At 41.4% G+C, this 1,004,214-nt stretch overlaps 78 protein-coding genes, 4 long non-coding RNA genes and 1 other non-coding gene across 178 annotated transcripts; 34 read left to right on the top strand and 49 right to left on the bottom strand.

The window, feature by feature from the left end:
* Nucleotides 1–4,630: 4,630 nt before the first annotated feature.
* On the top strand, nucleotides 4,631–51,419 carry fam222aa (family with sequence similarity 222 member Aa). Of its 2 annotated transcripts, none has more exons than XM_085910879.1 (3): nucleotides 4,631–5,487; nucleotides 33,346–33,488; nucleotides 47,262–51,419. In XM_085910879.1, coding segments are annotated over exons 1-3 (1,605 nt in total). In that variant the 5' UTR covers nucleotides 4,631–5,485; the 3' UTR covers nucleotides 48,722–51,419. The 2 variants fall into 2 exon arrangements, with proteins under 2 accessions (XP_085767005.1, XP_085767006.1); XM_085910880.1 differs by lacking the exon at nucleotides 4,631–5,487 and adding an exon at nucleotides 8,984–9,808.
* Nucleotides 51,420–57,384: 5,965 nt separating this feature from the next.
* trpv4 (transient receptor potential cation channel, subfamily V, member 4) lies at nucleotides 57,385–68,238 on the bottom strand. 2 transcript variants are annotated; one of them, XM_085909809.1, is made up of 18 exons: nucleotides 68,098–68,238; nucleotides 67,040–67,120; nucleotides 66,517–66,793; nucleotides 66,348–66,441; nucleotides 65,585–65,760; nucleotides 64,920–65,072; nucleotides 64,346–64,486; nucleotides 62,501–62,799; nucleotides 61,305–61,484; nucleotides 61,028–61,186; nucleotides 60,747–60,839; nucleotides 60,574–60,647; nucleotides 60,134–60,299; nucleotides 59,967–60,033; nucleotides 59,481–59,785; nucleotides 58,976–59,103; nucleotides 58,751–58,872; nucleotides 57,385–58,534 (listed from the first exon to the last, which is right to left on the bottom strand). In XM_085909809.1, exons 2-18 carry the CDS (start codon nucleotides 67,046–67,048, stop codon nucleotides 58,434–58,436), a joined length of 2,544 nt encoding a protein of 847 aa, XP_085765935.1. In that variant the 5' UTR covers nucleotides 67,049–67,120; nucleotides 68,098–68,238; the 3' UTR covers nucleotides 57,385–58,433. The 2 variants fall into 2 exon arrangements, with proteins under 2 accessions (XP_085765935.1, XP_085765934.1); XM_085909808.1 differs by having other exon boundaries at nucleotides 66,348–66,793.
* Nucleotides 68,239–68,777: 539 nt separating this feature from the next.
* gltpa (glycolipid transfer protein a) lies at nucleotides 68,778–72,359 on the bottom strand. Of its 4 annotated transcripts, none has more exons than XM_085909774.1 (6): nucleotides 71,817–72,359; nucleotides 71,585–71,730; nucleotides 70,295–70,353; nucleotides 69,847–69,980; nucleotides 69,617–69,767; nucleotides 68,778–69,329 (listed from the first exon to the last, which is right to left on the bottom strand). In XM_085909774.1, the coding sequence occupies exons 2-6, from the start codon at nucleotides 71,685–71,687 to the stop codon at nucleotides 69,147–69,149; spliced, it is 630 nt and encodes a 209-aa protein (XP_085765900.1). In that variant the 5' UTR covers nucleotides 71,688–71,730; nucleotides 71,817–72,359; the 3' UTR covers nucleotides 68,778–69,146. The 4 variants fall into 4 exon arrangements, with proteins under 4 accessions (XP_085765900.1, XP_085765903.1, XP_085765902.1 ...); XM_085909777.1 differs by having other exon boundaries at nucleotides 68,778–69,303; XM_085909776.1 differs by lacking the exon at nucleotides 71,585–71,730.
* Nucleotides 71,806–75,280, top strand: tchp (trichoplein, keratin filament binding). Of its 2 annotated transcripts, none has more exons than XM_085909772.1 (13): nucleotides 71,806–71,906; nucleotides 72,140–72,334; nucleotides 72,544–72,745; nucleotides 72,825–72,881; nucleotides 73,271–73,339; nucleotides 73,452–73,622; nucleotides 73,701–73,813; nucleotides 73,888–73,954; nucleotides 74,083–74,255; nucleotides 74,404–74,485; nucleotides 74,580–74,744; nucleotides 74,862–74,996; nucleotides 75,090–75,280. In XM_085909772.1, exons 2-13 carry the CDS (start codon nucleotides 72,144–72,146, stop codon nucleotides 75,120–75,122), a joined length of 1,458 nt encoding a protein of 485 aa, XP_085765898.1. In that variant the 5' UTR covers nucleotides 71,806–71,906; nucleotides 72,140–72,143; the 3' UTR covers nucleotides 75,123–75,280. The 2 variants fall into 2 exon arrangements, with proteins under 2 accessions (XP_085765898.1, XP_085765899.1); XM_085909773.1 differs by having other exon boundaries at nucleotides 71,843–71,906; nucleotides 72,173–72,334.
* A 3-nt stretch (nucleotides 75,281–75,283) lies between these two features.
* On the bottom strand, nucleotides 75,284–87,059 carry git2a (G protein-coupled receptor kinase interacting ArfGAP 2a). 5 transcript variants are annotated; one of them, XM_085909770.1, is made up of 21 exons: nucleotides 86,644–87,059; nucleotides 84,529–84,662; nucleotides 84,270–84,382; nucleotides 84,072–84,177; nucleotides 83,888–83,974; nucleotides 83,619–83,749; nucleotides 83,452–83,546; nucleotides 83,104–83,149; nucleotides 82,701–82,752; nucleotides 82,554–82,626; nucleotides 82,368–82,465; nucleotides 82,161–82,269; nucleotides 81,620–81,762; nucleotides 81,379–81,528; nucleotides 80,109–80,357; nucleotides 79,392–79,481; nucleotides 77,951–78,033; nucleotides 77,674–77,865; nucleotides 77,376–77,510; nucleotides 76,434–76,497; nucleotides 75,284–76,293 (listed from the first exon to the last, which is right to left on the bottom strand). In XM_085909770.1, the coding sequence occupies exons 1-21, from the start codon at nucleotides 86,693–86,695 to the stop codon at nucleotides 76,081–76,083; spliced, it is 2,415 nt and encodes an 804-aa protein (XP_085765896.1). In that variant the 5' UTR covers nucleotides 86,696–87,059; the 3' UTR covers nucleotides 75,284–76,080. The 5 variants fall into 5 exon arrangements, with proteins under 5 accessions (XP_085765896.1, XP_085765893.1, XP_085765892.1 ...); XM_085909767.1 differs by lacking the exon at nucleotides 77,376–77,510 and having other exon boundaries at nucleotides 82,701–82,749; nucleotides 86,644–87,058; XM_085909766.1 differs by lacking the exon at nucleotides 77,376–77,510 and having other exon boundaries at nucleotides 86,644–87,057.
* Nucleotides 87,060–87,726: 667 nt separating this feature from the next.
* Nucleotides 87,727–94,202, top strand: ankrd13a (ankyrin repeat domain 13A). Its single transcript, XM_085910550.1, has 15 exons — nucleotides 87,727–88,213; nucleotides 88,657–88,792; nucleotides 88,905–89,029; nucleotides 89,122–89,167; nucleotides 89,411–89,554; nucleotides 89,630–89,819; nucleotides 90,119–90,185; nucleotides 90,278–90,359; nucleotides 90,935–90,996; nucleotides 91,487–91,617; nucleotides 91,692–91,849; nucleotides 91,933–92,064; nucleotides 92,136–92,299; nucleotides 92,379–92,443; nucleotides 92,729–94,202. Exons 1-15 carry the CDS (start codon nucleotides 88,106–88,108, stop codon nucleotides 92,925–92,927), a joined length of 1,809 nt encoding a protein of 602 aa, XP_085766676.1. The 5' UTR covers nucleotides 87,727–88,105; the 3' UTR covers nucleotides 92,928–94,202.
* Nucleotides 94,203–97,937: 3,735 nt separating this feature from the next.
* On the bottom strand, nucleotides 97,938–102,241 carry slc6a4b (solute carrier family 6 member 4b). The gene is made up of 13 exons (XM_085909663.1): nucleotides 102,043–102,241; nucleotides 101,197–101,331; nucleotides 100,810–101,029; nucleotides 100,576–100,714; nucleotides 100,373–100,507; nucleotides 99,615–99,718; nucleotides 99,398–99,525; nucleotides 99,217–99,329; nucleotides 98,861–98,992; nucleotides 98,691–98,790; nucleotides 98,498–98,598; nucleotides 98,121–98,288; nucleotides 97,938–98,018 (listed from the first exon to the last, which is right to left on the bottom strand). Exons 1-13 carry the CDS (start codon nucleotides 102,239–102,241, stop codon nucleotides 97,938–97,940), a joined length of 1,755 nt encoding a protein of 584 aa, XP_085765789.1.
* A 2,986-nt stretch (nucleotides 102,242–105,227) lies between these two features.
* Nucleotides 105,228–128,863, top strand: sgsm1a (small G protein signaling modulator 1a). 2 transcript variants are annotated; one of them, XM_085910567.1, is made up of 25 exons: nucleotides 105,228–105,338; nucleotides 105,452–105,495; nucleotides 112,198–112,273; nucleotides 116,519–116,681; nucleotides 116,759–116,911; nucleotides 117,012–117,079; nucleotides 117,929–118,074; nucleotides 118,290–118,427; nucleotides 118,565–118,689; nucleotides 119,047–119,114; nucleotides 119,206–119,369; nucleotides 120,005–120,140; nucleotides 120,939–121,068; nucleotides 121,417–121,481; nucleotides 122,636–122,781; nucleotides 123,218–123,346; nucleotides 123,413–123,595; nucleotides 124,265–124,336; nucleotides 124,516–125,484; nucleotides 125,582–125,706; nucleotides 126,389–126,471; nucleotides 126,563–126,672; nucleotides 126,833–126,929; nucleotides 127,152–127,319; nucleotides 127,519–128,863. In XM_085910567.1, the coding sequence occupies exons 1-25, from the start codon at nucleotides 105,284–105,286 to the stop codon at nucleotides 127,605–127,607; spliced, it is 3,702 nt and encodes a 1,233-aa protein (XP_085766693.1). In that variant the 5' UTR covers nucleotides 105,228–105,283; the 3' UTR covers nucleotides 127,608–128,863. The 2 variants fall into 2 exon arrangements, with proteins under 2 accessions (XP_085766693.1, XP_085766692.1); XM_085910566.1 differs by having other exon boundaries at nucleotides 124,453–125,484.
* A 267-nt stretch (nucleotides 128,864–129,130) lies between these two features.
* trnak-uuu (transfer RNA lysine (anticodon UUU)) lies at nucleotides 129,131–129,203 on the bottom strand. Its single transcript has one exon. It is a non-coding gene; the product is annotated as a tRNA-Lys (tRNA).
* A 381-nt stretch (nucleotides 129,204–129,584) lies between these two features.
* On the top strand, nucleotides 129,585–131,706 carry gatc (glutamyl-tRNA amidotransferase subunit C). The gene is made up of 5 exons (XM_085909046.1): nucleotides 129,585–129,957; nucleotides 130,042–130,092; nucleotides 130,255–130,424; nucleotides 130,504–130,607; nucleotides 130,686–131,706. The coding sequence occupies exons 1-5, from the start codon at nucleotides 129,769–129,771 to the stop codon at nucleotides 130,745–130,747; spliced, it is 576 nt and encodes a 191-aa protein (XP_085765172.1). The 5' UTR covers nucleotides 129,585–129,768; the 3' UTR covers nucleotides 130,748–131,706.
* On the bottom strand, nucleotides 131,698–136,568 carry pxmp2 (peroxisomal membrane protein 2). Its single transcript, XM_085909047.1, is given in 10 exon segments — nucleotides 131,698–131,901; nucleotides 131,979–132,098; nucleotides 132,364–132,526; nucleotides 133,005–133,127; nucleotides 134,508–134,653; nucleotides 134,655–134,686; nucleotides 134,751–134,839; nucleotides 134,945–135,042; nucleotides 135,537–135,632; nucleotides 136,090–136,568. Coding segments are annotated over 10 exon segments (1,239 nt in total). The 5' UTR covers nucleotides 136,393–136,568; the 3' UTR covers nucleotides 131,698–131,832.
* On the top strand, nucleotides 131,802–140,461 carry alkbh2 (alkB homolog 2, alpha-ketoglutarate dependent dioxygenase). 4 transcript variants are annotated; one of them, XM_085909041.1, is made up of 5 exons: nucleotides 131,802–134,688; nucleotides 134,765–136,328; nucleotides 137,108–137,383; nucleotides 137,452–137,650; nucleotides 137,721–140,457. In XM_085909041.1, exons 2-5 carry the CDS (start codon nucleotides 136,295–136,297, stop codon nucleotides 138,028–138,030), a joined length of 819 nt encoding a protein of 272 aa, XP_085765167.1. In that variant the 5' UTR covers nucleotides 131,802–134,688; nucleotides 134,765–136,294; the 3' UTR covers nucleotides 138,031–140,457. The 4 variants fall into 4 exon arrangements, with proteins under 4 accessions (XP_085765167.1, XP_085765168.1, XP_085765170.1 ...); XM_085909042.1 differs by having other exon boundaries at nucleotides 131,802–134,693; XM_085909044.1 differs by lacking the exon at nucleotides 131,802–134,688 and having other exon boundaries at nucleotides 136,264–136,328; nucleotides 137,721–140,461.
* On the bottom strand, nucleotides 136,684–142,492 carry usp30 (ubiquitin specific peptidase 30). Of its 2 annotated transcripts, none has more exons than XM_085909038.1 (13): nucleotides 142,038–142,492; nucleotides 141,087–141,196; nucleotides 140,850–141,023; nucleotides 140,651–140,754; nucleotides 140,482–140,580; nucleotides 140,010–140,055; nucleotides 139,837–139,931; nucleotides 139,647–139,706; nucleotides 139,491–139,577; nucleotides 139,337–139,417; nucleotides 138,964–139,186; nucleotides 138,775–138,883; nucleotides 136,684–138,447 (listed from the first exon to the last, which is right to left on the bottom strand). In XM_085909038.1, exons 1-13 carry the CDS (start codon nucleotides 142,106–142,108, stop codon nucleotides 138,195–138,197), a joined length of 1,512 nt encoding a protein of 503 aa, XP_085765164.1. In that variant the 5' UTR covers nucleotides 142,109–142,492; the 3' UTR covers nucleotides 136,684–138,194. The 2 variants fall into 2 exon arrangements, with proteins under 2 accessions (XP_085765164.1, XP_085765165.1); XM_085909039.1 differs by lacking the exon at nucleotides 142,038–142,492 and adding an exon at nucleotides 141,778–142,015.
* svopa (SV2 related protein a) lies at nucleotides 142,443–149,052 on the top strand. Its single transcript, XM_085909037.1, has 16 exons — nucleotides 142,443–142,597; nucleotides 143,874–144,037; nucleotides 144,139–144,224; nucleotides 144,321–144,419; nucleotides 144,607–144,678; nucleotides 145,160–145,284; nucleotides 145,367–145,430; nucleotides 145,531–145,656; nucleotides 145,855–145,983; nucleotides 146,084–146,157; nucleotides 146,245–146,321; nucleotides 146,451–146,555; nucleotides 146,705–146,816; nucleotides 146,909–146,990; nucleotides 147,103–147,192; nucleotides 147,320–149,052. Exons 1-16 carry the CDS (start codon nucleotides 142,563–142,565, stop codon nucleotides 147,533–147,535), a joined length of 1,656 nt encoding a protein of 551 aa, XP_085765163.1. The 5' UTR covers nucleotides 142,443–142,562; the 3' UTR covers nucleotides 147,536–149,052.
* A 131-nt stretch (nucleotides 149,053–149,183) lies between these two features.
* On the bottom strand, nucleotides 149,184–153,040 carry LOC147058024 (D-amino-acid oxidase-like). The gene is made up of 11 exons (XM_085909040.1): nucleotides 152,977–153,040; nucleotides 152,290–152,486; nucleotides 152,106–152,220; nucleotides 151,784–151,860; nucleotides 151,583–151,648; nucleotides 150,945–150,999; nucleotides 150,598–150,702; nucleotides 150,448–150,524; nucleotides 149,972–150,089; nucleotides 149,590–149,688; nucleotides 149,184–149,513 (listed from the first exon to the last, which is right to left on the bottom strand). The coding sequence occupies exons 2-11, from the start codon at nucleotides 152,481–152,483 to the stop codon at nucleotides 149,388–149,390; spliced, it is 1,032 nt and encodes a 343-aa protein (XP_085765166.1). The 5' UTR covers nucleotides 152,484–152,486; nucleotides 152,977–153,040; the 3' UTR covers nucleotides 149,184–149,387.
* A 745-nt stretch (nucleotides 153,041–153,785) lies between these two features.
* Nucleotides 153,786–166,630, top strand: ssh1a (slingshot protein phosphatase 1a). 4 transcript variants are annotated; one of them, XR_015065913.1, is made up of 16 exons: nucleotides 153,786–153,978; nucleotides 155,950–155,987; nucleotides 159,699–159,799; nucleotides 160,404–160,468; nucleotides 161,164–161,285; nucleotides 161,420–161,488; nucleotides 161,590–161,655; nucleotides 161,911–162,105; nucleotides 162,238–162,331; nucleotides 162,513–162,641; nucleotides 162,732–162,778; nucleotides 162,935–163,081; nucleotides 163,274–163,474; nucleotides 163,544–164,249; nucleotides 164,333–165,683; nucleotides 166,233–166,630. XR_015065913.1 is itself a non-coding variant. In XM_085910531.1 (15 exons), exons 1-15 carry the CDS (start codon nucleotides 153,898–153,900, stop codon nucleotides 165,395–165,397), a joined length of 3,126 nt encoding a protein of 1,041 aa, XP_085766657.1. In that variant the 5' UTR covers nucleotides 153,786–153,897; the 3' UTR covers nucleotides 165,398–166,629. The 4 variants fall into 4 exon arrangements, 3 of the variants coding, with proteins under 3 accessions (XP_085766657.1, XP_085766658.1, XP_085766659.1); XM_085910531.1 differs by having other exon boundaries at nucleotides 164,333–166,629; XM_085910532.1 differs by lacking the exons at nucleotides 153,786–153,978; nucleotides 155,950–155,987 and adding an exon at nucleotides 157,072–157,981 and having other exon boundaries at nucleotides 164,333–166,629.
* A 3,444-nt stretch (nucleotides 166,631–170,074) lies between these two features.
* coro1ca (coronin, actin binding protein, 1Ca) lies at nucleotides 170,075–186,491 on the top strand. 2 transcript variants are annotated; one of them, XM_085909562.1, is made up of 11 exons: nucleotides 170,075–171,512; nucleotides 176,289–176,485; nucleotides 181,006–181,128; nucleotides 182,356–182,485; nucleotides 182,648–182,829; nucleotides 182,913–183,032; nucleotides 183,400–183,504; nucleotides 183,579–183,724; nucleotides 183,852–183,909; nucleotides 183,989–184,216; nucleotides 184,535–186,491. In XM_085909562.1, exons 1-11 carry the CDS (start codon nucleotides 170,090–170,092, stop codon nucleotides 184,652–184,654), a joined length of 2,832 nt encoding a protein of 943 aa, XP_085765688.1. In that variant the 5' UTR covers nucleotides 170,075–170,089; the 3' UTR covers nucleotides 184,655–186,491. The 2 variants fall into 2 exon arrangements, with proteins under 2 accessions (XP_085765688.1, XP_085765689.1); XM_085909563.1 differs by lacking the exon at nucleotides 170,075–171,512 and adding an exon at nucleotides 172,202–172,329.
* Nucleotides 186,492–186,647: 156 nt separating this feature from the next.
* On the top strand, nucleotides 186,648–191,798 carry tmem119a (transmembrane protein 119a). Its single transcript, XM_085909564.1, has one exon. The coding sequence runs from the start codon at nucleotides 189,325–189,327 to the stop codon at nucleotides 190,180–190,182; it is 858 nt and encodes a 285-aa protein (XP_085765690.1). The 5' UTR covers nucleotides 186,648–189,324; the 3' UTR covers nucleotides 190,183–191,798.
* A 2,050-nt stretch (nucleotides 191,799–193,848) lies between these two features.
* Nucleotides 193,849–196,195, bottom strand: iscua (iron-sulfur cluster assembly enzyme a). The gene is made up of 5 exons (XM_085909951.1): nucleotides 195,535–196,195; nucleotides 194,793–194,906; nucleotides 194,603–194,713; nucleotides 194,441–194,519; nucleotides 193,849–194,229 (listed from the first exon to the last, which is right to left on the bottom strand). Exons 1-5 carry the CDS (start codon nucleotides 195,628–195,630, stop codon nucleotides 194,141–194,143), a joined length of 489 nt encoding a protein of 162 aa, XP_085766077.1. The 5' UTR covers nucleotides 195,631–196,195; the 3' UTR covers nucleotides 193,849–194,140.
* sart3 (spliceosome associated factor 3, U4/U6 recycling protein) lies at nucleotides 195,721–202,511 on the top strand. The gene is made up of 19 exons (XM_085909949.1): nucleotides 195,721–196,007; nucleotides 196,896–197,022; nucleotides 197,108–197,212; nucleotides 197,292–197,476; nucleotides 197,666–197,771; nucleotides 198,041–198,165; nucleotides 198,262–198,417; nucleotides 198,572–198,710; nucleotides 198,794–198,901; nucleotides 198,996–199,073; nucleotides 199,150–199,208; nucleotides 199,358–199,467; nucleotides 199,542–199,654; nucleotides 199,728–199,804; nucleotides 199,895–200,057; nucleotides 200,288–200,742; nucleotides 200,921–201,073; nucleotides 201,159–201,343; nucleotides 201,415–202,511. Exons 1-19 carry the CDS (start codon nucleotides 195,810–195,812, stop codon nucleotides 201,575–201,577), a joined length of 2,805 nt encoding a protein of 934 aa, XP_085766075.1. The 5' UTR covers nucleotides 195,721–195,809; the 3' UTR covers nucleotides 201,578–202,511.
* ficd (FIC domain protein adenylyltransferase) lies at nucleotides 201,788–204,486 on the bottom strand. Its single transcript, XM_085909950.1, has 2 exons — nucleotides 203,929–204,486; nucleotides 201,788–203,717 (listed from the first exon to the last, which is right to left on the bottom strand). Exons 1-2 carry the CDS (start codon nucleotides 204,206–204,208, stop codon nucleotides 202,636–202,638), a joined length of 1,362 nt encoding a protein of 453 aa, XP_085766076.1. The 5' UTR covers nucleotides 204,209–204,486; the 3' UTR covers nucleotides 201,788–202,635.
* Nucleotides 204,487–227,262: 22,776 nt separating this feature from the next.
* Nucleotides 227,263–230,038, top strand: cmklr1 (chemokine-like receptor 1). 2 transcript variants are annotated; one of them, XM_085910898.1, is made up of 2 exons: nucleotides 227,263–227,361; nucleotides 227,450–230,038. In XM_085910898.1, the coding sequence occupies exon 2, from the start codon at nucleotides 227,477–227,479 to the stop codon at nucleotides 228,509–228,511; it is 1,035 nt and encodes a 344-aa protein (XP_085767024.1). In that variant the 5' UTR covers nucleotides 227,263–227,361; nucleotides 227,450–227,476; the 3' UTR covers nucleotides 228,512–230,038. The 2 variants fall into 2 exon arrangements, with proteins under 2 accessions (XP_085767024.1, XP_085767023.1); XM_085910897.1 differs by having other exon boundaries at nucleotides 227,349–227,371.
* Nucleotides 230,039–231,397: 1,359 nt separating this feature from the next.
* Nucleotides 231,398–275,039, bottom strand: wscd2 (WSC domain sialate O sulfotransferase 2). The gene is made up of 9 exons (XM_085910561.1): nucleotides 274,570–275,039; nucleotides 249,598–250,404; nucleotides 246,103–246,217; nucleotides 244,296–244,480; nucleotides 241,904–242,025; nucleotides 241,666–241,840; nucleotides 240,299–240,463; nucleotides 240,004–240,204; nucleotides 231,398–234,486 (listed from the first exon to the last, which is right to left on the bottom strand). Exons 2-9 carry the CDS (start codon nucleotides 249,977–249,979, stop codon nucleotides 234,134–234,136), a joined length of 1,698 nt encoding a protein of 565 aa, XP_085766687.1. The 5' UTR covers nucleotides 249,980–250,404; nucleotides 274,570–275,039; the 3' UTR covers nucleotides 231,398–234,133.
* Nucleotides 275,040–287,908: 12,869 nt separating this feature from the next.
* Nucleotides 287,909–302,101, bottom strand: LOC147058015 (sodium- and chloride-dependent GABA transporter ine). Of its 3 annotated transcripts, XM_085910313.1 has the most exons (14): nucleotides 299,887–300,019; nucleotides 297,472–297,587; nucleotides 297,316–297,387; nucleotides 295,610–295,820; nucleotides 293,777–293,909; nucleotides 293,435–293,569; nucleotides 292,835–292,938; nucleotides 292,495–292,619; nucleotides 291,617–291,729; nucleotides 291,274–291,414; nucleotides 291,082–291,181; nucleotides 290,866–290,966; nucleotides 290,618–290,785; nucleotides 287,909–289,890 (listed from the first exon to the last, which is right to left on the bottom strand). In XM_085910313.1, exons 3-14 carry the CDS (start codon nucleotides 297,383–297,385, stop codon nucleotides 289,768–289,770), a joined length of 1,524 nt encoding a protein of 507 aa, XP_085766439.1. In that variant the 5' UTR covers nucleotides 297,386–297,387; nucleotides 297,472–297,587; nucleotides 299,887–300,019; the 3' UTR covers nucleotides 287,909–289,767. The 3 variants fall into 3 exon arrangements, with proteins under 3 accessions (XP_085766439.1, XP_085766438.1, XP_085766440.1); XM_085910312.1 differs by lacking the exons at nucleotides 297,316–297,387; nucleotides 297,472–297,587 and adding an exon at nucleotides 301,721–302,101 and having other exon boundaries at nucleotides 299,887–300,021; XM_085910314.1 differs by having other exon boundaries at nucleotides 295,610–297,587.
* A 1,254-nt stretch (nucleotides 302,102–303,355) lies between these two features.
* LOC147058014 (uncharacterized) lies at nucleotides 303,356–304,445 on the bottom strand. The gene is made up of 3 exons (XR_015065964.1): nucleotides 304,067–304,445; nucleotides 303,552–303,616; nucleotides 303,356–303,453 (listed from the first exon to the last, which is right to left on the bottom strand). It is a non-coding gene; the product is annotated as an uncharacterized LOC147058014 (long non-coding RNA).
* Nucleotides 304,446–304,713: 268 nt separating this feature from the next.
* On the top strand, nucleotides 304,714–316,904 carry limk2 (LIM domain kinase 2). Its single transcript, XM_085910326.1, has 16 exons — nucleotides 304,714–304,896; nucleotides 305,053–305,149; nucleotides 309,176–309,311; nucleotides 311,261–311,370; nucleotides 311,994–312,179; nucleotides 312,304–312,409; nucleotides 312,973–313,184; nucleotides 313,246–313,432; nucleotides 313,525–313,611; nucleotides 313,889–314,020; nucleotides 314,529–314,585; nucleotides 314,742–314,807; nucleotides 314,892–315,066; nucleotides 315,149–315,204; nucleotides 315,304–315,461; nucleotides 315,554–316,904. The coding sequence occupies exons 1-16, from the start codon at nucleotides 304,881–304,883 to the stop codon at nucleotides 315,768–315,770; spliced, it is 1,998 nt and encodes a 665-aa protein (XP_085766452.1). The 5' UTR covers nucleotides 304,714–304,880; the 3' UTR covers nucleotides 315,771–316,904.
* A 1,376-nt stretch (nucleotides 316,905–318,280) lies between these two features.
* pik3ip1 (phosphoinositide-3-kinase interacting protein 1) lies at nucleotides 318,281–323,704 on the bottom strand. Its single transcript, XM_085910280.1, has 6 exons — nucleotides 323,433–323,704; nucleotides 323,183–323,290; nucleotides 322,347–322,463; nucleotides 321,056–321,217; nucleotides 320,898–320,976; nucleotides 318,281–319,666 (listed from the first exon to the last, which is right to left on the bottom strand). Exons 1-6 carry the CDS (start codon nucleotides 323,533–323,535, stop codon nucleotides 319,450–319,452), a joined length of 786 nt encoding a protein of 261 aa, XP_085766406.1. The 5' UTR covers nucleotides 323,536–323,704; the 3' UTR covers nucleotides 318,281–319,449.
* A 2,606-nt stretch (nucleotides 323,705–326,310) lies between these two features.
* Nucleotides 326,311–336,044, bottom strand: LOC147058011 (tRNA (32-2'-O)-methyltransferase regulator THADA). 2 transcript variants are annotated; one of them, XM_085910278.1, is made up of 31 exons: nucleotides 335,805–336,044; nucleotides 335,556–335,727; nucleotides 335,392–335,478; nucleotides 335,284–335,311; nucleotides 335,016–335,179; nucleotides 334,825–334,947; nucleotides 334,583–334,703; nucleotides 334,343–334,482; nucleotides 334,174–334,258; nucleotides 333,957–334,093; nucleotides 333,628–333,825; nucleotides 332,852–333,557; nucleotides 332,203–332,355; nucleotides 331,992–332,101; nucleotides 331,758–331,918; nucleotides 331,437–331,603; nucleotides 331,192–331,347; nucleotides 330,958–331,109; nucleotides 330,744–330,881; nucleotides 330,333–330,437; nucleotides 330,035–330,235; nucleotides 329,779–329,929; nucleotides 329,461–329,707; nucleotides 328,993–329,229; nucleotides 328,716–328,920; nucleotides 328,365–328,553; nucleotides 327,929–328,161; nucleotides 327,685–327,843; nucleotides 327,339–327,602; nucleotides 327,063–327,265; nucleotides 326,311–326,931 (listed from the first exon to the last, which is right to left on the bottom strand). In XM_085910278.1, exons 1-31 carry the CDS (start codon nucleotides 335,924–335,926, stop codon nucleotides 326,663–326,665), a joined length of 5,583 nt encoding a protein of 1,860 aa, XP_085766404.1. In that variant the 5' UTR covers nucleotides 335,927–336,044; the 3' UTR covers nucleotides 326,311–326,662. The 2 variants fall into 2 exon arrangements, with proteins under 2 accessions (XP_085766404.1, XP_085766405.1); XM_085910279.1 differs by having other exon boundaries at nucleotides 335,031–335,179.
* Nucleotides 336,045–336,310: 266 nt separating this feature from the next.
* Nucleotides 336,311–357,270, bottom strand: LOC147058010 (dynein axonemal heavy chain 10-like). Of its 2 annotated transcripts, none has more exons than XM_085909866.1 (77): nucleotides 357,045–357,270; nucleotides 356,886–356,974; nucleotides 356,694–356,796; nucleotides 356,509–356,624; nucleotides 356,192–356,405; nucleotides 355,641–356,029; nucleotides 355,318–355,508; nucleotides 355,050–355,248; nucleotides 354,782–354,976; nucleotides 354,526–354,696; nucleotides 354,171–354,347; nucleotides 353,908–354,066; nucleotides 353,656–353,825; nucleotides 353,423–353,574; nucleotides 353,180–353,344; nucleotides 352,884–353,091; nucleotides 352,648–352,804; nucleotides 352,092–352,568; nucleotides 351,869–352,027; nucleotides 351,660–351,776; nucleotides 351,386–351,488; nucleotides 351,119–351,297; nucleotides 350,812–351,023; nucleotides 350,424–350,580; nucleotides 350,106–350,339; nucleotides 349,906–350,028; nucleotides 349,601–349,834; nucleotides 349,293–349,516; nucleotides 348,945–349,214; nucleotides 348,686–348,869; nucleotides 348,488–348,622; nucleotides 348,245–348,397; nucleotides 347,980–348,168; nucleotides 347,729–347,875; nucleotides 347,377–347,568; nucleotides 347,157–347,275; nucleotides 346,907–347,065; nucleotides 346,693–346,828; nucleotides 346,503–346,625; nucleotides 346,295–346,426; nucleotides 345,963–346,179; nucleotides 345,760–345,879; nucleotides 345,531–345,676; nucleotides 345,307–345,459; nucleotides 344,963–345,223; nucleotides 344,722–344,894; nucleotides 344,538–344,631; nucleotides 344,289–344,456; nucleotides 344,017–344,205; nucleotides 343,761–343,932; nucleotides 343,481–343,684; nucleotides 343,332–343,412; nucleotides 342,833–343,030; nucleotides 342,597–342,758; nucleotides 342,314–342,488; nucleotides 342,020–342,201; nucleotides 341,765–341,901; nucleotides 341,480–341,697; nucleotides 341,173–341,394; nucleotides 340,949–341,096; nucleotides 340,557–340,836; nucleotides 340,252–340,481; nucleotides 339,906–340,179; nucleotides 339,723–339,827; nucleotides 339,492–339,646; nucleotides 339,245–339,399; nucleotides 338,981–339,161; nucleotides 338,543–338,743; nucleotides 338,243–338,452; nucleotides 338,071–338,166; nucleotides 337,831–338,002; nucleotides 337,616–337,747; nucleotides 337,318–337,529; nucleotides 337,072–337,239; nucleotides 336,815–336,995; nucleotides 336,601–336,746; nucleotides 336,311–336,528 (listed from the first exon to the last, which is right to left on the bottom strand). In XM_085909866.1, the coding sequence occupies exons 1-77, from the start codon at nucleotides 357,268–357,270 to the stop codon at nucleotides 336,382–336,384; spliced, it is 13,704 nt and encodes a 4,567-aa protein (XP_085765992.1). In that variant the 3' UTR covers nucleotides 336,311–336,381. The 2 variants fall into 2 exon arrangements, with proteins under 2 accessions (XP_085765992.1, XP_085765993.1); XM_085909867.1 differs by having other exon boundaries at nucleotides 353,656–353,789.
* Nucleotides 357,271–358,216: 946 nt separating this feature from the next.
* Nucleotides 358,217–366,007, bottom strand: atp6v0a2b (ATPase H+ transporting V0 subunit a2b). 3 transcript variants are annotated; one of them, XM_085910295.1, is made up of 21 exons: nucleotides 365,861–366,007; nucleotides 365,436–365,701; nucleotides 365,255–365,333; nucleotides 364,732–364,829; nucleotides 364,517–364,654; nucleotides 364,259–364,356; nucleotides 363,919–364,045; nucleotides 363,599–363,681; nucleotides 363,430–363,523; nucleotides 362,400–362,612; nucleotides 362,088–362,238; nucleotides 361,815–361,954; nucleotides 361,572–361,729; nucleotides 361,397–361,487; nucleotides 361,084–361,202; nucleotides 360,780–360,990; nucleotides 360,533–360,652; nucleotides 360,331–360,450; nucleotides 360,126–360,243; nucleotides 359,705–359,876; nucleotides 358,217–359,614 (listed from the first exon to the last, which is right to left on the bottom strand). In XM_085910295.1, the coding sequence occupies exons 2-21, from the start codon at nucleotides 365,679–365,681 to the stop codon at nucleotides 359,512–359,514; spliced, it is 2,679 nt and encodes an 892-aa protein (XP_085766421.1). In that variant the 5' UTR covers nucleotides 365,682–365,701; nucleotides 365,861–366,007; the 3' UTR covers nucleotides 358,217–359,511. The 3 variants fall into 3 exon arrangements, with proteins under 3 accessions (XP_085766421.1, XP_085766423.1, XP_085766422.1); XM_085910297.1 differs by having other exon boundaries at nucleotides 365,436–365,608; nucleotides 365,728–365,987; XM_085910296.1 differs by having other exon boundaries at nucleotides 360,126–360,245; nucleotides 360,336–360,450; nucleotides 365,436–365,987.
* A 345-nt stretch (nucleotides 366,008–366,352) lies between these two features.
* On the top strand, nucleotides 366,353–370,966 carry tctn2 (tectonic family member 2). The gene is made up of 18 exons (XM_085910027.1): nucleotides 366,353–366,792; nucleotides 366,901–367,014; nucleotides 367,094–367,164; nucleotides 367,261–367,456; nucleotides 367,538–367,638; nucleotides 367,720–367,916; nucleotides 368,002–368,119; nucleotides 368,211–368,364; nucleotides 368,443–368,520; nucleotides 368,593–368,715; nucleotides 368,989–369,063; nucleotides 369,138–369,233; nucleotides 369,348–369,465; nucleotides 369,544–369,647; nucleotides 369,751–369,892; nucleotides 369,976–370,119; nucleotides 370,642–370,730; nucleotides 370,819–370,966. Exons 1-18 carry the CDS (start codon nucleotides 366,729–366,731, stop codon nucleotides 370,956–370,958), a joined length of 2,124 nt encoding a protein of 707 aa, XP_085766153.1. The 5' UTR covers nucleotides 366,353–366,728; the 3' UTR covers nucleotides 370,959–370,966.
* Nucleotides 370,967–372,115: 1,149 nt separating this feature from the next.
* Nucleotides 372,116–395,148, top strand: LOC147058007 (dynein axonemal heavy chain 10-like). 2 transcript variants are annotated; one of them, XM_085910574.1, is made up of 75 exons: nucleotides 372,116–372,485; nucleotides 372,606–372,807; nucleotides 372,965–373,353; nucleotides 373,469–373,659; nucleotides 373,735–373,933; nucleotides 374,036–374,230; nucleotides 374,321–374,491; nucleotides 374,581–374,757; nucleotides 375,154–375,306; nucleotides 375,404–375,573; nucleotides 375,649–375,800; nucleotides 375,882–376,046; nucleotides 376,120–376,327; nucleotides 376,465–376,621; nucleotides 376,724–377,200; nucleotides 377,291–377,449; nucleotides 377,536–377,652; nucleotides 377,737–377,839; nucleotides 377,922–378,100; nucleotides 378,180–378,391; nucleotides 378,558–378,714; nucleotides 378,791–379,021; nucleotides 379,099–379,221; nucleotides 379,297–379,530; nucleotides 379,615–379,838; nucleotides 379,917–380,186; nucleotides 380,260–380,443; nucleotides 380,507–380,641; nucleotides 380,732–380,884; nucleotides 380,961–381,149; nucleotides 381,254–381,400; nucleotides 381,561–381,752; nucleotides 381,854–381,972; nucleotides 382,064–382,222; nucleotides 382,301–382,436; nucleotides 382,504–382,626; nucleotides 382,705–382,836; nucleotides 382,952–383,168; nucleotides 383,358–383,471; nucleotides 383,812–383,957; nucleotides 384,034–384,186; nucleotides 384,259–384,519; nucleotides 384,588–384,760; nucleotides 384,871–384,964; nucleotides 385,086–385,253; nucleotides 385,327–385,515; nucleotides 385,600–385,771; nucleotides 385,848–386,051; nucleotides 386,125–386,205; nucleotides 386,422–386,619; nucleotides 386,694–386,855; nucleotides 386,964–387,138; nucleotides 387,251–387,432; nucleotides 387,551–387,687; nucleotides 387,755–387,972; nucleotides 388,058–388,279; nucleotides 388,356–388,503; nucleotides 388,616–388,895; nucleotides 388,971–389,200; nucleotides 389,273–389,546; nucleotides 389,625–389,729; nucleotides 389,806–389,960; nucleotides 390,053–390,207; nucleotides 390,291–390,471; nucleotides 390,708–390,908; nucleotides 390,999–391,208; nucleotides 391,285–391,380; nucleotides 391,448–391,619; nucleotides 391,703–391,834; nucleotides 391,921–392,132; nucleotides 392,211–392,378; nucleotides 392,455–392,635; nucleotides 393,270–393,415; nucleotides 393,492–393,653; nucleotides 393,758–395,148. In XM_085910574.1, exons 1-74 carry the CDS (start codon nucleotides 372,267–372,269, stop codon nucleotides 393,636–393,638), a joined length of 13,362 nt encoding a protein of 4,453 aa, XP_085766700.1. In that variant the 5' UTR covers nucleotides 372,116–372,266; the 3' UTR covers nucleotides 393,639–393,653; nucleotides 393,758–395,148. The 2 variants fall into 2 exon arrangements, 1 of the variants encoding a protein (XP_085766700.1); XR_015065917.1 differs by lacking the exons at nucleotides 390,999–391,208; nucleotides 391,285–391,380; nucleotides 391,448–391,619; ... (5 more) ...; nucleotides 393,492–393,653; nucleotides 393,758–395,148 and having other exon boundaries at nucleotides 390,337–390,471; nucleotides 390,708–390,855.
* A 620-nt stretch (nucleotides 395,149–395,768) lies between these two features.
* Nucleotides 395,769–436,430, top strand: emid1 (EMI domain containing 1). Of its 5 annotated transcripts, none has more exons than XR_015065920.1 (16): nucleotides 395,769–396,290; nucleotides 401,920–402,033; nucleotides 402,884–402,987; nucleotides 427,002–427,091; nucleotides 427,170–427,231; nucleotides 427,309–427,441; nucleotides 428,176–428,409; nucleotides 430,140–430,244; nucleotides 431,744–431,821; nucleotides 432,199–432,251; nucleotides 432,325–432,387; nucleotides 432,478–432,522; nucleotides 432,640–432,684; nucleotides 434,078–434,162; nucleotides 434,343–434,433; nucleotides 435,372–435,415. XR_015065920.1 is itself a non-coding variant. In XM_085910602.1 (16 exons), exons 1-16 carry the CDS (start codon nucleotides 396,124–396,126, stop codon nucleotides 435,503–435,505), a joined length of 1,428 nt encoding a protein of 475 aa, XP_085766728.1. In that variant the 5' UTR covers nucleotides 395,769–396,123; the 3' UTR covers nucleotides 435,506–436,430. The 5 variants fall into 5 exon arrangements, 4 of the variants coding, with proteins under 4 accessions (XP_085766728.1, XP_085766724.1, XP_085766726.1 ...); XM_085910602.1 differs by lacking the exon at nucleotides 434,078–434,162 and having other exon boundaries at nucleotides 428,176–428,220; nucleotides 428,311–428,409; nucleotides 435,372–436,430; XM_085910598.1 differs by lacking the exon at nucleotides 434,078–434,162 and having other exon boundaries at nucleotides 435,372–436,430.
* A 132-nt stretch (nucleotides 436,431–436,562) lies between these two features.
* On the bottom strand, nucleotides 436,563–438,686 carry rhbdd3 (rhomboid domain containing 3). Its single transcript, XM_085910603.1, has 5 exons — nucleotides 438,235–438,686; nucleotides 437,764–438,147; nucleotides 437,341–437,467; nucleotides 437,015–437,251; nucleotides 436,563–436,915 (listed from the first exon to the last, which is right to left on the bottom strand). Exons 1-5 carry the CDS (start codon nucleotides 438,389–438,391, stop codon nucleotides 436,747–436,749), a joined length of 1,074 nt encoding a protein of 357 aa, XP_085766729.1. The 5' UTR covers nucleotides 438,392–438,686; the 3' UTR covers nucleotides 436,563–436,746.
* Nucleotides 438,687–439,465: 779 nt separating this feature from the next.
* On the top strand, nucleotides 439,466–446,732 carry ewsr1b (EWS RNA-binding protein 1b). 5 transcript variants are annotated; one of them, XM_085908748.1, is made up of 15 exons: nucleotides 439,466–439,598; nucleotides 440,046–440,082; nucleotides 440,456–440,507; nucleotides 440,688–440,766; nucleotides 440,884–441,091; nucleotides 441,178–441,431; nucleotides 441,504–441,642; nucleotides 444,287–444,324; nucleotides 444,878–444,907; nucleotides 444,981–445,096; nucleotides 445,167–445,296; nucleotides 445,372–445,461; nucleotides 445,553–445,679; nucleotides 445,763–446,116; nucleotides 446,223–446,732. In XM_085908748.1, the coding sequence occupies exons 1-15, from the start codon at nucleotides 439,487–439,489 to the stop codon at nucleotides 446,257–446,259; spliced, it is 1,803 nt and encodes a 600-aa protein (XP_085764874.1). In that variant the 5' UTR covers nucleotides 439,466–439,486; the 3' UTR covers nucleotides 446,260–446,732. The 5 variants fall into 5 exon arrangements, with proteins under 5 accessions (XP_085764874.1, XP_085764871.1, XP_085764873.1 ...); XM_085908745.1 differs by having other exon boundaries at nucleotides 440,619–440,766; XM_085908747.1 differs by having other exon boundaries at nucleotides 440,616–440,766; nucleotides 441,184–441,431.
* A 147-nt stretch (nucleotides 446,733–446,879) lies between these two features.
* Nucleotides 446,880–465,639, top strand: gas2l1 (growth arrest-specific 2 like 1). Of its 2 annotated transcripts, none has more exons than XM_085908738.1 (6): nucleotides 446,880–447,634; nucleotides 448,678–449,871; nucleotides 457,068–457,175; nucleotides 460,813–460,909; nucleotides 461,409–461,709; nucleotides 463,087–465,639. In XM_085908738.1, exons 2-6 carry the CDS (start codon nucleotides 449,170–449,172, stop codon nucleotides 464,975–464,977), a joined length of 3,099 nt encoding a protein of 1,032 aa, XP_085764864.1. In that variant the 5' UTR covers nucleotides 446,880–447,634; nucleotides 448,678–449,169; the 3' UTR covers nucleotides 464,978–465,639. The 2 variants fall into 2 exon arrangements, with proteins under 2 accessions (XP_085764864.1, XP_085764863.1); XM_085908737.1 differs by lacking the exon at nucleotides 446,880–447,634 and adding an exon at nucleotides 448,469–448,543.
* Nucleotides 465,640–467,374: 1,735 nt separating this feature from the next.
* Nucleotides 467,375–479,707, top strand: ap1b1 (adaptor related protein complex 1 subunit beta 1). 4 transcript variants are annotated; one of them, XM_085908742.1, is made up of 24 exons: nucleotides 467,593–467,803; nucleotides 468,878–468,938; nucleotides 469,263–469,368; nucleotides 469,453–469,588; nucleotides 469,708–469,953; nucleotides 470,028–470,218; nucleotides 470,312–470,533; nucleotides 470,669–470,789; nucleotides 470,898–470,993; nucleotides 471,356–471,471; nucleotides 472,441–472,606; nucleotides 472,927–473,025; nucleotides 473,120–473,379; nucleotides 473,495–473,696; nucleotides 473,849–473,869; nucleotides 474,042–474,128; nucleotides 474,423–474,452; nucleotides 474,529–474,666; nucleotides 474,749–474,894; nucleotides 474,974–475,103; nucleotides 476,740–476,824; nucleotides 477,091–477,177; nucleotides 477,549–477,703; nucleotides 478,898–479,707. In XM_085908742.1, the coding sequence occupies exons 1-24, from the start codon at nucleotides 467,777–467,779 to the stop codon at nucleotides 478,970–478,972; spliced, it is 3,003 nt and encodes a 1,000-aa protein (XP_085764868.1). In that variant the 5' UTR covers nucleotides 467,593–467,776; the 3' UTR covers nucleotides 478,973–479,707. The 4 variants fall into 4 exon arrangements, with proteins under 4 accessions (XP_085764867.1, XP_085764866.1, XP_085764868.1 ...); XM_085908741.1 differs by lacking the exons at nucleotides 467,593–467,803; nucleotides 473,849–473,869; nucleotides 474,042–474,128 and adding an exon at nucleotides 467,375–467,516; XM_085908740.1 differs by lacking the exons at nucleotides 467,593–467,803; nucleotides 473,849–473,869; nucleotides 474,042–474,128 and adding an exon at nucleotides 467,477–467,551.
* LOC147058001 (uncharacterized) lies at nucleotides 476,553–491,059 on the bottom strand. 2 transcript variants are annotated; one of them, XR_015065785.1, is made up of 4 exons: nucleotides 490,982–491,059; nucleotides 489,091–489,263; nucleotides 487,580–487,686; nucleotides 476,553–478,390 (listed from the first exon to the last, which is right to left on the bottom strand). It is a non-coding gene; the product is annotated as an uncharacterized LOC147058001 (long non-coding RNA). The 2 variants fall into 2 exon arrangements; XR_015065784.1 differs by lacking the exon at nucleotides 476,553–478,390 and having other exon boundaries at nucleotides 487,017–487,686.
* Nucleotides 481,768–492,323, top strand: rasl10a (RAS-like, family 10, member A). Of its 2 annotated transcripts, XM_085908749.1 has the most exons (4): nucleotides 481,768–481,928; nucleotides 482,309–482,675; nucleotides 490,140–490,264; nucleotides 492,053–492,323. In XM_085908749.1, the coding sequence occupies exons 2-4, from the start codon at nucleotides 482,460–482,462 to the stop codon at nucleotides 492,321–492,323; spliced, it is 612 nt and encodes a 203-aa protein (XP_085764875.1). In that variant the 5' UTR covers nucleotides 481,768–481,928; nucleotides 482,309–482,459. The 2 variants fall into 2 exon arrangements, with proteins under 2 accessions (XP_085764875.1, XP_085764876.1); XM_085908750.1 differs by lacking the exon at nucleotides 481,768–481,928 and having other exon boundaries at nucleotides 482,281–482,675.
* Nucleotides 492,324–494,038: 1,715 nt separating this feature from the next.
* On the top strand, nucleotides 494,039–522,237 carry osbp2b (oxysterol binding protein 2b). Of its 2 annotated transcripts, XM_085910470.1 has the most exons (15): nucleotides 494,039–494,167; nucleotides 494,448–494,839; nucleotides 498,214–498,422; nucleotides 509,401–509,651; nucleotides 513,311–513,509; nucleotides 513,927–514,050; nucleotides 514,168–514,234; nucleotides 515,066–515,218; nucleotides 515,300–515,545; nucleotides 515,640–515,760; nucleotides 516,263–516,366; nucleotides 516,617–516,712; nucleotides 517,161–517,345; nucleotides 517,451–517,671; nucleotides 519,246–522,237. In XM_085910470.1, the coding sequence occupies exons 2-15, from the start codon at nucleotides 494,622–494,624 to the stop codon at nucleotides 519,386–519,388; spliced, it is 2,337 nt and encodes a 778-aa protein (XP_085766596.1). In that variant the 5' UTR covers nucleotides 494,039–494,167; nucleotides 494,448–494,621; the 3' UTR covers nucleotides 519,389–522,237. The 2 variants fall into 2 exon arrangements, with proteins under 2 accessions (XP_085766596.1, XP_085766595.1); XM_085910469.1 differs by lacking the exon at nucleotides 494,039–494,167 and having other exon boundaries at nucleotides 494,314–494,839.
* LOC147057999 (uncharacterized) lies at nucleotides 494,060–494,896 on the bottom strand. Its single transcript, XR_015065906.1, has 2 exons — nucleotides 494,751–494,896; nucleotides 494,060–494,610 (listed from the first exon to the last, which is right to left on the bottom strand). It is a non-coding gene; the product is annotated as an uncharacterized LOC147057999 (long non-coding RNA).
* Nucleotides 522,238–522,563: 326 nt separating the features above from the next.
* Nucleotides 522,564–529,524, top strand: LOC147057997 (uncharacterized). Of its 7 annotated transcripts, none has more exons than XM_085910266.1 (27): nucleotides 522,564–522,820; nucleotides 522,905–523,011; nucleotides 523,090–523,123; nucleotides 523,191–523,319; nucleotides 523,699–524,148; nucleotides 524,246–524,323; nucleotides 524,457–524,552; nucleotides 524,823–524,886; nucleotides 524,953–525,088; nucleotides 525,162–525,254; nucleotides 525,331–525,443; nucleotides 525,527–525,638; nucleotides 525,721–525,825; nucleotides 525,893–526,006; nucleotides 526,100–526,330; nucleotides 526,395–526,457; nucleotides 526,792–526,869; nucleotides 526,934–527,116; nucleotides 527,198–527,329; nucleotides 527,395–527,627; nucleotides 527,735–527,861; nucleotides 527,930–528,013; nucleotides 528,120–528,316; nucleotides 528,524–528,550; nucleotides 528,733–528,772; nucleotides 528,954–529,019; nucleotides 529,130–529,524. In XM_085910266.1, the coding sequence occupies exons 1-27, from the start codon at nucleotides 522,703–522,705 to the stop codon at nucleotides 529,142–529,144; spliced, it is 3,225 nt and encodes a 1,074-aa protein (XP_085766392.1). In that variant the 5' UTR covers nucleotides 522,564–522,702; the 3' UTR covers nucleotides 529,145–529,524. The 7 variants fall into 7 exon arrangements, with proteins under 7 accessions (XP_085766392.1, XP_085766389.1, XP_085766391.1 ...); XM_085910263.1 differs by having other exon boundaries at nucleotides 528,846–529,019; XM_085910265.1 differs by lacking the exon at nucleotides 526,792–526,869 and having other exon boundaries at nucleotides 528,846–529,019.
* ccdc117 (coiled-coil domain containing 117) lies at nucleotides 529,330–532,405 on the bottom strand. Of its 3 annotated transcripts, none has more exons than XM_085910273.1 (6): nucleotides 532,011–532,405; nucleotides 531,454–531,612; nucleotides 531,325–531,372; nucleotides 530,980–531,243; nucleotides 530,453–530,593; nucleotides 529,330–530,352 (listed from the first exon to the last, which is right to left on the bottom strand). In XM_085910273.1, exons 2-6 carry the CDS (start codon nucleotides 531,594–531,596, stop codon nucleotides 530,127–530,129), a joined length of 822 nt encoding a protein of 273 aa, XP_085766399.1. In that variant the 5' UTR covers nucleotides 531,597–531,612; nucleotides 532,011–532,405; the 3' UTR covers nucleotides 529,330–530,126. The 3 variants fall into 3 exon arrangements, with proteins under 3 accessions (XP_085766399.1, XP_085766397.1, XP_085766398.1); XM_085910271.1 differs by having other exon boundaries at nucleotides 531,325–531,375; nucleotides 532,011–532,399; XM_085910272.1 differs by lacking the exon at nucleotides 532,011–532,405 and adding an exon at nucleotides 531,835–531,961 and having other exon boundaries at nucleotides 531,325–531,375.
* Nucleotides 532,292–535,796, top strand: tcn2 (transcobalamin II). The gene is made up of 10 exons (XM_085910270.1): nucleotides 532,292–532,419; nucleotides 532,716–532,782; nucleotides 533,694–533,883; nucleotides 533,971–534,140; nucleotides 534,275–534,427; nucleotides 534,571–534,743; nucleotides 534,858–535,032; nucleotides 535,125–535,305; nucleotides 535,370–535,488; nucleotides 535,588–535,796. Exons 2-10 carry the CDS (start codon nucleotides 532,725–532,727, stop codon nucleotides 535,647–535,649), a joined length of 1,281 nt encoding a protein of 426 aa, XP_085766396.1. The 5' UTR covers nucleotides 532,292–532,419; nucleotides 532,716–532,724; the 3' UTR covers nucleotides 535,650–535,796.
* Nucleotides 535,797–536,180: 384 nt separating this feature from the next.
* On the top strand, nucleotides 536,181–538,626 carry dguok (deoxyguanosine kinase). 2 transcript variants are annotated; one of them, XM_085909850.1, is made up of 8 exons: nucleotides 536,181–536,239; nucleotides 536,420–536,625; nucleotides 536,703–536,812; nucleotides 537,100–537,281; nucleotides 537,449–537,596; nucleotides 537,679–537,794; nucleotides 537,928–538,027; nucleotides 538,150–538,626. In XM_085909850.1, exons 1-8 carry the CDS (start codon nucleotides 536,187–536,189, stop codon nucleotides 538,174–538,176), a joined length of 942 nt encoding a protein of 313 aa, XP_085765976.1. In that variant the 5' UTR covers nucleotides 536,181–536,186; the 3' UTR covers nucleotides 538,177–538,626. The 2 variants fall into 2 exon arrangements, with proteins under 2 accessions (XP_085765976.1, XP_085765978.1); XM_085909852.1 differs by having other exon boundaries at nucleotides 536,181–536,625.
* A 391-nt stretch (nucleotides 538,627–539,017) lies between these two features.
* spaw (southpaw) lies at nucleotides 539,018–541,423 on the top strand. The gene is made up of 3 exons (XM_085910315.1): nucleotides 539,018–539,282; nucleotides 540,327–541,111; nucleotides 541,187–541,423. Exons 1-3 carry the CDS (start codon nucleotides 539,033–539,035, stop codon nucleotides 541,337–541,339), a joined length of 1,188 nt encoding a protein of 395 aa, XP_085766441.1. The 5' UTR covers nucleotides 539,018–539,032; the 3' UTR covers nucleotides 541,340–541,423.
* A 1,738-nt stretch (nucleotides 541,424–543,161) lies between these two features.
* Nucleotides 543,162–545,241, bottom strand: eif4ebp1 (eukaryotic translation initiation factor 4E binding protein 1). The gene is made up of 3 exons (XM_085909880.1): nucleotides 544,786–545,241; nucleotides 543,918–544,103; nucleotides 543,162–543,579 (listed from the first exon to the last, which is right to left on the bottom strand). Exons 1-3 carry the CDS (start codon nucleotides 544,919–544,921, stop codon nucleotides 543,548–543,550), a joined length of 354 nt encoding a protein of 117 aa, XP_085766006.1. The 5' UTR covers nucleotides 544,922–545,241; the 3' UTR covers nucleotides 543,162–543,547.
* Nucleotides 545,242–545,675: 434 nt separating this feature from the next.
* On the bottom strand, nucleotides 545,676–604,697 carry ank1a (ankyrin 1, erythrocytic a). Its single transcript, XM_085909649.1, has 44 exons — nucleotides 604,406–604,697; nucleotides 573,822–573,923; nucleotides 572,100–572,198; nucleotides 571,359–571,457; nucleotides 571,022–571,120; nucleotides 570,663–570,848; nucleotides 570,506–570,604; nucleotides 570,296–570,394; nucleotides 570,123–570,221; nucleotides 569,801–569,998; nucleotides 569,630–569,728; nucleotides 569,419–569,517; nucleotides 569,195–569,293; nucleotides 568,877–569,074; nucleotides 568,705–568,803; nucleotides 568,507–568,605; nucleotides 568,244–568,441; nucleotides 568,060–568,158; nucleotides 567,370–567,468; nucleotides 566,694–566,792; nucleotides 566,532–566,624; nucleotides 566,376–566,448; nucleotides 566,239–566,259; nucleotides 564,916–565,036; nucleotides 564,675–564,753; nucleotides 564,434–564,546; nucleotides 564,133–564,357; nucleotides 563,710–563,864; nucleotides 563,420–563,631; nucleotides 561,159–561,363; nucleotides 560,972–561,068; nucleotides 560,529–560,757; nucleotides 560,333–560,461; nucleotides 560,138–560,257; nucleotides 559,968–560,052; nucleotides 559,692–559,766; nucleotides 559,453–559,584; nucleotides 559,210–559,362; nucleotides 554,441–555,122; nucleotides 553,723–554,068; nucleotides 551,720–551,803; nucleotides 551,369–551,515; nucleotides 550,023–550,124; nucleotides 545,676–548,491 (listed from the first exon to the last, which is right to left on the bottom strand). Exons 1-43 carry the CDS (start codon nucleotides 604,529–604,531, stop codon nucleotides 550,050–550,052), a joined length of 6,045 nt encoding a protein of 2,014 aa, XP_085765775.1. The 5' UTR covers nucleotides 604,532–604,697; the 3' UTR covers nucleotides 545,676–548,491; nucleotides 550,023–550,049.
* Nucleotides 604,698–608,193: 3,496 nt separating this feature from the next.
* LOC147057990 (uncharacterized) lies at nucleotides 608,194–612,039 on the bottom strand. Of its 2 annotated transcripts, none has more exons than XR_015065883.1 (3): nucleotides 611,637–612,039; nucleotides 611,277–611,409; nucleotides 608,194–610,666 (listed from the first exon to the last, which is right to left on the bottom strand). It is a non-coding gene; the product is annotated as an uncharacterized LOC147057990 (long non-coding RNA). The 2 variants fall into 2 exon arrangements; XR_015065882.1 differs by having other exon boundaries at nucleotides 611,719–612,039.
* A 5,712-nt stretch (nucleotides 612,040–617,751) lies between these two features.
* ebf2 (EBF transcription factor 2) lies at nucleotides 617,752–645,402 on the bottom strand. 4 transcript variants are annotated; one of them, XM_085910452.1, is made up of 16 exons: nucleotides 645,076–645,402; nucleotides 643,627–643,783; nucleotides 642,244–642,307; nucleotides 639,690–639,745; nucleotides 639,509–639,582; nucleotides 637,738–637,806; nucleotides 622,789–622,870; nucleotides 621,296–621,437; nucleotides 620,493–620,623; nucleotides 620,263–620,389; nucleotides 620,062–620,150; nucleotides 619,878–619,943; nucleotides 619,495–619,669; nucleotides 619,249–619,431; nucleotides 619,002–619,172; nucleotides 617,752–618,828 (listed from the first exon to the last, which is right to left on the bottom strand). In XM_085910452.1, the coding sequence occupies exons 1-16, from the start codon at nucleotides 645,207–645,209 to the stop codon at nucleotides 618,797–618,799; spliced, it is 1,752 nt and encodes a 583-aa protein (XP_085766578.1). In that variant the 5' UTR covers nucleotides 645,210–645,402; the 3' UTR covers nucleotides 617,752–618,796. The 4 variants fall into 4 exon arrangements, with proteins under 4 accessions (XP_085766578.1, XP_085766579.1, XP_085766576.1 ...); XM_085910453.1 differs by having other exon boundaries at nucleotides 642,244–642,301; XM_085910450.1 differs by having other exon boundaries at nucleotides 617,752–619,172.
* A 2,951-nt stretch (nucleotides 645,403–648,353) lies between these two features.
* LOC147057988 (eosinophil peroxidase-like) lies at nucleotides 648,354–654,452 on the bottom strand. The gene is made up of 16 exons (XM_085910180.1): nucleotides 654,360–654,452; nucleotides 654,184–654,240; nucleotides 654,016–654,100; nucleotides 652,081–652,256; nucleotides 651,729–651,861; nucleotides 651,514–651,640; nucleotides 651,226–651,432; nucleotides 650,776–651,130; nucleotides 650,530–650,690; nucleotides 650,192–650,450; nucleotides 649,943–650,113; nucleotides 649,623–649,860; nucleotides 649,348–649,547; nucleotides 649,211–649,258; nucleotides 649,003–649,086; nucleotides 648,354–648,846 (listed from the first exon to the last, which is right to left on the bottom strand). Exons 1-16 carry the CDS (start codon nucleotides 654,409–654,411, stop codon nucleotides 648,434–648,436), a joined length of 2,766 nt encoding a protein of 921 aa, XP_085766306.1. The 5' UTR covers nucleotides 654,412–654,452; the 3' UTR covers nucleotides 648,354–648,433.
* A 10,424-nt stretch (nucleotides 654,453–664,876) lies between these two features.
* On the top strand, nucleotides 664,877–668,594 carry sftpbb (surfactant protein Bb). Of its 2 annotated transcripts, none has more exons than XM_085910402.1 (11): nucleotides 664,877–665,009; nucleotides 665,227–665,279; nucleotides 665,479–665,547; nucleotides 665,682–665,804; nucleotides 665,890–666,006; nucleotides 666,334–666,414; nucleotides 666,488–666,671; nucleotides 666,742–666,884; nucleotides 667,099–667,179; nucleotides 667,302–667,409; nucleotides 667,634–668,594. In XM_085910402.1, the coding sequence occupies exons 1-11, from the start codon at nucleotides 664,958–664,960 to the stop codon at nucleotides 667,670–667,672; spliced, it is 1,050 nt and encodes a 349-aa protein (XP_085766528.1). In that variant the 5' UTR covers nucleotides 664,877–664,957; the 3' UTR covers nucleotides 667,673–668,594. The 2 variants fall into 2 exon arrangements, with proteins under 2 accessions (XP_085766528.1, XP_085766527.1); XM_085910401.1 differs by having other exon boundaries at nucleotides 665,476–665,547.
* usp39 (ubiquitin specific peptidase 39) lies at nucleotides 667,893–672,502 on the bottom strand. The gene is made up of 13 exons (XM_085910400.1): nucleotides 672,174–672,502; nucleotides 671,816–671,894; nucleotides 671,640–671,734; nucleotides 671,425–671,561; nucleotides 670,949–671,101; nucleotides 670,642–670,867; nucleotides 670,472–670,546; nucleotides 670,310–670,377; nucleotides 669,580–669,768; nucleotides 669,194–669,336; nucleotides 668,943–669,078; nucleotides 668,659–668,745; nucleotides 667,893–668,088 (listed from the first exon to the last, which is right to left on the bottom strand). Exons 1-13 carry the CDS (start codon nucleotides 672,241–672,243, stop codon nucleotides 668,035–668,037), a joined length of 1,512 nt encoding a protein of 503 aa, XP_085766526.1. The 5' UTR covers nucleotides 672,244–672,502; the 3' UTR covers nucleotides 667,893–668,034.
* Nucleotides 672,004–674,411, top strand: c4h2orf68 (chromosome 4 C2orf68 homolog). Its single transcript, XM_085910404.1, has 4 exons — nucleotides 672,004–672,870; nucleotides 673,315–673,430; nucleotides 673,513–673,658; nucleotides 673,732–674,411. Exons 1-4 carry the CDS (start codon nucleotides 672,749–672,751, stop codon nucleotides 673,852–673,854), a joined length of 507 nt encoding a protein of 168 aa, XP_085766530.1. The 5' UTR covers nucleotides 672,004–672,748; the 3' UTR covers nucleotides 673,855–674,411.
* Nucleotides 674,412–677,218: 2,807 nt separating this feature from the next.
* mat2ab (methionine adenosyltransferase 2Ab) lies at nucleotides 677,219–682,151 on the bottom strand. The gene is made up of 9 exons (XM_085910311.1): nucleotides 681,894–682,151; nucleotides 681,029–681,106; nucleotides 680,818–680,940; nucleotides 680,600–680,712; nucleotides 680,383–680,526; nucleotides 679,714–679,932; nucleotides 679,462–679,644; nucleotides 679,223–679,356; nucleotides 677,219–678,873 (listed from the first exon to the last, which is right to left on the bottom strand). Exons 1-9 carry the CDS (start codon nucleotides 681,985–681,987, stop codon nucleotides 678,771–678,773), a joined length of 1,191 nt encoding a protein of 396 aa, XP_085766437.1. The 5' UTR covers nucleotides 681,988–682,151; the 3' UTR covers nucleotides 677,219–678,770.
* A 3,472-nt stretch (nucleotides 682,152–685,623) lies between these two features.
* inpp5jb (inositol polyphosphate-5-phosphatase Jb) lies at nucleotides 685,624–700,398 on the bottom strand. Of its 3 annotated transcripts, none has more exons than XM_085908985.1 (13): nucleotides 700,259–700,398; nucleotides 694,680–695,185; nucleotides 693,624–693,731; nucleotides 693,349–693,457; nucleotides 690,939–691,055; nucleotides 689,796–689,971; nucleotides 689,613–689,724; nucleotides 688,994–689,103; nucleotides 688,677–688,875; nucleotides 688,314–688,451; nucleotides 688,160–688,243; nucleotides 687,970–688,074; nucleotides 685,624–687,883 (listed from the first exon to the last, which is right to left on the bottom strand). In XM_085908985.1, the coding sequence occupies exons 1-13, from the start codon at nucleotides 700,373–700,375 to the stop codon at nucleotides 687,584–687,586; spliced, it is 2,181 nt and encodes a 726-aa protein (XP_085765111.1). In that variant the 5' UTR covers nucleotides 700,376–700,398; the 3' UTR covers nucleotides 685,624–687,583. The 3 variants fall into 3 exon arrangements, with proteins under 3 accessions (XP_085765111.1, XP_085765113.1, XP_085765112.1); XM_085908987.1 differs by lacking the exon at nucleotides 700,259–700,398 and adding an exon at nucleotides 699,493–699,915; XM_085908986.1 differs by lacking the exon at nucleotides 687,970–688,074 and having other exon boundaries at nucleotides 685,624–687,919.
* Nucleotides 700,399–701,001: 603 nt separating this feature from the next.
* selenom (selenoprotein M) lies at nucleotides 701,002–704,163 on the top strand. Its single transcript, XM_085908988.1, has 5 exons — nucleotides 701,002–701,225; nucleotides 702,941–702,976; nucleotides 703,069–703,103; nucleotides 703,280–703,358; nucleotides 703,443–704,163. Exons 1-5 carry the CDS (start codon nucleotides 701,145–701,147, stop codon nucleotides 703,674–703,676), a joined length of 465 nt encoding a protein of 154 aa, XP_085765114.1. The 5' UTR covers nucleotides 701,002–701,144; the 3' UTR covers nucleotides 703,677–704,163.
* Nucleotides 704,164–704,276: 113 nt separating this feature from the next.
* smtnb (smoothelin b) lies at nucleotides 704,277–739,407 on the bottom strand. 3 transcript variants are annotated; one of them, XM_085908983.1, is made up of 20 exons: nucleotides 739,081–739,407; nucleotides 728,207–728,364; nucleotides 726,897–726,975; nucleotides 726,396–726,474; nucleotides 725,840–725,919; nucleotides 721,318–721,414; nucleotides 718,484–719,160; nucleotides 717,656–717,698; nucleotides 716,273–716,863; nucleotides 715,484–715,560; nucleotides 709,984–710,163; nucleotides 709,751–709,826; nucleotides 709,585–709,617; nucleotides 708,949–709,128; nucleotides 708,780–708,842; nucleotides 708,621–708,693; nucleotides 708,250–708,420; nucleotides 708,054–708,180; nucleotides 707,772–707,923; nucleotides 704,277–705,469 (listed from the first exon to the last, which is right to left on the bottom strand). In XM_085908983.1, exons 1-20 carry the CDS (start codon nucleotides 739,138–739,140, stop codon nucleotides 705,316–705,318), a joined length of 3,150 nt encoding a protein of 1,049 aa, XP_085765109.1. In that variant the 5' UTR covers nucleotides 739,141–739,407; the 3' UTR covers nucleotides 704,277–705,315. The 3 variants fall into 3 exon arrangements, with proteins under 3 accessions (XP_085765109.1, XP_085765107.1, XP_085765108.1); XM_085908982.1 differs by lacking the exon at nucleotides 709,585–709,617 and adding an exon at nucleotides 706,335–706,513 and having other exon boundaries at nucleotides 705,320–705,469; XM_085908981.1 differs by lacking the exon at nucleotides 709,585–709,617.
* Nucleotides 739,408–739,995: 588 nt separating this feature from the next.
* Nucleotides 739,996–745,912, bottom strand: trafd1 (TRAF-type zinc finger domain containing 1). 2 transcript variants are annotated; one of them, XM_085910832.1, is made up of 12 exons: nucleotides 745,424–745,912; nucleotides 745,151–745,254; nucleotides 744,931–745,066; nucleotides 744,725–744,778; nucleotides 743,287–743,710; nucleotides 742,655–742,918; nucleotides 742,503–742,567; nucleotides 741,813–742,064; nucleotides 741,553–741,685; nucleotides 741,147–741,363; nucleotides 740,975–741,032; nucleotides 739,996–740,734 (listed from the first exon to the last, which is right to left on the bottom strand). In XM_085910832.1, exons 2-12 carry the CDS (start codon nucleotides 745,183–745,185, stop codon nucleotides 740,696–740,698), a joined length of 1,677 nt encoding a protein of 558 aa, XP_085766958.1. In that variant the 5' UTR covers nucleotides 745,186–745,254; nucleotides 745,424–745,912; the 3' UTR covers nucleotides 739,996–740,695. The 2 variants fall into 2 exon arrangements, with proteins under 2 accessions (XP_085766958.1, XP_085766956.1); XM_085910830.1 differs by having other exon boundaries at nucleotides 745,151–745,199.
* A 383-nt stretch (nucleotides 745,913–746,295) lies between these two features.
* Nucleotides 746,296–750,850, bottom strand: LOC147057979 (MOB kinase activator 1A). 2 transcript variants are annotated; one of them, XM_085910556.1, is made up of 6 exons: nucleotides 750,632–750,850; nucleotides 749,697–749,863; nucleotides 749,287–749,380; nucleotides 748,666–748,799; nucleotides 748,064–748,227; nucleotides 746,296–747,818 (listed from the first exon to the last, which is right to left on the bottom strand). In XM_085910556.1, exons 1-6 carry the CDS (start codon nucleotides 750,643–750,645, stop codon nucleotides 747,741–747,743), a joined length of 651 nt encoding a protein of 216 aa, XP_085766682.1. In that variant the 5' UTR covers nucleotides 750,646–750,850; the 3' UTR covers nucleotides 746,296–747,740. The 2 variants fall into 2 exon arrangements, with proteins under 2 accessions (XP_085766682.1, XP_085766683.1); XM_085910557.1 differs by having other exon boundaries at nucleotides 749,697–749,860; nucleotides 750,632–750,848.
* Nucleotides 750,851–751,733: 883 nt separating this feature from the next.
* Nucleotides 751,734–768,359, top strand: antxr1a (ANTXR cell adhesion molecule 1a). The gene is made up of 18 exons (XM_085910615.1): nucleotides 751,734–752,125; nucleotides 753,588–753,659; nucleotides 753,740–753,811; nucleotides 754,149–754,230; nucleotides 754,342–754,375; nucleotides 754,812–754,891; nucleotides 755,291–755,359; nucleotides 755,917–755,997; nucleotides 756,625–756,685; nucleotides 756,803–756,901; nucleotides 758,171–758,240; nucleotides 758,324–758,402; nucleotides 758,598–758,693; nucleotides 760,492–760,533; nucleotides 761,338–761,433; nucleotides 761,508–761,675; nucleotides 761,845–761,925; nucleotides 765,843–768,359. Exons 1-18 carry the CDS (start codon nucleotides 751,971–751,973, stop codon nucleotides 766,230–766,232), a joined length of 1,827 nt encoding a protein of 608 aa, XP_085766741.1. The 5' UTR covers nucleotides 751,734–751,970; the 3' UTR covers nucleotides 766,233–768,359.
* A 1,173-nt stretch (nucleotides 768,360–769,532) lies between these two features.
* LOC147057977 (glutamine--fructose-6-phosphate aminotransferase [isomerizing] 1) lies at nucleotides 769,533–781,397 on the bottom strand. Of its 2 annotated transcripts, none has more exons than XM_085909057.1 (19): nucleotides 781,231–781,397; nucleotides 778,670–778,777; nucleotides 778,002–778,109; nucleotides 777,784–777,909; nucleotides 777,537–777,595; nucleotides 777,314–777,448; nucleotides 777,174–777,235; nucleotides 776,939–777,018; nucleotides 776,746–776,854; nucleotides 776,470–776,633; nucleotides 775,637–775,732; nucleotides 775,066–775,163; nucleotides 774,781–774,961; nucleotides 774,449–774,606; nucleotides 772,739–772,853; nucleotides 772,037–772,164; nucleotides 771,617–771,784; nucleotides 771,008–771,169; nucleotides 769,533–770,894 (listed from the first exon to the last, which is right to left on the bottom strand). In XM_085909057.1, the coding sequence occupies exons 1-19, from the start codon at nucleotides 781,235–781,237 to the stop codon at nucleotides 770,850–770,852; spliced, it is 2,109 nt and encodes a 702-aa protein (XP_085765183.1). In that variant the 5' UTR covers nucleotides 781,238–781,397; the 3' UTR covers nucleotides 769,533–770,849. The 2 variants fall into 2 exon arrangements, with proteins under 2 accessions (XP_085765183.1, XP_085765184.1); XM_085909058.1 differs by having other exon boundaries at nucleotides 774,841–774,961; nucleotides 781,231–781,392.
* A 316-nt stretch (nucleotides 781,398–781,713) lies between these two features.
* On the bottom strand, nucleotides 781,714–784,723 carry nfu1 (NFU1 iron-sulfur cluster scaffold homolog (S. cerevisiae)). Of its 2 annotated transcripts, none has more exons than XM_085909060.1 (9): nucleotides 784,597–784,723; nucleotides 784,124–784,162; nucleotides 783,585–783,667; nucleotides 783,364–783,499; nucleotides 782,935–783,001; nucleotides 782,748–782,865; nucleotides 782,610–782,673; nucleotides 782,346–782,520; nucleotides 781,714–782,038 (listed from the first exon to the last, which is right to left on the bottom strand). In XM_085909060.1, the coding sequence occupies exons 1-9, from the start codon at nucleotides 784,653–784,655 to the stop codon at nucleotides 782,006–782,008; spliced, it is 774 nt and encodes a 257-aa protein (XP_085765186.1). In that variant the 5' UTR covers nucleotides 784,656–784,723; the 3' UTR covers nucleotides 781,714–782,005. The 2 variants fall into 2 exon arrangements, with proteins under 2 accessions (XP_085765186.1, XP_085765187.1); XM_085909061.1 differs by having other exon boundaries at nucleotides 784,124–784,159.
* c4h9orf78 (chromosome 4 C9orf78 homolog) lies at nucleotides 784,529–786,988 on the top strand. Its single transcript, XM_085909059.1, has 9 exons — nucleotides 784,529–784,876; nucleotides 785,032–785,091; nucleotides 785,176–785,227; nucleotides 785,353–785,423; nucleotides 785,511–785,588; nucleotides 785,822–786,019; nucleotides 786,093–786,229; nucleotides 786,305–786,412; nucleotides 786,489–786,988. The coding sequence occupies exons 1-9, from the start codon at nucleotides 784,800–784,802 to the stop codon at nucleotides 786,584–786,586; spliced, it is 879 nt and encodes a 292-aa protein (XP_085765185.1). The 5' UTR covers nucleotides 784,529–784,799; the 3' UTR covers nucleotides 786,587–786,988.
* A 116-nt stretch (nucleotides 786,989–787,104) lies between these two features.
* med22 (mediator complex subunit 22) lies at nucleotides 787,105–790,279 on the bottom strand. Of its 2 annotated transcripts, XM_085909063.1 has the most exons (5): nucleotides 789,809–790,279; nucleotides 789,146–789,226; nucleotides 788,753–788,961; nucleotides 787,288–787,521; nucleotides 787,105–787,168 (listed from the first exon to the last, which is right to left on the bottom strand). In XM_085909063.1, the coding sequence occupies exons 1-4, from the start codon at nucleotides 789,929–789,931 to the stop codon at nucleotides 787,326–787,328; spliced, it is 609 nt and encodes a 202-aa protein (XP_085765189.1). In that variant the 5' UTR covers nucleotides 789,932–790,279; the 3' UTR covers nucleotides 787,105–787,168; nucleotides 787,288–787,325. The 2 variants fall into 2 exon arrangements, with proteins under 2 accessions (XP_085765189.1, XP_085765188.1); XM_085909062.1 differs by having other exon boundaries at nucleotides 787,105–787,521.
* A 1,487-nt stretch (nucleotides 790,280–791,766) lies between these two features.
* aak1a (AP2 associated kinase 1a) lies at nucleotides 791,767–804,696 on the bottom strand. 8 transcript variants are annotated; one of them, XM_085910241.1, is made up of 21 exons: nucleotides 804,287–804,696; nucleotides 803,882–804,071; nucleotides 801,626–801,744; nucleotides 801,427–801,535; nucleotides 801,089–801,231; nucleotides 800,882–801,003; nucleotides 800,719–800,800; nucleotides 800,500–800,632; nucleotides 800,137–800,240; nucleotides 799,806–799,885; nucleotides 799,562–799,725; nucleotides 799,280–799,473; nucleotides 798,841–798,927; nucleotides 798,344–798,528; nucleotides 797,930–798,123; nucleotides 797,403–797,462; nucleotides 795,989–796,081; nucleotides 795,801–795,902; nucleotides 795,080–795,235; nucleotides 794,780–794,875; nucleotides 791,767–792,626 (listed from the first exon to the last, which is right to left on the bottom strand). In XM_085910241.1, exons 2-21 carry the CDS (start codon nucleotides 804,039–804,041, stop codon nucleotides 791,893–791,895), a joined length of 3,117 nt encoding a protein of 1,038 aa, XP_085766367.1. In that variant the 5' UTR covers nucleotides 804,042–804,071; nucleotides 804,287–804,696; the 3' UTR covers nucleotides 791,767–791,892. The 8 variants fall into 8 exon arrangements, with proteins under 8 accessions (XP_085766367.1, XP_085766370.1, XP_085766368.1 ...); XM_085910244.1 differs by having other exon boundaries at nucleotides 794,780–794,845; XM_085910242.1 differs by having other exon boundaries at nucleotides 798,841–798,924.
* A 17,365-nt stretch (nucleotides 804,697–822,061) lies between these two features.
* adrb3a (adrenoceptor beta 3a) lies at nucleotides 822,062–827,943 on the top strand. 3 transcript variants are annotated; one of them, XM_085910784.1, is made up of 3 exons: nucleotides 822,062–822,351; nucleotides 822,428–823,732; nucleotides 826,938–827,943. In XM_085910784.1, exons 2-3 carry the CDS (start codon nucleotides 822,446–822,448, stop codon nucleotides 827,019–827,021), a joined length of 1,371 nt encoding a protein of 456 aa, XP_085766910.1. In that variant the 5' UTR covers nucleotides 822,062–822,351; nucleotides 822,428–822,445; the 3' UTR covers nucleotides 827,022–827,943. The 3 variants fall into 3 exon arrangements, with proteins under 3 accessions (XP_085766910.1, XP_085766912.1, XP_085766911.1); XM_085910786.1 differs by having other exon boundaries at nucleotides 822,062–822,851; nucleotides 822,930–823,732; XM_085910785.1 differs by having other exon boundaries at nucleotides 822,062–823,740.
* Nucleotides 827,944–835,326: 7,383 nt separating this feature from the next.
* On the top strand, nucleotides 835,327–837,476 carry prlhr2a (prolactin releasing hormone receptor 2a). Its single transcript, XM_085910335.1, has 2 exons — nucleotides 835,327–835,766; nucleotides 836,840–837,476. The coding sequence occupies exons 1-2, from the start codon at nucleotides 835,327–835,329 to the stop codon at nucleotides 837,474–837,476; spliced, it is 1,077 nt and encodes a 358-aa protein (XP_085766461.1).
* Nucleotides 837,477–838,103: 627 nt separating this feature from the next.
* rab11fip1a (RAB11 family interacting protein 1 (class I) a) lies at nucleotides 838,104–852,359 on the bottom strand. Its single transcript, XM_085910150.1, has 6 exons — nucleotides 851,626–852,359; nucleotides 845,529–845,953; nucleotides 844,413–845,250; nucleotides 840,410–842,563; nucleotides 839,447–839,546; nucleotides 838,104–839,296 (listed from the first exon to the last, which is right to left on the bottom strand). The coding sequence occupies exons 1-6, from the start codon at nucleotides 851,973–851,975 to the stop codon at nucleotides 839,090–839,092; spliced, it is 4,074 nt and encodes a 1,357-aa protein (XP_085766276.1). The 5' UTR covers nucleotides 851,976–852,359; the 3' UTR covers nucleotides 838,104–839,089.
* A 535-nt stretch (nucleotides 852,360–852,894) lies between these two features.
* On the bottom strand, nucleotides 852,895–887,693 carry adgra2 (adhesion G protein-coupled receptor A2). 2 transcript variants are annotated; one of them, XM_085910375.1, is made up of 19 exons: nucleotides 886,839–887,693; nucleotides 869,942–870,013; nucleotides 861,272–861,343; nucleotides 860,040–860,111; nucleotides 859,878–859,949; nucleotides 859,396–859,559; nucleotides 859,110–859,323; nucleotides 858,861–859,025; nucleotides 858,585–858,783; nucleotides 858,348–858,497; nucleotides 857,960–858,121; nucleotides 857,655–857,855; nucleotides 857,350–857,539; nucleotides 856,811–857,004; nucleotides 856,614–856,741; nucleotides 856,393–856,516; nucleotides 856,161–856,309; nucleotides 855,472–855,561; nucleotides 852,895–855,316 (listed from the first exon to the last, which is right to left on the bottom strand). In XM_085910375.1, exons 1-19 carry the CDS (start codon nucleotides 887,084–887,086, stop codon nucleotides 853,927–853,929), a joined length of 4,056 nt encoding a protein of 1,351 aa, XP_085766501.1. In that variant the 5' UTR covers nucleotides 887,087–887,693; the 3' UTR covers nucleotides 852,895–853,926. The 2 variants fall into 2 exon arrangements, with proteins under 2 accessions (XP_085766501.1, XP_085766503.1); XM_085910377.1 differs by lacking the exon at nucleotides 886,839–887,693 and adding an exon at nucleotides 870,514–870,662.
* Nucleotides 887,694–890,518: 2,825 nt separating this feature from the next.
* Nucleotides 890,519–913,319, bottom strand: pdlim2 (PDZ and LIM domain 2 (mystique)). The gene is made up of 10 exons (XM_085910631.1): nucleotides 913,077–913,319; nucleotides 909,176–909,297; nucleotides 907,602–907,753; nucleotides 904,611–904,680; nucleotides 904,252–904,403; nucleotides 903,543–903,606; nucleotides 895,913–896,031; nucleotides 892,829–892,977; nucleotides 892,130–892,241; nucleotides 890,519–891,801 (listed from the first exon to the last, which is right to left on the bottom strand). Exons 2-10 carry the CDS (start codon nucleotides 909,266–909,268, stop codon nucleotides 891,609–891,611), a joined length of 1,104 nt encoding a protein of 367 aa, XP_085766757.1. The 5' UTR covers nucleotides 909,269–909,297; nucleotides 913,077–913,319; the 3' UTR covers nucleotides 890,519–891,608.
* Nucleotides 913,320–914,640: 1,321 nt separating this feature from the next.
* Nucleotides 914,641–932,706, bottom strand: sorbs3 (sorbin and SH3 domain containing 3). Of its 11 annotated transcripts, none has more exons than XM_085910482.1 (21): nucleotides 932,503–932,706; nucleotides 924,340–924,397; nucleotides 923,272–923,448; nucleotides 923,053–923,119; nucleotides 922,708–922,817; nucleotides 922,504–922,567; nucleotides 922,252–922,290; nucleotides 921,803–921,878; nucleotides 921,227–921,332; nucleotides 920,312–920,359; nucleotides 920,117–920,230; nucleotides 919,517–919,572; nucleotides 918,250–918,320; nucleotides 917,645–917,706; nucleotides 917,502–917,548; nucleotides 917,209–917,323; nucleotides 917,004–917,129; nucleotides 916,231–916,716; nucleotides 916,058–916,137; nucleotides 915,874–915,983; nucleotides 914,641–915,710 (listed from the first exon to the last, which is right to left on the bottom strand). In XM_085910482.1, exons 2-21 carry the CDS (start codon nucleotides 924,349–924,351, stop codon nucleotides 915,649–915,651), a joined length of 2,028 nt encoding a protein of 675 aa, XP_085766608.1. In that variant the 5' UTR covers nucleotides 924,352–924,397; nucleotides 932,503–932,706; the 3' UTR covers nucleotides 914,641–915,648. The 11 variants fall into 11 exon arrangements, with proteins under 11 accessions (XP_085766608.1, XP_085766609.1, XP_085766604.1 ...); XM_085910483.1 differs by having other exon boundaries at nucleotides 915,874–915,980; nucleotides 917,645–917,703; nucleotides 923,272–923,445; XM_085910478.1 differs by having other exon boundaries at nucleotides 914,641–915,245; nucleotides 932,503–932,650.
* A 2,140-nt stretch (nucleotides 932,707–934,846) lies between these two features.
* LOC147057966 (E3 ubiquitin-protein ligase NEURL3) lies at nucleotides 934,847–938,278 on the bottom strand. Of its 5 annotated transcripts, none has more exons than XM_085909389.1 (5): nucleotides 937,328–938,278; nucleotides 936,903–937,010; nucleotides 935,925–936,437; nucleotides 935,551–935,676; nucleotides 934,847–935,465 (listed from the first exon to the last, which is right to left on the bottom strand). In XM_085909389.1, exons 2-5 carry the CDS (start codon nucleotides 936,922–936,924, stop codon nucleotides 935,275–935,277), a joined length of 852 nt encoding a protein of 283 aa, XP_085765515.1. In that variant the 5' UTR covers nucleotides 936,925–937,010; nucleotides 937,328–938,278; the 3' UTR covers nucleotides 934,847–935,274. The 5 variants fall into 5 exon arrangements, with proteins under 5 accessions (XP_085765515.1, XP_085765514.1, XP_085765517.1 ...); XM_085909388.1 differs by having other exon boundaries at nucleotides 936,903–937,007; XM_085909391.1 differs by having other exon boundaries at nucleotides 936,903–937,007; nucleotides 937,955–938,278.
* nkx6-3 (NK6 homeobox 3) lies at nucleotides 938,066–941,322 on the top strand. The gene is made up of 4 exons (XM_085909386.1): nucleotides 938,066–938,245; nucleotides 938,338–938,812; nucleotides 939,867–940,033; nucleotides 940,270–941,322. The coding sequence occupies exons 1-4, from the start codon at nucleotides 938,138–938,140 to the stop codon at nucleotides 940,486–940,488; spliced, it is 969 nt and encodes a 322-aa protein (XP_085765512.1). The 5' UTR covers nucleotides 938,066–938,137; the 3' UTR covers nucleotides 940,489–941,322.
* A 1,188-nt stretch (nucleotides 941,323–942,510) lies between these two features.
* Nucleotides 942,511–952,982, bottom strand: inpp5l (inositol polyphosphate-5-phosphatase L). 2 transcript variants are annotated; one of them, XM_085909385.1, is made up of 16 exons: nucleotides 952,508–952,982; nucleotides 951,180–951,221; nucleotides 950,800–950,900; nucleotides 950,408–950,495; nucleotides 947,222–947,285; nucleotides 946,718–946,821; nucleotides 946,468–946,520; nucleotides 946,220–946,339; nucleotides 945,891–945,975; nucleotides 945,728–945,820; nucleotides 945,575–945,649; nucleotides 945,272–945,345; nucleotides 945,064–945,175; nucleotides 944,738–944,806; nucleotides 944,581–944,648; nucleotides 942,511–943,692 (listed from the first exon to the last, which is right to left on the bottom strand). In XM_085909385.1, exons 1-15 carry the CDS (start codon nucleotides 952,565–952,567, stop codon nucleotides 944,607–944,609), a joined length of 1,182 nt encoding a protein of 393 aa, XP_085765511.1. In that variant the 5' UTR covers nucleotides 952,568–952,982; the 3' UTR covers nucleotides 942,511–943,692; nucleotides 944,581–944,606. The 2 variants fall into 2 exon arrangements, with proteins under 2 accessions (XP_085765511.1, XP_085765509.1); XM_085909383.1 differs by having other exon boundaries at nucleotides 942,511–943,676.
* An 837-nt stretch (nucleotides 952,983–953,819) lies between these two features.
* Nucleotides 953,820–962,846, bottom strand: gpat4 (glycerol-3-phosphate acyltransferase 4). Its single transcript, XM_085909382.1, has 13 exons — nucleotides 962,636–962,846; nucleotides 961,487–962,000; nucleotides 960,126–960,195; nucleotides 959,746–960,046; nucleotides 958,525–958,599; nucleotides 958,217–958,306; nucleotides 956,363–956,456; nucleotides 956,155–956,270; nucleotides 955,995–956,050; nucleotides 955,497–955,582; nucleotides 955,286–955,414; nucleotides 955,125–955,204; nucleotides 953,820–954,935 (listed from the first exon to the last, which is right to left on the bottom strand). Exons 2-13 carry the CDS (start codon nucleotides 961,652–961,654, stop codon nucleotides 954,827–954,829), a joined length of 1,374 nt encoding a protein of 457 aa, XP_085765508.1. The 5' UTR covers nucleotides 961,655–962,000; nucleotides 962,636–962,846; the 3' UTR covers nucleotides 953,820–954,826.
* Nucleotides 962,847–963,712: 866 nt separating this feature from the next.
* polr3d (polymerase (RNA) III (DNA directed) polypeptide D) lies at nucleotides 963,713–966,504 on the bottom strand. Its single transcript, XM_085910881.1, has 9 exons — nucleotides 966,360–966,504; nucleotides 965,745–965,907; nucleotides 965,612–965,655; nucleotides 965,384–965,538; nucleotides 965,177–965,298; nucleotides 964,948–965,104; nucleotides 964,438–964,685; nucleotides 964,209–964,361; nucleotides 963,713–964,110 (listed from the first exon to the last, which is right to left on the bottom strand). The coding sequence occupies exons 2-9, from the start codon at nucleotides 965,904–965,906 to the stop codon at nucleotides 963,997–963,999; spliced, it is 1,155 nt and encodes a 384-aa protein (XP_085767007.1). The 5' UTR covers nucleotide 965,907; nucleotides 966,360–966,504; the 3' UTR covers nucleotides 963,713–963,996.
* Nucleotides 966,505–966,812: 308 nt separating this feature from the next.
* On the bottom strand, nucleotides 966,813–978,981 carry gins4 (GINS complex subunit 4 (Sld5 homolog)). 2 transcript variants are annotated; one of them, XR_015065884.1, is made up of 11 exons: nucleotides 978,735–978,981; nucleotides 978,591–978,677; nucleotides 977,965–978,078; nucleotides 977,783–977,880; nucleotides 976,858–976,946; nucleotides 976,667–976,757; nucleotides 976,463–976,567; nucleotides 976,045–976,192; nucleotides 968,326–968,416; nucleotides 967,230–967,350; nucleotides 966,813–967,052 (listed from the first exon to the last, which is right to left on the bottom strand). XR_015065884.1 is itself a non-coding variant. In XM_085910199.1 (8 exons), the coding sequence occupies exons 1-7, from the start codon at nucleotides 978,825–978,827 to the stop codon at nucleotides 976,471–976,473; spliced, it is 669 nt and encodes a 222-aa protein (XP_085766325.1). In that variant the 5' UTR covers nucleotides 978,828–978,981; the 3' UTR covers nucleotides 975,541–976,192; nucleotides 976,463–976,470. The 2 variants fall into 2 exon arrangements, 1 of the variants encoding a protein (XP_085766325.1); XM_085910199.1 differs by lacking the exons at nucleotides 966,813–967,052; nucleotides 967,230–967,350; nucleotides 968,326–968,416 and having other exon boundaries at nucleotides 975,541–976,192.
* phyhip (phytanoyl-CoA 2-hydroxylase interacting protein) lies at nucleotides 969,753–973,358 on the top strand. The gene is made up of 4 exons (XM_085910196.1): nucleotides 969,753–970,023; nucleotides 970,968–971,142; nucleotides 971,316–971,433; nucleotides 971,531–973,358. The coding sequence occupies exons 1-4, from the start codon at nucleotides 969,856–969,858 to the stop codon at nucleotides 972,075–972,077; spliced, it is 1,008 nt and encodes a 335-aa protein (XP_085766322.1). The 5' UTR covers nucleotides 969,753–969,855; the 3' UTR covers nucleotides 972,078–973,358.
* Nucleotides 973,283–975,350, bottom strand: ppp1r3c2b (protein phosphatase 1 regulatory subunit 3C2, duplicate b). 2 transcript variants are annotated; one of them, XM_085910197.1, is made up of 2 exons: nucleotides 974,503–975,350; nucleotides 973,283–974,365 (listed from the first exon to the last, which is right to left on the bottom strand). In XM_085910197.1, the coding sequence occupies exons 1-2, from the start codon at nucleotides 974,520–974,522 to the stop codon at nucleotides 973,528–973,530; spliced, it is 858 nt and encodes a 285-aa protein (XP_085766323.1). In that variant the 5' UTR covers nucleotides 974,523–975,350; the 3' UTR covers nucleotides 973,283–973,527. The 2 variants fall into 2 exon arrangements, with proteins under 2 accessions (XP_085766323.1, XP_085766324.1); XM_085910198.1 differs by having other exon boundaries at nucleotides 973,283–974,546; nucleotides 974,605–975,350.
* Nucleotides 978,982–979,234: 253 nt separating the features above from the next.
* On the bottom strand, nucleotides 979,235–985,908 carry arid5a (AT-rich interactive domain 5A). Of its 2 annotated transcripts, XM_085910193.1 has the most exons (8): nucleotides 985,764–985,772; nucleotides 985,442–985,563; nucleotides 984,758–984,819; nucleotides 982,065–982,224; nucleotides 981,925–981,977; nucleotides 981,193–981,290; nucleotides 980,965–981,121; nucleotides 979,235–980,883 (listed from the first exon to the last, which is right to left on the bottom strand). In XM_085910193.1, exons 2-8 carry the CDS (start codon nucleotides 985,533–985,535, stop codon nucleotides 979,825–979,827), a joined length of 1,683 nt encoding a protein of 560 aa, XP_085766319.1. In that variant the 5' UTR covers nucleotides 985,536–985,563; nucleotides 985,764–985,772; the 3' UTR covers nucleotides 979,235–979,824. The 2 variants fall into 2 exon arrangements, with proteins under 2 accessions (XP_085766319.1, XP_085766320.1); XM_085910194.1 differs by lacking the exon at nucleotides 985,442–985,563 and having other exon boundaries at nucleotides 985,764–985,908.
* A 2,297-nt stretch (nucleotides 985,909–988,205) lies between these two features.
* dbnlb (drebrin-like b) lies at nucleotides 988,206–994,839 on the bottom strand. Of its 2 annotated transcripts, XM_085910624.1 has the most exons (15): nucleotides 994,641–994,839; nucleotides 993,451–993,506; nucleotides 993,108–993,220; nucleotides 992,954–993,028; nucleotides 992,513–992,662; nucleotides 992,224–992,301; nucleotides 991,896–992,047; nucleotides 991,778–991,832; nucleotides 991,507–991,575; nucleotides 991,224–991,347; nucleotides 990,885–990,995; nucleotides 989,950–990,024; nucleotides 989,723–989,781; nucleotides 989,567–989,651; nucleotides 988,206–989,092 (listed from the first exon to the last, which is right to left on the bottom strand). In XM_085910624.1, the coding sequence occupies exons 1-15, from the start codon at nucleotides 994,721–994,723 to the stop codon at nucleotides 988,956–988,958; spliced, it is 1,422 nt and encodes a 473-aa protein (XP_085766750.1). In that variant the 5' UTR covers nucleotides 994,724–994,839; the 3' UTR covers nucleotides 988,206–988,955. The 2 variants fall into 2 exon arrangements, with proteins under 2 accessions (XP_085766750.1, XP_085766751.1); XM_085910625.1 differs by lacking the exon at nucleotides 990,885–990,995.
* Nucleotides 994,840–995,512: 673 nt separating this feature from the next.
* Nucleotides 995,513–1,002,640, bottom strand: ube2d4 (ubiquitin conjugating enzyme E2 D4). Of its 2 annotated transcripts, XM_085910039.1 has the most exons (8): nucleotides 1,002,336–1,002,640; nucleotides 1,000,648–1,000,711; nucleotides 999,537–999,731; nucleotides 999,021–999,052; nucleotides 998,867–998,944; nucleotides 998,649–998,754; nucleotides 997,734–997,827; nucleotides 995,513–997,665 (listed from the first exon to the last, which is right to left on the bottom strand). In XM_085910039.1, coding segments are annotated over exons 3-8 (357 nt in total). In that variant the 5' UTR covers nucleotides 999,538–999,731; nucleotides 1,000,648–1,000,711; nucleotides 1,002,336–1,002,640; the 3' UTR covers nucleotides 995,513–997,619. The 2 variants fall into 2 exon arrangements, with proteins under 2 accessions (XP_085766165.1, XP_085766164.1); XM_085910038.1 differs by lacking the exon at nucleotides 999,537–999,731.
* Between the last annotated feature and the right edge of the window lie 1,574 nt (nucleotides 1,002,641–1,004,214).

The raw sequence follows: 1,004,214 nt of genomic DNA, 5'->3' as shown, positions 1-1,004,214 counted from the left end.
ATTTTAACAAAAAAGTGGAAGAACATTTGGATTCATATAATATCTCCATCAGGATTTAACTCAGCAAAGGTTGGCCCCAAAACAAAAAAAATCATGTAGCATTGTATTTTTGTTTATCTGTACATATGTTAGATAACAGAACAAATGTCAGACGTAGATGGACTGGACGCACCCGTTTGCATGCTGGGGTGGGGGGTGGGGTTTGTGTTTTTGACTCGATTGGTCCAGTTCACTATTCCACATCTGCTTCTAAAGCTTGAAGTCCACTACTAGAGTTTATCCCGTGGTTTTTGTTGTTGTTGTTGTTGTTGACTTGCTGGTTTGCTGCTGCTACCAGACTATAATGCAAATTATAATAACATATTTTATATACTGTACATTCATCCATCCACGTTTTTTTGGCGGATCATTTTTGTGTAAATAAATAAAAGAAGTATTGGATGACAAATTGCATGAAAGACTGAAGCTTCCACTGCTGTTCAGTTGGGAGGTGCAAATTTTATAGTGATTAGTTTACACTAGCTTATTTTTTGTTGGTGGGGTTGTGATGGAAACAATGTCTCCTCCCCCCAAAAATTCCACTCGAAGACTCCTTGTTTGAACATTCCATTTTACTGTAAATCTCTAAAAGGTTGATACAGGAAGGACACAACCTATTTTCATTTAAAAAAAAAAAAAACATGTTGTGCAAAAGTCCTCCGAAACAGCTGAAATAGTTACTTGAATGATTAGTTTGGTCTTTGCTGCCCATAAAACCCATTTTAGATTTGTTAATTATTTCATTCAGTGTTTGCCCTTAGCCGATGTTTTCTGCTGGGATTGTTAATTCGCTTCCAACTGAGACTTTTAGCATCTTGGAAACATTTATTTTCTTCGTGCCGTGTCTTTAGAGTCTCGAGACTGAACCTTGCCGAGCGACAAAGCTATTTGAGATCGTAAACAACAAAGGCAGGGGTCACCACTCACCAACCTTTTTGAAACTGAGTAACTACTTGAGAACTGATTCATGGTACCACTACTTCTAAAATAATCAACTGTCTCAAATTTGGAACAGAATTTTATACTTCAGAATGAACATCATAATAGTCACGTAAAAAAAAAAAAAACTTTGATCATCATGTACTATGTTTCTTTTCCATTCGACCACACTGTGGTGAGCATCAATGTCTGCAAAAATGTATGTGTGCTCTGGTAAGGTATCTCGAACCACAGTTGCATACCCTGAGCACTTTGTTGTGAAATCAAAATAGTCAGCATAGTTTTCAAATTGCAAAAGCATCAGATTCACAGCCATTTGTCCAGTTAGCAACCCTGGCACGGCAGATTGTTTGTTTCTCAAATCCATCTGGTAATGAATCAACAGAAACTATTTGGAAAGGTAGACACTTAGAAAAATGAACGACTATTAGTTGAGTAGACATTGTTCCTGGCATTGTAAATCCAAATCATATATTACTGTCTGTTTCATCATCTGTTTTATAATTGCTAAAGTCTCTCGACCAAAGGTATTTCTGCTCAAAGTTCACTTACATCAAAGGTAATTTGTAGACACAAACCAAGAACTCAATGAGACCGCCTCTTCATGGTGATTGCCTCCGGGAGAGGACGATGCTTGAGTTGTGAAGAGGTTGCTGCTAATGTGATTAGCTGTCTGTTTCCAATTAAACACAAGGCAATAATGAAACCGGGGACAAAGTATCCCATTGTCCTAAGCATCTTGACAGATATCCTCAAACCTGTTCTTTACTATGCTTTGACAGCTTTTGTTCCGCCTTTCATCCCTGTGCTTCGCGCGATTTAAAGAAAGACAGCAGAGGAGTGTGCGCGTCCATGTGTGTGTGTGTGTGTGTGTGTGCCTGTGAGTGTGTGTTTTGGGGGTGAAAGGAGGGAGTTCTCAAATCCCAATAGGCTCTAGGGAACTGTCAGAACTGATAGAGCTCTATCACTTGCAAGCGGAAGCGCAAAATTGGGCCGAGCTGAGCACTCGAGGATGATGGTCTCTCTGTCCACTGGAGTCCGAGATGCTGTGGCAGCTCGAGATAGTTTGTGGCCTTGCAGATGGTTCTGTTTTTTTTTTTTTAAGGGGGGGGAGGTTACCCTGGCAACCTGTGGACAAGTGCATTACTGTCTCCGCTTTGTACAACCTTTTAACCTGTCCCCCAGCTAAAACGTATACTCGGGCAAAATAGATTTTTGTTATTTGAAAGAGTAATAATAATACAAAAATGAGTTGAGAGAGCAGATCCATCCTTAAAGATACTTTGTCTCATCAATTGTCTCCAGATGTGTTTTTCTTGTTTATTAAACTTGTAGTTTTGTAAATATTCACAATTCGGAGTGAGAGTGAATTTGAAAATTCTGATTGAAATGCAGCTGCCACCCTTTAAAACCGCCTATGAAGAGATATGGAAAAAATGAAAGCGATTGCTCTACAGTTTTAATTAATATGCTTGAGAAATTAAAAGAATGTCTACCTTTTCTGCAGCTTGTTCCAGCCTGTTAAAGTGTTAGTTGTAACAATTAAAATGTCAGGTATGGAATTTTTTGTTTTTATAATCTGAATGTCAATGCAGTTAACCACATTGCCATATTATTTTGCAATAAAAGTATTTTGAAGGTGATGCTTAAAAGCAAAGATTAATGCACATTGTGACATTGGACAGCCACCAACATCGCTTTAAGAATCTAACTAAATCAGACGTGCTCCCAGAGTGGTAATTATTTCAATGAAAGCTTTCAATAAAAATCGACCTTGGGTGTACTTTTTCAAACTTCTTTTTTGAAATGAAAATGTTTTATTAACTGGACGTAACCACTCATGAATAAGTACTAAGCTTTTCACAAGCTCCTTTTCCTGTGTTGTTTCAACACTAACACAGAGTTGCTCCTCCAAATGGTTTGTTTTGTAACACATTTCATCAAGCCAATTGTGTCCTTAAACCGCCTACGCATGTTGAAATCATTGTGTTACATACTCCAAGCTTATAGTGACTCTGCTCACCAATGGCAACATAAGCTACAAATTCACAATGTAGTACAATCCCCCAAAAAAAGTGTCAAAAGAGTGCTTTTACAAAGATAAACACATTTTCTTTGAGGTATTCATATAAAAATATTCATACGTAAGTAAATTAAAGCAACTGCCGTCCAGGAAACGGCTGGCTGGTCAATTTTGGATTCTGCTGACATTATCTGTAGACATGCTGCTCTGTCTGCAATGCTGTGTTCACACTAAAACCGCCGGACTACATTTTCCACTCTGCATTTATTCCGATTCATTACCGACAACGGCTACTCCACCTATCCAACTTCAATCATTGCCAATCAAAGCTGTGCCTTTCATTTCCTTTAAATGTGGTGCTTGTCTCAACATGGCGGAAGTACATCTGCACGGTGAAGTGGGCTCTTGGAGACCAGATTTCTGGACCGGAGTTAGTTGGTGTGAGCGGTCGTAAGGTTTAGATCATCTCCCGCTAAATTGTCAATCTGCCAGGCACACCTCCAGCTGAGCCAGTCTACCTGGCTCGACGTAGACCAGTCTGCCAAAGTGGCAAGCCTTGCGTTGATATGAAAATCAGGAGCCGTAGGCATTAGTGCCGCAGATTCGAAGAAAATCAGAGCCCCTTGTTTTTGATGTATTCAATAGAATAAGGTGTTCTCTGAGTGAATTCAGAGGACCTTCACCTGTCACACACACCAGTTCCGAGATGACTTGCCATCATGTAAAGCTCTCAAACAACAGGAGCAGGGATTGTGTTCTTGGCAGACCTGCCTCAACCAGCTGCTGTGTGTGTGTGCGTCTGTGTGTGTGTGTGAGAGTGTGTTTTCTCGAGAGTATAGTGTCATTTGGGTCTTTTCAGCTGAGGTGATTGCTAGATACCAAAACCCAAATTTAAACCTCCTTTCAGGTTCTAAAATATAACTTCCCCCTTTGCGTGTAAAAAAAAAAAAAAAAAAAAAAATTCACATCTCCTCAATGTCAAAGATTGTTTTTTTTTTTTGTTTTTTTCCAAGGAGCTGGAGCACCAATGAGATTTAACAGTCCCAGGTGTGAGTACTGTGACACTGTGTATGACCTTCCCACACTCTGGCACGAATGTGCTTCCTTGTAATAGAGACATATGACCTGACAAGGTGAGATAAACCACATTTCATCTCCGGTCAGCTGTAGGCTTTGTCTGCGGTATCTGCTTTTCATTAAAATCTTGCAAATAATCTTGTAAAGGTTCACCTACCATTCATCCACCGTGTTATATTGTCGTATTTTTAAATTGTATTCAAACATTTGTGGGATTATCCTGCAAAAAATGGCTCCTCCAAATTGAAATTGGTCTTGAAATGAAGTCATTGATTGGCAAAATTACTTTCTCCCAAAAAGTGTTTTATATATATTATATGTGTGTGTGTGTGTGTGGTTAATACTAAATGCTTTTGCTTTTACTAAATTTATATAGTATCTTGTGAGCAGCACTCGTAGCAACTTCCTTTACGAACACCCTCCAAATACAAAGGCCAACACACACACACACACACACACACACACACACACACACACACACACACACACACACACACACACACACACACACACACACACACACACACACACACACACACACACACACACACACGGGAGCAACTGTGAGAGTTGAGTGCATGCAGGTTTGCTCACGGCTTCCTGCGAGAGGTTGTTGAGGCTGTAGGCAGTGAGTGTATCATGAAGACATCTCATCTCTGACTGGTCATACAGGAAACCAGATGCTTTTGATGATTAAACACAATCTAAAAAAAATCAATTCAGACAGACGACCATTGTGGAATGGATGAAAACAAGGTTGCAAAGCAATCAACACAATTTGCCGGATTATCCAAAGAGGATAAAGTCGGTCCAGCCTTTCATTTATTTAAAACAATACAATAAAAAAAAAAAAAAAGAAATGTAGTTTTAAGAGCTTGTAGGCACAAGACTCTAAAATCCTGCCTTATACAAATCAATACCCCAAAGATAAAATATAACTTTTTTATGTCAATACGGAGCAATAACGTATGAATCAGTGGGGGGTGGCATACAGTCAATCACTGTGACTTTTGGCAGCTCTCATTATTTGGAGCTGCAAGTATGAATCACTAGTCTCCCTTTTTAACCCAAATATGCAGTTGTCTGAAACTGCTATTCACGTTTCAACTTTTTTTTCTTCGAAATACCACAGAACCTGAAGCCACTATTTCTTATTATTCTGACAATGGCAAGGATGGCTATGATGTTTCCCAGAAGTGATGTTTTTTCAAACCCTGCCAGGAAACGTTACTTTCGCTAGCAATCATTTATGCTGGTGTGGCAATACTATTTGGCAACCAACTGATCTGTGTTTAAGGGAAGAGGATGTCTTGGAGCAAAGCAGTATTGCGGCACTAGTGTCGGCGAAGATGTGATTTCTAACAGGCACACACAAAAGGTCGAAGGATGTCGTAAAGACTTCAGTTTATGTAAGTGAAGGAATATTTCTTCAAACAGGCTTGCATGGCCGCTCTGGCCCCTGATCTCTGTTCTGGCTTCCCCTCCTATCAACATCTGGCTGTCAGTAGGAAGTCTCCGGACCGGAGATGCATCTACTATTAGCCAAGCCAGACATAAAATATTGCAAAATGTACGTGTGTTGTCAAGCTCGCAGCGGAAGGATTTTATGCACGCTTACCATTCTTTTAGCCAATCACCTCTCGCGCCAAACTGAATGAATGCAAATTATATAGCACCGTGAACATGGCTTGGTTTTAAAAGTATTTAATTTATTAACCATTTGGCCGTCAAAAAACATTTTAACTATGTGATGTCAATATCTAGCTACCATCCATCCATCCGTCTGTCCGTCCGTCCGTCCGTCCGTCCGTCTGTGGTCGCCTCCTCCCTTGCTCTCCTCTTTTTGGGATCCCCCAGGGTTCCACTTAAGGTCCCTGCTTACTCATTATCTAAATGCTTCCCCGAGGAGTGATTTCTTAAATTCTGTTATTGACGGCTATGCAGATGAAAGCAAACGCTACGCTTTACTGAAGCAGTACAATCTCGATACCACCCACATATTAACTTGTCGATCCCAAACACGGAATGGATGTCATTAAACTTCTTCTCAGCGACTCTCAACAATGAAACTTCAATCATTGTTATCTTTGCGGCAGTTTGTAACCTCGTTTGAAAAGTAAAATGAAGTCAGGAGCCTGGCTGTGTGATTTTCTTTCTGTGTCAAAAAAAACCTCTACTTTCTTCAGCGACATTTTAAAGTGAGCCCGTAAAGATTGAACCCAGAGGTGATGTCACCCCTGCGCATATTCGGTCTTATCGAGCCTTATTCTGCTTGATCCCCTTTGCCCTCGCTCCCGCTCCAAATGACTCTTCTTCTCCTGCCACTTGTGTGTGCCCTGCGCTCGCTCAGCCTCCAAACTGTGTGTCCTCTAACCACTTGACACCTTTACAGATTCATCCTCATCCCTTGGCAGACGGCACGCAGTTCGCCCACGGGGGCACAATGCAGCGATCCTCGACAATCAATGGCAGATAAATCAATGCTATCTCTTTTTTCCATGCCTCTGTTGTCATTGATTTTTTTTTTCTTTTTCCTGCCCATTACTTTGCCGCGTGTGGAAAGTTTTTGCTCATTTAAAGTGAGTTCACTTTCAGGAACACATTTTAACAACACAAGGCTGTCAGCTTTGAGCCACACACTAATGTTAGCACTGGATGGGGCGTAAAAGGGCTTTATTTATGAGATGCACTGTTCAAACAGAGGCTAGAGTGGATTTATTGAATGGATTCATTGTGAGCTCTCTTTTTAATAGAGGCATGCCCAATCCTGCCTTTATTGGAAGCGCTTTTATTTTGATACCTTAACAGTGACAAAGCAGCGATGCTTTGATCGCAAGAGAGAAGGAGGCCCAATTAGTCTTGGGATTACTCTCATGTTGCTGTTTTAGAGGAAAGCTCATTGCTATCAAATAGAATTTCTCATCCAATCTGCAGGCTCTGCATCGTGTCACCAGCAATGATATCTGGGAAATGCGTGCGCTCAGATATATTATTTTGAAAGCTCCATTTAATATAGCCCACAGTAAATTATCTACTGTGATGTTTCGCTCGTCTCCCCCATAAATAATTCATTGTTTTTATGTGCCCTCATGCCGCCTTGGGGGATTGGAACAGCTGAGTGTTTTCACAACGTATTTGTGTCCAATCTTCTGTGTATTGGGCGTACACTAATCAAACCACAGTACACATGCCATGAATGTTTGTTGAGTCATCTGCTTATCAGCTAATCAAATGACTTGTTTGCCTTCATGCCTGGCTCGCAGTGGCGCCCGTCCTTGATTGGCTCGTTCTCTATTGATTGTTCATGTGTTTGATTTACGGTAAAGCTGCGCGCTGTATGCAATAGGTCTGAAATCTGCAGGCTTTGTTATATGATCAGCCGCAATGGGGAAGGAGACAAGGTTGAAGCTAATATCGGACGGACTCGGGAGTTCGATTGTCTGTTGTACTTTTCTCATAAAATGGCCATGTGCAACATGTGTAGTAGCCATTGGCATGAAGGTGCAATTCATAAAGTAAATTTCAAAGGCCAGGGAGTCCAGCGTGGTGACATGCATCTATAGCCAGCTTTGGGGAGCAATCAGATAGGGCAGAATTGATGACCTGGCTCACAATGGATTTCTTGGAGCAGCCTGCCAGACTGAGGTAATACTTTCAGGCTCTTATCAGCGCTGGAATAAGCTGAGTGCTGCATCACCCACTTCCCAGCGTCAGCTTATTATGAATCTATGATGTGTGATTGCTTGTCCTTCCCTTTTGGGTGTCTGTGGCAACGTGCAGTGTTGGCACTTGGCAAGAGGAAGATGATGAAGATGAGAAACACTGAAGGCCACTTGTGACGTTTTTTCTTTACAAAAAACGTCTTTTGCTGACTCAGGGAACGTGGACGAAAGTTCTGCGATTTTGTAAATGTAAGTGCAGTTGTTGCATCTTTTTGGAAGAAATGTGCAAAGTAGGATGGAAGTTGGCAATTTATTGCTTTGGACCACCGTTGCACCTTTGTATCAAACAATTTTACATTCTTTTGACTCTGGAAACTGTTAACTGGTTAAATTATCAGAGTAATTTTAATGCAACATACTTTTTAATTTTTACTTTCGAATTTTTTTCAACAAGAAGCACCACTTGTATTTCTTTCTTTCTTTCTTTCTTTAGAAGTGGCTAATAGTGGAAAAGAAAATAGATCGATGGACTGTCGGAAAGATACAACCATGTCATGCGCTGAGGTGACATACACACAAAAATGGGCATTTACATCTGCAACAGCACGCATGAAAAGAGAATTATAGTGGTAAAGGTCAAATGTTCAGCTCTTATATTGGCTCTCATATTGAAACATGATTATTTAAAAAGAAATCATACCCTTAATCCTCTGTGTGCAAACACATTCTGCCCCTCTGATAAATATAATGAGTAGCCCCTGTTCTATGGCATTGATCTGTACAATTGTAGTCGCATTGCAGTTCTTTATTTCTCAATATTGGGTCAGACTTGGGTTCTCCCCAATAAGGGATGTCACGGTTAACCTTTAAGTATGCTGCCGAAAGATGGATGAAGTGGTGCAGAGGTGATTAAAGAGTAAATGGTGATTAAATATCCCAATCTGTATTCTGCCACGTCAATTAATATTGCACTTTTTTTTTTAAATGTTGCATTAGCTTTTTTTTTTCTTTTTTTAACGCCAGTAAACAACGTGGTTTCAGACGCTCAGACGCCATGCATTTCTATGGTAACAGTCGTCAATTATTGTTGATTGGCCGAGTCGTGGGAATGTTTGTGTTGGCCGGCCTCGCTGATTGGTCGGTGGGCGGTCTGTACAGCCTGACGGGTTGCAGCGTTCCGGGTTATTGTCAGTCTCAGCAGCTCGGCACCAGGGCAGGAACGACGCATCCCGGAGCTCCCATCCCTTTCATCCAAATTCAACCTTTTTTTGCTTTCCCCCCCGCCCCTTTTATTGCTTCATGCACCAAGGAGAGCATCACGGGGTGAGATCAGTGCACAAGAGCAGCCGGAGATCCACATTGTGGATGTGGAGGCAAGAACATCTTCGAGAGGAGAAAGTGACGGACCGAGCGGAGCCGGATCACCGGGATTTCTTTTTCCTTTCCCCGCCAGCCCTTGAAGATTCCCCTTTTTCGGTCTAAGTTTTTATTCTTGTCAGTGCGCCATTCTTACAGGATTGCCTCGATTGTATTCACACATCTGAATCATCTTTTTTAGACCACTTTAAATCGATGCGTAACGGCTGGGATATTTTTGCTCTCTCTCTCTTTCTCTCTCTCTCTCTCTCTCTTGGAATTGTGGAATACTGCGTAGCGCATAAGCTAAGCACCCCAGTCTTTCCACTAACTGCCTCGTCGCTTGGAGATAACATCTTGTGAAATTAAAAGCAACCCAGGACCTTTCACCTCGCTCCGGAGGCGAAACGTTGACAGCTTGAAGCGCACTTTGCTGTGCGCAATTGTTCCTCCGAGGACCTGTTTCTGCATCGTTTGCCCTCCGTTAAAAAAAAAATTGGCAGGTGATCCGAGAAAAATTCAAAAAGCTTTTCAAGTGTGGGATTTAAATCGCTACGGGTGGAGGAAGAAGAGGATAAACTTCATCTCCGTTTGACATCAGCTCTGCTGGATTGGAGCAAAATGAAGCATTTCTAATTGGGAGCGCGCTGCTTGCTCGGTCAATGTTATACATCTGCATGGAGCTCTAGTCTGCACTACGGAACAATTTATGGTAAATATATTTATATATTATCCGAAAGACGTGTCTTAAGGGTTCACCCGTTCAAAATTGGACGCACTGTCAGAATCTTCCTGTGTGTCTTTGGGATGCTAACGAGATAGTGAATGTATAGTAAAAGCTGTTGACTCGACTTAATGATGTCCCGCATGGAAGCCCATTGTTGGCGTGTGTGTGAGCGACAATAAAAAGACGTGTCGTAAAATGGACATGATCGAATGGCTCCAGGAGCCACTTTGAAGTGTGACTGAAGGGCTCCGAGGATGGTTGGCCTGTACAGCTCCTCCTGCGGGCACTGATCCAAACGTGCGAACTTCTCACTGCGAATGTCTTGTGCAATTAGTGCTTCTTCACCCCGGAGTGTTAATGACATCCACTGTGCTTTTATAGTCTTCCTGCTTATTATGGCAGGATTTTTTACTGCAGAGCTCGTAAACTTCAGCCGAGATGTGAGCGTCCAACTGTAAAACTTTTCACTCCCAAGGATGATGGGGAGGGAGCTTGTGTGTGTGCCCTCTGCAGGATGACGGACGGGCAAGCGGACCAACATGCAGCCTTTACCGCAAACTGGCTGGTTATCTATGTATTTTTTTTTTTTCTTTTAATGGGAGACCAGTACTTTATTCTCTTTCAGCTCCAGTGAACTTTGGGCTTCCTATACCCCACACGCACACACACTTTATTGTACAAGTATGCTCACGGCACTCTTATGAAATCTTATATGTTTATACGTTTGTTTTATGGGGTGTTTTTTTTAACTGCACAGCAGATGTGTTGCTCATAATTTAGTTGGGTGCAGTCGTGAAAAAGTACAGTTACCTCGGAGTCAAATTAACTGCCAATGCATTCCGTACTTGCACGTTTATAGTTTAGCAGTACTAGTCATTTGGAAAAAAAACCCACAAGAAACTCCTGTATGTGCCTTTTGTCAATGTAGCTGTCATAGTATAAGACTGAAAAGAGACCATAGCATTATTAGTTTGTGCAAGTGTGCCTAATAGAATGTCCAATGCATAAATAAATGCTCGATATGATTTCCGCTGACTGTGCAGCGAAAAAGCTGCACATATATATACATTCATTCATTCATCTATCTTCCGAAGCGCTTATCCTCACGAGGGTCGGGGGGCGCGCTGGAGCCTATCACAGCAGTCGCTGGGCACACATTATCCTTGCAATATAGCCTACTGTGTCTCCCCGACTGGAGCCAGTCTGTCTCTCTCCCGTCGACAAGCAGGTTGCTGAATGTAATATGCCCAATTCCCCCACCCCCGCCCCCTGCCCCGCACCTCAGCCAGGGCACCTGCCATGGAGCCTTCCTGGCTGTATTGAATAAAACATCCAGTGATGTATGAGGCAGGGGGCTGCACCCGAGGGGGCACAACTGCCTCATTTACTTCCTCCACTCTGCGCCTCTGACCCGCTGAGCAAATTGTGCTCATATTAGCTCTGCGGCTGCTCCTCACCTAAACAAATAGTCTTGCCAGCATAATGCTTGTCTTAACTCAACGTGATGGTTGGACGAGGCACCGGCAAACAGCGTGACAGAGAAGCTTTAATATCTAGGTCACTGAATTACCTTTGCGGAGTTTCTTGTTTCTTTTTGCCACTTTATTCCCCGACTTGCTTTTGAAAGCTTTTGTTATTTTCGTCTCACTTTAGACCTTCTTCAAATGTTGTACTGGAGGCTTTTGCTTCAACTCGCGTCTCAATTTGCCTGTCTCGCTTCCTGTTGTTGAATCTTGAGAAATTTAGTGGAGCCCCTGAGGTTAAACAATCCATTCCAGGAATACTGGTCGACTTATGAGATTTGTTCTGATTGAAAATCGATATATCTCCTTGGAAAATAATGGAAATGTAATTGATCTGCTTCGGGGGTCTCTCACAGGTAACAAGTAACATTGTTAAACATGATTTAATTTCAAAAGAAATTAACTGTGGTACAATAATACCTGTATCATTTAGAGAATGCATGCATCGCCATTTCTCTAATCATCACACGAGCATGAAAACCCGTTAACTAGATTATAGTAACGTCGTTTACTTGTTTAAAAAAGTTTGGAGACAAAAAACTGAAACTTTGTAAGACAGGTCTGATTAATGTGACATTGAAAATGACACAATCTATGACTGTTGTTCAATTTAGGGTGTGGTTCACATTTTCCAGAACTACGATGACATACATCTATCCTCTAAAATATTCTACTGTAGTATTTGTTAAAAATATGCATTTGTATTGGTTTACTCAAGTCACCAATGCGAGGAGTGGCACAGTCCAGGTGATCTCATGATCTCATATATGAATCGTACCCTCAACACATCATATCTGTTGCTCCACACCTTAACAGCACTCCAATGACAACAGCTCAAAACTGAAAGTCACTTCTGCTGCTCGTTAAGACTGTTCGAAGCCACTGAGAATATTTGAGCAACACAATTAATGCGCTCAAAAGAAAAAGGCCTTTTCTTAAATTACACATCAGTTTGATTGATTGATAGCTTGGTGGCCTTAACATATTCGGTGCTTATTAATACAGCTGCCTGCAGTGAAACGAGAGAAGCAGTCTTGAATATCGTTTAAGTTGCTGAAGTTTAATTTCCTGCTCTGTGTATTAATCTCTTCTTTAATCCTTGCAGGGTTTGATTGTCTCAAAACCTACCCGCAGGCAGCCAATCTCATTTTAGCAATTAAGATGACTAAAATAGTCTCAGCATGAGTGTGTGTGCGCGTCAGTGTGTGTGTGTGCACTTTTTGCGCTGATTAATAATATTTAGGCACAAATCTGTTGTCCATATATACACTATAGATGTCATGGAAAAAAAACTACTATGCCTTTGAACCAGACAGCCATGACTATATCTTTTAAGTAGCAAACATCAGCAGACACTTGAAGCCACATTTCCACTCTAAGCTCCTCATTAGACACTTGATCAAAGTGTTTAATTTCCTGAAAAGTTTCACGGGGATGCAAACAAAAGAGACACATCGTGTCTTTCTTCTGCTTTACGGTGCTACATGATTTAATATAACCTCCGCTGTCCTAATTTTTGCACCATTCGCGATACATAAGAGACATGAAAGCATTGCACACCAATCATCGCTGCGGTGGGACGAACACACCCTTCAAGCCTTCCGTCATTGTGAACGAGAAAACAGGCTGTGACATTACATGGATGTGCGGTTGTGGGTGAAGGTCTTCTCTGCTCAGCTGCAGGAGCAGAGGCATCCTGACATGACACGGTTGCCTTGTTGTATAGTTAGTAGCAATACCTCCACAACGATATCTATTTTAGCTTCGGATGCTTGACCCCGTCGCGCTCTCACTGCGGCTGCACCCGGCGTGTCAGACGAGTGTCTCATATTTTTTCCCCATCTGTTGGTGTTCCTGCGATGTCAGGGTCAAATGGTGGTTCACGGCTGCTCCTGGTGATTTTTATTTTTTGCTTACAGATGTGTACAGTTGGTGTTAATTTATTTTTGGTCCAATCAGATTTAAGCTTCTATGATGTGTACAGTTTGATGTTGAATTTTGCCAGGTAAATGTAATCTTCTTAGGGCCTTCACAATTCAGATTGTTGGGAACAGCGTTGAAATGGTTGTTTCCAATCAGAGACTCTGCCAACATGTTCCCGTCCTCTGATTGGATTCAGCTAAATAGTCTTGCTAAATTTACCCCTCTGATTGGCTTAGCTAATTAGGCGGGCTAAAGATTGACTTACAGTAAAGGACAATGTCCGATATTATTAAGAATTCACTTTCAAGGCCCACTTAAAAAATAATTCAGAGGAAAGCACCAAGCACCTGACCTCTCCCCACCCCGCTCACCTCCACCCCCGTCCTCTGGTTCCGTCAGGCTGAATGGAAGTCACGTCCCATCAGACGTCTCGGTTAATGTGTAGCCTTTAATATGGAAAGGTTGAGGTGAGCTGATGCATTTTTATTGTTTAAAACAGCTCATGTGCTTTTCATATGCGGTTAATGAGTACAACGCGAAGCCATCCGTGTCCTTCATGGTACAATCGACCCCATAGGGCTAATTATTAGACTCCCGAGTAAGTGCTCCTTTTCCGTGCCAAAAACAGTCTAGTGTGTGTACCTTTGAGGCTAGCACCTCATTGACTCCTAAAGGAGCAATAATATCCTCTCCTGCATGCCTGATAGCTAGCTGTGCATCTTACTTGGCTCTCCATCCCAGTGAGAGAGGCAAGGGCAGGCGTGCTCCTTCCAAAGTGTTCCTGGCTGAAGGATAAAAACAAATCTGACACGCTCCCCAACTGTGAATTTGCTCCCTTTAAAAACAATGCCTCTCCTGCCTTCCTCATGCTCACATTGATTTGTTCTGGGTGACAGTGCAAGCTGCTGTGAAATCACCCCGGCGTCATTGATCTCAGCGAGAGGAGGCGAGGCTCAAGGAGTCTGGCGACAGTGAGCAACATGGGAAAATCCTTCCCTTGCCCTCTTCAACCCCGACCACTACACCGCAATGACGGTCTTGGCCGCTATCAGATGGGCCCCCGCTGTTGCTCTCCAGCTACCGTATCTCAGTCCAGGCTACACTTTGATGTGTTTTGTGGAGGCCCGTACACACTGTTTGATTCACCATTGTGCCTTGCTGTGTTTCACATTATCTGGCAAACTCTTTATTGCCACTGTTTTCCATGCCAGAAGCAAGGCTAGGTTTTTTTTTTTCTCTTGCAGGCCTCTGATTAATCCCCCCCACCCACCTCTATGCTGGTGTACTTTAATCTTGAATGGGAGATATCTGATTCTCCTCGGCTATTGAGGAAGATCAAACTTTAATGGAACAAGGAACCGCACATCATCCTAATCTCCATCTCCCTACATTTTGGCCTGCTGCTCCCCCCCCCCCCCCCCCCAGGCTTTCTGCAGAAGCAGGAAATACATCAGACAGATAAGATATTTTCTCTTCATGCTTTCGTAATGTATTCCCTGTTGACAAAAGCCACCAATTTACATCCATGCAGTTTGATTACCTGATTAGGGGAACAGAGAGAGAAGTGTGCGGAGTTGGCTGACATGAAACAAATGGCCGCCATGTCCTGTGTTTCTATATACACATTCAAACTTTTCCAGATGCTTTAATTGTGGGTTGTCCCCTCCCTCTGTGTATTGACATACAGAAGATGAGGCAATGTGTGACCTACGTCCTCTGTCTATAATTGCCTGGAGGGAGATACATCAGCTGCATGGATGCATTAAGGTTCAATGCCTTTGATTATACAGCAGTCAGTCCAGGAATTAGCTATTGACTTGTATTTTCTCCCGTCACTTGCTCCGTATCGCCAAATAACACCGTCGCCAGCTGCTTGCATATTACATTGTTTCAAAATGCGTAACACTTATTCGCCGTCACACCTCCCACAAACCGTTTGTGTCCGTGACAAAAAGAGGCCATTACCCGCTGTAAAGTAATGACATTTTCACCGACTGCAGAAAACAATGTTGTCTGGTCTGGAGCGTAATTGCGCGAGCCAACTCACAATTTTCTGCACAAAGTTGAGTGTGAACGTTGGACGATTTAATAAAACACTGGAGATTTTTAGCATTTGTCGGCGGCGGGGACAGTAAGCCGAGGCTTGCGCGGATAAAACCCATATTCAGTCAACATGGAGAATTCAGAGCGAGCGGGATGCAGACTCAAAGATGCAGCAGTTGACCCGAGGGGCACATTTACATATCTGAATAGGGCTGGTGCAAGTCAGCTATATTGTTGCTATTAAGCTCCAGTTTCTTTCATCTAAATGTTGGAGAAACTGGAATTCCCATCTCTTTCTCCCACCATGTTATTTGTGTCGAGGAAAGGTTGGAAATCCAGACGATATTGAACCCCGAGGCCAAAGATCTTGGGTGCCTGCTTCCACTCTCATACAAAAACATAGGAACATTGACACGAGGACATGTATTGCAGACACACACACACACACACTCCTAGCCCTGTTTTATTACCTCCTGCCTGCCGCTGGAATTGCTTTCCTCCCTCGAGTGAGCCAGGCAAAGCCGGCTTTATTGTGTTAACCTATTTGTGTGTCAAGAGCGATTGCGGCGTTCTTTATCTCTGTTTGTATTCGGACGGGGAGACAGCAGAGAGGGCGAGCGAGTAGGGAAGGCGGAGAGCGAGCAGTGGGGATGTGGTTGCATCGGGTGGGTGGGGGGGGGCACACCGGAGCTAGACGAGCCAGTGGAGTTAGACGGATGGCCGGTCACCTCGCTCCACTCTGGAGGATAATGACTGGTTGCTTAGCAATAAAGCAGCCCATATGCACTTCCTGACTTGCTTCCAGAGCAATCACTTTTTTTTCCCCCTTCCCAAATAACACGATTATATTTTTATGATAATTAGGCAACTGGCGTCCATTAAAAAGTGCACTCTTTACATGCAACGTATTTAGCCGTGGTCTAATCTGGTCGCTTGGCTTTCATCTTCGCTTTGCATAAATATATATGTTTGTCGGCAAGTGTTTGTATCCACACGCGTGTGAGCAGTTGGTGGAGTTTGATCCCGATAACCGCCGGCCGGGAATAGCGCTATAGTATATCCCTCCAGGTCACGTCTGTTTTCCAACCTTTGATCCAGACAATATCCATGTTCACGTACTCGCAGTTTGATAGGCGACCAAAGGCTACGAGAGCGTCCCTCTTGTGAGCCTTTAGTTTTATTCACATTTTTATTGACTTGAACGAATTGCTGACCTTTAGTGGCATAATGAATGGCCCAGCCTGCTTAGGAAACTGAGCGTTGCGGCAGAACCAACTGGCGTCATTCCAAGCTGTTTAGTTCATGATCTGAACTGTTTGAGCACCGAGTTATTGCTTTTTTCTTTTAAATTGGAGAACTGTAGGTGGTGAAGTGTATATAGTTTATGTTTATTCTCAATTTAGGCTGCCTTTCGCACAGGAAGTCACTGTGTGTTTTAAGACTTAGCCAATTATCCTCTCCTTCAAACACACTCTTTTTTTCTGTGAAGTTCATATTAAAGTTGGTTATGATGATAAATAGTCACAAGATTTCAAATAGACATCATAGAGTGAATGAAACGTTTCAGCTGACGCCAAGTGGCCAGTGTAGTGTTCATTTTGGGATTGACAAATGACAAGTCGCTTAAAAAAGAAATCTTTTCCTGTTTTGGGATCCTCTTTAAATAGTGTTAGTGGAGTCTGCCATGCACCCATCTGTATGCTTTTACTCTCCTTATTTCCCCATTCGTGCTCACGCACCGTTGGTAAAAGTGACAGCTTTAAACACATGAACCAAATATACGCCATTATCCCCCCCCCCCCCACTTTCATATTTCCGCACCATGCTTCTGTGCCTACGTCTATAGGAACAGCTGTCCAGCTGTCACAGCAGCCAGCCAGCCAGTCAGCCTCTCTCCACGGCAACATCTGTAGAGCGGGAATGCACAAGGGCGGCCTGTCGCTCTCAGCTCGTCCCCAAAGACCGCGGAAGTGTGTCATGCCTTTTGGCTGCACGTCGCCACTGGCCACATCAAGCATTCGACTGCCTCTGCTTTTTACATTATCAACTCATTTTAGCCACTTAAACAAGCTGTCTGAGATTTTTGCCACCACTTTACAGTCACGGGGAAATCCTAAATGAGACATTCCATGCTTTTAAGCATGGGCGCATAAGGCAGAAAGAAAAAAAAAAAAAAAACACGGTACATTATCTTAGCCATTAATAGTCGTTTGCTTGTGCATGGATGTGTGTGTGTGTGCACACCTGCTTGTGCGTCTTTACAAAAATCCCAACGAGCAAAGTGCAATGGCCTGGAACTGACGGGAACCCACTGGGAGAGTCTCTCCTTGATGTAGCCCACCCCCACCCCCCTCCTCGCCAACGTTTCCTCCTGGAAGCGGAGCGGCGGCGAGGCAGTAGGAGGAGGGTTGCCATGCGAGATGAACAGAGCTCAGGTCCCCTCTGTCAGACACAAACTAGGATCAGGGAGCTCGCATGGGACTCTCGTGGGATGAGCGGAGGGAAAAAGGGAGACAGCAGCTGTTTTTCCTCTTACGCCTTCACCAGAAAGCTTCTTTTTTTTTCTTAATATATTCCGCTTTGTCTCTTGTGGGGCTGTCATTAGCGGCTGTCATGCTGTTTTGTGGCGATAAACATGGATGAGCTGAACATTTTGCACTTTTGAGAGTGTCGCAATCATCCTTGAGCCTCGGAGTTTTTTTAGACGGTGCTAAGGGATGTGATTTCTTAATCAGACACAAAGGGCCAATCAAGCAGTTTGCGACTCGTAAGGGTAAAGTCAGTTGAAGAGAAAGTCTGGTTGTCTTAAGTACTATATTGTGTCAATTGACGGTTTTCACCTTTACTTTTCTGGCTGTTAGAAATAAGCGGACAGTCGGAGTCTATTTCTGTTCTGTAAAATGTTCACTTCAAAGAGCTAATTATTGCTGACTCGGGTTTAGCAAATGTATCTTATTAGCACATAGTACAGTAAATAGATGACTCGTTAAAATAGATGCTACAAAAAAAAGCATAGTAAGAACTTTTTTTGTTGTAAACAACCTAGAGGAATCCATTTGTGACAACACATTGTGTCATGATTGAGAGCCAACTAAAAATATCCATATGGATGCCATAAAGTCGCTCCGCCCGTGGTGGGCCACAAGCAAACAGCTGATGACGGGGAAATCGCCTGCTCATGACTTATGTTTTATCATTCAAATTCCCTCTTTTTGCTTGGGTTTGCCGTGATTGACAGCTGGGCATAAAAGCAGCGGCGAGCCGACGGTAACTGTGACAATGGTGTCTCCTCTTTTCCTTGTTTTCACACTTTTTCTGCTGTCACCGACAGCTTCGCTGATTGCCTCTCTGCCAAGACTGCATACTATTAATCTTTTAAACAAGGGGCCAAGCCCAGCTGTATTATTTGTGGAAAAACAAGAGGACCTCATGAGACTGTCGAAAAGGAAAAAGGGACAACTGGGGCTAAATTGGTTTCATTGTGCCGAGGCTCTTTTAAAAAAAAAAAAAAAAGAACAATATTAGAAGCCTTAATAGCTGCTGGGATCGATAAGCTGAGGTCGGAATGCAGCCCTCACCTGATAGCTCTGTCCGTTCTCTTGTGGCATGCAGGTGCAGTCCAGGCTTTTATCTATGGTGTGAAAAAAGACTCTCTTCTATGGATATTTTCCGTGACGGCACTTCTAGAGATCCCCTTCAGCGGGCTCGGGGAGGTTTTTTTTTTTTCTTCTTCTCTGTTTTCAAATGGGAGCTTAAACAGCAGTTTGTTCCAAAATGGCAAAGCATTGATGTATTATGAAAGGGAGGGAAAAGGAAACAGCTCCATTTGGCCCTCTGTGCTTAACAACAATTTGAAGTGTTTTAACGACTTGCAAAACCTTTCTAGACTTGAACTTTAATAGCTTTCTGTGCTCCAATTTCATGGACTGGGCTTTTGTGTTTAATTAGGTGTGATTTGTGAACATTTCCCAAGTGGTAGGAAGTCTTTCTTTTTTTTTTTGGGTTAGGGGTGGCGGGGATGGGGGTTCTGCACTTCCTTGACAATTACTACAATGTTGCTGACACCTTGGGCTCTAATGGATGTCTTCCTGTGCAAAATAACCTCATAAAGCAATCTTTAAAGAATGTGTGGTAGCAATATTTCGTTTCTGATCCGAGTGCCCTTGCCGCTTGAAATTGTGGGATCACTGCGCACCTTCTTTGTTGCTTTTTGTGTTCTCTGTCCATGGAAAGCCAGCGAGGCAGTGCAACCTTGATGACTATTTGACTCCCAGGTCAAAGCCACATGATAGCAGCACTGCTGGTCAATGGAAAAGGATATACTTTCCTTTCCAGAAAGCTCCGACCGCTTTTGTGATTGTGTGTGTTATCATGCGCATTATGTGCTATTCATAGCATCTTCCGTGACACCCATTTCCATTTTGAAAACACAGGCACTGGAGGTGTTAATAAGGACTTCAGGACAATATAACACCCCCTAATTTATACCATCATGACAGTTTTTTTCTGTTTTATACTATGATGCTGATAGTTTGAGCCACAAGGAATCATTGAAGTATTTTATTTTTTAGGGACGGACAGTAACGTGAAAATGCCGTAAAGAAATGGATGCATCGCCGCAGTGTCTCTTTCAATGGAGGTTACAAAAGAGGGTGGCTCGGGGGTCTGATTTGGGTTTTTAAAAACTCGTATATGGCCATATTTGTGTTTTTGCGTATGGTTACATGGCCTTTCAAAGCCCGACTATTGCCACTATTTGGATTTTGAAAGGGTTATTGACCGCATGTAAACATAGACATGGTTGAGACCATGAACAGTGGTACTGAACATTTTGTTGAATAAGCGCTTCATTGATGAACTACCTGGTTCTACTTTCTCACAGATAAGTCAGCAGGGTCCATTTGGAACATCCGGCCCATTTGCCAAATAAGGTTCCTTGGCCCTGAGGGACTTTTATGTGTCTCTTCTACACATGTATGTGTACAGGGGTTTCTGTTTGTAGGTTAAATACAAACATGGCTGTCCCACTTTCTCACACAATCTCTCCTGTTGGAGAGCCCGCCCCCCCCCCTCCGCGGTATGATCAGGCAAGCAGTCAGAGAGCTGCGCATACTGCCACCAGCCTCTCCCCTTTCCCCACCATCCATGAAAGATTGTCAGCGTCCCCGTAGGCTCGTATAGCTTCTCTGTGTGGAAGCGTAACTGTGACCCCTGACCTCCTCCTCTTGGAGAAAGCACTCTTGACCTGCTGCCCCATTGTTTCCATCGGGGATGGATGAGGAGGCGCCGCCTCTGCCGGCACAATCCTTCACTCAATAGCCGCTCCATCTGTTGACTGCGTGACTCTGGGTTACAAGCGGGGATTTTGCACCGTCTGTGCGAGGATATGAAAGGGGCTATGTCAAGGGGGGCTTCCTGAAAGGGGTTTTAACACTGCATTTGCGGGGTGTCACCATGCGCTCGACCCCCGTCATCCCTCTGAACACAACCGGCTGGGTGTGTGCGGGATGAGAGGCCTTCATTGTGCCTGTTCACAGGCCCCTAGGCAACAGGGTCACCTTGTCCCTAAACAAATGTTGCCCTCAGTGCGATTGTTGCCAATGTGTGTCTGTTTTTATAAACGTGGATGTGAAAGGGGGCGGTCGGCGTTTTGAGTGTAAGAATGCGTCATCGGCAAGAGGGCAAAGGCCTTGACTGTGAAGACATTTATCTAACCATCTCTACCTTTCACATCAAGACCTATTCAGCGCGCTCCGTCCGCATCAGGTTGTCCAAGGGCATCGCGGGCGACTGCTCCAGGTCAAAGTGCTCCGAGAGCATTTAGAGCAACAAAGCAAGTCGTGTTCTTTGCTAGTTGTCTGCTACTGCAAGTTGAGCAGTGGAGGAGAACTGTGTAGCATTTCCCAGGCTTGTCTGTTCCATGACATGTCGACTTTTAAACACTTTGAATAAAAACAAAATATGTGGCTGCTGTGACAGCTGGTCCACCTTCTGTAATTAATGTTGAAGCCGCAGTCTGCCAGACAGTTGTGCTGAGGTCCACTGTCTGACTGTGTGTGGGAGTTTTTATTTGGCGGCACTGGGAAGCTTTACTTTGTACTAAATCAAATTTCCAGCAGCCAAAAGACAACCCCGTGTGTGGGAAGTATTTTAGACTACAATTTGAGCCAATCATTCCAACAAATTAATGCATGCATCCATCTTTTGGAGGCTTTCACAAGCTCTTCTCTCAAGCTCTTGACAGTGCAAATACATCACTCGGGTTCTTTGTTTAGTTTGCATCTAACGGGGTGGTCCTCCTGCTTTTTTTTCTACTGCGCGGAAGCACAACTAAATACCCTCATCTTCGCTTTCCTGTTTTTTTTTCTTTTTCTTTATCACGGAGCCGCAGTCATCCACCGTGTCGCCACAGGCTCGCCGAATCCCTCTGGCTGTCACAGCATGTGCTCGCCACACCTTTCCTCCACTTAAGATGATTAAAGCACTCCGCTTACATCTTTTTGCACATACATTTCAGCTCCACCTTTCTTCCTCAGGCAAAGTAAAAGACAAAGTGAGCTGCGGTATCAGCTGGAGATAAGTGTTCGGTTCAGGTGTGGAGCGCCTCGCTCGGCGAGACGGTGCTGAAGGAATGGAGTAGGTGCGAGGACGGGGCCGGGGGTGGGGGGTGGCTTGTTTGAGGAGCGGAATGAGTGGAGGCAGAAAACTGCAGTGACAGCAGAATGAATAAATTGAAAACTTCTCTCATTGTAAATTGTCTATCGCCGGTGACAAACGATCTGATAGGCGAGCGGCCCTGCTTTCCGATGCATCCGTCCCAATAGAGCTGTGAATAACGGGTCTATCTCCACACTGCTTAGCACTGGCCCCGCACTTAATAATTCATGCAGTGTGAAATATTTTCCCCGCTACAGATATGCCAAAGCGCTGCCGCCAGCAGGCGGGGGCGGTGTGGAGGGTTGTCCCTGCGGTGCTAATTTGGGGGAGGGTGACGTGCGTCGATTTCTAAGGACGTCGGAGTTTAGAGGCGATGCCACATTTGCCCTCATGTATGCGCTGTCTGTTAGTGGAAAGCCCAATGAAAGATGACATTTAACTCACGGCTAATCTGCCTCGAGCTGGGTGCAGAGACGAGAAATATATTTCCATTAAATTTGCTAACTTCTCAGTGCTAAGACTGCCACGACACTTTCTTTCTGTCTCCTGCATCTGGAGCAAGCTGTCCTCACCTTTCTGTTGCTTTCATGCACAGTGCTGAGCACCTCATCACCTTGCTCTCCAAGAAAGTCAGCCCACCTTTCACACACACACACTGTCTCTGCTTTTCCTGTACAAACTGGCTATTTTCTGGCTCACATTTACACCCTGATAGCAATTATGCAAACGATTAAAAATTTAAACAGGATGGTCTTTTATAATTTAATCCTAAAGTAATAGATTCTATTAAAAATGCATGCGAAGAGCTTTATAGATGGAGAAGGAATTTGTGTCTATCAGAGAAATCTCCAGTCAAGGATGCAGGCAGAATGAGCAAGTGGGATTGGTGGCATTTCCTCATTATTCTAATAGGATGTGATTAGCATAAAGCGGCTAACTGGCTGTTGTGATCACGAGCACGGGACAGCTCATGTATCAGTGCTCCTCGGAGGCAGTAGATGAAACTGCTTTCAGACTGTATTTTATTCCCCTTTTTAACGTTCACAGATGAAATTCAATGTGCAACGTGTCTGAGTTGAGATCCTCTCCGTTGTTTTCATTGCTTGCTTTTGTTGCTCTTCCCAAAAGCATGTCAAAGTGTTGAAGCATGAAAAGTAGAAGTCGGCAAAGAGTGCAACAGAGCTTTTTACTCTTGTGCTTGAGCCCATGGTGCACTTCCTGGACACTGAAAAAGCAATGTGAGCTAACCTCATAACCTTTGCTATGCCTGGAAGTGTGCGGTATCATTTTATTCAGAATCGGTTGCTTTGTTTCTTAGTAAGCAGGATGGCAAAACAAAAATCTGATTTCCATGACGCCACTTGACAGCTTTGTTCTTGCCTGAGTCCACACTGCAGAAATTGCCCCTCTCCTTAATAAGGTCAAACAAACAAATCCAAATGCTCTCTTCACATTGAACGATTAATCCTTGACAGACTTATGTGCTTTTGTCATTGTCTTTTATTTCAGGTTTTCCGACATTTTCTGGCAGCAGTGCTTGCTAAACAGTTTTCCTCGCATCGCAGCTTCAAAGGATGACAGATTGCAAAAAAAAAGAAAAGAAAACGCCTCTCTGTTGCCGTTGTCATTTGCTTCAGTAATTAAAGAGCTGCAGTCATTCAGATAACAAACAGCCTCTGAAAAAAAAAGTGCTTATTAATGCTCTGTGAGAAGTGGATTGCCAAAACCGATCCCCCCCCAAAAAATGGAACCCTCGCGAAGCTTATATGGATTTTAGGTCTGCCTCTGAGGTAAATTCCTTGCCTTTTTGATGTGATGGCTGCCTGTTGATGGAATAAATCCAACGGGCTTAATCGATCATCTCCGTGGAAAGGTCAAGAGGAGAGGCTCTGGTGTTTGAAGCGCTTATCCTGTGGAAGAGTGCCAGAAATGTGACACCCCCCTTATGAGAGCGGGTGGCGGCGGGCAGATTAGCGACCGACAGGGTGGCCCGGGGGGAATGATTTAGGGAGATGCGGCGCTAAATACTGTACTCTGAAAGACGGGAGGGGGAACATTCTCAACTGATTTCAGCATTCCGGAAATTGGCTTTCAACCAGCCTCCAAAATTAGAATCCAGGTTTATTGCTTTTAACCTCTTGTCCGCGCTTTATCTGTAGTGTTGCTCAAAGGTACCGTTGGGTTTTGTCCCAATGCAGTCTAATCTAATCTGGAGTGGGTGACTGTGGGCAGCATCTGTGCTCCCAGTTTGAAATCGGGGCTTTCTCTTGACCTAATCCTCTATCCAGGGATCACTCAGTAGAGTAAAGACAATTACCAGCCTGCTTTCTCATGCTAATGGAATCTCTAACTAGATCTTACAGAACGGAAGGGGGGGGGGGGGGTGGATGGAGAAGCAAAGGGACAATGATGAAAAAAGATGATGCAACTAAAATAGGTTTTTAGATTAACGGTTAATTATTGATAAGGACCCAGTTGAAAAGCCTAAAGTCAGGATTTTGTAAGCATCTCCTGGAATGGGGTTTGACATGATCAAGTTACTTGGTATTTGGGAGGAAGTGGTGTTTGGTCAGGAAGTTGCTGAGACAGAGCTCATGTTGTATCAGCAGCTGTGTGCCAAATAGTCTGCCCCCCCTCATCTCTTTTTTTTATCACCTGCCTCCAGCAAGGTGTCTGGAGTGGTTTTAAATTCCATTAATATGCAGGAATTTATAGATTGGCTCCCTTGGCATTTTTGCAGGGAGCCCTAGCAAGTATCCCAGTCCCCATCTGCACTAATTACTGGGTCTTGGCAGGCTTACCTGTCTCTTGTGAAGGACAAACTCAGGCACTGATGTAGGAGCATGCAAACCTGAAGGAGCTCATCCACTTGGAAGCATGCAAAGAGGGATGTCTCTGAGGCATTTAAAAAAAAAAAAAAATTCCTGATACGTTTGATGTGTTTGGAAGCTTGACTACCATGAAAAATCTCGTCTGGAAACATCAATAAACTAAATGACTTTGACCAAGTTCCTTCATGTGGAGCTCAGAGAAACGCTAACAGGCTTTGCACCTGATCTCGGTGACAGTTGCACGCTCATTCCGACTCAAATATATCAGGGTTTATCTGCTGCGTATCCTGCTGGAAACTTCAAATGAGTGTCTCTGGCAATGTCTGATCATTTTAAGTCACGGCAGCACAAGAGTAATACTCGATGCCAGCTGCTTTCTCCTTGAAGTAGAACCCAAAACAGAAGGTGAGTCCAAATATATGACAACAAACGGATCAAGAATCCTTGAGTGGGCGGCCAGGCGGATTCCTGCGCTGGTGTCTCACTGGTGACCTTTTCTTCTGCCCGTGGCTGGTCAAACTGTCCGATAATCCGCAAGCCTTATCAGATTGCCTTTGTCAAGCGAATCTGACATGATTTGAGATCATTATAACCTGACCACTCCAGTGGTATCAAGACCTTGCCTGGAAAAACAAGGGATCAATGTTTTATCTCATCACACATGAGATGAAAGACTTTTATTAGATCCTATAGCCACGCTTCTATAGTTTCATATTTCACTTTTGGAACGATAAAAACTCTGATCTCGAGTTGTGTGTCTAAGGCAGAAATAATTTCCCGCAGTTTCCATTTCAGTTTAGTATGTAGGCAAAAGTGGAACTAGATTCTGGGAGCTTTTGAGGATATCGTTGATACATACATCATGTTCAATTCATTTTCAGGTTTTGTAATCTCTCTTTGATGTCACATTATTTTTATAATTGACGTAGCTTTGGAAAATGCGCCAGTGTACACGATTGAAACGTAAGCCTGATTAGGATTTGCCGAGCTTTAGCGAGTGAATGATACTGCTTTGTGGAAATGTATCTATTATAAGACCACAATGAAGAAGAAGCGAAAAACTGGAAGACATCCAGCTTTTCGTGCTCTTGACATGTCCTCCCCAATAAATATAGGATTGTTAGTCAGAACCCAAATTGGAAGGTCCGGTTTTATTTATTATTGATGGAAACAAGTCTGACGTTGGAAGACTATGGAAATGATGGCGGTGCCATCTGTGCCTTGATCCAGCAGGTGATTTCCAGCTGCATCCTCTCACTCCATCCAAGTAGATCCTATCTTGTCTACTCTAGTCTGATCCATCTTAGACAGGGAGAAGACAACAGCTGGACGGCTCCCACTTGAAAGGGAAAGGCTGCCGAATGAAATCTTTGCTTCCTTCCTGGCATTCTGGAGGAAGCTGTGAGCAGTTGTGTCATCTTGCCTTGTGTACTACTCCTTTAATATCCCGCAGAGCAAAAAACGCCTTTGTCACACTTCAAATATATCAACTGGGATCAGTGTCAACATTTTGCCGGTGTTCTATTTGATTGCCCGGCGGGCTTGGCGGCGCACTAATGTTATGCATGACTGAGTATTGGATCTGTGACACCCTCCAGTGAAAGGACCATGGGAATTGGGGTCACCTTAGGCACGACACAGAGCAATGTGTGGAGTCAGCCCGCTTGTAACTGAGGGAAGAAATCACACTGCTTGAATTTAATTATATGTCATTGATTTATTGAACAGCCATTAATAAGCTTGCATTCTGAGGCAGGGCCATTCTGGGAGAAGCTTTTCCTTTTCTTTTTTTTTTTTTTTTTTTTATTCATTCCTCTCACCCTCTATTTCATCATAAACTGACATAAGCCTTTCTTTGAAGTTCACGAGCCAAACAGAGAAATGACAGCACAACAAACAATGAACAAAACACAGAAAGACAATGGAAACTGTTTGAATATTCAAGCAAGTCGTAGGATGATGGGTGAGGGTGGTGGGGGGGGGGGAGAGGAAAAAAAAAAGATCCCTTGTTTTATTGTTGCTGTGTTAAGCTATGAATGGGCCTGTCTGGGACAATAAAAGATTGTGCCACATTGGAATGACACATTTTTGCTCAATCAACAATGCTTCACAAATGGTGTGTAATTCAGGCTTATGGGTAAAATATAAATCCCAACGCGAGAGGCAGGAAAATACGGCTCATTTTTCACATTTTGGAAGAGCAGGTACGTCTTGACGTTATATGCAGATATTCAACATTCGGCACGCCGGCACGGCTGTTCTGACGCAGACTCCACCTGTGATCAACAGTTTAGCGTGAGCGGAGCCTTTGCTCAACTTTCATAAGATATGTGCGGTTAGATGACAGGCAATGCCGCTGCAAAACAATACCACCAAGTCAACGCCGGCAGAAGACTTTCCCCTGCGGTTTTTATTTGACAACTTTAAGCCACACTCGCATTGCTCAAAGGCTCTGGCTGCTACCAGCAGGAGTGCAAGAAGCTCTGTCATGTTCTAAAAGCACTTTTGCTTGCACTATGCAGAGGCGGGGACTCTCCCATCAGGGGACCACCGGGACATGCAGTCATTACTACAATGAATACATCTCGAAGGTTGACATTAGATTTTTCTTTCTTTCTTTCTTTCTTTCAAAGTGGGGTTTAAAACTAGGGTTAAGGTTGCAAAGTAGGGCTTAAAATGAAGGTGAAGCAATTTGGGTTAGCGTTACAAAATAGAGTTTGGCACTAAGGTTAGGTTGCAAGGCTAGGGTTTGAAATGAGGGTTTCAAAGTAGGGTTTGAGGTGGCTCGGGCATCTGATTAGGATGCGTCCTGGACACCTCCCTAGTGAGGTGTTTCGGGCATGTTCCAGAAGATGGAGTCCCCGGGGATGAGCCAGGACACACTAGAGAGACCATGTCTCTCGACTGGCTTGGGATTCCCCAGGGTTGGACAAAGTGGTTGGGGAGAGGGAAATGTTGACTCCCCTGCTCGACCCGACTGGAAAAATGGCGGAAAATGGATAGATGGGTTTCAAATTCAAAGTAAAGTTTGGAACTTGGGTTGAAGTTTTGAAGTTGGGCTTAAAATTAGGTTACACTTTTCAAAGAAGGGTTTGAAATGAAGGTTGTGGTTTCAAAGTTGGGTTTGAAACTACGGTTAGGGTTTCAAAGTACGGTTAACAAGTTCTTGAATCCTCATTTTTCTCCTAAATCGCTGTTAGTGTCATTGGCATTAGAATTCTATATCAAAGGTATTACACAGAATTCAAAATGTGCGTGTTTCACATCACAAAAAAAGAGTATGTTTGGCTTGATTTTGCATTTATTGAATGCAAAACTAACCACAAACAAATTATGGAATGTTTAGCACAATACCTACTGTTCTTCATGATTTAGAAATACAATGACGCTATTGCCCAATTTTGACTTATCGCACAGAGCCTTCAAAGTTTTTGTTCATGTTGCAAGAACTTTGTCTACTAATTGTCAGACCATCATTTCAAATTGTTGTTTGCAGTGCTAGCCTAGCTTCTATGCATTGATACTCCTTTTCAAATACGTAAATGTGTCAAGATATGTCAGATTGTGAAAATGTGAGTCTTCTCGATGCTTCTGTGCACATCAAGATTCATTTGTCGTATGAAGCTTCAGTCTCATCACGACATCTTCATTGTGAATGTGCTTGCCACATGGATGCCTTTTGCGCCTCCCATTTAGCATGAATGAAATCAAGCCCGGCTCAAAGACGCAGCAGTTGGCTGCGCAGTCAATTAGTCTTCATTGCGATTACGGGCTTGACATTAGTCTAGACAGGCGTATTTTGATCAGAGATGACAGGCGGCCCGCTGCAATTGGACTGCCAGACATTCCTCACCCTTCATCCCGCGGATGAAGCTATCGAAGCTGACTGGTATATGGAGCCCTCGCAGCTGAGCGTCTGTGCCAAGATGCCCTTCATCCGCTCTTATAAATATGTCGGCGTGGTATACAAGGCGCTATAAGCCTCAATAACAGCAACACATGGCCTCGTACACGCAGACTCGGCTGTCAGTATGTTATTTCAACACTGTATATCACGGCAATGATGCCTAAACTGTGGGCTTTTACACACAATGGCCTTTTGTTGTGCAGGTTATTTATTGTGCCGCTGTGAAGCTGTGCAGAGAGCTGGTGGGTGAGTGCATCCAAGGGCTTGTATTGTTCGGGAATCAGTGGCTTGTGTTTGTGGAGCTGGGAGGGTTTGCTAACAATGCCCTTTTTTATGTCCCAGAGTGCGTGCCTGTCGGCAAATGTCCCCTCACAAATTTGGTCTGTGTGTTGTTTTGTTGTTTGTGTGCGTGGAACGGGGTCAGCAAGCACAACCCCCGTTCATTGAATGCAAAGTCCAAATGGACGGCCACTCGTGTGTGCATACTGAATATACAACATATTCTATTTGTGTGTGGAAAGTGGCGAGCTTTAGCTAGTGTAACCTGTCTCTCTCTCTCTTTCACTGTCTGTCTCTCTCTCTCTCTGCATTCATGTGACAGTTTCGGTGACGGACAAGAGGGGCCGGGTGAGGGATTACAGGGGTAGTGCAGTGCCTTGTTAAAGAAAAGGAAAGGGTTAGAGTGTGTCGATTGGATTAACTTGTTTGGGCTTATTAAGAGAAGAGACACAGCAGCTTGTTAAAAGCACTGCATGGGGTGTCCCACAGTGAGACGGCAGGGTCACCATTCAATTAGGCTCAAGCCGCACCCACCCCGGAGGACCTCTCGTAGGCTCCTGGTTCACAAGTGGTCCCACTCTGGGGATTTGGAGTAATCTAGGAAAGATGCGGACCATCCCATAGGGAGCGGCAAGGAATATAGGAGCTGAAACTTGGACGTGTCGAGTATAAATAATGGTGTCATGTTTTTAAAAAGCTCTACCCTATAATAATAATAATATAAAAGTAACTCCTTGCTAATATTTTTGTATCATGCGTTATAACATGCAGACACTTGATCAATTCTGCCGTATGAGCTTAATAAATATTTTAAAACATTTCAAATAAAATACATTTTCCTCATTGTCAATTTTGCTAAATATCCTCATATACAAATACCAGTAGTTTGTAATTGCCAGAGTTTTTATTTTATATTCTTCTTTGTAGATTTAATGTCATTGTTGAATCTTTAAATCAATACTTTGCTTGATCTTGTTCATTGATTGTACAAGGGGCTGGTGTTTTTATTCTGAGGGTCCTCTTTTGCATTACTTGTCAGTAGAACGATGGCGGGCGGATTCCTTCTCTATATTTATTTCTGGCTCATGATTAGCGACATTTAGATTTGCCTATAAAATAAGGTAGGAATTAGACGCCTGTAAAATTACAATCAACACACTGGCCCAGCTTTTCACCTGAGCAAGTCCGTCTTAAAACGTACACACCTAAAAATAAACACTCCGTTGTTTCACCCAGTTACATCCTCCACTTTGCTGGATACTTATCTGGACAGACAGCTTTGGGTGCGTGGAGACATCTCCTCTGATCTCCTCTGCCGTTTAAGAACCTTTTAACGAAGAAATAGCCCTTCGCCGAGCCCACCGGCTCTTGATTCCGGCTTATTCCCTCATCTCCTGGGACTGATCCTTCCCGCCCCCACTGCAAAGCCAGCAGCGGCGTTATCAGAACGATAGACATCCTGGCTTTGGAGATACGGCCGTGCTGGTGTAATGGGAGAGTTGTGAGTGGATTTGATGAGCGAGTGAAGTGCAGGTGGTTTGAATGCGCCTACTCGCTCGCATTCTTCAGCATATTCAAGGGGATTGATCCAAGCGTGACGGGCTATTTTAGAGCAGCTGTTATGATGGGTCAGAGTGTTTTTCTGGAACATCATTTCCTGCCACTGATCGACATCTGCTCAACTGCACAATAGCTAAAAGGAAGAGATGAGGAAAAAGAGACGGACGGGGGCATGACAAACAAGGCAAAGACTTGCTTCTTCTGCTTCGCTCTTAAAGGCAATAATGGGAGAAAATTGGTTCTTGAAATTGAATTGAAAAAAAAGTGGGTCTTTTTCGCCAAAGCATAATGCCTCAAAATACATTTGCTGAGCAGCAAATGGAGAAAAATGGAGCGCAGTTATGCGATTGTCTTTCATTTCAGACAGGCAAAACTGTGGAAGTACCGCCACCACAGCCAGCGAGTAGCTTTTAGTCTCAATCTACACCACAGCATCCTCTCCAGCAAGCTGTCTTTTAACAAATGTTCTGTGAGGATGGGCCGCTGGTGACATTAGTGAGCACGTAGCGAGGGCCCACAGAAAAGGATTATGTGAACAGCCAGTAATGAACTCAAAGTGCCAGTGTGTTTGGGCCAGGCCCGTCCCGGGTGCCAGAGGAAATGACACTGAGCACGACCCTTTTCTTTTTTTTTTTTTTTGCACAAGCACCTGGCCAGCAATAAAGTGGCCCCTCTCTTCCATCAGCAGTGTGCGCGTGCACGTGCAAGTGCGTGCGTGCATGAGTGTGTGTGTGTGTGTGTGCGTGTGTGTGTGTGTGTGTGTGTGTGTGTGTGTGTGTGTGTGTGTGTGTGTGTGTGTGTGTGTGTGTGTGTGTGTGTGTGTGTGTGTGAGCGAGATAGCGGGTGGAAACAGATTCTTTACTCAGAGTATAATTTTACACAGTGTGTTCGCTTTGTGCTTAAAATGATCATTTGAGTTGCAATTTATTGAATCGTTTTGTAAATCAAATGGAAAAATGGTAGCTTATTTCGAAATTAGGAAAAAAAACATTATTTTTGCTTCTTGTTCATATACAATGCAAATTTATTTTCAAGCATGTCGCTGCTGTTTTTATCTATCAGCAGCCCATTTTTTTCAGTAATTCATGATAATGAGAGAACGGGAGCATGTGTTTTGTGGGTGGTCTTTAATTTATGAGGTAATCATTGTAATTGCTTTCTTTCTTTGTAAAAATCATTATCTATAAAACTCAAGTAATAGGCGGCTCAATGTTACTTTGCTGATTCGCTGGCAAAATAAATAACGGAACACAAGCTTCAGAGAGGTGCATGAGAAATCATTTTTCAATAATACGCCTGACGCTGCCACTGACAGCCAAGATGAAATATTTGCTCCTGTTCTTTGTTTTAATATGAAAGGATCGAGAAGATAGTGATTCATAGCGATGTGTTTTGGACGCGAGACTCTGACAGAGTTAATATGAAGGCCACAATTCTTTTTACAGCCATAGTATGCTTGCTAGCTGTGAGTGGACTTTGCCAGTGTTGGACCATCTGAGTACTTGTTCCCTGGAAACCAAACGAAATTCCACTGAGTGAGGGAATATCAATCCTTATCGTATAAGAACTCTTTGCAAACCTTGGTGGTTTTACTTTAACTGTCCTCGTCTGACAACTTGTAATCAGTCACTATTGTGGCTGATGAATGATGCTCTCGATGTTGCTCGTTTATTGACGTTTGGAGTGGCCAGTTTGTTTATGCGATATATAAACAGCAGAATCGGGTCAGTCTTGATTAATTAATCAACCTGTGGCCGGGTTAGACCTTTTCAATTTTACTGAATCTTAATTTTTCATTTTGGATAATTATTTGCTTCTGACTTAGAAGTACCGTTTTGCTATCCTGGTACAGAAAGCAAAGTCCATAAATGAACACTTGGATGAGTTTGGTGTGAGGAAAAAAAAAGACCTCAAATACCTTTGAGTGGGATGGAGTAGACTGTAAACCAGACCTCACAAATGAATTTAAACAAATCCCCCAAAGACACACTCCAAAAGTCTTCCCAGAAGGGTGGAAAATCGCAAAGGGGGACTTCCTGTGGAACGTCAAACTTTCGATCTCCTAAAACATGTCGTAAATATATATGTGTCCCGTTATGGGCTTTTTCATTGGAAATTAGCAGCCACTGCCTCACTTTTCCTGAGTGAAGGTGGTTGTAGGGGAAAAGAGAGAGCAGAGCTACAGATTTATGGCCTGGTGGGAGATTGATTAGCGCCGTCACCGGCCGTGATGTACGGTTGGCAGTCTCTCCCCCCCCCCCTCGCCCTCGCCCTCATTGCATTTGCTCATAAACACACAAAACCGCACGGGCCGGAACACTCGGGCTCGGCATCCGTGCAGAAACCAGTCGGCCCCCGAGGCCCTCCGTGACAGCCCCCCAGGGCTGCTGCATGCTAAGCTTAGCAGTCAGGCTCCTGTTTTCTTTTTTTTTTTTCCCCTCCGCCTGTCCATAGATAACACCATCAATCACCACATGCACAGCGCACTGAGAGGAATGTGCTAAAGTGCTGCTACTTGTGTGTTTGTTGTGAGCAAGGTTTCATAGGCAGGAGATATGCTTGACTAGCTGTGTGGAGCTACGCTGTGCACTGAGCCAGGGTCGGCCCGTGTGTGTTTATCAGTCAACACATGCAGCACAGAAGCCTCTAAATGTAGGCAAGCGTTCCCAAATGCACCCTGTGTGAGAAACAGCCTCATTTAGCCACTTAGCCACGTCCCACCGGGATAGCGGACGCAAGCTTTGACCTCAAATGCTTTCTCCCGATTTCACTCAATTTTGTATTTTTTTTGCGCCGCAGGTTGGCCGCAGAACTCCCCCGGCTGTCGTACCGTGCCCACCTCGCCATGCTGGCCTGTCTGCAGAGGAGGCAGAACCCTCCACCCCAGCACCCGGCGTGTGCCAGCAAGAGCCTGGAGCCACCGCAAGCCCTGGGACGCAAATGTGAGTTCACAAAATGTTTGGAGGCTCGTTGAATTCGGAGGCTCCGGCCGTGTCCACGTAGTTAATCAGTCAGGGCCGAGCGACAATGGAAACAGAGCACTAACCCTGACTGTAAATAAGTGAGCGTAAAATAGACTTTCCGCTTTCTGCTGTTTGTGTCACCATGATCCCGTGCTTCTCTGAGGAATTCCAAACAGTTGAACGGGCAAATGTGCACTTTACAGGCCAGATTGTCGTGTTGTTTGGCCCATCACTGTGCGGCTGTTTAACTGTGCTGATTGTGCGGTCGTGTCAACAGGGCTGAACAGACACTGTTTTAACGTGCCTCCTGGCCCTGCGTGACCCTGAGGGGTCTGTAAACATTTACAGTGTCTGGTCGGGGCCGCCCTGTAAACCATGACAGCTGCTGCGTTGGCTCGCCCAGCGCCACCCTTGTGTCCACTCACAAAATGGTGCAAAAGGGACAAAGATGAGCAGTTACAGAGTCGCTCAACTAGTCGCGGCCAGTTTGCAGCTGCAGTCGTCAGACATCGAGACAATCGATTGGAGCTCGATGAGTTGACGCTTTTGATATGGGTTTTAACCGTGGTCATTTGTGGTAGCATAAACAAGACTCCATCATGACAATTTCAAAGTTGCTTTGCCATACAAGCCGGTCCAAATTGAGTCATAGAGAAACAATTTGGGTGAATATTTGAGAAACAACAGCTTGCGTGTCTCTTCAACAGTGGCATAGCTTTAAAGAGCATTTGAGTGAAATTATGGTTCTTTTGTAATATTTGGGCCCCTACACCGATTGGCTTTGCATTGAAGGAAATGATTAAAAAATAATGACATTTGGACAAAGTGCTTTAATATGCTTGAATGAATTTTTTTAACCCGCAAGAAATATTTTTTCCAACAAAGGTGTGATAAAATGGGATAAAAGTCATTCAGCCATTCATCTATCCATCTTGCATTTATTCATAGTCTGGTTGAAGGGGAGATAGCCCAAAGCGAGCGGTTTGGAATTCCTCTGTGCTGTTTGATTACCTGGCAATGAAGCAGAGGTGCAATGTGTCATTTGCTTCTTCTGTCCTTTGATTGAAAAGTGTGCGTGTTTGGTTTTTGCGAGGGCTGAAGGTGAGGAGGTTTTTTTTACAAAAAGACCCTGCATGCAGATGCCGAGCGACCGCACAGTTCATTGATGCGACTCCCATTAAAAATCCCTCATAGCCTCAATAAAAAAGGACTTAACTGGCTCTGCCATCAGCTGGAAGCGTTCAGATCAGCTTGCCAGACAATCAATTTCCCCCAAGCGCGCAGAGCTTAGCAGGAGAAACGGGAGGCGGAGAGTAGGATGTTTCCATTATCACAGCCCGGGCTGGAGGGGGGCTGGGGGTGAGGCGCCGTGGAGCGGCGTGCAGGGCGGAGACAGCAGGCAGCGGCGAGAAGCCGGCTTTTCAGAAAGCCATTGACCGCCTGCCCTTAAAAATATCATATTGGATTAGCTTCATAGGGGCGGGCGGCCTTTTGATATTTTTTCTTCCTTTGGCCATAGAATTAAAAGGCAGTGCGGGGCATTACTTGAATTATAAATCATAGGCACTTGCTTTCACTGCGTCCAAATTCCACGCGTATGTGGCTGCACTCTCCTGCGCCAGCCGCTGTCATTTTTAATTAAATCCTCCTTATGGGTGACATTTGTAGCCCTCGTCCTCGCCTCCGCGTCTCTCCACCGCTGGCCTAGATGGAGACATGAAAGGCAGAGACGGCCGTGGAGCCAGTGCCTCTCATCATGTCGTGCCCCAGAGGGAGGGTGCCCAGACGAGAGAAAGAAAGCCAGAGAGAGAGAGAAAGAGAGAGGCCAGGCAGAGGGAGAGAGGTGAATAGAAGCACCTGACCCCGGACACCCTCCACCGGAGGCAACCCTCCCCATCGTTACGTCTCTGTTATCACGCCCCTCCGCTGTGGCTCTGAAGCTGCCACGGGAGTGAAGGGAAGGGAGGTCTCCCCACTCCAGTGAGGAGTAACACTGACAGAGCTGCCCCCCCAAATCCACCACCTGCCCTCTCTCTGGCCCAGACAGCAATTACTCCGCCACGTGTCAGCTCCGAAAAAACAACTACTTTGCAATCTTACATGGCAGTTTGACGGCGATGTGGCTATTTCCTAAAATCGTGTGGGTTTTCCATTTGCTTGTTTAATTATGTTGTGATTTGTGGCCAAACCCAGATGTCACTCCAGATTTGGGGGAGAGGGCTATTATTTTAAATATCTGAAACATTTGTGGCTCAGCCAGTTATCTAACCTTTATTCGGATAGCGTCTATTTCAACTGTGTGTGTGTAGTGGAATCAAATTGGAAAGAACAGTTTAATCCTCGTTAAATCCATTTAATCAACCGCTACAAAAATCCAGATTTGTTTTTCCAAATGTGCCCTTGCGAGCGCACACACACACACACACACACTGTGCAGAGAGGAGACGGAGTGCACATGCAGCAGTAACCTCCTGCGACACCAGCCGCGAGGCCTGGCGTGCCAATCAACCAGGTGTAGATGAGACGTTCCCAGAAGGCCTGATATCCGCGGTTCATGCCATGTCAAGCCAGGTTGAAACCTCCTCCAGATTGATGGACAGAGACAATCACACGGCCTCGGGACACAGCGTGGAGGTTCACCTGGGGATCCTCCTAATAGCCCTCTTCCTCTGCAAGCAGGGAAGCCGGAGATGTTAGACGATTGCTTTGCTTTTAGCTAAGCGGGGGGGAATTAATGGACACAGTGACCTTTTGTGACCTGCACGGATCTAATTTGCTGTAGACGGCTCTACGGGGAAGTTGGAAAGCTCATAAAACTGCAATATGTTGTGTGGAGTGCTATGATGTCAGCCTTTCCAGTTGAATATTAATAGGTGGTTACAATGGCTGCAGAAATAACAACTCTGAGCCTGACAGGCTCCTCGGCTCAAGGCGGCTCGACTCGCCGTTCGCACGATTCCATTGGCAAAAGCTAATTCTAAATGACCAAAATAAACCTGCGTGCTAACCTCTCGTCTTCATCTACAGTATTATACCGCTAGTCTTTATTTCATTCTATACACCTAATGCAGAATTCAAGGAAAGGGGGTGGGATCTGCATCTACTTGACCTTTTTCCCACAGACTGTCCTCTTTTTACATCCCATTTGGAATTCTACAGCATGCCCACATTGACATTCTGATTATTCCAGCAGGTCAAGAAGTATTCTTCATCGTGAAAGGTGATTGACAGCTATCCATGGACCGGCTTCTTTTCTAGATGCCTGCTTATGCAATCTCATTGTAGGGGATCTCAGCGTTTGCTCTCGCATTTGAAAGGTGTCCACACAGTCAAATTGAGAAATGGTGAGAATTAAAAGGAGGAGCCTCGTGAGCGGCCGCAGCCTTCCCACATGCTTTTGCGTAACCTCTTGCCATCTCACTGCTGGCACACAGAGGATCATTTCCGGCTGGTAGTGACCCGCCGAGCTTTGCCTTCGCTCTGCCCTCTTACCTTCTGCTGTGAGCACAGGGGGTGAAACAATCTTACTGCCATGGAAGGTGAGCTGGAGGAAGAGTGGCTCTGCTGTAGCTGTGTTCACAGCAGGAATTGGATTGAAAAAGAGCTTCCTAGTTCCAAAGCGAGCTGGCATTTGGGCGGCTCTGCAGGTGCAGGCATCAACACCCTCTGTCTTTGCCTGCCATAGGGGAGGGAGGGGGGGGGGGGGGTAGGCTGCTGGCGATTGAGGGGACAGAGTGTCTCCAGTCCTTTGCTTTCACACAGGAAATGATGCACTAAGGGCCGGATTTACCAAGGCTTTGCACGTACAAAAACAAATTGGATTTCACACCCAAGACTGTATTGGTCAAACACGTTAAACTGGCGCCCAATTTTACTTATTCTCCAGGAGTATATTCAAAGCATTGGTTCAGTGTGCGTGTTGTATTTGATCAAACCTGATTTGAATTTGGGTGGCTAGTAAGAGATGAACAACACGATGCATGTTCGTACCCGGACTGTGCTTTCTTCTGCTTTATATGCTGTTTAACATTAAAACTTAAAATATGGGTTCTTTTAAGGCGGACACGTGTGATACAAGTGTCTTTTTAATTAAGGACACGCAACAGCGGTTTTATTTTACTGTTCAAGCTGCACATCTTTATTTCCACTTCAGTAAATAACTCCATGCATTTAACCTCTTGGCCTTGATTGAAACGCACAGATGGTAAATATTGATCGCTATGTTGTTGCAAGAGGTCTCGCTGTAAAGAGAGCCATTATGGAGGAAGAGCAGCCCAGACATTACCGTATGTGTGAGCAACATCGGAGGGCACTTTTGTACCGCTTTGCACGCTTTTATTTCGTATTGCTTGACATTACAAGCATAATTATTAATAATATGTAAATATCTTTATGTATGTTGTTGTGTATGGTCAGAAGAGCACAGTTTTGTAGAATTACGTATAGAAGGAATACCTTGATTCAAACTTTGTTATTGGATGCACATTATTTGCTACTGTTTAATATTAGAACCATTAAAATAGCATGATCAAGATTCCTACTGTAATTAATGTTATTAATATTATTAGGAACAACTCAGTCTGATAAAATACAGTTCGGTATAATCGCATAGTACCGTAATACTAGAATGATAAACATTTTGTTCATAATTTAAAAGTATGATAACATTTATAATTATTATACAGTATAAATCTGTACACTATTAACACAACAAAATATTATAACTCGATCAATATCGAGCACCATAGTAGAAAAAATATGACTACAATATGATACAGTAATATTCCACAAATGTCTTGTCACTAGACTCTGCTGCCTTCATTTGAACTGGCTCTGAATGAGGTTGCAATTGTACAGTTTGTATTCTGCATCAAACGCAGAACATGTCATCTTCTCTTCTCCTGACCACTTTGAACTGAAATCCAAAGTGGAACCAATGAAGTGGCTGTTAAAGGTCAAAAACTCGCTCCTCTCCTCCCCTCTCCTCCTCCCGGCATGTGTACTGCAGTGGAGTGCCTTGTTGTCTGTGCAGCGTTAAATATTAATTGGGAATCAGTGAACGACTTGTCTCTTAAATGATAGAACAGAAGGGCCCGGGCTTGCCTCAGGCAGCCTGCAGGCGCCTTTCTTCTTCCATTTACCTGCAGGCCTGTGCAGCAGCACTTTCTGGGCTTTGACAGGCCGGCCCAGCCGCCTCCAGCCTCTCCCTCTTCTATTTTCCTACCCGCCAGCATACTCTCGGCCCCTTGCCTTTTTCCCTCAGATCTGCTTCCTTTCTTATTTTTCTATGTGCTTACAATGGCTATCTCTCGGGTCTTTTATTCCAGACCTTTTTGTGTGCGTGTTGTGGATGCTTCTGCTCTTGGCAGTACATGGAGCCCTTTGAAAGAACAGTTTCAGGTGCAAGTCTTAAAGAAAGGACAAATAGAAGCTAACATCAAAAACTTGTCCTATTTTAGTGCCTGAGCCTTGCTCATAAAGTTCAATATCACCTCATTCTTTCCTGACAAGTAGCTTCGGTTTGTCTTCGCCTCCCTTTGTTCACCCACCATCCGCAGAGGTGACGAATTAACCTTCAGGGGCTAGCTTCCACTTTGCCTGACCCTTTTTGGATGAAAAGCTCCACAGAATTATTGTTAAAAATGGCATCACTCTGACCTGTTGCCGACTCTTAATCAGTTTTGCACAGCTCCTCACGGGATTTCCAGAGGTTATATGGAGAAGCGGCGGGGTTGGATGCTAAATGTAAACCGAGGAGCGGCGGATAGAAATGTGGGGGGGAAAAAAAGGGGGCGGGAGAGCGGACGGGCTTGACTCTGATGCCACAGCAATGAGTTCACAGGCTCATGAGCATAGCCCTAATCGCTCATGACAATATCGGCTGGTGCGCCAGTCGCAACGCATAACCACCCTGCTGCTGGTGCTGACGCGGGGTATTTGCTGATAAAGCCTCTTCTTTCTAGACCGTGCAGCGTGCACAATGAAGGTGGCCCAGGCAGGCCGGAGGGCAAACCACATTCAAAGCCAGACCTAATTATTAAACAGAGCACTTTTCAGTGGATAACATTTTTTCCTCATCCATTAACTTTTCTGTTATGCATTCAAGCCCATGAACCATAGCGAATGGAAAAATGTTCTCTCAACTTATTCAATCATGCATCGTATATATTATTGTCATTAAGGTCAGGATTCAGATGTCACCATTAATCAGACAAATATTGTTAGTTTTACTGTTGCAATTGAATAACTGTTGAAAGTATCTTGAGCCTACCCCAGTTGAGGCTCAACCTTGGACTTGTCGCCAGCCAATCACAGCACACATAGACAGGAGTCAGATATTGTTTTCAATGTATTCATCCTCCCTCCCCAAAACAAAGTTCTGAGTGTATTTTGAGCTAAACACTTTACATGTTCTAGTCCATTTGTGTATTTGGTACACGGGTGCCCCACAACAGGTGCGACACGTGAATACTGCATTTCACAACAACTTGTGTTTTTAATGGACACTTGGCTTGATCATCACTAATTACCCCCCTTGCAGCATGAACCCGAGGGCCTGCTTTGTTTCGCCCTCTTTCCCACCTACTGTGAGCTCATGAATTAAAACAAAGATCACAAGATGGCAAACTAACCTCCTCTATTTGCCATCTTGCAAGCTATCCTGCTCGTTGTCAGCTTAGCGGTGATTTTCTGTTATCGTTTTTTGAATTCCCAAGAAAGAGGCAGCAGGTCGGCCGCGCCGGTGTCAATGGGGCAGGAATGCAGGACGAGTGCTTTCCCACGCTGTTAGCTTTCTTCTGCTGGAGACACAAGGCCCTGGGCCGGCCGGCCGGCCGGCCAGGCTCCGCTAATGCAGCCAGAGTGTGGACAAATGGAAAGTGACACTTGTGTGTGTAGAATGGTATTTGTGGTGACGCTTTGACTACAGATAATAAAGTGTTCACCCTGGGGTGATTTCGCCCCGGCAAGCACCCCAGATGAAACTCACTTACTCAGAGAGCGAGATGGAAAAGACAGAGGAGGAGAGGGGAGGGAGGCCTGAAGAGACAAGGGGGGTGAAGCTGAGAAGAGCTAGATAGAGGGAGGCAGGAGGGATGAAAACAGAAAGAGAGGACTGAGACGATCAAGAGACGGGAAGGAAGAATTTCCACTGTTTGTAATTGCAAAGCTTTAGGGGTCAGAGAGGGCAGCCGCACTGTGATGCCAGCTGAGATTTGTCCCTCTTTGGATCCACCTGTTTTTCTCCTCTAATCCACTGGACTTATAGCTTGAAAGAAGCTATAGTGTATTTAGTTTTTGAAGGTTATCAGTGATTCCCAAACAAGGGGGACGTGTGAGCCGGAGGAGTCATTTCCCAGTAATTTCCCTCACAGCCCATAAAAGCCAGGTCAGCCTGCAAAGTGCACGAGGTTGCCACATCAACCCAGCTAATTAATTTTCATGGCTGATCCAGCGACATCTGGCTTTAGAGATAAATTTTAGAGCGAAAATGTAAACACGACGGCGACCTATTGGTTTCGCGTGTCCTCAAAGGGAGCCTTGGTAAGTTAATGAGCTCCTGTGATGCCTTGTCCTTGATAAATAGGGAAGACTGTCAACAAGATGTCGGGAGTGTGTTTGGGGTCAGGGCTGAGTCAAATGCTCCCACACCAAATTTATCAAATCACGAGCACAGCACAGGAGCGGAAAAAGGGCCTTCCTCAAACTTGCGGAGATGAGAGTGACTTCAATTTAATGGAAAATTATCTTTGGCCCCAAGATGGAAACAAACACCCAAAATGTATTTTAATGATTTCATACATTTTGGACATTCTTGTGTGGGATCAGTGCGCAAGTGATTTCAGCTTTGCTCTTTGCACTTTGTAACGTTGTGGGCTTGTTTGGAATGAGTACATGTGGTTACGTGACGCCCTCCCCCCCAACCTCTGAAAATAAACTCCAAGTTCATTCACATTGAGATGCATCAACATGTTTTATATTCCACTTATTACGCGTGCGCCTGAAACATTCCATCGATAATTCAGCTTCCTCAATAATAAAAATCCCCAAGTGGAGCGCAGGCTGTATGGAGTTAGGTGCAGACAATGCATTTGTTTGAAGATTATGATGACACAAGCAGCTGTGAATTCAGACAGCTCTATCCACAGAGAAATCATTTCAGTTTGATTTTTATCTTTGCAATTATAGATAACAGAGGGCTGACAAATAATTGCCTTGATATTTTTTTTTTTCTTCCTGCATTGCCCAGAAAATCAACCTTGAGCTGAACATAGGGAGAGATGAGTGCTCCCTAAAATGACTTTCCTGATATGTAGCAAGCAGCAGGGTTTCCTCACATGCACTTGAATTGATTAGTAGTTTGACTGAAGGCATATTCAACTTGCCCCTCCTCCATGGAGGGCGCTCATGCACAGCCTCAAACATGTGCTTCCTCTGCTCTCTCTCACTCATCAGGAAGCTCCTGTGGGGCACGGAAACTTTGATTGACTGGCGGCCGAATCCACGGGACGCCTCTATTATTATCATTTCCTTGCGGGAGAGGGGTGGGGGCTGCGTCCAGGGGGTCTGGCCCCACAGTCTTTGCTTTGTATACGCAATAGTCAATTAGAGGCAGTGCACCGCCAGAGACGAGTGGGATGTGGGGTTAATTGTAGAGGACCAAACAGCTGGCTTTATCAAGGCCTATTGTGTTTGCGGCAGTTGTCACGGCAATTGAGGCCTCGCTGTAATCGCTGACTAATCAGGCCTGGGCCAGATGACACCTCCATTAGCACAAGGCAGGTATTGTTCAGCTTCCCACCCCACCCCAGCAGCAAATGAGGCGGGGCCAGAGCATCATACATACCGCGATCCTATCAGCTAAATGAGTAACAATAGCTCGAGGTGGAGGGTTACTTCAGCCAAACACCACTTCCTCGGTTGCAGTCAACTTTTGGCTCGAGTTTCAAGAGTTTGGGATGCGCTTTAAAAAAAAAGCCATATGTCATTGTCGTGACACTCAGGTGTCGTTTTGTCATGGAATGCAATGAATACATTTGACCTATCCACATTTAGTCTTAGCAGTCGTTGAAATGAGCAATTCTCCGTTGGTCAGAAGCCAGTTTATTACAAGGTACGTGATGTACCTGGATTTCATTTCTGCTGTACGATATAGCGGCGGAAGGCAGAAAATATTAGCTAGGGGACAGGAAGTGTAACTGTCATGCACGCTCGCCGCTTATTTACTCTGCGAACAAATATAGTGCAGCATAGACTTGCCTATCAAGTGTCAGAACTCACATAAAATTTAGCGTTGGGTTGAAACCGCGTCTTGAAAATGTGACTCTGCAGCACAAAAGAAAGATTACACGACATCCAAGGGCATTTACGCGGCCTCTCGCCAACTCATCAAATGAAGCCAAAGGCCATTGGTGTTTTTACAGATTGATCATTTCGACCCCACCTGACAACCACAAACAATTTTATACTCACATTTACAGCCCACATGGAAGTAAATGTAAACAGCAACATGTTTCAAAATAGCAAAACATTCAAATATACACACACAACATACAGTGATGCCAGTGACAACATGGTCAGATGATAAGTATTCATAATAACATCAATGTTTTTATTCATTACTTTGTTGTAAAAGAGTGCCTAGGAAAAAGAAAATGTTTTTTAAATTTAGTATAATATAGCTCGCCATGATGCAAAATAATTGGAAGGTGCAACTATTTGCCTGTTATTTCTCTCTATTTGTAGAAAATGACAGAGCTTGCTTCCCGCCTTCCGCAATTAGTCCAAAAATCAAATGCGCACAATCAGCAAAATTCTCGATTATTCTCACGGGTCATTTCTGCCAGTGGAGTGTTGTTTGCCATTCCCTTAACTTTTCTGTCTTAATTGCAAGTCAAGCAAACAACTTTTTCTCCCTTCATCTAAGCAAGCAATTTTTCTCCCCCCTGCTGACCTGACTACATGGTCCACTGGGATCAAAGTGTGCGGAGATATCGCCTCTGCAGAAGTGAAGAAGGAAATGCTGAGAGCTTTTTGATGTCGTGCTATTTCTTTACACTAATAAGAAGAAACTTTTCCATAATTGTAGAACACTCAGAACTTCAATCATTTGGAGCCAGGGTATTTTAGGTAGACTTTTTCCCTTTGCTTGTTCATTTCAGGCTCTTAATTAAAATGCAAAGCATTCTCCCGAACCTCTGGATTTGATGCTGCGCTCCTTCACATCGTTCCTACCTGCCTCCCCCTCTCTCACACACTCCCCCATCTGCTTTTTGCCTCGGTGTGATCAACACAATTTGACCCCTCACTCGAAAGGAGTGCTCGGAATTTAATGGATTTTTTTTTTTACAGTCTAATCTAACCAGTTCCCTCTTTATTGCTGTTTTGTACCCAATGGACCTCGTCTTTAGCAGGCCTCCCCCCTGCGCACACACACATATAGCTCGAAAATTAGTTCATCAGAATTCAAAATGTACCGCTGGCTAATTAAAGGAGTGTTAATTGAGTGTTAAGAATCGAGCACCCCCTTTTCCCAAACACACACACACACACACACACATACAAGCAATCAGAGTGACAGCACCGGGTACACCAAGGACGTTGCGCTTGGGGAGCTTCATGTCAATCAAAAATGGAGAGAAATGAGAGTGGCCATCCTCCCAGTGGAATGGCTTTTCCAGATCACATCACCGCCCGACGTTACCCCGCGCCCGCTCTCCGTGGCTGTCTGACCGCCGCAGAGTCGAACGGCGCGCAGATAGCCTCGCTCACCGCGTGCATGCCGCTAATGAGCGGTGGCATTTCGAGATATGCTGCCCTGACACGCGGGCATTGTGTGCAAGGCCCTGGATTATTAAGGACCAAGGTCAGCCCGTTAATTGCCATCTCAGCTCCCCGGCATGTGATTGCCCCTAATAAATGCACGTCCGCTGGCACTTTTAGCTCATCTCCACTGCAGCTCAATCATATTCTTTATTTGTTTACATTTAAAGTTTCATTCTCCTTGTTCAGGCTCGTAAGCTTTTTCACGCGCTTGTGAATGCACATCGTCTCAGAAAAAGGAAATAGCGTATTTTTGCATCCTCGGGGGAAATAATTAATCCTTACAAGGCTGTCGCATGTCGAAATGAAGCGAGTGTGAAGCATTTAGCCCAGGAGGCATTGCAGGCTGTCGCCGGCGCAGGCACCTGTTGTTGTCCCTGCCCTACATTTCATGAGAGAGGATAACAACATGCTTCACTGATGTCAAACGAGACACACAAGTGCAGTTGCGGGTTTGCGGGTGAGTGTGTGTTGTTTGCGTGCCTTGTTTTTCGGCTTTCACGCGTGCTATTTGCATGCACAGGCGCGCCGAAGCGTACGCACAGGTGCAGGGGAGCCCCTACCTCACGAGGAGGTGAGGGTGCACACAAAGGCGGTGCAAGCTGCCTCGGAGGCTGTTTTTTTTTTTTTTTTTTATCAGCGAGCACCATCTGTGCTCGATGCTGCCGCTCCTTGCGCAGATCTGCTGCAAACTAGAGCAATAAGTCACACGGTGGCAATAGAAGAGCAGACTTCCTGTTTCTGAAGGGTGGGGGACGTCAAAGTGTGGGTAGGCCAATGCTAGTTGTAATCAAGTTTGCTCTAAAATTTTTGCCACACACTGGAATCAAAAGCATCCAGATGTTCAATTGCCACCTCCTGGCCCCTTTTTTCTGCCTGTGATTTCTAATAACCGGAAGCTTTTGTGTGGCCGAGATGGGTTTTGTAGGCCTGAAAGGCCTTCTAATCCCCGTGGCTCGCGAAGTGTGAAGCCCTTTGATGCCAGTTTGGCGTGCCAAAGTCTCTGCCTATTGACAAACAAGGGCCAAGCTGGTAAAGACGGAGGGAAAGAGCTTTAGGCTCACTTTTTGAGGAAACGCGAGCTCGGCTGTGGAAAATATGGACCCAGTCGGTGAGAAGGAAAAGAATTAGCCCGCCTTTAATGAATTTCTGGCTTTTTTAATATAATTTTTCCTCTCATATGTCAGTAATTAGGTGGAATGATGGGCATAATGCAGCTGGGGGCTTGTCAGGGCAGCAGGACACAAGGCCCTTGATATGCCTGAAAGCCAAGAATCCTTCCTCATTTGGCCCATATGGTGATCAAAGATGTTTATTTTTTTTCCTCATGTAAAAGATCAGAAAAAAAAAAAAAAGCTGCCTTTTCCATTTGCATGTGGACCGGCGATGGGCTTTGAAATGAGCGTGTTTTTCCTCTTCAGAGCAAAGCAAACAAGTCTTGTCAGTTTTCCACTGTGAGTGAGAGCATCAAAGAGCCCGGCAGCGACGTCGCCAGGGAAGCCGAGCGGTGCCTCATCAAGGTTGGCGAGGTCGGAGCTGGGCTGGCCCGGCGTGCTGGGCTCCGCCCCTTCGGATGGCACTCTCTTTGAGTTTCATACTCACTTCTCCATTGATATCGACGGTTAAAAAAATAAAGAAATCCAAATCTTGGGATTCTGATTCGAGACAGAAATGGCACCGGAATAGGTCATGCACTAAATTCAGCTCAGGATATTCACAGCCATTCCCCTCTGTCATTAAAATTCCAAATTTATTTCTTTGATGATATGGATCTTGTAGATGTAATCATTTTCACAGTTGGGAACCCATTGGGTTGTTGAAATTAACTCCCCGTGCTATCTGTAATGGAAGCCCAGGAATGAGGATTGAGGCTATTTGGCTGTGGAGTCTTTTTTAAATGATTTTTGCAATTGGAAAGGAAATGGAGTGAGTCGTAGTCACAGTCTGCGACCTGCACACACTCTTTAGGTTGCTGACAGCAGAGTCATGGCACTTGCTATGTGTGTGTGTGTGTCTTTTGCATAAAAAAAAGTGAAGGGGTCGCAAGTCATTTGAGGCAGCTGATGTATCGCTTGTAAATTGAGCTCTCCCCCCCCCGCCCCCACACACACACTTTTTGTTGCACTGAGCTAAGTAGCCATGAAATTGCCTGAATAATGTTGTTTAAATCCAATCTCAATGTGGCCCCTCACCTCCATGACCAGCCCCCAAACAATGACATGAGTTTTTTTTTTTTTCTCTCAAAATTGCCATTTTCCTGTTTGCCACCTTGAGCTTTGCCTCATTGAACGAGGGCCATTGCTATTCACAGTCGCCGCCGTCGCTGCTGAATTGAATTTAGGGGATTGGAGAGTTTCACATTGCCAACACCACAAAGCGTTTACTCTAAAATGCTATTTTCCTGTACATATTATAGTTTTTTGCTCATACATGTCTCGTTATCTTTTCATTTGTTTATATCTAATCGAAGCAATTTTTGTTAGATGTTAGAACTGGGGCTGTTCATATACTGGGCACTTTGAATTCTCAAATGTGCCATTCCAATTAAACAAGCTTTGATCCACATTGTGCCCTCCTTGCTTAGTATCCAAGGCTAACCTAATTCATTGCTAAAGAGAGTTTGAATTAATTTCACAATGCACAGATTTAACACCGCCTAAGGTTCCAGGCTTTTGACAGAATGAGTTTTTAAAAAAGATCCACTTGGCTAGGGAGTTAAAATAGGAATGGAAAGAAAAATCTCTCATGGATTGAGCCGTTGCGATAAAACATCAACTGCAATCATGATAAGAATATGCAAATGATTTTTTTTTGGGGGGGGGGGGGGGGGGGAGACGTCTTTGTTTTTGTTCCCCTGGATATTTACAGTTGATTACAAAGTGAACATGGAGTCAAATCTCACTCATTCTTTCCTCTCTGTTTGACCCGCAGGTGAACTGGTGGTGCCTACACATTCCCCTCGCTACCCCACTGCGGCAGAACTTGATGCCTATGCTCAGAAGACAGCCAACAACCCTCTGTCCATCAAGATCTTCCCGACCAACATCAGGGTTCCCCAGCACAAGCACCTTAACCGGACTGTAAACGGATATGACACCACTGGCCAGCGCTACAGCCCCTATCCACACTTCCACACCGGGGGCTACCATGGCCTGCTTGCCATCGTCAAGTCCTCTTCCTCTCCTTCATTGTCATCCAACTCCACCTTTATGTCATCAAAAGGAGTTCTCAAGAACTCCGACGGCAGACGGACTAAGCTCTCCCCTGCCCACATTGCCGTTGCCCCGTACCCACCAAGTAGTAGCACTTTAGCCAACGGCCCCAGCCAGATGGGCTATCAAGCCGGGCCCACGAAGCCTCCAGAGGGCCCCGGGTTGTCGGTGCCCCCCAACGTCACCGTAGCTGGCTCGGTGATTCCGGTAACAGGGGGGCGCGGCCTGGCCCTCCCCGCACAGTCCAACCTCCCCTCCATCCAGAGCATCATTTACCAGATCAACCAGCATTGCCAAGCACAGGCTCTGCAGCAGGTGTGTCAAGGGGCGCCACCCTCCAATTCCAGTCCCTCCAAGCAGGGCACAACTGTCATGGGGGTCTCCTCCAGCTCCTCAGGTGGCGGTTACGTGGTGGGAATCGGCCCACAGGCCAACATGGTGTACACGGGTGCGGGGCTGCCGGCTCAAAACACAGAGGCGCTCAAGAGCGGGGTTTACGCGGACAGTATGGACTACATCCTCTGGCAGAAGCAGCAGCAGCAGCAACAACAACAGCAGCAGCAGCAGCAGCAACAGGCGGTGCTACGAATGTACAGCGGGGGCAGCGGAGGGGGAGCGGCCGTCAGCAAGTCCCCCGAAAGCTGCATCCCTGTCGGCGGGATCATGGCGGGCCAAGTGTCCTCGTCCTCGTCCAGACCTTACCACCTGACGGCGAGCGGCGGAGGCGGGCTGGACAAAGTCAGCTCCTCCCCGTTGAACTGCATGGGCATGCACGGGAATTTCTCAGTGGGTCAATACTTTGCCCCCCCTTGGAACAGTGTCCTGGTGACACCGGACAGTGACTGCTACAACCCACAGGAGCTCCTGGGCTCCTCCACGGGCGGGTCGGCCACGGGCCACAGAGAACTGGGCTACCCGCACCATCCCTATCATCACCACCACCATCATCATCACCCCGCCATCGACAGCGGAGGCCGTCTGTGTTGCAGCCTGCCCAGCAAGAGTTTGTGCAACACGTCGGTGTTGAGCAACAGCTTGCAGTCTCTGGAATACCTGATCAACGACATCCACCCGCCATGCATAAAGGAGCAGATGCTGGGCAAAGGCTACGAGACTGTGTCGGTGCCACGTCTGCTGGACCACCAGCACGCACACATCCGCCTCCCCGTTTACAGATAGAGGCGCGACAGAATCACAAGAATCGAGTTGTGAATTTGTAAAGAAAATCTTAAGGCAAAGGACGGATCCGGTTTTGCGGTGGGAGGGTGGATTTGCTTTAATGAGTGCGCGAGCTTAGCCACGAGAGCTCTTGTCGTGTTGTGTGACCCAATCTATGGTGGTTTCAAGCCAGGCTTTGAGAATTCCAAATAAGAAATGGCAGTAGCGATTACAAGTGGGGGAGAAAAGGGATTTTAAAATCCTCCTGATGATCCGTTGTGCCGTTTGCCAATAGGAATTTTGCATTGATTTATTTGTCTTTCTGTTTCCGCTTTTGTTGCCCAAGTTTTACTTGCCTGAACTATTCTAATCTTTGCTCTCTTTTCTTTTTCTTTCTTTTTTTTTCTGATGGAATCATAGCTTGACATGAAGTGCATACGCCACTTGTACCCCCCCCCACTTCAAATTCCGAGACTGAAGCTACTGTGTAGGTTGTCACTGAAATAAATGGTCTCCAGAGGACCAAAGTTTAGGGCTGCTCTCAACATCCAAAAACTACACGCAGATGGATGAGGACAGACTCAGTGAAATTATAGCCAGGCCTCTTGTGTTCTGCACAAGAATCATCAAGTCTGATTAGGACAGGATAGTACATTATTAATGGTTATTGCTGTTATAATTGATACATAAATTGCACTGCTTGAATCTTGTTAACTTTGAAGTTTGGAATCTGGGTAGTTTGGATATGATATATTTAAGAAACTTGAAAAACTTGAACCTATTTTATGTTGTTTTATATATTTGTAGGTATATTTTATGCATTGGCTGCTATGGGGGAAAGCGTCTCTGATGCTTTGTTCTTTCCACTTGGTTTTTATGATTTAAATATTCCTGTTCAAGCAAATGTGCAGTTTCTTATGTTCTGTTTCGAGGCATCGTCACTGCTGTGGTTCTGTAAGAACCTGCAATGTGAGAGCTTGTTTTCATAACCAACACTGGAATACACGGGGTGGGTGAAAAGTAACTTGGCATTAAAAATTAGGAATACAATCAATATTCCAATTACAGGTTTTTAGGCTAGGGATATGTTTTTTTCTTTATTATTATTATTACATGGCAAAATGAAAGTCAACCTTCACATTTGAACATGAAGTCATCATAGGTGGCTTCCAAAACAACAGACACAGTAAGTGGCCATCTGGGAAAAAAATAAAGGAGACAATGGGGAAACAACACATCATATAAAATCCCCATGAGTGTTGTCTGTTTCCAAAATGTTTTCAAAACAACTTTAGCGAAACAAAAAAAATTCTAAAAGCTATTCATAATGCCTACTTTTCACCCACGCTGTGAAATTAACAATGGAGTATTAGGCCCACACAGAAAAGAAAATTATACTTTGAGAAAGAAGTGATAATGTTGTGAGAATAAAGTCATGTCGTGAAAACAGACATAATCAACTTTTTGTTTTTAATGGTAAACCAAGTTAACAAATATTTTTCATATCCTTTCTTTAAAAAATTACATTTATTATTTTAAATATATATATATATAATTGTAATAATTTCTATAAAGTTTGGAATTATTTTGTTGAGAAAATTGACATGTATCTTTATTTCTCATAATTTTCCTTTTTCCTTTCAGTGTCTTCCTAATACTCCTTCACAACAATAAATCTTGAAACGCTTATTTAAAAAGAACATAATACACAGAAAAAGTGAAAAATGTGAAGGTTATCGACATAACGATACATGTACGTGTGCTTAACACGAGTATGTGTGCGCGCGTGTGTTTTGGCATGCGCATTTTAGCTCTTCAAAGCCTCTTCCCATGTCTCATTTGAACATTTCCACCACAGTCCCCATAAAATCACACCTGAGTAATGTACAGGAATTCCTTTACCAATCTCGCTTCCTTTTTAACGGAGGACTTAGCGTCTCCAATATTTGTAACCGTCACATCTGCCTTCTCTGTCAGGTGTCGTCATAGCGATGGAGGAAGCAGGGATAGAAGGGAGGTACGGTTCACTCCTCTTGCAAATGAAAAAAAAAAAATAAAAAAAATGAAAACAATCATCTCTGACATCAGATGAAAAGAGACAAGGGTCATTGCTTTTCCTTGTTCATTTTAGCCCCTGGTTGGGTTGTATTTAGCCCAAGCCAGTCTTAACTAGATGATTCAGAGCGGTGAAATATTTATTATGACTGTGGGATTCCCTTGAATGTACTGCACTTAAATTACTGCGATGTGTTATTGCCTTGTGGGATTCAAGTGAAAGAGAAAAATTGGATCAGTGCAGCAGACCTGTGGTCTTGATTAGCATTTCTTTTGTCAGTGGAATTTCAATGCTAAATTCAATTTATTAAATAGAGCCGGAGCTTTGTTGTGGGGAAATACTGGCATCAGTCTAGATTTATGAAGTGCAATTATTATGACTGTATGAACATTTTTTTTTCTCTGAGCTTACACCAAAAAAAATGTAAACTACAGTTGTCAATACATTCCCAATGTACCACGTCCCTAATCCCTATCCTTTTTTTTTTTGTTTTGTTTTGAGGTGTAAAATAAATTTCTTTAAGACTATATCCAGAGGCCACGTCTCGGCTTTGACGTCTGTCGTTATTTTCTAAACCTAGATGTCCTTTAGATGTCAGCGGGAAGTTGGACCCTGTGGGACATCAAGCAGAGGCTTGGACAAGTGATGGTGAACTTTTGCTGGCAATGAGGAAAAAAACAACCTTTGAAGTTGTTTTATTTAACCCGTAAGGGATCCGAAATGGGTTCTTAATAATATAACAAGCTTAAAAAAAAGTATTCAATCTTGATACGGTGGCTCCCTCTCAGCACAAATTCTAAAAGAAAATATGTCCTAATTTGAACTTTGACAGCTGACCTAAATCTTTGACTATGAGCCTTAAGATGGGTGCATAGACCCCTGCACTGAGGTCCTGATGGCCTAAAGAATACCAAGCCCTCTGCCATATAATTTGCACAGTAAGCCCCCTTAACATTACAATAAAAAAATTTAAATGAAAAAAAAAAACATGTTGTCTCAACAGCTTAACGCCCGAACCGCGGTCTGACGCATAATGCCATATTTTCTGTCTTGTAGAAATATTTTGACATATTTACAGATACATCCCGTCCCTAAATCCCCTCCATTTGGCTTCTGCATCCAAGCATTAAACCCTGTCACATGACGTTGAAGTCAAGAGCCAACACTTGAGGCAGTGGAGATTCTGGTGTCTGGCCTTTCCCACCAACGCAGGTCCGGGGCAGCCGTCCTCTCAGCTAATGGGAGTATTGGGTGACAGTATCAGAGGAGAGTATTCAATGGCACAGAGGGTTGAAATCAAACCCCTTTCAAATAGGAATGGATTTCCTGTAAGGTACAGAGAGGAGTACGGTAATTAGAGAGGAAAGACTTTGTCAATTCACATTTATTTCCATTAAAACAAAGTATGTCCTTCTTTTGCTTTGTTTTGTGGCAATTTGCGCCGGACCCCCAGGTCTTTTTAATGAGCCGCAGCTTGGCTACGCTGTAACCCAGCTTCCCAATTTAGACAACGCATGCACGCTTAGGACATATTAGGATAATAGAATTAAATTTCAAATTGATTTGCGTCTGAGCTGATCCATGCACGGCTCACTCAGCTGCAGAGGCAGAGTGGCATATGGCATGTCATTATCCTCCCCCCACCCCCCCTCCAACCCACCCGTCCAAGGCCAACGGGGTTCAGCAGTACTTAAAACAAACTGAAGGTTACGACTGGCCGCCATTGAAGGGGAGGACAGCGGGGTCGGTGTGAGGGGGGGGAGATGTGTGTGTGTGTGTGGGGGGGCTAAAGCCCAGTCTCCGCTGCGTCTCAGAGGGCCTCAGCGGCGCACCGCGGCGCCCGGGTTCATCGGCCCGCTTTGAAAGCCGGCTGTGTTTGATCGAGGCGGGGGGATTTGTTTTCTGTTGGATTATACATGGTTACGCCCCGCTTGGCTGAAGGGGCCCTGCGCAATGTGACAGATCTCAAAGCGGAGCGAGATACAGGGAGGGATTTTGAGGTCAGAAAAGCCTCGAAGCATCAGTAATCAGGATAATTGCCATGTTCCTGCATGGTGCCGCTATCAGATGCCTCTCTTTGGCTCAGCTCGGCGGCCTCATATTCAAATTTAAACTCCATTGAAATCATCCTGAAAGACATATTGTGCCTCCATGTATCACACATTGGAGTAAATCAATTAAGTTTTAAACGCTGGAAGCCAATTACGCCGCTCAGGAAAGGACAGATGTGAGCGCCATGCGAATGAGGACATTTAGATCTATAAAACTTATCGACTGCTAACCTGTTTTCAAGGGCAGCGAGACGCTCACCGGGATGGCCTGGGGGCGGCAACGTGGAGAGAAATTGACTTACCCTGCTTGTAAAGATCCTTTAGTAAATCCCATGAAGACCTTTAGCTGGTGCAAAGGTCCTGCTGCATTTTATGCACCTGAGAGGGAAACCAGGCCAGTTAAAAACAAGCGGGGCCATAAGGGACGTGACGTTGAAGAAAACAATGGCAGCTGCTCACTCTGTAGAGTCTTGGCGTTGCTTCTCCAGCCTACACATGGTGTTTGTGTGTGTGAGTGGGGGGGGGGGACTTGGGCCTCCAGGGCGCCTTCCCTAACACCCCCTTCTTAATGTCTATTACTGGCAGACAAAGATAATGTCATAGGCTCCGACCAAGCATGAAAATACTTTAATCAATAATTGCTTGTTTGGCAAATTATACGTCTTTTTTTTCCAAATACTGTAAAATGTACAACGATAGACGAGCACATAGTCGCTTCAAAAGCCAATCCAGCAGGAGCTCGGGACGTTCTATGTATTTTGAGCATCGACACTATATAGGTTCAGCTGAAGAAGCTTATTGCCTTCAAATATTCGTATGTAGACGTCTATATCCAATTCAAATATAAAAGTCTGGGGGGGTTTTCTTTTTCCTCCTGTTTCATTTATTGGTTGTGTGCAATGTTCCTATGGGCAAACAAGGCTGTTTTCTTTCCTGGATGATCTCGAATGCACCAACTATGTCCAAGTCTGAGGGTACTGCAACCTTGAGAAAATAATATATATGGAAATAGGAAATATATAAAGCATCTCTCTCTCATTGTTCTCCCTGCAGTGATGTATTTATATGTTTGTGTCTGCTCAGGATGAAAACATTTTTTGGAAGTGCTGTTTCTTGGGCAAAATAAAAGGTGTTAATGTGAAACAAATCTGTTTTTGAAAAAAAAAAAAATAAAATGTCGCAGGGCAGTTTCAACTTTTCAATGTGCCTATAGAGCCAAACATCCCTATGATTGCTTACTTTCTTTCCTTAGGCAGTTGTGCAATTTCCTCCTAATCTCCCCCCAAACGTCATCTTGGATTTGCTCAAAGTGCCACGCAATTCGCCCTCCATCTCTGAGATGTGCTCTGCCCTCCTTGCCTTTTGTCAATCTCAGGACTGAAATGTCGAAGTTTTCTATTCATTGGACCTTTCCTCCTCTTTTATGTATGATTGCGTGACATATGTGAATAAAGCAAATGACTTGTACGCGGGCCGCTTCTGTCGATCTGCTTAGTCGACGCCTCACTCTTTCTTTTGCTGTTTGTACTGTAAGGAAGGTAAGCATATTAGTCTTAGGGCACACATCTCCACCATATGTTGGCCTCCACAATCCTGTGACCCTTTTCACCTTTAGGTGTTGTTGATGGTATGCTGGAAGGTTTAACACCATATGGACATGCTTTTTATGTTTAGCCCATATTAAATGATCAGTATAAGACCGCAGGCATAATCATACTCTTTGCACGAGGATTTGATGACCGTGTTGTAAGCACCGAGGCCAAGAAAAGCTAAGTCTCTTTGCATGCATCTGGCCTAAGTGGTCGAGCTAAAGTCTCTTCGAAGGAAGATTATTGCAATTCCTAAAATCTCATCTCTTACAAAGCATAAAAAAAATCCATCTGTATGAAACAGGACCAAACCAGATTTCTCCTAATGCAATTTGTTTTTGGAAAAAGGTACACCTAACCCAATAAGTATTTAGTCAGTGGTGTAAGACGTTATCATAGAGATATTAATACCAATATTTGGCATTAAAAGTAACTTGGTAATGAGCATAATTCAGATTTCTGATCAGGATATCTTGGCCTTATTAATATTATTATGTATTTAGTTTTACTGTCATGTAATTTAAATATTATTATTATTATTATCATCCTTGAAAAATATTCTCAGTAGGGTGAATAATTCAAAACAGCTCCCTTCATCATGCAGCACATTTCTACACTCCTCCCAAACTACAACCACAATAATTAACAGTGGCAAATTTGTACCTTTGTAACGGTGTCAATCAAAGTCAAGGTTAGGGTTAGGGGTTAGGGGTTAGGGTTTCGGGGTTAGTGATTAGGAGTTAGGGTTTGTGGTTAAGGATTAGGGGTTAGGGTTTGGGGGTTAGGGTTAGGATTTAGGGGTTGGGGTTAGTTAGGGTTGGGGGGTTAGGGTATTAGGGTTAGGATTTGGAGTTATGGGTCAGGGTTTAGGGGTTACAATTAGGGTTAGAATTAGGATTAGGGTTTGAGTGTTAGGGTTTAGGGGTTAGGACAAACAAGACCCACAAAATACAATAATTAAGATGCATTTACTTAAGAAACATTTGGATATTTGTTTGGTATTCATGGTGACAATATTTGTTGTCATAACACTTCCTGTTGAAACTACACGGCTAACTTCAAGAACTATCGATATTAACGTATTTCCCTCTTAGTTTTGTCGCCTCATTCGCAAGCTCTCCACCCACCTAAAAACATCAGATAAGCTGGAGACTGATGAGGCCGCCTCCTCCGCCAGAGCGTGCGTTACTGGGAGACTGCACACTGATTTCGTACACGCTCACTCAAACAGAAAAAAGAGCTCCGTGGAGCAGAAATGCGTCTCTTATTAGCAAAACTCATTCACCTGCACGCCACATTGACTCCCTGGCAATTTAGCAATAAATCATGAGAAATACCCACGGAGGCCCGGCAGCAGACTGACGCCGTGACGCCACCGTGCCCTGGCCTGTCGTTTTAGGCACCCTGAATCATTTTGGGTTCAGTGACCTCGTTTCATCTCTGATGAACTGAAAGGTCATCTCACAGGCTACGCAAAGCAATATGTCTGCGGCTCATCGTCTCCCAGTGCTCCCAGTGATTGCTCATTCAATTTAGAAATACCGCACCTTGGTGTAATATTTCACTGGGGATCATGGAAAGTATTTCACGCAATTATTTCAGCAAAGAGAAAATGAAACCTCGGGCTACCCTGGGGGTTGCCCCCTTCTTGAGTTTAGCGCTGCTCAGACAGTGGAAATTGCACTGCACGAGCAAGTCGGTCAGCAACATCGTGCCGTGCATAAACGAGTTGGCTCAATCCCAGCAAAGAATCTGTGTGCTACTTATCAGCCTAAACACCTTAAAGCTTAACTAGCTGGACAATGGCTGAACATTTTGTGCTTCCAGTTGCTGAGCTTACATCAGCTTTCGCTCATTTGCAGTTTGAGTAGTCTACCACAGAGCGAGCATGATTCTAACCTATTGGTCGACACACATTTGTGTCGCGGCGAGCACACATATTTTGTTAACCACACGCATTTTCTTTGCAAGCGTGCATCTCCAGAGTTGCTGACAGTGATACTTGCAGGACTGAGGCCTGGCCTACTTAAGGGGCTGCGGAGAAGAGGGCAGGCCAACTTGTCAGCAGCACTAGGTGCTTGCTGCTTAGATAAACCTGCAGGATTAGTGGCCCAGTTAAAGTTGGGGCAAAGAGGATTAGCCTCTTCTCTTCTGAGGTGGCAAGAGATTCCCTGCATGTCCTTCAGCACTGCTGGCCTTAGAGAGAGATGAGAGCAAGTGCGAGGGAGGGTTGAGTGCTCCGGCTTGGGCCCTTATTTATCTGAGTGACAATCATCTTTGTAGCATGTTTAAAAAAGGAAGAAAGAGAACAAAAAATGGGGAGGAAAGGTGAGGAATAATAAATAAAGGTGGAAAGCACTGAAGCGCTGCATAAATGCTTCCGAGCGTGTTTTCATTATGAAGGCAAAAGCCGTAATTACCGGCCGGGTGTTACAGTGAGGTCAGCCGTGGTTTGGCAGAAATGTATTCAAGTGTTTTCGAAATTATTTGTCATCATGGTAATGAGAGTATGTACTTGAATATCATATTTACATCTGGAATTCGAAAGGAGCCTTCAACATCCTGTTTGTGTTACTGTAATTTCAATGGCTAAGTATGTTAAGTGCAGCATTTCAGACCTTTACTGCCACCAGCAGGCAATGAGCAAGAACAGCACAAACCCTCCAAAAAAAATTAATAATAATAGAAAAGGGAAGCTTACCCTTAATTTTGACCTTTTTTTAGGGAGAATTCTGTATTTTATTAAAAGAAATGATCCTTAAATGTAAATGACTCATGATCATTATTCAGCCCTCTATTTCCAGAGCCAAGATTCAAAAATTGAACTTCAAAACTGTGAAGCAGACATGTTAATGACAAGTCATCTTCTTTACTTTTAGGGAGAAATTATTGTACAGCATTTCACTAACAAAACATACTTCAATTCAAGCAGTGTGTTAATAACTTGTTGGATACAAATCTGCATTTGATCAACTTTTCTCTGTTTATTGTTCTCTGCAACTATCAACTGTACAAAAAAATAATTATGACAGGAATGTAAACATCGTGAAATTTGACCTGTAAAGCATCGATGAAAATGACCTCCAATGATACCTCTTGGACTGCTCAAATAACTCCAATATGGCCATACAGTACATACATGCAGCATATAGATAAATAGGAAGCACAAAAACGAGATGTTGTACAGGGCAAGGAGCTAAATGCATAAAATATACTCTACTAAATAGAGGCAAGGCCTCCTCCTCGATGATGCAAATATCTCAGAGCTGCGAGGAACATAATAACTCCGGAAATTCAAAGACAACGCACAGCACGTCATGCTATTGTCTACTACTTGCTTGACAACAGTAACTTTGCTCATCTGGCCCAATTTTGCAGAACAATGTCTGCCTTTTGCAACAATAATGTATTGGGGATGAGCACAGTGCATTGTTTAACTCCAAAATAAGCTGCCTGCCCCAGCTGGCAACCCAGGCTTGAGACGAGTTTTAAAATATAGAATGAATTCCATATAAAAACATACTACAACTAATATCATATTTAACAGTAGCAACACTAAGAATCCTAAAATAGATCAATATTTATTGCCGCGTTTCTTACTGCTGCGATTGTCCATTTATAGATTTTCAAAAATGCCAGCACTGTAAGAGATGTGATACAGTAATTGTGTTTCTGTAGGACTCAATTATAGGAATGCAGTACTGTGAATGTGTCAAGTCCCTGAGTCAAATGCAATTACATGGAATATTTTCATGATGTTTTATGACATATATTACAGCTATACTGCTTCATTAACATTCTTGATTTCAGGGTTTTCTCTATAAGGAGCAGGTTATTTGACATGTTGCACATCCATTGCCCAGTTTATGAGGGCACCTCCCAATCCCACTGGCTTTCAATAAATATTTACAATGGGGAGTGCCATGAATAAAAGGCGTGCAAATGAGCGCACTTTAACGGGTGCCAGCAGAGTGATCTCCTTTCACACACATCTCGGCTGTCTTGGAACTAGAATCACAATTAGCCCACTGTGGCTTTCAATGCTTGGACGTGAGGGGCTCCATCTCTATCACCAGATCGCGAGGTCGTGGCCCCCGACTTAACTCCACCACCCGTGGGACCACGGTGGACCAGCGGTCTGGAGGGGGGGGGGGGGGGGGGCACACACAGAGAATGGACTTGTTTTTCTCTAATAAATCACAGTCTGGTGTGGAATGTTCATACACATACATAGTACATATATATACGTATATATACACACACACACATACATTCATATATATGTATACATATATATATTTATGCATTCAGGCTTTTGTGCATTCATAGTCATGAAGAGCAGCGAGAATCTCACCCCTCCTTAAGGCTCTAACACTTTGTTGAAGGCCATTGGCCTGACAGGTCTCATTCTTGCCCGGGTCCTCATTGATTATTGCCAGGTTTTGATTCCAATGGCACCAGTTCACCTCATCCACTCTGTTAAAATATGTGTAAATTTTGTAAGCTTTACTTTTGAAACTTCCTGTTTACAGTTTCCATTCAACATTTTGGGGAAAAAAGACTACGAAATGTCAAGTACCTAAAGCACAATCGTCGGTCAGGTGTTCCATCCCAGTTCTTGCCTACGGTAACCATCTCGCCAACTCGAAATGACTTGCGAATACAACCTGGGAATGAGCGTTCGATGTCCAAGATGGTTGTTGCCCACTGCAAACAGACAGGATTTTTTTTTTTCTCATTGAAATACCTGGAAGTTAAAATTGTTACAGTACTTCACAACACTTATTTTGTTCAGTACAATAGTTCTGATAACATCATGTTACAATAGGTTCAATATATTTATTTTCATCATTATCTTAATAAATGAAAATTTGCTGACAATATTATATTCTTTTGAGGCATGTGCTGTCCATTTCAACTCACGTGTATGACACAAAATATGTTTCCATAGCTAGAAAAGGGCTACCTTAAAAAAGTCTATTTGAAGCTCATAGATGGAAAAAAAAATCAACAACAAAAATAATTGAAAAAGTTACATATGTGTGACTGCAACTCTTTCACTTCTATTGTAAGAATCAACTGACCTGCAGCTTCCAGATTTTTTTGCTCTCCTTGGACACCTGGCCCACCGTCTCCCCCATCAAGGCAATCAACATGTTGAGCAGTAACACAAAGGTGAGGATGATGTAGGTCACTAAGAGAATGAGGAAAACTGCAGGATACTGAGCATTGTGGATCATGTCCAATTCTCCCATCCCGATGGTCAACTTAAAGAGGTCAAGTAAGAAGGTACTGAAGGTGTCGGGGTCCCTGCACTTGGGGTACGTCGGGCAGTCTCCGTCGCAATCCGTGCCCGGGGGAGGGCACACGCTGAGGAGGGATACAAGAGCTGTGTAGGGTTAGAACACACGTTTATTTATTTACAATTTGTTTTCATTTGCTATGAACGATACTCAATAGTGTATGATATTTAAGATCAATACGAGAAACATATTAAAAAAATGAATGACTTCATTATGGTAGAAAATATGCTAAAACTCAAATAGCTTTCAGGCTCATGTTGGTCTCACCTGATGCATAGCCAATCATGAAGAGAACGTACACCAGTAGAAACCTGAACAGGTCTTTGAAAAGAATCTGGGAATCAATCACAAACACGTCATAATTGTATTACAGTCGTATTTGAGGTTTGATAAGTATTTCATTTTCTCTGCATGGTTCATGAATATCAATGCACCTTTTGTATCATGATGCTGTAGGTACCCGTGAGCTTGAGGCCTCTGGTGAAGTAAAGTGTGTTCATCCAGCCCAGGACGAGAGCAAAGACCATCACAGACACGTAAGCCTCAATGCCAGACAAGTAGAGAGCAGCTGTGACTATGATGAGTATGGAGTAGATGAAACTGAAAGGACACAGAAGAAAAAAAATGAAAAGAGTGTCAAGGAGAGCGCTAAACTCTGACACATTACTGCTATGCCAAGGAATGTACAAAGGTGTTCAACATTCAGTGCCCTCTGTTTTAATCCCGGCTTTAATTAAAGATGTAAACTTGAAAACATGGCAGGGAGGAGGTAAACTAGACGATTCAATTAAGAGGAAGCAGAATTTGCCGCGGGTAAAAATTCACAAGATGTGAGGAAGAGTGCTTGCTGTGTGGGAGGTAGTGCGAGACTTACTACAGCAGTTGAAAGGATCCATCAATAAATAACGACTTCACCCCAGGGCACTTCTTCAAGAAGAGGTCCTTAATCTGCAATGAGTTGAAGACACATTTCCATAAATGCAACAACAAACACTCATTAAAGACGCAAGTGAGCAACCAGCCATCAAATATTTGACTTGAACTCACGTTGGTTAGGAGGAAGAAGATTCCCGATGCTAATGTGATGACCTCTCCTGCCACCCGCAAGTAGTCACTGGATGTTGTATAAGGATACGGGGGCTACAACATAAACGCCATGATCAGAAGGATATTTAGAAGCATCCAAGGAGATAAAATCGGAATATAGCATAGTCAGACGTCACATTAGGATTTAGGCGGATTAAAAAAATGTGCCCCGCTTCCATTATTTCTTATCCATTTCTGATATAGTTTGTGAGTGCATCTGATGTTGACTCACTGGCACCCACCGTTCCCTGTGTCGGGTGGTAATAAGCCACCAGAGTGAAGATGATCATGGTGAAGAGGTAGGAAACCACATTGATGTAAAAGGTCACAGCTGCAAACTTCTGCCACTTGGCCCTCAGCAGTTCATTGATGGGCTCCACTGCTAGCATCTCATGACGGATCTGACAAAAGGACATTGTCATCTGACTTTTTAAGACGGTGGTCTTGAAAGAGAATATTTTTATTCATAGATTAAGGCCTGTCTTTTTTTGTGTGTGTGTGTTTGTTTTGTTTTGTTACCTCACTACGACTGTTGTAAACAAGGATCTCAAGCACAGATGGTTCCCCTCCACAGGTGTCCAAAGAAGACAGATCATAAAGGGACGAGTACACCGGTCCATAAGCCCAGTCCTTAAACTTGCGTGACAGATGCCGGACGTCATCATCTTTGATCTCGCGTCGGATGATGTGTTGAAAAACCTGTGAAAGATCATTCATAGGATTTTATGTAAGATTTCATGTTGTCATTGCATGTTACAAGTCTTCACAAAAACACTTGATAACAAAAACATTTGATATTCAAATGAGTGGGCAAATATAAAAAAAAAATCTCATGTGGTGATAATGAGGAGTGCCATTTGGAATACGGTAGGTAAAAAAAAAAAAGTGCAACTGCTTCACACTCAAGCCACATGCACGTGTAAACAAGCGCAGTGCAGCTCGGTTTTTGACTCATCCACATCACGGCTAGCGAAATGCTTTTGGCAGAACATTTCACGTGGTAAATCCTTTGTAACGGCATGGGGAAAAAAAAGAGCAATAACAAGGCGACATTAAGTGGCACTTAAGCAGCCTCACATTGGCACATCTGATGGCACAAAACAATAAGAAAAATAATCTTTTCATAGCATATCGTAATCATTCTTACTATTTCAACTTTTAGTGTTGCACCTGTCTGCATTTTATATTTCTGAAAACAGACGACCAATTATTAACGTTCCACTTTCCAAAAAAGAACGATTAAATACCATATGTTGTCGCTTTGCTTTAAATGTCATTAAATGTGTTTCTTTTCACACAAGTATTTAACAGTTTGTTTTGCATTTAATCCCCTTACTGTAAAGAATTCGACGTGAGCTACATCCTGAACCGGGATTTCAACACTGCTATCGATTATACATTTCTGTATTTTTTACTGTTCCACCATTACAACCGGCCTCCTGAGTGCAACCATAAATAAAATATGGCCCGTAGCTTGACCAAATCCAATCTCAAATTATAACTACATGGAGGAGTGATTCGGTTGTTGTTTTCACTGGATTGTACTAATGCTAAAAATAAGTACTGTAAAGTTATGCGAGTAGGAAAAGTGCAATTATGGAATTTACAAATAGTCAACGGCTTATTGCGTGCAATGAGCGTTCTATTGTTGGGGGGTGGGGAGCTCCTATTTTGTAAAATGGTTGTTCTTGGGGGCTATTTTCCATCCATCTTACCCCAATCTTGCCCAGTTTGGCCGCCATCATAAGAGGAGACATGCCATCATTATTGAGCACCTTCTCCAGGCTGCAGTCTGGGTACAGTTTGGCGCTCTTGATCAGAAGCAGGTCATACATCTTGGTGAGGAAGCGAGTGTTGTCCTTGGTGTTGTCCGCAATGTGCACCAGGGCGTGCAGGACCGTGTTGCCACGGGAATCTTGGCGCCGCAGGTCGGCCTTCTTGTGGGGATTCTCGGTCAGGTAGTGCACAATGTTAGGCTGGTTGGTGCATGCGGCCAGTGAGAGAGGAAGCTCACCTGTGGGAGCCAGAGGGGAAAATTGTCTATTCACTAGGGAGGACAGCAATTTGCTTGATAAAGCAGCTAATGAATGCAAGAGTTAATTAGGAACTGTTGCTGGCTTCTTTCGGGATATGTTTGCCAAGCATACTAAACATGGATCAAAGATTGGACTCTAATCCCTGCTATGAAAACAGCACAATTAGCAGTTGTTGGAGGAAAGGTTGCAATGGGGCCAGAGTGCAAAAAGCAGCTGCAGAAAATGAGCCGTTGCCATGGGTGACAGATTACTTTGTCACCTCAGATGGAAACGCTCCTCTTCATGGATTTGCACGGATGCACGCTGAGTGTTAGCGTGAGTCGAAATCCCATTAGCCATCAGCCCTGCCAGGTTCCTGTTCACCTCGCCGCAAAGCTCCGCAGCAAATTACTCACACTGTGCACGGACACGCTGGGATTTGGGGATGACAACCGTGCTACGTGCAAATAGAAATCATCTCCTCTGTGATGGCTGACGAGTAAAATGTGCATTTACAATCAAATGTGAACATGCCTTTAGATTGAGTAGACAGGATCAAAATCAAGGAAGCCACAAATTACATTCATTTCAGTGCTACATGGAAATATTTCATCCATCCTGGGGTTTTTTAAAATAACAAGGAGAAAGAGATGTTGTAAATATTTCATCTGCTGTAGTTTCTTCATGAGGTGCTTTTTTTTTATTTGATTTTGTTTCATTGTCAAATAAAAAATAGTGACTTAACAGAGATATATATTTGATCAAATCCTATTCAAATTCTGAGAAAATACTTTATACATCTAATTTTGAAATATCAAATGAACAAAATGCTGGAGATGGATTAACTGAGGCTATAGGGTTGGCCATAGCACTACCCCTTTCCCAAAACGTTTATTATATATAATTGACAAATAAATAAATAAATAAATAAATAAATAGGTGCATTTCAGACGCTGCACTTTTTCACTTTTAGCTGAGTTCATGAATTGAATCAGTACTTTTGCCACTTCTGCTTGTAAGTGAGCCACATCTACCAGCAGAGTGTAGTGTTGCGTGTTGCTCTAAGTGAAATCGTGCCTTTCAACAGATGTTTGTTTTCCACGACAGAACACATACACCTTTCTTCTGATGCAACTTGAACACGTGCCATGCTATACACACACACACACACACACGTGTTTGTAGAGCATTGCAGGACTGCCTTCAAGAAACCCTGAAAGGTGGAGACTCAGTCGAAGACACTAGCACTTTCTGAATTGGCCAGTTTAAAAGGGGGAGTAGTAAAAAGGTGTCATTTTTTCTCTCTGCCAAGAACATGTAACAAGGTACTTTTCCATCTTGGCAGCTGTTTGAAATGCATTCAGAGTGGGAAAAAAAGTGACTGGTAAAGCTGCAGACACGGCGCATCATTACCTCTGCGTCATTTTCCTCAACACTGCTCCTTGTCTACTGTCTTTCATGACTTAAAGAAGAATCTGAGGTTTAATAGAGTGCAGTTAGAGACAAAGAGGCACAGTAGTTTAAAGTAGGCACTTAGGTTATTACCAAAGTAGAAGTAGCCCCCCTCGTCCCTGGGCTGGAAGAAGCGTCCTCTGGCCTGTGCGTGAACATCGGCTCCTTTCTCCACAAGTAATTCCACATATTGCTTACACCGGCGCTCGATGGCAATGTGGAGTGCCGTCTGGCCTGACCAAAACAAATTTATAAGGAATTATTCAAATAAAGTGTTTGTGAAAATGACTTTCAAGCTGTGTCAGCAAACTCTTTCAATCATGCAAAGGCAAGACCTTTAGGGCAGATGTCAAACAAAGCTGAACGAGAGCTGCAAAGTATTTCTATGGAAACAAGCGTTTGGGTGTTGTCACATAAACTGAACAGTTTTTCTGAACTAGACACAAATAAAAAGTTTAATTAACCTCCCAGATGACTTTTAGTCTGTGCAGAGGATGGAAAAAGTCAGGTACTCAAAAGAGCAAAATGTCTACAACAGTCACCAAGCACATTTGCACTGTAAATACCTTTTCTCACAATAGGACCTCACCCTCCACTCTAAACATTGGTAGCTTTGACACAAGGAAGGGGAACTCAACTTAGATCGAGAAATGAGCCATAGTCATACCTCTGTAGTAGACATCCCTGAAAGGTGTGTTGACAAACTCTCTCAGGCTTCCCGTCTTCTCCGCTATGTCCAACAGCACCGGGATGGTGTCGTTCTGCCCGCTGTAGAGGTTCAACAGAGCTTTAGGAAGACACGTCTTGCCAGTGGATGGCTCTAATGGGGAAATGACACCAAAAAAACAACAACAAAGAATGTAGGAGGGTTATTGTAACAAATAAATGAACACATTTGTGGACTGGAAAAGTAGAACTCCCCTCAAATGACTAGTTTACAATGGCCCCCACATTGTCTCCCTTATTTTTACAGTCAACAGGTTAAATTGAAGAGAAGTAATCTAGTCAGGTCTTCTCTATTTTTAGCATCGTTCTAGTCCTCCAGTAGACCACAGTTTGCTGTGATTTTTCCCTGCTCCCTGTTATAAGGCCTGAGCATACACAGGAAGCTTTTCTTGCGACTCCCCATGCTAGGACAAAGTCTATGACATCAGCGCCCTTTCCCGGTCAAATCTATCTGGGTCAAAGAACAGCAAAGACCCAGAGGATCAACGGGAAACAGAAAGTCAACAAGGTGGAGATTACAATGGGTTCTGCTTGGACAGCTAAATGCCCAACCTTTGCTAGCTCTGTTTAAACACATCCTGAGAATGCAGACACTCCCAGTCCTACCTTTGAACTCCTCGTCTGTCAGCCTCTTGTCGTTTTTTTGCAAGTACTCCAACAGGCCCTCCAAGGCTTCGGGATCCCCACGTGACACGCATTCAAAGAGAACGGAGCGGTTGAATACTTTCATAACCTTTGGGGGGTCCTCACTCGGACCGTCCACGTTGGATGTCTCGGTTTTACTATGAAGGTACGCAAAGTACAATTGTCATGTATCATCTGCAAGATGCTTCAATTTGACATCCACAAACATGAGCACAGAGGAATCTGAGAATCGTGACCACAATCCCGTCAAGCAAAACACAAATTGGGAATCGGGTCTTCTCGCAAGTCCACCATGTTTGAACTTTCACAAATATTTCATCTTGAAGAATATACAATTCCTGCAGAAAGGAACCAACTCCACAGGTTCTTCCATTTTCACTTCAGGTCTATGTTCTATGTGTTCTAATGCTTTTGCCCATGTAGTGTAGACCTCTGTGCATGAGCAAGGAAAGTGCAGGGTGGAGGTCGTTATCCAAATATTACCTCAACGGCAACGGAAGGCACCAAAAACACGCGCTCTGTTAGATTACTGAAAGAGGCCCACAGTGTATGTGTGTGAGCTCACACTTTATGTGGCACACCGCTGTCCACAGCACTTGGAATATTTTTAGATTACATTTTTCCAACCCAATGTGTCCCTATGAAAGAAAATGTATTTGGTCTGTTGCTGTCATTTAAAATGAATGGTGTCTAAAAGGTGTCATTTAGCAAAGTGCCTGCTCACCCTCTGGGCAGCTTCTTCCTGCGTCGTTTCTGGTTGCTCGTGTTCCTGTAGGTGCCATAGTCAAAAAGGGAGTCCATGGGTGCTTTCTTTGGGCCTGGAACCACATTTGATTCATATATGGTGGATTCCAGGAGATCCATAGGGTTGGAAATGCCTTTCTTGAAAGCACCTTGGAACTTCATCCGCAGGTTTTGTCTCCCATCCACAGGCTGTCCGGACTGAACCAGTTCCTGGGCTGAATTCTGGCTGGCGTCCTGAGTAGATGGGGATCCATCCGCACTCTCAAACAATTCTGAGAACTCGGACAAAAACTGCCCTTCGGTCTCAGCCTGAGCGAGATCGCCATCGCCAGGATCGATGGAGAGGGCTATGCTGGCTGAGGCGGTGGTGTCGGTCTTGGACAAGGCGAGGTGGAACCTTCTCAGGAGGGTCGTTGCAGAGCGATCCTGGAATTACAATAGTTACACTTCAACAATAGCTGAGACAAACAGAAAAGGATGGTGCCAAAAAATGTAAACATTGCTCATTTTTAAAACACTAATCTCAAGTAAAGAATGATTTTATACACAATGGGAAGTAAGAAATTATTACCACTGAGGTATATATAGATATTTTTTTTACAAATTACTTCAGGTTTGGTTGTGACGCTTTTTTTTTTTTATTACAGTGCATTGCATTCATGGCTCGTGTACCTCATTCATCCCTTTTATCACAACAGTGTGGTAAATTCCTCGTCAAGGGGAGTGGAAATGATGCTGAAGCATGGGTTCAACCTAAAAAATACCAACGGAATTACTGCAGGACACTGTAACATTTATGCATACTTAGAAAAAAAAAAAAACATCTGACCACCACGAAATAAAAAGTGGTTGGTGTCTGCCATTTGGAAATTTGGAAAACAGATGCCAAAGGCAATAAGGTGACTCTTGTATTTGCTCTGTGACTGGTCAGGCAGAATCACGCCACCTTCACTTTCAAAATGCATGACAGGTTTGCATTAAACAGTAAATAACCTTCCATTTCCAAGTCACTGTGGGAACATCAACGTACACGTCGCTGATACCAACGTTTATACAACATGTCAACCCTTAAAGGATCCTCTTGAAACCTGCGTTGGCTCATGTCAATGCAATCTTATCTAAACTCTGAAAGGGAACAAGACAAACACAAGAGGAGTGTTGGGGGGGGCGGTTCTGGCTCTGAGGGACAGCTATGACTCACACACTGGCTTATCATTCCGTTACACTTCATTTCACATTGGAGAGTGAACACACACTCAAAAAAAGATGATGACCTTAATATAGTTTCACAAAAGTTAGAAGACGATTAATGGAGGTGTCTGGGGGCACTTCTGTACGGACCAGCTGTCTGATTTGATGGATCAGATGCTCTGAAATATCTAGTCACATAAAAGTAATAAAGATTCTAAAGCCCCGTGACTCACAGTGGCCTAAAAAGCAGTATTTTCAATCTGGAGTATTGAAGTGGTGGGGTACAATGCTTTTTTTTTTTTTTTTTCACAGGCCCCCAAATCCATGATAACAGTGGATATTCTCTTGGGACAATTTTGTCATAAACAGAATAACATGCGCCACTTCAATTTAAAATCACAGTTTCTTAATTTAAAGAAAATAGCAAACAGAATAAAATAACTAAATGTATTTCCTTTGCTCCTCTATGCTAAAGTTTCTTTTAAAAAAAAGATGCATATAATAAGAGGCCCTAGTATTAAAAAGCATGAAATCCTTACCTTAATCTGCAAGGCTGATTTTATTTCTTTGCCTTCTCAGTCCTTCTTCATCAATTCCAGTTTTTCTTCACCAGTTGAATTTTAGTCTCTCTTCAACTTTTGACTTTCAGATGACATAAAGCGCTTCAAGAGAGATGGCCGAACCCGCCGGTAAAATGCAGCACAACGACGCACGGTTCATGCTGGGATTTAGGGTGGAGTTGACATTTACTAACTTGGCACCAAAGTTGGAACTGACGCGGCAGTAAAACATGCAGTACCATAGATTACCACAAGAGGGAGACTCTTGCTCGTGAATAGAGAATGAGAGGAGGCGATACAAATTTTACAAATAATAAAAGTACAAACTTGGAAAGGATAAAATGAATTTCGTATTTAAAAAAATAAAATAAAATGTGTAAACTGATTGAAACTGTATTTCTTCATAGGGTTTTGCAGATTAGTCTGACTCTCTTCTATTATGATTCCCAGGAATGTTGTCAAAGCGATAATTTGAAAATGTAAATATTTGGATAAAATGTTACGTTATTTTTTATATTACCTACTGCGTTAAATGATTGTCAATTAATGTGATGAAATCGATGCTAAATAATCACCACAAAAGTGAAATGCATACAGAAAAACAAATAAAATGTTGCATGTTTTGTTTATTGTACATATGGTGGGATGCTTGTTATCAAACATATGACATACTTTTGCACAACCATATTTTAACTTAAATACAGCAGCAATTTGAGACTTTGATAATTTACTCAAACAATTAACACCCATGTTGAGCATATTTATTATAGATAAGGAGGAAAATGAAAATGAAATAAAACATCTCTAGGGGACATACTTTCTAAGCGATAAACAAAACAAAACGGCTCATTGTAAATTCAGGTAATCAAAGTCTTGTGGCTAACAATAGCTTGGACAGCTTGCCATCATGTCAACTGTCTACATTAAAAGTACAAATACACAAAAGTGTACAGACACCTGTGGTATATTTGTAACAACTAAAACTGCTAACAAAACACATCAGAGAAGGACTTTGGATTATTTCACACTCAAACTCTGTAGTCAACATCAGCATTCATTTTATTGTACAGCTCATAAACTGCATCGACCGTGGAAGAGAAGTTGATCAGGAATTTTTTGACTTTCTCCAAACATTCTTCTTCCTTTACTTCCCGGCCTTTGGAGAGGGCCTTCAGGAAGTCCGATCTGTATGGGGCAGCGAACAAAGCTGCCTAGATGCAAACACAAATGTCAGATGTATAAAACACAACTCAGGCCTCCTGTGTGGACTCTCTCTCGTGCTTGCACGGGTTCACTCCGGATTCTTCGGCAATGTTCCAAAAGCATGCATATTAAGTGAGCTCTCTAAATTATCAATAGGCACATGTGATAGTCAGCGAGATTGTGGTCCAGCTCATTGCTTCTGCACAAGAGCTTTCGAAAAGTGATGTCTGAGAACATCTGCATGCACAAAGATGAAAACAAGGGGTTTCCCCTTTTACAGCATGCCAGAACTCACCTTGAAAAGCTGCTGAAGCCACCAGCTATGGTATCGCTTCAACGCCAGTTCGTATGCTTTGGTCACATTAACTCGAATGAGGTTCGGGTTGTTTTCATCCTTTTCCCCATCAAGAAGACTTTGAAGGAACACTTGGATAAAGCGTAGACCCCTTGAGATACGGAAGGAAATTATGATCACACACTACAGTACACAGAAATATGTTACACGTGTAATTTGGACTTACAAACCTTTTCAGCCACATGAGTGCTAGTGTGGCTCCAACTTTGGGCCATTGGGATCCATACATTTCTTTTTCGACTTCCAAAATCTGTTGAAGGGTTCTAAAGCGTCCTGGGTTGGTGTCATACACTGCCTTGATTTTCTAAACATTTGATCACAAATATCTTATTTTGTTATGATGTGACAAATATATTGTTGATGTCGAGTGGATATTGCTCACTAAATAACAGACCCATGTGGGGATTGACTAATATTACCGATTTGTGATGAAACGGAACAATTATGAACACTTGACAATGATGATATTGTTTATATAGGATACAAAATAATACGTAGATAAAAAGAAAGCCAATATTTTTATGGTCGACTAACTTTGCTGCTTTAGATTTCATATTTGTGATTCACTCACGAGGGTGTCACACATTTGCTTACATTTAATAAATCACATGTACTTACTGTAATATTTGTAAATATGTCAGACTTGATGGGTGCAAAGATAGTCGGGCCAAGGCAGTCTGGGGACACATAGGATGCAAAACTTTAGAGAAGTGAACTTACACTTTGCATTCATTCTAAAAGTATCCCAAAAGAATGACCGTATTCTATAAAATGATGTGTTATTTCTGCACACTTCATTGAACAACCAAGATCAAGTTTTTTAAAATTTAGCTTGTCCATTTCAAAAATATAATGTTCCAATAAGTTATCAATAATCAACAGATTCAAATAACGTATATAGTATGGTAACAAGGATAGTCCTCAGAATGGAGCCACTGTAGTGTCTCTTTTCATGGACCTATTAGTACAGTATTATCATGAGTTGTTTGTTAATTAGCCTACTAGACGGGTGGAGTATTTGGTGTCAGGAAAGTGAACAATGAGATCTGTAGACCCACGTGGTGCTTTCTCAACTCACAGGCAGCTGTCAACAATTCTTTCCGTTTTGTTCACGAAGGCACAGCTTGTTTGGGAATTGCAGCAGAATTTGACTTAATTTTTCCAATAAGTCAGCAAGCTTCAGAGCAATTTCGCAAATGTGCTGCTTTGTTTGTTAAAAAAAAAAAAAAGGCAAAGGAATGAATGAAAAAGCTGAATTTGGCCCAAATGCCTTAAACCTTTATCAGAGAACCCAAATTTGTGGTATAATTTCTCAAAACAAAGGAGAAATTTGTACCAGACTCTGCCAGTCACATCCTCATTTCATGGCTGAGTGGGCCTGTAATGGGTCATGGCCAAAACATTTCTGGGTCATTAAAAAGAATGAGTGTTCAATATTGACATCCGATTTGGTTCCTCCAAAAGGTCTCACATAACAATTTCTAAAGAGAACCTTTGACATATTAATACAGAATGAAGTGGCACAAAGATGCCCTGCACAGATGAATGGGCAAGCGGAACATAACACCATACTAATCATTTTCACAACTTCAAATCCAGGGCAGGGAATTAAATTATGCATGATAAAACAAATAGTGACAGCTTGATGAAGAGAAATCCGATCCAAAGAATTTTTGGGGAAAAAAAAACAAACCAGTTTAATTGCAACTATTGAACAAATCAACCAATTAGATCATTTGATTAATTCCAAACAGTTTGAAGCCTTTAAAAGCAAAATTACTTTTTATCATCACACTGTCAATTAACATCATCCACTCCAGTATCTAAAGTTCATAAACAGAATAAATGATATTTTTCTAATTTGGGCACAGACTCAACAACATTGCCTGATATCAAAAGCATATTTACCAAAGAATGGTGGAAGGTAAGTCGCAGCCTCAAGAAAAGGTCTGGTTTCCACTTGTCTGTCAGCAGGCAGTGGTCTGAACTGGTGCTCCAGTAGCAGAGCCATGGTGTCTTGTCTGCACTTGTCCACTCAGAGGTGATGTATCAGACTGACAGAGTTTCAGTGACCTCCATGAGACTGGGTGACACACGCACACGCACGCGCACAAAATTTGAATTAGGTTAATTCACTTACCTTTGGTCTGTCTGGGTTTCCGTAGTAGCGTGGGGGCGAGTAACCAGGAAGTGGAGGTAGAATCAAACGGCGAAAACCCGGATGACATAGGTAAAGTCTTTTTGGTTGTTCTTGTGTTTTACTACAAACCCGTGACCAAAGTGAATTTATTAGAAAATGCCTACCCCTATGCGTTTTAGATTTAAATGTTTTTATTAAAATATACTTTCTGTGTGTTTTCTCAATTATGCTAACGGTTGTCTGTTGAATTCAAGCGAAACCGAAGCTACGTGACGTAGATGGAGAGAGGAAGCATTTGTGGTTGAATCAGTGTGTCTTTGCAGGTCCATGGCTCAGCCGGTCTTCTCCACATATAGGTCTCATCGCTATCGGAACCTTGGCATACAGCTGGCCTGGAAGAGGGAGCAACAATGCCGGAGGCGGGAGCAGTGCGCCCTCAATGCTAAGTACTTCAGGGACCTGAGTGTCATCAACCATTTCCACTCCGAGTGGACCTCCCGGCAGTACTTTGAGCAAAGGTAAACAGCACACAACAAATGATCTTTGCTTGCATCGATTTTTTTTTTTTTAAATGTATATGAACGAACCAAATTAGCTGGTGATCAGTAATGTAAAAAAAATGTAACATCGAAACGTGTTATTATTTCAATGCAGAGTATGTTATATAAGTGTACCATTTGCAAACGTGGAATCCTGGGGGAAATAACTCGTGTCTGTACTTTGCCAGCATGGCAGCATATTCTAAACAGAAGATGGAGGAAGAGAAAATAAAGAATCTGCAACAGCGCAGGATGCGACTCAAGCACATGCTTGAAGAGGAGCAAAAACAATTGGAAGCAGAGCTGGATCTTGTGGTACCTCACAGATGTGCAATGATGAGAAGAAAAGCAAATGCTATACACTCGATGAAAGAAGAGAGGAGAAAAAAGGTAGATTGAATCAATTATGAGAAGCATATTTCCTTTCGGCATGCGTGTTATGCTTATTGTTATTGTCTTTTACTCCTAGCTAGCACAGGAGCTTCTGAAGGAGCACCGTAAGAGAAGCAACCCTGAATTGCAACAGGTAGACAATTAGATTTAAAAAAAAATAAATAATAATTGACATGAGTCAGACAATGCTTGTTACACTGGCTTTGATAAATAATGCTATATCTCTTTTTTTTTTGGGTTCTTTTATCACAAACAATTTTAATTTTAGGTTATATTACCAGACATGTTTCGCCATGTACTTCCGCCTTCATCAGCACACTCTGATGAAGGCGGAAGTACATGTTTGTGATAAAAGAACCCAAAAAAAAGTGATTGACAAGGGAAACAAAATGAACTTAGTACAACTAATGCTATATCTGTTTTGTGAATGACAAACATGTTGGCAAGTTTTGTCATTCCCATGTTTAAAGATGTATTCTATCCAGGGGCTGAAGTTCCTTTCTGCATTTAATATGCTCACAGGTTGAGACGGCCTCAGAGCAACATCAGATTGTCAATCCGTTGCAAAAGCCATTGACTGAAATGAAACAGGTAGGAAACCCAGCCATAATATCAGTTTTCTTGTCAATTATGAGCTCAGTTTCAAATCTGAAATATTCTCACCTTCATGCTCCTGTTATAAATTGTTGTTGACAACGTGCAGCAAGACGTGAAGGTGCAGGAGATGTGTCGTTTTCCAAAAGAATGTGAGAGAACCCAAAGAAAAGAAATCGAGGAGATCGAACAGGCAGAGGAAATCAGAAAACTTGAAGAGAGTGAGAGGTCACGGGAGATTCACCAAAAAATGGAACGACTGAAGTTGATGGAAGAAGAGGTACTCAGGAATCTACAAAAGCAGATGTTGAGGGTAAATGGTATGATTAAAGTGCAAATCGTTTTTTTCCTGGCCAAGGCAACTCATCTTAAGAAGGAAGAAGAAACTTTACAGGTCAAGCTATGGCAGTTGGAAAATATGGAAGTTGAGAGGAGAACAAATGAGGAAAGGCGCAAGAAAGCGGAAATGCGGTAAGGAAAACTCTTTAGGTGTAGAGATATTCAAGTGGTGGCAAACTAAGATCTCTGAATATTTTTCCAATTAGCAATTTCCTGATCCGACAATATAGAGCCCAGCTTAGGAGGCGAGCGCAGCAGGTGCAGGAAGAGCTGGTGAGTTGCCAACAAAGTTTTATTCCTGAAGCCTTGTAAAACCAAATCATTTGCACTTGAATCAATTTAAAAAAAAAAAATGGTTGTACTCAAAACTGTTGGCGTTTGTATGCCTTCTTACCCTCCAGGAGTCTGACCATAAGATCCTGGCAGCCTTGCTGAAGGGAGAGCAAGAGCAGGTTAGAAGGTCAGGGGCACGAAGAGAAAGGGTCTTTGCTGATGCTTCCTGGATGAATCGTATGATTGAAGAGCAGCTTGAGCTGGAAAGAGAGCGGGAGGCCGAGTTTGACCTCCTCCATAGGTGAGCGAGCGCCAGCGTTAAGCCTGCTCTCCAAAAGTTGATCCTAAATATAACCGAGTGAGTCGGCCATTTTGCAATGCTGTTTGAACGTTTACCGAGTGCACAGTAATAAACAAGAAATATGCAAACTCACCCTTCTTCCATTCAGAGAGGAAGCTCAACGTGTGTGGGAGCAACGAGAAGCAATATGGGAACGGGAGAGAAAAGCCAGAGAATTACTCATGCATGAGGTGCTCTTGTCTCTTAATAAGCAATTTTAAAAATACTAAATATTTGTCACTGTCAAAAGGCTAACTGAGCATTCTTGTTTTTGCTTTGTAAAAGGTGCTTGTGGGAAGACGGCAGTCTTTGGAGCTGAAAAAGCAAAAAAATCGTGAGGCTCAATTAGCGTCCCTGAGGAAACGAGAAGAACTGATCCAGGAGTTGGAGCTGAACGCCAGCAGAGGGAAGAACAGCGGTGCCAAAGAAAAGCAAACGTGCAAGAGAACGGTGCTCAGATTTTGGATTGCTGCATTCAAATTGTTATGACTGATGAGGAAATGGAATGAAAGGACTGTGTATACATATATTCAGCTATGTAATGCAGTTTGCATGTGTGTCCTGAAGGAGGAGCAGCAGCTACAAAAGCAGTGGGAGGAGCAGTGCAGGATAGAGGACTTGCAGGAGGAGGAGGAGGATGCTCACTTCATCCACGAGGAGGCGCTAAAGCAGAAGATAATTCATAACGCACACCAGCCAAAGGTAAAAATCACAATTCAGTGAACAAGGTCTGGCAGGAAACTCAGTTAAATGTAAATGACTGACCAAACTTTTGCCCCCCCCCCCCAATTTTAGGGAGACAGTAAGCCTCGAGTAGCGTGGACATGAGCAACATCAAAACAATTGTTTTTTTATTTTAATCAGTTATATGAAAAAGTTTGTGTCAGTCTTTGATGTAAATGTGTTCAAGAAAAAAACATTTTGTACCTTCAAGTTGTAGAACTAATTTTTAATAAATACATTGTTAGCATTGTATATGAAATAAACACTTTCTAATGTTCATTTTAAATAAATTAAATTTATTTAGAAAATTATTTTTTTTTTTTCCAAATTGCAGCTTAAACAGCTGCGTCATATACAGTACAGTACATCCCTGCACTCCATTCAGATACATTAAGTTGTGCTGCGCAATCAGGAAAACCAGACCTATCTGATAATGTTGCACAACACAAAACAGATCAGAGCACAAAACACGTGGACGGACGAAGGTACACATTGTTTTTAGCTCCAACTATTTGTAACAATGCCAACTATGCTGTGGCACACGGACTGCATCATAGTGCAGAGTAGAAACATTTTCTTGTCAGTTTGCTAATGGTGGACCACACAAGCGACAGATAGCGACAAAAATGTATTCATCATCACAACAACACCCTTACGTTGCACAATTGGGAGCATATCCTCCCATTGGCGATGAAGTTATTTTACATGTCGGGCTTGCGCAATTTCAAGGTGCGGCGATTCTCCCGTCCAGACTTTTGACACACCCACCGTGCGTATTCTGGAAATTCACGCGCCGTGTGAAATGAATCGGCTACTGTGCTTGATCGTATTAGCTTTTAGAAGAAGACTTGTGGAACATTAATAAACCTTGATTTAAATTGTGCAATTAACAGTATTTGTTGTAAAGCTCAGAGTTGGTAAAAGTCCCATCAAAATAATAATAAAAATAAAAAAATGAAGGCATGCATATTATTACCACAAAGATGAAAACAAAACCAGTTCTAAAAAAAAAATAAAAAATTTAGAGCTCAAGGACCAAGATGCACGTGACGCTGCAGCCCTGTCAGTGGGTGTTCTCCTTAGTGGTGATGGTGACAAGCTGCTTGGCTGCCTTGGCAATATCATAAGCACATTGAATGACCTGCTGGGTGACAAGCTGCATGTCCGGTCCCGGGCAGCCTTCCGGAGGCAACGCCTTCCTGCATTCGCTCTGAAGCCTGCACGCACTGGAAGTCAACAAGCGCAGAGAGCTTCTCACAGTCTCGGAGCGCGGTCGCTACGGAGACAAGTGAAATATGTACCAAGAAGTTGAATATGTGCAGAAGGCTGAATATTGTATTGTTGTCTATCCATTTCACATTCGATATCTTGAATAGCCACTTCTAAATGAACAGAAACTGACACCAGGTTTCTTACCTTTGGAAAGAGTGCAGCCATTTCTGTTACAGCCACGTGTATTCTTTCTGAGCAGGGTATAAAGCTGTGGGAGAGCAAAACTATGTATTACCAAGATTGGTTCATTTGAATAAGTGTAGTATGCATAAATCAACAACACAAGGGTAAATTCAATTATTGTAAATCCATGCTCAATAGCACACATTTTAGATATGCACCATTTCCAACACATTCTGCAATACAAAATGACAGATAACATTTGTCATTAGAGCGTTCCAATACCGTAATTAAAGATGCTAAGAGAAACGATAAATGAAACAATATACAAGAAACTCAACCGAGCTTTGACTTATAAGTGGATCTCAACAAATATCGTAGGAAATATATTTCAGTTCAATTCAAACAGTAGAGAGCATCGATTCATGTCATTCACTCATGTACATAAGTGAAATATTTCATGATTTTATTGTTTTACTATTAAAGCTACTAAAGCCCAAATTTATCATCTACAAAAATTTGATTTCAAAACATACATCAACAAAAGATTTGTTGAACTAATCTGTACGAGTTTCCCTTTTTGAATCACCGACAGCAGATGGACAAAAACTGTAACCAATTGCTGCTGGTCGGTAACATGCAGCCTGACTATCATTGAGGTGCCCTTTCATTTCAATTCGAGAACTCTGAAAGTATCGGACCCAGAAAAAAAAAAAATTTACCATTTCATCTTAGAGTTGAATGAGGTTTTAGTATGACAAAAGTGTAAAAGACCAAGCTGTTGTGTTAGGCATAGTCATTCAAACAAACTGACAAACCCATGCTGATGAAAGCCAAACCATGAATAAATCAGGACCACGTCATGGTAAGAAACATTCGTGGCTAATGATTCACAATTTAAGAGAAAGGGCGGAGGAAGAGGACGAGCAAACGGTGCCTGGGAGGCAGGGAGAGAAGCCAGAGTACCAGGAGGAGGCATCAGGGGAGCGCAGGTTGAGCGGATGAAGAGGGGTGGAGGGCTTCTCAGCCCAGGGCATCAGAGTGCTGAAACATCCCAAACTGTGCCTGAGGCGGCGCACGCCTTCGCGCTCACACGGCCTGCTGACAGGCATGAGGCCCGAGGACAAGGGGCGAGAGGAGACGAGTGAAGATGCCAGAAGACTCAACAAAAAAACTCAACAAACTGAACAAAATAACGGGAGATGCGAGAAGTGTTGAAATGAAATAGAGAGGAACTCGAATAAACCCGTCAGATCTTCCTGACCTCTCGTGTTTGTTATCCTGAGCCGCTCGCAGGAGCTCCTGAATATTTTTAGTAATCTGCTCCGTTTTGCGGATGACGTCCTCGGTGCTGGGAAGCGCCGGGTCCGACTCTACCTCCGCGTCATCCAACTCGGGGATGGAACTGCCCTCACCCAGCCGGCCACTGCTCCTCAACCTTCCTCTCCTGCACAGACTACAGAGGGAATACAACTTTACCACTTGGCAGTCAACTACTTATTAATGGCGACAGGGCAGTTTGATGTGGTCCCAATTCTTACCCTGAATCGTCCACTTCAGAGTCATTGAATGTATTGTCATAGTCGCTTTCAGGCATGCTGCTCTGCTTCTCTAACTTGGAGGCCTGCAGAGGAAGCGATGGATGCGGCGCGTCATTGGAAATAGAAAACAGAAACATCTGTGCTGAAAACATAAGTTGAGTTTTGCATCACACTCACCCTTCTAAAAAAAAAAAAAAAAAAGCAACTGTAATTTGCAGTTGGTTGGTTTTGGTTGCTAACAAGAGTGTGTCCAAATCACAACTGTCATAAAAGCTATTGCAGAAAACATCTGAAAAGGTCTAATGAGGACGTGAAGCAAGAGTGCACAATGTTGAAGTCATTTCGACGATAATTAGTACGGTTAGATTGTTTAGTCTGCAGAAAGTAAGTACAGTCGCTGACAGCAATGGAAAATGATTTTTTTTTTTAAACACAATATTGGGGGGGGGACTACTATGCTGCATCTTTAACCAATTAAGTTTGCACTTTGCCAGAATAAATATAACTGAAACGCTCATCGAGAGACAGCAAGAATGAGAAAAAAATAATGACATTATGACCGTGAAACAAAGGCTTGTTCTTCTAGAGGGGACTGTGAAGAAAGCTCATGATGAGGATGACAAAGTCCAGATGGCTTCATAAAATAACCACCAAAACAAAACAAGCTCACAGACAGACACCTTCACTGTCTTTGTAAAGTCATGTGCTGCACAAAAGCTGATCATGACAGAATATGAAATTATAGCAGATATGTTTAGACACAAGCCATAAACTCCTGAATCATCACTTCATTACCAGATTGGAAGGGGTCGGGCTGCTTTACTGTGCAAAAAGGTTTTCTTGAATGCCGAAGCTAGGAAAACGACTATTTAATCTTATATTTATTTATATATCTTATATTTTTCAGACACAATGGATAATGTCATACAATGTAAAAAAGTCTTGTGGGGCTGATAAAGAAATTTAAGTTGAAAACAACTTAATAAACGGATACATTTATGGCGACAATGTTAGCACAATAAAGCAAGCAAGTTGTTAGCTTTAAACAATTTGCCAAGTTATTATTTTTTGAGCAAAACTTAAAATGTTTTGTTAAATTGCCCAACTTAAAATTTCACTCATTTATTTTTTTACCATGTAAACCATATTTAGTGTTGTCATTTGCCGTGTAAAATTAATAACAACAGACTTTTGTCACTATAGTGACACTGTTTTCTTAATTCCAACACTACTCAAAATGACAATACGATTTGTTTTGTTTAGCCATCCAGTGAGCGTGACGCTGATTAAGGCGGGTGTTTGATGAGGAGATGGCTCATGCAGATTGGCAGGCAGGAAGCAGAGATCAATAACGAGTGAGGCGAGGGGAAAAAGGTGATGAAAGCACCCAGTGGACTCGCTGCGTCCCGCAAGGTGAGCCCCGCATGAGGAAGTACTTAACCTTTAGATTATTTTCATCCTTGGACCAGGACAGGGTGGACGGAAATGAGGGGAGGGATGAAGAGGTGGTCACAAAAGCGCCCTTTTCCTTCTAAACAAGTGGTCCAAATCACATTTTAGGGAGACAAAGATCTTGTTAAATTGTTATAACTAAAAATTGATGAATTATTTCTAATTAAAGCACTTTGGGAAAAAAATCTAAGAAAAACAATTGTTAAATCCTAATCTAAAAAAGTAAATAAGAATAAAACCGCTGAGCTTTTCCATGTTACCGAACACATGCTCCCTCAAAGTTTTGCAATCAACTGAGAGAAATCACCTTCATTCGAACCAAACAGAAAGAAAAGCAGATGAGATTATGAGTTTGTCATGCAGTACAAAAACACAGTCTTTGTATGGTTGTTTTAATGCTTCATCAACATAAAAGAGAAGACAGTACAAAACTGATATCAAATCACGATAACACCATCTGCAAGCCAGTGTACAACTAATTAATGTCTATAAAAAAAAAAAAAAAACAAGATGCACACCAGTAAACAACAGATGTAATGGCCTGGCCTTGCAACTGAACAAGATGAGGTGTGAGAGGATGAGATTGTGAATTTTAGAGATGCTCACAGTAAGGGGGGGAGGAAATGGAGGACGCTGAGAGGTGAAATGGGGCCAGTGGGGAGGAAAAGGCGAAGGCGAAGGAATGCAGGTAACAGGTCTTACTTACATGAGGTGGGAAGGGATGCAGGTTGGGAATAGCCCCCTCTGGGTAAGGACTTTCCCCTTTAGGGAGATAAGGCTTCAGGCCCGAGCCGGTCTCGTACATAGACATGGGCCGACTGGCCCGAGCGGATTGCCGGCGTTTCAGGGCTGAAGGACTGGCGGGGTCGGGATAGTCTGACGTGCTGGGGATCTGATAGATATTGGCTGTGACCTGCCGCCTAAGAGAGCTGTTCTCACTTTGCAGACATTGCAGCTGGAAGAGACGGTCAGCAACACACTAAGAGGCGCTCGCAGCAAAGCAAGCTTTCAAGTCACAGGAGTGTTTACGCTCGCATCGGAAAAAGGCCAGTGGTAAGCAAGAAAAGGACGGATTGCGCAGCCAGCCAGCCACATGGAGTGGAATCAGAGGTGCCGTTTACAGATCAAGCGTTGGCAGCAATGGAGATTTGGGAATTGACTCAAGAAAGAGCTTTTTGTTGTCACTGATGTTCTTGATTATACTGTAGTGCGTCACTACCATCGCACTGCACTGGAAATGTATTGACGTTGAACACTGGGAAGAAAAATCGACTTCTGAGGACCACAAAACTATCGCGTGTTTGCCAGATTGAAATATTCCTTTTGCTGAGGAGACTAAAATAATAGACTACTGTAATATTTACAGTACAAATACGAATGGCTTCTATCACATTTATGGAAGTAAATTGCCTTTTCTGTCCAAGCGGTAAAAAGGTAAATCACTTTTTTTTTTCCACAGATTCTAGGGCCCTAAATCAATCAATTACAAAATACCCCTACAAAAATAAACAAACATTGTCTGTATTTTCTATGAACCATAAACATGACTGAGAGCACACAATAATGTGATGAAGCAAGGCACACTCATACAAATGAAGTTAGTCATTATCACCTATCTAATGAATTCAAACAAACAAACAAACATGCATTTTAAAACATTCTTGTTAGTATTTGGACAACATTCTTAAATTTAAAAAAAAAAGAAAATGAAAAAAAATCAACTGTGAAATGAACCGGAGTGATTTCCTCGTCCGATGACTACGAGTGAGTGAGCATGCTGGCCGACGACAGAGGGAGGGTGGAGCAGGAGGGTGTTACGGCGGCCTTCCCGTTCACGTGGTCACGCGCGGGTGGCCTAATTACAAGGCACGGGCTGAGCCGCTGTGGCCCCCCCCCACCGACACCGATCCCCCACCCTGACTCAGTCCTGGCCCTCGGTGATGTTAGTGATCTTATTGTTGGAGCCCGGCGGATACCTTTTTCTGCATCAGTCGCAGCTCATCGCTCAGGTTGTTGTTGGCTTTCAGGAGATGCTGGATTTTGGCCTCGGAGGCCGAAAGAGCGTTTTTCACCTCCAGGTACTCCTGCATGGTGATGGGGCTGTCGGAAAGGTCCGAATCCAGGCTCTGCGGGGGTCAGAAAATACGCCCGTGGTGTACAACATTATCTGATGGTGAAGCTCGTGGTTTCACGGCAAGAAAGGTCGAAGCACCACACCTTTGTCCGATCGCCTTTACTTGAAGGGAGCTCTTGGTCTGTATCTTCATCGGACGCTACGCTATCATAATCGGGCTGGTCGTTGTCCTGGCTGTCACTGCACGGCCGGCCGGACATGCTCTTCAGTATGAGTTCCACATCGTCTGCGATTAAAAAGGGACAAATTAGAATTCTATACCAAACGTTTTGCGTCATACTTCAAAAAAGCTCAGCTCAGCATGGTTTGGAATTGTAAAATGGGGATAAGTTGTAGATCATTTATTAGTGTGACATCACAGCAGCATGACTCAGTGTGATGCTGCAATGGACTTAGCAAAGAAAAAATGGGACAGTCAAGAATGTACAAAAAGACAAGACTTGTTTTGAGAACATTCTTGTCTTCCTGATCCTTACATGTCAGTGATGATTTTCTATCAACATATGGAATGGAATTCAGTTCTGCGGCTGGTGGTACTACAGTACTCCAGACCCATTCACAATTTTTGCTCTATAACAAGGTAAAAGTGTGGAGTTTGGCCGAAAGAAGGTTTTAATTCCTCACCTTGGCTGGCTGTTGAATTCCCTTGTTGTCTCCGCTTTGCATCGCTGAGTATGTCAATCACAAGCGTTGCAAATTCATGTGCATTGAATCGAGCAAGTTTCTGGCGTCCCTAAAAGAAAAAAAAGGAGAAAAAAAAACAACAACAGCTCATTCTTATGTGGTCAGTATGGGAAGAGGGAAAGAATGCATTTTGGGACGCGAACTTGCCTGGTTTCTTGTGGATGAATACTCTGGATTGACGGGAAGGAAAGGCACCACAGTCGTCTCAGTCACAAGGGCGCTGTGATTCTGCGTTGCTAACCACACTTGGAGAGAGTGTGACAAATCAAATCAATTCAGTGTGCTTTTCATTACAAAGATCAGTGTGAAAACAGGCTCTGGAGAAACCTTTACCTGCGTCAGTTTCTCGCCTGTCTACCTCATCGTACACATCCATGGCCAGCTCCTCAAATAAATGATTACTTAGCTGCAAAAGAGTCACAAAGTTGGGAGGAACGAGACAAAGCGGAAATAAAATAGTCGGCGGACGCCATCACTTACTGACTGCAGCTTCTTCTTTGCCGCCTTGGCCAGTTCGGAGAGATCTAAACTGCTACAGTGAGATATCATTTTATCAACATGCTGCTGAAGCCTAAGGTCAAACATTGATTTGCATGACATGCCACTTGATCACACTTACATGTTCCTAATCCACCGACAGAATGCATAACAAAAGATCAAACAACAACATTTAAATGTTTGCGGGAGAAAAAAAAAAAAAGGGCTAAAAGGGTTAAGTGTGACATATTTTAGAGGTACTCCACTTCCTCTGACAATGTTTCAGCGAGTCCCAACAAGCCACTTGAGAGCAAAGACAACTTTTGGCTGTTGCAACCGCCTTACTTTGCAGTTTCAAGTTAAGTTAAAGTCGCTCAGTGAGGAAACATTAGGTTAACTCGCTTACCTGTCGGCCATTTGAGGAACGATGAAGTGCGGCCCGTTTTTATGATCTTAAAGGAACAAGAAGAATGTTTGTGGACATACAGCTCAAATTCAAAAGTAGGAAAAGTCACGTACTGTTTGACAGACTAACTAAAGTAAGCTGGAATTCCTGCTTCAATATGACTTCTGAGAGGACTAATTTATCAACTGCCTTGACTCAGTCTAATCTAAAATCATTCTTGTCTCGAATTTTCATGACCTTCAATCACCTTGCTGACAATAATACCTGAATGATGAACAGTTTTTCTACTTTTTACTGTATGTGCATCATGATTTGAACCTTCTCCAATCACTGAAAGGTGCAGCATACCTGGTTTCCTCCCACACAGGTAGAACGCCAACCGATCCGTCAGCTCGTACTGAATCTCCACCAGTCTATCTGCCAAGTCGTGGTGGCCCGCCTCCCTAAGGTGACACGCATTACAACCCTTGCGGAACCAACAAGACTTGTGTGAGCGTAATAACCAGGTGACCAACCTTGCATAGTCAATGGGAGTTTTCCCGTTGCTATCAGGGGCTCCGGGATCGGCGCCGTAAACAGTTAACAATTCAGCTTGAGAGACTTGCCCTGCCTTTGCTGCCACATGCAAGGGAGTGTTGCCCTTTTCCTTGAAGAAAAAGAATGTGGGAGACCAAAACTCAGACAGATGAGTGGTAGTCTAGATTTAAATTCAATAATACTTGGATAAAAGGCGATTTAGGATTAAAAATGAATGAGGTTAGTTATAAATTGGCGGGAATCTTACCGGGTGAAAGAAGTTTGCTTGAGCGCCCAGAGAGAGCAACCTCAAGCAGGTCTCAAGATTTCCAGTGCGAACACTTGAATGAAGTTGCTGGAATCAAAAAAAATAAAAAATAAGAAAACAACCTACATTGCCAATGAACTGATGTTATGCTTTCCGTGTGAGGAGCGGCAGTATTTCTCCTCACCTTACTCAGATCCTTGGCTGTTGAGCTGTCATCCTCCCGACAAGGCATCCGGTGGACAAATGCCAGCATTTGATATTTGGCTTTGATAAATTCAGACTTGTTGGGGCTATCGGGGGAACATGAGGAGATACAACAGTTCATAGAGAGACAAGTAAGGAGGAGGGAAATGTTCATCACTTTAAAATAAGAACAACTCACTGCAACTTGTCTTGGGGGTTGGCCTTGCGTTTTCCACTCATCACAGATGCTGGGTCCAGAAGGGAATGCTCCCAAATGGAATTAGCGCCATTGCTGTACAACATCTGAACCATCTAGGTGAAATTTAAAACATCGTTTTTTTCCCCCGAAAGCCATTCAGAAGAATGCAGTAACCATTTTTAATTCAGCCAAAAATTGATGCACTTGTATGCACACTACCAGTCAAAGGTTGGGACACACAAGTAAGAGTAAGAATTACTTGTAGCTGTGTAGGAGGCCACGGCGTGTGCGTCAGGTGACGGACTTGAGAGCTGTGTCTGCCCAGACTTCGATGAACACTGCAGCACTCATCGCAAATCAACACCCCCCTGTTCACTGAGGCCCAGCGGGGTTCTGCGAGGCGGGGGAACAGAACACTTACTCGCTGTTAACTCCGTTTCTATGCGTGATGCAAAATAAAGACCTCCATTACAAACGAGTGCAAAGCCTTTTTTTTTTTTCTATTTTAAAGAGTGCTCCTTGGGCAAATCACACAATATACAAAAGCAATAAGCAGCTACAGCCTTGCCTCTTTTGAACGTGATAACTAATTATTTACAACAGTAATCTGATTTAAAAAAAAAAAAAAAAGCCTCTTAAAATGTTATTGTCATAAGGAACAGAGTAGAGGCAAATTTGGCCAGAGCTCATATATTTGTCACCCGGAAACATCATTAAGTGAATAGCTACAATCTTTGGCAGTATTTCCCAACTTTTACTGAGCCAAGGCACCCATTTTATATTGGACAAATCTCTCGTCACATCACCAAACAAAAAAAAAGGTGCAAAATTATGAATAGAAACTCATCTCAATTTACTCCTACTAAAATCAGTCTGAAATCTGGACCTGTTCAATTGTACGTACAAAGTTGAAAGGCAAGAATCCATGACTTGTTCAGTTACACAATTGGCAACGGGTAGATACAAAGTTTTCTTCTGAAATGTTAGAGCATTTAATTGTTCTACCGGTCACTATAAATCACTGGATACCAACGCATGTGATATTATGTGTGTATGATGAATTTACCTTAGCACACTACACCTCATTGGAAATGACTAATTTCCATCCAGATCTATTTATTAACATTGACAGGGTTTGAAATGTAGACTCACTAGCACTCTGACCTGCACACCACACTTTCTCTAATTCCATGCGCATGTTTCTCAACACAGTAAGTTTATACTGCCCTCCACTACAGCCAATAAATTGTAATCCATGCGATTGGCGGATGCTGAGATAGGAGAGCAGCTGAAGTGTAGTGGGAGCAGCTGCAGGGGGTACGACTCACATTATGGCGCCTGGTTGTACTTTGAAGCGTCCAACCCAAACTACTGGCCTTCAAGACCTCTCTGCTGGTGGGCCTTTACGCTTTCCTCAAACAAGTGCTTCTAAATTTGATAGCAGATCTTGAAAATCTAAAAATATTCACAGCCAACAACTGGTCACAGTTGCAAGGGAGGGGTAAGTGAGGCCAGCTGCTTTGGAAACTTAACACAATAAAATGGCAAGATGAGCAGCAAAGCGGGGTAGCATCACCTAAGAAATGACATCCATTTTCACTTTGGATCAATTATGCTCCCGTCTATGGTTGAATGTATAATTTTAACAGGATATCCCTCCCCTCAGAAAAAGACTTCCGTATTGGAAACACTTGTCAATTCAGTAAGCATCCTGTTTGGCTTCCTGTGCTTGCTGAAAAACATCACGTCACAACTATAGAAAGGGGATTTCACACACTAGAATGAACGTATTAACAATCAGGAATGGTTTTCAACTACAGTAGCTCTTTGCTACATTTTTTTTTTTCACAATGAATTTAGGAAAATGCTAAGATCGGATGGTATTCAGCTCCAGTTGAGTCATACTATCCAATCTGTGCAACCAAACAAGTCACATTAAAATGGGATCATTGTGTCTCGCATTACAAACAAAAAAAAGAGGCAATGGTTTCATTGAAGAAATGAATGAACAAAAATGTTCCATGGTATATAGTCTGATCAAACCCAGCCACAGACCGTTCGTTTTTTTTGTTTTTTTTTTAGTATTGATCAAATGAACAGTCCGATTGCTCAAATCAAACAAGAACTGACCGGAAGCGACCGCTTGAGGTCAAATAGCATCCTCCTCTGGGAGCTCAGATGTCAAATACATAAAACTCGTCACATTGTATTTAAGAGTTAAGTAGACAGGATCGTGCATGGGTGGACAGAGTACCAATAATCCGATTAGAATCAGAATCATGGGGTGTGATACTTGTGGACAGACTGTCAAGAATCCACACGTCACTTAATGTGTCGGGTTAATGTTGAGCGTTCGACTACAATGTTCACTTACCTGGGACGCAACAGTCTGCACACACCTCCGTGTTCCTCGTGCGTTTAGACATCCTAAACCACGATGGAAATGATTGCAGGAATTAGCTCAATTTCTTGCCAGTATGCACGCTGATCATTGATGACTCCCTGGAGATGCCTTCCGCGTTAGCTAAAAGCTAGCCAATTAAAGGCAACACCAAACACCAAGACGCTAAGTCCGATTTTGAAAACCATTATAATGCCATTTCCCCTGCAGCGCTGAATGCCAATATTCTTAAAGTTTGCCGAGTTAGCAGCTGGCGACTCGACAACACTACGCCCGTTTAATGAGACGCGCTGCGGTTACTGGTAGACAGACAGCCGCAACACGACAGCGAGCTTCAGTGTCTGCTGTAGAATTTTACAGTAAACCCCCAGCTAGGTCTTACAGGAAAACTTTGTCATCATGTGAACAAAAACGTCTTAAATATAGTCCTTAATTTATTGTTTTGTCATGATTTATAGCATTTTCTTCCACAAACTGAGGTATTTATTCTGTGTTAGTGAACTTATTTGGAGTAAATTTCCTGGCATACATAGTTGAGGAAAAAACTGGTTTGACCCATTAATCGCGCATATGAAGATTTTAGTGGCGATGCTTCAGTTCCAACAATCACATCATGAGTTTAAACTAGGATCACGTCCATATGCTTGAATGAGGTCAGACTTGAGAGGCATTCGTGTGCCATTGTTTAGTTGACATTTTGTTCGTAAAGTGACAAACCATCTGAAATGAATTACATCATGTGGTGTTTATTACACGTCTTGGTGCATCACTGGGATATACAATTTTGATTATCCCACTAAATGCAACAGGCGATCCTATTTAATGCATGGTTAACTTGCGCTGTATTTCTCATTCATTTTAACAAATATATATTATAAATACACACAGTTGATATTAATACGCTTTTTATTTCGTGATTGGAACGTATGACCATACTGTCACAACTGCAGTGACGTTTTATCGATTCGTAAACATACCTTTGTAAAACATTTCGACACCCCCATGCTATTACGTTGAATGGACGTGTCCTGCTGGAACTGACTATTTATAGGTTTGTGGGCAAACGGATTAAATCTATTTCATCTTTATCGCAATGACAATTTAGCGCCATGAAACGAACACAAGTGTTTAATCTAGAATATATTCGTAGGCGTTTAAATAGCATACATTTTGGTGAAATACTATTTAGTTTTTAAATGGGCTACCCCTGCCTTTGTTGTGGACTGTTCCTGCCACTTCCTTGTTCGAACTTTTGTTTTGGGGAAAGCCTAGCACAAGTTTAGAGAGGTAGTGACGACTCTGATTTATTTTGGTTAATAATGTCAACGCCATGATCGATAACAATCGTAGAAGTGTGCTGGTAGAAGCCATCGCTATCACCGTGGTCGTGTTTAGAAAAAGATCGCTAACGTTGCTTTAGGTTCCACATCCAGAGATGTCTTTAGCTAATGTTAGCGAAAACATTCGAATGGAGTTCCCACTGCACTCCTCAGTTTGGGAGAATAATTACAGGAAGTTGGAGCAGCAAATTGTACTACTACAGGTTAGTAAAACAATTGTGTAGTTATAAATGTAAAGCACTAACCATTGTTAGCTCAACGAAGCTAGGAAATTGCTACGAGGAAATAGGCCGCCTTGTTTGACAGATCTGCTCATTGCCACACGTTTGATATACTAAATGCACGATTTTTCACTGGTGCTATTGTAAATTAGTCATTTACATATTACGAAACACTTACAATCACCGACTACACTATGAGGTACACCGGTTTTGATTGACACTCCCAAATAGTATTACACTTCACAATTTACGCCATATTTATCAACGTGTTTTGTCAAAATGTCATATTTGTATGACTGTATAATGATGATCCCCCCACCCCCATGTTATGTCTGCTACGTTTTAACTTATAGAAGAACCAACCTCATTTGTTGTGCTCCATTTCTGTAACATTTTTTCTTTTTTTTAAATGTGGAATTTCCTAGGATGGAATTGAGTGTGTGGATCCGAGAGGTCGGACACCTTTGCATCTGGCTGTGTCACTCGGGCACATGGAGTCGGTGAGAGTCCTCCTGAGACATGGAGCTCAAGTTACAAAAGAAAATGCCAATAATTGGACAGGTTTGCATTTAACTGTTAACTGTTTTGTCTGACTGATGGAAATGATTTTTGCTGTCTGTGCACGTTTCAACTGTTTTTATCAAAACATTTGTCCTTGCATTTATCTATCTAGTGCTGCAGGAAGCCGTCAGCACGGGAGATCCAGAGATGGTTCAGTTAGTTCTGCAACGGAGAGACTACTTCAAAGCATCCACTGCTTTGGAAGGAGTACCCGGGCTTTTGTCCAAGATCCGAGAGGTTTAACATAAAACATGTTTTCCTTTATCTGCAGCAACGTTTACTGTGATTTATGAAACACTAATTACTTTATTTCTGTTTTTCGTCCACAGTCACCAGACTTCTATATGGAAATGAAGTGGGAATTCACCAGCTGGAGTAAGTTCGATGTGAAAATAGAGCAGTTTTTTTTTTGTTTCTCTTTGCACATTGACTGTCAGGAATGGACTGAATAAATATTGTTTTGCTACACTTAAAAATATACCCATTGACGCAAACATGGCCTTTCCGAGTCCTACTGTCCCAACCACATAAGTAACCTCCTTTATTAAAATGACTCTTAATGTTTTTGTCTCACTTTTTTTTTTTAATTAATTTTCCTCATACACTGTTGCTTCACAGTCCCTCTTGTGTCCCGGGTTTGCCCAAGTGACGTGTGCCGCATTTGGAAAAGTGGAGCAAACCTTCGTGTAGATGCCACTCTTCTAGGCTTCGAAAACATGACTTGGATCAGGGGGAGAAGGAGCTACCTTTTCAGAGGAGATGGTGTGTGTGCGTTCATAACAACATGAAGAGAATGACGTTATCTGATCAGATGGAACTGAACAAGCTTCTTGGCAGATTCGTGTGCAGAGTTGATGGAGGTGAACCATGATGATCAGATTGTGGACACGGAGCGTTTCATAATATCACAAGAAATGGAAGATGTCACTCTGGAGTCAATGCAACCAGCAGAACAAGAAGTGGCCAAAAGGTTGACCACGCCAATTGTCAACACCTACTTGGACACCAAGGACATTGCTTTTGAGAGGCAAGGCTTCTTCACAGGTTGCCGTGTGCGCTTGCTTCCAACTCCACTTTGATTCCTTCCCATTTTACTGCTTTTACAGATTGAGTGTGAACATGGTTGGCAATGAATCCCACCCAATATACTGGTTTACGTAGCCGTACGGTCATAAAAGTACGAAAGACATAACACATTATTGACAGCTTTAAAATACGACAAATTCCGATCATGAGCTTTAAGAGCTTGCTCGATGACACTATCCAATCTCACTGATATTGTTGCACTTCCCCCTTTAATACTTTTCTTTTTTTGTCTTCTGACAGGAACATGTCTGGAATTTGGGGCTGGAGAACAGACAAAACCGAAGTAGTCAATGGGTTTGAAACAAAGGTTCAAATAATTCTTTTGCCAGTGAGAAACAACTCAAATGTATGAAATGTCACATTTGTGTGAATTACCGTCTTCTGCCATCCCTTTCTTAGGTTTTCAGTGTAAACAATGTGAATGTCGTCATCAGGACAAGGACTGAACATCTTACAGATGAGGAGAAAGCCAGGATAAAAAGTAGGTGGAAGAAAATTGTATTTCTCCCTTAAAGGGGACAGTTTTACTTGGATTAAAAAATGACATCATCTAGGAAGCCGCTCTGTGTTTTAAAAAGTTGCAACAACTTTATGGTGCAATCAAGGAAGTGTTGTTTGTAAGAAAATGGTGGGTGTGGAATTTCATCACCAAGACGCACTTAGTCACTTAAAGTAGCAGTGTGATGCATAACGTTGCCAAACACGCGTACTTCTTTTTGTTTTTCACGCGGTAGGGCTTCATTTGTCGACAAAGTTGTTCACACTCTGGCACTTCAGCCAGTCTAGCTAGCAACTCATTGGCGGAAAAACTTGCAAGAAAGTGTTATGTTAATTATGAGTGCAGCGGAAAGGCTTGCTCACATACACATTATTAAAACTGTCCAGACAACTAAACATTGATTTAGTTGTTTAATTTCCCAGTTGATGGGCGACCAGGCACTTTAGAGAATCAATTGTACGCAAACATTCAAAATTCAAATGTTCGTTTTGTGAGTTTGTGCGCATGTGTAAAGCTTTGTTGTTGGAGAAAAGTGAATGTGGAATTTCTCTTAAAAGGTGAAAGGAACATCCTGGAGTCTCTGCTTGGCACAGTTGAACAGCATATAAGTGCACAAGGGGTAATACGCACATCTTGTGATCAAACACATTAACGACATCCACAACCACAATCTATTGAGATCAAATCCGAGAGCGCTCTTAGCAAAAGAACATGAGAATGGCACTCGTAACAAGGAGCAACAACAGCAAAGTCCATTTGTCGTTTAGCCACCTTCTTCCTGCGTCCAAGAGCATAACATAAAACATCACAAATGGATTCTAAGTGACGTTTTGATGTTGTTTAGTAGCTGAACCAGGGGAAAAAAAGCGCCAAGAAATTTGGCAATGTGAACCTTTTTCCAGGTCATAACTTAAAGCCTTCTTTGTCATGACATCATTTTTCAATAGTTTCGTGGGGATTGGTTAATGGCTTTCATACAATACTACACACTAACAGATAGATTTATTGCTTGAACAATACACCGTGTCTATTTTTTGTAAATTTGTCTGTATGTGAATTTAAGTGTTTTTCTTCGCACAAGCTGATGAGTTGCGTGTTCACTCTTACAGGACCTGACACTTGAATATGCAACAGCCACAAACCCCACAGCCATCACTCCAGCGGAATATTTTAATCCCAATTTCGATTTGGGGAACAGAGACATCGGCCGACCGATTGAGCTGAGCGTGCGAACGCAGAAGTGAGACAACGATCCTTAAGATAGTTCAAAAAAACGTTTTCCGCATGTTCAAGCGGTGTGACCTTCTCACACAGGTTCAAGGGGACATTGTGGATGAGTGAAGAACATCCTCTGTCCCTGGTGGAGCAGGTGACCCCCATCATTGACCTGATGGCTCGGACCAGCTCACATTTTGCACGGCTACGAGACTTTGTCACGCTCAAATTCCCTCCTGGATTTCCTATCAAAATCGGTGATTGTCGTCGCTGGGAGAATCCCACTTTTTTTTTGTGTGTGAAACATCTAAATGATGTGGCGATTTCTTCTATTTTGCAGAGATTCCTCTATTTCATGTGCTGAATGCCAGGATTACTTTTGGTAACGTGAATAAATGCAGTACTGAAGAGGAAGCCAACAAAACACCAGCAACCACACCGTCGTCCTCGGGAGACGACGACGAGGCTCGAGGTAGACTCATTCAATAACCGAATGCATTCAACTCACTTTGCTTCTCAACCTCCACTTACGTGCGTGTCCAGTCGCGCCAACATTCCAGGTATGTCCGTCTGTGTTTGCGATACCCAACCACTACCACCGCCGAGGGGGCAGCCGACAACACGTCACCACGCCCGCTAATGACGAGGAGTTCTTGCAATACGCAATCCATCAAAGTCTCTTGGATTCCCACATGAATCGAGAGCAGGTGAGGCCTCGGCGGGCTTCTATTTGTGCTCCTCTCTCATCTATTTTATTGGGAATGCTTGTCACCTTTCTGTCACTAGGAGAGAATAGGAGATGAGCCACACAGCGAATATAATGACGTCATAGTCAACAGCCAGAGTGACAGGTAGATTTTTTTTTTTTGATGTTGATAAAATGACTGAACCTATTGTAGCAAGCACACAATTAATATTGTGACCGTAAGTTAAAAATGATTATGCTTTTTGGTCCAAGCAGATTGGAAAAATCCATTTAGGTGGTATGTCTATGGCAGTGTTTGCAACCATTAACCGTGCACATATTTCATCTCTCATCACCATTGCCACAACAAAAATGGCACAAAGTGGAACAGTCATACATTTCTGATGTCCATCAGACTATCCGTCTCACAAGCTTGCCTCTGTGATTCCAGGAGTATCCCAGAGGGGGTGCTAGTGGATTATGGCGACACCTCCAGCCCCACGAGCACCTTCTCCACCTCAAGCCACGAGTCAGAGCTCCACTTGGCCATGGAGCTCTCTGCGCGGGCGCAAGAGCGAGAGGAGCAGCTGAGGAAGCAGGAGGAAGAGGACCTGGAGCGGATTTTGCAGCTCTCTCTCACTGAGAAGTAGAAGGACAAAGAGGGAATTGGAAAGGGCCCCAAAGAGGCCGCCTCACCTCATTGACACTTTCCTGTCTTCTGTCGACCCGACCCCTTCTGGGTTTGTTTATTTTGGGGGGCGCGCCTTAGCTGGAGGCAAAAAGATCCAGCTAACAGCGTAACTTGGGCCGTAAAGCGGTCCATGCAAATTAGAACCGCAGATTTTCCCTTTAACAGCCTAGCCTTAACAGGCAAAACTTTCCTTCTCGTTAACTTTTTCAAGGGTCTTTTGGGCTAAGAGGTTACACGTTACTTCGTATCTACTTCCTGAGGCGTTGTGGGCTTTTAGTAGTTTCAACGGCAGCCCCATCATATCTTAAATCTTACGGCAGCTGCCAAGAATGTTATCAAAAATGACTACTTCAGGCGATGCAACCTAAGTTGCTACTCCCACTTAAGAATTAAGTGCCAGAGCACAGTTTATATTCTTGGTGTGGTTTTAATCTTACATTTCTGATATGATTGAGTTTGGGGAATAAACTAATACTTTGCTACAAGCCATTTCCATTGGATAACAGAAATCTCAGGGTCAAGTTGTAACAGTTCTTTCTTTGGAAGTTTTAAACTACTGGTTATTATTATCACATATCTCTCTGCCATACTACTAACTAAAAGTACATGCAGGTTTCTTGTACTTTTCAGAAGGCCAAGAAGAAATTGCTGCAGCAGTTGTATATATTGTTGGGTTTGTTTTGTTTTAAGTGGAATTTGTAGGGATTTTTTTGCTGCCTGAGCAAATACCAGCAATAATGCCTCTGTTCAAAAATACAACAGCAGCCTGTGCAGGGTGCAGTCCTGTGCAAGCAGCCTCGATATTTCCTGAAGACAGTCGGACTTGATTGTTCCTCCTGTAGCCACAAACAACTTGAAACCTCTTGAGTGCGTGCAGGCCACATCAGGATCCGATTCATTCATTTGTTTTCTTTCAGCATGTGCCAACAGACACTTTGTCTGTTACTTGATGGAAAGTTTGTTTTGCCACCCAAAACCTTTTGATTTATTTCCTTATCCGATACGAATCAAGTTGTACCCATCGTGATGTCAAATAACCACTGTCATGTAGTTATTTTTCATATATGACCAACCACTAACCTGAGTGCTTTCAGCTAATCTTATCCTCTGTGGTACATGATGAAAAATGAGCCGATATCATTTTGCCAACCTTTTAATATAGAACAACTATTGGTTCAGTCGGCTGAGATCTTTGAGCTACAGATGTTCCTAAAATAAAAGCACTTTACTTACATATATTTTGTCTGTGACTTCATGCACTTTGTGAGAATGCAGACATGCATACCTTTGTTAAACCTTCATACTATTAACGAAAAAAAAAAATCACTCGTATTGGGTCATATTAAATTTGAAATTTAATGAGCAACACACGACTCAGGTAGCATTGTAAACAACCCAAAAATGTATTTACATTGTGAGGTCAACGAGACGCATTTCATCGCATATAGTCTTGACTCTAAATAAATAACAGATCAACTCATACAAAACTCATTTTCAACAAGCATAATTTGAAAACAATATTGCATATTGCCTGAGGTGGGATCAAGGTAACCCCTAATAAATGGGCAAGTGGCAGAGCCACTCCAGCCATTGTGAAGCCCACTTTTCTCTGGTGGGTGGATTTGATGACAATTGAGTGGCCCCTCAGGTTTTTTATTTTGGAGTCCTTTGTCTCCATGACTGAGGAGCGAGGACACGCTCAACGCCTGGGTAGAGGCTTGTAGACGCACACGGCCATGATGATCATCAGCAGCAGGAGGACACCGAGGACGCTCCCCAGCGTGACTGTGCACAAAAACCCGCATCAGTTTATTCAATCCTAACAATTTATTTGACGCGTTTCTGATTTAAGCAGCAAATGGACGTAACAGGAAAAAGGCGCGATCTGCACCACTTGGAGCCAATCATTCATGTTTATTTCTTACCTAAATTTTGCTTTAGTAAGACCACGTAAGGTCTCTCGGCTCCTGTAAATTCCTCGCCTTGGCCACCCACCAATACTATGAGTGACATTATGAATAAAGCCTGTGGGAAGGCAGCTAGCATCACAGCAGTGGAAGCGGAAGAAACGATGGTGATGAGAATGATGCTGATGGGAGCGAGCGCTTCCGCTATGGGATCGGGGTCCTACAACCGTCGAATTTTCTGACTCAGCAAAAAAAAAAAAAGATCATTCAAAATAAATGATGTGATTTGTAGCTGTTACATGAACGAAATAAAATAGCTAATGCTCAAATCATTTTCAAAGAATATGTCGCTCGCTAAGAAAGATTCAATTGTAGCTATTTTACTCCCCTTCTAATAAATGTTAAATGGCTGAGAATTAAGTTTATCATATCATCCAAAGTCATGGTTTCAGGAAAAAAGAAATCACGACATATCATATCATGTGTGCCATTGCGATTAATAGGTGTGATTTGAATGAATGGGTCATCAATCGCAGTATTGATCACTCAGTGGTTATTTATGAGGGGGGAAAAAAAGTTTTAAGATTGAATCAACCACAAAAGCTGACTTTTAGATCATAATTATCATGTCAATGTGATGAAACTACTGTAAGAAAAGTTGAAGCAGTTCCCTCTACTACAATGCTAAAACTTTTGTGGTTGAGCCATAATATAAAATCAAAGATGGATCATCACGCAGCAGGCACGTTCCTACACTACAAATGTTATAAAACCTTATGTCTTATTGGAAACCATCATGCAAGTGTCAGGCCTCCATCACATTTCACATGGCTGAAATGTCAAAGAGCAATCAAGAATTGATGTAAAGGTCAAGTTCCTTGGGGTTATATCCTTATATAATTACTTTGCATGAATGATGTTTATGGCCTTTAGCTTCATCCCTAAAGAACCATTTCATAACACATATTGCCCCTGATTTGCAGCAAACCTTTTGAAACATTCACACTAATACATTTGTCTCATGTGATGTCTACGATGTGTATGTTTTGTCATACACTCCCTGGAAGAAGTTTAAAATCCTACCCCTCAATCCCAATATTTATTTATGTTGACTCCATAATTAAAAGTAACTACAATTTATATATTTTGGGGGTTCCCATTGATAGTAAAAGACATAGTTTGCCTAATCATGTATATGTGTTACTGCATTGGTAACGTATAAAAAAAATTTTTTACCATCTGTTGAATTGAACATTACTGCAGTAATGTTAAAACAATTTATTACACTACTATTTCAAACCAAATTTGGATCCGTGGATACATGAACAATCCTTGAATGACATATTTATATTTATTCATTTCCTTTAAAAGTTGCTGCATCAAATCCATTTGATTTATTGGTCGGTTTGTCTCTACCGATCGTCGCTCATGTTATTTAGGAGCTGCTAGCAGCCTATTAAGAAACATCTCTTTTATGTGTTTCCTGTTGTATACTTCAATGGTCACTGACACAAAGAAGCTTTGATCAACATCGGCGAGATGCTCAATGGTGGATCGTACTGTATGTTACAAACTACTTTATACTCTTGTGTATGTTCCTACTTGTAGTCTTTGTAGTGATGGGGCTTGGTTTCTTTACCACAACCAAAATGACATCTAAAACAGACCTTTAATGGACCATAATGTGTTTGCACGTGTGCATGTGTTTGTTGTATAGCTACTTCAATCCTCACTATTGCATATCTTGTACAAACTTGTCTGGCATCGGAGACAAAAAGTAAGTGTGCTTTTTAGTTTTTCAGTTCAGGGGATATTTTATATGGTTTTCATATTAGCATGCTAATCAAATTTGATATGAAATGATGTAACAGAACAATAAATTGGAATTAAGTTTATCTTGTCATAAACATGAAACCATGATTGCAATTTATTGTTTTTTTCTGGGTACCACATATTGGTAAACCTCCCTCCTCCTGTTAGATCACTGGAAAACCAGCCCACTCAAATGATTTATAGAATAATAGACACTAAAATGAAATCAAACATTTACTAAAATAATGTAATTCATACAGCAATCATCACTTTTCTCATCACATTACTCACTGGTTAAAAAGAAAAAGTTAAAGCGCTTGTATATGAGATTTGACCAATGTTGAAAATAAATAGATAGGCATCTTCAATTATCAAGTCAAAACACTATTTGGAGAGGCACAATGTCAAAACAACCAATACCCATGATGTACATCCACTGGCATATTTAGGAAGATTAAGGCCAAAGAGTCTATTTGAAGATAAGTGAAGAATCAGACACAAGTTGGAAACAATCTCGTTGCACAACCATCTTATCACTATGTTTCCACTAAATTGCCCTGCTCTTTTGATTATTGACAGACTCAACGTTGGGGGGGTTGGGGGGGCCCTTCAGTCAAGCCTCAGTGTCTCATTTGTTTTCATTTTCATTCATCAAGGTTTGGCAGCTGGTATAGAAGCCTACACATCATGTGAAGATGATGTATTTCAAATAATTACACGGAGTAAAAGTCACAATCAAAAATAATAATAATAACAACCCACAATGTGTCTTGAAACTGCTGCCAGGAATACATCATTTGTTAATGATATAAAATCACACATTATTCACTTAAAAAAATTTGCTGAACACACTTATATCATAGTTTGTAAACAACGATTGACATGAGGAAATACCCCATGCAAAGCAATGCATGCTGTTTTTTTTCCTTCCTTCTTTATCAGTCAGTGTGAAAACAATACTAGGTACAGACTCTTAGAGACTATAACGCTATGAAACACCGACTTGCAAAAAACTTTACATTGTCCCATTGATCCAGACATATCTTTGAGCATACACAAGTATTTATTTTTAATATTATCAAAATGTACCTTGTAATTCCTTATTAACTTGATAAGTTACCCACACAAAAAAATAACCTCACCACATAAGCTGTAAACAGTCATTATGTCACAGATAAAAAAAATAATTAAAAAAAACTTCCGATACAAGACAGACAAAGGTATTTTTTTCATCTGTAGTATCTTCTTTTCTATGGAACGATGGCCATGTTTAGGCTGTCGGTGTGAATGTCAGGTAAGGTCCTCTCCGGTCTCAGACACACTGCTAGCCTCTGTCATTTGGAAAGTCATTTCATTAAGGACAAGTGATTAGTTTTCTACCCAGGTCATTTTTGATTTATTTTTTTCTAAATTGACATTGCGGATTCACAGACCTGTTTGAGCGATCCTGGTGTCCACACCATTTTGTAAATCATGTAAATGGGGATCCATATTAGGGATGAAAAGCCAATGATGTATCCAACTGTGATGCTCCAGTCTGGGTACTGATAGTCAAACAATGTGAGTAGTGGGGCTTTCAGTAGCGAACTCACCATGATATACTGAAAATAGAGGAGAGACATGGCATGACCATATAGATGACATTCAATTCATACCAATATTAAGTTTTGAACGCTAACTTTTAACACACTTCTAGTGTTAGCCCTTTGTGGGCCCCTACTCGATCATGTGTGGGAAAATAATATTAATAGAGACAACAACATCATTGTTTTTATTCAAAATAGTCCTAAAATAAAGAGAGACTTCTTACCGCCAGAAAGGCTGGACTGATAGCAACCCAGCACACCTTCCAAAACATTCCCGGAGCTTTGCCCAGCATGGCTTCAACATCATTGCTGAATCTGTTGATACCTGAAAGCAAGAGATGGATATATCTTGGCAATGATGCTCTTTATTGCTGTCACAGGAAAAACAATTACGCAATCAGCCACTCTTGTGTTTACCATAGAACCAGGCAACTGCAATGGCTTCAAGGAATCCTACAGCAATGATAGAACAGCCAACCCCAAACTCCTCCAGCAGCTTCACAACATAGGCACCGCCCTGCCAATCAGCCAATGTTAAGTCACGTTAAGACAAATGATAAAAAAAAATGTAAAAAAACCAACCATACATTTGTAAGAGTACTCAACGAGCCCAGAAAGCAGACCACCACCAAACAAAGAACAAAGAGTTCACGTCTTTGAGAGAACTGATCGGGGTATTCGTCCAACACGGCTGTGATGATCGCCTCCAGCCCACCAAACTGAAACAAATAGAGAGTAATTGACCTTACAGTGTCACATTATTTGCTCTATCTATCAAAGCATGTACGTTTTAAAACTGCAATTTAATATCATATCTGTGGGATATAAAGTTAATTTGCCATTAGACCCGATGATGACATGAAACATGAGGGGAGCGTTCGCTTCCATATGTTGTTATGTTATTGAACTCGATTGTGTAGTGAATGCAGGTGTCAGGATGTACCGTACTGTCCAGCCCCAGAGTTATCATCATTACAAAAAATATGATGGCGAAGAAAGTGGAGCCCATCATGTTGGCGATGGCCTCGGGGTACGTGATGAAGAGTAAACTGGGTCCTGTGATCAAGCCAACATTTTATGAGGTCACTATGAATTTGGATCCTTTTTAATGTCTTGGGGGTCACCTTTATCTCTGGCCACATCCTCAACTTTCACTTTCCTCATCTCCGCCATGTAACCCAGCACGGTAAAAATGACGAACCCTGACACGAAACTGGTCACACAGTTCACCAAACTGGTCACGATGGCATCACTAAAGAAGCGCGACAGAAAACATAAAATTCAATATGAAGCTTATTTGGATTGGATGATATGAATAGTCCAACCCGAGTCCGTTCTTACCGATAGCAATTGTTAGTGAAAGGGTTATAGCTGGAGAGTGCCAGTAGCACTCCAAAGCCTGGACCGAGGGAAAAGAAGATCTGAGCAGCAGCATCAACCCACACCTTTAAAAAAAAAAAAGAGTCAGAGGAAACCATGAGTCTGCAAATGCAATTCTAACTGTGACAAAACCATTATATTCAAGGCGAAATCCCAAATGATGTGGACGCCAAGTGGTGTTGTGCAATTAAAGCATATATTGTAGCTGCCTTGTTGCCACCCAGCTGTTCGCAGGGAGATCTGAAGAGCAGCGTGTTAAAAAGAAGAGGGCAGCGTTGTGAGTGAGAAAAAGGAGGCCTTTGTTAATGGGCAGAAAATCTAAACCAATTATGCATCTTATTATGCCTCTCTGTAGCTTATTTATGCATCTCATTTCGTCTCATCCATATTCGCTTCCAACCAAAGCGCACACAGGTTTTTAGCATAACGCCTCGGTCAGCCACAGAAAACCTTTTATCGTCAGTATCTCAAGGGATCACACATTACATTTCTATACAATTATTTTCTATCTCGGCAAAATTGTTCCTTGTTCAAAAGGGTTCCGATGCTTTCTCAATACAGGCAGAGTCAATGTTCTAAATTTGTAGTTATTAGAATGCTGTGTAATATCAAGAGTCTTGATCAGTGTAACGAAATAATGCAAAGTGATAAAAAAAAATGATTCGGATTGTCTAAATTGTTTTGGATATGTTTACTTTTCAGGGAAGAGGACCACTCACACTGGTCTCCAGCAGTTTCTCCCAATTGGGTTTGAGGTAAAATTCCACTCCTCTCCAAGCACCTGGCAAAGTTGCACCGCGGATCAACAGGATGAAAAGGACAATGTAGGGCAGAGTGGCGGTCACCCATACAACCTGGATGCGAAAGGAGACCAGTGAGAAAAGGAAGGGGGTGGGGGGGAATAGCGGTGACAAGGTGTTACCTTGCCAGAAGTCTTCACCCCCTTCCACAGACTAAAGTAAACAATGGTGAAAATGAGAAAAAGGCAGAGCATCAGCTGCCAGCGAACACCTCCCACATTTCCCAGACCTGCCGACTTGTGGATCTCAAGGACATTCCTCCTGGTAGGGGTGAACACATTCTGCCATCAGCACCCCTTCAACAACTTGAAATCCTGACATGCCTTTTCTTAATAGTCAAACTTACATGCACTTACGTGTAAAATTCCTCTGCCGGAGATCGTGAAGAATTCGTCCAGGTGACGTTATCCATCCCAAAATAATTGGTGCAGTTGTCAGTGTTCCACACGTTGTCACAGTTTGTCCATGGCAAGATGGTGGAGAAGGAGGAGTAGAAGTAGAAGAGGGCCCAGGCGATGATGGTGTTGTAGTAGAAGGAAACATACAGAGCGATAACGCAAATGGCATATCCTATACCTAAAACACATGGAAAAAAAGTAGACCAATGATATTAAAGTCAACTATTTGTCATTTTTCAAATTGTATTTTGCTCATCTTAATTTTTTTTTGAGACAGCATTTTTTTTTTTTATTGTTGTCAAAGTGTAGATAATATTATAGATTTCCTGACTGCATTTAGCTTACCTTTGAAGATGGGACAAATGTGTTTCCATATGGATATGGCTCCAGTTCTGTGGAACTGTCCCAGAGCCAGCTCCATATAAAAGAGCGGCACCCCGCCAAAGATGGCCATCAGAATATAAGGGATAAGGAAAGCTCCTGCACTCTCACATGCGTACGCACACACACAAACATACATAGACGAAGGTACACCAGCTAAAATGAGGATAAACAGGTCCACAAAGTATTGTATTCAGGATAACTATTTATATTTATAGAGTATCGAGATGTTTAAGAGGCTTCAATTAAAAGGGTTTAGGCTTAAATTAAAATGTTTCATTGTGATTTACCTGGATTGCATTTTTCAGCAATCAATTTCATTAACATTTATGGCATACACCACACTTGCTAATGAAATTGCTAATAAACTTTATGCTCTCTATGGGATTTATTATAATTAAATTTGAATTCAATCATAATCTAATCACAAGTCTAGTTAAAAACGGACAGCTCCTAACTGCTTAACAAATATCACCCTAATTGTGATAACACATTTAGAAATTGCATTTTATTTGTTTAGAAATTTAAGTTTATTATTTGTTGTTTTGACGTGATGGTGGAGATGAAGTGTCATTGGCTTCTTAAAATGTGTTAAATCTGAATGTGATTTTTTTTAAAAAAACGATTTTCTGGTCTTATGGAAAATACGTTCATTTTTCGAGAAATAAGCTACTTTCAGTACCATGGACAGAGTCCGTGCACTTGGAGCGCGTTTGGTGATTATTCTTTAAATTACATGGAAATGGCTTACTTAACATAAATGAACGATGGTAAAAGTAAAAACAAAAACGAAAAAAAATAGAATCTTACCGCCACCGTTCTGGTAACATATGTAAGGAAACCTCCAAACATTTCCCAAGTCCACAGCAAAGCCTACGACAGACAAGAGAAAGTCCATCTTTTTGCTCCATTTGTCCCTTGAGTCAGTTTGCGTGATGATTGGCATCTGGACCGCGTTGGATGCGTATCCGGGTTTTGGGGACCCGTGGTGGATCAGACTACCGGCCATGACCGCTGAGATCTGTTGGGCCAACGGACTGCGAAAAGTCAGCCACAGGAGCAGCTCCATGAGGGGTGGGCTCTGTGGGCGGGGCCTTGATATACGCCTAGATTCCCCAGAGAGGATCTTTGGCAATGCAAGGAAGATTTTGTCATAACCTTGTATATGTGATGAAGTTCTGATTTTTAGATTTAGGAGTATGAGAGCATTGGGAATGATATTTGCACATTATAACCACGCCAAAACAAGTGCTGCATCATACTGGCCTACACAACATCTATTTACCAAATCAGTTTTGAAAATGTCACACTTGATGCAAATGAAGGCCAACAAGAAGGCCACATTTACTGTATAAAGTTTCATCCAGAAAGCTCTTGATAGGCAAGTGTGCTGCTTGCTCAAGATGGTTTTGAATAGAATCACAGAGGCTAAAATGCTCTTATTAACAAAACCTGATGAATGATAAATCAAATCCATCGCTTTTAGCAGCAAGCGTATTAAAAAGATTGCACACCGGAAGAGATCTCACATTGGTTCTGTGAGAGCAGAGTGCATCAAATGAAGTTAGTCTGGTAAATTGAGACACCATCATTAAGGTGTCACCTTTAAAGCTAATAGCTACAGAGCCTGTAAGAAACTAAAGGGCCATTGCAGCGTGAGGAAATATGTTTTCTGTTTCCATTTTTTGCAAAATATAACAGCAGCCACTCTTCTGGGACAAGTTTTATTTCTTTTTAGATGCTGAAATGTATCTGGGGAATTTTGTCCATTCATCCAGAAGAAGATTTTCAATATCAGAGATAATTGAGTTGGTGTGAGGTGGCCCGGCTCACAATTTTAAGTCTGGATTCGATATGCTCGGTCGGCTCATGTTCTTCCACTGCAAAATGCCTTCATGGATAGCAATCAGCTGAGGGCGGAGGGGTGCAAGCTGTGGCTGCTCAGCCGAGGTGTGCGCTTCCCGAGGGCCTACAAGCAAAAAGACAACAGCTCACATAGCTTTGGCCTTCTCTAGCATACCATTCTGTCAATCTACATTGGCACACGGCAGTAGAAGAACATCAGACTGACAGGAGCCTCCATCGCTTGTACGAGCACGTCGACTCCAATCACACGTGGACATGTGCATGTCAGCCATGCCCGCGGATGCTGCCAGTAGACGAACACACACAAATATGGCACGCCACTGATGTTTCTCAAACTTACAGATCCAATGAAGCAATGGATTGTTCCCACTGATCCTTCACCAAAATGGCATCCTGGTGACTCTTTTCACTCTCCTCTCAGTGATGATACTGAACCTATTGGTGTGATGATAAAACCAAACACATGATGAAGTTTGGGGAGAGCTCTGCTGTGCTGTTTACTCGAGCGGAAGCCCTGCTTTGACATTTCACAATGTGCTATTACCTCAACCTCATGTCACTGTCAGGTGTGAGTCACTCCTGAAATGGAATCCGAAGACAAACATGGAAAGGAGAGAAAAAAATGCAAGTAAAAAGAGAGAGAAAAGAAAAGCGTTACAAGATGCTGGCCTTTCCTTTCCTCTGCGTATTTCTCTATTGATCTCATTTTTGTGGGTCTTTGACAGGTGCTAATTTTGATGCATTTTATATTGTAGTTCATTTTTATATCATTTTGACTTTTTTTAAAACTCACTTAATTTTAATTAGTTTCAAAAGCAAATTTGCATATTTATTATGTCTTTTTAATTATTAATTTTTGCATTAGTTTTAGTTTTTTGACATACATGGGGGAAAAGAAAAAAGTGGAGCACTAAGTTTTGTGTAATAAAGCAAAGTAAACTACAATCCTCAAACTACTGTTTACCTTTCTTCTTCTGGACAGATCCAGTACAGCAATACTGAAATACAGTAAATACTTTATTATTATTGTTATTGTTATTATTATTAAACTTTTTGTATTGTTTTTGCTAGTTTTTGTGACCTTGCTTGGATTGGAAGTGATCTGTAAGACTAAAGGATTGCAGTTCAGTATTTGGATGTGGACACTGTTTGGGCTGCCAAGAGTCCATCTTGACATTCACATTCTCAGTTGGATTTTGTTTGTTCTGATGCTGAGACCATGAAAGCATCTTTGGGGGGCATCCACCTCCTCAGTCTGTCATGCTGCATAATCACTACATTCTTTCGCCAAGTGATCCACCTGACAGCTCTGTGCCTCCAAGGCAGAGTGGGACTCATGGCCTTGAGACTCCACCATCTGGAATAATGATGTCTATACACCCACTGAATGCTGGTAGTTTTACTCCTTTGGAGAAATAGAATCAATCCCTGATTTCTCATCTGCATGTGGTGGGAAATTACTATAAATTGCCACAGTCTCTGCTTTGTAAAGTTTTGCTGTACACAATGAGGATAAATCGGAATGTGGAATTTTCTTGTTATCCCCATGCTTTTGCATAGCTAAAGTGTTTGACTTTTATGTAGAAAATATAAGGAAAACATAGCTATGGATATGCATATTGTTTGTACAATATGATAAGAAGTTACATTTGCTTGTTGTATTTTTCACCAACCAGTAAGAACAATCATGGAGCCATTACAGGTTTGTATTTAATTTGTGTATGTAGTTTGCCACATGCACCACAAGATGGGCCCATAACAAAACATTTTACATTCATTTTGGATCTTGTCACACACTAAAACAGCAATTAAACGCTGATACTGATGATAATGAACTGAGCTGAACTAGTTTTTGTAAACTACTTTTATTTTCACTGTTTTGCTTTTAGGTATTATTAACTGTTGTCTGTGCTTGTAGGTTTTGTATCTTGGCTTGTGAGAAGCACATTGGCTTCTGTGTGAAATGTGATGGATAATTAAAACGGCCTTGCCTCATATATAAAATAAAGGATCTTAATAAAGTGTCGCCCTGGAGTTCAAATGTTTGTCCACCCTTTAATCAAACAGACAATTGCAAAAATGTCTTGGGCAAATGGAAACGCCAGCCTGTGCCTTTAAGAGGCGGGGCCTCACGGGGTGGAGGCGGAGTTGCAAGGCACTTCTCGGAGTCGCACGTCTCTGTTTGATGGGAGGTGCTGCGCGTGCAGGAACACCAGGACCCATGGCAACAATCATGGCAGGTGGGAATTGCGAATAAGTCCAGCATCCATATATTGACATGTCACTATTTTCAGCTTATAAAGCTTGAGCCGAGTTAGCTTTAAAATGGCATGTGTTTCTTTTGTGTCGTTAGAAGCTGAGACGCGCCAGAAGCTGCTGCGCACTGTCAAGAAAGAGGTGGGTGGTTTCTGCTAGCTACAAAAGCAAACACTTTAATTTTTCTTTCTTTCTTTTTTTTTCTTTTTTTTTTTTTTTCTTTTTTTAGAGGGCTGGGTTGCAGGTGAAATAGAATCCATTTAAATTCCTAACCATAAAAACACGTTGGTACTCTTGATTGGCTTTAATCGTTTTCATAACACCTGTCGTGTTGGATGCTTCTTCAAATTTGTTTAAGTACAGTAGTGTCCACCCCTCCTCCTCTTCCGGAGAACTATATTATATTGTGGGCGGGCGCGGCGAACGGGTGCGTGCGTGCGTGTGTGCGCGCGCGTGTGTTTGTTAGTGCGTGAGGAGAAGTAGTATGCATGAGACAGATTGTGTTGCAGGTGTTAGTGGTGTCAATAGCAGAGGGAACGACAGATTTTTGTCAACCAATCTATTTGCTTGCAATATTGGCACATAAATTTGTGCGTGCGTGCGTGCGTGCGCGTGCGTATGCGTGTGTGTGACTTGCAGTATAACAAATATGGAAGCTACTCTTGGTTTGTTCAATCTCTCAAATATATGCGTATCATGTCACGTTACTGTGGTAACAGAAACTTTGCCTTTGCTCAGAATCACTCCCCATCTACTGTATAGGTTTCAAACTCAAGTTGCGGGGGCCAATTGCGGCCTGCCATATCATTTGGTATGGCCCACAAAAAGCAAATGATGGGTCTCAATGTCCATGATGCTAAAATCTCTATCAAAATATATATATTTTAAATTTGACTTCTGATGTCCAAACTAGTAATCCATCAATGTGTTGTTTATATATATGTACTAATATCATGAGACGATTGATTGTTTCTTTGAACATATTGTATATAAACAAGTGACACTACATGACACATGCCAAAATGTGTTTTCTGTTTTGATTTATAAAACACCTTCATCTTGAAATAATCTAATGTTATTATAATGCAGCTATTTGTTCAGGATTTCATTGCAGAACGTGAACTAGGCTTACCTGGATCTGTTACGCTGTAATTATGCCACAGCAATGATGTAATTACGGCATGCCCGAGTACTGTTTGAAAACTAGTTTTCATTCGACTAGTGACTAAACTAGCCCACTAGGACTGCAACTAACAGTTATTTCAATAATCACTTAATACGTGATTTTACGTGTTGAATAATTTTTGAAAAAACAAGTTTTACTTTGGAATTGCCAAAAAACGTTCATAATTGTTTTCCAAACAAAAAATGGATGTCAGTAACTGTTTAATTTTGATTCACCAGAAGATAGTAAGTCTATCAGTCTCATACACAAATTAGAGAATATATACGCGGTTGAGAGGCTAAAATTCAAAGGATTTGAATAATAATTAGTTGTCGATTAATGGCCATACCTCTCATATATATCAAAATGAAGTAAATCTTGAGCTATTTCTGAAAATATTCACATTAACATAATAACCACCATTGCACCAAGTTCCTCGGCCATAACGAGTCAAACGGGAGTTAGTCAGTTACGCTCACTGAACTAAAGTCTCATGTGACATCTCCGATGGTGATGGTTTTTATGTGACATTTTACGCATGAAGAATCCAAGCGTGGAGTTGTTTGTCTCTGGAAGTGTGCTGTTTGTTTCATTACTCTGGGTCCACACATCCAAAACGGCAATTACATGTAATCAATGCAAAAGTTCCTCTTAAAACCAAATGGAAATCATTAGCGATTTGATTAAAAAAAAATGTTAGCGCTAAAGCAACATAATGGACACAAAAGCAATGCAGAACAGTGTAAAATGAGCTCTGACAAATTCTGCTTTAGGATGCCAAGAGATGCATTAAATTGCTCAGACAGCTCTTTGGAATTGGAGAGGAGGATGTAAATTCATGTTTTTCTCCTGAAGGCCAAGATAGACCAATCCGACGCCGGAAAAATGTCTGTGCGTGTGTGTTTAATTTTCACTTAAATCCAAATGACTAGGGACCAATTATCAAAACTAGGCAGCAAAAATGGGAACGTCACATTTGAGCACAGTTGTATGAATTATCCAGTTGCATTTAGACAAGACGAGCCAAAATGAATCACTGATGGATGCAAATGTTCAAGGTACAACTAGATCGTCATCAAACAATTATGATTCATTGAATTGGAAATAGATGATAAACACAAAGGCTAAGTGCCTGACGGTCTGCAGCGGACCATGTTGTTCTGGTTTTAGTTGAGGTCGGAGCTTCCCTCTGTTTGTTCTGCTTAGGAGCTTCTCTCTTAACCCACCTTGTTACTATGGAGATTCCCAACACACCGAGGGCCTCACCTTAGAAAGAAAAAAATCAACGGGAACAATTTGTTATGTTTTGTTGTACAATCACAGTGAACTTGAGTGTCTTTTGCTATTTTAGACTTCACTTGGCTGTAATCTTTTGTCATTATTTGCGTATGGCCAAAAAAGGAAGGTGCTTTATTTCCGGTTTGCATTTTGAGATTAAATCAAGGAAGTTGTGAAAAGAGGAATGTTGGAAATGTAGTCTGATTAATTTTCAAGTGAGTTTCCTTATCAGTGGTAACCAGACCCTTTCCACAATGAACTCTGCACTCACTATACAAATGAATGACCCCAGAAAGAGCAAGCATAATACTCCGATGCATAAACTCTATTTTTTTGCACTCTATTCATTCTGTATATTTTTATAAAGACGAAAAACTGTGGTATTACATTTTTCTTGTTAAAAGCACATAAAAATGTGGTTGGAATGGATGAATGGAATTTCCATTAATTTCACCGCTGACTCTCTTCTCCTTTCGTGACGTCAGTGAGGCAGTGTGAGAAACTGCAATCACAATACTGCAATATAAATGCGTGTTTTTTTTTTTTTTAATTATCGAATTAGTCTCTGTCAATTAAAGCTGAGAGTGATTATCTTTTTAAAGACTGACTGTTCCATACACTTTCTTGTATTTTTACTTATCTGTACACCTATAGACGACACTATCTGCATGTGATCCTTTTTCCACTCGGTTATTTGCAATCAGTCCACTCAAACGCACTGTCAAATAACATGGGCCATTATCGAGAGAGAGCACAGGATGTCTGAGGCAGCAGAATCCACTTCTGGCACAAAATCGCTTTGAATGAGACCTCTTATTTGCCGCAGCTTTCATATAAATATATATATAACCTTTTTGTGTCACCGGGTGTTTGTGTTCTGTTATGTGTGTGTCTACACGAGGTGTTCATTGCCAAAGGAAAGAAGAACAGATGGAAGATTTTATGTAGAAGCTACTGAAGGGAAATAATCCAACATTATTGTCGATACTGGACATTGGGACAATTAAATATATTCATAGGATTGAATGCATCTGAACGTGATCTGATCTGGCTGTACTGGGAGAATACTGTAGAGAAGATGGTGTTTTAGAGAGAACAGGCTTCAATGAGTTTGGACATTCCTTAAAATCAAACTCAAGCACAAGCGGCTGCTGGTGCGACATTCAAGGATTAAAGATGCACTGTGTGAATGATGGCAGCTTCTCTTTTCAATTAAACTGGGTAGCAGCCTCATATATATTCTGTAAAATAATGTCAGGTCAAGACTGATGTTTGGCAAAGATTGCATTGTCAGCTCCTCTCAGGCTGTGATATGGTTGCATGAACGTGGAAAGTGGAATTCTATCCATTGGCTTTCATATTATTTTGCAGTGGTGTCTGCATTTAGGAAAGACATTTGACTACAATTCACTGATCAACAAAGAACGAGCATTTCTTTATTATTTTTTTATTTGAATTGGACATTTTTCTGACTGTTCGGAACTAATGTGTATATAGAATAATGCACATTCCGTCGTTGCCGTCGTGTTCTTCAGACCGCAAATGAGTTAAGAGTGTATCGACGGCGTGTCTTCTTGTGGCAGCCAAGTAATGCATGCCAATTTGCTTCGATTTTTTTCGAAGACAAGATAAATCGACACTCGATTCCACCGAACTGACGCGATTCGTAACCATTGAGGATTATTGTGCCCATCTTCAGTTTTCACGGATGAACAATAGGAATGTATCCTCTTATTCAACAGTGCCAGTGAGACGATTAATAATGAAGATTGGTAGATAAATCCTCCACTTTCTTGGCTCTGCTATTGCAGAAGTGAATTGGAATAGTCCGTAAATCCTTTATCACTCTGAATGACGCCTTCTGGGTGCAGTGCATCGAGGAGCCTCATTTTAGCAGGCTGCATTGATCAAACTGTCACAGCCGCGGCTACGTTTACACCGTGTTCCCCACGGCCAAGTCGTGCGGGCGTGGGATTTGGGCCATCTTTGTTTTGTCGCTCTTTTGGTATCTGTGATGGTCAGTGGTTGGACTGGCCTTCTGAATCCCAGTGGCTGAAAGGTTTACCACAGACGCCGCTACGGTCACAATCTGATGGGAAACAAATCCACTAAGGTGACATTTTAGTTGTAGTAATAACATCGACAAATCGTCTAGATTGATTCTCTGCGATTCTAAATGAGCACAGAATTTTCACAAGGCTTAGCTCCGGTGAGGTTAATATTTGAGGGACTGCTTTCATTTAGTTACTCCCAGAGATAAATGAATATTATTGACGTATGGTCTTTGGGAGAACTCTACTGTGCAACACGTGTCGTTTCCATAGCAACCTGCAGGCTGTCTGCTTGGACACCGTTGCCTAAGGAATACATCTGAGACCTGATCACTAACCCAAATAAGAGATGTGAACTAAAGATTACTGCTGCCAAAAGTCAAGGAATCTAATCAGGCTGGTGAATTAATCATGAACATGTTATTTGTTAAGAAAGAAAGGCTTTCAAATGTTTTTCTGGTTCCCTTTTGTTTTCTATTTTTTTAAAATAAATGATTCAAAACTCAAGGAGTAGTAAAACAGACCCACTAGACTGTTCATTTTACAAAACATTATTACACCGCTTTATCTTGGAAAGAGCCAATGAAAGCGATGGAGAAAAGAGCAGGCACTTAAAATTGGAAACTTGCTCGGACAAATGTTCCTGTCACATCCATTATGGGCTAATATGATCAACAAATATTGCAACTAGCTAGCTTGGTGTCTTGGAGAAGAGTGGAAACACAGTTTCCATGAAGAAATGCCCCCAGTGCTATACTTTATAATGTCATCAGATTCCGCTTAGTGCTGGACATTTTGAGAAAATATTTTATGCCTGATGGTGACTTGATGACTTTGCTGATACGGGCTGAATGAAATGAACTTTCTTGACAGCTCGCTGGTAACAAGGCAACTGTTTGATAGAACTTTGAGCTTCTAAAGTCTCAGTTCGAGAAATGCTTGTGAACCATTGTGTGCCTCTTTGACACAAAAAAGCAGCAAATCTATCAATGGTTAGCTTGAAAGGGTTTGTTTTTGCAAAGGCTGTAGATCCATTTGAAGATGGCCTCAAACCGGCCTTCACATCTGTCAGGATGGTTCATACTCACAGCTCCTTTCCGTAGTTCAAACAATGTTTGCCCTTGATAAAATGCATAATGATCAGATACACTAGCCCGCATAGCTAATGTCAGTTTTCATTAGTGTATAAATGCCTGGAGAATCTCCAAGTACCAGAAGTAGCAGAATATTTTTGCCTGGAGAATGTGCCAAACAGAGGTCCGCCAGGATGAAGACCTTAGCCCAGCCACATTTCGCTACTCTCTGAAGCTTTACATGAATAAAATATTGGAATGAAATCATCAAATTGAAATTATATTTACATTCAATGACTTTCTTGTCTCATTGGGGAAATAGCTTAAGGTCCATAAAATCAAAAATATTGAATTTCTGAGATTTATGTGGACACTGGCAGTGATGTGCACATGAATGTCTGTGGCGATTGACATAGTTTTGTTACTCATGTAGGCCACGCGCACACACACACACACACACACACACACACACACACACACACACACACACACACACACACACACACACACAGCAATTGATTTATTCTATTTTCTTAACTAGTGTTCCTTAGCTGTTGTCAGGGGAGGACTCGATCTAGATCCCCATGACGACCAATTACGAGTGTTACCTTGAGACCAGGGCGGCTCTGTGGAGCACTGGTTAGCACATTTAGGAGGATGCGGGTTCGATTCCACCTCTGACCCTCCCTGTGTGGAGTTTGCATGTTCTCCTGTGCCCGCATGGATTTTCTCTGGCCACTCTGGTTTTCTCCCACATCCCCAAAAACATGCTCGATAGGCCAATTGAGCACACCAAATTGTCGTGATTGCGAGCGCGAATGGTTGTCTGTCTCTGTGTGCCCTGCGATCGGCTGGCAACCGGTTCAGGGTGTCCCAGCACACCCTCGACCACTTTGTTATCATGAAAAGAACTCCTAACAATATGCATCATCAATTGCTCCCACCCAAGGTGGAAAAGGAGACTGACGTAGAAATGAAATCTCCTTTTTACTTGGAAATGTCACACTTTTCCTTGGAAAGATCCTCTGGGTGAGAGATGGTGACTCATTCAGCAACTGAACTTAGCACTCATCCCACTCCATTTTTATTCTCTTTAACTTGTCGATAATTCCCCTAAAGTGCCTCATTTGTCTACATTATGTTTTTTTCCACAGCATCCATCGGATTATTTCCAAGTATATTTATCACTCATTTAACAATCCCTTCGGAGACCGTGTGTGTGCATCTGTGGCATATTAATGAGTGAGTCATCCCGCATCTCCCGTGTCATTGACAGGTGAAGCAGATTATGGAGGAAGCAGTCACCAGGAAATTTGTTCATGAAGACAGCAGCCATATTGTTTCCCTTTGTGGTGAGTAAGCAAACATACTGTAGCTGGAACACTGTTGAACAATCCTGCGAGAGAAAAAAAAAAAAGCCATTTCATGTGTCTCCTGACTTTATTGCTCACAAAATTCCATTTAATTGAAACGTATTGTTATGTTCCGTTCATAACGCCTGAAAAGGCGGAGACTTTGCTTCTTGTTAAAGGTACATTAAGTCAAAAGATAACGGAAAGAGGCAACCCATTATTGTAATTGTGCGCTAACTTAATTACCATGAACTGTAAGGCAGCCCATTTATTAATTTAGTGGAAGTCACGCACAATTTGTTCCGGTATGCCAGTCGATGTCAGTTTTTCTTCCAAGGGAATCGTGATCATAGAAATAATGAGTCTACCCAAAAGCACCCAATATAACTAATTAATAGAAAGTTTCAGGAATGTCATGTATAGTACACTAGATGCAATGATGTAATTGTATCTAGTTCTATCTGATGGCCATGGCTCGGACGTGTAGTAGTAGACTGATCAACCTTTATCATCATTAAAATGTTGGGCTCTATTCTTCCAAGGCACAATAAATGCTGCCAAGCCTTCTCTATCCAAAATGGAACAGGCCGTTGATTAACATTATTAATTGCTCCTAAGATTATTCTGCACACTTATGTTGAAGTGCTTCCTATGAAAAGTACTTGGCTAGTAATGACTATCGACAAATCGACTGCACTCATCTATGTTGCTGAAACAGCAAAATAGTTTTAGTTTTTCGTAGACACCGACATTTGTTTTTGCTTTAGATTACCTCGGCTGTCAACACGACATTTTAGCAATTCTATTGGTGTTTAACCAGTGGCATTTAAAGTTCTTTTTTTTTCACCAAATGCTGGCAGTGAAGTATGATATTATTATAGTGTGTGAAAAATACACTGCCCACGTGCAAGCCACACTTGTCATCTGCGTGGCTCAGACCAAACAAGATTTATTTGTGGCACTCACTTTATCACTTTGTACATACTGATATTTGTATGGCGATGAAAGAGTTCAACATGAGTGAAAAAAATAAAAGTTTACCACTGTTAAGAAAATAGAACTGAAACAAGCAACCTACATGATCTATATTTACAAAATATTAAACGATTACAACAAAGGCTATCAATGAAAACTAATTTTTACCACACAAAAGTCAGAATCGAACCAAAAAGCTATAGTTCACTAAAAGCATTTCTGACATCTTACCTCATGGCATGATAATGAAAAAAGTGAATTTGTCTGATTTCCCAACAGATGTCAGAACAGTTACAACTGTTTGAAGCTGCGGTCACCGTGACATTTAATTCAATTTAATCCTTAATCCACATCAATGAACACGTTAGCGCCTGGGGGAAATGCACTAGAGGACCGAGAGGAAATGAAATCAAATTGCTTGAAAGACACAAGATTTTACTACAAATTTCCCATTTCAAATATTCTTTTGTGGTGCGTGCTATTAGAATTCTTTCATTTGACATTCTACGAGGAAATGAACACCGGTCGAGTTTAAATTCTACAGTTTCGTGAAAGCCAATGAAAATATGGTGTCAGGTACTGAACACATTTTATTCAAATATGATTGAACGTCTCTTTTTACACAACACTTTAGTGTGTTTAATATTTAATGTGGTAGGTTTTGTGTTTAATAGTGCCGACATGGAAGAGTCATCAAGTTCCTTTGCTGTCACTATAAACATTACGCTATGAATCTTTTAAAAGCCCGACTGGTCACTCGGAGGAGAGCGTTTCTTTTATGGTGATTTATCTTAATGGGCACGAAGCAGTTCACCAAATCCCCTCTCCATGTTCTGTCTTGTTGTCTGCCATCTTCCTCCTCATCATCATCCTCCTCCTCTCGCCATGTCACCGTGGCTCTTGTTACCATCCTCTTTGGGTTGTGGTCCGTGTAGACTAGAATTGAGCGAATGGAGGATGGGAGAAAAGCTCAGCCGGCTCTCCAGGGAGCAATTATCCTTCAACATAGTGGCTACTTTGATGAGCTGCCCGCCGAAAGTCTTGAGACACAATGAGAGAGTCTGTGGCGTGAAAATAAATGATATGACAGGTGTTAAATGTTGAAATGATGTCGAGCCATTGTGTTACGGATGGATGTCGACTTCTATCGGGACATACTGTGATTATAAAAAGTCTACACACCCCGACACATTGGCAGCATCCTGCTTTGGAGCAGTTTTTCTTCAGCTGGGGTTTTAGTCAAGGTTAAGGGAATTATTAACAGTTCCAAATAGCAAGCGGTGTTGGAACAAAACATTCATGCTTATTCTAGAATAGCAAAGTAATAAAATGTCAGGAAAAGCTCATTTTAAATGTTTTTTGGCGGTGTTATTCATAGGCACTATAATTGAAGGCAGGTCTGCGCTGATTCCCATTTAACATGGATTTGAATTTGGCTAATTTTGAACACATACTTATTGCAGATATGCACACTCATGCACACTGTTGCACCCACAGCATTTTCTGTTACTATTTCTTGAAATCTAGTTTTTCAAATTGCGTATAGGTCACATTAACTCATTCACTGCCCGCCCAATTAAAATGGATCTTTGACGTCTATTGCCGTCAATGGCAATGAATGAGTTGATTGCGGAAATAGTTCTGAGATAGTTTACCTTTGTCACATTCTTAATCTGGTGTGTGTAGACCTTTTATAGCCGCTGTATACTTGGCTATATTTATTCTTTTATGTTTTGGTTGTTTCTCCAAGGACAATTGGTATCATTGATGATAAATGACATTTTTGCAAAAGATTTCACTTTGTGAGATGACTGCAATAATGGTTAAAGCAGCAAAAGGAAGACATTGAAGAAAACAAATCAAGGACAGGAGAATGTCATAATCCACAAAGATACAGACTTGTTCCTGTGGTACAGTTTTGTTGCAAACTGACAGTTTTATTGGCAACACTGAAGTTGAAGCCATTGTGAATGCGGTTTCAGCGGTGACAGCCATCACATTTGCAGAGCGGCAGGAAGCAGGAGATGAGACGCTGTGTTTGAAGGAGTCAGGATGATGAAAACACAGATTGTGATGCTGATGAGTCTCGGCTGCCCCTCCCTCGGCGAGCTCTTCCGAAGCTTTATCTCAGTATCAACAGGGGTTGCCACAGCAACCGTGGTCTTCCATGTGCCCCCGTGTGAACAGAAGCATAGGATTAGCCCTGAAGAGGACTCAAATGTCAACACAGCTTCAGGTGCTGCCATGTAGGCCATCAAGCAGAGGGCAGTCTGCGTTTTTGCTCCTTCTAAATTCTTCAAGTGTGTTATCCTGTTATGGAACATATCATGCGGAAGAGGGAAGAAACTGCAAAGATGATGATGTGGATGTGGTTAACAGCAGTTCTCAGGCTACTGTTCTTGGTTAAGAGGCAACATTATTTTTTTTTTACTTGAGTAAAGTCACATTAATGGTGGAATATTTTTTGGCACTATTCTACTTGGGGCTGAATTTACCTCCAATTCATTTTATTTTATAATGATTTGTACTGTGAGATTATGTTTATTATTTTTTCAGTATAAAGTGATTTTTTTGGCATTTAAATTTGCCGATTCATGTTTTAGTTATTTTTCTTTTTTATGTTCATGCGCTGATTTAAAAAAAAAAAAGAAGTTAAGTCACCAATTAGTACTAGTTTTTTCACTGGGTACTTTTTACTACACTCAAATAATTATGTGGAGGGCCACTTTTTAAATTTACATATTATTCTAATGTACGATAGCACACACACTTGCTCTATCCATCTCTAATAATAGCATACATAATATATTCCTATAATACAAGCACTTTTTTTTTACATTTACACAACTAATTATTATACTACATTATAAATTTGCATAAACATTCATATAAAGTTGTTCTTATTACTTTAAGATTATTATACATCATTTTGCTTATCACATTATACCACCCACTCATTGTAATCTAAAAAACAAATTTTAGCTACATTTAGATTTAATTTATCGCAGTAAACAAAACATTTGCACTGTAGTCATCATAATTTTCACAAATCAAGACATTTGCATTAATCTGCAAATTTCATGCACATGCATTTATGGCACTGAATATGGTAATTCATCAATTACGTTAATAAAAATCTCATCTATCCATATTCTGAAGAAAAGACCATCAATGGGAGGCCTGTAGCACAAAATCTACTGGCAAAAAGCACGTTGTTATTTACTCCATCGTAATAAAAAAAAAAAATTCCAACCTTGTGTGCTGAAACAGGTGCGGTGGAGGCATGTGTTTTGCACGGGCTGAAACGTCGAGCGGCAGGCTTTCTCCGAAGCAACAAAATCGCCGCCCTGTTCATGAAGGTGGGCAAGAGCTTTCCCCCCGCTGAGGAACTGTGCAAGAAGGCCCAAGAGCTGGAGCAGATTATCGGGACTAAGTGAGCGAGCAACGCAGAGCAGACAGCAGACAAGGATTCCGTGTCACTTCTCTCCAATTTCTCATGTCTACTTGCAGAAGAAGCCAAAGTTTGCAAAGCCAAGACAGCCTGCGCAGAATGCCTCGGCTTCCCAGCCTCACTCCAAAGGCCATTAAGAACCTATGGATTCGGACGGCTCTTTTCGAGAAGGTCCTGGACAAGATTGTCCTCTTCCTGGTGGAAAACAGCAGGTGCATTACAAAGTGTAAAATGTCATGTGTACGTGCAAGTTACTGGAACATTCTGTCCTCCCCACCTACCTGATTCTATTCCTATTTATCTGTCTTCCAGTAAATATTATGAGAAAGAGGCTGTTCTAATGGACCCTGTAGATGGACCTATCCTCGCTTCTTTGCTGGGTAATTTGTGACTTTATTAGCAAGCTTTTACTGGAGTTTTCTAACAAACATGTTTTTTGTCTCATTCATACATGTATCATAGCTTCTAAATTCAGACTAAAAGCTTTTCTTGCGTACCCTTTCTTGTGGCGTTAATTGTACCTCTACTGAAGCCTAAAAGCGTTTGTGTGAATTGTAGGACCTTCATTTCAGATTTAATCAGATTTATGTGTTGTACCCAGGGATCTTGATATAGAATGTTATGTAATCGAATACAAGAGCTGTATTAAAAAAAAAAAAAAAAAGACTTTCATCATAATTATGGTAATAATGATCTGTTTTCATTGGGACTGTCAGAGAGGTTTTCATTTAATACTGCAGTAGGCTTATTATTGTGATGTGCTGTATGGCATCACACAGCTGGTACGTCACAAAAGTTCCAGGACTGATTCTACAAAAGATTTCTTTCAAAGGGTCTCCAAGTTTTCTTCCCAGAGTCAAACTTGCTTTTCCAGCCTACTCTTCTACAGCTTCAAGCACTTCTTCTACTTCTTTTATACTATGATGTTTTTACTCCACCGTGATTTACAGCTGCATAAATACCTTCTTTTTATATGAAAACATTTCCGACTGTGTCAAACTGACCATTTACACCATGTTACAAATTATGATGAAAAAGATTGTTGTCTCTTATTTTCCTAAATAGTCGATGCAAATGGTTGAGTAAATGATGCAGAGGTATTCCTTGCAGGAGGAAATTGGCTTCCATGTCCCCCAAAAAGCTACATTGTCAGCGAGGAGGTGTTTGTAATGTGTTAAGGTTATGGTTAGCTGATTTCCTGATTTAATTGTGTACCTCCCCTGTGACAGTGGGACCTTGCGCTTTGGAGTATACAAAAATGAAGACTGCCGACCACTTCTGGACCGACCCCTCGGCTGACGAGTTGGTGCAAAGGCATCGCATCCACAGCGGTCACTGCAGGCAGGACTCGCCCACCAAGAGGCCTGCGTTGTGTGTATGTAAAGAGTTGGGCGCACCTTTATGTCTTTGTCACTTCTTGACAAATTGCTTTTATTCTTCTTTGGGTGCGTCAAGTTCAAATGAATCGTTTAAAGTCGCTCAGTGTGTGTCAAGACCAAACATTCCATGAAACATTTAGACTTGACACAGCGAGTAAATGGAATATTCTGTACCTGAGTACTGTGTGATTTTTATGACTGCTCTTTTCAGATCCAAAAGCGTCATTCCAGCAACAGCATGGACGAGCGCCCCTCTCCGTCGCCATCGGCACGCGACTACGTGGAGTCACTGCATCAAAACAACCGGGCCACGCTGCTGTTTGGCAAAAACAATGTGCTCGTTCAGCCTGTAAGCATTTGACCAAAAAGAAATACATCTTTGATATAATTATGATTGTTGTATTGAATACCATTTGAAGTCAAAAGAGTAACTCATTCATTCTCAAGTCAAACGAAACATTTTACATTGAATGATTGCCGTTGCAGAGGGACGACATGGAGGCTATCCCGGGTTACCTTTCCCTTCACCAGACGGCTGACCTCATGACACTGAAGTGGACCCCCAATCAACTTATGAACGGCTCCGTCGGTGACTTAGACTATGAACGAAGGTGATGATGTATTGTTGCGTGTCTGCGTTGACGTCCCATATTTGTGTGTGTGTGTGTGTGTGTGTGTGCGCGTACGAGTGTCCCAGAGACTGTGTATGCAGAGTAAACACAGCTCATCTAATTAGGCTTCTTTTCAGCAGACAGCCAGCCTGCAGGTGCTTTATTGACCGAGACACAGTCAGACCAACCAGCAATGTAATAATCCTCTGTCGGTGGTTGTGTGTGTGTGTGACTGTGTGCTTTCTCTTAGTAAGGTTTGATTATTGCCCTTTGGTTATCTCTTTGCACAAGTTTATATCATTTGAAGGAGATAATAAAAGAACTGAATTGTTTTTGTTTTCACTGGATGAATGGCAGTGTGTACTGGGACTACGCCATGACAATCCCTCTTGAAGAGATTGTGTACTTGCACTGCCATCAACAAGGTAGGCTGGCAGGCGATGGAAATTTTTCCACTCTAGTTCTTTTTATTCAACCTGGTATTGAAGTTTGATGTTGAAAACGTTTCTCTTGCAGTTGACAGCGGGGGCACGGTGGTGCTGGTTAGTCAGGATGGCATCCAAAGACCTCCCCTTCGCTTCCCTAAAGGAGGTCACCTGCTTCAGTTTCTCTCCTGCCTGGAAAATGGTCTGCTTCCGCACGGTCAGCTGGATCCTCCTCTCTGGTCTCAGAGGGGAAAGGTCAGCACGTGAGGTCATCCCATCTCTCCCGATGCCCTCAAACAATTAGCCATTGTTACGGAGGAACAATGCCCGTGCTAAATCATTTTTTATCTGATCAATAAACCGATAACAGATGAAGTGCAGAGCTGATGACTCTTTGGCTTTATGTTCTCACTACATGCACCGGCACACATGATGAGGTCCCCTTTGTTTTATTGTGTGCAGTGCAAGCAAACGGAAAAATAGAAAACACCCACGCTTGACTATTAATAATGGCGGGCATGCAGACGCTCGTCATCCTAAATCCGCATGAAGGAATTGGTTCTTCTGCTTTTTATAAACTTTGCCAAAAAGATTAGCTTTTTTATTTGCGGGGGTTTGTCCATAGTTGTGTTTGTTTTGGCAAAGGTTCAGTATAACATAATTCGGCAAAGCAATTTAAAAGTAAAAGTACATTTTGTACTGAAATTTTACATGTTTTAAGTTTAAGTTACGTTTCTGTGCCCATCTCAGCTCTTATTCGTTTTTTGAATCAAAAGGAAGTTCTAAAAAGCGCCCCCCTTGATAGCCTTTATTGTTTTTTGGTGACAAATGCTTAAGCTGTGGTTTGTTCTCTCAGATGACTCTAAATTCTTCTTCTTTTATTGATGTAGGGGAAGGTATTCCCGAAGCTGAAGAAGAGAGTTCCTCAGGGATCTGGATCAACAGACTCTGTCTCAGATAAGGAGGAGGAAGAGGCAACAGACTATGTCTTCCGCATCCTCTTTCCAAATAGCCTGTCAGACTTTGGTGAGACACTTGTCGTTTACAAACCATTTCTTTTTCTTGGCTGTTATACATGATCTCCTCACTTATGTGTTTTTTTTTTATCTTGATCATTTTGTGGGAAAAATCAACTTCACTATCAGTTTATGTGATTCTTGTTGTACGTGCACATCTGTTTTTTTCTTCCAGCAGTCTACAAATATGTGTCGATTTTTGTTTTTGATTCCATTGATTACAATTGGAGGTTTGGGAAAAATGTTGGATGAGTGTTCTGCCACGTTTGATATAATTATATTTTGCTATATTATATTCTCATTCAGCTCTAATGCTGTCACAGCTGCTATTGTCTGTCCGTCTTCACTGTGATCTGCTTTCATTCCCAACGTCTAATATCCTGTTGACCCATCTTGTGCCTCTGGTCAAGCTTATTCAAGTGCCCCAATAATAAAACTCCACTAACTCCATCCTATTGCCTTGTCACACCTTCTTTCATGCATTGTGACAACGCAGCTTTCAATTAACTGGAGGATTGACAAGTGATGGATTAATTATAGGCGCTCTGCCCAGAAAGACTTTTGCTTGCTTTATCTCCTTTGCTCTTCTTTTAAATAATTTCTTTTTTCTTGCTAGATGTCGTCATTTTAGATGTACTTTATTTGTGATCCAACGGTGCAAATAATTTTGTCTTTTTAAGATTTGTGTGCATTGAATAGCATAATTAAGATGACATTAGTCACTCATCTAACTGCTAATGTGCACAGGAAGCAATTATATCTTGACAGTGACAGTAATGATGTGTGTGTGTGTGTGCGCCTTTTGTAGTGACTCCACCAGATTTGATGGACCAGAGCTCTGCAATGTGGCATCCCAGTCTCAGGAAGTCTTCATGCTCATCCTGCTCCCAGGGCAGCTTCTCTGATGGGTCCACGCCCAAAGGGTGCAACCAAGAGAGGTGAGAAATAATCACATTAAGGCTTCAGATAAGCTATGGCTTTGCTTCAATCAATTAAGGTTTGCTGAGGCACAGTCACAGGCTGGCCACATCTGTGCATGCGGAGACAACAGCAGGATGTTGCAATAGGCTTGGAAAATGTTTTCCCCACTGACATGAGAATGCGTGGGGAAAATGAGAAGGGGCGAAGCAAATAAAATGGTAATTGGAACTTTGTCAGGGGCATCGAGTTAGATAAAGTGCTTCATTAACCTCCGCCGGAGACATTGATCTGCCGTCACGACAATATAACATGAATGTTTATGTTAAGATGAGCAGAGATGTCAATTTGTTCTTGTTTGTCTTCAGGACTCCTCTGAAGCTGCTTTGTGACAACATGAAGTATCAGATCATCTCTAGGGCATTTTATGGCTGTATGTGAACTTTTCATTTCACACTATTCACCTTTCCAGTGGAATTGTGCACCTCAAAAGCGTATGTTGATACCAGCAAAAGGTAGACAGTTTCTACATATCATTATACAATGGAAGAAGGTCATGTGGTTTGGGCGAGGGGGGGGGGGCTGACATAAAGCAAGGAACAATGAGGCAATGGAAAAAGGTTATGTGCTCTAATCAGTACCAATTGTTCCAGAATGTTGGGCACATCAGGGAAAGACGAAAGAAAGATAAGGTGATGCAGCCATCATGTCTAGAGATTTCCGGGGAACGTCTTCTGATCTGGTTTTCATTTCATCCAAGTCTAGGTTCAGAAATGTGTTTTGACCAAAAATGTTATTAGTGGCCCTTGTGAATGGATTGAATTTGTTTTTACTTCAAAATGTTTTCCTTACCTGATGGGATGGACATGGAGTAATGCCCTGACATTCTAGAATGACATTGCTGGAGATCAAATAGTGAAATGAGAGAATTGTCACAATTCCACCACAGACTCTTTCTCACCTTAACCCATCGCAAAATGTTGGGATGTACTGGGGAGGGCATCAAATAGATCCAACTCTCCCATCCTCAGTACAATTTTGGCATATACGGTGTGTAAATATTGTAAAGGTCATTTAAAAATAATTCTTTCTGCATTTTTATCCTTTGAGGAAAAATATATACTAAGACAATATTGATTTTACATTCTGGATGCAGTTTCTGATGATATATTGAAATAAATTCTAATATAAAGAGAGAAAAATTCTCTTGAAAATGTATTCGCAATAGGAAATACTAATACATTTTGGTCATGCAGTCAATCATCAATATGAAATCATACATTTTGGGCATGTAATAAATCATCTGAATGAAGCTGGACAAAACTAATCTGTGGGGGTTTTTTATTATTTGAGGCACAGGATGTTTTAAAACTAATATTGTCGCTGTAACACTTTGTGCGTCATCCATGCTGAGAAAAATCTAAAACGGAATATTTCCTTATATGGGAAATGTGAATGGAATAATTGAATAGCCTACAACAATGTTTTCGTACACACAATATCCCCTGACTTTAAAGGAGTGATATCTTAATTCTAATCCACAGCCTCTGTAAAAGCATGGAATATATCCCCTATCTCGTCAAACAGGGTTGGCGTATTGCCGTCACCTGTCCACCGTGCGCACTCACCTCTCGGCTCTCGTCAATCACACCATTGTGTCGCCCGACGTGCCGTGCGACGCATACCAAGGACTCACTGCAGATGTGTGGCAGATGTTCCTGCAAGACTGTAATGTAAGCATTGCCATAAATTTCCATTGACGCACTTCCTCATATAGGCACACAAAGGCACATCCCCCCACTCTCTCTGGGCTTGCCACTCAGCCATCTCACCCAAGCTCATTCTCTGCTAATTATGTTGCTCACATCATTAGTCTGGCAGCAGTGTGCGTGAAGCGTCGCTAATGGCTCTGTCAGTATAACTGTCCACATTTGGGATTCTACATCGGCTCGTTAAATCTTCCGAGCATGTTCCCGGCTCGTGAAATTAACATGCTATCGATAATGTTTTATTTTTTTTTCCCCATTTTGAGCAAATTACATTGATCTCCAATCAAGTGAAAAACACTACAGACTCTCACATCCATCATTTGCTGACAAGTGCAATAAAAACAGATTAGGTTTTGTACATAAAAGTGAGAATGTATACACTTTTTTTTTTTTTATTCAGACCTACAAGGAGCAAGAGCTGCTTCGTTTGGTCTATTTCGGCGGTGTTGACCCATCTTTACGTAAGCAAGTGTGGCCGTTTCTCTTGGGGCATTACCGATTTGGAATGTCTGAAACAGAAAGGAAGGAGGTGAGACATAATTCACAATGAAAGTTTTTTTTCTTGTAGAAACCGACACTTGATTTCTATCTGCAGGTGGATGAGCAGGTGCGCTTGCGCTACCAGCAGACCATGCGCGAATGGCTCGGCTGCGAGGAGATCGTTCGGCAGCGGGAGAAGGAACAGCACGCTGCAGCTTTAGCCAAGTGCTATTCAGGGGCGAGCATGGACAGCACCAGTTCAAAGATGGTTCATCATGACTCAACCGTCAGTAATGAGGTGACGCACAGCTACAAGCGAGGAAACATATTTGAACGCTTATTTATATTCTAGTTTGGTAGGGCCAGAATAATCTTATTCAAACACAAAAATAAGCTACCAAGTATTGTCTTGCAATGCCATTTACTGCTTGAATGGGGATCACATATTTTTCAATCATGGTGTTCCTTCACGTGTACATGAAACAAGACGAACAAATTAGAGATCCAGAAAAGCCTAGACTAAGACACAGCAAACAACTATACACAATAGAAGGCATCACCAAGTGAAACTAGTGCTTACATTTTAAAGTGAAGCATTCTGGGACTTCACAATTTAACATATTACATGTCACATAACAATAGTGTTTTAATTTACATGCCATGACAATATTATTATTATTTTTTTTTATAAAACCAAGTAACCTGCTTATGTTGAATGAAATCCATAGTCAAAAAAGGTTTGTTTGAATCAAAAATGAAACTTAAGTGTTAAAAATGCCCTTCCAAGTTATATTTAACTATTGATGAAACCGGTCGTCAGTTTTATGTTACTCATGTATGTATGTATTGATGGAACTAATACGTAGTGGAACTTGTAGTCTAACTTGGTTACTTTTCAAATCAAATAATCAGGAAAGTGACAATTGTTGCTAGTTGACTTGTCGGCCTGATTGTCTTTACCTCCCAGTCGCGGTCCTCCCAGAGTTCAGACCGACAAAGTCTGGCTCGTCTGCAGAGTGACTCCAGCAGCAGCACACAGGTATCGCACTCGCAAGCAACATCATTTCACATTTACTTGGAATCACCTTTAAGCAAGATCAAACTGTAAAGTTGCATGATGTTTTAAACAGCATCCCTTCACTCTCTTCCTGCTAGTTCTTCACATCATCCCATCCCTTCCCCTGGAGTAGTCGGCTTCCCTTTGGCTTGTTGTTGCAGGTCTTTGAGTCTGTAGAAGAGGTGGAGCAGATCGAGACAGAATCCAAGAGCGAAGAAGCCAAGCAGGTGCCAAAGATGACCAGTGGGACAGCTCAGAATGGCCCAAGTTCTCCTGACTCTGGGCATCCCTCTTCCCGCAACTTTTCGGTTACATCAGGCCTGTCGGACGGCTCGCTCAGCACAGAGGACAGCGCCGCACCCGAAGCTGCACCGAGAGCTTTAGCTAAACCTCCTCAGGATGCAGGTCGAACAGAGCGAGACAAATGTGAGAAAGCCAATGTGACTGAAGTGCAAGATGACCCGGAAGAGTCCATCAAGTCAGTAGATCCCAAAGTAGAGGAGGCTCAGCATGGAGGCGGTTCCTCAGTAGAGACTGAAGGAAGCAAAGTGCCTGTCAAAGATAGTATGTTGACACCAGGAACATGTACAGAATCCCAAGATCACGCTGAACAAAGACTGAAAAACAAAGACGCAACAAAAACTCCAGGAGAGCCTCAGACTGAATGGATCAAAGTGGAAGAGAAATCCAGCCAAGGTGAGACATCCCAAGAAGCGAGAGGAGATGCTGCCGTCCCAAATCCCAGAACACTTGACAAGAAACTATCATTATCAGCAGACACTCGGGTGTCAAGAGCGAGAGAAGCCTACTGTGCCTCTCAGAAGGCCGAAGCGCAGGTCCTGACTGAGTCTGACGAGTCTCCCTCAGCCATAGAGATGGAGGAGATTCCCAAAGCCAATGTCTCCATGGCGCCCTGGAGCAGGAAGGCTCACTGTGAGCCTTTGTCGTCCTCCGAGGACTCCGATCCGAGACCTGAGGGTGGACAGGAAAAGCCCAGTCCCGAAGGCACTGAGTCCATATTGTCTGAGGAGCCAGAGATGGAGAGCCTCTACCCTCACTTTGAGTCTCTGGATGGCTGTGCAGACAGCGCAGAAGCCAGCTCGCAAGCATCTGCAGGAGGCGCCTTCTCCGTATGTACCGCTCCTTCCTAAGAATCTTTTCATATTTATCGTCTACGCATTAAGCAGTGAGCTCATACGTAGGTTTTTTTTCTTCTGCTGCTTTCAGCAAGAGCTTTTAGACTTGTACACGTTGAATTTGCACCGCATTGAAAAGGATGTACAGCGCTGTGACAGGAACTACTGGTACTTCACTCCTGCAAACCTGGAAAAGCTCCGTAACATCATGTGCAGGTACAACACTGACAGACTTGATTTACTCATGAGTATGATGTGACATATATGTTTAGAGTCCAGCATAATAAGATTAAGAATTTATTCTTCTAATAATACTTTATTGTCTGCTCTCTTCTAAGATTACAATTTTTTTTTTTTCTCAAGAATATAAATAATAGAATTAAACATTTTAATCATAAAGTGATGTTACGTTTTCTCCGGAAAGTCTTTTCCTTCCCATAATAATTGTACTTTATTCCTTAATTGTAAAATTCCTATTCTGGGCTCACTCCACTGGCTGCCTGTGCACACGAGAGTACATTTAAAGAAATTGCGATTTCTATTCAAATATCTCAATGCTCTTGAATCATTTTGATGCCCCTGCCTGGTGCCTCGGTTTGAGGGATAGTCTTTTCTGTTCCCAAACTATGGAACAATCAACTGGCACACGTTTTCACCATCCATTTTTAAAACTGCCACAGTTTTATCTCTTGGAGTATGTCCTGGTGCACACTCTGCACAACAAATAAGAAAACAAAATGGCACACTATGTTGAAAAATAAAGAATTCAAACTTTGGTCAAGCAAGTGCCAAGTTTTCATATTGGCAGCTCACACACTTAAGTACAAGCACTGAAGAGTCAGTGTGGCGGATAAAAGTAGCGGAAGGACGTTTTGATCTCTCTTTTGCGTTTTTGCAGCTATATCTGGAGGCACCTCGACATCGGATACGTTCAGGGTATGTGTGATCTTCTGGCTCCGCTTCTCGTCATTCTGGATGATGGTGAGTCACCACCACCACCTTCCTTCACCTCTTCTATATCTTGGTCTGCCTTCCTGGCTCGCGGCATCTTTTTCTTCTCTCGCTATCTCAGAGGCTTTGGCCTTTAGCTGTTTCACGGAGCTCATGAAGAGGATGAATCAAAACTTTCCACATGGAGGGGCGATGGATACGCACTTTGCCAACATGCGCTCTCTGATCCAAGTAAGGCGGTATCAGCCACGTTCTCATACAAGCCGGTTGCTAGTTGTCCAAGTGCAAATGAAGTTCATCAATTCGACATCACACACGAAACTAACCGTTTCTCCCGCAACTACTCTGATTATTTTTTTCCTTGAAAATCTCTTGATCCCCTTTCATGCAGATTCTGGATTCAGAGCTATTTGAGCTGATGCACCAAAACGGAGACTACACTCACTTCTACTTCTGCTACCGCTGGTTCCTCTTAGACTTCAAACGAGGTAAACACAACAGAGTTTGTGCCAATTAGAGGAGCGAGAGATCTCCGTAAGCCATGTTTGGGTTTTAACATGTCAAACAAACTGGTCTTGTTAGCCTAATGTGCTTGAAGGGATTTTCTTTAGAAATATCTTGCTGAGGAAATGCAACTCCCTGTGGAAATAAAAAAAAAGAATATACATATTTGGCCCAATCCCAAACCCGTTGTTTGCTTTTTCTTGCAGAGCTGGTCTACGACGATGTGTTTGCAGTCTGGGAAACCATCTGGGCGGCCAAATTTGCCTCCTCTAGTCATTTTGTCCTCTTCATCGCCTTGGCGCTGGTGGAGATCTACAGGGACATCATTCTAGAAAACAATATGGACTTCACTGAAATTATTAAATTCTTTAACGGTAAAACTCAAGGCTTTATTGCTGCTCGCGAGATTGTTGTCAAAAAACACATTTGGATTGTGATATTTCATGAATAAATGTGTCAACCATGAGAGATCAAACTATTGATCAAATATAATTTGGCTTTTTTACATTAAACCTTTTAGCGTCTGGCTTTTTTCCATTCTCATGATATTAATACGCAGGTTTTGTCTTTCAGAGATGGCCGAACATCACGATATCAAGCAGATTTTGACCTTGGCAAGAGATCTGGTTTACAAGGTGCAGATGCTGATCGAGAACAAGTGATAGTCACGTGTGTCTTCTTTTTCCTTCCAATCAAGTGTAATCATTTGTAGCAGCATTACATGCACGCACACAAACACAAACACACACACACACACTATACTGTACTACAAAATGCCTTTCCAATCATTGGTTGCAGCCTTGATCGAGCCTCAATGAGTGTTAATTGTGTAGTCAACAGGTCTATGATATTACACTTTATAGAGTACCTGTCAGTATCTGCAAATACATCTTTGTGTTTTACGTCAAACCCTTAAGTGTCAATGTTAGTCAGAACGAACTGTAAGTTAGATTAGTTGCGCATTTGAAAACAAAACAAAACAAAGAGATAAATTCCAACTATTTTGAATGACTACTTATTGATGAGAAAGTACTGTATGTTGCTTAAACTTGTTAAATAGCCAATGTTTACAAGATTAGATTACAAATATATATACTTCCCCAACTTTTCCTCTCATGTGAAGGAAGGAAAGAATGTTAGTTTTACAGACACACTTCAAAACTATTTAGAGTTGAGTTACCACATCAGTGATTTTATATTCACAGTGTTTCCAATGTTCTCAAGCTGCTTTCCTGCCAAACGGGATGTCCTTGTTGTGTGGGAATTGTTACTCGTGAGATAAGTAAATATCAAAATATTTAACAACGCACGTTCCACATATACTAGTCTGTCATTCACATTCTTTTAGTGTTGTTTTTGTTCTGGGAAGAGTTTTGTATTTTGTCCATCATACCACTTGAATTTTTGTGTCGTTTTCTTTTGTTGCAGCAATTTATAGAGAACACTGATGATTTTCGTTTTTTACATGATCCAATGAGGTACAAGAGAAACATGTCCATGCTTGTGACTTATTTTCACGTTGTTTGCAAAAAGATATGATGAAGAGCAGCTATTTTAATGTTTTGGCATATTTAATCATTGATGATGATAAATATTATGTGCTTTTAGCCATTCATTTATTACTCATAATAATTTCCCAAATTTCAAGCATCCTATTTATTGCCTCTGTTTATGAATGTGGTAAAATGAATTGCATTGATGTTTCTTTGTGAATGCAAACTGATGTCAGTAAGCCTACTTTAGTTGTCTCATTTATTTGCTTTTTTTTTTCATGTTTTTATGGAACGTTGCTATTTTGGTAAAACTTGTAATTTGATTTTTGCCGAGTTCTAACTGTATTGTAAGACAAATGATTATAAAATTATATTATTCTAAGAGCTCATATATAATATATATTAAATGGTATACGTTATTGTAACATCAAAAGAATTTCTCTTTTTTCACACAAAACAGACACAAAAAATATATATATTTTGTCTGCAACCGTTTGCATTTCAAGGAGATAGTAATATTGCTGACCATTTTATGATACCAAAGTAATTATATAAAAATGTCGTATTTCTCTCTGCAAGGGGCAAAACGCTAGGAACATACACGCTAAAATTCGTCATCAGTAAAGATGGTGACATGTTGCAATAATTCCGACACGGCCCATATCAAAAGATACGTAAGGGTAAAATAATTTCGCCCGAACAGGGACTTGAACCCTGGACCCTCAGATTAAAAGTCTGATGCTCTACCGACTGAGCTATCCGGGCTCTGCGACTGAGCAGCCAAGGTCTCTTTATATACAATATATATTGAGTATGAGCAAAGGTGAGTACATACAGTAACTCACGTACATTGAGTATGAGATTTCAATGGCAAGTACATTTGGTAAATAACGTAGGCTTGAATCAATTTCTTCAAGAAACGTTTTGCATTTTGCATATGTGACGTCGTATACCGGCCTCAAATAATCACTCAAAATAAAATCCAAAACGTGTTATACTGTACTGAGTAGAAAGATAAGTGTACATCATTTTTTCTAGGTTTTTCTTGTAATCTTGATTTAATGCATTTGTCGAATAAGTAACATTCTCGCTTCGTTTTTTTATCTGTGTCGTGCATTGCGCATGCGCAGAGTAGTACCGCGTAGGTGTCCACAGGACCAAAACAATTGTAGTTAATCGGATTATTTTCATATTTATCTCAATATCTGTGACTTGCTAGCCCATATTGAAGAAAGAAGGTCTGTTGTTTGTATGATGCTCTCAACGCCAAAGTCCTGGCGTAATTGAAAATCACCTTACAAACCTTAAATTCAGTTTTGCACAGCTAACAATGCTAAACACGGCTACGTTTTGCGTCGCTTTCGGGCGAATGTGCCGCAGGGTGTCACAGAAAGTCCCTTCTGCTAAGTCTTCACACAGTGGCAACTCGTTGTCAAATTTCTTCTGTGCAAGATGTTCTCGCTGCTGTCACGTCGCTAATGGGACACGTGAGTTGAGTTCTCTACCACACAACTCGAAGGTAAATTGACTGGATCAACGTGAAGCCCTCACCCAACACATAGCGGAACAGATTACACGTCGCTTTCCTGCTTTGTGTTTGAAGGTGCCCGCTGCTGCAACTTGGGAGACGATACCGAGGGACCAGCTACCACCGGTATGACCTTGATACCTAGATCAATAATAATATACATGAGTGGTCCTCGTTTTACAGATTGTGACGTTCTGTGACAAAGAGAAGTCATCATTTGCAGTGAATATTTGCATGAAAGATGCACAAAGAGCACAAATCAAATTGTCTTGTTTTATTTTTTTTCAGCCAACTCAAGTGGCAGCTGACCTGGTGGACAAACTTGAGCGTCTGGCTTTGGTGGACTTCCGCACCAAAGAGGGACTGGCCTGTTTGGAGAAGGCCATCAGATTTGCAGATGAGCTTCATGTTGTAGACACCTCAGGAGTGGAGCCGATGGATTCGGTTCTGGAGGACAGGTGAGTTGCTCGTTGTGTCATAACATAGTTGGCTGGCAGCCCCAGGAAGCATGTTTGTTTGTCTTCGATGCACATCCAGGGATTTATACTTGAGGGAGGATGCAGTAATAGAAGGCAACCATGCAGAAGAACTTCTGCAGCTCTCAAAAAACACAGTGGAGGAATATTATGTGGCACCACCAGGTAAGACATTTGCACCAACAAAGTTTTGCTTTCTTTAAAGATAGTGCTGCTGCAATAGATGAATTTCTTTTACCATAGGAAATATTCCTTTACCAAAGAGGGAAGAGCGGACTGCCATGTTGAAACACTCTGAATTCTGACATCAAGGAAGTTTTTTTTCATCATCATAATAATTGCATCATTAGCTTCGATGCATTTAATCAGGACATTGATATTTTCAGTTGGTCGCAACTAATAGGACAATATGTCATGCATGTAGTTAGGTTTCCGAGCCAGCAGAGGCTCATTCATCAAGGCTGCGAACTGGTGAGGGGGCAAACTGGAGGACTATCATGTCCGAGTTTTGAGCTTCATCCACATGAACTGTAAGGATGCTGATGAGTAGGCCAGATTGACTGCATCCACTTCTTTTAACATCAACATAGCTGGTGTGTATATTCTTAAGAGTCCACAAATGACTTGAATGATTTTCTTTTAATTATTTTAGATGTAAGCAGTGAGCTTCACATAAATCAGACATCTCAGTCTACTTTCATTCACATTTGGCAAACATTTGTCACATTTTTTTATCATATCATCAGAGGCAAAAAGAAGCACTTGTTTTTTTTTTTGTTACACATTCACAAAACTTTAGGGATATTAGGGTTTAGGCTAAAAGTGCACCAAAGATGAACTATAACCTTTACATTCTTTAAATTTTGGTATGCTCGTTAACAGCAAGATGTTGACCTTAGAAAATGTCTTATTATTGCACATGAGGCTTTTTGACCTACTTTTATTTTTTGTTTTCAAGTTTGAACCATAAGAGTTAACGCAATTTACCATACATTGTAATTTATAACTATGAAATTTCCAGAAAAGAAATCCACCGGTGGCTGAGCATAGCCCTTCACAAATATTACTAAATTCGATGATTATATTTTGAAACCCTTTAAAAAAAAAAATTGTTGACCAATGTTATTATAGTCATTATTTATGGTATTTTAAGTACTAAAGCTATTATGCTGTGATGGTGATTATCACATGAAGTAGAAACTCTTATTGTGATTTCTTGCAAAATCAATCGAGTACGCAAAATTAAATCACAGTGTTAAAGTTACTGTAAAGTGTTAATTATTGTCCACATCAGTTAACTGCTGGACAGCTGGCAGTAGAATCTCCGTTTTCTGGCACGCACAATCATGTCGGGATGATCAATTTCCTCAGTTGAAACCTTTGGGAGGTTTCATTTTCTCACCGTTGTAAGGTAAGCGTACCAAAATAAGGCAATCATGTTGGCAAATAGCACTCGGAACTGAAAGAGAAAACACGCCAGAGGTTGCTGTTAGGGTGTGACTGCAGCCAGAATGCCAGTTGACATACTGTACATACCTCGACAGGCACAAAATTGATGTTAATGAACTGGAAAGGTGTCCAAACTTTCCAGTTCATCTTCAGAGCAGTCCAGTAACTTTCTCGAATCTTTTTTTCAAAGTCATCTGCCCCTTTTGCCTGAAAAGAGATCAAGAGGTCATTTATACCTTTCGAATGAATTCAATCAAGGTGAGCGTTTACTGTGGTACTGGTCCTTGAAATTTTCCAAAATTCACACTTGCAATTGTGGACTCCTTAAACTTATTTAATGTTTATAAAACAAACAAACAAAAATAGCCTCATTTTAGCAACCATAACTAATTGTAAGGTGTTTAAGTACACTTTCATTCTTGGATAAACATTTCGATTTTCATAATTGTCTTGCGTGATCATCGGTACCAACCTCCAGGATGTTCATCACCAAGTAGAAAATCATCAGGAATCCAGGGGCAAAAACAAAGCGATCCAATAGGAGACGTTTGATGACACAATATTGATCAGTTGTTGGCATCCACATCTCCATCAGCTGGTAAAAGTAATGACTGACTGGTCCAGTAATGAACAAACTGGGATAGCAAACCAGAGAATGACTGTCACCAAATGGCTTCTAATTTGTGAATATCAAAGTTTTAAAAGGCTCAAGTAATGGCTGGTCACAGTTTGTCCATCGATTTATCCATTTTGTAGATTCATTATACAAAAACGTGAACAACTATACACAAACTATATAGTCTTCAATAACCTAACATGCATGTTTTGGGGGAAGTGGGAAGATGCTGGTATTAGGATAATTCTGAACACATCTTCATCCCCAATTTAAGGGTGTGCACACTTGTGCAACCACATTATTTCAGTTGTTTACCCCTTTCAAAAGAAAATCGTTTTGTTTACTCATTATGATTATAAATAGTTTATCGGTCTAATATTTTTATATCATAGAAAATGCTGTGTAAACTTTCTCCAGATATCCACTGTAGCTTAACTATGAAAAAAAAATCAAAGTAAGTCAAAAAGTAAGTTAAAATAAAAGCAAAAATATCTCACCCATAAATGGCAAACCGTGCAGCTCCAGCTGCGTCAATCTCTTTGGCTGAAGCATTACTTTTGGACTTTTTTCTTGCCTCCAAAATCTGAGAAAGAAGATTTCCTAAGGCTGAGAGGATGCCACTGAAAGAATCAACAACAACAAAAATAAATAATAATACACAGCAAAATAAGAGTGTCAAAATGTACATGCATACATATAGTCATTGGTGTGCACGTCTACAGTACTTCTACACCATTTATAGAATTGGCTGAAGACAAACTGCAACAATTTCAAATTGATAAGTGAAGGAAATTTAGATAACTTGGGTGATTGTCAACTGAGGACACTGAGAACTGGCTGCAGAGCATCAGCAAAGCAAACATGTCAAAGTCCACTCACTACGAACCTTGTCACAGATTTGGTCAGAATGGGATATTTCTTCAGAAGAAATAAATACTGATGAAGTAAACGATACTGAATGGACGCATCCCGAAGCGGTACACTTTGCACAGGCATTGTCACGTTTTCTGCCACGTGAATATTAAATTCATTCAACAATAAACATATCCCGAACTTTGCGAGGGCGGAGCTTCTTTAAACGCTTCCGGATAAAGTTGCTCGTCACAACTGGCTTTATACGTCATCACACACTGCCGGAACTATTTTGCCTCATTGGCAAACCTGCCACGGTAGAATATTGAAGGTGGGCGCTGTTATTTGTTTTTCTAGAGTAGGACTGTGATATTGTTTTGCAAGTTGTAGATTCTTGTCTAATCATTTCACTTTCTCTACTGTTTGAAGCTCTCCAAATTATTTTCTTGCTACCATGCACAGAAGGTCTCTTGTGGGTTGACTAGTGATTTATAAAACAAAAACCAATGCTCAACATCAGTTGACATTCATCAGGCCTTCGCTTGTTTCATATTCTTAATCATTTTCCCAAGTGCTTCAATGGCGAAATACCATGAGCTGATTAATCAGTAGATATGTGCTATTCAAACTATTCAATTTAGCAGTGCTCTTTGAGTAACATCACCAGTTTTTCAAGAATACAAGTGAGCTAGACAAGTTACCAAACGTTAGCAGCAGTAACATTTTTAATGTAAAAAAAACCAAAACTGTACAAACATTATGCAACACTAAAACTCCAAATATGTATCGCAACAAAAGGTGATAAAGTAACTTCCCACAAAACATAACAGCCTTTTTCATGTAAAGATAACATCTACAGATAACTTTGAAAATGCAGACAAGCTAACAAGGGGAATCTTTGTAGTGGGGGGGCAAAGAAGTGCAACAGTTTAAAGTGCCTTCCAGTCAACAGGGGACTTTCCAGATTTTATCAGCAGCTCGTTGGCTTTGGAAAAATGTTTGCAGCCAAAGAATCCCCGATGAGCAGACAGGGGAGAAGGATGCACCGCCTTCAGGATGTGGTGACGTTTCTATGAAGACAAGGAATATCATTATTTTTGTATTCCACGCACTGAATTATTCCAAGCAAAAAAAAAAAATGCACTCACCCTGTCAATTGTGGCCCCTTTCTTCTGAGCATAGGCCCCCCAAAGAATGAATACGAGGCCCTCCAGGTTATTGCTGAGCCATTGCACAACTGCGTCGGTGAACGTCTCCCAACCCTTGTCTTTGTGCGAGTTGGCCTGGTGTGCACGCACGGTCAACACGGCATTGAGCAACAAGACACCTGTAAGGTAGTAGGAGACTAGTCAACATTGTTCAGCCAACTACATATATGACTCAAAACGAACCTTGTTTTGCCCAGCCACTGAGATCTCCATGCTTCGGGTGCTGGAAGCCTTCAATGTCACTCCCTAGCTCTTTGTACATGTTCTCCAAACTGAAAGCAGATGGAAAACAATGGCACCATGTTCTAGAAATATACACAGCACAAAATAAAAAGGATACGAACGACGTCAACAGAATACTTTTAAATTTAGAGGACCTGGGAGGAGGAGGCACTGGTCTTTTGACACTGAAACATAATCCATGGGCTTGGTTTGGACCATGGTACGGGTCCTGACCGAGGATCACCACTTTAACCTGAAGGTAGAAAAAAAAAAAGAGCAAAGGCTACAGTGATTCTTTACCAAATCTCCCCTTCAGCAGTTCTTTTTACTTGGTATATGTATCTAGTTAATCTGATAATCCCATCTAGGTGACAAGGCACTCATGTACCATAAGAGATCATTTATATTAATTTAAATTTCATGAATCAATCATAAATATATGAATGATTATTAAACAGGCTCAGATTCCTCCTGAGTAAAGTCAATTTGTAAGTAATTTGCAGATCAATATAGTCTCTATGAACAAATTTAGATCAAATTCTAGTTTGCAATATTGGATTTTATTTTTCTTTGGCCTGTTTTTTTTAGGGGAGGTTTAAAAGGGACATTTACAAATAGTTGTTTTCATGTTTACAGTGGTTAACTTCATTTGACATTTAGTGTAATTAAGAAATGGAAAAGTAGTGATTATTGTGATCATGGACATATGTGATTAGTTGAAGATAATTTGTGCAAGTGGAAACTCACATCACGAACTTCACACATCTGGGTCCAGGTGAAGACGTGCTCAGCTGGTGGGTACACAGTGTGATGTTTCCTCTCATTGTTGACAAACTGCAGTAACTGAGGAGATGAAAGGGGTGCAAATCTCAAACTTTTTGGTTTCAAGGAGAAATGTTGATTTGTATCATTTTTCTCAAAAACTTGACAAGTTTATTTTGTCTAACAATGGTAAATCTTGTTGCTGTGCCTCACCTCACAATTTAGCTGCTATTTGAATTTAATAAAACAACACAGAAATATCCAATACACTATCATAATTCAGAAAAGTCCATGACATATTAAAGTATCTAAAAACACAGTCGTGCAACATGAGGGAAGCTCGTCTTCTTCCTGCCAGACTTCTTATTTTGCACATTTAAGCGAAAATAGGTTGGTTTTTTTTAAAATAATATTTTACAATATCAAAGCAAATGTTGAAAGGTGGTTTTAACCGGAACTACACAGATTGCTGACGGCGCTGCAGCACCCCCTAGCGTTGTGGCGCCATCCCTGACAGAATCAGAGGTGGCCCACTCACTTGTTTGAAGTAAGGTTTCCTAAACTCAGCAGCGAGCTCCTTTTGCCAACTCTCTCCAAACCCGTGAGGGGTCTGAGAAGAATAGAGCTTCTCCAACGCCGCCTTCTTATTACGGGCGATCATGTCCATCTGATCTTGAGACAGGGAAGCCGACGATGGGTTGGAGGACTCCGGATCAACCGCCGAGAACTTGCGCTTCTTCTGCATGGTTGGAGTAAAGTGTGCAAAACACAAAGCAGGTGAGAAGTAGTGAAAAGGGAAGCAACCGACCCGACAAACCGGTCGGCAGCGCGGTGCAAACATGTTCACGTCACTTATGAACGATGCGATACGGAGTGGTGCTTTTGAATGTAGCGTAGTTGAATGTCGCTGCTGCTTGAAGAAATCAGCAGTTCGTTCAAACACGAGGGCCGATGGAGCTATTTGCACATGTGCGTTTTAAAAAAATAAAAGTCACCCGTAATGACTACCAAAGCGTGCGTACATAACATAACGCTCACCGAGTCTTTAGCATTCCGCTCCGGTTCAATTGAATCTATGCAAGACATCTTTTTGGAGGTCGGCTTGAAAAATGAATTAATAGTTTTCTGCCCAATCATGTTGTTGCTTCGGTGATAAGTTTCCTACCTACGACTATATGATTGAAATATGCAATTTAAGTAAAATAAAGCAAAGTGGAAATGATGCGGAGGCGTCAACTTCCGGAATGAAAATTTCGCGCCACGGAAGTGGCGAAACACGCTGTGGGGCGTTCACAACCAGCTTATGTTTTGCAACACGATCATGCTAAAATTAATAGTGTTTGGGGGCTTTTTACAATATGCATGGCAGGGGGTCTCAAATTTGTTGTCATGGCTGGCCACTTCGTATGATTGCCCTCCGCTAACTGTAACGGCTTTTCGGTACGTAGCTTGGTTTGGTACGGAAACAAAAATGTCAAACAAACGGATAGTCTGATCTAAATAGACAATGCAGACAAGTGCCACAAAGACAATCACACATCTTGTTATATGTACAGATCCTGTAAGTCTTCAAATAAATGAAATGGAGAAGTTTATGCGGAAACAACCACGCCCTGATGACACCGAGATAAATCCACCCAAGAAACTCAAACGAGAGCGAATTGAAGTGAAGGAACAAGCAGTGGATGCTGAGGAAGATGATTTCTCACATCCTGTTCCCTGGCAAAAAGTAGAATCAGAAGGTCTGGATTGTGACTATGCTTTGCTTTTCACCAAGCAGGAAGCTGACCACCTTTTCCAAAAACTAGAGGAGGAGGTGGTCTACTCAACAGGTGAGAGTAATCGTATTATTCTAAAGGTAAGGAGTGGCTGAGTGACACGTTCTGACTTTATATTCCAGGGGAAGAAGCAAAGGTGCAAGTGTTTGGAAAGGTGTACGATATACCCAGGAAACAGGCGACATATGGAGATATAGGATTGATGTACACTTATTCTGGAGTGGCACGTTTAGCCTGCCCATGGACTCCCACCCTGGAATATATTCGGGATTCTGTCACCAAAATAACAGGACATACATTCAATTTTGTCCTGATCAACAGGTAGGAAATAAAACAAGTATCGGCTACAATGGATTTGATACTCGACTGAACTAACTGTTGTCTTCACCAGGTACAAAGATGGCCAGGATCACATGGGTGAGCATCGGGATGACGAGAAGGAGCTAGATCCTCAGTCTCCCATTGCCTCGGTCTCGCTCGGCGCTGCACGAGATTTCATTTTCCGCCACAAGGATGCTCGAGGTAAACAAAGCAGTCGGCACATCGAGCCTGTCAAGCTGGTACTGGCCCACGGAAGCCTGCTCCTCATGAACTCGCCTACCAACACTTTCTGGTATCACAGTCTTCCCATTCGAAGGAAAGTCCTCCTACCTCGCATTAATCTCACGTTTAGACGTATTGTGTCCACCAGGAAGTACTAGACACTATCACCACATCCCTGACTTCTACGTTACTACATACTTGACTAATTTCAGCTCTGGACGATAGAGAAAATTGTTGATGCCAAAATAGTCAAATGATGACTATTGGAAACTTTCACCAACTATGAAAGGCAGCAGAATGAATTTAGCCTCTGAGCCAGCGCTTACTCCTGCGAATGCGACGGGGCGCTCTGCTTCTGGAGTCTCTCGTAGAAGAGCATGTAGGCGTTGGAGGAGAGCGCCTCGTGCAGGCTGGCTTTGCGAACCGAGTCGTCCGACACCCAGAGCCACTGAGAGGTATACGGCGAGGAACTGCAAGGCGGGGAGGGGCTGCGTCGGTATGTTACAAAATGCCCTGAGTGCATGTCACCATGGTGAACCAGCACAGCCGTGAGTTGGAAAAGGTACTCGTTGGAGCTGGCGGAAAGGAGACAAAGATTGTGTTTAAGTTCGCTGAAAGATGGGGAGATTTACAGAACTCAAGCTTCCATATGGATTGAGAAAGAGAAAGCTCAGACCTTCACATTTTATTTTGGATTCAATGATTACTACCGAGGCCGGAAACATACGTACACTCTGCAGTTTAACAATATGAACTACTTCCATTTAGCACACAATCTGCGCAAAGACATGATGATGGTCAACTTTGATTTCTAATGATATGATCAAATTCCAAACAAGTGGATTTCGGTTCCACTGGATATTCCCTTGTAATAGTTAGATGTAGTAGTCAAGGCAGCTTACCGGTAGTCATATGTAAGGCCGAGCTGAGTGGTCCCGCAAGTAGAATGTATACAGACAGATGAACAGTTTCCATTTGCAAAGGGTTTGTTGTTGTTATGATGCTCTGCATCTGCAGAGCACATCATAATTCTAAACTATGAATGCACGTGACAATAGAAACGGGCTTGATGATGACCGACCAACCCATACCTGTGCCATTCACAGTAGGCCTTTCCGCATTCTTGCTGGAATTTTCTCCCTTTTGGTGCTTCCTTGCACATTTGGTGCGCAGACTGGTGTGTATGGAGGCGTTGTGTTTGTAGCGGTCCATACATAGATACTCCGTGAACTGAACGTGCTCTTGTCGTTTAATTGGGGTTCCTTCGCTGGACCATGTGAGTCTTTGCAGATGGATGCAAAGGCACTGGGGCAGCTGATAAACAAAGGAACACATTGGATGGGAATAAATGATTGCAAGAATAATCAATAGAGCTCTTACTTTGTGGATGGAAAATGTTGCCAGGCAATTTGGGTTTTGCCCAAAGTCAACCATTCTTCAAAATTCTGCAAAAAATGCAATTACCTTTCCCAATTTAAGTTGCTTTACAAATGTTGTCCGCTGACTTTCCAGAAGCTGTCCATTAATTCTGGTCCCACGTTGAAGCTAAAAAAGGAAAAGAAAAAGATAAGCCTTTTAGTTCCATGCATTATCCAAGGAAATTCATTCGAGTAGTCACCTGGGTGCAATTTTCACACTCCACTTCCTTGATAGTCTCGGAGGAGATGAAATGCTGTAGACACTGATCCAGAGAGACCGGTCGACCCTAAACACAAATACTGTAGTCATCACATTAAAGCAACATTTACATTTTGGTAGGTTCGATACTGCTTACCCATTGAGGCAAAGGGATTGATAATGAAAGACTTTCAAAGGAATCATATCGCACCGGACTCTGAAAAAGAAAACATTCTGCATGAGGATGATGCAAGGCGTATTGAGTTCCAACAACGGACATAAGTTAGCTCTTCACCACCATCCAAAAACAGCTCCCACCTTCGTGTTTTCATGTAAAATAAACTTACCTGATGCTCACAGCGCTTGCACAACATGTTACTCGTTAAACGGCCATGGAAAGGATGCTGGAACTTCCAAGGGTTTGGAATTGGGTGCAGAGGTGCTGCAAAAAGGAAGAGAGAAAATGATTTTCATGATGTATGCGCTCTGATCTAAGACTAGGTCAAAGTTCCTTTTTTACCTCGACTTCTGCAAGTCTTTGTTCTCTCATCTTGAATGGGAAGACTCTGAGCAAAAAAGATTCATTCATTCATTCAAACTTAAGGTGGTACACCTTTTTAATGTACCAAATACGCTGTATTTCATTAAAAAAAAAAAAAGATTGTGTTTAAAGTAAAACGTTTTTAATGACACAAATATATATTTTTCAACACATTAATGCTGTACTTCTAGTACCATGATGCCACAATATTTTTGGTCACAGTCACACTGTCAAAAACTATTTGCGCCTCAAGCCCGTGCATGTTATTCTACATCGTCTTTTGTGTCCATGTGTCACATCACGCACACATTCCGCTCACTAGAAAAGTCACATTTATTTTTGTAATGTAAACAACTATGCAAAAATGTGTTCACAAATCCTAGATGCAATAGCGCACAGGTGATGTGTTTCAAAATCTTCTAACATTTAAAGTTGGAAAATGATTGCTTACCTCAAGAGACTGCATATCAAACAAGGGTGTTACTTTCGGCTGGTGGTCCCTCTCCTCTTCGAGAGATGATGTTAGAACATGAAAGAGTTCATGGGCATCCTAATAAGGAAGTAATAACAATAAAACAAAACAACTTCCACAAATTGGAAAAAACAAAACAAAGACCAACCTGCTCTTCAAATGAACTGATGTGCCACCGGTACAGTCTGAGAACATCCAGCAAGGATCCTGCATCCAGCACATCTTCATCTCCAGGCTCATTATTGGACAGAGCTGTCAAGATAGAAACAACACTCCCGTCTACATTTGGAACTGTAACGCCATGTCAAGGAGGCTTTGCTTTTACACCTCCCACATTGCTTTATAACCTTTGAGAAGCTGGAGAAGTGTTGTGGACAATTTGTTTTCTTTGTGCGACTGGATGGCAGGTGAGTTGGAAAACCTTTCCAGCCACCGGATGAACGACGGGCATGCTGCCAGACCTTGAAGCAAAGAGTTCAGGAAGCAAGTGTTGCCCAAGTTCAACAGACCAGGAACCATGCCTGGAAGAAAACACGGCTCACTGTTAAAATACTACACGGTGGGCATTGCGCATCAATTCTCACCTCGCTTTCTCTTTTTTCGCTCTGTGATTGGGCCCCACAAAACGTAGACACCAGCTGCAATGGCTGCTGCAACACCACCTATGACACCCCAGTTTTTGAGCATCTTGTTTCTAATGAAGACAGGATATAATGAATGTAGTTCAATTCTTTCTCCAAGCACGGCAATTACAGGCAATACAGCACAATTTATTTGAACTGGTCAGAATTATTCAGACACATGGAGAGCACGCTCTTATGGCTGCAAAGAGAGGAAAGACTGGTTGGAATACTGCGCAGAACTGGTATAATTTATTTCATAAAGTGTGTTTATGTGTTAAATTCTATTCTTATATTCAGTGTATAGTTTTAAAAAGGTCCGTTCGCACGCCCTTTAAAGGTGAATGTTTTTTAATTGCGTCGTGTAGAAACCATTTCCTTAATGTCTTTCCTGCCTCAAGGCAAGTAGAGACAAAACAGTGCAATCACTGACTTTACCTTTGCAACCATGTTGAAAAATAAAAACAGACTTGGCTGGCAAAAGCGACGCGTGTAAATGTCCAAATGTATAATGATCGTTCATCGACAAAGTCCGCATGTTGCTTCGTGCCTTAACCAAACCACTGGCTGAAATTTCATAAATGCAGCATGCGTTTTCAGGAAGAAGAGGGAAGACTGTGTAATTATGCTAGCATTAGCATGTGTGCTAACTTACCAGTAACACCGAGTTTATCTTCCCGTGATGTGCAGTCTTAAATTCGCAGAAGTCCAATATTAACACATTTCTGGTACATTGCACTGGTAGGTATTCGCTAAGGATTAGTAACAAGGGCATTAAACCGGTCGCTTGTTTGTCTGTCTTGTTTGCCAGCTGAGTGCGACGCATGGCGGTGTCGTGACCCGCTTCTATTTTGACCAGGTGAACCATTAACGATAAGGAGCTTAATGTGGTGTCTTTCAAGGAGAATACTTTACCTGGCGCTTGGTCCGGTGCCCAGGTACTGTCTGACAAGCTTATCGGAGCTCTCTGGTCCGCACCACAACATGCTGTTGTTGTTGCGGAACTATTGTCTTTAATGGCATTGTTTGAGGGGAGCCATAAAAGTGCGTACCAATGTGTTCACTGTAAAAAAGTTCCGACCCATAAATTCACGTTATATTTGACTACCTTCATTATCGAGTCTTCTCATTAAAGTATTACATTGTAATTTACGATATATTTTAAAATGAGCTGTGTTTGCCTCCCATTATTTTATCCTACATTTTCTAGTGATCAAGTGCTATTAAATAAAAGATATAAACTACCTGAAATATAAACAATGAGGGATTTATTATAATCTACTTCGTTGTCATTTAAACTCGTCCAGTGTTTGCCCTGTCTGTGTATCGTGGCTTCTCATTGGCCATCAGTGGGTCGCTCTCCTCAGTGCTGAAATCGCAGCTCGTCGTGATCATGTATGGCGATGAGGGCAAACGGAGCGTCAGAATATAAACACCAAAATGGACGATGATCTATTCCAGCTGAGACAATTGCCGTGAGTTGCGATTTGTCATTTTTCTTTAGCATCTCATTTATCAGTGTGTCACTTGTTTGTACGGCCAGCTCGCGACACAACACAGTTAGCTCACATCGTATTAAAGCGCCAGCGTCATGTGATGCAAACCGATGTCAACACATTCAGACTACCAAGAGATAGTGCTGGGGGGAAATCGTCAAAATCATGGAGCATTCTGAAGCTGCGTCGTCGTTTTGGCGTGTCGTTTGTGTGTCGGAGGCCGGTATGCTCTGATTTAGACAATGATGACTTATCTACTTGAACACTCAATTGATTCCTTAATGACAGCCTTTTCGCCAGTGTTACTTGAAAGTATTACTGGGTTGTAATTAGTCATAGGTATGTTAACTACACTGATCTTACAAAGCGTATACTATCTCTTTTCTGTGTCATATACTCAAATAATAATCGCTTAAATCCACAATAAGGAGTTATGAGTGAGAAAAATACATGGTGCTGATGCCAATGGTATTCTTGCATGACTAATGATGGCAGATCAAATGAAGTGCATGCTATTGTTACCACTCTTCAATTTTAATTCTATTTTTTTGTTGTTGTCTCTACTTGGTTTGTGTGTGTGTGTGTGTGTGGGGGGGGGGGGGGGGCACCTGGGTTTTATTTTATTTTGAGATTGTTTTTATTTTGGGGGGGGCGTGTTTTTTTTATTTATTTTTTTGCTGTTTTAGTGTACATTTTCTGTGCTGTATGATAATCATGTAATGTCAAATACATAAAGGCAAACATAATTTTCAAAAGTTAATCACAAAAAGCAATGATTGCAATGGACGAATGAATATTAAGATGCAACGCCTTGTAAATCTCTATATGTTTACATTTTGAAATGAACTTATATATTGGGGAGCATGTTGGTGCCCCCTGCCATTATATACTTTATAAGTGATTATGTACGATCAAAAGATTAGAATATTTTGTCAAAAATTGACACCAATAATTAGGTTATGCAAAATGTCAAAATGCAGTTGTGTGGAACTGCCACATAACTGTTATATACAGTTTTGTTTTTGTTGTTTTCACAATGGTCTCTAGCTCATTCCTGCTAACTTTGGCTGGGTACATCCTGGACTGGGTCACCAGTAAATCAAATGACACTCATTTTGAAGAGATCCCAATGCGTAGAATCCCAGGACATGCCGGAGAGACATTGTCTCCCAGCTGGCCTGGACCCAATCAGGGCTTCCCCTCGTCTGGGCTTCCCCGTTTAGGCTGATTTACAGAATTCATATTTCATTTATAGTGTCATTCGCTTCCGTCACACGGGTGAGAGCACGCGCTCGGAGGAAGATGGTGAAAGTCGAGAGCCTTTTGCAGCAGTGCGAGTGGCAGAGCCAAAAGAGGTGGAGCCTGCGGCCCTCGCAGATGGAACTCTTGTCCCTCGGGAGTTTGCTAACCCAACTGATGGTAGGCAGTATGATGGGACGTCATTGGATTTTAACTCTGGAATTTTATAAGATGTGTTGTGTTCCCACTTTATATTTACAAGCTCTTTAACTTACTTTTAGACACATTCATGGTTGAGGATGCTGTGGAGGCAATTGGCTTTGGAACCTTCCAGTGGAAGCTTTCCATCCTCACTGGTCTGTCCTGGGTGAGGACTTCCCTACAACACCTCTGAATTATGTATTTATGGACAGTGTTATATTTGATATATTGAACTCATTGAACTCCTGATTATTGTGTTTAGATGGCAGACGCAATGGAGATGATGATTCTAAGCATCTTAGCTCCACAGCTTCACTGTGAATGGAGACTTCCAAGCCTGGAGGTGGCACTTCTTACATCGGTAAATATTATATATTTATTTATTTATTTATTTATTGTGATATAATTTCTTGAAATGTTGAATTTGATGCGTCAAAGTAAATCTGTGTAGTGAGTATACAGTTCATAATATCTGAGTTTTCCTTTTTGAATTTCACGACTGAAATAAATGAAGTTTTCGACCCATACGTTTTTTTCAATTACCACAGGCGGTGTTTATTGGAATGATGATCAGCTCCTCTCTTTGGGGAAACATATCTGACAAATACGGAAGGAAGACGGTAAATACGTTTTCTGTGTCATGAATCACATATTCACGAGTGAAAATGACGATGATGAATATCGTTTGTGTTGACGGGTTGCTGATAGCTTGATAGCTTCATTCTAAGCCTTTTTGACTGGCTTGTTTTCTTGAGAAGCTCCGTGTTTACGGTTGTTTTCTTTTGTTGAAGCGGATTAAATACATTTTCCGACCAAAATGGGGGTGGTAGTAGCTCATCTGTAAGGGCTTATTCTTTGTAATAGTGGGGGTTTCATTCAAGTCAGGTCTGTGGATGAAAATAATTCAACAATTTAATTTATTTAATTTCAAATTTATTTAATGAAATACTTTCACTGTTTGCTGGTGGGATACTAAACAGGTTCATGACAACTGTTGAGGTGCCCCTGAGAATTTTCCACAGTACTGTGAATGCAAACATCAAGCTTTTGCCAAAATGCTGATATACGTACTTTTCTCTTATTTTTGCGTTTTACACACAGGGTCTGACAATGAGTGTGTTGTGGACAATGTTCTATGGTATTATGAGTGCTTTTGCACCCATCTATGCTTGGATCCTCTTCCTCCGTGCTCTGGTTGGCTTTGGCATCGGTGGAGCCCCGCAGTCGTGCGTATCCCTCGTCCATCCGTTTTGTACATCCTACAGAGCAAGATTGCAAATTAGCAGTGCGTGTTTTCTCTTTTTTTAGGGTCACACTCTATGCTGAATTTCTTCCCATGAAGTCCAGAGCAACTTGTATATTGCTTATTGAGGTTTGTACTGTCTAGCACATGTCTCTTTAAGTTAACCAAGTGTGTACAGATCATTTGCAGCTGGATGTTTTATTCCGTGGTGATTATTTTATCCCAACAGATATTCTGGGCTCTGGGCACGGTCTTTGAGGTCCTTCTTGCAATTCTTGTGATGCCTTCTCTGGGCTGGCGCTGGCTTCTCGGCCTCTCTACCATCCCTCTTTTCATCTTTGCTATCTTTTGTTTTGTGAGTATAAAGTCAGGAGTAGGCACAGAGACTTCCAAAATTATGTTACACTACCTGCACCACAACTTAGACCTAGTTTTACCTGGTCTAAAATCTACTCAAATTTCTGTTACCAAATTGTCAGCTGCGTCTCATTTAAATGGTACATGCTCATTAAGAAGCTTTGTTAATTGATGAATCTCTTCACTTGGGCGGCAGTGGCTACCCGAGAGTGCTCGATACGATGTGTTGACGGGGAATCAAGAAAAAGCTCTGGCGACTTTGAAACGGATTGCCATGGAGAATGGAGTACCCATGCCGCTGGGAAAACTCATTGCAGCCAAACAAGTATATCACTTTCTGCAGCACTCCAAATCTAATTCCACTTTTTTTTTGCACTATGACTTGAGATTGTTGACAGTCTCTTGATTTCTGTTTTTTTAATCAGGAGGATCGTGGGAAGTTTCGGGACTTGTTCTCATCACAATTCCGCTGGACAACAGTCCTTCTGTGGTTTATTTGGTAAATGGAGGAAATAAAAATGTCATTCTATTCACTCTATTATACGTATTTAGCATCATATTCAGTTGTTGTGTCTCTTGTCTTCAGGTTTGCAAACGCTTTCTCATATTACGGCCTTGTATTGCTCACCACAGAACTCTTTCAGGAGGGAGGGGCATGCGGAAGTGAGTTACCGCTCTATATAGGATTGTGCTTTTTGGTTATTTTGGGTTCTTGGGGAGTTAACATAAAACCACAGACACTTGAACTGATCCAAACTGGAATTCTAACCTGTGTTGTGTGTTTCCCCCTAGAACGCAAAGGTAATAAAATGGAGAGCCAATGCAACTTGGAGTGTAAATATTTGAACAGCGATGACTACAAAGACCTTTTGTGGACAACCTTATCGGAATTCCCGGGTAAAATTGAAATAGACTGAAAGTGTACATATTTTTCCCGACTATTTTTTTTAATTCTTTTATTAGATCACATATTGAAAGATATTATAGACCACCTACAATGTATCTCTGGTTTTTGTATCTTGACCTGACGGGTTCCTGTTCCACAGGACTGTTGGTGACTTTGTGGGCGATCGATCGCTTAGGAAGAAGGAAGACCATGGCCTTGTGTTTTTTTGTCTTCTCTATGTGCATCATTCCACTCTATGGTTGTGTGGGGAGGTAAAAGGAGAACATTGTTCTCGATATTGTCCTGTTTTAAATCAAGTTATGTCATTGTCATAAAGCCGATGTGGCTTCTCGTTTTGTTGCAGAGTTTCCATGACAGTGCTGATTTTTATTGCCAGAGCTTTCATTGCTGGAGGATTTCAGGTTGCTTATGTGTATACTCCAGAGGTTAGTATTCACAGAGACTCTGCGGTGAATAGATGTATTTTGAATCAAATCAAGACAGCAGTCATGGAGAAAGAGAATTAGTAGGACCTTCACAGTCTTTTATGTTCGACAGGTGTATCCAACTGCAACCAGGGCTTTGGGTTTGGGAACAAGCAGTGGGATGGCTAGAGTTGGTGCCCTCATTACACCTTTTGTTGCACAGGTAAATTTGGTACTTAACTAACAAAGTGGAATGCAAAGTGACTCTCCTGTTTTTTTGTTGCACAGGTACATCTGGTACTTTACTAACTAAGTGGAATGCAAAGTGACTCTCCTGGTTTTTCTTGCAGGTGCTGTTGGAGTCATCTGTGTATTTAGCTCTCTCGGTGTACTGCTGCTGCTGTCTGCTCGCCGCCATCGCATCTTGCGCACTGCCAATTGAGACAACGGGACGAGGCCTGCAGGAATCCAGCCACCGCCAGTGGGGCCAGGAAATGATGGGTCGAGCCTCTTCCTCACAAAACTCAGGGCCAATCCCTCATTCCAGCTCGGGCTCTCAGGGCTGAGCAATGTTTGAGATGATAACAGCGAAGCGCAAAGGACAAAAAAAAGCTGCAGCAGCTTTTTGTGTGAATCTCAAGTCCCATCTACATTCTAGGCACAAACATGAGTTCAGAGAGGAAGATGGCACAAAATGTCATGTCACTGCACTTAACTCTTCATCCACCATTGCCATCCGTTTTGCCACTGTATGCTTCCAACAGAATGGTTGAAATCCATGCCATTCACGTTGACCAGTGAATGAGTGCAATCAAGAAGAAGTTGGGGTTGTCTGAATCTTGTGTGATGCAAATGAAAAGATGAAACACGCTACAGTCATAGGTCAGTGTAGGCCAGGGGTAGGTGAACCCATAGGAGTACGGGAGTAGGTACATGGGAGCATTTCATGATTTCCTGGGCCAAAATTACAACGGCCACGTGTCAACTCGAGTGACTCATTGAAGCTTTGATGACTGATGAGAAGAAAGTAAAACTGCGACAGTGGGTCTGAATATTATTCTTTAAAGGGGAACTGTTCAATGATCATCATTTTTTTGTGGTAAATGAGTTATATTTAAATGCAGTAATCGATGTAAAATGTATTTTAACTTATTTTCAAGGCAATATATTTGTTTTTCTGTTTAATTGGAGTTAACAAAGAAATAAGATGTTAAAAAAAGGTTTTTTTCATTTAATAATAGTTTGTGTTACATTTTGGAGTATCGTCAACATGAGTGAGGGGAAACTCATGGTATGACAAAAAGGTTTAGGGGTACGCAAGTAAAAAGATTGGGACTCACTGATCTAAGACTTGGGAAAATATGAACATTGGAAAACTTACTTCAAATATTCCAACAACAAAAAAAAGCCTTATAAAATACACATTACCTGGAAAACATCTACTTGAATTGTACTAGGTCTCTGTACAATTATTTTTTTTCATTCAGTGCAACATAGAGAAAATAGCCAACTAATTAGTATGTGTGTCATAATGGTGGTACCCGAGCGCAAACACCAATTAAAAAAAAAAAAGCAGAAGACAATTCCAGTAGAGATATTAATTTACGCCATGATCACTTTTGACATTGGTGAAATATGTTGACAGTACATTCATCAAAATATTTAGTATGTGCCGTGTGTGTGTCATCTGCAATATTTTTGAAATATGACTCAATTGCATTTGCCTAAAAAGACATGATTGGATTCAAGTACCAAAGTATTTTATGTATTTTCCATCAGATCCTACAATGCTTAATCAGTTTGATGAAAAATATGAAAATTGGTTCTCATTGAATTCTAAACATTACACTGCATCTATTATAATGTTTAAGTCAGACTAAACATTAAACTTAATGTATACCTCTGTAAATAATTCATCAGCTCTTGTTCCGTTTCTTTGGAAAAAGGTGATATGAAGTATGATAAGTTCAAATAATAGATGGATGTATTTTTGCACTTTATTTGAAATTTTATTGAATTGAATCAGTATTAAAATTTAATGTACACTAATTCTTGTCAACACACAAAAAAAGATAAATGTACCACATCATGATAGTAAATCATCTTTGTAAAACATACAATTTGATGTCATTATTTGTTACAGGGATTTTGCAAGCTATATTTAAAGCATATTTATATTTGAGTGAAAGTAAATTTGTTAATCTTAATTTTCAGTATATATAGATATATAAGTGTGTGTGTGTGTGTGTGTGTGTGTGTGTGTGTGTGTGTGTGTGTGTGTGTGTGTGTGTGTGTGTGTGTGTGTGTGTGTGTGTGTGTGTGTGTGTGTGTGAATAACAATTGTCCCTTATTATAATGATAATAGCATTATTAGGTTTGGATTTAATTACAATTAAGTCCCAAATGCTAAAAAGTAATTCACAAGTGAGCTTTTGGTCCCGCTCCCTTTTGTTCCAAAATCTGACCGAAAAGCCTGGCTGCTTCCTGTGCACAACCTCTGCAGATGGTTAATCCAAAACCTCCATGGCCATAGTTGTGAATCACCTACAGGAAAATCACAGTAACTCAGACGCTCAGTGTTTATATCTGGAATTCTAATCAGATGTTTTGAATGCATCACCTCGACCGCAGTGGTACCACACAGTATGGTCTCTCTCTCCAGTCTAACTTTACTTCGAGCTGGCCTGAGCCCGGTCCAGTCATCCACTATCTTGGCATGCTGTTGCCAGAAAACAACAACACAGAATATGCAAGGTCACAGTGCAAGTTTTTTTTTTTTTATCTGCCTTAGCAGAAAGTAGGTTAATGTATACCCCCCCACCACCATTTTTTTTCATCTAAGACCTTTTGTGTGCTTCCAATTTTGTGGAAACAATTTTGGGAAGGCGCTTTTCTGTTCCAGGGTAACTGTGTGTTAGTCGTGTTTGCAACAACGTCTGAGGTTTCCTAGTTTTACTTCCTCTAGGTGCACATTGTACATGTAAAGAATTGTAATATGTCACCTTTAGACTTGGCTCAAGCTGGCAAGCCTTTTCCCACATGTTCTTATGGTCGGCAGTACCATTGCTTTCATTCCAGTTTCCTAACTGGAACACCCCGCCAACTACCACAAACCGACTCCTGCAGATATGTACTTATGAAAAGAGAGAACAGAAAGCAGCACTCTGGCAACAAGACAGCAGAATGATTAACACTAAGACAACGTTGCAACCACTTTTAGCGTGTATAAAAGATAGAGTACGTGTAAAATAAAAAAACTTTGTGTTCAAAGTTCATTGTAGTTGCTGCGGTCTCCCATCTAATCGATTCTGTCTGGTGCAAATGCACACATCTCCAGCAAAGAAAAAAAAACATTTGTGGTGGGGGTCCTGTCATAAAGGGACATTCGAACAAATCCCAGCTCCACCATTACCAGGAATACAGTGAAAAGTGGCTTTGGAGTGCTGAGAAATTGTCAGCGTCAGGTCACTTGTGTTACCCTGGTATGATATATGGTGAGTTATAAATCCCCTCAGTGTGGGTCAAAATCCAATGCTTCAACCATGGGGCTTCCACCTAGAAAATAGGAATATGAAGAAGTAACTTTTTTTTTTTTCACTCCACCCCAAAGACTGAACCTCCACCTAACCTTTATGATCTGTCCCCGGGCTGGCTGGAGCTCAGAGTCAGGTTGGAGGTCTCCGGATCTCACCCCAGTACAGTTTATTATCACATCTGCACCATGTTTTTGCAGCTAGAAATGGGGAAGAAGAATTATTTGATGAAAAAACACACACACAAAACAAAACAAAATGCTGAACATTTTCACATTCAACTAAATGTCTAAATGTTCAGTTGAAAGTGACATCTAGTAATGAAATGATGATGCCGGTTCACAGTATTATTAGCAACCCTGATTTTATTTTTACAATCTTGAATAATTTCAACAAATGCTGGGCTTTAATTGTGAGCGCAGCTAGTGTTTAAAAAGCTAACCTCTGTAAATGAGCCTATTTTCCTCTGGTAAAACTTCACACCCCGTTTTGCCAACCTGAGGAGAACACCAAATTTAATATTAGGACAGAACATGTGCTCATTATGATGTTTTCGGTTCTGCTACGCTACTGATTTACTATAGTGTGGTTTGACATGTAGACTATACCTGGACTATATAAATTGCTTTCGCTGAGTTCACTAGCAGACAGCTTGTTGGGCTGAATCATAAAGGGAAAGAAATATGCAACGGGTCTATTTTGAATTAACCTTAACTGCTTTCTCGCCCCAGCTTGCACAGATGATACTATTGTCAAAAGTGGTCACTGGTTAACAATAGAATTATTTGAGTCCCTTATCTACTTGGCTTTGTTCTGATGATTTTGTTCTACATACAAGGGACAAAGTAATAGAATATGGAATACACGTTCTCCATTCGTGGTTTAATGGTTTACAAAATAGTCTTAAAATGACCTTTGCCTGGTTCAATTCAGGTTACAACAACCAGGTAATATTTTATATATGTTTTTTTAAAAAAAAAACTGTGCAGATCAAACTGGCTCATGGATTAAGACACTAAACTAAGTAGTATGAAGTGAAATATTGAGACCGTATTTGTGTGCATTTGTGCAATAACTCACCAGTCCATTAGCCAAGGTAGGTATGTTTTACCTTCCAACATGAGAGCAGTGTTGAACCAGCCATGACTTAAAAAAATAAATTAAAAAAAAACGGGTATCGGGCAATTTAAAGGAATCAGGTGTGTTACAAATTAACTCAGTTGTGCAGTAAAACAGGTTTCACGATTTCCATGAGATCAGCATAATTATAAATAATTCTACCTGTAGCCAGGAAACATCTTCAGCTCTCGCTCTGTGAGTTTTCTGAAGCCCAGGACTATGTCTTTAAATGTTGGTTCCTGCTCATAAAAACTTTGTGAATGACCTTACTGCTTGCGGTTTTAAATGCCTTCATAAAATCTCAGTTATTATTTTATGACCGTTGCTGACAATATTCATCATGGATCAAAGATATATGGACTATCAGACAAGCATGTGACTAGATATTCTATTTGTAACTTTCGCTTAAAAGTATAAATCAAAATAACGCCCACATTTTAGTTTGACTCATTTTTTTTTAGGTGAAATGCAAAGCTTTACTCACTGGTTTTGGTTCTGTGCAGAGGTTGTAACCAGACTGGAGGAAAATACCCATTTTTACACACTCTGGTGAACGGAGACAGCTCACCAAGTAGTCAAAGGTCTGTTTACACCATTCCCTAAAGGTAAGAAGAATGTGGCATCGAAACTAGAACATTTCCAAGAGGAGTCAAAAAGAAAAGAAGTACCTCTCCTGAAGATTGCCCTTGTCATTGAGATAAGGCTGCCAAAGGCCAGCCGCTCCATCACTGGTGGTCAATGGGGTGAAGCGGTCTGCATACACCTCAATGATCAGCGGATTGACGATGGAATGATACTGCTCATAAATGCTCTGAGCTGTGGACAGACCGATGACTCCAGCACCTATGACAGCCACACGCATGTTCTGGAACAACAGAACACCAAATGGACAATCCACACATCTATTTCCCGTACAGTGGAATATCCAAGTGTAAGTCAAATTGTACAGTTTGTAGTCAACCACAATAGCATGTGTCCCTGCAACACTCGTTGCTCCCATTTAAATAACTATTGGGGTCAAAGGACACGAATGGATTGTTTGCAACTTTGCATAGATTTCATTGTATAGTAAGTATTGTGCTGACTTCTAACAATCACAGTATACTATTAGATTTGGGCACATCGTCTTTGCTCTGCAACTGTTTAGATCTATTATTTTTACAGTTCAAGTTCGCCACTAGAATTAACCGGCCGTGTCGGATTTATGATAGTACATTCCCAAGGGCTAAACTTCGCATTTCTGCAAACTTCGCTCTTCACCAGGTATGACCTTTTGACTCAGCTTACAGAAATACACACGTGATCGCGAAACGCGTTGAATCAGTGAGTGATAGTGTCGAAGAAAGTTACTGTACCGTCAATGTAGAATGCTGGTCAACACACACGATGTGAGTGAAAAAACAAATAAGTGCAACAGATGTCGCCTGTGCGAGGGGCGGAGTCTATCACTGACGTTGGTATTCGGTTATGATAAATGGAATGGGATGGATGGATTTCAGTTTCGTTTTCTGATCAGAAATTGTTTTGTTTGTTTCCTAAGCGGGTAAAGACATCAAAATGAACATAATACACATTCTACTTAAAATTGGTTTTATAGTCGATGTGAAGAATTCATTTTGTACACTTTTTCGTAAAAATAAAAAAAATAAAAATAAACAGAAAATAGCTGTAATATAGAGAACGGATCGGCTTTGGTATTAAATTTAGTACACAAGTTTATATTCATGTTCTTTCGAGTTACGAAACCATTTTACTTTTTTTCAATCCAAACATGACAATCTACGAGGGGAAATAAATAATTTGGTTATGTTCCTAATGTTTATAATAAAAAAATATATATACGATTGCAACAATGTATTCAATTTGTGGTTTTTAACTTGGGATGTTCGATGCCACTTTTTTTCCAGACAGATACCAGTACTAACTTGAGTATTCAAGTCACGTGAGTACAGTACAAAGTGTGCGTGTATTCTGAACACAATTCATTTTGATCCTCTTTTCCCTTCACGTCTTCTAAATATTGCACCAGCTAAACATTTGAATCATCCGCGCAAACTATGACAGCAAGTAGTGTACGCTGTACGACACTACTGTACCAATCAATGGAAAGTGTCATGACGCGAGGTCGGTGGAGCCACTCTCTACCGCCCCTCCGTCTTCCGTCCATCTGTTCATTCAGTTTGCGCCAGGCGGATCGTTAGCCGGGCAGCTAGCTAGCACAAGCAGGCTGCTTCACCAGGCCACAACGGCCGCCGGTGCATCTTCCGCTTCCAGCCATGGCGTTAGTTACTCTGCAGCGGTCCCCGACCCCAAGCGCCGCGTCCACCGCCAGCACAGCGACCACCACTGCGGGCGAGGTCTGTTCTCTCCGGGGGGTAGTGTTGTGGATGTATAATCATAAAAATAATCATAATAATAATGATGGAAATGGTAATAATAAGCATACTACTCATCATAATAGTAATACTAATATTAAGATTGTTATTAAAAATAAACAAATGTTCTGGGGTGTTGTGGTGTTTATGGGAAGATGCTAACGAGGGGAAATGGTGCCGGAGGAAAGGCCTTTTGCCGGAAGACTTAACGAGCGGCCGTTCGTTGGTTTTTACTCCATTGAAGTGGCAAACAAACCAGTGCTTCCATTACATTTGCTTACGTGGTCAGGGATATCACGATAACAAAGATGAGCTTGCGCTAGGTTCCTAAGCAATGCAGCTAACGGTAGCTTGATCGCTACGTGCTTGGCTAGCAGTGAAAATGACGTTTTAATTTAATTTGATTAAACACTCTGCCCACTCTAAGAACGTCCGTGCGCTTCTATTGAAGTTGTCCTTCATTATCTGTTTGATATTTAGTCTTAGAGCTTGTGAGCGATCTTGTTTTATTTGATGGCTTGGCTTGTCATATTCCAGCTTAGATTTCAGAAACAGATCGTTGGACGGCTCAATTGGGACTTGTCGACTAAAAGACTTTCAGCTCTCATAGCAGTGTTATTTTGTCGTTTTGGGGGGGGAGGCGGTTCACTTGGAATGAATGTTTGCTTCAGCAACTTCCCATTTCAGATTTAACAACAGATTTGTTACCTTCGTCTTTACTATCTGATGGGGGCGCTAACTACCAAGTTTAGCAACCATCCGAACTAAAAAGGTCTAAATGCACTGCCTCTATTGAGCTATTTTTTAAAATTTGAGCACTTAACTAATGAAAGACAACACGGACCAAAATCTCTCACTAGTATTGTGCACCCCTGCTACAATCAAAATGACAAAATTGTTGAAGTAGGCCTTTCATTTCTCATGCTTTGTGTTGTATCACACTCATTTATCATTCTAAGTATGTACTTACTCGATAGCTTGAAACAATCAGCATTTTGATTAAAAATGACATTTCTTTTTTTGGCCACAGCTTTCTTAAATCCACACAAAGTGGTGTTGAAATAACCTTGGCCAAATAGCACAGTGTAAGCATGCATGACTTTCTTACTACACAGTAGCTGTTTACATTTCCTACTTTTATATTTCGTTTTGCTAATTGAAAAAGGCATCCGTATTTGTTGTCGCAGCCTGCTGTTGTCCGGTGACATGGAACAGTAAAAACTGCTGCAGCAGCTATGATGTCATCGGCTCGATGAGGGGTGGGTGCAGTGGTGGAGTACTACTGCAGGAAAAGAAAGCATGAACAGAAATATAACAGATGCTAATGTTCAGTCGCTTGGATTTTAAGATTAGTTCACCCGATTTACATTTCAAGAGCATCGGACGGGAAATGAAATGTGATAACTGCGCAATGATTGATCAGAAATAAACATCCCCTTCCTATCTGCATATACCACCCACATCGGCCACTCAAACTGGTACACTTGCACAGTATCACGTTAACCACGTTGTTATCGGTGATTACATTAATTGATAAATATTTTGAGAATGAAATCATTCAGAGACGCTTGATTTAAATTTGCACAAATCTTTTGCATTTCAGTTTCTCAAAAATAAATATTTTCAGGTTTTTGGCATTCTCCATGAAAGTAAACTGTTTGTGTTTTTGTTTTCTTTCAACATAAGACATTTGCAAATATTTGTGTTTATTTTTGAAAACGATCAACATTTACTCACAGTATCATCTAATAATAAAGCAATTTAACCGGTAGTAGTTTAGCATCATGCCACAATACAGGAGCCCCGATAGCATCGAATTGCAATCCCTTGGCTCCAAAATAAGAATTAATTGTCTAATATGTTTTTGGTATGCTGTATCTTACAGCTTGTCTGCATTATCTACGTTTTAAAATTGCACTGTGTAATCAAGATATTCTCCTTGCTCTATTTCAGGAATTTGGAAGTGAAGATGAGCGGCGTATGAATCAAAGGTAAGATGTGTCTCAAGTCACTTGCACATCACCATGAAATACATGTACGTATTTGTCCGCCTGTGCATTTTACACAGAACCAGACGAAGGCAGGATATTTCTGCAACGCTGTGTTCTCGTACACAGTGACCCGCGGTCAGAGAGTTAATAGCCTGGTGAAACTGGTTGGTACTTAGTGAAATCTTACAATGGCAACTTGAGAGTTGGCATCAGCCAACAAGAAATTAGGATCAAAATGAAGACATTTCTTAATGGTCATTTTGGCAAAGGTTTGAAAAGCTTAACCTTTCACAAATCATATTATTCTGTAAAATGTAAACATATGCCCTAACCCTTTAAAATTAAGGCAATAGAAAATGTGGACATTATGGCAAAAGAGTTTTCGACATGGAATGGCCACGATATCTTGGGAGTTTGGAGGACTGTTGTGGAAACAGACCTGTTTCTATTTTTATCACCCCAATAAACCTGTTTCAGAAATGTGGTTTTTTTTTGTGACTCATAGAAGTCGATCTCTTCCTGTAACTTCTGCAGTTCGGAGTCACCACAGCACGCCATCCTTTTACATCTGAGCCATATAACCGCTCTTATGTCTTCCTGCATGTTCTCAAAGTTTGCATTGGCTTGTATAATGTTGATAAGTACAAAATATATCTACTGAGAAAGTTGTATTTATTTTTTTATTTTGCAAATAAAACTAGTATCGGTTCGTAACTAATGGAGAATTGTCTTATAAAATTACTCCGGGCCTCAAAATGTTTTGCAACATCTCTGCACCGACCCTAACTGTGCATAGTGATCTATCTCTGCATGAGACAAGTCATGTCTAGCTTCAAGATTGTACACATTTCTGACATACCGTTGTGTTTAAACGTGTGGAAATCATCAGTGAATGTAGCTTCTATTGGATGATTCCATATTAAATGGACTTCCATTCTACAGGCGTACGGTAAAGTCATACATTGACACATAATTGTGACTAAGCTCGTAAACTCCTTTTATCTGTGTATTCAAGTTGTTTTCTCCCATTGAAATAAGTCAAAGTGGCCAGTTACTGCTGGTAATTGTTTCAGCAAAACAAACTATATAGTGTGCTAGAATTATTCAATCTTAGTGTATTTTTGATCATTGACATATTATTACACCCAAGAATTGTTCTGAATTGTGAAAAAAAATTTTGGGTTTTTTTTTCTTCTTCATTTTTTAAAATATGGTTTGTTTTTAGTGCATGTAAGTTTGTGGCAAACATTGGTAAACACTTGAGAGAAACAAGATAGCAACATATGAGATTTGAGAGTTTTTGCTGCCTCTCACAAGTTGCCAGTTCTCGCTTCTTTTATGGCCCAAGAAAGTTCCCCAGATAGCACTATGACAGGTTCTTCTTCGTCAAACTTTACAAACGTCAGAACAAGATCCTGTAGGTGGACTTTTTTTTTTTTTTTGTACTGGCAAAACAAGTTGAAATCAAATGCGTACCATTTACAGTGCCAATTATAATGACAGACGAAACCACTTATTTTCAGCTTACGGATAGAAAAAAATACATCTGGTAACAGCAGGACTGCTTTCTGCAGCAAGAAAATATCATGATTTGCTTTTGCCACACTTGTGAGCCAGCGTAGACAGACTACATAAGCACAGTTGTGTTTGTATCAGTTGGCAGGTGGAGACTGCAGCATGTTCATCTAGTCTGCGAGCCACACAGACAGACACTCAGGGAAGGGAGGGAGCTCCAGAAGGAGTGGAATCTTAAACAGCACCGAGCAGAGTGGATGAGTCGAGGCTGTCTTGTCAGTCTGTCACTGAAATGAGCGAGTCAAGACTCGGAACCGGCACCGCCTCATGGCTCTTTTTTTCTGAAGGCTGGCGAGGGAGGAAGTGGCTTTTGGATCCAACAGGATGCTTCTGTTTATAGAAGCCTTTCACGAGGCTGTGATGAAGCGGCCTTATTTTGTGGAGAATGCCATGTCGACCCATAGTGAGGTGCGGCACCTGTGAGTGAAGTTAAGGCTCTTAAACTTGGGAACTAACATTTTCTATTTCTAACAACAACAAAAATCCTCAGAACACGCTGTTGTTACATTCACTTAAATCTCATTCCCTCCTTTCAAATTTAATTCATTCGTCAATATTGTTCAAATAATGTCATTCTGTCCAGACCTGTAAATTTAATAATTCTGTCACTGTATAGCAGATCAGTTTTGGATTACGCCGTTGGAAAGGGATGAGTGCTGTGGAATCCTGTGAAGCATTTTCCCATAGTCCGCTGTTTTCCTTGCTACTCGATACACAGTTATTTTAATGAAAGTTTGTGAATGAGCTGAAGCTATCCCTATCTAAGTCCTGTGACCTTTGCTGTAGAAATGAGCAGCTGGAATTTGTCCACCATACTGAGCAGCAAGCATTTGCCTCTTTTCTCTTTCTGCTCCGGCTGTTCAGGCTCATATTATTATTATTACAGCCCGAGACCCTCTCTGACATGTGTAAATCTCATATCCAACAAATTAAAACTAAATGCACCACAGTGTAACAAAAGCGGTCATTTGAAAAGGCTACCCCACGTGCTTTGTTTCTGTGGAACCTTTTTTTTTTTTCCATGGTGCTTAGGGCGGAGGGAATGTATTGTGAGGCTAACAAAAGGAAGTTCATTGTTCCTGTCAAATAGGTCTGTTTGCTGCCAGCTTGCTCTTCTGGATTTTTTAGACACTACACTACTGTACAGATTTCTAGTTGTTTTGACAGAGAGATTGAGAGAAAGTCAATGTCTTTGTGTTCTTAGTGTAAAGACATAAATGTGTATTAGGCTCGAAATAGTATTAATATTTCTAGTAACTGGTAGAGATTTTCACAGATTAAAAAAAAAAAATTCGACACCTGTTCACTGGGACATAGGGGCCGATACTTTCTGTTATGTCAAATTAGCAGGTACACTATTATAAATTTTTTGTAAAACAAATTTTGTATTGTACCATTTTAAAGCGCCAATGGAGCAGCAGGGATTTGTTTGAATCTGATCGCGTCATCCAGTTACGAGCCCGCTCAAGCCTCTTGGTGGCTTTTCATAGAAAGCGGTCACCACACTAAGTTTGTTTTAGTAACGGTCTTTTTCTGAAATGAATGACTCCTATTCAGCAGTATATAAGCAATGCATTTTTATTTTCATAGTCTTTTGCAATTGCGTGAATTACAGTGTGTACCTGTCATTCAACAGTTTTGAAATTTCCTAATGATGTCATAGTTTACGTGCAAGAAGGCAGGCGCCCGCCATCTGCCAAGTTTAAGGATGAATGTGCTCACATTGATTTTCAAAGAAATGGAACGACTGAAGTCAGCCTGGAGGAATCGCTTCACTTTTTTGTTGTCAGATTTTATAGGCATGTGTAAGCATTTAATTGGTTATAATGAAGCTTGGAAATTGTAATTGTCATTTGAGGTTGGACTACATTGAGGTCAAAGCAAAGAGAGAACAGGGTTGTTGTATTTGCCAGCTGTCTTCACTGAGTTAAGATTTTATTTCACCACCAGCAGAGAACCATGAGTTATGCTCAAAATGTTTTTTACGTGCCATTAAGTGAACGGAACCCTTTTTATAAGTGACTCATCTCCTAATTCTAAGTCTCACTGGGCCTTTTCTTTAAAAGGCAGAAAAAATAGAATCCATTTTCATTTGTCGCATCTACTGATGTCACCTGTCTCTTTTGTGTTTTGCAGCCTGAGTGAGAGCTTCTTTATGGTGAAGGGTGCTGCGCTCTTCCTGCAGCAAGGGAGCTCTCAGCAGGGCCAAAGAGTTCATCCTCACCACAAGCATGCAGGTGAGAACTACAACAAACACCTGACGGTAGTACTGCATTTTTTTTTTTTTTTTTGCTTTCCAAAGAGTCTTTTTGCCAGACTTACCAAGCTGATCAACCTTGGACTCATTTAACTTGTCTGAAACTTAGTTTGAAACAAATTGGAAATAATACATCATCAGTGGAATTATCTACTTTACAGCCTGACACACATTTTGATCAGGCTTTTGTTATTAATGCCTGAGGCAAGAAATGACGTCAAGCTGCAGTGTACGTGACCAAACAGTCTTGTACGTGCTGTTTTATGCCAAAGGTTGTAATTAACACCTGTCTTGCTGAAAGACTTGGTCTGTTAACATATTCAAACGACACTGGCTTCCTATCAACAGTTGTCTGTCATCGCAGTTGGTCCCGCACACTCAGTTTCACAATCCAGTTCAACTGATATCTCTTGTTATTTCTTGTTCATGTTAAAACGGGAAACCAATTCAAGAATCAAAACATCTGTAGAAAATAATAGGGTGTTGTTTGGAAGTATGGGACCATTTACACCCCTTGGAATTCTTTGAGCTTGAAATTGAATCACTCACTTTCTGAGACAATTGTTGTCAATGCTCTGTAACAGGGGACTTACCACAACACCTCCAAGTGATGATAAACATTCTTCGCTCAGAGGACCGGATCAAACTGGTGAGAAACAACATCTAAGGCATCCTCAAAATATTCACAGCACTTCCCTTTTTACACAGGTTGTTATGTTACAGCCTTTTTTTTCCAAAATTGAATGACAAATAGTTTTCTTCAAAATTCTACACATAGCACCCCTTAATGAGTGTGTTAGTGTTAAAAAGTTGTGTTGTATAGTGTAGAAAAATAGTGTAGTGTTGAAATAATTAACATTTATTTGAAAACAAATAATAAATAAAAAACAAAAAACTGGGAGACTTGTGAAATACTTTGTTGATGCATGTTGTAGCATAACAAAATGTGGAAAAAGTGAAGCATTTTGCCACCCCAGATACACTGTAAGTGTAGTCACACTACTAACCAAAAACATACGCACACATCCAGTCAGTGTCTTACCTGGCACAGTCAAATGGATGTCATTTATTGTGTACTAAATAGACAGACGTTCTTTGTAATTATCAGTTGTGAGAGCAGGTTTGAGCAGCATGGTTTGGAGAGTGTGACCAAATGTTTCCATGCCGTGAGTTAGTTAGAAGGAATCTTGGAAGTATGAAACAGACACATACTGGTTAGACTGCCCATTGGATGTCATTTGGTGTGGCAGCTCTACATAGTTGTGGTAGTAATTAGCATGAATACAACTGTAACATGTTTTTTAATTTTCTTTCAACAAATGTACATTGTGTGTCCCTGAGTAGGCCGTGCGGCTGGAGAGTGCATGGTTAGATCGTGTGCGATACATGGTGGTTGTATACACCAGTGGACGGCAGGACACGGAGGAGAACATCCTACTGGGAATTGACTTTACTAACAAAGACTGGTGAGAAAACAGCTGTAGAATGTGCTAGTAATAAATAACACTCGCATTGTCATATGTGCGTATGTGGGGAGGATGCTTTCTGTTTTCTTTTGCTCATTTGACAACACACACTCGTGTTTTCATATTCCTGCCAGCAAAAGCTGTTCGATTGGCATGGTGCTACCTCTGTGGAGTGACAGTAAAATCCATCTGGATGGAGATGGGTGAGTGCCACAGTTCACATTGGCCTTCATATCAACACGGCAAACAACAGTTTATGGCATTCCAGCTGGTAGAGTGACCATCTGTTTTGTTTTCACCGCAGGGGCTTTACTGTGACTACGGCGGGGCGGACTCATGTCTTTAAACCGGTGTCAGTGCAGGCTATGTGGTGAGTAATCCTCCGGAGTGTCTCGTATTGTGCGGTCTTCTTTCATGACACACACACAGCACAACAAATCTCCCGATGGCATGTGCTAAACACACAGCCAAATCTGGACCACAAAGGTTTTTTTGTTTTACTGTACGTAGCAGTACGCCACCTGCTGGAAATGACAGCGTTGTGCACATTACTCGAATGTAAAAGGCCCGTTTGTGTGACTGTTTAGCTGGTTTGGATGAAAAAATCCTTTCCCTGCTTTCATAGGTCAGCTCTCCAGGTGCTCCACAAGGCCTGCGAGGTGTCCCGGAGGTACAATTATTTCCCTGGGGGCATGGCTCTCACTTGGATGGGCTACTATGAAAGCTGCATTGCTTCAGAGCAGAGTTGTATCAACGAATGGAACACCATGAAGGACTTGGAATCCACACGCCCAGACTCGCCTACTATGTTTGTCGACAAGTCAGTCATCATAAATTACATAAAAATCTGAACGTTATGTAAGAGGATTCCTTTCAACCTTAGTTGTGTATGATTTTTGCAATTGTGTTATCTCTTACGTGTCAGATTATAAACAAACTTTTTCCTTGATAGGCCTTCAGAGAGAGAAAGAACAGAGTGCCTTATCAGAGCAAAACTCCGGAGCATCATGACGTGCCAGGATCTTGAGAACGTCACGTGCAAACAGGTTACTATGACTGACATGGGGCACCTGATTCCGTTTGTTGTTTACGTTCATATTTATGCTTCCTTATGACTAGGTTTATGTGCATATTTATGATTTTGACACTGAGTGTGTTCTTATTTCATTTGTTACTGCAGCGATATATGCACACTGTCATGTTTCTGTGTACGTCATTTTTTGTCAGATCCGCACTGAGTTGGAGCAGCACATGAGCTGCAACCTGAAGGAATTCAAAGAGTTCATCGACAATGAGATGCTGTTGATTTTGGGCCAGATGGACAAAGCCACACTCATCTTTGACCATGTCTACCTGGTAGAGCTGCTTATCTTGAATGAACAAACTGTCTGGAAGGATAGTGAGAATATACTTCACCTCACCTATGTATTTATTCTGTCTTTGAAGGGCTCTGAATGGAATGCGTCAAATTTGGAAGAACTGCAAGAGACAGGGTGATTTATTTCATATTGTACAATAGCTGTGATGATCACACACACACACACACACACACACACACACACACACACACACACACACACACACACACACACACACATGCAAAATTGTAATCTGAGCAAGAAGGAATGACCTTTATCTCTCTTCCTCAGGGTGGGCTATATCCTCAATGTTACCCGAGAGATAGACAACTTTTTTCCAGGCACGTTCCATTATCACAATATACGTGTGTATGACCAAGAGGCCACCGACCTGCTGGCTCACTGGAATGATACGTACAACTTCATCGTGAAAGCAAAGTGAGTCCCGACGGAGCACAAAAACCTTTTTACCCATTTATATAATCAGCTCGTCAGTCAGTCGCTATTCACTGACATGATTCATCTTACGTTGCCTAACCCTAACCCGACTATTCCAAACTTTTCCGTGAGTCGTGTCTAATGTGCATTCCCAAAATGTTAACTGATGACTTTTGACCTTCTCCTCGCCAGGAAGAACTACTCCAAGTGTCTCGTTCACTGTAAGATGGGCGTCAGCCGATCTGCCTCCACAGTCATTGCGTACGCCATGAAAGAGTACGGCTGGTCGCTAGAGAAGGCGTACAACTTTGTCAAGGAAAAGAGAAGCATCACCCGACCGAATCCAAGTTTCATGAGACAGCTGGCAGAGTATGAGGGCATCCTTGATGCGAGGTATGTGCATATTGTTGTATAAACATCCTCGGTGCAGACTGACTTGTTCTTTGGTTCTCCTCCGTTCAGCAAACAGCGTCACAACAAGCTGTGGCAACCGGACGCAGACTGCGAGATGACCGAGGGCCAGCAGGTCTCGGCCCAGTGCTCTGGTGAGGATGAGGGAGACCACCTGACCCCAGAGCCAGCAATGTCTCCCTGCTGTGAAGACGCGCTGCCCGATAGAGGCGCAGCATGCCCCTCCCCCTGCCGAAAAGTGGCCCTGGAGATCGACCCCGCCTACAACAACTATTACTTCCGGAGGCTGTCTGACTCTGCGCTGGATAGTGAGCCCTCAACCCCCGTGCGTGGCCCCCCTCTTCTCGGCATGGAGAAAGTCTTCATAGAGATTGAAGATGTTGAGCGAGACGCTCTGCTGGATGATGAGGCATTCGATGGCCGGGAGGGTCTGGGTCTTCCACCTTTTGGCTCGACAGCGGAGGGCACCGCGGCCCAGACCTCCAACCGTGGCCCGGAGCCCCTGGAGGAGCTGCGTCTGCGACTGGAGTTTAGCACAGTGGAGGAAGAGGATGAGGAAGATGTGCAAAAGGAGGAGGCGGACATGGAGGTCCTGATGCAGCCAGATGACGGAGGGGGTGGGGACGGAGGCGGAGGAGCGGAGGAAACGCAGGACGTAGAGGTGGAAGCGGAAGCCGACAGCAATGGCATGGACCTGGCAAATCTGAACGATAATTCCAACAATAACAACCGTTTTACCTCTTACCAGAACATCAATGTGAGTTTGTATTTGGAAACATGAAAATGAGGCTTTGAAATGTCACACACACACACTTTTTTTTTTTTTTTCTTTCTTTTTAGGGAACAGCTGCCACTCTTGCAGCCGATGTGTCTTTATTTTCACGGAGGGATTTGAATTCCAAGCGGAAGCACATTTCTCAAACCTCGGTTTCAGATCCTTGCCTTAAACTCCAGCCTCTCGACGTCTCAAACGCTCCATTCCCGCTATCTTCTGACGACCTCCAGTGTTCCACCCCGTCTCTGTCCGACCGTGCCAACAGCGCTTCCTTTGTTTCTGCAGCGCTCGTCGATGTACCGCCGCAGCCGGCTGACTCCCTTCATGTTGTCGGGGTGCAGGACTGTGGCGACGTGTTGCATGTCAACATAGAGCTTGAGAGTAGGCCATCTGTAGACTCTTCGGAGGTTCTCCCTGAGCCGGTGGCCACGGAGTTGCACAAAGATACACCTGCCGTGGCTTGCCACCCGACTCAGCAGACGGAGACCTTTGTGACGTTGCAGAGGTCAGGTGTGGTGCGCCGCCACGCAGAGAGACTGGAGAGACTTTCGGGTTTGACCCAAGAGAGCCTGCATTCTCTTAAACCTTTGCACATGTCCAAGAACTTTCAGCACAAGGAGGAAGAGGAAGACTTTGCTGTCTTTCCAAGAGACTTGATGAAATCATCTACATCGTGCCAAGTAAGGTTGGAGCCTCTGGTTGTCCCCCTCACCAATGAAGCCTTGTTGGGGGTGGTGGGGTCAGGTATGCTCACCCCCACCTCCTCGCCTCACGGCGCCACACTGACCCGCAGCTCCAGCAGTGACAGTCTGCGCAGCGTGAGAGGAAAGCCCGGCCTGGTCCGTCAGCGGGCGCAGGAGATCGAGACACGGATGCGTCTGGCGGGCCTCACTGTGTCGTCCAGGCTCAAACGCTCCAACTCGCTGGCCAAGTTGGACAGCCTGGATATCTCCTCCGAGGACCTGTGCTCCGCTTGCTCTTCAGATGCAGGAACACTACTGCTTCTCTCACTGTCTCCGGAGCCAGATCACAGCATGGAATGGGAGTCTCCCGCCGCCCATGTTCAATCCCGACCCTGCCGGGATTTGCACACCGCGGAGAAAGTTCGAGCAGGGGAGCCCATAAGCTGACACGCACTCTGGTACTCTGGCCTCCCCTCATTTATCGCCACGTAGCGCCGTGGAGGGTTGTACAGATTGTGGACACAAAAAAAAGATATATAAAGCATTCACTTATTTGCCACATTGTTTGTCAAACTACTTTGACAGTGAAAGTCATATTGCTGTATCTGACAAGAGAAGCCATCATATCACCTCTGATTTGGTTGGGAGAAACAAGTGCCTTATGTTTGAGACCAGAGAGGCACACGGTTTTAGGGAGAAGGCAGATAAGAGGATGAGAGCAACCTCCAAAGTGGTATGTACTGAAAAATGGTATTGTATCCATCTGCAGTTTTTTTTTGTTGTTTTTGTTTTAAATCCGTTACAAAGTTTATTGACAACCTGTTTGATTCCCGCCAGAAAGCGTTGTTCTGTAAGTGTTAATAATTGTAGTTGTTTACTACACAGTTTATTTGTTTTAGATGCCACAGGCTTTCATGTGAATTCACGAAAGCTGTTTCTCCCTGAAGTTGAGATAAGATGATTAAAAAGATGCGTGAGGAATTGTGAGCTTGAATGAGTGATTGAAATGAAAAGTGGTGAGAGCTTGGATTTTCACAATCTTCAGCCAACATCAGAATCATTTTCTGAGTGTGTTGTTCCTTTGAGCTGCTTATTATTTTTTACAAACAAAAAAATGATCTACTGGTACATAACAAGCTATCTTCCAAAATAACATTGAGATGTTAACCACCTCATTATTCCCTTCATTGATCTTTGGGAAAGTAGTGAGCAATCATGCTGTCTGTCTAACGTAACACAAATTCAGGATTTCATATCAGAAATTCTTTTTCTTTTGCCATAGTTCTCTGAACATCTTTGACAAGCTGTGAGTACAAAAAGAAGTCAACCTTGAGGATTGCCAACATTCAATTCATCATTTTTAAATGTGAAAAACCAAAGCTCTGTGGCTGTCTCATTAAATTAAAGCTGTACAATGTAACCATCATGTCAATCATATATTTAAATGCTGTCACACCATTTTGCACATTTGGGAGAAATGCGGAAAAAACTTGAGGGACTTGTTGGGCTTATTGCTGTTAGGCTTTTATGCTCATATCCACTTTTTTTTTTTTTTTTTTTAACTATGATCACGATAGGTTACATCTTTTTTTTTGTAACTTTTTTTTTAAGTATGCAGTAACTTTTGTACTGTACATTGCTGTAGTTTGAATGCATATTGCACTTTTTATGTTAATTGTACTGTATGTGTCAATTATGAAAATAAACAATTTTTCATTAAATGTAATTAGATGTGTCCATTATTATTATTACGAATAATACTGTATTTAATGGGGCTGTTTTGATTATGAAAAATGCGCAGCCTGAAGGCGAAGTCAAACAGGTAAGAAAGCAACCCAAAAATAGGAGGATTATTTTACAAGCTCCTGCACACGCATGTTGCAGCTTTGGGGTCTTTTCAAACGGGAAAACTGCCCCGAACGTTCATATTTGCCCAATGACTTAACTTTGATGGTTGTGTGTGCGTTTCATCATGACGTCATCGTGCTGTCATTTATGTGCTTTGGCTGGAGAGCGTTATTCCTAACAGCCAGGTTATATAACATTTTTTTGCATGACATCAATGAATGACTTAAGTTACACGCTCTTGTTACTCTGCTGCCCCGAACGGAATGACCGCGCGTGCCTTCCAAAGGAATAATAGGTCTGTGTACAATAACGTGATGAGACGCTGTCATGTGGTGGCTGGCGTCTGTACGTGACAGGCGCATAAATCTATTTTCATGTCTCAGCATTGGATGAGATTGTTTCCAAGTTGAGCTTCTCTCTAAAAACAAAGGTTTTAGAATTTATTTATTTATTTATTTATTTATTTATTTATTTATTTATTTATTTAGCCCAGATTTTATGTGAGCAAGTAATAACCCTTTGTAAGATGCATTATTATTATTATTATTATTATTTTTATCTACAATGTGTTGATTTAAAGCTGCTTCTGAATGTGAGACATGCATGCATGCAAACTACCTCAGTCTACAGTCAGTCACCAGGTGTGGGTCTCCAACCCACTATTTTTCTTTTATTATTCAAGTATGTGGCCTGTTTGTACGTTACTATAGTTACCATGAGAAAATGATTACAATTTCCAATACACCCCTATTTTAAACCTACCAAGACCTTTCCCCAACTTCTTGTAAGCGGCAAACAACAATTATGAGAATAGAATACAGCATATTTTTAGGGGTCATTCACACTTTTAATGACTGTTTACCTTTAGACTCCAATTGGTGTATCAACTGAAGAACATACAAATCACACGTTCTTTTATTCCCTAAAAAATAAATCCCAAGTGTTTTCTTGTTTCATCGTACTATCCAGGGTCTACAAACACAAATGCAAGCCTGAGAATATTTTTAAGCAGAAAAAAATTAGCAACAAAAAAAAAAGGTAGTTGAGTGGAGTTGTCCTCAGAAAACTACAGGAATCATAGTAGCCTTATAAAAAATGAGAAGAAAATGTGAGCCCAATGTTAATGTTGAAGTTTCACCTCATCCATCTATCCATTCTCAACACCGCTTATCCTTGGTCCTAACCAAACGAGCTGTGACATCACATGACTATAATATAAGGCACCCATTGCTTGCGTGTTTCAGGGAGGACACATCATCTTCGAACAAGCAACAAAGAACACACTGTCGCTCCTGCCAGTGAGATTGAGCAAGGCAAAGATACACAGATTCACTCGGCATCCTCCAACTGGTAAGTGTAAGCCTTCACTGACCTGTACGTGATAGGAGATTCTTATTTGAGCCTTTATTTTAGATTGAGGGTCATAGAATTGCACTCATAATATTGATGTACAAAAAAAAAGGTGATGGAAAAGTTTTGGGGGGTTTACTTCCTGTATATGTGTGAGTATGTTGATCACATGGCGATCAAGTGGGAAGCCTTAGGCATTAAAGGGAGGATCGGACAGAATAACAGGCTGCTTGTGAACAGTGCTGGAGTCTTTCAAGGGATGGGATTCACCATGTTGAGGGATGGGTGCCTTTATCCTGATGAGGTCACATGGATAAGAAAACAAAAAGTGTTAACTGTGGCTTTCACCTCTTCTGGTTGTTTTACCTCTCCACACAAGATCTTTTGGTATTGCACTTTAGGCTTCTGCTATCAAGTGCAGCTTTAGAGGGTCTGATTGCGTTTATTTCCGAGGCCATGTGTTTGGCCAATATGCAGACATGTCAGATGATAGAGCTCCAGCAGTCATATGGAGAGGAGCAAAAAGAAGACTCGCGGCAGATTGTTATTGTGTGACCACATTTTCTCCATTTGCACACACACACACACACACACACACACACACACACACACACACACACACACACACACACACACACACACACACACACACACACACACACACACACACACACACACACACACACACACAGCCAACCAGTTTCTACACTACTTGTCCTCTGTAGGGTGAGTTAAGGCTATCACATTTGAAGGCCCAATTCTGACCGTTCCACAAATTTGACAGCTTTCATTTGACGCTATTGGTAAACAAGCAGAATGTGCCCATCAGGCCTGACTTCGCTGAAAAAAATCTTGTGACTGTAATTTGTTTTAAAAATGTGCATGCAGAGCAAGTGGTGAAATTGCAAGTGCAGAAGCAATACAACAGCAGTTATTGTAATAAGACGCTGTGATTCACAGCGACCACAAAAATGACCACCGTGTGACGATGAATTGTTTGCAATGTGATTCTGTTCTCACACTTAGACAATTTCAATGATGAACACAGTGACTTTATATTTTTTTTACTTCAGCTTTCACCTTTTCGAATACTATCTCTCTGCCATTAAGGATGTATGAGGATTAAAACAACACACATTATTTTGACCAAGATTGTCAGAGTTGTCAGTTCCATGTAAGGGGTGAGTGCAGTCACAGGCCCTTTTCAAAAAAATCTACCTACATTCTGTAAGAACATAAACCCTTTCATTTTATGTTTATAGTAATGATTTGAGATATTGTTTGATGTTTGATCTCCCAGAGGTGGTGTTTTTTTGGGGAAACAATGTGTCGTGCACCTTATTGAATATGAGATAACAAACAAACAAACAAACAAACAAACAAACTAACTAACTAACTAACTAACTAACTAACTAACTAACTAACTAAAACTAGCTACAGCCTCACAACAGACAATTTTGCTAAAAATCCACTGACAAAAGTCCAAAACTGACCAAGCATACTACAGGTGTAGAAATGGAAGCTGGGTCACAACATGGTGTGCATAACTTTGTATTAACTAACATCAGCAGCGGGTTCATTTCAAAGAAAGTCCAGCGTTCCTTTGTTTGGCTTTGAAGGCTTCCATTTTACATCGTAAAAACATTATGGTGCAACACCAAGCAAAAATGTCACAAAAAGTAAGAATACTTTAATGATGTATTCGAATGGTGTCATATGTTTTTGATGATGTGTCCATGTTCCACATATACAACGAATGTCAGTTTATATATGAAGTTCTAGATTTGTGGGGTATATTGACAAAAATATGTCACAGAATTTTTTGAAGACACATAGTGGGAACTATATTAAAAAATATTTTTTAATTTTGTTCTGTTTTTTGGGCTGGTGTCTTCAGTCTTGTTGTGAGGTTAATGCCAATCTTTTTCTCCGTAGACCAGTATGGGACAGACCCAGGACAAATTAGAAGGCGGAGAATCGACATTTGTTGACGGATTGGAGGACGCGCACCTTTACTGTGGAGATCATTCAGATGATGTCATGAAGGCAGGAAGTGTCTGTGAAGAGGAGACTGGCAACTCAAAGGAAAAAAAATATTCAGAGGAGCCAGACACGGAAGATTTGAATGGGAGCAACAGTCGGGAGCCGATAACACCTTCCAATGAGAAGCATATTAATTTGTGGGAGAGACAGTTTTCTGCAGGAGGGGTGAAACTAAGAGGAGTGTCAGGAAGTTGTAAAGGAGAAGGAGGAGGTAGGGCCACTCCATTGGATACACCAGCCAAAAGCCACAAAGGTAGCGTAACAATCGAGGAAAGAGCTTCGACATACAAGTTGTTCAACAAGACTGAAGAAAAGAGTGCTGAGAATCCCATTGAAGTCTCCTCGAAGATCAAAATGGAGGACCAAGGTGAGGGAAACCAAAACAAATGTGAGTTGTTACACATGACACCTTCTATCATGCTACAAATGGAAGCAAACAGAGCTCAGGACCCTGATCCGGCCACAGACACCGAACCCGGTTCTATTTTGGAGAAGCTACTGAAGAAAAACCGAAAGGAGACATGTCCAGCTCTAGACAAAATACAGGAGATGGAAACTGGTAAATTAGTAGTGGAGTTAGACATGACCACGCCTGCCACTGCAGCAAATGCTTTCACTGAGGAAAGGAACGCAGTCACCCGCAGCATATTATCATCTTCACCAATCAAAACAACACAAGGTGACTTTGAAGTGGAAGATCCAGCTGACCGTTTATCCAAAAAATCTTTTATTGCCCAAAATGATGTGGTGAAGAAATTAAAGGCTCCAGACATCAAGGTGAGCATACCAAATAAAGGCGCTTTAAACTCGGCACAAACAGCTTTGCATGAAAAAAGGTCAAGTGAGGTTAAGTCTTTGACCACCAAGGAGGTCGCGCCATCCTTTGGGTCCTCTCCGATAGAGAATGATGACCAAACGGCAAACTCGGAACATGTTCTCCAAAGAACAAATAAGGATGTCAGCTCGGATTCCATTCCATCCAAGACAAAACAAAGCCACCCGAAGCAAGATTTTCCCACGACCAACAAAGAAACTGAAACAACAGAGGAGCCTGATAAAAAATCGGCCAGAGAAAGTGATGATAGCGTTTTAATGAGAGAAAAGTCCCCCGACATTGCCAGGACCAGGCCTGTCTCTGATCTCATAAAAGAAAACATACAGCTGCATGAGAAACTTCGCCACCAGGATTGGGCCAAGCCCACCGAGGTCAAATCTGATGAGCATAATCAATCTGTGAAGGTAGCACAGATGAAGGCCACATTTGACTCACCTCACAAATCTCCAGAAAAACTCATCGAGAGGAAGCCGTCTGTCAGAAAAGGTAAGGCCTTTGCAAACTGGACGTGTGTGGGACATTACAGCATAACAGGAATTCGAGGGGCTTGATAATGCAATTTACCATCTGCTTTTCTGCTCTTTGAAATTTTAAGAGTTTTAGCAGCCACTTTTTACCACAAACACAGTAGTATGACTGAGGTCAAGTACAGAAAAATGTGTAATAAATGAAATAATGCTTGCATTCTGCACAGAAGTTGTGTCCTTAGATGAATGTAGGTATACAGTTGTATCACATCAGTGAAATAAGTGACAAAATATGAGTATATTTTTTATTTTATTGTTTCTCTAATTAGATGGCACCACCTCTATATAAAACTAAGGGCCATAAACTCACTCAAATAAGCACAATATTAAAATTGTGTAAAAAAACAAACAAACAAAAAACTGAACAAGTTACCCTGATACCAACCTTTAAACGTAATACGTCACTATTATTTATATCCATTTTCCACCCTGTTCCTATTGTTCTTGGGAGCCCCCTAGTGGTCGCAGGGTGCTAAACAGGTGCTTAGTTCGCTTCTGCCAATGGGCTCTGTGAATGGAAGAAATGAAAAGCTCCCAAAAAAGTCGCGTTATCACAGAACCTACTCTGATTGATTCATAGAGATGTCAATCAAACCCTCTTCACTACTCAACGGCGGCCAGGCCTTGCCGGGAGGCGGGTCTATCTGCTGAGCAGGAAAAACGCTCAGAGAGAAAAGCAACTTGGATCAACCTCTCAGTCATTGGTTGCAATCATTTGGGAAACGCCGTTTTATCTCTCTTTTTCCTCGGAAATACTTTTACCCCCTTCTCAGAAGGTAGGTTTTGATTCATTTATTTGAATTTTCAATTAGTGTCTGTTTGCCTACCGCGATCATCCAAAAAGTATACAAGCGATTTGGAATCTGGGTGGTTTTAAGCTAACCTTAGCCCGGCGACAGCACTTAACCGAGCTGTCAGTTAGACGGACACAATAGTCCCCATCCATATGCGAAGTGATAAGAGGTTTCGGTTTGAAGAAATCGGCAGATGTAGGACATAGTCCGGAGCGGTTAACCAAAGTGCGCCAGTAAAAACTTAACTGCGATTAAGGAGGTGGAGGTAGAGGAGGAAGCGCAGCCCCTGGCTGGCAAGCCGCACCCGCTTTGCACCTTCACAGACGAGAGGAATAATAATGCGGTTTTTATGACATGCTCGCTAGACCCGATACTACAATTTGATCCCAATGTCTTGAAACGTTGCGACCTCTCGACACGGCGGCTTGGTGGGAAATGATCCCCACTTAAGTCACATTTTGCAAGATGAGCGTTTTTTTCCCTGGTTTTATTCAAGTTACCGCGTTTCCTTTTTTAGGGCCATTTTTTCAACCCCCTCAGACAGGCATTACTGCCAGGCCGATCAGTCCAGTTTAAAGTATTTTCAGATCACAAACTAGGCAAAATTTGCGGGTAATTGCAATGTTTCTCAAACTTTTTGAACCAGGGCATTTACCACTAAAGGAGAAATTAATCTCACCGCTCTTAACCAGACAAAAGTATTACACAAAGTGGAAATACAGGTTTATTATGTACCTTCAGTCGTATAGCGGAAGAGCATTCAATTGTTATAATAGTTAAATAAAGATACATTATTTGTAATGGATAAAATAATTTCCATGCCAATTATGTGAAAATGGTTCATTTCCTGTGGTACACTGGTTCAGAATCACCAAAGTACAATTTATTGGTTTGCTTTTGTCATGACTCAAAATATGACCGTATTCTTCTGGCCTTGCCCTTTTTTTGATGCCTCTTAACTAATAGTGTCATCAGTGATGTTTCAACAACAAGCCTATAAACTCTACTTAGGTCAGATCTCTTCTGCATGCCAAATAGAATGGCAAATGAAGACAGTGGTTGCCAGCTGGAAATGTTTCAGGAAGACTTGATCATTTGTGTATTTTGAACCACACTCAGAATTGTAACTCTAACGTGATGTTTTGAGTTATTTTTTTTTTTTCCAGAGTCCTACTTTAGGATGAATGTCACTGACTCACTGTCCCAAAGGCTTGGCAGTCTCCAGCTGTGTTTAGGCTCATGAACCTTTCCAGACACTGACTTTTAGTGCTATTGCTGTAGAGCAAAGTCTTTAGAAGTGCATTGACTGCTTAATCAAATTTATCTACACAGTCCAAGATGCTATTGTGCACACTTTACCTCTTCAATTCAATTGCGTTAGATTTATTTTATTTTTTTCCTCTTGGTTACTCAGCACAGAGATAAACCTTGAGCCTGTTTTGGTCTTGTTTGCAAATTTCATTTCCTCTACAAAGTATAAAAGTATACAATAGCATTTAGTACTTGAAACACTGTTGTGTGTGATGCATTGTGTTCCACATATATTTTGAATGCACTTGAAGGCTGAGGAGACTATCGGAGGTGAAAAAAAAAACAGCACCTTATCTCTTTGATGCACAAAGCACTGGAATGTAGTGGGGAATCTGATCACACTGGTGGTCTTTGGCCTCGGATACAGAAAGGGGATTTAGGTGGCGTTCCATGCAACCTTGCTGACAAAAGACTTGCGTGTGAAAGTTATTGTAATGACTAATGTCCCTCTCTACTAAAAACTATCAAAACATAGTGTGTTACATACATACCTTGATTTTAGTGGGCATTATTTTTTCTCTTGTACAGTAATTTTATTCAATTAAAATTATTCAGTACTAGAAGAACAAGGGCTGTTTGATACCACACAGAGCAGCACAGTACACAACTCTTGAGTAGTCATTGATACCGATACTAAGCACCGATACCACTTTTAGTTTTTATACATAAAATTTCTCCTGAACAATGACTGATAATTCTAAAGAGCGTATAGCATTTTTTTTCCTTAAAGTTACATGAAATTAATGGCAAATTTCTAGACATGCTTATAGAAATTGCATCTGTCAAAAAAACATGCTTTTGCTTCCTGATCATAAAATGATCCCAAGTAACTGGCCAATCAGCTGCTGTTGCAAGTATGAAGTGTTTGGCCACCCCTGTTCTAATATATGATGACGGAATGGGGCAGTCGTTATTTTAATTGGAGTTTGACAGTGTGACTCAACATGGACTGGATAGTCCGTATTAAAGGATGTGTATCATTTGTGTGCTGTGGAAATTTGGAAGATATTTAATGAGGACTCTTGAACTTCCCACAGCTCCATGAGCCAGTGTTCCCATTTCTGAAGTCCTGCAGAATGTGTGTCTGTCAGGACCGGTTTTAGTTTTACCTGCTTCCTCGTTCCTCATTCAGATCTCTGTGATTGGCTGCTTTATATTTCACGTCACAGAATTTATATTCTACAATCTGGAGTCTTAAACTTTCCCCACACAGAACAGATTTTTGGTCGTAAACATTAAACGTGATTAATGCTTAGGATCGGGACTAATCTACTCTAAGCACACCTTAGACCACAGGATTGTCACATAGAATAATTGGGAAGGGGCAAAATCCAGTCAAAAAGAGACGATTGGCTTTATGTGTGTAGCAGGCTTAAGGCAGGTAATTGTGAGACGTCTGCTGAAATGGTGTCATGGTGCTTTCCATTTGGTCATGTCCTGGGGCTCTGGGGTCCTCTTTCTGTCCCACCACATCAGGGTCAACTCTTTGCTGGTTCAGGAGGCAATATTGTATTGTGTGTGGCAACGACAGATTTAGACATTTCTTGACTTTAGTATGGGCATGTCACTGGAAAGCCAAGGTGTGTCCGACAGAATATATATCACGGGCTGTCACACTGGTGCTTACTAATGCTGGCATAAACAATCCTTTGCTGACATGTTTTCAATATATAACTGTGTGTACATTGGCAATTGTTGTGTACAATTTCAAACTGTTTCCTGATGTCTTATTAATATGTCGCATGCTTTTGTCAAAATATCCCACGAATCAAGAAAGTGACATAGGGTTTGCGTAAACTAATGTTCTTTACTACTGAATCGCTTTCGGCGACATTTCCTGCGCTTAACTCTCGCTTTTACCAGCCCATTTTATCCCATGAATCTTACGACATACAAATGATGAAATCGAATCAGCAACATGAATTTGTACTTTTTGACTACCTGTAATTGTCTTTCACCTGCACTCGCAGCTCTTCTCGTCACCAAAAGTCTTGCTTTAGGAAAAAATAAGTCTAAACTCTTTTCTTCCTTTGTGAACTTCAAGCTGGCTGGCTCTTTATCATTTTGTTAACATTTCAAAGCAGACCTTGGTCAGATTTGGGCTGTTAGGATATTCTCGTATCCTTTCAGGAAGAGCTTCCTGCTCGTGTTATGATCCTTGTCCTATAAAACCATATGTGCTTTTCCCCACTACGTCCCTCACTTAAAAAACAAAACAAACAAAAAACATTCGAGTGAACAAGTCTCACATCTTGTTCTTTGGTTAGTGCTGTGACAAAAAGAAATGCGTCAACCAAAACCACAACCGCTTTAGTGATTTGTCTCTTGATGTTGGCTGTTAGAAGAGAGCTGGGTTGGTTTCGGTCGAGCTTTGCTTTGTGTTGGTAAAAGGCTCCGGTGAGATTAAGTAGTGCAATTTGTAGCATTGTTTTATAACCACAAGAAGTTTTTTAAACCGGTAACAAATTAAACAAATCCAAGTTTGTTGCATTTTTGTCAAAATATGCTTTTTATAAACTAGTTTTGGCATTTCCATCCAAGACATTCCTTATATGGTGTGTGCAATTTTTCAATTTCAAACAGTGAATGGTTCAACAACTAACCCTGTCTTGTCTTTGTCTCTCCTACAGATATGAAAAGAGTTGTACGGAATAGCAAATTCCGTCACGTCTTTGGCCAGGCGGCGAAAAATGATCAGTGTTACGACGATATCCGGGTGTCAAGAGTCACATGGGATAGCACGTTCTGTGCAGTTAACACCAAGTTTGTTGCCATAATTATTGAAGCCAGCGGTGGTGGAGCTTTCCTGGTTCTCCCTCTTCACAAGGTAAAACTTTGCAATATAAAACTTGCAAGTTGATAAGTGTATTTGCTCTGAGTGGTTTATTGTTTACCGAGGATGCTTTTCCCTAGTATGACTGAGTGGAGTGACTCAGCAAAGCCATGCATATCGTTTCCTCCTTTTGGAACACACCATTCCTTCCCCTCATGCCTTCAATCTCATCCTTTGTCTTCTTTAGCAGGATGTCTGCTAATTTATTCCCTGATTTCCATACGAAGGAAGCTGTGGGAGGGAAACGAGTGAAACATTCCCCATTCTGTGCACATTTTGGCTCGGTTTCCTATCCACCTAAATCCCTAGGGCTCTGATGTAGATTCATTTATGGGTGCGACTTCCTGTAAATCACTGGAAGTAGCCGGGAGCCTTTTTTTTTTTTTTTTTACAGCGGCTTTTGTTTGCAGAAGCGGTTTATTTGAACATTTTTTTTGTTTGCTCCTTTTTTTCTAAACAGTCAACAGGCAAGACACAACTGTTTAATATTGGTCAAGCGACGAGTAGTTTTGCTTTTTTTTTTTTTTTTTTTAAACAGTAAATATGCCTTGTGCTTTGAAATCATCAAAGACAAAAGCCAGCATCTGCTGATGTCCACGGGGTCGAGACTGTAGGCTGTTCGTGCTTGCAAAGGATTTGAAACAAAAAAAGGGATCTGATTTATGATTACTAGCTTTGGGCCCTTAATAAAAAGGAACATAAAATGTGTTGTCATTCCTACACCCTTGACTTAATTTAGATGTATTAAAAAAAAAAACTGAGGCTGCACTCTCGACACATCTCGAGTGTTTAATTTCAAATCCATTGTGACGTGTTGTACAGAAATTGTCCAAATATTTATGGACCTGATTGTATTTTCAAATGTGCACTTTTATACATGTAAACCTGGAAACACAGTGCCTTTTCTCTCTCATCAGCTGATTGCTTTATTGCTCAGTGGGTTGTTTCTGCCTTTGCCGCCTCTGCCGCTCAGTCCTGCTGAGTGCAGAATTTACCATATATGGTCAAATCTGCTCCCTGCCTGACAGCCTTCCAAGAGCATTTCCTCTTTGCCTGCTATTGGCTGCTCCATGCAGTGTCAGTCGACATGTGAAAGTGGAGCGGCTCTGATGAGAAAACTGCTAAAATCACATGTTCCCATTAAATGTTTATTTTTATTTTTTTCTGTAACAATTTTGATACAAATTGGTTGCTGCGGTAAAAATGTTCTCGATAACAACGCACGGAATCTCAAACCTAATCATGCTCGTCTGTTTTTAAATTAAAAAAATGTCTTGCATGCTTATACATGCTTGCGTTCTGTTTTTATAGTGTCTGTAAGGGCACAATATGAATTTTTGAGGCCGATACCGATCTTTGAAAGAAAAAGAAAACTATTTCCGATTAATTAGCCAATTCATTCTAAACATACATACTGAGTATATTAATATTAATATTTTCAAAAACATGAATCACAGATATAACATTTAACTGTTTTACCTTACTTTGTTTGCCTTTTAGTATTTCTTTGATTTTAAACAGAGAGATTTAGGCACAGAAACATGCAGAAAAAGTAAATAAAAGCATTAAACCTTTAGGAAATTATTTAACTGAAATAAAAATGAATCAATTCATAAATGAGTTTGGAAATACCACTGGTCTTGTACTTATTGCTGCAAATTAGAGGTTTAAAACTTTAGCAATGCAACCTAAACAAAAAGGTGGAAAAACAAAGCATGTCAGGCACACATGAGACAAGCGAGTTAAAATGGGAGACATGTTGAGTCACTGTTCATTTCACAAATTTACCTGTTTGCTCTGTTCAGCCCGCTATTGTAAAAAAAAAAAAAAATCTACGGAGAAGCCTTGAGTGTTAAATGAAGTCACAGATCCATTTAATGAACAAAGAGTGCAAGGACACCATTGTTCACCGTTCAGCATGTATGCACAGTTTTATGAGGCTCATAGAATAATCAGCCAAATTTGGGCCATTGTTGATCATTTTGAAACGAGCTATAATCGAGCCAACAATGATCTTTTTGTAATTTCATCACTTTGTGGCGCTCTTGTCATATTTTCTGCCGATCATTAAGAGGATTGCAAATCTTTCCAGTTTTTGATATTCCTTCTCCTTCCACACCCTGCTTGTGTCCAGCACACGCTTAGAGAGAACTTGTAGAGGGGGAATTTTCCATTGGCGTCTACTGGACAGCATCTTCATTGAAGAAATGTGTGAATCATACCTTGGGCTACAAGGGGAGGAAGAGTGCAGGCTTCTTGTGTCAATGAAAAGAATGTCCTGTCCTGCCCAATGGAATGCTGTTCCTCAAATGTTTTTTGTTATTCGCTCAAGTGCTGCTTTGTGCTTGTGCATGTGCATACATGTGTGAGTGTGGGTGAATCACCTTTCTTTGCTGCTTTCCTACTGGTTGCTGTGCAACTGGTGCTTCAGTAGGTTTTGGAAACTTTTGGTGTGTAAATAATTATGGAATTGGATGCATGTGGGTGAACCATTTGACACAAATATATTTTTCCTAGATTCATAATTGTTTTGCTTGCAAAAAGCTTTTTTTGCTTGAATTTTGCAAATTTGTGAGAAATTTCAAATTGAATTTCCAGTTTTTGGGTAGAACACACATCTGCAGTGTAAAAGTGCACTTGTGACGGCTGTCGCTGACAAAGAATGGATGGCTCGCCTTTGTCAACACATACGAACTACAGGACTGTAATGCGACCCTCCGATACTATAGGTGTCTTCAGACCGGTTGATCTGGTACGCACCGGTTAGTTTGCTGTGAACACACTTGTCCCAATTTAACCAACGCAAAGAGGGAAATTCATTGAATTCAAGGGTGCTACTTTGCAAACAGTCTTGAGTGGTTATTTTGAGTTGAACTGTCAAGCAGCAGCCAAGTGAGAAAAAAGTAGTGATCTTACTCATCTCGTACTTTTCCCGGAATGTTACGGAATTATCTAGTTGGCAAGATCAAGCACTCAGTGTGTTGGATTTGACACACTAGCTGTCCCTCTTCTCTCACTAGTCAGAACCAGGGCTGGCTAATTCCCAAGTTTGGAATTTGAAAAATGCTTGTGTCTAGCCAAAGTCTGCCCCTCTGCCCAGGTTGAGCCTCCTGTAGCGTAACGAGGCCAGTTTTAGACAAACTACATACTCAGAAACTATCATGATAAACCATAGTATTGTTTATATATCGTTTTCTAGAAAGAAATGTTGCCATGGCGACTACTACTTCTGTTTATTTATTTTTTGGCCAATTGGCAAATACTTTAGTTGCATTACCATCAATTTCTTTAGCATCAACAAGGAAGGTGACGGAGAACAATTTGAAAGAAAAACAATTCTATTGTTAGATTATGATTGAACCTAAAATTGGCATGCTAATTACAAAATTGCAACTGTGTCAGTCAGATGGCTGCATGGTTGCCGAGGCAGTCGTCATTTCCAGTCATAATGGGGCAGTATGAAACGAGATGCTTGTCAATACTCCAGCACTTACCTCAGCTGCTCCCATGCACTTATCTAGAAATTACCCAGAGGAGCAGTGTGTGTTGCAGTTATGGATACCCTAATCAGTTGCACAGGACATTAAGCAGACTTCACCCTCCCCTGTACAAAGTCCACATGCAGTTGGCCTTGAGTAAATAGAAGAGTTTGTTGTTTGCATAATTTATGACACACTAAGGATAGAACAAAACTCCTGACTTGTATTGTATTTTCCCATCATGCCCACAGTGATTGTCGCTTATTCATCAGTCAGCTGCTCGATAAGAACTTTAATAGGCTGAGCAGAAGAAGTTAAGAATAATAAAAGGGAAAAAATGTCTCGTTGCCGCCAAGCTTACCGTTAGCGTGGAACGTCATGTCTCCTATTGTACATTTTGATAGTTCATGAAACAAGTGTGGTGGTTGGATGAGCTGCCAAATGTCAGGATACACACAGGCAACCCTCTCCCCCCCCCAAATCAGTGAGTTGGTTATATAAAGACATTTAGGATTTTGTTATTTTGAGAAGACAGATGTGGCGATATCAGGACTATAGGCCTTGACTGTATAATCAGGTCACTAATAATGTTCCCAAAATACTGTGTGTGGTTCAACAGTGCTGTAACTCTAATCTTTGTGCCTCTGTGTAGCTCTAGGAAAGCCTTCTAATCCTTTTTGGGTTCAAATACATGCACTTTTTGGGGCAGCTGGGACAGGTCATGGAAATGATCTTCAAGTTGCTGCTGCCAGCCTTCGCTCCTCTTGTCTGTTTTAGTCATTTAACTATATGTTTTATTTTTTTGCAATGTGCAATTAGTAATGACAATTGTCGTGCTGCACAGCTTTTCATTTTTCTTTGCAGGAGAGAAGGCTGCCGTTTTTTTCTTTTCTTTTGTTCAGCTCTACTCCCTAATCAGAGAAGCTCTTGAGCGCTCTTTCTTTATTCGTACTTTCTTCTCCTCTTTCAAAACACTTTCATCCAGCAAAGGTGAGCAATAGGTGAGAGTGACATTATCACCCCTTGTCTTTACAGACGGGACGCATCGACAAAGCCTACCCAACAGTGTGCGGTCACACGGGTCCAGTGTTAGACATCGACTGGTGCCCCCACAATGATCAGGTCATCGCCAGCAGCTCCGAGGACTGCTCGATCATGGTAAGATCTGCTGCACATAGATCTCTCACACACACACACGTAAGATCTGCTGCACATTTAGCACACGCGTTTTGCCAACAACCCACAAGAAACTCCATGCTTGTATTGCGAAAGACAAGCCTGTTGTAACTCATGCGAGGGTGTGGAGCTCACCCTTCAGATTAGATTAGACTTTCAAATATTTTAAGGAAATCATAGCGGGGAGATTGTTCAGCTCTTTTGCATCTGAGGTCATTAGCTTTTTTTAAGAAGCTATTGTGCTTTATTCCATGTCTCCTTATTTGGGCCATTCTCTCAGAAAAAGGGGTACTGAAGGAGTCTATTTTGGTACTCCAAGGTTTTGTGATGTACGGGTTCACAATTGAAACCTTATAGAAGAGTTCCACATGGTACCTTTTGTTTGCATGTGAAGCTACAAAGTTTTAGCGGTACCCCGTGATACATATTTGCCTACAAACTGCACAAAGGGTATGCAACCTGTTTAAAACGTGTATCCTCGAGGGGACTGCTCAGTGACAAACCATCGGATCCTCCACACTACAAATTCAGCACCTCTTTTTCTGACAGGGTAGAGGACAGAAATCAGTATGTTAAAATAAGTCACTAGTTATTCCTTTCCAGGATGGTGAAGGCGCTTCCTGGTCTATTGCACTATGCTACAGTTCTTTGTCTTTGTGCAGTAGGCTAGTGCCCAGCATAACTTTGCTTTCCTAAAACTCGGGACATCAGAATCTGTTTGCATTTTTTTACCATTTGCCATTAACTGCTAGATATCTATCTCACTTATATGAAGTTGTTGTGTAATATTCTGCCCTTCATACTATACCTTGGTTGCTGCTGCCCCCTTGAGGTGGTTTTTATTTTAGAAAATTACCAACATTGTTTTTATCTAGTAGTTTATAAAAGCAATAGCAAATTTATGAATCCATTAGGGATGTCACGATTATTAGTTTTTTGGATGATTGGAAATTTTTTAAATCAGATTAATGAATCAACTACTTGTCATGAACTAGTTATCCGCACTATAGCTGCAAATAATGTTATTATCAGATCAAGATGACTGTAGCTTTCGCCACAATTTGATGATAGGCAAAAATGTTTCTCAATTCTCAAAAGGTTTTATTCATCAGTTAATTGTGAGACCCATGAATTTATAGAATCAAAACTATCGTCTGAGATTAGTCTGCTGAAGTTGCTCTTGGTTGAAGTTTTCAGTTTTTTTTACAGGTGTGGCAAATTCCAGAGAATGGCCTGGTGGCACCTATATCCGAGCCTGCTGTGGAACTAAAGGCTCACTCCAAGCGAGTTGGAATCATCACATGGCACCCCACAGCTCGCAATGTTCTTCTCAGTGCAGGTGAGTGCTCGCCTTGTTTCTTTCTTTCTACAAGTCGGTCGCTGCTAAAAAAAAAAAAGAAAACATTTCGATAAAGTCTACAATACTGATAATAACGTTGTGGTATGAGCTCTAACATATTGGAAAACCATTGCTTACATTCTTGTTTTTTTACCTTGTCAGGTTGTGACAACGTGATCATCATCTGGAATGTGGGCACAGGCGAGGCCATGATCACTTTGGATGACATGCATCCTGATATGATTTACAGTGTTTGCTGGAATCGCAATGGCAGTCTCATCTGCAGTGCCTGCAAGGACAAGTCCATCCGTATTATCGACCCCCGCAAGGAGGAAATTGTTGCTGTAAGAGAAAAAAAAGAGCGATGGGAGCCACATTTTTTCAAATAAGAACATTTTCATTGACATGACATGAACTATCCTTCCAGGAGAAAGAAAAGGCCCACGACGGCGCTCGTCCCATGAGAGCTATTTTCCTGAAAGACGGCAAAGTCCTCACCACAGGTTTCAATCGAAGGAGTGAGAGGTTGATCGCCCTGTGGGACCCGGTATGATATTTCTTTTAGGCTGGTACATTTATTTGCTCATTTTCTATTTTTTTCTATTGACTCATCGAGACTTTACCTACACTCGTATAGTGGAGAATAAGAACCACTATCACATTTAATGCACAGCATGCTTATTTTTGGGTGTTTGCAATATCCTACTTGTGAAACAGTTTAGAGACCTTTGCAAACGATACCAAAGTTTCATCGTAGCATATCATTAGCGTGCTAAGCTATACGTACCTCGTTAAAATCAATCCCCGTCGTCGCGCAGGTCAGTAAAGTCTTATCTGATTTTTATCAGTCAAATGTGATCCATTCATCATCTTTTGTGCCTTTCATACCAAACGTCATTTATGTGCAATTCCAGCAAAACTTGGAGGAGCCCATGACTATGCATTGTTTGGATGCTAGCAATGGAGTGCTCTTGCCCTTCTATGACCCAGACACCAACTTGGTTTACTGTTGTGGAAAGGTACGTCAAATTCATCAAATGAAGTCGTCTTCGAAATTACAACTGCATCCAAAAACTGTTTTGTGTCTTGACAGGGTGACAGTAGCATCCGCTACTTTGAAGTCACAGATGAAGATCCCTATGTTCACTTCCTTAACAGCTATATCTCAAAGGAATCTCAGAGGGGCATGGGCTGCATGCCAAAGAGAGGCCTCGATGTCAACAAGTGCGAAATCGCAAGGTAAAAGGCCTTAACCGCTGTCAAATGATACATTCTTACCCTCACCACTAGAGGGCAGAATATGCTCACAAAACAGTCCAAACGGCAGCAACTTAGCTCTTGGTAATCATTTGTTCATCACCACCAGGTACTATAAACTGCACGAAAGGAAATGTGAGCCTATCGTGATGACCGTACCACGAAAGGTGAGTGTTCATCCCGAATGGACACTTGGCACTCAGCCAGACGAACCAACAAACTGACTCCCCTTTTCTCGGTTGTCAGTCTGACCTGTTTCAGGATGACTTGTACCCTGACACAGCTGGGCCTGATTCGGCCCTGGACGCCGAGGAGTGGTTTGAGGGCAAGAACGGTGACCCCATCCTAATCTCCCTCAAGAATGGCTACGTTCCAACCAAGACCCGTGAGTTTGTTGTGAAAAGGAACATTTTAGACGCCAAGGTGACTAAGAGCACAGAGAACGCTTCCTCAGCTTCCCAGAATTCATCATTCGTGAGTATTGCTGCATTATAATTACACACAAGACATACTGTACCTCTTTTATAGTCACTTATTTCATTTAGAATGGTAATGCATTGAAAAAGTAGGTAATAGTTGTGCTTTGCATTCCAATGTTGGCTCTGGCCTTCTTGTGTATTTCATGACACCCCAAAAACATTGGGACGAATGTGACTGAGTGGTTGTCGATTATATCACTATCCATCAATTTTACCTACAGATATTAGTAGCAAGCTATACAGACTAACATTTATGTTAATGCTGCCTTGTCTGGACACTTTGTTCAATATATTGATGTTACTGTGCCAACAGACATCAGACAACAAGCTGGAAGAGATTTTGAAAGAAATGAAATCTCTCAAAGACCTGGTCAGCAGTCAGGAGAAGCGACTTATCGCACTTGAAGAGAAAATGTCCAAAATTGATATTTAGGGACTCTTTGCCCGACCTGCTGCAATCTACTACCTTCCATTGGCTGGGAGGACAACGCGACCAATCACTGCCTCTCTTTTTGGCAGTATTTCGTATGAGGCCCGCCTTAGCAACAATCCCTAGCAACATTCCAGATGAACTTATACTCGGCAAACCCAAACCCTCTGCATAACACAGTTGGAATAAGGACATGTGGGAGCTTCTGCAGGAAGTGTTCTTTTTCCCCTCCCAGCAAAGAACTTTCTCTTTCTTTCTGTGGCGGGGTTTTTTTCTTGTATAATTTCACGACTTACACTACTATCATGTCTTACCAAATAATTTCCAATATGAGCATTCCCATTTATGTTTTTTTTCCTTTTAGCCGTTCTGTTGCCATATTACAAAATTGTCGAACTATTTTTTTTACATCGTCTTCACTCTGATGACTTTTTCTTCACGGTTGTGACGGCACCCATCGACATCTACCTTCCTATCTTCTTACATCCCCATATTCTTCTTACACTTACATGCATTCCAATTTCTAATTTGTACTGTATGCTTGGTGCAGTAAATGAAACAAAACTTTTTCCCGTTTTGAAATAACCAATTCATTGGTCACTAGAACTCTCCTTTGATTATGGGAGAGGTTCAGGCACATTCCACATAGAACTATAGTCAGGTGTAATAAAATCATTGGTTGCCTTTCATAGACTCTTTCCAACAATCATGTAAAAGAGGACATGACATTACATAATTGGTAATCAAATTGAAGATTGCCACAGAAAATTGCTGGTTACAAAAAAATTTGATTGTGTGAGCTGCCCAATGTCTTTGAGGCCAACTGTCTGAAATATCTGGTCAGTATGGACATTCCGTCTTTGCGTACAAGGGGGTGGGTTATTTGAATAATTTGGTTTTTGCTTCACTATTTTTAGCCTCTTTCTCATTCCAGCTTTGCTTATGTCCCCCTTTGAACCTCCACTTTTTTTTTTTTGCCAATTCTTGACTCTTGTTAATAACAAGAACCTTGATTGTCTTGTGAGTTCATAAAAAAAAATTAATTTGTATTATTCTCCATCTGAAGAAGAGACGGGTAAAAGTGTTTTGTCATTTGCTTTGTTGCCACTGTAAAGCCCTGAAAGTGCCATGGAGGTTTTGTAGAGGACCCTTGTGTATTAGTGTGTGTAGTTCAAGTAACGTCATAAAAGAAAGATATAAAAACCACTTAAGGGTGCCAAAACGTGCAAGTTCATCAGGCTTGATTCCTCAAGAAGTCTCATTCCTGAATGACATTTAGAGTCTAGTCTGAAACATCTCATAATTACAACAAGCAACATTAATGTTCCCCATTTGGACTCTTTACAAGCCATTAAAAACAAGTACTACCAAGTCAATATTGGTGAATGGAGTATAGTGGTGCTCTGCTTTCTGTTGGCACCTGAGCTAGGTTTAGAAAAGTAGTGCAAGACAACTAATCCAAAGGGACACTGTAGGTTGGAAATTGTTCAGTTGAAAGATGCGTGTTTGTATTAAAGTCTAGAAAATGGGTGAAAGCTGTGTAAATGACGTTTTTTTTTATAATTGACATTTTCTTTGCTTTGTGGCTGTGCCGAAGAGGGTCATTTTAGGTTGGGTGGCTTTTAAAAGTTTCTCCTTGTTTTGTGTTCCCTGCACCTTGCCATAATGCAACAGCTGAAACCTCTGTTCTTCTCAAGGGCGTGTATGGAAATCAAAGAAAAATCAAGTGAAAATCAACCAGGTTGAAGCCTCATGCCGAGGTGTGCTCAGCTTTTTTTTTTTTTTTTCCTTGCTTTCAAGTATCAAACGTTGATTACAAAATAAAGACGTTTTAAAACGGGCTGGTATTCGAATGGGTGATTTGATCAAATGCAATTGGTAACTTCTTTTATGCAGTTCAGTTAGTAAACCATCTAAACAATATTTCACTGTATCACAAGATTCACAAAAATGCATATGTGCGATATTTGCACAAGTTTTCTTCCAGTTCTTGACATCTCAACATAAACCAAACCTGGTTATTTATTGGAGGATGACTAGTGAGATAACCTTTTTGTCGACAACAATTTCAAGTTATCTTTTTTTGTAATAACCTAATATGAAGACATCAACAGCAGTTTAAAAGATAACTGGAATAAAATCTTCATGTTTTTCCAAGTCAACTTTGATTCAACCGTTTAGCTTCCCTAGTTTGTACATCCACTGGAATTAGCCTTTATTTTTAAAATTCAAAATAGTATTGATGCTACTATTCAAACCTAACACAAATACTGACACAATCTTGTGCTAGCTGCACGTTGAAGTGGAAAGTTTGACTAAATGACCACCCTGTTCACCTTGAAATGTCCCCATATGTCGCGATGAGTACTTTTGGAAGAGACTTTCAATTTATATGCTGGCTCTGTACACGTGTTTTGGGATGAGAGGCTTGCTTTCTCCCTGTACTGGTCATGTACGCTTTGCAGGGACAGGCTGTAATCAAGGGCCCGACCCGTAATTAGAGAGGCACTCCAGATCTGGGAGTCGCCTCACTGTGAACAGAAATACCCTGAAACGCGGGCCGGCCTCATGTACCAAATGCAACGTGGTCAATGTAAGATGGAAGTAGAATCGGCGTATATTTGTTGATTTCATGAGTTTAATGTACATAAAGCAGCTGGTGGCTTTTATTAATTGCACATCAGCACGAGTTCTACTTGAAATTCATCTTGTGCATGGGCAGAAATACTTTTTCTGCATACTTTGTCTCGATCATACCAAAAAAAAAAAAAAAAAAAAAAGAGTAAAAGGTTTCAACGGGTCTTTTGCCAGGGGGCTCGGGCCCTGAAGAATATCATTTATGACTAGACAACCTCAATCTAGGGCTCCTTAAAGTTATGGCCCTTAGAATCATTGCCACTTTCTCATTCTTACGGCCCCCTTCGTCCCAACCGTGTCATGGAAGTCGAGCAGGAATGAACGAGGGTGGAGAAACTGAAAAAAAGAGGGATGGACGTGACTTTCTTGGGAGCGGTTAAGAAAAGCTTCAGTATAACAGGGACGGCAATGCTCGGAAACTCTCCACCTCCTGTCTACATTTGTGTTGCCCTCTTTCCCCCCCGCTCTGTCCTCAGCTCACTCTGGTCCTGCTCACAACATCAACCGGGACAATTTGTAAGTATGGATTTATATTTGGATTATTTTCTAATTTGACCTTGATGGGAAGCATGTGCACAGTAATTTTAAGTTTTTTTTTGAACATGTTCCCTTGATTACTATGAACAGTTTTAATGCTGCTGATGCAATTAGCCTATAAATACATTTACCTGCAATTTAGTTGCTATCAAATATTGCATTGTGTAGCCACCAGTATGATATGCTAATATTTCTGTATTGAGTATTAAAAGTATTGATCTTTAGTATTCAAACATGAGTGTTTCAAAGGGATCGTTGACAAAACAAGCACTAAATACTGGTTTCCGGCAACTTTGTTGATTTTGGCCTCTTGTGTACGTCTATTTTTAAATCTGCTATTACCAACAAAGTGGTCTGAAGTGACACCCAATTCTGTAAATCTATATACCAATAATATAAATGATTTGCTTCATTTTGCATGATTCTAGTCTATTTAATGAGTAGTGTGAACCCATCAGCATAGTCATGTGGTAAATGGAATTATGGCCCTAATTATGGGGAGTTCTATAGCTGAGGAGCCAACCATCTGGTTGTCTATACGACCACACAGGGAGGCCAATTTCCACTTCCCTGTGTCCATACAAGAATTGGATCTTTATTTGAACTCAAAAGCTGCCATTGCTCACTGTTCACATTCAATATTCACATTTTCAGGATGACAGCATAAACGCCAGGTAGAAAAGTCTATTTGGCAAATCATAGTTTGGAGTTTTTTCAGCAAGTCAACATATTTCTCTGTGTGCACCAGCCCACAGCAGCTGGGTGCCCAGTGTAAATATAGAGGCCGCCAGCCACTGGTGTCCCACGCCTGAGCACAATCTGGACTCCAACTTCCTTCTGGCTTTAGTGTGGTGGATGGGTGGCGTCTCCCTCCTCTACAAATTATAAGGCCTGCAGCACCAAACTGACTGTCTCCACCCCAAATAAGTAAAGGCTCGGCTGCCTGCTAAAATAGATCTGCTGCAAGATGATGAGCGAGAGGAGAAAACCTGAATCAAGGTGGAAATTGTAGTTAAGGTTACAGATGGAGCCTGGCTTGGGCTTTTTTTAGGTCGAGGACCCACCAAGGCGTCACAAAATACGTATGATGATTGCTCTTAGATAAAACATTGTGTTTGTGAAGGTTCATTCTGACCTCGGAAGCAACCCAAGGACCAAAAATGTTTCTCTTTGAGGCTGTGTGCAGGCGAGAATGCACAGATTTGTGCTTGCTCTTTCCTCCTACCCATTTTGTTCACTATTTTTATATCTACACCAAGGTGTAGGAACATTTTGCTTCGGAGCCACATTGTAATTGTAAAACAGACAAATGGAGCAGATCAGAACCAGGTGGTGAGCAACTCAGTGGCTTTCCTTTGTAGAGTTTGCATGTTCTCCTTGTACGTGATTGGCTGGGAACCAGTCCTAGGTGCTACTAGGACCGACTCCAGAATTTTTGTTTCCAACAGGGTGGCTAGAAAGACACATAACCTAATTGTTTTGATGATCCTGCAGGAAAGATGACATCCCACTTGGTTCTCCATATGGCCTGCCTGACCTTGCTGTCACTGTGCTGCGCCGTGACACAGGGCGCTCCGATGTTCTACAACGTGTCCATGGATGGTAGCGGTGATGAAGGGCTGGAGTTTCTCTTTCCAAAGTACTTCTCCACCCGTCAACCCGCTCAAGTCAGCGCCGCTACCCATCCACCTGATGCTTCCGACAGCCCCACGTTCACTAACACCATCACCACTACCATCATCCGTCTAAAGGACTTTGTACTGACCAGAGTGGTGGATTTCCTGGAGGATAATCTTCTCATCATCATTGTCGTGACCTCTGTTCTCATCGTCTTGGTCTTTATTATCTGCTGCGCTTCTGCCATGAGTCAGAAGCGCAAGCTGGAGGCCTACAAGGTCCCTCCTCAAGCTTCCAAGAAGTACCCTGTGGAAAAAAACATCATACACAGAGGTACCAGCGAACCCCTGGAGAGACCTTACGCTGTGGACCACGTCAAGAGGGTCCACATGCAGAGCAGCGCCTCGCCCAAGAACCTGCGCATGCCCTCCAAGGCTCTGGTAGGAGACAGGGGCCAGGATGTCAGGCTGTCCCCACGTACGGAGGTGAGGAAGGTTAGGGAGGTGGAGGAAGTGGAGAAACGGAGAGAGGAAGTGGAGAAGCGCAGAGAGGAGCCACGACACAGAGAGGAGCCAAGACACAGAGAGGAGCCAAGACACAGAGAGGAGCCAAGACACAGAGAGGAGCCAAGACACAGAGAGGAGCCAAGACACAGAGAGCCTACTAAACGCTGGGAGGAAGTGCAGCACACCTCCAGTCAACCTGTTTGCACCTGCCATCTGAAGAAGGCCCATTACTAGAGCGTGCTCAGCTCACCCCTGCTGCCCGCATTGCATTGACATTGCAAGCGGGAAGTTGTAGAAAGATGTTTGCGTATTTATAAAATCCTACTAGTTAACATCTAGTGCTTGAACTAGCTTGCAGGTGTCATCGCGTTGATAATTTGGCCTCACACATAACATTCAGTTGTTTGACTAATGTCAGACATCATTATGCCATTCAGTGTATTAGTGTACGCTAGTTGTTCTACTTGTGTTCCTTTTACTTGTGAGAGTGAAGAACACGTCAATACATCGACCTTAAGATGGAATAGCTTTTTATAGGAAGGTTATAGAAAAAAGGACGTTACTGATATGACAGTTGTTCTATTTGTACAGCCGAATATCTCTCTCGTAACTACATGGTCCTTGAAAGACCCTATAAAGTCAATTTGAGACTTGGTGCTATATATATATATATATGTTGGAAGATAATTGTTGAAAACGTGAAAAGGCTGAGAATTGTTATCCAAATTGGAAAGCCTTATGAATATATTTGACAGGGTTGTTAGCGACATTTCTCTGTGGCATTCCAAATGTATGATACATATATTATTTTGGCTTTACGGGGATTTAAAATATGACTTTTAATGTTACCCATAACTAGTTGTATAAAATTTCCAACAGCTACCTTATTTTCGAAATACATTTGGCATTGGAATCATGCCTCTGTCTCGGTTAGTGTAAATCAAATCGGACAAACTGACAATTATTATGCTTGTAAATGCGGAATTTTAAAAACAGCTTTTGGACTAGATTTCCACAGTAGAGATGTACTTAATGTTGCGGATGGTGAATTTACAGTATTTAACTAATATACATATGTAAAAAAAGAATACTAAAAAAAAAACAACACAATGCTATAATTAGCACTGTCCATGTCCTGTATCAACCAAAGTGGAGTAAAAATAATGAAGAACAAAAAAATAATATATAGACTTTGCAGCCCAAGTGGTTATTGTAATATGTTTGCCTCATATAAATACTAAGATAGTGTTTAAGTGTAAACACATGCCTGCCAAGACAGAGGAAGCTCCTCATAATGTCCTGCTGTATATGCAATCAAGATAATTCCGCTTGAGAATTAACTTCTTGGTGCTACGAGTTGCCATAAAACTTGTCTTGATTACATTCCAAATATTTCTTTATAGACACTTTCATCACATGTTCATGATTTATTTACTTGTTTTGAATGTTTTTGGCATTTATCTTATCTCCCCACAACCTTTTATGCATGTACAAATACATGTGACATTAACACTTTGTGCATGTTCATTGTCACCATCAAAAAATACATTTTTGTTGTGTGTAAACATTTTTTTCTTGTTACCTTCCTTATGTAAAAGGGTAATTATCTAATTATGACTATTATATATTACTTTTTTGCGGTCAAAGTATCACCAGTATTGATTAACGGACCATGGTTTTGTTTCAACAGTGCCAATATATGAGTGGTGATCTTAAGTTAAAGTATTTATCTAATCTGATACAATATGTGTCCGGCTATTGAAGCATAACTAAAAATATTTCATCCAAATGTGAACCTACCAGTTTATGCAATTATTATGACAAAATTTTTGACAGTTTGTATTTGTCACTATAAGGCCGTGTGTTTTAGTTTTCTCTTGCTCCTTGATTTTCTTCTGTTGAATAAAACTGTGGATAAAGGCGTTTGTGTCATAATTATTTACTGCGTTCTGAAAGGTTAAATGCTGAATAGTTTTGCAGTAAACAATTAAATTTGACTGAACTGTACTTAGGCTATGATTTTTTTACGTACCAATAGTGCAAGATTCTACACCACTAATGGTACTACTATAGCACCATACTTTGAGAATCACTGGTCTCCAGAAATATTCTATATTTTATATGTTATATGTTGGTATAGAAGATATTTGTATGCTGGATCAATGACACAATCACATGCCATGCAACAAATCAAATAGGATGAGGAGAGGAAAAAAAGCATGAGGTGAAGTGGAATCTGAAAGTTGAAATGTGACTCAGTTACTGCCTAGGCTTACATTCCCGACCTCTTTTGTCAACCAGGTTCTAAATAATTCGAGGAAAAAGGAACTGCCCCGGCAGCAGCAGATGGTGGGAGATCAACCAGCTTCTTGAGCAGAGCTGGCAATTTGTACAACTCTCTCTAACATGGAGACAAGGACCTTGTTGTTGTATTGCAGAGAACAGCAGAAGGAGCTCTCAAATGTATTAAGAATCCCCAAGAGGTAACACAGCACCTCAAAGAGGAGCCTTTAAACTTTGATGAGTATCTACCTGGGATTTTACATAAAGAGAGGAGCTTTAAAAGAGACACAAGACCGTTCATCTCCACTGTGAAGACATACTGGAGAATCGAAGAAAGGTAAGATAGACAAAATGGCTCCCTGTATTGTTTATTTTGGATTCTTATCTTAGTGTTATTCTTCTTCTGCAGCAATTCATTATGCTGTCCAGATATGGCACTCTTGTGATCTTCTGCATCTGTTCACTAGTCTGTGGCGCAACATCTTTGTGTCCCATCGGCTGCTGCTGTTTTCGTCCAGGAGTTTTGGTTCTGTGTGAGTCCTTGGGCCTTAAGTCACTTCCTCGTTCAGTCCCTCTCAACACCGCCATCCTGTCCATGGCGAAAAACCAGCTCTGTAATGTGGACCGTCTACTCCGTCCCTTCACCAACCTGCAGGAGCTCAACCTCAGTCACAACTTACTGGCCCGCTTCCCCCGAGGCCTCCCTCCCAGCTTGGAGGCGCTTTTTCTACAGCAGAACCGAATCACTTACATCACCTTAGGTGCTTTGACGCAACTGAGGAACCTCACTCGGTTGGATCTGAAAGATAATCGCATCCGTGCCATCCAGCCAGGGGCGCTTGAAAGCCTGAAGAAGTTGCAGATCCTCTTGCTGAAGGGCAACAAATTGACCAGCCTTTCTCTAAACCTCCCGGCTTCTTTAACCCACTTAGACCTCTCTGCTAACTGCATTTTGGCGATAGACCTGCCCTCTCTGTGTGACATTTTGTATATGCACAGCAAGTCAAGGAAGACCAGCTCAGACTTGGTATGCACTGAGCCAATCCATCTTGCTTACCATTTGCTTCGAAACCTCTCAATGGCCGCAATCTGTCCCGGTGTCCTCAAATCAAACGACAAGACACTTCAGCTGAATGCTTTGACTGCGTCACCTTGGGTCCAAAGTTCACCGAAGGAGAAAAAATTGAATGGCTGGTCAGCACGGCAAATAGCAGAAGACCCCTATGCAGGCCATCCTCCTGAAAATAAAGCCAATGTGGAAACAGTCCCACTGCCTTGGATTTTAGAAGAACACTTGTTTTGGAACACTTTCACTTATGAGTGTTTTTACTTGAATAAGGGCCAAACCGTGAGCCTGTCCCATTCAACTCCAAGTCCTTATGAGGAAAAAAAGCACATCGACACCATCACCCCCCACCGTTCTCAGATGATTACAACCCATGTAGCAATGTCACAGGCTTCGTTTTTCACAAAGAACGACACTACCTCGTCTACCCCCAACTTCCTTCACTCAGTGCTCATTTGGCTGCTAGCTGTTTCCTCCTCATGCTGCTAAACGTTTCTGCCTCTTGTCTGTTATCAAGACATAAAAACTAGCATAAAAGAAACACATCAGAATTATTGTATTATTGACCTTTAATTTCCAGTTTCAAAATCTCCATGACAAATGTGAGTAAAATCAAACGACACAGATATAGTTTTTGGTATGCGATTGATGCTAAAGAAATATTTTTATTGCAGCATCATAAATGCAAATGTTATTGAACAATAGGCTTGTTATATTATTAGCCGAGAAAAGAGAAGGGATGAGCTATAATTTCAAAGGAAGTCCTCATAACAACATGCTTGTACGTAAATGACACAACCCTGAGGTACACCGACCCATTATGGAAAATTAATGATTGCGAAATTAACCGCTGGCTTTGACACCTTGCTCCTCCTTGTTCTGTTTTAATCTGTAGTTTGACAGGGCTGCTCTTATGGCATCTTCTGCAAGCACTGAAACAAAAGAAGAAAAGAGTGAGCAGGTATCTGAGGTGATACCTGAAGTCATACCTCTATAAAAAGAGGGTAGTGTCCCTTGGCTAATATCTCCTCCCAAGTATTGGTTAAACCTGCACTGAGGTATGCTTTTTGCTATAAGGTACATAGACATCTGTTCTACCAATTTCTGCTTTTAAATATCGTTTCATATTGTGTCATTGCTTACTGGAACAATGAAGCTTGACAGGTGGGAGTGAGAGTTCTTTTGCAATGTCTGTGTTCTTGATTCTCAAAGCCTCATCGATCTGCAAGAAAAAGGATGAGAGAAACCTCAATCATTGCAATAATTTTTTCCCCCCCAGAAATGTTTGATTCTTTGCAGACTCACCGACTTGCCTTTCACCCACTCAGTCGCCAGAGAGCTGGAAGCAATGGCCGATCCGCAACCAAAAGTCTTGAATTTGGCATCCACGATCTTACCATTTTCATCCACTTCAACCTAGAGATAAAATAAATCACTTGATCTGCTTGACGCACACCAGCAGTTATGTCAATTTTCTTTTTACCACTTCACTTACTTGGAGTTTCATGACGTCGCCGCAGGCTGGTGCGCCGACTAAACCGGTCCCCACATTCTTGGCATTTTTATCCAAAGAGCCCACATTTCTTGGGTTTTCATAGTGGTCCACAACCTTCAGAAGTATACAAGACCTGTTTATCACTCATAGTTGAGAAACATTATATAACGCAACAGGACTGTCGTTTGTTTAACAAATATATCAATATCCACCTTGATATACTCGTGCTCTCTGTTCTAACTTGATGGACAATCGCACTAGTGGGAACCATTATCTTGTCAAGTATTTTAGTTACACCACTTGTGCTAATTTTGGCCTTCAAGTAAGCAATTAAACCTCACTAGAAAACAACTGGGCTGCACTAGTATCACTACTAGGACTAACTAGTAAGCATGTGGGCCACTAGGACCCCTCTAGACTCTTAGTGGAATCAAAAGGCCCACTTGTAACATGTTCTGCTAGTATGACACCATTTGTCCTGGTGTACAGAAATGTCATACATACACAGTAATGGGAGACAGTGGTGGTGAAGTAAAACGATAAAAATACGCATTCATTCTACACTGAATCGACTTACTAGTAAGGACAAAGACAAACTAGGACGTTGACTTTAATCAGGTTATTGATTAAACGCTAGAACTGTTGGCCCAATAAGGCAGCACGCACGAGCAAAGAACGCAGCAAATGCTACAGATTCGTTGCAAAAAGTAAGGCAAGGTGTGATGACAATCCATTTGATTACCTTCTTGTGATATGAGCTGGTGATTTGTAGCTCCGGACACAGCAATCTTGTGTTCAACAACAACAACGACGAAGACTTTCGTAAGGCCATCGCCATGTTCAAAAACCGACAAGTTCCGGAAATAAACGAGTAAACGCGACTCTTGATGAGTTTGTTGATAAACACCGTGTTCGGGGAACGAAGGGTCGGAGCGCCCTCTAGCGGCTTGGGTTTGTTATTACAACACGGAATAGGGGCTGTTTCGGCTTGTTACTAGGCAAGACAGCCTTTCCAACATGGCAGCGACGAGCAACGCAGATCCTACGCATTTGCAGGATATGGACGAGGACGACGAGGAGATGGACGATCGGGAAATGGACTCGGAGGGCGACGGCGGGGAGAGCATGGGAGTCGACAATTCTGACGATGAAGAGGACGACACGTCCGAAGATGAGAAAGAAAATGAAGCGGAAATCCAACGGCTAGAAGAGCAGGTAACTCTTAATTTTGTGGCGTTAGCCGAGAAGCTAAACGCGAATGAATGAGTGGGAAGCAGTCGACCACAACTTCACCAGCGACCGCTTGCTACGCTATTTGCCCTCACGCAGGATTAGAAGAAACAATTGTCGTCTTCAGTTGTCACAATGGCTCTCGTTGGCGACGTTAGTGGCGTGGACATGATGCTAGCAGTACACGCGCCGCGCGTTTTGCTTTGTGACGTCACAACCCCAGGACGTAACAAGTTATCAGAGTGCAAAAACGTGTTTTTGAATCTTAAGTTTTTTGTTGCTTTTTCGAATTTTTGCTTTTGTCTATTTTATATGTTCATTCTACAAAAGAAAACTTGAATGCTTCTGCTAAATAAAGTTTGCAAAAAAGTGTGCAAATAAAGTACACATCTAACGTATGAATGGTCACCTGTTATTATTAAATGCATGTTTCTTCGTATTTGGCTCAATGTCCTATCAGTTGAAATAATCTCCCTCAACAGCAACACAGGAAATAAACAACAAACCACATTTATTCAATAAATGTATGTATGCATATAAGAAAACCAACTAAACACCACACTTGGTGATGGCGCTGTGGGAAAAACTGAACAAAACCCAGATCATAAAAGTATTTTTGAAAAACATGATATATAGCAGTAATTGAGTGGTCCTCATGCCGTTGCACACATTTTCCTTGTGAAACGTTTGTAATCTTTGAGGTGAAACATTGTCAGACTTACTACCATTGTAAACAGAGGACTCCTGTGGATTAGTAAAAAGACATGAAAGAAAGATGTCTCACTGTATTATTTGTAAACACAATTTTTACCATTCGCTTGTCAAAAAGACACCAATCTCACATGTTGAACTACACCGTTTTGTGTTTTCCAGCTATCAATCAACGCCTTCGACTACAACTGCCATGTTGACCTCATCAAACTACTCAAACATGAGGGTGAACTTCTGCGCTTGCGAAAGGCGAGGCAGAAGATGAGTGAACTTTTTCCTCTCACAGAAGGTTGGTGGATGTAGGTCCAGACGCAGACAAACATGTTGATCTGTTTTAATTGCATATTGCTGACCTCTTGTGTGTAACCCCATAGAGATCTGGCTCGACTGGCTCAAGGATGAGATCCGCCTGACTGAAGAAGAACCAAACCGAGAAAAAGTGAACGAGCTTTTTGAGAAGGCTATAAAAGACTACATTTGTGAGTGCATACGGGCAAACCTAAAGACTTGACACGTAGCTTTGTTTGCTGAGATTTGGCATCTTATTGTTACACTCAGGCCCAGATATCTGGCTGGAATATGCCCAGTATTCTATCGGCGGCATGGGCTCGCCGGGTGGCATCGAGAGAGTGAGATCCGTTTTTGAGAGAGCCATCACAGCTGTTGGGCTTCACATGACCAAGGGGCAAACGGTGTGGGAGGCCTACAGAGAATTTGAGAATGCCATTCTGGCCACAGTGCAGGTCAGTGTCGTCTTCATGAGCAACATTTTCACCAATGTCCGATGTAGCCGTTCCCCAGTCGAGGTTCAAATTGTCTCCCTTGGCCTCCACAACAGCGACATTTCTCTGTGTTAATGCCTCCGGATTGGCTCATTTTCCTTGTAGTCATTTTGTTGTGTTGTTCATCTTTTCTATTGTCTTTGCTTTCAGCCTCCTCCTGGCAAGATTCCCAGCCACGACGAGCAAGAGCTGCTGAACAAGCAGCTTCAGCGCATCCATACGCTGTTTCGCCGCCAGCTGACCATTCCATTAATGGGTAAGGATGTCCTCCTCTTGCTCCAGATGGGGTGCTCGAAAATGAGCAACTGTGTGGGCCGGCCTAGCCTGAAGAAATGTACATCAATCATGGTGGTGGGGGGAGACAATGTTGTTGAACAATGATTGTCAGAGTCAATCTTGAAGACTATGTAAAAGCAATCAACCTTTTGTCACTTCATTCATTTTTTTTATACATGTTGTGATTTTAATTATTGTTTACGTATGTGATTTGTTTCATCAGTTAAAAATGTTTGTTTGGTTCTTTAGACATGGAGGCAACATATGCAGAGTATGAAGAATGGTCTGACCAAGGGGCACCGGAGGAAATCTTGCATCAGTACAAAACTGCTTTGCAGCAGAGGGAGAAGTACAAGCCCTTTGAAGAGTCACTGGTAAGCAACCACCAATGAGGAATCAGACTTGATTTTCCTGCTGGGTCACATGACTCTGCAAGCTGTCTCTTGATTTATTCGGTTGTCCTCTCGCAGCTAGTAGCGGAGACGCCCAAACTGGCCGAGTACCAGGCCTATATCGACTTTGAAATGAAGCAAGGGGACCCGGCCCGCATCCAGATGACGTTTGAGCGGGCTTTGGTTGAGAATTGCCTGGTACCGGACATGTGGACCAAATACACTATATATCTCGTGAGTACACCTCAGATTACTTTTATTTCAGTCAAATAGTTTTGTAATATTGTGGAGATTTATGTTGGCGAACAGTAAGCAATTGGCCGTAACAATATTAAATCCAAAGACGATGGCATATCACAGTTGGTTTTGTTTTCTTTGGCCTGTCTAGGACCGTCAACTGAAAATCAAAGATCTGGTTCTCTCCACTCATGATCGCGCTGTCCGAAACTGTCCGTGGACTATGAGTCTGTGGAAGAGCTACTTGCAAGCTGTCGAGAGGCACGGAGGCACTCATCAAACAGTTCCAGGCAAATACGAATTGGACTAATCTGCACACAGTTTACGCGTCTGTGATAAGGAAAACTGAAGGTGATCTTGGTGTTTTCCACAGATTTGTTTGAAAAAGCTCTGAATGCAGGCTTCATTCAAGCTACGGATTATGTGGAGATCTGGCAGGTTTATCTCGACTACCAGAGGAGACGTGTGGATTTCAGCCAAGGTGAGAGCAGCATTACGCAAAGTCCGCACTTGTCTGTTTGTTTGGAAACATTGGTGCATTGTCCCTCTGCTGTTGGCCTTCCCCCGTGTCGCAGAATCAAGTCAAGAATTGAAGGAGCTCCGAGGATCCTTCACTCGCTGTCTGGACTACATGAAACAAGATGTTGAAGAAAGTAGGTGAACTCTCATTCAGAATGTTCTGTTGGAGTTGAAAGTTTTCCACTCTGACTCGTTGTGTCTTGACATTAGGATTTGGAGAAAGTGGAGACCCTTCCTGCAACATAATGCAGATCTGGGCAAGGATAGAGGTAGGTTGTTGTTACTATGGCAATGGTTTTGAATGGATGGGCCCTCCTTTGTATTTGCCCTCGTTTCAGTCTGTATCAAATTTGCCAACAACTATGAGACTCCTTTGTGCATAAGGGCTTTACAAATACTTGACTTGACCTCTTCACAGGCCCGGCATTGTAAAAACATGCAAAAAGCCCGGGAACTGTGGGACAGCATTATGACAAAAGGGAATGCAAAATATGCCAACATGTGGCTGGAATACTACAACCTCGAAAGGTCGGTCATGTGCAAAGTGAGATATCAAACAAACCTGACAGCATGCTGACTTGTATTTCGCTTTTCCTCGCCAGAGCCTATGGAGATTCTGTCCACTGTCGGAAAGCGCTTCACCGAGCGGTCCAGTGCACCTCTGACTACCCGGAACACGTGTGTGAGGTCCTGCTCACCTTTGAGAGAGTGGAAGGTGAGCTCCCCCCCACATATGACATGCTGATGCAAGAGTTGGAGAGGTTTTCATGATACATCTACGCACCCAGGCTCTTTGGAGGACTGGGACGTGGCGGTCCAAAAAACCGAGACTCGTCTGAACAGAGTTAATGAGCAACGGGCAAAGGTCTGAAGCAGACATTTGCGTTTGTTTGAGCATGTGTGTCTTTTAGAAGACTCTTTTTTGACTCACAAAAACCTTTGGGCTGTTTGTTAGATGGCAGAGAAAGAAGCCATCCAGGCTTTACAAGAGGAGGAACAACTGGAGCAGAGGCGGAAGGGCAAGGCAGACAAAAGGAATCAGAAGAAATTTCAGAAAGGGACGGGTCGCTTTGGGGAGAAGAGGAAAGCAGAGCAGGATGAGTGGACTGACCATGCAGGTAAATTGGAGACGTAGACTAACATACCAAACACTCTTGTTCAAATAATTTGAGTTTCCCACCCCAAAATGACAATTGTATACAATTGCCATTTCTTTTCCGCCAAACACAGCTTTTTATCAGACATCAGAAGGTTTTAGGCTGTAGCAGATTTATCAATGTGAATGATTTATTGTGGTCTCAACCATTATGTTAAAGCAGACATATTTGTTCCCGTCTGTCGTTGACAGAACAAGCTCCAAAGCGACATAGAGGAAATGGTGAGCAAAGCAAAGAGGAGTACTTACAGAGTCCCGAGCTTCAAACGAGTGAGAAGAAAGCTCCACCTGGCTACAAAGGTTCAACAAGGCCTGGATTCAACAAAGCCCAGCAGGACGGTGCCCAGAATCAAAGTGACGATAAAATGGAGCTTCGCAACGATGACAACAGCGTATTCATCAGCAACCTGTCGTATACCCTGGAATCACCCGAGGACACACTGAGGACACTCTTTGAGACCTGTGGAACCGTCAAACAGATTCGCCTGGTCTCCTCCAACAAGGGGACTTTCAAGGGTTACGGCTACGTGCAGTTTGAAAACGCAGAGTCCGTCTCAGAAGCCCTCAAACTCGACAGACGGGAAGTGGAGGGCAGGCCTATGTTTGTGTCACCATGTGTAGACAAGAACAAGAACCCAGACTTCAAGGTAATTATGAAACACAGTGAAGATCCGTTTGTTGTGGCAATACATTTCAAGCCAACACCATAGAGAGCAGAGAATGTGGGAAAAAAAAAACAATTAGATTATTGATTTGAGTAATTATATCGTTTCTTGCTGTTTTTTTTTTTTTTTTTAAATACAAATTACTAATTCACACCCATAGGTCTTCAAGTACAACACGAATATGGAAAAACAAAAAATCTTCATCTCCGGGCTGCCATTTTCCTGCACCAAGGAGCAACTGGAAGAAATAAGCAAGAGTCACGGCACAGTCAAGGAAGTTCGTCTCGTTACATTCCGTTCGGGAAAGCCCAAGGTGAGACCCCGAGGGCCGTGCAAGACGGTGAGCGTGACAATGATGAGGACACGGGCTGACCTTTTAGTATTGTTGGCTTGTGCAGGGTTTGGCATATGTTGAGTTTGCAGAAGAAGCTCAGGCATCTCAGGCAGTCTTGAAAATGGACGGCACGGACGTGGAGGGGAACAAAATCTCTGTTGCTATAAGCAACCCTCCTCGCCGAAACTCGAGCAAGCCCGGTGCCAACCAGCCCGCCACAAATCTGACGCCCCACCAGGCCTACGGCGCGTAAGTGTACCGTAGGCCTCTTCGGTCCTCTTAATGAGCGCTAACGGCTTTGTCTAATTTTGCCCTCCCAGGAGAGGGAGAGGACGCACACAGGTGTCATTGCTCCCTCGTTCTCTGAATCGCCAAAGTGGGCCATCAAGCAAAGTGGAGAACGGGAGCGCGTCTGAGGAAGGTAGCGGAGATGCCAAGCCTTTGTCCAATGCAGACTTTGCTAAGATGCTCCTGAAGAAGTGAAAGGATGCTGCCTGGGTTCACATGGAAAGCAATCATGCCATCCCTTCCAAAATACTAAGTGTTTGGAAGCCACTTTCTGCAAATGTCAGCCTTCTCGTCCTTGTTGCCGCGAGATTGCCTTAACTGCAGAGCTGCTGCCCTCCACCAGCCCCAAGACTACTTTGGACCCTTGCCATTTTTACTTTTCCTTCCTGGTTGTGTTTAAATGTTGCTGTCAGGTTTTATGAAACAAGTGTTTGTAAATATGTTTGAAAAAAAATGGTAGACACCATTTTCCCAACTTCAACATTTTCTTATTCGAATCGGACGTTGGATCGAACAGTGTTAAGCAATGTGTAGATGAGTGTGTGTACATACAATAAGAAGACATACCTATCAGTTGTCAACAGAATTGTGCAAAATTATTTTTGTTAGATTTTGTGAGTTGAAAGACAACCATGTGAAACAGTTAAATGATTAAAACTGGTCCAACACTCTCTTTTGACATAAACTTAAACGTGATCCCTTGAAATTTCTGTTTGACTTAAAATGTCATATTTTAAAAGGCATAATAAATTAACTGGCTGGAGTTGAATTGCTTCAGGCCCTCACATTTAATTTCAAAAGTATGCACTTTTGCCAGTGTTCATCAAATAGATCAACTTAAGAAAAAATAAATAAAAAGTACAAATAAGTGGATGACAATTATGATTTGGAATACAAGCTATGTAAAGTGCTCACCACAGTGGCCTACTGTAATATTCAATACACATTGTTTATCATGTAGTGTGTGTGGCTGCTTTATAGACAGTGAATACAAAATTAATTTTTAAGTTCATTGAAATGTTTAATGGCTAGTTAATGGTTGTTAATCCATATATTACCTTTGATTTGAAAGCTGAAAGTTAATATCGCTTTATTTGCATAAAATAAATAAATGATGAAAGTGCTATCACATTCTTCCCAAAAGAATCAAAGTCATAACGGTCGTCGCATGGACTCGATCGCCTCTTCCGCCAATTTTCAGCAGTTTCAACACATGAACTGATGTTTATGACCTCTTAATGCTAGTCCCCAAATCAGTTGTGAACTGGGATGGTGTGTTTGCAATCAGGACAAGCTTGACCCTGCTGGGCTCCCGGGAGTCCCACCGGATGCTCAGTGGTGGAGATCAACAAAGTGTCGAGTGTAATCTCGGTGCATTTGGCAATGAAACGAATGAAAGGACGCACGTCGCCCTCGTTGGCCGTGTCTAGAGCTGCGTAGTACTCTGCCCTTTGTTCTTTGCGAATGGTGATGGGCGGGTATCGGGCTTGCATGAGCACGAGGTTCATCAAGAGCCGCGACGTGCGCCCGTTGCCGTCCACGAACGGGTGCACGTACACCAGTTTGTAGTGAGCAAGGGCGGCGTACTCGACCGGGTGCAGTTGCAAGGCTTCGTCCGAGTTGAGCCACTGGACCAGCTCCTGCATGTGCCGCTGCAGGTCCTGCGGGTGCGGCGGGATGTGATGGCCTACGAACACTTGGTTAGTGCGCAGGCGCCCTCCCTCCACAGGGTCCACGTAACCCAGTACTCTTTTGTGGATCTCCAGGATGTCACTAACTCTGATTGTTCCCGTTCTGGACAACAGTGTGGTGTTGATGTATTTCATGGCTGCATCTACGCCAATGGCCTCGTTCTGCTCCTGCAGGCTCCTGCCGGGGACGGCGTAGCGCGTCTCGATGATGTGACGGATCTCGGATAACGTGAGAGTGCTGCCCTCTATGGCCACTGTGTGGTAGATGTGGTGGTAGTAAGTCTCCTCCATCACCCGGCGTAGCGCAGAGTTGCTTTTAGGGATGGACATGAGCCTACGCACCTTACTGTCAATGATGCCAAAGTGACGCTGGTCAATCTCCTCCACCAACGGTAAGGTGCGGTCTCGGCTCACCAGTGCTCTCTTGTTACAAGGCGAGATAGCCAACGCCTTCGTGTACAGGTGGTCTGCTTGCACGACGTCCTTTTCCTCCTCCAAAATAGTCCCGAGCTCGGTCAGGGCGTCCACATAGTCTGGATTCAGACTGAGTGCGTGTACCAGCAGCTTGTGAGCTTTCTCCTTCTTGCCCTGTTTCCTCATCTCCTGGGCCAGCTGCAGAGCCGCTCTGGCCTCAAAAACCATCTCTAGATCACAAAAGGAGGGAGAAGTCAGCTCAAGAAAAAAAAAACACACAAGAGCTATAGAGACTACATACATGCAAACAACACGTGTACATTAGCTACTTTCAGTGATGTTTTTGTTTCGTGGTGGGCTAGCCTGACTTGAACCCAACTGAATTGTCAAGACAAGGGGAAGATGTGGGAACAGAAACCCTTTTAGGCATTGTGTGTGTACCTTTGCTAGGCTTGGATCTGAGCGGAAGCAGGTCGAGGCCCGTGAGAGGGAGAGTGAGGCCGGTGGTTTGCACAGTTTGCGGCTGCAGTGAGACCCCCCACAGCCGGCATCGAAACTGTGCGATGGCATTCAAGGAACCATTGCACTCCTCTACTCCAACCAATGGTGTTAGCAGGGCCACCAGAGATCCCAGGAAGACACACAGAAGTGGGCCCCATCCTCCGAGGAGACGGTCGCTAGTGTATCGCCACGCCGTCATAACCGCCATGACAATTCTCATTTGAATCCTCCATTCTCTACACCACGCCACACTTTCTATTTGGACCCCAGCTGGGGAAGCTGAAGATCGGATGGCTGAGATTGGAAACAAATGGAACACCAGCCACTCGTCAATGAACAAAACATTTTCCAGTTACTACATTAAGGAGATTTTTCTGCGGAGCTTTTCAATACGCTGATCGACGAGAAATATCCCAAAAAAATAGCAAAACTGGTCCAACAACTCTTGAAAACATACAGTCGGCGTTTTTCGTCCGGACTTGTAAACATACAGCGAAATCATTGGTCAGACGCATGTAGAAGAACGACGGTGATTGGTTAAAAACCTGCAATACAGAGAAAGTTCGTAGTCCTCTCTGATTGGAAGACTGGGTTCATCTAATATGCCCTACATTTGATCTGTCAGGCGCCACTAGTGATGTGCATTCCAGTTATTTTAAGTGAACTGAATCTTTAGAATCAGTTCAACGAATCGTCTCCCCCCCACACACACTGATCCAGGTTTTTTTATTTTTTGTTTTTTACTTCAATAACACACACAACTAAGCAATACACCAGACAAAAAAAAACAATCAAGTAAACGCACGGTAATGTCGACAATGGCAAAGCACACATTTTTCTCTATATTAAAACATCCCGTGGGAAAAACATCACCCCTCCAACAAAAATATTATATATAATAATAATAATAATAATAATAATAATAATAATAATAATAATTGTCTCGGGTAATTCACACATTTCTTTCTATAATACAACACATACACAGTGTTTAAGCTTTGACCATGATTTTTCCCTAATGAAGTGGCCTGTTATTAGGAACACCTGAAAATGGCGGTGTACCTAATGGAGTGTTCGAGTGACGTCACGGATCAACCAGCCAATCAGAAAGTGGGGGTGAGGGCGGGTGTGGCACTTTTCACGTTCCGTGAAGCTTTGACCATGATTTTTCCCTAATGAAGTGGCCTGTGATTAGGTACACCTGAAAATGGCGGTGTACCTAATAGAGTGTCGAAATGACGTCACAGATCAAACAGCCAATCAGAAAGTGGGGGTGAGGGCGGGTGTGGCACTTTTCACTTTCATTTAAGCTTTGACCATGATTTTTCCCTAATGAAGTGGCCTGTGATTAGGTACACCTAAAAATGGCGGTGTACCTAATGGAGTGTCCGTGTGACGTCACAGATCAAACAGCCAATCAGAAAGTGGGGGGTTGTTTGGGTGTGGCACTTTTCACTTTCATTTAAATTTTGACCATGATTTTTCCCTAATGAAGTGGCCTGTGATTAGGTACACCTGAAAATGGCGGTGTACCTAATGGAGTGTCTGTGTGACGTCACAGATCAAACAGCCAATCAGAAAGTGGGGGGTTGTTTGGGTGTGGCACTTTTCATTTTCATTTAAATTTTGACCATGATTTTTCCCTAATGAAGTGGCCTGTGATTAGGTACACCTGAAAATGGCGGTGTACCTAATGGAGTGTCCGTGTGACGTCACAGATCAACCAGCCAATCAGAAAGTGGGGGGTTGTTTGGGTGTGGCACTTTTCACTTTCATTTAAATTTTGACCATGATTTTTCCCTAATGAAGTGGCCTGTGATTAGGTACACCTGAAAATGGCGGTGTACCTAATGGAGTGTCCGTGTGACGTCACAGATCAACCAGCCAATCAGAAAGTGGGGGGTTGTTTGGGTGTGGCACTTTTCACTTTCATTTAAATTTTGACCATGATTTTTCCCTAATGAAGTGGCCTGTGATTAGGTACACCTGAAAATGGCGGCGTACCTAATGGAGTGTCCTTGTGACGTCACAGATCAAACAGCCAATCAGAAAGTGGGGGGTTGTTTGGGTGTGGCACTTTTCACTTTCATTTAAATTTTGACCATGATTTTTCCCTAATGAAGTGGCCTGTGATTAGGTACACCTGAAAATGGCGGTGTACCTAATGGAGTGTCCGTGTGACGTCACAGATCAACCAGCCAATCAGAAAGTGGGGGGTTGTTTGGGTGTGGCACTTTTCACTTTCATTTAAATTTTGACCATGATTTTTCCCTAATGAAGTGGCCTGTGATTAGGTACACCTGAAAATGGCGGCGTACCTAATGGAGTGTCCTTGTGACGTCACAGATCAAACAGCCAATCAGAAAGTGGGGGGTTGTTTGGGTGTGGCACTTTTCACTTTCATTTAAATTTTGACCATGATTTTTCCCTAATGAAGTGGCCTGTGATTAGGTACACCTGAAAATGGCGGTGTACCTAATGGAGTGTCCGTGTGACGTCACAGATCAACCAGCCAATCAGAAAGTGGGGGGTTGTTTGGGTGTGGCACTTTTCACTTTCATTTAAATTTTGACCATGATTTTTCCCTAATGAAGTGGCCTGTGATTAGGTACACCTGAAAATGGCGGCGTACCTAATGGAGTGTCCTTGTGACGTCACAGATCAAACAGCCAATCAGAAAGTGGGGGGTTGTTTGGGTGTGGCACTTTTCACTTTCATTTAAATTTTGACCATGATTTTTCCCTAATGAAGTGGCCTGTGATTAGGTACACCTGAAAATGGCGGTGTACCTAATGGAGTGTCCGTGTGACGTCACAGATCAACCAGCCAATCAGAAAGTGGGGGGTTGTTTGGGTGTGGCACTTTTCACTTTCATTTAAATTTTGACCATGATTTTTCCCTAATGAAGTGGCCTGTGATTAGGTACACCTGAAAATGGCGGCGTACCTAATGGAGTGTCCTTGTGACGTCACAGATCAAACAGCCAATCAGAAAGTGGGGGGTTGTTTGGGTGTGGCACTTTTCACTTTCATTTAAATTTTGACCATGATTTTTCCCTAATGAAGTGGCCTGTGATTAGGTACACCTGAAAATGGCGGTGTACCTAATGGAGTGTCCGTGTGACGTCACAGATCAACCAGCCAATCAGAAAGTGGGGGGTTGTTTGGGTGTGGCACTTTTCACTTTCATTTAAATTTTGACCATGATTTTTCCCTAATGAAGTGGCCTGTGATTAGGTACACCTGAAAATGGCGGCGTACCTAATGGAGTGTCCTTGTGACGTCACAGATCAAACAGCCAATCAGAAAGTGGGGGGTTGTTTGGGTGTGGCACTTTTCACTTTCATTTAAATTTTGACCATGATTTTTCCCTAATGAAGTGGCCTGTGATTAGGTACACCTGAAAATGGCGGTGTACCTAATGGAGTGTCCGTGTGACGTCACAGATCAACCAGCCAATCAGAAAGTGGGGGGTTGTTTGGGTGTGGCACTTTTCACTTTCATTTAAATTTTGACCATGATTTTTCCCTAATGAAGTGGCCTGTGATTAGGTACACCTGAAAATGGCGGCGTACCTAATGGAGTGTCCTTGTGACGTCACAGATCAAACAGCCAATCAGAAAGTGGGGGGTTGTTTGGGTGTGGCACTTTTCACTTTCATTTAAATTTTGACCATGATTTTTCCCTAATGAAGTGGCCTGTGATTAGGTACACCTGAAAATGGCGGTGTACCTAATGGAGTGTCCGTGTGACGTCACAGATCAACCAGCCAATCAGAAAGTGGGGGGTTGTTTGGGTGTGGCACTTTTCACTTTCATTTAAATTTTGACCATGATTTTTCCCTAATGAAGTGGCCTGTGATTAGGTACACCTGAAAATGGCGGCGTACCTAATGGAGTGTCCTTGTGACGTCACAGATCAAACAGCCAATCAGAAAGTGGGGGGTTGTTTGGGTGTGGCACTTTTCACTTTCATTTAAATTTTGACCATGATTTTTCCCTAATGAAGTGGCCTGTGATTAGGTACACCTGAAAATGGCGGTGTACCTAATGGAGTGTCCGTGTGACGTCACAGATCAACCAGCCAATCAGAAAGTGGGGGGTTGTTTGGGTGTGGCACTTTTCACTTTCATTTAAATTTTGACCATGATTTTTCCCTAATGAAGTGGCCTGTGATTAGGTACACCTGAAAATGGCGGCGTACCTAATGGAGTGTCCTTGTGACGTCACAGATCAAACAGCCAATCAGAAAGTGGGGGGTTGTTTGGGTGTGGCACTTTTCACTTTCATTTAAATTTTGACCATGATTTTTCCCTAATGAAGTGGCCTGTGATTAGGTACACCTGAAAATGGCGGTGTACCTAATGGAGTGTCCGTGTGACGTCACAGATCAACCAGCCAATCAGAAAGTGGGGGGTTGTTTGGGTGTGGCACTTTTCACTTTCATTTAAATTTTGACCATGATTTTTCCCTAATGAAGTGGCCTGTGATTAGGTACACCTGAAAATGGCGGCGTACCTAATGGAGTGTCCTTGTGACGTCACAGATCAAACAGCCAATCAGAAAGTGGGGGGTTGTTTGGGTGTGGCACTTTTCACTTTCATTTAAATTTTGACCATGATTTTTCCCTAATGAAGTGGCCTGTGATTAGGTACACCTGAAAATGGCGGTGTACCTAATGGAGTGTCCGTGTGACGTCACAGATCAACCAGCCAATCAGAAAGTGGGGGGTTGTTTGGGTGTGGCACTTTTCACTTTCATTTAAATTTTGACCATGATTTTTCCCTAATGAAGTGGCCTGTGATTAGGTACACCTGAAAATGGCGGTGTACCTAATAGAGTGTCCAAATGACGTCACAGATCAAACAGCCAATCAGAAAGTGGGGGTGAGGGCGGGTGTGGCACTTTTCACTTTCACTTAAGCTTTTTCCCTAATGAAGTGGCCTGTGGTTAGGTACACCTGAAAATAGCGGTGTACCTAATCTGAATGACGTCACAGATCCAACAACCAATAAGGAGGTGGGTGTGAGGGCGGGTGTAGCACTTTTCACATTCACTTAAGCCTTTTACCTAATGAAGTGGCCTGTGATTAGGTACACCTCATGGACACTTCAATAGGTACACTACACGAGGAAAAAAATAAATAAATGAATGAATAAATAAGAAAGTGTAGCCAATTATTTAGCAATGTTTGCATATGCGTACGCATACAAAGCGAGGTTCCATTACTAAAAGTACACTTGGATTCTGCGCACATGAGGATTCGAACCTGATCCTTTCCGAGCAAGAGCCCGTGTCACTAACCAGTCGGTTATATCGGCCTGACAGACCTTGTCTGTCTACATTGTTTTGTACAAGTGATGTGCATTCCAGTTCTCAATCTTGAACCGTTTCACTCAAAAGATTTGTTCAATTTGTTCGATTGTTCACCGAATCGTTCGCTGCACTTTCTTATTTATTTATTTTACTTTGTGTGGTGTACCCCTTGAAGTGTCCATGAGGTGTACCTGATCACAGGCCACTTCATTAGGGAAAAAGCTTAAGTGAAAGTGAAAAGTGCCATCGTAATTGTAAATCCACATTCTGGCTTACATAGTTCACGCCAGGAGACGCAACACGTTCACTGACTGATCCGTTGATGCACGGGAAGCCAGTTCACCCATGAATTAACTCGTTCGCGAACAGGAAAGTCAGGATTCGTTCCCTCACTGATCCGTTCTCGCAATGAACTGGAAATGCAAATCACTCACTCACTGACTCGTTCACTCACAGATCCGTTCAGTTCCTGAACGGGAAATGCAATTCACGACTGTTCGTGAACGAGAAGTTACGTCATTTTCTTCTTCGTTTTGTTTTACGGCGAGGTGGCACCCGCTTCATGCGCATTACTGACACCTACCGGTTGAGGTCATATGAACGGAAAAAAATCACTTTAGGAAGTGATTCGTTCACTATCGTTCACTGAAAAAAATCGTTCTTTTGAACGAATTGTTCACTCACGAGCCAACACTGGGGGTCCAAGTCTAATGTATATTACATCATCAAATCACTTCAATGGTCAATATTTTTCAACATAAATTTTCTTAAATAATTCCATGAATTTACCATCCGTACTGCAGACCTTGATCTTTCGCTATAATATATCTAGCTCCCAAGTGCAACTTTACTGATAACACAAAGAGGGCAGCAGTGTATAATTTCTCAAACACACTGTGCAATACTATAAGCAGGAGTCTCCAGACCGTTTTCCAATCATAGTGAGCCAAGCTGTGTTTGTTTTTTATTTACATTAGGAAAATCTTTTTGAACACCATAGAAAATCGTAACAAAAAGTTTGTAAAGATTGAAATAATGATGGATCTCGTCTATAATTATACAGAATTCACTTAGTCTCACGTCATCGTCATTGCTTATTCTGTTTAAAGAGTGGCAACAGGTGGCTTAAGGTTCAGTGTATACGCACGCACACACGCACGCACGCACGCACGCACGCACGCACGCACGCACGCACGCACGCACGCACGCACGCACGCACGCACGCACGCACGCACGCACATATATTAAGGATGGGATAAAACACAAATCCCACGAGATGAGGTCCATGAGGACCAGATGAGATTTTTTGAAAATTTCATATAATATTTCACATAAAATTATATAGAATTTCAATAAAAAAAATCAACTTTTATCATTGTTGCCACATTTGCTCGCCCGTATTGCACTCCTAGGTCTTATTGCTTTGTCATCATGTCATCATACAATAAACAAATTAGTACAAAATAATATTCATCTTTCCTGCTGGATAATGTTAAATTCAATTAGTTAGTCAGGCCGCAACAATTGGTACATTAGCACCATTAAATTTTGTTGAATTGATAGAATTACTGAACAGTACTTGAAATTGTATTTTGTTGTTGTTGCACATCTAATTAATGACTTGAATTCTCATGTTTTGAGAGATATCGCATACGCTTACATTTCTATGATATTCTGGGAGAATTTAATAATTAAAGCTGTATTACTTACACAAACACTCAGTATTGATGACAATAGTAACATCGAAGTTGTCACCAATAAATTGTATTTTTATTATAAAAGGGCTTATTGATTATTGAGGACAGTGAGTGGATATATGCAGCTGCTGTGATCCAATTTCAAGATAGTCTGCTAATTCTATTTCAAGCCGTCCTTCATATCCTCTTCACACTTTTATGAGATTTTATGACTTTTATTAAGGGATTTGATACTTTAATATGTGATGTATAAATAAAGATAAATAGCCTTACTTGCATTGGCCTGCAGCTGTAAACCGCCGGCGGTAATGTAGTGTCGATTGATTCCTGGCTGAATGCCAGAGCTGACATATCTTCAGCAGATGGCCATCGTGTGTTATCAGCTCTAAATAGCTGATACTATCACACGCCCAGCTTGACGCTTTGCAGGAGCAAACTGTGGCCCCCAAAGTGCAGGCAACATATGAATGTTGATGCCGTCATCTGTCTCTCAAAGCGGAGAGTCCCGCTGCGTCTCTGCAGAGGTATCACCCTGGAGAATAACCTGTTGGAGTGTGTTTGATCTGCATTATTTTCTTTCGTTATTAATGTGTGCGCTGCAAAGTTGAAAAGGCAGACTGAAGAATTTGGAGTTGTTTACTGGGGTTAATATTCCCCTTCTGCAAAATCATCAACACATGCGATGATTAGCAGTGATGAGTAAAGGGATTGATTCTATGTGCTGTTTTGTTGTATACCAAATGGACATGAAACCAAGCAAAACATTTAAAATCCTATCAAAAAGTGAAATAAAAGCCGCTGTACAATCTGAGGCAAGTAACTGATCACACATGCACACACAGCGAAAATGGAATGTAGGGGGAGTTGATATCTTTCCAGACTTTCCACAAGATGTTGGAGTGAGTCTGTGGGAATTTTTATTCATCCAGATGAGATCTGATGTCAGAGCATACTCATGGATCTGAAAGAGGATTAGGCTGAACCTTTCTGTTCTGGTTCACTGCAAAGCAATTGATGGGGTTGAGGTCAAAATTCTGCGCAACCACAGATACATTTCTGGACTTGTATTATGCACCGGGGCACAGCCATGGTGGAACATCAAAAAGCTTTATTGCAATCGTAAAATGAAGAGTCGATTAAGACGTGCTTCTGCATATTTTTGTTGTTGTAAAAGGACTATATAAATAATGTATTGTATTGTCTATACTATATCATGTAGTATGTATTAAAAATACATATAAAACATTTGATTATGTAGCTTTGTTGCTGCTTTAAGGCAGCACGGTGAACTAATGATTGGCTTGTCTACTTCACGGTTCTGCGGTTCGGGGCTCGACTCTTGTGGCCGACCTTCCTGCGTGGGGTCTAAATTGTCTACGGTTGTGAATATGAGTGTGAAAGGTTGTTGGTTTAAATGTGCCTTGTGATTACTTGGCCACCGGTCCAATGAAGAATGGAGGCCTCAGCTCACCTGTGACCCGACTGAGCTGTATAGACAATCAAGTAGAAATATTATTAGAAAAAAAACCCACAACATTTCTGAAAGATGTGCCAAGAGACACATTTTACGCTTGAACACAATGAAACACTCGTTGCTGACGTATGAAGCCATCAGCCACATCAAACTCACAAAAAAGGATCTAGGTCTGGTATCCAGGGAATCCATGTAGGCATCTTGCTCCATTTTGATGAAGTGCTGCTCCCTTAGATCACACTAAGATTATGCAGAGAAGGTACACCTGCTCCCGTACTGGCCAAAAATATCTGCTCCAACCAACTAAATGTAAAAGTTGGCTACAGACATAAAGGCAGCGAGTACTTCGACCAAAAATAGAAGCTTTGCAGGAGATTGTGACGCACGTATTTGCCTTTCCAAAGCTGCGAGTGAGAGTCGGCTGCATCATTGTGTCTTGGCTCTTGGTACAAGGCGTCCTCCTCGCATGGCAGAGATGCATAAACGCCAATCTGCTGTGGCTCAGGAAGTGTCGCCGTTCTAGCGAAGACTGACTTTCATCATGACTTAAGGTTTGTCGCAACAGTTAACCAGTTACTCTCTCTGCTGATGTCCACTTGCCAATTCTTAGACGCTTGATCCTTTGAAAATTAAATTGGCTTCCCCCTCATGGTTTTGTGATCTGTATGATGTGGATTCTACTGACTTCAAAGTGATCCTTTTATGTGTTTGTTCCTGCTGCTGCTTCTTTTCCAAAACAGCAGCGAGGAGGAAATTAATGAAGATAATGAATGTTTCCTTGAAGTGATGTTTAATATAATAAGTGGAGGCTAAAGATAGCAAATCTGCTCAGCTCTTTGGGTTCTGCCATTTGGCTCGGGTCCCGCCGTAGTTCCCGTCATTTTAGGTCTTTCGCGTTTCGGAAATGTGGAAGAATGGGCCAAAGACAAAGAAGAAACGTTGGCATGCAAACAACAGCCCTTGGGTCATGTTTTTGACTTGTTACTTGCCCAGCTGGCACAAACCCTCAGCTGTGGCAACAAATAAAAAGTTCATGTGCCTGCATTTGAAATCACTGATGAGTGCTAATGCCGTTTTCTTGCCGTGTTGATGCAATTAAACGGCTCATATCACTCAGGGATCATTGTTATCCGAATAGCAAAAGCTACAAAGCTACTTTTATCCTTCAATGCTTCCTCCGCTCCACTTGTATCTGCAGCATCAGGGTTGATACATGACGCCCATGCATGCATCGTACACTTACTTCATCTTCTCTCGTTTTTTTTTTTCTTTTCTTTTTAATAGATGAACAGGCTTCAGTATGAACTTCACACAAGCTGACATGTTAACTTGAAGCCCGCCCCAGAGATGACCTGTCACCGACTATTAATACAACACCTCGTGTCGCTGCTACATTGCTTTGAGAGGAAGAAAATCCATCAGCTCACCTGGGGAAAAAAAAAAAGCGACCTGTCAGGACAGGGAATAAATCCCTCTGGCTCAAACCCCTTTGCCTTGTCCAACCATCTCGTTCTGCTCTCTCCTCCCAGCCTCTGTGGAGCATCCGTTTGCCTGGCTCTCTGTCAAAAAAGGGGGAAGTCGGGGCGGGAGCTTTGTTCTGGGTGACAGAGCAGCGTGTCAGAGATAGAGGATCTAGTTAGGCAGTCAGAGAGAGAGGCGAGGGATGGAGGCTCTCTTTGCACCCTGGTGTGGACGGACGGCTCCAATGAGGAGCTTGTAATGACAGTGAGTGAAGGAGCTCTCCTATGGGAGCAACAAATGTCCCTGACTGTCAGCAGCCTAAATATCTATCTTAAAACGAGATGCTGCCCCTAAATGTCAAGATCCACACTCGTTGGCAGACTGACAACAGCTGTTACGAGCCGATTTGGGAGGTCAAGGCATCTTTTTTCTCCGGTGGAACGAGCGCAGGCGAGGGTGTGATTTACCCCCTGCCTGTTCAGGGATGCTGCCGTGTACACGAGAACACCTAGATTAGAAACCATTTTATAGGCCCCACACTTGTTTCACGCTTATCTTTGACTTCCTTTTTTTTTTTCTCGCAACCAACCGCTGTCTAGAAAAAGTAAAAGAAGAGATCGATCTATCCATCTATCCATCCATCCATCCATCCATCCATCCATCCATCCATCCATCCATCCATCCATCCATCCATCCATCCATCCATCCATCCATCCATCCATCCATCCATCCATCCATCCATCCATCCATCCATCCATCCATCCATCCATCCATCCATCCATCCATCCCTCCCTCCCTCCAAACCACCCTAATTCACACTTATAATAACAATAAACATATGTACTGCAGTTTGGGCAAAAAGTCTCCACTCCAAAAGCCAAGTCGTTAATGGAGGAGTCCACCCTCTGGGCAGCAACAATGGGTAAGTGAAGGGATGTGGAGGCCTCAGGTGTTAACCAAGTGATTACTGGAACTGGTACTCGCCCCAAAGGCTTTGCTACACTAAGACACGACACAGTGCGATGGTAACGCTGCTTCTCTTGGGAAATGCCTGCATGAGACAAATGATACCTTTAAGGACTCATCTGTTCATGGCTTATTTTAATTTCCTCCATCTGCCACCCTCAACGCAGTGGTATTGTGGTTAGCACGCCTGTCACACAGTTGAGAGGTTCTGCATTCGAATCTTGAGCGTTGGATATTCTGGCTTGCTCCTACATCAAAAGAACTAAACAAACTGCCTTGTCAAGGGAAAATGTAACTCTTTAGTAGACAAGACAGGCCAAGCACTTAGAAAATAATAAGAGATAGTATTTGATAAAAAACTCGTACGCGAGGAGACAGTTCAATACAACCTGATGGCTGTTCTAAGAAGTGTCTGTCTATTTCTCTTCAGGCGAGGTCATAGACTGTATATACACACAAACAACGGCAGTTATCATCTGCCTCATGCAACTGCCACACACACACACAACTTGCTGTCTCACACAAAAGCGATAAAACAATATCAGAGGGGGGAGAGAGAAACACAGACGCTTTCCTTTTCCTTACTCTAAAGCAAAATATTATACAACTAGATTGAATCCATTTGATAACCGCAAAGGCACACGTTTTTCAAACACGCTTGTTAGGTTAATTGAAGACACAATATTTTCCATTTTCTAGTCAAGGGTATCTAATCTACCCTACCTTTTCTCTCAAGTCAGCTGGCAAAGGCTCAACAAAGACTCTCTATCTGATATCGAATACGATACTGTTAAACGTTAACAATTCAAAGTCAATATCAATCATGTTTACTAAACAACAATTCCTATGAATTTCTTCAGAGGTACAAGCCGATCCACACTGGATTCTGCAAGTGACTATCAAATGAATGAATAAAGTTCTTCATTTATTCCCTTGTTCAGACTTCAGAGGATCTGGATCCCTCATTGTAAATGCCTCTCTCAGAATCTTAAGCAACAATGTTTCTCAGGAGTAGAAAATGATATGCCCATCCATGGCGGAACAAATACAGTAAATATCAAGCTCTCCAAAGTTTTGCCGCAAACACTTCCTCATGTGACTTGCTATCAAGGAGCTTTGTTGGTGTTGAGAGACCTTAGCTGTCTCCCTCAATGTACAGCTCCCTCCGAGCCAATAAAAGGCAGCAATACAAAAACGAAGAGGATTAGGTATAATTATTTTACTGGAAGGTTGTGCTATGATTGAGATGCCGTACTTCTGTTTTTTTTTCTCTCTCCTTGTGACTTCTCGTCTACGGCCCGGAGAAACTGCACATGATTAATTCACTTTATGCTGCTTTCTGTCCTCCGCCTCGCTCTCATCATCGCAGGACCCCCAAAGGGAGACGTTTCACCAATTCTGAATGTTTGAACAAAGAAGAGGATTTGTGTGTGTGTGTGTGTGGGTCTCTGGGAAATATTTAATTTGTGGCGCTACACAAGAGAGACAGAAGTTGTCATGTTCAGGCTGCGTTGATGTTTTCTTCATGTGTTGACGCTTGCTTGTTTTTCTGCTGCAGCATGAGTCACATTAAAGGCAAATTCCCCCGGGGCCGGTTTCAAGTTTTCCGTCAGGCGTCACTGACTGGTTACCTGCCCGAGGGCCCAAGCAGGGCCAACAGGTGAGCAAATAATGTGGAGAAAAAGGCTAGACAGAGATAATTAGGTCTCCACAGAGGGGGCATACTATTCGCAGGATCCTCCCTCAGACCCTTCTTGCTGTTTCACTTATTATCGCACTGCCTTCCAGTGGAGTGGGCGTGCAAGCCGCCAGCTCTGTCAAATGAACCGATTCCAGCTCAATGCGATGATTCAGCAACACTAGGTGCCTCGTTATTTTCCTCACCTAGGAAAGAGGACTCTTTGGACCATTTGTTTGGTGTCTTTGGTAACGTGCAGAATAGTTACAAAAATCAAAGCTCAACTCTGTGACAGGAGGAAAAAAAAGAACACAAAGCTGAGCAGTAGTTTGGTTTAATCCGCAGTCACCGTGGGTAAACGTCTGCGTGAAAGTGGCTCGTGTTCCTGCTTTGCTCTCCTTTCCAGATTTTCCATTTTTGCACCACACACAGCATCCACGCATGGCTTAATTTGGCAACCCACCTCGCGCTCCATCCCGATTCCTGTCAGCAACAGATGCTCAAGCCGAGTCGGTAGTCTAATCATAGAGTCACAGTTCACAGGCTACGATGTGCGGCCCGGACACGCTTACATGGCTGCCGCTTACTGGTTTGCGCTTCGGAAGCATCAAACGCCAGCAACATCTGATCAAATATTGTGAGCCCATACGGTAATTATCCAAAGATCCCATCTGGAGGCTGCACTTCAACCTATAAAACAAAAACAAATAGCCTGTGGCAGCTTTCCTTCCCCTCGGGGTTGCATTAGCAAGTTGTGCTGTGCCGTGCCATGACAAATTGTAGGTGCCAGAGCTTCATTAATGTCTCTCACACAAAGAACTGCATGCATTCACAGAAGCACACAACAGACCAAACTCTTCTAATATCAATGTACATTACGCAACAGGAGCCGGGTGTCCAAGTCCAACAAAGAACTACCTCTTCAAAGCAAAGAACTAATTTCGTCCAACAAAAGGAACATAAGTTTGACTGCACAAGTCAAGAAAACCCCAGTAAACTACACCTTAGAGAGACGGAAAGAATCTCGTCCAACAAAAGGAACATAAGTTTGACTGCACAAGTCAAGAAAACCCCAGTAAACTACACCTTAGAGAGACGGAAAGAATCTCAGAACAGATTTCAATCTTCTGTGTCCTATAGGATTTAAATCAGTGGATTGACTAAGACAGTCTAAGACCTTCTGCTTCTTGAAATCCTTCATTTGCTGCACGATGCACGAGCTTCGATTTGTTTGCAACTTTTTTCAAAAACTGATTGACAAATTGTAGACTGCACCATCAATGAAGATTAGTGAGGCCACGCCGAGACATCATCTCCACTGAGATTGCCGGATAACATTTTAGGTCTGAGATTATGAGCAGGTCCTATCGTTGTCGAAGCTTTTGCCTTTTCATCACTTTGATAAAGGTTAATCTGTATTTTATCAGTCCATAAATTTTTTTTCCCCTTTGTCGTCTTGGCATCTTTTGGCAAATTCCAACTTGACCTTCAGTTTCTTTTTGCAAATGAGTGGATTGAATCATGGCGTGTATGCCTCTGCACTTTGGGTCATGAAGTCTTCTGCTACTTCTGATGGTGATACCTTAACTCTCCCGAGATTGCTGTCACTGACAGTTGTTTAAGGCTATTCTTTGTCATCAGTTGGTCTTTTTATCCTCACCTACATTTTCGACATCTGCCACACAGAAAGTGGTTTCTTTCATTTGGTGTATTTGCTTTAATCAACGTTTGTACAATAGCTCTGATTGGCTTCATAATTGCTTGTTTATCGCCCGTAGACAGCTCTCTGGTTTTCATGTTGAACACTAAATAGTATCAATGAAGTCTTCACAGGCAAAACCCAAATCGGAAACGGATTTTTTGTTTGATTACTCAATGATTAAGAGTTGTTTTTGCTTAAGTGAAAAATAATTAATTCAAAAAGGATTCATCCACCCAGTGGTTTTTGGGAAAAGTAGAGTAAGTAACAAATTAAAGTTCATTCTGTACTTGTTTCTTAATGCAAACATACATAGTGAGCACGGAATTTGGGTTTGAATCCAAGTTGTCGTTAATTTGATAAATATTCAATATTTGTATACTAATATTTTGCATCTAAAGCTCTCTATAAAGATTTTTCATCAGCAACAGCCACATTTGTATTTTTCAATTCCCAATGCCACATTTTAAAAATGAAAAGCAGCACAATTTTCAAAGGAATTTTTAACGAGAATGGGAAACACTACAGTGTGTTTGTTATTCTGCAGCTCTTTTTTCTTTTGTTTCTTTCTTCTTCTTTTTTATTTATCACTGGGGGAGTCCATAAGTATAGTGGGCCCCAAGCGGCCCGAGTGCTGCTTTGGACTTGGATTTTCCCTTAAAAGAGGTCAGCAGGGGCAGCTCAGTGAAAGTAACAGGCTGCCTTGAAAGCTCTAAATTTGAATTCAATGTCTTTTTTGTCTTTTTTTTCCCATGATCCCCTTCTGCAGTATGGTTCATGTCCTACTGACAGCCATGTGGGCCTTCAAGTTCATAAATACCTCATTCCTCACTATACAGTCTTCATCCAGCTCTCAAATTTCTTGGTTGAGATCCAAAGTTGTGGACTCCTCAAGCAACTGCTCCATGATTATGCAGTAGCTCTGTCATTCTATGTTTGGATGAATCAGAATGTTTATGTAAATAAGAAAATGAATGAAGTCATGCAGTTCCATCATTGTATATTAATGCTGGCAGGTAGCCAGCACTTATTCTGTTAGATAATAGATTGTGTGCGTTTTTTTGCCACTGTATGACATGGACATAAAAGTACAAATTATTATTTGATAAATATATTTTTTGCTGACTATATTTATTGCAGTGAATGACCTTGGACAGCTGACTTTGATCCAAAATGCTCAAATTTTGCCAGTTTGCAGTATCTGTCTAAATATCAGGAAAAAATTGCAACATTAGTTGCTCCTCGAGTTTTGATTGCTAAATCCGTCTGTGTTTGCTAAATGTAAATTGGCAACGGGCCTAATGTCTTGTATTTTCTTCACTGGAGATCAATAAAGGATTATTTGCTCATATCTTGCTTTTGACATGTCTCCTTGAACCACTGTTCCAAATATAAAACATGAATTAAAATAAAACTCTTCAAAATCTTGAAAGCAGAAGCTGTTTCTTTTAGTAACATTTCCCCAGTCTTGCGGATGCAATAAAAATCAAGAAAATCATCTCCTCAATTGCGTTACAGACACGGAAGCAACAGTTTGAGGCCAATAATTATTGGCTGGCTAATATTTCCACGGCAAATTAGCAGGATTTCACTCACGTCACACTCAGAGGAAATCAATATTTGCGCAGTCAGAGGGGATCAGGCATCGACTTTTCTACTTGCTTGTTGATGAAAGACTCTAATTAGACAGTCAGACATGAGTGCCACGACGTGAGCATGCAAATACATTTTGACATTTGTCTGGTCTTTCAAACGCCAGATAATTGTTAGCTTGGCTGTCAATCATCAAGGCGACTTTTCAAAACAATAGCCTGCAGTTAGTTAGTCAGATTGAGGTCACATCGTGTTCCATTCTGATAGCTGCTGCTGCTGCTACCACGTTCTGCCGTTCAACACATCAAACGCATCGCATCCATTCCCACGACTGTGATTTTAAAACCTGGCTCCATTTTAATCAGGATGGTAGAGGTGGAGTTTAGGTAAGAAGATTATTGCTTTGACTGGCACATCCCTGCAAGTCTGTAATCTATAAAATGGGTTTCAAGCAGATGACACAGTGTAAACGCAGTCATGGCGCTCATGTTGCTTGAAATTCAATTTCAACGGCGCGCTGGCTAGTCAAGAGCGGAACCCAATACGGCCGAGGACCTCCACGGCCTCCTGATTGCAGCCGCTTTACTAGCCAGCCGCCAGTTGATGGCCGCTTTAAAAGCCTGAAAAACACACTCGCTGATTGGCCTGTAGATGTTTTTTGCTCTGGGGAAGTTTTCCGAAATGAGGACACGTTTCGAAATCAGTAATGCAGTTATTCTGCGCTCTGACTGGAAGCTCGAGGAGACGTCGTTTGAAGTGTGAATTTGTGAGCGGTGAACACCCAATGGAGCTGAGTAACTGGATTAGTAAAATGATGACTGGAAAGCCAGAGCCACGAAACTAGTATTCGGATACAGTCATCAAGTCAGGGGAATATAAAAAAAAAAAGAACAAGAATACTTTCATTTCCTGAAATTGTCTGACGCTGCCAATCAGCGCCAGACTCTGGAAAGGGAACGGGATAGCTGCTCTTGGAGGACAAAGTTTTACTGCTACATCACTCTCAGATGCCCATATAATCGACATGGGCAGTTTAACTGTGTCACAGCCTGTAAATGAGCACAACGTGTGAAGGATTGGTGGGTCACTTGCATGGGAGCCAGTCGGGTGAGCAGTTTTCAGGGTGGCCGGCCAGCGAGAGAAAACATTGTCAATTTGCTTCCCCATCAAATGTTCCGTTTTAAGAGTCAGTGAACAAGAGAGTCATTGTTCAGTTTTATTGGCTTAATGCCTCGAAAGGAGAATAGACAGCAACCTAAGTGGAATTAACAAACCGTATTAAATGTAACTGAGCTTCAGTTTAGATTCAACGCACTTGTTATGGAACCCAAAATGTTTTTCATGTTTTACTCGATTTGCTCAATTTTCAAATTATGTTGAGAAAACTGGGAGACATTCCACTCTGGGGAATATTTTGAGCGCAAAGCAACTTGATGAAAGAAATACTTCAGATAAAGGACCAAAGTCTTTACAGATAAAACATTTTCCAGCTGAAAACTAATGGTGCGTTCAGTAGTTGCATTTTGATGGTGACAAAATTAATCTAGCTCTACAGATTGTTTTCGGTGCCACGGGAAAATGAATTCAACTTCAAACAACTTCATGCATGATCCAGTCAAAGCCCACTTTAGTCAGCAGAACCAACAAAAAGAACATTTGATATGTAAAGGTTCCTTACAAATCCTATGGTTGGACTTCAAACCGCTGCTCAGTGCAGATCTGCTTTCTGTAGGGCACTTGAGCGGGACTCAGAATTTGTCTGTTGGGAAAAAGACGGTTGTTTCCAAAGCATTCAATCGGCCTGAGGCTCCCCGGACTTAAGGCTCTTCATGAATGTCAAGGAAGAATTGATCAAGTATCAATGCGAATCTCAATTTCACTGCTGAGGACAGCAAAAGCAGCCAAACATTGATGACTCCATAGACGCAGACACAAATGTATGCCTTTGCCATTTAAGCATTGGTGTTTTCAAGAAAAACAGGAAGGAAGCAAAGCAAAGCAAAGCAAAGCATTCTTTTTTTTTTTTTTTACTGCACCGATGAGCATCTTCTCAAACATAACAAAGGAATCGACATTTCCTCAGAGGGACTGCGGAGCATTTCCCAGAGAAAGGCCTGGTTATGTTGGTTATTTATAACCTCAATCTTCATTAGCAAATCTAATCTGCAGGGCACCGGCAGGTCTCTGCAGTGAAAGTGATTTAGTTGAAATTTATCTAAGTGGGTCAAGTAGGCCCGTCGAATACAAGTAAATATTTCCCAATTTACCACAGAGCTGCACATACTGTAGCTCGCCATTTACATGCATGATATGCTATCCTGAAATTGCCTCTTCATCATACCAATCGAGGCACGAGGGAGATATATTTCTTGTTGACGCAACACGGGCAAAGCTTTGAGCTTCGAGAGTTTCACATTTTCGCTTTCTGTGATGAAAACTTTCCCAAAGAATTGATTGAGTACAAAACTGGAAACGTAGAGGCGGTACACTGCTGGTTTTGTCTCAGCTACCTGGTACATTACGATAAACAAAATAATAAAAAAAAACCTGGAAAAGTGTCGCACCTTTTTTGTGAGGAGGGTCCAATTTGTTTTTTTTTTTGCTGGTGTTGGTGCATAATGCAAAAACAAAGGGACAACTGTCATTTTGAAGCCATCTGAGCTTCTGGAGACGTTCATCCAGATGTGCCTTCCCCACTTCTCACATTATAAATTAATTCCGGTAATAGAATCTTTGGTGGCAGTTTCAGCTTTCAGGGTCAGCAGCAGTGCTCATATCCGTCGCACGTCTGTGTTCACTCGCAAAAGTGATGGCTCAAAAGTATCCTACTCTACGTGCAAGGTCAGGCTTCAAAAGAAGAGTACAAATGTGACATACCATTCCAAGTGTACAGCGCTGTAATGGATATTTTGTTCTCATGACATCCCTAGAGACGTGCTTTTATATTTACATGACTTTGTTATTGCACATTGATCTGCGGTGCGGGCAAGTCAGCCGCACGTCCTGGCCGCAGCAAAACCACTCAACCTGATGCTGCGAGCAAATAAACACTTTGACTGCATTTTGCATGCCAAAAAAATGCATTAAGCAGTAATGTGTTTGTTTGCCCCACGCCACGCTGACATTCGGCAGCAATTATTTTTGCTTTTTTCATTACATTTCATTTACTACCTTCTTCTTTCCCTCATTTAAACAAGTGGCTTGTGTTGTCCCTGCAATGTGTTCATTTATTTATCTTTTTTAAAAATCTGAGCCTGGTGAACCTCATCCATTACAGAATTCTGAACGGAGCTTCTTCAAACTTAATGAATATAGATTTGGAAATCTTCATTTTGAATGATCCCCATAGGGCATCATTTGAATTAAAATAATCTGTTCCAAAGAAAATGTCACTGTCATAAATCATTTATTAATTGTACAGACAACTCTTCTAAATCCAGTATCATAGCCAGGCAATGGAAATAAATAAATTGAGAATTAACAAGATACAAATACTCCATTACTGTGCTTAAATGTATTTTTCAGGTATTTTCTAATGACCGTGTACTTTTTACTTCCTACATTTGAAAACAGATATCTGCGCTTATTCCCAGTTACTTTCACAAACTTTTATCTGTATTTCATTTAAAACTCATTCCTTCCTTCCTGGGTCAGTCCGATTTTTAACCCATATTGGGTCATTTTTAAGGGTATTTTAGAAGTGGTGACTAGTAATTGATGAGGCACGCGAGGGAAAGGATAGACTGAATTCTCGAGTCGCCGAAGAAACTGTACGAGCTGTGAAAATACCTTTTCTATGCAAACGAAAGTCTTCATAAAAGGTTTAGCACATTTGGACTAAGGATAAATTATGAATATGCAAGCGCACACACAGCAAAACACACGTGCAAATACACACCAATAAAAGTACACTTTGTGGAGAGTATGAATGTCAACATTAAGATAAATAGTATCTATTAGAATAGCTTTTTGCTCATTTGTCTATATTAGATCTGGTGTTTTCAGGCTGGCAATTTAAATTATTAAGCAGATGAGAGCTCAGGGTTTATGTTCATGACTAAATGTATGTGGAAATGTTGTTTCCCCATTTATCTTGTTATCTTAAAATGAAAATCTCTTGATGTTAATCCATCTCTTTTATTCATTGTTGGGAGGGGGGCTGGAAAAGCGGGAGGAATCGGGAACCGACTGTCAGTACACATCGCTGTCCTCTTTACTCATCATAACCTTTTAGAAATGGCAGAACTTTGTCATCTGTGCTTCTTCTTGAAGCAGATGTCCTTGCTGCCACATCCTCGTGTTCAGGAGAGGCCGCAAACATTGTGGCTGGCTGGATCTGTCTGAACAATTACGACTCAGTACAAGCACGGACCCTCTGTGATTCAAGCAGAAATAAAGTAACCACCAAGCCTGCAGAGAAACAGGCTCCTAAAGAGCGCCTTGCAAGAACAACTACACTCGCTAACGGTGATTCTGTCAATTTCTTTTAAGAAAAAGGTTGCACAGAAAGTTACCCGAATTCAAATGCTGTCAACATCAATTCCATTAGATGTTTCATCAATTTCCTAGGAGAGCAGGATTCTAATTTGGTGCCAGCCACAAATGACTGGAATGCATTGTGACACTGTGACACCGCTCTTGCCACCAAATCATCTCATTATGATCAAATCGAAGGTCATTCTTCCCCCCCCAAGGAGCCTTTGTGGAGAGGATTTGTTCATTACTGAAATGTGGTGAACCAGCGAGAGCAAGGATGAGTGGCAGGTGAAGAAAGAGGTAAAGAAAGAGATGCTTCATTAGTGGAAGTTCAAGCATAAGTCGGAAATAGAACGTATACGCTATCGCGGGAATGCAATCGCAATTATTTGGATATTTGCATCAACGGGTTATAAAATGTGGACAGATTGTCATCAAAATCACAGAAAATAAACAAACAAAGGGAAAATTCTTCAACTAATTGCATGAAAATATTTGTTTCCATGTTTTTCTTGAACACAACATGTAAAGGTCACAGACAGTGCAGGGTGGAAAATGTGTGTGAATCTTTGGATTTAATAACCGGCTGAGCCACCGAGGGCAGCAATAATCGCAAACAAACATTTCCTGCAGTTGCAAATCAGACCTGCATGATGTTTAGAAGGAATTTGGACACAACAGTTCAACAATATGAGGCCACTCCGGATGCTTATGAATGAGAAGGCCTTTAAAGATACTTTTGTGACTCTTTTCATTTTCATGCAAATGAGACATTTGTACATTTACAGAGAAGTACATGTAAAACGTTATGCTCTTGCAAGCCGAAGAAAGAACGTTTTTGAAAAAATCCAAAATGACACATTTGATGTCTTTAGAAATGAATAATGGTGTTACGTATGTGTAAAAAAAAAAAAAAAAGTGTGAGAAAAAAGCTTTCTCACTAAAATTACTAGTGTTATGTTGCTGCTTATATTACAAGGGGGAAAAAAATTGCAAAATTGCGAGTTGAAGAGAAAGCTTTAAGAACCATTGAGGCAATTTCCCTTAAAATAACAACCTCTGAATCATTGGGACGAGAGGTTATAATAATGAGAAGAGTTTCTCAGTTATTACCATGGAAACCATACACGCCATCTTTAGTGGCCTGTGCTTTTAGTGAACTGGACCACCAGATCGGCATGGATTTATTGAGGGGGAAAATAGTGTGCTATATTCATTATGTTGTGCCATGTGTATTGTTCATTTGCTTCATGTTGGTTCCATGTTGCCTCCAGGAACAAAGACATAAGACACATTAAAAGCAGCTTGCCTATTAACAACAAGGCCTCCCAATATTCACAATGATACAATTCTTATGATATCCTCAGTTGAAAAAGTTAAACCCAGCGTGGTCACTGAAAAAATCTCCAAACTGCAAAATGTAACCAGACAAATAAAGGTGTATGCATCAAAGTGATTTTACAACACCGAACTTAATATCACAACATTTTTCAGGCAATCAATATAGTAAAAAAAAAATAAAAAAAAATGGTTGTAACTTACACAGAATTGTCGACAGTTTTTATTTGCCATCCAGGTTGAAGGGTTCTTCTCCAGACTGCATATTTCTGCTCCTTCAGCGTCGGCGACATCTTAACTTGTCTGTAGTGAGTCGACATGATAGTAAGCTATCAACAGCTATTAACAAACTTAAAATTGACGAGGAATAGCGTTTTGACTTTACCTTTATGAATTTGTATTGGAAATGTTGCACTCCACCTTGTCCTATCTATTGCACTGAAGAACTACTGTGCATCAAACTTTTAACAACAGCCAATGAGTAAAAATCTGTGCGCAGCGGACTGAAAAGGCATCGTTAATCAGACAGCACGCACCATTAAGTATTTATTATTTACTTTGCTCATCTAAAGATAGATATATGAACAGTATATTATAAGTGAACTTTTCTTTGGTTTGGTGAGTGTAGTCTCTTTGTTTCTCTCTATTCATTTGTGTGTTTTATCTTATGCGCACAGAGCCAAGTGGGCCTGTGGTCTAAAAACACGTTTCTCAAAGTGGACGCTGAATTTTGGCACAAAATGTTTGGCCAAATTTAAAAGCGGTCTCAGTTTACTTGGCATCGCCTTCAGATACTTCATGTGTGCCGAACATTGATGGATGTATCACAAACATGCATTAGCAGCACAGATTTTTTTTCCTCGTTCTTATTTTAGCTCACTCTTAGCGACTTAAAAAGATTTATACATTGAATATAACATTTGGCAGGAAGGAAACAGAAGTGGCAGGGAGCACTGAATGGTTTGCGGGGAGCTTGCATGTCAGTGCCCCATGACGCCGACTCGCTGGCTGGCAACCAATCCAGGATGTCAAGTCAGCTGGGGGATAGGCTTCAGCACACCCGCCACGAGGATAAGAATAGAAATTGGATGGATGGATGAAACGCAAGACGACAACAGCTTTGTCCACGTGTGTAAATGTGTTTAAAAGCTAAGTTTTAATTTTTTTTTTTTTTACCATGATGGTTTTCTGAGCACTGTGCTCCCAAGTGCATGCAGTCTTCTTCTGTCAGCTTTGAACAAACACATGTGGCTGACAAGAGGCCTCTGGCACACAACACAGAAGCATCCAATTCCCTAAACATCAGAGCCATCTCCCAAAACTCTGACAACAGCATGGCTGAATATTTGATACATTTCATGTTGGCAAGAGAGAAAAAGAACACGATTACCGAACACATTTTGGTTGACGGTAGAGCTTCTCGTTTCTGTAATATGTGTAATTGACTTTTGAACTGCTTGCTGTGTATATAAATATCTGGGCTTCTCCTTTGAAAGACTTCTGCATTCTGTGCATCTTTTGAAATCTTTCCCTCAAATAGCAGTACTGAAAGTGTTGAAGCACCAATGACGGTGGTGTTGAGAAACCATCCGGTCAGCTGATTGCTAATCTCTCTATAACACGAAGGAACCGACACATCTCTGCTGACACTCGTCTCTGGGCAGCGTCGAGTCAACGGTGACGACAGGTTTGTAGCGAGACGCTAACGTACCCTGCTGTCGGATTAGATTTCCTCATGAGCGTTTTTTTTCCTCTTTTCCCGCAGTAATCTCGTTTCTTCTGTCGAGAGAAAATGGATGAGTTTATTTATGAATACAATGGCAACTACACTTATGAAGAGGGTGTCATGCCACACGAGGAGTCGGTGTTTCAGCATAAATCCACTTGTACGAGGGATGCCCTTTGCGTTTCCCTGCTGGTGATCACCGCAGCCATTTTTGTGCTGGGTTTCTGCGGCAATGCCTTGGTCATCTGGATCTCTGGCTTCAAGATGAAGAAGACGGTCAACACCACATGGTACCTGAGCCTGGCCATCTCGGACTTTGTCTTCTGCGTCTTTCTTCCCTTCATCATCACCAACATGGCCATGGAGAAGTGGCTCTTCGGACTCTTCTTGTGCAAGTTTACCTCGGCCGTGTTGTTCCTCAACATGTTCAGCAGCATCTTCCTCTTGGTCATCATTAGCGTTGACCGCTGCGTGTCCGTCGTCTTTCCCGTCTGGGCCCAGAACCACCGCACGGTCCGAAAGGCATCGGTTATTGTTATCCTGGCCTGGGTTCTCGCCATCGGGCTCAGCCTCCCTTCCGTGATCTTCCGTGACGTCCAGCATCACTTGGGAAGGAGCATTTGCTACAACAACTACACGTCTCACCAACATAGTCACGAAATCATCGCAATCAGCCGCTTTGTGGCTGGCTTTGCAGTGCCTTTCATCATCATCAGCATTTGCTACTCGATCATCATCCTCAAACTTCGTTCCAACAGGATGACCAAATCGTCCAAACCCTTCAAAGTCATGACGGCACTCATCGCTAGCTTCTTCATCTGTTGGCTGCCCTACCACGTTTTCATCCTGCTTGAGCTAAACCACCAAAACTACAACCATTATCTCCTAACTGTCGGACAGCAGATCGGAACGAGCCTGGCGGCGGCAAACAGTTTCCTCAACCCGGTGCTCTACGTCTTCATGGGTAATGACTTCCAGCAAAGGTTCAAGAGTTCCTTGCTGTCAAAGATGGAGAATGCCATGGGAGACGATGGTCGCACCACCAGCCGCTATCTGTCCCGCTCCAGCTCCGTAGACGGCAAGGTGTCCACACACATTTAAAATCTTCCAACGTGTTTACAGTCTTTTGCACGACAACAACTCTATAGGGAAAGAGCTGTGAGCAGTTTGAGCATCCATTGTGAGCTTGTGTGCACTACAACAGGCAATCAGCAATCCCGACGTTAACTTCACGCTGCATTTCATTGCGGGATGACCTCAGCACAGGCCCCCACTCTTCAAGCGTGTGACAAATAAATAATGGAAATGCAAATGACTTGGATTTTTCCACATCCAAACAATTCACACTGCCGGTGATGGCATTCATGAGCATCTGAGCACATACTCTGCAGAGTTGCGCAAGCCTATGAAAAATTAATCATTACTGAAAAAGTGGAAGAAAGAGAATATGTCACGTTCATGTTCCGTTTGAATCAGTGTCAAAAACAACAGCGAGGGGGGGGGGGATGTGTTGACGTGCGTGTTAATCACTAAAGAGAAGAAAAAAAGGTCAAGTGCAAAAGTGCAGCACTGAGAAGAACATGATGTAAATACATGGACTAGAAATTAATGTAATATAGTTTATGATTGAAAAGATGTATCCAATGTCCTTTCTTGTGAAACAGAACAAAATGGTGGTCATTAAGAAAGAAAAAATGCAGAGGGCTTTCCGGATGGTGGACTGTTTGTGCAAATTTATTATTCGTCCGAATATTTGTTCATTTTTTTTCATCAAGTTTTGAACCAGAGGGTGCAACTTTACCACCAAAGCAAAAAATTAAACATACAAGCAGTGTGCAATTTCAGGATAACAAAATTGTTTTGTCATTTCCGTGCTGAGGAAAAAAAACTCGACTGATCCTTCACTGCCCCAAAATAGATCTGTAATTGTGTTTGTGTGACAGTGTCTATTTGCTGTAGTTGATACATGTAACGAATAAATGAGTGGATGTTATTTTTATTTTTTTTTGAAACCCGATGCAGTTAGTTCTCACATGAAGGCTTTTCCTAATGACACTGGGAAATGAACATCTTCATTCACTCCACTGCCCTGCACGCTATAATTGCTTTTGGACAGGAGATTATTAGATGATGAATAGATATCTCTGAACAATAACGTTCATCAATCAAGTTACAGTTCAAATATAACACGTCCAGCTGTTCTCGCCAGTCAGCAAGCAGCCTGTTGAACGGCCCGCCGCTTTTTGTCATTTTAACGAATGAGACTTTAACAATGTTCTGCTTACATGTGTGAATGAGTGTTTTTTTTATATTCAGTTTTTATTGATGAAAATAAAGATTGCAATAGTGCAATTAATTACCTCTTGGGTGCTCTTATCTGCAAAATATGATTCCATCAACACAATGACCAATATAGATTCAATCATTAATCTTATCATTAGTTATTCACTGAGTTGAATTAAAAAGTAGTGATGACATTGAGGAAATGTATAATTTATGATTTCAGCTCAAGTACACTGTCACCTCAGCTCATACTGTTGTTGAATTAAAAACTACTGTGATTGAAATCATGATTAATGATGGTGGATTATTTTTTTATACGGTGCTGCATGATAATAAGAATAAATTCTCTGTGCACTACAATAAGATGAATGTGTCTGATTTGCACTGTTGACCTTGGAAATGAGTTTCGCAGTCACTTATTTCCTACAGCAGAAACCATTCTATCACAAGAGCTAAAAAACCTGCTCCTTTTGATGTCCTAATAGAGAAAAGCTACCCTGTGTGGTTACATCACTGAACCACTATAGAGGCGACAATAATCTTTTTCAATATCCTGACAAGCAGAGCATGGGTAGTGTGAAGTGAATCCGTAACAAACCCACAGAAACTGATACCCTGATCATTTCATTTCCAGTCCAAAAGCTTTTTTTTTTCCTTTTCCAACCGCTTCTATCTTGTCTTTTTTTATGTGCGAATGGATGAGCCAAGAACTGTTCTCAATTGCACGTTAGAAATTCTAAAGTCGGCCATGGTGGTCTGCTTTTCATGAACAAGCTCATTTTATGTTGGGTTTTTTTTCAGGAAATGATATCATTTCCAATTTGATCAATTTGGTTTGGAGAACTCAATATAAGTCCAACACCTCAAACGGCCCATCTTAATGAGGAATATGGCCCGCCCCTTTCCCTCCTTTCAAATCTTGGTGGGATTCACGAGAGGAACCAGAGACTATTTGTTCATTCAACATTATTGTTAATACATCGGCAATATTGTCCAAATAACAGGGAAAAATGTATGTGGGCATCTCTACTTAGGCCCACCTTAACCTTTAAAAACAAAATGATAAGGAATTTAGCATGGCTGACTTGAAACAGTAAAAAATGAGCTGCCTACATGCAGCTGAGGTGCAGTTTTTGTCATGTCTGTCTGTTTTCTTCCATCAATCACCAAAATATGCACTGTGCTCCATACACGTCATCCACTACGACAGGGGTCTTCAATCCTGTTCCTCGGGTCTGCATGTTTTAAATGCCTCCCTACTCCAACCGACCTGATTGAAATGATGAGGGCTTCTGCAGATCTTGCTGATTATCTGCTCATTTGAATGACGTGGATTGCAGCAGGGCAACATAAAACATGCAGGAAGGACAGGAGACCCCGAGAACCAGGATTGAACATCCCCGCACTTCGGTATCCAACAGCAGACCAAGTGTCCTTGTGTTCAAGCGCCCTTCCGACCTCAACCATATGTCGATTTTATGTCTTTCCCACTTCCTATTCCTTGGTTTGACTTTGTGGGTCAAGGTCATCTGAACATAATACCCCCCCACACCCGCCCACCACCACAATTCTCTCACCTATTTCTATCATTTTAACCTTGCTGCTTCAGGCGCAGAATGTGTTTAGTATGTGAGCAGCTGGTAAATGTCACAGTTTCCAAAATCAACTCTGAACATTTCCAGATAAATGCTGACTTTACAGTTTGGTAGGTCATACTTTATAGCGCTGACATCTGATAACGACCCAAGGGGCATCCATATGTATGCTGCAGAAGAACCTGTCTGTCACCTCCAAAAGTAAAGCCATTTATATCGATAGTAGAAAATGAGTGTGATGGAACCGCACAATGGTGGGCGTTTGAGATCGTTAGAATGGATTTTTACTCAGTACAATTGCTGTTGTGTATATTTTCATCACAGTGAATGAATCGCAATCTATTTATAACATCAAGTCTATAGTGTGTGTGTGTGTGTGTGTGTGTGTGTGTGTGTGTGTGTGTGTGTGTGTGTGTGTGTGTGTGTGTGTGTAAAGTGCTGTTAAGTGTTCATATTGTAGTCATATCCGTGTTTCCCTGTTGACGTAAAGCAGAACTGAATACAATCCAGTTCTTACTTGACCCATTTGTACACAAACTGTAGACCTTTTCTGTCTACGACATCTAAAGCTGAGTGAGTCTCATTTAAATGCAAATGACTCACATTTGAATTACCTGCAACTCAGACATGCCCTCCATGCAATGAACATACAAGGAGGTGAGAGAAAATTTTGCTTTGACAAGCTGAGAGGGATTTTAATAAACACTGGTGGATGAAAATGTGTTTCGTGTTACTTCTGTCAGACCTCTAAAAGTATTCAATAAAAAAAAAAGATACTTTCAACCCAACGTAGTAGCCTACATCTGTTTAAAATATGTCTTCAAAATTTAATCCAATGCCATTTAACAAAAAATGAAAGCACACAAGTAAAAAAAAAAAGAAAATTGCAACATTGGGTCTGACTTTGACAGCAAAATAGTAATTCATCATCATGTGTCTGACAACAACTCATTTTCTATCGCTTAGCCCGTTCAAGGTTACGGGTGAGCTATTTGTCTATCCATATGACCTTGTGGGAGAGAAGCAGGCTACCACCTGGACTAGTTTCATTGACAAGCACAGAAGCAAACAAGCAAACAATTCATGCTCCACTTTTGACAGTTAGGTGAATGCGCTAACCGCGCGCTGCCCCTTTAAAGCATCGTATGGGCATCGTGCCCTCCGTTACAATTGAAATTTTAGCAACCTATTTTACTTGCCACTGAAAATGTATTTCTTTTGCCTTTCAGACAACTGAAATGAGCTTAGGTTTAAAAAAAAAAATCCTCAAAAAGTTCATTGTTATAAACCCCCACAGAAATTGGCTGGCAATTGCTGCCTGATTTCCACAATCCATCTGAGCATTAAACTGTTAGTTTGTTATCATTGACTGCAGGTAAAAACAAAAGGAGCGTTTGATGTATGAATAACAGTCGAATGAAATATTCAAGGGCGTCGTGATGTGTCTAAAATCAAGACGAGACAATGAAAGAAAACAGCAGGAAGCCTACTTTTAATCACGTTGTGGTAAACAGGCCGTCAACTCGGTGATAGCGAAGCTTCTTTTTCAGGTTCAAACGACGACACGTAAAAGAAAAGCATTGCAATGAGCTCATCATATCGGTGACGTATGACAAACAGCATGTATTATCCAATTTACGTATTTATTGGGCTTCATCACAGTACATTCGTTCCATGGCGATACATTCAAATACAACACCGTGGTTCAAGTGCCTGCTTGTCAATGACGGCAAGAGCCAATCATGTTTAAAGCGTGTTAAAAATAGACACAATTTCTATAATTTGTTTGCTGTCGTACAAATATTTGGATGTGTCAGCACACATTACAAAAATATAGGTATACAGTATAACAGCATCCTGAAAATGGAAGTCAGTTATTGTTGTCTGCCTCCTAGCATTTTATTTATTTTGCTTCATATTCGTTTAATGTACATGCTTGCTTTGTTCCAAGCATGTGGCATAGCACTTATGAGACATACTAATATCAAGAGTGGAGTTTTTGCAGTCTGTGGAGATTTCTTTTGAATTTTCGAGTTGAACTTTTTAATTGCCCTCATCACAAAAAGGCAATTTGAAGAAAAAAAAATAAAAGTTGAATATACTGCCATCAACTGTCATAAAACAAGCCCAAAAGAACTGAACGAATCTGACCTACAGCATACATACAGATGTGAATCTTCAGATATCTTTGGGGCCAGTGTTGCACTATCAAGTGCTTTTTGGGTTTCGGCTTTGAATCCAGTGTCAAGAGAACGTATTCACAAGCAGACGTGTGTGCACTGCACACCAGAGATAAATAAATGCTGTCGGGATGAATCCTCATCTCTCTTCGACTCAGTGCCTTCTTTAATACGTGGAACTGAGAACTTTATCATCAACAACAGAATTCCTCTTGCAAAAAAGGTAAGTTCACAAGCTTAGAAAAAAAAAATGAAATCACACAGTATCATTGTCAGGTAGGTATAGCCTGCATATTGCATTTATCCCTCAGAAAAGGAGTCCCCCGCCCCCCCCCCATAACTTCATCAAAAATTATTTGTAACTAAAGGAGCAGCAGGAAATCTTTAATCTTGTTTTTACAAAATAAGCTTAACATACCAAAGAGTATTAAATTGTTTTGGATGAAACACGACGTGTGCGCGCTCATATCGCTCGATCGTAGCCTCTTTGTCTTAAGGCGAGTGCACATGCCAACGCAGCACGTGCACAGAAGAGGACAACGAGTGCTTTTCACAACTCAATTCCTTTCAGTTTGTATTATCTGGTTACACACACAGGATCAGATGGGGAAAATGTATCTGTCTGTGTGAAAGCAAAAGACTTTTCAAAAAAAGAGTATTGAGTATTATCTTGGCATGTATTCATCTGGAACACCAGACATGTTCCTTTTCTTTAAGGCAGCGTCGACTTTTCTGATCAGTTCACTAATGTTTGCCCGCATTTCAGGAGTGTAGGGGTCATACTTGAGTTTGCGAAGCCCCGATCGTTTGAAGTTGCCATCCTTCTGGCCTTCCATGCAGAGCAGACGCTCCTCGGAAACCTTCAGGCCCAAAAACTCAACCATTCCCTTGAGATGGGAGAACAAGTCTCTCTTCAGAGCCTCATAGTGGACCACGTGGACGTTCTTCCCATATTGGAGCCAGTCCATGACGTGGGACCTCCACCAAGGAGCGTGGCTCTTCACAAACTCGGGCCACTCTGCAGAGAGAGAAATTGGAGACATGAAAAGCCCGGGCCGCCAACAAGGACCAAGAGCCAAACTTATAAAAGATCATTTTCATATGCCAAGTGTTTAGTTCTCCAAATACCGTCTTTGTTTGTTATTCATTATTTTTAGGTGAGAATTATTTAATATGAAACAGGAAAGCAGCATACTTTAGGGAAATCACAACTCAGGCTAAAATTCTGTATGAAAATTGAATGCAAATAAAATGCTGTATTCTTAATTAGTTCTCTCATTAAGGGAGGGGAAAAACTCATTTCGAGCAAAAATTGCTCTGGACCACTTTTAAGACTCTTGTGTGATCCATTAAATTCAAGGAAGAGTCTAAATCCAATAACATTTTCATTTTAACTTTAGAGAAGGATTTTCAAAAAAGCATATCAATCAATAAACCTGACCTCTAGAATTGTATTGTGCAACCAGCAAATTGTCAAAGAAGTCACGCTCAAGAGTCATGGTGGCTAGACGCCGATGTTGCAAAACAGTCAAGTGTAGTAACTTCAGATATGTTTGTTCTGTCGCTTGGCATTGACAAATCCTTTTCAAGGCGATCGTTCCCAAAGTGTTGTGGGCTGTGGCTGTGGGCCACTGGTGCTGCCTGAGAGACATCAAGCTGTCTGGTCGTGTCACATTATTTGGATGTGCAATATTACACACAAAGATAGTCTTTACTTCTTGTTTCAAAATATTTCAAAGGTACAGTAGAGGTAACGTCAACATATAAAAGCCGTATTGTCTAAGCGGGAGACATTTAGTGATTGGACATACATTTGGGACAGAATTCAGCTGGATGTCTTTTTCCAAACAAATATTTCCTCAAGAAATACAAGACATCTCACTCGAGAAAGTTAACTTTATAGAGTGTGCTTGTAAAAGCTCGGAATGTTTTCCTTGAGGGTGTCATGGGTAGTTATATGGGTAGTTATAGACCTCCCCCCAAAAAATCTTCATCCAACATCCAATCTATGTCCATTAAGGGGACAGGGGGAAATTTTAATCAGATTTTAATATTTATCAATTGATAGTAAAGTGTGTGTGTTGGGTCAGTAGTGCAGGCAATTTTAAATATCAAATTGGGAACTGGAATGAATTAATAGCATTATTCCACCCAGAAGGCAAAAAAAAAAAAAAATCAACAACAATAATGTCATCTGTAAAGCTCAATCTGTTTTCTCTGAATGAAAATCTATTTTATTGTCCTTTGTCCGTAAAAGGTTTCAGAAACATGGGTTGGTGTCATTTTTGGTGCATCTTAGATATTTGGCAAAGCTTGGGAGTCTTGTGTTGTTTTCTCATAAATAACAGGGCTGCCACTGTTAATATTACAGTGGACCTTATCGTAGCATCTATCTACCCATACGACAAAAAGGTAGCATCATACTAAATGAAAGACATTTTGTTTTGTTCACTTGTGATGGATTGTCTGTGGTGCTTCTTTTCCGAGCTGACGTTGGACCGCCGATGCCATGTGAATGTGCAAAGCATAAAAAGCCGAAAGAAGACGTCGATGCTTTATGAAGTCACAGTTCTTTCAAATAAATTCCACTTTACCCAAGCGGACATGAAGGGTCCCAACGGAAGGCATCCGTGTCAGGAGCATCAGATGCAGAGGTGAGTGCGTCAAATGATACAGTACATGCGGCTCCCCGAACGCGCTGTCATACTAACTCTCAAGCTCGCAGCTTCCCCCTCGTATGTGAAGTGGCAGCTGTCAAAAGGTCTTTTGCTTACTGATGCCATCGCATCATTTCCCCCACCAACACAAAAGGGGAACGTTCATTGGAAATGGCAGACCAAATGTGCTGATGTTTTCACAAAGAGATATAACTGCTGGGTCGGCAACTCACCAGCCTCTGGAAAATCGATTTTTCCACAGAGAAGATACGTGGAACAGACAAAACTAGTTGCCATAGTTACAAAGACATACCGTACCTAAATTGATATACTGGGGGAAAGGGAATATGCATGAAATTTAAAAAAGGCCTACAAGGGGCACATAATCTGGCCGCGTGGGAGAGCCAAGTCCTGAAATTTCCTTTTTTTTGCATTATACGAAGAAAAATTCAATTCTTATCCAAGCCCATTTAGTCTTCAAGTTAACACAATTGGAAAGAGATTCAATTAAAAAGTTTCGCGGCTAACTAATGAATGCAAAACAAAATACTCATTAACTTGACATGGAGGGAGATATTCCAATTTCAACCCAATTAGGAAGATCACAGAACAAGTCAACACATTTTCTGATTATTTTATGAATGTCTTACAGAGAGAAAGCTACAATTGGAGAGATGTGTGCAGACGTTACTCCTTAATTGCACGGTAACATTTAATCAATTGATTACCTTCAACTGTAATTTGTGTTTTTTGGCACGACCATTCCATTATGAGAGTCAACAGTATGACCCCCCAAAAAAACACCACATAATTAAGAGTGGGTGCTTCATGCCAGCGATTCCCACCCACTATGCTGGCTCAACAACGATGCTTTGATACGAATAAAAAAAAAGTATCCTCGTGCAAAGAAATGAACATGAAATGTGTCACGTTTCACTGCACTTTAGTCAAGATATCCGAGACAGGCGACCCTTTATTTCGAAGTCAGCATCAGAAGAAAGCAGCACTAATAAATAATACCCAATGTGTGGCATATTTTACATGACTTGTCCTTGCCACTTTAGTGGCAGCATTGTTTCAAATGCTATTTCTAAGGAAAGTGTAATTCCTAGTCTGTCAGTACACTTTGACATGAAGCAAAACAACAACAACAACATAACACCTCCCAGCAGCTTACAAATATGTCTAATTATCATGAATGTGTGCCCAAGTATAGACAGATACACACGCAGTCTCTAATTAAGTTTGGCACGGGTGCCTGAGGAACGAGCTGGTTGTGCACGATGACATGACTCATCATGCCATCAAACAGCGTGACTAAGACCTTGTTTCATTTCTCATTTCTCTAAACAGACGCCATCACCGCAGCCTAATAATTTGCCTTGATATTTGAAAACATTGCCACATTGGGGTAAGAAAGGTCATAACCATGTCAACCCTCAGCTCTGTGGTCATTCCCTCCAATTCCTGTTTGTTCCACATCATTAAACATTTCCTCAAAAAAAGAAAAACTGGAACATTATAATAGAATAGAATTGAAGTACCTCAACAAAATGTTAACCTATTGGGAGCAGAGGATGTTTTGTCGGAGTGGTTGCATTGCGCAACATTTATTGCATCATCTTAATCGAAATACACGGAGACACACACGCACGCACGCATAAGAAGCACTTCAGTTCAGTTTCTCGCTCTAGCCAATTGCTCACATTGTTTAATTCTACCTTACTCTGCTTTTCTCACCAGCAGCATGTGAAAGTATTTGCACGGTGGCTGGAATTGAACAGCACAATGGCACTTCATAAAAAGCAATGAAAAACAGACAGAACAACCACAGTCTATAAAAAAGAGTGACCTCAATCCACTGAATATACTTCTAAAGGAGACCTCGCTTGCTATTGCTGCTTACTGGATGGAGCAATGATCTGTCACTTAAAAAGCGGGCCAAGTTTACGCAAGTCTTCTCATAAATTACTAGAATCTTAATTGTTTCAATTTTAGGAACATTGTGGAAATCATAGCCCCTGATGAGAGAGAATGTAACTGGAAAATGATTGGATGTGCACATTTTCATCGCTCGCATTACAGTAAGTACAGGCCATTTGGTTATGAAGCAAATAGTGCTCGCCTGACAAGAAGCCAGTGCCTTGCTGAAGGCAATTAGATGTGAAAAAACATCTTCCTTATTGTACACATTCAACTTCTTGTTTTTAAGTTAGTATATACATTTTCTAATAAAAAATGTTGTCGAAAAAAAATGCACAAAATCCTATCAGCAAAAATGGCACATCATGATTTTTGTGCAGGTACATGCGCCCTTTAATATATTTGAGAATTGTGCAAGCTGCACAGCACCATACTGCTCACTCAGGCGGACCGAAGGCTTTTTCTTTTACACTCCCCCAAAGCACCTGACAATGTGGTGTCTGAAAGTAGACTAACCTTTAAACCAGCTGCAAGCGGGTCTAAGTTGTAGCACACGTGGCATAAAATGATTTCGGTGCAACACAAATTCGGAACTCTGTGAACTTGTGTGAGGATGGATCATGTTTCATTCATGCATCAAACCCTCAGAATTATCGTGACAATCAATTAATTGATAATTATTATCATCTTTAATGTTATTTTAAAACCAGGCAGAACGCGTGCCTCTTTTGCGCTCAATTTAGAGAAAACGAGATGATCCACTTCCGTTGGCCGTGAAATAAGTCGGCTCTGTTTGCTCCCGCAACGGCGCAACCACCCGTTTCAAACTGCACATGTATGGAAAGGATGAAAAGAGAACACTCTTTGTACTAGCTTGGGCAAGAATAGAGCCCAACCTCATGAATTCTAACAGTTTTTAATAGGTGCAACTTTAATCAGTTTCACCATAATTTCCAAAAAGAAAATGTATTCTCTCTTTTCTGGTGAACTTTTGAAATGTCAAACATTTGAATTCCCCTAATTTGGGAGCATTTAAAATGTTACAATGATTGAAGTATTTGGCAATTAACAAATGCAACCCATTAAAATGTCAGTACAAGCATTTTATATGAAAGTAAATGTCTTTGTAGTGAGTTGAGTCTTAAATTCAAGTCCCCGTTTTACATTTGTCACGTTTGATTCAAATGTGACTCTGCTGGTTGAGTTGATATGTGGTGCATAGCAAACAAGCAGAGCGGGAAGAGGTAGTCTGTGTCCGTCTGTTTGCAAGTGAACTGCGCTGAGACTCGCTTCACTAGAGCTCAAAGCTCAATTGCAAATGACAGATCAAAAAAAGCATAGAGGAATCACAGATATTTGACAGTGAACACCAGTAAATGTGTTGGAAGCCTTCTTTCTGTCTCCATTTGTTTTTGTTTATGTCTGTGTGTGTTGTGTAAGCGGCGAGGATTTTACTTTCTTTTTTTTTTTTTTAAAGGCCTTTCCGTGACATTCTCGCTGGTAAACTCTGAAATAACTGACTTATGTAAAGTACTTTGGATTTGAAAATTTGCATTCTATCTCAAACAAGATGCATTCAAGTCATGCCCTTGTCGGAGGTGGGTAGTAACACACCGCATTAACTCTACGCTCAAGTAACTTTTTGCATAAATTGTTTTGGTCATAACAGTTTTAATGCAACAAACGTTTTACTTTTAATCAAGTAAGAGTACATTCACTCCTGTTATATTCAACAGTCCAGTATACGCCAATTTGTGTCCTTTTATTAACAACAGATTTTCTCTCATCAAGAGGAATTTTCCTTTTGTGCTTTCTTTCATGCAATTGTAAGTTGTTCTATTTGAGGTTGCCTGTTCCAGTCACTCACCTGAAAGTATTTCGACTTTCTTGAATATTTCAGCAAGGAGGCAGCTCATAACATGTGAAATACATTAGCTCCATCTTGTGAGACTCACCTTTCCCTTTCCAGTTGGCCTGGGAGGCGAATCCAATGTGCCCGCCGTATAAGCGGTTAAATTCCGCCATGAGAGCCTTGTAGGGGTTTCGGATGATGAGAATGCTGGAATCAAAGGCTTCAATGTCCTTTTTACCGCTCTCATGCGTCTTTATGCAGATGGTCCTTCCGCTCCGCCAGTGGTCTCGCTCACCTTTAAATCCTGTGAAAGGATGGGAGCACGTACCAAATGCAGTTCTCCCTTGAAGGCATTGAGGTGAGTGTAGATTGACTTATAAAAGCAAGAGTGCTTTTACCTTTATTGTAGAGTGAGGCATCAAAATAATAGCTGCCGCTATAGAAGCCAGTGGCGAGCTCGATGAGGTGGCGACACCAGGTATTACCCGATCCGGGGAAACTGGCAAGGGCGACCAGCTGACTAGCACGAGTGGAAAGGAAGTGTCTGTCCATGCAGCGGTTGTCTGGATGCAAGATAAGACAGGATATCATTATTTTCTTGTTTACTATTATTATAGGCATTGAATGATATAATGGCAGGCTCATATTATGTGACTGTGCCTCAACTACACTGACAAGCCGCAACATTAAGTATAGCCCAAAAATCCAATAGCCTATCTCAAAACAAGAGATTCATTAAAACAGCCGAAAGATATACAAGAATGTTTTAATAACATAAATCTGACTGTAATTTATTAGCAATCTGGACAATATAGTCTTGCTAGTTGAAAATAAATAAGGTAGAGAATGATGGCTGGATGCTTATTTTCCATTTTGCTCATCAGCTGAAGATTTTTGGAAATGACACAATGTTGGAATAATGCGGGAGACTCTTCAAGTGATTAGAGGAAGTGAGGTCTTCCCGAGAGAAGGTCAACGCACGCATGTTTTGCGTTGTTATAGTGGGCGACTTGAAAGCTTCTTCTTTCATCAACGTCAGTGGAAAATTTGAACATTTCAAAGACAAGATAGATACCGCAGTTCACAAAATATTCTCATCAAGTTCTTCTCACACTGCCGCTTGATTGTGTGCGCGTGTTCTTTTTTTCCAGGCCGTTTATTTTTGCCGAGCCAAGCCACTGCTGTCTTTTGCCCTGAGGAAACATCGCCCACAACGGCGCATACATGCTGACACTTGAGGCCAACTGCTATGTTGGAAGAACACAAAATGAATCGCCTGCGTATTTAGATATGAAAACATAACAAACGAAGAAGAATACAGACCTCCATCAGGGCAGAACATCCTAATTAGGATCTACAGGATCATCTACGCTCACTTCCTACATTTGTTGAAATCTTGTCATTAGGATTCATCGATTATTCCGTGAAAACGGAAAGATCATACCGTCATCCAAAACAATCCACTTTTTTGGGCCAAGTTTTGGGAAGTCTGAGAAGTAGGTTTTGCGCAACGTACAGCAACAGACATTTTTCTTTTTAAATAGCCACTCGCCAGTTTCTCGTACATGAAGGTGCATGCATTAAATAGAGTGGTGCACTCAGCATTTTGACTTGTTCCCCTTTAATGCACCACTGCGCCCTAGCTTGTCTGTTATTTAGTGAAAACACAAGAAGTGACTGTCACACTTTCTGCTTGTAGCACCTCACCTCACCTCACCGCACCACACCTCACCTCACCTCACGCCAACTTGACGACATACGTTACCTTGAACCTGCGTCTGGTACACGACAAAGTACTCGTCGTTCCCGCAACTCTCAAACTCCTCGCCGGGGCAACGGTGGAGACACATGCCCTCGTCCTCCGGCTCATGAAGGGAGAAGAGGGAGGTCGGGAAGCCGCAGTGGCATCGATCTCCGGCCAGGACGGCGAGTGATTTCTCCTGAAATACAACGGCCATTAAACACTGAGGGCAGCCTGTCATGCACATCGGCAACCACCTCACCTTCTCCGTGCACGTGTCGACACACTTGTCAACAGACATGTTTTGGATAGAAATTCGGAACGGGAGAGCCAGGGAGACATTGTCTGGCCTGTGGAAGCACCCCTTGAAAATGGCGCTGCCATCTGAAAAGTCAAAAAGAGCAGAACGTTGCTTACCGACAGGAAGAAAACAATATATCCTTGGCTTTTACGGTTCCCGAGCGCAGCCTCCACTCGTGACCTCCATCCGCTGACCCCCGATGAAGAACACCCACTGGGATCTCGCCTCCAGTCTATTGAGGCCCTGACCTGCTTTTTTCTATTACTACTCCCATTTTCACAGTGTGTTGATGACCTTTAACCCCTCAACCTCATTCTGGTCTAATGGTTGGGCCTGACAAGAGCAGACCAGAGATTTTTGTTTCACTGTGAATATAATCTCATTTGCTCCTTCACTTACTTTCAAATACTGCAAAATGTCCTGCGGTGCCTCTATAGCACAGGTGTCAAACTCAAGGCCCGGGGGGGGCAGATCCGGCCCAACACGTCAGTTTATGTGGCCCGTGAAAGCCAATCGTGGCCCTCGCTAAACTCTGTGCCACAATGTTTGTCACGTGTAATAGATAACACTGAGATTTTGCAAGATTCGTGACCATTTTTGCAGTCTTTTGAACAATAATTGAACAAAGCGCTGTACTTGACATCTGATTTCAAAGCTAGTAATCTATCATTTATTTATCATTTATAATATGTGATCGTATAATGAGACGATTAAACATTGATTTAGTTTTACTGTCATAACGGTCCTCTGAGAGAAGCCATATCTACAAAAGGGGGCCAAGACAAAAACACATTTGATACCACTGCTCTATAGTGCATAAGAAAAGGGGTGAAAAAGCGGAAGGGAGAAAATGAAAATGCTCATTTGCTGACATGCAGGCTGTTTACATACCAGTGAAAGAGACTTCAACGACAATATTCAAGCATGAAGGGCTGAGAGTGTTTCTTTCTAACACCGATGTGCCGGCACAAGTGAAGCATAAACTATATTGTCTTTGTATACATCATATAAAGCTTTAAAATAGCATATTTTTTTAGCTCTAGTCATGTGACTCAATCTAATGTTTTATTAATCTTTAACCTTTTTATCTCACCAAGGGTACATTTTTAATGTCATGTCCATGTTTCTGCGTTTTCCCCTTATATTATATTTTTCTCTATCACCAATCTTTGTCCTTCGATGCATTCCTACCGACATGGATTTTTCGTGCACTGTTGCCTTGAGCACATGTGCACCATGCAAAAACGTCACATAAACACAATCTCGAAGGATGAATAATAGGCCAATAATGCAAATATTGCGAAGGCCCTCCGACGCTGCCTCTAAAACAAAACGAAGGAAGTCGAAGAAAATTTATGCTGCACCTTCTCTACGAAAGGAAGACAATGTATCAACTTTTACCGAGCAAATACATAAAAAAAATCTTGTTAGCGCAACGGCTCTGCTAAGCAACCGCCCCAACACATTAGTATTTCCTCTTGACTTAATTTGTTTTTTTCCACTGCGGTTCACATGACCGAGAAGGGTCAGAGGTGACAACGTGTCGCGCTGACGAAGCAACAGGGAAAAGCAGAAATGAAAACAGTAAACAAACAGCTTTTCATGTGGAAGGAAAGTATGCAAAGACGAGGTCTGTATTACATGATGTCTTGTAATCTTAAACAAAATGGGAACTGTGTGAAGAAGCGCTCTCTGCTGCTGGAATTTGAAGGAATCTTCAACAAAGCGAGCACTCCAGACACAGCCCACACTCTGCAACAAGAAACAAGGTTCCATCCCTATTTCCGATAATCAGCCTTTACTGCCATCACCTCGCTTGTAAAACAGCAGGCAGCGAGTGTTTAGGATGCAGACCACGGCATGCTGGGGGAGGCAGGTTGCACATCTCTCCCAGGCAAGAAGTAAACACGACAGGGCGGCCAGCTCCCAAATGTGGCATTAGCATCCAATAAAACAAATATTTCCCCTTAAAAAAAGGCCATCGTGTTACATTTCGGGAGCCAAATTACATCTCGGTGGTCACTGTGAATTATTGTTAGGTCTTTCTTGGGGCACGCTCAATTTCGTTCAGTTGTTTTGGGTAAAATTGTGGGAATGATCGGATTTCTTATGGGCAGCTTTTTATTGCCTCCTTCTGGTGCTTGGGTAGGAGAGACAAGAGAGAGAGAGAGAGAGAGAGAGAGAGAGAGAAGAGAGAGAGAGAGAGAGAGAGAGAGACAGATCATAATAATGAAGAAAGTTGTTAAAATCATGGCTCTCATCTCCAAAATCCCATTCCTCCCTTGATAGTCGATAGCCCTGCGAGTATATAGACCGGCATGTGGTTCCAATGAAGCAAAGGGGATTTTCTCACGGCGCCGTGCCGACTCCTGGCTCAGCTCCAGCCTGTAGATGGATAGCCGGTTGGCTCCTCCGCACATGTTGCTCTTTTCTCCTTTACACTCCATGTTGCATTCAGTCTCCGAAGTATTGGCCGTCTGAATCTTGTGACCGCAGTAGCACTCGGCTCCAAACTCCAAACCGGCGTACATGTAACCCCTGCACGCAGAGAAGGAAGAAGGATTACCATCATTAGCGAAGTCGAAGAGGCGAGCGCTAATGACCTGAGCGTTCATTAAGCCTTAATCCTTCCCTGGTTAATGTCGATTCATATTGAGAGCAACTGTAGTCAATAAAAGCAAAGAAATGATGCACAGAGGATGTTGAAGTGCACATCAGAACAGGTCCAGACGTCACTCTCTCGATCTCTCTCGCTCGACGAACGCCTTTATACATGCTAAGAGGTTTAGAGGCACGGCCAATTATAAATGATTGCAGTACTTTTTAAAAGGCTTTCCTCCTGTGGCCCCCCCTCCACCCCCTCTCTGTTGAGTTGACACCCAAGAGGCCTTTCGGATGCAATTAGAAACCCTTCACACAGGATAGCCAACACACCCCGCAGCCGTGCCAATCAAACCCAAACCTCTGTTCGGCATTATATGCCGCTGCTTCTCATTTGTTTGTCTTCTTTTATTAAACCCTGCTCTGGAAATAGCAGGTGGGCTGGCCGGCTGCAGAAAGCCAGCGTGAGGAGAAAGCATCTGAAAACAAGCGGCTCGCTCCACCTATTTTGCACTCGGCGAATCAGTGATGGGTGTAATTCAGTGCATTCGATAGAGCCGTCCCCGCTATTCCTCGGGGAGGAAAAGAGGCGAGAGAAAGACGGCGGAGGAGAAAAGAAGACAGGAAGGGAGCAGGGAAAAGAGAGGAGAGGAGCAGAGCTCAGAGGCAAACAATGAGCACTGATTAAACTGATTGGAGTGACTGCAAGGAAAAGGCAGCGCGGCTCCAACAGTGGACGTTTGTGCAGATTGTGAAGGCAAAACGTCGCAGTAACTCCAGTACGGATACTTGGCTGGAATGAGTAACTCGAGTGCATTTTAGCAAAAATGAATTTGGCCAACAGAATGGGCAATGTCTACGAAAACTGGCTGCAGGTATTTTTCCAGTTGAGAGAGACGCGTTAAGCCCACCGACTAAATCATCACAAAGGTGATGGAGGGTGAGGTTCGGGCCCGGCTAGTCAATTTCATCTCCACCAAAAGTCAGAAAAACCTTTCTTCATGGAGCTTTGTGCACACACACTCTCAGGCCTCTCATAAACAAAAAGCCTTTCTGCCAACAGGCACACAAACACAAGTACGAGAGTGAAGCTTTGAAAGCAGGTGCTTAACAATATATATGCTCAAGGGTCATTTCATTAGGTACAGCTGCACTCCCTTTTCAGTCGGAGAAATGCGCAACCCTAATCTCAGAGGCCTCGTCAATCGATAGTACATATAAAGTAAGCTAATTATTAATAATCCACAGCAATAAATTTAGCTAACGGCTCTGGATCTGAAGCTCATTAGATTGCAGGAGGGCGTCTAACGTCTTACATTATTTGATAGCTTGCTGCATGAACCTCAGAAGTACAGTTTGGTCCTCAGACACCTGGGCATGCTGTTTACAAGCGTACACGTATCCAGCACCTCTAATGAGGGAGAGCCTTTTAATCAACCTGTGTGAATTTACATCACATCATCTGGACAAGCCATTTTAATTTGTATCTCAGTCTGACAAGAAAGCTAGGGAGAAGCAACAAAAGTGTCTTTTTTTTTTCTTGTTGTTGTATTTCATACCTTTCGGCACAGTTGTCCTGGCAACGGAATACAGTCATTTTTTTGTAATCAAAAAATGAAACTCCTTTTAGCGCCCGCTTTTGTGTTGAGTCAACGTAGCAGCCAAGATACTTTGCTGTAGATCATATAAAAGAAAACAAACAAGATAGAAGGTTAAATTAGTTAACAAAAGACACTTTGAATGAACGTATGGACTAATGCACTATGTACCTTGCACGTTATTTCTGGCAGAATAATTGACTCTAGCTTTGAAAAACAGACCATTTTCTTTGACTTCACGTGTGCAGTATTTAGTGAGCAGGAAAGGAGTTCAAACTGGGGCACAATCTTTATTTATTTATAAAGGCACACATCCCCTTCTAGTGGCCAGCAACTGTAGTGGCTCATCTCTGCATTTGTAGAAAGTGTGTGTGTGTGTCTTTGTGTGTCTGTGCGTGTGTGTTTAAGCAAGGAATGAGGGCGGTGGGGAATCGAGCTGCATTGAACTTCTGGCTTCTTCTCCAGCCACCAGACCAGCGAGCGGAGCTCAGCTGAATCTTCAGCAAACAATCCCTTTGCCATCTGTGATGTGCCATTACCGCTTTGAGCCGCTACTAATAGCTAAATGGCCCACCATTGTCTTGCTCCCTGCATTACTTTAATTGTTGTGGTTTTAAGCTCCGTATTTAAGCCGCATGCAATGCGACCAGCCTGTAATCTTCCTACTGAATACTGTTCAGATTAAAAAAAAATTAAATACGGCGGATTATAGGATAGAAAAATCTGTTGTTAACCAAATAGTCAAATTGCATCAGGATGCAACCTGATATTATACTTGGTGCCGTTTCTCCACTATGGCCTCGCTCTACCGACACCTTCCTTCAAATGTCAACGTCATTCAGCTATATTCAGTTCTTGCCTTCCGCCTCTCCCCACGCACGTCACCCTACTCCTGTTTGCGCGTTACATCCTGTGCCGTGCAAATGTGTTCGTGTGTGCCGGGGCGATAGCCCGAGCTGCAATATTCCCTTCCAAATGAGATTCCGAGCCAGTGAAAATGGGTGCAGTCAGAGTGAGAGGAGGCTAAAAGTCTCTTAACTCCGGCATAACAGGATTTTGAAGATGGTTACAGAGTAATGAGAGGGTCTGGATGTAAAACGATGAGAGCAAGCCAATGCATTCAAGCCGCTAAGTACTCCATCATCACGTTCGGCTGCAGCCCTAGGAGATTTGAAATTTGCGGGGAAAAGGACAAGGGCGGCGGATCCAAAAGACCTTGGTTCCATCAGATAACCCGAAGCTTCGGTGTATAGCGTAAATATGTTGGTTTCCGAGGCCTTCCTTCCTGTGGCGAAAAACACCTTCCTTCCCTGTTGGCATATTAAATAATGATATATAGTCTGAGTGGTGGCTTACAAAATTGAGCAAAGCTTTTGTAGTGGAATAACATTTTTATGTCCTCCAGCAGCCTGATCCTCCCTCCCCCGCCTGACAAAGGTCTCACGCGAGTCTCACCTCAACAAAGCAGGCGCCGCATTTAGACTGCCATCGTTTGTCTATTTGAATCCTGCCATGTTATTCAATCATAATAATGTTCTGTCGGCCTGTGCCGTTAACGGGGGCAAACGTGAAAGCCACACATCACAATGGCGCACGGGGGGGAAATACACGCTCCTTGATATCTATTTTAAAGATGCTACGAATGAATAAATAGAAATACACAAAAAGAGAGCGTGATATCTTCCGCTCAGTGGAGTGACTTAAAGTGATAAAATGAGCGTGCACTTTATACAATTCAAAATACAGCCATTTTCTCATTGTCCTACAGAAAATGACTTTCAGCTGGAGAGGTTAGTCATGTTGCTGAATGCTAATGGCGCCACCGCAGTGCTTTGGTGGCTCGACACGCTTTTAACAGCAGTGATGGAAGGGGACCGCGGTGCTTTATTAACAATTTTGTCAGCAATCTTACAATATTGGCCATTATGGAATGAGAATATAGATAAACTCAGATTGTGCCACCGAGCGCTGTGTTTATTGTCTGTTTTGTCACACAAGTCATGCAGATTTTTTAATCTCGTCGAGTCGGCTTTGAAACTTCCATCCCGCTGCAATTCAGAGATGAATATGCTGCAATTTGCTTTGCAATTGTTATTGGAAAATATGATGCCTATTACCCTTTTAAGACATATTTTCTAATTAGCCATGATGTGAGTGTGTATACAGCACATTTTGTGCTAATAATAATAATAATAGTAATAATAATATCAATCCATCCTTCCATCCTGCATAACACGCCAAGTGATTCCCACCCGCTGTGCAGTGAAACATTAATGGGCCCTTTTTCAAAATGATCCAACCTCACTGAATTTCATTGCTAAATGTTTCTTTCAGCAGCATCTCGTGGCAGGCAGAACAATGAAATGCTCTTCCACGATACAAAAGATGCTGCAATTAACCTGCGTATGACAGTTTTGATTGCTATTGTGCTGCAAGATATTTCTAATTAAAAATATGCGCCTTGGTTAAATAAAGGTTGGAAAACGGCAGCACCCGGAAGCACTACATTACGAAAAGGCCCATTAATAATATTTACTCAATCTATACCACAGCATACGCTCTTTAGTTTTGGCAGACATGAGTGAGATGATGGGATCGCCTAAAGTGAATAAATACATTCAGCTAAGTTACCCTCCAGTTACGTTAAATGACACACTAACGGGCGTTTCCAGGATATTGATGTTATTAAATGGGGATTATTGAGGCAGAAAGGACGCTTGGCTCCTAAAATAAACCTTTTAAAGACTTTGAATGCCATACAATACTACGGGTTTTTACAAGTGCCGTAGCGAGGGAAATTTGTAGTCACCAAGTTTATAAAGACGCTGTGAACCTTGCTATTAAGTTATTTAGATGTTGTGATTCTTCAGCTGTCTGCGTGGCAGCACACAGCGCAGCTGAAGGAAGCACGGCGGAGGAGAACTCTCAAGAGGTTTTCCCAAATGAGGACTTAATCATCCTCATGATGCCGGCCGACATACCGCCGGCATGGCAGCAAATGTTGAATCATTATCATTTTTGAAATCAGAGATTACTTTGGATCAATGTTGCATTAGCATACAGTATCATGTTGGATGGAGGCTGCCAGTGTGTTTGCAACTGGATATGTATAATACATAAGAATATTAAAAATGCTGAGTCGTTTCATAATTAGTCAGAAAATGTAATTAGTAACTTCACAACACAAACACGAGATGGAATTATTATTGAAATGGTTACAATAATTTCCATGCAATAATTAGCGCATTGTGATGATTTGCCTTTTTCAAATTGGGCTCGTGAGTGAGTAAATGTGATTTACGGCCTCTGTTGTGAAAAGCGCTGTATTAGTTTGATTTCTGTTAATTAATTCCGCCTGCCAGAAAGGATACACGCCACGTGAAATCTGAAACACGGCAAGACTGGAGATCTATCGCGTGTACATGTGACTGTAATATATGTTTGCGTACAACCCACCTCGTGCGTCATCTGCCTCTTTTGCACTGCGGCCTTTCACCGCATGGCTCCGCTTGTTGGTGTAGTCCCCAGCTTTGCCCTCGTTTATCTGCCCTGTCTTTTTTTTCCACATGGGGACGTAACCTCGTCCGGGCCTATGAGCCTCCTTAAATACCCGCATGATGCCCAGCCCTCCGCCGTCCGAAGATGTGATCTGGCCTCCCGTCTCCGAGGCCACCACAGTGTATATAGGCATGCCTCGCTTCCCGCAACAGCTGTCGCCACCGATGCCGGCGTGCAGGAAGACGAGGCTTCCGGCGGTCAGGTAGAGCAAACTAAGGGTGAAGAAGCGGATCGGTTTCCTGCGGAAATAACGCTGAATCTTCAGCAGAGGTTTGGCCATGCTGGCTCACCCTGCCACTGGAGCACGTCGGCCCAGCGATGAACACTCATAAAGCTAAAAGAACTCCCGTTGACGAACAAGTCCAAATGAAAATCGTTTTGATGTGTTAATCTGGTACGAAAGTCATCCACACGACGGCATGAATAAGTCCGTCCGTGCGTCTTCAGACACCTTACACCTGCCAGGCATGTGTGTTCAAGCGAGTAAGAATGTCTTCTGGTTCCTGTTGACAGCAAAGCCCAGAGTGCTCGCTCCGTCCATCCAGAATGAAAAGAGTGAAAGATGATCACTCGCCACGGCTTCTGCGACGGTTATCGGTCCACAGAAAGAAGAGGGTTTTATTTAGTGGTCAGGTTGAAATCCTTTCACCTTTGAGTGGATGGTTCTTCACGGGGATCCAAGGGAGTCATGCCGTGACTAACCACCTGCAGAAAGGACACAAAAATGGAGAAATAAGTGGAGCGGAGTGGGCTTTTTTCGCATGAGCGACACCAAATGACTCCCGTCAGCCTCTGAAATAGCGCAGAAAACACAATAGAAAAAGTAAGCAATTAAAAAACGGTGAAACTGTGTTATGATTCAAAAAGGCAGAAAGCTTCACTTCAAGGAGTTGTACAAGTACTTTGTCTTGCATAAACTGGGTTAAGCCGGAAGGGAAAAAAACAAAAACAAAACTCTACCCTTTGGCACTTACACTAATGTCTTTTGGGAGTGGGACTGCACAAAAATGAAAAACATTCTCAGTCAAGATGGCGAGGTGACGATCGTGTTCAGAGGCTGGAGAAGCATTGACAACATTTGAGTCACAAAGACTCCGCAGTGTTGTGAAACTCTGCAAATTTCAAATCAAAGAACAATGTGTATGATTCAACTCCATCTATTAGAACATCTTTTGACAACAAGCAAAGCTACTAATTAAGCAAGTGTAACATCTCTGTAGTGGTGGAGGGGGAGTTGCGAGCGGAAAAAAAAATAAAAAAGGGAGATTTGCTCTGAGATGTTGGATCACTTGAACTTTTGTTGACTCTTCGGAGACATTAAAAGGGAAAAATGATTTAATTGATGCAGCCGGGGCAGCGAGGCTAAGGCTGCCGATCCCCTCCAGTCTTTTTTAAGTAGCCTTGAGTAGGAGACCGAACTCAAATTTGACTGTGATCAGCGAGTGAACGACTTGCTTATTTTATTTCCGTGGCAGAACACTCCAGACAACTTTGTTAAAGCACCTTCAAGGTTGAACAACACAATTCACAGTTATGTCCAGACGTAGTGACACTGAGTTTTTATGATTTTGTCCAGAGACATTTTACACAGCACAATGGATTTCAAATGAAACAATCAACAAAGCAAGGTCACATTTGAAAAAAATAATATCAATTTATGAGAGGCTGTATGCTAGAATTTGAAATGCTCCGGTCATTTCCGCTGTCTGTGATTGACTGGAAACAATCTGATTGCCCCAGGTCAGATGGGATAGGCTCCCACTCCCCACAACCCTCAACAGGATAAAGGATAGAGAAAATGGATGGATGCATACTCGTTATGATCCCTTCAGGGGGAAATTCGTCTGGCTGTGTATATTTTTGTTGCACAGCACATTGAGAACCGGAACACACAGGCGCATGCGAGGAGAGATGTGAGAGTGATGGGGCGCACGGAAGGTGACTGCATCCCCGAGCTGAGCTCAAGGACACCTCGTCAGAAGTCAGAATGCAGACCAGCATTTCTTGAAAGTGCAAAGCTCAAGTCCCTTAAGGATAGGCTACTGCCACAACCACATTTTGAATGTTATTCCCCATTAGACTAATAAAGGTTATCTTACAACTATTATAGACAGATTTGGGTATAAATCCCGCAGTCTCCCTCAAAGAAGTCCTCTGTTCTGAGAAGACTCCGGGAGGCGATAATTGGTAGGTGTAACACAACGCTCCGCTGAGAATTTTCCAGCGTATTCAAGGGGACACACAACTTAGTGACTCTCGTCTGCCACCAGGACAAAACTGCAGAGTGCTTGTCACCCGAGACCTCGCTGGCATTGGCCCGTCGTCACCCCCACCCGCACAGCCATTTTACCCTCTGCTAGGCAGCGCTCTGCAAAGACACCCCTCACCCTGTTTGACTGCTAAGTGACTAAACTTTACTTGCGCGTCCTTACGGATGACTTTCATACACCGACAAGGAGTTTGATTACAAATGTCTGCCTTTTAATTGGGCTCACTCTGACCAAATATCTTCTCCCGGGTCAAATTAATTTCCAAAATGCCAAACACTAAATGTTGAACTTAAAAATGATGAGAGTCGCAGGTCACTGCATCACTGAATCACTTAAATGGGGTCAGGGCAGTAGGATATAAAATGTCCATTAGAGACTCATTTGTTCGTAAGAAAGGGAGGGAAATGGCAAAGAAATGCACCGCTTCGGTTGAGGCTCTAAGGCACAAACTGGACAGGGCCCGTCTATATGCTAACCTTTGGGGTTAATTGGGAATTTGCCCCAAATTTCCCTGCAGTCCTTACTTTCGGGTAGCCTACAAATTACAGGACCCCCATAGTGTCTATAATTAAAAATAATAATAATAATAATAATAATAACAATGTGAAAAAGTTAAACATTTTCGTCAATTATTATTACGTGACCATGTTAGATCATGCTGAGTGAAATATCACAAGCTTTTATTTTTGCAACGATGATAATGCTTTAGCGATAATGATCAACAAAAATTGTGTCTAAAAAAAAAAAAAAGGGATGCTCGAAGCCCAAATGTCAGGTTTCTGAGAAGTATGTTCATTTCTTTGCACTTGGTCTGGATGATATTTCGCATCAATGCGCTGTGGCATGAGGCGATCAGCATGTGGCACTGCGTAGGTGTAATAGGAGCCCAGGTTGCTTTGATAGCTGCCTTTAGGTCATCTGCAATGTTGGGTCTTTCATTTTTTTTCTTGACAGTCTACCCTATACATTCTGCATGGCCTTTACTTTAGCTCAGCCACTCGAGCACACTAACAACCCTAGTCATTGGACCTTCGGAGAGGTGTTCACATTCCTGCAGGAAAATAAAATCATCATCTCCATATAGGTTGTAAACAGAGGCATGAATTGCTGCAGAATTTCCTGGAAGAGAGCTGCATCGACTCTGGACTTTAGAAAACATAATTGACTAACACCAAAGATCTTCTCTTACTGGCTGTTGAGTGGTACTGCACGCAGCGTTCAACCTATGAGGATGGTGGCAGAGCGTGTTTGAGTCTGTAGGTGGTTGGATCATTTGGGACCACCTCCGTTGATCAAAGTTGTAGACAGAGATGTCTTGTTAGCTTTATAGCTCGCATACGGGCATAAACACATCTGTGATGTAGCGACAATGACGTGCAGGCCCGCGTGGGACCACCACCGTCATTAAAAGCTGTAAACATAGATGGTGGCTTTACAGGAGAAAGAAAAAAAAAAAACATCTGTTACAAGTGCGCCTACATTTTTCTCAAAATAATGACATACTTCTATGACTAAAACTAGCTTCAGCCAGTTTCTATCCAAAGCGGCTTGAGGCAAAGCCTGCTAACAAACAGTGTGAAAGTGATGTCCCCCACCTCTCATTAATCATTGTGTTGTATGTTTAATCCTTGTAAGAACTAAGGGGGGAAAAAAAATAAAAACACATTAGTGTCGCTGGTGCAAACTTTGTCTTGCAGCCGGCTTCAGATATATTCAACAGACATGCAAAGTATTGATCTTATCTTGCCCTCTTCCATGAAATGAATAAAACCAGTATATCATCCTTCAAATTATTGTCATCTGAAAGGTTTATGTACCGGTTTCACGTGAAGAACCTTTGAGGCAGTGAATGGCCAACAATGCAATGAATTTACATATAGAATACAGCTGTAGAAACAGTTTGCAAACAAACTCCTACACACTTTCTGTAGTCATGGCAGTTTTTCAACCCTGTGTCAGTACTTTGCCCACGGAGTACAAATGATTCATATTTCAAGATGATTCATATTGCAAGACTAACTAGCTCAACGGTAAGCCATTGTTGCAAATCTTATAATTTGTTTGTCTTGGAGAAACTGAATCACAGCTCAGTGTGGGGGCCTTGGCTTCGAAGGCGTGAATGAAATATGCAAGCAAATGTTGCGGCTCATCAGTATTTGGACATTTATAGCAGCCTGATGGTCAAGATTTTTGCTTTACGTTTCAGGTTGCTTTCGTGAGAAATTGCTCAACAAGGATAAAGAGCTTGAGTTAAAAAATACATGTCTGGTAAAAAAAAATAAAAAATGGATGGATGGACAGAGGACTGCTATTCACTTTGCCTCTCACCCTGTGCAACAAGGCCACACACAGTTACATTACTGCTCAGATTTCATAATCCCACACTTTGAAAAATAAAATTAAATTTGACTTCAGATGAGGCCGCTGCTGCGTCTCAATTGAGCCTCCGCTTCCTCCGGCCAGTTTGAACGCAAAAGTGCATTTACAGTGACAGCGCCATGTGTTATCACCATCTTGGCTATATGGTAGCGAGTAGGAAAATGTTATCACAAGGAGTAGCACTTTTGGATACAATAAATCATCTTCCCTTCATCCTTTTGCAACTTGGGATTTTTGTATCCCCATGCATACCTTGCAGCCTCAACCATCGTGTCCCTCAGGGTTGTGTAATGGAGTTAATGCTGGTTCCTCGATGGACTGAAATCCCTCAACCGTGTGATTGCCATTGGTTATGATTTCTATGCTCAACATTAACTCCCCTTCACTCCCAATTAAAGATGAAACGGTATGAAAATTCCACCTCATAATTATAATGACCAGAAATAGTACGGTTATCAGGAGCACCTAAAACATTGCAACAAGTGTGACTTTAAATACAAAATTAGACCGTCAGCAAGCAACCAAACGTTATAAGTTGAAACTGTTCACAGCAGCAAGCAAGCTATATTATCAATCAAGCAAGACCACAAAAGTGTTGAGGATTTATTAAAAACAATGCAAGATAGCTTTATGTAGAACTTTGGTGTTTGAAGAATTTGGATTTGATGTATTGCACTGACAGTGCTTGGAAAAAAAACATTCTCGGCACAAAGGGTAAACTGCTTGTATTCAAATGTCCAATTTGATCACGTTGCTGTGTTTGTGCCTGCTTGTGGTTGTATTTGTCCAGTTTCCGCGGTGAGCGTCGGTGGGCAAAGTCTTGGGCATTGAACCTGCTTCTGATTACTCTCCGCTGGCTATTTACGTGCAGCTGAAGCCGCAGAAAGGCGCCGGATCAATTTCATTGTCTAGCGCTACCCTCCCAATGTTTTTCTCTGTATGTCCTAGGCTCGATTTAGTTCCATTAGTTTTCTAATTCTGCACATTGTGTGAAAAGTCTTGTGTAAAAATACTACTCTGATTTTCTTGATCTTTAATGTTATCAACTGTGGCTCCTTTTCCTCTTAGATTTTTGTTCTCTTTGTTCTTTATTAGCATTGAGCTTTTGTCATGTTTTAATTGAATACATTTTTTTTAGTTACTGACTTTTTGCATGCGCCCTTATTTTAATACATTTTGTTGAATGAATCTTGGGAACAAACCGCCTTTACCGTGCATATCTGTGACGTCAGTATTTGCTTTGCTTGTCTTCCCGAAATCTGCCATCTCTCTCAGTTTATTATCATATATGGAAAAATGTACAACTGGCCTCAATATTACTGCAAATGACATCGTCCGAAAAGAAGCAGGTACATTTTATGATGAAGGTTAAACATCACAACACTGCCACTGCTGGAAAAAGTCAGCGTCCCCTCGAAGTAAGATGACAGTGTCCTCCGGGAATACTGTGGCACACTTTAATGTATTCAAATACTTTCTGGGCTTTGTCAATGGCGGGGAAAGTGGGGAACCGTCAAGGACATGATCAATCATAAAATTATCTGCCTGTGCTTCTTTGTCATTTTTTTTAAAGCCCCACATATTTCTACTAGATGCATATACTCTATGAACCCGTCACATATTAATTCCATTCAATTAGTCCAGAAAAGTGGCAACTAAAAATAAGTCATGACTTTTGACGACAACAACGCCGGAAGAGCGAGAGGGAGGAAATGAAAAAGACGAGGTGCCATGGAGGTCTTTTTGTCAAATCATGGCAATTACTGCGGCGGAACGGACATGAACTCACTGCGTGACCATTTATTCGCATTCATATTAAATGAGCCAGCAAATATTTAATCATAGAGGATTTAGGGGAGCTCACGTCAAAGTTCATCTTTGGTGAGCGGGCTGACAGCCAACTCAGCTCAGCTCACGCTGCAGGCAAATGGTTCCACGAGTCAAGCCATAAACATTATTCGTATCCGTCTCGGGACTCATTGTTGAATAGAGAGTTGAGTTGAGCAAGACAGCTCAACAGATCAACACCTCATCTGGTGTTCGCAGGAACACAATATCACTTGCCTGAGTGACAGCATCTCGATGAAAATGTGATCAAAATGTACATTTGTGTCTCGCAAGTTTGACAACTGAGCATTTAACACAGACACACTAGAGATTAACAGGGGGAAAATAATATAGAATATATGAAATAAAAGAATTATATATATATATATTATTGAATGAAAATATTGTACAATGAATACGTGATATGTAAGACAATAGCCTCAGATAAACATTTTCATTTGCCCTGGAAAATTCTTTTCATTTTAAAACAAAGATCTCTTGCTGACTATAACTAGCCAGCTGGATAAGTATCTACAGATGTTGTCAATTCCCTACTATTTTTTTTTGTTTGTTTTCTTGCCAAAAGGGAATTCTTCCCTCAAACCCCCCTGAGCAAACATCACGCCAGCTGATTTTCCCTATTTTAAAATATTTTAGATTTGGTTGAAGTTGAGAGTATCTACACTCCCCTTCTTCATTTTATTTACAGTGAGGACAATTCCATAAATCTTGCTGTTGACTAAGAAACTTTGAGGTTAATATAAAAAGATGAGAGTGCCACAGGAGATTCTTTTGATTTTTATTGCCCTGGTATAGCTACATATCTGTATCAGATGATGTACAATTAAAGCACCTCATTTTATGTAAGCACAAGTATTGGAACAGATCGTCTGGCTTATTTTCACTCTCTGGAGGTTGTTTGTGAGGCTTGCTTTAGGGGTCTTATTTAGAGCAAAATGTTTACGTCGTCAGCTATTGTTTCCTGTTTGACATCTGTACATCAGTGTTTTCTTTCTTCTTCAGCGGAGCAAATTTTTGGCCTATGGCTTGAACTGATAGTCTTCCTTTCCTCATCTTCTCAATTGCTTTAGGTTATATGATATTGAAGTAACTGTAATGAGCAGTTTCCATACTGAGTTAGTATATTCTTCTTTTCAAGTCATCAGCGGGTTCACACGCAGTTACGCTGCTATGATGAGAATCTTTTGAGGTGAGAGATATCAGCTAGACAGGCGGCAACACATAGGCGGGTGATGAATGACTGTGGCATATAGTGTGTCTTCAGCACTCCAGCAGTAGAAGAGTTAAAAGTGCAGCTTCCACAGTCCTGACCCTTTTCCTCACCCTGGGGACTGTCTTTCCATTCTGAGCCAATGTTTGGCCAGTCAATGCACATAAGCAGGTTTTATCGAATCAAATAACAATGAAGATCACATTCCTACTTCAAAGACAAGTGTGGCGTTTAGGTTCACATTCAAATGCAGAAAATGGATTCATCATCAAAAGCACCACACAATGATTTCAATGAGCTCATTTTGTGTTATTTGCGAGTTCAGTGAGCTTGTAGCACTAACTTGGCATCGCAGCCAAGCAATCTAAATCGAAACTGTGGTTCCAGTAAGACAAAACACTTTGCGCTCCAAACACGAGACAGCCGTTGGAAATGTCAAAACAAAACGTGAGCAAACAGCTGGATGCCAAGCGTGTGCTCAAGTGGCTCACTGAGTGCAGATGGTTGCTCGACGGAGTGCCTGACCCCTGAAACGGGAAGTGGGAACATGGCTGCTTCCCACAATAACCAGATCGCAATGCCAATGTGTCTTTGTGGGAAACATCACCAAGGTACACTTTTTGAGCTCCACTTTTGGCTCCCCTCGTTCGTGCAAGTCACTTTAATTAAACAAATGGTTGATCTCGGTGTGTGCCTCCATTAGTGTTTGGCGTGATGCCTGATATGCTTAATTACTGGTGGCTACTCAAAAGAAAACACATCAGTCAATGATTTTGCAAGAATTTCTATATGGTGACACATCGTAAAAAGCTTTTTTTTAAAGCTTTGATGTGCTTTTGCCCTTATTCATTAAATCTGACTCGCAAACCGAAGATTAAGGAAACATTTGCTGCATGCACCTCCACTCCAAAGTCTGTCATGGTAATTGTTATTCAACAGTAGAATATCCCTTTCATCTTCTCTACCAAACACATAAATAGTTCCGTTTGTCACATTACCGCCAACTGAATGACTTGATTGCTGAGAGCTAAATGGGGCAATATTTGAAGTGTGCCGTTTTGCATTTTTGATTTATTTCAGATTAAAGATCCACCATGCTCCAAGTGTGCGTTCGTGCGTGCGCGCGTTCAATGTACACAATTGTGCAAGTACGATAAAAATCCCATCGAGGGTTGTGATTGTAACACATTATTTGAACTGTCTGATTCTGACAGTTGTGCTCCCGAAAGCAAAGAAAAGGAAATAGCCCAATCTGTGAGTAAAACATCACATATTTACATGTTTTCACAAAGGACTCAACAATTGAGCTGAATGCCAACATCACAAACCACAGAGATGTTTCGTCCCAGGAGTTTCCGCTCCAAAACCTGAGATCAAAACTCCTAAAAATATTCTCATAACTTCTTCAGCAACTGTAGAGCCAATCCTGTAGAGGCTGCTTAAAATGGGCGTGCTCACACTGAGCCCGTGTACTGACAAAATAAACAAGCACAATGAAACATTTTTTGCCGTCTTGTGTCGACACACTCGACACCACGGTGCTAAAGTAAAAAGTGGCTCAACTGTTGTTTTATAGTAAGAGCCTGCAAGCAAAGTTGAGTCCTAAACATATGGAGGAAAAACAAAAGGCTTTTCTGTCCTGCTCTTTGACACTGTTGCCAGTGTGTCTGGCACTTTGCTCGTACGGTAATAATGCAACAGATGAACAGTTCTCCTAACTGTTTTCTTTTGCAACCTTTTGGAAACCACACACAAAAATTCTTGGAGAAACTCTCTCGTGGTCCTACAATGATTCCAGTGTTGAATCCACAAAGCCTTAGGGTAGTAATTCAAATATTTGTACATTTTTGCATTGCAGAGGATGAACAGAAAGACAATTTAAACTCAGTCTAGCAAGCTCAGAAATTAAACCCGGTACGGCACGAAGAAGAGCTCATTGTAATCCTGATAATACTCAATGGTCCATTAAGATCGGTGGTGACCTTTTACACTGAAAGAGGTACTAAGTTAAAGGCTCTAAAAATAATCTAATCCCCCTCTTTGACCGCTGCACAGAAGCATTAAGCTACCGCTTTGTAATAGAGTGATTGACGGTCAGGATGCCTCTCCATTAAACAGTAATTTGTAACCGACATGGACAATATAATAGCTTCTTTGTGCCTGCAGGCGCAAAGTTCAATCGGGCCACAGGAAAAAAAAAAAAAAAAAAAGGCAAGGCAAGGCAAAAAAAATAGAAGTGACCAGTTCCCAAAAAATAGCATCAGCAGGAGAACCTATCCTTGCTAATGACACACAAAGCAGCAAGAGAAAGTTCAAAAAGGCTCTTCCAGGGTTTCATGCCCCTTGAGTGACTGCCACACCTCCCTGCCCTCGATCCACATCGATGCCCATTTGACAAACAATCACTTGAATCGAGCCTCTTAAACGGCTTTATAAAAGAAGCAATTATTCTGCAGCCGAGGCACCATCAGTGGGAGATCAAATGATGTCTTCCGCTATTCACCATGAACAAAGCTCCTCATTCATGGCCGAACAGAATATGAGCAGTTTTATCCAAAGAGACCTTTTGCCCCCTCTCCTCTCCCACCTGAACTAAGCGCACTGGATCTGGGCATTAATTAAAAGCGAATTCTCCCAGCTCAGTTATGCTGCAAATGGCAGGCCTCTCTGCTCGAGTGGATTTAAGAGGGGATTGCAGAGGGTCTCAGCAAATGTTTGTTTGGTCAGGCAGACAAGGAAAGAGTTGGAAATGCCTTTGCATGGAACTTTCTGGAAGTACCTTTCAACTGTGTATTGTGAGGTTAAAACGTTCATTACAGACAAAGTCGACCAGCAAATAGATCATGTACGATACGTTCCATGTTGTGGTAGAGATTTTCAGACAACATTGTCTCAGTATGGGTAATTTATGCAATGTCTTTCAAACAGTAAGCTCTGCTGTGTATTGTTGGGAAAAAAAAAAAAAAAAGAGGCCACCTTACTGAAACAGATGTGAAAACAACAAGAAGGCTTGGGAAGAGTTGTTGAAACATTCCTTGGCAAAAAATAGACAATTACGAACTTTTCAACTTCTCTGCTCATCTTTGAATGCAGCTCGAGCTCCGGATCTGTTTGAACAAACGTCCCACTCACTGACAAACAAGAACAAATTTTGATCTCTTTGTGTGTCTTAACATATGAAGAAATTGACAATAAAGCAGACTTTGACTTCACTTTTGACTCTGAACTGTTGCAAGTTCATTGGCGCACAAAGCCAAGCCTTGTAGACCAGCTTATGTCATCATTTGCACAAGAACTTTTTTTTTTTAAAACCATAAGCGGACATTCTGGAAGATTTAAAAGCCTTTTGGAAGCTCAACTTTTGTCTGAGCGAGGGAGCGAGCGAGAGAGAGAGCGAAAAAACACTTTTGCAAATGTCACCATGTATTATGTGCTCATCTTAGCACCAACAAGGACAGGTGTAGCAATGTGCAAAGATTTCTTAGAATCCTTCCGTACACTTGAGGACAGGTCAACAAACGTTCCTGGTAAGAATCATAACTGAAAGGATCTTTACTAAGAACAGAAACAGCTTACTATAATCGAGTAGCCTCAGTGCTGCAGCAGAAAGAATTCTCAGAGGGAGATGTATCACATGACCACCACCCCCCTCTTCTCAGTTTGACCAATGCGAGAAGGAAAAAAAACAGCCCCATGCTCCTTGGTGCAAGCGGACAGAAAGAAGGCCCTCTACTGTAAAACAGCTCCAGCTCCTAGGTGATCGAGCACCCACTCGGCTTGAGAGTCTTTAAGGAGGCGGCCGAATCCTCGAGTCTCGTTGATGTGCGACTCAGCCCTTTACTTTTATTTTGACTGTCCATACTTGGAAAGGAATGAAAGGAGGATTGCGCATACGTCTTAAAAAGCTCCCACCATTTGGGGTAGATGAGCGGGAGGTAAAGTGCCGCGCAAGCACTGGAGACAGCCGCGGTGAAATGAAAAGGTGCCAAGATGAGGCTGGTTGCATTAGAAGTGATCAGTATTGACTAAACCTCACTTGCCGCTTGCAAGGGACATTTCTGTTTCATAACCACCGCTGCGAGTGCAGAACCTCCTCTTAAACAGCTGAATCAATTTCCAACGAGATAAAAAAAAAAAAAAAAAGGAGTCATTTGCAAATGGTCTTTTTGCTTTGCTGGGCTAGTGCGGTTTGATAACCATTTATTTGTTGAGGGTTTTGACCAGCGGGCATCATTTGCGAATCAGATAAGCCCAGATCAATAAAGACGAGGATTCAAGTCGTTAATAAAGACGATGTCTCGGGTAAAGGGGGGGGGAATCCTAATCCTAAACACTACATGCTAGGATCACTTCAGACAATACAGGATCATTAAACAGCAAGCTGCTGTCTCTGCATGGAACACACTTAACAGTTGGCTTTAATTAAACAGTCGAGTAGTCTTTATTTTCTAGGAAATAACAATTTTGTCGAGGACCTGTTGCATGTTGCACTCTTCGCTGACTCTTTGTTTACAGTCCTTGTCTGTGATTATCTAAAATGAATGGTGTGAGCGAGGCGGAGGAAAAAAAAAGCCTGAAAACAGAATAATGAAAATTTAAACACTTTTAACACTTGCGTAATTGCATTAGCCTGCAGTGCTTCTTGTTGTTTGTTTTAGTAACATTTGCAGATTACAGCAAAACAGCGCTTTAAACAGGGGTGTCCCTAACCCTGCCGCAATTTGGTTTTCGCCAAAGGTGCTACGAATCGACTGGTAGGTAAACGAGCCGTGGTGCTAATTAGAAGTACCCGTGGCTAAATCTAAACTGTGGCAGAATTTTTCATTTCTGGACCAGGATTTGACACCTCTAGTATTTAAACTGCAGCCAAAACAAAAACATTCTGGACAGAAGTAAAAGTTGAAGCAGTATAATAAAACCAATAGCAAAGTCGATGATATTATTTCATTTTAATAAGCAGAAAGAAAGCCTGGCGTGAAAGCTGCCAGCTCGTCTGTCACTCAGCGCCGTGCTCAAACCAGCGCGCTGTTTGGGATGCTCGCTGTGCTCGATGACGCAGGGAACGGTGCAGTGGTCTGGATGCATTTGTTTGAGGAACGTCTGTGTGTGTGTGTGTGTGTGTGTGTGTGTGTGTGTGTGTGTGTGTGTGTGTGTGTGTGTGTGTGTGTGTGTGTGTGTGTGTGTGTGTGCGTGTGAGTGCATGTGCATGCGTTGTTCATATGGCGCGCAAAATGTGTACCGAAGCATGCGGCCTCATCAGCCTCACGCAAATCTGCTCGTGAAGGTCGAGCAGCACCAGAGGCCAGTTGTCAACATATCTTTTCCAATTAAAAATGATCATCATTAGAAGCCCCCGCTGCATGTTTATCCTATTTTTAGTCAACTGTTGATGTGCTTCAGAAGTTGCCGTTGTCATTCACTGCAGCACCATCATCGAGATAGGAAATGACCAAAATCAGCGGCACCGCTCGACTCGAGGCGGAACAGAAATGTATTCAAGGTGGACTTGTGCCTCGGCATATTTTTGAAGACATTCGTTCATTTCCTGCCTCTTTTCTTTCTCTAAAAATTTGAGAATGGAAGACCTTTTTGGGTGCAGTTGGATGTAGAATGTGACCTGAAAGTGTAAAAAAGTTACCACATGTAGCTGAAGAGTGAAGGGAAATTGAGAAAGGGTCACTTCTGCAATGATGGGAACCGCTCGGTGACAGAGGTGCATGCCATGAAATGTGCCTTTGTGTGATGTCGAGGTAAAATGGGCAAAGCATCTGGGGATTTGGGCTCTCTGACAGCTGCCTACTTTGAGCTGGCAGGAAGAAGGAGCAAGCCTCGGTGCCGCAGCCCCTGCTATGATGAATAAAATATGACGAGCACACGCGGTGGCGGCTCACCGTTGCTCTGATGCAACACGGAACAACATCTCAAAAGCAAACAAAAAAAAAGACGCGTGAGTGCGTTTGCGAGATAGGGAAGCTGTTAAAGATTGATCGTAAGGATGAAGATGATGGTGACAACAGCGTGAAAACTTGACTTTTTAAAGGAAGACATCCAAGAAAACGCTTCTCTGTTGATTTTTCCCACTGTGCTATTTTGTTAGAGGAATGGGCGATAGTTGAATTTTTTAAATACTGTTTTTTTTCAAAATCATTTATAAAGGAGAAGATAAAAGCTCTGAAAATAGAAAGTGACTTGCTCCTGCCAATTCTCCAATCCTCAAGACATGAAGGTGTTCTTTCTTTCAAGCCAGTAAGACCTGGCGATTTATAAGCTAGCAGAAGCTTGCTGCTGGAAAACACATCTAAATGTAAAAAACATCAGAAAGCAGTGACACAGTGACCATGACCCTGAGTAACTCATAAAAAACTATTGCAATACATGACAGAAGAAAATGAAATGGTCTATATCACTGGTGTCAAACTCAAGGCCCGGGGGCCAGATACGGCCCGCCATATCATTTTATGTGGCCCGCGAAGACAAATTGTGCATCAAATTTGTGTGTCATAACTAGTATTGCAAATTGTCTTCACTTTTAATAATACTTTTTACTCGTCTGATTTGAAAACGAGTTATATATGAGGTGCTCATATATTTATTTGGGTTGACAGTCATAATGGTCCTCCGAAAGAAGCTATGACTACAATGCAGCCCGCGAAAAAAATGAGTTTGACACCCCTGGTCTATACCAATTCATCATGTAGATACTTCCAAGGTAACCAAGACATTGTCATCTTCTGACAATAAGGAAAATTAAACTAGAATACGCAAAAAAAAAAAAAAAAAATTCATTTTAGGAACTAAATATACACAATGAAACTTAACTGCTCAGAACATTAGTTACATGTTCACACCCAATACAAAACTGAAGAATTCTGACTAGGAGTAGCAGGGGGAAAAAAAAAATCCAGAACCATCACTTATATAAAAGATTTGACGTATAACCGTTTTAAAAGTGGTCATTGTAGTAAGCGCTGTCACACAGTAAGAAATTGCAAGCTGCACTGACATGCTTTGATCTTGGTCACAAATCGATTCGTAGCCCTCTGAATCCGCAAAGGTTCAATCCAGGCTGCTCGACTGCTCCTGTTTGTTGAAGACATTTCACCTTTTCATCGAAACACTTCTGTACTTTTGTACAGAAATTTTTAGGGGGAGGAGTTTTCTCAGTGGGTGTGTCCCCAGGGCGAGGTCAACAATAGTGCATTCTTGTTGTTGTTGCTGCAGTCTGTAAGAATCAAGAAGCAGGAATCCGGTTGCCTTAAATCAACCTTGGGGGATTACTATGACCTGGATGTTTGAGAATCTGCACAGGCAGCCCTCTGAATCGTAATCGAATCCAATTATGAGGCGGCTACCGATTGCCAACACTGGTTGTGAGTGACGCTGTCATGGAGGTATTTACTTATCAGTATGCACCTTCCTGTCTGTGCCTGGATTTTTTATGATGTGGAGGCTTTCATGCAAGGATTTTTCCAATGAAATGACTGGTGAGATATTCAAATAATGAGGAAAACTTTTGTTGTTTGACGTATTTGTACAAAATGTGTGTATGCCTGGTTAATGCTGTCACGATTACGCCGGTTTAATCCAGATGCTGAATTTGTGTCACTCCACATGAAAAATCCCTTTTTACATTTTATATCACTCTCAAACGTCAACATGCCAAGCTGTAATTTGTTACGCTTGTGACATCTTATTGGAAGAGCCGAAAGAAAACAACACGCTGGAACTTATTCGTCCCCAACCTGAAAATTATTCTACGGCCAAAGCACTTCATATAGTGTATCGATTTTGTGGGTGACTCGCGTTTAAGCTATGGTTGAGGTCTTTGTTCTTGAGCGCCCTTGTTATCTCTGAAAGGCAGACTGGATTTTTCAGCCGGTGAGTTTACTAGATAAAAATAACATCTAACATACAGAAACAAAAAGCAGGCAGAAAATAAAGAAGTTTCACTAATCGAGAAATGACATTTGAACGAAAAGAAAAAAAAAGAAACCAGCAGAATTCCATGATGGTGTTAATGGGTCGGGAGAAGAAGCGCAACGCCCACCTACCCAAGCGTTACATTAAGGTCCGCAAAGCCACATGAGACAAGGCAAACAGCAGTGAGCATTTTAGCCTCGGTGTAAACCGTGCAGCTCCGGCGGCTGACTGAGAAGAGGGTTGACTCGGGGGTCAGCGAAGTGATGAGCGCCGAGCTTGAGCTCAGCCATCGCCGCCAGCAACCTGGGGAAGACATCTGCTCGCTCACCCAGACAGCGGAGGCGATGAGAGCTGACAATGTGGCAATGTGCTCTTGGCTGACCAGGTGTGCTTCATTTACTGCATGTTCCAAACATCAGCACCAGCCCGAGTAGTTTAACTGACAGATGGAGAATGTTAAGGCGGCGGAGGAGCTCATGCGTGTGCTGTGCTTACAAGCAGATCCACAAAAGTAGCTGATAAAGGGATCGACTTTAGGCGCTCATCCTGCTTGATGCTGCCAGCGTAGGAAATTATCAGAGCAACATGTATTGCTCTACCTAAAAGTAACAAGCTCTTACTTTAAGCGCAGAAGAATAGAGAAGCCTCTATTTCTGTTGCAAATCTTTGCAAATTAAATCCTAGGGGGATTCAATAACTGGGCCTGGAGTCATCAACAGACAACATTTTACTTTTCATAACCACAATGCCGATGGGAACTAGGAACTGTGGTCTCGCCCAATATGGATTACTACGTGTCATATTGGGAAATTCCAAATTATGGCTTTTTACCATATTGCTAACAAAAATAAACGCCATGATCTTTGAAACTACTACGGGAATTGGTGCCTTGCTCACCTACGCGGTACTCAAGTAGTAAACCAGTCTCTCTTCCCTATTGTGTATCCCCATATGGATTGTGAACCTGCCACCCTCTATTCCTCAAGCAACACACAAACTGAGCCACTGCCACCCATTACAATGATTTAGAACAAGCATTATAAAGCCTAAGCACTTGAATAGTTTGAGCAGAACTGACACTTTTAAGTCAGCACGCAATCCAGTCACCACTCGCCAAAAATATGGAAATGTGATCAATGGACAAAAGCAGCAGGATTAACAACAGATAAACACACAGTGTTTGCAAATGTGCAAAATCCTCCACGGGAGATCATCAATTGTTGTTGTTTTTTTCCAAGGTGCCTTGTGTGCAAAGTCCTGCCTCCAGTCCGTCCATCCGCGTCGTCATTTCTGTTGCACGAGTTACCTCGGTTAATTGTTATCACTGTACAGTGTCGCTTTTTTCCATGCTTCATATAGTTAATGTCTGACTGTTCAGCAGAGGCCACTGAGATCAGACTGGGGTGTCCAGAGCTCCCAAGTATTTCAGTACCAGAGCCAGTACTGACGGGGATGAGTGAGCATTGTGAAGATTGGGAGTCTGAAAAGACTGTCAAGTCCACGTGGGGAGATTGCAAACAATAGCATATTCATATTACGGTGAAGTGGTTGCCTTCATTTTTATTCTTCAGGTCTCCTTGAGCCAATTTAAGACAATGCTCGGATAGGCTTTATGAGGACACTTAAGAGATTATTTCTATTTGTATTATTTCTCATGGGGAAAAAAAAGATTGCATTACAAATTGTGGTCAACAATGCGCTTTGACACACATTTGACTTTTGTTATCTTTTGATTTGAATTACTTTGGATTTGATGAAACAGCCAAAGCAGACTTGTTCTTATTATCAGTACTGATTTGATAAGAGAAATTGTGTGCATCTCAAAGTAAAGCATCCAGGGTTCATTGTGACCCACCTTCAGTTACCAAACATGGTTCCTTAAAGGGCAAAAATGAGCGAGGACAACGCTAATCTCATTTTCTACTTTGAGCGTGTGGGGAGGTTACAGATACACATCTTGATTTAGCCAACTTGTCCATTTCACAGCAACCTGACAAATTTCTCCAGCTAGTGTGACAGCCCAATTAGGGCCCAGAAGACTGAAAGGAGATCTGAAGCTACAACTGACAGACGCAGAGGTGGGTGGATAGTGGCGGACCATTGGGTGGGTAGGGGGGGGGGGCTGATTTGCGCCGTCTGATTCTTTGTCACACTGGGGCTCCTTCTGCTGTACTGTTAAGACAGGCCCTGTCAACATTTCCTGCCATCCTCTTTAGAGCAAAAAACATGTCTTTTTTTTTCTCACGCTGCTGTCCAAATACGGATGGATGTGTTTTTATAGATCAACGGATGGCGCCCGGAGCAAGCGGTGGTCTCGAAGCGGAGGCTTGGCTCCTCCTCGATACGGACGCTCTCGTATCCACTCTAAAATTCTCTGGAAATCAGTTTGGATTTCATTGGCCTGACATTTGGTTGAGTGGATGCCCAGAGATCAGAATTTGCATCTTATGTGCATCAAAAAAAAAAAAAAAAAAAGCATATTTATCCTTTAATGTATCTGCATTATTTACTTGCTTAGCAGCAGCAGCACTATTTCTCACCGGATTAATCTAAGAACTGAATGTGCACCTCATTCGAAACAGGTTAGGTATATAAACCCTAATACTTATCTGTTCCAAATCTGTGCACTTTTTCTTCAATCACATAAGAAGAGAAAAGCGACAGTGGTGATATCACAACATCATCTCATAAGGAGTAAGTAATAAGCTCTACTGTTAGCCATGTGCTGCTCACAGCCCTCAAGGGGCATATTTACATGATGTCAAGGGAGCGCTAGCAAATGTGATGTATTATATATGCGTCTTAATTCACCTCCCTCTTTTTCTTTTCTTCAGCATGTCAACTTTGTAACAGCGGGGAGCTGTAATTTCTTGTTTTACACGTTTGGCCAATATTTTTGATGAAAGAAAGCCCATTAGTCAAAGACAAATGAGTCTTGAACGAACTGGAAAGATTTGATGGCCCCAGTTCCTAACAGGGGAGTCACTTAACCAAATCTTTATTGGAGGAATTTGCCATTGCCAGGATGGAGCAGCAGGTACACAGGAGAGAGCCCAGCTGTTTCACACCAACAAAGGCCTTATTTTTTTTGAGGCAGGGATCCTATTGAAGAAAGGACAAGGGGGGGGGGGGGTGCTTCTCGAGGTGAGCAATTACAGTGTGATGTGCTAATCTGAGCAACTGGCATCGTCTCAAGGTCATCTGCTCAACACAGCGGCTGTGTCACTTTACATGCACTGGTTGCCCACTTTTCTTTGGCACCTTTTTCCATTTGCTCAATTACTATCACACCTCCTCCTGTCACCTTGTTCTTGCACAAATAAACAAATTCAGTTCTACTGGACCGCCGCCTACTTGAATGAGAATGAAAATATGCCAGCGTTGATGACACATCTGAGACTTGCAGCGGCCTTTTGATGAACTTGGGATAGCCATTTGAGTGTTTTTCCCCATTGAATACTTTAGCTTTTTTTTTTTACACACAAAAGTGATCAAATAGCTACACTAGCAAAAACTTACAAAAATGACAATGCTGTTTTAAATGTAGTCCATATTTATTTAGTGATTCGGTTTAAGCAGATCAAGTATCACATTAGGGTATCTACTGATATCGTCTGTTTGCATATTTGTTAATGCGTCTTATCACAGTTGTTTGGCTGAGAGACTGGTCAACATTTCGACATGGCGATTCATTTACCAAGGTGCTTATTATTGCGGCTGTAGATTGCAACGCTCGCTAACATACGACTCAGAGGAGTCCTTATAGTATTTCGCTTCTCTCATTAAGCCCCGTACGGTAACTAAAATAAGATAATGAGAAAAACAGTTGTAAGTATGATGCAATGTATGCTAGTTCTACACCTCCACAGTAAGGAGCGTTGTTAAAATGACTCATTTCCATGAAAGTAACTGTGAATAAAACACGGAAGACAAGGTCAATGAATTCACTTTTTTTGGCATCTGATAGACAAAAGGCTATTATGTTGCACCCTTGGTGCAAAATTTGTTTCCCTGCAAGTCTTGAAAAGGCTGTGTGCCAGACGATGAGCAGGATGTTGCTTCAGTCCCACGCACACACACACACACACACACACACACACACACACACACACACACACACACGTGCACACACACACTCACACAGAGTCCTCCGCATTATCCTCTCTTCATATCAGACCTGACAGAATAAGACAACATCTGTGCCCTCGGCAGGATGCAATTCTATGCCTGAAAGCTTCAGCTGCAGTATCTATTTAGCCATTCAGTCATTATTGGTAACAAAATGTAAACTCTAACTACATAGAAAACAAAACCCGGACAGTTGAATGAAATTTGATCCCTTTTTTTTTTTTGCTTCATCTAAAAGAATAGTGTTCAGGTAGTTTCAAGATGAATCAACTTTACATGAGACATCTTGTAAACAAATACAAATTTATTGCTGGGAAATAGTACTAATGAGTAACAATTTAAAGTCAATTATACTTCACAATTGTAGGGGAAGGCCAGAGGCAAAATCTATACTTCTATTTAAATAAAAAAACACCATTGGCCAGTGGGACGGACGTTTGCCCGAGGGCTTGTTTACACGAGAACAATGCAGTAAAAACAAGAGTTTTGATTTTTTGCTCCCGTAAAGACAACAACATTTCTAAAACAATTCCCATTCACAAGGACATCGAGAAAACAGCCGGAGACTGTAATTTGAATACTGTGCTCATACCACATGCACACACACCAACTGCTTGTCCTTTCGTTCTCATCCAAGTGTATTTTTAATACTCTCCTTGGCATATATTTTTCATCTGAGCAAAAGAAGTAACAAGTGGCTATATTATAATTTTTTTGCAAAGCAATCTTCTGCAAACAGCCCCAATGAAAGATTTCATTCTTTGTTTTCACCATATTGTTTTTACAATGGAATGTGGGAATATTTCTGAATGTTTTCAGCTCCTCTTTTACTAGCAGTGTCATATTGAGCAAAATAGTGCTGTCTGAAGATGTTGTAATGGACGCCAAAGTGGCTGAAGCTCAAGTTCCCAAATACGTATGATACCGACACCAAGCACTGATACCACTAGTAATTTTGATTCATAAAATTTCCTGGAAATTTTTTTTCAAATAGTTTACAATCCAGTATAGCTATTTTCCTTTGAATTGCATGAAATGAATGGCAATCTAATTTCAAGTTTCTGATCATAAAAAAATATCCACAATAGACTACGGATACCGTCAAATAAGGCTAGTAATGGAACCAGTACCGAAACCAAGTGTTCAACAAAGATTCATTTGACATGCTTGACACATACATGCCAGGAGTTATCTTGCCACAAAACACTTGGCATTTCCCTACCACCTGTGAAGGCAGTGATTATCTGGAGGTGTTTTCTGTAGGAAAAAATAAATAAAAAAAATGAAGAAAGGGGGGGGGGGAAGACAAAGAAGAAGAAAAGGTCTAGTGTTGTGAATAATCCTTCTATAAGCTGAAAATCTGTCTGAGATGTGCATGCAGCAAGGTTGACCCTCTCCTTGGATCTGTGAAGCGATAACTGTGTTTGAAAGATTATCCTCTTTTCAGAAAGAGCCAGTGCTTTTTTTTTTTAGGAAAACAAGCTACAGTGGAATGCTTAATTCAGCTGACTAATGTGTTATTTTGTTTTTTTTTTTTGCACGTCTGACATTATCAAGCGTCTGAGAGGTTCCATGCGTCACCGACTGTTAAAGCAGAGTATTTAATGCCAGGCTATTTCTGTACTGGCTCTAATGAGGATCTTGACATCCTTTTTCCTGATGCTGATATACAGGATCAGGAGCGAGCGTACTATCCGGCAGACACGCAACTCGAATGACACCTTTGTCATGTCACTTTAATGGCAAGCACTAGAAAGCAAAGTCTAATTCTTGTCAGCTCCTCCGGCCATCTTCAAAGCCCGCGGCCATTGGATATGATCCACAGCACGTCCCCAAGAGGTCGCCGAGAGGATGAAAAGATAAGCTCTGGAGGAATTCAAAGCCTTCACACTCTGCTGCCAGCCACCCCGTCACTACGTGAGACTTCAGGTCTGTGAGGAGTGTGTCTCGGCTTGTCCTCTGCGGCACAAGCCAAGCTCGAACCCCCCTCGAATTCAACACCAAATGTGCCGTATAATTGTTGAGGTCGAAGCTCTTATTTCGCCGTGATAGCAAAGAGGGGGAGCTCCTGGTGGCGCAAAATGCTGTGACTTTGACCATGATTATTCACAGCAGCAGTGGGAACAGCACGCTCTCATTCTTCAGCGCACAAATATGAATTGCTTGGAGTTGGCATATTTCTCTGACGCTTGTTCACCTCTGCCTCGGGGAGGACGGAGCCAGCAGGGTGACACAGACCCTTGCCAGCAGTGCAATTCATGTGATTCTTTCTTCTTTTTTTTTTTTTCCTCCTCAAATGAGTGTCCGCACATTTGTGCACCTTAATAAGGCTATAATGGGATTCAAAGTTCCATTAGCGGGGTGTTACAGCACTGAGCAACAAGGAGGGGAGCTATAATTTCTACGAAACAGTGACACTCCCGCTATTGATCAATTCGGCTCGGCCTGGACGTTGAAGTGATGAACTGAGCGCTGTGTCGCCACCGGTATAACTAGGGCTCTGTCGAGCTCTATGCTTCTTATTTACTGGCATCCCCGATGCTGAAAGAGCAGCAGCATGACCAATTAGTTACCATTCATCAGCCCATTTCTTCGCTCCTGCAATCTTTCTTAAAGTTCCCCCGTAAAGCTCGTTCCTTGCGTTTTGCACAAAGCGCTGAGTGCAGAGTTCGATATGGTGATCTACAGTATAGCGAGGCCATTTGAAACAATGAACAAACGGGGTGGGGTGGGGTGGGGGGGGGGGTTGCCTACTGCTGAGTGTGCAGACATTCACTCATTAAAATCATTAACATGATTGTGTGTGGTGTTGCCGTGCGCCAAGGTGATTTTGAAGTCATGTCAATATGTCACTGTCAACATTGTGAAGTATACAAATATTCAGATGATGACATAATGGATGGTCAATAAAGCACAAAATATTCATTCTGGAAAAGTTGGCATCAGGATGGGTTAAATAAAACGAATCAAGCATCCACTCCCTTTTCACTTTTAAGAGCCCATTCAAGGTGTGTATTGTGTATTATTTTGGATGAATTTTTTTTTTGTCCAAGCCCAAGCTTGTTTGAAACCCAGGAAAGTGCGGTCTGATAAATCCGCATTTCAAATTGATGTCATGTCCTCTGCCAAAAAAAGGACCATCTGGATTGTTATCAGCGAGCGCAAAGTTCAAAAGCCAGCATCTGTGATGATATGGGGGTGTGTTAGTTCTCATGGCATGGCATATCTGTGAATCATGCAGAAAATTTTTGGAGCAACATATGCTGCCATCCAAGGGAAGTACTGCTTATTTCAGCGAAACAATCCCAAACAACATTCGGCAAATGTTACAACAGCGTTGCTTTGTAGTAAAAAGAGGGCGAGTACTAGACTGGCCTGCCAGCATTCTCCCACTGTCACCCACTAAAAATTATGCGTGGCATCATGAAATGCAAGAATACGACAACAGAAACCCAAGAGTGAAATACTAGAGCTGTACAGCAAGCAGGAATCATAAAACAGGGGAAAAGTTTGACCTTTAAATATATTGTCTTTATAGTGAATTGAATACATCATTGTACACCCTTTTTATTTATGTAGTACATTCCTATTTATATCATCAATATATCCAAACTTTATACTGAAGACTTTATATTATACTGAACATGAGCCTTTAAGGAGAAACTTAACAACATAGGGATCACAGAAACGCAGCCATGCAAGGAGAGACTCCGAGTCATGGAAAAACACCAAACAGTGCTCCACCACCACTGTGAGGGGGAGAAGATGGTGCCTTGCTCAAGGGCACCTCAACAGTAGCCAGCAAAATGACTGGCATCTCTCCAACACCCAGTTGCCGTTTGTCACATTTTTGTCTGCAGTGGGACACAAACAAATTCAACGATACTGCTACTCAGTTTTTACTGATATTAGCTGAGATTTATGACATAAACATTTTTCTTCATACCCCTGCTTGCAGTTTACTGCAGTTGAGAATTGCAATGCATCCTATTCACAAGGATTTGATAGTTCATCATATTAACAGTGTGATAACTGGAGCGGAGCATAAGGAACACCTCCTGATACAGAGTTGTTATAAATATATGGTCGCAGTCAAAATAATACATCAATTCTTAAATTAGTATCTTACTGATAGTCTCAATCAAAATAGTTTTTGATGGCTCTTGCAATGTTTCTCATTTGAATATCTCATGTTGGAGTCAATGAGCTGACCAAGTGGACACATACAGTACAAAGGAGGTTGATGTTCTATGTGACTAATCTTCTAAACTACAAAAATAAAAGAAAGGCGGAAATGTAGGTTTAGTTTAGGGTTGTGTTCTGCATGATGATTGCCACTGGTTAAAAATTAGCAGGGAGGTTGAAATGGAATCCAGATCCTTCACACTTGGAAGTAAATGATTACTGTCCACTCTCCTGTGTGCATCTTAACCCAATATTTCCCAACCTTTATGGAGGCAAGACACCCATTTAATGATCTTGTTTTGATTTATTTCGATATTTTCATACTCTGCGTATGAATGACAACAGGTGGATACATGGTTTTGTTGTCTTTCAGACATCTAATGGAGGAGAATTGAATTTTTCTGAAATTTCCTGCTTGTCGCTGGAATAGATAGATGACAAAAATATATGTGTAATTGATCAATAATGCATATAGGATCAATTAACAGAAGTTGTCACATTTTCCGTGGCATTGATGATCATGTCACAGCACACCGGTTGGCAATCACAGGATTAAGCTACCGGTGACATATGCGCCTTGTAAAACGATTCCCATAAACATCTGTCATCCAATGCACTCAAGTCAGTGGGAAATTCAACAGGAATAAAATGCTCAAATAAATTAAAAGGTGCATGTGTGTGGAACAAGAAGACATCGTGCTTTTCTTTGACAAGTTGCAACGCACGCGCGCGTGCGTGCGCACACACGCACGCACAAAAAAAAAAACCATCCAAAGTAAAATTACCCTTTCTGTCTGAGTATTATGCTCTGTTTACCAGCAATGATTTGAAGCATTTGCACACTTCTGTCACATCGTTAAAAGTGCGCACCAAAGTCAGTTACACTACGATTTAGATTAAAAAAAAAAAAAAAAGATCGGAAAATGTTACCTGAGTCGGGAACAGGCTTCAGAAGACTGGTTTGTTGTGGCAAGATGTTTTCATCTCCACGTCAACTGGGGGAACTCAACATGCCCTGTGAAAAGCAGGCAGCTCGCAACGTCTGTAGTATCTCTGCCCAATCCCATCAGGTCCAACACCGTCAGAGTGCTCTTCAATAATCTACAGCACCGCAGATGTGCCGCGACACGCTGCTTCCAGCACCCGGAAAGGGCGACACTAACTAATCTGGCCCCCACAGGCTCACCTGTCCGCTCCAGGCAGCCCAGCCACCCTCCGTTTCCCCAACCCCTGTCATCTGTTCCGGCCGCGGCGTAGTTTGCGACCCGGGCTGCGGGGATGAGCTTTTAAGCTTCAGTCGGCCGCCCGTGTGCTGAAGGACGGCGCTCGAACGCTGCGGAGAGGCAGCGCCGCACGGAGCGCTCCAAACGCGGACCAACAGCACTGCCTGGTGCACTTAAAGAGACACAACAGAACTGAGGGGCGCTAGTGCGCTCTTGGGCTCTTTTGGGACGGTCTTTCTGGGACATGTTTGACGACGGCGCACGCTCATTTGGTGCTGACTGTCCATGCGCAGATGACATCAATAAGGACATAGTGGGGTAGTGCTTTTCACCAGTGTTCCTCTTTTTGCTGGAGTCTCCTAATACACGCCAGATATGACCCAAAAAAATGCAGTTTTATAGCAGTGATTGAAAAAGTTTTTCCATCAAGGACCACCTCAAAAAGTGCTTGGCTCTGTCATCATATCGGCTTAATGATCAACATTAAAATGCAGTCGTGTAGCAGGCCCAAGTGTTCATCCAAGTGGCAGAGGTTATATTCTTAAATATTATTGAAAGCAACTTTGTCGTTTTAAAACCAAGATTTTACTTTGCACAAGTTTGACCAAGGTCATGACACTCACTGGCATGCGCAAACACTATTCTCAAACATGGCTACTCATGTTGGAGGGAGGGATGGTTGGGACGGACAGACGAACGGACGGATGGACAGAGGGCTGGATGGACAGACGGATGGATGGATGGATGGATGGATGGATGGATGGATGGATGGATGGATGGATGGATGGATGGATGGATGGATGGATGGATGGATGGATGGATGGAAACTAAACGATTCAACGTAAATAGATTATTGTACTTGATTAAAACAAATTAGGATGCTAACATTTAGCATATTTTTGTTTTTTAAACCACGCAAATACTGGTGTGTAAGATGTATGGCTTTTAAATGTTTAGTCAAACAGCTTGGCAGATCCACTTTACAAAAAAGAAATAATAATGCAAGTTAGGTTAATTGAAGTCTGTAAAATATTGTGGCTCATCTCACCAGTAATGACCCTCACCATCACTGTTGCAAATAAATTCACAGTGATGTAAAGTTAGCCTTTTCTTTACACCTATCTTGGAAAATAAACACACACGCTTAAAGTGACAAAAAAGTTCAAGTCGATTTATCACACTAGTAGTCTGCTGGTGTAGATGTGCACTTTTTTATTTTCAGCACACACCGCATTTGAAGGTTCGCAGCGGCTTATCTGTTACAAAAATATGTTGTACACTTTCATGTTCAAGGTTATAGAGCACCACAGCATTTGGTAAAATATTCAAAGATACACTGACAGATCAGTCTGGAAAGAATGACTGGGTTTTGGCATCAAAGGTAACACGGGATCAAGACCAGCAAATGGAGTGATTGCTGGAGAAATCAGTTTGCTTTGCAAATCGTACCAATGTGCCACAGCGCAAGGCAGAACCTCATTCTTAAAATTTATTGCAATTATCTTACGCATGCGCTTATGTAGAATTCAAATGCACTTGACTTACATACATAATATACATAAAAAAGACCACTTTAAGTACATATTTTTTTAATATTATAAGTATTCCTTTTTTTTTTTGCAAGGTCTGCAAGATTGGAAATACAGTGAATGTGAGCTGAAGTGAGTTTTGCACGTGTGCTTGAGAATAATCAGTTGCCGTTTATAGAGCGTTTTCATGCACAACTCACCCAAAAGAGCTCACCTATTTGAAAAGGAAATTATAGAGCGATAAGAAATAGCTCTCCTGCCTACGCAGTTAATGTCTGTTGGTCTGTTGGGAACTGGTGACTGCCTCACTGTAAAAATGGAACACGGCAATGGAAAAGATAACATCAGACCCGATGACATTGAGCATTACAGTTTTTTTTTTTTTTTTTTATACTGCTGAAATAAAAAGAAAAAGAAAAAGTGGGAGGTTTGTTTGACAGAGCAAGTGTTTTATTTCCAGCAATCACTAAAGTTATATTGTATAACACTTTCTTGGGGACATTTGGACAGCCTAATGAAATCCAATACAACTATATTGGTTGCCATTGTTCTTTACTGCACTGCATTATAAAGGGAAGTATGATCAATATTTTGTCCATATCGAACAAGCTTGTTTAAAAAAAACTGTATTCGAAATTTAAAAAAAAAAAGTGAAATTATTTATATTATGGGGAGGTTTTAATTCCGCCTGCTGTGAATTTGGATTTTAATCCTGACATCTGCATCTGCTTCACCTCACTCAAACCCACTTCCAGATGTTCAGCTGCTGTGTGGCTGCTGCCGCACGCAGGATTTCTAGAGTGGGTCTGATCATCCTTTCTGTTCCAGTACAAATCTCCTTGTGTGTAAACTGTGCCTCTTCAATCAGCCCCCTTCACTCTCATCCCTGACAGTCTCTGCAATTAAATCAATGTCTTAAAGCAACTGTACTGGGCCGATCTTTAAAGAGCATTTACACGTAGAGTCGATTCCCCACGCAGCCAGCGCAAGATATGCGCGCGGAGATATTCAAGAGGACACCAGCATACTCGTCGATCAATTTTACGCAAAGAAGAGTTAATAAAAAAATGTCGCCCTACCCGCGAGGTTAGCGGATGTCCCATGGATCATCAGCAGATTGAGTAGGCTATTAAACGTTGGCCTGTCCTTAAGGGATCTCGTGCTGACACAACAGAGATGACTGTGCATATTCCAGCAGCATTAATTCATGCTTTGCTTGTTGTCTGTGCTGTCGCCCGTAGTGCTGTCACCTACAATTACTCTTCTCTGCATGGTGACTCAGAGATGGTCTCCAACTTAGAGAGGCACTTTAAAAATCGCCAGCGCGCAAGTGGCGATATTACTCACGCTGAATAAAGCAGACAGGACGGGAGCACGGCCAAACAACGGCATCCTAAAATGTATATGTTTATGGCGGAGCAAAAGGATTTGTTGGTTTATTCGCACAGACAGCGCATGGAAAGGCCTCGCATCCCTGCGTTTGCAAATAGATGCAAAGCATCCTCGGTGTTATTCCGCCCAGCTCGGAGACAAATGTATGCATTATTGAGGTCAAAAGCGGAGGTTCAATCAAGCAAGGGATACAATTGGGGCCCAGACAACACGGTGGCATACTCTCATATATCTCTATCACAAGTTAGCGTCATTTTGTCTTGGCCTGTGTGATATCGTTACTGCTTTATCCCCCCACTTAGATACAAAGACAAGTAAATAGATGATAATGGGCTCATTGTGCAAAATCTCATCTCTCAGGGGAACACGTTGGCGGAGGTATGAAGCTGGTGGGGGTGGGGGGGGGGATGAGGCGTCTCTTTGAGAATGTGACCACCAGTGAAAATATTCCTCTGATGTCTCCGATTAATGTCGACAAACGCTTCTTATGCACACTTTCCAAAAATTAACCTCTTTATCTCTCATCTGCTGCATCAACTCTGTTGAGCACATGCATGAGGCCAATCTATTTGTGGGACTTGTATGCTCAATCCCATACATCACCTGTTTGTATTCTTGAAGGACTTTCCACCCAAGGGATTAACGCTGCTCCTGTGTTGCCAATGGAGCCTCATGAGGAAATCCAGCGGGAGACGACGTGTGGGGAGACTGCAGCATGAAAAACAAGGCTGTCACATGTTTTTGCAATGTCACATGGGGCTAACATAGAATATGATATAATAAGGTCACAAAGAAATGGATATTTTCTTTTGAGGTCACCATTGTAATGTCATGAGAGCATGTCGTCACTGCCTGTCGTTTGGTTTCACGTTTCTCACGCGTGGAATCAAAACACCCACAGCCTTTGTAAAAATATGACGGACATCTTTTGTGTCATGTTTTGAAGTGGTATGTCACTCTTAATTGTCACATGAGATTAGAAAAGGACCAAATCTACCAAGAATGAACTGCTGCTATTCATAAAGGATATTTTGCGCATGACATACCAGCACAAACACAGCCACAAAGTTTGAAAGCAGATTTCCACCCACATGTCAAAAGCAGAATGGGGGCAGTTTTGAAGAGGCTCTTTCACTCAATTCAAACCACCACTCAAAACACACTTCTTTAAAACTTCCTGCCATTTTGATTTGCCCCTTTCTATTTTTATTTCATTTTAATTTATTTAAAAAAAAAAAAGATGGAGGCCACCAACTGTTGCAAATCTTACAATGACAAATCCAATTTTAATATTGGCTTTACAATGCTACTCCATTGCCATGCAGATCAGCACTTTGTGGACGTACATCAATACGACTGGCTTGTTTTCAAGACCAACTGTCTTCATTGATTTGACATTCATTTTCTCATTTACGTCTGAGATATTGCTAACAAGTTACTTTCTGGTGTCAAACTGTTGATAATTATGTGTCATGTTCATTGACCTCTGTATTGATTCATTATCTCCCTCGAAGCTGACGCCCCCATCGGCACCCGCCCTAAGGGGGCCCGATCACCAATGTCTGAAAGGATGCAAAGTGAAATCAAGCCAATAAAAAATCACTTCTCTCTCCAGTCTCCTGTGATGATTATTCTCACTGATGGTAAGAGATGAATTTTGGATGGAATTGCAATGGGCACATAAAACGCGTGATCAATAATAATAATTGTTGGACAGAAAGCAGACCTCTAAATCTTAAAGAACAACAGCAACAACAAGGCTTGAACATTTCTCTTGAGTGCAACTCAAGGACATTCATGACCATTTGTGATTGCCAACTCAAGACATTTTCTACAAATTGAAAGTATACAGTATGCACTTTGACACAGTGTTACTTTGCAACACTTGATAGCCTTACAATAGGATTCAGTGGCCTACTTGGTTTTCTTTTTTTTGACAGAAAAGGGAAATGTATTGCTGCAGTTTTTGTGTTCTCCCCTGAGTACTAAGAAACACACAAAGAGCTATAAAATGCCCTCCAACTATTCCATGTTTATTTCATGAAAAAAGATGGAATAGTGACAAGCGATTTCAGATCAAGGTGAAAAGGGAAGAAAACGATTGAATACGGTCGAAAAAAACGCGAGTTTAGACGTGTATTTATCTCGTATAAACTCAGGTTTTCACACATTCATACCAGCTGGTTATTTGGGGGGAAAAAAAAAAAATATATATATATACACACACACAACCTTGGCTTCTAGTCCCACTGAAGCAACACGGATGATTGCATCACTTGATTGTTAATCAATAACCCTGCGGAGACACATTAATAGCTTGGTCTTAGTGTTGCGTTTGCACTATGCACCGGTTTGTTTTGTGCTCTTCATCGAAATAGTCCTCATCAGTCTTTCGTCATATTATGAGAATGCATCCCAGTTTCTCAGAACCTCAAATGAATGAATATTCTCTTGAGCCTTTGAAAGCAACAGTCATCTTGCGAGGATTGCAATTGCATCGTCATCATCCATCATTATCATTGGAAGAGACAGAGTCACCGGATATTTCTCACGTCCATGTAAAGAAAGATGCCGTCGCAAAAATAGTACTAGGAGCTGATTTATTGACTTTATAATTCACTGATGCGTCATTCTTATTTTAGAGGTGATAAGGAGCGTCTGGATAAATGGAAAAGCTGCGAGTTAAAAGGTGTTGTACATCAAGATCCGGTGACAGCCAGTGACCCTGACTTATTTTCAGTATGACCTTCCAAGTACCGGACTGATAAGCGTCCCTCGGCTCCAATAATACACGTTCCAAATGTTTTGCGTTCAATCGGAATCATTGCGTCATAATTATACGAGATTGCTTTGTCCCCCATCTGAAATGTGAAAGTCCTCTCTTTTCACCCTTGGCCTTCACTGTGAAACCTGATTAGGCCTCTTTCAGGCAGCACATGGCAGCAGCGTGACATATGGGCTTCTAGTGTAACAAACAGTGATGAAATGTGCTCAGATAATCTTACGTTGGTGGTCAAGGGAGTGGAAAAAAAAAACAAAAAAAAACAGGTCTGCTTCTAATAAAGGCCAAACGACAGCGTGAGGAAAGAGCAGGTGGAAGAGAATTGAAAAAAGGTAGCAGCAGTCCTCATCTAAGAAACCCAGTCATGGCTGCAGGTATTAATAATTCAACAGTCTCTTTGAAAACTACCACAAAATAGATCCTCAATAATTTAACGGGCGCAATGCGTTAATTCGAAATATCTATAATTAATGAGATTATACTAAGCATTTGACTTAGATCCCGGCCAGTTGCGCACTAGTAATCAATGGACAAACATATTCTGTTGTAGATTTCATACGCTGGCTAACTGGGATGGCGGCGAAATTCAACCTTCACTGTAATTGTTATTCCGGAAGTGTCTCAGTGTCACTGCCGCTGCCGGGGCTAGTATTACCGGAGACCTACATCTTTCGGTCACTATGAAAAAATAATGATTCGTTCACAGCGTTTCATTTGATCCCTTTGACACCGCTGACTGTTGTTTCTCATTAGACTGATCCGACAGAGTTTGGAAAGCTTCGCTCCGCACTCTTCTTTCATTGAGTTGTAGGCGTCGGTGGGACAAGTGGGAAATTTGGGCTGCTTTGGACGCAATCCATATTCCTCCTGCAGTCCGGTCGTAGCCTCTTTTGTCCAGCGCAGCACAATGAAGCTGTCCTCGCTGTGAAGGCCAGAAGCATTAAAAATGGCTAAAAGAATTACAGACATGAGACACATTCTTTCAAGTGGCTTTATTCCAATCCCTCATAGCTGCCAAACTGTCTGAGCGCTCCTCCTCTTCTCTTCTGCCTGCTTTTGTATTATTAATGCCCGCAGTGTGAATGATGACTGACAACAGAGACAAAGCGAGATGTGGTGTTTGTGTGTGTGTGTGTGTGTGTGTGTGTGGCTTTTTGTAAACCAGGAGGGGGTTTGCTATAAAAACACCACTCAAACTGCCCACGAAAGCAATATGTGGTGGATTCCCATAATTTAGGAAAACGTAGGCTATACAGAAGACGCGACATGACGCTGTATTGTCCGTTCTTCGTGTTCTTTCCAAATTGTCTTTGTCACATCTACGGGGGACAAAAATGTCACACAGAGATTTCCAAGGCTCCATTTTTTTTTTCATCACATGCTCCCACTAGCTCAGATTAAGGAAAACAACAAAATATGCTACATTAATTATGCAGATGACAGACACATTTGCATAGCCATCTCTAAAGACGACTATAATCCCATTCAACTGCTGAGCAACTGCAGAAAATGAAACGACGATTAAATGTGCCAGATTTACAGAAGGAAAAAAAGAACGAAAAAAAAGTGATTATAAATCATTGCTATGTATTTTTGTGCTAATGTGTTTCAAAAAATGGACCACAACCCAAGCCAGAAATCTGGTTTTAGAGTTCAATTTAAAACAGCGGCAGGCAACATTATTATCATTTGAAGATTAGGATTTGCCTCTCAATAGGTTTAACAAAGGCTTGTCCATGTACTGTATTTTTAATCAGCAGGCTCAAGTACAGTACTTAAAGCGCTTGACAAATCTCAACCAGAAGATTGCAGCTGCTCCAATAAAAATCCAATCAATTCAGTTTCGAGGTCTTTTTTTTTTTTCTTTTTTTTTTTTTGCAACTGGATATAAAAACAGAACTATTTCCATGACAATATTTTCATATGTTAATACTATGAACCATGATTGCGTTAGCTTTGTGCAGACTTTGGCTTCTGTCAATATAATAATAATTATATGCATGTCGTAAAAAACTTTGTTTTAGAAAAACGAATTGTTTTGATACTTTTTCTTTAAACCCATAACAAATACATTGAATCCATTTGCTATTCCCATGCGCGGTACAACAAATGAATTATTTTGTGTGCTCACTGAAGTGTTTATTTATTATTGAGCAAGCAGGAAAAAAAAAAAACCTCAATCTGGTAATTGGAGTTTGTGTCATCAGGAAATTGCAGTGTATCAAATTGTTTTTAAAGCACCAGCCCTGCGGTGCTAATAATACATCAATGAAAGCCGTTCGCACCCACGTGCAAACTAGAACCCTACAACAAAAGAGGAAACTTGAGGTGAATAATTGTTAACATTTTATTTGCCAACATCATTTTCAAGATGTTCAACTGGTACATGTCGAGACAACATGTGAAACTGGAGCCTAAGGGGGCAAAAGCTCCCATCACGTCAGGCCCCAGTTTCCAAGCCTGGCTTTTTTGGTTAATTGTATTTTTCTAACAGAATGAAATAATATAGACTTCAACGCAGCTGTCAAACGGCACCTCAGTTGTGACACTGTTCTCATTGAGCATGCCCAGGAGAGTTGACCCACTTTCTGATGCAATTTGTCTCAGTGACATACTCCTTCACGTCTGTTTTATCCTGCCAGTCACCATAAATTACTTCAGCTGACCTTGAACGGAAGCAATCGTCAACTTTAGTGTCTCATCAATGTTGATTCCGTTCAAATACAATTACATTCAGTGTGGATCAACAGGATTCATCTTAACGTTTGTGTTTGGCGCAGGTTATTTAGTCTTGCCCACTGACTCCAGACTTTGAAATCCCAAAGGTCTCTTCTAAGATTGAAATAAATATTCAAATAAAAGACCAAAGAAACACAAAAGAATGATAAATGAAACCGAAGGCCTCAGCCTCAGTATAAATTTGAGAGACCAATTTCAAAAGCCTCATCTATATTGCTATTTTGTATTGATGTTCCTTTCCTTATATATTGTGTACAGTCCTACAGTGTACAAAAAGGTTCCCACAAATATAACAACTAATAAATGCCTTTTTTTCCTGACATCAAAGTTGTGTAATTGTCATGCATATGCAGTGAGCTACAATGATATAGAATTTCCACTTTGAATCATGAATGTATTTCTGTAACAAAATGTATTGGTAACCTGACATTTGGAATCAACTCTTATTTGAACACAATTTGGGGGATCTCAGGCCACAGCAGCGACAGGAAGTTCCATTTTAAGAGTAAAACTTCATTTGTTGAGGTCAGGGTTATGTGCAAATTGTTCCACAATCAACTTGTCCAATCATGCCACAGTTATGCCGGAACAGAAATAACTGGAATACTGTGGAATAACTGTCCATGGCAGATTAACATTCAGTGAAACAGAAACAAATCCCAGACTGATTCATTAAAAGGTGGCTCCCAAGACTTTTGCTCATGTTATCTGAGCTAAAATGATAATCATAATAATAAAAACAATCATTTTTTATTTTATTTTAATGAATAGTACTGAGATGGGGATGAGTAGTTACCACCCTCACTTTGAGGTTGGTGCTTGTTTGGTTTCTCCAAGTTCTCTCTGCGTTCCTCCCACATTCCCTAATCACACATGCCCTAATCATATATTAAAATTGTTATCCTTAGGTGTGACACTGAATGTGAGTGCCAATCCATCCATCCATTTTCAACACCACATATCCTGTTCAGGGTCGCAGGGTGCCAATGGTTGTTTTTCTATATCTGCTCTGCGATTGGCTAGTGATCCATCTAGGGGTGTACCCCGCCTCTTGCCCTAAATCAGCCGAGACAGGCTCCAGCTACCCTGAAAAAAAAATAATTGGTGTAGAAAATGATGAATGGATGACTGATTGTTCAAGCAATTTCATTATAAAGTCCTTTTCATGCACACTTGTTGTTTTTGTTTTGAAGGTACCATCATGGTCTAACCTTGATATAATGAAACGTACAAATACATGCTTGTAATTGCTCTAGTCGTGTGATTGATGTGAAATGTGTTTTCAATTTTTTTGGTACTGAAAGAAGGGGGGAAAAAAAAAACTGTCAATTGAGTGTGCTACAAACTGTACATGTGAGTGTGTTTGTGTGACGTGTTTCTTCAAAAGAAATAAAAAGCTGTTTAGTCAACATGAGCACATGTTCATTTGAGGAGAATAACACTGCTGCCCCATGTCCACATCAACATGACTTTACTTCAAATTGGATTTGGGCACTGATGGAAGAATCCTTACGGCAAATAAAGGTGTAAATGTGTGGAGAGGGACAAAACGATGCATAAGATTCATCATCCTTGGGTCAAATTCAATTTCCTACAATCCTTATGAGAGCAGACATGACATATTACTATTTCTGTGCAACCTCATTTAGTCTGCAAGCAGAATCAGCTCACTCCCAAATCCAGAGATTTATGCTACGCAGAGAACATATCAGACGTTCTACGCCTGCACACCTACACCTACATAAATTCCAAGCTAATCCAGGATGCAATATGATTCTTCATAGGCGGTTTCATCGAGTAAAGACTGCCAAAACTGCCTTTTCCTTCTTATTGCTTTTTCTCATTTTCCGGGAATTCAGATTGAAAGACGTTCCACACAATACAGAGGTCATTTTTTGGAAAGCTTTTTGTTACCCGCAGGGTTCATGCAAATGTGGTTCTGCTTGGATATCACCACATGACTCCAAAATCTCATATTCAGCCTTCAGCTCTACTCAGTTATGGCAGCTTTCACACTCCTTCTGCATCTGCAGCATCTGTATGTACATAAATAAGGCACCTCCCGACACACACACGAGCACACACGTGCACACACACACGCTAAAATACTGGTTGCAGTTGCAAAGGATAAAATACAATTTCAGTCTGAAGATTGCTCCCACTTCAATCAAGCCATAATGAACTTCCATTCAGGTTGCAAGACTCCAAGGAAACCTTTGTACTGTCAGATTAACCGGCCATATGAGCACTGACTCACCTTTCGCATATTACTACATTTGGGAGAAAGCCTAAGTGATGCTTAGAGGTGAAGTCTCATTACCAGAAGGACGTGTTAGAGACCGGCAACCTTAACGTAAGCTCCAAAGAATCCTTATTAAACAAAGGCAAGCGTGCAGCGAGAGCACACTGTAGCATCCCGGCATCAAAAGCGCTCATCTGCATATGAATTGTTAGCAAGACATCCTCATTAGCATTCCACTGAAGTGAAAAGCACAACTAAATAGATGTGTTTACCCAGACATTCCAGATAAATCCTGTACGGAGTCAATATAAAGACAATCGTGTTAACTGTTTTCATCGGTGCACAATGATTTACTGGCTTTCACACTGCCCTTTGAAAATACAAACATCTGATCCTGTTTAACATGTTTACCTGGCCATGGGTTCGTGCTGGGTAATGTATCAATTCCGCCCCCGAGACTGATTCATAAGATAACGCACAGATAAAGACAGAAAGTCTATGAGGAACATTGCACATGCATTTAAGAACAACAGATTCATCTTACAGATAGATTGTCTGCACAATGAACACTTGCTTCAAGCAAGTCAGCAACCCCGGGGGAAACCAGATTATGCATTTATCACACAAGTGACATTATATAGCTAGGACTGGGCAAAACAAAAACAGACAAATGGCTTTGAGTGAATGATCCAGTATCAACTGTGATTACTAATATGTTAATGTGTCACAAATCTGTGTCGTTCTCATAAATAAATAAAAAAGGGTTATCTTATCATTTCTTACTGACTCAAACTACACGGACACCTCATAACAGAGGCTCGGCACTGTGGCCCCATAAAAATGTATTTTATGGTAATCTAAAAGTGTACTATGCTATTATTTATTTCTCCATTTTGTCACACAGGTTAAGCGCTTCTTTCACAACACTGATCATTTCTCTTTCCCAATTACCATCACTGTAATTTTGGAAAATCGACAACATTACAGCTCGAGTCGAGCTTTGAATATCCCAAAAATTGTGCAATTTAAACCGCCATCACACGTCACTTAGGATCTCAGCAGATTTTATGAAAGCTCTGCAACATTGATATTAAGAGAGACTAGTCTCAAAAGCGCTTCAAATAAAGCGAAGGAATCTCATAACAAAACACAATTAAACATTGTATTTAAACCAACCATCCAAATATTCAACCAAACCTTATAATTCCATTTGACAAAACGTCCCATAGCTTAATGCTAACATATAACGCAAAATGCCATTGACAGGGTAAGTAAAATTACGATAGACATTTTACTGTTATCATAAACCTTGAAATAACAGCTAATTTGACACACACAGAACAAAACACACATATACAACAACAATACTTGCAGGTGTATATTCTCTCTTCTTTGTTGAAACAGCGAATGTTAAAACGGGCAATAAGTGGAAACTGTAAAGCTTTATGTTCCCCAGTTGATGAAGGCCTGCAGTGGAGTCATCATGATGGAGTTGTCAAACAAAGGGGCTTGATAATATTTGCAGCACCAATGCTGTGTCTTCACAAACACACACTCACACACACACACACACACACACACACACACACACACACACACACACACGCACAAACACCTGTGCTAATTAAATGTGATTACATTCGCTTTATCTCTTTCACAGAACGCCCAAAGAAAAAAATAGACAAAGTGAACATTTTCACACCATAACAGGAGCGAGTCAGTGACCCATACAACCATATAAGGCCTTCAATTGCCAATTGAAACTCACAATCACTTTCCCTCTGCCATGCATAACCACTTATTTACTGCCTCCTGGCCTGCGCTGTCTATGACTATTGATCTGACAGTGCTCCATGCTCTGATTTAGAGGCCATGATACGTTTTGCCATGAGCCAAACAGGAAGGGACTATTGATTAACATGCTGCTCTGCTAAGGCCGCTGCACTCCTCTATGACAATTCACCTAATTCACTTTCAAACCTCATGAGCATCGCATTCACATTTGTCCTGACTCTGCTCTCCTTCGTGCCCCAGCTGGGTCATCCACTCTGACAATAGAGCCAATGTAGTGAAATCATCCACCCACATCCATACGATGCATACCAATTGATTCTCAATAGCATGTGCCAGTGGTGTTTTCCCTCAAACCCAAATTGAGTTATGCTATTGAATGGGAGTGCTCATGTGTGGTTGCCCTGCACAGTATATATCAGATAAGTGTATCTCAAAACAGAGGCCGGCTTCTACAAAAAAAATATTTGTTGAGAGTTCTATTCTGCTACTATACTGCCACCAAGTGATGGCTACTGGGAAAGGAAACAAATGAAAAAAGAGCAACAATTTTTTTTTTTTATTGACCAAGATGACAGCACACATCGAATGTTCATTTGATAAGAACAGTGATACCAACTATACAATACAAAAAAATTATTTAATATATGAGGTTGAATAAAAGTGAATTTGCATTTTGATGTCAAGAATGAAAAGTGTTGGTAAATCGCATAGTTTCATACGGGCATGTATTTGTTACACGTGATAATAAATATTGCATCAACGATTGTAAATCCAATCAAATTGTAAAACAAAATCAACAATTGCATAAATAATGGAAATACAACTCTAACATGAAGCATATCAAGATAATCTAATTCTGGAACTGACGGGGACTATTTTCCCAGCATGTGATTACAGGGTGTGAAGGCCAAAAAAAAAAAAAAAAAATCCCTACAGCCAACACGGTAGTATCAGTTAATTGGGATATCACTTTTGTCTTTGGTGGGGTCAACAAAGTGCAATTTGCCACAGGTTTCAAGCGATTTGTTGACCAATACTTAGAAGTATGCTAATAAGTTAACATTTATTTACCCTTTAATGGGATTTAAATTAAACTATAAGGCATTTCAAAATAGCAAAATCACTTAACTACGAAAATAAGGCAGTGGTCCCAGTCAGCATTTTCTTAATTGGCATTATTTTTGAAATTCCACTTGGGTATATGTAAACTTATAATAAGCACAGCGATATAATGTATCAGACACATTACACACATACAGTACATATAAAAAGTCAACACACCACCGCGGGGATGGCAGGTTTTTGTGATGTAAAAAATCAAATAAGAAATAGAACAAGATAAACCATTGTACAACTTAATGAGGAAAAACACATTCAGAGAAGTGAAGTTAACATCTGAGATAATGTTGATTATCTCAGAAAATCAACAGATGTTCTCGTAATTTTTTCCTGACATGTTTGTGCTTTCCAGCAGATGTCTGAAGTTTATGTGCTAACAGTAATGTTGTTCTGACCAGCAGTGTTGTTTGTGGAAATTGTGCCAAAGAAACCTTTTGGAATTTTGGACGAGACGTTTCAGACTGCAACACATTTCACCACGTGGTGTAACTACAAAAATGTCGGGAAAAGCCTACTAGAACTTCATTTGTGGTTAATGGGAGGCACTTTAAATGGTGACAGCAGTGCTGGCTCACATTAATGTGAGTTTGAACATAACTGCTTCTTTCTGGAATCAGCCACATCCCAAGTCACACAAGTTAGTTAAGAGGCTGTGTACATTTATGTAATCACAACATCTTAGTTGTTTGTTTTTATTTCCCATCTATAAAATAGTGGTGTGTGGACTTTCTTTTTCTTTTGCATACATACTTTATTTATGACAAAAAGAAGTGCAATCTAAAAAATGCAAAACACTATGAAATCAAACAATACCTATATTTATAATAGTTGTAAACCAATAATATGATATAAATCAGAATTTTGTTCATCTGTTTAAAGCTTTAGAGCAAGTAGAGTACATTCGTCCAGTTTCAGTTTGTGTTAAAATCTTAAAGTTATAAAAGTATGTGCATGTGTCATTTTAGATGACTTGATTGTGTACATAGCAAGTCGTGTAATTTCCCTACCCAAAACACAAATTTGGGTCGAATCAACACACACAATTTGGCTTTCATGTTCATTTATAATTCACATGGCCGCAGCCAGCCTACTGCATATATTTTGAACACCTCCTGTGTTTGATACACTACAAGCATATTGAGGTTATTTGATTATTCAGTTTTTGTATTGCATTATACATTTCATGGAGTTAAAAAGTTGATCCGTAATGATTTCTTGGATAATGATTGCAATAAAACAATGTATTTTATGCACAGTTCTAATAAAATGGTGGATCAGTTACATTTTTATTCTATAAAACCTACTATCTCAAAGTGTTGTGTTGAGAAGGTCTACTGATGTTTCAGCCACTGGGTTGCCAAGGTTTTGTTTTTCAGGCAGAGAGTCCTCAACAACCAGCTCGACTGTGCTAGTTAGAGCTGTTTTCAGTCTCTAAAAAGAAGAAAGGGAAAGATAGAATAAAAAAAAGAAATATCTATAACTGAGCTGGAGCCTATCCAAGCTGACTTTGGGGATGGGTTGGGGATTACCCTGAAAGGATTGCCGGCAATATGCAAGTTCAACTCAAAAGTAAAAGTACAGCCAAGAAAAACGTTTTAAGGCTGTTCCAATTTAGCTCTGTAGGAGGCAGTGTTTCATATTAAAAGGTTTGTGACATGAAAGCTGTACTGTAGTACAGCTTCGGTCAAAGGCAACAAATTGTAGAAATAACAACTGAAATCTTATTCTATATGTACAGGATGTGTCACATACAGTTCATAAAATAGACTAAATAGTATTTGGCCTTGTGGCTCTTATAGTTGGAGCATCAATATATGACTGAAGCTAATATTGTGGCAGAAGTAGGGAACACGTCTTTATTCATGACTGCCTAAGGTCCGCCACAATATAAACAAGTGAATAAATACTTGAAGTAACAATTCCCATTCAACTAAATATGTAGACAATGAGGATATATATAGAAGAGAAACAACTGAACATGAAACATGAAAATGAACAAGTTAATGTGAAGCAGCCGCTGAAAAGATATTCATCAGTAAAAGAGTTACAGCACTAGTTTAGAGGGTGACGTGCAACCAAAAAGAGCTAACTGTCAGAACAACAGCCCAATGGAGGTGTGGTGCACAACTATTTTGCACAGTCATGATGCCCTACTCACCGAGAGAAAGGAGCCTTTGTTGTTACAGATCTCGTGAATGGCTCCAATGGGAATCCATATCAGAGAGAGCAGTGAGACACACCAACCCACCCAGTCAGCCCACAATGGGTAACGGTACGTCCCATATTGAACAGGAACGTACTGGATGATACTGGAGACCAGTATGCACTACAAATGGGAAAACATCAGGTTAGGTGTGCCAGTACAGGTGGCCATTTAAGGCTTCTCTTGTCGTTAGAGAACCTCACCAGCACCAGCAGAGGACAGATAAACATCCAGCAGATGCGAAAGTAGATGTTCACAGACTTTCCGAGCATCTTCTCCATCATATATGAGATGCGGCGGACCCCTAATGGAATATGACAATTTCGAATTCGATAAATCACAAGCCATCAATTTAATGTGTCTCCCTGAACAGTCCTGCAATTTTACATTCACAGTACAACACAAAGTGATGATCTTACCAAAAAAACAGCAGACTGCTATCACCTCAAAGAAAGCCAAGAACATGAGGGACACCACAGCAGTGTAGTGGTCCATCAGTTGAAATACATAAATACCTCCCTGAGAAAAGAAAAAGTCACCAGCATGGCATTTATAGCATGGCAGTTGAAGAGGTAAGAAATTGGACAAAGGGCACGGCTCGACGACAGTACCTTAGTAACGTGTGGAAGTCCAAGAAGAAAACTGACAACACAGACGACCAGGGCTAGCAGCTCTTCCCTCTTGAAAACGTGCAGAATTTGGGCTCTAAATTCATCTTTGATGAATGTCAAAGCCACCTCCACTGTGGCAAACTGTAGCAGAAAGGAAACATTGTCTTGTGTTGCACAATCATCTTGCAAACTGACTTTTGATGAGTGACTGAGTCATGTACAGGCCTTTGGAAGTCATGCCAAATCATAAGTATAAAATTCCTCAAACTAAAAACTGTGCTATTATGTGCTGCTATTCATAAATCACAATGCAAGTGGTAAGTGAGCAATTATCAAGTCAGACCTGACTGTCCACACCAAGACAGAGCAGCATGAAGAAGAAGAGAGGAGCCCACAGCTGAAAGGCGGGCATAGTGGAGAGGGCTTCAGGGTAAACAACAAACACTAGACCAGGACCTAAAAAAGGAAAGTCAGACTAAGTGTTTTTGGTCTCAAAAATACAAACACAAGACATTTAATCATTGAAAATTTACACCATCAGTTTTTTTTTCCAATTTTGTTGTTATTTTCTTTCTATAGGTATTCATCTGTGATGTTCTATGGGGTATACATACAATTTAACATCATTCTAATTGCAATAATAATATAGATAGGGTCATTTCCGGACTATTGCAGAGCAGGCTTTTCCTAATCTAGTCAAAAGACTTGATGGATTAAAGCACCTCTATGGTCACTAGTCAACCAACTGAGTATGTCTTTATCTTCTGCCAGTCAAATTTATGCATCATTTATTTCCTAACTAGTGTGCGAAAAGCAATAATTCATTCAATAACTTTGTAATCGTGGGTTGGATTTTACAATATTACGCAGGCACTGTCCATGAAGTGTAACAGGAGAAAAAAACAAAAACGTACTTGGCTAATATCCACAATAATGTCTTTATGTTTGCACTATTCATGGGGAAATACCAAAGATAGAAATTTGATACAACTTGTGCCTAATAATTTCACATACACGTTGGAGCCAATTCCAACTGGCTTCAGGCAATAGGCGGGTTGAACCACTTGATAGCTAGTCTCATGGCTCACATTCACACCCAAGGACAATTTTGAGTCATCAATCAAACCATCAGAACTATGAGGTAGATGTGTCAACTGGATTGAAATAAGTTTTTCAAGACACAAAAGGTGACTTGTTCAGTCGTGTATCTTCGTGTCCTACCATCTGTTGATATGTTGTCCACAGGGAGATTATGTATGTGTGCCATGTAGCCAATAGCTGAGAAGATCACAAAGCCAGCCAGAATGCTTGTGAATGAGTTGATGAATGATACAATCAATGCATCTCTGGAAGAGAAAAAGGGAAATAAATGCACAATTAAACATGTAAATAAATAAATGTAAGACCATTTCTTTTGGCTAAACAAAGTTTTACAAAAGATTAAAATAGAAAAAAGACATAATATTGAATAGACCATTTACCAATACGATATTTGGGGAAACAAAATAAAAAAAAGAAAAAAAAATTAAGAAAAAACATAATAGCAAACGGTTTGCCTTGCCTGACAATGTTGTTGTTGAACTTGTTGTAACTTGCCATTGAAATCATGGAACCAAAACCAATTCCCAGTGAATTGAATACTTGGGCTGCTGCGTTAACCCAAACCTGTATGTGAGGCCATGGAAAACAAAGAAAACAGACAAATAAACAAAACCATAAAAACTCTTACTTAATTTGCCTGGATAAACGTAAGATTTCAACTGTCCTGATTTCTTCACGAGTGTATGACGAATGAATTCATAAAAAACTTTTGTATCCAATGTGTCATTATTTTAGCAACCAACTGTCCAGAAATGTGTCATGATGGTGATATTGAACTTTGAATCTTGCCAGCTCTACATCCCCCACCTTTTTTCCCTTTCTAAACACTATTTGTACAAACAATGTTATTATTTCCAAAGATTATTGATGTATTTGCCTCTACGTGGATGGTTGGTTTTACAGCCAGAGATTATCTTAATTGTTTAATCCCCCCGAAATATTTGCTCAAGTACACCTCCCACACACAGCCAGGTTACGGAGAGAATGTCATCTACAAAAATATAAAATAAATACAAATAAACACTGTAAAACAGTCAAATTCGTTTACGAAATATTTTACCTTCACTTCAAAAAGTTCTCTCCAGACAGGAGTCACAAAGTAGTGGACACCATCCTTGGCACCAGGTAGCTGCATATTGTTAATGAGCAGGGCGAACAAGATGAAGTACGGAAACGTAGCTGTGAAATAAACAACCTGTGGGACGGAATCAATAGGAGATGCATCAAAAAAAACATGTCCATGTTAAGATTTTAAAGGTTTGGAATTTAGAATTTATTTTTACTGGTTACAAGAACACATTTTTTAATAAAACACTTTAAATTAGGCAAATTAAGTTGTCATTGAACACTTTCCAGCAAGCATAATCATGCAGACCAACAAACATATCTTGCATGTCCTGACCTTGCCAGTTGACTTGACTCCTTTAAAAATGCATAAATAGACAATGATCCAGGCAAGTAGGAGATACCCGAAGAGTTCCCACTGAAGACCACCAACATTTTCAATGCCGCTGGTTTTCTCCAGAAGCCGATGACTGGTAAAAATACAAATGATTAAAAATTTTATTGATGTACAATAGCAATAAGAGCCCATTGTTGTCCCTCTATGAACCATGGTTAAAAACTATCCCAGGGGGCTAATCAGTCCACACCATAGAGGCCAAAAAAAAATCAGTTTACAACCCAAGTGGAATTTACATAATGTACATTTTGGGTTGTATAAATATGAGGGGCTTAGCAGAATTCATAGTGCCTCATATTTTCTGGATTTTGTTGTTAAAGCGTTCGTCCACAATGGTCTGAGCTTTCCTCAAATTTGCTACATAACATAATTTGTCAATGTGCACACCTGTCTATCAGGTTTACAGCTATTAGTGCACGTCATTGTCAGAAGGTAAATTTCTGTGGTAGGGTGTGAAAGAAATTATGCTACTTTGAGTGTTCTAATGAGCAAAAGAACGTCTTCATCAGCTGTCATTGAAAGACCTTTAGTACCGATTGTGTAAACTGGGAATGAAATCTTTGGCAGGGTGTGACCCTTGCACCACTTATCAGCTGGCAAATAACATCACAACAATAAAGCATGGGAGTGTTTTCAAGTGGCAGAGACTGAGAGGGTTTGTGTGGGGAAGGAAAAAAAAAAAAAGGATCGCGGGAAAGGTAGATGCAAAAATATTCACTGATATTTTGGGTCAAAAGCTACTTTGGCGCACTCTTAATTTCAAACTGGAACAAAGGTTTATCTTCCTGCGGGACATCGAACCTAAGTAAGGTGGAAAAGTATACAGCTTGGATAAAAAAATAAAAAAGGGCTAGAGGCCAACTCTGTGAATTTCCTTGAGTGGCCCCAACCAATCAGAGCCAAGACTTGAATGTGATTCAATGTGTCTGGACAGACCTGGAAAATGGCTGTACGCCGACGCACCCCATCCGAACTGGCTGTGCTTTGAGCATGAATGAAAGTTACATGTCCCAACTGCACGTTCCGATTGTGTGTGATGTGAGTCACCCCGCTCATACTTAATTTGATCGTCTGCCCTCTGGGAACAGGTACAGAAGCGCCACCAGACTCACCACCAGCTTCATACCCCGGGCTGTTAGGATCCTGAACTCTCTCCCCCCTCCACCCTTGGCTGCATCACGTCCTGGCCTTTTGGGCCATGTTGGCTGACTTGCACTACTCCTCCTGTACTTTTGCGCTATATTCTGACTGTCTGCTGTATGCAAAAAGGTTTACTTGCTCCATTTTTGCTCCTCTTATTTATTCATTATTTATTCATTGCTCTTATATATTCATTGTATGTGCCTTCTCGTTTTTTACTTTTATATAATATATATATAATATGTATTATGTCTCGTCACCGTGGGATAGTAGGAAACGAAATTTTGATCTCTCTGTGTCTTGACATGTGAAGAATTTGACAATAAAGCAGGCTTTGGCTTTGAATGTGATTCCATAAGACTTACCTAAGGCTGTAATTACTCACAAAGGTGAAAAGGGTGTAGATGTTTATGAACATGAGATTTTGATGTGCGTTTTCAATTTCTAATGGATTAGCACAATGAAATAATATTCCCCAAAATGTCTTTGATGCCTATATTACAGAATGTTGCTATTTGTAGAGTCTAAAGAATACAATATTTTCCTTTCCATTTTGGAGTACGGCTGTGACATAAAACGTGAAGTACTGTTGGTAAAAATCAAAAGAAAAGAAAATGAACACTTCTCACTCACTCAAAGAACTGTTGGCTCGCTGACTGCAGATCAGTGGCATTGCCGGGAAACCCACTGGAACAGTTCTCAAAGACATTCCAGCTGTTGTTGCAAGTCCTCCAGGGAGGTGGTGCTCCAAAGGAGTGGAACAAATAGAAAAGGGCCCAGCTCATGAGCACATTGTAGTAGGTGCAGAAGATGTAGGATATAACCACTGTGGCAAGGCCAACACCTGCGGTAAAAAAAGATGTCGTCATACATCACGGGGGAGAGACATACGCCTGTTTCAGTCTCCAATGTACCACAGTGGATGTAAAAAGTCTACACACCCTTTTTTTTGCAAAGGTTAGGTTTTTGTTGTTCCATTGATAAGATGAGACCAGGTCAAATGTTTTCAAAGCTTTTCCTGACATTAATGTGACTTTACAGCTCGACTGAAAAAAATGAAACCATCTTGAAAGGTGATGTGAAAACAAATGAGGTAATGTGGTTGGCAGTGTGCAAACCTTTTAACTGGCCGTGTGACTGTGTTTGAAATGAATGAAATTCAAACTCGTGTCAATTGGGAAATCGCCACACACACCGGTTGAAAGCTAGTCAGTAGACTGATCCAAAACGTATACCAAGAAACAAAAAGTGTAATAAGTTGCTATCAAGTGGAGAAAATAAGGTACAACAGTGGCATAACTATGAATTTATCACCCACCCCCAAAAAACAGAGGAAAAGACGAGAAGAACACTGGACAGGGAAACTGCTAACTGCAGGCGACAGCAGCATTGCAAGAAGAAGATATGCAAGAAGTACTGGCCGTTTAGTACGTATGACAACAATCTCAGGTCAACTTCATTCAATATGTCTGAGATAAGGCTGGCGTGGCAGGACGGAAGTGTTATCTTACAAAGAAAAACATCCATGCCCTGCTATCTTTTTCAAAAACGCAGTTGAAAGGTGTAAATGGAGGAAAGTGGTCTTACCCTTACTTGTGTAACTACTTCTCAGAGAGGTTTTAATGCAACCTACCTCTTACTCTTACATAAATGTTGAGCAATATTCTGCTGTTATGACATATAAACGTTATATGTTTTTGCTTGCGCAAGCTATTTGTTGTAGTAGTAAGTCAGAAAAACTTGCGCCTCGGGCGATGTTACATGACTCAGCAATGCAACCTAACCGCTATTTTACTCCAATGAATCAAACCAGGCCAAGAATGTTACATGAAGGCTTGGCCCTCGAGAAAAATATTTTTTTATGCGGAAGGTGAAAAAACAAATCTGCCATTCGGAGTCATCAATGTCTGCCTAAAAATGTCAAATTTCAGTACGCAAGAGAACAATTTTCTACGTCATTACTTTACTATACCATTTCTTGTGGCTGAATTTGTCTTGATTTATGTTATAAAAAGATTGAATGCATTATCATTTTTAATTTAAGGAAAATGATTGGGCAAAATCTGTTGTAGGTCACATTAAAGGATGGAAAAGCATTTGAATTTTTTTTCTCCTGGGCTCATATATACACATACAGAAACAAATAGGTACTAGTGCTCAGATATGAAGCGACATTAGCCAAAAATAGTGTTTTCCATGATTCCTTTTTTGCCTATAAGAAAACCAGCATGCAGTGTACATACCGGAATCTCCCACCAGTGCATCAAACCAAAGGTACATGGAAAAACCTTCAGCAATTGCTGCTTTACTTGTCTTTTTTTTTTTTCTCATTTTATTACCCTGGCAGGAGACACATCGTTCAAGTGGCACTGACATGCCACGTGTGGGTACTGATTCAAGAATTTCCATTGCTTCAGTAATTGGGGAGGGAACAAGATGGCAAATTTCACAGTTTCATGTGGAAATCATTCAAGAGTGTACAGAAAAAAAACTACCTGTTGTCTGGCCCTTGTTTATCACAGAGCATTAACGTGGGAGAAAGGAGTGAGAAAACAAGTGAGGGGGGGCCCCTGATTTGACCGGGTAGATAATCTCTGTCTTTAAAGAGAAACTATGGAGAGAAACCAGTTAGAACAGGAAAGACAGTACAATTTAAATGCAAGGAATTTGGGCAGCTTGTTGATGGCTGAGCTCTTGTGTGTTGCGCTATTTGACAAGACTGTTTCACAAGTCAGTGTATGCTACCATAAATTTACGATAGGTTGGAACTTAGAAAGTGCAGTACTATCTTATCATTCATCTGGAAAATGATTTCATACTGTACATTATTTTCAGTTTTTAAATCAAATTAAGGTCAATAAACTGCGTGAAATTAACCTTGGCCAGGCAAGTTCTCATCCATCAACGTGATAGAACAATTTATTATATAAATATAAGGACTTCATTCAAGAAAACTAGAAATCGATGTATTTTCACACTTGTCGGCTCAGCGGGCACTCCAGGAACCAAAAAAATAAATAAAAATTTACTCATAGAATGTCCCATTTAAATTGTATGTCTTGAGATAGCCTTATTTTCTTCATTGCTAACCGCTGAATGTTAAATCCAAATTAAGTGTCGTGAATGGGTCGTCACTACCACTGAGCCATGCAGTAACTGAAACATATGGAAGTTTTCCATGGGCATGGTTGGATATGTCAAGTCTGATGGTTATGCTCCATAAAAATTTGTTTAACAGCACTAACAGTAAGTAAACTGTGAGCAAAAGATACACATTATTGCCAATCTGCAGCACCTTGTGAATATGGATTTCCCTGTCCATGAAACTCTTTCAAAATGCAAATACCAGCAATAGAACTCTGTAAAACAAATTTGCATTTTTCCATAAGGGAAACAAAGGCCCTGTCCAAATTCTCGCACGACACTAAAGTGTACAAATATTAGAAGTGCACAAAGTGTTTGACGGCATAGGGAACAAGCGTGAGAAAACTGCAGAATTTGGACACTGCAAGTTATGGAAGTAAAAGTAAATGACACTATTCATAGACAGAAAGTCACAAAGTGCTCAAACAAATTTCTTTGGAGGTGGATAATTTGAGTCTGAAAGAAAAATATATGACAAGACTTTACATGTAGTATCGAGTAAATCAGGAAGATTGGGCTGGTGGATGTGGGGAAGTGCGGAAACGTGACAAAACCAGGCTAACCAGCAGCTCAAAAACAGGCACACGCATCCGCAGCACAAATTTTGATGCAGGGGAAATGAGTCAAACAAAATTAAGATAAGAGCGTTGTGTATGCACGTGTATATCATGCAAGTTGGGTGAGCGTCCACAGCTGCTTCGCCATTCTTATCGTCTGGTTGTTGCGGAGACGTCCTTGGCATAGCAGTCTCGGACCCTTGGAAGGACGGGTAAGGACAGATATGGATGCCAGCATCCAGACCACACTCTGCATCCAGGGGAAAGGGCACACTAACGGATGTTTGGGGAGCAGGCTGACAAGAATTTGGTCAGCCTTGAAGGTCTGTGGCCTGTGACTCTCTGGCGTCAATCAATTTACTAAATCATCAGCCGAGAAACCAACTTTGGTCGTTTAGAATTTGCGAAGGAATTCAAAAATTTCATCCACTTCAGACTGAGCTCAACCGTCGCCGCATGAGTGAGTGTTGATTATTTGCTCCACAACATCCAGAAGGACTTGTTCCCTTTCAACGAATCTGCTCAGAATTGTTACCAGTTTCTCGCTATTTTATTCATATCTGTAATGAATTGTGGTTAATGTACTTCCGCTGAGGGGCCTTTGGTGCAATCTCAGCCCAAGTGTGGAACGAGGGTGCGGAAGGGGCGGGGCAACGGCGCATTTCAGAGAATTTGGACACCGTAACTATTACTACGATTGTGGGTCACAAGAGTGGAAGTGCGAGTATTTGGACAGGGTTAGACTCATTTAAAACAGGAAAATTGATTTAAAAAATGGAGTTGTACAGATAATAAAGGTATTAGAATGTGGGGGCTTTGTCTCTAGAAAGGACTTTTTTTTCCCACAAATGTTGACATTTACACTGGAGGATGACCCGAACTAACACGCTGACTCAAAGTCAATGAGCAAACTAAATTCAACACAACAACGGCACATGCCTTCAAAGAAGGGCTGAAATAAATGACTTGCAGCTCTTAAGCATTGGTCAGCAACTGAACATGATACTTCATGAGTGCAACCCAACCCCAATGTCACCTCCCAACAACATTGTCATTGTGTGGCGACAGCAAAGGATTTGTGTCACATTATAAGCGGTGTAGTAAATGTTTAGATGGATCTTAACATTGAGAAAAACGTTCACATTGTCAGAAGGCCAATGGAAAAAAACTTGAATGTAGGACTGAAAGCCAATCAAATAAATGACTCACCTTTTAACAGAGGACAGATTTTGGCTAGGGCGTGCACTGGCCCGAGATGAGTGAACTGGCCAATAACAAACTCCATGAGAAGCAGAGGGACGCCACACAAGAATAACATGATGAAATAGGGGATCAAAAAAGCTCCTGAATCAAAGGGAAAGAAGAGGGGGGAAAATTATGGCTGATACTTCAGACGGTGTGAATTATCTAACTTAATGCCTACCGAGGCTTTTTTCATTTTGTCATTCCTTTTTGTTCCTTTTTATTCATACATTGGAAACAAAGTAAAAAAATAAATTTTGTATCTATGTGTCTGACGGTTTTTGACCTGGGAAATATGGGACTCAGGGCAGCATTTTTGGGGGGAGACCCAAAAAATATTGCGCCGCAAAGCAGTTTCATCACTGTGTTTATCAATGTGTGGGGAATACGCAAATTAGCGCCCCCTTCAGCTGCAGGCCGGGAGGACGAGCCTGAGGCATGTGAGGAGTTTTAGGTTAACATAAGTCATTCAGGCTAAGGCAGAGTTATGGTAGCCACACGTTAGTTTTCTGCTTTTCTTTCTGCTACAACTTATAATTGGGTTTTAACTGGACAAACATCATATCATTTTAAGATGACAGGATTGTGCTTTACAACAAGACTGCCGCAAGTCCAGTTTTTAGGCCTACTTTTTTTCCTTGGGTTAATGTTAGCCCGCAATTAGCTAGCGGAATGTTCATAGCTGAAGCTAGTTTCATATACAAACATTTGCCATTTGATATTGCAATTATCGTCTTTATTTGCAAGATCTGTTTTACAGCAGTCATTACACAATGCACTTCAGCAGATGAAACAACAAGGTCAGACTCCAGTTTTACATTGTCTGCAAACAGGAACACGGAAGAGAAGAAATGGGAGGGGGAAAAGAAGGAAAAACATATCCTCATAAGGCAGGCATTTTTTCTGTTATAACCTGAATGTCTTGTTATCTACTGAAAGTTTTGTATGTGTCATAATTTTAATGAGCTGTGCCTTATGTGTAATGGAAAACTTACCAAGCTGTGTGTGCCGTGTCTGTGCTCTGATGGAGCAACTATGTTTGTATAAATTAATAAGAGTATTTACATATTGCTGTTGCTCCTTCTTCAATAGAATTTGGGGCAGTTACCAAGGAGCTAATCGTTCTTCTTCACTTGAAAGACAGATTGTCATTTCATACATTTATTACATTAATAATTATTAATTTTGTTTAATTATTCCTTACATTATTAGGATATTTACATAAATATTTTGGCGCATATACTGTTATAAAAAAATAAATTAAAAAAATCGGGGGAGGGTGGGCACTCGGGAGTAGTCCCGCCCAGAGAGTAATTCAGTCAAGAACCGCCACTGACAATGGCAAAACATTGAAGTCTATTCTACAGGTGACTTTAGATTTAAAAAGTATTCATATGTATTGAGCAAGTGACGGAAAGATTACAAAACAAAACTATAATATTTAACTCAACTCAGCCAAAACAAAACTTTTCTGTGATGCATGTTTTTACTCAACTGTAGTGTAATATTGTCTTTAAATAAACAAAAAATTAAAACGGATCCTCTATTTTTAGTATGGATTTGGTCGACTGAAAGTACATCTCGAACAGCTAAAATGGGTTTTGATCCCTGAGGAAGTACACAATATTACAAAACACATCTTTGTTGTGGCTCTGTCGCGTACAAATACATTAAAGTCTATCATGCAGGTGAACAAATACAACTTAACAACAACGAATAACACGTTTCTTCCATCAGTTATGAAAAACTTTTCAATGTATGGAAAAATTACACAACCATGATATCATCAGACATGCTGTACCTCCGCCGCTGCTGTAGCACAGGTAGGGGAACCTCCAGACATTGCCAAGGCCGACCGCGTAACCCACTGTGGCCAGAATGAACTCCAATCGTCCGCCCCATGTAGGCCTCGCTACATCTGTCTCTCCGGAGGTCACTTGAACATTTGAGGTTAACAAAGCTCTCGTTTTCTCGTCACTCATGGTCGACTCACCGGCGACTTCTATCGCTGCTCAGAGCTGCTCTGACGTTATAATTTACTATACGGTACTGAATTGTAATATTCACGACCTGAGGAAAAAAACCTGGCTGTTTGGTTTTATGCTAAAGGTAAAACTTTTTTTTTTTTTAATATATATATATAGGATGCGACCGTTACCAGCCGGTGGAAACGATAACTCGTGCATTTGGTAATGATCACATCTTGTCAAGCAGAGGTTGTGGTCAAATTGTGTTTCAAAATAAAAGACTATAATGCGGAACTTACACCTTGAAATTGGCAGCACTTTTCACCCTGTGCTTTTGTTTTGAAAACATCCATTTTGTTTCAGGAAGTTCTCCTTTCTGAGCTAACTATTAGTCGAAGCTTGTGAACGTAGTGCAGAGCAGTAGAGAAACTAATACGTAAATGTATGCTCTGGGTACTGCAACATACATCGACTTCGTTGCCACATTGAATGTGGAAACGTGCAGCAATTTTTAAAGATGCAATTCTTTTGTAACAACACTGCAAAAATATGAGTTGTTCAACTGGTATGTCGTTTTCTAAAAATAAAGAGCTCAAAAAGCAATTGGAGAAGCTGTGAAAAGGGAAGCCTTTTCAAACCAATAATTGCTTGGAGCTAACATCTATGGTAACCAATCTCTTTTACAAATACAACCGTGTGTGAGAAGGGGGGTTACAAGTGAGACAAGAATGAGACACATGGACAGATGTGCCACATCCAAGGGCGGATGAAATGCCCTACAGTAGCATATGGTTTTGTGGTATGTATATTCATGCTCAAGGTGGTTTACACAAGTTATGGCTTCTTGCAACTGATGCAACAACAAAGCAAACAAATACAGAACTTGCAGATTGTGCAAAACCATTACATGTTACTAGACTTTATTGATCTATTTATTTATGTATTATTATTATTATTATTTATTTATTTAAAATAATTATTCTTTCTGTTTGTTGGTTTATTTTTTGTTTGTCTGTTGTATGGACTTATATATGGCACTTCAAAGTGTTATCTGTTTTGCTTAATTTTCTTTTTGTTTTGGATGTTCAAAATAAAGATATTAATCAATCAATCAATGTAGGAAATTTGTGTAAACTTATTTCTCTAACTCTTTATCTCTCTCTCTCACACACATATATATGGTGCAGTTTTCCGATACAGTTACTTGGTTCATGGCATAAATGTCGATTGTAAGGTAATCCAATTCATGTCACAATAAAGAAACGGAATTTGATTACTTCCAATTACTTTTAGATTACAACAAAATGAGCTAACAAACCAAACATATATAATAAAATATCTGCAATATGTATATGTCTGATCTTTTCTCTCTTACAAATATTTCACGTTTTTGGAATAGGGGAGGATGTAAGACTCAAACCCAGAATCTCAGAACTGTGAGACTGATATGAAAACCATCTGACACACATTTATTAAAGGCTCATCTCTGCAGTGTATCAGTGCCTCTGTTGTTGGTGCCTGCCTCTCATCGGGGACATGGAGAGAGTGGCTCCAAAGGGAAACCCACCTAGCAATTTGTAGATTTGGCACAGAGAGGAAAGCACGATACGAAACGTCATGGAGGTTTTGCAATACCAACATGATGGCCAAGAAACCGCTTTTTACCTTGAGGCTTATTTTTGCCAGATGTCCTTCAGCACGCTGCTCCACCTCCTTCTTGGAGGCACACACTGTGCATATTTGACTCAAAACAGGTTCTACTTTTTCAACAATTTGCCAAGTGTTTGTCATATAGGCAGATACCCTACAAACTTCTAAAGCTAAGCTAATACTACTCTTAAACCGACAAGTTCGTATGTAAAAAAATGTAACGATTCAACTCTGTTTGATTCGGTAGAATTATGATATTTAACATGGCAGAGTTTCTCATGTTTATTAATATGCAACATTTAATAGCTTTCCAAAGACCAAACAGTCCAAGTTGATTAAATTCAAAGAAACAATAAATCATCAGAAATGTGAATCCCTGAAAGAATGATTCTGTCTGAATCTCTTGATTCACAGGACAATGAAGCAATCATTTAAAAATGTAATGTTTTGATTTGGTAAGGGATTTACCGATTCAAATTGTTTTCTGTTACACTCCTAGTTAGGACATTAGAACATAGAAGATTGATTACCTCTCTGCTGCCTTCTTTCAGATTTACAATAACAAAGGTCCTTGTGAGTATGTAGGACAAACATTGATCATCAACTGAAAATTGGTCATGCGCGGCAAAGGAACATTTAACTATGAAATCTGGATGGATGTAGAACAATCTTTAACTCAGAAATAACAACCTTACTCAGACACTGGAAAAACAAGATTAAACGGGTCTTTGATCATCGAGGGTCTAAGGTGCATGTGCCGAGGCCAACTAACAAAAAAATAAAGGTATTTCTCATAACCTTTTGCAAATCTTTGGCTGCCGTTGAGAATAAACTTGTGGAAATAGCAGAATAGAAAATGGACGAACAGATGGAAAGATGGATGGATGGATGGATGGATGGATGGATGGATGGATGGATGGATGGATGGATGGATGGATGGATGGATGGATGGATGGATGGATGGACGGACGCTGCCTGCAACCCGAAGTCAGCTGGAATAGGCGCCCGAGACCATCGTGAAGGATAAGCGCTTCAAAAGACGGACGGAAGGATGGATTCAGACGCGATCAGATTTTACGTTTGTGTACTTTATACGTTTTTCCAGCAGGGGGCACTACTGTTGTTTTGTTGGATTGCTGGCATTCTCCTGTTTTCAGGTACTGTTCCTGAGCACTTCCGGTTTCAGGCGCAGGAATTTGTAGCCAGCATGACGTCAGTCATCCTGCATATCAGTCTTATTTTTCACAGGGAGCTACGAGTCGAGGAGCGTAATTCTACACGGAGATCGCTTTTTTGCATTATGCAACGGGTGTAAAAAGATACCAACGACGCTCGCCTGAGCAGATGGAAGACACTGAAGGTGAGGAGTTAGTTCAGGTTCAAGATGCCGAGAAATGATTTAGATTTGCTACACGAGCGCGAAGCTGCAATGTTTTTCACACAGGATTGCTTGACTTGATTGACTCAAGTGTTACGTCGCAGCAGTCTTCTTGAAAACGAGATTTCTTTGTTGTAGGTACAGACGAATGCTACTGTGCGGGATGTGGAACGAGAGTCCACGAGCCGTTCCGCATGAAGGTTTTGCAGGACATTTGGCACGGCGCCTGCTTCCAGTAAGTCTCTCAGGTCCGCCAGGACCTCATACACGTCTTGCAAGGCACATGTGGGGAGATACCCCAATGGCATGAAATGAACGTATTGTTTTGTGGTGACATTGACACAATACACATCCTTGGTCAACAAGTCACTGTTTTGGTTTAGTCGCAAATGGCCTTGAGGATAATCCAAGAAGCTTCTGTGTCATAGACTAAACACAAATTGACTTTGTCATGATGGGTGATGACAATCTGTACTTGCGCACCAGACTTGAGTCCAGACTGTTCAGCAATGCAGGCTATGTGCTTATTTAAATGATTGACAAAGTGGAGTTGAACGTGGGACTTGCGGTATTTACAGGTCGCGGTTCCATGACAGATACGACATTGAGCATTGCCTAACAAGCACTTTGCACACAGTAACTGATTACCCCTGAGATCTAATCAGAAAATTCTAAGACCTGCCTGACAAACTGTAGTACGAGAATAACTCTGTGAAACTTTCACAATTAAAAACAACAGCAACAACTCTGTTAACTCTAGGCTACAGTCAATTTAAAGTACAAAAGTTTAAAATACAATTTTAGCGATCTTCACAATGTACATTATACTTTCATAAAATCCTTACTTTATAATCTTGTGGACAACTCGTTTGGTCTCAGGGAGACTTTCCAATCGACCCATCCACTCATTTTCTGAACCTATTGAGTTCAGTGTTCCAAATTAAAAAGGTGTGCTATCTCAAAACACTGAAATGACTGCACACTGTCCTTACGCAACCTCCGATTTCAGTCCTGCCAAATTTCTATTCTAGAGCATACGTCCACAGAGCCTGTCCTTGTTTCAGAGGCCGAGTTCCTCTCACCATTGATACTCTCCTGCTGCTGCTTCATTACTGACATCCTAATCCATGATGTCATGCTGTCTGTAACTTCTCCACTTTTGCTATTTTACACTAATGCCAGATCAGATGTGTGTGGTGGATACAGTATTTTTTTTCTAAATGTGCAGGGTTGTTAGAATGGCACCACTGCGACAGTAATGACACACTTGGTCAGAAATTTGTAACCTCATTAGATGGACATAACAAAGTGAGCTAAGCATGCTTTGCGTGATGGCTATTGTCCACACTCTGCCAACGGACCACCTCTACCTTGTATAACATTCTTACACACTGATGTCACTTTTGTTCCAGTCAACCTGGCAGTATTGAGGTCTATACGTAGCAGCACCCTCCCGCACTATGTCTGCATTCCTCAGCTACGATTCAGCGATGGGAGTCTGCTGTCTCAGACGGCGGCCGTGTGAAACCTTTTGTTTGTTTGCTGCAAAGGAAGCTTGCCTGTTCTTTTGGTTTTCATTGGAAAAATAGGTGGAATAGTTTTTGTTGTCGTTTTCATAGCTGCCGCTTTCTTTGGTTATTTGTGTCTAACTTTCTGTTTTCGTGTTTGGATTTAGCACGATATAGGATATTTTTTCTCTTGAGCAAACATATGGGAGGTAGCCTTCATAACAGTCATGCCCTAGATTAACCTGCCTAAAAAAGGAATGTTGTTCCAATTCTGTGTTGTATCGAACTGATTGGTCATTGGGCAGGTCAAGAAAAATGCAATTCACTTTTTGGTTACCAGCCGTTTCGACTCGTTTGCGATCTAAGGAAGAGCCACATGAGATGAGCTGTGGGAAATTGCGCAATACACCAGACTTCCACGATAGCACAAACCCACTCAACAGTAATATTGTGGTCAATACAACACCGGTATGGAATCATAAGTGTAGGACTGTCAGAGTGTTCACATTACTTAAAAAAAAAAAAAAAAAAAATGTTGTCTGGGTCCAGAATCTCTACTCGGACAAATCTTCAAAGCTCAGGTTTGGGCTTTTCTGAGATGTTCTTCTTATGTTTGTGTCTCTCATAGCTCTCCGGTTTCCTTTCATTGACTGTTTTAGTTACACCAATGATGTCAAATCTAAAGCCGAGGGTCAGACTTGGCCCACCACATCATTTTATATAACCCCCAAAAGGAAATCATGTTTCTCATCCGCTTTGTGCATCTTTCCAAAGTCTACCAAAGTTCCAACGTGATTTCAATTTAAATAATGTAGTGATGTTGTAAACATTTTCCTTTACCAAATCATTTTTAAATGAGTTGAACAAGGCTGATATTTTGTTTGACTTTTGATTTCAAAACTAGGAAAACATAACCACAATGTGGCCTGTGACAAAATACTTTTTGACACCCCTGATTATTCAACTAGACACATCCATTGTGACTATTTACATTCATCGAACACATAAAAGTCAACAATTACAGTATTTACTTTTTAAATTTCAGGTATCTTGCCAAGTTTATATTGTGCTCCGTGCACCCTTTAAACGGGGCGAGCGAGCGAGCTACAGACCGTGTGACACAGACTGCAAATAAATCGTGCTTGCGCAAAGCCGGCCGCCACTGGCTGATTTTTACCGCTGGCTCATCCTAAGTGTAGCCATATGTGTGCACGTAAACATGAAAGAATGTGGATCTACAGAGAGAACCACAACCTGAGTTTGTGTCCACTTATTTTTGGCAGTGGATGGAAAATGGGGAGTTAGCCCCCAAAGTCCAGGTCTTTCTAACTTGGACCCTCAGGCAGCAGACAGACATTGGTCAGGAACCTCGAGCAGGAACAGCTAACACCAGATTAAAGTGCTTGAGTTGACATCTTTAAAAGCTTCAATCTTGCCAACTTCATTTTATCGTTAGAGACTCGACTTTATAGTGGAATGACGTAGTTAGATATTATAGTCATAAATTGAAATGAAAGGTCACTGCACCCAACGGGATTACAAACAAGCATTTTCTGTCGTATGAATAGAAACATAATTTTATCACTCATCACGTACTGGAGAAAAATTGCAACAATCCCACACCCTGAGATAACGATCCCATGAAAGGTGAAACGCTCCCCTCAAAGAACGTCACAACTAAAGGTCGTGCAACCTACCACGCCATGCTCCAAACAAAAGAATATACTCGGGCAGGCAGGAATGCAGCTTCAAGGAAATCGGGAATGTTTACTTTGCTGTGTTTTTATAGGCTGGGGTTGTTACATTGTTCGTAGGAGAACCACCTGAGTTTGTTCTGAACACCTTCCTGTTATCAGTACGGATTGAAGGACCTTTCAATGGGCTTTAAGTGGCATAAAGGATAATAATTAATGTTATATCATACCAGTTGGTCGTAAGTTTTCTTTTTTTTCTAAAATTGTTCTCATACACGTTGAATGGATTCATAGCCGTTGTCTCAATTTTAAGAGTAGAACAAGTTTCGTCATAGTATTGCAAAACTGGATATCCTGACGCTGACATAAATGCAAATAGATTAGTTTGAGGATGTGCAATGTGTAAACCAATTTCAATAAGCAGCCCTTCAGTAACCTTATCAGAGTCGATTGTCCTCCGGCATTCAAAGCCGCTGCCCGGTTTTGCTCAACCAGTAAATCTCGTTTATTGAATGTTCACAACCTGCAGCTGCTTCCCTGTTTGCGCTGGTGTGCTTTTTGAATATTTTGCCCTAAACGTATGGGTTCAAAATGTCCTCTTCCTCCAGCCGACACCCTTCCTGGTGACATTATGTGTACAATCGGATGGCGAATTAGCCGTAATTTGCAACTTCCACACCTCTCTTGTAATGCAGCATTAATTGCTTTATTTGAAACCTGGCTTGTGATACTGCAGTACTCCGTGACTGAGGTTGCAGTTATCCTGGATTACAAAAGATTCACACCTCAGACCAAAAGGTTCATGTGGTAACCCAGATAAGAGGTACTCTATAAACAACCCGTTGGTTTCACTGACCTAGCTGACCTGACAACCGGTGACCCCCTTATCAATTTAACACACTATAAAACTTTGGTATGTCAGGCATCAAAGTTTGAAGGCCGCAGATTGCAGCAGCTCTTTCCATCGTCACACTCTTTGCATTTCATTCACTAATTGGTCTTTTAAGGAAATTTCAGACAAAACCAAAAGGCTTACGCAACCTGTTTCTGTCCTCCCAGGTGCTCTGTGTGCTGTGACCACCTGACTAACTGGTATTATGAGAAGGATGGCAAGTTGTACTGTCGCAAACACTACTGGGAGAGGTTTGGAGAACTTTGTCACGGATGCGCTCTGCTCATGACCGGACCCGCAATGGTAAACCTGATACAATTTGTGTACTGCCTTACTACATCCACGTGATTTGATGAATTTATAGTACATCTAATATCGGATATAATGCCTGTAATATTAGCATATATATACAAACTGCCGTCATGTTGTTGTCACTTAATTACCGCTTGATGCTCGCATGTTTTGATTGGAAAAACATCTTAATTTTAACATAAAATAATGTTGAATGTTTTTTGTTTTGTTGCAAACAAGTGGTTGGAAAAGTAACAAAAATTTGGCGCCTAATTTAAGTTGCAATATGAGAAATGTATATTCGATTGATTTGGAAACATTTTCATTAAAATTCACAAGACATTTGTAAGACCTCGTGTTCAGTCTTCTGTACTGAAGCAGCAGCACGGTAGAGTCAACAAAAACGCATTTGGAGCTCTTTATTTTTGTTTGGCGACTTGCTGGGTATCCAAGTGGAATTTAGCTGACGGCCTTGTTTGTGATAGTTAAGTATACTGGTGTTTCTTTCTCTATTTATATTGGCTAGGGTTGTTTTATTCAATAGTGGGTAGAACATAATAGCTACGATAGGCTCCAGCACCATGCATTAAAATGAGTAATGACAAATAAGAAAAAAAACAAGGACATTTCTTGCAGTACACAGAATCAGATCTTAAGGTAATGTTGGTTCCAACCACTGAAACAGCTGTGCTAATATAGTTTATTATTTAGTCAAATCTAAATTAGACTTTTTTTTAAATCAAAGCCTCCGTACAACCCTGAGGCAGATTGTGAGTGCAGCCTCATTTTCTTGGCAAGTGAGTCACAAACAAATAAGTGAAATGTCATACTTGTCATGCTGACATCATCGTCTTGACACTGACTCACAACTGCACTCTCAACTGTTTGTATTTTAAATCTATTTTAATAAGCAGTGGTAAAAATGGATGAGAAAAAAAAAGAAACTTCTTATAAGGCTGGAGGAAACTTGATTGCCCCCACAAACAGATGGAATGGAAGCTGGGCACACCCAGTCAGTCTTGTGTGTGCCAAGTGTGCAAAATTGTCCAGCAGTTTATTTTACACAGTCTGGGAGGATTATACGTAAATAGATTAGTGTTTCATCTGCAACGTGATTAATCAAACTCCAGACATATTGCCATGGATGTTTTTGCATGTTGAAATAGCGCGTCTGAAAGTCGGGTGCAAACTGCAGTGATATGCATCGATAATCAATGTTGAGAAGGTGCAAGCAAAAAGGAGCAATGACAAAGGAGGAAAGCTCTTCTTTACTCAAGTAAATCATTTTGAAACACCAGAAACAAAAATGATCTTAGCGCTAACTTGGAGCCTGTCATGCCATAAATTATTTTCATCGCCTTCAACCTCATTTGCGCCTGCAGTGATCTCTCTAATGTTCCCCAGTTAAAAGACAAATCCATAAAATGCAAAACTCTCTTTTTTTCAATACGGTGCTCTTCATCACTTTCATCTCACTGTGAACAGCGCACGCAAGTGAACATGTGATTTAGTGCCAGAGCCTTTGGGATCTTAGTCGGTCAGGCCCAGAGTATATTTTAGTAGGTGCTACCTGCCGCTGGTTGGGAAAAACTCAGGATGAAATGACAGCTACTTTCTGCCTCGCTCAAGTCTCAACATTACCTTTTAGCGACCATATTTCCTACTGAGACATGAGCTCATCTTGCATGAGCGCAAAGAGCAACAAGGGGCGGCAGCATCTTCCAGAAAGATAAAAGCGTCAACAAGATTCTGCATGCGAGCCATCGCTTTCAGGTGTTGAAAAACGAGACGGAGCGTCTCAGTTGTTCACGTGTCGGTGAGATCATAGCAGATTCCAGACTGGCTGAAACAGAAGCAGGTGTTGTGCCTTGTGTCGGCACTGACGGCAAGAAGTGCTAAGACCATTCTTTTATTGGGAAGGGAAAAACAAAAAATTCAACCACTTGTGTTTGTTATTCCAGGTGGCTGGAGAACACAAGTATCACCCTGAGTGCTTTGTGTGTCTCAGCTGCAAGGTGGTGATTGAGGACCGGGATACCTACGCCTTAGTGGAGCGCTCTAAACTCTACTGGTAAGTCTCGTTTCTAATATTTAATATTCAAAAGGGCCACAATCTATAATATATAAAAAAAAAACTCAATATATAACTTTTTGTTTTTACCTGACCTTACAACTGCATTGGAATATAAACCCACTTGTTTTTTTTTAATTTTCAGTCTTTTTAATTTGACAGTTCCCCTTTGCTGTGTTGGTGTTTTTTTAATACCATAGTGAATTTCTCTTGTTGGTTGAATAAAGTTTCTTTGAACAAAACCTAGAGTAGCAATGATAAAGGTATTGGTAAATTATTAGTAGTTTAAATGAATATGGCATTTTCAGTGGTAAAATATGCATGACATCAAAGTAAAGGTTCTGTAAAAGCACCATTGAATTTTTCATCCATCCACTTAAACAAGGTCAGGTCACGGAGGAAGCAGCCCAACCCTTAACCCGTCATTTCTATTGTACGACAATATTTCGTCATCTCTTAGTGGTTTCCTAAGAATGGATTCGATTCAAAGTCGTCTTCTTCAATCGTAGTTATTTTCCATTACTCCATTAGCGCCGCTCCCTTGAGTGCTGCAATTTGAAACGGCAGCCTGTCGGCGCATGTCATCTCACCCCCCCCCCCCCCCCCCCTGCTTTTGCACGCAGTGGGAAGTGCTACAAGCAGGTGATCCTCACGCCCATGTTGGAAAAGCGCACGTATGATTCCGTCCTGGACTCCCACCCCCATACGGTGACGCTCATCTCAATGCCCTCCGCGGCCAACGGCAAGAGAGGCTTCTCCGTGTCTGTGCTGCGGGACGTCAACGGTTTGGCGAGCGTCCAAGTCAAAGAGTGAGTGGCACTCGAGTTGGTTGCGCACACCTTCTGCACATTACTTATTTATTGATTTCCATCATAGCCTTACGCTATATGTATCCCAGATGTGCTTATACGTGACATTTTTTATTCCCACCAGGGTCAGAGGGATGCTCATTAGTCCCGAGGTACGGAATGCCATCCACGTCGGAGACAGGATCCTTGAGATTAATGGTGTTCCGGTGGGGGCACTGCTGGAGGAAGAGGTGACTTTGCACATTTGCCCATCCTAAAAAGATTCACTGAGGCTTGACATACATTCTTATGATTGTTATGGTTTCATCTCACCTCCCGCAGAAATTCCTTTTGCCCTTTTAGTGTATCAACTGCACGTGGCAGTTTTTGCCATTCCAATCATTCTGCCATGGTTGGTGCATTCTTCAGCAGGGAGAGGGTGCTATGAGAAAGAGCTGCAGTACTTTGAGACGTTGTGTTCTCACAGCCTTACTGTCACACCATTATCACATACAAACATTTCTCTCACTGGTGTTTGATTCTCAGTTTGAATTGACAACGCCGGTGACGTATCGTTTAACAAGTACAGTGGTCCTCTGTTTATGTGCAATGAACTCGACGAGAAGACATTTTTAGCTACAGACATATTTAGCGTTTGTGCCCCCCCCCATCCAGTAGTATGATTGCGATTCAATATGAGATTATTTTTTTCAAGGTCCTCTTATCATGTTTTTTTTTTTAATTTTGAAATACAAGCATCAAATACATCTTAATGATCAAATCTAAATGTTGAGGCACCTGTTGTTTTGTTTAGGTGGATGACCTCATTCATCGCACCAGTCAAACATTACAGCTGCTTCTCGAGTATGACCCGGTGAGGCAACGTTTGGATCGGCTCCGATTGGAATCGTCCAGGAACGACCTGGGAGTCCCGGCGACCTCCCGCATGCGCCTGTCCTCGCCATCAAACGCGGTCCTGGAAAGGACTGACTTGGACCACAGCACACTGAAGAGGAGATCATTGAGGTTGGTCTTGGGAAAACTACAACCGTATGGTTGATGTAAGTGACCGTGTTGTCTGTTTCAGACGGAGTAACAGCATATGCAAGTCCCCCGGGCCGAATTCCCCCAATGAGCATCTTTTCATTACCCGAGATCTCGGACGCTCTGAGTCTTTGAGGTCGTCCAGTAGCTGCTCTCATCGCATCTTCAGGCCGTGCGACCTCATTCACGGCGAGGTTTTGGGAAAGGGCTTCTTTGGACAGGCCATCAAGGTTCCACCTCAGTCTCTTCTCTCCTAATGACCGATTTCTCCTTGGACTATCAAGAAGTTGCAAGCACTTGTTTTCTTTTGCTGGGCTGGCAGGTGACTCATAAAGCCACAGGAGAAGTGATGGTGATGAAGGAGCTGCTTCGCTGTGATGAGGAGACCCAGAAAACTTTCCTCAAGGAGGTAATGAGTTGCAGGAGACCTGCTCTTCCTCACAAACAAGACAGTCCATTGTGCCAACCTGTAGTTTTTTTCCCTCGTCTTCTACAAAAAGAGCGCCACATGTTCCAACAATGATGTCTTTGTTTTCTGCTGCATGCAAAACATTATTTCCGCTCTTGTTATAAAGACGTTATTTGGATATTTAATGTTTGTTTTCTCCTGGGTCAAAGTTCACTATTAGCTGACTGAGATCATCTTCACCTTTTTTTTTGTTGTTTTTTTCCTTACCAATCTTTAGGTGAAAGTCATGCGGAGTTTGGACCATCCTCATGTCCTCAAGTTCATCGGCGTACTGTACAAGGACAAGAGACTCAATTTGATTACGGAGTTCATCGAAGGAGGGACCCTCAAGGACTTCATCAGAGACACTGTGAGTTTAGACTAGTGATGTGTTTGCATTGTTTAAATAAACATGAAAAATTGAAGTGATAAAGCCACAGTTTAGTTTGCATTATTATTGCAGTCTGACTTTTTTTTTTAATGTTTTTGCCACACTAGAAGAATTTTGCGAATGCATAAAAGACTGCAAGTCTTAAGTAAGTTAACAACAAATTAGACGAACTGCATTTCACATTACTTCATTCATTTGCCTTAATTTTAGCATAAGCTTAACATAAAATACCAAAAGATCCATGTACAGTAAATCAGATTTTGTTTTTTGTAATACATTGCTTGAGTTTGTCCAAATTACATGGGAAGTGGACCTTCAAAAACTATATATGTTTTAAATTGCAAAAAGAAAAAACTAATCAGCGTCGGAGGCTGGAGACGACAGCAAGTTTTATGTCATGATGAAAATGTCCTTTTTATGCTCAAGCTTTTCTTTGCCAAGCCCTTGCAATTATATTTCCATTCATATTTGTCTTTTTTCTTAACAGGATCCGTTTCCATGGGAGCAAAGGGTGAGCTTCGCAAAGAGCATCGCGTCTGGCATGGTGAGTCGGCCGTGTGCATTTTGCAGGCACTCATTGTAATGTTGGTCTGGTGCAATATTTTCACGTGGGTTTACTTTCAAAGACAAATCCTTGTGTATTTTTGTGGAAGTTGTTTTCAGTCTTCATTCCCCCCCCCCCAAATATCTTTTGTTTCAGTCCTACCTTCATTCTATGAGCATCATCCACCGAGACCTCAACTCTCACAACTGCCTGGTTAAACTGGTAGGTGACAAAATATTGGAAGCACATTCCACTCACAAATTCCCAAGTTCAACGGCATTGGACTCCAAATGAATCTGTCAACAGGACAACACTGTGGTCGTCGCTGACTTCGGACTCTCCCGACTCATCATAGAAGAGAAAGTGAAGCCGTCATCTGAAAAGAACTCCACCAAGAAGAGGCTGTTCCGTCGTAGTGACCGGAAAAAAAGGTATACCGTGGTTGGAAATCCCTACTGGATGGCCCCGGAGATGCTCAATGGTGAGTTCTGTAACAAACCACTACTTTGGTGTCTGTAAAGGGTGAGCGAGGTTGCTCAATCCCACAATTGCTTTGGTTTCAGGTAAACGCTATGATGAGAAGGTGGACATTTTCTCCTATGGAATTGTTCTTTGTGAGGTGAGGACTGACAGAATGAAATGAACCTTTTTGGCCCTGGTTTGAGTTAAATATTCACTTGTCAATTATGGACCCTCACCCGCCTATCCTGTCAACCAGATCATCGGAAAGGTCTACGCAGATCCAGAATGTCTCCCCAGAACTCTGGACTTTGGTCTCAACGTGGGAAAGTTTGTGGAGAAGTTCCTCCCCGAAGACTGTCCACCAGCGTTTTTCCCGCTGGCTGTGGCGTGCTGCGACCTCACACCAGACAACCGGTGAGACACCGTCTGAAATAATCACCCCCCCCCATAAGTGATATCGAAGTACCCCTGGTATAGCAGCACTAACATTATCCTCTCCTTTCTAGTCCTCCTTTCCAGAAGTTGGAGGACTGCTTCAAAGCTCTGTCCCTCAACCAGGAGTTGGGCATCCCTCTCCCATCCGAATTAGACGAACTCCATCAGAGTCTGAGTCGACTCCACTGGCCCAAAGACAGTTCCTCCCCGGCGCCCAGCCCAGATGAGCCCCAATCCCCCAAAGCGGCCCCCTCGGACTGCTCCGGGACGTCAGACAACGGTACTTAGGACTTGGCCCTTCTTCTCGAGCCACGTCTGACCTGCTGCACCAATAACACGGAACAGCGAGAGGGAAAAACATCCCGCCGGGGCGCTCTCATTTCAGCGTGTGAGTGAGTGTAGGATGCATTTCAGGACAACAGTCGTTACACATGCATTTAATGCGTGCAGTTCTTTTTCTAATGTTTACGGCGCAGAAATGCAATAAGCAGCTCGATCGCGGTCTGGTTCCAAACACAAACTCCACCGCAATTTGATGAGTCAGGTTTTTACAACACTTGGCGTTTCTGCCATTGTTGATGAAATTCAGTGATCAGTTTGCCCAGCAGAGGGAGCCCTTCTTCCATCACTTATGCAGGCAAGGGGGATGGACCGCTCATTCAATTCCATGCAAGGTTGTTGCTAGATGTTTGCACTTTTGACATTTTTTTGTAGCAGTTTCTTACATATTGTTTGCCAGACCCAAGTCCTGTTTTCCGTATACTGTACAGTACCTGCTGCTTTTAGTTTTCAAAAAGGGCTTGTTGAGACACTATGACCTTCAAAACTGTTTTGTACAGAACTGGAATGTTATTTTTGCATCCATTTTAGTGTGGATATTGTACATATGGCTCAATATGAGGTCTCTTTTTTTTCTTTAACGGAAACTTAGATTTTAGACATTTCAGTTGACTGTAGGTGTTGATTGATTAGCTGGTTTAGTAGCCTCAAGGTACTGACAGCTGTTACCCACTGATATAATAGTTCTTTAGAGAATTTGTATTTTTTAGGGACAAAATATAACTTTCTACCCAGACAATACAATACGTCAATTTATATGGCTCCTCAAAAGAGTGACATTAACAAATGTTCACATACAATTTCAGACTTGTAGAATTTATTTAGACAGCACACATTGTGTTACTATTTCGATAGTTTACCTTCTGGATTACTGTGATGGTGTTACTTTGTGACAGTCTTTTACACTTGTTGGAGTAAACAAAAATGATGAAGCATCACTGTTTAATGGTGTTGGTCATTAGTTATAGTGTTAAATGTGATTCTTTGTTGACCACTGACTTGTTTCTGTTTTTAAAGTTGTGTACTTACAAACTAGATTCGGTTGAAGTTGGGAAACTGTATAAAATGAAAATAAAAACAAAATGCAATGATTTGAAAATTCTTTTCAACCTATATTCAATTGAATATTATACAAAGACAACATATTTAATGTTCAAACTGATAAACGTAATTGTTTTTTGCCAATTAATTATTAATTTAGAATTTCATGGCTGCAACACGTGCAGAAGTTGGGAAAGGGCATGTTTGGAAAGGTGCATTTTGTTACATCACCTTTTCTTTTAATAACACTCAGACATTTTGGAAGAGAGGAGACTAATTCTCTTCGCTTCTCATGTGGAATTCTTTCCCATTCTTGCTTGATAAACCGCTTCAGTTAATCGACAGAGGTCTTCCTTGTCGTATTTTACGCTTCATAATGCTCCACACATTTTCAATGGGAGACAGGTCTTGACTGCTAGCTGGCCAGGAAAGAACCTAGACTCTTTTACTTTGAAGCCACGCTGTTGTAACACGTGCAGAATGTGGCTTGGCATTATTTTGCTGAAAGCAGCGGCGTCCATGAAAAAGACGCCGCTTGAATGGCAGTATATGTCGCTCCAAAATCTGTATGTACTTTTCAGCATTTATGATGCCTTCACAGAAATATAAGTCACCCATGCCATGGGAACGAATGCACTCACGAAATTGCCATACCACATCACGGATACTGGCTTTTGAACTTTGCGTTGACAACAGTCCGGATGGTTCGCCTCCTCTTTGGTCCAAAGAACACGATGTCCAGTGTTTCCTAAAACAATTTGAAAAGTGAACTCATCAGACCACAAAACACTTTTCCATTGTGCATCAGTCCATTTTACATGAGCTCGAGCCCAGAGAACCCGGTGGCGTTTCTGGCTGTTATTCATAAACGGCTTTTACTTTGCATGGTAGAGTTTTAACCCGCAGTGGGATCGAAGGTCACGGTCATTCCCATCTTGGTTTCCGGCTGTGGCGCTTACGTGCAGTGATCTCAGCAGATTCTCTGAACCTTTTGATATGATGGACCGTAAATGTTTAAATCCCTAAATTCCTTGCAATTTAGCTTTGAGAAATGTTATTCTAAAACTGTTCGACTATTTTCACACGCAACGTGGCGACCCTCACGCCATCCTTGCTTGTGAATGACTGAGCATGTTTTATACCCAATTATGGTACCCAACTGTTCCCAATTAGCCTGATCACATATGGAATGTTCCAAATAAGTGGTTTGATGAGCTTTTCTCAGCTTTCTCAGTATTTTCTGCCACCTTTCCCAACTTCTACTGGACGTGTTGCAGCCATGAAATTCTAAGTTAATTATTAATTGGCAAAAAACAATTACATTAATCAGTTTGAACATTAAATGTGTTGTATTTGTAGTGTATTCAGTTGAATATAGGCTGAGAAGAATTTTCAAATCGTATTTTGTTTTTATTGACATTTTACACAATTTCCCAACTTCAACCGAATCCGGTTTTTCTGATGATCAATGATGATAAATATGTTACAAAAGGAGCCTGCACTCTTCCAAGGCGCCTCAAATACGTAGTTGCATAGAATTCCCAGCAGAGAGAGCTCAAGTTTTCCTCGTTGAGGGATTTGCTCCGTCTCTATGAATTTCGATGAACACAATTAAACATTCCAGTTTCCCACGTTTGTCTGTTTTTATTTCAGTCTCACTGAAAATCAAACACTAGCACTCCATTTCAATGCAACTGTTATATGAAGACAATTCAACACACAAAACAATTAAACAGCAGTAATCAAAAAACTCCAGTGATGCAGCAGACTTGGTGTGTCGGTTAAAAACATTTAGGGTGCAAACACTGTAGTGTACATGCATCTGGAAAAGTACGTTAGCGGACTGGGTTTATGTCAGCATGTGGGTAACATGCCAACAGGCTTCTACAGCAAGCGTGCGTTTACAAAGGCAGGACTTCCTGTTCTGCCGATGCCTGCTGTATTCACTGCGGGCAGTGTTATGTCATCCTTTACTGCCTTTCATGCTTCCTGAGAGAAACATAATTTCTGTCACTCCTTAACCTGTGGAACTAAAACACATCTCTCAAAGTACGTACATTCCCAAGTACCATACTAAGGCATTTATGGATGGGGAAGTCTTTTTGTTTTCTGCGGCCTCCCCCCCCCCCCCCATCTAATCCTGCCTTTGAGGAGGATGCCCACCCCTTTATATACAATATATTTATATACATGGTTCTGCTTGGCACAGCCAGCGGATCAAAGCACAAAGCAATTCATCACATATTCATAAGGGAGTCCACTCTCTCCGTGTACAAAAGAAAAAGTTACAAATGACGCCCATGCTTCTAATCAATGGCCTCATGTCACATTGTTATAACACTGAACTCTCCTAATAAAGAGGGCAGACAGGCAGGCAGCTTATTTTTTGGCTATCAAATATATGAAAATACATATTGAACGGCTCCCCCCTCCTTTGCATATATGTCCTTATTTGTCTCATGTTGGCAAAAAGAAAAGGAAACCGGACACGGCATCAGTCTTCAGGTCAAACTGCTTCTTGACTCCAAATAGGCAGCGGGGTCATTTTGGTCCACTAGATTAGAAGAACATATTCCGAAATCCTGCCTCACGCTCCGGGTGTGACCGCTTCCTGGCCCATGAGCGGGTCGGCACCCTCCACCTCCTCCTGGACCGGGGTGATCTCAGGCTCGGCCGTCACCACGATGGTGTTCTCGTCCACCAGCTCGCACGTGGGGTTGGAGAAGGCCGAGAGGGGGAGGGTGATCCTCTGCATCTCGCGCTCGTACACTCGCTGCTCGTGCTGCTTCTTCAGGTCTCGGGCCCTGCACAAGCACACGCATTATATTGATTTGCGCAGGGACAGCAATTTCACTTCAAGACATTTGCTTTTGTGTGTGGTCCCCCCCCCCCCCGAATACAATTGTGCCTTAAATAAGAGTGCAATATGATGGTAGTAAACTCAAATATATCCCGGGTGACTCAGGGCAAAGTTTTTTTTGTACATTAATAAAAACAAAATCAGTGCTGAATAGATTGATTTAAATATTGTACAGCCCACGGCCAGAATTGTGTTCATTGCCGTGATGCGCCTCGAGCGGAAACAGGGCCAGATGGTGAACAGAACATGCTGGCATGACTCATCTATTTTGAGGCTGAGCCATATTTGCACTGAGGAGGATTCAAACAAGACAAATACAGTTGTACTCTAGATGTGTATTTTCCATCTAGCCTCGGTAGAAGATTGAGAGGACAGCCACACTTAATAAGCCAATCACAGGGCACATATAAAGAGCCATTCACACCCACAACTATGGAGTGCGGACGATTCAGTACACTGTATCGGAAATTGAACCCAGAATCTTTGATTGTGAGGCAGATGTGCAAACCACATGTTTATTTCATAAGTTATTTGTACAGTGTCCGTGTGATCCGAAAGACAAAGGTCAAGCTGTTCTTGTACATAAAAACAAATGATGTAACATTCTCCTCCTTCTAATTAATCAGCCTCTAAAAATAGACAACAAATAGCCTACGCAGCTTATTTGGTAACGCATAAGCGACTCGTGTCCTTTTTTGTGATTCGGACTTCAAAATTGAATGACTCATCCACATGATCCTATTTCCCAAGAACCTGAAATGAAAAAGCTTTACTTTCATTTCCTGCCTTTCCCCTTAACATTATGTACAAAAGCACAAACAATGTGTGTGGAATGTCCAATAAGACCTGATGCCCCTCAACACACACCGCCATTAAAGTTAGCGTGCAATATAACGAACGCTGACCAACGCAGAGCTCAAAGCTGGAATAAAAACCATTATGCTTCTGTAATTTGAAATGTTGCCTCTAGCAGTCAAACACCCACACAAACACACACGTGACCACACGCACAAAAGAAAGACTAGACTCTCTTCTCGCACCAGGCGGAAAAAAACATTTTTTTTTTTTTACTTTTACTCCCTGTCTTTTGAAAACAACCATATGTACTTTCTACTGCTCATCAAAATAAATTGGTTACTTTTTTCTGTACTTCTACTACTTTTTCAGACACTGACCTTTTGTAGAAGTAGCCAAAGGTGATGCCGGCACCAAGAAGGATTATAACCGCCATCATGACCATACCGAGGGCATAACCTGAAAAGGACATTGGGCAAACGGCAAGTTAGAATCTATAAACATCATGGTGTATGTTTTCAGAAGATTGTATACATACCGAGCGTGCCCAGATCCTTTTTCTTTTTGGGTCCGCTACGCGCCCGCTGGCTGATGCCCATCACCGGCTGCACAGCGGCGGCATCTGAGCGCGTCTTTGACGGGACATCGGGAGTGGCTGCTCTTGGCTCGGCCGACTCCGGTGCCTCGGTGGAAGTCGGTTCTGGTGGAACGCAACAAGGCAGCATTGCTGTTAATAACTTTTAAAACTTGGAGCTCTGCCAATGTAACATCAGCCAAAGGAATGAGTCAATAAGCATTGCTTTCTTTCTTTCTGTATTTGTGTCCATTATCACAAGGCACGTCGAATCAATCAATGTATAAATGACATATTGGATATGCGGTGTGTTAAATTTACTATCAAGCAACTATGGCGGAACCTCAGCTGTCCATCAGTTTATTAATTTTCCATAACTTGGAGAGCAAGTTGAAGCCCAACCCATATGACTGCATGTAGCTAAAACAGACTTGCAATATTAAATCTATATTTCCTATACTTCTTGTGCTTTATTTGAATCAATATAATTTCAAATTGGTGTTTTTATTCAAAGAAACTGTCTATTGATTTTGTTGTATACTATGTAGAGAGAAACAAAGTACGTCTTGCCAAAATCATAATGTGTGGTTTCTGTTTGCGGTTGCTCCAGTAATGAGACCACTAATGCTAGAGATGGAAGGGTTTTGCAATCGTGCTTTTGTTGAGCGGTATCCACTGCAAAACATTTGGAAAAGAATCTTTTGGAAGACAGCAGTGCTCCTAAAAAAGGCCCTGCATGCTCCTAAGTAAAAGGAAGTTTGGTTTTCACATCTGTGCATTAACATCACCCGTTTCCTCTGGAAGAACAAGTTGGCTGTTTACAAAGTAAAATAAGTGACATCATCGAGCCGGTTCTGTCTCTGAGGTGGGAAGGCTAACGTCTGCCAATGGAAAGTGGTGTGAGGTGGCAAAAAAAAAAAAAAGTCTGGCAACTGAACTTGGAGACACATAACTGTGGTGCCTGTGTTATTGTTTGTTTGAGGAAGGAAGGAAGGAAGGAAACGGAAACAAAATTCAACTTTAGCTTTAACAAAGCCCTACTGACCTACTAGTTGGGGAGGGATCTTGTTTTAATTGCACCTTGATTGTTTGGGATGAAAACCAGCAATCCATCAAAGTTTTAAACGAGGATGCCGTCCTGACAATGTTTTGGAAGCTACGCAAAAATGTCATCTTGTTTCTCCAGAACATAAGTCAATTTTAAGCATGTTTGCAAATCAGGCAAGCTTCACGAGGAAAGGAGGTTAAAAATCACCTTGACATGTGTCAATGGAACAGAACTGCTTCTGGACCGTTCCGTCGGGGCCCGATATGTAGCACCAAGGCCGCTTAGAGGAATCTGGGTTTCGGCAGTAATTGTGATCTCCAACACCTAGATCAGGAAGGAGCAAAACACACACACACACATCTCTTACTGATACCTCCATTCAAACACGCACACACAAACACACGCACTTGTCCTCCTGTGGCTACCAAGCGCTGGATTCATTAATCATTCACACAACTTCATCACACAACAATGAGCAAGCCGCCATGGGGACAAAGACAAGAAGAAGCAGCTGCTGTGCAAAGGGAAGCCATTCAACACCGTAAACACGAGCAGGGCTATTCACACTGTTATGGAAAGTGATTTGACCATTTATTCCTTACCTTTCTTCAAGTACATCTATTTTTAGATGCAAAGTATCACTACTAACATTTAGTAACACAGATTTGCCCCATCACTCCTGTACTAGTAACTTAAGTTGATCTACAAGGCTGCTAAAGTTGTTCTACAAGTGTGCAGAAATGTCATACAGTCATGTGGGGGGGGGGGGGGGCATATAACTACATGGTGAGAATATAAATAGTAATAGTTACACATTTTTTTCCAAGTTGTGCTCCAAGAGCAATTTTTTTTATCTTATTGGTGAGGATAAAGCTCAAGATGGCTATCAAGAACATCAAATAAATACTCAGACGTTTTTCAATGCACTTTGCATCGCATAAGGGTGCTTTCATTCTTGGTAATAATGTGCATGGAAAAAATAGGATGCATTTGTTTCATCATTTATAAATCTGAGATGTGTTTACTTTTTTTTTTTTTTTTACCTGTGTGAGGATTATACTGCGTGGACGTGTTCCAATTAAGACAAGTCAGACCTGAGGAGGAAGTGTGCTCGTTTCCTCTGTATCCCACTCCATTCGACTCAATGCATTCTGCAGAATAACAACATAGCTCCAATCAAAACAGGATTGAGGTGTTTGCGGAGTGATTGAATTCTAGATTGATTTAAAAAAACAAAAAACAAAACGATGTCAGTATTGCATGGGAGAGAGAAAAACAATATCGGATATTTACCTTTCTGGTGTGCATTTAAATCATTGCTGTCCACAAAGGCTGCGCTCAGGAAAACAACGTGCAAAGACAGAAACATCCTGCACGGATGACGGAATGAATTCATTTCTCAAGGTAGTTGAGTTTGTTAGTTTTTTTAAATGAAAAGAGAGCCTGCGCTGAGGGCGACAGACACACTGCTCCCTTCGAAGAAAGTCTCAACCCTTGTTTTTGCCAAAAAGATCTCTCCTTTCCTGGTAAACAGCCTTGGGCTGGAGGAGGAGCTGCGTGAGGAGCAAGCAGCAACAGCAACAGAAGGAAAAACACACCTCCAGGTCCTAAAGCCTGCGATGCTCCGTACATACGCGCTTTCGACGTTACAAATGGTAACGTCATGTAACACGAGACACGCTCAGTTACCGCCAGTCACAATATATCATCAACAGGTGTTAAAAGTACGTTACTTACTATATTTAGTATTTTAGATAGATAGATAGATAGATAGATAGATAGATAGATAGATAGATAGATAGATAGATAGATAGATAGATAGATAGATAGATAGATAGATAGATAGACAGACAGACAGACAGACAGACAGACAGACAGACAGACAGACAGACAGACAGACAGACAGACAGACAGACAGATAGATAGATAGATAGATAGATAGATAGATAGATAGATAGATAGATAGATAGATAGATAGATAGATAGATAGATAGATAGATAATTTTATGGAAATTGTAATGCAGGTTTTGTATTTATTGCCATTTCATAGAACATTTACAGTAATTATTCACGTGGCGTTGTTTTTTTTCTTTTTAAATGATTATTTGATACTGTGATTTACAATATTTACCTTATGGATCACCTTATAATTTGTTACAGTAGATTAGAGAAAGACTATGCTGCCCCAGGGGGCCCATACATATGCACACATGAAACAAACATATATATATATATATAGTCCCATTCAAATACTACATGTGTTTACAATTGCAACATTATAACTGTAGAATTACTTTTCATGTCTATACATAGTTTCTCATCTGACCTACATTGACTCATTGCTTTCCATTTATAATCCAAGTCAAGTCTTATCTGGCACGAAGTAAGCGCTCATGTGTCTGTGATCTTCCCCTCCAACTCACGAGGCCTGTTTTTCCACTCAGCTAGAAAGTTGAAGACTCCACAGAGGCAGAGAAATGGCAGCTCTCGTACTTATTTTCTCTCATCGTCAGTCTGCATTGTTGGCCGTGCGGATGCAGCCAACTCGTGACACACTCAGCGCTCATCAGGCAACTCTCAGAAGCCAGGCATAGTTCCTTGCAAAGGCTTGTGAAAACACAGCAGTATCTGCACTCTGCACTGTATGTGTGCACGTGCAGAGGGAAAACATTCCATCAACACAAACTCAAACTGTGGAAATAAAACACACAATATCGTGTATTTGTTATTGTTTCTATAGGACATCAGAGGTCTTATTATGTTCGACCTCAGACCTTGTTTTGGATACCTAAACTGTCAACAAAGTTACATTGGAATTGGAGGAATAGCACCTAAACATGAACATTTTAAGTTCCTCAGAAATTCCAAAACAAATTGTATTGTATGGTAATTCCACATGGACTCTTTAAGATACAGGATAAACCGATGGATGACACAATGGAAAAACACTCGCGCGTTCCCAGTCCAGATGGTAAACATGTGCTTCAATGTGTGCACACAAACCCAATAAAATAACTTGGCATTGTTCCACGTTGCCATAGTTGGTCTCTTAATTAAACGGGAAGCAGGCCGGCTGCAGAGGGGCCAGAGAATTACATTCACAGGTGACATTTTAGAATCACAACTTTCCACTCTTTCAAGTGTTAAATGGATAAACAACAAATGATGAATACACTATTTGTTTTTCACGTCTTTGAGAAACAAGCCCTCACAGTGTTCTTCTTCTTGCATAATTGTGTCGCAAAGTTTCAAGCTATCATTTCCGCTCATCCTTTGAGGGAAACTTTAATCATAGAAGCAAAAATAAGACATCCTAAATGTAATGACGCACTTTTACAGAACTTGTTCTGATTCATCATGATGCGTCATTGTCAAAAATATCATTTTCTTTGGCTAAAAACAAAGCAAAAAACACGTCCTGCTAGTGTCTGTGAGTGAGTCATTTATCACGCCCACCTCAAGAAGAAGCCGAAAGCAATGTGATGATGTAAGACTCTACTAGTGTGTGGGCTGTCAACAAGCGAGCCCGCACTTGGTCAACTCAGAGCCAGTCCGTCAAATTGCACTCTCATGTGGTTAGAGAAATGGACACTTATGCAGGCCTCTAATGGAGCACATGAAAAACACGGTATTCCCCCAGCTTGGCACTAAGCAGCCAGCCTCTCCTGATGCGCTGTCTGCAGATACCGAGGATGCTCTGACATTGCAGACAAATACAGATATGTACACAAATATTATGGCACACAGTAAAGCGAGCAGACCCGCCAATGCTCAGCACCAAGTTGAAGATTTCATATATACTAAATTCATAATTCATTGCAGTGGGCAATTAACATCGGAATCAATAACATCAAAAATGCCTTTTGTACCCTTATTAGAATCCCTCAGACAACTTGTAGCCAATAATGAAAACTTTTGAGGTCCTGTTTAGAAGTGGCAAAAAGTTGCACACAAATTAGGACACCAATGAGCATGAAAATGTGCTTCCTTCATTTCATCGTCTTTTTTTTTTATAGACATGAATTGTCCCACACTGCTCTAATTACATTGTGAGTAAATTGCAAGTTCCCAGTAATGATATACATTTTAAATGGTTTTATGTCTTCATATGTGGAGAAGGAACCAAGTTTAGCCTGGGTTGTTAGTGGAAAATGTTATAAGAGTCCGATCGCAACATCTCCTCCTCCTGGCACTTTATTAAAAATCAAATCTGACAAGTTGTAAGGTTGGTTTGCAGCATTGGGCTAATCGTTTACAGTATAAATATAATTTAAAACTAATTGTGCATTCAATTGTAGTTGTCTCTTGACTTCCTGTGTGGCTTTCCTTCTCCCAGTGCACACGTGGGTTTCTCCTAGCAACTCCGGCTTTCTTTTTTGACAAAACAACAGCATATCTAAGAGGGCTTGCATGGAACAAAGTCCAGTTGACTGGAAAGATTACATAGTTCTATGAGGTCATCATCATTTACGATGTCTAATAACCGTAGTCCAATCACACTCAAACATCCACAGGAAATGTCCTCAGCTATCTTTGCGTATTATTGTGAGTCCGTGGTGTGAAGATGTGACGTCTCCAGCTATAGCAGATGCTAGACAAGATCTCAAGTGGACACCTTGCTCACTTAGACGACTGCAAACATCCTTTAAAGTCATCTCCAGGGCTGAAGGATTACAAAGACGTTGCACAAGTTCAGAAGTTTTGGAAAGGTGTAGAAGGAAGGTGGCTCTTGTTAGCAAGCCGCAAAGGGTGCTGTGAAACCGGGCATCTGTGAGGAGCGTCAGCGTCTCAGCTAGGAAGAACAACATTGGAACTCAGAGCTAATTACAGACAACAATACTAGTTTTTGTTCGATTTCGATTTGTTATAATACAGATATAAAATCGATTTGTCATTTTACACCATTTCTATGTCGACACCTACCCGGCTGGAGGCCTTGACACAATGCAAGATTGTCCAGCAGCAGAACAGCGTTCTCCTCCGCCCACGTGCTGAGGCGCTGTGCCGTCGCTAAAGAGTCCGAAGACTTTCCAGCCATGCGCAGCAGGTAAGGCAACACATGTGCACACATCACTGAGGGCTCAGCAAACACGTTGGCCTCATCCTGCTCATAAAGACTCCCGTACCTGAAGATGACGCCACATAATGGTTAACCTCTAGTCAAGTCTATTTTGATGTTGAATCAGTGAAGCGACCCACCCGCTGTCTGCAACTTCACTTAGCACAGATCTCAAGTCGGAGTGGGGCACATGGCACAGAAGCACCTCCAGTGTGTTCGGCGTGTCCCAGCACTCCTCCAGCAACAAATCTAGCAGAATCGGTATAGCCAGGTTGACCTGCATGAGATAGACGCTCCTCTGGGATCCTCCTCTGGCATGATGCAGCTTAGAGATGAAGCTAGCTGCTTTCGTTCTAACCACCTGACTTTGGTCCTGCAGCAAGTACAGGCCAGTGTTCAGCAATCTGCATGAGAGATATTTTTGATAGTATTTGCTTTACAGCTGCATTTAAGTGGAAAAACTGTGTGGATATAATCTAAAAGTACTTGATCATGACAGTTGGAGGAATGAGATTGTGGCTCATTAGGGGAAGGCCAGCCACACAGAGAGCTTCAGCACAAGATCTCCTCAGAACTTCAGCAGCATCGGGGGACCGCTGAGTCTCCAAGACACCACACCAGCGTTGGATTACAGAACTCTGAGAACTTTTTTTTTAAAGAGAAGAAATCAGAGCTAAAAAATAAAAAACAGAACTAAGCTGGAATGAAATGTATAAACTTGAATTCTGACCATTGGGAAAGCAGGAGGCTTGCGCCATGCAAAGCCAGGGACAAAAACTCAGAGCCGCTTCTCTGATCCTCCAGGTCTGTCAATAACAAATCTACACACTCGAGAAGAACAGACTCCTCAAGTGGGACTGGTGGAGAAAGAGAATTCTTCGTGGCCATCACTGCTACGAAGGCTGCAAGATGGGCCCTGCGGTATTCCTCAACGGGGCTCAACAGCGCCTCCTTCAGACTGGACTGCAAGTAAAGAGCACTGAAATAAACATCGCTTCATCTTGCCATACATGCTACAAAATAAGCAATGTTTGTGTGTACACAACTCTTTGCGTGTTGCATATATTTAGAATTCTATCATTTTTTCCCCAATTGCTTTTCAAAAATGATGTATTCATTCATGTTGAGCACTGCCTTATAAAAGTCCTCAAAAGTCTGCGACTCACCCGAAGCACACTCTGGATCAAGTCTTTCAAGCGGGTGTTCAATGAAGCATGGTCCTCCAACACCCATGTGACCAAGGGCAGCCTCAGATCACAGTTAGCAGATCTAAAAGTTTCCCAGAGGTCACGTGCTCGCTCGGGATTGGTACAGAGCAACTGTATAGCTTGTTGATGGAAGGACGACAAGCCAACCTGAAATTGAGGAAATAGCTGTTATTGTCTTGATAGCATTGTTGGAGAATAGACACTATTTATGTGGACTGTATTATTTTCTATATTGGATTTTTTTCTTTTGCAGTTCCAATGCAATGCATCAGAATGTGTATAAAAACAAAGCGCTGCAGTATCACACACCTGAAGCCCCCGCCGGGGTGTACGGAGTTCGTATATGAGAACGTCAAAGAGTTTTAGGAGAAAGGTCTCGCCGCAAAATGTTCTCAGTGACCCCACAACGGCACCATATGCAGCTCTCACCAGCGGACAGCGTTGAGCATCTGTGGCAAGCCACGCTGATGCCTCCACACTGCTCACCACTGCATGAAGCTCTGCTGCAGACACGCTGCGCAGACACACGAGAAAAGAAGTCAAAGCCTGACGGCTCCGGTGACTAAGTCTGATTTGAACCACTCACCGGTCTTTGCCGAGAGTTTTATCCAGGACAGCTTTTATGTGCAGCAGTTGCCCGTGGAGCCAGTTGTGACAGCAGCGCTCCGGTGTGCGGGGCAACAGGGCTGTCAGATTGATGAGGATGTTCATGTACTCTGAAGGGGGAGTCGTGGCGACAAGCGCCTTGGAGGCCATCACTCTCACACTGTAAATAGGACTGGCAGAGAGCTGGAGTAGAGGAGGTAGGAAGTCCGTTGAGGTTCTAAAATGAGAGAAAATATTAAGCTGTCTCACAAAAATAATTGAAGATTTATGATTACCTATTGGTGCCAAATTGAGGGCTGTTTGGGTGCCTTATTACGTTGCATAATTTCAAACAGCTCTCAGAATGATGTAGCGCATGATAGGTGGAAATTATCCACTTTTTTAAAAATGTATACATTTATACTGCCATATACTTTTGATGTTGTGATATTGACTAGTATAACCTTACTCTGTTGAGCCTTGAACGCCAGGCTGCAGTTGGGATAAAAGGGTAAGAATCGGGAAGAGCGATGGCTGTAGGCGGAGCCTGGCTTCCCCGGGTGGACACGGTAGGTCACGAGCTGCCTCTTGCAATTTCTCAAGGAGGAAAGGTTGGAGCGTGGGGTAGTGGTGCGAGAAGGCGTGGGGGGACATGCCATTCTTAGTCCCACCCTCACTGCTGGGCCTCTGACCGAGCATCCGTGAGCAAAGAGAACCTGGTGAACAAATATTACATGAGAGCACTCATGAAACCATCCAGGTGAAGCGTAATGCGCTGGTGTCTTACTGTAAAGTTGCAGAGCTGCATTCCTCATGGCCCAGCAAGGAGAACTAAGCAGAGTGAGCGCTAAAATAGCGACATTTGGCGCAAACTGAAGAATGGCGACACTCAAGCAAGATCCACGTACCAGAGCCTGCAGCGTGTGAACTGCGCACACCTGTGATGGACAAATGGAGCGTTAAAAACATTTGAGAACGTTACGATCTCATATGAGTTGCCTTTGTGATCAGAAAACAGTATTGCTGTACATTTGCTTATGCACCTGTGGGAGGTCCAACGTCTGGTCCCAGTTCTCAGGAAGTGGGACTCTAGCTGTGTCCAGTAAGGTTTGCATGACATGTGTTAAGAGTGGTCGTGCTTTACTGGCCTCCTCTACTGACACAACACACAGGATGAGCATAGGCAGCCCTGCAGCCCGCCGTGTTACGGAGGTACAACTAGAAGATTGCACAACTTGTAATGCCTAAGGGATATGAGAGTGTGACAGATCCTGAGTGTAAGCAAGGAAGCATTTATATTTATTCAGGCAGCGTCAATATGGGAATGTGAAAGCAATTTACTTGTTGGAGCATGTGAGATGGTATATCCCTGAGCTCAAGTTCACTCCTGTTGAGTAGAGCTGAACAAAATCTGGTGAAACCCACACAGCATCCCTCTACTGCCCCCTAGTGACGAAAAGCAGATTTGTTATTTTCATTCTAATTTTATTGTCTTTGCATGCAGTATGTTTCAAATTATAAAATGCATTGCAGGTCATTGAAATGTAGTCATTACTGCCTTGGAGTCAGAAACTGTTAAAAAAAAATTGCGGTTTGACAGTTTTAAATGATGTTTGTGTTAAAGTAGTTTTGCAAATAACTCCCTTCCGTTAAAAGATATATTTACAATGGGGGAGTGATAGAATTTTCACTGCAACTTTGTCAGTAAACATGATGTACCGCGAAAAGCATGTGACAGACACTTAAACCTACCCAGTGACGGCATTTGAGAAGAATATTTCTAAAAATATCTGATGCCATTTCTAAATGTTGTTTTGTTAGAAAGCATGCGTCAGGCTTGGCTTCAGAGAGAATTCTTTCCACAAGAGATCCTAAAAGGATCCCCGTTTCCTAATAAAAAAGACAGAAATACAAATGAGCAATAGGAGTATTCAAAGGTCAGATTGCCACAAGATTGCACTGGTACCTTAAGTGACACCCAGCAGTAGGTGAGAACAAGGCTGTGTTCCTCAGACAACAAGACACATTCCTCTTCTCCATCTTCTTGGTTTTCTCCAGATGAGTGAGCTATCAGAGAGCTGATGGCGTTCCCCATATCGCAGAAAGAAGGGGGGGCATCTAAAGGAGAATTTATTTCAGATAGTGTAGTTGGCTTATTCCTTTACATTCAAATCTAAACAGCATTTTTATGTAAGATTACCATTTTTAGTATCCTGCTGTCCGTGCAGTACGCCGAGCAGGAGCAACGAAATGTTCTTTAGTAGGTTTAGCAGATCAGTGGTTAGTGTTGGACCAAGTGAATCACAGATGCCGCATGTGCCCTCCAATAAGCATTTCTGTAGGGCGCTCAGAACACCTGAAACCAAAGTCACGACTGATTAAATAACAACTAAACTAAAAAAAAAAAGTAAAGGAATGGTGTCCAACTTTTATATTGAGACTCACCATGCATAGGCTTAGTTCTAGCAGAAAGCATTACATCTCCCTTTGCTGTGAGGTAGTGATCTTCAAGTTCCTTCACAAGGAATTTAATCAAACTGGAAGCCTTGATGTCATGGAGATCACTGACATCAATGTCTCTGTTCACTTTGCCATCAGGAAGGCCTTGCCATCTTAAAAAAAAGATCAAATATCTAAAGTACTTTAAGTTCTGAGGGAGGCACAAGACTAGAGCTGCGAGTACTTCAAGCATACACACTCAAAGGTCAAAGCATTAGGTACAGCAGCATCTTCTAACACAAGAGATTTATCAATTATGTGACTTACTTGTGATGGAGGACCTTCATCATCAGCGCCCCCATCTGAGCCTGCTGGACACGAGGACTGCACACAAGTTGCTTGGTACGAACGAACAGAGCAGCGGTGACATCAGCAGGTAGAACGGAAGGGAAGAATTTCACCAGTAATCCCGCGGAAATTTCGCGAATCTGAAACAGCAAACATTTAGTTACTTATCTTAAACAGAGGAAGAGAATAAAAATGAGGCTTGAGCAGCTCTACTTCATTTGTGGAATCTTCCAAACAGCTGATGAGAACCAGAAGTCTTTTTCTGGAGAAGAAGTCCCACTGTCCTCTCGACCTAGCACAGCTAATGAGAGATCCCATGTTCACTGAAAAAAAACAAATCAAGGGGCCAGAATTATAAAATACTGGAAAGGAGATATCATTAATCCCGTGAGGGAAATAATATTTGACAAGTGTCCATACTGACCGGGCGGTTGTCCCTTCTTCTTGTCGGGGCTCCAGGTGTCAGTGCAAGTCTCTAGTAGTGCAGACAATAACAGTAAGACCGTTTTCTTCCTCTGATAACTGTGATCTGGTGTCAAATTGCAGAATACCAGTTGGCTCAACCAGTCCACGAAACCTATAACAAATAGAAACAAAACTATTACCACGAGGGATACATGACTTTTTAAATACGTTGATTTTACTTTTTGTGTTGTTGTTTTGGATGTCTTGTCACCGTGGGTAACACAATTTCGATCTCTTTGAGTGTCTTGGCATGTGAAGTGATTGACAATAAAGCTGACTTTGACTTATAAGCACACACAGATCACTCACGGGTAATTATGCAGACCTGCATAATCCAATGCTTGAGTTGCATCAAAATGCTTTTAATATTGTGGGAAATTAATTTCAATTTGCAAAGACTTGCAGGAATTTTACTGACATGAAAATATATTACTATTGTATATGTATTATTATTTTCCTATTACTATCATCAATAAAAACAAATTTTGGACAAATTGGAAAACAAATTGGATTTTTCTTGTTATTTAAAAAGAAAAATCCAACTTTTAACAAAAATGGAAAGATGCAAAATGGTTTAAATCAAAACTTCATAATGTTATCTTATTCACCTATTGCCAGGCCAAGTATTTCCGTCTGGCTGGTATCCTGCTTGGCCTTTTGTAGTTTGATGTTTGCCAAGCAGCCATCTCGGATCCGAACCAAAAATTTCCTCACCGCTGCTTGAAAATGTTGTCGAAAAAGCGAGGACTCCGAGTTTAAGTTCTGAGGAATAAAGGCTCTCATGATAGCAAGTTCTACTTGTGTTGGAATCTCTTTGGTCTTGGGGCTGCAACACAGTAAATTGAGAGCAGCGAGTCGAACTTTGTCATCTGCAGAGCCCAGGGCGAGCTGGAGGATTTTGAGGGTAGAGCTCCCCTGCAGAACCCAGGGAGAGCTCCCAGTCACAGCCCTGTAGCTACTCATAATGAATGCCCAGGCACAGAGGTGGCCTGGTGAGCACGGATCCAGAGAGGCCAGCAGAGGCTCCACAGCGGAAGGGAATACTTGGAAGGTGCAGGGGAGTAAATACGTGCAGCTGTTACTTTGAAGAATAACTACATGTGAGGTCAGTGCCTCAAGAAGGACAGGTAGCCAGCGTTCCGCCCACTTATTGCCCAACTGCGACTCTGAAACAGATTGTGGAGCGTCAGCGCAAAGCTCCCTTCTCTGCTGCTGGATCAGACACTTGTAGAGTTCCGACCCGCATGGAGACAAATGATCGTTTGACAAGCACTTCAGGAGATGATTTGGTATTTCAGCATAGTGATCCAGCACCTGCTTGATGAAATGGTTGTGTATTAAACAACAGAGCAAAGATCAACACGACAAAAGCATTCTTGCTCACCGTCTCGGTCCCTAAATATGGAAGTAGAGCACAGAGGCGATGATACTTGGCTTTGGATTCCCAAGGGAGTTGAAGAATTCGATTTAGTAGAGTCAAATAAAGAGGCTTCTTAATGTCACCAAACCGCCCACAATCCATGTCATAGAGCTCCAACAGCAAGCTAAAGGTAACACGGGCACAGTCGGACACACCTTCCACCTAACAGTGCATATGAAGACAATTTAAAAATAGGTTTAGAAAAGAAATAATGATCTCATCACTTAAACTAAATATACAAATTTAACATTACAAATAATGCAAAGTTATTCCAATTAAGCAGTTGAACTCACCGGACTTTCAGCACTGGTCCAAATGATCGAAACGAGCTGTTTCTGCAGGTTGCTACCATCAGCCAGAAAACGGCCACCTGTCATCTTCCAGATATGAGGCGCACATTCTTTAACCTTCTTCAGCCATAGTAAGAACACTGCAATCATGTGTCATATATGAATAGGTGATTCTTGCGTAGAAGAGCATGAATTCAAATCACATCTAGATCCGACTCACCCTCAAAGGCGAGGTAGTGACCATTCAGCTTCTCCTTGCACAAATTATAAAGCAGAGGAAACAAAGCATCCAGCAGTAAGCTGCCCTGTGAAGACAATTGTGCGTCATTTGGTCAATAAAGTCAACATGTCGGTCATCTTATGTCAATTATGCAGGCCAACATATTTACCTCTGCGCCCGCAACACAGGAACTGAGCAAAAAGTGAGGTTGACAGCCCGTCAGGAGGCCCCTGCTCATTGCCAGCTGACCCATTCCATCCACCGAGAGGGGGCAACACTGCACCCGAAGGGCCCCCACAGTCAGCAACTCTTGAGGACCAAAAACTTTGTTAGAAGCCTCCGACCAGTCGTATGCATATGTAGGATTAAAAAATGTATACTGAAGAGATGGTAGCGAATTTTACAACACCTGAATGAGAGGTTTGTAGAAGAGCCCAGGCAGCGGCTGTACCTGCGCTGCTCTCTGATGCCGTGTTGATGAGCATGGCCACGGCGGTCCCCGCCAAAAGACGAGTGTCTCTGTTCCTGCTCTGAAAGACAAAAAAAGGATGAAAGAAAAATGTTGTGAAAGGTTTGAGGATGACTGGGAAAAAAAAGACACTGACAAAAATGTGGTTTAAAATAATAAACACACAACAAATAATAACAAACCTGCCCAAAGATTATTTCTGTGAGCGCCTGCAAGATTTCCTTCATGACTGGGCTCCTCTCTGTTTTGTCCCATATTGCAAATGAAACCTCTTTAGACAACAGCTGAAATATCTGAAGGCAAACCTGCAGAAATCACATATTAGAGCCAAGATGACTAGCTGTTAAGGAAGATCATGGATTCTACACATTACCTCAAGTGGACTAACCTTCACAGCCATGTAACATAGCTGCCCATCTCGTAAGGACTCTTGTTGCAGTATTAAAGGGAAGAACTTGGCCAGTTTGTCCAGAAAGGAAGGACAAAGCTCCCGCCACACATCACGGCCCACTGCGCTGACCTCCAGGAGCATACAGGCTAAAAGTGTCACAAAAACTTCTTCAGTCTAATGAGATTCAAGAATTGTATCAATCTTTTTTTTTCTCTCTCTCTCTCTAATGTTGCTGTTTAATGACACCAACCTCTCTGAAGGTCTTCAAGGGAGAATATCTGGAACATGAAACAGTCAGCATTACCTTCCTGCAGCTTTTGGGAATGCCAGCAAAGTTTTGAAGCGAGTTCCTGTGTACCTGCTCAGAGTGAACGACAGAGTTCAAACAGATGTAGATCTCGTCAAACACCAGCTGATGATCCACCTTCGCCAGATGTTGCAACATCTGGAGAAAAAAGAGCAACTGGAAGCATAAGCGAGATGACACTTAAATTTGATCAGCAAGCAGACTGCAGAATCGACCTGGTCCACTTTTCTACATGCTGTGGATATCTGCACCATGCGAAGCTGCAAGGAGACAAGTAGTCTGACTAGAAGTTGGAGATGATCACGCTCCAGAATATGTAGCTTCACGATCTTCAATAATTGGGCAGCTTCATCCAAACTGCGCTCTTTACTCCTTTTAACATCGCTCCTGTTTACAGAGGATATATATCGGGGTAATATTAATGTCATCCTCAAGGCTGGAAGGGTGAAAAAAAACAAACAAACCTGGAGCACTCCGAAAGTTTATCCAAAACGCGCTCGAGTTCTTCATTTCTATTTGCATACGTTTGGTCTTCGGCGATGACACAGTTTTGTAGACTTGTCAGAAGTTCCTCAAAAGACATCATTGAGTCCGCCGTATTGACAGCAATCACGAGACGGACAACCTTGGAGGTGTGGATCACAATCACGATAGATCACACAACACCGCTACGACCAGTTGGAAAGTTGTCATTCTGGCTTCGAAGTGACTTACTGCCACCTAGTGGATGGAGTGTACAGGTGCTCTTACTTATACCAAACCCAAACACACTGCACATGGATGGAACTAAAACGATAAGCAAAAGTGTCAAGCGCAACAACTAAAACATTTTTTTTTAAAAAATCATCATAAATACATTTTAAAGTTGACAATGTAAATCAAAACAGGAAATTATGTTTCATGGCCACAATGCTTTTATTTACCATTTGATCCCATTATTTTGTTCAGATGTACCAAACAATGTAGCCAATGAAGTCAGTCTTTCATGTCAACAAGCCTGGTTTGAGATGATGATGATGAGGTAAATGGTAAATATTATTTTTAGTCAGTATTGAGGGATAAACAGACACCTTGGAGCACCCAGTGGGAGAGGTGCTCCGTGGTGAACAAATCAGCCTCAAAAACCAAACCAACACCCATTGCATTCCTCCGAAACGATGTCGTGTACACTGGTGTCCGCAATGTATTCTGTGAAGAAAACATTGGTGCAAACTTTAGGTGGGAGAAAAAAAAGCACACATCATGGATTGTGATCCACACCTGCAACCTGAGACGTTGGGTCTCTATGGGGATGACTCTGAGAATAGGCAGCTGAACCACGAGAACTTTTGGTTTACTCTTCACCAGGCAGCCCATTTCCATGTCCCAGCCTCCTCCTTCAAGGTATAAACCAGACACAAAGCAACCTGCAAGAAAAAAACTCTTATGAATCAGTCTCAAGTGACATCTGATCAAATTGGGATCAGTTCATTACCCTGTGCAGGTCTGTCTCTGACTTCGTCCTCTTCACGATGGCGGGTCACCTCAGTGTATAGTGTGGAAAGATCCAGAGGCCAACCATTTGCTCTGCATGCAGCTTGAACTAAGGCAGTCAGGTAGGATTCTGGGATGTGGAGTCCTGATAACCACATGACCTTTGGCTCTGTTGAATCCACCTTTGGATTGAAAAAATACAAATACAAATAAATCTGTCGCACAAATGCACATGATGTCATGCACGACTTTCCTCACCCATGACTTATACTGCTCAAATCGCCTCTTGAAATGAATCATCCAGTTGCCCAGCGACTTGAGTGTGTCAGGTGCCAACTTCTTCCAAATAGCAGGGATCTGACCGTTAAAAAGGGCCCGGGCGACTTCATCCAGCTCACTGCTCATGCCCACCTCACCGGCCAAAGCCTACACAGGCCGCACAATCGGAATCGAGGCAAGACTGGGAGAGACATGAAACGTCACGAGTGTCTCCCGATCTCTCACCCTCTGCAACTCAGCCAGAGAACGCTTCATGCGAACAATCAGCTTGTTGAAGCGCTCGAGTTCTTGAAGCAGCACCACCGATGTAGGAGAGATCTCAGTGCCAAATTTCTTGCGGATAACATCCAGGTCAAATACTGCAGGCAACTTGTTCTGGATGTCCTGGGCCACCTGAGTGATGTACTCGTCCCGGCTGATGCTTCCACCAGACTCGCCTGAAGCAGCGGAGAGCGGTTGTGAAGTGACAAAGCTCCACAGAGAACACAAGTGAGGGAAAGGGAGGACAAGTGCCACATGGTACCCGTCTGCGGTTGCAGGTCGATGAGATGCAACCACATGTCTTTCGCTGATTGTGTGTAGTAGCCGATCTCCGCGTTGGAATGAAGACCCATCACCTCGGGGGTGTTTGCCAGTGGTAGAGATTCAATCTCGTCTGTAACCAGCCAGTGACAATGAATGTTGACAGCTGAACTAGTAAAAGTAAGGAAATCAAAAACAATGCAAACAGTAGCTGACCAACATATACTGTCTTGGGTCCATGTGCCGGAACCTTGTAGTCGACATCAGTGTTTTTGAAGAAGTGAAAGCGGCAAAAGTCATAAAAGAGGAAGTCTCCAAAGTACTCATCCATGTAGACATTCAGGATCCGGCGGTCAAAACTGTCAATGACTCGTCCACCGTACATCACCTGCAAAAATGTGAACATAATTCATTTGCAGCACTTTTGTATGACGTGCTCTAATCTGGTAAACTAACCTCGCCTATGAGATACTTAATGCTTCCCCAGGGAATATTGCTCTCTTTCTGGTTGTGAGCTTTGGTCAGGTAGGTGTTCAAGATCTCCAAACACACCTGTCGAGAACAGTCGCAACACCGAGGTCACGCAAGCCGGTCCGGGTCGGTCCAGACAGTCACTAGGGCCACTTACCAAGAAGTCTGATTCGCTAAAGTCGTAGGGGACATTCCATCCAATTTTGCCGTACTTGCGCCTCTCTTGCACCACGGCATGGAAGAAAGACAGCACGTAGACCAGGCTGCGGAAGGCCGTGTGCGGGCAATCCGTCATTGTCTGATGGGTGATTTTAGAGTAGGTGGCTCTCATGTTGAGCTTGAGACCGTTCGGAGCCTCGGTCACAACCTGCGGGGCAAGACGTTGTTCAAGGAGGAAAGAAACACTTATGTTTCACACGGCCCCGTTGCTAAATGTAACGAGAGCTGGTCATTCCACCTTGAGAGACTTTTGAAGAATGCCAATGGGGAAATCATTAATGGGGTTGGTGGTCAACCAAAGGCGAAAGTTGGGGTGAGGCTTGGTGACCCTCTCGATGCACTTCTCCAAATCTTTCAGCCATTTAACCAGCAGGTGACAGTTCTGTAACATCAACCACTGACCACGAGCCGCTGCCAGTTCCAGAAGGTGTAGCGCGACCTTAAGAAGTGGGCGAAAAAGAACATCAAGTTTCACATTCTTTTCTTACACAGTATCAGGACCAGCTGAAGGTCAAATGTCTTGGAAAATATTGTCTGGGATTGGGGGAAAGAAAAGAGGTCCAACCATAAAATGCCATAATGTTTTGCACTTGTGAGATGGACATTCTATCGCTCAGCCATTTCATATGCAGCATGATAATGCCCTTTTAGAGTGAAAAAAAAAAATCAATGGTACCTTCTCCTGGCCTTGGCCCATAGCAAGGAACTTGAACTTGTTCCCAAAGCCAGTCCTGTCAGCGAGTTTCATGAGGTCAGCTCCGGGGTCAGAGCCAGGGCTCAGGATGAAGACGATGGGGGAAAACGGAGTGCTCTGCTCATAAATAACGTCAAAACTGATCACCGGAGGTTGAACATATCTGGCAGGAAAGATATTAAACGTTATCTCTAGGCACGTTCGCCCGATTTATGCCATTCAATACACTGAAACTAAAAGAAAGACCTCTCGCCCATGGTGATGGTGACGTAGTCGGTGATGGCTCTGTAGACTCTGTCGACCCGGAAACAGCGTAGCAGGAGCAGCTTCTGAAAGTCTGTCAGCTTCTCGCCATATTTCATTGGCATGGGAGCCTGTTCTGGTGCATCCAGGTCATACCACTGCAAAGACACACGAGAGCAGTCGGACGGCCGATGAGGGAAAGAAAAGTTTGCCATTAAATGTCACGCACGGTAGAAGGAGCGCCACTTACCGATTGCCACTCGGATGAATTTCGACAAACATCGTCCGGCAAAGACGCAAACTGGCTAGGAAAAAGCTCCGAAAGTTTCACGATATCTTCCCAGGAAGAATCGGGAAGCCAGTTACAAGTCTTTTGGCGTGAGGTCTTTTCCAGCGACAGATTACCTTTGCACGAGACAAAGACGGTCTGCCGTGAGTACAAATGCTCACAACCTGCGAGGAGTTTCGTCAAGTCGGTCACCTTTGATGAAGAACTCCAGTTCCTCCTGGGGCACTCGATCTTCCGCCTGCTCAATCTTGATGGTCATGTTGAACGAGAAAAGAAGCTTGTGTTTCTCAAACAGACCTGTGAACAAACAGAAGCATCCCCGATTATACTGTGAGGCTGGAAAAGAAAGTCATAAGTTTGGAAGATGGGCCTCACCTGTGCAGCCGTAATTATAAACGTTATAGGTCAGACTGTTCCTGATGTTTTTCAGTCTTTTTGGCAGCGCTGCATTCGGTGCCGACTTACGCAGGGAAAAGTCAAACACTTCCAGATACGAGGCCAGAGAATACTGGTACATGCTGTTTACAAGAGCCATTTCCGTCAAAGCAAAGAACAAAATGGCCCCGCGCTTGGCAGCCGGTCGGTAGCCGTTTCGGAGCACATCGATGTCCACCGATGTTGTCACAGCCAGCTTGAGTTTCTCAAATACCTAACCATCACACGGTGGGAAAGTCAAACACGACGGCTAACTATCAATGCGTCTTTCTCTGGGCAAACTGACCTCGCTGGATTTGGACTTGGTTTCCTCCAAGGTGTAGACCAGCTCCGTGTTGTCCAACATGTTTCCCGTGGACGTGGCCAGCTCCCTGAGCAGGGTGTCACCCAGGTTCTTCAGCAGCTTCTTGTTGTCGCTCGTCTCTTGGATCAGAAACTCACGCTGCTCTTCCAGCTCCTTCTTCTCGAAGCCCATGATCACACTGAGCAACTGGTCCTCCAGGCCCTTCAGGGTCACTGCAGGTCAATTCAAGTTTCAGCCTGGGCCAGAATGCGCACCAAAAGGGAGGCTGTCAAACCAAGCGCTCTTACCGGTATAATTGATAACCATGGCTTTTCCAAAGACAGACGGAGAAAATTTGGGATTTCCCAGCTTGGTGTTGAGGTAAAGTCTGAAGTTGGGATCATAGTCCACCTCTTTGTCACCCAGCATGACCACCTGCCTGCCCTCCGCTCCTTTCAGGTTCCTCTCAAGGACATTGTCAATCACAGGGTCAATGTACTCATCCACGTCTTGGAATAGGAACGGGAATCCATATTTGATGGCCATCTCCAGATGTTTTAGGAAGTCTGGATCGTTGAAGGACGAGATCTGTGAACAAAAGGAGGTCGCCGTTTGGGGGAATGCTCGGATTTTGTTCAAAGGACCTATTCTGAAAATGGTGACAATGCAGCGCAGGAAACAATAAGAGAATGTTTTCTACCTTGAGGTTATTGCTCGCCTCCTTCTTCTTAATCCAGTTGAGGGCTTGCTGTTGCGGGTCGATGCACATGGGGAATCGGCTGCCTCTCGTCGTGAGGATTCCATTCTGCACCGACAGTTCGTCCGGGGGCAAGCCCTCCGATCCCCACCTGTAAATTCCCGACATTGAGCCAAAACGAAGACAACGGCGGGTCGTTCTCGGCGTGCGCGTCGGTGCCTTCCGACCTGCTGATCTCCACCTCGTCCGTGAGTAAGTTGTCCACTTTAAAAGGTTCGCTCATGGGGATGCCTCTCTCCTTGACGTCATTAACCCAGGTTTCATACACCATCACATTCCTGAAGTCCCAGCTGAAGGCTCCCTCGTAGCTCAGGAAGCCAGCCGAGAGGAGGCAGTCTCCGAGGAGACGCACGCGCCGCTGCTTCAACCCCTCTAAATCTTGTGTCCACCTAAAAACGGAAAGCAGGAAAAAGAATAAATAACAATTTGGCATCTCTTTCGGAGCGCTGTTCAGCACTTCCGCGGCCATCTCACCTCACATTCTCAGAGCTCAAGCCCGAGATGAGTTTGTCGGCAGCTATCAGTCTTCTCTCCATGAGTTCGGCCTCCTCTTGCAGTTTCTGTTTCTCCGCAATGGCGGTTTGATATTTGTCGCCGAGAGCCTTCAACTCTCTCTGGATATCAGTGAGCTCACTTTGAATGGTCTCCAACTCTTTCTTACTCTGAAAGAAATTTCTTTCGAGACGGGCCACCTGCAAAATACGAGTCACGTTACTGTTCACTCTGTAAATACGAGTCGCTGACCTGGTTTTACGTTACTTTGTCTCTTTTCGGTTTGATCTCTCGGGCGACTTCGCAGTAACCGACGACAGCCTCCACAAATTTGTACATTCCTGAACCTGCTTTGCTGATGCCCTGCATTTCTTCGAGGCTGGTCCCGAGGGCCTTCAAGAAGCCTATGAAGCAAAGCGCACGAGAAAGTCATTGTAGCAGACCGCTCGGTGAGCAATGCAAATTCGACTCTGACCAATTTAATTTCTTATTGCCTCCTAATTGATCAGGAAGTTGACCTACCTCTGACAGTCTTGACCTGGTTGGGACCGATTGCATCGCAGTCCATCTCCATCAGTGAACGCAGAAAGCCGGGATCTGACATCATCGCCTTGGCGGCTTGCCAGCTAATTTCCTTTTTCTTACACAGCACCAGGATGCACTCACACACCACCTGGACCTGCTTGGGCGGCTTTGCAAAGGATCTAAACCAAGGAAGGAGCCAATGGCAGGATGGACACGCCAATCAACTTCATCCAATAAAATGAATGTACACTAGACCAATTTCGTTGGATAAGTCATCCTGCCAGGCTTTACCTGATCTCAGTGACGTCAGATTTATCGAGGTCTTGCAAGGCAATGCGAGCGGCTTCTAATGCCGGCAGAGCTTCAGCCAGCGATGTTTCTGCTTCTAACTTTTCGACAGCAATCACTTTGTTTTGCTCTTCAATCTCTGTGGCTTTCTCTTCGGCCAGTGTCTTTTTCTCCTCGGCTAAAAGGGAATGTTTACCAGCATTTACCAGCGGTACGGTAGCAGTACGTTATGGTTTTTTTTCCTAGCCAGGACAATATCAGTGAAGCTTTGCAGCTTTTCACTGACCCACAGTGGTGTTGGAGGCAATCTCTATCAGCATGGTCTCACAGGCTGTCGACTTTTCCGCGAGAACCACCTTCTGCTCTGCCAGTTTGATGTTCAGCTCATCCAGTTGCACGCTGGCTTCCTTCAGCTTATCCAAGCCTCCTTCGAGACGTTTGCACTGCGCTGGATCCAACACATCAATGATTGTCACATTGCCACTGCAAATTTAACCATTCCATTATTTCCTATCCTCATACCGAGAATATACTGATCCTTCTCCTGCAGCAGGCTAGCATATGTGCCTATGAAGTCCAAGTAGTTCTTCGGGGTGACATAGTTAGAACGTCGAAGTTTTTGCAGGAACAGAATGCTGTAGTCGCCAACCGATTTATGAACCATGCAGACATGCTCGATAACAGCTTGAGTGTGTTCCTTTGGGATCATTTCACTTTCACCTGTACGAAAAAAGCACAACATTCCAGTTGCAATATTATATTCACGCACACGCCACATCACAAGCTGTGGAAGTTTTGTTTGATGTTTCATTTGTATTGACTAATTGGCCGATTAACAAAACCAGCACAAACCTCATGATTAACGCCTGAAACAGATTATGGTTGTAAATCATGTCAGTCGTTGGAATGAGATAAAACTGAATGGCATAAAAACTAAGGACATCTAATTGAGCCAGGAGCTCAATTTAAGCACGTTTTGTTTCTGAGACAAACAGATTCCAAAAATATGTTCATTACAAACCTAGGAAAAACTCAGCTACAGCACGCAATGCCTGGGAAGGCCATGGTAAGATCCAGTCTATCACAGTGTTGTTCATCAGTCCTGAAAAAAAAAAAAAAGAAAAATATAATTATCAATGACATTAATAACAAAACATTTTTCAGTTTCACCTGGAAAGTTTCTGCAGCGTGTTCTCAGGGTATCTCCCACAGGAGACATGCCTAAAACGATGTGTAGGTTGCTGGCACTTTTATTGACAAAATACTGCCACACACTGTCTTTAGAAGGACCGGATCCATTCATGAGGGCTTCTTCGCGAAGCTGGTTGAGAATCGCTTCTTTCTCATCATCGGGAAACAATGCAGGAACAATACCTACCAGAAGTAAACTTGTTTCATCAAATAACTAAATCATTAAATATAAAAGATTAAGAGTTACAGTATGTCCAACCTGACGTAAGCATGTTGTTAATGAGCTCCAAAAAACTTTCCTCAACAACATGAGCATCAGTGAAGAGAAACACGGTCTTCTTATTTTCAATGCCAAGTTTCAGATACAATGTTTTCAATTCTTCATGAAAGTTTGACTCGGAATATCCTCTGCTGAGCGTGATTTCGAACACCTGGGGAATTCAAATTGATCACATCATTCAAATCCCCACGCATCATGACAATTTTACTTGAGACAAATCATATATTTTTACAACCTCGCATTCAGCAGCAAAGGCTGCAAGCTTGGTGATGGACTGCTTGCCCGATCCTCCCACACCCACTAGCAGAGCATGACCTCGATCGATACGGATGATGCGATGCACCCGAGTCAGATGATCCAGGGCGTCATAGAACAGCACCAGATTCATCCTTGAGATTCTATCATTGTATTCCTCTAGAATCTCCTGCAGAATACAACATTGGTCTTTTTGACCGGTCCAATTTCAAACCATAAAACAACATTTCACTGATAACAACATCATTATACCTGAAATAGAGCTTTACAAGCTTCATAATCCAGCAAGTCCTCATATACTCTTGATTCTGTATTACTAAGCGCTGCCCTGTAGTCTCCAAAAAGAATTGGGTCTCTCATAACATCATCCATGTTGGCCTTGAAATGCACCTCAACTAAGTTCTTTATAAGAGCCTGAACCTGGGGAGGAAGGGGATCCACTGGTGTCATCAAATCTTTTAAGCAAGATTATGATAGTAAACAGAAAACCTGAGTCCATACCATTTGTTTGTCTTTTTCATCAATGAGTCTATCATGGAAAATTCTCAGACACTCGTTTCGCCAAACCCGTACAAATATAGAGACCGTTGAAAATCTGTGATGGTGAAATGAAGTCAAACAAATATCAAGTACAGAAATACAAAGCACAACGGAATATCAAGATCATTAATTGACTTGATCATACCTGTCAGGCTGAGTGAGGGTCAGGCCATTGTAGACCCTCGATAGGTCTCGCAGGTTAAAGATGTAGTGAAACTTTGCTGGAGTCGGTGGAAGGCCTTTGACGAGGTCGTTGTACAGCTCCAGGGTGCAGACGGTGATTTTATCACAAACGTTCTGTACTGCATTGTCAAAGTTCTAAAATATCCAACCAAATTAATGAGACATGGCATGCATGAGGTGCATTAAGACCAGCTATGACTCACTTTGGTGTGGCCTTTAATAATGGAGGCATAGATCAGGTGAAGAGACTCCATAGCAGGGAAAGGGATGCTGAAGACGCTGAAGAGTGAAACGAAGCGAGTGTCCACCTCGTTCCTCCCACCTCCCGCTATCCCCATGGCTGCGACGAAGCCCAGGTCCTTGAGGGTTTTGTAGGTGAGCTCCTTCCCTCGGTCATAGATGCCTCCTCTGTCCAATAAGAGCTTCAGCAGTGCAATTGGCTGCTGTGTGCCATAGCTATCCACCTGAACAGGAAGAATGAAGATGGCAAAATAACGGACATTCACTTCAAACCGTTATCTTAAAGTAGAGCCTACAAAGTAGATACCTTTGGCATATTCATGTCATCTATAAAGACTAACAATCTTTTGCCAACTGGAGGACCGTATACATCTTTGGTCCTTTTCTCGATATTGGCCTCAAAGTTTTTCTGGAGGTCCATTGATGTTGTCCTGGACGAAAGGTTGATGGTCAAAGTAATCTGTTGGGAAATATTATGCAAATTAGCTGGGGCAGTCATAAATGTTGCAATGACTGCCATGGTGAACTCACATTTTTTTCTTCGTTTTGGTTCTTCAGAAAGTTTTGAATGGTGGCTGTTTTAGAAGTTCCCGGGTTGCCAACCAAAAGAACAGATCTCTTTATCTTCACCATCTGCTCCAGGATCCAGGTCATTTTTGTGGTGTCCACCGTTGGGACTGAGGCAAAGGCCAAACATTTGAGCAGGAAGAAGTTGGGTTGGTTAAAATCATTCACAGTAAATTTTACATAATGATCTTACCCAAAATATCAACAAATTTCATGTCATGATTATGAATGTATTTTGAGACGAGACAACTCCAGGGAAGCCACTTCTGTTGTGTTCCATCAAAATGAAAATCAAAGAGAGTGGGCAGGTACCCTGAATAAAAAATAGAAAAGATTAATCATCATCAACATTGACAATGGCTTTGATTCCGTGCATCTTCCAAATGTATCTCTTACCTGGAATCTCACCAGGTCCAGCCAATGTTTTTTCATCACTCACAGTAGTTAAGCAAGCCGTCCTTTTGATTAAGTCATCAAATTTCTCTCTTCCGTCATCCACCAATGTTGCCCCAAGAGAGCAGTACAGAGCTTCCAAGTAGTAACACTCTAACACGTCAAAACTCAAGTTCTCGGTTTCAAGTAGGGCATCAAGTGTCATGCATAGCTGCGATACCTGAAAAGATCACCGACATAATATAAATCGCCGTCACCTGACTGGATCACAGATGATGCTACCTTTCTTGCAAAAATCAGCCAACCCAGGTTTCAAGAGAACAAGTCACACAAACCATATTTAGGTCAGTCTGCGGGACAACAGTCTTCAGTTTCGGTCCTTGTTTCCCATCCACGATACCTTCCACAATCATGTCAATTAAGACGTGCACGTACTTTTCAAAAAGCTTATCAAGATCTTCTTGTTGCTAAAACACACACACACTAAAGGTAAAGAAATGACTCGTGTGAATAGTACATTTCCAAAAAATGAGGGTGGTCTACTTTGACGGGTCTGTTTGTCAACCACTTCTGCCAATATGGGGTGTAGCGCAGATTTTTGGGGTCCACATAAACCATTCCACAGCGTGAGACGGTAGCAGGGGAAGCATACTGCAGATCTCCAACCTGGAATCAATGTACGTTATTCACATGTGGATCATAAATGCGTGTTTGCAGTCAATTACATACAAACCTCAAACAGCATGGCACAGTGACCTTGTAGACGAATTCGTTCTCCGTTAGCCAGAGTGAGAAGCTTGTTGTCGTCCATTACCGAATTCATGTTCTCAACCCAAAGAGCATCCACATCCCCATCAAATAGAATATATCTGTGAGTAATTGTGTGATAAATTGCAATTGAATTTATATCAACACTTATAGGGGAAGAAAGTTAGTGTTGGCCTTACCTCCTCTCTTGTTTGTCGGTCGGCTTGTTGATCTCACGGAAGATGTTGGATAAGACCCCATCCGTCCAGTCCCGAGTGTCTGGATCCAGAATACCATAAAGTTCAATGACACTCACAGCTTTGGGGTTCAGCGGGTATAATTTGGTGTGAAATCCCAATCTGGTGATGAGATCGGATGACAACGTCACATACAATACATAGGCAGTACATGACAGCACTTTCAAATGAGTTTGTCGGAAATAACACTGACTTGGTTTGGGCTTGACATAATGTGCTGATTACAACTGATTTGCCTCCCCCCGTTGGGCCCACTATCATAGTTGTGTGTCGTGTCATCATTGTTTCGTACATTTGCACCACTTTATCCACCTGAAAGCACAGACACCATGAAGGGTTTCCCAAGACTCAAACTGGAATTAATTGTTGGACACAGTGGAAACCCGGGACTGAAATAATTAGACACTACGAACCTGAATAGGCAGCAAGACATATTTGTTGTCTTCCAGGTTTCCTTCTACAGCATCATTGAAGTTGGGATAGCGAACACGAGGGCATTCCAGCCCTGGAAACAGGTCTGCGATCAGCCCAAGGAACAGAGGCACATCCTCAAATATAAACTTTGGAAGATTCATATCCCTCAGGGCTCGCATCAATACCACATCCTGCAGAGCAAGGAAGGAACCTCTTCAAAAAGGTGTCACCGCATAAAATGTAAAAAAACAATGGCTTCAAGGAAAACAGCATTAAAAACATTTCACCAAATTCTCTGGAGGTCGTTGCCGTGCAGGAATCAAATTTGTCATAATACGATGATGATTGTACCTCAGTGATGTCTGGAGAGCCTCTCTTCAGTTCTCCTGCCATGACAAGGACAGATTTCAAAGCTCGCAGGCCAAAGTCATAATGAGACTGCTTGGACAGCTGCTCACGAGCCAACTTGTACAGCACTGTCATCTTCTTTGCAAGGACCTGAATGAAACCACAGTGGAGAGATGTTTTCAGGAGCAAATGTGTTTGTCAGCGTTTTGGAGTGTTGTCTGAATGCAAATATCAATTGTGGCTCAAATGCTCGCCTTGGCCATCAGGAATCCCTCAGAAAACAGCATGATCTCACAAATCTGTTGCAAGTCGGGCACGATCACCACCACAGGCCTGAAGAGCGCTTTGACTGATTCGGGCAGCTCTGTGCGCCCCGCATAGCCTGGGTTCATGGTGATGAAGATCCCGATTCGGCTATCCAGGGTAATCTCGTGACCTTCAAACTGATTTTCAAAAGGATACGGTGGTGGTTAGCTACGGTTCGACGACGCAACAATTCATAGCATTTCAAAGACTTACATTGAATATTTTAAGGTACAAAATGAGAGCATTGCGGATGGTTTGGATTTGGGAAGAGATAACGGAAAGGACTGAGGCATCGATACGGTTGAATTCATCAAAGCAGCCCCAAGCTCCACATTGGGCCAGGCCAGAGAGGATCTTCCCCACAGCCTGCACAAGGAAGGTCATGGTTCAGGAAAACACACACAAATGTCAAAGTGATCTGTGAAGACAATGCAGTCGCTGCTTCTGATTGGCTACCATGTAGTCCATGCCTTCACCACAGTTGGTAACCACACAGAGCAGGCCCAAAGCTTTGGCAAGATCTTTGGTGGACTCTGTCTTCCCGGTGCCGGCTGGTCCGGCAGGAGCTCCACCCAGGAACATGGAGAGAGCCTTCACACCAATGTCAACAAGTCAACAACTGTGTGTTTTCATGTGTGTTAGGTCTTCCCAAACCTGTGTGATGGTGAGGTAGATCCGGTCTGTCAGAGGAGTTATAACCAACCGACCATTCAACCCCATGTATTCGTAGCCGTAGCTGAAAGTCGCACTGCACTGACGCACGAGAAGATTGTCCTCTTCCTGGACCCAATAGAATCTCAATTGACTTTCCCACTCAAACTCCTTAGCATCTGTAATACTGCAGAGAGGACCGCGACACTCAAGTTGGTCTTTGCACGCAAGGGAACGATCGGTGTTTTAGCAGGAGCCTCACCTGTTCAAGACAAAGTTGTCTACAATGTCTCTCGCGTGGACATCGATAATAAGGACGGTGTTGATCTTCTTTCTGTCATTTTTCTTCAAAGGCTGTGTCGAACGTGTCACCAGCTCGTCAATCTGCTGGTGCATTTTTGTCGCATAGTTCTTTAGAGCGTATTTGTCTCCCTTTTTCAAGTTGTTAAAAACATCCTCCACCTCCCACGTCCACCACACTTGATTTGTAGCCAGCACCACCATGCCCTGGAACAGCAACATCCAGTCCACCCTGAGGGACAAGCAGACTCGTGGTGGGTGGGAAAGGTTTTACTGGCAGTCGGGGTTATAAACACGCTTGCACACACACCTGCCTCTGTCCTCACAGTAGCGGAAGATCGCTTCCTTCGTGATGAATCGATTCGTTCTCCTCATCTCGTGTAGGACTCCTGTCATCCACTCCTCCACCCTTCCTTTGACTGGGACGGCCTTTTGAAAGTCCATCACCTCACCCTCGGCGGACACCATAGCTCCTGCTGATATTTCCCCGCTGCTTTCCGAGTCAAACCGGAGAGATGCGATGTTATCGTACATCTTGCGGAAGAAGGGAGAGGAAAGGTGGGAACATTTTTCATTCTGTACCGGTTACTTTGAAGGACGGTGCCTGTCCACTGTTACCTTGATCATATGTTCCTGCACACATTCATGGTTACTACTCCCCAAAATACTGAGCAGTTCATCGTCAGAGATGAAGAAGAAGCGTGGGAATGCGTCCCGTTTAGAATCTAGGTAGTCGTTGAGACTCTTCTGACACCTCTCTAGATTCTCACTGAGGGTCTGCAGGTCCGTTAGCCGGTTTGGGACCAGGCAACAGCGCTTTATGTTTGGGTTGCTCTGTGTTTCATTCATTATCTGCACAGCAAATAATATTATATGATTCATTGTTCGGCTATGAATTATATTAATATTTGACCAACACTCACATCTTTGAACTTTTTGTCAATGATGTCAAATTTCTTGGCTTCCTGCGGTAACTGTGAAGAAATATCACCACCTATGAATATGCTCTCCAAGTACATCCATTTCCTTTGTACCAGCAACCAAACCTGTGTAAAAAAAATGTCATTGAGTATTTTCAAATTCAGGTCAAGTGTTGAACGGGGCTTGACTCATGTTGTGTAACCTCTATGGTCTCGCTGATAAGAGACAGGTCCTTCTCCCATTTTTGAATGGTGCTCAAGAAAGGTCCAATAAAACGGCTCCCGGCCATGCTCTGCAAATTCATGGCGTCATTGTCCACAATCGACAGGATCTCATCCACTGCACCCAAGACAAAAGACTGTTGCTGGGTGCCTTTACTATAGGGTTGTACAATGAATTTCATCTTTTCCCAGGTCTCCACCATCTCCTTCACACCCTTAGAAGCACACACGGAAATTCTTCGATATTTGCGTCAACGTCCACCTCAAATCCAGGACCATCTATTGAGAGAAGCGCTTACCTTTTCAATACCAAGCTCTTTTACAGCTGAGGTGACAATATCATCAATGACATCGGCATATTTATGAAGATCCATGGCAAACATGTTCTCCAGGGTAAAGCTGCTTGTGTTTATCTCAAAGCTTGTGCCAGTCCTTTTCATCAACTCCTTCCAGTGTCTGGTGCAACCGAGTATAAACATATTTAAACTTGTGATTTTTTTCTTTCTTTGTGTGTTGTATGATATGCATGTTTTTGGCGCACAAATGAAGAGAGGGTCAGAACTATAACCTGATTAATCTCTTTCATGGCCAGTTATTTTAGTGTGTTTGGTCACAGAAGGATGCTACTGCTATTGTGTCATTATTATGTGAAAAAAAAAATTATTATGATCAAGTAAGGACACTGACCTTTCTCTGAGCGCTTCATTCTTCAGATCCAGCAAAAGAGGAAGCGAATCTGTGAATTCCTTCAGTCTGCTGTCGACAAAGCAAGCCGCAGGCAGGGCTCGCACATCTTTGGGCAGCTTCCTCAAATCTTGGACAAAGGATTCAATACCTTGCTGAAGAAAGTGGATATCTAGGTCCACCCACAAGGTCTGTGACCACTTTTTCTTTGCAGTCTGAGAAACATCATCAGGAATCAGATTTGAATTGTCCAGAAAATGTGATCTCCTCGTATTTAGTGTGATTTTTATAAGAGAAATTTAAAACTGACCTTTTGATCACGGTAGATATCATAAATCTGCCGCAAGCCATTCATGTCTTTTTGGATGCTTACAATCTCTGGATATGCGAGGACGGAGAGGTCCATCAGTTTCTCAGCATTAGCTAGCTCCTGCCGTCTTTCCACCATCTTGGCCAGCTCTGCTTCATAGGATTCCATGATTAAAAGTCCTAGAAGAAAAGATCCAGATGGTTCAATGCATTGCCATCGAATGATACTCATGATGATGAAATGATACAACAACAAAAAATGAAATACCTTTATCTAAGTCATTCCCAACAGCTCCAGGACTATGCATGTTAAAACTTTCAGAAAAGATGGACAACTCGTCTTGAAAGTCTTCTGCCATCTTCTTAGTAGTCTGGATGTAAAACAGGTGATACATATAAAACTGCCGCAGTACTACTGTAATTACTTTATTTTTGTCATTTAAAAAAAAACAGGTGATATAAATATAAAACTGCAGCAGTACTACTTTATTTTTGCTTTTTTATGTGATATGATTGTTTATGCTACGTTCCAATGTTCTAACCTCTTTGAATGATGTTTTTATGTCTGTCAGACTCAGATCCACTTGTCTGGATTTTGCAAACAGGTCCTTCCAAATCTTCTTCATATTTGCAACAAGTTCCAGTTCAGCTTTTTCAACCTACCCATAAAAAAAAGTCTCCATAATTTTGTCAAATATGAACCAAATATGTTCTTTCATTACAAAACAAAACAAAACCTAAGTTACAGTACCTCCACTTTGTACAGAGTCAACGTTCTGTATCTTTCCTGGATATCCGTGATGCACAACTCCACATTAAGAGACATGTCTCTAATGGTTGACACAGTCCTAAGGACATTCTTCAAGTTCTCAAAAGTATCAGGACTCTGTTTCAGCTTCTCAGAAAGTTGCTGTGGAACACAAATTATCCAAAGGAAAATGGATAGGGAAAAAATTGTTCACAATGCATTTTACCATGAGTTGATCTTTTAAGTTGAAAAGTTCCTCCTTGGCTGACTTGTTGAGCAAACTCCCCAGTGAATTGATCCAGGACTCAGCCATCTCCTGCACCGTCCGGCACAGTGGCTCCAGGTTTAATTGGACAATGTGTACGTTCTTAAACAAAGGCTCCACAACCACCTTTTCACAAATTTGAGCATAGAACTGCAGCCTTTGATCATACATAGCACTTGATGGGTTTTTAGCAGCAAACCTCTCACAGACTGTGGCTTTGTCCCTTTCCCATAGAACCTGGTACTGTTTCCAGTGATGAAGGTGCTGGTCGACAGAAAGCAGCAACTGCTGAATGTTCTGGGATACGGCAAAGGCACTTTCGTTGATTTGAGGATGTTGACACACTTCTTCATAGAAACTAAAAGTCACCAAGTCATCACCATCTACATGTTGTGGCGGGCACTCAATGCAGGTTCCATTCATCCAACGCACAAATTCCTGAAACACAGAGTTCACATGCCAATTGCACATCTCTAGCCTAAAATCTGGAACAGTCCAAGAAGAGGGAATACCCTACTTTGGTGCTCTCGACACAATCTTTGATACAGCACATAAGTAACTGGTAGATTTCGTTTGTCTTGGGTTGCAACAAAATCTTGGGGGCCGATAGGATGGCGTCAATACGGAAAAGAGAATCGCTTCCAATCAGCACAGCGTTGAAGGCTTTGATGTTCCTGAATGTGGCAATCAACAGAATACTTGTTGTCGAGATGGCCCTTGTGTGATGCTCAATAATTGTTATTGCTTAATTACCTGAGAATCATGTTTATGAGTGAATTGTGCACCTTGCGTTCCCAGTATGCATAGTAATTTGACATACTGCTGCACTTGCCAGTGTTTGTTTCCATAATCAAATGTTCCACCTTTGTGATGATAGGTCCAATTTCAGTGTATTTGCTTTTCAACAAATGTAATGTCTTGAGCTGCTCTCCATCAATGCATTCACAAAACTCCCTGACACCTGGAAGAAAAAAAAAAAAGTATAAAACCATTATTAGTCTGGTGCGTGACATTTGATATGAATAAAATATCTTTTTTGTTAAATGTACTTGGTAAAAGGTCTGTCTGATTTGGAGCAGGCAATTTCAGGAGGTCTGCCATCATTATGGATTGCAGCTTGGCTTCAATATCAGTCTCGTTGTTGTCTATTTGACTGACAATTGACTCAAACTTTGAAAGCTCTTGATTGGCTTCATTGATGAAATCTGCAATTGCTAAATTCAAACATATGCTCATTTCAATTAAATTTCTTTTCAGAACAAGACGTTATGGCAACTTTTTAGCAACATTACCCAAGGAATTCCAGTTCAGTCTTTTGCATCCTGATAACAAAAGTGTTTCAACCGTTTTGATGATTTCACACAACATGGCGATCTTTGCATCACTCAGACTACCAACTGTCGAGTTGTAGCTGCTGACAAGCTTGTGAATATCATCCTTGTACCTAAATCCAATGTAAAACATGTTAATGTTAACATTTTTTTTTTTTTTTTGGTGATCTGCTCTAGTCTGAAATTATGACCACCTGATAAAGTTGAGCTCCTGCAGCGTTACATTTTGAGCAACCTCAGGCACAGAGAAGGACATTAAAATCAAGTTTTTTGTCTCTGAAATTATTGTCATGATCTCTGGTGGAAAGTTAACACGGTATTGCCTGTCCTTTTGTGAACTGATTTCAGACTTGGTTGGGATGACCTTCATGAGAAATTTTCAACAAAAAAAAAGATATTCAAATTACTTACTTACTGTGATGTAATCCAGTGACAATGATACATACCAGATCTTTCTGGTCTTGGCTTTCATTTACAATGATGGCCAAAATGGGTGTCTTGAGTAACAACGGCAAGTTGCGTTCAGTGTCAGATACCCATGACTTGTACTTCTTACCAGCATACTCTCTCATTTTTTTTGCCGTTTCCAAGTATTTATTTTTTGCCTGAGAAAAAAAAAAAAAAAATCCCAAGAGTCACGTTTAGAATAAATTAAAAATCTGCCTTACCATACGTGTCAATACAATTGTGCAAAAGTAGAATCACTCGCCAATTTCCCCATTTCACTCTCCAATAAATCCGGCATTGTCAGGAGAGGAAGCATTCCATCTTTGACATGGTGAAAAAGTGTATGTGTCCATCTGATGCTGCCTGCCACGGGGGGCTCATTCTTATTTATTTTTGGTTTGTTTTTATTTTCCTCAAATAGTTCATTCACACTGTCTACCTGTAGGAAATATAAGTGACATATGCTTAATACAGGAATTTTCAGGCTCACTGGTAAGATCTATTGGTGGAGGATGCTTGGAGGTTAGCCCAATCATGTGCTTTAAGGACTTGAAGAAAGGGGTTGTCTCGTTCACTGGGAAAAATACTGTATGCAATGACAGTGATCTCAGACAAACCTCTTTGCAATACTGAGCTAGAAGTTCATTCGTCTTTTTCATCAAATGTTTATTGATGGCTGGTCTAGAGCGAATGTCTTTGTATTTCACAAGCATTCCAAAAGCAGCAGTTGAAGAGCGCAGTGATTTGAAGGACTTGTCAATGAAAGCAATGACTTCCCTCTCAATGTCCTGGTCAAACATAAAATCAAAGGTACAGAACAAAATTAATCCAAGGTATATACATCATGAAAACGTCTTTGAATTCTAAACTTACATAAAGACCACTGTTAAAGTTTTGCATGATGATTTTCCAGCTGCTCATCTTACAACTATTGAAAGGATCAAAAGTGGCTTCCTCAAAAGGAATGATGAGGTTGTCGACTCTGGTCAGCATCTCATCGAAACGTTTTGGGTCCAAAGTCACACTTTTTAACTCTGGGCTGAAGATGTTGAAATACCCATCCAAATTCTGCATTCACCAGGACAAACATTAAACATTGAGTTAACAGTGTAACAATGTGTGGAAGAATGAAAACACTGACCTCCAAAACGTTGTACAAGTCCTGGCAGATGGCAGCCATGTAATCTGTTTTCTCAAAGAGCTTTCTCCTATCAAACTCCCAACGTTGCCCAGTTCTTCCTTCTTCAATTTCAGCACGCGCTTCAAAGTAAGACGATTTCCACAAATCCAGAACTCGCTTGGCATCAGTCACATTGGATTTTGCCAACTTTCTTTCCTCTCTATCCAAGAGAAACAATCAGACTCTCGTGATGAAGAAATGACCTCATGTATAATTAGAATCCACATACCTGAAGAGTACATGGATATCAATGACTTGAGCCACACGCTCAGACAGTTGCCAAACAATGCGCTCCATCAAGGGGACCATGCGTTTATTCTCGTTATAGTGGCTGGAGATTAACCACACAATTTGTAGGCTGTTCATTAAAGACGGGATGGTCTCCAAAATCACACTAAAGTTTGCTCCTGTGGCCAGATTCTACAACATAAAACACTTGGTGAGGGTGGTGGAACAATTATAACGTTCCTCCTGTCAATTAATATCTGGCTGGCTTTGTTTTTTTTTAATATATGAACATTTCACCAAATTTGGATAAAACATATAGCTCACTTTGAAATGTCTTTCCAGTGTTTGGAGGAAGCGGACATTTTCATCTGCCTCCAGACAGTATTTCACAAGTTTCGCTTCTGTCGCTTCCATAGTGGGGATCACAGCTGCTTTTGCTTTGGTCAGCACCAGTAGAATCTTTTTTACCAAAGGTTGATTCAGCTTCATTCTCAGAGCACTCAGGATGGAGACACGCTCTTGCCAAAAAACGATTTCTGCCATCGGACTCGGCGTCAGAGGCTTCTTTTTTTCTTGCTCCTCAATAACGACAGTAAGCTGGGTCTGCCAGTTCATCACACACTGCTCCAACTTCTCGACTACTGCTGAATTAGTCAGCAGGACACTGAGATCTGGCTGCAGATCTAACTCTGGGATACTCAGTGCAATGTCATCTACAATGAAAATGGAACAGAAAAAGTTACTCAACATTGACATGGTGTGATGATGCAATTACATAAATGGAAATTATGCGAGACAAAATGACAAATCCTATCAGGATCCCTCTGAGGGAATTCATACGAGACATGGACAACCTAATAAAGTTGCATACAAACCTTGAGTTTTAAGCTGTTGAATAGTTGAATTGACCAAGGTCAAGAATTTGTGTGTGCTGTTCAGTAGCTCATTTCGAACGGGTGCTTGGTCACTTGGCTGCTTGGTTGGAGTCTCCTTACCACCACAAAACTCTTCATGAGAAGAACCTGCTTCAGTCTGACAGCCAGCCTTAGTTTTCTTCAATTGATGGGCAGTCATTAATGGAATATAGATCTAAAAAATGTACACAACTTCATTGTAAATTGCCTTTAGTAGATTTTTTTCAAACGTCCCTGTTGTCTTCTTGTTGACTGCTGTGATTGTAAGTCTCACTTACATGAACAAGTTTTTTCTGCAGTGTTTGCAGGTTGTGTCCATGATGAAAACCGGTCTCCAAGAACTTGGGCATCAGCTTATTGGCTTCAATGATGTCAAATGGTTCGACAATGGCCCCTGAAATGAAACACTAATAATGCACTGGTTTTCCCACTGGAATTACAACAATCTTGAAACCGCTCTTACTCTTTGTGGTCCTGAGGAAATATAAAACGCGAGATTTGGCAAATCTCTCTGGAACTCGGTTTATTGCCATGTGAAGCTCAGTGTGATAGACTAGTTGAATTGTCTGAAAACAAACAAACAAAAAAAAACCACACACAATAGTTGTCTTATTTATTCTCCAATAATAAATATTCATTTTTTTTTTCATCTCACATGACTGAGTGGTTGTTCAGGAGTCTTCTTTCCTCTTTGGATCTCTGATTGCCCCTCATGATCCAAAGAGTCACTGGAGCTGCTCTTTTCTGATGTTAATGGTGCAAAGAAGAGAACATTAAAATCATTTAATGACAGATTAATAAATAGGAAACTCACCTTGAGGAATTTTAACTTCAATCGCCTCCTCTCGGACAGTTTTCATAAACAGAACGCACGATGCAATGTTTTCTGCAGAAACGACATTTAAAAAGCGAATAAGTTCATCCTCCTCTTTCCCATCTCTCCTACTCAGAAGCTCGTCGAAACATTTGCTATCAGCTAAATTGAAACAAACACGAATTCGCTGTCGTATCCATTCCACGCGTATATCGTCGTGGGCCATGAGTACAAGTGGATTTTTTTTTTTTTTGCCTAATATTGTACACTGGCAAGTGTTTGTGCGCGCTCGGAATGGAGTCCTACACGCGCGTCGTCCCAGCAACCGACAAACGGAGGGACTTCCTGCGCCAAGACAAGAGAAAGGGGGTAGCAGACTTAAAAAGCTCACGAATTGCTTCTTTTTTTATTCATGTCAATGGACAAACATGCAAATATGGTCGTTGCTATCAAATACATGCAATGGTGAAGTCAAAATTCGCAAAAACTCATTAGAATATGCAATGACACTTTAAAAACTCACTGACAAATAATAATTGAACGCTCACCGCAATGGCACGTCTAATAATAAAGAGATGTTCAGATCAGTGCATTAAAAAAAATCAGAAAAAAATGGATACTAATATTAGAAATAAGTGTTTTTTGTGTGGTCCGTACCAATCAGATAACTAAAAGGAAAAAAATAGTAACTGTCTGGATCAAAATGATGTGGTGCTGGACTGGACCCCTAAATTGATATTTTATTGCGCAAACTTTTGAGGCAATTATTGTAATCAAATGATTTGTGTGACTCCCAAAGTCACTCGTGCACCTGATGACGGATATTTTGCTTACAATATTATATTGTTTTGTTTGCTCTCCTGTTGGAGGAACGATGTATGACAATGGCTTCTGACAGCAAGAAGCACATTTGGCTTCAGAATGCCTTGACGGGCTTGAGTAAAAAAATTACTTTGTTTATGCGTCGAGGAATATATTGCATAAAAAAAATCTCAAATGTTTTTTTCACCCCCAACTGTTAAGTTTATATCATGTGTTGTGTTATTTGTTTAAACTTCAATGACACTTAATATACTTGATTGATGGAGACAAATAATTATTCATCCATATGGAAAGAGTCATACTGTTGCCAAATTAAAAATAGCAAAATGATCTTATAATGGGTGCAAAAATAACTTTATTAAATCCTCCTAAACAAATTATCTAAATTAGTTCAGCATTCTCCGTACATTTTATATTATCGTACATTATGTAAAAGTGACAGTTTTACACGAATTTTGAGAAGGTTGGAGTGTTTATACTAACATTAACACAAATGGCATAATAAACATGGGATTAATGACTAGAACACAACTGGTAAATGTCAGAGAACGTGGGACAGCAAATAAGTGTAAGTAAACAAATGTTGCCCTCCGGAATTGGTGGAGGTCAGTTGTAATAACCTACTCTTGAACATACTGTACTGCAAATGCCATATTTCACAGCAAAATGGTCCTATAATCACATTTGATAAAGTGCTGTGCCACGACTGTTAACCACTCATTGAAGCTGCAGTAAAATGTACGTATCCCTGCGTAGAATGCTAGATTGTGCAGAAATTGGAAAATACTAAAACGACAATATGAATCTATTCAGTAAAAAAAAAAATCAACTGTGCACTATCTTTAATTGTGAAGCATTTTTAAATGTGAATAAATTAAAAATCCTGTAAAAGTATCAACACATCATCTTACATCGTTCAGATTTACACTTTTTCATTTACAAACAAATAATATATTTATACATATATATCACATCCTATGTCGTGTTTTGGTATCAGAAAATAAGAACACAAGTGTAAGTAAAGGCTTCTATGGTGTTATTTGGTTGTATTAAGGCAAGCAGTGCAACAAAAGGCTGAATTTCTAATGAACGCTTGCTTTCTACCACGTGCATGGAAACCAAACATTCCAAAACCTAAACTTCTGAGAACAAAAAAAAAAAGATGAACTGAACAAATATTCAAAAAAAATTCAAAAAAAATTATACTGTGGACCAAATACGAAATGTGGGTGGGAAATGCAAAGACGCTTCGCTTTTATAAATAACAAATCCTGGCTAATCTAACAAGCCTTATCTGCACATATATTGTGCTCATCAATTCTCTACTTTTAATCCTCTTCAACTATCTTCTACAGAAGTGCTTCCTAATACATGACACTAAGAATCAATTTTGGCACAATAAGAAAATTGAAACTGCAAATGAAATCAACAAATGTTCTCTAAAGTGAACAAAATAGCCAAACGTATTCACTGTACACACTGCATACTGATAAAAGAACAGTACAATGAACAAATTGGCAGTCTTGTGGTCCTCTTAAAAGTTCAATTCTCTTGGGAAAATGATAAGAGGGTGAAATCATTCAATGAAATCACTGGAATAATCACATCTTGACTGTTTAAATCCAACAAGAGCATGTCCTTTACTTCACAGTAAACCTTCCTGTTCAAAGCTGGAGGGGAGGAGAGCGAAGGAAAATGGATAAAACTTGACTCCAGTTCCACTGTAGAATTTATTCTGAAACTCCACCCTGAGTGAGGAAAAAAATGTGATATCTATTAAAAAAAAAGATTTAATAAGGCGCATGTGAGTGTTTCATGCACTTAAGAGTCTAATTTACCAGTGCAGTCGAAGGGCATGGAGGAAAGCAGACAGGCCTTCCATCACCAGCAGGATGGACACAGTGAGAACGGCAAACAGGCCAAACACCGGCACTAGGAATAACACCCCAAGAGTCGATTCCATTCGTAGTCCTACCCGCATCACCATGGCCCAAAGCACCTCAGATAGCTCTGTGTGCAAAAAAAAAATCATTATACAAAGTGTGATAATGTGCAATGACTATACTCGTGTGACTCAATGAAATATACATAATTACAGGCTTTGTAAGCAACTGTATATAACTGAGTTAAACATTTTGATACACTTAGCAATGTTCAATTCAAATTGATCTTGGATGACAAATGGACATACCAAGGCACATCAAGGAGTGATAGGTAACCTGCACTGGCTGTGGCTGGTCTACAAGTCTTCATACTTACGGGCATGTGCTAGACTCAGAGCCCAGAGCCTGAGGTAAGAGGCTGTATTGGAAATGCAGCCCAAGCAGTACTCAATACTGTGGATGGCCTGGTGCAGGAACTCATCAGCAAAGTCAAACTGTTTTGACAACAACAAAATGTAGCTTATTGGTTGAGCCAATATTTTTCTTAGCGTACGATAAACTGACAATGCTGAGTGGCAGACCTTCTCTGTGTGCTGCTCCCCGCTTGAGGACAGCTCACTGTGACTGCTGCCTTCCTCCATGTCGTGAGTTCCTAACAAGAAGAGCTCCTCTTCACTGCTACGACGCACACGCTCATAGCCCTGAGTACGAAGAGGACACCAACTCAGATTTATTTCAATATACTTTGAGAAATTTGGACAGTCAAAGAAGCACTTTACTCACCCTGTACAATCTAAGCCGATGACTTCCATTGTGGAGCCAATAGAGGTAAAGTGGTTTCCCTAGGAATAAGACAGGCACTGACAGCAAAGCGATGACTAACAGAAACATCTGCAAGCCACTCTGGAAACAACAAGAAAAAAACATTTATTTTCATAAATCCATTTCAAATATTTACTAACAGACTACTGGCACTAAAATTTGAGAATAACAAAATGTTGGTAGAAAGGGGGACACTTTTGTTCCTCACCTGTCCAGGGTAGAGGGGCTGCATTGAGTCACCTTGCATGAGGAACATGTTTATGAAGTGAATGAGGATGCTCGGAGCATGTCTGGAGTTCTTGGCGGAGAAGAAAAGCCACTTGTAGAGTATCATGAACACCAGGTAGCCAAAGAGGCACAGCAGGAACAAGATTTCCGGAAGGAAAACCAAGTACAAATTGTGCTTCCTCCTGAAGTGCCTGTTTTCGTCAATAAACATAAACAATTAATTCCTATAGTTTCATCATCTGATGTCAACATTAGATAAAAAAAATACAAATAAAAAAACGTACAAGTGATTAAACGTGCTGAGGATCACCCCAAAGCTCATGTGAATGATGCCCAATATGATTGACATTTTCATCTTGTAGGAGTTCAGAAACGTAAGACGGTTTGAAGCCAGGTTCCAAATCTTGAATAAGACAAACATATTCATGTATTATTCAAAAATAGCAAGTAGCACAAAGCAGCTCAAACTGGTGAAAATATGAAATGCCATTAAGTTACAAAGATGCACCAAGGTTTTACAGATGGATACGAAATCATTTAACACCATATGTTTATTGTTTTATTAAGTGTGGCGAGACTTCAGTACTGTCCACTTACTGGGTCAATTCCAAGAGGGTAGGGGCCTCTGAACACTCCGGTTACATTTGGATCCAAAGTAAGGAAGCCATTCCTGTTGACATCCTGAGCACTATTTGGAGAAGATGAAACAAAAACCATTGTGAGTTGAAAGCAGAATATTTGACCCCTTCAACTCATCGTTGTGATCACTTACTTCCACGCATTAGCTGTAAACATGGCTTTGACGCTCCATCCAGAACCAAAGATATTAATGGACTTGGAGAAGCAATCATTGTATATCAGGCCGGTATAAACGGAGAAGAGGCCCATCATTAGGATGATGTAACGACCCTCAAAAAAGGTGTTCCAGATCTGCATGTTCACACCAAATCACCCAGTTACACGTAAGCCTCATCAGCAAAGAGTTACACTTTAGGGTGAAAAGAAATGTATTTACCTCATTCCTGGTGTTCTTAAGTTTGCGATTGTTTTCACACAACACCATCCAAAAAGCAAAAGCAGCCATAAGAAGACCATGACCCATGTCTCCAAACATCACAGCAAACAGGAAGGGGAATGTAATGAGTGTGAAAGGAGCTACAATAAAGAATGGGAAACAATTAGGGGAAAAACAGCAATGTGGTGTAATTACCTCTTAAAACTTTAGCGCAGTATATTTTTATCATACAAGGATTCCATAAACATGGTAAATAAATATTTTGTCACTTACCAGGATTGACCTCTCTGTATGTGCCCACTCCATAGGCATCCACAATGTTCTGGAAGCCAACAGTGAATTTGTTGCACCTTATCAAAGTAGGGGGAGTGTCATTGGTGGGTATGCGATTGACAAAGGAAGGAACTGTTGATCCACTTTTCCTCTGTCAAACAAAAGATGTACAATACATGTAACCAATCTTAAAGCGAACAATGATGTAATAGTGGCTACATTGCGGACATCAGTTGAACTGTATAAATCTTCCTAGTTCCACAAAAAACGGAGAAAAAAACGAAGTCTATAATTGTTGATGAGTTTCTTTACCGATCCTTCCTCGAGTGCTCGTCTTAGGGTGGGAAGCTGATCTACAGGACACCAGACTTCAGCAATAAGACACTTGTTGGTGACATCAAAACTACACTGATTGAGAATGTAGTAGATGGCTTTCATCTTCTTGACCTGCACGACCCAAGTGTAGACCGATTCGGAGGCCTTCATCAGGACCTGCTTCAGGTAATCTTCAGTTCTATGAAGAACCTGCAAACAGCAACAAGCCAGACTTTGAGAATATAGTTTCAGAAAATTATCAACAAAAGGCCCACTACAGGTTGTTTATGTTTTTATGATGGCGATATAAACGCAACATTGATATTTCCAACTAATTTACAAGCTTGAGCTAGAACAAAACCATTCAGAAGTTCAAGTAGGTGTACAACATTTTGAGGAAAAAAAGGCTAGCCTGGATCTCATGCTGGTCATGTGCAAAGCAATTGGATGTTTTAGTCATAGTTCTTAAAGCTAGCAATTGATTTACAAAGCAGTGACCCATCCAGAGAAACTTTCCAGGCTCGCTAACTTGGAGGAAATTGGTTAATCTTTTCAAAGAGACTCTTTGTGGCTACTTTTCTGTCTGTACCGGATTGTAGTGATGCGATATTTACTCATGCATCTCCTTAACACGCACGTGGTCTGGATAGAATAGATCTTTTTTTTTTTTTTTTTAAAGTATTTTTTTAAAATAGGCTATCCATTTCTTGAAAACTAATTTCATGTTATCTTGAATTGGAAGGAAATGATCTAGTTCGATGTTTTCAAAATGTTTTAAAATTGCTTGAAATGTGGCCCGAGCACTTTTGCGTTTTCAACATTTTCAGTGTATCTACTGTATGCTGTTAACCTACTGTATGCCTCCTGACTTTCTTTTTTTTTCTCAGAAGCAAGCACGTTAAGAGATATTTAACCTCCGCATATTAAATTTTAACAAGATGACTTAAAAATAATGCATTTACAAGAAATACCTTAATGACAACCAAACAGAATTTGCATTATGACACACAAAAAACTGAGGACATACAGTGTTCAGGTCCTGAATGCGAGTACTTAGTCCTTGCACAACATCGTTCCGCTCCTCATTGCTACTGGGATATGGATACACATGACAGTGGTAGCTAGAGCCAAAAGAAAAACAGGTATGACTTGGAGGAGGATCTTTCCTTTCGACAGCAAAACATGTGTCATTTTACCAGTCACAGATCTTCTTCACTTTCTGTCCAATTTGTTCTCCCCAGTAGGAGATTAGGAACACCACACTTCTGGTGGGCTCACCCTGTGAAACAGCAAAAAGACTTCCTTAGGAATGTTAACACCGTAACATGAAGAAGAAAGACTCCGTTCACTCTCATATTCACACCAACGGACAATTCACAATCTTCATTTAACCTAACGTGCATGTTTTAGGAATGTGGGAAAATGCTAAAGTAGTACTAATACCTTTAGACTTTTTTTATAACTAAAATGTGCAGGTAATACAGCTAACAAGAGCACAACTCGCTCGAAAACCTACGGTGTCAGGATCTTCGAGATACTCCTCGACTTCGGCATAGCTGAGAATGGTGAAGCCTTTACATACTCTCCACAGCATGCGCTCAAAGGCCTCGATCTTTGCCCTCTGGATGAGCCCAGAGATAAAACTGCGAGAGAATGAAAACAAGATTCATAAACAGCCATATTCCTATAGCTTATATCCTATATATTATACTACATATATCCATATTCCAGTTTGGATCACTCCCATTATTTCCATGACCATGTTTGTGTGTTCCAACATTCATACATGAACTCAAACCTGCCTAACCGCTTATATAAGAGTCATGATAATACAACAAGCAAAGTTTTCATTTTACCCCAGTTTGGCTCCTAGCCTCTGCATACTGTTGTAATCCATCACTGTGTCTTTTTCTAGGAAAGGAAACTCCTCATAAGTGGCTTGCAATGGCTCTCCCTGGAGGGACAGATCATCATCAAGGGACAGATGGAAGTATTTACAAAACAGCAGATTGGAATCCTCTGTACTGTATTATCAGACATTCCAGTGTTGCATAAAAAAATGAGAAAGGACACATGCACAATTCCAACTCGTATTACAGTACGAACCCACTTACATCAGTGCTTCTCTGCACAAAGTTGCAGGTGATACGCAACATGTGTGTGTACTCTGTGAGCTCCAACAGATTCTTTTGTAATCTCTCTTTATTCCTCATGACCTCGCCGAGCTCAACTTCCAGCCTCTGCAGTTGCTCCTGGAAAAACACATACAACCAATGCGATGTTGACCAGGAAAACAAACATGTAACATAAAGGCTGTTTGTTAACATACCATTATACCCATCACGTGTTTCGGTAGAGGAGCCACTGGATTAACATCGTCGTCTGGCAATGAAATATCAGCTTTCTTGATTTCTCTCAACAGATAACCTGTTGACAGTACATGGGACATTTTAAATCCTGTATGAAGCTATTGTGTATTTAAGCAAAATGTTATTACCAGCCAAACAACTGACAAACAGTCATACAAAGTGTTGCATCATTTGCTACGCTTCTTGACTGAGTAAAAGAGTTCAATATAGTGAAAGTCATCACATTCAACTCAACAAACACAGGATGGCATTTTTCACGACAGCAGTCATTGACTTTCAATTGAACTGAATGAGAAGACGCTCTGTTCTTTATTGTATTACTACTATACAAGAACTTTCTCCAGGCTTTGAAAGAAAAATCACTGCATTCATGCTTTTAATTTAAACGATTCATCAAAAAACAGAACTGATCGCATTATGACCATATTGGCTTCCTCTAAAAAAAATAATAATAATTTGTATCACAGATCAATAAATACTTACCAAGGATCCTCTCCATCTCTTCACATCTTTTGATTTCATTTACGTATTTTCGTTGAAATGCATTAACACTGGGATTAAGCTGAAACAAGAGACACAAACATCAACAAAAATGCAATTAAACATGATGCTTTTCCTTTCATATTTTAATTTGGAAACAGATGCAAATAGTTTCGGGACTTACATCTCTGAACTCGACAATGCCCAGTTCCCCGAGATCACCGATGCAGTCGTATGCTGATCCAGACTGAAGGAACAGTTGGGCCAAACACATTTCTTCACCCCGCAGCAGAGAGCTCATTTTGACAGCTTGCTGATCGATCCCCTTCTCTTCTGACAGTAGCAGTTGATAGCAAGCTAACAAGCAGGTCGGCAACACTTCACGTTCATTAAATTCCAGCAACCGTCCCGCAATTTGCGTCCTGTTCATCCAGTGTCATATTTGGAATCCTGTGGTACAAATACACTTGACTTACTTGACGTCCTTACGTTATCCATACACGTCCTCTGTCGTTAGATCAGCTAAAGGCTAGATCACTCTACGCCTTTGTTAATACTGGAGGGAAATAACTTGGTTTAAAAGAACAACTTCATTCGGCGAGCCCTTACATGTTTGGGTCACTATCAACCAGCAAGCAAGTTGATTTGCAATATCGTCATAGTTTCTAAAGTTTTAGCAGAGGACGCTAGTAGACTCTCCACGTCACTCTGTTTTGGAGTCTGCGCATTGAGCAGTTCAATGCTTCTTGAAATGGGCTACACGTGACCGGGTCGATCGTACACAAAGGAATTTTATGTGAATTGAGTTTTATTTTTGTGCTAAAAATATGACTGCAATTAAATACACGAATCCGTGGATTAAAAACTTGAATAAGTGAAAAATTGATACAAGTGAAAAATTGTATCTTGAAAATAGTATTTTGATTTATTTTATTTCCAACTATTCTTCTCATGCAACTATTATTTTTTAATATTAGGATTTTATTACCTGAGGGGAAACTGGTGTTTTAAGCAAACTCACATACACTCTTACTAATTTTTGATATTTATTCCATCTATTTAAGCGCCTCTGAAACAGGAAGGACTGTTGAGAACCGGACGTACGTATAATTAACCGCGCGGTTGCTTTATTATTATCTATGCATCTGTCGTCTTGGAGAAATGTTGATTCTGTTAATTCTCTATACACGGTAGTAATTTGCGCTAAAATTAGTTATGTTTAACTCAACACATTTTGTTTCGCAACAACATAAATTGCCTTAGCATCGCGCTATCATACAAGAGTCGCTTACAAATTACGTCACGTTCGTTCGAGTCTTCTGTCGCTAAGTAACAGCGCAGAGCGACGCTCAATTCAAAAGTAACTTTAATAATCAATCTTAGTCCGGTTGCGAACAGCACAGTCTTGTAGACATGTGTTCGATGACTATAGGAGTGAACTCTTAAATTTAAGTCTTCGCAAGTTATTTTGGATACAATGGCCAAGGTGGTGGCTCTCCTATCTTTCCTACTGTTTTGTTGGGCGGATAGCAAAGATCTTGGTAAGTAATGACATATCTGAGTTCAGTTTGTACATATGAACACGGCAGTTTAATGTTTTAATATACATCTAAAAGTCTAGTTGTTCAAATACAAGTCATTGTCATCAGTTTTCCAACCATCCTCTATGATTGCCACTGGACCAAGAATCAAGGCATATTTACTGGGCAATATAAAAGACATCTCTCTGAACATGCGCACTGTATTTCCATCCAACTTAACAGGTACGAACAACAACTACTTAGGTATAACAATTTCTAAATAGAGGGAAACACGTGATCACTTTTATATGTCTATTGACAGGAAGTATTGATCCTCCATCGTGTGCAGCTGAGGAAACATTGTGGAATGTGACAACGGAAGTTATTGGAACGGTAATTCCTGAACTGTAATACGTTGTCACTACACGCAAGCTGAAATGGAATGATTTTAAAAACGTTGACCCTCCTGTTTGATTTGTGAATCCACAGAATGCACTCCAGGTTAATATGAAGCTAAATAAAAGTCTGCATTTGTGCGGTGACAACGAAACCGACTGCTGCCCAAAGCCGCTGTGTGTCCTGCAGGCACTGCAGTTATCTGCCTGTGTGGGCAACACAGTTAAGGCATCATTGCTGATCCAAGTCAAGATTCATGCTCACTTGATTTCTGCTTATCCCCCATCTGGTAATTATACTGAATCTGCTAAGCTCTACATATCAAGAGAGTCATCATTTTCATGAAATGTCAATCTCCCTTCCATTGTAGCCAATCAAACGATTATCCCAAACCAAGTGTATGAACCTCTGGGCTCCTGTCCATGTGACCTCACTCCTGGGGCATGTGATATCCGCTGTTGTTGTGACAAGGTACAAAAAAAAAAAAGCTAATACAATACTGATTTGCTTCTCTATTTATCATCTTCTATTTTTACACCTTTATTTCAACAGGACTGTGCACCTGAGGACTTGAAGCTGTTTGAGTTGCACTGTTTCCCAGGGCCTTTTGGTGGACAGCTCCCTCCAGTTCCAGACTATCACTGCTCTGCGCAGAGAGAGGACTCCCCAGACTGGTTTCCATTTCTGTGTGTCATCTCCCCACCTGAAAACAACCCATACCTTGGGCTCTTCTATAATGGAGACAAAATGTGGGACAATTATTCAGTCATTGTTTTTAATATCTCATCATGTTATTTGTTCTAAAATTCTGGTTTTGTCATTTCATTTGTTTAGAACACCAAAGCCTCGCCCCTCCTTCCAAATGCGTGTTTTGTCTACACCAGTTTTTAATATCTACAAACAAGGAAATCCCATTTTTACTATGGATGATCAGTTCTTCACCATTCCCCAGGTTAGTAATGTCTATTATATTAGTTACAATTATTTTTTCTGTGTTTGTGTTGCCAAAGCTGACCAAACCCTTTGCTGTGTTTTGCTCAAAGATGGCAATTGGACACTGTGTTTCCAATGCTCCTGTTGCCTTTTTGGAAAATTTTAGTTTCAAGTGTTTGAACCTGCTGGATTCATGTCCAACTGATTTCCCTTTACAAACAATTCCGTCAGATCTGAGGGTTCAAGTGAACAATGGACAAGGAGGTTTGTAGTAGGTCTCGGAAAACTGTAACATTGCCTTTAAATATTATGGTTTGACTAAATCATTTCTCTTTACTGTAGGTGATGTCACAGTAGAAGTCAGAGACGAATCAATCAAGGATTTGAGTAATTTCTTGTCAAATGCAGACATTACTCCAGGTACACATTATCATCGTACCGTCGCTAAATTGATCTCTGTCCTCTATGATTAATTGATTGATTTCCCTGAAGATGGAGGCCAGGTGTGTAAGAATGTGACCTTGGCTTTGGATTACACATTCTACTGGAAAGGAAATCTCATCACAAATATCACCGTGATACGCTCTGTCGGGACAGTCATTTTAAATGGAAGCGGTACATGCTCATAACACAATTTTATCTCATCCTTATATTTTAGTGATGGGGGAAAGTGAAGTTTCAATTTGTCTCACTTGTCTATTTTACTCCTAAATGGCACTCTCTGTTCAACAAAGCACACTGACTTGTCATTTCTTAAACGCCCTTCTTTAAACCGACAGTGCCATCTAGAGGAGCCAAAAAATACAACTGATTCATGGAGCAAATTTGAAGCTTCATTTTCCCATCACTATGAGGGCACTTTGTTTCCTAATCAGTTTCTCTTTGCAGCAAAGTTAACGACAAGGTATTCTGCTGTTTTCCTGACAAGAGATTATGTGGGAGACTCTAACTCGGGGAATCCAGGTGAGAGCACTTTATCGAGAAAACAGCTGAGACATTTGTTTCTGTCAAGTTGTTAACGCACCAGCATGTGACAGGTTACCAAGTGGGAAAGCCCGTCATTGCTGGGATTAAGAGGACAGAAAATAATACTTTCTCTGTGCAGAGGACATTAATCAATCTTTGGAAACCAGGTGATGTAAACACAATTGGTTGGCTGATCATCTATATTGTCAACAATTGAATTATAGCGTTTTTTTTGTATTAAAATGGATTGACAACGAACAACTCTTTGTTGTGCTGTAAAGTGCTGGATGGGCTGTGTTCCACTGCTGAGAAACAACCAGTTCTGTTTGATGTGAATTCAACATCAGGATGTCTTTTACTTGTCAGCCTACAAAACCTGACGCAGTGTGAGCTCCTGAGGTGAGATTCTCTGCATTAATTAAGGACAAAAAAAAAAGATGTAGGCCATGGGCTCAGACGACGTCAAATGTTTTCCAGGGACATTGTTGGTTCTATGCAGACAAACTTGATCACAGCCACATATGCTGCAAACAGCGGAAACCCGGATTCTGAAACAGAAGCAGACTGGATCAAAATAAGTTGTGAGTACAAAGGAAAAAGAAGGCCGTTAGATCTGTGGATGACCACATTAGCGCATGAAATGAACTACGTTTGCGCCTTACTGTCGTGTCAACTGAATTTTAGATGGGAACTCAAGCACTTCGAAGGAAGGCGGAGAAGGTTCTTGCAGCGGAATTCCATCCCATATCCACATCAACATTTGGAGTTTTGTTAATGAAACGACTGAAGGAAATCCTCAAAGGAAGATGCAAGCTGTACAAGTGCAGTGAGTATAGAAATTCCGCTCATGCTGTAGACGATAAATAACACATACTTTGAGACTTTCTTCTTATTTTTGACCATTTTTAGGTCCACACTGTCCACCTGGACATTAGATTGTGGAGGAGGTGATTTCGCCCCATGTGCAGATCCTACAGAGGCAGAGATGTTTGAAGTGACCTCGTCAGTTACCTTTATTGACGTTCCTGTCCGTACCGGACCTCCAAAAACCAGGTAATTATAATGTCAAAACCCGCCGGACAAATGCTGATGCTAGTTTCAGCAATTTATTTAAAAATGCTGTATATCGTCCGCCATCCTGTTCAGTATTCATATGGCCACCATTTTTAGCTAAAATTGTACAAAGTTTTTCTTACGTCACAGAGGAAATTTTCAACATTTTCGTTTTCAAAAGGTAATTTCATACCAAACTATTTAGAGCATGTCAGTATTTGTTTCCAGTTAGCATTACAACAATTTTACTCTTTTATTCTCTTTGGATTCAGGCATGTTTTGTTGGGGGTGCATCTGATATGATTTTTTTTTGCACAGATGTAATATGAATCTGTGACAATGTAAACAATTAAAAACAAATTACTATTTTTTTTCACGATGCATTGTTATTACTCATTATGAAAGGTTTGGGGGAATGCGTGTATATAATTTGCATGGTTGAGTGCCTCAAATAACGTTAAGAACCACTGCTTTCGGCTGTGTTGAACTATAATACTGTATATTACACTTTTTGTTTTTCAGGTTCCAAATAAATTTCACAGAGTATGATTGTGACAAGAATGATGTATGCTGGCCTCAGCTCGCCTTCCCCTTGACCAAATATTACAGTGGTAAGACTAAAAAAAGTATCTTTGTTACTTAAGATTGTTGTGACCAAAAATATGGTACATTTTTGTGTTACTTTTTTTTTTCTTTTAGGTGAGCCACATTCTCAGGCTTTGGCTAAAGGCCTGATCTTGGTCTTCCTTTTCATTGCTGCTTCGGTTCTTGGGACTCCCTGGAGGCAAATCCGGCAGGCATGGAATAATTCCTCTCGCACTGGAATAGAGAATTCCTGAAGACACACTTGTTATGGTTATGTACAGTATTTAAGAAGAACAGTGTGGGTTCACTCTTTAGATATATTTGGTAAAACCTGCTATGTCCACACAGGCCAGAAATTCATACATGCACCAGATGTCATACAAGAGCCATAAAGACTTGAACTTAAAATTCCAAAGTTCTTACAATTGCTGGTTCATGTTTATATCGTCTATATCTTTTGTTATAAAATAAAAATGTGTTTCATATTTTTGTGGATCAATGCGTACTTTCACATAGGGTGCAATCAGAGGTACATTATTTTGTTGTCATAAGAAAAACAAAACAGCTCCTTGAAAGTATCTATACCAATTGTTTGTGACTTCTCACACACTAGCCATCACAGAAGACAGTTTGAGTCCAGTCATAATGTCATTTGTTACATACAGTACAAGCTACTTTTATAATAATAATCAAATGATTCAAATAGTGCTGAAATGCATAACACAGACAGTGGGTAAACATTATGCAAAATGTCAATGATTTTGTTTCATTTATTACCTTTGAGACTGCTTGTGATTTAGGGCTATACAAATAAACTTGACTTGACTTGAAACTTGACTTATTTGGGCAAATAATTGCAGGTCATCAAACATTCAATAAGCGTTGCAATAAAATACTAAGATAAAGTATTCAGTATTGTCACATTGAGTTCTATTTGGGGCAAACTTTTATTCAACATACCTGCAAGACATCTTTTCTACAACCGAGCAGGGTCAGTCTAGAACCAATCAATCTATAATCGGTAGTTTTAGCATTTACAAAGGAAATCTTGTGTCTGTAGAAGGATAAACAGGTACAGATAATTTCTTTTATTATAGGGTGTTGCTAAACTATGGTTTGTTTCATTATACAAAAATAATGGGACTCGGTTGATTGATATTTTTCCCTCTTGTTTAATGTTTACTTGATTGATTGATCCTTTCCCCCTCTTGTTTAATGTTTTCTTTTATTTATTGTTAGATTGTGTTAAAATACGCTTAATTGGATTGAGAGTGTCAGATAGGGACCTTTTTGCGTCACTTTCTACGCACTTTAGCGTCATGTTACGTCAGCGTGATACGCAATGGCATCATACATATTTTTGAATTCGTGTGTGTTGACATCTAGCCCCAGATTTCCCCGTGGACTAAATTTCAAGTCTATTTTTCCTTAAATTAATTTTTAAATGACAATGTTTCCAGTAAAGTGCTGTGCCGTGCAATCTCGAATCCAAGATGAAATCATTTTAAATTAATAGCGGAATTGCAGAGGTTTAATGCAGCACACCGGGGAAAGTGGTTAAAATGGAAGAGGACCATCAAGAAGACACGAGTTCGGATCCTAAGGAGGATCCAGGCGAGTCGGACTCCCAAATCCTCTCAGATGAAGTAGGTGACATTCTTGATGAGTTGTCAGGCGAAGCAGATGAGGACCAAGAGGAGGAAGAGCTGTCACCTACTCCCGAGGAAATTATCAGGAGTAACGAATACATGCTCAAGTTACTGCAGAGAAAACTTATCCATGTAAGTGAATATTCACAAGAACCACCAATAAAATGACAGGAAGCACCATAAACCTTGGAGAAGATAATAACCCTACCAAGAAAATAATCAATTTATGTTAGCCAATGTATCTCTTTTTAGGTCTATATTCCGATGATGACTGCCCACCAGATGAAGAAAACTAAAGAAGAGGCAGAAGAAATTTCTCCTGATGATAAGACCAACAGTGGTAATGGGACAACCAAGCCAAGTGATCAAGCACCTATTCGTAATGAGTTACTTAACAGCACACAAAAGTTCTTGGGAGTGGTCAACACAACTATTCAACAGCTTAAAGCCCAAGGTTAGTTAATCACAAGTAAAAGTCACTCGTACATGGCTTGTACATTTTTATCAGAGGCTTCACTAATGTATCCTCTGGTAGATACAGGATACAAATATTAATATGGCTAAATATTGTTGAATGCAAAATGATTTAATAAACAAACAAAATATTGCAGATGATATTGCACTGCACATCCCTGAGCTAGATCTGGAGCAAGATGTTCATCTACTCATGAAGAATTCAGAGCTGGTAGAGGAGCTGGAGCATTGTGTGACAAGATGGCATACTCATCTTTCTGATATCCTTGAGGAGCTAGACCGCAGGAAGCCAGAGAGTCCTCGTCCGATGGCGGAAATCCTTTTCTGGCAGGAACGTTCCTCCATTTTGAGTGCTCTGACAGCAAAGCTGAATCACCCAATGGTAAAAAAGATTCTGCTGGTATTGACCAAAGCACAATCTGATGTGGTTCCAACTATGGAGGCTACAGTGGCTCAACTCGTAAAATACACTTTGGAAGCAGATGAAAATGTGGGCTTCCTCAAAACACTGGAAAGGCATTTCAAGGTGAGCAATGTGCTCGACCCATCAAATCATCATTTTTTGATCAAATAGATGGCTGAACCTTTATTGATTACTGTACAATTGTTTCACCATCTTAAACAAAGGTTTTCTTTTTTAGAATCTGGCTATAGGAGGAAATTTTAGTGTGCTTCTAGAAACCATCCCACCTCTCATGAACAGCCTACAAGTTGTGTGGTTAATCTCCTGCCACTATAACAGGAATGATCGCATGGTCCCGTTGATGGAGCGCATTGTTTGGCAACTGTCTGAGCGAGTGGCTCAAGCCATTGATATCCATCTACTCTTTAAGTATGTGGATTCTCAAATACACTTGAATGGAAGTGTTGCCAGTTCCCTGTTGCTCTGATTTTGTGTTTTTAATAGAGATGATAGAAGTGTCGCCAAATCCAAGGTAGATGATGCCAAGGAGGTTCTGGAATTGTGGAAGTCTTCTTACTATGATGTGCGCGCTGAAATTCAACAAGGAGGCACTGGTAAACGTTGGGAGTTTGACAGAAGAAAGCTCTTTGAGAAAACCGATTACATGGCTGCCATCTGCCAGGACTTGTCCAATGTTTTGCACGTCAGTTTTTTTACACATACACACATTCTCACCTGCTGCATGAGGACTTAAGCCACAAAGTAGCTTTGATGTTGATGTCGCTATTTGTTTTGTTTTCTGCAGAATTTGGAAGAGTTCTACAACATCTTCTGCCCAGAGTTAAAAAGTGTGACTTGGGACCCAAAACGTTTTGATGAACTGCAGGGCCAAGTCGACAACCTCATCATTCCTTTTGAGGAAGCCACTTTTGATCCTTTCAATAGTTGTAAGATTAGCAGCTGGAAAATCATCATGCAAAACTTCAGCAGTTCAGTTTACGTAAGTTCAGGATGCACTTGATTCTGCAAACGATTTAAGGATTCAATGTATTTGTGGATTTTCTTGACCTTATTTTTTCTATTTGATCAGACTATTGAGAGGCAAGTCATTGCCTTCATTGACCAGTCCTTCAAGACACTGCGCTCCTCAACTGCTGCCTTCGAAATGCTTGTGAAATACAAAGACATTCGCTCTAGACCAGCCATCAATAACCATTTGATGAAAAAGACAAATGATGTTTTGTCTCAGTACTGCAAAGAGGTTTGTCTGAGATCACTCAGAAGCTTTATTTGAAAAGTGAAGCTGTTTATTTTTTACCACAGTCAGTGAATGCTACTTGTCTTTGTCAGGTGGACAGTATAAATGAAATATTTGAGGAAAAGAGGGATAAGCCACAAATTAATAAGAATGAGCCTCCCACGGCAGGGAGCGTCAGGTGGACACATTCCCTCTTTCAGCGCATAAAAGGTGGCATGCTTCCTCTCCTGACAATGCCAGATTTATTGGAATGCGAAATGGGCTTATTGGTAGGTGAATGTCTATACTGTAAAATTTTGCTTTAAAGGGGAAGTCAACCCCAAAATGTTCTTTGTATTAATATGTTCTGTGAAGCCCAACTAGTCGATACGCAGTGTTCTGATCAATGTTTAGTTTGTGGATGAAATGTAAATTAAACAAGCATAGTGAACCTGATTTTATCTGTCTCAGAAGATGGCCATTTTGCTACTTGCTGTCGACTGATAATGATATGACAGTTGCCAGGCTGCTTAACTCATATTCCACAAACACAATATTAATCAGAATGCTGTCTGGTGGGGGCACATACAACATCGTAAAAAAATATGGTTAATTTCCCTTTCAAGAAAATAGATGGATCTGCGTGACATTTTAAGCATTGCTTTCTCTTTTGTGAACTTTACAAGGCAAAGAACAAATACTTGGAAATGGCGAAAAAAGTAAGTGAATATGGAGTTAAGAAGTATAAGACATGGATGGCTGAAACTGAACGCAACTTGCCATTATTATTGAGAAAACCTGTTCTGGTCATCATTTCGAAGGAATCCCAACGCGAGCTGGTATGCTTTGGCTAATTGACACGATTGTATTTTCGGACAAAACGGCATTCTACTGAATGTTCATCTTTTTGGTTTGTTTTGTGTTTCCAATTTGAAGGCCGTCCCAGCCAAACCTGACATCAAGGGCCAGAGGGATCGGCGATACCGTGTTAACTTTCCACCAGAGATCATGACGATAATCGCAGAGACAAAAAACTTAATTACAATGTCCTTCTCCATGCCCGAGGTCGCTCGAAACGTGACTCTGCAGGAGTCCAACTTTATAAGGTTGTCATAGTCTGCAATGACATCCCCCCCAAAAACACGAATCACTTTAACCTCCACATTTCACATTGGATTTAGGTACACTGAAGAACTGCACAAGCTCGTCAACCGCTACAACTCTACACTTGATAGTCTGAGTGATTCAAAAATCACCATGTTGTCTCATAACATAAGAAAGGTCGAAACGGTGTTATTTCCGGGATGCAAAAGGCTAAACTGGAATTCCTTAGGTATGGTGCCCAAATGTTGTTATAATTTCATCTATTTGGATTCTAGATGGGATGAGACTACTTTTTTCTCGTTACGTTTAGCAATTGCAGATTTCATCAACAATGGGAACCCGGAGTTCTCAAGGTTTGAGTCAGTTGTCAATCAAATACTGAACAATGAGCTCGATATCGAAACCAAGCTGAAATCCATTACGATGGCAGAGATCCTCAAATGTCCAGCACCAGACAAGACCGAGCTTTTACCAAGTATGTTAAATCAAAACATGTTAGAGTCAAATGTCATCCATCATGTGAATTTCATACACTTTCTGTTTTTCAGGTGTCAGAGAGTTTTATGAATGTATGGATCGAGAACGGATCAAGACAATAAATTTGATGAGAAGCAAATACGCTGACATTGGACCTGTCATCTCGAAAGTGGAACACTTGATCTTGGAAACAAACACCGGCAAGTGCAGCAGCATGGCAAATTATTATGCTCACTGGGAACGCAAGGTGCACGAGGCTCTCATTACCATGGTGCTGAGGTAATTTCCAGTCAATTGAAACAAACAGCACTTATTGAGCATGTTACGTTTTAGTTTCAATCATTATCTTGGAACAAAAGTACATATGCCAAGTGCCTGCTTCTTTCAACAAACGTTCTGTTGATTGTCACGTTTAGGAACATCAAGGCTTTCAATACTGTGCTGATGGGGAACATCCCTCTGTTCCGTGTTGATGCCATCCTTTCTCCCCCCAAGATTTTGTTGCAGCCCAAGACAAATGAGATCTCCCGCACACTTGTACAGTGTATCAAAGAGTGTGTCGAGAGCACCAAAGTAGGAATATTATTTCCTCTTCTGTGAGCATGCTTAAGATTTAAAAAGAAATAAATTCATAGTGGCTGCGTAATGTGATCCACCCCCATGTTTGTGTTCCAGGAATTTGTGCGTTGGATGAATGGAACATGCATTGAGTGCCCACCACAACACATAGAGGGTGATGACTTTGTGACTTTTAGCTTCTTTGAGGAAGTGTGTTATCACCCTCAAATCAACGAAAGCGCCTTAGCTGTATCCCAGAATATTCAGCAATTAATGCTTTCTGTAGATCAGTATCTTATTCACTGGAAACAGTACCAACCCCTGTGGGAAAAGGACAACGCCACAGTCTGTGAAAAATTTGCTGATAAAAACCCAACATGTGCTATGTATGATCAGAGGCTGCAGTTCTACGCTCAAATAAATCAAAAGGTGGTACAGGAGGCTCTTTTTAAGAATATACACATCATTCAACTAAACCTGGAGCCACTTGCTCGCACTGTTCAAGAGACTGCAGAGTCCTGGATCAGTTCACTGGGGAGTTTGCTCAACAAATCAGCTAAAGAAGAACTTTTCAACTTGAAAGAAGAACTCATGGTAATGCGTGTAATCTTAATCGACTATGACTCATTTGGCTTACTTTGTTACCTACTACAAAGTTCATATCTTGCATTTTGTGTTCACCAGCAACTCTCAGAGAAGCTTAAAGAGAGTCCTGATACTTTTGAGAGCTTGAAGAATGTCCTTGGGACGATCTCAGACATTAAAGACATGTCTTTAAATGTGAAACTGAGCATCACAGATATCGAGGAAAGATACAGAACACTAGCTATGTACAAAGTGGAGGTAATGTCGCTCAGGGTATTGAACATCTTACATTTCATCTGTAATTTTTAAATGTTGCATATCCTGAGTTTGATTTCTATGTGTAGGTTGCAGAAGAGGAAAAGGAGCTCTTGAAAAACATTAACCAGATATGGAGTGACCTGTTTACAGAATCCAAACGAGTAGATCGGAGTTTAACAAATGTCAAGGTGTCATTTAAAGCGGTAAGAACCCACGGCAATCACATGTTTTTCATCTCAACCACTACTAAAATGTCCATCTGTTGTGTCACTCTGCTCCACACACAGACTACCAAGGGGATGACTGAAGAGTTTCAAGAGAATTTGTCCATCTTTTTTGCAAGCTTTAACACGGATGGTCCTGGTGCTGTTGGCGAGGATTTAGATCAAGGTATTTAAAAATATGTCTGGAACTAGCCAGGTTATACAGTATTTTGTGGATTCTTTGCATTGGTCACTTTTTGTCCATACAGGCCTATCAAAAATGGAATACTATGAAACTGAGCTTGCCAAGGCTGTGGAGCGAAGACAGGAGCTAGCTAATGCTGAGAAGCTCTTGGACCTTCCCATCACTGTGTACCCAGAGATTGTCAGCATACAAAAAGACATGAATGGCTTCAGGCTGATTTATGACATCTTCCAGGAGCAAAAGGTCCATTTGAATGGCTTTCTTAAAAAAAAAACTTTGATAGCACTCAAAATTCTCTGTTGACCCTGATTTTCTTTCACAGGCGGCAAAGAACAAATGGTCTCAGACATTATGGGCGGATTTAAATATCCAGCTGCTTCAGGAGGGTGCTGAAGGATTTCTCAAAGATATGAGAAAGTTACCCAAGGATGTGCGGTCACTACCTGTGGCCTACATCCTCGAGGGCAGGATGAAGGAATTCAGAGATTCGCTTCCTCTTCTGTTGGATCTTAAGAATGAAGCCCTCAGAGAAAGGTGAGTGTGCAAGTGCCCCCTTTTGACCCCTTAACTAATAAACAGTTAAGAAATGGGATACTGAGAAAAAAAAGAACCAAAATCAAAACGGAACATGACATGGCATCAAATGCAGAGGGAATTTAAAAACATTGAATTTTGAAAATTGAAATATTTCCTCCTATAGACACTGGAAAGAACTGATGGACCGAACCGGCACAAGCTTTGAGATGAACCCTTCCACCTTCACTCTAGACAACATGTTTGCAATGGAGCTTCATAAATATGCCGCTGTTATAGGTGAAATTGTTGGTTCAGCTTCCAAAGAGCTTGGTATTGAAAAGGTAAGCCCTTCTCGCTATAGAGGGCGGAAATTGTAGTAAGACTTCAAATGGATGATGAATATTATTTGTGTTGCAGGGTGTGAGGGAGGTGGTAGAAACTTGGGGAGCCATGCTATTCACTATACAGTCCTACAGTAAAGGTACCCAGCAGTGTGCTGTGTTGGGTCCAGTGGAAGAGATTATGTTGATCGTGGACAACGATGCCATGAATTTGCAGAGCATGGCCGGGAGTCGATTTGTTGGACCTTTCTTAAGCACCATACAACAATGGGAGAAGGACCTGTCCCTTATCAGTGAGACCATAGAGGTCAGACACTCAATCGTCAATTTTTTTTTTTTTTTTTTAGATGAATTTCAAAGGTTAATCACAAATATTTGGCATAGGTTTGGTTGCAAGTACAACGGAAATGGATGTACTTGGAGAGCATATTCATTGGTGGAGATATTTCTTCACAGTTACCAGAGGAAGCCAAAAAATTTGACATCATTAACAAAAAGTTTAAAGAAGTGAGTATTGTGTTGCCCAAATATCGACAAAATGACTGAAGTGTAAATAATATACAATTCATCTTTTGTGTCTAGATAATGGATGATGCACAGACCAACCCAAACATTAAGCGTTGCTGTGTGATTCCGAACCGGCTAATGGATCTACAGACCCTCAGTGAGAACCTGGAGAGGTGTCAGAAGAGTCTCAACGACTACCTAGATTCTAAACGGGATGCATTCCCACGCTTCTTCTTCATCTCTGATGATGAACTACTTAGCATTTTGGGGAGTAGTAACCATGAATGTGTGCAGGAACATATGATCAAGGTAACAGTGGACAGGCACCGTCCTTCAAAGTAACCGGTACAGAATGAAAAATGTTCCCACCTTTCCTCTCCCTTCTTCCGCAAGATGTACGATAACATCGCATCTCTCCGGTTTGACTCGGAAAGCAGCGGGGAAATATCAGCGGGAGCTATGGTGTCCGCCGAGGGTGAGGTGATGGACTTTCAAAAGGCCGTCCCAGTCAAAGGAAGGGTGGAGGAGTGGATGACAGGAGTCCTACACGAGATGAGGAGAACGAATCGACTCATCACGAAGGAAGCGATCTTCCGCTACTGTGAGGACAGAGGCAGGTGTGTGTGCAAGCGTGTTTATAACCCCGACTGCCAGTAAAACCTTTCCCACCCACCACGAGTCTGCTTGTCCCTCAGGGTGGACTGGATGTTGCTGTTCCAGGGCATGGTGGTGCTGGCTACAAATCAAGTGTGGTGGACGTGGGAGGTGGAGGATGTTTTTAACAACTTGAAAAAGGGAGACAAATACGCTCTAAAGAACTATGCGACAAAAATGCACCAGCAGATTGACGAGCTGGTGACACGTTCGACACAGCCTTTGAAGAAAAATGACAGAAAGAAGATCAACACCGTCCTTATTATCGATGTCCACGCAAGAGACATTGTAGACAACTTTGTCTTGAACAGGTGCGGCTCCTGCTAACACCGATCGTTCCCTTGCGTGCAAAGACCAACTTGAGTGTCGCGGTCCTCTCTGCAGTATTACAGATGCTAAGGAGTTTGAGTGGGAAAGTCAATTGAGATTCTATTGGGTCCAGGAAGAGGACAATCTTCTCGTGCGTCAGTGCAGTGCGACTTTCAGCTACGGCTACGAATACATGGGGTTGAATGGTCGGTTGGTTATAACTCCTCTGACAGACCGGATCTACCTCACCATCACACAGGTTTGGGAAGACCTAACACACATGAAAACACACAGTTGTTGACTTGTTGACATTTGTGTGAAGGCTCTCTCCATGTTCCTGGGTGGAGCTCCTGCCGGACCAGCTGGCACCGGGAAGACAGAGTCCACCAAAGATCTTGCCAAATGTTTGGGCCTGCTCTGTGTGGTTACCAACTGTGGTGAAGGCATGGACTACATGGTAGCCAATCAGAAGCTGCGACTGCATTGCCTTCACAGATCACTTTAATATTTGTGTGTGTTTTCCTGAACCATTACCTTCCTTGTGCAGGCTGTGGGGAAGATCCTCTCTGGCCTGGCCCAATGTGGAGCTTGGGGCTGCTTTGATGAATTCAACCGTATCGATGCCTCAGTCCTTTCGGTTATCTCTTCCCAAATCCAAACCATCCGCAATGCTCTCATTTTGTACCTTAAAATATTCAATGTAAGTCTTTGAAATGCTATGAATTGTTGCGTCGTTGAACCGTAGCTAACCACCACCGTATCCTTTTGGAAATCAGTTTGAAGGTCACGAGATTACCCTGGATAGCCGAATCGGGATCTTCATCACCATGAACCCAGGCTATGCGGGGCGCACAGAGCTGCCCGAATCAGTCAAAGCGCTCTTCAGGCCTGTGGTGGTGATCGTGCCCGACTTGCAACAGATTTGTGAGATCATGCTGTTTTCTGAGGGATTCCTGATGGCCAAGGCGAGCATTTGAGCCACAATTGATATTTCCATTCAGACAACACTCCAAAACGCTGACAAACACATTTGCTCCTGAAAACATCTCTCCACTGTGGTTTCATTCAGGTCCTTGCAAAGAAGATGACAGTGCTGTACAAGTTGGCTCGTGAGCAGCTGTCCAAGCAGTCTCATTATGACTTTGGCCTGCGAGCTTTGAAATCTGTCCTTGTCATGGCAGGAGAACTGAAGAGAGGCTCTCCAGACATCACTGAGGTACAATCATCATCGTATTATGACAAATTTGATTCCTGCACGGCAACGACCTCCAGAGAATTTGGTGAAATGTTTTTAATGCTGTTTTCCTTGAAGCCATTGTTTTTTTACATTTTCTGCGGTGACACCTTTTTGAAGAGGTTCCTTCCTTGCTCTGCAGGATGTGGTATTGATGCGAGCCCTGAGGGATATGAATCTTCCAAAGTTTATATTTGAGGATGTGCCTCTGTTCCTTGGGCTGATCGCAGACCTGTTTCCAGGGCTGGAATGCCCTCGTGTTCGCTATCCCAACTTCAATGATGCTGTAGAAGGAAACCTGGAAGACAACAAATATGTCTTGCTGCCTATTCAGGTTCGTAGTGTCTAATTATTTCAGTCCCGGGTTTCCACTGTGTCCAACAATTAATTCCAGTTTGAGTCTTGGGAAACCCTTCATGGTGTCTGTGCTTTCAGGTGGATAAAGTGGTGCAAATGTACGAAACAATGATGACACGACACACAACTATGATAGTGGGCCCAACGGGGGGAGGCAAATCAGTTGTAATCAGCACATTATGTCAAGCCCAAACCAAGTCAGTGTTATTTCCGACAAACTCATTTGAAAGTGCTGTCATGTACTGCCTATGTATTGTATGTGACGTTGTCATCCGATCTCATCACCAGATTGGGATTTCACACCAAATTATACCCGCTGAACCCCAAAGCTGTGAGTGTCATTGAACTTTATGGTATTCTGGATCCAGACACTCGGGACTGGACGGATGGGGTCTTATCCAACATCTTCCGTGAGATCAACAAGCCGACCGACAAACAAGAGAGGAGGTAAGGCCAACACTAACTTTCCTCCCCTATAAGTGTTGATATAAATTCAATTGCAATTTATCACACAATTACTCACAGATATATTCTATTTGATGGGGATGTGGATGCTCTTTGGGTTGAGAACATGAATTCGGTAATGGACGACAACAAGCTTCTCACTCTGGCTAACGGAGAACGAATTCGTTTACAAGGTCACTGTGCCATGCTGTTTGAGGTTTGTATGTAATTGACTGCAAACACGCATGTATGATCCACATGTGAATAACGTACATTGATTCCAGGTTGGAGATCTGCAGTATGCTTCCCCTGCTACCGTCTCACGCTGTGGAATGGTTTATGTGGACCCCAAAAATCTGCGCTACACCCCATATTGGCAGAAGTGGTTGACAAACAGACCCGTCAAAGTAGACCACCCTCATTTTTTGGAAATGTACTATTCACACTTGAGTCATTTCTTTACCTTTAGTGTGTGTGTGTTTTAGCAACAAGAAGATCTTGATAAGCTTTTTGAAAAGTACGTGCACGTCTTAATTGACATGATTGTGGAAGGTATCGTGGATGGGAAACAAGGACCGAAACTGAAGACTGTTGTCCCGCAGACTGACCTAAATATGGTTTGTGTGACTTGTTCTCTTGAAACCTGGGTTGGCTGATTTTTGCAAGAAAGGTAGCATCATCTGTGATCCAGTCAGGTGACGGCGATTTATATTATGTCGGTGATCTTTTCAGGTATCGCAGCTATGCATGACACTTGATGCCCTACTTGAAACCGAGAACTTGAGTTTTGACGTGTTAGAGTGTTACTACTTGGAAGCTCTGTACTGCTCTCTTGGGGCAACATTGGTGGATGACGGAAGAGAGAAATTTGATGACTTAATCAAAAGGACGGCTTGCTTAAGTACTGTATGTGATGAAAAAAAAATGGCTGGACCTGGTGAGATCCCAGGTAAGGCACATTTCAAAAGGACGATTCATATTTATTTATATCAACTTTCATTAAGAATAAGAGCTTCTTAACGTATTACCCTTCCGAACTGTGTATACAATTTGAAATATAATGAAAGCATAATTGTGCTTGTCAATCGTCATTATATGAGTCGTTTCCAGTATGTTCTAATACATGTCACTCGTACAGGGCAGCAGCCAACACTATATGATTTCCACTTTGATGGCACAAAGTGGGTTCCCTGGACTTCCCTGGTCACCAAATATGTCCACAACCCTGAAATGAAGTTTTCTGATATTTTGGGTAAGGTTTCCCTGTGAGCTAATTGGAAAGGATAAGCAAGTATGGCAATTACAATTTTATATAGACTTTTACTATTTTTTTCATAATGTTCCTTCTCACTCTGCCCATTCATTTCATTCAAGTTTTTGAAGTCACTCAATCCACAGTTTGCATTTGTTTTCTCTAGCTGTTTAGCACTGGTTACTGGAACCAGTTCTCCAAAGACAATATTTTATGGATAATATATTCTAGAAATCCTTGCAATGAAATTAAAAATCTAAATTTATTGCTTTTTTTAAAAATTGGCTTGTTGACAAAGTTTGTTTCTCTTTGACTCTCTGAAATTCCACCTTTGCCTCAGTCCCAACTGTGGATACCACAAGAACCAGCTGGATATTGGAACAGATGGTGAAAATAAAGAAGTCTGTACTTTTGGTTGGAGACTCTGGAACTTCCAAAACTGCGACCATTAGTAACTTTCTGAAACACCTAAGTGGAGATTCAAATGTGGGTTAAATATTTCACCAGATTTGACTTCACTCACTGCTGTCTTGGTATTATGAATGTTTTTGTTTGCCACCAGATTACTTTGACCATCAACCTTTCATCCAGGACAACATCAATGGACCTCCAGAGGAACCTGGAGGCCAATGTAGAAAAAAGAACCAAAGAGATATACGGTCCTCCAATGGGCAAGAGATTGTTGGTCTATATAGATGACATGAATATGCCAAAGGTATCTACTTTGTAGGCTTTACTTTAAGATGACGGTTTGAAGTATTTTGCCATCTTCATTCTTCCTGTTCAGGTGGATAGCTATGGCACACAGCAGCCAATTGCACTACTGAAGCTCTTATTGGACAGAGGAGGCATCTATGACCGAGGGAAGGAGCTCACCTACAAAACCCTCAAGGACCTGGGCTTCGTCGCAGCCATGGGGATAGCGGGAGGTGGGAGGAACGAGGTGGACACTCGCTTCGTTTCACTCTTCAGCGTCTTCAGCATCCCTTTCCCTGCTATGGAGTCTCTTCACCTGATCTATGCCTCCATTATTAAAGGCCACACCAAAGTGAGTTATAGCTGGTCTTAATGCACCTCATGCATGCCATGTCTCATTAATTTGGTTGGGTATTTTAGAACTTTGACGATGCAGTACAGAAAGTTTCTGATAAAATCACCGTCTGCACCCTGGAACTGTACAACGGCCTCGTCAAAGACCTTCCACCGACTCCAGCAAAGTTTCACTACATCTTTAATCTGCGAGATTTATCGAGGGTCTACAATGGACTAACGGTTACTGAGCCTGAAAGGTATGAAAAGCAAATAAATAGTTTTAATAGGTCTTGCATTGTTGTGTGTTGTAAATTGTCTAGTTATGTGTGTACTTGTGTTTGCTTTGCCTTTTATTCCACCACAACAGATTTTCAACAGTCAGTATGTTTGTACGGGTTTGGCGAAATGAGTGTCTGAGGATTTTCCACGATAGGCTCATTGATGAAAAGGACAAAAACATGGTAAATTTGAAAGAGAATCGCTCATTTTATCCACTGTAAGAATGTAAAATACAGCATATATATGAACAAATTTATCTAAATTAAAAAAGTACATTTATATCATTTGCCCTTTTTCCAACAGGTTCAGGGCCTTATCAAGAACTTAGTTGAGGAGCATTTCAAGGCAGTCATGGAGGATGTAATGAGAGACCCAATTCTGTTTGGAGACTACAAGACAGCCTTGAGTGAGACAGAACCAAGAATATATGAGGACATAAACGACTATGAAACTTCGAAAAATCAATTTCAGGTATGATGATGGCATCATTAGGAAACTGTTTCAAATTGAAAAGACTTTGAACAACCATTTTTGTATTCTGCAGGAGATTCTAGAGGAATACAATGATAGAATCTCGAGGATGAATCTGGTATTGTTTGATGACGCCCTGGATCATCTGACTCGGGTGCATCGCATCATCCGTATCGATCGAGGTCATGCTCTGCTAGTGGGTGTGGGAGGATCGGGCAAGCAGTCCATCACCAAGCTTGCCGCCTTTGCTGCTGAATGCGAGGTTGTAAAAATATATGATTTGTCTCAAGTAAAATTGTCATGATGCGTGGGGATTTGAATGATGTGATCAATTTGAATTCCCCAGGTGTTCGAAATCACGCTCAGCAGAGGCTATTGCGAGTCAACGTTTCGTGACGACTTGAAAATATTGTATCTTAAACTCGGCATTGAAAATAAGAAGACCGTGTTTCTCTTCACTGATGCTCATGTTGCTGAGGAAGGTTTTTTGGAGCTCATTAACAACATGCTTACGTCAGGTTGGACATACTGTAACTCTTAATCTTTTATATTTCATGATTTAGTTATTTGATTATATAAGCTTTCTTCTGGTAGGTATTGTTCCTGCATTGTTTCCCGATGATGAGAAAGAAGCGGTTCTCAACCAGCTTCGCGAAGAAGCCCTCATGAATGGATCCGGTCCTTCTAAAGACAGTGTGTGGCAGTATTTTGTCAATAAAAGTGCCAGCAACTTACACATCGTTTTAGGCATGTCCCCTGTGGGAGATACCCTGAGAACACGCTGCAGAAACTTTCCAGGTAAAATGAGGGCAAGAAAAGAGAATATATATTATTTTATAAGAATTCCTCACCTGTTCTTATTTTTTTACAGGTCTGATGAACAACACTGTGATAGATTGGTTCTTTCCATGGCCTACGCAAGCTCTACTTGCTGTGGCTGAGTCTTTCCTCGGTTAGTATCGCACACATATATAAGAAAGAATAAATCGACTAAAATAGAATTAAGATATAGAATAGATAGATATAGAATATTATACATGACTATTAATGAGACTATGAGCATCTTTCCAAAGTCCATAACAGTAGATGGTATGGTGGCTGACAAATTGTTCAGTTGTCAGTTCAATATGATTTTAATGGCGTTGTTGTGCTTGTGTCATTCGTACAGGCGAAAGTGAAATGATTCCTAAGGAACACGCTCCAGCTGTTATCGAGCATGTTTGCATGGTCCATTCATCTGTTGGCGACTACAGCATTCTGTTCCTGCAAAAACTTCGACGTTCTAACTATGTCACCCCGAAGAACTACTTGGACTTCATAGGCACATATGCTAGCCTGCTGCAGGAGAAGGATCAGTATATTCTCGGTATGAGGATAGGAAATAATGGAATGGTTAAATTTGCAGTGGGAATGTGACAATCATTGATGTGTTGGATCCAGCGCAGTGCAAACGTCTCGAAGGAGGCTTGGATAAGCTGAAGGAAGCCAGCGTGCAACTGGATGAGCTGAACATCAAACTGGCAGAGCAGAAGGTGGTTCTCGCGGAAAAGTCGACAGCCTGTGAGACCATGCTGATAGAGATTGCCTCCAACACCACTGTGGGTCAGTGAAAAGCTGCAAAGCTTCACTGATATTGTCCTGGCTAGGAAAAAAAAACATAACGTACTGCTACCGTACCGCTGGTAAATGCTGGTAAACATTCCCTTTTAGCCGAGGAGAAAAAGACACTGGCCGAAGAGAAAGCCACAGAGATTGAAGAGCAAAACAAAGTGATTGCTGTCGAAAAGTTAGAAGCAGAAACATCGCTGGCTGAAGCTCTGCCGGCATTAGAAGCCGCTCGCATTGCCTTGCAAGACCTCGATAAATCTGACGTCACTGAGATCAGGTAAAGCCTGGCAGGATGACTTATCCAACGAAATTGGTCTAGTGTACATTCATTTTATTGGATTAAGTTGATTGGCGTGTCCATCCTGCCATTGGCTCCTTCCTTGGTTTAGATCCTTTGCAAAGCCGCCCAAGCAGGTCCAGGTGGTGTGTGAGTGCATCCTGGTGCTGTGTAAGAAAAAGGAAATTAGCTGGCAAGCCGCCAAGGCGATGATGTCAGATCCCGGCTTTCTGCGTTCACTGATGGAGATGGACTGCGATGCAATCGGTCCCAACCAGGTCAAGACTGTCAGAGGTAGGTCAACTTCCTGATCAATTAGGAGGCAATAAGAAATTAAATTGGTCAGAGTCGAATTTGCATTGCTCACCGAGCAGTCTGCTACAATGACTTTCTCGTGCGCTTTGCTTCATAGGCTTCTTGAAGGCCCTCGGGACCAGCCTCGAAGAAATGCAGGGCATCAGCAAAGCAGGTTCAGGAATGTACAAATTTGTGGAGGCTGTCGTCGGTTACTGCGAAGTCGCCCGAGAGATCAAACCGAAAAGAGACAAAGTAACGTAAAACCAGGTCAGCGACTCGTATTTACAGAGTGAACAGTAACGTGACTCGTATTTTGCAGGTGGCCCGTCTCGAAAGAAATTTCTTTCAGAGTAAGAAAGAGTTGGAGACCATTCAAAGTGAGCTCACTGATATCCAGAGAGAGTTGAAGGCTCTCGGCGACAAATATCAAACCGCCATTGCGGAGAAACAGAAACTGCAAGAGGAGGCCGAACTCATGGAGAGAAGACTGATAGCTGCCGACAAACTCATCTCGGGCTTGAGCTCTGAGAATGTGAGGTGAGATGGCCGCGGAAGTGCTGAACAGCGCTCCGAAAGAGATGCCAAATTGTTATTTATTCTTTTTCCTGCTTTCCGTTTTTAGGTGGACACAAGATTTAGAGGGGTTGAAGCAGCGGCGCGTGCGTCTCCTCGGAGACTGCCTCCTCTCGGCTGGCTTCCTGAGCTACGAGGGAGCCTTCAGCTGGGACTTCAGGAATGTGATGGTGTATGAAACCTGGGTTAATGACGTCAAGGAGAGAGGCATCCCCATGAGCGAACCTTTTAAAGTGGACAACTTACTCACGGACGAGGTGGAGATCAGCAGGTCGGAAGGCACCGACGCGCACGCCGAGAACGACCCGCCGTTGTCTTCGTTTTGGCTCAATGTCGGGAATTTACAGGTGGGGGTCGGAGGGCTTGCCCCCGGACGAACTGTCGGTGCAGAATGGAATCCTCACGACGAGAGGCAGCCGATTCCCCATGTGCATCGACCCGCAACAGCAAGCCCTCAACTGGATTAAGAAGAAGGAGGCGAGCAATAACCTCAAGGTAGAAAACATTCTCTTATTGTTTCCTGCGCTGCATTGTCACCATTTTCAGAATAGGTCCTTTGAACAAAATCCGAGCATTCCCCCAAACGGCGACCTCCTTTTGTTCACAGATCTCGTCCTTCAACGATCCAGACTTCCTGAAACATCTGGAGATGGCCATCAAATATGGATTCCCGTTCCTATTCCAAGACGTGGATGAGTACATTGACCCTGTGATTGACAATGTCCTTGAGAGGAACCTGAAAGGAGCGGAGGGCAGGCAGGTGGTCATGCTGGGTGACAAAGAGGTGGACTATGATCCCAACTTCAGACTTTACCTCAACACCAAGCTGGGAAATCCCAAATTTTCTCCGTCTGTCTTTGGAAAAGCCATGGTTATCAATTATACCGGTAAGAGCGCTTGGTTTGACAGCCTCCCTTCTGGTGCGCATTCTGGCCCAGGCTGAAACTTGAATTGACCTGCAGTGACCCTGAAGGGCCTGGAGGACCAGTTGCTCAGTGTGATCATGGGCTTCGAGAAGAAGGAGCTGGAAGAGCAGCGTGAGTTTCTGATCCAAGAGACGAGCGACAACAAGAAGCTGCTGAAGAACCTGGGTGACACCCTGCTCAGGGAGCTGGCCACGTCCACGGGAAACATGTTGGACAACACGGAGCTGGTCTACACCTTGGAGGAAACCAAGTCCAAATCCAGCGAGGTCAGTTTGCCCAGAGAAAGACGCATGGATAGTTAGCCGTCGTGTTTGACTTTCCGACCGTGTGATGGTCAGGTATTTGAGAAACTCAAGCTGGCTGTGACAACATCGGTGGACATCGATGTGCTCCGAAACGGCTACCGACCGGCTGCCAAGCGCGGGGCCATTTTGTTCTTTGCTTTGACGGAAATGGCTCTTGTAAACAGCATGTACCAGTATTCTCTGGCCTCGTATCTGGAAGTGTTTGACTTTTCCCTGCGTAAGTCGGCACCGAATGCAGCGCTGCCAAAAAGACTGAAAAACATCAGGAACAGTCTGACCTATAACGTTTATAATTACGGCTGCACAGGTGAGGCCCATCTTCCAAACGTATGACTTTCTTTTCCAGCCTCACAGTATAATCGGGGATGCTTCTGTTTGTTCACAGGTCTGTTTGAGAAACACAAGCTTCTATTCTCGTTCAACATGACCATCAAGATTGAGCAGGCGGAAGATCGGGTGCCCCAGGAGGAACTGGAGTTCTTCATCAAAGGTGACCGACTTGACGAATTTCCTCGCAGGTTGTGAGCATTTGTACTCACGGCAGACCGTCTTTGTCTCGTGCAAAGGTAATCTGTCGCTGGAAAAGACCTCACGCCAAAAGACTTGTAACTGGCTTCCCGATTCTTCCTGGGAAGATATCGTGAAACTTTCGGAGCTTTTTCCTAGCCAGTTTGCGTCTTTGCCGGACGATGTTTGTCGAAATTCATCCGAGTGGCAATCGGTAAGTGGCGCTCCTTCTACCGTGCGTGACATTTAATGGCAAACTTTTCTTTCCCTCATCGGCCGTCCGACTGCTCTGGTGTGTCTTTGCAGTGGTATGACCTGGATGCACCAGAACAGGCTCCCATGCCAATGAAATATGGCGAGAAGCTGACAGACTTTCAGAAGCTGCTCCTGCTACGCTGTTTCCGGGTCGACAGAGTCTACAGAGCCATCACCGACTACGTCACCATCACCATGGGCGAGAGGTCTTTCTTTTAGTTTAAGTGTATTCAATGGCATAAATCGGGCGAACGTGCCTAGAGATAACGTTTAATATCTTTCCTGCCAGATATGTTCAACCTCCGGTGATCAGTTTTGACGTTATTTATGAGCAGAGCACTCCGTTTTCCCCCATCGTCTTCATCCTGAGCCCTGGCTCTGACCCCGGAGCTGACCTCATGAAACTCGCTGACAGGACTGGCTTTGGGAACAAGTTCAAGTTCCTTGCTATGGGCCAAGGCCAGGAGAAGGTACCATTGATTGTTTTTTTCACTCTAAAAGGGCATTATCATGCTGCATATGAAATGGGTGACCGATAGAATGTCCATCTCACAAGTGCAAAACATTATGGCATCTAATGGTTGGACCTCTTTTCTTTCCCCCAATCCCAGACAATATTTTCCAAGACATTTGACCTTCAGCTGGTCCTGATACTGTGTAAGAAAAGAATGTAAAACTTGATGTTCTTTTTCGCCCACTTCTTAAGGTCGCGCTACACCTTCTGGAACTGGCGGCGGCTCGTGGTCAGTGGTTGATGTTACAGAACTGTCACCTGCTGGTTAAATGGCTGAAAGATTTGGAGAAGTGCATCGAGAGGGTCACCAAGCCTCACCCGAACTTTCGCCTTTGGTTGACCACCAACCCCATTAATGATTTCCCCATTGGCATTCTTCAAAAGTCTCTCAAGGTGGAATGACCAGCTCTCGTTACATTTAGCAACGGGGCCGTGTGAAACATAAGTGTTTCTTTCCTCCTTGAACAACGTCTTGCCCCGCAGGTTGTGACCGAGGCTCCGAACGGTCTCAAGCTCAACATGAGAGCCACCTACTCTAAAATCACCCATCAGACAATGACGGATTGCCCACACACGGCCTTCCGCAGCCTGGTCTACGTGCTGTCTTTCTTCCATGCCGTGGTGCAAGAGAGGCGCAAGTACGGCAAAATTGGATGGAATGTCCCCTACGACTTTAGCGAATCAGACTTCTTGGTAAGTGGTCCTAGGGACTGTCTGGACCGACCCGGACCGGCTTGCGTGACCTCGGTGTTGCGACTGTTCTCGACAGGTGTGTTTGGAAATCTTGAACACCTACCTGACCAAAGCTCACAACCAAAAGGAGAGCAATATTCCCTGGGGAAGCATTAAGTATCTCATAGGCGAGGTTAGTTGACCAGATTAGAGCACGTCATACAAAAGTGCTGCAAATGAATTATGTTCACATTTTGCAGGTGATGTACGGTGGACGAGTCATTGACAGTTTTGACCGCCGGATCCTGAACGTCTACATGGATGAGTACTTTGGAGACTTCCTTTTCTATGACTTTTGCCGCTTTCACTTCTTCAAAAACACTGATGTCGACTACAAGGTTCCGGCACATGGACCCAAGACAGTATATGTTGGTCAGCTACTGTTTGCATTGTTCTTGATTTCCTTACTTTTACTAGTTCAGCTGTCAACATTCATTGTCACTGGCTGGTTACAGACGAGATTGAATCTCTACCACTGGCAAACACCCCCGAGGTAATGGGTCTTCATTCCAACGCAGAGATCGGCTACTACACACAATCAGCGAAAGACATGTGGTTGCATCTCATCGACCTGCAACCGCAGACAGGTACCATGTGGCACTTGTCCTCCCTTTCCCTCACTTGTGTTCTCTGTGGAGCTTTGTCACTTCACAACCGCTCTCCGCTGCTTCAGGCGAGTCTGGTGGAAGCATCAGCAGGGACGAGTACATCACTCAGGTGGCCCAGGACATCCAGAACAAGTTGCCTGCAGTATTTGACCTGGATGTTATCCGCAAGAAATTTGGCACTGAGATCTCTCCTACATCGGTGGTGCTGCTTCAAGAACTCGAGCGCTTCAACAAGCTGATTGTTCGCATGAAGCGTTCTCTGGCTGAGTTGCAGAGGGTGAGAGATCGGGAGACACTCGTGACGTTTCATGTCTCTCCCAGTCTTGCCTCGATTCCGATTGTGCGGCCTGTGTAGGCTTTGGCCGGTGAGGTGGGCATGAGCAGTGAGCTGGATGAAGTCGCCCGGGCCCTTTTTAACGGTCAGATCCCTGCTATTTGGAAGAAGTTGGCACCTGACACACTCAAGTCGCTGGGCAACTGGATGATTCATTTCAAGAGGCGATTTGAGCAGTATAAGTCATGGGTGAGGAAAGTCGTGCAAGACATCATGTGCATTTGTGCGACAGATTTATTTGTATTTGTATTTTTTCAATCCAAAGGTGGATTCAACAGAGCCAAAGGTCATGTGGTTATCAGGACTCCACATCCCAGAATCCTACCTGACTGCCTTAGTTCAAGCTGCATGCAGAGCAAATGGTTGGCCTCTGGATCTTTCCACACTTTTCACTGAGGTGACTCGCTACCGTGACGAGGATGAAGTCATTGACAGACCTTCACAGGGTAATGGACTGAAACACTTTGAAGAGTAGTGGTAAACAAATTATGGGCCATTTTTTGATATTTTATGAGACATACTAAAATTAATCACAGATGTGGCCTCTGTCGTCATTACCTTGGTTGCGTCCACTTGACTTCTACTACTACTAAAAATAGTAATATTACTAAAAATAATATTGCATTGGTTTTATAAATTCTAGAGCTTTTCCAGAATAATAAAATTGCCAAGAAAATATTTACAACTAAAATACGTAGTAACTCACTCTAGAAGGGGGTCACCAACAGATACCACATGAATAGCCTGCAAGTTTGTTCTAAAAATAGCTTACCAGTCATAGGTCATTGTAATTTTCTACAATATTTTAGAAATGATCATTTCCAAATGTGAACACTAGCAGAGATTTACAAACAGACTGCGTTGCATAACATAGTTTTCTGTTTCCTAATTATTATAAGAAATCATATAGTACATTCACCACGATCAATAACAATATTCACAAAACGTACTATTATTCAAGTCAAATTTATAGGCCAAGCATCTCAAAGGGCTTCACATGCCCACAGTTCAAATCTTCATACTAATCAGTAGCATAGAAGTAGTTCTCACATTCAAGAAGATTGTGACCCCTTCTTGCAGGTTGTTTTGTGTCTGGTTTGTACCTGGAAGGAGCAGACTGGGACATGGAGGTTGGCTGCTTGGTGAAGAGTAAACCAAAAGTTCTGGAGGTTCAGCTACCCATTCTCAGAGTCAACCCCATTGAGACCCGCCGCCTCAGGTTGCAGGTGTGGACCACAATACATGGGATCAGTATTGATGTTGCTTTTGGGCATTTTTTTTTTATTGTGCTGCGTTCCACAGAAAACCTTGCGGACACCAGTGTACACTACATCGTTACGGAGGAATGCGATGGGTGTGGGTTTGGTTTTTGAGGCTGATCTGTACACCACAGAGCACCTCTCCCACTGGGTCCTTCAGGGTGTCTGTTTATCCCTCAATACTGACTGAAGACAGCCATTGGTGGTTAGTGACCCACAGTCATTGCTTGATGATAGCTTTTAGAGCTTCTGATTTAACTGCATCTGGGCATGTTTAATTCATGATACATTTCATCCTTTGCTCACTAGATGGCAGCTCCTCACTCAGATGCAGGAATCAGGAGGAATCATTTCAGTGGACTACAGAATCCAGTGACAACTGCTCCTATATTGGTGTACAGTTTTAATTTTCATTGTTTTCAGATTTCCTGAAACCAAATGAAGCTTGCTTAATTCAAGCCTTTCATTTATGTTGCACTCAATTGCCATTTTGGCTATTAATGATTGAAACATTGAATCCAGTTGAAAAGATGCTCATTTGCTCCATACTGATTTTAATTTGATCAATATTTTTTTTCTTATATCTTTGTTTGCATGATGACATTACACAGACATCAATTGGAATTTTTGGGGGGGGAAGGATTTGAACATTGTGCATATTCAAATGTCCATCTGAAAACAAAGGAAAATAATGTGAATCCAGTTTCTAAATGAAGTCACATCTTTCATCCTTGCACACCTACAGACAATAGATAGTGTTTGCACAGCAGGAAAGCAAAAGAGGGAAAACAAATCACTCCTCAGAGGTGAAAATTATTTTCAGATGCTTGTGACTGGAGGGATTTACATTAACTCTAAAATGTTCTACTTACTGCTTTGTCCTACTGCTTGCACGTTACTGGCTACATAACCTGCCAAGGTGCCTCACCAAATTCCTGTTTGTTGTGTGTGAAAGCAGGTGTGCACACTGATTGGCCGCTCTTCTCCTTTCTAAACGCCTCTGAATGTCTAAACATTTAATAGCACGAATCATTTATCACTTTATTGGTAACCAACAAATTGGGAATAAACAGGACCGCATCAGCATGTATGACAGTTTCGTGACGCCTGAGGTAAAGTTGCCTATGCGGCATATTTGCATCTTGGGTCGTGGTCCTGAGTTTCAGCACCGTGTGTTTAATTTGGATCAGGAGCACAGCTCTGTGGTTCGTGGCTGCTTGATTTGTAACTCTACATGTCCCATATGTATGGGCGGGCGGCTGGTTCCCTCCCACATTTCTTTCTCTCTGTCTGTCTGTCTACATGGGCACTGATGATTCTACCAGACTGACACTAAATATACAAGCTGAATGAGCATAATTGAACTACCACTCTTAAAACCATTTAGTGTTTGAATGGTGACGGCCATCAAATTAGGCACGCCTGCACAAGCAAATGAGAAAGTGCTGTATTAGTCATTAAAAGTTAACATGATTATACTGCACTGCCTGGTACACAATTTGCAAAATTCGGAACACACATAATTCAATTCAATACACAATGTGTGTTTGCTTGTGTATCTATTCAAGGAATATAAAGTGACGGGAAGAATAATTAAATGTTTTCCCACTTGATGACAGAATGTAAAATTAATGTTAATTAATGCATCACTTTTGGTGACATTTTTTGTTTGGTCGTGAAGCCCTGTTTATTTCTCTCTCTCTCAAAGATTAAATATGTGGTTTGGCATAATAAAGGTTGGGAAACATCCATCCATCCATTTTCTGTACCGCTTTGACCCTATCCCAGCCGTCATCGGGCAGCAGGCGGGGGACACCCTGAACTGGTTGCCAACCAATCGCAGGGCACACAGACACGAACAACCATCCGCACTCGCACCTAGGGGCAATCTAGAGTGCTCAATCAGCCTACCAAGCATGATTATGGGATGCCCGGAGAAAACCCACGCTAACACGGGGAGAACATGCAAACTCCACACAAGGAGGGCCGGAGGTGAAATCGAACCTGCACCCTCCCAACTGTGAGGCGGACGGGCTACCCAGTGCGCCACCGAGCCGCCCTCAAGTGTGCATTGTCTTATTAAATGCATTATTATTATTATTATACCTCGTGAGTGGCCGGGGAGTTTCAACTGCTCGACTTGAGCATGCATTGTCCTCAGAGAGAGAGAGAGAGAGAGAGAGAGAGAGAGAGAGAGAGAGAGAGAGAGAGAGAGAGAGAGAGAGAGAGAGAGAGAGAGAGAGAGAGAGAGAGAGAGAGAGAGAGAGAGAGAGAGAGAGAGAGAGAGAGAGAGAGAGAGAGAGAGAGAGAGAGAGAGAGAGAGAGAGAGAGAAATGGGGCAGGGTAAAAAGGACTAAGTAGGCTGTGCTTTAAAGAGACCAGAGGAGCCTATAAAAAGTGCTTTCATGCCCGTTGTTGTTCCAGCTCCATGTGCGCAGTCGCACGAGGCGAACAATTAACGCACGCAGGTCTCCGTCAACTCCGCTTTGAGTGATTAAATAATCGTGCCACAAAAGCTCACTGGACACCAACATAATTAAGTGGATGGGTTGCGCGTGTTTTCTTGAACTGCCTCTTTTTGACACATCTCACATCTCATCTAACTTTTTCCCGCTCTCTACCGGACGGCTCGTTAAATTGTTCGCAGCTGCTCTTTTGCATTTGATGCCACGGCAATGGGACATTGCCAAAGAGAGAACGTGTTCGAGCGTTGCAGAAAAAGTTTGCTTTGGACAGTGCTGGTCCTCTGGTTATGCATGCCCGCTGAAGGAACCTGGAAGACTGGACTTTACAAAAGCAGAGAGCAAACTGCAACCTCTCATACCTCCATCTATCTGAAAAGGTGAGTGAGCATCTTTCATACATGTTTTACCTGCTCATGCATTCTGCGCGTGCGTAGATGACATGACGCTATTTTTAAAGCCCGCACTCACATTGTGTGTTGATGCGTGCTGCTTTCCTTCTCCATCAATCAAACGGGTCTTATTGTATTCTTGACAATTGGTTTCCCTTTTCCTGTCCGTGTGTGCTGAGTGCTCTCATCCTGAAGTTAGCCCACCCTCTAGGTACACAAGATGCAACATCTAAAGTTGTCTTTTATTCGGGTGTCTGATTAAATTTAGCTTCTTTGCTTCTCTTCTGAAAAAAGGAAGCTTTAACAATAGACCTATTGTAAATATTTAAAAATACATTTATAAATAGGATCTGCACTGTGATCTAATCTCCCGGCAAATAATGAAATTCCATTTAGAAGGGATGCTCGCCTGTCCTCACATTTTAGATTCAAAATGTCTACATTTGAATCATTTATTTATTTTGAGGTGATATTATGTATTTATGCAGTGCTTGCAAATTTTAGTTTGAACCAGACTGTTGCATAATGCTTCGAATTAGTGAAAGAAAGAAAGAAAGAAAGAAAGAAAGAAAGAAAGAAAGACCTGTAATTTATTTATCGATTGATTTTGAAGTACGCATTCTTGTCATTTAGGTTAAGTGTAATAAAATAATGTCCACTGTGATCATGAATTCATCTGTATGGTGGAATTTTTTTGGGACGATGCGCACTTAGCCCTCCTGCCTCACAACTAGAAAGTGTCTGCTCTAAAACATCCAGGTTGGGTGGTTATCTCAGCCAAGGATAAACTTTATGGCCCTCAGAGTGGGGCCGTGGGGGGCTTCGATTTAGAAAAACAAGGAGGCATGCCCAGGTGGCCTTCATGCTTGTGCTGTATGTACTGGCCAACCTGGCTGCTTGGCCCCCTCCCACTCATGGCCTCAGGTCTGTGGACATATTTACTAAACACAAGCATCTGGGACTTTATTGCATCTGGACTCACTTTCTTCCCTTGAAAGTTGAGAAGTTTACAGTGGATCTGTAAGTGGTAGATAACATTTGCGGGACGGGAGCTGCTGCGGCATCCTCGGGGGGTCAGCGGGGTTTACGGAGTCATGGGATGGAGAGAGACTAGGATAGATGTAAAAAAAGTTGTCGTGACATTTTGCTTGGATTTGGTAGGTACATAAAAGGGGAATACCTGACAGCTCCTACTAAAATGCAGTCCGATTTAACACTACTGATCCCAATTTAAAAAAAAAAAAACAAAAACTAAATGAACACCTTTTTGATGCAAAACTGCCCATTGATCTTACTATTTTGTTAATGCGGCTCTTTTGAGAATTAATAAATGATGTGTTGGCCTGGTGAGTCCGTTGTCCCCCAGTGAGAATCAGCACAATGAAGTTCAGACGTTCTCATAATAGCAGAGTGAGGGGAAAAAAAGGAATGCATTCCCACAGCAGTATTACTCAAATGAAAGGGGATTAACACTACTTGAGTAATTTCTCGACTGGTGCGGTCACTCTGTAGCTGAGTTGATAAAGCGTTCATTCACCCTCGCCCTCTTTTAAATCTACACAGCTCAGTCTTCAGAAAAGGAGGGGGATGGCTTTATTTGGTGCCTCGTCCATTTCTTTATCTTCCCCTTGAGCACTTGTCATGGTCTGACAGGCAGTCTGAGCCCCGTGGCCCGCCTTATTCCTCATCCATCTTAACCACGTCCACCTTTCTTTAAGTATGGGAATAGAGAGGACTGGGATTTCAGTGGCTCGGCTCTCTGTGGCTTAAAGCGGAAATAGTTCAACTCGATGAAAAAGTATATTTGAAAGCTGCAACAAATAACAACACTGGTTATGCTCAATTAAGTTCAAATGCAATATTGAGCTCTTCTTCAAAATAGTTCATACTTTGGATGGACTTTGGATGGGGGTTTAATGTTCATTGAGTAGGTCGCCCCTTTAACAATTTTGGTTGTAGTTTACAGTCATGATGACCTGAATCACATTTTTCTTTTCTTTTTTCCCCTCACTTGCAGCCAAAGAAGCAAATTCAGAAACAGCTGCACATCAGCACGCAGCATTATGAAAAGAAAACCAATTTTGGTCATCTACAATCACTTGTCTATGTAGAGACCATTTATTTAGGTTGGGCAAATGTGCCCATTATTTTACCTGCTGAATGTTTTTTTTTTTTTTTTCAAAGCCATGACACATGATGGCACTCCAGGTGAATCCGCCAACACTTAAAGATGCACACAGCCGTGACACACTCAAAGGCAACAGGTGTCCACACCTGAAAAGCCCAGACAGACAAAGACATATGAGGGTCCCCCTTGTTTTTCTTCATGACTGCTGTGAGGAGACACTTCACTGTGACCTTTGATGACCTTTAGCTTGCTTTGGACTTCTCTGCGTGTCACATGCACACACACACACACACACACACACACACACACACACACACACACACACACACACACACACACACACACACATACACATGCTTTGAACTTGCAGCACAACATCCCTTCTTTGGCTCATTTCTTTTACAAAGCAATTTGTCTTTTGGCTTTTCAAGCAACTGCAGATCAGTGCACTCCACTTTAGTAATGGCTTTGCAATATGTCCTCAGCACATTGGCTATGAAATTAGGTCGGTCTTTTATATCTACATATATGGGTCTTTCCCTCTTTTGACCATGTTCCCATGGGAAAGTTCTTGTGTGATCCTTGTGACAAAAATCATCTCCTCTTTCTGCCATGTCTATGCTTTGTCTTGCCCAGGCAATTTACCCTCTGTCACAAACAAAGACCAATTTTCCAAATCTATTTCCCCTCCCTGTTCTTAACTACACACCTACACCCATTTTATGATAACATTGGTCAAACTACATCTAAAACTACATCAACAAGGCCTTGGCACAGTAGTCAAGCCTCTTGCCACCCCTCTAATAGAAAAAAAAATCACTGACACGTTTCCAAGCAGCATCTGCCCATGCAATTGCCAGCTTTTTTTCCTCTTCTCCCAGTCCTCGGCACAAAGTGTACTAAGCCGTCTCATGAAAGATGCAGGTTGTGGGCACTGCAGGGCAACCAGATGGGCCAACTCTGAGGATTTACCAGAATGTCATTTTCAAACACACATTGGACCCACTACAGTAAGGGGATGGATGATATTGACTGTTTTAAAATAAACAAATGGGAGTGTTACTAACTATGACAACGAAGCATTGCAAAATAGTTATTGAAATGACTCAACCTTGTATGACATTATTCATTTAATTGGATCTTACAGGAGACAACTGTGCTCTCTAAAGACAGACAATTATCTTTACTCTCCCAGGCATAAAGAAGGAATGTATCCTTGTATTCTCCCATGCTTCCAGAAAGTATTGTTCTCTGTTTTGCTCATTAAGGTAAGCTACTTCGGAAATTATTAAATGCTCTTCTTATTACCGGTGGAGTCACCAAAGTTGGTGCTTCCTCTGTGATAATTACCTAAGTGCAAGGCAAAGAGAGCAGGAGGCCATAAAAGTCATCCCCGCTAGTGGCAATCTTTAGCAGTTCCCAGGTACCTCCACACGTCCCCCCCACCCCCCCACCCCACCCGGAGCCTGGGAAACTGATCTTTATCAGTCGGAGAAAAGACCACCCCTGCACAATGCCGCTCAACCTAACCGGACGGATCACCTTCGCTATCATTTCCACTAATGATAAGAAATGTGTGTCCCCATGTGAAGACATCGAGATGTCATGCCGTAATCTTAGAGCTATTTTGTTACCGACAATCTAAATTGCTGTGCTCAAAGAACGTCTTTTTCCGAGTTCCCTTATAGTTTTTTTCTCTCTGCCTTTAATACGTCCTGTTGTAATAATTTTTCCGGTGTTTTACGTATGATTGGACTATGGAACACAAATTAAATTGTAAATAGCAAGGATTCCAAATTAGAGATATTTGACTGGAGTGACTAATATGAAGTCCAATACAATGCCAATGTAAGGCATGTTATTAAAAGGCCTTGACCTCCACGGAAGATGACTACATTGGAAGATGGAAAAAAAACAGTTCAAGTCAAGAGTAGTTTCAATTATGTCATGTAAAAATCTGATATTTTAAACAATGTGTAGACCTTTGCTTTGTTTAAGTAAGGAAAGACCGGTTCAACCTTTCAGGAAAAATAGACAGCGACAGTGAGTGACAGAGGAAACCAAGGTCAGCATATATGAGAGTGATTGGAAGAGGAAAGTATGGAGAAGGAAAGGAACATACCGCATCATATGTCAAACATGGTGGAAGCAGTGTTATGACAGCAACATACAACGTCATAGACGAGATGCTGTGACTGATGGATTGTGAAAGACCATCAAGAAGAAGGTGGACTTCAGGTTACTTGATGTCCAGCCCATTCTTACCTCAGTGAACTGATGTCAAATCGTTATCAAACTCTCCTCAAGTTTTAAGTTGCAGTCAAATTGCTTTCAGAAGATTTCCAGTATGGATGTGCAGCCCTAAAATCATCAACTTTAAGATTCTATTTGGAGACTATAGAGTCAAATCTAATAGGAGTGTTTCCAATTCTAGCGCAGATGGAAAACAGTCCCAACATAGTTAAGGTGTACCTAATGAAGTGCCTTGAGCGATTATACAAAGAGTTATAGTCCAGTGAATCTTTTCTTCAATCAGGCAGATCTATGTGTGCGTCCACCACCACATGTGGAGATTGTTAATGGGAGCTGCTTAGCATCCTCTGCCTTTGGCGCTTTCTTTCAGTTCCTCTCACACTAACATATGGTCATGCGTATTGACAAACAGATGATGGTGCCCCCCCCCCTCCCTCCCTCCCTTATGCTTGCAAACACACTGGCAGCAGAACACACAAAGCTTTGCGCTAAGTGGCCTACAGTTTCCTTTGTGGTTTTGAAATGGAGCTCACAGTTACAGAGCTGCGCAGTTATTGATTGTGTAAACACACCGTGGTAATAGTTTGCCATGTTTGTCCTCCAGCCATTAACATGTGAATGTAATCGGGAGCTGTGTATAGATCATTGTTAATAAAATCATGGGAACACATTTAACTACCTCAGTCTGTGATTGTTTTTTTTTTGTGTGTGTTACGAAATAACCCCAAATTGCGTGATGAGAAAATATTTATTTATTTATTTATTTATTGTCAGTGTATTTCACACTCCCAGGCACTGGTGGGAAAATGTCTGACAAAGCCTCTGAGAACACAGAGAGGACTCATGACCTTGCATTGGCATGTGCTGAAACACTCCCATCTCAGTATGAGAGCTCATCTGCTCTTCAGGATGACATCTGAGAGCTGAATGCAAATGAATGGACACAACAGTGTCAACAGGACTTACAATGCACTTGTGCATATCTCTTGGTGGAATTAAACCGTGCAAACACCATAAAGGAGTTTCAAAACAAAGGGCTGGGGGAGGGAGAACGGAATCAAGACAACGGGATGGTGAATGTGACCGTCAAAGCTCATTTCCTGTCGTAACGATGCTATGCGAGTGTCCTTGTAACTGTTTTCAGATGTACTACTTGAATTATTCGCCTCCTGGAATGCTATTTTCATGCATCTAAAGAACAAAAGTGTCTTCAGATTTCTTTTTGTGTCCCTTCAGAAACTGGTGTCCTCATACGGTGACAAAGACAGTGAGTTGCCAGGTGCAGAATGGGACGCTCGTGCAGAGAGTTTACCAGACGTGCCGCTGGCCGCAGGGATGTGCCGGGGGCAGGTGAGCAGAAGCCATTATGCTGAAATACTGGCATTTCATGATTTTTTATTTTTATTTTTGGGCACACATTCATATAGACAGCTGTAGCTTTCACAGTACAATCTCAAAAAATGACCTTCAGGTGACTGTAAAATGATGATTCACCTGCAACCTGCCTTAGCTTACATTTTGTTGCCAACCAATACAGATTTCATAAATGAGGTAAGCACCCTTTATTTGCCCCTCCGATCTGTCATCATGCTTTTTACACTTTGATGACTGCAATGCAAGTTCGCTTGCTTCATACTGTAACAAGGTTCGGCTGCCATGTGTTGAGTAGCTGTTTTTTTTTTTCTCCTGGAAGTCTTCAAACCTGGCACTCCACTCTTGAACAACCCGTTCACAGATGCCAGAATGTTCACAAAAACGTTGGTCAGGAACAGTATTTTCAGTTCACATTCGCCCAAATTATGAATAAACTTGTTCATTGACCACGTTCAGGTAGAACCCTGGCATGTTTCTTCCCGTTGATTGGTCAACTGAGATTTGTCCTTGAGATGTGACTAAAACAAATGGAATGGAAAGAACACATAAGATGCCATTACTTAAACAAAGCTTTATTCTTTCAGGAAACAGCTACACTACAAGAAGAGCATGAAATGTTGTCTGTCCCACCCCTCCTTTTTTTAAACTTTGTTTCCTTAGTCACGTCCCTTTTCCTGACCTTTTGTTAAATTTATAGTCATCTGACTGTGCAGTTCTCGTAACCATCATGGGCCGATTGTGCAAATGAAAACTTGATCAAACTTTATTATTCCAATATTTACGATGACGAATTGTGTGTCACGTGGTTCCATTTTGTATTTTCCAGCTACAGGACCGTTGTCAGACCATCCTATAAAACGGTGTACCGCACTGTGACCTCACTGGAGTGGAAATGCTGTCCAGGATTTAGTGGGACCGGCTGTGAAGAAGGTAAGTCCAAACAGGAAATACAATTCATTATTATTCATGAACAATGTTAATAATAATAAGGTGTATAGTAAATGAAAGACTTCAGCCTTGTTCATCAGGTTAAATTGAGCTGCTGCAATGTTGCCATGGGTCTTTATTGTGGTTTTGTGGTGCAGCTGGAAATAGTCATGATCCTCTCAAAGTGCCATGTGAGTGTGGCTGTTTTCTTTTTGCAACCACAGTAGCCGCTTGAGGTACTCGCACATGTGTAATGTCTTTCCTGGGCACGGGCACCCATGCAAAGACTGTCTCGGAAAAGAGGGTGGATTGTCTATTTAGGTCCGCACTTGTCTGAGGGGGGGTCACAAATTGTCATGCTTTTGTGACTTAAAGCACATGAAGATCGAGGTGGTCACTTTTTGATGAAAGCAGGGCCTGTTTGTCCAACAACCTGCAGGTGAGCTCCACGTGATCACAATAGTCACAGTACAAAAAACGGCAAGTTCACGAGCGGACTAGAGAGGAAATGATCCAATTAAGTTGTTTCCAAAGGAGATTCCCCTCCGGTTGTCATGGCAGCAGGGGGCTGTTGAGCCAGCAGGGATACTGGGATTAACCACTTAACTGAGCTCTGTTTCGGGTGGCTCAGATCACAGTCTGCGCTGAGTAGACGTGACACTTTCCATTGACGGGGGCCTTACACTCTGGCACCGCCGACGCTATCCAGGGCCACCGGCGCTTTGTTCTGTCCGAGCCATGTGAGCAGAAACGCGAAGGGGACCTCAGAACCTGAGAGCGCACTGGCGCTCGCCTCGTTCACAGTTTGAAGCCGAAATAAAAGCTGGCCAGATGGGTAAAGCTCAAAAACGGTACGGGCTTAAATCGATTGCCACGGAGCAAGGTGAAAGCTGCACACGCAGTTCAATGAGTGCAAGTTTGAAAGGCAACTTCTTAATAACCTGCTTGGGACTCCGCCCGTCTGCTTTTCTTTTTTGCTTTCTACTTTTTTAGTATTTGTATTTTTTTTACCTTATCTAACTTATTGAGAGAAGCACAAACATCCTGTGTGCCTTTTAAGCATTTAAACATTCATAACATTCTACTAATCTGATTTTAAAAAAGGGGAGCCACATATTGTACCTTTGACAGGCCTCTCCTTCCCATCATCCCCATTGTTCTGCTTGTCAGACTGTGGAAAATGGGTATGATCTGCTCATTTAGTTTGACCCCCCCCCCCTCGTTCTTTCATTGGGGCCACCCCAGGTCACCACTGACTCCAAGTCTCAGTATGCATTATTGCAGTATTAACATCCTGGCTGTGCACATGCCGTCAGACTGATGTGGTTAAATTAAGATGAGAGTTGTTTTCTTTTGTGTCCGTCCATTCTCGCCAGCCCCCCCCCCCCCCCCCCCCCCCCTGCCTTCCAGCAATCGACAAACATAAGTCGAGATAACATGTCTGTGTTTTAGTTTTGCGTTTCCCAAAACCAAGGCAGCAGCAGCAGCAGCGGCATGCTGAGATAAATGAGGGAGGATAATACGGAATGATGGTGCCATGCTGTCACACAAGATTTCAGGCCTAATCGTATTCTTACTTGTAAAGCAAAACATGACATCACATCAGGGTTCATAACCAAGCTTGCACTCCTTCAAAGTCCATGCGGGGTAAGATAACACTACATCCAACATGCACGCTTTTTTTGACCGTCTCACCCCCCGACCTCAGGCTTTGGCTGGAATTCCAGGCCAGTGGTGTAATTACTGACTTCTAATTGTTTTCTATGAGGTTTGGGAGATATTGTCTTACCTCTGGACCGCGAACATAATGGTCTTTTATCGCTGATTGAGTCCAAAGGAGAAAAAAAACGTCTAAGTATTTGCAGATGGGAGAAATTTCATCGGCTGCCAGGAGTCGGGATTTAATGTATGCTTGGTTAGCATTGGCATTCCATAGAAGTACGGTAAATGCTTCTTTTCAGATGGCATAGCATCCAAAACAAATATCAAAATTAGACCTCATTAAGAGACAACGACATCAGGACGAATTCAACTTGTCAAGTTGGATTTTAAATAAAAAGAAGGTGGTTGCCAAAAGTTATCTGAACATTTATCTTCTCTTGAGACCGTGACTATCGACGACACTCGATACCTTGCCTGTGATGTATTGACAAGAGCCATCAAAGACATGAGCGAACCTTATCAGGTGGGGGTGGGCAGGGGGGCTGCCAGGCTGCCCGTGGGTTAATCTACGCACGAATTAACATGGCTGCCAAAGCTCCACCGCAGGGGGTACTCATCAAGACATATCTCAAAGCAATGCGGAGGAGGCCGCAGTTTCTGAGATGCAATTTGCCGTATGGCCGGGAGGCTGAGTGGCGTTGTCCTTAATAATCCGCAGAAACCTAATCTGTGTTTTCACAGCTCTGTCTGGCCTTATCACCGGCATACACATTAAACATCATTCAGTCACACTTTGCAAAGCAAGAGTGGGAGTGCGCATGAATGTTATATGTGCCCGCCAAAGTGCGAATGAGGGTTTGGAGGCAGGAAATGTTGCGTACGAGGATTTGTTCAGCTGTTTGGTATGATTAGTTGCTGCAAGGTGGCAGGCTTTAGTAGCTGTGAGTGGAGGAAGACCAGCCTGAGGTGAACTAGAGCAGATGATCTCCTCTCCCACTACTACAACAAAGCTATGAATATTTTAAAAGTGCCAACACATCGCCAGACTCTCCTGGAGGCGTTGCCGATGTTTCCGTGTTGTGTTTGGCTTCTCGTCAGTCGAGCTACACACACACATAGTCCCGATGTCCTTCCAAAGTCTGCAGAGAGACACAAAACGCAAACATGCATTGAGGTCGGCAGCTGCAAAAAGGCCGCACAGCAGCTGATCTTCCTGGTGTCAATGGTAAATGCAATGGCAAGTGTTGAGACCCAAATTGGAAGCAGCTGAGACTGAGGTGAAGCGGACTCACGGCTCCAGATGAGCAAGCGGCTTTCTCTGGCCCACCAGCCGTCCCTCACGGGAAGCGACTGACTACTTATGAAATTTAACAGATGCACCACTGAAAAAAAAGTCCAATTTAGCATATTGTCAATAGATACTAGCAACACGATATACAAATACTTTTTTCTACATAGGTGAAAGACCACACTGTGATGTACTTGGAGATGACCAACATGGCCCATAACTGACTTAACAAGCCATCCACCAGTAATGTGTGAGATGGATTTCAATATTTTGTCCTACACTTAATGGCACGGCACATTTTATAGATTTCATGTGACGTGCAAACTTTCCAGATCAGTCTGCCTTGAATCTGAGTTAAGTTTTATGTATCTGGCTGCTGAGCTGGAAACGGCAATTCTGCTCACTGATTTATTTATTATTTCCCAACACTTCCCCTGGGAGCTCATTCAAATCTGTTTTTCCTACACTTAGAACGAAAGTAGGCCTCGTCAGCAGTTCAAAAAATAATAATAATAAAAATATATACTGCCACTGATATTGGATAAATGTCCCATAGCAAGAGTCACCGCTACCAGATCCTTTTTTTTTTTTTTTTTACTGTAGATGGATATTTAAACACTCTTTTGGCAGAATTCCTCTCGATTAATTTAAATTGGTTGCTTTCTTGGAACAAACTTGGTTTTTAAACATAATCCACAAATGTTCAATAGCATTGGAGTCTTTTGGGAGGGCCATTCTAGAAGTATTTTTTTATTTTGATGAGATAGCCATTCTAGAAGCTTAATGTTTGACTGCTTTATCCATTTGGGAACTCATTTTAGTGTATGTTTGAGATCATGGTCTTATTGGAACACCCAATTGCCCATATTGGCAGAAATAATATCAGTCTAACTTGAAGGTGCATTTTGAAGCACAAACTTATTTCTTGGTCAGCCCCAATGATGATAAAAATGTTAACTGTGCATACTGTCCTAACACATCATTCATACTCTACTTAATACCATATAGAAACTGAATACACATTGTAGATAGCTTTTTCCCTTCTTGGTTCGATTCTTAGCTCTTTTAAAAATGTGCACAAGATTTCTACGATCTCACTGATAACCAACAGTCCAGCTCATTATTATTCTTGCCTTTCTTTAATACTTTCGGTCCAGCGAAAACCTACTACCAGTACTATCGCTCTATTTTCGTGTGTGTGTGTGTGTGTGTGTGGTGCCACGGAAATTGCTTTAATTTGTCTTTTGAATTACATATTTTAAGACACGACTAAATTTGCAGGTTATCCAACAGCGTCTTTCTGTTTTTGCATGAAACATTTACTTACTTAATCAAATTTATTTTATACCGTATGCTGTAGTAGTCAGTGTTTTTTTTTACACACCACTGGTTTTCACGACGTAGCTGCTTGTTTGGCTCTGTTCTGAGCTCTTAAACACACATTGTATAACGTCGATTGATTCTAAGTGGGTGGGATATTATGGAGTCGACCTTGAAGCCGCCGTTCCCATGTACTCTCAACCACAAACAAGCCACATCACACACATTTTACTGCGGTTTGTAGTTGTGACATCACTTATGGGCGCTCAATCGTAGACCTCCCTAACTATACCCCCCCCCACCCCCTCCCCGGGTTCAGTCACCTCTTCCCAGCCAAACTTTGAATGCAACAATTGCCTCTGCTTGTGCTGCGAGTTTAACCGCTACATTTGTTCCCATCTGTTCACGTGGCGTCTCATCCAGATGAGCGGTGCTGATGGTTGCGATTAGTTCTGGACGAAAAAGGCGAGTAAAGATGATCTGCGGCCGCGTGCTTGAGTGCTCGGCTTTGAATAGTCTCCAGCAAAGATAAATGATTTCACTTCAAGGGCCAGACGAGAAAGAGTGGAGCACAACACTACGTGCCTCTAAAGCTCAAGTGACTGATATACTTTATGAAGCTGTTGGATTACATGGCGAACAAAAGCGGGATTTACAGGAAGTGCGAGGAAAAATATAACTACAGGATTGTGTGACTCTCCAGGATTTCCACCGTGCCAAGTATCAAATCATTCAACAAACACTCCCAAATTTGTGAATGAATCTTTGCCCAAGGACTGTTGGCCCAGTTGACATCAATGAGATGATCTGTCTATGCAATGATGCTAATAATTGCTCTAAAAATACTGTCGTCCTCTAATTGCTTGGAGATTAAAACTTTACTAAGTCATATTCCATCTGGAGCATTTTCAAGTATTATGAGTCCAACCCTGGAATCTTTGCTGCCTGAGGAGCTTTTTATTAACCACCTTGACAACTTCAAGTATAGGTCCAATAACAAAACACCACTCAGATTTAGGTCATGGAGCAGTTCCTCTTAATCATGCCCTTCAAGGTCTCACTGTCATTGCTCACATGAGAATCGAAGTCCCGAGCAGAACAAGGGGAGTCTCCAGCCGGACCGCACCCCCTCCAAGGACTCCACATAAGTCGGGACCTCGACCCTTCACACACATAGCTCTTTCTTAATGTGTCTCCATCTGTTGGAATAAAAGCTTAGAGCACAAGTGAGTGAGATTCCAACTTTTAACTGTACTGCGACTTTGGAGGAAGAATTTTTGCCCAACTTGCAATGTATGACCTCGGGGAAACTTGCCATCAGGAGTTCCAGTGTGCTAATTTACCCACTGTGCAAAAATAATGCTAAATTCTTGTTGAATCATTCTGATTTCACTTTTCTGTAATGCTCACTTGTTTTATGCATTATTTTAGGGCCACAGTCCATTTCACTATTATGGGGGTAATCCCACCACTCTGTTATGTTTCATAACAAGTGAAAGTACCATTTGCATCCATAGACCATGTGAGGCATGCCCCATTAAGCAAAGTGTTTGTTTCTGCTTTGCTCTTTGGCATTTCCTCGGGTCATGTCCTTTTTTTTTTTTTTTACTTGTACAAATTAGCCAGTGGCATTGCAAATTGCCATGTGCAATTTCATCAACATCTAGTTTGCAGAGCATGGCACTTTCTGGCACCTTCATCCTTGGAGGGACATCTTGTTTTGATTACCTCGGGGGAGCGTTGTGGACTTTGTGTTTTAGTGGCCCACGTTGTTGCGGCAGTGCTGCTATAAGACAATGTTGGGGGGCCCTGCGAGGTGATCTCATTAACTACAGGACGTACCCTTGAACCTCTAAACCCAGTGTTGCATTCCGCCCTTTCCACTGCCCCCATGGGACTCATCCAGGGAGCTGCACCAGGGCTATTGTTTTGGTTGGACCTACGCCACGTCCACAACGTGCAGCCAGCATTGTGCCTGATGACCTCCTCCGCCTCTATCAGCACCATAAATAAAGTCCAGAGCATGTGTCTGCATGTTGCTGCTTCCCGAGGTGATCATGCCAACTCAGTCACAGTATGAGGCCAAGCTGGAAACACACCTTCAGAAAAAAATACCTGTTCCTATCAGCATACATCCACACAAAGAAGGATGCTCTGCATGCTCGTCAGGGAGTTAAAAAAAAAAAAAGATCCAACACAAGACACAGGCATAAATTTTGCTGCCTGTGTTTTATCATAAGCACACCCACACACGCGCGCTCATGCACACACCAGCTGCATTTGTTCTGTGACACATTGGCAGTAAATCGCGGCTAATGTGCCAAATTTGGAGCGCTGTCCTGTGGATGAAACCACGATGGACAAAGATTATGTCATGCACTATTATTTCTCTTGGCAGACCTTCACGTTCTGTCCAAACTGTGAGACACCGCGCTGCACACTTATCACCTAGCTCGATCCAACTCTACGACTGTAATGTTCCGTACGCAATTTGAGGTAAAAGTGGATGAAAAACTTTGTTGGTCTAACTATAATTTGGTGCTCTGTTCTGGACCAATGCAATTTATGTCTGCTACATTGAGAATTATTCACCCATTTGGTCTAGGTTTATTTCACTTTTCATAATGTCAGAAATAATAATAATAACCAGGCAGAAAAATATTCACTGCAGATGATAAAATGCAAGAACGCGTTTGCCAAACCAACAAAGAAACAGACAAACAATATTTTGAAATAAAAGATTAGATTTAGTTGATTTTGAATAAATGACATTTATCATGTCTGAGGAACACAGCCTTTGTTCCCATAACCAGGGCCTGACATATTTACAACATTAGGTGATGAAGTATGTCAAAAAGTAAACCTTGCAGCGAAGGATCTGGCCCTGAGCTCACAAGTGGTTTTCAACTTATTTGGGCATTAACTATCATTATGTCCAATTTAGACATTATGGCTAACCTTAGCTAAGTCATTTAATATGAATCCTTCACTTTCCCGTACAAACAACTTGAGTGACTTGGGTACACAAAGACCTGCTAGAAGAGCAATACAAGATCTCCGGCCAGATGGAGACAAAGACAAAACGGAAGGTCTTAAAGATGGAGTTCTTTTGTTATTCCTTCCTTGCTTGTGCTCAGAGCGAGTTCTTGAATATTCTAAAGCGAGAATGATGTCATTCTACAGGTGCCAATTCCTTCAAGATCAGATGTTATGTTTGGACTGTGAGGGACGCCTTATCCTCGCAAGGTTCATAGGTATGGTGGAACCTACCCCAGCTGGCGTTGGGCACAGCCGAAATAATAACCATAATTAAACATAAAAGGCCAATTTTATCAAATGTTTCATTACAAATGAGATATAAGACTTATGCAGTCTTTAACTGTCCCATCCTACTGGATAAAATTGTCACTGCAAATAAACAATTGGAAGTGATTGTTTGTTTAGAATAATAAAAACAACCTTATTCATTTGATTTTGAGTTTTAGCAATGTCCCAACAATTTATTTCAGGGTTTGGGTTAGCTTCGTTAGAAATGGGGTGAGTACACTGTGACCTTAATTAATTATGGAGTATCAGTAATTCAAAGACAGCACCGTCAACATTTCAAAAGATTGCCAGAGATAAAAGTGCATGTATTAAATAAAATTGTCACCATTACCATAGTTTCCCAGACTTTTGTTTTCTATCTTCTTATTTTGGCTCCCAAGCTTATCTTGGAGGCCAGAGTGAATCCTGTCGGGAATTCAAAGAAGTCATTTGAAGTTAGAGTAAAGACTTTGACCCATGTTCTCGCTTGAGCTTTTTTTTTTTTCATAGGATAAGAGCTGCTCATCCAAAAAAAAAAAAAAAAACCCACTTCCAAGCTAGTACAATAGCACATAGTCTCCATTGCCTCTCCGTTTTGACACAAGCGGTATATACACACATTTTCAAAAACCTTTACACTACCATTTGTAGCCATGAATGATTTAGTTACCCCTCTACTGACTCATTTGCAGCATTATTCCAATATTAATTCGCAAAGAAAAGCAGAAACATGATAGAAAGTCTAGTCATCACACAAAGGTAGAAAGCCGAGGACTCGGTGTGCTTTTTGGGGTCTGGCGCTGGAAAGGCTGAGCCAGTTACTCATAGTTCAAGGAGAATGGGTTCTGGAAGTCCAGATCTGCATTGACGCCAGCCTTCCTTCGGCACGGCCATTACATACAGCTGCGAAATATAAAGATGATTTGTTTTGTTTTGTTAATCTATCACCTTGTTTTCTCATCTTCATCATGTCCAGGTATGACTTGGAGACATATGGTCTCAAGTGTGTGTGATGCGTATTGCGCTTTATAACCGCTCATTAATCCAATATAAATATCTTTTTATATAGTATGAGGGAAAAGGCTCACATCGTTTGTACAGGCAACACTAGACCCTTCCATGACACTCTTATGACTTCGACATCCCAATTCATGGAAAATCACGAAAGGCTTTGCATAAGCGAGACGGTTGGTTGCATTATGTGCGCTTGTCTGACATAGTGTAGGTAATTTGTAATGACAACCAAGTTGGGCAGCCAGCAGCTCTCTGGCTGCTAAGAAGCTTGCTGACAACTGGAAGGCTGAGAAGGAGGTGAATGTTGGATTGGAGTTCTCCGTCTGTCATCTTCCACGTTACACATCGACACTCCACTGTTATTACGCAATTGGCAGGATTGAATGAATGACACACAGACTGATGGATTGCAGGGACTCGTAGTATGGAACGGATGGATGGATGGATGGATGGATGGATGGATGGATGGATGGATGGATGGATGGATGGATGGATGGATGGATGGATGGATGGATGGATGGATGGATGGATAAATGCATGGATAAGTGAAATAAGGGATGAAAAACCATCACTACTCTATAGATGGACGGAGGGGCGGACGGGTGGATGGACGGATGATAATTGGAGTTTGAAAATGAGTCTTTTGTGACACTTGTCCTGAAACTTTACTGATATAATTTGTATGTATAAATAATAGTAAGGATTTAACTCTCATGGCCTCATAAGGATGTGGAGGAACTCTGAGCTGAAACAATAAAATAATAATAATATATAGTCATGTGCAGTTTTATGCAGATGCAGCACCAAAGTATTTTAAACACAGCATGTGACGCAGCTCATTCTTTGAGGACAGTTATTTTGTGTCGATAGCGTAGATTGTATTTGGCTGGAGAAATAATACACTCATTTGTTTTATGCCAAATTCTTACCTGCTGATTTGCCTGCTCTTCATAACACACACTGTCTGATAATGCCACAGGAGAGGAAGACACACACACTCGTGTGTTTACAGGACACTTAAACACTTTGAGCATGGCTTCAGACATATGTAGTTGAGTTAATCCAAATGTCACCACCAGCCGCCATGACTACAACTTTGTTGATAATTAATAGCAAGTCTCTTGGACGATGTTACCGAATATGAGTGAAACCCCAAAATTCTCCAAAGAAGAAAAAACTCCCCTTTTCTTTCTGTCGATGAAACTTTGATAATTTATTTTGAGCTCGTTGACTAAATGCAACTGCCGAGTCCTAAATTATGTTTGTTCTGATGCAATAATGAAATCACAAAGCCATCTGCAATATATCTGAGGTCCTAAGCGCTTCCAAATGCTGGGGGTTTTTTTTCTCATGCATCCTGAAGCAGTAAAACAATTAAACAAATACAAAAGGATCTAAGTCAAGTCATGCTTTTACGTACAAGTGACTCTTGTTATTCCCCTTGGAATTGGAATGTGAGTCACATTGACACAAAAGGGCCAACTTTCTAGTGTACAGTGTGTTCCTTTTGTCACCTTTTTGTAATTTTAAAATACTCTGCAGCCAGGACAGCACGTTTTTTTTTTTCTTCTCCCTCTTCTGATTTTCATTTTTTTGTAGTGGAATTTGGAATAAGTATCACAAAAAACTAAAGCACACTTGCGAAGTCACTCCTTGTGAAATCGATCTACCAAATAACTAAAGGTTCCTTCCCGTGCTCACCTTCCGATGTGGTTATGATCGTAAAACAAAATTCAACCTGTTTTATATTTCCAAATGTGATGAAAACCTTTTTTTCTTCTCCTCATTTCTGATATTAGGAATCTGCCCGTTGCATGTGAACAAAGCAACTTATACTCATGCAGGGAAATTCTGGATGCTACAAGAGTGTCTACTGTAGAGTTTTTCTTGGACTTTTTCTTTGCCTCCATCAGCACTTTCTCACACTGTGGGTGTGAAGGAGTGTAGGGAAGACTGTTGTTGTAAAATGTACTGGGTGCCAGCATTGGGGCGTTTGGAGAGGGGAGCTGGGGTTCTTTTGTAAGCATGCCACACCGTGTCCGGCTGGACGGTCGGATGCCAGACCCTCACGGCCCTGCACCCATCGCGCGCTCTCTTTTATTAGCTGACACGGGCAGCATGATTGATGGCGCAGTTGTTAGCTTCTCATCTGGCCTGTTGTTTGTCCGCGATGAGGAGGCGTTGACGGCTCAGCTAAATTTTCATCTGTTTCCCCGCTCGGCTGCTCCTTGTGTAATCTGTTTCCAGTCCTCTGCATGGCACCCTCCCCTCGCGCTCTCTGTGTTTGTGTGTATTTGTGTGTTCTTTCATCATGGTGCGCATGTCTTCACTCTGTCAACTGTGGACATGTTGTCCTGATAAGGCCTACATTCTGGTGTGAAGTCAGAAGGATAAAGAGGATGAAGGGAGTGAGAACACTTCCTTCCGTTATCTCCTCTCCTTCTGCCTGTTACACTGGTCAAGAATTTCTTAAAAAAAAAAAAAATGTAACCAGAGATGCAATAATCTGGTGGGGTTTTTTTTTGTCCTCTATCGGGTTTTAATAATAATCATAATAATCATAACCATAATAATAATATGTTGAGTTGGTTGGGCAACAGGTGGAATGTATTTTTTAAAACGTTATAGCTCAAAATTACAATAAATCCATATTGTGTAAGCTTTCTATAGGTTAAACTAAATCAAAAAATGAAAATGTTTCCAAATACCGATTTCATAGCAAAGATGAGAATTTAGCGATGAAAGTGTTTCACAGCTTTCTTAGCCATTTGAGCAAGGAATCAAATAACAGTGAGGGAGAAACAATGTGTTACCAAGCGTCTTCTTTGACTGCATCATCAGTCTGGTGTGCTGCTGCCAAAAATGAGGCAAAAAAAAAAGCTTCCCTACATCTGTTCTACAACTAGGAGCACTCCTTCTTCAACTCATAAATCTCCCTTTGAAACAGAAAATGCCCCAAGGGAAACCACTGTTGATTTTAATGTTTGGCCTCAACTATTTTGTGTATTATTCATCCTATTTGGACTTGTTTAATGGATGTAATCAGGAAAATAGACAAAGTGCATTTTATCTGCATGTGAGCAATAACAGTTCCAGCTTTTTTCACTTAAGTCTTTCCGTTGTGTCACATTTGTCACGTACATATGCGATAAAATCTACATCAAAAACGTTCTTCAAAATGTTACCTAAAAATGGTCACAATTAAGGCAAACAGCTGCATATCAAAGTTAAATTGCATGGAAGCAAATCTCAAAATACTGCCGTTAAAAAAAAGTCAATATAACAAGAAAGACTTTTAAACAGCATTTATTTTATTTTCAATTACAAAGAGACCAAGCAGTTTATTTTTGGATTTTGCGTTTGTTGTCTTTTCATTGCTTTTAGCTGCTTTTGCCACATCAATGCCTGACCAAACACTCCACGACCCTCATCTCGAGCCGTAAAAAAAATATATATCTCCCTCCCCATCCCCTGTGTCTGTGTTTTTTACTTTATCATCCCTTTGTTGAGCACAGAGAGCATGCGTACTTATCTCCAGTGGTGCAAAACACAAACACACCAAGTCCCTGCATGCACCAAGGCCCACTTTCTTCTCAGAGGATGTAGACATGAGACAGAACCTCACGTTGGAGAAACATTTGCCAGACCTGGGGTGTCGTCATTTCGGGTTTGGGTGGCTGCTTGTGTGTGTGTCCAGAAAAAGCAGACATGGAACATGTAGATTTAAAAGGACACGTGTGCAGAGGGTATATGAGGCTTACAATTGGCTGTCAAGTAAAATAGCCTTCCACATGTGCAAAAAAAAAAAAAAAGAGCAATAATAGGACGGAGAAGATAATCCAGACCCAACAAGTGGGGCGTTTTTTTGTTGTTGTTTTTTTTGTGCAGGCCCAAGCCTGTTATCATGATGTTTATCTCCAGGTTACTGTGGTAAAATCCCCCGGACATCATTGTGCTTATTTCCTGGGGGAACATGTCTAGTGAGACCAAGTTAGGTTAAGTACTTGTCATCACCACTGAGATGCTAGAGATAGCTTCCCAAATTCCTCCATTTGCGTAATTAGTGTCATCCCTCGCACATAGCTCCTGGAGCCGGGTCACATGCACATGAAAGGAGATTGCGGTGGATTACCGACAAACACGTTTGTTGTAACGGGCTAAAGGTCAGATATTAGACGGATCTGCACCGCTGTTCAGAGGTCACCTGAGATCAGGTTTGTTTTGTCTGTAGTCTGCTTTAATGGATCTAAGATTAGCCCTTGTAATGACTGTGCTGTGGAAACCAGGTCCAGATTGTGAAATTCATTCTTGAGGCTTCATTTTCATTCCCCTAAGCACTTTATTGTGATGGCCTGTGTCATTGCCACTTGAACTTCGATGCCGTCCATCAGTGAGCAGATTGACAGTGAGTGCTGTGTTGGATTATGGCAAATTTGACCCCCACCAGGTGCGACTCGCATTTTGACCGTGGTGTTCTATTGCACGGTGCCACCCGAATGTTTTGCAAGCTGAGCCTGAAAAAGTCAAGTCAGCTTTGATCCCACCCTGCGGCCCTGGAAGTAAGTGGGGTCTAATCCCCCAAAAGCCTGAAAAAGACACAGAGGAATGCCTGGCACACAGCACACCATTCACTCGAGGATTAAACTCAGCTCAGCATCACACTCTTACTTACCTCACTCCCGCTTCTTACTTATACTCGTGCAGTGTTTTAGTGTGTCTGTGCACTTTTACACCTACTTGTGTGTGTAGACGTACGTTGAACACTGGAATTATACTATATCAGGGGCTGTACATTGTTTTCCCACTCTTGGCCACATAGAGAAAAAAATTCAACAAATGCTACGTTTTTTATTAAATAGGCAGGTGTGGGCAAAGTGGTTATTATATTATTTATTTATGAAGTGCTATGTTCCAAAATGCTATCAATCGGTTTTCATTTTTCAGAGAAAACAATGACGTTTTTTTGTTTTTTGTTTTTTTTTAGCCAGGCCTGTCAATGTTACAAATGTTAATTATACTTCTTAATCAACTCATTAATCAGTCAACGGTTGACTATCTTTTAGTTCATTTAAATCTTTATTCTTTAATTGGAGTCATTTTCTATGCCGCTAAATTTGTCTAACAGATTTCAGACGGGCCTTATGTTCCAGCATGACTGTATGCCAGTGCAAAAAAGAATCAAATAAAAAGAAAGAACCATAAAAGCATGCTTGGTTGAGTTTAGTGTGAAACCACCACCGCATCAAACAATCCAGTATTTCGGATCTTTTTGCCTCTCAAAATTTCCTCTTTATGAATAGATGGATGGAAATGTTCTATAAAGTGGAAGCTATTATAGCCATGAGAGTGGGAGAAGGGGATTATAATAATATTATAATACTTAAATGTTGATCCTGACAGTGTTTTCATATGTAAAAGAGTCATTCCGTTGATAATATGTTATTCAGTGAATCGGACTTGTCTCTGATGTTTTATAATCTCATAAACTCACTGTTATTCTTAGCAAGCGCTCCTCATGGTTTTCTGACATGTTGTTGTCGTGTCTTAAATGAGCCTTCTATTTGGGGAAAGGAGCTGTCTAAATCAAAGAGCATATGAGAGCTCGTATGTTTAACAATAGATATGACATGGCTTAAATCAAGCCCACAACAAAAGATTCGCCTCGCCCACTTGCAGAATGTCGGACACAAAGACAGCTATGCTTTGATCAGGCGGATTTTTACTCTGCTTAATTAAAACGTTCACGTCGGGAGTTGCAAAACGAGCTTCTGCGGGTTTAAGTCATTTTCAATATTGATGCACACATACTATTTTTAAAAATAATGTTGGCAATATGTATTCTTATCTTACAAGCTTTCATAAACTCCTCAAAACCAGGGTTATAATTAGCTTCTCATCTCAAAGTAAATACAAGTGGATGCTGAGATTTTTTATGGGGGGGGTCTAATGTTGGGGGAGTTATTTAAGATACCGAATGCCTCTTTCCCACATCTGCAATCTGACAGCAATTTCAGAAAGTGTCATTGGACATTTTTCATCCAGACAAATCCCAAAGCAAGCCCCAAAAACGCCCCTCTGGAATGATCCAAGGGGAAAATAAGAATTTAAGTGTTATACGAGATGTTCCCTCAATAGATGACATATCCAATTGTGGTGGAATTGGGCAGTGTTGTCCAAAAGAAGTTAAATCACGAGAAAAAAAAAAAAACATGACACATACGTGCTGTTCTCAGTTCATTTGGAGGCATGTGAGAAGAAGCAGGTTTGCGGTTTGCGATGAAAGCACGATTGTTCATTTATTATACGGTCCTGATGACTGCAGTTTGGCAATCTCCTTTTGGCTCAGGAAAGACGCCCGCAATCTCTGTCACACAGTGGATGTGCTCCCCGAGCACTTTTGTGCTCGGTTGCCGTGGATATGTCTGCACATTCGTCAGAGACGACTCGACTGTTTCTTTTGTTTGCATGGACAGATTTCGCTTATTGACAGCCCACTCCAATGTTTACATGCGTGCATGTCATATTACAAGACAGGAGACATTGTAAGTGTTCAGAACAGCCTTGGACAAATAAAGCCTATTCCAGCGGACATGTCCTTCAAACAGCGAGGGGCCAAAGATTCCCTCAGCCACTTCCTGAGTGTGTACAGCAGAAGACACGGACCGTGTTGGGATGTAAGCTTCACGGATTGGGCCATGCTTGGCTACAGCTGAGGACACGAAGCATGGAGAACTTGTCAACCTCTGGGAAGTAATTGGGGTCAGACGAAAGGGTTTCTTGGTCAGGAGTTCAGCTACATAGTTTCTTGAGAGCTGTTTCCCGGAGCAAAGGTTCATAAAGAATATAATGGCATATCAACAAACAAAAATGTTACAAAAAATGGACTGATGCATGAATTATGTTGACATGCCGTCTGCCATCTCGTGGAACATTTAATTGTGCTTGTCATTATACATCGCTGGCATAAATAGTTTAAAATGTAATGCTAACCTGGTTGATCCCCCTATTATTAATGACTCCTGAATTAGATGAATTGAGTCCACCACAAAGAAAGACCATATTTAATGCAAGCCATCACGATTTTTGTCGTTCTAAGGTATCATTTTATCCTCTTCTTGGCTTTGGTTTTCAGATTTGGAACTTTAGACTTTTTGTGAAATATTATCTGGTACCATATAAAAAAAATGGTGGCTATGCTTTTCGATATGTTGGAGTTTCTTCCACTCTACAAGTACAGCTGTTAAACAAATGTGGTGCCATTACACACAATATCTCCCTTTGAGACGTAGTATAAAAAGGGCTAAAAATAATACACTCTTGTTATACAAAGTGCGAGAAATAACGATAACACGAGGCTTTAAAAGAGCACTTGTGCAAATAGTAAATGCCGCTATGTGAAATCGGGGATTACTTGCAACATTTTAGGTTACACTGAAACATTATTTTTTTTTGTTCAACTTTTGGCCTGATTATCACCTGTCAGGTTTCCAGACTATTTGTGTTCCTTTCACCATTGACTTTCATAGCCAATATTGTCTGTGTTTCCAGATGGCAGGACTAACGATGAATGATGAAATTATGAACCACTATGAAAACAAGAACAGTTACAGTAAAACACAACCAGCTACAGCAACATTAATTTATATAGTTCATTATTTTAGTCCCAGAGTGCAGCTGCGAACAGCCCATCTAATATTTCAACAGCAAGAAATATATTGTTTCTGTGCGTTTATTTTGGACGTCTTTTTCTGCTCGGTGTTGTTTTTCGAGCTGTTGCGTGTTGGCCAGCTGTGGCAGCGCGTTGAGGACAGAGGTTTCAAGGTTGCGGTGTGTCGGGAGTGTTTTATATAGAGAGGTCACCCGCGCTAAGCCTCCTCCCTGCCACACCAAACCAGCAGTGGAGTGTGTGGTTTCTTGTTTTCACACACATTTTCCAAGTGGCAGTTGGATCACAAAAAAAGGGAAGAGGGTCTCGCATCAACGGAGACCATGTCCACCATGTTTTTTGAACGAGAGGGAGCGCATCACAGAGTGAACGTTTAAGGTCGATCGGGGTCACATCATTCATCAGGTGTCCGTCTGTCTTAATAGAAGTGATGTGTCGTCGGCCCGTCACACACTTTTATTAGACATCTGCTCCTTTCGAGTGCAGGAAATGTTTGAAGACTATTGGATTGGGTGGCGGCAGCTCGTCCCACCACAGTTAAACGTAACTTTGCAATTCAGCAGATGTGCCCACTGCTAACTTTAGCCACTTTACGTGGACCGCATGTTTGTTTACATGAAAAAAATGGTCTCTATGTCACAGCTTGTTTGTGAGGGAGTGACTGGAGCAAGTGCAGGTCCTTAAAAAAAACATGTCCTTAAGAGTTTTGCATTTGATGTAAATGCCAGAGTCGCTGCTTTGGCTAGTTGGTGCTGTAATGTGCATGCCGGGTCAGTTTTGTTTTCTTGGGTTTTATCCCAAAATTTCCTTTAGATACCACATCCAGGTGCACATTGACTTACAAGTGCCCCAACTTACAATATGAGTTTTTTGAGTTCCAAGTTTGCTTGAAAAGATAAATCACGAGCAAGCTTCAGGTTTCTAATCTTTTTAGTGTGTGATGCGACTCGAGTCATAAATAGTCAGATATTATAGGAAAAGATTCACATTCTCACTGGCATTGTGGTGCTTCACTAAATTCCATTCAGGCAGTGAGTGTTCACTTAAATTTCCACACATTGACACATGAGTGTGAATTTATTTGGTTGTCTCTTTATGTCCCCCGTGATTGACTAAGCTTCTTTTTACAACTTTCACAGTAGAAAATTGGTGCTAACATCGCTAGCCTGGATAAACTCACTCTAATCATTTTCCATCAGTGTGCAGTTAAAGCAATGGAAGAATCTCCCTCCTGTTTCCATGTCAGTGTCATCCTGATTTGATTTATTCTGACTAAAGGAGGTCTGCGTTGTTGTAGAACAAAGCTGATGTCATGTTTTTCTTCTTCAGTCAATTCCAGAGAATCGTGAGGATTCTCAATGAGCCATTCATGACTTATTATTTAAACAAATCCCTTGGCTGTTTCATAAATCCATCAGGCCACCTATCATAAAAGCAAAAAGAGACCACCAACATCATGAAGAAGTTTCATGCGGCCGTATAATTTATTGAGCTTTTAACATTTTGTCATTTGGATTAAGAATTTGGGAATTCAAGCAAATTCTGACTTTGAATCAGCTCACTGGGTTTGTGTGATTATTCAGAAATTAAGCACATTAAACCACTAAGGCTATTTTTTTCCTGTTTAGGAATTCAAGTAAATATCTATAATTGGATGTATTAATCAGATTGTGCTTTACTACCATTTCATTTTTTTATCACTCACAATAAGGACGATATTTATATTTTATGATATAATTATTGATGCGATTAATTTAGCGCCGCTTTGGCATAAATCTTACATTGGATGCTGACTTATAAATTTGTTAAACTGAACAATATCGTCAGACTTGCATCCGTTGTTGGTTGAGATGGGTCATGAGACAACATTTACTGTCTCTCATAGAAAAACAGACCACCACCACATCGTCACACCCCAAAACGAGCCAAAGCATAGGGGCTGGACTACCTGCTTAGTAATTAGAGGGGAAGATGTTAACTGTCTGCAGCGCTCCTTTTTCCCATGATTAGTATCATTTGCAGGTATTCCCGTCCATCTGGCCCAAAGCTTACGGGGCGTTTTCCCCTGATGAAACCCTCTGCTGAGGAAGTGAGAGAATTAGGGGTGAAAGGGAAAGATTTATGGAAGGCATCCTGTTCAGAGAGGGTCTACCTAACCCACAGCTCCTGTCTGCGAGTGCCAATGGGAACTCATGTCTGTAGGCCAAACAAGCACGGCTGTCAGCAGTCAGCCCACTGGTCTGACCACCAGGCTTGGGGCTGCTCTGTAATTACACACCACAGCGTGCCGCTTGGAAGGGGAGGTGGAACTGAAAGCCTGTCAGTGCCGTCAGCATCACTAAAGGCATGTGTTGGAAAAACAGCCAGCGATGGAGAGCGGGAGACTGAGAGGGAAGGTGAGGTAAAGATGTCTGGGTTTAGGTGGGAAGGCTCCTCTTTCCTGTGAGAGATTACAGGGTGCGTGACTTTAAGCACATCTGCATGGTCTGGACATATATGAGGAATGGGACTTATTTGTCCAATAGCCCAGAGTAGGATCATATTCACTTTTGTGCTGACCAAATGGGTGAAACCTTGACCCACAGTGGTTCATGTGGACCTCTTAAGTCATTATTTGAGCTAGACATTTGACATACAAGGTTTGGAAAGATCATTTTATTTTCCAGAAGCAAGGTCCATAAAGAAAGAAGGACCTAACCTCAAGTATCATGAACGTGGCAAAGCCAGTATTATTGACCTCTCCCCCAAAACGTCCACAGATGCACTCTAACATCTTGTAGGGAGTTTTCGTAGAAAAGCAGATGCTTTGATTTACCAATTAGATATTCCAATAAATGGCAGGGATCAGGGATGGGCAACTTCAAGGATGGAAGGTGCCACCATTTTTCATCAGTGCTACTTTGGGGGGGAGGGATAATAGTGTGTGTTTGGGGGGGGGGGGGCATAGAGGAGCACGCACTTCTTAACCAGATATATGAGAAAAATGCCATGTGGACAAAATACACACATCTGTTTCTTATTGAATCATGCTCAAAGCATGTATAAAAGATCCAGAAATAACAATTATTATGAAAAACCTCTGTGATGCATTGTGTTTGTTTCTTGGGCACTTCTCTCTTCTTCATTCTCTCATATGTGGGGCCCGGGAGGTGTTGCGTAATTTCTGCAAGTGGGTGTCTGGGTGTGAGCAATGACAAACAGCAGCAATGAGCAGCTCCTGCGTGAGTATGCTTGTTGTGTTTGTGTTTTATTGTCCTCCTGCTTTTCAAAACTATACAGAAGTAGAGGAACACCTGTTCATTTGTGTACTTGTACTTTTGCAGTGTTGTTCATACGGACTCATCAAATCTGACCTTTAAAGGTTTTGTCAAGGCGGAGTTGTCTTGACTCTTAACCGCAAATACTTTTGAGGCATTGTTTGCAACCTTGAGCATCCTTTTTACCAGATGCTGCCTTGGCTCAAGTGTCTGTGCTGCTTGATGAGGTGAGATGTGTGTGCTGTAGGTGGGGACCTCTCTGACCCGCCATGCTCTCACCTCAAGGTCTTGGAGACTTCCTTCGCAACACCTCCTCGACACTTGCAAAGCAGATCCCATGCAGACCTCCGTGCCCACTTGTTTTCCAATACAACTTAAACGTAAGGTATCGGTTTAGTTGAACTTGAATTTTCCTTGGGGATCGATTATGAGACCCCCTCAACTGTAATTACAGTGAAGCCTATGGAGTGTGTGGGCTAGAACCTTTTCTCTGACTAAGAGGAGGTAGAGTTGCACTTGTGGAGGAAGCGGATGACGAAGTGTGTCAATCACCTAATTTAAAAAAAGGGTGTTACCATGGGAAAACAAAATAAACACTAAAGTTCAGATGTAGGTTTGCAATGTACAGAGCAGTAAGCACTTGATAAAGGCTTTTTTTTTTTTAAGTATAAGCATAGCATAATACATAAATACAATCGCAAAAATCATTTCAGGGAGAGCTCGATATATTTTGGAATGTCTCCCGTGTCAGTTTTTGTAATAAACACCAAAAATGTTGAATTGCTTTGAATTCAATTGGCTCACCCCAACAAAAAACAAAAAACTGCAGCATTGTTGATACAGTATGAACACCCACAGAGCAAAATGATAGAACTGTCAAAAATTATATAACATAAATTCAAGGTGTCCCAAAAGTCCCTACCTATACTCTTCTATTTTGGTTCATGCAGTGATACATGAAGACAGTCGTGAGGCTAACAGCATTTGAGAGCTTATGCGATTTTTGTTGTTGGCAGTTGGCCCAATTGTGCAAAATATGCTGCCTGGCAAGAGATTCTTCGATACTTGACGGTAGTTTGACAAGCTTTATGACCACCACAATGCTCCATGGAAAGTTTCTCGAAACAGGATCTGTTCTTGACCAACCATAGGAATGGAAAAAATAATCAAATCACTTTACAGTAATTGTTTACAACTGAATGGAATATTAATGCTGGAGTTTCCACCCAACGACGTGTTGACCAACAGCGACCACTCTGCATGCCATCTTATCGATGCTCGTTTGCGTCCCAAAAGAATAAGATTTATTGGTTATGGGGTGTGTCTATAACTTGGTGCATAAATAGCGCCAACCCAGGCTGGTCTGTCCAAACTAAGCCTAATAAAACCTCAGTTGAGTGGTAAAATAATTTCTAAAATAAACCCAGCAGTCCGTTTGCGATCGATCCAATGCCCTGTAAAGAATTTAAATGACCTGGATGAATGAGAATATCCACAAGCACATCATTTGGACTTTTTTGTCCCTTTTAGAACTGATGACACAAAGTGTCCACGAAGCATTCGGATGTACTTTGTTGTCACTTTGCTCAGCCCAGTTTGTCCTAGTTAGAAAAGTTGTGCTTTCGGTTATTAGTGTGAGTGTGGGAGGGAGTGGGGGGGGTGCCAAAGCAATGCTATTCATCCTGTCTGGTGCTGTGCAGCGACAGAGACAAACACCCTCAGCGCCCACTAATGATGCTGCAGCGCTGAGCTCAGCTAATTGACCAGACAGAGATGGATCAGGAACTTTGTGCTCTGCTGTGTCTGCGAGCTGTAATGTGTGTGTGTGTGTGTGTGTGTGTGTGTGTGTGTGTGTGTGTGTGTGTGTGTGTGTGTGTGTGTGTGTGTGTGTGTGTGTGTCTTTGTGCAATCACACTGTAGCAGGACCAGTGTGATTGCGCAAAGAGGGACACACGCTTACCCTTTTACGATGGATCACAACAATCATCCAAACTTTCAGCGAACTTGTGAAAACAAGCTAAGATCTGCCATCAAAAAGTTTATTTCAAAAAACTCTATTTCGTGTATGAATACCTGCTATTAGAGAACAAGAATTTTTGCTCCGCTACTGTACATAATCTCGGTTTTTATTGAATACATTTTCACCAAAAATGCGACTTACATTCTACTTATTGTCCGAAAAATATGGTGATTGTAACCAAAAACAAAAATGCACGAGGCTCGGCAGGCCTATTAGTGAGATTCTGACGAAACGACCTTCTGACCTTCATCTTCAACTCTAAACGTGATGTAAGGCAGCCCACATGCAAAAGACTTCTGACTTTTTAACAAGCCTTCTGAGGTTTGATCATTGAGGCAAGAGGAGATATTCGTTAAAATCGTGTTGCATCTTCATATAGGCTACAACGCACAATACTGTACAGGACATCCTTCTCATCTCCATCTAGATTTTGTAGCCGCAGAGGAAGACATAATTCAAGGAGTGTTTACAAACAAATGACAAAGACAGCATGTGCAGCAGAATAGGACACGCACGACCCAGAGGCAGGATGGCCTCTGGCCCACTGAACTCTCAGCAGGGCTATTCCGCTAATGAATAGCCCTAACTGGCTCACTCATTAGGGCCCAGTGCACCGCGAGGGCAAGAGGCCAAATATATTCACACATTTATTTGACACCCACCCCCCGGTGGGGCAATTAGCCCATTGAGAAGCAAACATTGAAAAGGCATGGTGGCATCCAAACAATGAAGATGTTATGGTGTTGGATCCCGTGTGAAGCCTCGGAGGCAGGAAGGACCATCCTGCCTTTCATTGAACTCACTCAGGAGCTGGCAAAGAGATTTATTTCACCTTTGAAGATAAAGAGACTGAGAGTAATTGTGTAAGAAGAAGTGTGTAGGAGACATTTGTCCTTGTGCCAAATCTAGCTTATGGCTCGCACAATAACCCATGTGTGGGTGAGGAAATTGAGGCTCGAACTCGAGAGAAAGAGAAGTGATGCTTGCGAGGGGTGATGTCTACATTTCCTGTCCAAAGCCCATTTTTGGTAATTAAAACCAGCCATCGCTTGTGGATAAACACACGGTGCGGTGGGTGCGTCACTGCAGAATGTCCAACGCATCCAAGTTTGTGTTTGCCTTGACTGCCACATTCTTGACATTGATATCTAAACACGGAGAAGGTTGCCACATTTTCGACAAGTATCATAGCGCTTAAATCCATCTTTGCCTATAATCCTCAGAAAGAAATACCCACAAGCCAAAAATCATAAGCAATCATAACCACGCTTTGGAGTAATCACTCAAGATGTTATGCTTTGCTGCATTAAGTTCCCAAATGTTTTTTTCCTGTGGGACAGTCAGTCCTACTTTTCATCTCCTGTGTTTTCACTAGCGAGAGAGACAGTCGATTGTGAAATGTTACATTGCAGTAACACGTATTGTGACACATGACCTTTGCAACTCATAGCTGCAGGTGCTTTTACTTTTTTTTTCAGTGCTGGTGGTGACAGAATGCAAGGAAGTATTACTTAATGAGGTGCTTTGGTAACCGCTTGTTTGTAGCACGAGCACCTGGCTGGAACAGATCCAGAGTAACAGCGACAAAAATGTTTGACGGTATGACAAAAGCAACTGAAAACATTCAGCACCCACAGATACAAACTCCCACAGTTCATAAAACCAAGGCAATGCAGAATGCAAGCTCATTGTCTTGGCACAAGCAACCTATTGTTTATTCCTTCTCTCCCATGGCTTCCCAATGTTCTGCTGACTACTCCACACAAGGAACAATACAAAAAAGGGAAACTTGGCAAGGGGCGCATTGCGCACACAGTTGTCTCTTTCAGAAGTGGCTGCGAACAAAAAAAAAAATGGCAATGATTAATGGATGAAATGGTCTGAGCTGTCGCTTGGATTGAGTTCACAGCCACCACACAGCTCAGTATTTGAAAATGTTGCTGGCAAAAGTGGGGTCGTCCGTACCCCAAGGCAACACTATTTGTTTTTTTTTTCTTCTTAGCCCCGCCCTCCCCTTCTGAGCTGCTGCACGTGCAGTTCCCGTTTCGGTTACCCAGGTCAGCTGACCAGCTGCTCCGAGATGGAACGAGGATGTAGTGGAGGCTCAGGGTGGGACTGAGCTTTGTAGGCTTTTGCTGCTCCCATGTATGGAATTCATAGCCGGTGCACATCAGAAGGCCTCACTGTCCACTTTTAAATCCATTCTTAAGACCGGCATTTTTAGCACGGCTTTTGGTGTGAGGCATTTTTATTTCAATCGTATCGTTTGAACTCACGGCAGCACTAGCAGCGTTGGCATGTCTACCTTTCAGTCAAGTGGAATTGGGTGTTGAATCTGCACGTTCCGCCGAGCTTGCATGTTTCATAGCAATATATTTGTGAAGCAATCAGACCTTTAAATTCAAAAGGACTTCAAACCAGCCACATTATGACTTCAAGTCTAAATGACAGGAAGTGACATCATACTGTCTCTATCTTCTACAGATGCAGGCAAACAGCAGGGGGCTCTGGAGGCAATAAGAAAACCGTCCACACTGCGTCGCCCACCTGCACGCTCAGGGGAGCCCCTTTCATGTAAAAGCTACCATGTGTTCCGACTTGGCCCATAAAAAAAAAAAAGACCGGATGTAAATTACTGTTTTCTGTTTCCAGACTGTCTCAACTGCAGTCGAATCACGGCAATGAATGACAGGCTGAGTTCGCTGGAGGCAAAGGTTTTTGCAAACTCACATAGTCAGGTATGTGCTTAACGATGCTCCATCACGCTCATTTTAACGTCTCGCATCACCAGGTCCAAGTCCTCACCGCCTTGCCTTCCATATCTCAGCACCACCCTCTGACCAAAGGGAGAGTTACACCTGAGGCCGCCTTACTGTTGGGGGCCGCACCTGCTCAGGGGGCTCCCGGTGAGCAGGGACCTGCCGGTAGGTAGTCGTCTTCTATTTAGAGCTATAATATTAAATCATGAGTAGTGTTCTCAGAAATTCATAATCCACCTTATAATCAAGGTGTTCCTTATGTAAGGATGTCGAATTGAAATTGAATAAAGTTTGAGCCAGTGCGCCCTATGGATGGAAATTTTCAAAAACAGACTACACTTTATAATCCAGTAAGCCTTACAGTAAAAAAAAAAACACAGTAAGTGCAAGTTCACACTTTGAACAATCGTTCATTATTATCAATCAACCCTTTTCTACCTGCTCACATATGCCCTTATTATAGTATATCCTATTTCCACCTTTCCACATACGCTCATTTCCTCCAGTCTAAGAAAGAGAGTCATTTGAGGTGCATGCTTACTGAGCTCAAGGCAAGCACTTCACCTTTTCTTTCCTGGAGTCGAGCCCAGCCTTGGCTATAGCTGCTGCTGCAAAAAAATAAAATAAAAATCGGGTACACGAACCACGCTCTATCCAACGTCTGGTTAGAAAAGAACCATTGTCACATTTATTGAGTCAAATGATTCACTTTCAATTCATCCGTTTTTTTTTAATCATTTACAAAAAAAAAAAAGTACAAATCACAGGAGTTTGGATTACATAGGAATGCTCCCATTTGCACCAAAATCAGCCTTCCTGCTATATCTTGGACACACTTATCTACTTTTGAGCTTAGTGGAAGCGTTAAACAATCACTCAATTAAGTCCTTCTATTGCAGGTCCTCAGGGGGAAAAGGGCAGCGATGGTCTTCCAGGCAGAGACGGTAAAATTGTACTCACAGTTGATGTCGAAGCAATCAGCAATTTCGTCCGTGTAATTAGTGATGACAATCTTTGCCTCCGAGGCAAAACAGGTTCTCGAGGCTCGCCAGGTCCCACTGGGCCTCGGGGGGAGGCGGGCGCGAGGGGCCCAGCCGGAAGCCCTGGATTGAAGGGAAACGCTGGACCTTCAGGTAAGATGGGGCAACATGAGGATTTTGAGATGAAATCAAGCAATTCTTAAGCTTATGTGTCTTGCTGATGGAGAGAGTTTGCATTTCTTGCCTCGCTCTACTTTTGAGGCATTTGATTGCCTTAGTATTAACCAAACACTTGTGGAAACAAGACTGAGCCATGATATCCGACTTTGGGGTGTTTGTCTTCCACTTAAGCCACTTGGTCGATCCAAAAGGAGCTCCAGCTGTAACCAGTAGCGTGTTCCAGACATTTTGTCTGCTAACTTTCTGAATTCTGACTTAAATTGTGCTTTATCAGCGACCATTGAGTCTTGAGTACTACGTGTAAAGTCAACTGTAGCGCCGTCACGTGCCGTTGCAGCTCATGGTCACCAATCAGAGTATAAACAGAGGAATAAACTTGCTCTATGTATTCAGACCCCGAATAAATCAAGTGTAGGAAAAAGTAAATCCACAGGACTTGAATGATAATAAAGCAAATAGTGGCGCATGTGTGTCATAACATCTGCTCTCAACACGCGCTGTTATTTCTCCACTCTGAATCTCGAAGGTCTCTAAAATGACCCCTGTTCTGAACCTGCTGCTGGGTAACGACCAGACATTGACCAACTTTTTTCAAACCGACTCTCCGAGGAACGCCTTGCAAAATCCAACCTTAAATGAATATGAGCCATATATACACAAATCCCAGATCCTTATGCTTTCCATGTGGCCATGATGTTATTGTTTTTCTTTCTCCATTACTTCATAGCCACCCAAAACCAGTGCCACATATTGTAACCAAAGCTATAATTTGCTCATTTTTATAGAAAGACAAACACGGGACTGGATTGTATCCAATACAATGCAAAGACAAATTATCTTTCAAGACAAGTATATGGGGATAATTGGGCATACAATTGAACTTTGTGGCATTATAGATTACAGTATCAAATGGAAATATGGTTGAATATGTTTTGGTCTAGGTAAGCAGGTCATTTGAGTCACTGAGCATCAGACTTCTCTCCCGCGCTCCCAAACTGCTACAGCGGCTTTAAGTGAAAATGACCTCTATGGGTGTCAGATCAGGGTTAGAATAACATTACCTTGCAAAGTAATCATTTTCAGACAGCGCCTGTCAGTTGTAGTAATGTCACTCATATGAATCACGGCAAAACATTGGCACAATCATGCACCAAACGTTATTTTAATAATGGTCCCCCTCTCTTCCCCTGTGGTGTTTTTCCATGAAAGTTTGGTATAAACGTTAAAGTTGTGATTTTGTTAACGACACTAGCCGTGCGGTATTTTTTTTATAAAAAATATTTGATATTTCGTTCATGTCAAAAGGGAAACTTTTATCAAAAAGATTTTCCAAATATTTCAGAATGCCTTTTTCTCTTCAGTACTTCTCTAATTCACTCTGGCTTTATACACTTTTAGAGAAAAAAAAATTAAACTCTTGGCAACGTGAAGCATAATCACTAAAAGTAAAGCAGCAAAAATTAGTACCTCATTAAATCTGAGTCAATGACAAAAAAATGTGGCCACAGACTCCAATGCATGCAACTAACGATAAAACTTTCCATCTGAAATTTAGTCGACGTTGCAATGTAAACGCATTCAGTCTCGTATGTATACCACTGTGATGTTTCCTAGCCGACAAGAATCGTGTTGCCCTCATTAGCAGACAAGGTCAGGACTTGTGTTCAATGATATCTCATTTTTTTGGTTCTTTGTCTCCTCAGGCCCTCGGGGTCCCCCAGGACTCCCAGGAGAGAGAGGTCTACCAGGTCCACCCGGGCCTCCAGGACCACCTGCTCCCGCCAGTGCTCGCATCCCTGCGCCAGACAGTAAGACTCGATCCTAAACACTCAACACAAATATATCTTCCTCTCCATGATACTTTGACCTAATTTCATAAAATGCCCCATTATAAAATCGAACTACTCAATGATATACAGCAATGTATGACTAAAACGAGAAGTGAAATCAAATTTTAAAACTTCACATGCTGTGATGAAAACCTGTCCACTTCTGCTGTCACTCAACTGCTACCAGATGTCGGCTCCTCACTTCTTTCAAGGTCGGTGCGTTAGCACCTTTTATTTGTTGATCCACTGGTTTTAAAGGGGGGAAAAGTATTTAAAGCATAGATTTGTCAGCGTGAACTTCCTGTGTAGGTATTAGGATTGGCATAATGAGACTGGGAGGCATTTCTTTCACATCAAAGTAACAGCGGGGAACGGCGGGAGGACAGGAAGGCGGACGGGCCGAACTGTGCTGACCTTACTTGGGAAAATACTGCTTTATTTGTCTTGTATGTATCCACGAGGGGGTTAAATGTCTCTCCTGCGGACCACCAGTGCTTAAAAACCTGCACCCAGAATGTTAAGAATGAAAAGGAACTGTGTTCACCTGGAGGTGGCGTCGTTCAAGATCACAGTTAGGGAATACAAAGCAGATGCAAAGACGGACAGACAGACAGACAGAGACAACTGGCCTGGATGTCTAACTCAATTGGAGACGCTCAATGATTTTTCAGCTGGATGATGTTTCCTGTCGTCTCGGGCTCCTCATCGTCATCTCTCGCTCTCCCTAAAGTCCAAAACTTCAATTGGATCTATGCTGTTTCATCTGCAAGAACAAACACTTCTTCTCACTGACTTTCTTTGCATTCTTTTCTATCTATACTTGTTCTTTCTGTGCTGTTACACAAATTAGCCGACTTTTTAAATGAATGAAAATCTGTGATTAACTGCAAACATTGCTTTTTGTAACATTGTAGGTTGTCATCAAAGGTTAACTCACAAATGCGGCCTCAACTATAATAAGCCAAAATACTTTTTTTTTTGCATTTTATGGCTATTTAGAGAAATAGTCATGAAATGCAATAATAATAATAATAATAATAATAATAATAATAATAATAATGCCCATGATCTTCATGAGGATAAGTGGTTCGGAAGATGAACAAATGGATGAATAAGAATAAAATGTCACGGTTTTGCTATTTGCCCAGCCTGCATATTTTAGTTCACTGTAGTTATTTGTAACACAGCGCTACCGTGTGGTATCAAGAGGTATAGCGTTTTGTGTTGGACAACATTTTTGTACAGAGGTGGAAGGTGGAATTTTTTGCACAATTTAGAGCTGCAATTCATTAAAGTATGAATTGGTCATTAATAAAACAAATAAAACCAATCTGAGTCGCATGATAAATGAATAGCCACATGTGTCAAACAAAATATGAATTGCCAGCAAAACCTTTAGCATAACTGGAGAGTGTGTAGAATGATGATGGTATATAGATATATATTATTTTTTTAATCTGTTTTTATTTTGGTTGCAGAGCGAGGGAAAGACCCCTTCTTCACCAACACTTTCCATGATTCTACACCAGGACCGCAGGGTCCTCCTGGCCCGATCGGTTGGTGTCTTTTGCTGCATAATAAAAAACTGACTTTACATTTTAAAATACATCTAGTACCTATGTGCACAGTTTATCCCAAAACTCTGGCCAAACTGAAATTGAAGTTCATTTTTAATTCAATAATGTACACAGCTGGTATTATCAGTGGTCCAATTTTGACCCCAGACTATTTCTCGACAAGCCAATCATTTCACATTTTCCACTGGACATAATTTTTTGCATTGTTCATATGTATCTCAGAATTGCCAGCAATCAACACAATCAATCACAAACAGTTCAATCAAAGATATTATTTTTTGGTCATTTTAATTTTGTTGCTCGCATACTTCATCCTTCATTCCTTATCACTAATATGTCTTCCAATTCATGTGTAGGTCCCACAGGTCCAAAAGGACCAGCTGGACCACCGGGACCACAGGGACAGAGCGTAAGATGGCCAACACCAATTTAGAAAAAGAGTGGTCAGTATACTATATAGTCCAAATTGTTTATGTTGACAGGGTAAACCTGGGATTCCTGGAGCAAAAGGTCCTATTGGACCAAAGGGAGAGCGCGGAGAGCGAGTGAGTGCCACTAATTTTTGTCCAGCAGCTTTTCAGTTTCTTCATCCTTCATGCGTAAACAAAACGATGTGATATACGTTTTTGGTTCAGGGCCCCTTGGGTTACCCAGGGGACAGGGGCTTCAGGGGCGAGCCGGTAAGATAACCCCAAACCCTAACTAGTGTTTTTAACATTATAAGGATCATGACAATGATCTTTTCAAAAGCATTTCATTATCTTTAAGTCACACTTAGTTGTACAATTCTTTAACAGGGATTACCGGGTCCCAAAGGAGAGCCTGGAGAGAAGGGTTTACCGGTGAGGAAGTAGCTCATTTGGCGGTAATGTACAAGCACATTTGGTTGAACAAAATCTTGGATTTTTCTTTGAAGAACCCCCTTATTGTGTATTATATTTGCTCTGTCTGTCTAATCCTTCCTTTTCTTTGACCTCTTTTTCATTTTACAAGAGCAATCTAAATGTAAGGTATATTCTATTCAGGATATGTGTAGTGTATATGTTTTTCTTGTCCTCTCATATCTTCTCACCTACCATGTGTTGTTTTTTTTTTGTGTACATGTGATTTCAGCTGGTGAACCGTATGCATTTGTGTGTGGAAAACTTCAGACTTTGTGTTTTTGTGTTGTTGGTCCTCGGGGTGCGCTCCAGACTGCAGCTCCCCCCCGTCATGACATTGCCCTCTTGACCCTGAAGTTGTTTGACTCCCTCTGCAAACTATGGCTACCTTTCACAGTCACTTTGGCAGCATCTGACTTTGGCATATATGTCAAAATAGCATCACCACCATCAATCTGGTTAAAGCAAGACACTCCAATCAAAGCAGAGAGGAGATGGCGAAATCCTTGAGCACATTTTTCTAAATTTGTGGTCTTCTAAATTGAGTAAAATGCAAGTGATGCATATGCCAAATCTTTTCATTACTGTTTCAAGTCGTAGATTCCGTTGGGTTCAGAGGTGTTGTGGAGTGGATACAGCTACCCTCTCTTACCCCGTCATGCAAAAAGAAAAAAAAAAAAGACTCATTTTCTGCATGTCGATATTCACAAGTGCATAAGGCTGCTGCATTGAAATATGGCAAAGTTGCACCTTATCACATAACATTTATTCTTGCTTGAAATTAAATAGTCTGTATTAGCGAAATGTTCTACTTTGTACTTTGTTCGCCTTTTTTCTACAAACAAAATCATTGCCTTTTTTTTTCTCTTACTAACAATTTTACTACGCAATACCCCTTTTGCATGCCTTATTTTTGTGATGATGAATTATGGTCCTTTAAGTTTTAACAGAGTGTAAAAAAAAAAAAGTCTCCAGTGAGTGCATAGTAGCTTCTCATGACCACAAAAACATTCAAGATGCAGTTGTGGTGACATATTTCTCTGTATGAGTTGCAGAAACAGAAACTGTACATAGCATGAGCGAATGTAAAAAAAAAAAGCCTGGAATAGTTTGGTCCAGGTATGTCAAACGTGTGTCAAACTACTATGACATGCATGCTGCTGTTGTCCAGCCCAGCATGGCAGAGAATGAGGGAGATAGAGATAGGAAGCCGACAATGCTGGACAAATGTGTGGACTGTTTAACCTTCTAACAGCTGAACTGTATTGAGAAGAAAAAGCAAATGACCTGCATCTTGGCGTGCAGTTCCTCAAGCTTGCCCTCCTAACCTTGACGGCTGTATCTATCTTCACAGGGGGACGGAATACATCAGATCAGAGAGGCGCTGAAGATCTTAGCTGAGAGGGTTTTAATCCTCGAGACTATGATCGGTATTCATGGTGAGTAGGAGGCCTGAGGCAGGGTCAGTTTAAGGCGGGGGTCAAGGTAGGGGGCTCCAACTCCCACTGCACCTCACCTACTGGGACAGGGAGTGGCAACAGTCACGAGCAGCCCCCAGGACTCAGCCTGGTGTTTCCACACCCCCTCATACAGCACTCCCTGTCACTGCTCTCTGATAGGACTTTAGCTTGCAGATGTTCCGCGACTTGCAGGCCGATCTCGAGCTTCTGGCTCGTAGGGTGACGCTGCTGGAGGCTATCGTCTGGCCAGGTAACGATGAGACATCCTCACCCACGGCTCTGCTGGCCCTCAAATAGACACACACACTAAAATATCCAATCTAGAGAATTTAGGGAGTGTTGGAAACATGACGTGACATTACCGCACTGAGGAATGTTGGTGTAGTTGCTTTAAAGTACTAGATGTTTTTGTAGAATTGAAATTTATGTACAATTTCTTCTTCTGGGAGCCGTTTACAATCGAGCAAAGAAACTGCTTTTAAATGATGAAAATCAATGTGCTTTGTTGGTTAATGTGTTTGTTGTTGTGCTAGTCTGGAGAGTAGTGCTGCAACATTTGGATTTAATTTTCATGGGGTTTTTTTCCCCTTCAAATTAAATTGTGTTAGTTTTGACATTGTCAATAACTTGAAAGGCTTGGTCACAGAAAACCACTATACCTCTTTGTCATACATTCCATTATACGGATGAAAGCACAATTCAAATGTACTGTAATTGCGCCGTCTAGTGAGAAAATTGTGAACTACAGCTTCATCAACCTTTGGCCCTTTGCTGAAACATTACATAACTTCATCTATTAGCAGTGTCCCTTTCGGAATTAAATCACTATTATGGACAATCTTAAACTCTAATATACATCCATGCTTTTTTTTTCTGTCCAAATTGTTTCCCAAAACTAATTTTTTTAAAACACAACTGGTTAAGAACAATTTTTACATTTTCAAATACACAATGTTAAGAATAACGGCATTAACCACTGCTCTGTTGTGTACTGAATGTTGTGTTGTTGCAGCCCACTCACCAGACACACGCTTTGTTGCAAGTTGTAGCGCCAAACAGACTTGACTGATCAAAATGATGGCGTGTTTATGATAATTCCAGTTTTGAAAAAAAGACAACAGTGTGCACGTGGTCAAACACAGTGCTGGGCAGGGAGGCCCTGTTCCAACTGCTGTCTTTCTTCAACAGAACCTGATCTAGGCTCTGGGGATGGACCATTTGGCACAGCCTCCCCTAGTTTCTACAGAGATAAGCGGGCAGGTGCGCTTCCGTATCGACCTGCTTCTCCTCTGTCCTTCGACACCAAGGTTCGAGGGAAGTAGCAACCCCCATTCCTTGAGGACCGCAGGCTGGTTTGGCTTCCCTTCCTATAGATCGCATCGGCACTCAACACCTAATTGATAGCCTTCTTGAGAGGGCTTTCCTGTCAAATTTAGGTTGGGGGACACCTCAGGGATATGTTTATGATACTCCACCATGTCCTCCTGCACCCGTGACAACTCGTTTGACAACCCTTAAGTTATCACCATAGCCACTTCCAGCTGCAGGGTCTCACATGTTTGACAAAAGGAAGCTCTGAATTACTTGTGGTGCTCCTCGGGCCACAAATCTTGGCAATAAGGGTCATTTAGCTTCATCCATTTGTGGAGACTGGACTTGAGTTTGTAATTTGTTTTCAATTTGAACAGCGATGCCATGAGATTTTATGAGCATGTACGATTTCCTGAACTACACAGACAAACCTCTATTATTCATTTTGTTGTATCTCTTATATTGTTAAACTCAGTTTGATGTCATCACTACTATAACTGAGATGTGTTGCTATATGTGAGCATGATGTGTTTTCCAAGTAAAATACACACTGAAAAAGTGAGAAAATATATCACAACATATTTACATTTGTTGCATATCCTATAATCCAGTGGATTTTATTTCACTCTGAAAATCATTTAGAAAAAAAATCAGCACAGGAAAAAGCAAAACTGGAACCACTGTTATGTTGGTGCTGTCCGAAGACTTGTTTTATTTTTCATCGTAAATCAAGGTTATTGTGAACGTATTTAAAATTGTCAATCGTAGTTTGTTTTATATGCCGTCGTATAACAACTTCCTCTTTTGAATTTTTATTTCTTGCAAATGTGTTAATATAATCCTGTCTCCTGATGATCGCTGTAATAAAATGATGTTCACTGTTTAAATATTGGACATTTGGGTCGAAAATGAATGAACTAACTAGTTTGTAGTCTAAAGATGAACATATATATATATATATATATATATATATATATATATATATATATATATATATATATATATATATATATATATATATATATATATATATATATATATATATATATATATAAATTCTAACCCCATAGTGCACTGCATAAAGGAAACCTTCTCAAATTCCCAGCCCAACTCTGAAATCATGTTCAATATGAATTTATTTCACAAGAAATAAAAATGTAATGTTCAAGCTCTGCAAAAGTCCAAGTAACAGTCCAGTTTGGAGTATAAAGGCCAACAGGTTTTTCCAGGCTTCATGTCAGTGTTTAGTCACCTAGGGGCCTTTGGGTGGGGAGGTCTTTTTCCCCTTTGCGATGACCACAGCCTGCTCTCCAACGCTGTCATCTACGAGTAAGGAAATCACGTCATCTAGCTGTTTTGAGGCTGCAAGTGCCACTATTGCTTTTTCTGTGGGGAAGCCCATCTTCTCCAGCTGCTGGAGTCTAAGGGGAAACATTGTTATCAATTGTCATTATCCCGCCAAATTAAAATCCGGCATGTACATGAAATGTACAAATTGAGAAATATGTACAAGTACTGACCTCAGTGCAGAAACAGATGATTTTGGCACTTCTACTTTTTGATCCATTTCCTCTGGGGCATCCTGTAAGGAGGCAAGTATTCCAGCCCTCAGCATGTGTTCTTCCAAAACCTCTGCTTCAGACTCTGGCCTCCAGACAGACAGTGGCTCCTCCCACGGATGGTGGTTCAATGTTAAGGGGTCCCTCATTGAAGGGGGTGCATGATTGTCATGCATAAATTGAGATTGTGACCTGGAACTTTGAGAGAGTATAGTAAAATGATTTTAAATGCAGTTAACAAGAGTGTGATTATTAAATGGAATGGGTGGAAACGAGATAACTCGTACATCTGTGAGGAGCTGTAGGTTGGCAATCTTAGTCTGCACAATGTGGGAATATACGCTGAAGAGGGAATGAAGGTCAGGAAACTGGCTTTCTCCAGCTCCTGTAGCATTTCAATGAAGCTGTGATTATCTGAAAGGTTCATTAAGTATCACACAAGAAGATTCTGAAATTTCCAAAGTACCTTCAAAATTTCTTTCTAACTATTTTTCCTCAGTGTGATCAAGCAATCGTTTTCTACTAAATTCCAGAATTGACTGTACATCAGTGGCAAAGAACAGAAAACAGTATTTAAAACAATCAGAAGGCCCATTGACCTTTGACACTCACAATCACACATTGATACTGCTAACAACTACTGCAACATGCCACCACACTGAAATATTTACAAATATTACATCACTTGGTGATATTTTAAAAAAGGATACAATTATGACCGATGCATATGGCACCGAAATTAAGCAGGGCAGGTGTGCCAGGTAGAATGATCAGAAAAAGCAGCAGCAGCAACAAGGGCAGAATCCAAAGTGGCAAATAGCCTTGTAGTCGCCTATTTGATACGTGACGGCACTGGGCTGTAAACAATGCCAGATGAATGGCAGCATAGCCACAGAATCGACTGGCCTCGAGACTGAAGACAAAGATGATCAACGTGTAAATAAGAGGTAATACAGTCATTGTCAGAACGGAAAGGGCTAGGTAGGCCACTGTGCCCCAGTGACGCTCCTGACGTGGTCCCAACAGCAGCAGCAACACTATGCTGACAAGCAAGGCGGGCGAATCATCATGATTGAGGGCGTACAGGAACACGTCTATGAGGCAGAATCATTGGGAAAAAGAAAAGTAATTCAAGTGTTGTTCACAGTAAAACCGTAACTATTCCCTTTATTAATTGATACCTCTGAAACGTGGAAATTCTCCACCTGGACCTAAACTGAGACTGGCTTGGGGACCTGCAGCGTACACCATCAAGATAAGCGCTATCAGCAGGGTTGTCCCTAGAAAGAATCCTGGACGATCTGATCCGAGCCATACTGAAAATACACGAAAACGCATGACTTAAATGACTTGATCTTTCTTACTCTTCTTATTTTTCTTGCGCTACGTTGGTATATTAGTCTGGAGTGAAGTGGCCATAGATTACGTCTATTTTGATCGCAGAAAACCTGCACTCTGTGTAATAATTAACGATTATTGGCAGGAATATTGTCGTTTGTTCTTGTACAGTCTCCATACGTTGATGAGATGTCAAAAAATATGCTCCAAAACATCCACGATTTAGTAAGAACACTGCGATTAGAAAGCTTCACGTATTGTTTTGTGTACTTCCGTGTGACGTCATATACGTTTTTCTTCACTACCAGTTCATAGAGCGTGACACTGCCACCTGTTGGACATACTGAGACTTTCAGGTAACACAAGTTTTGTCACGATCAGAGTTCCAGCCATTCAACATTTTCACTATTACAATTTACAACAATAGATTCCATATTTACAACTTTTTTGTTTTGTTTTACACCTCTAGTTTCTACATTTTTGGACTGATAAAAAAACATTTCAACTTCAACATTTTCAGATAATTCTTGTTCGTTGTAGTTTATCATTATATGCCATTCGATATCATTCAATATTTAAGCCTTCACACACAATTTCCTCCAGAAATAGAATTCTCTAGTAACTAGAGTTTAGTATTTACTTTTATTTGTTTACTTATTGCCTTGTCTTATTATTATAACCTGAATGTGCCAGAGAAAACACAGTCATATTTGAAATCAGTCCCAAAAAATATCAAAATATCCAGAAATATTTGAAAATGATTTTAAAAACTGTAAACATTTGTTGACATGTGTAGTGATTCTTCTGCTGTACATATGTTTATGTCTTACGTCTGCTCAATTTAACTGAAAATGAAGAAATTCATGTAAAGTTCAGTAATGTGTTGCAGAACTGTGTTGTTGTTGGTTCTCAAACGCTTGGTAACAAGAAGCCGGGGGAACTGAACGCTGTTACAAATTGCGATTTCATATTTTCGTACAAATACATAAAATAAAGCTCACGAGCACTGTTATCGTCATATACGAAATAGACTTTCGAAAGACACTGTAGTAGTTGTGTTAGTAGGTCAAATCAAGTATCGCGTTATTTGAAAAGATGAGCTTGTTATCTCGCGATATTTCCTGGTTGTTGCGCACTCAAAGGCGTCTCTCCAACAATCAACTTTGTCCAGTCGTCTCTTACAAGACATACAAAATGTCGGCTCCTGGTACGTGTAGATTCTGGAAAAGTTTCGTTATATAGATTCCGTAATATCGAATCATGTATCATTGCGTGAGTGTTTTACTTTATTATTGCCAGGCGTCTGAGAATTATATTGTTTTAGCTCTACTGAAGCAAATGTCCATTGTCGTGAATTGGCGCCTGGCACAAGGCCTAATGTGATTCGACGTACTTCGCCATTTGCCCCCATCCCGCTGCACAATTCCTCTTCATTTTGACGATCTTTTCTCGCTTTCCATCATTTTGATATTAGGAATCATAATTTGCAGTTAGCTGCATGATCGTTGAAGCCTCGCCATTCATGGTCGCGGTTGAATGGCGCTTAAACCGCGGGCCGGTTGAACGTGGTGTTAGCACTAACATTAGCATCGGGGCGAGTAAAAGGTTTCAAACCTTAACAATTGTAATTTTTTTTTCATGCTCCGTACAACAGATTACAGCTCCTACAGCCAGTCCAGTTCTCAGCCGGGGTAAGTATTCAACAAACTGCATATAATTAATATTCGGTGTATTTTCATTGTTAAGTGATCACATATTCTTCACTAGTATTTGATTTGATTCTGTTCATTTCGGCAAGTACAACACATTTATTACAACTTAATTTCAAATGTTCTTTTACACGACTTGTCGAAAAGGGAACCGGGTTGAAGCAGTTCTGTTTATCTAATCCCGTCCCGATTACAACCAAATTTTCAGTGCCAGACACACAATCTACATTACAACAGTTCTAATTATAAAACTACCATAATCATGTAGAGAGAAGCAAAAGATAACAGAAATTTGACCTGGATAACATGATTTGAATACACAATAACAAATAACTTGAACTTGCCTTCTTTGCAGGTATGCTTCCTATGCTGCTCCGGCTTCGCAAGGTTATGGACAATCTGCCCAGGTAAATGATGACTACTTATTGATCGGTTGTTCATTCCGTGAGAGAATTTAACGCAATATTCACACGCATAACCTAAACAATAATTTAATTTTGCGTCTAATTTGACAGCAGAGTTATGGCCAGCAAAGTTATGGATCATATGCCCAGCCTGCTGCTGCTGTTGACAATTCTTACACCCAGGCAACCCCTGCTGCCGGGAGTTATGCTCAACAGCAGCCGCCGCAACAGTACAGCTCCTCCTATGGCCAAACAGCTCAAGGTATGTGATCAGAGAAGTTTTTGAATGGATTCTAGATGGAATCAGTGGATTACCCAATGTCAATATCTGATTTGCTCATGGGCTCATTGAGGGGAAAATGTCTTATTTGCTCCTCAGCTGGCTATCCCGCTGCCCAGTCGACAGCTCACGGTTACACTCAAGCCTCCCAGGCTTATGGCGCTCAGGCTTATGATGGCGCTCCTGCTGCTGCTGCAGCCGCTGCTGCTCCAGCCCCATCCCAGTCTTATGGGTCTCAGCCCGGTTATACTGCTCAGCCTGCATATCCTGCTTATGGTCAGCAGACAGCTCCTGCTGCACCGCAGAGGTGTGCCCATTTACATGAAATCTTGAGAACACAAATTTAGTCAAGCTTTTTTTCTTTTTTTAATGCATTTTTCCCCCTCTCCTTAGTTACAGTGCGAACAGTCAGCCGACTGGTTACAGCCAAAGTAGCTACTCCCAACAGACAGGATATGGCCAGCAGCAGTCTGGTTACCAAGCCCAGCAGACCAGCTACAGCCAACCTCAGGGTGGGTACCAGCAGCAGAGCCAACAGCAGCCTCCCCCTTCCTATCCACCCCAGGCTGCTGGTTCCTATGGGCAGCCCCCAGCCAGCCAGTATGGCCAACAAGGTGGACCGCCCAGCTATCAGTCCAACCATTACAGTAAGCTTACTTCCTGTTTTACTACTGCGCTATTTCCATTCATATTTTGATGGGAGTTGTCATTGTTTCCAGATAATTACAGACAGGATGGTCAGGGAGGAGGCTCTGGCTACTCCGAGTCTTCAAGGTACTCAGAGGGCAGGAGCCGTGACGGTTTTGACAGAGGAGGAATGATGCATCGTGGCCGTGGCGGCATGGGTCGTGGCATGGGGTAAGTTTCTTTCTTGAGCATGTGGCTGACTCTGTATTTTGACTCTGCAAGTGCTATGGCTGCTTAGGGCAGGGCTGAGGGAAAATAAGCCCAAATTCTAACGCTGGTGATGACCAGAGGGATTTTTCAATTGCCACTATGAGTTTAAGACATTTGCACCATTGTTTTTCTCAGCTCTGTGACTAAATTGCCTTTGGTAAGTGAAAGTTTTGTATTCATTCAATCGATTTATTGGGGCCTGTGCATAATATAGGAAGGGAACATCTCTGAAGGTTTCAGCTGAATGATTTAAATAGCAAAGGTTGATCGCAAATCAGACTTCAATTATAATTGCTAGACAAAAAAGGATTAATGCGTCTTGTCTACAGTTGATTCAACTAGCGCTCAATTCGTTGGATTTCAATGCACCTCAAATGTTCACAATTCACTATTTCACTGGTATACTGTAGAGGTAGCGGTGTGAGGGACCTTCATGTTGTACTGTTTTTAGATAAGGTTGTCGTTTACGACACATCAGGTTGGTGTGAATGAGTCTTGCAAATGGTTACTTGACTTCAGTAAGTTCGGACTGATGTTCATCAAGGTTGTCACTAAACAATATTCTCAACTAAATTGTTTGCCCTTCGCATAAACCAGCTTGCTTGGGTGTTTTTCTTTATAAGTACATCAAGGTTGTCCCTAAACAATATACCCAACTAAGTTGTTTGCCCTTCGCATAAACCAGCATGCATTTTTGTTTGTTGTTTTTTAAGTCTTTTTCAACAGCATTCAGTGTTTATCCCTGCACTAAGTGGCTAATTATCACCAACAACAGAAAGGCAATTGAACAAGGGTAAAGGTGTTGCTCTAGGTTCCAAAAAACATGTAGTATGTGTACCTAAAGGCAGGTCAAATGAGTGGGTAAACATTCTTGGTTTTCCTCTTGAATTTTGTTTCAAGTTATATCTGTGGCTAACCGTTTTTATTTGGTGGGTTTACTTGTAAATTTATCCTAAACCAGTACTGTATTCAAGTGACGGTGTGGACACAAAAACAAACGTAAAGCACATTTTACTGAACTGAAAAGCCCCTCCCAGTTTTGTCCTTTTATTTTTATTTATTTATTTCAATCGCTCATTTATACCAGGAATCAATATGTTTGAATACATCCTACAAATGCACTCTCTTTATGAGTGATGGTATTATCAACAAGAAAATATACTTGTGTGGTCATGAGTGATTTGATATTGGAGAGACAGAGGAGGTGGGGTCACATGCTACTCATGAGTGATTTGATATTGGAGAGAAAGAAGTCTCCAAAAATTAGGGAGGTGGGTCATATTACTTTGTTTTAGCCCTCTGCACACTTTGGCCCATTTCATATTTGGTGCCTTTTGATATGCATCACGTGTGCGTGTTAGCTGGTTTCCCCCAAGCCATATAACACAAAACTAACCACAGTGGGATATTTCTGACTTTGATGTGTGTCTGCGATGAGTAGGTTCTTAATGTTTGAAAGCAGGCGCAGGTAAAGAGATCACCGAGGTACAATGCCAAGTTTTGTTTTTGTGATGGGATTTTGGGGATGGGCTGAACAGAAGGGCACTTTGTCACATGTGTGTAATTATTCGTTGGGCAAACATGAATGCACTCTAATGTTTAAGGGTTCCCATATCCTAAATAATCATCAAAATGCAGCCGTTCATGAAATGGTGTTCAAATATGACATAATGCAGCATACACAACTGCTTTTTTCTTGGTAAAGGCAGATTTGAGTGAATTTGGCATGTGATAAGTTGGCAATTCTGCAGAAATGATATCAACAGGGTGTAGATTTAAATATTTCAGTTAAGAATTTTAGAATTGCACAGGGGTATTCAGGGGGGGTGGTCACAATGTCATTTTTGAAATGTTTAAAACTGTGTTTTGTGTTTTTGGAATTCAACTGTTTTGATCAAATTGAGAACTTTTTAACATGCTTTGTCACATTTATACCGTACAGGTAACAGAGCCATTTAAAAGCATCTTTTCTCTAGAAAATATCTGTACTCAGTGCAGAGGCGCCAACTTAAGCCCCACAGGAGGGATCTTAAACAGATTGGGGGTCTGCCTTATTTTCCAACAACAGAGGATGGTGGTGTTTCTGAGCATGATGGGTGTTTTTTTATTTTGTCTTGTTTTTAATACATGAACAAGTGTGTTTAAAAAATCACAGGTTATTCGTGTAAAATGTGTACTGTTTAATTGTTTTTTTTGCTATGTAACATTATTTAATTTACTTTAAATGTATGCAGTGGTTAATGTAAACTTCCAGATGCATTCTAATGTTATTTTTCTATATATATATCTGGATCATCTGTTAACATATCTAGACCATAATGGTAAAAGCAATTGTATATTTGTCAATGCATCTGAAATCATTTTACAAATGTATAGCTTCTGTCACATTCTTTTCAAGATTCTATACACAACTGTTATCACTAAGTTACTAGTAATAAGTTAACACATGATACCACATTGTGAATAACAACAGTAGGGGCTTTTACTTGCTGTTAGCCACGCTAGAATGTTTTTTTGACTCCCTCAATCAAGCCACTTTGCTCGAGCCATGGGATGTGGCTGTAAAAGGGAAATGGCCTTCATATCTTCATTTATTCCCCCATAGCAGCGCTGGAGACAGAGGTGGCTTCAGTAAGCCTGGTGGTAAGTTAACGAGAAATTACACTGGTTAGTCCTTTACAAGCCTTAATAACTTCCAACTATGTTTTGAGTATTCATTTTTGCTATTGTGGTATGGAATGTCAATTTTATGAACACGTCCTAATTGGGGGAAATTTTTCCAGTGCCTAAGACCAATTTCAGAGGGTTTTTTGGTGAAATTCAACCATTGCTTATTGCGTGACCAAATTTCCAAAGGGTAATGGAAAAAAATGCCACTCGTGACTGGGTTGACTTTAAAAAAAAAACAATCTATCTCAAATGTTACTTTTGGTCTTTTGGGGAGCATTTACTTACTGGTCTAAGAGGCTTTTCACAGAGCACAAAATTATTGTTCATTGGGGTCTGAGGTATTTTACGTTTTCAATCATGTGTACGCTATGATGGTTTAACATGGCCCCACAGTTGTGTAATGAAGTCTGAACTCTGTTTTGTAGCACTCCTCAAGTGTTGTATACACGATTTGAGAAGGATGTACTGACTAAATCCCCTCCCTCACTCTCTTATTTCTTTTGCCCCTCCACTCACCGGACCATAGGACACATGGGCGGCGAAGAGCGTGAGATTGGTGAGTTCAGTTTGAGCACACTGATCATTTATTTGCTGTTAATTTTTTATAAAATGAAACTGTTTCTCTTTAGGACGACCTGAGGAGCAAGACGAATCCGAGAACTGTGCCATCTACATCACTGGCTTGACTGAAAAGGCCAACATTGACGAGATGGCCGAATTCTTTAAGCACGTCGGACCAATCAGAGTATGAATAGGGCTGCCGGAAGATCGTGGGAACCAAACGGTTGGAAGCTAACTCCTTATTTTTCCTCCAGTTCAATCGCAGGCTCGGTCAACTTGCCATTAACATCTACACTGACAAGGATTCGGGAAAGCCCAAAGGGGATGCCACCCTCTCCTACGAGGAGCCTGTCTGCGCCAAAGCCGCTGTGGAGCACTTTGATGGTAGAAGAGTCTGTTTAGTTTTCAGCATGTCATGTGTGAAATGAAGATGCTTATTTTTGTTTGTCAAACTTACAGGTAAGGAGTTTCAGGGCCGCAAACTCAAGGTATCGATGGCACGCCGTAAAACCCAGATCCCCATGCGCGATGGCATGATGGGCCGTGGAGGTAAGTGTAGAATGCTTCTCTTCTTTTTGTTTTTGTTTGACATATTCAGGTTGATGGGGGCTTTTTCTAATTGTGGCACATCACCCGCTAGGTATGATGGGCCGTGGCGGAGATCGCGGCGGATTCATGCCTCGAGGTGGACCACGTGGCATGGGCCGTGGCGGACCTACAGGAGGCAACATGCAACAGAGGGCTGGCGACTGGGAGTGCCCTAATCCGTATGTACTTGTCTATCTTTAAGCACACGAGTGCAGTGTGAACACTTCTTGCTTCAATATGTGTGTCTTGCATTTCATTTCAGGGGTTGTGGGAACCAAAACTTTGCCTGGAGGATGGAGTGTAACCAGTGCAAAGCTCCCAAGCCTGAAGGCATGGGTGGCGGGCCTCCATTTCCTTCTGGAGGTGAACGAGGCAGAGGTGGAATGGGAATGCGAGGGGGCAGGGGCATGGACCGCGGCGGTCCCTCAGGTGGCCCCGGAGGTTTCCGAGGAGGCTGGGGAGGCGATCGCGGCGGCTTCAGGGGAGGCGATCGCGGCGGCTTCAGGGGCCGCGGCGGCATGGACAGAGGCGGTTTCCGCGGTTCCGGCCGAGGAGGCCCACCCATGGGTGGCAGAGGAAGGGGAATGGGCCCACCCGGTGGCAAGATGGATATGAGGTACAGCACGAGCCCAAATACTCCCATTTACCGTGCGATTGGGAAGGAGCTGGAAAGCTGTTGAGACGCCAGCTAATGAGCGTTGCTTTTTGTCGCTCTCTTTCAGGGACCATCGCCAGGAGCGCAGAGACAGACCATATTGAATTTCTTCTTTAACCTTCCTTGTATGGGATTTGTTTTTTAAGATGAGCATTTTTAATTTATGATTCCATATTGTCACATTCTTAAAATAATGGCATAGGTCAGATTTGGCAACTTATTTTTTTGGCCTCTTATGTTGGCCACCTGCGACATCATACAGATTATTCAGGTCTACCTCTCAAATGAAGTTAAGTACGATTTAAACTGTATTTGGTTCGTTTTTGTTATGGGGCACTTGGGCCATTTTACGAAGGTGATGATATGTGGATAGATTATCTAACTGCTCTCAAACATCCTGTGCAGTTTCCGTTTTTACTTTATTCTAGTTTGTTTATATGCCTCCTTGTTATGTGCATGTTTTTGTTTTTTTTTTAAGCAGTAGTTTTGTCGCTTATCAACAGTATTTGTTGTAAAATTGCCTGCCCCTTTTTCCCTACAGAAAATGTTGTGGGCAATAAACCTTTTATGGATAATATGCAGTCTGTTTTGCGTTTTTTAAAAATGAAAGTTTCTGGGGATGCAGACTCAAGTGCATTATCCCAATCTGCAAAACAAACTGTAAATTTCCTCTTTTATTATATGAAGTGTATTCTAGTCAAGAATACATGTGAATTTGTTGTTGCGTGTTCGAATTAAATATACAAAGCTTAATTGCCTTGTAACGATTCATAATTTGGCGGCTGTCCAAATCCTTGGATTCAATGCTTGTTCATACCAGAAGGTGGCGCATTTTGTAATAAGACGTGACTTGTAAACCTTCAAAGAATACTTCGTTTTGAGAAACTTTAGTCTACATGTAAATGAATCCCCCTCATGGTCAGTAGTGGGGCACATGGAGTGTTATTTTATTTGCAAACAAATTGATTAAAATTCCAAATATTTGTTTCCAACAGACAGGAAATAGTTCTCAGTGACTGATTAATGAACTTCGACACACGTACAAACGCTTTACTGACAGTGAAACTGATTCACCCAGGCCCAGAAAATGATCTCATCACAACTGCTACCCCGCTTCCCTCGTTCACTCTCTTCCGCCCCCTCCCTTCCCTTCTTTTTCCTCACTCGTTCCAGAACAGACACATCCCTCTTGTTTTAAATCAAAACAAGCCCTCCTCCTTGGCAGTCGAGGTTGCTCGAAACTGTCACAAACCATGAGAACTCACAAGATGTTCCAATGGAGGATAAATGAAATAAGTTCATGTTTATACTTATTTTCAAAAACAAATTGCGATTGCGTAAAAAAGATGCTATAATTGTGTTTGTGTCGTTTTGATAGTAGTGTCAACCAACTAATCTTTGTTTACAGACTCTTCAAGGCCCCAAGCAGGTGAAGTTTTTGCTTATTGTCATTACACCCCAAAAGATCCTGAGAATCAGGTTTGTTGGCCCAACTGTTGATCACCTTTAGATCTTTGAGAAAATGTATGTTTTTGTAAATATATAACAGTGGATCATGCAGATGAAAATGAACTTTGCAATTTGACATCTACTGTTTCAAAATGCTCTGTTCATACGTTGGTGTATTAGTCCTTTAATATATTTAACACACACAGAGAACCAAGACTGATAAAGCTCTACTAAAGACGCACAATCTTTATTGAAGGTCACACAGCTTGAGGAGAATTCCTGCAGGATGACAGTCCCATGATCTTGAGAGACTTCAGTGTCATACAAAGACTTCATTTTGGCAAAAATAAAACCACTCTTTACTGTGAAGCATTTGAAAAATAAATTACTCATATATTGTCACAATGTATCATGTTGATCGCCGGATAATTCAGTGAGCTTCGGTAAATGTCGCCCAGTCAGATGTGTCTAATTTGGGTTATTTACTGCTTTGCACTGACTATTTTTAAATGATACATTTAGCAGTCTAGAAGCAATATGAAGCACACACTGAAAAAAAAAAAAAAAAGATGCAGAAAATTTGTCGAACAAAGTGCACATGCAGTTACTTTCCAAACACCCTGTACAAAGATTTGGCGGTTTTTATTGTTGCATATAAAATGTAACGCAAGTTCAGTTTTTTTGTGTGGAGTTTGCACGTTTGACCTTGAAAACCTGGTTATGGTGTGTTGTTAGTATGTTTAGCAATGTCCTGAACAACAAAACATATGTACAGCATATGTGATGACGTCATCCTGTTTTGGTCTTTGAAGATGAAATGCAATGACGTTTAGTCTTTTATCACTATGATCTTGAATATGCGGGAAAAGTCAAAACTGTCAGAGAAGCTACGCGTTTTGTTCATGAAATTGGATATCCGGCAAAGAGAAGGCGTAAAATGTAAGCTATCTTTTCTGATCTCATTCTATTTGAGTCTGAAAGTAATTTGAAGTTGTTGCAAGGCTTCTATTGGTTGACGCATGACCCGGGGACTATGGGGTTAAGTTCTTCTCCTCCTCCTCCTCCTTCCCCAGTTGATCCACATAATGGGATGTGCCACCGCGTCGTTCGGCTGCCTTAAGCCCCGCGGCAGGTCAACATCTTGAAGGCAAGAGGCAGCGCGGCATGGGCCGAGTTTCTCCGTGGCAGTGCCTTGGCTCGCTGCCGCGCAGAGGTGGCTGATTTCATCTTGAAGGAGACCAAACACGCGGCCACACGTGGATGATTGCGGGCCATCAGGATCCAGGGGGCGCGTTGACTGTTCGGAACAAGAAAAACGGTCTTCGCTCGCCGAGACCCAACTGCAACACGCATCCATCCACGCGCCGCGGCAGCGGCCATTCGCATCCCGCTATGCCCGTGACAGCGGCACAAAGATTGGCCTCCACTAACCACACATGCACTACGGCATGGGTGCGTCCAAACGCTTACTGCGCTTTATTTTGCAGATGAGGATTTGGAAAGCGGTTGCGCAATGAGGCGATCTGGAATCAAGTAAGACTTTTATTGATACATAATCCGACAATATGGCCGATCAAAGCAATATCCAGTCCGCTGCCTCCAAGAGCATCCGGCCCTTTAAATCCAGTGAAGAATACCTGTACGCCATGAAGGAGGACCTGGCGGAATGGCTAAACACTCTTTACGACCTGGACCTGAGCGCGGAAACCTTCATGGATGGCCTGGAGACGGGCTGCGCCCTGTGTCGGCACGCCAACAACGTCAACCGAGCCGCCCAAGACTTCCAGCTGGAGTACCCTGAGGCGGCCCAGTCCATGAAGCTGCCCCGCAAAGACGTTGTCTTCCAGTCTCGCAACGTCAGTGCGGGTTCATTCTTGGCTCGGGACAATGTGTCCAATTTTATCAGCTGGTGTCGCCGGGAGCTGTGGATCAAGGACGTGCTCATGTTTGAAACCAACGACCTGGTGGAAAGATGCAACGAGAAGAATTTCGTCTTGTGTCTGCTTGAGGTGGCGCGTCGCGGCGCCAAATTCGGCATGTTGGCCCCTATGCTCATCCAGCTGGAGGAGGAGATCGAAGAGGAGATCCGAGACCAGCAGGGTGGCCTGCAGATGGACCCCGGAGAGCCACCACAGGCGCAGAGCCCACCTGGCAGGTGCTTCGGGCGCAGGGAGAGCAACCACAGTGTGGAAGACGAGCCTGAGCCGGAAGCTTTCGTGTGGCCCCAGAAGAGAGTTTTGTGTGACATGAGAAATTTGGATGAGTTGGTAAGTCATTCTCACTCACCCAGTTATGCCTAACAGACATGCACACACATGTTTGAAGTTCTGTTCCTTTTTCTGGATTGTGTCCTCCTCAACTGACGTGTGACAGCAGCACTATTGCAACTGGTTGTTGTTGTTGCACATTTGGATCACTATTTTTGTAGACAACATGCGGTCAGTGTAAAAAAAAAAAAAACATACAGTGCGGGGGCAAGTCTAGTTTATCGTGTTTTCTGGGTGGGCGTTCCGTCAGACCTTGTTTTTTTTTTTAATTACAAGGCGCAAGCAGTCAGATTCTGCTCTTCACTGATGTGTGATGGATTTCATCGTACTTCATTCGTAAATATGAGATCAGCATGCATCCAACCCTCTCTCAATCACTGTAGACATCAAATTATTATTATGATCTGAAATATATTTTACAAAGCACTCTGGCTGCGGCACAATGCGCAATCGGGGTAGAAGGGGGTCTCCAAGTTCCTACGCACCTCTTTGCTGAAATAAATGGGAATGAGGGGAGCTGCCTCCCTTTGATGGTAAATACATTGACTGTCTTCCTTCCCACAACGGCGCAAACGCCCCTTTCTACCCGTGCCCATGCACCAAAATACATTACGTTTGTTTGACTCATTCTTACTCATTTCTGATATCAAGTCTGTACATGGCCCAGTCAGACATTTGCAGCAGTGTAGCCCCACTTAGTGTCTGAATATAATGGGGCAAGTAAAGTCAAGTCAATTTTATATTTAGTCAAAAACATACAGTTAATACAAGAAAAACAGTTCAGTCTTATTGCAATGCCTACCAAAACAAATGGACTTAAGTTTTTGTGACGCATTCCACAATTTAGGGCAACTAACTCTACAGCTATACCTTTGAATTTTTAGTCTCGTGCAAAGGAAAGTGAAAAAATAGTTGTACCTCCTGTTTAGCAGCAGACAAAACACATTTTAAGTTTACTCCTTGAGAAGAAAATGACCATATGTAGAATTTCATTTGTAGAAATGCTGAGTCCGGGATCAGTGTACTTGTACCTAATGTCGTGTCCAGTCAAGTTTTTCTCCCACACTCGTGCTGCAAAAGAAACTCGTGACAAGTGGAGCGTATCCAAGCACGTTAAGGTTGCACGTCAGTGTTTTTTGTGTTAGGGTTGTGTGAGAGAGAGGCGCATTGCATTCCTTCTTACCTGAAGAGTTAAACTCACGTAGGAGAGATGAGGTCAAAGTTCGTTCGAATGACGTTTCTTGTCATTAGAGTGTCAAGGCGGCTTTTCATCATCTGTGCCATATTCTATGCCACTCGCAAATCAGGAAGTTTGTGCGTTTTTATGTCCAACTATTTCCCCGTAGCCAACATATACAGTATTTGTTTGCTTCGATGACATTTTCTTTCCTGTCATTGTGGGGAAACCTATTGACCTCTTGCCAGGGCACGCACATGAGATAGGCAAAGATCTCGTCAGAGGCGAAGCTAATGAGCGGGTCAGACTGAGCAGCAGCACACACGCTCGAGGGTGAAGTTAATGTTTGCCCGTTGATGAGCTGAACAATGTGGCTCTTTGACACTAAAAAAGATGACAGAGCGTTTGAGGGAAGAAGTAGGGGGCTCCGTCGGCAGTCACGCCCGTCAGACAGCAGAGCAGAGTGCTCCTGACGTGCCCTCTGTGGATAGACTTTGTAAGATTGCGGAGGAGGATGTGTCCAGACTGGCTCATATGATTTAGGATTATACAATGACACTAATTTTAGGACAAATGTTCCCTGTCTCTCATATTTTGTTATTCAAGCAGAGACTTTTTGGAGGATGTTGAAGAGTTTGACTTGTTTCGCCTCAATGCTTTCACAGAAGCACATATTCATTTGTTTTAATTATATTCTCATTTTTGTTGACCTACTTGAGGCTATTTGTTGAGTCAAATGTAAAGACAGTCACGGAAGTTGGGTGTGGACAAAAATAACCGGTCCTAACACTCGGGGTGAGACTGTAAAGTGCAGGTCATCCGTGTTATGATCCCTACTTTGGTAATTACTTGCAAAATTGTCACTTTATTTTACTTGTCAGCACTGAATAATGTGACTTTTTAACCGTTGACCACAATTGTTTAGAATGATAAACTACTCAATAACACTCTCGAGAGACACTGACTATTTCGTTGGACTGTTGTATGTTCCAAAGGCTATAAAGTGATATCAGTTGACGTTTAGTCGTATTGCTTGAGTTTCCCCCAAAATGATGGATTCATATCCTCATATTGCTAACTAGTGGCCTGGCACACAAATCATGATATTTTCAGATTTTTGTTCTGACAACGTTCTTGTGTATTGTTGTGTCAACATTCCTAAAGTGTGTTTGAAATACAAACCAACTATTTATTGTTTTGATGGGCTCACAAATCTATCCTCCAGACTATTTTGGTATTTCTATTAAAAGTCACAGCCTGACTGGAGATTAGTCTTCCCTAATTAACTGGAAACCTCATTGTGTACAATCATGTCTGTCAGAGAAGGTAAAGTTGCAAGGTTTCATTTTATTGATCCGCAGCTGTTGTAGTAGATTGTGTGACTTGTGCTCTTCGCCATGCGGCGTTTCCACATTATGCAGTATGGCTGGCAGTTGACTCCTTCCTTAATGACTTCCTTTTGTTTCCCTTTTGTCATTGATTTCTAATAATGCAGCATTGTTCGACCCACTCGCAAAAGGAGCTCTCTATTAATATCTGCAATCGCTACTTTTGGGTTATTGATTCCCAGAGAAAGAAACCCAAAACAAGTAAATAAGTATGCAGTTGTCCTATTTCCCAGAATAATAATAGTTCCAGCTATTTAAATGTCCTAAAAGCAAACAGCTTGCCGTCATGTTTGCAAAGCTAGGCCATGTCCGGTTTTACTTTCCTGGTCCTTGCTACACGCCCATTTCCAGCATTGTTGTTTTGCGGTGGTACGCTGACGCCTTTGCCCTTACTCATCCCACCCTGAGACCGCTTTACCCTTAAAGTTAAGGAAGTAACCAGGCACTCATTTCCTTCATCACAACTTGAGTCAGTGGCATGTGCGTCAATAGTTCTGCAAAGGCAATAGAATATGAGTGACATCATTCCTCCTTGACATTGTCCTCAGTCTATATGTCTGATGTTTATCCTCTGCTTTAGAGGATTTGATCATATCGCCACTGGAGAGGGATTATGAGAGTGACTCCCAAGTTCATATACATTCCACAATATGCATTTCTGGCTGATATATTTTCTAGGTTGCTGTTAGGCCTTGAGCTACTGTGTATGTAATCTGAAGACAAAACACCGTCTTTTTTTTTTTTTTTCTCTTTCCATATTTCCAACCGGTTCATCTTTTTACTCAAGCAGAACCGCTAGTTCCCATCCCCCACCTCTTCTTGCCCGATAAGAAACAGTACAGTCTGTCTTGTGGTAAATGAATAGACTGCCACTACTGACAGCACCGTAACTAAATGCTGTCATTTCAATCAAAGTCTTTGTTTGGATGGAGATCGGAGCAGAGGTCGAGGCGAAGATGAGGGAATACAGCGTAGCCTTCATTTATTTAACACATGCTCCAGCTCATGCATTGATGAAATGCCAAAACAAAAAAAAAGCACGGCAGACAAAAGAGCGGGTGCCCGGAGTGACTTTACTGTACACTCGGCTAAACCTGACTGCAGTGGATGCTGCTCTGAGAGCAGAGAGCTACAGTAGAGCGCAGGAAAAGTAGGTCATTCCTGCCTTGCATTGGCTGACACGCTTTGCTGAGAGAGCGTCGCATCACTCACTGCTCCCGTCCGTCCGTCTCCTTTGTCACATGCTCTCATGGCTGCAAGGTGTCACCCGTTTTGGGGTTGGGGACTTTGCACAGGGTCCAACGTGGCCGTTGTCCTGGCTGTGAGAAACAACTGACTTTATTGCCATGTCATGTTTCATGACTCCTTCTAAAAGCAATTTCAAATCAGCTGCTTGTCCGCATGATCTGTGTTTTAATTGCGTGTTTATCTGAGCGGGCTTCTGTCCATGTGTGGTTATTTTTTGCACCTGCCTGCAGCGTCTTCAAGTAGGTCTCAGGTGGCCGCTGCACAGAATGAAACCATTGATTTCTCCGGTTTAACTTTCACCATTGATTTGACTTCAAATGGAAACATTTTCCAGGAATGTTGAAAAATAAATGGTCAGCCATCACGTGATTTCTATGTCTTCAATATTGAATAATTTTAGCCTGGATAAGGTCCCGCTGCAGCTAACTGTTGCGCAACATTCAAACACATTCCCTAACTTGTTGCTTTGGGGTTGGAAGTGCCTGTTAAACTAGCTATGTTCTGAGATAAACACCATATTTTCAATCAAGCGTGTACATGTTACAATTTATGTGACTGGAATTATTATTAATTGCTTTGCAAATTAAGCTGTACTAAAAATATATATATAATGAAGCGAAGGTAAGATCTAAATAGGTGATGTCTCCTTTATGTCAAGCATTATAGTCGGAATTATGCATCATGGGAAACTTTTCAATCTGTTATGCTTTTTGGTTAGTCAGTCCATTGTGAAGTAAACATGGCATGGTTTCTATCTATGAATTTCCGTTCATGACCGAAGCTCATGTATTATAATCCTTTTTATTGTGTAAAAATGCCATATCATCACAATCTTAATTCCCTTTGAAAACATGGTGTGTTCTCTCCCTCCTTGTGATTGACTCACAGACATCAAATAATGTAAATGCCTCCTGTAAATTCCTGTCAAGGGAGTTTCTATAATCTCCAGTTTTTTTATCATTGAAGTTTGGTCCTAATTATCTCTTGTATAACAATCCTGTAATGAGCCCGTCCGTCCGTGTGCTCGCATGCAAGCACACCTTGTGTTTGTTAAAAAAACACTAAACCAACATAGATCGTCATTTGTACAAAACCTTCCGAGCCGAGTCATACACGTGAAGAAAAGGAGGACTAGCATGCAAAATCTTGATCCCTTCCCCTCCCATTTCCCCTGTTTGCCGTCCCTGAGGGGGAAGGCTCAGCCCTCAGTATCAGTCCATCTCTGCCACGAATGCTCCTTCATGTGTTTGCAGGTCAGGAAGGCATGGAATGAAGACGTTTTGACTCACACTGTGCAGATATGACTCCGTCACAGATATTACATGTTATTCCAGTTCAACCAAAACCAAAGTAGCCTTTCTTGATAAAAAGAAAGAATAACAAGTTGTCACTCTATTTATGCATCTTATCATTCCAATCGCGAAGATATATTGTGGATCACTCTGTTTTTCTCTCCGCTTGGAACATCTGCAGATCCGACTCCAAGCATCTCATGTGACCAGCATTCATTTATTATTCATCCATCAGTTTTTCACCGCCTTCAGGCCCCTCTTCCTAATATTTCCCGACTGACCTTGTCTTTCTCCTCCCCCTCTATCTGGTTGTGGATGTGTAAGACGTGCGCGCCTTGTGTGTGCCTGTGTTGTCGATACAGCAACGGCTTGGGAAGAGCACACATTTCATTTTAAGAGGAAAAACACACGGCCGAGGATGTGACCTCATGAAGCTGAACAGCTGAGAGCAAAGAATGAAAAAAAATATGGCAAACTGAACCATTGTAAAGGGAAGGGTGTGTGCGTGTATATATATATATATATGTGTGTGTGTGTATTTGCCTCACTGTGTCTGTTTCCATGGAAATGGTTCCATGAACTCACAGGCTGGGTTTTTTTTCCAAACAGGGCTACTCGCATATTGAGAATCGCAGTGACAGAGCAGACAGAAAGAGGGCAGGCGCATGCACACACTGTAGCAATGGAAGCAAACAAAGCACAGTGGGTGTAAAGGTGACTGAGCCAGGTGGGAGGCTGCATGCCAGCTGGGATTCCACCCTAGTCGTAATTCCCACCAGGCCTCGCCCGAAAGGAACCTAGAATCTTAGCAACACACTAGATGAAGGCTGGACTTCATTTATCACATATGCCTTGAGTACTGCAGCATTATAGCATCTGAATTAAATTATATTGCAATAATTGGTTGGCTCTTATTTCAAAACATTGCCAAGTTGGAATGCAAAGGCCTTCATATCTTAGTACTACTACTACTACACTGTAAAAAATGCACAATTTGTTTTTTGGGAAGAGAAAACGGCAAACTTTCAAATCTAGACATAATAAAGCCAGCAAGTTCTTTTTTTTCTCCAGAACATTTTAGCTGAGTTGTTTTTTCATTTCTATTTAAATTGGGAGACAAAACAGGCGACAATCAGTTCCGGAAACTCTTCCTTATTTATTTGTCGCGAAACGTGAAAAAGTCAAGTTTCTCAAATCTAGCGAAATCTAAATGATTTTGTTGAATGTTGAAAGGTTGTTGGCTTGACATTTTGAGCACACTCAACTTCTTTGTTTTTGGAGTGTACTTTTTACTTGTCACACTTGTTACTTCTAAGAATAAATACATGCTGCATGTCACTCTTCTCACCCCACATCACCTCTCCACATGGAATTTTCTTGGATTGACTCGTATAATTACCATTATAACTTATTGCATCTCTCATCAACTGTGCTAAGTTTTTTTTCCGTCACACATTTAGAGAAACTTTTTTTTTTTGCTCGCTTTATGTTCTGTAAGCCAACAAGATCCGGGACACTTGTTTGAGACAGATGCCAAGAACAACATGTGAGTTGTCCAATCATGTGAGAGCCCTGGGCTGTGTCGCACAGGCGGATCTCACTCCACCCTGCAGTCGTGTCTGACTCCAGTTGCCTAATAAGCAGCCCCAACCACAGCAAGGGCGCTGGCTCGTGATCACAATTCAAAATCCAGCTGGCGGGGCTGGCCTGCTGACATCATCATCATCATCATCACCACCACCCCCTCTGCTACCGCGCTGGTTTGTGGGCTTCTTCCCTGCCATCGCTCAAAACAGCAACAGGGTCACATAGGACAAAGAAAATTCACTGGCATGTCTCAAATGATCTTCTGAAATTAGGCAGGAAGTGCTTAAAGGGGTGAGGCACTGGATCACCTGGCAAGAGTAGAGTTGGCAGGAAAATGACGCACTCTCCAAACTTATTGTTTCTGTGACACTTTTCTCTGCAAAGGTCACAAGTACAGATACGTGACAAAGCATGACCTCATGTTGACTTTCCAGACATTTGGGGGACAGGAAGAGGTTTACGGAGCTCTTAGCTAACGTGTATGTTGCGTTTTGTTCCTTTCAGGTTCGTGAGATTCTGGGCCGGTGTTCCTGTCCAGCTCAGTTTCCTATGATCAAGGTGTCGGAGGGAAAGTACAAAGTGGGAGACTCCAGTGCGCTCATCTTCATAAGGGTATGTCGGTCAACCTTTGTCTTCTTCAAGTGTAATTATATTTAATTGTATGTTACTGGAGAGGATACAGTCCAAAACGTGCTTTAAATTGAACCTTGATCTCTTTGGGAGCACACGTTTGCATGGAATAGAAGCTTCAAGTGACTGCGAAACATGATGTAATCAGCTGGATTTATCCTGTAGTTTGCCATTATTACTGTTCTTTTGAGGTCTGCTGGAGTTGCATCATAGCATATGGTGAGAGCTTATAAATCAAGCTCTATGTAGGAGGGATGACAGAGGGCTGTCTCAGCATGTGGAAAACTCAGATTTCTTTTTTTTTAAACGTCGCATTCGGAACGAGTCATCGCAGAACAGTGGAAAAGTCTGAGGACAAGCACAGTCTCCTCCAAGATGCCGATTCACCTCCGATTTCATCACATTTTGAAACAGGTTTTCCCATAAGGAACAATAGAAATTCAATTTCATCCACAATCTAAAACCCTTTTCAAATGACATTTCACTGTTCTGAACTGTCCTACAAATGAAAAAAGTAGTTAATTTGAGCATAATAATCTTTATAAAACAAAAACTAAATCAATCTCACACTTTGATGACTGAGTCAGCCCTGGTGGGAAGGAAGGCCTTCTTGATTCAGATGACTTCATGTATGCACATGCAATTATTACTTCCTTAGAATTGCAGTCACAAAATTGTAACAATAAACAAACCTCGATCTCAAATCCAATTTTATTCATAAAGCACTTAAAAGACAATATCTTGTACATTATTCCAAACTACAAATCAATCACAAGACAGTTGAAGATAACTGTTTAATTAGTCAACAATAATAAAAACAAATGACTGATACGACAGTTTCATTTATTATCAATTTAATCATGTTCCAAGTTTGTTTCTACATTGCATTGAATTTTGAATTTATGAATTTTGAGGTTCCACGGAATGCATAGCAGCACTGTGTTGACTGTTTTGAGAGTATTTATCTGGCCCACTCCCAGAACGGCACTTTTTCCCAGTGAGACACAAATAGAGCTTTAGGTCATTTCCTGCATTGGCCTTTATCTCGGCAGTATTTTGTGTCCGTTTCAGATTAGGAGTTGCCACTATACCCGCATCAAGCCTCACAGGACTGGGTGGGGAGACTGCTGGGCAGTATTGATTGGCTCTCGCTTACCTAAATGGCAGATTAATGGCCTCTATAGCATATTGTGAGCATTTACAGTCTAGATCTGCCATACTGTCAATGTCGATACACATTTCACTGAGTGGTCCACCATGTCAATACATAGTGGAATTGCATAAATTAAAGGTAGCGTCTCTTAGTGCTTTTAAGGTAGTAAAAACTGAAACCGTTAAATAATCCATCTTTGAGCATCTTTATATTTGTAAAAACAGAATAATTCGTTAGATCTCGTCATACCATTCAAAATGAGCTATTATTGTGAGTGCTTGTGTCTTTTATGGGTTTGCTGTGTTGCCGCTTTTTTCTTCACAAGTGCATTGTAGGGGTGTGCGCGTGAGTTTGTGTGTGCTTGTTTTTCACTTGTCAGATTAGTTCTCTTCTTCCCACTGTCTCCGCCCGCCCATTCCTGGTTCCTCTCTGAGGATGGCAGTAATTATGCATATGCCCGAACAGCCATACAAGTGTGGCCAACACGGCTCTTTGATTCTACTGAGCAGAGGAAGCTGCGGCCGACTTGAATGCCAAAAAAAAAAAAAAGAAACCTATTCAGCAGCTGAAGCTTTGTCAAGGGTGTTGATGCTAAACAACGCCACGAAATAGATAAAGCAAATGGGCGATTGATCCATTCCTATTATGTTTCTTTTCTTGAAGGGAGGCCAGTTAAACTGAGAAAGGAATGCTTTGAATCATGAATATAGGATTTGATCAATGAAACGTGAGAGGAAATTGCTTCAACACCTGCATTTATTAAAACGCTGTTGCCATAGAAACAGGGATCGAGTGTCTCTAGGCTCAGCAGCTGAGCCAGCAATGCACAGTGAAAGATGGTCCTTGAGCATCTTTCAAGCCTTCTTGTGGGATCCGGAAATAAATATAGGATGTAAAATTGATGATGTCATAAAATGAAACAAAGACATGATTGGAGAGCTTGCAACTACAACCCCAAGACAAAATGGAGTGCGTTGTTGAATAATGTAATAGATGATTTGGCATGGGACACTGTAAATCTGCTCGGATACTGGTTTCATATCGACTCACTGTTGCTTGCATCATTCAGTCTCTAATCATTTGGCTTCTTTTTTTTTTCTGGCACTTTAGTATTAAGTGATCCGTACTGTTTCACTTTATGGAAAGATAATGCACCCTGTATTATGTTCCCACAAAAAATGACATCACTTTAAATACGATTATCTGCGGACGTACAGTACATGTACAAGGCAAACAAAATTTGATAAATGATCAAAATTACAACAACTTATTCATACATTTTTTTTTTAGATTTCATAACTCAATCCACAAAGCCTTGTTCAGGATACATAAACTCAATCCACAAAGCCTTGTTCATGATGTGTACGGCCCGAGTCGAAACACAAAATTGAGTAGTGCCATGAGTCGATGTACTAGAGGACGCATCAAAAACTGAGAAAGTAATTCAACTCGAACTTAGGTGGTCGTATCAGACAACCAGTGAAGCTGTCACCAGCCTAAAGCCAGGTCAGTTGAGAGTAAGCAGTTTATGCTCTGATAGAGATAAGCAGATCAGCTGTTTTGACGCATCATCATGCAGGAGGGAATCAGGGTGAGCCAGATGAAGCGACGAGTGGATTGACGATGCATCGCAAACGTATTACAGAGAAGGTGGGGGTCAGACAGAGGCGCGCATTCAGTGTCTGTGCCCTCTCCCTGACCACCCAGTGATTAGATGCTATACCACGTGTGATGTGCCCAAAATACATTTTGCACCAGGATAAAAAGATGTACCCTCACGGCTTGTCCCGAGCTCGGTCTCGGAGAACCCAGGTACGACCTTTTCAAAACATGCGGCTGGCAGCGTCTATTACACAACGCACGGCGGGGCGGCGCATCACATCAGGCGGCGTGTGCTGCTTCAGTGGGGACAGCTTCTGCCTGGAGGGTGTGTGGCTCTTTGCTTCATCTTGTGGATGTGTGGGCCTCAGAGAGCAGAAGAGAGTCAGAAGTGACATATCCGTGACCCCCTCGCCCTCTGTTATAGGGACACAACACACACAACCCCCCTTCTTTCCCCGCCTCTCTTTCTGACAACTAAATTTCCAGAGAGGACAGCAGGGGGTGAGTTGTTACCATGCTAATTTCACCATGCTACCCTCTGAAGGAATACCAATTGAGCCCAAAATGAAAGTAATGGCTCTATTATTCTACCTTTTTTTTTTTTTCAAACTGTGGGTTGGCATGGCAATGACAGCAGCTGGGCGTGATGGAGGAGAGAGAAGGGGAGGGCGAAATAAGGGGGCATCTAGGTGTTATGTAACATCTTCGGCAAGCTGTCCCACTTGTAGAATTTGCATATCTATTGACTTGTGCAGCAACACATGAAAACAAATTATGCATTTGATATTGTTATAAATGATCATGTGATTTGTCTAATGAAGACTTGTTTTCTGTTTTGTTTGTTTTGTTTTTTCTTCCCCTCAGGTCCTTCGTACCCATGTGATGGTGCGCGTTGGAGGGGGCTGGGACACATTGGAACACTATTTGGACAAGCATGACCCATGTCGCTGTGCTGCCTTTGGTAAGCTTGTTTTTTTTTTCCCCTTTACCAAAAAGCAACATTGCTCCATTTTGTTTGCTTGAATGCCATCTGATTCAAGGTTATAAACAAATCATCTGCAATGGGCAAACTGTGTTTAGACAAGGTGTGGACACCGTAAGGGTCAAACGTGAGAGGAAATTCAAGTTGTATCCATTCATTGCTGTCATTCGGCTTTGTGTATACGCCTTTTATTTTGTTTGGACATGAGCCAAGAAATGAAAACATTCATCCAGGTTTGTAATGGAAAATGTGCTTTAACCTCAACCACTACCTGAAAGAACCTACATTTAATATTGCAGTAAGTCTTTAGAAGCAGGTCCAAACTGTTTATGAAGTGGTGATGTCATGAAGTTCCGTACCGCTGATGCAAGCTGCTATTACTTTTAATCAGCGTTGCATAGTCACACTTTTGATATTCAAAAAGTTAATTTGGTTGTCTTTCTCCTATTAAACCACGTGTTTACTCATCCTCCCGCAGCCCATCGATACCATCAAGCCAAGGCCAGCGGTCAAAATCAGGGAGGCCAGAGTAAGTCCTCAAGCGCACATTCTTCCCGCTCCACAAGTCCCGGTCCACACTGGCGAAACGATGGCATGGCACCTTACAAAACACCCGACAGACGCTCGATGGAGCCCTCATCCACACCTTGTGCCTCGACCGCTTCCACAAGGCCAAGCCACCCTCAGAACTCCTCTGTTCCCGCTGAAACAGAACCTCGTACTGGTCTTCCACGGCCACCCAGAGATCGCTCAGAACCACGACATTTCAACCCACTGAGGTGAGTGCATGTCTGTAAAGTTTGATTTCAAGTGCTTTCATACTTTCTGAGGTTATCTTTTTCCAATTGTACTCTTGTGTTACCTGGCAGGGCTGACAGAGAAAAGAAATTTACCACAAGTGCAAATGCCAGGAAGCAGATTAGATTAGACTAGAGCAGATTTATCTAATCTCAGGTGACATTGCCTTGATAAAGCTGCCCCGACCGGTCGGTCACTCTTCAGCACCTTCTAGTGGAGACTATTCGACGATATGCTCTTCTTTCTAACCACTTGTCAAACTTTCCATCGCTGAAGTGAACGTGATGACCTTTTTTTTTTTTTGCTCATGCTCGACTGGAACAAAAGAACTGATGCAGTCCAGAATTTGCATGTACGTGATTGAGTAGTAGTGACAAAGCCAGATTAACAGCATTGTCCTGTCTGCTGCGTGTAAAGACAATTAGCCTGATAGATTTGCTTCAATTCAAACGTTCCTCATACATCAAGCAAAAAGCCATCGCAGACATAATGATGTGGATATTTTGAAATGAAGTCTATATTTAGAAATGACATCAAGTAAATGTGTTGTCCAGAGCACTTTCAAATTAACTCTGAGTGGGCGTTGGATTCCAGACTAGCAAAATCGTAATTGGCCAACTATCCCTCGACAACTGTCGAAAGCTAACTGGGGAAGTAGGTCAACAGGTGGCCCAGCTTTCTAGAACTAATGACCAAGTTTGGACACAAACTTATTCATTTGCTATGGATGATTCATTTTGTGGTGGTTTAAAGCAATCATTGATGATACAGTAGATAGATGTTATATTGACTGTATTTATATTTACTGAAACACAATAGGTAAGTGAGAATAGAATGGAAATATTTTTTTTAAGGTTAACATTTTTGTTTGTTACTGTTTTAGATCATGAGCAGGTGAGGCAGAGGCAAAATGCAACTGATGTACAGGACGTGCACAACTCATTTTTCTTTTTTATACAGCAACCTTTACTTACTTGCTTCTCTTAAGTGCACAATAAGAGCTGATTATACAGTCAGAGTGGATAGTCCCACCGGTGCATTACAGTGGAACAGTGCCTAATTGAGAAATAACAGTACTGTGTGTTTAGTTCTAATCCTCCCACTTGTTCTCATCCTGACTGTAATCCCCCCCCCCCCTCGGCCGTCACAGCCCACTGTACGGAAAAACACTGAGCCTTGGGTCACTTAGACATTCTCTCGTCAGTCAGCTTGTCACAAAGCTCTTTTGGGGAACTTTATCAAGTATGTCTTTTGAAAGGTTGCTTCGATGCAAATGTGTTGCTTTCTTGAAAGATGACTCCTGGGAAAATAATAATGAAACAAATATGGGTATGTGTTTTTGAATCTGCCTTTCTCAGGAATAGGGAGACAATGTTGCCGGTGACCAGACGTCTCTCTGGAGACAGTGACTCTTCCACAGCGTCCTCCAAAGGAGGAGGAGGAGGACGTCTCTCTCTTAGCGGGACATCGCATCGCTCTAGTGAGGAGGTTGTCTTACTTGTCAATCGCAAAGAAGGCAAGCATGTAATTGAGAGGCCGGCAAACCTGAGCACACCACGTAGCTCCTTGCCCCGTGCACGCAGCCAGTCTCGGGAACGCTCAGTGATCCCATCCGCGCTGAAACCTAACCCACCTCCAGCATCCGATGGGCTACGACGCGCACGGACGGAAAGGGGCAGATCTCTTGGTAACGACGGTCCCAGAAGGCTACACGCTCCTCGTTCTCAAAGCCAGAGTAGGGTACCTGGCCACGCTCGATCCAGCGAAGCCATAGCAGGACCTGGCCCCGGGCAACCAGCAGAAAGACGAGAGGACTCTCGCAATAAACAAGTGCCCCCGTCGTCTCCCAGACTAGGTGGTGTGTTGTCCAAGAGGCAGTCAGCCTCATGCTCCAACTCACCCATTAAAGGAGTACAAACCAATAACAACAACAGCCCCAGTAAGAAGACAATAACCACTCCCAGGCCCCCTCGCATACCCTCCACGGCAAAAGCTAAACTTCTGCCCCCGGTCACTCCTGGAGGACGAAGATCTCCTCATTCATTGCCCCGGAACTCTCACTATCATGCCGCCCACCCTCCTCGACCGTCCCATGGCACTCGACCAAACGGGCGAGGCCTCAGTAGAACCTGGTCCGGTCTGGACCGTCAGGGTCCTGAGGAGGAAAAACCGGGTTGTGGTTTCCAGATGCTGCCAACCCTGGACCCCCAAAGAGAACAGGACCTGTATCGCAGCTTTGAGGCGGAGTATTTAGCCAACACACAACAAGCCAGAGGAGTGTCGAGAAGAGAAATGGGCCAGCATGGTGCGAGAACCCCTTCGGTACCAGTGCTCACTGATTCTAATGTCACAGATTCTGCTTATTCATCCTCTAACTCCTCCTCATCCTCCTTGAACGTGGGTGCAAAGCATGGAGCCCTGCCGGACCTCAGGGAGTCTAAAAGGGCTAACCCCTGTCACTTTCCACTAGAGGACCCCTTGAATTTACTTTACAGACACAACATTGGTCAAGGGGAGGCAGAACACTGGAGGGAGCATGGTGGGGGTCTCAAGAAACTCCCAGCCATCTCGAGCAACACGGGGCAGAAAACACACCTTTCTTGTCCAGGAGACACAAACAGACTGGTGAATCAGGTCGCTCCTCAACCTGTCAACTGTACAAATATGAATGGAGACCATGGGGGACAACAAGATAATGAATGGCACAAAAATCCACAAGGAGATATTCTCCCCGAGGCTCACCAGCCAAACTTACCATATGATGTACAGAATCGTAACGGGAGTGATGACCTCCCACCCCCAGAGGCCTGTGATTGCTCCTACCAGGACTCCTCCAGTGAAAACTCTTCAATGTGCTTGAGCCTAAGCGAATCCCACTCCGAATCTCCCCCGCCCACGTCTCCCCTGGCCAATGGCAACACGGGTGGAGAAGGAATAGTCCCAGTCGCCCCTATTTCAAAACACAAACTTGCAACCAGAATGAGGCCTCGCGTCAACAACGGCCCAGCAAACAACCCCTCACGCATCCCCACACTTGTCAGTTTCAGAGACGCGCAGGTTCGCGACACACTTTCGCCCTGCCACACGCCACCCCTTTCCCCACATAACTCCCACCCTGCCACTTGCAACATCTTGCACCAGGCCATTACTGATGTGGTTCATCCTCAGCCTTGCTCTCCTGCCATGGGCAACAAGGATCGCACCTTCCCTGGAAAGTCAGGGAGCCTGGACACTGAAGCTTGCATGTAGCACAGAGAGAGCTGTTGGAAATAACACCAGGGGCGGTTGCCCTTACTGTTGACTACTGTGTAAAAAGTATATACATACTTTGGACTGAGCTATAGACTTTTTAATTGCATGTCACTTTGCTTTTATTTTGCACTCTAGCCAAATCATTTATTACCAAAGGAATGGTGTTTAACATGTTTTTTTACTATCAAGGTGTGCTTGGGGAACGTTTTTGCCTATAATAAGGTGTTTTTGCTTGATATTTAACAGGGCAAAGGAGAGAACATATGTGCTGCCACGAACCCCAATGAGGGGTAGGTATGGTTAAGTGCCAGAGATTTTAAAGCTGCAATTTTTCCAAACTCAAAACCTTAGTCAATTTTATTGGCGCCCTCTTGTGGTTTTCCACGGCCTTGAAAGTACAAAAAAAACTTTTTATTTTCCTTTACTATAATATCCATGGGTTAGATTGTCTTTGATGCAGTGCAATGGTTTAGTTTATACTTTTTTTTTTAATAACTGTGTATGGGCCAATGAAGGTTATATTGCTTTGTCGTCATTTTCACTGACAAAAACATGGAGTTTTCCGCCTCCAACTCAACTACTTACGAACCCACACATGTACAGGTTTCAATTGCATAGTAGTGAATGAATGTGTAAATAAATACATGTATATGTGCCCACTGAGGAATGTGGATGCTTTGTATATAAGAATAATGAACATAATGTACATATTGGCTGTACTAAGTCCTGGGCTGCCTTAGCTATGCAATATCGGGTGGTGAAATGCCTTGATGGTTCCCTTTGCCTTAAAATATTTTCACAAGTTAGGTTTTGAATGTTTCTTTCAAAAATCACAACACTACATTGCTACCATTAATGGTTAATTAAATTCCAGGAATTGAATAAGAATGTTCAAAACTGAAAGGGCCATTGCCCAGTTTTTGTCCATGGATCCTGTTCATTTTGACAACAACAAAAAAACACAGAAGGAAGAATTAAACCTAATAGTGAGGATATTGTCATTAGGTACTAAGTTATATACAAAATTTTATTTTGTAAAAAAATATGTTGTGTCAGTGCCCTACAGACAAAGCTACAAAATTGTTGAAAAATGGTTCACACACTACTTTTATTTCATGCCACAATGTTTTTTTTAACAAACATAATCATCTCTAGAGATATTGCAAGGAATTGATACATTGACTGGGGTTAAAAGGACTGTGCATATGTTTGTGTACATACTGTATGGGTGGGATGAAAGAGGGGTTAATGTTGGTCTTATTTATTTATTTATAAAGTGATGTCTTATTGGACTTGCGTGGCATCCTTGGCCAAGATACTGTAAATGAAATCTGTCTTGAAAGAAATTAACCAAATAAGAGTCCTATCTGTAAAAAAAAAAAGTACATTATTGCTCTACATTGAGTTTTAGTTCAGATTAATTGAAAGACATTTATTTAGAAATCGCCACTGTTTCAATCCATTAGTAGGGGTAAATTTGCAAATATATGCTTGTAACATTCCTAAAAGTTTAAATTGAGAAAATCTTATTGGCTTCATCAAACATACTTTCATTTGGTTTTGATAACGGTCTACCCAGTTGGAAAAGTGTGACTTTTTCAAAACACTTGTAGTTAGTCTAGGTTATCAATCCCAGAAAAAAATTGATTATTCTGTCTGCCCCAACCAGCAAAATCTGAATGTTCATAATTTCTTGTTTGCTAATGTTCTCACTTGAATCAATCCATTAAATGCACTAAATTGTGAAACTTTGATGTACAAATGTCAGCAATACTTTTTTTTTTTCAAAGGTGAAAATTCTGCTCTTCTAATAAAGACTTTCCTTCTGAACTTTATAAACTGATTGTATTGTTATTTTTAAAGAGGAGTATATTGTTCATGTGTGCAAATTTTGCAGGATAAAGTGAAAACAAAATGACATGATATCATTAAATACCATTTTAATCATACTATAACCACACATTATTGTAATGTAATTGTTCCATATCGTTACATGCATAATTCACTACTTGTGGGTCAGAAAGAAAAAAAATACATAGTGTTGTGTACTTCAAATGTATTTTGAACTCAAGGTCAATAGCCCTTTCCCAGGTTGGCCTCATCCAGTTACTCAGCAGTAAGAACCGACAAAGAAACCAACCATACCAGAAAATGAAGACTAATAAAAATTGTTACACTGTATACTACTACATTTACTCGTCTACTGTTTGTTGTTTTTTAACTTGATAAGTACATTTTCCAACTTTAGCAGCACAAAGCAACTGATTGTGCTGTCTCATAGCCATTCTCACCGATTTGAAACCTTTGCAAGTCAGTCAAGGCTCGGGCTACGTGCTAGAAAAGGTCCAACCATCTAAAAGCAATTTCTACACAGTGCGACAATAAAACCATTTATTTATCAGTGGAACCATACTTACAGATAACACCGTGTGTTTATAAACGATACTTTGGTGGAAAGACGGAAGTGTGTCGAGTGGGAGGAGACGAAGGCAAACATCATCATAACCAGCACAGAGCTCTTTCTACGCCTGTCAAGGTAAGGTGTCTCGCCAAATTCATGGTCTTTACAGTGTGAGTTGAAATCCAAAGTGCGCACTAATTCGCTGTGTAACTTCTAAAATAGACCGACAGATTAAGATCTTAACCATCCCGGCAAAAGCTTTCTTAATCTTGTGTGTAGAAGGTCATGTCTCAATTGAGCTCGCTGAAGTAGTGGCTAGCTGACACTGACAGCCGCACCGCAGTAGCAGCTAACGTTAGCATTTAGCAACTCTTTCATTCATCTGACTGGTAAACATGCAGGAATGGGCCAACCAACTATGCGTAAGTAGTTAGCAAAAGAATGCGACTACACGAATAACCAGCAGTATATGTTTAAGAAATTTCAAATAGTTCTCCTTTTTGAAGTCTGCATCTTGCTGGATTATCATCCGTCTAGCCTGCTATGCTATGGTGTTAAATCGATGCTAGCGAACATTTTAATGCCATTTCTGGCTAATTTAACAAAACGTCAGTCCGCGTCAGTGACATACAGCGATGGTCTAAAAATCACCAAAACGTGCCATGGCAGTTTGGACTCAGTTTGAGGTGTTATTTGTTATTCGTCGCTGTTTGGTCAAGTAGCTAGCTTGTCAGTATCTTTTGGTCAACTTGAGGCCAGTAGCCTCTCCTGACGATGACTATTGGCTCGAACTAAATAAATGACGCTAGGATGTCTTTCCCCCAAAGTATGTTTTATTGTTGCAGATACTGTTACAAGATATAAGCTTTCCAGCCATTTGCGTCTGTACCTGTTGCCTCATGTTTGCAGCTATCGATTATGGGGAATTTTGACTTCAAAATTTAGTTTCGTTATCTTCAAGTACCATGTACTATAATAATAAGTATATATTGACATTACTGAGGAATAAAAGGTACCGTCGCCCCCTGCTGTATCGTAGTTCACTTTTTAAATTTTCACTGTATTATGGATTAGAAAAAAAAGGTAGCACTTACTAGATCATTCTCAACATCGCAAGATTTTTCTGTGATTTTACACACGGACTGTTTCTACCAAACTATGATGAGCAAGGCAATAAACACAATCGTTTATTTGTCATCTGAGCTATTTGTCATTTTGCCTAATCACCTCCAGCCAACATGAAATTGCATCAGGATCGTTCTCATTCCTGACAGTCATCATCAGTATGGTTGAAAAGATTGTTGACTTAACTTGGAAATATTTGCCTTGTTCAGCAAAATCCATTGTATTTGTATTTTGTCGGCTATGTTATCTTCCAGAAGGCAGGAAGTCCTTTAATTTCACTGCGCTTGCACTTTTCTCTCTTCCTATTGCTTTTGTGGCATGTCCTCACTGCAAGATAGAGGTTTATCTTTTCCATTTGTTTGCAATTTTAGGAGAACCGACAATTTGGCTCCAAGATGACAGACTCAAAGTACTTCACCACCACCAAAAAAGGTCTGGTTTCATGTGATTGCTGAGCATTTTAGTTGGTTGTAAATGATTACCTTCTAAACAAACAAACAACAAATACTTCCATATTGCATTTGGGTTTTATGTGAATCATTGTGCAAATGTGGATATGGATCAAATGTTTTTATAACTTTGAACATAGTTTACTGAGTAGTATTTCACCTCTGCAAACTAACTTCAACAATCATTGCTATTTTAGGGAATTTGTCACAAGCCCCTATGTCAAGTATATCAAATACAATCAGTTTTTGTCAATCAACTGTCTTTTTGTGCTTTATAATGACCCCTTGATGTTTTTTATTCATGCAGGTGAAATCTTTGAGCTGAAGGCGGAGTTGAACAGTGATAAAAAAGAGAAGAAGAAGGAGGCAGTGAAGAAGGTGATTGCATCTATGACTGTTGGCAAGGATGTCAGGTAAGCCACTGATGATCGACCAGGTTGATGCTTGCCTCCCCATGTTTACCCTGCGCTCACCTTGACATGTTATCGTCTTTGCAGTGCACTCTTTCCAGATGTTGTGAACTGCATGCAGACAGACAACCTGGAACTGAAAAAGTTAGTCTACCTCTATCTGATGAACTATGCCAAGAGTCAGCCAGACATGGCCATCATGGCTGTCAACACCTTTGTTAAGGTACATAACCATAAATTGTCTAATCTTGTTTTTCTAATGCAACTGGGTATTGCATACTAAAACAGCAACAATAATTGACTTTTGATTTTAAATGTATACATTTTTTAAAAACTATCCAGGACTGTGAAGACCCAAATCCCCTAATCCGGGCCCTGGCTGTTCGCACCATGGGCTGCATTCGCGTGGACAAGATCACAGAGTACCTGTGCGAGCCTCTGAGAAAGTGCTTAAAAGACGAAGACCCCTACGTGAGGAAGACCGCAGCTGTGTGTGTAGCCAAACTCCATGATATCAACGCACAACTGGTGGAGGATCAAGGCTTCCTGGACACCCTCAAAGACCTTATCTCTGACTCAAATCCTATGGTACGACTCCATCAGACAACAATGCTAGTCAGAGATTGGCCGCATATTAACACAGATGCTGCTTCGATGTTCAGGTGGTTGCAAACGCGGTGGCGGCGCTGTCAGAAATTGCAGAGTCTCATCCCAACAGCAATCTTCTGGACCTGAACCCTCAAACCATCAACAAATTACTGACAGCTCTTAATGAGTGCACAGAGTGGGGACAGATTTTCATTCTGGATTGCCTGGCCAATTACACACCGCGAGATGACCGGGAATCCCAAAGGTAAGTGGATTGCACTGCAACCACCATTTCATTTTCTCTTTCCCTACCCTATTTTTTTTTAACCCCGAACCCCTTTTATTTTTTTCAAACCAGCATTTGTGAGCGCGTCACCCCACGGCTCTCCCATGCAAACTCTGCCGTGGTGTTGTCGGCTGTAAAAGTTCTCATGAAGTTCATGGAGATGTTGCCTAAAGACCTGGACTATTATGGAACCCTGCTGAAGAAGCTGGCGCCTCCACTTGTCACTCTCCTCTCTGCTGAGCCTGAGTTGCAATACGTAGCGCTACGAAACATCAACCTCATTGTACAAAGACGGTAAATTTGTCAAATGTGTCTTTTTGGAATGTCCATTTACATATAAACCAAGATGGCCATTGCACTATAGTTTTTGTTTACATGTTTTGTTACATGCTTTGTAGATGACTAAAATAATAAGTGTTGACCTTTCAGACCGGAGATCTTGAAACATGAGATGAAGGTTTTCTTTGTGAAGTACAATGACCCAATTTATGTCAAACTGGAGAAACTGGACATTATGATCCGCTTGGCGTCTCAAGCTAACATCGCCCAGGTATATGCAACTAACAATAACTGAATAATTTTTCCTACTATCCAGTGGGAGATGTAGATGTTCTGCACAATAGTGCATCCTCCTGACGATTCATCTGTCTTGCTGCAGGTGCTCGCTGAGTTAAAGGAGTACGCCACTGAGGTCGATGTGGACTTTGTCCGTAAAGCTGTCAGGGCCATCGGACGCTGTGCCATTAAAGTGGAGGTGAGATTGTAGTTCGTAAATGACACTGTTTGTACAAATGCAAATATTGAGTGCAAAAAAATTAAGCATAATCAAATTGAATATAGGTTGAAAAGGATTTGCAAATTATTGTATATTTATTCAAGTCTCCAAATTCAATGCATTTGGGGTTTGTACACTGCGTAGGTCAGCTATAAACATTTAATTGAGCGCTATGAGTTATAGGTATATTAAAAAATCCCCCTTAGCAATCCTAATAAAATGACAATTGCTGTAATAATTGCACAGAATTATTATTTATGTAGCCGGTGAGTGATCATACTGTAAATTGTGTAATGGGAGTGTCATGCTTAATAATGATTTTTGTTTTGTTTTGTTATTAGCAATCTGCAGAACGCTGTGTCAGTACCCTTCTTGACCTCATCCAGACAAAGGTCAACTATGTTGTGCAGGAAGCCATTGTGGTCATTAAGGATATCTTTCGCAAGTACCCTAACAAGTAAGTAACCCTGATACATCAAATGCCGCCTCAGTTGCTCCGCTTTACCTTGAGGGTACACAAACATTTTTAATATTAACTCGTAAGACTGTTGACAGTTTTATTGGATGTGTTTTGCATGGAAATAGGCTGTCAAAAATAAAATCAGATACATATTGTTATTAAATATGAACTCGTCATTCAGACCTGCAGGAAAAAAATCTAGCCTTGTAGGCAATTTGGATAAATGATCAGAATCAGGCCTTTTCCAAATGTGCTTTTTGCACATTTTGCTTAATATGGAGACAGTTTCAAACAATTGATATGTATTTATCATGGGAATTTTTAGGCCACAAAAAAAGTACAAAACTATAATTTTGTCCTGTATTTGATGTTACAAGGCCCCCAAAAAAGTGCTTTAATTTAACTGAGAATCTGCTTTAACAGACAACCACTCCTATAATAAGCCTGTTAAATTGAGGTCCACTAAAGGTGAAGGAATCAATTCACAGCAGCGGCAAAAGGTCACCATGAAACATCAAAGACTACCTGTCTGGTCATGTTTCATCTCTGTGAATGTGTAGGCTGTCCATTTTCCACACTGTTGAGATGTTAGTCACGCGTGTTATTGCAAGTCAAACTCTTCACATTGTGATGCAATTACATTTGTTTGATATTCCGCACATGCTGATAACAATAGAATGCTACACAGTCAATTTAGGAGTGACTTGACTGGAGTTTTTCCAGATTTTTGCAGGGAGGAGCGGGGCAATTCGAGCTACTAGTGCCAGATGGTGGCACAAAACTTCACAAGCAACACTAAACACTGAACATAAAACACAAAGTCCATGTATCAATTAAACAGCAAACATCCAAACTCACAGGCATAATCTTTATCCTCTATGGAAAACAACAAACTATTTTCAAAACATCTCTTGTCTGATGTATTTGTTCCATTCAGAGTGCATCTTACCGTGATGATGTTTGCAGGTATGAGAGTGTGATTGCCACTTTGTGTGAAAACCTGGACTCGCTAGATGAGCCGGAAGCACGTGCGGCCATGATTTGGATTGTGGGGGAGTATGCTGAGCGCATTGATAACGCTGATGAACTACTCGAGAGCTTTTTGGAGGGTTTCCATGATGAAAGCACTCAGGTGAGTTGCATAGAATGCAAGCTGATGACCATTTTTGTCGATATGCAACCGGAGCTCACTCTCACGGGTGGGAAATTGGATTCGATTGCTTTAATTGCACACTGTAAAGTCCCACCGGCTAGTGTGTTTTGTTGGATTCATGAGAAACCTGAGCAGTAAGGTGAGTTTATTGCAGTGTGCATGAGGCAGTTGTTTGAAGATCAGACAGAAAGATTCATCCTTAACGGTTAACCTTGGGCAAAGTAAATGTGTTTCAAGTAATTGTTGTGTGCTTTTAAACTGTCTGACTTCTATTTCCTTCTATTCATTATGTGCTACAGGTCCAGTTGCAGCTTTTAACAGCCATCGTTAAGTTGTTTCTCAAGAAGCCGACAGAGACCCAAGAGCTGGTCCAGCAGGTCCTCAGTCTGGCTACTCAGGTAAGAGCAAACAAGTTCCATGCCAGTCATGCTACTGCTCTCAACTGGATGGACATGTAGGTGTTGAAGGTTCCCCAATTTTGTCTTTGTCCAGGACTCTGATAATCCAGACCTGAGAGATCGTGGCTACATCTACTGGCGTCTGCTCTCCACTGACCCAGCGGCTGCTAAGGAGGTGGTTCTTGCTGAGAAACCTCTGATCTCAGAGGAGACAGACTTGATTGAACCCACACTGCTGGAGGAGCTCATATGCCACATTGGTACTTTGGCCTCAGTCTATCATAAGCCGCCCAGCGCCTTTGTGGAGGGCAGCCGTGGCGTTCAGCACAAAAGACTTCCTGGCAGTGCTGGATCGTGAGTCACTTTACTCTGTTTACTTTTGCTTCTGACAGTTTTAAAATTATAAATACTTTATCAAGTCTCCTCCCAGCTGACTGACATTTGCCTTTCCTCACTCTCTTTCCGCCAGCGGTGAAAACGTGGAGAGCCCAGACACGGGTTCTGCCGCCGTTGCTTCTGAGGCCCCCCCTGCCGTCATCCCATCCCAGGACCTTCTGGGAGATCTGCTCAACTTAGACTTGACACCTACGACCACAACTGGACCACCACCACCCTCCTCTGGCATGCAGATGGGAGCGATGGACCTTCTCGGAGGAGGACTGGATAGCCTGGTAAAGCCCGTCAACAATTCTTTTTAATTTTGCGGATGTTTTTCCTCTGCCGTCTGTGCTATTTTTCCCTTCATGCTATATTTCAATCTACCGTCTTTGGAAAAATTATTTTCACAATGTTTTTCCTCCTTTGTTCAATGCTGCACCTGCAGATGGGGGATGAGTCTGAGCCGGTAATGACAGTGAGGAGAGGGAACATTTTTAAGCATTAAAATTAATTTGTCCACATGCATAATTTCATTTATCACCTTTTGCTTATTAATGAGATATAAAGTTACACCAAGAGAGAGCCCCATCTCTTTGTTTTACCTGCGGGCTCTGCAATCTGTTTCATCTTTCCATCAGCCACCCGTTCCCCTGCGGACAGACACTCCTCAGTCACCGCAGCCCCCCCATCAGTCCCCATCGCCCCCAGATTACAGCCCCACTGAGGTTGGTCCAAAGGACCTCCCCGGCGAGAGAGTAGAATGCACACTTGTCCCGATGTACCACTGTGACCTCACACAATAGTTTACAGTTGTCATTGTTTGATGTCACCTTCTACTACGTTCACCGCCGTTAGTTAGCAATGTATATTCAGCTGTACTTGTATGCCCAGTAAAATGTTGAATGTGACCCACCTAGTTCCCATGCTTAGAGTTGCTCACTCATCCTACCTCCTCAAAACAGCACAATATCACTTTATCTTACACAAGTCACAAACTTAACTTTTTATTTCATTTCCAGCTTGGCGGAGACCTTGGAGGAAGTCCTGCTGTAAGTTGTTGTAATTCACCTCAACCTTTGAGCGGCTTTGCATCGATTAAATTGACTTTTGCTTTGTGACCTGCAGATGACAGCTGGCTTTGGTGCTCCGCCCACTGCCGGACCACCTTCTTTCACCGCCCCTGTAAGTGGGGGTCTTGATGACTTGTTTGACCTCGGCGGTGGAGTTGGTATGCCGATGGGAGTTTATGTACCTCCTAAAACGGTAAGTTTAAAGAAGAAATGCTGTTGAATGACTTGGAAATACCTCTGGGCTTGTTATTGATAGAAATGTCGTTCTTTTCTAGCTTTGGCTTCCAGCTATGAAGGCTAAGGGTCTAGAGATATCAGGCACTTTTGGTCGTCGAGCTGGGGTTGTTCAAATGGAGATGACCCTCACAAATAAAGCAATGAGTGTCATGACTGATTTTGCCGTTCAGTTTAACAGAAATAGGTAACACCGTATTAGTTGGATGTTAGCAGTGAGTGCACATTTCTGTCATTGACACTCTTTTGCTCCTCTCCGGCTTTAGTTTTGGTTTGGCTCCAGCTGGTCCTCTCCAGGTTCTTACTCCAGTTAGCCCGAACCAGAGTATTGAAGCGGTCCTTCCTCTCAACACTGTGGGGCCTGTCATGAAGATGGAGCCTCTTAATAACCTGCAGGTAACACACTCGAATTGTTGACTTCAGATAAGGGAAGACTACATGTTCATTTTGTATTGATCTACGTAGATCAAGGATGGGCAACTTAAATGATGGATATATGGACAAAATACATGCTGGCCAGCCAATAGTGAAAATCTGTATCCTGTGTGATTGACAGCGATTGAAATGCACTTATAAATATTCCAAATGTTTTCCACAAAAATGGGGTTGGCTCCGCAATAAAGGAAAATAAGTGACGCAGAGATGTGATTCCCTGATCATAAAATCTAATTTGAACAGTGGCCTTTGCATTTCATTAAAATGTCATGTGTATTTAGGGTTGATATTGAAAATTAACTTATGTCTGCCCAAATTTACAATAATATCATAATAATAATACATTTTCTCAAGGTTGCCGTACATCAAGGACATTAAATAAAATCTATCCCTACAGTTTTTGAATTACTTTATGTGTGCATAATGCTTAAATGTGATGCACTAAAATATTTTGTGGTTCAAGTATTTCTCATCATTTCTTTTATCTTTATTCATGTGATCATGGTGTTATTCCTGTTAGCTGCTTAACAATGTCGCTGAAATGTTTTCGTTGAATAAAAACAGTAGCCCCACACAATAGCATTATACAGTAGTAGTTTGAAGCAGGAAGAATAGCAGACGGAACAGTAGCTGTCGAAAGAAGGCTAAAAGCTTTTAGAGGTGGGGGGGCGGCAATCATCAATAGTCATTCAACACGTGGCTCTTTTATTTCTTTTTCCCCTTCTCTGGCTTGCTATTCCACTTTCATGGGCACCACACTCTAGTTTGACACCCTCTCAGATATATTCTTTTATTTTTCTCTGAAGCTTTTGTCATTATTTAGTGCTGATGGAAGGTAGCATCCCGGAATATTATTTGGAGTGCTCTTTAAACCACCGATAAGTAGTTTCTGTTTTTGTAGCATCCTCACTGGCTGAAACCTTTTATGGCAAATGTGCACATTAAAGAGAAAAAAAAAGCTTTAGTGTCTTTGGAGAGAATTGTGACTGCAGGTTTTTCATTATTAATCACATTCACCCGCTGCGTTGAGCGGGGTGCCAAACCCTCAAGTGATCAGTTTAGCTAAGATAGCAGATTGCTTCATTAACTGCAGCCTCATTGATCAGCACTTCTTTTTTTCTTTTTATCTCACTGACTTTGTGTTAAAATGTCCCTCTGTTACTCATGTAGGTGGTCTAGCAACTTGTGGTAACAGCTGGCGTTTAACAAAAATGGCTTGCCCATTATGGATCTCAAGTCCATGATGGCTGGGTTTTTGGAAGCCAGCAATGTAAAGAAATGGGGGTGTCTGATTTACTAAGATCCCAAATAGAAGCTGCACTGCCTCACAATAAAATATATTTCTGTTACATAAGGTTATCAGAATGGGAGGGGCAATCAAAGATTGAACCGTATTAGAAGAAACCCATTTTTAATTGAAAGTCCGAAAAGGTCACTGCGTGATGACCTGTGATGCTCCACTCTTGTGAATAAATGTTGTGCTAATGTGACGAGATAGGAATGACTGTACGGCGATATTTTGTACGGCACTTGACAAGTGGCAATTCTTTTTGTGTGGTTTTCTTCACCTCCCCCTTGAACACGGCTGGTCTCCTAGGTGGCCGTTAAGAACAACATTGACGTCTTCTACTTCAGCTGCCAGTACCCCATCAGCATGCTCTTCGTAGAGGACGGCAAGATGGGTGAGTGATTTTGCCGCAGCTCTTCACTCCATGCCCTCAAATCCAGCTAATGTAGCTAAGGCCAGCATCTGTCAGGAAGAGCCCTTAACTCCGAGATTAGATGTGATGTGGAGGTTCATATGGACTTATCTAGATCTTGTGCATGTTTAAATGTGTTTCTGCTAGATCCAAAACAGTCTCTCTCCCGTGCCTTGTTTGTTTCGTGATATTGTCTCATTAGCACAAAAACGTTGGCCTTACCTTGTACTTTTGCTTTTTATTTGCAGAGCGACAGGTGTTCCTTGCCACATGGAAAGACATTCCGAATGAAAACGAGTCCAAGTTCCAGCTCAACGACTGCCATCTCAACGCAGGTGAGAAAGACTTTGCCGTCGAGCGGTGTCACACATCATATAGCGTAACAAAGATGAAATTCATTTGAAGCAAATTGTATTGAGTGACAATTCATAAGCTTCAATCCCTATTTGTGTTGGATAATTTGGTTTTATGCAAGCAGAGAAGGAGCTGAGCTGGAGAAGGAATGTTAATGACCGCTTAATGGATATTTTCCCTCACGGATAATTCACAAGTGTGAGCCAGAAAAATGATGCTTTTGCAGCCTAGTGCATCACATCAGCAAGTCAGACCCTTTGGAGGACTTTTTATTAGCCAATCATTGACTAGATTTGTAATTCCTGGCATACGGTCATATTGTGGTTCAGATGACTCTTTGTTTTTTTCAAAGATGCGGCATCAAGTAAACTGCAAGGCAGCAACATCTTCACCATAGCTAAGCGAACCGTGGAGGGTCAGGACATGCTGTACCAGTCCATGAAACTCACCAATGGAATTTGGGTGCTGGCTGAACTCCGGGCCCAGGCAGGAAACCCCAACTACACGGTGAGTTCACACAAGGTTTCAAAACCTTTTCAGCTTTAATGTAACATTTAATAATTCACAAAAAGAACATCATGCCACCAACTTGATGGTTGAAGCCTACTTTGCTATATCATCATCATCATCATCGCATCATCTTTTTGTTTCTTCCGGCTCCACTACTCCATTTGACACATCGTTGTTCTTTTTCAGTCATGTGAATAAATCAATTCATCTATGTTAGGTAACAAACAGTGGTACATTATTATCAAATTCATGCCTGTGAAAAGTTACTCGTGTAACTTAGGTGTGGAAAGGCGAGTGATTGGTTTTCCTTACTTACTGGTGAGACTCGGGCCGAAGTAAAAGCAGGTTTAAATAATTGATAGGGTTTTTTTTTTGCTTTTAATATATGCTGCTAACAGTTTGCATTTTATGATTACGCTCTCTCTGTCTTGTGTTGCGACTCAGCAGTTTGTGGGTGTTGATCTATGTGTTTATATGCTTTGTTAGGTTATTGCTCATTAGCGATGAAAAGCAAAGATGGTGCTCCTTGTTCACTGTTCTGTGACCGCGTCGCTTGCCTCTTAGCTGCTGGCTGCTTGCACTTTGTTCATTGGCATGACGCGCTGAAACCACAACGGCGGGGGCTATTTTTAGATGAGAAAGGAGAGCGAGGCCACTGCGTATTTTTTGGGCCCACGTTGCACTCTGGAAGAAAATATGTTAACACTAATTGTTACAACAGTTGAACCCGGACGTGAAATGGTTTCACTTTAGCAGCTTTCTCCCTAAAGAAGTAACTTAATTGGCTTCAGTTCTCCCATGACACTTCACTTCTTGGCCTAGCCTATTTTAGTCTTGTCCCAGTTCTGCATTCCACATCTATACTAGGATTGACTGACTTTAAACATTCACTATCTAACCCCAGGAGGAAAGAAGAAAGAGCAAAAAAGTCATTTGAGCTCAGTCACTCGCTCCTATTTTACCTTAGTGGGATTGTGATCGGATAATTCTGAACATAGCCCTATCCCCAATTATAAGAGGGTGTCTAACTTATGCAACCACATTAACTCAATTCTTTTGACCTCCCTTCTTGAATATGTATCATTTAGTTGTTGTTGAATTTTTGAAAGAAATATGGAAGCTTCTACTATAAATGCACATCAACACTTAAAACCGTCATGTTATTAAAGGCTGCTTTGTGATCTTTCGTAGGTGTCTCTGAGATGCAGAGCTCCCGAGGTTTCCCAGTGTGTGTTCCAGTGCTACGAAGCGGTGCTGAAGAACTGAGAGAGGAGGGGCCAAAATAAAACAATAAACAATGATGGGCCAGATGCTGCCGTCTGGTTCTTCTGCCCGTGGACCACGTCACACTGTCATGCAGTGGTTGCTGCAAACTATCTACCAGCTCTCCATGAGTTTTTCCATCATTTATTGCTCAGTTAGGATTTCTTTTCGACCTGATTGAGTTTGTATGAGTCAGCTTTCTCTAAACGACCCAGCTCATCCAAATGTCCAGGTCTAGCGTACGTGAACTGCAGGCAGATGGTCTCGGCTTCCTCATTAGTGTGTGTTTGTTCGTGTTGCTTTCATTTTGATATCATATCTGGATTTTGGATAGACTGAAAGGTCCCTCTGAGGTCTATTGTAGTCATTGCGCTCTTTGCTTTTTTTTTTTTTTTTTTTTTTTGGTAGATGTGCCTGTTGTGTGTGTTTGCATCAGGGCAGCAGAATGTGGCCAACTCAGATGAAGGCTAAACACGACTAAGTGTAAATGATGAAGGAGCCGTTTGTAACACCAAAGTAATGTGTGCATGTTAGTATGGCTGGCTAGGACAGTGCTGGGTTTCTCACCCTTGTACTCTGAAGACTAATTCAATTCTCTCCCCCAGTCACTACACTGATGCCCCTTTCATCAGCTCTGCAAGGTGTATACATCTATCACCTTTTACATCGATTGATTTTGCAGGTGGCTCTGTTACCGGTGTTTGTGGGGATATCTGATGTTTGAAAAAAACCCAAAAAGGATCTGTTGTTTTTTTTTGATTGTTTGTCCTTTGAGTCTACATCATCCAAAATGGAAATATTAAAATTCTTGATCAATTCTGCAGAGTTACTTTTTCTTCTAGTGTGTTTTAAGCCAAAAGTAGTCCAGTTGACGTTCTAGTTCTTATGATGGAAAATACAGTGATAGATCCAAGTAGACCTTTGTCAATAGATTCCTGTTGGATCCTCAAGTCAAAGCGGCTCATCTGAGAGGCCGTTTAGGTCTGCACCACTCTCAGAGGGCACGGCAACGATTTCAGCCACGTCGCTACCCTGGGCAATCAAGGTCATAAGCTGCTGTATTGACTTCCTTGTCCCTTCAGTCACTGTTGCGACTATTGTCTCTTCTCTGCGGACAATCAATAAGATTGATCAGGTTTTGTAAATGCCTGCCAACAGAGGGCATCGCTGAATTGGACACGACGGACTCCTGCAGTGCAGTGATTGACTCAGTACACCATATACAGTGCCGGGCCCTAAACATCATTTGACTGTGGCGTCACCTCTTCATGACTCTACTAATAGGGAATGAGGATTTTGATGTTTGTCATCTTTTTCATTTCTTTGAATAGGCCAGAGGGCCCCAAGCAGCCACTTTCTTCTCTTCCGCCTTAGGCCAACTCTGTCTCTATGCAATGTTTTCTCAAAGATGTTGTGAGATTACATCTCATTACATATTCTCACTCAGTCGACCACCTGGCTTCACTCTCAATAACATGGCAACCTCAAATATGCAGAATATGATCTGCTTTTGTGATAGTTTCATCAGCAGCTCCTAGCCGTGCACTGTGCTCATCACGAGCTTTTTTTTTTTTATCAATGTCTTAGCAGCACTTTTTGACCTGGCTGCTTCTGTTAATGAATGACCAAAATTTTCCATGCGCTCCACTGCACTATCCCTGCTGATGCCAAAGCTGTTCCAATTTTCTTATCCAGCTAATGTTTTATGAGGTCAACTGCCTCACACTATTAAACACACCGGACTCAACATTAGATACACCACAAAGATCTAATGATGTCCAGTTGAGAAGCTGGAGGAGGTGTAGGCTTGTAGACAACAACAATGTATTCCACTGGACATATCTTACATAAGAAATGGCTCTCAAGCAAGTATAGCCTAAAAAAAAAAATAATAGTGACCTAATGAGGACCAGTCAGAAATGGCCTATCCCTCCATGGAATCCTAAGCAAAGGTAGAATTTGGTAAATTTTGATCACGCCCAGTCAGTAAACTCCTTCCATTGTATCACTGTGCAGCTCTGGCAGTGTTTTAAAAAATGTGCAAAAGTTTAATTAAACATCACCAACAACAACATAAATGCAACAAGCATGACTGTTCCCTCAATACCCCAGGCTCTAGTAGGGCCCCCTAGCGGTCACTGACTGCGCGTTCTGAAAAAGTGATTAAGCTCGTGAAAAATATGGAGTGGATACTTTTTGTGAAATATTTGTCTGGCAGCGTCCTGTGAGCTCCTCGTAAAATACACGGCTTGCCTCAATAAAGTTTGGGACACACTGCACGAGTGGCCACCGAGTGTTTGGTAAATTCCAGCCAGGCAGGTCTTCTTCCAATTTGAAAAGAATGAAGATTTTTTTTTACAAGCATCACGGGAGACCTGCGCAAGTGCACATAATCCGAGCCCATGGTGGGGCTGTGATGGATTGGGCTCATCGTCCCTGCCCTGACCGTGGACCCGCTCTCTCCACTAATCAGTCGTGTCCTTCGGCGAGATGATGTGCACGCCTGCATCTCCGTGACAGCTTCCACACTGAATCACGTGACAGAGAGAGAGAGAGAGAGAGAGAGAGAGAGAGAGAGAGAGAGAGAGAGAGAGAGAGAGAGAGAGAGAGAGAGAGAGAGAGAGAGAGAGAGAGAGAGAGAGAGAGAGAGAGAGAGAGAGAGAGAAAAGCTGGTGCCTTATCCGCAGACGCACGGTGCTCGTCAATAGGATGCCATAACAGAAACCCCACGCCTGACACACGACTGCGTGGATTATCTTTTTTTTTCTCTTAATACTACCCAAAGACGAATGAGCCCATCTATGCTGTCGATTTGAGCAAGAATAAGATGTAGAAGACGGACGACAGTGTGTGATTTTAGCACACGTGGAGCGCGTCTGGGTGCCGTGTGATGGAGGTGCGTGGAAACGGTGCATCGTGGGGATGAAGACACCGAGGGCTCCTGCGCGTCTCGGCCAAGGTCAGATTGGAGTCAGGCTATAATTTTGTCTATATGGAGGACACCCAAGTGGGCTCCCACGAAGGGGGTCTCTCCTTGGGGGGGGAAACAGTTTCTCATCCGTGTCCGAGGGTTTTAATTATTTCATTATTTATTATTTTTGCGCGTGTAAACCGGCCGTAATTAATTCATCATCCGGATTTTATTGTCGTATTTTTTTTTATTGAATTTCAGGTTGTTGTTTTTTTTTACAAATCTTTTTATTATTATTGACGACAAAGCACAGTATGTATATTCAAATTGCCTTGTTAGAAATGAATTAGAAAGTTTGTTTAAAACAAGAAATGAAAATGTTTTTCTGGGTTGTTATTTGTGACCCGGCTGTCCCTCCCACTCCACAGGATGCTTTTACAGAGAACACAAGTCTGCTGGCTGTGTGGATTATTTGTTCGGCCCTCCAGCCTGGAGCTGTAACTTGGCTCTCTGTGATCCAAGAGCGACAAATCGAGCTTGACTTCCGGGTGTCCATGGTGTTGACCCGGGGCACCAGGAATGGTGGAGACGCTGAGTATCGCCGTCATCGGTGCTCCCGGAGTGGGCAAAACTTCGATCATTCGCCAGTTCATCTACAACGACTTCTCCGAGGTGTACACGCCGACCCGTTCTAGATATGTGTACCGACCCTCCGTCATCCTCAACGGGAGCATGTACGAACTGAAGGTCCTGGACGTCCCTCCGATCTCCTCCTTTCCGTCCAGCTCCAGTCAGGTAACGCAGCACTCCCTTTTACACTACAAATGTGACTGCAAACTGTGCTTCAAGTATCAGTACTTGCGGATTTGCTTTTCTGATGACCTTTGACTTTCAATTCCCATATTTGAAAACAGGTGTACTGTCTGTAATTTCCACATCTTTGTCAAAGTAAGCAAGATGCTGAGGCCATGGCCACCCTTTGGCCACCCTCACATCTACGGAAAGCTTTTGGCTGCATTAAGACTTCAGGTTATTTTTGGGTGAAATGGGACCAGGCTTTTCGATCATATGTCATTAAAGATGATGTCACGCCATTACCACACATAATAAATAAACTGTCTATGTGGCTACTACAGTCACCATAAATGTCTATTTTATGCCCCATGAGTGGGACTAAATTAAAATAAAGTAAAATCAAACATAAGTTAATTATTCAAATATAGTCAATCTCTCTCAAGCAGTTTGTCTCCCCATCCTCTTATCAAATTTAAGTAGAAAGTAATAATTTACTATCCAAATCCTCCAATTTCAGAAATGTCACCAGTAATTATTCTCTGATTTTGGATTTTTTTTCTATATATTAATATATATAAATATTTTATTTAAAAAAAAAAAATAAAAAAAAAAAAAAAAATATATATATATATATATGAGTAAATGCTCACCGAACTTATGTCTTGGGTGACAATTGTTGGCTTCTGCTATTGTGACAGTAATCTTTTTCCAGATAATATTGGTCAGTTTCCAAATCAAAGAGCATTTGCGTTAAATTGGCCTGTTTTCCAGCTCTCTTAAAAAAGAGATCTGCCACATTGTGAGGATCATCTCTTGTGTGCATGCTTCTCATTTTTCGCCACAATCTTTCAGTTGTAAGTCAGTCGAGGGTCTCGGCTCGGAGTAGTCCCTAGCTGGGCCGTGGTTTTTGTTCAGGTGAAGCCCTTTTGTTGATGTGACTATTTAACCTTGCTTATGGTGGGTGCTCCCCTGCTGAGGTGCACTATTGTTTTTTTCCACCAGCATTTTCATTCAAAGCATTCACCTGGCTCAAAAATACAAAAGCATTTCAATGCTGTTTGAGAGAATCATTGTAGCCCATTTTAGTCAAAATCGCAGATGTACCAGACTCCTGCAGTCTTGCTATTTCTCACATGGAACAATGACATCCTTGTATTCAGATCAGTTGTGTTCACATTGTTAAGTGAGACCACAACACTGATATTATTTCTTTTAGCACACTCAGATGTCCCTGGTCTAGTTGCTATGGAGACACAACTGACTTAACACTTCACTTTGACGTTAAAGTGCCCCCAGTGAGGACAGTTCAGTGTATTGTTATTTATTAACCGTGGTGTGTCTTCTACAGCGTGACTTTGTATGCTTGTAGACAAAAAAATGCAGGATGGTGGCACACACAGCATAACGGCACATCATTTGCTTTGGTAAAATTTCACATTTTGAAAAAAAAAAAAATAGAATCCTGCCCTTTTTGTCACAACAACAGGTCAAATGGCACATTTCATTATAGGCAGAGGTGAGGAGGGAAGTTTGAGTCTGTTTTTTTTCTACAGGGTTTCTATACTTCGTAACATACCCCAAAAAATGCCATATTCTTCAAATAGTTTGCCTCTCTCTCTCTCTCTCTCTCTCTCTCTCTCTCTCTCTCTCACCCTCTCTCGCTCTTTCTCACTCTCTCTAAATAGCCAAGTTAGCTCCTCCTCTTATATCATTATAATTATCCCATTTGTTTTTTTTCATGCAGCTCTTGTATTGGTCTCATTCCGGTATCTGACTGCTGGGTCAAGTGCCTAAAAGGTCCAGCAAATTTTTACGATTAACATCATCGCTTTTTTTCGTCTAATCATATCACAAACCTGAGATTTTACTGGCCAAAAGGTGCAAAAACATCTCAAGTTTGTCCGTGTCTAAGTGCAGGATGTGCACACTAAACCGTTTGAGTTGATGGTGTGACTCATGTCCTCGAGAGTACTGTTTTGAAGTGCCAAATCTCCAAGGTCGCCACATTTAGTTGCTTCATAACACCTGATGACAGCGCGGCTCATTTCTCCTGTCGCTTTGGCGACGCAAATAAGTGAGTCTTCTTAGCAGACGTGGCTGTCCTCACCGTGTAGAACACACACAGGTACAAAAGAATTGTCTTGAACAGGTTCAGAGCAGTCCCAGTGCAATGAAAGAAACATTTGACTTGCAAGAGTTCACTTGAGATTCCTCTGTCTTTATTTCACTAACTTTCTTGGCTTAATTCCCCATCACCCAAAGTTACTCAGCTACATCATGTACTGCGAGAACATCTACAATGTCTAGACAGTCAGAATTCCAAGAAAATGTGCTCCAACAAAATATGGCAAGTTGCGGTAACGCGGCTCTTGCTACCATTTTTAAGTATTTAATCTTTTTGACACTTTGTTTTTTTAAATGAAAACTCAGACGTCAATATAGCATCTTGTAGTAAAACACAACACATGTCAACATAAACAAAGCACCTAACTCAATAATACTTATGCGGTACATGAAAGAAAACGAAGGATTATGGGAATGCAATATTTTGGATTCTGCTTCGGGGGGTGGACATTTCTGTGGCGCCAACTGGCAAATCGTCACTCTTATATTGATTTGCATTCAAGAAATCACTTTTTTTTGCAAGGGTAATGACTTCCAGCATTTTACTCTGGCAGTCGGCGACCCAGTAAAAATGGAGCCGGCATCAGTTTGAGAAAGGCTGATCTCAATGATGCTTAACCCACTTTGAAGAGATGTAAAGGGAGCTGGAATGAGACACCATGAGTGTGCCATGTGTCTGTTGGAGTACGGGGCCACGCTTTGAGTCACACGAGGAGGCTTTTAAGCAAAGCACACATCGAAGCAGCATTTCATCCCATTGTGAGGACGAGCGCGGTTTGTTGTCACTTGCAGCCTCGGGAAGGTGTCCACACACAGAGGAAACCATTAGCTGAGTGCTGCCACAACATTTCTATGAGCAAGATTTATGGGTGCCCCTTGAGCTGCAGCTAACCCACCAGGACTCCAAGGCCTCCTCCCCCTCCCCACCCTTCTTTATTTTTGTTTTTCTCTTTATTCTAAGCCGGCTTGTACTAAAGGCTTCTCGCTTCATGCGTTCACATCCTCTATTCCAAAAATCTCAATTATTATTATTATTATTATTTTGTGATTTAGAAAATGAAATCATGTCTGATTATAACGTACTGTCTTTGACTTTCTTGTGTCATTTCCAGGTTAAAAATACCCATACCCAATTCACTTTTGCCACGGTATCAGTTTTTCTGGCCTTGACTTGAATGTACCTAAACAACGAGTTTTGGAATCGATATTCTTTGCCTCAAGAGTGGCAGGAATAAAAGAGCAACGGAGAGGATAGAAGGAATTCAGTGCAGTCAATTAGAAAGGTTGCATTGAGTTTAATGGGCGCTGTTGAAGGACGACTGACCAAATAGAGTTCTCTAATTTGTCATGAATAAACTGCAGGGTTGAGTCAGTACGCCTCCGTGCTTCAGAGCAATGTCTCACCACTTCATGTTATATCTAGAGAAGTGTAAGAAAAAAAAAACCAATTCTTCTTGTTTTTCAAATCTAGTCTAAAATTGGAAACAAGGAAAGATGTCCATCATTCTACTTTAGTGGCCTGTCTGCTGCTGATAATATTGAGCATTTACCACAGTACGTCAGTGTGATGCGATAACAGCCTCACAGTTGGATCATTAATTCCATTTTATTTTGGACACCAGCGTCTGGACATTTGTCTTAGTTTCCTCTGTCCATGCTGTCAGCTTGGAATTACATAATGTTACACGTTATGTAACTTTGAGCCTTCCAAATATGAAACGCTCATCCCTGAAGGGCGTGTGTGTGTGTGTGTGTGTGTGTCTTTGTATATTTGTGCATTTGTGTGAGTACAAATGGTGTTTGGGGAGCTTTAAAGGTACCTCGAGGACACTTTAGTCACAGGTGTCAGGATTAGTGTGCTCAAGTGAGGTGATGGCACACGACTGCAGCAAGTAGATTTTTTTTTTTCAGAAGAAAAAGTCCTGGCAGGGATTACTATATGCACATCAACAGCCGCAAGAATTGAATAGAAAACAAGAGGATATCCTGAATTCAATTTTTGGAAATCCATCCCTCCATCCGTCATCATCTGTCCGTCCGTCCGTCCATCCATCCATCCATCCATCCATCCATCCATCCATCCATCCATCCATCCATCCATCCATCCATCCATCCATCCATCCATCCATCCATCCATCCATCCATCCATCCATCCATCCATCCGTCCATCCATCCGTCCGTCCATCCATCCATCCATCCATCCATCCATCCATCCATCCGTCCATCCGTCCTATCCTCATTAGCTCATTTTTGACAGAATTTCCCAAAAGTAGTCCGATTTTGTCATTCTGTGCACAAGTACAACCAATGCGCTATGGGCAATCATCTCTGTATTATGTAAAAGGGTGTGAATTTCTAAAAAGGTTTTGGTCGGACAGATTGAAATATTTTTTATAAGGTCACCCAATCGATTTTAATTGCAAATCTGATTGCGTGACCTAGGGTTGAGGCTAATTAGCCGACACCCCTCCCCCAACAGTTTACATGAGTCGACATCCATCACAATGATTCATGGTGGCTCCTTCAATTAGGAGACTTGGACAGCTTTGTCCTTTTGTCATTTGCCAGCAGTTGTCAGGGAAACGTGTTGTGTTTTGGCTCTTGAGGAGACAAGGAGGAGATGCTCTTTTTCTTCCCAGAAGACTGTCTCCAAACACTATCATCTCACTTCTCAACCGTGCTCCCACAAGCACAAATAAACGTGCCCGTACATGCATTTTTAAAAATTCCACTTGACTTCATCAGCAGTAATTTTGCCTCTTCCTCATGTTCTTTCCTACCTTTTGTGTCTTGCTCAGCTGCCACTGGCCCTTACGTTCCTCATCATCCCACTCCTCCTCCTCCTCCCACTCCTCTTCCTCCTTGTCTTCCTCATTTAAAAACAGCACTGGGACCACAAGGAGGATATGCAATGAGAATGAAAGATGCTATTTATAGCTCAGCTGCAACTCAAGTCACTGTGCACCTGACGATTGTCAGATGAGGCCACGCTGTCTTGACATGCTGTTATTAAATCACTTGTGTTCCATTAGTGTGTGTGTGTGTGTGTGTGTGTGTGTGTGTGTGTGTGTGTTCTCTCACGATGGCGGCCGATGCTGGTGTCACGGTTTTAAAACAAAACAGTGCAATGTCAATAATCAAACAAAGAGTTGACATCTTATAATAATACATATTCAACTATTAGAAGCACAAAGCCACTTATATGATTGCCATCCTAAAAACTCAATTATTACTAAGCTTTTTCCATCGTCTATGTTGATGGTTTTATATCGACGTTCTTTAGCTGTGCTCACACTTCCCTACAGCGCTCCTTTTGTCTTTTACCTTTGATGTCGGAGATGTCAGTGATGCATGTTTGGCTCCTTGTTTGAGCAGCCTCATTATCCCTGCAGATGTGTGTGCCGTACCTCACACTCTGCCAACCACCCTCGCTCCAATGTCTTTGCATTTTCCATCTTTTGCAAGTTACACCAATCCTCGCCGCCATGATTACGTGAATGATGATTTTATTTGCTTCTGTGCAGCGTGAAGCCTCATTTTCAACACGGCCGAGAAATTTCACATATTAAAATTTGGTTTTATATGAGATGTTGAGATGGAGTACTGTAATATAAATGTCAAAGGCGGGAACAGTGTTGTTAATTAGACTTATCATTGTTTCAAAAGAAGGGGTCAAATGCTAATCAGAAGCATGAAATGAAAATATGGATTCATAATCACCACCTTGATACGTGATTCTTTTTTTAAGCGCTGTGGCTTACAGACACGTCAGAGACAAAAAAAACCTCTGTTCAAAATAATTATTGCAAACCATCATCAACAACAATCATTTTTGATTCATTTTCCAAAGTAAAAGCAAATATTTGCAAATGTCTTTTTCTGAAAACATAATCTGCCTGCTTTTGTGTCCAACTACAGAAATCTCAGAACATTTCTTAAGAACCAGGTAATCAGAGGATTTTGCCCATTTTAAATTTAACAAGTTCTCTTCATCAGTTATCAAAAACATGTATTTATTCACATGATAATCGATTAGCTGTCGATTAATCGCTGCACCTCCAAAACCAACATTTCAAGGAAACCGCATAGAAACAAATTAAATGAACAATACACATGTTTTAAATGTACCTCACCATTAAATCCTTTTAGCAGTCACATTTGAAGTCAAATAGGTTCTGACACACGTTTCATATTTAATGCTTTGCACAGTGCTAACAAATGTTAAAATTTCCCATAAAAAGTGACAGCCTGAGTTCATGATGGTCACCAGCTCTTGAAAAAATAAACAAACCTTGATTTAGTTCACGAGGTTATCTTGCCCATCTTGTAGGATGTTATCTCTAGGCTGGGTTTCTTTTCTCATTTCCCCTTCGAAACAAGCCTTCACATCACAGCCCTTGAAAGTCTTCTCTCTCTTTCCATCACCATCTTCCAGCAAGAGTAATCACATTCAATGAGTTGGTTCTAGGTTGGTGACAAGATCGGGACAGCGCTATGAATGTAATGTGGATGAAGACATTGTTTCTTTTGAAGTCAAACATACTTTACACTATACTTTGTTATCTACGGGTCATTTTATTCACATCATTAATAATTGAAAGAAATTTCTGTTCCATATCGCCTTGTCTCTCATTATGGACACAATTATCTTTTGAAGTAACAATTGACAGTAATTCAAATACTACTGGACTCCTGTCAGTCAAATTAATTGATTTCAAAACCTATTTCAGTGGGGAATGTCTTTACCATTATTCGCTCATTTATATGAAAATGACTGATAAAATAAAAAATAAAAAAATCCATTCTCCTGCTCTGTGTTTTCATTCATTTTGTGGTGTCGCTTCTCTTCCTCGGTCCTTGACGGCAGACACTCGCCATGTCTTCTGACTTTGCCGTGGGTCATTCGCCTCTCAGCACCAACTTACTCGTATTTTTCAAGGAGCCTGAGCCAGTCATTTGGAATATATATAAAAAAAAAAAATGCTGTTCATTGATTGTCTAACACAAATATGGCGTTATGATTATGATGCCAACAAGTAAAATATAAAGAGCACTACAAATGAAGGTGATAAACATCTGCCTGCTGAACTGTAGCATTCTTGCGTTATCAGTTTGAATTGCAGTCAAGGGAAATTAGTTTTTATGAACCACTCTATGCTATAGAATCTCAAATCTTTATTTGATCTATCTTAAAATGCACTGAACATTTTGAGATCAAATGCAGCTCACTCAAGTAATCAAAATTGTTGTTGTCCTTTGGATTGACTGAGATATGTTTAGACACATTTCTGTAGCTTCATGTCTAAAATTAAGCCTTCTTTTGGTATTTGTGTCTTCCAGGAGTGGCTGGATTTACGTTGCAGGGGCGTTCGCAACGCCAACGCCTACATCTTGGTGTACGACATCTGCTGCGTGGAGAGTTTTGAATATGTAAAGATGATCAGGCAGCAGATAGTCGAACACAGGTATGGTCAGCAGCACCATCACGCTAATTTTGCAACAGCATCGCAGTATCTTGCTTCAAATGTCACAGACGAGACCCCAAAGTGTACGATAAACACCTTTGTGACAGCCTGACAGTGATTGACAGGCTGCAGCGGTAATGTATCTTTTAATTCAGCAGAATCTCCCAGCATCTTGACACTTTTGTCATCGCATTTGATTGTTACCTTGCCACATTTGAAAGGCCTCAAATGTGACGAGATTGATACCAAGATGACTTTCTGCAGCAGATGTGGTAAATCCACATCGTAAAATGAAGATAATATTACATAGGGTACATTTTGAAAAGTATAATAGCTGACTTTATTTGCTTTCTATGACCCCATGCAAGCCAATTTAGCCATCTTAAGTTCTGCATGTGTTAGTGTGAAGCTTTATGGTCTGTATCATAGTAGCTCTTTAAACCAAAGCCGGAAAAAAAATATGCATGAAGTACGGATATCGGAGAAAATTAGACATAACATTCAGATCTGGCACTTTCTATTAACAATAATTCTGCTTATTTGGACAGAAGGCACATTGTCCCGCCATCAGTTATTTGATCACATTTGCTTTTCTTCAGTCGCTGGCATGAAAGCACATTGTCGTACACTTGACACATCTTGTTCCACTTGCAGCCATGTGTAAAAAGGAGAAAAGTGCTGTGATTACTGCAATGTGGTTTTCAAGTCAAATCTCACCTCACTCTGTTGAAGTCTCTGATTGCGTTTTCCGGTGTGTTGAGCTATCGTACCATCTGTCCTGTCAGATGTGCTAATATGCTAGTCTTTGTCACAATTGAGGCGTGATGTAACAAAGAGAAGGCCTTATTAAGCCTTGAGAGAGGATCAGATAAGTTGTTTGAATTGAAGCTGTCACTCGGTCTTCATGCACTGTAATTTAACTCATAGAATATTAAATACATGATCATGTACATGATCTTATTTCACTTGTTTTCATAAAAAATGATGAGGTCTGCCTCGCTTTCTATCATTAAAATTACCAATGCTGTTTGAATACTGCAAGTTGCTGTTCTCAAGGATAAAAATCTAGTAGCACCTTGCAAGTTTAATTGATTCAATGACTCAAAGTGTTTTATCTGAAATCATTTTTCTGTTTTGGGTATTGTAAATAAGCAAAATGGCGCACGACAATATTGTATATTATAAAACAACAAGAATTATGCGGCCACCAGGAGGCATTCTGCAGACACTGACAAAGAAGAGTTGCACAACTACTGTAAGTGTCGATATAAAACTCTTACTTCCAACCGGAGGATTCGGCCAAATGTTGTCAGCGGACCTTCACGATGCGTCCATAGAAAATAGTAAAATATATTCATCAGTAGTGGACTCGACTGCCTTACACACAGGCATTGTTGGAACGACATCTAAAAGATGAAATCTCTTCGTTCAGTAGTCATACCCATACAAATATTTTTGGAAGGGTTACATAACATGGGTATTGTCATCATGATACTTGCTCTATCCAGGAAATGCCTATGATTGTTGATGACGCTACAATCGTGCCTTAAAAACACACCCCACACACTCACAAATGTATGCTTACCACTCACATGCCATTTCTTTTCACACTCCATATTGCTTGTAAGCAATGTGCCGCGCAGTGTGGTGTGAACCAAGAGCCCATGAGCTCTAATCCTCCAATCCGCCCCCTCGCACCTCAGAAGAAAGGCAGGCAAAGCTGCAAATAGCTCAGCTAGCACACACCCAGCGTGCACCCACATGCTAATACGTGTCAACCTTTTGCAGGGAAGGCAGCAGCAGCGAAGTGCCCATTCTGGTGGTGGGCAACAAAAGAGACCTGCAGCGTCAACGCTTCATGCCTCGCAGGGCGGTGTCGGTTCTGGTCAAGAAGACGTGGAAGTGCGGCTATGTGGAATGCTCGGCCAAGTTCAACTGGCACGTGGTACTGCTCTTCAAGGAGCTGCTGGGCATCGCCGTGGCGCGGGGCCTGCGCCAGAACCACACCTCCATCCGCCTGCAAGGGGCACTGCAGAGGAACCGCTGCACCATCATGTGACCCTCTCACCTCAGCAGGACTTCTAGATCTAAATGGCTGGAAACTAAATACCCTGTGGCCTCCTGCATTACTGAGCTGATTTTACATCATGAGATTTATCAGAAGCTGCGCTTGCACGATTCCATTCATGGGTCATCCAACTGCTTCCGATTCTCAGTTCACTTTTCGGGCATAAAAGTAGGAGGAGTCAACATATGACACACAAGGCCTTGTCTTGCATAGACACTCAGGTGTCTGACTCCCTTACTTCTTATTGTGAGGCTTTCCTTGCAGCCTGATTGGAAGGAAGCTATTTTTGTGAGACTCGAAAGTGAGAGGCAGCAATATCGGTTGAGTCTTCCTTTTGAATATGTCCTATTCAGTGAGGGGGAGGAGGTGACAAAAGAACAAAAAAAGATATTTGGCGAGTTCTTCTCAAAGAAATGGCTTAGTATCTTTCTAGAATCAGTAAGGTAGCCTACATTGTCCTGATTTAATGACGTTTTCTTTCCTATCCACACAGCACTTAAGATTATGTTTGTTTAGGCGAAGGGAGTTGTATAGTTTTTGGGCAGCGGGAAACGCTGCAGTCCCTTATCGTGATGTACCGTAGGACCCCTGCACAACACCCCACCCCATTTCATCACCCCCTCCACTCAGTGGCTGATAATGGTGTGAATACTTTGACGCAAGAGAACGATGGACCTGCAGGAGTTTGCAGAGCCTGAAAAAAAGGCACTGCATGCGCGTTTTGTTTAGAGTGCGTGTGCGTGCGTGTGTGCGTGTGTGCGCGTGCGTGCGTGCGTGCGTGCGTGCGTGCGTGCGTGCGTGCGTTCTTGATCGCTGACATTCAAGCAAGCAGAAGGACGGAACGAGCAAATGAGAAACAAATGCCGAAAGCTTTGTCACAGGAAGGAGCAATAAAATTCCACCTGACCGACAAAGAGAAGACACGACTGTGTTTAGAATCAGTCGATTAAACCATCCACTAATCTACACTTTAAAAAATAAATAAATAAAAATGCTGCAGCAGTGCTCCAAGACATCAACCAAACATCACACGAGTGTGTCCCAGACAGAGAGAAAGATAATAAAGGTTTCCTAAAAGGCTCTTAACGGTACATGGCAATTTTGTGAGATTTATAGTTTGTGAAAATGGCTGCACTGTTGTACCTAAGAGGAATTTATGGAGTAATTGACTTGCATGCTATTGTTGGCACCAGATCCAACAAGTCAGGTTTTAATTGCACTGATGTGAAAATGTGATACTGTATTTATTTTTTTGGTAACACGATTGACCGACTGTGTTGTGAGTTGCAGAGTGGAGTGATTGTTTTACACTGGCATGTGGGAGCATTAGCTCGTGGTGTAGTGCTGATTCCTTTGTCAGGTTAGATTGCTATTTGACTTGTTTTTTGTTTTATATTCCAAATTTAAAAAGACATGTAGCAGCAACTGCGTGTAGCATGAGTTCTCATCAACAGATTGTCTGTGTATTTCCAAATAAAAAGGGCTACAGATTTGTAACAAACTTGTATTTGTTTTATTTTGCTATTTTGACATGATCCTTTACAACTTTTGACTGCTTTGTGTCCTTCATCACGGTGTGGCAACTTTTAGACAACAGTGCCATCTAGTGTACAGAATGTACTTTCACATTTATACTGACGATACAAAGCGCTTTACATATAATAAATAACGAGACGACCACAAAGACAGAAAACTGAAAACAGTGACTAACATGATAGTTTGGGGTATTTATCTATGTGTAAGCCCTCTTTGCTCTGCAGTTATTCACCTGTCTTGGACTTGATGCATCTGAAGTCGATCAGTTATTTTGGGAAAACACATTTTTGTGAAAATAGGTTTGTATTATTTTCCCACTTATTTATTATATCATCATGATTGATGATGATGGTGATGATGATAATAAAAATATATATTTATTTTTATAATGAATCCGATGTATAGTGCTTGTCTGGACACTCAGATTGCAATCAACCTGTTTGTGACGTTGTGACATTTTTCTTCGGTGGTGCATTGTGAGATTTTCTCCTATTTAAAACGTGTGCCTCTGCAAAATTGTGATTGGAACTGTAGTCCGAACCAGTTCAAGTGTCTCCACGTTTCTCGTCCCTTCTCCAGCTCCGCTCTCTCGCTCTCTCGCTCGCTCTCTCCTCCTCCTCCTTCTCCTCCTCCTCCGCCTCGCCCTTTCTTCATCACCGACTTGCTCGCTCTCTATCAGGCGGGGGTGGGTGCTGGTGGCGGTGTCCCTGTCGCTCCTGTCGCCGGCCAAGCCTGCGTGCGGCTGAGCGGAGGATGAGTGAGCAAGGAAAGGGCTCGGCATCCGCTTGTGCTGCGGCCCCGTCAACAGCAGCAACAGCAGCAGCAACAGCAACTGCAGGAGCAACAACAGCAGCTGCAGCAGCTGCAGGCTCGGATACTTACAAAGGTTGGCTTTTTAAATGGACCAACTATCTGAAAGGGTACCAGCGGCGATGGTTCGTCCTAAGCAACGGCCTGCTGTCCTATTACAGGTAAAAAGCACATCCATCAGGTGAAAAGAATGGCATCGGTGGGTGCATCACTACAGCTAGCAGGCTAACTGGCGGCCAGCTGACAGCCACTACAACAACGTGGCCGTTTTATTGCAAGTGACAGCTGCTTTGGCAGTGGCGACAGCATGTCCCCTGTGCTCCCCCCAATAACGCTGTGTGTTACAAATGTGGATCTTGCCACGTCGGTGATAACAAAAATCACAATGATTGTGAGTGACAACATCCCAGCTTGTACAAAAAGCTAGCCAGTTTCATTCTTGATGAGAGTCAAGCTACATACGTGCAAGCTGCACACACACATTTTTCTAGGGCCAAGTTTTAATCGATTGGTTGTGACGGATGAAGACGCTTTATTGTAATAATCATAAAAACGATGAAAATCTAACACCTGTGGCGCAGATGTTTCTTGCTGGGCACAGGGAGATGCAAACCAAGGAAATCAATTAACAGTATTCATCCTTCTCAATCAATTTAGTGAAAATCCAACTAAATTCGTTAAAAACTCTTTTGCTCTTTCTGAAATGGCCCTAATATGCAGCAATATGCCGTCCAAAAAGGAATCTGTGTCAAAGTGGCACAGACAAGCTTTCAAAGAGGAGAACATTTTAGATTGGGTCGTTAGTGGAAGTTACAGATGCATGTGCTTTTACTTGCAGTTTTCATCATGAAATTATCTGTAAATAGGGCGGCACAGTGGAGCACTGGTTAGCACGTCAGCCTGACAGTGCAGAGGTCATCTCTGTGGTGTTTGCATGTTCTCCCCATGCCTGCTTGTGTTTTCCTTTCACAGCTTTCCTGCCACATTCCCAAGACAATCAAATTGCCCGTAGGTGTAAATGTAAGTGCCCATGGTTGTTTGTCTTAGTGCTCTGCGATTGGCTAGTGACCAGTTCAGGATGTCCCCCGCCTACTGCCTGAAGCCAGCTGGGATAGGCTCCAGCATGCCTGTGACTAACTGCTAATCAATGACTTGAATCCTAAACACCTATCCACAGTGTCAAAATGTGTTTATAGAATTGTATGGCAGGCTTGAATGGCCTCTGCCAATAGGCTGCAGGTTCCTATTGTAGCTTATCTTAAGCATCCTTAAAATTCTTTCATAATTCTTAACATTCCTAAAAACAGTCCAGGGAGGGTTATTGTATCAGCACATCAACTCAGGAAGTTTCTTTGCCTGCTGTCATCAGGTACGTGTTATTTGATACAAAGGTATGGATGTCAGAGCCTTTGGTGAAATCAGAGCCGCTGCCCTCCATTAATAGTCCATTATGTCGTAAGGCCATTGCCATTACCGCCGCGCCTGTGTGACATCTGAGTCCTGACAAGTTGTCGTCTCATCCTCTGCTCGACCCCACTGTGTGTCTGACCTGAGGACTGTTTTTTAATGGGAGGCTGTGTGTGTGTGTTTTTAATGTTATGAGAGACGTAAAAATAGGAAGTGCCAGACATGACGTGTTAAGTGTTACCAATTTATTTGCAAGTGAAGAGATGACATGTTTTTTCTTTCTGTTTTATTGTCTCGCAATCAACAGTGATGAAATAATAATGGCCTGACAAAAAAAAATGTCGTAAATATCTCCTTGTGGTAAAATCGACTACGTCCTTTGTTAAACATTTTCCGCACCGCTTCTCCTCACAAGGGTCGCAGGCTGGCTGGAGCCTATCCCAGATGAATTTGGGCAGTCGGCGGGGGACACCCTCAACTGATTGGTTGAATTCCCTCTATGAAATAGACACAAGAGACGATTTTTGATATATTTTAAATTGCAAACGTTTGATTTCGTCTGAAACGATGCACTCAATTTTTTGAAATCAAAACCCATTTTCTGATTGCATTGTTTTGTTTTTTTAACTATACCCCAAATTATTATTTAAAACATCACTTGGATATTTTTGTGAGTTCTACTGCTTTTATAGTCTTAGGGTTTGAATTTTGTGAATTTGTGCCACAAACAAATAAATATTTATCCGCATTATGAGAAGCTATGTTTGGTCTTTTTTTATTTTTTTATTATTATTATGATTATTATTTCTCTTTCATTCAAGCCAAATGAGTTGTGCTGGCGGTGGCGAATACTTGGGGCAATTAGCAGTCCAGTCTGAGAGATCTTTTTTATTCCAAAGTCTTGTCCTTCTAGAAAGCAAAACGCTCCTTAACTTGTCACTGAGAAGGCAAATTACACCTACTAAAGAGCATAATCGATGCCACAACTGCCACACTCAGCACCTGCATCAGTTAAATTGGAATGGCTTTTACTAAATGAGAGTCATCATTTAACAAGTTGGACTCACAGGACAAGGGTACTTTCTTTGTTTTTAAATTCCCATCATTTCTTGTTGCCGATTCACTAAGACAGCCTTCTTACGTCCTCATTTCTTCATTCCAATGTCCTAATTTACTTTTGCTTCTAGTTTTAATGCTCTCAGCTTTTCTTATGCACTTAAATGAGATCTGTCTGGCTGCTTTGGAGAAGATTACAGGGCATTAAATGGCTCAATGCTGCTTGAATCTGCCATATCAGTGAATGTGCTCTAGTCTTCACACTTTCCTCTCAATCTCAGGAAAGAAGATGCTCAGCACTGTTAAGTCCAGTTTGCACCAGTTAACCTCAGTCCAGTTTGTAATACCAAACAGATCTCCCACTGAGCAGCCATAATGGAGGAACCACTGACATTTCCTTTGTAGCAAACCCGTTTAGCACACTGTTGCATCTGAGCCAGAGGAAGAAAACCTCGGCTGTCGACTGCTTCTCGTCTCAACTGAATGCGTTGCTTGTTGCGGATTACGACCAGCGCGTAAAAGCTGTGTGAGGGGAGTCGGCGCCGGCCCATAATGGGGCGGCAGCCACCTTGTCACTGTCAGTGGCGTTATTGTTGAGCTTAGTGCTTTGAGAGGCGGCTGCTAGTGGCAGTGAGGCCTCACTGTGGAATGACTGAATGGGTGTTAGCAACCACAGACTACATGACTGCATGCTTCTAAAAAGGATCCTTTTGGACCAATTCAATGGGCGATCATATGAGAGCAAGGTCGTCTCACTTTAACTAGACGTTCTAGCATGTGATGTTATGCTTTGGTTTCCGGATATGAGTTGATAAAACCTGTCTTTGTCATGTGGAATTATGATCAACCATTGAAAGCAACGTGATGTCACAAGGGCTGTTTACACTCAACTCAATACAGTCATGGAACAGTCCACCACAAACTTTGTACTTCCACAGATGTTACCCCTGCGGCTTCAACAAAGATTCCGTTTAGTATTTGCAAGTTTTCATCTAGTCTTAGCTCGGCACCCATGGCCCACTAAATATTTTCTGTCCCAACTTGCCTCTTCACACATGTTTTCTATTTGCAGGACACAGGCGGAAATGGCACACACATGTCGTGGGACGATCAATCTGGCCACTGCGCACATCGACACGGAGGATGCCTGCAATATCGTCCTGAGCAGCAGTGGACGCACATACCACCTGAAGGCTAGTACTGAAGTGGAGCGGCAGCGATGGATCACGGCTCTGGAGTTGGCGAAAGCTAAAGCCATTCGCATGATGAATGACCAGTCGGGTAAGTTAGAAGAACAGGTGGCTATTCATTTGGAGAAAGTGGAGTGTCTGTATTGTCTGTTATCCCAGCGCCCTGATGCTTGAGGTCCAGCGGAGGCAATGTTTCCGTTCACCCGTTTGGTTTCCAAACCATTGGCATTCCAGCATGAGCCGGGAGAGGGCAGCCAAGTCCCCCTCGCTGCTTTTGGATAACAAAGCAGAGGACCTGGTAACATGACAACAGAGCATTGTCCTCTGCAAGGGCATGCAGACTTGGCTGGCGTTGCTGGTCAGAGGTTGTGGGAAAAGCTGTGGGAGAAATGCAGAGCTTTTCCTCCACTTTTCTTATTGGCTGCTAATATTCCTTTGCCCTCAATTTGAAAGTCAGATCACTAATGATACACTGACAATGTAGTCAAATATAAAGGATCTGCTTTGCATCCCACGAGATGTTGTCTCATCATAAAATGGCATTGAGCTTACAGAACCTTTAGTAGTTTTTTATGTATTTTCCTTGATTATTATTATTTTTTTTTTAGGACAGATGCTGAGCAATTCCTCAAAGGAGGAGGATAGGTAATTCATGCTCAATAAGAAGACAATTTCAAAGAGGGTTAGAATATAAATGAGGTATTTTGTTCAGGCGGGCGGTCGGGTTTGCACAGTGGGTGACTGTCGTGAGCGCTTATCAGAATCAGGCATTCATGGCGCTCACAGAGAACCACATCCCATTCGTCACTGTTGGGCAAACACACCTCAGTGACAAGGTACCTTTGTTCATCAACCATCACTTTTCAATTCGGGACAAAGACCTGCTAATGATCTACGTTTTTTGCAAAGATTTACTACGTTGTCTGTATGAATTCACTTCTAAGGCATTGCAATATGCTTTCGATGGGGCTTCTTTTCTTTCTCCTCCTTTTCTAAATCTTTACATTGATGCAACACCTCTATAGCCCAACCTTGTATTTTAAATGCTAATTTTATACCTGTCATGCTTCATTCACATTCATGTATGCATCTTGATTTAAATCAGATGTAGAATGGATTTAAAGAGCCTTACGTCACTGTGAGCTCTGTTTTGTTCAGCAGATGGCGCTGTTCATTCACTTTGACTCATTGGTGCTTGAGCAAGTTGGATGATGAATGTGCAGTGTAAATCAAAGGTGGTTGAAGTAGCCCAAAATTATTAGAGTACGATTACTTTCGAATAAAATTGCTCAAATAAAACAAAAAACTCATCCTCCATAGAGTTATTTAACAGGCCGATACACTCTCTTGCATATTTGTCAAGTAGAGTTCTTGCAGGTTAAAATGTCAAGCTAGAAATGCAAATAGGAAGCAGACTGTAGCTCAATGCAGCTGAGTAGAAGTAGCATATTTTATTAAAACAAAAATACTGACATAAAAAAGTAAATTACTGCATGAAAATGACTCTGATAAGTGCAATATATCCTCATTCATTACTACTCCACCATGGTCATAATATGGACTGTAGGGTAGCAATTATAACTAATTAGATCTGTTTGAATCAGAAGCCTTCAAGTTCCTGTGCTCCTTTATTTAATGTGGGTCTTTTAAGTTTGTGATTGACCTGTTAATTATATCACTTGGCCATTAGGAATTCTTCTTCATTTTGAATGTCGGTTTAGTATTATAGATGAAAAATTCATGTTGATCCTCTGGCTCTGTTAGTTTCATGTCTTTTTCTTTCTGGTGCTCTCTCCGTGGTCCTGAATCTAAGACAATGCAAAGAAAGATCAAAACCCTCCCTCGTTACGGTTTTTGCTGGCCTTTTCCACCCCTCCTCCCCTTATCCAACATCACACCCTCCAACACTCCCACCCACCCCCACGTTCTCCATACCCGCTCTTCGTCATCCGCCTCCTTACTCTGTCTGGTTTTCCCACCTCCTCCTGATACCTGTGTCTTTCTTTGTAAGCATTCACACTGTTTTTCTGGTGTGTTTTTTTTTTTCCCAACTTTTGACTAGAAAGAGTGATTTTTCTCTCGTAGGTATGTGGCTCATCTTTCCTTGTTGTCTTGTCTTTGCGTGTGCGTGCACGTGCGTGTGTACAGGAGCTCCGCTTGTTAGTTGCTGGATATTCTCCGTGTGCCATTTTACTCTTACACCACTGACAATTTAACATGTCTTTTTCTTCGCTGTCATCGTGTCAGTTTGGAATTGATTTGAATAGTCTAACCTTTTCCTAATATAGACCTTTATGAAGGCATACTATACTAACATTGTGCAATGCAACCTAATCAATTTGCATCTGCCCCATTTCCATATTTGCTGTAGGATCTATCACGCACCCTGTCCTACTTTCTGCATCTATTAGTGCTTTGATGTTTCAAAATGGTAGATGGAAAGATTGTGTGACTAAAATATTCTTTAGTGGTGGAAAGTATAAATAATAAATAATAATGAGAACAAAATAAATGCGGGAAACTCGTTGCCCTGCCCTATCTAGTCTATTGTGTGGCATGAACTATATATTTTGCATTAATCATTGAGTGTTCATTCAACTTAGTTCATGATCTTAATTGCTTTAAACTCTTACATACTTCTGTCTTTAAATGAACTTTCTCCTGAACTCAAGGGTTTGTCAAATTCAACTGGAACTGTATCGTGCTTTTTTTTTTTTTTTACGTCATGATATGAGGTGTTTGCTTCTGATTTTATCGAGTTGATTTTAACGTTGCTATAGCTGGTTTGCAACGGAAGCAATTTACTGCTGTGTTTGTGCTTCATTAAATCTTTGTGTTTGATTTCGTTACTGCTTTTGGTTTTCAGCCTCTCAGGTTCTCTGTGTTAGTGGACTGTAGACATCTCAGTGATAGTGAGAAAGCGCAGAGTGCAACATAATGTCTTTTCTTTTTGTCTTAGATCAATACCATTTATCCATCTTTTTCTGCAATAATTGGCTGAGGTGAATAGCTCAAACTTTGAAAACGTCAGCTTCTCTTTAGTTACATTTGTCTGGCTTTAATGAGCTCAGTACTTTTTCTCTCTCTCCTCTCAAGCTTTGGGGACTGTTTGTGCTCCTGCGTCTTAATGCAGTAAGTGACTTAATGAGACAGTTGGCTCTTCGTTTAGTTTGCCTAGCGCCTTCGGCTTTTCGCCAACTTTCTTTGAGCAAATAAACAGGGAAACGTTATTACCGGTTTAACATCATCTACAACATCTAAGCATCATTTACCGTGGGCACCAGGTAGCCCCCAGGGACCACATGAGCAGCCCATGGATCTGTTCCAAAAATAGTTCACCAGTGTTGGGCCATTGTGATTTTCTAGGAATGTTGTATAAATGAAGTGTTGCATATTGGTATTTATCCGTTTGCCAATTGTTGTGCAAAATCAGCATGATCAGTGTGGTCACATAAATGAATGTCATTAATTATTAATAATAACTGGAGCTGTTCCTTTTTTTTTTTTTTTTTTTTTTTTTTTTAGAATTGGTTGTTTTAGATTCCGTCGGTTACTTGGATGGCTAAAATGTATATGCATCACACAAAAGGCTACTGTTCTCACTCGCTTAGTTAAATTGAATGCACTGAAGAACAGAGGTGATTATGGTCAAGTATCAAACTAATCTCGTATTTTTGCTTCTGTACCGCTTTAAAACATGCTTCAGGACCTTCAGGGTATATTATTATTTCCACTTCAGTAAATCTTCCCTGTCAGCAGTTCTCGCTTCACTTACCGAGCACCACAAATATTTGCTGTTATTACATGATGTCTGTTGGTAAAATAACTCGTAACATAACTTTTAATCAACATAACACAATTACGAATCTATGAAGAAGTGCTATTAAGATAAAAGCACTGCATTTATTCGACATTTTTTATGACTACATAATAACCTCACCATGGAAGGTCAGAGACCTTTGGATGTGCCATTTAATGCCCGGGTCTGGTATCGAGGCATCTCTCTGTGTTGCAAGACCAAGATTTGCCTCCAATAGAAGAAAGATGCTCCGGCGGGGCAAAATATGTGGTTGGAACTCGGGAAAGCTTCTCAGAGAGGCTAACAGAGCGGCCAGTTGAAGAATGGTCTTCTTTCCTTTGGTGTAGACACACCAGTCTGACTTCATATTCCTTAGCTTCATTTGATACGTAGGTTTCTTTTTGAAGCACAACCTAGTTGCTAACCTAATACCGTGTCATTTAGCTTTCCAGAAATAGCTGACTTTTGCTGTCAGCAGCAGACAGACGGGGATGGCGGGGAGACGGGAGGGCTGTGCATTCTGGTCTGAGTTGAGTAGATCACTGTTGGCCGGCCTGACCGTTCCTGTCTCCTCTCTGCTTCAACCACCCCCCCCCCCCCCCTTCCCCCGTCCTCCCTCCCGTCCTCCCTCCCTCTCCAATTTGCACTGCAATGAGAAAAGCGTGTGGAGGGGAATTGAAAATGTGCAAGGCTCTGTGTGGCGTACGTGTTTCCGGAAGCAAAGCCAGGGAGGGGATGAGAATAACTGGAAGGAGCATCTTCGTTCCTTCCCCGCATCCGTGCGGTGACACTGTACGTATGCCCGTGAATATGCATGCGTGTGCTGGTACACTGCAATGCTGACTGGAAAAAGTGGCCGCCTCAGCCCCCCCCTCCACTCTCTACGATGCGTCTGGAGGTGCGCGGAGTGGAATCAGGGCCACGCAGAGTGGGATGAAGGGCCGGAGATGCTGGGACCCGAGAAGCGTCCGCTCCCTCTGTGCCTCGGGCTGCTTGAGTAAACTCAACCAGGGTCAGTACCGCTTTGGCCAGGAAACACGGCGCTGTCACACTTCTCTCCATCTGTCAAACGAAAAACCTTCCGCGTCATGCTATCTGAATCTCAGCCTAGCTCAAGCCGTCATCCATCCATCCATCCGTCCGTCCTTCCATCTCCTCCTGGCATCTGACAGCAAGGATGCTCGGAATTGGGCAGCCGCTTCCTACAATGCAGCAAATGCAAGGTATATGCTGTAATTGGGAAAGAAGCAGCGTCTCCTGCCATTTGCTCTTCTCACTGCATGCTGTGCTCATTTCTTTCTGCCGTCCTCTCGTGCTGGTTTTAGCTCCCACTTCCTCTCTCTCCTTTACGCCTGCTCCACTTTCCATTCGTATGTGTGGATGAGCCCGAGGCGGCACGCTGGCTTAGCAGGTATGTTGTGTCTGAAAACTTTTGAGAATTGATTTCTATTTCTAATGTAAGAAAGTAGACTTTCCATTTAGCCAATCAAATACACTTTTTTTGTTTTTTTAAGCGAGCAAATTTTCTATTTTTCTTTCCACCGCGCTTACTTTAGATTTATCCTTTTCATGCCCCTGGCAATGTTGGACAACTTTCTGTTGAGCAGCTGTGCTCTTATGCCCTGGGCTCTCTGCCCCCTCTCGCTGCTGTTTGTTCATTCAAATGAGTTTGACTTTGGCACCACAGATGGGATTCTTTTAAGGCCTTTCACTGTCTGCTTCAGCACTCACTCACTCACTCCTCCATATTGAAGGTAACTCAAAACAATGAGTCATATCCAGTACATTTCCACCCCAAGCAGTACTCTTTGTGACATGTCGTCTTGTATACCAACAAAAATGATCTAGAATGGTTTCCGGAATTGCACATGCCGCCACCAATGCTGAACTGTTAACAAATTTAAAAAATCACAGGACAATGTGTTTTTGTATTCTGACAAGAATGAGGCTGTAAATGAGGCCTGCACAATCAAGTATTACATTGCCACATAACATAACAATTGTGAAACATAAAAAAAAAAATAGATATCATATAAATAACATGCAAAATGTACAACACTCATTATGAAGCAAGGAAGTCAAGTCCAAGTTCTCCTCACTTTAAATTCCCTCGTTTAGTAGAAGCTCCAGGCTAGTGAAGCACTGTGGCAAAGTTGCGGGTCCCAACCTATAGAAAGAAAAGCATTCCTGGCACATTTCTACTCAAAATCACATTTTAAAAATTGACTATAGTATCTACTGTATGATTCACAGAATAATACAGACGGTACAATATGGCGAAAGTATGACAACTGCATGTGATACTCAGTGATGTTTGTGTACTATAAGCACAAGGCATACGCAAAGTATTATGGAGGATTAATTTATGATTTAAAGTATCATGAGAGGTCTGTTGACACGGTTAGGGATCACCATGTGAGATTCTGCATTGGATAATCACTTCCTCCTGGACCATGTTGAGTCCATTATTTTAAAACGTGCAGATATTAATGTAAAGAGTGCTTTGAGGTTACTACCAGTATTATCCGTGATCTCTGCCCTGGTTTTGATGGCCTTTATCATGCGCCATTATCTTGTTGCACTGAGAGTGTGATGAATGTCTATCTTGCCGTGTTATTGGGTCACTCACTGGCTTATGGTTCTCAATCTCACTAAATTGTTTTCCATTTCCAGCAATGGTATTCGCTGTGAGGGAGTAACAGCAGATGAAAGAAGGGCTTCTGAAATGTTCCCAATGTTGCTACTGGCGATGACAGTTTTTTCAGTATCCTTTCGGTGCCACTGTCAAGGCACTTCATGGAGGTGTACCACTGGCAGTCAGAATTTTGCTATTGTGTTGCCCTTTTCTTTAAAGGTTAACATTTGTGGTACTTCATTTTCCACACAAAGGCATCTTCCTCCTCATTATTCCTCCTCCCAATAATAATATATAATTATATCTATTATATAATAATAATAATTATTATTATTATTAGTAGTAGTAGTATTGTCATTAACATTTATTTATTTATGTATTTATTTATTTCTCTATTTATTTATGTATTTTATTTGTTTACAGTTCGCACTGCTCCTTTATACGAGATTTTGATATTGTTGAAAGCCTAGTTGCTAGCCAACCTCTATTAGGACTGTATATATAAGATTGCAAACAAGAAATGTAATATCAGGCTACTCCATTATTCAGACAGTATTTTTAAGCCGTCGTTGACTGCACTAATTTGCCTTTTCAATAGAAAGACTACATTGAGAAAATTGTAAAGAAACGATTGACTTTCATCATCTCAGCATATAATGAACGTTTAGAAAAATGAAACACGTTGCTTCATTTATTGCTCCAACGAATTTTCCTTCTTTTTTCTGGGCTTCACAGCTATGACAGGTATTGATGAGTTGCTTCACACACTCTCATTTGCTTGCGAAGAGCCGAGTGCGACGTAACTGGCTTTAACCTCTGGTCTCCTCTGGATGTCTCCTCGTGATGTATGGAGCCAGTTAGCAATTACTGGCCAGTATTACACTTTGCCCCTCTGGAGACCCATCCTTTCATCGAGTCTATGCTTTGTCTCTCTTTGTATACACTCATATATTCCCTTTCTCCTTCACACCCCATAAAACAGCACTATAAATACCAGCATATTGGTATACAATGCATGCCATGTCAAATATTCTTTTTAAGGCTATCTAAAAACATAAAGAAGCATGTTGTAACAAGCATTCAAAAAAAAAAAAAATGAAAACTTCAGGACTGCACTCAAGTTCCACTCATTTGGGGAAACTTTTCCCAATATTCCGTTTGCATTTCAGCTTTCTTGACACTACTTTCCTCTTTACATTTCATTTCCCCAACAAGTGTTCATCTGCTGTCACTGGGTGACGTGAGCTAGAGGCATTTCCACAGGGACAAGCAAGGCGTTCCCCTGCAATGGGGCAACATTCTCCCAATTAGTAGAATGCTGGAAATGTTTTTCTTACTGATCTGAGTAGAGAATGCACATGTACACGTAACTTCCCATGCTGTCAATTTGCATTCAAGATCATATTTGCAGAGATTATGTCATCCTCCTCCGAGAAGGGGAAGGTTGGTGGTGCTGGTGGAAACACGTGCAGGGTGTTGTCCAAGGTGCTAGTACAGTATGTGGGGGGGAGGTGGTCTGCCCTTGAGGCATGACTTGTGTGACAATGTGCTCCAAGCGTTGCCTCACGGCACGGCGCGAGATTCTCTACACCGGCCGGGGCTGCACATGATTTTTCAGCATGCAAGCTACTTGTAAAATGTTCAAAATAATCTACTTCCATCTGTTAAAATTTGAAACTATATTAATAAGCATATTAAGTCTTGTTTATATGTGCAATATTTGTTGATGTTCCTTTCAATTTTGCATGGAGTGATATTGTGAAATACAACTTTGTCGTTCCCTTACTCTGATGACTTGCGCTTGATGGAAATTCCTCCAAATAAAATAAAAGAATTGCAATTTTGGTTTTTTTTGGTTTTTGCTGAAGTCAGCTTGTATTCAATGCGCGTTACGTAAAGTGCACGTGAGCGAAGGGTGTGGCTTTGCTCAGCGACTCGAGGGGGCGAATTAGTGAAGTCAGCCTATATTTCAAATCTTGCCAGCATTATAAAACAGCGTGCAAACTGTCCCTTCAGTTCTGCAATACCATTTAATTGTGAGTGTCGAAGACTTGACACATACCCTATATTTACCCTTCTTTCAAGCTTTCAGCCCCAATCCACAGATTTGATTTTTTGGAAAGGGGAATTGGTAGAGCAGGCGTCACTGCTATAAACAGACCCCTTTTAACAAACATGCTTGTCGACATGTGACAGTTTATTTGAAGTGGTCTTCCCGAGAGCTGCTAAACTTGCTCGCAGATTGAGGCTGAAGAATCAGAGAGCATGCTGCAGTAAATGCATTTGCACTTCCCAAATGTTCTGTATATCGATTGTATTGCTTGTTAGCACTGTGTTATGTTACAAGGCGGAAGGGAAAGATGAAGCTCTGACTAGAGACTTGGGAGTGACTCTGTTGTTAAGATGTACAATCAATCTTGAAAAAGTTATTTCGTTTTTCTTTGGGTTATTATTTAAGGCAAGTCAACAGATTCTCTTTAGCAATGCTGACTCGGCAAGAGTAAGACAAGGTGAAGCAAATACATGGATATTTTCAACAAACTGTACAATGTAATGCACAAAAGCTATACATAAAACACAAAGTAAGAGCAATGCTATAATCATATTTAACCAGCTAAAATAGTCTTTGTCAATCAAAATAACGTTAATTGCATACTACAACCACAAGAATAAACCCTTCTGACTATTGGTCATAAGGTGTGTTCATTATGCCATTTTAGTAACACTCTCTTTGTGTTTGACACAATGTGCCAGCATTAATTCCAAGAAAATGTAAGTAGGGCTTAGTTTTATTCTGATCTCATGAGATAATTATTCAAATCAAGCCAACCTCTCCAATTATCTCTGCCCTGTTGCCGTCACCCATCAACAATATAAGACTCCCTCAATGCTTTATTATTATATTTTTTTTAAATGGTGGTAGTATGAACTTTGGACTTTGCAATTCAAATTTCTGTTTGTAGTGCAGTTAGACTCTGTGGCTTCATGCAGAATGTCTGTGAGGAATCCGTCACAGCTTGTGCTCAGCTTCAGCTCAGCAGTCTATGACGATGTTGCTTCTCCCTGGCTGAACTTTTGTTACCTCTTAGTGAAAATGGAAGCTTGGGAATGCAGACACCGTGAGACCTTTTTTTTTTTATCCCCCCCTCCATCCTTCCTCACATGCCCCTACTACTTTCTTTTTTCACACTGCCACCCCACCTGATGCTCCAATTCTTACTCTTGACATTTTTTGGAGTCAGTTACCGTTACAAGAGTTGAGAAGAGCGGCACCACGTTTCTGCCCAATTATCTACTGTCAGGTTTTGGTTCGTGCACACCTTTTTATTTAAGGGCAATTAGGTTTTTCAGCCACATCGTTCATCAGGCTTCCACAGTAATAATGGTTATCTGCCCATCCCGTCCCCCGTGTTGTCTAACAATTTTGTTTTTTCTATGGAGGCTGGTAGTGGTAAACAGTAAACATATTGTAAACGTAGTTTTGACATCGTTTTTCCACACAATCTAGTTCCGAAATTCTCTGTGGGGGGCTATTAATATACAAACTAACACATTTAACGGGTAGTCAGGCACTCCAGAGGCACAACTATGGTTACACAAGTCATTCAAAAGCAATTTTCCCAAAATATGCCCTCTTTAGATTTAGCCATATGGTCTTGTTTTTTCAGTTTCACTTATGAAAACACACAAGCACAGATGCTTTTTACGAGTGCAAAACTCAACAATTCAAGCCAAAGGGTATTTAAATAACACATTTCCTCAACAGGGCAAATTATTGTAAACAAGTATAATTGGTGAAACATTCTCATTATTATCAATGTAATGAATAAGAGAATTTTAGGTAATAGGAAAAACACAGTCTTTCTTTAAATTCAAATAATGTAGTCCGCTTACTAAGGTGCTGTTTTGTGTTTAGCTGTATTGAATAAGAGTGAGTCGCTTTATGCTGTTTATAGAAGATCATTTGTATTTGAGTTGAAATTGCAAAAAAAGATGTACGATAGAATGTTTTATCCAACATACATATATATGAGTCTTGCATAAGTTGTTATTTAAAAAAAAAAACTTTAAATGATTTCATTTGGTTGTTCACGTACTAGGTGTTTTCTCTTCGAAATGCAACTTTTATTTCCGTTTTTGTGTGCGTGCGTGTGTACGTGTGTTCACGTGCGCAAGGATGTCGATGACTGGGGTCTGGGTGACTCATGCAAAGCTGACACTGCAACACTTTTTTATGTCATATGCCCCTTTTAACCTCAAGTAGCCGCTTTTATGAGACATTATCACTGGAAAAGTCAGCTGGTACAGCAAGTATGGACCAAATTATGTAGCTCCAAATGCCTTTGACCTGATTCACATGTACAACTGCAGAAGGTGCTAAAGGTTCGTGTGTGTGTGACAGAGAACACGTTATTTTCTTGGAAAACAAATAAACACTGAGCTTCGGTGTATTTTAAAGTATGGTACTTTATATGTATTTAAGTATGGCAGGGCTGCTGATTGAGTATGTTGAATATTTGAAATGGTAGCTTGGAGAATCAGCAAAAGTGTGTCATATCACGGAGGTTGTGCTTTGTACAAAGAAAATGTCAAAAGGTAAACATTTTGAAATAAATGTCCCATTGTGTGTTCCAGATGACTCGGGAGACGAGGAGCCGGCATCCCAATCGGACCGCAGTGAGATTCAGGGAACTTTAAAGATACTAGTCAGCAAGCTTGACGACCTCAGCACATGTAATGACTTGATTGCCAAGCACGGGGCCGCCTTGCAACGTTCTCTCAGTGAACTCGAGGGCCTGAAAGTTCCCGTGGAAGGAGGCGAGAAAATCAAAGCAGTCAACGAGCGAGCCACCCTTTTCCGTATCACTTCCAATGCTATGATCAATGTAAGTAGCCACACGTGAGTGAGTTTGCAAAGATGTGATCGGAACGCGCACGGAAAAAGACAATAACTTGTGTACGGTTACTCGCACTCTCCTTGTAGTAATAGTTTATAGTTTTGCGCAATCGTACGCGGCACTGGCCTTTTGGGATTCTTACTGGACTCCACACATACGCAATTTGCTGACATGGCTGGAGGCACACAGCTCATATCTACCTATTCATATTTGTGGGAATGATTTAATGACTAATAATAATGTTATGAGTGGCATTGCAATGCTTAGTTGATAAGCAGAAATGATTGTCTTTTTGATTTCCCGAAAACTCATTTCTGAAAAATGGGTCATTGCCACTTGCTATATCGAGTCACAATATATGACAGCTGAGCCACAAAGACGGCACAGAACATTATCAGAGACAGCAGACATTTTTCAAACTTGTCCCATCTGGCAGACAGTACAGGAGAGTCACAGCCAGAACAACAACAAAAAATTACAAATAAATAAAAACAGCTTCTACACACATGCCATCGGACTCTCGAACAAATGGCATTCCAATCTGTTAACCACACTGCTCACTTTTCACTATACACTGCAAATACACCTCTGCAAGCTGTGCTGCTAAACTCCATTGAGTACTCAGTCTGTTTTTAATGTACACTACTTTTGTGTTCTTGCTGTGCTTGTCACACATAAACATCTTGACTCTTATATGCCCGTTTGACTGCAGAAGGAAAGACAAAAGAATCAGGATAGAGAACAAAATCAGGGCTTTTACTTCAAAGATGTGGTCCTACCAACAGTTAAAGTCGCAAAGTCTTATCAAAGGTACAAAGGCTGGAATTTCCTGCAGGTCCAAGTGCCTAATTCCAATGTATTATCAGTTTGGCAGCCTTTTGTGGCTAACTGAGTAGTCATAAAAACTCTCAGTGGATACATGCTGAGCCATTTGTTTGTGTAATGAGAGCTAGTCACATTGGAAACGTGGTGTTGCTTCACTCTTCTGCTTGCGTTAAATCCCAGCGCTTACGTCACGTTTGCCGACTCACTGCCCCGTTCACTGTATTGTGAAACAAAGAGGAAGGAGTAATTACTATCCCTGAGTAGTTTTTCTTGCTAACATACTTCTGCTCCACACTTCAACCCATCTGTCAGTATTAGAGGGAAAATAAGTCAAGTGAATATTTACTTTGCAAGTTAACTTGCAGTGTGCACCCCTAAATGTTCTACTTTGCAGTTAGTTAGTTAGTTAGTTAGTTAGTTAGTTAGTTAGTTAGTTAGTTAAATAAATAAAATCTGAACGATATAATCCTAAATCAAAATATTGCTATTTTGCCTTTAAACTCAATAATATGCACATCTTGTCAATGTTGTTCCCTTAATCACACAAAATGTAAAGCAGAATAACTGAGTAGTAGCGGCACAAGAGTTGTAAGTTTTTTTGGGGGTTGAAGTAATGACACTAAATATGATTGTGGGTGTGTGAGAGGGTAGGGTGTGTGTGTGTGTGTGTGTGTGTGGGGCGGGGGGGGGGGGGGGGGGGGGGGGGGTAGCCACCTTCTCTCTTTCAAACTGATATCCCTCTGACCGCTGAGTGTCACAGCTTTCTGGGTTGCAGTAACGGACTTCAATCTAAGCGGACGACTGCATAAGGTGTGTTGAGCGTCATCATTTTTTAGTGTTTTCTGTGATTATGTTTGTTTCTTATCGTCACTGATGGGGAACTACTCTGATCTGACAATTCCATTCGAAACCAGACCACAGCAATTTCCAGGGGGGGGGTGTTATACCCAAAGCTGTTGTTCTATTTGTAATATCCTTTTTTTGCCAACCAGTAAAGGGAATTTCAACCGACTGGATCAATCTTAAGACAATCCCTCCTGGATTTTCACATCTATTTTAATGTCATTAGATCAAGCAAGAATGTGCTTCTGACATGAGGTCAGCGCTAGCACAAACTCCCTGTGGTTATTTTACTGTCATACATCTAAATGGCTCTCTTGAAGGGGAAGCGTCTTAGATTACGGAATGCAGGGACTGCTGCAGCCATGTGGTTGGTCTTCCAAATGCCGCTTCCAGAGAAATAGCCCAGATGCCTGTAGACATGCACAGATCTCTGTAGTATGACCGTGGATATTACTCTTGTCCATTTAGGTGTGATGTAACGTTCCACATATGTCACACGTGCATGGTATGTACTGCAAATGTGTGCACTTACTGACTCGGAGTAGTTCCCAGTTCAGTGGGTCTTTAAATGTCAAAAGAGTGTCATATTTTTATACCAGCAGCACCAGTTGCGGTATCCACTGGTTTTAACCTTGATTAACCTCATCCTCCATCGCCACCGGATGTCACATGCCGTCTGCTCTTGGAGTGGGAACTCAGCAGTAAAAATGTGGAACTAGAGTATGTTTTTTATATGAGTGTTGGTTTCATAGTCACGTCTGAGGAAGTGAACTGGAACTTCATATGCATGTCCAGCATTTAAATTGAGTGATGCCAACAGTGGTTGAGACACTTCATGTTTGACCACTGAAGGTAAGAGGGGAATGTTGCTTGGGAAATATTTTCAGATTCTTGGATTTTCAACAAAACTGTCATTTACTATTTTATGGACCATTGAATATAAAAATGAACTTGTTTTTATCTGACAGTGTCAAAAAGTATTAGAATGGAAAAACATGGGGAAGTTAATTGACTCATTCTTAAATTTTGTTCAAATCTAAATCTATGAATTTGTTTCTGTACTGTTTTGCCTTTCAAATTGTCATCTTTAACGGAGTAATTTCCAATTGTGTGTTTGCATTTTGTAGAGTGGAACACCTGGATTCTGTTTTTTTTAAATGCAGGTCCTAGATAATGTTGACAGCAGACATTTTATTAGGATAAGCGCAGTTTACTTTAATTTGCTGTGACTGCCCAATCATGATGAATGACACTGAAAAGTCATTCAACACTACAGAATTGCAGAGTTGCAATTCCAGATGCCCTTCCTGTTTAGTGACTGTCACATGACATTTTCCTCTTCCATGTTGTCAGCTGTAAGGTGTTCCGGTTCATTTACAGTTGTGCTTACTGTGTGGCAGGAACATCAGGCAATACATGCAGTGCCAGCAAATGCTGACAAGTCATTTCTGCGTGCTCTAACGTAACCCCTTTGGCTCAGCAGTCAGAGCACAGCAAGAATAATGTTGCCCACCCTCTTGACTCAAAAGTCCTCCGCCATGCAATCAGCATGAAAGTGCAGCTTATCACTCACTCTCTTCTTATTGTTAACAAGATGCTCCGAGTAACATGGACAGAAACCAAAGAGGCATTACTGCTTTAAGGTGCTGTATATATTCAGCGAAATTTCTTTTAGTACCCGGGAGCAGTGGTGGCGCTAGGTTTTTATTCTTGGGGGGGGCAAGGCGACCTCAGGGGGTCTGTAAAACGAAAATATTTTTTTATAAACCCTATTCAGAAAATGCTGATAAACATTCCTTACATGTTCTCTACATAGAATGAGGGGGGGCCAGTGCCTGAGAATGAATCCAGATCGTATGTCAGTATGAAAGTGAACTGTAAATAGACTTTAAAAAAACAAAACAAAAAACAGATGCACATCATAGAGCCAAAAGAAATGTTGTCATAGCAAATGACAGGCGCACCGTTATTCCCCCCAGGCTTGTCGAGATTTCCTAGACCTGGCTGAGACTCACAGTAGAAGGTGGCAGCGGGCACTGCAGTATGAGCGAGAGCAGCGTATCCACCTGGAAGAGACCATCGAGCAGCTAGCCAAGCAGCACAACAGTCTGGAGCGAGCGTGGAGAGCAGCACCGACACTTTCATCCACTACATCCAGCGCCCCGACCAACAAGAAGGGTAAGCATAAGTTTTTCTTCTTTTTAAGATCATGTGATTCTAATGTCATGGTTACGTACAATTGGGAGCTTATTTACAACAATGATAGAGATTTTATATATGACTTGTAAATTAAAAAAATATAGACACGTACAGTAGATGGGAGAACAAAACAAATCCTTCAAAATGTAGCGTGAACAATAATGCCATTTAATGCTATTACCGGTACAGGCAGGAGTCCCAGAGCAGCATGCAGGCTTGTTAAACAGTGGGAACATTGCCAATTTGACTAAGATGATTATTTTCTTAATTAGTAGCCATGCGTGCATGATTATACGGTGTACTTCTCATTCCTGAACCGGGTCGAATGCATATAGGTTAGCATGTGACGCGTGTGCTTGCTCTGCTCTTTAAATGTACCGAATGTGCTTTTGATAGAAGGGGGTGAAAGGCCGCTCAAAGGAGAGGCGAGTGATGAAGATGAGGATACGGAGTACTTTGATGCCATGGAAGATTCCCCTGCATTTATCACAGTGACTGCCACAGACAACACACAGCACAGGTCTGCAAATGCTGTACCGCTTTTTTTTTTTTTAAGATGAGTTTGTTCACAGAATTTCAGGCGTGTTTTCCTTGCACTTTGTCGCTATTGATACAATCGTCTTTGTGTCTATTCCAGGCGATCTCAGACTAGTTTGAGTGGAGCAAGCGGAGGCAATTCCTACGACTGGAACCAGGACGACCACGTAAGCATCGTTTCTAATTCATTGCTCAGAGTTGCTGGAATGTACTCATTGCTTGTTGCTTCCCCCCGAGTAAACGAACACACCGTGGGATCAAGGGCCTGATTTACGAGACTGCTTGTTCACTCTAACACAGGGGTGTCCAAGTCTGCCCGTATCCAGCTTCTTTTTGATGAATCCCTTATCCAGCACAGCCGAGACAAATAATCAGCTCACCGGGAAGCTTTGCAAAATAAACCTGATGTCCTCCTCCAACACATTACTGAGTTACAGAGAGTAAATCCAGTGTCTTGAAAATTTGGGAGAAGCCAGCAATCACTCTAAGTTCATGTGTCTGCTCGTGGACACCTGAACAAATGCTCTGAGAGGTGTCTGGCATGTCGCAGTTCAAGGAAATGTTCCAGATGCATGTAAATGCAAAGTTGAAATGAGTTTTGTTGTTGGTGACATAGCATGCATGACTCATCCTGGCGATTGGCTCCAAGTCAGCCCCTCATTCACAACTTCCGTAACGGCTTTGCGAATCGACAAAAGTTCTCTCTCTTTGCATGGGCGATCCAATTTGCACCGCTCTTTGCATATATCATGCTTGCTTCATTTTCATTGGAGACCATGTGGCATTTAAGAGAAACATTTGCTGGAGTTCATATCTTAATTAGCAGCAACAATGTCTGCTCTTCTCACCCTTCTATTTTTTTCTGCTCCCCAACTTGTCCTGCATTCCCGTTCTTCTTCTTTTTGCTCGTTCATTCACTTTTTGGTTTGTTTTCAGCCGTCAAGTTTAACTTTGTCAAACTTGGATGTATCGTCCAATTCTTTCATTTATGTCCGCAGATGTCTCCGAGCTATAACGATGTGTCAGGGAAGGAGCTGCAGCCACGCAGACAACGGCGGACTCGTGTCCCTGACAAGCCTAACTACTCCCTCAATTTGTGGAGCATCATGAAGAACTGCATTGGCAAGGAGCTCTCCAAAATCCCCATGCCTGTAAGCGAGCAGAACTTTGTGGCCTAGTTTGAACAACTTCGAAGGAATTTACCTTGACCATCTTGCCTTCTACATCTACAGGTCAACTTCAACGAGCCTCTGTCAATGCTGCAGCGTCTCACTGAAGACTTGGAGTATCACGAGCTACTGGATAAGGCGGCGCGCTGTGACTCCTCTCTGGAGCAAATGTGTTTAGTCGCTGCCTTTTCCGTTTCTTCTTACTCCACTACTGTCCATCGGACAGCCAAACCCTTCAACCCGCTTCTGGGGGAGACCTACGAGCTCGATCGCCTCGAGGAGTTTGGCTACCGTTCACTGTGTGAGCAGGTAAAAAGCGCAGCGACAAGCATGTTTAGTTCACAGTTGTAATTGTGAATTGTACGCATGTCATTTACTGTAAGTTTATATCCATTGCGGTAAGGTGAGCCATCACCCACCTTCAGCTGCACATCATGTCATTTCCCAACGAGGCTGGACCTTGTGGCAGGAAATTACAATTGCGAGCAAGTTCCGTGGAAAATACCTCTCCATAATGCCTCTGGGTAAGACCTGTATTTCTTGCTGGCTAGGAAACCTTCAATTCAAACAAATGCTTCATCTCAAGAGCATTAATTGCTAAATTATGCATGAACCGTAAGACAAGAGACTGCACCTACCTACTCTCGAGAGATTGGCCGCTGCAGCTGCAGCTTCCTCCTATGCACGTGATTGCCAAGGGATAAAGAAAATCAGGATTGCTTTGTGACACTTTTGACAGAAACATAAAATGGAATTAAGGGGAGTTGATTATTCCGCTCCAATGATGCCTCTGGGAGGTGTCCTGTATCAGAAAACACATAACTTGGCAATTTTTTATGGTCAAATATGTTTGCAATCTTCAGGCCTAGGTGAGAATCAATAGCCTTGGTGAGTCCCAAAACGTAGCAGCTCTTGGTGGGCTTACTATAAAATAACACGCATTTAGATTTTCAACTCAATCATTCAAACCACATGATCATTGTACACTAACGCTCATAGATTGTTGTGGTGGTTTGACATTTCCAGGTGCAATCCATCTGCAATTCCACGCTAGCGGCAACCATTACGTGTGGAGGAAAGTCACGTCCACGGTTCACAACATCATTGTGGGCAAGCTGTGGATCGACCAGGTCTGTTTACAAAGCACTTTTTCATCGATTGCCATTCATCTACACAACCGGCAACTGTTCTCAAACGGGAAGTCATTATTTCTTTTGGGAGTTTGCATAAATTCTTTATTAATCTGATGCGGGGAAATAAGCGAGTTTTAAGATGTATCTGTACATTTATTCTGAATTATCTTCTCACTTCCATTGCATCAATTGCATCTACTTTTGTGTGTGTGTGTGTCTGTGTGTGTGTTTGCGCGTGCGAGTGCAGTCAGGGGACATTGAGATAGTGAATCACAGGACCAAAGAGACCTGCCAACTGAAATTCTCGCCGTACAGTTATTTCTCCAGGGAAGTTCCTCGGAAGGTAAATCCTCCTTTTTGCTTTCTTTGCTGACACCACTCTTCTTTTTTCTTTTTTTTCTTTCTTTTTTTAACCGGTCTTTTTCAGCTGCTTATTCATGTAGAATAGTGGATCTCTTTGCCTTTTTATGCTGCAACCGTTTTTATGTGCAGCGGGAGAGTTTAAAACACTCCCGTAGTGCTTGTTTGTGTTGTGATGTTTATTGGTAATGCACTCTGACAGAACAAGGTTTGTGAGAACACACTGAGTGAAACGAAAGCACAGAGCAAAAACGAATCCAAAATATCGAAAGAACAGTTTATTAGCGATTCAATGGCGCTTAGTTGCCAATGGGGACAAGCAAACACCGGCACCCTATGCAAATGAAGGACAGGAGAGATGAAATGACTTGTTTCACTTCTGATATTTTTACACTTGAAAAAAAGGAGATGCACGTTTATGTTCTTTCCAGGTGACGGGTGTGGTGGCGGACGGTGTCGGCCAAGCTCATTACATCCTGTCTGGTACGTGGGATGAGAAAATTGAGAGTGCCAAGATCATTCAGAGCAGCCGAGGTGGTAGTGGATCCGAAGGCAAGCAGAAGACCATCTACCAGACTCTGTCCCCCAAACTTTTGTGGAAGAAGTATTCTCTCCCGTAAGTGCACATCTCATGAGGCTCATTAAGCTGCATTAATATTTTGGGGGGGGTTCGCAGCAGTCATAAAAAGCTGAATCTTGTCTCCTTATATTTTGCACCTAGAGAGAATGCTGAGAACATGTACTGCTTCTCAGCGCTGGCGCTGACCCTGAACGAGTCGGAAGATGGAGTTGGTCTGACCGACAGCCGTTTGAGACCTGACCAGAGGCTGATGGAAGAAGGTCGATGGGATGAAGCCAATTCCGAGAAACAAAGGTTAGAAGAGAAACAAAGAGCCGTGAGAAGGAGGAGAGAAGCGGAGGCCTCAGATGCTCTAGATGAAGGTAAGAAAAAAATCAACTGGTTTAGAGATACAAGTAGAGGTAACTACTGTGATCTGTTATTGCTTATATAACAGATCATCTAAAAAATAGATGGGTAAATGTTTCAATATTTGTACTTTGCTATTAGTATGTTTCATTTGGAGTACCTAATGTACTGATGTGGCGGACCGCTAGCGCCCTCTATTGACCGGACGGCATCATCTACTGCGGGGTGTCCAAACTTGCACACATAATTATTTTATGGCAGAAGCTGCTGGTCCGTGGAAATTCCAACACATTTGGCCCCCAGGGCGGACTTTGGACATGCTTGGTCTCCAGTGTAGATGATGCAAAATTGCACCATCCAAAAATCAATGACTCTGTTTAAAAAAAACGAATGACCTTTAGCGACAAAAGCAGTTTTACATGACTGCAATCATTATGTGTGTGGTGCGTGTGTGTGTGTGTGCTGGGTAGATTGTATTGCTGCATCCATGACTTGTCTTTTTTCCCCCCTCCCTCCTATGGTGGTCAGAATGTGATAATGACTCTGGTGAGTGGGGGTTATTCCGCACCCTCTGTTGACACACACGCATACACGGACATCTTCTGTGTGTTTTCTTTGTGATCTGCCATTGTTGGACCTGCATGACGTCTACTCTCATGTCTCTTTCTGGAAAATAAATCAGGAAAAAACTCTTTGTTTTTCCCTTTGTATGTGATAAGTTCATTTCAAAGTGATCACAAATTATTTTGAAACGTCTAAATCTACACAATATAGTCGAGTCAGCTGCGTGTGAGCAAGATAAGCTTAAACCTTATTTCAAGATACGTTCACAGTGTGCGTGGGGTTTTTTTTTTTTCGTTAAAGGGGAAGTCAAGTGAAAACTTTTATTTGCAATATTATGGTCATTTATTATGGCCCCCACAAATTCAAGTTTGGTACTGTGATTGGTGTTACATTTTTGAAATGTGGATTAAGCAAAAACAAAAACAAAATCTACCGGTTTTTATCCATCACAACATTTTGTCTTTTACAATCACTCTCTGTCGACTGAAAATGACATCACAATGTCTTATGGCTCAGGTCCCGACCGTAACGGCTCACCTGTTTTCTGGGTATGGTCATGTGACCTTGGCAAACTGAGCCCTTGGTTGGGCACCTTGATGTTGTTTTAGTCGACAGCAAGTGGTTGCACAAGAAAAAAAATGCCAATTGCTTAATTCATACTTTATAAATGCGATATTCATCCACAACTCATGTTTAGAGGATTGAAGATGCATAGAACATATTATTGTATTTAAAAAAAAAAAAAAAAAATCCTCTTGATATCCCTTTAACAAGAGCAATAGGACATTAAGTGCAACTATCTATTGATCTGAATTCTCGTTTTGCGCACATTTAAACCGTTCACTGCAACATGAAGCTGGTTCACATTTGGAACGTTCCCAAATGCAGCACACAGCATCTGATTGCTTTCTCGTGTGCATAATCATAGTGTGTGTATGGAGGACATTGCCTGCTAATGTGGCTTCCTGACCGTGGCGCGACTCGATGACAGCAACCGCATAACTCACCGAGATCTTCTCCACAGGTCGAGAATACGAATGCTACCAGCCGCTGTGGTTTCAGCAGAGGAGGGACTCGGTCACTGGAGAGACAAACTTTGTATACAAAGGGGGCTACTGGGAGGCCAAGGAGAGACAGGACTGGACCATGTGTCCCGATATATTCTAACGCGGAACGCTTCCCCCCACATCAGAACCTCAGGAGACACGGAGCTGCTCGACCTGGGCTTCTTCAACAGTGCGGTGTAGCAGGTTTATGAGCTCTAAGTGGAGCGTTGTGAGATGGTGAATGTGACAACTTCCTTTTTTTTTTGTACACTTGGACTGCTTTTATGATGGGCTGATCGTTGCCTCAGTGTGCGGATGTGTGATTTTGTTAGAGGTGTAAAATCACACGATGAAGGCACCTGATAAGTTTCCTGAAACAGAATGTGATTGAGACTGTGGATTGTCAAAAGTGCAACAGGAGATATGTCCAAACAATGTCAGTCTTTAAGTGAGGTTACAGTAAGCTAGACAGAATTTTTAATTTCTTACTTTTCCAATTTGCGCTCATGTAATTAACTTGGAAGAAATTGGTGCAGTCTATTTGTTTGTAGTTGGTCAACAGGACACGACAGGTTTTAATCAGATTTTAAAATTTGATTTTTAATTTGAATTACATATAGGAAGTACTGTGTCATATAATGAAACTGTCATGGATCTAATTTTCACTGTTCATAAGGTTCATCACGTTTTTGTGAATTACTTTAAATAATTATTTCAGGTCCCCCGGTCGGATAGAATGAGTTTGCTTTTGTTGTAACAAACTAATTGCCAATTTGCCATGATGACATCCTTTAATGAAAAATACGGAGTATAATAAAAATTGCTTTTGAGAGGCAAATTTTGGTTTAAACAAACATGGTTTAACGTCAACGGCGGAGGAATTAAAAGTGACAGAAATTGTTTTTCAGCTCTGTATTTTGTAATGTATTATTCATGTCCACTTGCAAACACAGTGAGACTCTCGGAATGCTGCATTTCATTTCCTGCGCATGCGATGACTACTCGAGATGAACCTGATCTGAGTCTGTCTTTGCAAGTGTTTAGTAGGAAAGTAAAGGAAACAGGCTTGATTGTGAAGTCCCTTGAGCAATCTATTTTTTTTTTTTTTTCTTTCTTACTGAATTTCCTCTATTTTTAGGAACAAGTAAAAGTCACTTTTCCCTGGCTGGCTGAGATTGTGTTCAAACATTCAATATTCAGTTGAAATGCATCCATATCAGGCATCACCGGACCTGGCAATATTCATTGTGCATAAATTGAGGCTTCAACTTAATCCTTGTGTTCCTGTTGATACCAAATGGACTTTCTCTGATCTTCTGGTGCTTTCCAACAGCATCGCATAGCATATCGCTTCCAGTGACAGCCGCCGCCTCTGTTCGATAGTCACAAAACTTGCTCCTTAGCCTCCTCAATGTCGACTTTATACTGTAGTTGATTCCAGTGGCACTGTGCGAGTCTCTGTTGGCAGCAGGGTGAAGGTCGTAGAAAAGAACAGGGCTGGTTCCTGTCAGCAGAAGCCACAGAGGTCTTTGCTTACTTACCACAGTTCCAGTGTGTTGTCCACAGTGTTTGTACAATGATCTGGGATCAGCCTTTCAAGGTACCCGCAGTTTTTTGCCTTTAATTGACTGGCCTCATCTAGTGGCAAGCTATGAAAAGTCAGTAATTTTTGTAATTATTGGTAGGAATGTAAATTTTAAAGCTAGAGGTACTCTATGTTCCCCCTGGTCTCTTTGTGTGAGTGAATATTTTGTGATAAGAAAATTAGAGTGTAAAACAAAGTCATATGAGAATTGAGTTATCTGTACAGCATCTTTAAAACATGAAGAATTGGAAGTGCAAAAGACTCCTCAATAATAAAAGATAAAAAAAAAATGCATACTAATTTGGTTGAGCAGTTCACATTTGTAGCTCCAAAATCATATTTTTTTTAAGAACAGGACAGGTAGGACATACGTTAACACATTGCGCTCATTTGAATACAAAAATGACAATTCTGAAAACAACTTCACTGTGCTTTGAAAGCCTCTTACAGGGAGAAAATAGGTTACATTTTTAGATCTGATAGTGTCACACAAATCAATTATCTATAATACAGAGCAGCATCTTCCAAATTCTGTGAAGTTTTATCAATCCAAAATATAGACTGCAAATTTTTCAGCAAATATACACAGCACAAGCGACTGGCAATTAGAAACTTTATGGGAAAGAATCCTTGGCAAAAAAGCAAGTGATGATAATAAATTTAAAGTTAATAAAATAAAAGTTTGTAATAATGATTGACAACATCCATGTGGTTCCCAAAACGACACTAGATTGTGACATTGGCTGTACAGGATCAGATAACACACAAAAGTCCGTTTCCAGTCTCGTGCAAAAAAGGGGAAAACAATCCAAGTGTACGTAGAGGTGTGCTGTAGATTAAACAACATTTTCATCTGCCTTTCCTTTTTTTGGAGGGTTCTTCACCTGATTTCAGCTTTTAATTTTAGATGCTTTTTCTCTTGACCTCATGGGTGCCATTCTAATGTCTGCACATCTCTACACTTTGTATCTTGACTGTAACGTGTCATATTTGGTGTCCTCTAACGGCACTCATTTTCTTCCAGTTTGAAGCTGCTTATAGTTCCAAGACAGATGTAAAGTGTGTGGAAAATGGAAATGTGTTGTTGGTTTTTTTTTTTTGCTTTGTCCTGGGACTGTCACCTGTTGTTTGCTTAGGTAAATGCTGCTGATTTTACTAATCTGTGTAAAAAAAAAAATTTAACATATCACAACAGTGGTCTGGTAATATCAAAGGGTATTGACATGATTTGACTTCTCTCACTTCCCTAATACACTTTCTGTTAGGTGTATTATTCAAATGTAAATTCAAATTTAGAGGCTGTTGTTTTTACATAAATTGTGTATTTTCCCTTCACTTTATAACATTGTCTTATAACAACCAAGGCACAACAATAAAACAAAGTTGTTGACACTGCATATGTCTTTTTTTTTTTTAAGTATTTTAGTTTAACAAATCAACAAATGCAAAGAGACCCTGGAGTTTTTTTTTCTGCTTGCATTTTTTAGTAAAATATCTAAAATACAACAATTTGACATATATGTGAATATACAGATATTCAATGTATGTACATGCACCGTCTACTTTGTGCTCGCCCAGCAAATTAGCAGCAGTCAATGTTTCTTTCTACTGTGAGCAAGCTAAACTTTGAATTGGTTGCGTGCGGTTTCTATGGCAACTCGACGCCCCCAGTTGCGACCCACTGCAGCTGCTTGGAAAACAATGTGTTTCTCCTCAAAAGTCAATTCAAGCCGCTTTGCTTTCTCTACGTTTGTAGAACTATCCAGCTGTCGAAAGTGTAGCATCAAGTCATTCAATCTCCTTGTGGAACGCCTGCAAGGCGTGATTTAAGATATACTACTTTGGTTTCCATGACAACCGAGCAACATTGTGAACCAGCAGCCTTACTTGGACTGCATTTGTATACCCAGTACAACAAAATGGACCAGCTCAGCCAAGACAGAGGGGACAAGGATGAATTTCACTCAGGTCTGCAATTATAAAAGTAGAAGAGTCATCCATTTGTGTAAACACTTGTGTTAGATAGTTGCGCTTTGTTTTCTATGCTTAAAGAGCAACTCAACAGCAGCAGTGGGTTTGAACCAGGTCGATCATCTCTAAGAGCGGATCCCTGTGACTTTCTATTGGATGCCATTGACGCTCAGCTCGGGAAGCTGCAAGTCTGTCGTTTTCTGTTCTAAATGGTACATCCAAAAATTCTGTGAAGAAATAAACTTGATTGAAACAAATGCACGCAGGTCAAGCATCAGCAGCATGACTCTATCAATTCAGGTAAGATGCACCTCATCCAATATTTGAATGTTATTTCTGTTGATGTTTTTTCATCTGTCGTGTTCAGTTGCACCTTTTAGGTTGAGTCAGTCTTTGAGTAAAGATACCGGTCTTGGCAGCACAGTGTCCCACACAAATGATACCCCAATGTCTTGTCTGGAACTGCAAATTATTCCAGCAGTGGAACGAACATTGGGTAAGATGTCATGTCATTCAGGAGAAAACCGGATTTACTTTATGACATCAGAATTTTGTTTTTGTTCTGAGTTGTGACTTGTCGTTGTTCCTGCCTACAGTTTGGGGCATACCGGAGTTATTCTTTATTTAATATTAAATTTTTCATTTCATATAATTGGAAGACTTAAATTGAGATTTTTATCTGAAAGAATTCAAGTCTAGGTCAAATCTGCAGTCTTTTGGTTTTCAGATTATGAGGATGTAAATAATCAATGTTTTTCCTTCATTATTTCCACAAACCATCAATTTAAATCAATTCCTTTCAATGCTGACCCGATCCGACGTTGAACATCTAAAAATGTGTCGCTCGTGTATGACACTTGTCTTTTTGCCTGCAGAGAGCACAAGCTCCACGGCTCCTGCAACACGTGAAGTGGCCACGTGGGAACTGGACGTATGGACAAGTAGCAAAGACCAGATGGAGTCTCACAAGGATCAGGTTATGTGGAGACTAGAGAGACTTCTTGGAGACACTTGTAAGCAGGGGGATATGTCAAGGGACCCTCATCCTCCTTCTGAAAGTATTTGCACAGAAGATTTTGTGAGGTGCTTTAGAGAGGAGATGGTTGAACTGGCATTGCCAGAGGGGAGCATTACAGTGCTCAACAAAGAGGACGCTGAAAAGACATTGACGACATCAGACGTGCACCCTTCCCTATGTGACCAAAAGGGTATGAGAAGTTCTAAAAACATAGCTAGCGTCGACTTTATACAACATAAGCCAGACCGAAGTGAGGATCCGGAAAGACGTCCTCCTGAAACGTCTGGAGTTCAGACTTCACACGGTGGTGAGAAAAGAAAATTCACAGACACGAAACCAGAGTCCCGCTGATTTTGTGTGAGTGACCGAGACTTCATTTAACAGTTTTTTTCCTTCCGTTTCAGTCTTCTTCAGCACAGAGGTTGAAAAAGAACACCAAAACCCAAAGCACATTTCTTCTCCGAAGGTCAGGCGCTTAGCAGGTATCAGACCTGTTCAGTCCCACACACAAGACAGCAAGGATCAGATTTGAATGACCATCTCTGAACGATGTTCTATTATATCTCCGCAGGGTTAGCGTATCTTTACTTCTCAATGCTATGCTTTGTGTCACAGGAGTACCCGTGTGGAATTTTGACACAGTGTCCATTGACAGTGACCTTGATTCGGTCTGCACAGATCAAGTCAGGCAGGTTCTCCACAGACGAGCTGGTAAGAGTTGCCGAAGAGAGACAATATCAACTATCCAAGATTTGGATTGGATGCACAATAAATGGCAAAATACAATCAAAATCCCAAATTGGAATCAGACTAGCAACATTCAAGGTGGCACGTTCACATTTCTGCTGTGACACGCACACAACAGATTTTTAATCTACATTTGGGTTCGGATTCGACTTTTTTCCAACACAGTAGAAGGCATTAATTAATTAATTAATTCAACAAGGCATGAAAGATGACTAACGTTCTTTGTCCGCAAAGTTCAACGACCCACCGGAGCTGTCCGAAACAAAAGTACTCTGCATAAAAAGCAGCATACATGCAGGTAAAAAGAGAGGAAGAGCAAAGCACACTTGTTTCTACATGTTGTCATTTATTTTTTTATTACTAGAACTCTGTCGATGGAGGACGATGACAAGGAAGACTCGAAAGGACACCGGAGCAGGCGCTCCAAGCTTGAGCAAGCCTCAGAGAAGATGTACTCAGCTTGGGAGAAGATGAGCGAGCGTCTCACTTCCCTCAGACAAGTATGTTGCTGCCAAATGGCGTGCGTTTGGTCAACTGCCTGTGAACATGCATCCTTGTGTTTGTTTGATTTAGAAATGTGAGAAAGAGGAGGAGACTCTCCGCATGAAAAAGTCTCATTTAACGGAGGTCGAACTCTCCCTTTCTGAGCTGCAATTGAGAAGAAAGGTAAAATGTAAAATAGTCATTCGGCCATTATCAGAGAAATTAAGAGCTTGTCCTAGTTATGTTTTTTTTTTCCCAGCATGCCTTTCATGATCTTGAGCGGCTTAGTACAGAGACTGAGCACCTAGAAACTGAGAAGAGGCAGTTAGAAGTTTTGCTTAAGGATTGTAAGGCGGAGGTAGACTCATCAAGGTATGAATTTAAACTTTGTCAGCATAAAGCAGGACTGTGGTAAGACATATTTATTTCAAAAAGTTGTTTGTTGTGTTGTACAGTTGCCAGCTGCAGAAACTTCAAAAGCAAAAGGAGTCATTCCTCTGCGAAGTCGGAAATTTGCAAGAAGAACTAAAGAACAAACAACTCAAGCAGATGTCTTGCATGGAAAAGGTGCTAACAGTTCAGCAAACTCGGGTATATTTTTTTTAGGGGGGGCACACTTGATTTATTAATCCAATGACCTCACAAACAGACCAACCCGGTGATGTCAGAGCTGGAGAGACAGTTGGCTTCTGCCAAAGCTGAACTATTCTCTGAGCAACGACGGGCAAGAGAGAAGCAAGAATCCATGCAACAAGTACAATATTACACGGCGACATCATTTCCAAGTCTGTGCTTTTATGCTAATATTATTCAACCAACAGATGCTGGAGGAAACTTGTGAGGAACTGATGAGGGCCTCTGAGGCAGAGACCTCACTGAGGAACAGATGTGCATGTCTAGAGGAGACGCAGAAGCAGAAAAACAAGGAGACAGAGGTGACTTTAGGAACTGTGCTTCTAATTCCTGTCCAGTAAATCACACAACAGCAGTTGTGCAATACTTTTACAGAAGCGCTGTTTTGATTTTAGGTTCTGGAATGTCAAGCACAGGAACTAGAGGGAAAACTTGGAGCATGCACAATCAAGGTGGACACACTGGAGAAAATGTTGGGTCAGAAGGAGCAACAAGTGCAAGAGCTACGGGAAGAGCATGGAGGCTTGCAAACAGAGAGAGACAAACTAAAAGGGGAACTCGAGTTCATGAAAAGCCAACAGCGCAGTGCTGTTAAAGACGCCGAAGAACACGCCCACGCAATGATGGTGAACATATAGAATTGTCAAAGTTATCCACAATATTAGACTAAGTCTTCATGAAATATTTCAGGAAGCAGCGCTGAAGCAGCAGAGAAAAGATTTAGCCTTGGCTCATGAAGAGCAAGTACAAACGGTAAGTGGTGTCATCATAGTTTTCCAAATTAAAAGCAAATGTTTTATTTTGATTCAATACATAGATAATCAGTCCTATTTCATGGAGGAGGAGAGAAATTGGAAAATATTAAAATAATAAATAATAAAAATATTGAAATAAGATATTGAAGTTCCGACCATATGGACAATTTTAAATAAAAAAAAAATTATCTAAAGGATTCCTCGATTATTAAAAATAATTATTAATTCTTTTTATAATCGAGTAGTGGTTGATTAATCGTTGCACCTCTACAATAATAGAGATGTCATTAGCCTTGTGACTGAAGAGTTTATGATTGATCAAACACTGGCAGCTGAAAAATTCACTGGAGCACCAGAAGGAGGAGTCAAGGAAACATGAAGAAGAGCTGCATGCACAAACATTACACAAGGTACCCTCAACTATTTGAGTTTTGAACTCTTCATGACCTGAACATTGTGCCCGCTCTCATTCAGGTGCAAAAGGCCATCGATGAGGAGAGGACAAAGTGGGAGGCAGAGAAGATCGCAGCTGTACACTTCCACTGCGGTTTATTGGAAGAGCAGAACAGGAGGAGCCTGGAAGCTGCGAGGAGTGAGATGCATCAAGAGAACACCAAGGCGCTTACTCTTCAGCGTCATGTGACGGAGCTGCAAAATGTACGTTGACTTTCGACAATTCAGCTTGTCGAATGTTTTCTAATCCCGATCAGTCGTTCTTGTGGCTTTCACTTCCATAAGCGTGTGCAGGAGCTGGAGGCTGAGCGCTCTTTGCAGCAGCGGGAGCAGGAGTCTCTGCTCTCCGCCATTTGCAGGTCGCTCAAGCAGGAGCACCAGGACGAGCTGGACAAATTGCAGAAACACATGCTGCAAGTACGAGATGACCTCCGCACAAACTCCGAGCTTGCACTCTTAAAACTGCTGCTCCTCTTTTATAGGAAAGTGAGAAGACTGTGATGAAACTTGAGCAGGCTGCACAACAGGCCAAGGAGGAAACAGAGCAGATCCGCAAGATGCTTGAAGAGCAGCAGATCATCCAAAATGAAGTCAGAGCTGAGCAGGAGCAGCAGCTCGCCGTTTGGGCTCAGGAGCTGGTGGCGGAATGCGAGTTTCTACACCTCTTGGTAGAGAAGAATGGTGGCCAACAAAATACTGTGCAGCTCCCTCCTGGGTATGCAAAAACAACAAAGCAAATGTATTTAACATTTATAACAAAACTACACATTAAATGAAATGATTTAGTGGACAGATTCCTGACAACGGTTTTGCACGTTACAGCTCCACCATAGATGAGGCTCTTATGCAACTGAAAGGTCAACAAGACTCATTGAAGTATTTGATCGAGTCCCTTCATCAAGAGGTTGATTCTCAAAGGCAAGCGAGTCAACAGCTGTTCAAAGACAAGGTAAAATTTGGCCAAGTGAATATTCACACGTAGCCCGGACAGCTAAGTTTGTAAGGATTTGCTTCCAGGAGCGGGAGTTGAGGATTCAGAGGGAGCAGATGAGGATGGAGAGAAACCAAGCCTTGGATTCTCTGAAGGAGCGTCTCATTCAGGTATGCATGCAATTTTTGGGTATGTGTGTGTGTTTAAAAAAAAACAAAAACTGGTCTGGTTGTACCCAAACTAAATTGTTGGATGAATCAAATTTGATTGACCCAGGAGCACATTGAGGAGCTCAGTAGTTTGAAATGGTCTCATGTGAGTGACGGAGGACTGGAGGTCTCACTTCGCAAGCAACTGGAAGCCAAAGACATGGAGCTTAGGCAAGTCCAGAAGAACATGACTCAGTGGAAGGAACAGACCACTACCCGACTAGCCTGCAAGTTTGAAGAAGAGTTGACTGTCGAATTGGAAAGGTGACATGCATATCAGGGCAACATTTGAAAATATATATCTTTCTTAAATCAAACTACTAGAATTAAATAAACTTTGTTATGATATTGAAATGTATTACACTGCGTATTCAAATTGTTCCTCTGAACAGGAAAAATCTTTCTCGACAAACTCACACTGAGTGTGTATTTGAGATTTAAAAGGTGCTATTCATTTTTGCCATCCTACAGGTGCAGAACAAAGTTATTAAGTGGCAGGTAAATGTCCTGTAGCCTATAAACCAATTGAAGAATAGTCACAGTTACTAATACTGTACTTAACCAGCATGATGTAACCTCCACCCAAACTGATATCTCACAATCAGTTGATTCGCCCATAACATATGACTAATGTAGTAGGTTAACTAACATCTCCAAATGTGTTTCTGTTTCTTTTTCAGAAAGACGTCAACAAATGAAGAGGAAAAGCTCAGTGCAAAGGTACCATTTCTCATCACGAGAAAATTACAAGCACGTGAATACAGTTTGAGCAAATACTTTTTGTTTCCATCAGCATCACGATGTTCCCCATTCGGACTGCTTGACATATGTTTACGCCGCCGCTGCTGCCCCCCAGAGCCCTTCAGATGTGGCCTCATTAAAACTTGTGCATTACTTGCAGAGCAGAGTCAAGCAGCTCCGTGTAGAGAACCAGACATGGATGCCAACAGGATCTAACCTTCATACAGTCAGTATTTTTTTTTTTAACGTCAATATGGCAACACTTTTATGCAATGCATTTTCAGTGGGCATGCAAAGTAGTATTTCTAATACTGCTCAATTTTATTTCTTTTACAGCTTAAGAGAGTATGAAAGCTTGAGAGCCTCGTCTATCAAGTTAAGGATTTGAATCGTTACAGTATTGTTTTAAAGATTGTCTTGTCACTTGAGGCAATATAGCTGTTGCATTTTGCTTTTGTATCTTTTCCAATGAATCATTCACTGTTGCCTGTACTTAAGATAGGTCACGGTGACAAATGACACAGGGTTTAGTCATCTTTTGAACTTTCCTCCGTGTTGAGGTTTTATGGCTTAACATTGCAGAGGTTTACAGATTTCACACTGAAATCTCATAAAGCTCTTCTTTGTGGGAATCCCTTATATGCTCATAAATGTTACATGTTAAGTTGTAAAGGCTAAACGGCACAAAGATACATTCAACGTCTGCAATAAACATTTTGTCACCTATATGAACCAGAATCAAGATTAGGATGGTTGGTTTTTGCATATACATACAGCACACTTTTTCAACAAAAGAATGAAGCATCATTTTACTAGAAAACAAATACAAAGTAAAAATGTCTCACTGCTGCGAGCATGCAGAAAAACACAAATCCAATCAAAAGAGAAATTTCCAAGATTTTGTCAACTCCTATAAACTCAAATAGCATACTTGCTAAGCAATATAGAACGACGATCCTTCAACCACAACAAATAGGGTTCTTGTACAAGGTCATGCATTTTAACATTTGGGAGGAATCATGTTCCTACTTATGACAGCAAAAGAATACAAAAATCAGGGGTTGCGCTCTGCAGATTACCAAAAAGCAAAGCAAAAAAAAAAAAAAAACCACCTGGCAACTGTAAAGTTTACTCGACTTTGGCAAATGCTTAGAATTGGTAAGAGAATGAATTCCTCTACCCTGACACAGGCTGTGTGAATAATGCTATGAAACAAGTCGTGACAGATTTCACTCAAATTGCAAAATGTGACCAAAGCAGCGGATGATTCCGACAAGTCTAAAGAAACCAAGTTAGTCCCAAGCATGACATGTCCGAGCAGTCTTGCTCCTTCTTACATTTCCATGTCCTCCTCTCCACAGCTTTCAGCGACGGGAAAGTTAAGGAGAGGGCTGTGCGTGTTGACGGGAGTGCTGTGCGGGGTGGGCGAAGGACACGGAGGGGGGGGCTGTCGCAAAACAGTCTGTTGTTTCCTCTGTTTCTGCAAGGAGCCTTTTAGTCTGCGACAAAAGGGGTTCTCTGGTGGCCGCCACAACACCAGCTCCATGCAGGAATGGCTCCTAAACAAATAACGTAGCAGGAGTCAGTGGCAAAGTAAAATGTCAAGAGAGCTTTTTTTTCTTTCTATTTCACTTGACAATCTGAAAGCAGCGAACATACACAGATTGGGCTACTGTGTGTGGGAGAATGTCACTGATGCCTCGCTGCAGGCCTTCCTTCAAACTGTCCGAGATGACCAACACCGGCCTTCGTTGGGCTGGCTCCACATCGAGATCCTCGTCATCGTCCTCCAGCGTTATTCTAGTCAATGATAGATCAGTCTTAAAGGGACAACGTGGTGATTTTTTTTTTTTTACTTTTCAATGCCATCTCGAGAATGCAACGAACTAAGCTTGAAGTGCCTGCATTTTGAAGCGCACGCACTACGGTGTCTCAGAGAGACCACGCTTCGCAAGCCTCACACCAATTTCTTCAGCAGAGATACAAACAAAGTGTCATCACAAATTAGTTTTAGTCAGTGCACTGTATGCTGCAGTCATTGAGCGGCAAATTTGTGATCGGGTGTTTTGTCTCCTTCGAGTATCGTAATATAATTGATCCAGTGGTGGGTCATGCATCTTATAGCTGAAAAAAAATACACATCTGAAGACTTCAATGTATTGCCATATCGCCGCCATGGTACATACCTGTTTTCAATCTCCCGAAGTCTCCTCTGAGCTGCCTCGATCTCCATGCAGGAGCTCGCCGTCTCAGGTCGGGATGGGGAAGAAGAGGGCAGCAGTGGTGTCAGGTTGCGAGGGGCTGGGCAAGGCTGTGGTGGAGCATGGCTGGCTTGTTGGGTACTCAAAGTAGAACAATTGTTTGGAGAAGGCCAGTCAGGACTCCCAGTGACGTGTGTCATGTCCAATTCGGTTTCCGCTGCTATTCTTCTCCTTTTGGCAAGACATCCTCTGAAAAAATAGAAAAAGGTTTTGGGAAAAAAAATCTAACACGCTTCCACTGTAACATGACCGAGGTTGTCTTATACATACTCATCATCAACTCTCCTCCTGTGCTTTCTGAGGCACCTCGTCTCCCAACTGCTGTGATAGAGGATATATTTTACGCAAATGGTTTAGTAGAAAACTGTGGGGAAATGTATACAAATAACTAAACCTTACCTGTTGGACAGGGTTCCACTCTGCAGTTGGCCAGATGTACATGCAGATCCAAGATCGAATTCAGGCAAGTTTGTGGGCCCCGAAAACGTGCACATGCTTGGTAGAAAACCCAGCTGGCTGCTGGTGGGCGCCAAGTGATGCATGGTTCAGTCGGACAAACTAGATAAAAAAAAAAAAAACATGGTTGGTGAAACGTGCAAAGATAGCTCAAACAGTCTTGATTTACAGAACTATTTCATTACAACCTAGCACTTTTAAGTGTTGGTGTCAGAGGGACGACCAGACGGGGGCAACTCTTTGGATATCAGCGTATTCAAACAAAATTACTGCTGTACAATATATGTATAGTATACACACAACACAAATTATAGCATTATCCACCTAAAACTGCAACTTCGTGGTGTCTAAAATAAGACGCTTGGTTAACGACAACTGCCCTGCCCCTTTTCGCAATGTTGTTTAGCTTAACTGTTTGTTTTGCTAGCTCGTGTACGTCACATTAAACACCACAGTTAAGATAGCAAAATAGAACAGTAAACATGCGCAACCTTATTTACCTAATAAAGTAGCGTTCGCAAATTGCGTCCAATGTTTGGTCCCCGCAGCTTGCAGTAAATGCAGATAGTTGCACGTAGTAAACTCGTCAGAAGAATCGACAAGATTCTGGAAAACGCGCAAAGAACCCTGGGAGTTGTAGTTGTCAACGAATCGGCAGTGGGAGGAACAAATGCCGTTCGTGCAAACGTCGAAAATTCATGTTTTGATCTCACTCTGACTCCATAAGCAACACAGTGTGTGAGACAAGACAGAACTTGGGTAACTTCTGCAACAAGATAGGTTTCCTGAATTTCCGGATGATTGGCGAGCTCCTCCTCTGTGGTCGCAAATAGTAAGTCACGTGACACCGTGGAGGTCATATCAGCCCAGCTGACTTGTTGCCTTACTCTGGACTGACGCTCCAAGGAGGTAACACATGACTCTACGTTTGACAAAAGTAACGTTATGATGACGGGTTACTTTAGTGTGACGTCACCAAGAGCGTGTTTGTATGTAAAGCTGTTGGTGGATATTTATTATATTTATACTGATGTGATTTGATTGGCAATTTAGAGCGTATTGATTTCTCCTTCAAACTAATTAAACTGTTGATGAATACTTCAGGACTTTGTATTGAACACTTCTGGTTGTTGTCTTATTTGTTCAAACACTGTAGAAGACTTTTGTTCATTTTTGGATCTTCTTTTGTTTTTCTCTTTTTGAAGGTTACCAGGATGTATCATTTAGTCTTAGTTTTCGGGCTACTGGCATTGACCTCCAGTTTACCTTGTGGTAAGTGTTAAGTATACTATTGTGAAATTTGGGAAGAATACAGGTTAAAAACAAACATGATGTGATGATCTGGATGGCTACCGATTTTGCAATTTCCTTATGAGTGTTTCTCAATCTTTATTGAGCAAAGGCACATTTTTGCATTCGAAATGTCACGTACACCAACAATTTAAAAAAAGAAAAATACTCTTCAATAGATTAGACAGTCTTATTCAATAGTACTAAAAAAATAGGAAGTCTATCCAAACTTGTTTTGTTCGAAAAGGGAATTGAAGAAAGATACAGACAAATTTTAAAAAATACATTTCAGATCAAATCAATTAAATTGGATAAAGTCCTGCACTTCACTTGCACATAGGTGAATTGCTGTTCTCCGCCAAACGGTCTCAGCATGATCAATTGCACGATCTGGGTCCAAGTCAGGTCGAATATCCTGCCTTTTTAGAAATACAATCATGTTCAGTTCGTATTGTTAATGTTATGGAGCAGTTTAACGTTGTGGTTGTAGTTTACATAAGTGTAGAACTGCCTTGCTGTCTAAAACTCTTGTTACCTAATTTATTAGCTATGATGCAATGCAGTATATAAGATGGAGCTTTCATTATCGTGGAATGCCGTTATACACGTGCATCACTGTTAATGAAAACCAATCATCTTTGTAAAAGCATAACTGCTTTGCCCTTTTAAAAATCGAGACAGTGAACAATCACTTTAATGAACATATTGAGAAGATTTCGTAACAAAGGCTCCTTTATGTATTGTATAAAACCCAAGTCCACGTGCCTTAGTTTTGTCCTGATGTTCTTGCTGAACCTGCAATTCTGAATGTGGCACATGTTGAAGTCAGCAAGCCGTGGGTTCAGCAACTGCTTTTATGCACAGTGTGCCATTTTCTGTCTGTTTTAACCCAGATAATTCTGGATCCAACCATGAGCTGCTGCTTTCACTAAATAAAGATCTTCTACGCTCTCTGGAGGGACCAGGAGGACTTCCTAATCCCAGTGTCCACTTGGCATTACGGCTATCACACTTGCACAACCTTTTAAAAGAGGGGGAACATTTAAATCGACTGACAAATAATTTACACAATGACCTTCAAAGGTAATTTGTTAGAATTGCCACTTCTTGAGTTGAGTATAAAGATTGGATCGCTTATCTGGCTGCGTCGTGACCTTTTGTGCACTTTAGCGTCCTCTCTGGCAGTCAACCTGTGACCGGCCGCTTGGCATTGTACGCTCTGGCCTTGAAGTCATCTTGCTATGACCTCAACACAGTCACTTTCACTGTAGGTGACAAGAGTGAGACACTGCTGACGCTCCTCAAGGAACAGATGGAACGAGAGAAAGAATACATAACCTGTAAGTTTACTACTGTTTTCTTTCTTTTTGTCATAAATTCTATTTGTCTATAGAGTAGCCCTTCATTATCATTGCCAGGATGTCGGTCTTAAATTTGATCCAGTAGTTCAAATGATCTGTCTTCTCCTGTCCAGTCAGCCAACGCCCTTTGACTAACTATTACCAGTACTCATTGGGTGTACTCGCTCTATGCGTGAGCGGCATCAGGGTCAACAACCACGTTGTCAACAAGCTCATCAAGGCAGTCGAACATGAGAACTTTCAGCATGGAAACAGTGAGAGCATTGGTGGGTAAACCTCTTTCAGATGTGTGCTGTCATAGTTTATGCTTGATAGTAAATATTTGAATTAAATAGACAGTCCAATAAAAAGTGTCATCAGCCTTCATTTTGATAATTCCATCAAGGCCTCTCCCACTTGTGGTTTATAGATACGTATGCTATGGCTGCAATGGCCCTCCAGTGTGTGAAGAATTCCGGGAGTTCTGTACACAATGCTGTTGAGCTTGACACGGCCCTGACCAAGATCAAGCAGAAGCTCTTGACATCACAAAGGACCGATGGTCATATTGGAAATGAATTCAGCACTGGCCTCGCTGTTCAAGTAAGAAGCATTTTTATAGTGGAACCGCTGAAGTCTGGTGTTACAGTGGTTGGATCAACCGTTTCCTGTTCCCGCATCATCCAAAGTCCAAATCTTCTTGAATGTTGTGTTCAGGCTTTTCTGGCAATGGGTAGCCCGGTGTCAGAGTGTGCTGCCTCACTGGAGGCCATTAGGAGAGATGCAAGAGGCAACAAATACCAGAACCCCATGGCAATATCTCAGATCCTACCAGCTCTGCAGCAGAAATCCTACTTGACTCTTCAAAGCAAGAGCTGCCTCAATGAGGACAGTAGGTGCCGCTTTAGTCTTGACATCTGTGGTCTGGTGGTCTTTGTGACCTTCAGCCAGTGTCTACATTGTCACTTGTTTGCCTACATATAGACACGCTGGTTCTTGAGCCCACCGACCCCGTGGTCGTCATGCCCAGTACGACCAAAGTGGCCCTGATGGTGGAAGTGGTGACATCAAGTGGGGCATCCACTGTGTATTCACTGGATGTGCCCAAGGAAAGCACTCTGTTGGAGGCCCTTCAACTCCTCAAGGAAATAAACACGGACTTCACGTAAGTAGATTTTTTTTTTTATAAACTGTGTGTTCTTGAAATATAAACTGGTGGGTGCATGCAGGTTTGAGAATGAATCAAGCCTATGGGGACCATTTTTAAGTGTGGTGAATGGAGAGCGGGCCAGACAAAGTGACCGCAGATACTGGCACCTCTCGTCTGATGGCAATTCTTTTACTGAAGGTGAAAACGTACACACACATGCGCTGTACAAAAACAAACTTGTTTTTCTCCTCAATGGTGAGTTGTTTTACATATTGCTGCATTGTTTCTGTGTTTTAGGTATTGCTGATTACAAACTAAAAATGGATCAAAAGATCACCCTAAAAAACACAAGCTATTAATGCTGAAATCAATCACAAGTGATCCAGTGGTGAGCCGTTTGGAGCACAAGCAACTTTGATTCCTTTCAGTCCAATCACATGTAAACTGATAAGTGAATAAATGTTTCTAATGGCTCTACAGTTTTATTCACTTGAAATGTAATTGTTTTGTTTTTGTTCTGGTTTCAAAAGTTGTGTTTGTGTAATATGAGGTCGTAATACGGGTTCAGTCATAACGGCCCCTTGGTAGGAAACCATTACTACAATGTGGCTCTTGACAAGAATGTCATGATTAAGGAGAATTGCATTTTAATAGAAGTGATCTTTGCAAAAAGACTAATCCAGAAAAAATGTCTACTGGATTTACAAAATGTCATTCTTATTTAGGTATCACACACCATGCAAAATATAATTTGTTAGGTTCTAAGAAAACTGTATTTCTAATAATGACTATTGAAAAAACATTTAAAGCAGAAAAGTACAGTGCTGAACTGATGAGCTCCCCCGTCCCATATAATGGTTTGTTTTGAAAAACTACATGCCGGAAGTACGTCATCAATGTTTTCCGGGGTCAGCTCGGGACACATTCGCTGTCATGGAAAGCTGCAGTGGTACTTGAAAACTACAATTTAAGTTGATATTTCGTTTGTTCGGTCAAGCAAATGGAGATAAACGTTCTCGAGATAAACGTTTGAATGCTGAAAGCCTCAAGACCACGATAAGAACGGAGTAATACTTGGCAAAATGACTTGAGTAGCACTGCTAACTAGCATAATGGTCTTCCTGTACAGGTGCATTCTCAGTCGGTTATTCGAAACAAAACCGCAAACAACAATAGTCTTGCAGCTGTCGAAGCTGTGTGAAACCCGTGACTACTTTCTCCGAGATATTGCTCAAACAAAACATAACAGAAGTACCATGGCTAAGAGAATGTACTCCGGTGCAGCCTTGTCAACTCAAGATGGACTGAAGAGAGTTTCTATTGAGGGAAATATTGGTAAGTTCCCTTTTCCAGAGGTTTTGTGTAATCCACCACAACAATTGCAACTGTCCCTGTGTCTTTTGCTATTTTAGCTGTTGGAAAGTCAACCTTTACAGGACTCTTGAGGGCAGCTTGTCCAGACTGGGAGGTGGTTTCAGAACCTGTCAGTCAATGGCAGAACATTGACAGCGGGACCTCAAAGGTGCGTGCAGGCTTTCGTGTCATCACCACAAACATCTACAAATTTGTTATTTGTGCAAAAATGGCTTGTGAATGCTGATGAGCTCACACCTAACTAATGATGTGGGATTGTTGACATGAAAATGTGACTCTTTAGTTGTAATGCTTCAAAGTGCTTGAGAAATAAGGAAGGAGGGGAAAAAAATAAAAAGAATCTCAGATTTTTTTTTCTTTTTTGTAATTTCGTCGCAAAAATAAATTCCATCAACACAACTTCATTATATGATCTCTGCTGCTTTGTCATTACAGGAGAAAACTGTGAGTAACCTGCTGGAGATGATGTACCAGGATCCTCAGCGCTGGTCCTACACTTTCCAGACATACTCGTGCATGAGCCGCTTCAAAACACAGCTCCAGCCCGCGCCTGCTCGCCGACTTCCCTCGCAGGGAATGCTCGTGCAGGTTTATGAACGTTCCGTCTACAGTGACAGGTCAGTCAGATGCACCGGAGTACTTGTGGCCACAATGCCCATAAAATCTAATAACATTAGCCTAATTGCATAATTGTCAGTTGGACTATTTATGTTGTTTTTGAAAAAGTAGCATTTTATTCTGAATGTGACTTTCAAATATTCTCTCATTTGCTTTTCCCTTGCAGATACATTTTTGCCCTGAACATGTATGAGCTAGGTTGTATCAACTCGACAGAGTGGGCCATCTACCAGGACTGGCACTCGCTGCTTGTGAACCAGTTTGGACACCAGGTGGCACTAGAAGGCATCATCTATCTCAAAGCACCACCTGAGGTCTGCACCAGCTCTTACCATGAAAGGTATCAACATTGCATTTGTGGCCGTGTTTAATTCGTGACAAACATTTATATGTTAGAAATGTATGGAGCGCCTGAATCGTCGAGGGAGGCAGGAGGAGAAGACTGTGCAGCTGGACTATCTCCAGAAGTTACATGAGCAGCATGAGAGGTGGCTTGTGGAGAAAAAAACTGAGTAAGTGATGCTATCTTTGTGAAGATAGGATTTCTATACTGGATCTCATTGAATGTAATCACTGTAAGAAAGTATGTTTTTATTTTGTTTCAATTTGTCCAAAGTGAAACATGGCTCCACTGTCTTTTCTCAGGATCCATTTTGAGTGGTTGAAAAAGATCCCTGTGCTGGAACTGGATGCCAGTGTGGAGTTTCAGAGTGATCCCAAAGCACAAGAGAACTTCATCACACAGGTGGGGAGAGGAACTCGCTGCTGCTATGCAAACATTCGCCACAGGAGGGCGCTTCGTTCACATTGGAATTATGATTGTGCATCGTTTTCAGCAATGAACGTTTGGTCTTTTTCATCCTTCAGGTGAAGGATTTCTTCACTGCTTTATGAGGAGAGTGTCATTGCACGTGTGAATACATCAGTTGGAAGGGGCATGTGACACGAATCCTGACCTCCACATTAAAAAGTTGACTACCACAACAAGGTAACATGCTATTACTGTCAGACCACAGCTTGAAGCACCATTGTTTTTATTTGAATGTTAACTTGCAACACTTTGCTCTATTCTGTCAAATGTCTTTTGACGCTCAGAAATCTCTCTCCATCTCATATTGCAATTACAAATGTATCCTAGAAAACCACAATGTGTTTCAAACTAGACAAGACAAAACTGAGCATTATTTTATAAAGGCATATTTTGACTTTTATTATTCATCCATCTGACATAATATACACATATACCAATAATCTTGACTTGTATTTATGACATGATTTGTGATATTTGTCACATTACATGTTTGTGTTTTTTTTAATACAGTACGTTCCTGGTTGTTTGTGTTAATAAAGTTTTGTCTTTTTCACTTTGGTGGTCTTCTCTTGCTTCTACTTAACATTGAGGTGTTAATGGCTGTAGGCATTGTAGGTGTTAATTCTTAACCGATTGCTGCTTCTCCACAGGATTAAGGCTTTTGAGTGAATATAAAAGCTTTGGGCAGTGTGACAGGACAATGACCTTGGTGAAATAGCGTTTTTCTTTTTGTTGATCCACTGTTTGTGGTGGTCTCTGATGTGCTCTGGTGATCAGAGGGCCCATCGGGATTCCTGGAGTGGTCAGGGGTCATCAAAGGGCAGCTGTCTGCTATAAAGGGGCCTGTCTGCTTTTCAGTCTGTGCGTCACTTCAACCTGAGAGAAGTTGAGAGAGGGAAGCAAGACCTTAACCTCTCGCTCTTGCAGTTTCACTCCAAAATGGTCTTCTACGTGCTTCTTTTCTGTTCTTTTGGATTGGTCTGGTCTACGCAGAGGCCTAAGTATCACACAGCGCCGGGGAGCAGTGTTGCCCTGAGGAACGTTTCCCTGCACCCTCGTGGCAACTTCCCTCTGTACATGATGCAGCTGTATCGCTCGTTCAGGGCGGCTGACGTTGTGTCAACAGCGGCCGATGACACCCGTGGACCTGCTCGAGAGTCAGACTCCGTCATCAGTCTCATGGCAAATGGTGAGTCAACGATGGTTTTGTATTTGCTCCTCGTTTCTCCAGTAGATCTCTGACTGCTGTTATCTGAGATCTGACCCCCCCCCCCCCTTTTTTTTTTACAGCCCAGCAAGTGTCGAAATGCTTATTCCACTTTAAAGGCTTTGTCCGTTTTATGTGTGAGGGTGTGTATATTATCCCTCAGACGGCCTTGCACAAGGGGGTCAATATACATCCTGTCCTGTTTCGCCTCCCACCTCGGTGTTTTGACATTTGTCCAAGGATCTGGTTTGTCCAGTTACCAAGCCTCCGTCTGTTCTGGAAAGTCCTTTGAACATTTATTTAATATTCATGAGAAGGTCCATACTTTGTCTTCACAAGTTCATTCATCACACTTGTGGAACTGGATTTAAATAGTTAATGGTTTTCCACTACTGTGTGACTTTTGGCACCCGAGTAGGACTACAGCGAGGCAAAACTAGTTTACATGTGCATGCTACTACTGCTAATAAACATTATTAAGACATCATTAGTTTGGTTTAATTTTGACTTTTGTTCGAGGGTAATTTTTTTAATGCTTTGATTTAGTTAATATATTCAATCGTGGCTTTCATTTTCTTTTTATTAAATTTTCATTAGCTTTCATTAACTACTATCTACTAGCGCACAGTTTTGCAACACCACTAACTTGTGTCATAAAAATGTTCACGCTTAAGACGTTTCTTTTACAGTGTGCTTAACTGGATTGACCTTAATTGACCTTTAGCTAGATACCAAGGCTATCAAATAGAATCATTTGCAACACACAATTTTTCACTCATAATTTATTGCACTTGACTTGATTCAATGCTCAAATAAGCTTGTTTCAGTATTTATTCTCATTGCTTTAATTTCCATCCATCCAGTTTCTATACCGCTTGTCTTTCAGAATTCAGAGCACCTGCAGGATATTGCGTAAATGACATTTGCTGAACTTCTAGAGCACTGAATTGTCTTTTGAACATGTGCTTAAACTGCTTCCTCATTCTGCTTTCTATTCAAGTTTTTTTTGTTTTGTTTTACTCCAAGGTTGCCGTCAAGCGGACAACAGATGGACCGTTACTTTCGACATGTCATCCATTTCAACCAGCGACAGAATCCACTTAGCAGAGCTCCGCATCCGACTGCCGGGCCAATCCGCACACAGACGGCGGGCCTTAGTGGATTTGTATCACTCCCGAAACTGTGAGCATGAGGCGGACCCGTCCTGCCACGACGAGCGCCTTCTCCTGGGGAGCGTCAGCGCGTCAGCCAGCAAGTCTTCATGGAAGGTTTTCAATGTCACTACACTTCTGAAATACTGGCTCTACCAAAGAGACAGACTGTCAAGCCAAGAGGCCTTGGGAGAACTGGACCTTGGGAGCGGTTCTGGGGATTTTGGGGAGATACCAAGCAAGGGTTTTTTCAAAATTCCAGGAAGCCAAAGTTGTCCCACCTCTGTTCGAGCAATGATGGTGCTATTCTTCAAACATGACGACCCTCAGGAAGGTCACTCGGCCTACAGTCTAATACACACTGTGGAAAACTCCAAGTACGTCACATTGGAGCGAAGCAGTGGCGAAAGCCAACTCCGGCGCCACAAAAGGAACAGGATGGACACGGTAATGATGGCAGCCGGGCCCGGGCCCACCACGCCGCCGGATGTCATGCAGCGGCCCCTTTGTCGCAAAGTGGACATGTGGGTGGATTTCGAGCACATCGGTTGGGACGAGTGGATCATACATCCGAAACGCTTCAACGCTTATCGCTGCGAGGGAGAGTGTCCGACACCCCTGGACGAATCCTTCAACCCCACCAACCACGCGTACATGCAAGTAAGACGATTTGACCGCGGTTGGTTTGACAAGCGGAGCAGCTGACTCATGTTTTCTCTCATGTTGTTGTTACAGAGCCTTTTGAAATACCACCACCCAGAGAGGATGAGCTGCCCATCCTGTGTACCCACGCGCCTCGGGCCTTTGTCCATGTTGTACTATGAGAACGACGACCTGACCCTGCGCCATCACGAGGACATGATCGTTGAAGAGTGCGGCTGTCACTGAGTGGCCTGAAGCAGTTCAACAAACATCTCCCCTGGCAACAAGAGTGGGCATCAACAAGATGGTAGCATACCATCATCTATACAGGGTGTTACACAATACTTCCTTATGTCTTTAGTATTAAAAGGTTTATCTATTTATACTCTATATTGTATATTTTGTACATAAAATATCCCGAATTTATTAAAACTTTATTTTTAAAAAGTGTCGTGCTTGATCTTTTCTGACACATTTGGGTAAATGGAATAATGAAAAAAAAAGTGTCATTGAAATACCAAATAAAACTAATCGAACAGTGGTTGGCCACGTATTTGGTAACTAAACGTTCAGTGGGGTCTTACCTGACTGACTGACTCAATCCACCTCTTAATCCCACCACTATAGCACGTGATCATAAAAAATCATTCATACATATTATACTGTGCATCATCTGGTGCAGTTCTGACACAATACTTATTTAATAATATACCAAAACAATAATGAATTGTAATGCAACAGATCACTATCACCAGCAATGCTTTTGATGATTAAATATGTATATTCATGTGAGCTGCTCACAACAGAAGTATTTTTCTTGTTGGATTTGGCTCGCTCTGATCAACTGATTAAGGATGGGAAAATGCAGATGTCATTGAAATCGGATTGCATAGAAGCACAGAAGGCAGATTAGATTGACATAGTAACACACAGAGCCTGAAATCCGATTGACAACAATAAGTCAATATGAAGCACTTGTGTAGAAGGCTTTAATGTGTAATATGAACAGAAGAAATACAAAAATGACAGCAATATATCCACTGATAATAAAGTACAGTATGTTTAAGATCAAGTAGTGTACTAGGCAAAAAAAGATTTCAATATACATAAATCCGTCTGCTCCTGTGAATAGTTCGCTGGGGTCACATCATTTGTCATCAACGGCCATCTCTGGCCTTTTTTGTTGATTGTGATCACACATGCTGGCTGTGATGGATCAATGAGGGGAGGGGGCGAAAAAGCGGTAGCACTTGTTTATTTAGATGAAGGGGTGTCAGGAAGCAGAGGTGACAAGGAGAGGGTTGAGGCCAGCAGACCAAGGCGGGGGTAGTTGGGTGAGCACAAGCGTCTGGATGTCCAGGAGGCTACCGTAGGAGGAAGGACAGGCTGGAATGGAAGTGATCACATGAAACTGTCCAATCCACACCTCACTTCCAGCAACATATGCAGACGGACGACATTCTCACTCGGCTGGCTCGTCAAGATTGGATTATTTTGTCGGTCACATAAGGTCCATTGGGTCTATTTATGCTCGTAAATGCACACAATATACTGTATTGTTGGATTTTTATTTTATTTTTTTGCAGCTGGAAGAATGTACACTATATGTACAAATGTATTGGGACATTCACACCAATAGTACATAATATATACTTTGGTGTTAAACAAAAATATGGCAAGAACATCTTGGAATTAATGTGTATGTTTTATTAAATACCATGTCCCTGTTTAGTGGTAATATGACTTCACTTTCAAATGTTTCTAACAGTGAGCCCTGACAGGGTGGTAGTGGGAGTTGGCACACATGTATATTGACCTTTCTTCTACGCACAGGCCGCTGAGCTTATCAACTGGTGGTGAGCCCCTTTGAGGAATTTTGCTGAGACCTTGCAGCAGGAGACCTTGCAACGCCCCCCCCCCCCCAAAAAAAAACCTTCCCCATACCGTGTAGAAATAAAGATAAACTCAAGGTCAAACTGAGGTGTTTTTTGTTTTGAATAACATTTAAGCAAGGATATGTACGTACATATATGTATGTGGCAATCGGAGATGGTATTTAATCACAAGCACACGAGAATTTTCTCATTGTATCTTCTTTAATGTTGTGACTCTCACAAACTTACAGATCAGATTCAAAATGGTACTCTTTTAGGAAATGAACCTGTTTATACATCACAAATGACAGCTTGAGAAATTTTAAAATAGTTTGTGGAGATAATTAGTGATTGGTCTCTTCAATTCTGATTGTCTCAGTTTACACAGTACGCTAACAGGCAAGTTGCTAAGTGTACATTTTCAACTTGGAGTAAGGCACACTTGCTTTGAGCCTTAAGGCAATCAAAGATTTATTCTGGGTGGTAAAAACAGAGAATGGAAACAGCCTCTTGGACAAGATGGTGATACTGAGGTTCTTTTCACAGGATCTTGGCACGTTTCATGCGACACTTGGTCCACTCAGATGTCCATTTCAAACTGTGCGTCATCACCTTAAAAACAAACAAAGACAGAGTTTGTATTTATGAGATGTTGACGTGTATGCCTGCAGAATCATTTGCTCTGATGACCAGTCAAATCTCAGCCTTTGCAATTAGCAAATAACAATTTCAAAACTTCTTTATATGGCAAATGCAGTTCATCTTTATAATAATTATTGCATTACTTGTGCACCTAAGATTTTATAAAAGCATTCACTGTAGCTTTAATTCGACATATTTCTGTGTTATTTTAATTCAATAGACTATAGGGCATCTTATATCTGACTTGGCTTGTATGAAGATTTTGTAAAATTGAAGAAAATATTTGATAGCAGTTCTCTTGAACATACCACTAGTGTTGTTTGGAGCGGCACCACTGTTGTTTAGTCGTTCTCCATCACTGGCCTTCTTGTCATTGGTCCCTGCAGAGGGAGGACTTGTCACACCGGGAATGTCTGGAAGACGCGGAGGGGTCTTGGCCAACGGAGAGCTGCGACACCCCAGCAGGAACTTTCGGTCGTAGATAATTCTGGTACCTTTAAAGTAGACACACAATTCATCATTCAAAAACATGCCTGATTTAATCCACTTAATGCTTTTCTGGACTGCTTTATCCCCATTGCCACGCTCAGCTGAAGGTTGCTGAAAGTATTATTTTATAAATTTGCTTTCCTTCTTTTATTCAAGGCAAGAGGTTTCACATTTTTGAATTGAGGAAAATATAACCATCCAAGTGTGGGAAGGTTGGTTTGGTAGCTGTTATGAGTCGAATGGATGCATCTCGTCAATTTACATACTGACTCTTAATACAGTATAAATGTACGTATACCTGAATAATAAGTGACGTCACACACCGAGCAGCAGTCAATTAATACAATCCCTCTCACATTACTTGCAGACCATTTGATTTTTTGTTATTGTCACTATTGCCTTTCTTTGTTCTGCGACCGATGCTCTTGTACTTGCAGAGTGGAGCGGGTCTTTAGCTTTAGTGATGAGTTAAAACACAGAATACATGTGAAAACTAATGGAAGTTTGCTGCTCAAGCTGAAACATTAAGTGTCATAAGCGTCAGTGAACCAGAGCAGCTAGCATTAGCATAGCTTGTATCGACTGAAGGCACTCTCTGCAAACTAAATGTCTGCAACATCCATTATCCACGCTCACGGGGGACTCACATGACCAAAGTGATGACGAAAAAAAAAATAATGTACGTACCACCGGGAGTGGTGCTGAAAAGGGTGCCGCCGGGAGTAGTGGAGTAATCTTGGGGCATGTGCTCAGCATCGTGGATGGCCACCCTCCTGATCGACGGGATGGCCGTAGCATTGCTCGTCTGGCAGTCGGTGGACATGTTTTCCAGTCCAGAGTACACGTTTGGAAACCAAAGTGGAATAGAGCTAACCAAACAATCTGCTTTTAGCTCCAGTACAGCTGAGCTTCCACCACCGCTCCGTGCCTCGGATACAACAATTCTTGCATAAACAAAAATAAAATACCTGGTTATCTTTAAGTGCAAATACGTGTAAAAACGGTCACATTTCAGCAGGCGAGCACAAATGCACGGGAGGTTCAGGTTCTTTGTTACGAACTAAACACGTCCCCTTACTTGCACAAACACAAAACCAGACCAGACAGACAGGCTCAGTAACATCTACATATGGATACAGTGAGCGGACACCGCCCCCTAGTGGCTAATAGTGATTCGTGCATTTGGTAATCTAAAATATATTTGCCAATTATTTCCTCAACTGCATTAAGTATCAGCCAAGTTCCAGTCACATCTGTGCATGGGTGGATGGGATGCTCCTCTATGGTGAGGATGTTCCACCACATCCCCATGGGATGACCCAAGGCATGTTGGACTCAAGAGATTGTCTCCTGCCTAGCCTGGGCCTTCCTCCAGAAGAGCTGGACCAAATGGCTGAGGAGAGGGCAATTAGATTTTTTTTTGTGTGTGTGTGGAATTTAACAGCTACTGTATGATTATGAGGTGCTTAAAAAATAACCAAAATATTTTGGTTTTCATCACTATGTTGTAGCAATTGTGTAAGATAGAGGTGCATGATGTGCTTGATCATCCAAAATAAAACATCCACAAACACATTGCATTTCTTTATTAATTTTGTAAATGTTGAGCTGGTGTACAGAGTAAGGTTGTCAACAGATGTTCTTGGATTTGATTTGATTGAAAGGTTGTTGTTTTTTTGTACATGTCGACTTAAAATTCATGTTCGCTTCCCCATAACAATAATAAAAAAATGCAAACAAAACAAGTTGAAATACCCGCGAGACCCTTATTCATCCTCAGGTGCAGGCATTACCCAGAAGTCAACAGTCTCTTTGTAGCTACATCTGAAGGTTTGATGCTAAAAGTACATCCATAACATAACTAGAATCCCAGTTGAAACGTAGGGGTGCATAGCATTCTAAGTAAATATATATATTCTCATATATATTCATATACATATATGTATAGCCTTTTATGTTAAAAACATTTTCTGTGCATGTGTGCATTTGCATTCCTTAGTATTGAGTAATATGCTATTGCGTTAATATCCATCCATTCTAAAAGAAATATACAGTACATGTCCTCCCTAATTTTTGCAATGGAAATATTTTTGCGTGGATTGGTGCATGGTGTCACTTCTGTCATCTCTTCATCAGAATAAAGCGTCCCTCTGCGTGCACATAATAGCAAGACTCCTCCACGTGTCACCATGTGGAAGCCTTTCAAAGAAAATACTGTACAGTATAGGGTAAGGCGTGGGGGGAGGAAGGGGTGGGGGGGCGGATTGGGGGTGGGCTATGTTGAGGGAAAATACTTGTCATCATCTAACCATTGGAGCCACTGGGACTTTTTTGTTGCAGCATCTATTGTCTTCATAATAGATCCCCAACCCCAACCCAACCCTGACATCAATAGCAGCCCCTGCTTTTAAAAACAAAGCCCTTATGAGTAAAACATAAGGGGGAAGTGTAGCATGACACTTTTTCCTCTTTACCTCATTGATGTATGGAAATGCATCAAACAGAAAAGGGATGCTTAGTGTCAACAATGTTTGTGGTTCGAGTCAAATTAATGTAACATATGCTTGCATGAGGGTGATTGATGATCAACAGCGAGTACAGTGTGTACAGTATATTTTTCATCTATACTATAGAATAGAGTCAATACATTAACACATAACAAGTACAGTATTACCAAGACTTTACATTCATCTGTGGTTGCTAAAAAAACAAACACATAATAGATCCATGTTTATTGCAACTTTTTGTGAGACTAATCAGTGGTTGTCAACACAACCCCATAAAGAAAAGGCTTGCAGGTAGTCAAATGATATGAGATGGCACATTTTCCCAAGGTAAATCAATCTTTCGACTTAGGAATTGACTGTAATGGTGGTGACAAAACAAATAGTGAACTACTTTGCTGAAAACTGCTCAGCATGAGGACATTTTTTCCCCTAATGTCAAATCAACGGCCTCTTTGAACGACTTCAAAAATAGTTTCAAAGAGGCAAAGTGATCATATGTGCAATTCAAATGTACTGACATCATTTCTGAATGGAGTAAAGCTGCGACTAACAGACTGAAAGCCCGACTGTGACCCCCCCCGGAATCCTCTCTCTGTGTCTTTTTATTAGCGCAATTATTGCTTCCTCAGCACAAGACATAATGACAACTAAACACGCTTGAGCGAGGGTGGGCTCACAGTTGTGGCTCAGTCTCTCTTCACAGTGATTGCTGGCCGGCTCTGCTACACGTGGCCAAGCGGACAAACACGGAAGCTCAACACATTGACGGCCCTCAACCAAAACGAGTGACATCCTAATAACCTCAAGGATAGGGATGACTTTGGATGTCATCAGGGGGGTTCTGGAGATGGACAGTACTGCTACATTGTTCCAGGTCAGAACGGGAAGCAAAAGTTGTACTTTGGCTCACATTGATGAACATAAACCTCACGAGTATAAGAAAATTGCGACATAACTTTTCCAGGTTATCTGCCACTTCCAATGTCTTATTGCGGGAAGGTCAAACACGGCCTCCTTCACCTCTGTACTGTAACAGTAAATGATGTGTCATACTCTTTTTGTGTCAAATCAGAGGGGCAAAAAAGCACATGGAGAGCATGGGAGGTCACATTTGTATGTTGCTGTCCTCACAAAGATATAGATATATGTATAATTATACAGTATAGGTTCAGATTGAATGGGAGGGCAGAGTATCGTAGCAGCATCAGTGGGATGTTAAACGATACACTACAATTTAGTGCATACCATATTATGTACAAGATACTTATCCTTAGGTGATGGTTGTAGCACAGTTTTTTTTTTTTTTGTAGTGTTGCTTTTTGCTCAAGGAGAGGTCATAGGTCGTCACTATTACAGAGCTCTACTATAACTTTTGTTGCTCCCGTTTTTGGGAAAGTTAGAATACTGTTTCCTGATTGGATGATGTTTTCTGATTGGATCACACGTAGCCTGCATTGCACCCAGCTGACTTGTCCCATGCGCCCCCCCACCCGCTCTCTCACCCACTTTCGGAATTTGTAGCTAAAGACAGGCCATGCGGCGACAGTCGCTCATGCTGACAGACAACAGGAAGCATGTTTTGGGTGCTACTTTTTTGTCTGTTTTGTTTTATAGGAAATCATGCTTCTAGTTTAGTAGTTTGTCCTCATGTTGTTTTTTTGTTTTGTTTTTGTTTTTAAATAAAAAAGAAAATAAAGAGGTTGGTAAAAACTACAATTATCCTTCCGGTATGTGCGACAGCAGTGACTTGGTGCCATTCATTTCCTTTGTCTGCCTTTTTTGTTTGTTTGCTTGTTTGTGAGTGTTCTTCAGTTTGTACCAGCTGTTGCTGGTCATGTGTCCATGTAGGAGGTTTTGGGGGACGGGCTCGACTCCTGCAGAGAACTCTGAGGACAGAGGAACACATGCTCATTTAGAACAATGCCCATTTTCCCCAGACCACATTTTCAAACCGCTATTGATGATAACAATGACTATTCGGCATGCAAACTACAGTGGCTGAGCCTTTGAGGTCAACGTGTACTCTGAACTATCACAGATAGGTTGATACTATTCAGTACTGCCTTGAAATTTTGAGTATATGTTTCATGACCACGCTTGCAACTCAAAATAATTGTGTCTGAAATAGTCTTGCCCATTAAAATTGAAATGATGTTAATCCACACTCCAAATAACAACAACAACAAAATATGAATGTGTTTCTCAATCAGGAAAATGTCACTTTATAATATTGTGCTTTACAAAAGAATGTACTTATAACAAGATTAGGTAGAATTTAGTTTGGAAATCATTGCAACTCATTCTGTTACAACCTAGCCACGGGTGGCAGTATAATGCACTCACGCAGATAGAATAGAATTAGCATCCAATATCTGGCAAATTGCTTCTTCTTGTGACGTGACGTGAGGTGAGTTCACTGCCACCATATAGAGCTACTGTCATAAATGTTTGCATACAGCTCAAGACATTACTGTACTGTAATTGTCAGTCAATTACACAAGATTGTGGGGGAAAAACTGATTTTGCCTAAATAAAGCTCCTCAACTCTCTTCAACAGTCCACTGGCAGCAATATACCACTAGATGGTGACAAAGCAATTATGCCTCAGCACAAAAAACTGTAAATAAGTGAGATTTTCCAGGGAATGTTAAGTTACCCCTTCCAAAAACACAGGTGTTCAATGTAAAAGTAGTCTTATGAAAGAAATACTTGACCATATTTGAACTTTATCTATCCTCCACCTCCCTTTGCATTGGATATCCTGTTAACAACATGTCGCGAGCAGAAAGAATCTTGTCGAGCTTGCTGAACGTTCAGCTGTCAATTACTAGAAATACCAACAATCCAAGGAACGTAATAGCCCATGCAGTTGGAAAGGGCAAGTACCACGTGCTCACGCATACACACAGATACAAGCTCGCAAAGACATACAAAATCAAGGTCACGTTGACCTTGACAACAAACACACCATCATAGCTACTCTGAATTCAAGAGTAATTACATTATGCACCCCTCCGACCCAGAACCTTAATCTTCATACACATATACAATAATAAACAAATACAACAAAAATAAAATGCTGCTCTTATCAATGCAATCGTGATACCAATGACAATGTATTGCCGTAGTTGCTGCTCTCATATTAAACAATAATACATCATATTGAAATATTTTTTTACTGTAAATTAAAACAATATAAATAATATATGTCCCCTGAATATACTCAAAACATTGCTGTACATCAAAATGATTTAGGTTAAAGTAGTCATCCTTCAGTTTTGCTGTGCCAGCATCACATAGCAGTAGTATTAGTGGTGAAGTTAAAGGTACATTCAATGGCATTTAATCCACAGAGTGGATTAAATGGTCTCGCCCAGCACACGTCAGAACGAGGCGCACTGTGGGTGAGTCCCGTACCTGCGGGAAAGCAGCACTCAGCCTGCCTCACTGCTTAACTCTTCGCAGGCTGGCACATTTCACTATCTGAGCACCTTTCTTCATAGTATCCACAGTTTCGGGCTACAGTCGGAGGAAGAGATGGGATGACAGGGACGGAACCAAAGGTGGGAGGGAATATTAGTGAGGCAAAAAGTTGAGGGAAACCAGGAGGCAAAAAAAAAAAAAAAGGGGATGGACAGAATAAAAAACAGTCAGAGGTGAAGAAAGAGGGAAACAAAGAAATGATATACACGTATATAGATATATAAATATACTAAGAGGCAGGCAAGGACAAAAGCGATGGCTGGCAACTGAAGATAAGAACTATGTCAGCTATGTGAACTGGAGTAACCAAGGGTGGATTGACAGCACAGAGTCACAATTGAAGTACTACAGACTTTAATGAGGTCTCATTCATGAAAGCTTCGTCAACATACAGGACAAACACGTGAGGTAGGTGCAGTTTAGTGATTGTTACAATCGCTGGAAATTTTAATCGAGTGACTTGTGAGCATTAAAGCTGGAGTGATGACAGCAGCGGAGCAATTTGGCTTTCAACTTACATGCAGAGGAACCTCCGAAGGTGAACGCTAGATATGGAGTTTGAGTCAAATGGTTGGAAAAAATATGCTTCAGACAAAAACTTGACGTGAAATAGCAAATGTGGTGAGACGATTGACCTAACATGACAGTTTCAAACTCATTTTAGTGACCCCATCAAAGAAGCCCAAGTGGTGATAAATGACAGAAAGAAAACATGTGATGATTATCAGTACAATAACTAATGCATTTATTTTTATGTTAGCTATGGCATAAAATCAGGGCAGGAGATTTTTTTAATTTAATTTAATTTAATTAGATTTGTCTAAATAGCTCATAGGTGTAAATGTTAGTGCTAATGGTTCTTACCCAAAGTCAGCGATTTTAGGCTCCAGCTAAAGATAAGCGCTATACAAAATGAATGGATGGATAGATGGATGGATGAGAGGATGAATGTAGGGAAAAGAAAATCAATATTGAATTCAACTAGCAACTCATAATGGATTGTGTTCAACTTTGGAGGTTCCACGCTTGTCCCACATACATCACACGCTTCTTCTTAACCTCTTTAAAATTATGATCATCATCAGAGTGAAGCTCATGCATGTTAAGCTTCTTGGTGACCTTGATAAGACTCAGGAGCTCACTCAAGCCTCACCAAGAAACATGATGTAAATCAAAGCGCTACATCAGATGACTGCATCATCTGATTTGATTCAGTCCATCTGGTCTAAAGGGAGGGCAAGGGAGTGGTGACACAACCAGCTTGCAGATCAGAAGCCCACCTTGCTGCTTTCCCGGCCCAGGATGGCGTAGCTCATGAACTGCTCGGCGTCCACCTCCAGCTCGTTGGCGTCCTGCAGAGAACCGTCCACGCTCACGTCCTGAACGCCATCCTCCCCCTTGCCTCTGCGCACCACCTTTCGTACAATCTGACACAAGTAGCGGTAGAGTGGGGAGTGGGCCGCAGACATTGTCACAATTTAATATTCATAATAGCATAAAGATGGCATCTTTCAACATAATACCAAGTTGGTAATAATAAAAAAAAATACATGGGTTTTAAGTTACCACCTTTTGTTGAGTGTCCAATAAAATGCTTTTACACAGTAACACAACAATGACAAGTGTCTGACCTTTTTAGTGATGATATTTCCATGTTCGTCCGTAAACTGCTCCTCGCTGACCTGTTCCCCCGGAAGATCTTCAGCCTCATCCCCCTGCGGACAGGAAAGTGATCAACATTCTATAAAACTACCTTTAGTAGTCATAGAAAATATTCCGGAAAATCAATTGCACTATTAAAGGAATGAGTCTCGTTTATGGGAACAGGTTTAACCTCAATGTAACTGCTTTAGAGTATTTACGATGACTTGCTTGTAGCTTGTGAGAAACACAACTGCCATTGCCATTTTTTTTTTTTTTAGCTCATCACACCAAACAGCCAACCATTCATGGGTGTTCTGCACGCTCGGAGGATATGCTCGATGGTCTGGTCACACGAATAATTATGTTGTCAGTGGGCCGAGGGTTTATCCTTTTACCACCCACAAGATCGCAATTGGTTGGACTGTTTTTGGCGTGTAATGTTAGGATTGGTCTCCTTATGAATTAACAGGGTCACGACGAGAACGTTCCTGACTTGACCCATTACCATGGATACTTATGACTTTAACACAGATACTAACCAATGTTGAGGAAAAAATGGCTGCAAAAATCTTAAAATACCAAACAGTCAATTCATTATCTGGCCTGGCACCTGGGAGGGGGTCCAAGCATATTTCAAGGCGGGAGGGGGGGGGCAATGACCTTGTACCACCACGCCAACTCCGCCATTGCGTGTGGTCCAAAACAATATCTTCAAATTCGTACATTTAACTTAACAACTGCAAAGGTGTTCCGCAGATAACAAAAAGTCAAATTGCTCTTAACAGCAAGGTCAAACATTGCAGCTAATATTCCTGTCCTCCTTCCCTGAGGTACCTTGAGGATGACTCTCCTGCGGACCACCCTTGTAGTAACATTCTCCTCTTCGTCAGCCACGCCCTCCACCTCGCCGAGCTCACGGTCAAGCTGAACGTGGATGAAGGTGAGTAGCGAGCGCACGGAGCCGCTAGCTATGTGCACCACGTTCTGACAGCTGATGACCAGAAAGGCCAGCAGCACCAAGCTGAAGAGGAGCTCTGTCACCAGGGCCCACATTGCCCCGCTTGGATCAGCCTTGGATTCGCGTAGCCCTTTGACATGCACGCCACACAGAGCTCACCAAGCCTTCAGCGACGCCTCTCCCCCCGAAAAAAACCAACCCAGCGACAGCTGCTGCCCCCAGTCTGCCTACACGGTCAAAATTTTGCTCTTTCGTTCCTCTCCTTCCATAAAGCGGGACAGTGGGCCCTTTCCCTCAGGACACGATTCCTTCCCACTGGTGAATCAGCGACACCCTGTCAATGACTTTTGGGGGGGGGGGGGGGGGGGTTCTACTCCCACCTCTCTGTTGCTTTGGCCATGTGACCTGTGAGCTTTAAATACCTCGAGATACTTTTGTGACACTGGGCAGCCACACACAGCCATTCTTGATGTAGTCATTACTTTTCACACTTACTGGCTCTTGCACGGATTAACACATACAAGCATACAAAAGCATCGCCATGATGGGCAGTTACAAATAAAGTGCAATAAAATAATATTAAAGTCTCTATGACTTTGAAATAAAAAGAAAGCCTGATAAAGTACACAAAAATTACTGATGGTCCGGAAGCAAATGTCTATTTGTGCGTCCACATTTCCAAAGTTGTGGTTGTCCTTTACAGTGCGATGTCACGAAAGTCAACACGTGGGACGGACCTGGGCGGGGACTGTGTAACATGAGTAAGACAGTGCAAATTCTTGCTATATTTGGCCCCACATGCTGTTTGTGCCCATCTTCGGCCTTGGACTGTGCTTGCTTTAAGTACACTTTGGATATCGCGGGAAGAATCTGATGCTTCTAAGAATGATTAAATTAAGTAGGTATATTGAGAAAATATACAAATTTGTCATATTTGACAGCATCTTTCCCAGTCTTACTCAAATAGGATATGTCATGGCTTACACCGGCAGATGATGACTTTGTTAGCAGCAACGCTGAGTGTTTGCTCACCTGTCCTTTGAAACGCACGTCATCCCAGGCTCTCATCTCTGGGGCCCTCTGCGGGAAGCCTAAACCCTTCTCAAACGGCTGGGTGCCCCGGAAGTGCCCTCGTAGAATTTCCGAGTGGCCCATGTCCCTCACAGGCTGCAGCAAAGCCTCTTGGGACAAATGAGACTGATCCCCATCCATGGAGTTGCAGCATGACGATATCATGGTGTCAATGACCGGTCTAGATTTTGTCTGGTTGGCCACCCAGGCCTGTGCGTTTGTGACTGGGGTCCACCCTGGAGGTGTTTGTTCTTGCAGGTAGGAAATGAATGAACTGCCTCCATTTCCACTTCCACCATTAGATGACCTGAAATGGAAGAGCACATGCTCAATGGTGATACACACTAAAATCCAGTAATGAGGCTTTACGCTTTATTTTAAATGGCGTTCTTTCCAATCCATAACGGGGAGGCCTTGAACAAACTTCTGTAGTTCCTGTCAGCCACATGCCTTAGTTACAAAATCTAACATGGGTACCACATTGGTAACCCCTGCTACAGAAAATGGCTGGATAAAAAAATATAAGATTTGGCCCACTAATAGGATACTAATTCATTTGTATGGTGTTGTTTAGGCTCGTGTTTGTGTGAATGAGCCCTCAGGCATGTGTCATGCAGTATTTAAATTGTATTTTGACACAGATTGTTTTTCTGATGGAGGGGGGCGGGGTCAAACTCACCTGTCACCATTCCGATCTGCAACACAGGTGAGACCGGGTGACTCACTGAGTCGGGCATACACCCTTTGCTGTCCTGAAACAAGAGAAAGCCCTTCCTCTGAGCCCTGACACCCTTCTCCTCCTCCTACTCCTCCTCCTCCTTCTCTTCCTCCTCCTCCTTCTCTTCCTCCTCCTTCATTGCCACCAGTCGTGCTAGCGACGGCCGATAACTCTGAACTCGCCTCTGACCCCTGACCATTGTTCAGTCCGTTAAGATTGATACCAGCGATGGTGCCGCCGAGCGAGGCCGGCGTGGCGGTGCTAAGCGAGTCAACGCCCATCTCCGAATCGTCTTCGGGTATTTCGATTGAGCCGCTCAGCACGACGCCCCCTCCGCTGGCGGCGCTGGCCCGACTGGCCGGCCGACCCAGACTTCCATAGGGCAACCCGAGCAGGCCCTCTGAGTCGTCGGCATTACTGCACTCCAGCGAGGAATCCTCCACAGGCACCAGGGATGGGGAGTTGCCCGAGGGCCACACCTGCACGTCGGACATCTCCATGAGGGTGTCCTCTTCTGTGGTGGCAATGGGCGCGCAGTCCAGGCTGGAGACCTCCTGCCAGTAAGGCTCAGCGCCCAGAGGCGAGGGCAGGTTGTACTGCATGGAGGCCGGGGACAGAAGCTCATCCTGCGCCAGCCCATAACCTGGAGTGACACACAGAAAAGCACACTGACACCCGGCCCCCCCCACCTTGCTCCCCACCTCACAAGCGCGGCACTGGGAACCTGGGAAAGGGGAGAGCGCCCCTTTGCCCAGGAGCTTGGCAAAATGGGGAGGGGTAGAGGAGGCTGAAGGTGATGGAAACGGGAAAGGACTAGGAAGCAATTACAAGACGAGCCAAAACAATCAGAGGAGTGCAAAGTGCTGAGGAAAAAAGAGCAAGGATTTTTTTTGGGATGATTAGAGGGGTTTCAGTAGAAGCAGCAGCAGACACATATGGACCAACAAAGTTAGACCGAGGCCCACTTGAGACTGATGCTGCTCTGCTGGCTGCCACCTGCAGGGAGACGACAACGGTAACAGCTCCCCCCTAAAATGGAGCTGATTCGTCCATCCAACATGCCGTAATCAAACCTCTCATCCAGACACACTACATCGCCATCACACGTCTGCATGCATTCAACCCCGCAGGTTGATCATGTCAGGCTTGGAGAGCATGCGTGCAGGCAATCTCAGTCACATACTTACAACACACACTCTTTGTGGGCTCCAAAAATTCTCATCCAATCAAAACATTTGAATTTACAGGTACAGGAGAGTTTCGATGTTGTGTTAATATTCAGTATTGAATTAGATGAATCACATTAGAGAAGCGGCTGTGGACTCAGGTCACTCCCACATCTGTGATAAATTAGAAGGCTTGCTATATATACTACAACACAGCAGCAGAAGTTCTATTCATTTTACTTTGTTATTCCAAATAAGTACCAAAACATAACTTGTCATCTGCATGAAAGTGATGAGCTGGGGTGAACTTAAGTTGACGTAAGCAAAGTAAACAGGCTGTTAAGTGGAACATAGAGCAGACAGTGAAATAGGAGGAATACAACCCACTCCCACCACAAGCATGCGTTCATGCACAGCAGAAAGAGAGCAAGAGGACAGTAAGTGTCAGCGTTTCATTTACTTCATGCTTGACAACTGCTGAGACTGCAGCAGACATCCGAGACAACTTGCGACCTCAACCACCTTGTGACCTAAATGCTACACTGCCTTTCACACTCCAAACTGCTGCAGTGACGAGTGCCTGTTGCTAGTTGTTACATTGTCGAAAAAATATGAAATTCATTGTAAAGGGCCATAGACCTTTATGTTGTGATAACAAATATAATAGGGGAAATATCATTACTATTTCACATCTTACCAGTAGTTTACAGTAAAAAAAAAATAAAAAGGAAAAACTACAACCTTAAGTTAACTTCATAAATTGCAAATAAGCAGTTCTCTGCTCCAGAAAACTGCAACAATGCAGTTTATTGCCCCTGACCAGGGTGAGTATTTTGAAATGCTGCACAAAGTTGGAGTCAGTTGTTTTGAATCCAATTAAGTACCTGTATATATTGTGAGGTATAGTAATTTCTATTCAATGCTTTTACTAAAAATCAGCATCCACTTGTTGAGATCACCAGTTTTTTCCAGCAGTCTGCAATGCAGCATGATAAATTACAGTAGTTCTCTAGCTTCCCCTCTTCCATGTAATAAATCAAAACCTATTGGAAAAACATCTGTAAAACAGATGGCGTTGACAGTGTGATCGATAAAATAAAATGAATTAAGACAGGAAAGCGAAACAGTGACACTGATGTGAAATGTACATTACTGTGCAAAAGTCAGCTTTCTTATTTTCATGAGATGTTACTCAGAAGGACAGATACAGTTACTTGGATTGAAAAATAAAATCAGAAGTCTATTTTTTACTTTATGTACAGCACTTTGCACGCAACCGTAGTTGTTCTCTGTAAAGTTGTTGGGTTGAGTTGAGAATCTCGCACCCTGGCCAGAACAAAGAGATTAGGACATATCATTCCATTGTTTAAGGTTTTACACAGGCTCTCAGTCACCTTCATAATAGATTTTAAAATTATGCTAATGGTCTATAAATCACCTTGGACTTGGGTCCTGAATGGGTCCAGGTCTATAAATCACCTTGGCCTTGGGTCCTGAATGGGTCCTGGTCTATAAATCACCTTGGACTTGGGTCCAATGCTAATGAATGAATGAATGAATGAATGCTAATTCAATATAACTCCAGTAGGCCTCTGAGAAATGCGAGCTGGAGTCAATTAGTGTTTTTTTTTTTTTCACAAACCTTTGCACAGCATTGTAAATATAGACTGTAATAAAATGGCAAGCTGCACACTCACAGGAGGACATAAATCGGCATAATAGAAACATGATGTTCACCTTGAGCCAAACAGATTGACAAATTAACAAGGACATATTGAGAATTGGGATAGAGATGTGCGATATGAAATTGATACAAATAGAGTACAACACTTTGATTGTTTACATCAAACAACCCACCAAATGAACACCGTTGACAGAGAACCAGCCAGAAAACCACAACATTCATTCATGAACACCCTTGCCATTGGTTACAAAAAAGGTTCCCCACCTTTTTCACCCAAAATATGACGACCACCGAGTGCAGAAAAGAACGTGCATAGTAGGCATGCCATGCAAAGGTACCCGTGGCATGCGTTTTCAATGCATTGTTAGAGATTATTCATCATTATTATGCACAAACAAGGCAAGCAGGGCAAGGGAAGGATATTGTGGGGGAAGAGAAAATAGAAAGGAGAGGGAGATGCACACACACGCAAAGTAGGGGAGAGAGCAAGGGTCACCTCCCCTCTCCCAGTGGGTGCTGAGTGCACACACAGCCTATGTGAGGTGAATCATTCACACAGCGGACATTTACAAACGTGGGAGTTTCAAGGCTCTTACAAAAAAAAAAAAAAATCACGAAAGAAAAATGCACAAAAACGTCGCAAGAAAAAAAGGAAAGAAAAAATATGGGTCAGAGGTCAACATGAGGTCGGCATGAGGTCAGAGTTCGGAGAGCAGTGAGGAGGAGGAAGAGTAAAGGCTGCAAATGACATGTCCACAGAAAGAGTGGAGGACAGATTCACAGGGAATGACAACAGGGCTCCCAAAATGACATTCAGTGCACCAACAGCATTATTAGTCCTTAAGAAACTCAAACGGGCCTCCATGCAACATCAGGCACGACAAGTTCATCAAAATTAAATAGGAAAGCCTCTCTGGACTCAGAGGATGCATTTTTAATTCTCTTTCTCTATATATAGTTATGACAGTCGTTCTTGGCAATAATATCAGAAATCTATTTTAAATAAAGCCTTAAATTTAAGGGAACGGGAATTGTTACAAAAATGATTATATTTTATTGTATTACTACTAATTAGATTTAAAAAAAAAAATACAATTAAAATGACAGAGCTGAAAATGCCTTTGGGAGGCAGACAGGACAAGACAAGACGGCAGTCAGATTCACATGTGATGTGATCTGAATTCTTTCTTCCTTTCTTTGCCTTTGGTTTCTATGCTTGGTTACATCTCGTTACATTGCTTCCAGTTTTCACAGAATTGCCCGTCAGACCTCACAAACAGGGTTGAAAATGGAGTCAATAAGATGTAAGGCATGTGTGAAAGAAACCACAAGAAAAAGAAGTAAAAAAAACTGCGTACTAACTCTTGATTGTCAGGCAACACTTGTGATCGATGTATGGTCTGATCATGTACAACAATGTGCTGCAAGAATACTTAGAAAGTGGATACTTGCATCTTATCTAAACAACCCTGAAGAAAAAATCATACACAACAGTAGGTAGATCTGAAATGAGATCCAATACAGGAGCTACTTCAAAAATTCTCCCTTTACAAGGATAATTATTGGCTCTATGAGAAGGACGAAAAAAGTGTCCAATGCAAACTGAGTCTTATTATCTCTGTAAAGAAAGTTTTGTTGATGCAACTCTTGTTTTTGATCTCATTAGATGCCATTTTTCCCCCAAAGAGTATAAATAGTGGAAGGGGATGTACTGCAGTAGGAGTGTCCTGAGTCCATGAGCATTTTTCTGCGGTTACTTCCTGCAAAGGTTTCAAGGCAGCATTCATACGATGAGTGAGGAAATAACAGGGAGGTCTTCAAAGCATGTTAGGGAGGAAGGTAAGATTCATACAAAATCAAATTTGGGGTAGGGAGCTCACCATTAGTCATCGCAGGAGAGAGGTGTTCTCTTTCGTTATGTCGTCTGCTGAGTTCACGAGAGCCTTGTCTGGCGGGCTGTGCTGGTTGGCCCTCTAACATGGTAACGATGTCCATGCGGTCGATGGTGTTCAGGGCTGTGTACAAGGTCTCCACTGCAGCCGTGCAAGACAACACATAAGATTACTCTCAAGTCAGTCGGTAGCTGCTTGGTGAATGTGACATTGACGGCAGTCGGCGCTGACTTTTGGCTCGCTTGCCCTCGCGAGTTGCCCACAAGTTGAGTAGTGCAGAACTCTGCTCCAGCAGGGAGTTGGGATTCTCCACACGGATCTTATTGATGTCATCCACACTAAGCTGAAGCTCACGGGCCAACTCTAAGGGGTCGCAAAAAAACAAGAGGTGCATTAAAGTCTGTGGTTGGAGGGACGACCTCAGCTTTCAAAGATGAAACGCAATATGGAAAACAATTGTGTTGACTTACCAGCCCAGCTCAGTCCCAACTGTTCTGCAATCACAGCCATTTTAAGCTCAGTCCTCTCCATGGCGCTCATCGATGCTGCAATGGGCAAAACACGTGATACTTCTAATTACGCTCATTCTTATGAGGAAAATGCCATTGAAAATGTTGTTACCCATTTTGTTTCAATTCTTTATTCATTTACTTGGTTAATCTTGCAGATTTACAACAAACATAAAACTACTTATTTCACAGTAAGCGTTTGATTAACCATGTGAAGTAGCGACGTGCGTTTCGTACCCAAGGCAGGTTCGTTCAGCGCACTGTATCTTTCTCTTAGAGCCAGCGGGGTCAAAGTTCGCCTGCGGTCTTCACTTCCAATAACCTACCAATCAAGTACACAACAATGACCGTGGTTTAAAGATTGAGAGAGAGAGATGATGTAGATGGTCGCGGATTCTGAGTTGTACCTTGATACATGGAGGCATGGTAATATTGAGGTTACACAACACATGTTGACTATCTTCATACTTGGTGGTCTTGCGAAGGAATGACAGGAAGCCCGTGTGCTCTTTGCTACTATCCCTCACCTTGCACAAAAGCACAAAAGAAGCAATGAAGACACACTACTGACACGCTGTACTTTTAAATGAACAGTTTAACACCTTCACAGAAACAGGAAGTCTGTTATCTCTAAAGGCCTGGAAGCTGAAGCAGCGAGGCTGCTGGGCGGCCTTCCGCACTGGGATGAGATTCCCGGAACATTCCAGGTGAAGCGGCATTCCTTCCATCACCTGTGAGACGAGTTAGCAAGATTTTCTAATTCTGCTTTTAATGCTTTTATAGTTTTAGCCGACCGACCTCGATGTCCCTGCTGCGGGCCACTTCTGTGAAGTTCTCATGCTGTTCCAGGGTTTTATCCATCTTGTCGTCCGTCATGCAGTAACAACGCAGGCGGCCTTCGCGTAACTCGTTCATCTTGGCGAAAACTACAAACTTTGCCATGTAAGGTACAGCTGACAGCTCTTTGTAGAGAAGGTTGGCAAAGGAGACAGACTCTGCTGTACGAGGACAGTCCGCCAGCCAGAACCTTAGAGCCACAACAAAAATGTGGTACAGTAGATGAATTACATCCGACATTAGGTTAATGGAACATTGAATGTAATTGTTTTGTTTTTTCTAATTGCTACAAGAGGGTCCCCAGAGTGCCAGCTGTTTTTAAAGGTGTGGTTTTAGCTCCAGCTCTTGTACCTAACCTTGTCAACTGTGTGTATGGGTGGTTAAATGTAACCAGGTGACCTTACCGTGCAGATACATTGGTTGTAAAACTGGCACATTCTTTTGCATAGACAAGCTTAGTTGTGCCAGTGATGTCCTCCCATTGAGCGGCAGCTGTTCCACCTGAGAAGCACAAGATGCGATTTAGTTGACCATACACAACTCAAGCAAAATATTTTCAACTTGTCTTCATTATGTAGGAGCATATCCTACCTATGACAGAGCAAAGCAGACGCAGACTGGTGGTATCGCCCTCCCCAGAGTCTCGTGGGCTTTCCCGCCAGGACGGAGGCAGAGGGATGCGGAGGCCGATGGGTCGGTGGAACTTTCGGCGCCGAGGCTCCACCGTCACCACGGGGCTAAAGTTGGCTTGGTTACCAAGCAGCTTAGCTACCAACTCATCTGGAACGGGCTGAGCCTGAGGTCAAATGTAAGTGATGGAGAAGTGGAACACCCCAAGGGTGCAGAAGTGATGAAGCAAGATGTACAAATGTGATGGAAAGAGTCATGAATTCAAGAGAGGCAAGATGGAAGGAAAAAAAAAAAGGTGAGAGCAGAGTAAATAAAAGAAAACAAACCTTGCTTTGAATAATGCGTCGAGAAAAATCAAACCAAACCGTTTGTACAAGATAATAAATCATTTTTATTGTGTGAGACTTGATATCAAAGGTTTCTAGATATTTTCCCAACAAGGAAGAAACATAAAACATTTCTAAAACAGTAACATAAACATACAACTAAAAAGTGGGTAAAATTTAGGACCACATTAGTAATTTTACCTACATTCGCTTACCATTGACAACATGAATGGTAGTTTTAAGTTAGAAATAAAAAGAAATTCTGCTGTCTGACAAGAGGAAGGCCTATAAATACTATTTACTGTCGCTGAGCCATTGAAACCACATGGCAGACATTACCTCCTCAATACTATTTTCAAGTTTCCAAACAACTATGATTTTTTTTCCCCCCCTAACAGCGCCAACAGTTGGTTTAAAGTGCATGATAATTTGGTGAATTTGTTTCTTCCCAAAACATGGATATATTCAATGCTTAATTAATAGTGTTACAAACACATGGTTGCCTAACTGCACAAGCGGCCATTTTGATGGTCTATTCTTACAGAGAGGATTTATCTCGGACTAGTAACTTTAAGGCAGTGTTCACATAGATGAGTGAGCAAAGCTACAAATTTAGGAATTTGACTGACATAGTACAGAAAAACCATGGTGGTAATAGGGATGCATGTTAACTAATGGACAGACTATCGGACTGATATAGGAAAAAATTAAGTCATCACATTTATTGGTTTGATATCAATAAAAGTGGAAAAAAAAGTGCATATATGTATCGTGTGTAGTATAAAAAAAGTTAGTGGTATTGGTGGAAAATAAGAATAATTATGCATCCCTTAATTGCATAATTTTAAAATGTTTGCATAAGCCTATAGTGATAACATTCACAAAATGAGCAAAAGAATAAAATAAAATCACAGTATGAAGTCAAATAAAGGTATTTTGTCCTTATTAAAAATAGCATTTATTTTCAAGTGTGTGTGGTCCTTTGCGGCCCCCCAGTACCATTGATAAAAAAAATAATTGTGGCCCCCTCCATTTAAACTGCCTATCCCTGGTCAACAATTTCATTAGATTAATATAATATATTCAGACATTATACATAATTATATTAAATATATACTATTTATAACTGGCATTCCTCTTGTAGTCATATTTGTAAACTAGGTTTGTCGTTGTATCTAATTATATCAAACATATATAATTAGACTGTTAAATGTATCGTTGTATATTTTACTGTACAGTATGATGAGTATGCTTCTAATCACTGCTCAACACAGTAAATTTTCGGACTATTCTTCCTGTTTCTAACGTCTACAAAGAGTATCTGGACTGGTCCAGATGATCATCGTAGGGAGCAAACAGATACAGGAGATTCAAGGTCCCATAAAGTGGGAGTTTACATTATTCAGAATTTGGTATGGGCACATACATCAGGCTGTTGTTTTTCAAAATACATGAAATCAAATGGCAGAAAATTATAACAAACAATGATGAAATACATTCCCAGGTTAAAAAAAGGTGTGCTTTTTACAATATATGGACATATGTGGACAGGTCAAGATATTTTCAGAGAAATTTTGGACACGAGTCTAGAGTTTTTGTTTTTGTTGTAACTGCCAACCTTTATAATTACTTTCATTTTCACATCAAGAAAGGTGTCCCAAAATCTATGTCCATACAGTGTAGGAGAAAGAAAAGAGGAAAAATACAAGGCCACAAACAAGAGTCCTATAGTCTAAAGGTGCAAAGTGCATGCACTGTGTGACGTTGACAGCAAAAAAATAAATAAAATAAATCACAACCATGCAAGGCAATTTATAAATATGATGAGGACTTTGTTCAACATGCTTTTCATGACTGTGTCCTCCTTCCTTCCTTCTCCTCATCGTCCCATCTCACCTGAAGTCCCAGACGGACTCGCTTGGTGACCGCCGTCTCGGGAAACGTCGCCTGGACCAGCGGCACCAGTTTGCTCGTCAACGAACCTCCCTCGGGCCCGATCAGGTCGCTCTCCTGCTGGACCCGCGACACGACGGCAAAATAAAGCGGGAAGTCGGTTGAGATGATGCGGCGAATTCTCTTCTTCACGAGTTCCTCCTGACTTTCCAAGTCTGCGCGGATAAGAAGATGACACGGAATGATTGGCCGCGGTCATGCGTGAAGACCTTCATCATGTAAAACATTCTTACCCTCGTCCATCCCATTGAGGATTGTTTCAAGAACCTCATCACCATAGCGATTGCGATGTTCTTTCCACACAGATCCATTCTCACTCCTCAGCACCACAAGCTCGCGATCGCCACGACTCAGAGCAGCAAAGTGAGGGATCTCCACAATCACTGGTCTGTCACACAGAATTAGCAAATACATTCTTTTATGAATACTTCTTCATGCATCATTTTACCATTTTATAAAAAATGTATTTCTGTAATCTTCTATCCAACCAAAGAAATCAAATCAAAACTCCAGTTTCAGCCCATTCCCCTCAAATAGTAGGTTTTAGAAAAAAATCTATTGTTCTAATTAATTTTATTGCAATGTCAGACCTGATCTTTTATCAGAACTTTTGCTTGTGAAAAAAAGTCCAAACTGAAGACCAATTGCTTACTCACCCGAGAAACTGCATGCTAGCTGGGCCGAGGGAGATTATTCTACTGGCCAGGCCCTCTCCCTCCACAAGCGGAGGTGGGCTGGTAAGCTTCTGCGGCTTTACCAGGCGGCAGGTGATGCGGGTGGGAGCCGCACATGTTCTTGGGGGGATGATAACCCGCAGACCATTGTGCCTACTGCCTCGCATTGAGCCGCCACGGGCATCCACCATGAAACTGACCAGAAACCTGTTGTTGGACCAATACACATTCTTTTCACATACTGATCGCAGTTTAGGATTGTAAAACGTATTTCCGAACTGACCCTGTGTGAATGGGACTGGCGACCGGGCTGACATTGTCTGATGTTTCAGTTGCCGGGCTGCTGGGAATCAGAGAGTCTTCATCGTACTCTTTTGGCAGTGGGAGTGGAGTGTGCTGCAGACAGAAAAAAAACAACCCCATCACCACATTGGTAAACCAACGCAGCAATAAATATCTGAATTTAGATTAAAAACTTCCTATCATGTCAAATACGTGACAGACAATTCATGTATGTGCCCAACCTGATCGAGCTCGTGTTCTTTCAGTATCACAGTCTCGGGTGAAACACGTGGAATCCTGGGAATGGCTGGAGAGTAATTTCTGTTGTTCGAGAAACAAACAAACAAATGAAAAAGTCAGACTGAGATTGTTTTGCTGTTGCTCCCCCCTGGTGTTTTTATTTCTCAAGTGGTAAGTAACCAGTCTATGTTGAGTCCCCCGCTATGGAATTTGTCTGTCTGCCCTGCTTCCCAGCCCCCTTACGCTGTGCCCAGCCCTCTCTCGTACTCCAGTGATTTCTTGGGGGAGAGGAAATCGTCATCATGGTCTTTCATGTCATCCATCTTCATGTACCTGGCCCCTTCTGTCCCCAGGAGCTCCTCTCCTTCATAGAACAACATGCCAAAGAGAGCGAACAGACCGAGGTCAGGTTGGTCAAACCGCAAAAAGGGGAAGAGAGAGAGAGAGAGAGAGAGAAAAGGGCAAGGTGTTAATCAGCCATCCGAAGGGTTAGACATCATGGAAACCAGGCGAGATGAAGCATGAATGATGTGGATCTACACAGTCACTTGTTCACGCAACCAACAACATCACAACATTTCAACAATGACAATGTTTTATGAAAGACCAACTCATCCAAATTTGAGGACTCAAGAGAACAAGAATGATTACACATTTAAGATGATTACTCTAACAAAGTCTTCACAACGGAAAGCAAGCCAGCAGAATCTTATGTGAGTAAAGTTAATTACTTACCCCCACAAAACAGCCCATTTGTGTTTAGCTCACAAGTAATGAATAAAAACAATTATTTTTTACCATGTCAGCTATTTTTTTTGCCCTCTGAGAAAAGTGTACAGTTCACTGGTTAATATGGGTTATTACATCACGAGAGTCCTGGAGCTTGTCTAGCATACTGTACATATGTGTGTTGTCACATGTAATGAATATTTTAAATGTCCACTAAGCTACCTTCTATATTTAGAGCAACAAAATACTAGATACTAGAGCTGTGCACCAATCGGTACTAACTTGAATAGAGATGCAAATCGACAGAAAATAAATCCAGAATTCAATGATTCAAGTGAGAATGAATCATATTGTTGTATGTATTAGTGTCACCGATATGTTTGCATGACAATGTGTCTGATTCGTATACAGTACGCATGTGAGGGAATCTTCAAACATGACAACCAGAAACATTAACGTGCGTATAGAAATGTTTTGCTGTCCTACAAGTGTTCAATGTTGCAGAAGTAAATTTAGGTGTGATGAGAATAACACTAACAACATGATTCGTGTGTATTACATAATGGTACACAACATAACTCCATGCAAATGTGTTCCCAACCACAAACATTCAAGTTAGTGAATGAGTGCTATTGCAAAGACATATAAAGGTTAAGAGAGAGTGTGACTATGTGCACATGGCAGTGAGAAACCAGAGTGGATATCACAGTGAACACCAGCACAGACAAGAGAGCAGAAGATAACAATGGAGAGGGTGAGCTTGAAATGGAGAAACACACTGTACTTCATTACGCCAACCTCCCAATGGCACACACGGAGATAAAAAGACATGCATACCTAAAGTTAGCTGTGCGAGTCCTAAAAAAGGTACAAAAGAGTAAAACATGAGAGGTCCAGTTCAATATATTCATCTTACAGTGAACCTGTTAGAAAAATATAGTATTGATATTTAGCCGACTGCTCTGGTGTCGTACCTTCATCTTCGGACACATCCAGTATCTCATCCACTGTTTCTGGAAAACTCATACGGTGTTTTTCTGTGGTAGTCTGAAAGGCAGAGAAAACATTGAAATAATCCGTTCAATTGATTGTCCATGTCTATCTGGCACCAAGATTTCCAAACATCTCACCATGGAAACAGTTTCCTCAGTCACAAGTTTAAGCACATCAATCACAGAGATGTAGCCCAGCCTCTTGGCAATGGAGAGCGCTGACGTCCCATTCTAAAAAGCACACAATGATCACATGATAATAACGTTTCACGAAGGAGGAGAAGGTGTCGCCATGCTCACCGTGGTCGTCTCGTTCGGCTGAGCTCCATGCTTCAGCAGCAGTGTTACAATGTCTGTGTGTCCTTGCTGGGCGGCCTGGTGCAGGGGAGTGTAACCGAGCTAGACAAGATAAGAAACCCGTCATCGGCATCAATTTATTTCCGACTTCCTTAGAGCACTTATGACAGACAAATGACATCAAGCTGTTATTCCCTGAAGGATACATTGCATCTGTACCTTTCAAGCGTCACATTGCTTATAACCATTCATTATAAAAAAAAAAAAACCCACTGTACACTCATATTTGAAAATGTTTGTTCTCCGCTGACACGGAAAACTGATTGAAATGAATTGGCTGGACATTGTGTTCATAAAGCATTGCATATAAAAATGAATGCTGACAGTATGTCCCTGGCCACATTCCAGGAAAATCTTTTATTCAGGCTTCGCGCTTTGACCTTCCAGAAATCTCCACAGGAAGTCCTCTGTCAAATCCTCTGCAATTATTTGCATGTGCATAAATAAATACACTTGATTAATCCTGGGAGGTTAAATGAGGACACACGAGTACAGTATATATAATTTGCAGTTGATACATGGCTTTTCTGTATATATACAAAGAGTAATGAGTTCATTTACAGCAGTGCGGCTTTAAAACTGCTGCAGGTGAATTTCACAACCAGAAGGAGGAGCTCACCCGTGTTTTGCTGTTGACGTTGGCCTGTTGCTGCAGCAGGAACTTCACCATTTTGATGTTGCCATAGTGACACGCGACATGGAGAGGCGTGTAGCCCATCTGAGATGACACATTTACAACCAATGACTTTTAACATCAAATCTAACCTAACGCTTTCAAAATGGCTGATCATAGTTGACGTTTCATGCATATGCACACTGATTTTTGTATTCTTCACTCTATATTTTGGGTTCTTGAGACATGAGTATATATGGTAGTGGGGGAAAATTAATTTTCTAAAGGGATGACGTATTCACCTTATACATACTATGATGGAATAAATTGCATTGTCTTGATAAGATGATATGCAAATTTAGCAGCGGTTATAATTAAGAAATGAAAGTTGTCTGACAAACAAAATGTTCAGGGATCTAAAAAAAAACAAAGAAACAACCACTGCCTATTTTTATGTTTGTGACTTCAGAATGACCTTGTAAGGACTGGTAAAAGATTATGGACAGGCTGGATGCGGGACATCATTTCCAGATCCGATCTATTAGTGACAAAACAACCATGACCTTGAGTACAGTAACGATGTGGAAGTGCAATGAGTCAAGGCTATTGTATGTCAGTAATCCACGAGGATATTGGGCTCTAGAGATGTGAATCAAGCTCCGGATTGATCCAAAAGATCGTTTTTAGAAACTTTACCCTTGTGGCCGCATAGACCGATGCGCCTTGCTTCACTAGGATGTCAGCAATGCCAACGTGTCCTTCCTGTGCCACAAGATGGAGAGGTGTCAGTCCGCTCTGTGTGGAGGGGAAAAAGAAAGAAAGAAGTCATACACACTTTAAATCACATATTAGCACAAGCGTGTGTCAATGCGCTTCTTGCCTTGTTGCCAAGGTTGACATTCGCCTGTTTGGAGATAAGCAGAGAGACCATGTCGGGCCTTCCTTCCTGCGAGGCCAGGTGGAGAGGCGTGACTCCCTGTAGAGACTCAGCATTGGCTGAAGCTCCATATTGCAACAGGCTGTTAGCCACCTCCATCTGATTCTGCTTGGCCGCAATGTGCAAAGCGGTGTAGCCGTTCTAAATACAAATGAAAAATGAGTTAAATATCATCAATTACATGAACTGTATAAAAAGTACTGTACCCTGGCTGCACTGTGTGGGGAACCCCCTTTGCTGACGAGCAGATTGACAACATCCAGGTTGTTGTGATGCACAGCGACATGCAGTGGAGTCAAACCATTCTGCAAGAATGTATTCCGGTAAATACACGTAATACGTCCGAAGTGATTGTTTTGCATAAATCATTATATTTACTCTAAACTTCAAACAGTGTTTCTTGCCTTCCCAGCAGCATTAGGGTTAGCTCCTCTCTCCAGCAACAGCTCGGCCACATCCACCTTGCCGTACTTGGAAGCCACATGAAGCGGAGTAAAGCCTTTCTGCACAGATCCATTAAGAAATGGATTTTAACAATTGGAAGACAAAAAAAAAAAAACTGGCTTTGCGACGTACCTTTGTCATCTTGGTTTGCTGTGCGTCCATGTCCAGCAGGATACGCACAGTTTGCGCGTGGCCCTCCCGGGAAGCGATGTGGAGAGGCGTGTGTCCTGCTGTGGTTGTGGAATTTGGTTTGGCTTTGTGCTCTAACAGCAATTTCACAATCTCCTTGTGGCCCATTCGAGACGCACAATGCAGAGGCGTTTGGTCATCCTAGCAAAGGTGGTGAAAGATAATTTGAAATGTAATTGGCTGCTTCCTTGTGGTGTTTAGCTCAACAATATTAAAGTTGCTGCTTCAATGTGTGGCAAACAAACTTATATAAAGTTCTACCTTGGCTTTGGCATCCACTGGTGCTGCATTCTGGAGCAAAAACTCTGCCACCTCAAAGTGTCCTGCCCGGGAAGCCATATGGAGGGGAGTTTCAACTTTCTGCCCACGCACACATAAATGACACATACATGCATCAAGTACATAATCAATATTCATAAAAGTACATTTTTCCAAAAACATCATCATTAAGATGCTCTTACGCAGCTTAGTTAAGAATATCTCACCACATTAGAAGCGCTGGGTGAAGCTCCTTTCTGCAACAGGATCTTCACAATGTTGAGGTGGCCCATGAAAGATGCCACATGCAAGGGTGTCAAGCCAGACTGTTCCAAAAGAATGGCGCTTTAGAAAGATTGTGGTCATACCATACAGTATAACGCAATTGTTTGATTCTTTTATTTGATGGTTCTTCATTTCACGAGTCAAACACCTCACCTCAGTCACGGCCTCTAGCGATGCTGCGTGTTTGAGCAGAAGATCCATCACACGCATGTGGTTCTTTTTACAAGCAATATGCAAAGGAGTAAAGCCATTCTGAAAATAGGAAAATTGCTTAAATTCACATCCATTTGGGGTTTTCTGGTCTTATGTTTTATGGTCACTGACCAGTGCCCGAGAGTTGGGTTTGGCGCCCTTGTCAAGCAGAACTTTTGCCATTCGGTGGTGTCCACAGTGTGCAGCCACATGTAGAGGTGTCAGGTGGTCCAGCGTGATGTCATCAATGTCTGCGTTGTACTGTAGAAGCTGCTTGACACAGTCTACGTGGTCCCCTTGTGCTGACATGTGGATTGGAGACAAGCCATTCTGGAAAAATAAATGTTGATATTAGCAGATTTATACTATACTTTAATACTATAAGACATTCTTTTTTTTAAAGTTAGTTTCATTTTGCTTTCAAAAAAAGGTCAGCATAGTTCTGGATGATTACCTTCGTCTTGGCCAGGATGGGGGCTCCGTTGTCAAGAAGAATTTCTATTATTCTGACGTGACCATTTCTGGCTGCACAGTGCAGAGGAGTGAGCTCATCCTGGTGCGAGACACTTTCTATTAGTGGCAGTGAAAAGCATGGAGTGAATCTAAGCCTACGATAAGATGGGGCACCTTGGTCTTGGCATCTATTTGTGCCCCTCGATCCAGGAGGAGTCGGACCATGATCACGTTCCCTCGTCTGGATGCGATGTGCAGAGGCGTAATCCCATTCTATAGAAATATATACATACAAATAAGAGAGTCTCAAAACGTGTGGAAGGACAAAAAAAAAAAAAGCATCCGCCACGATAAACTGAGTTTCACTGAATAGTAATTCTATACCTTTGGGGTGAAATTGACATTCGCTCCTCTGTTGAGAAGAAGTTGAGCAACGTTCAAGTTTTCATAGTGTGCGGCAATGTGGAGGGGTGTGAATCCAGTCTGCAAGGATAACAAAGACTTAATTGTCACTCATCTTAACAGGAGCAACATCACATACCTTGCTGAGCACATCGGGGTTTGGGTCATTCTGCAGAAGCACCGCAGCTGTGCGTGTATCGTCATTGCGTGCCGCAATGTGCAGCGCCGGGAGGCGGACCTTCCCCTTGGTGCCGTAGTTGATGAGCAGGGCAACAATATTTTCATGGCCCTGCTGGAGAGCCACGGCTAGAGGAGTGAATCCATCCTGTAGAAGAGCAGACACTCAGAAACCTGATTGATTGCACACATACAATTAGAGCAAGTGTCAGCAAGTGAAAGCTGATGAGCGCACAACACGATGGTTTGACAGGATCAGCGGGATAGCATTGAACAAATTTGTCAGATGACTGACTGAAAACGTCACTTGTTCTTTGATACCTCAGTCGGAATGCTCTGATTAGCCCCGTTCTCCAGAAGAAACTTCACAACCTCTAGATGGTTTTCTTGTGCAGCCATGTAGAGTGGAGTGAAACCCTTCTGTCTCAGAAATAAACATACACACACGCACACAAGCACGCACGGCAGAGATGCCAAAAGCAAAATAGAAAGTTACAGATACACAAACACACACACACGAGGATGCACACTAATACACAGAAATATTGAAGCAAAGACACGTATGAACATTGCTATTTTCAGAACAATACAATGGTCTCACAGTAGGCGCCGGATTGAAAAGCAGCTGAGAGGGAGAGCACACAGCATGGGGCCTCACCTGGGACTGTGCATTGACGTTGGCCCCGTAATTAACCAGCTCCGTGACGACCTGCTCCTGCCCTGCCAGAGCTGCAATGTGCAGGGCCGTGTTTCCTTTCTGGGTATACACATACACTTCGCAATTAGAGTACATAAACAGCTACAGTGAAGGTTTGAACAGTTTGGTCATTCTGGAAGTGTAGATGATATTCTCAAATGATAAGGGATTGGAATGAACTTGTCTTCGGTACGGTTCGCTACGGTAAGTATTCCGCACCAAAAGCAATTTATATACAGTGGGTTGCATCAACATGAGTTTGATTGGCTTGTAGCTCAGTCAACTTTATTTACAAAGACCTGTAAAACCCGTCACAGCTGCATTCAAAGTGCTGAACATAAAGTAGAAATCTGAGAAATAAAAACAAACGGGATGAGTCGAAAGCAGAAGGATAAAAAGTGTTGGAATGACAGAGAGGAGAAAGAAAAAAGGAAACAATTTGATTGGTTGCTAGAGCGGTAAAGGTTTGCTTCCTGAACATCCGCATGTTTTATTTAACTCTTAACTTGAACTGTAAGGTTCACCCTTTAATCAATATGCCATTAATTTTATGATGTGGTTTCAGAACATGACCTTCTTCATGCTTCTCATTAGCTAATATAACAGTACCTGGATTTCTATAACACTGGGAGGTGCCCTGCACATGCATTTCATTAAAATGGTAAAAATGCTGTTGTTGCGGACAGACTGCTGTTGTGTTACCTTTGTAGTAGTCTCCAATACAATTCCATTGTGAAGTAATTCCAGCACCATTTTGACATGGCCTTCTTTTGAGGCCAGGTGAAGCCCATTGAGCCCATTCTGAGGGAAAAATCATATTATTGTGAAGGGATTACACAATGATTCCCTAATCAATAAATCAGAATGACATCAACAAGGCAGACACTTGTATATATACCATGCATGATAAAAAAAAAAATGTTTGCTGACACAGAAGCTGAAACACTCAAACCAGAGCAGGCCATTACTTACACAGGACACCACAGATAAAAAAAAAAACAAAGTCTACAAAGATGAAAATGAGAATGAAATCATTTTCATTTGATCAATGATCATGACAGCAGAAGGAGCGGACGGCGGCGGAGGTGGAGGAGGACTGGAGCGAGATGGCAGGCCGCTGGTCTCGTGGCTGGGAAGAATACGAGCCGTGTGGGATAGGTCTGACCTCACACAGCCTTCCTTCAGCCGCACAGGACATGTGAGGTTGGACCTTTCCCGCACCACTGATATTATTCCTCTGAGTGGAGAGACCACAGCAGACCATCACTCTACTGCAAATACAGGAGAGCGGTGAGGAGGGAGGAAGATGCAAAAAAAAAATGAGGGCGGCTTAAATAAAGAGCATACTAAAACTGGAGGGGGGGGGGGCTGTTGTTGGGTGGAGAGAGAAAGGAAAACAGAGTAAAGCAGTGTGCTGGTGAGCAAGCCATTCTCAAGACACCACCATCACCACAGTTTAGACCCCCCCCCCCTTGCACCCAAAATAGTACACTAGCAGACAGAATGGCAATGCATCATGTAAAAGTCACAACCAGCAATTTGTATCATCTGAGGCTCTATTTTTGTAGACAGTGTATGGTGCCATCTTGATTTTGGTGCCTGGCCTAATTGTCAACCGTGAGTACACACACATGATGCAAAAAAAAGGCAAATGTTCCACAATTTCAAAGCTTCTTGGGGATTGTTTTTAATCATTCAAATATGACAAGGTGATTAAACAATCTTCTCTGTAATGTGCCAAATCTTTGAGAATTTTTAACTTTAACATTGGAGGGACTTCAACACACTGAGTAAAAAGTAAATAAGAGTGAAAGTAACACACTTTTAAATTACAATAAAACATAGCGAGACAGTTTTTAAATGTTTACCAGTTATGCATTTCCATTTGTGTTACAGTGGATAAAATGAACTAAGTGCATTTGTTATCAGGTGTCTGTTGTTGAGGTCTTTCTAAAAAGTATAACATGGTGTTGAAGGAAGATTGTGACAAAGTATGACAGCACTCATACACACACATTATGTTTTTGGTGACGTTACAAGTGCTTGAGGGCAGCAGTCCGTGGCCTATTACCACGAAGAGCAAGCGTCAGATAAAAGGATGTGGGATGAAAGAGGTGGGGGCAAAGAAGACACCATTTGTCCATTTATCACCTGCCCCGGAGGTCTGAGCATGCATATACAAGACATGGCAGAGTGCAATGGCACAAAAAAACTATAATAGTGCACGGATTACTCCACTCATCATGCAGACCGAAAATTTAAATTCAAAACACAGAGCATCTAAAGCAGCGGAGGCAACAATCCAGCAGGTCACAGATTCTAGGTCATTTCTCTTAAGACTTTGAAAGTGGAAACAGAGAGTGGCTCCATTTGCAAAAACTCATGATGAGCAAATCCTGAAAATGGAGCTCCTGCAACTCTCACCTGATTGGCTGTATTTATATCAATGCCATTCTTAATCTGTTCCAGAGCCTTGTCCAAGTTGCCAGAACGGGCCGCTCGGAGAAAACTGTTTCCGGCGTCAGCCTGCAAACACAGCCGACAAAAAGGAGAGGAGGGAGGGATACGGGGTAAAGTAAAGGACACACAAAGAAGAGGAATAAAGAGGAAAATAGAGAAAGACAGTTGGGTTAAGGATTGGGACTGTTCAAAATGACCCATTGGCTTTCCACTCATTTTATTCCTCGCTTAAGCTCCTTCTGTTTTTTGGTAGTGCATTTTGAAATATCTGCATTAAGAAAGAAGCGCATTGAATGCCGTGATAGATGTGCGGGTGATCTAATTTTACCCAAGTGGGATAGTTCAATGGAAGTTTATTGGAAAAGCAAACAAATTTTGTTGTAGTCGTATCCAGACGGGCATTTTGTGATCTTGGGTACTTAGGAGGTTTGAGTCTGATGAAAGGTGGCAAAATGTTGAATCCAAAAAATTGAGTGCCACCCCAAAGCAAAGACAACTTAAGTCCAAGGTAGGTACCATTCCGATCACATGTTTAATGTTTCCACCTAAAATATAAGCACTTGAGTTGAGTAAAAAGGTGTTTGGCAGTTGCACGACATAGCCATTGTCTATTAAAGCAACAGCAAGTCACAATGGGAAAAATACATTAGATACCTGGGATATATATATATATATATTTTTTTTTTATCATGCATGTTTTGCTTGTGTACATATCACTCCTGGACAGGCAGGGGCGCTGTTCAAACAATGATCACTCATGCAGCATCTAAATGAGCAGAACCAAGAAAGAACACAACCTGACTGCGGCAAACTCTGCAGCCTCTCATCTCATTTGCATAATCTCCTCTCTTCCCCGCCATATTCCTCCTCCCCACTTTACTATCCATCTAAAGCCAGCGGTCAGTCAAACTATTCGTTCAGCGATGCATTCATTCGAACCGGACGACACTTCATGCTACATCACACACACACACCGCTTTTGCTCTCTTTTCAACTTCAGTGCCTTAAGCTTTGTCATTTTCTGTTGCATCTTGTTAGTCCTCTTTTGACAGAGGCAGTGAGCTTGATTTTTTTTTTTAAAAAGTGAAAGGCTCCACATGCCTGCAGGAGAGGCATTGCAACAAACTACACAACAGAGCCTCAGCATGATTCTAATGGCAAAGCACAGTACAAAGACAGGTCACTTGAGAAAAAAACAGTTGGAGTGATTGCACTTGTAAAAGGAAAAAAAAAGCTGCTTCCAGCTAAAACACTTCCTGGATTAATTGCATGCACAACACACTCCTTGTTCCTGACAAAAAATATACCAACACTTACTCTTGGTGGATAGTTCAAAATGAAGCATTTAGAGCGCCATAAATCGTCTTCCTTTGTGTGAGCACGTTGACCCTGCTGAGCCACTTGCCCGAGTCAGTCACTCTGACAAATTTTCACTCGTTTCTAAACTTGAACAAGAACCATGATTCGAAAAACAGAAAATGTGAATCGAAAATCTTTAGGAAAACCTTCTGGTTGATTATATCTGGGATGGTTGAGCGAGTGAGGCCAGCAAAACTGTAAAACTGCTCATTCTAAACCATAAAATGCACCCGGGACAACAGAGTGGCATTCTGTTGCATGAAATGTTTGAAAAGCGCCATGGTGACACCCGAAACATCCTGTCATCACTGCGGGAACAAACACAGCTGATGCAGGCACACATCCACCATGGAGACACCTTAGAGACCTCCCAAACAAGAGCTCATGGCACAGCTTGCCGGCAGAGCTGAATGTTAACAACACGTTAATGACAAACAAACTTTCTCACCAAAGCAAAGCGTTTTCGTCTACATGGGTATCTGCTTGCGTCAAGAACATGTGTGCGTACTGAGATAAGGATGAGTGAACTCCACCCATTCCTAAAGTCAGAAATAAAGTGACACGTAGAGAAACACCCTTGAACCGTTTTGAAAATGTTGCTTGCTGGGAGGGCCAAGGCATGATTTAGATGAATGTGTTGCTCCCTGATTATTCCCACGGAAAGGACACGCTTCACACTCTAGCGCTGAGCAAAGCTGTGTGAGCCAATTAATCATTCTATTTGTAGAGAAAGAAACAAGATACAATAAACTGCTCCACAGCTCCCCCATAAACAAGAGCGACATTGCAATTGGTTGAGTAATGGTAATGAGGACGCTCTTGGCGTAAGAGAAGGCAAAATTTAATTCACACACCGGAGGATAACATTTTTCTGAGCAAAATGGAGCGCTATCAACTCCCCACCACCTTCTTTCTGCTCTGCTGGTGCTGCAGCAGTCAGAAATGACATCACCCCTTCGCCGGTGGACTGCAGTGTTTGAAAGCTCGCCGTTTTGTGTGCGTGTGTGTGTGTGTGCCAGATCAACATCCACGTCTCCCTCTGAAATGGATGACTACATCCGAAGAATCTCCAGCTTTTACAAAGCCCTAATTGTGTCGCTGAGCGCGTAAAGAGAGAAACACAAAGTCATTTATTCCAGAATCAACGTCTGCAAATAACCTTTTCATTTGAGAAACATCAGTGTGATTTCGGTCGTTTTAAGGTGTTTCATCTAATTACCTTTCTTGTCTCTGATGTTTCGTCAGAATCATATTTTTTGGGTCGAAAACCTTCGAGGTAAAACAGGGGTAAATTGCTACACTTGCTATTCAGTACAGTCCAAGTAATGCAATACATGTAATACTGCTAACCGTCTATTAGCAGCTCGACTCATCCCAGAGATTGCTGGTTTAATCCACATCTCTTTTCTCACAGTTTGAATACATTGGCTCGGTAAAGGAAATCAAGCTAGGGATTAAACTAGGACCTTGTTACCAGTGAAACAGGGAGTTAAATCCTTTAGCTCTTCCGCAGAATGTCAATGGAAGAATATCACTGCCAAACATTCGGATACTGTTTCAGTGAACCTCAGCAACACATCTCGGCTTGTATATTTGCTCTCATCCTTCTTTTTGGATTTAATCATACAGCTTTGAAACCTTCCTAATAATCTCAATTTGAATGCCCAATTGGCTTGAAAAATAGTGTCTAAATGAACCCCAACAGAGTGGGATGGGACTGTTTCTATACAGTTTACAGGAAGATGGAGCAGCAGATATGGAAATTCCTGCAGAGTACTTAAACAGCTATTTCATCATGCTTTTCTGCTGACTTGCATTTGTTCAATAAATGGATTTTCTTTCTCGGGCTTTTTCCCCTTTAGCCTCCTACATCTCTGCTTTCGTCTCTCAGGCTGATCCATCAGATTGAGCGTGCAGCGAGCTGGTTCCGGATGCAGAGACGTACGTAGTAAGTGTTGACTCAGTCAGTTGGAGGCCCGTGGGACCGCTCTCTGCATCGGGCACATTTACAGAAAGCGAGCGAGCAAGCACGCCTATGAAGCTGTTACAATGTTTCACTCAACACGTCTGTCCGCATGGAAAGCTGCGCTCCAAAAATGACAAAGCGCCATCTTCGTCTTTATTATTTACTTTCTCACTTTACTTATTGATCAGGTAGCTGTCCCTGCTTCACCCACACTGCTTTTAAATAAGTTGACATTGTTGTTGACGATCTTTGAGCGGATGAAAATGATGGTTGAAGCCATAGTGTTTTGGAGCTCATAAATAGGAGATATGGTAAACACAGTAACTCGCTCTAATGAAGTACTCATCATTATCTTCTAATGACCAGATGACTGATCTGCAACCTAACAGCTTTGAGCTGCCAAGGTTGTATCATTAGTGTGAATAAACAAAATCTATCAGTTTGCACTTGCCAACAGCAAAACTCAGTGAAGTAAATTACAGTTATCACACATAAAATTTCACAATAAATCAGCAAAGGCCAGAATCTATCGACATGCTGTAATGCTAGCATTGTGGATATTTGCTTTGGGGCAAAATTACAGTGTAAACTGGACGCAATTCATTTTCAGACCTTCAAAGAACGAAACTCTACCTGGATTTCTATAACTCCTCATCTCTAATGACTTACTACATGCAAGTTGAAACACTTGTTCGTGGTTCTGTTGGCTCTCTGGATTATTAAGTCTATCAAGTGTTCAGTAAAGTTACTCTGAATGGATTCATTTAATTGACCAGCTAATTAGTCGCTGACCTCCAGTTTACTTACCCGACTAATCCTAGTTGACATCATAGGATTGGAACATCAAATAAAGGAACAAGTGAAGTCAAAAACAAGACTACTCACATGTACACTAATCTTTGAGGCGCACACAACACACTTGCATAGATAATTCTGAGCAATCAGGAAACCTCCCATTTTGCAACAGTGGTTCTCATTTCAATAACTTTGATCAAAAACTCATTTTCAAAGTGAGCTCTGAATAAACAATTTGGCTCCTACCTTTAACAACTACCATCTTGGGTAAGGCATTGATGGAAACCAAGAGAAAGTGGCAAGTTAAACTCTAATATCGCAAGTCATGTTTTTGCATTCTTTCTGATTACCTTGCTCAATATCTTTGTCAAACAGAAGGTAAATTAAGGATTGAAAGTATTTGGGGAGCAAGACAGAGGCAGTCTTTCAAATGGAAGATAATAAGAAACCTGAATGTATATATGAATAATTGTTGAATAAAGTCAATTAAAGCTGAGAGCCCAGCAGATATAATTGGACCTCTGGCAGATACTTATTGGTGACCATAGTAATAAATGGCCAAAAACTCAATGCACAAGAGGAAGTAAAACGTACTCACTCGGAAAGTGATGGTCTTGACCGGCATGCCTGTTGGCCCTCCACTGCCTTTCTTATGTTCGGTTTCTCCCAAATTGAAAGATGTCTTTCAAATTGCCCCTCACAAGTGCCACCATGCAGGGCACGCCGATCCCCGTCCGACGTAAACACAAGCACCCACACAGGCGTGCACACTTCAGTAAGCTGGACCCGGCCGGCTTGGTGGGTGGAGAGACGGGGGGAGGGTGGGGTAAGGGGCCCAGGGTTTTATCTCTGCAGGAATGCTGCCTGTATCTAAAGACACACATTTTACTAGCCAGTAAAAACCAATGAGCACCGCAAACCCTCAACAAAAAAACTCCTACCTACTGTACATCCTTGGTAAATGTTTTTAGTTTTGTCCAGAGGAATTTCCGTCCAACTTTTCACCCAGATCTTTGAGTTCTAACCTTGCCCTCATCCTCCACCCTGACACGTCAGACTGTGCTCTGCTTTCTACCTCACATACCCTCCACCATTCAAGATTTGGTTGCACCATCACCTCCACTTTATCCCTCCTTTCTCTTGTCCTGTCTCCCCGACATGTCACGCCCATCTCTGCGTCCCCTGTATGTTTTGTGACAGCTACACAATCATTTGTTCACGGACCATAAATAGACCAAAATAGACTTACTGTGGAAAATGGGTGTTTTTTTTTTCCCCCTTAGGGGTAGGGGTAGGGGCGTGGGGGGGGGGCAGATCTGTTTCAGTTTGTGAGGTGACTTACAGTGACAAAGCGCTTGGCGAAGGGGTTGCTGCCACCACCCTATGACAATGGGCCAGACACTCGGCTTGGGGGGGCATAAAGGGGGCCAGCCCCTCAAAAGGCCCTGCCTCCTTTAATAAAGCGTCCGTCATTCCTTAGTTGAAAAGGCTCTCTTTTCTCTACCTCTCCCCTCCTCGCTGCCTCTCCTGGCTAAATGCTGGGAAAAGCACATCACTGCCAAAACCATGCAGAGAGATAAATGCTGAGGAGAGGGACCAAGAAGGGGGGGGGGGGGGGGGGGGGGCTACGTAGAAAGACGGCTACATAGAACTTAGTAGCACTAGACCGTAACCTGGGGAAAAAAAAACACTACATGGGACATCTTTCCTGTCCATACTAAAATTAGTGAGGACCACACCGTCTCAATCTGCTGTAGCGCCATCTAGTTCATCTGAGAAAAAGATCATCAATGTCCATAATCTGTAGTTAACTTTTGGGGGACTTAAAATAAACCAAGACACACTCCAGTTTGGTGGTAGAGTTGATTTAGATTTGGAACAGACGTGGCCTCTGCACCCGATGTCGGGTCCGCCCTATTGACAAGATAAAGGGCTTTGGCTGTCCACGTGTGCTGCTTGTAGCGATTATATTGCCTTTGTCCTGAGGTGCCGGACAAGCTCAGTGAAGAATCAACATCAATAATGACCCTTTCTCAGTGGCTTTGCCTCAACTTGTCACATTCCTTTTACCATCAGTATCTCTTAGAATAAGAAATATCTGCTCGAAAAAGTGCCCTGCAAGACAATTAACAGCCAAATAATGAAGTAAAATACAGGTGATCCAAACAAATATTCAGTTTTCTTATTTGGCTGACTTTAATGTCATTCTCCAACATGAAATGGCTGGGTTGTCACACTTTGAAAGCTTTGGGGTGATATACTAGCCCACAACACATGCAGGTGTCACTGAGACACTCTGCAGCAAATTGACTGCAGTAAAAGTTTTCAAACTATCCTAGATTCTACATTTAGCCTGTTTGAAAGGGTAAAAAAAACGTATGCATGTTAGGACGCACATTAAATGACAATGATGTTGAAAGCCTTCCTGAATTTGCGAAGCCCTGTGGGAGAAAGATTTCAAGGTATTAGAAGCACAGTGTGAAAAGAAAAAGATGGCTTAAGATGTGTCATCAGTGGTCCGGGCTTCCATTCGTCTTCCTAAGTGGACAGACGGCGATTGGGAAATAGACGGCAGAGCGAAGTGAATATGTCTTCACAATTCTTGATATTGAGCACGATCTGAGAAAATTAACTCAGCTTCAAAGAACTGCGAATGAGTCGGCAACAGGCAGCATCTGCTCACAGATCATCAAATCTTTGTATTAGGCTGGGAAATGACGAAACCCAAATATGATGCCTGGTAAAAGTGATAAAATCACCAGTCTGAGAGGATGTTCACTCAGTTGTTTAAATTTGGGGCTAAGGGCCCCATTTATGGCGCGCAGAATGATATTTTGATGATTTTTTTAAATTACTTGTTGGTGACCATAGCGCAGGCTCATGTCAGCTTTTGGTGAACATAGTTTTGCAAAGACACAAGAGGAAGGAAGAGATCTTCTGTCACACAGTCACGTCTTGTTCAACATATGTGATCAAAGCGAAAGGTTGGCGACCAGAATTGGAAGAAAAACAGGAGTCAGAACATGCTGATGAAATGAGAGAAAGGATCTGCTCACCAATCTTGACCCCAATCTTAAAAAGTGCAAATATTTTGATCTCAAGAATAAAGACTGAGAAGATTAGATTTTTAGATTAGACTTGGTTTTGAATGCTTGAACCATAATTTGTGGAATATTTGATGACACACCCAGACTCCATCTCCAATTGAGTTTGAGCCTTTAGCCAACCTGCATGCTGAGTGAGCGAGCTTCTTGTTTCTCACCTGTCAGGGAAAAGGTCTCATTAAAGCATCATTGCACAGACAGCTCTTAATTACGGGTAAAACATTTATTTTGAAAATCGTCCAAGTCATTTGGCTCAAAAAGTTTGATTCAGTTCATTTGTTCTGTTTACACAAACTTTGTTTCTTTTGAGCGCTTGGCAAAGATGGCGGCGCGCGTGGTTACGGCAATCATGGTTACGGGGCGTGCCCTGTTTCGTAAGCTTCTCCAGTTGGATATAAAATGACAGAAGAAACACCCACCACTAACGAATCTGGATATCTATAAGGCAATATTCCGATACATAAAATGGACAACTTGGAAATGAAACTATCTTGAAGTCACAAAGTAATATATAAAACATTATATCTCTAATCAAATCAACTCTAATCAGTTGGAGCAAGTACGACCTAATATTAAATAGACCCTAAAAACAAAGCTGGCTTCATTGAACTACTTAAATGCTGCCTAACACAAGCATACACATTCAAAAGGGCACACGTTCATGAACCCTTAAACCGGCACAGACACACATTAGTTAATGCATGCAGTTATTAATTCATAGTACCATAATGCAGCAATTAGCAATCCTCCAAATGCATACCAGGCAAACTGTATATATCAGGCAGTGTACTCATATGGAGAAAAATTCATTTTGATGAACTTTGGAATTGGGGTATAATTATAAATGATGTAAAGTAATTGGGCTACACACCGATTTCATGAATAATATTTAGGATTTGTATAGTATAGACATTTTCAGTCTATTAAGTTCACACTGTTGCCTTACAGAAAGGACGTTCAGGGCTTTAAATTTTAAATCGCACATTTGGTGATGAATTTTCTCCCTGTGCTGTTGAGACTTTTCACTCCAAGTAGTCTCAGTTTAGGGTGCACGCCAGTCAGATGAGATAGACTGCAGCCTTCCTATGGCTTATAACTTCTCTTGGTAGAAAATAAAAGTCAAATCCTAAGGAACACCAAGTCATATGCTATGAACAGGGAATCACGTCTAAAAAAAAACTAATTACTGATGGCAGTGTTGAAATCCAATCCCATATTTTAAAAGAACAAAATAGAAAACAAAAGTCAGTTTGTAAAATGCAGAATAAGATCAGAGTTGTCAAAAATTTGCACAAAATTCTGTCTTGATAACCATCATAATTTGCTAAGCATCAAAGGACACCTCTGGGCATTGGTTTTGCCTTTTCTTTGGCTTGTTTGTGACACTTATTTCAAAAATATTGGCTGGTGATATTAACAGCAGTTGACTTACTTTAATACTTGTGTGACATTTAATCATGTTCGATGGTTGGATGAAAAACTGGAACTGGAGAGCCCCTAAAGGGCATTTGTTTGCGCTCTGTATATTAGCTCCAAGCACTTTGACATGTTGAATAAGCAGCTGACAGGAATGTCAATAATTCCCAAAGCAGACCGTCTTAGACTGGTGAAAGGTGGACAGAGTAGGATTCGTAACCTTGTGGATTTTCTGACCACCTTCCCCATGCTGTCTGTGCATTCACCTTCATCACATGCACATGCATGCATACATGCATTTGTTGTCACTCAGTTTCTCTCCTTCTTAACATCACTTATCATTAAATGGACTTTTTATATATCTCTATCATGACACACTGCTGTAAAAATCTCAAGTTTAGCAAATTCAGAGGACTTATGCTCCTATGTCTTCTCGTTGAAGCCAACTGAGACCTTGATCTGGTGCTTCGACACAATGCCCTCCCCTCCCAAAAAAAAAACCCCAACCCACCAGCGTTTAATCTGAATTTTTCAAAGCTGGTCTTCATAACCCTGAGATAAAAATGAGTGTTACAATATTTGAATAGGCCATGGCCTTTCACATGTAAATGACACCCTGCACCCCCTAGCTGAAACAAATTACAACCAACTGCTGGTGGTTGGATGTGAATGGGCGTTCTAATGTAGTCTGCATCTACAGTGGGCCGGGGAGCAGCTGGGACAGAGAAACTGAGACGGGGGAGAATTTATATGACAGTGCAGAGTGTGACAGTTTGCTTTTCTTCATATTGAATCTGCCATGCAAGCACAGTGTGACGAATGGGGCTTGGCTTCCAGAGCATCTGTCTCCGAGGACTAAATGAGGGCTAGTTAGAGCTGTGGGGGCCCTTCTCCAATATTAATAAGTGCTAATAGTAGCAGAGGGGCCACGGCCTTTTTCACGGGTCACAATACACGACTATGATTTTTAGGAGGGGGCATACAAGGCGGGTTGATGAAGAGGCTTGCGTTCTCTCATCACCAAGCGGCTAGCTCAATTATCAGTGTAGACCGAAGCCATATCAAAACAACAAGAATATTATTTGGCTTATTTTGTCATGATCTTAATTGTCGTGAAGTGTGTAACTTACACCACATCTTTTTGACTTGGAAAAAAATGTAACTCCATTTTTCATTTAGGTAAAGTTGGTCTTGTCATTAGCCGAATGATTAAGTCTTTAGTGCGGCATGTAGTCCACCCCACCCGTACAAGGGAAAATATGAATCAAAGGAGAGAAGGAAATATGCAACTGCCATAATGAGCAACACAGGAAAAGTATTATCAGCATTGTTTTGAACAGCCAGTTTACTTGCTTCCACTTGCCTTCCATTGTATCGGCATAGAGTGAACCCAATCCAATTTCTTGGCTTTTTTTCTTGTTTGTTTCTTCATATTGCTCCATCACCATTGGGAGCAATATGGAGATAGAAAGGGCAGGATTTGTAATTTGGGATAGCAATAGCGAGGAATCGAGGGGAAAAAAAGATCTGGAACAAGTTTCCCAGCAGCCTAATTGCACTTAGATGAACTCTCTTCCACTTTGTGAAAATGGATTCAAGATCATCTACAAGATAGTTGCAATAAAGCCATTGGTAGACGAGTCCCAAACTGTTTACATAGATAAAGACAGACAAAAGACAGACACAGCATGTGGATTGCTGTCACATTGGAAATACACAAGAGCCACAATACACACAAACAGTGACATATCAAAGGTAAGGTAAAAAGCATGCACAACCATGATGAGGCGGCCAAAAAGCGCATCGGCAAACAGACATAGCACAGACAGTTGACTCGCAACTACCTAAATGCTAATACGCTGACGATGCCATGCAAAACTGAGAACAAAACATGCACACAATGCATTGATAAGTTTGATTGCAAAGACACATACGCAACACACAAACACACACACACACACACACACACACACACACACACACACACACACCCTCTTGAATTTGATTTAAGCCTGAATACAATCACAGCGATACAGATGAAACAAGCATATTTACTAAATTAGAAGAACCCACAGGAAAAATATTTTGCGTTATCATTAGTGTGAACCTCTGCTGCATCAACTACTATGTGTCGACAGGTATTCTAAGAACAAGCTATATTTTGCCCGTGGACTCTTGCCATGTAATATGCTGATTTGAGCACACCAGTTCCTGTGATATCACAAGACACTGAGAAAGATGTTAATCTCAAAACAAACACACTTGTGTCTCTAACATGAAACAAGAACAAAAAGGTTCTACACGACATAAAACAAAAAAACCTCACCAAATAAATGAAACGTGTAAATCAGCACGTTAGTACAATAAGTCAAGCAGGGACAGGGAAGAGTGAAAACGCTCCAGCGTGACCCACCACGACACCTGTATGACTGAATTAGCTCACAGCACAACAGCACCACTTGAATGATCCAGCAACTACAATACCATAAGCAACAGAAGAAAAAGTGATACCAAAACATAAAACGACAGCAGCGGAGTGACACAAAATTTACATGACGGGATGACCACCAATACAGAATATATATATATACACATATTAATATATAAAAAAGCCAAATATACGTGTTGCAGATATTTACTTCATCATCATAGAGCCATACTCCTTGGCCATCGGGCATCTCAGAGCTCACACTACTGTCCTGATCGATTAGCCAGCGATGCACGGCGTGGGCCTAAAAGAACATACGACATAAAGACAGAGCCCAGTTAATAGCAACAGTGAGCTGCAAAAGATGGAGTGATAGAAAAGAGACAGGCAGGAGAGCAGTAGACACAACTGAAATCAGAAGCAAGGAAGATTAAGAGAGCAACAAATGTACATCATATTGAAACACGGGTAGAAAAGACAGAAAGGGTAACGCGAAGGGCGACCACTCAACCCAAAACTCCCACCCCCCACAAAAATATTCTGTCTTTGGGAAACAGGTAGCACGACACAATGATGTCACACATGCGATGGCCATCTGATGGCAATGGGCGAGGTGGTGGTGTTGATGCTCACAAATGAATCAGCTGAGTCATGGTTCAAGTGAATCTGGATTTCCTTCTTGGTTTGCTTGAGCATGTACGTTTACTTACCCAAAATCAGACCCCCACGTGTGTGGTGGGACAGATCAGCCCCCCCCCCATTAAAAGTACTGTGTTCTTCATTAGTTCATACGCCACACATTGACAAATATTTGTTGTGTAATCGTCCCACGAATAATAAAAACAAGACTCCTTCTAGTACTTTCACTTCAGTCACCTGGTGGATCAATTGTACGTGTCAGAGTAAATTTGATGCACCATGCATGTTCTTTTATTTTTTGGGTATGAGAGAAACTTTTATTCCATGACAATCAAATCAATCCCGCTACACAATTTTATTCATACTATTATTGATTATTATTGTTGCAGTTAAAGAGAAATTGTTGGGCAATATCTCAAATGGCACATTCATAAATGTGATGTTTGTCCACCTAATGATGATTGATAAAAAGAATTACAAGTCACTATTGTCTTACCAGAGTACAACTTTTGGCTACTATAGCCACCTTTGCTGGGAGCCATCACTGTACAACATGCACGCGCACACACACACAAACTCCCATCTGTTTCTCTCGACTGTTGTGGCGTCAGCATAAAAAAACAACAACAACCGAACACAGCGATTTTTGTGGCGTCAGGCACCGCTCTGCAGCAAAATGCATGTCAAAATTTGTACAATCTACAGATTAATCACCCTGTCATGGCCTCAACTACAATTGACTCACTGGCAAAGATATGGCACTTCACGATAAAGTGATGCTGGTAGGTGTACTCTTTGCAACAGCAAATTCCTTTTATACTAATTGATGATAAAGCTCAGTGTTGGCAACATGACGTTGTACCGTTACCAATGATGTAAACGCGTCCATACTTGAATCATATTTACAAATGGCCTCCCATCCATCCATCCATCCATCCGTCCATCCATCCATCCATCCATCCATCCATCCATCCATCCATCCATCCATCCATCCATCCATCCATCCATCCATCCATCCATCCGTCATTCAATCAATATAGGCAATAATATACATTTTTGGAGGCATCAACTACCCGCATTTTATTTGGGACAAGGTTCGGTCCACGTGAATGCTGGGGTTGTGAGACTCTTCTCCTTGTTTTCTACTGTCATTTAAATGCTGGCCAAAGTCATTGTTTAGTGCTGTTTTCACATTTTGAACTGCACTACACCAGAGTTTGCTTATATGCAAACTGAGACCTATCTCCTCAAGTTTGTTCGACTTTTTTTTTTTTCTAAAGCGAACTAAATGCGACAAGCGTGAACATAAACGCATAAAACAGGTCAGACATTAAAAGCAAGTCAGAGTGTCCTTTTCTCTGAGGATTCTTCTGAGGAAGTTTCATGTACTCTCATGAGATTCACTCATCAGGAGACGGGCAAAGGTGAAGTGTCAGCTACAACAGATGCAACAGTCAACACACAGCAGAGGACGACACACACACACACACACACACACACACACACACACACACACACACACACACACACACGGAGTCACCCCAAGGGTACAGTGAATCACACGGTGACAGCAGAGGCCAAAGCCTTTGAAAGGAAAGCCTAAAATAGACTAAACCAGGTGAAGGCACTGCAGCACATTGCATGGATTTACACACAAAGTTGTCACTGTTGCACTTGGCCGTGACCTTTCTTTCTTTCTTTTTGGGGGAGCTCGGTTGTTGGTGTCGTTGATGGTTTGTGAGGTCCTGTTTGTATGTTTGGGTGACCAAATGATATGCGGCGGCGTCATCTGCAGAGTTTGTGATGAGTTACAGAGCGTGTCAGCTTAAAAGGATAATTGGATTAAGTGGCAGACGGGTAGTGATGATGGGAGAAGAGGGGCAACGGGGTGGAGGATAAAGAGGAGGAGGTGGGAAACGGCTGCGGCTGAGGGGCTTGAGAGGTGCTGATAAGAGAAAAAGGCCGTTTCACTGAGGAGCCTTTGGGAGCCTTAGGGCAGCCAAAAAGACACAGAGGGAACTCAAAAGCGTTACGCTGTAGATTAGGAGGATAAAGGGGATAACACTCGTAGTCCCTGGACATCTAACTAGCAACGCCTTGCTATTTGGGTATACTCGATCGTATCAGAAAGAGCAGAGAAGAAAAAGCAGTGGTTACATTGACTGTATGAGAGCCTGATACATGAACAATAAAAATGTATAGATCTTTTATTTTCCTCTGAGTAGAGGAATTTAATTGAAAAATTCACATTGACTTCCTGCAGGAAAAAAATATATGGCTAGAGCGTAATTGACTTTACAGGCGTGGGAGTATTTAAAACTTTTTCAATTAGATTAGCCGAAAATGACTTGCCCAAACTAGCATGCTGACCATGACTTATGAAGTAAATTATCTGCGAGACTGCCAGGATTTCTGCTTGTAGGGCATTTTTTATTTTAAGAGTTGTTAGTTGGCTTTCTGCTTTCTGCACTCTCGCTATTTTTCTTTATCACATCAATATGTGGATAATCATTTGAAACTATTAGTCCCTAATTAGACTAAAAATTTGCATATTGTGAATTTTAATTTGGAAAAAAAGATTGTGCAACACCTGAACAGATGTGTTCTGTTTATGTGCCATACGAAGAGCCAAGCACCAAAGTAGCATACCTGAGCTCCATCATATACAATAATGATAATGAAGGTTTTATTATTAATCTGAGTGGCAAAGTGTGAGTCTGAAATGCATTTGCATTTGCTACATTGGTAGGGCTTAGATGCTCTAAACTTTAGAGCATGGGTTACCACCTCAGGCTCCAAGGACCACCTGAGTGGCCCACTGACCTGTTCTACAAATAGCTAATCAGTGATGGGACATTGCGATTCCCTAGGAAGGTTGTACAAGTGATCATTTGATCATGTGAAAATCCCCGTTTTTATCCGTCTCAGGGCTGGATACATTGCCCCATCACAAATCCTACGGCTCAGGTAACAACCAATCACGACTCAGCGTGTGAACGTCACATGACCAAAGTCAGAAATAGCTACATTCTAAGAATCCAAACTTTAAAGAATCAAATAAATAAAACATTACTTTGTGAAAGTTGCAATGGGTGAGAGGTTTTACATGTAAGCAGGTGTAAATGAAAAGAAAGGGTGAGTGAAAGTGTATTGCAGACAGCTGGCAAACAGAGCTCAGTGAGCTTGTGAGGTAAATTCTGGAAGGGCACAGTTTGAAGCTCCAGGTGGTATGGAAGGGAAAGATGGTGCAATTAACTCGATTTTCACGTTGGCCCTGCCTTCCTCACCATCTTGGCTCTTTGGTGTGACATCTTATTTTCCATAGACGTGGAAGGGTTTTAACATAGGAGTATGTGACACCATTGTGTACAGTGTATATACACGGGGTCAAGGTGCACTGTGAACTATGACATGATACTCAGTAAACAGTCATTCCCAACATGGGATTTGTATTGTTTGGCTGCTGTGGGTGGAAAAAGGTGAAGACCTTTGGATTTGATGTTTATCTATGACTTTGAGCTGTCTCTTTAAGTTTTTGTCCTCCTGTTTTTATTACACAGCAATGGTTTTCCATACCCAAGTGATTTATCCACTGATGCATTACCATAATAAAACACATGCATGAAAACAAGATAAACTCAAAAAGACAGCGTGGCCAAAAACCTGGATTTGAGAGGCTTATTTTCATCGTTCTTTCTTGCATTTGATTCTTTTATGTTGCGCTTTTCTTTTCGCTCAGAGAAATGGAAAGAGACATGTCTTTTCTTTCAGCCTGTGCCTCATTATTGTGCTTTCAGGTCTGGCCTTTTGTATGGGGCCAGCCTAGAGCCTTGCTCACGCGTAGTGGAACAGCCGGTGGATTACGCAGACTCATGTTAAGACTGCAACACTACCCGCAACCACTCCAGTAAACTCCCTTGCCAATTGCAGCACAAACGTTACATGCGTTAATCAGTGAAGCCAATAAAGAGCCATGCCAAGACGAAACCAGCAGGAACATCTGCTGTGCCACATACATCATCGTAAACAATACCTCCACCCGGGCATGGCTGTCATATTAGTGGACACAGTCTCATCTGAAATAATCAGCGTAAAATGTCTGATCGAAACATACAAAGGGCGTCATGCCACAAAATCCAACAGCAATAAGATTATAAGTTCAAAAGTGATCGACACTTGCTTTTCAGACGACAACATTTGCTTAACATTAGACCTATTAGAATATATTGTAATGTGAGAGAATACATTGTATGTTGTAAAACAGAGCACATTGAACTTTGTAAAGGACAAAATCATTATTAATCATAAGGAGAAACATTTATTTATTTATTTATTTATTTATTTATTTATTTATTTATTCATTTATTTACTTATTCATTTCAGAGTACACCAACATGTATGGTAGAAAAAGAATACTCGAAATTGTAGGTGTGAATAGGCCCAGGGATTGAAGGACAGTCATGTAGCTAGATAAAGGACATTTTGCCTCAGTTGTCACGGTTGGTATGATTTAATATCCACCCATCCATCTTCTCAACCGCTTTATCCCAACGAGGGTCACGAGTGTGATAGAGCCTATCCCAGCAGTGTTGGGGCGGTACACCCTGAATTCGTCACCAGCCAGTCGCATGACACACATAGACGGTTTGCTGTCGCATTACGAGCAATTTGGAGTGGTCAATCGGCCTACCGTGCATGTTTTTGGAATGTGGGAGGACATCGGAGCACCCACAGGCACATGGTGGACACAGGAAAGCTGGAGGCGGTTCGAATCCTGCACCTCTGAATTGTGAGGCGGACGTGCTTACCAGTGCGTTACCATGCCGCCATTGTTTCATATATTGTATAAAAAAAGGAGAGTAGGATAAAAATGCATCATAAAAAGATGTATTTCTTAATGAACTTAGCAGTCAGCAGAATGGGTCAGGAGCTTTGGAGTCCATCTATCAGAGCTGTTCTCTCAGCCTATCCAGCTCTCTCTGGGGACTTGAAACACTGAAGCCCCCCCCTCAATCACTGGCTCTAAATGAGCCCCACTGCACCTGCATGCTTACACACATGACAAAGTTAGACTAACCCTTTTTTTAAGGCTTTTCATGTGAACAACCAGCAACAGAGGACGAATACAAGGAACCTAACAGGAACATGTCCATCCTGCGGTGCTACAATGTGGATCAGGCATAAAATCCCATTCAGAGTGAGGCCATACCTCCTCACTTTGGAAAATTAAAACCATGAACTATTTCACTTCGGATTATCAAGTTGATGGCGCTAAGATCAACATATTAATATGCTTTGGACCTTAACAGTTCCTCGAGAGCTTTTTAGATGTTTCCCTTTTGAGCATTCGGCTTGTGCGATTGACAGCACTGCAGTGAGGTGGGATGGAAATGTGCTGAGTGTAAGATTGTGTGAGCTTGTATGATTGTATGATTGTAAGATTGTATGATTAAACACCAGCGTATTATAGGAATGTTGTCACGTTGCATCTTGATACTGATCTCATGCATAGACTTTGTATGTTTTCTATCCAGCAGTGGCTGCTATCCACTTGCATAAATAATTAACCATTAAATCCAAACTGCATGGTGTTAGCCCTTGAACAGTTTGAGTGGTCTTCATTTTTTCATGAACGTAGCTTTTTTCTCCTCTTCCATAGGAGGTATTATTGGTATTGTTAAATAATTGAGCAATTAAAACTTTTTGGGAAAAATAAGGCAGGCTATATAAGGAATGTAGAAAATGCATTAGCAAATTGTTGATACAAATTGTGTATCCAGTGTGTTTGTCCAAACTTTTAAACACATTGTGTCATTTTCTCAATGTATCTGTTTTTATGCCATAAGCCATACAAATAATTACTATGTCCTCCATTTTCAACGAATCCCAGTTTCCCTACTTGACAGATACAAATTTGGTGATTTTTGTAAAAGATTGCAATCTTGGTAGATCACGTGCAACAGCACGCGCAATCTGTTTGAGTGAACTCGCAATTTAGTGCCCACTAAGTGGGATCATTTTAAAGCAGGCCCTATGTGGGCGAGCACTTTGCGGCAGCTCTCAGATTCTGTGTGTAGTCGGCACAAACAAGACATCCAACTACACTTGTACACATAACAGAGCAGGGCACAATGCACGGACCGTATTGTAAACCTGATCTTGAATAAAGCCAAGCACATGCCTGCAAATATGACCTGTTCATTCGAGTAGATCCATCCTCACACATGCGGCACAGTCATGCACACGCAGCAGGAAAGCTGAATGCATCTAAAAATAGCATCGCATTTGCACCCCACCGTCATCATTATTCCTTTCATCGTCCTTATCAGCAAAGCGGGCCTCATTCAGTTCGTGGACAGTCAAAACGCTTTCATGGTCTCACCACCCTCACAGTCTCTGTTTTCAGTACTAGTTCTCTATCACGTAAAAATTCAAACTTGTTTTCCCAAGGTCACGTCCCCTCTTCTTCTTCTTTTTTTCTTGCTTCGAAAACAATGTTAGCCGACACCCGGACACCGGACCAGTGTGAAGGACGAGAGCGCTCGGCAAAGGGACATATGTGAACAAGTCACAAGGTCACCCAAATCCGCAGTAGCTGGCAAACAAATTTAACTCGTGCAACAGACTATTGCACTTCATTATGAAGCATACAGTCTATAAAGTAATACTGTGGATAGAGTATAGCTCTTGATTTGCTGATTTGACTCTGTTTGATGTATGGATATCAATTTGTCATTCTGTTCCAAACTACAACTGTTCAAATAGTATGTTTAAAGTAACATTTTAACATTCTGAATAGTGTAACATATTTAGGCAATACATTTAGCATTAGTGATGGTGGCTTAAGCATCTGGAATGCGAGTTGTGCAATTGAGTTAATAAAGTGAACAAATATAAAACTGAATCCTCACAGCATAGTAAATGGCCGCCTATTCGGTTCACTATTCACAAATTCAAATATTTCTATTGAAACTGTATTCAGTATATGAAAAACTCACATATTCGTGTTTTGTGGCCTTACTGTAACATTCAAGTAACAACAAGATACCACAAGATGGCGACAAAGACTTTGTTAAATAGAAAAGTAATCATTTTTGTCATAGAATTAGCAGGCAATTATCTGATATTTTCTGAACGCTACTCTACTACACTACTTTAATATGCTAATATTTGAAGTTTTTGTGTGAGCTTAGCAGCATATTTTGCTGAAATTCACTTTTAGATTGATTTCACTATTTTTTGGTCTTAATTTGGTGGACTGAACAGCATACAGAGAGATATTCAATCCCACAGATTCATGTATGAGTCAAATCCTATGTAATCCCATTGCTTGACTGGGATACAATTAAAAGAGAATCAACCATGTTCACATTTTTCCACTAACCCTTTGAAAGCCCTGTTTTTTTGTTTTTGTTTACTCAGTTAATAACTTCCTGGCCTTTGTAGTCGATTCTTTTGTTCATAACAAAAACCTAAATTAACTTTTCGGTACATTATTCAAGCAAGGAGAAACACAAAGAAAACGTCACTAGTGCTGCACACCTGCGGCCTGTGAAAAACACACACTTCTCTTTTCACCCAAAAATATTGCGCTCTCACAACCACAGAGGAGACCCTCAGCAAAAAAGGGAACACTTCAAATGGGATTTCAAGGACATGAGTAACTGAAGTGGGTTGTCAAAGCCATGCAATAGAAAGTACCAAACATGGAGAGGACTTGAGGTGGGACAAGAAAGAAAAGCAACACGTAAAAGCATAAGAGCATGCCTGAGAAAGCTGAGTGGATGGAAGGAGTGAGAACAATAACTGGATAAAGAAAAACGGAGAGTGGTTTGGATGTGTGAGGAGAGCAAGCATTGTAACAGAAGGCTCGAATGAAAGCATGAAAGTGAAGATGTGGGAGTTGATGGCTCTTTTGAACGACTACAAGATATGAGCAGAAATGAGCATGACATAAAATATTACATCTCCATTTTATCTTGACCCTTCCTTTATAATGAGGACATTGAGTGAAAATGTACATAATGAACCTTTTTGACTAGAACCTGTGAAGAAAAGGCTTTTCAAAACTGAAAAATGGACCGCAAGCCTTAAAACAATATCGACTGTAAGCAGCACTTTTGTTTTCTCTCTTTCTAAAATAAACAATGCAGCATGAAAAAAAAGACAAGCTACCACCCAACACCGTCCCCAATATGCGGCATTCAGCTCCACTCTATTACACTCAAGCTGCTATTAATCTCTGCCAAACGTGTCCTTTTGCCAGTAATGCCAAACATGTGTTTGCACACAAGTACTCTCCAGAACTTGTGAGTGTGTTCGGGTGTCCGATGCATTTCAATTGCTGTCGTTGCAACTGAGCACACACACACACACGCACACACACATGCACACGCACACGCTTCAATGGCGTTATTAGATTGCTATTGCACAAATTAGTTCTCTAAAAAAAAAATTGTACACTATAAATGTAGTAATGAATATAGTATAGTATAACATTGATATAATACTAATGCACTACAATTTATTGTGGCCGTCACAAATAGATGTATAATTGATTTATGTGTTGTTTTTTTTTAAATCCTCTACTCGAGCCAAAGCAGCGCCATCATAATTTCTTTATCATACCAAACCTTAGTTTTAGTTAATCTACAATAATTCTGGAAGAGGCTTTATGGTTAAAGTGGACAATGATATAGAAACACTTGATAACCAAACAGCAACTTTTCAGAACTTTTCTTTATAAATGATACCTTATAATTACAATTCAATTTCCTACATGACATATACATGTGAGATGTACAGCATAATCAAGTTAAGTAAAAAATCGGTTTGCTAAGAGAGAGTAGCAAGACACTTATTTCTTGTTGAATTTCTTTCAAAGCTAGGAACCGTAGGTTACCATAAGTATCCTTTGGCTCATTTCAAATGACGTCTTCGATGACGGCACATGATAAATACAAATATCAATATATTTTCTGGAGTTCCACAGATACGTCCGATTTCCCGTTTACTTCCATCAACTGTTACAAACAGCACCTCTGTGAGTTTTCTGTTATCACTACGGTATGACACCAAATTGGTATATCGACTAAAATATCGAAAGATTCCGTCTATCTGGACTCTGAGAGCAATTAGATCTCTGTGATTAGATTCCTGCCTACAAAGCCTCAATTGTCCTCATTGGTGCACTGGCACTTTAAGTCAGTCTTACAGTACATCTATTTCTTGTTGCATTACTACTGACCAGAGCAGAAGATCAAGACAAACATCCAATTATTATCGATCGGATAGCAACTGTTTTACTGACTGGCCAACTATCTTAGCATGAATGGACTACTCAAATGCTGATTTAGTTGCAGTTGTACTGGTTAAGTCCTTCATGTAACTATAATGTCTATCTCCTTCCCATTAACTCTCTCCTTGTTTTTATTGCTATTTGTGAACCATTGAAAGTGTCTCAAGAAGAGACAATGTGTACCAAGTGTTCACCGAATAAATATAACAATTGCCTTGATGGAGTACAGCAGAATTGCAACACACACAAATCCAGATTTATTTATACTACTGATAGATCAGTTTGCTCTGGTCGAGAAACTGAATTACCTTGCCGGGTCATAAATGACAACATGTATCTTGAGAGCGGGTGGATGACGCTCACCTCTGCTGTCTTTAAATCATTCATGACCCTGCACCAGACCAGTAACAATCTGCGTCTCCGCACCGAGAGTCAGCCTGCCCCACCAGATTCATTGTTTCATTCTTCTCACTAAAACTGCCCTTCATAGATAACATATATTTTTTAAAAATCACAGTTATTGTTTGTTTCCTTCCTATTACTCCATTCACCTCTTCTCTGTCCTTAGTGAATGCATCACTAGCGTTCCAATAAATCTCATCTGCTTGCAGTGCGGGAAAAAAGAATAACCTACACTTTATGATTCCTGCGGGTAGAATTCCCTGTTTCCCCATATCCTCTTTGAGGTGGTTGTTTAAATGATTCAAAAAATGACATAATCGGAGGTCTTCCACTTGACGAAGTCGACCCCCACATTTTTTTTAAAATAAATTATATGCGTGCAACCCAACTAATCGAAAGTGTTCCGAATGTATCATATGCAGAATTTGAAATGTTGCCTCTTGCTGTTGATTGAAAATGACATCATCACAGATGCCAGAACTCAGTTCCAACTCATCGCTGCTCACCAGTTTTCTGACGCCGAGTCATAATTGGCTGTTACCTCAAAGCCGGCAACTGTGATGTCATTTTCAGTTGACAGCAAGTGGCAAACTGGCCACTCCCTGAGTTGGATCAAAACAGCTCATTTGTTATTTTTCCACAAACGCAATATTAATCAGAATGCTGTTTTTTAGACTCATGGGGACATATACAACAATTATTGTTAAAAATTTGGCGGTTGATTTCCCCTTCAATAAGACGCTCATTGCTGATTTCAACATAAATATGCTGCAGTGGTGAGGTTATTTATAGAAGTTGCCCAACTATCAGTGCTGAGAGCAAGTGTTGACTTGAGGAGGAAGCTGCACAGAACTTACAATATGCTTTACGAGCAGTGCACTGGTGTTTTCCAAAATTGCCTTAATTGCTGCTCAATGTCATCACGAGCTTAAGATTTGATTGACCATCAGGGTTAACAGGGTGTAGCTGTGGAATTGTTTCACTGATGCATACTGGGAAGTTATCGGTTCTTTAACATCTAATTTGCACTCTTTGTCAAGTGCATTGCCGAACAATAATGAATAATTGATGAGTCTGCGTACCAGTATTGCAGAGCCGCGTTGAATTGCTGCATTGGAAGTGAGGGAAAGGCGGGTGTGACGTATGCACACGTTTACGTGAGTATGTGCGTGTTTGTCTAAAAATAAACACTCCTTGGCTATCTCTAAGCACCACAAACACCATAACTTGGAAAAACATTAGTGTTGCATTCTTGAAAGATTCCATCCTTTCATTCCTCAGTGAGGAGTGCTGCCCTCCAGCACAATCTCATGCCATTGAGGCTTCAGGCAAATTAGAGCTCAGACCAGCAGGGGGAGCACAACCAGTTAATTCTTAACACTTCTTAGCAAATGTGGTGGAATAGCAGCAGTAAGACATAAAGTAAGACATTGCAATTTTCCTTTGGCTCACACCCAGCTAAATAGATTGTGTTATTATTTTTTCAGCATTCCGAAAAGACTTGAATCTCCATAAACCCTAAGAAAACTGACTCTAGCATCTTTATGACAAATTGCTGTAGGATTCTAAAATAGGGCAAACCTGTTGGTTGTCTAGGATTAGAACTTTAAATGCCTAATTCAAAAGGATTTGCATTAAGTGTAGTGTGGAACACTTTATCAGACACACAAAACAGATTTTTTCACTCCCGCACACACCTCAGCTCAGTATGAGGATATTCCGAGCACATTGCATAACCACCGAGGCTGAAGGTCAAGGATTCCACAAGTCTCTAAAAACAAGTGTTAAAAATAAACGTGATGCAGAAAACTGAATCTGAGAGGAAAAACTCAAGGTAAACATGTTAAAGACTCATTAGAATTTGACCTTTCCCTTTTTGTGACTGTTATTCAAATTGAGAAATGTGCCCACATACGATGTGGTACGAGGGAATAAAGAAAGTGATGAGGTGGGTCTTGTTTCCTCGCCTCAGCAGGATGCAAGAATGCAAAAGTGACTGAATTGGAGTGGCGGCAAGCGACGTAGGCAAAGAAAACAGATGAACTTGAAAATTAGCTCATCCTTAGCAGTAAACACAAATTGTATATTTTAAGTGTCCACTTGTATCATTTTATGTTTAATAGCAGAACTGCCGATTTTTTAAAATCCACAATGAATCTGCCAGAAATCGCTTTTAAATAAGAAGGACAATGTGTCAATCTACCGTAAGGGTCAGCGAACATCCCAGAGGCCATATGGTCCTACAAACAAAAACGATTAGGTACATTGGCTTCTCTTACTCACACATGCATGCACACTTATGGGTGTACATGCAATTAAGTGTCTTTGCCAAAGGAGTGCAGAGGCCAAAGTCACATTGCTCTCTCTTCTAACAAATTATTTCTCCATTACCAGCAACTAAGCACCCTGAGATGCCTCAAGCTCTGCTATAGATTGGCTTGCACTTGCACTAACTCTGCAGCAAGGAAAATGCACCAGGGGCCAAGAAAACCAGGGAAGGAGCGGCTTGACTGTGTGTCGGCTACAGGAAAGAGGAGAAGATGAAGAGAGACAAATGCTGAGTTGTCAGAATATGACTCGGTCATCGATAACAATGAATAATTCACAAAATAATCTTCATCTCACTGACAATCCACTGTCCGAGTCAAAAAAAGTGTATGGCCATGTGGTACATCAGAGTAGGTAGTAGATAATTAGAAATAGATAGAATAGTAATTCAAGAGGGCAAGTAAAAGGCCAGGCTTGGTACTTTGTGTCAAAATATTTTCCTCTGACCAATTACAAGAATTTATACAGGCTATTTACACCTCTTTTTTTTTAATCGATGCAACCGTGACTTGTGTGTGTGCGTGTGTGTCATCTAACAATCAATTCTCATGCTTTACAGTACAATACAGTACAGTAGATGATGTCAGCCTTACTCAAATGAAAGCCCTCTCTGTGAGCACTAGGTGGCGACATCCTACACCCACGGAGGTTGCTGACTAAGGTCTTGCTGACAGTGAGTGGGTGTGCCAAGTCTACATGAATGTGTGTAGTAACGTGATCCGGTTGGAGGTGCATTTGACCTTGTGGAGTTACTGCAATCACACAGATTCTTTTCCATCTGAAATAGACCCCCCAGAAGCCCACAAATATATTTCAGCAAAAGAGAATGAAACCAAAATGTAACCTGAAGGGTTTTTTTTTGTTTGTTTGTTTTGTTTCCAGTCTTTCAGACTTTTTTTCAGTCTTTGCTGTATACTCCTGTGTGACTCTAAGAGAATGTGAGCAGAAGAGGTGTTGAGATCAGAAATCCTGCAGTGGTGTAACTGCAGCAGAGCGCTGGAAAAAAGGAAGGAGAGTCTATATTGGAGCAAGGGAATTGATTATAGGAGGGATACACACTGAGGTGAGGAGAGAGAGGAAGGGAGAAAGGCGTGGGCACCTGCCTCTGCATCAGCTGGAGGAAAAAAAAAACTATCTCTAGGGTCAGCCAATTAGAAGGAGGGTGACACGACTCTCCTCGCAGCTAGCTAGTAAATCCTGCGCCACTCTATGTGCCACGTGCCTCTGCTCTATAAATGCGAGGGCCCGCCCAACGGTTTGTTTCATATTCGGTAGAGCAACGGAATGCACGGCGGGGATATATATAATATAATATATATTTGTAATGATTTTTTTCCTCCAAGGAAAACAAGCATGGCAAAAAAGAACACCCAAAAGTGTTGGTTTTTTTACTTACTAATATCCTTGAGAATTTTTATTCAAAAATCCTTTCCATGTTTTGAGTTTTCAAGGGCAAAAAACCCACACACACTCTCATCAAAAAAGGACTATGTTGTAATAGATGTGCTAAAAATGCTGGCATCTTAAGTAAATGATGAAAGATGTATCTGGTTAACGGAATCACAGCTCTCGTGTTCTCTTGTTTTTATTGGCTGTCCTCCTACAGAGGAGAATCAAATCAAAAGTTAAATCATTTCTTCCCCTCGCGAGGATACGGATAAAGGAGTTTACAAATGGCTAAGCTTTTAATAATTGGGCGATGATGCTACGACACAGTGATGACTGGACAACTCAAGAAATCTGCATTGCACTCAGTCAAATGTCATTTAGGAGCACTGAGTATCCTTGGAAGCACATATAGGCCACGGACAGGTCGGCATCATAGAATCCTGTTGTAACACAGATTGGTTTCAGGTTTCATGCATTTACACGACAAACAGTCTGACAATATTCAGTTGTAGTTTATGAAATAACGCAGACATATGGACATTCAAAAGAGAACATGAATTGAGTGAAAATGTGCACCATAACAAACACACATGACAGAAGTAAGATGTATTTCAGTAGTGCTATTTCTTTTTTTGAAAGAATCATTGAACTACTGCTCTGCTGAGCAGTCAGAATAGGGATATCATTTGACTCAATATCATATATTGGTCAAGAAATCTTTTTACAACTATTTTAACAGTCAATGATTTTATTTTCTAACAAAACAAACAAACATAAAAGAGAACAAAGAACCTGGACCCCAAAGATGCAGAGATGAATTTGTCTTGCCATCCTAAACCTACATTACTGTATTTAAATTCCATCTCTCTGTTGATTTGCAAGATCTGCTTGGATGAAGTTCAACATCTTACGTCATGGCGTTTTTCCATTCATTCATTCATTCATTCATTCATTCACAAACCACAAGACTGACTCCACAGCACAGCTGCTGGTTGCATTTAAGCAATCCACACTATCGCTTCAAGACCACGCTAATGAATTTTTGTGTCAAAGACATGAGATTTCATTTTTAAAATAGTCTTGTAGGACAATCCGAGTAAGCTAAGAGCTCATCAATGGGGGAGCGGATCCGAGACTTCCCAGGCTTATATCTCATGGATGTCTCAGAGAGAGAGAGAGACTCTGCAGAACCTGCAGCATCTGTGAGCAATAAGCACGTGATTCCACCACCTGTCTTTTCCCTCTCTGCTCTCTCATCGACAAGGATCTTAAAGACAGATCTGCACAGCAAGAAGCTTTCTGTTAACAGCAATTATCTGTCCCGTTACTCACTGACTGTATTGCATCTGTATTAGTTTCCATCTCTTCCGTTTTATTTTGGCGTTACGAGGATACATTTCAATAACCACGATCGCTCTCTTTTCATCGAGTTATGTAATAGCTGCACTGTCAGAATAACAATTGAGGGGAGAGATTAGCGCAAGTGGCCAAGGAGAGACGTTGTGAGGAAGACGGGAGAGAGGGAGCCACTTGACGGAGAGTCTGAGGAAGCCCCTCTCAATATGACACATCATTTCACGTGCTGTCTCGGAAATAAATAGATTATGTGCTGCAGTGGGAGGATGAACAAAGGCAGATGCTGCCGTCATTTGGGTTTAACGCTGGGACTGGCGCAGTTGTGCCTATGTGTCGGCTCAGCTTTATTTACCATCGGCAGTCACGTGGATTTGTGCTTTTATGACACAGAATTTCCAGCTTGTTCCAATGAATCATTACAGTCGCAAAAAAAGTCCATCAGTGACAGAATGAAAGTGTTTCACAACTAAATACTCAAAAGATTTAGAGTTCTGGGAAAGCCCGACCCCCTGCAGAGAAGGAGAGCCAGCTGGATGTTTGATGTTGACTCTTTTCTCTTCTCATTCATCTGTTTTTAGAAGAGAATTTAAATCAACGTAACAATAGGGGCACACTTCTTCTTGAAGAAAATAAACCTGAACGGCTTGGGGCAGATACACGCTGTGTGATGCTTCTGAATTTGAATAGGACCAGGACATTGCAAATAAATGACGGTGGGCAAATGCACATTAGGTGACATAGCACAAGGACTCGTTGTGGTGTGAATTTTTGGAGCTTGTATTGCATTCTGAGGCTCCTCATACAGTAGCATAGAACTGCAATTCAAATTTTCAATCACTACAAAACCAGTGGCCAAGACCTTGGTACTGTGGAGTTCCACCGCCTCACCCAGTGAGCTTTGGCTCTAACAGCTACAAACCTCTTCTCTGCAACCTCATGTGAAAAAACCTGAAGAAAGAAGGAGGGAGTGGTGTTGTTGGTGGATTGGCCTCATGTGCATCTTGCGTTGCAATGTTAATTAAAGAAGTGTACGCTGTAGCTCCCGGCCAACCTGCCCATGCAGCATTCATATACAATCAGTTCCAGCCTCTGTCAACCTAAACGAATGCCTGGACCAAGCCTGCTGAGTCAACTGACTGTGGGCTTCCACTGGGACACCCGAACGCACACTCCATCAATTCAAAGGACATGGAACTGACACAAGTGATTTACAACCATTTCCCTGAATACTCTCCATGGTAAAACTATTGCCTAATCTTAACCTAAACTTGACTTGACCTGGACATAATGACACAGGAGCTCACAAACGTAATGACAAGTAATGGCTCAAACGTTCATCTGTAATTAATAATTAGGGCCCAGTATAGTGTAATATCTCTTCAAATCCAACAAATAAAATACAAGAGAAACGTGCTCTTACTTGCATTTTCCATTTCAAAGATAATCGTTTTTCCCACAAACTGTGCTCAAATACAGTAGATGGTGATGATGACGGCAATATTCTCAATTATTCAAAGTCTAATTGGCTAAACAATCTCAGGATCAACAATTTAATCATCAATCATTTGAAATTATAGGTGACTGCAAATGTTACATGCTGTAGCAACACAAGGCTGAGTTTGCTTAAAAGTGAAACTGCGCCGTGAGTTGTGCAATCAATCTATCAAATGAAGAGAATAAACTATTCGGGGTAATTTACAAAGTACAGTGAGCCTACCTGTATTGGTAAAACAATTAGGTACCAGATTGTGATGTTGTCTAGGCTAGGAAAGTGCTCACTGCCTTTTACAACTCTCCACTCAATCCCAACACACAGAAAGCCGTGTTTAAAATATAGCTGACTTTGCAGAGGTAATTAGGGCTACATCTTTGTCCATAAAACTGACTAACTAATGAGATGATGAATCAGTCAGCCAATAGCAAAAGTGCACTGCCAGGGGTTGGAACTACAGATGGATTTCTTCAAAAATGTTCACTTTAATCTCTGATAACAAGAATCCCGTTAAGCGGACAGACATGATCAGACTCCAGTTGCTCAGGCTTAGTCACCACTGCAGCACCACTAATCCATTGCAGCAACCTGCACGCACACACACACATATGCATTAACATTGCATCAACACTTAAGACAGCTATTACAATCTCTCTCAGACATTGGCACAGGTAGCTCTGAGAAAGGAAGAGAGTTTGGAAGGCAGCGAAAAGCAGACAGAGGCAAAACTTGAATTCAAACCAACTCAATCTTTATGTAATAGAGAGACTGGGGTCTTTTACCTTCAAGAAGTGCTGCAGCCAACACCTTTGTTCTCCACCGTCTACATTGGCAAAGTAGCTGTAGTGCATACTGACCAGACAGATTCCATTAATGAGCCTTACTTGTGAGTGCGTACCACTAATGGGTCAGGACTGCCACAACTGTCTTTCATCGCAATTTCCCGCCTTGTATCGAACCATCTGACTAAACAGCAGACTATACACGCCAACGGTGACCTTTTAGTCAAATCAAGACACAGACGACATATACAATCATGGACAGCGCTCCTCAAACGGTTGTTCATGATAAGTGTGCGTGAATGTTTGTCAAACAATGATTAGGTCGAGTCCAGTCCTCACCCACAACCTTGAACAATACGAGAATTGAGGAATAAACAACATGCTTTAGACAGTTCCTCACATGAGAGTTGCTATCTTGATAGAAAACCCTAATGTAGCTGCAACATAACATCATCATATTAAATTTGAATTTTCTCTGTTATTAGACCTCAATGTTTATTATGGCGCTAATAAAATATAGCGTGGTGAGCCATAGTTGCTTTTTACAGAAAGTCACTTTGACAAGGTATGAAAAGGTTTGACAAGGCATGCATTAGACATAAACAGTTTTTTTTTTTTGGGGGGGGGGAGTTTGGAGAGGAGGGTGGAAAGGCTTATTTAAGCAACTCAAGCTCCATGATTATGTAACTGATATGGGATCCCTGAAACAATGCACATTGAGTCAAACTTGGGCTGCATTAAGAGCCTCAGCATAAACCTCAGCCGTGATCATGCATATTGTTAGAGCGCTGCAGGCTTTCCCTACTTACATTCTACTCTTCCCAGACTCTCACACACACACGTGCAAAAAAATGCTTTGTTCTCACACTTCTGTACATGTAGGAGAGCTCAAGAGCACAAGTTGACGTCAACAATATGAGTTCGGCGTTCTTGCGCAACGCTGAAGCCAAACTGCCTTCCTTTGTTTTGAGATGGCTACCAAATGAAAAATGTAAGCCTCCCTGAACTCGAGGGAGGGTGTAGTTATGTGTTTGGCCACAACACTCTACTGCATCAGCACCAGATTGGTTTTCAGCCAGCTTGGCACTATGCACATTGACAGGGTTGCTGATGAGCTATTTCCAACCAACACTAGACAGCAGATGACTCATTTTAATGTCAACAAAAATTGAAACAGGGGTAGTAACGCCGCCGCGCACATGCCAGTTTTAGCATAGGTCCCTGCAGTTGGCGAGTGACGGAGCAGTGATTTCTTGTTTACGATGAGCTTTGGCTTTCCATGGGAATCCTCAGACAGAAAACAGAAGCCTGCAGGTATTCCACCACTGCAGGATTTCCAAAGCAAAAAGCTAAAACGCAGGTCGGCGCACTGGCCACTAGATGACTCGTGTTCATGTCAAATATGACAAGTACCACAGTGAAAATTTAAAGAGTGGATCGAAAAAAGTGTAAACAGGGACGGAGACAGGGAAATTGCTTCCTTGGCAGACAATTGATTGAAGACACTCAATAAACTGGGCATTAAGGAAGGATTAGGAAAGCATGCAGTGTGCTGGAAGGTTTCCCGTGTTTGTATGTACATGACATACATGTGTGCCAGGGAGGATGTGAGTACACACAGTGGAAACACAGCATGACTGGTTTTCCATGTGTGCCCAGGCACCCCAGACTAGTTAGCAATGGGAGGGGGGGGGGGCATCTCAAGCTTTGAAGCCCCCCTCTCTCCCTTCCTCCCTCCATCCCGAATCTACCCCATCCCTGACTGACTAAGACACCTGCGTATCATCCCAGTACCTTGCGCTTTTTATCCCGTGAGCGGCTCCTCTTCTTGACCTTTTCCTCTTCTTTCTCTTTGCGCTCCTGCTCTGCTTGGGCTTCTAAATCCTTGTTTTTGCGGAGGTGTTTGGCCGCTTGAGCCATGTCGCTTGAAGGGGTCTGGGTGGCGTCGGCGTGTCCAGTTCTTACGGTGCTGGGACTTTTACCCGGCGCGTGCCAACACTAGCGCTGCTGCTGCTGCTGCTGCTGCGTTCCTCTATGGTCCTGTAGAGTCTGAGCGTGCTCACTCTGCCTCTTACTCCTCCTCCTCCTCCTCTTCAGCAGTGCAGTCACAAACACACACACATGCGCTCACACACAGCGGCAGTCCTCAGCCGTCTGCTGAGGGATGCGAATGCAGCACAGCACTCACTCGATCGTTAATGTACACTTTCCTTCATTCCTTTTTTTTTTTTTTTTCCTGCAGCCTTCGCCACTCGTGTCCCTCTGCAAGAAAAGACAGAGAAGTGTTTCTTAAAAAAAAATGAAATCAAGAGGATGACTTCCCTTTTTCTTGTCCATTACTACACTGTGTTTTCTGTATCCATCCACCCCAATGAGTAAGATAAGGAACGCTCAGTTCGGAAAAAGCTTCAGAGTCTTTTAATCAAAGGCTTACTTTTTTTTCTCACATGACATTGATTTGAGTTCATTTTCCAGTGCAGTATATGTTGTGCTCCTGCCATGTGTCCTACACAAGGACCCATCACTAACACACACCAGGATACCAGAGGAAATAAAAGAAATGTAAAATATGCATGAGGGATGGAAAAATAAAACAGCCTTTGACTCGTTAACTCTCCTCTTCTCCGTACTCCCTCTTCCTGCTCTTCTGGTGAAGCACTGCAGCAGATAGCACTGGCTAAGGATGTTGGTGCAGTGTGCTTGTGTATGCAACGTCTGAGAGCTATGCAGTGCTCTTTCCTTCACAGTCTATCGAAAACATGACTTAAGAGGTCTTTTTTTTTTTCTTTCTTCTAATTTTCAATTTTCTGTTTGTAAAATTTCACGTCATTACTGCATGACGTTGTTTTCCTGCATCTGCTCAAAGGTTTGCGTGGCAAGGTTAAGGTGAATGAAAAGAAGTTTAGATGGAGTGTGCACATGTTTACTGGTACTCTTGCTCTCCTCTCCCCGTGTTCCATTTTTCCCCTCCTCCTCCCAACAATGCTGCTGACGCAGGTAGAAAAGAAATCTTTGAATGCTTTTTTACTGGCTCACTATACATCACACATACCTAATGAGGTATCCACGTGATAAAACACACTACAGTACACAGAGCAAAAGAGGTAACCTGATTTTTTTATGATTTGGAAATACAAAGTAGAATTTCTTGGCTGCTTTGGAGAAATGCTGCTTTGCCTAATTCTCCCCTACAGCCTGCTCCCCGTCACACTCTACTCTCCTGTTAAGGAATCTCCTATAATCCGATAGCAGATTCACATTGAGCAGCATACTAATGAGTTGACTTGGGGATGATTTTGCCTTCAGTATGCATCATTGCAACATAAATCACTCACATGCAAAGCTAAGCTATGACACAGACAAACACAAATACTGATGGACTGACAGCTCGGTGGCAAGCGTATTCATCGCAATATCGATCTCCTGGGAAATGTTCCCAATTCAATCATGACTGCGACTAGTTGAGATCATAATAAGGACTTTTTTTTTTTTGCTAAGCCAACCAGATAGGTCTCATACAGCTACACTCCTGCTTAACTAACGGAGTGCTAGTTTTGACCCAATTAAGGTCTTGAGCAAGGTGATGGGCGATGTATGCACTCCATGCACCACAAACAGTGATAAGTGTAAATTGGTGGTTAATGATGAAGTGTTTTCTCCAATGAGTGAAAAGACAAATCACTGATATTTTTGAGGGGGCTTGTGCATTTCACAGTTTGTGTTTGCTTTCTTAAGCTTCGGGGTCCAAAAGGTACATCACCCTGATTTGTCAAGGTAGCAAAAGTCATAATCTGCATTGGCCCAGTAGTCGAGGGATCTGGGAGACGAGGCAATAATTTGCATGAAATGAGGACATCCACCTTAAATTATAGCAATGGTCAAAGTGCATATTTGATGTTGTTTCCATTTTTCATCCAATGCAATACATCTTTCTCCATATGGTCTTTTCACAACAGCTATTTTAAAATCTCATTTTTCTATGTATACATATTGTATGTAAGGAGATATAGTGAATTTGTTTTGTACAAAAACTGAATTTGCATGATTTGGTGGACATGTACCTGCGTTTTTGGCTTTGTTTAGATTCCAGACCAGACAAATTGTCTGAGATTCTTGCACATCATTTCACTTTTTTCTTTCTTGATATACGGCTTGTCCTCATTAGGGTTGCGGGTAACCGAAGCCTAGGGTGAGAGATGGTGTACAAATAAGACTAGTCACAAATTGAATGCGGGGCAATAGACAAACAACCATTCACATACATATTCATATTGATGCACAATTCAGAGTCTTAAGTGAATCTGGTTACCGAAGAAAATTTCCCAATTATTAATATCCAATTAATATCTTTGCTCTGTCTTTTGATGCGACTGCATTTCATGCTGTGATTCCTCTCCCGGTTAATAGACTTAAATGGTGCCCCAATTGTATCAGAAAGAAAAAGATACAAAGAAAAAGAGAAAATAAACTTCATTTTAGATGTACTAAGAGTTTGTGTCTTCTGTCAATTCTTTATGACACGAATGATAATTGTTCCTTAGTTGCAAACCCCAATGTAAACATCCATCCATCCATTTTCTGAACCGCTTAGTCCCCACGAGGGTCGCGGGCGTGCTGGAGCCTATCCCAGCCGTCATCGGGCAGTAGGCGGGGGACACCCTGAACTGGTTGCCAACCAATCGCAGGGCACACAGAGACGAACAACCATTCGCACTCGCACTCACACCTAGGGACAATTTGGAGTGCTCAATTGGCCTATCAAGCATGTTTTTGGGATGTGGGAGGAAACCGGAGTGCCCGGAGAAAACCCACGCGGACACGGGGAGAACATGCAAACTCCACACAGGGAGGGCCGGAGGTGGAATCGAACCTGCACCCTCCTAACTGTGAGGCGGACGTGCTACCCACTGCGCCCCAATGTAAACAGTGCCTCGTCATTTGCCGTATCGCCAGCGACCTTCTAAACGCGTAGTGTTATAATTTGAAATCAATTGCGCAAACACTGCAATGACATGCAGTGTTACAGTATGCTCACTACAAGTTCTGAAAAAAAGAGTGATTGCACCAATATTTTCGATTTTAGGGATTTTCCTCTATAAAGTTGTGCTCACTACTACACAAGTTTCTATTGCTTAATGAGAAAAATGCTTCGTCCAAAATATATGTCCACATAGTCTGGTGACAACCCTTTCAAGTTTTGCGGGATTAAATAACATATCTCAAGTCACCATAAGGGTGAGAGCACTTGAAAATAGCGGAGAAATAATCAGACATGCAAAATCATGCAGGTAACTTTTGTCACACTCACCTTTAAGCGTTTCAGTCTGTCCCTTTTGTCAGTATCAGTGTCTTCAGCTGTCATTTACAAATACGTACATATTTCACAAACATGTCAGAACGAACTCGCAGATTAATCTTGAAAAACGACTGTTGCGCACCAACATCGACGCATTTGTCATGCACACTTGCGTGCCCCATTTATTTTCAGTTTGGCCGTGATTGAATGTTCCTTATTGAAATGGTATTCGATCAAACGAAATCACAATGTTTTTTAAAAAAAATATATATTTTTACTGTCATAGTGGGGAATAACACAACACATCACACAACACAAAAACAGCTTCTGTGATAAAATAAACATTTGAAAAATGACACGGTTTTTAATCGTAGGTCACAGGCATCCAATGTTGGATTTGGGCGTTTCGATTTGCGTGCAGACTTCTTCAGATTTTGTGACCCTTGCCACATCCTTATTTGAGAACAACTGAGCCTTTCAGGGATGCTTTTAATTTTATACCCAATAATGACAAACGCAAACCTATTTTCACTTAACCTGTTCACCTGGGGAATGTTTCAAACAGGTGTTTTATTTTTTTATTTTTATGGCATTCCTCAACTTTCCTAGACTTTTGTTGCCCCGGCACATCTTGTGGTAGTTCAGTTCAACATCATTTGAAAATGATTTGCAAATCATTAAATTGTTTGCATGTATTTAGTTTGCAACGCCACAACTTCATTGTAACTGGGGTTTGTACCTACTTATGCAAGTTAAGAAGAACATAGGAGACATAAAGCCCGTCTTAAAGAGCTATTCAACTGAATTCAGTAGGAGCCATCATATTTTGGCCAAATGTACATAAACATGAAAAGTAAGATACTGAGTTGTTCACTGCAGCTCTGAAATTTCTAATCAAGCCATCCCTCCATTCCCTATACTGTTTGTGCTCATTAGGATCACTGGGGCAAGACAAGAACTCATTTACCTCTAGACAAACAATCACAACCACACATGCATGTTGTGGGGAATTGGGAAAAAGTCCAAGTACCAAGATGAAATCCACACAAGCACGGAAATGCAGATCTCCTGACTGTGAGTCCGACTTGCAAACCAGCATGCTACTATGTAAAACATTGCAAGTCTTTTGAGGCATCTGGAAATTTGTAGGGGAAAAAAAGAAATACACTCTCATATTCACACCTATGGACAATTTAGTCTACAATTAACCTAACACACAGTACCAAGGAAAAGTCTCACATCCACGAGGGAGAATGTTCCAACTCCATTCAGGAAAGCTGCAGCGGAAACCACAAAACTGTGAGTCAGATGTGTTAACCACTTTTCACGGTCCTGCCCTGAACAATAAATCAAATCTAATATGTTTATTCAGCCCTGTCACAAATTGATCACATGGGTGATGTGGTAGACAACAGCTTTATCTATTCTGTTGTTGCACATTGGACAACAGCAGGCGCTCAGCCAAATGTTTACTATGCTGCTCATGTCAGATCAGCCTGGACATTTCTGATAGCAAATGTCTCCAGTGTGTTAGTTGGCAGAGGGCCTCAACCTACAGTGGCCTACTACAGTTCTGTGTGGGCCTGCAGCATCCGCTGCACCATCAAGTGTGGCCCGATGCAGAGTTCTTTTAGCAGCATGGGGGAGGGATGATGAACAAGCTATATTTAAGCTACCACAGTATGGCTGAAGTCCATGGACCTTTTTGAGATTTTCAGAGTTTCAAAGGAACAGATCGCCATTCAGCATTTTCAGGAAATTAATTGGAATGGTGACAAACAGTGTGGTTTAAAGGTGACCAGGCGACCTCTGCTGATGGATAGCAGATACTACAGAGGAGAAAAGGGAATTCCCATCAATGTTTGTATGTTCCAAAATAACATAATTCATCAGTCTTACTAAGCCAAAAACCATGAAACTGCTATGTTTTAAATTTGTAATGATCATAAAGTATAGAAATGAAAATAGGAATTAGCCCACAAGACCAGTTATCCTTGAATTTTCAAGTAGCATTTGTATTTTTTTTTCTAACTATCGAGGAAAACAAACAAAATTAAGTCAAATTCTTACTATCCGGTGTCTGAAACATTTAATACAAATGAACTGTACTGTAATACTATTTATGGATACGGGGAGCGCCAAGGACAATTCACTCCTGCTCTCTAGTGGTAGGACTGAGGTATGACATAGAACAGGTTTTAATCCAAACGAAGGTCGTTTGCTTGTTTTGTAAGGGTAGGGTCACGTGTGAACTGGTGCCCAGCAGACTTTGTACAATATCGCAAAATATATTATTATTATTATTATTATTATTAGGAAACCCACGCAGGCACGGGGACAGCCGTTCACATGTATTGTACACTATCAGCGAGAACTGAACCAACACAGCTTGCAAGGATGTCGGGCAAATGCTTAATTCACTTTACTGTGACCCTGCAGAAATAGTGCAAAAAGGTGTGTTTAGAAGATCCACGACAGGTTTTACAAATGTAGGCCAGATGATGAATCAGCAGGTCTACAGAGATGCTGCAGCGTTCGCTTGATTGAGTGTGAGAGGGTTGTGGCATTACAACCAGGGGCTGCTTCACCATGACACAGCCTGTTTACAAGGAGCATCCAACAGTTCCCGGGTGCGTGTTACCACCTCCATCCTCACCCTACTTGGTTTAATGGGGGTCGTCGTTTTAAGGATGCGAACGACGCTGCAGAGAATTTGGAAAGAATCTTTCCAGGGCTGGATGAAGGCGTGGCGCAAAAGGCTGGGAACGACACAAACAGGAAATCAGTCACTAAACCATCCCATCAAAATAGATTTGTCACAGCTTTTAAAGGTGCCTCACAAGGCATCGCCTTCATACACCGGGTAGCCTGAACTGGGATAACTAATGACTTCACACGAGTGAAATCGCTTATGCATTCACAACATAATAATGTGATGGCCTCTGAAACAGGAGATTTACATAATTGAGGTACATCTTAAAAATATGTATCAACTTAGAATGTTATCAGGTCAACAGGTCCAAAATCAATGCATAGGATTGCCTCTATTGTGGGATGTAAAGGGAATCCAAAACTACTCCTACGAGTCAATAAAGTACCACATGTATGGTGAGAATTAAAGTGCATTTGCCATATGTTTGTTTTTAACAAGGTTGGGAGAACTTGACAGAACCTGGGAATGAACACAAGTAATAATTCAGAAAGTAAGACAAAATGAGGAATGAAAGAAAAGGAAATGGAGCAGGAAGTGTTGGGGAGGAGGCCAGAGGCCGGAGGCTGTCACCACAAACAGTTGAGACTCGCTCCCCCGAGTCCCATTCCCTCGCTCTCGCTCCTCCCCGTTCTCATTCCTCATCTTTTCTCCCGTACCGTCTCTTTTCCTCTGTGTATTTTTCTTCCATGGATTTCTTACAAATGGCTTCCTCTGGTTTTCCCTTTGCACAAATTATTTCATGCTTCTTTCAGCTCCATCAATCTTTCCCCCACAGGTGGTCAACGTCTTCTGCAAAACAAGCACACCCTCAATCAAAAGCATGTCTTCAATAGTCATGTAGTACTTAAAGGCAGCTTTCCATAGCTACACACAAAAAGATGCTGCTCCAAATAACAATGTTGACGTTTCTAATGAAAAAAATAAACCAAAACAGTTTTGTTTTTTGTTATAGAAATTAACAATTGGAGAAACAAAATATACTAGAAAATCTGTCAAGATGGCAATTTCAAAAATACCTAATCCCACTTCATTTGATCCAACCCAAAAACAAGAACATCTGGTGATACCATGAAAGGTTCAGAATAGTCCATTACAGACCGTTGGAGTAATTACTGGTTGTCTTTTACAAGGTGAAAGCAGAGCCAAAACGGACAGTGGCTCCCCTCAGACACCCAGCGAGTCCTCACTTTGTCCCAATCTGTTCGACGAGATGTACAGCCCGCCTCCTTCCACCTGTTCTCTATTCTTTCTTTCTAAACAGGCGTCCCTGCCAATCAATTTGATCACCATGACAACAGTTTGAAGGATGCCTCTGCCAAACGCCACCACCCAACCCTATAAACATAAACAAAACAAAAAAAACAGAACTCCGACAGTTCGGGATTGATGAGGGAGCATCTTGTCAAAGGCCAGATTAGATTAGGTCTGCAATGCGAGCACGCACGCATGCACACACGCACACAGGCAGCAGGTGCTTTTGCTTAAACCTTAATTACATGATCTCTGATTTCTCTGATTGATATGCTAATGACTACATAATTAATGCAAAAGCAGAAATACCGGCAGCCTCCGTAATGAGTAGATTTATTTGATTAGTTATCCTCCTGCATATTCAAGCATGTTGGTATACAGGGGACATATCAAACGGTTGTCATCAAGTACTGGTATGCCACATCAACACTAGCCAGGCTTATTATTTCATTCAAAACATGTAATCACATTATTTATACGTGATACGTATGCCAATATGCATATAAACGAAACTTAAAATGTCTATTTGACCACCTGTCATAAAAACAAGAAGTGACTATGCAGCATTATTCAATGCTTTAATGCGCACTTGTGACATTTTGGTCACCTCTCGATGTTTATTTATGTACAGGAATGGGAATTTTCAAACTGAAGAACATTCGACCACTTAAACTTCTTTTCTTTTGAGCTCAGAAATGCATTAAAATAAGAATTGGACAACAAATGTCTGGTTTTCTATTTTTCTATACCTTAAGGCAGTGTCAAATTAAATGGAACATTATCATTTTAAACACAATATTTGAAACAGCTCGTGTATCAGATATTATGTTGTGCAATTATGCATAATGTTGTGTTTGGTTGGAGTATGAATGGATGGGCACTGACACAACAATAGTGTTGACAAATGAGACAAACGCTTTTTCTGAACTTGGCAGAGAAAAGGACAAACTGACAGGTAGGTGGCGCTTTGAGGCTGCACACGCACTGCTCACCATCTGCTCGCAAAAGTTGAGATGTTGCACCCGACTCCCATAAGATTAGGTACACCTAAATAAAAAGGTGGAATTAAAAGACAGCAAAGATAAGAGTTTTTTGTTGTTGTTGTTGTTGTTGAATTAGCCTGTATTTAAATTGCAGTATTCTGTCTCATTTATAATAATTCATTTTTAAAAGCAAACAAAGTCAGTCAGTAGCTATCTGAGAGACAGGGTGAAGTCATTCCTCAATTTTGCGGGTTGGGACAAATCTATCAACTTAAGTTTGAGATGCGTGGGTGTTCGTGGACAGAAAAAAATGTTTGGAGGACCTAAGGGGGCAGTTGGTGTTGTAATGCCTCGAGAAGCACAGCTTTGGAGGTGATTAGAAGGACTGTAAACTGTATCTTATATTTCATAAGCTGTCAAGGCAGTCGGCCTTAGTTTCAGGTTCTTCAAAATGTACTACTTGTCCCAGGTAAAATAGATGACATATCTTCAGAAACCAACCAAAGATAAGTTTAAGTGCATCTTGTCAGCAATCAGGATGCAGACAAGCATGGCTTCAGCAATTAGAAGTTATTTCTTTTGCCCGCAGCAGGACTCAAACCACTAGCCCCAAGTCAATACAGGTGAGCTATTGGCCAGCAGAAGTTTTATGATGGCAAGCCTGAAAAAGGATTTCGATTTATATTTCCTACAGGCAAAAGTGAAGTCAACCAGCATATTGGAACATTTTTTGTTCAATTTTTGTTAATCAAAACGGATTTTATCTTTATCCATCTTGTTTCTATCATTACAGACTAAAGCAAGCGCTGACTGTAACTTTGTATTTCACAAGCGGAAAGACACCATATGACAAGTCATCTTTGTGGAATGAGTAATACCTTCTTCCCCCCTGCCTTCACTAAACTCCAATATATTTTCCTATAAGTGGGAGAGTAAAAGCACATGTGGGCCATGACCAAGTTTAGGAGCTACAACTTCACGCTACTCCATCTTTCTGGGGGCCTAAACCACACCACCCACAAGGCTGAAGACTTGCATACATGCGGGCACTTGAACAGTGATGGTTAAAATGACTTGATTCACCCTTTTTTACCACAATCAATACAGCAACATATTTTATTTGAATATTAAGTCAACTTCAGGCGGCCCGGAACAGTCCCAAAGTATCCCCAATCCCAATGAAGTTGCATAAAATGGAAATAAAAACATAATACAAGCACTTGCAAATCTTTTTCAATTGTTTGAAAGTTTTTAGTTCAAAGGGCAGCATCTGTGATAGTATGGGGATAGTATGGCGCAAGTGGAAACCCGCAAAACCACAACAATTTGCGTCCACAGTTCCCCGAGCTTATTGAGTGCAGGGAAGGCGATGCAACAAAAGGGTAAAAATCCCCCAGTCCCAATATCTTGGGAAAATGGCAGCCATCAAATTCAAAATGAGTGAATATTTTGCAAAATAATAATAGAAACACTAATATTAAATATCTATACCTAATAACATTTACGTTCCAGAACAGACCTGGATTTAGTGAATGCAGCGATGTAGAAATGCAATTTAGGCATTTTATTTATTAGAGCGAGGGAGAGAGAGAGAGAGAGAGAGAGAGAGAGAGAGAGAGAGAGAGAGAGAGAGAGAGAGAGAGAGAGAGCTTGTTAAACAAAAGTGTGTGTTATGTTGCCAACTAATTCGATTGGAGTTGCGAGTTTCACAACGCGCAAGCCGAGACAGACGGAGAGAAGCTAATACGGGTAATGAATGGCGGCCCCGGTTAACTAACTTACCTCTGAATAATGTGTTTCTTACGGGGCCACGCGGGCCACACTTGATGGATGGCCTTACAGAAGCCAGGTCAATTAGCCAGGCAGACTTTCCCTGCATGTCGACAGCAGACAGTACCACCACGGAGTTCACCTCTGTCACACGCCGAGTCTGTAATTAATCACCCACCCACGCCACGCGGGATCCCCTCACCTCCGCCGCGGGCGTGCACCATCCAACAAAGCGCGCGTCTGACCACATGTATTATGTATTGCATTGTCCAACATTCGAAAACTAACGTGGAAAACCATAGCAGTATGTTTACATAACTAAGAGAAAGACGTGACCACAAGCATAAAAATAAAAGTGAACAAATGTTGCCTATTATTTCCTTATGTTTGTTTGTTTGTTTTATTGAACATGTAAACAAGTAAATATTCCAATAGGAAACAAAAAAAAATACAATTTTATTTATTTGATGTTCATGCTGTGATTAAAGAAAAAAGAAGAAAAAGGAAAAAAAAAGCACTCTAAGTTTTTCACTCAGTCCATTCTCTTGGCCAAGTAATTATTTTAGGGACTGCGTTTTACATTTACTTGAGTCATAATATTCGAAAAGGTTTTGGCTTCTTTGCCTACCTCTGCGTGCCGTTCCAGAAGTTTTCCATTTCAAGTTTTGATAGAAACACGACAAGCATGTATATCAACTGTTCCCTCCTGTGTCTTTCTTTCAAATATTCTTCATCAGTGTATGAGCTGGATTTGAATGGATGATATTAATGTGGCTTTGTCTAACACATTTTTGCGGTAGCGATAGAACACTTTGCCAGACAAAAGTTACAAGCACAAACACTTTGTGTTCCACTGGCCCCCATTTTTTTGCTCAAGAGTTTGACCGACGTTATGTAATGAATGTGTCGAGTTCATATTGGGCTCTCGTTCAACGAACGTGATTACCTTTCAGCTCTTTGAGCCGAGCTCACGCGCAAGTTTAAGTGGACAGAGCACAGATTGAGAGGTAGCGACAGAGACGTCACTCTGCGTTCACCGAACATCCTCCTATGCTTGGGACAAAAGAGGCAGGCTGACAGATGAGGCTTGTGTCTGGGGGCAGGGAAGTTGTGTGTTGCCACTGCTGCTGCTGCTGCTGCTGCTGCTGTGCTGTGTGTGTATGCTATTTATGCATACGTGTATACATGCATGTCTGAGTGTGTGCACCTATACGTGTTTGTGTGTGTTTAGTTGGGGGGGGGGAGTGGGGAGGGTCTCATGGGGCAGCTCTGTGTCTGTCCCATCTGCCACCCCACTCTACTGACACCCAGGGGAATGGCATAAGGGGCAGGGGATTCATTTTAGAAAAAGGAATTGGGGTCCAATGGTCTAATGGGCAACAATGCAGGTTTTACTGACCGGCTCAAGTCAAAGGACACTGGCTGTGCGTGGAAGCCAATCTTTTTGACAAAACAGTCGGCCACCCCTGTCAAGCTTAGCCTCAAACTGCCTAATAAGGCATGGCTCAAATGAGAAAGGGGTGCTGCATATTTTAGACACACACATATTGCATACACCCGAGGCTAATGTCGTCCTAATGCATGGCCATGCTGTGGCCGGAGGGCTAATTGGGTATATAAACACAAACACCTCCCTTGAGACTAAAGAAGGGATGTCTGTTTTTATGTTGTTGTGAGAGTGACAGTACTGGGCCTTCAACTTGGAAACTCATCAATACATTTACCAGTAGCGATCATGAAAGATAACGTGATCTTTGCTCTCTTCAGAGCAGATGCTGGCTTTTCTCTCAAGCGGTGCATGCAGTGTGATGTGTAACGCCTCTGTAGCAGGTGGCATCTCATCTTGTCTTTATCCAAACTGTGATCAGAAGGCAGTAAATGGCGCTGTTGCCGCTGCCACAACAACAGCAACAGTGAGAACAGTCAAGTGGAGAAGGAGCATATGGCTCCCGCACCGCTGGGCAGGAGGAGCACTCGGTAAGATGAATGCCGTGGCATCAGGAAACAAAGCTGACTTGAACTCAGCAAATTAACGCCCTATCAAAGCAGGAAAGAGTCGAGGAGGAACGTTTTGTGGCTTACAAAGGTGGCGCTACTGTGCAGGTCACATGATTCCAGTTGTTGATTCTGTTTATCCATAAATATATGATATCAAGGCACGGGTGCTACCCTGCCCCCTTACAGCTTTGAGCGCTATGTTAATGAAACACTTGCCGTTTCCTGGCATTACATTAATTACCCGATCAAAATAGAGTGGGTAATTAACTCTCCTCCTTTACCAGTGCTAATTACATTAACAATGAAGGGCCATTCCAGGGGAACAAAACAGAAACAAGCACCAAAGTGGAGATGTCCCCGTGCCAGAGAAAGACTTTAAAAAGCCAAGAAAAGCATGTTCTGTTCTATACGGGATTGCATTTTCAGAGCGGAGGAAAGATGAAGAGGAGGAGGCCACATTGGAGGGAGACTCATGTGGTTCTCGCTTGGGGCCCCCAGAGGCTGAGTCCTCAGAGACAAGCAAGCTTATTGGAGAGGAGAAAGGGAGAAAGATGGGGGATGGAGGTGGGTGTTGTTGTTTATCTTGACACGCTCTACTCAGTCTTTCCTTTAACACTCGCATCACAATTAAGATGCTCTGCCTCGTCAGCCAGCTAGCATGTCAAAAAAAATAAATCTGTGCAAGCCTACAGGTGAAAATTGAAATGAGAATAGATCTGGCTTTTGGAAACTATCGAAGGTCAGTAATCAATGTCAAATTCATGCAGTAGGAACTAACACAAAAGTCAACATTTGCTTCATTGTTTTATTCGGAGCACAAAATATAATTACACCTTGCGATATACAAATCACTTTTGCACCATGTTTGTACCGTTTTAAAGAAAGATGGGTTCAAAACATAATATTAAAATTGCGAATATTTTTTAAATAAATAAAATTAACCAAACTCTCCAAAGAAATGTATCAAAAGTCCTCAACTCTGTGTGTTCTTTGTTTTCACATCCTGAGAATGTCATTTGTGTTAGGGTTTAATATCAATGTATGTTGTACCCACCATGTACCGAAGACTTTTATTGTGCTTTCATCTACTGTACTGCATAGAAACTAACATGTGCTCTGCAGAAACATGTTGAATGAAGCTGAAAATTTTAATGTTCTTCAAATTTGCAACGTAGGATGGATGACAAAATTACAGCGCCGTATTGGTTCAACAAAGCATGCATAAGGCTAACTAACATTTTTCCTTTATACAAGGACAATAAGCGTCTCTTATGACCTGACTCATAATGCATAATATTAATCGTAGTTATGCAAAGAGCTTGCAAACTGCGGATATGTCATACGTACCAGATTTTTGATGAAATCCACATGTAGAAAAAAATTAAAATTGAAATGCATTGTTTCTCAATTAACTTAATCGACAGTTGGAAAAAAAAGAATCACTTTTATAAGACATGTTTATATTATTCCCTAAACTAGCTATAATAAGTTAAATTGCTTGTACTTAAATAAATCAATATATGAATTCCTTTAGCAATACCCCTTGAGACAAACAATTCTCACTTGTAAAATCTTAGAGATCAGAACAAAAAATAAAGGGTCTATTTTTTTTTTTTCTGGAATGTAAATTGTCTTCAAAAAATCTACTACAAAAACATGTCGCTAACTCACAGACAGTGTACACACATGCTGTTTAAAGTGTCCATACACAGACGAATAGCACCCTGCTTATCAGAGCTGTCCATCATTGAAAAATGTTCAGTGCTCGTGTGTACATCTCTGGCAAAAGTTCGGGCAGGTGATGGATGGAAGAATGCAGAATGTGGCATATATGCCAGAATAAAGCGCAGAGCTTTTGAAGCTTGTGGTTGAATTAGGACCGGGTGGTTTTCTTCATGTCACAGTGTGGTATGGTCCTCTGGTTTGCAAAGAATCATTGCCTTTCTGCACTAGGGTTGAAATAATTTCCTATACAAGTGGAAAAGATGTCGTGTCTTTGGATGGTTTCTAACATTTGCCCTTTTCGTCGACCCGCGTAAAAGACGACTACGAAACGGCAGGAAGGGCTCAGCTAGCAAAGTTAGGCATGGTTGCTATTGATCAAATTTCCATCCTCCCTGCCCTCTTAGTGCCAAAAGAGGGGCTAAGTGAAGCAGTGGTCTGGGGTAGATTTGCTACATCGGGGGAACAACCAGGCCCGTCATCGCTGGAGAGAAAAAAATATGCAAAATCTATGATTCTAATTTTGCATTCACGTACTGCACATCCAGCAACTTTCTCGATCTGGTTCAGTCAAAAAGCTCGTCGTGGTTAGAGGAAGGGGTTAGACCGCATTCGTAAGTTCGGAGAGCGGGGTCAGATAGTGAGTCGGATGGCTACCTCTGAAGCTGTTCCCCCCTGAGGCGGGGCAGGCCGGGGAGGGGGAGCCTTGGGGCCTGAGCACGGGAGCAAAAGCACTCTTCTGTTTAGCAGCGGAAGGGAAAGAGGAGAAAGGCAACAGAGATGACGACGAGCTGGAGCTTCCGGGTATGGTCGGGCTGGAGGGCATTACTGTGGACGAGAGCCTGCCGTCAGTCTTATGTCGTGACATCACAATACCAGGTTTGGCCAGGCACAACTGTCTTACTGTAGGGGGATCCCGTGGGGGAAGCGCTGCTGAAGCCAGGTGAGCCAGGAACTCCGAGACTGGTCATAGGAACGGTTCCATAGCCTCCCGTCATACCACCGCTGCCTCCGTAGCCTGACTGCTGAGGTGTGGAAGCTGAGGAGTAACCTCTTGGCGATAAGCTGCTTGAGTTGCGAATATAACCTGTGGAAAAAAAAACATTGCATAAGGTAAAGCTGGACTCAAATGACAAGCCGTTCCGCTCACCTTGGCTGCTCTGCCCTGGCTCCCCGATGCTGACACCTAATTGGGAAGGGTAGGAACCCAAACCCATGACGCTGCCATGGGCTGGTGAGCTGGGAAGTGCTTGAAGCTGACTGTGAGGTCGGGGAACACTGTAGAGGGCCTCCGCAATGTCCGCTGCTCTTTTTAGTAACATGTCCTACAGAAGATGAACACCTTAACAAGTACTGTCATGTCACAGCTTTTTGTACCACCAATAAAGCAAGTTATGAAAAACCTCTGAAACATCATTAGTGACGGTCAGATTATCTCAAATGCAAACAATGTGTGAAAGATATTTTTTACATGTGGTTAATATTTGCAGTGTCATTTCTCGTGGTAATTGGCCCAAACTTTTTTCTTTTTACCTGATTACTGTGTGGATTTCCATACAGAGCCTCCACAAGATCTGCTGCCCTCTTAAGCAGAATTTCCTGCAAACAGTTTTTGTTCACGTTTTAGATCATCTCCAAGAAAATAAGAAAATTCAGTTTACAAATGAAATGTGTTTTTTTTTTGTTTAGCAGGACCATACATTTGTGAATCTCTCACCTTAGCCATTTTTTCTGGGTCACCAGGATGTCGTGGGATTACTTTCTGAAGCCTCTGGAAACCGTAGTCGATTGTCGGCTCATTCAGGGCTAAAATAGACAGATATGTGGTATCTTAAACATTTGTCACACATTCTAACAGTTAACATTAACACCAGCACCACCTCTAATTGGCAAAAACCCCAATCTGTTGCATAATCACCTGTGTAGATGAAGCGTCCGGGGGCTCCCTTGCAGAATTGTTTCGATTTATAAGACAGTGTGACCTCCACCACCCCTGGGATGTGACGAGGTGGAGTTTGGACACGGATAGCGTGCGGCGTGATAAGCTGGGGGAGAATCACACATTTATGGCAGAAGAAAAGCAAGGAGAGGAATAAATGTAAAACCCATGTGGAAGTAAAATGTCAGCCACAGTAAGTTCATTGTTACCTCACTCCAAACTAACATGCTTCCAAACACCACCTGGAGCCCATCAAAGAAATTCTCCCCAATGACAATGACCATGGCCCCGCCTGTAGTCCAGCCCTCACTGGGACTGATGGCTTTTATACAAGGCGTGGCTGTAAAGAAAGACAAAATATTACCCTTGTGAAAATGAAGCTTCAAATATGTCTCATGAAGCAGTCTTTGTCACTCTTTCTTCAACATAGGGGAGAAAGCACACTGACACTGACTGTCATTTATATATAAAAAAATATAACAACTGGTTCAAGAAGCAAATTTGAAGCTTCATTGTCTCATCACTATTTTGAATATATTGCTATGAGATGTGAGAGTGGACATTTTAGGGATAAAATGTGGATCCAATGAGCATCAGTTTAGATAGTGTCAATACAATTGAATTAGCATTTTCCAAGGCTAAAGAGGTACAAGTATGTTCTTGTAGAGTTTGAAATTCAGATCAAAGTTTGTTGCTATACATTCAAAAGGTTTTGTGTCTTTCACTCAATACTAATTTAAGCAACTGAAAAGGGCACTTCAATTTATCAATTACAAGTCTTGTAAAATAATCTGTGGCCAATGGAAATGCTGTATAATAGCCCAACTATTTTACTTTATAATAAGAATCAAAGTATTGTTACAATGCTATGTATAATCTCAGTGGCATAAACTAATCAATTTCCTACATAATTAGGAATGACAATTGAGTACTGTAAGTATATACAATTACAATGCCCGTTTCTGGACACAAATGCAAATGCAGATGTTAATGTAACACAGTATTTTCTCACCATACTCCATGGTATTCTCCGCAGACTCTCCTGGCTCCAGTCGGCGAGCCCGCCGACCATGTTTAGAGTTGTTGTGGACGAACATGTTGTCAGACACCGCTAGGACGTGGCCGTCCACGCTCACAGTGCTGGACAGGACCACCTGACACAGAGGAAATGAAGCATGAGCGTTTCTGTGCATGACTTGGACAGCATGCTGGGAGTTAGAATCTCTGGTTTCAAGCAGCAAATACTTCAAGTGAAACAATTTGTCTCGGCACAGAGGTGATGCTGTATGATTTCTCAGTCTGCAATGTGACATGAGTGGGAACCTGATAAAATATCTGCATCCGTGCACCTCTCGACTCCATATGGCCCCCTTCTAACTTTGTGATTCATATAGCATGCAGTCGGCTCATCACGGCTGTGTGATCCTTCAATGACAGCAAACATATGGAGCAAATCTCCCACTTTTGCTGGCTGTTAAATCAGGGCATGATATATTGTGACCCTAATTTGATCTGGACACACCATGTGTGGGTTCTATCACACATCTGCCGTGCAAGAATGACATGGACATAATTGAGGAGAGGACACTTGTGGTCTGTCCGATTGATAATTAGTTTCAGAATGTGTTTATTAAAATAAATAGATAAATAAATAAATATTTACAAATAAATAATTCAATAAATAATGAGTGGGGCTGAGTCTAGGGAATTCTTTTCTAGCCAACACTCATTTAGAGCTGATTATTATTATTATTATTTAAAACAAAGCACTGTTTGAAAATAAACACATGGTAATAAATTTGCACGTGAAAAAGCAATGCAGAGAAAAAACACACGCCCAAGGTGGTAGAAAGGGAGGGTAGCTCTAAGAAAAATAACTGTAAATTATCGATCAAGCAGCTGACTTGTGTCCGGCACTGAGCACCTTTTAACCCAGAGATGAGAGTCTTTGCGGGCTCATAACTTCTCAGCATGTGTCACATCCCAGGAGTTAAAGCAAACAGTGAGGAACACGTAAGACGGAAAAGGGGACAGGGTTAGCCGGGAGAAACAAAATGCCAGACAGGGGCCGCTGGTGCTGAAGGATGGCAATGGAAGTGAGGCAGGAGTGTCCCCGGTGACCACTTCCTGGGTCACGGAGTGTGACCTCGTCCATCTGGAGCCAATCACTCAATTCTTGACAACTTCCTGAAACACCTCAACCTATTTCCTGCATCCCAGCAGCCTCTCTTAAACATATAAATACTTTCTTTTGTCTTTTTTTTGTATGGAGGAGTCATCCTTATTGATTTCCCCATCCGTCTTGATCTTTAGCAAATACTTGATTGTGATTCATGTTTTGACAAACATCTCCAAGGTTCGACGGAATAAAAAAAAAAAAAAATCATTAAAGTTGGGCAGATCTGTGTTGTTTTGAATTGCGATGAGTTCTGCACGTACTCAATTGTGCATCTCATCATAAGCCCTCATCCTTCAAGCATGCATTTGTTTTTCATCCGCTGGTACCTGGAATCTCCTCATGTCCCTGGGGTTTCCTGCCGTCTTCAGACAGTTCTGGTTGCATTTCAAGAAAAACTTCAAGAAGAACCTGCAGAGGTAAATAAAAGGACACGTATTTGCACAACTACAGCAAGTAAGAAATAACATGAAAAAAATCATGTGTATGATTACTTTGCTCACAAACAACACTCCAACAGTCAAATGAGACGTTCATTATTTTCAGAGGCGGCCGCCGTGGGTGCAGTTTTACGTGGGTGTTGATGCAGATTGGGCTGATTGCAGCTCTGACATCAATCCCAGCAGTTAAGTTTATAGTCTGTTAAGTCAATGCCATTAAAGTCTAAATCATACGATGAAAAGTAGAGTCCGGTGAAAAAGCTCTGTTGTATTTCAAAGTCAACTACAGACGGTGATGTATGCCTGCAGACCCAAGGGAGTGCCGGATCCCACAATGCCACATTTGAACCGCCACATGGGAATGAACTGGAATACGAAGTACAGAGAAAGAGGAAGGTTGTGATGGAGACCGAGTCAGTGGCCTGAACATGAATTTTGTTGGCAGGTACATGTGTTTCATTATGTATGTGAGTTTATTTGGAGTGGGAAAAGCCGCACGGAGGCATCGGGACGGCTGCCGATAGCCTCTCCTCCACCAAAGAAAACCCGAGAAAAAGATAGGATAAATAGGGGAGAGCGAGACTACGCAGAGACTCCAAATCCCAGGTGTACGCAGTTCGGCAACATAGCCCGCTGCCATGGCAACGCAGCTCTGCCGCAATCCCAAAGTCCCCACGCTGAGAGGCGAAGACAGCGATGCGAAAGAGAAGCTAACAACATGACCACATCCTGTACCACTCAAACATAGAAAAAAAATTAGATGCTTTGCAAGGTGAGATGCAGAAAAATTAAGCGAAGGGGTGGGGGGGTGGACCACGCTGGGTAAAAAAAAACACATTAGTCTTGCAGTAATATTCAATTAGTCATATGATGCGAGCCAAAGCAAACAAAAATGATTTGAAAGAGCAATTGGCAAATAAAACATCCTTAACAAGTCTATTCCTTCCACGGAACAACTTGCCGATGAAAAACATAGCCATTAATGCTCCAATAAAACTAACAACAATGCTGTAGAGAGTTTTTTTCCCCCCACCCACACTGCGCACTGTGCAAATATAAATCATCTTCAGGGAAAGTGGAGGGGGAACTTGACTTTAGCCCCGGAGGTTCGAACACGCCCATCAAATTCTAATCTTTCCTTCATTCTGTCATCTTTTAAAAATAATTTTCCAATCTCTCTCTCCAACTTCCTCCCTTGTGAGAATAACCCGGTTTGCATATCTCCAACTCCAATCGTGTATGCAATGTATCATTTCAGCTGTTACATCAGAGAACAATCAATATTGTTGTTAAGCAGGGAGTGATAATATTTATGCTTAAGAGTAAACATTTTTGAATCTGACTTTGGGATGGGCTAAGTGCTACGTTCACATTTGTGAGTCTGCAGCTTGATCTTTTTCTTTAGGATGAGCGATCCGATCACTCCGGCTAATATCTGCTTTCGGGAAATTGTGATGTCAATGGGAGTATTGGGGGCCACGATCAAATGGAAAAAAGTTGTTAAGTTCAATACACTGGCAACTGCCACTCATGTCTTCTGCCAGTCCTGTCACTAATGGAACCATCGCCTACACCCTCCGGGTTTGCACACTTTATGAGGGCCCTTGACCTTGTTTGTTGACTTCTTCTCATCATTCATTGTTTGTATGACACCAGATGCCTCACACACAAACACATATTCACATGTGTGCATGCACACTCTAATTCATTGACACCCCCACCTTTGTCCCCCCCACCCCAACCCTTTCCAAAAATCCCATTGAGTCAACTTTTCACCCCCCTCAGTTCGGACGCACACAGCTGCAAATGCTGAAATTAAAGCGAGACATTGACGCATATATTAGCATGTATTAGCTGCTTTCCCCTGCCCACTTAACATGCAAATCTCCCAGCCCCGTCGCCTCGCACCTTCTGCCACACATTCATTTGCTGAATTATAATTAGACTAATCTTGCATAATTAATAAGAAGTCGAGGACCCTCTGTTTTTTTTTTATACCCCCTCATCTATTGTGGTTGCAAAAGTTTAATATTGCCGTTGTTTGTTTTTGTTTTGGTAATGTAATACACCCACACACCTCCGCATCCTCAAAGCAGAGATGAAGAGGAGAACATACAAAGAAGTGGAAGTGATCTTCAAGCCATGGGGGGGATTTCAGAGAAGGGATATTTTCAAAAAGAATTGTGTTTATTATGTGTTTTAGCACGTTAAATATTCTAGTACATACAGAAGGCCTAGTGTTTGCGTAGCCTTCTGCGAGAGAATGTAAAGATCTGTATTATGACACAAAAAAGGGTGAACTTGAAAGCCAATGGAGAAAATGACCAATTAACTAGGAAATCAAAACATGAATCCAAGCTCTAACTTCTTTATTGTCTTCTCTGCACAGACAAACCAGTGGACCCAAAGCGAAGACAAAAGTCTTAAACCGAGGGATCACGTTCCACACTGGAACCACGGGGAGTCTGTTTTTTTTTTCTTTTCTGTCTTCACTTCTACATCTCTGTTAACCCCTTTTGTCTGCATCTGTTTCAGTTCCCAAGACTAAACACGAGCCTCGCAGCATGCAGCCACTATGTCCAAATGGTGACAACTCGCTCAACTTAAATGACAACAATCACCTTAAGGAAACATACAAGTTTCTGATTCCGACTCTGTTGTAGATTTCTGTCCATCGGCGCATCTGTTGCACATAATGGCAGACTACTAAGCTTTACACATGGGCTTAATAACGAAGGGTACACCTAAGCATCACAAAACCTCCAACAAAATTTTCATGGGCATTCATCAACCCTAATGACTGTTGACATAACTGCCGTTTCACCCAGGCATAAAAGACCTTGCCCTCTCTGTTCATTGTAAACCAACGCTTACCAGTTGCAGCAACTGCTGAGGCATGAGATGTAAAAGAGTTATAGAAGCCTTACTTTATTCTACTCCTTACTGGGGTCTTGACTTCTAGGCTTGAGATCCCCGCTTATGTTAACATGGCCAAAAGCAAAAAATAACACAGCACTGTGCAGCAGTGAACAAAAGTGGGAATAAAATAGTGAAGCACTATATTTGTGTTGGTTAGCCAGCCACTTCATGCTGCATAGAGGAAAACGTGAGATGTTAAAAATAATCAGCTGGGGCCTCACTTTAAATAATAATAATAATGATGGTGATTCTACAGGCCACAAGAAGATTTGTTGCAGAGATTTAGTGTTGGAAAATGTAATGATCATTATCCATCTATTTGTCAGCTAATACACTTCCTGGTTCAAGAAGGGGCAATTGAATTTTATTTAATTGTGACTAAAAGGGCAAGAATAAAATAAGAATACATAAATAATTCAAAATAAATGAAAATTACAAACTTATAATTAAAAAATAAATAAAATACGAGTGGTAAAAACTGAAGAAGAGAGATGGACATTTACTGATGTCCTGTATCCAAGGCTATCACTCATTCAATAAACACACACACACACAAATGCACGTACACGCAAACCTACACACCACACAGAAAAAAAAAAAAAAACACTGTCCTGACATGGTGGGGGGAAAATTAAGAAACCAGATGTGGAGCTTTAAACCATACTGACATGCTGAGGGCCTTCCTCTGCCACATTCACACACTGGGAGCACTAAGTCATACAGCAGGCCTACAAATATGCACGTATGCATCATGCCTGTGTCACACATGAGCAAAGGCCGCGTAGACCTCATACATGTGTGCGTTCGCTCCAAAAATATACAAGACCGAGCTTGGCTTGCAAGAAATAAATCTACACACTATTTGTGACACATTCATGTCAATTACACATAAGCAAAACCACAAAACAAATGTTGTGTCCAGCGACTTTGGGTGAGAATTATGATAAAGCCTTGTTGACTGAGGATATGTTTCACCTCAAGAAAAAGTCTACAGATGGCTCGTCATGCATCACTGTGTGTATATGCATCCAATTAGTACATGTGCCCAGGCCGAAGACTGGCCAAGGGGGAGGGTTGGAGATGTTTTGTTTTCTTCTGTGGGGAGAGCTATGTTTGGGGGGGCGGAGGTGGATCGGTAATAAATACCCCTGGACCTGGGTCCCCTGGCAGACTGGAAGCTAGACTGGTCACCGGGGTTAACACCCGGGGCATGTGACCTTTGACACTGCTAATGGGGCACAGAAAACCCTCAATGAACTGATACACCCACTGTGGCATACCACCACAAGACCTTTCACACCAGCCTTCCAGCCCCCCCCCCCCCCCCCCCTCCCGACACACACACATACCCCCTCTTAAAACATACAGCCATATCATAGGCATCAGCTTCTCACAGTCAAACTGACTCCTTGTTTTTTTTTTCTCTTTGTTCATTTCAGATGAGTTAATGTTTGAAACTGCTTACATTTCAACCTGCATCCTGAATGGATGACACTGGGCTATTCAGGAGTGTTACCTTAAACAAATTACTAAAGACTCTTGGAGCTACCTATGAGGAATTTTGAGCCTCCAGTTATCCAATTTTTGTTTTGAGTTACCAAATCTGGTTCCTTTAACTTTAAGGCATCGTGCTTCTTGTTACTTATTAATTGAACATTCCATCGATTTCGACTTTGGCTCTCCCTCCACCTGAACCATATTGCCTGATAAAACATTAGTGTTGGGAATTTTGGTGGTTTTGTTTTCAAAATCAAAGGTCAGAGAGCTAAACGACTTTGGAATTCTTTAAGCTCCAGGTTGACTGCGTCCCTCCAAATTCACCCCTGGAATTGTCCGACCCACCTCTAAACTTGAGAACTGTGACAAAAGCCAACATTTCAAGCACTCGTCCTGATTTATAGCGCTTGGAGGTGTTGTAAAACTTTCATGTGTAGAAGAGAGGAAAGGAAAGCTGCAAGAAGGGAGCAAAAGTAAACAAGAGGTACTCGGGTGTTTCATCTTATTACTTCATGGTCTTACTTGCTGTAAATGTGCTTTTAATTTCAATTGAATTGAATGTGAACTCTCCCATGCTTAACCAAAAGAGTGCCACCACATGGGACAGCGGTCAGCTCGCCAAATAGATGGATATGAAAAGATATTCAGAGTCTGCAGAACATGAATTCACAACCAGGACAGGGAATAGAAGTCCCATCAGTGGCCTGACCTCTCCCAGAATGTTTGCTTCCTCCTGAGGGACAAGCATTCAAAATATACTCTCATAACTGTCAAACGGTGACATGCAGCCTCCTTTACAGCTGAACAGATTTGAACATGCCAAAAGGTCATGTGCAATACGCTAACACTAATCCAGCTTTTCCATTATCAATCAGCTGCTTATCACTTTCACTGCTACCATGTGTAAATCAAAGCGTGACCCAAACATTTCTCTGAGAGGAAGCGCCGATCTTGGATGGATGCCTCCAAATGAGAAGAGAGAGAAGAGGAGAAGCGACAGAAGAAGAGATGTCTTCTTAATTAGCCAGTAATGATAAGATCTGACAAACAACATCTGTTTCCTGAAAGCCAGAGAAGAGGGTGGCAGAGAGAGAGGGTGGGGGGGGGGGGCTCGAATGGCAAACCTGTGAAGTCTCCACAACAGGGACCTGCTTGTAAGAAAGTAAAGGGGGAGACGTGTGAGGGAGGGAATGCCGTGTAGCGTGACACAATAGAGGAGTGAAGGATGAGGAGGAAGACAGACAGACAGGGGAGAGAAATCTGACAGGGTTGAAAGCGTCTAAAAAGCCAGGATGACTTTGACAGACAGAGGAGAGGAAAAGAGATCAAAATGAGAGGAAAGATGGGAAGGAAGATGGACGCACTGTGAGGAGGTGTGCTGGATAATGGTCCTGTAGGGAGCTGGAGGAACGTGTGAAGAGACGCGAATGGAATCGCTCTGAGGTCCAGGGTGCAGTAATTTACAGTCTGTGGCTAATACGCAGCAAATGTGTGGAGAGCTAAAGAGGAGCCCGGCGCTGGTCGGGCCTGCTGGGTGTTGTTGGGGGGGCACAGTAACTTTTGGGGCTCACAGCATGCCTGCTGAGAGCCTGTCAGCAGTCACATGCCCCCCCCCTTGCCCTCAGTGCTGACAGATTCATCAGGGCCGCTACCAACACAAGCACACACCCAAAACTTTGTTGTGACATTGAAATTGTTAAATTCCGACTCGTATTTTGCTTCTCCTCCTTGAAGGGGACTACGCAACATCTGCTGCGTGAATGATGAAAACACAAGACCATTAGAGGACACGGGTCATCTTTTTTGGCTTATCTACTGTATTGTTGTCTGTCCAATAAAATGACTGCATGAGAAGAGAAATGCGTCACTCCATCAAAGTCACATTAGACTGTTTGTAGCTTGGAATATAAACTTAAGTACACGCATGAAAACAAAAACGAATTGACTTTAAGTAATGCTTCCTCACACAACAGCAACCTAACTGAAGTCAGGGGTTTTGTTTGTTATTTGCTCTTAAGAATAATTTATTTCACATTTTATTTTGTTGATTAAACACAAACAATTTAAATGTTAAAAATAAAATTAAAACATCAAATGTTTTTCCATTTTAACTAACAATAGAATTGTGTGGCACCAGTCAATAAAAAAGTCCTTTTTAGCTTTTTTTTCTGTATTTTTTTTGGGGGGGAGTGCACAAAGAACAATATCCCTTGTGGCATTAGCCAACAAGAAACCTGAGGATAAAACTGTTTTAGGTTTATTAACGTGTAAATATTAGCATTCTTGGATGTTTTCTTTAAAAATGAGAAATCCAACTCCTGAGAGACTTAGTCTGTCCAGATTGCAGCAAAACAGACAAACAAACAAAATTGTGAGGCTTGCCGGGTCTGCTCAGCACCAGGGGGCATTGTGAAGTCATTAGTGAAATTTAAAACCTTTACACAGGAGGATGACCGGGCTCCATCACACACACACACACACACACACACACACACACACACACACACACACACACACACACACACACACACACACACACACACACACACACACACTCCAACAACACTTGTGTCCAACTAAAGAAAACAGCTCTTGTTCTTAAAGACCACGGCTAACTGGCCTATGACTTGGCAAAACACACACACACACGTGGAACACACAAAGTGCCTGATTATGCTACACATATGACATAAGTGATTTGCAAAATTAATTGTGATGCTGAGAACTTTCCCCTGGAAACCAAACCCAAAGAAGGGAAAGTCACATAAGACCGCTCACTTACTTGCAATCTGAAGTGCCCTCTAAATCATGCTAATCTGTCGTGCTATGATCCTCTTTGCCCCCCCCCCAGTTAATCTCCACACTGCTCAAGCAAAGGTGAACCCTATTAGGATTCAGATAAATGGGAACGCTTGACGCTGCTCCACACAATTCAAGGAATATTTACACAACAGCGGTGGCGGAAAGTGCTCCTTCAATGCTCCTTAAAAAAATATTTTCATTACATCTTACCAGCTTCTGTTCTCTATGTGAGAATGAATATATCAAGCAACTTTTTTACTTTTGCTCACTACATTTAAAAATAAAAAAATCTGTACTTTCTACTCCTTACTTTGTCAAAATAGAAAAAAAAAAAAAAGAAATAGTAGCGGTAGTAAAGTGAAGGAGACCTAACCCTAAGTATGGGAACTCAAAATTAATAAGGAGTTAAATTATTGAGATTTTTTCGCAAACATGTCACAACAACAACAACAACCTTTGTTTTTACAGTTTTATCACAACAGCTAGATTTAATGAACTGCTGAAGTGCAACAATCAGTCACATTATTTTTTTTGTACTCAGGTCAAGTTTAACTCCCAAATGCACACAAACTCAAGTGAAAAGCTTGCCTTATCAAACCACCCCCTGTGAGTTTGCCTGAGCCCGACATAAAGGTCCGTAAACTTTTAGCTGTCTGACTCTCAGACAGTACCTGTCAAAAAAAAAAAGTGATTTTGTGGACTATGCATGGTCTCTCCCTGTCTGTCTTTGTCTCCTTCTTGCCTTCGCATTGCCCCCAGGGAAGAGGCATCCCATGGTCTTGTGCCAGCTGCTCAGTGGTCCAGCCTGTGTGAGTGAGATGGTGTGCACTGGAGCCTCAGGGCCCGGTCGCCAGGCTGCATCCCCCACCCTGCACACCAACCCATGTCTGATGGACTTACTGACAGGGGGGTGTGAAGAGAGTGTCCAGGGTTCGACCACCAGGGAGAAACCGTGACAGTGGACCGGAGGGACCAGTGGTCATGACTTTATATGTGCATAGAATTTTCTGCATTTGTGTGTTCTACTATCAACATTGTACGGCAAGTAAGAGAATGCTTCATAAGAAAGATATGACTACAAAGATTTATTTAGGCAGACTGAACAACAAGTTCCATCCATGCCAGATGCTGCGCACCATGTTTGGTGAGAATCAGCCCAGCAATTTTTATGTAATCCTACCAGCAGGCAAACACAGGCACTAATGATGGTGAAAACAAGACCTCCATAGTGGAGGTGAAAATGCTTTTTCCATCAACTATTTTTAAACTCTCTAGTGAGTAATACAATGAATTGCCGAGATGCCAAATATACACCAGACATAAATTCAACAGAGTATCCATCTCATGATTGATTATGAGGCCATTACTTTTGTGTTCTAAAAAACTGTTTTCAATTGGCTTACTGTGAGGAATGAAGCTCACGTTATTATTATTATTATTATTATTATTATTATTATTATTATTATTATTATTATATAGCTTTGGCCACTTCTGTATTGGTGTTTGCTTGAGCCTATCCCAGCTGACAATATTAACTAGTAACCCGCCAATTGATCTGTTCATTGACCATTAAAGTCTAGAAATTATTAAGAGGGCTTCACTGTTTTAATTTATAAATATTGCAGCAGATTTAGCAGCATACTTGCATGGCTGCTTAGGATTTTAGAATGGCTGTAGGTTGCCTGCTCGCTTGACTCAAGAGCAGATTCAGCCAATTAAAAGAATGTTTTGTATGGTGTTGATCCTCTAAGGTTCAATTGTACTGTCTCTATAAATTGGAAATTACCACCGTGATTTCTGTTGGAAGAACTACAAGATGGCATAGTGACTAGAGGACAAGCAAACCCCTGCATTTCTCAACTCACCTCAACTCAACACAACTTTATTTGACAACAGCTGCAACCATAACAAAGCACTTTGCCCCAACACATGAGATGAAATATTAGAAATAACACAAACATAATCAACCAACAACATCTTGTAATGTCATGATCACAGCACGTCACTTACGTCTGCCTCACTTCCCACTGCATGGCTGATACAATGACTTTGAGTCACACATTCAGCTTTTGAGTGCTTCTACTATGATGACCTCACAGGACATCAGAGTACATCTGGGAAATAGGAGGAATGTGACCTCTGACACAGTCCAAAATTGTTGCTGAATTTATTCTTCAGATGAAAGTTTAATGTTCTTTCCCAAAGAATAATTATATGTTTCCTTTGAGATCGATGCAAGTTTTCAGGAAGCTGTGTCCCCTACTGCGCCAAGCCCAGGGGTACGCCATCATGACCGCTGAGAAAACAGTCGAGTTCTGAAGCAATGTTCCTCGTTTTTTTTTTTTTAATGGGTTTAAGTGAGCCATGCTCAAGCAGGTGGAGCCACCACCATTGAAACAGATGGTCTCCGAGACACCGCAAGACATTTACATATAACAATAAGTGATTTCTGAATAGTTTTTTTGTCAAACTACCCAGACGGTGTTAATCCATTCAAAATTGCTGGCTGCAGATTTACCAAAGAGATTTAAGTTTATATTGTGACCATATACCCAGGATTTAGAAAACAATGTCAGTAATAATAAATATTCCACGTGGGTATTTTGTCAAAGAGATGATTTTTGTGGAAAAAGAGATTAGACTAGTTTAAAAAAAAAAACACATATTGTGGTTCGTGGACATAGAACTAGAAGGGTTCTAGAACTAGAAGACAACAAATAGATCAATACAAGCCAAGATTAAGACTAATGGATTCCACTTGCTGTCCAGAATCTGAAGTCAAACCATGACACACATAATGACTGCTCAACGAGGGGAGTAAAAATCTTAAAAAGTACAAGCTCTCTCTAAAAAACAAACAAAACAAAAACCTACACAACATTAAAGGTGGTGCACTGTTTTTCTCACTTGTATAATGTAGACTTGAAAAATTGCTGATCCTTACATGAGCTTCAGTGAACTCATTTTGAGTCTGGGGGAGGATACAGCAATATTGACAGCATTGGAAAATTCCTATTGATTATTCTTCTTTTCTCGGAGTGCCGGCTTGTTAAAAAAGACCGCTCTTAGAAACACGATCAATTAGTGAGATAGTGCTGGCCATTGATCACACGCCTACCCCCACACCACAAGACCGCTGCCTCGCGATGGATCCCCGTGCACACTCCTTATGACCAACTATTGATCTCCGCTTCTTAGCCCAATATAAAAGCACACACACACACACACATCCTCCCGGTGAATGCTGACCTCTCCAATGCAAAACACACAGTCCATTCTTACTAATACTAATACTGACAGCTGCTTGTCTCCATTGTAAAGCCACCACAGCACTCATAAATACAAAGGTCAGCTTGGGCTCACAACCAATATAAGTTCTAGCTCAGAGGTCATCGCGTCAATAATACCTCCATTTAAAAAAAATCTTGCCGGGTTAATTCCAAAGAGCCTTTGAGAAGACGATATAAAAATAGAATTGTGATATATATTTGTTTTTTATTTTAAATTTTTTATTTTTTTTATTAGCTTTCAACTGAGAGGTACAGTTTACAAATTTGCAAGTTTAAAACCTGGCCAAATTGTGACAAATAAAATTTTTCACCATCAACCTTTTTCACAGACTTCAAAAGGTTTACGAGCCAAAAGTAACTGGCGCTCCTCAATCGTGACTACAGCGCCGATTCCAGATACTTTGTTGTGGAATTCTTCTATGACTGCTAAATGTTGGTTCCATGCCACACATACCTTTTGGAATTGTAGTCAAAAGTTCAGATTATGTTTTATTGCGCTATAACAGGCGTACCTTAGAATTGCTGAGTCTGAGGAAGAAGATTTTCTTTAGCTCCGACTGGGACTTAGGTCAAACTGGAAGGGATTTTGAACACTTCCAAATAGCAATCACTTTTGGCCCAGATTATTCACATTTGCTAGGTGAAGACAGTGATGGATTTCACTCCAGATATCCATCCAAAGCATATATTTTGAATGGTCAAAAGCCAGCCAAAGTGCAGGCCTGAATCCAATTGAAAATACGTGGGAGAATCGCAATCGACCTGTGTAAAAGATCTCACACAAACAGATTTGTAGCACTTTCAGAAGGAAGAGTGGTCAAATATTGCCATATATTTGAAGGCAACATGCCTTATAAAAACAACACTACTATTATTTAAGTAAACAGTGCCTTAACAATGCTTCGTTCTTTTATTTTTGCACACTTGCCCAAGCACTTTTTGTACCTTTGTTATATTCTCCCATTTTAAGATCCCAAAGGGGGATTTTTTTTATTTTCATTTGACGATTGATGTCATGTCAAGTTTTAAAACGATTTCTGATAGTCTCATATTAGATACACATCAGGCATTTTAACGAGCATAGCTTCTGTTTCTATACCCACGTATGGTTTCTTACATAAGCAGCCTCAATCAAGCAGTCAATTAAGAAAGTAGAGCTACGAAGAATTATTTGTTTTTAGAAAACACAGTGAGAAGAGTTAGCAAATATTTATGATGATTTGCCCCAAGGAGTCAATCTATATGTCTATCGATCACTTGTCGGACCAATCAGTGAGCAACACTGGCTATCAGTCAAAGATAAGTGCTGCTCTCCAAATAGAGACGTCACACTGGTCTTGGAAGCGCATAGAATAGTTGCCTTGAGTTAAGATTAGACAGTTGTAAAACTATTAAACACAGCAGGCAGTGGCCTATTAAATCATCTTCTCCCTTGGACAACTCGGGAGTCATCTCTTTGTGCCCTCGTCTTCCCTCCACCCTCTATCCATCCTTTCACCCCTCCTCATGGATCAGCTGTGATCTTTTTCTCCTTTCACTCAACTCGGGATTAGGGAGAGAAAGGGGGCGGCCGCACCAGGGGAAGGGGGAGAGGGAAAACTGAAACAATATGGAAAGGAGATTAGAAAAGTGGGGGGTTTGGGCCATTTGGGGAATTGCAAACTACCTTGGGCTTGGGTAGGTGTCCTAATGACACTGGCTAATTATGGTAGAATTAAACAGGCCAACGGAAAAAGGTTCACTGAGATGATTAACAATGGGGAAAAAAAAGAAAGTGAGTTCGCTAATATGAGGTGAAGTGGTGTGAAAGAGCATGTTGGGGTGCAGGAGATCAGGAAATAAGGAGACGGGATGGGAGAAGGCAAAAACAAGGGAAAAGGAGGAAGAAACGGGTGGAAAGCATCATGGGCGATGGTCGTGAGCGGGCCCCCGCGCACTGCATGTTAATTGGAGAACAGGTGTTGGGGCTGGGAGCAGGAGGCTGATTATTGGAACCACAGAAACAGACTATACGCCCCCCTCCTTCACACAAGAACACACACACACACATGCACATGAATAATTTAAGATCCAAGCAGTGACTGGGGAAAAAGGTCAGACTAGGGGTCACTGAGACACATATACAATTGCACATACATTCATATACATAAATAAACGTATGAGGTTCCAAAAACACTGAGCGTACCTCAGTTTCTCACCATGCAAACACTGACAACATTCACACACCTTTTTTCAACACATACAGTGAAATGAAAAGAAAATGCACATAATGGGAAATAAAACGGACCTCACCAAATTCTCTTGGCTTATCAGAAATTAACTAGCTCCTAATGGGCTACTCCCAAAGGAAAGGATTTTGCAGGGTAGTCAAGAGGGAGAGACCCCCACCAGGATGGGATGTTCCCCGTGCGATTAGAAAGGAGCAGAGGTCAACGATTCATCTCAAATCAGTCATAACATCTCGCAATGGAAATACTGTGTACATGATTTGCTCTCTCCGCAGCAGGCTGTGGAGATACTTAAATTGAGGTTCAAGGCATTTAAGGAGAAAGTGTATATGGGATGGGACATTGAGAGAATAATGTGCAAATGAGAAAAGCAGCTGCTCCCAGGCAATCTGGGAACACTGAAAAGACAACAGCCTAGTTTTTTCCATGATATGAAAAATATCCTGAGCAGAACTCCTATGAGACAGACTGTCAACAGGCAGCCAGCTTGAACTGAGAAGGGGAAGAAAAGGGTCCTTGACATAAATGAAGTGAGTGTTTTCTTCACAATTGTTCTGAAAGTGGGACTGAAGACAAGACGGAAGAAGAGGAGGTGCGGCAGGAGGGAGAGCCAATGAAGGTTGCATCGATGACATCACAAGCAAAGTATTTCTGCTTATGACCATTCATCACTTTGCTGACAGACCCCGTGAAAACCCAAAATCGCTCGAATGTGAGGGCCTTCACACACTCTGATTACCGTGGTGGTTAAAGTGTGATAAGTGGCGGTCAGGGTGAACATTGACTACATGTGTGAGTCTGCAACGGAGATATGAAACATGCACATGCTTCACATATGAAGATTAATGGGTGTTTGACCGGGGGGAGACGGTGTGGGGGGGACGCTCAGGTGCAACTGGTCTTAAGAAGGGTGAGAAGTGAAAAGACGTCGACTCTGACTGCATTTTATTAGGTTCACCTGGACAATCTAATAAAAGCCAATGCAAGTGCTGGAACAAATAGGATCAAGGTATGATTGACACTGTTAAGCATGGAAACATTTTAACTTCGAGATAGTGTTGCCTTGAGATGCGACTTTCATTCGTTGCGTGACCATAATTGCAAGTCAAAACAATTTATATCAAATCACCTTTTCCTTTAAAAAAAAAAGGAAATTTAAATGACTCCATTCCAGACTTCCAACCCTCCACAATATTGTACACACAGTAATGATGTAAGTAGATGAATGTTCTGCTTTTTCTCATGTTCCTGCTTTGGCCAACAGTAGCAGTATAAAACAGACTTTATCTCTCTACGTGTACTGCTGCACCATTTGTATTCAGCACATTTGTTCAAGGGTTAAAGTAGCATAACAGAAAGATGATATTTAGATCTTATTCCTTTGCTTTTATATTTAGTTTGACAGTCAAATTTAACTGGAAGGGGCAATAGTGGAAATAAGGCCTTCTTTTCAGAATCAATCACTAATTGCCAAACTGCTGCTCATTGTGAAGTAAGATGAGGTCATTGCCGCAAATATAGCGCTCACAAGTCAAAATAAAAAAAAATTATTATCCAAATGACTGTTTGTATCTCAAGTGACTTGTATCTCAAGGCAGTAGTAAAATTATGCTCTTCTCCAAAACTATACACAATTTTAAAGTCAGATGTTTGGGCTTTTCTACTATTCTGAATTCATAGGATTGAAACGTAATCGAGGAAAAATGATATATTTACATAAATATTCACATCTACCAGCTCAAATTACTCTAATGCAAATTAGCACCACAATGATAAACAGACTGTCGAATTGATACCTCACATGCTGTGTCAATCAATAGGCTTGAGGAGCAATTTCAATCTTTGTAATGACCTCTTGTGCTGGATCTATTTTTATAGTCACTATGCGATAGTCATCTTAAGTGACACGGCCAAAGCTCTGTTCCAAGTAAAGCTGCACGAATACATCAACATCTTCTACTAGAGCCGTACACACAGCTTCAACCAGATGGTGTGTTACAGAGTGGAAATGCAACAGTGTGTTGTGAGTGCTCAAATTTGCACAAAAGCGTGTGCAACTAAGTATGAGTCCATGCTTTGTGTACTGTATTGGAGCTCCTTACCTGTCAATGATGACTGGGTCAGAGGGCGTCTCATTTCGGTTACCACAACTCTTCTTCTCACAACAGCGGCTGAGTGGGCAATTAAAGGGACAGAAAAGACAACAAGAGGGAAAAGTCAGCCGGGAAAATAAGCAATTTAAACAGGAGGAGCCGTCATTTGTCCACAGGCCCAGACTCTGTAGTCCACCAACATCCAGCGGAACACAAAGGAGGCATGAAAGGGGAGGGGAGGAGGGGGTAAAAGAATAGAAGAGGAAGAAAAGGTACAACAACACACCCTACAAACAGTGAGAGACCATTCAAAAGTGAAAAGGCAGCCAGCCAATCTGTCACATTGATTCCGAAATCAAATTCAACCCCCATGCGCGCACACACATACACACCATTCGTCAGCAGTCCTGTCCGAGGAGCCTGCTGGTCACCCCCCCACCCCCCCTCACCCCCCAAAGCGAAGTCCCCTTCACTGCATAACAAAAGTGCCCCCACCCTTTACCATCTGCCACCCCTACACCTCGCCTCACCCCTCTCGTGTCCCAGCTTGGCCCTGCCCTGCCCCCCTCCGCCCCCCTGTCAGACGGCCTCACTCCCCAGCTGTGACGCTTGCCCTCTGCCTCTTCGACTCTGTTATTAGCCAGCTGTGAGTCACATTCGGGCATCTGCTAGCTACACAATGGCAGAACCCACTCCATCTCAGCCCCCCGTCCTTTCCCTGCTGCTGCCCTCCAACTCTGGGTCACTGGCCCACTCATCTCTCCTCTTCCTCTTCCTGCACACACCCATGTTTATCCATTTACCTTCATAAAGCACATTGTTATTATATCATTATGATCCAAACCCTGTGATATGGAGCAAACGGGCTCTTCAAACTGCCAGCTCTGTTTTAATAGCTACATCTGCCAAATGTGTCACTCATCATACGTTAACAAAGTTGAAACATGCTGTCTAGGCTCATTCCTGGCCTGTCAATTTGATGAAAGAATTGTAATAACAGTCCACTTAAGCGCTTGTGGTTATATCAGCTGTTGGTGCACTGGGTGGCAACATTCTGCTGTAACCAAATGTATGCCTCATTATGTTATTACATAGTGTGAAACAACATGAAACTAATTAATGGGAAACTCGTTGTTATATTGAAGACAATGTTATTTTACAAAGGAGGGTGGTATAAAAAAAAAGCTTGCAATATATCTCCGTTTGCAGGACAGATGTGGATGGGATCTATATTCATAGACAGCACAGGTGCGTTTGGGCTAACAAAGTTGGCGCGTCCACAATTCGGTGCTGTTGACTGGTCTGTGTTTCCTTTTACCTGCTGGGACTAAGTATTGTAACACGATTTGGGTCAATTATGTGCTCTGCGGAAATGTCTGGTGGATTTGATCACATCATCGGAGTGAAAAGTGGTCACTTCGCATGAGTGGTCAACTTTATATCATCCACCTGTGGAGGTCTGCTTGTTAGGAAGTTCCTTTGTGCGCTTTGAAGTCCTGCATGGACTCCAGCAAATCAGTTTCCTTTTCGGTTATCAAGAACTCTTTTCAAATTGTGTGCCGATTTCAAAGGTAATATGTTTTGATTAACAGCAAAACAAGTTGGCTGTGTTCACACCCACAACGGCGCAACAATGACTGACTGATAACTTAGGCAAATCGCTGGTGTCTTTGAAAATACTAAAACCCAGCTCCTGTGCAAATTTAGACTGCGCCTTACACAAAAATAGAGCCCATGATTTACATTGTCCTATGTATAAGTAGATGTGGAGACCACCCACCTGCACATGACCTCATGCGTGAGCAGAACTCTGCACATTTCGGGATTCTTGTTTTGGCCCTCGTATGATATTGGCTGTGAGGAGGGAAAACCAGGAACAGAATATGTCAGTTTTATGTGAAATCATTTTGCTTCATTCCCTTGAAAGCTGAATTTTATCAGGAAAAGAAGAGCCCACTTACCTGTTTTGTGACTGAGTCGATAAGTCGTGCATAAAGATCTTGCTCTGTACGGACCCCTGCACAAAAAGAGCAGATGTTTGTCTCTGATATCTTGGCATGCCAGACCTTTTTTACTAATACCTATGGATGTTGTTATCACAAAGTAGGACAATTATTTAGTCACCACAGAGGCAATTAACTTGCAGAATTCCTCACTCATCAGCCCCTTATTGCTTTGTAAATTTAATATATGAACAGGAAAACAATTTGTGAATCTTTTTCAAATTTAATTTGTATATTACACTTGGTTTTATATGGCCTAGATACATTACAGTTGATCCCAAGTGTATAAAAACAATTAGGAAAACAGTTTCCGTTGGAAATTGGAAGGGGAATCAAAACAGCTCCATAAACATGCTGATTTTGCTCTGATAAGAATGAAAGACTCAAGTTGACCAAAACAGTGATATTGTCAGGAATGACTGGAGCAGGGCGACAAAATGCAGCTTGGACCAGCGTTTATTAAAGGGAACGGAAGTGGGCGAACACAAACACAGGCGGGATAGAGACTCATGGCCAGCAGACACTCAGACACGGAACAGAATCTGACCGTGAGCCTCCAGACAAGACCGGGGGGGGCGAACTGGACGAGCAGGACACAAGGCGTGGACACAAACAGGACACAACATTAGACACCGACAGGGAGAAACACATAGGCAGGGCTAAAATACATAAGGTAACAAGAGGAAGCAGGTGATGAAGGGAAGTTGCCGGCCAAGCGTGCTCTGGAACGGGCGTGACAGATATACATACAACATTAGCTTTTTAGTTCTTTGAACTGGAAATAGATTTATGATCTAAATGTTATCCCCTATAGTCAACCCCCTAATAAAAAAATACACAACATTGAACTCCATCCAAGAAACATGAAGAAATACGATTGGCATGCATTTCATATTTTATCTCTGATGGTTTCTGAGGGGATTGGAAGTTATTTCTTGTTTGATGATTATTAGTTGTATTCTGTTTGAGGACAGAATTTACGGCTGCGCTCTCACAATTAATCAAGAGCGATGACATATTCCCAAAGCTTGTTGGAGACTTTATGTAACTACAACAGGTAAAACAACAACAACCAGCACGACCGGTCTTATTTAATCGGAGGTCAAAGTAAGTCTGCTCTCTTGCTTGACAGATCTCAGTGGTGAAAGAAAAAAAAAAATAATGATAAATAAATAAATATATATATATATATATATATATATATTGAAAGACTCAAGTTTTTGAGTATATATATATATATATATATATATATATATATATATATATATATATATATATATATATATATATATATATATATATATAAAAGAAAGATATATTTCTTTTTTTTTTAGTTTTTTTTTTTTTTCCCTCCATCTATTGCAATGTCTTTGATATCGCAAGGGGAAGGCGATGAAGAGGAAGTGCTTTTGGCGTGTGTGTGTGTGTGTGTGTGTGTGTGTGTGTGTGTGTGTGTGTGTGTGTGTGTGTGTGTGTGTGTGTGTGTGTGTGTGCGTATGTGTGCTGTACAAGGGGTTTGCCGGAGAACATGTCTTTTATCTTCTCTCCCATGGGTGCCACTGTGATGGCAGAGTAGGGGCAGTGGTTGCTCATGGGAACCAAATGTCTCCATGTATCCCTAATGTGATGTGGGAAACACAATCGGAGGTGTGGTTGGAGATGTTCAATAAATTGCTGATCTCTGTGCTCTGGAGAGTCTGAGTTGGCAACATCTCGTAGCCAGGTTTCCAAAAGTGAAGCAAAGAAATGTGTCAAAGAAATGTAATTGTTGGCTTTGTGATATTTTTTACTTTTTTAGCAACCAGTACTTCAGCACTGCCTTGACTTTTACGTGTTTTTGTTTTTTTTGCTTTGTTTTGTTCCAATTCTCTATACTTTTCACAGCTGTCAAAAGTTTCTGTTTCACTTTTTCTATTTTGCTGGATGGTCTTTCTTAATTTGCAATGTGGTAACTATCTCATTTTAACCTGTACAATGTACAAGTGTTATGAAACAGCATGGAGAAGGGGCATTTAAATGTTATGATGTTGGTTGATGCGTGTCGTTATGAATCATGTTCTTTCCACACAGTTGCTGCATCCACATTATCGGACATAATATTTGGCAATGACCACGGAGCTTTGGTTTGGCCTACCGCTCTCACACTTTCACACCTAGTCGAAGACCGACGAGTCGAAACTCGTGAGGCTGCAAATCCACAACGATTATATTTTTATATTCTTGGAGCAGTGCGGATATTTTCCTTCTGTATCGCTTTGTTAGACGGACATTTCGCTGCTCCACAAAGCGTGAAAAGTCTGGCGGCGGCAGCAGACAGCCGAGTTATAAATCCTATGTAAATAGGGTACCAGAAACAGGTGATTAGTGATTAGTTGACTTCAAGCCTCAAACGTCGCCGCGTAGTCGTAAAGTCGACTAATCGACTATCGCTTCGAGTCCAACGTGTGGTACGTAAATGCAGAACGGCTTCATTGACTCGTATGCGCAAAGGTTTTGATTTTCTGCCTCTTACCGTTGCTGTAGAGGAGTTGGAGCTTGTAGTGGGTGCCGTTGTTGGTTTTTTCTCCCGTCTGCTCCTTGGAAACACACGCACACACCCACACCACACAGAGCATGTAGTTAAGCACGTTAGGGACACGGTTGAACACAAAGCCAATCTCTCCAAATCCTGCAGTTTGACCTTCTCCGAGAGCGGCGTTGAGATCACAAGGCTCAGCATTGTGTGCGTTGTTGCCATAAGCTCAACGCTTAACCTTGGGTCACACCGCCGCATAGGAGAGGCTGAGCTATCATGTCTCATGCAAAACTCCAAAAGCCTTGAGATTGGCTGCCGGAGAAGTTAGGAGTGCGACAAGTGTGTTTGACCATAGTACATGTAAGAACGAGCAGCGGTCAACCTTGACGGGAAAACTTCCTTTGCACTCTGCTTCTCCTCGCCTTCAGCCCGCACCTCTTCATATGCTCCCCCTCTCTTTCTTGTCTTCTACCTCTACTGGTCTTTCTAAGTGGTCTCAAAGGAATGCTCTCTGGTCCAATAACCCAGGAGGCATCTCAAAGATGAGAGCAAGGGGAGAAGAACAAGAAGGCTGGGGGAAGCAGAGCAACCGGGAAAAAGGGAAGAGGAAGCGGGCAAATTAAGATGCATGAAGTTGGAGAAGTGGGGAAGCTGGAATTTGTAATATCGGGAGATAGATTGATGACTGCCTTTGTAGGTTTTATCAATCTAAACAGGGAGCTGTTTACTTTATTCGTGCCATCGTTCTACCTCTGCATAATTACAAAGCCAAAACAGATGCCAGGGTAACCATGCAGAAAATGAACCCACTGGCACACACTGACAGCTCTCAACCCTGGCGTTAACACACACACGCACACACACACACCATCCTTGGCATTCCCAATAAACCTGACTTGACAAGATCTTGGGAGCCAAGACGGGCTCACACGCGACACAAGTGTCTGTCAACAGTGGACATGAGGCCGTAGTCCGTTTTGAGTTTTCTCAAATGCAATGTCCCACTTGGCCAACCTGAGGAATTCGCCCCTTGCCCTACAGTGCTGTTTTGAGACGAGGCTTTGATGATTAGTTCTCTGTGGATAACTTAACACGAGTGGGAATCATTTGCATTTTTTTTTAAGTAGTGGTGGCCCCCGCCTTCTAATGAGGCAAGCTGCTAATTAGTCATTAGATATTCTTTTTCAATCCCACATCATCAGCTCACTGAGGCTATACAGAGCTTGTGTAAGCGTGAAGCCGTCAGCTGTTCCATGCAAGTGCTGAAGATCAAGAGGAGCAACTGGTTTCTATTGATGAAATTGTGCCACTTGAGGAGAGTGCTTGCCTTTCATGGAGAACGGTGGGGAAATATACTTGAAGAGTAAAACTATAACACACCTTGTCGTGTTCCACAAAGTCCACAAAAGCCGTCCTCTCCACTTCCACGGGCTGCCCGTGTCGGTCGTAGAGCGCCAGCACAAAGTGGAAGAAGTTGGACTTGCGCAGATTGGAGGGAGGTTGCTTCTCAAAGTGAGCTCTGGACAGGGCCACTCCACTGGGGACAAACATGCGGGTGCACACGCTATTAGACGGACATCACAACTTTTTCTGGGCGGCATCATGTCACACTGTTTGGATGAAGCCAAAGATGGGCTTCAGAATGAAACTGAAGCAAATGTTCCTTATATTGTGATTCTACAAATATCAACGACAATAAAACACAAGTCAAATAAAAGCTATCATTTCCATATAAAGTTGTTTCCTTCATTATGTTGTTGGTCATTTTAGTATTGCAAGATCACATATAATATATTATCATTATGAAGTATATAGCACTCAACTTAAGATTCACTTACACATAATTAAATACACATTTCTCCATATCAAAGTTTTTAAAGGACCAACATTGAAGCTTTCCCATATTTGATTTTCGCAACTCAAACTGAAATGTATTAAATAACACATTAAATAATAACAACAAAGAAGGGGGAAACACTTAACATTTGTGTTTCTTCACCTTGCATTGCACTCATTAACATTCTTATTATAGATAATAATTAATGACATCAGACAAATAAAGGGAATCAAAACCGCACACATTATAGGCTATTTTTTGTGTATTCAAATTTCAATTTTCTTTCCTGCAACATTTCAACAATAAAATTGTAATTTTTTTTATGCATAAACCAAAAACAAACACAGGGAAAATAAACCAAATACCAATTAAACCGTCAGTAGGATTTTTTTAATAAAGTGCATGAAATCAACTCACTTTTAACTTTTATTCAGGCCTCTTGGTTTTTATTTTGAGAGAAACTGTTGTTTATTCTATAAACTTTTCAAAGGGGAATACATAGAATTCGTATTCAAGCAAATTAAAATATGAAGCAACAGACAAATGAGAGCATTTTTTTCCAAAAACATGTTGGTCTTTTATGTTAAGATTATTAGTATTATTATTATTATTATTATTATTATTATTATTATTATTATTATTATTATTATTATTTCAATCCAACAATGTGCCTCTACTAAAGAAGTTCCAAAAACATTCTGTGGTCTGATGTTTCATTTTCCAATGTGTTGGTTAACTTGAGGTTCCTGTAACATGCATTTATTCTTATTCTTATAAATGAAACAGTTACCTTCTATGTGCTTATTGTCCATAAAATCTCTTGTCAATATTCTGACATGATATTGTGTTTTATTTTGAAGGCTTATAGCGCATAACTTTGTGATAATATGAGTTATATTTCACAACAAGTTTGCGGCACTTTACACCAAGATATACAGTAATTCAGGCACTTAAGTTTTTTCATCTAAAGTCAGATGATGTTGCTACATTACCTTTGCGCAGCGACGTTGGCATCCACCACGCCGACATTACGCACCCAAGAGCGGACTGGATCCATCTCCTCTCCTAGACTTCTTTCTTTTAATCCGCTCACTTCTCGCATCAAATGCTCCTGGATCCCGAACATTTAAGCCCTGTCCTGAGTGGTGAGTGTACTTTTTGAAACTCAACAAAAAAAGTCAGTCGGGGAGCCAGAGTAGGAGAGAAAACACACTCCAAAAGAGGCGCCGCGCTCCTCCAGTGCGCAGCAAGAGAGGGAGAAAAGAAAAAGAGCTTTAGAGCTTAAGTTGCTGATGAAGTGTGATGTTTTGTCAAGTGTGTCGTGATATGAATCCACTTGCGCTTGCGTTTAAAGGTGCAAAGATAAATAGATCCCGTCACAGTTTTCAGTCATGGTTCAAGTAGAGCGCGAGCAATCATCTTCTCCGTGCAACTAACTATCGCGGCACAATATTGTGTGCAAGTCTCGTTGGTTGTAAGTGCAAACGAGTAGCCCACATCCAAACAGTTGGTCCGAGGGCCAGGAGGCTTGCAGTGAGCCACTGTCGTGAAGCATGAATGAGGATGGAGCGTGGAGAAGGAGGGGCCTCGGTGCCATATGTTGCAATGGATGCTCTCATTGGTGTGAAGTGCGTCCCGTTATTTGGACCACGGCCACATTCAGCATCCACTCCGTGAGGCTTACACGAACTTTGCACATTCAAAATATTTCCGTGGGTCTGTAGACCCATGGAGCAATCTCTCCTTTGCGCGTCTATATTTTGATTCTAAAATGTCTTGTACAGAAGCGTTAGTAAAGGTCCGCCACCCTCACCCACTGTGCACAATTACATCTCAACATCTCACAAAAAGAACCAGATCAGATTTTTCATTGTGCATGCGTTTTGATTAAGTGTGTATGTAAGTATTTCCTCCCTTTTTTTCCTGTTCAAACCATCAGGTTTTGCCCAATGTGGGTGCTTCCCCCTTGGCCTATTGTTTCATTGGCCGGGACAATATCACAATGACAGTAAATCTCCCCCCTTGGTCCCGCCGCAGCCCACCATCTGCCGCCAGCGCGGGACAAAGTCAGATGTTCCCCCCAATTATAAGAGCCGTCCCGGGGAGTTGTGGTCCCTCTATCACCCCCCCATCCACCCCCCACGCCCCGCGACCTCCACCCAGCATTGTCGCTTTGGTCCCCGCGCACGTCCCATCACATGATTGACAGGTCCACTGCAACCCAAAGTCTGCAGACTTTTAGCACATTCCTTTACTGCAAATGAAGTTAGCGGTAGCCGTTTCAATCAACAGAAAAGTAGTTCATTTCGGTTTGCTTAGCTTCATAAAATTTGAAAAAATAAAGTAGTAGAGCATGTATTATTATTATGATGATGATGATGATGATGATGATGATGATATCATTATTTTTATGGTTGTTGTTTTTTATTGTTGTTGTTAAAAATGTCATTTCCAGTACTCTCATGATTGTACCTTTATAGATTGCTCATTTTTAATGTTTGATTTTAATCTTTTTTTCTTGCACACCATGATGTATGGAAGGAAACTTCTCCGTGCAACCTATGGACCTATTAAGATGCATAACGCCAGTGAGCTTGCTCAATTTACCACAGAAGCAAAGTTACTTGAGCTTTTACTGGAATATCAGAATTTAGAAATGCATGTGACCAATATGTGATGCAGTTTGATCATACGAATGAGGCACAGTATTAATGTTATTCACTTGAGGAGATCTGAATTGCATGGCATTAAAATGTTCTTTCTGCCGCACTGTCATCACTCTAAAGACTTCAATTTGAGCCTTTAAATATAATGCACTCAAAGCTTTTGAATTTGTGAATGCACATTGCTAATCATGCTGTTAATGTATGTTTTCTCAACTCAACTCATCTGTATTTCTAGACCACTTTAAAGCAACCACCGCTGCATACAAAGTGCTGTGCAGTACATGGAGCAAAATTAAGTCATACAACAACAAACTTAAATCAAACAATAAAGTAATAACAGAGACCGTAAAAAATGTCTGTTGTTTTGGACAGCTCATTTTGTAGAGTACATTTTACTCCAACATAAAATCTATTTGGTTCTTCTCTGAACACAGAATTAACACAAGCAAGAGTGAAAAATACACTGAAACAAATTTGGAGTGCATGACCAAATAGATGAATTTTGTACTAAAATGTACTCAACAAAATTGACCATGTATTGTTCATAGTACGAAAGTAGGCCTATGTGCAACTAATGCAATAAGACAATTGAAGCTGCCCAGCAATAGAATAAATGCAGCAGTCAATAATGCCAGAATTGAACCCTGCACCTCTTAACTGTGAGGCTGTGATTATTATTATTATTATTATTATTATTATTATCAGTAAATGTTACAAATGATAGATCATGTTATTAATTCTGAATGGATTTTCTGGGGACAAAAAGTCTCTGTGGCCCCCACGTACAAAACAGAAAAGTTAAAAACAATCTACGATCATTTAAGACATTAAAACAAAAGGAAAACACTCATTATTAGGATACAAAACTCTTTCTCAGTCTTTTAAAGAGGAGACGAGTTAAAGGTTTAGCATTTCTCGCCACTGAATTCCACAGGTTGTGGCGCTACCTTCTTTCATATACCGTACCTTGAATATTAGCGCCCTCTACTGGTCAAGATAATAAAAGCTTCTATTTATTTTTCATTGCTTGGGAAGGGAAGAAGTGTGTGTGGCTGTAACAAACTCAAGATAATTACCCTACATGAGAAATTATATAACTACACAAATATTTTCTGTTCAATAAATTACTCAGGTCATTTGAAGTCACTTTTGTAGCGCTTGAAATTTTATTTTTCTGGTTCATGTTTTAAATGAGTAAATACAATTAAAAATGTATCAACCTTGTGAAATACTGGAAACAGCCAATAAAAAGTGATAATTCTGTTGTCTACGTGAAAAGAAAATTAAAGACCGCAAGCGCATGCTTTATTTATATATTTATTCACATATTCAATAAAGTTATGATAATTCAGAAAAGAAGAGCTTTTTAATTAATAGTGTTGCTTTGAAATTAACCCATCATATGTTACAAGCCATTTTTTCAGGAAAGTGGAATGGATCATGTGACTGTGACATATGTAGTCGAATTGTACACCGTCATGCACTCACACACACACACACACATCCACGCACACAAACACACACTCTGTCTGTCCATCTATCCGTCTATTATCTATCCACCCATCTATCTAAACCACACTTTTAAAAAAACGGGGATCAACGCATATGTGAAATAGTTTATTTGCATTATACAGGGTCAAAGGGCTTTTCCATATCTATTTTTCAAATTGTTTTGGTCTAGTGTTTAGTCTTCTGTAAAGATTAGATGCCCACTGAAGTAGCTGTCTCTTGTCAGACCGTTGGCTCCAAAGTTAGCCACAAGCCATACTTTGTCTCCCCTTTTCAGTTTGATGTATGTAGCTCCACTAGCTGTAATGTAACCATCCTGCCTGGTAGTGTATGAATGCAAAATGTTCTCCCCATTGCGCATTAGATCCACACTGGCAGCATGCTCATAGATGGTGCAGGAGAATTGGAATTCGTATACCCCTGGATATGTGCAAGTAAATATGCCCGTGCTGGTGTCAAAGCTGTTCTGGCCGTTATAGATGACCTCGTGGAAGGGGATCGGAACACCAGGCTGGGGGAAATTATTGCTCAGTCGTACAGAAAAGGCCATTTTCTCACTGTGATAGGATCCTGGAGCACCTGCAGGGCCTGGAAAAGGAAAAACAAAGATAGATAGATAGGGACCTGGAGCTCCTGGAAAAGGAAAAACATAGGTAATACCCTTAAACTGCTGGTTTAAAACTATCCAGCAGTTTTAGGCATATGTATGCACCTCAAGCCTGAAAAGAAAATAGATAAATTTACCAGGTGGTCCAGGGGGTCCAGGAAATCCAGGTCCATAACTTCCAGGTGCCGGTCCTGGGTAAGATGGCCAGGCTGACCAGGGAGCTAGAATCGATCAAGGTGTGATGGCAGTCAGTTAATATAGAATTTTTCATCAAGAAAATTTAGAAATGACTCAATCCCATTTGCAATGTAGATGTACAGTAAGATGTTTTTGTGTTTCACATACTTGGAGTGGGCTTGGGTGTGCTTGGAAAGCTGTCGGGAAAGCCATATGCTAGGACACAAAAAAGGGTGAGGTCCATCATTCCAAATCCCAAAGACAACTGACACCCTTTTTCTCAAGATTCTCTTGATGGGACTTACGAGTTTCCGTCCATGGAGTGAGGTCAAACTCCGGGATGTTGGCGCAATCGGTGTAACCGTCCCCTCGTGGCCGGAACAAGAAAGGTTGGTCTGGAATATCTGTGATACCGGTGTTATCACAGATAATGCGGGACATTGATGTCGTCAGCAGAGACGCCTTCTGGGCCTTTGTGAAGACACCCTCGTTCTCCCACCAAAATCTAATGAGAACATTTTGTCCCTGAGTTTAGACTCGAGAGCAGATTGCGGACATGTATATGGTATTCTCTCTTTACCTGTCCCCCTCTCTACTTTTGCTGAACTGAATTCCAATCAGGCAGGCAAACAAGGGTCCGACTCTTCCTCCTTTTACCAGAGGCTCTGTAATTCCTCCGATCCATGGATCTATGTTGTCGGGTGTGCCGTACAGATCCAGAAGCTTCTCAGCCAATTCCCTATTCTTCAACACCTGAGCCAGTTCCTCATAATTTCTTGGCTGTGAGAGACCACAGATCTTTCGCCATTCGTTGTATCCTGAGAACACATCACACATGATTAAAAATCCAATCACGAGATAATGAACAGCTTGTGTATGTGCCAAGACAGAAACAGATACCAGGGAGTCCATGGTCACGTCCACGTTGTATGTTGAGAGAGCCCAGATCCAGCGCCATCTCGAAAGAGAATCTAAACAGCAAGTCTCTCAGCTCATCCGTCATGATGGCATCCTGAACATTCAACTTAGCCTGCCGACCTACAATTCCTCTCAAAATTGGGTCTATGCCACCTGAAATCATTTCATTACAAGAACTGTCATAAAATGCAAGGACATATAAGAGAAAACATCTGCAGATTATGACCATACCTTCATAAACAACCCTCCAGGGTGTGTTCAAGGCTGTGTGCAGCAATGGAGAGGGGTACAAGGGATGTTCCTCGTAGGCGGCATTGAGACGGGCAACAAATGGCTGAATCATTGAGTGGCCATATCGATAGGCAGCTGTTGCGTATACGTTAGCGATAGATGGGTCTACGAATTTATTATAGCCAGGGTAGGTAGAGAGCTTCTTGGCTACGACGTCAGGTCCTACAATGTAGCCAACGTAGTCTCTGAACGTAATAATCTGAGGGACAACATCAAATGTAAACAGCCAAATTCATCAAACAAGAGTGTTATTAATGCAAGAGCGGCAGTCTTCTAACCTGGAGATATGCTCCCACAATCTTGCGAGCTTCCTGGTACAGTCTCTCTCCATTCCAGGAAGGATTTAGTTTGGTCAGGGCTCGAACCAGACGGTTATGCTCACGCAAGAATAGCGTGTGCAGCGATGTCAAAATAATGTTCTCGTTGACGCGTTCATCACCTTCACAGTAGACATCAAATAAAACGCTTGCTGATGGAATCCTAAGGAGAAGATACCAAATGGGCGTGTTCAGCCTGCCACTCACCTGCCAAAAAGCACAACACCTCTTCGGCATTTGGGTCGTTGGTGATGCGAGCTCGGGTTGCACACACGTTGGCCATCATTTTGGTGAAGGGCAGATGTTCTCTGCCTTTGTCGGTATACTCTGTGTTGACCCTCAACAAGCCCTCATCTGTGGTGAGGTCACGGAGCTCCAGAGCTTTCTCGTCATCTGAGCCGTATATCTGACTTCCGTCGATGAAAGCCGTGAGCGAGTTCAACTGTTGCCGTACAGTGGAAGCACCAAAGATGAAGCCTGAGTTGCCAGATCCGCACGTCGCCGTTGACCGAAAGAAGGGGATGCACTCCTGCTTGCCAAAGCGCGAGTCACCCTTGGGAATCTGTACGGAAGGCGAGACTCGGTGAGTGTGTTTGTCTGGATGTGGCTTACGTCTTTTTTTTTTTTATGTGACAGACAGTATGGGACGACACTGACCACAATAGGGAAGCAAGGCTCGGAGCGCTCACAGCTCTCGTCACAGTCCAGACCGTTGCTAAATGAACGGATGACGGGTGAATGCGGCGCCAACGTCTGGTCGTGGTCCGTCCATTGTCCAAAGGAGGGCAAGAGGTGAGTGAAGACTGAGTCGTCCACCACATCGCCGACCGCTGCGCCAAGGATGCGGTTGGACAGCTCTCTCGCCTTAAACGATCACCACAATGGCGATTTCAATTCTATATGCTCGATTGGATATCCTCAAGAAGAAAACTAGAATGACCGTACCAAGGGAAGAAAGAAGCCATTGATTTTCAAGGGGTCCCAACCTCGGGGCAACGAGATGCCATCCTGGTACTGAGCAGGAAGCCAGCGTGTGAATGGTATGTTAGATGCTCCCCATCGAGGATTGTGCCTGCAGGCAATTGAGATTCATCAGAGCTTTCATCGGTGGTCCTCACTTGAGTAAGTAAATTGGGAAGCAAGAACCACTGTTGTCTTACTCGTTGTTACAGACGCCACTAATGGTGCGAAAGACGTTAAGGTTGGGGATTGTCTTGCACGAGGGCATGCGTAGTCGAGGTGAGCAGCCTGTCAGTTCTGCAATAAACTCCAGATCTTCCTCAGACAGCAGATCTGGCAACAAAATCAGACCAGTGATTGACGGGCTTACACAAGTAAGTTTCTTTTCTGCCCCTCATTACAAAATCTACATCAACCTACCATGGTATCTTTCTAAAGTATACAAATCAAGGGTAGGAATGCAGAACCACTGAAGGTAAACAAGGTAGAACCAATCTTGGAGAGTCCCAAATGTTAAGTTTTGACTAATATTGAGTTAGTATTTCCATTCACCTGTGGCGTTAATGGAACGTCTTTGACGTCTTTCTACCGAAGATTTGAGGATATTCAGTGTGGTGTCCATGTAATCGGCAGATCGGGCCACCTCACGGGTAAGTCCAATAGGTTGCTTGAGAAAGCGCAACACATCCTGAGGTCTGGCTCCATTCCGCCTGATACGATCAAGGCACCTGGAGCATCAAGAGGTCACATTTACAAGCAGCAAGCCTCAGAATTTGAGTAAACTAGCGCACAAACTGGTGGATCTTTATTTTTGTGCCGGTACAAGTTTTGTTTATTGTGGTCATTTGGTGTTTAGTTTGCGCCTCACTGGGCATTACTTTTTTATTTCAAAGTCAAAGTCAAAGTCCGCTTTATTATCAATTTCTCCACATGTTAAGGCACACAAAGAGATCGAAATTACGTTTCCCACCGTCCCACGGTGACTAGACACAGTACATGCCGTTGGCGCACTTGACAATTTAGTGACAGAACTGCTAAAACAGGTCTAAATTGTGGTGCAAATGGTGTCATTTGATCAAAGTGGAGGAAGACCGACTTTGAGCTTCGCAAACATGTGAGATGGGCGTCATCACATGTAATTAATACATAAAACAGCAGTTTGCGTCATTCCCTGCAAAACATGGTAGGAATCAACTCACGGAACTAATTATTACAATAATGACTGCTGCACAACAATGAGGGTGTGGCGGGGTGGGGAGGGGTTACTCTTAACTGGTCCAAATTCTTATGTGTTTGCTCCAAGTACTCTTATTCATCTAGCTATGCCAGCGATGCATATTGACAGGGAGATGTCTAGATGGCAGTCGGTCCAATTAACCTGTGAAGCCATGCTTCCATTTCTACAATCCAAAAAATGTTTGTAGTTTAACCTAGCAAACTCGATTTTACACCGCGCAAGTAAATCTGTGAGTACATTGAGACACGATCAGCTTTTTTAGTATATTCTCTGTACAAATTTAGCGACATGCCGTTGGATTTGAGTCACGGCTGATTAAGGGTGTTAAAAAACGGTCTCCACTCCCTGTCCTCATTAAGGTTGCCATTCGCCATAATGACCTTGGGTGGCAGATGAACTACACCCTTAATTGGCTGTCAGCCAATCACTGGGTACAAACATATTTTGGGCAGGGCTGGGCAAGGTTTTGTCCCAAGTAACCACACAAAGAACTGGAACAATTGTAGAGGGCCATGTCAAAATGCTTACGCAAACTAGGTCCATATTAAGTTTGTGTATTTAAAAGCATTAAATTGTGCTGTACATGTGGAAGTACATGCCGAAACATGTCAGGTAATGCAACCTAAAATAAATTGTTTGTGATAAAAGAACCCCCCCCAAAAAAAGTGATTGACAAGGGAAACAAAATGAACTTAGTACAACTAAAAAAAAAAAAAAAAAAATTGTGCTGCTTGATTTAGGGAATACTAGGGAATACCAATTTTAAAAAGATATATAAATAGTCATTAAAATTACGCATCATAGCATTATATTACAATTTAGTCAACATTTCTAAATTATAAACTTTTTCTAGGTATGATTTAGTCTTCAATTAATCAAAGGGTGTTTCGAGTTTTTGAAAAACTTGGGAAAAACCCCAGACAATACAAATGAGATTATTCTAGAGTATTCTAGTACGACACAGCACAGCCCAAGCCGATAGATTTACCGCCTGAACCCCTGAGGCCGATTTACTAATGATGAATACTTTTATTTTTAGAAATGTTTTGAGTTGTCCCTCTAATGTTGCTTGGAATGACTATAAAATATATAAGATGTATTAATAATAAACTTGAGTTTGCAGCGCTGACGTGTGAATATTTTTTTTTCTAATTAAAATGTGCCAGCACCGAACATAAATATGGCTGGTTTGTGTGCAACATTCCCCCCCTTCAGTCGAAAAAGTCATTTTATCAAATGTATGAACTCACTCTTGTCTTGAGTATTCATATGCCGAGTCCACTTTATCGATGGCAGCATTCACAGCTTGTTCAAGGCTCTCCCTGCTCAAATGTTCTGGAAGAAAATAGAAAGTATATATCTTATTAAAGCTAAACTGTAAAAAATGAAATGCATGTTAGCAAGCTATTTTTACTTACGGGCATTCACCTGCCACTGCAGGCAAATTGCTGCAAGCAGCAGGAGCTGAAGCATATCTGGTGAGGAGAAAAGAAAACATTAAATTGCCTCTTCAAACGCATCGAATTGAAATTTGATATGAATATGATTAAAAAGCAATCATGAATAAAAATAAAGTTGAAAAATATAAAGTGACCTGGAAGTAAGTAGCTCCAAGATTTGTAAATCAGCAGCGGCAGGCTGTACATACACTAAGGAAGTTGCTAAGATGGCACCTTTTATAAAGGGCGCGTCACTGGAAACACTTTTCGTCACCAAGAATTCGAAGCATTTTGTTTTCATTGTTTTACTTATGTTATGTTTTTTTTTCTTTGTTCCGCCTTGAGCTCCCGGTTCAACCACTTCAACCTTAGCAATTATGAGAACTGTACAGGGTAGCAACGCAGCACTTACTCATTATTACAATTAGACAAATCTCATTTAAAAAAACAAAACAAATCTGTAAATAGATAGAGATAGATAGATAATTTTTTTTATCTTGGGGGGAAAATTCGGTTTTCCAACGGCACCAATAAAGGAAACCAATAAGTGCGACAAGATACAAGTCATCATTTGCTTGTAATGTTTGAACTCAGGTGCAAACTCATCAAACATCTCAACCTTTCTTTTTTTTTTGAAAGAAAAAATCAGTCTATACTGATTGTTTTTCTACTTTATTTTGGGATTTATTGTTATGATGCTGCAATGTTTGCTTAGTATTTGTATACTGTTGTCTAAAACATTTTGAGTCAGCGATGTGTACTAAAGTACATCTTTCACTTAACAAGTGTTGAACAATGGGTGCACAAAAAAATCGAACTGACAGATGATGCAAAGACAACAACTTCCTGGAACTGTGTTCGTGACAAGACGCAACGCTTGATTACCAAACCTTCCACAGTCTTTAACACCCACACACACTCACACAAGTATAATTTTCGGGATGCCTTTTTTTAAATCTATTTTGTTGTCACGATAAATGTGAACTGAAAAATGACTTCAAAGCTGTCTTGTGAATAATTCCAATTGTGACCTAATTGCCTTTGTAATCATTTGAATCCCCTTCAAAATGGTTTTTTTAGAACACCTAAAATTTCCTGAGCTCAGAAAGACATCATTTTAAATGTTTCTGTTGAAATCTCTTGCATCTTGAACAGAAGCGTGAAGCCCATAAACATGGCCAAATAAATTGTAACTTCCTCGTCTGAAGACGCACGCTAGGCCTTGACTGCAGCCATATTTTTCTTGGTCATCTTTGAATTTTGTCTTCAAGTAAGTTCAAAGCTTGCTCTAATAGCTTGAAGTCAGGCCATCTTTGGTTAAGCTTTGGTTACCTTCCACCTCTGCAAACTCCAAGCACAATAAACGTACAGTATTGTTCAATTAACACCATCACAGTCCTTGTTTTGGACAAATTTGAAATCTGATTTGTTAAATAAAAAGTCGCATTCTAGACAAGAAATATAGTTTTCTATTACACATGAATAAATAAGACTTGATTATATGAAAAAGGGAAACCTAATATAAATTTGTTGTATGGACATTTATATATATTGTTTATTAAAACATTTACTTCAGGTCCCTTGGATTAACCTTAACTCCACAAAGCCAAAACATAAATAAATATATAGACTTAGTAGATTTATACAATTTCATCGGACAAACATTAGAAATTTGATTAGAAATGCAGGCCAGTGCTTAGCAGAGTAGGTCTTGCTGGACCTTAATGTTGACAGTATTTGGTTTCATCAAACTTTTATCGCAGCTTTTTATTGATTCCAGCCAGAAGAGGAAGAGATCCTATCTGGACTGTGTTTTTTCAAGATGTTCTTAGGTTTATTTTTACAGTTGGAGCTGCCATTTGGAGGAACTACAGTAGACTGACTCCCTCACAGATCAGGTTGTGCAACATGCTTTGGATGTTGGTAGAAATGTGTCATTCAAGTGGAGCAGGGGCTTTCTATGTCGGCAGCAGACCGTGCGTGAATAGTACAATACTAACTAGACTCAAAATCATTCCAAAGTTTGATCATTTACTTGAAACGGATCATTTTAAGGAGCATATTCTGAACATGGATCGTGTACATACTGAAATAGTACAAGCCTTGGAATGTACTCACTCAGTAAGTCACCTTGGATTTTACTTTGACTGTCTCTAAGAAGGCACACCGGGGGTGTCTGCATATGCATGACCTTTTTAGCTTCAGCAAATACCAAATCAGTCCATTGATTATGCAGGAATAAAGATTTTTAAAGGAAATACAGTATATACATCTTCTGAAACAGATTCAGCAACGGAAAACCAACCAATGATCGCCATCCGGCTCATAACACCCCCGGAACCAGGTTCTATGATTCCCCCAAGGGCGATGGGTGGCCTTACGTAAAGAATAGGAAAAAGGTATTACATATCTTACAGTATGTTTTTAAGTATGTTCTAATGTCAGGTCTCATGGTTGAGTTTCTCATCAGTGTCATTGCCTGGAAATGGAAGTTAGCTAAGGTTAAAATCAATTGTCTTCCTGTTTCTCTGGTTCTTGCCCTGCGGCACCTGTTGCGGTAAAGTTTTGCTCGACGACATAAAGCAGTCACATTTTTAGCTTTTCAAGCGACACGATTTGTCACTCAAGCAACACACCCTCTGACGATACGACTTAATTACTGGTTACGGGGTTGGAAAGACGCAGAGTATATTGATGAATACAAATGAAAGAATAATTACTTATTCACGCAAAGTCTATGGAGACACAATATACGTATATACTTACACTATAATCTATACAACCACTATAACCTTTGAACTTTTCAAAACTTTTAGATGTTAATGTTAAATGTGCTTGTTTGGTAACAAGGAACTGGAGGGCAAAATTTACAATTACCGTTTGAGCCAATACACTTTCCGGTTCAGTGAGGATTTACATTGAAACTATTCTTTTCAACCTGCTATTCACATTTTCCCATCACAAGAACAGGAAGATGAAAAGTGCCCACTGAGCTCAAAGTGTCATTAGCAGGTTGCAACAAAAGACATACGACGAGAATTGTATACTGTATATAATCAACTCTAAAAAAATATTTTATACTGAAGCAGTTTTTGACCTAATGCATTGACTAAACCCTGTCTAGTCAATTCCTAGGACTGATAAACAGTGTTAACTAGTATGACAGCCCTAAATAAAGTTCCTACACTCCACCAGACTCTTACCACAGCATCTGCAGCACAGATATTCTTGTCAACTTTGTCTGCACGTTACTAGTGCCCAATAGATGCCCTGTCTTCATCAGATCATCAATGGCCACAGTCATAATTATCAATATTACATTCTGTTCCACAAACAAATTAATACTGCGACTGCTTGTATCTGCTATGTTTTGTTTAACTAATCCATTAGCCTCCAGCTCCATTGTCATCATGAAATTATGTCAGAGATTGCCACAACATAAATTCTTGACTTTATTATCTGTTGATGGTCATCCTTGATACCAGCAAAGTTCTTACAAAGTCTCTTATTGATTCTTCTATCTCATTCACAATCCACAATGAAATGCTCTTCATACTTTTAAGTTGATGTTAGATGCATGTACCTTGCATAGCTTGTATTTATGTCTATATGATGAATGATTACAATTTAACTTATTAGAAGATATATACAAGTAACCGGTGCTTATGACAACCTTTTTCTCTTCACGTCCCGCATGACAAATATTTTTTAAAATCCGTTTCCTCCACAGCACAGGTGTCAAACTCAAAGCCCGGGGGCCAGATAGGGCCGGGCAAATCATTTTATGTGGCCCGCGAAGACAAATTGTGCATCAAATTCGGGTGTCATTACTAGAATTGCAAATTGTCTTCACTTTTAGTAATATCTTTTTTATTAATATTTGACCAGTTTTTTTTTTCCATCTAATTTGAAAACGAGTTATTTGTCCGTTTGTTTTGTAACTTTTACTGTATATGAGGTGCTCATACATTTATTTGGGTTGACAGTCATAATGGACCTCCGAAAGAAGCTATGACTACAATGCGGCCCGTGAAAAAAAATGAGTTTGACACCCCTGCTCCACGGTATGTTAAGCAACACACACCACACATTCTTGTGGTCATGGGATCGCTCAATTTGAACAACCTCATTACTTTTGTCACTCACCCACCACGTACAAACTGATGGAAACTCTGCTATACTGTCATTTGCTTTAAACCCTGTACTGTAGCACTCTGCTGTTTCCCTCATTATAAAATGTACGACTAATATTAAACAATCACTCTGTCACACAGCAATTTAACTCCCACTCCTTTTCTTTTCTCCGTCTTTTCACTCTTGTTCCACAGCTATGTTCAACACGGACACACAACAGTCACACACTTATAACAACAGCAAGGTAGATCAAACAATACAAGATTTAAATCACACACCTTTCGAAATTCTACACCATTTAAACTTACTATACTGTAGGAGTATGTTTCACTTCCTCATATCAAGATATCATCCCAAATACTATTTATCCTGTTCATTTATTCATTTTCAACACCATTTATCTTGTTAAAGGTCGTGAGGGGGTGCTGGAGCCCATCCCATCTGACATCGGGCAGATTACAATCTGAACTGGTCGCAGGGCACACATAGAGATGAACAACCAATGACATTCACATACACACAGCCACTGACAGGGAATGGATCTGACGCTGCCCGCACATAAGTCAAGCAAGCCTACACCATCAGCGACACAATATTTCATCTTGTTTTTTTTCTGTAAATTTTATTTGATTCTGCTGTGCACTGTAAGAGTGTTTCTTGAATTAATAATACGCCAAGACTCTCTTGCACAACTGTCTGGGGCTGTTTGACAAATAGCATTGGAACAAATACCTACTTACATGAAGACTCATTTGGAACATTCTTGCACCCTGAGGCTGCTAGACAAACTTCTTGTTTGAAACACTCTTGCACCCCTATGCCGTTTGATGAACTAATACTTTCTAAAATCAATAAGCTTGCACTGATTATCTTATTTAACGAATCAAATCAAAACAAGCTAGCAGAAGGAGTCTGGACTGAAGGAAGTTAAGAGACTTTGAATATGCAAATTACTACAACTTACTGCAACTTCAAACATCAATCCAGGTATGTTTCCATTGAAGATAGTTAAGTTAAGTTAAGTTAAGTTAAGTTAAGTTAAGGACAGTTAAGGACAGTTAACGTAAACATGTTATACAACACATGTTAATAGGACAAGCAATTTAAAGTATCTTAAACTGAGTTCATTGTAGGCCATTAAGGACAATCACTTGATTTTCTATCCCTGTATTCATTGAGACTGTTGAAACTTTCATTCAATCACCTGCACATGTATTCTTTTTACACCATGGCAGGAATCAGGACTTCCCTCTACCTCCTCATTATTTCAACAGCTTAAAAGATTAATTCAAAAATCTTTCTGTCACATCATTGATGACGTGGCCTTGTTGCAAAAGGATAGGCATCAACCACAGGACTAGTTGTATGACATTCATCAGTGAATGAAACGGCTTAAAAATCCATCCATCCTGCCAATTATCAAACGGGTTTGAGGTTAATATCAGCGCTCTAAAGAGACAGGAGTAAAACAACATAGTGTATGCATAAACGTACACAGGAAAGCTAAAAATAAATTGTTTATTCAAACTAAATCCCGCATGTGCAATGATTACACAGTGTACTTGCTTACCATTAAAAAATTTGCAAATACTCAGAATATAGAAGACAAGATGAGATCTCGAACACTTTGTGTCTATGGTAAAATACAACGTTAAAAAAAAAGTCTCTACTTCCTTCATTCTTATCAGGCCAATCTGTAGCTAGCATTGGGGCTCTACAAGTGGAAAGTTGCCTCTCCCCCTGCTGAGAAATTCCGTAGCAGTCAAATAAACATTTAGAAATGTTTATCCAAAAACCATAAATCATGTTTCATATAGTACAGTACATAAGTTTTTATGTATTTTATTTTTGTTGCAGGTGGACAATTATCAACATTGCCCATCCAAAACATACACCAAATTAGAGGTCAGTGGAGCGTTGATTTTCATTGAGCTTTAACAATGAACAAAAGTTTATACAGATATAAATAAAACACAATCAGAGGTGCAGCATGTTTTTACTTTCCATCTTTCTGTCTACAGCTCAGTTACTTCCTGGAAAATTCCAAATAGTGTAGGTGGATGATGGAATAATTGGGGTGCTGAAGTAAAGTGTACCGACTGTTCAAACAAAGGTGGGTCGTCATGTAAAACGTAAATGAAAAGAGAATATAGTTATTTGCAAATCCTTTTTGACCTATATTCTTGCTTGATGTACAACTTTAGTTGCTCAGCAATCTGCACTTTATGATTTTCAATGGGAGGCAGGTCGGTCTCATACTAGAACTCTTTTATTCTGAAGCCAAGTTGTTGTAACATGATGCCCATAATTTCCAAGAACAAATGTGGAGTTAAAAACTCCATTTGAAAATGAAATAATGACCCTTGTTAATTGACAATGTGTTCTTCAATCATGTGGCAATATCCTTTTCACATTAATACTAGTTTTTAATACTGAGGGATCAAAGGTTACAAGCATCTTTTTTTCTGATATTATTATTATTATTATTATTATTATTATTATTATTATTATTATTATTATTATTATTATTATTATGAAATACATGTATTATTGCAGAGATGAAATACCTAAATTTCTTGCAATTGTACATACAGAAACATTCTTCATAAACTGTTGGACTATTTTCTTATACAGCTGTTGACAAAGTGGTGAGCATCGTGCCATCCTTGTTTGTGGACAACCATGCCTTTCAGGGTCACACCTCTTTACCCAATCATGCCACTCCAATGCCAGTGACCAATTAACCTATTTACCAGTTGAACGTGATAAACAGGTGTTCGTTTATTTTTAGTTGCTTATTTTTTCTTTTTAGCATTATTCATCTTTCCCAGTCTTGTGTTTTCCCCCGTCCCCAGCTTTTTGTATTGTGGGCATTAGTTCCAAAATTTGCTTATAACTGCACCAAAAAAAAAAAGAAAAAAAAATGCCAAAAATAAAAAACACTCATCTGTTTGAACATCTCCTCTTTTTGTTTTGTTTTGATTTGGTTTGGTTTATTTAACATACAAACATAACATAAAATGTTTAAATTCATGGGAAAGACGAAAAGAATAAATAAAAATATTCTATTATAGATCTAATATCCTTTATATGTTCAAAGGGAGTGGGTGGAAGTACAATTAACATATCTGGCCCCACCCGAGTCTTATTTCTGTCGCTTATAAGACACGTTTGTGGAATATACAATTTATTAGTAACAACCTTAAAGCAGAGTTCAACCTATTTAAGGAGTTCTTGCAACACATGGTACCTTATCACTTTATGTTCACGGAAGTAATGAAAGTAAAATCCAGTTTGTTAAGTCAATTAAATCATCATCCTTCTTGTATTTTACATATCCAACTGCTTTCTTTCATTGTCTTGTACAATAATGTGAGTCCAACAGCAATCAATTTTGTGCTGACCTCCCATCAACACAAAAGTGATTACTGTTACAATTCAAGTATAACAATAGTTGCTACAATTAAACCAAAAATATGAAACAGTTGAAACTGAATGAAAAAACAAACACATAGTAGATTACTGATGACAAACGCTTTTGTTCGCTGGCTACAGATTTATTATACAACGCATTTTGCACTCGTGCTAAAACTGTATCGGGTAACAGTAAAGTAATTCTGTTAAAGGTTTTTCTAATGAACACATGAAGACGCTGTGGAATAGTTGTGAGTCAAGTGTTTATTAGCGACTGGAAGAATAGAAGTAGTTTTATAAAGTGATTAAACTTATTTTTAGCATGTGACATCAACCTGGAAAATTTTGAGACAAACAGGGTGAGGATGGAGTTTGGCCACATACTTGGCTTTGTTCAACTGCTGTTTCATTTGTGCCAAATCAATTCCAAAACGAATGCAAAAAACTTTGCACATTTTCTTTCATATTGCAGGACTAGTGAATTATATGTATAATATATGACCTGGTTATAAAGGTCTGTATCGTGATGAATGGTTTCTATTTCCATTCATAAATAAGTTGAACAGTACCGTACATGCCAACAAACAACAAAAGTTGCTTTCTTCCATTACGTACGTTTCTTTAAAGCAGATAAAAGAAAACGTCCGAATAAAGCAAGCATTTTATTCATTTACGTCAAGTAGCCATACATTTAAATAAGTACTTGGAATTTTTCATGTATGATATTTACACTGTGTGTCAAGAATACTTTCATTTTACAGTTTGTGCAAAACGGGGAATTCTGCTTTGTGTGCTGTTTCCGCATGCAGTGATCTCAAAGTCACACCTTAAAAGACTTTTTGCACCGAGCTTTAACTTGAAGTGTAGCAACATTGATATTCATTCTGAGTTAAAAATCATTTTTGCATGTTAGCAAAGATCCCAGATTTTCGCATTCATTCATTCATCCTCCGAACCATTTACACTCATGAGGTTCGCGGGCGTGCTGGTGCTTATGCCACCTGAAGGCGGGTGAACCCTGAACGGGTTGCCAGCCAATCGCAGGGCACACATAGACAGACAACCATTCACACTCACACCTACGGGCAATTTGGAGTGCTCAATCGGCCTACCGTGCATTTCGTAAAGATGTTAAATTCAGAAACATTAAACCACATAATAATCTCGGAGTATTATCACAAAGAACATTAACACACTACAGTCTTTAAAGATAAAGTGGAAAAGTATATGCAATGCTTTCTGATAGTGTGTTATATTGTTTTCCAAAGTGAAAGATTATTTTTAAGGGGAATATTTAGTTTATTATTAACCCTAACAGAAAAAAATATAATCTAAATATCCATCCATCCATCCATTTTCTGCACCACTTTGTCCCCACAGGGGTCACGGGCATGCTGGAGCCTATCCCAGCGGTCATCGTGCAGTAGGCGGGGGAGACTCTGAACCGGTTGCCAGCCAATCGCAGGGCACACAGAGACGAACAACCATCCACACTCACACTCACTACTGCTACGAAGCATGTTTTGGGGATGTAGGAGGAAACCGGAGTGCCCGGAGAAAATCCACGCGGGCACGGGGAGAACATGCAAACTGCACACAGGGAGGGTCGGAGGTGGAATCGAACCGGCACCCTCCTAACTGAGGCGGACGTGCCAACCAGTGCACCACCGAGCCGCCCATAATCTAAATATATAATATAGAAATATTACATCACTTGTTTAATGAGCAATTTAACAGTGATGTGTTATAATATGAATAATTTTTAACTCACAGATAAATCGGTCAGGCTCTTGTTCACGACAATGTGTTGCATCTTTAAACAAAGGCTGGGCGCATCCATGAACATATTTAATTGTTGCATATTATGTCTTGTCACCGTGGGATAGTAGGAAACGTAATTTCGATCTCTTTGTGTGTCTTGACGTGAAGAAATTGACAATAAAGCCGACTTCTACTTTGACTAATTATTTAATGAGATCATTTGCATTTTAGAGAGAGCCTTTGTATTAGATGGCTCTGTGGAGGTGTTATTATTTTACGGTTACTTCCGTGTTAGTTTGTCACGTAGGCCTACCAGGTGTTACCAGGGAATTTATTCTCTCTGCTGCTACCTAGTGATCACTTTAAAAAAAAAAAAGTCCCATTTTTTTATGGTTTATTGCAATGTTTTTGGCTCCAGCCTGATCTTCCTTCCTGTTATTCTTGGTAATTGCCACTGAATGGTCTGCATCTTGTATGTCTCTGTAGGTATGGTCCTAAACTAAAGTCTTCTGAAAGTTTTTTGCACCTCGTTGAGTTGTCTGTTGACCTATCTTATTAAATTCAGAACTGTTGGTTACTGAGCTGTGCCTTATGTGTACAGTCATCCCTCGCTATATCACGGTTCACCTTTCATGGCCTCACTGCTTCACAGATTTTTTTCACAGTGTATTGTGCTATGGCTTCAGATGAAAAAGACACTACAAAGTGGGGTTAGGGTTATTACCTACTGATGATTCAAATTATTATTTTGCTGTAGTTATCTGGAAGAAAGTGTTTACTTCTCTTTGTTAAACAAAGGCTTGGGCCTGAAAAAAGGTTTTGTCCAATGGTTTCAATGTTATACTTGTATAATAATGGTAAAATAAATATTGGTCTCTACTTCACGGATTTCACCTATCACGGGTTCTTTCCGGAATGTAACCCCAGCGAAAAACGAGCGATTACTGTACACTAAAGTTACAAAACTCTGTGCTGTCTGTGCTCTGATTGAGCTACTATGTTTGTATAAATTATTAAGAATATTTACATATTGATTAGATATGATAAAGTATATAAGTTTGTATAAACTAGTAAGAGTATGTACACATTGCTGTTGCTCCCTCTTCAGTAGTTTGAAAAATATGTATGGAACATGTTGGGGTTTATTAGTGCGCTACCACATCCAACATGGCGGGGGCGTTAACGTGTGACAGCAGGGTCTATGTTTTTGTTTCCTTTTTGCTACTCACTTGCCATTTTGACAATGCCTCCGAGAAAAAAAATACTATCTTACTATGTGGGAAATTAAATTTATGAATTAGTGCTTCTCAGGTGGTATGTGACGTAAAAGTTTACATCCATATTGGGAGAACTTCCGGAGCGTCAGACAGATTTTTTTTTTTCCCGTCAGACAAATAAATAGAAATCATCTGCTCAGTGCTGCTTCTGTCCTGCTCGTAACATTATGTCGTCTTTTGGGTTTCTCCTTTTGGTCGTAACGGCGTTTCTCTGCCCCGGTAAGATAAAAGGTGGACATTTTAATGTTTGCATCGACATCACCTCACATATCCCTGACGAGCACTGTTAGGTATTATTCTGTACACAATGGGGTGCGGTTTATTTACTGTTGTAGGAATGCTGAATATATGAGATTATATTTATCATCCGTGTCATTTTTTATTTTCATTTGATAAAAATTTCAACCTATATTTTTTTGTGTCTTGGTATTCTAAGGAGACTCTATGTTCATCAAAGACCCTGTGGCATTCATTAAACACACTTCCTTGGTAAGACTTAAAATAATAAAATGTATTCTTATTTTGTTTGTTTTTTTAAAGCACTTTGTTCTGGCAAAAGTTGTTTTGAAATTGCTATCAAAATAAATGATCTTAAATATTTTGTTCATGACTAATGTTCTCGCCGTTCCTTTAAACACATTTGGACATTAGTAATAATTATTGTTTGTGCCATCTCCTTTGGAAGAAGGGCATCTGCTCAGAATGCAGCCAGATTATCCAGCTCTCTGCCAACGTGATTCCCAGCAAAGACAGTAAGGTGATGGTCATTAGCATTTGTCTTTCAAAGAAATGTGACCCTTTCAAAATGTGCCTTTGTCTACCAATTATTTTGCACACATTCCAAGGATTGTTGCTTGAGTGCTAATTTTATTATGGTCTGTGCTTTTGCAGGAGCGTTTATACCAAGCCTTGCATGCACTCTGCCAGCATCTCCCAGACAAACAACCATTGGAATGTGACTTTCAGTTGAAGATGAATTTACCCAAAATTCTGCAGCAACCATTTGGTCACGAGGTATGAATTGTCCACTCTTGAGATAAGTGTTCTAAATTTGAACAGTTTGACATCAGTTCTACAATGATGTGTTTGCCTTTTCTAGGATGGGGAAGCAACCTGCTCGGCATTTGGACTGTGTGCTCCTCACAAGGATGAGGAAGAGATGACACTTCCCCACGATGACAATGGGGAAGATGTCCCTGTGCTCACCAACACGCATGTGTGTATGATGTCACAGAAGGGAAATATTCTGTATATCATTTGCGAAATCTAATGAGAATCTATGTACGAATGTGAGAACGGATCTGCTGGAAAAGCCAGTAAGATCAGTGCTATAGAAGATGAATGGACGGACGGCTAGGCGGGTGGACAGACCCAGGGCATGTCTTTTTACTTTATCAATCACTTGACCTTTTAACACTTTTTGTTCATCAAAGATCATCGTATTATTTTGTAAGAGCAGCATTGTCGTTGCATCGCATAACATTGTGCACACGGTCCTAAATTTTGGGGCAACTTCCATGTATTCCTTTTCATTTTCATCCAGGAGCAGTTCAATCCAGCTTGCACCCTGTGCTTGTTCATCATCAAGAAACTGGAGACTCTTTTGCCCCAAAACATGACTGAGGTCTGTTTGTGTCGCTATTTTTGCTGTCATTCTTCATCGTACCTATTGCCTGTCACCCATTTTCTTCTCGCAGGACGCGTTGATGAAGATCATGGACGAAGTCTGCGATCTCCTCCCTAAGAGCTACAAGGACGAATGTGACGACTTTGTTGGCAAATATGGCGTACAGATTGTAGAGTTCCTGTTGTCGTCAGCTGCCCCTCACACCATATGTACACTTCTGCACATCTGTTTGTTCAGGGACTCAACTGCCACAGGTTAGTAGCCGCTTCATTGATGATATCGACAACTTTCTAATTAAGTTACAATCCTTTGATAACTTTCTAGAGATGGCCGCCCCTTCGGACTGCGATTCATGTCGTACACTGGCTGCTCTGAGCCGTCTTCAACTGGGTGTCAACGCCACAAAGCCTCAGACGTCCTCTTTCCTGCAGTCTGTGTGTGGTCAACACCCAAATGCTATCCCAAAGGTGTGATTCTTTGCCCCTAGCTAAGAAGGCCTTTCAAATCTGTTTGGCATGGGTTCAAATGTTCTTCGGTGGGCAATGCCTCTGACTAGCTTTCACGCTCCCCTTAAAATACCTGTTTTATCAATTGAAGGCTCAAAACTGCCTGTAGGTATCAAGATTGTCATTGCTCAACAGCCATTATACATCAATAAGCAATGAGTTATTGTATTTTCAGTGCGAGTCATTCACCAAAATATATGGTGCTAGACTGCAGCAGGTGTTGGAAAAGCAGGTGGACCATGAAGACATTTGTGAAGTAAGTACAGAAGGCCAACCACTTCACTGGACTGACGTTACATTTGTATTAATGAGTTAGTTCTGATGCAAAAACTTTACAAGCGCAGATTGGAATCACTTTTTTTTTTGTCTGTCCTTCAGAGAGTCGATCTGTGTACTACAAAGAAGTCAGAGCTGCTGGGGAGCAATCCCTGCACATGGGGGCCGAGCTACTGGTGCAAAGACACTAACACAGCTCAGAAGTGTGGCGTAAGTTATAGTCACACACCTTGCTCACTTATTAACCAGAACCAACAAGCACAAAGTGCAGGGCGAGAGTTGAATTTGTTGTTTGTTGCCAGCATGACTCCACTTCTACCTAACCCATTTACCCAAAGCTAAATTACATACAATAATTTGTTTGTTTAGCCACCTGCAAGCATATATTTACATTTGTCACCTTTTTAATGACTATGATGTATTTGTTCTTTCAGAACACGGCCTTCTGTGAGAAGCATGTGTGGAAGAAGTGAATAGCTTGTAATCAAATACATGCAAGTTTACACACAATCACACACTTTTGCCTTTTTTTTTTTGCCTTCCTTATTTGTCTGCATGAAAGCAAATAACTAACATTCAGAATTCAATTGGAACCAGCACTTGTTCAGTTGTGTTTGATCAATGAATATGGAAATGATCTTTGTGGTTGATATTAAATGTCTTTTAGATTGAAAGGCAAAGTGAAGAGCTATATTTGTTCTTGCTCGGAAGGGCAAAAGAATGTTTATTTAGAAACAACATAAAAACACACAGTGGAAAAAATACATACTTGATTTCGATTTTTGGGTCGTGGAAAAAAAAAAGTGTTTCTGTCTTGTGAGGCTTCTTTTTCCCACTACGCAGCAGTGTGGTTGTTCGTGTCCTTATCACTCTCCTGTCTCTTCCAAATCTACAAGAGATGGAATCTATAATCATTTAACGACCGAATACTACTGCAAATAAATAACTTGACTTGTTTATCCAGGGTAGCTACAAACGCAAATTCCGGAATGCTGGTTAACTTCCAAGCTCTAGTCATTCAAAAGAGTCTTGCTATTACCATTTTAAACCCGTACAAGTGCAAAAAGGTACGTTATTTTAAACGAAAATAATCTTTAATGATAAAACTAACTACAAAGGTAATTTGCACAATAGATGTAGTGTGTGCCTCAGGGATCTCGCAACTGAACAATTGTAATTGTTTATAAAGAAGTGTAAAATGAAGTTGAAGTCAACTTGATAGGTTCCACTGGATATTCTTATTTTTTTCTTCAGACAAGTAATAATGAGCCTTTCACAGCCACAATTTCCGATCTACTGTGCGCAATTGCATTTTTTGAAAAAGGTATACGCTCTCACCGTTAACATGACTGACACTGCTTGACTCAGCACTCGTGAAATAAAAATGAAAATGACTGCAACAAACTGATAACTGTGATAAATGACACCGCTTCAGCAACAAGACACATTGACACCTCACCTGGATATAGGCCTCAGATAGCGTGATCATCTGGGGTAGGATGTCGATCACCTGCAGATCCTGCATCTCATACCACTTTCCGGTTCCCTGATAGAACCAATGTTTGGTCAGCAAAACACAACAGATTCATACGCTCAGCATTGTACATTGAGTGCCTTGAAAAAGTATCCATAACCCTTGAACTTCACTGATGGCACTGATTGGTATTTAATGCTATCAGAGTATGAAGTTTCAGGGGTGTGAATACGTTTTCAAAGCAGTGGACATCTTCAGGCTGCACCTACATGATGCAGGACATGAATCCTGTAGGCTCCTTCAGTTGGTTTCCCATCATGCACCACATTAGCGACAAGGTCATATGTTGTGTTTTTCTCCGTGACTTGAGCTTCTTCTGTCAAGTACTCACGAAGATCTACATTCCTGATTAAGACAACACAACACTTGATCACATTTGATAGCGCTCGATTCAATAAGGACGGCCCACGTTTGGTGATGGTTCCTTGACTAAACTTCTTTGTCTTAGCATAACGCTTACGTGATGGGGAAGTTGACGATGGTGGGGTTCTTTTCCACAAAGAAGTTATTCTTTGTGAACCTTTTGATGCAAAAGATGAGGTACGGTGGCAGTTTGGTCAACTGGAACCTTTTCAGGAAGTTTTCCTTGTATGTTTTGTACTCCTGGAGACACATCAGAAAAGGGGCTACCGATTGAGCATCAGCAAACAATTTCAACACGAGTCATGATTCACGACGTAAAATTATGCAGATATCTTAATTGCAAAAAAAATAATAATAACACAACATGCACAACTAGTGTATAAGGAAAGTTGTGTTTTTGAGAATTGGACCCCTTTAGAGTCAAATCACTTTCTGGCAATGACTTTTTGTCCTATCACACCATCTCGACAGATGAATCGTTACCTTCTCAGTGTTGCCATTGAACTTGCCCAGGATGTTGAAGAGAGGGACTTGTGGGATGATAAGCTGCTCCTTCTCATCCTTGTATAAGGGGGCAGTTGGGAGGTCAAGGGTCAAGAACAAGAATGTGGACTCCGACATCTGCTCCTGGTACTCGTCGGATAGGAGCAGCGCCTCCTTTTCCTCCGGTGTCTGGAAATATTGAAACATCATGAGGATTCATGAAATAAGTGGAAATGTAGTAGAAGTGGTCAAGTGGTGTGACTTTACAGACTCTAAAAGACCATCATAAACTTAAGGGGAAAGCTTATGTGACTTGCATTTCCACATTTCCCTTGTTTGGATGGTTAAATGACAGGTGATTGACTTTTTTTTCATATATGTTTATTATTTATATTTAGTCAGGTGTATTCATTCTCTAAGTATTCAATTACCTCATTAAAATAATTTGTTTTGATTCACTGTAAATTAGAAAAATATAAGGTGTGGTGAAAAATGTATACGTATATTTTATATACATACATTTATTCAGATTTGTTAAGGTAATTATAATGAAATATTTTATAAATAATATGATGATTTATTTATCTATTTTCCATACAAAAACATCAGATTTATTTACCTCATTAATTATGACCTACCCCATTTGTCCATTTTAAAAACTAAATGTGGCTCGAGAGCATTAAAGTGTGAGTGACGAGCATTATTTGGGTCAATTGTGTAGTTGGCTGACCAGATCTGGGTGTGGTAGCTTCTTTGAGAAGATCCGCATTGAGCCTTGGAACGCTTTTGTTAGGATTGCTAGATGGCAGAAAAACGTGATTTGATTGATGAGTTGATTTCATTGATAATTTTTAAACAATAAAATAGTACTTGTGTTTTCCTTCCCACTCACTTGGCTTCTTTTTTGTACCGCCGAGAGCGCCGTGCAGCGCATTCAAAAACCATGTCATGAAGTCCACAGCGTCTCCTACAGAGCACACATCGCAAGGCTTACAGTCAACTCCATAGATAGACAAGTCATTCCATCACTACTGTTCTCAAATGAAAGCACAGAATTCCGACCTTGCTTGGTAATTTGGAAGTTCTTCTTGCTGCACAGCACAACGGCCTGGAGCATCTCATGAGGAGACACGTGGGCCTTGAAGTTTCTCGGATTCCAAAGTTTGCGCATCAGCTCACCAAAACGCTGCACCAGGAGGAACATGATGTCCCCGGGGGGTCTGCGAATCCCTCGATAGTTTTCCTCCTCAAGAAAGTAGTTCCTCAGTGGCGGGACATTGGAAAAGGCCTTGAAGATACAAAGCAGTTAAGTATAATTGCGGCCTCTCTGCAATTGGTGTGCTATGGAATGAAAACACATCATTTATACCTGTAAGACCACATTGGCATAGTCATTGGCTTTAATGTTGTTGAGGCCAACAATGCCCGGCAGGTAAGTCGTTCCGTCGTAGGCTCTGTAAAGTTTTCCCTGCTTGTCCAAACCCGAAATGTGCTGCTTGGTGAATGTTGGTTTCAGAACATACTGTGAAAGTTAAAACAGTGGCAAACAAATGATGTAGAATCACAGAAGTAAATGGTCACCTACACCTGCAATTCTTGTGATTTTTTTCCCCCAATCCGTAATTTATTGAACTGATATTTGCAATATGAATCAATTTGTCAGAAAAAAAATCATGTTTTTGTGCACTAACATCATTGTTAACCATGGCCCATGGTCTGTGGGAGAAAAGAAAATCTGATGGGAGCGGGGCCGAGCTGGACATTAGCAAAACTTAATTTGCCTCTCATCCAAAGTCAGCTCTATAATAATTTTAAATTATTCTTGGTCCTCAGTGAGCAACTCACCGTAATGTCTTCTAGTGATGAGTCAATGATCTCATAGTTGTCAGGCAGACAATAAAACTTGAGTGTGTGCAGGTTGAGGAACACATGGTGGGTGAACTGGACACTATGGGTGTACGCATGGGATTTCAAACCTCGACCTACACAGGGAGGCAAGAAGCATGTAAGTACATCTCAAAAACTACAAAGCGATGTTTCATTGAAAAAATGCACATTACCTTGAAAGTACTTGCCACATATGAGGCAGGCGTACACGTTGATGTGTGACAGGGAGATGGAGCAGAGCTTCTCAAAGTCAAAGTCCAACACACTCCTGAAGGACAAACAGAAAATGATGAGCTGAGCTAGGGGACCTGATGGCACCGAGATTTGCGTACGACTGAATGGATCTTGCCTGTTTATGGTGTCAAGATACGGACAGTGACGGCTTCTTCGGTCCTCTGCAACACGACCTCGTCCTTTTTTAACTGGCACTAAGACATGAAGTGAAACAAACAGGTTGTGAAATGTTTCATTCATCTCACGCTTCAAACTAGCTAGCCATGCTAATCCGCGAGACAATCAGATACTAGATAGAGGACGATTTTTTTGTAAATAACTGTGTGGATTTTTTTTGTTTTATTTAGAATATATGCTTACAATATGTGGGTCTGGGTAAACCCTATTAAAACTACCGCGATTTCGAATTTTTTTTACGTTAGCCACGAGCTAATCTACAGCCAGAATGAATGTTGTAACTTTTTGTCCCCCACCTTCCTCGTTGTCTTCATCGTCCAGATCGTCTTCTCTTTCTCGCTTCAGAGTATCCGTTGCCGTTATCATTATTGAAGTTATTGGTCCAAACAGAGCGAATTTACGACCGTAAACTTTGTTTCACACAAACCAATCGGTCGAACACGATATGCGTCGGAGCCCGCTGTGCTACGTCACTCAATGCGACGAAAAGATTGTGTCAGCCACAAAATCTAAACAAGAGTTGACATAAATCCCCACCATTAGAAAGTATATTATTTTGTAAAACAAGTGAAATTACACCTATTACGAGACAGGTTTAAAACGTTATAAACAACACTCATCTTCACGACTTAAATTGACAAATTCTCTCTTTGTCTTGTGACAATGTTTGGTTAAATGTAAATGTTATAGAATTATTTGTTTTAATCGTTCATTTTAATACACTCTAAAGTCTTAATTATTATTAAAAAGTGTTCATGTTTAATATTGACCCCGGAAGTACTTAGTCTGTCATCCTCTTACTAGCAGTTATCCATGTAGCTTTTTGCCTTTTTGCGTTATTGGCGTAAACAAACTGCCACGTTCGTGGACCATGTCTGATGAAATGGATATTTTTAGAGACGAAGAGGTGCACGACCTGAAGTATAAACGCACGGGGCGTTTGGACATGAGCCACGGCTTCCTGCACCATATCCGCAGGAACCAGATTGCCAGGTGGCTACGGCTGAGCTAACGTTAGCGGCTACAATGTTAGCAAATTCGAAAATGGTCCCTCATTCATTCATTCATTCGCGGAGAGTCTCAACAAATTAATAGAGTTCCTCAGGGTAGTCATTTCTACTTAATTCTGTCTTATATATAGCTAAATACAAGGACGCACATTACTTTGAGTCGTCGTTTTTGGTTCGATATCACACAAACAAGCAGTAGTGTCATGTTTTGGAGAGCACGTTATGCTAATGAAGTATTCAATTAGTGCACTATAAAATGTAACGCTCTGTTTGAGTGTATGTGCCCGGCGATTGACTGGCGGTCCTTCCAGGGAGAACCCTGCCTCTCAAGCTTTTAGTCACCCGTGACCCAAATAAGACCAAGTGCTTTTGAAATCGAGTGGCAGGACAATCTATGACTATTCTTGGCTGTTTTTTTTCCTCCAAGAGATGACTACGACAAAGAGGTAAAGTTAGCCAAAGAATCTCAACGACGGAGACACACCACAACTCCTCAACGACCTAGGCGCCCTGACATTCAGGTTTACCATCCCCGACAAAGACGTAAGGCATTTTCATATTTGAGTTTTTTTTTTTTAGATGCTCATCGAGGTCAAGTGAAAGTCACAACTTTTAATGTCCCTAGATGAATCTGAACCTCAGGCAAGCACCGAGGCCGAAGAGTGGAATGAGAGCGGCTCAAGCACTGAGACAGAGATGCAGGGAACTGAACTCTTTTGGCTTGACTATCAGGCGGACTCTGGGACCGTCACATCCTTCCTTGTGCACAAGGTGGCTGAAGCGTCCTCTGTGCTAATTGCGTACACGCTCATTTTTCATTGCTTATTAATCTCTGTTCCCTTAGGATGATAAACCAGCGAGAGTGGTAGAACGCGTTGCTGAAAAGAACGCCCTGGATTCGGCCATGAGGGCAGTCCTGGAGGTTCGCATTCGAAAGGAGATGGACAAAAGAAGAGATAAACGCTGAGGGAGCGATGCAAGAGTGTAGTATGCAACAGGCAAAGACCCGCCTGCAACGTCGTCATCATCCTGATTAGCAGGAAGGCTGCAGACAGAGCTGGCGTGAAAGAAGACATGAAGGATTGTGTCACGTCGGCGAGCAGATTTCCGATCCGCATTCCTGTTGGGTTTCAAAAAGGACGTACAGCCGAGGGCAGTCGTAGCTGCATTTCACTGGGGAGTGTGGTACATGTCTCGATGACAACGAAAAAAAAAAAAAGAGAATATTTCCTCTTTAATTGTTAGCCTTTCAGGTTTGAATAAAGTGCTGAAAGTGGTAGCACCACAGGTTTGTCAGTGTGTGAATTTTAGCCTTTACCATGTAACTATTTTATTTCATTACCTCTAGTATTGTAATTTATTGTGTTTTGTTGTAATGTATTTTTATGGTTAACTTTTTTCACCCACAATTTTTTTGTTGTTGCTCTAAATGTGTCTTAGTGCAACTTTTAGAGTAAACAGCATTACAATGTATTTTATTTCTACATGACATACTACTAATAAATGGTATGCAAACATTTCTTTTCCAACCATCAATTCTGTTTCAAGTATTCTTTGATGACGTTAATGACTGAGACATGTCATTACGCGTTTTCTCCAGCAGGTGGCGAAATAAGTCAATGTTTCTACACAGAATTCGTCAAATGTTTTAAAATGGCCCAGAAGCACCCACGATGCTTTTTAATAAATATTGTTTCGCCGTGTTCTTAAATCAAAGGAGCTGTAATCCATCCCTAAGCAAAGGCTTTCACTTTACATAGCACAGTCATTTCTCACCATTGGAATAACTTTACAAGTCTAAACCTGTCAGTTGTTTCAAACTTGCTTTAGTTGCATACTTTAAGTTCCCTAAAGCGCAGGTTGGGATCTATAATAAGACTTAAGAATGTTAAGCTGTCCCAGAAGTAACATTGCATGCACATTTTTGATGGGCATGAACAATAAACCTGACATTTACTCTGAAGTTAACTGACAAAAAAAAACTATGAGGACTGGTCTCGTTAGGCCTTGTGGTTTGCCAAGCTTCAAGAATGTTATGCAAAACTTTCTCAAGGAGAATCCAGATGTGCTCCACTATTGGTGGGAAAGAGACACACCTCTTTTTGAGCTACACTTCTCAACCAGCATGTGACTTGGCCAGTTACTGACTAATGCATTCCCATGGAGCCTCCTCGAGCTTGCCACCATTCATGCTGGCCACAGGAATTGGCTGAAAGGAACCCAATCCCATATGAGGCTCTCCCTCACATTGGCATTATATAAAGTAGAAGCTTGTCGATTCTTGTCAGGTCACTAAATATTGTTGTCACATGCAACTGCTGCTTATTCATCGCATTTTCTCTTACATATTTTGTTAACCTGCTTGTAAACAAAGTAGAATTGTAAAGGAATTTACATTGTAGATCAGTAAAATATTATGCAAAGTAATAGTGTACTATATAATAGAATGAACACAATAATATTCTGCAATACATTATCACTAAAAGCATCGGAATTTTACGCAACAGCAGATCTTTTTTTTATTCTAAAAAAACTGGAATTCGTTTTGGTGGTGTAAAAAGTCCTAAATGTTACTCGGATACCTGGAGTGATCAACTATATATATATGCATGCGTGTTGGATCTCACTCTTTCACAAGAGATCACGCTATGAAAAAAATATTACATCAGCTGTCAACCTTAAGCCTGCAGTAAATGTCACTGACCTCGAGAAAATATTTGGCCCGAGTGTGCACAAATGTCGCTGCATGGTGCTGATCATGCTGGGAGTAACCCAGCAGTTCCATGAGGCCTTTCGATGGCAAGGTTTTAGGTTGTAGCTCTTTGATTCTCTGTGACAGCAGGAAGGCACTAGGCCATAGGACTTGGGGGGGGGGGGGGCTGAAAAACATTTCACAAACAAACAAAGATAATAATGCATAGTTTGACACTGCTAGGAAGGCATTTAATGTTATGCTTATTTCAAACTGAAAGCTGCTTCGAGAGGAAAGTACTATAAAGAACATGTCTGAATGAGCGGTCTCCTCGATCCTTGTGCTTTATTCATAAAAGCTCGAGTGGAGTTTCCCATTCAAGGCTGCAACTTTGCAATCCCACACTGGTTAAAAATAGACGTTTGAGTGAGCCATTGCAGTTGTGGAAATGCTAAGCCACTGTATTTACACTGTAAAGAAGGCAGTCAGAATGTGATGATGTAACTTGTCCGCAAATACACTGTAGCCTGATCCGACTTTATATGCAAAGCCATCTGTTCGTGACATGATATAAATTTTGATCAATGACATTGAAATAAAAGGTCAACAGGGTCAAATGTCTGCTTCAATGCTGTAAAGTCTGCAAACCTGCTTCAGCGTCACAGGTGTGCAAAGCATGGAAAATCGCATTTACTCAGTTAACTGTGTTTTAGGTTTCATTATTTGCCTCCCAGGGGACTGTTTGGCTAAAGACAAAAACATTGTTCAACCAAGACTAATTTAATTTGGTAGTTGAGCATGTCACTAGGGATTTTCAGTGTGTTAAGTTCTTCTTACTGAAGTTCAAACTAATTTGAGTGCAGTAGTTTTAGACTTGAATCCACTCTGCATTGAAAATTAGACAGTTTCATAACAGTAATTGTGATAAAACTGAAATCAGATGTGACATTTGATCCTTTTGCCATCAATTGGTTTTAATTATGCAGCCTAGGGAAAAACATCTTGGCAAAGATATTCCAAAGCAGGCAACATCTTTGTCCAAATGCTCCATGACTAAGATTAAAGAAAGAAACTAAATCCAAGCTGTTCTCAGGCTAAGAAAGAGAAAATAGTTGACCCAAACGACAGCTGTTGCCCAGTTTCTCCCTAACAACTTTCGTGCCCACGAGACCATGTGAAACTGGGACTGTTATGTCTTTCTTTGTTCACAGATTAAATGTGTCCCCAGGGAAGGATCTCCACGTAGAAACATTCTCATTCCGGTTTGAATGAGAGTAACTCACTGAATAAAAACAAATACACAAGTGAGTGCACCCTACAAATAAGGGATTGAAGCAAAACTACCCTTTCATGCTTTTTGGTATTTGTTCAGTTTTTGCTTACTAATTTGACAAATATTTTTCCTTCCTTCCTTCAATGTTTTTTTTAATCCTACAAATTTCCCTATAAGATAACACCTATACTTACATTTCATAAATAACTCTGGACAATAAATTATCATTTGAAGTTTGACAACTAATGTTCTCGTGTCACCAGCGGTAGTTTTGAACGTGAACATTTAAATATAATCTAAGAGGCCATGATGAAGTTGTGTGTAAAGTACAACGAACGTGTACATTCAAAATTAATTGATGAGACATTGCAGGTTGCAAGTATCTTGTTTATTACAGAGCACGAGGAAAGTGCTCAATCTAAACATGAAACACATTACAAGAAAGAGCTACGTATTCTTGACAGAAGCACATTTTAGTGTCAGGAGTGTGGAAGAAAAGCAAAAGGGAAAGAACTAGAAAAGGCACGTTTACACTTACTGTAGCCAACAATAATGAACTGCAATAAGAGCACGACTTTGGATGGCCATGTAAACAAGGTTGGTTTCTCTGTACTACACCAACCAATTGTTGCCATCGCACTGATGAGGATTTGTAAGAGCCAAAGATTTGCAGATGGTTTTAATTTATAAAAAAAAAAAAGTCAGCGTATCTTTAAAACCCCCCCCCAAAAAAACAGTATTTGTGCGGTCCAAAAATAAAAACATTTGCTATTTGGAGAGGCAACCAAAGCTTTTCTGTACAACACTCTGGAGCCTCAACAAATGATCAAGTCAAAAGGAATTCTAGATTCAGTAACCAAGTCTTTTAAAGCTGCCATCTGAAAGCTCAGCTTCTCTGTATCCACGCTGAGCTCCAGAGAACAAATAAATAGTATTGACATTGGATATCTAATAAGTCTGACAAACTTCACCAGGATATAGATGGGAAGTACACCTGCCATAAATACACCTGATGAGTCCATGGGGCTTAATCGTTACATTTGTCACCCCCTCCTCACAAAAAAAAAAAAAAAAAGACCGTTTAAAAAAACTGAATCCAAAAGGTTTCATCGCTCTGTTCATCCAACACCTCTGCAGACCAGAGCAGCGACATAGCAGCCTCTGACTTTTCTGTATGACGTCAGAAAACAGCAAAGGTCTGCAGTAGCATGTGGGCCGTTCATTTTATAGAAGAGCTTGAAGGTGCGACGATTGGCAGCTTTTCGGCATGCGATGCAAAGCGATTTTTTTATTTTTTTTAACCGTGAACAACGACAACCTTTAAATCAATTCTATTTCTTTGTGCCACTCTAGCAACGCTAGCAAAAAATAAAAAAATCAAGACCATCAGGTGAGGGAATATTTGTACCAGACTGACCGAGGAGGAATGTTGCTCAGTAAGATCAGAGGACCTTCCAAAACGACGAGATGAAGATTTACCTCACAGGTCTTTCTGGCTCCTCTTGCAGTAGCACCAGTGAGTGAAGGCCAACTACAGAAATGACACCAAGACTTTCCAAACAGACAACTCAACTAGACCCATGTTAAAAAGATGAAGACTTCAGCAGATCAGGCTCTAGCACAGTAATGAGCAAAAATAATATAGACATGTTCTTGGAACCACAAAGTAAAAAAAAAAAAAAAAATTAGAATAGAGGGAGAGAAAAAAAAAAAAAAGAATGATTTCATGAATAATGCAAAAACAGAGGACATATAGCCATGTGGTAAATGATGACTCATTTTAGAGAAAGAGGGGGAGGGAGGGAGGGAGAGCGAGCGAGCGAGAGAGAGAGACAGCTAAGGGCATTTCACCCCCTGAATCTTGGAGGCTTCTCTGTAGTATACACCAACAAGCCTGGGGGCGAAAAGCTTAACAGATTTAGTATTTGAGCTTTTTGGGAACCTCCCATGGGAAGGAGTCACGGCCAAAGTGGCCATAGGCTGCCGTCCTCTGATACAAGGGCTTCTTCAGATCCAGATCCCTAAAATACATAATCGACAGGTTTAGCAGCTGCCACACACATTCAACTTCACACAAGCCAAACTCAGTGAAGGGGGAGCGTCATTTACTACCTCGTTTGAGAAAATTGTGGGAGAAAATAAAATTCATGACTTACCGCACCTACCATCGTTTCCTCCCTGCAACGTGGTAACTTCCAACTTCCCAAAACTAATTCTGAGTTCTCATCATGCAACTCTGAGCTAAGACCGCGGTCGACTAAATTCCTATGTAACTACATAAAGTCGCCGAGAGCACACCTCTCGTGCAAAGAAAAGAATGAAAAGAAACTCCGATGCGAGGGAACATCTGGTGGATTGACTCTACATTACCTGACAATGACTCCGGGTCGAAGGTCAAAGTTCTTATTGACAATGTCCAACAGCTCCCGTTCACTCTTGCTGGAGGTCCCATAGTGGAAGATGGAAATTGAAAGGGGGTGGGCAACTCCTATAGCATAGGACACCTAACGCAGCATACAAGAGACATGAATGAGTAAGAACACTTCAAATTGGAAGGTGACAGAAACCTCCGCAGTCTCAAAATGGCTGCACTCTAGCAGCTAACTGACCTGAACGAGAACTCTCCTGCAGAGCTCAGCCTTCACCAGCGACTTGGCAACCCAACGTGCGGCGTAGGCAGCGGAGCGGTCCACTTTAGTGTAATCTTTGCCAGAAAAAGCTCCTCCTCCGTGGGCCCCCCAGCCGCCGTAAGTGTCGACAATTATCTTACGCCCAGTCAGTCCGGCGTCGCCCTGTGAAAACGCAGCGTCCATGGGTGAGCAACAGTCAAGTCAATACGCGTTGGAATTCTGCACTCCTACCTGAGGCCCGCCAATGACAAATCGGCCACTAGGCTGCAGGTGGTAGATGGTGTCATCATCCAAATAATTACACGGAACAACAGACTTGATGACTTTCTCCTTCAGGGCATCTCTCATCTCTTCAAGGCAAATCTCCTCATCATGCTGAACGGAGATGACAATTGTGTGCACACGGACCGGAAGCATGGCGCCGCAGTCCTGACGATACTGCACGGTAACCTGAGAAGCAGGAAAAGAGAATGAATGTTAAAGTAGCATAGCATCTTCTAGTGCTGCAAGTAAAGATTTGAATAACCGATTAATCAATTCAAAAGCCTTTAAGATCCATTACTTTACTCAAAAAACGGGACCTTAATTTAATAACTTCAATTAACTGCTAACAAACTGAAATCAAAAAGTAAATTGGTCATCAAAAATCATTGTCAATTTAAAAAGAGATTCGTTGTGGATTCATCGTTACGCCTCTAAATCTAATGGAGACACCATCTTTATAGCACAAGTAACTTCTGTTACCAATAAATTAATATGATGTTTTAAGTCACAAAAGTGGTTCTAAGTGAGGTGAAGTGCATCCGTGGCCCCCTCCTCTTCCTTCCATTTTCCTGTGCATGATCCTTCGGGTAAAGTTTTGCCATCTCTGCGCTAGACATATGGAACAGATCACACTACCTGTGTCTTTGAGTCAGGTCGGAGCCACGGCAGAGTGCCGTTACGTCGAAGCTCAGCTATCTTGGCATTGAGTTTGTGAGCGAGCACAATTGTGAGGGGCATGCACTCCTTTGTCTCGTCTGTGGCATATCCAAACATCAAGCCCTTCAAAGTGGGGACACAACACATCATTTTAGGACTACAGAACTTTGAACAAGACCATGAGTGGAAAACCGACCTGGTCACCAGCTCCAACGTCTTCTTCATTGCGGTCAACGTGGACACCCTGAGCAATGTCAGGAGACTGCTGCTCCAAGGCCACAAGGACATTGCAGGTCTTGTAGTCAAAGCCTGCACACAAAGAACACAACATTGAGATGATGCATCAATTTGTCAGCTGTTCCGGAATTCAGGAATAGTGGCACCTCCCCCAACAAAACGAAAACAGCCAAACACCTTTAGCAGAGTCGTCATAGCCAATCTGGCGAATCGTGTCCCGTACGATTCTCTGATAATCCACCGTAGCTCGTGAGGTCACTTCACCTGCCAACAGGACCATACCCGTCTTGGTAACAGTCTCTGTTGAAACACACATCCTCGGTTAGAAAGATGCAATCAAAGCTAACATATGCTACATGTTATCATGGACGAAAATAGTCTTACTTACCACAGGCAACTTTGGCATCTGGATCTTGCTTGAGGTGAGCGTCAAGGACCGCATCACTGATTTGATCGCAGATTTTGTCTGAAAACACCATCAATTTCAAGGTTGCAGCAAAACACAGGACCATTGCAGAGTGCAGCCCACGTGCTCGGTGGGAGTGGCCCAACAAGTGCAAGAGCCGCCATTTCAAACATGTGCACATGTGGTTGTGGTGGTGGGGGGCCCACTGCTAATAGGTAACGGGAAGGCAACCCGAAAAAAAAGCACGCAACTGCCCCACAGTCTCGACTCTATTCGAGGTTTCTTCCTGAAATGGACTTTTCCATTCTTGGCTCGGTTGGCATCTCAAGATGTGAGAGGAGCCAGCGTTGTTCTAGACTAAATCTATGTCAAATTTCTCGTGTAATTCAGCTTTTGAAATGGCGCTATAAGAAAATAATATCATGTTCTTTTAATGAAGTGACTCATTCACTAAACAGTAAAACTCCTTATCCTTGTTGCATGTTGTTAGCCGCTTATCTAACCGACATGCACAGGCATGGTGATTACTCAACCTCATCTCGAACAAAACTGGTTCTACCAAAAGCCTTGGAAAACATTAACATTTTGAAGTGGCGCAACCTGTACTGAAAATTCATGTTTGGACGCAACAAATCCAAAATGCTATTGAAGCCACGATTAGCAAGATAGCTTTGGCGCATGTGCCTCAAAGCGCCTACCGGCCCCTCATTTCCTCATCTTACATTGAGACACAAATATGCTACCCGACCTTTGTATTTATACGTTGATTCAGTTTGAACGTTAAACACCGGCCACATAACGCAGGCTAATTAAGTAAAAGTAGGCTAGAAGGTCAGCGTGTACTTACCGGGATGCCCTTCTCCGACAGATTCCGAGGTGAACAAGAAGCAGTCCTCGTCAATGACAGAGTTGTGAAAACCATTCATCTGGCCGTTCATCATCGTTCACGACTAATGATTGTGAAAAGACCAAAAAGGGTGTGACAGCGGAAATATCAACAAAGGGAGTGTGTTTGGACCGGCAACTCTGACTGACGACGGTGGGTCGTCCTCGTTTTCTGGACAGATCCTCGCAGCCTAAGTAATCCTCATGGCGCCCTGCTCGGATATTTATGCCATGAAGTCAGTAGACATGACGTCAAAAGAAGTGGGCCATACCAAATGACGTGACTGAAGGGGTGTAGCTGTCCTTACTTCCAATGTACTTAGCATGGTCTCCTGAATAAAGCTAGAGTAAGGACGAATGTTTTTTTGGTTTATTATTCGTGAACTATGGAGACTTTATGGAAGAGGATTAGGGCCAGTGAAGAAAAAAAGGGGGGTGACAGAATTCTGACCTTTTTTCCCCTCAGAATTCTGACTTTAAACTGAGAATTCCCACTTTAAAGTGAGAATTCACACTTTCTGACTTTAAAGTCAGAATTCTGACTTTATTCCTTTAAAGTGGGAATTATTACTTTGAAGTCAGAATTCTGAGAATAAAGTCAGAAAATGAGAATACCCACTTTATTACTTTAATGTGGGAATTCTCACTTTAAAGTCAGAATTCTGAGAAAAAAAAAGTCTGAATCCTGCCACTCCCCTTTTTTTCCTTCACTGGCCCTAATCCTATTCCGCAGGACTTGGGTTTTACAGATTTTACACTGTTATAGAATTTTCCACAATTTACTTGTTGGCTGTTGTAAACACAAAGAAATGTACTAATCCACTTGACAGTCAAGAAGGCCTAAAATCCCTGTAAAATGAAACTGTAGAACTGAATCTATATGCAATATTCACAATTGAAAACACGTGTAAAGACAGAACTGAGTTTTTGGTGCACGGCGATCAACTGTGACGCACTGGGTATCCTGCCGTCACTAGTCGCCTATGGAAATCCCTTTTAATGTCCAGATTCTGGCGGCTCGGTGGTGCACTGGGTAGCACGTCCGCCTCACAGTTAGGAGGATTAGGTTTGATTCCACCTCTGGCCTTCCCTGTGTGGAGTTTGCATGTTCTCCCCGTGTCCGTGTGGGTTTTCTCCGGGCACTCCCGTTTCCTCCCACATTCCAAATACATTCTTGGTAGGCCGATTGAGCAGTCCAAATCGTCCCTAGGTTTGAGTGCGAGTGCGAATGGTTGTTCGTCTCTGTGTGCCCTGCGATTGGCCGGCAACCGGTTCAGGGTGTCCCCCGCCTACTGCCCGATGACGGCTGGGATAAGCTCCAGCACGCCCACGACCTCCGTGGGGACAAAGCGGTTCAGAAAATGGATGGATGGATGGATATTGTGTAATATTTTTGTTTTGCTTTGTGCTTTTCAGATACTCAGTGACGTGATACAAAAATAAATAAGGTGAGGTAATGTCCCCAATCATGGGTGAATTAGTCAAGGACATATCACGGTACGTATTTGTTATGGGGAAATTTTGTTTACTCGATTCACGGCTTACGCCATCGTCATATTCCCTGAAATATGACTGGTGTGCTAGTTCTTGCGCAATTTACTAACGCACAAGCATCCATTCCCAAGCAACGAAAAGTGATGACTATAGTTAGTTAGTTAGTTGGTTAAAATATATTCATTTTGGCTTTCCAGTGTTGAATACAAGCAAAGGCTCATTCTATGACTTGAACTTTTTTTTTTTTTTTTACAATGATTGTTTAATCATTTATTGTTTATCACCACTCTGAATGGGATATAATATGGGTTGAGTTTATCTGGTGGTTACCACATCTGCCTTACAGTTTTAAGGTTCAGGGACAAATCTTAGCTGCGGCCTCCCTGTATTGTGTTTAAGTTTTTTCTTCTGGGTGCATCAGCTTCTAACTCATTGACAACTTTAAATTAGGGTCACCAATGTGCCCGTGGACAACAGGTATCTCCCAAGAACCACATCAGTAGCTCCTGAGTATGTTTTAAAAATTGCTAAACGGTGGCATTGTGTAAAAGTGATCATCGGAAAATGTCAACGCTTGCATAGAGCTCTAGAAATTAAGTGTCGCATGTGGAAATTTCCTAGCCTCCCAATGAGGAAAGGCAAGAAGATGGATGGATGTGATTTACCACCTTCTCGTGTGTACCTGAACTGAATAAAGCACCATTAAAGTTAAAAACAGTTGCAGTACTTTGAGGAAATAGTCATGATAATTAGAAACAACACATTGATCCTCAGGTGAATGATTACCTTTTATCTAATTTTATATATTATGCAATACATGAACAATATACCTAAAAAAAAAAGTGAACCACAGATAGCAGTGAGGATTGCATAGTTAGCTTTCACGTTAACTTGATTATTCTTTGTGGAAAAATACTCATATCTCTCTATTTTGCTCCAGGCTCTGATGAGTAATATATTTGAGTTCCTGTTTGTGAACATGTTATACCTGTCTGGCTGGTAAATAAACAAATTGAACTTGTCGGAGGCTGCTTTAGCAGGGGTTTGAAATGAATCTCAAGATATAGCAGAAGATAAATACAATAAGTATAGCTCATACAGTTTACCTTTATTGTTTAAAGTAGCTCAAGATGTTATCAATGCAATATACCAAGATCAAGAATACTTTATTGTCGACTTGGGGCAATTTGTTTGCAACAGCTGTTTAAAAAACAAACCAAAAAAAAACTTTCTTCCCATCATCATGATTAGACATGAAAGGTAATCATTACAGAGGCAAGGCAAAGTTGACCTTTTGAACTTTGGATGTTGTTTATGGACTAGATCTAATCAAATCAGACTGAAATTGTGCCATAGAGTATCGTTCACAATCTGTATACCATTCGTGGTACTCAAAGTTCCCATTCCCATAACAATAAAATGGTACGGTCCCAGTCTGGTGTTGCATCAGTGCAAATGAGTCAGCATGAATTTGCAGAACAGACACTTTCTTTTCAGGGGAGTAAAAGCATGATGCAAGATGCACCTGCTATTGCTCACCTTCCTATTCCATTTTATCATTTAGAAAATAGCATCATAGTCATCATCATAGTTAAGTTTTCGTATACCAATAAGTACCAAAATGCGACCTTTGTATAAAATAAGAGAAAATAATTTGAAAAGTGATTAGAGCTCTGTGACAATTTACTTAATGGGAATCCTTTTGACCTCACATGCCAGATTAACCATGCCAGTTTTCTCACAAATCGGTATTAAATTAAAAATCATTTTCATTAAGTTATACGACACACCCACATACTCAATAATCCACACATTATACGATATAAAGCAAAAAAAAAAAAAGAATTACATTTATTTTTTCAAGCAACTTGAGCAATCAAGCTCATAACATTAAGAAAAAAAAAAATCAATGAATCCCCACACCCCACTGAAATAATGTTCCCTCACTGGCCAGCAGAATTCAGGCTCATTTAATAGTTACACGTACAGTAGATCTAAATAAGAAAATAAATACATAATTTAAAGAAAATAAACTTTGTGGCATAGATTGTCTATTTTTTATACCATACTTCATTTTTGTCTTTCTTATACATATTACTCTATTTCAGACACAGGAAAACAATGACATTCCGTAGAGAGATATCTTTTTTTACAGCTCACTGATCATGACAGACAATATTTGTCTAATTAATCTCACATTCTTTTTTTTTTTTTTTTTTACACCTTACTCTAAATAAAGGTCCATTATACTGCACTGTATTTTTATTCTAAAATAAAATACATTGTTACACTTTGAAATGATATAAAAACTTCAGATTTAGACAGGCGTACTTATCCTTGTAATTTTCTTCACCTAACACTTACACAGACGATACATTTTCAATCGTCATATCTTTTCTAAATTTCTAACAACTTCCACAAGTGACAAAGAGTCCCAAACAGCACTTGACGGCACAAAAAAATCACAGTAGCGGAATGTCGAGAGAGAATGTCCACACCATGCAAACGCAGTCCTAGCAAACAAACACCATTCAAAAAAACCAAGCACGCATCCACACCGAATCTTAGACAACATACACACTGAGGTAACAGCTACACAATACTGTGCTACTCTAAGATTTCAAAAAGTGTGTTAGATAGGTCATCAGAGGTCACACTCTAACAATGTCACAGAAGTACTGCACTGGCGATTAAACACTGGGGTCAGTGAAGGAGAACACATTCACTGGTGATAAAACTAAAGATAGAAATGAAAGTGGACCGAGCATGTACGTATATTATCACATCAGAGGTGGGCTATTTCATTACGGACGTGTGACCGTTTTGTTTCACGATGCAAAATGCAAAAGCCCTGAAGCTGCTCCACGTTGGAGAGTTCCGCTTACTCACATTTCCAGAAGTCACGCGACTGCTCAGAATGGATGACGGTAACAAAGATAAGAAATTACTGGTTATTTCTTTTTTTTTGGGGCTAATTTGTTTAAACGTAAGGGAGGGGATCTGATTTTGTATGTTGTCATAATTAGCTTGACAATATGGGCTGCCCTGCAGCCAATAAAAAGGAGGTCTGGCAGAACAGCTGTGCTGTGTCAGCTGACAGTGATCCTCCCACAGGACACCACCTTTCACTGCACTCTTTCGGGGGTCTATTTAAAGGCCCTTAACACACACGTTCACTGTACTGACGGTGCAATGCTGCTGACATGGCTTGTTGGAGAGGCCTGCTAAAAGCTCATCATGGAATTATTTTCGTTTTGAGATTAGCAATGTTACTCCCACTGAGTGATGAATTACAAAGTCACCATGTTCCTATGGATAAAAACAAACTGTAATAAAAAAAAAGCATATTGTCACCTTCCGAAAATAATGACCCAAGTCTTTTTTTTTTTTTCCCTCTCAGTTTTTCTGAAAATATACACCATACACAAAAACTAAACCAAATACTTATCATATATATTTAATAAGAATTTGTATTGTTGTATATATTTTTCAAATATGGCTTAGGCCATTATTTTTAAGAGAGTGACAATATGTTCAGTGGTCTTGCGATAATGCAGTTCCGAAGGGAACGGTGGAAGATAGCTTTTTGTATTCAGTGCAGATGTGATCTAGCAGTCATGACCGCTTGGTGAGATTTATGCTATGAAACAAAAAAAAAAAAAAAAAATCCCAGTGAATCAAAATGCATCATTACAACCCGCATAAGATCATTCAAAATGGATATGTGTGCTGAAATGGGCTTTTCTCCTAATACTTGATGATGCGACAGTATGCATGCTATTCAAGAGGTAAAAAAAAAAAAAAAAAACATTGTATGCACCCTGAGCCAGATCACATCCTCAGCATAGTCATCATGCATCTGCAGCTGAATGCATTCATTTCCCAACAAGGTGAGAAAATGCCCTTAAAATATTCTTTTAAAAAAATACAATCATGCATGGTTGTATTTTCCACAGGATGGAGCAAGACTGAGGAAATGTGGGACATAGTGAAAGATTTAGGAATAAAATCTCAAGGCAAAGCAAACCCTTTTGAGGAATTTGATGTTTGTTACTGAGAAAGATTGCATCCCGAACGGCACAGTTTTGTGAAAAGGAACTTTGGGTATGGTTATTATCAAATTAACCACATCAATTTTTCACTTTTCTGCCATAAACATCACACTCCGGTCTCCTCTCTCTGTTTGTTCTCTTCAAAAGCAGGTCGTTGGTCGCCCTCTCCTGGGCATTTTGCGGGCTCACTCACTGATGGAGCTTTGTCAGAGCGCTCCTTCGATTCATCCTGCGAGGGACTTTCAGAGCGGCTGTGGGTGCCGCTGCGACGGCGGTGATGCTTGGCCTTGTGTGGACTACAAGTGCGGGACCTGGACTTTGTGAGAACAACGGTGCTGTCGTCCTCGGAGCTAAAGTCGGAACTGTCTGAAGAGCTGCTGTCGTTGCCGGATGTGGGAAGCTGGATCTGAGATTGCAAGATGGAGCGGAGAAGACGTAGACACTGTTAGGACAAGAAAAGTGGTAAGGGAAAATAATACAGTTGGTGATTACCTGAAATGGCTCCGTGACACCCACAATAGTGCTCATGTTGTTGCTATAGTAACCTAAGATAAAATCTCCAGAGCCTTTGGGCAGTTCCTCTTCTGTAAAGGTTACCTGCAAATGAGTTTTGTGAGATATTTCTTTTTAAATGTGAGAGGAGGCTGTCTTTAGAAGAGATCACAGCACACGTCCATCTTACCTGATGTTCTTGTCGATGAAAATCTGCTTCTTCCTGTTTGGCCCACACGTATCCCACATAGTCTTTGTGGTGTTTAAAACCCACCTGAGATAGGCAAAGTCAGAAATGGTTAGTAATCAGGTTTGGTGTGGACGGTGAATGTGACATTTTCTACCTTATACAATCCAATCCAGTCCCAGGAGCTGCGAGAAAAACTGGGTGCCAGTTTGAACTTGGCTATGGCATCAGCAATACTATTCCACTCATCCTCCACCAAGATTGTGACCAGGGGAACATCCACTTTGTAAGGGAACTGGAGAGGAAACGTTTATGAATGAAAGGACACCTCAGAATCACAAATATGAATTGGAAGTACTGTACTGGAGTGGGGCACTAATCAATTTTATTAGACTGCCACTACATGAAATGTTGGTTCAGTTAGAATACTAGTATAAAGAATCAGTTTAAAAATTAATGATTTATAAATGAACTAATTACAAACAACTACTCATTGTCAACACAAACAGGACAGTCTCACCTGCAGGGTAAAGATGGAAGAGACTGGTTTGTGATCGCTGACAATATATTCCATGTGACTTCTATAGCAGTGCTGCGTTACTTTGGTGCCGCTGGTCAGCCCTGAAACAGAAGCACGTTTGCCGCTGTTGGCAGAAGGCACAGTGGCCCTCAGGCGCCACAGGATGCGGTCGGTCCAAGCTGGTTTGCGTTTCTTTCCACTGGGAATGAAGACAAAGAAGATTTCCTCAAATGAAATGATTGAAATTAAGATACTATCACAAATCTTAAAAGCGCTCTGATGCTGCAGCTGCTTCACTGGCTGGAATCACCACCGACCTTGTGTCATATACGTTTGTCCCAACATCAAACTTGTAAGTGGGGGGAAACTTGAGGGGCCCCTCTTGGAAACCTTCCAACACCGTCTCACTGTCCTTTGCCAGGTTTAACTGAAACAATCATCACGATAATGATGATTACCATGATTTCATTTGCGTCTCTCTGTCACCCCTTAGTGACTCAAATTACAATCACATCCTCACAAGACAACTTTGGGTACCGGGCGGGATCCAATCCATGAGCCGTATCAATGATTCTCAATGTTGATCGATACCATCAAAGCGATAATAACTGACTGTGGTATTATTTGGGTGGTCTTTGTGAATAATTTGTATTTTTCCTGTATCGAATTTCATGACGAGTCAGTAGTACAGGGTATGTACGTACCACTTCCAGGGTATGGAGTTTTTTTTTTTTGTCGAGCCTTCACAAGTATTGTTTAGCACACTTCTACTAGTTATGGTCTGTAGTAACAATGAAAAATAAGTACAGCATTTTCCTACATACCGTCATTTCCGTTCACTTCTATGAATCACACAGTCAAGCCTGAAATTATTCAGGCTCCAGGGGTATGAATAATTTTGGGCTTGATTGTAAATATAAACAACTTATTTCTTACCTGATCTTTTTCCCACAACATGGACAGCTTGTTATTGTCGATAGCCGTTTTTACCATGTGCATTTCCAGGTCATCAATGCGGAAATTGAGATCCCCGAGCCAGAACACCACACTGTAATTCAATTTAAAAGGACACCATTTTTCAGTTGATCAGTGTTGAGTGTGTACGTGCTTGTGACCTACTCGTGGTCAAGGACACCAGAGGCCGCCTGGCCCTCAAACTGCTGCTGCTGCAGGATGCTCTCAAAGTCTTCCATGCGCTGATCCGAGTTTTCCATGTGAGCCGGCAGGTGGCAGTTGAGGAAGCAGATGGTGTGACCGAATATTGACATGCGGGCGCTGACTCCACCTTTGTTTCCCTACGGCGTACAGAGGTAGAGTAATTGATTCAATTAATAAAATCAAAATGGCATTTGAATTAGTTGTGCGCACGTCATTACTGCTACATAACAGGAAATGTGTCCATTGTGAGTCCAAAAATTTGACTCAAGCAAAAACTTCATGCAATGCAGGGGTTGGAAAGACTAGTGTGTGGCTTTCCTCCCACTGCTCTCTCCAATGTTCTGCCTCATTGAATCACGAAAGACGCTTCTGTGTGTAAAACATTTAGAATGTGCTGACACCCATCACGCACTCCCGACAACAGCAGGATTTAACTTAAAAGTCAGGATTGCATAACTCTGCAGGCAGAGAGACCTCAGCGATGAGGACAATGCGGCCAAATTATCTCCATGTGATGGCATGATTGGGATGTGCTGCACCCACATTTTTACAAAAATAACGACGGTAAAGATGGACAAAATGTCTTCAATTTCTTTGAAACATTATGTCGCATTGTAGTTTATTTATATTTTATTTGCTTGACTATCTAAACTTTAGCAATGTGGCTCTTGGACTTACTAATGTCATTCCAGATACTGTGAGTCTAGAAGACACAAATTAATGAACACAGTTTATGCACCACGCCTTCTGCTTAAGTTGTAACTCAATTCACTACATGCAGAACTAGTCAGGATGTTTGTGCTGCAGAAATATTGTATATGTAATCAACTGCAAGACACAATCCATCCATCTTCCACATGGCTTATCCTATTGAGGACAGTGTTTTCATATGCCAGCCAAAACAAGTTTGCTTAGCGTCTAGCATTTCGCCGATCGCTCACGAGATGGCTGTCTTTTATCTTATTAGCTTATTCGACCTATTAAATTGTGTACCTAATATTGTGACCGGCGAGTGTATACTCTATGTAGGTTTTAGCGTCAGGAATGTCCGTCTCTTTTTCAGTGTAATGCTTCCGTATGTAAAGTGTGAAAGAGAGTACTCACCCAGTAACCCCCCAGGCCAGTGCGGGTGGTCTCCGTCTGGACTCCACGGAGGAAGGGCAGATGGTAGTACTTGGCAAAAACCAGCAGCAAGACGCCTTGCATCCTCTGAGAGGTCACCTAAGGTCAGCATGGCAGAACACGTGGACAATTATTAGCATGATTCTTAAGAGAGGTAAGTTATATTCAGTGTTTTGCATGTGTCAGACTGCACTTTAATGTCAATAAACACGTTGTATGATCTCGATCCCAACTTGCTGATGGTGCTAAACCTCCATTTCAGCGCACAGGAGGCTGAGGCCGAGCTCAACCACTACTTTACATGAAGACACAAATGAACCAAGCTTTTGCCCGCGGTCAGTCCTCACTGTGAAAGAAGGCTGGCGGTTTTCAGAGTAAATGTCGCTTGTCCGAAGGTCATTTGTTTTCTTTCACTGTCCCTCACATTTAAACCATGCTATGCGTGTTTTGACATTTTTGAACAGCACAATACAATTCACAATGTAAAGCACATGCATTAGTTAAAGTAGAAGAAGATGAAATATTTTCGTGCTATGCCAAGCTCCCCAATGGATATATCTATTGTGATTTTGCCCCCCCCCCTCTCATTCTCCTCCACTAGTCCACTCATTCCAACTGCAGGCCAATGAAGCATAATCACGCTGAGCTTGAAATGCCCCGTGGCCAGTAATGGATGCACACATCGCCACGTGACTGAAGACCCTCCTACTTGTGTTGTTACTGGCTAGATGTATGCCTTTTGTTGCATAATGATTTCTACTGAACCGTGGAGTTGACCACCTTTTTTGTGGTGACTGTTTGGAGACCACCATAAAATGTGTACACCATTTTGTACAGCTGCACAACCGAAGGAAATCCAAAGAAAAGATTAACAAAGTGAATTATCTGCTCTCCATCATAATGAAAAACATTCATGATATGCTGATTCACTTTTTTAAATTGGCACCTGAGACAAACTTTATCTATGACGCAGTGCAATTCTATACCACTGAAAGCTACAACCCCGATAATAAACCGATTGTTAAATTAACACCAATCAACAAAGTGAATGTCGTTAAGTTTACAAAAGTGGAATATTTAATACAATTTTCGAGTGAAATCACATGCGAGTGAATTACTGCATCTTGGTGTGTGCTCATTAAATTCACAATTGAGTACAAACGTGTGCATTTCTTCTGCACTGGACCAAGCAAAAACTGCCCTCGTCGTTCTATAAACTTGCCAAAAAGATAGCAACGCTGTCAAACCCACTGTAAGCATAATTGGTTCATACAATATGAAATGCATTTGCACTCTATTGCTGCTCCATTGTGAATTTGAGATGAAGTCTTTTGTGCACTGTTGTTGATAATGGCTACAGACACGTATTGTTGGCTAATGCCCAGAAGTGTTAACATCGTCATAAAACTTGGCATTCAACTCTCCCATTGGGTTTGGGCAGTGGCAGTTCCAACACAAGCACACACATATAAAACATACCATCCACGCAGAGACATTATTTTGCAGAGGCTCCAACTCATGCAGCTGACCATAACAGTCGGAAGACATCAGCATTGTTGCCAGAGGCCCATCAACACTGTCAGTGTTCTGATCCCAAAATAAACCAGCACCCTGGGAGTCGTTTGTCTCACTCTTCCGGCTCGACAGCTGATTTACGCTCACATAACATCGCATGGCATGCTAGCAATACCTGCAAACGTCTTTTGACAGCAGGATACAGGAAAACCAGCTGCTTGTAATGGTATTTCCTGTTAACTCCCAAGCTATAGAAAATATCGACACGCAAGGTAGTGCTTGAGATGATTAGATTTTGTTTTTTGAGTTCTATAAGTCTTTTTTTTTCATGGCATTGCGGGCTATGTCAAATGTTATTTGTATTAATTGTCATAGGCCACAAAAAAAAAAACAAATTCTGTGTGGCAGATGGGGTGATGAACCACAAATACCTACAAATGTCATAATCTGTGTTTTTGTTCAATTTGGATTTGTTTTGTTTCAAGTTATGTCTTGTCTTCTTAAAGCATCCCTTTTTTCTTCTCTGTGGTTTCTTCTCTGTTTGTATTTGCGGTACAGATACAGTGATTGAGCTGGAACACGGAGCATCCAAAAGGAGAAAAAAAAAGAAGCAAAAATAGAGTCCAGGAGACGACGACAACCACTTGACTGTGCCCAATGAGCCCGGTAGAGAGCGGAAGACAGCGGACACGCTAACATTACACGCTTGTTCTAAATCATTACTATTTGTTGCTCAGGGAACAAAATGAGTGGAGGCAGCAGGACAGAAAAAGGCAATGAGCACAAACCTCATCAGCCATCACATCATCCGAACGGAAGTCGAACTGCATTTTTTTAATCAGCGAGCACATGTTCCTAACTAGAAACCATTACTGACCAGCACGTATCCAAAGGGGCTGAGTCTCTCCATGCAAACCTCGCTCCACTGGTCCGTGAAGAGGACGTCTTTCAGCCGTTTGTTTATCATAGAGTTGACTTCCTGCAGCCTTGGAGACATCATGTACATGGGTCAGCAAGTGCCAGCAGAATAGGATTCTTATTTCTCATTTTTGACATAAGCAATGACTGCAGGACTCTGATGTGTGTGTATATGTCGGGTGACAGCAACATGGGCAGAAGTGCGTATGGGCAACTGCTACAATAAACACTCACCCAATCACATACATGTCTGTATTGCCATCACCTATATTCAAGCCCAGTAATGAGGTGATGTCATCGGGGGGGGTGGCCGAACCCACATTCCAAGTGATGATGTGCACCCTGTTGGCAAAGACTCTTATTAACATTCGGCCCGCTCTTTCTCACGTACTATTTCCGACTAATAGCTAATTAAAATGATTTGAACAACCGCCCGAGCATCTGGGGAACAATATGTCCTGGCTGTGCAGAATTTGTGAAGACTGTTAAAGTGTGTACCTGAAGCAAATCTTTGAAAGGTTAATTATACGAGAACTCTGGTACTCATTCACAAACATCAAGGAGCAACTGCGGTTTGTTAATCCGTCTAATCTAATCTGTCCACAGATACGATCACCTGTGGTTGAGCTATATTTGTGTATATGACTAACTTGACGTGTTAATGTGTTAATGTTGAACCTTTGCAATGCAGTGGCATCTCTGGCAAATATTCTGGAGACAGTGAATGTTGTTTGAAGCACAAATATTTCTATTATTCTTTCTATACTATACCGAGGGTTGAAAGGAGACTTGCATGATATAAATTTAAATCGAATGTTGTCAAAAATAAATGTACACTTGTTTTACATGAACACATTTTGCACCTCTTCTGCAGTGGCCTCCAATGCCAGATTATGTTGTCTTTCTTTCATTTAAATAGTATTTTACATGATTGATAGCTCACAGATTAAAATGGACAATGCACTTTAAGAAAATGGTGTATGCCAACTTAATCTATTGTGCACAAATGATTCCGCTACATGAAATTCTGCCAGTGGGGCTGGGCAGCTGTGCATAACTGAAATAATGTTTGGCTGTACATCATTTTGTCAAATATGTAAAATAATGCACAGTGTACAGTGCAGTTCTCAAGTGCATTACAACCGCAATAAAACTTTTTATTTCATAGAAGGACACTAAATGCTTGTACACAGCATCGAGGCGTTCTAGTGCCTTCGTGGCTTTCAAAATAATTGCGTATTGAGAAGCTGTGTACAGGAGGCATTTTCACACATAAGTCAAGGAACTTGCCTGAAGTCTTCCACAGTTTGGGCCTGAGTGTCGGCCGTGCCTGCGACCGACAGAGCTCTCTGGGCGTGAGGGTTCAGGTGATGCGGCACAGCCTTGCTTATAGTAGTGTGGGGTACCGAGGCAGCCCGGACCGCATGGTGCCCCGGACCTTTTGGACCTGCTTTAATGTGGAGGCCGGGCCGGTCCCCTGAGAGCTTAACGGGTGGGCTGGGGGCAGCTTTTGCACGACTTCCCACGGCGCCATCAGGATCACATTCGCCCTGCGTATCGCCTTGTGTGGGTTCAGCTTTAGGTTCGCATACGTCGACGGAACCTTCAACTCTGGCACTTCTCTGGGGCCGTCGAGGCCTGGCAGTAGCGGTGGGCGGTCCGGTGGTGGGCCCGCATGTTGGCTCTGAAGGATGTGGAGCAGTACTTTGAGATGGTACTGTGTCTGCTGCTTCACTCAAGTGGTCTATTGGCATCTGGCTTTGGAGAGGTTGGTCTTGGTCCATTTCCTGTGGTTTCTGTCAAACAAAGAGGATGTTTGAGTTTCAAGAATTGTACTTGCGTAGAACATTTCTGACATTACCAAACATGACCAACCATGCATCCAAAGAATCTGAATTTTGCCTTCGTCATTGAAATGCTCCCCTGCCCTGCTATTTCCTGAATACTATTTCAAAACCTTGGAAACTCATTGTTGCAGCAGCATGAATTGCTCAAGGACATCCATCGTAAAAGAAACACAGAAAAACTGAAATGTAAGGCACGGTACATGTGTTAGGGGGCAAAGAAAACAAAACCTGTGCACATTGTACACTGTCCCCTTTTGCCAAATGTGTCTACCTTTCCTGCAGTAACCAGGGAGATGCTTGGTCACTTCTTATCAACTCAGAGCACTTGACAAACAGTACCACACCAAACAGATGGAAGAGCTGCAGGAGTCACATCACAAGTCAACAGTAATGCGGCAATAAAGGAGGAATTTCTAGCCCATTTCGTCCAGCAAAAGGCTAAATTAATCATTGAATAATTAATGTAAGACATGCCGAGGGCCGACAATGCCAAGACACAATAGAGATTTTAATCCAAAACAAGTACGAGCGACGCTATATCTAAGAATAGGATTATGAGCCTGATAAAGCATGATATTCCACATTGCAGCCGTTTGAACGATTAAAAATGATGATGTTAAGATGCAATGCAATCTCTCACTTGTTATAATCCCTTCACTAATGATGACTATTAAAAAGACACGGATTTCTTTTTACAATAAAAAAGCTGACAACTTTTACCCAGATGATTATTTATGCTCTCTTCTGTCCAACAAAACTATGCTACATATACTATTAATAACCAAGAAACGCCAGTGTTGTGTCACAACGACATATGACCTTGAAGAAAAATTGACGGTGACTTGACGCAGAGCGTTCTGCATGCCCACATTCCGCTCTTATCTTTGCCTGGGAGCCATGCTCCATGTATGGCTCTTAGCTAGTAAGGACTTTAGAATGGTGAGCAATTGTGCTCACGTGGCAGTGGGTGGATCCAAAATGATAAGAGGAGAGACAGATGGACAGTTGAGTGTCTGCCGTCCGTCCCATTTTAGCGGCAACAACACCATTTCCTTGGGGCACGGTTTATTTCACCAAGATTTAACACCCCCCCCCCCCGTCCCATCTTCTGACTGACTGTCTTCATCAAATTGCTGTTTTGATTTTACTTTCAACTCTACTATGATCTTTCTGTCCCTGTAATCTCAACACAGGAAGTAAAATTAAGTCAGGGATGACAAAGGAGGGAGTAGTTTAAAAAAAGTAGCGTGTCATCAGGGTTTTCAAAGCTTTCTCTGCAGGCACAAACACTTATCAGAATCAAGGACCGACAATTTTCAACGTACATGAAATGGTAATAATTTATCCCAACAATCTTTTGTCTTCATTTTATGGCGTGTGTCTTGGCTACGCGAGGTCCATTCGTTTGTGGCTTATTATTATGTTTTGTCCAATCGTATTTCAGCCTTGATGCGATGCCATGAAAACATTATTTTGCTCATCTCCTTAAATATCTTGTGTGCAATTGACCACCACACACACAATCCGAATCCCTGGTCCTTATTTTAGCCAATCAGATTTTACTGTATACACAATGAAGGCCAGAAAGACACAAAGAAACACATCAGAAGGACATCTTGAGGTCAAGCGGAAGCTTAGATGAACACAGTCAAACAAACATTCACCGTGCAGCTAATCTTCCGCCCCCCCCCCTTCTTTTCTAAATGTACTATGTCACAGCATGAGCAAAAATAATTTTCTGCGCCGACAACAGTCAGGACAGATTAGCATTTCCGATTCTGCTCACGTCCGCAAAGGAGAGAAGAGCAGAACAATTTGATAATAACCAATGTGTCATGGTGTTTACATGCAGCCTCCTGAGGGCGAGAGTGATGCAAGGGACGTAGAGGAACTCAAGTGATGAGCTTGATCTAGTCCTGCGTAGACCCTCGAGTCGATTGCTGACATTGTTGGCTTGGAAATTGGAATGACTACTGATGGTTTTATTTAGAGTTTGTAAAGGGTTAATGAAAAGTCATGTGTGCAGTGTGATAATGTGCAATGCAATTTGTATCTGAATTTCCAGACAACTGCATGTGGGCAACAATTCTACAGCAAACAACATTTAGACCACGTATGGGAAACTGCCCGGTCCTTGATTAATTTCTGAAGATAAACATTTTTGCTGTTGTGTCACCTATACAGAGGTCTCTGACCAAAAAAGGTTTGCCAAACCCTGGATTGAACCGTCCAGTGGGTGAAAACAGTAGAGTCAAATTCATATGCATGGGTAGCCTCCAAGCCCAATGCCGAATGTGTTGGGTCCATATTGCTTGGTGTTACATTTTCACATCGCAGCCAAAAGAGAGTGTTGTCATTCAAGGCCTCCAGTGCCACATGTCCTTCTGTGAGAGAGGCACACCAACGTTGACCACCAATGCTGACCTTCACGCTAATGACATGATGCCACAGCTGGAAATATTCTCTCCAGGTCCTAGCGCCTAACCCTCGGCGTCTTGTTCCTGATCAGCCACAGTGTCAGTGACAGGATGTCAAAACTATTTAGCTAATAGTACATAATAAATATCCACCCATCCATTTTTTTATAGCGCCTTTCCTCATTTGGGTCGTGATTTAGCATCCACGCTTATGGGCAACTTTGAGTCTTCAATGAACCGATCAACATGTGTCATGGATAAGAAAAGTAAGATTCCGTGTTACACTTTACCACACTCACAGACCCATTGAGACAGCAAACTTGTGCCTCCTGGGAAACTTGATAATGAGGCCTGACTGATACTCACTTGAGGAGAGAAACTAAAATCCACAGAATAAAGGCACTGAAACTTGAGCTATTAGAGTCTAATGTGTCTACACTGTGTGCAAAAGGCTGAGCAGCTACACCGCCTGCATTTTCCTTCCTGTCAAAAGCCTTGCACAAGCATCGCAACATCTTCACACCATTTACTTCTCAAGAGGAAGCGAGCGAGCGATATCGAGGCAAATTCAACTCAAATGAAAAGAGCCAGACACACTCATTGTAATCTAGAATTATATCACACCCCAATGTAGCTGTAACACCTGACTAATGATATTGTACATAATGCAAATGTGTCCTGTCAGTACCACATTAAGCCATAGCCACAGTGTGACCCGGGGGTCACAGCTGATTTGCATATCGCGAAAGAAATGACTAACATCTCTGGGGGCTACGTATTCATGTGGCCTAATTACAGAACGGCTTCAAGGACATTTGAGTGATTGGACAAAGAGGATGAGGGTCATTTGATTCCCTGTTGTGGCGTTATCATGCTAGTTGAGTCTGTGCATAAATTTTTTTAAATTAAATTTTACATACAGTACATACTCATGAAAAAGAGCTCGACAAGGTCGATGGCAGGAGTAGAACTGTTGTTGCAATTATGAAAAGCTATTTGAGCATTTAGTCCATAAATGCAAAAACACTACTTACGTCAAATAAAACCCCTTGATTCATATTTTCTTGGCACAATAACAGCAAATAGGTGAGTTTCTCATAGAGTAGTATAACTTGAAAATAATTCTTCAAAAGGTGAAAGGGATTAGAAGGAAAGATTTTTACTGGTAAAACACAGTTGTTCACTAATGCATCGTAGTCGATCTAGTAAGGGTGCTGAATTGTCTTGCGAGGACAACAGGCAGTTTGCAATTTTCAACCAAAAAAGGGTTTTGTTGCATTAGCTGATTCACTCATTATGACTTGAAAGTCATGCATGATAAATATACGGGCTGACATTTTGCCCAATTGCACTTATTCGAAATTTCACCTTTAAATGTTATTGGCTTGAAGTTTTATATTTTGGAAGGCTGCAGGGGTGTGCCCGTGTGACAGCTGTCTGGTTGTTGTTTTTTTCTCAGGTGCAGTGTTTTTATATCACAGGCACAAGATGGGGGCCAAACACAGTTGACATTTTTCACAGATTATATTCATGATGTACTCCAGTCAAATCATGATGACAGAAAAATATTTGGGAAATTATTTGTAAAAATGGCAAACTCCTCCTTTAAACTGTATATCGAGGGTATTGAAATAATGCTCAAACAGCTTTCCATAAATTAACATCTGCTTAGTGTGTGTGTTAAATGAAGTCCTTCTACGGAAGCCTGCATTTGCATGTGAACATCAACAAAAGCAACACATCAATGCAAATATTATGCACACAAACGAGAGGCACCGTTACAGCAGAAATACAAAGATGACGTAAGCACGCATGTGGCTGTTTAAACTCGTCACTCACCTGTTTTGTGCTGATTTAAGAAACGATAGTTCTTCAAACGATGCTCAAAGAAAAAAAAAGAAAGCCTGTCACAGGTTGACTATAAAATACAAGGGTGTTGGTGACAGCATCGGCATCCCAGCGACTATCTGTCGGATGCTGGAGACACACGGACGGCCAAGGCAGCACCTTACATTTCTCCTCCTCCTCCTCTTCCCACTGAGCGTTAAAGACACACAAGCCCCGACCGCCGTGATGCCACCGAGTGTCCTTCAAATCAGCCTCAATAATACAGTGCTTCCGGAAACCGCGAGTGAAGGACACTCGGCTACAACAGGCGAGTCTGACTGAACGACAACGTGACACCTACAACTTGAACAAGTCTGGCACGACCTCCACCCCACACCCACACCCACACCCACAGCCACACCGACGGCTTCTGTTTGTGAGTGGGCCGGTTGCTGGGACATGATTGGACCGAGATAAGCAAAACTAAAGGGGCTAAGGGGGCGCTTATTCGGCGGGGAATTCAAGCCACACTGCCCTCCTGTGGTCACTGTGGAGAGGTGCACACTCTAGTAGTTATGCGGACACGCAAGGGCAGGGGCGTATTTAGTCATATTTACGCCCCCCCCAAACCCCCCCCAACCCCATCTTAATTGCAGCCTCCTTCACAGACACTGTCAGCAGTGCTATTCCAACTGGCAAGATGTCCTGATGTTGTCAGTTTTACACTATCGGCGTCACTTGAAAGCGTCAATTTTATTGAAAGAAAATGTTTGGTTACCTCTTGCCTTCTCCTCTTGTCTTCCCCGCTGGCCCAGGTGTAACGCCGCTTCATTTTCCTCACTGCCGCGTCAACAGGTTTATTTTGATACTGTCTTCCTGAATCAAGTCTGCACATGTGCAGTACAAAACGGAATCGTTCCTTTCACCAAAAGGGGGGTGGGGGGCAATGAAATGATCATAATAGATTAGATTTCTCAAATGCATGAATTAAGACCAAAAAAAAAAGTTTGCTTTAATTGCCAATTTGCCACAAACCCAGACTCAAGTAGTGTCTACTTCATATTTACTGGTGAATTGGTTTGTTCTTTTCATAGTGGCAAAAAACATGTAGCAATTTAATTTTTTTTCGAAAATAATATAATAATAATCAAAATACTATAATATTTGTAATACATAATATACATATACTGTATTTAAAGTATTCTTTCCCACCAAACGCTTTCTTGAAAATAATAATAGTCAATAGGTTACAGTATACTTATTAAAATATTTGGTTGGACCAATTTTTTTATGGCTTTTGATTGATGACAGTTAATTGTCGCTAGTAAATATATGTAGACAGATGAGCTCATCAGCCTTATTCTTTCTTCAATCATTCAATTACTTTTACCTCCTCTGAAAACAACAAATCCGTACTTTTGTTTTTACGAGTTAAATCATAAAGACGTAATATCTGAGACCGTACACCTCCGTCTTCGACCACGCCCACTTTCTTCTCGTGGAAAACCTTTGACGTGGCAAGCGATCCGGATGTGACATCTCCAAGCACGATCCTGCTCCACCTCCCTCTCATCCTCGTCCTCACTTCTGCTGCACATCTATCTTCAGGTGTGCAGCATCGGCTGCAGTTCGTATATGATCGCCGCTCGCTGTGGTTCGCAACAATGTGGCTGCTACTGTTCACTCTGCTTTCCTGTGCGTCCTCATATGACAAGCTGGAGGGGCTGGCTCGAGCCAGGGTGGAGGTACGGGTTCTCGGTTTACGACATACCAATATGACGAACGACGCGAGAATACATATGCATTGTTATACATTTATGGCCTTGTACACAACTTTACTGTAATCATCACGACTTTAACACTGCGTTAGCATGCATAGGTTAGTGATACACTAAGACGCGTTCTTACGTACGTATCAGTCGTAAACCGAGTACCACCTGTAATTATTTCACTTTGAAAGCAGTTTTAGGAACAAACAGCGTTGTGCGCATGCGCAGAACACAGCATCAGCATACTAAAAAAAAAAAGAGAACATAATATAGTACCAAAATCTAATTCCATGTACACAGTATGCATGAACATAAGTGGGATGGGAAAGAGTCATGTGTTGTACTATTAAAAAATGTGATATACTGCTACACCACCTTAGGGGAATACCTGGCCTGTTTTCACAGTTTTAACAAAAGCTTGTTACTGTCACTATTGCTGGAACGGTAACGCCTGCAACTCGAAACCCGAGTATCATTTCCACAAAGCAGATTGAGCATCTTTCCACAGGGCATGCAAGGGTGGCAATTTTTTTTAGCAAATATTTGAGCAAATAAATGCACAATTACATGTTAATTTTTTACCTTGATATCTATGTTCTTTTATGTTGTGAGTTGCCTTACTTGAGCTGTCTGCCTTTATTACCAACAGAAATGGATATCACGGCGCTTAAGGGCTCGGCTTCTGAAAGTCACATGACCAAAATTAGAAAACAGGTTAACCGTGATTCGTAGGACTCGTTACCTGAGCACTTGGGCACTTTGTGATTTTCTTTTTTTTTTGTCGCTGCCTTAGATGGATAAAAAAAAAAGAAGGTAGATTTGTTTTGCTTTCATATTTACTAACCCCTTCATGACCTCACAACTGTTTCTCTAACAAAGTGGCTGAATGGCAAAATTCCCTTCAGGCATTTGAGCCATGAAACTAAAACATTACCACAGAGTCCACTTGTGTGACTTGTCACTTCCCTCCGAGAACGTTCTGTTGAAAGCCACACAATTGTGAAGTTCTGTAAATCAATTGGAAAAGATTGTCTTGATCTGATGACAAAATGTGAACAAGATGATAAAGACTATTAAATACCAATTATAATTTAAAGTGCAAATTCATGAATGTGCAAATTAATATTCCCCTACAATACCATTTTAACTAAAACAATAAAGACAGTGGATTAGGGCAAATGTAACCCCAATAAATGGTCTTTACAGCACAACGTGCTCATCAGGCAGAGATTATTTTATAATCCTATAAAGATAATAGAAGTGGAATGAGGAGCTCAAAATGAGAATTGGCAATAATGCTCCAGTAAAAGCAAAATATGTTGCATAACTACCATGACATGCAGAGCTGCAACGAATGATTTGAATAATTGATTAATCTGTTGCTCATTTTGTTGACTAATCAATGAATCGGAGGAAAATAACATGTTTTAATTTTTATTCTTAAAAAAATTATACAAATTTTATTGCAGTAACAATTTGAATTAATTTTGATTCAGTTACTGTTTTTGTTCGTAGGATGGGGAAAAATGCTGATCACGGTTTTACTGAGAAAATTCCGGATCTTATTTTGAGTCAACACAAATATATTCAGTGTGCTTTCATGGAGGATGACAGATTGGAGAATATTAAATTCAAATTCAATGAAAGGCATTTAACCAAATAATTGATCATCAATATTTCTCTCTTTCCAGACTTGTGGTGGATGACAATTAAATAAGCTCAGAGAGGTAAGTTGGGTTGCAATCAAATTAATGTTGTTCTTCAAGACATGAATCATCTCTGGTAAGACATGTCACTGAACATCCACTTGTATGTGCAGGTCAAAGCCTTTGTGGTCCAGGACATTCCTCTTTAGTATCCTTCAGTGAACTACAACCTTTATAACTGAATGAGATCTAGCTTCGGAAAATGAGATGTCTGGCGGTTCCTGAATTTCCCCTTGCAGAATTAGTCAATTTAATCCATTGATAAAGTAGCCTGTCAACCAATAAAAATCGGACACACATCTGTCCTTAATGATCGCTCCTCAGCCATAATCTGGTGATGAAGCACATTCCTGGGGCTGACCCTGAGCTTGTCCTCCTGAACCATTACTATGAGGAGCTGGATGTAAGTTCTCTTTAGTCAAGATTCAAATATGTGCACATGCTCAGCTGGTAATTATAGTAAACGCATACATTTTCGTTTCCTCAGCGGATCGCCTTGTCTGACATGACGCGCTCGGAGATCAACGAGCTTTTGGGCAAACTGGGCTTCTACAAGAAGGCTCACGCGGATGATGAAGTGCCAGAAGAGTTCCGCTTAGCTCCCGCCAAAGACAGCCCGTTTGAAAGTAAACAAGTGAATAAGCCAACCACTGCCTCAGAGGTCACTCAGAAGCCATCTTCCTCAGAGCCCGAACCCAAGGTCGAGCACACTGACTTATAACAATGCTCCACCAATATGGGACTGCTGCTAGACAATGCCAGCAGATCCTGGAACAGAGGAGGGACAAACCATTTGCTTCACTCAATGATTTTTTTTTTTGGGATGCACTGATTGGTTTAAGACTTAGTTTTCATTTTCCGTCGGTGGTTGTTTTGAGTTCGCCTTGCTTGTGTTTGCTTCTGACCCGCTGAGCTACCCAATGATGCTGCAGGCTACAAATCTGCTGATTGGTCTGAGGCTGATGCTACATGTAGTGGTGGATGGGTTGCTAAACACAATAAAGTTCAAGTGTCACCACTGGGAAAAATAAAATGTTTCCAACAAATGCATTATGGTTTTTCTTGGCTATTATTGTATGAGGAGCCATCAAGAACATGGTTCAGGTTGATCTCACACACATGGACATTGGAAACTTTTTAACTAATCTTGCCTTTCTCAAATGTTTTTTAAATATTGCTTGTGATTTTTGAAACACTGTTAAAGTTCCATCAATCAATAAATCAGTTATCCTGAACGATGTTTCATGGGTGCTTACACCATTGCGTCATTTAGAGAATACCACATTTAGACCTCAAAGAGCAATAATCCCACACAACAAAATGGACTTGACATCTTTAATGAATTCACATTGAGGTGTGGTGCACAAACTATTTATTTACAGCACTCCCTGCCTTGCGGAAAGTTTGTCTTAGTTGGCAGCACTGGGATAGCATTTCTTTTTGATCTACAGAATAAAGTGAATACATTTTGTTTCATCCAAACAAGAATGTAAAACACTGCAAATTGTAGGCATTATAAAATAAAAACTTAAACATTTTTTTGTTGTTGTAAATACACATGCACTTAAGTTTAGTTAATTTTAGTAGTTTTAACTGAGAGCTGGAGCTCATCAGGCCCACAAAATCAACTAAATTTTATTTTTATTTTTTTTATCTACTATTAGAGATGGTCCTTTTCCCTTGGTAAAGTCCTCAATTAAGAATAAAAATAAGTGTGATGATCGTGGCGGGAAGATCATTTGTTGTGACACAGTACACAAGTTTTGTTTAAACGTGATGTTTGTTTTCAGTAGCACTGCAGACCAGACAACTGAGCTTAATGTTGCTATAAATACAGCGATATAGATTACTACAAATAAACAACCCAGTGCGAATGTATTAAATAGCAATATGCTGAATGACACCAGAAGGAGAACAATAACCTTAAATAAAGTGACCAGAGTTGGGTCTAAAATTTCAAAGTACCAACATTAAACAGCAATTACGCATTCCAATATTTCTTGTTTAGTCAGACTGATGTCATTGAATGTAAAATTGAAAATATACGTATAAATAAGTTAAAAAAAAAAAAAAAAGTAGTGTTTATTGTTTCCTCAGTTGCTGTGTGTCACTAGCATACAAACGGCTGAATTTTTTTAAATAGCAACGAAATGGGTGCTTGTAAAAATGTTAGCTCCTTCAACACTATTTTGCTGGAAAATATGTATGTGATTTTATCCAGGAGAGGACAACACATCAACACTGCTTACGGAAATATTTAACACACACACACACTCGCACACATAATTTGCCCTGCCTGGTTCATTAGTGAAGGTGTGACCCGCCACACCGAGGCCCAACCTTGGTTACGAAGCACGCGGTCAAAGGTCATAAGGCCGACCCATGGCCATCTCGTGCCTGCGCAGGTGGTTGACCAGAGACTGCACGTAGGTGAATACGCATTTGGAGTCAGGTTTGTTTCCCATGATCATCATGTCCTCCACTTCCAGGAGAGGCATGCAGTTGGCATATGTCCTGGGGAGGCATTTGAGAAAGACAATATGAGTAGGATGACGACGAGAGAGACGTTTGATGAGCCAGCAAAAACTACAAATCTTTTTTTGATTTGATGGTGGGCTTAAATACGGCAGATTATCGTGCAGGGCACACTGGGTCAATCAAAACTGAGCATTGTTTTTGTCAAGACTGAAATGTCAAACTGTTCTTGCAGTGCATTAATCTTATTCGATGAAACTATATCACCGATCGCATCAAGCGAGTTGAAAATAGTTAGGGATAACATCCTTAAAGCAGTTCAAATGTTGCTGGTGGCTGGCTTCTAAAGCTTCACTTGTGAACACTACGCACAGTGACCACATGATGTCAGTATGCACACTTGTGTTGTCCACAGGGCAGTCTATCCAAAAATGCAAAGACACATATAAGGGTCAGGCCCTCCTTCATGAGAACATAAACATCAACATAGTCAAATAAGCTTGCTATTTTAGCGAGCACAGCCAGAAACAATTCTGACCTTAAAAGCATCTTTAAAAGGGTTTAAAAGCCTAATGCATAAACACGTGTAAACTATCACTTAATTAAAAGAAACCATCAGCGACAACACGAGCTTTCCGATGATTTTTTTTTTTGTCTGTTTTGTATCTGGAGGTGTCTGTTTGAAACATTGTGATACATTTATTCCTTTTAAAGTGTTTAAGAGCTGGTCGACCTGACCAGATGCCTCAGTCAAAGTCTGGATAATATGCACAAAGGGACACCAGCATACCATGTTTGGTTCTTGTTCTCAAACATGAACAAAATGTCCTCTTTGGATTTACATTTCACAAAACATGCACAGTCTAAAAGTCTACCACAGCGAGGCTTCTTTTCCCTCTCTCACCATGGGTTCGCTTTTAGGCTCGGGTGCAACTTTAGGAGGAGTTTTTGGTTTTAACCAGGCCCTTGGTCACCAGACCCCTGTAGAACTCCTGCAGGTACGTGTACACACACTTCCAATCGGGCTCGCGCATCTTCACCATGTCATCCACGTCCAGCAGCTGCGGACAGTCCAATAGTTTCCTGCGCCCGGCAAGGAACGGGAAGATGGACACAGAGACAGAGAGGAGGAGGAGGCAAACGATACAAGGAGAGAAAATGAAGAGAGGACAACGAGTGGGAAAGACATGAAGGAGATAATACAGATGATGCAGTGAGCAGCCATGATACAGATTGAGTGGATAGAGAGAGCAGAGAGACAAACAAATAACATTACATTCTCAGTGATCACACAAGTGTGGTGACATGCTTCTTAAACATCATGATATATCATATGCAGTGGCAAACAATACACAAACAGACATAAGACATAACAAATTGTCAAATGAGCGTCAGGCGATTTGCGGTCTGTGTGGGGGGTTTTTTCGGGGGGGGCGTTTCGACTACTAATTGTAAGGTGACTAAAAAAAAAACGGTTCACGTGTGCACTATGTGCGATTCCAAAAAAAAAAAAGCAAATAAGGTGAGTATGTGAAGATAGCACATCCACACACAAGCACACAAGTGGTGACTGTGGTCACGCGACAATCCAAAAATTACAAACCAGTGGTGCACATGGGTGACATCACAGGTATGGTATGATGACAGAAGAAAACAAAATGAGTGTTGGAAGAAGAGAAAAAAGAAGGGAGATGATATCGCAGGGCCGATTTCTCTTTTTTTTTTTTTTTTTTTGACCAGGTGGGGATTTGTGCCTCCAGGTCAGGGGCTTAGAAAAGGGATGAGATGGCGGGGATTGAGGTGGGGACTCAGCATTATGTTTTATCAGTATTTATTTTCGGACTTAATCTATCACGATGCATTTTAGGGCATTTAAGTCAAAATTATTATAAATTCTTCTGGGCCATAGAAGGGTCACTAAAGCGATAACTGAGCGTGATTTATTCGGATGGGCAAACTAGCTGATTGCACGTCGTTCATAACCCCAAACTGTATCAAATAATTGTCTGAACAAAGCTTGAAGTCATAAATTATAAACAAATGGAAACAAAAGGACGGAGGTAGCGTCGCTTCCTTCCTTGTGCCGTGTAACAATTCGCAGCTTTGGAATGTCATGTCGGCACTGTCGTAAATTGAGGACAGCCTGTATTCAGAAGGAATGCTGTTCAATATGTAAAAAGGCCGTTGCATTTGCTTGGCATTTTAACGCATTTTCCATTCGACTCGAAAATAACTAAACACTGGCTGCAACCTTTGTTCTTGGCTCCTGCCTCGTGCAGCTAAATAAGGTCAAAAGAAAATAGTCGAAAAACATCTCCCAGTTTCATGTGTTTGAACTCACTCTGCATTGCTGAAGGCCACCTCAAAGTTTTGCCTGCGGTTGCTGGGACTCAGGGAGCTGTAGTCGAAGGCTTCCGGGAAGAAGTTGTGCACCAGTGCGCAGAACGCCATGCCGTTGCTCCAGCTGGATGAAAAGTTTTGGATGTCCACGTGCTGATTGGGGAGAGAAGACAGAACGAGTTAAGTGATGGAAACATTCAGCGGGTAGTCCGTTATTATCCCGGCCTAGGGCGCATTAGCAGGTTGAGCTTGACTTGGAAGGAGAGTGGCGAGCACGTGGCACCTCGTATGAGCGGGTCTTGGCACGGCACCAGTCGAGCAGCATCTGCTTGATGGTGTTGGCGTTAGGTACGCCAAAGCTGGTGGAACGCTGGACCTTGTTTACTTTGGAGACCACCTGCTGTCCCGGGCTTAAAGAGGAGAGATCACGTCAATACTTTTCTTTTTTTGGGTTAGTCCATCTGAGTGTTGATCCTCACCCTCCTCCCTCCTTCTCCAGCTTCTCTATCATGGCTTTGCGGGCCTGCATGGCCGAGGTCTTGGGCAAAGTCTGCGCCCTCGTCAGCTCCTTGCGCCTCTCAGCTTGCCTTCGCTCTACGGCGGCCAACCCGCCGCTGCGAGACGACGTCTCGTCCTCGCGATCAAACACGCTGAAATAACCGTAACACGCAACACTTTGTCGGCTAAGGAACACAAAGTAGGTGACTGATAACCTCATTGTGGATGATACAATTGTTTGTTAAATTACTCACACCCTTTTTTACATTTGGAAAATAATAGATCTGAGTATGTATATATAAAAAAAAAACTACTGGTGGGATAATATTGTGCAAAAGTCCCAACAACTCACCTGCCAACTTTTTTGCTTGTATTAGAGGAGGATGAAGATGTATAGCTGTAAGACTTAGACTGGAGTGTCCCTCCTAAAATGTCAAGAGAAACATATGACTAAAACACTCAAGCAAATTAGGCAGCAAATGCTAAATATTAGAAGCGGGGAAAGACTCACTGTCTGTTTTCTGCACATAACTAGCCTCAACCACTGTGCTGCGAGATGATCGGCTTCCATCATCTAGAAGCGCACACGTTGATATTAGTCAGGTAAAAAAGTGCAGTTTGAACATTTTCAGCAGGTTAAAAAAAAAAAATAATGCAGGATTTTAGGGAGGTAAATATACCGGAATGAGCAAAGCGGTCCGTCTTGGTGACTTGGCTGAGGGTTGAGCCATCTGCAGATTTCTCCACCTTTCTCATCACCACTTCTCCCGCCCCGACTCCCGCACGGCTTTTGTTGGAACGCTCGTCTCTTTGCTGCCGGAGCTCCTGCAGACGAGCCTCGCGTTCTTTTTCTCTCTGGTCTGGAAAGGAGATGAATAGATGGAACGGGGAGCAGATAGAGAGATGCAAGGTGGAAAAAAAAAAAGATGATGCTTATCAAAAAACACTTGGACAAATAAGGATAAAGAAAGACCCTCAAGGGAAAGCGCATGATTTTTTTTTTTTTTTAAAGACTTCTGTCGAGTGTAATGTGAAACACACTGACAAAACATGACGATTCCAAATGATTTAAACCTTTACTTGCAAATTTGAATGAGTGTATCATGCACTTCAAGTTTCATACAGGCAAACATTACTCAAACTGAAATAAAGAAGCATGCATCAAACTATGTTCGACCAACGCGCATATTGGACGTATATATTTTTTGCATTCCAAGAGTTGGACAAGCGTAGTTTGGTGCAAACACACACGCAAAGTAGAAGACACAAGCGTATTAAAGTTTGGTTAAACTGCACTGCAAAGCAACCCATCCTACCTATTTCCACTTGAGTACATCCCAGCATGGCCTCTGAGAGCAGAGTGAATGGAAATATTTGGAAAAGGACCACTGAGCTACAACCCATTCTTGCCTTGTTGACTTTTAGAGCTTTGCATTTGAGTGTTATCCATGATAGATGTCGTAGATTTTTTTTTTTTGTTACCTCTCTTTTTCTTGCGAAGGTCCCTCATGGCTGCGCGGATCATTTTTCTTTCCTCAAAATCTTTGGACTCATCAAGCTGTTGGAAGAGATACAAATAATTACAATGAGAGGATTCTAATTGTATAGGCACGCTGTTCTTCTGGTGAGGATGTGGATTTTCCAAAAAATAGCACAGTTGATGAGATTTAGTGCACTTATGACTCATTCCCAATCATTACTTGGGTGTGAAGTACCATTTTATCGAGGAGCTCTTCATCCTCGATAGCAGCCAACTGCTCAGCAGTCAGTTTTCCGGGACACTCCTCAGCATTGGCCTGGATGGTGGAACCATTCGGGATTGCGGGGATGTGCACTTGGACCGACGGCCCCGATGAAAACACCGGCTCTGAGGCAGCGACAGGCTCCGTCTCCATCTGCACAAGATAAAACATAAGACAATAAGACAACATGCACAACTGTGACCATAGTTGGATACAATGTGAATCTCCAAGCCTGACGTTTTATCATTAAGAGACCAGGGTGATGTTAAGAAAACACAACCAAAGTTTGTTGACATTTAGGAAGTAATAGGCAAAGAAGGATTTTAGCGGAACACCATAATAGGCCTGAATCAGTGAACTTGGTTTCAAAGCCCACATTTTTTCCTCCGTATGATAATCTCTTCTCGGACAAAGACTGCCTAGTTCACATCGCTCATTATTTTTTCCACTCCCTGCCCTATGGCCGAAGGAGAGACAGCGGAGCGCATGAGAGTCAATTGTTCATCAAGTGTGACTGACAGAAGGTTTGTAAAATGTGACTGAGTTGCCGAGAACCCGTTGTTTATGTTACACCATTAGGTGGAGCAGATAGGAGAATACGCATCAACTTTATCGAACATTTAAAGCCAATCTAAAATGTGCACTCACTTTAAAAGTCAAACTAAATATAGTAAAAATTATGAGGATGGAAGGAACAGTCTGACCACCAAACACACAAGGATGAACATCATGGATAAAATTTGACATTAATGTGGCTAATTAAATCATGGGCTCTTCACTGATAGCAAAAGACAAAAAAAAATAAAAATAAAAATACTGCTGAACACTGCTGTCATAACTTATAAAAATGAACAATTCAATGGTGGCTAAATGCAGGTCACAGTATATTAAAAAAAGTTATTATAATGACAAAATTAATTACCCTATTATATTGTGCATGCTGTGCAAGAGTAAAAAAAACACCACTGAGCAAATACATTTACTTAATGTAGTTTGAAGTCCAGCAATTTGTGTCTTTTTTTGAAGCTGGAACACCGAGGGAAGTATTTGAGATAATGAAAGTACCTTGGTGTAGTTGCTTGGGAGGGGAAACGCCTTAGGCGTATACCAAAATATAGTCAGTGACCATGAATCCTAAACAAAACACCTCTTAGTAAATGTTCGCGTGGTGCCGAATGCCTGCCCGCCTGCCCGCGGAAGACCACTGTAGCTGCGGCCTGGCCTCTGCGTTTTTGCCGTAATCAGGTCCAGGTCCAGATATAGCTCAGACAGCTGTCTCCATCCCGGTCCAGCACCCTTCTAGGAAGGCCCCTGCCTGACTGGCTCTCCCCAGAGAGGGACAAAGTCAAGACAAGCCAGTATTGCATGATCTCTGTTGACCAAATCTTTGTGAACTTGTGGCCTCTGGGACTGGGTGGACTGAGAGTCACTTGACTGACAAGGAATGTTTTGGGTTGCAACACGGCCAAACGAGGCCTCTGAATTTAGCGAAGAGAGAATGAGCGTGGGCTTGAAGGGGGAGGCAAAAAAAGAGCTTTTGTGTGCAAATCATGTTTAAGAAATTTGGTGTCTTATGTGTTTTGGAGTTGTTGTAGGAACAAAGTTGAGGCCAATTGAGTTCAGTTCTCTTGTGCAGGACAAGCAATCAGATCAGCTCCACTAGAAATACTGTGCAGCGGAATTAAGAATTGTAATCTTTGACCTTTGGGTTACAATAGTGGAGATGGAGCACAAATATTGTGCAGAGTTAAATCAATGTCAGGTCTGTGGCATCGTCAACAATCATCTACACAGGAACAAAACATGTTCCCAGATTGCAAAGAGAATCAGAATATGAGTGGTACCATGCTGTTGTTGCCTGAAATGTTTCCCATCAGGGCGGGAGCAGACAGAGAGCGGCAGGATGCAAAGGCCGGAGGGTGAGACACCGGTGCGGGCTCAGAGTCCAAAGTTGTTGTTGCGTCTGAGGATTTTGAAGCAGACTCCAGATCCTGGGTTTTTAGTTCCCCTTCCTGGGGTTCACCAGGTGGCGCATCCCCAGTTGAAATATTTGAGTTGTCTTCATGGGTAGGATGAAGCTTTACATTTGGTTCTGAGCAGACTTGGGCATCACTCGATGGAAAGCTGGAGTTGACTTGTGGTAAAGGATCAGGAAGCCCCATCGCCTTGCAAAGAGACTCCACTTGCCTCACCAGCTTCTCTTGTTGAATCCTTAGCCTCAAGTTCTCCTCTTGCAAACTAGCCAGCACCTGGGCCAGGGGTGCCATCTGAACTTCTGCCTGCTCCAGCTGTGAATCCACTTGCTTTCTAAATGATTTGAGGTCACTGTGGATCTCCTCCACTGCACATTTAAGTAGTAATTCAAAATTCCTCTCACCAAACTGCTCTTCTTCATACTCTTCTTGTGAAAGCAGATCTCCAATGACCTCCTCTAGGCCAGATGCAGAACAAGCACTATCTGGGCTACCTAGTGCCTCTGGACCCTCTGAGGCTGGCAGGAAATTCAAGTTAACACCCGGCATCGTCACAATTGTTGTCCAACGTTAGATCAATAGCAAAACTTTGCGCCTTTCATGAATTTCTAATTCTATGTTCTGTATTTTCTGTATTCAACAAGACAAATGTTCTCTCTTCCAAATCCTTTTCTAGAACCTGTCAAACAACACATGGTCTTTATACACCCTACAAACCACCCCTCTTTAGCGACTCAACTCGTGCCAACCAATAAGCATGCAAGGAATCTTGCTTCCAAGGCAACAGGAGTTCCAGCCCCTTTTTCCAGGTGCCACAGACATGTCTATTAATCTCTGCCTCGTACATTATTCCATTGAGCCCGTCAGCTGTGGGGCAATGGTGGAAGCCTCAGAGGGCACAATCGTATATCATTAACCTTTTGTCCTTCACACATTTGATCACAAACAAGAAAGGTCGGGACACTCGTCACTTGCCGCCTCAAATTTCTCTACGTATGTTCACGTCGACAGACTCCAGTACATGTTCAGTTTTTGAGCGAGTTGTCATTCATGAAATGTTTCTTCATTGTTGTCGTCCATTTCCAAGTAACAATTCAACATCTGGAACATCAGCATGAGGATAAAGTGTCAATCAATTATATTACTCAAATTACACTGCATTTCATCTTAAAAAAAAAAAGGTGAGAACATTGCCAAACACTTAAATGTGGAATCATTTGAGTGAATTCTTACTCTTGAGTTTTATCTTCTTCCTTTCATGTCAATGTGTGAGAGAGACAGAGCGGGAGAAAGAGAGGGAAAGGCGGGAGGGCGAGTAGCGTGAACCCCTGTCTCTGTGTTTCTAAAAATACTACATTGTAGCACCCCATAAAGCTTAGACATAAAGGCGTTTGGTAGCCAAAGAAAATGATTAAACCTGAAGAAATTGAAAACTTGAATAACTGAGGGCAAGTAAAACTCTCCAGTAAAGCAGTGCCCTCACCTACTTCGCAAAGCAAATAATCATCTGCAATGTACAGTATGTGAAGTGGTCAGTCAAGCATCATGTGCCACTGCTCAGCGGTATTTTAACAATGGGGTCATCATCGCACTGTGCAAATCTACGACAATCCCTCATTGACTACGGGCCACCGGGGTCCAGAGATAACGCCAGCAGCAAGTTACAATTATGAGCCGGGGCTCAACAGTTATGCTGGGCAGATGTCCATATGGAAGACAAAGCAAAGACGCAACACTGCCTCTGGCCACAGCTGTCGCCAATGGATGAGCAATAAAAATACAATGGAGGAAATAATGGAGGTTTTCATCAGAGGACCACCGAGGAGATCAAAGAGTGAGACCCTAAGTTGTTGTGACCAGCGATTGAAAATAAGAGCACTCCTCTGTGAATCCTTGCTCTGATAATAACAAAATAAAATTCATAAAAATTGTTGGATACATGTTTTCTCCCTATTTTATGATGCACCGGGAATAATTTAGGTATTGTATTGTATATACTATTGTATATTTTTACATCGATTGCCCCAATGTTGTATATTTGATATACACTACAAAGTCCATAAATTGATTATCATTCAGTTACTGGTTTGGTCTGTAAAATGTTGTTCAAAGTTTTCTAAACTAAAATCCAAATTTAGCAAATGTCTTACAGTATTTTGATTCAACAAAAGACAAACGGTTGGCTTTCATTACGGACTGCAGAGAACATTTACTATTGAGATGCCAAAATCTAAAAGGATTTGGCCAATTTTAATTTAATGACTGAACAATTATCGTGGTTATTGAATAATCTAATTTATCAGATTTAGATTCATTGATTAATTTTGATACCTCCACCTGCAAAATCTAAATCCACATTCAAAACACGCATTATAATGCTTAAATCATAACCTTTGTGTTAGTGTCAGGCAAAATTATGTAACGGTCAGAACATTTATACCGCTCTGTATTACATATTATGTATTATAATATTAAATATTTGTATTAACATTTCATATTAAAACAAAACTAAAATACTGATTGGTGTATATCGGTCGCTGGATAAAGTGATGTCCCGCGTTGTTAAAAATATTTCATAACACTTACCTGAATTGTACACGTCCTTTAAAAAAAAAAAAAAAACAAGAGGTTACCTGTACGTTAAGTTGTTTTGCTCGGGTATGTCGGTTTCATCTCCTACAAAACGCTACCTTCTTCTAGTGAAACACTGTTAATGTGTCTTAGTTGGGACCTTTGTCTCAGTGAGGCGTCAAATGATGGACACGCTCTCATTCCAACACCTTATATCAAGCCTGCAGCCTGATGGAGACTCCTCCTAGCTCCAATTAAGCAACTCCCTGATCCCAAAACCAGATCATGTCTGCCCTCACCAGTGCCATTAAAGAGGAGGCAAGAGCCCACCTCTCGTCACCTTCTCGCCTCCCTCCCCTCAGTTCATCAGAACACTTCCTTTCTTGGAGGGCAGTGTACGTTAAGGAAGGCAACAAATTGGATTTGAACTGCTCACTGAGCGGAGAGAAGAGCCGAACAGCAGTCGCTCTCCTCCATCAGCGGTCATCTCCGTACGCAAGAAATGCATCAGAAGCGAGGCCAAATAAAGACTCGATGGAATAACTTGTCTTTGGTTATGATGGATGATAGACAGATGTGATTGAACTAACATTTCCCCCATGGATCTCAGTGGGCATTTGCCTGCTGAGAGAAAAGGAGGAATGCCCTGAGCACCTCCTCCTCCTTTGCTCTCCTTCACATACCCTAGAAGGAAAGACGTGACTGGCTACCCTCTCCGTATTTGATAAACACTGCTCGTCCCTCTGCTTGTCTTACTCTGTCCCATTTTCACTGAACAGACATCCTGGCTTCCTTTATAGGGGAGGATTTCTGTTGCAGAGAAACACTGGGGAATCATTTGAACTTAAGTTTGTCGGAGAACATGCTCTACATGTTTTGATCAGCTTTTGAGAGCCTCGGTGATCATTTAGTATTCCTAAAGTCAGTACCTTAATGGAAGATCCAGTGGAGAAGCTGGAGGAAGAAGAGATCTTGAATGGTGTGGCTCTGAGGCCAAAGGTCAGCTCTGAAATAGACAGAAATTCTCATTTTAGGGATTTAACATGCATACAGTACAAGAAAGGCCATTAGGGCGGCCATTAGTCAGTTCCATAACAGTGTTTAATGAATGCAAATGAACATGAACATTGTTCATCAACAACTGTGTGGTTGCATATCCTGTTAAAAGACGAAGAAAAGACAAGCTTGGACATGAAACTCCGAGCCTAAAACGGACCAGTGAGGATGCACCTCAAATGTGTTAGTAGAATGAAGCATATGTAACAGAGGGTATAAATTCTATGAGGTCCAATGGACTAAGTAGGTTAAAGGTTCTCCCCTCAAACGTCTTGACTTTGAAAGCAAATCACACAGCAGACAAAGCAGTGCACTGTGCGGGTTTACAAGGTCTGGTCTATCCTAGTCCTCAATGTGGTTTGAGAGGGACAGTTGTTGTGTCCTTTGTCCTGATATACTTTCCGTGGTGAACCTCTGACCTCACCCACTCAACAAGGCCTCTCTATAACAAGTGCCCTTTAGAACAAACGTGCTCCTTCATATTCAGTAGTCTGACGAAAAGCTTTGTCATCAACCCACTTGTGACCTGTCACTGGTGCTTGCCACCTCCCACAACTTGGGATTTGGTTCTGATCTGGCAAACAACAGTGCCGTAATGATCAAAATTGTACCGAAACCATTCAAAAGAAACTGCAGTGGATGTGTTTCCTGTCATGGCCTACCTGTTCTCTGCCCCAGAGCATTTGCGTTGATGTGCGGTGACATGTTGCTGATGGGCACGATGTTGCCCCTCTGGGAGGATGTGGACGAAGATGCGGTGCGCCCATCCTTGATCTCAATGGTGAGAAACGTCTTCATGTCTGGGTCTGCTTCTTCTTCTTGGGTGGACTGCTGCCCAGCTTCTCTCCCTGGGGTCTGGTCTTCCTTTGAATCCCTCAAGACAGACTCGCTCTTCTCAGTCGGGAGCCTCGTACCACCCATGGACTGCTGGGATTGGCCGGTTGAAGACAGAGGTTTGCTAGCCACACCTCTGAGCTGAGGTGTGGCCTGACTTTTGGATGCAGCGGAGGTGTGAGCTGCGGAGTCTGCGCGCGCCCATGCTGGTCTGTTGCCAGAGGAGATGAGGGATGATGCAGAGGGAGTAAACACCTCCGCAGCTCTGGAGAAGTTTGTCTGGCCACTGCTGCTCAAAGGAGTCTTCTTCAAAGCTGGGAGAATTATGTTCTGACTGGGTTCATTGAACTTGCGCATCCTATCGCGTACAGAGTTGGTGCGTTTGGATTGCTCTGGCAGAACATCTTTCTTCTCAGGTGCTGTGAAGACATGTCAAGTCAAGTTTATTTGTATAGCCCTAAATCACAAGCAGTCTCAAAGGGCTTCACATAGACAATATGAAGCAATTGTCATATTGAATATGTCATATAAACATCGAGGAGAGAAGGTGAAATTCCTTCATCTAAAGATACCACACTTATATAATGCTTTCTTCCCCAATCACTCAATTATGTAATTCTATGTAGATGCCAGGTACTTGAATTTTAAGGGAAGTTCTGATATCTTAAAAAGTGATCATAATGTTGTCGCTGTACGTCTGTTTTGGGCACATATATCACTGAGCTGCGAAGGTCTCCGAGCAAATGTTTTTCTATCAGAGTTCACTCAAGGTCACAAATGCTCGCAAAGACAGTTTATTCTTGTCGCCATGACTTTTTCAACATGTTTAAAATTTCCTGCTGAAATACGCGGTGAAATAAAATAGTATTATGCAGTTCCACGAGTTAGTTTTTGCAGAGGATAAAGAAAATATGCCAGTGAGCGCTTAAAGTGCTCTAACAATGCCACATAGACGCTCATCCGTTAGCCCATCTACGGTATTTCCCATTCTCTTAACATTAACATAGCTAACTTGATGCTCTTTTTTGAAGATATTTTTAACACTAATTGCCCAACTGCTCCTTCTGAAGCAAACGGAGTTGAGTTCACTGCTACCACACATCATTAAAAAAAAAAAAAAAAAAAACCCTCGGCTCATATCGGTTGGTTTGTCAGGTCACTTGTATCACAAGGCAATACTGGATAATGACCAATATTTTTTTTTTTCTTACCAGCATCCTTGCCATGAGTGAAGGTTGGATCACATGCTGCCGTCTATATGAAGGAAACCAAAAACAGAACAGTCATCAGTGGAGAGGGATACAGAGATTTGCAGTCCAATTGGATTGGAATAAAAAAACACAAAGTAGCATGTGAGCCAATGTGAGACCCTGTCACATTGGCTTTTAAGTTGTTAAGCATGGTTGTTGTGACAGCTACACAATCTAACATACAGTCCAAAATTGGTGGTGTTGTTTTTATTATGTAACATCAGTGTTTTGTGGGCCCTGGATCTATTTTTGGCTGCAGGGCCCCAGAATGTTTACATTACATACAGACGACTGAGCATCAGCCTAAATCGAAACGAAGACTCAAAGTAGTTGAGGCGAGCCTTGCGGAAACCCATTTAAAAAAAAGGAGCCCTAGAGGACAACTGACAGTTAAAACGGAATTTGTCTTTTCTGTGAAGAGAGACAGAACACCGGCTTCTCCTCTCTGACAGCAGGTGAAGCTCAGATACTCTGTTGACAGGAAGCAGAGCTACTCAGGTGCAGATGTGTTTATTTGTGTAGCTGAGCAACAAAAGATAAACAGCCCCGAACTGGATGTCAGCACAGTGCGTTTATGGATGCCAATGTAACCTGGGTGTCACATAAGTTGTCGAGTGGGTGTCAGGGGAAAGTCAGCGTTCATACACACATGCTCTGTGACTAAATAGCCCCCTCTGGTGGCAAGCTTATGACAGTAACTGTCAATGACTGACATGGAAGGAAAACGTTTTTATCATAGGTCGTGGTGAGGTAAAGCGAAGCACAGTGAACAATACAGAATATCTTTACCTGTTGTCTCAGGATGTCGGTCCTTTCCTCGGCTGTACCATTGACTGAGCCGGTTTTATGGTTTCTTCGAGACATGACGGCTCCATCTGGAAGATCCTGGTTGAGGAGGTGGTCATCGCTGGATGGAACCTCCACGTTCCATACATCGTGGTTTCTAGTCTCGTTTTCTAAGTCAGGACTGTGAGCGGCGACACTCGTGTCCACCTCCTCTTCGTCTGGTGGACACCTCTCTTCAGAGAACATACTCATACCGCCATCTGATGTGGCGGCGTCCTTATGGTTTTTTTTCAAATCAGTACTGTCAAAACCTGAAGGGAGCCCGATACAAGAATCACAACCATGGATTGTCTGATTGATGCAAGATTGGGATTCGAGACTATGCTCTGACGTCCCAGAGTCTTGAGAGGAGCGCTGGCTTCTGTCTGAGGCTCCAGAATCTGATCGTGCTCTGTAGGTTGAGCTCAGGCTCTTTTCTGTGGTCACAGAATCCATATTGGATCTGGAAATGAAAGAGCCCCCACTGCAGTCTGAAGCGGCAGAATCAGACCTCTGACGGTGGGACAGAACCAGGTCGGGCTCTGTGGCCACTGCTTCTCTTTGTGCCTGCATCAGCAGCGGTCCAGAGCCGTCCTCTTTCACCAGATGGTCAAGAACGAGCACCATGCCTGAGTTGGATCCTGAAACACCAAAGATAAATCGTAGGTAGGAAGGTAGGAATGTCAAGGCTGTAGTACGTCATTGTTAAAAGTAAAACACATTTTATTCACAACTGTAAGAAGACGAGTACTTGGTATCGGCGAATGTTGCTTTTTTTTTTTTTTTCTTCTTCAGGGATATGAGCAAAAGAAACAGGTTGTGTTTAAGTGACGGAAAAGAGGGGAAATTAAATACTTCCGGACACACACAGCTCAAAGAGAGACCGGGATAGAAAATATCACTCAGGATCAGAAAGGAGACACGTGGAGACATGACGGGATGTCTGCATTTCCTCCAGACTAGCCTCGGTTCCTGAGTTAGATTTGTCAGATTGTGTTGCGCATAAAAGAGGAGGAAGCGGCGAGACGGCGCTGCTGAAGGTGAAAAGACGTCAACGAGGGAAATGGAAGTGAAATGGAGACAAGAGTTTGCGTTCCCCTCCATCTGAGCTGCTCCCTCTTTCTTCAGGAAACCACACTCCAAACTACACAGCAAAGCCCACATCCTTTCTACCTCTAAACACACAACAGAGCATTTTATGGGGGAATATCTGTGGTTGCTCACATTCCAGAGATGGAAGAAACCAGATCAGACTCAAGTTATCAAGCAGCTGCCTTTACTCCCACAAAGAAGATAGCCATTTGTTTTTTGTTGTGGTTTTGTTTTGTTTCATATTCACGACAGTCTCTTATTTGTCCGGTTGTTTATTGATGAGAAAAACAAAAAAAAGATTTCAAAATTGTTACCCTTTTATATACACTATATATTATATTCTTCTTGATTGAACCACAAACAACATAACACAATTGTCAAGGAAAAAAATGGATTGCTCTGGTCACTACATCTAAGAATACAAAGAAAGACAGGAAACAGCCGAGAAATAAACGAGAGTGGATATTTGCGTGGTTGTCATTGTTTTCAGTTATTTTCGCATACACTACATAAGTGCTAAGACTGTATTTGGGCAAGTATGGTGGGCAGAACATCAAGTGGTCATGTCAAACAAAGATACAATGCACCCTACTACAAAAACATTTCATTTTCTAAAATCATAACCCTGGCAGTAAGAGTTGCTATAAAATGCAACATGGCTGAAGACGTGACGGGCGGTCGTATCGTTAAAGCTGTCGAAGCTTTTTTTGTCTGAGAAGCATGGGAATGTTTTTTTGTGATGTTGACAGTCTCAAAGAATGTGCTTTCTCCAGGCTCATCTCTCATTTTCACATACTTTTACCCTTAAAAAAAAGGACAACTAGCCACTTGGAAAACCACCGGCGCACACTGCCTACTCACTCCTGTCCCAACCACATAATGTTCTCTGTCTTTGTTGACAAGTGCTTTTCACTGGTGGTCTTTTTTTATATATATATATATATATTGACACAAGCTTCACCCTGTTTTAAATTAGAAGGCATGAACAAATCAGGAACATTAGCAGATTTGCTGTGCCACATCAAGAATGGTTCCGTTCTCGTATCAGCTTTATTTAGCTGAGTTGTGGCTGCTGGGTTTCCCACTTGGTTTGGAAAAACCTGTAGCCAAAGTCCAGATCCGTGAGAAGGACTCAGGGAATGAGTACAAGAAAACTGTCGAGCGCGTTTTTAATTGTACAAGAACTGCACTTGTGTCATCACTCGAGGTCGATTACACAACAGCTTTAGATGTGGATCAAATGTGTCATTTGCAAATAGAGTATAGCGAGCCTTCGAGCATCAGGCCCCGGCAGTCGTGCTGTTTCGCTAATGGCCTCAACAGGCAATGAAATTTCTTCACGCTCAAAAGGCAAAACAATTTAAGCCGATGGCTTGAGCGCCTCTGCGCAGTTCATAAAGTGACATGAAAGGTCTTCGAGATTCGAAACGAATATGACTTTTTGACTGCCATCTGAGAAGAAAAGCTCTTTTAGGTGGCTGTTTTAACAAGCCTTTGAGAGGAAGTTGCATTTAGCTGCCTTAACGCAGCCACGGGTTCACTGCACAGACAAGGTTAGTGTTTTCTTCCAACTTATCAAAATTTGACCTTCAGGTGAATGTTTACAGCCTATACAAGGTTTGTATGGCAACAATCGCAGATGTGTGGGATGTGGAAAATGGTGAAAAGTGTGAGGGTGGCCTTACTTATAAAAAGGTGGTTCTCACCTAGTCTCTGTAGCTCTCTGCTTTGGTTAGTCTGCTGGCCACGTAACTCCCGGATCTGAGATTTGATGTGGTCTTGTTCACAGTCCTGCTCTCTTCGCTGCAAAATAATAATAATAAAAAAAAAAAAACATGGTCAAACCAGATTTAGATTCAGTGATGACCCAAAATTTTTATAAACTGTCCGATATAAGTTCGCCTTTTTGCTTCATGGTTTACCTGCTGCCGAACTGCAGGAAAACACTCTGCACATTGACCTTTCAAATTCAAGCCAAGTCATATAAGAATGGCGTTTCTTCGTTAGGGTAATTAACAATCGTACCACATCATTATGAGCTCAGGCTTTGTTTGAGTCTAGTTGAGTTCACAGTGTGCAAAAATCCCTGAAAGTAGAAAACTGAAATATTGTGGCCGACATACGTTAATGGAGAACCAAGATGCCTATCGTCCCATCATTTTTTCCATTTCACTTTCTCCGCTTGTGGAACAAAAAATCTCCCTCACTCAAATCTCAAATTCTCAAGACTATAGGCAATGCTCACAAATCAAGATAATCCAACCGCTCCAAAACGCCTAAATTCTTAAGAATGCTTCCTTACCTAGATACTGTGGTGCTTGATGAGCTTGATTCAATACAAATAGGGGGGTTGCCCTATTTTACACACAGGGGGGAAAAAAAATGACATTGGAAAGCCTAATTGGTTCAAGTTGAAAACAAAGGGCATCCTCTGTGTAGGTACTAAGTAGACCCACACAGGAGCCGCATGGGGAGAAATAATGGTGTTTGAGCTATAAACACAATTAGAGAGAAAGAGCCTTTCCGTGCCTGCCTGTTACTTCTCGAAACAGTGACGGCCATCAGTTCACAGCTCCCACTTAACCACCGGGAACATGTTTTTCAGAGGAAAGTCGAGAGGGGAGGATGGAGATCCAAACCTGCCGCTAGTCGCCAAGCTGTTATTAGCGGCTTCCCACTGGCCCAGACAACTGAGACCTGAAAGAGTCAACAGTGACACCGGTCCGGTGCCCCGCTTCTTTGAAGAACTCACCCCAACTTGGCCACAGGAGCATGTTTGTGCTAAGAGTATAATTACAAAAGCTCATAGGGACGACCAAAAATATGGGAACTGTGTGACCACAGCAAGGCGTAGGCCATCTGTGATCTTCTGAAGCTCTAAAGGCAGCAAGTAGCAACGCTGCGGCTTAAGGACAGCTCAAAACAAAGGCCAGCTCCTTCTCCGCCATGTGTTTCAAACATATGGATTAATAAAGTGAGGTTCAGTGCTCTCCACTGCCATGGAATTTGCATCAGTGTTCCGTGCCATCACGTGGAAGGGAGACGAAACCCGGCGTTTTTTTCCATGACTGCCTCCACACACTTGGCTCATCTCCAAAGTCAAAGCTACAGTAGCAATCATATCTGCATCACAGTCTGGGATGACGGAACCCGCAAAAGAAATTTGTTCCCATTACTTTGTGCTCATCATCACATGGGTGCCCATTCCTAGACAAGCAATGATTTTTGGGGTTCTACAATGAGCATTCTTAGATTGAGACAGTCTTTACAAAAGGAAAATACAGCAGTTACATCATGAATGCAATATGCAATGTATACTATACTAGTACTTCGACGACAGTTCTTTATTCATATCATGCCCCATTTAATTTAAGTGAACTTCTGTCGCATTCTGAAAGATCTTGGTCATGTCTAACGATCATCATAAGACTATAGTAGATAAGACATTCTAATCAGAAATACATTGACAACATTGCCTGGATTGACAAATAGCACAAAACATTTGACATTCAACAATCTTGTCACAATTTTTTGAAATAAATATTTTCAACATATTTCTTAACCAAATCTAAAAGTGTTTTGTCAGTCCCAGCTAAAATACATTCACCACTTTCTCTCAAAACCGTAAACCTCACTTTCCCTCACTTGTGGATTTCTGGTTAAGAACACCTGTCTTATATGGCATGCAAACACGCAAGTGGGCCTGAGGTCACAAAATGATTGGAAGGCTAGAATCACGCAAAGTGTCTCTATGAACCAAGTTGGACTTCATGCATCGAGAAGATACGTATCATTTACATCCCCAGAGTAAAGCGCTCACTTAAGATGGACAAATTTCTCCACAAACCTGAAATGTAAACAGAGGGGCAGAATTGTTCCATTCTTCAGTCAGATAATAAAAAATATACTAAGAGTAAAGTTGGCTTCTTCTGTACCACGGAGGAAAAAAAAAAGTCAGTGGAGCACTTGGCGTGTGACATACATCTGGAGGAAAAGAAGACTGACATTTACCTCTTAACAAGAGCGACCGCCCCCTTTCTCGCTCTCTGTCTCGCTCTCTTTTAACCCTCTGGAGTCAGGACGTCCGCTAACTCATTACACATAGACGCTGCCATGTGCGCAAATATATGGTACACCCCCCCACACACCACATAATACAAACAAGCCACTCCCTCGATTTCCTCTACCTCCACAGGGATCTGAACACCCCTCCAACGCACACACAAAAGCACAAGTTAATGGGTCGCCTGGCTGACACATTAACTTCTGACACTCAACCTTCATTTTGACCTTGTTTTTTTTTTTTCCCACCCAAAAGTGCCACATTTACATATATTCAGAAAAATATTTCACTCTAAATATATTTATAGAGTACATAAAGACAGAAAAGTAGTTCAAATGAATATATTGTCCTACAAATCAATTAAAGTATCAACAAAATGCTGAACATCCTTGACATTGTGAAAGATAATTTTATTTTTCCACCCCAGTCTAAAGAAAAAGGCAGCATTGGTTAATTGCTTTTCAATATGGATATAGAGCGACTGTGAATAGTGGAAAAATGAACAGTAATTGATTGACAACCTCATTAACAATGTACGTATAACATTGCCATTGTTATTGGTTTAAAATTTAAATAGCAAGATCCCAAAATACTCTTAAAATAAATGAAAAGGCCGATTTGAATTTGGAAAGTAATTGCTGCACGCGCGCTACTTTCCTAGTTAGGCAGGACTTTTGGCAGCATCTGGTGGCAACTCTAAAGTGCCAATAAGTCCATTTTTTTTAGGGAAAATCTGGGGAAACGTTCCACAGCAAATGGGTCATTTTGTAAATACTGCACAAATGTATACTACGCTGTACTGTACTGTACTGTACTGTATCTTTTGGTCCCTTTGATTTCAATCAAATAGAGGAAAAAAATATATTTTTTACATGGTCATCAAGATTACTTCGCTGACATATGTGCCTTTTGGTCTTTAATGCAATAAATTTTATGATGCTATCACCAAGTTGATTCTCCAGGAGCCAAAGCAATATTTTACTGTAACTCATCATGCCATTTAAAACTCTCATAAATTTCTAAGTAATGGCTTTGGCAACGCTTAGGCTACACACGCACTAATCCACTCATCCAGCCTACATAGTTTCCATCTGATGTTTCACAAGTCGATGTTAGTTTGATGATTGTGGCATGCATTTTGGATGGTGTGTGTGTGTGTGTGTGTGTGTGTGTGTGTGTGTGTGTGTGTGTGTGTGTGTGTGTGTGTGTGTGGCTGCTGAGACGTTTATCTCTCGGTACAATTGCGTGCGGCTCAAAGAGATCGTCTACTGTGATGTGACTGGAAGGAGTCCCGCTGCTGCTACTAGTGTTGCTTTTGGACACGTACACCTTCCTGTGCTGATTTTAGGCTACTGGAGGACAGCTGGTGCACCACCTTTGTGTTTGTGAGTCTGCCTTGGGCTGTCCCCCCCTGTCTCCTCAGAACCGTACATCCACACCTCCTGTGACTCAACCGTACAGCACTCAGCTGTCTTACAGGAAGTGAGGCAAAAGAAAAACTTGAATGCTCCAGCATCCTGTGACGCCAACCTGCTGTCATAGCTTCCTAATCTGAGTACAACACAACAGTGGCCACCTACAGTAAGAGCCATTCTGACTTCCTTAGCAAAAAAATGTTGATCAAACGTAGTAGATAAAATCTGGCCCCAGGGAGGCTGACACATTATCCACTGGAACAATAATATAAATTACAAAATCTTTGGTATTAGTGTAACTGTAAACAGAGCGATTTCAGTCCACAACAGGACCGGTCACCAATGAGAATGAGCGGCCTCAACTAAAAAAAAAAAAAAAAAAAACGGGTTCCACGGGAAGGAAGGAGCCACATGAAGCACTTGTGTGATGTGCACAAAAATGAAAAACAAAAAACCGCGAGTTTATTCAGCATCTCACATGAGTATTGAATTTAGCATTGCTTTAAGACGTTTCACTTGTGACTCAAGTCAAGTACTGCTAACTTGATTGTGGCAGCCTATGTGAAACCCTATGGTCACCACAGCCCGGCAAACAACACTCACAAATAAGCCAGAGCTCAGTTCAGAGTTGCAAACGCGGGCTGTCATGTGACACCTAACTCCGATTATTTATTTTAGTATAAGCCTCTAACATTTAAATGATCTCTGCATTGCTGCAAAAAGTAAGATTTTCCTTTTAACTCTACTCACCGCAATTCCCTTAATGCTGTGGGGCTCTAGACTCTCTGTCTCCAGGCTGTGACCAGGGCCTTTAACCCTCTCCACTTGTCCTAAAAGACACAATTTACAACAATGGCACAAGCCTTGCCAATTTACATGTGAGGAAAGAACGCAAACAACCTTGAGATGACTGAAATGTTTACAGTGTCTTCACGAAAAGAAAGCGCAACAGGGTTGGACGAGGACACAATGTGCATTTGTGTGCGCGAGTGTGTGTTTACAGCACGTAGTCCAATTACCACATCGATACAAAATGGCAAAAGCATTGCGCACAGTAGACGGCATGAAAGAATGGTAGGAATCCACTATCTGATAGGACATCAGACGTACTGTGTCGCCATAGTTACAGAGCTGCCAAGGTGAATTCTTCAGCCACCCTCTAAAATTTCGCATATGTAACTGTAATTCAAACGCTTTATATTACATATGAATTATTGTTGTGTGAAATGGGACTTTTTTTAAACAGTAATAGTGTGGTGCAGATTTCTATCAACTATTAGGCAGAGTGCGACATCATCAAACTCACCTTGTTGCTGTTCATCTCTGATTTGTCGAATGGCTGCTCGAATCATCTTCCTCTCCTCGTATTCGACGGCAGCACGGAGCTACCGAGTACATCCAAAAATGTGCTCAGACTCATTTGATCATTCCCTCTGTATCACTTCATATTTTTACGGTTCATGCTTTATATTCTTTGATAATACAAAAATGTCAACGATTAAATCATTAAAATAGTTGAATTTACACATTTCCTATTCAAACACATGGGCGAGAAGCGACGAGCATCTGGGAGAGGTATTGCTCCCTGTGTGGCTCAAGCAACGACACACACGATAAATGACACGAGTAGTTAATCTCGTAAATTCTAGTGTTGTACTGAGGAAGAAAAATGGCTGCCAAGTGATGTTGCCAATTCATGGATGAAGATTTGTGCCTAACTCAAAAGCGAATAATAAATCGATCTTAGCATTTAATCATTTTAGATGTCCATGCCTAGTTAAAATGCCATCCCTTCGCTGATACTGACCATCTTGGTGAGTTCATCGACATCGCTGATTGCTTTTAGTCTGTGTGAGAGGCCATCTAAAGCCACGCTGGATTCTGACCTGAGAGAGCAACAGAGTGGTTAAAACATGGTCATCATCACTGGCCCGTAACTTCACCATACAAACTATGGCTCCACTGTTTTATATGAAGAGGCAGCAAGACAAGAAATTTCTTAGCTGTGCAAAAAATATTCCATAGTTGGAAATAATTATACTGCGGCAGAAGATATTTGGCAACGGAGACACAGCGGGTTTGAAAAAGACCCATCTCATCCTCTTTTTTTTTTTTGGAATCATTTCTCTGCTTTGCTGTTAAACACTATTTGAGTTCTCCTTTGCTTTTCTTTTGTTGCCCGCACTGTCATCGACCGGCGAACAATCGAGGAAGTTTGCTGCGTCTCACCCAAAATCAGCACAAGCGCTACTGTAGATAAAATATATCCTGGCATCAAATACGAGAAAGCTTGAAGTGATAATATTTGTGTGGAAAATATTGGATTTTTTTTTTTAAACAACACACAAATGTTAATCAAATAGTCAATCAAGCACTTCTCGGTGCAAAATACTATTCACCAAAGAAGAGTGAATATTGCTGATGCTTCATCCTCTCACATCAAATTGCATTTCTGTTTTTTTTCCCCCCCAAAGAGTTTTTCTTGTAATCCAATTCGTTTCTCTAATCGGTCAAACTTGCCAAACATGGATTTTGTGGCTCAACTTCTTAGCGATGCAATTTGGCCTAACTCGAGAGATTTCAAGGATTTGTCACAAAAGGAGCGTACAGCCAATGCAAGCAAAGTTGTGCAGTCTTAATTGCAAAAAAAACAAAAAACTATTTTTTTTTTTTTAAAGTTGCACGTGATTACTGCAATACCAAGATTATCTTTAGGGATGACTTTAAAACCTTTAATTCTAGCATTTCTCATTACGTTTCCGTGAGAAAACTCTCAACTGACAAGAATTTAAGCGACAGATTTCCTTCCACATGGCTCAGCTAAATATTCTAAGAAAGAGACCCCCCCCCCAAAAAAAATGCATTCATAAAACTTCTCTTCTATCTGACTCACAATTTAAATGACTGGTAACTTGATATCAAGCAAAATGGCAACCATGATGGAAAATGGAAAGTCTACCGTGGTTGTCATTTACGATGAACCGACTCTGCATTTCCAGACTTTTCCGACTGGTTTGTTAAGGAATGTCGCTTTCCTAGTACAGTGTATCCATTTCACCTGGACTGCTTTGTAATTAGGACATCCAAGGTTCAGTGTGTTTATATGTGCGGGCTCACCTGTGCTGGTTTTCCTTGTCCTCCTGCTGTTTGAGTCGTGTGTGGCGAAACCTCTTGCTGGCCAACGCGGCCTCCATGTCTTCGATCTCTCTCCTCCTCAACTCGCGGATAGCTGAACGGATGAGGCGTCTCTCGTCCAGATCCACGGTTCCATCCAGCTGCATGTCCACCGCAAAAGAACAAACACAGGGAGCTGAATGATTGAGGTGCAGACATAACAAGGCGTCACAGTCAACCATTTTGCTTTTTTAGTGTACTATTTTCTAAATTATAGTCACATTCAAGGAAGTACAAAAAAATGGCAGTCTTTACAGCTTGAGCTGCACTGACTAAAAAAATCCTGAATGTTGTCATCATACAAGACTGTGCTGCCAATTCTAGTCTGACAGCGGCAGTCGTGAGTTGACCAATAATGTCATTACGTTGATGGGCCAGGAAAGTGATAACAAGCACAGATTCATTGACTGCAACAATAGATACACAAGCAAAGTCCAATGTGACAATACAAAAGTTGTATCCAAAACACAATCTGTGTTTGTTAATATGGTTACAGATGAGTTTCAAATACCTGGATATGTATTTTCCCTTTTTTACTAAAGAATAATAAATAAAATAAATAAAACAAAGAAAATAAATAAAATACAAGAGACCAGTATACATATTGTCCTTTTTTTGCCAATAAGAATAAATAAATAAATAAATAAATAAATAAATCAATCAAAGAGACTCCTCATTCTTAAAAATCTAACATAACTAGGTTTCATGCAAAAGATCATACATAGCGGATTATTTTATTTAGAACGCTGGTAAGATAGCTACAATAAATACAACAATAAATACATTGTCTAGATGTCAAACGTCTTTCACTCCCAATCAAATCCGAGCATTGCGTTTCTAAAGACAGAATGTTTGCTACTGCTCTTGTCTTCAATTTCATTGGAGTGTGCAGGTGTACAGAATGAAGTAGCCGGTGAGAGCGGATTGGTGCTGACAACTGCACGCTGCCCAGACCTCTAATGTGAGGAGATTAGTCCAACCAGGTTGGGAAAAATACAAACAGCTACTGAGAGTGTTTGCTCTCCAGGCCTCACCACTTCAGGCTAATTTAAGAGAGCTACTCATTTTCTAATAATTACAGAGTAAACAAGGCTTTGTGAGCAGCAGAGGGTAGAGGTGTGCTGTGTGCGGTCACAAGAGAGACAGATCTTTCTTATGGCAGACAGCGGGAGCCTGTCAACACATGCAGAGGTGAGCTGAGTGATCCAAGAAAGGTCCTCACACTCAGCTGCACTCTTGAAGGGTATCCTGCTGCTTCGGCCTAAATTGTGCAGCAGAGGAACACCAAGCTTCTCCTCTTCGTAGCAGCTTGCTGGATGTGGTTGTTAAGCCAAACTGAGGGGTCGCCTCCCCACATGAGGAGGCGGGATCTCACCAAGGATGACAAGTGGTTTTTGAGGTCTCGCCGCGGTTTTGGACAAAAATATGCAGTCGCTGAGAGCCGCTCTTGCGCAGTCATTCGTGGAAATTTAAACTGAGACAAACAAGTGAACACGTGCCGAAGAGGAAAGATCAGAGGACGGAGGAGAAGGAAAAGAGCGGTAATGGTTAACAGCGTAGAGGTATGCTGACGAGGATAAAAAGGGGGAATGAAGTTGGGATTGTCTTTGCCTAAAAATGGGCAGAGGAGAACTGGGCGGGAAAGGGGACAGGTCATTCCTCACATTCCTGCTGACTCACAAGGAAAGAGATGTTAGTAGACTCAGAAACTGGGGTCAGCTTGCTTTTTATTTAAACAGCAGGGAATGGTGTGAGGAGGCGACACGGTTTGACACTTTCAATCCAAAGACGGAGTACAGGCACGCACAAAAAGTTTCAGAGTCCTCTGAGAATTGGGCCTTTGTTGACTTTACAACTGAAAGAAACACCTTGATTGAAGTCTTGATAACAAAACGCATCGGGACTTTGACACAAATTCAAACTGCTTGACGTTTAAAATGAGCCAATAAGGACGCAGACATTTGGGTTGAGTACCTTTGGATTGGTTCCTACGTTGAAAGTTGACACATTACCGACCTGGCACAAAGCCAACTGCCGCAACGTTCTTCCTCCGGGCGTTTGAAAGAGAGCAAGAGGGGAAAAAATACGACCAATACTGTCAAGTAATGAGTGACCATGACGACAGCAAATAAAACACCTCAGACGGGAGCACATGCCAACAAAAACAAGAATAGCCGTTAAAGAACCAGAGGGTGAAATGAGTCCAGATGCAGAGGCAGTGAAGGAAAGCAGTGTGTCACAGGAAATATGAGAGGAAACTTCTGCTTACATGGCAGCAACACCACCTTTATGCCACTTACCAAGTCTCATGGCCTTTTTCAAAATGAACCAATAAAACTCCATAGTAGTGCGCCTATGCGTCCAAAACATTCATTGTATGAGGCCGAGAGAAGCCGTTGCGCAAATACAAAACTGCTTTTCACACCACCCTGCTTGCCAACAGATGTGTGAGCCAAAACTCATACACAAGTGGGTCACACTCCAAACACACAAGCTAGTGAAAAGGTTAAGTCTCATCATGTAACAGTCTGAGCTACCTGTCAACAACCGACGCACCTACCATCCGTGGTAGGAGGCACCCTGACTAGATAGGATGATAGCAAAGAGGAAAGGTGGGGGACGTGTAAGAGTGACAACATGTCAGGAGATCAAACAAACTAGGTCACTAATTGCAGATGATATTACATACTAATGATAGCGTTAGTTTCAGAGTCTCACATGCTTGGAATAAACCAGAAAGGCAGGATGTGACTTGGCAAGATACTAGTCTATGTAATGTTGCGATGCTGGCAGGCCACCTTCAAATGTTTGACTGAGGAGCTCAATCAATCACAGTCCATTAAGGTCCGTTGGTGGTTGACTTTAATCCCATCCAGGTGGCAAAATGCTCCGGCTTTACGCCTTTTTGCACCACGAAGGGAACTGAATTTTAACATACGCAAGGTCAGTTTCGTTTATTGGGCCAAAAACGGAATGTGGTCAAACGTGGCAGATGCTTAAAGTTACTCAGGTAGACAAAACATCAGAAAGGTACAATTACGTGAATCTTTAAACTGCGTTTTAATTAGCAGATGTCGGCACAAGATTGGAACGAACTGAAAAACAAACAGACCACTCAACTCAATTACCATACATAGAAAAAAAAAAAACAGTACAGCGTTAAACTGCATACATAAATCTGAACACTTAGACAACCTTTAAACGGAACAATTTGGACTAAAACCAAAAATTCTTGTGGTGAAGGCATCTCTAAATTCACACCAAAACATCTCACCAAAGAACTCAGGCAAGCTGCCTGCTTATTTTTGATTGTGCGGTTAATTTGTGAGGTCACCAAAGAATGTGTATCCATAAAAGATGGAAATATGATGACTACAGAACCCAAAATAAGTGGCAATAGTGACGGAAATATGTCTCTGCCCTTACTGCTCGGTGTTGACCGAGTCAACAGCAATTAGACAATAATAGCATAAAGACACAAAGAATAGAAAGTCAGGAAAGTCCGGAATCGGTCAGCTGGTTTAATTCTGTCAGTACAGTGACCGCACATTTTTTAACGTAACCCCCCCCCCCCCTGGGAGCCCTGCACAGTGTTTTGGTCTCTTATGCATTATAATTTACTTCACCACAAGGAGGAGAAGGTACTTGCAGTTGAAGCCACTTAAACACTCACAGTCTATATGTGAGTGAAATCTTCCTGAAAACTCACTGAACCTGTCTGGACCCTTCAAGTCGACCTTTTGACTCCCATTTTGTATGCGCAGTCGCGTTCCGTTTGCAGCATCGCGTCGACTCGCTCATTTGTGATATATGATGAAAGACCACACAGATGCGCACGTGCATTTCAGAACGCAGGTGAGCGGGTATCGTGGGTGCGCCACAGAAGCTGGAATAATCATTTCCAGAGCACGTTAAGGTTAAAGTGCATCCAGGCAGCAGATGGGATCAGTGAGCTTTTAGCTCTCTGGTGTCAAGACCAGAGGTTTTGCCTTATAAGGACAGAAGACACTTCTTGTAGCAATGCTTCAGGGTGAGTTACTTGCTACCGCTGTACAAATGCAGACATTCAGATGAGCACTTTCAAGAATACATGAAAAAAAAAAAAGTGTACACCCTCCAATGATTTGTCTCAAAGTGAGGTCAAATTCAATTCCGGGAAGAAAACAATGAGTGCAGACAGAAGGCAAGTGCACACCCTGTTGGAAAGCGGGAAAGAGGTCAGGAAAGAGGAGAGCCCTTCAAGGCAATCCGTTTCATAGATGAGGGAATTTCGCTTGCCTCACAGCTGGAAGCTCAACAAAGGAATGAACTCCATTCAAGGTGGAGCCCCATTGTAGTGCAGAGCCCACCGGGCCTGCATAGTGTGGAAACAAGACTGGACAGGGACTGCTGATGAATAAAAGTTGAAAGAATAAATGTACTTGTGGCAACATGCTTGCTTTGACTGAAGCTCCACGTGCCGGGAAGATAAGATTTCAAGCATAGCTAGTATGTAGATGCGAGGACAGACAGAGACATGGGAAAACACTGTCCCGCTTTCCAGTCCACAGAGCAGAAACAAAGACTGGGACACATGGCGGAATGCATGGATGTTAAGGGGGGGGGCATAAATGACATTCTATAGAACACAATAGATGAATACACTGAGAGACTATTTAAAATTTTAATGCAAAGTGTTGTGTTACGGTGTTTAAAATTGGGGGGCGCAATAGCGACCTTGTAGGTTCAAGCCACACTAAATTTACAACCTCCGGATAAACAATGGGCTCCAAAGCAAATTTGGCCTAAAAAGAACAAATATTTCCGTGTTCCCAAACAGTTTTGAGCCAATATTTTTTTTTTTTTGGAGTATCCTGGAACAAGAGGCAAAAACAACACTTAAAAGTTGAAAGATTCTGTGAAGCATTAATCAACTCAATATAAGGTATTTATTTTAAGCAATTGAAGTGTTGAATGATACACGCTTCATTTATTTTCAAGACTGCACTTTAAAAAGAGTTGTTTCCAAGGTTAAGGAGTCTTGCTTCTCTCATTAGAGACCAAGAAGAAAACTGGGAAGGAGAGTACATAACATTTACAGATAAGATGGCATTTTCCGGAGTGGTTACCACATAGGAAACGGGGCTTCTTCTCATTGAAAAAATGTTACCATGCCAGTTTCTGCTGAATATGGATAAGCCTCAACAGGAAAAACACATAAATTATTAGTCCAAACAGATGCGCGCTGACTCAACTTTAATAAGAGTGATGAAACTAGCACTACTTGAACCGATGAGCTATGTTTGATATCTCCAGAAGCCCGGAGCATGAACAAAAGTGAGCTAAAAATCCAAACATCAACATCCTCCTGATGACTCCAGCAAGATGTGAGGAAATGATTCTTTCCTCAGAGATTTCATCTCGTAATCCACATTTATCTGTGCCCACGCCACATGTTCTGTCTCTTTTATTGAAGTAGAATCCTCTTCCTCCCTGTTGTTTAAGTAAAAATATATTTTCAAATATAAATATTTCTTTTTTTTTTTTTTTCCTTGTCGTCATGGGTCTTACCTGAAAGTGTGGTCATAGCTGTGACTACAGAATTTGACATATGCAAGTAATGCGACTCAGCTGGATGTAGTAACAACAACAACACTATTGTCGTCCACGGTGGCTGTTTTGTTTGTACCTCTACTTTGTCCACGGCGAGTTTCTATTTTTTTGCATAAATATAATTCTCCTTTCGTTTTTGCCGATGGCTCTAAATGACTCGATGATTCAAATATAGTTTGATGTGGGATTCATTTTGACATCTATAGCTGAGATTATGGGACAGAAATTTGGGGTCAATCACTGTAACACAAAAAAAAAAATACATAAGGTATGTGCATCAGAACAGATGTATAAGCATGACAGGATAGCATTGCTAGACGTCTTTGACAAAAAGCAACATTGTGTGCACTTTGTCAAACGTGTAATTCACTTACTGGAAGAATGTAATCACATTAGCACACCAACACAACCGACATCCATCTCTGAGACATTTATTTGGTCATCTACGTGTTTAAGTGCCACATTATTCCATTACGGGACAATGATACTGCCATAATAGTAACACAGCACCTCTTATTAAAGAGCAGCATTCGAAAATGACAAAACAAATGCTCTCTTGGATGATGGAAAAAGAGCTGAACTTTAATTCAACCTCAGGCTGACGAAAGTATAGATGGGAGAAAAAAGTTGCATTGTTTCAGTGCAATAAACTCAAAGCCCCAAAACTAAATATAGACTTTGAGGCGTATAAGACGGAAACCGAATATGACCATTTATAGTTGTAGTGACAAAAGAGGTTTCCTGTTGAATCCAAGAAACTCATTCTAAGACTTTTTATCTCTGTGCTGTGTATTGGGATAGGTCGAAGATGTCAAAGCTTTTTGTTCGAAGATAACTTGTTCCCATTACAGAAGAGAACGTGTCCTCACTGCTAAAACTGATTATGGACATTTACAAGTGCATTATATAGGAAATATGTAAACATCTGTAAGAATGATGGTGGGCTCGGGGGGACCAAAATCAGGGTTAGGGTCCATTATACAGACCAAACTTATGATTCTTCCTTGAGCTCCAAATGGTCTTATTATAGCTTTTCTGCAAATAACTTTCTTCAAACTTTATATTCACTGAAATGGTTTTATGGTTTGACGTTCCATGTCGCACATCTGTTCCTTTGGTATGTCCATAAAATTCTGCTCTGTGTGAAGGACATTTATGGACAACAGGGTAAAAATATCTGAATCGAATGAGACTAATTTATTGAAGCAATGGTAAAGTTCATTATTGTTGTTTCCATGTTGCTGACATGTTATATAATACAGCACAGTTTGGCTGATTTATTGCTCCCCTGTTGATGAGGGTGACATTTTTCAACATGTCTCTTGGGGGGGGACAACAACAGAGAGCTGACAAGCAAACTCATTCATCCACTCTCACAGTGCTAAGACGCACACAAGTCCAGAGAGGCTCATAAAATAAAGGCCGGAGAGGTGCCGTATATCACGGGGGCCTGATCACAGCGCAAAGCTGCTACATCTTAAACATACAAATGCTTCGAGATCACCAGGAAGAAGGGATAACAACTGGTAGGAATAATTACAAAGCAATGTGCCAGGCATCCAGCGTGGGAGATCAACCTAAGAGGTGCCATGCTCAGAAAGACCTCCTACGGTGGCCATGTTTCTTCCAAAATGACTGCATTAATAATGAGCAGGAAGAAAAAAGTCAATCTTCATTCTTAAGGCAGGTTTGAAGAGCTAATAAGGAGGTTGAAGCACCTTGCCAGATGCCGCACTCGGTAAACCACCTGCTCGTCTTACAGGTTTGACTCCCTGCATAACCCACGTATTGATAGTTTCCATTCTCCAAGCTACAAAGCCATTTTCTCAAAGGCCAGAATGAATTATCTTTAATTATCATTTATTGTTGTACTTGATGCTTTGCTATTTTGTCAACATACAAAGTAAATGTTACAAATTTTGGAGCGCTGTCAACGCTTCCCCAAAAACCGTTTCAGCGCTCAGATGAAGAAGGGAAAATGCACTTTTCTTTTTTTTTTGCACGAGAGCGCTGTGTGTGCAGGTTTTGCAAAACAAAACAAAAACAAGGACTAATGCACCTTTTCTGTATAGATTTTTTACCGGATCTTGGGGTAGGGGTTATAGCGCCACCTGTTGCTTTGGAGTGTTTGACTGCCCACAACTTTTCCCATTAGTTCAGTTTCAATTTTTTTATTTGAACATTTTGAACTATTAAGCCGAGATTTTTATTTCCAGAGCGGGGAGGGAAAAAAAACCTTTAAAACTGCTCAAATAGGAGAGTACACAGTAGCTTAAGCAGGTGATTTAGTTGGACGAGCTTGAGCTCTAATTCTGCCATCTAGACGGATGACCACACACATGCTGTGCAACTGCCACACAAACTTGGACACCAACTGGTTATTTTTTGGGGGATATTCAAATAGTTGTGGCCGAGCGAAAAAGAAAAATGTCGGTTGCCTGGTTGCAATGGAGGGGATTAGATGCGCAAATAAAAAGCAACCGGCGCTCTGAATAGATGAGTGGCGATGGGATTAGCGGCTTTAGAGAGGCCGCCATATGACCTCCTGACCGCTTAGTTCATCAAGTACAACACAGAATGGGAGCGTGTGCTCATTAATAGCTGCTCCACCAAGAACTTCAATGAGAACCGTACCAAGAGCCGTGTTGAAACCGGATAGCAGTCCCACGGGGATGTGGAGAGTGGAAAATGCGGACTCTTCTGTCACCGCAAACATGTTGAGTGAGAATGTGGGAGTTTGCTGACCTATAAGGGTGATCACGTTTGAGGAAGCACAACAGGATGGAGAAGCTCACTCGCCATTGAGCTCTTTCTGTGATTAACTCAGCATCACATGATGACAAAAGTCTTGGATACTAGCGTCTGCCTCATTTCATTGTTTTGCTCCAGCACAATTCTTAAAGACAGGTTTTGCATATGTATAAAAAGGTAAAACAAGTTGCTTTTGAATAAAGAGGTGCTGACTTCAGCCAAATACCAGATGACACCATGAACTAATCACCAATCAATCATAGACAGAGCATCACTTCCACTCACATTCACAATTCCACACAGTGGGAACTGAGCCCTTGATTCCTACACGGAAATCAGACGCCCAACCACTGCACCATCAGGGACCATGAACCAAATCCCCCTTGCTAAAATCTCTGGTGAGATAAATCCAAGTTCATCATTACTCCCACAGCTCTGCTCTTTGCCTTTTTAAATAGACTCATAAAGTGTCTGATCAAAGCATTCAGGACTTTAATTACAGCTATTACACTGAAATGGGGGGGAAATATGGTAAAGTTTATCTCTTTGGTGATTTAGGGGAAACTTGGCAAGATGATTACAATTTGGGGAAATAACACGATAAAAGGTCAAGAGAACATTACATTCCCCCCACTTTGTTCCAGAGTAAACAAATCTTTTCTTGTCTTAATGAGTGAGAGCTAAGCAGGGAAATCAAAATGTGAGTTTTTTTTTTTAAACTAATTCTTGGGAAAGCAAGCTTGTGAGAATAAAGTCTTTTAGACGTGAACACACACAGAGTTGTCTCTTGACAGTAGGCAGTCACCAACTGAGCATTGGTTGTCAAACGTATTACTTGCACCACATCACACTCAATCGCGCATAATCAAGCTGACATTTGTTTATTATAAGAGGAGGACCTTATTAAATCACATAACTGAGCACAAATACAGCAACTACACCCCCCCCCTTGAAAAGCTATTCTGTCCGAACATAAACTGGTTAAATTCTTTTCACAGGTGTACAACAGTCACTTTACAAAAGTGTGAATAAGGATTTATGATGGTGACAGTTTGGCCTTCGAGCAGATTATTGTGAGAAGTCAATTAGGTCCTAAGGCAAAATCTAAACAAATCACAGGTTGACGATCATCCTGGAACAGATTGTGTTTCAAGCTGTGGTATTCAACTGGATTGTAATTTGAATACCTCTGCCAGTGTCAATCAAAGGTACGCATTATCACCTTTGTAAAAGGTAGAACTCTAATAGAGCTTGTGTAATGGATCTAATTATATTGTGCCGGTATGTCAAAATGTTGTGGTCAGTATTAAAAGAAGAAAAGGAAGCCAGAGGTCAGATGGATAAATGTACAAATGTCGCATAACGATATGAGGTGTGCTGGAGGCAAGTGAGTCAAACTGCCTCGGAAATATCCCCCATGTCCTCCAGGTGTCGTTCGGAAAAAAACAAAACTCATGTTGCACTCTTTTGATATATTCAAGGTGTGACTAAAGTCAATAAATGAAGATGCAGACACTTATCAATGAGTGACATGATGTCTGAGCAGAACCAACGTGGAGTTACACAACAGAGAGGAACTTGCTGTACTTTGATTAATCAGCATTTGATGACTCACCTATTGCATACTTAAGAATGCAGACATGCCTCAATTTTTCACATGACTAATCTCTGTGACTCCTATACATCAACACAGTTTACAAATGTGGCAAGATGCAAAGTGGTTTGCATTTTTTTTTGCATTGGAGTTCTGAGGTTAGGCTTTGAATCTTGTCTACGTTGCTTGAGTTCTATGTTTTTAAATTATAGTGGAATACCAAAAACATTCATCTGAGGCAAATTGAAGACTCTATATTGTTTGATTGTACCGGTATGTACCTGACATCTAGTTAAAAATTTAGCTGGCGGGCTCCAGTTCACCCGCAATTGAGAAAATAATAAATACTAATAAAATAAATCAAGTCTCTTGTTTAGTTGACATTGGTGAGTGACTGGAATAATTTTGTCTGACCTTTGGAAAACAATGAACTCCTCTGAATGAAGTTTATATTTGACTGCATGTAAACAAATGCGATTAAAAAACCTACAATGGAAATTTCAGACAAAAGTCACCAATTCAGATCTAGTGTGTCTTGACAGTTCATCAGGTCTGCCACAAGCAATTAACTAATTCATCTAATTGTACTTGATTGTTCCACAAATTATTTCATCTCCATATATCTTGGTCCATCTATCCATACTTACAATGGAAAACCAATAACAGTAGATGGTATTAATTTAGATGTACTATTTTCTTTCATGTGACATTTTTCTAGAGTAAAATAGGTGCAATGTCCAAATAAACGTTGACGAACACTTATATGAAAACACAACACGGTCTCCAAGAGAGCTGTCAACCAACTTCCAGAGTAGATGCTGTGATCAACAAGGGCATCCACGTTCTTTGGCAGCGAGAGAAAATCCTCGTGTCTACTCACCAAAGCTCGGAGAGAAGACTCATCCAAGGCAGCATAACTTTCCTGAGACATTTTAGACATGTTGTCTGGTTATCACACTCAGGTGACGTGCAACCCTCTGAGGCTTTCAGTCCCACGTAGGTGAGACTTCTTGACTCCCGACGACGACGTTCCACCTGTTCGACTTTGCTGGCAATTTTTGGATCAAGTGTCTTTTCTCTCTTTTACTCCGCGAGGGTAATTTTAAAAGTTGCAAAATTAAAAAGGTGGAGCTTTTCAAGAAGAGTGCATTTTGTAGATCAGCGCCCTGAGTGAAAGTATGAAGCCGCCACACGTTCACTCAACAGGGGAACGTTGGCCGCTTTTTGAACTGCACAATCAGAATGGACGGTGTAAGCCCCGCCCCCTTTGGGGCCGGACGGCTGCTGCTCCCCGCGAGCGTTGAAAGCGCACTACTTCGTGGAGCCATTTACAACCGTACAAAACTAAAGACATTTTAAATCTGACAATCGCGAGATCATACTTGTGCATAAAAATGGAATGCCATACATTGTAGTGGGAGGCAATCGTGGAAACAAACGTCACTAAAACATCTACATATGTGCGCATGAATTGTTTTACTGATGAGGACAAAGAGCAGAGTGATAGAATATTGCATAAATGCTCAAACAGCAAGATTTGTGCATTGAAGGTGATTAGTGGCCCAAATCCCATGGAGCCTGCTTAAACTACTATAAAGCATTACTATAAATCCAGACCATTAGAAGGGATATGTTGTTTTTGTTTCAGTGAAAGCCAGACAAAATAAATAGTCATAATTTGGATTGGATTATCATTGTAAATCATAGGCCAAAAGGAAAACATGCATTCACACTCAAGTTTTGTTTGTTCTCCATAATTGTGTATTTGTGTTCTTTCAAATCAGAGCACAAAGTGTAGACGTGAACATTTATTGACGTTACAAAACACCTAAAGAGAGTCACAGAGTTGAGAGCATTGACATGGTAACGGTACACAGAGAATGATCATCCACATGCATGAACAAACACCAAACCAGGAGATTTCACCATTCACTTGTTCCTCTCAGGTACGATTTCCATATTTTACTCATAATTGATCATCTCTTTTAACAAATTATTTGCTGCATCGTTCAGACATTTGTGGCACATGAGTACAATTACACAGTATACTGTAATTGCATTTCTTTGATATAAAACCTTTTTTTTTTTTTTTTATCCGTGACACGTAATGTAAATGGAGACCAAACAGGAGACGGCTGAAAAAGTAATTGCAACGAGGCAAATCTAAGGATAAGGTGAAATCCATCAAATATTAGCTAAATTACTCATGTATATTTAATGGTATAAAAGAAGAGTCTATTAAGGTTAACATGAAGAAATAATCCAATTAGGGATGGTGAAAAAATTTTTTCACAACAAATCAAAACAATTTTAGTATCAGCTGAGACAAATGTAGAATATTCAGAGCAAAACCAAATCAACCTCAGTTATTAAATGTAAAGTGGTGTTGCTGCTGACACAGGCACTTATCAGATATATATTTCAGATTTTTAAACATGGACAGAAACAAAAAGCAAAGAGCGAATAAACATCTTTGTTGCCGCATGTTGCAGAACTCATTCTTCCTGCTGATCTTCGTTCTGCTTCTTAGGGGGCTGTGAATGGGAGAAAGGTCAATAAAAAAACAAAAATGAGTGCCAAATAAAATTGTCTAGACTCGAAAGGGGGAAATCCACCCTTCAAAAGAATTTAAACATTCTTTTTATTCCTCCTCATTAAACTGGCATCTTACAATGTGAAATGGCTGACTGGATGTTTCACATTAGCGTGTTCATTGCAACAATCGTCTTGCTCCAAACAAAGGCAAACGACGGAGCTTAAAATGTTAACTGTACCTTTGTTAACACATTCCTTCTGTTTCCTCTCCCTTCTTTGTTCTCTGTTGAATGAAGTCTGACACATGCAAAAAAAAAGAAAAAAAAGAAAAGACATCACTTCTCACATCTGGTGTTTTAGCACAAAATGTTCAAATAACTATGCTTATGATTACGTGTCCATAAAACGTACCCCTTTAGATAGTCCGCGCCTGGCTTGTCAGAGTCCAAGAAAGATGAAAGCGCTCCTTCCGTTTCTCTGCCATGCTGAGCTCTGTTCTGTGCTGAAACCTCACAGTTGGATGTTTTTCTCTGACTCGGCCGCCCAATGTAGCCTCTTTGCCACTCCCTTTGGTTTTGTCCAGGTGGGACATCTCCAGCCAATCCGAGATCTTCATCCGAGACGTCACCTGTATGCGAAACAAACATCTCTCAAAAGTGGTTCCCATGGCTTAGAATTGTCAAATGCCTTTTTAGCATTTATAGTAACACTGTAATGCATTTTATGATATGTTATTCATGCAGCGATTATTTCTGTCCATTCCTCAACCATTCGTGATCTAACCGAATGAAGACTGTGGATAACAGCAGTACACAACCTTGGTGCTTTATTCTCCTGTGAAAATCTGGAGATGTTTGTCCAAACGCGTCCTTGGCTTGAGTTTTTTTGAAAGATGCTTTTGTCATATTGTTAAGTGGAAAGGCGGTCTGAGGGCGCATGTCACATTTGTCCTGCATGGGAAAAGACACACACAGAAATAAGGTCAAAAGACACAAAGCTGATGTATTGGCGTTTTTCCTCTAAGTAACAGGAAGCTGATCATTAGGAGTTGGCTAACCAACCGGAGGAGCGACATACCTGATGATGAAAGACGACAGCCTCCTCCAGCGCAACGCCACAGAATTCGCATGGAATCACCACGTCGCCCTCTAGTGGGCTGGCTGGTGGACTGTAGGAAGCCGGTGAGACGGATCCAGGGAAGGTGGGGATGTTAGAGGCCAGCGTATTTGGGAGGCTGCGCATCATCCCCGTAGCATTCCTGACCTCTTTAGGAGGAGACGGCGGTTGCTTGCTGAAGGACGCAAAAGCAGACGCGGGGCTGCAGCCGGTCTGAAAAACAATTTTTAAAAAAAGTGAAGACTTTTCAACAAAGACTTTTCGGATGAAATTGGCGGACGTCTCGAAAAGATTATCCTGTGGCGTATGTTAAGAGTGAGTTTTCCTCACCTATAATTTTGGACTTGACTTTCTCTTTAAAGAGATAAACAGTTTGATGACATGTTCACGCAGGCAAAAGCTGCCGATAAGCAAAGGTCTAAAGATAAAGAGAAGGCTGCTACGTAATATCTGACAAGATAACGCCATTAGTTACACTATATAAAATGATACACAAACAACAGACAATACCGAAGGCATTATGGGCTGGGGAGGAAGTTGACATTTCTCTCTTGATGTCTTGACTCCAGTGAAACGCCAACACAACCCAATCGTACTGTTTCTAAAATATTTGTTAGATTGCTTGTGAGTGATGTTATTAAAATGTCAAACCTGATGCAAAATAAGGTCCTCTTCAGGAAACAGCTCTTCACAAAACTCACAGGGAAGCATGATGTCTGTAAGAAATCATTGACATTCCCGTCAGACCATCAAAGTGTACTGTTGGAAAGAAACACAGTGGGTGCTTTTTAACTACTATTTACCTGTCTGATCACGCTCCAGAAGGGCACTTGTGCGAGAGGGGAAGTTTGTGTAGTTGTTGTTGGATGTGGGAAGTTGACAGCCAGCAGAGCTGTTGGGCAACTTGGTGTGGTCCCAGATGTCACTCCAGAGACTGGCTTCTCCACCACCAGCCAAGGACTCGCCGTCCGTCTGCAAGCTGAGGGCCAGCATGTAGTCGAGGCCCGATGAATCCTCGTCTTGAAGTGGCCACGCGCTGCTGCGACTCAGGATGTCGTTCTCTTCGACTACAATAACAACAACGGTTCAACCAAACATTGTTCAGCAGAACTGGATGGATATTTTTTTTGTAGTTTGGTATAACATTTTTAGCTTTGAACATACAATGTTGAATTCTTTCTTGTTATATGTTGAATTTGTGTGAGTGGGCAAAACTAAAACCATATAATTATTAATATCGCTATTTTTCACCTGATAGCGGTAGCTTTGTGACAAATGAGGTTCACAGCAACTCAATTTCTACTTTAACACCTTTAGGCAATATTCATTTGTTGCAATTCCATAAATGAGATAAACTATATGTATATAAACATATTTAAAAAAAAAAAAAAAAAAAAAAAAAAAAAAAAAAGATGAATGAGAAGAATCAACTCACATTGGGCGGATGTCATATTCCTTGGGGCAATATTCTTCCAGTCTGTGCTTCCTTGTCTTGAAGCATTGTAAAATGTGGACTCAAAAGCACGGGGAAAGACCTGATGTTTCGCTGCACTGAGGTTGTTCTCCTTGGGGCCTCGCTCTTCGGTTCTGAGGGTGTTTCGGATGGAGTGGCCTTCAAACCAAGGCTGCAGCTCTGCCAGACTGCGACCGGAGTAGCTGTTGTTCCTCTCTTGGAGCAGCGTGGGACTGCCACATAACATGGGATGAAGGGCTTTTTCCCTCAACATGACATTGCACTTGCACTGCGGGCAGGGCTCGGTGCGAGCGCCACAGTAATCCTCGTGCTCTCTGGACTGACTGAAAGCAACCTCCAGTTCGCAGTACTGGCATGCCACCAGTCTCTGAGAGCAGTCAGAGTTCTACAGGAGGGAAAATTGTGGAAATGCAAGATTAGTGAAGCCACTGAAGGATGAATCCTCTATTTCTTTGTCTTCAAAGACTGTTTAAATGTTCTACACTCAGGCAGGACAGTTAACAAATGCTGAAAGCCTTTCTGCGTTATAGTCAAAGGTTCTTATTGTAACATTCAGCTGGGAAAAAATATTTACACTTTTCTTGGAAGCGACGCTGCTCTGTTTCCTATTCTTTGCTACAGTCTTTTCTTTTCTTTGCTACAGTCGTTTAAGAAATGGTCTGGAAAGGGTCATGCAGTGAGAGGACCAGTCTGACACCTAACACCACTTTGAGAGTGGTGTGTTCAGAGAGGCACAGAGTTCCTAATACAGAGAGCATATCACTGACACTGGTCTGCTGCCATCTACTGGTGAAATATAAAATAGGTTTTCGTACATGTCTATTTTCTATCTGTGCTTGGGCCAAGAGTGCTGACATGCCACGCATGATTAATTGGCTGCGGGCCGGCAGAAATTTGACCACAGGCCGCATTTGGCTCCCAGGTCAGACTTTGGACATGCCTGCTGTAAATTGTCTATAGGTGTGAATGTGAGTATGAATGGTCAGTTTATATATGCATTGAGCTTGTCTGGTGACCATTCCAGGTTGTACTCTCCATCTGCATCTCAACCACGGTTAGCTGGGATAGATTCCAGCTCACAACTATTTTTTTTTTCTTGGTGATGAAAAATCCCTTCTTAAAAGAAGTCAAGAAAGAATAGACTGCAGAAGGTGGAGAATAAACTATATGAGAGCAACCTTTTCATGGATGCAGCTAAATTGAATATTCTTTATCGGCCATGTCAGAACCGGATCCCAAGCTTTTCACTTAACGAAGACAAATGGCCACAATGAAGGTGACTGCAGTGACTGCACTATTTTAAATATGTTGTAGTGTCAGACAAAAAACAAATAAATATATTTATACATCTGTTAATGTCCTGGCGCTAACTGGAATAAAACTGATAATTAATAAATACCTGGTGAACTTCAATTTGATTCTTATTTATCTTGACGCCACACTTGCATGTAATCTGTAATGAAAGGGGGGGGAGCATTAATAACTCAGAATTGTTCAGATTTGTTCTATTAGTCCTGATTTGACTTGTAAAAAACTATTGCAGCACTCATGCATAATATACAACATTGCCTACACCTGCAGGATTCTTAAAATGTATACTATTACCTGGCTATGCTCCTGCTGATTGTGCTCCTGCAGATCTGAGCGTGGCACCGGCTCCTGGCACACATCACAAAGTGCGATGTTTCTTCGACAGTGGATCTCATGGGTAGTGAAGTTTGCTTCCGGAATGTCATGTTTACTACAATATAAAAAGTACTATTAACAATGGAGCATTATTCAATACAAAATAAAGATGCTTGACTAATTTGAATTGTACGCTTACCAATTACCGCAGAACTGAGTTTTTTCATTTTCCATGATCTGACTGAAGCCTGCATTTAATTACAACAGTATTACAGCGGTCCTTTGAGCGAAATTAAATGACATCTATTTAAAGCAAAAGACGGTAATAAAAAGACGGTTTAGTTGAATAGTTAGCTTACTTTGTAGCATACATAGTACTGCGTAGTCCATTGAATAATCCGAACTATAATAGACAGTCATGTATTTACATAAGAAAATGACAGTGGTTGACAGATCTTTCACTTCTGCTTACCCAGCTAGTTAGCGTTAGCAGACACAGAAGCGGTCTTCAGTAGCGAGGAACAACAAGCATCTTCACCTGAAGCCAGCGGGACTATTTTAACCACACATAAAATATAAATGGCGTTCAAACAGGCGCCTGCAACCCTTCTACGCAGCTTAGCAACGTCGTTAGTGTAGCTTTGCCTGAGCTAATGCTAACCAACTTGGTGCTAGCAAACGAGCTTGGCGATCGGAGCCAAGAAACTATCGCATCATCACAGTTCTGTCAACCGGAACAGGTAAAAGAAGTGATGTTGCAGTCCTATAGTCTTACTTAAAGCAACCATGACGGATAATTTGAAATAACAGTAGAGAATAAATTAGAAAATCGCAGACGCAGGCTAGTAGCTACAACTCTCGCACGATCATTCAATTTCTTCTTTGCTACGTTAACACGAGTGTATCACTTTGCCCAGAGTCTTGTCCTACAGGCGGTCCACGTATGACAAAATGAAGAGAATGTAGAATCCTACTGCAATGTGCATGCGCATTTTTCTTTTTTTTATTTGTAAAGAAAACTACAGAGTTAAACAACTTAATTATTGCCTAAATTAATTTTATATTGGCAGTTTAATATATTATTGAGCAAATGAAAACCTTTGTGAATACACTGAGGGTAAATTGGTGAAGCATATTTGGTCAAATATACTTCATACTTGAAATTATATTTGTTTTTTTAAATCTTACGTAACACTGAACAAACTATGTGTAGGTGGGGACTAATTAAAATTAAAATACAGACACACCTTTTATGTAAGCGTAAGGATGTCTTCAGTCATCATATCAATGTCCTGCTCTTTTCAGTACTGTATACATATACACAAAATAAAAACAGCATTGTCCTTTTATTATTATTGTTTTAATTGAGCTTGAAATCTGCCAATACCATCATATCAAGACATTTCAATAATGTAAAGGCACAGTTTTATCAGGTAAAAATGCTGATCTTATTTACAGCAAATGTTTGGACACATTACATTTGTGCACCCCCTACCAGTCAAATTGACCACCAAAGGATTCAATAAAACCGTCTACTTCCTTGTAAGCCCTTCTTTCTCTAATTCTACAAGTACAAAAATATGAAATGTGGCTGGCTACATATGGGACAAGATTTGACATGTTTCCTGTAATTAAATAAAACTCAAAGGGCTTTTAAGCATTATAATTACTGAAATATTATGACTAGTTACTGCACCAGATGGCAGCTGCTGGTTCCTGATGTTCTTAAATGTCTCTCTCAGGAATGAAGGTCCATTTGCAGTCAATGTTGCCAAATCCAAAAACCAATCATTCGAATCCCAGCTGCAATTGTTTGAAAAAAAAATATGGCAGTACACACAGACAGCCCTGCTGCTGTAGCCTGAGTTCAAGACAGGATCATAACTATTATATTTACAATATTTCTACCCTCTTGGCGCACAGAGGCAATAGTTGTTATCCTTCGGGGAAATAAGTACCAACATTGAGGAAACGAAAGACAACCCAGAGTTCCACAAATGATCGGCACAAAAGAAATAACCCAATAACAACAAAAAAACTAATTTACCTACAAATTTGCATTCAGTCTATATATCATTTTTTCACTATACAGCTGTTTACTGGAAGCCCTATTCTGTTTCTTGTGTTTTACCTTCTATAATAATGGGAAACAAACCTTATAAAATGGACAAATGCAGTCATACAAGTGAAAAAGGCTTCTCGCAATCACTCGTCAATGCATTGTATTGCTTACGTGGCATCAAGCACAGCAACCGTCTTCAATTTGCACTAAAAATGTAATTCACCCATTTACTTCTTAAAATGTTTCACTTTACATAAACTATATAGCAGTAAGTGATTGAAGTGTAAGAATTGGACATTTGTTCAGTCAAAACAGAATGACACAGAATATATTAAAAAAAAAAAACGTTAACCAACTTGTAAAGAGCACGCAGCCCATTTCTACTTTCAAATTTTCTTGGTCCAATTAAAAAGTAAACAAAACACTTTTTATCTTATTAATCAGTCCATCAAATAATAAATTGATTACCTAATGTTAATTCATATTCAAAAGGACAAAATAAAGATGGGGAGAAGGTCGGGGGGATGTAAAAAGACAGCAAATGGATCAAAAGAAATAATACAATCCAAATGTTCAGCTGAGAGGAATGACAAGAAGGCACACAGAGTCGAGACCTGACGTCACAGAGGTAGCAGAGGCCGAGAGAAGGGGGAGTGGCAAAAAGAAAAAGTGTTCAAAAGCATAAAAGTAACAGCATAAAAGTCAGGAGAGGAGTGTGATATAATGTCTATCTGTCCTTGGAACCGAGCTTCTCGATCAAATCCTGCAGGGGGGCGAGCTCTCGCCGGTCGATAAGGTTGAATTCCTGCAGGTGACACAGACAGGAATACATCAAATATATGGGCGAAGAATACATATTGAAATCAAAGCCACTCCATTTGAAAACTGATTTCATGTGACACATCTATCTCAGCAGTCTGCCAACCGCTTCACCCCATTTTTCCCTTCACAATAAGTGGTTGAGCCACACGGAGATGGCTGATGGCTGTAGGACACACTTGCTGCACCATCTCAGTCAAGCAGAAGCTGAAAAGTGCTGCGGCAACCTACCTGGACAAAGAAAATGAAGTGCTTGAAGGAGGTGTTGAGGTGAGCCTCTTCCTGCAGCTGCATCACAGAGTCAAAATGCTGATGGTAGATGTGTGCATAAACCCTGAAAAGGCGCTTCAGGATGGTTTTGGCCACAGACATGAAGTTCTTGGGAAACGGAACCCCTGCGGTGGAAAACAGATTTTACTTTGTATAAAATGCGATCAAATCTCTAAAGGCCACGTCTGGAATACTGTTTTGTGTGCAATTTGACTGACTTAGTTTCCTCAAACTTTCACCAGATGGTGCTAACTACACTGATCTGATGAGCCTTTAACACATGACCTCATCAAACGGCTCCATATAACTGAAGTCACAAGATTAGTCCTAAGAAGCTGCAGATCTGTCCTCGGGCTGCAGAGCAGTCAATCGATGAATTCTTCCATCTAAATACAGCACTCTGTTTTATGAAAGTATTAATATATGGGGGAAAAAATTGGTTTCCTTTATGAACACAGAAGAGCATTGATCATTATGGTGACTTTGCAGCATACATTGCAATGAAGATCCCACAAATCTCATCGGGCAGTAAAACGTGTCAATCTTCCCAAATCAAATCTTACCAATCTTAGAGGGAAAAAGTGTCTCATCATCCAGCTGATCTTGAACCCAAGTCATCAGATAATCAATGTACTTGGGCGCGGAGCATTTGATAGGCTTTTTAATGTTGGTGCCATCAGCCCAGTGGTACTCATATCTGCAAAAGGTGACAAAGTTAAACTCAGCGAGCTTTTAACCCAACAGCAATATGAAGATCAGAATGGCTTAAAAGCTCTACATATCAACTTAGTTCATGCAAACTTTGCTTGGCAAGAGATAAGCTAAAATATGCAAGGGAGTGAGAAATGCAGTGCTATCTCTTCTGAATGTGGATCTTTCTGATTGCTGCTTCGTGAGCAGGAAGTGAGCCCTTCCTCCTCATTAAACTCTGACCGTCAGAGGATAGAGGAAGTGCCAGATCTAGATTTAAGCAACAAACAGCAAGCGTCTGAAGAGAGTGCAAGCCACATTTTAGACCCATAACGTCTTTCATGCTATGACTTAATTCACTGGAAATAAACTGATTTTATAGACAACAGGAATTTGGTGGAGACATTTCTTACAAAATCACCATTTAAATAAGGTGTTGTTGAACTTTTTGGGTCGAGGGACTCCTTTTTATTCAGTGTGCTCTACTGTCTTACCTGGGGCCAGCAGACATGACTGAGCAGCTGGCCTCAGTACAGAACTCTGTAATGGTGCCGTACAGCATGTTGATCTGGTTGAAGAAATCCACCGCTGAAATCCAGATAAATGCACTTAATACCATATGTCGTAACAATCATAATATTGACAAAAAAAAAACATAAGCACTGAAGTCTAATGGTGGGGGGGATGTAATTAAGAGCAAGCAGAAGCAGAATAGGTCCTCAACTGACTCAAGTAAATGCTCTTGTATGCTTTTTTTAATGTGTTGTTTTTGTTTTGTCTTTATACTGTGGATTTTTACTTGGTGGGTCTGGAACGATATGTCTGTGATACATGGAAGTTCAATGCATCGGTAAAACAATGTCTTTTCCTCAATGTGTGCTGTGCCTTTTGTTTCTGCACTCACTGTTGACTGCGATCCACTCATTGAGATCTTCTCCCTCCGGCAGCATGACCGCCTGCCTCAGGTTCCCACTTCCCAGTGTGGCTTCAGCATGTTTCAACAGTTCATACTGATGAGAGCCCTCTGGGATGTTCTTCTTGGGCTTAAAGGTCTTGGATGAGCGACTACTGCTGGAGGTAAACACAAACAGAGCTGAAAGCTGCCTGATACTACAACAAAGGTGCGAATGAAAGCACGCGGACTTGTCAAACTTAAAACAATTTTTTTTGATACAAATCAATTGATTTTACGTCAATAAGTTTAATTTTCATACTCAAAGATATCAACATTATTTTAGTTTAAGTATCTCAGGTGCCCTGTTAATGAAAGTCCCTTGGAAGGCTTTAAGCAAAACTGAGCGAGACAACATTTGTAAAGATATAATTCTCGACATAAGTATCAGATCGATAAACGTAAAAGTATACTTGCTGTACATGAAATGTCTCACAACAGACAATGCTCAAATGAGTGGATCAATGAAATACCTCAGACGTAACTAAGCAGGCAGGCATAGGTGTTAAATAAGTGACAACTAACATGTGGATAGAGACATAAATGGTTACAAATGTTCACAATATCATTTGGATTACACGTCAGACGAATGGAGCAACCCAACTCAAAGCTAGCATTAACGGTCTAGCTAGCATGGAAGTTATAATTAAATGGCGGCTGGCTGAAAAGACGAAATGAGCACATAATACGCATTCCGATGAATGATAATAACCATTTTACTACAAAGTAGTTGACGCTGTCATAGCAATGGTGTTAAGATGTTTTTTTAAGCAAGGGTGTCTTCTAGTTATAAGTTACTTCCCCTGCTGGAACTTTAGCTAACGTTAACCGCAAGCGCCGATGACAAAATTAGATCACGAGTTAGAATGTTTGTCACGTCTACTTACAACAGAAAGCTCATCTTGGCGAAGCGGTCGTCAGAGTGACTCGATTAAAACTCCACGCTCCCGTTTAGCGGCGCTGGGGATTGTTATTTTGGCAAGGGATCACTCCAACGTCTCGTACGTGTTGTTCGCTAACAGCTAACATCAACGGCACCTACCGAGGTTCTTCCTCTGGCGACGAGAGGGCAACACTGTCGCCCCCTGTTGGATACACAAGGAACCACTGACGTATGATGAAATGGACTTTACGCCTGACATAAGACATCTTCTCTCGTTCTTTGCATTTCTTGTCAGACAGATTTTCTCTTTCTGACTCACTGACTAAACAGACTATTTGCTGCAAATTGTAAAGAACGAAGCGCTGTCATTTTTTCTTTATTTATTTGAAATATGAGAATATGTTTATGGATGTATATATGTATATTTTTAATTCACTCGAGTCTCATTTGTGTTTATCTTTAATAAAATAACAAATTCCAACGTTGACTCAATCAAATTATCTGTCTGTGTTATTTGAAATGTGAGAATATGTTGATGTATGTATATATATGTATGTTTTTATTTTACTCAAGTCTAATTTGCGTTTTTGTTTATCTTTCATAAAATAACAAATTGCAACGAGGACTGAATCATATTATCTGTCCAAATTTAAAAACAAACTGTAATGCAAATACTAGACGACAGGAGTTGGCAAGGTATGTTTTTTTTTCAGATCAGATGAAATGAGGATGCAAGGAAGAATGGGAAAAATTCTACAGCAAATATGAATGCTTGCTGCTACCACTAGTCATATGATAACTTGGCATGTGGAGAAATTGACAATAAAGCGGACTTTGACTTTGACAATGCAACATACAACTAAAATTACAGACCATAGTCAGTACGGCACTCTATACTTTCGCCTCTAGAGGGCAGAATATACTAATTGGTGATGGAGTTCCTATTGTCCTGCTTCCATCACCTTAAGGCAGTGGGGGAGGAAAAAAATGTAAATAGTGAGCGTTTAAAAGATCACTGCTTTGCAAGGTCATTTGATGAGCAAAAAGCTCAAGTGGGAGGTTGCGAATTGAGAAGTCCTTTGCATCATCTTTGTTGGACCCACTGATGAAAGAGTCCACTCAAACTCACAACTCTCACTTCTCCTTCTTCTCCACTTTGGCCCTTAAGTTACACTTCTGCTTTGGATGATTGTTTTTTTTGTTTTTTGGGATGCTGCAGATCACTGTGAAGGACTGACAGAGGGATCGACAAAGAGGAACTGTCTTGGCCCCATCTTTATTGACATCTTGAGAAAGGTGCTCAGATTTTCCCCTTTACCTGTGTGGGGTTTTCAGATGGAATAATGCCTTCATGTTGGAGTAGAAGATCCTGGCTTCCAGCTTTGTTTGCTGCCACTCTGGTTGTTCCTCTTGTTCATGCTGGATTCGACCACGAGAGAAGGCTGGCAGGGTCGTCCTCATGCTACGGAGGCTTTGACCTCTATTTTGTCTTGGACAAGTGAGTTCAACTGTTGTATATCAAGAAAAAAATTGTGACACAACGTTAAGATGCAGTGCATGAAATCATTCTTGTAAAAGTAAGATACAAGCATATGTAAGAAGACCCATTGGATTTGAAGCCTATAAGTAATGAATAGGAATTTTTCATTACTAGTAATATTTTTTAATGAATAAAACAATCCATTTGTACTGCCATGTCAGCAGTATGGTTAGTTTGGTGCTGTCATAGGCTCCAAACACTATTTCAGCATGGGACACATGTTCAACATTAGTGCTCTAACAATGTTGTGTTTGTTTTCATCAACATAACAGTCCACGTGGAAGGGCATTTAAACCTAAACTGCATGCACCAAACTCACAGGATAGTTCATTAGGTACACTTACACAATCTAGTGAGATTCATTGCAAAACTACTGTAAAAAAAATTCTACCTTTAGATTGCTAATCGTATTCAATATATTTTCATAGAGGGATTCGTTGATCATGTGGAAGTTGAGACGTGGGACTTGAGTGCGTGTCATCAGCTCCAGATATGCTGATGCATTGTTAAATGTTTGTTTTTCCCAAGTGGGAATCGTGCATGGCTCAAAGTCTATGGCCATCTAGACGCCTTTCCATGTTTTAAAGGGATGCATCCATTTGGCTTTTATTGTTTTTGCATTGTATCTTAGTGTGGACGCATTGAACTTGCAGCAACCATGCCCTCCGCCTGCCCCCACTCTCCTGCTCCGGTATTAGCTTCATCATCGCTCGGTATCTTCACAGCCTATCTGTTATTGGCTCCAGATGTTTCAAAGTTTCAGCTTGTTGTCTTGGCCTTTTCGCATTGGAACTTATGTCATGGTAACAATGAAAAATAGGTTTGGTTAGAAGGAGGAAGAGGGTGGAATCTGAGGTTATAAAAGCAAAGTTTAAATGAGGACATGTGATTCATGCACATATATATATATATTTTTTTTATTCAGTGTCATTTGGTCATCATATTATGGTCAAATATTTGTTAGTAATTGAATGATGAATGGCTTTCTTCTGCTATGTGAAACTGTTGGGTTATTTTATAATTGCACAGGATATAGAGGATTTTATGGCAGTTGCTGCTTTATGGCCCAATAAAACCATTTAGGGAAAAAATAATAATACCAATAGCCCAACTTGGAGCGCATTCACTATAAGGAGGTAAACAAAGAGAGCAAAATTGATTAGCATCAACACTCAACTGGTTCATGTATTTCTCAGATTGTAATAACCGACCTAATTAATTGCGGATGCATTCTAAGGATATGAGAGCTTGAGCAGCACTACAACTGTGCATTCCCTCAGGGGAAGGCGGCTTAAAGATCCAAACTGCTCCTGATTTGCTTCTGTGCAAGAAATCTGGTTTTAATGAACAATCCTCAATTAAAAGGCAGCTCTCTGTTCTATGTGTAGGAAATTAACCATGTGACATTTCTCTTTGCTAGATCTGGGAGTGTGATGGACCACTGGACTGAAATCTACCATTTTGTTGAGCACTTAGCTCATAAATTTATAAGGTAAACTCATCGACGTTTCGGACAAAAGCCTTCAAGATTTATTTCCTGATCTCACAGTGTTTATTTCTGTTTTGCTTTAGTCCATTATTAAGAATGTCATTTATCGTGTTCTCCACTGACGGGGAGATTTTAATGCGCCTGACAGAGGACAGGTGAGTACACATGACCTATTGTGGGATTATTTTATTATTATTTTTTTGTTCTGATCTGGAGCATTATATTGCATACGATACGATATATTGTATACAAACAATAACAGCCATTTGAACAGGTGTGTGTAGACTTTACTGTAGTTTGGCGGTGCGCATGTTTACGGCAACATGACATGATTTTATCTTCTACGCGGCACACAGCAAAATTGTGCATCTCATGACTCTTATCTTTCTAGCAACGCATCCATCCGCTTCATGAAAAAATTCTACACTTGACCTGATTTGAAAGAAAATGTCCCCGATATGAGCTGTGGTTGTTTTGTGTATCTTACCTTAGAGAACGCATCCGCAAAGGTCTGGAGGAGCTCCAGGGAGTTCATCCAGGTGGAGACACCTTCATGCACGAGGGCATCCTGAGGGTGAGCTCCAGCACCACTCTGTCTTATGCATAAACACTAAACACATGACTCAATAAAATGAACAGATATTCCTGTAGAATGTGGTTGATTGACAGTGTGTTTGTTCCACAGGCCAGTGAGCAGATATATCATGGAAACACAGAAGGTTCGTATGACCAGTATTTGACTCTCCTATGTAGGTTTGTTGTCATGCCAGTCTTTCAAAAAAACATCCTCGAGCTAAATACTTATGCGTCAGAGGGTCTCTGAAGCTGTAGACCTTTTAAAAAAAAAAAAAAGAAATAATAGGAAGAGTCGTGAAAAAGCCTTTAACAATACCAATAATAAAAGTGAGAGAGGAAATAGTAGACCTGAACACTCTGAATTGACTTTTACGTAAATAAATTGAGTTATTGATTGAGGGACAGAAATCCAAAAATAGCAAAGGTTTTATTCTACTGCCTCCCCCCATGTGGTAACAAGCCCATAATATGTCAATATCCAATAATTGAAAACAATGTATGGGAGTGTGGAAAGCAGTTTTAGTTTTTAATAAAGTTGATTTCATATATTTATACTAAAAGGATGGTTTACACCCGCAGGTTATCGGACTGCCAGTGTTATTATAGCTCTGACAGATGGAGAGCTACATGAGGATCACTTCTTCTATGCTGAGAGAGAGGTCAGAGAGATAAATCGACTATCACAATAATTGCAATCAAGCACCACTAACCACTTTAAACTGTGTCACATGACCGCTTTGACAATCATCCTGTTATTTATTCATTTATTCTGCTACGTAAGAGCTTCTGTAAGAGTCCAGAGCAGGTGAGATCTCTTGGACTTTGTTGGTTCAAACACATTTGGCCAGCCAGGGAAATAATACTACTTAATGAAAACGATGATATCCAACATGGTCTTGGTTGTTGCATGTCTTGTAAAAACATTTAGCTGCATGACAAAATTCAAAGCTGTGTCACTTTGTTTTGTAAAATGTTGTAAAACGCTGAGCTGTAACAGAATCCATCTGCTGCGAGGAATGTTGTCTCATTTGTGTTCTCAATCTTTGCCAACCTGACAGGCCAATCGCTCACGGAGTCTGGGGGCCACAGTTTACTGCGTTGGGGTGAAGGACTTCAATGAGACTCAGGTGGCTTTTTATATCAATTTTTTTGCACATATCTCTCAAACATGGAAAAAAAACTCACATTTGTCATAGAGTGAAGCGACTTTTACGGCAAATGCAGTTGTAGCAAACCCATTAATTCTCACATGTAATAAAGAGGTTACAGCTTTTTTTCCAGCCAATAATTTAAAAGGTCGAGCTGCCAACTAGTGTGCTTGACAATGGCAATAAATAACCTTTGATTATGTGCAAATTTTAAGAATCTTATAATGGTGAATTTATATATGAAAAAAAATTGCAGGGGCAAAAAATAGCACACAGTCTTGCTGTTTCTTCCAATGGCAATGTTAGATTGAAATTTGTAGATCTCGATGGATATGGATTTTTTTTTTTAAATCCCAAAACCGATTCATCGGCTGATTAATTAGGTTACATAAAATATCGAATGAGTAAAATGTTCCCAATTGAATACTATAATAAATAAATAAAATAAATATAATAAAACATCGGAATCTGGACAATGACTACGAAATGAATTGACACTTAACGTCTCACTTGTGTTTTTCATTGCTCACCTTCAGCTGGCGAAGATTGCTGACAGTAAGGACCACGTATTCCCTGTCACCGATGGATTTGAAGCTTTGCAGGGAGTCATTGATTCTGTGAGTATGTCACTCACGTGTGTGGAAAGGAGTGACTATGGATTGTCGGCCCACAGGAAATCACCTTGACATATAATACCTGCACCCAATGACCTCATACTTTAAACTCATAAGTGCATATCAGATTTAAGGACTATAAGCCTTCCCTTAAGGACTTGTATCCCTGAAACTGTGCCTGGGACAAAATTCCAGAAAATACTCGCTATGACTGTCACTTTGCTGTTTTTGATCAGCGAGGCTCATGTTTGGCTGAACTGGATCAAAGAGCTTTCTGGATCTCTTGTGACTTCATCGTTGTCAGGAAATAAAAAAACAACAATAGTTTTTCGTGACAACAGGGCTGCTTTTTGATAGGCTAGGCCCATCATCTGCAGCGCATTATCATCTAATTTGAATTTCAAGGAGCAAGCCATGTTGTCAATGACGCCAGGAACGGTTTAAAACCAGTTGGAGTAGCAGCATCATCATGTCAACAAACGAGGGAACGCTCGAATTTGGGACAGGAAGCAAAAGATTAACAACAGAAAGCACTGACACGAAAAAAAATATTGTGGAGAATGCCAAGTTATTCCCATTCTAAGGCTTCTATATCGATGTTTTTTTTCTTTCCCATTTACATTTCCTCAGATCCTGAAAAGATCTTGCATTGAAATTCTAGCGGCTGAGCCCTCCAGTATCTGTGCAGGAGGTGAGGAAGCAGGCTTTCCTTTCATGCTGAGAATCGTTAAACTTGGCACTAAAGATATTTGGGGGTCATCACAAATTGTTGAATTGACATTTTGTGTTTTCATTTCTCCTCCATCAGAGTCATTCCAGGTTGTTGTAAGAGGAAATGGATTCCTCCATGCACGCAATGTGGATAAGGTCCTATGCAGCTTTCGCATTAATGACACCCTTACTAAAAGTAAGTGAAACATATCTTCAAAAATCCCAATGAGCAGTATGTGTATTAGTTTCTCAATAGTTAATTGGGTCGATTATAATATGAAGGTGAAGTTTAAATTAAAAGTCCAATGCAAAGCCGGACTCCTGTATGATCAAAAAAAAAAAAAGGCGCCAAGTTTACGGCCTTGGCTTTTTTTATATTAGCTTAAAAGTTGTTCTGTTGTTACTGCCTGTGAAGAAAATGGCAACCAGTGCCACATATGCAACAAAGTGCCTTTAGGGCAACAAACAATTTCCCCGCAGTCTTTGCTGGTGGCTTAATGAAATAGTTGTGGAAACCGCTTCCTACTGTGCACACCACAGCTCTGCGGGTGGTGTTGGTCTAGTTTACAAAGAAAGATCAAACGCTTCTCCTAAATGAGGCAATATTCTACATTTCCCTACAACATCTAACGGTGTTGAACTTTTTTTGCACGGCATGAACTTTTCTTTTCATGAAATCTGAATTGCTCCCATGAATGGTAACTTAGGAGCAAAAGGGTACAATCTGAATATTCTTCCAAAAGGGAGTTAGTTGGAATTATGTAGTCTTACATTGGATTCAACCCTATGTGGATTTGTTTAGTTGTTCTTGAGAAGCCTCTGAGTCCAATTTATCTTTGTTTAATGGAAGAAAAAGCAGAGTGGATGTTGGGATGAACTTGGAGCGAGATCACATATGATCTGGCTCGGTTCCTATTGAGGCTAAGCTGTTTCTGGCCACATTATTCGCTTATCCTTCTATCCTGCAAAAAAAAGTTTCAAGAGTGGATCAGCCATGACCCATGTGACTCTCGTGTTGATTTCCTCAGTTCTGGGGTATGCTCTTCCCCTGCCAGAATAAACACAGCGGCCTGGTCATGGTGCTTGTTGGAGCTGCTTTCCTAAAAGCCAGCTGGAAACGGACAAGACCTAGATTTACCTCAAAAACAAAAGTCGTCAGTTTTATTGAGGGTTTTTGTATGAGAGACTTCAGTCTCTCAGTTTTTGTTTTGATTTTGAGGTAACGCGCTTCTCCGAAATTTGGGAAGTGACTTCTCGGGAAAGTCACTACTTTCCGTGAAAATGTTCCTGGAGTCCCTTCTCCTATTGCCCAACATTCATTCAATGACTGTGCTGTCTTTTGGTAAACAACAAAGTAATTTCAGATCAACAGTTATTTTTGGCCTTCTTTTCTATGACAAGACTGGAATGTTTGACTCAACGCTTATGTATTGTTTTCCTGACACATCTCCATCTTTGTCTCCAGTGGTGAAACCTTTGATCGTAGAGGATACATATCTTCTCTGCCAGGCTCCTGTGCTTCAGGATGAGGGAATGTAAATTCACCGTCGTACCCCTTTTGTTTTTCCTACAATATCACCAGCATGACAATTGAGTTATTTTCTCATTTCTTTTCCAGGGCAGCAAATCTCTATGTCAGTATGAACGAAGGGCTCAGTTTCATCTCCAGTTCGGTCACCATTACGACCGTCAGTTGTGTGAGTACAAGAATTAAAAAATAATCCTTACCTTGAAGCTTGAGGCAACTCAACTGTAGTATCGATGCCATTCAGCGCTTTCCAGTGTTTATTTCTTCCTCTCATGACAAAGAAATGACATGGAGCAAAAAACAAAGCAAGTCTTTGGACCGTATATTTTTACCTTGTGTGTGATGCTGTGTTTATATGTCACAGTCTGATGGAACTATTTTGGCCATCACTCTGCTCATCCTCATGCTGCTCCTCATCTTGGCTCTTCTGTGGTGGTTCTGGCCCCTCTGCTGCACTGTGGTGAGTCCACTCTCTAATACAGATCAGTAGTCAATCCCTTTTATACTGACACTGATGACGAATTGCTTTTGAAAGGCACTAATAGATCTTGGTTTGCCCTTCTCATGTCCGGCCAACACTGCCCCCGAGTCATCTGGTTAACCTAAACAACAGTCAACAGTTTAGGGCTTATATTTCAGAATGGAACAAACAGGCTGTTGTGTAATTGTTTGAGTAATATGGGATGTTGAGATTGCTTCTCCTATTTGTGTAAAAATTCAAGTCCACTACAACCGCAGTGTATATGTAGTATGTAGGAAACTAATATCCTCACTGATCACGTGACATTAGGTAGCTGCACTTTTAATGAGATTTAAAACAAGAGTGGTGTCAGAAATCATTCCTAAATATTGATACGGACATCATCTAATGATATGATTATTAATGTAGTTGTAGAACTTAATTTGCAACGGAAATTAGCATTGTTCTTTACACCTAAGAAAGCAAGTGCATTTTTTCATTTGGATTTTTTCTTAGAAAGCAGTGTTAAGACCATATTAAAAGAAAAAATATAACAGGAATAACATCATCATCATCTCACAAGAGCAAGAAAGAAGAAATGCATCATTGAAACTTTATAACTGTAGAATATTTCCACTTAAACTTTGTTTCCGCAATCACAAACATAATTGCTTCAAAATGCCGAAACAATGAAATAGTCACTGTTTTGGCGCATCAACACTATAATCAGAATAATAAGCAGTGGAATCAAATTGAGAAAATATTTTCTCTGTTCTTGTGAAAGAAATCACCTATTTTGGGGGGTATATTACACCATCAGCTTGACTTCCTCATAATACTGTAACTTTATTCTCTAAACACTACATCTTTAATCACATAATTGTACTTTTTTTTCCCCCCGGTGTGGCCCCTGGTACTTTTTTCATCAGTAATCACTGAATAATTGGAATATTTTGTTTGGATGAGACTGATGACAAAATATGGTATAGCATTATAAATCACCAAAAGTGAGGTGATTTGTCAAGTAGTCAGCAGCTCTGCACAATGTAAAACGCAAGGAACAGCAGAACTGTTCCAGCATCAGAATATTGCAACAAATTAACTCGTCACAGTCAAATTCAGTCTTTTTCTCTTGAAAAAGAAAAAAAAAAAGCAGTCTAATATTACCACAGCTGGAAAAACCCCAGAGCAATCTGTCCATTTTTACATGATGGCTCCCTTTACTCACTCTGTTCTTGTCTATTTCATGGCACTCGAAACCCATGCGTGTCTGTTTAGGAAAACGATGGCGGGTTACCATGGAGAGTCCAGGATTTGGAGAAGGATGGAGGAAAATCACAAATAAGAAAAGTCAGGGTCACGCAATGCATTTAATTTGCTGTCTTTATTTGGTTTATAATCAACCTGACAGCTCATCTGTAGATGGGGGGAAAATGACACCAAACCACACATGAGAGGCGCGTGCAGCCGCTGCCAGGCAGACTAAACTGTACGTGCCATGTGCGTGCAGCAACATATGCAGCCTTGCAGCAAATTCGAACAATGCACATCAGAAAATGATAAATATATATCCCACAGAGAGGATATTGTTCCATAAATAAATAAATAACAAGATAATATAGCAGTTTAGAAGTTTGTTTTTTGGACCCCGAAATGTGGAAGGCAGATTTCTAGGTCATGGAAGGTGGACAAGGCATTTCCTCAGCCATGGGCGGAGACAACAACGTTTTCAACATGCTTTCATGACTTTATCTGATGCGGATCGATCTTCTCTCTCCCTGTGTTTATTTCTTCTCAGATCATCCATGAGCCACCGCCACCTATTGCGGAGGAGAGTTCGGTAGGGGCGGCACCTTTTCACATTCTAATCACTCCCTGGATGTTTTGGGTTTTTTCTGACATCTTAAACGTCTATGACCAAATGCTCTCATTCCCTCTCGCCCTGGAACGAAAGTCCAACAATCTCTTGAATGTGTTGCGAGTTCACGCCCTCCAACATTAACAATAAAATTCAGACTATTGCTATTTTCCGACCCATCCCAGTTTTCCGGCTGATTTTAATTTATAGCCTCGAGTAGGTCTTCCAAGCATTCTGTTTGGAATTATAGCCAACCATTAAGACACTAATACCCCATTTCCACGAATTATACTGTTTACGCCCGAAACAAATAGCCTGGCATGCTCGATGATATATTATCAGTCAAATGGACTGTATGTATGTCAGGAGATTTTCCTTTTGGGCTTCTGTGTTATTTCCTTGGATCTGTCAACCGCCAGAGACAGAGGGGGGAAAAAAAAAAAGGATGGATGTTAGAACGGAGAAGGACATAAAAGAACTGCTTCCAAATTATGCCTGGTTATTTTATCAGAAGAATTTTACAGGTTGTGTCCTGGTGACGAGCCTCAACATTCGATACACTAGCTGTTTCGAAAGTTCTACCCTGAAAAAATAAAAAAATTATATATATATATATATATATATATATATATATATATATATATATATATATATATATATATATATATATATATATATATATATATAAGGTGATCAAAATACTATGTTCAATACTTGATATGATGCACGATAGCCAACTGTAAGTGTAAGTTGAAGCCCCTCATCATAGTTTTTCACAACCCTCAGGATGATGAAGACGATGATGCACCAAAGAAGAAATGGCCCACTGTAGATGCGTCCTACTACGGAGGACGGGGAGTCGGGGGAATCAAAAGGATGGAGGTGAGAAGAGTGCATCAAGTTAGTCCACCTGAGGACTTTTCACTACTTCAACAAAATGAACTGGTCTTTGTTAGGTCCGCTGGGGTGAGAAAGGCTCCACTGAAGAAGGAGCAAAACTGGAGAAGGCCAAAAATGCCAAAGTGAAGATGCCTGAGCAGGAGTTCGTGCAGTGCCCCACGCGTGTTCTCAACAACGGCATGCAAAAACCCATTGGAGCACACAAGTGGTACTCGCCCATCCAGGTACGAGAAATAAATGCTCACATACGGCTAAGGATTCCGAAATTCTTGTCCACGTTTGAGGGACATAAATATCTTTTGCTGGCTGACTAGCATTTTTTATGTGGAGAAAACAGTTATGCACTCCAACATCTGTGCTAATACGATCATATTGACTTCTTTGTTTGTATAGAGCAAGCTGGATGCACTGTGGGCCCTTTTAAGAAAAGCCTACGACCGCGTGTCAGTGATGAGACCTCATCCAGGTGATAAGGTAAGAAGACCGCAAAATGACAGGAAACCGCAATCAGTGTGAGCCATCACATGAAATTTGTTCAACAAGGAAGCCAGTTTGCACCACTAATTGGAGAGAAATTGCCAGATCTGTGAACACTGTGAGACCGCCGTGTTTACTCAAATGGTATTGAGCCAAGACACTCGTTTTACCGAAGAAAAATCAGACGGCAAACCTCCAAACAAAAGTCAAAGTCTGCTTTCTTGTCGATTTCTCCACGTCAAGACACACAAAGAGATCGAAATTGCGTTTCCTACTATCCCACGCTGACAAGACATATTACATATATTATATTATATTGGTTCACGGACAAACAAAACATTCAAGTAAACAATACAAAAAGTGAAAAATAGGACCAAAAATATGAATATTCTTTCTTTCATCTACTTCATCCCAAAGTGATGACTCAGGTAAAAAAATATATTTGTCAAAAAAAGACATAGGCCTTAATTTTATCAAGGTAAACATGATAATTTATTGCAATTTAATTATTTATTTGTGGACCCCACCCAGAGAACTGCTGACCCCAATTTGAGAACCGTTGCATAAAGAGAACCTCATGGGTGAAGTGATGTCAAATTGGGAGTTAACCTCGCTCTAACGTCTGGCTGGCTGGCTGGCTGCAGTGAGAATACATGCAGGGAAAAGAGGTCTGCTGAAGTCATCAATGAACCAAGCCAAATGTTATTTCTCAATGGCCAGCTGTGCATTCAAGGCGATAACAGTTCACTTTCCCGTAGGCAGGTCAAAAAGAATCACAACACCAAGGTTAAACACTAAAAACAGAAATGAATATTTGGCCAGACATACTAGTATTTGTGCTCGCTGACAACTACATCATTTTTTGATTGTTGCATTAATTATTGCGTGTTCCACTCGCCAAGACTGAATATTTACTGCCAACAGTTACGTGCAACGTTATCAACCAACACTCCATTGAGAAATAACATTTGGCTTTGTCCATTGATGACTTCAGCAGAAATCTTTCACTTCAGATGGAGCAACCTCCTTGCAAACTCCTTCATCAGTATTTTTACTGGAATTCACACGAACATTTTGGCACATACACCAACTCCTTTAGAGTTAATGGAAATAAAGTTGTGTCGTTTTCACGAATAACATTCAAAATAATACTTATATTCGATGAGTTATCATGAAATGTTTATATTTAGAATCAAAACACGTTTGAGATTCAACTGTTGTGCAGCAGTGTCAGCTTCACAAGACAGGTTGTGCCTATATAGGGGCCTTTACATAGCGTGCGCAAACACACACACACACACACACACACACACACACACACACACACACACACACACACACACACACACACACACACACACACACACACACACACACACACACACACACACACACACACACACACACACACACTATACGTTTACCAGCCATTTGATTGTTTTCCCAAAAGTGTGTCAGGTGGCACACAGCTGTGTTTACACTCAAGTCTGACTGGGAGTATGGAACAATGTGAGTCATTGCTTCATCTCGAGTGTTTCTCATTTAACTCACAAGGACAACAGACCGAATGGCAGAACCAGCTTTCAGGATTTAAAATGTTGTCGTTGTTCATGATAGAGATGAAGGCTACACACCTATGGCGATTGTGACAGAGTATGTCACAACTGGCAGAAAATGCATGCAGCTACACATCCAAACCATTCACAAATGCAAAACCTTTCCAAAAATAAGACAGGAAAACAACATCCTTGAAATGTTCTTACCAGTGTCTGCAAATTTCATTGAGCAAAACAAAATGTACTATGATAATTCTTAGAAGTGGCCATGTTACGCAACCAAATGCTAAGTGTCCACTTATCATCATTAAATCATTCGGTGAGTTTGTGATGATCTGAAGATCCATTCGTAACGTTTTGCACGTGGCTGCAGTGCTTTGTGTCGGATTGCCTGGCTACCATATTGGCCAGCCTCGTCATGAGAGTGATTCAAACATTATTGCATGGCTGTAATGTAACACACACATGGGACATGTAATACATGTTAAGTATGTTAACACGCTTACACACATTCAGCCGTTCGGTTTATTGACTGAGTGAAGTCATCAAGGAATAAAAGCAAACATGTGTTCAACATTTTTTTTTTTTTACAATTCAATGTTTTACCAGGTAAGCCAATTGAGAACATTTTCTCATTTACAATGGCGACCATTAACCAATTTGTTTAGTGACATTAGATGTCAATTTTCTTTTTCCAGCAAAGTTACACTTACATTTTAATTGTCATTTTCCCCCAATATGTCACACACAAGCCCTTGAATTTGGGGCGCTTGAAATTCAGAAATCGTCATTATTTGGAAGTGAATTTCTCTTTTTTTTGCGTACGATGGCACAAAATACTCGTTTGTGATGTTGCCACACTATCCACTCTTGCCCAGGTCGGTGAAAAAAAAATGCTCAATAACATTTTGTTGAGGGAAGGCCCTGACAGAAGAAGAAAAAAAAAAAAAAAAAAGCCAAAGAAAATTATAAAATATTTTTTAAATTCTTTCTGACCCAAGGTCTCACTTAATATGCTAATATCTCATTTGACGTCATTTATGACAGCATTTCAAACAGCTATTTTCTGTGTAAAATGTGTGTTTGCTTTCGAAAACAACAGTGAACATCCTGAGCGTGAGTGAGTCTTACTCATTGTAAACCTTCTTCTGGGCACTGAAGAAAATGCCTTCGTGAGGATTTGCAGTAAACAGGCTGCTCTGGTTGCAATTAGGATCCTCCCTTTTATAATTTCCCCTGAATGATTGACTAACAAGATCCATCAGTGGCAAACTCAATGTCAGGTTGCTATAACAGGGGAACTGAAAAGACATTTATGTTTTTACTCAATAAATTGTAACAAGTAGATCAGGGACGACAAAAAACATCTGAAAAAAATTACATTGTTGGCTGACTGCTATGGCTTGAGTGTTTTTGTAATATTATGATTACAACAACATGCGCTTCTTGATTTAGCTGACATATTCAATTTAATGACATGCTGTAGGATATTCACTAACTCATCAATGTATTGAATAGCAATATAATTGAGTGGAAACACAATTAGAAATATCTTTACCTATCAAATGAATCCAGGTTGATAAATCAAGAAATGACAGGAAATTGTACACAATTAAAGAGACAAAAATAAACAGTGTTGTAAGTGAAAGCAGATGTCTGCTTCCAATCAACACACTGTTAAATGCAAGGCACACAAGATATAGAAGAGGAAAAGCTCAAACCAAAAGCAGACTCATTAGGCACGACTAAAACAATATGTTTAAAACCGAAAAAGGCCATCACAAACAAAAGTGATAATAAGTTCCACCTATGACATCTTTGAATTATCTGATATTGTATAAATTACAGTTTTGCTAAATGCTAACCAATGAAGAGACTTGATTCTGATTTCCCAGTTCAAATGGAAAATGCAAATGGACTTGACCTCATTGGCCTTTCCTGCAGAGTGCTTTCTTTTGAGCATTGAGTAGAAGTTTGTGCAAAAAGTGAAGCAATCAATCATGTTTGGATTGGACTCCAATACTGTATTTTCCAGAAATCTGAGAATCATTGGTCCTGCTCCAAGCTGAGCTCCGTACACGTGCACAAATCCATGCACTGATGCACTCCAAAACAATATCAGCTCCTGCTTTTACTATCTTATCAAACATTTGAAAGTTGCTATCAAAACAGGTTGCAAAAATACTCACGCTCAATAGCCAAGTAGAAAAACATCAACTCCTTTACTCAAGCACTTTTCTTTTTAAAGGAACGAACCAGCCCGTTTCTGCTTTTAAAGCCCCTTTGGCTCAATACTAAAAGTCACCGAGTTGCACTGTAAAAGTCTGTCTTAACATCTGCTCCATTTTGTCATTTCAGGGCAGATGCATGAACTTTATTCGCATGAAGTCAGCCTCCTCTCGCTACCCCCACTACAACCCGTCGCCCATCTACACCCCTCCCAGCAGGAGTCCACCTGCACCGCAGGGCACCCTCCCGCCAACCCCCGGCAGCCCACCGTTTTGCGCTACCCAGCCTTCGACGCCCTCCGACGTATGCCCCTCCCCTCCGTCCACCCCTCCCTACTACACCCCGCCTCCCAAACGGGCTCTCCCACCCACCTCTCTCCACATACCCGCCACGCCCGAGCTGCCGCCTACCCCGCCACCGCCCCTCTCGCCGTCCGGCACGCTGCCCCCGCTACCTCAAGGCCCCGCTCCTGGACGAGCCCCACCGCCGGCCCGCCCCCCGCCACGCCCCGGCCTGTAGCTGACAAAAAAAAACCCCAGCAAGAATTCAAAGCGCGTGACCATGTTTGATTGAAAGCCCAGCAGGCTGTGACGTACCTGCCTTGTGCAGGGGCCGACGAGGACCTGCCCCTGCCCTTCCTTCCGCTATTTGTCTACACTGACTTTTGTATACATCTAGCCCAACGGATGCTTGAATCACTGACATTGGAATCACATGAGAGCATTCATTCTACCACGGAGAGCTTTAAGTGTTCGCCAAAGAGAGATGATGGACTCGAACATGGGAGCGACTCCAACTGCATGATGCAGAATTCAACAAACCCTTTAGTTAAGATGTCATTAACGCCTGAGCAATTCAATGTTTGATAGCGATTGTCTTTATTTAGGGTCAGGGGTGAGCCAATCGACTTTGGCTGAGAAGCGGCCTTTGAGGCTGGCTACACAATGGACTGATTGCGATTCTGGACTATTCAGCTAGTTTCGTTGTAAGAAAGAGAGGGAGAGAATAAAATAATTTGTATTTTGTAAGGATGGCCATTTAAAGTACATGAATAACTATTCACACTCATTTGCGCCTATGGAAAATTTGGAGTCAATTGAACAATTGGATGTCATAATCTTAACTAATCTTGGTAGACAAGTTTACACAATGACTTGTATTGTGGTTGGAATGAAAGGTAATAACCAAACAGAATGGAAATGCTTCTTGGCCAATGGCCAAATCAGAATGGGTGATTCTTCCATTCCGAACGGTCTGTGCATGCGCTGTCTGGATATAAACGTGTAGGACGTCATCGTTTACACACGTGACAATAGAATCTTACCGCCGGAGCTTGACTGCGATGGGAAAACCTATTTCATACAACTTGTACTTTTTGTTTTTTTTCCTTTTTTTGTAAACAAGCTTAAATAAAAAATGTTATTGCTATTACAATTGCAACTACTGTGCTTAAAAGACGAGTTAAATAATTCATGAGAAATCAATGATTACTTTGATCTACGTAAACTCAACGTGTTCTCAATTTTGGGTCCAAGGGTCCCTTTGGGAAAGAACAAATTAAATTGAATTAAATGATATTTTTACATCTATTGTTGCTCACTGGTGTGCATAGACCAGTAAGTTGATAAGAGCAGTCAGTGTGGGCATCTTTGCAATTTGGTCTCTATTGGTCCAAAGCTAGTGTAGGCAGCAAAATTGGTTTAGTATGTTTTAACTGATGCCTTGGCTCTCATATATGATAATGCAGACAGTTTGAGAACGACCAATGTCTCCTATTCGCTTTTAATTTACGTGTGTGGACTACACTGAGTTTTTCAGCATCTTCATCACGTTCCTCGTTGTGCTGAAGCAGCATTGATGCGAGTCACAGCTGGCCTGCTTTTATGCACGTCACGGTAAACAGCCGAGTCTTGGACATGACATTTGGCGCTTGTATGAGCGCTGATGTTCAACTCTGCGATTGCAGATGCTCTCAGGCCGCAATCTGGGGCCGTGCTTGATCATTGACAGAAATAACCAGTTCCATCCGTCCGTTTTTGTTTCGGGTCATGGTCACAAGACTTAACATACTGACTCATTTTTTTGAACATACAGTTCACCTTCAGCCTTGTAAAGTCAAGCTAAAACATGGTTGCTTTTAAGAAGGTATAAATGACAGCTGCACTGTGTTGTTGCTAGGAAATAAGAAAAAAAAAAAAAAGACAGGAAAAATGTGAGGTAGTTACACATACTATTCACATAAGTTAATAATTTTCATTCCACCAATCACTATGTCTAGCTCCACCCTTACAGTTCATATGTAACTTTCTGATACAGATGATGATTCGGTAAATAGTAAAGTACCAACTACTGCTGAGGAGGACAATTTTATTTGCGTTAAGTATGGGTGGCTGGAATCGGCAGCCTCCATCAACACCCGAGACCTTAAAACGAGGTTGGTATCAGCCTAACATCGGTTATTGATATCGGTCCCCTCCCTACTCATCACCGTGCGTTTTCGATATGTTTGTGCACTAATTACGGCTTAATTATAGTAGTCATTTATTTGTTGTATGAACTTTGCTAAGCATGCATGTACAATGCTCAGTGTAAAGATTTGTTTTGGTGTTTTGATGGTGAGATTAATCACTCCACAATGTTGCTGCAGGTTGCCAATCAGAATGGCATCAAAATAAAAAATGCTATGATACTGTGTGTTTGCTTTACTGTTGTTACTTTCACCTGGTTCCCATTTTAGTGAACTCTTAATGGCTCTGACAAAAACCTCAGTTGATTATCGAGATTGTTGCATTCAAGCCCGGTGACACAGTGACGCAGATCAACGGGTTCATACACTGAGGCTTTGCAGTGCAGCCCACGTAATGCAGACTGTGAGGGAGGGGGGGGGGGGGGTTCTAACTTCACCAATATGGCTAACCAGCTCCAGATGTTCACATGCTGCATTATGCACACATGTGCATGAGCCATCACGGAAAATAGCAGGACCTGACTAAATCTCTGGAAATATGGACAGACCTTAGGAAAGGCGAAATGGTGCTAATGGCTTCTGGCGGGCGAGTGCAATGACGAGCTCAGGCCACGTCTCACATTGAGGAAAGTCACAAAGTGAATCTTTGTGGGTGACGACACCAACAGCTAATAAGAATCCCTGAAAACATGTTACTGGTTGGAAGTAATGAAGTATAAATATTTAATAATAATTCTTTTTTATATTTTAACTGAGATCAAGTAGAAGCCCTTACACAGAAACACAATTAAAATTCTAAGAACTTTTAAAATTGCTGGGTCAAGAATAGACCACATAAGGAAAATGAACAACAAAGTGTTGGCGCAACATGTGTCATAGCTTGGTGCTAAAGTGGATTGAAATGTGACTCTTGTGAAGACTACAACATCTCAACCTCATCAGACACCTTTCACTGACCTCATTTGCACCATCTTGGAGACATCTGTGGTCCTTATGAGTTTTCAGACCTTTAAACGAGTTCTTCTTTGATCCTGACATATACCTTCTGTAATGCACACACATTCAACCAATGGTAGTCAGTATAAGACACACTGGTGTCTTGCACAGTATACATGAGCTTCTTGGGTATTAGATCATCATTTGGCTCTTTTTGTACTTTTAGCACTGAGATGACTGACTTTGGCCTATTGTCCATGTTTAGCCACAAGTCCAGAAAGTTGCTATGATCCACCCAATACCCATCCAACAAATAATAATAACACTCAATTGGCAACATAATGGATTTTCATGTTCTTGCGCAATATGCTCTTTTACTCATTTGAAATTGTACAAAAATCCAACATAGAAACATATGGAGCTTATACATCATAAAAGTCTTTATTGGAATGAATCCTGAATAGTATACATTTGTCAATTTTTCTATGCAAATGTGTTGCATCGTCTCAACAAATGAGCTCACAAAAAGAACCGGTGTAGTTTTTATTAGATCACCTGGGAGGCTAAATAGTATCCCACTAATATTTGTAACACTAATATCTGTAACATCACTGAATTGAAAGAATACAGTTTTGCTCACTAAAGACGCGGGTTTCAAACCTGGCATACAAACCAAAGCTCAATGTTTAGGATACATGCGTAAATTGAGATTAAGGCCTGATTGCAGAAGCGCGAGGAATGTGGAAAGCAAATGTAAAAATGGTAACAATAGCAGCTCCCGTTCCTTCACAAATGTGTATGAATTACATGGATCTCTCTCCTTGTCAGCATCTAATACATGTGGTGACAGTGTGTGAGCCGTCTAAGGCCTTGAAGCATCTTCATTACATGTGTCTACAAACACACCATAAACACGTACATATCAAATACACATGTTTTGGTTTCCAGCGGCCCAAACAAGAAGTGTTTGGGTTGACAAGACTTTTTTTTTTTTCTTCAAAAGACTAACATTCACTTTTTAAGTCAGAGTAACAATACATAATTCTGAATTCCCAAAAGAAAATGAAAAAAAGATATCAAATTAACAGTTACAAATGGTCCCAACATTGCATTTGCAGTAGTCATGATGGATGGGTGTGGGCTGGCAGTAACTTCATCTAACTTCATTGTGTCGTATGACAAAGTAGAGAATCAAGTCTTGTCCTTGTACAAGAACGGGTATTAGTCAACATTAAATAGGAACTTGTGTGATTTATATATTAAAAAGACAACATATATAAAGAACACCAAACGATTTGATCATGAAGCAAAAACACACACGCAAATGCTGCTACTTCAGTGAAAGTTGTGCACGTAAACCAAACAGCTTCAAAGTGGAACCATTTATGGCTTGAAATTTGACACCTGAAAACCGAAAAACGCCAACTAAACGACGAATAAAAGCACTTGAAAGAAGAGGCAAAACGTTGTTCATAGTCAGTAACATTGGCTTCGAGACGCTCTCAGTGAAATAAACTACTCTCGAGTCAGAGCAAGGTGGATAACGCGAGTGCCAGCCCATACCGCCGCCAGTCTACTACAACACTAAGAGATGAAACAGCCAGATATGGGTAAAATGCATAAAAGAGGACAGGCCGTACAAAACCAGACACATAAACGGGACATGTTGTTCTTCAGTCCCTCGCCATGTCTACGTGTCTTCCAGCCCACCACATGGTGACGAATGGGCCCATTCACTCCACTGTCACTGACTTGGCTAGATTTCGAGGACAGTCCACCTAAGTGTACACAGCACAATCCACTTTCATCTTAAGCATTTCACACTTTCAGTTTTTAACCCTCACAAATAGAACCGGTGTCAGCGCGGACGGGGCGAGCCGAAAGCACTTACGTCGAAGCCTCGGAGCACTGCCAGATGGAAGGAGAGCAGTTGCAGGGGGATGACGCTCAGGATGCCCTGCAAGCAGTCCACGCAGTGAGGCACTTTGATGGTGCGGCACGAATTGCTGATGCTCTCGTAATCGTCTCTGTCGCAGATTATGATCGGACGGCCCTGTCAAAGCAAAACAATTCAATTAAAAAAAAAAAATTAGATCACTGGCAAAAAATGGCTTGGGGGGGGGAAAAAAAATAATCTGTTCCATCAGTCTTACACCTCCAATAACGTCATGTGGTCCTGCTGTCCAATAGTGATGATGTCATGTTACAAGAGGTGAGCCACGAGGCCAGATTTTCTTCCCCCCATTTGTTCAAAGAGCAATAAAAGGGCGTTTTCCATCTCAATAAATCCCAAAACAAAGAAATCCCTACCCCCACCCCAATGTGCAGGTTTTCATTGGAAAACATCAAGAAAAATGAGGTATACTTGCAAACTCTGACAAGTTCCTGTTTTGAAAAATTCTATTTCCGTAAGATTATTAAGTAAAATGAGAAAACAAAAAAACATTGACACAATATTATTGAGCATACACATAGAAGTGATTGGTGGAGTCCGTCCTACCTGGCGGGCGACAACTTGCTGCAGGGCGTTCTGACATTTAACGTATGTGTGGTCTTTCATGATGATCATGATGACTGGCATGAGATTGTCCACAAGAGCCAGAGGGCCATGCTTCAGCTCCCCAGCCAGGAGTCCCTCAGAGTGCATGTATGTGATCTCCTTGATTTTCTGGGGACGAAAAGTCACTGAAGTTCAACACTTACGTCGGCAACTAATAATTAGTCAGGGGGAATGAAACGCACAGTTGGTCACTTACGCAAATACAAAAAACATATGCTGAAAGGAGTGACGCATTCTATGTTCTCCTCCAGAGATATTGAACTCATGAGAAGAAAAAGCTCAAGTGTGATAGGGGGGGGGAAAAAATAAAATAAGAAACGTAGCCAGTGGGGGGAAAGGATGATTGTTTTTTTTTCTTACCAGGGCTCCCTCCAAGGATGTAGCATAATGGTAGCCTCTGCCCATGATCAGTACACTCTTTTGCTGGTACAGCTCTGTCGCCAGCTTCTGGATCTCATCATCCAAACTGAGGACCTCCTTGATCAGGTCTGATGAATACGGGAGGGGGAAACAAATTAAGATTTGAACTCAGAAATCATGTGGTGCGAAGTGTCGGATCGGAATGTTGACTGTGAACAGCCGAATGGCCAAACAGCTTGATGCTGGCAGAGAGTCTGTTGTGGAAATGCACACGTTTGGTCAATGGACTGCATTTATTTCGCACCTGTTTCCTCTCTTTGGAGAATTGTTTCATAGCTACAGCAGCCAGGATCATTTCTTTCTTTGACAATCGCACCATGTTCTTTGTGGTTCAATTAAATGATTGCCTACAGTATATGTGGCGAATCAAAACCTTTTTTCCGGATGAAAACACTAGCAGGTGCAGTTATTTCACCGTATCAAGTGTATATTTGGAGGTCAATTGCCTGATGTGCGGGGTCGAAAGCTGTCGAATTTTTCACAATTGTCCAGTTCAGTTCAGTCACTTTCACTGGCTCAGCATGTGGCTCTTCACTTTGGGCCCTTGCATGCCTTATAAAATTTGGGAGGATTTCATTCAGTGAACCCAATGAAGTTTCAGATTTTTTTTTTTATCTGTAAACCTCAGCATCTTTGACTTACCCGGAAGCACCTTCAAACCCTGGATGATGTCACGGCGTCTTGGCTGCATAGAAATCCGGTCAGCGCACATCATCAGAGCAAACATAATGAGGGCCACAAACTGGCTTGTGTAGGCCTAAAAAAAAAAAAAATAAAATAAAAATAAAAAAGAAAGAATGTTGTGAGTGCAGCCTTCTCTCATTGACACACAATGCAAGCTGATATGACCACAAAATCTCCAAGTGGATGGAAATCTCCCAAAAAATACAAAAAAGAAATACAATCTTGCTTAAAGCAATATTTCTGATACTATGATCTCTTTTCTGCTGTCCGGATAATGAATTTTGTCCCCACCTAATAATGCATAACAGATGAAAATCGCAAGATGAGGTGGGTGCAGGCAAATGTGGAGCCAAGTCAAAATCAACGCTCATCCTAAACAAATGCTTGAAACTTGGGGAATACATGGCATTGCCTCACACAAAAGTCTGCTGTCATCAGCAATGTGCTCTTTATTCCTTCATCTCACCAAAGGTCGAGAGACCTATATCTGTTTGGGAGAGACGATGTTCACCTGAAGCCAGTTCATTACATAAGACCTGATGCCCCCCCCCCCCCAAAAAAAATTGTGAAAACCTTTACGATTTTTTTTTTTTTTTTTTTTTTAATTGTGGTCCCTCAGTTCTATAACCGAATGTGCTGCCCAAAAATGTGATCAAATGGTGCACAGTGTAATTCATGTGGAACACGCTGACCTTTATCTAAAAATGATGACTACGCTTTTATGCAGCTGAAACAAAACTAAAAATCCCTCTGAAATCGTTTTTTCCTTCTTTTTTCCAAGTTGAAATTCCCCAAATGTACAGTCACAGTCTTCCACTCACTGTCACTTGACCTGCCAAATCGGACAACCCATGACAAAAGTGTTTCAAATTATATTTTATATTAATTTAGCTCTAAACACGTCAAATTGCACCGCTTTAGATTCGAGTTGTGGGATGTGACACATGTTCTCCAGTGATTTGGCAAATGTGGTTGTGCAGCGCTGTTTGGGTCGAGGCAGCCAAGCAGTAAATGATGGCGTCTCCGAGGCGTGCTTGCAGGCTCTGGAGCAGCAAGCCGCTCAAGTCCCTGAGCCAAGTGCAAGGGCCGGGCCAGAACGGAACCTGCGTCATTGGCTCTCTTTAAACAAATAAGCCCAGATATTTTTAGTTGCGTGCCATTGTGTGTATATATGCACTCACTGGCCTCATAATTCGACCCACCTGCACAACGTAATGAGGTCTAATACAAAACTATCACAATACTGGCCCTTTAAGTTATCAGGTTTTGGGCTACTGTCCATTGAGACATCTGGGTTTCATCCACAGTTTCCAGGTGTGGGCTTCATTTATATGGTGACGTTTTATATACATTGCACGGCCATATCTTGGTATGGAACACGGATGGATAATGTTTTGTTTCTAAACAGCAATTTATAACAGATGGGACAGCCCATTTATAGAAGAGATTGATATTTAAAATTATCTAACCAATGACATAAAATATATATTTTTTTTAATTCCTACGTAAAACCTATTCTTTTAATGGAAAGGGATCCGAAGTAGATGAATGCAGTATAGATATTCGAAGCACTCAATATTTCTACCCAATGAAAAAACAGTCATGGTATAGAAACCCAGACATTTAGCATTGGCAAATGTGCAGAGCACTAAATCTCTCCTGCCTCACCTTAGTGCTGGCCACTCCGATCTCAGGTCCAGCATTGATGTGGACTCCACAGTCAGTCTCCCGAGAGATGGAGCTGCCCACCGTGTTTGTGATGCCCACAGTCAGAGCCCCTCTTTCTTTGCAGTAGCGCAGGGCCATCAGACTATCAGCAGTCTCGCCTGTGGGATGACATGTAAGAGAACATGAGATGCGACAGAAAATGTATGATGTAAAGGTTGTGATTTTCATTGTTAGTTTGGTAGGGAATGATGCATACAAGGCTGTAATTGAGCAAACCCCAAAGAAACCTCATGATGGACATCACACAAAAGACGATAAACAGATTACTCAACAGTTTACAGTCTGGCTCCCTGACATGGAAACAAGGCCAGTGCTCTGCACTGCACCCTCACCCGACTGGCTAATAAAGAAGCAAACGTCATCTCGGAAGACAGGTGTGTTTCGGTCCAGAAAATCGCTGGCCAGCTCAACCATCACGGGCAGCTCTGTTAGCTCCTCCAGGACCTGACGGGTCTGCAGGACCAACAAAATCATGAGATCAAAACAAGTTGGGCGCAGGCCTGTACAATTTGTTGAATGATAACAATTTACACTTAAACTGTTTAGTATCTACTCACCGCGACGCCGGCATGGTAGCTGGTGCCGCACGCAATAAGAATCAGACGTCGACATCTCTGGATCTCTTTGATGTGGTCCTTCAGTCCACCCAAGGTTACTGGGAACAAAGCAAACAAGCAATCCATCATTATGTTTAACCACTTTCCGCATCATTAAAACGCAGCCCACATGTGCTGAGAGAAACCAGTCAGTCAAATACATTTTTCATCCGTTATGTTTTCACATGGATTTTAATCCCACATCACCCAACTGGCCAATTGGTGACTCACAAACAATTTTTTCTACAAATATATTTTTATTATAAAGACAGTATATTACTGATCAGTTACTACTTTCTTTTGCCACTCTTATCTTAATGTAATCTTAGAGGCCAATGGATGCGCATCAGGAACAACCGGTATTTATTTTTATGTATTGTTTTTTATTGCTAGTATTTTGATATTATTTTTCTTTGTTATATACAAGTTCAAGTTATACATACAATTTAATTTTGGTAAATGAATAAATACTACTTTTGAAATTATACAAAAAAAATGAAGAAAAGAAAATCACAAGAATAATATTGCTAACCTGTGTTGTCATCAAAGTTGACTCTTCCTCTCATGGTGTTGACCACAGACTCAGGCTGCTCAAAGATTTCCTTTTGCATGAAGGAGCTAAAATTGCCTGTGTTGGAAAGGGGAAGATAAAGAAACATTTGTACTACTGTTAAAAATTGCTGCTAAAAAAAAACCCACAACAACAATGGTTTTTAATAAAGCGCTCACCCACATGAGACGGTATGGTTGGCACATTAAACTCCCGGGGACCAGTAACAATATAGTGTTTCACTTCTTGCTTGGAAATGTAAGGGGTTACACTAGCAATAACACATGCTTGACACATCGGCTAAAACAACTATTTTCAAATCAAGCAAAACAAAGACGGGACATGAGGGAGTGAATGTTTGTCCATCCCTAATAAAGCGCAACAGTGAAATGTGTTTTTCACTTTGACTCTGTAAGAAATTTGGGTCATGCGAATTAGGTTATTCAGCAGATCGCTTCCAGAAACAGGCAAGAGGCTGAGAAAATGATCGGACCACAAAGGAATGCACGAGTCCAGCCAACAGCGGCTAATTTCTGCTCTCTGCTGGTCGACTGTGGCACAACCAGTGTATAGACGCCAGTGAACACCACTTCACGGTGTACATACAAATGCAGTTATAGTTAGTTCAAATGTTTCAGTCTATCAATTACCTTTTGGTTCTCTATGTTGAAAAAATAAACAAACAACAAAAACTATTTCGCTGAACTGTGAAAGGCATTCAGCGGCATTTCACAACTAATTACGGGCCACTATGGTGGAAGTACAGCGGAAGGCTGCAGGTGTAGAGAAAGCAATTTAGGGACTCCCAAACTCACCTTTCATGATTTGCTCCAGCTCCATCTGAAGGGTCTGTATAGCACGAGCGGGGTAATCCCCGGCTCGGCGTTTTATCCTGTGGATGGACAGCCTTCCCTCTGTCACAGCAGCCACATCATCATCCTCGAGGAAGATCACCCGATTTGTATGCTCTATAACGGCACTGTAGTCACAAACGCAATTTTGATTTGCCATTCAGATAGTGCCATGGGAGTGTGGCACGATGATGCTTGTAGTTGAAAAGGCTGGCCGTGAGAACAAGGGGATGTGCTTACCTTGCATCGGAGGCAAAGTAATACTCAACAGCTTTCTCATCCACAGGGAACAGGCAGGTGTCCTGATCGACTCTGGGGAGGGAACCGCAGCTCTTCTTTTCTTTGCCAGCTGAGACAAAAAATAACAACAGAAACTAGGTCTAAATCCAACTGAAGTCAAAAGAGCCAAACACCACTTGAAATGGGCACTTACACGAGCGGTAGACCACAGGAATATGGTCTGTTGAGAGCTTGTGGTCACTTCGCACACCAATCAGCAGCGGACTTCCCCTCCTGCGCATTAAGAAAATTTGCTGTAGTGCAACGTGTAGATTCGACGGTTAAAAAAAAAAATATATATATACATTTTTTTAACAATGGAGCTTTGATTGTGGGGCGAGCAAACATGAATTTCTATGACAAGATATATATATTTACCGACTATTTACCTTGTGACAACTGCCTCAGCGGGATAATGAACACTCTTGAAGACCAGAGCAAAAGCACCTTCCTGAGAAGTATAGTGAACTACGTTTCAATTGATAATCAATAATAATTTGTCTCTGTGTGTGTGTGTGTCCTTACTTACCAGTTGCTGTGTTACCCTTTCCACCAGAGTGGCAAAACTGATGTCATCACTCTCGCGGTTGTCGTACATGTACTTCACCAGTTTGGGAATGGACTCTGTGTCGGTCTCAGTCTCAAATTCATAGCCTTTACTCATCTGTAGGGTGGGAGCAAAGAGTAAATTCTTGTCTGGGTCATTCGCAATGATAAAAAATCATGGATGAAAAAGAAGAACTTGTTCTCACCAGGAATTTCCTTAGATCTTTATAGTTGGTGATAATTCCATTGTGAATAACAATGAACTCTGCAGAGCATAATAAAAAAAAAAAAATAATGAACCCTCAAACACCGTGACCTAATGACACACTCTACTTACTCGTTCCACAAGTATGGCTTCATTGAACACGAAAATCAAGATATTGAACAATACCAATACACTAACAAACTAAAACTGAACTAATTAATCATTTACATGGTGAGCAAATCACTGACCATTGGTCTTGTCTGATCTGTGTGGGTGGCTATTGACTGGGCTCGGTTCTCCATGTGTGGCCCAGCGGGTGTGAGCAATGCCGAGGTGGACATCCAACTCCACCTCAAGATCCAGATCTTGCTGTTCTAAGCAAACAAAACAGACTACTTTTAACACCTTAAATCAAAACAGTGGCCTATTTAGGAGACATTCATGTGATCAACTACTTTCAGCTTACTGTGGATCTCCTCATCGAGAGCATTCACTTTCCCACGCTGCTTGATCAGTTGGATACTCCTGGCATTGGTCTCCCAATCCTTGCCATTACCGCCATCAATGCCCACACCTGAAAACAAACAAAATAGTTGAACACAAAACACCACATTGATATTTACGTCAGACATTTAGAATAGTGAATCTACGTGCAGCTAGTGTTGAATGACATTCCATTTAAAGTTTTTAATTTAATAGGGTAAAGTAATTCCATTTTAATCATCACTGTAAGTGAAAAAAATGGGCTCACCGAAGAAGACAGAATTTTTGGAGTGCCATTGAGTCTTCAAGGAAAATAAATGTAATACTGAAACCAAACTGTTTTTTTTGACAAAATTAAATTTTTCTAAAATAGTTTTTTGTCTCCTTTTTAATTGACTACTAAAGGCTACAGTTAACAATGCTTATGAGATGTTTTGAAATTATTTATTGAGTGGTGACGTTGGAGCAAGCACATCCTCCTGAGACTTTTGTTAGGGAAGCCCAATCATGTTTCCATTGTGCGGTGTCTGTGAATGGCAGCAGCTATGTGATATAACCAAGGTAACTGTCCTCTGGGTTGAGCGCGACGAGACAGCCAAGGATAAACAAAGCAGAGTGCATTGCTGATAACACTTTTCTTTTCTGTCTCACCGGCAGAGTCATAGCCTCGGTACTCCAGACGTCGCAGGCCTTTGAGAAGGATTTCAAGGATCTCACGCCGAGTCCTCGGTACATGGTAGTTGAGATAAGCGAAGATTCCTGGAGGGAAGAAAAGAGCATTATCATTGATGACAAGAGTCGAGCACACTTCATCGCTGTGGAAAGTTTAAAGCAGGTTCATGACTCTAACATTTTTGTTTAGCGTACTACATATCCGATAATCCTTTCCAAAAATGCTCTCATTGTTCACCTGTCATTTCATTTCTTAGAGCAACTGATAAAAGACAACAAAGGTAACTAAACATACCTGATACAACCACATTCTTCCCATGTATTTGACAGAAAAAATAAAAAGAATGTGCACTGTTCACATGATAAAAGAGACGAGAACCAGTCTTGCAAGTGTTACTGAGGTCCGTAGCATGGTTAGAACAAAGGCATGCAACAAGAAAGTGGACTGTCCGTGCGTGTGCGTATACGTAGGTACATTGGTATTGGGTGAGGCGTATGCAGAGAAAATACAAAGAGGCAATAAAAAACCCGCCCCTCCCATGTCAAACACGATCTTCTCCATTTCACAGATTCCTAGTTGTGGTTGTATCTTTTTTTTTTTTCTTTATATTCCACATCACAGGTAATCATGGAAAGTAAATTGGTATTAACACGGTCAAAAATAACACTGACATGTCCGATTGTCAGACGAGTATACAAACCACTGATCAGTTTGACAAAAAAAGCGATCACAAACAAAAAAAAGACAAAAAAACAACAACCCAGAAATGCAGTTGGGGAATCAATCCATCAGATCTAAAATGAAATTCAATGGTGGAAGTTTCACAGTAAAGCTGTTCAAAGATTATCAACTAAAATTTAGATACACTAAAAACAGGCACAGAATGTTTTTTTTTTTTTAACTAGTGGTTGATAGTATGAGCAATGTGCGTTTGGTCAAACAGCTAAGCAGTGATGAAGCAGTAGCACAGGTCAGCCTAGTCCAACAGAGCTTTCTTTCATTTGAAAGAGCAGTGAGGCTTTTTTTTTTGTAGGTGGGGGAGGTATACTCAAGAGGACATTTGCACTCTAAAATGAATAAGGGATTTTATTTCAAACCAATAGCAACTAACAACAAACATAGCAAAAACATTCGTATTTTTAAATGATTATAAAACAAAACCACACTTATCGTTCTCGGAACCCCGCTTTCCCCAAAGAACAACCAAATACATTAGGAATGACTTCATTTCTCCTCTTCTTTTCAAATAGAGCTGGATTTGATAACATTTGCTGCCACCATCATGCGATCAAATCATTTTTTTTGCACACTGTGCATTTTGACAGATCATGTAATGATGTTAAATTGTTAAATATTTTCAATGTTTATCAGGATTGAACAATCAATGGTTTGACAAAGGTTTTCTTTCAGTCTATTCCAAAATTATGAGGAAAGAAAAAAGGTTAGACTCATTTTTGTTGCGGGCCGCATCGTAGTCATAGTTTCCCTAGGAGGGCCATTATGATTGTCAACGTCCTCTATATTCCTGGAGGGAATATAGTGTTAGTTGTGTAGCCTATACCTACACAGGTATAGGCTACACAACTAACTGAGGAATAACTAGTTTTGAAATCAGACTAGTAAAAACTGTTCCTTTAACAAGATGAATGTTAATAAAAATTGCAAGCGGTATATCTATTTTTTTTTAATTGCAAGCAATATCTCTTATTTTAAAAGTGAAGACAATTTGTAATTGTAGTAACGACAGTCATTTGTCTTCAAAATTTGTCTTCGTGGGCCACACACACAATGTTGTGGCGGGCCGTATCTGGTCCCCGGGCCTTGTGTTTGACACCAATGGGTTAGAACCTTAAAATATCACCTAATCTTACTGGTTAACTTTGATCAGAGATTGTAGTGACACTGATGGGAAACAGGTACAGAATCAGCTACCATTCATTGCGACAAGCAAAAAGTAAGACAATCCGTGGTGATGACAAGAGAGAGTCATTAAACTTCTTTCCATAATAAAAAGGAACAGCGCTGAATTTAACACTATGACTATTATGTCAAAATCTCTCGTTATTGCTATTGGTTCCATCTTTATTCAGTCGATAAGCAAAGTTGACTCGAGGACATTAATGAGTCTGTCAAATTAATTTAATTAAATTAATGGACAGCAGATTGAAAGTTAAAAACATGAGCGTAGCATCACTACGAACGGCAATTAGCCAATAACCTATTACTAGCTATCTTGTACCACAGCATATCTTCCTTACTCCCATTAAATTACAGTTTGAACACCCAAACCTTGTGAATAGGGGCGACATGGTGTCGTCAAAATCCACTATTGATGACTTAATATTTGAGTGGCCACACAGCATCATTTGGTGCTCATTCAGCTAGCTAACTTGGTTAGCAACCTCTGGCTAATTCATATTGGCTCCAATTAGAATAAGCTTATTTATATGCCAAACGGTGTTGCAGTCGTCTGACAGTTTGAGTTAAAGACAGATTCTCCACTAAAAGGGTTTTAAATGTAAATTAATCCAACACTCACCACACATGACTTCTGGTTCGGCTGCTCGTTTCTGTCACACAGGCATCTAGGAGCGTCTGTCAAATACACTCCGCCTTTTAATTTTGTTTTTGGACTAATCAGAGCCAAGAAGCATCATCCATATCTCTCGTGATTGGCCAAAGAGGTCTGTCAATCAAGCCATACCGTTCAACGTAATCTCCCCTGACGTGGCAAGCGGATGCGGATCCATGTTTCGCCTGTTTGTCAGCGTCACTGCACAAAGACAGGCATTTATTGCATTTGCCCAAAGGAAACAAAAATTAACGCTCCTCTTGAATTATATTATTACAATCCGCATTGGAGTTACGCAATATCCTAAAAAGTAATGATTCTTCACTTCTATTTTAGAAAAATTACAGTAAAAAGGAAAATTACAATCCATACAATGGTTAACATCATATCTTAAAATTGAATTATTCTGTATACAAATATAGTAAATAGATACAGGAACACACAGAATGTTTATGGATAAACTTTATTCATATAAATATTGTGCGTTTAATCAAGAAACTCCTTTGGAGTAACAGTTTGAGGACTGTTTGATAAATGAAATGACAATCGAGCAAAGAAGAAGTCGCCTGATGCGGAAGTACTGTTGTGTTGAATATACTGTACACAACTTGAATCATGTGATTTTATGATGAACATAAAGGCTAATGAGTACTCCCACTGTGTGGTATTGTATCCCAAGCCATATGAGTTACTTATTGGACAGTGCATTGAGGAATGTGCGCTTGTTGTCCTCGTATATCAGTCAAATTTCAGCAGCCTCCTCTTCATCCTTCACCTGTGGGGGTGAAAAAGAACAAGAACTTTAAAAGGAAAAAAAAAAAAGCCATTTTCACTGCTGAACATATTTATAAACGGAACTCTCCTTTCTGCGTGAGGTAATTACAAATATTGTTATGAAGAGTACATATTACATACTACAAACAATTCATCCATTCATTTTCTTCCTTCTTATCCAAAGTTGAGTCACAGGGAAGCACCTTAAGCAGGGAGACCCAGAATTCCTGCACCCTGCTATCTCCTCTGAGCTAAATAAATAAACAAATATGCAACAAGAAACAATATGCCTTGGAATCGGAACCAACCTGCTCAACCGATTCAACCTCGGGGACATAAAACTGTAGCATGTTTTGGATTCCGTTCTTTAATGTGACAATGGAGCTTGGACAACTGGTGCAGGATCCCTGTAACTTCAGTTTCACCACACCATCCTCGAAGCCGCAATACACGACATCGCCCCCGTCTTCCTGCACTGTGGGTCTGAGGAAAATGTCGGAAAAAAGACAAAACAATGATACCAAGGGATGGACGGCTATATACTATCCAAGCATCTTAATAACACCATCCACCTTATCCGAGTGTCTAACAATTCTTTGATCATAGCAACGACCTCATCGTCATCATCCGACGGTGCTGCAAAGAGTAAAAAAACGTCATCCCTTATGAGTCCGCCGAAAGAAAGGTCAATGATGCGTAGTCGATTTTACCTGTGTCTTCACTAGGTTTTCCATCCTCATTGACGACAGGAAGCCCAGAGGTAAAAAAGTCCATAATGGTGGCAAACACGTCAGGTTTCATTACTTTCCAGTCAATATTTGCATCAACCTACAAAGGGACACAAAAAGATGTTTCAGAGACTGCATTGTGTTTATCATTTAACTTGGTATGCTCTACCCTGGTTATGGTGATAAAGTCAGGGCCCAGGAAGACACTCTTGACCCCATCAATCCGGAATAGCTGTCTGCAGCCAACACAGAACAATCCATGTTATGAACATTTTGGTTTTCATGTCTTATAATAAGAATAAAGCAAGTTTCTCTCCATATACAAAAAACATGTCAAAAAGAATGTCTAGTAAATCTTGAAAACAATATAAATGTAATAAATGTAATGGACATTCAACATTTCATCACAACAATTGATTTATACACTATTTCTATTTAATGGTTGTTGTTTTTTTAAATCTAAAATCCACACAAAATCTGAGGTTGTCCAACTTCCCATAACTGACTGCATTCAATCTTAGATGTTCAAGTGTATAATGTTTGTGGTCTCGTTTTCTACGACGTCACATGATACCAAAATCTTTACGTAACCTTGTACCTGGCTAAGGGTGAGGTGTACGCTTCACGAGGGCTGGGAAAATCCATGGTTCCTGATTCAAGAACTATGCGTCCGGGCAGAAACTTGAGGCTGTTTGGGTTTGGTGTGTCCTGCGTCTGCACAAATATGCTCCTCCCTATGAAGAGACATTGCAGAATGAAACACAGCACGACAATCGTAACAAACGACAGTATGGACGTCCATAAAACTGAGATACAGACCAGGAACAAACCATTGCTGAGGCCATCTGCTCTTGATAACTGTGTCATGTGAAAGCCAGTGAAAAGCAGCACTCCGGCACTCACTGTCAGCAAGACAAATGAGAATTGTTAATGCAGTGAAAATATATTTTACATAATTTGTACTCCACATACGCATTAATAAATCCCATGTCAGTTTGACCCATAACCATTTTTCAAGGTAACAAATATATTTTACCTTTCACTTATAATGATTAGTAGTGATCATACTACTGTAGTGTATGATTAATTATACAATTGCCAAAGAAATTTTGATTTGATCTAAACCCTTTGCAATATTGATTTATTTCGATATAAGAGGACATTAAATGCATGTTAATTTCAGGTTTGTTGAAGGGCTTTTTAAAAGCCAGAGCAAAACGGCAGCACGTGTGTGTGCGCGTTGTTCTTTTTTTAGTGTAGTGTATTTGAGGTGACCATCAAAGCAAACAAAATATACATATAATGGTATTTCCTCCCCCAAATCAGGTTCAGATATCTGCTTTCGTTCAAAGACAGACCTGTGAGAGGCAGCAAGTTGCCATGGAGCATCGAGCCTGCTAAAATGACAAAGAAGATTAAGAAAGGGACTTATTGGGTCAAGAAATACACTTTAGCGGGATAATCTTATATGGTAACTTCATTGTGAATGCAAACTCTTCTGGTCATTTATTACACCTTCAGGCACATGGAAAGCTCAGAAGAGAGGACGTATCTGACGCCGTATGACATCATATTTGTCAAAACAAAAAAACATATTTGAGGCAATAAATAATGACTAAGAACTTTGCAAAAATAGTTTTCCAATTTCCCAAACAATCATAATAATGTGGCATTAGAACCAGGTGACATCACGTATGTCACACTTCTGTTATAATAGCCGCTCGCAGCTAATCAGCCACTTTTCTGTGGCCATCGGTGTTTTACAACAATTTCTATCAACAACGAAAACGTCCTGTCGGAAGATAAAAAAAAAAAAAAGAAAAGTACTTACGGACGCAAAAGTCTTGCGGAACTAGCCAGCAAACTGCCGACCTGCCTGTAAGTGGCCATGTTTGTTTTGATAACTGAAGAGACCGGAAGTTGCTGGCTCGTTGTTGTTGTGCGCTGTTTAGAATTGTCCCCCTCATACTAGTAGGAACATCTTGTTCGGTATACACGCTCAGAATTGAAGGCAACTTAAACTTGTATATTAAAATGCCTTCTGGCAAAAACTTCAGGAGGCGAAGAGACTCTTCAGATGTGGAAGAGGATGAAACGACTCAGGAAGTCAGGTAACAAATTAAATATTACAGGAAGGACACGTAGCTAACGTCGAGCAAGCTAACAGCGCTAACTAAGCCACAGTAAGCTAGTAATGTAAACAATGAATTTATCTTCATTTTTCTAACCCAAGCAAATGTCTATGTTCTATTCTTCTTCCGTTTAGATGCAAAGTAGAAGAGGCCAAAGAGCTGCAAAGTTTGCGGCGACGTCAGAAAGGAGTCAGGTAGTCTTTCAATTTTAACTGAAGCAAAGAATAAATTCAATTTTAATTTACGATCAAGCCAATCACTATTATTTTTTTGCACAGCGTGACTGCCTTATTGGTTGGAGAAAAATTGCCACCTGAGGAAGAAATTGATGTGAGTATGCTCTTAAACGCAATATTGACTTCATTTCTATAACATGCACTTTATGTCTTGTTCACTTGTGCATTTGTTGTACAGTGCTGTGAATAACATTTACATACTCATCATTCATTTTACAGAATGACCCCTTTAAGCTCAAAACTGGAGGGGTTGTTGACATGAAGAAAGTCAAGGATCGAAATCGAGACATGTTAGTATCTATAAACCCAATGTCAGTGATTGTGTTCATCTTCACCATGTTGACATTGTCTTTAATATACTACATTTGTTTTTGTAGGACAGAGGAGGATACAGATCTTAATCTGGGTACTTCCTTTTCGGCTGAGACAAACAGAAGAGATGAAGATGCTGACATGTAAGCATCTCTGATACCCACTTATTTTAGCATTGCAGAACAACATTACATTTCTAATCATGTAAACCAGTCATCATTTTCAATACTAATATTCCTACAAATGTTTTTTTTTAACACATGCCAAGGGTGAGGTCCATATTCTGCTCCCCAAGTACAGAAATGTGTTGTGTGTATGTAATATAATCAGCCTGCTGCTCTTCAACACATTTTCCTTGATAAATGTGTCTGGTCAGGATGAAATACATTGAAACAGAGCTGAGAAGAAAAAAAGGCCTCGTGGAGGCGGAGGAACAAAAAGTCAAGGTGAAAAACGCAGAGGACCACCTGTATGAACTGCCTGAGAATATTCGGGTCAACTCTGCCAAGAAGACAGAAGAGATGTTGTCAAATCAAATGCTGAGTGGAATCCCTGAAGTCGACCTTGGGATTGAGTATGTAGACTCTTAACATGTTTAACGAAGATACTTGAGAACAAAAAACAACTTACATTTCATTTCTGTTCAGTGCAAAAATAAAGAACATCATCCAGACAGAAGAAGCCAAAGCCAAACTGCTTGCGGAACAAAGGAACAAGAAAAAAGACAACGGAACATCATTTGTACCTACCAACATTGCTGTCAACTATGTCCAGCACAATCGCTGTATGTTTAAACATCATGTAAATATCTTTAAATGGTGAAATGTCTTCCTACCTCACTAATTTTGTTTTCATACAGTCTATCATGAGGACTCTAACGCAGCTCACAGGCATCACAGACGAGAGAAAGAGGAACCCAAACCAAGACCACTGCGTGTGGGGGACACTGAGAAACCTGGAATAGAGAGTAAGTATCCACTAACACTTTTTTTCCCCTTCGGGTATTGGCAACATATTTCTCATTTAACCTTGTTACTTCACAGCATCAGAGCCACCTAACTTCCGCAAACGACCAAATAACGAAAAGGCTACTGATGACTACCATTACGAGAAGTTCAAGAAAATGAATCGACGATATTAATGCTTTGATGGAAAACATCCACTGAGATTGAAGCCTCCTTCCCATCAAATTGTCAAATAAAAAGGCTGCCCCAGTGTGTTATGATGAAAAAAAGGCAAGGTAGATCTAGTAACGATTAGGTGTACTCAAATTGAGGAAGACTAAAATCTCAAAACTGTACCATTATTTAACAGAAGGCAAATACTCTATGAACGAGATGGGAAAGGGAATTTATGTGAGCATCAGAATCGTCTTGATTGAGCAAAGTGGTTCAAAAAATGGCTACTGGCGACTAGCATGAGGAAATATCTTGAGTTTGAATCTTCCTAACTCACTACCATGATGATGTAAATAATGTAAATCTTTGAAGTTCCATGACTGCCATTCATTTGTTTTTAATAAAAAGAACAAAAACACCATCACCACCACCATTTATGTTCTTCATTCGCATCATGCCACAGAATAACGGCAGAACACGTTACAAATTAATATTACGGTACCATTAATGCAAGAAGCCCAGTTTGAGATGCAAGTGATGGAGATGTTCATATTTTCCCCTTTGGTAGATGAAAAACTTCGAATGGCTTACACTTTCATGAAGACCTAATGTTGATGCAGTACAGAACTAATCAAGTAACGTAACTGGAAACAAAATAGCTTTATTGTGTGAATACATTCAGATTAAACTCAGTTGAATGTATTTCATAACAATTATGCCATACCTATGGAAGTAAGGTTCCTTCCGTAGATCCTCCCCAAATCACGGTTTATCGATGGGAGCGGCGCCCGCGTGTCCGTTGAGGTGGTGCTGAGGATTGACATCTTGCTGCGGAGGTCCCTCCATCTCCTCTTGCTCTCCTTGGCTGGAGCTGCAGCTACTGCCCGGGGAAGCCCAACTGTCCCGGCGTCGGTACGCCTCGCACAAGGGCAGGTCGGCGCTGTCCCACTGATTGTAGCTTTGAGGTGCGGAAGGCCAGCGGGAGGTAAAGAATCAGCGTGGCAGAGGTACAGCGGAGCAAGAGAGGAGCAGACAAGAGCGCCAAGTGAGAACAAGCACATTCATACGGCCACGAAAAGCTCAAGTCAGTCAGAGGCAAGCGTGGAGATCAAGCAACAAGCACCAGAATTGGAATATTGATGAAGGCAACAAGCTGACGAAGAACTTGCAGCCGATGCTAATCGACGGTTGTCAAGATGATTAGTGGAGGAGGGTAGGGGAAGCCGAGCAAATGCAGAAAGTCACGCAGGTCCACACCATTGCAGTTTTCCTCTCTACTTTATTTCTTAATCATTATTTTGATCTTTGCCCACAACTAGCACACATGTTCAACCATGTAAGATTGACCGTGTTTTAGTACATTACACGATGATGGAAACCAATATTTAGAGGGAAAAACATTCACAACACAAAAATGTCTATCTGACCAGTGACTTTAGAATTTCACCTTAAAGCAAAGTGTTGTGTCAACACACAACAATCATAAAAAAAAAAAAAAAACATGCAAAAGACAAAACCGCACCTAATAAAGTGGCAAGCGAGTGTGCTGCTGTCATATATACTTTTGTTCAGAAAAAGCGCTTCTTTTCTTTTCAAAAATCAATCTAATTCTCCTGGTGCTTTAATCCGAAGATTCCCAACCATCCTATGGCACATTCGTTTGAGAGATGTGTGCTGCGCCAAATGAGCCAATTTCACCTTTTGTCCGAATTTATTTTTCCCAAAAATAATTTATTTACTACAAATAAAGTATCTTTGTTCATTTCTCGATGTCAATTCAATACTCTCAGTTAAAATATCTGCCTTGGCTCAAGGGTTGTGAAACAGAGCTAATCTACGGCAATCATCCGGGTCGGCAAAAAAAAAAAAAAAAAATAGACCTAATATTTAAACGTGCTTTTTTTTCCCCTCATAATTTAAGAGCTGCTTTAACCCTTCTAATATTTTGTTCAATATCTTCTTAAATGTCAACCATACTCATTTAAAACAGCAGTAGAATGTAAGGCACTAGATTATTTTAGGGAAGGCAACTATATGGTTTCATGTGTATCCATCCACCACTCACACATAGCTACAACTGGATGATGATGATGAAGATGATGATTGCTTCTGGGGCTTAGTGGAGAGTGGTGAGGGTGGGAGCGCAGGACAGTGGTGGGTGGGGGTGTCGAGAACGAGTCTACTTGTACCTGGAGGAGTAATATTCTTCCTCGAGTTCGTACAGGTCGATGGCGATCTCGTCGCGCAGGGAGGTCAGCTTCTTGTCGCACTCTTCCTGCAGCGAACGCAACTGCTGGTTCTGCAGGCTGATGGCGTCGTTGACCGAGGGGAAGTCGTTCAGGATGAGGAACTGCTTCAGATCCGATACCAGCTTCATCAACGACTCGCCCGCGCGAACCTGGAGAACCGGCACGTTTCAGCGGCAGAAAGCGATGCATGTGAATGCAATTTCTTTCGTCGACATGAATTTTAAGAGGATTTAAGAGATGACCATTAAAAGTTCACGTAAACCCAATGAAGTTTGAAATCAATTCATTGACATGAATAGACATTCGGCACGCTTTCCATGGATTTGCACTTACAATATTCGCTGCTCGTACGTGCATCTCATAATGGTCTTGCTCTGCTTGAGTTGCTCGGGAAACCTGTGTCTCGTCTTCTATCTGAGGGAGAAAACAATGACAACATTTGAGAGCAGTGATTCCCAATTGTTTTGCTTACCCAAAAGTAGATTGTAGACAATCAGAAAATGCAGGTCCCGAGGTAACAACAATTCAGAACCACTGTTTTGCAGCAGTGTTTCCAAATCTTTGTTGAGCTGTTGTAAAAATGGCGGCACGTGGATCCCACAATATGCTGTTGACACAGTGATTCCTAACCAAAGCGTGAAATATCATCGGGGTGCCGCAGGAAAATACTTTTTTCACATAATTTATCAATCACAATTACATCTTTGTTTATCTAATGCTGCTCTCCATTAAATAGCAGAAATGACAAAAAACTGCATTATTCAAAATAATTCTCACCTCCTGTGTGTATACAGGTATTTGTGCAAAACATTACACGAGTCCACATTTCCTACTAAAGTATATAAGTGATAAATGATCATCATTTAAGCGTTCCAATTCTTAGAGATGTTTTGGGTTTATGGTGCAAGCTTCTTATATAAAAACTTGAAATGAAGGTGAGGAGGCACTGCAGTAGATGAACAAAGATACAACATAAACACGATCACCTTCATGTACCTTGGCAGTTTTGATGATTTCGGTGAAGTTGTCCAGGATGGACCTGATGTCATCTTTCAGCCTCTTGTTGTAGTTCTGCAGCAGACTTTCTTTACTCTGAGGAAGCGCTCTCTGGGTCGCCATCGTGCTCAAGCAAAGTCAATACTGGCTTTATCTACAATATTCCCATGGATATAAAAGCATTCAAATACTGCGAGGGTTAGCACTGTCCTGCACTAAAACAGAAGCGACAATGGCGCAAAATGTTGCCTTACAGGATAGCAACACACGCACATGGATCACTGCTGTTTATAAAACCAAACAAAAATGTCTTTATGTAGTCATGTTGCACAACTACGTCATGCAAAATGTTACGACTCAGCGTTTAAACCCGATTTTGTGAAGAATCGTTAGTAAAGTGAGGGTATAAAACAACAAAGTCGGAGAGATCTTCTTCTGGTGGGAGACTGGCGGTTAATATTTGCGGTTTCTGGTGACTACCGCCACCTAGTGAGCGCAATACCCCTCCATGTGCTTATGGTTCAGAATGTGCAGGTTAGAAGTTTATAAATATTTTTAAGTAGTGGCGATTGCTTCGATCTTTTTTTTTAAAGTTAAGGTCTGGGGATGTATAAAAAGTGGTTCAATAATTTGCTGTATATATATAAATTTGCTGACATTTGCATTATATTTCCCTAGTTTGATCTAAATATGAAGTTTCAAAATGAACAAATATGACAAAGTGCTATTTACATTCAATTTAATATTTTTTAGGACAACAAAGGCAAGCTGTGATGTATTTCAAGCACTTTTTGTCCAAAAACAGTAGGTCAGCTGTTGAAATCTGCAGCTTCAAATAAGTCAAAATGCACTTTCCAGTTGCATTACATTCAAATAGAAATGAAAACAGAACATTTATAACTGATTAAACATTTTCATTCAACTTTGGGTTCAATTGGTTTGACAAAAAAAGTGCTATGATGAAATCCAAAGCGCTCCATGACTTGACAAGAGCAAAGCAACAACAAAACAGTATTCAACTAATATCTTTAATAGGCCACCGATTTTTCCTACGACCACAGTTTTCCAATCCCTGACCAATAAATGCTATTAATAAAGTATTTCAATGACATATGAAACACATTAATTGCAGGAGTTACTTGTAAATTGTACAGTGCATACTTGGGTATGACATAAGAGGTGAATAGTTGTGCACAATGCATATTGCAGATATTGTACTTGGTGTTGAATGTGCTTCAGTAAATGCAGTAGGTTTATTTTGTACAAGCAAGTATATTGAATAGTGTCCAGTGTTTAGGTAATAATGGAGTCTATTTCTAACAAGTATGCAAAGGTCCTTACGCGACATGGATCGGCCACATACAGCATGTTACGTTTTCAGCAGCAACGGGGTCAGTGACTTAAAAGAACCGGAGACAAAAGATGCAGCCAAATATAATCAGCTTGAATTCAACCGGACAAAAAGACAAACGAGGCCATTCTGAGGTAGGCAAGAAAACACATGCTTGACCACCCTGCTGTCTTTTTTTAGATGGCCGTACCAAGATTGAGAACAGGATAAGGAAGTCAAGGAATGTCAGTGAGAACTAATTTGAGATGATTAAAGCAACAACTCTGCTGACATAAATGGCAATTGCACAACACTTGTGATTAGAGGGGAAAAAGGGATGTAAACATGTAATTGACAATTTGGTTTTCCAAGGGGGCAGGGGTCCCATATATGGTCTAATAACCCAATAGTATACACTGTATGGTACTTGCTGTTGTAGTGCCAAAGAGAACAGCCTCCATTTTCAAACATAAGCATTTGATGTGTTGGTGATGCTAAGGTCTGCTCAGGTTTAGGCACAGAAACACTTGAGTGGGACGTGGAAAAGGTCGCAGTTCGCATTCTCGCATGCATGTGCTTTTCTCTACTTGTTTTGTGAAATGCAAGAAATCACATGCGCCCCCCCCCCCCCCCCCGAATACAAATCTGCATCAGCGGCCCCAAAACTTTGAACCAGTTGTTTCAAGGTGAAAGACTTGCATAATGTCATTTAAGAGTACGTTGCAGGCCTGCAGTCCAGCTGCAGCACTTGTCATCAGGGCTTTTCCTGGTGGGCTTTGAGGTGAAATGGCGCACAGACAAAGGGGTCAGCAGCGAGTACACCAGTTTCATTGCTCACTTCAAAAGCGCCCTCATGCTGCTGGATCATCGTTCCCTCAAAATGGCGGGAATATTTGGCTAGCGCTTGCGGACGGAACGGATGTGGAGCAGTCTGTCCCAGCGCACCTTGTTCAGGTATCACAGCTGCCCCGTGAGGGTACGGAGGTGGTGCGGCCTCTTTTCTTTTCGCAAATGGAGCCTGGGAGAACACATCCAGGCGGCGTTGGGCTGCCGACGGGCCGCTGGGAAATGGCGCGTTGGCGAACACGTCGCCCTGTTCTTGCTGCGTGAGGCGAAACGGAGCTTTTGAGAAGATGCTGGCTGGCTCGGGATCAAGCAGGGAATGATTCTGGGCAACGGCGGCGGGTGCAGGTGGATGGAAGGTCACAGCAGATGATACCACGCAAGAATCTGGCGTCGGTTGGCTGTCGTGCTCTTCGTCCTCCTCGGAGTCAAGTAGCAGCGGTCTGGATCCGCTTATGTCGTGGGCTGAAGTATGACCCTCGGTGGCACCCCCGAAGTTGTTCTGCTCATCTTGACAGGTTATTTTCTCCTGGTCTTCATCACTGGAGTGATCACATTCGTCGTTTTGTGCACAATCGCCCACAGTTTCGCTGTCGCGCCCTTCTTGGCCGAGCATCGAGTAGCCGTTCCTGTCCAGCTGCACATCTGGAGAACAGAAAAGGAACAAATGTATGTAAAATTGCTTGAATACGCTTCCATTCAGGTCACATGTACGTAGGATAAGCGCTAAGTGAGGAAGCATCATGACACTGACGAGACGTTCTACAACATTGATTGTCACAACATGGAGCAGCCTTGTTTCCCTAACTTGCTCTCCACATTTCAAACGGATGTGAGCACTTGAGTCAGCGGAAACAAGGAATGTCGGTGCCTTGGCAGCAGAGGTAGGCGCGGCTAGACAAGACGAGCACAGAGGAACGCGCGGTTCACTCTTACCTCAGCGGTGTCGACAGCGGCTGTTAACAGGCGGCTCTCACCGAGGAGTTAAAAAGAGAAATGCTACCTGAATTTGTTATTTGTCTTCATCACAACTGAAAGCACAAGATTGCACGAGTGCAATTTGTGTTCACCGAGCAGTTGTCTTGCAATTGTGAGAAAACAAGTGCCGAATACAATTCAGTGTTTGTGACTGAAGTCACACATTGATTATGACAGAACAAAGTTTGCTTACAAATTAAAGCTCAGGTCCATTTAATGTAGCCACTCAAACAGATGCTCTTGTCATAAAAAAACAAAACAAAACAGTGGATTGGAGATATCGGTCCACTGTGATGTCTTAAAGATGATAAGAGACAGGCGAAAAGGCCGAAATCTTAGCATTTATACAATAGATTGACTTCGGTCTTCGTATGTCCCTTTATAATTTACATATATCACATTTATACATTTGTTCCAGAGTACTAATGAGTCATGACAGATATGATGCAGTTACATATTACACACTCAGAAATTAGTTTTACAGACAAAAGCAAGGAACTTAACTCTTTATTTTGTTAGTTTTCTGAACAAGAGCAAATTTGGTGTATTTGTGGAGTGACAGTTTGGGACCTATGAAAACAGGGAAGAGCTTGAGGTGGATATCAGTTCAAAGTAAGCGGAGAGTTGTCTTTTCTCTTAGTTTGACAAGGACATGAAGACTATCTTTAAAGAAATGCACATTATCATGTCAGTGTCATTATTCTATTACTTTGGCTCTTAACTCATTCTATACCATTGGACATATATTTTTTGTTTTTGAAGAATATGTATGTTTGCGTATTCCGGGCATTTGTTTTTCCAGTTAGGAGGCTTCCTGCGAGTACATTACGCGAGTTTGGAGAGAAAGTGCATCAAACTTTAATTGTCAGTCTTAAGTTTTCGACCGGTTTCAAATAAAGCTTCGACCCTCAATCGACACACACTTGCAAGGGGAAAGCAAAGCAACCATCATAGAGCAGTTCAACATGAAATGAAAGTAGACCACCATGGCCGCACGTTAAATGAGCGATTATGGGGGAAAGCATGAGGAGGGCCATGGTGTCGCCAGGTTAGTGGCAGAAGATATGCTTAAGCATTGATGGGTGCAGAGCAGAGCTTTATGGAAACAGCCTATCGGGGCTTAGGTGAACAAGTCTATGCCGAGTCCTCTCTTTCACTTTATAAGATGCTACATTTTCAACCTCTCTGACCCTCCTCCCCCTGTCCTAACGTTAAGGTTGCACACTTCCCCCTTGACCTCTCCCACTAGAGGTCGATGAGCTGATCCACCAGTAGGAGGGAGCGGGCCAAGTTGGGAAGGCTGGACTCTGAACTGCCACTGTTGTTGCGCGAGTGACCACCTGAAACATGTCAGAGAAAGAAAGAAAGAAAGAAAGAGAGAGACGAGACACAGAAATGTACATGGAAGAGCCGAGGGAGGTGGTGAGCCAAATATAAGTCGTATGTCGTGAGATTGTATGGAGAAAAGAAACAAGAGGGGTGAGTGGATGAGGATGTTCAGAGCAGAGGGGTGCATGAATGGGGGGGGTGGGGCAGGAAAAGAGAAAGAAGCAGAGAGTGAGCTGGGATCATCTTAATATGGCTGCATCAACACAGTGGAGAGTAAAAGAAGCATCAAGTTATCAGAGGGTGGGGGACTTTTGAGATAGCCAAACCCTGCAGGGTGGAGTTTCACATGTTCTAATGGGAGAGTTTGACTGACAAGACTGCCCACATCACGAGTCACAGACGAAAGGGGGCTAAGTTCGGGGAGAGGGGCTCGGAATTGGTCCTGCTGACAGCAGATGCGAGGGCTCATCTCGCGATTCTGTTCTTCTTACCTTGGCTTGAGGTTTTGGAGATGAGCACGGGAATAGGGTCAAACTCGTCATTATTCCCTTTCGCTCCTTGTGACATGAGGAAAGAAGAAGAAGAGTCTGTAGCAAAAGAAGAGGATGTGACGCAAAAGCAGATGTGAGGGGAAAGCAGTTAATTCAGCCAAAGCAAAAGAGAACAAATTAGGAGGGACGACTAACAAGTTAACGTAGGTTTTCTAATGTCTGGGATCGGTTAGGTTAGAATGAGTACATTTTACACGTACAACACTGGCCAAGAAGTGCTGCGAAAGAGTAAGAGCTTACCAGCAGATGTCTGAGAAGGATGCAACTCCTCCAGACAGGTTGCGGAGCAGGAGCCAAGAGGAGCAGAGGAGTGATAGGAGGAAGTAGTAGAAACATTCTGCTTTCCATGAGATAGAAGATGGCAGCCCAGCAGAGAATCCTTCCCAGTTAAAGAGTCTAGGTCACAGCAAGAATGCAAACTCATGATGAGAAGGGGTCAAAGTTAAAGAGTGGGGTGAAAGTTTAAGCAGCCGAGTGCAACGGATAAAGAACACGCTTGACAATCCAGAACTCGTCAATGTTTTGTGAAACATTTCTCACTCGAGTGGTTGCTTTCCTGAGGCGAAAAATTGCGGTGACAATTTAACATAACTTTAGTGAACTCCTTTTAATTCCTGTGTCATGTTGGAACGTGAGCTGACATGAGAAGAATGCAGGTGTCGTCTTCATTTTACAATTGTTCACTTCTACGACTTATGTTACGAATGTCAGTTAATAAACTTTGCCTACAAGGCAAGAAATATTTCACAATGGCAACCATTTGATCATGACACGGGTAAATTCAAATTCCTTTTTCTAAATCATACGAGCGGAGAAAATATACAGTATTACAGTAGTGTTTCCAATCCAAGAAACAAAAAGTAAAATTCAGTCAAACTGTGACCATGAGAAAAAAAAAATTTCAATAAAATATATTCCGTAATGTGGCGTCGCCTACACTGAGACCTACTGCAATGCTAACCTGAAATGCTGGCAGAGGGGAGCTCTGACTGGCCCGAGTGCCGCTGGGCTTGAGGGGCTTCAAAGCCAGGAATCAGTGAATCCACACACATCTCTGTCTTTGCTAGATGAACGTTAACAGGTGAATGTAGGAGAAAACACAGGGGAATAAAACCATTTCCTCAAAATCAACAAAGGCAGTACCAGTACCAGCATTTGTGCTCAAAGCCTCAGTCAGGGTTAAAAGGTCAGGGTGCAGAAGAGAAGTTTCGTGAGACTTCTGTCCATGATCAATCAAGTTGTCTAAGTGATGGAGAGAGACAATTGAAGGACAAATAGAACAAGACAAGGGGTCAGAAAAGGGCAACAGGGGGAGTTTCCAATAAGTACGAATGGAAAAGAAAGTATAGACGGTCAAGCCATGTTAGGAATTCAAGCAGTGTTCCATCTGACCAAAAACCAAGCTTTTTGATATTTGACTCATTATGCATGCCTTCTGTATTAATAAACGCCATGCCCTTGTCCAATGTATTAATGACGGAATTCCAGTGTTACAGCAATACACTCCGAGCAAAACTATGGCCATCTGTATGATATAGTATATATAATCGGGCAAAGACAACCTTGGAAATCCATCAGTAAGCATTCAGCTAAACAAACACTGCACAGAGAGGGCCCTACTAAACTTAACAACTCACGATAGTCCCGAGCAGACGGAGCTAAAGTTTCCAAAAGCACACACAGCATCATTTACTAAAATATATTTAAATGTGACCCATGCACAAGGCAAAAATCTCACAGCACTCATTCATACTTACGAGGGAACCACAATAGTAAAAATTGGTGGGGGATTTTTTTTTGGGCGGGGGGGTCTTAGAAGGAATGTGTTGACTCAGAAAATGGCACAGCAGATGTGACCCTTAACTCCCTTCTCTAAAGGAAAGAGCATTATTGAAATGCTAATGCTAACATCAGAAAGTGAAAATCCAGTTGAGAGAATCTAAAACTGCACACATTGGTCCTATCATTAGGTACACTTGCACAAAGACAATAAAGTAGGTGTTACTAAATACATAAGGACTACATAATGTGCACATTATATTTTATCAAATAAAGGATTGTAAGGGAGATAAAACGCATTATGATTTTACAATAGCATCACATCACTGCAACATACTATACAAAATAATAATAATAATGAATAACCAAAGAAAAAGTGGACATAAATGACTGACTGACTGCCCGCTTGGGCTCATTGAATTGTGAACACAGTCCTCCAGCAGTAAGGAAATCCAATTAACAAAGGCGTGTTTGTTCCGCTGTAGTGCGTGACAGTAAAAGCACAGATCTGCAAATGAGATGCAATTTAGCTGTAGGCCACAGACTATTCACGGCAACTGACAAGGAGTCACTGTGCAGCAGCTAACTTATGTCAACTAAGGTAGCCTCCTTAAAACAGCTCGGGTTGCAGTTTTGATGTTGGCAAACATCCTTAAATAAAGTGCAAGACATGATTCTACGCCGTGGATATTACAAAATCTTTCATTTCAAGGCTAAATGGTGAATAAAAAGGTAAATGCATGAAAAAAAAAAAAAAAAAAAAAAAAAAAGAACCAACTCTTACCAGCAAATGAATTGAGCCCATGAATGAGACAGTCACCCCTGGACTTCTCCTCTGGAGCAGCTGTGTGGGGGGGAAAGGGAAAAAAAAAAGAAGATTTTCTTTTTGTATGTCACAACTCTCTCGCTTGTCTGTGTATTAATACACACTACAACGGTGCTACGATTAAGCGATTATTAAATTAATTGAGTCAATGAATTGTTTGAATAGCTTTGTTTTTATTTAAATCCTCATTCTCCTATTTATGTCATTCGCCACAAAAGCAGACTGATTATCTTTGTGTTGAATCAAAATGAAACTTTTACTTTGAAAAACATTTTTGCCTATATTCCAAAATGTTTTGGCACAGCGCATTAACTGAATCAAAATTGTCTATTTTTTCTACTATTCATTAAAAAAAAGTCCTATTTTTGAATAAAGGGATGAAAATTAAAAAACATTTTTAATCTGATTTGATGATTGACAATAATCGAAACATTATTAAACAAATCGTTAGTTGCAGCCCAGAGTACATACAATCCTGCACTTACTTTCAGCAAGCTTTGCAAAGTCTTTGTTAAGCAGCTCCTCAGCAGTCAGCTTTGAGAAATTATCGTCACCAAAGGGGTTCCAACTGGGCTGAGTGTTGATTGTAATATGGGCAGATTGAGTCTCAGCATCAGATGGGTGATATACAGTCTGCTGGGACGAGCATGGGGAGCCGGAAGGAGTCGTGCTGGCCGATCTACACATCAGGAAGAACGTGGTTATAGTTTACCATCTTTGTAGTCGTGAAAGCAAACAAAATGTGTGAACAAAGTGATTCTCCTCCAGCAGGATTCTGTTGGATGTAAAAGATTTGCTTTTACTCCACACTGGTGGTGTCATCTGAATGGACTTTTTATTGCGGCATCATGAAAGGACAGTCGCTCCTCACATCACTGAGAGGAGCTCATTCTGCTCACTTGGACTTGTTGAGGCTGGCCTCAGCTGCGGCTGCCTGCAGGAGCTGGGTGGACTTGCTGATGGGGACCCCGAAGATGGCACTGTGAGTGACGTCGCTCAGGATGCGGCGATGACCACTCTTGGCCGTCAGCTTGGGTGACGATGGGGGTGTTAGGGAGCCGACTTTGTTCCCCCTTCCAGTTGTCTGTGTGGGGCAAGGACAACGAGGGATGAATATAAAAGGTATCTACATGATTTTGAGCAAACAAACAAACAATTCCCACACTAAAAGAATCAAGGACCAGTGATTGAAGAGAAACCAGGAAAAAAAAAAAAAGATTAGAGGTCTGTCAGACACATCCTGCCAATAAAAGCCAAGACCTTAAGTTTGCCCACTTTCAAGGTCAAGCAGAGTGGGTAAGTACACACTGATTGGATAGAGAGAACAATAAAAGAAGAAGGGACGATTGTTCAATCAAATCAGCAGCAGCAGACGGCACTATTAGCAGGAAGTTACCACATCTGGGTCAGCAGCTGGCCCAATGACGGAACACTCGGGTATGGGGGTGAGACGAAGAGCTGGACTTTCTTGGACCTCATGCTGCTGTTGCAGTGCGAGAGCAGGAAAATCAGGCTTAGCTTTGCGCTGTCGCAGTGACAGTATGCTGGACTTGATGGTCAAAACGCTGTGCCAGATGACTCCACCGCAGGAATAAGACCACATTTGGGTCATATTTGTCCTTTCATTCATTTCTACTCATACTTTCAATACTGCATTTCTGCCTGCAGTTAGGGACATTGAAAGTGGAAGGTGGTCAACTGCCCTTCCCAAGATACTGTGGGTTTGTGTTTTCATTCCTTTTTAGACACAATTATATGAGATGATTCTTCGAAACCTGAGCAGTGGTCGCTCAAACCTTTTAGTTGTATTCTTTGGCTTTTGCTGCGATGCCTACCTGCTGGGTATTCTGAAGCTGTAACAAAGCGGAAGGTTGCTGCTGTTTCATGAGGAGCTGCTGAGGTTGCGGCGTGACTTGAGGCTGAATGTTGGTGGTCTGCAATGGCTGCAGTGAAGCCTCCGTGGGAGCAGGAACCTGTTGAGAAGTCTGGAGGGCACCCGTAGCTGAAGGTGGGACACTGATACCAACACCTGGAAAAGAATCATGTTTACTTATCCACAAATGAAAATAGGACTGAGTTTTAGCTGTGACATGTAAAGGGATCAAAGGAGCTCATACCTATGGCCTGGGGGGCTGCAGCTGCTACATTGGGCCTCTTGCGTGGGGTCAGACCTGCTTGTATGGGAAGAATGCCTGATATAGGCTGTGGTTGGGTCTGGCCAGCCTTAGGTCTTTGTCGAGGTGCTATTGAGGTTTCAGTGGTAGGAATGGGGTCTGTGATCCTGAAGTGAAGATATCATTGCATTGCAATGTTTCAATTTATTTGAACAGAAATCATCATCAATTTTGGCTGGTCTCTCACCTGGCTTTGGTTTGACTTTTTTTGACCACCGCTTCACTGGCTTTGATAGGCTCAGGAAGTTTTGCAGGAATAGGTGAATTCTGAAGGGGTGAGAAGAAAGGAAATTATAAAATTTGTCAATTCAATTCACTCAAAACCAACAACAAAAAAATGACAATACTGTAAAATAGATAGTTAAAACTCCCAAACATTCAAGTACATATGTCCGACATAAAAAAATGAAGGAACATAAAACTGTCAGCAGTTTTTATTTGTCTGGGAACTAGAATGTGCTGACATATAGCAAGTGGAGCTCCAAGTCAGAATTGTATTTTATTTACTCTGAACTTACATGTAAATTTGGAACAGGACACTCTCGCCGATTCATTTTAAAGGCAAAGTATGATACTTGATAGATGTCTGGCCTCATGTCGGGGTCGGGTTCCAGTATATATCCTGAAAAATCCACACGGGGGATCTTCAGCTTCCCGTAACATAAATATTCTCCTTCCCACTTGCACCGAAACTGCACACTCACATATTTTTAAAGAAAACAGACTTCCAGTTTGACCTGAATATGTATCATGGCTTAATAGACCCTATTCCATAAATTAAGCTTACATTCTAATATTGGCATTGGAGAAATTATTTTAACATAGTGAACCTGCAACTCTATCTGGAGAACAACTAGGAAATGAAGACAAACGCTACTTACTGATGAGACAGTGCATATCTTGGGAGTAACGTGAATTGTCTGGAATAGTGAAACTGCCATCACAGATAGCAACTTGGCTCTCCCCGAAAGGAAGCGTGAAGTAGCATAGTTTATAGAGGAGGCATCCCATAGCCTGCGCACACCATTCCAAAAACACAAGTTAACTTGGCGTAGTTTACACTTTTACACTTCTATCATTATGGAAGCCAAAGAGCTCACCCATATATCCGCCTTTGTTGTGATGACTTTACCACCATAGAGGTTGACCATTTCTGGAGCACGGTATGATAAAGTAGTGTACCTAGTGTGTAGAGAGCCACACACGTACTTAATACTTAAGCACAACACAACAAATGTCAAGGCAAAAGGCATGGAAACCAACTTTTTGATCTCCTCCTCAACGACAGGTACCCCCTCTGTTTGTGGGTCTTGGAAATGGTTTGTTGCACTTCCAAAGTCACACAGCACATAATGCCCCTGGTCATGCAGAAGAATATTTTCCACCTAGGCAGCAAGAACACAATCAATTCCCTCCGATGCTATGACACAAACGTGGCAATCAAATTAACTTTGGAATCTTGAAACTCGCCTTGAGGTCTCGATGAATGATTGGAGTCTTGCACTGGTGCAGACGAGCAACAGCCTCACACGTATCGCAAAAGATCTGCAACACCTCTGCCTCCGTGAAGCCGGTCTGTAAGCGCTGGTTCATTAGGTTGACCACCTGTCCACCTACAAAATGAATTTGGCAGATGCTGAAACATCAGCTAGTGCCTCGGTAACACTGTAATGCTCATTTTATTTCTTGAATAATGTAAATTATCTTTTATTGTGAGGTTGGGAAATGTGCTTGGTAGTGAGAAAAAACAAGTACTAATTTTTTTTTTGTTAACAGCTACAGATAGAAATCATGGTAGGCAAATTTACCTCGACAGAAGTCCATTAAGATTAGGACCTCCCATACATCACCAGCTCCAACTGCAGCTATGCTGGAATCCAGATACCCAACTATGTTTTTCTGACCCACAAGGTCACGCTACATCAATAAACAAACAGGGAAACAGTTACCATCACAATGTAAATTAAAAAAAAATTACAATCTTTTCAATTTATTTTTTTTACTTACCATAATCTGTATTTCCAGTTTGCAGATTTGTAGATCATGTTCATTGTTAACGTACATCCGCTTTAGAGCACACCGCTGACCCTGATTTGTTCGCACCAAAAAAACAATGGCAAAACCTCCTGCAAAGAGATGGAACGATGTGACATCAAATACTATTCACCACAGATCACAGCACATTTGGGCCATGTTACGTCACACTGAATTTTCTTTCATTAGAGATGTTCACCTCATAGTAAACGGAATGCTGACTGTTCCCAGTGCCCAAAACTATCAAACGTATATGAGCCTGCTCAGCCAATTTAAGAAATTAGTCAACTATATAGAAAGTCAGCAGTTACACCAATGCTAATGAAAACTGATTGCTTTTTTTATTATTATTATTATTTTTTATCGTCACACGATGAATATGAATTCTGCTCACTAAATTGTGAAATTTTCATATGGTTTCAACCACTTTGTCTACTATTATTTTGTCTCACAAAAGGTGTAAATCAGAGATTTTAAGAGGAAAACACCAATAATGAATCAATTTGCATGAGAAACCAGAGCCACACCTTGCGTGTGTATGTGTTAGAGTTGAGACAATTTAAGACCTGCTGTCTAATCTAAGATGGCTGTAAGAAGTTAGAAGGATTAGCAAGCTTCTTGAGCACCATTTCGCTGTGGTCGCCTCTCAAGATAGTGCCAAAAGATTAAGTAAAGCTACAAATAGCCACTGCCCGATGACATAACCAACTGTCAGGATTATTCCCCGCTCTTTTATTATGTATACGCCCACAACAAAATGCTCTCAAAACAAAAAGGCACCCTTTGGGCATAGTCATGAATAGCGCAATATTTGGTCCCACTTGCCATGGCCATAATAGACAAGGTTTTAGAATTTTCCACATCTTTACAACTACTTTACTACATGTTTACACAATGATGATGAAACAAGATACAAGCGGCATTGTGACAGATGAGCTTGCGGCCTCGTGTTTTCTTTACAGATTCCGAACTGAGTGAATAATTTTGCTTCACAGATCAGGGAGTAAATCATTGGAGTTATGCACATCATCACAAGAGTTATGGAGTTATGCACATCATCACAAGACACACACATGCCATCTATCCAATGGAAAGACACACGCACACACAAACAACAATACTACTACTACTACTACTACTACTAATACAAGCAAGTCTCTGTATAATATTTGCATGCATACTTAAATATTCTTTGAAGCTCAAGGCAGCATACAGACTTTGTGCATTAAAAAGCTTTTGCACAATTCCAATAAATCAAGGACAGTAATGTGTTCTGTTGAAAAAAAAGTTCTCAAAAAGTAGAAACTCATATTTAACTGGCCTCTATTTCCCATTAATTGCATCAAAACGAATTATCGCAAATATATAGTTTTGATAACATTACTTTGTTTATCTTTGTATTGCCGTTTGTGGTCGGATGACCAGACCATTCATAAAGTGGCCTGACAGCTGGACAGCTGCCAGAACACTGATAAATTAATCAGTCATTTTAAATCTATTATTCAGTAACAAGCCCTCTTGGCTACCACAACAAGGCAGCCTCTCATTGGGGTAATGGAAAACCACAACCCTGTTTAACTGTTTAGTGAAACACTAGGAAATTATCATTAGAAATGAATTTTATAATCAGCGCTAATGGTTAACAACATTACTCCAACTATTTGGATTACCCTGCAGCAAAATCGCATGAATGTGCAAGCTTGAAACCGTAGAGGCCGGTGTTTATGCTTCCAATTACCGATGACTCAGCACGTCAGTCACTTTATATCCTTTGTACCGAGTTACTCACAGCCTCCAATAATATATGCAACCAGAAAATTCAGAGCAGCATTAACTTTTCAATCTTATTTTAAGGAGTAAAATGACAATTATCCCTATGCAAAGAAAAATGGGAAAACCGTACCCAAAAAACCCCATTATAATCCATATGCACTAATGAATGGTCATCCACAAGAAGAGAAACACAAACCATTTTAAAAGTGATTAGAAAGTCAGTCCAACACATTTCCCTAGGAGGGAATTATCAAGCTTTGATATCGTTGCATTTAAAAAAAAAAAATGTGAATGCAACATTTCACTATGACCATACATTGCTGTGGGATCCGGGATTACAAAATGAATCCTGCTTTACACCAGTTTGACAATTAAATCAAAAACCTCGGGGTGCAAAATGATTTCAATGTGATCTAAGTGAACGCAACTGATTCAAAGCAAAACACGCATGTTGACCTTCAGCCACGATCTCTTCGATGGTCACTTGATGTCGTCCAAGGGTAAAAACCCTGCCGATGAAGCTGCCTCCGCCGCTGGAACCGGCGCCTCCTCCGCCGGCTCCCGGACCAGGCCCCGAGCTCACCAGCTCCCGGCGTGAGTCAAAAAATTTCTTCATTCCCACCAGGTGTTATCCAAAGCGACAATTCTGAATACAAGTGTATAAAAGCATAAAAGAAAAGTATGTCGTTAGTTTTGATCAGTCTGTCGATGGAAGCGCTGCTTGCAAATGAGGTAATTGTCTTTGACTGAATGACAGCGGCTAGCTGAATGCTAGCTATCGAACTGGACTTCAAAGTATACAAAAAGGCAAGGCAGCGTTTTCAGGCTAACACATGATCAAGACAGAATGCAGGATCACACCTCGTCTTAAGAAGTGCTTCAGCGTCAAGAAGTAGAAATAGTGGTGGACTGTGAACTCCGAAGACTGCTGGATGACTGCACTGCCGGAGGGACGGTTCTGAGCGCACCTATGCGGCTAGGCTAACCAGCTAGGTGCGATGACAGCTGCATACGGCAGCCAGGTAGCTCCATCCGTACAACCCAAAGCGGTTTATCACACATGCCCGTGATAAGCGTCTAATCTAAAATATCACATCACGCTAATATCATTAAATTCTCTATTTTTTATTTAATCGCCAGCAAATATCGCTTCTTGGCCAGTCAGTGCTGTATAAATCTGGCAATTTTTTTTAAAATCAAAAAACTTATTAACAAAGCTAACGGAGCTACAAACAAGAGCTGGCTGGAAGAGTCGGCGTCATATCTCTCACTATGATTGGGCAATGACAGCGATGATTCCCGACCCCTTTTGTCTCAGCCCCGCCCATAACAAGAACCAATGTATGGCCAACCCTTTCAGAATAAAAGTAATCAGTGTTGAGATTCACTATGTACTGTTTTATTTTTAATTCAAAATGAGTCAATGTTGAGGGTGTGTGCGTGTGCGCGTGTGTGCGTGCGCGCGCGCGTGTCATCTTTGAACATATGCAAACGAAGGATCACAAAGGTTCGTAAATGTGACAGTTATGAAATCAAATTGCAGGATAACCTAATGCTTGCCCCCCAAATCGCTTTTGTACTATACACGATGCAATTTATGTTTACATTTTTTTTTCAGTTGTAAGGAGTAATGTGACCCTTACTCCGCTAGAGGTCACCGTTCACCGACTAAAACCAACTTCAAAAGTTGTATCGCTCCATCATAAAACCTTCTTCACTATCATTTTTTTAAAATATATTTTGTCAACATGCAGGAACTGGTTCACAAGTGTAGAAGTCACCTCCCCATTTTATTCAATGAATGCCATGCTCGTTCTCCTATATTCAAATATTTACAACAGCAACTGAAAAACATTAAAATTGTGAGATAATTTTCTGCAGGATCCTTTAATTTCTTTATGTTTGTGGAAGGTTTCAAACCATTCTTTATTTACAACGTTTTAGCCTCAGCTAATTCTTTCACAGTGATGCACACTCTCAATTTTAAATGTGGTGACACTTTTGTTGAAACAATTGTGGCGTTAAATTACAATATATTCCAGTGACAAATAACGATACACGTTCTTTTTATACATACAATAATTTACAATGTCTCGTCTCTCTGTTGAAACATTAACAAAAGGTAAACACACGGTGCTCGTTTAGTGTGGTTGCCTGAGAATATAATCATCCGTACAATTTTATAAATTCAGCAGATGATGTCGGAAGTCAGGCGGGGTTAAGAAAGTCACTATTATGAATGCACTGTATTGATGGTTTCTATGAACAGAATGGACTCACAGTTCCGGTCTCATCCAAAGATCAAAGTAATACTTGGGTATTAAACAATATTTGTGAGTCTGTGTGGTATTCAACCCACATAAATTAAACGGCCACAGACATTTCTCAAACCCCTCCCATGGGAAAATGCATTTGTCTTTTTTCCCGTTTGCTCACACAATCATAAAATTGTCAAGTTTTGAATTAGTACTTTGCTTTTAGAAGTTGCCATTTGGTCTGTAGTATTCTTTGTTTGTAAATAATCCTTCCAATGATTCACGGTCTTCTAAATAGAAGTGACAATTAACAATGGCAATTCACGACTCAACGTCTGTTGTGTTTTCCGTTTGCCTGTTTCGATTATACAAAATGAAGATGAATAGGAAAAGCTTCCTCTCTACTTCATGGCGCCACCCATGATATTGTTTGTGGTCTTCATCACTCTTTTAACAACACAGTCCTTATTTGGTAAAGTATTGCATCCTCTACAAACACCTTCCCCAAGGAGATACTTTTATAGAGCCTTTTAGTCATTCCATTTGAGATCCGCAATAAAAGCCATCATCATACTACTTTAAATGTGGGCTCATACTGTAGTAACAATCATCCCAGTAAGTGGTGTGTGTACCTTAACTTGGAGTCCACCAAAACAATTTGTGCTGAATTAGACAGATGGACGGACGAACGGACAGACAGACAGTATTTATGGCGCTTTCTTTCCTGCGACTGTCTATCTGGGCTTTCTTTCTCCCTTCATTGCAAACAACAGTGCATAAAATTGAGACCAGATTTCCCTTTTGGATCTGAAGTATGGCCGTGACACTTGCAAGCTTCTTGTAAAGCCTCATCGCTTGCCAGTTGCCAACAAAAATTAATTTTGCCTTCATTTCACTCTTGATGTCTTTCCTCGGTAAACCACATAATCTGAAGTTCTTAGCGTCAAGGTGATGAAAATAAAAATAAAACCAATAAAAGCTAAGCCGGTCTTCATAATAGGAAAGGTGACGACCCGGGCCAAGTATTTTTGGCAGATCTACACAGTCTGCCTATTTAGACAATGATGACAAAATACCCCGCAGACCCCGAGATATGAGATCTGCATTCTGTGTTAGACCTGTTTGTGTATTTGTCTACCCGTGTGTTCACCTGCTACATTCAAGCAACACATATTTGCATGTGGGAAGTGACAACATGTGATATAACAGGTATCTGCCCCGTCTGCATCAGGTGAGGCACCAGCAGTTGGTGGATTAGTTGTCTCATTGTTCACCATCATTCAGTGTTGACACCGTGACAAATACATCAGCCGCCGCAGCTAATCAATGTTTTTGCAGAAAGTGAAACCAAACTGATGTCAGGGTTTTCCTAATTCCTCTACACTACACCTGATGGAGTTATGCTAGAGCAAAATGCATCTTTCTCCAAACTGTTCCCATAAAATAAAATGTACACAATTTCTTGGTGAGATATTGTGGTTTGGACCTCATGACTGTAAGTATAAACAAATAATTTCTGACTGCATATGGTAAAATTGTTTTTAAAATAATGTGAGAAATTCATTATTCCCAGAAAGGGTGTTTACCCAGACCTGTTACTTTTTTCCTCTCAATTTTATCCTGCAGAAATACGTCATTGGCTCAGTCTGAACAAGTTCAACAAAAATGAGTCTGTACATCGCATGGAAAGATTTGTATTTATTTTCGCTTTTACCTGGCTTTGGAGAAAAGATCTTTGAAAAGTCTGTATTAGACTGAGATTATTAAGAAATACAAAAAGTAAGAAGAATATGGACAGCATGAATCTTCAGTCAGGATTTTCTTTGAGCTATTATTTTTTTTACCTATTCCCATTCAGTCTTTTTTCTTCATTAATTGTTTTACTGAATGTATGCTGTTCATAAGTGTGCTCTTTTCTTTTTTACTTCTTTTGCACCTGTTATTTGCATAGATGATGCATTTGTGAATTTGTTTACCTCCACCTGTCATTCATTCTTTATTCCATTTCTGCCAATTATTTCTTTGAAATTGAGTGTTTGGAATGTAATTAGATCAGATGCCTACCTAACATTATTTGTGCATCTGCAATTTGAGGTTACTCTAACAGGAGGCTCTGTCAAAAGTGCGATAAGAGATACAGTAAGATGACGTGAATGGAAGCAAACATTAAAGTAGCTTGTTTTACGCATCAGCAGTGTTTCCTCACTTTTGAGTTTTCAAGATCAAAGAGAAAAGCAAATGAGAAAGTGATCATTGAGACAAATATTCAAATTCAATATTTACATTTATAAATGATGATTCAGCGTCACTGATAATGTACCTTACTTTGACGTGGGCATGAAATTGAGAGTAAATGGTGGTTTGTCTCCATATGTTCCCTGTTACTGATTGGTGGTGACCAGTTCAGGGTATGGTCAAACCTTTTCCCAAAGTCAGCAAAAATAGGCTCTAGCATGCCACAACCCTGAAAAGGATAAGCATTATTGAACGCGGATAATCAATAATACTTAATTTAACAATTTCGTCTTGAATTAAACTATTTGCATTTTACTAACTGCAGGAGAAGCTAGCTTGAATCAAGCACAGGAAGAAGATACAAGTTTGTATAGAAGTCTTTGCCAAGATTCAAACCACAGGCCATAAATCTGCAAAGCGACACTATGAACAAGTGTATCACAGTCCTGGTCACGCTACTATTCCAATCATTTTAAGAGTTGATCATAGATGGATGGATTTATCCCTGATTTATCTACCCCTAAGGCGTTTTCATTACTCTAGTTTGTTTTTATAAAGTCTGTTCTTGTGGATGTAGTTGGAATTTTGTAGCCTCGGCCTAAAGTTGACTCTGGCATCCATTGTTCCCAGGCAGGTTTTCAGGTTATTTCCATCAGAAAGACAAATAACATCTGTCCATTTTCTGAACCTGCTTGTCCTCACGGGGGTCACGGGTGTGCCGGAGCTTATGCCAGCTGACATCGGGCAGTAGGCGGGGGGCACCCTGAACCGGTTGCCAGCCAATCGCTGGGCACACAGATGAACAACCATCGACTTGACCCTTAAGCAAATTGGTCTCAAGCATGAAAATCCTTTGGCTTATCATTCCATTAGAAATGGTACTTTCCCAGTGTAGAACAACAAATTGACCCACTAAGTTGTTGACTGTGAGAATTAGTCTGGTGGTGTGTCACTTGGTGACAACAGCACCGATACAGTTCTCTCACTGTGCTATTTGCCAGTGTAATCAAGACTGCTTAATGTGTCATGCAATCATGCCAATTATAGTGAGAGAAGAAACGGCTTTTTGGTACCAAAGTGGCAGTGTGCCAGTATGTCATTGCTGATAACAATTTTGCGATGAGATCAGATCCATTAATATGACGTAAGCTCCAATCATTTCTCTCAGCCCCTTTCCAGAGGCTGGTTCAAACCTTGTTTCATGGTTCTCAGGTCAAAGGTCATCAATGTGTCTCGTAAATGATATTAACGCATGTAATGCACACCTTAAATTACTATTCATATCGTATCATCTTGGAGATTCGATTGATATTTTAGATGAAATGTTGCAGCTGTAAAACGACCATATGATGTAGAATTTATCGAAGCCAACAAAGAAAAAGTCCACTGCGCTTTAAGAAAATCAAACAAAGATAGCACATCAAGACATCTGCATTTAGTTACAGTTTCATAAGACTTTCTTTCATCCCCCTGACTTTTAGATAATTACATGTAGTACATGTTTGAATCAATAACTTATTCTAGCAAGTTGCCTGCAGTATATTGAGACAAAGTAAACACTTAACGATATATTGATTCTGAACAGATGGGCGTAGAAAGTAAAGCTTAAAATCAAGGGTTTTCTTTGCATTAAAAAAATGAGCTTGTTACATGTACACATTGTAATAAGTTGATAATTCTTTTTAATTAGTTGGTGTATAAGAAATTGACTTTAGTGCCAACTGGAGAACTGCGGTCAGATTATGTGTCACTGAGCTCTTTTAACAAGAAAGAAAAGTTCAGTCACTTTAATTAGGTGCGTTTTTGTTGTTGTTGTAACATTATGTCAGTAATGTCAAACTCAAAATGAGAGAATACAGTGTTTGAAAAGTATATGTATAATTTATATTAAATATCATGACCTATCAATGTATTGACTAGGTTGAAAAGTATTTGCAAATCATTGTTATCTGTTTTATTTACTTTTTGAAAATTGCCCATTGGAATCGGGCTTTGTTTAGAATTACCAGAAATACTTTTGAGGCCTGGAAAATAGATGGCTTTTCCCTGGCTGTCACTTTTAAGTGTAAATGTCATATTTTTGTGAAACAACTTAAATCAAAGATGAAAGTTATTGTAGCTAGAAAAAAAAAACATAAAAATGTTGTGACTGTACAAGTACAGCACCTAGCTGTATGATTTGGTAGGGCCAAAATGTGTTTTTCATTCGTCCCAGCGGAAGGCCAGCATGAGGTCCTGAGAACAAGGCTGGAATGTCAGTATGTCACTTTACAAGCAAATGCAAACTAGACTTAAAAAAAGAAAAAACTACTTAAAAATAAATCTGTGAGGAATTCAAATAAACAATATACTTTAGGTTTACACAGGAAGCTCCATGTTGGTGATTGGGATTATATACCTTACGTGCGAAAGATATTAGTCATTGTAGTGAATAGAAACTAAACTGGCATTTTCAAGCTAACAATTTACTCATATACGATCATACTCCCCAATGCCTGTTATTGCTAGGATTCCTAATAATAGCACTTACATAAATCCAATTCCAGTTGCAGTCATTATGCACTTAACAAAAAAGTGGTCTCATAACACAAGTGTTGCCTTATAAATCCACGTTCACCGATTGCGTGAAGACTATTTGCTGTACTCCGTCAATAGCTTGCCATCAAATTATAAATTCGTTCTATTTTTCAGCTGGCCCAATTTGGTCGGATACGTTTGTCACTTGTGGTCTGTCGTGATGTCCAATCAGCAGATGGATGAACTTAAACCTTTTCGAAACACGTGGGCCGGCTACAAGGTGAAAAGCAGCTCTATCTGATGAGGAATGAGAGGAATCTGATCATCTGATGTAATGTGTCTGGATTTACACACGGCGCCTGGGTGAGGCAGTACACATACTGAGTGTGCAAGTCACTAAGAGGACAAACAATATAGTGTTGGTAGGAAAAAACCTTTTTCTCAGACCACACACTAACATCTGCACCAAAGACTTACTATTATTTCTCTTTTAAATGTGACACTGAGTAGACAAACTTTTCTGCTGCTTTGGTTGATATATGAGCTGGTGCTCAAGTATCTTGAGTGCTTTTAAGTAAAATTAGTCTTCATAATGCGTGGGTGGTGACGGCTGTAATTGTTTCATGAAAATAAATCCTTCAAGCAGAGTCTTAGTAATGAGACATTTATAATTCAAATAAAGCACCGTATTTCTCCATGACTTGAGATGTTATGGTGAGTCATTATGAGTGATCAGCTCTTTGTTGTAATGCATTCGTATAAATAATTACTTTTAGGTAATAGCAAGCTTTTATGAAGAAGAGATGTCAGGGGCAAAAATGCTGCCTTGCTCAAGGGTATCATTGTAGCAGTCACATGTGGCCCTTAATTAAATCTGCATGCATTTGGTCTTTTTTTTTTTTCTAAAGTGTACCATCACGAGCAATTTGTTTTTTTTTTGTGGTCACGCTAGATGAATGACTGGATGCAAGATGTCAGTGAGCAACACAACTGACTGACCGTAACAGACAGTGAATAGAAGGAAGATTAACTGTCTGACCAAAATAAAGCTCCCCTTTTGTATGTAACTGTCCTAGCAGCCTCAGCCATCTAGCAAACGTCAGGTAGGATAAGGGAATGCTGGAAAGCACCAAACAAACTGCAGCCATGGAAACAAATACCCACAAAGGAACCATGATCTTTCTCCCCGATAAAAGAATTCCATCAACAACATTCTAAGAAAAAAAACAACTGTAGTGTGAGATTGAACAAGCAAGCCATAAGAACAAACACACATGCTCCATTACAATTTATAAATGTACAGAGGTTAATGTTCATGTCAGCAATGCTATCATGCAATTTGAAATGGTGTAGAACTGCATGTAGAACGGCTCCTTCCAATATTTCAGATACTTAAATAACACAATCGTATTGACCGCTGATGGGACAAGCCGAATAGCAGTTGCGATATATTAGAAACACACCTCATTCCCCAAAATGTATTAAAACATTATATTCACCAGAGATGAATAAAGATATTAATATGTGCGGATCGCCACGGAGGTGCTTTGCTTGTCGAAATTGACCGTAACAAGTTTTCCTCAGACCGACCAATCAGAGGATGGAAAAAGGCTGACATAATCGAGGGTGTTCATACATTACTTCACTGTGGTCTAAAAAAAAAAAAAAAAAGGGACAAGCTGGAGTTCCCTTTTCAGCATCATCATCTTTTTAACACATGATAGAAAAGTGTCGATTGAGGAAGTACATCACTTTTTTTAGTTGTCACATGTATCACAAGACTTGTTTAGCTTTGCTTTACATAAGAGCAGTGATCACAATTTCTAAGTGTTATTTTTTTTTTTTGGACTGGTTACATTGCATCACGCAGTGTACTGTACAAGCACTAGCTGGAGCACATTGCCCTCGGCCTGCTGCGTACAGACTCAGAATTAAGAGAATTATTGTATCAATAACATGTAATTCCATTAGCAACGTGCCCCATGTGAGTTGACTGTAATGTGACCTGTGCACTCCTGGCTCAAATAAGTACTGTGACCTTGTCGACGCTATGCATTAAACTGGCTCAATTCACTCTTTCTCCTTGTAAATCTATACAGGAAGGATTTCTACATGAGCAAAATATTGTCTTCTGATGTCCAGATGTAAACTCTTCTGCAAAAAAACAAAAAACAAAAAACTAACAAGACAAATAACTTGAGAATAACAAGACATACGTCTCAGAATGATTATTTTTGGGTCCACTTGATGCAGTTTGTTCACCCCTCCGCCCTCCCTCGCCCCGAGCGATGAGATATCTCGCTATTCCGGGCTGGTGCTGGTCTGGCCTGGCAAACACAAGGCAATAGTTGTTCTATTTTCAGCAAGAGAGCTTGTCATCATTAGAAATGGAAGCAAAGTTCCGTGGCAGGCAGAAGGAAGTCGACTGGAGATGCTATCACAGACCGTGCAGTCTGTCCGCCGTCTCAAGGCGGAGACTTAAACGCCATACCTATCTTCTCCGCTCAAGCTTATCCCACTCCACCCGCACATTCTAACATTTGCAAAATCTGCCTTCAGTCTCTCCATTGCAATCAGACCATAAACTGGCCCGTCAAGATTCTTGCCAACATGCAGGTAAACAGGTCATCAGAATGCAAGCGCGAAAAGTGTGTCTGGTCGCCGATCTTAGTCTGCAGGAGAGGTTGTCAAGGGACTTGCGTGCAGAGTAGGAATTTAGCACAAAGGAAGGCAGATGCCCCAATCTCCCCACCCCAATGGCCTCATGAGCCTTTTATCTCTTCAGCCACTTGAGATTGACTCAAGAGCCCTGAGTGAGAACTCGTGTCTGGAGCTTTGACACACGGTTTTCATTCTAATTATGATTCGTTATTCAACAAAGAATAAGTTTGTTGTACATTATGCAACACAATTTCCTAGAATTCCCTTTCCATCTTTCCTTTCAATCAGTACGCTATGCCTGGCAAAGGGGGGGGGTGAACACTTCCACAAAGAATTAGTGTTAAGACTTCATTAATGTTCTGTGCCAGTGGCAAATGAAGTATTGTCAACGACGCCATCTGAGTCTTAACATGACACAAATAGAGCCAAGAAGCTTGAATTGTGAATCACAGTGAATATCTATTCATCATCCAAAACAAAACATAAATAACCTGCGACACAAACAAACTGTTTAAGATGTCAGAATGTTTTTTTGTTTTCCATATTCATGACTTCAAAAAGACAGATTTTTTTTTTTTTGCAGCCACTATCCACACCTTGAACCACCTCAGTTATTATGTTTTCAAGGTACTTTCAACACAGTTGCAGGCATATTACGGTTGAGTCTAGGTCAGCTATTAAGAATAAATTGAAGTGCATGTGATGTCTAAAAAAGATCTGTGAGTGTGTGTGCCTTTGTGAGTGCACAAGTGGGTAGAGCCAGGTCAATTTGTTATGTAGGTGGATGCTTGTTTCGTGTCTTTTATCACGTGGATCTCCACGCACTAATTGTGCTGGTACGTGCCCTGGTTACAAACGGTTTGTCCCTGCGCTCCATCAACAGGACTGCATGAAAAACAGCTTTGACTCCTGCAATGAAATAAATGACTTGTTGAGTTGCAGTGAGTGCACTCGCTGTAGATGGCGGGCACTCATACAAAGCTCTCCCTTGAAACAGACTGACTGAATTATTCCTTACACGTGACAAGTAGGTGGATTTGATTGCCACGATTTGACGTCTGAAGATGAGGGCGTCTTTAAAGATATACTCGGAGGCTTTCCAGGGGTTCTATACGCAAGTCAGTCTCGTTCCCCTGATGGATTAAAGGAGGAATTTCATGCAGTTGGAAACATCTTGGCTACCGTGATAAAACACATTTTGACGTTGCTCTCAGTCATTATTTGAAGACCGAACTTGAGTCATAGTGGAAGCCGCATGTTTCACTGAAATATAAAAATGAACACGTTAGAATGAAACAAAAATGGCAAAAGTGTTTAAAGATGAGTACATTCAAATCTGAGGTTTTCAATCGGTGGTCTGTGGTATCCCTCAGGACCTGCACCCGTGTTAACCAGTGCAACATTTAAGGATCTAAAGCTTGTGCGCAGGTAGTTCGCAATTCCTCCCACGAGACATGAATCAGCCAATCAAGTCATTTTATGATCCAGCGAGTGTATGTCTGAGACAAGCAAGTTATCAAGGAAGAAAGTTTAGCGTAGGCAATGTTGTGCATCCAAACAGGAAAACCGCATTAAAAAAAGATTTAAGCTGCTTACTTGGTAATATTAGTTCAGATTTGTTTATTTTCAAAATAGTTTGTAAATGTCAAGAAAAAAATGCAGCAGGTCAAAAAGTTAACATGCTCTTTGATTGTTAAATATTTACTGTATTTCAATTTTTTTTTTCGTATTTTGCATTGTTGTTCAAAATTTATTTCAAACTCAAATGTCATTGAATAGGTTTTCTGATCAGTCCTATAAAATGCATACAGCTGTTTGCATACATTATACTACCAAGTGCCAATCAAATCATTCATGAATCCAGTGAGCAGGCAAGCTGCGAGAAAACACATCGCAGAGAAAGTTCAGTGTCAACATATAATGTTGTGCTTTAACACAAGAAAAAAATGACTTTAAGCTGTTTAGTCGGTAATGATACTTAAGATTGTTTGTATCCAAAATAGCTTGAAAATGTCAAGAAATAATGAAGCAGAACAAACTGGTCACACACAAACCGCTGTCTTTGTTAGTTTACTTTAGAACTTTAAAAGGTTCTTTTGAAAAATATCCAGCAATAACATTTTTTTTGTCCTTGTAGATCAGTATGAAAAATACCGATGGAACATACTACATACATTAACTATAACACATAATGAAAATATAAATAGAATATGCCTTCATACTAAATATACTAGAAAGTTGTACCTCTCTCTCTCTGACATTTTGTCATGATCAAATGTGCCTTTGTTATAAAAGTTGTATTATCATCTCATCATATCACACATCACAAAAGAAATGACAGGTGCATCATCTTCTCAGAAAATATTGAGCTCTTATTTGAGACTTGGAGGGAATACAATGTTCAATAGTGCTTAACAAATTTATGAGACGACCTGTGATAAAAATTCCCCAAATATTTCCAGAGCAAAAAAAAATCAAATTTTTTTGTTTTGCTTTCAACAGAAAAAAAAACAAAGTACCTGACGAAAACCTTCACAGACACAGGGAAAAAATGCAAACCCCACAGAGGATGGGCAAAACCCAGATTTGATCCCACAACCTCATGACTGTAAGGCTGATGTGCTAACTAGTCTCTGCGCTGCTCACTTCTTTACTTAACGATGTAAATTAAATGAGGATACTTAATATTGTATTTTATAAGCATATAAACTATTAACGTATTGAGCTTTGCTGTCATTCCCATTGCTCGTTAGGGTTAATTAGAATTAGATACGATAAAATAATATATCAAAATAATCTCATAATAAATTTCCTAAACACTTCCGTAATCAGATAAAAAAAACAACTCTATTAATCCTGCTACCTTGTCATCACTCTGACTTTGAGAGCAAGTGGATGCTGGTAGAAAATATAAAGATCAGTGTTTTGTATTGGGCATTTTAGCATGACAAATCTGAAGCAATCATAAAATAAATACAAAGACATGGCAATGAAATAAATCAATAAAAGTGAGCATTATCATTAAAGCGCTTGTACTGAATATTGTCGAGGTGTACCTAATGCTATGGCCTGTGAGTGAGTACAATAATTTGCGTGCAAATACAAAATGAGCGAGTGTGCAAGCTCCTAATGAACTCACAATTTCCGTGTGAGGCAGAGCTTCCTGTAGTGTTCTATTCTCGTTCCCATGCAGTATTTGCCTTTTTATGCTCAATTACCTGCCTGTTGTTCTGTCTCCCATTCATCTGGGGTATGACAAGCCTGCTGCCATTACCCCGAGGTGCACAGTCTTTATTTAAGCGTTTTTTTTTTATTTCACTCATTCTTGGACCCGCAACTGCGCTGTTTGCAGCCAGTGAGGTCACAAGTGCTAATAATGAGTCATAGCAGCAATTAACGTCAGTGCAACTCAACAACATGTTGCTGGTGTTGGCTTTAGTTATTGATCCAGACCTTCTTCTTCTTCTTCTTTCTGGGTGTGTCTGGGACATTGGCGCCATGTACCCAACGTGCCAATTTCACATTTGATCAGAAGCATGATCATAAGCAAAGCTTTGTCCTGCTCCTTTGGCCAGAGGTTCGACAGATAAAAGTATCACAAGCTGAGCTGAAGACAAGCCATGTCACATTTTCTTTTTCTTTTAACGCTTATCTGATGTGAATGTTCCATTGAAGTTTCATTAAATTGGTGTTCATTATTTCTGCCCCCTCTAAGTCGTCTATTTTTAATATTTGTTTTGGAATATATCTTGGATGAACTCCTGGAAATTGAAACTGTGGCGTAATATAATAATGGATATTCTGGCTTCTTCCCAAATTTCAAAAATAACAACATTATGTTAATTGATTACTCCAAATTCAAAATAGGTATGATTGTAATTTTACACCCTTAAAACTGTTGGGTTAAAAGTTGGACCGGCCAAAGAAATTGGGTCAATTCTACTTTATCAGTATTGACAATGCCACTCCTCATTCAGGCTTTGGCCTGTCTGCGTGTGCAACTCTATCATAATGAACCACTGCATTACTGCAATTTTCCTGACTTTGTTTTTTATTTTTCTCTGATCAAGGTTGTGGTGATCATTAAAAACCACGTTGGATTATTAGATCCTGTATGTTGCGTGTGGATTTCTCTCATTTGTACAGAAATTGTATGCAGAAAAATCCATATCTAATTCATTTTAATCATCGGTATGTGCCATTACAAATACCGTTTTAATAGTAATAACAGTTCACACAGTATTAAAAAAGATAGCTATTCAAGATGCCTGCAACAGACACGAATGAGAACAAGAAAATGGGTGGATTGAATAGGTCAGACAGTTTGTATGCAAAAGCATTTGTTAAAAAGGCCTCAAGAATCCATTCAAAGCAAAGAACAAGACAAAAATAATAATGGTATAAAGCAACCCTAAAGCAACTTCTATCATTTTCTTCCCATTTATTTAAGAGACATAAAAGGCCCCTGGGTTTCCCGAATGAAATATCTAGAACAGCCCCCAAAATAGCTTGACAATGTTCTCCTTAGAGTCTATGATGGGACATTTATTGGTGATTTATGTGTTCTGTGCATATCCCTCAGAAAAGACCCCAGGAAACCCCAGCATATGTTTCCATTCAGATGAAAAAAAAAGTATGCAAATCATAAGGTGATAAAGGATAAGATTTCTAACAATGTAATATTCATGCCCCTGAACTCTCTCTCTTCTCTTGGCGAATGAACATCTTTTGATTAAACGTGAGGCAAGAAATTGATGTGGTGTTCAGCAAATCATTCATACCCTTTCTTCTTTAATAGCCCCAAATCTAATGTTCTAAATGCAAACTTGATAAGACTATAAATCCAATGTTCCTGACAAAATTGATAAAATAGGAAAGTTGCAGCTCTGCTTAATAAGGAACTGCAGAAGTCCACGGGTGGCTGATGTCAAATTGGCCTGGGAGAAGTCTACGTCTTCTGTCTCAATAATTCCGAATGTAGTTCCCTTCCCCTGATCCGAACTGGTCTAAGGTCTACGTTACTTTCTGTCACCAAATTGTCAGGAGCACCAGGGTTGAGAAAAAAAAAGGTCTGCCAAATTCCCACATATGGGAAACTACACTAGCCCCAGGACAAAAATCAAAATGAATCAATTTTGGAGCCAAGCACTTGTGCACTCTATGTAAATAGTTTTCATAGTTTTCAAGGACAACAAGACAAGAGCCTTTATTGGAGCTCCTCCTGCTTCCGGTCTTGACCAACTTCCAGTCTTTAATGGACTATTTCCTGTCTTCTGAGATCTCCAAACACTCACAGAAGGAATTTGTAAACATCTAATGTACAGAAACAAGGGTGTGCGCTGAAAAACCCCAACCAAATCTTCAATGTAACAAACTGTGAATTTAATGTGACTTTGAAGCCCCGACGACGTTGACGATCCAAAGATACAAAAAAAAAAAAAAAAGAATTGAAGCAATTAATGATTGTTAGATTAACTCCCCCAAGTTTTATCGCTATCAGGGGATGGTGGAATGAACGCGAGACACTACCATGGGATCTTTGGCAAAGAAGAGATGAATTATACAGAGGATTGAAAAACAAGCTTGTAAAATCCAGATGGCTGACACAGATCAGGCGATATTATACTCATCTGCTGTTTCAGCACAGATGATAAATGTCTGGAGTTTTTTTTTGAATGGCAGATGATTACAATAGATCGTCTTTCAGGTTTCCATGAAGAGGAGAGAACATTCCCAGGGCTGTCAATGCTTCTGCAGTTACCCGTATCAAAGCCGTTCACATCACTGTATTCCTTTTAAGGTTTCAACCACCCAAGACATTTTCCATCATTTGACAAGACAAGGAGCTATGAGGATATTTGACTCCCGAGGTAACACTGTCATGCAATGCCTTCATGACAAAAGTTAAAAGCCCACGAGTGACCAATGCATCGCAGTAAGAAAATTGGAACCTGGACAAGCTCCCATTATCTCCTGCTGTGACTAATTGGTGGATCCTCTGAATGGTATTGATCTTTTGCTGATGTCAATGATATCTGCAGGTATATGTTGCTTCTCAGCTCTGTGAGTACCCCCGAGTTGGCCTATTGATACCAACCCACACAGAAGATGTCAAACCATCAATGGAAACAGTTCTTTGTTAAATTTGTTGTGAGGAAACACAAAGAACCATCCAAAGTGCTAAGAACCAAAGAAGGAGAAGCAGCTTTGCACTCCCACAAGATGAATATCTCAAGTCTCTTGGAAGGCATTTGCCCGAATGTTCTTCTCCAGTTCAATGGATTGATAACCATCTCTGTTTTTTCTTTTACAGCTAAGAGACAATGGGAGTGCAATGATTTTCCTTTTTTTCTGCACTCACAGGATGTTTTTTGGTCTCCTGAGTAAACTATGGCGAAGAGAATATTTTACATTTTAGAGAATGAGAGATCTGTTTAATGTTTACAGATCATATTCAACACTGTACAGACTACCCAACAGTATACATCCATCCATCCATCACTTTACTAGTCTTGTCTATAATCTCTCAAATTCGTGGAGACCCCAGAGTACAGACAATAGAAGAAATATGTTTTAATGAATTATATGACATTCCATGTGCCTAGTGCTAGCCAGGAATCGGATGTCAAGGTCCCCCGCCTTCCCAGCTAACATCGCACTGACCCTTTTGGCCCTTCCCACAGGTGATGAGGTTTAGGGGGACCCAAGTTGTCTCCATGGGTGCAGGCCTGGCTGCCAGGTTCTTACCAACGAGCCCCACCTTCCAGGCCTGGCTCCACAAGGGGCCTGGTGACAGGCAAGGAAAAAACATCTATTAAATGTACTCATCATGAGGGGTCTTTTGAGTTGTGCTTTGTCTGGTTCCTCACCTAGGACCTGTTTGCCATGGATGACCCTGTCAAGTGCATAACACCTCAGACAACTTAGCTTCTAGGATCACTGGGACACGCAAATCCCCTCCACTACGAACGTTTGAGGTTGATTGGCTATCAGGGAGACCTCCCTGGTGAGGCGTTATGGGCTTGTCCCACTGGAGGGAGGCCCGGAGACTGACCCAGAACATGCTGGAGAGACTATGTCTCCCGGCCGTCCTGGGAATGTCTTTGGATCCGAGATGGACAAAGTGGCTAGGGAGAAGGAAGTTTGAGTTTCTTGAGTAAGCTGCTGCTCCCGCGACCCGACCCAGGATAAGCGAAACAGAATGAATGAATGAAACTTGTGTTGTTTCTTAATGAACAGATACGATGCAAATGGAAGGAACGCTTGTAATGGAAGGAATATCAGGTATTCATCCACACAGATGGGTGTCGCATGTTTGTTCACCGTAAACACTCTGAGCCTCGAGTCATCTCAGCTCAACAAAGGAAATGTGTTTTCAGTTTTGTCTGGTCCCTCCGCCTCCGGAGATCTAAGACAGTCTTGTATTCATTTCAGAGCCGTAGCAGCGTGCAGCATACCCTTCACGGTTGTGACGATTCCAGCAAAATACTACCTTGCTTGTCATATTCTTCTGCTGGTGCTGCTTTTACTACCTTCTACACTTGAGCATAGCTTGCTGTATTTGTCTTCAATCAACCCAGATTTGGAAAAGTAGGTCTGCCTTAAAGAATTCCAGTTGTTTTCATAAGAATGTTTCTAAAATATCTGTGCTGGTGTTTCAGACAGTGTAGTTACTTGAGAGTGGCTCTGGATTGTGTTGTCATGATCAGAGAAACTCAATGTGTGTGGGGATATGATGTAAATTTCCCACACTGTTATGCAGCACATTATTTTTACAAATAAGGCAGATAAGAAATTTTCTTGGTTGATTTCACCCTTAATGTCTGGGCAGGCAGTCTAGACTAGATACAAACGTGCTATATGTATACAATAAATAAAAATACGAATATTTTCAATTACAAATCAATTTTGTCATGACATTTTATAGTGCACACATTTTGCAATATCCAGAGCAGGACTTAATGCTATTTCTTTGGTACTGTAGGGCAACTATTTCGCGCTTCTGGAATAGCACTCAAATTGCCTATAAGCATATGTTATTAATAATTTATGTTATTAATATACTGTTGCTTTTGGTGAAATCCTCATAGAGTCAAACAACTTTTCACGCTAATGGCCTATTCCGTGCTTATAAGGACTGCCTCTGGTGGTCTGGAGGGATAATATAGAACTATGACTTCTTCTATAGATTTCAGTACATCCGCAGATAGTGTCAATAGAAGTGAACCACACAACACATTTTTTTTTTTTTTTTACGTGTTCATGGAAAACGACAGAGAGCTTAAGTCACTCCAGTTTCATTTACCATCCAAGAGTTTGAACAGAGGCTGGCCATGGAAAATCCTGTCACACTGTTGACACTGTCATGTGACAGATACACTTAATAGGTTAACAAAAGTAGAGTGGCTACCGCGTTTAACACACAACATTAGCAACTTTGTAAACAGACCATCACCAAGTTGTGAGTTTCATGCCATTCACTTCAGTTGTGTACCTGTTGTACATGTTTTAAAGATAAAAAGGAAGGAAGATAGGAAAAATGTATCCTCTTATAAATACAATTGGAATAGTTTGATACTTGAACAATGCCAAGACTCTTCTCATCTTTCTTTTATATATATTGACGCTACTTTCAAGTAAAGATGTGAGTAGACTTGCATCTTAGGGCATTTATTATAATATATACATAAGGTGTCTACTTTTATGTACTTAACAACGTCCACTTCATTCAAGGCAAGGAGATATTAAGAAATACAGTGCATGTAAAACCACTGCTTAGGTGTTGTTAGTGTAAACAGTATGTATCTTCATGATTGAGTGAAGCCACTAATGCATGTTTGGTTTCTGCACACTGGACAACGCTCACACCCTTCAACTCCTCCCCTCGGCCGATACAATCATAGAGAGCTGAGAAGGGAGAGAGCGAGGGCGGGAGCGAAAGAGCAGATGAAAAAGGTGGGCTCTCAGTCTGATGCACTCGTGCACTTCTTGCCACAGCGCCGCTGATCTCTGTCATTATCAAACTGTAGCAGTTGTGGATTGTGCTGCTGTCTGTGATGGCTGATCTGATGTTGTAGTGTACAAGACTGACTTTTTTGGGGGACTTCTACTAACTCAGCGAACTTGTTTCGGCATTGAGGGAAATGTATTTTTTGCGGAGAACATGTTGACTCCATTAAGAGGTCCTCGTTTGTGGAAGCATGGGAAGTCCGGGCTGAAGTTTGAATGCGGCCAAACAATCCTCCAGAGTCGAGAAATGTAAGAACATCTGCTTTTTGCAAGCAGTTATCATATTTATAACTTAAGAAAAAATATTGCTGTGCAAAACATGTAGTGACTAAACTGGTGAAGAATGGACGGCAACCTGAGTGCATCAGCTGCTTTGAGGAACCACACAGCCCCCTACCACCCCGCCGCGGGATCCTGGATCCTCGTCGTACTAGTCGCTGTCATCATTATCATCGTTGTAGGAAACCTGCTGGTCATCATCGCGATAGCTTCTACTTCCCAGCTCCAGACAACGACGAACATCTTCATCATGTCATTGGCGTGTGCTGACCTCATCATGGGGGTCCTGGTGGTGCCTCTGGGGGCCACCGTTGTACTGACGGGCAACTGGCAGCTAGACGAAACCTTTTGTGATTTCTGGACTTCAGTGGACGTCTTATGTGTGACAGCGAGCATAGAAACTCTCTGCGTGATAGCCGTGGACCGTTACATAGCGATTACCAGGCCGCTCCGACACCAGGTTTTACTGAGTAAGTGGCGCGCCAGGGTAATTGTTTGTTTGGTTTGGCTCGTTTCCGCCTTAATCTCTTTTGTACCAATTATGAAAGGCTACTGGCGTGCAGACGATGAATATGAAGCCAGAATGTGCTACAATGACCCCACCTGCTGTGACTTTGTCACCAACTGGGCTTATGCCATCGTATCTTCCACAGTGTCTTTTTACATTCCACTCTTTATCATGATCTTTGTGTATGCAAAGGTCTTCCTAATAGCAAGACGACAGGTGCAGCTCATCGATAAAAGCCGAATGCGTTTCAAGCACGAGTGTCCAAGAATGCACACGCAAGTCGATTCTGATATGAACAATCCAACCCTCCAGACGCTATGCATAAGCCAAGCTACGGGCAACACCGCTATGGCGCGGAAGGGCATTAAGCGAAGACCATCTCGGTTGTCGCTCGTCAAAGAACACAAGGCCCTAAAAACTTTGGGGATCATCATGGGGACGTTTACGGTGTGCTGGTTGCCGTTTTTTGTTGCCAACATCATCAACGCTTTTGACCGAAGCGTTCCGTCGGAGAGGATCTTCAGACTTTTGAACTGGCTTGGTTATGTCAACTCTGGCCTCAATCCCATCATCTACTGCCGGAGCCCGGAGTTCCGCGCTGCCTTCAAGCACCTCCTGAGCTGTCCGTGGCTGTCCACCCTCTGGCTCAATACATTCTACAAAGAAGTGCAGACTCGCTGCTCCTGCTTTCAATGGCGAGCTGAGTCAGGTCTGACGGGTTCTTTCCAAAAAACTCCAACTGGTAGCTTGGCCAGTGCTCGAGGGAACAAGAGCGAAGAGGCTTCCCCAGTTCCTCTCCAGTCCAATGGCAGCTCACAGTTCAGTGACTTATCACAACCGGAGGTCAGATTGTAAGTGTTTTTTTGTTGTTGTTTTTTTAAACCTGATTTTCTAATCTTCACTTTCCTTCAAACAGTTTTTATGAGTCTTAACTACACTTATTGTTTTGTTTCATATTGCCTTTTTCTACATGCAAACATTCTCCTACCACATGAATGTTATAGGGACAGACGTCTGATGTCCTCATCTAACCCTTGATCTTCTCAACACAGTGCAGCATTAGTGGGCTGTCATGTGACAGTTCATCAATAATCTACCAAAGCCAAGGCAAAACAAAAATGGACAAATCACATTATTTACCACATTTTGTTGCAGATAAAGAATCCTGCAACCGGTTAAAAAGCAGTCATTCATCTGCTAAACTTTATAACACAACAAATAGAGAAAAAGGAAATTGATATATTATTTATAGATTTATTGTTGAATTCTATTTTTAGTTATTCTATCTGCAAACTCAAGGACAAAGCATTAGAATAATAAAGCATTTATCCATCCATCCATCCATCCATCAATTATCTGAACCGCTTTATCCTCACGAGGGTCGATGGTGTGCTGGAGGCTAACCCATGATCGATAAATAAAAAAAGAAGCTGATGCCATTGATTATAAAATGGGATAATTGCAGACTGAGTTGGGATTTGGAAATATTCCATTTAAAAAAATAGATCAAACTGCATTGCATATTGTGAAGGCTGATTTCCATATTAGGCTTTCTTCAGTGCGATCAGCAAAACAGCACGGAAATACAAATCATAGAAAACATTTGATGTTTCAGTATTACAATATTCAACTAGAACTTAACACTTACATTTCAAAATGATCAGTTATTTTATGATATGAGTAATTCATGTCCTGAATTGATTGGAAATGGTCGTACTGCTCATGCAGCATTTTGTGGTCAGCATTTTGATATGTGAATTCAGAGAGTGGATTTAGCATCCGAGTATGGCTGACACATTGAGATTTGTGGTGCATATCAGCAAATATTAGCGTGGACCTCTGCCAGTCGTGAGGGCCTCCGAGGACCATATCCAACACCCGACACATCAGATAAATCTTTATCATATATGCACAGAACACTCTGTCCAATTATCTGCGCAGGGTGTTTATCACACTGTTTATTCTGAATTTGGAACTGCGTAATGTGTAAGTGCAGTCACTTGCAGACTACAGGACCGTTTTTAATCAACAAAAGTGCCGGGAACTTACCAATAGAATTAAACTTAAGAAATATCTTTGTGGACAGAATTGACCTAATATTCTATGATCATGGTGACAATATGATGATATAATGCCTTTTACCACTTATAAGAACAGTATGAAAGAGTTATTAAATAAATGAACAGATTAGAAATCCATCATAATCTGCCATGAGCTATTCGAGTCTAACCCTCAAACACACATCTATATGCTGCTTTTGCCTCAGTGAGTTCTAAATGTTCTAACTGCTGAATTATATAGCTTACATTATTTAAATAACAACGCTTTCCTTTAGTAGGTATCCGACACATTGTTCAAAATCCTGGTGATTTCAGAGCAGAGTTGAAAATGAATTGTTCCAGACCATGTAATTTACAGGTGCTTATCAAGGATTAGTTCAGATATTTGGAATGTGTAAGCCAGAACGTAGAGATATTCACTCATTCCTCCTTTATATGGTAACACGTGTTCGGTTGCCCCACCCGTGTTTGCTTATGTAACTCAGTTTTATGGAAGTACAATACTTGATTTCTAAATATTTACTCTGTTCCTTTATGCCACTGTATGTATCATAAATACTGGTGGTATTTTACAGGCATGACCAATATTGCTATGAAACAAGAGACATAGGGGCATATAAAAAAAAAAAAAATAACGTCATTTGAAGGGCGCTTTCTAGATGAGTTCAACTCAGATACGTGTTTCTTAAAGTCGTGCCGCTCTGCTGTAGAAACGGAGAGCAAACTATTCACAGCTGTGACTTGACAAGTCAATAAAATGCCTGATCCCTTGAGGGCTGAAGGGCTACATTTCACATAAAGGTGACTTAGGCGACTTTGTTTTCAGAAAAATGCTCGTTTTCATATGACGGCAGCCCTTATCAACATTGCCAATGGCCCACACAGTCTGTCACGTATACACCATCCTGATGACTAGTTCAGGGATTGTATCTGTTTTTCATGATCATTAGTTACTCCAAGTTGAAACAGAGGATGAGATGTATCCAATACATTCTTAAATATAACAATTAGAATACTGTCAACAATGAGGTCATTAAAAAAAAAAATCTAAATACAGACAAAAGCCCAAATTTGTTGATATTTATTTTTTGACTTGATTGAATGAGTGTGTTTTAGCCGCAGACTAAGATCAAGATGTTCCAGTATTTATATCCAAGCGCTATGAAAACAGAGCACTAAAATGGTAAATGGTTGTAAATGGTTATTCAAAATCCATTGTTATAAAATCTAAAGGAAAAATTATAAAAATTCAGGAAAATGAATGCGCGGTGGCACCACACATACCCCAAAAAGGAGTTGTAAAAGGACTTGAAAATCAAGTTTGTTTTAATTTGTTTTTTTCTTATCGGTATGAAAAAGTGCAAGTTTTCCTGTACAGACATGTACGGTGGACGTGATAGCAATGTCCATGTCGTTAACATTTTTTATTTTATGGATTATGAAGGCTGTATACATGTCCACTGTTGTGCAATGTTTCAGAAATCAAATATTCTATGAGCCAATTCATTTATGAAGAAACGTAAGAGGAGTTGCAATAAAAAATCTGAGATGGTTCATTTTATGCTAGCACGCAATGCCATAGATGGGCAAAAGAAAACAGTACCAACTCAACAGTACTAATTGTAAAGCTTGAAAGAACAGATCTATAAACACACGCGGTAGCAGGACATGCAGACAGAGCATACTGAGAGGAGTATATTCATGTTATTCTTCATTCTTCTGAGTGAGAATCCACTCAGTTCTCAGCAAAAAAACAAAAAAACACTGCAACACTAAACCCTCAAGATTGGATTCTTAGTCTCCTATAGCGCACGGTCCTCAACAATCCCCCAGACAAATCCAAGGGAACCTCAATCAAGTGTTTGTGGGCTGAAGGGTCAGAAATAGCAAGCAAATCAAACTACTGTGACATTGTTTTCAGGCAGTGTGGTCATCATCTGCTTCTTTGTGTGTGTGTGTGTGTGTGTGTGTGTGTGTGTTTGCCACAGCTTCACATTGCAAGAAAAAGAAGGATGAGGACTGCCAAGCAGCATACTACTGAAGCTATCACTGTGATTCCTAGCAGCCAATGAGGAGCCTCCAGTGAACAGTGAGGTCCAGCACGAAGATGTCCGGACAAGCTCGAGAGAGAAAACGTTGCGACATCGACGTGAAACTTAACACTGAATGAATTTGAGTATGAAGTTACAAGCAATAATTGACATACAAACTGATAGGCTGATGCTTGTGGTTTTAATTTAAAAACAAAAATGCACAATATGACATAATAATTTATCTATTTATCTTTAGCAAAATATGCTTCCTAGGATTCCTAGTCTAGGAATATGAATTTCATAAGTACTAAAAGCCTGTCCTGTGAAATCAATTTGGGTATCCGCTTTCATCAGTGAGACTGTGAACTTATTAGTTAGTTATCGTATCTAAATGTTATGAATAAACAAATTTATAAGAAAAAAACGAATCTAAATCACCCTTTTTGAATTTGCTGCCCACAAAATCCGAGTTAATTCCTATCAGGAGTTTTCCATCAATTTGCAGTAACAGATGACAAGCTGCACGTAAAATATCACCAATTCCACTTACGGCTATTAACAAACTTTTTTGGAGAAAACCACTTTAAAGACAACTTTTGATGAATGTGTCAAGTGAGATGCACTGTACGCAGTAATATTCTAATCATGCCATGAAAGAACCCCACAAATCACATTATACATGGCAGATTCATCTTGTCCTGCCACAGTTTAATCATTAAAAAAATCCAGGCTGGAATACCCACCTTTTTTTTTTTTTTTTTTTTTTTCCTTTTAGAGCAACGTCTCACAAAGCTAGTAGTCTACACCGCCGGTCTGCTTACTCGCCAGGTTCATTGAGTGACATGAAAAATTCATTCACCTCATCAGTTACTTTTGTCCCCTGACTCCTTTTGTGCGCTATGTGTGAGATAGCGCCATAGTTGTGTTGCACTGAGAAATAAAAATAGAAATGTAAACTATTCGTTGCATGTGTGCTCCCTGCTGATTCACCACATCTCCCTCAGGCCATCTCCTGTCTGTCATGAGAAAGAAAAAAAAATCCCAAGAAGACATAACCGAAAGGACACAGGAAGTCTTCCATTTCGATTGAAATTGTCCATTTCTGGTCATTTCCGTGGATCCTTCACAATGTTACGCACTTGCATAGATTTAGTCGGATGATACCAAAGCTTCCAGCTGGCATTTCTTTTATTATACTCTTATCATGTACTGTAGTCGAACAAGGTAAGTGAAATCTTGCTTCCGGTAAAACAAATCCGTTTTTGCAGTATGTGCATGTCTTATAATTTGTGTCACGTCTGTGTGTGTGTGTGTGTGTGTGTGTGTGTGTGTGTGTGTGTGTGTGTGTGTGTGTGTGTGTGTGTGTGTGTGTGTGTGTGTGTGTGTGTGTGTGTGTGTGTAAAATCAAGTTATAATGTGCATTAGGTGGCAGTAAAAGTAAGCATTCCAGCTCCACTTCTATTGGAAAGCAAGGTTGCGCAAAAAATTAATTTCATTTCATAAATAGGGTAATGGGAAAATAATATCAAAAGTAGAATGTGGGTGGAAAATATTTGCAAGCTCTTATTATACCAATAAAATAAGACATTTGTATTATTTATAAGTATTATGAATGCATATATGTACGTAGATATAGCTTGACTGTGTCTATGTTGTCTTCCTTATACAGGACTTTGCTAATGTCTTGGGCTTTGTTTTTCTCAGCAGTTATTTTAGGAGCGATTCCTGACATGTATTTATAACACTACTGATCCCAGTTCCATTTCGTTTTAGTGTACAATTTATTTATTGCTTTTATTTGGCAGTTTTTGCTTTGATTGTTTTGATTTTTCTAGCAAGTAATTTGATCATGCACAACTTTAGGAAGGGCTCAATACATTTCCAAATAGATCGACCTGCCACATTATGATTGCCTCATATCATTATATTCAAAACCATAGTCAATATTCTGCTTGTATTCATTCAGCAACATGCTTATTATTTCATTGTAATTATGTTGTGCAGTGGTGAACACCTGAATGGCATCAACATGAGGAGTTCCATAATATTTTGTGAAAGGCTTTCATTAACATTGTCTGTGTTTTTCCCCTCTAATTACAGATGGCACCATTTTTTTTGCGCGTTTGTAGGTTTACTCGAGTTTTAAAATATGTGACCTGCTTTTGGTATGCCAACATTTTGGTTACGAATGAAAAATTAATATGTGCCACTGCTTTTCCTTTTCTAGAACATTTTGGGGAGGTTGGCCAAAATTAAATTGAGTGCCGATGGGAGAATCAAGCAAGCAACAATTTGGAATAAATCAACTTCTCCAGAAGCATTGGGCCTGGTGACAGGCCGTGTCACGACTTCAATACAAGCAGTTCTGTATGTAGGAACATGACATTAAACAGCACTGCCATCATCTGGACAATCCATGCACATCAATCTGTAAATATTTGTTAACAAGGGTTGAGGCCTGAATCGTACGTTAAAACGTTTCTTCTGTCAGGTGTTAGGTGTGTGTGTGTGTGTGTGTGTGTTTCTGGTTTTACTCGTGCTTTTTGTGTGGAGGCTGAATTTTTAGACTAGACTGTCTGGGACCAGTCTACTTTTCTCACCCTTTTTGACAACTGACTTTTTGCCTTTTTACCTATTTTATCTTTTACTTAAATTAACAACTAATAAACAATTACATTTTGAAAAAATATAAATCATGTATCATTTGGGTAGTATTAGGTAATCGACTCTCATTCATTTTTAGAAGGTAGCATTTTAAAAGGTAGGGAATAAAAGTACAGCAAACTAGAAAACACTCTTAGATCAAAAAATGTTTTGGAGCAATTTGTCTATAACTATTTGAATTTGATTCTTCACGTTTTATCTTTCAGTACTAGAATTACGGAGAGTCAGAAAAACAATAGAAAACGGCACAATTACTCTTTTGCAAGCACTGTTATCAAATGATAATCTATTGAGTTGTGCTCCACTTGATTCTTGCTCACAAGCTGTCAGGACAACAACATTATGCTCCGCAGCCTCATCATGAAACACGAAAAGCTTCTTCTAACCAACGTCCCATTGCGCATCATCCTACTAGATAGATGTCTTGGCAAGGCAATCATTAGCTGTCGAGCCTGCATGGTGCAGTGAGGGAAAATAGAAGAAGCAAACATCGCTGTGATACATTTTGCTTCGAACTCTTTCCTTGAATTTGTAAACCAAAGCATGTACATTGTTGAAAATAGTTTGCTCACACAGTTTGACAGCCGTAACAGGCACTATATTTTTTTTGTCACCTGGACTTTGTATATCAACACAAGTACATATCTTTCATTGTATTTCATCATCTTTTTTTTCAATCAATACATTTTGCCAGTCACTTTTCAGAACCTCCTCCGAAGTATTTCGACAATGCAGGTCAACTGGGGCCGTGATGTCACTGTCAACTACTGTAAGTCTTTCTCAAGCATCGTGGCAAGTACGTCACTGCACAACTCTCATGTCCTGGTGTTCTAGTGTTGTTCAATTATTTCTTAGTGTTTAGGCTAAGCCACACTCCAATTGTGATCAAATGGTAATTCCACATAATCAGTCACAGAGTTGGATTTCACTCTGCTTGGCTAATCAGGTACTTTTTACTTGTCTACGTGAAATAATCTGTCTGTGTTCTCCAGTGGTTGTCTGAACAAAAGTGCAATCAATCAATAGCTGTAAAATGGACAATGGCACAGCTTCCATCCATGCAGCAGGTCACTGATTGGGACTTTTTTTTTTTTATGTTGAATCCATGGTTGTGCTGCCTGCTCCAGCTGTTAAAATCAGTCAGGTCTGCTGCCTCTCCTCCTTTCAGCAATTTTTCTTACATTTGCCTCGAAACCCATTCATATTTTACATAATATATAAAATACCATGATACCATTATTTTAGAGAACTCTCCCAAAACTGGTAAATTCATCTGTTGGTAACTTGAAGCATAACAGTTAAATGCTGCTTCACCATGTTCACCACTTCATATATCACCATCAAAACTTGTTTTCACTAGCTGCCAAGGTGAGATTTAACAAGTGTAATTTTTGAAAATTTCAATATATATATATATATATATATATATATATATGTAGTCTAGTAATTTTCAAATTGCTCAAAATAATTTCATCTCTGAAAGGGGGGGCACTGCAAAAATCGTTTAAGAACCACTGATATAGTCAATTAAAATAACATGCAATTTTGTTGGCTAGAAAGATCAGGTAATCTTCAATTGCAGTAAATGCATATAGCACAGCCCCTCCCACCCATATACAATGCTTTTATCCACTAACTTTAATATTCTTCGAATTCGAAGCCTCCATCACGTTTTCCGTTATTTCTGATAGAGCGGTGGCAAATGGACATTTAATGGAAGCAGTATGTTCTTTCTTTTCATTTCCGTGACCTTTGAGTATCACCGAGCACAATCAGCGTCCACAGTCATTCAAAGTTGAAGCCATTAGACACTGGCGTCTGTAACGTTTTGGAGCATGAACACATGCTGTACATTGTGTAGTTGATCCTTGCTCATATTACAGTTTGTTTGTTCAGGTGCAATAAGCTGTTTTTTCTTAGTTTGTGATGAAAAAGACAAACCAGACAAACAACCCTTCCCATTTATAAAAACAAGGAATCACTTCATGATCGTAACGTGGGAATATGGGAATATAGGAATATATATATATCTCTCTCTCTATAGATAGATAGATAGATAGATAGATAGATAGATAGATAGATAGATAGATAGAGAGAGAGAGAGAGAGAGAGAGATAAACACACACCCATACATAATAGTATATATAGCATTTTAATTTTTTAAGCTTCACTGTATTTAAAATATTGTAAATGATTTAGATTCAAAAAATCCTTTTGTGTCAATACTTATTAGAAAATAAAGGAGTTGGTCAGTAGTCTACTTTAACCAGATCGGTAACAGCTCCTGCCAACATGACTCCAAGCAGTTGCATGTGAGCAGGACAGCTACCCGACTTAACTTCAAATGAAAATGACCATGACAGAGACACGATGCCAACGCACTTCCCGCTGTGAGGATAATATCAGGATTCCCCAGACCAGACTGGATCGATTGTCAACGAGCCCTCTTACATCAGCAAAGCCCGGGGCCGCTTTTGGAGTGAAACATCTTGTCCACAAGGCTCACAAAACATTCGGACATCACTTCCCGTCTCATCCTTATCAGACAACCCTCAGTTGCTTGTGCAAACGTGTTTGACTAAAATGAATGATTACTCCTCAAACAGGAGAGCCACGTCCAACATTCATTCAAGCAGCGGGGTGACCATCTGGGCAGGTGTTCAACACATTAGCTGTTTGTATGACATGAGCACTCACTTCATTCTGTTTCACTCTTTCTTGTTTCTTTGTGCTGTTCTACTTTCTCTTCCAATGGCACAAATAATCTATGTGATGCTATATTGTGTATTTTGAAAAAAAAATGTGTAATATATTTTTACAGTGGTACAATATCCATTAGAAAACTTGCCAGGAAAAAATAACGTTGTAGCTGTTGATCAGGTGCAGCAGAATCAAGTGAGGGGAATTATGTAGATTCTTCATGTCAAATGTTGAACATAATCGTTCAAGCAAAACCCAAACGAATCAATTTGGCATAAATTTGCCACACTCATGCAGGTGTTGTTTCCTTGGCAACATGGGTCAAAGGGTTCTCAAACAAAGAAATAATTCAAAGGAACTGTCAGTCCAACAATTGCTACATCGCTGTGGAAATATTCGAAATATTCATTCATAATAAATGAACCAAATGAACTATACTGCACTTTTTGTACAATAAAATGCATCTCAAAGTGCTTTAGCTAGTTCAAATCAATCCTCTTCCTGACATTGGTCCACATTTATACAACCAGTTTCAAAACAACGATGCTTGTCACTGAATGTGAAATATCTTTTTTATTGCTATGACAACAGCTGCTGCACTGTTAAAGCCATCACTTAAATCATTTCACTTCACACCATATTAAAAATATTATAATAAAAACAGCTTACATTCACAGTTTATATGAATTATTTTACATTCACAAAATATTGGACTACATTCCAATATTACTTCAACAGGTATACTAATAACACATCGTGTTAATGCAATTAGCAAGTCCTAGCATACATGTAAAGGTTATAAAAACATCAGCATCGTTTCCAAATAAAAGCGTCACAGAATTATGCATTGATAACATCCATTTATTTGAACATGACTCGAATGCAAGCCTTGCAACAGCGTCTGACAGTGATTGCATTGCTTTTGTTTGTTTTTTCTTTTTCACTGATGTGGACATTTTGTAATTCATTCTTCATGTTCAAAGGAAAAGGATGTACCTCATATTGCACTTTGAGGTATTTTTTTTATTTTTGTTTCTTCTTGCAGGAATTTGTCAAGACAAAAAATACACAGTGGGATTTTAGGATCGCTTACTAAAACGTGTATTGAAATGGCTTTCTATGTTCTGCTGTTTTTGTTTTGTGTTTTCTAAACTGAACAGAATTTGTCTGAACTGAAGTGGATACAATTCAGGTCCACAATTTCTCAAATTGGAGCGCTGTGTCCATGTCTAATATCAAAAAATGCATGTTCATACATTTTCAACATAAAATGCATCATTTCAAGTATGAAAGTATCAAAACAAATATCATTTTTTCCTCATTACATGATAGATTTGTTCTTTAAACGCAATCCCAACTGCTGTAATACCATAAAACATGACGTCATATAAAATAATCACTATTCGGACATAAACGAAAAGCGGCAAATGCAATTTCAACAGGACAGAGTGTGCCTGGGCTGAGTGAACGCGAGGTTGCATCGATCACTGGGAAGCGTGCGAGAGGCGCACGCGCGCGCGCACGCACGCACGCTCCACGCTCGACCTCCATCCGCACCACCACCGATCCTCTGCCTCTTATAACCGGGGACCTCAATGCTCCGTGCACGGCTACCAACACAAGGTAGGAACGGGCTTGATAACGATTTGGGGGTTAAGTGTCGATGCGTTGAGTATGTTTTCTACAAAAATCGTAAAAACTATCTGTCCGACTTCTTTTTCCATGTTTTTTTTTTCCATTTCTGAGTGTGAGGTATTTCATAAGACAAATAAATAGATGTACGTTATGTTAGAGCTGTTTAACAAAAAGGTTTTTAGTAAGTAATGCAATAAAGTGCAAATAAGTATTGAGATAATAATAATAATGTGGTTATCAATTAATTTAAATAACAAGATAATATCAATCAGACATACAACTATAACAGATTTATGATGTATATTCAATGTTATTATTATGCCGAAGCTCTTTAATCAAACTATTTATATAATGAAATAGGTCTGTAATTATTGTTACCCGTTAGCTTTTACGGTATCATTCCTTTATGAATTACTTTTTAAATGTTCATTTCTTTACAAAATGGAAACATCAAGAGATCACCAAAATTGAGCAGTAAATGACTTCTTTTTGCTGGATGGTCACTTCTAAGAACAGGTGGCAGATTTACTGTAAATTCAGCTTGTGAATAATGGAGCAATGTAAAGTGCATTTAATTTCAAATTTCTTGCATTTCATTTTAGTCAGGATTAAGAGGACATTTCAATATTAAGCCAACGTTCAACTTTGTAAATTCTTTGTGTATTCCATTGTGTATTTCCCTAGTGCCATTGTAGGGCCGTGCTCTGAAAAGTATATCATATCTATATATATATATATATATATATATAGATATATATATATATATATATATATATATATATATATATATATATATATATATATATATATATATATATATATATAAGCACACAAACATTACAATCTGCCGTTGTAATTAATCTGCAGTCAAGCCCTTATTTTTAGCCTCGCGCTGTTGCTGTAGTGGGACCACGGCAAACGTGCTTGGACTGTACCGGCGCTGTTGTGTTAAATCCCACGGCGCCTTAGTAAGTGATCAGTGGTAACAAGCCAGCGATTCGGTTCATGACATTCAAGCGTTTCCATGCACTGAGCTTCAATTCTCACTCGACAGCTTCTCATCTGTCAACCAACATTGTTGTTCAGTTGTGACAATTACTCAGGCAATGATGCTACATGATATCTCGGGAGTCAGAGCACTTGATGATGACCAATCAGACCCTTCTACTACTCAATCTACAGAAACGAAATATTGCCACCATGCATCATTTCGTGTCATTGACGTTTGTGACATCTCCGCAGATAACATGGACTGAGCAATTATGTTTTCTTGTACATTTATATTTCAACGTGCAGTAATCACAGGCTTGACCCCCCCCCCCCAGGGTGACATCTGCCAATTGGGATGGCGGACCCAGAACTCACATCCCCATCGCCCGTGACCCATCGCTTGAATGACACAGGTGGGATCTTTGAAGTGTCATTCCAGAACGTTTCCTCGGAGCGCAAAACACAATTTGAAGGTGTGGAGCTGTTGCAGTCCTTCAAGCTGCTCATCATACCCTGCTACACTCTGGTGGCCCTGGTGGGCGTCGTGGGGAACTACCTATTACTTTACGTTATCTGCTGCACTCGCAAGATGCACAACATCACCAACTTCTTCATCGGGAACTTGGCCTTCTCCGACATGCTCATGTGCGCCACTTGCATCCCCTTCACGCTGGCCTATGCCCTCAACCCACACGGGTGGGTTTTTGGCCGCTTCATGTGCTACCTGGTCTATCTCATCCAGCCGGTGACAGTGTACGTGTCAGTTTTCACCCTCACTGCCATCGGGGTGGATAGGTGAGTCATACAGTAAATCTGGTGGGTGACATGTGCGCGCGCATCAATCATCAAGATGCAGGGGAAATGAGAGCCTCTCATCTTAGAGATAGCCAATCATCTTATTTTAGTATAGAAGTAAATAAAAGGTTACCCCAGTGCATAATTTCACACAAAATGCTGCACCATGGGAAGGGGAATTGCTCAAAATTGCCGTGGCACATTCTAGCGGTGAAAAATTGTATAATGCTGCAACCAAATAAACAGTTTACTGATTTTGGATGTGGGGGGGGAAAAGAAATGACCCCTCACTGACAAAAACATGGAGCAATGTTACCTTACCTTTGTTCTTAGCTACTCTGAGTGCTCTAATGCAGTGGCTCTCAATCCTCTTACACTGAGTACAAATACAGAAAAACAGAAGCTACAATGATCATAATAAAAATACAGCTGTGTTGCCGTGTTCATAAGAAAAGACAGGGCTTTTATTCATAATTAATATTATGTAATATTGTTGTATGGATTGTAAAGCGCCGCAAAATGATGCATCTGATATTCCACTTTCATTCTAGTTGTTCTCAATGTTTTCCAAGAATATAAAACAGGTTTATTTAAACAATTATTCACTTCAACAGTATTGTATTCCTTGATAGGTAGCGGGAGACCAATACTATATAATTTATATTAGATAACTGTGAACGTGGCAAATTACAAATCTAGACTGTGAGATGGAATAGGCTCCAGCACTCCCATGTAAGGATAAAGCAGTTCAGAAGATGAAGGAATCAATGAAGTGTCACACACCACTGATGAAATCGACCTGCCTGTGGTGGGTGAAAAATCAAAGTCTGGCCCTGATGCATTATTTGGAGTAAATAAATACTTTTCAGAGCAATTAAGTAAAATTACACAAAAGCAACTGATCATTTCTAATGTGCCGCAGCACAGCAGTTGTTGAATCAAATCCATTTGTGAATCATTTCAGCTAGAAAACCCGCATAAATTCAAGGGTGGGCTGTTCACCCTGTATTCCATTCTATTCTTTTGTATTCTGTTGAATCAACCAAGGCTTCTTCTTCTTCTCACCCCGACAGATTCTACGCAACAGTGCATCCTCTAAAGAAGCGCATCTCAATCTTGGCATGCACCTACTTGCTATGTGCTATCTGGCTGCTGTCCTGTGCTCTGGTGGCTCCTGCTGTGGCTCACACCTACCATGTGGAGTTCCAAACCGAAGGCTTCACCATCTGTGAGGAATTCTGGATGGGTCAGGAGGGCGCGCGTCTGGCCTACGCGTACGGCACTCTCTTCATCACCTACGTGCTGCCTCTGTCTGCCCTCAGCATCTCTTACCTGTGGATCAGCGTCAAACTGAGGAACTGCGTGGTTCCGGGCTACCACACTCGAAGCCAGGCTGAGGCTCAGCGCCTGCGTAAGCGCAAGACCTTCCGCCTGGTGAGCCTGGTGGTGGCCGCGTTTGGCATCTGCTGGATGCCCATCAGCGTCTTTAACGTGTTGCGTGACATTGACATTGATCTGATTGATAAGCGCTACTTCCTGCTCATTCAGTTGCTGTGTCACCTGTGCGCCATGAGCTCATCTTGCTGTAACCCATTCCTCTACGCTTGGCTCCATGGCCGCTTTCGTGCCGAGCTGCGCAAAATGATGGTGTGCCACCGACGTATTGGCATTGCCGCCAACAATGGCGCCACCGCCAGTGTTGTGCTGTGAAAAACGCTTCTGAAATGATTGAAGTAAGGGATCACTGTGACAAAGAAGTGGATTTAACTTTTCGGTTCTCATGTACAAAAGCTGTGTTGATAACTGAGTAATTTACTTGCAACATTCAGTAACTTTTCAAAAACTGCTAGCGTGTTAAAGCCAAAAATCAACCCCAAAATGTTCTTTTAATAATACGTTTTGTACAACCCAAATAGTCGAAACACTGTTCTGATATTTTGTTTGTGGACTACGAATTAAAGAGGCAAAATCCACCTGTTTTTAATTCATACAGGGGTTAGCCTGAGATGGATAAAAACAGGTCAATTTAGCTGCTTAAATCATATTCCACATATGCAATATGAATCAGAATGCTGTTTTTAGACTCATGGGGACAAATTCAACATATTGTTAAGACATTTTGGGGTTGACTTCCCCTTGAAAGGCATCTTGCAATTTTAAATCCCGGTAAAAGTCAGATATGAGTGGAACTGAACGGAATACAGTTGCCAGAACTGTGACGGGCACCTCACATTGACTTGTGAGGTGCCCGTCCAAAAGTGAGGATCTTTTTATTGCACCTTTACTGAAGAAATTGGTGGTAGGAAAACAAAATCTGTATATGCGTGTAAAGAAAATTGGTTCGATGAAAGCGTATTTCCTTCAAATAAAAACCAGTTTGCTTTTGGACAAAATTGAGTGTCTTTATTTAAAATAAAACCACCGTTCATTTACCTCTTTGTTATATATGTCGACAGGCGCGTTAATGGAAGTACAATCCATGAGGCATCTTGAGGACATTTTCAGTGCTCAGCCCACAGGAAGAAGAGAGGTAGCCAATAATGAGTTCCTTAACTATAAGTCACAAAAGGCTTTGCAAAAATGTCTCTACATTCATGTTGGAAATATTGCTAGAATTTCTGCAAAGGCAATCACAAATAAGGTACTTATCACAGACTTGCTGGAAGAACACAACCTTGTGAGTCTAATATTGTGTTATTTTGGCGGATTCTCAAACAACACTGCAATGTTGCACTAACCATCACCTCATAGGACACAGGCAATTGCAAATAAGGCAACATTATCTGCTTGATTTGTGCTGGTTTTCTCAAGTTAATGAAAGGCATCTGTACAGAAGGCAAAGCAGCTGATAAGAAGGGAAAATACCTCAGTAGAGGGAAAATTTGTCGATGAGGTACTAATTTATAAATAATTGTTTGGGGGTGATCGATGCATAAAATGTATCTACATTGTGAGGCTAAACATGTGGAATGATTGTGTCATATCAACATTTTGTGTACAATGGAACAAAAAAAAAAAAACTATGATATTAAATTAAGCACATACCACATGAAGAAATGGAAATAAATCACGACATTTCAAACCAAGTACCGTTGAAGTTCAAACAAATTAATTCATTGACTTAAATAGGTTTTACCTGCTTGTTTATCAACCAGACGCTATTTCTAGCATTCTGAAAGAAACCTAAATATTACTCCACAAAGTGCATATGCCTTAAGACATCCAAAAGGATGTGTCTTAGTACAGTGTGAGACACGCACGCACAAGCAAAAGTTTTACTGGGCCATTATGCACACCGGTCTCTTCTTTCCTTTGTGGTTACCTCATGCTGGGTTGGTAGTTGTCTTCAGAGCATGCAAGATGGTAGGCTTCTCCTCAATGACACGCACCAGCAGGTTGTCTATGTACTCTTCCAGCTCACTGATTTTGGAATCTTTTTTGGACAGATCGGCTTGTTGCCTCACCACCAGGGTGATCAACTCTTCATGGGTCAGCTGAGTGAATGGTCCGCTGTCAACCATGCCCGCCACCTGGGTTAAGTACAATATGGTAAGAAGTTGTCCTTTGGGGAAAATTTGACAAGGAATCAAAAGGTGACTAGATTCCAAAGTCTGGGGGAAATCATATAGTGACTGTGAAGTTAGTTATCCAGAGTGTCATTGCGTTTTATATAGCCCTACCTTTTTTGGGGCGCCGCTTTGAGCATGCATGTCCTTCAGTGAGTAAGTGCTGGTGGGATGCGGACTCTCATGAGAGTGCATAGGCTTCACTGGATGAGGCCTGTAAGGAAATGCATATTCTTTTTTATATTATGCTCCACGAAGCAATGAAACCAGGGGTGTCAAACATTTTTTTCGCGGGCCGCAATGTAGTCATAGCTTCTTTCGGATGGCCATTATGACTGTCAACCCAAATAAATGTACGAGCACCTCGTATTATCTACAGTAAAAGCTGCAAAACAAACTGACAAATAACTCGTTTTCAAACATTCAGTCATTATTTAGACATGATTTAAACAAGCAAATGGCATGGCCACCAGAACTGACACTTTTTCCATGCCCAGAACTTTTTACATGCCCGCTTGCTTTTTTTAATGTTTAATATTGAAATTTGTTATTGTTGTTATTGTAAAGTTCTGCTGTTTTTTCAGTGGGGCCTTTTTGCCTTCACTGCAAGCATGAATTAATAAAGTCAAGTCAAGTCATGTCAAATCAGACAAGTAAAAACTGGTCAAATATGTAAAAAAAAAAAAAAAAAAAAAAAAAAAAAAGATATTAAAAGTGAAGACAATTTGCAATTCTAGTGATGACACGAATATGATGCACAATTATTCTTCGCGGGCCACATAAGATGATGTGACGGGCCGTATCTGGCCCCCGGGCCTTGAGTTTGACACTTGTGTAATAGACAAACACTGAACCATGTTTGTAGTAAACTGTTCTCGTCAAGTCGTGAGTCATGAGTTATGCAACATTTCAATAGTTGAGTCTTTGTTCAAGGGTCTAATCATGTTCAAATTCGTCCAAGCCTTAATTCACCAAGAAAACCAACAACCCCAACCAAGGTAAAACCAAAGACCAGAGAGTTCTTTATCCAGATAGCAACTGTCCCAAATGCAAAGTCATCATTCTTTTAAATCTCACCTGGATAGCGTGGAGGCAAGGCCGTCTCCATTGCTAATCTGAGGACTGACAATCACAGATTCAGAGGGTGGCATCAATGCTTTCTTTGGCTTCTTTCTCACAGACAATACTTGAGCTTGTGAGGACGGTTCCTCTATGACAACAGGTAGGGGCTCTGAAAAAGGTAACGACGACGATTCTGCAAAAGGATCACTGCCAACTGGATCTTCTCCATTGAGAAAATGCACTTGTGCCTTCCCATCAGCTGGATGCCTTTGTGTGATGGATTCAATGACAACGTTGTTAGTTTCTTCTTCGTCCGAAGGTTCTTGCTGAAATTTAGAAGCCTTCAGAGAGTTACTTCTCGAAGGAGGCGATGATATTCGTCTCAATGAATTTTGTCTTTGGAAAACCAGGCTGCTTTGACTGTCCGCATCTTCCCATTTGTTTTTCTCATAGCCATTCAAACTTGCGAAGGGGTCCCCTGTTTTCCCCTCACTGAAAATTTGATCAAGATCTTCTGCTGTCAATCCAAGGTTTTCAGAGTTTTGTTCCCTCTGTGCTACCCTGTCCGATGTTCTGGGTGGTTTTTCTGGTATGTTTTGGTCGTGGCTACTCATTTGCATCTCAGTAATATCTGTAGAATAATGTTGTTCTGCTGGCTCTTTCATGGAAGGCCTTTGCCTTGGTCTAGCAGTGGGAACTTGTATGTCAGAGGTCTCTGAAGGGTTTGTTTGGTCAGCAGCTTGCTTGAGTGGTGGAAGAGGTGCAGCTACTTTTTTTGATGACCGATGTTTTCGTTCCTGGTGTTGTGTTTGTAAATGCCCAAGAGAAGTACCGTCCTCTGGAAATGAAGATCCATCCTTCTCTGGGTCTTCGGGGCCATCCACACTCATTTCTGGGCCTATCAGTTCTGGTGTACTGTCTATACGTCTTTGATTTACCTCAGCAATGATATGATCCCATCGAGTGTGCCCCTTCACTCCATGCCTCTTCAGAGGATACAGTGTTTCATAATCAGGAAGTGGGAGAGATAGTGGTTTTTCTTGCTGAGATCCATCTGTGTGCACCTCTCGAGTTCCTCCAGTCTGGGCTTCATATATTGGATACAAGGGTGGCAAGGGGGCTCTTCCTGTCTTATCAGCCATTGTGGATGATGATGCCACGTCGTCTACACTGTAAGAAAGGGAGCCAGCCGAACTTTCCAAAGGAGAACCAGGTGGGCTTCTGCTGGGGGAACCTGGCGGGCTTCTACTGGGGGAACCAGGCGGGCTTCTACTTGGGGAACCTGGCGGGCTTCCACTGGGGAAACCAAGTGGCCTTCTACTGGGGAAACCAGGCGGGCTTCTGCTGGGGGAACCGGGTGGACTTCGAATCGGATAACCAAGTGGCCTTCTACTGGGGGAACCAGGCGGGCTTCTACTGGGGGAACCGAGCGGGCTTCTACTGGGGGAACCGAGCGGGCTTCTACTGGGGGAACCGAGTGGGCTTCTACTGGTTGAGCCAGGTAGGCCTATGCTGGGGGAACCAGACGGGCTTTTATTTAGGTATCCAAACGGCCTTCTAGTGGGGGAACCAGGTGGGCTTCTAGTGGGGGAACCCGGTGGGCTTCTACTGGGGGAACCAAGCGGGCTTCTACTGGGGGAACCAAGCGGGCTTCTACTGGGGAAACCAAGAGGGCTTCTACTGGGAGACCCAAGAGGGCTTTTACTGGGGGAACCAGGCGGGCTCCAACTGGGATATCCGAGGGGCCTTCTACTGGGGGAAACTGGCGGGCTTCTGCTGGGGGAACCAGGCGGATTTCTACTGGGATAATCAAGCGGCCTTGTACTGGGGGAACCTGGCGGGCTTCTACTGGGGGAACCAGACGGACTTCTGGAGAAGGAACCAGGTGGATCTCTATACGAGGAATCAGGCAGACCTCTGTACGAGGAAGTTGAACCCAGCGGATTTTTGCGCAGGGAACCAGACGGACTTTCCCTGAATCTCAGGGGAGCCAAGGATGAATGAAGGTTGGAGAAAGTATCGGGGAACTCATATGGTACACTAGAGAGAGGGGATTCAGAGGCGCCTGGGGAAGTCCACTGCTTTTCTGCAGGAACACTGGGGGTTTGAGACTCAGAATATTCCAACGGCAGGTGTTCAGAAGATTCAGATTCCAGAGAATGGCTCAATCTGCCAAGATGTAGGAAAAAAGGCCTACAAATAAGTGAAACCATCAAATAACCCAAAATCCGGTCCTATCAGTGTACAAGCCCGTCACCAAATTAGCTCGTAGCTGCCTGATTGCGACATTTTTGACAAAAATACATTGCCAAACGTTGTGTGACTCCTGTCATTGTTTTATAAAACCACAGTTAATACGTTTCCTTAAACCACTGAGCATACTTATGAACTGTAATCATTAAAAGCCCTTTCAATCTTTGCAAAAAGACATCAGTTAACATCCATAGAGAACCAACAGAAACAGAAACAATACCTGCTCGAGGCTTCTATTTTAAGTAATGCAATTGTTTGGTGTAAGGGGTCTTTACTGCCTTTCAGCATTCTTAAATACTTTTAAATTGAATTGTAAAGCATGGCCCAAACTCAGTTAATTTCAACGGAATAAATGAATCAAAATCTCTCTTTGCACCACAATCTAACATCTAATACAAAACCACAATTCATTGACAAAAAAATGTGCAGTTTGCTCACCATGATGACCCAAAGCCAACAAAACTTGCCACCAAGATCCAAAAGGAAAGCAAAAACGTAAGAAAGGAGGAAAAAGAAAACCACACACACTCAAAACGTTGACATTACAAGTCAGACTGCGGCAAACTCTACAAGCTATTTCTGCAACCTGTTCCACAACATCTTCACAAAAACTAACACGCCCATTTCCTCCTCATACAGCAGCTCAGTCTGGCTAAACAGGTCTGTCGACTGCTGGCGAGAATACTAATAGTCGTCCAAGAGGGGTCCAGTGTGAGAGTCAAATATGTCAAATATACAATTCATTTAAATATATAAATATGTCTCTTTTGTTGGTGAAAAGAATATGGGAAGAATGTTAGACATTTTCATTAGCAACTTGACAGGTGACTGCCATCTTTTGGGAAGAAAAAAAAACCCAACATGGAATGAGCACTTCAATGCCTCTAAAAAAAAAAAGATTAATGTTGTACTGTCCACACTGCTCTTCTCACTAATACAGTTCAATTTTCACTATTTATGTAGAGTTTTTAGGGAAAGCGAAACATCATACTAATTTTAATGTATTGATTTCCAGAACCGGTTGTAAGTTCAGCCCGTACAAGCTTACTGGCGACTATTTTTAACTCATACTCGTCAGCCAATTGGCCAAGAAGGGTAGTGCAGAAAATGAAACACTCAAGGAGTTGTAATTGTTCCTCTTATGTGAAGGTGTTTTTTGCCCACATTTTCTCAGGGCGTTCTCAAACAAAAACACTCCCCAGAAAGGCAATCTTTGTCTAACACAAAAATACTTAATTTTGCAAGAGCCCATCATCCAATTTTCAAAATTCTTGGCACGTTGCACTCAGGTTGAAGTGGCCTTTCCAGCCAGACTCAGTCAGCATTTTGATAGATAGACAGATTTTGATAGATAGTCATTTTGGGGAAAATTTAGCCATGAGTTAAAAGACATAACAGCAAATTAAATTAATTTAAAAGAAAAAGAAGAATATGCCCACAAGCAACATCAAAATCAAACTTTCTGAGAGTCTTGAGCAGGGATCACCTTTGGGAAAATGAACATTATTTTGGGTGCTGATTAATGCGAAGGGTTCCTGGGACCTTAGAGTCACCTGTTTTCTCATTTGTTTACTGTTATTATTATCTAATTTTCAGATTTTCTTTTCACATAAAACAATTTCATGTAGAAGGCTCTCTGTGATAACAATGGCTGCCTTTCATGATGATCTTTCACATCGGGGTCCCCTGCTCTTGAGACTCTTTAGCAACTTGATTTTCTCATAGAAAACCCCTTTTGATCATAAAAACAAAAGAGAAGGCCTACCTTGGTTTAACTGTGGACACTCTGGCGTTACGATTTAGGAAGAGCATGGCAGACGAGCTTTGTGGGTTAAGGCTGGATTTCTGCTCATCGGATGGACTTTCATTGCTGTTAAGTTGAGTTGTAGAGTTGAGTGAAATATTCTCAAATGAGTTTGTGGCCTCGAACACTTGTTGATCTCTTGTGTCATAGTGAGGCGCTTGTGCGGTCACTTCATCTTCAGAGTGCTGTGGTGTCTCCTCCTTTTTGTCCTCCTTCTTTCTTGCGAGTCCAAACAGGGATGAGAGCCGTTCGCTCATGGAAGCCTCCTCGTGACTTTTCTGCTCTTCTTTTATTTTTAGCTCCTCCATTCTGAGGCGCTCCTCATTCTCTATTTCTTGCAGCCTTCTGCGTTCTTCTTCTTCCTCTCTCTGTTTTTCCCTCCGCTCTTCCTCCTCAAGAACGCGCCTGTTTCTCTCATATTCGTCTGCCTTTCTCTGATTTTCTTCCTCCAGCCATCTCCTTTGTCTCTCCGCTTCCTCCTCTTCACGCTGCCGTTGTTCCATCATAAGCCTATCTCGACTCTCGGACCCAAAGAAAGGCACGTGGTTGTCTGGCATGACACTGGCGTTCTGTTGATGTACATTTTCCATCGAACCTTGGCCAGAGCTGCTAAGACTGACAGTCGAGCCGGTCCTGGCCTCTGGCTCTGCTGCATACACCTGGGTGCTGTTAATGCCAGGGTTGTTTACATCACTGTGGCTGTGCTTAGAGCGGCTTAGGAAGGACAATGGACCTAGAGACCCCTTGCTGTCAGAGCTTCCACTCCGCTTGTGTCCAAGGAATTTGAATTTCTTCTTGACTATGGAAGAAGACAAAACGACATGAGGTGATTGCTTAGATGAAGTACATTATTTGAATTGCACTAGTGCCCCTTTAACACTGAGTGGTACCTACTCACAGTTTACAAATCAGCGTAACCAGATACTACTCAGTACTATTTCTACTAACTGGAAAGCCTGAATATCTAAGCGTGCTGATACGATATGAGGGAAGAAAACCACAAATAGTCACTGTTTGGTCAGTGTTATGCTCCACAGACTCAACTTGTGCTGCCCTCATGGGTTCACCTTCACCTACCTTCAGGGGTTTCGACATTGATGCCAGATGAGCGGCTGCCGCTAAGAGATGAGCTCCTCCCAGGAAGACTGCCTAGGGTCGACATGGACTGTGAGGTGTTACGCTGCAAGTTGGATTTTGGTGCAAAGATGTTCTTAAGCTTGGACTTTTTTTTCTCCCCTGCAGTTCGATTGGAGGCGAGTGAATCGCGGTCTCCCTCGCTGTCAGTCAGGACTTGGCTCATAGCCGAGCCAGAGTCAGAGAAGCTGTCTTTTTTCTTCAAGCGGACTTTGTCTTTCAACTTGGACATGCGGGAACGAGGCTTGTCCTTCACAGAAAGGTCCACCATACTAGCTGACATGTTGTTCCTCATGAAGGTGATGCCAAGCAGTACGTCGCCTCGCAGCTTGTCTGATTTTCCACTCTTGTCCACCAATGGAAACCAACTGAAGATGACAGAGAGGAGGTGAATGAGAACTTTAAAATATATATCCCAAACTACAATTTTACAACCTTGTTATTATGTAACACTCAAAAAAGGGAGCCATTAGATGGGTACGTGTGTGAGTTAGGCACATACAGCGCAAGTCAAAGCTGAGTATGTAAAAAAAATAAAATAAAATACTGTCAATGTGTCAAAACAAATTTTCAAAACCCTTGCACTGGATCTCAATCAACAAGTTGTGCCCGGTTAGTCTGCCTGGTTCTGCGACTTACCGTATACTCGGGTCAAACTTGCATATTGTTAGGATTAAAGCTCGGACTGGCACACTAATTGCGATGACAGCAGCGATCGAGTTCAGGTTGGATTCTTAAATTCAGTTTCTAAGGCAGGTGTTTTTCTCTTTAATCTGAAATGGCTTAACTAGAATCGTGAGGCATTGCGGCCAAAGATAGAAAGAAGAATTGTTTTTTCAACATCTGAACAACACAGAGTTTCCTATTAGTTGGAGTAAGGCAGTGTGTGCTTGGAAAACATTTCCAAACACACCCACTATTGGGAAACAGATTTAGTGTTTAGTCAGTGTTTATTCTTGGTGTTTTTTTTTTTTTTTTTACAATTTTCTCCCCAAATTGCAATAATGAACTAGTAAGAACACAAAACTACTCATGGGAGTGTCTCATTTTCAAATACGAGCGGCATTATTATCATCATCCAGCCATCAACTGAAGCACTTGTCCTCACGAGGGTCAAGGGTGTGTGGAGCCTATCCCAGCTGACTTTGGGCAGTAGGTAGGGTACACGCTAAACTGGTTGCCGGGCTATTGCAGGGCACACGTGAAGACAAACAAGCATTCACACTCACAATCACACCTACGGACAATTCACAGTGCCAACATACCATGCATGTCTTTGGAATGCCAGAGAACAACGCAGTACGCAGAATAAACCCTCGCAAGCGCGGGGAGAACATGCAAACTCCCCACATAGGAAGGCAAGAGCAATATCTGAATCCCGCACCTCTGATCTGTGAGGTACCACTGTTAGTATTATTAGTAGTAGTATTAGAAGTATTGTTAGTATTATTATTATTGTTGTTGTTGTAGTCTGATGTTGACTCAATTATGTCAACAAAAAAAAATCAATGAGAGCAATTAGCCTGAAGGGGATTATTTAAAACAGATGCCATTATTGACACCAGCGCAAATATCCAGCCATGATTTTTAATTTTTTACCCATCTGTGAACAGATGAATTGGGACTTTTCAGCTGTAATTGATATATCCAATGAAGGCATCGTGATCTGATGCGAGAAGCAAAACTGACACAAATACAACCCGCACTCATCCGATTCTTTGCGACAGTGGTTGAGACTGAAAGGCGTGTATATTACTATTATTATCATTATTGTCTGAAGGAATAGGAAGGAGTGTTCTTAACCTAATTATATCAAATAAAATAAGGTCCAAACAATCAATAACACAAATTCGTCTCCACTTCTGTTGGTACAACTGAAGCACTTCTACAAATTTGTTTGGCAATATTGTCATGACATTATGGATAATGGTTAATCCTTGACTAATGAAAAGCAAAAACACTTTCTTTCACTTAAACAAGATGGTGCGTTCTCACTCTAGTCATTTTGTTACCCTTTAACATGATCATTGGAAGTTTATGTAGCGTTATCTGCAGTTGACGGGGAGTTTACTGCCCCATTCGTCAATTTACTGTCTGGCAGACCTCTAGTGGAGCTCTTGTAAAGAAAACAGCTTGGGACAAGCTTGGGAATGAATCAACATTCCTCTAAGTAATGTCATGAAGGTTACACTAATTTGAGCCGTCTTTCATCTTCCACAGTGGACCAGGCCAAGTCAAACAAGGCTGCTTGACGTGGCACACAACTATAAACGGCACTTGATATGGAATACAGAAAACAAAATGTGCCTTTAAAGAAATGTTTGAGTGCCACAAAGTAGGGCAGGAGGACAGAAAAATCTCGACTATTTTGATTGAAATTGTGAACACAAATAATAAAACAGCTACTAAAACAAACTTATCAACATAGTGAAGGAATATAAGAATTTGATCTTGAAATAGTTCATTAGACATCTTGTGCATGAGAGTATGAAACTGCCGAGTGTGTGACAGTGGGAACAAAACAAAATATGTGGTTGGTGCGAGGACGTCTGCGTTCCAGAACAAAAAGATCATCCAGGAGCAGCAACAAGGACGACCCACAGGGCCATCTGATCGATAACAACAATTGGTGACCCTATATGGAAAACTACAACCAGGAGGAGCGAGCAAGTTATTCGGCAGGAGAAGAAAGACCAATGAGAGCAAGCTAAAGTTAACTGCAGTTTACACATAGCCAATAGAATAATGATAGAATGCCTTTGCTGATGTGCCATTTGCATATTGTGTAGTATAACTAATGGCTGGGCAACTCGGATGTAGAGTACGTCTGCTGGTGGCAACAGAGGCGTACAGAGGTGTATTGAGAGGGACCCGAGACCCAGGTGATGTATTAGATTTGTGTGTTAGGAATAAATCCACTCGTGTGTGAAAATGCCGGCTTCCTGATACCTTTCTATTGCAGAACGAGCGCGCATATTGTTGGATGAGTGGCAGTTGGGTAAAGTCACAAATTGGAGTCAGATTAGTAACTCGAGTTCATGTTAAATTAGAAATAAATTCCAACAATAGCCTCGAGACCATTTGTCACTGCATGTTGAACATGTTCTTTACTCACTTCTCTTTTCTCATGTGACATTCAAGCCTCATGGATTTTCATTCTTAGGCAATCTGCACGTCAAAATAGTTTCTTCTGATCAAAAGTGTGATGCATGAAAAGTCATGTCCTAATCAGATCAATATTTGTAGTGTCCATAAAAAAAGTGCATCCGAACATAATTTCAATCAATATTTGGTGTATTCTTATCTTGTACCTGCCAATATAATCTGCCTGGTTTATTTGAATGTACGGCGCCATATTGAGAACAGATCTTTTAGCCAGCACTTGCTATTGAGTGATGCTCGCCTATATTTTTGTCAGAGATTTCTCAGCTTCAAGCCGTGACTGAGGTCTTAGCGACATGGCCTGAAAATCACAGCATGCTCCGAATAGAATCGCTTCACTGCAAACAATTTTATAATGGAAGCATTCTGAATGGCTTATTGAAATGTGAAACGTGATTATATTTACTCTTTTGTTTTTTGGCTTCTTTTCATATAAATTTAGCCTTTTCTTTTACATAATTAAATCAATTCAATATATAGAAAATACAGTCCCTTAGCAAAGCTAAATTGATTTTGGAAAAGTAACTAATAAATAAGTACTTTTTAGACTTATTGCAATGGTCTCAAAAGTCAGTACTCTGTAGAGTAGCAGTGTTGCTACTATAAACAAATCATTATGGCTGATGCAAGTCATAACTTGTGGGTAAAAAAAATAAAAAAACTACCCCAAAACTTAGCTCCTCAACTGTACTGTATATGCGGGCAAATTCTGTCAAGCTTATCAGAAAACTGCCTGCTGTTACTTTCAGACATCTTGTTTGCGTCAAAATGTCACCATGATGTTTCTTCGGTTGGTTTAAAGAGACAATGAATTGTTACCTCAGCTGACTGACTGGGTGTTCTGTTCATCAACACGCAACGCAGTACCTACCTACCTACCCAGCCATGCTCCTCAAGCATGCGCTCACTGATCCTGCAAATCAGGTTCCATCTGATAAACACTAAAATTATTTTATTTTGATGCCAAATAATGAGCATTTATTTTTACAGCGCCTTCTCTCCAACTACATGAAACGTGTATTTGTATTATTGTTGCACGTTATAATGTTTGTTTTGAAACATACAGGCAGTGTCGTGGCTATGAGTAGCGACTAATTTGGGATGTTTATTTCGAAAGCTGAATAAATTGAAGTAAGACCAGAATTAATGATTTGATTGGAAATGTGCCTAGTTTTTCCACTAGAACTAAAAATCACATCGAAGAACCAGAATCTGAATTGTGCAAATTCAAACAATGCCCAACACTATAATATTTGGTGAGTATGAAGTAATCTAGTTTTTGATGCTTTTGTTATGTAATCTGATAAATATTGATTGTGAAATGCTAAACACTATGTTTAGCATCTTTTGTAATAATGGTATTAATCCCCAAACTTGTGAAATGCCTCTCTCTCTCTGCCAAGCCACGTATCGCTAGATTTAAATGTTGTACAATATTAAGTAATGGAATAGCACCATTAAGAGATGGATTAGGTAACAAAGCTCGAAACTCACCACCCACCACAGCCTGGACGGCATTTACATCTACAAAACAACCCGCATTAATGGTCGACCCATTTGCACTCCCATAAGTGCACAAGACTCAAAACCAAAACAACACTCAAGTGTATCAAAACCATATTGCACAACAAAAACATGAAATCTTACATTCAGTTTTAGTTAACCTGATCTGAGCCTCCTCCCTTGATAATATGAGGATAATCTTCTCGATTGCTTCACTGACAATCATTGAAAAATGCTAAATTTGGAGTGCTTGCATTCATGCAAAACAGACTTAATTGCTCAGTAGGGATGAGGTCTTGATATTCATTTTTATGTAATGTTATCATGAAAACAAAATCGATTATCAGAGCGATTTGTCATTCTTCACATGAGCACGTAAGCCGACTCCAGTTAGCCTCAAGCTGGTTGTTCCTCAAAAAAAAAGTGGAGCATTCAAGAAGAGAGGAACAATTCAACTATGAACATAATAGGTCTTATGAAACCAAAAGACGAAGATATGAGTGCAGTAATCAAGATAACAAACCAAATGATTTACAAATGGTCATTCCAAAATGAAGACAATACCGCTGGGAGTGGCTATTGTGTGTGTGTGTGTGTGTGTGTGTGTGTGTGTGTGTGTGTGTGTGTGTGTGTGTGTGTGTGTGTGTGTGTGTGTGTGTGTGTGTGTGTGCGCATGCGTGCGTGCATGTGTGTTACACCCAAACTTCATTTAAGCACCATTGTCATCCAAAGTCATCCAAGACATGAGGGTGTGAGCACACACACCATAGACGTAATGGCTCAGAGGAATGTGCAAAGCTACCAGCAGCAATGTGAGACATTGATTTCAGGGTGGGTCTGCGACACATCATCTCGACTTGCCACACATTGAGCAAATGATGAGAAAGGTCAGAAATAAGAGCAAGTCATAACAATAATGAATAAGAAGGTTTTGGATGTGTTTCACATGTAGAGTTACCAAAAAGCATTCACACAATAAAAAGTCTCATTACTGGCTGTAAACTTGACCAAGTTACAGGTTACCAAAAAAATTACACATAATGTACATCAGTTTTCTATAGGTCATTTGGGTCACAAGTGAGCTGCAACTTATCACAGCTGGCTTTGGGTGAGAGGAAAGGTACACCTTGGACGGGTCAACAGCCAACCTAATGGGCCATTTGGACTCTTTAATGACGCTAATATTTTGTAATGTGGCAATGGCAAGTAAATAATAGTAGCCATAAATGTCAGATTTATTTAATGCATTTATTTTTCTCCTTTTAGACTGATTAACTTTAAATCATTTTTTTAACAGTTGAGTTTTGCATACATCTTTGTGTAACTTCAAACCTCATCACCTTAAAGTGTGTGAATAAAAATGAAGAGCGCTTACTCTGGTTTTTGGCGAGCCTTGTTTTCGTGCAGCTCCACTAAGTTGACCACAGCTTGGCCCAGGAACTTGTCGAGCCCGGCCTGGACTCGGTGCATGACGATGATGTACAGTGTGCAGCGATCGACGTTACCCGGGTGGAAGAGCGGCAGGCTGAATGAAGCCTCCTCTTTCCACATCGGGGCCATACTCTTCTCCGCAACCGCGGTGGAAAATTTGTCTTTGGCCACCTGGATGATGGCATAGGCGTCGTTGGTGCCATTCTTCCCCTTGGGGCGAAGGTGCCGAGCCTGGTGCACCGTTACCTGCACACTGGTGGGGAACGCCTGCTGGCTTTGATCAACCAGAGACATCGCCGCAGTCAAAAGATCCGTGGCCCAAAGCTTTCCGATAGGGTTAACCAAGCAAGACTTGCGGTGGTGCTGCTGGTGCTGCTAACCTTCAACGTCCTATTAGTGGAGGTTTAGAGTTACCGAGTTGGGCTTCGGTTAAGGAAGCTCAGGTTCGCACGTCCCCCCTCTTCCTCGTAACACTACATTTAAGACTCGGGTAGGGTATCAGACGATGGAATCAAACAAAAGCAAACTGTGTCATTAGATATTTGAAATCGATTTCAATTGAATATACATACAACTCTGTTAAATATTGCGTTGCAGAAAGTTAAAAGCCTTACTTCCTTGATTTTCCTGATTCCTATTGACGCTCTACATGCGGACAATCGATTGGTTAGATATGGCTGTCAATATTAAATGCCCTTCGCTGATTGGACTGAAAAGACGAGGGGCGTGGTGATTTAGTTAACTGTTAACCAAAGAGATAAGCCGCTGCTCGGGACACTTTGCATATACTCAGCCAAGTAGAAAAAGGAACGTGTCACTGATGTCAACATAAAATGTCCAGTGACTCATAAAGTATTACACAGTTCCTAACTAAAGAAAGACTTAACAATAGAAATGAATAAGAGTTCATGACGTTCCCAAGTGTTTGTGGTTGATGATTTGGAAAATATAACATATGCCAAAGGGTTTGATGAGTTATTATTTGGAATAAAATATTGAAGTAAGACATACTTCGGATACATCAATACTTTGGTTTGATTTGTATTCTAGACCGTTTCAACACTTTGGGTAGCAGAAAATGGTTGACTAAAAATTTATTGTTTAAAGTGTTGCACCGCTGCTGAGGTATATATTTCAGAAATAAATAATCCAATCAATAAATAAATGCCAAAAAAAAAAAAAGCCTTTCTAGCTTGCATCTAATCTAATTATTCACAGGATGAACTTCAAAAATAAAAATGAAGTTATGTACAGCCAACTATGTTTCAGAACACGCACCAGTCTATTGTCAGTTTTCCAAAACATGCTGATTGTTTTCAGTCCTTTATCTGATATGAAGTATCTTTGGATGTCAGAATGAAAATGTGGTACTAGATGTGTGTCCATATTAGGGTGTTGTGACATGGTGGATCTCTGGATTTCACACAGACTTCCTTAAAACTATGACAAAAGGGAGTGACGATAAGTTTCGCAACGGAAGCCCAATTTCCTGTAATACAACTTCCTTTGCTGTAGAAAATGTAAACGATCAAAATCTAATGATTTACGGTGGTCTACTTACATTTGAAGGCCAAATGCTGCAGGAATGGATTATGCACGGCTACACAATTGCATTTTATTACAAGGAGTGCTCAGGGGAATGCATGATAAAAAAAAAAAAAAAAGTATTTTCACTTTGTATTCAAATACCTCACCATCTTTTAATCGACACTGGATTATGTACAGCCGGGACACCCACGCGCACACACGCACGCACGCACGCACGCACATACACACACACACACACACACACACACACACACACACACACACACACACACACACACACACTTGCACACTCACATTTTTGCAAAAAATACTTAAAGCAAACATGACCGTGAAAGGAATTGCAGAAAGCTGTGTACTGTTAAAATGAACAGTCTTCTGAAATGCATAGATAATCAAAGGTAAAACAATAAATCTCTCATTAAACTTAAGTCATAAATCCTCATTAACCAATATATGCACAATATTGCAATATTGTCAGTTGAATAAAACAAACAGCTTTTTATACTGGTCTAAAAATCGGGACTATTTTACACTGAATTATTAGCCTCTGAAACAAAAGTAGCAGTTTGGGGTCTTGGATCCCTTTTTAGAAAAATCTTAAATTATATAACAATAATCAGTCAAAAGCCATTTACAACATAGACTCTTCATTTAAAAAGCTGTCAGGATAACACTGGCGTTGATGTATAAATCCAAATTACACAGTGGTTTCGCTCTTCCACAAACTGCTCTTCACTCCCACAGAACTTTGGGAGTGATCGGTGCTGCTCATGTCGTGGTCCAGCTCCCGAATGGAGTTCTTCACGGCGCCGTTTGGGGCCGCAGCTCCCGGCACAGTTGTTGTGATGCTGTTTAGAGGGTAAGAACAGCGCTTGGCCTCTCGCTCTGCAGCGGCCGCTAGTTTCAAATTGTCTCGGCTGATGCAGCGTCGGTGCGCACCGTTCATGGCCACCCTGCTGGCCACGGAGGGGAGGAGAGGGTAGGGTTTGCGACTACCGCTGCTCCCCCCGTCGCTGCCTTCTGAAGGGCTGGTGGCCACTGACTGACCCACACGCTTTCCATTTGTCAGAGGGCCTGCGTGGCTCTCTGGGAGGCTGTGATGGATGCTCCCATTCTCACTGGTGGCCTGCTTATGGACGGCATGCGATGAGCTGAGGCGTTCCAAGCTGGTGGGACCCAAAGCGCCGAGGCTTCCCCCGCCTCCCGCTGTCCTTAAAGCTTTGAGACGATAGTGACCTCTCCCGTCACCGCGATGAGGATACTGGCTACTGCCTTTAGTCCTGCTATTCACTTTCCTTCTCTGAGGATGCACTGGCACGGAAGCGTTAACGCTGGGAAAAATATTGTTTGACGGCTTGCTGACATTGTCAGTACTGGTGCCGGCGGTGATCCCAGCAGCAGCCCGCGAGGTGTTGCTCGTAGTGTCTTGCGTCGCCTGCAGTAGGTTGGTGAGTTTACAGGGCCCGGGGCCGACACTGCTGATGCCACTCGGTGTGGACGATGAGCGAGTCGATGAAGAATTATGCGAGCCACCGGGTTGATGGCAGTTGATGTAAAGTTGTGAACCCTGCTCAGAGGTTTGTACGCCACTTCCTGTTGTGTAGGTGGATGCGGGATGGGTGCAGCACGGCAGCCACGAGGCCTGTACATCCACTCGTCGGAAGCAGTGGTGCACCACCAAGAACACCCCAAGGGCTATGGCCACCATTCCATAAAGAGAACTAAACAACAAGCTAGCGTGCCCAGTCAGGAACACCGCCATGGCACCGCAACACCACAACACCACGAATAGGAAGTGGGTGGCCACCAAAATTAAAAACTGTGTCTTTAGAGAGTACTGGTCCTCTGTAGCCACACTGGAATTTATTGGGCCCACAACAGAGTCTGTAGACAGGAGACTGACGCTTGCCGCCAATGCAGGCTGGCTCTCAGTCACGGGAGAAGACGGTGAGGTTCCTGTGCATTCTTTAGCCGTACGATGCCTCAGGCAGAACACAGTGCACAGGAAGTAGATCCAGGTCACTGACAACACTAGGCCCGCTGGGACAAAGAACGCCCCCAGGCTGGGGCGCCACACCAGCCAGCAGCTGCAAGAGGCAGTAAAGGCTACGTGAAGGGTCAATGCACAACAAGGACGTCATTGTAAATTGGCTCAATCACGCTGAATTATTCACTTTGCCGCTCGGCATAACAACATAAAGTCAAAGGGTAGACTCAAGGATGAAGACGTCCCGGTACTCACTAAGGGCTGTTGTCTCCATAGTTGCTGACATTGACAGCCGCGGTGATCCCACAGATGATGAGAGGAACTCCACCAGCTATCAAATAGAACCTTAAATGAAAGTTAAAACACATCTGTTTGACCTTTGCCTGTGACATTTGCAATGTATGCAAGTATGTCATAAATGTCCCCGGCTGTAATATGAATAGAGCTGTGTGATCCTTTATATTCTGAGTGGAAGGAGGTCAGTGAGGCTGCAATTTATTGCGAAATGGTGCAATATATCTGAGTGGGCAACAAAGAGGGTCTGGAGGAGCAGCATGGCGTCTGATCTTTGCTGTGGGATCACAGGGGCAAGAGGAGGCCAAGGAGAGGAGAAACACAAGGGATTATTTGGGAAGACAGTGCCCCCCCCCCCCCCCCCCGGATCTCCATCCAGATTTACAGCGACCCCTCTCTGCCCTGTTATGCTGGATTCATACATTCATCTCCTCTACATCTTGCCTTGCTCGTTTTTGTGTCTTACAGAATGCCTCCAAGGTTTCATAAAAACCAAAACAAAGGGACTTTGGTTGTCAGGCACAATAGCGCCTTTAAGACAGGGTGGTCGGGCACAAGAACATCTGCATCGCTCTAAAACATAAACCGTATTGACACCTAACAACAATCTTATGGAACATAAGGAGGTGAAGGTGAGTTCTTGCTCTGACCTGAGCATAGGTCGCTGAGTTGGCGGAAGAGAGGAATCCCCTTCTGTCGGCAACGGCATTCTCCACATAGCTTCTTTATAGATGACCCGGGCACTAACACCGATCCACAGCAGGGTTGACAGTGAGGAGTAGTGCAGGGCGATGCCCACCTGTTGCATAATATGCACGCGTCAGGCCTATACTGTACATTACTGACAAGTACACTTGAGAATTGTTTTGCAAAATGACTTACTGCTTGACAAACAATTGGGTAACTGGTCAGGCTTATGCCCCCTACGTAGATGGCTGTTGTCATGGCGATGTGGAAGCAAGTATTCAGTAATGTGTGCCAGCTTTTTCTTGAAATATGAATGGAACTAATAAGAAACAAGATAAAAAAAAAAAAAGACACATTTGAAATCACCTATGAATCCACTCATGTTGCCAAACGTTTAAGGTAGCACAAAATGATACCTGTGGTGTAGTATGTGAGTGATGATGATGGTGAAGAGGCAAAGGAGCAGCAGTGCAGTGCAGGCATACACCACAGGGTGGAGCACTCTCACGGAGATGGCTGAAGAGTTGGGGAAGTCTGGCACCTCCTGGATAGCAAAGGACAGTCAAATGATGGTCTCCTTTAGCATGGGCAGGCTCAAAATGCATGGTCCTACCTGCAACACAGCATAGTTGCCAAGCAGAGAACAGCGCATTGTGGAGGTTCTGCTGTCACTGTGGACTAGCTGGCAACCCTCTGGGCTCCAACCTCCAGGTTTTCTCCACTGGGCCGCCACAGCATCACTTCCTGGGGACAAGTGGCGGAGTGACACCCAGACAGGCTCTGAGTGGTTCCACATGCTGCAGCCATCTGTATCACATAGGAAGGAGGTGTCACATTGACATTTTCAATGAATACAAAGTCACATTATGAGTCAGTCATACAAAGTGGTGGGAAGAAATGAGCGATATTGTATTTCATTACTGTGCAAATTCTGTTTTTTTACAAACTGGACTTTACGTGACAGGACAACAGCGGTTGAGATTTTGATTGATATCAAATTTAGTTTATTGTGGTCTTGGAATATTATAAGGCCGAAAAAGCAATGGCAGCCACACTGGGGAACATGAAATTTATGTTGACTTGACTTGTGGATTTAAGTACATTTGGGTTGTTGAAATTAGGGGAGCGGGGGTGGAGTTCATTCTTCCTTACCCAGGCCCACATAGATAACCGGAGTGTTGACAGTGCGCCTTCGGGAGTGTCCTGCACTGTTGCTTGAATTCCCAGAGAGAGGAAAAAAGCTTCCAGTTCGGAAGGCCACAAACTGCAGCTTGCAGTCTGGAGGCGCATCAGAAGGAAACAATGTTCCAGGGAGTGTCACGGAGGCCACGGCTACTGAATTCTACAGAAAGGGGGGAAAAAAAACAACCAACCATTACATGTTGAAACCAACACACACAGAGATGGCTTAATCAATGGAATAGAGCAAATACACACAGATAATGCTTAAAACTCACCTTGAGGGGGAAATTGTTCAGAGATGTGTTATGGGAACCCGTGCTGCAGCGAAAACGCAGTTGTTGTTCATGTGTGAACTCCGGCATTTCCATCCCCAAAGTGGTTGTTGAGAGCTCACGGCGCTCATAAGCAGTGCAGGTTATGCCAGTGAAGTGGGCTGGTCGAATTAAAAGGGCTTCCATAACAATGTTCCTTGAAACCTGTACAAATCATTGTCTGTTGTCTGAAACGGGTTCTAGTCTGTTAAACAAGGCTTGAATTACTAGTTAAAATTAAAAAAAAAAAAACAGATGAGAGATCCTACCATGGAAAAGCCCTGAGAATGGCTGTGCAGCTGAGGCCAGGCCAGAGACTCCAGAGAGCCAACTATGGAGCTGCAGGCTCGCTTCTCTCTTTGAGCCAGAGCAAGGATCTGGTCATCCACCAGCATCAGGTTACTGCCCATCTCGACCAAGACCCCCGGCAACTGGGGCAAATCGAGACGCAGCACACATGATATGCTATTATTATATGTGTACAGTTTGGCAATTCAGTTACGTGCTGCTCTAAACGACGGCGAAATTAGCTTTAAACACAGGAATGAAATTCAATTTGACAGTTAGTCATAACACCCACCATCTTTGTAAAGGCAGATTTAAAATAACATAAAAAGCCCTGTACATGCATTTGACATTTGTAATAAAATTTCAAACCTCTTCCAGCTGTTTGACATATTCCATAAACTTTTCCATCATCTGCGCAACATAGAGCACATCCACTGAGTCGGTAAAGCCCGCAGCCTCCAGAGTGTATTTGCGCACTTGGTGGGCCAAAGTAACAGCATTTGATGTATTGATTGGCCTCTGTCAGCCAAGTGTTTGGAAAGCAAATTTTAGTTGGCATTGTTTAACATTCAGAACACATTCAGCACATACGGCAGCATCACTGACCAGGATGAAGGTATGCAGGACACGAGTGATGCCATTCGTGTAGTGACAGTTTGTGTAGTTGCCCTCCTGCCACTTCCCAAAGCGGTCACATAGGCGGGAGGCCTTCTTCTGCTCCACGTCGCCCTCTACAGACAGGGACGGGTAACGCAGCTGCAAGCAGTACTGATGAGAGGTGATGCCTGCCAGAGTTCTAGGCCACCTGGAGTTCCCACCAGAGTAGAAAGTGAACAATGCTCATTTAAAGAGTCAGCGTTAATACGTGCAACTGTAACTAACCTGAACTCGCCGCGGTTGTTAATAACTTTGTCCTCTGGGCAGAAAGAGGCGCTGTTCTCGAGGACCACTATTTCAACAGAGCGAGATGTGTTTCCCCTCCCGGTTGTAACCACACACTCCCACTCTCCACTGGCCTCCACGTGTACGTCGAATAGAATAAGTTCACTGGATATTAAGCAAAGGAGAGACTTTGTGAACATTGTCATGAAAAACATTTGGACCTGAAAGCACCTGAAGCAGTCTCTTCACCTGGTAATGAAAGTGCAGTCATGCACTACATTGCTCTCCAACTGGACACCCTTCTCTGGGTCAGAGGTCACCAGCTGACCATTGTGATGCCAGTGCAAAGCAGTGACTTTATCCACCAGGGCGGTGGTACAGTGGAACGGCAGCCGATCCCCTTTGAAGACCACCTGCCGCTGAGAGGGCAGCAGCGTCAGGGTGTGCAGGTCCAGAGGGCCATCTGGCACGACGGAGAAGACGACAACTCAGATTGACACAGAGCGCGGTGCTACCCGACTGAGCAGATTCTCACCACAGTTCAACTGGCTTTCCCGAAGTCCTCGTAGTGGTTTACCCCTCAGGCTTCTCGGGTAAGCGCACAGGGTCTCATCCCCCAGTCGTGCTGAGCTGCTGCGAAAGAAGCCGGGGATCCAGTGCAGCCCGCAGTCACATGACAAGTACTCTGAGTTGAAGTTCCTGGTGACAAAACTCACCGTCATGATGTGTGTTGCTGAGACCGAGACTTCATAGTCATGCCACATTCCCAAAACATGCACGTTTGGTTAATTTAAGACTCAAGACTTGGGTGGAAATGGATACTATAATATGATATGATGATATTGGGTGATGTCTTCACCAAAGACACTCTAAAAATAAATTTTTGGGAATTTTAGCTTGGAGCCAACAACTAGTTGCACACGCCCAGTTTTGAGATAATCGCAATGCCTGATCAACACGTGTCCACAGTAAGTTTACGATTAATATGGCTATTGGAGATTGACAAAAGAGACTCACACAAGCTTGAGGGATGGTAGCTCCTGAAACACGCCTGATTCCAAGGTTGATATGATGTTTCCTGATAAGTTCCTAAGCAAGCACAAATTGGATCAACAAGATACGTTGGTAGTCTTCCCAACACACAGAAAATGCAAGTACATCATTTCAACTTCCTCTTACAATTTAGTGAGATTAGTCAGCCCTTGGAACATGTCTGAAGTCAGGCAGCCAATGCGGTTGTTGGACAGATCACTGACGGAAGGAAAAGACCAAGAAATGCATTTGGTTACATTTGATCCATTAGATGTGTCCCGGCAACCGATGATACCATGACTCCCATCACGTTATGTTTCTGTGACATCAGACTGAAGTTCATCATGAACGTTTTATACCAGATGAAGGCCTGCAAAGTTAGATGAATGTCTGTTGTCTTCACCTCACTTATCTTTACTCCATGGTTCCATGGAACACCAGTAAATGTTTATCGGCAAAAGCAGGGCCCCTGGCCTGAGTGTGATGTATTGCCACAGCCAGAGAGATGTGCTCTGGTGCTCCTCTGACACTACCCAGCAGAGTACTGTCCAAAGCATGTGTTTATCTCCCCCTGTTTGTTTTGAGAAGCCCCAGACCTTGCAGGGAAAACACAAGCATGGGGCTGAGGGAAGGCGAGTCACGCGGGGCAGCACAGATGACAGCAGCTCCAACCAGAATCTCAATTAACCAGTCAACCCAACCGACTTGCTGTGCGGTGTGTGACCGTTCTCGCGCAGCTTGAAGATGAGTTATGAAATTGTGGATGTGGATGTGATATATATATATATTTTTACCCAAACTGATTTCAGGCTGGCCATGTCAATCAAACCTGCTTTCAAGATTCAATAACGCAGACAGATATTTAAACTGTTCGACGTGACAATGGGAACTGTTTCTTTCGCCAAACAAATTTGCTTTAGCTGCCAAATAACATCAGCATTCTTCCGTCCTCTGAATCCAGTATAATTTAATAATCTGAATTTCTGGTTAGCATGATGTATTTCAATAAAACGTTTTTGTCATATATTACGAGTTGAATTAAATGGCGTGAGTCTCTGCCGCTCAATTTGAGACATGATGGAACCGTATCCTCCACCCCAGAATGCGAATGTCGTGATCTCATCTATTTCTAATTACATATAAAATAAATATCTTTTGTGCGTTATTGCGTGAGTCATCAGCATTTGAGCAGCTGACCGTTGAGCTGCTGCCATTGTGTATTTTGCGAGAGCCTCACGTCTGCCATGAACCGCCAGACCAAACCTGTACTATTTCAAAAAGATTGATGATTCGAAACTCATAACTTGTCTTTAACAATTGCAAATTTCTTCTTACTGCACATGCCGCTGTGAACTGGAAGGTGAATCACATCCACTTACAGTTTCCGAAGCTCTGAAAGACCTTGGAAGGCTCCAGGCATGATGGTGCTGATTAAGTTGTGCTTAAGATCCCTGTGGAGAGAGAAAATATGAAATGATATAATACACACAGGGGCAATGTTGACACGTCTTCAGGAACGCTTTATAAAAAAACAAGGCAACCGCGAGAAAGTGATTCTCATGGCCTAGCTTGGTTCCTCAAGCAGGACACAGCAGGATACTGCGCAGCGATAGGAAATCTTATCCCAGCAGCCACCTGGGCTTGAAAAGAAACATGCCCCTAAAAAAGACCAGATAAGTCTTCTCCTTTACTGAAAGAATTCATCCCGTGATTTTCTCCAAGCGAAACCATGAATATTAATTCTTTCAGCTGCCTTTTGAAGATCTAATTTTATTCTGCCCACCGCACTCTTCTCCACCCGCTTCCCATTCCACATCCACACCCATGTGCTAAAGGATTTAGCAAAACTCCCTCGCCTCCAATCAACTTTGTCCCGTGTTTGATTTCACATCCAAGTTTTTTTTTTTTTTTAACTGCTCTGGAGGGAATAGTGAGGTCCAAGCAGGTCAGGAGACTGATGGCTATCTGCAGGACACGGTCGATGCGAGTTGGAACGTCCGCCCTCATCCAACATGAAAAATGTCCATTTACATCACACTTTCATCACGCGGATTTCCGGGCACGAGCATCAACACCAGCCTATACAGGATGTGGCCTTTATCTCTTCCAATTTTATAAAGGATGCTACTGCAGTAGGCACGTCATCAGGGGAATCTCTGTGACAAAATGTGTCTTTCCTCTCAGTTCTCTACAGTGCTGCCTCACGCCTTGCATAACGTCAGAGCGAGAGTATTTTGATCAAGCGGTGGTTTCAGAAAAGGTGTGGTACATCTGGGATGGGAACTTTTCTAGATTATTGATGCCAGCAATGGCTACCTTATGCAAAGTATGTACAGTATGTGCACTATCATGCTTGTGATGAGGAAATGAAGCATCCATTATGCTTCATGAACCAGTTCTTGTATTTTTTTAACTACTCTCGACAACATTGGACTGAAAGTAGGCTGTCTTGGAATTTTTAAACCCCTTTATTTCAACCAACAGCGCCATCTGGAGGAACTGGTTCAGGAGGCAAATTTGAAGCTTCATTTTCCCATCACTATATATAATACTAAAAGTATTTGCTTTATAACAGCTTCAACTCTTCTAGGAAGGCTGTCTACAAGGCTTTGGAGTTTGTTTATGGGAAATGTTCATCATTCTTCCTGAAGCGCATTTGTGAGGTCACACACAAATGTTGGACCAGAAGGCCTGGCTCTCAGTCTCCGCTCTAATTCACACTGAAGGCGTTCTATCGGATTGAGGTCAGGACTTTGTGCACTGGTGCACAGTCATGCTAGAAGAGGAAGGGGCCAGGTCCAAACTGTTACCACAAATTTGACAGCAAGGAATTCTCAAAATCTCAAGAATCTAGTACTTTGTATGTATGCTGGAGGTTTTGAACAATTTCATGCCACCAACGTTCCAGCTCCTTCCTCAGCGCTCTGAGGGCATTGAAATTTGATTACGTTTTCTGCACATGGTTTCTGTCAAGGTGAGTGCAATTATAATCAGCATTGTTAAAAATTAATAAAGAAACCATTGAATTATGAACACATAGAATTGAAATGTTAATCGTTGCGTTTCCTTCAAATCTCTTCACTAGCTGCTCCCAAACTAGAAGGTCGATATTTAAGTGATGACTAGCGGAGTGCCCTTTTGAGCAGACCTTGACAAGAACTTCACAGCTCAGTAGCCTCGACTCTTTATGTCTGACAACAGCTGTCAGCAGGTAAGGATAGTATCAGACCCAAATACATTTCAAAGCTTCATGCATGCAGAGCAAGAATATGAAATATGAAATAAGGACAGCGGTTGTAGCAATATGTTGCTACATCTGATTCCTTCCTTCCTTCCTTCGTTCCAATGAAGGCCTCTTATCTGATACTGTACCGTATGGGCCGAGCATCTGACAGGCTGCCATTAAGAATGAAATTTGCTTTGGCTAGAAAAGAGCAAGAAGAGGAAGGTGCTCGGAGCCAAATACTAATGAAGATGTATCATAGTATAGAGTTCCATTCGAAGGAGAACCGTGTCAGAGGCGTGAGTGCTCCCCTGACATTGTTTAGGGCCCGGCCCCAGAGGGAGATGGAAAAATGACCGAGGCCGGGGAATGGCCGCTCATTATCGCTAGACTGGAATCAGGAATTTCCTGTTCCTGTAATTTTCTTATGGAAAGCCATTGCAGTCCTCAGGCAAATATTTTGACTGTAATTCTAGTTATCTCCTGTTTTAAATGTATCTACGGGTTAAAAGTACATTTTTAAAATGCGAAAACAAGCATTTACTGGTTTCTTGTTTCCTGACAAAGGTCAGAGAAACCATTTTTGTTGCACGTGTCATTTCCCGTCTGGTTGCCGTCTTAGCAAAGCCCCTCACTCGTTTATTTTTACAGTTTCCTTTTTCTCCTTTTTTTTCACAAGCTAGTTTTTCCCCTTCAGGGAGGGGCAGGTGGTTTGGGGCATTGAGCGCTGAGCAAAATTGTCCCTGTGTATAGTTCATCCCCCACCTCGTTACTCCTTAACACACTTATTCACAATGGGGTCTCTGTGCCGCACCCCCCAAACACACTCCTGCCTTTCCCCTAAAACAGGAAACCAGGATCTACAGAGGTCTTGTTTTTCTACTAATTTCCTGCTTTGTTACCCATTGCCCTGATTATTTTCTTTCTATTCTCTGTTCCCTTAAGATTGGGTACCTAATCAACCTACGTCTGGAAACTGACTGCTTTGTAAATAGTCAAGCATAAGTTGGTGAAACAAAGATAAGCTATTGTGAAAGTTGTTGCTCATTATGTAATAATATCCCATTTTCCATTTTAGTGATCTACTTAAAATGATTGGAGCGATAATTGAGACATCAAGGGGGGGGTGAACAGGACTATTATATTGTGCAACATTTCTCGAGTTGATTAAATGTGTTATAGTCTGCGGCAACAGGAGTGTGATGCTATGCTGCCAAGAAAAACTTTATAATCTTCAACTTGTTGACTTCATTTTTTGGCATTTGGAAGGACCCAAGAAGTAGACCATTACTGCTTTAGCGCTTGTGTTGGCTTCACGGCACAACTAGCAAGCACGGTGTCTGCCATTAATGATGTTATGTCAGTGATAAAACATTTAATGCACTGGGAACAGAGCAGGAACAATAGCTTGGACTGTAAAAGGCTAATGAAGAAGGCGCCTCATTTTTTGTGGTTAAATCTTCGGCAAGAAGTTGACTTGATACCTACAGTGGAGCCTCCAGAACCCAATGCCCCAAAGTAAAGTACAATTTGATCATGGAACATATTCTGGAAAAATGCACCACAAGACTTAAGTGCTCCAAAACCAAGTGATCAAAATACTTTGAGATGACCAGAAATATCAAAAGCATTATAACATGGCATCAACGAAAACAAACAAGCAGTAACATTTCTCTGCTCCCGGCAGGGATGTTAGGTTGGCTGATGTGATGGCGGAACATATAGAAAGGGAGAGTGTTTCAGCAAAAAAAAAAGTTGCGAGTCCAGAGAGAGTGCAAGATTTAACAGCATTTGTCCATATCAACCTTTCCCAGAAAGAGTGTAAAATAGATTTAGTGACATATAAAGCATTCAATTTAGTAATTGGCTTATGAGGTGACTAGCTATGTGTTTCAATAAAGCCCCAGAGCCATGGTGGAGCTCGGCTTGTAACACAAACACCCCGCTCCTCCAGTTTATCTGCAAGACACATCTGGAGTCTATCAAGTCAAGCAGCGCCCCCCCTTTCTGTTTCCTCTCTCCGGCACGCTTAACCCTTTCCTCACCCGCTCTGCCCCTGCGTGATAAGCGGCGAGGTTACCCAAGCAAGATGGTGCAGGGAAACGTGCGGACGTAAACCTTCATTTTTTTAGTGTGTGGCATCCAACGTCCTTTTCGAGTATCGCTCCTGTGTGAACCCAGACGGGGCTGGAAAGAAGGGATTCGTTCTGTATTTATTTTTTCTTAATGTGCTGCCCACCTTTTCTTTGTTCCAACTCATCAGCGTCACTCGCTGAGCCTCTGTGGAAATTTCTTGCTCAGGGAAAACAACCTCACATTGATTTAAGACAAATTGCAGAGGCATGCGTTCGCCCTCTCTCGCTCCCTCGGTGGTTCTCTCCGGCCACCATACCATCTATAGCCATCATGGCTACCCCTCCCTTGTGTCGGTTAGCCTGTTTAAATTGGACAACTTCCTAACCACGAAAACGCTCAAGAGTCGCCTGTCTCCCATTTAGCAAAAGACACAAAGTGTGCTCACTTTGATCAATAATAAACATAATGTGATAATGCCGCCTGGAGTATATATAACATGGATGTGGACCAAACCAATCCGACACGCAAGCTAAATGTTGCATGATGTGCTCTCGCCCGTGAGGCTCATTTTAAACTTTTGGAGTTGAGGAGTCTATATAATGTTGCCAAGCTTCTGAGTCACCAAGCTGACTGCTGCCGTTCAGACCTGTCCACTGCAGCGTCCTGCTGCTCCTTCATCCATCATCATGGATGCCCTCTGCTCTCACTCCTCGCTCCCTCTCTCCTCCCCACATAAGGGTGAACAGACCCGGTAATGAGGGCCCCTTGCGCCTTGCCTGCCTGTCCTGCGTGTCCCATGGTGCAGTGGGGGCCCGGTTGGACAGGAGCCAGGCAGCCTCGGCCCGCTTTTGCTCATTATTCTCATTACCTCACCTCAAATCAGCACTGGACAGGCTGCTGGGATCTGTCCACAACTCATAAAGGTCCTGGCTTGTTAGCTCCCATCCGAGAGGGTGTTCGTGGAGGTACACGTGAAGGCCAAATGGCCGGTACTGTACTATTAGCATGTCAACTTTAGATCAATATAAGTTACTTTACTGTAATTGTAGCATTTGTAACATCCTCCAAAGTATCAAAGTGAAAAGTAATCTGCGCGTTTTAACAGTGCCATGAAAGTCATAAAGAGCTTCTATGTTCCTCGTTTCCTCTGAAGTCACTTTGGAATCATTCGCCGTTTTCCAGAATGAAAAATTGGTTAAATCATCCTCCATGAATGAAAAAACAAAAACACCCTTATAACTAACAAGTACAAAGACAAACAAACACTTATACCAGACTCCATGATTTTTTATTTTCTCATGTTTCCATTTGGGTCTGCATGAAACCTTTCCCTCCAGCATTGAAAATGGCTTAGCCTGGCTATCATGCATTTTCCATGATCCAAAAAAAAAAAGAACTTTCTAACATACAGATGGACAAACAAACCAAAATATGGTCATCCACTATTATGTTCACTTTCATTAACAGCTCAACATTGTAGCCATCTATCCATGCTTTTGTTTGTGTGAGAAGCCACACTACACAACAGAGGCCAGGTATGATTCAACCCCAAAACTGGAAAAGAAATGAGGCATTCCGAGATCCAAATGTAGCTTTTGGACGCCACGGCTATTTAAAAGAGCTACAAAAACACAGTTTGGAGGCAAAAAACAAACAAGCTTAAATTGCTCCACTGCACTTGGGTGGTTTGGCGAGTTATGAAGGCAATCGCGGCTTTGAGGAGGTTTGTCCCAATGAAAGGGCTAACTGTGTAGATTTTTGGGCGAGGGCGGGCTGAGCTACTCATTTAGTCGCCCTGCTAGCGGCAGCAGATCAGATTGCCTTCACAAAGAATACGTCTGGTGTGAGTGTTGTCTTTACCAGAGCTCTGAAGAGAACCGAGGGTGCAGGCTTGCTCAGAGTACACGCGGCACTCCTGCAAGGGGCAGCACTAGCTCATCTTTAAAGCCACAATTTGACCTTCGGTCTGCTTCCTGACTACTACCGAGGTGCCCTTGAGCATGTGCATCCACCTCCCCACATCACTCAGCTCTGTGGCTCTCTGTGTGGTGTGCAACACGGAAAAAAAAATATATCTCGCAAAGTGAGAGTTGAATTTCCACTTGAGGGACTATAACAAGTCAAATACATGTCGAAATGTTTTTAAATTAAATTAAGCGTGTGTGTGTGTGTGTGTGTGTGTGTGTGCGTGTGCAGCCCCAGGCCACTGAATGTTTATTTTCTAGTAGAGGAGGAGATGTTGTGTATTTCCCTGTTCTGTGTTTGCTCAGTCCTAGTGAGCTTGCCCTTTGATTACAGCACTGACCACATAATAACTGTTCACTACTGTTCCAAATGACAAGAATATGGAAATGACATACTGGAAGCAATGAGACGGCAAGGACGGCGGCGATGGCAGGTTCATTTGTCCAAACAGAAATTGAAGCTAGCTGCAGGAAGGAAAATGTATCACGGCTCCATCTCTCCACAAATGGCCACGACGGTGAATTTGAATGTGACATTTTTACCAGCAGACAGCCATTTTCCCATGCGCTTTATTGCAATGATGAGCGCTGTAGCTCAATTAAAGGCTGAGTGAGCAGACCTCCACTGTTGTGTGTCAGAGAGCCAACAGAGGAGTGAAATGAGGCTTGCCTGATTTTCTATGTGTTCTCCTTGCAAGGAACACCCACAACTCCAAATGTGAAACCCTCATACGTGTTGTCAAGCTCATCCAGTCTCCAAGAAAAACTCCACCCTGTTGCCTCCTGCTAGTTTTACCACTGCTGCACATACAAAACTGGCCCGAGCGTCTGAGCTCGGGTTTCTCGACCCAACGACCCTTCAGCCTTACGGGGAGCCTTGTCCGCACGTACAAAAACAAGCACATCCAGCTCCTTTTACATTCAAAATGTTCCTTTGCCATATTCATATGGGTGGCAGATCCGCATGGCATGTGGAACGAATATTCCTCTATTGTGTGTTTGCAAAACGACAGTGCAGTATGCAGACCGAGTGTGTTTGTTGTTAGCTACTAGGGTGCTTCAAGGCTTTACTGGCATCTTCAGTCATTTGAAGAAAAAAAACAAAAAACTCTTGAAGAGCCAACTACAGAGAGCCAGACATGTCAAGATGTTACTTGTAAACATTAGGCACACCTGACCAATAAGATTCTAAGCGATGTCTGTACAAAGATAATAATAATCACTTATGATTGACTGTGTGGTGTTAAAAGGGATCCCACACACCTCAAAAGAGAAAATAAATTGTTAATACAGTGGAAGCATTTTTAGTCTGACCAACATATTTGGGAAAAATATGCCTCGAAAGTTATCACAGAACCTTACAAGACCTCAGATTTTGACTTTGGCTTTTATTCCCAAAAAGGATTTATCTCAACAAGGGGTGTTAAGAGACGAAGAATGTGCAACCATTTATGGAAGATAAGCAGAGTAGGAAGATCCAGCAGTTCTCAAAGTTATGATTGAGAACATTATGTAATGGGGATAGTTTTTTTCAAATGAATACAGTTTTTATTCTTCGGCATGTCACAATAAACACATTTTTAAAAATGACTGAAATGTGAGGAAAATATTGCATCATTACAATGCTGTATTAAAGTTACTTGGAGTTTTCTTTTTGAATAGATATTATAATTTTCCTTTTTAAGTTGTAAGTCTTGAACTTTTAAATGAAGGTTGTTTGATGGAGACAATTCCGTTTCTGTTTGCGCTTATGAGGAGACAAATGAAAACATATGTTATACTAATGATGATGATGATGATGATAAATACTATACTATATCAGGATTTATCTGTCACTGTATCTGTGGTTAATATTTCTTAAATCAAAAAAGGTAATATAGTGCATCAAAAAAATGTTTACTGGTGACATTTTGAATTGTTTTATAAAATGATTTCAAGAAATAAAAAAATAAAAAGATAATACGATATGCTGAGGTTTACTTATAATATCGACAAACAATACTATTTGTACTTGCGGCAGAGAGTTGGGGGGGGTCGCAAAATGTTTTCCTGCTTTTAGGTGGGGATGTAACAGAAAAAAAATTGAGAAGCAGTTTTACATTGATATAGTAATGCAGTGCATTTTACTGACGTCTGTTTGCAATTTTCCATTATTATAGAAATAAAGTTCTGTCACCAAAATTATATTGAAACTTTACTATGAGACTTGCAACTGTCTGGGAAACGCCCAGCGTCAAGATGGAACAATCTGGACCTCACACGTGACCTTAATGAGTGCTATAGAAAATGGATGGCAGGACTGCACCAAGCTACGCCGCAATTACACAATCGCACCATACCTCGATCCACTAAGAACGAATCAAGAAGGTCAGCCCACTCATAGATCAGAAAAACTCATAAAATCTCCATACTGTTAATTCCACATGCCTGTCTCCTGTCAAACAGCTCATCGAAAGAAATAACCATGCAACTAACGATGGCTCACCGAGGCAAAGTTGACAGCCTCCCATGATGAGGGATTTACCTGACTGAGAATGACTAAGGTGAAACTATGAGAACTTGTCAGTGGAATAAATGCGTATCCAGCCAGAGGAGAAGATCGTCCTCCTCGCTGGACTCGAGCCCACTGAGTGGAAGCACACAAGAGCTGCTCAGTTCTCATCATATCCTGTCTGATTTGCTCCCCACGGGCCTCCAAAGTGAAATAGCAGCTCACACATATGGTGAACTACACGCGCAATACACATGCCAGGCTGATTATTGAAAAAGATTGATGAGCTACTCACAGCTTCTCCAGGGCATTAAGTCCAAAGAAGGAGCCATTGTTCAGGACCCTAATTTTGTTGTGGCTCAGTATTCTGCAAAGAAACACAAAGAAAACGTGTTAAATATTCCTTTGAGGATACATTGAAACACATTTTATTCGGCTGACATTTGTTTTAGCGAAAGAGGAGGAAGTCAGGTTTTCATCGAGTTGCACACAAGGACCAGAGCCAAGTGACTACATGAGCGCTTGCTGCAACAGTCATACGTAACTTTCCTGGCTAGACAGTAGACGAGATGGTTCCAATTAAAAATGGAAAAGAACATCAAGATTATAAGCGGTATGCTAATCTTGATCATCATTTTGCATGCATTTTGTATATCAAAAGCAAGTATGTCCGCATCAAGCGCATGGCAACGCAAACTGTCCTCAGTAGGCTTTTTCCATTGCTCGTCTTATCACTACATAGACACAGTGGAAGTGAGACTGAGATACGTGACAAGGGATCATGTGAAATGGAAATTCAGAGTCAACAAGGCTCTTCACTCATCACAATGTGAGCGTGAAGTCCGAGTGGCAGGCGATGTGACTTACGTGACTTTCTTATAGTGCTGAGGAGCAGGAAATGTGGGAGGGCTCCATAAACAGGATGTTTGCTTTGGCTTCATTAAGGTAGACCACACTTAAGTGGTGAAAAAGACTCCACTTTCTTAGACACTAAAGACAATTTCTTATAAACAAACTACATGCATTGATCTCCAGCATGGACTCCAGCTAAGAGCCCATGCACCTTTTTTGCATTAAATTTAAAGGGAAAGAGCGGCTTCCAGTGGCCAGGAAGCAAGTTAATTGTGTTCACGCCCACAACGGCGCAAACAACACCCATTTCCAACCCCACCCAACTATGAAAATGCCAAAAAGAAAGAAAACTCCACCCTAACGCCTAGTTAAACTGCATTTTGCGCTACACTTAAGATCAGCACAAAATTAGAGACCCTTGTGTCACCTTCTTCAAGTCACTGTCATCTAGTATTATGTGTGGAAGTGTCACTATTTCTAATAAGCTTGTGGAAGGGGAGCACATGATGAAAAAGAACTTGCTTGAAATATGTGAATAAAGCAGCTTTTTGTACTTTCTTTTAACGTGTGTGTGTCACGCTGGAGCCTTCGGCATGCAGGGCAGTGTTATAGTTGTTAGCATTTCTGCCTTAAAATTGTAAGATTCAGTTTGAATCTCATCTCCAGCCTTTCTGTGTACACGTTGCATGTTCTTCAAGTGCACGCATTGATTTCTCCAGATTTCTGCCCACATAACATCTAATATCTGTTCATTGTTTGTAAAACATATATCAAACAAATAACAAAAACATGGAAGTTCAGTAGAGACTCTAAAATTGTCCATACGTGTAAATGTGAGCATGAATGGTTGTTTGCTTATGTGCGCATTAGAAAATGACTGGGTGGATAGAATTGGAATTACAATGAGCTGAACCTCATGGTATTATTTTCAAGAACAAGTCTCTGTAAACTCGGAAGTCACCTGCTCACAAGAGGACAAAACTCAGTTCCTGCCGTCCCAGATTCTAAAATGGCCCAGTCCCATTCATCTATATATAACATCTTCCACGAACCAGGAAGTGGCCTACACAAACTCAGATGAAAACAAACACAAAACATTTTTTTTCCCACTTATGTTGTTCAGTCTTGGCAGGTCTATGTGCGATTGGGAACGGGAGCAAAGAAAAAAAAATAGGCAGAGGAATGTGTTTTCTCCAGTCCTAAATGTTTTCCATTGGCTCCAAATAAGATGTAGAGTAGATTTTAAAGCCCTACTACTGTTGGTTTATACGGAAAGATTTGGGTCCTGAATACAATCGAGAAACACTGATTGAATATAAATCCAGTAAGGCTCTGAGGTCTGCAGCCTCGGGTCAAATAATGGAGTTCAGAGTTTCAAGCAGACATGGTGAAGCAGCGTTTAGGTGTTGTGCTGCAGGCAAATGGAATTAATTGCCAGCAAACATGAAGTCAGCTCCAAGTGTGAATGAGTTTAAATCCAGGTTAAAAATGTGATCTCCAAAATCATGTTCTTGCGCTGTATGTTCTGTTTAGTAAGCTATTTTTATTTCTTTGTTTTTATTTTGTTCATAAATGTTTGAAAATGTCATTTGAATTATGTGATGCACATTGAGATAATTCATGTTAAATGTCTTATTTGTGTTCACTTATGTTGTGTTCACAACTCTGGTTTGGACAAAAGGAAAACCAACATAAATGGTGCTTACATTTGGTGCGGTTCACGGTTTGAGTCACAACTTGTCTGGATGGTAGGAAATTGGCCGTAAAGTTAATTAATCTTAATAATAATGCTGTCTGCTGGGTAACGGCTTGTCACAACATGCGGTGACTGCCTAACAAAAATATACTCAATGATTTTTTTTCCTTTTTGTCAACAATGTAACCTTGACAGAGTTTTTCTTTTTTTTTTTTTTAACCAAGCTTGTTGACAGTTTTGTTTATGTTTATAGCCCAGTATGCTGCCCGGTGGTGTCTCACTTCAGGGGGCCGCCATCATTAACACACCTTTCCAGTTTCACAAAATGTTCCTTCATAACACGTGGCCATTAATGGGGTGTTTGCGACATTAAATGTGCCCTAATCAAGACAGTCTAGGCATGGTTGCACCTTTAAAAGGGGGGGCTGGCTGTGAACAGTCTGTGAACCACTCCCCCCTCTCCCCCTCCTCACTTGTTTCCTGCCACATCAATAAAAACACTGCCTTCAGCCCCACGCCTTCCAAGTCATTTAATGACCTGATTAAATCATCCAGTTATGGTTTACTGGAACAAACTGGCCAACATTCACTTCTTCCCTTCCACAAACACTCTTTCAGGAAGAAAAGAAAGGCAGCTTGTAAGCAAAATTCATTTTTGCCTGTCAACATCTTTCTGCAAACATCACCATTAACGATCACATAAGTGTTGCACAAATGACTACTGATAACAACATGGATAGGTTTCATTCAAGGTGTGGTGGTGCTTGTTGTCCAACCTCTTCCAGTAATGTGTTATGCTGCTTTAAGGCAAGCAAAAGTGAGCAACTTTTAATATGTTTGGCTACCATGTTTATAACCTGCACTTTGGGGGGAATAAACTGAGTGTGAACATGTGTTACTATGCATCAGTCCAGACCTTATATGTGCAGCTCAGACATAATTCATTTGAAAAAAGAAAACATTCTCGTTGTATGCTTATACAGGCTACGGCACCTGTGACCCTATCCTGACTCTAATGCAGCATAGAAAAATGGATGGGTGAATTATAATTGTGGATACGTCATTTGTGGGAGATATTTAGTCAAACCACCAGTAACCTACTTCATTGCTAAATCCTGGCAATTTAATCAGTGTAATTTAATCAATAGGCTTTTCCCCTGATATTTAACATTGCAACATGTTATTTTAAAAGGTCACACGTGAGAAATGAGCATCATTTTGTAGAATTGTCCGCAGTCAACACGTAGCACAGCACAGGTGCAGAATGGACATGTTGTCATGGCTCCATAGAGACAATGACTGAAAGACATTTTAGCGCGGATAAATGACGCGTGTAGTAACCCGAGTCTGAACCTCTGACTCCCAACACATAAGGTCTCTCACTTGACTTTGGCCACAGTATCATTGCCATAACAGAAAGCAGCCCCGAGATGAAAGCTCAAGACATCCGGAACTGGCGCAATAATTCAAAACAGATAGAAGAGGAGAAAGTCCCATCTGTTGAAGGAACATGCCATTTAATTCAATGCAGACAGTTAAAATACAGATTACTTTTCTTTGACTCAGCCTTTTGTGAAACAAAAATAAATAAATACATGTCAGAGGAGTGACCATATGTTTGGCTCAATATGCAGGCATCACCTTCTATCATCTTCATGAAAATATGCTTTAAACTCTTAGAATAGGGTTACAATTTAGACCGATATGTAACATGATGAGATGAAGTATAGATAGATGAAATATTTAGATGAAATTCAAAATACTGCGACAATCCATTTTAGAAGTTGAGAAATAGTAAAGTCTCCCACACACTTTAAAAATCTTCGGTTATTGTGGCCAGCTCTGGTGGTTTAATGCAAGCTCATTAGCAAAAAAATTCAACGCGAGCATTCTGACTTGAAATGAAAAGTAGCAAATACACAAGGTCAAAGTGACTCTCGAGTTAATTTGTCTGTGTTTCTCATTTTCCAGAACAAGCTGGACTCTTTGGAGGTTCACAATGAGCACTTTCCCCATTTGGGAAATCCAGTTAAAAAAATAATGCTCTTGTAGGCCCACATTCAACTTCTCTTGCTTGTTGGTACAATAACCAGCAGCTCAAACAAGTTCCCAAGGCATGCGATTGTTCCATGCAATTAGGGCTGATGATTGATTACTGTTCTAATACACCATTCCGTGAAATGAAATTCATTGTAACCAATATGAGCATTTGACCGGAAGTCTCTTAACGGGAGGTTCCTCCCACATTTGTTCCTCCAGAATAGACCTCAGGAATAAGGTGGATATAAGTTTGTGGTTTCTGATGGATGTACAGTATTTGACTGTGTGTTGCGGACATGTGGAACTTTTTGATATGAGTCCAGCAAAGACTATTAAATCTTCTTTATAGCTGACATTCACAAATAAGCAAGGACCACAAAACGTGAGTTATGTGAAACTCTCCGCACACAACAAAAGTCGCAGATTTACAGATTTTTTTTTTTTTTTAGCACTTCCAGACTTTGCACCCTCGCATGCGTATGATGTTTAGCTAAACTGAGGACATTGTTCTCTTAAAAACAATAAAGAGAGAGCTACTCTGAGAAAGAGAGCGGCCGACCTCTGTAAACAGACAAAAATAGTCTGCGCTCCCATTAGGCTAAACAGGAAACCCAGCCAATTAGCTGTTTATTCAGAAGCCGACTTCCAGGGTCAGGCCTAGGAGAGAGAGCACTTCCCGGACGGCCATTGGGCAGACGGATCGGAGCAGTGTGAACGGGGCGGGCAGGTGGCCGCTGACACACCAAACAAGGTAAACACGGCTATGGACGAAATGTCCTCAAAAGATCTAACCCCATGTGGTGCGTCAACTGAGGCTTTGTGAGAGACTAGCAGACGGAGTACATTAATCGAATTAGCTGCACGACACATGGCAGAGAGACGCTCTAACTCAGTCCAGATCATATTTAACATCTTTGATTCACTTAAATATTGAGGCCCTGGATGCTAATTGAGTCGATGTCATCCATGTGAAGAGCAAGGCTTCATGTCAGTCTCGAGAGTCGCATTCGATGACCACTTCTAATCCATTTACAGGCAATGAATGCACAAGCCACTGAGGCCAGTTTTTCACGTTTCAATTCTGTGACTCCACCAATAGAAATTTCCAAATTCTTAAATGAGCTCTAAGTTGTACAATTTAAATAAAACTTGGTCAACCTAAAATGGTGTATACTTGAGAAAATACATACACCATCAAAATCCAATATAAATTGTCTTGCATATCAAACCAAGTATGAGTAAGGAAGAGGAAGTCAAGACCCAAAGACTTTACAATAATCTGTTCAATGCATTTTGATTAATATTGCATTTGTACAATATAATTCAAGCAGCAATTTTTCACCCATTTTGATCCATCTAAAGGGACGGCCATTTTGCCACATGCTGTCGACTGAAAATAACATTACCATTGTCAGGCAACGAGATAAATAAAAACAGGAAAATTTTGCCTGTTCAATTTGTATTCCACAAACGAAACATCGATCAGAACATTGTGTTTCAACTAGCTGGGCCGTACAAAACATATTATTACAAAGAAAATTTGGGGGTTGACTCCTTCTTTAAACATACTAATCTATTGTACTTAGAATACTAAGAATTGCTACTTCCCAAAAAAAGTTGGGCAGCTACTACGTAAAAAAGAGAAATATGCCGCATGAATCGTTTCAAGCATTTATTAACAGTTTGGTTTGTGCTTGACTGCTCTGTCATCTCATACTATATGGCAACATATGCCTCATATTCCATTTCAAAAACAACAAGACATTATTGTTTATTTAAGGGTCTGCTGTTTTGTACGTCAGTGAATATCTCAAAGCCAGGTCCTTAGAGACCAAGTTATTCTGTTGCATGGTTCATTTCCACATGTGGTCAACGCTGCGTGCCCCTGTATGTGTGTATACCTGTCAGTAGTGTGCACTGCAGCTGCCTTTCATTTTTTTTTCCACAGCTGCTTTTGGTTGCGGGTCATTGCATGTATGGTGGAGTTGCAAAGTGTGGTGCACAGCAGCAGCAGCAGCAGCAGCTTTCCAGATCACAACCTAATGCAGAAGTCCAAACCGCAACCAGAAGGTCGAAAAGCCAAACACAAGATGATCACCTCCCTGCTGCCACTACAGGTTTGGTGATAGAGTTCTCCATCGTTTTAGTATTTAGAATACAATACATATACAGGAAATGTTTCATCCTGGTTTGCTATTTGTTTCAGGACATGAATGAGATGCATTAGTGTCGAAAGTGTGTGTGGCCTTAAATATTTACACATGCTGTGATCTGGAGTTGAAGCACTCAATGAGAATGAAGCTGTTAAATTGCAAAAGAATTCAATTGCAGGAGACTTGTGTGCTTCAAATCTCTGCTCGGCCCATCCTGTTTGTTTGCATCTTCTCACTTTTTTTTCCAGCTTCTTCCCACATTTAGTAAACATGCCAGGATACATAAAGACTACAAATTGTCTATAGGTGTGAAGGTGAGAGTAAATGGTTATTTGTTCATTTGTGCTCTGCAGTGGGTAAGCAGCAACCAGTCCTAAGTCAAATCCATCCCAGCCCTAATAAGCTACAGTATGAAACTCCAATCATAAAATGAGACATGGTGATAAAGATAATGATACTTAACCATTGCACCCCAAGAGTTATTTCAGCATAGACAAAGCGGCGCAGCTTTAGTCCAATAAAGAGTGTCAAAACAAGCCAGTGGACCACTATGTAAACACCATTTAACTCCAGATTTGGTCTTTACACTGGAGGACCACACGCGAGGTGAAAGAGCGAAACCCTTGAAAGAGCCGTAAAAGCAGCCTGAATTCAGAGACCAATGGGTGCCAGATAATGAGAGTGATTTTTCCATGAGAGTCTCGTGGCTGAATTCAACTTGTTTTAATCAGCATACTGACTCCATGATGCACAACAACCTGTGTCCCAGTCGTGCTTGCGTTCTCGTAAATAAAATAAGTTTCCCAAGAGGTGATTCAGGTCTGGTGAAAGCGTTACAGGCCTGCATCGCGTGACTAGTTCTTTGATTTGTGTATGTTATGGCTCAGACGAGTCTACGGAGCGCTCGCCATGTTTTTACTGCTTTTCTTCTCCTCTCGTCTTAGTTCAAGTGGACTGCGGATCAAAAAGATACTTAGCTTTATAAATGGATGTACATCACGCACTTTGGACTCAGAGTAATGAGGACAGACATGGCAGATCAACAATACGGGGCTGCCAAAACAAAGATGGATTCACAGAAAAATCATTACTGAAATACATTTTGCTGGAGTTAATCATCACAGTGTTTATTTTGAAGCTGCTCTGAGTTATGAGGTAGAGTTGAACCTTTAAGGCTATCCATTTTAGGATGTAGGTCCAAGTTTCGTTTTATTAACACACAAAAAAATGTTGTTTGCTAACCCGCTTACTGGGTAACTGTGACTTTTGGACACATTGGGGTATTTTTCCCAAGGTTGGGCTCAATATTTTGAACCAGCAGATTGTGTATTGGGCTGGCTAGAGTGGAAACTGGCTGCCATTTTTTTTGTGCGGTGAAGTTGAAGTACATTTAATGGAACATTGGACATGGGGACTGGTGGTCATTGAAATACTTTTGGGATTTTTTTTCCCCTCCAAAAAACGCAACATTTCTTGGCAAAAAGAAAAATTGAGGCACAACCCCAGAAAGAAAACACAAAACATTTTAATAAACATATATATCAAGTTTAGAAAAGTATTTCCAATCCATCCTATTTTCTTCAATACATGGCCCCTTTTGGACCCGGCAACCATTTACAACAAATAATTCTTGGCCCAAAATAGCACGATGCTTTCATGAAAGTAAAGGCAACATTTTATATTACTCAAGACCCTTTTACTACTGTAAAACACAAGTGTGAAAAGAAGTTGATAATAAAACATGTAAATATATATTTAATGATTAAGGATAAGCACATGATGTAAAGATAGGTCAGGTGTAGATTTCTATGTTTTTATTTCTATGTTTTAAATGTAAATGATGTGCAAGTGATATCGCAGAGGTATGAAGACCTCATTGCCACAAGAGGTTCCAATATGAATATTGCATCTGGTATGCAATCTTCATAATATTTGATTCATGCATAGCTAGATGGGGAGAAGATGACATTCCAATTGATGTGTTTCTTTGGTGTTGTCACTAGTGCGTGTGCGTCTTTATGCAACTCAAAGACAAAAAACAATTTGCTGTTGAATTTAGATGCAAGATAACATGTTTAATTTTGCTTCTGATGTCTGAGGTTTGGCCAGACACTATGTGGCTTTTTGGTGATTATAGTTTTGGCCTAGTAAATTGTCATTTTGGGAAACTGTATGAGTTAAAGGAGAAAAAAAAACTGTATATAAATATCACACCAGTATGTTTGTGCCAAGCCGGCACAATGTTGTTGCTTTTCCTGCCAATGGCTATGCCTGTGCTAATCTCAAAGTAAATGGGATTTTTATCATCCCAGTTGATGATGTTTACAATAATTGTTTACAGGTCTCAAAAAAGCGTGTCAATTGAATCCTCATCTCTCTAATGGACTCTTGCAGAATGGACTGAGTGGGAGCACAAGCAGGGATCTCTCAGACTGTAAAGTGGCTGTGTCATCTTTGATACAATAAGTACTTTTCAAGAGGCCTCCAGACCATGCCGCACTATTCAGCGCTTGAGTACTTCCAAATTGCTTAACCCTTTCGCTGTCAAAATACAACCTGAGCCTATGATCTCGATAGCCCCCTTCAAACCCGTGCTCATCATCTGAGGGTCACTGTGCTCAATGCAAAAAAAAAGAAGCTAAATGCCCTTGAGCACAACAGGCACTTTAGCAGTAAATGCATGTCAAGATTTGAATGTCATCATTGTCCCTGAGCCACCACCAGAAGAACACTGCCTGATACTTGTCATGGGAAGTAGCATCCATGTAATTGCACGCAAAATATTTTTTGTCTTGGTCGACGATGATGGAGTGAGTCAGAACTCTGAGAGACCGCATCGAGGGGTGGAAGAGATTATTAACTCGCATCCTGAAGTGGAAAAAACGACTACGTAACTTCAAAAGCAAACTAAATGGAACACAGTGGCGCAAGAAACAAAACAAAAAAACTCAACCAAGGTGGAGCAGCTGCAAAAAAGTAATGACAAACAAACAAACGAAACTACCACGTAAAATGTCATACTTTGCAAAATTGCACAAATAATCTGCTCTAGAAGCCATTGCATTTTCAGAAAGATCTGAGATGTGGATAAATGTTTTGAATTTCCCTTTTTTGCTATTATAGTTCACTTTGCTTGACTTCACTAGCGTAACCTTGAGGTTCGCTATAGGGAGTGCACGCCCGCATTTGCTATGTGCATCCCGCTATTATAAAGCACGCTGCATTGTGCTCAATTTAGCAGACGGCGCTATAAGCAGCGAGGCTGTGCGGTTTGTGGTCTGCACATTTACATTCATGTGTGACCCTATCAGATGTATAAATGTGGAAAGTGTGCAATTTCAACTCCGAGAGTCTATGTGTGTGTGTGTTCACGAGTGGTCCAAATGCTACTGGTCTAAAATTAAAATCAGGGTTTTAGAAACGTCTCTAATTAAGGTGGGGAGGACCGAATGGCTATTTTGAGAGCTGCGGCCACGCACGCCCTTGCCACATAAGTGTGTGTGTTTGTGTGTATTCAGACAAACCGATGGATGAATACACACACACACACACACACACACACACACAAACACACGAGGGAAGGTCTCCTACTTGGCATTACTCGTATTAGACAACGTGCGCATGAGGAGTTTTACCAAAGATGGCCAAGTAGAGAGGCCTGAAAAAATAGCTGCCATGAATATTAACAGTTGAAATTCCGCTACATGATAAAAAGTCAGAGACAAACCAAAGCGGAATGTTTATGACTGGCTCTCACGAACGCAATAGTTATCTTAGCCACGGTGTAAAGTGTTTTAACATCTCTAATGAGGCAATTTGGTGAATTTAGCATCTTGAATCCGTGAGTGGAATGCGGTGCGGACGCCTGGCCACACATTGTCTCATTGTTTGGTCTCATAAGCAGCCTCTGTGTTCTGCTCGTGAGCAAAACCCGCTGCTGGGAAATGCTGCGTGTACAAAAGAGCGGAACAATTTATCCCACTTTCTCTATGAAGCATTTGTGACCACATTGTGCCTGGGGTATTGTTTTTAGATTTTGTGATTAGCACAACAAGACAGCAAAAACCAAAACACAACTTCATCACTTTGACTGATTGAGTCACTGACTGAGTCATTCTCTTTTAATGGGGGCTATTGATTATATTTCTTAATAGTGTAGTTCGAAATTCAATATAGTAACAATGAAGTACCTTCATTGTATTTGAGTACAACTAAGAAAATATTCTTATATTTAACAATGAAGGTACGTAAGTCAGTTGGAATTGGCACCAGTTCATCCACGACCCTAATAAGGAAAAGTGCTACAGAAAATGGATGGATATATTGAATATAATGGAATTGTACAGTACAATCCAGAAAATAAGACAAAACATTTAAAAGGTTATATATGTTCCCCCCCACAAATCTACAAGTGAATTTCAATGAGTGCTGCTGGCGTCAATGATCTTACTATGAAAAGGGCTCCAGCCAGTTTTAACAACACACTCATGATTTTGGTCAGTGGGAGGAAGTCATAAGAAAAATATGCATGCATGGGAACATTCACAGTGTACAATGCAAACCTCTTGACCACCATGCTGCTGAAAGAATTATGGTGAGAGGTGTTTGTGTGGTTCTAAAACTTTTGGAATGACAAATGAGAGACCGGAGATTGCGATGTTGATTTTCATGCAATCAAATACTTCCATAAACTGAAATTTAGTAGCTATTTATGATTAAGGAGTTGCCTAGAGAATGTATGTTTTCATTTTCCAGTGACTTCTTTTTAATTGGATGATCCAGAGAGCGATATTTATTTTTCCTTCGACTCTTTGAAACTAATTAACGTGGCCGTTGGCACGCACCCGTCTTTCAATGTGCAAAATGTAGCCGAACTCGTTGAAAGAAATGCGGTGATCTCACTGCACGTTAAATCCCTTGACAATAGCTCTTTGTTAGTTTCCAAAAATAAATCATTTGTATGTTTGCCATTATTTCTTTCAAAGGTTGGAAAGTTCGATACTGTGGTGTCCAAAGACTTGACTCACATGAAAGCACTAAATGAGATTGTTTTACCTGCAATTATGTATTATTTGAAGGATTATGTGACCCAGCAGGATTGTGTTTAATCAAATTGTAAAAAGGAAGCACGCAGACCTATGTTATTGTAACAGCAGATGAATGCACCATTGTCATGCATATCACACACACACATCGACGCACACACAATATAGCCGCAGGCATTCCCAATATAGACCGCCATTATGTCCGTGCGTCTGTATCCATGTGTTTGCAGAGCCAGAACGGGAAATTCGGGGGCCGCTGTGGTCAAACACAGGGAGAGGGAAGTTAGCACTGGCAAGGAAACGTCAAAGTCAGGCATATTTGGAGTAAGATAAGAAGAGCCTGGGGCGAAAGGAAAAACTAAAACAACACCGAGCCACTTGAGACGACTACAACACATCTTTGTGTCCTTGCCAAGGCTCGGAAACATTGCGGCGTTTTAATCAACATGTATGGCCGAGTAATGAAGACATGGCACAGCACAGTAGGTGTGCATCTATGAGGGGAGGGCTGTGTGTGTGGGGGGGTCACATTACCTTGACCTACAGGGGTATTATAAAATCCCACCCTTGTGTGGCATTGGCAGGTGCTCTAATAGGCCGTAAGCTCAGAGTATCCAATGTCAGGCCTTTGTTTGCTTTTTTGATTTATTGCTGACCGCTGCCCCAGCTCACATGTGCGGAGGCGTGCCCCCTCCTCTCAACACCTTTCCCCCCCCACATAAATAAACTGCAGCGCTGCAGGAATGCCTCAGCCCGCGCCGCTCCTCCCGCTATTGGGATCCTCCCCGCTGATAAGACGACTGCTCGGGACATCTCATTGACGTGCTCGTACTCCCCGTCTGGACACAAGCTCGTGCGCTCTGACACATCTGCGAGCTCTTTGCCGGCCGACCGTGGTTTGGCCGCAAGTTGGAGTTTAACAACGGGCCTCATAAGAAAAAGTGACAACCGAAGGGTTCAAATTGATATCAATGTAGCCGATCAAACATTCCGTCAGGTGAGTTGGCTTTGAGTGAACAGAAGCCAACAGATGTGAGCAATAACACGCACATGCTGCTTGGATGTTGGATGCGTGGCATCGCGAATAGAAAAGCGTGCAATCGTGTAAGAAGAACATCTAAGGTTAGTTCAAATATTGTTTCTAAAGTCAGACGGAAATTCGGGGTTCTGCTGTCTTCATGTCGGTTCTCAGGATATTTTCTCCATGTGATTTTTTGCATGTTTCTTTATACATAGTCCAACAATAAGAGGAACCAAATGTACACTAGGGAGTCAGTGGTGTCTTCTTTTTTATTGCAAAGAGATTCAATTGCACATAACCAATTCCTCTCACTCCTTTGTGTTATTTGCCAAAACTGAGAATACAAATGATGTTGAATTAAAGAGGAGAACATGTGATTGGCAAGAGACCCAAATAAGGAACATATCGCTTAAATGGCACATGCACCTCTGTGGTTGCTCAGTACAATACGGCTTTATATTTAGTCCAAAAATAACAAAAGAAGAACAGAATGTACCATGAGTCAGACAGTCAGCTGCATTTAGTTTTTACTTTCACATCAAATAATTCTCCTTCTCCACATTTTGTGGTTTTTGAAGCTTTACCATTAAAAACGTTGACACTTGTGTGAATGCCAAGAATGCTAAAACATTGCTAAACCACCTGTTCAGTTATTCGGGGTTTTATAATGCCGTCCTGAGGAATTTTTATGGAATATGGGAATAGTTATGGAATGCCATTTTAATCTTAAAGTTATATCCAACTATACTCAACGGTGACGTAGTTTGAAGACACAGCTTTCTACAAAGTGTTTTTGGAAATGCTACTTTTGTATCCTTTGTGTTGAATCGAGAGTGAGACGATTGTTGATTTATTGTAGCAAAAGGCAGGAAGTAGCAGAAACAGCCCCTTGGGCCGAGACAGAAGTGACCAAGAGCTGCACGACAAGAGGACATGTGCAACAGGGACTCTCAGTGTCTCACTGGAGAGCCAACAACATTGCCACTCTTGTGCTTAACAGCGCCCTTACACTGCAGCTGTTCTGGGTGAGGGGGCATCAACCAAGGACGACCATGTTGACCTCACAGCATGCCTGTCCTCTAATTTGGGTCAACACCCACCGGGCCGACACCAACATTCGGAACAATGATGACAGAAGGACGACAAGCACGCGCAATAAGGCGCAAGGTGACTTCCTGTACTCCATATTAGGGTGTGAGGCACACCACACTCTTCGTGCATACACATACATTAATTTATATTAAATTGATAATATATATTAATTATTTATGGATTAATTAATAATCTGTAGATTATTATGGATTAATTAAATTAGGTATATTCTACATTGTTAATAGTAATCTATAATATACATTGAATATTTTATATATATTAAAGCGGATATATAACTATATATATATATATATATAGATATATATATGTACATACTGCATATATATGAGATATGTTATACAATTAACTACTTTGTATAAGTGGAAAAGGATTAAGAGGAAAAAGGTCGGATGGTGTTGACTTTTGGGGCTCAACTGTAAAAGGAACTGACGTGTGTTTCATTTCAGAATGCATACATTTTGTATCCATCTTGAATTTCTTTCTTTCACCCCCTCCTTCACGCATAAAGTCTAATAATAACAAAGTCCTGGAGAAAAGATATGCTAGACTGAGGAGCCCTCTTTCTCGCTGTTTGTCAGGGGCTGCAGGGATTTGGAGTCTCCAGAGGCACATCCCTCTGAACCCCCAGCCAAACTTCTCTCCTTCCTCCTCTGCTCTCACTCTTTTTCTCCACCTCATGTTGCACTTTCTCCACTTCTTGCTTGCATGTACACCGTCCATCATTTGTCCTCAGTCTGTCCTGAGCAAATGCACTTTTCACTCGGCTTATCTAACTCCGTCTCTCCTCCTCCCCCAGAGAAGCAGCTCCTCTGCAGCCGTGCATAATTAGGCCTAAACACAAGCCTGCACAGGCTCACATCTGGAAGGAGTTTGGACATGGCAGTTTCCTACCAAGACGCCTAAATATTTAGGTTAAGAGTTACTGCGTGTGGATGAGTCTGTGATAAAGGGGTGGGAAAGGGGGCGAATCGGCGAGCTGCAGATAAAGAAAAAGAGAGAAAGTGTGGCAGATGATTGGAGCGCATGGCTGTCACTTGTGTAATGCATCATTAAAGCACTGATAAGAGTTTATGGGAAGAAGGGAGGATGTATTTTAACATGTTCATCTAGTTAAAGTGGCAGAGACAAGGTGAAGCCAAAAGAAGGAGGTGAAAATATTGTGGTGACCGGTTGCTCCTTTTTACAGCTGGCAAGGAAAATAAACAGCCAACAAATCGTTTTAATAAACAAATCCACATTGGGATTTCCCAGGAGGGTGAGGGGCCTCGGCTGGAATGTTCCCAGGGGCCAGCTGTTGCGCGTTACACGTAGAAGCTGGCCCCGGAAGCCTCCGGTCCGGACCTGCCGAGTCCTCCGGCCCAGCGCCTTCTCGGCTCGAAGGAGATCCCCCGGGAGAGATGAGGACCGATGCGGGGAGAGAACGACCCGCCACACCTGGAATACTCGCCGCATTACTCCGAGCAGATCCAGGAATGTTGGTGAATAACACTAATATGGTCGCAGCATCTCACATTCCACATCTGGACCAAATGTCATGAAAGCTCATTGGAGCATGACCACCACACAAACTCACTGAATTTGCAGCACTTTTCAGGATTACCTTTTTTTTTAACCTCATAACCACTACTGAAATGCTCTCATACGCACTACTGAGCAGAAAAATATCAGAAGTGTATGAAAGCATTTCAACAGGATACAGTATACGAGAACATTTCACGAGTGTGTATGAGAGCATAGCATAGGTAACGTGCCGTGTCTATCAAATCTTCTAATAAATGGCTTTTTGTCCACCGCTTTGGTATTTTTACCAGACAAACCAACCATAATGAGTAGGTGTGGCCTTGGAAATTATCTTCAATCACCTCAACCACTGCTATTTTTCCTCCCTCCTGTTTGCAGCAATGTGTTTACCAGATGCATAATCCCAACTTCATTAAGCCAGAAACATACGGCTCTATAAATGGACCACTGGCTGACTTGAGCTCTCCCGGGGCACAAATCCACTTACTTTACCTCATGCGTTCACTTCACTGGATCCCTGACTGTGCATCGACTCTACACACGCTGTGGGAACGAATAAAGTCTGAGAGCAGCTGTGAAGAAAGCATGACAACTAATTCCTATGGAGTGTACACCAACACCGCCCAAATATGTGTCACCGATAGATTATGAGGCCATTCGTCGCCTAAGATCGTATGTTTTGGCACAGCTCGCCGTTCTTTCAACTTAAGTCCAAATAGACCACACAAATGAGTGCATCCCAGTCTGAACATATCCGACAAAACTGGAGCTAAATCTTGATGATGTCACGCCGCTCTCGCAGGCTACACGTTTCTTTCCTCGGCACAAGGTAATTGGAAGCCATATTTAATGGAAACAGTCAGAGTGAAATGTGTTTGTGTTTATTCTAATGGAAGGGGAGGACCGTTTAAAGTGACAGGCTTGTGTCGAAGAGGTAGGGTCACATGATGGTGTGATGTTATGATGATGATGATGCCTTGCGCACAGTTGGCTTAAATTAAGGCCAAAGTAGTTCAAGATGCCCACTTTGGATCATCTTGTATTATAATTGCAGCAAGTCCGCGTTACAAATTCGGTTCAATGGGTCACAGTCACGTATGAAGGCCACATGCGGAATAGTAGGTATAAGAATTGCATTAAAAAAAAAAAAAAACTCTTCCTTTGGGAAGGTAATTAATGCTCAGTTTGACAAAGAGGAAGTCATGACAACGTGGTTATTGTTTTGGTTGACTCAATGTAGTCGCGTGCCACCACATTTAGCACTAAAATAGCCTGAAAAAAAAACTTTCAAGGGAAGAGAGAAGGTGTAAATTAAATGTGGTCACCATCACACAAAGTATGATTTTTTTTTGTGTTTTGTAAAACTGAAAAAATCTTATAATGCAATATACTGTCTTCCAAATACCCCCACAAGATTAGTGGATCACATTAAAAAGCACCAACAAGATGCTAAAGTAAAATGTATCGGTCTCTGATGGTGTCAGGCAATCAATTCATCAATTGCTTAATGGTAAGTCACAAAGACGTAGGTGCAAAGGTAGGTATTAGGATGTTAGTTCTTCAACATTGAGTGTACTGGTTTCTCAACTGGAAATTAATCATGATGGGATGGTGGATAGCTTGGTGAAGGATAATCAATTTCTTCAATTGGGATGTTGTCAAACATCAAAAAGTTTTGCACTCCACTTAAATTAAGTCTGAACAGTATAGTTTTAATTTAAAATGTGTTGTGCTGCAGGTTTTGAACTCACAAAGTGACGGTTCTGTTGGGCAGTAGGCTGGCATCGGGTGGTTCGGACAGGTCCTCCTTGCCGCAGCTGACCCTTTTACCAAGGGGTTGGGCTCCGTGCGTCTTGGAGCGCTCCTCCGAGCAGCTGCAGCCGAGTAGTCCACGGCACGCCCGGGACGGCCGCGGCCCGGGGGCAGCCAGCAGGAGCAGCAGCATCAGTACCACTAAACGACCCGGCAGCACAGGGATGCCAAAACCGGGCGCGCTCATTGTCCTTAGCCTGGATCTCAGCTCAACCTCAGGTCAACCCATATCTCCGGCATGAAGCCTCCAGACTAGGGTCGACAGGAAAGTTATTCTCGATCCCAATATGGCAAACGTGGGGACAGTTTTCTGTATAACACACAAGCTGCGGTACTGTTTTTAAATCATTAAAACACTGCTCCCGTTATTAGTGTTCCGTTATGTCATAGCGGGGCGCTCCGTTCCTTTTGCTCCAATTTTTTTTTTTCCTTTGGGGGGTGATTTTAAATCCAACGGGAAATGCAAACTATTGCTTTCTACTCACTTTGAGTGTCCCATCTCTGGCGGTGACTCTTCTGAGTGTGCAGATGAAAGTAGTCCTTTCCCGAATTTAATCCAGCGGTTGATGAAAATCACGATTTGGCACTCAAAGTCACACTGACATCTGTATGAACGAGTGCACCGGGGCAGAGGAAAGTTTTCCAAAACTTTTTGCAAGTTGCTTCGCCTCTTTTCACTTTTTCCCCCTTTTCTGTTCTCTGCAGAAATTTCAGCGAAGAAAGTTGAGAGAGTTGGAAGGGAACCGGTGTTGATTGCTCCAAGTGTCAAATCCTAATCTAGGACTTCTTTTCAGCCGTTTGCCACACTCACTTGGTGCGCCCCAAAGTGGTCTCCCAGGTCCTAGCGCTTCCCGTCGGGACAACACGCAATTTGGACCGATACATTTTGACTAAAGTCGAATATACAATCGATTCATTAGTCGAAACTTGTAAAAAGAAATACAACTGATGATTTTTACTTTGACTTAATTCGTAAATAAATAAATAAATAAATAAATAAATAAATAAATAAACAAACAAACAAACAAACAAACAAACAAACAAACATATTCAGAATCAGTACGCTAATAACATGCCAAAACGTAAAAACCACTCAGAGAACAGAAAATGCCAACGTCATTGAGGACCAGTTTTCACGCCCTATGAGGATACATTTCAATTTGATTGCAAACCCTAGATTACAGTACCTTGATTTATAGGATGCGCATGGATGCCGCAATTTGATTGGACAGGGGAAAAAAAAAATCCTAACTCAAAATACACATGAAGTTAAGCAAATATACTTTGGAGGACTGAATTAATACCATCTCATATCCCATACCGGTGCTTCTGAAAGTGTTTAAGTCAAGGAAGGCCTTGTTGGTTCTGACATCCCACCATTGATCAAAGTGAATATTTTTTAGATAGTTATTGTTGCAGGGTGATTTAAGAAGGACAGTGGTTATTCACTGACTCACCGGGGTCCATGGTAATGATTGAAACCAATGATGGTGATGATAATGTCAATGATGGCAAAGAAGTTATTTGTTGTGACCTGATTAGAATGAAACAAATGACTCCATTTTCTACAATGCCTTGCTGCTATTTCTACATGCATATTTCCCCCATATGCTGACATATCTCTGAAAATGATGACACCCGTATTTAGGATTTTATAGACCTGAAATAATCATCTTCCTCTCCATATTAAGTGGCTCATTACAGCTTAATGTTGCTTAATGAGGACAATGGTTATGTCCATATACTCCAAAATATTTCAATAATTATTATACTAGTTTTGATATTTTCTGAGATTTATGTGAGTATGAGTAGAGATGTGCATGTAAATTATGGTGACAATTCTTGCCTCTTCAGTCATGTTCCCAAGACCACATTCTGAAAATTCCACCTTTCGCTTGCGAGCAAACTGCCCGTGCAAATGAAGTGCAATTGAAGGCTATCAGCGGCTGCAGTTCATCTGTTGTCAATTCGACCCAAGTGTTCTATAATAATGACTGTGATAGCCTACACAGGAGTCTATGAGGTTGGAGAGCATTTTGGCTCCGACATGTTAAAAGTAAAGGCACCACACTCATGCAAGCTTTAGCCCAGTGGTACAATGGAAGCCTGTGTTCTGACCCGCACAGGTTTGTTATTTCTGTATGCGATATTGTAGCAAGAGATGGGTGCCTGCTTGCAAATGAAACAGAGGGCTGTTTATCCAAGCTGTGAAAAAAAAGGCTTCCAGTACAACACCAGTCCAGCAGGCCCAAATCTCTCTCATCTGAGAGAACCCAGTTTCCATTGAAAGTACACATTACATCAAAATTGTACTTAATGGCATCCAGGCAAAGTTTAATGCCGTTCCTCTATGCCCGCCTCTTTTTTTCTTTTACAGCCAAGCAAGCAATCTTTCTCTTTCCCAGTTCCACATCTGGACCTGATTCCAGGTGCAGCGTTGAGAATGTGGAACACGTCAAATAGAAGAGGTGGAACTGTAGCTGCTTGGTGCCGAGAGCTGAGATAATGTTGGGGAGATGGAGTGGATGTTACGCAACATTTGGGAATTGGGAGAGACAATCGAAGCAAGGACACGCGAGACAACAGATGACGTGAACGAATGCATAGGGACGGGGGTGTCATTGACTCCCCCTTTGAACAAAAATAGCAACAATAAAACATTTGCAGTGTGGTTCGATTGCGACTGCTGGGATTTATGAAAGAACGGCATCAGGCCTCCTGCGTCGCAGACCTCAACCATGCTGGCCCTTGAGGAACACATGACATCCAGTGGCGTAATCCTCCACAACACACACACCCACGCGCACACATACACACACTCAGGCGTCCCTTTATGAGCTGCTCAAGCAACAGTTCCTGGTGAGATGCTTTTAATTCGGCATTCAGAAAAAAAAAGTCAGTGGCTTTCACAATTCATGGGATTATCAAATGGGATTTATGAGTGGTACGGTAGGGGATGTTGCAAAACAATGGAACTGTTATGAGGGGGTGTGTGCGTAAGTGGGGGGGGTGAGTCTGGGATGTTTTTCTACTTTGGTCCATCCATCCATCCATCCATTGACTACAGCTCTTGTCCTTGTTGGGGTCGCTACCTATAAGAGACAGGGTGAGGGTACAACCTGGACTCGCTGCCAGTTATTCATAGGGCACATATAGACAACCCAGTCACAGAACATGCAAACTGCACAAACAAAGGCCCAAGAGAACTTCGGCTGTGACAAGGTGTATGTTTATTTAATAACCAATCGTGTGTATGTACCCCCTACTTGAGTACCAGATGCATTTATGTTCCGAAACTTGATTAAATAATATTTACCAATATTTAATAGTTGTAATGGTTTATGAGGGGTTGAAATGCTGCAAAGGGATCTAATTTGTCAATCTATAAATGAATGTTGTGTTATTTATTAAAGTAGGAGTAGACCTGACAATATTAACGGAATTAATTATATGTTCAGGTTGAATCCCAAGGTCAAAAGTAATATGGGTCGTGGATAGTTAAGTGCGTGCACGTCACACCAAATTCTCTCAGCTGGGCAATGCTGACCTCTTGTGGTTGACTTGGTGTCACTATAAAAGCTGAAGGTTCATCATTGACCTAATGCATAGCAAGACTCAAGCTCAGTTAACGTGACATCACTGTATTAAAATCAAACTTTATCCTGTGTAAATTTTCTGAATCTTTGTTTCTTCCTCTTTTTGGTGATGGTGGTACTTACTGTGGCTATGTAGACCGTGTGTAAACACTGATCCACAATGTGATTTTCAAGAAGCAATATATGCCGCATTTGACAGTAAATTTACTTAACAAGCATGTTGAAAGGATGTGACATAAAGTAGAGTACGTGTGTTGGAGCAAATTAAAATTGCACGTGCACAGAACACAAGAAGCTTCACTTTGTGCAATTTATTAAGTGCCACATGCAGAGTACTGCTGTAACTGGGCAAATACAGTATCATTTATTTTGACACTCTATGTCTTGTGCATACATTATGCAATGAAAATGTTATGTATATATTATAGAATACAGTTCAATCACACAAACATCCAAAATCTTTGTATGTTGAAAAAACCCTCATAAGCAACACAACAGCAAAATAAGTCAGCAAATACTGTACATGTTTTTGTTTTTCTCCTATTAAATTCTGTTAACAAAGAGACGTAAAAAACGTTGCTGGTCTAGCAAAATAATAATAATAATTCAAAATCGTTCAAATTTCTAATGGTCAACGTCACACCTTTTGTTCTCACCCTCTCGTTCACATACACACGCACACAGTGCAAGCACACACATTGCATACTGACTGCATGGGATGCAGTGTAGGTCGGATTTGGTCCCTTTGTATTACTATTTGATCAATTATTATCCAGATCTTGAAGAGTAAAAAAGAATCTTGGAAATGGTAAGGTTTTGATTTGTTGGTAAAGTACAGTCACCTCAGTAGGCTACATGCGACAATCGTGGACTCATGGAAGGCGTATTATTAGAGCTGACAATCATCAGTGACTGTGAGCTATATCAAAAACCTCCCCAAATTGTCAGAAAAGCAAGTTAAGTAAGTGAAGGATTATACAGTATCGTCAAACACTGTTAAATGAAATGAGCAAGAAAAAAAATGATCTGCCACGTTGTTGATCCCTTCCCACGTGCCAATTGTCCGTAAGGGGGTTCGATGAGGCGGATGTCAGGCAACCAGTGGGGTAAGACTCAATGGCGAGGGGACAGGCTGGACCGCGGCGAGCTGGCCTGACCTGGATAACGCTGCTTGGCGTGCTTCTCACAGTACATCACGTCGCCCACCCAGAAGTGACCCCTCATCCGGAGGTTCAGCCCGCAGTCTGTGCACGTGTAGCACTCGGGGTGGCGGAAACGGTCGTCCACGATGCGCACGGCCTGTGTGCTGCAGGTGGAAAGATGAGTGGGTGGAGTCAAAGAACAACATTGAGTGTCAAAAAGAAAAAAAAGTGACATCTAAATATTTTATGCAATCTCACCGAATTGAATGCAGAAAATTCATTTTGAAAATAAAACCAAGCAAAAGTGTCCAATAAAGTTAAATTAATCAATAAAATTGATTCATAACCAAACCCTCCTTCAAAATAATAAATGATGGTCCTATTTACACTTGTCATTTTGGTGGTAGTTTTGTTTTGTTTTTTAAAAAAAAAAAAAAGGGTTACAGCACTTGGTCTTTCAATAATTGTACAAAAAGAGAATGTGATCCTTACACAATGCTGGTGCCACACTTCTCACAGATGTGGTATTTGCTGACTCCTCCCACGGGTGCGCTTGGTTTCGGAACATTGGGCGATAACTTTCCCGGGAACTTCAATGCAGCCTCTGGAATTACCCACACATACACAGATGCACACACACTTAGTGTCGTCACGATGCTGAAAGTGTTGCATCAGTGTTTCTTTATTTCACTTGCAACTACACATTTTGTTTTGTTGGCCGTTTTCATGTCATAAAACAATTCTATTGGTTGGGAAGTATTTCATCATCTGCCCTTTACAAATTAAAATAAACTCGGCCGTGTTTGTCTTCTCACAGCTCACATGATGTCGTTCGTGTGGAAGTATAAATTGCACGATACATTTGGAATGGGATTTTTCTCCAAATGAAAAGATGCCAGCAGGCAGCTTTAACAAGTGATGTAAATCTTATCGTATTTGACAGAGCAGCTGAAGTTCTTCCAGGCTGAGCTGATGTAAACCATGCACGCCATTGGCCTCGCTCTCTCGCCTGCTGCCAATATACGTGTGAATACTAATTGCTTTCAGTTCAGCTTGTGAACATCAATTTTAAGTTGTCCACTACTTGAAAGCATGATTGAAGTTACATAAAAGGTTTGCAGTGAACAACAAAGTATTTTTTTATGCACTGGCAAACAAACGGGCATATTTGTCAAGCTGTGTTGTTCCAACCTTTCTCGTCGGCCTCCAGAACTTCTTGCAGCATTTTGAATGTGTTGGACTGACGAGGAGCTGTGCGAGACTCCCTATTCTCCTGGATCATTTTGTACACCTCAGAGTCCTTGTCAAACTTCTGCATGACGACTTCAGAGCTTGAATTACTGTAATAAAAAAAAAAAAAAACTATCATAAAAATGAATCATAATTAATAATCGTTTCATCTATCAACAATACACTTGGGCACTGCCTGGTAGAAAGTATTTTCATGACAAGCTGTGTGGATGGAATGTAGAGGAAATAAAAAAAAAAAAAAAAAAAGGGCAGCAGCAGCTGGCTTTGGAACTTTGACCTCTACGCATCGAATCCAAAGTGCGCACCACAGGCTTGAGACAACATCATATTTAACACCACTCTAACTCACAAACATGCGCCAAGGCTAAGAAAATGGGCCACCACGCGTGTTATCACAACACCGCTTACATGCAGCCAGTCAGCGCACAGCAGGGGGTCGCAGTAAGTTTTCACCAGGTGGTCCTAGAATAGGCCAGCTAATTACGACGGAGCCAAGAGAACAGTAGTGCTGTTTACGAGCACATTCTTCGTTCCCGGTGCGTTGGAAAAACACATTAACTGGCCCTTCCACATTTGATGTGGAAGCACTTTCACCACCCACTAAAAAAAACATCAATTGAAACGGCAACTGAAAGACAAATATGTGTGGAGAGCAAACTGCCGAGTGGCAGCTGTCACTTGGAACCGGGTACACCAGTCGAGTCAGGTGTGCGATGATAACAACAAACACGCAATCGCTCAGTAGCCAAGTGAGATTGTGAGCTGACAGCTAAATTGGCCTGATGGCTGACCCCGCCTATCACTGCGAGACAATGGCCACCAAGCCTTTACCATTTAACTTGCATATTCTCTACGAGATGTGAACAGTGTTTATTTCATCCTCTGCAATCTTCATTTTGAAATGGTTCCACTGAAATCAAAATTTGACAGTGTGACTACAAGCCGGCGGAGCCAAACATTTCAAAGGTTTGGCCAAAGCACAAAGGCAAGGATGAAAGAATGGAATTGAATCAAAACTAGTCATGGCTCCATTTATCTGGACAACAAATACCAGGGAGGTGAGGCATGGTTCACTAAAGTCACTGTGGCATTCACTGCGTGGTGCCGCTAGGTTCATTACACAGTGTAATGGCTTCTTCCAAAGCAGACAGGAACGCTTGACTCTCTCAAGAATGATGGCCAAAGGTGAATCATTTCACCACCACGACGTTTGAATGTGCAAAGTCATACATGACACGGTACGTGTTGTTCCTACGAGATGGATGTGGCTGAAACCAGAGACAGCAAATGGACAAGACAAGAAAAATACAGCCAAAGCAAAAGTTCAGACGCTTTCCTCTGTATCCCTGAACATGGCTCTAATTAAAAACAGACACGGAAAGCCCAAACTCCAAGTTCTCCACACGCTTGCTCAGCTCCACCCTCAGCAATTCCATTTCCTTTCTACGTCCGTCACCATCCCGTCTGACATACCGTTTGAGAGCAAATGCAAAGTATTGGTGGACCAGGAGGAAACAGAAAAGCTGCAGATAGGATGACAGTAAAAAGCAGGGAACTGCGGGAATGTGTCAAAGACCAAGATTGGACAAAATTTCATCTAGATTGAAATGTGGCCAATATTTCTGGAATGTTTGAGACAACTACATACCAGACTAAAAGTAGGGAGCGGATATAAGCTCTGTACATGAATCCTTGAAATGCAAATCATGTTTCTCAAAGCAGCTCATATTTAAGCGACAACATCTCCATAAATTAAATACACTTTAAATGGTAGCACTCACCTTTGTGAGAACAAAGACAGAACAGAGGTACACAACCACACTTACTCCTGGTAATTCAACATGCATAGAAAAAAAAAAAAAAAAAAACAGCCAGATGCATAGCAGACACCTACGGTATCAAGAGCAGACACGACTGAAAAACCAGAGTTTGACGAAAAGGTGTGTCCCTAGTCTGCAACTCATTGGCCGCAATACATAAATGGGTGGGTCGTAGTGGTTGCGATTGGCTAAAGAGAAGCAGAGAGGGGCTTAGTGTACACTGTGCAGGCTGGGGGGGCTTCAAACTGGAGGCCAATTAGGGGAAATCGAACATTTTGGGAACACTGGATGTTTGCATATGACTGCTTTTGCTGACACATCAACTGTGGTTTCTCAACTGGGGCTGAAGTCCACCCTTGTCCAATGTGGAAAGACACAAGCAAAAGAGAAGAGACAATAGACACAAAAGATGGCAGAACTGACACATCACAGCTACATCATCTTATCAGAACTAGTGAGGTGAAATACGCCATGTGTGGCACCCTCACGGATGTCTTTTCCAGGAACCGGGCATGTGTTTGCAGCTGCAATGAGACAGCTGCAGCAATTGCACACTCAATGGAGACATTGGTCTGACAGCTCGTTTGCGATTTCAACACGGGACTTTGAAACAAGGGAACAATCTACGGTGATACAGATGGAATGTCTGTGGATCTGGTTTCGACCCAGAGGAATTCTGGATACGGGAAACGTTTAAAAATCTGCAGTTGAGACCTCCAAGATTTTAGCTGTGGATTGGGCAAGAGAGTATCGTGGGTTCAACACCAGCCATTGATCAAACACAGAATATGTGCATGCGTAAGTACAAGCCCACTGCATGGGGAAAAAAATTCTGAAAAAGTGTGGACACCCTTGCACTAAAAATTCAACTCGTCAGACCAATTCAATTGAATGAGAGGTCTCCAGCCTCAGTCTGAAACGAACCCATGCCCAATGGTTGTGGCCCCCACCCTGGCTTCAGACATGGCAGCCCAATAATTGAAACCTTGCTCTAAATTCCATATGAATGGCAATAGAAGGCAAGAAGGATGAAATATTGACGCTTGAGACAAAGACTTTCCCAAACAGCATGCCCGCCACACTTTGTCATATTGCGATCATAGAGCTGGTTATTTAGCAATGTCACTCCATTATATAAGCAGTACTGATGACAATGCATTACAAAACCAAAAATACAGGTACAATGTATATAATATTGATTTACCTGCGATAAGGAGACATGTGCACATCCTGATCAATGGCACTATGAGGTGAGTAATGTCCCGGTGGGGTCGGGGTTCTGCTGGACAAAGAACTATTTCTGTAGTCTGAAGGAGAGAAGTCCTGTGAAGAAAGGGGCGAGAAGCAGTGTTAGTCAGCAGCAAAAACTAACAATAATTAAGCTTGCAGAGATAAAGTAATAGTTATAAGTGACATGAAGAGCTTATAGCCACAAATCTTGTATAAACACTTCATTAACACAAACGGAATCATTACGGTATTACCAAAACAGTTGTGGTGTCCTTTGATAGAAATCACAGCCCGCATTCTTTTGCTCCCCAGGCAACACATTCACAGCAACTTACCTCAGCGTTTATTTTATCATGATCAAACTGTGGAGTGTTTTTGTACTTGAGACAGCGTATTTCAAAATCAGTCACAATACTTAAACAAAGCCCAATTTCACAAAAATCTGAAGTTGCAATGCAGGAATACTGCACAAATCAGTATGTTTGTTTTTTCCCCTATACGTACTTTGGACAGAAGAGGGCGTTGTATACCCAGTAGAGACAAGAGACACTTAAACAACTGAACTGGATTGCATAATTTTAATTGTTGCTGTAAAAAAAAAAACAAGCACCCACAAAGTTACAGAATGGGCAAAGGTTGAGTGATTTAGCTATAATTATATCATAAGACTTCATGAGTGAGCCAACAGTCAGCACACCTGCACTTAAAGTTTGCACGCACATAACTCACACTAGACCCTTTTACACTCAAGAATCCCAACAAATAAAGTGGTGTCCACCACAAAATATATTGATCACATTTTTCTAGTCAGTCCACTGCAGTCACGTTCAAACTAAAATATTCTTAAAGTAGTTTCCAGATCCTGTGAGGAAACAAAGTTCCCATTTTTAGATTGGTGCTGCGTGCCATGACGCCTTTACTAAAAATGATCACAGACGCAGCTCGCTGGGATTCTTCCCAGGATAATCTTTACAAAATAACTGCAGCCTCATAAAATTACTTCATCCATATGACAAGAGTACAATAATGTAGAGGCACCTATGTGAGGCCATCTCAAGGGCATGTACCTGACAACCGTGCATCTCTTCAGGAAGACCCAATGAGAAGCGCAGATGAATCCTCACTAATGCAAACCAATCATGTGTTATGTAACTGTCTGGCTGCTTCGTATGAATCTTCATACTCTCCAACGGCAGCTGTTTTTTTTTTTTCTTTTTTTCCTCAGAGAAAATCCCAACAGAGATCTATGAGACTCAAGAGGAATGCAGTTCGGTAAAGAAAAACAAAAAGAAGAAGAAAAACAAACCAATGGCCTCTGAAGGCTTTAATTGCAGTAAAAATAGTGCAGCTGGTAAGTGCTTGGGATCAAACTCACAAAAATGCTTGGAAAACCATTGCTTGGTCCCATTGTGCATCTATTCAGATTGCATGAGAAAATACAAATCAAAAGAATCAAGTTAGCTACCTGTGACAAAAGATTTGATTTGCATTGAGCAAAAGGTTCGTATCGTTTAACTTTTTCACATGCCGTATTAGGTACAATTGAAGGTGGATATCTCTCCAATTAAAAAAAAGATTTGATCGGGTAGGTGATTTAAAAGTGGAACAATTCGTCATTGGATAACGATTCAATTCCAAACAGTAGGCCCAATAGGTATGCAATGTTTTACAAAATTAATGAACTTGTCGGTATTGGAAATATGGCGTTCATTTCAGCAATCTTTCTCTCTCCTCAAAGAAAATTCAATACATAGCAAATTGTGGTAATGTGAGATGATTTGATTCACCACCCACAAAACCGATTTTCCGATTCAGTTGCAATGCAATAGCTAAATGAAAACTGTACATATCAGAGAACAAAAGGTCCAACAATTGAGTATTTATTACCTTTGTAAAGACAGAATTTCTGATACACTTGCAATGGACGTTGAAAGGCATTTCACAAGAGTCATTAGTTGCTGTTCAGTATTTTTACGCTTTCACACAAACTCCCTTGTCTGTGACTCGAGATTTGGACTCAGGATTAAAACTTGGCCTTGATGCTTGGTGTATTTAACCAAACAAAATACAGTATGACATAATACAGCATGGCATATAATTTAGTTTGAGAGTAATATGAATGTTTGTATTCAAAAGCTAAGCAAGTCTCTGATTATTGAGCAGATCAAGAAACAAAACCAGGAAACGGTAAACTCAAGAGAAAGCATCTGTTTCCGATCAAGCCCAAGTGAGATGCTGGGGATGGTGCCTTAAGTCTGGCTCCAAGCGAGCCACTCTGCATCATCATTACCACCCTGTGGATTCAATTACAGGGCATTGGGACAGCTCTGTACAGTATAGATGCTCAGGATATTTTATTTTGGGATACTTAGTTGGCTTTGCCATTAGAAAGTCCAATATCTGTTCATTCACTGTCTAACCGCATAGTGTGAATGATGAATAACAATGTGGGAGAGCCAACTTACTAATTAGGCCAAAAACTACCCTTAAATTATGAAAGTGTGAATATGCAGTGTTTATTATGCAGTGATTTTCTTTGTTGGAGGTCTTTTCACTGATTGGCCAAGCCTTGTAATTATGTTTATGCTTTAGGGCAAAACTGTTCTCACATTCTGCAACAGAGATCACAACCTATGAGAACAGAAAGAGAATTTGATTGCATTGCAAATGATATCAGTCATTGTAATTCATTAAAGGTTTATGGCCTCGTAATTTTTTATTACAAGATCTGAGGTCATAGGTCTCAGATGTATCATGTATGGCCACTGTAAACTTTTAAGTAGGGGACTTCAAGAAATAATCTGTTAATTATTAACATAGCATTCTCAATTGTGCAGGTTAGCCATTTTGCAGTACTAGGAGTGAGAGAAAAAGATGCATTCATAAAGGCCCTTTGACGGTACAATGTAGTGGAAAACCGTATGATAAAAAAATGTATACACGAAAGATAATGTGAAATCAGAGGCTCCAACTCGATGTCAGCGATAAACATACATATACACCGATACGCATACCCACACATAGTAGTCATTTTGCATTTTTCATAATACAAATTCCAGGAGGAAATGTTCTTTTTTGTATTACAAATTTGCATGTGCTTTTTTTCAGTGCTTTCATGTTTTTAATTTTGTACTTCATATGCACAAATAAGTTGTGTGCAAATTAAGTCAAGTCAAGTTTATTTGTATAGCCCTAAATCACACACAGTCTCAAAGGGCTTCACGTAGACCAATCCGATACTGACTCAAATCGTAACCTGAGAATCAATACTGAATTGAACCACAACCTAAAGAGTCTAAATCAAATCGTGATCGTTAATGTCCAGCAAAATTCTGCACGGGTTTCACTGTAGGTCTGCAAGAATCCAGATTTTTTTTATTTTTTTTTCCTCAATAAAGAGGTATAGTTGTCTTGTAAGAAACTGGAGCTTTTGACTCTGCATCCACGATTAGTACCAAATAGGTTTCTTGGCTCAAGCTTTCAGTACATAGCGCAACATTCATTAAGATGGAATAAAGTGATGCTGGTACTAATCCTTCCCCCTGTCTTGATTTTCTGGCCACACACAATGAGGCTACTCCTGATACAAACCATCTGTAGAAGATTACAGGCCAAACGAACAACAGTAGACAACAGGGGTGATGAGCAACGTGTCACCGAGTTCACAATAGCTGTACAAGGCATTAAAAAAATATATGATTCTAAAATAGACGATGTGCGGGAATTATGACAAATGCAGCAAGTACTTTTAGACTACCGATATAAATCTTGTCAACATACTGTAGTTTTAGTGTCATGTCACGAGTACAAGATTCATTTTACAGTTTCAACATGACCAAGGAACAAAAAGATAGTGACACCTAATGGGGAGGACAGGAGAGGGATGACTGCTGGTGTATGATTTAACAGCAGAACAACACTTCTGATAAAAATAAAAATGTCCAGTACTTTGGAAGACATGAGACTTGCAGGACAGTTGACACAAAGGCCTTTCAATTGCAGTAACTAACAAGAAACAATGTGGTAGGTCTGTGGATTTTCAAAGGCATAAGGACTGTTGTGAAAAAACAATTATAAGACAGCCAAAGACTCATCATTTCTAGGGTAATTTATCTGAATTCTGAAAGTCAATCATATCGAATGGTATGCAGAACTTGAAATCTGGTCACAGTCACAAAAACACAATTGTGCTCAAATGTCCCACAATTTCAGCCATGACAACATTTAACATAAAACAGACTTAGTAGTGTGTACTGCTGGCAAGTTGGCATCAGCTATTGCACGAATACACTCGAGTTATACATGCATTTCCCTTGGCAACTTTTAAAATGTTGACACAACTCAACTACCTTCATAAACATCTCATCTCTTCCCGCCTAAAATAAAACATGCCAGGGGCTGCAAAGCAGGGGGGAAAAAGTTTCCCGCTCTGGGGAGAGAAAAAAAAATAGACTGATCGATTGGTGGGGATGTGGAGAGGCATGCTGCCTGCAGAGGCTACAATGGCTTCCAAGCTTAAATGCTACAAGTCCATGTGAAAGAAAACTCTTCATTCACAGGGCTCGCTGTAGAAGAAGGAAGAAAATATGCCTTCAACGTGGCCAATGTCTGCTCAACTTTTAACACTGCCAAATCTGCAGCTCCACTCAGAACTAAAATGAATTCCTTGATTGCCGAAGGCAAGCTATGTATTATTTCTAAGGTCATCACATGTTATGTAAAGGAAAGGAAGTGACACCCTCCAGCAGCATTGAATGCTTCCTGAAAAAACATGCGCTTACATAACAATGGTGGACACCTGAGGAAAAGTGCTCGGTCCAAAGGTCACAGCAGGCAAACTTTTAATCATAACACAAAAAAGCAATAACAAATACATACATCGTCCAGACATGTGCATATGTATGAATGTGCAGGTCTGATTTGTTTTGATCTTTTTTTTCCCTAAACAATCAAAAATAACACAAAAGTAAACAACTTGACTTTATAGAAAATGTTACGTCGAAGAAGCGTGAGAAGGAAGCAAACACTTATCTTAACCTGCCCCTCCTCTGAATCCAAATCATTTCCTATAAACAACTTGTATGTTTGGACAAGAGTTGCAATATGTCAAGCACAAAGAGTACTTCTTCACTTCAGCAACATCTTCACATTGCAAATTGGTGTGATGTCTTAAATACAGTTTGGCAAAGTCGGCAGGCTCCTTGGTTTCCACAACATGGCACAAGCACCCCCCTTCTTCTAGCTCTCGTCACACAAGGACCAGCCTTGTACTACGTCGGGAAAACCGGCACCAGTCGTACACAGTCTGAACTCATCACAGCCTCTATTGTACGCAGCATTTTCTCAGGATATCCAACACCCTGGAAAAGGGGGGATCCTGTTGCGCACATCCCACTTTCCTCGCTGAGGGACCCAAAACGAAGTGTGGAAAAGCCTTTTAAGCACTTTTCAGACAGGCCGATCATTAGACATAGTAGTCTTGTTCAGATCCCGGTCGGGACAGTGGTCCTTGTCATGGAGCCTCGGCAGTGCACATTTACTGAGCTGCAGTGTTCCCGCCAGTCCAAGCAGTATAATGCACAGGGCGGCCAAGGCAGGACTCCTCCCGGCCAGTTCCCCAAGGGGCTCTCTGAAAGAACTCAACTCACTAATCACAACGCTTCAGTCGGACGCCAATCATTTGAAAACCTCAGCCGACAACGTTCATGGAAATGGGTCAGCCAAAACCCATAACTCATCCACCAGGCTAAATGATAGCAGTGGACACTGAATCTGTCAAGCGCAGATGGCAGGCAGAAATTACATTTTATATCAGCTTACAGGCCAGAAAAGTAGGGAGAGAAAAAAAAAAAAGACAGGCGGCAATCTCAAATTGTAGTTCAGTTAAAACCAGGGATGCCTCATTTGTAACATTCTGGTAAAGTCACAATTTATGGTAAAAACTTAGAACAAAGGAAATTATTTGGCAAAGAGAAACCATTTCAAATATGAATGAGTGAATCTATGAATAATCACAAACGTGACCTTGATTGAGATCGACAGCCACAGCAAGTTCATTCCAATGGCTGAGTGTTCTTTCACAAACAACCAACCCATTATATAATACCACCTTTTGCACAATACGACTCCGCCTAAAGCAGAACTATGCATAACACTGATTACATTTCCACCACACATCGATATTTTTTGTACAAACTCAAATTGAGCATTGAATGACCAGTAACTTTGACCTAAAAATCTGCCAGTCGTTTAAATGATCTTGTTAAAATTGCTATGTGCAAAATGTCCTTCTCTTTCGTTAGTCTTAACCCGAGATGTCAATGTGTTGTGATGTATCTGCCGAAGCCAGACATACAATTACTTTCTGACAGAACACTACTACAGTACTAAGAGTACTTTCTGTAGTATCAGAGGCAGAAGAACCAGAATGTGAAGTTTAACACCCTAATGAGTCACTGCCTGCCTACGCCCCTGTGTATTAAAAGCAACTGTCACGCTGACGTCACGATGCACCTTGTTATTTTATTGGGACATGCTCGACTGCTGTTGTAAAGCACACTTTAGCAAGTTTTCTCTGTATAAATCATGGCTCTACTCAATAATGTGCCAACAACTTGTGGTATGAAAGCGGCTGGTGCATAAGGATCCCATTTCATTTGTTGACAACAAAGTAGGCCAAACTCAAAAACACATTTATTTTTATGAATGTTCTTCGCTTGAAGCCTCCTGTAGGGAACGCTCAAATATTTAGAAGTTCAAACCTCTGCATATTTATTGAACTTTATCAAGTGTCCACAAGAGTTATAAAAAGGTCTGGAATTCCTTCAGCAATTTACAAGGGGTCTTGTATGTTTTCCCTGCTCTGTCATCTCACATGTTTGGTCTTTAGTGAAGCCAAGCATGCACACATAGCTGAAATAATTCACAATGAACTTTCCCACAACATGTTCTCTCTAAGGCTCACTGAAAACACTGCGGATGCCCCAATCAGGCCCATTTTGGGTTTGTTACTGGAACTGTAAATAAGCCCAACATTGTTTGGTGGCATTCTCATGATAACCTCAAGCCTCTTCTTAAAATATTTCACTGCTTAGGATAAGAAGTCTTGTGTAAAAGACCTCATGTTAAAACCATTCATTTCACAGCAAATATTAAATATGAACTGTTGTCTATGCGAAATGGAAAATATTTAAAAAAGGTCTAGTTTACAGTGCTATTAATAAAACAAATATATATATAACAAACTTTAACATTTCATTCAGATTATGCTTTAATGGACAAGACAGTATGTTTTAGGTTCACTGAACAAACCGTCCATTCATCCATCCAAGCATTTTCCACCACTTATCCCGTTCAGGGTCAGGGGTGAACGGGAGCCTATCCCTGCTGACTTTGTGCGAGGCGGGGTACATCCTGAATTGGCCACGAGTCATTCACAGAGCTCATATAGACAAACATACGTGTTGTTTGGAATGTGTGAGGAAGTAAATAGAGCACAGAGCAAAGTCCAAACGGAAAGGCCAGAGCAAAGATTCAAACCAAAAAGCATTTGACGGTGAGGCAGACACCCTAACCACTTAAGGAATTGTTTTGCAAAAACCAACCTGTGAAAGTGGCCTGGACAGTCTATAACTCTTCTCCTCTGGCGACCACGAGCGAATCTGAACACTGGAACACAAGGAAAGAAAGTTGTAAGTGAAGTTTGAATATTTGGGCATGCATGCATGCATGCATGCATGCATAAATAAATAAATCTTTTGGGGAGAGTATAAAATTTTGCAGTGTGTTCTTTATGAATTCAATATTAATAAATTGAATTATAATTTATGAAGTATGCAGTTCAGTGATAAAGGAATAATGTCATGCAAGATGCATTCCCAAACATATGTTTTTGCATTCATGGCCACCTGATTAGAATCAACCCAAAGCCCAACCCAAAGCCCAACCTCAAAGCCCAAACAACTCACTGGAGGCCCAAAAGTTGACCTGTGACCTTTGAAGTTGTCGTAGAGAGTCCGCAAATGGCCAACATACAATAAGTGTGGCGAACGTTCCACATTCTGCTATTGTTGAAGTGACTGCATATGGAGGAATGTGATATCGTATGCACATCCTTTGTTACGACAGTCAAAGCTTGTGGCCTCACTTTGTTGTTCTCACACCTATTGAGCACTTTGTCCTCTTTTAATCCTATTCAACTTGTCAAACAGAACACTGTTCACAAACACTCAACTAGCGCCAGATGGCTAAAGCTAAAGGAGCTTTAAATAGATGGATAAGTGATATTGTTTCAGGATAATTACAAGTTACTACCTCTTATTGGTGGTGGTTGTCAATCTCTCCTTCTTGCCATCGGGACTCTCGGGAGGTTGCGGTGAATACGGCACAGGTGACAGCGATGCAGGGCTGGATATGCTGTACTCTCGATAGTTTTGATTCTCGTCTCTACTTACTATTACAGCTTCCTACAAATCATACCATTAAAAAGTACTTAAATATTGGATTCATATTCTATCATTTCTTAGAAGCACCAAAACATCTTAATGACAGTAAACTTTAAATCATACACACACACAGACACACAAATATTTGTGAATAGACATGATTTGAGAGTACAGGTTACAAATTATATGTAAAATTCCAAATGAACAGATGACAAAAATAAAACTGACCTGAAAGCGCCCGGTAAGCTGCTCAGGGGTGCTGATGCCATTTGTCTGTTTTGGGCTGGAGTGTTCAAGCCTAAAGAGACAGAAAATCAACATTGGTCACATTTTATTTTCAATCCTTCGGTTTTGAAGTACAACAATGTTGAAACAATCACGACTGCCTAAAAAAAAAAGTCAAATAATAGAGGGTGTAAGTTCATATTGAATTTTTACTGTCTGGAATATCGTTTAAAATTACACTATGGAAATTTTTCAGAGTCCTTTGGATGATGTTCAAGCAAGTCTGTTGGCATGGGACTGTGTGTGTGTGTGTGTGTCTCTTTCAAAAATGTTCTTCTGATGGCTCGCCTCTTTCCAACTACTGCAGTCACTTTAGCTATGAATAAAAACACATTCTGCAAGCAATTTGATGATTAAATTTGAAGAGGAAAAATGGGCAGTTCAGTGGCCAATTCAAACACACAGCGCCCCCGGAGGATGACTGGCTCTTGGTCAAGCCTGAGGTACTGTAATGAGGCACACGGAATGCCTGTGGTAAATCACGCAGAAACACACCAAACTCTCCTTGCCTAGGCTTGCAATACTGTGTGCAGGAAAGAGATGACAAGAAAAGGAAGAAACACAGAAGCTGAAAATCAGGACTTCTCCAGAGGGAAAAACATCAGTGCTGTGAAATGGGAGCTGCGTTACTGGGAATTATTCACTTTTTCCCCCTTAGCTTCTTACTTTTGTCAATTTGGTGGCCGACAAACAGATGTATTCCAGGTTAATGATTACATCAGTGTTGAGTCTATAAGCACTGGCCTCTCCATTACAAAGATAAATGTGCTTTTGACAAAAACGCTGAGTGTGACTTTCCACTGTCGACGTTATCAACATAAATCAGCACTCATCTTGCAAATATAAGTTCTTCGTAGCCGTCGTCAAAGAGACCCGCCTGAGGCAGATTCCTCATAGGTGTGCAGAATAACACTTACTCTCAGAAATGTGAAATAAGAATAGCTTAAAATTGAATTGAAGGAGAAATAATTCCACATCAAGCATATAAAGCAGGAATGAACAACTGGCAGCCAGTTGCAAAAAAAATGAATATTCAAGAAATGTTTTCTTTAATAACTGGAGAGGAAATCTGAAAAACCTCCAAAATACAAACAAATATTGGGGGGGAGCTAAAAAATATGTGGGTGCCTAACCTTAAGTATGAAGGGGTTGACTGTAGTTTTAAGTTGTAATATCATCCTTCACCACTAGATGGCAAATATGGCTTATTTGCACCATGCCAAATCAATAGTCTGGTCAACTATAAGCGGTCATATGATTTTCCAATCGCCATCGTAATACTTTTCAGCATTGAATTCATTTGCTTTTAATTACTCTTAACTTTTTTGAACACTGTAAAAAAACGCCAAAGGTGTGAAGCTCCAAATATCTAAGAAAGTGTGTCGCAACTCTCTGATGTGCGTGAGAAGCATTCAAAAAAGAACAATAGCAAATGCATTGGAAGTAGCTCATGTCAGGTATATTTTGTCTGATTGTCCCTTGAGTAAGTTTATTTTTATTCAAAAAAAAAAAAAAGCTTAAAATCCTCTATCCCGGGGACTATTTGCTTGAAGCAATGGTTAAAATTCAGGCCAATGCAAATCAGCCCATTTATCCATGATAATAAATAAGCCCGGGTTATTAAATGGTTTACAGTTATTGCAACACAACCAGATCCTCCAGAATTCAGAGCAAACAATGGATCGTTTTGTGAACACACCCTGGGAAGTACAAACACAATTTAATAAGAGCAACAACCTCTTTAGAGTGTTCCAAGATCAAACTATACAGAAATAAAGTGCCATTTTGTTGAAATGAAGCATCTATAAGACAATCTTGGGATGAATACACTTGCTTGTACGTTTCAGAGAGTTGTGCTAAGCTCGGTCGGGTCACCTCACTCGCCTGCTGTATTGTATTCAACAGGCAACTCACAAATCATACACCAGTGTCATCCATTCAGCTGCTAAAATAGTTGGACATTTTTTACATTCCAACTCAGTTCCCTCACACCTGGAAGTTATTCAGGTGCAGTTAAGACAGACTATAAAAAGACTCAAAAGAATGACACAGATGGAAGTTGCAATGGAAATCAAATAAATGTGTTACGGCTTCTACTAGTCGTGCAGTAAAAATGTGGTCACACACTGCTACTTCAACATTTCAAAGAACTTCAATAACATGTTAAAAAAGATGATTTCATAAATGTGCAAATTCAAACGCTTAGCAGCAGACACTTGATAATTATGCCTACAAGGCCCTTTCAATTTTCGGGACACAAGTTGAGTGACGATGGCTCAAAGTGACATGCCGAGTGGGAAAATGATGTGCTACCATCTAAGCTAAGAACAAAATACTGTATAAACATGGAAAATCTCTTCAGAATTGAATGTTTATTCTATATCATAAACAATGGGACAGTAGATGTGCCCCTCCTATAGGGATGCATTGTCCCGGCAGACCATAAGTAAGAGTGTGGCCTTTGGCTCAGTGCGAGACACGAGGTCAGCGAGGTGAAATACACTCGCATGCACGTTGGACACCAGTAAGAAGGCAAGACAATGTCGGAGAAGGAATGGGAGAGATGGTGACAAGAAATGGAATGAAGGAAACTCCTTCCATTAAATTTGCGGCCAAGATTGGGCCTTACTGAAAAGAATCCTTATTTAGGTTTCCAAACACGTTTGTTGGAGAACCAGGGAAAACAATAATGTGGCTCCAATTCAAAGTGGTATTTCCCCTGATTGCAATCACTTGTGTTGTTTGTGCGCTGTTTACGGGATAACTAAAACACCAAATAGTGGAAGGACTGACAGCGGTGTTGGCTTTAAATGAGGGGATGCTTATAAAGTGGGGAGAAAAAGAAAAAAATCTCGAGTCCACATCTTCCTATTTAAATGCTTAAATCAACAAGAAGAATGTGGAGATCATAATCTTTTGATTCTTGGCACATACCTCTCCACCGTCAGCTGCAGATGGGTCTTGGAGTTCTTGATTTTGTTCTGGGCCTCTGCATTTAGCATGTCAGCAGTATTTTCCCCATTGATGGCCAAGATGACATCACCGGGTTTGAGAGCCGCTTGCTCTGCTTTGCTGCCTCCGTTGACCTGTGGTGGAAAATAAAGAATTTGAATGAACACTCGCCACACAAAAACTCAAATTGGTTTACAAGTGGCTGACTGTGCAATAACACAAATTCAGCATTTGCAAATAGAAGTAAAAGACGAAGAGGATTTGCTTCTACAATGTGTCCCCATCTGTTATCACAAAATAACCAATGACACGTTTTTAAGCTATTAGCATGCAAGGAAAAGACAATGTCAGTCAACAGTAAGAAGCTTGATTGACATCCTTTTGGAAAAAGTTTATTGTCACACTTGATGCTTTGACCTTTGCAACAACTGTAGACTCCTGATAGATCAAAGGCCATGTCCACAATGCCACATCAGTGGAAATTCTAATGGAAGCAAACTTTGGTTTCTGTTTAAAGACTCATGCACAGACATTTCAATACAAAAGCCAAGATCAAGGCCTGATTATACATTTTGTTAAATTTGTGGACTGGCATTTTCAACATAATGTAATAAAAAAAAAAAAAAAAAAACGAGACAGTGAGAGAAGAGAACAAAGAACGCAAAACACTATAAAAGTGCTGGACAGTGTGAGCTTTCCGTCTCCAGAGAAAAAGAGAGAATGCCAGTGGCTTTAGCCAAGCAAGAGGGTAGAGGGGGCCCATGCCTGTGGCCCTTCAAGAGGCAATTAAGTGTTGCTGCGGTGACCCACAATGGCGAGTGCCTTTTCTGATCAGGTCGTGCCTGGATGAACATCAACTACGTGCAGTCCGACAAGTTATTCTTAAGTCTTTGCCCAAGTGAAACAAGAAATCACCATTATTCAGACATGAATAAAATAGTATGTCAGTGCCAAGTGGCAGCAGGCTCATCGTCAGCCAGACGGCTCCTCAACTACAGAATAGTAAGAGCGGCTCTTAGTCAAACTGAATGGTCGTTTTCAATTAAGTTTCTCCCAGTAGGATTTCAGAAAAAGGCCTTTGATATTGGAGACAAGTAAACTAAACACACTTGTAAATGCTTTAGGAGTGGAAGGTGATTCAAAATGTCGGGCAGAGTTCTGTCTCCTGCATGGCGACGCCCCCGCCAAAAAACAAAAACAAAAATCGAAAACATAAGGTTATGTCAACTACTGGTGCATGTGGTACGTGTTTATTCTAATTGACAAATTCAACTGTGCACTCCAGACTGGGAACACCTAACCTCCCACCTCAACTTCCACTCTAGCTGTAATCAGTGGTTTCCTTCTAATGTAATCTACTTCCATTCTATTGCAATGACTTTGGCAGGCAAGGAAATAGGTATGAGACAGCCTGTGGACGCAAACAAAGACAAGAAAAGGGACGGAGTGAGGAGGAAATTGACTTTGCATGGCATGTGTTTTGACAAAAACAAAGGATATGGTTTGATAAGGCGAGAAGAGGTTGAGCAGCAAGCAGGGCGAGTCTGGACAAATACCTTCGATACAGTTATGGCCTTTTTGAAGTCCCTTCCTCCAACTATTCTGAAGCCCCATGGCGATGGACCAATCAAATCCACAGTCAGTGCCATTGATCAGTCCGGCACACACTCTTGAGAACCTTTCAAATAAAAATAAAAGACTGTTAATTACAAGACATAACTTTCTTTTAACCTTGAACATCTGCTGGCATTGCTTGACATCAACATCATTTTGTGAAGACACTGATCATTGAAATTTGCCTTTCATCTGCACGGCTTTCACTTTGACTGGACTAAATCCCTTTGACATGAACTGCATAACCACATCAAACAGGAATGGGAAGAATTTCGAACCGAACTATGAACACATGACGAACATTATTCAAGAAGCTACAAAGGCAAATAGTTTCCACAAATCTAAATGAACATATGAGACGAGGAAAATAAATGCATGTCGTCGGAGCATTGGAGCGTGATTCGTTCTAACTACTCTACGGCTACGATATGACCAGACGAGACGAGCCATTATTGGGGAGGGTCATTTAACGGTGCAGCCTTCTGACCAGAACAGGGAGAGGAACACTCTCCAACCTTTGGATTGTCAATTTCCGGGAGTTTCAAGAATCCCAGTAGCTTTGGGCCTAAAACAGCTATTATCAAGCTAGATTAGTAACATCCGCTATTGGCGTTGTAAAACGAGAAGTGGCGCAAATTAAAAACTGTTAACAAAGAAGGGGGGGGGGGGGGGGGGGCAGCCATAACTGATAGGGTTCAAGTTGCACCTGCATGAGTGCTAAACCGTTTGATAAAGCAACTCTCGCACCAAGCATTATTGGGTCAATCTCATAAAAGGCAATTCCATAAAAGGTGACTTGTGTTCTGGTGACCTCTAGCAACTGCTGCCACATCACTTTGGAAACAGTACAACACATTTAAACAATAGAAGGAATTCTTGTCATGAAATCATCGTTTGGCTCGCTGTTCAGTATCAGCTGAACCGCACTGTGGTCGATGGAAACGTTTGAATAAGATGCAGCTGCAAGGCAAACATACGTTGTTTTTAAACATCGAAATTCATACGAGTCGTCCTGCAATTACATTTTTCGTAAAAATGCATCTATTCAACAAGTCACCAAATCTGGCTACTTTAAGATGTTGCGAAGGTCAGGACTGCACTATTCATGTCCCGGGCTCTTGAGAAGATTTTCACTCGAATGAATTCACACTTGTGTGAAGTCATTTTGACACAATTTGGACAGATTTTCCCTTCAGGGTAAATAAAACATATGGAAGAGGTGTGAGGGAGAACAGCATGCTAATGTGACACTTAGATTCAAGTGGCTGCTCCGACATGCAGAAAGCCTTCGGGGCTCTGCACATATGACTTTTGTGTTATCAAAATTGATGGATCTTAGTGTTCAATTATTTCACAGCAGCTATTAAAATAGAGAAGGATGAAAATTAGGGTTTGACACTGATCGCAAATCCTTGGAAGGCACGTTGGCTGATGCCCACCGAAACAGAGAAGTTAACACTTTTGCTGGAACACATACTATGTGCACAATGTGTGAAACTTGCTAGCACAAGCCAGCTCATGATGAGCGTTGAATTGCCAAGAGTGATCGAGACGATAACTGCATTCTTCAGTATCATTAACTTTGATTTGCATGTCACGTATTTACGCAGACTAAAAGTGTGCCTTGTCCTGTGACTCAAAGATATCGTCTCATCTTTGGGTCATCTTGTTTCCCTTTCAAAAACTCCAAAGACTTGGCTTTTGCGTGGACTCCATGTGCAGAAGACGTTTTGATGGAATATTTATGTACTTCATTTAACAGCCGGTCGCCACATATTAAACAGATTAGGCGGACCAGTGCAGGAAAGCAATACCTTAAACTAGAGGTCAAGTAAAAACATTTCTCTTAAATGCATCTTTCTGTTTTAGGAATTTCTAAGTTTTGTTTCAATATTTGTCCAATAACCCTTTCCAAATGATCTCTTTCAAGTGCATTTTGCTTTGTTCTTTGAACTCGTACTTTTTCCCCCATATCACGTGACTAAGATTCGCACTTTGACAGAAAGATATGCATTCGATTTTCTGAACTTGTTGTTTCAGATCTTATCAAACTCAATCACAATAGATTTTACGCAAAAGGAAATTCAAATGCTACCCAGTCATCAAATTTGAAAATAATTAAAAATAAGGATTGGTTGTGCTACATAAAAATGATGGTTGATGCAGAGGAAAGTAGACACTCCCAGAGAGTGAACAGCATTTGAGTGACCTAGCAGACATCTGTATAATATACTTTGCACATTTAAATGCAAGGCAGTCAAAACACAGACACCTACATCAACACTTTCCCCCAGAACCATGGTGTTTGTTTCTTTATGTTTGTACAAAAATCCACTGGGTCAGAATAACCTCCCCAAAAGCACGGCCGATGAACAAAACAGATGCTTCGTACTCGACTGGGAGCCTTGTCTGGGCTTTGACAGCGGCCGGACTGCGCTCCGACAGGTCGAAACCTACCTGCGAACGACACACCCGCTGAATAAAACAAGAGGAATGCAACCGCAAGCCTCTCCCTGGACTGTGTGAAATAACATTCTTTTTATTCATTCATTCATTCATTCATCACACCCCTTTGGTCATATTCAGCTGTAGTCGCCAGGGTGATTGGAAAATATCAAACAATAACAAATCAAGTCTGAGAGGGTGTTTGTTGACTTGAGTCTTTCTCCCACATTTACTATGGCGTTTATCACTAATGGCTCATGTGTCATCGAAAAATAATCACAGGGACATACCTGTAATTTGTGAGGGCTACGCCCTTGCAAGACAGGGAAAGCATGTTCAAAGATGCCATCGTGTAAAATATGACAATGATTATCAGGCTTGCGGCTCTCCTACCACGATAGTTTGGAATCAGATTGTGTTTAGTTATTTAGCCCAACTTCCCCTCTTGTTTCCATTGCTCATTCGGCAAAAGGCTCCATCCGCAGTGCACTGTTCAGCAGTCTGGCTGGTTCACCACATCCTCTCTGCACATGCCATCTATTCTCACTTTGTTGAGTACACGAAGCCTTCTCGAATGATCCAGCATCAGAGGGGACACTCGACCCATTCAATTATGTTTGACGCTGGCTGAGCAAAAAGCTTTGTGAAGCGGTTGAAACATTGGCATGACGAGAGCTTTCTGGAGAAAAGCCATGTGACGTGGAAAGAAAACAAAACTCAACCATGGGAGCAAACTTTGATCAGTCAATCTGTACTGATAAAATGGACTTCCTTGCAAGTTTCAGCCAAAGAAAACCTGTTGCTGTTTTGGGGAGTGATTCTTCAGCTGCTGCTGCACTGTAACACTAGGATTGTTCATTTCTAAACTGGAGCTGTTGAGGTGCAGTCATGTCTAGACACTTTTTTTTTTGTAAGGAATGAGAAAGAGAAGCAGGAAGAGGCCACTTGGGCTCTCACCATCAGCATTGCTAGGCGAGGAGAGAACATAGCAGTTAAGTGGTGAACGTGTCAAATATTTATCATTCCCATATCTAGTCCAGACTCCAGGTCCTCTACAAATCATGCACAGGTAGACTTTGTACTCATCGTTGTAAAATAGAGAAGTGGTGGCTGGTGCACCTTGCGTGGGCAGTTGTGTATTATTCCAATTAGAGCCATTAATGCAAGAAGACTTCCCGTTTCACCAAATGTCATCTTGTGTAACTTTTCCTAAAAATGACAGCCTTCTTTATTAGTTAAGTCAACACTTAATGACAGCAAATAGAATTCTCAACACAACACGTTTTAATCAAATAAAAAAAAAAAAAAACTAATGGTAAGTTGCACTAAAATCCATCAGGTACCTTGAAAACTTTTTGTGTCCTGAAAGTTAAGGTAAGAGATGAAAAGTTTACTCACCGAGACAAGTGCTACGTCACAGGGCTGTGGGTCGCAGTCTCCACCTGAGGACTATTTGCGTCAACAAGCAAGTCTCTAAATTAATTTAGGAGGCGCAAAACTGACTTTGCATAAAGAGTTGCTGCAAAGGGATTCAGTAATAGTACGCGTCAACTCTGATTCCACCTGTGGCTGCTCGCAGGACCTTGTCACAGGGATGAGCGCTTACTGCCATGTGCACCGATCAAAATAAAGGCTTTGTCAAAGGCAGCCACCGGGGCGTGTCGCGCGCCAGGGGCCGGGGAGGAGACGAGGGTGTCGCCCCGGTGACGATAATTGAGCCATTTCGCCCACAAAACCGCCACGACCGCTTTCAGTGATCGCGCGCCACCTGCTGACGGAAAGGGGGAAACGGGCGCATACTTCTTGAGTAACCCACTTTGGGCATGTCATGGAATTGGCTGATTGTGTTTACGTGACCTGCAGGCGCGGTTCGTTTATTCATAACTATGACACATTCATACTGATAATCATAAACATTTCTGATTTGATCTCTTTGAATGTAGTGAAGCTTTTTTTTTTATTTGTACTTTTTACAGAGAATTTTGGATTGAGATGATTCTTAAAACATTTGGGATATTTAGGTGAAATGTTGGGATGAACCTACAGTTTGATTCCCAACTCTGCAGAGTGTACCATGGTTTTTTTTTCAGTAAAAACAGAGCAATTAGTTCTCCATTAGCTAAGAAGGTATTGTATTGTAGTGTTGGTGCTCTTTATTGGCTTGGATGTGTGTCTCTGATCTCTTTGAAGATGATAGGACAAGATGACTGTAGAACATTGAACATAGGCTCAGGTGAGTGAGTTGATGATGAAATGCAATATTTTTTCTCAATGTAAAATTTGGCTTTTGCTCAACCTTTTTTGGTGACCTAATTTGACCATCTCTAAAATTTTCAATGCACATATTCACCTGTCCAGTGCTTTTGTATTTCTTGACGCAATGGAAACATTCAAACATTTGTGAATCTACCAGTGAATTTCCTGGTTTGGTCAACTGTTCTCTAAATCTTGCTGTTGACATCATGAGACAAAGACGACAATTAATCAACCTTGTCATTGTGAAGCTTCAAACAAGATGTTTTCAGAGGGAAGTGGAAACTGAGCTTAGTCACAGATGTCATCACCATGTTGCAACATAGATACTGAGATACTGGAAGAGTACCAGAAGGGAAAAATCAACATGCTTGATCAAACTCTCGTTGTGAATTTTGCCATTCAGTTCCTTGTTAGCGAACATCAATTTGCACAAAAGGAACTGAAACAGTACACTAAAAAGTTGGACATGCGCATTGGAAATCTTTCACTATGGGTGTCTGTGCTATACAGGGAATTAATTTATTACAGACGCTAGTTGGTTAAAGTCTAAAACTGTTTCACATCACCATTCTATTTTGTCAGTGTGCGTTAAATAAAATTTGTTGAAAAAATGTCTTATTTTCCTTAATTTTTGAATGGCTGTGAGCTATAAATAAACAAGGAGTCATTTTTAAACTTTCAGTATTTTTTAATAGCTTAAAAAAACCTAACATACCAACTATACATTGCAAAAGCAAATAGTTCTTAAGCAAATATATATTACAATTTGTATTTTTGTTTTAATGTTTACACTGTGTACAACGATCCTCAGATTACATGATTAGTTTTTACAGTCTCATAAAATTTCTTAGAATAAGAATTGTCAAAATGGTCCTCATGATTACAAATATTTCTATCATCGGCAGGAAGGATGTTTTTATCTTGTAGTTCAAAGCAGCAAAGACATTCAGAAACATCGAACAGCATGCAAATCATGTGCGCTGTGAGTTTTTATTGGCAACACAGACAACTTAAAAGCACTTGTCAACTAAACTCACTGGAGTTCTTCCAAACAGAAAATAGTCATGTTTCTTGGTTTTTTTTGTTTTGTTTTTTTAAACAAGATATGTATAATTCCCCCCAAAAAACATAACTCGATATTTACAATCAATATAAAGAAATCAGTGCATGTGCTGTGAAATTCTTCTTGCTTTGCTGAAAATCTTTGCGGATGCATGTAAAGGTAATGGCACAAATTGTCCCTTTCTAACTTAGGAACCTATTTAGGGTCATGTTGCTTCTTCAAACTTCTTCAAAGATCTGAAAAATAGTCTGAGACAGACATTTTATGGAAATGTTAGTCATCCAGTCCACAAAATATTGCAAATTCAGACCAAATGATTTCAGTGGTTTGTGGTGGCTGAATGCAGGACATTAGAACACTCCTAATTCTGGAAAGAAAAACAAATTTGCTGCAGCGGCAAATAATTGTGGGACATAAATCATTCATTCTTTGCATGTCTTGAGCATCCAGTCTTTCTTATGCTTGGTTGATATGTAAATTGAAAGCCAGTGCAACACACTCATGCACTCATGCGGGGAGGTGAGAGCTTCTCTTGTATTCATCTTGGGTCATGGAAAAGGGGTGAACATGCATGTCCATCTTAAGGTAGGTGATGAGGGTGGTTGTTGTGCTCTTGTGATGCCATCCATGTGAATGTGATCAAACAACACCTCAAACTGGTGTCACATAATTCCCAGGGAAAGTCCCAAAAGCATGAGTCCTTTCTGACGTACCTGTAGCAAACATATTGAGAACATGGATTACTTAAGAGGAAAAAGTCAAGTAAATCCTGCAATGTTTCATTTTGTCCACTAGAGAGCAGCACCGACACATTGATTGCATTCTACAAAGTTTGCACTTTGGCATTGTTTCATAAGTTAATACTTGATTATTTACCTACAAACCAGCCATCATCACATTCCTCCATTACTTGAACAATGTCGCCTTCTTTCAGCTCTAACTCATCTGTATTCTGTGGTTTGTAGTTATAGACAGCTTTATACCTGCTGGGACACAAAATCACAAATTCAGTACACTTCCGACACCGCTTTGCTAAAATTAAGATTGTGTGCTGTATTACGGTTGACGTTGCACCACTGAGGAGTCAGCAGAGTTTGGGACTTGTGCAGATGGGGGTGAGTTGGGATGAGAGAGAGCACCCTAGAAAGAAGAATGAACATCTACTTTCAGGTATGTCAAAATGAAGAGAAGCACATCGTAACAGATGTGGGCATGCAGTGAGTTTCCGCAGACCTGTGAGGAATCATTGTATCTGGGAGCGTTCGCTGTGGGAGCCTCAGTGATATGTGCAGATGCTGCTGCAGAAGCCGAAGGTGACGCAGAGGTTAAAGTGTTGTGGTTGGCGGGTGAAGCGGGTTTGGGGGAATACTGAGGCCACCGATTGGCACAATCGTTGGATAGAGATGTTTGAACGGGCGAGTGCGACGGTGGTCGTGCACCATAAGGCAGAGGTGAAGATGGATTCTGGGGGGAGTGCGCTTGCTTTGGGCTAATGCTGAAAGGGGACAATGGTGAGTGGAGTGGACGTCCAGGACTTTGAAGTCCAGGGGAAAGAGGAGTCATGGGGCTTGTTGGGTAGTCGTCTGTGGAATATTTAGTGCGGGGCATCTTGGTGACCTGAACATAACTGGCAGGGAAGATGCCACTCCGGTTGGTCCCTGAGATTCTGCCCTCCAGCCACTTGTCATTAACACGCCTGGTTATACTTATTACTTCCCCCTAAGGAACAGAATGAACAGAGTTACTTAATAAACAGTCTTTACCTGACCTGACAAATTCAACATTGAAGTTAATACCACTGCAGAGAAAAACATATTTTAGGGGGAAATGTAAAATTGAGTCACACTACAAGAATAATTTCAATCTGAATCATTGAATGCCCTTTAAAGGTTTAAGAGTGAAGCTACATTTCTAATTCCAACTATAGTCAGTTCAGCAGTTAGAGAAATTGTCACACAAACACAGCTACGATCTCTATGCTGGTCAATGATGTGTAAAGTGCTCACTTTTCGAAAGGGAAGCTCAACTGGAAGGTCAGCATTGAAATTATACAGTGCTACTGCTTCACCATAATCCAGCACCTGAACACTGGGAGGCTTTATAGGCGTTGGCTTCTCAGATGGAGGCAGAATCTGTGACGGGAAATGTGAAAAGCTCAGCTCAACAACGAGACCAACAGCATGAGCTCAGAACCACAATGAAGTCTTTTACCTCCACATATGTGGTGGGGAAGATGCCTGCTCGACCGTGATGTTCTCCTTCAAACCAGTTGGCGTCGACTTGCCTGTGGATGTAAACAATGTCGCCCCTTTGCAGCGCAAGCTCCCTGAGTGAGAAATGAATTTAACAAAAGCACCAATGTTACAAATGTATCGAGAACGGCAACCCTATAAATCTCATATTGTTGTCATACTCTGTTTTCTACCAGCTCTGTGCAGTTGTGCTTTATAAATGTATATTCATATTATTATTATTATTATTATTGTTACTGTTGTTGAACTCACTTTGGTGACTGAGCCTGGAAATTGAATTTAGCCCGAGCTGCTTTCATCTAAAATACAGAAAAACGACTTAATATTTCATTGAAAACAAGATGACAAAAATTCTGAAACTCAAAATTTCAATGATGGTTTCCATGAGGATCTACCTTCTTTTCTTCTTTCTTAGGTGAGCGTTCCATGGCGTCATTGGAAGCAGAGAGTCGATCTGCTGAGCAAAGTTATCATACAGTGGGATTAGTGAATCAGAAAAAATACCTCTTTTTCCCGTATTTGAATGAAAATGATCATTTAATCTTGAAAATTGAAAGAATGCCAATCAGTCAATCAATCAAAACATCAACCATATACTGAACCAAAGTAATTAGTCTGATCTTATATAACTAAAACAGGAAAAGAGATGGGGTAAAACTAATCTCAAACAAGTATTTTAGGCTCTACTTCCTTTTCCCCAAGGTTTCCTCCCTCCACACCCACACACTGTTCAGCCACTTTTTCTTGATTTTTTTTCCCTTCAATACCACCATTAAAACTCGAAAAGTCTCGGCAGCAGACAAAGGAAGCAATGGAATACAATCATGGGACCGTATATTAAATTACTGTGCAATTCTAGCCAGTCACAAGAGAGCTCATTAAGACTGTACAGTCTTGTGGTGTGAAGTCTTTTAAACAACAGACCTTGATAACAGAGGCTTGGCTTCGACAGTTCACTAAACATTGAAATATCTTGACGTGGAAAGAGAACATTGTTTACCAAATGTAGGAGTGAAGATTGATGATGGGCCAGCAGAGTGATGGATGGGCTGCTTTGGCGCAGATGAATGGCTGAAAATAATTGATAAAAATGAGATATTTGTTGACATGTGCTACGACTACATTTTCAGGTATCTGTACTTTTACTTTCCTTTTTTTTTACTAAGTTGTCAACTAATTTAAGAGAACTGCTTCATGCTATGGCTACAAAATTAATTTTGTGCCAGGATAAAAAATTACCACAACCTTCTGGCATTCAAAATATCTGAAATGGAATGATTTTCAGCTGTTATTCGCTATGAGATTTTTTTTTTTAGACAGTTCAAAATGTGAGCAAAGTTATGGGAACAAACTGTTTTGGAAACATGTTGAGTAAGTTTTAATCTCAGTTCAAGCAAGTTTATGAAACAATGAAACTACAGTATAATATGTTGAGATGTTTTGGGGTGTCTACTATAAATATGACAGGAACTCTGAGTATGACAAACGTTTTTGCATTTGTACTTTTATGTACATTTCAGTTTGAATGGTTGTTTTTTTTTACGTCACTGACAGTCTTTTTTTTTTGGAATGGTTTAAGTATGTATTTCTGAACTACTCTGCAAACAGACACTGCCATCTACTCAGTGTTAGCAGCAAATAAACACGTCAAGTCAGTGTGACAAGATGCAGAAAAAAACCAGACTTCTTTTTGTCACTTCATCTTGTAATTCCACACGTCCTCACCAACAGGCTCTTTAAATAATGCCACGGAACCATACAAGGTCAATCCCTGTGACCCGACTCGGCAAACAACAGCTAGAATCTTCCAAGAATGCATTACACGCACGGTTAAAAATGCGGAATGCTGTCTGGAGTAGTAAATGTACCGTACTTAAAAATGTTGGGGTTCTTTCAAAGTAGAATCTTTAAGTATACTAAAGTTGGCAAATCAGGGAGTGAAAAAATAGCAAAAGAGAGATTTATGTAGTTATTATATAATTTGTATAATTGAATTTATGTCTACATGCTTTTTCAGCGGTTGACTCAGGTTGAGCAAGAATGTATGGTTACATATTTGCTAACGATTCATTCCTTATAAAAACAAAACAATTCAAAAAGTTATAATAATAAACAATGAATCAATTTGGAAACATCCGTGCCTAAACAACAACAAACTTCCCGATGTGGAAGGAACTGAAATCCGACAATGCCTCTTTTGTTTATAAATCACTAAAAATCAAAGCTGTTGTAGTTTACGCTATGATTTATTTTCAATGGTCACAGACCTGTAGTTTGTGTTTCCAGCCCTCGCAGCAGTCACTGGGTCTCTGGAGCGGGACTCCTGGAAGCAGAGTACACTTTGATCAAATGTTGATCCCTGTGGCCTCTACTGTCTTCCAGCTTGGAGGAATTCTTTGAACAACACATGCAGGCAACACGGTGGTGCTGACCACTCCCAGGGGGGAGTTAGAAATCAACTGGGTCCTACGTTCCTTGGCTCACAAACAAGTTCACTCATGATTTTAGAACATTCAGAAAACTGGGAAGAGCAAGACATCAGCGCATAGGCAGGATCGTATCCAAAGAATGTGTATAGGACCGTGAATTTGGGCGTGCTATGCAATTACGGCAGGCACTTTGCTGAGGTGGGAGCATGAGTTGGAGGGTGGGGGGGGGATTGCAGGCAGATGATTTAACAGACGAGTCAACGTGCAAGACGAGGGGGTGATTCTGTACATGTCATCCAGGTCAGGACACACAACAAACACGATTACAAGTAGCAAGCGGTGAGGCTCAGGATGGAAGGAGTTGGCAGCCTTCTGGGGGCTAACAAGGGTTCTCAGTCAAGGTGGGTTTGGAGCAGGGGGGGTTGGGGGGCTCAGTACCTCACCCCAGCCTTGACGCTGCTGCTGTTGCTTCTGGTACAGTCTCTTTTCCAGGCCCTGGATATCAGAGTCCAACTCGGCCTCAAAGCGACTCAGCTCAGAGACCAGGCTGGCCTGAGTCCAGGTAATGATGTCACAGTTGGCATTGGTCATTTTGGAAATGTTTTTGCAATAATAAACAGGGAGACCGCTCACCTCAAGCGAAGGAGACTTCGCAGCTTGTTTTGGGGGCGACCGGTAACCCTATCGACAGGAAAAACACCATTGTTGATAATCAAATGCAAATTTCCCCATGGTGAGACTAATAAAGCGAGCTTGGTGCTGTTAAAAGTTGTTTATGTTGAGATTAATAATACTGGAAGTCTTTTTCATTTTACAAGTGAAAATGACTGGATTTTACATGTCAACTCGAAGCAGTTTAGTTTAGCAAGAAAGTCAAATTTCCATCTGTTTCCAGTTCTATCATGTGTTACTATAAATCTCTGTTGGCAAGACGCAGAAACTTCCTAATTGTATGCCAAGGCTTTTCTCTTAGTTGGCTGTTCTTCTCATTCCATTCGCAGACCATAAAGTCACTGATGAAGCACCTGACGTAGTCTGTGCAGTTTGTCTAAGACACTCATAGCTGTCATTAGAAAATGAGGGCGAGTACCGCATAAGGTTAAAACCTTAATACAGATCACAAGACACCTCAGCTCCTGTGTGTGTGTGTGTGTGTGTGTGTGTGTGTGTGTGTGTGTGTGTGTGTGTGTGTGTGTGTGTGTGTGTGTGTGTGTGTGTGTGTGTGTGTGTGTGTGTGTTGGGGATAAAGATTCCTTTTACTCATGAATGCATACACGGGACTTACTACGCACTAAATCTGAAGAACTGTGTTTTTTAAATAGAACAAAAAAGTCATTGTAGGGCACAGCACAGTACTACAGTACTAAAAAGAAACTTCAGTAACAATGCAAACTAAGATCATGCATGTGTGTGAAGTGAGCAAAGTTTATTGAAGTGTTCAAAAAAAAAAAGCTGCTAGTTACCCATTACTTTGTGTTAAGAACAACACAAAGACAGTACTGGTACATGAAAGAATGAGGAAATTATTTTTAAACGTGTGAGACGTACCTGGCTGGGGCTTACAGGAGACAACTTTTCGGGCTCAAAGTCAAATATGCTCTTGGGTTTCGGCTGCTGCCTCCCTGGATCTGACAGCTTGCTGACATCCTGGCTCCTGAAACACAACACCCAAGTGAGTGTGCAAACACACACACACACACACACACACACACACACACACACACACACACACACACACACACACACACACACACACTAACGGGCAGCAACTTAATCATTGCCTGATTGTAAGTGCTGTAACAACAAATCCCAACTTGCAGCCCACCCCGAGTCCTGACACAAATATTGGCCTTCTTTAACTTGAGGCATGTTACAGACTAGTCAGAGACTGTCATTATTAATTCCACTGAAACTCATTCAATACCAGCTACATTGACGATCCTGTGAGCAATTTTTGTTTAATTTCAAAGGAAGCGAAGAATTGACTTGAATTCGGTTTGCTTGTCACGCTCCTACAATATGAGGATGGACTTTGTCATTGGGAATATCACATGCACCAAGTGTTCTCCAGAGCAGACTAAAATATATTCAGCAGTGCGTGAGCGTGACGGGTAATCAGCTCACCAGTCAGGCAAAGCTCCATGTGGTGTTAGCCTGAAGAGATATTTATCGGCTTCTTCATCCTCTGTGGGCTGTTGGCCTGTGGATTGGAAGAAGAAAAAAAAATGTTAGAACGATTGAAAACAATCATAACTGTGGGATGGGCATAATAATCATTAATAATTATTTTAATGATCAATACAATGTGTGGGTAAAGTTGCATGCAACCATCAGAGGTGCTGAGACATTTATACCCTCAAACATAAAATCAGCAAAGGGAAGTTGAGCAATATCCATAAAGACATCCATGACAGCACAACTGATATTTAAAGATTTTGGAATGTTTTGTGAAATTCTCTCAATGAAAACATTTTTAAAAGTAACAATTCAATGATTAAATCATGTATTTTTTTCTTCATTGCTGGTGAAAGCAACCTATTCAAATGCCAATCCCAAGAAGAAGAAACACTTACATCGAGCCAGCCACCTGTCTGATTCCTCCTGCTCACTCTCTAAAAGAAAGAAATGAATTAGAAAAAAAGACCACACGTAATTGCTGTAGTTCCCATCTAAATGTATTATTTGAAATTGTTGCTTTTTCTTTTTCTACATGTTCAAAATAATAGAAATGATAACAATAATAACAATAGACTACAGTATGTCATCATGTCTTGTCAATGTTGAACTGAGAACAAGTGTGAGAAAAGAAGGAGGAGCAATCATACCCTCGGGCTTCTTATGTATTTGTTTGAACATGCTCTTGTACCAGTCTCTAGTCTTGTTTACACTCTGGTGGAAGAAACAAAAAGGAGGATGAACAGATATCTGAGAGCAGGTAGAGTTAAAAGCCTCAAATCAGGATAAAATAGAATCAAATGTCAAAGCAAAAGTAATACAGCATATATTTTGAAATGCTTTTTTATTCTTACAGATCTGGGGGCAATGGGCATCCCCGTTTCATCCACAGGACCAATTCCAGAGAATTTGATGAGTCTCTCCTCCCTTGTGGGAGAAGGCTGTATCCCATTGGTCAGCCCCCCTGGGAGACAATTGCCTTGTTAGTGCTGTAGCAAATCTTTCATGAATCCTATAATCTCATCATTTCTTTATTTTTTTTATGAAAACATTATTTTGTAGTGGTATTTATTTGTTTATTTCCATCCATCCATTTTCAACACTGCTTATCCTGCTGCAGCCTATGCTGGTGCCTTTGATTTATTTATTTAGTTTTTGCATCCAAATTCCCCCCCTTACAAAAAAAGCTCAAAACTTACCATGTAAGGGGCCATAATATGATCCAAAGCTGGGAGTAGTTGGGCCACTTCCATTGACATCGGGTGCCTGGAGAAAGATAAAAATTCATCAGTGTGAATATAACATTGTACCATCAAATACACTTCCAGTCACTTATAAAAACTGTGATGCTACGTTTGTCCATAAGGAGGGGCACTTGGCCTGAGAGAAGATAGCTTTCCTCCCATTTCAGGACATACCTTGAATTCTCCAGATGGAAACCTTGCTGAGTGGAGGGGACTAAGAGGAGGAGTTGGTAGTCCAGGGGAGATGACCACCTCTTTGGTCAGATCTGGAGATGTTATGATGTGCTGACCAAAAGGACCCCCAGGTTCCCTGGAGAAACCATTTGGACAGCGAGCCTCTTCAACCAACTGCTATTATGAAGAAAAGAAATCACAAATGAAAAAGACATACATGAAGGTAACACTGAGAGAACTTAACTTTGCTTCCGACATGCACTAGCTCTAGATTTAAAAAAAAAAAAAAAAGCTTCATGAGATGTCAAGTGAACACACACTGAGCTGAACTGTTCCCTAAACAATATCGGAAGAACAACATCGAATAAAAAGGCCCCCAATTTATTTCAAGCAGGACGAGTGGACGGTAGAGTTCCACCCACTTCATCATCTCATTCTGCCACAAATGCAGAAAGAACTCATTGAAGGTGCAGAGCGGGGGCACACAAACAGGACACGACCATTATGAGCCCATTAACCCCAAACATTCACCAGGCTGCCCCTCATTTCACAGCCAAGGGGTGGAGCTAGGCAAGAGGGGTTGAGAAGGGGTCACTGATGTCAACCTCGCTCCAACAAGCTAGCTGTCGTCTTACGGTCGCCATGGTGATCTTTTTACTGCTGCCTAACGATGGTCAGTCTGACTCTACGATTGGAACTTTTGAATCAGGTGCTTTGCTCTCCGTGTGTGGTTGCCGGGGGTCATGGGAAAGCTCCACTGCTTCATAGTAGCACCATAACTCTCACTGACCATAAAATTAGGCACAATGCAATGGGATGCAATTCAAGAAGTCGACCCAAAATGGGCCTTCGGTAATGGTGTTTGATTTTGATTGACATATTCAAATAGGTACATAGGTAAAAAAGGTACTCTTGTGTTGCACCTCATTACTCAGTAGGTGTATCCAAGTGTTTTTTTTTTTTTTTAATCCTCATGCTCTTGTAGAGTTGTTAGAGCTTCATTGAGATTGTATTTTCAAAACATTCAACATCAGTACTATTCTACTGAATGGGCTTTTAACATTTTACCTGCGACTGCATGTGCTCACTTGTCCGTTCTTGTGTGGTAGATTCTCTCCAAAAGCAGCTGCGCGGATAGACACAATAAAAAATTTTAAAAAATGTCAACACAGATATCAAAGCATGCTGTACATTCACACAGACATGCTATCAAAAGTTTTTGATTTTGAGTTTTAGTTTTTGCAATACACACAAGCGATACTGACATTCTCAAATTAGTTTTTTTTTTTTTTGTGAGTTAAGTGATTTTTTTTATGACTTAATAAAAAAACTGTCATAATAATAATAATAATACGTTTAAAAATATTTATTGGGAAAAAAAAAAGGCTACACTTCTGAAAAAGTCCAAACTAATGCCGGGACATTATTTGATAAAAGTTTTTTTTTTGTCATCGTCTAACTTCAGGTCAAACGAAATGTTTTACTTTTGTCAGATTTGTCACTGCAAATGTCAAAGTTATCCATAGAAATACTCCACATTAGAATGTGCGTCTCTTCAATTGTACAGATTTTTTTTTACTTTTGACTGTGGCGTCATCGTAAGCCAAGTTTTACATTCAGCCAGAGTTAACAATGTTCCATTATGTAGGAAAGTTTACATCATTCACTTTTCTTGTCGCCAGGGAAAGAAATCCACCCACAACAACGACTGTGACTCACATCTGCTGACCGTCATACAGAACAAGCTGGACTGATGAAGCAGGTCAACTCCTAAAAACATAAACTAGCTTCAAATCAATCGACCCTCTTAAATTCAAGATTCAGGGCCTCTCATTATTATTTGCAGTGGGATTGGGAATCAAGCAGACAGGAAATCGCCCACAATGCGTGACCCCTGAATGGCAACATTCCTGTCGTTTGCCGTTCTTCTTTCTCAGACTACAGTAAATGTCAACACAGCACGACACATAGAAGGGGCTCTGTAAAAGACAGGAGTTGATCGACGACTGACAATTTGAATGTTTTAGTGGGAGTCATGCAAATGGGTAAGAAAGTCCATGCGTGTTGGAAAGTGAAACACAACAGGCTGGGGGCTGTCTGACAAAATTTGCACTGATGTGTTTTCCGCATGGAATTTGCAGATTTAAGGATTTTGGTCAAGTCTGTGAAAACAGCCATGGGCACAGCACATAAACCATGAGTCCAATGTTTTTTTTTGTTTGTTTGTTTTGTCTTTCTAGACAACTATGTCACTGTACGGGGGCTCATTTAATAAACTTCGTTACATAACAGCAAAAGTTTTTTTTTTTTTAATGGCTTTTCTGCTCAGTGATTACAGATAAGATTAGCCAAAACATGCACAGCTAGCTCATTATCTGTTGAATGGAAAACAATGGGCACAATATACACAACAAATCAATTTTTGATGTCACTCTCAGCAGACTGCAGCTGAAGGCCCATGAGCACATGCATGAGTAATATACTGGCATTTGCAGAAAAGAATGTCTGCACAAGACTTGCTTGAATCACAGTTCACCATAGCTTTCTGTGCCGGAAAAAAACCTGTAACGTTTATTTTAAAGCCATATAAAAGGGGTCACGATACTTTTTCATTCATTCTTCCAGGTTTCCCTAACAGTTATGAAGTAACTTATGGTATTATCCATCCATTTTTTAGTGCCTGGTCTTATTGAAAAATAGATGTTTTTGGAATTTGGGAAGAATCGCAGAGGAGTCCAAGAAAACCTACGCCAGAAGATAGCATGCAAACTCTACGTAGGAGAGGCGAGATTCAAACCCCAAAGCTCTGAGACAGACATGCAAGCTATCACTATTGTCAAGGCATACACTAAAGAGTCATTTCTTCATCCCTTAAGGAGAGTACGGTCTTTCTAAGGCAATGCTGTAAGCCTGCTTCTCATTCCTCTGGAGATCAACATACAGCCTGCGTTGGCCTCTTGAGCAGGAATCAATGCTTCCTAATAAGGAAAGGTTGACAGCTCAAAAAAAACTGCCAAGTGTCTGGTTTTGCCTTTGAATGTGCGGTGAATTCTTACATAACGACTGAGTATCAAGAGCAGATGCAGAGCTGTAGCGCGTTAATCCCCCCCACACACACTCTGTGAAATATCTTTTATCACCTCTAGATCCGTTTTTAGGATGCAAAAGAATAGCACCATAAAAGGGCCAGGTGTTCCTCAGGTGCAGATCAAATAAGCCGTTCAAAATAGTTTTTGCAAACCAGACGTCCTGTTTCCTATCTGCAGCGTGGTCAAATAGCACCTGTGGTTTTTCTTGGCGTAACACAGGGCATGCAAGATGACAAGCTTGGACGACGCTAATGTGCTTCTGTCTACAGGAAACGAACGTACTGCGAGCAATGGGCCAGATGTTAGGAAACACTACAAAGGGAACCAAAGTATGAATCTACAGAGCTTCATTCAAAGGCAGGACCATTTATCACACATTTGCATTGTGACTCATTGCTAACTGTGAAAACGGTTTTAACAAGAACCAGATAAAGAGTAAGATTATTGATAAAAGTTGGTGAGTTCAGCAAGTCAGTGGACTTCAGCACACCCATGTAATTCGGCATGTTTTATCAGATCACAGAACATACCCAAGACACAATTAAGAAATGCTTCCATTTTGAGTTTGTATTGAATTTCATAGCAAATCAAACAAAATGACCATCTTGTCACTATATTGTTGAGAGAGAAGATGCTGTCATTCATAAATTATCCACACAACCAAGTAATGATGTGAGCTGGGACAATGATCTGAGGCGGTTTAGGGGGAAAAAAATCCAACTGTCACTTGGTTACACTTCCCACAAGCTAAGCCTGGGACTCAGCGCACAAAGTTAATCATTGACTTTCTAGTAATAAAAACATCATTTTACTATATGCAAACACCATGTGTTTAAATCTCTTTTATGAAACTTTACTACTCCAGATAGCATGTTTCAACTCCAACCACGTAATAGAATTGAGATCAGGGCTTTTCAGATGTTTTGTTTTTCACCGTTATTGGCTATTTTTAGGTGTGTGTGTGTGTGTGTGTGTGTGTGTGTGTGTGTGTGTGTGTGTGTGTGTGTGTGTGTGTGTGTGTGTGTGTGTGTGTTGGGCCGTTATCTAGTTGGAGGAAACATGATCACCATCTGAGACCAATCTCTCTGACACTGGGCAGCACTTCAGAACACTTTAATAGTCTTGAGATTGTAATTGCATTGTGCCATGCACAGATTGAAGACACCCTGTGCCGGATATAGTAAATCAGTTGCAGAATACAAAGATCGGTAAAATAAATATAAGTAAAGAAAGTGTAGCCATTATGGTTACTATTTAGGACATAGTTAAAAAAAAAAGACATCTTTGTCAATGGAAGAAAGATTGCTGTCTATGATTGTGCCATTGCATAATTTTATAAAAATTAAACCACAACAGATGCATCCCATTAAAGCTTATCCTTCAAAAATTAAATAACCATTTTGGAGTATAAATTGAATCTCTTTGATTTTAATCAAATCACAGTGTTTCAATGAGGCACAACTCGTAACTTGTAAACGAGCAGCCAGAAAATTGATGCAGCTGATCTAACGTAGTCGGTAAATTGAAAAAAAAAAAAAAAAAAAAAGCTCACATTTTTAAATGATGAGATGATAATGAACCTATTTGGTGACTGCTTGCTTCCAAATGTTAGGTGAGTCAGCCTGCAATTATGTGAGGGGTGTTTGAGGGCCTGCGGGATCAATCAAACTATTCTGCACTAACCAACACGGATGGAGCCCATACAAGGATCGACAGCACAAGTTTATTGTATGGAGTTGTTGTGGGATACGCTCATTTATCAGGCGAGAAGTATTCACCTCCTTGTATGGTGCTTCTCCAGTGTGAGGAGCAGCAGGACTGGAGTGTTTTTCTTGTCAACAGGAAGGAACCGTGTGGTACTAAATCGAAGGAAAACAACACAAACCTGAAAAGCCTCCAAAACGCAATTAACTCATTCACTGCCACTGACGCATATAGATGTCAAAGTTGGATTTAATCCGGTCTGCCATTTGACGTCAATGGCAGTGAACGAGTTAAAAAGTGAGCACGGTTACCACCTGATAGATAAAAGGACAGAAACTGCAGATTTACTTGTTTATTCCTTGTCAACTCCTGTTCAAGGTGGCGCCAAATCATATCCCAGCTGCTTTGCATACGAGTCAATCATAGGGCAAATAAACAACAGTTTTAGGCCATTTAGAGTCTTCATTGGTTTTGGAATGTGAGAAGAAGCCACAACGTCTCAACTGTGAGGCAGACGCGCTAACTAAATGCTCCACCGTGCACTGGATTTATTTTCTCTATTATTTTCCATCAGATGTGATCATTCCATCCATCAATATGTGTTTATCTTATTCTTTTCATCAGGGTCACACCAGGGGCAGGACTCCAGAACACACTCAGTCATCACAGTTTGGAACAATGCTCAAAACAGTGGGAATGGAGCACTTGCCAGCTGCCACTCACATGAACATTGCCACTTTGCTTTATCGTTCCCCGAGGGGCATTTCTCTCCTCTGAGCAGGCTTCAGTGCCTTGCTCAAGTGCTGCATTTCGTCTTCATTAACCACATCCAAAATCAGGCCAAACATCTCAGAGCAAGTAATTACATATTGTATAATCGGCTGCTTCCAACTTTCCAGGACCAGTTTAAGGAAGGCCCACATCCTCGACACCTTGAGGAAAATGTCACAAATCCTCTTGGTTGTCATTTCACATATTTAAAGGTCATGGTGTATTGCCCATATTCGGGCTGACAAGAGGACCCTCAGTAATATTACAAAGGGAATCAAAAGTGGCTACGGAAATGGATCTGACAGCGAGAGGAGCTGTGGGAGTGATGCTTTAGGACCTACAACCTGGGAAAATATTATTCCTTTGAGTTGCTTTTTCAATGTCTATCAGTCAACAACAGCAGATGTGAGGAGGAGTGATGAGACTTTAAAAGTGCACTGCACCCGCATCCCGGTGTTTGCACACTCCTACATAAATGTTCTAATCCTGCAAGCTTGGAGCAGCTGAACAGGTTTCTCAACATCTAAAAAAAAAGTCTCTAACAACATGCAATGTGATTTTATGGATAGATTTTTAAGACAAAGAGTTTACTCACCTCCCGAGTGGATCTACAAAACGTCCCTGCTCTCACTATACGATCAAGTCACAATACAGAATCCTTCTCTCTCTCTCACCCTGTAAGTCACCCCCCCTCCCTTTCTCTCTCTCACTCTTCCCCCCCCCCCCCCCAAGATCTCACCCTGCATGCCTCTGCAGAAGACTTCCCAGATGACAAGCGTCACCATAGCAACCCCTTCGACCCCGCTCAAAAAGCACCCTGCTCTTGGCTTGTCAGTTCAGGGCACCTGACCCCGTGAAGAAGCCCTTTTGTTGTGATAAGGTGCTATTTTACACTCTGGGGTTAACCAAAGGGGAATGAAAATAGTTCATCACCTCCACCTCCCAGACACTGTCCAGTGACTCTGTGACACCACCACTTAGTATCTTTATCTGTCTCGTAACTTCCTCCCCTAGTGTGTGAATAAAGGCCAAAAGCACCAAAGGAGGATGGGAGCTCTTTCTTTTCTAGTGGCTCATTACTTAACACCACGTCATCCGCTCCTGATAAAGAAAAGTCTCCCGTGAGCTCCTTTTAAATAAACAAAGACAGATGATGGCAATTTATACGTTTGTGCAGTCCAAATTCCAGATTTGAATTTGCCTGGTAAGGATGTCTTTGCGCACAATGCTTGCCCAATTAAAACTTGCCTTTCCAGTTCATCAACACGTTTCCAATTGTGGCATTGTGTGCTGATCGATTTGCGTTGGCACTTCCTAACTCCACGTCGCAGCCAAGTGATCCAGTTACCTGTCACGATCTGATTGTTTTCTTTCTCAGGTGTACTTTCATCTCTGGAGCAAGAAACTAAAGACTGCTGTTTATTGTAACATTCTGTGTGTATTATGTTTGGTTCAAGGCGGAAAGTGAAGGACTGTGCTATTTTAATAATTCAGTGGTCTGGCTCAGTGGTGCTATCCAAGGCTCATATCCATTTACCAAGCCTGCTCTCCTCCTGCGTTTGTTTTTGTCAAATAGTTGAGCCTCTGAACTTGAGAGACGACTTTGCCTCTCAGGTGGGCGGGTTGGGGCAATAACATATCTGCTGCCGTTAACATACTTTGTCCCCACTGTGAGCACATGTAACACCCTGTCACTCTGTGGCAAATCACGCAAGAGGTGATTGACACTTTGACCCCGGACTTCACAACACATCCAAGTCAAGTCAAGTCAGTTCATGATATAACTTTTGATCAAATATACAATTAAGGTGAAAATAATAGTCACGCATTCATTGAAATGATTTCGACAATGATTTAGAGGGTTTGCTGCAAGAATAAAAATATTACTAAAGTAATTATCAATATTTTGATGGACACTTTGGGAAAGGCATTCATTCCTTTGACAATTTTAATGTGTGGTTGGTTACACTTTATAGCTACACTTCAGCCCACTCTTTTGGCCTCTCGATATTATTGTTGGTGATGAACCTCTGCTCCACATTTCAGCCTATTTCTCAGTAAGTTTGGTGAAAAACAGGGAAGCGACAGACAGACAGACAGACAGACAGACAGACAGACAGACAGAGCGATAGAAAGTGAGCGATAGTGAGCGAGCGATAGAGTCAGCGATAGTCAGCGATAGATGCTTTATAGAAATCCGCTCAAGTGCCTCGCAAAAACAAAACAATAAAAAATGAAAATAAGACAAACATGTCCTTATTCAAACCACAAAGTTAAAACCAGCATGCCTCCTGATCTATTTGCCAAATGCACATTACAAATAGACAAAGGGTGCCATTTATTCATCGTGGACAAACACCTCCATGGATACCAGAGACATGAAATGATGAAAATAAATTCCTGCCACAACCTTAATATCCTCACCAGAATGTAACGCAATATTCTTTGGGTATTCGTCACCCCACCACAAAGTTCTGTGGATAATGATACTTTTTGCATAACCCAAATAACTAAGAAACCATTGACAACAACTATCACTTTTAAAAACTTTAAAAGGTGCTGGGGGACAAAAGGCCACGACGAAAAGGAGGGGGGGGGCATCATTAGGAGAACTGCTGCTGTTGTCAATTTGTCTGCGAGTGACTCTTTTTCTAATCCTCCCATCGTCCTTTTACGCAAATCTCCTAAGATGTGATCACATGGTGAAGGAGAAGAACAGCCTGATTCACAAACACAGACAGGCTGGAGGGCTGATGTTGTTTTTGATCTTTTGAATAAATATATCGCTAAATCAAAGCCTCTATGATTCTAATCTTTCTCAAAAGGTGACTTTGTAGTTGTTCTGACCCAACTTAGTGTTCCCATCCGCACTACAGTATATGTGTAATGTGTGTGAAGACTTGGCAACTGATTTCTGACATTGGCTGTTGATCCAAAGCAACTCATAGTTGTGACTTTTGTAAGCACAGGTGAATGCACCATGACAAAAACCTAACTGAAAAAAAAAACCCAATGTTATGTAATGAAAAGACTCCGGAACGCCCTATTACAGCTACAACACGTCCCTAAAAACCAGACAGTTAACTTTTGCTCAAACTTATGTTGTCATGTGCAAGAGTCCACAGGTACTGTCCAGAACTGTCGCGCAATAAACAGGTAGCACTAGTAACGCTGCTGTTATCTTCTTTGTGTCACATCTTGTTCTCCAAGATTGCACTGAAGGAATGTAAGCATGCAAGATTAGGTTAGATCAAGCCTCGTGAGACAATAAATAAATAAATAAATAAATAAATAAATAAATAAATAAATAAATAAATAAAGAAAGAAAGAAAGAAAGAAAGAAAGGCTGGTTTGAAGTGTCTGAAACTTTCACACAGCACTGTTGATAACCAACAGGATGGTCACATTTTATCCTGAAGTGTTGTAAAACTTCCGATATGAAACATTTCTCTGGAATTGTGGTATACTTAATGTTGACTTTGTTTTGACTGAAAGCAATCAAATGAAACGGTCCTATTTCAACACCAAAAACATGATCATGGTGCTCAACCTTTGCTGTTTGATTCCCAATCAAAAACGACCAAATAAAGCCTAAAAATGCCATCATTGTTTTTACATCTCCTTTGACCTGCTCCCTGGTTGTGGTCAAGATATGTGCAGTACTTACAGAGACGACTTGTGGGCCGACCGGTGTCTCCAAAACACAGCTGAGTGAAGGAAGGAAGGAAGGAAGTAATGAAAGAAGAGGAGTGAGTGAAGCTGTGCTGCTCCTCTCGCTCTTTCTCTTGTTCTCTGTCTCCAACCAACAGCGTTGGTTATGTTGAACCCTCCAGCGTGGCTCTTCTCTGAAAGTAGGCGAGGGCGGGTAGGCGTGTATATGTGTGTGTGTGTGTGTGTGTGTGTGTGTGTGTGTGTGTGTGTGTGTGTGTGTGTGTGTGTGTGTGTGTGTGTGTGTGTCGCTTCATAGCTCATCAGGGAGATGGCGCTCACTAATAGTTTCCATCCACAGCTGGAAGTAATAGAGTTTCCCATTCAGCCCATTCAGTTCTCTGTGATAGCGCCTTTCATGCGAGACACGATGAGGTCGTCTACTCTGAACTGAGGGATATGTCATTTAATTGCACATTGTCTTTTTTCTGACATTTGCGTAAGGCACAAAATGAATAGAATAGACATTTACTGTCATTGTATGACGCAACTCCAAATTTGTCTTTGAGGAATAAAAAGACTTTATGCAATGTGTAGGACAGCAAGACACACATTTTATATGTTGTGAATGTTTTCAAATATAAAATGTATTGTGAATTGAGTGCATTGTTGGATTGCAGGAAGACGTTATGGCTGAGAGTATTTGTTCTGGTCCTGATCAGCCGGTAGCGCCTGCCAAGGAGTAGAAGGTGAAAGAGGTGGTGGGCGGGGTCTGTGTTGTCACCTGCAACTGCCACAGCTCTTATGAGGCAGCCTGACGTTCAGGACGTTGACCTCTCTCTGAAACCTCTTCTGTTCTGCCTCGGTGAAGCGGGAGAACCGCACTGTGATGCAATGAATCAGAACACGCTCTATCGGTGAAGAAAGAAAGCAGAGCTGACAAAAGTACTCCGATTCAGTACTTAAGTAAAAGTACAATATTGTAGAGAACAAAAAGACCCAAGGGAAAAGTTGTAGAACTCCAGAGCTGTAAAAGTAGAATAGAATAAATTAGAATAAAAAAAGTAGATTCTAACATGTAGAAAGAAATGTACAAAGGTAAAATAGAAAACTGATTTTATTTTATTTACTGATACGTAATTGGTAGTTGCTTGTGAGTTTCTTGTTATTCATTTTTGGTATTTGGTACCTGCTAAAATACAGATTTTTGGGGTGAAGTTACAACCCCATTTTGTGTGTGCGTGTGTTTTGAAGAAAGTTTTGTTATGGTGAACACCTCACTCACTGCAAACAACACATGCATGCACATGTTAAAGAGCAACCATAAGTGCTACGGGGCCCTAGGGAGGTGTCACTGTTTCCATGTGGTGTTCCAGAACTGTATTTGCAGTAAAGCCAAGCGTGAAGGTCCAGCGTTCTTTTGCTCGCAGGGAGATCACCTGCAACAACACAAAGCTACTGTGTAAAATTCACTTTTAGAACTGTTTTTTTCACTTGCTTCAATTCATTTCATGAATCAGATTGGACTTTTTTGGCATTTTGTATATTGAACAAGTACTTTCGAGAAATTCTATTTGGATTTGAGAAATGTACTAAAGCAATTGCGAATGAATGTATTCCAACTGTTTCCTTCTCCTTCTTCACTTGCACTAACGACAGTTCCTCTCACCTAGGCCACCCAAAACAATTATTTAACAGCTTTTCAATAGAGTCAGAAAAGGTAACCAAAGGTCAAACGCACGACCTGTACATTTTTTTTCTATAACTGCAGTATGACACGAAATCCGACAGATGTCGCCAAACACCTAGACTAGAAGAGAATGTTAACTTTCGTATTTATGTTATAATGTGGCTTTTAAAAGAAAGTCTTTCGTAATCAAAATCTGATTTCCGTGATTTCCAAAATAAATATGCTCAAAATTATAAGCGAAATGAAAGGGGAGGGGCCGAGGGAAGTGGCCACATTTGGGAAATTTATCTTCTCCTTCCCCTTCTCACCGAATAGCAGCGTGTATACGTGTACATTTATGTTTTAGCAAACTGATCCAGATATTTGTTGCAAGATAGAAAAATATTTTCATGAATAAGCAATGGGAATCAAGGTCAGTACAACACATTTAAGTCTGCATGCGTGCATTCCTGCCCTTGGTATGAGCCAACCTCTTCACTCTGATTGGCTGGCAGCCACGAATCCAAGTGACATCATCGCCGTCGGAAAGTTACAAACTTCTATTTACTTGTGATTAACAATCACATGACCGCTTCCCAGAAACAGTGACACCACGTTGACTGTGCAATAATCATTCTCTAAATTCCCCTAAAAAAGAAAGCTAAAACGTAAGTCATGTGCAACTGCTGTGGCTTTATTCACATTTAAAGCAGCAATGTATACAAAGCAGACTCAGCTGCACCCTTCAAATGTGTAAAACGGAAATTCAACTTCGTACAAAATATTAAAATAGAATCAAACAACTCCAGTATATAAACAGAAAAGGCACATTCTACATCAGTGACATTGTAAATCTGTTTATGGATTGGATCGGAATGGGCCTAACAATAAGAAGCCAATACCGATCCAGTCAATTGGACTCAATACCCTTCAGGTGGATTGGACTGGACCAACCCTACACACTGTAACACATCTATTTACATAATTATAGAACATTAAAAGTGCAGAGTTCCACCTTCAAATTAAAAAACATTGCATTAGTAATGCAAATGAAAGTGCATTTTGTTTGTTTATGGTTAAGGGATAGAACATCAGAAGATAAGAAGGTGCTTTCACTGATTGTCAATGTCTCTTAGTGGGAATCAGCCAAGTTACCAAAGGCTTCCCCATGCTCATCCTGCACAGTGGGCATGTACCAAAAGCATAAAAGACTTTGAAAGAGCAGATGAAACACAAACAGCGGTGCCCACAAGGCAGAGTGATGTCGGATTTCCGGGCTAAGCACACCACACAGGTCGGCTGTTCTTCTCCATCTGTCATCAAGAGACAGAACGCACCACGATAAGAAATCACCTTGTAGAACATCATAATTGCTTCTATGAAAGGAGCCCTCAATACCTCCTGGCACCAGTAGGTTGAGGCTGGAGAGGTCATCAGATGTCAAGTAGTCTGTGTCTAAAGTGGGCGAGGGCGGGACTATCTGACATGACTTCCTGGTGAAAAGTCCCGTACGTCTCTCAGAACCTGTCACAAATAGGAGGATTAAAAAAAATTCTATTCAATTCAAATAGCTACACCAGGGGTGTCCAAACTGAGGTCCACGGGCAATTGGCAGCCCAACGCGATGGGCAGCAAGCAATGAAAAGAGATGAAGAAATCTGTTCTTATCTTTCATTTCCTTGTTTTCTACTTTTCTGGACATGGCCCTTGGAAGGACAACATTTGAACCCCCTTGAGCTACAGACAAGCTGCATAGCACAAATGAAACCTACCCAAAAGAAGAATGGAGCGTGTCTTTCCATAAATGTCAAATATGGCCCACAGATGCCCGTTGATGTCGATTTCTTTGACTAATAGTCTGCGCTGGTCGCCGCTCTGATTTGCAACATACAAGCTGCCTGTGCGTGACACCCAGAATTCCAGGATTGTTCCTACCCTGGAAAACGGCTTGCCCACGCTAGCAGCCCAGGTCCCAGGGGTCTGAGTGAGGTCAGGGATGGCAAAATGGGGCAGGGGTAGAGATCGGGAATCCGGGTCAACATTGGTGAAGCCCACTCGCAATGATCCGCGCCATATGTCGCTCTCGTCTTCGATGCGTAGCCGAATCCGCTCCTGGACCCTCACGCGGCGACTGCTGAACAACAGGCCATCTTTGAAGGTGAAGCATGACTTCTTTGCATGGCAACACAATTGACTCAAGTGGATTTTGTCTCCTACGGCCCGCTGATGGAACGTCATTGGACCGAGGCACCGGAAACCGCATTCCAATTTTATCGACTCATCATCTGTAAGGTGAAATTGTAAAAATACACGATGCAATCAATTATTTGCATACAACTCCAAAGGTTTTACTTGGGAAAGCTAAACTCTACAAATCTGTACGTGAAGTTTCCAGAAACGCTTTTGTGGGCCTACTACTGTGCATTGTGGAAGTACAACAACAACAATTGTTTGTCCATTAGGTGCACCTCCAGTCCAATTCTATCCAACATATAAGTTGTCTGCACAAACATATTATGCTTGTGTTTTAAATTGACAGATTGTCAGAAAGTTATTCATTTAAAAGTCTTTTTGCAGTTTAAAAGTGTTTATTACTGCAACTGAATTGATAAGTCTTTTTACAGTTCAAGAAGAGGAAACGTTTTTTTTTTTAAAAAATGCATACATATCACACGTAATCAGATTTAACTGTGAATTTCCAATGTGCAAATATTGCATTTCTGTAAATTATCTGTAAAAAGAAAACTCACCAATCGTCCCGCTTTTCATCATGTAGTTGTTGTCTTAGAGCTCCGATAGAACAGGTTGATTTATTGAAAGTGAAGGCTCAATATCATTTGACTTCCAACATAAACCTGCTTAAAATAATAAGGGAAATGAAAGGGGAGGGGCCAAGGGATGTGGCCACGCTTTGGAAATTTACCTTCTCCTCCCCCTTATCACAGTGTGTACACGTGTGTATGTGTACATTTATGTTTCAGGAAACTGATCCAGGTCAATTACGTGAAACAGATATTTGTTGCAAGATACAAAAAGCACTTCTATGAATAAGCAATGGGAAACAAGTTTAGTAAAAAACATGACCCAGAAATTGCTTGCGTATTTTGCTTCAGTATCATGCAAAATAAAAATGAAAGTGAAAGTGTGCATCATGTGATTTCTGCGAGAGCCTCACCTTTACAATCTCTTCACTCTGATTGGCTGGCAGCCACAAATCCAAGCGATATAATTGCGGTGGGAAAGTTACAAACTTTCTTTCTTTCTTTCTTTTTTTTAACTGTGATTAAGTCATGTGACTGTTTCACAGAAACAAGAGGGTTTGCAACACACTGTATGCTCTCATTGGTAGGAAAAAAATGTTTTTAGTGTCATGAATGTTGTAATAATATAGACTTACTGTAGGATATAATAAATTCCTTATTTCACTAGAATAAATAAAGTCAGAGTTGAATAATGATATTCAAAAGTCTTTGCAGCAAAATACAGCAGCATTTTCCCTGAGTGCAAAAACAAAAAGATACCACTGTGAGCAATACAGCAGGAAAACGTGTTCAGTATGTCTGACTGTAAAGACATCTCCATTTTGCAATGTTGTTGTTCTGAATTGATCATTTCAACTTCTGAACAAATCACAAAACATAAACATTTTACATTCATTCCCGAACCACTACTTCAAAGTCTTTTTCACGGTGGACACATCTTTAGTCAACACCTATGTGTGTACGTGCATTTAAAAGTCATCCAAAAACTAAATGCGTTTCCCGAGAGGTAAAACAAGGCACAAATGCGTCTCCCCGGTCACCTTTGCTGGAGCACATCAGGCCATCAAGAAAAATCTACTTGTTCCCCCTCCACCTGTTCAAAAGGTCATTAATCTGCAGCCGTCCAATTACAGGTCCCCTTTCCTCTCACCAAGCAACCAATGGCGAAGCCCAGTGGCTAAAGCCAATCCCGGGCCGCATTCGAATGTGTCCTGTCTTTATCAATGTCCCCGTCCAGATGTCCACATGCTTCTTATGTACGATATGTAAGGGGGACCCGCATCTGTTGGAGGCAGCGGACCCGTGGCCAGGCTCATTATGGCGGCCGAGAGGTGAGGGCCAACAGTGAGCAGCTGATCTCATCTATCAGCATTTGGATCTCACAAGAGAGCATTAGAACAAACCTTGCTTGTTTGTGTGCTAGGTCATCAAGAAGGTCCTGACTGGATCTTATTGGACTTTGCTGAGACCAAGTCTTCCCATGGATCCAAATATCCAAAGTCCTTTCCTGTTCAACAACAGCCTCAACCAGTTTACCAGCGAGATTAAGGCGCCAGTATGCCAGTACTCGGTACCAAATTCTTTCTACAAGCTCAATTCGGGTCTCAACAGCCAGCTGCCACCGGGGACTCCGCATGGCATCAGTGACATTCTGAGTCGCTCCATGGTGGGGGTGGGCTCCACGGGCACCACCAACACTTTACTCCCCGGCTACTCTACCGTGGGGGGTTTTGGCCCACCTGTCTCCAGCACGTCCATGTATTATGGCCGAGACTACAGCTCTACCTTGAATGCTTTGGCCAAGACCGGCGCCGAGTGCCCCATGAAGGGTCGCGGCTTGAGCTGCTGGGCCGAAAGCGGCTGCGACTGGAGAGGAGGCAAGCAGCAGTGCGTCAACAGTGAGTCCCTACCCCAATCAAATATTATTACACTTTAGAAAGCTGTATTGTCTGACAAAGAGTAAGCATATTTCAATTTATATCATCTTTGTGGGATTTTTGTTTTTGTTGTTATGGCGTAATGTTGAAGTCTCTTACAACTTAGAACTACAATTTACAATCATTTCGATACTTTCATAGAATTCCCAGAGAGTTCGACATTTGTTGGCATAGTTTTTTTTAGGCGTGATATTTGTTTTTTAAATTAAATCGGGAATATCCCATTGAGATTAAAAACCTCTTTTGCAAGAGACATCAAATAGTTCCAGTTTTAATATCATCTATACTGAGATCAAATATATAATAAGAAAGGGCCGTGAGTATGTCACCTGTGGTTGATGTGCCTAGAAATTGATTGGCCAGCAAAAATATGGCCAATTTTGTTTTGTTTTGATGGCAAAGAACAAATGTTCGGAACCACATTGGGCAGCAACAAATTTTGCTCAGAGTTGACTTTATGAGTCCCCAAAAAGTATTTTTAACACCAATTTCAAATGTCTTTACCGTGTCTTTTGTAAGTAGGTTTTTGAGATATTTTAAATATGTCTGAAACCTTGCACATTACTCATTTTACCATGCATTGTAACTTACAGCTATGTTTCAGGAAAAAAAAGCATGTTGCTGAACCTAGCCCTTAATCTTGAAATATTCGTATAATTATTATCATTCTAATTATATTAATTATTATCATTCTAATCATATTTATTATTATTATTTTATCATTAGTTGTAGTATTCGTAGTATAACCTGCTGTGCTTGAGGAAAAACACAAGAGCAGATGTAGAATCAGCGGAAGAATTAATTTTGAAGTTAACTTGCAATTCTGATTTAAAAAAACAGACAAATTTGAGCAGTGCGCTTATTAGCACCGCAGTGTATGTGATTAATAAATGTATCTTACTCAAATTAATACGTTGTTTTTTTTGTCTGGGGGGCAATGTAATTTATCTTTAACTCATTCACAAATTAACATTTTGCCTCAAATATTCATAGTTTAAATTTTGGCGGTTTTCAGGTGGTCCTTTGGGGGAGATGTCGGGTCGGAAGAAGCACACCAGACCGACCTTCAGTGGACATCAGATCTTTGCGCTGGAGAAGACCTTTGAGCAGACTAAATATTTGGCAGGGCCTGAGCGGGCCAGACTAGCTTATTCTTTGGGCATGACTGAATCTCAAGTCAAGGTGAGATTTCCATCCGGTGCTCATTCTGTTTGCTTAGATGCTGCAAGTAAGTTTCTTTGATTTTTGTTTGACATGATTTGACTCTTTAGAAGTTGATTCAAATGAGTGTTTCCATTAAACGATTAAATATTCTCAACACGCTGGGCTGGTTATGCGACTGTCATTATTATTATAGCCCTTTCATGTTTTCCAACGGGTGTGCACTATTGTGACAGAACCTGTCCTTCTGTCTGTAGGTTTGGTTCCAAAACCGTCGCACCAAGTGGAGGAAGAAAAGCGCATCCGAGCCTAGCTCCACGCAAGCCCAGGCCGGGGAGACCTCGGACAACGAGGTGGAGGACGAGGAGTACAACAAGCCCCTGGATCCAGACTCTGACGACGACAAGATCCGTTTACTATTGCGCAAACACCGCAGGGCTTTCTCAGTCCTGCGCCTCGGGCCTCATCACGTTTGAAGCATGCTTGTATGAATACACGTTTAACAAGGGGTGTGCAGAGTTGGCAACTCGCAGTGTCACACATCCACCGGTCAATGAAAATTTTCAATGACAGTGTGCCGGTACAACTATTGGCTGTTTGTATTGATGAAGAGCATCCATCCGCTTTTGATAGAAATATTCATCAAACTCAAACATTTCCACTGATGGAAATATTCATCAAGCTCAAAAATTTCCACTCCACAACTAAATGATCTTCTAGAGCATAATACCCCGGGCATCTAGCAAGTTTCAAACGCCACTGACATGCACCTGCATGCAAAGCACTTATTTGTGTCGAATGAACACAAGCATGATCAAAGAAGATCCTGTGAAGACATTCACATCCAAAAAAAAAGACTGCAAAAAGGTGTAGTTGAACTATTATTCATTGCGAATTTTTCTCTGCTATACACAAACAGCTTCATTACCTCAATTCCAGCAGAACGTGAGACATACAGCCACAATATCTATTATGGGTGTTGTTCAAAATGGTTAGGCACCATGTAACAAGTATTGAATCTCTGCCACAGCAACTTTTATGTTATAGGGACTGCATTAAGCATTGTTCTACTTGAAAAGGCAGATGTTTGAAACAAATCTTGTATTACATCTCTTTTGGCGCTGCAGTTAAACCAAATGTTGTGGATGGTGATGTAGACTATAGATTATATAAAAACTGTTATTTGTAAATAAACATATGTATTGCATTGTTACTACAGTTAAGAAAACTGTACCGAATCAAATAACTTGGGAGTTTTTGCAGCAGAGACCACGCGACGAACAAAACGATATTATAGCTAATGTTATCCCCGCCCTTTTTTTTTTTTTTTTTTTAAATCCCGATGTATTAAAATCAAACTTGGCAGCACGGTGCTGTAATGGTTAGCAATTCTGCCTCAAAGCTGAGAGGTTCTGGGTTCAGATCCCTCCCGGTCCTCTCCTAAGCTCTCACAATTCCCAATTGTGTCATTTCTCATATTTTTAATGTCTAAAAACAAATCATGCCGTCCTGGCGGGTGACAGTATAAATAAAGCGAGCTTGTTGTTGCCCATGTGTGGTGTCTGGTCGAATTTAAAGAAATCAATACAAGCTCACCAGCTCATTGATCAAATAGTCTCTGTGATTTCACATAAGTCGCAATGCTGATTGGAGAAGAAATATCCGTAAAACGTACATTTTGAACGTCATAAACTAAATTTATGGGCATGTATGTAGTACGTACATCCACATAAACATAATGAATTCTTTTTTTTGAATTATTCACTGTTGAAATTTTGCAGCTAATTGTACCTTAAACACACACGTTCTTAATTATATTACAATAATGATGACATCAACTAAGAAAAAGACAAAAGAACCCTCGTTGGACATTTGTCATCTTTTGCATGACTGTGAAGGCTGCTGAACCAGACGGAAAACCTATTTATAGACTCCTTTGCAAATGTTTCAAGTCATTAAGTGATTAGAGTGCAACAAGACTGAAGTTTTTCCTAAAATCAAGACCATCCATTCCTTTCTTTTGTAGCTCAGTAATTAAAACCTTTATCAAATTTCATGGTTAAGTCACAGACTTCCGTAAAAAATGTTAAGCTCTGTTGCATAATTGTGCAAATGTAATTGCGTTGTAATATTCAAAATAGTCAAATCTACGTATGTTGCATGGCTGGCATCTCAGCACTGTTCCTAGAGAATTGCCTCGACCAGTGATTCTTAACCAGTGTGCCAATCAATCAATCCAATTATTTTAACAACAGAAAAATGTATTTTCTTTTTTTATTTCCTGTTTGGTTAAGTAATCCATGCCAACTATGCATGTAATAGGAACAGACAGAACAATCACTGGAGGACAGAAGGGTGATAATTAACCGGTGTGTCCACAGTTTGAGAATCGTTATAGGAAGTGAATTTTTACCAATGTAAAATATGCGCCTTGGTTGGTAGAACGCACTTCTTAGATCAACTGCACAGTTTTATACCAACCCAAAGTATCACAACTGTTTCTTTTCAGCTGCCTTTTTTTAATCGTATCCATCATGTCAAGCCTTTAGTCACATAAGCATACTGTTGTTTAATACATTAGAACATGACCCCTCAAAAAAAAAAAAAAAAATTGGTGCACGAATATATATTACAGCTGTGGTCGAAGTCTAACAATTAAGAAAAACCACCAGTGGACAACATACGCTGACAGTGATATGTAAGTGCAGTTGCCATGTGAGATGCAGGGCAGGATGTATTTGGCAAAACAAAACAAAAACTGACTGAAGGCGTGTCGCCTTTCAGAGTGAGCTAAGAACATTTTGAAAGGACAGCTTCAAAGGATAAAATACAAAGAGCAACATGCTAAGTGTTATGTGGAATAAAGCACTTAATATTTCAGGGTTCACTGCTTTTTTTTTTACCCAAATGCAATCACTTAATGTAATTTTAGGTTCCATTTTCAGATGGATGAAACAAATTTGTGCATATAATTTCATATGTAGTGACAGTGACTTTTTCTTTATTACACTTAAAGAAATTATGTTGTTCTAAGAAATGTAGCAGTTTTGCAATGATAGAGAAAGAAATTAAAGAAAACAACTAAAAACACAGTTTCATTGTTCAACACACGGGTCTGACAATTTTGAGCGCTTAAAAGGACTTTTCACTTTTTTTCTGTGAATTTTAAAAAATAATACTTGTTAGATACTTTCAACGAATTATACTACAGTACAGTGTCTCCCCCCCCAAAAAAACCATACAGTACATAAAACATCTGCTGAAATTGTTTTTGTGAAATAACACCCACAAAGAGAATAAAATCGGTAAATAGCTAGAAATATAAAATTCCAAAACAAAAGGACATTTACAGTTGAAAAAAAAATACATTCACTGTTAAAAATTGTATTGGTTATTGAATTCTAAAATAGAGTTCTGAACACATGATAGCAAAGTGCTCTGACTAATAATAATATGTTTCGAGGTGCAGTGGTGAAGTCCAACTGGGGAGAGTCTGTCAATAATCACTTATGCTTAAAAAATGGGAGAATGTCACCTGAAGGTCTTGAGCTTGGAAGATCAGGGCCAACAGGCAGTTTTCTTCAACTGAATCAAGGTCTTAATTTCATTTCTTTTCCACTTTTGGGATTGTGCCAGTTTCCAGAGGAGAATGTTGTTATTGCACCTTTACAGACACACACCCACACAACAAAAATAGATTGTCTGTGAGAACGTCATTAATGAGTTTATGACAATTAAACGATGCGAACGTCCCAACCATGTCTTTCTTTGTTCAGGCCAGCAACATACAGTGCCAAGCAAATCAATAAAACGCTCGTCCACTACATGGCAGATGGTAGTTAATTTGTCTATCTACCTATTGAAATTCGCACAATAGAATAAAAGATTTGTTTTCAATCAAAAAGGGCTAGATTCCAAACTAAATGAATGAATGTTAGTAAATTGAGAATCAGCATTATTTCAGTATGGGTCTGAGAAGACACCTGAGGAAGAGAGGAAACACGTGCTGGTGCCCATTTTTAAGAAAAAATTTGATGTGTGAATTTTTGTCCAACCAAATTTTACTTTATGTACAGTATGCGATACTGACTTTCTAAAAAGGACTTAAAATATTTTATGAAGCCGCACATTCATCAACTTGTCTCGGTTTATCCCGTCTAAGCGAACAAAATGGTCTCGACTGTTAAATGCCTCATTAAAAAGCCTTTCATCCTATATAGGGTTAATTTCAAGAAAACAAAACAAAATCATGGCCATAAAAATGCCAATATTATGTCGAGTAGGATGTATTTTTCCCTAGTCGGCCATATAGTGGGAAATGTGAGCCACTGTGTTGTGGGTCCAAATTGACAGCGGAGAGGATGTAAAAGACATCAGTGAAAGGTGCTGATGGCACATGGACACAAAGGAGAGCAAAGGAGAGCTGCTGTCCTGCTGCTACTTCATCTTAGTTCATACGGTAAATGTCTCTCTGGGGATCGCAACAAGATTGCAACGCGTACCCTGAGCGCTCCCCTTCCCCGTACCCAACACATACCACAACCGAAACAAGATGGACACACACTCACTGGTTTACCACAGAGATGATCCCCGGTCAATGCTCATTTGCCTTCAGTGCGAAGAATAAGAAGACAGGCTGTTGAGGAGACAAAATGAAATGTTCATCTGCATGTAAATTGATGCTTGGTTGTTGACGGCGGAATCCTTGCTTCTATCAAATGTTACCTTATGATCCCCCATGCAAACATCAGGGCCCACAGTGTCATAAATAACACTCCTCTCACCATCAGTGACCTGAGAAGACCACATGAGTATCATTAATAATGCCACTTGGTACTTCGAAACAGCGGTGAACTGAGCTTAATGAGTTAACGACATATCATTTGCTTGAACTAACCTAGTTGAACTAATTTCCAGACTTGGTGGATTTAATTGACTTTCTCTTTTATTTTTTGGGTTGACAATTTGTTCAAACTTTTGTCAAGCTTAAGCTGACCCGACAAGACACAATTGCATAGATATTGAAAGAAGCGCAGCAAGTGGTGACTTACACTGCGGATAAATTGTTGTGCGGTGTGTGACATCAGAATCCGATCGCACCATGCAGGACAGCGAGTGTTCATGTACTGGGTTGGTTTAGTGTACTCTTCACTGTAGGGGTAGCTAGAAGAATGAGAACCGTGTCAAACAATAGCTTTGGTTAAAAAAATAAATAAAAATACAAGAGGGAACACATTTGCAATAAAGTAGGAATCTCACCTGGGTGGAAACTGGATTTCCTCTTCTCTAACAACATCGTGGAAGGCTGTGACTTCTTTGTCATATTGTAGCAGCTGGAAAGAAGACAGAGGACAATATGTATGAAATGTCCTCGCTCTTGTCTCATTTTAAATAGGCCATTGAGAACGTTTTTTTTTTTCCCTCCTTTTTTTATATATTAAACTATATATAATGGCATGAAATGACCAATTAAAAAATACTTCCTGGCTGTTATAGGATTTGTTGGATTACATCTTATGTGGTCTAAAATGTTACAGCACAAAGTGTAGATGATGAGCTCACCGCTTTGCCATTGTCTTCTCTAAACATCGCCTGATACAGGTAGGCGAAGAGCTTGTCCTCGATCAGTAGAAGCACCTGCCGATGAGAAGAGAACACGAGTTGCATCGTAAAGAGAATTGTCATTGAAGGCCATAGCTTTCAGGTTTTGCTTACCTGGCGATCAGCTTTCTCCTCACAGATGATTTTCTCCACTTCATTACTGCTGTCCTTCTTTACGGTCTGGACTTCAGCCGAGGTAGACAGATGCTGCTCAAATGCACACACGGGAATTTGGGTCACTTAGTTATGACCATACAGCAGCAACGTTTGAGCATACCTGGACTAGACTTAGAGTGTCCAAACGGAAATTAAAATCTCCAAACAGGAAAAAAGGCATCGGCGTGTGGCAGTTGTCTGATATCCTGTGGGGAAAAAAACAAAACAAAACAGGCTTGTATAGATGCAAAACTTCAAGCTTGTTGGGGAAACTTTTTGCAGTTTTGTAATAAATTAAAAACGTGAAGTATTTTTTCCTCAATTACACTATCAATATCCACCATTAAAACGAAAACTGTGGCCACTTGCACCAACAACACATTTCAATTTTACAAACATAAAATGTATGTGTTGGTCAGGAATGTGTTTTGACGCAGTGGCAGCTCGGACCTGTTGATGACGTGTCTGAGTGCATTTTTGCGGTTGACAGAGTAAATAGAAGGACTGGAATTGCAGGCAATGAGGTTGGAGGCATCGTGGAACAGGTGGATGTTGACTAGGTCCAGCCCTCTGAGAAGACAATGCACACACACACACATGCACATGCAATAACAGGGCATGAAGAAGAAAAACAGCATGGTTCTGGGTTTGAATCTGGGCTTTGACCGGACCTTGTGGTGTTAGTGTGATGTACGTACCGGTCATGAATGAGCCAGCGGGTCCTCATGAAGCCCTTCCTGGACCACTTGAACTACAAGAGAGAAAAATCAGCAAGAGTCGGTAAACAGCAGCCAAACAGATAATTATTGATCCTTTGACATAATTTATCTCATCTCCCTGTCAGAGGCGGCAGACAGCCCCCTCTATTCCCAGTGGACTCATTTGTCCAAACGTCTCCCTTTGGGCCAAACATGACTCCCACCCCAACAAATACACACAAACACTCACATCAGGCCAGAAGGTCTTTGGGAATTTTTCTTTTTCCACAGTGGTGACCCCATCCAGAGAACCCACAGACTTGCCCAGTGCCGGCACTGCTTTAAAGTCCTTAACTGTGAGGGGGCAAAGACGGAGAGGAAGGGACAGGCGGCTGTCATATAAAAGAGTGAGGAAACATGCAAGCAGCAATCAATAAACTGGTGTTAACCTCATCAGTGCGGCATACGTGATGAGGGGGATCCATAAAGGAGCCATTAGACTACGTTTGGTGAGTGACTATCAGTTTGGACCAAACAGCAAGTGGCAGCTCCAAGATGTTTATGGTTCTTCCATAAGCTTTTTGGAGGAGCTTTTTCATGCCTTAACGTGACTGGACTATGCAGGTAGAAAATGATGCCTTTGAAAATTCCACCACTTTGAAAATGTGCAAAGAGGTGTGGGCATCAGCTATTGAAAGCTCGTTTTTTTTTTTGCTAAAGAATTTTGCTAAATCACAATCAAGATTGTTTTTACCACTGAAGTCATACTGGCGGATGTTCTTCAATGACTTGTGGATGAAGTACATGCTGCCCAATGCCTACATGCAAAAGAACAAAACAAGAAAGAATGGAGTTATATGGACTGAAATTCAAAATAAGCAACAGGAAATTAGAACTTACGTGAACAAAAACTGACTTTTAAAACCAATGCTGCATAATTAGATGAGTGCAATGTAAACATAATCGCTCTCATATCATAATTCATAGTCCTTAGCATGCAAATGTGGACATTGCGCTTGGATGGACTTCCAAGTAACTGCTCATATTTCTATCCACATTTACAACAACTATTTCATTCATGCAACCTGACGAAAGGACAGATTGGCATCAATTGTAGATTTTGACATTGGTGCCAGTATACCATTGGAACACACCCTCAACTTGACGTACAATATTCACGTTTTCAATATTATTTCTGCACATAATTTTATGTGTTGTGGGCTACTTACATTTGCAGTAACGTGTGATACCAGTGCAATATAATAACAACATGAACAAAAATACTTTATATGATCATAGTCATATGTAGTGCTTTGATGACAGTAATTAGGATTAGATGCTGTAGCTATTCGTTTAATGCATACCTACAAACTAAAATTACTCTAAAGAGAAGTTACATCTTTTATTTTGGTCCAAGTATTTGCATATGTTAAAAAAGGTGGCAAGTTGTACACATTTGGCAATAATGAATCTGAGCAAGGTGAAATACCTGCTGTTTCAATTCAGCAATGCTTGGCGTTTTCTTTTTTTACAAACTGCAAAAGCATTGACCCACAAACAAAAGGCAATGTGGCGACAAAACCAGGAGAAATCATCCCAAGCTGACAGCCGAGCAGATGAACTGAGATGTTTTTTTCGCCATTGTGTGAGACTCGCACAATGACTGATACTGTAAGATTGTTTGTTACACTGCCAAAGACAACTTAATACAACTAGCCCCCCCCACCCTGAGAGTGCACTTCAGGACCTAATCATCCCTAACATGGTCTGACAATTTTTAATGTACTAACTGCCTGCTCCACTGATCTGATTAATCATGTCCCGTGAGATCAATAAAGACAGAAGATTAAAACAATTTAAAAGGTATTAAGCAGTGGGCCTGCTGCCGTCTGCCAACGCTGCTCGGAGGGACTGGCGGCAAAAGAAAAATCAGCCATTGCTCAGGGGGGCTCAGGGCGTGACGGACCACTGTGCAAGACGCCCCCACCCCTCCCAGAAGACATCATCACTCTTCTGTGCCAAAATCATTTTCATTTAACAAAACAGAGGCGTCTCTGTGCTTTGCGTCAGTGAGCAGCAATTAGGGAGCAACTTATCCAAACTCACGGCTGGAGCGCGGACAGGAAGAGGGTTGTTAAGAAAAACTATACCTACACCAAAACATTTGCATCATACATTTCCTTCAATGTGAGACGTATCATCATATTAATCATGTTGCGCAATAAGGTCGAAATTCCGCCTAGTTGAGTTTTAATAGTGCAAGAAAAAAAAGTGCACACATTTTGCTCCATATACTCTGGCCATCGCCTATGTTCATCAATCAGGTGTGTGCACAGTTTAATAAAAAAATATTGACTTACAAGTGATTTTTTATCAAAACACCATTTGTACTGAAAATGCATGCAAGTCTAGCCCATTTACTTTTGCTGCCCGTCTGAAAGGAGAAGGCTCCCCTCCCACACCACCGTACACACACACACACACCCTACACCCCAAACTCTCTCTTCTCTTTCTCGCCCATGTAACTGATGATCTGCAGCCAACAGAAAACAAATTGAAAATCAATACAGGTGGCATGGACCTAATGAAAATGAGGCTACACAGCGTGGAGGAGCTGGGGGTCCAAGATCTCTCTCAGGGCAAAGAGTGGAAGGTGCAAACACCGGAGTGCTGGGGGAAACTTAGTCCCAACTGCCACCCTGGCCTCACACACTTTATTTATTGTAAACAAATAGGCCGGGATCAATAGTTTTAATCTGGACTTAAATGTATTGACTTGGCCCTGTCACCCGCACACCTGGCCATTGACTTTTTTTATTTTGACTTATGGTGCCTCAGCCAACAAACATGGCCACTGACCCCTGCTGTCAGATTTTGGCCAAAGGGAGGAGTATAGGTTAATAGTTTAAGAAAGGTGGTCACACTTTGAATTAAGTGCACTTATAAAGTTCGAGCGATGCTCTCTTCAAATAGTTAAATAAATATAACGTTTAGAGAAAAGAACTGTTTTCATGATAGGTCAGGATTGATCAGAGTTTGCAGCCTGCTTTGAGGATCTTAAAGAACCAATTAAACCTAAAGAACACACATTGGTTGTCCAATTTTAGGTTGAATGTCAGGGCCACGGTGGTATGATTCAAGCATGTTTTCGGCCTCTGCAAACATTGAGCAATCAGCGTTGGGGATCTCCGAGGGCCCACATCACACTGTCGATGTTGTGGACTTCCCACAGACTCATCTTGCCAGTGTCAAAAGCCACTTGGGCATTCCACAATGCCGAGAATGTCAGCAACGGACTAGTGCGTTGCATTTTGAGAGAATGAGCGGAGTCACTTTTGATTGATCACTCCCGCCGCAGTGCAGACCTCCCTTTCTCGTAATAATCCCTCTAGCATCAGTTATGTTTCATTGCCGTTTATAAGAGAATCCTGGGAGGGAGAGTGGGGAACCATGTAAAGCAAGGGTAGGCAACTCCGGTCTTTGAGGACCGGTGTCCTGCGTGTTTTCTATGTCTTCCTGTTGCAACACAGCCTGATTCAACTGTTCAGATGAATTGCAAGGTCTGCCGAAGCCGGATAACAATCCTGATTGTGTTGCAAAATGGTAGACATAGAAAACATGCAGGACAGGACGGAGTTGCCTACTCATGATATAAAGGATCACTGACCCCCAAAAAAAAAATCTGACAACCACTTTTCATAAATACATTTAAGATTATTACTGGAAATAATTCAAATCAGTTTGAATATATATGCCCTAATTTTTCAAAAACTAGCATCTAAACACTTGATACTAACCGGTAAACTGCCAGTTTAGGTAATCACAACATGGCATGATGGTATATATATAATGCACTTCATTTTTATACCAAGGATGAGGGCTCCATCTAGAGGACAACTCTGAGAACTACATCAATGTTACAACTTTCACACGTTCTCACCGTGAAACGCTCTTCTGCTTGAAACTGATTGTCCACGTAAATGCAGCGCCTGTCAAAGTCTTTTAGTTCTTCACTGGATTCAATGCTCCTGAAAAGTAAGACTAATTATTAGCAAAAGTGCTGAACTCCAGCTTGTTTGTCCAGCAAAGAAGCTGAAAAGACAACTTTTTTTTAAAATTAATTTGGTACAAATCTTCCCAAAAATATTTTTGAGCATTGCTTGCATTCATGTTGTAATTTTATTTACACTTTTTTTTATTAGTTATTTAGGAAGTTTAAGTGTTTGAGAATGGAAAAACATTTGAAGTTGCTGCCCTTTTTGGAGCAAGACTGTGATCAAAACAAACACAAACAGACAGACAGACAGATTATTCATAGCTCATTTTTCCTACCGAAAGAATTCTTCAGCGTGGCCCATGTTGACCATGTACTCTTTCCCCCCCACCTCCTGAAAGTGCAAGGCGATGAACTGTGGCCGGTACGTGCGGATGGTCTATTATTACACAAAGAGCAAAAAGCCACAGTCGTACATTACATAATAATCAGAAATGATGAAAGTCACATTTGTTTGTTGCATTTTCCACTTTGTGTCATTCCGGTGGAAAGTTTTGGTCACTTAGTTTGCATACCAGCCAAGCCATGTGTTCATTTCTTATCAATGGATCAGAACAGTATCCGTTTTCCACACTACATGACGCAGTCATGTATGTTCAGTGTTTGCCATACGGAATGAGGCGAACAGTCATAAAGTGGCGGGGATATGCATACTTACCTTGTATAATTCCTGTAGCCATTCATTTTGTAATTCACTCACCTAGAACATGAGATGCAATGGATAATTAGAGTCAGTTAGTTCGAGCCAAGATATTAATGACACCATACAGCTTGACACCACAAGCAAAATAATGCGTGGGATAACATTATCGTGTGCAAATGTTCATTTGGTGTGGAGCTTCATGTCATTATACTGAGAGCTGCTTCATCTTATATTTTGCTCCTCTCTCATAGCTAAATTAGGTGCCCAAAATAGTAAAAACACATCTTAGTTTGATGCAGTACAGGTATCTGCAGGCTCAAATTCAATCTGCATTTTTATCATCGCTTTAGATTATTCTTTGGAAACTTTGAAAATCACTGCCATAAATTCTTGAGGAAATGCTTTCAAATTTGAGCTTCTTAAAGTTGTGATTTTCCTTTTTGCTAAGCATGCTGTTTTGCTGACTTTAAGAGGAAGAGTCGTTATTATGATGACAAGATATCGCATTTAACAACAAAACCATCAACCAGTGCCAATATCCTGAAATCTCGATGAATATTTGGGAGTTTGTTTATATGAATAGAGGTGGATGGTATTTGACCAGAAAAGCTCAAAGCTCTCAGTAAAGATAATCTTATGTTTACATATCCCCACAATGGGATCTAAGATCTTTCCACTGAAGCTCAATCTGGCAACCGGAAACGTGAAACATGGCCTCAGCCAAATTTCCATGAGTGCAGAGAATAACTTGACCTCACCTAGAACTCTTCCAGTTAAACCAGAACTAAAAGAATGTTGAAACCTATTTTCAAATGTGCTCAAACGAAAATATACGGTAGCAGTCGTAGTGTTGGGCAATGTATGTAAAAAAAATACATGCAAATACCCATTATGATAATATGAAAACATTTTTATCCAGGAACATAAAGAATCTCACTTATTCATAATGATAGAGGAATTAAGACACTTGTCTATACCGCATAAAGGAAGTGAAAAATAATTTGATTGATAGTGTGCGAGAAATATTACTCAAATATTTCATGCAGTTGATGAATATTGTCCCGCTGCAAGTGATGAACAATATCAAATGGAACATCATTCAAAACAATAACGCTTGGAACTGTAATGTGACGTAAGAGTAAAAACACCTTGGATGGGCGTAAACCGCTACGTATAGGTGTGCGCGTGACCATAAATATCGTGACGTATCTAACGAGATGGCGCCCATTCGAAGTACAGTAAAACCACTCACCACAGTTCTACGTAACATTGCCAAGAATGCCCATAAACAATATTTGCTTGTTTTGTGTAGTTTCAGTTGTACATTGACAAAGGGTACTTACATTGTCGAAGAGTGACCCCACGTTTGCGGTGACAAGAAGCACCTCAGTGTGTGTCTCCATGGTCCACTCACATTCAACACAGACGCGCGCGCGCACACACACTTGACAATCTTCTTCACGATCAGACCTATAAGCGACTTCCTCAGCAGCTTAGAAAGGCTTAATGTGAGAACAGTGTAGTTAGCTCTTAAAATAAACTAGCATTGAAGTATAAAAGGTCCTGTGCCGCTTTCTCGTCCAACTTGTTTGATGACAGCGGGCTGTGCTCTCCGGTTGTCAAATGCAGCAGAGGCGCTCATTGTCAACTCGAGCGTAGCCGGAGCCCCTAAAATATTCGATATTCTTCTTGCGTGAATCTCCAAGTACCTCAAGTAAGCTGACTAAGCCAAAGCTGTTGAAGTCAGCCTATTCGGACCCACTACTAACAGCAAGATCAAGTCGCGTTGCGTTGATGAACACTGGCGCTCCGCCCATTTCTGCGCAGACGATCTTGAAGTCGTCTCCGCGTCACTAAAGCAAATATGAACACAACACACTGAACTACGTTAACTTGTCGACAACTCGTGGTTTTACCTTGACCTGTTTTATTACAACGACACACAAATATAAAGTATTGAATATACTTTTCAACCGCGTCTACGGTTTACCGAGTATTTTAGAAAATTACTGATGAACCTGAACGCACCATTCGTGCGACCACAAACGCACCGATGATCTGGGGGGAAAAAACAGGAAGTAGGCATTTTCTTTCACAAATAAAGATTTAAATTACGCCTTCTTCTCTTTCTTGCTTCCATGTTAAATTTAAATTATTTTTCATTCTTTATCTACCCAGGTTCCTACGTCGCATCTCTGCGAAACAACGTACCATTCCAAGCTGAAACAATTTTAACAAATTTCTAAAGTTTTAATGATTTGACTGCAAAGAACAGATTCAGGTCAAGCCTGCAAAACAGCAAACGTCTCACTATTCTGACCAAACGGTTAAAAGTTCAATAGCTGAGAAAGGCTTAGTGCATAAATTGGTGCAGTTTCAGCTTCAACGAGCACATCATGGTTTCCATAGCACTGTTGGAGAGCTGTTCAAACACGACCATTTCTAACACCATTTTACCCTTCTCCAAGCAGAGCGCACTTTATTCTCCACTTGTGGAATACAAATGAATTACATTGTTAATCGCCGACCTGGGGAAAAAAAAGTGCTCTGGCAAATGTGTTGGACCTGTGCAATCCTCAATGTTAAAAGTCTAATTTGAAAAATTCTTACATTATAAATTATGCATTACAAGTAAAACTCACAGTCAGATCCAAATAGTTGACATTCTCAAAGGTTTATTTTTGATAAACATGTTAGGTGCAATCTAAATGCGGAGTTCGTGTTGGTTGACTCCAGCCAGACAGAGACCAGACTACAGACTACCCTTTCTCTTCTTTAAGAGTCTGCCAAATAGGACAAAGGAAGAGAAATCAAAACAATAGCCTCTGGATTTCAGTTAAAATAAATTAAACAGGCGTGTTGCTGTTGCACCAAATCGGTAGCCAAAGAGGGGTAATTATTATTAGCCTCTTCCCATCCCAGGGGTAATGTTTCGAGAACCCGTTGTAATGGTTTAAACCTGCATGATTACCTGTTCGCCATGGGCGTTGATTGTAAGCATCATAAGTATATTCTTTCACTTGCCGACTTTAGATGGAAAAATGGTGCCATATTTCCACTTCACAATGCGAGCATTTTCACATTCCATGGAAAAAGCACTGGCAACAAGAGTTCAGTAACACCAGCTACTGCTGTTGTAATAACAGGTTGATACAAGTCTTCATGTAAAACACAAAGCTTTAGAATACAAGATTCTTTCTCTTGGAAAAAGCTCATAAAAATAGTCTTAAATGTAACAAAGTCTGGCATCGTGTCAGACACAAGCCAGTCATGCAAAAATCTCAAAACAGTGTCTTTAAAAAAAATCTATAACTCTGTTATACACCCAGATAGAACTAGGGTTAAATTACAACCTGACAGAAATAAAAACATGTTAAAATAAACTGTAAAAAAACTGAAAGTTAATGACAGATATATCACAAGTTTTTCCTCAACCACAAGGAAGACATGACTCTAGCTCAGAGCACTTCTACTTTTGCATTCTAATGCAGGCGAGGCTTGTTTCACGTATCTCCAACAGACCTGATACAACGCTGCCAACAGCAGACCTTTGTGTGAGGCAGAGAAAAGTCGAGGAACACCATTCTCAAGCGGGAGGACAGCTGACATCATTTGCAGTCAGCGCTGAGGGTTTTGAGCCAATCCACCTCCTCGCAAGTCTTTCAGGAGCGACTGCGATCCTCTTGGGTACCCACCAGCATTTTACTATAAAGCTTCTGCTGCTCTTCTTTAAAAGTATCTTTGACCTTTTCTCGCTTTAGCCCTCCGTCCCTGCAAAGAAAGATTCGTTCGTCACTGTCATTTTAAGTTCTAAATTTTAAATTTCAAGAAATAAGTTCCTCTTTTTAACAGTGAACGTGGATTATATCCGGTTTACACAGTACACGGTGACATTGGTGAACACACAAAGAGCTCAGATTGTATGACCATGATGAAAAATGCATGTTGAGCTTGTTTTACCACAAAAGGTCCACTAGTCCTCCTTGTCTGGCGATGGCTGCTTTTACTCGATTGGCAAACTGTACGGCGTCTTCCCCTTCCTATGGAAAATGTTGATGCAGAAATGTGAGCTAAAAGAAATATATGCATGATTTTATAGTGCAGTAAAGTCAGAGTGGTACCTTTCTGGACATAGGAGGGAGGTACCACACACTGCAGACAATGGCCCAGCTGCTCATCATACGTAACAGGTAGTTGACCATTCCAAACTTGCTGCTATTCCAGAAAGCGTCTCCAAATCTGGGATCATACTGCACAGGATACAAATGACATTGTCAACACATGGTTGAAATTACTGTAAGGACGTAACATTAAGACAAACGTTTCTCAGACCTTGATAGCGACGGGGTACACTGTGCCGCCAATTTCGAAACTTCCTTTTTTAAACATCATAACGGATGTGTTGTTAATGCATGTACCTGAGAAAAAAAAAAAAAACAGATATTTTATGAAAAATAGAACACTCTTGTGCTTTAAAGCAGTGTTTCCCAACCACACAATCACTTTCAATAGTTTATTCCTTACACTGTCTAAAACCTTTGTTACTTTTATTTAATAAAAGATAAATATAATTTAAAAAACATTTATTTATTAAATGATTCCACTCTCTCTCTCCATGAATGCATATATAGGAATGGGACTTTATATAGCACGTTCACGTCTTTCGCTGCAATATAACAAATTTTAATATAGAAGTTGGTGTAACACCTAACAGATTTTTGTTGATGGTGCGCCTCAAGATTTCTTCCAATCAAAAGGTGTGCCGTGGATGAGAAAGGTTGGGAAACACTGCTTTAAAGGAACTCAACCCAATACAAAACTCAAACTCACCTTCTGGGAATATGAGAATGGGAAGTTTGGATTTATCTTGTGCATGATCACTCAGCCTGTATTACAGAGAAAACAATTTATTTCATTCTCTTCAAAGGATTCTTCATCAATTATAATAATCATCATTATAAAGATGTGGACAAAAAAGTAGCAGTTCTACCTGTTGGCCACTAGATGTCTGTCTTTGACCTCTGAGCGTTCAAACCAAATGTGTGGGCAGGCCTTCACCATAGATCGCTGAATAATTCCCATCAAGCCGCCATGGATTTGGCCCACCTGACATACACGTGCAACGTCAGACTTGCAATGGGATCCACATTTGAGACATTTGTAAAGACAAGTAGTACAGAAAAAGAGTGAACAGTTACCATTGCATAGCAGCCATCACTGGCCAGAATTATGACATCAATGGGTGACGTGTGGTTGGCGACGCAGATTCCTCCATTTTTGGGTTTATTCTCACTTCAAATAGAAAACAAAAGATAAAGTGAGGACTTGCTAACACATCAAGAACCATCTATTCAAACCCACATGTGCTTGAAAGTCATGATGACGCAGTTACACATCAACTCCATTTCTTTTATACCAAAAATAAAAGGTCATATCTTTCTAAAGGGCAACAAAGTAAATCATGTTGACGTTATAAATTATTTGACATGAACATACCAAGTCTTCATGCCAGAGATTGAGTTACAAAAGAGCATCACTGACTGGTGTATTTTTATCACCCTGTCATAGAGAATGTTACAACAGGCTTGATATCACACGCTGCTTACTTTCCGCTGTACCAATACATTGCACAATATGCAAATTAAACACCACCACCTTTTAATTTTCGACAGCATAGCACTGTTCTCCCTGTTTCTATCACATAGCCATGATATATGCACTTCCAATGGGAAACAATAACCTTAAGAATGTCTCCCAAAAACTGTCGTGAGACATCATCAGGTGTGCAGGGGTAAAAACATGGAATGACTGTCGTTTGCTGAATTGTCAGAGTCAGCATCGGGGGCTACGTGGCTCGAATCTGGTGTGATTTTTAAATGGTTAATAGAAGAGACATTACTATTGAGGGGTTTGTGTCCTGTCTAACCCAATAACAATGTAAAATGTAATGAAATGTAAAAAGCACCAAGTCGGAGCCTCTGGCAACCTCCCTTTCACAACTACTTTCATTTTCGGACTGAGTTCTAACCCACTCGTGTCTCCTCACTTTAGAGGAAAGCCATCTGGCATTATGTAATCTTGAGTAGACCGGAGTGGATTAGGTATGAAAAGAAATAGGTATGGGAATGTTCACGCGCAAGAGCCAATGTGGCATTTCCTTCCCTCACCTAATTCATCTCACAGAAATGGTAATGACATCCATTTTTCTTCTCAATAGGCTAAATTGGAGAGTAAATGAACATTATTTTAGAAGTTAGCACAAAGAGACGATTTCAAAACTCACAGATGTTTGCCAAAGTCTCAAATTAAATAGGAATAATGTAAGAAAAACATACAGGTTAAGCAATTAACTACTAATACAAGTAAAAAAAAAAAACACTCGCACAAAGAACTTTTATACAACTTGCAAAATTATTGTTAACAATTGTGTATTTAGAAAACTGCATGTACTATATCGACACAAGTCGCTTATATATATATATATATAATGTGTAAACTTCAACTCATTAATAAAAGTGATCAAATAGAACAGACATAATTAACGTAATTAGCTTGTGCGCCTCTTTATGGATAGAGCTGTTATTATCAAGGACGGATTTAGTTTTCCTTTTATGTACTTCTATCTTTCCTCTAACTTCCCTACTGATAAGACCGTAATAAGCAAATGAGGGTCTATTAAGACATCACTGTTTCGTGCAATAAAAATGTGACGACTACAATAACGCTGGCAATAAACAAGTCTGCAATATGACTGCAGTCACTTCAACAGCTGTACTACACTACAATAAAGAGCGTGGAGATAAAAACTCTTATCTTTCTACAAAACAATTCGATTTTAAACATGTTCCCTTTTCTCCCTCATTAAAAACCAAATGTCAATAACTTACTGTGTTTCCTGTTTTGTATGCGGGTGGGGTCTCTTTTGTCAAAATATGCACGTGAACACAGTTCTTAAGAACTGAAAATATTAACATAGCTAAATGAAATGTCACACCGCTGGCTTCATTGCTCCATGATTTTTTCATTATTTGACCCATAACCTTTCTCCTTACCTGTCGTGGAATGTTATGATGGCAGTGAGAGCTCTCACACATATTCTGTTGCACATAAGGTGGGCCTTTTCACTCAGGATGCTTTTTATCCTGCAAAAAAATACCACATTGGAGTCATTTTCCACAAAGTTGCATTTGTTTTGGCATCATCTATTCAGCTTGATAAAATATGACAGCACGGTAGTCAAAGAATTCTGTTAAAAGGTGAAAATATTGATCGAATCATGTAAAAAATAAATAAATTAATTAATTAATAATAATAATAATAATAATAATAATAATAATAATACACAAGACAGATAGGTTACCTTCCATTGGGCAGTAAGCCGATAAGAGAAGTGAGGAATACCAGGAGGCCAACACCAGTGAAGGCAAGGGTTACCCTGACACAAATAGGGCAGATCAATTCCTGTTATTGACATTATTTGTCTAAAAACAGGACAGGGACATCAGACAAATTGAGTGACCATTTAGAATAAACCCATCAAGAGGACCCACTTGGACAAATCTAACTAAACAAGTGGTAAGACACAAGCTTGTATGTGTGTGGGGGTGAGAAAAACAACGCCAAAAAAATGATGTGCGTCGGTGTTGGTGTGGCCCATTTTGCCTCCCCCACCATGTGTGCAAGCAAGGCTCAGCGGTGAGTCACAATGCGTGACATCAAGTGTCCCTCGACATTTTATGCACAATCATGAAATCGTCACGATTCACACGTCTTTAAAGTATGTCACTCCACTTCTTTCATCTGCCAATAGAGAAATGGCACATATCTGAAAGTGGCCACATTAGGTTGGCTTCACAATCCACAATGGCCCACTAAAACCTTCGGCCTACATTTAGCAGTCATTTTCATAAACTTAATTGATAACCCTTTTTTTTCCTCCAGTAGTCTCCATTCTACTTTGCAGCAAAGCCTGAATTGTCATTTTCATAATACGCTAGAAGAAATGAAACCTTTTGTTTTTTCCTTTGTGAAAGAGAATAAGTTGTAAATGTTTTTACCGCAACACACGATGCCTGTACAGAAACTGATCTTTATAGCTGATGTTTACTGTGGAACAGCAGTGGGAGTAAAAACAAAAAGGGCCGTGAGATGCTGCATGGAGCATTCCTAGAGTAAAAGAAACCAAGCTAAACAACATTGACCTGACACGAGGAGAACAGACTCATGAATTGCGGGACTTGTACAGATAGATAACCACCAACCTGTCAAAGATTTACTCCTGATAAAGTCCAGTTAAGAAGTAAATAAACTTTCCCCCAGCCATGACACAAGACAGAATACAGTAACGTATTGCATTGGGATGGAGCTCTAAAGTTTGAGCAAACACACTGATCAAAATGTTCGTTTTGTACTTTATTACAGCCTTTTGGTGTGAATTGTTAAATGCTGCTTCCCAAACAAGCAGTTACTACTAGCGCACTTCTATCAGTTAATGTTATTGTCAAAATTGATTTCAAGATCGGTATTATATTGTTTCCAGCTAAGATTGTACAATCATTTGAATTATTTGTACAGTTAATACCTGAGAGGTAAGAGGATTCCGTAGCGGATCAGCAGGCCCAGTCCCCACAGCACCGTTAGCCTCAGGCTGATGTAGTGAAAGTTATAGTTGCTGCGTGTCAGCAGATTCCAAGACTCCAACTCCTCCGCCGAGAAGCGCTTGGTCACCTCGTCGTCCATGATGCTCTCCACTCCTCTTCGAGCAAAATAGAAGATGTCCGACATCTCAAACTCGGGCGCCGAGTCCAGGTCTTTGTTGCTGCCGCTGCGTCGAATCTCCTTAATTTCTTCTTCCAAGGAAGTAGGGTGCTTTGCGATGATGGCTGGGGTCATTCAGAGGAGGGTGGTGTCATCAATACATAATATTAGCACAGAATGAAATCCAAGAATATTTCACCTTACCATTTGAGTAGGGTTTATACAAGGGATGATTGTTTTCCTTGGCCCCTCTCTCCATCCTCAGTGTAGCCCACTACAAAAATAACAACAGGTGAGGACAGAAGAGCTGACATATTTATTAAATGTAGGTATTCCACATCTTATTCGGAATGAAAGTCACTGTACAGTCAAACCACAGAATGGAGGTGACCGTACAGTCAAACCACATTACATAACTTTTTTTCCTTTTTCAAGTCCACTTCAATGCAGGGGCCTTCCTTTAAGCAACAAAAAAAAAAGGAGGTACTTCGACTGAGAGGAAAAGTACATAATGTTCTCTTAAGCGTGAGCCAAAAAAGCTTCAGGGAAGAATTGGGCTTGGAGGCACGTCAGCAGCTCGAGCAATTACATTTGAATGCAAAACATAAGGCGTGATTCATCTTAATGGCGCAATTGTGAGAAAGTTCAGTGCGCGTATTGTTAAGAAGACATGTTCAAAAATAAAGAATGCTTGGAATTACAGATGCTTTGACAGCCATGCGGTACATTTAAAAAGTTTGTTTGTGAAGTAAAAGTCAAATCCCACAAGGCAAATACTTGAAATCAAGGTCACAATTTCCACAGACACGGTATTAGAAGAATCACTTGTCATACTTGAACAAATCAAGAAGTCATGACTCGGTTTACGACAGCTTGTGTCCTTTTGACAGTTTCCGCAGTTCTCATGTTTGCTAAAGGGATTTGAAGAACAAGATATCGCAACAGTTTCCTTTGGCTTGCTTAGTTTGGTCAGTTTTCCTCCAGAATTTACCTTCTAGTAATTTAGAAAAATTAAAAGAATTTAGAATCTTAACTAAGTGATCGTGCTAAAAAGTAAACAAATGTTGTATGTCATGGTGTAGTATTTAGTCCCATTATGGAGGAAGGCTACTTTTTGGTGTATTTAAAGCAGCTGGAGGTTTGACAGACTATAGTTAGGGACAAGCTACATGTTACATAACAGCAGGCTGCACAGTTAATCCATAACCACCACTGAAAGCAATGAACCTTGGCTGCATGCTTCATCATAGTGCAATTGCACAATTTTCAGGAAAAATATATCTCGTGATTGAATTTCTAAGTCATAGTCATAAAACTAGTGGTGATGAAACATGAATTCCAGAAAAACATACCAAATGCCACTATGGGACAAAAAGAGCTTCCTGCTTGCTCTTTATTAGATGTCTGTCAGGCATCTTCAAATAGAGAGTAGCTTTTCTTTCTACGTTATCTCCTGTATTTTTGTTTATATTACAGTAATGTTAAACCGCTACTAAAAACTTGCACTTTAAATGTAGGTTTGGCTTTTGTTGCAAAGTCCTCATTTCGTGAGTGTCATTGCTTACCTCAAAGACTTTCAACAATGATTTCATGTAGAGGCGTCTGATGCCAAAGGACACTCCGAAGATGGCGGGCACGATGATGAAGACGAGCAGCAACGTGAACCACACAGTGAGGGAGATACCCAGGAGGATACACACCAAACTGTCAAAGGGGTTAAAAAACAGCTCCATTTTCAAGACAGCTGAGCGGCGAGGTCTTCTGGATCGGCCCGAGTCAGTGGCAATCTCTACGCCTTGGCCTCAACTGGCCCCTTATCTGGCGTCAACATAAGGTCTTCATAAAGACAACTATAGGATGGAGCTCTCTCTCACTGCACCGAGCGGACGATCATCTTAACATTTTCATCTTGGGCAACATCAAAAAAACAAAAAGGTCCATCTGACTGGATGTAATATCCAAATGTCCTCGTGGTTATAGCAAGAGTCCCATTGGGAGGATGTAAACAAAAAACAGCTGGACTCAGCAGGTAAATCGCCTTTGGTGAGGATCCGCTTTACTCCTTAGTGGGAAGTTGGCCTGGAAAGAATTCAAAAGTTAATCATCACAATATCTCACTTACAATACTCATTTGAATGATTCAAATAGTACTTTGCATCTTCGACGTGTTGTGATCAGTCGATTTTCGAGGTTTAACAAACGCTGTGTACATTCGGTTGTTTGAGTCGTTTTGTATTTGGTGTTTTTTAGAAAGCTTTTATTTTAACTAGACTGATCAAGCTTTGAGGAGTTGTTAATATCTTATCGGAGGGCCCCTTCTCCTCTATTGATGATTCAGCGGGACGGCTAACGACAAGCACAGGCACAGCTAGCTTCTTCACGAAGAGGCACTTGGCTAACAGTTTATTTTACATCACCATTTCTACTACGTATCGACGTAATAATTGTTTTTTTTTAACGCTAGCATGTGTTGCTCGAGAGCCTAAGATGCCTACTAAGCCATAATCAAAAGTGAGCTTTAACGAGCTGTATTGGGTCTGATCCCAGGCGTGCTCCAGCTTTTGAGGTTAGCTTTTACCATCGGCCGGGACGAATGTTGGACTTCTGAGCCAAGCTTTTGTTGTCAGCGTGCATTGTGTGAATGTTTATAGAGATCGCGTCCAAAAACGATCAAAACGCACGTAAAAGACAGAACTAATGGATGATAGACCCACCTTCGTTAGCGACACCGGTCCATCTTTTGTCTTTAGCCCGACAGACTGATGCCAAACTCCGGCCGGCGCACAACGTGAGCAGACAGGGGACCACTAGTAGGAGCTAATAGCTGCGTGTTTTTACAACCAGTCCAAGACGTGCCCAACTCTACAGCGACCTCACTTGTTTAAAATTGGCTACTACAGGATACAGATAAGATGACAGCTAAGAGACGCTCACAGCAAGTTGAGAGTTGCGTTGTCTCTGAATTTTATTCACACTGTCCTTGGTGAAGCGAACCTGAGCGATTCTATTGGTGCAGGACATCTAAGTAGATAAAAGACATTAAAGAGAAATTAAAGACATCAGAGTCGGTGTCAAAGTCAAGGCCCGGGGGCCAGATACAGCACGCCACATCATTTTAGGTGGCCCGTGAAGAGAAATTGTGCGTCGAATTCATGTCAATTCCAAAATTTGAAATTGTTTTCACTTTTAAAAATAGACATATTGTTAGCAATTTTTATTACCATTCATTTTTAAGTAATTTTTATTTTTAAATATAGGATTTCAATATCTCATTTTTCATTATTTGAACAGTTTCTATTAGTCTCTGTTTCGAAAACTAGTTATTCGTCAGTTTGTTGTGGAGCCTATACTATATGTACAATATGAGAGGTTCATACATTTATTTGGGTTGACAATTTTAATGGCCCTATGAGGCAAACTATGACTATGATGCGGACCGCAACAAAAATAAGTTTGACACCCCTGGTGTAGAGGAACAAATTTGGTGTGAACTTTGATGCTGGTACAGTATGACTGCTGAAATAATATTACCATATCAATCTAATCTGACCAGGAACATCATAATCAGTATATGACTGACTAATGTAACTTATAAATCAAAACACAGTATAGATATTTGTGCATGATTGCAATTTTTTGTCAAGAAAAAAAAATCTGCTGGAAATCCTACTTTCCTTCTTAATAGTGCCATGTTTGCTATATAAATAAAGCGCTATATAAATAAAAATGTATCATATTGTAGTAATATGTCAATCATGGTTTTTACCATTTGGGTAAAAAAGAAAAAATCAATTGTTAAAAAAATATTTTATTCACACATCACATCAATCATGATTTTTGCCATTTTGGATTAAAAAAAAATTATTTGTTAAAAAATATTTTATTCACACATTTACATTCATGTACAGCCAAATTATCTCAGATGTACAGTAGACTGAAGGAACATGGCATATCATTGAATTAATGTGTTAAGCAAAAATAACCTTTTGATCTTGCTTCAAGTTTTAAAGTTTAGTGTGTTAGCAGAATTTCATATGACACCGCAGAGCAAATCAACAAAGGTCATCAATGATCATCACCTGCTTTCCAGCAGAGATTCAAAGTCTGGTGAGCAAACCATTTTGTGTTTCACATTCCCAAACACAGTCAAGTCTCCTGTCCGTCCCTCAGTGTCAACAGAAACCAGTTCCTGAAAGATAAAACACAAAGGGGTGGAGTTGTAGTTCAGTCCAGGTGCCAAAGACAGACAGAAAGAGAATAACCTTCATGATTAAACTTCTGTCATACCTGCAGAAAAGAGCATGATGCTCCAAGAGATACATCCAGCGTGATCTGTCCCATTACGAGCTGCACCCGACCGGACTTTCGCACCAGCATTTTTCCAACAAGACCCTCTCGCAGATCTTTCAAATTACAGCCGATATCTTCATTTTGCTCCTCCTGTTATATATGCAATGTGTACTTACACATAAATGTAATCATTTCATTTGTTTGTGATAAAGACATTTGACTTTACCTGAGACTCCGTTTTCAGGAGGACAGACTGACCGTCCTCGGACTTCACCTCGGTTTTTATCGGCTTGTACTCCTTGGTGGGAGGCTGGCCCGGCAGCGTATCTGGCAGCTGCACGAAGAACAGCTCCTCACCTTTGCTCAGACTCCACTTGTGAAGAAGATCCGTCAGAACGTCCGGCTCAGGTAGTGGAGGAGGCTTGAAGGTCGCTTCAGGCTTCTTTATTGCAGTTTCCTCCTGCTCCTCCTTAACTGTAAACAAAAGATTTGCTTATTTGTCTTCCATAGCTCGCCCACATGCACGATAGTATTACGTAATGATTAAATGATTTTTGTTTTTTGGTATCGTGACATGTAAGCATTGACATTTTTCTGGGAATTTGCACCCGCTTGTGGAGATAAATGTATCCTTATTGCTTGACAATTAATGACAGCATGTTGCTATGCTAATGGATTATCATAAACAGTGCCGAGCGCTGAGATTGTGGTGATAGTGGTGGCCAGAGTTCAGTACTTTCCACTGCAGGTTCCATGGGATCATCCTCATCCATCTTCTCAATTTTAATGGTAGGAGTACTGAATTCCTCCTTGAAACCCCACCCAGTCACAGCAAGAGGTAGTTGAACGGGGCAGCTCCTCTTTTCACCCCTCAGGTATGGATCGTCGATGAACTGAAAAACATGGAGGGGAAATTGAAAGAATTAAACTGCAGAAGTGTCAAATATTGCATCCAAGATACTCACGCTGTCATGTTCCAGCTTGCGAATGATTTCTTTGGTCTCTTCTTCAGTTTCTCTCTTCTCTTTTTTGATATTGATGATGGGGGATGGTCCTGTGCTTGGGGCTTCTCGTTCACTTTCATAACCTATTGTGTGTTGAAATAAACCATGGAAATTAATTATTTGTATGATATGATTCAAACCAAAAACATGGTTGTTACAAATACCAACCTTTTCTTCTGATGGCTAGTTCTCCTGGACCCTGCTCGAAAATAGAGTGGGACTGGATAATCTCCGGGCGACCCCGGCCCCTGCCTCTCTCTCTTGGACCTCTGCCTCGGGTAGCATTCATCCGCTCTCTCTTTTGCGGACCTTCATCCTTGACACTTTCAAAAATAAATGACAGTTAACTTTCATCTGAAGTGCTTTTCCACCCCTGTAATCGTATTGTGAACTTACTCTTCTCTAACTTTGCGGCCAATAATGTTTGGTGTGAATGTTTTCTAGATGGAAAGAAAAACAAGAATTTGTGGGGGGGGAAAAAGAAGAGACAACCAGAATCTTTCATTCAAATATTTTTGGGGAAACAGACCTTTTTTACTCCCCCCAGGGTGAGATCTCGAGAACGCATTGCAGGGAGGCGACCCGCAGTGATAGTAGCTGGTAGTCGGCGGCCCATCAGTGGGTTCTTCCCGATCCCTCCAGGTGGTGGCATGCGATGACCACTGGGATCACCTGTGCCTGAATCGGCCATCCTTAACACATCGTAAAATACAAAAAACAAATAAAAATGTTTTGCAGACCTAAGCAGTATATCATTGGAGACTAAAAGTCTACCATCTTACCAATCACGACATATGCACATCAACAATATATACTAAATATTATGCATATCAACAATATATACTAAATATTCTGCATTTACCAACAAGTTTTTGCAAATCGTCAAGATTGTGGGCAAATGTACAGGTATCTGTGTCTGAATAACAACATTGTCCAAATGTACCTTCAAAGAAAAAGCTAATGACAAGTATATTGCATTTGTAGGAACAAACCAGACTTCAGTGACAAATCGGAGTAGCATGAACTCTTGCAGGGGTCAACAACACAGCAGAAATGCAGCCACACACGTGGTCGACCAGCAAACTCGGCAACATGAAATGTCATGCAGTGGCGATTGTCTTGGGCACACACGGAGGGCACTTACGTTAACGAAGCGTATATATCCTTAGAAGAAAATAATTCATTTGTGAGAAGAATCGCGACAAGAGCTCCACTTCCAATGTCGCTTATTCACACGCCGCCGGTAAGTCACTTCCGGGTGTCGTCAGCCAAAGTTGAGGCGCATCACGACTGCGCACCGCGGTGCAGACATCTCGGTCAGCCTTTTTAAAGCGGTTTTCCAATTTTATTTATATATTTATATAACCTTATTAAACTTATACATAACTGAAATTCTGTGTGTACGTGTCTAACTTTTTATTATAAAGGCTACTTCAAATTGAGTTTTAATTTATATGATCTCATTAGGTGTAGTCTGTAGTACAGTATGCTTTATTGATCTATCTCTATATATAAGTCGATTAAGACTGCCCCAGTTTTATATGTTTGTGTGAATATAGCATACGACACAGTTTGACAATGTCTCTTTTATTGTCATGTTTGTTGTGAATACAGTCCTCTTGTTTAAAAGAAGATTACAGCCATTAATCTGAGCAGAGCATCTCCTGACATGGCTTTTTTTTAATCTCTGGTGATATCCTAAATGTTGTCCCATGGAACCAATGCAAAACATCTCACTTTACAACTAATGCCAGGGGAAAATCTGCTTACTCTGAGGCATCACTCGCTGGAGGATGGGCTTGAAGGAGTAGGGGGTGGTGGGGGAAGGGGTTATGCCCTGTGGAGTAAATCCATATGGCAATGCAGTTGGCACAAGTGTAGTTTAGTTACTGGGACATCACATGCGCTATCTTTGGAATATTCTCCTACAACAATGTGTTGTTTTTATATTGTGTTGATGTTTGATCACAGTCTATGATAGTAGCAGAATTCAGTGTGTACGGTATGTACGTACCTGAGGGCAACACTTTGGAGAAGTGATGCTGCGTTCCAAACATGCTGATGCGCTTGTAGTGTCGGACAATTCTCATTTGGGCTCACCTCATTTAGCTCTGAAAGCATCATGCACTGTGCAGCTGCGTAAGAGTCAAATAAACATCATGCTCAAAGCCCACAGCAAAAATGAGATGGGGGGGGGGTGGGGGGTTGTGTGGCACACATACACACAGATGAGAGTGCAGGAGAGAAAGAGGCAGAGTGAGAGAGAGGATTCAGTATGTTGGTTTCTCCTCCTAATCAGTTTTCCAAGGGGATCTATCAGTGACTGCAGCACGTAAGGAAGCGGGAAACAAAAGCAGCACCTAAAATCTTCAATCGTACCTTTAACAGCATACAAGTAAGGATTTATTTTCTATTTCATGGCAGGTTTGAGATTTTACAAATCAACAGATTCCATCATAGCTGCGATATTATCATATTACATTTGTTCATCTCAAGTGGATTTATGCTATTGTTCTCATGATTCTCTGCAGTGTACTGTTTGTGCATTTTTTTTTTTCTGCGTTTGACATCATCCAATGAAGCAGCTTCTTCACACAGAATATTTGGTAATTACAGTCACAGCGATGCTGACTCCATCCTCCCACCTCTCTACTCACCAAAAAAAACTTTGGTGTCACTTTACCAGATAGAATTAGATAGTATCAATGCAGAATGACATTCAAATTTGAAAATTTCATACATTGTAAACATGTATACATTCATAAAAATAAAGTAGTGCAAATATAACTTAGATGCAACAAGCAATCATTTTAGTGTTGATGTTTTTTTTAATAGAATAACCAAAAGAAAATACTTTGATCTATGCATCCGCTGCATCCGTGTGTACCAGTGTTGGAATTAATCTGAGCGTGGAGCACGCACAAATAATTAAACTAATGAGTTGTTTTTCTGTCAGATCCATCAGACCGACCCAAATTGCCCGATTCGGAGCATCTGTTTATTACAGTTCGGGCTGCAGCCGAAAAAATTGGCTCTTTTTTTTCCACAGACAAATAAGGGCGACCGGTATGTGTGAGTGATTTGGAAACCTGAATTTGAACTGTACTCACATGCACTGGATCTTTAAGTGGAACATTCACAGACAGCAGGCTTTGATGAGTATCCTGTGAGGAGGATCTATTGTTGGCCCACTTTCCATTTCTGAAAGAAACTTGGAGATGAGATATGAGCAGAGGCCAGGTTTTTTTCCTCAGGCTTCTGCAACGAAGGGCTAACGCACACATTTCACAGTTCACAAGGTTTAATGAGAAACTGCAGCCTGTCCATCATTTAAGGTCCGGAACAACACCTCTTGCAGACCTCACAGTCTGCCAGTGAAAGCATCTTTGTCATCATGAGCGTGTTAGAGTTGCTTCCTAAACAGCTACTGAGGTTATTTTAGGCACACATATGCATAATGCTCCGACGAAGCGGGACAGATTGGTCACAATAAAGGAAACATGCAATGTGGCGGGCTGCAGATAAACAAGGCGGACAGCAAATCAAACACATTTCAAAAAGTGGCTGACCGCTGGACTGTTCCTCAAGGCTTTGTGCAGCAGTGAGGATCAAATGGTTGATGTGTGACCAAGTAGTGATTCATCACCTTCCACAGTCACCACTTAAATCTCCACTTGTCCAGTCTTGACAGTCAAATAAAAGATGGGCCGTGACAGTAAAGACAAGAATCAGCAAGTATAAATACATTTTTTTTTTTTTAAATTGTTGAATAGATTTTTTTTTTAGAATTGAGAAGATGGTAGAATGCTGCTGACATGTGGTTGCTGGGAGACTGATGGAGGTGATTATAAAAGGCGTGGAGTCATCTGGAAGCGTCTCATGTTACATAATGATGGGAAATGTCAGTTGAGGCCACCAAATGCAAAAAGGAAAAGGGAGCGAGGGATAAAATGAAAGATTATCCATGGACGAAAGTTTAATTTGTCTCAGCTTTGGAGAGATAATAACCACAGCGTGCCTTTGTAGTTCCTTTTCAATGTGGCCATATTTCCATCTTGTTATCATAAAGTGCCATATCTCATTCCTTCCGTTTCAGTCCTTCATTGAACCAATAACCATATTTTGTATCTTAGATCAAATTCAAAATGGAAGATATGCCTCAATAAAACAATCAAGCGTATTGCAAGGTTGTTGTTAGTACGTTTGTGCCGCTCACATGACATGTTGGGCATAGTTTTTATGCCATTTCCAATAAACAAAATGATCAATGATGATCTTTGAGGGGATTTGAAAAGAATAAAAACAAAACAAAAATTTCGAAGTACTGTAGATGTAGATGTAGTAAATCCACTTTCAAATCCAGGTATTGTTGACAGGACAAGCACATACAGTACCAATGAGGTAAAAATAAATCGTGTTTGAATTTTACTGATGCATAAGAAAAACAGTGTATTGTATTTATTTCCATCTATCCATATAGAGCAGGCAGAGCCTATTTATACATTTAAATATTTGAATATGCATCAGTCTCAAGAGATTATGCTCTGCAAGTATGTGACATTGATTTTAATGGAAGGCTTTTCAAAAACAACGTGCCCATCATTTTGCTTTCAACTGTTCTGTTTTATACCCTGACAGAAATGGACAGCGCTCTCGCCACCCCGTGCAACATTCAAATATGCGAGGTGACGTGTGATTCGTTTCGCATCGTGTGGGACATGACTCCCGAAGACACGGCCAGAGCCACGCACTTCTTCATTGACCTGAGCCGCAAAGAATGCAGGGATCCCAACCGCTTTAAACACAGGGTGAGACAACCACAAACAGCCTGTGGCTCTGTCTATTACCTGGATTCAACTTTTTGTCTTCATATACCTCATTTGACATGACAGCAAAAGGCTTAGATCAAAAGGTCTGGCCAGGTTAACGGCTATTCTAGAATAATCTAAGCACAAGCAAGCATCGGTTGTGCCCTTTCAGTCTGTTCCAATTGAAGCAAAAGGAAAAAATGAGTGCAGTCAACAGCAGCTCTGGGCCTGTGACTCACTTTTACTTGTGTTTTTTACCATTTGCAAATACACACGCAGCACAGAGCAGTTATTATGCTCATCACTGCTAATGCAAATTATTCACTCATTTTAGATACCAACATTTAATTTATCCAAATCAGAAAGACACCAAATGCTCTATTTTCGTGGACAGAGTTAAATGTGCTTGGTGTAAAAAAAGCGTGACTTGAATATCAAAGCAATTTTGGAATCCTTTGGAATTATTATTTAAAAAAAAAAAAAAAAAAAAAAAATAAGATATTGACGCCTGAATATAAATTGCGTACCGTGTTTTTGTGATTTTTATTTACTTGAAATTTACAAAACGATATATAATTTCTGTACCACTTTACAATTATGCGCAAATTTCTGTTGGTCGATCACAATAAATTGTGATTGTAAGATGGTAGAATATTAAAAAGTTGAAAGGTTATAAATACTTTTTTTTCAAGGCACTATGGTATTCTGTTCACTTCTTTCGTTGCCATGGTCTTGGGGCCCTCCTGAGTATTTAGCGGCACCTCTTAGACACCATAGTCAAAACAAAGCAGCTTGCTCCATTTAGCGTCTCCCGGTTACAGCCGCTTGGGCTTGAAAGCGATATCACGGTATTAATGCAAATCCTATAGCGACAAAGGCTTGATTTCCTTTGAAATGTTGATGAGTGAAACAGCAGCCAAATATGTTTCTGCTCCATCTTTCAGGATGTGCCAACCAAACTGGTGGCCAAAGCCGTCCCCCTGCCCATGGCGGTGAGGGGCCACTGGTTCCTCAGCCCCTGCACAGAGTACTGCGTGGCCGTGCAAACTGCGGTTCGACAGGCCGATGGAGAATACCTGGTGTCAGAGTGGAGCCAGGTGGTGGAGTTCTGCACGGGAGGTGAGGGAGAGTGATGCTAATATAGTCCGTGAGACGTTACATAAGCATAGACAAAAAGCTGCAGAGCAGAAGTGGCAACCAAAAAAAATAAAACTCTTTGCATCTAGCGTCATTAGCATTTAAAAGCAGGGCAGACTTTTGAAATGATTATAGTGCTCTTTTTAACTTGGCAGACTACGCCATAGAACACCTTCAACAGCTTCTCGACAAGGCCAAAGGCTCTGCTGGAAGGCTTTTGAAATTCTCCGTCTTTTATCGCAATCAGCATCCCGATTATTTTGACTGCGTCCGGTAAGTGGAGCATTCTACTACCATGAGAATGAGTGACTATTAAATGGAAAGACAATGATGCTAATATTGTGCTTTCTCCTCTGGTTAATTGTATTAGAAAGGACTGTGCAGGTCTGATGCGCCCCGCCCTGAAAGACACGAGCGGAAGTCATGGTTCTCCCATAAATGGCAAACTGCAGGGAGTCTTCTTTAGCTGCAACACCGAGTTTGATACGGGGCTCCCCCCGAAAGACTCTCCCTACGGCCCCCTGCGCTTCCAGATTGCAGCTGGACACCTGCTCAATCCAAACATCTCTCTGTACTTTGCTGACTTCTATTGCATGTACACGGCCTACCACTATGTGGTTTTGGTGCTGGCCCCTGTGGGAACAGAAGGAGACCACTTTTGCAGAAGCCGCCTCCCCAGGCTGGACTTGGCCAGCAATCCATTCTTAACATACAGCGACCCCCAGAGGCCGGGGGAAGAGCCACTGTACTGCCATGCCAGTGACGTCATCCTTGAGGTGCTTTTCACAGAGCCGGTGAGTTTGGATCAAGGCACAGTGGAGCTAATCAGTGGACACCACCAGCTCATGAGTTTGACCACTGCCAATGCCAAGAAAGACCCGAGCTGCAAAGTATGTAACATCAGCGTGGGCCGCTGAGTCGCCTCACGATTGAGGACGGGCCCGGGGGCAGCCGAGCGTCCGAGGCTAAAAGACGAGAAGCTCGTCACGTGTCGTCCAAAACACAGAGGAAAACACCCGCATCATGGGGTGTGCATGCTGTTTTTGCTTCTCCCTCAATCCCTCCCAGGCTAGAATCGTGTTTCTAATAGAAATCATTCTCACATCTGACGAACGAGACTAAACAAACTACGATCCCTGGTTTCTTGGTGATGTTTTCAGTATTATTTGTGGCAGTCAAATTATTCGTGATTCAAATTTTAAAAAGAAATTAAGACAGACTTCATGGCAGTGCAATGCTCTCCAGTTTCACAGTTCTGACCTTTGGGGGTTGGAATCTGAACCCTGTGGAGTTAGCATGTTTCTCAATGTTCGAGTGAGACAGGTTTTTTTCCCACCCAGATACTCCAGCTTCCTTCCACACCCAAATGAATCCTATTAGTTTCAATGACAACTAAGTTGTCCATAGGTGTGAATGAGAGTGTGAAGGCAGTCTGATTGATGTGCGTTAGGATTGGCTTTAGCTCATCAATTTCTTCTAACGAGTACACAGAAAAACAGTCGCCATTGTAATTTGGAGTAGCAACAGAAAACAGTCGTCATTGTAATTTGGAGTAGCAACAGGCGCCTCGACAACGTCGGCTGCCCTGTTTGACCTTCCCCTATCACTTCACTCTCCTCTACTCATGTTGCACCACCACCACCCCTATCCCCCCCTATTTAGTCCCGGCAACAGTCAGCGATGAGATCTTCAAAGTTGGCCTGCATTTGCTGGCCACGTGAATTGTCATATACACGATTTATGACGTGTTTTGGTTTACTTTCACATTGCTGAACATGAATTTGAAGGCCTAATGTGATCCTTAAGACCTAATGCACCTCGTGAAACAGGTTGCCCCACACAACTACTTTAATTATGTGTCACTTAAACAGTATTTGATTACTTTTGTGAATCCTTCATTTGTCTTTGCTTTGTCAAGTGTGTATTTTGAACATCTGTCTAGACCTAAAACTAAATGCCTTCTCCATAACAGATGTGATAAAGACAACGGGTGCTCAAAGCCCTCCTGCTATCAGTCAGATAGTTTATCGAGCTAAGATTAGCTTGTATCCTGCTAAGGGGTTTGGATTTGTCCCCGACGAGTAATCTCTGACCTATTTGTGAATCCCAAAGATGCCCACCCTCTGTTACAGCATGGATGAATAAAATCAAAAGTAAGAGTGTGTAGTGTCGACTGACACGAAAGACTGGTGTTCAATAAAAACGAACAATTATAACACAAAGTGTGCTTTTTTTTTTTTTTTATTAGTACACAATAAAAAAAAGTGAGTCAGAAAAGCACAACACACAATGAAAAAAACAATCTTGTAAGTCTAAATAAAAAAAAAGTTACTTATGCATTGAAGTTGGTCTTCATGACATGCTCATTTAATTGTGACAAAGATGTGAGCTCACACACACTTCAATTGTATAGTTCTGTCCATTGTTGTTGTCCCAAAATGTTTGACCCTGCCCTCCTGGTGAATAACTTAAGCAGAATTGGATCTTCCTCTTTGCATCAAGCACTTTGGGTATGTCTATGTCAAACTCAAAGATGTCCGTTTGGGGCCCTCCAAAGCGCTGCTGCAGGTACGTGCAGGGAACATCTCTGTAGCTCTGCCATGAGTCAAAGGTGATACGCACACGCACATCTTTTTGGAAGCTGATGTTTTGGACTCGGGCGGTGCCTCTGAGGGCTTGCTCGGTGACCGTGCAGTTCTCCAGGGTGACCATGTTCTCGGCCAACTTGGCACGAAAGGCTTGGAAATTACCGGAGGGTTGCGGGAAGCCGAGCGTGAGTCGTGTTCCCGGGCAGCAGGTGCTGACCGTGCAGCTGTAACAGGCCTCGGTCATCTGAAGCAAACCCTGGAGGGACGGCAGAGGATCCAGGTCGGAGTGGTCCTCCTCGTCGGAAAAGACTCGCACGTCTGCCAACGACTGGCCCTTGGAGTCGGCGAAAACCACGCGCTTGTTCTTGACCGGAGCCCAAACATCATCATCATCGGAATCGTCCAAGTCCTCAAAGTAACCTGCGATGGTCTGGGTCGGACCGACTTGGCGTAGGATGTCAGATGACGCGGAGCGGATGCAAGGTCGCAGCGGTTTCAAGATGGGCACCCAAACATGAGGACACAATTGTTTACGCTGGTTCAAACACAATCTGACGGCAATCTCCACGAGTCCAGCTGAGTGAGCCATTGAGCCAAGGCCAAATACGGGCAGGAAACTTGAAACAGATCAAATTGGCACCATGATTGATTTTTACGGACATTACTTCCACGTGCATTATGAGAAAACACTCCTAATGAATTCCATTTGCTCAGGCCTTAAAAATCATGCACGTCTTTCCCCTTAAGTTCTTACGTTGTGCTGGAGGTCTCCATCCTGCTGGTGTCGTGCAGAGACGTCTTGAATAAAAATAAACTGTCAGTAAACAAACAGTTTACAACGTCCCATCTTACTTACAAAATGGTGGCCAGCCAGTGCTCCTGCGAGGTCTGTGTGCTCCCTTCACCCCAGAATCTTGCATGACCTTCCATTTATACTCAGCCAGCTATCTTGTAGGACTCCACCCCCCTCTGCTCTACTGACCAGTTTGTTGGAGGTAGGCAGTCTTTTCTCTTTTTTGCTTTTCTAACAACACTCCACTAACAGCCAGTGATGCACTGTGAGGAATGTGTGACCTTTGCTTGGTGACTGAATTCCCTATTCGAGTGTCAAGTTATTCAGTTTGAGGTCTACTCTTTATCCACACTACAAAGTCAATTCACTCCACGAGTAGAAAAGCGACAGCACGCTGAGTTGTACATTGATGTCGATTTGCAGTTTTGTCTCACGAGTAGTAACATACCATCGTCCTTCTGGTATCCCAAAGTTGACCTACTAATGTGGCTAAAGCTTGTACACAATCCTTAAGCTGGATATCGAGGACAGTGAATAAAGACCCAAACGGTTCACCATGAAGCCATTTGAGCATTGTTTGATAGCAAACTAATTTTAGTTCATAATTCAACACACTGGGATATTGAAAAGGTGTTTTTCGAACAAAGCTCTTGGATTTGAAATAAACACAGCTTTTCATATCCAACTCACTTCTCATGAGCTGTTGGGGGTCATCTGTAAAATGCAACACTCTGCAGGATGGCTTATGTCTTGTGTGAGACTATGTTGGCATGTGTGACGCGCCACTCTCAGCATGTCTGTCATCTAACGTGTCACCTCTGGCTGTAGTCAGTGGGTGAAAGTGTGCGCTCGAAACCGGACACATGCTGAGATGTTCCCACAACATTTCCATTACAACCAATTTGAGCCTTCAAATTATTTGCAAAAGGCAGTGAAATGATTTTAAAATCAAGGCTGGGATAGTGAGAAGAATTCGATGAGATGAAATTGTCACGATCATTCATGTATGTTTTTAATGTCGTATTAAAATCCAGTTTCCAACGTTCATACTTATATGCAGCTTTTAATGTTTGATGCAAAACAACATTTTGCATCGTTAATAATCTGATCCCGCTGGATTATTGCAATGACTCATCACAAAGATAATGCCTTTCAGCTCAGGTCAATCAGTACTCCATCCCTTATTAGGGACAATTATTTGGCAATTAGAGCGAGTGCACACAATGAATACTGATTGCTCCCGCTGAAATTTACATAAAGGTGCTTATTAGAGCAATTACATCCCAGAAAAGACACGGTAACATACAGTTTAGAGGGCAGATATGAAAAGACACAATCAAACAAAACCTTTTCTATGAGTCACTTCGCCATTTGTGTAATAAAAGAATAGATTTGCACAAATGAGAAAATTCAGTGGGCTTTGAATGCAGCACAGAAACTGCCCATTCCTCTTCATCATTACGACATAGTCATAGGAATCAATATTAAGAAGATCAGATGTACCTGCATTTGAAGCTATGGGCCAGTATTGGGACACCAGTCACGCATTGAGCACACAAGGTTTGAGTTGTGTCCAGATCTGTTAAACTGTCTGCTGTTTGTTTTATGACCCCGTTGGAGGCCAAAGCGCTCAGAGACCAGAAACAAGAACCTGCAAAACACAGTATTAGCTGCATTATGTCGATTCAAGTTCACATTCACATTTATAGACAATTTTGACTCTCCAATAAACCTATTAGGCATGTTTTTTATTTTTAATTAGTATAGATATTCTTAAAGTGTTACCAAGAAGAAGAAAAAAATCTTTGTGCTAAAAATAATCTAGATGACAGCACAAAGCAGTTGCTCATGAAAAGATAGGCAGAAAAATGGGAGAGCGTGCATGAGCTGTCGGGGCAGCTCAGACTTGAGGCTTACTCACCTTGACATTTAAATCAACTTTGCAGCTCCACTTGAAATAAGTGGCGCGATGGTTCGATAGCGCATGAGATGCTGAGAGCCCTCTTCAAGATCCACAACATACTCTCTGGGACAAGAGATGAAATAGTCAGTGATGTTTGTGGCTCACATATTTGGAAAAAACAAAACAAAAATCCGTTCAGAGGGCCTCCGAAGAGTGAAGTACCTCTGATCGTCGGTTTCGGGCTCCACTAAGATGTTCTCTTGTCTTTCCTTCACTCTCAGGAAAACAAAGGAGTCCAGGCATGGCGCTGGTACTGAGTTTTCATCAGAATGAAGAGAATCAGTATTCAAGTGTGCCTGCAAGCTACGCATGTTGAGAAAAAAAACTAAAAAAAACTAGAGCAGGCACCGTACTTGCTTTGAGCATGTCAAGTGTCTGGAGGATGGGGGGCATGTGACTCAATGCCACACATTTTAAGTGGTCTTCAGTGTTTGCAGCATACCTGCAGAAACATGCACGCACACACACATGTAAACAGCAGGCATGCAAGTTAAAAACACAAAAGAAATTCCAATATAACCCATGCTGGGATCCTGGTCAACATTTTCATCTTTAAAAACTATTTTTTTGCCATTAAAATGATGTAAATTGAGATAAACACATTTTAACATTCTTTTTTCACCATCTAATATTCTCTGGTACCATTTCTTTCCAAGTGGCACCATCATGTTCAAACTTAAAATACAGTTACGTAATAATGTGGCTTAAGTCGTCATCAAAAACAAAACATGGGATTTATCCCTAAAAATTGGGCATATTGTGAGTTAATTAACATGAAGCACAGTTTGAAAGTTAAAAATGACAAAAAGAAGGATTCAAATGTAGAGCTAAAAAATAAATTTAAGACTTTACTCAATCATTAAATATATTGGATTTACAAGTGAAATACAACTAAACTGTGCTCAACAAATGCACAGTATGAATAAAGAAAAGATTGGATGGATGAATCAAGCTAATAGAACATTCTGCAGTTTAGAGCCAGTCATCCTTTGTCTTACCACAAGAGGACGCCCACTTTACTGTGTTTGAAATAAAGTTGAATACCGACTTCACCATATTACCTACGTTCTATGTTGTCCAAAGTTGCTGCAGTGCAGAAATGATGTGCATCTGCTCTTCGGTCCATTATTTTCTTTTGAGAATTTGAATTTATTTTAAGATTTGAAACTGTATTTTTACTCATGAATTCCAATTTATGGATTAACATTTTTAAAGTGTTACTGCTTGTTGTCATTGCAGTATAGAAAATGAATCGATATACATCAGAGCTGTGCTCACTCTTTAGCAAAGGCGAACTCTTCAGGTGAAAGCAGCGCCGGTTCTCCTTGGCTGCGAGACTTCTCCTTCTCAAGGACATGCGGAAAGAACTTTTCAATCTAAACCCAAACAAAAACAAGGACATGCTGTTAAAGAGTATGGAGGGACACCAAGATGCGCTAACATTTGATGACCTGCTTGACCTTTTGCAAACGAGAACGCAAGTAGCTGCACAGCACAAAGCGGATGCGGTCAATCTCCATGCGATGGATGCCGGCTTTGGGGTCGCCTTTTTTCACTCTCTCCAGGTTTGCTTCCTGGTGAAAGAAAGGGATGGACTTGACTGAGTTGAGGTTTACAAGGCACTTGATGTGTGCTGAATCCCATTTAATAAATAGGTTTGATTATTTTAACTACCCGCATGCATTTGTACAGATTACAGGTCACATTCATGTTTAAAAACGTTTTGAAACTACACTGTACATCTTGGACTCATTCATTAATTCACAAAAAAAAACAACAATGCATTTATATATGACAGTGTAGAGTTTTTAGGTTCAATTATTATAAATTCTTAGACTAAAAATGAAGTTCAATGTATCTATATTGTTGTTTTCTTGATGTTCCGTATTATGTTTATTTGTCAATTAAGTTGATTGATCGTCACAAGCGTCAGGTTAGTCAACAGTAGACAGTAGTTACCATGGTTACGCCACTGAGATGATGAACACAAACTACTACGACGGACAACTATCAAAAGGGCAAGAAATCAATTACAAGGTTTTTATGATCAATGAGGTTAAAAAAAAATATGGACGGATCAACGTACCATGTGTGTGAGCTGCTCCATGACACACTCCACCACCTCGGATTGGTTGGCCAGCAACTCGGGTGAGAACTTTTCATTGAGCCAAGCCTACGATACATAGAAACATTAGAATTGTGCGTTCGATCGAATCCAAAACAAACTTACCTCCTCTAGTTTCGCGATCAAGTCGGCCGGAGTCATGTCATCCTCCTGACATTCTTCTTGGCTGATGTCGTTGTCAGAGAGCGAATCCGACATTATTTCGCCTTAGCAAAAGTGCCGGAAAATAAACTTATCCTGTGTGTTATCGGGTTGAACTGTGACTTCGATCAATATGAGCGCAGTTTAATTTCTGATGCTAGCTAACCATCGGTAGCAACAATAAACCACTCGTTTATTCGCGCCACTGCGACTGTTCTCGCGAGAGTGCTCGTATTTCAACCCGTTTTTAGACTGCGAGGCGAACTTCTTGTTATGCGAGGGTATATTTGCATGTATTTATTTGATAAAAGCAATTAAATGGTTTGTCATCGTGAAGCTCATTATTGCAAACATTTCATTCTGTACTCATTATTGCAAACATGTCATTTCGTTCTCATTATTAGTTTGAAGGGTTTGCATGCAACTTTAATGTACACACAAAAGTCAGTCAAATTGGACACTGATGTAGCTCCCAGATTGCCATTTACATCAATGCATAATTTTGCAGACCAAAGAATAGAGATGATTAGGGATTTATTAATATATTCTATTTCATGACTAACATGGTCGAGAAGCCTGCTGGATTTGATGTTTCGTGTCCTTTAGACGCATTTGAAATCTAAAACATCGCAGCAGACACATTTCACAAATTGTTCAGTTAACAACAAAATAAGGTTGATCTTAAATGTTATTAATATGTCAAACAATATTTCTACTGCATTGCTTTGTGTTCATATTGTCTTCAGCGTTGCACTGGAAACATGAGCATAAGAAAAAATACATTATCCTGTGAGTCCAATGTTTAGGTACAGAAAAGTGTCAGAGTCTAGACTAACTTTTTTTAATTACTTTATTACTTGCAACATAAATATTCACTCTACTCATTTACACCATATTAGTGATAAATGTGATCTCCCATGCCACCTTCCTGACGTGTAGCTAGTGGGGAATCGCTGTTCTAACCACAAAATGTCAAATGGTTTGACAGCTGCATTAAAATGGTGAAGAAACTATTTTTCTATCTGTAGAAATTGATGAAGCGTGGAGAGAAAGCTCATAGTTTGTGTGGCGTATAAAATGTGGGGATGGTGTGAGGACCCCACAGAGGGATGGTGCACGGGTATGGGTAGATGAGAGCAGAGTGAGCCGCGCTGACAGGGACATGGCGGTACGGGAGGTGAAGTTGAGGTATTCTCATTCGGGGGGGGACGTTTGCCTGCTGCAGCGTGGTCCGGAGATGAGAGTCTCTTCTTAACATGTCATAAGATGGCGTGACGCGGGTGATGTGGGATAGCCTCTGCTGGGCAGGAGGGAACTTTGTTGGCATTGCTCTGAACATTTCCCATGAAGACAAAAGGTGCGGAGAGATAGTTTTGAAAGATTTGTTATGATGCGTCAAAGCGTCGTGTTGGATTCTGTTGACTGGCCGGATAGGAGCAGGCCGCGGTAGCTGAGCAGATTTTGTCAAAACTCGGATGAAACCAGACGAAGATGTTGGGACACAGTCAGACTTCAATTTGGGAGAAGAATATGTGAGGTCTTTAGTGGCAATGTTTTGCTCTCTAATGTGATTTTTCTCCAACATTTTGACTTGATCTCTGTCCTTACTCTCTCCAGATGGATCTTTCTGCACGTGTCTGACGGGCGTGTCGTCATTTCGGATGGAACAGTCGGGAGCCAAATCTGAGCTCGGTGCAGAGTGATTTTCATCCTCTGATGAGATGGAACACAGGGACGGGCTCCTGGAGGAGAGCGAGGAAGAAGAGACGGGGCGAGGCGAGCCGTCAGAGGAGTCGCACTTGTGGCTGCCGGAGGCTGGCGACGCCGAGCGGTGGATAACAGAAGGCCTGTCTCTCTCCTCCCCCTGCAGATTCGCTTGAAGGCTGGCTTGGGCCAGGCGTTTCTTTTTCTCCAGTGGAGAGATGACCTCTCCGACAGCTGAGATGTTTGCGGGCCAGGGTGTTGTTGCGGGGCCGTGCAACAGGTGGTAATATGCATAAAGGTCAGGCGCCAGGGGCACTTGCGGCTGGCGCCTGTCAGCGTCAGCCGACCAGAGAACAGAACCGGGATGCACGGCTGCTTCACTCTGACTCGATCCCGCTGAAAGCAGCCTCTGAAAAACAAAACCGTTGAAAGTCTGAATAATCAGTAGACGGGATCCTTTCAGTTGTTGTCATCCATCGTGATGCAATACCTCCGAATCTCCTTCTCTGTCTGCCTTGCTCCTTTTCCCCTTCCACTCGGATTTTGTTTTTCCGCCCGAATTCCTTTTATAAGGCTTCCTTGGTTTGCTGAGTGGGAGAGGCTTATCATCTTCTCCTTTTAAGTGTCTTTCATAGGGCAACACCAGCCTGCCACATATGCCATCGACATCGATTTATACATTTAATCTGCTTTAGGGAAGATGAACGGCCGGACGTACCTCTCGTAGTGTCTGCGAGTGCAGGTCGCAGCACTGGTGCTAGTGGGACTTCCTCCCAGTTCATCGTACACTTTCTTCCACAGGCGTCGGGCTGTCACCTATTGACAATATTACACATTTTTGGGATACTTTAGAGATGTTCATAAAAATGTTGACCTAAAACAAACTTGCTTCATCTAAATATAACATGTATAACAATTCGACTGAGAGTGTTGTTCTGGATAAAAAAATAAAAAATAAGCAAAAACTAAATCAATTTAAAAGAGTACATTTGTTCTTGGTTAATGATGAAGTGTCATTCTTACATCTAACAGTGATCTCACTGGAATTTACACCGGAATAGATTCAAATGACAATTAGTGCGGTGGCAGTTGTGCCAAATGACAACCAGGAACGGATCCAAGATTTTTTTCCGCCTGGGGCTAAATAATCAGGTCTATTTTTTTATCGTAGCCAGAAATGATGATGCAATTGACAATTGGATGCGTGTAGATTAAGAAATGTTTCATGGGCCCAGTGTGTATTGCGGGTCAGTTTAAGAACAAGAAGTGGTAAAGTGACCTTTAAATGACGCTAACTAGCAAAGTCATGTGCAATGAGCTGGCTAATCAACAATGTTAATTCATCGACAGCCTAATATGTGTCTAATGCTCATCTTCCGCTTGATAACCATCAATTTGTCTTGTTTCAACCAGCAGCAAAGGAATCCTGTCATGCGGACGATTTACTTACTGAATTGTATCCGCCCAATTTCTCAACTGCCTTGTAGATCATCCAAAGGTCAACTGGGAGTAAGAAAAAAACCCAACAACAACTAAAGTCTACTGGCTGCTACTTAATATTCGTACAGTGTTGAGTAGTCACAAACTCACTCTGTTTGAAGCCCAGATGCGGGATTCTTTCGATGGGCGAACCCCGTTCTTTCATAAAGGAGTGCAGACTCGATACGAATGACTTCTCCTCCACGTGCTGCATCCCGGGCAGCGATACTTCCTTACATTTGCCATGGACCTTAATGACTGGAGGAGACGTCTAAAGTGGAGAAAGCACTGCGTTAGGACAGCCATTGCGTCCGTCCATCTATCCATCCAAAATGGAAGTAGTACAATTTTTATGACCACTCAATTTTTTTTTAAATAATTCAACTGTTTTTACTCGTCGTTATTCATCAGTTTGTTGTGTAGCCTGTCTACAAGAAGTTGACAGTCATAATGGCCCTCTGAAGGACACTATGACTACACAAATGAGTTTGACACCTCTGATCTAAGGCTACTGTAATAAATGGGCGTTAAGTGGGAACCATAAAAAGCAATATAAATATAATAATGCATTGTTATTACACTGCAGGCATGTTGTAAAAAAAAAAGCTTACTGATAATGGGAGATGATGATGACGGTTTTAAAATGTGAATGAAATACTTTTGGAAAGATTTCATTTTGCATCTTGAAATTCATTCAAATACGGTAATTCTGTTACACAATCGAGAAATAAAATATATGAAATATCAATCTAACACCTCAAAACACATCCCGAGAGAAAGCATTATTTGATATGTCTGCTGGAAAATGCAATTCACAATGAATAAAAAAAAAATGAATGATTCAAAACCTTTCATGCATATTGCATCCTCGACACATTTCCGACTGCCCACAAACTCGGTGAAAAGAATGTCACTATTTATGGTTTGCAAGGAAGTAGAAATGAAACAATGAGAGTCTGCACAAAAGTGTCCTATTAGAGAAGTTTACCGCAGCAGTGAAGAAGAGAAGCTGCTATTAAAAGTGTTCAGTGTGCACATGACATTGAGTGTCAAGTATTGTCATCAGGCCAAATACTGGCTGGCGGACGCTACACCGAAAAAAGGTGATAATGAGTCAGGGGCGAACGGTCCAACGCAAAACCAATCAAACCATCACTTTCGATAGATTGGAAGTATGAAAAACCACAATGAATACTATTGATATTTCCAGTTGACTCAACACATGAAGATTTTTTTTTTTTTAGGGCAACTGCTCTACAACAAACAGCTCAAGGTAGTTTCATGTTGAATCAAGTTCCTCTCTGTGGTTCCTGCTTCCGAGAAATCGGCCAGCACACTGAGTAATAATGAAGGTGCGGGCCTCCAGGCGAGCCCCGACTGAGTCACCCTCCATCTGCCCGAGACGAGGTGTTCTTTCAAGCTTTGTCGTTACGCTCTTGGAACCCCTCGGTGGGCTGCTATGAAGTCTTTGTGATCCAAAATGAGAGTTCTCTGTACTTCTACATCTCAGAAGGTTCACACCAAAACTGTTAAACATTTGCATCGGGGGACTTCTGCATTCAGTTATTATTTCCTAAATGATACTCAACCAGGCACTTCCATCCACTTCATAATGGTATTTCGTATTTTTCATTTCCTGTGACTGTCCCCATTCCCAGTGATAGGTATTTTATCATATTTGTGATGGTCTGTGTTGGAAATGCCCATGATGCCATTGTTGAAGCTATTGATGACTGGCTGATGCAAATTTTGAGAGTCTTTGCACCAAACGCAGGTGCTTTGTCGCCGCTCAACCATTTTTCCTGATTTGAGTGGGCGTGAAGAAACCTCAAAGTTTGCGGGCACTCCAATAATGAGTGGAATTGACGTCACATTGACACCAAAATCGAATCTGCTCATTTCGCCAGCCTTTTATTGCGGCACTTCTTTCGCTCTGATCTGGCCCTTTTTTTCATTTGTGTTCTGAATTTTCATGATCCATTTTCAAAAGTTTCTGATTAAAGCATGGAGGAAAGGACAGAGTTGTTTCTTTATATATGTATATATATATATGTATACGTGTATATATATATATATATATATATATATATATATATATATATATATATATATATATATATATATATATATATTTATATATATATATATATAATATATATATTTATATATAAATGTATATCTAAATTTGACATACATATCATCAAATGTAACCACGGGGGTAAATGTTACAATGATCATTGTATAGATCTTGAACTGGGTGTCATTATTAAGAAATAAAAAAAAAAAAAAGAAATAACACTAAACGTAAACCCCTTCCTATGCTTTCATGCTGTCACTGTCTTGCCAAATTTGTTTTGAACCGTTTCAAATTTGCATTGCAGCACTACACGGAATATCCCATGTGAGTTGCAGCATGGGTAGAGCTGTTGATTTCAAACTAATGGGGAACTTTGTGTGGGTGACATTGCCAAAGGTCACTGCTACAGGCCAACTTCAGGTCAATGCAGAAACCACCAGCCTGGGAAAATTTGCTAAACTATTCTGCGTTTCTCACATTGCAGCTCATTCTCAGTTACCGGTTATCGTGGAGTTCCTGTACAAATTGGGTCTTCGTATTGCAAATCACGTGTTGCTCGTTACTCATTTCACAAGCAGAACAGAAACGACGCATATGATCAAGCGCTTCAAATTTGTACACCTTATGAAATTCGGCAAAAGGGGAAATGAGAACCCTTCTGAACATAGTCACGTCTGCAGTCACACATTAACTGTAATTGAGCAGGCCAAGCGGCACTTTTTCTTACCTCGCTCGGCGATGTCTCCATATCTTCTTGACTGACCGCCCTCACGCTCTGGTCCTCAGGAGCTGAACAACAAAGACATCAAGCTGTATTATTTCACATCAACTATTATCATACATGCAATTGAATTGAGTATAATTGTCATAATATTGCAACAGTTCCATGAACATATTATCACCGGGGTCTGATATGAAACCACAGGTAAAATACCACTTCCTGCTCATGAACACAAGCTCTGGTACACGCTACTGTAGGATATTGTTTCCAGACCACACTGTCAAATACATGAAATCAGTCTGCAGTTTCAAGCCCACTTTTTTTTTTTTTTTTATCACAGAGCTCTACATTCATCAAAATCTTTCTTATTGGGGTTGTGTGTTGTTAACACTGCTTTACCTCATTCGAATATACATCATACACTACTGTTCAGAAATTTGGGACTTCCTTAGAAATATCATTCATCCAAGTTTCAGATATTGCGATAATATTGCAAGGTTTGGCTAAAGTCAATAGATCATCCTGTATTTTATTTTTTTAAAGTTGCCGTATAAACTCTTGTGAAACATCAACCACTACTTCTTGACTTGACCATTTTAAATGATTTGTTCTACAGTAATTGAATCCAAAGAAAATATCAAAATTCATTTTAAAATTGCCAGACTTTGGAGAACCGTATATGAAACTTACATTTTAAAATGAATGAAAGTCCCTTCAGGCCGGAGGTGTCTGCTCTCATCTCTTCAACCGCTGTCTCGTTTGTGTGTAAACCAATATGCTCCATTTGAGATCGCTCGCTTCCTGTGCTGCGGCTTCAAATTCAAAGTCTGCTTTCAATATAACCCCTAACTTCTCCATTTCATCTATGGGAGCTGGATTTCAAATGCATCACTGCTCATTTATACATTATATCAACTATGAACTGTGTTTTCAAGGTATACATGATGTTAAAATCTTATTTCTAAATTAATTTGGTTCATGGAACTAAAAAGTAAAAAAAAGAGATTCTCACCCATCTCTAGAGGACGTCTTCCAACTGGAGTCGTGTTTTGTGACTGTAGATCAAGCTTTGACATAAGAAAAATTTCTCGCACTGCACACACTCATTGGTTGACACGTATCTCGCATGCAAACACACACACACACACACACACACACACACACACACACACACATACATGCATGTATTAAGTGAAATATACACAAAAATAAGATTTCTTTTTTTTTTTTAAGATATCAGATGAAACCAGTCTATACAAGAAGGTATTTAGATAAATTAAACATCTAAGAACCAAGACAGTTAATAATTATGAATTTATTACCAAATTGAGACTATGCATAGACTATTTCAGAATTAGCATGCTCGTAATTACTGTGAATAATTACGTTCACTGCTGTTGTTACCCCAAAATGATCTAGGATGAATAAAATGAATGGATTTTTGAATGTAATTGTGAGGTAAGAACAGGATGCAAGGAATCATTCATAAAAAATGTGTAGCTTAACAATTTGATGTAACATGTTGATGTTTCAAGACAGACGCTACACTTCGAGGTCACTCATTAACTGTCGCAGGTGTGAAAACTCTGGAACGGTTTATGCACTGATATCAAGATGTCTGTGAATTTGAAGGTCTTTAAAAAAAGAAACATAGGGTTTATTGATAAAACAATACCAGGGTCACGATGACATGTAAACATGGTAGAATGCTGCTCTGTAGGTTGTCAATTAATATTATGGCTGGAATTATATGCAGGTGACTGAGCTTTAGGTGGTAAAGGGACAAAAAAAAAAAAAAAATACAAATACAAAAAAAAATTCTCTACATTTGGACACTGAAATGAATACAAATTTAATATGACTATGTGATTAAAGAATTATAAATGATAAGCCTTAAGATCAGGGAATGCTTTGAGAATAATTGTCAACTTGTTTTGTATATGTGAAGCCCTTTGAGACTGCTTGTGATTTAAGGCTATATAAATAAACATGCAAGCGTATACGTATACTGTCAATGGGTCTTAAATAATTCTATCCTTGACAAAATCAGGTCAGCCTTATCTCTGCTCAGCTTCACACATAGCCCCAGATGGTTTCCATGATTAACAGAAAGTAAAACGTACATAGATAAGACATTCCACATTTCCTCTGCATTTATTTGATCTATTACAGAAAGGGGATGCCCATAATGACATTTCAAAGGTCATAATAACAAAATGATCTCATGTACTTTTTGTCAAATTGTCTATATGACAAATTACTATGATTGTGTCCCACATCAATTGAAATGATGTGAGATTTGATATTTTATAGTTCTGTGGATCCGTGTTTAATGTTGAGCTGTTTTTGCTAGCGACAATCGATGGAGCAACAGTAAGACTGCAAATTTGATGATTTTCTGAAATGAGTCACCTTACTTGGAAAAGCGTTAAAATACATGTTCCCCTTTAAAGACATGAACTCAACAGTAATTTTTTCCTACCACATCAATGAGGAGGAAAGAATAATTCATTCTCAACATGATGAATAAAGAGAATTACGTCTTTTTTTTTACTGTCAGAAAAATGATAGAAATATGCTTAAAATTGGTGCAATTGAATTTCTTGGTAGATTTCTGTGCAGTCACTAAACACAGAGGTCAAACACATTTATTGCTTTGCAATATTTTGTGCAGTAGTGCAATGGCGTTTTGCAATACTGTACACCATTTTTTTTCCCACTGTGCTGTATGGTGGTAGTGAAATCTGCTCAAGCAGCAGTTTGCCAGATAGCAACTAATATTTATTAAAAACAGGAAAAAGCATTCAAGGTGTGTATTGCTACTTGTTTTTTTGTTTTGTTTTTTTAATTGGAAGACCTCAAGTCTCACACAGAGGAATTGAGTAAATCTAGTTCAAAGTCAGACATGGTGAGTTTAAAGTGTGTACCTTAAATAATTCTCAACCTTCAGGAATTTGGGTTATGACGGCCATTTGTGTCACTTAGTTAAGTTTTTACCATTTCAGCTGTGTTCATCATACAAAAGCGATAAAACTTCCCAAGTGTATGAGTTTTTGTAATATTTGTATATATATATATATAATTATATATATATGTTTTCCTTTTAAATATTTGGACAGGTGAAAAAAAAGCATCCATCCCCCCATTGTCTCACAACTAAAATAGTCTAAACAGCTTATTAAAATAATTTAAACTATATATACACATACATTTACCTGACCTGCAAATGACCTGGCCCATCTGTTCATTTCAAACATTAATTGTTGCCCTCAAGCACAGGTTTGCCTGCCCCTGTGTTAAAAGGTGAGCATGCAGTAAAGTTTTCATTTTTCAGATGAAATGAAACTTATGCATTAAGCAGGGTGAATTCCCCACACGGCATTTTATTCCAGGAAACTGACTTAACATATGTTAGAACAAATGTGTTCAGAAACTGGATGATATGACCACAAAGGGAATTTATTATTTTTATTACAAAGGCTGGATTATAATAGACTCTGGCATATAACGACACATTACACTATATTTCAAGTTGATTTGGAACTGATCAGGAATGGTTCTCTGAAACGTCACAGAAAGCATTTTTCTGCTTTTACCTCACGTCACTGCAACATCACACGTTACAAATTAATCATGGAAAATGTGGCGTTGCGAATGTTTTCTTGTCTTTAGCGCTCTAAGGAAAAAGTGAATGGATTGAATTGATGGAACCAAAATGACACATTAGACAGTCCAAATTTCATTTGCTATTGACAGCCCTCATATCAGTCAGTCAACCACCCAGAGTGAGTGTGCTGTTTAAACAATATCCACTTCAAAAAAAAAAACACTCAAATTTTAAACATAATCTATGGGTCAGTCTCATGAAAAATGACATCTGGTAGCTGCTGCTACGGAAAGTGATATAATAAAAGCACTTAAATGAGATGCTTTGAAAGGAATGTAGACTCAAGTGCTGCTTATGCTCAGTAAAAGTCAAGATTCAAACTAAGGCTCATCACATTTACAGGTAAAGTGGTGGAGGTGGACACGGCGTACCTGCTTACAACAAAAACATGTTGATGGAACTCTTTTGAAATGATCAATTGGAATTAGCCAGACCTTTTAATTGACTTGTCCTTTCATGGCTTCGTGGTACGGAGCAATGTGATCAGTGGAGGACTCTTAAAGGGAGCTTCCCTTTGTTGCTGGGGAATGCGAGTGCCTATACGAGTTCGACGTAGTTGGCTGGAAACATTCCGAAATGGCCATTGGGGCCGTAGCCTCGCCACCATCCCTCATCTATCATCTCGATCCCGGTGATGATCTCATCGGGGTCGAAGGAAATCTCGGTATCGTCCGCTAGCAAATAAAAGAGTTCATTAGTAGGAGATCCAAAACCTTTTTCCATTGCCTTCACCGGTTATCCTCATTAAGGTTGCAGGTAAGCCGGAGCCCAACTAATGGTTGGTTTATTGTTGCCTCTTGTTGAACTTTGTTTAAAAAGACGCAAATACTGTCATTCCATTATTTACTTAACTGTCTCTCTGATTCAAAGCATGCCTTTAAACATCCCTCCATCCATCCATTTTTTGCATCCCACACCAAATTCACAGGCGTGCTGGAGCCTATCCTAGCCGTCTTTGGGTGAACTATGAACTAGTTGCCAGTCAATCAAATAATTCCAAACACTTACCATAAGTAATATTTATGAATGGAAAGGTTTTAAAAAGTGTATGTGTGTGTCTTGTTACATTACACCGAGTTAAAAAAAAAATTAAGTAAGCATTGCATTTGTTCAATCAACTGAATACAGAAAAAAAGAAATGTAATTACCAGCCTGATAATCATATAAAGCCCGAGCACAGATTCCTCTTTCTGACGTCTCCTCAGCAGTCACCTCGTAGTTGCTCTCTTCAACCTGCCATAGAATTTGGTTCATTTTGTGTCCTAAAAATACTTTGGTTTGCTCGAAAGGAATAGAACCAGCACCTGAGGGGCATCTTCATATGAAGGCTCCTGCACACAGGGCCTGGCAGCTGGTACTTCATCTGTTCAAATAAAAAGAATTCTTGTCATGTGTTAAATCTCCCAGCAGGTGGGAGCAGACTGCAGCTGCTAACTGGGAGGCTTGAGGTGTGGCAAATTATGTTCTTAAAGAAGCCAGTGAGCCGGTCACTCAGTGCATGAAAGTGTTAAGACTAAAGCCAGTGCCCCACCTTTCAGGGGCTCCTTGGGGGCTGCCTCCGGCTCATCATACTCACACCTGGACTGTCCATCATCCACATCTGGCTCTTATCACCCAAAAATACAAGAACAGACATGCATGTACATGGACAAGCCCACACAGGATGAAAACCACCACCAGACATGAAGACGGATGGGGGGGATGTCAACACGGGGTGATGAATTAGAAGTATAATGGTGAAATGACTAAGCGATGAGATAGCAAAATAAAGCAACAAAAGGACAGCTGTAATTTAGACCAGTCACTCACAAACTGGCGAGAGCTCATTGGAGTGCGCCAGTGACAGGAACATTTACTTTCAGTTGTAATGCTGATTAATTTGTTGCTTAGGTTTATTTTGAAAAATAAATACATGGGCAGGCGGGGACCTTGAAAAATATATCACGTATTAAATCTCAATTCCAATACTGAAGGGGAAATAAATCCAAATTAGATTTTTCAAAATTTGTTCAGCCTAACATGCTTTAAACACAGTTACATTTATTCCAACATACTTAAGTGTTACATGCTCAAAACAATAACATGTGTATATAACTAAATACTGTACCTATTATAGGCTCGCCTTTAAGAGGCGGGCGGGGCCTGTTTGGTTGGCAAATGGTACCTACTTGAGTGTCGAGATGACGTGCAAGAATGAATAAATATGAATCAGGATACTGTTTAAAGAAAAAAAAAAATGATACAGTGTGACTGCAAAATAAGTGTGGGAACAATCTTGTAGGAACACTGTATCCACCAATTGCCATTCACGGAAAAGAATGGAAGCTTTGTGTTTAATGAATCAGGCCCAGATGGAAAACGTGGCTTAGTGCAAAAAAAAAAAAAAAAAAGGTAGGGGAATCACCGACTGATATCGACTGACTGTCACCTGATATGTTGTGTTGTGTTGTGTGTGTAAGCTCACACCTGCAGCATGGACAGGGGAGGCAGAGCCTGCCGGCACCGGCGAGGCTTGGCGCTGAGGGGGGTCGGCCCGCTCGCTTTCATACTTAGAAAGAAAAGGGCTTTGAAGGCGCCCTGAGTGGCACATGGAATCCAAAGCATGCATAGATGGATGAGGAGAAACAAGAAAGAATGAGAAGACATGATGGGGACAGACAAACAAATTTAAGTGTGATTTCAGACAGGTAGAGCTCTCCAAGAGGGCGGCGGGTTTTGGACAAATATCGCTTGAAGCCACCTCTACCCAAGAGTACAAATGGAAGCAAAGCTGAGCTTTTAAGCAAAGGGAAAGATTGACAGTACCTGGCTGGGGGCTGGAAGGGGCAGCAGAGGGCACCTTTGCATCACTGGAAGTTATTCCCATTTCTCTCTGCTTGAACATTTCTCTGGGGTTCATAGCTCGCTGAGAGATGAGGGAAGCTGCCTCCTAAATAAGAAATAAATAAAAAATAAAAAAACAGCAGGTGACTGACTTCATTTATTTGAATGTCAGTCTTAAAACAAACATGACATTAAAGTTAAAAAAAAAAAAAAAAAAAAAAGAAAGAATTAAAAAAAAAAAAAACATTGGAGAAGGGGGACTCACATGGACCTTTTCCACAGACTCTCCTTGTTTGACTGTCTTCTGCTCTGCCTGCATCTCCGCCTGCTGCTCCTGATGTTGGTCACATTACATTTGGCTCTCATCAGCTACCCTGCTGACTGCTCCATAAACATCTGCATGCTGATCATTTACAACTTGCATAGCAAAAGTCAACCACGAGAATATTGAAGACGACACTGCAGTCAAAACCGCTAATTCAGTTTCTGGTTGAGCTCTTTTTTTTCCCCTCCCCCCTCAACCCCAAAACACTGACCCAGCGTTGTTTCTCTTGCTCTCTGTTCTCAGCCTCATGCTGCTGCTGGTCCTTCCTGTCAAAGCAACAATCAAATCAAACTAATGTTCATTACCCTCGCTTGGTTGTCACTACCCACTTGTGTTGCTCAATTTGCACGGCCCTCTCCTTGTCCCGTTTGTCTCTCAGCGCTGCCTCCTTGACTTCCCTGTCTTTCCTCTCTTTCTCCAGATGCTGGCGCTCTTCATCAGCTTTGCGTCGCTCTTCCAGACGACGTCTCTCTTCCTCTTTCTGGGACACGAAAAGGAAAGACGAGCACAGATTTGAGTGTGCTATGACGACAGTGACAATGTGTGTTCAAAGAATATACAAAGCAAACCAAACCAGAAAGATGTCTCGTGAACCACACCATTCATTGCGTTTCTGCGTCAGGTATGGGAAAACCTGAGGAGCAGCTGTGGACCTACCTCCGCCTGTGCCCAGAATGTGTCCTTGTTGGTCTTCCTGATTTCAGACATTGCGTTGGTCTTCTGGTATACGGAGCCCTGCAACAAGGACAACCAACATGAATCCATCTGCTGGTTACAGCCAAGTAGGGAAAATCAATTCAGCCTCCAACAGGTAGCCACTCAACAGCATAAACTTAATAGCTCCTAAACAGACCTTTGTTCCCATCCCAACTACTACCTACTTCAAAGTTTCAAGTTAAGACTAAACACTGCATTGCAGAAGAGACGAGCAGCGAATGAGCCATACCACGGGGCCCTGGGGGCCGCTGTCTTGAAAGCGGCTCGAGGTTTCTTTGTGGAAGTTGTAGTTGGCGCCTGAGGCCTTGGCCACCTTCTCCATGATGACCTCAGGCTCGACATCCTCATCCGCTCGGGCATTCACTGTAACGTGGGCCCCCTGAAACACATTTAAATTAAAGTTCCATTTACTGCTCAGTCTGACAAGGGCTGGTGTTAACTTGGTGTCTTGCCAGGCGCTCGCTTCTATGATATACGACGTATGACATTGAAAGTACTCCAACGGAGCCTTTTTCCACACCAGCGTGCAGCTTTGACGAATAGTCTTCTCTTCATGTCGTCCCCCGAAGAATAACAAAGTGCAATTCAGCATGTTTTAAACACAAACAGATGGTAGGGAGAAAAAAAAAAAAAAAAAGGCAAATGTATATTTAAATGAGTGGCGTGCTACCTTAAGAAAGTTTGCCATGGAGCTCACATGGTTTGCACAAAGTCCTTTCCTGGCATCATTCACTCCTTCCCCAGTCTTAAACACAAAACAAATTGGTTCTTGAGGACAAGTTTAGTGGCGGAAGAGAACAAATGTGGTGGAATGCAGTACTGACCCAGTTGATGAGGACATACTTAGGAAGACCGGAATTTGGGTCCTGGACCCGACAGAAGCCATACATGACTTTTCCACTGTTTAGCTCCTCCACCAGCTCCTCCAAGCCTCCATCTGATAGACAAACATTGTGGGAATTGTCAAATGGCCACTGTGGTTGCTTGTATAACAGGGAACATTTTTTGCCTTTGCAAATGACGGGTTGAGACAGCAGAGGCAAGCGCTTGCTTTGTGCTGATCTTCCAGCGCTGCGGTTGCATGCTGACAGAGACATTCCAACACGCATCTGATATTGTTGTGTTTAGATGACAAAAGCTTGCTAGATGCCCCAACAAATGACTCACCTCCCTTTTCGACCAAGCGGATGTCATTACTGTTTCCTTCGTAGGTGAACAAGGCCCTGAGGATGAGACGGAAAAATAGATGACAATGTCGCTCTTTTTAAACAGTTGTATTACTTTGAGGCTCCATTTACATATTTAGTTTGACTGCATGTGGAATGAGCCAAAGCCGCGGTACTTGTTTCAAAACATGCCATTGTCAGGGTAGGTTTTTTGGTATCTTAACTCATTCACCGCCAGCCCAGTTAAAATGGATCTTTGACGGCTATATATTATTATGGCAGTGAGTTAATTAATAACGTGTACATGACATTTTTAGTCACGATACACCAAGGATCAATAATTCCGGCAGATGAGTCACACTCTTGGAACAACAATGTTAAGAGAAGCAGGTTGAGACGTGCAATGAGGAAAAGCTAAACTGCACAGCACAAATTACAAACAATTAGTAAGAGAAGAGGAAAGTCAAGGGTTTGATCTTTGGGGCAAATACAAGCTTTCGACTTCTTTGGACAGTGAATCATGATCTCTTCATGACACATTAACGTTGAAGTGACAATGGATCATGATCTCTCCATGACACATTAGTTGCGAATCAGAATAGGTCACAGCGGTGACATGCTCTATAAATACGCTCCCATTTTAATCTGCATATTAAGATTAGGAATGTTGAAAATCGAAATCCCTGAAAAGTAGCTCGTTTCAATGAATACTTGAACTGCTTATGATGTCACCAACGAGCAAGTATGTGAAGATGACAAACAACAAAGAAAAGTTCGTCGCACCGTATTGCATTTCTCATCAATTTCCTCATCATTGCTTAACCAGGAAGTGGTTGCATTGCTAGATTTCGTTCGTTAGTCAGAAAGAAATCTACATGCAAAACATTTGAGGGGGGGAAACTAACTATTTGGATGCTGTAAATCCAATGAATGATCGTACATGGGCATTGATTAAAGAATATCAGATGACAAGTTATTGTCAATGAACTGACCGCACTGATTATTAACGAACAAAAATACATGTTGGTTGACAATGTAGCATACATTAGGAGTTTTTGTGAAAATATATTCGTTAAACACTGGCAACTTAACGGTTACTTCACGGCTGACATGCTGCGATGCTAACCAGCATCATATCGCAATGTCTTCTTATTCAACTACGGAGTTTCCGTGCGTTATGATGAGCCTTACCAATTGGTGTCGGATTTTTCATTCACGACTTCTTTGTACGCCGCTGTTAACGCGGGGCCGTTTTTGCTGAGGTTTACTGCCATGGTTCTGCTGGACTGAGCTAGCCAGCTAGCTTTCCTATCCGGGATGCGCCCTTCGTTCCTTCCTTGCTTGCCTGCTGGGGGCGTGGCTCTGACGTTACCTTTCAGCTAACCAGGACGTTTATCGTGCTCTGCTACTGGCTAATATGCCAAAGACAGCGCGAATGAGCGGTGCTTGTCTTGAAAATAGATTTGAAACAACAGCAGAGACGTACGGGTTATTGAATCAAGCGTATCCCGCATCTCCTGTCATTACGCCAGACTTCATTCAAATGCAATCTTTTTAATATATCAAAGCCCAACTGTGCGACGTACATCATCCGGAGAATCGATGTTTATGACACAGACATAAACAATTTAATTCAAATGCATCATATCAATGTGCACATTGAACACTAGAGAGGGGACGTAATTGGGACAAAAAAGCATCCTGACCACGGGAGGGTCAGCTCTCTGCCCTTGTGGGGACAAATTTGAAATCTGAGTCTCATTGCCAATATAGTTATATCGTCAAACACAACTCATTGAGGAGACCCTGTGCAATTTACATTCGATATAATAGCACATTGAGATATATATTTGATTAGATGTTGATAAGTGGTGGAACTTCTGATAAGGTTTAGGCAAGCAGAGAAATAAGGCTTGCTGCCATCCCACTCTTTTGTTCTTTTGACTGTTTTCTCTTTGCATTTGACCTACCACCTTACTTATCATCATTTCACTCAATCCTTACATTTCAAAATGTATTGCAGAAAATTGAAAATGACAACAAAGCCATTGATTTTACTCATGTTTAATGTCAACAGTTACCTTGTGTGGACAAAGTGAAGATATGTGGATGCTCAATGTTACAGGTCAAGCACAATTTCAAAATTTAAGCTGCATGAAAGCCAGCCCTGAATTGGGGAAGGGATTGGGGGACTCAAACTATGACATCAAATTTAGGTAATTGACACTTAAAATGTATTTTTTTCTGCCCCCATACGTATATACAAAATGTGGATTAAGGCTAAAAATGTCAGATGTGTTAGGCGATCAATTATAACAAAATCCCTGATATTTGGCAAGTGGCCGAGAGAAGGTTCTCTACAGTGCAAAGCATGCCAAGCTGCCTATATAAACTTTATTGAGCACAAGAGTCAATGGTAACATCAGTCACGATGGATTGAGGCTGCATTCAGTCATTCAATAGGAGGAGCTTGTAGCCAAATAATGTACACAAAGTTCAAATCTGTACTCCATTCAGCAGAACTTTTCAAAACCTTATAATATATAGTGTTTTGGGCATTTTCCTTACAACAATGAATATTGCAATCAAAACCATGGTCTAAATCTTAGCATAAAAGTTAGTAAATGCTCATGCTTTGCTATGGACCATTTCGGATGTGTGGGATGGTGTGTTTCTTAAACTTTATGCTAATAAATAGTTTCCCTTTATATTGGCAGCATCGGTACATGGAAAAAAAAAAAAAAAAGCACACACTAACTAGTTAAGCCAAAAGTCACAATGTATTAGATTGAAACTAACATTATATAACACATTCCCATCATTGATTACACCAGATGACGTGGCAAGAGAAGGCAAAAAGTAAATATTTTAAAGACACTACACAAATGTGGCAACCAGACAGATGGTAAAGTTGAGGTTGTTTAGATATACCTGTGTAATCATAATTAGGAGCATGGAGTACTGCAGTCTTACATCACTTCAATAAAAATAAAAATTAACTTACCCTGAAAAGGATTACTTAAATTTCACTTTAGAGTGACAACAAAAGCATCAGTAGCATAAACGTGAAGTTGTTCACATCCAGGTTTTGTGAATAAAACAAATGTAAAGCGTGAAAGGAGACTCCTTTCCAACTCACCGAACAACAACTAAATTAATACTAATGTAAAACACACATCAGGGCAGATGATCACTTTTGTCTTTCAGGACATTTGTTTTGTTTTATGAACGTTAATAGTCCATCCAACTTACGATACGGCCCCCGGGCATTATTCTGTTATGACAAAGGCTGATGATTGGCTTTGATACCTGAGTAACAGTACTGGAGGTAACACACAGCTTAGCTACATGCCGCGGAGTAGCCATGATCGTACAAGCAATGTCTTGTTACGGTAACATTTGGCAGAACCAACATAAATGGATTCTTATGCAAGACAACTGCAAGGGAACAGTGACAAAATGTAACAAAATAATTCAGTCGCCATCTGACCTACGTGCGAGTGTGCCGGGGGCTGTGGAAGGGCAAAGCTCCAGTGCTATCAACGCTACATGCTGCGATTCCTAAAGCAGAGGAAGATAATCTGATCAGTCCTTCTTTTTTTTTTCTTACATTTTCACATTGTCTTGGGGTAGTGTTAGTATGTGCCATATGATCAGCTGCTGGTAATGGCACTGCACCATTATTGTGTTGAACTGGGAACATTCTGTCTCAATTGCACGTTGACCGAAACATTAGAACACAGAAAGGCCACTAGATCCATGGAAATACAGTAAGAGAAGACATCCAGCGGGACATAGGCAGCATCCTCATAGTCAAGATGACGGGTTTCCAAAATCCAGCCAGTAAAACAACATGACAATGAAAGGGTTGTATGTAAAGCAACAAAAATGGCAGCAAGAACAATAATAGCAAGAGTAACAGTTTAAAGTCTTGAGTGTAGCGTATGGGCTGTGAGTAGTGTCTGGTTCCAGGAGCCCTTCAGGTCCTGCTCATACCCATGCACGCATCAAGGACAGCGTATTGAATCAGCTCAGCACATTTTTATGTTGCTGCCTTGTCCAAAAGCTTGCCTGTTGTCTCCTGTTGTTTTTTTTTTTCCGATGCCTCCAGTAACAAATCAAACATGTTTCTGTTCTTCTTCTTTTGGATTTCCATTTCGCCTGGCAATCTCACATTGCATACTTCTGGGTCCATTCTCTTGCTAATTTGTTGTACCTGCAAAACCCAAACAGCATCTTCAGTCAGCTTGCTATTTAATTCGTTTGATGCCGTCGTGCACTTACTTTTCCCTGTCAGCTTTGTATGTATGAGCGATCTCTGGAACCAAAGGGTCATCAGGGTTTGGGTCACAAAGAAGGGAGCAGATTGATAATAATACTGTGGAAATAATATCATAATAAATACAAGCAACATTTTTAACGTGTTTATTATCAAGCCGAAAGTACTTCAATCTGCAAACACGGACGCTTCCTCACAAAGTAATGGGGAATAAAATAAAACATCATTCTGAATTCACATGTATGGCCAAGTCCGGGCCCCTGACAACTCAAACGGGTTCACGGCATTTCACAAGTTCATATTCTATTTCGAAAGGCTATATACACGCTGCTATAAATATGGAACAAGTGCAGTATGTTGCAGCTGTACTGTCAACTGTACATTCGTAGCAAATTATGAAGGTCAAACCAGATGGTTACTTTCGTAACAGGAAATAAAAGTTAAATGCTATAAAAGTTATCTGCAGACAGTTTAAGGAAATGCTGATTTAATCATTTTGTGTGTTGTTTGTGGTGAAATGCGCTGCAGTGTCGTGTGCGTGTGTAGATCGGGCTTTTTATTTATTTATTTGTTTGTTTTTTTTGCGTAATCAGACGTGTATATTTTATGGTGATCTTGTGACAATAAAATTAAACTCTTTTGTCACACAAAAATATGCGTCACAACCGCTATTGTGTGACACCCTGCGCTAGGTTTCATTGAGCTATTCATTTCCGTGGACTAATAAGAAACGTTCAGAGCAAAATAACGCTAGCAGGAGAATTCCGGCCACGGAAAAAAATAACCACTGCCAGGATTTAAAATTGGTCCAAAGGGGTAAGTAACCAGTTCAGAAAATGGATGGATAGGTCAATGGTTGGAAAAATCATCCTGAATTCTGCCATTAGACAGTGTGCAAATGTGGATTTATTGGCACGTACCTTTTGATACTGTTAGTGCAGGTGACCACTGTGATCTCAGTATATCCAGACAAATACTTCCATTGCTGTTAATATTAGGGTGGTAAATTTTTGTGGTAAATGCAACCTGTAATTTAACAAGAAAGGTGTCACCTCCCAGCAAAAATTATGATAGCAATACAATAATAATCTAATAGAAACAATTTAGTCTCTGGCGCTAAGGGAAGATGGTTACTCACTTTTGGTGGTTTGAATGGGTAATCTGTAGGGAAGTGGATGGTAAGGAAAAACACTCCATTCTGATAGGGGCTATCACTCTAGTGGCATAAAAACAGAAGCAGATATTGCTTGTGTAGCGTATTGCAAATAAAATGATACAACAGTAGTACTTACAGGACCCATTATCGTCGCCTGCCAATGAAACACTGAAAAAGACAAATGAAATTTCATTATATATTGACCACATTCATATGGGTTTGGAAAACAACTCCTGATGGATGGATGAATGTAGAATATACTGCCGTACAAGTCCAGCACATCATGAAAACGTGAAATATTGTTTGCCATTCATTCATCATTCAAAGTCAGAGTGTTCCATCCGAAGCAAGTAATTACCACTAAACAAGTTCCACCAAGCCTTGAGATAGCCTCCATCTTGGTCAGCGGACTACACAACCATGGGGAAGACTGCTGACTTGATAGATATCCCCAGGACAGTCATCGATACACTCCACGTAGGGCGGAAAGCACAAAAGCTCGTAGCTCAGTATGCCTGTTCATACTGTTCATGCCGTATTCAAGCATATTCATAAAAAGGTGAGTGGAAGGAAAAGCCGTGAGGAAAGGTTGCACCAGAAAAGAGGCGGAACTCCAGCATTCAAGAATTTGGGGGATTCCACAAAGACTTACTGAGGCTGGCGTCAAAATGACCTCCATTGTCACATTTCTCCCGTCAAGCCACTCCTGGACCAGAGACATTGTCAGTCAGTAGTGTCTTACCTGGGCTGTGGAAGAAAAGAACTGGACTGATGCTCAGTGGTCCAAATGCCTCTTTTCAGATGAAAGTACATTTTGTATATGATTTGGAAATCGAGCTCCTGGATTCTGGAGGAAGAGCGGAGAGGCACAGAATCCACGTTACTTGAGGTCCAGTGTGAAGTTTCCAGTGTCAGTGATGACTTGGAACATCATGTCAAGTCCACATCCAAAGCAGCCATCTGGCCCAAAGGTTGAGAGCACTTGATGCTTTCTTTGACTGACAAGCTTTATAGAAAAGCTGATTTCATTTCCCAGCAGAGATTTGGCATTTGTCCATACCGCCAAACGTATCAGAAGCTGTCCCAATGACCAAGATGTTGCTGTCCTTTATAGGCCAGCAAAATTGCCTGAGCTAAATCCCACTAAGAATCTCTCAGATGCTGTCAAGAAGAAGGTGAGAAAAAGCCAACTCCAGCATGTCGATGACCTGAAAGCAACCTGCCTGGAATCACTGAGCAGTGCCACGAGCTGATGTCCTTCATGCCAGGGCTCCAGTGATGTTGTCTTTAACACAAAAGGAGGCCCTGCCAAGTTCTGATTGATTGATTTGTTTATTTCAGCTTCATCACTTTTCATTGTATGCACTGAACAAACAAAACGGGAACCAAAATGGGAAGCTGGATGAAGCCACTTTGCTTATCGCCCCAATTCCATTCAACCAAGGATTTTGTTACATGACTCATTCATATACACTTTCAATCGTATTTTGTCCACAAAAACAAGAATGACGGTTCAGTTTTATATACAACAAACAGAGATATTGACAATTTTAGTCCAGATTTCTTTTGATTGACTATTTTCTACCACCTACATGTCATAAAATAAAATAAAAGCCATTGCCCTGGGCTTTAACAACCAATTAGGGGTGTATTTCTAGATCAGGGATCTCACTTATTGTGTTCGGGAACATAATGCCCGCTATGGAGGGTTATTTACACACACATATAACAGGAAAACAACATGCTATAAACGAAATTCTTACAATCATCTCCAACTGGTCCAGCAGAGCACTGAGCAGGGGGGTCCCTCTGCAAGTCAGACAGCTCCTATGGCAAACAGTTAAAGACAAATGACATCAGTGTATTCATGTCCCATTGGCATATACCATTTATAATAACAGCTACGTTCCTGATAAAAGAACAGTTGCATAAATAATTCATACCATTAAACTATTATCCAAATGGTGCAACTTGTCTTTGGGGCTGAAACCTAATTTTGAGAATAACTTTTAAAGGCAGTCATAAAACGCATTGCTATGATTACAGGCTGTGGGACACAAACAATGATAACATCTGTATGTAAGACATGATTAACTGTGTCAAATATCTATATACTGTGTCAATAAAATTAAGGCCGGTCAACAATATACAGCAGCAAGAAAAACGATTCAAAATAGTCCTGAATGTTGCCAGGATACACATATGTGACTTTGTCTCAGGACGTCCAGACAAACATGAAGCAGCCACAATATCAGCTACACTTGCACAAGCAAGATTCATCCATTATCTGAACCACTTTGTCCTCAGAGGATCACGGGCATGCTGGAGCCTTTGGACGGTAGGCAGGGTACACCCTGAACTGGTTGCCAGCCAATCCCAAGGCACAAATAGACAAACATTACTCAGCTAAAAATCAGCAAGTTCTACTTTAACAAAGACACTGACTGCTTAGGTACTAAGATTGTAGTTTTCGCTGATGTAAAAATCTATGCCATTGAGATATTTTGGTGAATGCATTTAACTGAGTGTCTTTTAGTGCACCACTGACGGCAAATCCGTTGTAAATGTAGATGATTTATCTTGCATCACATTAGATTATGTAGTTGTAGCTAATGAGTTATTATGAAGCGTTATTATTATGAATTAATGAGGTGAATGTAACTACACTATGCCCAACAGGGCATTCAAAATGAAAAGCTGTCCCACTTTAACTAGAAATTACACAATACAAAGACAGCGCCTAACACTTTTGCAACGTAGCATTACAGCATCTTGTCGTATGCATGATGACTCTAACACTATTCAAAAAAAACATCCCGCAGTATAAAAATATACACACACCTTGGCCAACCGCGTTGCCCCATTTGCCAGCCCATAAATGGAAACAGCGACACTAGGGTTCAATTTTGGCAACCAGCAAGCAGCTGTCATTCAAACACACAACTTGCCTTACTCCTAAGACCTGCTGTGGCAATATCAACGACTCAGAAGTAACTAAATTACAGACATGTCATGCACATGTTCTAAATAAATACATACACACATACAAACATACATACATAATAAATATATACATAAATCGCTCTATTACGTTAACCGATGCTAGCCGATGAAGCTGTGTGGGACAATTCCGTTAAGACATCATCAGTGGACTAGCAAATATTAGCTTCTCATTAAAAAACAAAAAAACACACATAAGGAAAAAAATCGTAATACGGGTTAGTTCTCCTCGGGCGTCGTTACTGTGGCAACGCACATACGAGGGAAAAAATGGTTAACTTTAGGTTAGCTGGTCTTTGTTTGTGTCTTCAAGCTGAATAGCGTTAAAATAAATAAAGACAAGAACATCAGTCAGTGTGCAGCAGCGACAACCGGGGTCGTCATCTTAGGCGAAAGACTCTATCATGAAACACATTGTTATAACTCGCTCATGGAGGAATGAAACACTCACCTTCTGAATTCTTTTCAACGCCATTGCCCCAATGGCTGTGCTTGGTAGCCTGTCAGCTAACCGTTAGATATGAACATATACAATGTATGTTCGGTGGTGGCGTAATTTCCAAATTACACCTTGCAAGAGGATGCAGGCATTCACGTCGGTACTACAATTACTTTGGTATTTTGCTTTCTGCAGCAACGTAATCATCAAACATTTAAAAATCGTATTTTCTCTATGTTGCTAGTCCAAAAATTGACGAGGTGTTTGCTAGGACCCCTGCGATCGTATTCTCGCCCTCTTGCAGGGCAGGCGCATGACTGTTGGGCAATCATCGCGAGACTTCACCTCGGATTGATTATTTTATTTCAGTTTTTACCATTATTTCAAATCAAACATTCGCAGATTACGGTATAGAAGCCTCGACTGAACACAGAATAAATATTAAAATAACTAGTCATCTAGAGCAGGGTTTCTTAACTGCGAGCACGTGACGGCACAGGGGGTTCGCGGGATTTTTAAATTAGTAATATAATAATAATAATAATAATAATAATAATAATAATAATAATAATAATAATAATAATAAATAAAATGATAATCATTCTAGAGATTTCACTACACTACTACTACAAGTTTAATAAATCAGACACTGATGGCATGGCACTCTTTTTGATGTTTTTTGGTTTCATCCCCAAATGCTTTGCGCTGATTTGGGAAGGTACTTGGATAAAAAAATTATGTTGCTGGGGGTGTATGAGAGAACAAAATCTAGAGGGTTAGTGTAGTCTATTGACTGCGAACTGTCAAATCCCCTATAATGTCAGAAAAGTCCTACTTTATTGTCTTAGATCAAATTCAGAGTATTGCGAATGGCTAATGCATTCAAAAGTAAAAGGGCAACGGTGTGGCCAAGTAACCACAAGATGTCACTATTTGAAAAGAACAAACAGACTGAGTCCAATCAAACCTGGGCCTCTTTAGTCAATAATACACGTTGTTAAACTGGATCATATCATCACATGTATTTGATGTCAGGATTCCAACACAATGGAGCCGCATTTTTCTTATTTTATTGACTTATATACATTTGCAAAGGAAAAAAAGATTCCTGTGGTTGCTAATCCCACATGCTATCATCATAAAGTCATTATGTTCTCTGACTCAGCTGCATGCACTGCATGCTTTCTGCACAGCCTTGTTTTTGCAAAGGCTCATGAACTTTCCTTTATATGTGTTAAACAAGGGTGAAAAAAGACCTCTCATTATTTTAGTGAGTTTGCATGAATGGGCTGCAGTGTTCATTCTTCTTAAATGGCTGATTCAGTGTCAGGTTGAGGATCCTATCGTCAATGTGACACTGAGAGAGACCATTTTCCTTTGGAAAACTAAAGATTCCTTCAGATAATATCTTATTGTTTGCTCATCACTGTGCTCTCAATGACCTGCCTGTCCCGAGGCCTTGCTGTAATCAGATTCAGCAGGCAGCAGAGGTAGCACTTTGGCTCCTTAAGCACCAGGGGCCTTGTGTTGGAAGCTTTGGAACAACTGTTTATCAGGTTTTCAGACACGCGCTGTTTGTGCCAAGCCTTGGTTCACGTTGTCAAGCAGTGTCAATAGTTAGGAAACTAGCTATTGCTTTGCTTGCTCCCAGATATACTTTGTTTGTAGTTGACACTCGCGAGGCACTTGAAGGCACAAGGTGAATGCGAATAGTCGGCAATAAGTTAGTGAACGTATTTGTTTCCAAAAAGGTAAAATATCACTGTCCCGCCGTACAGGGACTTTCCCACCCGCAGCCCCAACTTCAGTGTTGGGTTACGCGACTGGTGGCGCAAGTTCTAAACTGATGTATGAGCCAAGGTGTGAATGTGTAAGGACCAGGACGATATGG

Source organism: Syngnathus leptorhynchus, chromosome 4 (assembly GCF_054491065.1).
Source record: "Syngnathus leptorhynchus isolate UIUO chromosome 4, UIUO_Slep, whole genome shotgun sequence".
Lineage (NCBI taxonomy): Eukaryota > Metazoa > Chordata > Actinopteri > Syngnathiformes > Syngnathidae > Syngnathus > Syngnathus leptorhynchus.
This window is presented reverse-complemented; position numbering and strand designations above follow the sequence as displayed.

What these genes read in the sequence shown, in the direction of transcription:
- fam222aa (XM_085910879.1), top strand. An exon ending in GCAAGCCCTGGGACGCAAAT is followed by an intron (nt 33,489 to 47,261) that starts GTGAGTTCACAA and finishes TTTGACCCGCAG; the next exon opens with GTGAACTGGTGGTGCCTACA.
- trpv4 (XM_085909808.1), bottom strand. An exon ending in GGGGGGCTACTTCTACTTTG is followed by an intron (nt 62,800 to 64,345) that starts GTAATAACCTAA and finishes TGGCTCCCACAG; the next exon opens with GTGAGCTTCCTCTCTCACTG. An exon ending in ACCACCCGACACAGGGAACG is followed by an intron (nt 60,840 to 61,027) that starts GTGGGTGCCAGT and finishes TTTATGTTGTAG; the next exon opens with CCCCCGTATCCTTATACAAC.
- gltpa (XM_085909774.1), bottom strand. Translation starts at nt 71,687, where the DNA reads ATGGCTCTGCTACTGGAGCACCAGTTCAGACCACTGCCTGCTGACAGA. An exon ending in TTACCTTCCACCATTCTTTG is followed by an intron (nt 70,354 to 71,584) that starts GTAAATATGCTT and finishes ATGTGTCCCCAG; the next exon opens with ACTGCCTTGGCCCGACTATC. An exon ending in ACATATTTACAAATATTACA is followed by an intron (nt 69,981 to 70,294) that starts GTAAGTACATGT and finishes TCAAATGTTTAG; the next exon opens with AAAATCAAGGCAGTGTATGA.
- tchp (XM_085909772.1), top strand. Translation starts at nt 72,144, where the DNA reads ATGGCTCAGCCGGTCTTCTCCACATATAGGTCTCATCGCTATCGGAAC. An exon ending in GCAACCCTGAATTGCAACAG is followed by an intron (nt 72,882 to 73,270) that starts GTAGACAATTAG and finishes ATATGCTCACAG; the next exon opens with GTTGAGACGGCCTCAGAGCA. An exon ending in GAGAATTACTCATGCATGAG is followed by an intron (nt 74,486 to 74,579) that starts GTGCTCTTGTCT and finishes GCTTTGTAAAAG; the next exon opens with GTGCTTGTGGGAAGACGGCA.
- git2a (XM_085909770.1), bottom strand. Translation starts at nt 86,695, where the DNA reads ATGTCTAAACGCACGAGGAACACGGAGGTGTGTGCAGACTGTTGCGTC. An exon ending in CAAAGAAGAAGCTGCAGTCA is followed by an intron (nt 82,627 to 82,700) that starts GTAAGTGATGGC and finishes ACTCTTTTGCAG; the next exon opens with CTAAGTAATCATTTATTTGA. An exon ending in ATTCATCCACAAGAAACCAG is followed by an intron (nt 82,270 to 82,367) that starts GCAAGTTCGCGT and finishes TTTTTCTTTTAG; the next exon opens with GGACGCCAGAAACTTGCTCG.
- ankrd13a (XM_085910550.1), top strand. Translation starts at nt 88,106, where the DNA reads ATGTCTTTAGCTAATGTTAGCGAAAACATTCGAATGGAGTTCCCACTG. An exon ending in CTACCTTTTCAGAGGAGATG is followed by an intron (nt 89,555 to 89,629) that starts GTGTGTGTGCGT and finishes GCTTCTTGGCAG; the next exon opens with ATTCGTGTGCAGAGTTGATG. An exon ending in TCAATGGGTTTGAAACAAAG is followed by an intron (nt 90,186 to 90,277) that starts GTTCAAATAATT and finishes TCCCTTTCTTAG; the next exon opens with GTTTTCAGTGTAAACAATGT.
- slc6a4b (XM_085909663.1), bottom strand. Translation starts at nt 102,241, where the DNA reads ATGGCCGGTAGTCTGATCCACCACGGGTCCCCAAAACCCGGATACGCA. An exon ending in GGATGTGGCCAGAGATAAAG is followed by an intron (nt 99,330 to 99,397) that starts GTGACCCCCAAG and finishes GCTTGATCACAG; the next exon opens with GACCCAGTTTACTCTTCATC. An exon ending in TCAGTCCAGCCTTTCTGGCG is followed by an intron (nt 98,289 to 98,497) that starts GTAAGAAGTCTC and finishes CTCTATTTTCAG; the next exon opens with TATATCATGGTGAGTTCGCT.
- sgsm1a (XM_085910566.1), top strand. Translation starts at nt 105,284, where the DNA reads ATGGGAGGTGCTGCGCGTGCAGGAACACCAGGACCCATGGCAACAATC. An exon ending in CTGCAGGAGGCGCCTTCTCC is followed by an intron (nt 125,485 to 125,581) that starts GTATGTACCGCT and finishes TGCTGCTTTCAG; the next exon opens with CAAGAGCTTTTAGACTTGTA. An exon ending in ACATGCGCTCTCTGATCCAA is followed by an intron (nt 126,673 to 126,832) that starts GTAAGGCGGTAT and finishes CCTTTCATGCAG; the next exon opens with ATTCTGGATTCAGAGCTATT.
- gatc (XM_085909046.1), top strand. Translation starts at nt 129,769, where the DNA reads ATGCTAAACACGGCTACGTTTTGCGTCGCTTTCGGGCGAATGTGCCGC. An exon ending in CGAGGGACCAGCTACCACCG is followed by an intron (nt 130,093 to 130,254) that starts GTATGACCTTGA and finishes ATTTTTTTTCAG; the next exon opens with CCAACTCAAGTGGCAGCTGA. An exon ending in ATATTATGTGGCACCACCAG is followed by an intron (nt 130,608 to 130,685) that starts GTAAGACATTTG and finishes CTTTTACCATAG; the next exon opens with GAAATATTCCTTTACCAAAG.
- alkbh2 (XM_085909044.1), top strand. Translation starts at nt 136,295, where the DNA reads ATGGTTGGAGTAAAGTGTGCAAAACACAAAGCAG. An exon ending in GTGTGCAAAACACAAAGCAG is followed by an intron (nt 136,329 to 137,107) that starts GTGAGAAGTAGT and finishes TTATATGTACAG; the next exon opens with ATCCTGTAAGTCTTCAAATA. An exon ending in GGAGGTGGTCTACTCAACAG is followed by an intron (nt 137,384 to 137,451) that starts GTGAGAGTAATC and finishes TTTATATTCCAG; the next exon opens with GGGAAGAAGCAAAGGTGCAA.
- usp30 (XM_085909038.1), bottom strand. Translation starts at nt 142,108, where the DNA reads ATGTTGTGGTGCGGACCAGAGAGCTCCGATAAGCTTGTCAGACAGTAC. An exon ending in CAATCCCTTTGCCTCAATGG is followed by an intron (nt 139,578 to 139,646) that starts GTAAGCAGTATC and finishes ATTTGTGTTTAG; the next exon opens with GGTCGACCGGTCTCTCTGGA. An exon ending in GGCCTTACATATGACTACCG is followed by an intron (nt 138,448 to 138,774) that starts GTAAGCTGCCTT and finishes CCTTTCCGCCAG; the next exon opens with CTCCAACGAGTACCTTTTCC.
- svopa (XM_085909037.1), top strand. Translation starts at nt 142,563, where the DNA reads ATGGACGATGATCTATTCCAGCTGAGACAATTGCC. An exon ending in AGGTGGCACTTCTTACATCG is followed by an intron (nt 144,420 to 144,606) that starts GTAAATATTATA and finishes CAATTACCACAG; the next exon opens with GCGGTGTTTATTGGAATGAT. An exon ending in GTCCTTCTGTGGTTTATTTG is followed by an intron (nt 146,158 to 146,244) that starts GTAAATGGAGGA and finishes TCTTGTCTTCAG; the next exon opens with GTTTGCAAACGCTTTCTCAT.
- LOC147058024 (XM_085909040.1), bottom strand. Translation starts at nt 152,483, where the DNA reads ATGCGTGTGGCTGTCATAGGTGCTGGAGTCATCGGTCTGTCCACAGCT. An exon ending in AAATAGGCTCATTTACAGAG is followed by an intron (nt 150,703 to 150,944) that starts GTTAGCTTTTTA and finishes CCCCATTTCTAG; the next exon opens with CTGCAAAAACATGGTGCAGA. An exon ending in CCCGGGGACAGATCATAAAG is followed by an intron (nt 150,525 to 150,597) that starts GTTAGGTGGAGG and finishes CCTATTTTCTAG; the next exon opens with GTGGAAGCCCCATGGTTGAA.
- ssh1a (XM_085910531.1), top strand. Translation starts at nt 153,898, where the DNA reads ATGGCGTTAGTTACTCTGCAGCGGTCCCCGACCCCAAGCGCCGCGTCC. An exon ending in CAGAGGACCGGATCAAACTG is followed by an intron (nt 160,469 to 161,163) that starts GTGAGAAACAAC and finishes GTCCCTGAGTAG; the next exon opens with GCCGTGCGGCTGGAGAGTGC. An exon ending in TCTTTGACCATGTCTACCTG is followed by an intron (nt 162,642 to 162,731) that starts GTAGAGCTGCTT and finishes CTGTCTTTGAAG; the next exon opens with GGCTCTGAATGGAATGCGTC.
- coro1ca (XM_085909562.1), top strand. Translation starts at nt 170,090, where the DNA reads ATGGGACAGACCCAGGACAAATTAGAAGGCGGAGAATCGACATTTGTT. An exon ending in TGGTTTACTGTTGTGGAAAG is followed by an intron (nt 183,505 to 183,578) that starts GTACGTCAAATT and finishes GTGTCTTGACAG; the next exon opens with GGTGACAGTAGCATCCGCTA. An exon ending in TGATGACCGTACCACGAAAG is followed by an intron (nt 183,910 to 183,988) that starts GTGAGTGTTCAT and finishes CTCGGTTGTCAG; the next exon opens with TCTGACCTGTTTCAGGATGA.
- tmem119a (XM_085909564.1), top strand. Translation starts at nt 189,325, where the DNA reads ATGACATCCCACTTGGTTCTCCATATGGCCTGCCTGACCTTGCTGTCA.
- iscua (XM_085909951.1), bottom strand. Translation starts at nt 195,630, where the DNA reads ATGGCGATGGCCTTACGAAAGTCTTCGTCGTTGTTGTTGTTGAACACA. An exon ending in CCAGCTCATATCACAAGAAG is followed by an intron (nt 194,907 to 195,534) that starts GTAATCAAATGG and finishes ATACTTCTGAAG; the next exon opens with GTTGTGGACCACTATGAAAA. An exon ending in GCGACGTCATGAAACTCCAA is followed by an intron (nt 194,714 to 194,792) that starts GTAAGTGAAGTG and finishes TTTTATCTCTAG; the next exon opens with GTTGAAGTGGATGAAAATGG.
- sart3 (XM_085909949.1), top strand. Translation starts at nt 195,810, where the DNA reads ATGGCAGCGACGAGCAACGCAGATCCTACGCATTTGCAGGATATGGAC. An exon ending in TCCAACGGCTAGAAGAGCAG is followed by an intron (nt 196,008 to 196,895) that starts GTAACTCTTAAT and finishes TGTGTTTTCCAG; the next exon opens with CTATCAATCAACGCCTTCGA. An exon ending in ACGTGTGGATTTCAGCCAAG is followed by an intron (nt 198,902 to 198,995) that starts GTGAGAGCAGCA and finishes CCCGTGTCGCAG; the next exon opens with AATCAAGTCAAGAATTGAAG.
- ficd (XM_085909950.1), bottom strand. Translation starts at nt 204,208, where the DNA reads ATGAGAATTGTCATGGCGGTTATGACGGCGTGGCGATACACTAGCGAC. An exon ending in CAGATCCAAGCCTAGCAAAG is followed by an intron (nt 203,718 to 203,928) that starts GTACACACACAA and finishes TTTGTGATCTAG; the next exon opens with AGATGGTTTTTGAGGCCAGA.
- cmklr1 (XM_085910898.1), top strand. Translation starts at nt 227,477, where the DNA reads ATGGATGAGTTTATTTATGAATACAATGGCAACTACACTTATGAAGAG.
- wscd2 (XM_085910561.1), bottom strand. Translation starts at nt 249,979, where the DNA reads ATGGCCAAACCTCTGCTGAAGATTCAGCGTTATTTCCGCAGGAAACCG. An exon ending in CCAGGAGTCGGCACGGCGCC is followed by an intron (nt 242,026 to 244,295) that starts GTGAGAAAATCC and finishes TTGACTTTTCAG; the next exon opens with ATGGCAGCGCCATTTTCAAG. An exon ending in GTACCAGACGCAGGTTCAAG is followed by an intron (nt 240,464 to 241,665) that starts GTAACGTATGTC and finishes TCTTGCATCCAG; the next exon opens with ACAACCGCTGCATGGACAGA.
- LOC147058015 (XM_085910312.1), bottom strand. Translation starts at nt 301,901, where the DNA reads ATGAGTGACGAGAAAACGAGAGCTTTGTTAACCTCAAATGTTCAAGTG. An exon ending in TTCAACAACAACATTGTCAG is followed by an intron (nt 292,620 to 292,834) that starts GCAAGGCAAACC and finishes TTTCTCTTCCAG; the next exon opens with AGATGCATTGATTGTATCAT. An exon ending in GGACAACATATCAACAGATG is followed by an intron (nt 291,730 to 292,494) that starts GTAGGACACGAA and finishes TTCCTTTTTTAG; the next exon opens with GTCCTGGTCTAGTGTTTGTT.
- limk2 (XM_085910326.1), top strand. An exon ending in GAGCGCTCTAAACTCTACTG is followed by an intron (nt 311,371 to 311,993) that starts GTAAGTCTCGTT and finishes TTTTGCACGCAG; the next exon opens with TGGGAAGTGCTACAAGCAGG. An exon ending in GGCCCCGGAGATGCTCAATG is followed by an intron (nt 315,067 to 315,148) that starts GTGAGTTCTGTA and finishes CTTTGGTTTCAG; the next exon opens with GTAAACGCTATGATGAGAAG.
- pik3ip1 (XM_085910280.1), bottom strand. Translation starts at nt 323,535, where the DNA reads ATGAATTCATTCCGTCATCCGTGCAGGATGTTTCTGTCTTTGCACGTT. An exon ending in TTTAAATGCACACCAGAAAG is followed by an intron (nt 323,291 to 323,432) that starts GTAAATATCCGA and finishes GTTATTCTGCAG; the next exon opens with AATGCATTGAGTCGAATGGA. An exon ending in TTCCATTGACACATGTCAAG is followed by an intron (nt 321,218 to 322,346) that starts GTGATTTTTAAC and finishes GCGTTCCACCAG; the next exon opens with AACCGACTTCCACCGAGGCA.
- LOC147058011 (XM_085910278.1), bottom strand. Translation starts at nt 335,926, where the DNA reads ATGATGTCTTTTGAGGAACTTCTGACAAGTCTACAAAACTGTGTCATC. An exon ending in CATGTAGAAAAGTGGACCAG is followed by an intron (nt 335,479 to 335,555) that starts GTCGATTCTGCA and finishes TTTTTTCTCCAG; the next exon opens with ATGTTGCAACATCTGGCGAA. An exon ending in TAGAACTAAGCCTATGCATG is followed by an intron (nt 331,348 to 331,436) that starts GTGAGTCTCAAT and finishes CTTTGGTTTCAG; the next exon opens with GTGTTCTGAGCGCCCTACAG.
- LOC147058010 (XM_085909866.1), bottom strand. Translation starts at nt 357,270, where the DNA reads ATGGCCCACGACGATATACGCGTGGAATGGATACGACAGCGAATTCGT. An exon ending in TCAACAGCTTAAAACTCAAG is followed by an intron (nt 356,030 to 356,191) that starts GTTTGTATGCAA and finishes TTTTCATTGTAG; the next exon opens with ATGACATTGCACTGAGTATC. An exon ending in TTGACAAAAAGTTCAAAGAT is followed by an intron (nt 349,835 to 349,905) that starts GTGAGTGTTGGT and finishes TTTGCTGTGCAG; the next exon opens with ATAATGAATGAAACACAGAG.
- atp6v0a2b (XM_085910295.1), bottom strand. Translation starts at nt 365,681, where the DNA reads ATGAACAGGACGCAAATTGCGGGACGGTTGCTGGAATTTAATGAACGT. An exon ending in AGGCTAGGAGCCAAACTGGG is followed by an intron (nt 364,046 to 364,258) that starts GTAAAATGAAAA and finishes ATTCTCTCGCAG; the next exon opens with TTTTATCTCTGGGCTCATCC. An exon ending in ACCCTCTTGGAATTGACCCA is followed by an intron (nt 361,203 to 361,396) that starts GTAAGTGGACAG and finishes GTCTTATTCAAG; the next exon opens with ATTTGGAACCTGGCTTCAAA.
- tctn2 (XM_085910027.1), top strand. Translation starts at nt 366,729, where the DNA reads ATGGCCAAGGTGGTGGCTCTCCTATCTTTCCTACTGTTTTGTTGGGCG. An exon ending in ATTTCCATCCAACTTAACAG is followed by an intron (nt 367,015 to 367,093) that starts GTACGAACAACA and finishes GTCTATTGACAG; the next exon opens with GAAGTATTGATCCTCCATCG. An exon ending in TTCTGCTTATCCCCCATCTG is followed by an intron (nt 367,457 to 367,537) that starts GTAATTATACTG and finishes CTTCCATTGTAG; the next exon opens with CCAATCAAACGATTATCCCA.
- LOC147058007 (XM_085910574.1), top strand. Translation starts at nt 372,267, where the DNA reads ATGGAAGAGGACCATCAAGAAGACACGAGTTCGGATCCTAAGGAGGAT. An exon ending in TCTACCTCACCATCACACAG is followed by an intron (nt 380,444 to 380,506) that starts GTTTGGGAAGAC and finishes ATTTGTGTGAAG; the next exon opens with GCTCTCTCCATGTTCCTGGG. An exon ending in TCTGACGTCACTGAGATCAG is followed by an intron (nt 387,139 to 387,250) that starts GTAAAGCCTGGC and finishes TCCTTGGTTTAG; the next exon opens with ATCCTTTGCAAAGCCGCCCA.
- emid1 (XM_085910598.1), top strand. Translation starts at nt 396,124, where the DNA reads ATGGGACATTGCCAAAGAGAGAACGTGTTCGAGCGTTGCAGAAAAAGT. An exon ending in GGGGCTTCAGGGGCGAGCCG is followed by an intron (nt 432,523 to 432,639) that starts GTAAGATAACCC and finishes ATTCTTTAACAG; the next exon opens with GGATTACCGGGTCCCAAAGG. An exon ending in GGAGGCTATCGTCTGGCCAG is followed by an intron (nt 434,434 to 435,371) that starts GTAACGATGAGA and finishes TTTCTTCAACAG; the next exon opens with AACCTGATCTAGGCTCTGGG.
- rhbdd3 (XM_085910603.1), bottom strand. Translation starts at nt 438,391, where the DNA reads ATGCGTTTTCGTGTATTTTCAGTATGGCTCGGATCAGATCGTCCAGGA. An exon ending in AGAATTTCCACGTTTCAGAG is followed by an intron (nt 438,148 to 438,234) that starts GTATCAATTAAT and finishes TCTGCCTCATAG; the next exon opens with ACGTGTTCCTGTACGCCCTC. An exon ending in TCATCTGTTTCTGCACTGAG is followed by an intron (nt 436,916 to 437,014) that starts GTCAGTACTTGT and finishes GTTTCCCCTTAG; the next exon opens with ACTCCAGCAGCTGGAGAAGA.
- ewsr1b (XM_085908743.1), top strand. Translation starts at nt 439,487, where the DNA reads ATGAGCTTGTTATCTCGCGATATTTCCTGGTTGTTGCGCACTCAAAGG. An exon ending in GTTATGGACAATCTGCCCAG is followed by an intron (nt 440,508 to 440,615) that starts GTAAATGATGAC and finishes CTAATTTGACAG; the next exon opens with CAGAGTTATGGCCAGCAAAG. An exon ending in GGCATGGGTCGTGGCATGGG is followed by an intron (nt 441,643 to 444,286) that starts GTAAGTTTCTTT and finishes ATTCCCCCATAG; the next exon opens with CAGCGCTGGAGACAGAGGTG.
- gas2l1 (XM_085908738.1), top strand. Translation starts at nt 449,170, where the DNA reads ATGGCCGATCAAAGCAATATCCAGTCCGCTGCCTCCAAGAGCATCCGG. An exon ending in ATGTCGCTGTGCTGCCTTTG is followed by an intron (nt 460,910 to 461,408) that starts GTAAGCTTGTTT and finishes ATCCTCCCGCAG; the next exon opens with CCCATCGATACCATCAAGCC. An exon ending in CGACATTTCAACCCACTGAG is followed by an intron (nt 461,710 to 463,086) that starts GTGAGTGCATGT and finishes TGCCTTTCTCAG; the next exon opens with GAATAGGGAGACAATGTTGC.
- ap1b1 (XM_085908742.1), top strand. Translation starts at nt 467,777, where the DNA reads ATGCAGGAATGGGCCAACCAACTATGC. An exon ending in GATGACCGGGAATCCCAAAG is followed by an intron (nt 470,219 to 470,311) that starts GTAAGTGGATTG and finishes TTTTCAAACCAG; the next exon opens with CATTTGTGAGCGCGTCACCC. An exon ending in GTTCAGTTTAACAGAAATAG is followed by an intron (nt 474,895 to 474,973) that starts GTAACACCGTAT and finishes CTCCGGCTTTAG; the next exon opens with TTTTGGTTTGGCTCCAGCTG.
- rasl10a (XM_085908749.1), top strand. Translation starts at nt 482,460, where the DNA reads ATGGTGGAGACGCTGAGTATCGCCGTCATCGGTGCTCCCGGAGTGGGC. An exon ending in TTCCGTCCAGCTCCAGTCAG is followed by an intron (nt 482,676 to 490,139) that starts GTAACGCAGCAC and finishes TGTGTCTTCCAG; the next exon opens with GAGTGGCTGGATTTACGTTG. An exon ending in CAGCAGATAGTCGAACACAG is followed by an intron (nt 490,265 to 492,052) that starts GTATGGTCAGCA and finishes AACCTTTTGCAG; the next exon opens with GGAAGGCAGCAGCAGCGAAG.
- osbp2b (XM_085910470.1), top strand. Translation starts at nt 494,622, where the DNA reads ATGAGTGAGCAAGGAAAGGGCTCGGCATCCGCTTGTGCTGCGGCCCCG. An exon ending in CATGATGAATGACCAGTCGG is followed by an intron (nt 498,423 to 509,400) that starts GTAAGTTAGAAG and finishes TGTGTGTTCCAG; the next exon opens with ATGACTCGGGAGACGAGGAG. An exon ending in CTTCCAATGCTATGATCAAT is followed by an intron (nt 509,652 to 513,310) that starts GTAAGTAGCCAC and finishes TATTCCCCCCAG; the next exon opens with GCTTGTCGAGATTTCCTAGA.
- LOC147057997 (XM_085910263.1), top strand. Translation starts at nt 522,703, where the DNA reads ATGACAACCGAGCAACATTGTGAACCAGCAGCCTTACTTGGACTGCAT. An exon ending in AGCAGTGGAACGAACATTGG is followed by an intron (nt 523,320 to 523,698) that starts GTAAGATGTCAT and finishes TTTTGCCTGCAG; the next exon opens with AGAGCACAAGCTCCACGGCT. An exon ending in AGTTCAGACTTCACACGGTG is followed by an intron (nt 524,149 to 524,245) that starts GTGAGAAAAGAA and finishes CTTCCGTTTCAG; the next exon opens with TCTTCTTCAGCACAGAGGTT.
- ccdc117 (XM_085910271.1), bottom strand. Translation starts at nt 531,596, where the DNA reads ATGCATCACTTGGCGCCCACCAGCAGCCAGCTGGGTTTTCTACCAAGC. An exon ending in AGTGGAACCCTGTCCAACAG is followed by an intron (nt 531,376 to 531,453) that starts GTAAGGTTTAGT and finishes CCTCTATCACAG; the next exon opens with CAGTTGGGAGACGAGGTGCC. An exon ending in AGGAGGAGAGTTGATGATGA is followed by an intron (nt 531,244 to 531,324) that starts GTATGTATAAGA and finishes CTATTTTTTCAG; the next exon opens with AGGATGTCTTGCCAAAAGGA.
- tcn2 (XM_085910270.1), top strand. Translation starts at nt 532,725, where the DNA reads ATGTATCATTTAGTCTTAGTTTTCGGGCTACTGGCATTGACCTCCAGT. An exon ending in AGAGAAAGAATACATAACCT is followed by an intron (nt 534,141 to 534,274) that starts GTAAGTTTACTA and finishes TCTCCTGTCCAG; the next exon opens with TCAGCCAACGCCCTTTGACT. An exon ending in TGGAAACAGTGAGAGCATTG is followed by an intron (nt 534,428 to 534,570) that starts GTGGGTAAACCT and finishes TGTGGTTTATAG; the next exon opens with ATACGTATGCTATGGCTGCA.
- dguok (XM_085909850.1), top strand. Translation starts at nt 536,187, where the DNA reads ATGTTTTCCGGGGTCAGCTCGGGACACATTCGCTGTCATGGAAAGCTG. An exon ending in CGTTCCGTCTACAGTGACAG is followed by an intron (nt 537,282 to 537,448) that starts GTCAGTCAGATG and finishes TTTCCCTTGCAG; the next exon opens with ATACATTTTTGCCCTGAACA. An exon ending in CTTGTGGAGAAAAAAACTGA is followed by an intron (nt 537,795 to 537,927) that starts GTAAGTGATGCT and finishes GTCTTTTCTCAG; the next exon opens with GATCCATTTTGAGTGGTTGA.
- spaw (XM_085910315.1), top strand. Translation starts at nt 539,033, where the DNA reads ATGGTCTTCTACGTGCTTCTTTTCTGTTCTTTTGGATTGGTCTGGTCT. An exon ending in CATCAGTCTCATGGCAAATG is followed by an intron (nt 539,283 to 540,326) that starts GTGAGTCAACGA and finishes TTTTACTCCAAG; the next exon opens with GTTGCCGTCAAGCGGACAAC. An exon ending in CCAACCACGCGTACATGCAA is followed by an intron (nt 541,112 to 541,186) that starts GTAAGACGATTT and finishes TTGTTGTTACAG; the next exon opens with AGCCTTTTGAAATACCACCA.
- eif4ebp1 (XM_085909880.1), bottom strand. Translation starts at nt 544,921, where the DNA reads ATGTCCACCGACTGCCAGACGAGCAATGCTACGGCCATCCCGTCGATC. An exon ending in TTTCAGCACCACTCCCGGTG is followed by an intron (nt 544,104 to 544,785) that starts GTACGTACATTA and finishes TCTACTTTAAAG; the next exon opens with GTACCAGAATTATCTACGAC. An exon ending in CGCTCCAAACAACACTAGTG is followed by an intron (nt 543,580 to 543,917) that starts GTATGTTCAAGA and finishes TTTGTTTTTAAG; the next exon opens with GTGATGACGCACAGTTTGAA.
- ank1a (XM_085909649.1), bottom strand. Translation starts at nt 604,531, where the DNA reads ATGGCTCAAGCGGCCAAACACCTCCGCAAAAACAAGGATTTAGAAGCC. An exon ending in ATATAAATACAGCCAATCAG is followed by an intron (nt 572,199 to 573,821) that starts GTGAGAGTTGCA and finishes TTTTTCCCTCAG; the next exon opens with AATGGGCTCAATGGGCTTCA. An exon ending in CGCTAGAGGCCGTGACTGAG is followed by an intron (nt 569,518 to 569,629) that starts GTGAGGTGTTTG and finishes CTTTTGGAACAG; the next exon opens with TCTGGCTTGACACCCTTGCA.
- ebf2 (XM_085910450.1), bottom strand. Translation starts at nt 645,209, where the DNA reads ATGTTCGGGATCCAGGAGCATTTGATGCGAGAAGTGAGCGGATTAAAA. An exon ending in GGGACATGAGGAGATTCCAG is followed by an intron (nt 621,438 to 622,788) that starts GTACCAGCGGAT and finishes CCTCTGTGTCAG; the next exon opens with GTGGTCCTGTCCAGCACTGT. An exon ending in GAAATCCACACAGTAATCAG is followed by an intron (nt 619,670 to 619,877) that starts GTAAAAAGAAAA and finishes CATCTTCTGTAG; the next exon opens with GACATGTTACTAAAAAGAGC.
- LOC147057988 (XM_085910180.1), bottom strand. Translation starts at nt 654,411, where the DNA reads ATGTACAGCCTGCCGCTGCTGATTTACAAATCTTGGAGCTACTTACTT. An exon ending in GGTGTTGTGCTTTTTGGCAG is followed by an intron (nt 650,691 to 650,775) that starts GTGAGTGGCAGG and finishes TCTACTGTGAAG; the next exon opens with GTGATGAACGCGTCAACGAG. An exon ending in ACGTGACCATGGACTCCCTG is followed by an intron (nt 649,861 to 649,942) that starts GTATCTGTTTCT and finishes ATGTGTTCTCAG; the next exon opens with GATACAACGAATGGCGAAAG.
- sftpbb (XM_085910401.1), top strand. Translation starts at nt 664,958, where the DNA reads ATGTCGTCTTTTGGGTTTCTCCTTTTGGTCGTAACGGCGTTTCTCTGC. An exon ending in AACGGCGTTTCTCTGCCCCG is followed by an intron (nt 665,010 to 665,226) that starts GTAAGATAAAAG and finishes TGGTATTCTAAG; the next exon opens with GAGACTCTATGTTCATCAAA. An exon ending in AGCAACCATTTGGTCACGAG is followed by an intron (nt 665,805 to 665,889) that starts GTATGAATTGTC and finishes TGCCTTTTCTAG; the next exon opens with GATGGGGAAGCAACCTGCTC.
- usp39 (XM_085910400.1), bottom strand. Translation starts at nt 672,243, where the DNA reads ATGATAACGGCAACGGATACTCTGAAGCGAGAAAGAGAAGACGATCTG. An exon ending in ATGCCAATGTGGTCTTACAG is followed by an intron (nt 670,868 to 670,948) that starts GTATAAATGATG and finishes TGTATCTTCAAG; the next exon opens with GCCTTTTCCAATGTCCCGCC. An exon ending in CGGTACAAAAAAGAAGCCAA is followed by an intron (nt 670,378 to 670,471) that starts GTGAGTGGGAAG and finishes TCTGCCATCTAG; the next exon opens with CAATCCTAACAAAAGCGTTC.
- c4h2orf68 (XM_085910404.1), top strand. Translation starts at nt 672,749, where the DNA reads ATGTCTGATGAAATGGATATTTTTAGAGACGAAGAGGTGCACGACCTG. An exon ending in TTACCATCCCCGACAAAGAC is followed by an intron (nt 673,431 to 673,512) that starts GTAAGGCATTTT and finishes TAATGTCCCTAG; the next exon opens with ATGAATCTGAACCTCAGGCA. An exon ending in CATCCTTCCTTGTGCACAAG is followed by an intron (nt 673,659 to 673,731) that starts GTGGCTGAAGCG and finishes CTGTTCCCTTAG; the next exon opens with GATGATAAACCAGCGAGAGT.
- mat2ab (XM_085910311.1), bottom strand. Translation starts at nt 681,987, where the DNA reads ATGATGAACGGCCAGATGAATGGTTTTCACAACTCTGTCATTGACGAG. An exon ending in GACCTGACTCAAAGACACAG is followed by an intron (nt 679,933 to 680,382) that starts GTAGTGTGATCT and finishes CCTGCTTCTCAG; the next exon opens with GTTACCGTGCAGTATCGTCA. An exon ending in CGACCCGGAGTCATTGTCAG is followed by an intron (nt 678,874 to 679,222) that starts GTAATGTAGAGT and finishes TATGTATTTTAG; the next exon opens with GGATCTGGATCTGAAGAAGC.
- inpp5jb (XM_085908985.1), bottom strand. Translation starts at nt 700,375, where the DNA reads ATGTGCAGACTTGATTCAGGAAGACAGTATCAAAATAAACCTGTTGAC. An exon ending in ACAGACATGTATGTGATTGG is followed by an intron (nt 693,458 to 693,623) that starts GTGAGTGTTTAT and finishes GATGTCTCCAAG; the next exon opens with GCTGCAGGAAGTCAACTCTA. An exon ending in CTTCCATCTTTACCCTGCAG is followed by an intron (nt 688,452 to 688,676) that starts GTGAGACTGTCC and finishes TTTCCTCTCCAG; the next exon opens with TTCCCTTACAAAGTGGATGT.
- smtnb (XM_085908983.1), bottom strand. Translation starts at nt 739,140, where the DNA reads ATGTCTAAAATGTCTCAGGAAAGTTATGCTGCCTTGGATGAGTCTTCT. An exon ending in GACAAGGAAAACCAGCACAG is followed by an intron (nt 726,976 to 728,206) that starts GTGAGCCCGCAC and finishes TTGCTCTCTCAG; the next exon opens with GTCAGAATCCAGCGTGGCTT. An exon ending in CCACTGGATCTTCCATTAAG is followed by an intron (nt 710,164 to 715,483) that starts GTACTGACTTTA and finishes TATCTTGTGCAG; the next exon opens with ATGGAGACGGAGCCTGTCGC.
- trafd1 (XM_085910832.1), bottom strand. Translation starts at nt 745,185, where the DNA reads ATGGAAAATGAAAAAACTCAGTTCTGCGGTAATTG. An exon ending in AGGACCTTATTTTGCATCAG is followed by an intron (nt 742,065 to 742,502) that starts GTTTGACATTTT and finishes ATTGTTTTTCAG; the next exon opens with ACCGGCTGCAGCCCCGCGTC. An exon ending in GGCGCGGACTATCTAAAGGG is followed by an intron (nt 741,033 to 741,146) that starts GTACGTTTTATG and finishes TGCATGTGTCAG; the next exon opens with ACTTCATTCAACAGAGAACA.
- LOC147057979 (XM_085910556.1), bottom strand. An exon ending in GTCATGTCTGCTGGCCCCAG is followed by an intron (nt 748,800 to 749,286) that starts GTAAGACAGTAG and finishes CACCTTTTGCAG; the next exon opens with ATATGAGTACCACTGGGCTG. An exon ending in ACTTTTTCCCTCTAAGATTG is followed by an intron (nt 748,228 to 748,665) that starts GTAAGATTTGAT and finishes TTTCCACCGCAG; the next exon opens with GGGTTCCGTTTCCCAAGAAC.
- antxr1a (XM_085910615.1), top strand. Translation starts at nt 751,971, where the DNA reads ATGCCTTCATGTTGGAGTAGAAGATCCTGGCTTCCAGCTTTGTTTGCT. An exon ending in ATATCATGGAAACACAGAAG is followed by an intron (nt 754,376 to 754,811) that starts GTTCGTATGACC and finishes TTACACCCGCAG; the next exon opens with GTTATCGGACTGCCAGTGTT. An exon ending in GACCTCATCCAGGTGATAAG is followed by an intron (nt 761,926 to 765,842) that starts GTAAGAAGACCG and finishes TTGTCATTTCAG; the next exon opens with GGCAGATGCATGAACTTTAT.
- LOC147057977 (XM_085909057.1), bottom strand. An exon ending in GCTGAGGCAGTTGTCACAAG is followed by an intron (nt 777,019 to 777,173) that starts GTAAATAGTCGG and finishes CTTAATGCGCAG; the next exon opens with GAGGGGAAGTCCGCTGCTGA. An exon ending in GGGTTTGAAGGTGCTTCCGG is followed by an intron (nt 772,165 to 772,738) that starts GTAAGTCAAAGA and finishes CGTATTCATCAG; the next exon opens with ACCTGATCAAGGAGGTCCTC.
- nfu1 (XM_085909060.1), bottom strand. Translation starts at nt 784,655, where the DNA reads ATGGCCACTTACAGGCAGGTCGGCAGTTTGCTGGCTAGTTCCGCAAGA. An exon ending in TCAGCAATGGTTTGTTCCTG is followed by an intron (nt 783,500 to 783,584) that starts GTCTGTATCTCA and finishes GTCTCTTCATAG; the next exon opens with GGAGGAGCATATTTGTGCAG. An exon ending in AGGTTGAATCGGTTGAGCAG is followed by an intron (nt 782,039 to 782,345) that starts GTTGGTTCCGAT and finishes TCACCCCCACAG; the next exon opens with GTGAAGGATGAAGAGGAGGC.
- c4h9orf78 (XM_085909059.1), top strand. Translation starts at nt 784,800, where the DNA reads ATGCCTTCTGGCAAAAACTTCAGGAGGCGAAGAGACTCTTCAGATGTG. An exon ending in GAAGTCGACCTTGGGATTGA is followed by an intron (nt 786,020 to 786,092) that starts GTATGTAGACTC and finishes ATTTCTGTTCAG; the next exon opens with TGCAAAAATAAAGAACATCA. An exon ending in CTATGTCCAGCACAATCGCT is followed by an intron (nt 786,230 to 786,304) that starts GTATGTTTAAAC and finishes GTTTTCATACAG; the next exon opens with TCTATCATGAGGACTCTAAC.
- med22 (XM_085909062.1), bottom strand. Translation starts at nt 789,931, where the DNA reads ATGGCGACCCAGAGAGCGCTTCCTCAGAGTAAAGAAAGTCTGCTGCAG. An exon ending in AAATCATCAAAACTGCCAAG is followed by an intron (nt 789,227 to 789,808) that starts GTACATGAAGGT and finishes TTTCTCCCTCAG; the next exon opens with ATAGAAGACGAGACACAGGT. An exon ending in GAAGAATATTACTCCTCCAG is followed by an intron (nt 787,522 to 788,752) that starts GTACAAGTAGAC and finishes CGCACCTCAAAG; the next exon opens with CTACAATCAGTGGGACAGCG.
- aak1a (XM_085910241.1), bottom strand. Translation starts at nt 804,041, where the DNA reads ATGAAGAAATTTTTTGACTCACGCCGGGAGCTGGTGAGCTCGGGGCCT. An exon ending in TCATTCATCGAGACCTCAAG is followed by an intron (nt 801,004 to 801,088) that starts GCGAGTTTCAAG and finishes CTTGCTGCCTAG; the next exon opens with GTGGAAAATATTCTTCTGCA. An exon ending in GTCCTGTTCCAAATTTACAT is followed by an intron (nt 799,886 to 800,136) that starts GTAAGTTCAGAG and finishes TCACCCCTTCAG; the next exon opens with AATTCACCTATTCCTGCAAA.
- adrb3a (XM_085910784.1), top strand. Translation starts at nt 822,446, where the DNA reads ATGGACGGCAACCTGAGTGCATCAGCTGCTTTGAGGAACCACACAGCC. An exon ending in GTGACTTATCACAACCGGAG is followed by an intron (nt 823,733 to 826,937) that starts GTCAGATTGTAA and finishes TGTTTGCCACAG; the next exon opens with CTTCACATTGCAAGAAAAAG.
- prlhr2a (XM_085910335.1), top strand. Translation starts at nt 835,327, where the DNA reads ATGGCGGACCCAGAACTCACATCCCCATCGCCCGTGACCCATCGCTTG. An exon ending in ACTGCCATCGGGGTGGATAG is followed by an intron (nt 835,767 to 836,839) that starts GTGAGTCATACA and finishes TCACCCCGACAG; the next exon opens with ATTCTACGCAACAGTGCATC.
- rab11fip1a (XM_085910150.1), bottom strand. Translation starts at nt 851,975, where the DNA reads ATGTCTCTGGTTGATCAAAGCCAGCAGGCGTTCCCCACCAGTGTGCAG. An exon ending in AAGGCTCGCCAAAAACCAGA is followed by an intron (nt 845,954 to 851,625) that starts GTAAGCGCTCTT and finishes TGTCATCTTCAG; the next exon opens with TTGGTTTCCATTGGTGGACA. An exon ending in AAAGCGGCGCCCCAAAAAAG is followed by an intron (nt 839,297 to 839,446) that starts GTAGGGCTATAT and finishes TACTTAACCCAG; the next exon opens with GTGGCGGGCATGGTTGACAG.
- adgra2 (XM_085910375.1), bottom strand. Translation starts at nt 887,086, where the DNA reads ATGAGCGCGCCCGGTTTTGGCATCCCTGTGCTGCCGGGTCGTTTAGTG. An exon ending in AACAACCGCGGCGAGTTCAG is followed by an intron (nt 858,784 to 858,860) that starts GTTAGTTACAGT and finishes TGGGAACTCCAG; the next exon opens with GTGGCCTAGAACTCTGGCAG. An exon ending in ATTCTCAGGGCTTTTCCATG is followed by an intron (nt 857,856 to 857,959) that starts GTAGGATCTCTC and finishes TGATTTGTACAG; the next exon opens with GTTTCAAGGAACATTGTTAT.
- pdlim2 (XM_085910631.1), bottom strand. Translation starts at nt 909,268, where the DNA reads ATGGCACTGACTGTGGATTTGATTGGTCCATCGCCATGGGGCTTCAGA. An exon ending in CTGCAGCTGACGGTGGAGAG is followed by an intron (nt 904,681 to 907,601) that starts GTATGTGCCAAG and finishes CTGTCTCTTTAG; the next exon opens with GCTTGAACACTCCAGCCCAA. An exon ending in TGTCCAGGCCACTTTCACAG is followed by an intron (nt 896,032 to 903,542) that starts GTTGGTTTTTGC and finishes CTTTCTTCACAG; the next exon opens with GACTTCTCTCCTTCAGACTA.
- sorbs3 (XM_085910482.1), bottom strand. An exon ending in AATACATAAGAAGCCCGAGG is followed by an intron (nt 922,291 to 922,503) that starts GTATGATTGCTC and finishes TCTTTCTTTTAG; the next exon opens with AGAGTGAGCAGGAGGAATCA. An exon ending in CTCCTGTAAGCCCCAGCCAG is followed by an intron (nt 920,360 to 921,226) that starts GTACGTCTCACA and finishes TCCTGTCGATAG; the next exon opens with GGTTACCGGTCGCCCCCAAA.
- LOC147057966 (XM_085909389.1), bottom strand. Translation starts at nt 936,924, where the DNA reads ATGATGAAAAGCGGGACGATTG. An exon ending in ACGCTCCATTCTTCTTTTGG is followed by an intron (nt 935,677 to 935,924) that starts GTAGGTTTCATT and finishes TATTTGTGACAG; the next exon opens with GTTCTGAGAGACGTACGGGA. An exon ending in CAACCTACTGGTGCCAGGAG is followed by an intron (nt 935,466 to 935,550) that starts GTATTGAGGGCT and finishes TCTTGATGACAG; the next exon opens with ATGGAGAAGAACAGCCGACC.
- nkx6-3 (XM_085909386.1), top strand. Translation starts at nt 938,138, where the DNA reads ATGTCCCCGTCCAGATGTCCACATGCTTCTTATGTACGATATGTAAGG. An exon ending in CTCATTATGGCGGCCGAGAG is followed by an intron (nt 938,246 to 938,337) that starts GTGAGGGCCAAC and finishes TTTGTGTGCTAG; the next exon opens with GTCATCAAGAAGGTCCTGAC. An exon ending in CAAGCAGCAGTGCGTCAACA is followed by an intron (nt 938,813 to 939,866) that starts GTGAGTCCCTAC and finishes GGCGGTTTTCAG; the next exon opens with GTGGTCCTTTGGGGGAGATG.
- inpp5l (XM_085909385.1), bottom strand. Translation starts at nt 952,567, where the DNA reads ATGGAGACACACACTGAGGTGCTTCTTGTCACCGCAAACGTGGGGTCA. An exon ending in AAGCAGAAGAGCGTTTCACG is followed by an intron (nt 947,286 to 950,407) that starts GTGAGAACGTGT and finishes TTTTGCATGTAG; the next exon opens with GCATTGGGCAGCATGTACTT. An exon ending in CACAACAATTTATCCGCAGT is followed by an intron (nt 944,807 to 945,063) that starts GTAAGTCACCAC and finishes TGGTCTTCTCAG; the next exon opens with GTCACTGATGGTGAGAGGAG.
- gpat4 (XM_085909382.1), bottom strand. Translation starts at nt 961,654, where the DNA reads ATGGAGCTGTTTTTTAACCCCTTTGACAGTTTGGTGTGTATCCTCCTG. An exon ending in GGCTTACTGCCCAATGGAAG is followed by an intron (nt 958,307 to 958,524) that starts GTAACCTATCTG and finishes ATTTTTTTGCAG; the next exon opens with GATAAAAAGCATCCTGAGTG. An exon ending in CATTCTCATATTCCCAGAAG is followed by an intron (nt 955,583 to 955,994) that starts GTGAGTTTGAGT and finishes TTTTTTTCTCAG; the next exon opens with GTACATGCATTAACAACACA.
- polr3d (XM_085910881.1), bottom strand. Translation starts at nt 965,906, where the DNA reads ATGGCCGATTCAGGCACAGGTGATCCCAGTGGTCATCGCATGCCACCA. An exon ending in CATGGAACCTGCAGTGGAAA is followed by an intron (nt 964,686 to 964,947) that starts GTACTGAACTCT and finishes TTTTGTTTACAG; the next exon opens with TTAAGGAGGAGCAGGAGGAA. An exon ending in TCCTGAAAACGGAGTCTCAG is followed by an intron (nt 964,362 to 964,437) that starts GTAAAGTCAAAT and finishes CATATATAACAG; the next exon opens with GAGGAGCAAAATGAAGATAT.
- phyhip (XM_085910196.1), top strand. Translation starts at nt 969,856, where the DNA reads ATGGACAGCGCTCTCGCCACCCCGTGCAACATTCAAATATGCGAGGTG. An exon ending in GGTGGAGTTCTGCACGGGAG is followed by an intron (nt 971,143 to 971,315) that starts GTGAGGGAGAGT and finishes TTAACTTGGCAG; the next exon opens with ACTACGCCATAGAACACCTT. An exon ending in GATTATTTTGACTGCGTCCG is followed by an intron (nt 971,434 to 971,530) that starts GTAAGTGGAGCA and finishes TAATTGTATTAG; the next exon opens with AAAGGACTGTGCAGGTCTGA.
- ppp1r3c2b (XM_085910197.1), bottom strand. Translation starts at nt 974,522, where the DNA reads ATGGAGACCTCCAGCACAAC. An exon ending in ATGGAGACCTCCAGCACAAC is followed by an intron (nt 974,366 to 974,502) that starts GTAAGAACTTAA and finishes ATCTGTTTCAAG; the next exon opens with TTTCCTGCCCGTATTTGGCC.
- gins4 (XM_085910199.1), bottom strand. Translation starts at nt 978,827, where the DNA reads ATGTCGGATTCGCTCTCTGACAACGACATCAGCCAAGAAGAATGTCAG. An exon ending in TGGAGCAGCTCACACACATG is followed by an intron (nt 978,079 to 978,590) that starts GTACGTTGATCC and finishes TTCTTTCACCAG; the next exon opens with GAAGCAAACCTGGAGAGAGT. An exon ending in CCCGAAACCGACGATCAGAG is followed by an intron (nt 976,568 to 976,666) that starts GTACTTCACTCT and finishes CTCTTGTCCCAG; the next exon opens with AGAGTATGTTGTGGATCTTG.
- arid5a (XM_085910193.1), bottom strand. Translation starts at nt 985,535, where the DNA reads ATGGAGCATATTGGTTTACACACAAACGAGACAGCGGTTGAAGAGATG. An exon ending in TGGAGACATCGCCGAGCGAG is followed by an intron (nt 982,225 to 984,757) that starts GTAAGAAAAAGT and finishes TCTCCACTTTAG; the next exon opens with ACGTCTCCTCCAGTCATTAA. An exon ending in GCATCTGGGCTTCAAACAGA is followed by an intron (nt 981,978 to 982,064) that starts GTGAGTTTGTGA and finishes TCTTACTCCCAG; the next exon opens with TTGACCTTTGGATGATCTAC.
- dbnlb (XM_085910624.1), bottom strand. Translation starts at nt 994,723, where the DNA reads ATGGCAGTAAACCTCAGCAAAAACGGCCCCGCGTTAACAGCGGCGTAC. An exon ending in CATTCTGGGCACAGGCGGAG is followed by an intron (nt 992,048 to 992,223) that starts GTAGGTCCACAG and finishes TTCGTGTCCCAG; the next exon opens with AAAGAGGAAGAGAGACGTCG. An exon ending in CATATGAAGATGCCCCTCAG is followed by an intron (nt 989,652 to 989,722) that starts GTGCTGGTTCTA and finishes ATTCTATGGCAG; the next exon opens with GTTGAAGAGAGCAACTACGA.
- ube2d4 (XM_085910038.1), bottom strand. Translation starts at nt 1,002,359, where the DNA reads ATGGCGTTGAAAAGAATTCAGAAG. An exon ending in AGGCGACGATAATGGGTCCT is followed by an intron (nt 998,945 to 999,020) that starts GTAAGTACTACT and finishes TTATGCCACTAG; the next exon opens with AGTGATAGCCCCTATCAGAA. An exon ending in TGCACTAACAGTATCAAAAG is followed by an intron (nt 997,828 to 998,648) that starts GTACGTGCCAAT and finishes TTATTTCCACAG; the next exon opens with TATTATTATCAATCTGCTCC.